This window comes from Lissotriton vulgaris, chromosome 7, assembly GCF_964263255.1.
Source record: "Lissotriton vulgaris chromosome 7, aLisVul1.2, whole genome shotgun sequence".
Taxonomy (NCBI): Eukaryota; Metazoa; Chordata; class Amphibia; order Caudata; family Salamandridae; genus Lissotriton; species Lissotriton vulgaris.
The window spans coordinates 882,222,433-883,309,589 of record NC_141695.1 but is presented as its reverse complement, the minus strand read 5'-3'; the positions used below and the strand labels follow the sequence as shown (position 1 = coordinate 883,309,589).

Genomic DNA, 1,087,157 nt, shown 5'->3' with positions numbered 1-1,087,157 from the left:
GCTGAGAGTGCTGAGACCTATCCTGCCCCTTTTATCCTTCGAGGCTCGATGTTTTATGGTTCAGGCCCTTATTCTATCAAGACTGTATTATTCCAATGCTATCTACTTGGGGGCACCCTGTGGAAGCCTAAAGTGCAGAATTGTGCAGCACGTCTGCTTCTGAACCTCCACACTCGATCGTCTGCCAGGACTGCTCTGAGCCAACTTCACTGGTTGCCAGTCTCAGAGAGGGTACAATTTAAGGCCTTGTGTACGGTTTTCAGATCTCTCGATGGTACAGGCCCGCTGCTGACGAAATCTATGATTGTACCCTATACTACCACTAGAATTTTAAGGACCACCGACAAAATGCTACTGGCAGTCCCAAGGGTGAAGAGATCTCGCGCTGGGGGCAGACGCTTCTCCGTTAATGCTTCTAAGCTGTGGAATAAGCTTCCATTCCAGCTTCGGTCTTAACCTGATTATCTTGTATTCAGGAAACAACTTAAGACTTTCCTCTTTCCTTGAACTTTTCTCTGGATGTTCTGATGGTTATCCCCCTCAAGCGCTGGGATGCTCTTGAGTAGCCGTGCGCTAAAGAAATGCGTCTTCATTCATTCATTCATTCATTCATCAAGTCCTTCGCGGAGAGCACTTTGTGTGAGGAGTGGTTAGAGCGGCTCTTTGAGTGAGGTGAGAACTGCACCTTACAGCATTTTTTATCTTTCTTTGTTTGCCAAAGGCTCGACTTCACCTGCATACTGAAGTTGTGACGTTATGGACATATGGAGTTTCTGCCCGTGTACTTTGTTGGCGCTACAGAGTTACCACAAAGACTGGCAAACTACTGAACTACCAGTTACTGGCAGTAACTTCATCGACTATGTTTGACAGCATTGGCGGACTGAAGTCGTGTATGAAAGGTAAGTTTATTTTGCTGAAGTGACGCCTGTAGTGTACGAGCATGGAGCAGCCCTAGTGTCATGAGTGTGGCGTTTTTGGTCCGTGTTTTTAGTTGAATGTGTAGTCTGGTAGGAGGTCTGGGCTGTTAACAGTACGCGCTCCCTTTTCAAATGTGCAATCTTACAGGTTGCTGCCATGCGCGGTATCTTCTGGACTCATCATGACACGGATCTCCCTTACATCATCGTCTCCTCACTTGTCAAGACGACTACATGCACGTATGTGCCGAGAGCCACCCAGCTTTAGGTCATGCTGCGTGCCGCCATCTTAGGTTAGACGCTCCGTATCTTCTTGGTTTTCTGCTGCTTTACAAGCTTACCAACCACGCATCATTTTGTCAGCACAAATAAAATTATTGGGCACTTGTACTTTCGAAGCAGCAAAATGTTGCAGGTACTCATCAGTTTCAGCGTCTTCCTCCTTCATATGAGTGTTTTCCTGAAGTGGCATTTTCCTTTATCCTGGTCCTCTCCTGGAGTGTCTGGAAGTTTTGTTTTAACCATCGGTGATTCCCTTGCCACTTAGCGTGTGTAATCTTCTTCATGGCAAAGCTTAGATTGCAAAAGGACAAGGGCAAAAAGAGAAGGACCTCGGTGAGAGATCACTCACCGGCGTTTGTCCTATTTATTTTTCCACATAAATTGTCATCTGTAATTGTTTAAGAATTATCATTTAATATGCTTGAAATTATTTATACAAACCTTTAAATAATACTGTGATGTGTCTGGTAATTAGTGTGTATGAGAAAGTGCTCTACAGTCTTTATTTTAAGTCATGTGTTATATACACTGTGTTTTACACTATCCTTTACTTTACTCATGCTGTAATTGAGTCTTTTGCTTGTGTGGTATATTTTAGTGTGATATTTAATTGTTTTAGATTTAGCCAATCTAGACATTTTCAGGGCACTAAGTTTTATCTTTTCCTTTAAGGTAGTTGTGTATAGGAGCTGGTCTCCATACACCCGTTCTATTCTTCAGTGTGGGTGTTGCGCACACCCTTTTCACTGTCTCTACTCCACACAGTTTTTTTGTGCCTAGCATTAGCGTTACACTTGCATCACCCTTTACATATGTTCATCCAGCAGTGCAAGTTGTTTTTCTCTTCTTACTTTGGTTGTGTTTACTCATCAGTTTCTAATGTGCAATGGGTCATTCGCCCTATACTTTTGTGCCTTTGTGTGATGGGTTATGTACCGTATACTTTAGTGCCTTTGTGCGATGGGTTATTTACCCTATATTTTTTTTTTCTTTTGTGCGATGGGTTATTAACCCTATACTTTTGTGCTTTTGTGCATGGGTTATTTACAATATAATTGTGTGCCTTTGTGCGATGAGTTATTTACCCTATACTTTTGTGCATTTGTGCAATGGGTTATCTACCCTATACAGTTACTGAGGTGTGCAGTAGAGAGTGAGTGCCTGGGTATTTTCATCTCCCCGTTGCCCTTTACTCTCCCAGCCCTGCACTATTTCCTCTATTGTGCGGTGTGTAGAAACATGGTTGGGTGTTATACCTTTTGGTGTCCCTTTTCCCCAGCCTTGAGGTACGCCAATGCCTTGCACCTTTTACTTACATTACATTTTCTGTTTATATTCTGTTTCTCTTCTTCCTTCACTATTATGATGCTATACTAGAATGATTCACACGCAATGTTTTACATGCAATGTTTCAATTATTGCTATTAATTGTTTTTTTTGTTCAAGGGAAGGGGATGTGCTTACTTGTCTTTTTGCACTGTTTCACCTTCCCTTCATTCTAGTCACTTTCCACTACATTTTCATTTCTTTCTTCCCTGTAAATGTTCTTTCATTCCTCCTCCAATATTTATTGTACGCAATGTTGCAAGTATCATCTTTTTTTACGTTCTTGTTGCAATGTTGCAAATTATTGTGGTTTATTGTTGTCCAAGGGAAGGGGATGTGTTGTACCTTGTTTCCTACAAGTGTATTCCCCCCTTAGCTGCTCAGCCAGAATGAATGTGATGACTGTGTGAAATGTTGGAATGCCTGCTGAGAGAGAGAGTGGAATGTTTGTGTGCCTGCTTGTGTGGACAGAGTGACAGTTGGAGAGAGTGGGCTAAACTGCAACCATGCTGCTCCTGGCGGGACCTCTATGAAACCTGTAACATACTTCTACTGAACTAACCAATAAACCTTCTACTTGAAATATACCTCCGGGCTACTTCTGGTCATCTTTGGGATTTACCTCACAACATTTGGTCTACTTGAAATATACCTCCTGTTTACCTCTGGTCATCTTTGGAATTTACCTTACAACACAAATGCTCAATCTGTACAAATGTCACCAACAGCCAGAATATTCTGTGTAGCTTAAACACGAAAAAAAGCGGAACAGGCCAGCAAATGGTTTTGAAACCGAGATAGACTTCCACCGGTTGAATGAAATGGATATGGAGTGAATTTTGCACTGCAATATACCTTGCTGAAACATACAACGCCATATATCCTCAAAAATGAAGAGGAAGCTATTTGTCAAAATAATTGATCTTTCCCCAAAAATGTGTCTTTTACTAGATGAAGCCACCACTTTAAATAGGAAAAGTTCTTTAATTGTGTACATGCGAATGTAGCTACCCGGCATGTACTCCCCAGCTAATATTTTTTGTGGGCTTATTGAGCTCAGCGATTTGTCAGCTGATGGCATAGTAAACAGTTTACTATCTGCATAAAAAAGATCTAGTTAGTAAATGTGAGGTCTTTCCAAATGCCTGGTTTCAGTTGCCTGTGATGAAGCTTCAGTGATGTTTGGTCGCCACAGTGGTGGTGTAAAGAGGTTGCAAGATAAAATATCTCCCAATATTGTAGCCTGGCACTGCTCAGCACATAGCCTGGAACTTGCAGTTCATGGTGTCATGAAAGATATTAGCGCTACAAATCATTTCAAATGCATACTTGATAGGCTGTATTCTCTATTTGCCACATCTGTTAAAAACAGTTTGGAGCTCAAAGAATGTTCAGAAGCTCTTGACATTCAACTTTGCAGAATAGGTAGAGTGTTAGATACTCACTGGGTTGCATCAAGCTTCGGAACAATGGAGGCTATTTGGAATGCTTATCCTGCTCTCTACAAGCACTTTACTAGTGCAGCTGATGATGGTTCCCGTGACAGTTCAACACGAAATATGTACACAGGCCTAGGAAGGCAATTATCATCTATCCAGTTTGTTGCTAATCTTGGCCGCATATATGATGCTCTTCAGGAGTTAACAGAGCTATCACTTGAGTTTCAGAAACAGGACTCTACAATCATTGATGCTTATCTAGCTATTTGTCAGCAAATAACAGTGTTTGAAGCCATGATAGACAGGCATGGGAACCATTTCTCACAGTGTATAAAGACCATAGACGAAAATGTATTACAAGGTGTGATGCTGTACAAGGAAAAGACACTGACAAAATAATTGAACAGGGACAATTTTTTCGCAGCCTAGCAGAAAATGTAAGACATCATTTGTTGTCTACAGTGCAGGAGGTACTAATTCTACTGATCAAAAAGGCTGATTATGATATACTGATTAGTGAAGTGAACGTTTTATACAAACAGTACTGGCCTGATGAATTACCTGCTCTTTATGGTGAAAGTGATATTGAGTCTTGGTGAGGCCTCGGGCGGGATTTACTGGAGTCTCCACCAAGGGTGTTCGGAGAAGCCTGACCCAGACGCTGCGTCTACCACGTATTCAGTTGCCAATCTCCATCCTTGATTCATTCAAGTTTTCACCCAAAGGCACTACCTTGTTCAGCCCCTCTACACAGTGATGTAGCTACACTCAGTGTCTAGGTGCAATTATCGTCCGGAATTGCCCTGATGTTTATACCCTTGGTGGAGACCCCAGTAACGCCCGACTGAGGCCTCACCAAGACGCACACGACGGTGACTAAGCCTCCCGTCTCTACGGTTGCCCCTCCACCCCTTGCGCTTGTCCTAAAGAAGACCCGCACGGCTGAGGCTTAACCCACCCTTGAGCCCTAAGTTGGGTCGAAACGTCGACGCCCCGGGATATGCCTTGACCACACATGTACCTTTATCGTGCCACGTGGGAATTCATTTCTGTAACTTTTGTAAATATTATGAATTAAGCTTGTGTACTGTAAATGTGGCTAGGTCCAATAAGGACGGTGATTAACAACCAGTCCCCCTGTATAAAATATACAAAATAGCGTTATTCCTTCTATGTCACCAACTAGCTCTTCTTTGCACAACCTTACACCTGAGCACCACTTTTTCTATGCACGTTCCCCCCTGGAGCAACCTCTCTCGTGAATATCCTATAAGCAAGATTACTGCTGTTTTTCTTCACCAGTACAAAAAATGACTAATAAACGGCTTGGTGAATGAGATTGATGGTTTGTTGCTTTTATTGATGTATGAATAATAGACTAAGATTTGTGAGCTCAAGAAATAACTTTCCTTCACAGAGCTCGTGTTTAATTACGAAAAGCATACACCTCAAAGGTGAATTGATTGATATCTTACTATAAATAAGGTCTGCGACAACTGTTTTTTGTATCGCATTACACCCAGGTCTAGGACCACATTTGGGTAATCCCATTTTTTGAAATGTCTTCCCAAAAATTGGACATGATGAGTACTTAGGTACCCCAGATATTGGCTACTGGTGTACCCTTGTAAGTCCCTAGTAGATGAAGGTACCCAGGGCACAGGTACCCCATCAGCTGAAGCATTTATAATGCCACACATGAGGGACCATTCAAATTGCGACTACAGGCCTACTATTGTTGCCTGCGTGAGCGGGTTCTAGCACCACTTATGACAGTTAGAAGTTTCCTTATATCTGAGGTCACTATACTTAAAATCTATGTCACTCTTAAAACAGGCCTTTCATTCCTGACAACTGATGCTCTTTTATAAGTGGGAGGGTGCACCTGCATGAGCAGGACACACCCTACAACCTTCAGAGTCCATTCTCCTATGTTGTAAGTGCAACAGCCATTACAATATATAAAGTGGCCATGCGTCATTACGCAATGGCTATCTCTAAACTAGCTGTAACGAATCCTGTTGTGTTTGGTATCAAACATGTTGGAATCATAACTTAACACCGTAAATGGTGTTAGAGGTATAATTCCATGCACTGTAAAGCTCCTTTGGGAGGCCCTCAGTGCTCCGGTTACCAGTCTTCTAGACCCGGACAGCAAACTATGGCTGCTGCCGACCACAGACACGATTCTGCTCTCCTGCTGCTGAACCAAGCTCAGCAGCTGGGGAAGGCAGGACAATAGGATTCCTGTCACAGGGAGGTGTGACCATCTCCCAGACAGGACTTAGGGTATTGGGACAGGGTGGGAGTGCTTGCCAGCACCACTAGACTGCTTTGAAGGGCTCACTTGGTGCCCTTCTTGCATACTCCAGTTGAAACAAGTTCATGGACCAGTTGGCTCCCACTCTGGCATTAAACTGGACAAAGGACATGGGAGTACCCTCCCCACTGTCCAGCCCCCTGCCTGGGAGGGACCCCTTAATCATCCCAACACTTTCCTTAGGGAATTCAGGTTCTTACCTGTGGGTGGGTCCCTAGATTCATGGTGGGACAAGATTCAGATCTGAAACCACTTCAACTTCACCAGTCCAGGAACTTTGGACTTCGCTAGACTTCGCTTCGGGAACTGAGACTGCACCTGGGAAGACTCCTGCTGCTGCTGGTCTTGTCGTCCTGCCAATCTTCTGTAATGTCTATGCCTGTGCTCTATTCAGGTTCATCGCAAGACCTGTGGACATCCAAGACACCCAAACTAATTTCCCTTGGAGTTAAGGAATCATTCCCCTGCATCTGCAGGCACCACATCAAAGATGACCTATCTGCTGTTCCTGAGCTCCTATGGACTCTGAAAGGTTTAGTAACACAGGTAGTAGTTGTGCAACTCCCTTAAGGCCTGCACCGCCTCTCTCCTCCAGAGATCTTCAGTCTCCAGGAAGCTCCAGACTCAAGCATCTCCTGTAGCCAAGATCTCCGCCTGCACCGCATCCTTTGCACCTTGGGCCATTATGCTATGGTGAGCTGCTCAAGGTCGTCTTGGGACTCCTGTGCCTTTGGCCCATGGGTCCTTTGGAGGGGCTTCTTTGGCTCCAGTGGGATCCCCTGTTTGTTTGGGCCTGCTCTGACTTACCCGATCGTGGTGAGTCACTTAGACCTTGCTGGTCCCGACACTGCACCTTTTTCAACTACTACGTTGGTTGCCATTGCCAAGGCTTGTTGTTGCCCCTGCTAGACACTAACCCTCCCTGGCTCTTGGCATCCGACGTGGGACAACTCGTTAACGGCTTCTGGTCTTCTACAGCATCACCAGGTCCATACAGCTGCAACATCAAGGGAATCGTCAACACTCCTGCATCCCCGACGTCTGTGGGCATTCGTCTTCCGTGCCTCCTAGTCACTCCTGAGTGGCATAAGCTCTGTCCACTCTGCCTGCAGGTATCACTCAACTTGAATCCACCTTTGCTTCCAACTGACTCTCCCACCTTCTTCGCCAGCGGCATCTTTGCTGAAGTCCTCCATTGTGGTATAAGGCTGTTCCTGAAGTCACTTCGCAGCTAAGCACCCGGCTTCCCTAGTGTAGGTATCCTGGCTCCTGGGGTATCCACAGGTTGGGTGACTCTCCAACCTTCCACCTTCCACAGGGTGTCATCAGGGTCTGTTGGGAAGGGACCTTTTTCTTTAAAACTGCAACTGCGACTTACCCAATGACTTGCATTGAGCACGCGGTCGTGTTCCCACTCTGCACACGACCTCAGCGGGGTTCCAAGATACTCACCTTGGGTGGTTCCTTCGGTCCCGGACTCTTCTACGTCTTCTGGTTCCATTCTCGACTTAGGGCATGGTTCGCATTCCATTATTTTTGTATATTGTTTGGTCTTCCCCTGGAGACCACTGTTTATTTGTGCTACTTATGTGTTCTATTGCCAAAGTATTGTGTATTTTGTGGTTCTATCTAAGAGTTATTGCAATGTGTTAGTGAGTGTTTAAAATAAATACATATTTTTCTAACTATACTGTGCATCTCTTTTTCACTTACCCTATACCATAAGATTAAGTACTGGTAAAACAAGCTTCTTTACACTCCTTCTGGACTAAGCCTGACGGTTGCTCTCCACAGCTACCACTAGAGAGCTTTCTAAGGTTGTCTAAGACCACTAAAATCTCCATAAGGGTTGTCTGGATTAGTGCAAGGCTCTACACTTACAGAAGTGAGCACCATATACTAAGCCAGCCACCTACATACCTGGACTTCATATTTTTCATAGTAGGCACTGCCCTACTCTAATTCAAAATAAATAATTGATGGATGGAATGCTGAACAATGCAAACATTCACCCCCAGTCACAATGATCTGGGTTAAATCCATCATTTTTTTACTCACCACTTCACCCCAGTTTGGAGCCAGCCATATGCAAATCAGTCTTCACCCTGCTCTTTGGGGAACAGTCCAGCCTGAACTACCAAGCCAGGTTCTCCCTGGACCGGAAACAAGCATCCCGGGACTAGTTAAAGGGCATAAGCCAGGCAAGCTTGAATCCAGTGGTGTAGTGGGCACGGTACCCACGTCTGGCATACCCTCCCCACTTAGGGTGACATATGCAAAAGAAACAACTGATGTACAGAATGCTGGACAATGCAAACATTCACCCCCAGTCCAGCGCTGAATGATGGGGGCGACAGCCTGTGCACTTTACCCTGCATTGCTGGCTCCTCGGCTCTTGTCCCGTGGGTTTGTGTGGAGCGGGCTTGCCCTCCTACATGCCCTGTCTTCACTGACTCTGTCCTGTCCCACTGTAGTTCTGGCTCGGTGTTGGCCTGAATTCTTGCAACGTCCCACTGTGGTGACGATTTCTTGCGGGATTTGGGTTTGCATCCTGCGAGTGTGGGGAGTGGATGCAGCCTAGCAGCTGGGCAGTGACCTCCCTCTAAGAGGCCGGGTTCGAGTCTCGGCACTTGAGCTCCCCATGCCTTGTATCTCATGCTGTTGCTTTCTATATTTGTTAGATGATTACTCCAATGACTTTGTGCTCCATGGTTCTGGTTTCTGTTGTAAATTTAGCAATCTCCGGACATTATGACTTGCTTTGTCTCTTTGTGCACGCATGTGCCCGTCAGGGTACCTTGCACTACTTGTGTGCTACCACGCACAGGAACTGTTTCTGAGGTGATACTACAGGCACTGATACTTTCTTTCTGGTCTCTACCCCCTGGGGTGCTGCTCTCAGTCGTGTTCATTCAGCTCTGGGTGTCCACTGCTCCTTCTGTATTCCTTGTGCTTTGTCGCAGGTTTCACAGTCGGCTTCGCCTCGTTGAGTCGCCGTGGCCTTCTCTGCCTCTTCCCCTTGGTTTTGTATTCGCTCCATGGTGTCTGTCTCTGTATGTGGTGGCACAGTGGACTGTTGCATCCACTGTTGGGACCTGTGTTCATCCTAATGGTCACAGGTTCTAATCCCCGGGGTTCACTCTGCCTTTCTTCCTTCTGAGGTCGATGCAGTGAGTTCCATTGTGTTGGGTGACACTTTACGTCTGTTGTACGGCATCTTGAGATCCTTGGGTGGTACGTGCGTTTTACTATAACACATGTTATGTTGGGCGGACCCTTGGCCCCACAGAGTTTTTACTCGTTGGTTCCTCTTGTGCATCTGGGGTCACAGGCTCATGCGTTCATCCCCCGTCTTGGGCAGGATTCCTCACGGCCCTTTTGGGGGGTGGGATTGTGGTCATGGCGCCCCTTCTATGCCGTCTCCCGGCTTCTGCCTTCTGGTGCTGCCCTTCCCGATGCCTCTGCCACATCCTGCCTCTCTCCCGGTGGGCATCCGGTTTGCTTCTCACGCCTTCTCCGGCTCCTAGCTCCTTCGCCTGGTGGTGGATGGTTCCCGGGCCAGTGTTGGGTCTGGGTTGCTCTCTCTGTTTCGGGCCAGTCAGTGGTCTCTGCCCTTTCTTGTTTCTCTTGACCGTGGTCTTCTATGTACTTCCGGGCATGTTGGTGTGTTACTGCGGCTCCTGTCTCTTGTTTCCTCTGGGGCCCTTCTGGCACCTTGGCCCTTTGGTGCCTACAGCCGTACGACCTTTGAACTCATGCTCTCGTCTGTTCTCGGTCATCCTCTCTTTCAGAGGTGTTGATGTTCTTACCCTGGATGCTGCATGGTCTGGCCTAGTTTTATGCTGGTTGTGTGCCCGCCAGTTTATTCCTGGTGCTGCGGGCTACCAGTGGTGAGGGGCTGGTGACTCGGTGGACTTATGAATCCACTGCTGAGGCCTGTATTCGACCTCTTGGTCACAGGTTCCAGTCCCGGAGGGCCCGCCTTTCGTCCTTCCAAGGTCGATGTTGTGTGTGCCATTGAGTTGGGCAACAAACGTTGTCTTTCAGCGCCTTTGGTTGATCGTACACTTTGCTAATGGGGATTTGGGCCGACTTCCCCTGCCACGGCTCCTCCTTTTTGTATCCTCCCCTTTGGGTTGCCGCCTGTCCCTCTGGTGTTTAGTTCAGCCTTGGCTCCCCTGGGGGGTCTAATACTTGATCCTGGGGTACTTAGTTCTACCAGTGGTTTTCACTCATTGGTAGGTCTTATGCCTCTGGTGGCATCGGCTCTCGCAGGTCGCTGTTTCGGGTCATCTGGTGCATTTTCCTCATCTGTCTTTGGTCCTGGTGGTTGTGGCGTTGTTGTGGCTTGCCCATGTGCGCCCTTCTCCTGCGCTTCACTTTCGGCTCAGGGTTCTTGGTTCCCTGCTTTTCGCTGGAAGTCCTCGTCTAGGGTGGTGCTGGCTGCTGTGTTCGCTGCTCCTGTGCCCTTTGGCCTTCTCCTGTGGACGTGTGGGGTTCAGGTCTGACCGGTCTTTGCGTGACCGGTGCCTCCTTCGCCTTTGGGGGGCACTCGCTCTCCTCTTTTTTATTCTGCGCTGTTGGGTTGTGTGCGATTCGGCTGGTCCGGGCAGGGTGCTTCAGGTGGCCCTGGTTGGTTCTCTTGCATCCCTTCAGTTTGCTCTTCTGCCATGGTTTCCACCCTTCTTCCTTGCGCTGGGTGTTGGTGCCTCGCTGGCCTTGGTGTCCCCTCCTCCTTCCTGGCAGTTGCTCCTATGTGGTAGTTCCCGCTGTGCATGTGCCCATATCCACTCCGCTTTCCTCTCCTGTTTCGTCTGGCGCTCAGCCGGTTGGCGTTGGGGGTTTGGAAGTTGATGGCGGTGTTGTTGTGCCCTGGGGTTTCAGGTCACAGTACTTCCTCCACTGATTATGTGTTCATTTTCAGGTGTTTTCCTGATTTGCTGTTTCCGGTCAATGGTTGAGGGACTGTTTCGACCATGGAGCTGTGGCTCTATGGTCGTCTTGTGTCTCTGGTAGCCCTGGCTCCCTCTGCACTTGGTTTGTTTTTATTCCTTGTGCAGTACCCTTGGGGTCTGAGGCCATCACTGGCGGTTTTCTTCTTCACTGGGTTTCTCACTGTTGCCTGTGGCAGGGTTCTTTGCTTGAGTCCTTTGGAGCAGTTTGTGTTTCTCTGGTCTCCACTGCCAGTGGTCCGCCGTTTCGGCTCTCCGGGGGTCCTCTCTCGTCTCCCTTGGTTCCTTGGCTTCTTGCCTTCTGTGCGGTTTTTCCTGCGATGGCCTGTTGTTTCTTCGCCTGTTCCCTCTTGGGGATCTTACTTTGGTTCTTCATGCTTTGCTTTCTGCTCATGCTTTCTGTTTGGGCGCCGTTGGGGGTGCTTATCGTTTGCTTGTCATCCTCTTCTTGCTTTTCTTCCCTGCCTACCTGGGCCTTCGTCCTGCCCGGTCCTTCTCCTCTGTGTCCTCGGCTGCCCGTCTTTGGGGTGGGGTTACGGCTCCGTTGCCTGGTTTGCCTTGGGCTCTGGTGATACCTTGGCTTGTGGCCTCCCTGCGCCTGGTGGGTTTTTTCTTGTCACCCTTGGGGTTGCCCTGCAGGGCTGTCGTCCTGCGCAGGCCTCTGTTCCCGTTGGGTTTGGTCCGCTTCTCTGCTCGGCTGGCTCAGTTAGTTGCGCATGTGGCTCTTTCTCTCAGGGTCGGCTTGAGCCTTTTATTCTCAGAGTTGTGGGTTTGTGTCCCTTTTTGGTTGGTATTGGCTTTCCTGCTTCCGGGGGTCTCTCTTTCCCCAGTCATTCGGGGTCATTCCACTCAGTGTGTGCCTTCCTCCTGGGTTTCTCTCTAGGGGCCTCCTTATTGGTACTTTCTGCTTCGGCGTCTTGGGCCTCCCCACGTGTCTTTTTCTCCAGTTTCTTTGCGGTTGGGTGTGGGTCTTCTGGGAAATTTGGCTCCGCCATCCTTGCGGCTGTTCACTGGTTGTGCTTGTCCACATTGTTTTTTCCTTGGCATCCTGGATGTCTGTTTCTTTGTTCCTCAGGCGCTTGGGTATACGCTCCTTTGTGACTGTGACGAAGAAGACGGAAGAGGATGGTAATGGCTCGGTTACTTACCGGTAGTGTTCATTACTCCGAGTCATAGTCTTCCTCGTCAGAGTCATATTCCTTCCCACCCGCCCTTGGTGGTGAGGGGGGACAAACTAATTTCTTGTCTTTTCTTTAGTTTCTGCTTTTGTATTTCAGGATGTTTCCTGTGTTGGTCCCTCCCTTATGGGCCAGGTGACAGGTACTTCCTGTCAGGCAGCCATATTGGGTGAGGACCTTTTGAATTTATGGGTAAATGCTGTGTCTAGAACATGGGTGCTCCTATGTGACTGTGACGTGGAAGACTATGACTCGGAGTAATGAACATTACCGGTAAGTAACTGAGTCAGCATTCTACGTCAACAATTCCAGTCTACGACACTCTTCTCCCTCCACTCCACTCTAGGATAGTCCATGCCACTATCTTTTAGCCATGCTGAACAGCAGCCACACAGGTGTACAACATGGCAAAAAACGCATTGCCAAAGCCAATAGCTCTTGTGTAGGTGATACCTATTAGCTTTGCCAATGCTTTTTTGTGGGGAAGTTCTGCTTCCCACAGAGACTGCACTGGATCGGCACAGGAAGCTGAACTCCAAGCGTGCACGCACATGTCAAGGCCTAGGAAAGGTATATACCTGAAAGCAAGTACAAAACAGCCAACCATGCTGTGAGAAACTGGGACATCTGATAATAAACCTTAATAACGGATTGAAGAAAACTAAAGACATACATGAAGAATATGCATGGAACAGAGCATTCAAGATGCTCCCAGCGTCCAGCAGAGGGCTCCCTTCCCTTCCACTGAGACGAGCAGTGAGTGGTGCTGCTGCTGCTTTCGTGTTGTTGCCGTCTAGGAAGCGTTCCATGAGGACGGAAGTTAATGCTCAGCTCCCGCACTAGCACGGGGAGTGCACTGGGCCGTGCACCGCTGTCAGCCTCTCCATCCCTTGAGCACGGGGCGCCGTGCCGCAGGAGCAGGGCGGTGCCTTTGTAGGCGGTGGGAGTTGTTCCATCAGAATGGGGGAAGTGCCACGGGCCACCCAAGGGGTGGGGCACACGTGATCTCTTATCAAGTGACCCCGGCAGTGCACGGACACAGGGCTTTTGTGTTCCATTTTTCCGGAGACCGGGCCAGCTTGTTATCAGCCTTGCACGGAGCGTCTGAGCCTGGGACACCCGGGCCCGGCAGTGATCCAAGGGACGGAGGTGCTGTATATAAGGGACGGAAATCAGAGCCCAGCACCCGGTGCCTTCCTATCCGCTGCAGGTAAGCGTGCTGCCACTGGAGCGCCGAGCCGGGTCCCTCTGCTGCCACGGGGAGGCCCCGCTGGCAGCATCAGTTAGTTCCCTTTGGTTAGTCATGAGACACCCTGCGGTCACTGACCCAAAGCTGCTGCTGAGACCACCCGCGGTGACCGTACCCCCCTTCCCACCCTTCAGATCCTCGTCTGCCCCTTACTCCATGCTCTTACTGGACCTGCCTGCAGTGATCGAAACTCCACTGTCACTTCGACGTCTTAGTATCTGCAGAATCTCTCCTGTTAGATGGACCCCTCTCCTCTGCCTGTAACGGACAGGCCCGGCTTTAGGGAGTTGCGACCGGTGTAGGCTCACCTCGCGCTGTCACGTTTGGTGAGGGTGAGGGGCAGGCGCTGTGTTTAGAATTACCTTTATGGGTTTAAAAGTACATGTTGCAGAATTCCTTGTGCGTCCTGTAGTTTTCAGGCGCCAATAAAAATGTTAAGATAATTGGTGATTAATGTTCCTGCTGGAGAGAGATCAACGTTTTGTCTAGTGGCAGTTTTGACTCATCCTAAAGTAGCTCAGAGAGTTCCTGTGCCTGCTACATAGATCCTGCAGATCACGGAACTGAGTGTGGATGGGCTATGAGTAGCGCTATAAAAACATAACATCTATGTTAGGGAAGGGAACTGTTGAGCGGGTGTGGTGAGGAAATTCGTGAAGGTGGGGAGCAAAAAGATTGTGGCACCTGGAGCCACCAGCCCTAAAGCCGGCCCTGTTCATGGAGCGGCCATCTGAGTGACTAGAACCACTAGTTATCTTTCTAACTCTTACCAACCCCCACTGCCTCTGAGCCCCTTGGTAGTCACAGGAGCACCTCTTGCCACTGTGCTGCCCTTGGTATCCCCGTGCCTTCATGGCTCCGTCGCATTGGGACCCCTGCGCGTCTCTTTCATCTTTTTTCTCACTTTCTCCAATTACCCTTTTTAGGTCTAGGTTTTTAGTACTGCTGCAAAAGAGAACTACGGGCTTTCGTTCCCTCCCTTTCAGCATCGGCTTTCTTTGACCGTCTCTTTTACATAGTTGCCTTGAGACTCAGTCAGTCATGTTTTGACTGAGCCTAGTGAATTATTTATTTCTCACCTATTGCTATTGGATGTTTCAGTGTATCCCTCTCCATTAACTCAAGGCCTTCCATTGAACTGCTTGAGGGACTTTACAATTATAGCCCTCTATCCATTCCTTCTTGCTCCCTCCCATGTGCCTTGCAGTAACATGCTAATGCTGTATACTTTAGCAATTAAGCCGAGCCCTGTTTGCTTTCGTTATTATGTCTCCTCGGGGCTGTGGCAAAGAACACACAGACACACCTTTACAAAAGTACGCTATAATGATGGGACAAGGCTAGGCTCTTACATTTAAATTGGCAGCTCCCCTATCTTTGCAAACTAATATACATGTGTAAAATGTTACGGGTTGAATAGTCACTTGTAATCCATCAAGATGACTTTCTACAAACGCTGTATAGATCTGCAAATTTATGCGATTTTATTGGTTTTTACAAAAATGTAAATGCATGTTTTAACCCTAACAGGAGGCAACAAGGCAACATTGACTGTCATTTGATTTTTCATTGAAAAAAAGGTAAATCGGCTATAAAATGCAATACTGTGTTGCTGAAATTACTGTTTAAGAACATTTTCAAAGGAAATAATGAAAGAAGATGATGGTACTGGACCTAGATAGTTACCTGCTTCATAGAGCTATAATGTGCGGCTGTTCCTTTAAAGGAGCATCCCATCATGCCCTGCTCTGGTGTTACTTCAGTTTTTTTGGTGGACCCTCAGGTTCCTGACATCATTTGTGATTAGGGTGACCAACTGGCATGGGTGTAAATTCAGGACGGTCAGTGTAAAAATTCAGGACAAAGGGTCAAAATTAAGGACGGAAGGTCACAATTCAGGACAAAAATGTGGGATAAAACATATGTTTTACAGACATATCAGAGGAGGTGGCACAATAATATTTAAGTAAGTAAATAGACACCCAAAGTAAATACAAGTCAAAATAAGTTTATATGAGGTTGAGACAATCGTGGACTCCACAGTTTTTCCAGTATGTGCGCAGCTTTGCAAAGCAACATTAGGCCTTTTCTGCAATCAAGATTTGTGCTAATGTAACAATAAACATGAAATAGTATTTTTTTATTTCTATTTTGAAATCGAAAACGCTGTTAGTTATTTTATTTTCTCCAGCATGGTGCCAAGACAAAAGTGGAATGCATTGCCTTAGTCCGATGCAGGAGAAGGCACACCACATGCTGTCACTAGTAAGTTCTCTACATAATTTGTTAAGCAGAGCAAGAAAGGAACATCACATTTTATAGCAAATTCAGACCTGTGGAACAATACACTTTGTTTGGTAAGCATGCAGATAGTGGTGATAATTCTGGGCCAACCTTAATACAGTCCGTCCTAAATCTTAAAGACTTCAAACTGAAGACCTCGAAATTCGACCCAAAACTTCAATGCTACAATAAAGTAAAGGCACCAAATCACTTGCAGAGTATAGAGCACGAGGGTTTCTTATTTGCAGCCTCTTACAGAACCATATTCTCAAGAAACTAGGCGACAGAAGATATGTTCCCAAACGAAAACACTGCAGCAGAGACCTCGTAGCATTGAGAAGCAGAGTACAAACCTGGCTGAAGTAGACCCACCTTCATCTGCTTTGCAATTCGGAGATTCTTTCAAATTTAAGAAAACGCTTCATCAACAACTTGACCTTTGGAAACCAGTTGAAGTAATGTACGCTTTCCATTATGAAAGATTTCTGCTGAAATAAAGCCACATTTTTCTTTATACATCAACTATTAAAATAGTACAACTTTATCTTAAGAGTCTTCAGGTCAGAAAAGGAAATCAAAAGGCTCCTTAGTTCCAGTATAGACCCCCAAACTAAGTCTAATTCGTAGTGTGTGAGCGGACCGGCTGAGTTGTCAAACACCTTTCTGAGTCAATTCTCTCATTAAGAAGGTGTGCACATATTTCATTGTGCAGGTGGTTTAAGGTTAGCAGCATGAGATCTGCAACAACTGGGGTGCTTTGCTCGTCTGGCCGCCCTTTCTTGAAAGAGCTAAGGTAATCACGGATAGTAGTTTGCTCGGCGTTCGGAACAGCATAGTTCTGAGCTGCATAGATCCCGGTGCAGGCACCAATAGCAAAACCTGGGACAGCTGAGGCTCGGAGCTAGGCCACCACATACCCCGCAAGGAAGCCCTTCAGAAATTGAGAACTTAGCAACAAGCCTTCCAGGGTCACGCCAGCTTGCACCTCCTCTTCCAACCGCTGCTGCAATCCTCCCAATTTATCGTTCAGAAAAGCCAGATTTTTCAGTTTTGCTGTAGAACCCTTGTCGTCAGCTATCTTCACCAGTAAATTGTTAGGCGCATGCTATCACTACAATTGGGCCCATTGTCATTCTATCGGTGCTAATCAGCTGTACTCTCAGAATGTCAATGGGCCACTCCACAGTCTGCGCGAGGTCCAGGAGGAGCCGCTGCAGGCAGCATCTACAGTTTGAAAGATAGGTGTGAGAGGCCCGAGTGAAAACTTTTCACTCGGGGGCCTCTCGTAGGGAAACCGCATACCTTACTGAAATCTCCCATTTCGATTTTAGTATGATGTCTGTAAGCACCGTCAGATTGGTAACGCTGGCATTCGGGCAATGCCAGAGGGGCCGGTGTCCGAGTGCTGCTGTAGGCCTCTTTTTTGAGAAGTCTGGGGTGGCCATTTGGGCGGTGTCTCGATTGTTCGAATACAACCAGCGGCCCAGTAGGTGTCTGAGTGGCCTTTCTAAAGACAAATGGGCGCTCATTACCTCCGTTTAGCAACAGGCAGAGGTGTCATCCCCTTTGCTCGCTGGCCGGCCCATTAATGTGTGCACATACTGAGTGGGGGCAGGGGGCCTGAGCAGAAGTGGACTAACTTGCTTCACCACTGTAAACTAACGCGTGCATTTTTTTTACCCCCCCCCCCTCCTAAAGTTTTCTTTATATGATTACGCCATAGCAGTGATTTGAAGAGTGATTATGCAAATGTCGGCCGATTTTATTTATTTATTTATTGCGTGCCCGGGCCGATTTTCAATCCCAATCCAACCCTGTCTGTAAGGCATCCGTAATTTAGGGACCTCAAATTACGGATGCCTTGTGACATCATACTAAAATAATGGACGGTCCGTGAAATTTACGGACAGTTGATCACCTTATATGTGATCACACTGATTCTGACACTGTGGAGGAGTGTGCAATGTTTAATACCTCACTGAAGATTGGTTAGGACTACAAGTAAGTACATTTTACTGCCCTTCATGGTATCTTCATTCATAATTAAAAATATTTAATACAGCATAAGTCCATCGCTCTGAGCAAATGCTGCACATCAGGATGCTAAAAATGACGACAGTAGGATCATTTGACAGAACAGGCTGCACAAAAACAGTTCTAACCAAAAGGCGGCCTGCTCTGGAGTCTAAATGCACAGAGTAATACTTGGTGAACGTATGAATGGATCTCCAAATCACTGCCCGGAGACTGTCTGAGATTAGAGCAACTCTTAGTATGTGTACAGTGACAGCTTATCACCGCATAGAATGGGAAGTGTGTTAAAATATCGACAGCCAAAATATTGCGGTACCGGAATATCGTGGCTAAAATACTCCGGAGAACAATATGGAGCAGCTAAGTGCACATATGTAAGTATAGATTTACTATTCTTAACTCCACAGCTACATACCTTGAAGATATATAATGTCAAAGTACCTATTTGTAAGTGGAGTTAAGTAAAGTAAAAACTTCCCATCTCCATATTTCAGCCATTAATTATTTTGCCAGAGTATTCTGGTGGCACATTATAGATTTTTATGTGCAAGTTGTATTAAGGTGAGATATCGCAGAATTAAATTTGGTTTATAGGCTGGTGCTCATTACCTTTCTATAACATAGGTTAATGAAGGAAACCATTCAAACTATGCAAATGGGCCCAAAAATGTCAAAGAGCTGTTTAGTCATTCTAAACGGCTCCTGTCCAGGTAGAAACTGAAGGCTCTCCTAACATCTAGCTTGTGCAGACATTTCTTCCTTGAGAGGAATGTTCTTAGGAAACTGTGCCCAGCAATAAAGTTTGATTAATGTTGAAGTCTGAGACCGCCTTGAGCAAGAAGAGAGATGGATGGTTGGCTGGGGTATAGAAGGTGACAGTAAAGTCTGGAAAACACACCTGACACCCATTCCAATGCTAAAAGAATAACCTTTACTTTCATTTACTTGATCAGAAGTGTTGAGATCAGTGGAAGTCGAGGAAAAACACAGAAAAAGTACCCTGGCCAGTTCATCAAACGAATCTGGTTGTTAAATCTGGAGTGGAGGTATAAGTGTTTCCTGATAAAGATATCTATTTGACGAACTCCCCAGTCAGAAAAGACATTGCGGTGCACTTTGCTATTCAGAAATCTCTTGAGGTATTTTTGAATTTTGAACTGCTGAGAACATCCACTTCCACGTTGTCCGCATGTAGAATTTGAACTGCAAGGATTTGCAGGTTCTTGACTATCAGTCATTTCTCATGCTCTATACCTGCAGGGACAGAGGGCCTGATTCAAAATTTCCGTTTCCCCTGGTGGAAGGACGGCCCGCCTGATTTCTAAATGACTGTCTAGCTGGCGGTCATTTATAAAGGGATTGGCTGAAACCGCCATCACGGCGATTCCCGTCAATGCATTTTGTTGTTTGCTGCAGGGCTGCATCAGAAGGATGCATCAATGCAGCAAACAATCTTTTTTTCATATCAAAAGTAAAATCCTCAAACTAAGTATTGCTCCCCTCACTATTGGAGGCTTCTCCTATGATGGGTGAAGCATTAGAATGTTTTTAGTGTTCCTTACCACCAGTTTTACCTGGCTGTAAGGAACAGTAAAAAATGACTACATGTCCGCCCAATTATATTGGGTGGGTGCACATGTAGCCATTGCTCCGACAACCCTTGCTCCCTAGTTTCATCGGAGAAGTTTGGCCACGGCGGAGATAGCATATTCTCCGCCATGGCCAAACTTAAGGGTGCCCGCAATTTAATTTGGTGGACAGACCACTATATTGACAGGGAGGGACCTTCTCACTGTTACAACAGTGTATCCCTACTCCATCAATATATATATCCGGCCCAGAGCTCTTCACTTTGTTCCTCATTGCTTATTAAGCTTGTACATGGTAGTTGTTTTGTCTGTCTGAATAAAGGCAGAATTAATTTTGATTAATAGAAGCAAAGCTTTAGGTGCTAGATACTCATCTCCGAGTTCCAGCAAGTTGCTCTTGCATAAAAATACCTTCCAGGACCAGGTGCATTGAATCTTGAAGAGATCCATGTGGGCTCCTCATTCCATTAGGGAAGTTTCCTTCACAATAGTCTGTAGCAGAAGTACCGGGTGGAAAAAACTCCATTTAAGCTGCTTAGTAACTGTGACTTCTGAAGAATCTGACCCCAGTTTCGCGTGGGAAGAAACCATCTTTTCCTTTCGAGTATTCAAGGTTGCTCTAAGGAAATGCATGATCTTTAACAGAGGTGTGTCAGTGTTGAAACGTTGTTGTGCAAACACAGCTGTTGCAGAAGAAAGGCTGTTTCTTATGTCTAGCACTGCTTTTTGGTAAGGAGCATCCTTTAATAGCTAAATATCTGTTAGAACTGGGGGTCTCTAGTTGGCAGAGGTAGGTACCACTGTCCAAATAGGGACCCTTGATTCTAGTCAGGGTAAGGAGGAAACCCTCTGAGATAACCCCTGCTCACCCTCTAGGTAGCTTGGCACGAGCAGTCAAGGCTATTCCAGAGGCAATGTGTAAAGTATTTGTACCCCTTCTCCCATCTGGGAAATGTCTCTTCATGAGACACAACAATAGAAACTGATTGTAAAGTTCAGGATAAGGAGTTTTTGTTTCTTTATAAAGTATTTGTACCAACACTCACAGTAACACAGTGAAAACACCACAAACTGACTCCACGACAGTTTAGAAAAATAAAGGTATTTAATCTAAACTACACAAGACCAAAACGACAAAAATCCAACATACACAGTTCAAGAATATGGTTTCAAAAGAGTTCTTAAGGTTGTAATGTAAGTTCTTTAAGTTGCGATAAAATAATCCACAGTTGCGTGAAAAGTTCACAGTTGCGTCACGTTTACTCACAGTACCTTTTAGTTGCGCCAAAGTTCCAAAAGCAGAAGCTGGTGCGGTGGAAAACAAGCGATGCGCTGCTCCTGAGACCCTGGGGAGGCGATGCGACAGCCCCGCTGCAGCAGCGGGCGTGTTGCGAAGAATCCGGTCTGTATGGGGAGGAAGGCCACTTGTATGGATTCCGGTGCGTAGGTTCCGTAGGAAGTTTGTTCTCGCAAAGGCACAATGAAAAGATCTTTGGAGGTGCGACGATCTCCGGGGCGACGATGCGCGGACCAGCGGTCTTCTTCTCTCTCGCAGCACCTCGACGCGATGGTTTCTGCGACGACACTCGCAGCGACGTGATGCGGTCCGCAAGCAAGCAGTGCGGCGATCTCACCCAGCGACGACAGGCTCTGCGACGACACTCCCAGCGATGTTAGGCTTCCCGCACCGATCGGGTGCGTCCCGCAAACGAAGGATGCGACGGCTCTGACAGCGGCCACAGGCACTGCGACGATCTCGCCCTTCGTAGCGGCGGGAAACTTCTCGCACTGTCGGGGATGCGCTCCGCAGCGAGCGATGCAATACTTTTCAATTGCAAAAGTCTCTCAAGCTTAGTTTCAAGCTTCCCAGCACAGGTACAACTTACAGAGGCCCCACAACTAGATCAAGCACTCTAGGAAGGACAGAACTCTCTCAGTAGAGTTCAGGGAAGTTGGGGGTGAAGTCCTTTTGTTCCTGGGACTTCAGAACAGGAGCCAGCTCTTCTCAGGCCCTTGGAGATTCCTTCAAGACAGGGGACATAGCACAACAGAAAAGTCCTTGCCCTCTCCTTGGCAGCAAAGCAACAGGTCAGTCCAGCAGATCAACAGCAGGACAGTCTTCCTTCTTCAGATTCAGCTTTCTCCTTGGCAGAGGTTCCTTCTTGATTCCAGGATGATCTAATTTTCTGTTGTCAGGGGTCCTGTACTTATACCCCTAAAAGTCTTTGTTCTCTTTGTGCATGTGGGCCCTGAGCCCGGTCTGAACCAGTTCTGGGTGTTTCTTGAGTACTTTCTTTTCCTGGCTTCTCCTTTCCTTTCAGAATGAGGGGCAGGGTCGTCAGACGCCCAGCAGGAGGTGGAGCCAGCATTGTGGCAGGCAGGCACAGCCCTATTCAGGCCCAGGTGCTAACTCCTCCCACCACTCAGGTTGCAAATGCAGTCATTCAGCCTAGGGCTGAGTCAGCCAGCCTCGTGGGGAATCCCCAGCCCCTGTCACTCTCAAACCAGACAGTCAATACACAAACAGGCCAAGGCACACAGAAGGGTCAGACAAGAGAACAGCAACTTTCTAAAAGTGCTGTTCTCAAACACAGGATTAAAAAAAAACCTTTCCTAAAAGATGAGTTATTAAATTCTGAGTTCAGGGATACTAGATACTTATGTCCTATCTTGTTCCTATGGGAAGAAATACTGGAAGCCACTGTAGCCAGCATCCCCCATGTTAATCTATGGAGCAAGATAGCCTTACAATAATGAAAGACGAAAATGGCTGTAATTCACTACCAGAGCATGTCACCTGCACTAGTACATGCTCTACCTTTTACATACACTGCACCCTGCCCAGGGGGGTACCTTGGGCCTTCCATAGGGGTGGCTAATGTGCACGAAAAGGGAAGGGTTAGGCCTGATCAGTGGGGACACTGACCAGGAGGACATGGCAATTCCTAGACTGCACAAAGGCACTGCAGTGCCAGGCCCGAGACACCATTTTAGGGCTACTCGTGTGGGTGGCACAATCGGTGCTGCAGGCCCACTAGTAGCATTTGTCATCACCAGCCCTGGCACACCCAGTGCACTTTACTAGGGACTTCTTGGTGATACAAATATGCCAATCATGTATATCCAATCACAATAACAATTTACACAGAGAGCATATGCACTTTAGCACTGATCAGCAGTGGTAAAGTGCGCAGAGTCCTATTGCCAACATCCACGGGTTAGGAAAAATAAGGGAGGAAGAAGCAAAAAGTTTGGGGATGACCCTGCAAGAAGGGCGAGTTCCAACAATATCTAATTATGGTTAGTTGAAAATATTTTTATTCCTTAGATGGGCTTCATTTGGAGAAGGCTCAATGGGCAGATTCCAGGCCAAAAGGTAGAGCTTTTTTACAGAAGTGATCTTTTTCCTAGAGCAAATTGTATAAACATCTGTTTTTTTCTGTGTCACTGGATTGCAAAAATCTACATCTTGGAGATGGGTGACATACATCGTAGACAATATCCTTGGAGGAATTGCTGATAGATTTGCTAAAGAGCCAGCTCTCGAAACATCCCATGTAAAGCTCTTTAAAGCAAAGCGCGGAGAATGGCAATTCACAACCTGGTTGGAGCTTTCAACAGCCACACTAATTATTTGACTGGAATCTAAAAGACCTTCTTTCAGTTCTTCTTGAAAATTATTTGTGTTATCACTAGGGAAGTTTGCCACATTTCTGCATAGACTCGCAGTGACCGGCCCAGGAATGCCAATGCAGGTGCATGCTTCAGTGGCAGAAGAGCTACACTCTTCCATGTGTCAAAAGCAGGAGGAACTAAGAATTGAGTACTTGAGTGCTTCTTCCTCACAGTGTTACCTATGGCCGAGTCAGGTGTGCATCCACTCATCAGAAAGAAATGTATACCCTGACGATTTATACTTCTTCGAGACATGCGTAATAGCAGATTACAAGGAATACTTCAGTTGCGGGTTTGGTGAGACTCATTGGAAACAACATTTGCTCAGATGCAGTTCGGTATTGGAGTTTCTTGCAAACAACCGGTGTTATAGATTGAAGGGTTGCCATGGAGATGTTCAGATTTGCTGGACATACTTCTACAACACCATAGGGTGTCATTAATTAATGACAACGCCGAAAGAGGAGTCCAAGCAAGTGTTGCACAATAAGCTCCCAAGTCATTTGTGTTTATATCCATTGTATCACAATCTGGTGTGACTTCCAGTTGAGAGGAGTGAACCTCTATGTGTACAACTATGCCTTGGAGTACATATTTTTTCTCTGAGGCTGGGCTCACCAATGTAATGGTATTTTGTTGAGTTTAAAATTTGGCTTATTTTTTCAACATTGATGAGAAGAGGTGGACCATATTCAACCTGAGTGTGCCTTTGGACAGACAATATTACCGTGTTTTTGTCAGATCCCTGTTAAATCATGTATGATACCCTGGCAATATTCTAGGTAGGCCCTCTCTAACACCAGCATTATTGGTTCAACTCTCTCGAGCCCTAGGTTCATATTGCATTCCCTTGTCTATCAAAGGATCTTCTTTCAGGAGGAATCAGAACCCCCCCCCCCCCCCCCCCCCCCCCCAAATTTAGCATTGCCTTTCTTGATCACATCTAAATATTCAAAGTGCACCGTGTCCTTTTGAAAATCTCTTAGAATGTACACTACTGCGTAATATGATGCAGATATCCAGCTCTCAATTTTAACTGGTATTCTAATACCAACAGCCACTTCACTCTCTTCCTGCCTCCACCCCCCCCGCATCAACGGATCACCTCTGCTGTAGGGTGAGAATGTCTATAAAGTCCCCTGGCCATATTATTTCATGACCAGTGGTAAATCTCATCCCAGGGCACTGTGTGTTTTCCTTTTCGCGTGTTTGTGTCTGCTGCATCACTGGCTAGCATGTGCTCGCACGTTCTTCCCCTTTCCACTTCTCAGTTTGTGTCCCAGAGGAGCAGTTTTTTTTCTTTACACACCGGTCAAAAGTATGTCTGATTTTTGTGCTGGCTCCACCTCGTGCCTGCTATGTCTATTGTTCCTGCTGTACATTCAGCCATTATTGAATTCTTACATCCATTTCATATCCTTGTCTTCCTTTCCTTTATTCTAATTCTGTCGTTGTCCAATGTGTAAAAACTACACTTTTTGGTATTGCGCTTTGTCCTTGCCCGCATCCCTTCCCCACCCTCACAGCACACCTTCACATATTCACCTTTATCTCCAAATCCCGGAGTCCCGGCACATGCTTCCCGCCATGTCTTCTTTTCCTCGTGCACTACGGTGCCCTCTGTCATCAGCATGCCTTGCCTTCCTGACCTACCTACAATGTACTGCATCACTTTCAACATCCTCTTTTTTCATGGATCAATAACTGGTTCAGAGTCCATCATTTTTCACCTGCCGTCCTAGGGTACCTTAACAAGGCACACTGACTTCATTCTGCTCTGTTAATGTCTCAGAGGCACCCGCTCACTAGTTCTGCCCTGCATGTATATATATATATGTTTATTATACAGTCCTGAATAGATCAGGGTGTCTCTCCATCTCACCCGGCTACGGCGCAGGTAAGTAGAGCACCGCTCTCACCGTCGGTACTCCAAACGTCCCTCTGGGCCGTCCTTCCAAAGACGGCCCAGAGGGACGTTTGGAGAACCGACGGTGAGAGCGGTGCTCTACTTACCTGCGCCGTAGCCGGGTGAGATGGAGCTTTTGTCTCCTACCACATAGCTAGGAGAATGATTACACCTAGGACTTCCAGGTGATATATTCTTCTTTATTATATTTAATTTATTCACTGAATGAGCAGTAGCGGCATCGGTCCTGAAGAAAGCAGCGGACACCTGCTAGGGTCCAGTAAGTCTGCAGAAACATGTTGACCTTAAAAACATAGTAGACATTTATTTAAACTACTATGTCACACTGGTTTTATTGATTTGGAAGAAGAAAGGTACCGATGAAAACTTTTTCCTTTCTCTCTCCAATTTTAAATCACACTTCTTTTTTTGCACTTATACTCTCGCACTGCTTAACGGTTGTCACCACATGTCCTTACATTTTCGGACTCACTGGGACACACACATTGTTTAAATAAAAAAATGTCTTTGACAATGGTTGGTAACATCTCCTTCCTGGTGTGAAGGATCCCAGATGATGACAAGGGCGTTCCCGGTCGACAGCTGATGGGTATCTTTCACATTCAGAAAGTACCTGTGTGACCGTCAGTGTCACATTTTTTTCACATATATATAATCTGTCTATATGTATGTTTACATCTGAACATTCTTCTGCAGGTCAGTCATTTAGTTAGTCAACAGTCTACTTCTTGTTTGAGACCCACAGCTACCTTATGTATTGATAAATTGTCCTTATTGGGGGTTGTAGCTGTGTAGGTCGTTAAACATCCCCTTGGACCCTCCCATCACCGTTCGTCTAATGCATTATTTTTAGTCCCTATTTGATTTGTCCTGTGCATATGATGTTAAGGTATATGTTACTGATTGTGCTGGTGAGCCAAAAAACTTCCAAATGTCCTTAGAGGAAAAATAAACAAAAATGCAAAAGTAAATTAAAACAGAAAGCAAACAAATTAACAAAAAATAAATTATTACATCAAAACTCTTCACAAACAGTCTAACCCTAGTTCTCTAGCTTTACTTATTAAAGACAGACTAAATATAGCCCCATTCCCATTACTGTCTCATCAGACTTCCTCCTCCCCAGTCCATACGTTTGAATGAGTTCCTCACTCCTCGACAGATCTCTTGAGCTGCTCCCAACAGAGACCTTTTTAGGTTTCGCCTGGCGTCCGCTGCGCAGCAGCGTTCGCGCAGGCGAAATCTTATGTTAGAACAGTACGGGGGCTGTGTCCCGCCTGCTCTTCCATTGGCTAACTCCATAAATGGAGGCTAGCCATTGGAAGAGAGATCTGTCCGTCATTGCCGGAGCAGATTTGCGGGCGTTCCGGCGATTTTTTTTTTTTTTTTTTTGTTTTTGGTTTTTTTTTTTCGCTCTCCGCCCCTTTGTGACGTCATTCAGGCGGTGGGCGGATTTTTTTTTTTTTTTGTCTCGGCATGTTTTAGTCATTTTCAACGTGTTTTGCAGGGGTGGGTTGCAGTCACCGGATCGCAATTCGACACCACGTTTTTGAACGTTTTCTCAGAATCCACTTTTGCCCCGTATGCTGCATACACTGTGGAAGTGATATTTTAAATGATGCCACATTTTTGAGCGTCATTTCACACAAGGGCTCCACCACATGTCTCAAACAGTAATCATGAGCAACCACACAAAAGGCTGTATTAGGGGATTCTAGTTCCTAGACTGAGTGAACTAAACAGAGGCTCAGGAACTTGTCGGGTCTCTCCACTTTCGTTTCTACTGTTCTTGGTGCATTACGATGTGTGACACTTACTTTTTGAGATAACCCGTAGATAGGCACGCATATGACCACGCGATCGCTTGATGTGGTTTCACGTTATATCTATTCAGAATTATTAAGAGTGAAGTATAGATGTTTGCTAACATTGTTCACCTTATCCGTTTCCGCCGAGTTCGAGCGCTCAATGCGGAAGTTGAATTTACGGTCTAGTTGAAATCTGTGTCCATGTGCATATAACGCATGCGCGGTATACACACTTCCGCAATAGCATTCAGGAGAGAAGGACGACGCCGGATTCGCGGCTGGGGCACACAGGAGGTACGTGCATGCAGGTCTAAGCCAGCATAGTAGCGTTCATTCGCAGTTTCATGGGTAGTGCAGATTACTGATTTTATAATTTGCACATTACAGGCAATTACAGCGGATTTAACGATTAAATAAAACCGGAATAATGACAGAACTGATTGCCTAAAGACTGAGTAAGTGTCTGGGATAAGAGGGCGGTATACGTTGATGGAGGCACGAGAGATATGTAGTGGATTGGGTTTTTGATTGTAATTACAGCCACACAAATTGGTAGAGAATACGTGACTCCTGCTCTGCCCCAGACTATTCTACGGCCGGGCCTAAGTCCTGTTATTATACAGGTGAGTAATGTTTCTTTGGGAATATAAGGTGTCTACTACACGGACCGTATATTCGCATTTGTAAATGGGTATTGTCTATATGTGTTCGGCTCCCAGTGGACGTTAGACCCTGTGTGAAAGATTTTCATTTAATTGCGGATAGCGCACGACCAGTGGCGGTGCCCAGAATTGCTAAGCAGAGTATGATACCGAGTGTTCTACATTCAACAGACCCCATTCCCTAAAACCTTCCACCCAACACGATAGTCAAAGAGTGGCCCTGCAGCAGCAGTCTTGTGTCTCATTATAAAAAGCAGTGTGTTAACGTGACAGGAGCAGTGGAGACGTAGGGTTCAGGGTTTGCGCGGCTCCCATAAGGTGAAAGGAGTAGTGGAGACGTCCTGATTGGGAGAGCACCTGCATGCCTGTCATCCTTCACAGCAGCACTTACTACCACGTCTGCCCCAGTGGAGGCAGGCTTTGAATATCAAATTAAATTGCAAATTGAGGTGCAGGTGTGCTGCTGATTGTGAAATGCCAAACCGCAGTTTAAATTACCCTTCTCGCTACTTTTGCATGTTCGTGATTTGAGGCTCAGCCGCCGTCTCTGGAAGACGCTCTGCCAGAGGGGACAGCTTTAGACCCTATTGAGTGAAAGATGGGGAGCTGTGTGAACCCTCACAGTGAGAGATGGGGGAGCTATGTGACCCCTCACAGTGAGAGATGAGGAGTGATGTGAACCCTTGCAGTGAGAGATGGGGGGGGGGGGTGATGTGAACCCTCACACTGAGAGATGAGAAGTGATGTGAACCACCACATACACACCACATCCACCACCACATCCACCACAGCCACATCCACCACATCAACCACAGCCACATCCACCACCACATCCTCATCCACCATATCCACCACCATATCCACCACCACCACATCCACCACCAGATCCACCACATCCGTGTGTGTGTGTGTGGCTCTGTGTGTGTGGCTCTCTTTGTGTGGGTGCGAATGCAATAGGTCTCACATTTGCGAGAGATTAAGCTATTGGCATTGTAAATGACAATGCCATTTATTTTTTTATCATTAAACCACGACTTCCTTTAGAGTTATAGCATTCCACTACAAATAATTTCCTGGTTTTTAGGTCGCAGCCTACCAGTCAGCACAGCTGTGTGGTATGCGAAAGACATCTTTGGGAATTTCACAAATTTGAACTGGGAATTTTTTTTGCCTGGTACTTGCCATTGGCTCTGTGGTTTGTAACTCACGTTTTCTTTCTTCTCATTTGCCGGCTTAAGCTCCGAAGTTTCACTTTCTCCTTCCCATGCTAACACCTTATTTACCAATATTCTTCCAAGATCTACCTTTCTGTAAACAGGCCTGTAAATCTTGTTCTTATCTCGTCACATTTGCTGTGCGTTCAAAGACCGAGGTCAAATGTCAAGCTGTGTCTTCCTGCTTTCCCCTGACTTCAAAGTGAGAACGTTTATAGGAGAGAGTAATGTAGTTTAGTCTCTGCGTGGAGCCCACTGGTGCCCCTCTAATACTCCATTTACGAGGCTGTAACATAATCCTTACACATGATGTAACTTGCGGATAACAGAGTTTTAGGCCGAGCCTGGGCAGTGCATGTGCTGCTCTGCGAGGTATGCTGTATTCGGCATGCGGGCTATCGGGCACTTTGGACACGCCTACCACTTTTGGTTGGTTAGATGGCCTGTTTTGTAAAATTCCTTTTCTATGGTTGGTTAATAGTGTGCATCTGTTTCTCTTGTCCACTTACTATCTTATTCTTCCCCCGCTCCCTCCACACCCCCCTCCACCTTATGTCCAGGGAGTGGGTGTAACTGGCGCTCTTGTACCAGGCAGGTGCAATGCACTAAGACCTTAAAGCATGGTCCGTCTCATTGACACTTGTGTGCTTTTGGGTTTTATGTGGTCACCATCTGCTGAATAATCTACAGATTAAACTCTTCTTTCACTGCTTTATAATTTATACTGTCAAATGCTGCCTGGTGTTCTTAACCTCATCCAGTAGCTGATCCTAGAGGGAGTGCGGTGCGGTGGGGCGGGGTGCGGGAGGGACAGGGTGTGGGGTAGTAAAGTCTGGCATACTGCCATTCGGAGTTAGATAAAGAAATAATACAAATTAAATTGCTCAGCACTGCAACGCCAAATGTGTTGCAGCGCGCAATTTAAGTTGTTTTATTTCTTTCTTTACCTATCTCCGATCGGCCGGTTGCCGAAGTATACCCCCCATCATGCCCCTCCACCGCCCCGCCGCCCGCAGCACTCCGTCCAGGATCCGCTACTGACCTCATCCCTAGGCTCTGGTGGCCTATGTGGTTACTTTTCCGAAAACAAGGGCGCATGCAGAGTCCACTGCGGTGTTATGGCGTCTCGCTTCGTCACATGCTGTAATGTCATTTGCAGCTCCATCTGAGGCGATAAGTACTTCCTGAAGCTACCCAGAATCCTGCAGCTGTATCTATGGGTTTGTAGAGGTGAAGGTTTTTCGATGCTGCCTTGCTAGGGCCAGGCCCCTGGGTGCTTTACACTTTCTCTTCCTGCCAGGTATTTTACAGCTTATCGCTTTGCCTCCAGTGCCTTTTACTCTCACGCGCCCATGAATTTTGGAGTTACATGGCCTGGCCATGTTTGCATTGTAATGTCACCTGATTCTGAATGTTTTTCAGCTTTCTCTCTGGGCTTAGGGTATTTTCTAGTGTTTCCTGCTGCCATGCGTTCTTCAGCTTTGTTTCAGAGCTCCTCTTACTGTCTCCTGCTACTGTTGCCCAGGTCTGCAAAGTGTTCCTCCTCTTGGTTGTTTGAGTAGAGTCCTTTCTTTCTTGACCCTTTACGTTCTTGTCTCTCTCTAATAGGTTGCTACTGGTAGCCCACTTTCTGGTGGGCTGAATCTTGTTTCATTGGCAGTTCATCATCGGAGTGCGCATCAGTTTCAAGTGCTATTGACCATCTCAGAAGAGAGGGCAAAGAGGGAGTTGGCATAGAGATGCACTCTTACAAACAAGATCAAGTGCCTCGAATGTTCGTATAGGATATTGTGCACTACTGCAATCTTCTATACATGAGTTCCAGGTAGACTTCACTTTCATGGCTCTCAACTGAATCCCTTTCACTAGTGATATACAACTCACTAGGTCCAAAAACACAATATTGAAGCTCTTTCGTTTACTCACCTAGAGTTTTAATGCTTTATATTAATAACAGAAATATCTGGTGCCGTTCTGATGAAAACTTTCAGTCCAAAGAATCCAAAATGCAGCAGCTTCACTGGGTGAAAGCAAGTCAAAGTGGCATCTTGTATCGCATTTGACGGTGGAGACCCAAGGATCCTGTTAGTCCCCTATTGTTCAAGAAAATGAGATAGCCTGTTTGGCGGGTGTGCCAGCTGCTATAGGAAATTCCAGCCACTGCATAATTTTCTTTTTATCTGTAGAGAGATTTGTTTAGCTATCTAGCTCTTTGAATTTATGTACTACAGCCCCAGTAATCCTGTTTTGGTTCTGGAGTAGCATGCTACCCGTCGAAAAGTGCTTCAACTCCTCATCAGGGATACCAAGCATTATGTAAATTCAAACCCTTCTCTCTTCTATCCTTCCACTATCCTTTTTCAATCTGAATAACAGACTAAAATGTCCACCGCTCAAATTAATGTAATATATCCCTATACTAATTCACCACTAATCCTTTTAGGGTTCCAGAGTAGAATGCAACTCGCCAAAAAGAGGCCCAACATCTATATCTGGGTAGCAAGCGCTATGTAAATTCGAACCCTTCTCTCTTCTATCCCTCCACTATCCTTTTCCAATACAAATAACAAACTTGCATGTCCACTGCTCAAATGAATTTCATAGTCCCCTATACTAATATCCCCACTAATCCTGGTTGGGTTCCGGAGTAGCATGCTACCTGCCAAAAAAGCGCTTCAACACGTCATCAGGGGTAGCAAGCGCTATATAAATGCAAACCCTTCCCTCATCTCTCCCTCCACCTATTCTTTTCAATCCAAAAAACAGACTAACTTGTCTACCGCTCAAATTCATTTCATATTTCCCTATTCTAATTCACCACAAATCCTCTTTAGGTTCCGGTGTAGCGGGCTACTTGCTGAAAAAGTGCTTTAAAACCCCAATGGGGTAGTAAACGCTATATAAATGCAATTAAAATTACGATATAGTTTGTCACCGTTTTACATTGATCACATATTCGGACTGTTATTTTGTTCACCTGTACTGTGTGTTTACTTTTTCACACTGAATACATTCATAAACATTTTTGTCCCTTTATTCGTTGGCTGAACCATTTGGAATTGTTTATTCTTTTTTTTTTTTAAATGATAGCTGGATAGACATTGTTGCTTTGATAGATAATCATTGTGTGCCTGTAAAAGAAAGTAAGAACAAGCATTTGCAATGCAATAGCTCTCGCACTAGTGACAATTGGAGCTATTGGCGTAGCAATATTATTTGCAACCTAATAGTCAAACTTTCAGTGATGCATTGCAAATGCTTGTTGTTTTTTTAGGCATGGAGAGATAAGTGACTTGCCCAGAATCGCAGGATGTTGCAGCAGTGCCGTTTCTGCTTTTTTAAAATCATGTAATGCTTTTCAAAGAAAGAGTTTCCCTGCCCTTTGTTCACTAGAGTGTAGCGATGCATGAGTCTACACATGGATAAATGAAGCCCAGTTCTCTTGAACTGGTGTGCTACTGTCCACCTCACTAATATTACTGGGACAGATATAGGCTTGTGAGTTAATACGTTCAGCAGTAATGAGACTGCAAGTACTCCCATTGACATTCCCAATGTGCCAACTTTCCTAATACTTCTTTCTTAAAGCTCACAGGTCACAATCACACATAAAGTGACACACAATGATGGGGAAATTGGGGGGAACAATCATGAGTTTGTTGGACACTTGTCAGCGCCTCCCAATACCTGCACACACACAGTGGAAGCTGCCACTGCTCTAGATTCTAGCTAAAAAAGAATGCAGCACTGCACCCCTTAGATTACAATGGCCTATTAAAAGCTTTGTTCTTTGCAAACAAAAAAGTAATGGTTCAACCCTCATAGTAGTGTTCAGATAGGGTTAGGCACACTTCCACACAAGGCTAACTGGTGGTTAGGAAGTCAGGATGCTCTGAAAAGTTTCACCCAGGTTCCTCATCGTAACTGTGGATTATTGGATCACCACTGGATCCCCTACTTAAAAGAAAAGACTGTATGGGCTGACTGTAGCAGTAGACAGAAATGAGTGCTGCCTGCATTGATGCCAGCTCTTCTTGATCCATTGCTGACGGCTCGCCAGATATTTGTCAGACATGTTGCTATCCACCAAGGCTAGATGCTGGTCAGGAAGAATCTGTAAATTATCAAGAAAATGTACATTTAAGGAATAGGGGAGACAAAGCTGGCTGGGCCAGTGAGTATACATAAATATTAAATGGTAGGGCAGAGCAAGCAAACACCTAAGGAACCCCTAACGTCAGGCCAGTTTTAAGAAATTCAACTAGTTTAACATTTTGAAATCCATCCTGAAATAAGGACTGAATCCAGTACAGAATATTTCTGGGATGGCCATGAAATGCTCCCAAGTGCCTCCACATATCAGTATGTGTGTAACTCCATCCTTGGGTTTTCAAGTGGGTTGTGCACCTTTCCTTTAATTCTCTCAGTTGGAAATTAAGGTAGGATGTACCAAAGTCTTTACTATTTTTCTTGCGAGCATGCGCCGGCACCTGTTTGAACTCGAGGTCTTCTTTCACTACCACATGATTTGCTGTGCTGGCAGTGCTTTGAAGTGGAAGGACTTCTTGAGGCTTTTACACTATCCAGAATCCTTCATGTCCTTACCGAGCTTAGCCATTGTGAATTACCACAGGCATGTCTGTGGCATGTCTCAGGACCTTCAGTAATGACAATGGCTCCAATCGATGTACCTAGAGGGGTTTTGGTTTAACAATAATTTTGGTATTTGTAGGCAATGTTCCGCGAGGGGAGTTCATGCCTTGCATGGCCCTATCTTGGAAAGACTTCATAGCATAGGTACATTTTCTGAAGCTTGTCTATTGTTTCAACATACTTGTCTTTGGTTGTGGGTTCAGTAATCTCCTCATTCATGTTAAAATGATATCAGTATTTTTTTAGGTTTCGTCTGGGCCGGAGCACTAGCTCCGCCCAGGCGAAATCTTATGTCTACAGTGTGGGGCTTAGTCCCGCCTCTGTCTTCCATTGGCTAGCTCCATAAATGGAGGCTAGCCATTGGAAGAGATTGGCTGTCAGTAACTATTTCCCCGTCGGAACGCGATTCGGGGGCGTTTCGGTGTCTTTTTTTAAGTCCCGTCCTCCTCTCCTCTTCCCATTGCTGGAATTTTACCTTCCAGCCAATGGGAAGGGGAGAGCACGAAAAACACGCCCCCCCGAATCCCAAAATGATCTTGTGTTTGTATTCCTTTCCATGCACTTCGTTGCTTGTTTTTGTGTGTCATGCCTCTCTCTGCCTTTACTTAAACAGTTTTCTATTGCCTTCTATCTCCTGATTCGTGTTGTTTTACTGCAGCACGGCTCTGCTCGGTGAACAAAGCTTTCTCGTTTCTTCCCTCTGCTGTTCTCTGGTTAGTATTGCTGTTTCGTGGTTGGTGGGACATGCCTGTCCTGCCACTTACACACTTTTCATCTCCCTGTCACCGTGGGGGCATTTTGTTGCAGTTTCCTCCTCTGTGTGTGTGCGGTTTCATGCTGCTTCCTGTGCCAGGCGTCTGCAGTGACACAGTGCTGCCTCGGTGCTGTTTACCGCTGGAGGCGGCATTTTCTCAGCACCCTGTCCCCCACCCCCGGCGGACCAGGGCACCTGGTCCGCCGGGGGTGCGAGGACAGTGCAGGGGGGGGCTGCCCCTGATACCCTTACCTGACCCCCCCCCCCCCAATATTGTAAATGTGGGCGCCCAACCGTCTCACACATGTAACCTCGCGCCTCCGCGGCTGCTATTTTCAATTAGGGGCCATGGGAATTAAAATAACCTCCCTGTTGTAAACAGACCCTACAAACCCAGGGCACTAATAGAGTTTGAAAGCCAAACAGCTGAATAGTACCAGCTAGCTGCACTCTGATTGGCGAGGGCTGACCAGGAATGTTTACAGCCAGGAAAGGATAGATGCCTTGTTACGGACAGGCTACGCTGCTCTGCCTGCAAACACGTGCCTGCGAGCAAGCACGTCATTCTAATGAAGAACTTGAGACAGGCTGCGGAACACAATATCTCTTTCATCTGCATACAGCGGTATTTGCATTGAACATGCAGATTAATTATTTTTTTGTGCAGCTGAAACCCCCATAAGTAGGGAAACACGTTATGTATCCTTTAATAAATTAATCAGATCTATGCTCGTTATTTTCATCTAGAGAAATGTTTGTTTAAAAGCAGCGACCTTCTCGATAGTCACAATGGCACATGTTAGCTTCTGTATCTGTAAGCAAACACGTGAAAAGGCTGTGGGTTACACAATATGATTATTTATAATTTTTTATTATTAAATAACGTTTCTATTTGCTATTAAGAATGATTAATTAAGCTGCATAGAGGTAACAAGTGAACCGAACGCTGCGTGGGTCATTTAGGATTTTGTAGAATGGACTGCGTTCCGCCGGGGCACAGGGGGCAGAAGAGGCATGCACTGGTGGTGTACTGACAGCACACATTTGAGAGAGCTCTTGCATGGCGGGCATTTCTAGATCTTAAGAGGAGCCGTTGCCATGGCGACCCCTCTCAAGGCGCGGTGCGTTTCTTGAGTGGCTGCCACGTTTCCTGCAGCTGTGCAGCTGTGCAGCAAACGTTTGTTTTTCAAAAGCAAACTCCAAAAGCAGGAGTTTGTTTTTGTGAAAAACAAAAAACTAACGGCCTGGACACCCTGTGAGTTTTCTCCGTTCAAAGCCCGCCAGTATTTCCCTGTAAGTCCCGAAAAAGAAAAAAAAAAAGATGTCAGGCCTGGTCTGAGGTACTTAGAGTAATGAATGCAATAGAGCAGGTGGACCGCCCGCGTGGAGGACAGGGTACCCCATCAAGTCTGTGGGGGAGTACCTGTCTAACAAATACTAAAAAAAACACATCATGTACTATGCTTGCAGTATCATCAGCCCATAAACTTAATTAGTATACAACCGTGAGCGAGCATGGATTTGAATGTTTGTTGTTTAAATATATATGCAGTCATTCATGCAATCAAGAGTGTAAAGTACACACCAGTACAGCACCATGAGATAAAATACTAGTTGATGTTTTACAAACTGCGTTGTAATTAGAGCAGCCTTCAATGGAATGGAGGCGAGAAGGGTGGAAAGTGCTGGAGTAGAAACTAGGAAGTTTATGCTTGAGAAACGCTGTAGCAAGACTTTAAATCACCTGTGCGTTTCTGTTTTGTAACTGACACAACCATGATGCTTGACCAAAACACCCCTAAGTGAGCAAGGATGCTTCTTATTTCAACACACTCTTGTGATTCATACCTTTGTATAAAGTGGGGCAAAAGACCTCCTGCAGACCCATTTATAAACATCACTCCGTTTAGGATTGCTGATGTTCATATCTTGCATTTTATTCACAATTAAAAAAACAGTGCAGTTTCATGCATGGGTGCATCTTAAAGGGCACAGACTGGGATGGAATGAAATCGACTATCTCCAGCCTCTCTTTGATGGCCTGCCATCCTTCTGAGCACAGAACTGGTCCTTCTCAACACAGGATCTAACTACAGATTCCCAAACATCTAAAAATCTATTCAAGGAGGTATAATGGATCTGGTAAAGCCTTCTTTGGCTCCCAGAATGCACTTCGTTATAATATGCATTGAAACCACAAACATTAAACCCCTTCTTATTTAGTTCTTACAGCTTGCTTCACAACAGATACAAAGCCAGATTCATGGAGTCGGTAGAGCCTTACCTTTGTCTGCATTAAAAGTTTCTATTCGCTAGTTGCTCACCAGTACTCTGGTGAAACTACATCTGAACACAATAGAATCAAATGACGACTTTTTACTGAAATATAAAGCTGTAAGGGAGGAAGACTCCTGCCCTGTCTACAGCCCGACAGCCCCACCACTGACTGAGCAGCCTGGTCTCTTTGCAGATGAGTTTACCTATGCTGGCCAGGGTGGAGGATTCAGCGCTATTGCTACCAGCAATAGTGGAACAAACGCAGCTTCAGCCACCACTGAAGAAATAAGGCTCAGTTTAATCATGTAAAGTGTTTAATGTTAGGGGATAAAAAGCAACCTAAATCACCCTGAGCTACTGTCCTGGCACCCTAAAAAGCCACTTGGCACAGTGTACCAAGCTGTCCTAAAAGAGTTGCACATGCTCAATGCATGCAACTGGGCCAGATATTCACATTTCCCATTGTGGGTTTGGACTGCCTGCCCAGTAGTATTTTTACCCAGCCTTTTGAACAGCCTTCATTTCTGTCAAAGTGCTGTTTATTTTAGGAGGATTACGGAAGAGGTGTACAGTCGGATGAAGTTGTTTGCTCAAAATCACATAGTTTGGTCCAGAGGGGAACCTGGGATTAGAATTATTCTTTCCTGTTTCAAGGTCAGAAGCATAACCACCAGTTCACATCGCCAAGATCTGGACCGGTTGGCTTGGCGCACAGATCTTTTCTTGACTGTCAGTGGATCTGGTGTCGTCTGCATCCGGAAGGTCCAGGTGGCTAGTTGTTATTTTATGTCCGTCAATGAAGTAATATGGACGATGATGATGTCTGAGGGACTCTGCAGCACTTGGAGATATTCTTCAATATAAATAGTCAGATGAGATTCTGATGGATCCAATAGATAAAGGACGGGTCCTCATAATTTCAGGCGGTCTCTGAGATGTCTATCATGTGATGCGGCCCGTGAAGAAGGATGGAGTGGTTCACCATGCAACACGTTCCAGAAACTTCCAGTAGTGTGACTGCTCCAGAGTGTGTGTGTGTGTGTGTGTGTGTGTGTGACTGCTCCAATGTGTGTGTGTGTGTGTGTGTGTGTGTTTGTGTGTGACTGCTCCAGAGTGTGTGTGTGTTTGTGTGTGACTGCTCAAGTGTGTGTGTGTGTGTGTGACTGCTCCAGAGTGTGTGTGTGTATGTGACTGCTCCAGTGTGTGTGTGTATGAATGCTCCAGTGTGTGTGTATGTGACTGCTCCAGAGTGTGTGCGTGTGTGACTGCTCCAGTGTGTGTGTGTGTGTGGCTGTTCCAGAGTGTGTGCGTGTGTGACTGCTCCAGTGTGTGTGTCCATGTGACTGCTCCAGAGTGTGTGTGTGTGTGACTGCTCCAGGGTGTGTGTGTATGTGACTGCTCCAGGGTGTGTATGTATGTGACTGCTCCAGCGTGTGTGTGTATGTGACTGCTCCAGAGTGTGTGTGTGTGTGTGTATGTGACTGCTCCAGTGTGTGTGTGTGTGTGTATATGTGACTGCTCCAGAGTGTGTGTGTGTGACTGCTTCAGTGTGTGTGTGTGTGACTGCTCCAGTGGATATGTGACAGCACTGTGTGTGTGTGTGGGGGGGGGCTCTGGGTGTGTGTGTGGGGGGGGCTCTGGGTGTGTGTGGCTCTGGGTGTGTGTGGCTGGCTCTGGGTGTGTGTGGCTGGCTCTTGGTGTGTGTAGCTTGCTCTGGGTGTGTGTGGCTGGCTCTGGGTGTGTGTGTGTGGCTCTGGGTGTGTGTGTGTGTGTGGTAGTAATTGCTGTCTGCTGAGCTCGTCTGTAGGGTACAATAGGTCTCACATTTGCGAGAGATTAAGCTATTGGCAATGTAAATGGCAATGCCATTTATTTATCTGTTTTCAAAACCAACACATAAATACAAATTTTGTCATTTACAATGCCAATAGCTCTAACTTTTCCAAAGGCGAAACCGTTGCATTGTAAATGCTTGGTTTTTTTGCAATCCAAAACCTTGGTTTTTGGGCACCATATTTTACAGTAGTTTTCTGATATGTTGAAAGGCTGCATGCATTGCTTTGCTGGGGACATAGTAACACTTTATTTTAGCTTTAACCTCTCCAGTGAATGTCAGGTCATTTCACATATTGAATATAATTGAAATGAAGCGGCTCCCCAACATCCCTCAATGCAGTTATTTGAAAAAATCCAGCCTCAGGTTTATTTTCCTTCTGTACAGCCCTTTATTCCATTCCTTTGCGTTATTCCATTCCATTGTTCCAATCACAAATCTTCACTGCACCTCTCATATGCCCTCTGAGAGTCACTGCTGCATGTCGAGGTTCCTTCTTCCTTTGAGCCCGCCACACACAAATATACATTAATGTGTTGATACTACTTATCTGGTGGCATGTTCTCTGTGTATTCCAGTTTGGCTGTTGTGTAGTACATTTTTGTATCTGCGGTATGACTAAATTATTCTTTCTGTCTTTCCTTCACAGAAGCTGTTACCTCTACTACATACAGGATGGCCTATGTCCCGAACCTCCTCGTAGCGCTCTGTATGCTGGTGCTGGGCCTCCCAGCGCTGCAAAGCGCAGTGGTGGTGAATGCAAGATTTGATCGTCCCATGAGGCTCAGTCAGGTGAGCGAATGATGTGCTGTGCTTGGGGTAAGGAGTGAGGGTACGCCAAGCTCTCAAACTGCCCCCTCCATTTGCCATGACAATTGGCATGAATTATAGCCAGGACCACTGGAATTAGGTAACTCTGCAGCCGTAGCGTGTTCTGCATATTTATGAATTCATGACATTTGCCACATAAACCATCATGTGCTCCATAAATTGGCGATTTTACTAGAACCTCAGCTTCATTTGTTGCCATGCAGTGGAAGATCTGTCACAAAGGCTGAATCCTTGTCTCCTTTCAGTTGCTTATTGCTGTATTTTGGGTATTAAACTAGTACTAATAGGTGAATCCTTTAGTCAGCATTAAAATGTGTAAAAATAGTAAAATAATGAAGTTATATGATCACAAAATGTGCTGCATAATTATGCCTCATAATTTGCCTTGTCTTGCTGCATAATTTAGTCAGCCATGTACATAATGTGTTCGTCTGTCGCATAATTCGAATGGCACTTAATATAGCTCATGTACAGCTCTTTCTTATCCCTGGTGCTACCAGATCACCACTTGTTCCGCTCGTTGTCTGTTTCTGAATCCCTTTCCCTTAAATCCTGTGATTCCTGCCCCACGCCCAGGAAGTGATCCTACCTCTGGCATTTAGCTAACAGAAAGCTCCTGACAGAGGAATGGACAGTATTCAGTAGAGGGTGGGTCGGACGTTCCCCGTAAGAAAAATCTGAAGCCACCCTTTGTGTATCCACCTTGATCCAATTGAAAGCCAACAAGAAGATTGAACACTTACTGCCATCACCATTTTCTCATGCTACCCTCTGGCTGCATGTATCCCATCATTGCACCCAGAGTGCATTTCCTGCTGCATTACTGATTTCATTGTGGACCCCTAGGGGACCAAGATTGATTGAGGATCACAGCTTTCTTCTGGAACTAGAGCCACCTCAAAAGGAGATAACAAGAGATGAGAAATAAGCAGAACATGAGCCTGCCATCAGCAGCACTGCCAGAACATTTAGCAGGATTAAAGGCGCTACCAGCACGAGATACAATTCTGCAGTGATAGTAAAATAGTTTTTTGGTTAATAAAACATGTTATTCTTATTCAAAGGGAGACACGTATTGTCAGGTGGACATAACAATATTTTAACATTAAAAAATCTGCATTTGTGTTCTAATCAGTATTTATTTGTAACTTATAATGCACACCTGTGAAGACGTATGGTACAATAATAGTAGTGCTCTTCACTGATATTACCACTGATGTGAGCATATTTGTAAAGTGGTGCGAATAGAAGCAGAGGGCACACTGTTGTGTATTCTGCCACCCTACTTTTTAGGTCTCGCCTAGCGAATGTAGCGCATGCGCTGCTTCGCCTTAGAGAGCCTATTGTTTTCGGTTTGGTGCGCGAAGGAAGACAAGCCATGTGCGCGCACGGAGAGGCGATGTGCACGTGCATGGGGTCCCCCTCTGCTCCCACCATGCGCTTGATTTAGGTTTCCTGCGCGCTCCCACCGCACGCTTGCCTCTCTCTTTACCTGTCCCTCTGCCACGCATTATGTTCTAACACATATCTTCACGTTAACAACTTGTTTTCTAATCTTAGTCGTTCTTGCTGCCTTCTCTGTTGCTTCTTCCTGTGTCTTCACAATGTGTGTTCTCCATGTTTCTGTTGGCTCTGCGTTCTCTCCTCTGCCTCTCATGCCATTCCCTCTCGCTTTATTTGCGCACCCTGTCTCTATTGATTGTCCTTCTGTCTGTATGTCTATGACCATGGCGGGCTGCCTCTGTGCCTCCACACCTCACAAGTGTGGAAAGGCACCTGATTGTGTGTGCTGGGGGAGGAGGGGGCTCAGCTGTCCGCCACAAGAGGCAGCAGGCTTCTTCCATGACGGGGTTAGCTAGCCCCTCCCCCTTGCCAGAGATGCAGCTTTTTCCACATCTCCTGTCCACAGGCAAAAAGAGCACTCGGGAACCAGCACACCTGAAAAATAATAGCGAGACTGAGAGACAGGGGGAGAGGGCGCGCGGAAGGGGGGGTTAGTGATTTAGAGAAAAGAGGGAAACTTCTGATAGAGAGCCGGCTCAGAATGAAGAGATGTGCTCTGTGCTTAGAAGAGGGGCTGAAGGGAGGGGTGCTGTAGAGAGAGGGTCTGGAAAGGAGAGGGGAGCTCTGGAGAGACCTGCTAAAGATGAGCGAGGAGCTAAGGAGAGAGGTGCTGGGGAGGGGATGGGAGTTGTGGAGAGAGGTGATGGAGAGCATTGAAAAGATGCTGGAGAAGAGAGGGGAGCTGTGGAGGGAGATGCTGGAGAGGGGATGTGAGCTCTGGAGAGAGGTGATGGAGAGCACGGACGAGAGATACTGGAGGGGAGAGTGGAGCTGTGAAGAGAGGTGACTGAGAGTCGTGAAGAGAGATGCTGGAGAGGAGAGTGGAGCTGTGAAGAGATGTGCTAGAGAGGAGAGGGGAACTGTGGAGAGACGCGCTGGAGAGGAGAGGGGAGATGTGGAGAGAGGTGCTGGAGAGGAGAGGGGAGCTGTGGAGAGAGGTGCTGGAGAGGAGAGGAGAGGGTAGCTGTGGACAGAGGTGCTACAGCAGCTAACTTCTGTGATGCCTGATCATGAAAGTGGCCCCCTGGTACAAAAAGAATATCAGGGCCACCTTTAACGTGTTCGCACAGGAGGTACTCCCGCTGCTACTAAGCCAATATTAAGCTGAAGCAATTTGGACCTTACAGAAGGTATAAGAGCTTTAGCCAGGTGGACAATGAAGTGGAATCCATTAAAGGCTAACCAGGTTATGTCCATAAGCTGCCCTCGACTACACCAGAATTCTTTCTTCAGCTGTTTTCATCCTTGGCCCCACCACCACTCACACTAATCAAACTATTCCCCCTGCAGTACAACACAGCCATAGCCACTCACTTAACACCACAGCCACAGTCGGATTTTCTACTCTCGCATGCCGCTGACATGGTTGTTGTGCTCTCCTTTATAGCACTGCTTAGATCTCTCTGCTACAGTAACACACTTTTGTTGCAGAAACCAATAAAGAACTCTGCAAAAAGAACTATTATTTCAAACACTGCACAGCTCTACAAGCAAATCTAAAACCGGGAACTTTCCTACACACCACATACACTGCATAACACATGGATAAAGTACATTGTGATTTACAACGCCAATAGCTCTAACTTAAGCAAATGCGAGACCTATTGCATTTTGAATGCTTGTTCTGTTATGGCTTGGTTGAGTGAAGGGAGATAAAGCTGTCTTGCAGTCCATCAGGGGCTCTTCTATTGTTGAAATTACTTGTTGAATAAGTGGATGGGCCCAGAGTTTTGCTCAGAATGCTGTGGCCGATGCTGTTCAATGTCCAGGACGCCGAATACCGAGGCTGCCTGTTTGTGATACCATCTCATGCCTCTTTCCTCCACACCAGGCACTCCCTGCACATTTATTTAGCTATTTTTGGTTGATTTTAATCCATGATTTCTTCCTTTGTCACATTCTTTCCACCTTTCTCCTCCTCCTTCTGTCCCTCTTTTGTTTTTTTTCTTTCTCATACTCTGGGTCAAAATCTGATGAGGAAAAATACGTTTCAGTTTCTAAAAATGAATGCTAGTGGGCCCCACCTACTAAAACACTGGCTCAAATTAACCACTGGTCTTGTTCTTTCCGCTCATACAGATGAGTGCCACACCAGCATTTTCTTGAGCATCCCTTACCTTCTGTCCCGCAATGCTTTATACTAACCTGTGCAAGCATTTGGTCCTTACCATCTTCTTCCTCTCCTGGCAGGTTCAAGGATTCTCCTGGTCCCAGTGTGATGACCTCCCACATCCAGGGAAGATTGAAAGCCTGTCCATCAGCCCAGATCCCATTTCAATTACTGGTGACGTGACTGTGGCTGTTGTATGCTCCACCTCTATCCCACTTGATTCTCCTCTGACGGTAATGAATGGACATTTTTTGTGAACACTGAGCAGCCCGTTTGATAATTGTCATTAAAGCTGACATTACATATGTCAGACAACACAGTCATGAAAACATAATCGTGGGATGCATCACAGCAACAGCAATGTGTCTTTTGTAATTTAACATATCAATATCTGTTTGTACGAATCTGTACAATTGCAAAGGATTTGGGAAATGCAAAAATATATTTTTATGTTAGTGATTTGTAGGTGCTGATCGCACATGCCACTGCAAGGTGTACATAAACTGTATAATTCTTATGGGAAATGTTCTTGTAATTGTCCATATTTTTACCTAGGATTTGAAAGCTATAAGGAAGCACAGTAAAATGTATCTCACAGCTAAAATGAGCCAATAATTACCCCAAACTTTTCAAAGTTTAGAACCAAAATCCAGATAGTCTATCAAAGTTAGTATCAGCGAATTGAAATCGTGCGTCTTTGTTGTAGTGACCTGAGTGCTGGGGGAAGAGAACAGACACGCTGGTGTGTCACTGAACTATGCCTTATTCTCTCTATTCTACTTCATCTCCATGGTTCTGATGGAGCTTTCACCACCCCTGCAGTCTTTGAGCTGACTCAATTCAAATGCTTTGCTCCTCCGCGCACTTTTTGTTGAGTTCCTGGGGCAGAATGAGGGTTCCTGTACCCTGCCTGAGGGCCTGGAAGAATTCCTTGCTTCAGCTTCTTAGAGAATGGCAGCTCCCTTTAGAGATGAGTCAACATGTCTCTCCCAACTCAAACATCCCTTTAGTCGCTTTCCTTGAATCTGTTTTCTGATCACAGAGTTCATCGAGTCAGACTTGCTGTTCCAGTTATTGAAGATGGTGTGAAGCTCAGCTTCTTTTCTGGATCCAGCTCCAGACTTTCTGGACTTTGGTGTGCTTTTAGGTTGTTAGCGATAAGAACGTCGCCTTGACTATATGCAATAGTGGCTTCAGGTGCTTTCCTATGTGAAGGTTTTCTTGATGGTGGTGTGACTCGTGATTCGGTTGATCCAAGGAAATGTTGTAACATTTCTCATTCATTAATGTTTATTTCAGTGGATCCCTTACAAAACCTACAGTACAGTCACATACAAAAATACACTTCTATAAATTTACACAGAAGTATGAAAGTATGAAAATACGACAGTTCAGTACATTCTTGCTGTTTGGTAAATCACTCTTCAGACTTACTTAGGATCTATCTGAAACACCAGGCAAAGTGCGAAGACTATAAAAACAAATTTGTCAACTGTCCTTGTTTCACACGGGCCTCGTAAAACTGGCCTTGTATACCCTGTGCTAGATTCCACATGTACTCCCACTAATTCCATTTGGATCTCCGATTTGAGGTTCCTTAGTGCAGTAGAGTGTTGTCTGATTACCAAGTTGCAGCAAATTGGAACTATCCATTTTCTTCTGTGAAACCAACAAGCAGTGCAAAAAAATACCAAGGAACGCCCTGATTTTTTCATGGTCTTATGGACTGGAAATATAACTGACATAATTACTTATAAGACATTTAGAACAGAAACTATTTATAAACCATATAAATGTGTTCTCTAACCTGGAATAACTGACAAGACTACAGTTTCCCCAGTTCTCTATGCCTTAAAGCAATGCTCTTGGGCCCTTTGTTCGTTAGACTTGTAGGGCTGGGGACACAGACCTGGACGTGCTAGGCTAAAACATTTCTAAGATTACAGTTGCTCGATACTGCAGAGTTAGAGGGGTTTTCAAAATTGGTAGTGTACAAGAAATTGTATTAGCCCACTTAACACCTCGATAATCATATTTTTTGACCTTTTTGAGTACCATGTCCCCCATCTTTAGTCCAACCTTGAATGATCTATGTGGATTGATGTCCATTTCTTTAATTTTTAATGAGTTGATTTACAAACTGCGTTGGTTGCAGAAGATTGCGTTGTTGTTTTAGGAAGTGTTATCTGCGACAACCGTGCAGGAATCTTGTAGCTATTGGGGAATCGTCATCAGAAATTCAGTCATCATTACTATAGAGTGAGAACAATGTGGGACCTTTACATGCAGCAATTCGAACATGTCTGTGTGTGCTAATGCAATTTGTCGGTTAACACGTCCTTCCCCACATGACTTTGACGTAGTTGTCAGTGTGTAGACGTATTACTATAGTCAACAAATTATCCAGAACACCTATACATTTCAGAACTTTCCACAGTGCAGAATTGGGAACCAGATGAATCTCTGCTCTCAGGTCTACAATGGCCAGAACCTGAATTTTGCATTTAATGGCCACACATTTCCTGAATATTAATATAAATTGAAAGACCTAGTCAGTGATATGAATTTAGGTCTGAATCCTGCTTCCAAGTTAGACAAAATGTACATTTCCAACATCCATTCTTGTAATTTATTTAAAACTAGTCTGCAAAATACTTTTTGAAGGTCATTAATCAGACTAGTGGGTCTATAATTTCACGGGTTGTTCCTTCCATTTTTGTATATTGGGATGATTTCGGCTCCCGTCCGAGTCTCCAGAATTGCAGCACCAGCCAAGATGACATTCGACAATAGAATAACATATGGGACCAAGACCAGGAGCTTTGATCAGAAAAGGTCCCACGGAATCTCATGTCATCACCAGATTTGAGGTGGACACAAAACTTAACATTACTTTTTTCATGCAAGCTACTAGGGGCAACTGTATGCCAAAAAGACCAACTGTCATTCTTCTTTACTGCTGCTCTCAAATCTTGCCAGTTCCCTTTGTCCAATTTCGTCATACGTAATACATGTTTGGTTCTGGCCAATATCTTTCATTTGAGATTGCTTCGGTGTTTGACAAATCACACTTGTGGTGGCCAGGTTGTTTGCCACCAGTAATGGTGTTTGGTTCTGGCTAATATCTTTCATTCTACCAGCTTCTTTGTACAAATAATGTTCAGAAGTACTTCTAGATTTTCTCAGGGACCATTTCACACACTTCTCAGTACCTGGTAAAGTCCAGGGTACATCAATGTAAGCAACTATGGTGGTAATTCCAAAAGATGGAATGGATATCCTCAACATGGTGAGCAAAGGCGCTAAAATGTATGCTAACATCTTTGCATAGACATGACTTCCAGATCTAATACAAGATTCAAGGCTGACTTTATGAAAGGTTACCTCTTGAGTAACAGCAGCAGCCTTTTTACTGAATTGAAAAAGCTGAACTTACAAAAAAGGCTTTTGACACTGTTTCCTGAGCTTTTCTGTGTGCTACGCTTCACAGATTTGGCTTTGTTGACCAGTTTATCTGTAAGATAATGGCTCTCCACAATACACCTTTGCAAAAATCTAAATGGTACCTCAACTCAAGCCTTTAATTTAGGTCGGGGCACTTGCCAGGGCAGTTCTTTGTCCCCGCTACTGTTCTTGTTAACTGACAAACCTCTGATTGTTACTCATCTGACATCTGAATTCCCTGTTAACTCACTGGTAAGAGATCATATAAAGCTGCAAGTGTCTATTTTATTTTACAAATGAAATGGACACTCCACTGCATGCAATCCTTGATACTACTGGAAACTATACACCAGCCTCTTGGAACACCACGAGCAAAGACAAAAAGGAAATTTGTCCTTGAACATCCATTGCACTCTGTCCATTCTGAGTAATACTAGCCTGGCAGCCTGATTTCGTGTAATACACAGGAATTTTGTTCAATTTTAACACTGTGGTATCTATTAAGTACAAGGAAAACGATACCTAAGTAAAATAGCTGACTACTGGAAGAATGGTCTTTGAAACTTAGGATGAGCTGGAGACAGTCAAGACGATGGCCCGACCAATGTAAACTATTTAATTAGCATGTTACCTATCAGATTATTCAATGAGTTCTTAAAAAATATAGGCAAACAAATCTCCAAAACCTAAAAGAGAAACATTTCAAAGAAAGAAATCCAGCTTAAAAAACAGTTAGATTTTGGCCGATTTTTAGGACTATCAAACAGCATTTTTTTGCGACTACTGAGCCCATCCGTTTCTATTTGAGACCATTTAATCATCTTCAAATGTTATAAGACCTGCTCTCTTCACATGGTATTCTACCATCTCTCACCACTCCCCCCCCCATTCAAGGCGTATCCTAGCAGACACTGCTGTTGCACTAATGAAACTTTATGACAAGCTTGACAAAAAACGTTCAACTCTAAGCTGAAGTCTTTTTTGGAAAACAAGCATCTCAAAATAGTACACCAATCAAATTCCTGGCCACGCTGAATCGATATAGGAATAACTTCCTTCATACAAAATATAGGGTCATTTGAAGACCCTATCTCTTTCTCTACTATACAAGCAAAATACAATCTAGAATATGTTGTAATTTCCAACTTTCTTAAACTCAAAGGTGCTCTCCCTAGAATTGGGCCTTAATAACTTCCAGCCCTCCACGCTCTTACGGGTAAGCTAGCCAGCAAGAGTCATATCGTCTCAAATTTTTATAAACCCTCCTCACTCCCAGATCACAAACTAAATGCAATAAGCATGTTAAACTGGGAAAGGTCTTCTCAAGTAAACTCCTCTCTAACTGAACCCCAGCTTACCTGGCAGTATATGTTTAAATATAAAATAATACCATCCTTAACACAACACACACTTTGTTCATGATTTGTAGGTCTTACTGAACACCTGCAACATTTTTTAAAACCTCCACGTCCTGAGGATTTATTCATGTGCCAATTCAGTTTGGCTTGAAATAAATAAATACATCGAAGAGATAAACCATTAGCAGTACACTAAACACTTCGGTGCTGTAGGTAATCTGAATTTGCCTAGCCTCAGCAAAGACGACCATGAATTATTAGATCCACTCCTGTTAACAATAGTCAAAATCAATCTCTCAGGATGGAAATCTGTGAAGAAGATCTCTATCCACATCTGGTGGGCATGGATTTGATTCCTACGCAGTTCTGAAAATCTAGCTTTTATGCAGTCTACCCTGAATAACAATAGCTGTCCACTTTAGAAGAAACTGGATATCATACAGAGGAATTAAGACTGCTTGAATGTTCTCTCCAGTCACAGTTGTCAATTTTCAGCACAACCAACATATTTGTACTGTCTCCAAGTATGCAAGGTTGAAGCTATTTACAGGTTTTGCCAGCCACTCACTACACATAGTTTATCTTTTTTAAATGCACTGTTAAACAAGAGGCTTGTTGATCATACAAGCACAACCCTGTGTAAATCCAACTCATAACGTACTGTTATGCCCACCATCTAAATTAAATCCCTAATTTATTTATTGTATCATTACCCAACAGCTAACATCTTAATACATACAATTAATGATGAGTCGCCTACAAAGTGCTGCTGGTAAAAGCAGTATACAAGATATTCCTGTGATAATAAACAGAACCAATATTCCTTCATTTGTTTGTTGCGTGTCATATTCCTTATAAGTAGATCATTGTATTATTGAATAATATTTTTATTATATATTAGTCTTATAATTATTTACTTTGCCTCTTTTTCATTACTTAACTTTTTTGTTAAGTTAATCTAAAGTATTTTATGTTTTATATTGTACTTTCTGATGGATACTTTTAAAAGTAGATTCCTCACCCATAGAATATTCCCCAGACTGGATCAAGAGGTTTCCACTACATTGCTCCCACATGCCACTAGGTGGTGTTGTACGGCCCTGCACTGTATTCAATCCACACTGGAAGTGATGAAGCACAGCCACATATAGGTGCCACACCTGTGTGCCAATGTCAGTTCCTTTCTTTATGCGCCTTGTAATACAGATCCGGAGCTCCGCTCCCTTTTTGTTGAGTGATGATTTTCTTCCAAAATCTTTTCCAATGTGCAAGGGAATAATGTACCCTCCAAAGACTACAGGGTTCCAACCATACCATAACTGCCGGAAATAGATATCAATGACCGAATCGTACAAGGTGTGCCTCAGATGTTTGGGCTGAAGGCACAATTCAAAGCTCTGTGAAGAATGTGCCCTGATGCACCAGATGGCGGTGCAGGATCATGCACTAAACCAGTATGCTGCCAAACACAGAAAAGACTCACTGGCCTCGCATAAGTTCTACTCCCACTACAAAATGTGGGCACAGACTCATTCCTGCTCCTGAGGCCATCCAGCAACAGGCCCGCTTTGTGGTCGATGTCACACAGTGAGTCCAACTATGAATCTAAGAAGTAGCAAAAGATCGTGTCAATCGATCCTGCGCCTGTTCCTGATCGCAGTGCAGATTCGTCACTTAGTACCATGGCGTTCCAAATTTCCAGGGCCATCAGCAGTGCCACAGCAGCTCAAGGCCTTTATGGAGGCCATCTTGCGTATTTTAACACTCCTACTGCTCCCTTTGGGCCTAAAGGATAAACAAAGGTCTTCAGTTGTGTTACCACCTGCAGATCAGTCCTCGGCTCCTTCTGTGGCCCTTGAACTTACCTTGAATTCTGCAGCAACTCCGGAGGCAACTTAAATTCATGCTCAAAGATCTGCACCATTTTCTTTCCCACGACTCCGCTGTCCAAAATCGAGCTGAATCTATCACGACCATGGCCAAGGTCATGCTTTGACTCCACGCTAGGACACCTGGTATCCATCAACTTTGGTTCCGATAAAACCCTTCCACAAGTCCTTCCTCAGAGTATTCATCAACTTTTTGACACTGATTATGATGAACCCGATAATGACTATGTTAATGTTGAGGCTGGTTTACCTGCACGCAGGTGATAACTGTGCACTTGCAAGAGGCTATTGGACTGGATGCATCCCCTGAGACCGGGTTGGTTTGGCCCCTCAGACCCCCAAAGAGGGAGAGTGCATCATTTGCCACTGTGATCATTAGATGTACAGCTGAGGTCCTGGACCTAGAGCTTCCTGCTTTTGAAGTTAATACAGATGTCCTTACTGAGGTGTTTCACCCTTGACCAACCTCATCTGAGCCTTAGCTTCCATTTAATAAAGCCCTGACTGCCCTTAGGACTACCTGGCTGAAGCCTTGCTCTTGCACACTGATTTTGACCTTCGAAGTTGAGACGGGCTGTTACTCCGGCTATTTCCTAATGCTGAAATAGGATGGAGGCCGTTGTTCTATTTTGGTTCTTTGCCCTCTAAAAACCATCTTTCTTATTGCAAACACTTCATGTATTTGCACGAGTGAGCTTCATTCTTCATTCTTCCTCAGTGCAGCTCACTACATCTTTTTCCCTAGACAGACTGGTGATGAGAACAAGGGAAGCGTTGTTGCTTAAAGTCGTGATTCCTTTTTAGGTCGAAGGCCTAAAAGGCTGCGCTTGCGCAGTCTTAGGCCGGAGATTTAATGAGTTTGAGTAGCGGCGAAGGTCCCGCCTCCGTGCCCCCTCTCTCCTTCATTGGCTGGCTTCCTAAACGGAGGCCAGCCATTGGAGGAGAGATGCGTCACTCCAAAGAAGCCCCGTCTTTTTCGGATTTGGGGGCGTCATTTTTGCTGTTCTTTAGACAGTGACGTCGCCCGTCACTCAGAACAGCAAAATACGCCCCCAATTCCGAAAAAAAATCTGAAGCTTGTGGCCGCCATTTTAAGTCTTCTTGTGATGAGGTAGGCTGCTGTCCTCGTTTCCCGCTGTCTTTTTCCCGCCCCCCCTCCCGCTGTCCGTCTCTGTTTCCGCCCTCCTCCCGCTGAATCGGTCGGCCGTTGTTTTCTTTCCCTGCCTGGTCTTTTTCCCGCCCCCCTCCCACTGTCCGTGTTTGTTCCCGCCCTCCTCCCGCTGATTAGGTCGGCCGCTGTGCTGTTGTATTCTTTTTCCCACCCCCCTCCCGCTGTCTGTCTTTCTTCCCGCCCCCCTCCCGCTAAATAAATCATTCAGTGGTAGCCGTCTTTTTTGCCGCCCCCTCCCGCTGTCTGGTTCCCGCCGTCTTTTTTCCCGCCCCCTCCCGCTGGTCCTGTCCCGCCCGCACAGGATCTCATCGCAACTGGTATCTTGAACGCCCACCATAATTGCAGGACGCTGAGGTGTGCGTGCTCAGGACTCGGGAGACGGAGGGAACAGACCGGAGCACTCCTGAGGAACGAGGACGAGCCAAATGAGGAACAAGGACGTGAAGCAGATGAGCTCACCGAGGAGCGAGGACGAGAAGCAGACGAGGCACCCCAATGACGTGCGGAGAGAGCCGGTGTTGAGCAGGAGGAGTGGACGGAAGAGTGGTGGTCACTCCCGGAGGACATTGTAACGCCGCCGAAGCTCAGGAGAATTGCGGCCCCCGTGGTATGTCGTCCTGCTCTGCCCCCCCCCTTCCCTCCCCCCGCAGCTCCGTCGTCCTGCTCTGCCCCCCTTCCCTCCGCCCGCAGCTCCGTCGTCCTGCTCTGCCCCCCCCCCCCTTCACTCCCCCCGCAGCTCCGTCGTCCTGCTCTGCCCCCCGTCGTCCTGCTCTGCATCGAGGGTAGTGGTGGCCCATCTGTAATTGGACCCATCATATGGCCCCTGGATGGGTCACCATACCCCCCCCCCCCCCCCCCCCCCCCTCGAGTTTCAGTCTCGAGGCTGCAGGGGGCGTCAGGCCAGCTTTAATGAAACACAAACTGCCACCCAAACCCTACCCGCCAAACGACCCCACCACCACCCGATGCAAAATTCAGTCACCCTCTTAGAAATGATGGCCAAAGGGCCAGTTACATTTTTTACAGGAACAAAATATGTTAAATAGAAACGTAACTAGACGCTTCAGACACCAGTGACCACGGTCAGAGGGCAGCTAGAAACCCCCGGCGCTGCTCCCGTGGCAGTTCAATACACACCCAAACCATTATGGCAGTAGGGAAACCTGTTTGAATTGGTCAGCCTGGCAGCCCCGGGGGATAGGGTCATGACCCTCAGGTGTGTCAGGCATGCCCGAGTCTTATTTGTGAAGGGGGTCGCGGGCGGCCTCCCCATGGTGCCAGCTTCGATCTGTGCATTCAGATTGGAAGTGTAAAAGAACGCTTACTTGCATAGCGCTTCAGGTCTAAATTAAGACCTTTTTTTTCCAAAGCGCTGCTGTTTTGCCCAGAGAGAGATCTGTGAGGTAATTTGCTCAGGATCACCCAATGTGTCAAATGGGCGAGCTGGGTTTAGCACCAGGTCCGTACCCACCTCCCCGAGCGATGATACACCGTGGAAACCATCCTTTTCTAATCCTGGAAGAGGGTGTGAGGTTGAAATACATCCCGGTGGTCTGTGGGTATTTATGCCCCTTTCACTCTGGGTGAATTGGCAGATTCATGGCGCGCGCACAAAGCCCTGTGTTGGGCCGGTGGGGGAGGGGGGCACCTGCTTGGCTGCTCCCAGAAGCGCCGCAGTGTGAACTCCAAGTGCCGCTCCCGCACCCCGCTCTGGGCTCCCACGTGAAAGAAACGGCCCGCCAGGCCCCCGGTTAGAGATGGGTCAGTGCCTGCCTCCCTCGGGTCTTCCCAGCCTCCCCAGCGTGCAGATGCCAGATAGGATCTCAGTCCCCTGCAGTTTCCTCGGTTGACGACGAAAACAAGAGCCGCTTCCTCTGCTCTGGCGCGGGCACGGGCAGTCAGATAAGTTTTCTTTAAATTTATTTTTTAACCCCCCCGCGCGAGTCTCCCCCCCCCACCCCCGCGAGTATTGTGTGGGTGAAATTAAGCCCTTGATTGAAAAAAAATGTTCTTGGGTCTGCTTTTGCTTACGCACATTAAACGCAGATATAAATATGTTTTAACCTTCCTATTGGTTTCTGAAAGAGAGATCGCCTAATGTACAGTTTAGATGTATTGGATTGTTTTGAATGGTTATCTGTAGTCTTCAGATCTCAAATGTATTCAGCGTTGTTTTTGCCTCTTTGCTTATAAAGCAGCCAAACAATTGTCTGCCACACTTTAAACAGCTTTTTGGAATCCATGACCAGTGTTGGTATGTAGATTCAGTGATTCCACGTACAACCAAGGGGTCGCCCACAGTCAGACTACAGCCAAGTTAACTGAATTGTTTACAGTGAGACCAGCATCTGATTAGTGTGCTAATCAAACCACAGTCTCTATTACTAGAGTACTTTTAGGTTACAAGGTGATGGACCGGATCGACTCCTCTTTCCTTCCCTATGATACCTGCACTTTTTAATTTGTTATACCTTCAGTTTAATACATGCTCCAATATATGATCTATATGAAAGAAAAAGGTGATGAAATGAAAGGAATCCCATGCATTGCACTTGATAAATTTTTAGAAGTTTAGAAGTTATTTTGAAACCTATTCATGTGCTATTGGCAATGTAAATGACAATGTCATTTATTTGTTTTGTAGGTGGCTCTATGTGTGGGTGGCTCTGTCTGTGTGAGGGTGGCTCTGTGTAGGGTATAGCTATTGGCATTGTAAATGACAATGCCATTTATTTAACGATTAAGCTATTGGCAATGTAAATGACAATGCCATTTATTGATGATTTAAAAAAAAAAAAGAAAAGAAATGTCATAAGCAGTGCCAAAAGCTCTACCTTTAATGATGCCGAGACCATTGCATTGTAAATGCTTGTTACATTTGGCAATCCATCATCCTCCCAACTTTCTTTGCTCCACCACACCCCTTGAAAGACAAATAAGAGCGGATCCATTGGCCAGACACCAAAAGAACCTTAAGCTTTTAAATCAATCACACCAAACGCAATCGAATAGATGATCAGCTTTTTTGTGGAGTTCTCTCGGACAAAGAAAGGTAAGGCAGTGCTGAAAAGGAATTTGGGAAAGTGGGTAGTCCTCTATATCAAGATCTGCTATGTAATGGCCAAGAAGAAGCATTTGGAAGGGTTGAGGGCTTATTCCACCAGGGCTAAGGTTGGCATCTATTCTAAAGTTTAGGATCTTCAGTTGGTAGTTTCCACGCATTACCCTCCCACATCCTCATTCTGTGGCGTGTTCTTTATTCCCCCACCTAAAACGGTCCCAGGATGTTTGTTTCCGGTCCACGCAGGACCTGGCTTGGCAGTTTGTGCTGGACTGTTCCCATGAGGAGCAGACTGATTTGCATATGGCTGGGTCCAAACTAGGGTGGCATGGTGAGCAAAAGAACAATGGATTTAACCTAGATATCTTGACTGGGGTGAACGTTTGATTTGCTCTGCATTTCGCCCATCATCTGTGTGTCTTTTTCAATTACTAAGATGGCTGTTAGTCTTCAAAATATCAACATTTTTCCGAAGCAAAGTGGGTGGGTAGCCCTTTTTTATGCATGCTTTGAAGTGTTGCATGTTGTTGGTCTTTTCTCAATATTAGAAGTAATTTAAAGACAATTCTGTGGCTTCCCACATGTCCAGACTGCCCTGGACCCAAAAGGCCATTAATTTGAGGGCTGAAGCATGTCAACCTATTAAGATGGTAATAGGACCATTATTTCCTAACCTTAGCCCTGCATACGTTTTTAGGCATACCTGAACAGCCACTAGTAAAGGGATAACTTGGTTGTTCAAGGTATTTTTGGTATAACTATAAATCCCGGGTGAAGTAATATTCAAAGTGTTGTGACACCATCCTGGTTTTTAGGGACCAGGATGAGACCCGATGATGAAGCATGCCACTAATAAACTGTCCTAGGGTCTAACAAAGAAAACAACCTGTTTTCTTTAAAGCATGGTGTTATCCTTAGGATATATCAGATTTCTTGCATAAGGTTGCCGCGTGTGGAATGCTTTGTAGTGTCATGGTATATACTTAAGGAGACTGTATAGCCTTCCCTGAAACAAGAACTCTCTCTTCGGTCCTCAAAGGATGTTCCGGTGACACCCCTTTTGTGTTTTAGGTTGCAGACTAATAATAACTCTAATCCGCTGCCCAGTCATTCAGCCGCACACAGGGCACTTATCTAAGTATAAAGAGCAACAAATGAAAGCAAAAAGATGGCAACAATTTCTGATGTTTTTGGATAGAATAGTTTTTGTTTAATTTTTGAATGTTGTTATTTTTATTGTGCTCTATAGAGCAACAAAAGATTATAGTTGTATATTCGTCTCCATACCTTGCTAGAAAATCAAGATTGAATGCGGGGCTAATTGCTGATAGAAAGGATTGAATTGTCCTAGATGATTAAGTAAGTCAGGCAACTCAAAGACTAATAACTTAACAAAATGATTCTAAGTTGATCATTTTGTTTTAAGATCTCGTTTAGTCCCTTTATCCTAAAGGGCCCAAATTTGGTAAGGAATATAGACTGATACATCATCAAATGCAAAAGAGTGTGGTTAGACCTTGATGACAAGGAGACAAAATACAAGATTAAATGAAGTAAGCTTGGCTGTAGAGTGTGATGAACCCAGATTAGCCAAATTTCAGTGCAAAAGAGTGGTTGCTGCTAGACCCCAAATTTGTCTTGCTGGGCATACCCGGCACTAGTAGTAGCATAACGGGACTTAGCCAGGGTGTGTGGGGAGTGGGGGGGAGGGGTCAGTGGCAACTCCCCAGCTTCGAGAGTGGAAGGCGGGAATGGACATTTACATGGCAGTAGAGAGGGTCACATACAAAGCAAGAGGATGCCCGCGAAAATTCTGAAGGGTGTGGGGCAGGTGGACGCGATATTATGGACTAGATGGAGGATTGGGAGATGGTTAGGTGGCTCTTACGGTGTCCCTACACCTCCCCTAGCTATGGCATCCGGCTTGTTTGTCCCGGGGTACTTTGGAGGGGGAATACGCCTGGGAGGCTGAAGTGCAGGAAGGGGAATGGGTGGGAATGGCAGGTGAACGTTGCACGAAGGGAAGAAGATGTGGGAGTTTATGCACTGTGGATTCGATGTGTACATTTCTGCACAACTGTACCTAACTGTGACATGCTTCTTTTTGTTTCGTGTTTGACACAAAATGCAAATAAAAATACATTTTTTTAAATCAATAATAATACAATCACTGAGAGAGGAGAATAGAACATTGTTGGGATCAGGTGATCAGATCTGTGAATCAGACACAAAGGTAGTTATTTAGAGTTTTGTGGATGTACCGTTGAGCCTATCTAGAATGTATACACAATTATACACTCGAAATTGGGCGGTTGAGGCACCTGTGTATTTTTTGCAGATGTCCGGCACCCATCAAACTCTCAATAACCCCCTAATCAGTAATCACCATGTCAATTTGAATAAGAGCGAGACTCTCTACCTTGTAATCTTGGTCTATGTAATGTATATAATAAGCATGTATTGATTTACAGAGTGCAACCCTATGTACAAAATAACAATATGAGGTACATAAAAGGTTTCATATTACACATGGTAGGGGATACGAAGGGTGCTTGCTTGGCCCAGTGAGGTACAAGTGGGTAGTTAGGTGGGGACACTAGAAGGTGACTCGAAGGGAGGATTCCAAATCAGAAAGTGTGGGAGTCATAGACTACACAATGACATGCTTTGAGCTCTTTCTGGAACATGAATAGGCCTTTGGTACAGAGGATATGGAAACCTCATGGCTAAATTGAAGAAACACCTGCTGTCGACCACCGTTCGTTTACATTGAAAAGCAACAACATGGCAGGATTGGGTTGTCAGGACTGATATTCGAGAAGATCACTTGCAAAAGGGGTGTGGCACAGGGATGCTTCATGGCCCTCAACCAGTCAGCTTGTGTACGAATTACATGTATGACTATGTGCTGACAGACAGAGAATGTCTCAAGGCTGTAGGTGTGTAAGATTCCAATCCTTTTGTATGCAGACGACTCAGTCCTTCTAGGTACTGTCATTCTGTCCTTTTAATTAGAACTGCATAACACTCGATAGTTTGTTGACCACAGAGAAACATGGTTCACAGACAAGAACCTGAGGAATGATGAACCGAGTCCAAATGAATGAAATGATATGTGGGCAGAGGGAACACATGCAGAAATAATATCATTTCTAGCTAAACAGCAAGAAGCTTAAGACGACGAATACCTATTTGGTACTATAATGACCAGCATATTGTTTAGAAGTACCACAGATTGTGCTGGGTCTCTTAAACCAAGAGATTGAAACAAACATAGGACTACTAAGTCTCAGATCAGGGTTACTGGGAAATCAAGGAAGTCCCTAAAGACTTTTTAGAATAAACTGACTTACTTACAGATGCAATATTTTTAAGAAGGATTTCCCAAGACCCTATATATTGCAATTGCTACTTTTTAAATATTGTGCAGGCCCTAAAAGTAATTTCCGTTTTGAATAAGAAACACTACATTTGCAAAATGGTCAATAATGACATTAACAAAATATAAGGGGTTTCTAATTAGCAGATCCTTGTGGTTACCCAGATCACTGGTACATTGAGGACCTCACAAGGATAAATGCCTAAATGTACCCACGCCAGGATTTAAACCTCTAACTAGGGGGCATAGCTGCAGTGGATGCCTTAATCCACTGAGGCATCAGACCCATCATACATTCAGGCCACATGTTTGGAGGGGAAACGTCTCAGCTACCTGAATAAGGGACTGATGAAACACAGGTGAATTAGGAGACCCATAGAAGATGACAATAAAACCCATTAAATAAAAAACATGGTTCCTGTCCCAACTAAGAGAAACCCTGAATTCATGAAGTAGTGTCAGTGGGCTATGATTTTATCAATATGCATTGTGCATAGCGAGGCGAGCACTCTACATCTACACGCATACGTTTTGCAACTACTGATTGCTCTCACCTATAACATTAATAAACGTACAGATGTGTAGTGCTGATGTTCCTATCGAGCTCCACAGAATAGCAATACATTCTTTAGGGAACTACTTGTTCCATCTAAGTAGTAATGATTACGCTGCGGCTACACGGATACTGTGTTCCACATATGAACAATGGCAATTAATGTGTTCCTCACATTACCTAAACAATAGCCAGAAGGGTAGAACCTGAAATGTGTGCTCTTCAACAATCATTTCTGAAGTTTAGCAGGGCATTTGAAAATCACAGTATTTAGTGTCAACTCCTAAAACAGATAATCTAGAGATTCTGAGAAGGAGATGGTTACCTGGCGTTTGCATGTTTCAAGTCCATAGTGTGTTCTGAGCTGATGTCAACATAGTCAACCACCTTTGCTCTCATGACATCATGGGTTCTTTGTGCAACATATCACTGTACCCCCTGATGTGAGCATGTAGTGCAGTGAACACCTGCTTTAGGAATTTGTGTGCAAACTGTGGCAATCCGTTCTAAATCCTGACAGGTTGAAATACGTCTTGCATTCTTCTGTTCAATAAAATCTTACTATAATACTTAACTTCTAGCCTAAAAAGACGTTTGAGTTTGTGGCTGGTTGTTTTTGGCTTTTAAAAAAAACTATAAATAATATTTGGTCTGTTGCAGCTCACCCTCACCATTGAGAAGAAGATCCTGGACATTTGGGTGAAGATTCCTTGTCTGAACAACCTTGGCAGCTGCACCTACGATGCCTGTGAAACTCTTGAAAAGATTTTTCCCGTAGGACAGACCTGTCCAGAGCCCTTGCACACCTATGGCATCCCATGCCATTGCCCCTTCAAAGCGGTGAGATAACGGGGAAGTAGCTGCGGGGACAAATGGGCTGGTGACAAAAGTGTTATGGGGAAATAGCCCAAGAATTACAGGAGTGTACTGGGGTTAGTGAAAGTGGGGGTTGCCATGACTCAGTAGGTTAAGTAGCTACTCTAGGACTGACGTCTGGATTCTCTTGCTTCTCTTCACGCAGGGCACATATTCTCTACCCAGCTCCACATTCAGCATTCCCGATGTGCCCCTTCCATCATGGCTAGAAGAAGGAGACTACCGTGTGAAGGGTGTCTTGAGCAATGCAGATGGCGAAGTTGGATGCGCTAATATTGATTTGTCCCTGAAGTCAACGTCTACATCCTGGTGGAAATAGAAATGCACCTGACTGTGGCAAGGAGGTGGTCTTCGGGTAGCAATGCCCCAACAATCTTGGTTGGTGCTCTTCTCTCCACCATCCCTCCTCTCTGCCTCCAAGATCACTCTGTGAACATAAAGCTGTGTTTGCACCCAGAAATCTACAAATATGCTTCTCTACGAGATTATAGACTCCTGTTCCCTCTACTGCTTATCATTTAGTATTATGCATTAGTTTTAAAGTTAAAGCAAACAGATTTAACACTGTAACGTTTGTGTTACACAGAACAGCCAATCAGCACCTGAAGGGTACAGAAGACTATAGTTAAAATTGATATTTTTGAATCTAACTATTGTTGGTGCGGTTTGGGCTTTTTATTGCATTTTAAGATGTACTGTAACTCAAATCAGGGGTACCCATTTTATATTTCCTAAAAAACAGATTCTGCAATTAATCAATTGATCCATTTTATATTTTCTAACAATAGATTTTACTATTACCTGAATCAATTAGCCCATTTTATTGATCTCAGCTAGATAATGCAAGAAGGCCGTCCTGGCAGGATTTGAATCTGAGAAGTGAGTATGTTGCTTACTGAGCTTTGACACCAGACAATCTGCCTTTTCCATTAAAAAACTGAGACTCACGTACCGTTTGAAGGAGATGAAAAATATACACATGTGAAAATCAAATAAAAACTTTACAAATAAAGACATAGATTATATGCATGGCTAAAGAAAATGAATTTCTAAAATGGAGCGGTTTTAAACCTGGTAAGGGCTAGAAATATGCATTATAGAACCATCGGGCTTTTGAACTTTTATTTTAAAAAAGCCTATAGGTGGGGATGACTGGTGTATTTTCATCAGTGAATTTGTATTCTCAAGATGGCCCATGCCAACATTTTATTAACCTGTGAGTAGAGTGTCATATCTGCTTGTGGATCTTTTGTTGAGCTACGTGCAGTTAATCAGTCTCCACTAACACGAATATGGCAACTTTTTGGGGCTATTATTTGCCTGCCCAAGCCTCCTGTGTCCATGACCTTCTAACTTTCCTTTTACATTCCATCTCTGCCCCCGTAAAAAATCAGTTGTATATCAAATTCTAATTCTTACCAGGGTTCAATGTTCCCTTATCATTTTCACTTAATTGCATGGAATATAACACTGACTATTAAACCCATGATGTCCAAGATTTACTGATGAGGGCAGGGTCTGTTATAGGTCCTTGCATATCTCATATATTATTATCAAAAGAAATTAGTATAAATGGAATTATTTGCGTACTCCGAGGTTATCTTGAGAATATGGTAGGATTGGGCTTTCCTGGATCTACTTTAGACACCTGTCTATGAAGCCATCAAAAATCACACTGAAGTTAATCGTACCATAGAAAACAAGTTCTAAATCTCATCCCAAATAAAACTACAATAAATGTACCTTTACCCATGTTTATTACTTTTCCTCTGACCTGTTAAAGCAGTTGCACTTCACTCCCAATCAATTTAAAATCGGCCCTTCTGTATAGAGCAGAAACTTGGGAGGCCAACAGTGACCAAAACCAGCAAAGTCCAGACCGTCATCAACATCTGTCTGAGGCAAATCCTCCAAATCCACTGGCCAAACCCCATCTACAACATCGACCTGCTCATTAAGAAACCATGCTGGGGCTAAATAGGCCACACCCTCTGCAAGCCCGCATCAAACACCACTAGGCACACCATGACCTAGATCCTTCAAAAGAAAAGGAAAAGAGGAAGGCCAAGAAACACCTGTCACTGAGGCCTCGAGGCTGACTGCAAGGAGATTAGTTACACCTGGAGTCAGATTGAATGTAAAGCCCAGGGTAAAGATGGCTGGAGAGTCCTATTTGATGGCCTATACCCCAGGAGGGGTAATAGGCATAAGTAATTACATAAGTACTTCTCTCCCCCACTCACTGCAGTAAGATGGATATTGTAGAGTCCTTCGTAATGATTTTGTTCTTTCCTTGATTTGCTACTTTGAGGACCACAATCAATTCTGACGTCATCCTTTAAGTATAACAATCAAATCTCCTAGATGAGCCACAAACTCGAACATGTGGCCTTATGAAGCAATAGCAGCGGAGTAGCCAATTTGTGCCATGAGGCCAACACTGTCTAAACTCAGACAGTATGTTATGAGCTCACCAAGCCGGGCTAAAGGAAGATAAATAGTCTCCTATTAATGTTCCTGGCAATAGAGCTATGATATCTTGATAGAAGAACAATTACAGCCTTTGCACCACTACCATAGGCAAAGACAACAAGAGCCATCCGCACCCAGTCCATTACTGCGTGCCAACAGTGAAGTCTGCTGCAAACACAAGGACTCCCAACTTCCTTGAATGTGGAATACCTGGTTCAGGTCAGGACTAAGCTTCAATGGCGCCAGCAGTGTGCCCTAGGTCTAGAGTGGAACTGCAATAGATGGCCAAGACACAGATGCACGGCAGAGTTGTAATTGTGCCCCTTTACTATAACAGAAAGCGTGCTGGAAGACAAGGTTGCCAGGTATTGAAGCCGGAAGTGCCTTAGCTAGGTTTGACCATGCTGGATAGCACATCCTTCAATTGCACCCAGTCTGTATTGAATACAATAATTCTTGTGAGGAAGGCTGGCATAACATCGCAGCTTCATCTCACTGGATGAGCAACAGAACTGTACACAGTTAGCAAGCATTACTGTTCCTTTTCTAGGTCTTCTCAGGATAAACGTTATTTAGTGAGTGCTTACAAACTTTCTCTGTGTTGTATGTGTGTGTAGGACATTCATTACCACAGACCTTGTATTTCTAAGAATGCTGCAGCTTCTGGTGTAAATAATATGTTCAGAAAATAATAAGAAACTTCTTTTAGTTACTCTCTGGTGTGAGATTGAATAATCCAGTCCCTTGGAACAAAATTCTAAATACGTTTTAATCATTTAATAAAACTTTGTACGCACATCGTAGTTAAACTCACAGGCCCCACAATCTCGTTCTTGCTGTGATGTCTTGTTTGTATTTTTTGTATAGGTTCAGAAGGTAACCACAGATGTAGATGTGTGGCAATTGGTATGCATCTTGAATAAATGGGCGCCTAAGTGCAGCGAAACCTTTACACCCAAGGGACATCCTAGGGATATTGGAAGCCAGATTGCATTCCAGCAATGTAGGCAGTGCATGGTTCAAGACATCCCTTTAGGTTCCATGTGTGTATAGTGTGACATGCTAGATAAGGGTAAGTGTGGCCAGCATTGCCCAGCAGCATAAAGAAAATGTTCAGCTGTAGGTACACATGTAGACAGTGTCACTACTGAGGTGTTAGGAGTCTATACTCACAAAATTATTGTTAGCAACAAAGTTATAACGTTAGTTTCATCAAGGCTCAATGCAATGAATGAACTGCTGGGAAAATCTGGCTAATTGTGCAATTCCACTGGTGAATGGCATAAGGTTGACTGTGCACCACCTTGTGCCAACCAACAAGCAATGGTATTGCTGTAGGGGTGATCCTGGGGGTAATTTAGTTAGTTGAGTGTGTGTGCTTTTGGAGCTGCTGGTACCTAAGGCTTGTCATTCAGACATTCACACTGCATTTGATAATGTATGCAAACACTGGTAAAGGAGGGTGCTGATGGGGTAGATTGACCTATCGACATAGCTTACACCTGCAGTTCAATATTTCTGAATGCCTGGTGACTGCATGAACCCCAGTCGCTGCTCCTTGCTTCAGGCAATTGTGGATTGATTTTGAAACTCTTAGAGGTAGGACAAATAAGATGTTCAAAAGGTTATTTATTTAGCAAGTACCTACCTTGACCTCCTTGAACTTACCTGTGACTGGAACGCCGTCTGGCAGTGCCAGAGGCTCCTTCTTCTCTCCTTCTTATTTGTACTATCTTGTGCTCTCTCTTTATTTCCATTGCCTTGCAGTTTCTCTTGCTCTTTCTGTCACCATGCGGTTTCTCTCCTTCAAGTGTGTTTCTGCCTAGCCAGTGTTTTTTGCCTTGCCTGCTTCCAATTCTTGTCATCTCTGCTGTTCTTTTTTGCCATTTTCACTCACCTCCGTTGCTTTCTATCCTCCCATGTGCTCCTTACCTTTCCCATCTATCATGCTTCCAGCACCCTCTCTCAGCCCCATCCACCTCTCCTTTCTGCCAAAGACAAACCCATCTACACCGGACCTGCACTGCCACCCTCCACGATCTCAACCCCAGCTTACTCACCACGCTGCTGCAGCACAACACTAAGGGAGTATTCTCCTGCACTTCCTGTTTTCTTGCATTCTCCTACAATCAACCCTCACCACTTTTGCACTGACAGCACCCAACTCCCCACACTTACACGAACCAGCCACCGCTGACATAACACTCTGCACAACGTTCAGCGCTCTCATGTTCGAGGCATGTGGGCTGCTGAATTCATATCTGTGCATAGATCGCCGCCTAGTGTTGGGTCCGGATGATTGCACATTGTTGTCCTGGAAGAGTCTTCAAAGTATCACGAGATAGGTGGCTCCTCCCCTGGACTACAGTGCGCATGGGCATCGACTCCATCCTCAGATTGTTTTTTTCCGCCATTGGGTTCGGATGTCTTTGAATTCCCTCTTGTCGGAATCGATAGAAAACTTTCTTGAGACCAAAAGGTCTTTAGTCTAATACGTCGGTATAGTCTTGCGTTCGGTCTTAGTTCTTCCAGCTCGGTTCCGAGTCGGATTCTCTACACCCGCGTGCTCTCGGCGCGGAAGGCCCAGTCGACGCTCCAGACCTATTGACCGTCCATCATGGACCGAAGTCCATTCAAGAGATGTCCCGTCTGCAACTCGAAGAATCCCCACATCGACGTCCACCCGGTGTGCAACAAGTGTCTGTCGCCGGACCACGATGAAGCCAAGTGTATGGCTTGTTCACGCTTCAGGTCCAAGAAGACGCTTAAGCTTCGGCGAGCTGCGCGCCAGGAGGCCCAGCATGCTGCACCGGCGCCTGTGGTCATCTTCGATGCAGGGGATGTTGAGGACGAATCTATCCAGGACATTACTGAGTCGAACCCCGCGTCGGACGTCGACTACGACTACGATGCGGATGCAGAGATGTTCGAGGCCGAAGAAGTCGTCGACGAGGTAGGAGACGACGACGGGGCCCTCGGGCCATGGAGGATAGCTCGGATGAGGAGCTTCCTCAACCTGACTCTGGGGCCATGCCAATTCATAAGGCTCAGGTCGAGGGATCGCCTTCGGGCCTTACCCAAGATCTTACCATGGGTTCTACGGCCCCGCCTTCGGGCTCGGCCACGGACATTGCTGTTTAGCCACACACTGGCTAAACAAAACCGAAAGTGAAACCTACGGTCTCGACTCCAGACACTGCGCAGGTGCCGTCCTCGAAACCGAAAGTGCGCATCGCTTTGGTCGGCTCCAAGGCCTCGGAGCCGAAGAAGCCGAAGGTTGCTGTCGAGCCGAAGGCTCAAGTCAAGGGCGTCGAGACGAAGTCTGCCGTGCCGAAGACTAAAGTGAAGGTGGTCGAGCCGAGCGCGTCGGCGCCGAAGACGGTTGACACCGGCAAAGGCCTCGGCGACCCAAAGAAGGCTATCGGCGACCCGAAGAGAGCTCTCGGTGACCCGAAGAAATGGCTGGATGACCCGAAGGTTCTCGCGACTCCACGTCAGCAGGACAAGGCCAAGGGCAGCACACCCGAGAGTCGACTCCAGGTGAGGCCTCGCGGGATTCTATTGAACCGGCGCGCCCATCTGCCGCGTTCACCAAGAAGGTGACGGACTCCCTGCAGCGCATCAGGGACGGGACCGCGTCGGTCGGTCCGAAGGATCCTCCGCCTATGAAACCGGTGGAGAAACCGCATAAGGCGTCCACGCCTATCCATTTCACGTTGCCGCCAAAGACGGCGCCGAAGGCTTTCGCTCCTAAGGCGGTCGCCAGCGGTGGTCCCCGGCCCACAACCTCGACGACCTTCAGTGGACGAGCATCAGAAACACTTTATTGATGCCGAAACGGGCAGGCTTTCCCTCCACAAGCGGAAAATCGCCCCGGAACGCCCAATGGAGTCCTACAAGATCCCTCTCAAGAAAAAGGACTCTGCTTTCACTCCCGTCTTGGTGGAACCACTTTCCCCACAGACTCATAATGTTTCACCCACTTACTCTGATGTGGACTCTGGAGAGGGAGATGATGAGGAGGAGTACAGTTATCCTGTCTATACAGACCCTGAGGATACCAACAAACCCTGGGCCGCTGGTACTGACCCAGGTGATCCTCAATCCGGACAAGACCCTCAACTATTTTCTGCAAAAACGTCCCCTACAGAAGACTCTGCAGCTTTCAATGCCCTCATTGAGCGGGCAGCTAACAATCACAACGTGCAGCTCCATGCTGACCCTGTGGATGTCGACTTCCTGTTTGATACCTTCTCAGTCTCAGAAAGAACTGTTAAGACTCTGCCTATGCTGAAAGGTGTTTTAAAACATACTGGCAAGATCTTTAAAGAACCTACCAGGGCGAGGGTGAAAAACCCTAGAATTGAGAAGAAATACAAGTCAGCGCCTACTGATCCTACCTAAATCAAAGGACAGTTGCCTCTGGACTCCCTTGTCGTCTCGAATGCCCGGAAGAGGGCTAATTCTCAGACTACGGGTGATGCTCCTCCCCCAGACAAAGAATCCAAGGTCTTTGAGGCATCGGGGAAGAGGGTAGCAGCACAGGCAGCCAACATCTGGCGCATTTCAAACACACAAGCGCTTCTGGCGAGGTATGACAGGGCACACTACGACACACTGGAGACCCTGTTGCAGCACCTGCCTGATGAATACAAGGAGGCGGCTGAGATGCTGATTCAGGAAGGGAAGCTGATCTCTAACGCTTCAATTAAGTGCGCTCTGGACGCGGCTGATACCGCTGCCAGGGCTATAAACACTAGTGTTATGCTACGGCGACATGCCTGGCTGAGAATCTCTGGATTTAAGCCCGAAATCCAAACCACCATCCTTACTCAAACAGTCAACCCAGATCACCTGTTTGGCCCGGAGGTTGACACCACCCTAGAAAAAATTAAAAAGGACACGAAAACTGCGAAATCCATGGGTGCCTTACAGTCCCAGCAGTTTTGGGGTGGGTCTTTTCATCACTCAAGCACTAGAGGCGTTTTCAGAGGCCAGCTCTCCCAGTCCACGCAGTACTACAAGGGCAACACTCAGTCCACATACACCAACAAGAGTCGAGGTGGATATCGTGGTAACAGCGCCAAGGGCAGAGGTCGTGGAAACAGCTCCAGATCCTCTGCCACCAGCATACAGTGACGCCTTGTCACTGCCCCCCGACCACACAACACCGGTCGGGGGAGACTCCAGCAGTTCCTGCCGGTCTGGAAGTCCATCACCACAGACAGGTGGGTCAGGAAACTTGTACAATACGGTTATTGTCTGGAGTTAACGTCCACTCCACCCAACATGCCCCCAAGACACCGTCCTATGTCGGCCGAGCATTTGCACTCATTGCAGCAGGAGGTCACCGTTATGCTGCAAAAAGGAGCAATAGAGCTCGTGCCTATGCGAGAAAGAGGCACAGGGGTCTACTCCCTGTACTTCTTAATACCAAAAAAGGACGGGTCCCTCAGGCCCATCCTGGACCTCAGGCCACTCAACCATTACATCCTGTCGGAGCACTTCCATATGCTGACCCTGCAGCAAGTGCTCCCGTTTCTCAGTCAGGGGGATTTTCTCGCAACTTTAGACCTAAAGGATGCGTACTTTCACATTCCACTGCACCCTTCACACAGGAAGTACCTCCGGTTCACCATACAAAACTAGCACTACCAGTTCAAGGTTTTGCCTTTCGGTGTCACCACGGCACCCAGGGTGTTCACAAAGTGCCTGCAGGGCCGGCTCTAGGCTCATGGTGGCCCTGTGCAGGGAGCGTAGGTGGGGGCCCCGGAAGAGGGGGTCCGGACCCTCATGGACATCGATTCGCCAAAATGTTATGGGTGACAAAAGCGACATGTCACTCCCTTTCACACCCAGTGACATCACAGGCGTGTCTAACCTTGGACTTTCGACGGCCTCTTATTTACTGCTTGAGGTGTTATGGAAAGAGCAAGAAATGGAGACAACAGAAAAGTAAACAAGCTCCATGGGCCCTCTTTAGTTTCTGTTCTCTCTGTCAGTCAGTCTCTCTCTCTGTCAGTCTCTGTCAGTCAATCTCTCTCTCAGTCAGTCTCTCTCTCTGTCTGTCTCTCTCTCTGTCAGTCTATCTCTCTCTGACAGTCTCTCTCTCAGCCAGTAAGTCTCCCAGTCTCTCTCTCTCTTAGTCTCTCTCTCTGTCAGCCAGTCTCGCTCTCTCCCAGTCAGTCAGTCTCTCTCAGTCAGTCATTCTCTCTCTACCTCAGTCAGTCTCTCTCTCTCTCTCCCTGTCAGTCCCCCTCTCAGTCAGTCTCTCTCTCTCTCTGTCAGTCTCTCTCAGTCAGTCAGTCTCTCTCACAGTCGATCAGTCTATCTCTCTGTCAGTCAGTCTCTGCCTCTCTCTCTGTCTCTCTCTGTCAGTCAGTATCTCTCTACCTCAGTCAGTCTCTCTCTCTGCCAGTCAGTCTCACTCTCAATCAGTCTCTCTCTTTCTGTTAGTCAGTCAGTCACTCTCTTAGTCAGCCAATCTTGCTCTCTCTCTCTGTCAGTTTCCTAGCCAGTCAGTCTCTCAGTCAGTCAGTATTCAGTCTCTGAGTCAGTCAGTCAGTCTCTCTCTCTCTCTCAACTCTCTCTCTCTCCCCCCACTCTCTCTCTCAACTCTGTCCACTCCATCTCCACTGTCTCTCCACTCTCTCCACTGTCTCTCTCTCCACTTTCTCTCTCTCTACTCTCTCTCTCCACTATCTCCCTCCACTGTCTCCCTCCACTCTCTCTACTCTCTCTCCACTCTCCCCCCACTCTCTCCCCACTCTCTCTCTCCACTCTCTCCACCCTCTCTCCCTTCACACTCTCTCTCTACTTTCTCTCCACTCTCTTTCTCTCCGCTCTCTCTCTCCCTCTCCCTCTCTCTCTCCACTCTCTCACTCCACTCTCTCACTCCACTCTCTCTCTCTCTCTCACTCTGTCTCACTCTCTTTCCACCCTCTATCTACTCTCTCCACCCTCTTTCTACTCTCTCTCCACTCCCTCTCCACTCTCTCTCCACTCTCTCCACACTCTCTCTCTGCACTGTCTCCTCCACTGTCTCCCTCCGCTGTCTCCCTCCACTCTCTCTCCACTCTCTATGCACTCTCTCTCCTCTCTCTCTTCTCTCTCTCTCCACTCTCCACTCTCTCTCTCCACTCTCTCTCTCTTCTATCTCTCTCTCCACTGTCTCCTCCACTGTCTCCCTCCACTCTCTCTCCACTGTCTCTCCTCTCTCTCCACTCTCTCTCTCTCTCCACTCTCTCTCTCCACTCTCTCTCTCCACTCTCTCTCTCCACTCTCTCCACTCTCTCTCTCCACTCTCCACTCTCTCTCTCCACTGTCTCTCTCTCCACTTTCTCTCTCTCTCTCTCCACTGTCTAGCTCCACTCCCTCCACTCTCTCTCTCTCTCTCTCTCTCTCTCTCTCTACTCTCTATCTCTTCACTGTCTCTCTCACCACTTTCTCTCTCTCTCTCCACTCTCTATCCACTGTCTAGCTCCACTTTCTCTCCACTCTCTCTCTCTACACTTTCTCCACTCTCTCTCTCTACTCTCTTTCCACTCACTCTATCTCTCCCTCCACTCTCTCTCCCTCCACTCTCTCTCCCTCCACTCTCTCTCCCTCCACTCTCTCTCCCTCCACTCTCTCTCCGTCCACTCTCTCTCTCTCTACTCTCTCTCCACTCTCTCTCTACTCTCTCTCCACTGTCTTTCTCTCCACTCTCTCTCCACTGTCTCCCTCCACTCTCTCTCTCTCCACTCTCTTGCTCACTCTCTCCACTGTCTCCATGCTCTCTCCACTCTCTCTCTCTCCACTGTCTAGCTCCACTCTCTCTCCACTCTCTCTCTCTACTCTCTCTCCACTCTCTCTCTCTCTACTCTCTCTCCACGCTCTCTCTCCACTCTCTCTCTCCACCCTCTCTCCCTCCACTCTCTCTCTACTCTCTCTCCACTCTCTCTCTAATCTCTCTCCACTGTCTTTCTCTCCACTCTCTCTACTCTCTCTCCACTGACTCTCTCTCGCTACTCTCTCTCTCTCTCGCTACTCTCTCTCTCTCTCTCCACTCTCTCTATACTCTCTCTCCACTGCCTCACTCCACTCTTTCTCCACTCTCTCTCTCCACCCTCTCTCTCCACCCTCACTCTCTCTCCACTCTCTCTCTCTACTCTCGCTCTCTACTCTCGCTCTCTACTCTCGCTCTCTACTCTCTCTCTCCACACTCTTTCTCCACTCTCTCTCTCTCCACTCTTTCCCACTCTCTCTCTCACAAAGTAGTGTGCGTTCCATGGGCATCCGCAGAAATGTTTCCGGGGGGGGGGGGGGCACATTTTTAACTTCATCTCCATCCCCCTTGCACCCTTCTCCCCTCTGCCTTGCAGCACCCTTCTCGCCCTCCCCCTTGCACCCTTCTCCCCCTCCCCCTTGCACCCTTCTCCACCTCCGTCTTGCACCCTTTTCTACCTTGCACCATTCTCCCCTCTGCCTTGCACCCTTCTCCCCTCTGCCTTGCACCCTTCTCCCCTCTGCCTTGCAGCACGCTTCTCGCCCTCCCCCTTGCACCCTTCTCCCCCTCCCCCTTGCACCCTTCTCCACCTCCGCCTTGCACCCTTTTCTACCTTGCACCATTCTCCCCTCTGCCTTGCACCCTTCTCCTCTCTGCCTTGCACCCTTCTCCCCTCTGCCTTGCACCCTTCTCCCCTCTGCCTTGCACCTTTCTCCTCTCTGCCTTGCACCCTTCTCCCCTCTGCCTTGCACCCTTCTCCCCTCTGCCTTGCACCCTTCTCCTCTCTGCCTTGCAGCCTTCTCTACCGTGCACCCTTCTCCTCTCTGCCTTGCACCCTTCTCCTCTCTGCCTTGCACCCTTCTCCCCTCCCCGTGGCACCCTTCTCCTCTCCACCTTGCACCCTTCTCCTCTCCACCTTGCACCCTTCTCCCCTCCGCCTTGCACCCTTCTCCCCCTCCCCGTTGCACCATTCTCCCCTCTTCCTTGCACCCTTCTCCTCTCCACCTTGCACCCTTCTCCTTTCTGCCTTGCACCCTTCTCCCCTCCGCCTTGCACCCTTCTCCTCTCTGCCTTGCACCCTTCTCCTCTCTGCCTTGCATCCCTTCTCCTCTCTGCCTTGCGCCCTTCTCCCCTCCGCCTTGCTCCCTTCTCCCCTCCGCCTTGCTCCCTTCTCTACTTTGCACCCTTCTCTACCTTGCACCCTTCTCCTCTCTGCCTTCCACCTTTCTCCCCTCTGCCTTGCACCCTTCTCCTCTCTGCCGTGCACCCTTCTCCTCTCTGCCTTGCGCCCCTCTCCTCTCTGCCTTGCGCCCTTCTCCTCTCTGCCTTGCGCCCTTCTCCTCTCTGCCTTGCGCCCTTCTCCTCTCTGCCTTCCGCCCTTCTCCCCTCTGCCTTGCACCCTTCTCCCCCTCCGCCTGGACTCCAAAACGTAAGCTGATCACTTTCTTCAAACAAAATAATTTTGACCTAATAGACAAGCTTTTTATTTTTAGTAAATGCATGGCAGGTGCTCTACTATCAGTTTGCAGTTTTCATCCAGTATCCATATGTACTCTGGCTATACAAGGAAAGTGCCACCATCCCAAGCCAAGGATACACACTAAATACTAAGAACTACCAACAATATATCGGCCAAACAAGAGTGGGCAGAGAGCACATCACCCTCACATGCATTCATGTTTTAATGAGGATGCTTTTCTCTCACAATAAAATTAATGTTTGTACAAATGCCATTTTGACACCTCTATGTACTGTAACTCAGCTTACCGAACTCAGAGGGAAGGTTGACTTGGTACACCGAGAGAATAACAAATGACTCTGAGGGCTTAAACAGATGTCAGGGTGAGCGTGAAACGGACTACGATAAAGCAAGCAATTAAAATTGTATTTTGTTTAAAAGAACCATGACTTGTTGGAAAACACAGTTTCTATTATGTATAAAAGTTCCTAAAAATGTCACAGTGATTACAAACTATATTACACAGGCACGTATGTTGGAGAAAGGACCTACAGGCTGTCTGAACAGAGATCAGATAATCTTCCCTTACTTGCAGGCCCGTTCTCCCATTCCACCGAGACCTCTGTTTCACCTTTCAACAATAAAAATACACTTACTCACTGTCTCGTTCCTTGTCCCAAACTTGGTGGCTGAGGAAGCGCTTCTGCATCTGGAGCGTTCTTTCTAATAATTATAATTCACCATGGGCCAACCTGTGCACAAGCACATAGCAGAACACTGCGTCTTCGCCACATGCCAGCATGCCAGCTCTCCACATTTACCGAGGCCCACTCAAGAGGGGTGTGCAAATCGCTTTCACTTTCGCAATGTTAGACATGTGTAGTCGAGCCGGGTAAAATCATCCAGAAAATGTAAGCATGCTTTTAAAATGCTGATGTGGAAACAGAGCCAGCTTCAGCATTGTAATTGTGTCTTTAGATAACTTGTAGGGGAGGCAGGGAAGCAGTTTTTTTAAGGGTGCCACAATCACATTAAGAGGTCCCCAGCCCATGCAGGCCCCCAAACCCTGACAACCCCTCACCCCTCACAGACCGCCCTGGCCTCCTCCCTTCTCAAAGGAATAGTGCCCTGAGGAGAATGCACCATCCTAGGGCCCCCACCCTTTCCTCTTTCCGGGCCTGGCTCGTGGCTTTGACTGAAGAGAAACAATGGAAGTTGATACTTTGTTTCTCTTCAGTCAAAGGTCAGCAGCGGAGGAGCGAGGAGCAGGCTACAGACAGCTACAGCTGCTTTAGAGAGAGAGAGACACACAGCTCTCTACCGGAGAGCTCAGCTGAGGGGCCCCCTTCAACTACTAGAGACTGCCCCCCCCCCCGAAAAAAACAACACGTGCTGAGAGATGGAGAGAGAGACAGGGGAAGTGCGAGATATCCTAAAAAATAATAGAAGCCGGGAGGCTGCCAAATCCTGCCAGGGGGCCGCCAGTGATCCTTCTGATCTGATCCTCGTCGTGGCGGCCCCTGGGGTTTGGCGGCCCTGTGCAGGTGCACAGTTTGCACATGCCTAGGGCCGGCCCTGGTGCCTGGCGACAGTGGCGGCGCACCTCAGGAGACGGAACATCCACGTCTACCCTTATCTGGACGACTGGCTCATCCAGGCAAAGTCAGCCCAGCAGTGTGCCGCCCACATGTCCCACACCATTCACCTCCTGCACGATCTGGGATTCTCACTGAATTACCCAAAATCCCACCGCCAGCCCGCCCACATACGGCAGTATCTGGGTGCGACGATAAACACTCTGGCGGCCATAGCCCAGCCGAATTCAGTGAGAGTCAGCAGCATTCAATCGCTGATACAAAAAATTCAGACCTCAACACTCGCTTCCAGCAAGAGTGTTCATGCAGTTGATAGGCATGATGGCCTCCTGCATCTCCATAGTCCTGCACGCGAGACTACATATGCGCCCACTTCAGGAGTGCTCAGCACGTCAGTGGACTCAGGCTCACGGGCAGTTGAAAGACATAGTGTTGGTGAGCGGTCGGGCATACAACTCTCTGCATTGGTGGAATCCACAAAACCTTTGCAAGGGACGACCGTTCCAAGAGCCTGTGCCACAGATCATCCTGACAACGGACGCTTCTCTCCAGAGGTGGGGAGCTCATGTACTCCATTACACGGTGCAGGGACTATGGACGCAACAGCAACGGAAGATGCACATCAATGTTCTCGAACTGATGGCGACCTTCATGGCACTCAAAGCCTTCAAAGTACATCTGTGCATCAAGGTCGTGTTGATCCGGACGGACAACATGACGGCCATGTACTACATTCAAAAGCAGGGAGGAACACACTCTCCGCAGCTGTCTCATCTGGCTCAGAGCATGTGGAAGTGGGCCATTCAGAGGAACATCTTCCTCATGGCGGAACACCTCCCAGGCAAGGACAATCAGATGGCGGACCTGCTCAGCAGGCCCAGCCACCAAATGCACGAGGGGGGAGATACATCCATCAGTACTCCAACCGTACTTACAAAGGTGGGGTCATCCAGAGATAGACCTGTTCGCCACAAGGGAGAATGCAAAATGCCAAAGCTTCGCCGCCAGGTTCCCACACCCACAGTCGCAGGGCAATGCGATATGGATGAACTGGTCAGGCAAATTTGCGTACGCTTTTCCCCCAGCACCTCTGATACCGCTGGTAGCACGCAAGCTCAGGCAGCACTTGATGACTCTCATCCTGGTTGCTCCAACGTGGGCTCGCCAACCATGGTACACCACGTTTCTAGAACTGTCCATGGTACCGCATCAGAGGCTACGCCTCACACCCAGCCTTCTGACGCAGAGCCATGGCGACATTCAGCATCCAGATCCGCAACAGCTCAACCTGGCGATCTGGCTCCTGAAGTCTTAGAGTTTGGCTACCTACACTTGCCTTCTGACTGTATGGACATCATCCGGGAGGCAAGGAAGCCCACCACCAGAGCATGCTATGCGGCAAAATGGAAGCGGTTTGTCATTTATTGTGCAGACCACAACATTAACCCGCTAGATGGATCTATTCAGAATATCATTTGTTACCTTTTCCATCTGTACAAATGTAATCAGGCCTATGCTTCCATTCGCATACATCTATCCGCAATGGACGCTTATCTCCAGAACAGCCAGCACCTCTCACTTTCAGAGTGCCTGCCTTTAAGGCCTTTCTAGAAGGACTCAAACGAGTCATTCCTCCGCGGACTCCACCAGCTCCAGAGTGGAACCTCAATGTGGTCCTCACCCGGCTGATGGGTCCTCCCTTTGAACCACTGCATTCCTGCGAGATTCAATTCTTGACGTGGAAAGTGGCTTTCCTCATAGCGATTACATCGCTGCGGCGAGTTAGTGAACTACAAGCACTAACTATCCAAGAGCCATTTATTCAAATTCATTCTAACAGGGTGGTGCTTCGCACTAACCCTAAATTCCTTCCTAAGGTTGTGTCTCATTTCCATATTAACCAAACTATTGAATTGCCTGTTTTCTTCCAAAATCCTGAGTCATTGGCGGAGAGAATGCTCCACACCCTTGACGTCAAGAGGGCCCTGATGTATTACATCGATAGGACCAAGGATTTTAGGAAAACTAAACAACTCTTTGTTGCCTTTGCGCCACACCACAAAGGTAACCCCATTTCCAAGGCTGGTATATCTAGGTGGATCGTTAAATGTATCCAGATCTGCTATCTGAAAGCCAAGCGTACTCTCACCATTCCACCAAGGGCCCACTCCACCAGAAAGTTGGGGGCCTCCATGGCATTCCTTGGAAATATTCCTTTGGAAGACATATGTAGAGCAGCCACATGGTCTACCACACACACATTTACAAAGCATTATTGTGTTGATGTGCACTCCAAACAGCAGGCAGCTGTAGGGCAGGCTGTTCTAAAAACACTTTTCCAAACTGCTGCAGCTGGCACGGGCGGCCGCCGTTAATGGGGGGACTGCTATGTATTCTGTGCACAGATATGAATTCAGCAGCCCACATGCCTCGAACCGAATATGCTACTTACCAGTATGCATCTGTTCTTGGGATGTAGGGCTGCTGACATTCATATCGTCCGCCCTCCTCCCCGGCGCCTGTAGCAGCTGCAGAATTCACATATACTTCTAGCATGGTCATCATTCCCTTAGTTTCACTCCATCTTGGCCACAATGGCTAAAAACAATCTGAGGATGGAGTCGATGCCCATGCGCACTGTAGTCCAGGGAAGGAGCCACCTATCTCGTGATATTTCGAAGACTCTTCCAGGACAACAATGTGCAATCATCCTGACCCAACACTAGGCGGCAATCTATGCACAGATATGAATGTCAGCAGCCCTACATGCCAAGAACAGATGCATACTGGTAAGTAGCATATTCGACTTGCTCCTTGAACACCTGCTCACTCCCAAAACAAACCACAAAGATCTGGGACCTGCTGCACAACCACTGCCTGGACCTGCTTTTCCTTACAGAAAATAACTGAACCCTGCATCATCACCCAACATCGCCACAGCCATCCCACCTGGCTACAAGATTGCTAGGCAGGACCATCAGCACAAGCCATGAGGTGGAGTCCCCACAATTCTCAAGGATGCCATCACTTGCACTGCTTACACAGACACATCCACCAGCAACATGAAACACCTTATGTTCAAACTTCACATCACAGCCAACTTCACTGTGAGCGTACCCCTGGTCTGTAGACCCCAGAACCAAGCTCAACTTTGCCAGCATCATCACAGACTTGGTTGCTCCCATCATTCTCGTCTCATGTGACTTCATTCTCCTCGGACACCTGAACTTCCACCTGGAAGATGGTGCTGATCCAAACTCAACAGCTGTACTAGAAGACCTCAGCCTCATCAAATGCATAAATGGATGCCCACACTCCACCTGACACTTTCTGAACCCGATTTTCATCTCCTGCAACAACATCTCAGTTCACAAGGCCATACAAATCACTTGGAGTGGCAATGATCTCGTCCGATTTAGCATTTCGATCCCGCATCATCACAGATCAACCACCGCCAGACTCACCCACTGAATCTGCTATAACACCCCAGAGGATGACTGGACTATCACTCTCTTCTCACAGTAGCCCGAACACACTAGCAATTTGCCTGAATCCATCCATAACTTCAACAACTGGATCACCGGCTGTGCCGACACCCTGGCTCTTTTCAAGCAGAGCAAAGCCACTAGACCTCAAGCCAACTGGCACTTGGAGGAACTCAGGATGACAGGCATTCAAACAACTGGAGCAGGGGTGAAGACTGAGCGAGGAAATCTCAGACAAGAATACCTTCAAACCCACCTGAGATGCTACTACCAACAGATCAGGAACACCAAGCGCACAGCACTTGTAGCCCACATCAACGCCACCGTCAGCAGCAGTTAAGAGATCCTTGCAATTGTGAAAAATGTTGCCCCACCAGCAACCTCCTCCAGCAGTATTGCCCTATCACAGGACTTCTGCAAAAAACACCCTGAATTCTTCTGCAGCAAAATAACCTTCAACCTCCGCAACTTCGACCCTCAGGCAAACCCTGCAGACCTCGTAATATCTCCCTGTCTCAACCAGGGAAACAGCCTTGACCCCATGGCCCGCAATCACCCTGAGCTAGAATGGCATTACTATGAAGTCCATCCACCCTGGTGTACCATTGTACTCCTGCATCTACAAACGCCTTCACCAGAGGACTTCAACCCATCAGAAAAAGCAATAACACCTATCCTGAACACCCTCAACTCATCTGCTACTTTCCTGGTCACTTTGAAACACACCACAATCCTTCCACTAATCAAGAAATCCTCTGCGGATCCATCACTTGCCAATTACAAACAGATCTCCTTGTTGCCATACCCAGCCTGATTCCTAGAGAAATGCATCAACAGATGCCTCTCTAACCATCTCAACAACCACCAACTTCTTGACATGACACAGTCTGGCTTCAGCCTCAACCACAGCACAGAAATAGCCCTCACCACCGCCATAGACATTAGCGTGATCCTGGACAGAGGAGACACAGCGGCCGTCATCCTCTTTGACCTTTCTTCATGATTCAACATGGTCTTCCACTTGATCCTCATGCAACTCCTTTATGAGATGGAAATCCAAGGATCCGCTGTGCAATAGATCTAATCCTTACTGACTGACAGGACACAAGAATTCACCATGGACCCCTACTCATCAGATGCTCGCAACCTCATCTGTGGAGTACCGCAAGGATTGTCACTCAGCCCGACTCTCTTCCACACAAACTTGATCCCTCTGGCCAGGGTTATTCGCTCCTATGGCATCAACATCCCCTGCCACACAGAGGACACCAAACGCATTCTCTCCCTCTCGGACAAGACACCCAACACCTGGAACAGGTACACCCCCTGCATGACCAAAGTCATCAATAGGATGAAAACCAACTGTCACAAACTCACTACAGACAAAACAGAAGTCCTGATCTTCGCAAAGAACACCTCACTGTGGAACTCTGCCTGTGGCCGGCCGAACTAGCACACTGACCCAGCACCCACACCAAGAACTTCAGGATAGTCCTCAACTGCAAACTTGAAATGACCGCCCAAGTAAACATCATCATAGTCTCCTTCTTCCACACCCTGAAGATGTTGAGGAAAATCTTTAAATAGCTCTTGAGCCTCACCCTCAAAACTATCACAACACACCTTTGTCACTAGCAAGCTGGACTATAGAAATTCCTTTTATGCCAGAATACGCAATCAACTCACCAAACACTAGTAAACAATTCAGAAATTGGTAGGCAGAATAAATCTCTACTTCCCATGCAGCACACAGATCAGGCCGCACCTCAAGGAGCTCCACTGACTCCATGATACACTTGTGCACAGTTCAGATTCTTTTCACATTCAAAGGACTACATAACACCGGCAAAGGCTACCTCAATAGTCGCATCTCATCTCACAAATCCGCCAGACACCTCCGCCCAGCCGGACTCCTACTTGCACACGTTTCACTCATAGAGCCAGGTTCAGAGGTCGGGCCTTGTCCTACATCACTCCCAAAGTTTGGAGCGACCTACCACTACACATGAGAGCCTGCTCCTCCACACCTCACTCCTGGGTGATAGCACACTGTACAAATACACCTAACATTCCCCATAGCAGAGCAATTCTTATGGAGCACATTTTGTGATTTTGTTTTCTGAAAACATTTCGCCCTTTTAATCTAATGTACTGTCCATTTACCATGTTATGTTAGAGTGACAGTGAAAATAATGTTAATGAAAATAAACAAATTTAAGATCTCCACAAAAGTTGGGCACGTGGCCAAGCAAGTTGGTCGATAGTATGTCTTGAACATAGGCTTGCTGAGCTCCTGGGATATCCTTAAGCATCCTGTGTTCCCACTATGTGCTGCAACATTCACAAAGGGCCAAATCTGCAGAAGAACACTTAATGAAAAATTGTGAGTTATGAACGACTGAATCGATATTACAGAGAAGCTGTTGGGTGACATGGTCTAGTCGCAGGCTTCCTTTAAAGACTTTGACCGGGTGGCAGTCAGCCCATGGCTGAGAGCGGATGAGGGTGAGGGTTCCGGTGAAGTTAGTTAAGAGGAGGAGAGGTCGCCAGGTGGTCTGGGCAACACTCCACTGCGACGCCTCCCCCAAATAAAGATGCCCTGGTTGGAGCTCGCCAGAGGCATCGTGCCAGAAAGACTGCTCCGAGGAACTTCACCAGCATTTGATGGACCAGGGCTTCTAAATGAGCCTAGAGTACACTGTCGCCCCTGAGAGCCTTGCCTTCAGATGCTACCCAGGAGTTTAGCACTGCTGAGGCAAGTGTAACAGGCAGGTTTGCTCTCCCATGTGCACTCATGGTATACAGCGAACCCTTTTTATAATTTTCAATACCTTGTGAGGTGTTTCCGAGTCTCAGTTGACTCCAGCCCATACAAGGACATTGTAACATGATTGCCCCCCTATCCCAGACCGAGGATACTGATGGCCATAGGTATACAGGATCAGAGGTGGGTTTGAGCATATTCTACCTAGGTGCTACTAAAAACGTCTGGATTATTTCAAACAATGATGGCTGGTGGAGAGGGGGGATGCTGAACCAGATCTGGCCTCTAATCCTCTCCCTTTCATAGCTTATTCAACAATCTGACCTGAGAGGGTCAGTGTTGTCTACTTCAACCCCTAATGGGAATTAAGCCGGGGAAAGTGGCTAGAGCCAAAAGAGCACAATCAGCCCCCCTGGATAAGACTCGTGGCTACCTCCTGGATAACTCCATCCCAGGACCCTTGGGCAATGGGGACTTTGAAAACCCCTGCTATTACACAGGCCTACAATGGTTCGGAGATTCTGAGGGGACCTTGGCTCGCATGGGCTTGTGGACCTATTATTAAAAATATTCCTCCCATCTGTAAATGAGGTGTGGTCAAACCTAAACAATAGATCGGTGGTCGATCACTCCACAGTATTTACTAGGAAAAGAGGTACCCACAGATAATAGCAACAGGCTCAGTGGCAATGTACAAGGATCCTAGTCTTGATAGTTATATGCTGGTTGCTCATAGTAGTGAGGCTGGTCGCAACATGGTGTGTGACAAATCTAAAGCCTCTCAGCAAATGAAGATGAACCAATATACCAGAGCTGCACAAAGAACGAAACGACTTATGAACAGCGTAGCAGACCAACTCCTAACGTCTGGCATGCTAATCCTGGTGGCCATCAAAAACTCTTTTTCATCGAGATAATCCTCTTGCAAGCTAACCACTGCTAAGTTAACCGACACCCCATGGAGACAGAGAAGAAGGTAAAAAACGTGCCTAAGGGGGTGAGGGACACCGTGTCATGTCCGCACACCTTTGTACCTGTCAAACTATTTAGATGAAGGACTTGAAGAAACGTAGGACAAGTCTTGGAGGTGTGATCTTCACTTTGTGGGGGTTCCCAAAGCAAACCGAGTGAGATGTCCACAATTGTTCCATAAAAATTGGCTCTAAGAAGTAATGGGCCCAAATGTCCGCATTATAGAAAGAGCCCACAGGGCTAGAGATGGTATTCTCCAGTGGTTTCGGAGACAGACATCCCAGATTTAAAAGGTAAGTCTTCAGAACCATCCTGAACTATGCACGCAAAGTCTAGGCTCAGAGAAACTCCCCTCTAGCACTCAAGGAGAAATTAAGAAAGATGAACATCAGTCACAAGCTATTGCTTCTTGCAAAGTTGAGATTGGTGCAAGGGGTGGGGACGGATCAATTTTTTCATACAACCTGAGAACGTTTTTGACTGGCTGGAAAGTGGGAAAAGGGCTAGTGATTCCCTAGAGTCGTGGACAATTGCGCAGGGTTTGGGGCAGACAGAGTGGATCGGCAGACAGGAGGAGATTGTGGCATGACAGTAGATTGGAAGAACCCTGAATCGAGGTGCAAGAAGCCGGGAATCAACTTCGCCAAATGCCATCTGGGGGCCCACCCCAGACTGGACAATGGAGAACATGTGGATGTGAAGAACATATGGGACCAGAAGGAGAAACCGCCGAATGGACGCAGATAAGAATAAATTAGCAGAGTGAAGGCCATTTGTCTGGCTCCCAGGGCTAAATGCGGTGTTTTATATCAATGTGAGATTGGGGATCCAAGGCCATAAGCCATGAGTAAATTACAGAGTAAACTTGGCATAGATGCATTTCAGAACAGACAAGGGGGTATACTGACGACATTGGTCCACGTTGTACAGGGAAGTCAAAGTGAACGCTTAAATGTATCAGATCGCTGTTTGGATCTGACATATTGGGGCAAGCACCCACTTTTTAGGTCGAGGACCGTAGGCTGCGCTTGCACAGTCTCGGTCAGAGAATTAATGTTTTCTAGAGTGGGGCTTGAACCTGCCCCTCTTCTCCATTGGCTGGCTTCCTAAACGGAGGCCAGCCTATGGAGGAGAGGGGCGTCACTCTGTTCAAGCCCCGCCTTTTTCGGATTCGGGGGGTGTTTTTGCATTCTTTCTCGCCGTGACGTCATCCGTCACTCAACAAAAAACACGCCCACCAGTCGCAAAATGGCAGCGCGTTTCTTCGAGGCATTTCTGCTTTCCCTGGGAGAAACGTGGTGGCGTGGAGCGCTCCTCGGGGAGACCGGCGTGCTGGCAGCTGAGAGGCCTTGCTGGCGCAGGTGAAACATTTTTAAGAATTGCCCCCGAAATCACCATCCCCGCTACTAGCGCGAGTGAATCATTTTGTAAGAATTGCACCAGAAACCACCGTCACCGCTGCTGGCTCGGGTGAAGCATTTTTAAGATTGCCCTTGAAATCACCACCGCCGGTCCCGAGTAAACAACCAGATTCAAATTGCCCGCGAGCCGTGATGAACGAGTTGCCCAGCAGGATGTCAGCGGCACACCGAAGAGAAGAGCTGCGCTCTTCTCAGGAGGAGCCCTCCGGTTCCCCCGTGCAGCGCCCTCAAAGTCACCTAACCCAGAGACCGGAGGAGCCTCGCACCGGCACCCGCCTCAATCCCCCCAGGTACTACTTAGCACAGTGCTGCATTGGGCGGGGAACGGGCTGCGGGTCGGAGGTTGCCAAGGCAGCAATTCTTAGACCGGGCCACCAAGGACTGTATTAATTTGATAGCGGGACCTGCGGGGACACTCACCCGATTGCGGGGTCTCTTCCCCCCTCCCCTGGTAACAATCTCGGCCCGTACGTGCCCAGCATGGCCTTGTTATACCGGGACCTTTTACTCCTGGACTTGGGGTAAATTACAAGCATTTAAATAACCTAACCCCCTGTAGTATTGAGTCCACTCAATATTTAGTAGAAAAGTAGGTTTATTTGAAGAAAGCACAGGAGCAAGGTAGGGTACAACCTACACAGGACTTCTTCCCAGCAACTGTAACACACAGAAGCTAGGAAAGGAATCCTGTGACATAAAGGAACACTTAAGGCAAAACAATTCCAAGTACAAATTAAAGGGGCAACACGACACATCTTCTTCCTTTTGAAAAAAAACAAAAAAACAAAATGATTCAACAAACAAAATCTCGTAACCATATGGGTTTGGAACAAACACGTTTCTTACCAATAACAGGATTCTCAAAACAATTGGAATCTTTAACAATGGTGTTGTTGTTGCTACGATTAGAAGAACCGCAATCATTAGCATGGTGAAAATCATTGACACTGTCAGAAGAGAGGATAATTTACTTTTTTCTATCCACCCATTGCGAATAAAAGAAACAACAGAAACCAGGACATTGTCCTTAACATACTCTTCAGTCCAAACTTTTTTCTCGATGCAAAAAGGATTATCATCATGAATAAGGGCAACTTGAAAGGAATCCCATTCATTAACCTCACATTCTTGCAAGTCTGAGGGCATGCGCGAAAGAAAATCAGCAATAACATTGTTTTTGCCTGGAAAATAAACAATTTTGATTACAAAATCTTGTAAGCGCATGGTCATCCTAGCAATTCTAGCAGTGGCATTGTAAAGGCCTTCAGTGGAGAGGAGTTTGGTAAGGGGTTTATGATCAGTTCTGACTACACAGCTTTTGCCCCATACAAAACTCCGAAAATGTTCTAAGGACCAGACAACTGCAAGAGTTTCCTTTTCAATGACAGAGAATTTGCTTTCAGGAACCGAAAGAGCCCTGGACGCAAAAGCGACAATGTGTTCTTTCCCAGAATTGTCAATTTGTGACAGAACGCTCCCCAAACCTTTATTACTGGCATCGACCGTAATGACAGAATCAAGGTCTAAGTCAAAAGGGGACAACACTGGGGCATTGATGATGTCTGATTTAATACTATTAAATTCATTCTCACAAAGAGCGGACCACTCAAATTTAACCTTACTTTTCAAAAGTTGTCTAATATTAAAAACTTTACTAGAAAACCCTTTAACAAATTTAGAGTAGAATTCTACCATACCGAGGAATGATCGGACATCATCCTTGCTGGTCGGAGAGGGTGCTTCCTTAATGGCGTCAACGAGTTTGGGTTTAGTTGACACACCATCAGAACATAGAACATGACCTAAGTAAGTTACGGATTTGACTCCAAAATGACATTTGGAAAACTCAATGGTTAATCCTTTACTATCCAGAATATTAAGAACCTCTTCAAGAATGGAATTATGCTCTGATTCATCTTTTCCATAAACTAAAATATCGTCCTGGAAAAATTTAATTTTGGGATGCTTGCCAAATAATTGGTGCATAATACGTTGGAAAATGGCAGCAGCAGAGGCTAAGCCGAATGGCATCCTCTTAAATTGAAAACAACCCATCGGGGTGATGAATGCAGTGAGGTGCCTGCTGTCATAATCCAAGGAAATCTGATGGTATGCGGCAGAAAGATCCAATGTAGAAAATATGGTAGCACCTTTAACGGAAGACAACATTTCAGAAATCTTGGGTAACGGAAATTTGTCAATAACGATGTTCTCATTTAAATGGCGAAGGTCAACACATAGCCTAATTTTGCCATTCGCACGTCTGGCGATAACAACTGGAGAAATCCATTCAGAGGATTCTATAGCCTCAATAATATCCTCTTTAACCAACTTGTCTAATTCTTTTTCAACATCATTGCGAACTAAGATAGGTATGTTTCTAGCTTTAAAAATTTTAGGTTTAGCATCACTTCTCAAAACAATACGATGGGAAAATCCTTGTAGATTACCGATTTTACCACTAAAAACTTTGGGAAACTTTTTAAACATGGAATCGCCAATTTTTTCGCCGTCATCAACTATTAAAACAGGTTCGGGACTATTGGGATTAAGAATAATATCTAAATTCCATTGATCTCTCCACCCAAGGACAGAAGGACCACGTTTAGAAACATAGAGTTTCCCTAGGGAATTTCTATCTTTAAACCTGAATTTTAAAGGTTTGAAACCGATAATTTCAATCTTTTCTCCCAAATACCCCTCAGGAGAAATATCAGAAGCATAAAAGTCATTACCTAAGTATTGTGCAAAATCAGAATTCCACACTTTTTCATTAACAATAGTGTAAGGGGAACCAGAATCTGCATAAATGTTGATGGGAACCCCACCGATCCTCATGTCACACATAGGTTTTTTAAGAACATTTCCTTTGAAGGAGTCATTAATGTTGAAGATAAAAACTTTCTCAAGTGGTTTCTGGACACACTCATCTTCCATAGAGCAATGTGAAACTTTTTTAATACATTCGTCTTCTACAGAACAATGTAAAACCTTTCTAACTAAATTTTCTTCATCACTAGAATCAGAAGAATCATAAATCACCTTTACTTTCTTACTTTTAGACCTGTGGCAAGCTCTGGAATAATGACCAATTAACCCACAATTGGAACATTTTTCCTTAATGGCAGGACACATTTTAAAGTTAGCCAAATGTGAACTACTGCCACACCTGAAACATTTGAGGTTGTCCGGATTTTTATCCGTTTTTTTAACCTCACCAGACTTAGGTTTATTTTGGAACTTCTGTTTATAACCAGATTTACTTTGAACTCTAGAAACAGTATGTTCCGAAACAACGTTAGGGTCTGGAGAAACTTTCTCATTAATCTTAATAGCTTTGGCGCTGCGACCAGAAAGTTCAGCTTTCCTAACAATAGCTAAAATATCTTTAAGGTCAGAGTCGCCATTAATCCAAAGTCTATCTTGGATTGATGGATCTGATGCATGCATTACGACTTGATCCCTTATGAATTGTTCTTGAAGGTGATCAAACTTACAGTCATCAGCAATCTTTTTCAATTCAGAAATATAAACGTCTATAGTTTCTCCAGGTTGTTGTTTCCTGCGGAAAAATGTATATCTGGTAATACCAATGCACACTTTAGGGGAAAAATGATTATCAAAATCGATTAGAATATCATCAAAAACATTAGAATCTCCACCACCTGTACACTTTGACATTTCCTCATATACTTTTAAACCCCCAGCCCCAAGAGAATGTAAAAATAATTTTTTTTTACTTTCAGGTTTCATCTTTGCTTCTTCATCGATGGTATCAATAAAGTTTAGAAAATATGCCTTCCATTGAAGCCACTTCATGCAGGGTTCTGAACCAGATGGCCAAAATGCTTGAGGAGATTGTATTGTAAAGTTTTGAGTAGCCATGAGGAAGTCACAAAGTCAGAAATGAAGTTAAAAAAATAACCTTACTTGATGAACAGGAAAATAATTGGTTGAAATGCTACAGTAATGATGCTGAAAAACGCTGATGGAAACCGCCTTGTTCTGCCTTTAAACGAAGAAACGCTGGAATAATATTTAGACGAAGGAAAGGTGAAGCGCTGATAACGTTGCTGTGGAAACGCTGGTAATGAGGATAAACAAATACCCAAAATGGCCGCCGGCGTCCTACGTCAACGCGTAACGTGCGTCTGACGTGAGGGAGTGACGAGCACAGAAGGAAGATTGCTGCAGCCAGAGAGTCAAAGAATGGAAGCGCTCGAGAATGCAGGCGCTCGAGAAAGAAGACGCTCGAGGCTGAAAAGGCTCGATCCAAGTAGGCTTCCTTTGAACTGTCTTTTGAAAAATGCACTCTTCTTAAAAACAAACTTTTTAGAGTAATTGACCCTGCGCAGCGCTTGAAGTAAACTCAAGGGTAATAGCGCATTCAGGAAACGGGGTCAAAGTAACGAAGAGGTTACTCACATGATGTTGTGGAGTAGAAGCAGTTGGAAGAGGCAGTAAGGAAACAGTCAAATACCAGCAGTAGAGGCAAAATTCTTGATGGAGAAGGTTTCCAAAATGCAGGAGAATTGTCAGAGGTGGTAGAAATTGAAGATAGGATAAAAATTATTTAAATACATTTTTCCTTGTAAATATGAAAAATAGTTAAAAATTATTAAATCAAAATCATCAGGGTTCATGGGTTCCTGGTGCTTCCTGGACCTCGTCGCCAAAATTGTAGTATTGAGTCCACTCAATATTTAGTAGAAAAGTAGGTTTATTTGAAGAAAGCACAGGAGCAAGGTAGGGTACAACCTACACAGGACTTCTTCCCAGCAACTGTAACACACAGAAGCTAGGAAAGGAATCCTGTGACATAAAGGAACACTTAAGGCAAAACAATTCCAAGTACAAATTAAAGGGGCAACACGACACCCCCACATGATTAACCCCAGAGTCCATACTGCAGCTTTGCCGGGTTCAGGACAGCAGCTCTCCTGCTCCCTTCCCGCCCGTGATCCAAGCTCCGTGCACCCCCCCTGATTGTGCCGTTTCCCCTCGTTGCTTGTTGTACCTCTGTGCCCAGCTGCCCCCTCGTTGCTTGTTGTGCCTCTGTGCCCCCCTGCCCCCTTGTTGCTTGTTGTGCATCTGTGCTCTGCTTGTGATCCGGTTTTTGTGCCTCTGTGCCCTGCTTGTGATCCAGTTTTTGTGCCTCTATGCCCAGTTTTTGTGCCTCTGTCCTCCCCTGCCCCCTGGTTGGTTTTTGCTTGTTCTCCTAACCCCCCCTTCGTTGTGCTTGCTGTCCTGCCCCCCCTCGTTGGTTGTGCTTGCTGTCCTGCCCCCGTTGCTGTCCTGCCCCCCCTCGTTGGTTGTGCTTGCTGTCCTGCCCCCCCTCGTTGGTTGTGCTTGCTGTCCTGCCCCCCTCCTTGGTTGTGCTTGCTGTCCCCCCCCCCCCTCGCTGGTTGTGCTTGCTGTCCTGCCCCCCCCCCCCCGCCTCGTTGGTTGTGCCCTGCTTGTGATCCGATTTTTGTGCCTCTGTGCCCTGCTTGTGACTCTGTTCCCTGCATGTGCCTCTGTTCCCTGCTTGTGCCTCTGTGCCCAGCTTGTGATTCTGTTTTTGTGCCTCTGTGCCCTGCTTGTGATCCGGTTTTTGTGCCTCTGTGCCCTGCTTGTGATCCGGTTTTTGTGCCTCTGTGCCCTGCTTGTGATCCGGTTTTTGTGCCCTGCTTGTGATCCGGTTTTAGTGTTGCTCTCCCGCCTCCCCCCCCCTCGTTGGTTGTGCTTGCTGTCTTCACCCCTCCTCGTTGCTTGTGCTTGCTGTCCTGCCCCCCCCCCTCGTTGCTTGTTGTGCCTCTGTGCCCTGCTTGTTATCCGGTTTTTGTGCCTCTGTGCCCTGCTTGTGATCCGGTTTTTGTGTTGCTCTCCTGCCCCCTCGTTGGTTGTGCTTGATGTCCTCCCCCCCATCACCACCCCTCGTTGCTTGTTGTGCCTCTGTGCCCTGCTTGTGATCCGGTTTTTGTGCCTCTGTGCCCTGCTTGTTGAAATGTGCCTCTGCTCCTCTCCGTGTTGCTGCACGTTAGCCTGCCACCCATTCAATTTTGGGAAACTCATCTACCTTAGGTAACCTGCCCCAGCCCCTGTGTGCGGTCTTTCCTGCTTTCCTTCCAGGAATATATTCTACTATTTCTGTTGAACAGTTAAAACCGGTTGTATATTGCGTCTCTTAATTGCCTCCTCCCGATTCCGAGTTCTCCCACCAGCATCAGGGCAGTATTTTCACAATCAAAGGGCTGTTACTTTTGCCTCGAGGCATGGACAGCATGTTTGGTCCCGAGGCTTCCTGTGTTGGGAGAGGATGTTGCATAGTGGCCAAAGCTGGCAATTAAGGGACTGGGGAACCAGGTTTGATTCTTGTTTTTCTTGCCTCTGTTCCCTGCTTCTGATCGCTTTTTTTCTTGCCTCTGATCCCTGGGGCGTTACTGGACAGAGATGGGCGTGTGGCTGACCTAGACTGAGGGATGTCTGTGTGTGTGTGTGTGTGTGGCTCTGTGGGTGTGTGTGTGTTTGTGGCTCTGTTTGTGTGTGGCTCTGTGTGTGTGTGTGTCTGGCTTTCTGTGTGTGTGGCTCTGTGTCCGCTAATACTCTCTACTACTCTCTAATGCTCACCTATTGCCATTGTAAATGACAATACCATTTATTTATGTTTTTTTTAATGAGAAATGAAAAAAATGCCATTTGCAATGTCAATAGCTCCAACTTTAACAAAGCTGATGCCATTTGATTGTAAATGCTTGTTATAGAGAGTGGTTAAGGAGAAGTAATTAAATAGGGAGGCCATGGAGGATAGCTCTTCACAACTGTACCTGACCCATACAAGGCACACAGGACATAGACAAGACCTCCCCTGTCATCCCTTGCATGTGTAGTTTTATGCATTGGGTTAAGTAGTCACATAGATTCAGGGTTAGTGTTATGACGTGTTGAGGGGGAGGGAGACAGACATTTCAGCTACGATTTACATAGGGAAGCATGAAAGCACACTGATAGGGGTGTATACTCGGCGAGGAGGGAGGGATATTTTTTCCTTGCCTAAACTGAGACAGTTAAACGTCTACTCAGTGGTGACTTACATGATGCTATGAAATCAAACGTAATACGATCGGCCAGGGCAGAATATTCAGAGAAATGTTCAGGTGAGTGTTTACAATGCATTCCTCATGAACAACTCTTCAAACATATTGAGCAAGTCAAAATGGGAAACTTAAAGGCAATCTCTTGGAATGTCAGAGGCCTGCATGATTATCTAAGCAATACAGAGTGCACACCTACCTCTGGCTCTGTAAAGTGGGGTTGGTGTTCCTACAAGAGGCACATGTAATTGATATAAAGAGGGATAAGCTGAAGGAATAAATAGAGAGGGCAGGTCTATTCCTCCACATCTTCCACTTTAATGTTAATGTTATTTGGTTTTTATAAAGCGCGCAGCTACCCGAAGGCATCCCGGCACTAGCTCCTAGTACCAAACCTGGACAAACTAATGGGAGAAAAGCCAGTCTTCAAGGCCTTCCTAAAAGCCAGGAGGTTGAGGAGAAATGAATGGAAAGTGGTAAAGTATTCAAGGTTTTAGCAGCGCCCAGGATGAAACTCCGACCACCCCAGTTGGCTTTTTTTAAATCTGGGGACAGTCAGGAGCTTTTTCGCTGATCTTTTATTAGTTGGGGTTCTTGTCAGAGCCGTAGTACACTTATCCATGACAGCATTCATAAGGAAACTCTGAGTCCTTTTCGTATATTTAGGGCTTGTTTTTGATCTACACATGAGCAATTCATGCAGTTGTGTGGATTATTCATTGTACACCTTGATAGTTATGATATCCTTTGATCTTTTTTGTGTGCAGACAAGTATGGATTCATTTGGGGTTATTAGTTGTGGACTAAGAAGTAAGGGCTTACCCTGATATTCTAATTGATACGTAATAATAATATGTGTTGTACACCACACAGCTATGGGTTATTAATGATTGACTTTACCATATTGTTACACTGCAGGATGCAACCATTTTATTTTCCTGTTGAAGACCCTGTATACAAATGATTTCTGGGGGGTCGAAATGTCGATGTTGGATTGACACATAACTGTACTTTGAACAACTTTTTTTATTATGTCCATCATGTAACACCTGTTTCTTTAGGACACACCTCCATAAGGTGTGTAACCTCTGTTTGACAATGGGTCATTTTATGGGCTGGATGTCAAGCTTTTCAGTTTCAAGAAAAGTGTTCATCATAGAAAGGGAAAACCATAGGGGATGATGGATGGAGTGTTGAACATTGCAAGCACTCACCCCCAGTCAACTAATCTGGATTTAATCCATCATCATTCTTTAGCTCACTCCGCCACCCCAGTTCAGACATGGCCATATGCAAATCAGTCTGACCCTGTGCCTCATGGGAACAGTCCAGCCCGAACTGCCAAGCCATGTCTTCCCGGTACCGGAAACAAGCATCCTGGGACCGGTTTCTGGATAATCAGCCGTCATCAGCCAGGCTAGCTTGAATCCAGTGGCAAAGTGAGCAAGGGACCCACGTCTGGGCATACCCTGCCAACTTAGGGTGAACAAAGCAAAACCAAAGGGGATGATGGATGTAACACTGCGGTCTGACGTAACGAGCTGTGCCAGCCAATCACCACCGGGCCGTTAAAAATCACTGGGGCCTCCCGTGGCACTGGGCGCGCGCGGGCTCGCCCGGGCCAAGGGCGGGCCCGTCCTTGCCCGTCTGTGCCCAGATGAGGCTGGGCTGGGCCCACTCTCTAGGCCTTTGTACGAAGACACCTGGACACAAAATGACAGTAAGGAACTGAACTTTTTGATTAAGCGATCAGACGTATTGTATTCTTGGTAATTTCTTGTACTGCATTTGGGCTGCGCCGAGTGAACTCTTGCACTCCTATTGTTTTTGTATCATTGAATTTACTGCAGATTTGGTTATTAGTCCGAGGGGTGTAAAAAGCACTACGTGGAATACTCTGGGTCCCCGCACGATGCACGAGCATAAGAGCTGTCTTCAATAACATAACTAGTCATGGATAAAAGGAAGATGCTAAGTCCCAAGCCCAGAGGAGTAACACGAGCTCCCACTGATACACAACAAACCTTATTGAGCTACCTTACAGGGGCAATGGGGGCCTTGGAAAAGCAGATATCCTCTGTAGAAGAGTCATTAGAGGCAGGTACATTGTGAACAATTCCCGAATTCGAACATCCCAAAGCCTTAGACTCTTCGGGCGTGGTTTAAAGTCCAACACTGTCTTGAATGGCTGTGTCCAGCAGTTTTTGGAGGAGATTCTACTGAGTGATCCTGATTCCTCGTTACAACCTCCCCAGAAGAAACAGAAGAATCCAGCCCCTGGTGAGAGAACAATTGCTGAACAAGTCACAGGCAAGGATGGTAAAGAAATTATCGAAAGCCATCTCGCTCACCGCGACAAAACAGGGCCAACAAGAGAAAAAAAGGGCAGGATCAAGAAAAGGCTCCCATAAATGTAAAGACGATGTCAGTAAAAGATGTGACGCCCACAGTAATGATCTAAAGAGTCTAACGACCTTGGTCGAAAGACTGGATCTCTACGTGAGAGTCACATTAGATCAAATGGGCGCCAGACTGACCCTCATTGAAGAGTTCATGTCTAGTAACATTAACCAAGGTAACAACAAAGGCAATAACAGGAAATTGACACTTGCAGAGCCAGGTTTGGTAAATAGAGGTAATAGATATGCAAACCAGGCAACCACGTACGTCAGATACAAGCTCCCAAAAAATGTATGTTGACAAGTTGGCCAACCCCATAGATAGTGTAAATGTTGTTAGAAATGATCCGCCCCCACAGACCAGGTTGAGTAATCTACCACTCACCACAGAGATTGGGAATGCGAATAGGGACATCACAAGGTTAGGACAAGTTAATAGGCCCAATCCTCTTGCCCAAGTGCCACAGATCCATCAACATTGAGGGCCCCTTCTCTTAGGTCAATCCCAGTATAGATTTGGAGTAGATCAACATCTAGATTTACCACCTGACGTAACCCCTTAAATAATCATTTTGGCAAACGTGCCAAAAAAGGGCCCATTAGAGAAGGAAACCTGGAATAATTGAGAAATAAATCACTCCATTGGTTAGGTAGGAGGACAGGACTAACCAAACAATTTTTCACCGAGTTCAAGATGGCAAGACTAGTCCAGTGGGTTGGAACTCAGGGAAAAATGCTTCCAGGCGACTGCATTGTCCTAACATTTAAAACACCTTTTCTTGTGAAGAAGATCTTAAGGGTGAAAGGCAATAACCCACTAGTATGGGGTAGGATTAACGTTTGACTGCCTAGTTTTTTCTATACACCACCCATATTAGGGTTGTGAGCGGATATAGCACTAGAAAGGTTGAACAAATCCAAGGCCATTCCTTCAACATTCCAATCTTTAACAGGTACAATATGCTATCTGGCTTGGAAGAAACAGATTCACTGGTCAAATCAGATTTTAAATATCTTGGGATACAAGAAGAACCGATTAAGTCCGGCTTTCTTCCTTTGGAACATTCCTTAAATCCCAATCCTCGACTTTGTACCGTGGTAACAAGCCGTGAACCCGATCTTCAGATTTCCCATCACTGTTGTGTATCAGAGAGAATAGGCCCTGTGCCACATAACAAAACTCTCTTAAAACAGGAAAGATTAGGAAACGTGATTAACCCTGATTATCAAGGGGTCCCTATCGAACAAGCCATTGCACAGAAAGGAATTGCCAGCGAATCTGGAGTTAACATCGTCTATTGGAATGTAGCAGGTCTGCGCTCCAAAATCGCCAATGACGTATGGCTTAAATTCACTGGAAAATTCAAGGTACTTTGCCTTCAAGAGACTTGGGTAATTTCTTTTTATTTTTTTTATTTTTTTTATTGGTTCAGTTCAAAGCCAGATATACAAAACATTATATCATAATCGGACATCATATATACAAATTTATGGTGCAAATATATATATGAAAATTAGAAAAAAACTACAAAAACAATTAAGAAGAAAGCAGTACAGGGAACAATATCACCATACAAAAAAAAGAAAAAAGTCATTCCAACGGGTCTAAATGGTCTATCATTGCCTGCCAAATTTTACACCCCCTTTGCATTTTCCTAAGTGATTTAGTACGATAAAGGTTGTATTCTAAATGAAAAACATTATAGAACTTTGCCCGCCACATTTCATATACAGGTGCTTCTGGTTTCAACCACATTGAAGAAATACATAAGCGAGCCACGGCCATAACCATAAATAAAAGATATCTATTTTCATGATAACCTAAAAAGAGATCGGTGTCATTAGATAAACCAAAGATGATCAACTCTCTGGAAATAACTACTTCACAATTTAAGATATGTAACAAGAATTTTTCGATAGATGAAAAAAAGGGTTTTAGCACTATGCAATCAGAAAAAATATGCACAATATCCGCCTGATCAGGTTGACACCTGTAACATTTCCCATTATAAGCATTACCCCATTTCAACATTTTAAAAGGTGTATGATACAGATTAAATAAAGTTTTATAGTGCTGTGAATATAAATTGGCAGACAGGATAATTTTAGCAGCCGTATGAATTGAATCTTAAAAGGGTACTACAGAGGTACCCAATCTGTTGCACCATTTAGACTCTTGTGACCCCATATCATCCTGATGTAGATTCAACAAATCGTTATATAGCGTCCCTATTCGAGATGGCTTTTTAAGTATTTCAATAAAGTCATTTGGACACAGGGGAAAAGTATTTGGATGTTTAAAAATAAAGTCACGTAATTGTAAATACTTAAAAAAAATCATGATGGGAAACAGTATATATATATCTTTTAGCTCCTGAAATGAAGCAATTGCATCTTTAACCAATGAGCCAAGAGATACCATGCCTTTTTCCCCCATATACGCATCGTGCGATCCCAAAATATTGAAGGAAACAGTTCTGTAGAGTTACATGGAGTATAAAAGTTAATGCGTACTAAAGAAATAAGCTTCCATATTGATCGCCATCCTTTAAAGGCAGACATTACTAATTTAAATCTAGTTCTTTTGTAGTAACTAGGTTCTAAAAAGCGAAGCAGCATTTGCCGTGATTGAGGGCCAAGTAAGAGAGAAAAGATATCAGGGCTCTCAAATATAGGTGGAGTCCCCCCAATCGCAAAATATTTATTATTCTGCATGAGACAAGCCAAAAAATATAATGCGAAATTTGGAACCCCCCATCCCCCACGTAGAATTGGAAATGTCATAAATTTGGAAGCCCTACGTGCAGATTTCCAGCCCCATAAAAATCTATCAGCTATAGATTGTAATTTCCGTTGTTGTGATACAGGTATCTCTAAAGGTACAGATCGGAAATAATACAGCACTTTAGGCAGAATAGACATTTTTAAGACATTGCGTCTCCCAACCAGCGACAGATGTAGGCATTCAAGTTTCTCCAACTGGTTTTTAACAGATTGCAATATATGTGTCCAATTCACCATAACTAGCTCTTGAAGCGATAGCCTAATTTTAATGCCAAGGTATTTAGCCTCAGGGATAACCCGGCAGTCATTAGGGCAGAGTCCTGTTGAGCAAATAACCTGCGTTTTCTGGATATTAAGCTTCTACCCTGACACATTACCAAATTTGCTAGTTAGATTTACAATTTTGCGTAATGCTGGTTCTGTATCAGATGTTTTGACAGCAACGTCATCAGCATAAGCTAATACACGTATACTACCCCCGGGTAATACCATAGATTGTATGTGTTGAGATGACCCCAACATCTGTAAGAGTGGTTCGATGTAGATGGCAAATAGCAGTGACGAGCACGGACACCCCTGCCGTGTGCCCCGGGTGATATTAACAGCTGCTGATTCCTGGCCTGACAAACAAATCTTGGCCCTGGGACGTCTATACATAACCTGTAAAGCATATATAAATCGGGGTCCAAATCAAATTTTTTCCAAAATTGCCAAAATGAATGCCCATGCAACGCGATCGAACGCTTTTTCGGCGTCTTATAACACCAAACCAACGTTCGTACGGGCTACAGCAGCATAGTCCAGAACTGCAATAACGCGATGAATATGATTGATAGTACCACGACCTGGAAGGAAACCATGGTGTTGCTCAGAGACTAATGCCGGTACAACTTGAATCAATCGATTCGCAAGGATTTTAGAATATAGTTTCGCATCTACATTAATAAGTGAAATAGGTCGGTAAGACCCGGGAAGATGCAAAGGCTTATCTTTTTTTTTAAATACGATTATACTTGCATCATCCCATGATGGAGGGGGGTATCCAGCTTGTGCATCAATAAATGTCGACAACATATCAGCTTGAATAATGGGAAATAGTACATGATAAATCTCTAGAGGAAGTTTATCGGGACCAGTAGCTTTCCCCAAAGACAATTCCTTAAGTGCAGTCTCAAGCTCTTGCATTGTAATTGGTGCCTCTAGCTCTTCTTTATGTATAGAGTTTAGCTGAGACAGATCAAATTTATCAACAAACTGACCAATTGAATCAAAAGAAAGGTCTTCTTGGGTATAGAGGTCTGTATAGTAATAGTGAAATACCTGAAGAATAGCCTCCGATGACTCAACTAGAACACCGTGGCTATTTTCTATAGATGTTATAGGCTGTGCAGACTGGCGCCGCGCATTCTTTGAGCTAGACATCTTCCCACAGTCTCGCCATCAGTGTTCCCTGTAACGTGCGCGCGAGCGCGCGCACCTTGCTGACCCCGAGCGCGCAGAGTCCCGAGGAAAGCGCGCACACATCCTGTGAGTGCTTTCGCGCCGCCGCGTTTAAAACGCGAGCGGCGCGAAAACGGCAATTCCGTGTTTGGGGGAAAGATTGAAGAAGCTCCGCACTAATGGGCTGTGGCTGCGGGCTGTTTGTGGCCCTTTGTGAAAACATTTGTTAATTGCAGCGCCGTCATGCGCTGCAATTAACAAACATTTTCACAATGGCTCACAATCAGCCCCCGACCGCGCTCCCTTAAGAGAAGACATTTAGCAAGTCCAAAAGCATGACTTTTCGTGCTTTTGGACTTGCTAAATGTCTTCTCTTACGGGAGCGCGGTTGGGGGCTGATTGTGAGCCATTGTGAAAATGTTTGTTAATTGCAGCGCATGACGGCGCTGCAATTAACAAATGTTTTCACAAAGGGCCACAAACAGCGCGCAGCCACAGCCCATAATACTTTCTTGTACTCACTTAGGCCATATCTAGTGCTATCTTAAGGCTCACTATTATCTATTATGGGCCTATTACACTTCGATTTAAATCAACAATGTACCATAGTGCTTGCCCTTTTCAATTGGCTGGTACTCAAACGAAAATCTACGCTGAGCAAATATGAATATATTTTTCCCTTCAATCTCCAGGTGCGTTTGTTCTCGAGGTTTTTATATTAAAATCTGTTGGCAATAACATTAAAGAGAGGTATATTTACACTTGCCATATTATCTTAGTTATAGACACTTGGGTGTAGCCGTAGTTGTTTACTTTTATACTCACATTAAATGGGCTTCATGTAATTCCCACTTTCCATAATAAGTGATGCTGTTAGGTCTTTTAGTAATACCTCCCTTCAATTCTGGCAGTTATTGTTGAATTTCTTTTCCAGCCTACAGTGTAAATATACATATATTTATTGACTTCTTCTTAACATCAGGCTGTTAATGATATCTATCCGATTGGGCAAGGAACACTTACCATTTGTGAAAATCACTGGTAATCTTGGAAATTCCCTCGTAGGTTTAATAATAAAATCTGGGAGCCTGTTCGGTATCCCACTTGATAAAAGAGCATCCACTGCCTTTTTAATTGTAGCGTGGCATTAGTTCCTATTGAGGAAATAAAAGACCCAAGATCTTATATTTCAGGCATCCTATACAGAGATTCTAGCTTTGTAACTCAACTCTTTGCTCAATTCTTTTTCATCTGTCTATGTTATGATACCGCGTTTGAAATTACTGGGCCCGCATCCTCTTGGAGTCGTGATATCACATCTAGCACCCCGTTAATTGCAGTAATAGTAGTGCCTCATTTCTAAATAGCCAGACAAGTGCACCTCTTGAATTATTTCACAATTAGATCGAAAATTGTTATGGCGGACTACAATCCATAACTGCACCCTCGTGTTAGTCGTTAACGAGCACACGCTGGACAAATTCCGGAAACTGCATTTCATAACCTCGCACTTGGGTTGTGCATAGAGCAAGTCCAAAAGCATGACTTTTCGTGCTTTTGGACTTGCTAAATGTCTTCTCTTACGGGAGCGCGGTTGGGGGCTGATTGTGAGCCATTGTGAAAATGTTTGTTAATTGCAGCGCATGACGGCGCTGCAATTAACAAATGTTTTCACAAAGGGCCACAAACAGCCCGCAGCCACAGCCCATTATAAAACAAATTCAGCAAAAGAAAAGACGGGATTAGGCGGTGTCTCCCACATCTATTTTGCCGCCATTTTCAATCATGTCACCAGCCCCTCCTCGCTAGTGGTACAGGTCTCTGTTGTGGCTGGCTCGGGCAGATGCATGTGCGCTCTGCTCAGCTGACAGTTCAGGCGGGACAGAGGCCATAGCTGCCAAGGTTTAAGATTGCTATGGGGGACATTTTTATAATTTCTATGTAATCTTGAGTGATATTTCAACAAATGAGTGACACTTTCAAGCAAAATCAAGCAATGAAGATGACGGGAACATAAAGATGAGACATTACACCCCTCAGATAGCTGTAATTTCTTTTATTTATAGGTCACTCATAATTACACTGTAATTATGAAAATGTCACACACAAGCAATCTGAAACCTTGGCAGCTATGTGTAAAGCACACATTGTGCTTTTGGGCTTGCTGCAGCCAAGCCTCCTAAAAGTTATACACAGCAGTAGTTGGTTGCCAGATTGTGAGCTGTGCATGGAGATGGACGAAGGCCGCTGCGAGGCTTTGCTGCATGCAGCTGACTATACATATAATGAGGGTGTTGTCCTCGTGTGAAGCGTTGGATGCCGTGCATGTTCCTGGCCTCCAGCTATTTTCAGGCATTAATTAAAATGTCTAGATAACTCTGGTGATTATTAGTCTTGCTGAAAAGAGATAGAGGTTTGTCTAGTGGAAGTTTTGACACATCCAAAGGTCGCACAGTGGGTTAAAATGTCTCCTGCTAAGAACATGTGCCATGCAGAAAACAAAGAGAATAAATGTAAATAGGTCGGTGGGTTACTACTTCTGTAAGAGAGCTCATTTTGTTACTTGTGGTTTGGACAACTAGATTATTTGGAAAATTCCACACCCCTGATTAACTGTCATCAAACAGCTGCGTGTTAACTGCAAGTATTATGTTAGAGCAGAGGTCTTCAATCTGTGGGGCGCAACCCCCAGGGGGGTCGTGGAGTCCTTGGAAGGGGGTCGCAGATTCTGTCAGGGCCATGCAATTCCTGGCGTTGGCCTGATCGAGGGTGCTCATGGTGGAGGCCTAATTCACACCGAGGTGTGAAAAACATCAAAGGCTCATTAACAAGTAGAAGGTCTTTTAAAGACCTGTCAAGTACTCGGGTGTGGCTGTGTGTGGGTCCCTGAAACGGTTTCAGCCGGGCTCACATACATGAGCTGGGGGAGGGGGGAAAGTGGGTGGGGGGTGGGGTCTGGGGGAGCAGGCTGTAGTGTAGCCCTTTGAGTATAATGGATGTTGTGCGCCTGGAGCTGTGGGTGCGGTGACACGTCCCCCCCTCCCGCCCCCAGCAGGGAGGCACAGAGATGCCTTCCCATGAGCGGGAAAGAAGGAAGAAGACACAGAGATACTGACCCCCCCTACATCCCATGAGAGAGTCACAGAAAAGGTGGGTGGATGAATTATGGGTGGATGGATGGAGGAAAGGGTGGGTGGGTGGATGGATGTATGGATGAAAGTGTGATGGAGGAAGGATGGATGTATGGATGGGAGGATAAAAGGGTGGATGGATGTATGGATGGATAAAAGGTTCCATGGATGAATGATGGAAGGATGTGTGAAAAGGTGGGTGGATGAATGATGGGTGGATGGATGGAGGAAAGGGTGGGTGGGTGGCTGGATGTATGGATGAAAGTGTGATGGAGGAAGGATGGATGTATGGATGGGAGGATAAAAGGGTGGATGGATGTATGGATGGATGTGTGAAAAGGTGGGTGGATGGATGGAAGGGTGGATGGGTAAAGGATAGATGTATGGATGGATGAAAGGGTGGATGGATGAAGGAAGGATGGATGTATGGATGGAAGGATGAAAGGGTGGATGGATGAAGGATAGATGTATGATGTAAGGATGAAAGGGTGGATGAATGATAAAAGGGTGGATGGATGGAAGGATGAAAGGGTGGACGGATGAAGGATGGATGGATGGATGAAAGGGTGGATGGATGGATGGATGGATAAAAGGTTGCATGGATGAATGATGGATGGATGTGTGAAAAGGTGGGTGGATGAATGTTGGATGGATGGATGGAAAGGTGGATGGGTAAAGGATGGATGGAAGGATACAAGGGTGGATGGTTGAAGGATGGATGTATGGATGTAAGGATGGATGTAAGGATGAAAGGATGGATGGATGTGTGAAAGTGTGGGTGGATGAATGATAGATGGATGTGATGAGGTCTAACAGGTGCATTTATGGTTATCAAAAGTTGATGATGAGGAGTACCAGTTTCTAGAAACTTTTGTCGGAAGGGGGTCCTTACGCCTAAAAAGGTTTTACAAGGGGGTCTCGGCAGCAAAAAGTTTGAAGACCTCTGTGTTAGAGCATTATGTTTTATTGCCCAGTCTTTTATTATCCTAATCTTTCCAAAAGGGTTTATTTGGGTAAAAAAAACAATTCTTGTTTTTAAGAGAACCTCTAACACATGGGGGCACATTTTGAATTCTGAATTCGTACTTTTCCAGAATAAGCATTGTTAAACTATATTGCCTACTAGTATCGATGACTCCTACACTGCACCTTGTAGTCTTTTCTGATGTAACACTTCCAATACACTGATTTACACACCTATAATTGTGTCTGTGCAATGTGTGTATTATGTAAATTAATCAGAGAGCCAGTGGTTCTGGAGACTTGAGGGCCGCTATTAAAGGGTGCTACTGAGGGAATCCATGGTAGAGGTGGCCATTGGGGGGCGCCAACAAACATTGTCACACAGGGCTCCACCAGTGTTAAAGACGGCCTGGCTTGTGCCTAGTTGAAGTTGGCTGACCAAAGTCCAATTGAACAACATGTAAAGCACACGTCGTTCTTTTGGACTTGCTACATTTCTTTTAGATATCATGCAAGATAGAAATCTCTCTGCTTAGCCTAGTGTGCCACCTGGCTGGTATTTTGTTGCTTCTTTCCGTCTGTGCATCCAGATATACAATACAACAAGTAATATTACATCTACAGCAGTAAAATCTTATAATGGTACTATCATTGGAGCCTTGTGCTTTTCTAAACCCTAAGTGTATTTGCCTGTATAACCAATTCATGTAATTGTGTGTGTCTAAATTGCAAACCTGCCATAAGACACTTAACGTGCCGATTTATGTGTGAAAATGCAGTCTTTTCACTTGTTTAAGCATGAGTTTGGAGTGATATTTGGCGCTGCACCCACACGCATGGTCTGGTTCCTGGCGCACATAACCATGGCTGCAGCACACAGAGACCCCACACTGCCGCACACAGAGGAAAAAAATTAGAGGGAACATTGCTCGCCATACTCATATCTCTCAGCATAATGAATTTTATACTGACGCGCTATGTCTTGACTCCACACCCCATTGATCTTAGCCTTGCATCTTGCAACTTTATCTTGTGAGGCGCTACTATCTTGATGTAAACTAATATCACGTGTCAGTTCGCGCTCAGCATTCGTTAGATCATGTAGAAGTTGCTCAGTTATACCTTTTTGTTTGCGTTGTAGACTCCAGCCATAGCTGCATGTTTCGCCACGTAATCCTGCCTTAAAACAATCCCATACCATTGCATAAGAGGCAGAGCCCCTATTAAAATCCCAAAATTGTTGAGCCCAGTCTAGAACTTGACGTACTTAGATTTCATCCGAGAGAAGTTTCTTATTAAATTAGAAAGACCGTTGTATACGCTGGATTTTAAGCAAAGGCATATCTATTACAATCGGAGCATGATCAGATGTGATACGTGGCATTACAGACATTCGAGAGCCTTCCGCTAAATGACTGGGTAAAAAAATGTAGTCTAAGCGCACAAATTTCTTATGAGATGAAGAAAAAAAAGTAAAGCCTGGATCCCTCGGATTTGCCAAAGGCCACCCATCTATCAGCCCATGTTGAAGCAATAATTGGCGCAGCTCTCTGAATACCTTCGGTTTCCTACCTACATAGCCACTAAAGTTCAAATCCCAGGTATTCAACACGCCATGAATATTAAAATCGCCAAGTAAGAATAGCGGTGTATCCCAAAGAGCCAACTCCACGTTCAAAAACTCCAACAATGCAGTATCATCAATATTTGATCCATATACCGTGCAGATCGTGGCTGCAACATTCCCTAGAATACATTCAACAATTGCCCAGCATCCTAAACTATCAACTTTCGTTTTTCCTGTTGCAACTATGGACTGCCGCCCCAATATAGCCACCCCCCGGTTCATGGTGGATTGTTGTGAGGCCGCCAATACTACATACCCAAACTCCCTCAGAACCTTCCTATTCGCAACTTTGGGCATTTCTGCTATACATATGGAGGGATACAAGACCTAATTCTCGCCTGCGGCTGCTTCTACTTCAGGGAGAGCCAAAGGAGGCCTGATAACATTCATCTCTAATCTTTTAGAGATCAAACATATAGTCCCCCTTAAATTGGAACCACATTTTCAAATAATTACCCTTGGCATGAATAAACCTGATACTTACGTGTTGGTTAATTTCTATAATAATATGCATAAGGTCCCGCTGATTGCAGTTCTAAAAGAGATTAATTCCATCCTAATGGATCTTAAACACAAGAATACAAAAAAAATCTCCATAATATGGGGCGGCGACTTTACCCTAACACTATGCGGGTATAATGATCATCTAACCTGTGGCTTGATAGATGAAAACAGGAATAACCTAACACACTTTCCGCACACAATAAGTGGGGACTGTCTGAATGAGACATTATTCATTCTGGAACTTGGTTTGGCTAACGAACTAGTGGTACCCCCAGTTCCAATGACACTGACCTTTAATGGCAGAGGAGCCAGCACCATCATAGACTTCAACCTGGAGGCTTCGGCATACATTGGCCTCTTACAGCTGCCTTGAGGGCATCCAATACTATTCCCTTTCTAACATCTCTAGTGTCATTGATTGATGGCTGGTATTTAATGCACTGACTTTTGTGCTTATTGTCAGGGCATCTTTAAGAAGTGAACCAATGAGTTTACACCCCCACCTCCTAGTCCGATCGTCATGGATTTTCATTTAATGCTGCAAGTAGTTGGATCATGGTAAGGCAACATCATGGGGCTTTGGCTTCCTTCGTTCACGTCCCCTAGAAGGTATTGGTTCAACAAGATGTAGTGCAGTCTTGCAAAGGGTCTATGTGCCACTGAGCAAAGCAAGCACTCGATGCGCTGGGATGGGCCTTTGGTGCCAAGTAACAGTCAGCTCCGGGTCTCAGCCAACTTTTCTGTCCCTTAAGACGATAGCTGTTAATATTTGATGTATTGGGAGGGCGAGGCCGCAAATTGCTTCTGGCCCATTCACTTTAAAAAAGTGCTTTAGTTTAACTTCATTTACATTTTTTTCCATCTCAGATAGGTTAAAAAAAACGACATGCATGATGAAGGACGCGTGTGCATACATCATCACGCATGCATGCACCTACAGAATGAATCTGCTACCAGTAGCAGCCGCATCATCATGCCTTTTTTTCATTTATCATTTCTTTTAGCCATTCTGTACAGCAATGCCAAAAAATGTTTTGCGCTGATGCTGTACAGCGGCTCCAAATAGTAATGGCAAAGCCCATAGGTCCCATAGGTAACACTGATTGGCTTTGGCAGTGCTTGTTTGCACCATGAACACTGAACTCTCTTCATGTTTCCCACTTCCATGTGTGATTAGATGATCCATTCCTGGTATTTTCTTTGAATTCTGGGTCATGTAGTCCTGGTTTTATATTCGGTTATACATAGCAGTCAAGCTTGAGTGACATTCAACTGCCAAATGTGTAGCACTCAGAGTCACACTTTTTCGCAAGTAAAACCAAGAAATGAAGTGCATTGAAAGAGCTAAGTATCTGAAATTGCAACCTTTTGAGCAATGAAAACCTCTAAAATATCTTGAAACTAATGCAAAATCCCATAAGTCGAAGATTACTATTTCTAAAATGATCTTACTGCAAAACAATTGCAGCACCATCATTCATCTAAATTAAGACACACCATGAGAAAGTTTGCATGGGGCCTATACAGCCATATGCTTAGCCTAACAAGACATCAGCTGTGAACCAACAAAATGGAATAGGCGTCAAGTAAATTTCAAAACTCAGTGCGACTGAAAATATAAGGAAATTAAAAAAAATATGCCTCTGATCGTCAGTACAATATAAATAAAATTGGAAGAGTGGTCTGGTAAGTTAATGCATAAACTGCAGTAATAAGTGAGGGAGTGTCTGCCAGGATGAACGCATGCTTTAAATGTCTTCCAAGTTCTTCGACTATGATGAGCAGGGGGACTCACTTTTGTCAGCCGGACAGGAGAGGAAACTCTTCCCCTTCCCACGTCAGGGGTGCACTAGCACAGAATATAAGCCTGGGCACCAAAATAAAAGTGGACCCCAATAGAAAATCAGATAGTTGAAAAAGGGGCCCAGACAGAGTTGTTGCTCAGATATGTGAATAAATAAGAAAGTCCACATTGTAGTGGTGACATACTAGCAGGCTGGTTAAACAGGACTACAAATCTCGGCATACAAATTTAGAGAACCTTGGCGCACCAATTGCGGCCATCAATATTTTGAATGGGTACAGCACTGAAGCTGGGATTCCACAGCATCTAGTTAGTTCATATTGCAGACCTGTTCAAATAGAGTGGCAACAGTGTGCTTGTCTAGAGCATAGTTACTGTAGTGTTGTGCTAGGTGGGCGTAACCACCCTGACCCACCAGCAGTGTCCCTGCAATTGTTACCTCCCCCCCCAAGCGTAAGGTAAATGGTTCCGCCCGACGTTAGGACGGAGGGCACGTTGGATAGTGAATAAAAAGCCCAGGACCCTGGGCGTGGCAGGCTTTGCACTGACCACTACTGTCACCCTGTGTAGTCTCCTTTTGTACACCTAGCAGGCCCCAACCAGAACACGACACTGGCGATGAGGTGGTCTCGCCACCCCCATCGCGTGCCACGCTCTGCTCCTGCTCCAGCAGACCTGCTCCTGTGGCCCCCGCAGGGTGACCCACTCTGTTGGCCTTCCGACCTCCCGCCCACTGGCGAAGCTTGCCCGGCCACCCGGCGACGTCGGAATCATCAGATGGGGGCCCGAGCCTCGCCGCCCCACCGCTCTGCCGCCGGACTCACCGCTGGCTCCTGTCTCCCTGGTGACGTCTGTCCGCCGCGCGGACTGTGCCTGCAAGCGGCCCGCCGACTACATCCAGTGGAAGCGGCCCTGTGACCTCAGGTGTGTACCCTCCGCCCAGCGCCCTGCGGCGATCCTGCACCCGCCTGTTCCCGGCCTCCAACGTCACGCCAGCCTGGCAGGCCTGCAGCTACGCCGGCGTGCTGATTACCACGCATCGCGCGTGCACCGCGGCGAACCTGCCGTTTCCCACGCATCTCGCGTGAGGAAACCCTGCCATTTATCACGCATCTTGCGTGCAACGGTGCTGGATCCCTGGCTGCAGCTTGCCATCGCCTGCAATATAAAAAAAAAAGACACCTGACGTTTTCCTGCTCTCTGGGCCCACCAGTGACAGAGCACCCCTTCTGCTGCTTGCTCTCCCGCCCCCTTCATGGCTATGGCCACTGTGCCTCCGCTGGAGCCCTTCGCGGTCACAGGCACGCCACCCTCTCAAGCCGCTCGTTGGAGGAAATGGGTGGAACGCCTAGAGAACTACTTTATTGCGGCGGACATTGCTGTCGAGCGACGACGAGCCATGCTTCTACATCTGGGAGGGAAAGCAATACACGACATCTCGAAAGACGTGGTTGAAGGGGGTCCGCCCCGGAACTACGCCACGCTACGCGACGCCATAACCACATACTTCGAGCCCTTCGCCAGCGCAGATTACGAAAGGTTCTTGCTCCGCCAAGCCCGCCAGCTCCCAGAAGAGTCTGTTGACGTTTTCTATGCGAGACTCAAAAAGTTAGCCAGCACATGCACCCTTCCGGAGGCGGACGACGAGATCCGCGCTCAATTTATACAAGGCTGCGCCTCCTCGAAACTACGAGAACGAGTCCTAGAAACAGACAACATGCCCATGCGCAACATCCTAGCGCTTGGGCGATCTAAAGAACGATCGAAAGCTCGAGCAGCACATCTGGAGCCAAAACCAACGGTTGCAGCCAAAGTTGAACCCGTGTGCGCCATCAAGACGAACACTGCTGACACGCGCACGAAGCCACCCCGAAGACCTCGGCCAAGCCCAGCTCAGTCACCTCACGACCGCCCCTGCATGTGGTGCGGAGGAGCAACCCCCAACAACGGAGCATGCCCAGCACATGGAAAAATCTGCAGCGCCTGCGGAAAGGCCAACCACTTTGCGAGTGTGTGCTTATCTTCACAAAGGAGAAAGTCCAACGGCCCGCCCCGAAGAGTGAGACAAATAGAACCGATGCCAGGTACCGCCGCCAACAGCGACATGGACGACGACGAAGCAGACGCAGCGTCCGTCCACGTAGTGCGAATGCTCAACACGCTAGCCGCATCACCATCCGCAGAACCCATGTGCACAGTGAATGTACAGGATCAGGCAGTGGCTGCCCTCATCGACACCGGGGCAACAATCAACCTAATGGCAGCCAGCGTGTACCGGACATTAGACGCACCGCCAGCACTCCATCCCACGAGGGTACAGGTGTATGCCTACGGCACCAGTCGACCCCTCCGCCTCTGCGGAGTATTTCGGACAACAGTATTACATGACCCCCATCAAGTACACACCAAGATCTACGTGTCGCAAGAAGGGTCCGGTTTCTTGCTCGGCTGCCGGACCGCCCAAGACCTAGGGCTGATCCACTTCGCCCTCACAGTCCAAGCCCACAGCCTCGACCATCTCGTGACGCAACACACCTCGCTGTTCGACGGGATCGGCTGCTTGAGAGGACCCGCGGTTCGCCTCCACATAGATCATTCAGTTGCTCCTGTGGCCCTCAGACATCGGCGCATAGCGTTCCACCTGCGGCCCAAAGTAGAAGCGGAACTACGTGTGCTCGAGAGAGCCGGGATCATAGAAAGAGTCAGCGGACCCACCCCGTGGGTGTCACCCATCGTGGTGGCCAAGAAGCCGAAGCAACCAGACGCCGTGCGGATCTGCGTGGACATGCGCATTCCTAACCTCGCGATCAAGAGGGAACACCTTCTGACGCCAACCATAGACGATATCATCGGGGAGCTATCAGGTTCAAAGTGGTTTTCGAAGATGGACCTGAGGTCCGGGTACCACCAGATCCCTCTTCACCCGGACTCCCGCCCAATAACAACTTTCTCCACCCACGCAGGCCTGTGGAGATACACCAGACTCAACTTCGGGATATCCAGTGCAGCCGAAGTTTTTTAGAACATCATCCAAACCGTCCTGCAAGGCTTGGACGGCGTACTGAACGTGAGCGACGAAATGTTGGTCCACGCGGCGACGCTGGACGAACACATCCGACGCCTCCAAGCTGTCTTTGCCCGGCTGCAAGAGAGGGGTCTGACCCTCCACTGGGAGAAGTGCGAGTTCCTCCGAAAGGACATCAGCTTCTTCGGATACAGATTCTCTGACCAAGGCGTTGGGCCAGACCCGGACAAAGTCAAAGACATCCATGATGCTCCTGCCCCGACATCAGTGACCGCTGTCCGCAGTTTCCTTGGGATGGTAACATACTGCGGGCGCTTCATTAAAGACTTGTCCGATCTCACCGGCCCTCTTCGTGACCTCACAAAGTCCACAACCACCTGGGAGTGGGGACGGGAACAGCAAGAGGCCTTCCAGAAGACCAAAGCGGCACTCTCAGCAGACACGACCCTGGCCTATTTCGACCCTCGATATGAATCCCAACTCGTGGTGGATGCCAGTCCGACCGGCCTCGGCGCTGTCCTGACCCAACAACAGCCATGCGGAGAGTGGGCCCCCGTCGCGTACGCAAGCAGAACTCTCACTGCGACAGAACAAAGATATTCACAAATCGAAAGAGAGGCCATCGCCATCCTATGGGGGTGCCGTCACTTCCATATCTACTTGTATGGACACCCGTTCAGGGTGATCACAGACCACAAGCCACTTCTTCCACTGTTCCAAGGGTCCTCCTCCCGGCCTCCTCCACGCATCGAGAAATGGGTGCTCCAGCTCCAGGAATACCAATTCACAGTAGAGTACCGGCCAGGTTCCAGAAACCCCGCCGACTATCTGTCGCGACATGCCCGCCCGGTCACTGAAGCAGAAGCCGCGGAAGCCGACGCCACTGAAGAGTATGTCAGAATGATTGTGGAACGTTCGAGGCCGTTGCCAATCTCCCTTGAAGACGTGACACGAGCTACCAAGGAAGATGACTGCCTGCAGATTGCCATCCAGGCCATCCAGTCAGGAAATTGGAAACCACTGCAAAGCCCGGCGTTGTTCCGCACCCCAGAAGCACAGGCCACCCTAAAAGCACTTTACCAAGTCCAGAGCGAGCTATCCATCTCGCCTGAAGGATGCCTCCTGAGAGGCCCCCGCCTAGTACTGCCGGACAGCCTCACCCAGCAAGCGGTCCTCCTAGCCCATGGCGCCCACCAGGGCATTGTGAAATCGAAGAGTCGCATCCGAACCAAGCTCTGGTTCCCAGGGCTCGACAGGAAAGTCGAAGAAGTCATCCAACGATGTCCAGTGTGCATAGCGACCAGCCTGCCCAACCCCCCAGCACCGGTGATCACAGAAGAAGGGCCAATTGCCCCGTGGGCACGAGCCAGCGCAGACTTCGGCAGCCTCCCAGGCGGGAAGTACATGTTTGTTGTGGTAGACGACTTCTCAAGGTACCCTGAGATTGAAATCCTGCCCTCCACTGCTGCCTCCGAAGTAATCCCAAAACTAGAGAAAATCATTGCGACCCATGGCCTCATAAGAGAACTACGCATGGATAACGGGCCCCCCTTCAACGGCGGTGAACTGGCAGAATACCTACAATCACACCGCATCAAGCATCGGAAGATAACCCCAAGGTGGCCTCAAGCCAATGGCGAAGTCGAGAGACTGATGAGAACTCTAAATAAAACCATCCAAATTGCCTTGGCAGATGGCCAAAACCTGGAACTAGCCCTCTTCCAGTTTTTGAGAGAGTACAGACTGACACCCCACTGCACCACCGGGATCCCTCCAAGCCGCCTATGCTTCAACAGACCAGTGGTGGACACTCTCCCACACCATCCCACGTGGGCCTCAGCTCCAACTCCGAACAATCGGTCAATGGAACAACGAACAAAGTCTAACAAGGATGCGTCAAGGCGGAGGAGAGCAGCGGACAGCCCCATTCAAGTTGGCGACCGGGTGCTGGTAAGAGATCGCCACCCGGGAGGGAAGTTCCGCCTCCCGTTCGAACTACACCCATGGACTGTCACCAACGTCAACGGTACCATGATCACTGCAATAAAGGGAAGAGAGACAGTCACCAGAAATGTGTCATTTTTCAAAAGGATCTCGAATGGAGAAGACGATGGGTTTCCGGACTCAGCGGAGCAATACCCAAGGCCGACCCAATGCCCACGAGAAACTGAAGGAGAGGACACTCCCAGCGAAGATGAAGCCCCGCAAGCAGACCCAACCACACCGGCCAAGAATGAACAAGAGTCGCCGGTGGCCCAAGCCCGCCCTGGAACAGCTGTAGCCAGAGACTCTGAAGAACTGACTTTCCCCCAGTCGGGCGAGCGCAGCCAGAGCAGGTACAATCTGCGCCCTTGCCCAAAGCCATCTCAGAAGTATCGGGACTTCGTGGCCCGTTGCGGACGCTGAGGGAGGCCGAGCTGCACCGCAACCATCTTATAAGTAAGACTGTTCCTTTTGTGTTTGAAAACCTCAGAGACTATAAGCAAAAAGTTGAGATACGATGTTATGTTATTTTGTTCGTTTTCCTTTAGGGTAAAGGAGGAATGTAGTGCTGTGCTAGGTGGGCGTAACCACCCTGACCCACCAGCAGTGTCCCTGCAATTGTTACCTCCCCCCCCCAAGTGTAAGGTAAATGGTTCCGCCCGACGTTAGGACGGAGGGCACGTTGGATAGTGAATAAAAAGCCCAGGACCCTGGGCGTGGCAGGCTTTGCACTGACCACTACTGTCACCCTGTGTAGTCTCCTTTTGTACACCTAGCAGGCCCCAACCAGAACACGACAGTTACTGAGGATGTGGCTAGGCTGCTCTAATAACAATGAACTAGTAGGTGACTGCTACTTTTCAATACATGGAACACCAAAGAAGCAAGACTAACAGCAGGTCTCCAAGCAACAATGGCAGGAATTTCAGGAGGCTAACATTGGAAAATCACTTAAGGGAGAATGGTGTCAAAACTCTCATATTCGCTCTTTCATCCACTAATACATTCCTCTCTTTGAATGAAGCACAGCCTTCTCAGATCTGTCTGTAACCTACATGTCACTCAGGCATTAACTGTGCATGTTCTGTGAGTGACACATGCTCCTACTAGTGTGTCCTGTTGGATTTCTTCTTTGAGAAATTGAACATTGCACTTGTTGCCTTCTATTAAAGAGGGGATCTTGCTCTCCTCCTGCCCTGTTGTCCCTGTTCTTTGAAAAGGTAAAGCTTGCACTACTTCTGCCCAATTTGTACCTGTCCTGTGATGAGGAAAGCTTGAGCTGATGATACCCGTGCTATATCTGTCCTCTGAAGGAGGGCACCTTGCACTGTTTCCACCAAATTTATACCTGTTCTGGAATGGGAAAAACTTGTGCTGATTGTATTCTAGCTATACCTATCCCATGAAGAAGGGATGCTTGAACTGTTTCTACACAAGTTATAACGCTATTCTTTAAAGAGGGGGGTTCCCACTGCAGTTGTCCTGGCTTATAAAAAAGATTATTTTGAATATACTTGCATAACATGCTTAGCCCAGCCAGGGGCATTTGCAGGACCCAGACCCAGAAACTCAGGTTTCAGCCACAGCTTCCGAGCTTGAACAAACTGTGTGACCCTGGACAGTTACTTTTCTTTCCTCTGACTCCTTTTCTATGCTCATCATATTTCCGAGCACCTTGAAATTATTCAGTTCAGGTTGCACACTGTACAAAAATCTCTTTTGTATGTGGTCCTCGTGCCAGCACTCCTTATGACAGTTCTGCTGTCCAGCTTGCCTCCAGTCCGCTACCCTCTGCTGCATTATGTTTGTGCCTCCTCTGCTGGTTTCTGCCTTCTTTTACGCTCGCTTGCTGCTCAGTTTTCTGCCTTTTTTTGTTCACTTCTGCCTTCTATTTTGCCTCTCTTTGCTCATTCTGCAAGTAATTTTGCCTCTTTCAGCTTCTTGCTGACCTTTATTTTGCCACTTTCTGCTAGTTTCCGACCTTTATTTTGTTTCTTTCTGCTTATTTACTGACCTTTTTCCCATTTTCTTCTCATTTCTGACCATTATTTTTCCTCTTTCAGCTAATTTCTTACCTTTATTTTTCCTCTGTCTACTCATTTCCGACTGTTATTTTTCTCTTTCGTTTGTTTCCGACCTTTATTTTCCCTCTTTCTGCTTGTTTCTGACATTTCTCATCGACAGACACGTCACTTCCACAGCACCCAGGTAGCTCTGGGGGTCACAGTGCTGCGCTATGCAAATGCTGATTAATTGATTGTGGTCCAGCTATAAAAAATAAAGGCTGATAATAGGAGAAAAAGACAAGTGACTTGAGTCAGTAATATTATTGTAACAGCAGAAGGGTGTGGTTCACTAATTGAAATAAAGGCCACTCAGTTATGTTTGTCCTGCATGTGCGAGACAATTCTATAATGTTCCTTCTGCAACTGTCACCTGTCCTTTGCTTATTCTTTGTGTTAAACAAGGCTGTGTTGCCGTCTATGTTGTAACTTTATTGTGTTGCGAAGCTTGATATAAAACTTTCCAATGCAGATAAGAAAATTCTATCCACATTGCCAATGCTTCTTTTAATGTACGATGTGCAAGTGTGAAAGAGTGAACACAATATATGTAAGCCAAGTTTACTTCTGATTTTAGGCATGAAACAAGCTGTAAGTGTTCTCTGCTTTCTGAAACATCTCGAGCCAGTTCTGCTATTTTTGCATGTTGGGGTTTTGAGCCCATAGTTACACTGCTTAAAGCAAAACCCCAAGCTTCATTGTGCAACGCACTGTAGGCTAACGAAAAGCCAACAAAAAAAATAGTAGATGGTGTCCTATGTCGTAGTACGAAAGCAGAGCTGTGAACAAAATAACAAAGCTACTGGCTTTCTGCATTTTTTCTTGTGAGCACACTCACAGGGATAAAACAGCACAGTGGGTGAGGGGGCAGATGAAGTCTTTTCAGATGCTACTCTGAGCATCTCACGGCTAATTGGTTAAAATTAGCATTCCTTGCGCAAACAGGCAAAATACATTGATTTTTATTAACCCCAAAAAACAATGCGAGCAGTGGCAGTTAAACGTGCCCCGAGGCATAGTTAAAGGAAAACTACCTTCTTCTAGAACATCCTGTGCCTAGAAGTTGGTGCCTTCCGTGTTGAAGAAGTGCAGCACAGGCTGCAGGACGGCGAGTGCTACTCGCGGATATAACTCGAAATTTAAGTGAGGATTTGACAGAGGCATGTGCCAAACGCTCGAAGTGCCCAAGCACGAATGGGAATAAGGCGATAGCATTTCTTAATTCACACAAAACAAATATTTAAATAGCATGACTAAAAGAGATACCCTAGGTGTATGCGCCTGCAAAAAAAAAACAAGCATTAGAAATGCAATAGGTCTCGCAGCATTAGAGTTAGTGCTTTTAGAATTGTTTATGGGTTTTTTTGTAAATCTTTAGCATGAGGTTGAGGGTGAGTGAGGGTGAGTGAGGGTGAGGGGTTGAGGGTGAGTGAGGGTGAGGCTGAGGGTGAGGGTGAGTGAGGGTGAGTGAGGGGTTGAGGGTGAGGAGTTGAGGGTGAGTGAGGGTGAGGGGTTGAGGGTGGGTGAGGGGTTGAGGGTGAGTGAGGGTGAGGGGTTGAGGGTGAGTGAGGGTGAGGGTGAGTGAGGGTGAGGGTGAGTGAGGGTGAGGGTGAGTGAGGGTGGGTGAGTGTGAGTGTGAGTGTGAGTGAGGGTGAGTGTGAGTGAGGGTGGGTGAGTGTGGGTGAGTGTGGGTGAGGGTGAGGGATTGAGGGTGAGGGGTTGAGGGTGAGTGAGGGTGAGGGGTTGAGGGTGAGGGGTTGAGGGTGAATGAGGGTGAGGGAGGGTGAGGGGTTGAGGGTGAGGGGTTGAGGGTGAGTGGGGGTGAGTGAGGGTGAGGGGTTGAGGGTGAGTGAGGGTGAAGGTGAGTGAGGGTGAGGGTGAGTGAGGGTGGGTGAGTGAGGGTGAGTGTGGGTGAGTGTGGGTGAGTGAGGGTGAGGGATTGAGGGTGAGGGGTTGAGGGTGGGTGAGGGGTTGAGGGTGAGTGAGGGTGAGGGTGAGTGAGGGTGAGGGGTTGAGGGTGAGGGGTTGAGGGTGAGTGGGGGTGAGTGAGGGTGAGGGGTTGAGGGTGAGTGAGGGTGAGGGGTTGAGGGTGAGTGAGGATGAGGGGTTGAGGGTGAGTGAGGATGAGGGGTTGAGGGTGAGTGAGGATGAGGGGTTGAGGGTGGGTGAGGGTGAGTGTGAGTGAGGGTGAGTGAGGGTGAGGGTGAGTGAAGGTGGGTGAGGGTGAGGGGTTGAGGGTGATTGAGGGTGAGGCGTTGAGGGTGAGTGAGGGTGAGGGGTTGAGGGTGAGGGTGAGTGAGGGTGAGGGGTTGAGGGTGAGTGAGGGTGAGGGTGAGTGAGGGGTTGAGGGTGAGTGAGGATGAGTGAGAGTGAGGGTGAGTGAGGGGTTGAGGGTGAGTGAGGGTTTGAGGGTGAGGGGTTGAGGGTGAGTGAGGGTGAGTGAGGGTGAGGGTGAGGGGTTGAGGGGGAGGGGTCGAGGGGGAGGGGTTGAGGGTGAGTGAGGGTGAGTGAGTGAGGGTGAGGGGTTGAGGGTGAGTGAGTGAGGGTGAGGGGTTGAGGGTGGGTGAGTGAGGGTGAGAGGTTGAGGGTGAGTGAGTGAGGGTGAGGGGCTGAGGGTGAGTGAGGGCGAGGGGTTGAGGGTGAGTGAGGTTGAGGGTGGTTGAGTGAGGATGAGTGAGAGTGAGCATGAGTGAGGGGTTGAGGGTGAGGGGTTGAGGGTGAGTGAGTGAGGGCTTTCCAGTCTTATGCTTTTTCTTTTCTAAAACAAACAGTGGTCAGCAGGAAGGAAATATCTACAGCAACGTATTTAATATTTTACACTCTGATTATCACTGCAGGAAAAACATAAAAATACACACATTGTTAGCTTCAGTTCATTTGTAATGTTGCTCATATTAAATTGATTTTAATAGCAAGAGATTACTAAGTGATTTGTGCCTGTTCTGGTGGCTCAGTGGACCGATGCATCCACAGCAGGGGTTTGTGTTCGATCTCATAGACACAGGTTCAAATTCTGGCGGGGCCTTTCATCCATCTGAGGTCGATAAAATGAGTACCATTGAGTTGGGAATGTTAGATAGAATCTGTGAGGCACAAAAATAAAATGATCTGTCTGTGCTTAAACGGTCGAAAAGCCTTGAAAGGACTTGCTGAGAAACCAACGTCTCACCTGAAAACCCTGCTCGGATGCAGGGTTTTGGAAGAACCTGTCTGAGCGAGATTTACTGCTGGAGAGATAGAAAGCATGCCGTGTACGCGACACACCCCTGCACCGGATTCCTAAATGTAAAGTCGGCGAAGAGGAAAGTAGCCTAGCTCGCTTCCCGGAGCCTCAGTGGGTGAGTGCAGCATCTGCATGAACAGGCAGAGGTGCACCCGCGAAAGCGGGTGATCGGCTTCAAATCATGCCTGCAGCAGGTACTAGCGCACACAGGCAAACTGCATACCAGGTGGACCGGTGAAAGTAAGAGTGGGAAAGACGCGCTGGTGAAATAGCGGGGCACTACAGGCAGCGTGCACAGGAATGCGGGCTCATTACAGGCAGCGTGCACTGGTGCTCGCGGGCGCACCACAGGCAGTGTATCGGAGAAAGCGAGTTGCAAACCCGCACGGAGGCTATACATTTAAACTCTAGGGCATGTACAAATGTTGATGACTTTATCGGGAAATGTGCTCAGATATTGGAGCACGTGATCATGGAAGTGATTTGGCATCTCTTTTGCAACTGTGGGAGGGGCAGTGAAGTTCATTCCAAGCGCGTGTTTCCTGGTGACTCAAAGGGAAAGTGATAGTGGATTTTTCTTAGTTACGGTCACTGGAAGTAGCATTTGAGAGCATTCTTTCTGACTTGCAGTTAGAGCGGCCGTAATACAGTAACAGGAAGGTAAGATAGAACCTCCTTTGTGTTTTAAACGGCACAATCTTGACGCGACATGCTACTGCTTGCAAATTCTTTTATTGATGATTTTTCTGTTCTATGTAAACTACGTGGTGCTTTTTACTTTTTGTAAAGTTTCTTTATCCAAGTTCGTGTTTTAACTTCTTAATCTGTGTACCAAACCTGTTTTTCACTAGCGCCTGAGCCGACGTTAGATTGGTTTTAATGGTCGCATACACTTAGTGATTTACTGCCGTATTTTTTACTCTATTATTTTGGGTAAAATAAACAAAAAAGAAGCCGGAGGGAAGAGAGGGGAGGGGGGAGGAGAGCGAAAGGATCGGAGACACGGCGACACGGCGGGTAAAATAAACAAAAAAAAAGCCGGAGGGAAGAGGGGGGAGGAGAAATGCGACACGGCGGGAAGGGGAGGGGGCGGAGCGGGTCAAATAAACAAAAAACAAGCTGGAGGGAAGAGAGGGGAGGGGGGAGGAGAAGTGCGACAGGGGAAATGCGAGACGGCGGGAAGACGGACATGCACGCGCCCGTGACTTTTAAGGTCAATGCGCATGCGCATAAGCTTAATGCGCATGCGCATTGACCTTAAAAGTCACGGGCACTGCAAGGAATCGCCACGATTCCTTGCAGTGCAGATAAAGAGTGGATAACTCGCAATACTCTCGCCTTGCTCGATGCGCATGCGCATCGACAGGCGAGACCTAAAAAAATGCTATCTTCATAATGTAACACGTGTTCCAGAATCAGCTGTTCTCCAGTTTGATGCACACTGCCGATCAACCTCAGTGGAAAGAAATCGTGTTATTCTTGTTAACCACTAGTCGGCAGTGTAACACTGTGTTGAAACTGTGAATTCTCTACAATGCTGTGTGTGTGATTTTCTGTCGTCATCAGCCTGTGGCTGGAACTAAAGCTATCAGCTAGCTGTCTAAAGCGAGAATGTAAACAAAGCGACCATCTCCTGTTGATTTGGGCTGAACATCATACGTTTTATTTTTTTTATTCATTTAAGATTAAAACAAATAAAAAAATACTACATTTGAAGTCAACTCCCATTTCTTTGTAGATTAATAATAGTCTGGAACTTCTTGTTAGCAAAAAAGTAAAGTCTGAGACTCATTGGCAACGAACATTTAAAAAACCGAGAGGGAAAATGTTACAATTATTTATGCATTATCGTGAGCTGTCGTGAAAATTTGCCTTCGTTGTCTCTGCTCTAAGAAGGGCTCCTCTTTGCACCGCCGAGCTCACGTGAGCGAAGGAACGGCTCACGGCACACAATCAGGAAGAGGGCTGCTCACTAAGAAACGTGCATGTCCGGAACTGTCAGGTGATAGCATCACATGACCAAAACATCACGTGACTTTTGAAGAGCGCCTGACATCTCCCAAGATGAGCAGAGCCGGCCGGTGAGAGTCAGGAAGAAGAGGTACGGGGGCAAGGGAGGCACTGCAGGGCGTCAAACTAATCCAGCAACGAGGGGTGTTCAGAACTCAGGCAGCGCTAGACATTCATATAGGACAGCAGCCTAAATCCTGATGGTTTAGGGGACCCCAGTTATCGCAGACTCGGGGCAGCCCTATCCCCGGTTGTTGATAAATCTCAGGAACATCTCAGTAGGATTGCCATCCTTCTAGGAAAAAAATAGCAGCCATTTTTATGTGTTTTAGCATGCTGGGAGGGTCTAGAGTTGGTAATTCAATAGCAGTTTGTGTAAAATCTTGTATCATTTGTGATATGTTAGTTACTGCTGCCTTCGTTTGCCCTGAAATAAATAGGTGTGTTCGGGGTAGGGTAGACCGTGGTGGGTCTTAACCTGGGGCCGGTGAACGGAGCCGTGTAAGTGCGAGCAGTCACTGTTGGCGTTCAGACACGGTGATGCTCCAGGCTGAACTAGCAGTTTCTTAAAAAAAAACAAAAAAAAAACAACACATATGAATTGCTTATGATTATTGTTTTTGAAAACCTATCTCTACTGACTGTGTTAATGCATACATCAAATACATTGGCGAGGTAATGCAATTGTCTTCAAATAAGCATTATTGTTAATGGATTAAACTATTTTCATATTATTATCTCGTATGCACCCGCTCACGTAGAGAGCCACTGTTTAATCCTCTCTGTGATCTATGCATGTACGCAGAGTTAGACTGCACAACAGGCCATTCTCCGCTGCCCATTCTTCCATCCACCGCCTCACCTGTGTAGGTATTTACAGACTCAAACACATTTGTTGCACAGCTGTTATAATCCCACAGGCAGAGTACACTTTTTAGTAGGCAGCATGTTCTTTGGCACAGTGAGCACTAGTCTTCAAGCTTTTGTTCAATGTTGTCTTTGGAACCCTGTCAGACCCTGCATGGTGTCCAGCATTGTCCATACCATTCTGGATTGCTGCCATGTCTGTCCTAGGCCGTATGTCAATACAGTTATTCATTCTGTTCCATCATTTCTGCTGCAAACTCTGATTTCACATGGTTGTCTGTTGATTTTTTTTTTTTTTTTAATACAATTGGGGTCTTACACCGGCGTATAGTCATGTTCATATTTAAACATACAGTTGTATAGAAAAGTAGGCGTACTGCGTTCATATACTGTGTACTTGTTAGTGTGTTTTTGTGTATTACTGTTGAGGTTCAAATCGTAGAATTGGCTAGGGTGTTCGTGGCTTCCAGTTGTGATTCATTGTGGTCCACAGAAATACCAAGGTTAAGAACCTTATCTCTAGAGAGCAGTAAAACACGTTTTGCCTTGATTTTATCTTGCTTTTGTTGTTCAGTTATATATTTCAAATCTATCTGGAAAAAAATCAGAAATTAATGATACTCCGGTCTAACATGAAAACACTGGACAGGCCCAAAACATATTAGTCAACACTAATATCAAGCCTAGAAAATTTAGGGGCAATAAGAGTAACTAATGCATTGATTTATGTCTTAAATTATATTCATCTGTACTTTTATGATCGTATATTATAAGTATTGAATAAAGTAAATGGACTGATTGACTGAGTAGCAAATGCCCGGGGGACATTCAGGCTTATTTTCAGTTTCATAAGTCTCAATCTCACACTGAGATCACTGAATTCTCTGTTCTCCATGAGGCAGAGAAGGCCCTGCACATCCTTAAGAAGCTCACTTCATTGACCAACATGTCCCCAAAGGATCAGACTCGCATCAGTTTTAGAGGCTTCTGTTCACCTTCAGGGACCAGTGTGTTCTGTTCACCCTAAGGCTTTGAGGCCCTGCTTACTACCCATCTGTTGGTAGACCAATCCCCCTAAGACACCTTAATCACATTTCTGCATAATGGCCCTCTCAGTGATAGAGCAAGAAACATAGCCATCCCCGGTGTGTGTCTAGACAAGTAAGAGTGTGAAAAACTAAGTGTGTTTGGGAAACTGACCGTGAGGGAGTCCGGGTGGCCAAGGTGCTGAATAAAGGATCTGAGACCGACCTTACCTTCTTGCTAGAGCGTTTATCTTGCATTTCGCAGAAGGCGTGCTAGATAAAGGAGGGTGGGGAAGGGGAAGGTTTGAAGAGAAGGAGGCTATGTTGAGTAAATGGATCCATTATTTAATAGATTTAATGAAAGGAGGAGGAGGAGAAGCATAAGCGTATGTGACAAGAAAGTAGTCACAGGCAGTTTGATAAATGGAATACTTTGTGGATGCCTATTCTACTATGCTGGGGGTGCCTTATTGCCAAGACAAATAGCAAACATGGTACCATTATTCTAGGAGGTGGTATATTAAAAGTGCCTTCACCTACTATATCACAAATTCTTGAACTAATCCTAGACGGTGCTAGAAATGGGGGATAGTAAGAGGTAAGTGAGGAGGTATGAGAGGTATAGGTGCCCAGAGCAATCAAATACAAGGGGTAAGAGTGAGGAAAATTAGCAGAATGTGACAGAGTAGGTGTAAAAGAGTAAGGTGGGAGATTAGCGGGCGATATAAAAGGTGTGATCGAAGAGCTTGACAGAGGGAAAGGTAAGAGAAGCGAGTGAAAAGAGAAATGGTGAAACAAGGGAAAGCTGCAAAGAGCCAGAAATGAAAGTTGAGGAGGTGAATACAAGAGTCAAGAGCCAGAGAGAGACTGGAAGAGAAAAAAGGCAGGAGAGATAAGACAAAGAATGGAAAGAGAGGGAGATGAAACTTGTATGGAGAGAACAAATGGAGTCCAGAAGTGGCCATGGAGGGGGAAAACAGTAGGGCAGCACTGCAATGTAATTCATTTTTGCCATGTGAAACATTTTGCCTTTAAATGACCATGCTGGGTGCTAGCCTCCGTCTCATGTTTGTTTCACACCACAGAGTTTGTTGACAAATGGGTTAGTGCAGGGGTCCCCAAACCGGTCCTGGAGGGCCGGATCCGGGCCTGATTTTTAAAATAGCTACAAGTATCTCAATGGGGATATCCAAAAAATCTGGCATGGATCCGGCCTCCAGGACCGTTTTGGAGACCCCTGGGTTAGTGCATGAATCAACGTATTATAAAAAGAGGGGTTTCTGCATATTACATTTGACTTGGGAGGGTTCTATTTTCGTCTCAGTCCTGTAACCAATGGTGTCGTCACAGGTCAGGGATGAGGTGCGATGACATACCTGTCTGGGAAACTCAGTTTTGGTATCCCCGACCAGGGACATATCTGTTACATCCTTCATCATTTATTTCTTATTAATTATTTGCATTACCTTTAAATGTTACTTGCAATGTATGTTTGATGTATTCTTTGTTACCTATTCAGAAAAGGGGGTGGTGATGAACAGAGTATCTGAATTAAGCAGAACACTCCTACCCAGTCAACAGATCAGGGCTTGATCCATCACCGTTTTTTAGCTCACTGCACCATCCCAGCTCAGAACCTGGCTACATGCAAATTAGTCAGTCCCTGGCCCAGTGCATCATGGGAACAGGGCAGACCAAACTACCAAGCCAATTCTTTTACTGGAAAGGAAACAAGCTTCCGGGGACCGGTTTCTGGCATTACAGCCGTCTTCGGCCCGGCTTGCTTGAATCCTGATGGTGCAGTGAGCAAGGGACTCATGTCTGGGCATACCCTTCCACGCTTATGGTGGACAAAACGATTCAGAAAAGGGGGTGGTGATGAACAGAGTATCTGAATTAAGCAGAACACTCCTACCCAGTCAACAGATCAGGGCTTGATCCATCACCGTTTTTTAGCTCACTGCACCATCCCAGCTCAGAACCCGACTACGTGCAAATTAGTCTGTCCCTGGCCCAGTGCATCATGGGAACAGGGCAGACCAAACTACCAAGCCAATTCTTTTACTGGAAAGGAAACAAGCTTCTGGGGACCGGTTTCTGGCATTACAGCCGTCTTCGGCCCCTCTTGCTTGAATCCTGATGGTGCAGTGAGCTAGGGACTCATGTCTGGGCATACCCTTTCACGCTTATGGTGGACAAAACGATTCAGAAAAGGGGGTGGTGATGAACAGAGTATCTGAATTAAGCAGAACACTCCTACCCAGTCAACCGGCCAGGGCTTGATCCATCACCGTTTTTTAGCACGGTGATGGATCAAGCCCTGATCTGTTGACTGGATAGGAGTATTCTGCTTAGTTCAGATACTCTGCCCATCACCACCCCCTTTTCTGAATCGTTTTGTCCACCACAAGCGTGGAAGGGTATGCTCAGATGTGAGTCCCTTGCTCACTGCACCATCAGGATTCAAGCAAGCCGGGCCGAAGACGGCTGTAATGCCAGAAACGGGTCCCCGGAAGCTTGTTTCCTTTCCAGTTAAAGAATTGGCTTGGTAGTTTGGTCTGCCCTGTTCCCATGATGCACTGGGCCAGGGACAGACTAATTTGCATGTAGCCAGGTTCTGAGCTGGGATGGTGCAGTGAGCTAAAAAACGGTGATGGATCAAGCCCTGATCTGTTGACTGGGTAGGAGTATTCTGCTTAGTTCAGATACTCTGTCCATCACCACTCCCTTTTCTGAATCGTTTTGTCCACCACAAGTGTGGAAGGGTATGCTCAGATAATAATAATAATAAAACATTTATAAAGCGCCTGGCTGCACAAAACTGTGTGTCCCCGTGCTAACTGCTGATACAAATACATATCCAGAGGAGTAATGGCATGGAGCTCAGAAGAAGGATTACTTGCTAGGGAACAGATGAGTTTTTAGTTTTGCCCTAAATCTCATTTCGGATGGCTCCATCCGCAGGTAAAGCGGGAGTGCATTCCAATACTTGGTGGCTAGGTATCGGAAGGATTTTCCTCCCATTTTAGCTCTTGTGATTCGGGGAAGTTTTAATAACATCATGCCCGATGATCTTAGATCCCTAATCGGGCGATGTATGGTAAGGAGATTTTTTAGGTAATCGGGGCCTTTGTTCTGGGCGATGCGATGGGCATAGCAAAGGGTCTTAAATTTAATTCTCTCCTTAACAGGGAGCCAGTGGAGTTTGGATAAGGCAGCTCTAGCAGATGTTCTTCTTGGGAGACCGAGCACCAGTCGGGCTGCTGTGTTCTGTACACATTGTAATTGGTGAAGGCCCTTCTGGCTGAGACCAATCAGGAGGGCATTCCCATAGTCCAAATGAGGTGTTATCAGAGCATGGACTATGGTTTTCCTGGCTTCGGTGGGAAGAAGGTCTAGCACCTTACGAAGAACTTTTAATATGCCAAAGCATTTTCCCGTTATCTTGTTGACTTGGGTCTTACCGGAGAGGTCGGAATCCAGCATAACGCCTAGATTTCTCACCGTCTCTGCGGGAGTAGGCAGCTTGCCCAGTTCACTAGGCCACCATGCATGAGACCATGCAGAGACTTCTCTCCCCACCACCAGAACCTCTGTCTTATCTCCATTCAGACGGAGACAGTTGTTATTCATCCAGGCCGCTACCGCCGACATACAGTCCGAGAAATTGGTGGCATATTCTCTTCGGTCAGGGGTTAACTTGAACACCAGCTGGGTGTCGTCAGCGTAGCTGACAATGCCCACCCCAAAATCCTCTACAATGTGTGCCAGGGGTTCCATATAGATGTTAAATAGCGTGGGGCTCAAGCTAGAGCCCTGTGGAACCCCATGGCTCACCTTCCGAGGAGATGATCTGAAGGGTGGGCAGTGTAGCTGGAAGGTTCTGTCGGTCAGAAAGGATTGAAGCCAAGCAAGTGCTGGGCCCGTTACTCCCATATCCGAGAGACGAGACAACAACGTTGAGTGCAGCACGGTGTCAAATGCTGCACTAAGGTCCAGTAGGACCAACGCCGCTGTCTCGCCCTCATCCACCATCTTCCGAATACATTCAGTCGAATATAGGACTGCCGATTCAGTTGAGTAGCCTGATCTAAATCCTGACTGGGAAGGGTGAAGGAGTGCTTCTTTCTCTAAAAACTCCATAAGTTGTTTATTTGCCACTTTTTTTTATGATTTTGGCACAGAACGGGAGAAGTGAGATTGGACGTAGATTTTGGAGCTGAGAAATATGAATGTTTTGTTTCTTTTTTAGTGGCATAACTTGGGCAGTTTTCCATATTTCTGGAACGTGGCACTCCTGGAATGATAAAGTGATCATATGGCTAATGTGATCAATTAATGTACTTTCCATAACTCCCTTACACTGTTCCGGTGGGCAGGCATCGGTGGGGGAGCCGGATTGTATGTCATTAATGATTTTCAATAGATCTTGTTTGTCCGGGGTAGTGAACCTGGTAAGGGGGGTTTTGTGCATTTGGGTGCTTTTAATATGCACGTTGATATTTATGGGAGTTGTGTTGCTTACAAAGGTGGCATGAATTTTTTCTACATAGAAGATGTGAGTCCCTTGCTCACTGCACCATCAGGATTCAAGCAAGCCGGGTCGAAGACGGCTGTAATGCCAGAAAACGGTCCCCGGTAGCTTGTTTCCTTTCCAGTTAAAGAATTGGCTTGATAGTTTGGTCTGCCCTGTTCCCATGATGCACTGGGCCAGGGGAAGACTAATTTGCATGTAGCCAGGTTCTGAGCTGGGATGGTGCAGTGAGCTAAAAAACGGTGATGGATCAAGCCCTGATCTGTTGACTGGGTAGGAGTATTCTGCTTAGTTCAGATACTCTGTCCATCACCACCCCCTTTTCTGAATCGTTTTGTCCACCACAAGCATAGAAGGGTATGCTCAGATGTGAGTCCCTTGCTCACTGCACCATCAGGATTCAAGCAAGCCCGGCCGAAGACGGCTGTAATGCCAGAAACCGGTCCCCGGAAGCTTGTTTCCTTTCCAGTTAAAGAATTGGCTTGGTAGTTTGGTCTGCCCTGTTCCCATGATGCACTGGGCCAGGGACAGACTAATTTGCATGTAGCCAGGTTCTGAGCTGGGATGGTGCAGTGAGCTAAATATCGGTGATGGATCAAGCCCTGATCTGTTGACTGGGTAGGAGTATTCTGCTTAGTTCAGATACTCTGTCCATCACCACTCCCTTTTCTGAATTGTTTTGTCCACCACAAGCGTGGAAGGGTATGCTCAGATGTGAGTCCCTTGCTCACTGTACCATCAGGATTCAAGCAAGCCGGGCCGAAGACGGCTGTAATGCCAGAAACCGGTCCCCGGAAGCTTGTTTCCTTTCCAGTTAAAGAATTGGCTTGGTAGTTTGGTCTGCCCTGTTCCCATGATGCACTGGGCCAGGGACAGACTAATTTGCATGTAGCCAGGTTCTGAGCTGGGATGGTGCAGCGAGCTAAAAAACGGTGATGGATCAAGCCCTGATCTGTTGACTGGGTAGGAGTATTCTGCTTAGTTCAGATACTCTGTCCATCACACCCCCTTTTCTGAATCGTTTTGTCCACCACAAGCGTGGAAGGGTATGCTCAGATGTGAGTCCCTTGCTCACTGCACCATCAGGATTCAAGCAAGCCGGGCCGAAGACGGCTGTAATGCCAGAAACGGGTCCCCGGAAGCTTGTTTCCTTTCCAGTTAAAGAATTGGCTTGGTAGTTTGGTCTGCCCTGTTCCCATGATGCACTGGGCCAGGGACAGACTAATTTGCATGTAGCCAGGTTCTGAGCTGGGATGGTGCAGTGAGCTAAAAAACGGTGATGGATCAAGCCCTGATCTGTTGACTGGGTAGGAGTATTCTGCTTAGTTCAGATACTCTGTCCATCACCACCCCCTTTTCTGAATCGTTTTGTCCACCACAAGCGTGGAAGGGTATGCTCAGATGTGAGTCTCTTGCTCACTGCACCATCAGGATTCAAGCAAGCCGGCTGAAGACGGCTGTAATGCCAGAAACCGGTCCGCGGAAGCTTGTTTCCTTTCCAGTTAAAGAATTGGCTTGGTAGTTTGGTCTGCCCTGTTCCCATGATGCACTGGGCCAGGGACAGACTAACTTGCATGTAGCCAGGTTCTGAGCTGGGATGGTGCAGTGAGCTAAAAAACGGTGATGGATCAAGCCCTGATCTGTTGACTGGGTAGGAGTATTCTGCTTAGTTCAGATACTCTGTCCATCATCACCCCCTTTTCTGAATCATTTCTTTGTTACCTGGCAACAGTACTTAGCAACATAGAATGTTGATCACTGAAGCTGGGGCAGTTGGAGACTGAAGGCACATCTAGAGAGACTGTTGGTTCAAGAGCGCTGTATCTATTTTTGAGAATAAATCCTTCTCTCAACTCTCAATGGACTCTGGATTATTCTTATCAGATGCAACATTAATTTGGCGATGAGGTCATTGATACAGCTCTCCAAAGAACCCACTTTTGCCCATTTTTGGATACCATCTCCATTTCTACAGAACCAACAGAAATATTCCAGTGCCATCTCTAGCCTTAAATTTTTGATTTTTTTCATCTGCTTGGATTCATTGGATTTTATCTCCACTCATTTCTTCTTCAAGACCTTTCATCATCTGCTGCATTCACCTGACATTCAAGTCTTCACTTCTGAACTGGCTGAAGATTGGATTCTCCTTTCGAGCGACCAGACTTGTTTTAAAAAGGTACTGAAATTTATCTTCACCTTACATGCCATATTCCTATTTGATGTCATCCAAATTGTGGCATAGTTTTAATCGTCACACTGAAGATTGGATTTTCCTTTTAAGCGACCTGACTTGCTTTAACTTTACTTTTCATTCACACTTGCCACACTCTTGTGTTAATTGCTGAATTTCTACATGACTGTGTTAATTGCTGAAGAGGATTCTCTCGTTTTGCTCTTAGGCCGAGACCTTCCTTGAGCGATTTTTAAAAATCAACAATTCTACACTTACTCGTGGCATTTCATCTTTGCTTGCATCACAACTATTGTTCCATCTGACGCCGCTTCATTCTTCTGCAAGACCTCCTCCAAGCGACGTCCTTCTTCTTCGAGACTCCGGTGAGGGGACGTTCTTTCTCCTCCTTGGACGCTACACGCTTTCGCTAAGACGCTACTCCTCTTACCGTCATCCCACACAGCATCTTGCGTGTAGTGCGTTGGCGGCCATCTTTGATGTGCGGTGATGTGCACACCCTACCTTCTTTATTTCCTCAGATCGACCTTTACATTTTGAAGCGCGGTGACGCGCACACCATTCCTGGCAGATTTAATTAATTCTTTGCATTATTATAATTTAAAGGCTTGTTATTTAAGCGCGGTGACGTGCACACCTCTTCTGCATTATTGAGTAATTTTATTCAATTTCACTATTAATTTTACCATCATTCAGTATTTTTGAATCTATTATTGTCGGACTACTGCATCTTCTTCAGTGTCCTTCAAACCTCAGGTATTTTAGCGCGGTGACGCGCACACCTTTATTATTATACTTAGTACAGTCATGTGCACACTGTTTTGTTTTCTATTTACTATTGATTAACCATTTTGCATTTATTTCTTTGATATTTCATTTATTTTTAATGTTGGTAGTTTGTTACATTTTCTGTATGTTTTTACTTCATTTGTGTTAGTCATATTTTTCACCTTTACCACAATTCTATTGCCTTTTCTCCAGTAGTAGTCATGAATACACAAACTACTGTGTTACCTTCACCTTTCCTACCAGAACCTTGAACATCTCAAATTAAATGGACACAGTGGTATAAATCGTTTAACAGTTACATAATAGCCATTGATGAAGTGAAATTTTCGCCTGTTAGAAAAAATGCCATGTTATATAATTGTTTAGGTAATTAAGGGCAAAGGATATTTGATCATCAACCTCCAATTGTTCGACCACCATCTGATGATTGGAATGAATTTACTGAAGCTGTGTTACGTCTTGAAAAACATTTTAAGGATGAACCGAGTATAATTGTTGAAAGGCATAAATGTTATACTTGAAAACAACATGAACAAGAAAGTATTGATACATTGTTAGCTGAATTAAGGGTCTTAGCAGCTTCATGTGAATTTGAAGGTCTCATTTATCAATACTTAAGGGATCAAATTGTAGTTAATTGTTTTAATGACAAAGTGCAAGAAAGAATATTGTGTTGTAGAAACACCTCACTCATAGAAACATTAGAAATTGCCAGAGGGATTGAAAGATCTGTTTCAGCTTCAAAAGAATTAGGCAATTCAAAATCCTCTTCTGTGGAAACTGTAAATACAGTCACTTCACAGTCTTCTTTACAACCTGCAACACATCAACGCAATAAATCGTCTAATTTGATGAATGAATGGAAAAAACAAGATAAATCTCTTCAGTGTTTCAGGTGTGGTTTTAAATCACATTTAGCCAATGCTTCTAATTGCCCTGCCATTAACAAACTGTGCACTAATTGTAAGAAAACAGGACATTTTACTGCTGTTTGTAAATTTAAAACTAAGGTGATGAATATAGAATCCATCGATAGTAGTGTAGAAAACTCTTGCAACACTTTTGTTAACAAGATTCTTTTGTCTGTAGATATGATTAACTCCTCTTCGGAGTTGATACAGGTGATCCTGTCTGTGACATAAAAATTGGTGACATAAACACCAAAGTCACTGTAGATTCAGGCTCGCCTGTCACCATACTTTCAGATGAATTCTTCTTTAAGGAATGGAAGGATACTACATTACTTCCTCCAGATATTCGTACAGTGGCCTTTGGAGGTCAGGAGATAGATATGATTGGCTATTTTTCCGATAATATTAGTTTTGAGTATTGTGTTATTAATTCTAAAATGTATGTGGCCAAAAGAGGATACAATATACTTGGTTGGAAAGATCAAGGCAAGCTTCGTATGGTCTTAAGACCTGGCACAGATAATCCTATTTCTTTAGAGCACAGTTCGAATGTTGCTATCTTAAAAGCGAAGGATGCCTCATTGGAGAGCATTCTTGACAAACATGAGTCTGTTTTTAATGACAAGCTTGGTTCAGTCAGAGGCTTTCAACACAAAACCATTTTAAAACCAGACGCCATACCAGTTATCCAGAAGATCAGGCATGTTACACTAAGTATTAGAGACAAATTGAATAGCCATCTTCAACAGCTGTGTGCTGATGGCGTTATTGAACGTGTTGATTCCTCACTTTGGGTTTCTCCGATTGTGGTCTCGCTTAAAAAGAACTGTGATGAAATAAGATTATGCATTGATTTAAGATCCTTGAATAAAAATATACAGGTTGATTGTTTCCCCCTGCCACGCATACAAGATATGCTAGCACAGGGAAAGGCACCAAGATTTTTTCTACCATTGCCTTGAAGGTAGCCTACCATCAAATTGAGTTGCATGCGGCCTCCAAAGATTTAACCACCTTTAACACATCCTTTGGAGCATTCCGATTCCTAAGAATGCCCTTCGGGTTTGCCTCTGCGGCCTCAGTATTTCAAAAGCTTATGTTTCAACTATTTGGAGAAGTAAAACCTGTCTTGGCATATCAAGATGACATTTTGATTTCATCTGATTCCATTGAAGAGCATTTAATAGTTCTGGACCAAGTTTTAGGGATTTTGGATAAATTTGGCATGACAGTTAAAAAAGAGAAATGCAAATTTATGCTCAACAGTGTAGATTATTTAGGGCATGTAATCTCTGATTCTGGAATCAGTACTAAACAAGATTTACTAACGGCCATTAAAGATTCTCCTCACCCTTTAGACAAAGACCAGTTAAGATCATTCTTAGGGTTGAGTGAATGTTATTCTCATTTTGTTCAGAACTTTGCTTTTATTAGCGAGCCACTAAGGAGGTTGACCGAGAGTAATGTCAAATTTATGTGGAGCAAAGAACAACAAGATTGTTTTGAAGATCTGAAAGATTTGATAATTCATGCTCCCGCGCTTAAACCTTTTAATGAAGAATTAATGTCGTTCATTACAGTCGATGCCAGTAATGTGGGCTTAGGTGCTACTCTCAGTCAGATGGCTGAGGGGGTTGAACACATAATTGCTTTTGCCTCTAGGAGACTTTCTCCTTCTGAGAAAAATTACAGTACCATTGAAAAGGAGGCTGTAGCCTGTGTCTGGGGTGTTAAACATTTTTCATCATAGGTTTGGGGTAGAGAATTTGTACTGGTTTCTGACCATAAACCGTTGATTTTCATGTGGAATGATAAAGGGTCACGGAATGCCAATTCCAGGTTAGTATGCTTATTTTCTAAACTGTATGATTTTAATTTTTCTATGAGACATATTGCTGGGTGCAAGAACTTTAAAGCTGATTTTTTTGTCTCGATGTCCCATCAATGATATTGAGATTGATTCTCTTTTGGATGACAAAGAAATTGTTATTAATTTAATTGATGGTCTTACATTGACTAAGGATACCATATCTCATACTGACTGGATGCAAGCTTCAATTTCAGACAATAGTCAAATCATTCTTAAGAAATGTATTTCTGGGGGGAGGAGCCAAGCCAGCGACCGCGATGGCCGCCTGACTCCTCAGCTCCGCTGACCCGCCCGCCTTCTGCTCGAAGCGCAGCGGATCCTGATCACTATCCTGACTGAACACCGGCGCTTCTGAGCCGCGCTGGGCTTCCGACCCGAATGGTGTGTTCCCCGTCGGCCAACTCGCGGTGGAACCGGAGATCTGCCTTTGTCCTGCCCCACCGCGGCGCTTGAGGGAACGGGTCTTTGTTCTCCGGAGTGGCTGCCTCTTGACTCGGCAGCCGCGGACGCCTGCAGCGGGAGGGGCCGGAGGCTACTGTGATACTGTTGCAACGAATGCTACAGTGTGCCGCCCGGCCCGCCCTTCCAAGTTTGCTTCCATACTACATCAGGAGCTACATTGTATCCCTCACCCGTCCCAGGCTCGGCGCTGGGGGATTTTACTATTCTTTGGTGCCGCGGTGGGCGCCATTTTACCAGGCGCTCTGCATCTTTGCTGGTAGCCCCCCGGGGGTTCCATGAGACGCTCCCCATGAGGCCAGTTTCTTACGGCAGGACCCGGACGGCGGGTGTTTAACCTTCTTCGTGGAGTAGTGGTGATTGCGCCCATTGCTTGCATTATCGGCTTCGCCTTGGAGATGGGCACCGGCAGCCACTACAGTGGACGACAAGATGGCGACGCCCTCTGGGTGCGGGACTCTGCTGCTGTGGAGCCCATTGCCCTTGCAGATGTCTTCCTTGCCCTGCACGATCTGCGGTCATCTATGCGGGCTTTTGCCCGTGATCTGGGAGACCGACTGAATGGAGTTATGCCCGGGGGGCTCCCAGGCGACTGCGCTGCTGACTGTTCCCCGCCGGACCTGCTGTACCCGGTGACCGGCGGATGGGACCCGTGTAACCCGCCGTGTGTCGAGACATGGTGCACCCCGGATGACTCGGCTGCTGGGCCCTCTACTCTAGAGATGTTTGGGAGTGCGACGCTGGACCCTGCCCACCGGCTGGATAGCGCTTGCTGGTCGATTTGCTCCGTGTCCACCTTGGGACCCCCCGGAGGGCCCCCCCGCTCTGCCATGAGATTGTTGCAACGGCCCTGGCCAATCGGCCTTCAGGTACTGCTGCTGGGTTTCCACCTTTGCTGGGTAGCTACTGATTGTTCTGCACTACGTGGGACAGATTTCTGCGAGGGACTTTTGCACTGGTGGTGGTCTTTGCATCTACGCCTCGTGTCCAAGATGGCCGCTGCCCGCCTGGACTTCGTTGCTGGGCTGGATCGACGGGGACAAGGCTGACACTATTAGTGTTTTGAACATGGTCGGATGCTACATGGTTGACGGAAAAGTGAAACTGTAGTGATGGTATATGCTATTACGGTGTCGGGTCGGGAGCTGAGGAGGGATGGCCGAGGGTGGTTTATTGACTGTCTGTTTCCTTTGCCTGGGCCCTCCCCCGGTCTTCTGTGAATTCCTTTCTCTCTTTTCTTCTCTTCTGCATTTCGGGTACTCTTTTGGGGCGACAGGCACTCTGCGAGGGGGGGGTAGGCCGTAGCCTCTGCATGTGTGTAGGGTGGGGCGGGTGTATTTATGTTCCTTTTGTTACTATGGGCCTTTTTATTCTCCTACTTTTACTCTTTCTCTCCCACCTTTTCCTGGGGTTTTTGGGTGGATCGATATGGTGTGGGTGGTACCTGCCGACCGTAGCAATGCTAGCTTACCTTTTCTCCTGTCGGGTCTTCTGCGGTCTATTGCTGACAGGAAATTGTTTGCGTAATAATGATGCTGATACTCACCCACTTATGTCCTGGATGGTCTATCCTGCCTCAGATCCTTTCTAGCCCCTCTTATGGACATACTAAAAACTTTAAAATTAAACCTCAATTCTCCTGCTTCCTGGTGGCGCATATGTTTTCAGTGTAACTTGATATTATCCTGGATGTGCTCCTATGTTGCCGGGACGCCTTTACCGCTTGCTATTGCACTTTAGATGCTACCGAGGCCGGCCGGATGGTTGTAGGCCCGTAATTGTATGGTTCAATTGTGCAATAAAGGTTTTCAAAAAAATTTTTCAAAAAAAAAAAGAAATGTATTTCTAAGGGGTGGCCTAGAGAGAATCAAATTGATAAAGAATTTCTGCCATTCTCCAAAATTAGGGATGAATTGAGTGTCGAGGGTGACTTTATTGTTAGAGGTTCATTTCTTATTCCTCCAATCACTGTTAAAAGCAAATTGATTTCTTTAGCTCACAAAGGTCACAGTGGAATTACCAGCACCAAGAAAAGATTGAGGTTATATTACTGGTGGCCAGGAATGGACAGATTAGTGGAGACATCTTTAGGTAACTGCACTGAATGCACACAAGCAGAAAGATCTCTTCACACTACTAATACTCCTTTGTGCCCAGTGGAATTACCTCATTAATCCTTGGGAAAAACTGGGGATTGATTTTATTGGGCCTTTTGGTTGACTTAATCTGGGTTACCGGTTTATTTTAATGGTGGTTGATTACCATTACAAATAGGTTTCTTACAAATTCCTGAAAGATCCTAATACAGAGAATGTTGTGAGATTTTTGAGACCGCTTTTTAGGTCTGAAGGCATTCCCTCTTCTTTGGTGTCTTACAATGGAGTGCAGTTCGTGTCTCATGATATGAGAAATTTTTTACAAAACCTTGGGATCAAACATCTTACTACTACACTGTACAGTCCGCAAGGAAATGGACTAGTGGAAAGGGTCAACCGAATTTTGAAGGAGTCAATACAATTGGCCTCTTCTTCTGGGTTGTGTGTGCAGGATGTGGTAGGAGAAAAGATTTGGTCCTACAATAACACTCCACATTCAACGACAGGTGTTACCCCATTTGCTATGTTAAGAGGCAGACAATCCTTCAATAAACTTTCGTCTAATTGGTTTATGTCAAATGCTAAATTCAATGTGAAAGTTCCTTCTACAGATTTCATTCGTTCTCCGGTCAAGATTTCACAAGACCAGTCAAAATCTAGGTTTGATGAGAGTAAACATGTTCAAGATGAGGTGTTTGGTGTAGGTGATATAGTTCGAATCAGAAGACCTTTCAAGTTAAGGGGTTCTAGATTTTACCCTGAAACCACAATTATTAGACTTGGTAAACATGCTGTCATGGTTACAGGAGGAAAATGGTGGAGCAAAAGAGATGTAGCGAAGGTTAAACATGGAGAACCTAATGAATGTCATTCTGATTTGCATTCTCATCTTGGGGGTGATTTCTTTGATGCGAATACAAATGCCTCTATTTATGATGTTTCAGAAAGTTCTTCTCAAGGTGAAACTTTGGGTGATGAACATATACAACATGGATGGGTAGAGGAATCATCTTCTTCGCATAATGTGTTAGAGTCTCAAGTAGCTCCAAGTTCTAGACTGAAATTTAGACCCAAGTATCTTGAAGACTATATTACTTAATTATTTTATTTGATTTTCACTTTTGTGGTGTTCGTTGTTTTGCTAGAGGAAGGAAGATGTGTTACATCCTTCATCATTTATTTCTTATTAATTATTTGCTTTGCCTTTAAATGTTACCTGCAATGTATGTTTGATGTGTTCTTTGTTAGCTGGCAACAGTACTTGGCAACATAGAATGTTGATCACTGAAGCTGGGGCAGTTGGAGACTCAAGGCTCATCTAGAGAGACACTCTGTTGGTTCAAGAGCGCTGTATCTATTTTTGAGAATAAATCCTTCTCTCAACTCCCAATGGGCTCTGGATTATTCTTATCAGATGCAACAATATCCTTGTCTGTGGACCTGCATCATGCACTGGTAAACCTGTAGTGAGGCATTCACCGGGCTCTCATGATAAACCTCACTTTTCACTTCCACCATAAGCTAAGAGATTCACAGATCTACAACGCATATATATGTTCCTCGGCAACATGCACTGCGCCTCTCCTGGCAGAGAATGGCAGCAATGGGCTGTACAGGACTGCATGATATGACAACAGAAGCAGTTACAGTTCTGACAGCCGGCCATAGAGTGACCTCATCAGGAATTTCAGGGTATGACAAAATGCCCCTCACAGTAGCATGAGTGAAAGTGGGTGACATCAAGTATTTTGACAGGGATTACACCTGAGTGAGGGTGGTGGCAGTCTTTGCACATTCATTCACTCATCCATAAGATTAAGAACATACTCCAGAGATCTGTGTGGAATCGGCATATGTCACTACTTTTGACCTGGTCTTATTTGCTGGGTCACCCCCAGCTTTTTGCCTTCTGTTGCCAAACATGCTTATTTTGACCGTAGGACTCTCTGCACTTTCCCCTTGCTAACCACTGGTAAAGGACTCCTCCTCTCTCCCTAAAACATGGAAAAAATTGCATATCACTGGTTGATTCATATAATTTACTTGTAAGTCAATAACATAGGGTACTACATGTACCCAGGGCATGTTACTTAAATGCTACTAGTGGGCAGACACACTCATTGTGCCACCCACTAAATTAGCCTTTTAAAACGTGTCTCAGAACTGCCACTGCAGCCTGAAGTGCTCTTCCAAAAGGACATTTCTACCTAGCAAAAGAAACCTTTTGCCAGGATTAAATCTTACTTTTTAATATTTAAAAGTCACCCCTAAAGTAGGACCCAAAGGCTCATATGGCAGGATGCTCTGTATTTAAAAAGTAGGACATGTGTATTTTAAGTTTTACGTATCCTGACAGTGAAAAGATCCTAAATTCTTCTTTCACAGTTGTAAGGCCTATCTCTCCAATTGACTAACACTGTTTACCGTGTTGCATTTAATAAGTACTAACTTTAGATTGGGAGCAGGTAGCATTAAGATGTTTATACTCCAATAACTTGTAATTTAAAATCCTCTTTAATGATAAAGCCTTATTTAAAGTCACAATTCATTATGAAAATTCCACATATAGAAAGATGGCCTTTTTGTGTCCTAACCAGTTTGTGCCTTCTGCTAGCGTCCTGGTTCTCCTGACTGTAAATGTCTCTGCTATTGGGGTTTATGTATTGTTTCAAGACAGTAATACAAAGAGCGCTTAGGTGTGGAGGGGGTAGGCCATCCTGACAGAATGATTGGGGAGGGGCTCTACCCAGCCCCACTTACACTTCAAACAGCTTGACCCTGTGATCACACAAAGGGACTTGACACCAGGCCTGCCCTGCCTTTTGTCACCCCAGACGGTTTGCAGCCTTGACAGGAGAGCAAAAATCAAGAACCAGATGTGGGGTTAGGCCAAAAAGTACACCCCACACAAACGCTGTCACCAGATATAAATATGGGACCTCCTGAGCCACTCATCAGAACTCTTCTGGACCCTTTTGGTACTTTAAGGGTCAGTTGGCTGACCTCCTGTGTGAGCTACAGCTACACAACAAGCTTCAGAGGCCTCCCTGACCCCCTGCTCCTAGACCTGCCGGAGCCCTGTTGCTGGCTGCTCCTAGTGTGAATCCTGATCCCCAAAAGATGCCTTTCAGGTCCTGGACCCATGGCTGGCATTCGTGAATCTCCTTCTTCAAGAGAAGATGAACATCCTGAAGTGTGGGCTCTTCGTGACCACGAATGGGCCTGTCTGTGCTAAGACTTTACCGTCCATGACGACAACCATTACGAAGCTCTGGTAAAACCTGCTCTTCGTGCAGAAGACTGTCTGCAGCGACCAGCATTGCAAGACCTGCACTTTTTGACACAGCAAACAGCCCGCTATGGCCGCCAAGGCAAATCCACAACAACGCCCGTTCGCAATGTTCAATTAGCTCTTTGCGCTACAACGATGACCGTCTGTGACGCCCGTCTGCTCTTCAAGCTCTAGTGACAACCATCCGCTATTTTAATTTTACAAACCTTGAAGTATTCACAGTGTTTGCCATTAAATGAATCTCTAAGCTCTTGACATAAACTTTGCTTCTGTTTCATTTATAACAGCAACATGGGAGAAAAAATAGTGGAAATGTATTCTTAAGCTGATGAATCCAGTACCCCTAACTTTTGTGATCCAACACAGTCCATAAAATGTTCAGCACAGCAACCGAACAATATAACAATTGCTTAAGACATTTATAATACACACACCATTTTCCCTCTCATGCTTCCCATAATAATACACAAGGCTATTGTTCTTTAGTCCCCAAATAGGACTATGCTGTCCTTAATATGCGTAATCAAGAATGATTTGAGATTGGAGTAAATACTGTATACACACTAAGAAGGGCATTGGTGTGGCACTGTCTAAGTGTTAATTGGAATGGCATCACTCATATACGTAGTCTGATGCGTCAGGTCTCCACAATACTCCCAAACGGCGAACATTCAAGTTAAAAAATCCTTTAAAATCCTGCTATTCTCAGCAGATCCTACTGATTTGGAAGTGAGTGGATGCCTGCAAATAGGTAAACCCACCCTGTTCTATCTGACAAAGGGTAAGGCAAAAAATATGCCACGTCGACTCCTATTTTTTTAAATTGTATTTAGGAGCATATACCTTTTTTTTTTCTTTGTAACCTGTCACCCCCTTCTTTGTGGCTCTTCCCCATTGTTTGGACACAAAAGGAGGAAGGTTAAGGTTTTACATATGGGTTTTATTGCGTGTACCACCCTGCATTGTTTGCTGCATCTGTCACAAAGGTTGGGTTATTGATTTTAGTCATTGCTTGGGATTGTAGCCAAGATCGTAGCAGTGCTGGTTTTGTCTAGTTTCATAAACTGCTTTTAGTTTGTAATCCTTCAACTATGAGATGAAAGGGCACTATGTTATGTTATAATATTTCGGTTCCTATTTAGGCATTGTGCCATATCTCTAACATCAACACTGGTTTAGGAACTTTAATATATATGTTTTCTCTGGAGTTTGTTCCACTTTGTATGCTTGATGCACACACATTCCACCTGTCGTTGATATCATGTATTAGTGGGTAGATTCAGGGGACCCCCTGTCCAGAAGACAGCCAGAGACTCCTTCTGGGGATTTGAACATTGGCTGAAACATATCCAATTGGATAAAGGGGAAATAACTACATGCGTTATTTAAACTTGGCATAGAGCACAATAATAAAATTGAGTTTACCACTAGGCAAGTTTAGTTGCATGAAGGGTCCCGCCTCTCTATTCAAACAATGAAAGTTGTAATGGAGAGAGCCTCTCTACTCCGAACCAAGGAAACAAGAGCTCCAGGAAATTGGTATTTTCCCCCCGAAGCACAAGAAGCAAGAAACCTTAAGCTGGGGCGAAGAGCAGACCCAGTTATTAAGCATCCCACTCAGTGGGTGAAGTTCTCGGTTCTTTTAAATAACATTTTCTGTTGGCATTATTCTACCCAGTGTTCATATTTGAAACTCTACTTTGTGGTTTCTCTAACTTAGGTGATTCATAACTCGTGTTTAACACAGACTTGCAAAGAATCAAATGTTCACTTTTTTTAATGTCTTTATTTCTTATTTTTACTGTACAGAAAACAAACATCAAGAAGGGAGCAAATGCTCGCCAAACAGTAGGGGAGAAGTCTGGTATACATAGGGTGCCCTTCTCACAGGACTGGTACATGGCCAGAGTAACTGAGAACAGTAGGATAATAGATAATACCACTTGTAGATTTTTTCAGGTAGCGAGACTGTATGTCATAATGTTTCAACCAGCTCCCCCAGATCTTAAAAACCTTTTGTAGTTAACCTCTATTTCTATATATGACTCTCTCTGCCGCCATGTAGAGGTCCATCCCCAACCTCTATTCTCCCATGGTCTGGACCTCGGGGGAGGGGGGATGCACCATGAAGACATATGTCACATTTGGCCGCACAAGGCCCCAAATTACAAAAGTGGAGTTTTGCCCTAGGGACATCCACATCTCCCGGAACTCCCAGTAAAACATATTTGGGTTCCAAAGGGATGCACTCCTCCGTCACGCTACCAAGCTCCCCCACTACCAGTGACCAGTACTCTTGAATGGCCATGCAGCCATATAGCGCATGCATGAACGTACCCAGTCACCCCACGGCACAAATATTCCTGGGACGCAGCCCTCAGCATGCGATGCAGATGGTCTCTATCATAGTAGACCCAGTGCAGTACATTGAGTTGGATCAAGCGTAAACTGTAACCTATGGCGCCCTCCAGTGGGTACATCATGGCAGCCTCCCAGCCCAAGTCCTAAAGTTCCACCCCTCCCCAAATCTGGCCTTCAGTTTAACTAGTGTATATGGCATGTTGTTATTAAGGCTTTTACAAATAAAGGAGCTAGCCTTCGATGGCAGCTCCTCAAGGAGCAACTTGTCCTCAAGAGGGGCTACTCGGGCAGGTCCAGCTCTACCATGCCCTCCGCCTGGCAGGCATGACGCAACTGGGCATATTTTAGGTATTGGTTGGCACTCGTACCATATTCTCTTTGAAGGGAGTAGAAGGGCATACAACCGCTGTCCTCCAGGAGGTTCCTCACCTGGGAGATATCCAGTAGGTCCCAGGGCCCAAACCCCATAAGTTTCCTCATTTTGCCCATCCATGTCCCCTATCAGAGCTGAGTCACCTTCCCAATCCAGCTTATTCATTTAGTGACCTTCTTCCAGCCCTCTATCACAACCCTTGTCACCGGTAGCAGTTGATGAACAACCTTCCCGTCGTATAGATCATGGAAGTAGGATCGAGTGGTAAACTGTGTTTGCTCCAGCCAATAAGTAGAGCGGTCTTGTGGCGCAATTGACCAGTAATTTCTAAACACCAAATGAGATGTGTGCAGTGTTATCTCAACGTTGTATGGGTTGTGCTAAACGGTTTTGAGCTCTATCTGACGAAGACCGCCATCCCGCAGCAGGGCCTGCATGCCCCCTCTATCCTGGCCAACATTGTCTTGGGAACTGGATAATTCGTATTTTGCAGGGCATAGAGCAATTTAGGGAGCGTTATCATTTTAAAGACAGATGCCAATCCCAACAAGAGTGAGGGGCAAGAATGTCTGGATCCAGGGAGCCAAAGAGGTGAAAAAGCACAGATTTACTCCAGTTGACATTGTACCCTGAATATGTACCACGCGCCTCGAAAACATGTAGGATAATCGTACTTGTGTTGACTGTCTCAGTGAGACAGGGCAGGATGTTGTCTGCATATAATGAGTTTTTCTCCTCATCTGTCAACCTTAGAGATATGATATTAGAATGGGAATGGATCACGGCAGCCAGTAGCTCAATGGCAAGGGTGAAAAGCAGTGGAGATAGGGAGGGGCTCCCAGCAGGGTTGTAGCCTATCCAGAAGATTGAGGAACGCACCCTGTTCACCCGCACTGCTGCAGGTTGGTCCGGTGTAGCACTTCAATCCATTGCCGGTACTTGGGGCTGACGCCAAACGTTCACAAGGTGTAGTGAAAATATGGCCAATGAATCACGTCAAATGCCTTTTCTGCATCCAATGCTAGGAAGACATGGTTTTCTGCCCAGTGCTCACCATTGACAGCCAGTTGTGGAAGGGGTAAAGATTGAGTTTGGTGGGTCTGCCCAGCATGAACCCAAACTGGTTTTGATGGATAAGCGAGACTATCACCGTCAATCTGTTGGCCAAGATTGTGACCAAAAACTTCATTTCAACATTTAACAGGAAGATGGGTTGTTAGGAGGCACAGTTCATCTCTGGTTTGACCTTCTTGTGTATGAATGTTATAGTGGTGCACCGTAGATCCAGTGGTAGTTCGTCTCTGTCTTGGGCCTCTCTGAAGAGGCCCAACAGATACTGACTCAACAGCTCAAAGTAACACTTGAAGAATTCGGCTGGAAAGCGATTAGACCCCAGAGTCTTCCTGATTTCCAGTTTCCCAATGGCTGCTTAAGAAGATCTCCTCGAGCACAATGAATTCCTCACAGTATCGCCGGTTGTCTGAAGGGACTGTTGGCAGTGTCACCATTGTAGGAAAGTATTATCTGCTTCTTATGGTTACCCCCACTTTTTGCTTTTGTCACACTGTTTATGGCTTAGTCTGACTGGATCCTGCTATCCAGGACCCCAGTCTATCTACTTTCTCCCTTAAATGGCAATGCATGTACTTTAGGTACACTCCAGATTGGATTCTGGGGTACCCTTATCAGTCCCTAGTATATGGTATGGGCATACGTACCCCAGAGGCCTCCCATGGGCTGCAGTATGTATTATGCCACCCCTGAGAGGTCATCCAAATTGACACAACAGGCCTGCTACTGCAAACTGGGTAAGATGGTGCTTGCACCACTTACTTAGATATGGGTTCACTATATCTCCTGAATCCTGAAAGCAGGGGGCTGGGTTTTATGTGAGAGGGTGCCCCTGCATGAGCAGAGGCCCTCTGCAGCCTTTGGAGACCATTCTCCGGGGTTGTCTGTGATGCAGCCAGACCTAACCTCCCTCCCCAGAGCCCAACCCTCCAAGATCAAGAACGAAGAAGGTCCTCCCATTAAATACATGCTCATAAACTGTAGATCGGCCCATAAGCATGCATCAGAACTAGCAGAAGCCATCCTCACCCATGACTTAGACATAGCCTTCATCACTGAGACCTGGCTAAACAATCTCTCCTACCCTATTATGGACATGTTGATACCTCCTGGATTCAATTTGATCAACAAAGATAGACAAGTTCATAAGGGTGGGGGCATAGCAATTATTCACAAGAGTAACATCTCCATCACGTAAATTACCTCTTGCGAGTACAGCTCCTTTGAATGCCCTCAGTCAACATCAAGACAGAAGCCAAAAGACCATTACTCTGTCACCTCCTATACCACTCACCAGGCAACTCCAAGGAATTCGGGGAACACCTGTCCGACCTGATTGCCCACTGTGCACTAAGCAACTCTAACAACATAATTCTTGGCGATCTCAATCTCAGATGGAATGAAACTGAAAACTCGCTCATTCAATCCTTAAATAGCCTCCTGCTGGAAAATAATTTGACCCAACACTGCTCAGAAGAAACACACCATAGAGGAGCAACCCTGGATGAAATCATTTCCGAAAACAACGGAATCTCCATTGACCACATCATTCCTGTTGACTGGTCAGACCACCACATCATTCCCTTCCACATCAACTAAATGGTCCAAACTCAACCCCCTACTCAGGTCCCCCCCAAATGGGTCAGGAACACAGCTCAGATCCCTCGGTCTGACCTAGAAGAACAAATTAGCTCGCTCCTCCCCAGAGCGACGGATCACCTCTCGACTACTGAGCTCACATCCCTCTACAACGTCAATTTGACGCTCACCCTGGACCACCTTGCCCCCTAAAAGAAAAAAAAACAAGATCATCCCTTCCAGATCATGGTTCTCCACTGACCTTAATGAAGAAAGAAGGCAGCTCAGAGCCTCAGAAAGAACCTGGAGGAACAATCCCTCCTCCCTCCATCACGACAAACTTAATGAAGCCCGCAGGAATTACAAAAAGCACATTAAGAACAAAAAGTCAGCTTTCTTCTGTTCCGCGCTAAACACCGCAAAAAACCGTCCCAAAGAACTCTTCAATATCATCAGGAATCAAACATCCAAGCCTCCGACTTCCACAATGCAACAACTTCGTCGTCTTCTTCAATGACAAAATCGACAAACTCGACCTCTCACTTGGCGCGAATCACCGCCCCCCGCCACCGAGAGCAAGGCGTATAAAACTAAGGATGTTGCCGCCGTGAACCCTCCAAAACAATGGTCCTCCTTCATCCCTATTCAGGAAGCGGAAATAGTCAATCTAATATCCACGGCTAATCCATCATCCCATGCTCAAGACCAACTGCCCCCACGTATGGTCAAGGACCTGAAGCACACCCTAACCCGATTTGGCGCAGGAACATTAACCGCTCTCTGAGTTTTGGAATTGTACCAGACTGTCTCAAAGTTGGCCAAGTCCGCCACTACTGAAAAAACCAGGACTGGACACAAAAGATATGAAAAACTTTAGACCTGTATCGAACTTACCCCTTTTGTCCAAAATCCTGGAAAGATTTGTACTCCCTCAGCTGACTCATCACCTGGATAACATCAATCTCCTAGATCCCCATCAACCTGGCTTCAGAAAAGGCTGCAGCACAGAAACGGCAATCATCATCAATGTCCTAGACGATCTCCACAAGTCACTGGATTCGGATCAATGCTGCCTTCTCATCCTCCTAGACTTATCGGCCGCATTCGATACAGTCGATCATTCTCTGCTCCTTAAGGTCCTCCAAGAAAGAGCCGGTCTAGAAGAGACAGTCCTCCACTGGTTCTCCTCTCTTCTTCACAACCGCTCACAAAGAATAAAAATCAAAAACTTCGAGTCCGACCTCCAACAAGTTAATAGAGGTGTCTCCCAAGGGTAAGTGCTCTCCCCCCAGCTTTTCAATATCTACATGGAACCACTCACCACACTGCTCAGGGACTCTAACATACCCTTCCACCTATATGCAGACGATACGCAACTTTATCTGGAAACCACTTCCATCGACTACATCCGAAGATTAAATACCACGCTCAGGGAGGTGCAACACTGGCTCACAATCAACCACCTGAAACTCAACCAAGAGAAAACTGAAGTACTCCTCCTCTCCAACAGAGACGAAAACCTCCAAATTGAAGAATGGCTGAAAGCCATCGATGTCCTCACTTGTACTCTCACCCCAGCGGACTCAGTAAAATCTCTAGGTTTTACCTTCGACCCGAAACTGAACTTGAAAAAACACATTTCGAGATCTGCCAAAAGTGCCTTTCTCAACCTGAAACTACTATATGAAATAAAACCCTTCCTTCCTCCTAAAGATCTCCAACAAGCCACGCAAGCACTGGTGCTCTCCAGAATCTACTATGGGATCGCAGCTCTGACCGGAACAGCAAAATCTCACCTAGCACCCCTAAAAACAACCTTCAATGCTGCAGCAAGAATGGTCACAGGAACTAAGAAATTCAACCACATCTCTCCTGCACTCAGGGAACTTAAATGGCTTCCAATGGATCTTCGAGCCAGTTTAGAACAGCTTGCCTCACGCATAAAGCCTTACACACACAGGCAAACCAGAATACTTTGCCGCTAAACTCAAAAGAGCCGGCCAGTCCCGGAACCTCAGGAGCTCCAACACTCTATTGCTCATCCCCTTGAAAACTTGCAAGAAAAATACAGCAGCCAAATCTTTAGCTGGTAACGCCCCTAAAATCTGGAACTCCATCCCCCCCACATCAGAACGATCCCCTCATTCCCTAAATTCAAGAATCTGCTCAAAGTCCTCTTCCTAGATCGCTCTCGAGCGAAACGATAAATTACTAGGTTGCTCCTGTCACGGCTCTCCATCTTTCCATATTCTCTTGACGGTGAACTTTGAATTGGACCCAGAAAACCTCTCGGTCTCTCCGACCTGGCTAAGTATAGAATCGGTTTAGACGCTCGTCCAGAAGGACCGTCACCCTACCTGCTCCACGCTTGCCCGCGCTCCTATCTGAACTATACGCGGCTCGATCCTCCATGGACTATCATAATATCTGTACCGCATAACTGCATCCGACTGTTCATGTTGTTAAGCGTTCTGATACCCTCGAGTCCAGCTAGCGCGATATAAAACTCCTAAAATAAAAAAACATATATGTTTGAGTGTATTACAACCTCACGGTAAATGCTAACTTTACAAAAGCGGCTTAGAAACATGTTGTGTTTGGTGTCAAACACTTTGGAATCATACCTCCACACCAGTAACTGTTGTGGGAGGCATGATTCCACCCTTCTAGAGGGACATATGTGGGTCACTGGTATACCCGGTACCAGCTTTCTCGACCTGGGCAGCACAAAATTGATGCTGCAAGCCATAGACACTGGTCTGCCCTCCTGCTGTTGAGCCAAGCTTGCACAGAGGAAGGCATGCCCTTAGGCATCCCGTCACAGGGAGGTGTAACCCCCTCCCAGACAGGATTTAGTGTATTGGGGCCGGGTGGCTGCCAGAACGTCTGCACTGGGGGCACATTTGGTGCCCCAGTCCATAATCCAGCTCAAATCAGTTCTGGGAGCCGTTGGCTCCTGCTCTGGTGCAAAGCTGGACAAAGGACATGGGTGTAGCCACCCCTCTGTCCTGCCCCTCCCCTAGGAGGGGCCACCGAATCTTTCCAACCCCATCCCATCAGTATAAAGAGAATTACCGGGCTACAGGACTTTAGATTTTACCTGGACAAGATTCTTCTAAGAAGAAACCAAGTACTTCAACTGCCTGCACGACGTTACACTACTGAAGAATCTCCCTTGGAGTAAAGGAGTTACTCCCCTGCAAAAGCAGGCACCACAACACCTATACCCAGTTTGCTTCTCTCGAGCTCCTGAGGACTCCGAAGATTTCAGCAACACAGGAGGTGGATTCTCGAAGGTCCCTGAGGTCGCTCTACCCTCTTAGCAATTCTGAGACCAGTATCCCTCGTGGGGACCATGCAGCCCGCACCCCTGTGCACTGTGTACTTTTGCAGTTGCATATGCTTAGTGACGATTCCTGAGCCTGTGCATTGGACTTCGTGTAGTTCTGACCCGGAGCAGTATTTCCACCGAAGATTTCCAGCCTCCACTCCACAAGTGTCCTGTGGGCTGGTCCTTTGCTTACTTGCTTGAGGTCTCCTTGCGATCCCTGGTCCGTTGGCTTGTGGGTCCTATTGAGGGTCACCTTCTGAATTCTTGGGCTTACCTGGTTGCTCCAGACGTACCCTGACTCTCCATTGCTTGGGGAGTAACCTGGACCTTGCTTTTCCACACCATAATCTGTTTCCTCTGACAACGTGGGTTGCAGTTGGTTGCCAAGGCTTGTTGGTGCTCCAGCCAGACATCGACCCCCTCAGCTCCCGACATCCTTCGTGGGACAGCTCACCTCTGGATTCTGGTCATCCTAGACGTCTCCTGGTCCCCGTGGCTGCAGGGTCAAACAACCCTTCTTTAAACCTGAAGCACCCAACATCGGTGGGCATTCAAGTACCGGGCCCCTGGTCACCAGAAGTGACCCAGACTCTATCCCCTCTGCTTTTAGGTTCCTCTCACATTGAATCCAGGCTTGGATTCCACCGGACACACTTCACCTTCCTGGCAGCAGTACTTCTTTACAGCTCTCCATTGAAAACAACGAAGGTTTTCGACTCCTATGTTCCCAAGGGTTTGCTTGAAACCCTATCCGAAGTGTCCTTAACTTGTAATTTTCCAACCGCGACTTTCCCATAGAATTGCACGTGGCACCCGTCCGTGTTTCCTCACTGCACCCGTCCTCCGTGGGTTTCCTGTGTCACTCCTCTGGGCGGTTCCTTGGGGTCCCAGCGATTCTACGTGCTCCAGTCTAGTCAAGTCGTTGTTCTTATACCATTTATTTAGTATATGGTTCGGTCTCCCCCTGGAGCCTGCTGTGTATTGTACTTTTTACAAATGTTCTATTGATTCAGTATTGTGTGCTTTAAGCCCTAGTCTCACTTAGAGACTAGTAGAGAGTGTTTTATTAATTAATACATATTTTTATATAAACACTGTGGTTCTCCTTTCATTTAGGTGATACTCTGGTAAAACCAGCTGCTTTACATTTCTTCAAGATGAAGGCTGCTCTCCATAGCTACCACTAGGATAACTTTCAATGAAGGTTATCTTTGACCTCGTATATCATAAGGATCATGTGGACTGGTACAAGGTGCCCACTTTAATTAGTGGACAGCATATACCAACCCACCTTCTCACAACCGTGTCCAAGTAGGATGCCATAGAATCTGTATCTCTCAGTGGTCTGGCACTATAAAAGGCGTAGAACCTCGCAAAGATCTCCTTTATGTCAATATCTAACAAGTGGGAGACTCCATCTTTGTCGATTATGCATTTAACCCACCGTGACTTAGACAGGCAAGCAGCTTAGCCTCTTTCTCCCCCGCTTAGTACAACTGTTGTTGTGTAGCCAGCACTTGTGTCTTTACCTCCCCATGCTCCAGGTCACTCTATTCCCTACGCAGCACCTCCAGCGCACCGAGGATATGCAGATCCATTTGGGCCACCGGAAGTCCCCTCAGGGGACTTTGAACCAAGGCTCAAAGTTCTTTTCCCCTGCGTTCTTTTTGCCCCATTATATTTTGCGCTCTGTTGCGCAAGACAGTCTTATAGGCTTCCCAGAGTATCACCGCTGGGTCCACTCACCCTTTATTCTCCTGAAGTAGTGTTCCGAGTTGATCTGTATCTCCCCAGCAACCTTTGGGTCTCTCAATTTCCATGCGTTAAGTTTCCAATCCATCAGCCACCGAGAGCTCCTCCCATTCACCGTTACCAAGAGATGGGAATGGTCAGAGTGACCACGTGCCATATAGTGCGCCCTCTCTACCTCGGCCACCTCGCCCGCTGGGCCAAACATGTGGTCTATTCTGGAAAAGACCATTTGTCTCCCGGAGTAGTCCATGACTGTCGGATGTGGCTGTTGCCACAGATCAGAGATACCAAAGGAAGCTCGGGCGTCCACATGCACACTTAAGCGTGCCACCACAGAGGCCATGACGTTGTTGAAATCCCCTCCCACAATGTGGAGGGTTGGCTCCAAGAGTTAGGGTTCCCAGGCAATGGAAGTTGGAATGATGTCCAAGGACCAAGAATAGGAGGGGGAGAGGCGGGTTCGAGGCGGGCATCCTATTGCCCAGCGGTGGCTACCGCAGACCATCTCAGGGATGGAAGGAAGAAAGGTCTCTTGTGGCCTTAAGGCCAAAGCGCAGCACCAGGCCTTCTCCGCTCGCCACCGGGTAGCCGCTGCACAATCAACTGGTCCCCACGTGGCCGAGTAAGTTGCAGGCTCTACCCCCAATAGGCCCCCTGTCTACAGGCAAGGTCTGGCAGCACAATGTCCAGGATAAAGGGGGCGGGGGGCAGGAAGGAGAGTGTAGGCCAAGACATGCGCCTGTCTCCTGGGCCATCTCATGACCATCTCCTGTGTGGCCTCTGCGGCCCTTTGTGTAGTGCCATCTTTGGCTGGGTGGGAAAGGAGGGTTCCGGGAAAACCTAGCCCTGCGGTCAGGATGCAAAGCAGGATGGCTGTCTCTGGAACTGCGAGGAGCAGCGCCTTGCCATGCGAACTCCCGGGAGGTCCACAGGCAGCAGCAGTGACCCGCAGCAAGTCTCAGCGGCCGTGCCCTGCGCATCACTGGCCCCAAATCGGACGGGGGCAGGGACGCCCCGTCTGCTGCCTCATCAGGCAAGAGCAGTCACAGAGCCGAAAATGTCATGAAGGACAGCAGGGTATTGAAGGATTTTAGGTTATGGCCGGGAGCTCCTCTCTAGAGCTGCCGGTTGGCCATCTTGCTTGGCCACGCCCCATTATCCCCCCAAGTTTCACTTTCCCAAAAAAGACTTCAACAAATATTGACCATGCCAATGCTCTATAAAATCTTATTAGCAGGGCACGAGTCGGGGTACCACGCGGGTGGACGGCATCCCCCCACTTATTTCCAAGGGTTTTTCAGGGTGGACGCCGTCCACCCTGCTAAATCAAAACCGCGTCCACCATTAAAAAACGGGAGCGCGGCGCGCACAAAGTAAATAAAGCATTTCCGCATTTGTCCGTAATTTGAAACGGGCACAGCTTGCCCCCACCTCCCTTCTTGACTCCGATGCTGTATGAAAGCTCAGACCCCCAGCAGCTCTGTAGAGGCACAGCGGGATGGCAGCCCTCACACCTCCAGCCCTTGATGAGCTGTTAAGAGGTGCTTGAAGGTGACAGAGGGAGGGGCGCAGCTTCGGAGCAGCGACATCTATTCACATGCAAACAGCCCTGAATGCGTCTTGTATCTGCTATTTAGAGGGGGGCTCACACATTCCATTTCTACCCAGGGCCCCAAACATCCGAGACTCGGTCAGATTACACCCCGGATTACACCCAGGCACCACGTGGTTCTCTTCACATAGCTTAATTACTGTCACTAAATTGTAAGCAAACGCCGGTTCTTCAAACATGCAGGCCATAATGTAAGAAAATAAAGAAATGGCACAATCGCACCCACACTGAATAACAAAGTATGGAGGACAATCAGTTCTCTCGGAGTATCTCCTGTAAGTACAGTACATCACAGTGGGGGATGGCTTTTTGGACAGAGAGCCTGTCTTCTCGTTGTCTTGTGCAGGAGAGGAGCCCAAGATGATACTAGAATACTGCATGCCCACCCCTGTGTTCTCTCTCCTGTGATGGCTCCTGCCCTCCCCTCAGTGATAGCACCTGTCCCCCCATGTTGTGGCTCCAGTCCACCCCCACCTGTGATGGCTCCTGCCCCCCCCCCCCCGTGGTGGATCCTGTCTCCGCCCTGGGTGGCTTCTATCCCAGTCCTGGAACGGCCCCTGCAGCGAGGGTGAAGTTCTTGATGGGCCTCTTCTCAAAAGGGCTCAGCTCAAAATTAATATGGAAAGGTGGGCGTGTAAGTAAGTGAAGGGATGTGTGAATGGCTGGATGAATTAGTGAAAGGGTGAATGGATGAATGAAAGATTGAATAAATGGATAATGAGAGAGGATAGATGGATTGAGTGAGGGGAAGGATGGAGAGAAAATTTAAATAGCTGGATGTATGGGTGGAAGGGTAGCTGGATGATTGATGAGGGGAAAGATGGATGAGGGGAAGGATGAGGGACGGAGGGAAAGGATGGATGAGGGGAAGGATAAATGGATGAGGGGAAGGATGGATGGATGGAGGGGAAGGATGGATGGATGAAGGGCAGGATAAATGGATGGGATGGATGGATGGGTGAGGGGAAGGATGGATGAAAGGAAGGATGGATGTCGGGAAAGGATGGATGATGAGGGGATGGATGGATGGATGGATGATGAGGGGAAGGATGGATGGATGGATGATGAGGGGGTGGGTGAAAGGATGGATGATGAGGGGAAGGGTGGATGGATGGATGATGAGGGGATGGATGGATGGATGATGAGGGAATGGATGGATGATGGGGTGGGTGAAAGGATGGATGGATGGATGATGAGGGGAAGGATGGATGGATGATGAGGGGAAGGATGGATGGATGATGAGGAGAAAGGATGGATGGGTGATGAAGGAAAAGGATGGACGGATGATGAGGGGAAGGATGGATGGGTGATGAGGGGATGGATGGATGGATGATGAAGGGAAGGACAGATGGATGGATGGATGGATGATGGGTGGGTGAAAGGATGGAGATTGGAGAGTGGGTGAAGGGATGGATGGGTGGATGGATAAGTGGGTGAAAGGATGTATGGATGGATGATGAGTGGGTGGGTGAAAGGATGGATGGATGGATGATGGGTGGGTGAAAGGATGGATGGATGAGTGGGTGGGTGGATGGTGGATGGGTGTAAGGATGGATCAGTGGATTGGATGGTGGGTGGGTGAAAGGATGGATGAGTGGGTGCGTGGATGGTGGGTGGATGATGGGGGTAGGTGGATGAGTGAAATGATGGATGGATTGATGGATTGATAAGTGGTGAATGAATGGACATATGAGTGAAAGGGTGGGTGTAAGGATGGATGAGTGAGTGAAAGGGAGGGTAGATGGAAAAAAGGGTGAATAGATGTGTGAAGGAGTGAAATGATAGATGGATGAGTGATAGGGGCAATGGATGGATTCATGAGTGGATGAGTAGATGGATGGGTGGGTGGGTGGATGGATGGATGGATGGAAGGAAGGCTAAGTGAAAGGGTCGATGGAGAGAGAAAGGGAGGATGGATGGATGACTAAAAGAGTGGATGGGTGGAAGGATTAGTAAGTGAAAGGATGGCTGGATTGGTGAAAGGGTAATTGGCTGAATGGATGAGTGAATGGATGGATGGGATGAAGAGTGGATGGATAAGTGTACAGATGGATAGGGTGAAAGGGTGGATAGATGGATGGATAATGGAGATGAGTGAAAGGATGGATGAGGGGATGGATGAAGGGATGGATGAGTGAAATGATGCATGGAAGGATACATGATGGATAGGTTTGCAAATGGTTGAATACTTTTGGAAATGGCTGGGCTTACGTATATACTATTGCGCGACCTCGGATGTGTCTGTAAAACGTACCTATTGTCCTGAAGTTTTGTCCTAAATTTTGACCTCCTGTCCTGAATTTGTGTCCTGAATTTTGACCCTTTGTCCTGAATTTTTACACTCACCGTCCTGAATTTGCACCAATGCCAGTTCGTCACCCTAATTCTTTGTGCGGTAGAACCGAGGCTCTTTAACACAGCAGCATGAGAGTGACGAGAGAGAAACCTGGCAGAGTGCTGCCAAAGAGCTCTCCCACTCAGAATATTTCATTATTCAAGTGATCGTGAACAATTAAGGGTAAACTGAGATGTGAAAAACTAAACACAATGCGATGCGGCTGCACGAAACTTGAGGAATTAATTAAGTATTAGTACTAGCAGGTGTGCTGTAAGTTAAATTAAAACATTTTACATGCACTGTGCGCCTCGTGCGTGTAGAATCAGAGTACCACTAGACCCGGCCCTGCCAATTAAGTGCCGGCGCTAAGCACTGCCACAAATTAAGCCCTGCATTGAACAATTGACACCAGGCTACAAAATGTAAGTAGTATGATGGTGTACCCTTGTGTGTTCTTCCGTGTGTCGCTGTTTCCACATGGAATGTTTAATGATGACAGCAACGCCCCCTTCTAGTTTGTGTTGTCGGTCTGAATTGTATAATTTTGTGGAATGGGGAGGTGTAGGATGGCGCTGGATTGTTCATTTAAACATGACTCCATGATGACATCTGACTTGGCATTACGTATGTCAGTATATTTTTAATTTAGGCTCAATCCTGTCAGTGTTTGGATAATTGCACTACTGGATAGGGGGGCACAAAGTTTTGCACAGGTTCTGCCCGCTTTCTTCAAGGTGTCCCCACAAAATGACATCATGAGCTAGGCCCACCCCAATTTTATAGTAAGTAGTCTCTGTAAAGGGGGAAACAACCATTACAATGCATGAGTCATAATTGGCCCTTTTTTTAGGAACTATCACAAAAATAAACAGTATTAATACAAAGTAAAGCAATGTTTATATTTTGTTGCACTGAAGTAAATGAAGGCAAATAAGTCAAACTAAAATATACCAAAACTAAATACATTTCCTAAAATAAATAGAAATAAATAAATCTGCTAAAATAAATACAATGGCCAGTTAATATATCTAAAATTTAGGCATTGACCCAAGTTAATGCCCCGGCAGCTCCATTGTCTTCAACCAAGATTCCCAATGTTAGACTAATGTTCTGATTTGTTACCTTTGCTGCAAATTGTAAAGCGTTCTGATATCCTTCAGGATCAAGTTCGCGCTATATAAAACTTTATAAATAAAATAAATAAATCTAGCCACATCTAGAGAGAGGCAGCTGGGACAAAACTATGTAATACAGAGTCGCTAGTTTACAATAGGTGGGGAGATAACATATAACACTCATCGATAGAATAACGTGAATATGGAGCCCTAGTGTGTGTAATAGTCATTGTCGAGTGTGGGAAGCAGCCTCTCTGGGAACCTGTAATGTATACAAAATCTTGCAGTCAAACTTTCCTGTAGTGTTTTGAAAATGTGTTGATGTCACCTTCGCCAAACTTCATCCACATTTGGGCTGCTAATTCCTCCATACAGGGACCTTAAGTCACAGGCTTAAGTACCAAGCAGCTTCAATTGTTAAATCTTGCATTATATGCAAATGATAGATCTGCCTTACATGTGATGTCACTTCCTGTTGTGATGTCACTTCCTGTTGCGATGTCACTTCCTGTCGCGATGTCACTTCCTGTCGTGATGTCACTTCCTGTGACCAAGCCTACCCTGGAGAGTCCCCCCACTTCTTTTTTTAGGACTTGTGCCCTGCTTATTAGTATAATCGCATGTTCCAAATGCCCCGTTCGCTGGCCACAGTTTTCTGTCTTAAGCAGACTCTATTCCATTATTTACTTGGAAGCTTCACTGTTTAGTGTCTAGCAGGCTTCCATCTATTAGATATTTCTGAAGCTGTTCATGATTGTTTCTTCTATCGTTTTTGCTACAATGGGTATCTGTCAACATTCAAGGTTTTGGGTGCTGGCACAAGCAGGTTTCTTCTATCTCCAAAGTGGACTTGTGTTTAAGGGGTGCGTGTGATTTGTCTTTAGTTAGCATCTTCTCCACTGCACTTTTCATGAATCGCTGGAAATAGAAGCGATGCAGCTTTGCTATTGGGATCAAGACCATTTGTCCCAGGACTGGACAGTTGAATATTTGATGTATTACTGCTTAATTTGTTAAAATAAAATCATTTTGATTCTAACTTTAAGGAAGGTGTCAAGCTTCTGACTGCACCCATTGTGCTTTTGTGAGTTTAGTAAATGGCCTATAAAGTAAGTGCAGGTGCATCATTTTCTGCTTCGTCACTTGGGTCAGAATTTTCCTTTTTTGGCTTTAATAATTACTTTACGAAAAAAAGTTACTGTTTACTGAAGATCTTCTTGTAGTGGTGCAACCTGATTTGCTCCACTTTCTCTCCCTCTGCCAGCTCTTTCATATGGTTTACTTCCGCTATTGATTGAACCTTGGCTTCAGTTGACTGGTAATGCTCTTTTATCTTTCAGCACTTTCACCTGTTCTACCCCCTATAGCCTTTTTTTTTACCTCCATTAAAGAACTGCAACCTTAAGGAAGTGCTAAGTAAAATCCATACGTATGCATGGAGCGGCTGTCTTGTTTCTTGTGCTTTTTTGTGGTTTGATTTATTATAAACTTATATAGGATACCCATTTGGGCCTCACAAATGCTTTACTATTTGAGGCTGTTGTATTAGCATTACCATGAATATATGTCTATTGTGTGGCAGTTTGATTTGCATTCTGCTCATTAGTGCTGTCTCCTGGTACATCAGACAAATAAACAATTGCAACATGATAGGCATGCGTTAGGCGCTGTTCACTATTGTGTTTGGAGAGAAGTTTAAAACAAATCATGAGTTGCAAAGCTTAAGACTAAATTCACAACCCTTTGCAATATGGTAACTTGCCTGTATTTATACCCTTAGCGCATGGAAAAAGCCAAACATTAATTAGCTTTGATATTTGTTGGTGCAAGGACTGGCATCCCAAATAATAAGTTTACTAATGTTGCTTTCATAGAAGATCATCAGGGACTACGTTGCCAATCAGATTAAGTCCTCTGACAACTCTTTGGAAGAAGTTTAAGATAGTCCAGGGTTTTATTAAACCACAAGCCCTGAAGAGTACTATTCCCCCCCCTCAGTGGCTCTCTGTGAAGATTTAGCCACTTTTCTTCAGAACAAAATTCAAGCTATCTATTCCTCCTTTCCCTTTTCAGGACCACCAGAAGTGCTACCTCATACCCCACATCACTCGGGCATGTGGTCTGTTTTTCGCCCTTTCTGCCCGGAAGTGTCTCTAGTGGAATTGAATAAAATAAAATCAGGCTCTCCGTCTGACCCCTGCCCTGCCAGATTCTTCAAGCTATTAGCCCCCAGGTTCAAACCATATATTGAACTCTGTCTGGAATTCTTCGTTAGAGACTGGGGTCTATCCAACCAGTTGGAAAAAAGCATATGTCCAGCAATTTCTCATGAAAGAGGACGCTGATCCAGCAGAGCTCAAAAATGTTAGGCCAATTTCTCTTCACCCAGTGCTGGCCAAAATTTTTGAAAAGGAAGTTCAGAGACAACTATCGAATTTCCTGGAGTCGAATAACCATCTGCACAACTCCCAGTCAGGATTTATTTCTGGCTATAGCACGGAGACTGCTCTGCTTGGAGTCGCTGAGACTATCCGTGAAACTTTGAATTTAGGGCAGCTGCGCGATGCTTGTGCTGCTGGACTTGTCCGCAGCTTTTGATACAGTGTCACACAGGACTCTCCTAAATAGACTTGAACACCTAGAAGTGCCGGGAACTGTCCTGGCCTGATTCCGCTAATTTCTCGAGGATCGTGCACAGCGAGTGATTCTCCACCCCCATGTCTCCGCTTCCAGCCCCCTCATGTGTGGAGTCCCTCAGGGCTCAGCTCTGAGCCGAATGCTTTTTAATGTTCATCTTACTCCCCTCGCGGCAATTGTTGAGCAATGGGGGGTGAAAGTTGTCTCGTATGTCGACGACACACAACTGGTGTTTTCTTTCAGGGAACACGAGACAGCTTTCGCCAATTTTAACCAGTGTCTTATTAATATCTCGTTGTGGATGACGGATAGTTGCTTAAGATGAAATACCAACAAAACGGAGGTCCTGTTTTTTAATCAATCCACTCCCCCTCCGTCGGTACTCTGGTGGCCGTCTGAGCTAAATCCATCTCCTCTTCCAGTTGCTCTGTCAGGAATCTAGGGTTCAAGTCTGATTCACAACTTACTGGTAAAGCGCAAATTTCTCATGTCTCCTCACTGTGTTTATGGAAGTTCAAGAATCTGCGGAGATTCCTTCACTTCCTGCCTATGGACTGTAGGAAGACTATGGTTCATGCATTAGTTACTTCTCAGCTTGACTATACTAATTGCCTTAACCTTGGTCTCCCTGAGTACTTACTCAGGAGGTTACTGATTATTCAAAACGGGGCAGCCAGGCTCATTCAGAACGTGCCATTGCAACATCACATTACCCCCCCACCCCCATTTGCGTAGTCTACACTGGTTGCCGGTAAAAAATAAGATAGGGTATAAGGCACTGGCCCTGGCGCATAGAGCATAGAGCAATTAGAGACACGGGTCGTCAATATTTGTAGCAGAGACTTCAGAAATACAGCCAGAACAGAGTACTCAGATCGAATGACCAGGCACTACTGGTGATCCCCTGTTTTGCAAAGGCCAGGATCGGTGGCCGTGCCTTTTAGCTGAAAACCGCCACATTATGGAACTCTATGCCTGAGCATCTGAGGAAGACCAAGTCGGAATCTATGTTGAAGAAAGTTTTAAAAACTTGGCTTGTTGACCTCTGCTAGAGCTCATGGCCTAGTCTTGTTCACTCCCTACTGGTTGGATGCACTGCTAGCGCTGGGACACTTCCGTTGGAGGTAGCCGTTCGCTCTAAAAGCTTCAATAATAATAATAGTTCTCGGAGGACACTGGTCAAAGCAGAGCCAAGATAGATGCATTTTTGGAGGAGGGAAGTCCAGATAACCTTCAGTTAGTAGTTTCCCTCTGTTGGATTAATGTGTCTTTCCGGTTGGAGACAAGCGATACCTTTACTGCATAATGCACCAAAAACACGCAGGTGCTTGCACGCACACTTTATCTATGTACCGTTTTTTTCAAATAGACCTTTCAAAAATGCATATATAATTTATCCATAATCAATCAAGATTTTGTGACCATTACTTTAGAAAGTGTAAAAAAAGAAAACTTTGTGTACATAAAAGTGTAAAAACAAGCATTCTTATCACATTCTGTATATACATTTAATCAGTCTCCTTGACAGAAAGGTACTAATACATCTTATACACCAGTACCATATTTCTTAAACAAGTCAGGGGAGCGCAGTAATGAAGTTAGTCTGATTCTGGTACTGTTGTTCCTACTCTGTAGCAAAGAAGGAGGTTGCTAATGCTGTGGAAAAGAGATTAGAAACAGGGCACGCTTCTTCCTGTCCCCTCTCCAAACACTGTAAATAATCCAACTGCCTTCTTTCCAGTCCTTTTGGCTAACTTGTCAACACATTTTAACCCATTTTTAAAAAAATGAATCGGGTGTTCTTCTTCAGGACCTCAACTTGCTGAGAGGCCATTTGCCTGAACTATGCGATTACTGCCAGTACATAAGGGAAACTTGCATACTTATTTGAATGGATATATTGCTAGAGACTGACAGTTTCTGGTGCTCCTCAGTGTACAGGCAAGCATTCTAACCCTCTGCAGACTGCCTCTTGTGTTTTGTGTGGGGAATTAATCATTTTTTGGGCCTGTTCGGAGATTTATATGAATTGCCCTCCATTTTCTACTGGCTATTTAGATTACTTGTTAGATTACTTTAGGTGTCTAACAGTGCCTTGAACTCTACAGACAGGATATATCGCAAAAAACCTGCAGAGCTACTCTTGTTATGCTTGAGGTCATAGACCACCAGTTTGGAATGATACTACATTAGATAGATTGCACAGAAGAGAGGCAGGATGGCATATTTCATGATTCCATGAGCTACTTTTGCCCAACCGCTGGCTGTGGTGTATGCGTGATGCAATTAACATTTGTGTCCTCAGCTGCAGTTCCCGCCACTCCATGGCAGTTGTAAAGTTTGTCAGTTTATATTATGAGGCAGGGATCTAGAGCTTCAGCTCGAGCAAGTAATGTTTTACTGCTAGTTCCTAGTGCTTCATCAGGAACAAGTAATGCTGTAAAAAAAAAAAATGAGTGCTCAAATCTAAACAAACTCTAGGTCAAAGACTGGGTGCAAGCCCAATTTTGAATTTTGGATATTTGTCAAAAATGGAATTGATCCAATTATACAAGCTTGCAGGCATAAGGTATGCATGTTTGGGAGCATGAGCAGTGCTCATGAGCCCAAGGCACTGTTTCTTTTTTGCATGTGCAATAGGCATTGTTGAGGAATGCACTAGAGCACATCTGCCGGGGAAGGATGCAAAAATCGGATTTCTAGCCAAGCAACTGCCTCCCATCTTTTCTGGCAGCAGACAAATCACTGTACTTCTGCATTACCACCTTGCCTGTGTCTCTGTGTTTTCTGGGAGTTAACCTGCAACTGTACTTCTGCAATAACGCGAGTCAGCACCCTTTTCACTAGTTCGCACTTAAGTTTCAGGTGAGCAAGGAAGAGGAAAATTAGGTTTGTTTAACAGAGTGTTTCTGTTAAGGTCCAAGAGTGACAATCTGATGTGAACCCAACCCTCCCCTTTGCCCTTGAAAATGTCTCCGATAAATTATTAAAAACTGTGGACACTTACAAGGAGAATGCGGGAAGAGGGAAAGAGAAACACCGCTGCAATAACGTCTCTTCTGATGATGATATACAGAGCCATCCCTCACCCAGGACAGCTCGTTCATTAGCTAAGTATTCGTTCGAATAGTCCGTGGCCCCTCTTGTACAGAATGGTATTGGAGCTAACATTATATGCTACAGAACAGAGGACCCTAGTAATTAGGGATCAACGGAATGATAGACATATACTAGATAGTATATATGACTTCTGTCCAGCCGGACACAATTTTTATTTTTCAATTTTTCAGGTTAAGAGTGTACATATAATATTTATACAAAAGTCCGCATCTAATGCAATAAAGAAGAGTGTCCTAAAGCACTGGCCAGTTTTAAATGCCGGTATACTTAACTTGGACTGACCCATGTTTGCGTTCAAGAGAGCTAAAAACATAAAAGATCATTTGGTTTGTGCTTCACTTCCTCAATCCGACACAAGAAATGCCCTAAATGACATGTGGAACTTACCTACTCTGAAAGGCCATGCCAAATGTGGTCAATGTATCTCTTGTGAAACAACCATAGAAGGCAAAATATTCACCTATGGCACAATCAAATATACGAGACATCACTTTACAAACTGCAATTCACATAATGTAGTGTATGCAATTTTTTGTCCTTGCATGATGATATATATAGGACAGACCAGCCAGAAGATCAAGCTGCGGATTGGACAACATAGAAGCCGGATCCGTTGTCAAACTGCAAATGCACCGCTGGTAGAACATTTCAAAGACAAAGGGCACTCTGAGAACGACTTTACATGGACTGTAATTACACAGGTTAAAGCTCCCCCAAGAGGAGTAGACATTTCGCAAATCTTAAACAAGGAGGAGCTGCACTGGATCCTAAGAACAGACAGCATACGAAAGGGGCTCAACAGAGTTGAGGATTGGACCTCTTTGCTTTAACATAATTTTTCTGTTTTAGCCTTACTGAGCCAGTATTTCTGTAAATATGTCCGTGTCACAAAATGTATATTAAGATATAATTTTAGATGGTCACTGAGCACTTCACTTCACTTGGTTCACCTCGCCTTCACCACTCTAAGATGGCCGCCATAATCACTAGTCCTTCTTCGCTTTCGCCACCAGTTTTTACCTCGATTGATAATGGTCTTATAATTGGCACCATTGACCTTGCCGGCCCTACTGAGCTGCTATTTTGGCATATCCGCCCCGCATACTGAATGCATTCTGATTGTCTTACGAAATTATGTTCAGCATTGAGCATATTTACCACTTTAAAATGGCCGCCCAAGTCACCGGACTCTTGGTTTTAGTCCTCCTTTTATTATAACTACTAGGTTCCTCTAGCTGCCAGGAAGCGATCCCCGCCAGAACCCACCAGTCCTGCAATCAAGCAGACCCGAATTGTAAGTACTGCTCGCGCTCTCCACGAACTTGTAGCTGGGATGGTCCCTTCACGCCCTAACCAATGCTTTCCCACTGCCTCCCCAGAAACCCTATTATGGACTATCGAATCGCCAAGAAGACGAGCACTGCTCAATCATTCTAAGTAAGTTCCGCGAGGGGTTTTTAGCAACTCCATTTTGTCCGCAATTCCCTCGGCTGACTTCCGTATTTCCTTCCTTTTAGTTCCCAGTATAAAATTACCGGCGAAGGCGATGTGAGTATACAGTACCGCTGTCTGGGCACTTAGCAATTATCTCTCACACACGGGTATAATTTGACAGATAGCTTTTGGTTCTTCACAGATAATAATCGCTTATGACAGTCCGTGTACCCCCAAGATTGCTATTATGCATACATGAGGTAAAACTTAAGAATAACTTGTTTTTCATCGGTTTTAAATATATCACATTGCGCTGGAGGTCAATCACGAGCCCTCTCACTGCGCCGTTTTTTTCATGAAACGTTGACAATCAATGCGAATCGCCACTTGCCCATTATGCCAGATCACAAGCATGTGTAAAACCAAATGCGCCGAATTTCACATGTTCCTCTCTTTGCATGCGTCAAATCAAATGCGTCGAAACTCACACATTCCTCTCACTGTCCGGTCTCATGAAGCCATACTGTAACAAACTGGAATTCGTCACTATTTCCTCACTGAATGGTCACAAGCATGTGCCAGAACTCACACAGTCTATATCTGATCAGTTTATAGTTTTTACCACTTCGCCACAGCACTGAGAACTTTGCTGGTAGATCATGTAGACTGCAAAATGTACTTATGCCTAGTCAAGCTCTAATGATTATTTCTTTGTTTATGTTTTTCTCCCATTTTTTCCATTTTCCTTTAAATGTTAATTCAACATTATGTAAATTGCCATAGGGGTAATGAAATTGAAAAAACTCTCAAGACAAACTTGACACACCAGTTTTTGTCCTGATGATGATGCATGTATCTAGTAGTTGCATCGAAACGCCGTAGACCTTATTGCACCATATGTTTGCCTGAATTCACGTATTGTGTAAAACAATGGGTTGCTACGATCTAATTCTAGTCTGTAAAACAGATTAATAGTACCAGACCGCTCTTGTGCGCTTTTACATAATTGTTTTGTCACATGCATTGTCTTGTCCCTTGTGGGTCACAGGCTGTGCCCACTTTTGTATAAATATTATATGTACACTCTTAACCTGAAAAATTGAAAAATAAAAATTGTGTCCGGCTGGACAGAAGTCATATATACTATCTAGTATATGTCTATCATTCCGTTGATCCCTAATTACTATGGTCCTCTGTTCTGTAAAATATACTACTGCCCAAGGACCCTAGTGTTATTCCTTTTGGGTTTCCCTTGTTCTGTGAAAACATAACATTATATGCTGGCACAACCACACCGTAAATCTGGAGGAATACCACATTAATAGAGTATCCCTATAATAACAAGATTCTCAACAATTTACAGTTGGGGTTCTTCTTACCTCAACTTCAGCAAATGGCGTTGTGGTGATTGTTGCCAGGGGACAGTCCCAATAAACAGGTGAAAAATGCAAATGCCAGTAGCTGTATAGCGAGGAAGCAAGGAAATGAAATAGCAACAATCTGCCTAACAGAATAGGCATCCAGTGTACAGAAGAAGAACAAAACAAAGGTCAAGGAAGAGAAGGCCATGTGGTGAACTGGACGAGAGTGAGTAGAACTTAGCGAAGGGCACACATGCCAGGCTAGGTCTGGCTGCCATTCTACGTCTAAGGCACAATTTTCCTGATTTCCAAAACTTCCAGGTTTTTCTGCCTCTAGAGCTTGCCCCTTCTTAATCGTGACAGTTCCTAAGATCCGTCAGAAGCATCATACCATTTCAAATCACCCAAATACTGCAGTGACCTGAGGAGTTTTTGGAATCAAGAATGGATTTAACCTCGGGGGGTGTGGCCAACAGCATGCCGAGCTAGACGTGTAGCTCGGGAGCTCCCGGCCGGCCAACATCAAATCCGACACAAAACTCAGCCACGGAGCACTAAAACATAAGTAAAGTGTGGAGGACTACCTGGAGACTGTCGGGTGAGGTGGACGGCGGCTCTGACGACCTCAGAGCCAGATGTCCAGCGGGTTGCTGCACTGACCCTTGCACCTGGCCAGGAGCCGATCGGCGCCACAGTGAGATCGGCGCAACGTGGGACGGCTCAGAGGATCGGAGACCCGCGGTAGGGTGAGGCGCCGGAGCCCGGTGACAACTGCACCAACATGGCGGATGAGCCAGGCACCCGGTCCCGGCAATCCCGACGGTACTAGAGGTGTTCAACAGGGGTCCCGGAGCCAGACTGCAGCAGGAGAAGTGATTGGGGTGCACACCGGGGGTGAACTACACTCAACTGTGCGAGACCCGAGACACGCTGACCCCTGCAGCAGGGACCGGCATCGGGGACAACTTCACCAAGATGGCGGCGTGACCCGGACTGGCAACAACCGGCAGAGAGACCCTGCAGTGAGCCCGTAAAAGGTACGGAGACTCCGCGTCAGTTGAGAGACATCGGCACTAGCCCCCAGCATCAGCAGATCCATACATTAATCCCGACGGCAGGTGTGGGGCAATCCAGCCGATCTCATCAGCCACACCAATGTAGCGGTAGCGGAGCTCCGCGGTTGAGCGGACGCACGTGGAGGGAGGGCTGCCCAGCTTGCCCATAACGCACCCCAGGGAGCAGTAACCTGCCAAGGCCAGAGTGGAGGCGACACACCGCCGGCCCATTCCCCATTGACCATCACAACGGCCTGCCGGCTGGGCGGAATACGGCGAGACACAGAGGCAGCGGCTTGGCGATACCCACATACGTGTCTGCTACGGTGGAGGAGCGGACAGTCCTAATAGGGGTGAGAGACGGTGGGGGAAACCCCGCGGGTGAAGGAGTAAGGTGCGGCCCGCGAACAAGTAGCGGGAGACACCCGGGTGAGCCCCAGACATGGCAGTGTAAGTGGGTAAAGACCCCCCACAACCCCCACACTAGCGGCACAGGAGGCTGGAACTGAGGAGGCAACAACTGGCGGGCTCACGTACAGGCAGCAGCCACTGTGGTGAGGTGAATGAACCCGGTAGCGGAGTTTCAACGGCGGGGGAGAGCAGGTTGGCATCATACAAGGAAAAAGAGCCCAAATGAACTAGGTCACTGAAATAACAACGCACGTGGTGCTCCCCCCGGACAAAGACCGCGCATAGTGAGCGGCGGTAGTACTCCGCCGACAACCGGAGACCCGTGGAGGGGGAGTCCGGCCAGACTCGATGTTGCACACCAGTGGCAGACGGAGCTGAGGCACTACAGCGCCAGCCCTCCGCAACACAAACCGCAATATTAAAAGGGCGAGTGAAGGGTGAACGCAGGAGCTAGAACCTGGTAGACAAACAGGACATACCCAGAGATCGGTGAGACCGGGCAGAGGACCTCCACGACTGCTCGGCCAGGGCGGGATACGCACGGCCAAGGTCGGACATAGACCCACGCCGACCACCATGGGGAAAAAGGACCCGCCGCCCAAACCATTGCAAAAAGGCCCCATGGACAGTTTCGCAGCACCACGACAAGCCAAGGGGAACCAGGACACATCGGCGGATGGGCACACAGACATGGGGGCACTGCTCGCGGCAATCCAGGCTTCGAGAACAGATATTCAAGAATCACGGGCAGCACTGGAAGTGAAAATCGGAGAGGTGGGATCTGAGGTCACCCTCCTGCGCCAGGATTTCAGGAACCTCTCAGCCAGAGTAACGGAGACAGAATCGCGAATTGGGGAGGCCGAGGACTCGATTACAACGATTCGGAAAGACATGGCAGAACTCCAAGCGTCACACAGGCAGCTGCTATGGAAGGCCGATGATGCCGAAAATAGGGCGCGTCGCAACAACCTGCGATTCGTAGGATTTCGGGAAGGAATTGAAGGGAACAACATGGCGGCGTTCCTGCACACGTGGCTCAAAGAGACTTTCCCGGAGGCACAATTCTCGGCATGCTTTGTAATTGAAAGAGCCCACAGAGCACTGCTGGCGAAACCCCCGGAGGGTGCGAGACCTAGGCCTGTGATAGCACGTTTCCTCAACTTCGCAGATAGGGACTTGATTGCACGCGAAGCACGGAAACTCAGAGTCATAAGGCTAGAGAACACACACATCATGATCTTCCCGGACTATAGCCAGGAGGTACAGAAGCAGAGACGGTCCTTCGATTCAGTGAAAACCAAGCTCAGATCTATGAACATTACCTACATGCTACTCTTCCCGGCAAAACTTAAAGTTATATACAAGGAAAAGGCTATTTTCTTCAACCACCCGGAGGAGGCATGGCAATGGCTCGAAGAGAGACCGATACTCAACGGCAGGGAAGCAGCTGGGCGAGAGGAAATGGACAGAACTGTACGAGAAAAGACACAATGGAATCTCCCAAAACCACAAAGGCGAAAATCCAGGAGGATGTACTCTCGTGCCTCAGGAACCTCCTATCGAGCACGCACAGCGACGGGAAGTAGGAGGGGGAGGTCGGAGTAGCCAGGAGCCTCCGGTACGGCAGACCCGCTACTACAGGGGTCACAAAAACAGGCCTGTTCGGAAGGGGATGGTGAGGATGAGGCCGAAACTAGAGACTCGGAAGCGGAGGACGATGTAAGAGACACTCATCAGAGCTCCATCCACCCCATAGTGACTGTGATACGAGACATGGAACAAGACAACTCCGACAAATATAGTGGGTCAGAAACGGCTACACAAGACTCCCACTCTTGAATACTGCTGAAGTGGACTAGATCAGGCGTCGGCCGGAGCACACGATAGCACGCAAGTTGTCACTACCCCCTGTTTTTGTTTTCCTTTACCATTGTCTTCCTATTCTTTTTTGGGAAGTTGTTCACAGTTTAAAATTCTCTTCAAGTTTCAAAATAACTAAATAGTGGGCGGGTGTGGGCGGGCGACAGACCGACTCCTACTGAAAGCTCGGTCCTCAGAGGGGATGAGTCTGGATGGGGAAGAGGTGGGGAGGGGGGGGGGGATCACAGGGGGGTAACACTTACACAAGTTGGGGTTGGGGGGGAGGCGGGGGGAAGACAGCCACAATCAGAGGGATTGCAGTACAGCCGCTGGCGTCCAGCACAGACACGAACAGAACATGAACACCACCCCACACCATGGCAGGTACACTGACGACACCGCTACAAGACGGCAGGGGAGTATCGATCCTTACATGGAATGTGAATGGCCTGGGTTCTAGGATAAAGAGGGGACTAGTAAATGACTATATTAAGAGGGTGGCGCCGGACTTTGCCCTCTTGCAGGAGACACACCTCAGGGGTGAAAAATGTAACTTCATAGCTAGAGGGAGGTATGCGGTCCTAGCCCCCGCGGGGTACACCCAAGATTTAAGAGTAGCTGCTATACTGGTAAACAAAGCATTCCTGTTTAAAACAACACGTACTTGGAGTGACCCACAAGGGACATATGCAGGAGTACAGGGAGTATGGAGGAGGCAAAGATACACAGTACTCTCAGTCTACGCCCCACCGAAACTACAGGCACGCACATACAAGGTGATAGCTACGATCCTCATGGACACTGCCGACACAATACAAATAGTGGGAGGTGACTTTAATGACGTTATGTCGGAAGAGCTAGACCGCACGGGGCCAACACGTAGGGGAGTGGCGGAGACGACACTATCACAACACGTGGCCAACCTGGGTCTCACAGACATATGGAGATGGCGACACCCCACACATAAGGATTATTCCTTTTACTCCGGGGCACATAGAGTGTTCTCAAGACTGGACTATATTTTCATGGCCAGGCAATATCTCACCACTGGGGACGAGGCGGAGTATAAGGCACGGGGGATCTCGGACCACTCTCCATTATACGCTAAGGTGGGGGCAGATAGAGGAAGGACAGGCTCAGAATGGCGACTGGCAGCCTGGGATCTCCAGAAGCCAGAAATGATAAGAGGACTCAGGGCGGACGTCAAAGTATAAGTAGCAGAAAAGGAAGGCACGGTTGCTTCTGTAGTGACCTTTTGGGAGGCCATGAAAGCGGTTCTGAGAGACAGGGCACAGAGTAGGCTGCGGGAGGACCGTAGGAAACAACAGGCAGTGATAGTGGAACTGGAGGCCAAAATACTACATTTAAAAGGGAGAATACCAGACACGCAAGGAGGACGGTACTCTACGACTCTTGCTAGACAAGCAACGGGAATATAGAGAGATAGCCTCGAACGAGGCACGGACGCAATCACTGGCCACGCTGCATCGGCTCTATGACGTGGGCGACAAATCAGGCAAGCTCCTAGCGTGGCTGAGTAGGAAGGAGAGGGCAGCCAGATGGGTGGAACAGATTAGGCGGACAGATGACGTCCTGGTGTGCACCGAACAAGAGATAGCCGATACCTTTGCGGCACACTATGAAGGCTTTTATGCTGTGAGAGACCTCGGGACGGTTGAGGACGCACTACAATATATGGAGGGAGTAGATCTGCCGGCTCTAGCCACTGAATCCAGCTCGGCTCTGGAGACAGATATCTCGCTAGGCGAGATCTCCGAGGCCATCAATAAGCTCAAAACAGGGAAAACGGCGGGACCCAATGGATTCCCTGCGGAATTTTTTAAACGTACAGCAGATTTGTTGACGCGCCACAAGCCCTCTACACTGAATCGTATCAGGAAGGACGCCTCCCACCGACCTCGCTTTGGCCACCATTGTACCGATCCACAAACAGGGCAAACCCACTGATGACTGTGCTTCGTATCGCCCCATTTCACTCCTTAACATTGAGGTGAAGATCTTAGCTACGGTATTGGCGTCGCGCCTGAGGTCGGTGATTCCAGATCTCATCCACGCAGACCAATCAGTTTTCCTGCCAGACAGAGCAACTAAACTAAATTTGAGACGCACACACAATTGGTTGCAGGAAGTCAAAGACAGAAAGGAACCCCACTGGTTTCTATCCCTAGACGCAGAAAAAGCGTTCGACGCTGTACACTGGCCATTCCTTTTGGCAAAACAGCAACGGTTCAGCCTTGGCCCAAAATTTCAGGGGTGGATAGAGTTAATGTATACAGCTCCGACAGCACGTGTTCGAGTCAATGGCAGACTGTCCAGAGAATTTCGGGTGTCCAGAGGCACGAGACAGGGGTGCCCTCTGTCCCCCTTACTATTCACGCTCACAATCGAGGTCCTGGCCGCCAAGATTAGACAAAACCCTGAAATCCACGGCTTCTCTGGGGAGACGTCTAGGGAAACACAGGAAAAAATATCGTTGTATGCAGACGACGTGCTGCTATACATAACGGAACCAGAGGTTTCGGTCCCGGAGTTATTCAGGGAACTGGAGGGCTTTGGCGCAAGAGCGGGTCATACCATCAATTGGAACAAATCAATACTCTATGACCCACAAGGAGCTGATAGGTGGGGGACCCTACCTGACCAACTACTCACCACTACAGAGGGGTTTCAATACTTGGGGCTTTATGTTACATTAGACAAGGCGCTCTCGTTCAACAGAAATGTAGAGCGAGTCATGACCGAGGCGGTAGAGGACATGAATAGATGGAGACAACTGCCGCTCACCCTGTTAGGAAGGGCTGCAATGTACAAAATGATTACCCTCCCCAAGTTCCTCTATGCCCTCTAAAACGAATACTACCCGCTCCCGGCCGCCACGCTACCCAAAGTCCACACAGACCTACGTTCCTTTCTGTGGCTGGGGAAACAACCGCGTATTACACTTCAGACGCTCCAACGACACCAGTACAGTGGGGGGATTTCCCTGCCTAACCTAGAAGCGTACTATTGGGCGGAGCACCTGACGCCAATAAACGAGTGGATCCATGCCCCGGCCGACCACCCGACTTACGCACTGGAACGGCAGAAGCTGTCACCTCACAACGTATACCACTATCTCTACCGAGGTAAGATACGGAGGTCGCTCCTACCGGCGAAACTGCTCACACTACTCTAGGGGTGTGGACGCGAGCGACAAAACGTATGGGGTTGGATGGGAGACCAACTAGACAGACGCCGTTATGGCACTGCCATTGGCTGACGGAACTTAAAAAGCTGAAAGGTTTCCAAAGATGGGACGACATAGGTATTTCGCATATTGGCGATGTCATATATAGGGGGGAATTGAAGTCGTTCGACAGGCTACAAATGGAATACGGACTACACCGCTCGCAACTTTTCAAACATACACAATTGGCACATGCATGGAGAGCCCAAAACATCACACCCACAGATTTGCCGGACTACGCTCCACTGGAAGGTAGGCTTCTGCAGGAACAGATAACACATCAGGCGGTCTCGCTCACATACAAGACACTAACTAACAATATGCTGGGGGACTTAACGAAACTTAGAAGAGTATGGGAGGCGGAAGTAGGCGAGATGGAAGATTTGGATTGGGAGATAGTCTTGATGCACCCACGCGAGGTAGCGATTAAGTCACGGTTGAGGCTCATTCAGCTGAACGTGCTACACAGGACATACTTTGATAGAGTACGTCTCCTTAAAACAGGGAAAATAACAGACCCCCGGTGTCTCAGATGTCAACAACACCCAGGTGACTTCTACCACACAATATGGTCGTGCGATAAAATACGCATATACTGGACACACATTTTCACGGAGCTGGGGGAAGTCCTGGGGATAGAATTAGAGCGAGACCCGAAACTGGCGTTTTTGGGCATGACAAACGAAGTAGACTTACCGCGCAACCAACTCATATTTTTAGTACTAGCGCTAGTGGTGGCCAAGAGGGACATCGCAAAACATTGGGGGGCCACGGAGACACCAGACATAGAGGAATGGAGAAGGGGCCTAGATCTCTACATGGCGGCAGAAAGGGTGACCTATAAGGCGAGGGGGTGCCCTATAAAGTTTCAGAGTATCTGGGCGAAATGGAGACAATACCATGGTCTAGAGGGAGGGCAGTGAGGTGTGCTGGGTCGAACATGGAGGGCCTACAACAGGAGTGGGATCTAACTTGAAACTGCAAAGACATGAGTGGGGAGGTATGCAACATCGAGGAGAAATTTTAAAAGAAAAGACTGGAAAGGTACTGTTCTGTGGGGAAGTGCTGGGATGGGGGTAGGTGGTAGAGGGCGAAACTGTGACCATAGGGAAGTTGCACCGAATATTATGGGGCAAAAGGAAATGATGTGGCAATGAGCTTGTTGGGGTATGTTATTCAGTCACAACGACCATAGTTTGGGGAGGGGGGGGGGGATGTTATTGTATAATAAAATGCAGGGTGCCGACTCGACATGGATGACCCGCACTCATGCTGACTATATAATGTTCGGTTGATTGACTACAGCTGCGCCGCCCGGCCTCCCGGATGTGGGCTGATGGGCCGTGTTTACAACTATTTCCTAGATCAGCACATAATTGATGGTTTGGAAAGGCAGCCCACGGGCTGAGGATATACGTGTTTTTTACCTGCAACAAAAATAAAGTTAAAAAAAAAAAAAAGAATGGATTTAACCTCAAGCTCCGGTGTCCCTTCTACAACAATAGGAGGAAGTGATGCTGGTGCTTGTGAATTGAAAGGCTTTACTCTAGAAATGTATACCACTGAATGGATGCGCCAATGTGAGGGTAGTTGAAATCCAACTGCTGAGGGACCTGTTAACTGTGTAATCCTAAAAGGCCTGAAGTGTCTGGGTGAAATCTTCGGGCGGGATGCAGGATTGGCCAGTGGTTTTAATGAAAGCCAGACCTTATCACCCACATGATGTAGCTCAGAGTCCTATGTTTGTCTGCATTTCTGTTGGAATCCCCCTTTGCCTGTTGTAAATTTGTGACTGTGTAATATCTAACATTGCAAATAGATAATATGGCAGCCACTGAGGGAGCTGAAATGGTTGAGTAGCCCAAATGTGCTATATAAATAATTGTTCTAATCAAATATAATCACTACACCTAATCTTGTTGTTGGGACATATGGAAACATATTAAATACTGATCAAGGAACTGATTAACAGTTTAGTCTCTGCCTATCTGTTTGCAGATAGTAACTTGTGGACTGATAGGAAAGCCGTATCTCTTCAGAAGTTCACTACACAATTTGAAAACAAACTGAGACCCTCAGTGCGTCACAGTGCCATCAGGCAAACCCTGGAGCCTGAAGATGTCCTTTATGAAAGCCTAGGCCAGTACTAGAGCTGAGAGCAGATGTTTTATGGGAGTAAAATGTCTCACTTTAGTCAGATAAACAATGACCACTAATGTGGTATTAAACCCTCTATAGCTAGACAGTTCCGCACTAAAATCCATAGAAACAACTGACCGTAGAGATCAAGGACTGGGCTTTGCTTGTGACAGACTTGCTGCCTTTTTGCAGTGTTCTTCTTCACTACTGTAAACCCATGGAGTCTCATCAGAAATGTTGTTAAGTAATTCCATAGTTTTCTTTTTCCATGTTTTTTTTTTTTTTAAATATATTTTTATTGCAGAATTATAAACCACAGGATACAATTAATCAGCCAGTTCACTCGTGATATCCCCCCGTCCAATAAGAAATCCCAATCGTACACAGCCATTCAGCCCGCATCCCGGAGGCCGGGCGGCATATTACTTCATTCAATAGGAAAACATCACGGTGCACGTCCCATAGGGACCATGGTTGAAATGTCGTTTTGCGTATCTGCTTTTACCCCCCCACCCACAACATCACTCCCGTCAGCCATCCCAGTGATAATCAGTGGTACCGCCCTTGTCGGGACCTGCCCTAGGCGCTATGGGTTTATCACACCTGGCCGCTCTCCCCGGCCATTCCACACTCCACACAGTACCCACCGTCCTAGTAGATCCAAGGTGCCCTAACGAGCTACCATCTAATGGCTTCCGGCCCACCCCAAACTCCCGTTAACCAGCCCCCCCAAAGCCCCCCCTCCCCTGGCAACTGCTAAGGTGTGTGCCTCGTCCTGTCGAATTGGATGGATCCACTACAGTGCGTGGTACAATACTTCTGTGTTCGCCCCGCGGTGTCCATCGGCTTAGTTCTCACCATCCTCATCCTCTACCAAAGAATCACGCAAAGCTTGTACCACTAACTCCCATGCACGCGCTGCATCCAATGCCTTCTCATTCCCCATCTTGACAGCCTGCTTCATCCGGAGCACACTCTCGCAGTCAGACCACCGCAGCAGTTCATTCTTCCATCTACGCAGTGAGGGTCCCCCCCTGGACTTCCAATGCCACGATATTTCCCTCTGCGCCAATATCAGACCCAGGTCTATGAATTTGCTTGTCACCTTGGTGTGTTTAGTATGCGGGATCCAGAGCAGCAGGCACGTCGCCATATCGAATTCCACCTCCCTATCAGTCACTTCATTCAGGAGTTCCCCTACCTCCGCCCAATAGGTCCCCAGGTGTGAGCACCCCCAAAACAAATGGTCCATGTCCGCTCCCAGAGACGAACACCGTGGGCATCGAGCATCCGGCACCTGAAAGTACCGCTGTAATTTCTCAGGAGTTAAATAAGCCCTATGAAGCACATAGAAATGTACCTGCTGAAAGCGCGCATTTCTCGTGCCCTTCCACGTGCGCCGCAGGATGTGGCCCCATGCCGTATCCGGTATGGGTCGGCCTATGCTCACCTCCCATTTAGCCTTGAGCCCTTGGAGTGGTCCCAGTCCCTCATTCAGCATCCTATTATGGAGGCACGTCACAGCTTTGAACGTACCTGCCGCCATCACCACATATTGGCACGCCATAGTCGTTGTGGGTTCCATGAGCCCCCCTGTCCAGTGCTTCTGTATGGCAGCCACCACTGCTGCGTGTAGTAGGAAACCCCCATCGGGCAGCCCGAACTGGTCCCGGAGCGCTTCGAACTGCGCCAAAGCCCCGTCTATGTATAAGTCGCCCACTACCTGCAGTCCCGCCTCTTCCCAATCCAGCAACGGGGACCAATCTCCCCCGTGCGGCAAAGCCGTCAGCATTCCGATCGGAATCTCCGGTGCATAAGGCCGCGATGCCCTCGCTCTCCGAAGGCTCCTCTGCCAGCAAGCCGGAGCGTCCGCTCTTCCATGGTGAGGGCCCGTAACTCGAGCCTCTGTTGCATGATGATGTAGGACAGCACGTGGCGTTGTATTCCCCGATCCCGGCCCTCCTCTGGACCCCGAAACACCCTAGCTACGTTCTGTGTAAGGACCTGCAACTGCGCCGCAAGATAATACAGCTCGAAGTCGGGCACAGCCATGCCCCCTTCTAGCTTGGGGCGAAGTAGCGTGCTCAGGGCCACTCTACGGCGGCCATGCCCCCATAGGAAGCCAATAATCATTGACCGCAGGTCTCTAAAGACCCCCTGGGGAATCAGGCAGCGTTCGGAAATAATAGAGGAAGCGGTAGAGCGCCACCATTTTCAACAGTGCAATCCTACCCAGAACCGTCAGCGGGAGGGTCGACCAGAAAGACAAGCTGCCCCGCAGTGCCCGGACACAGCGACCAATGTTGCCCTCCAATAGGTCCGCAGTCGCGTGGTAGATGCGAACACCCAAATAGGTGATGCAAGAGGGCTCCCATACCACACCCAAATCGCTGCCAGGGACTGGCGATCCCGCTCGCAGCGGGAACACACAAGTCTTCGCCCAGTTGACCTTAAGGCCCGACAGCCGGCCGAACTCAGACAACAGATCCATCGCTCCGACCAATGCCCCCGAGGTGTCAGCTAGGTACAGGAGCAAGTCATCCGCATATAGCGATATATAATGCCACTGCCCGCCGCTGACTATCCCCGCGTACCTGTCACCTGACCTCGCATAGACCGCCAAGGGTTCCATCGCCAGAGCAAACAATAGGGGGGAGAGAGAACATCCCTGTTGTGTGCCCCTGCCCACCGGGTACGCCGCAGACACTAGGCCGCCCAAACGCACTCTCGCCGTTGCCGAGGTATATAAGACCCTCGTCCACCTGCGGAACCCCTCGCCCATGCCAAACCTCTCTAACACTCCATCCAGGAAAGACCATTCCAAACTATCAAAGGCCTTCTCGATGTCCACGGACAGGACCGCCGGAGCTCCCTCCCCGTCCAAGATGGCGTCCATTATTCCCACCAGGCGGCGGATATTCAGCGCCGTGCTCCTCGTGGGTATAAACCCGGCCTGGTCCTTGTGTACCAGGCCCGTCATATGTGGGGCCAGCCTGGTGGCTAGGATTCGGCTCAGGATCTTATAATCTACCGTCAGCATGGATAGCGGGCGATAAGACCTCACATCCGCGGCATCCCGGCCAGGCTTTAGGAGCGGTACAATCAAGGCCTCCCGCATGGACCCAGGCAATGCCCCCGCCTCGAAAGCTTCCGTATACACCACCACCAGCAGCCTGGGAGCCAAGCTGTCCACATACTGTTGATAAAATTCAATCGGCAGTCCGTCCACCCCGGGCGTCTTGTTGCGGGCCATATGTTTGATGGCCACCCGTATTTCCGTGAGCGTGATCGGGCTACCCAGCTCCTTCACGTCCTCCTCGTCCAGGACCGGAAGCTGCCTCTCCTCCAGGTATTCCGCAATGTCCTGAACCCCCACTCCCAGCTGACTCTGGTATAATTCCTCATAATACCCCCTAAAACGTTCCAATACCGCTGCCTGGGAGTACACCATTTCTCCCTGCGCATTATTAATGCTGAGGATCGGGCAGCCCCTAAGTTCCGGGTTAGCTAGTCTGGCCAAGAGGGTACCCACCTTGTCCCTTTCTGCATGTGCCCTGATGATATACTGCCTGTAGTCATAACACCTTAAACGCTCCGTCTCGGTGGCAACCACTTCCTTCGCTTCCAATAACTGGGCCTGTAAATCCGGCCTAGCCGGCCTGCGGCGCTCCAAGTCCCTCAAAGTTTCTTCCGCTTTCATTAGGTCGTTCAACACAGTCGTGCGAGCATTCGAGAACCTACCCAAACACACCCCTCTCACCACCACTTTCATTGCATCCCATTCAGTGGACCTACTCGTGGCCGTGCCCTCATTCACTCCGAAATAGCTATCAATGCCTTGCCGAACCGCGTCGCTGAACACAGAATCCTCGAGCGTCTCCGGCCGAAGCCGCCATGTTGGTATCACTGAGCGCTCTCTCTGCCCCTGAATGTGTACCAATAGGGGGTTATGATCGGAGATAGTCCTAGCCAGGTACTCCGCATGGGAAATCAATGGGGCTAGGGATCCACCGCAGAGCACCGAATCAATCCTGACATGCAGATCATGGAGAGCAGAATAAAAGGAATAATCCCTGGCTCCCCTGTGCCGCTCCCTCCAGACATCCAGCAACCCCCATCGTTCCTGCCAGTCCTTCCTGTGCGCGGCCAGCCTGCGCACCGGGGAGTCCACCAGGGGGGGATGGGACCTATCCAGAGCTACATCCGTGATCGAATTGAAGTCCCCCCCTAACACTATCGGGCCCGCCAGGAAAGAGGCCAAGGACCCAGAGAGGCTATCAAAGTATCGAGCTTGTTCAGTGTTCGGTGCATATACACAGCAGAAAACCACATCCCGTCCATATAACCTCCCCTCCACCGCCACAAACCGGCCATCCGGATCCACTACTTGATTCAGCACCTGAAAGGGTATCCCCGCCCTCACCCAGATCAAGACCCCCCTGGCATACGCTGAGTAAGTGGTGCCAAACACCTGGCCCGCCATCTTTTCTGCAAGGCAGCGCACTCTTTTTTGGTGAGATGAGTCTCCTGGAGCATAGCAATCTGAACCCCCCTGCGTACTAGATATGCATGTACTTTGTGACGTTTCACCATAGTCCGTAGCCCCCGGACATTCCACGTCAGGCATTTCAAATTAGGTAATGTCCCCATTCCAACTTCGTACAGTCCGATTCAAATAACGAAGGTTCATAGCCCCCCAATGCAGTTGCCCCCCCCCCCCCGAACATTCCCAAAACTGAAAAACTTCCCAAACCCCACTCCCCAGGACAGAGCACACGAACCCAATGGCCGCCCCCATCCAAACCTTGAACCAACTTCTCGCACTCTTACCCTGTGGTCTCCACCACAGTCGGCCTTAAGGGCCCAAGGAGGGTGAGTCACCGCCGACCCCAGCAAGCGGAGCCCGCGCCCCGCGCCTTCATCCCCTCCGAAGCACACAGCTCCCCCTCCCGGCAACCCGCCCTCCATCAACAGGATACCACCCTACCATGAAGTCTCGATCTAGTCCCAATTCTATCTCAGCCGCAGAAAATACCATCCGATGTCTGTGGGGTCACTATCGGCCCCTTCGAGCTTTCCGCCTCTGAGAGTTCCTCTCCCGTCCTGCTGCCTTCCCCTCCCGAGTCCGTTTCTGCCCGTTCACTGTTCTGTTGCGACCCTGTAATGGCCGCCGTCGCTGCGAGCGCATCCCTCTTCTCCGCCGCCATTTGAGCCTCCCGTTTCTCCCGCTGGCGCCTGTTGCGGGATCTGATGCGTTGTGACTGCCTCACCCGGGGCTGCTTGGGTTGGTCTCGCCTACTTTTATGCGATCTGTCCGTCCCCGCTCTATATGACTCCAGCCATTGCCAAACTTCATCCGGAGTCTGAAAAAAGTGCGTAGAGCCATCCATTATGATCCGCAGCTTAGCCGGGTAGAGCAAGGAGTACTGGATGCCTTCCTCCCTGAGCTCCTTCTTCACCGCGAGGAACAATGCCCTGTTCTTCTGGACCGCTTGAGTGTAGTCCGGGAAGATCGTAACCTTACTGTTCTCCACCTCATACGGGCCCGACATCCTGGCCCGCTGGATGAGGAGATCCCAGTCCTTGTAGTGGAGGAGCCGCACCACCATCGGTCGGGGGGGGGCGGCCAAGCCCCGGCGGGCGAGCAGGCACTCGGTGAGCTCGCTCCTGGGTGAAAAAAGGAGTAAGCCCCTCCGGCGCTACCACAGTGCGGAACCAGTTCTCCATATAGGCCACCGCATCCTCCCCCTCAATCCGTTCCGGCAGGCCTACGACCCGCACGTTGTTCCGTCTATTTCGGCCTTCGGCATCCTCCGCCCTCCGCTCCAGTGAGTCCAGTCGGGCCAAAATGTCCGTGATCCTGTGCTCCGCGGTCACCACCGATGGCTTCAGGTCCAGCAACAGTTGGTCATGGTCCTTGACCCTGTCCGCCAGCTTCGCGTGATCCGCGCGTAGCAGCCCCAGGCCCGTGGCCACTTGGGCAATGTCATGGTGCAATGCTTCCTTAGTTGAGGTGATCGCATCAAGTATGGCATCCAAACGCCGGTTCAGCCGCTGTTCTTGGTCAAGCTCCGGGGAGGGACTCTCGCTCAGCCGAGTTGATGTCGCCGAGTCCCCCTCAGCGCGACTCCCGGGCATCGGCCCTCCGATCGCCGCCATGCCAGGGTGCTGCGTCACAGGTCCAGGTGCCCGTTTTGCGTTGGCGCCCGTGGTTCCGTGCCAGTCTCCGGGCACCGGGCAGTGCAATGTCCCCACCGACGCTCTCAGGAGCAATGACCAGTTTGACGAGCTCCGTTCCGTCGCCCCCCTCCGAAGCCTGAGGGGGGAAGGATGAGTCTTAGGGCGGTGGCCAACGAAGGTCCCCAAGCTCCTGGGCGAATCAGGTCAGCGTCCCCTGGTCTCAGGACACAGCACCGCCGATCCTAGTGCCTCGATCAGCCGAGTGCAGGATCTCTTGCCAGTCGGCGACAACTTGGCTCAGGGCTGAAGTTCGGGGCCGTCCGACCTCCTCGCCGCCATTTTCTTCGCACCCTCGGCAACACCTCGGCCGCCTCTTCACTCGATCTTCTCGGGGCCAGCAGTCCCCCAGCGACTCTCCGATTGTGCCCAGCTGTCCCCTTACACTTCAGAGGGCAGGAGCGTCGTCTTCGGGTCGCCTAGGGTCCCGAAAACAGGAGAATTAGCGGGATTCCGCGCGGAGCTGCGAGCTCACGCCGCCATCCCGATCGGCGTCCAAGCCACGCCCCCCTTCTTTTTCCATGGTTGACCTGTCAGTGGGGAATTGTGACACCAATAGATGCTTTGCATATGCAGATTTTCTGTAGGTAAATAGAGTTTATTCTTATGAAGCCACAGTCCATTGTTTATTCTTCTGAACTTATATCTACTTAAAATCCACTGTTGTGGGTTAATAGAATGACTTATTCAAATAATTATTGGCCTCGTGGAAGAGAGGAAGGAGTAACTGCCAAAATGGGGGGGAGCTTGTTGTTTAGCATATCTTGAGAGGACTTCCGCTTTCTTATGTCTGTTTCATGTTCTATAAAATATTATATATTGAAGCAAGGGGAAGAACCGTGACCATTTGGCGGGTCGAGGATTAGCTCACCTTATAGACTACAGGACCTTCACTCTTTTGTGACCCTATACAAACCAAAACAGGACTCAATGCTTCTTCTAAGAAGTGTTGTGCAGAAACCTCCTTAGTGGCCAATACTTGCCTATTATGAATGATGTAATTTACTTCTGCATGATGAAGTGTTCTTGAATAAAAAGAGTGGATATAGAGCCTCAGTTACAGGATTTCTTTGCAACAGTATAGCCCCGATAGCTACTGCTGATGTATTAGTATCTGCCATGAATGGTAGTTTAGTAACCAGATGTCTCTAGACAGGAGCTGAAGTGAATGCGGTCTTAAGTTCCTGAAAGGCTGGCTCTTGCGCTGGACCCCTCATGAATGGAATCCATTTCTGGGGAGTGTGATAACAGGTTTCATAACCTCAAAAAAGTTTGGAATAAACTGGCAGTCGATATGAATACCACTTAAATGAGGTTTTACATTCTACAAAGGTTACTTTCGACGCCTCAGACACACTTTTCTAGTTGAGCATGGAGACCGTTTTTACTGACACGTTGAATGACTTCCTGAGCATGGACATAGTGCTGTTCTTGTGTGTCTGAGATACCCTAAATATCGTCCAAGTAAATGATGGCATAAGTGTCCAGGATGCCCCTAAAGAGATCATTGACGAAGTTATGGAAAGCTGCCGTGGCATGACATAAGCCAAACAGCAACACAAAGTATTGAAAATACATGTAACCAGCGTTAAACTCAGTGTTTTATTCATCTCCGTCTTCGATGCGGACGAGACTGTAAGCAGCCCTGCGTTCCATTTTGCTATATGTAGCAAATTTACCTTTTCTGCATGGTCACCTCCGATATTTTGCCTTTTTCTGGATCTTGTATTTCCTGGTTTTCGAACTCGGAGCACTTCACCACTGCTAAACAGCAGTTCAAGGCTTCTGTTTCCCCACTAAAATGTGCTATACATTGGAAATCCATTGTTGGCCTGTTTCACTTTCTTATCAGTCTGTTGTAAATAGTGCCTTAAGTGCATCTATGGCATGGAAGGTTAAAGATCATATGTTGGCTGCAGTGGATTTTTACACCACATACGTATAAGGACACTGTCTTCCAGGGGTACAGCTGAGCTCTGGCTGAGCTGCAGTTTAAATGCACTGCAGTGACTCCTGGCAGGGAAAAGTGCCGTTGCTATGTAAGAAAACCCGATCATTCTATATTTCAAAGAAACCCTAAAAGTGTGCCTTTGTAGGCTGCAGGGCAGGGTACTAATGTATATAAATTCGAGCCACTATATACTGGGGTTACTGTGCCCTGAAAGTTATTTATTTATTTTCATTTTATAAACTTTTGTACAACAGTACATCATTTTTGCCAGTTACATAATATGTTGAGAAGGAGATAATAAGGGAGAAAGCTGTAATATACATATGGAAATTCAATCATTATGATTTGTTCAGTATCAAGATGTACTTTCCCACATATTGTGTCCCCAGCCCTCACCAGTTGTACTCCGTAATTGCAGTCTATACATCAACATTTCACACCCAATATACTGCCAATTCAATCTTGCCTTTTGTGAGTGTCTACCATTCCTGAGAAGCTTTCAGCATGGTTTTGTGGCTCCTTAGCACGGTCTGTTGCAAGGTTCCCCCTTAACGGACCCCATATATCTTTGGATTTAAATGTGTGCAGCCATATGACACAATATATGTCTCCTTTTTTCATTGCACGTGATCGTGTACTTGAGTCAGTCCTCTCTTGTGGGTGTAGTAGCTGCACCAGTGTATTGCAATGATTCCTTTGCTTGCAACAGTGCCATTGCTGCAAATCGCTGGTGTATACACAGGAGTTGTTTCACTTAGCCCAGTATAGCAGTCGGTGCTCTCCTGTTCATTCCCTGAATCCTCCTAAATAGCCTGTGCCCAGTAGTAGTAGAATGGAAAACCGTTCCGCCACCTGTCACACTTCCAGAGCTAGAATACACATTTTGGCTGGGAGAGTAAACCAGTTTGGATCATTGGACAAATTCTTTCCTCTGGGTCCAGGAAAGACTAATACTGCTGACCACTTAGAAGGGATTAGCTATCAGGGAGTGTACACTGATAGATAGCAGAACAAAGGTCACCTTTAGATCTACCTCTTTTGACCTGGATATGCAAATGAGTGCTTCTTCTATTCATCCCCAGGACACTCCAAGACAGCTAGGCTGCCTCCCTCCCGATCCTCAGTAGGAGGGAAAACCAGTCTTTATTTTACCCTTTCAGGTAGCGGAGTGGCAAAAAAGATAAAGACAGGTCTTCCTGGTGGCAGTTTGGTCCCGCATCTTGAAACACAGGCTTCTGGATAATTTTACAGCAGGGCAAAAGGAGGTGGGGGAACTGCAGGAATTTTGGGCAGGAGAATTTCACACTATAAAATTGACTGAATCCCTAGAATCGAGCAAGGATAGTAAAGGTAAAGGACAAACTTTTCTGGAAGGTTGACTGACAAGAAGAAATGAACCCTCTCGGAGACAGACCTGTCTTGAGGTAAGTATACTCCGTTCTGGTCTGTCGTTCAGGACTGAGCAACCTCATTCCCTCTAACGTAGAACAATTTCGAACTGAATGTTCTTGATGTCCACAGTATAGACATGCACCCTTTCCACATCTTCTTTCATCTGCTTTAGATAATGACTTTCATATTTTGCAGACTTGAATGGGTTCCTCTTTATTTTTCGTGGTAGGCACCTTTTCTGTCTGAAATAGTACTGTAGTGTATATCCCCCACCACAGAGTTCTTCTTGTCAACTTTATTGCTGAGGATCAATGTGTAAAGGGGGATCGATGAATGCCATGGAAGTTGTGGGATGATTAGCGACCAAAGGTAATGCTTCTTTTAAATATTTGTGTAGGCCAGGTTTAAAGGCAACCATGGCTGCCTCATCCATTCAGCCTGCTTCTGTGGTAAGCTGTTGGAAGTGCGCAATATAGGTCAAAGCTCCTTGGAGCTTTGTCTCCAGGTAATGAGACCTGTGTGAGCAGACTGGGTTGTCTGTTGTTTTCTGAAGATAGCTTTAATCTGTTGAATGCACGAAGTATAATTCTACAATCATGACTCTTGTTCAAGCTTAATGGTGTAGCCCATATCATTTCATTTTTATTTAGATATGATCAAACAGATGCCACTTTCGTCTTATCTGTCTGGAAACATTGCATACATGTCAGAAAATGTGGTTACATTACGCCAGAAATGCCTGAAAGATGTTGGGTTTTCTGGGTGGGTGAAATATTCAGTTCCTCTGGTGGAATTTTAGTGGCTCTGCATTACTCTTGTAATGTGGAGTTATGACCAAATTCCGCCAAAACCCGCGTGGTAGAATGTTTTCTTCGTTCACGGCTTCAGAGTGGTAAGTTGGCATGTGCGCGCATGATTTGGTATCCCCTAGGCCAATTTCCAGTCGCTAGGAGGATACCTTATAAGATTTATTTAACATGGACTGTCGCAATTGTTTGCGGTCATAAGGCTGCTGCTCGAGTAGGAAATGTACTTGAGTGACCGCAAAATCAACTCGAGTAGCTGCACCCTCTCGCATACTGTGTGGTGCCATTCACACTGATATTTCACTGTGGAATGCTCTCCCTGCACTAAACCACGGCAAGAGCATCGCAACGTGCCTATTTCCGCATGTTGGTGGAACTCAGCGGGATCTTACTGAATTGTTATGTCACTCCACGGAATCCCACAGTCCAATCCCGTGAGTTCTGTCAACCCCAATTTAGGATCACCACTGAACTAATTGGGAGTAGGAAACCCCACTCTACCACTGTAAAAGTGGGATTATTCCCATCAGGTGAGAGATCAAGCTTGAATTACTTTCAGAAGCAGTAGTCGAGACAGAAGGAGGTGGCACTCCTAACTGATTATTTTTGTATAACAGGAAGGCTCCTTCCTGAAAAGCTGTTCCTAATTTTTCCTTTACTGACTTGTGTAATAGCCTATAACTGGTCCCCATCCAGAATCATTGTTTTGGGCCATTCAAATTATTAAGGTTCATGTGAGTCTGATTTCAACATGAGCCTGGCCGTTGTAAATGTCACCAATAAACAGCCAAACACCATGGACAATTCGGAGGAAAACTGGGAGGGGAGAGCGAGAGAAAGAGTGGCATTGATGTCTGTTCTGAGGCTAATGTACAGAGATCTCTCCCTTAGCACATCTCACTCTTAAATCCAGAGGAATAGCTTATTAAAAGAGTTCCTGCATAATGTACAGCAATTCACAGTTGGCATCCGTAATACCACAACTTCCACTAGTCCTGATGTAGTGATGATTGCAGAAGACCAGGAGATCTTCCCTACTACCGGGTGAAATACAGAGATACGGATGCCAGAAGCTGTAAGCGGGGGCAAACAAATGGAACACCTACCACCTGCCTAACAGAACAGGTATCGAAATGACCAAATAGAAGGCAACGGGTGTACAAAACAAATATGAGAAAAGTTGGATGCTTTGAAGAGATATTCATCAATCCTGTAGCTCAGTTTATATTACCCAAGTGTTGAACCAGTCTCTGTGTTGACAGGGATGCTTGACCTGGATAAAAAGTTTAGTCCTATGAATTCTGCTGTAGACATCGTTTGGGACATGACAGCTATCTCGTAGACAACCTCCTCGCAGATTTTTATGTTGTACTTTGCAAATAATGCTTTCCATTCTTATCTCTTTCTTTCATTCCTTTTCCCTTTGAACATATCTTTCAGACACATGTCCACAATGGATGCAAGCTCTCTATTTCTAAGTCCTGCAACAGATAAGGTGCTTTGGAAATGTTTTGCATAATACTCCCCCACCCTCCCCCCCAACACATCATCTCATGAAAACCACCCCCAAGTATCCATATAATTTAAATAGGCACAGTGTAGTCTTAACCAACAACCAGATACAATTGTTATTTCTGTTCCTCATTTTTAATTAAATGTCATGGGTTTTAATGTGTGTGTGTATAATGCATGTGTTATATTTAATGTGCAAATATTAAATTGGCAGCATATTTTTGAAGCTAATATCTTTTAAAGTATTCCACAGTCTTCCTCCTAAGTTGCACTGTAAATCAAGCATTCGTGTCAAGTCAAGTCAAGTCAAGAGATTTGTATAGCGCACTACATACCCAGAGGGTTTCAAGGCGCTTAGGAAGGGGAGGAGGATTATTTGTCAAATATCCACGTTTTAAGCTGCTTTCTGAATGCTAGGTGATTCTGGGTGAGGCGAAGGTAAGCGGGAAGTGAGTTCCATGTTTTAGCAGCCAGGAATGAGAAGGATCTGCCTCCCATGGTGGTCTTGTTGATGCGAGGTACAGTGGCGAAGGCTTGGCTGGAAGAGCGAAGTTGGCGGGAGGGGGTGTAGAAGGACAGTCGGGAGTTGAGGCAATCTGGTCCGATGTCGTAGAGTGATTTGTGTGCGTGGGTGAGCAGTCGGAAAGTGATCCTCTTATTGACGGGTAGCCAGTGGAGGTCTTTGAGGTGACCAGAGATGTGTTCGTTGCGTGGGATGTCTAATATAAGCCTGGCTGAGGCGTTTTGGATTCGTTGTAGTTTCTTCTGGAGTTTAGCGGTGGTACCTGCGTAGAGCCATTTTGATTAATGATTAGTACTTAATATTTCACTATCCTTGTGAATACATTTTTTTTGTTTATTCCTCGATTTTCGATTCTAAATCCACAAATTGATACCCCCGTTGATGAATTATGGAATAAGTGTTTTGGAAATATATGTCAAGATTGAAAACAATAAGGGTCCAATAGAAATGCATGTTCCCTTTGCATGCTCTCCTTATGTGCTAAGTTACTGATGCTTCTTTTACGAAATGTGTACCACTACCTCATGGGTAGTAGAAGTTAAAGTAGATTTATTAGTGAAATAATCCACTGTGGACCCTTTTGTGACTACATTTCTGCGGTATCTTGGCTTCCGACTGAAAAGAAAGTTACTTAAGTCTCTGTGCTTTGTGAAGACCCTCTGAACCCTACTTTCCTCATTGTGTCTCATGCTCTTTGGACCCTTTATTGCAACCTGTACTGTTCCAGGACCACGCCACTCCAGTCCCTTTCTTTTCTTTGGTTTCTCTAGCCCCTCTTCTCATTACACTGGCCCAGTTTTCGTGGCGTTGCCTTTGTTACATATTTATTTTCCTATCATTTGCTCTCTATCCGGCTTTACACAGAATTCAGTCAGTTCTGTTGAATTTGCATATCAGCTGATCCACAAATTGCCTGTAATAAAGCAGTAATCATCGTCCTCTGCTTGCATTTGTTGTTTGCAGTCTCCTCTCACCTGGTGACAGAGGCCCTATTTCTTTCTCGCAGGCCTTTCTCTTGCCTTTTCATCTGCGCTCTCATGTGACTCACGCCCTGTTATTACCGTGTGCTTTTATGTCCTCGAGTCTCTCTGATGTTCCCCCGAGCTGCTGTCATTTGGGAGATGACTGGTTGAAAGCCTCCATCAAGGCGTACATAGAAGTGGTTTGTATTATAGAACGGTAGACTCTGGGCCGCGCCATGTTGGGTGCTTCCAGCCAGTGCAGTACTTGTGTTGCTGTTGGTATTAAGTTGTGTGCTTGACTTTGGCAGAAGGTTGAAGACGGTTGCAGTCCAGGAGGGTGCTGTGGCTGTAGAATCAGGTAAGCCAAACCCTAGAGTGTTGTCAGAAGTAGGCAGACTTCCAGTCTGTGGTACGTACAGGAGTAGTGATGGGTTGCAGAGGCTAGGCGGGTCTGGCAGAATGTTTCTAAAATTAAGAGTTGATTTGGGCTGGCTTCTTGGGATGCACACCCTACTATCGCTTTTTATGCGTTTGTTGTAAAATTCTCACTGTTTGCTTTTGGGGTTTGGTCTTTTAGAATTATACATAAGTAATTAGCATTTTTAGAATGAGCTAAAGCGCAGACAAAAGGAATGTATTGTTGCTATACAAAAAACCTAAAATGTTAATGTGAGAGATGTACTGTATGTGTGGACTCGATAGTGAGGGCTGCTTGTGGAGATCTGTGGCTCGTACCTTGGCAGACTTTCTGCTCCCGGGTTGTACTCTGCTCCCAGGCGCTTAAGTGCAGGAGAGATCGTCTTGTAGTTTGCAAGCTGTCTGGCTTGATTTACCAACTGCCTTGGAACACAGCCCACCTTTTCTCAAAAGGGGCAGGCGTTCCACACTACCAATGTGGTGTCATTGTTGATCTTAGCCTCACTGCCAGATCCTACAGGTAAGGGAACAGGATCTTTTGCACCTTTTAGACTGAACCTCTTTGGTGCACGGATTCTTGTAGGCGGCTCCTCCTGGCCCTTCTGTTCCTGTCAACTCTTTGCTGCACTTGAGGTGAGGGGGTGAAAGTATGGAGATGCACGGGGGCTGGAACAATTTTCAGACTGGGGTTGCTCCCTTTAAGGTTATATTACTGAAGTCCGAGAGATTGTGAGAAGTCCAAGATTAACACATCAAATAAACAGTGTAGCAAGTGTGCCACGCCCATTCAACAGGAGAGCGGTAAAGGTGTGGTATGGAGCTGGTGGTGGATTGTGGAGCACTAGTTTAGTAGTGCACTGACATTTACCAACGACACATTTTCCGTTGAAATGGCCACTAAATTTGCATTGACATGCAGTTTTACTGGTCTATATATTGTGCTAAAACGATAATGTGTGGAAAGTGGTTTCCGTGAATATTTATCATTTGCGCATCACCAAGGAAAGTATCTTAATTTATTTTAAACCTAATAAAATCTTTGTTTCCCTCACACGTCAAAATTACAACAAAAGTGCTTTATTTGTGCTGTCTTAATTGCTGAAATGAATTGAAAAATGTGTATTTATTAATTTCCCAATTATTTAAGTATTTTGTGTCTGAAAAAAAACCTAAGATAGTCCAGTTGTTCCTTTGGTTTCATTTACACCAGTAGGATTATCACCTAGACTTTTACAAAAATCCTCTTACTTTGCAGTCGGAGAAATAAAAGTGCACCCCAGTCTCCAAATAAGCAGCAATGTGTCAGAAGTTCTAGCCTGAGATTTGACCTTTGTATTGAAAAGGGCAGCAAATGTGGCAGGGTGTAAACCGCATTTAAAGCCTCTTTATTGCTCATTCACCTTCTGAACTCCAGCATGATTATTTCTGAGGGCGCTGCAGCACCTCCAGCCCCCCAACTTCCAGCACCTGTGCTTTTATTTGAGGGGAGCTGCAGGCACAAGTCAGCCCTTGCTTCACTTGAAAGGTGTATGAGAGAGCCGGTGGGTGTGTGAGAGCTAGAGTCTTTGCGCTTATGAAGTGAGTAGTAAGACGACAGTTCTAGCTTTCTCTTGAGGTAAGAGGATAAAAGTAGGCAGGCAGGCAGGCGTGTATCCTTTTCCCAAGTGAGGTGAACTGTAATGGGCCAGGATTTCTTACCACCCTTGATGTGAGAGTCTGAGACCTTGGAGATGGAACCCATTCTGCACGTGAGGTGGAGGCTGAGACTAGATGGATAAGGTTCTTTACTACACTTACAATGGAAGTTTTGCTGCATTTGGGGGGAGCGGGAGGGAGTAGCCATATGTGGGGGGTCCTGTATTTGAAAAGGACAGTTGGTATTTGTGAGCGGGTTTCACTGCAAGGGTAGCGGAGTCCTTGCATTTCAGGTGAGAGGTTAAAAGTAAGGAAAGTGGGACGCTTGCTGCACAGTAAGCGATGTTCTGGGAGTAGAATGACTAGCTGCCCCCTTACCGCATCGAGGGTGAGCTCCTACTGCACTGGAATGGCCGAGAGCGCACATACTTTGATCTTCACTGCACTCTAGGTGAGCTTCGATAGAGAGCCTTTCCTGACCTTGAGAACTGAGGGGTGACCGCAGAAAGGGCGTTTTGTTCACTAGCATCAAGTGAGCAGCTGAGGAGAAGGCAAGTTTTGCACATGAAATGAAGAGAAATGTTTTCTCGTTGTCCGCCTCGGGACTAGTTTTGACATTTCAGTGTATTTAATCTATGTGAGCCTTGCATTGGCTCTGTATAAAGAAAGCAAATATTGGCTTTGGCTTTCGTGTAGTGAAACGCTTTTCATACACATTGCTTTGCCTTCGCCCCTTCTCCATTGGTTGGCTTGGACCACCTCCTTTAGCAATTTCTTAAGGATAATGTAGTTGAAATGTTGTGTTCGGCTCGAGGACTATTTAGGTCTCACTGTGACCTTGGCCTGTTAAATGTTTGTCTGCCTGCCCAAAGAGTGCTTCCATTGCAGTGTAGGAGCTGTGAAGCAATGTGTCCGAGTACTGCGAAGGATGCATGGTTGTGCTGCTGAAAGGGTTTCCACGCTCATTTTTAAGGTGCACCAGCAGCGATTTTGCATCTCACTGCGATTTTGCACCTAAATGCAACTGTAAACCTAAATGTTACACTTATGTCTGATGTGTGCTACATAATTGATATTACACCAAGGTTGATTTTGCTCCTAAATGTTACCCCCCCCCCCCCCATGCAACACAAAGGATCCTGCTTATTTGACACCTAAAAGTGACACCGAAATGTGATTTCTATTCTGGAATATTTTCTACAGTAATGCTTATTTTAAACCAAGGGTAGTTTTATTCCTCAATGTGATGTCCGCATAACGTGATGCCTTTCTCATGCTCACATTTTACATCTTACTACCAAATTTTCTTTGTCAAGAGTGACTTTACACGCAAATGTGATACTAAATGCCTGCCTCCTTTGTAAGAAGTCTTATTTTGAACCTAGCTGTCTTTGTGCATCTAACTGTGATTTCTACATCTAAATAGGTTCTTGCCCCTAAACATTTTTCCACTTGGAAAATGTCATCTGTGACAAATACCAAAGTCTTTGACAAGGCTAAGATAAAGCACTGGAGCAGCATTGAAAGACATGGCGGCTCACCATCACCCAACTCTTGATGAAGTCCAGTTATTCAGTTATTATTAGTGCAAGAATCACCGCCATTACAGTACAGCCAAGAGAAGTACACACTTCCTTCCGCACAATGCAGCCATTCCTTGGACCGCAGCCGTCCAAGCCTGCTCCCCTCATACCTGGAACACTTCCACTGCAGGCCCAAATGGTGGGCATCCTGCAGAGAGCCGCCCACTATAATTGTTCGACCTTTTACCCCCATCCTTTGGTTTTTCCAAAGAGTCACCCCAACACTGGCAGCTTTCTTCCTCCGTTTTGGGGTTATTGTTTATTTTCCCTGCTGGCAGGGGAATCTTCCTGGGTACGAAAGGGCTCCTAATGGAGTAAAGATTCTCACCTTGTGAAGGACAGGCTGGGCAAATAATTGTGCATCTGCAGAGCTACGGATAATCGACGCTTCTCCCACCTCTAAATTGAGCGAGGGGGAACCACATATTTGGCGGGGTATGAACTCTGCAGATTTTCAGTGGGGTTGCACCAAACCCTAAAACAGGTCCTTGAGCTCCACGTGCATACGCATTCACTCTTACCAAAGATTCTCATTTCTGTCTCTGACTTTAAAAGGCATCAAAGACTTCAACACGGAGTAGGACTTAAAGACCACGGTATAGGTTTAGGCATTGTCGAGGATTGATTACAGCAACTATGATGTGATTCCCAAACTACAACCTGCGCCCTCAAATCTGTCTCGCGCGCTGCTGTCCACCATGCCTCAGTCAGTCAGCTGCTGTTTTTATAACATCAGTCCTGTTCTCCTGGCCACACCTTGGCTACCTGACATGTCTGATGCAATTGCAATTTGCTAGTGTTGATTATAAAATATCACACACAGGCTTTGGCCACTTTCTGGTGCAATAAATGAACATCACAGGAGGTGTTTATTTGTTGGTTGCACAGTGCTGTGATCCTTCTGCAGACACTCGAGCTCTTCACCTCTGCACAATCTGCACAATCATCCTGAGCCTATGCAACAACATTCTGGAAGCCCCTTACCCCAATATTCCCCATATACATTTCCAATTTGCCGTATTAAAAAAGTGAACAACTTTGTTGGCTTGATAAACCCTCGTTCGTACCCTTGTTAAGCCTTGCCGTGCTACCTTATGACATTGGGATGCCCCTGTCCTGGCTGGGCTTCCACTACAGCTATTCACCTGTTTGTCACATGGGAGTGTAGGCTTTTACTTTTTAGGTCTCGCTGAGCCAGCGGGCATGCGCTGCTAACGAAACATTTAGTAAAGGAGTTTTCAGAGTGCAACTGCTGGCATAATGCTACAGTGCACGAGGCATAGAGCTACTGTGCACGAGGCGTGCACGCGTGCAAAGCAGCCATATGCCTCTCCGCCCCCCTGCCTTTCTTATCTCATTTACGAGCCGTCATGGCTCATTAACTGCTTTTGCGTGCCGCGCGATCGCACACAACTCCCTCCGCCTCTCTCCCCCGCTGCAGCCCCCATCTATGCATTCCGCCTCCTGGACCCACAGACGGGCTGCCCTCCGGTGAGGACATTTCCTTTACGCGTTTGACTCACTGCATAAACCACCGCAATGTCTTTGATTTCACAGCCTCTCTCTCCACAATAGCCCGCCTCACTCATCCAATTTTCACTGCCACTCTCGTCTGTTTAAATACAAGTTCTGGAGTCCACCTTTTTAGTTTGTGAGTCGTTTCAAATGCTGACTCAATGACTCTACAATCCGTGCCTCGTCTCAGTGCCTCACTGATCAGCCTGTGTCCAGTATTAGATCCCTCTTTATTAGTCTGTATGTTGTTTCAGAGCCTGACTTTGCAATCCGTGCCTTGTTTCAGAGCCCAGCTTTACTATCTGTGCTTGTTTCAGAACCGAGCTCAGCCGTCTATGCCTAGTTTCAGCCCCACTCTATCAGTCTGCGTTGTTTCAAAGTGTGTTCTTGTCCAGCATGTGCCTTGTTCTGATCCTGCCTCTGGAGTCTGTGTTCTACTCTGGCTCTGCCCGTTATGCTTCATTTCAGGGCCTGCATTGTCATTCAGTCCCTTGCTTCTGGCTCCGGCTCCAAAATGGGACACCTTCTGTCAAGGCATGGCTCTGATATTGTGCCTTGTTTTAGAACCCGATGCAGCTGCTTGTAGCTTATCACAGAGCCTAGGTCTACAACCCATGTCTTGTAATTAGAGCCTGAATCACTGTGGACTTTGCTTTGTTTCAGAGCCTGCATCAGTCCCGGCTTTGCTTCTCTTCAGAGCCTGCAGCAGTGTCGCCTTTGCTTTGTTTCAAAACCTGCAGCAGTGCAGACCATGCCTTGTTTCAGAGTCTGAATCAGTGTAGCCTTGCCTTTATTTGAGAGCCTGTGTCAGTGCAGCCTCTGCTTTCTTTTAGAACCTGTCAGTGCCGCCTTTGCTTTGTTTCAGAGTCTACATTTGTGCAGCTTTTGCTTTGTTTCGGAATCTGCATCAGGGTAAACTTTGCCTTGTTTTTTTTCTCCTGTGCCGCTTGTTAGGTTAGTTAGCGAGTTAACCATGCTGCCACAGTCATCCCCCCCCCCCCCTGCGCGTTCACCCCTACAGGCAGTGCGTGCCTACTGGCTCTGCTTCAGTCTCACGCGAGCACTGGCTCTGCCCCGCCTCACGTAGCACCGACTCAAGGGCATTCAATGCTAATGCACTTTATCCCCCTCGCCACCCCCGCCGCCTGCGCGTCTTCTCTAAGTGGATTAACATTTCTGGGGATTGTGGTTAATTGTGTTTTTACCTTGGCCTATTGCGGGGCTCCCGTGTCTTGCACCTGCCCCCGCGCCAAGTGCCCTGGGCAGGCCTGAGGGGGTCATGCTAAAAGGAGACCCCCCTCTCCCCATCAGGTCACAGCCAGTCCTGGCGAGGCTCACACATCTACCTTGTGCGTCACTCAACAGCTGGTGTGCCTGGCTGCCACAAGCGCGCTGCATTCTGGGACTTGAAGTTCACCTTGTAATATGCTGCACTTAGCGCACTGCTGTCGGTTCAAAGGTCATGTGAGGGTGTGGGGCGTGGCATCCATGGGCACCATCTTGTGTATTTGTTGAGGGCAGGGGAGGGGGTCAACGTGTTAGTTTAGTGCCGGGGTCTCCAACCGGTCGATCGCGAGCTACCGGTAGCTCTCGGAGACCCCGGGAGTAGCTCTTGTAGCCCTTCAGTAGTATTTGGTGGTATTTTGGGCTATTAGCCTTTCTGGCTCCATTTGCCCGCCCTCACCCAAACCAGCTGCTCGGATTGGAGCAAAGCTGGGGTGGGGTGGGGGGGCGAAGAGGATGACGCTCCTCTCCTGGAACTGCAGACTCCTCTCGTGAGAGTCTGACTCTTGTGACGTCTCCTGGCGTTGGAAGGCACGTCTCCTGGCTGCTTCTGGTGGTGGAAGTCACGTAGGAGACGTGACTTCCACCGCCAGAAGCAGCCAGGAGACGTGCCTTCCAACACCAGGAGACGTGCCTTCCACCGCAGGTAAGCTCAATGGTGGAATTAGGCATGCCGTGGGAGAGATGGCTGACAAGGCGTCAGAGCGCCGGTTAGGAAGGAAAAACGAGTGGAACAGAGGGAAGAAAGGCACAAAAAAACGAGTGGAACAGAGGGCAGAAGGGCACAAAAAATGAAGCAAAAACGAGTGGAACCGAGAACAGAAAGGCACAAAAAACAAGTGGAGCAGAGGGCAGAAAGGCACAAAAAACGCGTGGAACAGAGGGCAGAAGGGCACAAAAAACGAAGCAAAAACAAGTGGAACGGAGGGCAGAAAGGCACAAAAAAACGAGTGGGGCAGAAGAGCATAAAAAACGAAGCAAAAACGAGTGGAACAGAGGGCAGAAAGGCACGGAAAAAAAACGAGTGGAACAGAGGGCACAAAGGCACAAAAAACGAAGCAAAAACGAGTGGAACAGAGGGCAGAAAGGAACAAAAAATTAGTGGAACAGAGGGCAGAAGGGCACAAAAAACGAAGCAAAAACTAGTGGAACGGAGGGCAGAAAGGCACTAAAAACGAGTGGATCAGAGGGCAGAAAGGCACAAAAAACGAGTGGAATAGAGGGCATAAAGGCACAAAAAACGAAGGAAAAACGAGTGGAACAGAGGGCAGAAAGGCACAAAAAACGAAGGAAAAACGAGTGGAACAGAGGGCAGAAAGGCACAAAAAACGAAGCAAAAACGAGTGGAACAAAGGGCAGAAAGGCACAAAAAACGAGTGAAGCAGAGGGCAGAAAGGCACAAAAAACGCGTGGAACAGAGGGCAGAAGGGCACAAAAAACGAAGGAAAACGAGTGGAACAGAGAGCAGAAAGGCACAAAAAAACGAGTGGGACAGAGGGCAGAAGGGCACAAAATACGAAGCAAAAACAAGTGGAACAGAGGGCAGAAAGGCACAAAAAACGAGTGGGGCAGAGGGCAGAAGAGCACAAAAACGAAGCAAAAACGAGTGGAACAGAGGGCAGAAAGGCACGAAAAACGAGTGGAACAAAGGGCTGAAAGGCACAAAAAACGAGGGGAAAACGAGTGGAACAGAGGGCAGAAAGGAACAAAAAATTAGTGGAACAGAGGGCAGAAGGGCACAAAAAAACGAAGGAAAAATGAGTGGAACAGAGGGCAGAAAGGCACGAAAAACGAGTGGAACAAAGGGAGAAAGGCACAAAAAACAAGGAGAAAACAAGTGATAAAGATGGCAGAAAGGCATAAAAAACAAGGGAAAAACGAGTGGCACAGAGGGCAGAAAGGCACAAAAAATGAGTGGAGCAGAGGGCAGAAGGACACAAAAAACGAAGCAAAAACAAGTGGAACAGAGGGCAGAAAGGCACAAAAAACGAGTGGAACAGAAGGCAAAAGGGGCACAAAAACAAGGGAAAAACGAGTGGCACAGAGGGCAGACGGGCACAAAAAACGAATGACACAGAGGCAAAATACAGAATACAGAAATATTGAGGCAGCTAAGAACAGAAGGCAGAATGGGCAGAGAGGCACGGGGGCAGCGAGGGGAACAGAATGGAAAACCGGGCAGAGACACGGGTCAGCGAGGGTACAGAAAGAAAGACGGTGCAGAGAGAGCATGGGGACAGCGAGGGGAACAGAGGGAAGAAAAAGGGGCACAGACCACGTACAGGCAGCGGAGGAAGACAGACAACAGCAGTCACCGACACAACAATGATAATACAGGAAATAAAATAAAAGCAATAAAACGTATTTTGTTCAAACCACAGTATGGGCTCTGATGAAATTAGGCTTAAAGTCAATGAAACTGGGCGTGGGGGGGTCTCTCGTGAAAATGCGCGAGTTGCTTTGGGTTCAGTAGCTCACGACGATTTTCACTGGCCAGAAGTAGCTCTGACTACACAAAAGGTTGGAGACCCCTGGTTTAGTGGGTGAAGTAAGTGTGGCCTCCCTTAATTTAATCAGTTAAGTGTTGCAAGTTAAACGTTTTCATCATGGTGTGTATAGTATCAAAACTCACCTTTGTACGAGTTTGTAAGACTGAAGGGGGGCCCACGGGGTTGAGGGGGGATAATGCACTCTGAAAACATTTCACACTAAGGGTGTGACAAAGAGCGGTCTTACTCCTTCCTACAGGTAGTGTGAGCAGCTGTGTCAAAGTTGATCATTTATCTGATCTATTTACGCCGTTTACAGAGCACTGCGCTTGTCAACAAGTGTGTCTTGGCCAGGAGCGTAGTTTCAGTGAGTGCAGCAGCTGCAGTGGCACCAGGGCCCCACTGAACCCTGATTATTGTTGTATTTTATAATTCAAGCAGCATTCTCTTCCTTGCAGTAGGTAGCAGGACACAATTTCTACACCTCTGACCTTGTTTTTTAAATTAATTAATTAATTTATTTATAAAGTTTTATATATCGCGAACAAGATCCCGAGGGATATCAGAGCGCTTTACAATAGGATGAGAGTAAGGACATAGATGCAAAATCAACATCCAGTAGGAGTAGAAAAACGGAATGATCGCATATTCAGGGACAGTTGCACAAAAAAAGAACAATAACAAATGATAGTCCAATGGAAGTAAGAACAATGTCTTCGAGCAGGTGTGCCTAGCCCAATTAGGGTAAGAATTTATTCATAAAGAATTTGATGTTGATGCAGAACCCTCTGATATGTTTTTGTGGTTTAGCGGCATACATGTTAGTGTAGTGCCTACAACCTAAAAGCATAAACGTTGTTAGTAAACAGTGAGCAGAGAAAAAAGGACACATTTTGCTAAGTTTGAAAAATTAACAAAGATATTTACTTAGGGCCAGATGTATCAAAGGGTTGTACCCATTCTGTGTCTATGGGAAAATGTGTTCATACATATGGCCCATAGATGCTAATGTTGTGTAGCAGGAAGGTGTCTCACATATGCGCAGACATTACCAATATGTGTCCCGTATGGACAGTGCTTTAAATGGAGATATAGAAGTGCAGGTACTCCATATTTAGAGTACCTATTCGCTCCTGAGAAGGGCCGGTAATCTTCCATTAAATGTATTGCAGCAGTGCTTATGTGTTCAACATTATCACTGTTCCTCTGAGACAGTACAGCTCCAAGACCCCTCCCTCAGTCAGCAGTATTGGCAATAAGAACATTCTGAGTGTCAAACCGTTGTAGGGGGATGGTACTGCAAGAAGTTTTGTATGCTGTCAAAACAATGTTGATGAATATCGTCCCAAACAAATGTTTCTTACATTTGTTCAATAACTGTCTAATTTAAAATGTTTTGGTTGCAAATTCAGCATTCCTAAAAAATTATCTCCCATCCTCCTTCAAGCAAGGAGAGTTCAGTTTCAGTTTATTGTTATTAGTTAATAAAAACTGTTTAAAAAGCAAGGAGAAGAAACATCGCTGTTGGCTTCCACTAATTCCTTCTTTGGAAAAATGCTCCTCTCTCTGATCTCATGTCCCAGATAAGTTACTGAATTCATAGCAAATTTAAATTTCTTAAATTTTACAGTGAGGCCTTTAGGACGTTCTTTAGTCTGGATGCTGTCTAGGCTCTTGAACAATTGATACATCAAATGCTGAAAACAGTGCCGGCAGACGCCATGCCAAAGGGCATGCAAGTAAACTGAAAGCAACCATAAGGAGTGATAAATGTAGTAAGGCGTTTACTATCCGGATGCAATGTAATCGGATGGTATGCCAATGCTGGGTCCAAGGTGGTGACCCACTTAACTCCCTTCCAGTGGCGTAACGAAACTTGAGGGGGCCCCCCTGCAAACTACATGGAGGGGGCCCCCCTCCCATCCTCAGTGCCAGCCTAGACCGCTCAGGTCAGCGACCCGCCATTCTGCAGGGGATGCGGGGCGGTTGTTACGCCACTGTCACCAATACAGCATTTATAAGTAACACAGGATGGTGGAGTTAAAGGTTGGGCTTAGTCTGCCAGCAGGCTATCATAGGTGGTGGTCCATTTCTTACAGGGTCTCTGCCATCAGTACGCCGGGGAAGTTTGCCCAAGTTTAGGTGGGTTTCCTGATGCAGACTCCTGTCATGATATACAACATCGGGCCCACTCATCGTTGAGTTTTGACAAAAGTGCATCCACTGCTCCTTCTCGTTTCCGTTTTAAAACATTAGACAAAGCGACAATGCAGTATTTCAAAAGCAGATGTAACTACAAAGAGCACATTTTCATAATACATTTTTATTAGTAGACAATAGCAATCTTAAGAGGCATTGCATAGCTTCATACATACTGTGACCCCAATTCCTTCACAGTCTCTCTCTCTCTCTCTCTCTCTCTCTCTCTCTCTCTCTCTCTCTCTCTCTCTCTCAATGAGTCAGACTCTCTTGCTCAGTCAGTCAGTCAGTCTCTTTGTCTCTCTGTCATTCAGTCTCTCTCAGTCAGTCAGTCTGTCAGTTTCTCTCTCTCTCTCTGTCAGTCTCTCTATCTCTCTGTCAGTTTCTCAGCCAGTCTGTCTCTCCGTCAGTATTCAGACTCCGTGTCAGTCAGTCTCCACTCTCTCTCCACGCTCTCTTCTCTCTCTCTCCTCTCTCCACTCTCTCACTCTTTCCACTCTCTCACTCTTTCCACTCTCTCTCTCCACTCTCTCTCTCTCCACTCTCTCTCGCTCTCCACTCTCTCTCGCTCTCCACTCTCTCTCGCTCTCCACTCTCTCTCGCTCTCCACTCACTCTCTCCACTCAGTCTCTCTCCACTCTCTCTCTCTCCACTCTCTCTCTCTCCACTCTATCTCTCTCCACTCTCTCTCTCTCCACTCTCTCTCTCTCCACTCTCTCTCTCTCCACTCTCTCTCCACTCTCTCTCTCTCCACTCACTCTCTCTCCACTCTCTCTCTACTCTCTTGACTCTCTCTCTACACTCTCTCTCCACTCTCTCCACTGTCTCTCTCTACACTCACTCCACTCTCTCTACACTCACTCCTCTCTCTCCACCCTCGCTCTCCACTCTCGCTCTCCACTCTCCCCTCTCTCTCCACCCTCTCTCTCTACTCTCTCTCTCCCTCTCTCCACTCTCTCTCTCGCTCCACTCTCTCTCTCGCTCCACTCCCTCTCTCGCTCCACTCCCTCTCTCTCTCGCTCCCCTCTCTCTCTCTCGCTCCACTCTCTCTCTCGCTCTACTCTCTCTCTCACTCCACTCTCTCTCTCACTCCACTCTCTCTCACAAAGTAGTGTGCGTTGCCATGGGTGTCCGCAGAAATGTTTCCAGGGGGGGGGGGGCTAATTTTGTACTTCATCACCATCCCCCTTGCACTCTTCTCCCCTTTGCCTTGCACCCTACTCGCCCTCTACCTTGCACCCTTCTCCCCTCTGCCTTGCACCCTTCTCCCCTCTGCCTTGCACCCTTCTCCCCTCTGCCTTGCACCCTTCTCCTCTCTACCTTGCACCCTTCTCCCTTCCGCCTTGCACCCTTCTCCTCTCTGCCTTGCACCCTTCTCCTCTCTGCCTTGCACCCTTCTCCTCTCTGCCTTGCACCCTTCTCCCCTCTGCCTTGCACCCTTCTCCCCTCTGCCTTGCACCCTTCTCCCCTCTGCCTTGCACCCTTCTCCCCTCTGCCTTGCACCCTTCTCCCCTCTGCCTTGCACCCTTCTCCTCTCTGCCTTGCGCCCTTCTCCTCCCCGCCTTGTACCCTTCTCCTCCCCGCCTTGCACCCTTCTCCTCTCCGCCTTGCATCCTTCTCCTCTCTACCTTGCACCATTCTCCTCTCTACCTTGCACCCTTCTCCCCTCTGCCTTGCACCATTTTCGGCCCCCCCCATGGCCCCCCTGCGGATGCCCACATGGTGCTTCTAACAAGAGTGCTTACCTGAGGGCACCATTTTGCTGCCTCATCCCTTCTCATATGAGCTTTGCCCTGGAGAATGCTCTCTCTGGGGGCCCCACTCCCACCCTTGTCCTGGTCCCGAGCAGTGCTCTATGCTGCCTCCTGCTCTCTCTCTAGGGCCCCCACCATGTCCTTGTCAGCAGAGCTGCCAAGGTTTCAGGTTGCTATGTGTGACATTATTATAATGTCAGTGTAACTTTGAGTGACATTCCAACAACTATGAGTGACACTTTCTCCAGAACAAAATCAAGAAATGGAAACGATGGAAACAAATAAATATTAGGAAATGACACCCATTAGAGCAACAATAAACTCTAAGAAGATGTTATAATGGCCAGAAAGCACCAGAAATGGAAGGGCACACACACAGGTAGGGGTCACAATTCGGCGGCAAAGTGTAATTTTTTTCAAAATTGAGCAATTTAATAAAAATCAATTTGCTGATTACAGTACGGAGTCACCAGCTATCATTAACCTGTGGCTAAGAGAGTAAGTAGCATGGCTATTCTGAGCACATAACATTACAGTACAATGAGGCATGCTTGGGAGGGGGTTAGGACACGCCCCAGGAGAAAAGGCTGACTGAGGTACACATAGCCTACCTATGAGGTTGTATTGTTTAAAAAGGACATTTTAGGGGACACGGACTTGCAGTAATAAATCCAAAGTTCATCGTCCGACACAGTTTGCAGGGCTCTTTGTGAACTTGCCTTGCCACCTTGCACTAACCCTTGGCTAGAATCGTAGACCTGCTCTTCATCTCTCCCACGGAAGCACCAAAATTAAATATGCCTGCAATGATCATCCCCGAGCCAGAACCCCTCTTTGCACCTGGCTGGGAATAACCCCTGCAATTAGGCCCTACGTCGCTCCCCACTCCTGGCTGTGCACCACTGAATGCTGCTGGTGCCTGTCCTGGGGAGCTGCGGCGCACGACTGCTGCTGTGCCTGTCCTAAGTTATTCGGCCTCATGGAAGCCATAACGAAGGGACTGGCACTTGCTAAAACAGTATTAAAATAAATATGTTGCACACCAAAATAACATTATTTTGATAGTGTAAGTGACTGTTATGGTGAGTTCACTTACAGTTGACAGTTCGTCTTCGCCCTCTTCTCTTCCCAGGCTAAGGCAGCGCCGTGACTCTGCACCGGGTGACGACAGCCCCACAGCCTCGCGTGAGGGTCTCCACTGTAAACACGCACCTGGCTGTGGAGCCACTGATCCCACCTGACAGAGGAGCGGCTGATGCCCAGGACAGGTCCTCCGTCTGGCAAAGGACTCGTTGATGCTCATTCGGAGCCCTTCGCCCATTGCATCCTGTAAGCAGCTGCTCCTCCGGCAGAAGTACCGCCGGTGCCCTGTCCGTGCCAGCCCTCTGACTGCACAGCACCGGTTTCCCGCCGGAGCGCCTCACCTGAGAGAAGAGACATTGCCTCAAGTGCAGCAAGTGCAGGAGCCGTCGTCTCGCACGTGACCCCTTCAAGTGCCAACAGGACGACGGCGCCAGTAAAGGCCTTTCCTCGCCGTCCCACATGGCCAGTTGCGCATGGTATGGCATGGACACTTACTGGCTGTACTTAGTACTTCACGGACACGGACACCCGAACTTACACACGTCTTCAGGGGTACACGTGACGTCACGTCCTCCGCTCCGACCTCAAATTGCAATTTGCAAGCGTTCACTTCCACCTCACACAACCTGAACCGGCACCGGTGGGCACAGAGTGACTGTCAGACATCCAACGCCGCGCGGCGTACCAGTGCCACTCTCATGATCTCCCTCGGCCTCCCCCAGCCTATTACAATACCAACCCCTGGTCCTTTGGAGTGCGGGGAATGAGATTTTGATATCAATTTATGATCCAATTAATTACTTATCTCATTCATCTATTTTGGACCGCTAGTATCTGTCATTGAGTAAAAGACAACCCCCGCATAGTTTAGACAAACCCCATGAATTGACGCCACTCGGAAGAACCACTTACAACTGATAAAGTTTGAAAGTTTTATATAAAAGTCAAATTTAAATGCGAGTTACAATTCTCTCGGAATCAAAGTATACAAAAGAATACAAAATCAATTCCAATATCATCAATTTAAAGCTTCGATGTGAAGTGGTTCCCTTGCGTCATCTACAGAAAGAGAAAAGTATCAAGTGAAATCTGTCCCTACTCTATACTAAGTGACATCCCTACTTCGCAAGTTCCTAACCTAAAAAGGTGTCAGCAGTTTGACTCCTCAAAGAAGTTCAAACTCTCTTAGCCTCTAAAGGTAACTTAAGTTTAAGAAGCAGTACCCTTGCTGCCTACCCATCCGCTCTTCTAAGGGTCCTCGGCCTACTGCTCTCTTACGCTCTGGTCTTTCTCAGCGCATCTGCTCAAGTCATCTACCCTTGCCCTTCTCTCTTGAGCAATTCCCTTGCTGTTCCTAATCTCCAATTGCTACCTCCTCCCCGGGGTGCTGTCCCTAAAATACACAATCCCAGTGTGGGTGGAACGCCCCTTGACGCCCACCACGGACTTTCCCCGATGATGTCAGCTTCTAGCTTCGTCCATTGCTTCATCTCTTTCGCCGTCCGCTAAGTTGACCTTTCTTCTTTAGATGTCATCTTCATCTTCTTATTGGCGACTTCAACTGACGCTTTCAAATCAAGAGTCATATGAACTTAAACAAGACTTTAACTTACAACTGAAATTCTTTGACCCTTCTAGGTCCTGTGAATGGTCATTCAAAACAAGTCTCAAATTCCAAGCGCTTCTTATCACGTTCAGGTCATAAACCTCGTCCAGCGTTGTCACCTTAAATCTAACAAGTGCTAGACTTCTTGGCTCTCATGTTCACAGCAAGGCTATTCACGACTCCTGTGAGCCCACTAAATTATATACAGCGGACTACACTCCTGTGAACCCTTGGTCAGTCAGGTTAAAATCACAAATGACCTAAACCTTTCTAACATTCTTAAAAAAAGCCTTCTACACAGTGTAACCTTTAACACACATTTATATATTCGTATTTAACAAATCCTTTACATAGAATATAAGTGAATGCATCATCATAGAATACAAACTACATAGAGTATAACTTTATATTCTCATTCGCTATATCGTGTTATACATTCTACGCATTTCTTCACGTTACATTTCTCCGTTCAAAGTTACACACGTACATGGATTCTACTTTGCACGTTCTACCTTTCGTAAGCATTTCTACACCATCTCTACATCAGCCCACTACGTATACGGGCCTTCTAAATCTAATACATGTTCTAAAGTGAATACAGTTACATTTCCTATATTACTTTGAATTATATCGGTTATCTATATGCTATAAGCGTCAACTTCACGTTACGATATACATTTCATTCCTACGTTATATGATGTGCTTGTAAATATGACCTATACATAATTTCTATTCAAATTTGCGCTCTCTCAGTCCCCCCTTTGATGACTTCTAGGAGTCATCACTAAATGCAATTTGAATAACATCTCTAAACAGAACTAGTTACAATATTCCCTCTTTTCATCGTTTCGAGAGCTCTTAAGCTTTTGTATTGTTGATCTTGTAAAGCAGCTAATCTCCTTTCTTGCTCTCTCATTGTTCGTTGTAACCGGTTCGACCTATACCATTTATACAATTTCACAAACCCTAATAAGGTGATTATACAAATTAATACTATCAATACAGGCTTTATTATATACCACACTATGCTTTTACCAAGGTTGGCAAACCAACTCCCAACCTTTCCTACTCCATGACCAACTTTTTCCCATACATTTATTTTCGATAAATCTTCGATCTCTTGATGAATCTGTGTAATGTTCCGTATGACTTTCTCAAGTGGTTTTGAATTATCAGGAATATAAGTACAACATTCCTGAACCTTCAAAGCCTTACAAACTCCGCCTTCTTTTGCTAGCAGTACATCTAAAGCAAGTCGGTTCTGAAGAACCATTGCTCTAATCGACTGCATCTCGCCTTCTACCAACATTAACGACCTTGCAGTGCTTGCAGATAATCTATCTACAACTGTAGCTAGTCTCCTAATCTTAACATCATTAAGTATTAAACCTAACATAGGAAACATCGCTCCAAATACATCTCCTACTACTTCTGCATCTCCTACTTCCCTTTTCGCTCTCTTCGAAGCCTTTCCTTCTATTATCGCTACATCCGTTGCATGATATATTTTGGGGAAGACAATTGCCAAGTAACACGAACCATACCAATTGTCAGGTAGTTTTACATAGGCATTTCTCCCGCATACAAAATATACATTCGGAATCGCTTGCATCCCTTTCATGAAATCTTTCGTATAGTACTCTAAACGAAAAGCATGTTCACAATTTACTTCACCTACAAATACACTCTCATAATATGTCTTGCTTCGAGTTAAACATAACTTCCCTTTCTGCGTTCTATCCAACGCTATTGGACCATTGCTACCTTTCTTTTTATGCGCCTTCTCTTCTTCGGTCCAATCCGTTTTCCATTGTCCTGACCTTTTTAGAATCTTCTGTCTTCTGTATCTATCATCTACTTGTCCTATGAACTTTTTCTCAACCTCTGACACTTTGCAAGTTAGGTTATTTCTGCGTGCATATGATGTATCTAGTGTATCCCATGGAAGAAAGAATTTGGCTAATCTATCCTCCTTTTTGTAATAGTCCCACTTATTCATTTGCTTATAATTCGGAACTTCAGGCAGTACCGAATCATAATTTGAAAAGTAGTACTCAAATCCTTCCCTACCATAAAATATACTAAGCAGTAAACTACATGTTATCCCATAAGTCAATGGGAGATGATGATATCTAATGCCTTCGTCTACAGAAGCCGGCAATTGCATACAAACATAGCAATCTTTGACCTCCATGGCATCGATATACTCGTACAACAGTTTAGCATATGCGTTTGACCTAAAGTTTCCCTGTGACTCGTCCACATGTAACCTACGAGCTTCATCTGCCAGTAACGTCTTTTCACGTATAACATTGCTCTCTTCCTTCTTCCCCACAAGAGCAGGTCTCAAAGTCGTTACAGGCTTTACATCTGCTGTTTCTTTATCGGTTTCATGTCCTATTATGTATGATATTGTCACTACTGTAATTATGAGAGAAATTACTACTGCTATTAGTGTACCTACTATACATCTAGCTTTTCGGTTTGGGTTGCCGTTCTCCATGTTATCAAAACAGCGTAGCTCCTTCTTTTGCGAAAAAGTTTTTCCTTGCAAGTCTTTATTTTCTTTATTTAAAGTGCTCTTTATCATCAAAGTCTCTTTTTCGCAACAATGTCTTTTCTTCTTTTAGCAACAGACAACCCTAACCCTTCTCCGTCCTCTAAATGTAATCCCTAATTTTATTCTTCTTTCCACTCGGCGCTAAGTTATCTTCTTCTTTATAGCTTATATACAAAAGTCTTTATGCATCAACAATTATTCTCGCACCTGCAGCTTTCACAACAATTTCTAATAATTCAAAACGAATGACTTTTTCTTCTTCTTCCGGAATCTGCTGACCAAATGTTGGAAATTGTAATCTATTTAGCACTAGATCTTGAATTTGACTCAAATATGGGGGTATGGGAAGTGTGAAAGTCAGTAATCCCTCAGTCTCGAGTCCAGGCGTCAACATCCATATCTCCACTGCCACAAATGGATCGTGATCGATTACTTTCACTTTCTTCACTCTCCCAGATTTCTGTCCCCAAGACATCTGCTAGATAAGTCCACTCTGGGGTGGCGTACCTTCTGCAGGGCACACGTACCCTTCTCGATCTCCTTGGACTTTCAGTTCCTGAGTCTGTAGTTTCCTTCTCCTGGTCTGATTCTTCTGCAATCGGAACAAGAGTTCTTTCTTGCTTTTCTTCTGAGCTTGGCCTTTTCTTTCTCTCCGGCCAACTGGCTTTGTCACTTCTTGTCCTTCTGCTCCTTGTTCTTGGACCTGTCTCTTGGTCACTCTCTACTTGTTCAGTGTCTGATTCAGTCTTCCAATTACTCTCTTCTCCTGAGGCGACTTCGGTCCCACTGGTATCCTGACCTTCGTCGACCTGTTCCGTCTCAGTCTCAGCCTCTTCGCTCACCTCCACAGCTTGGCTTTCCCCCTCTATGGCTTCTCCGCTTTCCGCTGGATTCTCATCCGAGAGAGGAGCTGTTTCTTCTAGAGGTGTTGGCACTCTTCGGGTGTGTGAGGCATGTATCCAGTTTGGCAGACCTCCACACTTTACTGCAGTATTCGTCACAAGTATGACTTGAAACGGTCCTCTCCAGCGCACGTCTAAGCAGTTCTTCCTGACATGCTTCTTCACCAGGACCCAGTCTCCCGGACTCAGGTCATGGCACAAATCCTGTGCTGATGGAACCTCTGCAGCCTGGACCTGGAGGGACACAGAATTAACGGCATCAGATAGTCCCTTACAGTAGTCCAAGATCAAATCGTCTGTGATGTTCACTAGAGCTGCAGTCGGAACCGATGGCAATCTCATAGCTCTCCCCATTAGCACTTCATGTGGAGAGAGACCTGTTTTTCTATCTGGTGTGCTACGTATGCTCATAAGAACCACTGGAAGTGCGTCTGGCCAACTCAGGGATGTTGCTGAACAAACTTTGGCAAGTCTGGACTTTATCGTGCTGTTGATTTGCTCTACAATCCCTGAAGCTTCTGGTCGATAGCTGCAATGAAGTTTCTGATCGATACTCAAAGCTGAACATAACATCTTCACTATTTCGCTGTTAAAATGAGTTCCTCTGTCCGATTCCAAAGAGGATGGCACCCCAAACCTCGGTATTAACTCTCTAAGTAACAATTTTGCTACTGTAAGTGTATCGCACCTACGTGTAGGGTAAGCCTCAACCCATCTAGAAAATATACAAACAATCACTAAAACGTATCTGAGTCTATTGCATTTAGGCATTTCTATGAAATCAAGCTGCATCCTATTGAAAGGCCCCCCAGACCTCCCAATATGACTCAATGTAACTGGTGTTCTCTTGCCCACATTTAGTTGCTGACAGATCGTACATCTCTGACACACTGCTTCTGCCGCTACTCTAAACTTGGGATTAAACCACGTTTGTCTGAATACTCTCACCATAGCATCTCTTCCTATGTGTGCTGATCCATGCAATTTCCTTGCCATTGGACTAACAAGTTCATTTGGTAAAACTGCTCTTCCATCGGCGGATATCCAGAAATTCATCTCACTTCTGGAACAACCAGCCGTTTCCCAACTCCTTTTCTCCTCGTCTGGTGCATTCTCCTGAACACTTCTTAACTCATCCCACGTATCTACAGTATCCAACAACATTGTCAATTCAGTTCTTTCTTGGATTCCCCCCACTTTTACATCAGTGTGAGAATATCCCTGTTCTGCGCAGTAACGCGCTACTTCATCCGCATAGCGGTTTCCTAGTGAAACAAAATCAATGTTTTTCGTATGCGCTGCACATTTGACCACTGCAATAGCTGTTGGGCCTTGCAATGCCTCTAACAAAAGTCTCACGAATTCTCCATTCCTAATGGGAGAACCCGAGGAGGTCATGTAACCTCTTTGAGACCATAACTGCCCGTAATCGTGAACTACCCCGAAACCATACTGGCTATCGGTGTATATGGTGACTCGAAGTTTGTCGCCCGCTAAGCAAGCACGAGTCAAAGCAACAATTTCAGCTACCTGAGCGGAGTGTACTCCTTCCAGGCAAGCGGCTTCTATTACTCTCGTAATTGTGCAAACTGCATAAGCTGCTCTCAGCTGACCGACATTGTCTCTTACACATGAACCATCAACAAAGAAAATTTCATCTGGGTCAGTCAATGGCTCATCCACAATATCGGGTCTCGGTTTGGTGCATAGTTCAGTCACATCAAGGCAATCATGATCTGTACAAACTTCGTCGTCAATCTCGTTTGGAAGTGGCATCAAAGTTGCAGGATTCAAGACGGAGCATCTTTTTAGGGTCACATTCTCGGCAGCCAATATGACTTGCTCGTAGCGTGTGAGCCTGCTATTTGTCAGATGCTGAGTCTTAGTCCTGGTCATTAACAATTCTACAGAATGAGGTACATACACCTCTAACTGATGACCCATGACTACGCTTTCAGAACGTTCAATGCTGACACCCGTTGCAGCTACGGATTTTAGACATCCGGGCAACGCTGCGGCTACTGGATCTAATGTAGCCGAGAAATACGCCACTGGCCTGCGCGCATCTCCGTGGATCTGAGCTAAAACTGCTAAAGCGCATCCCTCTCTTTCGCAGCAGTAAAGCAAAAATGGTTTTGTGTAATCAGGCATTCCTAAAGCCGGGGCACGACATAAGTCCTCCCTCAGCTGCAAAAACGCCATCAAACAATCCTTGTCCCATGGTACCGGATCTCTTACTCCTTTATGCGTCAGTTGCAACAAAGGTTTTGCCTTCAGTGAGAAATTGGCTATCCACTGCCGACAATAACCGACCATGCCTAGAAACATCCTGACTTCTCTTTGTGTTGTAGGCGCATTCATTTTCATGATCGCCTCTATTCTGTCTGGAGACACCTTCCGCTTTCCCTTTTCAATTCTATGGCCCAAGTATTGCACCTCAGTCATACAATATTGCAATTTACTTGGAGACACCTTGTGTCCGTTCTCGGCCAAGTGATTTAACAAGGTTATGGTGTCTTCTCTGCAAGCTTCCTCAGTTTCTGACGCAACTAGGAGGTCGTCTATGTACTGGACTAGAACCGAATTCTTAGGCAGTAATAGACTTTCAAGATTTCTTTTCAATAACTGGTTAAAGATCGATGGGCTTTCTGTATACCCCTGAGGGATACGACACCATGTTAAGACGCGATCTTCCAGTTTAAAAGCGAAAAGATACTGGCTCTCTTCATCTAAAGGTATCGAAAAGAAAGCCTGGCACAAATCTATCACTGTAAACCATTCAGCTTGGAACGGTATCTGAAATAATATCACTGATGGATTCGGTACCACTGGACAACATGAGACAACTATGTTATTAATCTTCCGAAGATCCTGCACTATTCGGTATTTTCCACTAGGCTTCTGCAAACCCATAATCGGGGAGTTACATGGACTTCCCACGATCTCCTTCAGTATTCCCTGTTTAATCATGTATTCGATCACAGGCTTTATCCCTGCGATCGTCTCTGGAGTCAACTTGTATTTTGGAGTTCTTGGATACTCAGCATTGGGTCTTACCAAGATTTTTACTGGTTCTACTCCTTTGATCAGTCCTATTTCTTCTCCAGTAAAATCCCACACCTCAGCTGACACTTTCTCCCTCAAATCCTGTGGAAGTTCCTCCACTGTTAAAGTAGGATATAGTTCCACGCACTCTTGCGAGTTTACAATTTTAAAATCAGCATCCTCATCATTGGTCTGCACTTCTACTCCTTCAGGTGTGCAATGTATTGTGCAATTCAGTTTACACAACAGATCTCTTCCTAGCAAACACACAGGGCTAGAATCACAGATCACAAACTGATGTTCGTCACTGTAATTCCCTATCTTTACTGACACTGGTTCTGTTAGAGGATTCGTCATCCTCCTGTTTGCGACTCCTACCACCTGAATCGTCTCTCCCGATATTGGCAGACCTGGGACTACCGCTGATCTCAACGTGGATCGAGTGGCCCCCGTATCCACCAAAAAGGTTGTAGGACATCCAGCTACTTCAGCCTCTATGTATGGTCCTCTCTGATCTACTTCCAGGGCTGCACCTAGAGTACAATCCTCTTCCCTATTCACTCGTTGCCCTGTAAGAGGATCAACGTAGTAGCATTCTTCTCCTCCTATGAACAATGGCATTTGTCTATAGGTTTTTCCTCCATTTGTAATGCGAGGCGGTTGAGGGAACGGCGCTCGAGGAGTCTGATTCCCCCCTTTGATAAACTTTCCCTTCGGGACTGCTGTTCCCTTTACCACGTTATTCTGTACCTCTTCCTCCTCTTGTTCTAATTCCCCTGTCTCAACATTGTAAGGACACTCGCGTCTCCAATGTCCCACTTCGTTGCACTGATGACACCTCGTTGTCCTTTTCAGTGTCGCGATATCCATTCTCGGTCTTGGTCTTTCTTCCTCATCTCTGCTCTGATTATTCTGTTTCTTTGCTTGCGTTCCTGTTCCCTGTTGCCGCTGTCCACCCTTTCCAACTGCTTGCATTTGTACCAGCATTAGCTTTTCCTTGAGTTTCTTTGCCTTCGAATCTATTTCATCACTACAATACCTTGCATACCTCAGAATTTCGTCTAAAGGTTTATTCTGCCAACAGATCAAATGCTGTTGTATCATTAGGCTTATATCTGGTCTCAATCCTAAAACAAACTTCGACACAAACTGTCCTATGTCCTTAGGATCCATTACGTCTAACCCACTATATTGTTTAAATGCTTTCAATAACCTCTCATAGAACTCGTGAACTGTCTCTTTGGGTTCCTGAGTTGTTCGATCTATCTTAACCCAGTCTATGTCTTGCACTGGCACCTTCTCTTTTAGCCATGTTATTACTCTTTCGTATTTCTCCATGACTCTGTCTGATGGACCATTTGTCCTGTTATCTCTCGGAGGTTCACAGGTAGGCCATTCAATACTAAGCTTGCATGCCGTCCACAAATCTCCGGGTACTACGATATCGAACAATGTGTTCAAATCGATCCACAGCACCTTAGAGATCTTTACGAACCTCTCTACCTGCTTGTACCACTCAACGGGATTCTCTCTGAGCTTTGGGAAGGAATTGGTAAATGCCGCCAAATCCGCCCTACTCCAGGGTACGTGAACGTAGTTTCCGTTCGCGATTTCTCGCAAAGGGAAAGCTTCCATTCGCATTAGGTCTGTGTCCTGGGACTTCACAATTGCACTTCTTCTGACGGATCCCTTCTTAGACCATTTTTCCTCCCATCTATCCAGATCTCTCCATATTCTGATACACATGACTAGTTCCCGTATGTGTACTCTTAATCCAATCGTTCTACGTTCATCCAGATCTAGATCTGTGCAATTTAGCCTATGATTGGGCTGTAAAGCTTTAGTTCGTGACATGTCTATCATATACTTTTCCGCTAATTCAGATAGTTTTTCATGAGCTGCCCTTGCTTTCCGAGTAACATCCTTTGATAAAAACAGTATTTCATCTGGTGCGTATAGCTCTAACCTCTCTATTGCCACTGTGCCATCAATGATTTCATCTAGGTCTGACTTCAAACTCATTACATCGAGCCGTTTTGCTTTTATTTCAGCTCTCAGTATGTCAGTCCTAGGTGGTTCGCTCATACCTCTCTCACCTCCACTGTGCGCCCTACGCCTAAACACAGGTGAGTTATGAGGAGTTTTCTTTCCATCCCTTTGTTCCCACCTCTCTAGATCCCAAGCCTTTCCATCTTCCCGTGGGGTGTGGTGGAACATTACTCCATCCCCCATCCCTACATTCCGTCTTTTTGGCTCGGTTTCTCCAGATCTGAGATAGGATCCACCGTTCTGTTCAAAATCACTGTAACTCTCTTGCTGTCTGGTGTCGCTCAATAAACGATAAGGTCCTTCATGGCCTTCCATGCTCCCGCGATCTCGTTCTTGATCACCAGAAGTATGGCGAGACGTTTCGCGACTCCCTATATTCTCATGACTTCGCCCATGATCACCGGATGCATGGCGAGACCCTTCACGACTCTCCATGTTCCCGTGATTCCAATGTTGCACCGTTTCACCCGGGGTATGGTGAGTGCATCTGAAAGTATTTCGATACTCCTGCGTCCTTCGTTCTCCTTCACTAAAGGTGACGCGAGGCACTTCGCCACACCCTGTACTCCTGTCGTCGCACATTTGCCTATTGCCGCTAATAGTAGGGCAATTATTTCCTCTGCTTTCCTGACTCCCTCTCTCCCACTCCGGGCTGCTTTCGCCAGCTCCACAATGAGAGAGGATCCGGTTATCCTGATCTCTCCACTCTGCTCCTGTTTCTAAACTTTTATTCCGAGCCTCTTCGGCAGTATCCCATTCTTTCAGGTATTCCCTTAATTCTTTATGGGTTTTCGGTTTTGGTCCCCTTAAGTCCATTGGCCCTCTTTGCCGTTCTTGTTCTACCCAGGGACCTGTTGCTGCATCTAATGGAGTACTCCGACTCCTCGGTGCTAATATCTGTCTCTGAGGATTCATCATGGTATTCCTATTCTCCATCTCTTCCCTTTCCCTGTCCCATCGTGCCTGTTCCTCCTGCTGGACCCCTTCTGGGTTGTAGATTGACACGATAGGGCCTATGGTAACAGGTACTTGTAGAGCATCTGGCATTTGGTAGGACCTTGCATATTGTGTCTCTGGCATTTTCTGGACCACGAATCTTCCCACTACTCTCTGTTCGGAACTAGATTGAGGTATTTCCTCCTCTTTCCCGGCATCCCACTCTGTTACTGGGATCGATTTATATTCCCCCCATCTAGCTCCGTCCTCTTGTGGTAATATAGGACTTGCGGCCCCTCCGCTGTACGGAGGTGGTCTATCCGTTAATAGCCTCTCTATCAGGTCCTCTTCTGTCTCGCTTTCCTCATCTTCCTCTAGAGGTTTCCTTTCTCCCGTAGCTTCTAACATTGTGAACAGTTTGTCTGCTTCTATCTTTTGCACCCTCCATTTCTTAGCTTCTTCATCCCATTTGGCATCCTGTACTGCCTTTACTGATCGTCTCACTCTTTCTTGACGCCTCTTTACGCTCTTTTCGTGTGCTGTTCTAAACCATACACTAAGTGCTTCGAACTGTGTTGGCCTCGGTAGAGGTCTTGTTGCAAGCATTACTGCTTTTAGTTCGTTCAACACATCTAGCTTAAACATTCCGAATCTCGGAAACGTCAGTTCCTTACTCCCTTCAGTTAGCTTATTCCACTCGGAAATCCATAATATCGAGTGCAAGCCTACATTCACTGCCATATAATAAGCTGGTGTGCCTTCTGGTGGAGCTTCTTCTCCGGCATATAAATTTCTTCTATTTCGCTTAAAGAGTGCTCTTAAACTCTTAAAACACTTCATTTTCGCCAATCTACAATTTTCCCTTTACTCTTCCTTGTTTACGTCCCACTGACAACCACCAACCAATCCCTACGCGGCTCTCGCTAATCGGCCTATCTCAGTGCGACTCTCCGCTGACGTCTGACAAACTAACCAATCTCAGCGCGGTTCTATGCTGACGTCACTCGTTTCCTCTTGCAGCAATTCTCCTTCTTTCTCAATTCGTCTCACGATTTCGCATGCGTTTTCATTCATACATTGAAAAATGACTACTTCCGTCCAAGCGATCACTTTTCTCTGACTGTACGGCCACAGTCTAACTGTAATTGTCACCTCAACTGACGAAACGTCTTCCCTCTTACGGTCAGACGATCGCCTCAACTGATAGGTTACTTACACACAGTAAACGTACGACCAGCGTCCGTTACTCATCCACTCACTCTTACGCTCCCCCTATCATCGGTCTGTCGGGAAATCAATGGTACCTCATGACCCCCTTTCAATGGTAGACAAATTACTCTGGGTGTTCGATACACCCGAACCACTTAAGTCCTTCCCTGGAGCTTAAGATTTCATCCGGTTGCGCGCGCTCACAACCTTCCCTCAATCACACTACAGGCATTCAACTCCGCTTGACATTACAACACAAGTACAACATAAAATACCGCAATCTTACAACGCATGACCCTTATACTCACTCTCGACCGACTCTGCTGCTTTTCTCTCGACACACCGTCAGCACCGTCTTCGGCTGGGATTTTTCTTCTGGTCGTCGATGACTAGGGACCTTGGGGTAAACTAAACCTGGCCTAGGTCGTCTTCCTCAAGAAGATAACCATCATTACTCTGCTACCAACTGCGGGGAATGAGATTTTGATATCAATTTATGATCCAATTAATTACTTATCTCATTCATCTATTTTGGACCGCTAGTATCTGTCATTGAGTAAAAGACAACCCCCGCATAGTTTAGACAAACCCCATGAATTGACGCCACTCGGAAGAACCACTTACAACTGATAAAGTTTGAAAGTTTTATATAAAAGTCAAATTTAAATGCGAGTTACAATTCTCTCGGAATCAAAGTATACAAAAGAATACAAAATCAATTCCAATATCATCAATTTAAAGCTTCGATGTGAAGTGGTTCCCTTGCGTCATCTACAGAAAGAGAAAAGTATCAAGTGAAATCTGTCCCTACTCTATACTAAGTGACATCCCTACTTCGCAAGTTCCTAACCTAAAAAGGTGTCAGCAGTTTGACTCCTCAAAGAAGTTCAAACTCTCTTAGCCTCTAAAGGTAACTTAAGTTTAAGAAGCAGTACCCTTGCTGCCTACCCATCCGCTCTTCTAAGGGTCCTCGGCCTACTGCTCTCTTACGCTCTGGTCTTTCTCAGCGCATCTGCTCAAGTCATCTACCCTTGCCCTTCTCTCTTGAGCAATTCCCTTGCTGTTCCTAATCTCCAATTGCTACCTCCTCCCCGGGGTGCTGTCCCTAAAATACACAATCCCAGTGTGGGTGGAACGCCCCTTGACGCCCACCACGGACTTTCCCCGATGATGTCAGCTTCTAGCTTCGTCCATTGCTTCATCTCTTTCGCCGTCCGCTAAGTTGACCTTTCTTCTTTAGATGTCATCTTCATCTTCTTATTGGCGACTTCAACTGACACTTTCAAATCAAGAGTCATATGAACTTAAACAAGACTTTAACTTACAACTGAAATTCTTTGACCCTTCTAGGTCCTGTGAATGGTCATTCAAAACAAGTCTCAAATTCCAAGCGCTTCTTATCACGTTCAGGTCATAAACCTCGTCCAGCGTTGTCACCTTAAATCTAACAAGTGCTAGACTTCTTGGCTCTCATGTTCACAGCAAGGCTATTCACGACTCCTGTGAGCCCACTAAATTATATACAGCGGACTACACTCCTGTGAACCCTTGGTCAGTCAGGTTAAAATCACAAATGACCTAAACCTTTCTAACATTCTTAAAAAAAGCCTTCTACACAGTGTAACCTTTAACACACATTTATATATTCGTATTTAACAAATCCTTTACATAGAATATAAGTGAATGCATCATCATAGAATACAAACTACATAGAGTATAACTTTATATTCTCATTCGCTATATCGTGTTATACATTCTACGCATTTCTTCACGTTACATTTCTCCGTTTCTCCGTTCAAAGTTACACACGTACATGGATTCTACTTTGCACGTTCTACCTTTCGTAAGCATTTCTACACCATCTCTACATCAGCCCACTACGTATACGGGCCTTCTAAATCTAATACATGTTCTAAAGTGAATACAGTTACATTTCCTATATTACTTTGAATTATATCGGTTATCTATATGCTATAAGGGTCAACTTCACGTTACGATATACATTTCATTCCTACGTTATATGATGTGCTTGTAAATATGACCTATACATAATTTCTATTCAAATTTGCGCTCTCTCAGAGGAATGATAGCGATACCTAACCTTCCAGAGCTCACTGTTCACACACCCACCACCCTGCCTTCTGTTCCAATCCTAGCCCGGGCCTACTGCTGCTCGCCTGCTCCCCTCCACATTTTGAGAGTAACAAACGTTCTCCTCTCTTATGGGCCGCTACGCTACCACACCTCACAGAGAGAGACGCCCGCCCGCCCGCCCATATATATGCCCCGTTCGCCATTGAATTAATTGCCCATTCAATTCAAACAAAGTTCTTCTACCAGTCCGGAGCGGAGCTCGCTCTTCTACACACCATCCTGAATGGCATGCGCCACACCCAGGCCAGACTCCGAGGAGGCTAGCTAGCCAGCTGCCAGGCAGGACACCGTGACAGGGCAGGGGCCGCCGGGGCAGGGCAATTTAAATCAGGATTATAAGGCCCTTAGGCTCCACAGCACGGCAGCAGAACAGGTCAGTGTCACTGTCAGGACGGTGACGGCAGGGACAAACTTACTTAGGACAATCTGTCTGCTGGCGGGGCGGGCCTGGCTGGCTTTTGTCTTCTTCTAAATCGATCTCTTATCTTCTAAGTTGTCTTGACTATTGGCGGGCCGGGCGGCTGCTTGGCCTGGCTCCTTGGGGTGGGCGGGCTATGCGCGCCCCTGATGCCACACCTTGTGTTTGCGGATTGCGCATGTGCTGTGTGCTGACATTGACAAATGTAATGAGGGAAGGGCATCATTGGTCACCTCTCCTCGCCAGCCAGTCCTACCCCAGCCCCCCCACCCGGCACGCGCATACGCGGCGGATATCGCAAATGAAAGTGAAAGAAGAATTAAAGACAAGTCTGGAGTAAACAAGTGTGTGCGCGCCGCTCATCCACAGTCTGTCCGTCCCGTCCCGCCGCCTGATTCATCAATTGATTCGGCACCAGCACCACCATTGGATATATAAATTTTATTTGCATCAGAGTGGCGTGCACTGCCACTGCCACACTGCCGTGTACCACCCTGCTGGCTGGCCCTGCCTCGGTCACGGTGCCTCCCCTGCCTGCATCAGACAGACGGCCGGCCCCCGCCCCCCCCCCCCCGAAATTCGGACTTGACTGTCACACTCGAGTCGGGTGGGGTCGGGCCCGGGGGCCCCCAGCCCGCCCGCCTCGTCTTCCCTCACAGTCACAGTAGTCAAGAAGTCACTCACTCACTACTGACAGCCAGGGCCCCGGCGGCCGGCCGGCCCGCGCCCCACACCATAAAAAATGAAAGTCCCAGTCAGCCTGAGACTCGCAGGGGCCCCCTGGCCCGGCCCTGTCGGGGCCCCCAACGCCATGCGCCGCCACCATTTCAAACTCCGGCCGGCCCACGCTGCTCATTTTGTCACAGCCAGCCCTTAGCCCTACTACTGTGTGCGCAAGCAGCATGTTACGTGAGGGGCCCCTGGGGGCCCCCCGGAGCCAGTGGCCCTCGCGTGGCCCCCCCGCAATGCGGGGGCTGCGGGGCCTTGTGTTACGCCCCTGCCTTCATCATGGTAAACATCTAACTAATTTTGAGAAGCAGAAACGCAGGAACCTCTATGTTTATTTATTTATTTATTTAAATTCTTATAGCGCGCCTGAATCAGCCCCGAAGGGGTATCTCCGCGCGTAGCTTCTGTATAAGTTGGGCAAACTTTATTGAGGGGGAGACAGAGAGAAAGGCCAAATTAATCTTGTGTGAACAGGTGAGTTTTTAGTTTCTTCCTAAAGGAAAAGAGGTTGGAAATTTGTCTCAGCTGAGGTGGGAGGGAATTCCACAACAAGGGGCCTTTAAGGGAGGGTGCTCGGCCACCCTGTCTCGCTCTGTTCAGTCACCTTTGTCTTTTTAATCCTCATCCCCTCCATTCAGCCTTATAATGCACCATCCTACTCCTACGTGCCCCCATCCAAATTCCTAGGATGTCTTAAAATTCTTCCACCTCTCAATTCAAACTCGTGCTCTCTTACTCCTGTTCCCCCTTCATTCAAACTCATTGTGCCCACATATTCCTGTGCCTATCCAGCTAACCTCATATTGTGTCTTTATTACTCCTTTGCCCATCTATTCAAACCTATTGCAAGCCCTCTTACTTCTGTGCTGCTCCAGTCAACCTCATATTGCATCCTTGTACTCCTGTGCCCCTCCATTCTAACTCACTGTGCCCTCTTAATCCTGTGCCTCTCCATTCAAACTTATTGTGTCTTCTTAATCCGGTCTCTCGTTCCAAACTTCTATTGTGTCCTCTTACACCAGTGTCTAGTGCCTAATATCGCACTTTTCGTCTCTGTTCGCTGCACTCGTGGCAGATTGGACACAAAATTCACTAGTGCACCTGTATGGCCCAGTTGCCTCATCGATGTAGCTTTCTTAAGAAGTACTGCTCACAATTGTGTCGCTTTTTAGAAGAAGTACTGCTCACAATTGTGTCCCTAAATAAGCAGGCTACATGAAAACAAACGTGTACATTAGTGGTACTTGTAAATTCCGAATGTTGCTGGGTATTCTGTGGGTGTAGGCATGTTTCCAGCACAGAAAGGCAGCACTGCACCTTCCACAATGCCTTGAGAGGAGGTAGGCTAAGCTAGGCCAATTGAAACATTCAGATTAGAAGGGCCTGAGGGTGTACAGTTGGCCTTGCCTTGAACGTATATGCATTTTAATGAACTCCTATAGCTTTGTTTGACATCATTATATGGTTCTCAGGATTACCTGGTCAGAGGTCTGTGCTGCTTTTTCTCTGGCCGGTGTATACTTGGCTTTTTCTGTGGTCCGCTTTGCACCAAACTGCCTTACCAGAGGTTGCTGGCGGGGTCGCCATTGCTTGTGCTTCTCGTTTTTCCTCGCCTGTCTGGTGGGTGCCTGTTGGGCTCTGCTGTGGCCACTTTTGGCATTTGTTTGTGGTGGTCGATGTGGAGGGCTGAAATCCCCGGTTTGTCCTGCACGGCTGCCTGTTGCTGTGCTGAACGCTTGTGGTTCATTTTTAGGTGTCGCCTACACAACCACAACCACACACAAACCACACACACAACCCCACATGCAACCACACACAACCACACGCACAACTACAACACACACCTCCACACATACACACACAACCACACGCACACAACCACACATGCACACTACCACACACACACACACACACACACACAACCACACACACACAACCAACCACAACCACATACACAAACACACAACCACATACACAAACACACAACCAAATACACACACACAACCACATACACAGACACACACCCACAACCACACACACACAACCACACACACAAACACAAAACCACACACACGAACACACAACCACACACACAAAACCACACACAAACACAAAACCACACACAAACACAAAACCACACACACGAACACACAACCACACCCAACCACACCACACCCAACCACACCCCCAACCACACACCCAACCACACACCCAACCACACACCCAACCACACACCCAACCACACACCCAACCACACACCCAACCACACACACACACACACACACAACCACACACACACACACACAACCACACACACACAACCACACACACACAACCACACACACACTACCACACCGTCAGTGCACACTTTCACCAGGCACAGACACCATAAGTCGTCAGTGCACGCTTTCACCGGACACAAACACCACCATCCATCAGTGCACGCTTCCACCAGGCACACACACACCACCAGCCATCAGTGCACACATCAATTGTTAACGCATCCACTATTAACTATTGTAGCAATCGCAGTATGGCGCACTTTATACCGGACTAATACCATCCTGAACTGCGGTGAACGCCGTCGCTGAGAACGGCAGTGGATCCCAGGGGGACAGCGGCATCAATTGTGGCGTTGCAGTGCGAGTGAGCACCGAACTGTCGCCCTGAATACTGCGGCGATACGGCCCGCGAGACCCCAAACAAAATGGCGGCGCCAGGCCCGGAGCGGTGAATGGGTCCGAGCGGCTCCTTTGCATATCGTGGAGGAATTAGCGGCTGGAGCAGGGAGTCGGAAGGCGACTTCTGCGGCGCGCCCCTAGCCCCCGATGATGCTGGCAGCGACCTGTGACGCAGCGAGGTGCCGTCTGAGCAGTCGAGTGGTGCCCCGCCCGGAGCCTTAATATAGACGCAGAACGACTTCTGACCTGGGCTCTGTGCAGCAGCAACAAGGTGACGATCCAGGAGCCGCAAGCAGTTTCCTGGAAACAGCGGAGCAGAGGACTGAGAGCGGAGTGGCGGGAGACCGGCGCCGGTGAGTGAAGCGCTGGTTGCGGCTGGGCTCGCGGACCTGAGCAGTGTGAGACTGGCAGGGCATACTGTGAGCCCTAGGTGGCGGTGCCTTGTGGGCGTTACTTGGCGGGGCCCCTGCGGGGAGGTGGCCGGGACGGCGCTGCTTGCGGCGCCTTGCTGGATGCTGCGGGGCCGGTGGGGCTCTGACTGCGGGCCGCAACGCTACTCCCCTAGGATGGCAGAGGACAGGGGAGAGCGGGTGGCTGTGGGACGAGTTATGCGGGGGCTGCGGGAGGCGGGGGGGCCGGTGTGGTGCCGCGGGTGTCTACCTGAGGTGCCCGAGGTGGAAGACTGCAGAAGAGAGGTGACGTCCTACTGGGCTGCACTGTACAGACCAGTAGCTGCGGACAGTGGTGCAAGCGGCGATAAACACAGCGCTGGGTGGCATAAACGGCTACTGCGTGGGTGACGAAGGAGTGGGACTCCGTGTGGATATCTGCGCGAAACGCCTTTACTACTTGCTACTCAATGGTCTATTGGGATTTAAAGACTGCGACGCAGCACCATGGTCAAGTCCGACCCCAAGCAGGCCAAGCTGGCCTTCGCGGCTCAGCGACAGTCACGGGCGGGAGAGAGCTCGAGAGCTCAGAGCGAGACCAGAGGGACATCTTCTGCGCCAGAGGATACCGAGGATGGCAACCGCACCATACTCCTGGAACTGTGCGCGGGGATGAAGTCTATTGACAGTAAAATAGACGCCCTGGCGACTGGTCTAGACGTTGTAAAGAAAAAGGTGGAGAAACATGAACGCAGGCTGGATGTGCTGGAGAATCGAGTATCCGATGGACATGATGCACAAGCCGAGAATCGCACGCAGCTTCTTCAAACGGAAAAACTCCTGGAGGTGATTAGCGCGAAAAATGAGGATTTAGGGGCGCGTTCTTGGCGCAACAATGTGCGAATTCTTGGCCTATCGGAGACTACGCCTATATCCCGGATGGAACAATTCATAGACTGTATGTTGCGCGAACTTTTTGGGACTGCTCTATCCAGTGTGATGATAGTGGAGAGGGCGCACAGGTCACTGGGGCCTAGGCCTAAACCGGGGGCGCCGCCGCGACCAATCATCGCCAGATTACTTAATTATGCTGATAGGGATTCTATCCTCCGGGAGGCAGGAGCAAAAGAACCGGTGGTCTACAAGGGCGATACTCTGTCTTTCTTTCCTGACTACACCCCGACAGTCCAAGCTGCGTGGAGGGAATTTGTCCTGGTAAAGAAGTTGCTGAGGGAGGCCACGGTGCCCTATGCCATGCTGTACCCTGCAAAGCTGAAAATTACACACGAAGAGCAATCTAATTTTTTCACGGACGCAAAATCTGCATTAAAGTTCACAAAACATATCTGCAAAACAAAGCCTGTGAAGCAACGCGCAGATGACGAGCAAGCAGAATCAGGATTGGATGTCACAGACTGAAAGACCGACTAATGCTTTGTTTTGATCATGATTGCTGTTGCACTGCTGTGCCTTTCTTCGAAAGGGGTGGAACACTGTGGTCTTGAATGGTGTGTGGTGTCGGGGTGGGCGTGCACTGTAGAGATGATAGCTGCTCCCCTTGGGGCTACTGATGATGGGATGTGAGGATCCTACATTGCTTGTTTGATTTGGATTCAGCGATTGTATGATGGAAATAGTTCCGGCGGCCACACTTCGGTGTGTGTATACGCTGCTGTGCTTCTTCCCCCAGAGGGTATTACCGATATGGTTTGGAGTAAGGAGGGTGGCGAGGGGGGATGGTCTCGACCTAATTGGGAGGTTGGAGTGGGTGGGGGGTGGAGGGCGGCGGGGATTTTGTATTTTCTGTTTTTTTGCAATTTTTTGTTTGCGAAGGTCAATCACAAGTGCGACATGAAACATTTGATATGCTTAATATTGGAGTTGTTCTGTAGTGAATCACATGTCTCCCGAGGGGGTTATCGCTCACGAGCTGCTGTGTTTACCCTATTGAATGTTAATGGCTACTGACTGTGCCCTATTGACTTGGAGTGTTCGGGGCCTCAATTCCCCAAGAAAGGGCGTCCGGTGCTCGCATATTTAAATAGACACGGAGTACAAGTTGCACTGTTGCAAGAGACTCATCTAGCCCCAAATGCGTCATGTGGGGCGCTTGATAGATGGGCGGGCTATCTTATGGCTGCCTCGTATTCCTCCTATGCGCGAGGCGTGCTGATCCTGATTAAACGGGGGGTGGAGTTTCAGACGTTGCATTCATATGCAGATGATGAGGGGAGATGCGCTATGGTGTGCGGGAAGCTGAGTGGTAAATTGTTTGTCATCGTCAATATGTATGGCCCCATAGTGGACGGTCTGGCATGCGTGGCACGTGTTTGTGAGCGGTTGAGGGAATGGCCTGATGCCCCAATTATTTGGGGGGGGTCTGAATACATATCTGAATGTACAATTGGACAAATCGAACCCTGAGACGCACCGCACCCCAAGAGTAGCAGCGCGTGTACTGCGGACAATGGAAGAATTTGGGTTGTGTGATGTGTGGTGGCAACGCAATCCGGGAAGACAAGAGGGTACGCATGCTACGCCCATGCATGGGAGTTGGTCACGACTGGATTACTGGTTGATTGGTGATGAGCTAATGGAATGGGTTGCTGAGGTAGCGCCTCTTGCCCGCACGCTGTCGGATCATAACCTGGTACGCCTGCTGTTGAAAGTTCCAACTGGAGTCTGACGTCCTTTTACATGGCGAATGCGCGCTGAGGCGCTTTTAGATCCTGTGTATGATAAAACTGTACATGATGCCATCGAACAATATTTCACAATCAATAAGGGCACGGTTGATCAAGCTGCCACGCTGTGGGAGGCCTTCAAGGTCACCATTAGAGGGGTATGTATTGGGACAGCTGCGAGCATACTCCGTGACATACGATCACGTTTACAAAGACTTGAGGCCGAACTGCGGGATCTGGAGAATGATTATACTAGTCGTCCCGAGTTATCTACGTTGGGAAGAATAAAGGAATTACTGGCGGAGTATGACTCGCAGGCGGAAGCGGAGATAAAATATATATCTCGCAGATCTGCAGCTAGGAGATACGGGGAGGCGGGCAGGCAGGGTCGGACGTTGGCGTTCAAGATAAAGGTGAGGTTGGAGCAAACACGTGTAGATAGAATAGTGGATGACGAAGGTGGTGAGCATTACACTCCGAAGGCTATAACGGAACAATTTTGTATATTTTATAAGGATTTGTACAGCACGCGAGGTCCGCTGCCGGTGGAAGAATTTGATACGTATTTGGACGACATAGCATGTTCTTGGTTGTCGGATATGCAGCGTCGATATCTCTGTCTTCCAATTGATGAACAGGACGTCAAGCTGGCTATTGCGGCGTTGGCTAATGGCAAGGCGCCGGGCCCGGATGGGCTGCCAATGGAATTTTATAAGAAATATGCTGATCTCATCGCGCCGGATCTGCTAGAGGTATATGCTGAGGCATACGACGCAGGGGTGCTCCCCCCATCCATGAGAGAGGCACTCATAGTTACTTTACTCAAGAGAGATAAGCCTCCGGAGCGCTGTGATTCTTACCGTCCATTATCACTGATTAATATTGACGCCAAGATCCTAGCGAAAATTATAGCAACTAAGTTTACAGCCCCTGATGCAAGGTCTGATTCTACCGGATCAATCCGGATTTGTGCCTGAACGATCCACTTCGCATAACTTGCGCACACTATTCTCTATGTTCCATGTGTTAGATCCACAGTTAGAAGCGGCGGCAGTGCTACTGGATGCTGTCAAAGCGTTTGATTCGGTTGAATGGCAGTATATGCATGGGGTCCTGCGGCGTATGGGGTTCCATGCCCATATTCTTCACTGGATAGCTGTGCTGTACACGGCGCCGACGGCATGGGTGCGAGTTGGTGGGCTGACGTCTGATGCGTTGTGTATTGAACGTGGAACTCGGCAGGGTTGCCCCCTATCACCCCTGCTATTCGCGATCATTCTAGAACCACTGACCTGCGTCATTCGGCAGCGACATAGAGAAACTGCCTTGAATTTTAACTACCGGCCGGTCTCTATTTCACTCTACGCGGATGATATGGTCTTGTTTGTGCGTGAACCGTCGCGATATCTGGCGCAATTATTACGGGAATATGTGCAGTTTGGCCGCATATCTGGGCTGTACATTAACTGGGAGAAGTCGTTTATAATACCGCTGACGGCTGGGACAACTTGTCCGGATTTGGAGTTTCCGCTGGTCTGGTCAGTAGACCCGGTGAAATATCTGGGAGTGTGGGTGCATCGGGATCCAGCAGTGGTGCTTCGGGAAAATTATGGCAGGGCATGTTCAAAATTAGAAAGCGTGGTCGAAACCTGGCTGCAGCTACCTTTGTCATTGGCGGAGCCTCTCGAACTCATTAAGATGGTGGTGTTACCCCGCTTCCTGTACTTGTTCGTGAATGTGCCTATAGTGCTTAATTTGTCTTTCTTTAAAACGCTCCGAGGCCATTTGCTTCGACTGGTGAGGGGAGGAAAGGCGGCGAGAGTACAGTGGTCGGTGCTTACACGGGGGTATGAGCAGGGTGGCTTCGCGGCGCCAGATTTTTATGCATATTACTTAAGCGCACAGGCTCAATACCTGTACTATTGGCATAGGCCACATGCTTTCACGCCGCACGTTGCGGTGGAAGAGGGAGATGTGGCTCCGATTCCTCTGCATAGTGTGATCACACATCACTCGAGGGGTACCCCGAAGTCTGAGATCAACACTGTGGATGCTACGGTGTCGGCCTGGCAGCGGATAGGGAAACTGGCACAAAAGTTACCGTTGTATGCGCCAGACTTGCGTCTAGAGTATTATGCACAATTGTCAGTCACACACGAGACCCCGTCTCTGAGGGTGATGAGGGAAGCAGGTATTTCTCATATGCGGGACGTGTACCCCAATGGCAAATTTATCAGACAGGATGACCTGAGTCATATTGTGAATCAGTCGCTGCTCTTCCAATTCGCGATACATCGCTTGCGACGCGTGGCCCGAGAACATTATACTGCCTTTCCGGACGAGCCCCCTGCACTGGTGTCTTTACAAACTGTCCTCACTGTGCCTAATAAGAGATTAATCTCCAAACTCTATAAACTTATTAAAGACAAAACGGTGCTGGGCGAGGATAAGAGCTGTGCCAAGTGGATTGCATGCCTGACTGTTGACATATCTAAAGATAACTGAAAGTTTATATATGGGCTGACTGGCAGGCTTTGTATGAATGGAAATCTTAAATCCTCCATTTTAAATATGTGCACCAGGTGTATTACACCCCAGCGCGATTGTATAGATATGGGTTGCGTGACACGGCGAGGTGTGACAGGTGCGGACAAGATGATGCAGACCTTCTACATTTAGCGTGGAACTGCCGGACGGTGGGTGCTTTTTGGACTGCTGTGATGCGTAGTTTGCGTGAGATGGTCGCCGCGGATCTTCCTTGTACACCGCTGGTATGTCTACTCTGCTGTGTGCCACATGTTAAGGGGGCGAATGGCATGTTTGTGCGGCTGGCGCTGCTTAAGGCTGCTCGGAGGGTGGCAGTTACGTGGGGGAGAGGCAAACGACCTATCCTAAAAGCTTGGCTTACCGACTTAGTGTATTGTCGGGATAGCCTCAACGTCTATGCGGAGGAGCTGCCCCTATCGTCTAGGCCGAGGGATATATGGGAGCCTCTGAGGCTGTATCTGCTTGCGCATACTGAGGAGGGCATTGGTTGAAGTACTGGCGAGAAGCGATATTCGCAATGGGATGGTTGTGGCTGGAGAGTCCACTCATGGGAGCAGCATGATTGTCACAAGAACACTGGGTATACAGACTGGCACGGTGGTTACGCTATGGGCATGACCAAGCATTGTGATTGAGGATGTTTTTTTATTATGATTTTATGTTATCATTTCCTTTCCTTTTTTGTTGCATTGGGGGTTTTCTTTATTGTTTTTTGTTGAGGGGCTGGCATCCGCTGTTTTGCATTTGCTCTTGCTTGTTCTCCTATTGATGGCATGTGTTGCTTTAGGATTGACAGACTATAGCTGTAGGTAAATCTAAGATGTTTTTTTCCTTCTTGTATGTGCAATACTTATGGTGCGGATGTACCTGTTTTTCCTTAGTTGATGACAATAAAAATGTGAAAAAATAAAATAAAATAAAAATAATCATCTATAGCGCAGCATGCCACCATTGCTACAAAAATACACGTTTTTTTTATAGACTTTTGTTGCAATTGGTGTTGCTATATTTAGCAATGCTAATAGCTCAAACTTAATTAATGCGAGACCTATTGCATTGCAAATGCTTGTTGATATATGTAGGCTCTCTTTTTTATGTTTTAAAGGCGACTATTTATTATGAGAAATTATGTATAATTCCCCCATTTCTAATGATTTATGTAATGTGGTCGGACGCCGCCTCGGCCTGGTTTAAACTATTGCAAAACTACATAAGTACATTTCCTATCAAATTAAAGGGGGTACAGGGTGACTTACTTGTGCACCTGAAACCTAAACCTAAAATGACAGGAAATACAAAAGCTAAGTTACATTCTCACTTTTTATCACTGACATAACCTATATTTAATTTTCACCCATATCACAGATAAAATACACGTTCACAAAAATATAATTTCTACGCTACATCATTGTGATGAAATGTGATAACATACCTGATGGTGTGCGATGACGCGTGCAGATCTCTATTTGCTTGCTTGTACATGTGATGATGTACGCTTTTTTTTAATGGTGTGCCTGTGGATATGTGTTGGGAGTTTGAGAAGTGTGTGGGTGTCGGTGCATGTATGGGTGACTGATCAGGTTTGTGTGTCTGATTTTATTATATTGCTGCCCCTTGACAAGGGCCCATAGCACTTGCCGGAGGGTTCAGTAAGTAATTACACTGTTTGCTGTGTATTGTAGGTAGAAGGTTGTTGGTTGAGATGTTGACAGGAGTGACATGGTTTGCAAAAACGAGTGGAACAAATGGCAGAAAGGCACAAAAAACGAGTGGAGCAGAGGGCAGAAAGGCACAAAAAACGAGTGGATCAGAGGGCAGAAGGGCTCAAAAAACTAAGGAAAAACGAGTGGAACAGAGAGCAGAAAGGCACAAAAAACGAGAGGGACAGAGGGCCGAAGGGCACAAAAAATGAAGCCAAATCAAGTGGAACAGAGGGCAGAAAGGCACAAAAAACGAGTGGGACAGAGGGCAGAAGGGCACAAAAAACGAAGCAAAAATGAGTGGAACAGAGGGCAGAAAGGCACAAAAAACGAGTGGAACAGAAGGCAGAAGGGCACAGAAAACGAGGGAAAACGAGTGGAACAGAAGGCAAAAGGGGCACAAAAACAAGGGAAAAACGAGTGGCACAGAGGGCAGACGGGCACAAAAAACGAATGGCACCGAGGCAAAATACAGAATACAGAAATATAGAGGCAGCTAAGAACAGAAGGCAGAATGGGCAGAGAGGCACGGGGGCAGCGAGGGGAACAGAAGGGAAAACCGGGCAGAGACACGGGTCAGCGAGGGTACAGAAGGAAAGACCGTGCAGAGAGAGCATAGGGATAGCGAGGGGAACAGAGGGAAGAAAAAGGGGCACGGACTACGTACAGGCAGCGGAGGAAGACAGACAACAGCAGTCACCAACACAACAATGATAATACAGGCAATACAATAAAAGCAATAAAACGTATTTTGTTCAAACCACAGTATGGGCTCTGATGAAATTAGGCTTAAAGTCAATGAAACTGGGCGTGGGGGGGGGTCTCTTGTAAAAATGCGCGAGTAGCTTCAGGTTCAGTAGCTCACGACGATTTTCACTGGCCAGAAGTAGCTCTGACTACACAAAAGGTTGGAGACCCCTGGTTTAGTGGGTGAAGTAAGTGTGGCCTCCCCTAATTTAATCAGTTAAGTGTTGCAAGTTAAACATTTTCATCATGGTGTGTATAGTACCAAAACTCTCCTTTGTACGAGTTTGTGAGACTGAAAGGGGGGCCCACACTGGTGAGGGGGGATAATGCACTCTGAAAACATTTCACTCTAAGGGTGTGACAAAGAGCGGTCTTACTCCTTCCTACAGGTAGTGTGAGCAGCTGTGTCAAAGTTTATAATTTATCTGATCTATTTACGCTGTTTACAGAGCGCTGCGCTTGGCAACAAGTGTGCCTTGACAAGGAGCGTAGCTTCAGTGAGTGCAGCAGTGGCACCAGGGCCCCACTGAACCCTGATTATTGTTGTATTTTATAATTCAAGCAGCATTCTCTTCCTTGCAGTAGGTCGCAGGACACAATGTCTACACCACTGTCCTTGTTTTTTAAATTTATTTATAAAGTTTTATATAGCGCGAACAAGATCCAGAGGGATATCGGAGCGCTTTACAATAGGATGGGAGGAAGGACATAGATGCGAAATCAACATCAAGTAGGAGTAGAAAAACGGAATGATCGCATATTCAGGGACAGTTGCACAAAAAAAGAACCATAACAAATGATAGTCCAATGGAAGTAAGAACAATGTCTTCGAGCAGGTGTGCCTAGCCCAATTAGGGTAAGAATTTATTCATAAAGAATTTGATGTTGATGCAGAACCCTCGGCTTTGTTTTGTGGTTTAGCGGCATACATGTTGTTAGTGTAGTGCCAGCAACCTAAAAGCATAAACGTTGTTAGTAAACAGTGAGCAGTGAAAAAAGGACACATTTTGCTAAGTTTGAAAAATTAACAAAGGTATTTACTTAGGGCCAGATGTATCAAAGGGTTTTACCCATTCTGTGTCTATGGGAAAATGTGTTCATACATATGGCCCATAGGTGCTAATGTTGTGTAGCAGGAAGGTGTCTCACATATGCGCAGACATTACCAATATGTGTCCCGTATGGACAGTGCTTTAAATGGAGATATAGAAGTGCAGGTACTCAATATTTAGAGTACCTGTTCGCTCCTGAGAAGGGCCGGTAATCTTCCATTAAATGTATTGCAGCAGTGCTTATGTGTTCAACATTATCACTGTTCCTCTGAGACAGTACAGCTCCAAGACCCCTCCCTCAGTCAGCAGTATTGGCAACAAGAACATTCTGAGGGTCAAACCGTTGTAGGGGGATGGTACTGCAAGAAGTTTTGTATACTGTCAAAACAATGTTGATGAATATCATCCCAAACAAATGTTTCTTACATTTGTTCAATAACTGTCTAATTTAAAATGTTTTGATTGCAAATTCAGCATTCCTAAAAAATATCTACCATCCTCCTTCAAGCAAGGAGACTTCAGTTTCATTTTATTGTTATTAGTTAATAAAAACTGTTTAAAAAGCAAGGAGAAGGAACATCGCTGTTGGCTTCCACTAATTCCTTCTTTGGAAAAATGCTCCTCTCATGTCCCAGATAAGTTACTGAATTCGTAGCAAATTTACATTTCTTAAATTTTACAGTGAGGCCTTTAGCACTGAATATGTTTAGGACGTTCTTTAGTCTGGATGCTGTCTAGGCTCTTGAACAATTGATACATCAAATGCTGACAACAGTGCCAGCAGACGCCATGCCAAAGGGCATGCAAGTAAACTGAAAGCAACCATAAGGAGTGATAAATGTAGTAAGGTGTTTACTATCCGGATGCAATGTAATCGGATGGTATGCCAATGTTGGGTCCAAGGTGGTGACCCACTTACTCCCTTCATCATGGTAAAAATCTAACTAATTTTGAGAAGCAGAAACGCAGGAACCTCTATATTCAGTCACCTTTGTCTTTTTAATCCTCATCCCCTCCATTCAGCCTTATAATGCACCATCCTACTCCTACGTGCCCCCATCCAAATTCCTAGGATGCCTTAAAATTCTTCCACCTCTCAATTCAAACTCGTGCTCTCTTACTCCTGTTCCCCCTTCATTCAAACTCATTGTGCCCACTTATTCCTGTGCCTATCCAGCTAACCTCATATTGTGTCTTTATTACTCCTTTGCCCATCTATTCAAACCTATTGCGAATCCTCTTACTTCTGTGCTGCTCTAGTCAACCTCATATTGCATCCTTGTACTCCTGTGACCCTCCATTCTAACTCACTGTGTCCTCTTAATCCTGTGCCTCTCCATTCAAACTTATTGTGTCTTATTACTCTGGTCTCTCGTTCCAAACTTATATTGTGTCCTCTTACACCAGTGTCTTGTGCCTAATATCGCACTTGTCGTCTCTGTTCGCTGCACTCGTTGCAGATTCGACACAAAAGTCACTAGTGCACCTGTTAGGCCCAGTTGCGTCATCGTTGTAGCTTTCAGAAGAAGTACTGCTCACAATTGTGTCGCTTTTTAGAAGAAGTACTGCTCACAATTGTGTCCCTAAATAAGCAGGCTACATGAAAACAAACGTGTACATTAGTGGTACTTGTAAATTCCGAATTTTGCTGGTATTCTGTGGGTGTAGGCATGTTTCCAGCACAGAAGGGCAGCACTGAACCTTCCACAATGCCTAGAGAGGAGGTAGGCTAAGCTAGGCCAATTAAACCATCCAGATTAGAAGGGCCTGTGGGTGTACAGTTGGCCTTACCTTGATGGTATATGCATTTTAATGAACTCCTATAGCATTGTTTGACACCATTATATGGTTATCAGGATTACCTGGTCAGAGGTCTGTGCTGCTTTTTCTCCGGCCGGTGTATACTTTGCTTTTTCTGTGGTCTGCTTTGCACCAGACTGCCTTACCAGAGGTTGCTGGCGGGGTCGCCATTGCTTGTGCTTCTCGCTTTTCCTCGCCTGTCTGGTGGGTGCCTGTTGGGCTCTGCTGTGGCCACTTTTGGCATTTGTTTGTGGGGCTCGATGTGGAGGGCTGAAATCCCCGGTTTGTCCTGCACGGCTGCCTGTTGCTGTGCTGAGCGCTTGTGGTTAATTTTTAGGTGTCGCCTACACAACCACACACACAACCACACACACAACACACAACCCCACACATACACACACAACCACACACGCACACAACCACACACACACACACAAACACACACACACAACAACACAACCATACACACAACCACAAGCACATACACAAACACACAACCACATACACAAACACAAAACCACACACACACACAACCCCACACACACACACACCCAACCACACACCCAGCCACACACACAATCACACACACAATCACACACACAGTCACACACACAATCACATACACAACCACACACACATCCACAACCACACACACACACATACAACCAACCACACACATAAACAACCACACCCACACAACCACACCGTCAGTGCACACTTTCACCAGGCACAGACACCATAAGTCGTCAGTGCACGCTTTCACCGGACACAAACACCACCATCCTTCAGTGCACGCTTCCAAAAGACACAGACACACCACCAGCCGTCAGTGCACGCTTTCACCACGCGCATACACACCACCAGCCGGCAGTGCACACTACTACCAGGCACACACACCACCAGCCATCAGTGCACACATCAATTGTTAAAGCATCCACTATTAAGTATTGAGGCAATCGCAGTATGGCGCACTTTACTTTTAAACATATTCATCTAAAGCGCAGCATGCCACCATTGCTACAAAAATAAATACACATTTTTTTTTACCTACAATTTATAGACTTTTGTTGCAATTGGTGTTGCTGTATTTAGCAATGATAATAGCTCAAACTTAATGTTTAAATAGAGACCTATTGCATTGCAAATGCTTGTTGATATATGTAGGCTCTCTTTTTTATATTTTAAAGGCGACTATTTAATATGAGAAATTATGTATAATTCCCCCATTTCTAATGATTTATGTAATGTGGTCGGACGCCGCCTCGGCCTGGTTTAAACTATTGCAAAAGTACACATAAGTACATTTCCTATAAAATTAAAGCGGGTACAGGGTGACTTACTTGTGCACCTGAAACCTAAACCTAAAATGACAGGAAATACAAAAGCTAAGTTACATTCTCACTTTTTATCACTGACATAACCTATATTTAATTTTCACCCATATCACAGATAAAATACACGTTCACAAAAATATAATTTCTACGCTACATCATTGTGATGAAATGTGATAACATACCTGATGGTGTGCGATGACGCGTGCAGATCTCTATTTGCTTGCTTGTACATGTGATGATGTACGCTTTTTTTTAATGGTGTGCCTGTGGATATGTGTTGGGAGTTTGAGAAGTGTGTGGGTGTCGGTGCATGTATGGGTGACTGATCAGGTTTGTGTGTCTGATTTTATTATATTGCTGCCCCTTGACAAGGGCCCATAGCACTTGCCGGAGGGTTCAGTAAGTAGTTACACTGTTTGCTGTGTATTGTAGGTAGAAGGTTGTTGGTTGAGATGTTGACAGGAGTGACATGGTTTGCAAAAACGAGTGGAACAAATGGCAGAAAGGCACAAAAAACGAGTGGAGCAGAGGGCAGAAAGGCACAAAAAACGAGTGGATCAGAGGGCAGAAGGGCTCAAAAAACTAAGGAAAAACGAGTGGAACAGAGAGCAGAAAGGCACAAAAAACGAGAGGGACAGAGGGCCGAAGGGCACAAAAAATGAAGCCAAATCAAGTGGAACAGAGGGCAGAAAGGCACAAAAAACGAGTGGGACAGAGGGCAGAAGGGCACAAAAAACGAAGCAAAAATGAGTGGAACAGAGGGCAGAAAGGCACAAAAAACGAGTGGAACAGAAGGCAGAAGGGCACAGAAAACGAGGGAAAACGAGTGGAACAGAAGGCAAAAGGGGCACAAAAACAAGGGAAAAACGAGTGGCACAGAGGGCAGACGGGCACAAAAAACGAATGGCACCGAGGCAAAATACAGAATACAGAAATATAGAGGCAGCTAAGAACAGAAGGCAGAATGGGCAGAGAGGCACGGGGGCAGCGAGGGGAACAGAAGGGAAAACCGGGCAGAGACACGGGTCAGCGAGGGTACAGAAGGAAAGACCGTGCAGAGAGAGCATAGGGATAGCGAGGGGAACAGAGGGAAGAAAAAGGGGCACGGACTACGTACAGGCAGCGGAGGAAGACAGACAACAGCAGTCACCAACACAACAATGATAATACAGGCAATACAATAAAAGCAATAAAACGTATTTTGTTCAAACCACAGTATGGGCTCTGATGAAATTAGGCTTAAAGTCAATGAAACTGGGCGTGGGGGGGTCTCTTGTAAAAATGTGCGAGTAGCTTCAGGTTCAGTAGCTCACGACGATTTTCACTGGCCAGAAGTAGCTCTGACTACACAAAAGGTTGGAGACCCCTGGTTTAGTGGGTGAAGTAAGTGTGGCCTCCCCTAATTTAATCAGTTAAGTGTTGCAAGTTAAACATTTTCATCATGGTGTGTATAGTACCAAAACTCTCCTTTGTACGAGTTTGTGAGACTGAAAGGGGGGCCCACACTGGTGAGGGGGGATAATGCACTCTGAAAACATTTCACTCTAAGGGTGTGACAAAGAGCGGTCTTACTCCTTCCTACAGGTAGTGTGAGCAGCTGTGTCAAAGTTTATAATTTATCTGATCTATTTACGCTGTTTACAGAGCGCTGCGCTTGGCAACAAGTGTGCCTTGACAAGGAGCGTAGCTTCAGTGAGTGCAGCAGTGGCACCAGGGCCCCACTGAACCCTGATTATTGTTGTATTTTATAATTCAAGCAGCATTCTCTTCCTTGCAGTAGGTCGCAGGACACAATGTCTACACCACTGTCCTTGTTTTTTAAATTTATTTATAAAGTTTTATATAGCGCGAACAAGATCCAGAGGGATATCGGAGCGCTTTACAATAGGATGGGAGGAAGGACATAGATGCGAAATCAACATCAAGTAGGAGTAGAAAAACGGAATGATCGCATATTCAGGGACAGTTGCACAAAAAAAGAACCATAACAAATGATAGTCCAATGGAAGTAAGAACAATGTCTTCGAGCAGGTGTGCCTAGCCCAATTAGGGTAAGAATTTATTCATAAAGAATTTGATGTTGATGCAGAACCCTCGGCTTTGTTTTGTGGTTTAGCGGCATACATGTTGTTAGTGTAGTGCCAGCAACCTAAAAGCATAAACGTTGTTAGTAAACAGTGAGCAGTGAAAAAAGGACACATTTTGCTAATTTTGAAAAATTAACAAAGGTATTTACTTAGGGCCAGATGTATCAAAGGGTTTTACCCATTCTGTGTCTATGGGAAAATGTGTTCATACATATGGCCCATAGGTGCTAATGTTGTGTAGCAGGAAGGTGTCTCACATATGCGCAGACATTACCAATATGTGTCCCGTATGGACAGTGCTTTAAATGGAGATATAGAAGTGCAGGTACTCAATATTTAGAGTACCTGTTCGCTCCTGAGAAGGGCCGGTAATCTTCCATTAAATGTATTGCAGCAGTGCTTATGTGTTCAACATTATCACTGTTCCTCTGAGACAGTACAGCTCCAAGACCCCTCCCTCAGTCAGCAGTATTGGCAACAAGAACATTCTGAGGGTCAAACCGTTGTAGGGGGATAGTACTGCAAGAAGTTTTGTATACTGTCAAAACAATGTTGATGAATATCATCCCAAACAAATGTTTCTTACATTTGTTCAATAACTGTCTAATTTAAAATGTTTTGATTGCAAATTCAGCATTCCTAAAAAATATCTACCATCCTCCTTCAAGCAAGGAGACTTCAGTTTCATTTTATTGTTATTAGTTAATAAAAACTGTTTAAAAAGCAAGGAGAAGGAACATCGCTGTTGGCTTCCACTAATTCCTTCTTTGGAAAAATGCTCCTCTCATGTCCCAGATAAGTTACTGAATTCGTAGCAAATTTACATTTCTTAAATTTTACAGTGAGGCCTTTAGCACTGAATATGTTTAGGACGTTCTTTAGTCTGGATGCTGTCTAGGCTCTTGAACAATTGATACATCAAATGCTGACAACAGTGCCAGCAGACGCCATGCCAAAGGGCATGCAAGTAAACTGAAAGCAACCATAAGGAGTGATAAATGTAGTAAGGTGTTTACTATCCGGATGCAATGTAATCGGATGGTATGCCAATGTTGGGTCCAAGGTGGTGACCCACTTACTCCCTTCATCATGGTAAAAATCTAACTAATTTTGAGAAGCAGAAACGCAGGAACCTCTATATTCAGTCACCTTTGTCTTTTTAATCCTCATCCCCTCCATTCAGCCTTATAATGCACCATCCTACTCCTACGTGCCCCCATCCAAATTCCTAGGATGCCTTAAAATTCTTCCACCTCTCAATTCAAACTCGTGCTCTCTTACTCCTGTTCCCCCTTCATTCAAACTCATTGTGCCCACTTATTCCTGTGCCTATCCAGCTAACCTCATATTGTGTCTTTATTACTCCTTTGCCCATCTATTCAAACCTATTGCGAATCCTCTTACTTCTGTGCTGCTCTAGTCAACCTCATATTGCATCCTTGTACTCCTGTGACCCTCCATTCTAACTCACTGTGTCCTCTTAATCCTGTGCCTCTCCATTCAAACTTATTGTGTCTTATTACTCTGGTCTCTCGTTCCAAACTTATATTGTGTCCTCTTACACCAGTGTCTTGTGCCTAATATCGCACTTGTCGTCTCTGTTCGCTGCACTCGTTGCAGATTCGACACAAAAGTCACTAGTGCACCTGTTTGGCCCAGTTGCGTCATCGTTGTAGCTTTCAGAAGAAGTACTGCTCACAATTGTGTCGCTTTTTAGAAGAAGTACTGCTCACAATTGTGTCCCTAAATAAGCAGGCTACATGAAAACAAACGTGTACATTAGTGGTACTTGTAAATTCCGAATTTTGCTGGTATTCTGTGGGTGTAGGCATGTTTCCAGCACAGAAGGGCAGCACTGAACCTTCCACAATGCCTAGAGAGGAGGTAGGCTAAGCTAGGCCAATTAAACCATCCAGATTAGAAGGGCCTGTGGGTGTACAGTTGGCCTTACCTTGATGGTATATGCATTTTAATGAACTCCTATAGCATTGTTTGACACCATTATATGGTTATCAGGATTACCTGGTCAGAGGTCTGTGCTGCTTTTTCTCCGGCCGGTGTATACTTTGCTTTTTCTGTGGTCTGCTTTGCACCAGACTGCCTTACCAGAGGTTGCTGGCGGGGTCGCCATTGCTTGTGCTTCTCGCTTTTCCTCGCCTGTCTGGTGGGTGCCTGTTGGGCTCTGCTGTGGCCACTTTTGGCATTTGTTTGTGGGGCTCGATGTGGAGGGCTGAAATCCCCGGTTTGTCCTGCACGGCTGCCTGTTGCTGTGCTGAGCGCTTGTGGTTAATTTTTAGGTGTCGCCTACACAACCACACACACAACCACACACACAACACACAACCCCACACATACACACACAACCACACACGCACACAACCACACACACACACACAAACACACACACACAACAACACAACCATACACACAACCACAAGCACATACACAAACACACAACCACATACACAAACACAAAACCACACACACACACAACCCCACACACACACACACCCAACCACACACCCAGCCACACACACAATCACACACACAATCACACACACAGTCACACACACAATCACATACACAACCACACACACATCCACAACCACACACACACACATACAACCAACCACACACATAAACAACCACACCCACACAACCACACCGTCAGTGCACACTTTCACCAGGCACAGACACCATAAGTCGTCAGTGCACGCTTTCACCGGACACAAACACCACCATCCTTCAGTGCACGCTTCCAAAAGACACAGACACACCACCAGCCGTCAGTGCACGCTTTCACCACGCGCATACACACCACCAGCCGGCAGTGCACACTACTACCAGGCACACACACCACCAGCCATCAGTGCACACATCAATTGTTAAAGCATCCACTATTAAGTATTGAGGCAATCGCAGTATGGCGCACTTTACTTTTAAACATATTCATCTAAAGCGCAGCATGCCACCATTGCTACAAAAATAAATACACATTTTTTTTTACCTACAATTTATAGACTTTTGTTGCAATTGGTGTTGCTGTATTTAGCAATGATAATAGCTCAAACTTAATGTTTAAATAGAGACCTATTGCATTGCAAATGCTTGTTGATATATGTAGGCTCTCTTTTTTATATTTTAAAGGCGACTATTTAATATGAGAAATTATGTATAATTCCCCCATTTCTAATGATTTATGTAATGTGGTCGGACGCCGCCTCGGCCTGGTTTAAACTATTGCAAAAGTACACATAAGTACATTTCCTATAAAATTAAAGCGGGTACAGGGTGACTTACTTGTGCACCTGAAACCTGAACCTAAAATGACAGGAAATACAAAAGCTAAGTTACATTCTCACTTTTTATCACTGACATAACCTATATTTAATTTTCACCCATATCACAGATAAAATACACGCTCACAAAAATATAATTTCTACGCTACATCATTGTGATGAAATGTGATAACATACCTGATGGTGTGCGATGGCGCGTGCAGGTCTCTATTTGCTTGCTTGTACATGTGATGTTGTACGCTTTTTTTTTCTAATGGTGTGCCCGTGGATATGTGTTGGGAGTTTGAGAAGTGTGTGGGTGTCGGTGCATGTATGGGCGACTGATCAGGTTTGTGTGTCTGATTTTATTATAGCAGTTTGCTGCCCCTTGACAAGGGCCCAAAGCACTTGCTGGATGGTTCAGTAAGTAGTTATAATGTTTGCTGTGTATTGTAGGTAGAAGGTTGTTGGTTGAGATGTTGACAGGAGTGACATGTTTTGATGACGTGCATGAAGTCTCGAGATGTGCTCCATTTGTTAGTGGCGTAAACAAGCCAGCATGATTCATGGGCTGCAGGGCTGTTAAATCATGATTTTAGGAAAAGCCAGATCTTTACTGCCTTTGTGAAGTATTAAACCCTGTTTGGGCAGTCACAAGGCATGCTGTTGTTCCTGGGACTCTGCTGCGGGGGCTGGAGTTGTTTGTCTTTGATGCACTGGGGCCTGTCCTACTGTGACTCTGCAAACTGGGCCAAGTAAACCCCTTCAGCATTTGACTATTAATGGACGCGATGGCAGCAGTCAAAGCTTCTCTGGGGGTAGAATGGGGGTGCACAACCTCCGCTCTCATCAATCACCCAGCATCGCAATAACTGAAAAGCCAACCCAGTGCTTTGCTTTGGAAAAAGAAAAGTACTGTCATATACAAATTTCAAATGTAATCCTTAACAGCACATAAAACAGACCCATTTCTCATACTGTCTCTTGGGCTACTGTGGCTGTTATTATGACTCACCTCAGCCCTCTCTTGGATGCTTCGGGTAAGTCGCACCATTCCAGGGTTGGCATGCTCCTTTCCTTTCTTGGCTTTTGTAGTTTGGTTTGCCCTGTTCCCATCATGCACTGGGACAGGAACAGACTAATTTGCATACAGCCAGGTTCTGAAACTGGGATGGTGCAGTGAGCTAAAAAACGGTGTTGGATCTAGCCCTGATCTCTTGACTGGGTGAGAGCTTTCTGCTTAATTCAGAGACTCTGTCCCTCACCACCCCTTGTTGTAAATATTTTTGTCCACCCTAAGCGTGGAAGGGTATTCTCAGATGTGAGACCCTTGCTCATTGCACCATCAGGATTCAAGCAAACTGGGCCGAAGACGGCTGTAATGCCAGAAACCGGTCCCCGGGAGCTTGTTTCCTTCCCAGTATAAGAATTGGCTTTTGTAGTTTGGTTTGCCCTGTTCCCATCATGCACTGGGACAGGAACAGACTAATTTGCATACAGCCAGGTTCTGAAACTGGGATGGTGCAGTGAGCTAAAAAACGGTGTTGGATCTAGCCCTGATCTCTTGACTGGGTGAGAGCTTTCTGCTTAATTCAGAGACTCTGTCCCTCACCACCCCTTGTTGTAAATATCCTTTCCTTTCTTAAGCAGCAGCTTCACTTCCATATGTTTGCATCAAATTGGTTTTTGCTCATTTAGTCCTTCAGGATGTTTTGCATTTCACTACCCGTTTTTAGGTCGAGGACTGTCGCACTGCGTAGCAGTGTGGCCGGAGTCCGAGATGTAATGTTTCTTAGAGGGGGCTTGAACCCGCCCCTCTTCTCCATTGGCTGGCCTCGTTAATGCTGGCCAGCCATTGGAGGTGAGGGGCGTCACTCCCTTTAAGCTCCGTCTTTTTCAGATTCGGGGCGTGTTTTTTAGGTCCTTTCTATCTGTGACGTCTTCAGTCACTCAAACCTAAAAAACAAGCCCCCCCCCCCCCAGTCTGAAAAGGACGGGGCTTCCCTGGCTGCAGCTGCTGCTGGGCTCTGTGTGTGCCTGCCTTCCGCTGGCTCCTCCTCCTCCTTCCCCTGTCGAAGTAATTCACGAGGACAATATGTGTACCCCTAAAAGTTTTCGCACCCCCCTCCTGCAATCGCCCTCTGCTGCTATTTATGCTGCGCTAAGCACTATGGCCGCCCTGCCCCATCCAGCAGGGCACCGCCTGCCTCCAGTCACTCTTTTCCGAAAATGTTTGTCCCCAACCAATGCAAGGCCCACCCGGTGGCATCCGGGGGAAGGCGGGGACAAGCCACCATTGCGCCTTTCGCGATGCCCGACAGCTCTTACCCCTGGGCCCCTGTCTTTGCCTATGTGCGGCACGAGATCCACCCAGCGTTCCTCCACTCTATTGAACCCTGCTAACCGGGACACACTCCGACTCACAGGCGACCCCCCCCTGCCCTCCTCCCCATTTTACCACCCCGTGCTCCACCCACGCATCCGCAACCCTCCACCAATTCGAAAGCCACCCCTTCCTTTACATGCCTCCCCTGTACCCCATCCCTTGCGCCTCCTCCCCTGCCATGCGACCCTCCCCCCGCCTTCCATATTGGCCCCCCCAACTCCCCCGCTCGTAGCGCCACTAGCTAAACAGTCCATCAGGTGGCACCCATACTCCCAGGACCCCTAACGCTGTGACCAGAGCCTTTACGCCTCCCCCCCACCCCGTGCGTCACCCCACAACTAATCACTTCGCCCAATATTCCCGGCTAACCTCGCCCAGAACTAACATTATTCGCCCACTCCATTGGCGGCAGTTCCGAACACATGCCCCCTCCTCCTCCTGCAACCAACCCCCTAATTAGTGAGACCAGCATCCGTCGGGGGACGCGCTGACCTACCGACAGATAGTGAAACAGCTGAATACTAAAGAATTGTGACTGGCCTCTGAACACAATCTCAGCACCTCCTGAATCGCTCACATGTTATCTCCTCACACTAGTATCTAGTTGTTTTTTGGTGAGGTGTTAATGGTGTGTGGCCGCATGAGGTGAGAGGGAGATAGACAAGAAGGGGGCTGGTCATACTACGCTTGCAGCAGTGGAGCACCATATTTACATTACACATTCCGGCACGTGGGACATTAAGTAATTTGCCCAGAATCGCAGGATGTGGACAGGACCCCTAGGCTCGAACCATTGTTTCCAGCACCAAAGTCGGCAGTCTAGCCGAAGGACCACATCAATATGACCTACTTGACTTTTAGCATGACTTTAATGCAGACCCTTTATTACACTCCCTCTGGAAATTGGGGCCAGGTCGCTCCTGGCAAAGCTGGCCTTACTTAAATGAATTAACCGCGCCAGTTATTTTGAAATCTAAGGTGGTGGTGGTGGCGGAGGGGAGTTGGCGTCAAGACTTCCGGCCACTTTATTTTAAACACTTAAATCAGCAGTGTGCCGCCCAAATCACTGTCTCCCGCCCTCGCTCTTTGCCATGCCCGAAACGCACAGCCCACCCCAACGCCCCCCTCAGACTATACAATCGGTCATTGGTAAACTGCCTGCCAAAACGGAACAAATTCTGTTTTTGTTAGCGCAAAAAATTACTCAAATTGAGGCAGTATTCCCTGATAGTACACCTCATGAGAAACACAGAATTCTGACAATCTGTTTACCAATGGGGATAGCACCACATGTGGAGGACTACGACACTTGGGGCACAGTCTTTGCTTCAATCTACACAAAAACACATGGTGTCCCGTCTATGGCGGTAATACCAGACGTTCTGAGACAGATTCAAAATGAATACAATCCAGAACCGGCCATGAATCTAGGTATGAAATTACTGAAAGCTTTCAAACGGGTCTTGGCTATACTAATAGCCAAAATCAAAGGTGAAGCAGCATCCGTGGCAATCCACCAGAAGTTAAAAGAAACAGATATAATAGACCAACCATATGAGCTTGCAAGAATTATTGAAAAATCATATGAAGAACTAGGTAGAGATAGTTTGGGTGGGAAACCATTAAAACCCCAGCTAACTGAAAATCCTGAAAAAAGCTTTTATTAAAAATAATCTAACTACTCCTAAAAAGAAGTGGGAAAACACTAAGCAAACACTTCCTAAAGAGAAGCATTCGCAGTCCAGGGGAAGATCTCCCCAACGGGGAGGTGGAGCCCTCTGAAAAAAGGTATAACCTTAGAAATAGGGATACTTCAAGAAAACCTGATAGATATCAAGATACTGATACACGTTCCTCTCGTACCTTTCACACTTCCTCGCAGAAATCCGAGAGGAGAGGACAGGACATTCAGAACAAAAAGAGGAACGTGTGAAGTCCAAAGAAGAACAGCACGTTCCAAAAAAAAAGAAATCTCAATTCACCAAAAAGAAGGTAGCAAGCGTAAAGATCAGACATGCCAAGGATCTTGAGGACACAACTCAAGAACGGGGAGTGGGCCCTAACAATGCTGGACAGCGCAGCAGAAGTGACCATAGCTCGCAAGATCCTGATGGATCATCTGGAGACAGTGGACTTGAATGAATACATTCAAATTGAAACTGCCGATACCAGGGTTAGTGTACCCCAAAAGTTATATGAAGTAACACTCTGGATGGAGGGCGACAGACCTAGAAAAATAAAGGCACTGTTTTGGGAGAAGCTTTCTAAGGGTTAAGACATTCTGTTAGCTGAACAAGACTGGCCACCTGAATTTGTCAGGGAGTGCCCACATGGCGAAGAGATAATTATGCCAGCCTTCTCAAATCACATTCTGATTCATAAAAAATACACATATGCCAGGAAATGGGCAGTAGCCCAGGCTCCAGCATTATATAAAAATCATGTGGGATGGGATGAGGACTCTCCTCACCATAACATCCAGTTAAAAAATCAACCTACTGCACAAAGGCAGTATCCAGTTAAGCAAGAAGCTAAAAAACAGGTCAGGGAGATTTTAAATCGACTTGAATACCAAGGGGTGATTGAAACATGCACCTTGTCAATGAACAACCCTTTCTTTCCTGTCTCCAAACCAGACAACTCATATCGTCTAGTTTTGGACTACAGACATTTAAACTCTTGTTGCAAAACTTTTGCAGTACAAAATGCACCCAGTGCAGCACTGATGAATAACATTGTGCGTAAAAATATAAAACCACATTAGATATTTCAAATGGTTTTTTTGGTAAAAATATTGCACCTGAAAGCAGGCATTTGAACGCTTTCTCAATAATGGGGACACAGCAACAATTTTGCCGTCTCCCCCAAGGATTCAAGAATAGTCCAGGGTTATTTTCAGCCAGAGTAACAGAGTTGCTACAAATGTATGATGATGAGGCATTATCTTATGTCAATGACATCTATCTTACGGATTATGATTTTGACGTGCACTTGAAAAGCGTAAACACCATAATACTCGGGTTCGCATCTGAAGAGTACGAATTCAATTTTAAGAAATCACGAATTGCCCACCTCAACGTCCTATTCTTAGGATACGAGTTATCAAGTGAAGGCAAAAGCCTGGCAGCCAACTTCCTAGAGTAATATTCCCCGCCTCAACCTCCAAAAACACTGAAAAACCTACTGTCAATTCTAGGTTTCCTGAATTTCTGGAGAACTTATGTTATGAATTACGCAGAAAGGGATAAACCTCTCTACGAACTAATCAAACCTGATTTCAAACCAAATAATTGGACTCCAAACCATACAGAAATTTTGCGTTCAGTGCAAACATACATGTTAGCAAAAACACAATTAGAAACATGCGATAATACACGCAATCTTGTGATCCGAATCCTCCCAGGGAGATGCGGATTCACATACCTGACCTTTAATGAAGGTGAAAAGGTACCAATAGCTTACAAATCGCACTTGAACACACAAGCTGAAGTGAAATTCACTTCTACAGAGAAAATTCTGACAGTGGTTCAAACTGCAGTAGCAAAGGAGAGCGCCCTAGCACAGGGTAAACCCATAATGATCGTTACACCTGTACCTGCCTTAGAGGCAGTGATAAAAGCAAGCATTCCAAATGCAAAGGCTTTACATCCAAGATGGATACAATGGGTTAATTTTCTTGCTGCAGCAGACGTTGAATACGTTTTTGACCCCAGCTTAAAGACATAAGAACTCCTACAATACGAATACGAATGTCCTCTGCAGACCGAGATTCTGCCTCTTGAACATTACGGATGTATAATCTATACAGACGGATCAGCGCAGCCCGCAGTTAAGGGTAAACAAGCCTATAGTGCTGCGTGCGCGATTGTTAAAGGTCGCTGACGCGAAGGTAAATTTAGACCTATGGTCACTAAAACTCAATCACTCGGAGACTGTACAGCTCAGCGAGCTGAACTACAGGCTTTATGATGGCTCTTGAAAATACTGATCGCGAATTAATAGCGAATTCCCCACACTAATAGTGTGCGATTCGTATTTCTGCGTGGAATCTTAAAACAAGCGCTTGCAGAACTGGGTTCGAAACGGTTTCAGAAATACAGAAGGTGGCACAATTAAGCATGAACGATTTGGGAACAAGTAGTTCTTTTGCAAAAAGAACTACAAAAGACTCAGGTGATTCATACACTGAGTCATCAACGTGATGGCGTTCACGTTGCAGGGAATGCATTGGCTGATGAAGCCACGAAGGCAGCTGTGCGAACGGCTTCAGTAGCTACAATCACTTGCTCGAAAAGAGTAATAGACGGTGAAACGTTACTAGCAGTGAAAGCCTCAATGGAAGGCAGCTATGCAGCGTTACCTCTAAACTATCCACTTGGTAATACATACATAATTGATGCAAACTCCGTTCCTTTTGCTCGAATCCCTGCAGTGGGGGACAGAGTAATTCCAAACCGGAATCAGAGAGCTGCTTTGGTACACAAAGCACATATGGGAGAGGGTCAGAGACATAGAGGGATCTTAGAATCTTTAAAAGAACTAGAAGAGATGTACTGGTGGCCAGGGAGGAGTGTCCAGGTTTACGAATTTGGAATCAACTGTAATACCTGTTACGGATATCATAGTTTTGAACACCAACAGATACCGGACTACAGCGTAGCCAGCCCAGTTCAGACACCATTGTTAGACAGCATTAGACTATCTACACGCAAAAGTCATAATGGACGAATGCGGTCCCACAACTACTAGGACAAGATTTATTTGGATGTGGCCCCAGCGCTCGGCTGACGCCAGAAATGTTATAAAGGATTTGCGAGTCTTTATCGGCACATACGCAATCGGCACGCTGCATTCTGACCAGGGTCCTGCATTTAGCTCTCGAGCTTACAAAGAGGCCATGGCTAGCTTGGGCAATGCATTGCGGTATTCTAGTCCCTTCCATTCTGAGGGTAATGCGGTAGTGGAAAGAAAAACCTGTGACATAAAGCAATCCATAACAGCTAAGGTATTAGGTTCGGGTGATGGGTGGGACAAACATCTAATAAGTGTCCAACGTAGTCTTAACAATCTGCCAAGAAATTCTCTGGATAGAATCACTCCATATGAATTACTATTTGGTACTAGAATGTTAATCGAAGACCTCGATTGTCAAACTTCAGTAGTGGAACAAATGCCCTTTGATGTCAAAGATTGTTTGGCTGTTTTACAGGACTTAAATGAAACAAGAAGAAGTCTGAGTAACACGATACAGAAGCCAACAACCACTGGGTGAAGAAGGAATTTGGGCCTTCTTACAGAAAAGCAGTACCTGTCTTAACTATCAACGGAACAAGATCAGTAGTACTACCGCCCCTTGCTGGTAAAAAGGAGAACCAAGTCGTGTCCGTCGACCTGGTCAAACCACATCATGTGGCCGATAATAAGTAGTAGGCCAAGTAGACTCCCAAGATGTAGCAGACAACCAAATCTTGCTACAATTCAAGAGGTTCAAACTGAAAGACTTATCACCTTTGATAAACCTGCAGTAAGAAAAGGACTATGCAACAAAACCATGGAACTTGTGCCTCTTGAGACCCAAATAACAGTTTGTCAAGAAACACCTGTTTACAATGATGTAGCCTCTGACTATACAAATTCCAGCGATTGACAGAACTGCCTCTGGCTATTTCATCAACTTTGATACATTTTCTGAGGATCCCAGTGAACCTGAAGATAAGCCAGCAAATAAAAATGTCAAAGAAAAAATAACAGAACTCTTTCATCAACTTGAAAAAACATATCTGGTTTCACCATGGGTTGAATTTTGGATTTTGTTAGGTGTACTTTTCCTCCTGCTCTGGCTCATACTGGTGTTAAATTTGTGAAAAATGATAGTTGGAAAATATAGTACAATGGACACAGCAGGTAAGAAAATCAACTTGGTCCTAAAACCTCACAAATCATCTCATCGTGAAAAAAGAGACCTGTCATCAGTGAACATCACATCCGTTCCTATACCTGGTGGTATAGCATGGGACAGAACTGATTATGACATCTATGGCCCGGTGGAACTGCTGAAGATTCCACACCAGTTCAAGGTTTCTTTGAGTGACTTTTTCTCACCCAGGACATTTTCTGATGATTGGAACTTTGAAACTGTGAATAACATGATGACAGATTTAGAAATGTCAGGTAAATTTACAGAACATGAATACCTAGAAAGTTCGTCCGATTATGAACAAATGTATTGTTTTAATCATTATGGTCACCATTATTTACATAAATCAACAAGCCCTAGAAATGTTTTTACTTCCAATCAATGGGAACATTGTCCAACGCCACAAAAGGGCAGCTCAAAAACATTTTATGAAAAGTTTCCATACTTCTCAGGGTTTAATGTTACAAATCCAGAAACGTTTTATTTCAAAAATATAAATAAGACCGGAATGAAAACAATGCTGACCAATACTAAACACATTTATTCTGCAAACTTTTATGCTCAGCTGTCTACATTGGGTTTTGACTTTTGGAAAGACAACATTGAGACAAAAACTGTCTGGTGCACAAAAGACTGGCAGGTGCAAGGTTTAGAAGCCCTGTTCAGAGCCTGCATTATACCAGAACAAATAATGTTTTTAAATGACACTGTTCAACAAACTTCTTGTCTTGGCCTGGCTAAGATAAAAGATTTTTTTTAAAAGTCTATACCTAAGCCCACATCTGACAGTGATGATACTACTGAAGAGGAGGTAGACGTACCCTATATTGTAAAACAAAACAGAACTAATCCTGATTGGAAAAATGGTTAATCTGGCCCACAGACACAAATTTCTGTCAAGATGGATTCCTGAACAAAACACAAGGGTTCACAGTGAATATGCCAGATCCAAGATACTCCCAGAGACAACATCCAGGGATAGTTACTACTTACAGTGTAGGAAAGCTATGCCTTGAGTGGCTACAGAAATCTACACCTCCAGAAATCAAATAACACTTATCTTTACTTAAAGAAGGCAATGATTTGCGAGATTTCTTAATGGGGCCTCGCAAACCACGTCAAAAACGTTTCATATACGCCTATATATACGCTGCGTACAACGAAGCTTGGAAAATAACGAAATGGAAACTGCAGAAAGAATACAAGAAATTGATCGTATTAATTTAGAGAAAGCTCTCTCTGTAGTGGATAATGGGTTAACGACTCTGTCCTCCAGAATTTATTCCTTGGACAGCATCGTATCATCTGCAATTGACATAATAGAGCAAGACTTGCTAATGTTACAACATGGCCAGTCTCAATTAGGTTCTATAATGCAGCTAGGTTGGACGTTGCAAAATCTCCATTCAGTCTACGTGCCATGGCGTTTAATCAATACCACGGCATTGTTTACTGTGTTTAACCTTACAAATCTCTTTGGCACAAAAAGGAGCAGACTATAAGGTGCTGAGCATTGTAAAACTGGAAAGATTACCATTGACCGTTTCTGAGAAGCCTGTAATTGATTGCGTAATACATGGCACCATCATGATACCAGTGACGATTTTTACAATTTCAGTATTGTCTACAGCATATACCAGCGGGCCTGTATGAAAGGTTGGGTAAAGAATACATTAAGTCAACCTGGACTTTATCTTACACACACAAATGTTGGAATGGGGGAAAGGAGGTATTCCTTAGTGGTAAAAATTGTAAAAACTCACTAAGTGGTACACTTTTGTGCCAAGGTATTAATTTACACTGAGCCTGCGGGGGTTCTGCAAATACCCTCTCATGGCACCGGCTCCGTTCACCCTCCACAGTGATAGAACCAATTTTCAGGCAGCTATCCAATGGCAGCTACGTTATGCTCAATGACCACAGCTGTTGTGGCATGTTGCCAGTAAAAACTTCTCGTTAGTGTGTCATACAGGGTCACTTGTATGCAAGTATTGTATCCAAAGAGCAAGTCAGACAGGGTGACGGCATTATGGCCTTCACTGAACATCTCTTCTATGCGAATTGATACTTTAAGCAGAATGAAAGTCATTCTTTTACAAAAAACTGTACCACTGACCTCGTCTAGTGAAACGTATGATCTGCAAGTTGCAAGGACTTCTGCAGAGATACATGCATTAATATCAATAAACTGCCCAGTACATATTGCAGAAATGTTAAGTCAAATCTTAAATATGTCTGATATCAGTGGCATCGCACATGTATTTAAGACGATTTCTTCGGGACTGTTAACACCATTTACAGCAGTCCTCAGCATTTTTCCAAATTTCGTGCACTCTGTGTTCGGCGGCCTGCCTCTCATCCTGGGACTCGTAGCAGGAATCCTATTTTTATTCCTTCTGCTCCGATATGGCAAGTCCGGTCACCGGCGACACCCAGACTACCATGAAACAATGCCTCCTTGCCATGAGGTACCGTGAGAATTTCACAGATTCTTCGCTTTGCTCGTTTAAGAGATCTGAACACAACTTGGTTTGTGTGTTGCATATTTGTCTTACACTACCATCAGTCCTGCCATCGGATGTTGACGCTTTGCTAGGTCCGGTAATGACTCATGCATCGTGTTGCCCCCAACGGCTGCCCATTCTGATGACTGCTTTCATTGAGGTCTCACCGGCAAGTCTAACTGAGGGTGAGATACGAGATACTACAGGCACACAGGTACCACCTGCTGCGGACATTTCTAACGCATCAAACGCTGACGGCAGTGATCCTCACCTATGCACATTGACCTGCTAACTGAAGTGGTTCCACTTTCACCTACTACGGTAGACGGTTTCTTTGCCAGCCTAGACGATCTGATGTTTTCTCCTGACTCGGATAATAACTTTTGATTCATGCACACGGCGTTCTCTCAACTTTGTAATTCGGCATTCATTTTTCAAAACAAACCATCTACCAACTTGAACTTTTTCCAAAATAGAACTTTTGGCACAGAGTAATCTGCTTAAAGTAGAACTATTCTTAGAGAACAAGATTTCTTTTGAAAAACTTCCCATGAGCACGGGGCGCTGTGCCCGCCCCCCGCCTCCAGCACAGCGGGGGAATTACCCCCGCTGCGAAGGGGTTAAAGTATGTTTCTTTGTTTTATACATACAACATAGGACATGCCACCAGACACAAAGAACATTGAAGTAACCACCAGGGTGGGTTTAGATGTCAGTTTTTTTTTAAGGAGTTGAAGACTTTTCATTAACATCAAATAGTCAGCTTGATTTAAGGCATGTAACAGGATGACTGTCAAATCCCAATATCCCAGAACATAAACCTCATTAAATTGCACACAGCACAGATTCCATGCTGAATCTGAAAAAAATGTGTTTACCTTGCAGGTCTTGCTCTATAACCCAGAAATAATCACAAGCCTCCAGCCCAACCCTAAAATCAAATCACCCACCATCACCACCTCCTCCTTAATACCACATGAAAAGTATGAATAAATAGTCAACTCAGGCCAACAAATCCTAGAAAATTTTACTAGACCTGCTGGTTGATTGACTTAAATAATCTACTCGAACCAATTATTATGCTCTTGACCCATAAACTGTTTTCAAATTATGTGATCCTGGGCTACTATTTTAAGTCACTGAGACGCCATTTTCTTCTACATCACATATGAGAGCACAAGAACACCTTTAAATACATGAGTTCAGCATGTCTGCTGTACAACAACTCTTGTTTGGTTTAATAGATTAAATTTTAGCATATGTAATACAAATCTAGCCACATACAGGATACGCATGACCGCTGACTTGCCTCAGTTCAATAACTGCATTACCATCAGTGCAGGGGCAGGAATGTTTCTGAACTCGTGTTTAAAACTGTCACTTTTAATAAGTACATAACTAAAGCATAAAGTAGCAGCACACTCATTTGCAATCAGCAGATTTTGCATAGAAATCCCAAAGAATTTCCCACTGATGTAGTTTTAAAACTATAGGGTACAATGTCTGGCAATCGAGTTTCTGCAAATATTTGTTATTTGCGCATCACCAAGTATTGTGATTTGTTTTGTTACTATATAAATCTTTGTGTGCATCACCTCTGAATTACAAAAAAAATTCTTTCATACTTCCCATTATATTTTGAAATAACTACTATTAATTTTCAAGCTATTTAAATATTGTGTTTGGAAAAAAACTGACATTTTACAACCTTTTGTTTGACAATTATTGACAGATAATTCACTTAACAAATAGCACAAAATAGGAGAAAGAAAAGTCAAAAGCATTTTCCAGGAACAGATAAACAATTAGTAAAAAGACAAACTGACATTTGACCTCTGTCCTTAAACAGGAAGCAAATGTGTCAAGGCAAAAACAAGATTTAAAGGCCTCTTTATTGCTCATTCAGTTTCTGAATGAACAGAACACCTGTTCCTTCCAGTTTAAATTACTTGCTAGCAAGGTCAAGTGAATGCTAAAAATAGCTCGATCTTAAAATCTCACTCATTAAGAGTGGGTGAGTGGATTTGTGTAATGGCTGCGAGAGAGGATCTGCACGATGTAACACTTTGAGGGTGATAATAAGCATTATGCTTAATAGACCATGCCACTGGCCAGCGTGACGCACAGTAACATCAACAAATCTCTGGAAGTGCTAGGAGGGTCCACTCCAAATATAACTAAAAATGTAACTAGGAACGTTAAAATTCCACTATGCCTAGGAACATGATGGTTTCAAGTGTTGCATATGAGTTTCAATATGCAACAAAATGTAAATAGATTTGATACAATTAAGGAAGAGTTCTGCTAGCTGTGACTAGCATCACTTGCAAAACATTGTACAATGAGACCAACATGTTCGTGCAAATATTATTTCTCAAAGCAATATATTGGTGACTCCGTTTTTCCCCCAACATCACTAGTAGTGTCCTAGCAGCATATATTATAGTATAAATTAACAGTCTCTTCAAGTTTGATGCTTCCCAGGGGTGAGGTGGATGGGGTGGGAGTTGCTGTGCCACCCCAAACATCATAATAGTAGCAAAAAAAAAAAAACTGGCTTGGTAAGATCTTTATGATGATACACCCACCACCCTTTGCCAAAAGGCTGCCGAACCGGGCACTTCTAGAGAAAATGGCCCTGAGAACAAATGCAATTGCAGACCCAAAAACAATTGGAGTCCCATATCAAGCTCACTCTGGATGTCTATCAGTTTATTTGCAAAATGTTGTACCAATGCGTTTTGGCCCTTTATGTCTAAGAAACGTAAATGAGCAAATCCCAGTGGGACATCATACCTGCTTTTCAGTGGAAGTTCCCAAGTCGCTGGACAACTCTGCTTTTAGTGCTCAATTAATTTATGGATTACCTGGGCGGGCTAGGTTGAGTAAATGATAAAAGGGCTTAATCCTAGGGAAGTGGTTCAATCTCTAGTCATCCATGTAGGACAATAATTTTTCTTTGGAATTTAATTAGATTGTTCATCTGCAAAGGACAGTGTGCCAATCTTTCACAATCACTTAAACGGATCTTAAAAGTTCAAGGCTTTGAAGAGTTATCCCTCTGACCACAGAGATCTTGCACACCTCGCATCTCAGATGTGGCAGTCCTGTTGCAAACATTGTACACACAATGGCGTTTCAGAGCAGCTGCACTACAGAGGTTTAACTAATCTCATAGTTCGATGAGGAAGTTCACATAAAGAAAGCACCTGCTCACACACCTTTTACAAACAAAGGAAAAAGCACAATGTTGAAGGGAAGGTGCCTAGCGTTCCGACATTCTAGATCTCCATACAAATAGGCGCGGTCTTCTGTTTGTATCACAAAACATTGCTAAGGACAGTGGAAAGGATTTGATCAAATGTACGGAGTCCCAAATATAATTTGCTGTTGCTCTTTTAAGACATAATGTATGATTCAGTTGTTTTAATGCGTGCCCCGGGCAATTGCTTAATGTGGGGCCTTCTGAGATCACTGCAAGCATAAAGTCCCAGTGCCAATCTCGTGTCTTTGTCTCTGCAGCAAGAATGTCCACCACAAGGTTGAGGAATGAGGACTTCAGTGACTACAGTTCAACAGAGACAAGTCCTACCGATAGTCCACCTGAGGCACTGAGGAATGACTCTCTGCGAAACTTTGTGTCTACAACTGGAAGTTATGAAAGGTTGGGAGAGAGGACGGGGACAACGTGAGTAATTCATTCTGTTTTTTTTTCTTTAATACAGTTTTAATACTAGAATATAGATATGTTACAGCATTTTTCAGACATCTTTCAGGATAGTAACATTTATACGAATCATAATGCAGTTTAAGTCGATCAGGCGCTATAAATGCAAACAATAATGCAATTTTTAGGTCTCGGCTAGACAAGGCCTGCACGCTCTTTGAGACATGCTGTATCTAGAATATGCAAAAGACACACAATTGATGGACGGAATGAAGAACAAATCAAAACATTCACCCCCAGTTGAGAGATCTGGGTTAAATTCATCATTCTTCTGCTCACCATGCCACCCCAGTTTAGAACTGGCCATATACAAATCAATAGTAAAAAACCGTATCCTTTGGGCAGTATTATATCATATACACTATTCTTATTCTAGTACTCTCTCATTCAACCCGCAATCTTCATATCATTCCACATGGCACATGCACAAGAAGTTTTGGCCATATATTACCCACAGATAATCTCAACAGCCGTGGTACTAGAAAGATCTAAATCAATTTATTAATAAAAAAATGTAATTAAAAACATAGTATTAAAAAACTCAATTGACATAATCCATACACATACTGTTACAAATGACATTAAACAGAAAAGAATCGGATTTGTTTACATTTCAATTACAAAAAAGAGAGTCCATAACCTAGACACACACACTATGTCATTAGCAATATACACCTCCGTGATCAACCAGATTCATGGGCATGGAGCCTGGTACTGTTGAATTTGTTTGGTACTCGTTGGCTGCAGACCTTGCACGGAGTGTGTTGTTATCAAATTGTCAACTCGTTTCGATGGATGTCTTATATAACCATCTTTATCAAAACAAAGAATGAGACTCTCTTAGACGTAAAAATCGTTTTGACTCGAACAGTTAAAAACACTTCTCATAGGCGAGAAAAGCCCTTCCAGGTGTGCTGGACAGGTCAATCACTGATGTAGGGGGTAATATCCTCCTATATTCTATACAGGCTATTCTTGAATGTATCTTCAAATCACCCAAATTTAGCCAAACAGTTAAGCTTGCACTGGGTAGCTGGCTCGAGGGCATGCAACACTTTAGCCCAGTTGAAAAAAAAAATTCTTATTTTGAGTAACTGCGATAACAAATATCCACTCCAGCCTTCTTATAAATATATAGCTGTAATAATTTTCTCCTTGAACAAATGTAAAGCGTGCCAATATTCCCTTTTATAATTAGGGTTTCAATTGGTGCACGCTCCTGCGTGGTCTCGTCTCTGCCTGTTTTGGTAATGATGTCCCATATAGAAATCAGTCTTGACCCTGTGCCTCATGGGAACAGTCCAGCCCGAACTGCCAAGCCAAGTCCTCCCTGGACCAGATACAAGCATCCTAGGACCGGTTTCGGGGTTTCACCCCTCATCAGCCTGACTAGTTTGATTCCAGTTGCACAGTGAGCCCGGGTCCCACGTCTGGGCAATCCCGGCACACTTATGGCGAGAAAGCAAAAAAGAAACAATTGATGGACGGAATGCAGAACAAATCAAAACATTCACCCCTAGTCAAGAGATCTGGGTTAAAGCCATCATTCTTAGGCTCACCATGCAACCCCAGTTTAGACCTGGTCATATGCAAATCAGTCTTGACCCTGTGACTCATGGGAACAGTCCAGCTCGAACTGCCAACGATAATGAATTCAATTCAGATCTGTGTCTGGGGGTGAGTGTCTGAAAAGTTTCAGCGCTCCGTCCATCATCTCCTTCTGTTTATTTGTTCTCCCTAAGTTGGCAGGTATGCTCAGACGTGGGTCCCTGGCTCACTTTGCCACGGGATTCAACTTAGCCTGGCTGATGAGGACTGTTAGCCTGAAACCGGACCCAGGATGCTTGTTTCCGGTCCAGGGAAGACATGGCTTGGCAGTTCAGGCTGCACTGTTCGTATGAGGCACAGGGTCAAGACTGATTTGCATATAGCTGTGTCTGAACTGCGGTGTCGAAGTGAGCTAAAGAACAATGACAAATTCAACCAAGATCTGTGACTGGGGGTGAGTGTCTGAAAAGTTTCAGCGCTCCGTCCAGCATCTCCTTGTGTTTGCTTTGTATCTAGAATATGGACACCAAGCACCGCCCAGCTTTTTGTTTGGTTCCTCTTACTATCCTTCGTAAATGCCTAGATTTGTTTGGTGAATATGCTTAGTAGTCCTCCCTTTTGGTCCTTTGGAACCTCCCATGAGGGCTGCCCCTGTCTCATGTGTTCTTACTCTTTTTGTTATTTATTTTTCCCTGTGAGCACAATTTTTTATTTCTTTGGATTGCATTTGCTCGTGTTTTAGGATTGAAGTTATTTTGTGCTTTACGACTACACCGCGCACCTCCCTTATGTGCTGGCATTTATTCAGCTTCAGTGCCGTCGTTGCTCCCTTCAGCTAGTGTCTTTAGTGTAAGTTCACTTCATCTCCCTGTGCCGCCTCTTCAAACTTCCACCTGCCACCCATGGCTGCTGCTTTGGTTTTTTAATGTTTCTCTGTACTCAATCAGAATATTCTGCCATTTTGAAATGGCTGCTGCCTTTATTTTCGTAGGCTTCTTTTGATTTCTTATCCATCGTGCTAATCTGACTGTATTTTTTGTTTTACTTTTCAACCACTATATTGCTTTGTTTTCAATTGACTCCACTCTTTTTTCCATGAAGACCTTTAATGGTGATGCAAGTGTTGCGGGGGGAGGAGCACATACTTGAGTGCATTACTGCTTCATCTTCCCTCCCTTCCATGGAAGTTCCTTGGAGCCTTGGTTTCCCTTCCTTCATCTAGAATATTTTTGTGGCTTCAGGATTATGCACATGTTTTTTCTGACATTTGAATTGAGCATAATGTCAGAGTCAGGTATGCGTTGCATTGGCCCTGTTTTTGTGTCTCAGTTTGTCAATTTTCTCTCTTTCGGTACTGCTCTGTTTTGATATCACCTGTGGGTGTGGGAATGTGCGGTGCTTGTGCACGCTGGAGTGTATGCCCACATTGTATTTCTTTGTTTTGGCTTCGAGCACTTGCTGTATAGAGGCGATCACATGCACAGTGTTTCTTTACACAAGAAGAGACTTTGTTGCATGGTCACATTTATTTCCACGATCAGCTGGCAGCTTTACTTTCGACTGTTGGAAATGGGTTTACCAAGCTCAAGAAGCTAGCCCAATGATTCCCAAAGTGTGCAAGATTATTTTTGGTGAGTCGCCAAAGTACAGGCAATAATAGAGATGCCATTAAATTCTGTATGTATCTGTCACTTTTGCTTCGCTTCAAAGAAAGAAGTCAAGTGTCAGAGCAACATGCGGTGTACCATGGAGAGGGATTTTTTTTCTTCAGGAATCGGTGGCCACAGTTAAATAATTAGACTCTGCTTCCTTTCCTTTAAAAAAACAAGCATTGGCATAGCCCATAGGTCTCGCCTTTGGGACCTTGTACGTTTTTAGCCATGCAGCACATTATCTTAAGTGCTATAACATTTATAGGTGTTACTGGGCATAGTACTTGGTGGCCATGTGGGTGTTGTTAGGGAGGCGGCAAGCAAAACAAAATAAAGCCTGTAGGCTACCTTTCATAGCCTTGCAGGTTTTCAGCAGTTTACATATGTTAATTGAACCTGTTTCACTAGATTTAAAGTATGCAGACATAGCTTCAAAACCATGCCTGCTGTTGCTAACATATATAGGTTCTTAAATGGCAAAGAACGTAATACTATGAATGCTGCATGAATAAAAACAGGAAAAAATTTCCATTTACTTAACAATTGATAGAACTTGTGTCTTCATCGGAGAAGGCGTTTCTATTTTTAAATACGCGTGTGAGGGAGCTTGTTGTTGCCAATATGCAGAAATACGTTTTAAAAGGCCAACAGTCTTCCATGGCGGCCGCAATGATGAAACATGAAGTACGGCAGCCATGAAGCGAGGGCCGCGCTGATTAAGCTAAGCATCAGTTGTGGGAAGTGGTCAAAACAGTGTCTGTGCTTCTTTAACATTGCAAATGTTTTGTGGAAAAAGAAATAGCTGTTTGTTTGGGAAACAAACCTGATACTCTTGTTACTATTAAGCAGAAAGGAATAGAGTCAAGCGCTCTCAAATTCCATATGTTAAATCACCCACCGATCCAAATCCCATCTTTTAATAGCTATTTTTTTTACACACTCGCTTTGCGACCTCAAAAAAGAATCATGTCGCCTTTCTTTAAAGAAAACATTGTACTTATTGCATATCAAAACCGTAGTCCGTGGGGTTAAGATTTGTTACACGTGTTTGTAGAACACTATAGTGAGAGCGTAGTCTTTAGACAACATTTAGCAATTTGAAAGATTATTGCAGGCTTACACCTTATGTCTCTAGCCAGTACCAGGATGGAGTCACACATAGCCTAGGAAAGTAGAACACCTGCCGTCTTTGTTTTGCAATGGGCCTGCTTGAATATGTGAGACACTACATTAGCATGCCAGTAAAGATTGTTATCGCAGTAATAAGCTGCATTTTAAAAAAAAGTTTTATTAGGCATAAAGTTAATTTGCCAAAAACACAGGATGTTAAGCCACAAACCCAGCCAAAACCCTGGTTCCCAAGAATGAAAGTCAGACGCAGTAGCAGTGAAGGCACATCTGCAGTTTCTTTGCGTGGTAATAAATCTCTTTCAAACAAATAAAATAAATGCTCGCAAATGTTAACTAAGGGATAGCGCATAACTTAGTACAACTGTGCAGTGGCACCTAATAGAACATAAAACCAATTAGATACTGTGCCGTCCTATAACATATGCCCCAATCATTTGTACGCTGGAATACCTTCAAATACAACAAACATCAGCTGTAATGATGAAAACCCTGACTGCAGCGGCAAAGAGCTAAAAGTTCCGGTTATCTTTGTCTGCTTTTGGTTTTTGAGTAATACCGGTGTAGAGCCAGACAGATGAAGAGACTCGCCGGCGCAGTTTATTTCACTTTATACCGCGATGAAACTGAGGCCTGCTTCCCGCTACACGTATAATTAGTAAAGTTTCCTTAAACCGACTTGTTGCTGCACTTGAACAGACCCCGTTTAAGCAACAGATGGTTTTGGCTGAAAACTCTGCAGTTTGTACAGCACCAAGAACAATTCCTGGACTTTTCCATTCCCCTGATCTGATTAACTGGAGTCTACTTGAGCCAGCTCTCTCTCTCAAAACCTCCGATATGGCCCTCGGTCTGTAAAGAACACATTCCTTCTGGCGAGAACAGAGGGCATTATGTGCATGTGAAATACAACTGGGAAACTGCCCTCTCGAAAAACCACTTAAAACCGTAGTATAAAGCCAGCCTGCAATGTATGTTTAAGACAGCCCGAAATACACGTTCCCTAACACAGCCACTAATCAAATGTGTTGATCATTTTAAAGATTCATTTGTGGCAATCATTTTAAAGATTCATTCGTGTCGATTCTTGGTTAACATCATTGTCTACATGTAAAAACTATAATGTTAGCACAGGCAGAACCAGGGGAGCAAGAGTAAAGCAAGAGTAAAGCGTGCATGGCCACGCTAATTACAAACAGATGGCCCATGCGCGCCGCTGCTCGCTCCCGCAAGGTGGATGCCGCCACATACACAAGTGTTTGGAAAAGAGCAAGACCAATTTCTAAAGGTCATCTCCTAGAGCAGCGCATGCTCGACCTAACAAGGACAGCGAGAAATGTACATGTATGACTGTACAAGTCTGTTATAATTGGGTTTTCTCACACAGATTTTCTACAGGTTTCCTCGTAGGGCACTCTGAACCACTACCCCTCCTGGGTTTCATTTTGCTGTCTCCTTCGCAGGACTCGTTTCTTATTTCTGTTCTTGCTTTTTTTTTTTTTGCTGAGAGGGTGTGATCCAAGGGAGTTTGACGTCCTGGGAATAAGTTCATTTATTTGGTATTCTTTGCCCCGCCCGCTACCCTGTCATGGCTTGGTTATACCCCCTTCTCCGCCCTTGCTTGTTTTAGCAGCCGTAGGTGCTTTTTTAAATTCAAGGCACTTGATTTAGTGTTGTTTAAGCTAGATGTAGCCGCGGTGTTCTTCAAAGGGAAGATTTTTATTGCATCAGGAGCATCGCAACCATAAGATTGCAAATCATTGGTAATTATTCAGCTGCAGTGGCGGAAAGCTCCTTCGGGAAGGACATTTCTCAAAGTAATGAGAACAAAGGCTGCACAGCCCATTTTTTTGTTCTGATATTATGGTGCTGCTTGCACTGAGAGTAACTCCGGGCTCTTCAACTCCGGTGGGCACTTTGAACAAACAGGGACAAACACAATTTTGCCCTAATGTTTGAACTGATGGATTGATGCAACAAATGTGTTTTTGTTCCAAACAGTTAATGCACATCTTGCTGATTCTTGCACGGGTTGATCTGTTTAAACTGTTATATAGATTGGCATTCTGATGCATTCTGTACTGAATTGAGTTAATGCATATATATATGTTCATGTTCAGCCCAGGTGTCAATATGAAAGCAAGCTGCGTCCCTCTAAAGGGCTCTTATGTTTTTGGGCCAAGTTTACACTATATAAAACTGCAAACAAAAGTCACTAAGGCGTGGAAAGCCAAAACAGATCGGGTCCGGAACAACATTGATTCTATATCTCTTAATAATGTATCTTACTCACGTGATGGGGAGATAAGGAAAATCTTTAAAGACTTCTTTCAAAACATCTACCAATAAGACAAAAGTTTAGATCGATCCCAAATCGGAGATTGGCTGAAGGGAGTGGCACTCCCATCCCTATCTTCTGAGCAACGGGCCTCCCTGGATATTACTATCTCCGAGGAGGAGGTGAGGGCAGCTATACTTAACAGTAAGAAAGGGAAGGCGGCAGGACCAGATGGTCTCCCTGCTGAGATCTATAGGGCCTTGGTACAATCTATTCCAATTTTAACTGAGCTATTTAACCATATCCTGCAGGATGGCATATCACCTCCAGTCTCCTAGGATAGTGCCTCAATTACAATGATCTTAAAACCAGGGAAATCTGCTCTGTCATGCGGCTCGTATAGGCCAATTTCAATATTGAACGTGGATTATAAAATCTTTGCCACTGTTTTAGCAAAGAGGTTAAGTCTAGTAGCTCCAGTTCTTTTACACACTGATCAGAAGGCATTTGTGATGGGCCGGCAACTCCATGAGCTTACCTATGACTTGATTGGAGCCATAGATATGGCGACAACTGATTCTCTCCCTTTGGCAATCTTGACACTTGACGCAACCAAGGCCTTCGACAGGGTGAATTCGGTATACCTGTCGGAGGTCTTGGTAAAAGCTAATATTGGGGAGCATTTTTCAAGTGCTATCAGCCTCTTGTATTCTAACCCTTCGGCCAGAATATTGGTGAATGGGGAACTATCTGACCCCTTTTCTATTACAAAGGGAACCCGTCAAGGCTGTCCCCTCTCCCTTCTACATTTTGACCTGTACATAGAACCCTTTGCCCAGCTTTTGAGGGAGGAAAAATCTAATAAGCCGTTCATGTACAAGGGATGGGAAAGGAAAGTCGCTCTTTATGCTGACGACATTTTGATATTTTCCTCAGACATACATACAGCGTTTCCAGCTAGGTTGGCTGTAGAGTTTGGGAAAATATCTGTATATGAAGTCAACACCTCTAAGACCGAGGTAATGGTCTGGAATAATTTGGAGATCAGCCCAGACTTTCAGCCTTCATTATCCTTGCGATATCTGGGTTTGCATATTATCCAAGATATTAATAAAATTGCAATAACCAACTTTGAGGCAATAGCTAAGGATTGCCGAAGATTGATGCAATCCTGGTTACACCTCCCCTTGTCTCTTCTGGGGAGAGTTAATCTAGTCAAGATGACCATTTTGCCTAAGATCTCATTTTGATTTAACACTATCCCTCTTTTTTTGACCCATCAGCTATAACTAAGTTACAGGGAGATATTACATCCTTTATCTGGAATAAGCAAATCCCAAGGATTGCGTGGAAAAAGCTTAGGAGACGAAGGGAGAAGGGTGGTTTGGCAGCTCCTGACCTACAAATATACGCTTGGGCTTTTCAGTTGTCACACACACGAATGCTGCTAAAGATGCCCTCAGACTATGGGGTAGGCAGTCTGTTTTCAGCTTTGCTCAAGGCTGAAGGAGTAGCACAGCCAGGTTTTTTATTTAAATTTGGAGATCCCAAGTAAAAAAAAAAAATTAAGCTAAAGATACTACAAGGGATGGCCAAAATGTGGGCTAAGGTGAGGGCCGCCACAAAGCTTGGATATTTCTCGAGTAGGGCTCCGCAGTGGAGCTCTACTGGGAACCCGGGATGGCTGGTGGATAGATAAGCTGCCCCTTTGCAGTATGCAGGGATGGAGGTATGGGGGGATTTATTTATGGAAGGAAATTTACTGTCCTGGGATGTCTTAAGATCTAAGATTGGGTCCAACTTCTCTAAATTTAAATATATCCAAATGACTAATTAGGCACGTTCCTATGCCCTGGGGGCCTCATCTCGAAATTTGTCTCCAATTGGGTGTGGCAACCAGTTGGAGTCTTTACTTTTGGACAAACCATCTGGCAAGAAAGGGGTGTCCCTAAGGTGCATTCTGATATTAGAGGAGTCCGATGGTGATTTCAAGCTCCCTGATCTATTATGGGGCTCTTCTCTAGTGGGCTGCAACTTAAGGGATCGCTGGTTTGCTTCCTTTAAGGTTCTGTGGGACATTGTGAAGCCCGCTTGGTTGCGTAGGAACCACCTCTTCACGCTCCACAGAGCATACTATTCACCTCAAAGGCTGGCAAAATTTGTACAAAATTCCTCCATATCATGTGCTAGGTGTGGACTACTAGCAGCAACAGATGCCCATATGTTTTTGAATGTCCCTCCATTTCAGCCTTCTGGGCCTCTATAAGCAATTTTTTATCCTTGTCTTTGGGTGCCCAAATTTCAATAGATCTTCCTCTTGTGGTTTTTGGAGTGGTAGATGGAGCTTGGTCACCGGCAAATAACCTTCTCTTTTATTCCATCTTATTGGCCAGAAGAGAGATATGCAAGAGGTGGAAAGATCAACGGCCTCCTACACTCCTGAACTGGCAAGCTTCTGTCTTGCAGGTCTCCAAACTTGATTTGGTAAGATCTGGGAACCGGAACAAAAGGGCTTTTTGGCATTTGCTTAAGTGGAATTAATGGTCCGGGTTTTTTTTTGTTTTACCCGGTCCAATGATTACGATGCCTTGGTCTCCAATTTTGCTGGCTTCCCTTCTTGTTTGGACAAAGGCAGGCTCCACGTATGTTTGGTCTTGGTGCGCAGGTTCTGAAGTTTGTCACTCTTTGCTGTGGGATTTTGGGCGCCCGAACCATTATATAATCCCTTCCAGTAATATACTGAGACAGCGAGATTGGAAAGGTAGACCTGTTATACCTCTCTTACTAAGGTGGAAAATGAGGACAAAAAAAAAAGTCACTAAGGTCTATTATTCTTAAGCTGCCCACTAGTGCTCATCCCACATAGTGTCTACCAGTGTTCAATAGTGCAATATCACAGGTCAGGAAATCCATTCCCAGAACTTGGAATGGCTTTTCCAGGCACTGCATACCTTGGATGGCTGGTGAGCATCAACGAGCGAGTGAGTTTGTGGAAATCACAAACTTTGCAAGGCGCATCCCCACCATGGATATGACCTAACGTTTAGCCTCATCGAGGTCAGGAGCAATTTTGTTTTTTAGGCAGAAATGTGGCAGGTACGCTGTTAAAATTACTTGGGGTGTCGGAGAATGGATTTCTTTTTCTCCAGCACAGGAACTCATATAAGATACATAACCTGCCACACAAAGGTGAAACTCAGTCTTGTGACCCCAGCGCACCAGGTACCCGAGCCACCCAGAAGGGCCAGGAATGTGCTGGCTTGAAAATGAAGCTCCACCCGTGGTTGCAACCGAAAGGTTGTGGAGCATTGGGCAGAGAAACCCACCTGTTTTTGTTATATGGACTTAGTGAGTGCTCTGTGTTCTGAGGTTTGACCAGTCCTAGTTGGTGTGTGTTTACCTGCCTCACTCTGCTCAATGGCATGCCCCTTGGTCACTAAGATGGACAACATATAACTGGGGATTGGCTCCGCAGTGCTCCCAGAAATATATTCCACATACTGACACTGCCAATGGCACTCATGCTTGTAGCAGCAATAGCAGCAATGTCTGTAGGATGATTGTATGGTCGTTGAACATAGGAATACCAACCAAAACCCCTAGATTTAGGAGAGTTATAGGTGTGGGAACTAGTAGCCAATGGGCAGCTAATCCTCCCGGATGTGATCACATCCAGGGCTGTAGGTCACCTTTTCTTCTTAGAACCCTCTATACTGCCACTTCTAAAGATGACAGATATTCAATTTTAGTGTACATACCAGGTTACTCACCCTGGAATTGTGGCTAGACTTCTGGGGGTGTGCACACCTCCTTGAATAACTGATTTCCCACCTGCCTGGGTGCATATGTGCCTGGGGCAGAGGGAGGATTTTTTCGTCCTCTAGGCGTCAGCCCTGGTGCATATCGAAGGCGATGCAGCCTTTTAAGCTCACCCCCTTGATGTGCCACTTTACTAGCCTGCTTGGGAGGAGGGAGGGGTGACCCCTTCCTGCCCAAGCCTTTGTTCCAGACTCCTGGAAGTGATCACACTGCTTAGCAGGTCCGACTCCTGTATTGACAGCAGCAAACGTGGGCTTGCCAGCCAGAGCACAGAGAAGCTGGGGCAACCAGGTGGGCAACCTCTAAGCATCTGGAGACCTGGGTGCATGCCACATCTCCATGGACACAAGATTTGTGTCAGGGGTGAGAAGGCACATTGTTGCAAAACACAAAATATTTGAATGGTACCATAAAGAAGCTGCCAACCTCTGGTTTGCCTGGGTGCCAACCCATCTTATCCCATGGACCGTCTATCACTTATAGTGTCTTTTAATGGTAAAAGGCATTATAGGGTCATATAAGTTTGCACTTACATGTCCAGATCTTTGATATAAGGCACCCTGCCTCTTGGGCTTTAGGATGCCTTCCTTAGGTGTGACTGACATATATCAGAGATAGTTCATTGACTTTGCCACACATGGTGTGGGCAAAGTCGACTTTGAGCAGTTTGCACTGCTCCTGCAGTCTGCAATGGTAGGCCTGCTATCAGTGTTTTAATTGGGTAACTCATGGTGGTTCAAATAGAGCTGCAACCACTCATGTCTTGGGTGCCACTGGTACCATACACTACGGACTTGTAAAGGGGTAAAGTCCTTGTCGTTTGGGATTGCCAATTTACACAACAGTTTTGGGAGCGAGCACAGGCACTGGGACCTGGTTAGCAGGCTTCAGTGCTTTGTCAGAGTAAAAAACCAGCATCTGGTAGTCCAAATGGGACCAAAAAGTGGGGGAACATCCGTAAAAGCCTTGTATTTGTCAAACTTGTTTTTATTAAGTTTTTCAGATTCAAGTAATAAACATGGCATTAAATCACATATAATGTACTCGTTTGCCTCTATTGTCACTCTAATTCCAAGGTCAGATTCTGTTGGATAGTCATTTTCATCCATGTAGTCTCTTCGTGTACTACCATTAATGATCCAAATTGTAAATGGGTGTAACCTATGTTGTAAAATTACAAAATATGTTCTCCTAAAAGACCTCCCTTCCTTCCCTCCATAGCCCCTTCTTCTACCAAGCCTTATTCTGACAGTGTTGCTTTCATTTGCCTTTAAGGGAGGGAGAACAACTGGGTTATCTCTTCAGAATAAGCCTGATGAACTGGATAGTCCCGATTTACGTTTAACGTGGAGAACAAATCCACAGCAACGTTTGATACAGATAAGCAACCAGAAAAAGAAAGGGAAAGGGAAAGACAGAAAAGGTGAGATAGGAAAAGGAAAACCGAGACAGAGAGAGAAAGGCCTAACTAGCTAAGACATTAGGGAGTCTGGGTGTCCTGGTAGATGCTAGGAACTTTATGGAGAGTGTTCTGCTGGTGTTGAGAGCATTGGGTTAGAATTGGAACAGGTGTAGAGCACATACTCTTGTGGGGCAAGTTGTCAGTGGGAAGCCTTTTGACAGGAATTTAACCAGTGGACCCCACGAGTATTTGAAGTTTTTGAACTCATTCCTATAGTTGTCACTCATCCGTTCAATAGTTAGCGCTTGCCATAGTCTGGCATGCCATTGTGTAAGAGACGGTGCTTCAGTTTTTTTCCACGCGGCCACGATGGCCGTTTTGGCCGCCCGAGACATAAACACACTAAGGCCTGGTCTGCTTTTCCATTCTGAGTCTCGGAGGCTAAGAATTGCAAAACTTGGGGATGTGGGGATAGGGTAACCTACTTTCTCTTTGATTTGCACCAGGATTTCATACAAGAAAGGACGGATGGTTGGGCAGTCCCACCATACGTAGCGGAAGTCTCCTAGCATGCTGCACCCTCTCCAACAAAACTCTGATGTGTTAGAAAATAATTTCTTTCGTTTTGTGGGGTGCAGATACCAATCGTATAGTATCTTATAATTAGGGATCGCGGATTTATGTTTTTTGTTTTTTTTGCCATTTCCATTTGCATTTATCAATATTAATTTTTGGGGCATTTTTTCTGTATTTATCCACATTTATTTTTGCCACAAGCAAAAGACGACGCTACAGCTAGTATTTTTCCACATTTATTTTTCCTTCACCTACACTTTTTTCTTTTTTTTATCTTTCTCGCTTTTTTATTTCTATCTGTCTTACTTCTTTCCTAAATTATTTTCTCCTCCCCTCCAATTTATCCCTCCCTCTCTTCTTTACTGAATTCCTGCTTTCCTTCCTCTCTTCCTGCCTTCTTTTCCTGCTCCCATTCTTCCTGCTTTTGCAACAACTGCCTGAGAGAGGCATGGGATACCTATCACTCCTCACCTACCCGTGGCTGGAATTGTTTATTTGTAAAGACAAATGTCACCCCGTGTAGCACAGCACTTCTTGATTTTTAACGGGGAACTCCATCCAAGATTGCCGGACGAGCCTGTATATGCTTCTTGAAGCATGTGTTCACCTCAGTCAGTCTGGTAGCTCAGCCAACGTTGAGAGATATTGGCTTTAGCAATGCTTCTTAATAGTAGAAAGCAGAAAAAGCACAATAGCCGCTTGATTACTTTCTCTTGCATTGTTCATTACTTTCCCAGTGACCACGTTTAAATTGTGTTCTCCGAGCTGTTTCTGTCCTCTTTTTCTCAGTCAGTCTTTATGAGGGGTATTTATTGTGCGCCTTTCTAAATTTAAATAAAGAGCCAGGGACCATAAATATGGGAGTGCATGGCATGGTATAATCTCATGCCAAACTAAAAACTTACTTTAAACATTCAGACAGTGCAGTTCTTTATAGAATATTTTCCAGCAGCTGGCAGGGTCTGTGGGTTGGCTCTCATTTGCACGAAATAATGATGTGCATTAAAACAATTTCACCGTGCCAGTGCAAGCAGCACTGCCATTTGCTACAGTTCCACTCATCTGCCAACGCAGCCACCCCGCTTGCGCCACAGGTGACTGCAGAAAGAACAATAAAGCCTTGTTAACAAATTAATGGTCTTCAGAAGACCTGTGAAGTACTCAGCTGCGGCTGTGTGCGCCCGGGAAGGAATTTCCAGCTGCAGCAAGGGGGGTTGTGGTGAGATAAGTCTGAATTGGAGCAGGGCAGCGCGGCAACATTTTCGAGTATTTTGCAGTTTTTACATATAAATACAGACAAAGGAATCATTGTTTTTTGTCTGTATTTATATATAAAAATCAGTTTAAACGGAAAACCGGGAGCCCTACTTATAATGTGCCTCCCGTTGACCCAGCGATTGATTATGCCTTTCTATGTCTTTCCAGAGGGCTTTCCATTGTGTCTGAAATTTCCTGTTCTAAAGTATGTTCCCAGAATTCAAGGTGTCTCGGACATCTAGAATGCAGTGTGTGCAGTAGAAGAGAATACAGAAAAGAAATCACCCCCTTGACAGTGCTTGCACCTTCACAAAGTGCTCTAGCATCGTGAGATCTCTCATTGCCCCTTCTCTGACCCCCGATTGCAAAGCCCAGTGTTGTATTTGCATGTAGTGAAAAAATTCTGTATTGGGTAGGTGGAATTCTCTTTGACAGTTCTCAAATGTTAAACTATCCCAATAATGGAAAATATCAGACCGGGTAAGGCAGCCTCCTCCACCCTCCATTCGTTGATTGGGCCCGATTCCAACGTAGGCGGCAAGGCAGAATTATAGTGAATAAGGATGAACGACGAGGGAAACGTAGTCCACTCGGTATGCTTGAGAACATTATCCCACGTTTTAAGAGTCATTTTTGTGGGGGTGCTTATGTAGGCATTAGCCGGACGGTCCGCCTTTGGTTTCCATAATAGGTCCCATATCACCCTACCCGCGGTTTCACAGTGCATATGTAACCAGTGTTTGTCCGATTCGCTCTGGGACCATTCCACTATGACACAGAGTTGCGCCGCTTTAAAATATAAGGTTAAATGTGGGAGAGCCAATACTCCCTAGTCCTTGGGCTTTCCAAGGAGAGTAAATTTAGCATTGGCCTTTTATTTTGCCATCTGAATTTTTTTACCATTGAGTGAGCTTCTTGTAAGTAGTCTCTCTCTCTCGAGCTCAATAGGTAGGCTGTGAAATAAGTGTTGGAATTTTGGGAGGACCACCATCTTGATGGCATGGATTCTGCCTATCAAGAAGAAATACAGGGACGCCCATCTCTTAAGGTCGGCTCGAAGCTATCGCAGGAGGGGAGGATAGTTAGCAGCAAATAGACCTGAGATTTTGGGGGTCAGTCTTATCCCTAGATATGTTAGCTCTTCTTGGCCCATTGGAAGGGTCTGGACGCCACCAAACCCTCCATTACGTCCTCTGCGAGTGTCAATTTGAGCAGGCAGGATTTTGAAAAATTAATACGTAGGCCCAATACATTCCAACTCCCTTAGCAGTGCTATCAGGGAATGTTTTGGCTCTGATAATGTCATAAATATATTATTTGCAAACAATGAAGTTTTATGCTCGTCTTCGCCAAATTTGACTCCCTTAATCTCTTGATTTTCTCTAAGTGTTATGGCAAAAAGAAGCGGGGATAAGGGCCAACCCTGTTGTGTTCCCCTACCCAGATTAAAAGCTTTTTGATGCTGATACTTTGACCAGAACTCTGGCCTACAGGGCTGCAAAGTTGGCAGCAATCATATTTATGAAAGTGTCACAAAATCCAAATTGTTGAAGCGTCCGAAAGAGAAACAATCTACTTGATCGAAACGCCTTCTCAGCGTCTAAGCCTTCTAGCACTGCAGGGATTTGTTTTTTGGAGATAAGATGGGTCACTCTACGCACATTTTCATGTGTTTGCCTATTTTTAATAAATCCTGATTGGTCCGGATGAATAAGATCCGGCATCATGTTTTCTAGCCTAGTGACCAATATCTTAGAATGTAGTTTGGTATTGAAGTTAAGCAATGCTATGAGGAGGTAGGAATCGCAGTGTTGTAGATCTTTCCCTGCTTTGTGAATCACTGTAATAAGGGCCTCTCTCTTGGACTGCTTTGTCTGTTTAGTGGTCGCTATGTGGTTAAAAAGAGAAGTCAACTGAGGGATTCATTCTGCACTAAAAGTTTTGTAGAATTGAGCGGTTAGCCCATCAGGTCCAGGCGACTTATGTAGTTTCAGACCCCCTAGTGCCTGTCGTACTTCCTCCTCTGTTATGGGTTCCTTTAAGCATTTCCCCACTGCATGACATTCTAGGGCTCGCCTGCTCTGCGCATGCGCATAGCTGGCAAGCTCTATAGGGGCTTAAATAAGCTTTACCTAGACTGGCGATTGACTGGCGATTTGATGCTGTGCCCGTGCGTTTTTAGGTCAATGCGCAAGCGCATTGACCTAAAATGCGCGTGCACATCATCAAATCGCCAGTCAATCGCCAGCAGCACTCCTCCCCTGCTGCTTCACACCCTCATGCCGCTCTCCCCGCTCCGCCCCCTCCACTGCCCGCCGTGTCGCATTTCTCATCCCCCCTCCCCACAGCAATGCCCTCAGCCGGCCGTACTTTCACTTTGACGGCCGTGTTTCTCCTTGTCTCTCGTGTCACCAGGCTGTGTGTGCTGCCTCCGCGGGCACCATGATGTAACCCCACTCTCACAAATTACATTATCAAGGGCGTTTGTTACGGTGCAGAAAGTGTGCATATAACAAGTACAACACTCTCACAAATTACATTATCAAGGGCGTTTGTTACGGTGCAGAAGGTGTGCATATAACAAGTACAACAAAACGGCTGCCGTTAACTTGAAATCAAGTGCATGAGATGTGTCCACCTGAATTAAAATTCGGAGTAGTTGGCAAATTGCACTTCCACAAGGGTGGCGTTCCTGCCTGTACGCAGCACACGGACCACAATTATTAAATCGCCAGTCAATCGCCCGCAGCACTCCTCCCCTGCTGCTTCACACCCTCATGCCTCTCTCCCCGCTCCGCCCCCTTCCCTGCCCGCCGTGTCGCATTTCTCATCCCCCCTCCCCACAGTAATGCCCTCAGCCGGCCGTACTTTCACTTTGACGGCCGTGTTTCTCCTTGTCTCTCGTGTCACCAGGCTGTGTGTGCTGCCTCCGCGGGCACCATGATGTAACCCCACTCTCACAAATTACATTATCAAGGGCGTTTGTTACGGTGCAGAAAGTGTGCATATAACAAGTACAACACTCTCACAAATTACATTATCAAGGGCGTTTGTTACGTTGCAGAAAGTGTGCATATAACAAGTACAACAAAACGGCTGCCGTTAACTTGAAATCAAGTGCATGAGATGTGTCCACTTGAATTAAAATTTGGAGTAGTTGGCAAATTGCACTTCCACAAGGGTGGCGTTCCTGCCTGTACGCAGCACACGGACCACAATTATTCACAAACACTGCATAGTAATACTGGTCAGTTAGATCTGTTCCAATTGTTAGTACCAATTCCCCGAAGTTAAACTTGAATGTACATTTTTTTTTAAATCACTTGAAGTATTACCACCACCTTGTGGTAAGGGCATTACCCCAGCCAGTTTATTTATTTATTTATTTATTTTTTGCTATTTGTAAAGCGCGCAAATACCCATACGGGTGTCTCGGCGCTGGAGATCAGAGAACTCCTTACACTTTGGGGTGGTTAGACAGAGGAAAAAAGCCATGTCTTGAGGCTTTTTCGGAATTTAAGGAGGGTGGGGGCAGTTTTGATATGCAGTGGGAGGGTGTTCCATAGTTTAGCAGTGGCTGTAGTGAAGCACCTGTCTCCCCAAGTGGCCTTTTTTGTCCGAGGGACAGACAGCATAAAGGCTGTGGTGGATCGAAGTGTTCTGCGAGGCTCCAGTGGATGAAGAGCTTCTTTTAGGAACTTAGGCCCTGGGTAGTTGAGGGTCTTATAGGCTATGCAAAGAGCCTTGAATTTTATTCGGCTCCTGATTGGGAGCCAATGGAGCTCTTTAATGTGATGGGATACAGATGTGAATTTGGGGATGGAAAGTAAGGTTCTGGCAGCCGCGTTTTGAACGGTCTGGAATTTGTTGAGGACTCCTTCCTGAGCATTAAGAAGCAGAGAGTTGCAGTAATCCGTTTTTGAAAACACTAAAGTACTGATAAGTGTTTTGCCGGCTGACTTTGGTAGATAAGGAAGGAGTTTCTTGATTTTTTTGAGTGTGTAGAATGCAGATGATACGACAGCATTGGCGTGATGTTGGAAAGTCAATTTGTTGTCGAAGGTAACTCCCAGGTTACGAACCTTAGTCACCGGTTGGGGGGGGGATCCCAAATCCGGTGGCCACCATTGTGGGGACCATGATGGTTTCAAGCTCCCGAATGTCATCACCTCCGTTTTATCAGAGTTAAGTTTGAGGCAGTTTGATGACATCCAGGAGCCTATTGCCCTCATACCCTCCTGGAAGTTGGCTGCCACGCTAGCTCCGTTATTGTACACCGATAGCACTAGTTGCGTGTCATCGGCGTATTTAGTAAGGGCAATCCCGTAAGATTTTATCACCCTCGCCAAGTCCGATACATAGATATTAAAAAGCGTCGGACTTGGCGAGGAGCCCTGTGGAACGCCGCAGGGGAGAGAGAAGGTCTGGGAGGTGAAATTGCCCATTTTGACAGTCTGTGGCCGATTGGCGAGGAACGAAGCAATCAGGTCTTTGGCTGTTCCTCCTATTCCCAGAGCTGCGACACGGTCGATCAAGGTGATATGATCGACCGTGTCAAATGCTGCGGAGAGATCTAGGAGTATCAAGACGGCTGATCCTCCCTTGTCCATGGTTGTTCTGATTTCGTCAGCGGCTTTCAGTAGTGCCGTCTCTGTCCCGTGTCCCTGCCTAAAACCGAACTGTGTGTCGTCTAGTAAATTGTTGTCATTGATGTATTTTGACAGCTGCAAGTTCATGGACTTTTCAAAAATCTTTGCTGGAAATGGGAGACAGGCAATAGGTCTATAGCTTGCTGGGATAAGAGGGTCTAGCGTAGGTTTTTTCAGCAATGGCTTTATAATTGCCTTTTTCCAGACTGAAGGATATATGCCTGTTGCGAACATAGCGTTGCATATGGTGGATAATGGAGGGGAAATTGCTTCCGGTATGCGGTTGAGAATAGAAGGAGGACATGGGTCAAGGGGGGAACCGGATTTAGTACTGGCTACTAGGCGTTGAATGTGATCTTTATCTACGGGGTTGAAAGATAACAAAGATGGCGAAGTGCTCGTAAGGGGAGGACTCGAAGATGGTAGGGGGGCAGATCGTGAGAAAGTCTGGAAGATAGAGCTGACCTTTTCCTCGAAGAAGCTGGCCAAGGCATCTGCCAGTGATTGAGAACCTTCTAAAGGTGGCGTCGGGGGTTGGATAAGGTGGTAACTACCCTGAATAGTTCTCCAGACGAGTTTTTTGCCTGATTAATCTGAGTAATAAAGTAATGGCTTTTCTCGGTGGTTATCGCTCTTTTGTAGATAGCGAGGGCATTTTTGTAGTTGGATTTGTCTGACAGGCTATAATTGCGACGCCATTGTCTTTCAAGGTTCCTGCAGTATTGTTTCTGCATGCGTAGGGCCTCCGTAAACCATGGGGCAGAAGGTGTTGTTCTGTTTCGGTGTGATGATTTAAGTGGGGCTAGTTTGTTACAGGCCATGTCTAGGTTTGTCAGGTAGTTTGAAGATGCTTTAGTAGGGTCATGCTCATTGGGGATATATTTGTCCTGTATCATCTCTGCTAGTTGTGATATATTAATGTTTTTCCAGTCTCTGTATGTTGAACGAGCTGGTGCAATGGGGTTCGGTTTAATGGAGTTTGTTTGCAATGTGAAGCAAATAGCTGAGTGGTCTGTCCAGATCAGAGGGATTATCTGGGTAATATTTACAAGAGGACTGTTTGTAAATATTCCGTCTAATGTGTGACCGGCCTGATGAGTCGGGGAATTAATAAGTTGCATTAGGCCTGCAGCTTCAAGGTCTGCAATAAGTTGCATGGTATCGTGGTTATTTGAAGTTGAAGGTGAAAATTGAAGTCACCTAGTAGCGTAAAATGAGGGGCATCAGCGACTGCTTCGATTAGACTACCTATGTTAGCTAAGAACTTAGCTCTTGAGCCTGGAGGGCGATAAATCAGCGTTCCCTTGAAGGATAGTTTTGCTGATAAGCCTAGAGTGAATGTGAGGGACTCATATTCTGAACATATATGTGGTTTAGTCGAGAGTTTGAAGTGACTTTTATAAATTATGGCAATGCTGCCACCTCTTTTTATAGGTCTGTCTAGTCTACAAACATTGTAGTTGATAGGAGTGGCTTCTGCAAAATCGGGTCCTGAGGCTTCATCGCCCCATGTCTCGGTGACAAACAGTAGGTCTAGTTTGTGCGCGTCGATCAAGTCGGCGATTTCTGTTTTGTGTTTGGGGAGAGATCTGGCGTTTATTAATGCTGCTTGAATTGAAGGTAAGTTGTTTGTTGGAGGTTTGCCGGAACATTTGATGCAAGTCGGACATAATAGTGGGCCTACGATTTGATTAGAATAGCTGAAGTGAGGGGGTATGTGCGGTTGATCCGCTAGGTGTCTCAGTTGTCGTAATTCATCGGTGGAATAGGCTAGTCTCACCGTGAGTGTAGGAGGCTGAGGTGCTGGAGTTGCAGGGGGGGTGGCCGTTGGCCCGTCCTCGGCGCGGACGAGCGCAGACGAGCTTGCCTTATGCGCGCCTTCGTCGCGCATTCGTCGCGCCCGCTGCGCTCGTCCACTGCGCTTCCGGTTGCAGCAGATTTTTATGTTTACGATGTTGGCATAGGAAGTGGGTGTGGTCACGTGATTGGGCGTGTCCGCTTCTGGGAGGCGGCGTTGCCCTGGCAACAATATGCCGTGTCAGCCCTGGATCGGCTGAGCGGTCTGCAGCGAGTGCGCTAGAATCAGGTGGGAATTAGCAGTTTTAAAAGCAAATAAACAAGAAGTACAATTTTAAAACATGAGCGTGCTAACTCCCGGCTTCCGCCTCAGGAGTGGAGTTCTTTGAACGCGCGATCTCGGTCAGCGCGCGCTCAAATAGAGCTAGTGGGCGTGGTCACGTGATTGGGCGTGTCCGCTTCTGGGAGGCGGCGTTGCCCTGGCAACAATATGCCGTGTCAGCCCTGGATCGGCTGAGCGGTCTGCAGCGAGTGCGCTAGAATCAGGTGGGAATTAGCAGTTTTAAAAGCAAATAAACAAGAAGTACAATTTTAAAACATGAGCGTGCTAACTCCCGGCTTCCGCCTCAGGAGTGGAGTTCTTTGAACGCGCGATCTCGGTCAGCACGCGCTCAAATAGAGCTAGTGGGCGTGGTCATGTGATTGGGCGTGTCCGCTTCTGGGAGGCGGCGTTGTGGAAGCTTTTTTTATATGTGCAATTTGACAGACAGATTTTTGATTATTTAATGATTTTTCTAATGAATATAGAAGCAACTGATTAATTAATGTTGCACAATTTTATTAAGAGCTTTAGAAGAGTGTTTACTAACGAAGTTTAGGTATGTCACTTTTGTGTAGAGACCATTTTATTCAAATGGATGCTATTTTTGTTCTGTTCAAATTACTCTTGCTCATTACCCACTCCCAAGCAATGTCCTGGGAGTTTTCTCTCCCCACAGTTTTCACGGGCACAGGACACTGTAAAGGAATTGGTTATTTTCTTAAAGAGCATGTATTGTTAACGAAACTTTTCAGTGTTCCTTATGTAACTTTCTAAAGGGAGTTCCGCTGGAAGTTCAGATGCAGGGTTACTAGCTCACTAGTTAGTCTTTGTTAGAAAATGCTTCCTATTATTTATATTCTTATCCATTCTGAATCTGTAAAGGGCTGTTAAAGTTTTGTTTTTTAATTGTATTTTAACTTATTTATTGAGTTTATATTTGTCTGTCATGTGCTTTTATGGTTGCAAAATACCGAATAAAGTATTTTGAAAAGAAAAGGTTGAAAAAATAAATAGGCAGTCCAGAGAAATGTAGTAGATGTAATGAAGGCTTAGATACAGAGTTAAACAGACAGAGACCTTAGCTAGTGGATGTTGAGGGAGCCACCACCACATCCACCACCTCATCCACCACCTCATCCACCACCTCATCCACCAACGCATCCACCACAACCACCTTATCCACAACCACCACATCCACCACCACCACATCCACCATCACCACCCCCACATCCACCATCACCACCACCACATCCACCATCACCACCACATCCACCATCACATCCACCACCACATCCACCACATCCACCACCACATCCACCACATCCACCATCACATCCATCACCTTCACATCCACCATAACATCCACCACCACATCCACCCCCACATGCACCACTTCCACCGCATCCACCACCACCACCACATCCACCACCACCACATCCACCATCTCCACATCCACCACCTCATCCACCACCTCATCCACCACCTCATCCACCACCTCATCCACCACCTCATCCACCACCTCATCCACCACCGCATCCACCACCACCACATCCACCACCGCATCCACCACCACTTTCACCACATCCACCACATCCACCACCACCTCATCCACCACCTCATCCACCACCTCATCCACCACCTCATCCACCACCTCATCCACCACCTCATCCACCACCGCATCCACCACCACCACATCCACCACCGCATCCACCACCGCATCCACCACACCCACCACCATCACTTCCACCACCACATCCACCACCACTTTCACCACATCCACCACATCCACCACCACCACATCCACCACATCAACACCACATCGACCACCTCCACCACCACATCCACCACCACCTCCACCACCCCCACCACCACCACCACCACCACCACCTCCACCACCACATCAACCACCACCCCCACATCCACCACCATCACCACCACATCCACCACCACCACCACATCCACCACCACATCCACCACCACCACCACATCCACCACCACCACCACATCCACCACCACATCCACCACCATATCCCCCAGATCCACCACCACCACATCTACATGTGTGGCTCTGTGTGTGTAGGTGCAAATGCAATGTTCTTGGATTGTCGTCACAATAAAACACTGAACATAATCTTCACAAAATTTATTTACAAACGTTTAAGCTATTGCCATTATAAATTACAATAACTTTTATTTAAGTATTAATTATTTACAAAATTAAAAGCCATTGTTATTTGTAATATCAATACATCTAAGTCACGTAAATACAACACACATTGCATTACAAATGCTATAGGTGTCACATTTGCAAAAGTTAAAACTATTGACATTGTAACTGACAAAGCTATTAATTTTGCTACTTTCAAAACCAACACATAAATAAAAAAAGTGTAATTTACAATACCAATAGCTCGAACATTCCTAATGTGAGACCTATTGCATTTCCAATGCTTGTTGATGTTCTGATTGAGTGTGAAGATATGGTTTGACTGATTGAGAGCTTGTGGATGATTGATAGAATGAAAGGATGATGTGTCATGTTTTTATTGTCCTAATTGTATTTGGGCTGATGCTTATTTATGGCTTCGCAATCTAAAGAATTTTTGTATATTAGAAGCTGACCTCTATTTATCATGGTCTAAATATTTTTATCATAAAAGATCAACTAAAAATTAATTTTCCAAAATATTTCAGCCTTTCTGTGGGTGTTCTTGGTTGATTCTCATTGTTTGATTTTCTATCCTCTGGGGAAGCTCCCTTTCATGTTCATTCAGTCCTTTAAGCATTCGTTCTGGGTGGTTGTTAACTGTGGGAGATCTAATGTATTAAGATATTCTGATTGTTCTTGCGGACTGAATGGATCAGCTGTGTATAGAGACTTATAGAAGTCTCTGAAGATTCTTGTGTCGGTACCTCTCTAGCATCTTTTATGTTCCCAATATACTCAGTTTCTCTTTTCACCCGGAGTTGTTGCTCTGGCACCGCAGGGCCTCCAAGGATCCAGGCTTGGATCTGGATCGGCGCCGTTCGACCATATGACCTTATGACACCTCCTCTGGTGCCGAATACAGTGACAACACCTCCGCCACCGATTGTGTCTCCAGCCGGCGTCTACCCCGGCCTCCCCCTCTTTGAGGACACAGAGCCGGACCAAAGTCGTCCGACGTCTGGACCGGCGCCGACCGGTACTTTTGTGCCCCTGTTCTCCCCTGATATGTCCTACCACCCTGAGTGGCTACCATGAGAGGGTGAGTAGGATTGGGAGGGGTGTGAGGACCATCTTGCATACCAGTTAGAGGAACCAGACTAGAGAGAGGAGTTGGGTAACACCAGTGGTCTGGGTACCTCCCCAGATCTTGGCATACTTTCTCCCCCTACCGTCGCATTGGAGGAGGGTGGGTCTTACGCAGTGGTGTTGCATAGGGCAGCCAAGACCCTAAACCTCCAGCTTCCTACGGTGGGGGTCAGGACTAACCTCCTGACTGAGGTGCTTCAGCCGACATCAGCCTCTTCGGAGCCCCTGCTGCCATTCAATGAGTCCCTTACGGACATCCTTTTGGGCACTTGGTCCAGGCCCAACACATGGACTCCTGTGGATAGGATGATTGCCCGACGCCACGGCCCAGATTTGGGTGACCCTATTTTCCTCTCTTCCCATCCTACCCCAGAGAGCTTGGTAGTCCAAGCCTCCGCGTCCAAAGGCACATTTCCTAAAGCACCACCTGATAGGGAATCCAAGAATCTGGACCACCTTGAGAAGATGATGTTTTCTTCCTTCAGATTGGGACTGCGGTCGGTGAACACTGCGTGTCTATTGGGCCATTACTCCCACTCGGTGTGGGACACTGTTACGCAGGTGCTGCCACAGTGCCCGGAGGAGGTCTGGGGCGTGCTCTCCCATGCCATTGCCGAACGGAGGGACGCAGCGAAGTTCGTCATCCGGTGTGGGCTGGACACGGCCAACTCACTGGGCAGGATGATTTCCACGTCTGTAGCACTGAGACGCTACCCCTGGTTGAGGTCCACTGGCTTCTCGGGTGATGTCCAGGTAACGCTTTTGGACATGCCCTTTGATGGTCGTCACCTGTTTGGCGACAAGGCAGACAACACGCTTGAGCGCTTTAAGGATTCTAGGGCTACGGCCAGATCCTTAGGCCTGGCTTCCACGTCCCGCCCAGTGCAGTCTGCTTTTCACCCCTTTCGTGGCTAAGCAAGGGGTGTCCGCCACGTTCCACCCAAGGTGCTAGCTTGCCAGCCTCTTTACGACGGGGGATGTGGATCACGCCTCCCTGGGTCAGAGGGCCAGCGGGTGAGCCAGTCCACCAGCGCCCCCTCTGCAGCAGGCTCCAAACCCTCCAAGTCCGGCCTTTCAGGCCCATCAAGGGCGGTAGGATTCGCCATCACCTCCCTCACTGGCGAAACATCACGTAGGACAGGTGAGTTTTCCAGATTTGCGGAAGGGGCTACTCCCTCCCTTTCAAGATTACCCCTCCATCCATGCCACCTCAAGTCAAGGAAATTTGTATTGCGCACAAATCACATCCGTGGAGTCTCATGGCGCTTGCAGACGGCTCTGACAAGAGAATTAGGATGGTTTAATTTACAAAAAGCCAGGTCTTCAGCTTCTTGCGAAAGCAGCTGTTCAGGGATGATGCGAAGATTAAGAGGCATTTTATTCCATGAGGCGGGCGAGGAAAGAAAAACCGTGACCGCCATTTCTGGAGGTTTGTATTCTGAGGGGCGTCAGAAGAGACTCATTACTAGATCGGAGTTCTCTTCGAGGCTGATACCATCTTAGCTTTTGAGACCAGTATTTTGGACCGTTTCCATACATGTGTTTATGAACCAAGCAGAGAGTTTTAAAAAGGATTCGTTTTTTCACCGGAAGCCAGTGGAAGCTTTTTAAACAGGGGGCTGATGAGGATCTTCGCTGAAGATTGAGACCCAGCCGAGCTGCAGTGTTCTGAAGAACCAGAAGCCTGTTCAGGTGGTGTTCATTTATGGAGAGTAAAAGCGCATTCCTGTAATCCATTCTATTTATGATTAGACCCTGAACTAGGGGTTTCCGGGCCTCAACGGGAATCCACTTAAAGACCTTCCTCAAGCTGCGCATTAGTCCGAAGCAAGTGCAGAAGATATGATTGATTTGTTTTTTCATGGATAGTTTGTTATCCATGTAAAAACCCAAGTTCCGGACTGATTCCTTAGGCATTGGACAGTTGCCCAGATTGGTTGGACACCAATCATGTGTCCAGTGTTCTGCAGCTTTGCCAAAAAGGATAATTTCTGATTTGCTGCCATTTAGCTAAAGGTGGTTAGTGTTCATGTATTTCTCAACATGGGTCAGGCAATTTTTGAAACACTGTTTGGTTTCATTTGAATCTGGGCCCAATGTGATTAGAATCTGGGTATCGTCTGCATAGGACAGAACATCAAAGCCGTAGGCTCTGATGACTCTGGCCAATGGTGTCATATAAACATTGAAAAGCGTTGGGCTCAGGATAGAGCCCTGCGGAACACCTATCTTAACCGGTCTTTCACCTACTATGTTTTTGTCAATCTGGCCAGCTGTTACATGATCGGCTAGGTAACTAGTGAGCCATTTTATGGCGATTCCTCTGACCCCAATCTCCCAAAGCCGTTGAATTAAAATGCAATGGGAGAAAGTGTCAAAGGCCGCAGACAGGTCGAACAGGACGAGGATGGTTGATTGGTGTTTATCTAACTCCAATCTGATATTGTCAACAACCTCGACCAACGCTGTCTCCGTGCTGTGTGATGCCCTAAAACCAGATTGTGAAGGGTCAAAAAGTCCTTGGTTTTCAAGGTGGCTCACAAGCTGTTTATTGACAAAGGATTCGAGAATTTTCCCTAAATATGGGAGTAATGGGATGGGCTGGTAGTTTTAAAGGATGTTAGTCGGCCGTGGGTTTCTTTAAGATTGGTCTAACTCTTGCTGCTTTCCATGTTGTAGGGAAATCTGCCTCCGAGAGTGACTTGTTGAAAAGGCTGGTTAAACGTTCCACCAGTGCCGGGGCAAGTATAGAAAAGAGTTTGGGGGAGATCTGATCAGCGGGAGACCCAGACTTTATTTTCAGCCCGACTGACTTGTTCGCATCACTGTCAAATTTTGCAAAATCATTCAAAATATGTGGCGGGTCAGATGACAAGTTTGCCAGAGCTTCAGGCTGCTGTGTATTTTGATGAGGAGGAAAGGAGAGGTGGATAGCAGTTGTTTTTTCCTCAAAGAATTTCGAAAGAGCATCGGTTTACTCTTGGGACGGGTTACTGGAGGTGGTAAAGTCCAAAGTGTGACCAGCCCCATGAGTGGGGCCTGTAACCTTCTGGACGAGACTAAGAGTGTTCATGTTGGAAATTAACTTTTCAGTATGCAAGTTAGATTGTATGTCTGCATGGTAATTAAAATCACCTATCAGGAGGAATTTGTCAGAGGCTAGGACATGTGGTGCAATGATCTCAACCAGCTTGTTTGCAAAATCTCCTTTGGCGCCAGGAGGTCGATATACTAGAGCTCCTTTCCAGATGTTCTTTGAGGATCCCTTCATCTTAAACACAATGATTTCTGTATCTCTTAATATTAAACACAATGATTTCACCTCCATTCCATTGCATGTCGAAGGATCACTTGGCCCTTACTCGCCAGGAAGTTGCAGCTCTCTTGGCCAAGGGAGCCATTGAGCACGTCCCTGTGCCAGAAGTAGGTCGTGGTTGCTATTCTCACTACTTTCTGGTACCCAATAAGGACTAGGGCCTGCGTCCTATCTTGGACCTCAGGGACGTTAACCGCTTCCTCCAGAAGGAGAAGTTAAAGATGTTAACTTTGGCTCAGGTTCTATCTGCCCTTGACCCTGGAGACTGGATGGTAGCATTGGATTTGCAGGATGGATATTTCCACATCCCCATCCTGCCAGCCCACAGACTTTACCTACGGTTTACGGTTGGCCACAGGCATTTTCAGTTCACTGTGCTCCCCTTTGGCCTTACAAGCGCCCCTTGGGTGTTCACGAAAGTGATGGTGGTGGTCACAGCTCGTCTGCGCAGATCAGGGGTTCCAGTCTTCCCCCTATTTTGACGACTGGCTGTTGAAGGCAGGCTCGCCCCAGGCTTTCATCTCCCACCTTCAGACTACTACGGACCTCCTGCATTTGCTGGGGTTTTTTATAACGTGCCAAAGTCACACCGGAGTACCTCTCAGAAACTCCTCTATGCAGTTTCAGGGCCTATCCTCCCGAGCAACGAGCCTGGGATATTCAGGTTATGATTCGAATCTTTCAGCCTCTATCCCGGGTTTCTGTCAGAATAACCCTGAGGCTGCTGGGGGTCATGGCCTCCTGCATCCTGCTGTTGAATGATGCCAGGTGGCATATGCGATCTCTGCAGTGGGACCTGAAGTTCCAGTGGGCACAGCATCAGGGGAATCTTTCCGATTGCGTCCAGATCTCCGAGGGCACTGCACAACAACTGCGGTGGTGGCTAACGAAACAGGCTTGGGTTACCGGCAAATCCCTCTCCCTTCCCCAACCAGAGTTCACAGTGGTGACAGATTCATCACTTCTGGGATGGGGAGGCCACACGAGAGAGGTAGAGATCAGAGGCCTCTGGTGTCGGGCGCAGTCCGGGCTCCACATCAACCTTCTGGAGCTCCTGGTGATTCGTCTTGCACTGAATGCATTCCTTCCCTCTGTCCGGGGAAGAGTAGTGCAAGTGTTCACGGACAACACCACCACCATGTGGTACTGCAGCAAACAGGGCGGGGTCGTGGACCCTATGTCAAGAGGCCCTTCGCCTCTGGATATGGCTGGAACACCAGGGCACATCTCTGGTGGTTCACCACCTGGCAGGTTCACTGAATGCCAGGGCGGATGAACTCCGCCGAAGGTGCATAATGGATCACGAATGGCATATTCACTCAGAGTGGTGCAAGGTCTCTTTCAGAAGTGAGGGTGCAAGGTCTCTTTCAGAAGTGGGGGTGCAAGGTCTCTTTCAGCAGTGGGGAGATCCTGGGTTAGATCTATTTGCCATTGAAGAGAATGCTCAATGTCAGCAGTTCTGTGCATTGCAATTTCCAAGGCGGCACTCGCTCGGCTACGCTTTTCATCGCGAGTTGAGTTGCTGTCTTCTATACGCAGATACTACTTCTGCCCAGAGTGCTGAAGAAGATCAAGCACGACCGGGCCAAAGTCATTCTTGTTGCTCTGGATTGGGCACGAAGAGCCTGGTATCCTGATTACATCTGGCCATCAATCCTCTGATCCTACTGTCTCTTCGGGAGGATCTTCTATCGCAGCAGCAGGGGACGATCCTCCACCCAAACCTATCCAGCCTCCACCTCCTTGCGTGGAGATTAAGCAGCGACAGCTGACGGCTTTTGACCTTCCTTTCAAAGTCTGTTTTGTTATCTTGATTTACAAAAAGGGGGTGGTGATGAACAGAGTGTCTGAGTTAAACAGACCACTCTTACCCAGTCCAAAGATCAGGGCTTGATCCATCACCGTTATTTATCTCACTGCCCCATCCCAGCTCAGAACCTGGCTATATGCAAATCAGTCTGTCCCTGGCCCAGTGCATCATGGGAACAGGGCAGACTAAACTACCAAGCCAATTCTTCACCAGAAAGGAAACAAGCTACCGGGGACCGGTTTCTGGCATTTCAGCCTTCTTCGGCCCGGCTTGCTTGAATCCTGATGGAGCAGTGAGAAAGGGACTCATGTCTGAGTATACCCTGCCACACCTATAGTGGCCAAAAACGATTTACAAAAAGGGGGTGGTGATGAACAGAGTGTCTGAGTTAAACAGACCACTCTTACCCAGTCCAAAGATCAGGGCTTGATCCATCACCGTTATTTATCTCACTGCCCCATCCCAGCTCAGAACCTGGCTATATGCAAATCAGTCTGTCCCTGGCCCAGTGCATCATGGGAACAGGGCAGACTAAACTACCAAGCCAATTCTTCACCAGAAAGGAAACAAGCTACCGGGGACCGGTTTCTGGCATTTCAGCCTTCTTCGGCCCGGCTTGCTTGAATCCTGATGGAGCAGTGAGAAAGGGACTCATGTCTGAGTATACCCTGCCACACCTATAGTGGCCAAAAACGATCTTGGCAGCCAAGCGTCCCTCCACTTAGACGGTATAAGCCTGTAGATGAAACAAATTTGTGGCATGGTGCACAGCAAAGGCTGTGGAACCCCTCTCTGTCCCTCTTTCTGAAGTACTTTTGTTCCTCCTTTCTCTGGCCCAGCAGGGCTCTGCTCTGGGCACACTTAAGGGACATCTTTAAGCCATCTCAGCCTTTCTTCGGCTGCCTGATCAGCCTTCTCTTTTCAAGTCCCCCATTGTAAACAGATTTCTTAAGGGCATTACTCATCTCTTTCCTCCTATTCCTTTTGTAATGCCTCAGTGGGACTTAAACTTGGTTCTGACATACCTTATGTGTTCTCTGTTCGAGCCACTACATAACTGTCCTCTCAGACTTTTATCTTTAACGACTGCTTTCCTAGTGGCCATCACTTCTGCTCGAGCTTCAGGCTCTGTCCTCTAAGCCTCCTTTTCTTGCTGTTCATCCGGACAAGGTTGTCTTGAGAACCAAACCTTCCTTTCTTCCCAAAGTGGTTACTTCTTTCCACATTGATCAAACCATCACTTTGCCTACCTTCTTTCAGCCTCCGGATCCTTCAAAAGAGGAAGAGTGGGGGGCGTGGTCTGGCTACGATGCAAGATGGCTACCTGTTTATGGTGCTCCGTGCTGTGGGGTTCAGTGCAACGTTCGGCAAAACTGCAGTATGCTTTTCTCCTGAGAAACAGAGAACTGGCAACGGCCGCAACACTCCAACGCTGAGCTGTGACGGAGGTCCAGGCTCTCTCTTTCTTCGGCGTGATGAGCTGCTCCTGAATGGCTGAAAGTGCCTGACAAGTGAATAGAGAATTGCGTAGCGGTGGAATTCTGAATTACAATGACTGCCTGGTCTTTTCTGACACGTTTTGGTCAGACTTCTGTCTGACACCTGAGGTAACTGAGGAGATACTTCTTCTTTCTGCTTGCCGGTTTGTTTCCCCCCCAGTGATAGTGAACAGTAAATTTGTGGCTACATTGTTGCTTTCTGTTGAGTCTCTCGTGGGTAATTTTCTCTCTAACTTTGAAGCCTCCCTGAATGTCTACTATATGAAGCTGCCTGGGAATGTGAAGTATTTAAGCCACGGTTACCTATTGCCAGCTGACTCACTGGGTGATTGGTGGCAACGTTATTGCTATGTGGGGCAACGGTGTGGGTTTGTGATTCCTTCAGCGTGGTGAGCGGCTCTCTGACAGCAGAAAACACACGGAATAGATGAGGATAAATGTGAGAGACGGTTGAGTACAAGGGCTTATCTGGACATTTCTATTGTGTTTATTTAAAGCTTCTTTCAAGTTCCTGAGCCTCCTTGAATATCTACTGTGCTGCTGAAGTGAAACTCCCTGAAACTGTGACGCATTTTAACTATAATTGACGGTTGCCAATTAGCACAACGTATAGTCAGTGGCAACCTTATTACTTTATAATGCCTCTTTTCTTAAGTACATTTCTTTACTAGCAAGCTCCTTTGACCGTCTGATACATTGTTAAGGCATAACTGAATGGAACAATACTGCTTTTGATCTGGATGCACTACTGCTCCCTCTTTGGAAAAACACCTGACAAATTTTCACAGTTGTAAGTTTTTTACCCTGCTTGTTTGGTGGAATAACAACAGGTAATTTATAGCAGCATTGATGCTTAATAACCCTCCTCATTTTTGTGCGCTCTTCATTTATGTCCAGTAACAAGAGTGCGCTGATTTACTAATTTGCAGCATACTACGTGGAGGTTTATGAGCCTGAACTTATCACTGCCTGATATCAATTTGAGGAGGTAACAAACCACTATAATAAATACTTTTGAGGTAAATATACCAGTCTGCTCTTTCACCATTTTTCTGTCAGATTACAGACCTGCTATTTCTTACACTAAACTGAGTAGTGCTTCTAGAATTTAATTATATGTACCGATGTTTGTTTACTTCTGATGCAGCTCTGAGGTGATTTATATGCGTCCGTATATAATAAATACTACAGCTGTGACACCTTAACTCCAGTACAAAAAGCCCTACCAAAGACATTTATAAAGCTGTAAAGTATCTACTTACTTGTCAAAGACTTTTGCATGACGACGATCTGAAGGACTTCTGGAAAAAGCGGCTAGTAAATCTTTTTTTAAAAAAAACACCTATTCTGAAATACTAAGCCAATATTACTCTAATTCAGAAACCTGCAAAACTACTTCCACAGCTCAAAAGTCACCTAATCCTATAATGGTGCCTGCACCAGACTCTACTATGGAACGAATACTCTAAGAGATTACTGCTGTTGGTCAACTTCTGAAAGGAATGGACATGTCTATCTCTGCTCTTGCGATAGAGACTAAATTCAAATGTGCTGATATTGCGGGATTCCAGAATAGACTTGTTGGTCTCATTGAATGTGTAACTAAAGTTGAAAATTGTCTCCATAATATGCCAGACCGAGACCAAGAACTTCTCAGATTTGAAAGATAGAAATCGTCGGGACAATGTGCGCTTCTTTAGATTCCCAGAAGGCATAGAAGGATCAGATGCCAAATCCTTTCTTAAAGCAGCTCTCCCGAAGATTACAGGTCTCATTTTTGATCCACCATTAGAAATGCAGAGAGCACACCATACCGGTCCTCCTGAAGGAGGAAAGAAAGTTACAGCCATGTAAACTCATTGTTTGTTTTCTACGACAAGAGCAACCTCAACAGTTAATCACAGCGGCACGTGCACATGGTCTATATATATATATATATATATATATATATTTGAGAATCATGAAATTCTAATGTCTGCAGACTTTTCAAGGGAAACAAATGACCGTTGTAAAGCTTTTCTCTCTTTTTGACCTTGCTTACTTCAATTAGGCATCAAATATGGGCTTTTTGTTCCAGCACGGCTACAAATCACTAAGGATGGCATATCCAAAGGATTTTTTAATCCAGATGCCCTTCGACACTTCCTGGATAACATCTCTACTCAAAATATGGAGTAAACAGAATCCCTACCAGAGACCCAATCTTCATTTTCTTCACCAAACTCCTAAAAGACCCCTGACATCCAGTGTAACCCAGGTAATTCCCAAAATAGGGGAAGAGATCCAGACAGACATATACGCTCGCTTGGTGATCGAGCCCAAGTTCTTCAGGCAGTAGCTGCTCTAACGCAGGAAAGAGCAGAGACAAACCACACTGTCCACTTAAGCCTCCATCATCAATTGACGACAATGTTCCTTGCACTTGATTCACTACTTTACAATTAAAATTTTGAAGAACAGATAGGAGAGTTATATCCTACTGCTTATTGAAGTCATGAACTGATGAGTATCTCCATATTTATTTACTCAATCGTACATTACTTGCTATATAATACTTGTACTATACTCTTTAATACATTTTAATTTATTCTTGACCTTTCTTTATCTTTTCCCTTTTAGTATTTGCATATATTACAGCTTATTTGTTTTGCATTCTCATAGTGCTATGAAATCTTTTTTTATGTTTTCACTATTAATTTTACTACAATCCTTTGAAGTGCTGTTAAGCAATAACCGAAATATACATATGAATTACTGTCTTAAGGTTATGCATGGTATTCTTCATACTATTTCCTTGTACCTTCCTCTTATATTTTCTTTCTTCCCCCTCTTTATAATAAGTATTTCTTATATTATTTCTTTATTATAATATTTACTTATGTTATTTTATTATTTAGATATTATGCTAATTAGACTGATGTTTATATTACTGTTAATTTTATCTAGGTATTGTTTAACTGTCTTTTATATCGGCTATATTTAAAATAATCCAGATCTTCAGATCTCCTTCTTTACTTTTTCAAATCCCTCTAGAGCACAATGCTTGGAAGTTGATAAGCGGGGTCTTTCTTTTCTTTCACCATTTCTTATATTCTTTCCATCCTCCTGTTTTCTTTTTTTCTACTTCTATTTAAGTAAAATTACTTAAAACGGTTTGCCTAATAGCTTATTTTGGCACACTATACTTAGATTGATTATTTAATTCTGATAGGATATAACTGTGTTCATATTTAATTATTGAATTATTATACTATTTAATTCTGATTAAGTATCACAACAGTTGTATTCAATATTTATTTCCTCCACTATCCCTCCTGTCTATTCCATTCTTACAAATATCTCATACTATACTATCTGATTATTTACTCATTTCCATAACTCTCAAATTCATATAATACGGTTTATAATCTGTCATACTTTGCAATCTACCCAACCTTCTCACTGTAGGGGGGCTCCCCTGGTGCACTTAGCCCGAAAGTCCAAATCCGCAGAGAACATTTCTATTCTCCCTATACAGCACTTCTTCCCTGTGCAGTGTCAACTGCCACCTAATGAGAATCATCCACAGAAGTGTGGTGTCGCTATTTTAATCCACAACTTTTTACCGGTTACCTTAATCAAGACCTGGACTGACCCAGATGGTAGATATATGTTTACGAAACTGAAAATAGGAGATAGGATTCTCTCTGTGGGTTCAGTCTATGCTCCAACAGGAGCCAAACATACTTTCTTTCTCAGTCTGAATCGCTTACTGGTAGAAATGGGAACGTCCAGATATATTATTGGTGGTGATTGGAACCTTGCCCGGGATGCTATAACTGATAGAACGTGTCCCCTGGATAGGTATAATGAGGGAGACCGAGCCTTGTTGAGAGACACAACATCAGACCATGGACTAGTGGACCATTGGCGTCTTTGTCATCCTTCCGAGCAGAACTATACCTGTCTCTCCTCTGCCCACGGACCACAATATAGGATAAACAGTTTTCTTATTTTGCAGCCAGTGGTTGCAATTACTACTGAATCAATTATTCTAGAGGCCTCAATATCAGACCATGCCCCAATCTGTATTAATCTAGAATTGGGTTTAACCTCCCCAGGTCGTAAACCAAGGCGTATGAATATCCAACGGCACCGTCCTCCCAAAGGCAAAATTCTACTCCCTTCACATATTTCTGATTATTTAACTGTCAATAAGTCATTTGTTAGTACTTGTAGAATTGTTTGGGCAGCAGCTAAAGCAACTATTTGTGGTCAATTGAGGAAAGATGCTGCTAAGGCCAATAAGACTGTATCTTTGCGTTGTATAGAGTTAGTGACTCAAGTTACTTCCCTCACACATTTGTATACATCCCACCCCACAATACCCAACCGTCGACAACTTGAACTTGCTAAATTGGCACTTAATATTATATATACCTCGAAAGCTGAGTACCTCCTCCAGCACCTAAAGCATAGACATTATGAGCTCAACTGAAACAATGTGAGGCAGCTATGGCCATTACTGCAGTTCTTTCAGAAAGAGGTGAGATTCTTTCGAGACCACAGGATATTGTAGACACTTTTGCATCCTTTTATAAAAAACTCTATACCCCTGAAACTTCAGTAACCGAGGATCAAATTGTTTCATATCTGGCTGCTATTAACCTTCTTTGCCTTATGGATGAAGGTAGAGCCCTGCTTAGTGGTGATATTAGCAAAGAAGAAATTGATGCAGCCATCACCAAACTGCCTTATCACAAATCTCCAGGTGAAGACGGCTTCCCTGCGGAATTTTACAAATGGACCGGGGCAGAAATGATGGATACTTTATCCTCTGCCTTTAATGAGGCGGTTCAAATGAATTCACTTGGCCCTATTTGTAACAAAGCGTTAATCGCGGTAATCCCCAAACCTGGTAAAGACTCACTTGCTTGCAGTTGTTACCGGCCCATCGGCCCATCTCACTTATAGATAGTGATGTCAAAATGTTAGCAAGTATTTTAGCGGCACGTCTACGTAAAGTCATTCCTTCTCTCATATATCACTCACAGGTTGGTTTTGTTCCAGGTCGCTTCTCCAGGAATCACCTCCGGACTCTAGCTCACACTTTATGGTCTGCAATAAGATGTCGGATTTACAGTTGCCCTCTCACTGGATGCAGAAAATGCATTTTTATTGTATTAACTGGAACTATCTTTTTGCAGTTATGATACGTTTTCACCTAGGTGACCAATTTATTTCTAAGTTATTATATGATACTCCGACAGCCCAAGTCAACTGCAGCGGATTTCTTTCAGATAGTTTTTTAATGCATCGGGGTACCCGACAAGGTTGTCCTCTTTCTCCCCTTTTATTTTTACTAGCGATAGAGCCTCTTGCCTAACTCATACGACATTCGCCACATGTTTAAGGCATTCAAGGCATGCCTTTAGCAGCTGGTAATTCTGAACTGTACTTGTATGCTGATGATATTCTCCTCACGTTAAAAGATCTCTCACTCTTTACCAGCTTTACTTACGGTCATTGATGATTTTGCGATCCACTCTGGTTACAAAGTGAACTGGGATAAAAGTGAGGCTCTTCTGATTTCTCCTGGTTTCAATAAAGCGTCAATTGATGGGTATCCTTTTGTCGGAAATCATCCCAATTAAAATATTTAAGAGTCCTGGTCAATAGATGTCTATCAGATATGATTTTCGACAATATCTCACCCCTTATAACACAAATGGAAATGTATTTTGCAAAATGGTCTCTTTTGGGTTTTTCCATGTGGGGAAGGGTACAAGCCATTATGATGGTTACTTCACTTCGTTTTAGTTATATACTTGGTATGCTTCCAATTCTTGTTCCTTTATCTACACTTCGTAGAATAGACACTTGAATTCAATCTTTTCTCTGGGGTTCGAGCTGCTTCTAAATTATTTGCTCACCGCTCTTGTGGTGGCCTATGATTACCATCCTTAGAACATTATTCTTTAGCCTTACACCTCTCACAATTAGTTTATTTACTTCCGGGTATGACTGATCCTCCCTCCACAGTGGGTCACAACGGAACATTCCTTACTTAACCGAAGCAACAGTCTTGATTTTCTTTATGGCTCCTTAAATCCACGTTCTCCCCCCCCCCCCTTCACCCCCGCATCCTGTGATGCAAGCAACTTGGCAGAGAGCACATAGTCTTCTCCAGTGCTCCAATGGTCTAGTTGGAAATCAGGAGGTATCTAAACAATTGATCAAGTTATTCTAAATGGAGAACTAAAATCCTTTGATTTACTTAGTGAAGAGTTTGATTTCCCACCACATCAGACAATGCCCCACTTTAAGTTGCAGTACTGTCTTAAAAGATGTCTTGATTCTCCTCCCTGGACTCTGAATTCCTCACCAATTGTAGAATATCTTTTTACTTGGGGTTGACATAAAGGGGTGTTGTCAGGTCTATATGGTCTTTTAACTCATCACCTATACTCCCAACCACTTCTTACAATTCTCCAAGAGAAGAACGTCTACATATTACTATTGAAGAAGATGACTGGTAGGATATGTTAGAAGCCCTTGACAAAGGTACCCGAGAGGCTCATTTGATATTTTGCCTTTTCAAAACTGTGCATGATTGGCACTGGACACCTCTAAAGCTGCAAAGAGCAGGACTACTCCCACACTCAATGTTGGAGATGTTCTAGAATCAATTGTGACCTTCCTCATATACTCTGTGAATGCCCCTCCATGTAAGAGTTTTGGACATATGTAGGGAAAACTCTACAAGGTTTAATCTCCTTCCTTAGTATTTCTCTTATCCCTTCCATCATTTTATTACATGATTTTAGAAATCTCCCCTCCATTATACGTCCGCAATGTCATCTTTTACACACCGCACTTTCCACAGCTGAAATCTGCCTTCTAAGGCATTGGAAATCGTCTAGCCCCCCTTCGCAGGAAGAAAGGATGGTACAAGTGATTCTAACGGCTTCTCATGAACGTATTATATACAGATTATAGGATCAAGAGGAAATGTTCCAACAAGTGTGGGCTCCTTTTATCTGTGACCCCAGTATTCCCACTCTTTCCATACTTCTTTAACCTTATCTCTTTGCTTTTCTCTTTTCTCTCTTTTCTTTCTTACATTCTTACTTTTTCTGGGTAAGTAGTCTGCTTTTTTCTAACCTCCTAATTTTATCTTCCTTTTGTTTGTGTATATATGTGTGTGTGGTGTGTGTGTGTGTGTGTATATATATATATATATATATATATATATATATATATATATATATATATATCGAAGCTCCAAAATCCTAAGAATGCCCAGCCGGGTCATAGGAAAGAAAAAGCACTCGCAAGCACGGCACAGCTCGTTTTCACAGGGCAGGTTTATTGAAGACAGACGCGTTTCGGGAGAGCCCTCCCTTTCTCAATGGTTTCATCTTACAAGACGAGCGCAGCGCCATTATGAATGTTTACAAACTCATATGGAAACAAACAAAGGACTGATACTTTTTCGCAGCAAGGGGCGCCATCTTAGAATGTACTAATTCGACATGTGTTATACTGTTTTGCTTATCAGAAAACCACAAACAAAATAATGCCGTGTATCGGCTATCCTACTGTCATAAAGAAAAACCCAATATTATTCCCATATCGTATATCACAAGGCTAAGACAGTAATAGGATGTTGGAAACTGACCAACCTACGACATGAACACCGTGTTTGCAATGTGAACATATATAATTTATATTTATCCATTTAGGAATTAGTAATTCATGTTATCGCATGTTATTCTATGATATTCTTATGAACTAATGTTTTTTCATATATCTTAAACATTTCAATAAAAAATTATGAAACAAAAGAGGAAGAGAGGCTCCACTGTCTGGATCCAAAACGAGCGATATCTTTTGATCTGGATCACACAAGACAATTCCGGGTGGATGACCAACTCTTTGTTGGCTATGTGGGTGCCAAAAAAGGTTGGGCCATGCAAAAACGGACCATCTCTCCGTGTGTCGTTCTTTGCATTAAAATGTGGTACTCTTTGGCAAAGAACGAGCCTCCAGTAGGATTGCGCGCCCCTTCCAACAGGGCGACGGCAGCCAGTACTGCTTTGGGACGTGGAGTTCCCCTTCTTGATATCTGCCAGGCAGCTACGTGGGCATCTCTGCACACGTTCACCAAGCACTACTGCCTGGACTCAAGTCCAGAGACGGCTTCTTTGGCCATTCTGTTCTCCAGGACTTCCTGGTGTGAACTTAGTTCACAGAACCACCTCCGGGGTTGAAAAACTCACAAACAAAAATCCCCACTGCCTAACAGCTTATTTAAGTAGTGTTAATTGTCACTGATAAATATTAACAAACATTTTGGAAAACCTGTCCCCCCACAAGACAAGACAAACAAATAAGGAACATAAATTTACATAGTGAGGCAGAGTCAACAACTGTATCAAAAATCATTTACATCGTTTATTTATAATAGATCACATGATACATGATAATAACGAAGAATGACAATTTAAAAATGAACCAGGCGCCACCAGTAAAAAGACACATACCAATCATACACACCAGCACATACTCATTCATTCCCTCATATCCTAAAATGCACACAAATCACCACACACAAAATGAAATAATTGTCTGGTATACACTAAGCCACTCTACAACAAGATTGGTAGAAACAGAGAGCCACAATTTCCTCTAGGTTGTGGCGTCAGCATCAATTCTTTTCATCAGTGACTCATAACATTTTTATATCATAAGTTAACACAGAGGTTGGATGTTAAGTATAAACAATCTTGGAGAGAGGCGGAAGAACACAAGAACTACAGCGCCAATGTGCGTTTCGGTGTGTGACCCCAGTGTTGGGTCTCACCTTCTTCGGGGCGCAATTTCGAAGAAAAACAAGCAAGGAGGCGCCTGGACTGGTCGATGGAAATTGCATCCACAAAAGACTTCTAGGGTTAAGGATCAAGAAAGGCAGACCGGTGATTGGATGTTCTAAAGCAAAGGAGAATGGTCAGAGTGAGGCCCACAAGCTTAGGAACGATGATCCAAGGGGTAGAATAACCGGGTTCCTACTGATTGATACAGCAAGAGACATCACTATGGGCAAATGGAATTGAACCGCCAGATGGCAGAATGGTGATGTAATAAGCTCTAGATGAGTAGCGTGGAGTTGATGAAGAAAACCCACGGAAGGGAAACCTGTGGGGTTGGTATTGATGGGATATCTATTCTAAGGTAAGGCATCTATTACTAATAGACTCTTTCTGGTGAACAAGTTACTTACCTTCGGTAACAATATAGCTGTAAGAGACCTATATTAGTTATAGATTCCTTACCGCCCCAATCATCCTCCCCATTCTGCAAACTGACCTCTAGGGTTCAGGACTTCCTTTCAGGGCCCTGGTTTTGTGAACCAGTGGTCACTGCCTTGCATGGTTCTGGCCTTCTGGCGTGGCATGTCGTGTAAAGTACTGACTTCAGCGCTTGAGGGTGGCATCTAAGTCGATACCGTGACGTCATCCCAGCGATCACGACGCCGGCGACGAATGTGTAGACGACCGACGCCACCTATCGACACGCAGAGGTACTGCTACGAAAAAATGTCTTCCGATCCAGTCTGACGCCTGGGGATCATTCTAAGGTAAGGAATCTATAACTAGTAGATGTCTCTTACAGGTATAACGTTACCGAAGGTAAGTAACTTGTTCATTTCCACATACCAATGAGTTTTGCCCATTTGACAGTACCTGAGATTTGTGATGAGGCAATCATTATGAATGCATTTTTCACCATTAACAATCAAATTGGATCCAAGGAGTTTCACCAACCATATGTCTAATCTAGCGGTTTAGGAACTGAATACCCCTCTTCGTTACTTAGTTACTATTTGGAGCACATATGCTGGATCTTTATGCGCTCCTTTTCCCCTTTTTGTATATAGATTCCCCAATTGCACATATTTATATCTCTTTTAGGTAGCAGGCACCTTGATGAGAAGGTCTGTTTCGTCCTGCGATCTCTGTCCTCCCCTAAGCTTCCCAGTACAGGTAAACCCCTCCCCACCCCAAACTCACCCTCCCTTCACTTTCATACAGAGGCACCTCTTGGGCCGCATGAACTGTACAATGATGCTTGAGTTTTTAACAAAGTATAGGACCTGCTTTTGTAAAAAATTAAAAAAGCATGGGTATGTCGATCCTGGTAGGTCCCTCCATTTCGACCTCTGTTTACATGCAGATGTCCTTTAAGGTGAGTCGATAATGACCTGGAGAAGGCCAACAGGGCCAAGTTCAGATGAAGAACCCTGATCATCAGGATCCCTTGGATCTTAAAGTATTTGTTCAAGAAAAAGAGGAAGGTAGAGAGATCCTTGGATAGCCCCAAAGAGATTGCCGAGAGGAAGGGGTGCTAAATGGTGGGTATTTTTTTACTTCACGAATGACAGAGACAACTTCTTCAGAGAGATGGCTTGAGGAAGGTGGGGAGTTGTTAGGGCTTTTTTTTCTAATTGGGCCATTAGTGCAGCTGATGCAGTGGCACTGGGGTCTGGGTTGCGAGTAGCCATCGCACCATAATTGGGAGGTTACAAATGAAGACATGGCGGTACTAAGGAGGGACTAACCAGCCTATTAACAAATCAGAAGCCAGCATTTACGAAGGCTAATGACACAATCCAATGACCAACATGGGCGGAGAGTGGGCGGGGCTTCAAGACCATACTCTGATATAGCATGCTTGCGCTGCCCAGGCTGGACTTAAAAAGTTGGATCGTGGAGGGAGTTAAACTCGGAAGAGTTTGGAGAAACATATTGGGTATTGACAACTCTTGTTACATGTGTTGGTGTCATGGGCTGCTGTCCTGAATTATTGCAGGTCTCGTTGGACTGGGGCCAGTGAGTACTGTGTTGTATACATTTGATGATGTGTGAAGAGTGAATTTGCTTCCCCACACTCCAGCCCCTGCAATGTACATATGTACATGGTTTGAGAGGTGGCACCAGCTTAGAAAGGTGATATCACCTTTATTCATCATTTTTTTCCTTCTTAAAAGCCCCATGTTTCCTCACTATTGCCCCTCATAGGCAGCGGCCTAGATTCCCTCCATGGTTTCTTCTGTATACCCCTCACAACTGTCCTCCTTAGTCACCCTATTTTCCCCATCCTATCGTTCACATCTCCCGGGTGCCTTTCCAATGTCCACTCTCTGGTTACGGTAACTTCTCCTCAAAATCTGGGGTTCCTCTTGAGCTGCAGTTAGGTATAGATTCACACCCTACTTAACTTTAGGGGGCGGACATACCCGTAAACTCACACCCATTTAATGGGTGTGACCCTCTTTTCACTGCTATTCATGCGCCTGACAAACAAAATGCTTCTATAGACATGAATAAGATCTCTCACTTTTCAGATTTATATCACCCTCCAAAAAAAGTGTTATTTTTCCCTTCACTTTAATGGGATCGCCCTCTAGAATACGTGACTTCATCTGCATTTTTGAGTCTAAAGGTAGACAATTTTAGGAAGCTGAGTGGCGAGCTGTCACCAACACACATCGTCATGGAAATGTAACCCCTACTGGAGGACTTCTAATAGAGGAGTAGTGCTCAGGCTTTCATTTTAAGTCTGGCTGCGATACTCACCGGAGATAGACGCTTTAACCTAGAGTAATGGAGGGCCTTAAACATTCATATTTCTTACTGTGCATCAGCATTTGATTGCTGTGTGTTTGGAGATGTTATTGGTTGCAAATAACGTGTTTTTATGCTTCAAAATAAAGCATCACAATACGTTGGGAGAGATGTGTCCACTTACTCCACAATTGGATGGGCTGACCTCAGCATGATAAATGTTTTGTTTCAGTCGAAAGGGCATTTTCTCTTCCAAGGGTATATCGCAAAGCATAGTAATATCCTGTTTTATAGAGCTAAATGTGAATGCTCCGGGCAACAGGTATTACTATAGCCATTTTAATGGTCCTAGTTATTGACTTCTGAAGCATGAAATAATGGTTGGGGTCAGGACAGAGGGTGGCATCTAGAGCTTAACAGGATGTGTAAAAATGGCAGTAGAGGCTCCCCCTCGGGGCATGCCTCACTTCCTCAGCCCTGCTGGGGAGAAACTAGTTTGGTGTTGCACTAACATGGGTGTAAGTGCAGGCAAATAAGTCCCAGGCCATGGGTTGGAGTATCACAGGGTGGGGGTAAGAGATCCAGTTACCTGCATTCAGTTACTGCACCTATGTTAATGTGCTGCAAAATCCGAGGGCTCTCCAAAGCCTCAGGGGTCAGATTTCTAACCCTCTGATATAAGCACTAAGTTCAATACACAAACCCTGAATAAGGGCTGCGGTCCAACTGGCATTCTAACACAAGCCCTCTGCGCAATCCTGCGCAGACTGTGTTTTCCAGTTGCTACCAGTCCCTCTCGATGAGTTCAGGGACACATTGTCAATCCAAACATCTTTCGTTAATGAATGAAACACTCCGAGATAGCACTAAGAAATCAGGGCATTTAGCTTAGTGTTTATTTTAAAATTCTCAATCTAGGGCATAAGATATTTTTTGTAACTACACAGAATACTAGAATAGAAAGCAGTAAAGCATGTTACTGTCAGAAAAAACAAGACAAATGTTTCTAACATTGTTAGCAAGTTTCTGACACCCTAAAGCTATTTCTAAGCCTATGCTAAACCTTAGCCAGAGCATTAGCTAGCAACCCTGCCTTTTGGATTTTGGAGTTTCTTAGGATGAATTGCACAGCAGACTTTTGAATAGTTGCCTTCAGCTACTTCTTATCAGAGCGGTGCAAAAGAAGCATTCTGGGTTCAACTGTCTATTCAGCGAGAGTAAAAGCTTCTAAAGTCTAGCGTAAAATCTCCGGATAATTCGGATGTTAAGACCTCTCTGAATCAATGATCAAATCCTGAGGTTTAATACCGTTTGATCTCTGAATTTATCTCATTTTTGAAGAAAATAAACAGGGTGTGGAGACAGGAAAGCTTCTCTAGGACTAAACCAACATGACGTAGAATGCGTCAGCTCTAGCTACATGTCGACATTAAGCCTCCATCTTTGTAAACAATAAGCTTACACTGCAAGGGGGTATCTGGTTATGGCTGCACACATTAATTTATACAAAAACATTTCAACCTACAAGGTTTATCAGCTAATATGTTTTGTGTGTGCTCAAAGAACTTCACACTTTCTGATAAAGATAAAGGTAGAGCTAACTGCAGTCAAAGAATGAAATCAGACTGCCTAAATGAGAGGTGTCACTCGGTTCACGACACATGGTAGTGGCTTTTATTGCTGCTCTGGCCGAGGGTGTGTGCATAATATGTCTGACAACTTGTCACGCTTATATGTAGTGAAAATAGGCAAGCCCTGTCCCACCATGTCATTTTAAACCTCACCCATTGTATCTGATATAGGCAAAACTATAAACAGCACCCTTTTAACCTTGCACCGCCAAGGGCACCCAGGAAGCTGATACAGATGAGAACATTTTCCCTACCTAGCCAGGGATATTAAGTCCTAGATAAAAATGACGTTGAACCAACCAGAAAGCAATCTAAAACTTGCAAGGGGTATGGAAAGTTCTTTTAAATGCCAGTATAATGTGGCATTTTTACTTTAATTGAAATTCTACTGTTGGGGACTAAAAGGTGTAGTGTGAATCCTTGGAGTCTTATTGTTCAGCTACACTTAATGTGACTGTAATATGGGTGCTTTCTCTCAGACTGTTTTGTTGTGTTGTGAGAGTGTTTTTCATGATCAGTGATATCGCTGCAGTTATGCGAATGTCATAGTGTCTCTGATTATGGGATAACGGCTTGGCTTGTACTTAGATTGGATTTTCTAAAATCCTACCAGCCTTTCAGGGGTATTGGCCGGATATACAATGCCTTGATACCCCTTGGTTTGGTTCTAGGTTCGAACTTTGTAAACTCAAAAAGAATTGACTCCTCCTTTCTCACATATGTTTTCCTCTTTTCAGATGGTTTCAAACCTTGATAAACTTACTGAAAGGGAACATCGGCACTGGGATGCTGGGCCTGCCCCTCGCGGTGAAGAATGCTGGCATTGTGGTAAGTCCTCTTCTTTTAAAGGCCTGAATGGCACCAAAAGATGGCTCATGGACCATAGTTAACACATCATGCTGGATTATGTTGTGTTCCTCTGACTCAACCATTGCATTTGTGATTGTACCTTTAGTTTCTTTATGTGCTCTCTAATCCGGAAAGCACTTATCCCAGTGTATTTAGTATATGACCTGCTCCTGTTGTTGAAAGTTGTGTAGTGCTCCTGTGTTCTCCCTTACCCATTAACTGCTGGCTGTGGTGGAAGGAATTCTTTATGTGCAGGTGTCTAGTTGTGTGACTTGCCATCAGCGTGTTTCAGTATGTAGAGATGAAGAACACATACTCTACTTGTACATTTACTGTGATAATTAGACCTGCCTCAAGTTTATATTATGTCGGTGTAATTTGTGTAATTTAGGGAATTTCACGTCCCGTTTGTTATGCAAATATCTCAAAATTATGCTATTATGCCACTTTCCGAAATTATGTGCCATTGGAGGTATAAATGTACCTTAAATTCGCCATTTGCAGACACAATTTACCACAAATTCACAGGAACAATAAAATTTGAGCGTCTGTTCCCAGTGCATCGTTTTTTTACACTATTTATTTAACTGCAAAATGCATCCTTGTGTCAAAAAAAATGAGGATGCATTTCATCCTAAAATATAGCACAAAATAATGGATTTGGATTTTGCGTAAATACTCTGTTTATCTGAAATTGCTCACTATTAATCAAAAGCAAATTACAGAAATGTGACCCACCCCAAGTTGTAATGTGATGTTATGTCAGTGCCGCCTTGGTTTTTAGGTCCCTCTATCCTATAGCAATGAGCCTACACCAGTGGTTCCCAAACTGTGTGCCATGGCTCCCTGGGGAGCCAGCAAACATCACCAGGGGAGCCGTGCACCAAGCACTTTTAATGCATTTAATGGGGAAGGGTCTGTTTGCTTCAGTTGAACTAATTTGACTTAAACGCATGATGTCGATTATTTGTAAGTGACATGCCTAAAGCTGTAAACGTAGTGCCTAATTAATGGCATCTCGAGGGAGATGACCTCGATATTTCACTGGATCCCCACGTTCCAGCACTGCCAAAGTACGCAGTTAATGCCTGATTTATTTTATTGGACTTGTTAATAGTTTTGTTTATTCCAAATGCATCTTACACCAATCCAATTATCAGGAAAGTACAATTGCCTGTCTATTAAACACATGAAGTATTATTAAGTAGTGACACTTGTACTTGAACCATAGGTACTACCAGTACACATTTCATTCAGTACAGACACGTTTCCAAACATGCCTACTCTCTCCTTGAGCACAGAGAAGTAAAAAGCCATGTACGGCATAATGCCAACATTTGGAAGCAAGAAAGAGGGATGTTTGAAAAAAATCAGAGAAATGTATTTGACTTGCATTGATTTGGAGGCAATTATAGGGAGGAGACAGCAAAAATAACGCTGTATGTGGTTTAAAAAATCGTGAGTCACCCTGTTGAGATTGGTGTGTTGGCATGTATGACCTGGGTAGAAATGGAAGTGCATGCAAATATTTTTCAAGCGCAGAAACACTTTGGCAATAGGGCCTACATGCATAGAGGTGCTACCTGGCACTGTAAGTGGGATTAAAAAGTTTGAGAGGGTACTCTAAAAAAAAGGCATGGGCAAAAAGTGTAACTAGGATTATTTTATTAGTGGCGCCGCCTTAGAAATACGAAACATCCTGCATGTATGATTATAATACTTTCATCAGCTTCATCCCAATTATTTTCAGGGAGAAAAATGCAATTACTCCCGAGGCCGGGCTTACATCCCTCCCCAAAAGTAACAGTGGGGAGCCACGGGCAGTGGGTCAATGGAGCCGTGGGTTGAAAAAGTTTGGGAACCACTGGCCTACACCATTGTCTACGTTGGAGTTTCTTTGTTTTTAACACATGTGTCCAGTGTCCTGGTATCAATCTAATCCCTGTCCCAGTGTTGATGTGGTCCCAAACTCTGGCTATAAAGCTGCAATAGTCTGGCTCTTCCTATTCCTGCTCACTAGGGCACATTTATCTTTGAGGTTCAAAGTGGAAAGAGGGTTGGAAGGAAGACCAGGTTGGAGCAGCCGTTTGCAAATCCTCTAATTGTCCTAGTGGCTTTTGGGAGGGAAGTCTGATTGAAAAACCTTTATTGGGATGCTGAAGAACCAGCCCTGACAGTTTTCAATATAGGGCTGTCGAGATATGACTCTGTGCGTCCTCTACAAATCAAAAGACCATTCGCAGAGGTTTGGGGCACGAGCTTCGGGCAGAGTATGGCCCAAGGCCAGTCCTGTGCCTAGAACCCACAGCTCACTGCCAGACGCTGTGTGCAGTAGGTTCAGACACACCAAATTGGGCGCAGGTCACGTTTGCCACATTCAGAACCCAGGTAGCAGGAAGCTGCACACACTGGGTTTTGAGCTATGCGGATTCAAACAGGGCTTGGGTGGCCGACAATCCGAAGCTCGTTTTTGGCCATTTTCAGAGGTGGCCTTATATCAGGGGGTTTCTGGGAATGGGGTCTGGGTGCAGTGTATGCACCCAGTGTGCACAGTACAATTTGGAGGCTGTGCACAGTGGTTTCGTGGAATAAGGACTGACCGCAAGGCATGACCAAGTGTCGTCTGAAGTCCAGTGAAGGTGATACACTAGAGTACAGGTTGTGACTGACAGATGCACCCTATGACCAAGTCTAAAGGGTGAGGGACAATCGATTTGTGGGATGAAGAAAGGTCATTCACTGTACCTAATGCCAGCGTTGATGTGCGGAAAGGCCTTGGCAATGCTTTAAGTGGGCCGGGTCTCACCGGGTCTGAGCATCTGCAGTTTGTTAAATGAGGCCTCTAAACAGATCTCTATTGGGCTCTGTTTTGTGCCCTGGCAAAGGCAGTCCGTTTTTTTCCGGACTGCAGTGACAGCAGGCACATCGATGTGCATGTGCTCACACTACTCACATCTCACTAGTGGAGATGTTATGGCATGACGTCATGCCAGGTGAGCGTTGTTGGGGAAGGGAAATCCTTTAAAGAGAGTCATTTTCTCTCTGGATTTCCCGTCTCTTTTTGAAACTCAGAAGCAGCAACATTGTCTTGGTGTCACTAGGGCTGAAAGTGGAAGCTTTTTCAATATTATTTACAAGCCATAGTTGCTACTTAATTATCGTATGCAACTAACAACCATTCACAAAGCCAATATTCCTGGCCTGTTGTAGATATAATGATTCTTGTATTATTTTTCTGGATGCAATGACAGAAACAGCAAAATACAACTCGGGCAGCACACTATGCTAAGCACAGATTTTTAGCTTACATGTTTTTAAACCACACCCTTAATTACATTTTCCACGCCCCGTTGGGAGGCCCCCAGTTTTTTCATCCCATTTAAAGCCCTGGGGCTTGGGAACATGGGGAGTGGGGAAAAGCAGAGACTAAGACCAGGCTCTGTATCCACTGATTTTGTACAGGGGGCTTGGGTGGCACGGGCGCTGGGTAATTGGCATGCGGTGCTTCCACCTGGCACACTAAGTTATGGAGAAGTGGATGCAGGGCATGGCCAAAAGCCACATCCTCTACACAGCGTTTGCAGCACGTCCCACCCCACTGCCCACTAGGCATGACTTAAAGTCATCCATACAGGGTGACCAGACGTGCCATATTTCCCCAGATAGGTCCGATTTTCACTGGACTGTCCCGGTGTCCCAACACTTTTCTTAATTTAAAAATACGCGCCTCGGTTTGGGGGGGAAATGTCAGGTTATTCTGGAAAGCACAATTGAAAGGTATTCCCTCCTTTCACAGGCGCCTCTGAAGAGTGAAAAATGAAAGTAATTGATCTGTTTCTGTCAGGCAATATAGGAGGAGGTCGGCTGGTACTCCTAGCAGAGGGAGACAGGGTGGGGAGGAGGGGCGGTCTCGGGGTGGAGGCCCTGCCATAGATAATGTTAAATAAATGCAGCAATGTAAAAAAAAACCACTCAAGTACGCACTTGCCCGAGTTAAATTGACTATGTGAATGGGTGAATGGAATCCGTGATGGTGGCTCGACCCTGCCTTCCAAGACATAGGAACTGTGACTCAACCCCCTACTCCGTCTGCCTGTATATGCTGTCCTTGTGCACCTATCTGATGAGCTGACTGTCTCCTGCGACGGCTGCACTCTGTCCTCTATTGCTGATGCCTTACACCACCGCTCCCCTCCTTGCCTCAAGCCAGTACTTAATTTGAGCCGGTTGCTGCCGGTTGGCTCCACCCCCCTGGGCCCACTTTGTGTATGTGAAGTAAACTTCAACTTCTGCTGCACATATATTGTTTGTATAATAGAACCAGCATTACTGAAGCTTCAGCTGTTATTCTGTACGTTTGAGGGCGGCTTGCGTTGCTGCTGCAGATGCACCTTTTCTGTGTTTCTGCACTGTTCTATTTTGTATTAGGGAACATTACACTGCTGGTGGCCATGGGGTACTTGTTTCGTGTAATGCTGAATCCCCATAAAACCCCTTCACTATATAAAGTTGGACACGATTGATTTTGTCAGTGTTTGTGTTTAGCGGCCTGGGCCCAGTGCAGGAGAAGGGTCCTTGCCCCGAGAATGGTGTAAAGGTTTGGGGTTACATGTCTGTTTCTTGGGTATGGACGATTATCGGAGCACCCGCTCCCGCGCTTCCCTCTCCCTTCAGGAAACTGGACTGGCGCAGTGTACCTGGACACCTGCCCCTTGGCGCCACCCTTTACTCCGCCCTCGCCCACAAAGGCCTGTGTATTTGATGGTTTGCGCACGATGCAAATAGGCAGGTTTAATTCATGCTGATTTATTGTACTCCACGCCCGTAAGAACAAACTCGGGGTTCAAGCAGCACTGCAAAGGGGCCTGTTACAGACTCTCTGGTAGATGTTTGGTAAAGAGGAACTCCTGTCGCACTTGCTGATTCAGTGCTGCTCGACGCTGCTCCTGTGGTCAGTCACTAAACCGCAGAGAGAAGAAATCGTGCTATTGGCTGCAGTTTCGCTGCGCGCAGCCTATTCTTAGAAGGCTTGCGTTTGCCATTTTCTGCAGTTGTCGTACATTAGCCCAGTACAGTAACAGTCACCCGTCGACGTGGGCACCGGAGGCTCATTGACAACAACCAGGAAAAGGCTCTTTTTAACCCTCTAAGTCTATGTATACCAGTTGGGCTGAGCCCAGGCCGGAAGTATTCTCCTGCGCTCGTGCCATGCACAGCTAACCATCACTGATTTCTGGGCATTCCATCACACGTCATGTATCCCGTCCCAAGCACGTGTTTCCTAGGGGCTCGCGGTAACATGAAACTAATTTGGGGCCATGAAGTAACCACTGACCTCTTTTTTTGGGGGCCGAATAGAATTGGCAAAACCTTAATGTCACTTTTTTAGGGGCTTAATTTGCTCCTGTTTTGATTGAGCAAAAGTTGTTTGCTTCTGCCGAAGAGTTCCTTTACTGCACTTGTATTTTCTTTGTCGGAAAAAAGTATGCTCTACACAGCAGGTGTGAGTCAGTTATGGTGACAAGCTTTTATTTTAGCCACTAGGCCTGGTCTGTTTTTTATTGTGATTGTTAGCACTTAACTACACGTGATGAGGTGCTGAAGCGCTTTTCGGCGAGTTGCACGCCACTCCGGAATCCACACTTAGAGGTGAACAGTTATGAAAAGTTATGAGAAATGTAGTAGCCTGACTTGTTTATTGTGAAAATCATATGTTATGAGCCAGTAGGCTTTCAGGCTGGATTCTGAATACACTGTGTTAAAACTTGTATATAGGTCAGCAGGCATTTGTAGTGTGCTACATCCTGTGTCAGACCTGCCAACTCTCATGATGCCACCGTGTGTCACACGGTCTCGGCTCCCTTCACACGGTCACCCGAACAGCAGCCAAAATCACACAGTGGCAGAAAAGACAAGCTGAAAACCACTGCTCAAAGTGCATTTCCAGCTTCTCTTTGGTGGCTGTAAGCAGCTGATGTCCATTACTAGGTGTGAACACATCCCAGGACGTTGGCAATAATCTCTGCTAGCCTTTAGGTTTTGTTTTTTTGGAAGGGGGCATGGTGAGGGGCAGAGTGCCTCTTGGGTAGCTCTCTGCACAAGCCCCTCACATTCCAAAGTCCGTCCCCTCCTCACACTGTGAACTTTACTTGTAAGTTGGCAGGTATGCGGTGTGGCCCCTATTTGTAAACTGGGTGGCCATCTTGAATTTTTATTGTCCATAGTGAATCAATGTTTTACAGTATTAAGATAGCTAACGTTTTGAGAAGCATTATGTTGCCCACCTTCGATTGGTACAACAGTGATACATTATACACTTTAGCATTTGAAGATGGCCGTCCAGTGCAATGTTTACTGAGCGGTTGGTAATCTTGGAATGTATTCTGCATAGATCCTTTTTCTTTTCTCCAAGATGGCCTCTATGTTGCTTTTGTGGCAACTATGTTAGAACTTTGAAAGAACAATACATTATGTACAATGTTGTGGCAAGACAGCCAACTGCTGCTATATTTAATTGTATTTTTGTATTGCTAGCATATGCCTGACAGGTTTAGGTGGCTGCATGTTTTCTTTTTACTGCCTTCATCCTTTTATTTATTTATTTATTTATTTAGAGTTTTCTATAGCGCGAACTTGAACCGATAAGGTTATCAGAGCGCTTTACATAGCACCAGTTCCGTTACATGTTGTCACAACAGTTTACATAGAATCAGTTACGTTGCACATTTCAGGATCTTGAACCGTTTAGGTTATCAGAGCGCTTTACATAAGCCAGCATTCGATGTCCAGTGCCCTCCTCCGCCGTGTAGCGGGGGACCTCATCCAGCCCTCCGAAAGTCGTCGAGCTGTCGGGACTAGGCTCCTGGAATTTCAGCTGACTTAGGATTACACGCGTTACAAAAGGTGCAAATAGAAAAGAAAAAAATTGCAAGTGTACAAGAGATAGAATCACAAGAGGAGGAGATATAAATGGATATACTCTAGGCCTATACTGGTCAGAGGCAATAAGAGAGACAGTAGGAAAGTCAAAAGGACAGTGAGAGGTCACTAAAATGGTGGAAGAAAAACGTTAGTAGAAGAGGCACGTCATATAGAGATAATGGCGGGGCGCGCGAAGGTCCAAGTCCGAAGGTTCAGAAGAGGGCTGGCGTAGCCAGCAGGTCCAGGGGGGGACAGGCAGTCCGCAGCAAAGTCACAGCCTCATAGTTCAAGAGGAGCTGGGCAGGGGAGTTCAATCCGGAGACCAGAGGAGGGTCAGGGGAGAAAGACCCCCGGCGCCCTGGCAGAGATGGAAGGCAACAAAGTTAGAAGCAAAGGTTTCCCCTGGCATGCGTTCGTGTCCCTGGAGCCTGTGTTTATCTTCCATACACTTGTTGAGTTTGTATGTCTGTTTTATTGAGGATGGGTGTGTGGCTGGTACTTGTGGGGGCAAGATGCCGGCCGGTAACTCGGCTGAGTGAGCTGGCTTTTGGGAGCTCTCCTGGTTAATTCCTCCCAAGGTTATCAACAGCCGTGATGGAATGAGCTGAAAGCAATAGGAAATCTCTAAAAATCAAAATTGATCGTTATGCTCTGGCGACTGATATTGCTTTGGAAAGACTTGCCTCGCAGCACAGTCTGGTTGGGATTTCTGCCGATCTGTGTGGGCTTCTGTGCATCGTCTCAGCGACTGTATTGCGCTATGGCTTCGAAAGCAACGCCGAAGAATTTGAAAGCTTGTGATCTGATCGCGCAGTCAGCCAGCCCCGGGAAAGGTTCCAGTGAAGGAAAAGAGCTGCAACCTAGCTTCGGAATGGAAGAGATGCCGGCTGGGGCCGGTGGGCATCCCCAGCCGATTGCTACTGGTGCGGGCCGAGGGAATCAGACGCTCCCCTTGCTTTTTAAGGCACAGGCTGGGAAAGTGAAGAAAGCGGAGTTTCTCGCAAGTGGGGGCCTAGCAAGCGGGGGCTGGCAGACGCTGGAAAACTCACAAGCAATACGGACACAGAGGCGGCAGACCTGAGTGCAGGAGCTGTCTCTATTTTGAGTCCGTCTAAAGAGAATCAGCAAGTGCCTGCCCAAGACCGAAGTAAGTCTCAGCTTTTGGTCAGCTCACAGGCTCACAATGGGGGCTCCGCGATTAATGACGAGACGCTTGCTGGGGGTAGTGGAAGTATCTCTGAGGCTGATTTGGAGGGGAAAACCGAATCCAACACTATGGTGGCTCCCCCAAGCAGTGTAATTATGGGAACTGTAGTCCCGCATTCTGGGGGTCAGACTATGGGAGCTCAGCAAAATTAAAATTTTCTCAGCAAGGGCGAAGTTCCTATAAGAATGGAAGCTCAAGGGGCTGGCTTAAGGGACTTGGTAGCGGGATCTGAAAGGAGTCTGAAGGGGCAGACACATTTTACTCAATGTCAGATCATACAGGCTCATCAGAGAAGGAAGGTACGGATAAGGAGTGGACGGGTGATGACAGTGATCCCACTGAATGGCGTTTTGGAGAAGGGCAAAAAGGCGATCTATTGTTTCGAGGAGAGGGTACTGTTCGTAAGCCCAAGAAACAAAAAGACCAAGGGGGTCTCATGTCAAATAGGGCCTCTGGGATAATGGGATCAATGGTATGGGATTATTCTTTCTCTACCCAGCCTGGATCAATTGGGAGTGCCGCTGTGGATGGAGCCAGTGGTATAGATGTTACTCTGGGACCCCTGAAGAGATAACACTGTCCACCATTTACCAGATCATTATGGCACACCGAGAAGAGATGCGTCAAGAAAGCTCTGGTACACAGGGTGCGTGTTGGAAGATGCAGAATTCAATTCTGAGAGTGGCTAAAACATGTTCGGACATTGCTGCAAGGGTCGTTGAGGCTGAAGAAAGGGTATAGACGCTAGAGGATGACCTTGCAATACAGAAAGGACTTACGGATTCAATCAAAGCACAAAGGGACGATAGGTTGTAGAAGCCGACCGACTTGGAGAATCATGCCAGGAGAAATAACTTACAAATCTTAGGAATTCCGGAAGGTAGAGAGGGGTCGGATGCCCGACAGTTTATCGTGGAACTTTTCTCGGAAGCATTCCCGGACTTAAAGCAGTGGGACTGGCAGGCTGAAGTGCAACAAACACCCCGGTTTCCTTTCAAATTAAACCAGAAGTCTGGCTCAGCTATGGCTAAACCTCGGGCGATATTAATTTTGTTTGAATAATTTTTTAGCTGGAGAGGGAATCCAAGATCTAGCAAGGCCAGACAGGAAGAGAGTAGGGAAAGATTGGGAGTTTTTCGTCAGACCCGATTTCTGTCAGGCAACAGTTGAGCGGCGGTGGCAGCTCCAACAGCTAATCGGGGCATTTCAAGCAAAGGGGGCGCAAGCCTTTTTGCTTTATCCATCCAAATTGAAAATAATATTTCAGGGTCAGACAAGATTTTTTTTTTGTCGGAAATTCAGGCGAAGGAATTTTTGAATTCTATCTAGAAAGTATTAATGCATTTATCGTCTTCTTTCTTTTTCTCATCACAGTGATTATTATTGCTTAGGTATCGAGGTGGGGTCGAGCTAAGGAAAATAGTTTTTTTTGTTTCTACCATATTTGCTGTAGTAGCTCAGATCCCTTCTCTGGACAAAATGGGAGGACGGATCCAAGGGAGAGTGAGGTTAGCCAGTTTACACCATCACAAGGGACCTTGGTCCTGTTGCCTTGCAAGGGTGGGTGGAGTGTTGGGGTGGGTCAGTGGCTGGGTTGGGGTAAGGGGTGGGGGTAGGTGTGAGGTTCAGGGGGCGGGGCTTGGGTGCATTGGGTTCTGGTTTCTAACTGTAGTCATGGCAATTGTAACGTGAAAGGTGGTTCTGGAACAGAGATAATGAGCAAGAATTGTGGCGTTAACACAGTATTATTATCTGTTGAGTCGAGTTTAGGATTTATGTCTTTCTAAATGAGGAAATGAGGCGGCGTAGGCTGCGCATCAGTACTTGGAATATTTGTGGCCTAAATGATGGTAAAAAGCTGGGGCCTCTATCTAAAGTTCTACAAACTATGCAAGTGGACGTTCTGTGTTTACAAGAAATGCATATTCCGTGGGGAAAGCGGGAGTGTCTGAAAGGGCTAGGTTTTGCTTTAGTAGCATGCTCAAGACAATCATCGATGATCAGAGGTGTGGCCATATTGCTAAGGTGGGGTGTCGGGATTTGTAAAAAAGTGAAAGAAGATAGCGGGGGTAGATGGGCAGTAGCCGAAATTGTGATTAATAACAGACCTATAATGTACGATTTATGGTTCAAATCTAGATGACCCAGAGGTCATGACATTTCTAAATGTTGAGCTTGCATTGTGGCTGCATCCACTGATTGTCTGTAGGGATCTAAATATACATCTGGCAGGCAACTTCAATTTGCTAAGTAATCAAGAGTATTTGTGGCGGAAACCAATCGTTTTTAAGGCTCTCAAACTCTAGTATGTGAACACAGATTGGTCGATGTTTGGTTCAGGCATAAAAAAAGATGATGATGGTTTTACGTATCACTCCGCCCCCATGATAAAATGGCCGTCCGGATTACCTTTTATGTCCGACCAACTGGTAGATGAAGTATCTATTGAAACTTCCCCAAGAATATTATCTGTCCACAATTCGTTGATAGTAGAATGTCTCTGGGGGTATATAGATAGAGTCCCTAGGCCATGGACAGTTGAAAGAAAATTACTGTTGGATCAATCTTATCGGGAACATATGTCTCTATGGATAACGGTATTCCTAAATATTAATAGAAAGACTGCTTCTGATTGTATGGTGTGAGATATATTTAAAGCCGCAGTACAAGGTGAGACCAAGAGCTTTGCGGCATATCGCTGGAAAATGGCTCAGGAGCAGACTAAGGGGCGCTTTGAGCACCTACGGGTAGCAGAGTTGGAGCTAACACAGAATATTATTGCTGGCCATAATGCTGATCAAAGCCAACAAGCGGCGACTACTATCAAATCAAAATTATTAGAATTTTTTGGGGAAGACTTGGCTGCAAAATACATTCAATATCGTACTATGATGTATGAATTTGGGGAAAAATCTGGTAGAGTCCTTGCTAAACGGCTACAGCAGAGAAACATAGCTAATAGAATTCTTAGAGTCCAAGATCAGGAGGGTCAGAATCAGGATACGCGGAAAGGGGTCATGGAGGTGTTTTAAAAATGTTATTCTTGGTTATATAAGGAAGAGATTATTGGGATATCTAGTGAGTCTTCGGCGTTGGGGTTCCTGTAAGATATTGATACTCCCAAAATTACAACAGATCAGAATGAGGCTCTTTCAGCCCCAATTACATGGGAGGAGGTTGAAACGGCCATAACATCTTTTGACAATGGAAAGACCGCAGGTCCTGACACTATCACGTTAGAATTTTATAGGACTGTGTCTCAAGAAATTCGACTGGACGTTCTATCGGTTTTTCGGGAGGCGCAAAGGGGTGTTATACCCGAATCCTGGAGGCGAACAACTATTGTTCTTTTTAAGAAAAAAAGATAGGCCTGAGTTAAATACCTCGTCTTATCGCCCTATCTCGCTCATTAATACAGACAGTAAGGTTTATTCCAAAATATTAGCTTCTAGACTCGCTGAAGTCATTACACCATTACTTTCCAAACAACAACATCGGTTCATTCCCAGAAGGGATACTGCTGACCATGTTAGGCGGGTCATTGCTCTGCTGAACTGGGCGCAGGCCGCAATGTTGTCCTTGGGGGGTGCACGCCGAGAAGGTGTTCAACAGGGTCTCCTGGCACTCCTTTTGGGCAGTGCTTTGCTGGAAAGCGTTCAGCTCTGAATTTTTACAGGCATTACAAGCACTGTATATTTCTCCAGTTGCAACAATTCGTATCTCAGGGCAGGAAACAGGGGTATTTAACATCAGCCGGGGCACCAGGCAAGGCTGCCCGTGTTCGCCTTTGCTTTTTGCTTTGTACATTGACCCTTTTCTTCGTAAAATCGAAGAGAATCAAAATATTTTGCCGATTAGGGTCAATGGTACAGATTATAAGACGTAAGCTTATGCAGGCAATATTGTGGTTCTAACTAGGGATGCTGCTTTGGCATTCGTAACTTTAAAGACTCTTGCAGAGCAATTTTTTCATAACTTCGGGTTATAAATTGAATATCGAGAAGACGCAAATTTTACATTTAGCTTCTATGTGTCTTCCCGATGTCCCTGTTGTTACTGAAGCAAATATCTGTGGCTTAAAATCACTGCCTCAGTTGCTAGCATACCCGATCTAAATATCCTACAAGTGGTCGAATCTATAAATACCAAACTAGAAAGATTAGATAATCTGCATCTGTCGTGTACGGCCGCGGTAATATACTTAAAATGCTGGTTCTTCCAAAGTTTATGTATTTATTTAGAACCACCCCCTTAGAGTTCTCTCAAGGATGTCTGGTTAGGGCTGAGAGGATTTGTTCTAGATTTTTGTGGGGTTATCGTCGATCACGGAAGGCTGCTAAATGGATGTGTCTCCCTAGAGACCGCGGGGGTTGGGCAGTCCCCAACATTTTATTGTATTAATGGTCATCTATGTTACAACATTTTAGAGTACTCTTAGTAGGGGACAGGGCTGAGGTTCCGTTAGCTTATAGACCGACTATTTATGAAATAGGTTTGGGAGAGGTGGCAAAGGGCATTCTAGTTCGGATACTGGAACAGAGTTATTTTAAAAAACGAGGTTCTAAATAATTGGTGCTGCCTACTCGATTTGGCGGAAAATTCGCCGTAAATGGAAAATTCCTAATGTCAACGCTTATACGCCGTTTACGGCTGCTGGAATTATATCACAGATTTTTCAGGACCAGGTTATTTTTAGATGGCAACAGCTGGGTCTGAAGGTTATTGGTGATTTGTGTTTGGAGGGGCAATTAGCATCCTTTTCTTTTTTAAGGGAGAAGTTTCACTTAAATAACCATGATTACTTAAAATTTCTCCAGATTAGAAGCTTTCTTGATAAGCATCGAAATGAGGTTACCTCGGTGTTTGAAAAGATATCTATTGTCAAATTAGCTCAAAGAAAAGTAAAAAAGGTACAATGTATCAATATCTTCTATCTGGTTCCCCGGATGATATCAAGGTTCAAAATATTAAGTGGGAGAGAAAACTTGGCAAGACAGGGGTTGATATTGGTCATACTTTAGAACTGTCCGGTCAGATCTTAGTCTCTGGTAAGTCTACGGACTCAATGTAATATGGCGGTGTTTGATTTATACTACACACCTCGAAGATTGCAAAGTGGGGGGGAGGTGGAGGGCGATAGCTGTGGCAGGTGTGGGATTCGAGCGGCCGATGCAATTCACATGTTTTATCTGTGCCCATGTCTGGGGGAATTTTTTTAGGAAATTGAATACTTTATAAATTCAGTATTAAAAATTCCGGTTGCAATCTCCCCAGAGCTGGTCATAATGGGATATGAGGATACCGGGGCGGCAGGTAGATCCAAATACATTGCCGCTTTTTTGTTTGTTGCAATGGTTCGACTGTGCATCACGTCACAATGGATAGTCCCGGAAGCCCCAACATTTTTTAATTGGAGATCTAGGATGCTCGCTCTGTATAATTTGGAGTCCTCTGTGTACCTTATAAGGGGAAAAAGAGAGGCGGAAGATGGGTACTAGAATATGGGGTCCTTTCAAGGAATGGTCCCAGGGATAATTGGCACAGATGAGATGGGTGCTGGAATAGGTAGACAGGTATTTGTTCTATCATGCTTGTCATTTTCTGTTTCTTTTATGCTTACCCTTCGATATTTAAGTTTGTCATGTTTCTTATGGACAAGTCTCTGTATCATTGCCTCTTTTCTCTTTGTATCTCTGTATATTGTGTTTGCCATGACTTGTGTCAATAATCAAATAAAGAAAAAGAGTTTATAAAAAAAAAAAAAGAGGATGGGTGTGTGGATGAAGGCAAAAATGAGTCAGTGGGAGTACTAATGAATGTTTGAAAGCTAGGATGACTGACTGAGTGCATGTATCTTGGCGTATTGTGTGTCTATACTGATCAGTGGCTGGAGAGGCGCTTTCAGATATAAGCCCAGACCTTTTGGTAATGTTTGATTTTCAAAGGAAACCCTTCAGTACCTGTTTTACCATAGTATTTCGTCGTCAGTTTGAGCAAACTAGGCTGGCAAAGTGGCACTCATGGAGGACTCCATCATTTCTACATCCAGCCCCAATGCCTTACATGTGTTTATTTCAGTATTTCTATCATACTCTGCCGAAGTCTGCATTTGCCCGCACGGATGAGTGGCCAGTTGATCAGCTTCTTATAGCGACCTAAGTGCTCCCAATGCTTGCTTTGAACTCTTGCTTTATGCGGTCTCCAGCATGTCCGCGCCCAAGATGTTGCTGGGCAACGAGGTAGAGATAGAAAGGAGTGGAACACATCCACCGGCCTACTTACTGCTGTGCACTAATCAAATGCATCCGTGATGAAAGGAAAAACAAACCTTGAAGGGAGATTGTGTGCACCTGTCATGGAGGGTCTCTCAATTCAAGCTTCTCTCCTTGTTTTACACCTGTATCCCATGGTTTTCTTCTTTTTTCAGAGATGGAGTAACAGTTCTCTTCATGGCTGAATAAGATAGTTCAGCCAGTTGATGCATCTGCAGTAGGATTGAGTGAGCCACAATGTTTGATCCATTTCTACAGTTCGAACCTCAAAATAATATACGGAAATACAGAAACCAGTATACATCAAGCAAATCTATAAAATAAATATTTTATTTAATTCACAAACAGAAAATATACCCCAAAAAATATATTCACAGGAACGTTTGAAGTTTTCAAAATGTAGTTTTGTTTCTAGAAGGCGAAGCAATATGCTAAACTCTAGTATATCACTCAGTGTTTTTGTTTTTAGTACATGCTCTCTTGTTGTTGGCACATACCAGTGCTTCAGTTGAGTCCACTAATCAACCACAAAAAATGTCATCTGCATTGCTCTATTGAATGAATCTAGTGACACCAACTTAATTTTTAGCCCCCAATTTCAAATTCCTTCACTTTTACAGATAATTTTAAAATGTAATGTTTTGCTTTATGTAAATATACTTTATTAATATGTTAATATTATTGAATATTTTTTTCCAGTTCGGGCCCCTAGAGTAGGTGTTCAGAACCCTCAGAGGTTCCACGGACCCCAGGTTAAGAACCGCTGCACTATAATGTTAACTGGAGAGTTTGCTTAGGGTATTCGGATTAGTCATTAGACTTGGATTGTGCACTTTTGTTATAGATGAAGCGGCGTGAGGGCAATGGGGGAGGGGGGCATTTCAATGTGGGAAGCTGATTTATTTTTGTGGATCACCAGCAGGGTCGGTCCTAGAACTTCTGGGGCCCCGGCAAAAGGGAAGATGTGAGGCCCCCCTAATTTCCATGTAACATCCAGCCGCGGCCGGCATGATGCACGGGTGGGGGGTCTCATGGGGGTTCGGGGTGGGGGGTAATTAAAAAAATAAATAAACTTACCTTCCCAGGTCTCGCGCCGTCTCAGCTCCTGACCTGCTCTTCTGCTTTCCTGCCTCTGGCAGGAACAGGAATCAGGCAGCCTCCTTTCCCTAAGCCAATCACAAGGCTGCAATGGCAGCATTGTGATTGGGCGGTACGCCGACCAGCCAGGCGCCTATGGCGAGGCCTTTTTCTCCATGTAGGGTGCAGTGCCCATGACTGGTTTGGTCGGCCCCGGAGGGCCGACCAAACAGTCAGCGCCCTTAGCAGTGGGCAAGGAACTACTCCCCTGCCCTAAAGCAGACCCGCCCAACCAAACACTTCTGCTTTCTTGCAGTGCGACAAGCAGGAACATAAAATGGGAGTTTTCGAATTTTTTGTTTCTGCTTCTCGCACTGTGAGAAAGCAGTAGGGCGAAGCTCCTCCGCCCTAGTGGAGGAGCCGCCCTTGGTAACATCACAAGAAGCGACATCACAGAAATTGACATCTCAGCACAATTCATCTTATTTGGCATCCTGAAGAGACCTAACGTGGATATCAGTAACATGGACAAAAAGATAAATATACATATAAAATAAGTCCATATATTTTAAAACTGTATTAAATGGCTTACATTTGTCACATTGGATGTAAAAGCTAGGTGCAGTTCTCACAAAAATGTATATTATTTACTCCTCGTTAACTGATTGTTTCCAGATGAGTGCAAGATTCAATTTCCAGTACTGCCTCATAAAGGGGGAAGATCCTGTTGAGGTAATGAGGGGCAGGATCATTCAAAATATAAAATGACACAAGAGAAAATCTCTCACACCATGGAAATAATTGCAAATATGAAAAGGCTCCCTTAACTTTCTGTGCCATTATTGTGCTACCTTAGGATGACATTAATACTTCGTAATTTGTTTTAACATAAATCCTCTGACCAGTATCCCGCATACCCATGCTAAGAGATGTGTGTGGGCTCTTTACTCGCCAGAATTATGTTAAGTGCAAAAACACCACGCATAGTACAAAATTACAAGACACCATTGCAAACAAATAAAGATTGTACATAAATAAAAAAAGGCTTGAAACAACCAAGACCACTGCTAAATCATACATTGACTTGAAGGTAAACTTCAGATTCAAGGGGTTTTCAAATCAACGTTTTTGATTTGGTGGTAGAACTGTAGGAAGTAGAAGTGGCCTTCTTTAGCGCTGGTGGAGCCCTGTGCGACAATGTTGGTGCCCCTCAATGACTCGCTCTGGCATGGATTCCCTCACTACCACCCTTTAACAGTGCCACTCAAGTGTCCATAACCACATTCTCGCTCAGATGCATTTAATTTGATTTACATCACTGCTGATACCAGTGTAGGGTGTCAGAGAACTTTATATCACACATTACATGGAGACAATCAATCCTACGTGTGTTAATCACAATAGGTAATGTTACATAAGACAAAGGACTAGGAGTCACATTACAATCATACTAGTAGGCAGTATGGTGTATTAGTGATTGATCTGGAAAAACACAAACTCTGAATTTAGAATGTAATACCATGGTTCAGGGTTCTATTTAATAACTAGAATTGATTTCTGCCCAAATAAACCCTTTTTGCAACATTGGAATAATCAAAGACTGGGGAAAAAACCAGAACTCTGTAATTTATACCTTGCAGTTTGCATGCAGCTCTTAGATGACCGTTAATAGCTCTTTGTTCAATGTTAGGATTTTGACTTATAAACTGCAAGTAACAATAGCATCTCTCTGACAAAAGCAGTAACCCATTGGCCTATTTAAATTATGTGGATTTAGTGATCTGCATGGTACATGTTCTTTGCAGCAGGCACGTTAACCATCTGCGCTACCTTTTAAAGAAGTCAGAACTTCCACTTGACAAAACTTCATTTCTCTCTATGAAGAACATTAATCATCGGAGTATTCATGACATTTTTATTGTGGCCAAAATTGTTGGAGGCCAGGAAGGAGGCAACAAGTGCTTTTAGAAACATAATATACTCGAAAACATGACGCCCCCACCCGAAGTCAGCACTCAGTGCGATCTCATAGGTCGAACCGCCCTATAGCCTTCCTGCTCAAGGGTCCTATGACCTCAATGACAGAGTCACTAGAGTGTGCTGCTTCGAAGGCCTGCCCAAAAGATTCAAGTTGAGCTTCAATAAGGGTTGTAATGGACAGGCCTTCAAGTTTAACCCACACTTGCCACCGCTATGGTCCACCTGCTGGTGTTCAGACACCATTCTTCTAAGGTCTTTCGGGGCCTACTAAATGTGCTCTCTTAGGAGAGTGGTCTGGTGGACTTGTCATGAAGGCTGAACCTGGTTCCCCAGTTCCAAATTTGGCAGCTCTGACCATAGTGCCACATCCTCTCCCTCACTGAACACCATACTGCCCCATTCTGCCCAAATAAACCCTTTTTGCAACATTGGAATAATCAAAGACTGGGGAAAAAACCAGAACTCTGTAATTTATACCTTGCAGTTTGCATGCAGCTCTTAGATGACCGTTAATAGCTCTTTGTTCAATGTTAGGATTTTGACTTATAAACTGCAAGTAATAATAGCATCTCTCTGACAAAAGCAGTAACCCATTGGCCTATTTAAATTATGTGGATTTAGTGATCTGCATGGTACATGTTCTTTGCAGCAGGCACGTTAACCATCTGCGCTACCTTTTAAAGAAGTCAGAACTTCCACTTGACAAAACTTCATTTCTCTCTATGAAGAACATTAATCATCGGAGTATTCATGACATTTTTATTGTGGCCAAAATTGTTGGAGGCCAGGAAGGAGGCAACAAGTGCTTTTAGAAACATAATATACTCGAAAACATGACGCCCCCACCCGAAGTCAGCACTCAGTGCGATCTCATAGGTCGAACCGCCCTATAGCCTTCCTGCTCAAGGGTCCTATGACCTCAATGACAGAGTCACTAGAGTGTGCTGCTTCGAAGGCCTGCCCAAAAGATTCAAGTTGAGCTTCAATAAGGGTTGTAATGGACAGGCCTTCAAGTTTAACCCACACTTGCCACCGCTATGGTCCACCTGCTGGTGTTCAGACACCATTCTTCTAAGGTCTTTCGGGGCCTACTAAATGTGCTCTCTTAGGAGAGTGGTCTGGTGGACTTGTCATGAAGGCTGAACCTGGCTCCCCAGTTCCAAATTTGGCAGCTCTGACCATAGTGCCACATCCTCTCCCTCACTGAACACCATACTGCCCCATTTGGAGAAACTCCGACCGCCTTCAACTACAAATCCAATTGCGCCCCGCTATAAACACCTGGAGGCGACCCAATTAAAATTAGGCACTAGACAAGAACAATATGCTGCCTAAAAAAAAAGTGACAACATCCTGGAAAAAGCAAACACTCATGAAGAATGTAAGATTAATTAAAAGCATGTGAAATGTAAGCAGGAACAACATGGTTACCTTAACCCTTTTGCACTTATTATTCAGAAATCAATGAGTGCTTTTGCATGAAAAGTTAAGGCCATGACTACAGCGCCGGAAGGGGCCAGTTTCAATGTCCATTGTTTATATCCTTACAAAACGTAAGCAATATAGTTAAAAAAGACCACGTTCGTGAATACAGAGCCTCGGCATGCATAACATAAAATTATAGATGGGTCAGAAGTGAATAATAGGGATATTTTTTGCTGCGGTTTGGAGTGATATCATCGACAATTTGAGCGTTGCTCTCTTTGTCTTTTTGTTGTCACTCCGAATCCCTTGGTAAAAACATGCACATTACTCATCTATAATTCTATGTGTTCTTGCATATTATTACCCACAACGTTTTATATTTCTTGCATAACTATGAAAAATGCTTGTTCGTATGGGGTGACTTTAGCTGAGGAGCTGAAGTGTAGTGGCTACATTTATTTTTTATTTTGAAGGTTTTATATAGCGCGAACAAGACCCTTGCGGGTATCAGAGCGCTTTACAAGTCCGAAGCAGGAGACAAGATTAGACATCGTAAACATAGTTGTAGGTGATTCAGATATGCGATACTCAAAAAGGTAAAAACTATCATTGCCTGCTGTGGAACCAGCATGCTAAACTTGCCTTCTTCACTTGACTGACTTGTGTATTCCTTAATGCATTTTCTTTCACTTTCTCTTCTTGCGAAACTTGAGAGCTTTTAAAAACAAGTTAACAATAAGTGTCAAGTGATAATTAAAATTGGCAATTTATTGCTAAAGCTAAATAAGAACAAACATTTCTGCTGCAGCCCTTTGTTGTTGGGAATATGGTAACAGTGATAGGGCAGACAAGAGTACCAGCAATTGTGATTGTCACCGTCCACATAATGGGACTATATTAGATAATGGTGCGTGAATTTTAACAATAATGATTTTGTGTGTGTGCAACCCTACAGATTTGAGTATTTGTTTACAAGTGTAACATCATAGATGTTGATTATTCTTTACACAACATACACACTAGATTTGACACTGGATTCTTAACATGTACTTTACACACGTTGATGAAAAACATCACAGAAACGTAGAATTATCAGCACCTAAAAAGTGTGCTTGATTAGCTAGCTAAGTTAGGATTAATCAAATAATAAGATATTATGAAGCGTAATGAGAAGTTTAGCAATTCTTTTGATTTCCGTTGCAGAGTGCTTTTCACAAACTCGACATTGGTGCAAATTAATGTTGATAAGGGTTGCATGCTTGAAACTTTCAGTAGAAGTACTTAACATCATAAAGAACATATATTAATGACATTTTTTTTGTAATGATTTTGAGGAATCTGTTTATATGTTGCTACTTTTTGAAAATCATATAAGTGGGCCATATTTAGGACTGTTCATTCTTGTATAATAATTACTGCCAAAACTTTTATTATTTATTAATATGAAACGTTTAATTTGCTTTGTTTTGAATATTTAATAATGAGCTGATTCGACAAAAAAATGATGATTTCAATGCATTGAAATTCTCTTTCTTTGGCTGCATTATTTCATGGCCGAGTGAAATGAACTTTGAAATATCTCTTTCAAATTTTGCTTTAACTGTTCCTGCTTAATGTAACAATTTGACAATGAATGAAGCCTTATTCGTTGTGTATGTAAATTTGGTGGGAACCCACCCTTGGACCGTATCTGTGATGGAGTAGCAAATTATACCTGGCAAATGGGAAATGACTACAAAATGGATAGACCAGTGTGGTTCTATGGCTGATGTCACAGCTGCATCATCTATACTATACAGATACACTCTCCAAAGTAGGGGAGAGAGGTAGATGGAAGAGCTTTCTTACTTTTTGGCTCTTTTTGTTCAATGACTTGGGATGCTTTTGCTGCTGCTGCTGTAATTGCCTACTTGCCCATTTGGAATACTTTACTTGCCAACAACCTGAACTCAATTCTTAGATGTGTTTATTTTCCAATGGACTTGGTTATTGAACTCTTTTGGATTGATTTGGTGAGATAACAAATCTGACCGTTCCTAATTTTGTTCTTTCCACATGTTCTTGAACATTTTCCTAGAGGACTTTAACTTGACACTTTGACCCTTTCCTGAATTAGGTTGTTTCTCCTTTTAAAGCACCCTCCTGCCTTCATTGGTTGCGAGAATCTGAAATGCTCGAACTATCTTCTTTGAAAACCTTTGATTACTGTGTAGTTTAATACTACACGCTATTGGTATTCTAACTGAGTTACTTAAACTGTTGCTTGTATGCATTGATTTTGAATCACTAAAACAGTAACTACATTTTCTAAATTTCCCGAGCCCATTATTGTGTTCTGATGTTCTTTCTTTGAATGGTGCTATTAGTTCGAATCTAAATGTGTATTAGAGATAGCCGTAGATTGTTTTCAGAGCATCAAGTCCTGTTGCTTTTATTTTGAGTTGACCACTAATTAATGGTCCTCATCGGGTGGTTAACTGTGTTTTGGACATCCTGAAGTCTCACCCCTCACTATGAATGAAAAAAATTATCCAGAGGACCAGTGTCTCCGTGGGTATAGTGTAAATCTGTGTTAAGTAGAAATTCACAAAAAGGATAGTCTGAAGGTACCAGTGCAGTTGCCGAAGTAGAGAAAAAGGTTTTCCGCTGCAACTCAAGCTTACATTTGTAATACTTTTATTATGAAACCTATATCTGCCAGTTTACAAGGCAGAATATATAATAATTCATCGGTTTAAAATTCAGACAAGCCCTCCCCCTCCCCCATACTGTTATTTTACCTCTCTTTAGTGACATCTGTGGAATAAATATTGGTTTAAAGAATTGGAATTTCTGATATGTGGATCAGCAACTTTGTCTGCTACTTTGCGTTTTTACCAAGTAATCTTTCAGATAGGAAACATTGATGAAAAGCCAACCCTTAGTGTATTCAGGGTTACTTTGATGCCCCCTGTCAAAACCTAGAAACTTTATATTCAAACAGTGATGATGAACTTTAAACCCATTTCATTTATCCCACTTTTGGAGAACTCCCATAGTATCTAGGAACCAGCTCAAGCAGGTTTATGCCCAAGTAGCAGCACAGAGTTGCGGTACCATCGACTACAAATGATCTAAAATTGGAAGTTTAAAACCTGGTGTAGGGGCACTAATTTTGTTATATCGGTCTGCTACCTTTAACAGTATTGACTATCACCCACACATTTGTCAGCATTGGGTGCCAAGGAAAGGCCGTGAATAGGCTTAAATCGTTTGTATAGGACAGACAATGCTTGCCCTTACAGTGTTTGGTTCAGCACTACATAAATGAAACAGGTGTCCTGAGAGGTGCCATTCTATCAGCACTGCTATTTGATCTCTAAATGCTACTATATGTAGATGACATTCAATCGATGTTTAGTGTGGTCCATCACAACCGCTCTTCTCAACCTGAGAACCAGTCAAGCCATTAAGCTTCCTCACTTCCAGCAGTGCACAGGTGGATGTTTTTAAGGCTGATCATCTTTTTTTTTTTTTAAACAGACTTTTATTGACATTGTTAAATGTAACACCGCCGGGTGCCTACATCCCAGCAGGCCGGCCCAGCAGTACTCGACAGTCAATGCAAAGGGCAATGGGGATACGAACACAGCAAGCCACCTACAACCCCATTGGGCCGGCCGCGTCCGGTAGGCAATCATAACAGGCAATTGTCAACTCAGGTCTCCAAAACAAGTTCCCCGAAAACAAAAACAGAAAACTGCAAGATCTATAAGTCACAGTAGAAAACAACATCTGTTGCCTAGTATCTCATTCCAGTGTCCATTGAGGTCCCACACAATCGTACAAATCCGAAGGTCACTACCCCTCGTGCTTTGCTCCACTCCCCACTACTCCACGAAGCGTTCATGTGATCCCACATCTGGGGAGTGCTCCGTCTCTGCAGGACCCTCCTCATCCCGTCCCTCGACCCCCACCTGCTCCGGACCCGGTTCTGCCTCCCCAGTGTCGGTATGTGCCTTAGGGCGTGAGGAGGGTGGCATAAGTTCAGCATAAGTGTGCAGGTGTTCCTGGCAATGTATGAGGTCGTTTAGCCATTCCTTAAATTTGGGGGCTTGGCCGTGCCCCCATCGACAGGCTATACGCCGCTTCACCAATAAGAGGACCAGGGAGGCGAATCTCCGTACCCTGGCAGGGATTTGTTCCTTGTAGCCTAAAAGAACAGTAAGGGGATCATCAGGCACGTGTACTTCAGTCATCTCATCAAGCGCTTGCAGCACTTCCCTCCAGTAGTCCCGGACAAGTGTCCAAAGTCAGCGTCCCGTGCCCCGGATCTATCAAAGCAGTCAGTGTCCCGCAAGTGTAGCCGGGCAGGCATGCAATATAATCGGTGGATATATTTATAATGTATCAGGCGTAATCTGCTATTGGCAGAAATGGCATCTGTTTGGAGGCAGCAATAGGCCCATTGTTTAGCCGTGATGGGAGTACCCAATTCTGCCTTCCATTTCCCCTTAGCTGGAGCTAGGCCCCTTTCCCATTCCCCCTGAGTTGAGCGATATAATCGCGATACTACATGCTCTGGGAGAGTTTGTTGCAGGAGAGTGTGTAGGGTAACCATAATAGGGGGTTCTGATGGCAAGCACTGAGTCATAGAGCGCATGTCTTGCCTGAGCCTCACATAATAAAAAGGTTCAAGGGGAGTGGGGGTAGTGGTACCAAAAAATTCCTCACTAGTTCTAAACTTCCCGTTCTTTTATAATTGGCCCCAAGTAAGGCAGGATAATTTGCGCAGCATGCGGCGGCATCCCCCCCTCTGCCGTGACTGGTATATCCTGTCTCCCCATTCAGGGGCACCAGCAGCGAGTAGAGAAGGGGGCATTTGAGTGTATGCGCCAGGTCGCGCCAGGCACTAGTCGTTCATTGGACAGTTGTGGCTGCTAAATGTCTAGGCACCGCAGCTTTGCTAAGATATGATGTGGGTGCCATATATCCATCCTCGATGGCAAGGTGAGGCATATATGGGGGAGGGTGTATCCAGTAGGCTGCAAAGTGTGCCTGAGCGCATACAAAGTAGAAGTCTATATCAGGGACTTCAAATCCCCCATCCTCAAAGGGCCGAGTCAGAACCTCCCACGCTAATCTGGGCTGCTTGGCTGCTTTCCCCCCATGCTAATCTAATCAGTTGGGTTTTGATGCATTTAAAAAAATAAAGACTAGAAGCATAGGGAACGTTGGTAAAAAGGTAGATGAGTTTGGGCAAGATTATCATCTTAATCAATGACAGTCTGGCCGCCATGGAGAGAGGCATTGCGATCCACCCGGTTATCCTGTCTGTGATATGATCAAGTGTACGGCTATAATTGGAATACATAAGCTCCTCCCGACATTGAGAAATCCGAATACCCAGATAAGTGATAGTGTCCCCGCACCATTTCAGCGAAAAGTCAGGCACGAACTCCACTGTGACGTCTGTGAGGGAGAATATTTGGGATTTCCCCCCGTTCACATTTATTCCGGATATTTGGCCAAAGAGGATGAGCAGCCGGAGAATGGGATTGAGGCAAACCGCTGGGTCCCGTAGGTATAGTGTTAGATCATCTGCATATAGGGAGATTAAAATCTGCGCCTCTGGGAATATTAATGCATATCAGGGCCGGACTGGGAAACAAAACCGGCCCTGGCAAAGTGCTCGGCCGGCTCCCGGGAGGGAGGTTGGGGGTGTGACCGAGCTCTTTGCCGTATCCGTTTTTTGGCCGATTTTGTTACAGGGCCGATTTTACAGCTATGCTGCCAACATGGCATTGTAACAAAAACGGCCCACCCTTGCGGCGCACCGGGGAATTGCCCGGTGCCCGCAACAGCCAGTCCGGCCGTTGATGCATAGTCTAGAAAGTGTTGTCTAACCTTCGCCGCTAGTGGCTCAATGGCTATAGCAAAGAGTAGTGGTGACGGGGCAGCCCAGCCGGGTGCCCCATGTGATCGAGAAGGGTGCAGATTGAATTCCATTGACCATTACTCTGGCTCGCACCCCCTAGAAGAGCAAGTTGATCAACTCCAGAAAGGGGGTTGGAAACCCCATGCGTTGAAGGACAAAGGCTATATAGTCCCATTCCAGGGAGTCGAACGCCTTAGTGGCATCGAGAAATATCGCTGCAGCTTTGGAGTCCAGGTCTATGTCATATAGAAGTGCAAAAAGCGTCCGTAAGTTGTGAGATGTGCCTCGAGTGGGCACAAAACCTGACTAATCCGTAAGCACCAGCGCTGTCATAAGGGTACTAACTCGATTAGCAATTAGTTTGGCTAGGATTTTGGCGTCAACGTTTATTAAAGAGAGAGGCCTATACGAGTCGCATTAGGTAGGTGATTTACCAGGTTTAGGTATGGATATAATGAAGCTCCCCGAATCTCTCCATAGCCATAGCCTTGAAGCACCTGGAGGCAGTTCTGTTAGTCCCAAAGCCCTAAAGTGCTGCGAGGTCGGGGAGGGCACAGAGGTGCCGCGCGCTCGTCGAACCTAAAGTGCTCAGAACGGGCACACAGAGGCGCCTGCAGGCCTGTGACCAAAGTTCGATCGGTGCCGAGGAGCAAAGGAGAGAGCAGGTGCAACGGAGGTATCAGAAGTGGCTGGAAACCCTGGAATGCCCTGAGCACCTACACTTTCACTGAGGCATTTGAGGCACCTCCATACGCCATCCACGTCAGAGCTTGAATTGGAGCCGAGAGCTGAGAGAAGAAGACTGGGATCTAGGAACAACGCATTGATAATAAACACCGACAGCAAGCTGAGTAGCGAAGGAGCGAGGTACAGTAACATCCTGCAAGGGAGCAGCAGAGCCGGTGAGGAGTGGTGGAGGGGGTGAGAGGCAGAAGTGACAGAGGTGGTGCGCAGCAGTAAAAGTAATCACTGGTTGGAAAGGAACTTGGCAAAGGTTTTTCACTGGTCGGAAAGGAACTTGGTGAGGAGTGTAGCGGAGTGTGGAGAGGGGGGTCTTGACAAGGTTTTTTACGCGACTAATCTCCACTAATCATTATCACTGACCACCCCATCACGCAAGCAAACACTCACCGAGATCCCAGTGTAAAGGTTCCAAAGGGGAGTGAGAAGTTTCAGGTTACCAAAGGAATTAAGCCTACCGGAACAATGAGGTCGGGGAGGATACGGAGGAACCCCCCGCAGACCACAAAACGGAAATTCAAAACGAAAGAACTCACTAATCCCCCTGAAGATACTCCAGCCAACCCCTCCACTACCTCGCTAATACCCCCAATCTACTCAATTTTTGGCTCAATTAAGCCCAGTGGAAAATTCACATTTTTGAAAGACCCTGTAGCAGCAATTTTTACAATGCCAGCAACCCCAAACGGGCTACAAAAACCAATGACCCCGACCAAGGCAATCACACAGCTGGCTGAACAACACTTACCCCCGCCTAGTGTAAACATCACTTCAGCAAAGGGTATTGGAATAGATGAATCAGGCAGGTGCACACAAATCACCGAGGGAAATAACAAGCATAAGTTGCAAATACAAGCTCAAGTACACACGGAGCACAAGGAAAACATAAGCCATGGCTCGGCTCAAGACTCGGCCCAAAAACAAATGAAACATCGGAAGTCGTCAAGTGTCTTTGAGTGGATAATGGACAATCCCAGTGAAAAACCTTTGGAAGAGAGTTTACCAAACACACAGCTCCAAAGGACTATAACGACACCAAAACTGTCAGTCCAATCAGCAAAAGGAACAAATACAATTCTACCAAGGGCCAGCAGCCCACCGGTAATTGGTGATGAAGAGGGTAGCCACAACACTAGCACCACAGAGGCGGCGTACAAGGTGAAACCAAATAACCACTCAACTCCAAGATCGGACTCACGTTTAAATCAATTAAAGCGCAAATACAGTAAAGACACTGAGGGGTGCAATCTCTGGTCCGACTCCCAAATCCTTTGGGACAAAAATCAAAGCACAATGTCTTGTAACACAAAGCAAGACAAACAAAAGAGTGCAACTGGTTCCAAGCAAAATAAACTACACAAAAAGCCAGCAGTTGCAACAACGGAGATACAAGGAATAACTTTAAGCGAACAGCACCAAATCAATCTACCAACCCAGGAACTAGCAAACAATAACTTAATTGAGATATCAAGTGGGTCAAATCAGGACATAGAAAACAAAGCTCATCCAGCTGCGCCCACGGACCCTGATACCGAGTGTTGTCAGGAACCAACAATAATAGAAATTTCAAGTGTGTCAGTGCCATGCGATCCACCTTCTGCAAAAAGGTTGCCACACAAAGGTCTCTCATATACACAACATGAGGAACATCAAAATTCCACAACCCACGACAAACACGACAAAGTGAATGAGCGCAAGCAAGCTGGAATGAGCGACGTTAGCCAAAATCTGAAATCCATAATTGCACTACACAGTGCACTTGGTAATATCCTGGAAACCTCAATTAAAACATTGAACATGCAGTCAGATAAACTTGACATTCAAATTCTTTTAATGAGTACAATAGCCGAACATATAGCCACCATAAATAAAAAAATGGACACTTTGGGAAACTTATTTGACGTTTTTCAGGAGCAGCCCCGTTCCGGGATCCAGAACCCACACTGCGCTTGCAGCCCAATATTGGAAAAGTTAAAAGACTTACCGTCAATACTCGGAGACATTCTACATGAATGCAAGTATGCAAATCAGGGGGCAAATAACATAAGTAATGAAAGAGACTACACTGCTCATCAAAAGGATGCACATAAAGAAGCACTATCAACCCAGGTAAAGAAAAAGTCAGAACTGACAGCATTGGTATCACAACAAATAATAGACAATGAACCGAAACATAACTTGTCATACAAAAAAAACTTTGAAGACAATCAGAAAGAACAAAACATCACAGGGAACAACATAGGAGCCCGAAATATCATTATTCACGAATCGCCAGAAAAAGAACAGCACAAACAGGACGGCGAAAAAAACCTACACATCAAGCAACCTTTAACTAAAAGGCAGAAAAAACGTGCAAGGAAAAATAGAAATCAACTATTAAACCGTATACCTGCAACCAAGCAGGCCCTGACCAATTTCCCGATTTTCAACTGTCGAAAAATAATTGCTAAAACCCAAGAGGGAGATGCGGATGGGTCACGTCAGTCGCCAACATCGCCAAAACCCCAAGGCAGTCACCGGAAGCATAGTGTAAAAGAAAAAGGGCAGCATCTAACCGTCAAAGAGGATTGTTGTAATGACTTAGCTCAGAGAAAAAGAACAAGAGCATCAACACTATTTGAGGAAATCAACTATGCAACAAGCACAGACACAGAGGACTCAAATAAGGAGGATTGGAGCCTGGAAAGTATCGATTATGATCATCCACACCTAAACAAAACACTGGGAAGTCTTAAGGACGAGTCAATCAATAATGAGAACAACATAAGGCAAAAAACTTGGCCTAATCAACAAGGTATTAACCAACACACAAGGAAACAAGAGTATAGTAGACACGAATCCATCAAGCACGGAACCCAAAGGGTAGTGACCAAAGGTCCAGATAATATACACAAAGCTGCTTCAAAACCTGAATTAATTATGAGTATCAACATCGCCTCCAAAAGCGATAAAATAAAGGCAAGACAAGTTATAGCAAAAGCTGACCAAAACAAACAAGACCAACTACAAATAAAGATTACTACCGAGCAACAACATCAAAGCAAAGGACCGGAAAAGGCCACAAGGCCAGGTCCCAACCCAGTTAATAACGTGAACGATCGCACGCCTAACACAGAACTAGGCGGACCTAAAAGAACAACATCGAAAGTAAAAACTAAGGAAAGTATACTGCCAGAACAACCAGGGAACGAAGCTCATAGCCTACAGGTTAATAGCACAAGGGATGAGGGAAAACGCAACGGAAGCAATAAAGCAGGGAGAACTCGGCTGCACGACAACACGCACGGAACACAACCTATAATATCTGGAAGGCTACTTTTCATACCCAACTACAAAATGCAAGGTACACAAGACTATCTAAACCGAGGAAACATCTTACACCTAACATCGGCTATCCGGAGTCTCAACCACATAACATCTACGGACCTGCTGAAAATTGAATTCATCACCCTCGCAAACAACACACCAAAGGAAGGCACCCTTACAACTTGGAGGAGCGTGGAAACTGTCAAGCAGTTACTCACCGAAACTAGGAAATTTGAAGAATGGGGCATCTCGCTCAAGGAAGAGGAAACGATAGGTTATCCCTCGCCCCTATTAAGAAAGCGTAACAAATTAAGAGATCACACCGGGGTTAGCCGATGTACATATTCGGTATTGCAAGGGGCAAGGGGTGTAGACATTTCCAAAACCGACCAACAGAATAGACAAATGCAAGACCAAACGGAATACTGAATTAAAAGCAGGGCACGCAACACCGGACATAGTATAGTAAAAGTCCTTTCCTGGAATATCGCCGGTGCCAAAGAATTTTTAAGCAACAATAGGAAAATGGACACCTGGGACACATATGACATCATTGCCCTGCAGGAAACTTGGCTAACAGAGCCAACCGATGTTCCAGGTAGAATCAGTTTTCATGTCAGTGCAATTCGCGCTCAGCGCTATGGTCGAGCAAAGGGGGGTCTGTCGGTTTATATAAGCACTGCATTAAACGTCAAGGCCTCCCAACTGGCAGCCTCCACAACAGACATGCAAATAATCAAGTTAGAGAGGATATCCCAGGCTGGTATCGGAACTATTATATTAATCAATATATACGCCCATCCAAAAACGAAGGCAAAAAAAGAATTATTCAATGGAATTAATAATGCAATATCAGGTTTCCGCCTTGACCAACCAGAATGGGAGATAATCCTGACGGGCGATTTCAATGCAAATCTCATACAGTTCCCAGAAGAGGAAGACAATATCATGGCTGCAAACGAATTCTGGGCTGTTGAAACACAGGAGATCCCGCCAGCCAAGAGGACTGACCGAGTGGGAAAACAGTTGATGTGGGCCCTGGAAAATCAGGGGTTGCGAGTATTAAATGGAAGAATCAAACCGGATAAACCCCCTTCAATTACCCACATAGGCCCCAGCACGAGCACAATACTGGACTACACCATCGTCTCGCTCCCCCTCCTGGGGCAAATCAAAAGTTTCCAAATTCAATGCTCAGCGGAGAGTGACCACTCAATGCAGCATATTGAGATTAATCTGGCAACGCGCAAACACTTAAAAGCCCGATCAACAGCTGGGGAAATAACAACAACCAACCTGAAGCGATTAAGGTGGACGACTAATTCACTACCTCAAATAGCCAATGAGGCTAAGCACCTACTTCAAACCATAACCGATAAAAGCGAATTGTGTGCAGAAATATGGACTGCCTTTTTGGAAAAGCTACCAAAAACTGGAGTCAACTCGCACGAGAACACCAATCAAAAGAAACATGGTCAGACCAGCAAGACCATATTGTCCTTAAGAAGGCGTCTGCGGGTGTCCATGAGGCAAGCAAAGGGTCGCAGTTCGGATTCGCACGTATGGCAAATGTTTCGATTAATTAGGAAACAATACAAAAAACAAATCTGGCTTGAAAATAAAATCAAAGTCACTGACTTTTGGACCAAATTGCTACACAACGCAAAAAAATCTGACTCCAGAGCATTCTGGTCGCAAGTAAATTCACTAAATAGATCAGCACAAACAACAAGTATGACCTGTGTCACGGAAAATGCATGGGTCCAACATTTACTTGATACTTTTTCAGTAAACCAACTGGTGCCACCCACAAAACCAGCTCATAAAATATTAAAAACAGTGGAAGTGAAGACCACTGTCCCTGCAGAATTTAACAACATGAGTGTTATCCAGCGAGGCGGAGTCCAGACATCAAGATCATATGTGGAATTCGAAACATTGCAAATAATTAAGAGAAGCAGACAAGACTGTGCACCTGGGCCAAATGGCGTCCCCCAGGCCATCTACAAAGAGGACCCTCAATTCTGGGCACGCAAGTTAAACATCCTATTTAGGTCAATAAATGACACGAGCCGGCTGCCAGAAAGTTGGAGAGGGGCGATTATAAACCCGATTTACAAAGGAGGAGACCGTAAAAACCCAGCAAATTACCGTCTAATAGCACTCATTGATGCTGAAGCTAAATACTACGCATCCTTGGTGTTAATTGACCTTCTAAAATGGTCTGAGGTTAATCAAAAGATCCCGGTAAACCAGACTGGGTTCCGTAGGGGTACAGGTACCATGGCAAACGCCATGGCAATAAGTTTAATCGCCGAAAAAAGTATGCAAAACCATCAAGCATTATACTCCTGCTTTGTTGACTTCAAAGCGGCTTTTGACCGTATCAACCGTCAACTACTATGGTCCAAATTAAAGCAGCAGGGCTTGCCGGATGCAATTCTCAACCCTATAATGGATTTATACACAGACACCTGGATGCAGGTAAAGATCGCTAATGGGCACCGGCTGACACGGAAGATTAACACACATGACGGATTAAAACAGGGCTGTGTGTTGGCCCCTCATCTTTTTAATCTGTTCTTGGCAGACCTAACCTCAAGGCTGGACGGGACCAATGCTCACCCACCGCGGCTAGGAACACTACGTCTGACACATCTCTCCTATGCCGACGATGTGGTGCTCTTAAGTCAGACAAAAATAGGTCTGCAACGCCTCCTGCATGAATTGGCAGAATATACAAAACTCAATCTCCTTGAAATCAACAGTCAGAAAACAAAGATCATGATACTGACACGTCGACGTAACACCCTGCCGGTTTTCATCATAGACAACAAAAAATTGGAAGTGGTGGGCAATTACAAGTACCTGGGAATACAATTGGACAGTCGCCTTAACTTTTCCATGCACTTCGATGTCATCGAAAAAAAAGGAATAGCCCTGTTACATGCGTTTAACAGTATTTCCAAACAGCTAAAAGGCCCGTTTTTTAATCCACTTCTGACAGTCATCAAAGCCAAGTTACTACCCACAATAGGCTATGGCAGTGTGTTACATCATGGCAGAAGTGCACAGCTTCTAGACCGTATCCAAATCAGAGTCTACAAGCGGGTTTTTAGTGTGTCGTCTAATGCTTCACCTGCGCAGGTCCGACTGGAGTTCGGCCTGCAATCCCAAGACCTGCAAAAAAAGTACGAGACCATTAAATTCTGGTACGATATTTGGATGAACAGGGAAACAGGAATCAACCAAGCCATGTGGGAAGCAATGCAAAAAAATCCCAACTCTCAGTACGCTAAGTATCTAAAACTATCCCTTGACACTACTGAACTTAAATCCTTGTGGCAAACTAAGTTACCGGTATCATCATTCAAGCAAGCGATTAAAAAGGCTGTAAACAGGCACTCGCTAATTAATGACAAGTTAACCCTCAGTTACCGAGCGCATGCCTGGATGATAATCCAATCATATAAAGTACTTAAACCTGCAGCCTATCTAGGACTTTCCTTTTCCTCATACGTCAAAACGAAATATCTTAATTTAAGGATGGGTAATCTGCCGACAAATGCAGACAAACCGGATTGGAGGAAACCAGACACTAAGGAGTGTGATCTGTGTGGCGATGCAAAACAAGACTTTATCCACCTACTCTGCATCTGTCCCGCACTGGATCAGGAACGACGGTACTGGTTAAAGACAAAGTTCATGGAATATAGACTACGTACCTGTCGCTCCGCGGTTATACAGGTTTTGTGTACAGCGGATCCACAATTAATCTGCAGATTAGTCAAATTTGTCATGAACTTTGAGAACAAAAGAGGTATTACCTCACAAGGTTGAAATTATTTTAGATATGCCGTTAATTTTAAAGTAAACAAGATTTAGTTCTCTCTTTTTTAATGTCACGTAAGATTTGCACCTGCTGTTTCTTCTTTGCCAGTCAATGGAAGATGAATTTCACTCACCGTTCCACAACAAGTAAACGGATAACATATAATTGATTCGCCTTGACACTTGACGTTCACTGTATGTAATCTTGTTTTTTTTAATGTTACTAAGTCTAAATCATGGATGCACATTGATAATTTATTTTAACCAATGCTTCTTTTTCTACTTTTTGTAATGGTTTTTACTAACTATACAATAAAGTTATTTACACACGGCATCTTCCCAGGTCTATCCCCTCCCCGTACTGGCATGCCCTGTGATATTTCCCTCTGTATTTACATTCTGTCTCTCCTGTCTCTTCGTATTCACTAAGGACGCTGCTTAGCTTAGCCTGCAGCTCAGGAGTGGGATTATGCTGCAGGTCCGCCTCAACATGTTTGAGTTCCGTCTCAAGACGACGCAAGGTGGAATGGATATCCCTCAAGATGCCGCCACTCTTTGCGATGCATACGCCAACTTTAAAAGCATCCCACATCGTGGAGTAGTGCTCCATTGAACCCTCGTTCCTAGGGATGAAATAAGTGATCTTGTGCTCAAGTTCCTGCTTGAATACTGGGTCTAGTAGGGATAGTGGATTGAAGCTCCAAAACTGAAAAGGAGAGTCTGTCTGTGGGAGGGTCACAGCTACCAAAACCGGGGAATGGTCCGAGTAAGTCCGAGGTGGGAGGAGTGTCACCGAAGGGGCAAGGCCCGTAGTAATGAGCCATGCATCTATTCTCAACCAAGAGGCCCAAGCCGTGGTGTAACAGGTGCCTTCCTGCCTTGTCAGATACATGGGTGGCCATGCATCAACCAGTTCATGGTCCTCAAGTAGTGCTTTGAGAGTGGCTTGTGAGTGAGAGTAGTGGTGTGGTTGCGGGTGTGAGCGGTCCAGTGTAGGATTGGCTGTCACATTAAGAACTCCTCCCCATAGAAGATACATAGAACCAATCTCCAGTATCTTTCCCCAGAGCACCCGGAAAAACTCTGGATCATCCATGTTTGGCCTATAACACGAAACAAGTGTAAAGGACTGATTGGCTATCCTGCCCCAGAGAATAGAGTACCAACCCTGCTTATCCGTGACAGTTCAATAGGATGCACGTGCCGCGAGCATACGATGAATAGGAAGAGAAACTTGTGTGACTGGCCCATCGAGTAGCAAATGTGGAGGGGACAGTGGGATCAAAGTGTGTCTCTTGCAGCATAGAGCAGTGTACGTCGTGCCTATCTAGATAGGATAGTATGTGCCTGCATTTGCGGACCTAGCACATTCCAAGTGAGGGTGCGGTATGTAGGGGGTCCGAAGCGTTCATCTATGGCAAAAACTGGGGTTACGCATTCTCATTAAGTGGGATGAGACAGCTTGGTAGGGACATCTAGGCATAATAATGGTAATAAAATCAATGGCCTTTGACTTGTCATGGAGTCTCTCACTACTTGCATTCACACACAACCCTTCCCACCCCGCTCCCACATCAGCAGCCCAAACTTGCCATGGCCCACTTCTCTCCCACCCTCCCCCCTTCCCTCAAGACAATATTCCCAACAGGGGAGAACAACTTAGTCTGTACCACAACTAGCAGTAAGAAACTAACAACCATAGCAGTAGCGGGTCACCTGTAAAGTGGAGTCCAGAGGGCGTCTAGGAGTCTTCCTCTCCAGAACGAGGGTGCTCGGGTGATCGTATAGATGGTCATCTTGAGTCCGAATTGCATGGTATCTACAATGCCATATGAGTCCGCCCACTCAGCGGGGGCAGATTACAGCTGTCCAGAGTATTGCAGACGGTCAGGGGGGCAGGGAGACGGCCAAGTCATTCTCAAAGCATTCATTGCAACCACTACCTCTGTGGCAGCGGCCAGTTTCTCCTGCTTCGCAGATCGGCATCATCTCCACTTAAGGGGAGACTGTCAGCTCCCTCTCCAGTCCCCCCTACACCACGTCCAGTTGCCCCTCTCTACTTTAAAATGTGGCTCGTATCATTTGGCTTGTTTTCTAATCAGCGAGTAGAAATCAGGGGGCCTGAAATCATTCTACATACGAAGAGCCGCCACCAGCGTCAGGGCGGCGAGGCCCGTCTCGCCGCTGGCCTTGGCAAGGATTTCAGGAAGTCTTGTGCCAGCTACGGATTGGTGAAGAAATGTTGAGCATCACATATGGAAAATTAAGCTGCTGTAATTTCTTCTTCACCGGAAGAAATTTCCGTCTCTGCTCCTTGACAGCCATGGTGAAGTCATGATATATCGAAATGTCCATTCCCTCATGGCGGAGTTGTCCTTGCTCCCTGGACAGGCGAAGGGCTGCATCCCGGTCCCAGTAATTAAGCAAACTGGCGATTATTGGGCGAGGTATTGCCCCGGGTACCGGGCGGGCTGCCAGCGAGCGATGAGCCCTTTCTACCACTAAAACCGGTGAGAAGGCCTCCCTGCCAAAGAGTGCAATGAGGAGGCGTTCCACATACTCCTCCATCTTCCCAGTGGCGGTTGATTGCAACACTCCCAAAATGTGGAGGTTGTTTCTCCGAGAGCAAGATTCTAGGTCCTCGTTCTTGACCGCTATCACTCACAGGACCCTGTTCATTTCCATTGTGCGGGACGTTGTGTGGTAGAGGTGTCTTTGAGCTCCGATATCTGCCGTTCCGTCTCCGCCAGTCGCTCCTCGTGTTTGTCTACTTTATGCGATACTCCATCTAATTGTGCAGACATGGAGTCCATCTTTGATTCTATGGAGGTCAGGTTAGATAGTCTCCACCTGTTCTTCCTCAGGGTCCGTGTGTGAGCATGTTCCCTTTCTCGCCTCAAAGTTGAGCTTTGGTTGGCATCCGTCCGGCTTCCCCATGTCGTCCGGCTGCACAGAAAGGCCCACAGGAGCAGTCGTCTAAGCCACCGCGCGGCTTCTGGGGATGATATAGAGGAGGGATACCACCGCTCCGCACCTCGCATTTCAGGATTTCAGCACGCCTCCTGCAGTGGGCCCCCCTCAGTATGCAGTCAGGAGGGGAAGCCGAGACCCCTTCACACAGTGTTCTCAGGGGGGCGAGGGAGGTCTGAATGGCATCCCCAGTGCACCTTCAGCATTCTAGGATGGGATCCTTGTTGCTCCTTCCCGGGTGCCACGCGGGACTCCCAGGCTCAGCAGCTATCAGGCGTTCCAGCAGTTGTCCTGCACTCCCTGGAATGTCAGAGGCCTCACTCCGCTGGACGGGCAATCTCTTGTGTCCACAGGGCTGCTATTCAGACGCGTTCCATCTCCGGTGAGGAGGCCAGGAGCGCAGGCCGCAGGTATTCCAGCCCGTCGCTTCCACTACAACACCCGCACTTCCAGCCCCACTATAGTACCTGTGAGGGAAGCCTCGCCCGGAGGCCCCGCAGGTCAGTCCAGGCCCCAAGGCCTCCAGGGGCGAAAGCAGGCCTTCCAGGGAAAGAGGAGGCCCGTCACGCCTCACTGTCTGCTTTAAGGATACTCCGCCTCCTCCATGGATGGGCCAGTACAGCTTCCCGCGGCACTCTGTAGCCTCGCCGCATCCCGCAGTGGTTTAGCAATCGAATCCAACCAAGTTTTGTACACTCACCTTACCTAAAGACAGACAAAATTCATTGCATTCCCTCTTTGGTTCTGACTTTTATAATGACAATGACCAGGGTGATGAGTTTGCTCAGCCCTATTTCGTTAATAATTGGTATAAAGACTTACAAGAGGCTAGTGGTCTCAATATCTCTCTGGAACTGCCTTCTTTTTCACTCCTCACCCAGCCACTGAAGGTTCTGCCTCCTGCGTCCTGCTTAGGGTGACCGAAGTCCTTGATCTTAGTCTCCCCACTATGTAGATCAGAACAAACGTGCAGAACAAAGTGCTGCAGCCTGGCCAGACTGCTTCTGAGCCTCTTCTCCCTTCAATGAGGCCTTGACAGATACCCTTCTAGGGGCATGGGCTAAACCCTGTACGGACCCTCCAGTTAACCGCTAAATTGCCAGGTGCCATCGCCCTGCCCCAGTTCACCCGATCTTTCTATCTCAGCACGCCTCTCCAGAGAGTCATGTGTTGCAAGCTTCGACTAGCTGGACCAAGTCTGATAACTCTCTTTTCTATATTGGCAGGGACTCTAACAGAGTGAAGACTTTTGGAAAACACTTGTTCTCCTTCACCAGTTTGGCTCTGCCGTAAATCAGTGCCTCCTATTTGCTGGCCTGCTATACTCGCGTTGTTTGGCACTCAGTGGCACAAATCCTGCCCTGTGTTCCAGAAGGCGTTCACCCTGTTCTCTCACAGGCCATCTAGGAGGGTTGTGATGTGGCAAAGTCCATAACTCTGTTTGGCGAGACATAGGCACTAGTTTCGCTATTCGCGGCCATGCACTACTACAATCCATTGGGTTCTCAGGTTATGCCAATTCCTCCCTAATGGACTTGCCATTCGAAGGGACTCACTTGTTAGGGGACAAGGCTGACCTGGCCTCTAAACCATGTAAATAGAGTAGGACTAATGCTAATTCTTTAGGACCTTCCTCCCAGAAATACTTTCAACATTCCTCTTGTAGTTTCGGCAGAGACATTCCCTACCTCAGCCTACTCCACCCCAACAGGGAGTCTAACAGTTTTGCAGGAAAGACCTTTGTATCCCCATGGCCAAGGTCAGGATGTCGCTCAGTCTACCACCCCTTGCACCTCTACCTGTCAAGCCTCAGGATTGCAGCCGCCTGGTGTGGTGCAGGATCTACCGGCTCTTCCCGGGTTGGCAAGCAATTACGCTGGACCGGGGGTCCTTCAGATCAGTGTGCCAGCTACCTTATTGGACCTATTCTGTATGTGTTAGAGAACCATGTGATGTTCTTCCTTGTCCAGATCATTACTTATTATTTATATTGGGGAATAGTGTGCTGCTGCTGCCCATGTTGTAGCTTTTTTTGTGAAGTTAGATACAAAACTTTTAAACTACTTTAAACAATTTGCTTTGCCAATGCTTGTTTTAATGGATGTTGGAACAAATGAGTGAACCATGACAAAATGTGTGAGAAGACTTTACTTTTGGTGTTCTATATTTTTAAATGGACTAATCGACTTTGTGATATAAAAAATAAAAAAAGTAGCAAATGGCTCCGTGTGGAATAGAACACCTTAGGACAATTCTGGCACTTGAGCCAACAGCACTTTGCATACTTGAATTTTTAGCCCATATTGTTAAAAGCTCCACAATGCAACATGCTATTAGCTGAATAAATAGGAATGGCTGATGGTAATTGTCACAGAGCCACTAGGCACTTTGGTAAAATGCTAAATAAAATGTAGCACCAGACCTTATCTTCTAGACAACCAAGGGTTAAATACCCCCACACCCTGCTTTGAGAGGGCAGAAATAGTCTGTTAAAGGAAAATGGGCGCATCTCACTGCTAATAGTCCTTGGAAACACAAACAAGTGCCTAAAAATATATTTTTTTAAAGAACAATGTGAGCAGAAGCAGCTGATGAACATGTCTGTAGGTGTTCTGAGAAAGGGAAACCAATATGGTCGCACCACTTCTCCAAAGTCCACCCTCGGGATAGAGATTGGTGGGATTTAGGTGGAGCGCCATTAAAAGCACTATGATGATCCCTGCCTTGAACAGGTGCTGCTGGTACTCCACCACAAGGCCATTCGCGAGGAATTAAACCAATGAAACATTGTATTTTGTTAGGATGATGTCCCACCATGTGTTCCCAGAGTGGACTGACTTCTACATCATGTCCGGCACCACCAAATGAAACTCTCTCAAAGTAGCAACATAGCCTTACAACACCATCCAGCATATGTGATAATAGCAAGAAAGTAGGAAGCAGTACTTTTTTCTCACCTCCACATTCGTCTGCTGTCACTGTTTAATATCAGATTGTATCAATCTAGGTGTCCAAGTCAAATGACAGTGTTCATTTAATGAGAATCACTGCATTTTGAGAACCAGGCGTGAACCTGGAGCGTGCATGCCAAGAGGCTATACTTCTGTTGCAACATCAGGCTTTGTCTATTTAAAACTTTCATTATGCCTCACTTTTATTTGTGGCCCAAGCATTCTCATTCTTGAAGGTGCTTGGCTCTAGACCATATTTAACTGTTAACTCTAGAATGTTCCTAACGTAGTGGCCTGAACGTGGTGAGTATAATACAAGAAAGTAACTGGCATGTCTGGCAATCAAAAAAATATGAAGGAAAGTCAAAGTCAAAAAGATCTTTATTTCGGCAAAATGCCACAAAAGCACGAATTAAAAAAAAAACATACATAGGGCACCAAATTACTGTTCCACATTGATTTGCACATGTTAAAACCAGTACAAGTATATTTAAGGAGGATATAAGACAAAGAAGAACAAAGTTACTATATGTCCGAACCCAAGAAGCATATGTATAACAATGATTTAAGGACATTAAGTGTCAAACGGGGCTAATATGCACATATTTAAAATTGTTAAAAGCCATAAGAAATAAATAATGTGAAAGCAGCAAAAAACACTTTAAAAAGCTAGAATAGGAGACAATTTTCCATTCAGGTTTTTTCCTGAGGAATTGTGCAAATTTAAAGTAGCAGCAAATTCATTAGATGGGCACACCTGGTTTATTTATTTTATTTATTACAGATTTATAATGCGCGTAGCTACTATAGCACCGAGGCGTCCTAGCGCAACCAGAAACCCCAAAAAGCCAGGGCCGACAGGAAAAGCAACATAGAGATTAAATAGCTGGCAAGGTAAAGAGCCAGGTCTTTAAGGCCTTTCGAAAGGCCAGATGGTTCGGCATAAGTCTCATGGAGGCAGGAAGCAAATTCCAAAGTTTTGCCGCCAGGTAACCGAAGGAACGACCTCCGGCCCTCGCTCTCCAGGTGAAGTAACCCTGCTGGGGCCTGATGTGTCAAGATCTTATGCGAGTAACATAGTACCTTAAATTCAATGCGCCTGTCGACCGGCAGCCAATGGAGCTTGGGGAGCACATGCGCCACCGAGCAAGATCTGAGCAGTGCAACCAAGAGCCGAGCTGCCGCGTTCTGGACCCTCTGCAGACGCCTAATGCTCACCTTATTTGTGCTCAAATAAAGCGAGTTGTCGTAGCCCAGTCTGGACAGGATAGACGCCTGGACAATGGTCTGGCGCACTCTAGGAGGAAAAAAGCAGAGCAATGGTCTTAGACCACGCAATAGCCCAAAGCAAATCCCAGCAACGACTTTCGTTTGTTTATCGAAGGACAGGCCGGTATCGAACTACACATCCAGATTTTAATCCTGAGCTTTGATTCTCTATAATAGCTCTACGCATCTGCCACATTGCAAGCAAGAATCTGGAAACATGCAAAGACAAATAATGGGTGTAATTCATATTTTAGTAGCCTGTAGGCCTCAGTGTGGTCTCTTATTCCCATATTTCTGCACAACTAAAGCACCCATTTAGACCTTGGCCTTCTGTAAGCAGGGCAGAAGAGAAAAACATGAAGTTCGGACTCTTCAGTCAACATACACCCTGGACAGTCCAATTCGAGGATACCCTTCCATTTGTTTGTAAAGACTCTAAGAGGAAGCACCCCGTGTCTAAATTGCAAGAACAATTTCTTAGCTAAAAGTGGTTGAATCATGTTGAGTACTGGATCAAGCTTGTATTGCAGTTTGACATCCAGAAACCTGGAGGTCAAAGTGCAAGAGTTAGTACTCTGCGAGAGCAATGCTAATTTATGTTCTTTAATGGCGAACTGAAGTTTTTTTTGGGAGATAGAGGAGCAAGTCTCCTCGGGGAGTAGCCACATGTTTGCCCTCCCCTTTGTGCAACATGTATTACGGATGTAGGATAGCCATAGGATATTCCCTGCTCCCAAAATAGACATTACATCCTTCAGCTTCTCTGTAATTTAATAGCTCGGGCGTATTCCACAGGGGGCGCCAGAATAGGAGCGGACGGGAAGCAATTATATCACTGTTCATGCCGATCCCCATATCTAGCCTCAGTGGTGTTAAGGGAGTGCTTTTGGGTAAATGCAAGAGTTGTCGTAGAAAGGTGTTCTCTGTTATGGATAGAGCGTTAGAAGGGGAGAAACCCCAAAGCTCAGCTCCATAGAGTGAAGCACCCCTGGCCTGAATTTTATAAATTTCTGCAGGTGGACCCACCACTTTTTGGATAGAATTGTTATAAACTTTTAAAATTCCCCCGATGGATTGTGTGAGTTTTAAATTTGCTTTATTAACTTGGGTCCTCCAATCCATCTTGTCATTAAGGGTTAAGACCCAGGTAATCAAAAGTATATACCCTTTCTAGGGGCTTGTCTTCCGTTTTTGGCTGTGGGCAGTTGCTGGTATTTGCATGGAATACCATATATTTCGTTTTTTGGAGGTTTACCTCCAAATCCCTCTTCTTACAAAATGTCCTGAACTTCTCCAATACCCGCTGCATACCCATTGGAGTCTTGGAAAGTAACAGCGTATCATCTGCGAACATTAACGCAGGGATTTTTTGATTCGCTAACCTTGGGGAGTCTATGTCTTTAATCGCCAGCAGAGTCTCAATTAAACTATTTTTAAAAAGTGAGAACGGGGTCGGCGCAAGTACACAGCCCTGTCTCACCCCTTTCTCTACTGGAAAGGGGGCTGTCAGTTCTCCTTTCTTTCCATATCTAATTCTCGCATACGTATCCTGGTGCAAACGCTTCAGCATGTGGCATAAATACACTGGTACTCACATATCCTGTAGAATGCCCCATAGCTGATCACGCTGAACCATATTGAATGCGGATTTAAGATCCACAAAGGTTAGGTATAAACTGCCACCCTCCAAGAACACTGTTTTCCAATGGATCAGTTGCAGTCTGCAAATCTGGTCAATAGTTGAAATTTTACTTTTAAAACCAGCTTGTAAAGGTGTTAAGATGATATTTTCATCAATCCATGACTGCAAGCGACCCAGGATGAGAACATTAGCCAATAACTTTTGGGTCACATCGATTAAGCTTATTGGGCGATAATTAGCCGCGTTTACCGGGGAGCCCTTCCTGTAATTTGGAATAATTTCTGCGACTGCCCAGGTCAAAGGTAAGACAATGCCTTGAAGGATGGCGTTGAATAGCACCCAGAGATAGGGTGCCCACACAGATCCTTCATTTTTAAACAAATGACCTCAGATTTTATCCAGCTCTGGTGCTTTTGCTGGGAGCATTTTACCCAATGCTGCAGTAACCTCCTTTATAGTACAAGGAGGAGCTCTAATATCCAGGGGCGTATTATTAAATATGGAATCCTTAACTAGGACAACTTCATCCTTTGGTCTGGAGTATAAAGTTTGGAAGTGAGATCTCCAGACTTCCTCCCCCAGGTTCGGTTCGATTGCCGAGTTGCCTTTGGACTTCCCAGTTATCACTATATTCCAAAAGCCTCTCATGCCTCTATTATCTAGAGCTAATTTAATTGCTTCCCATTTATCTGACTCCCATAATAACTTTGCATCACCTATGTTTTTTTTATATGCAGCCCTGGTTTCTTTAATCCGTTGAATGTCCTTATCTTTAACCGCTGCCACCAATGCACACTTGGCGTCCTTACATGCTTTATTATACCAGGAATGCCTATTTTTGTAGTTTTGCCGATTTTTGGTCTCTCCATTGTAAAAAAACATGGCAAGTTTAGAGAGCATCTCCTGATGGTTCTTACTTGGCTCCTGTAGAAAATCTCGGGCTTGGTCATTTGCTGGCATTTGAAAAGCAAATTCCAAATGGGCTATAATTTGTTCATATAAAGTAGCCACTTTTTCAGGTGACTGTGCAAATGATGTAAATGTAATGTAAATGTATTGCGACTTATATAGCGCACGTATCACCCGAAGGCATCAAGGCGCTTGCTTTGGGAACCCGTCCTGGCTTTTTCCCTGTGAGAACCCCTACTGGGCATCCCCAAGGTGAAAGCCAGGCATCCCGCAGCGGGTGGTCTGCCATAGTGGAGATTAAGCAAGCTATTGCCCAGAGTTGCAGTGTGGGACCCCATGATTAGAGTAGGCACCGAGGCGAGAATTATCGAGTCCGTGGACATTTTTGGGCTCAGGACCCTGCCGCGTCGGGAATTGAACCCTGGTCCCGGGCCAGACCTCTGCATCAGGGTCTGCCGCTCTAATCAGTGAGCCACACTCCCACCAAACTCTTCTACCTCCTTCAATTACTACCAAGTCTGGGACAGATTGTCCAGGTAGATTCTGGTGTTGCTCAAATTTTGGCAAGGTTATTTCTAACACCAATGGGTTATGGTCACTTTCACAGCAGGGATTAACTGCGAAATCTACAGTTCTTTGCCATAATTCCACATCTACTAGTATATAATCAATATTAGATGTTTGATCCGGCTTATTGTAGGTGGAGCTGCCCGGACTGTCGGAGGGGAACCGACCATTACATGCCCCTAGCAGATTAATAAGAGTAAATGAATTCATCTGCAGGACTGAGGGAGTCCAACCTCTTACCTGATAAATATTTCATTCGGGAATTGACCAGGCCGAGTCCTCGTCGCTGGTAATAGTGTCACTCAGACAGTTTAACGGTTCATAGTGGCAATTAAAATCACCCCCAATGATTATATGTGAGGACTCAGGCAGTGTATGGAAAAATGTTGCGAGGCGGTCTAAACCCTGCGATGTCTATCCCTGTTTCACTGGCCGTGAGTATACATTAATGATAGCAGTTTTCAAATCATTAAAAAAGGTGAGAAGGATGCACAAAATACCTGGGAAAGATGTATCTATAACTTTAGTTTTACAACCTAGATGTATACCAACTCAGATACAGAGGCCACCAGAGGGTCTCCTCTTGGGCCCCTGAACTGCTGGAATAAAATATGCGATTTACAAAAAGGGGGTGGTGATGAACAGAGTGTCTGAGTTAAACAGACCACTCTTACCCAGTCCAAAGATCAGGGCTTGATCCATCACCGTTATTTATCTCACTGCCCCATCCCAGCTCAGAACCTGGCTATATGCAAATCAGTCTGTCCCTGGCCCAGTGCATCATGGGAACAGGGCAGACTAAACTACCAAGCCAATTCTTCACCAGAAAGGAGACAAGCTACCGGGGACCGGTTTCTTGCATTTCAGCCTTCTTCGGCCCGGCTTGCTTGAATCCTGATGGAGCAGTGAGAAAGGGACTCATGTCTGAGTATACCCTGCCACACCTATAGTGGCCAAAAACGATTTACAAAAAGGGGGTGGTGATGAACAGAGTGTCTGAGTTAAACAGACCACTCTTACCCAGTCCAAAGATCAGGGCTTGATCCATCACCGTTATTTATCTCACTGCCCCATCCCAGCTCAGAACCTGGCTATATGCAAATCAGTCTGTCCCTGGCCCAGTGCATCATGGGAACAGGGCAGACTAAACTACCAAGCCAATTCTTCACCAGAAAGGAGACAAGCTACCGGGGACCGGTTTCTGGCATTTCAGCCTTCTTCGGCCCGGCTTGCTTGAATCCTGATGGAGCAGTGAGAAAGGGACTCATGTCTGAGTATACCCTGCCACACCTATAGTGGCCAAAAACGATTTACAAAAAGGGGGTGGTGATGAACAGAGTGTCTGAGTTAAACAGACCACTCTTACCCAGTCCAAAGATCAGGGCTTGATCCATCACCGTTATTTATCTCACTGCCCCATCCCAGCTCAGAACCTGGCTATATGCAAATCAGTCTGTCCCTGGCCCAGTGCATCATGGGAACAGGGCAGACTAAACTACCAAGCCAATTCTTCACCAGAAAGGAGACAAGCTACCGGGACCGGTTTCTGGCATTTCAGCCTTCTTCGGCCCGGCTTGCTTGAATCCTGATGGAGCAGTGAGAAAGGGACTCATGTCTGAGTATACCCTGCCACACCTATAGTGACCCTTGCTCATTGCACCATCAGGATTCAAGCAAACCGGGCCGAAGACGGCTGTAATGCCAGAAACCGGTCCCCGGGAGCTTGTTTCCTTCCCAGTGTAAGAATTGGCTTTTGTAGTTTGGTTTGCCCTGTTCCCATCATGCACTGGGACAGGAACAGACTAATTTGCATACAGCCAGGTTCTGAAACTGGGATGGTGCAGTGAGCTAAAAAACGGTGTTGGATATAGCCCTGATCTCTTGACTGGGTGAGAGCTTTCTGCTTAATTCAGAGACTCTGTCCCTCACCACCCCTTGTTGTAAATATTTTTGTCCACCCTAAGCGTGGAAGGGTATTCTCAGATGTGAGACCCTTGCTCATTGCACCATCAGTATTCAAGCAAACCGGGCCGTAGACGGCTGTAATGCCAGAAACCGGTCCCCGGGAGATTGTTTCCTTCCCAGTGTAAGAATTGGCTTTTGTAGTTTGGTTTGCCCTGTTCCCATCATGCACTGGGACAGGAACAGACTAATTTGCATACAGCCAGGTTCTGAAACTGGGATGGTGCAGTGAGCTAAAAAACGGTGTTGGATATAGCCCTGATCTCTTGACTGGGTGAGAGCTTTCTGCTTAATTCAGAGACTCTGTCCCTCACCACCCCTTGTTGTAAATATTTTTGTCCACCCTAAGCGTGGAAGGGTATTCTCTGATGTGAGACCCTTGCTCATTGCACCATCAGGATTCAAGCAAACCGGGCCGAAGACGGCTGTAATGCCAGAAACCGGTCCCCGGGAGCTTGTTTCCTTCCCAGTGTAAGAATTGGCTTTTGTAGTTTGGTTTGCCCTGTTCCCATCATGCACTGGGACAGGAACAGACTAATTTGCATACAGCCAGGTTCTGAAACTGGGATGGTGCAGTGAGCTAAAAAACGGTGTTGGATATAGCCCTGATCTCTTGACTGGGTGAGAGCTTTCTGCTTAATTCAGAGACTCTGTCCCTCACCACCCCTTGTTGTAAATATTTTTGTCCACCCTAAGCGTGGAAGGGTATTCTCAGATGTGAGACCCTTGCTCATTGCACCATCAGGATTCAAGCAAACCGGGCCGAAGACGGCTGTAATGCCAGAAACCGGTCCCCGGGAGCTTGTTTCCTTCCCAGTGTAAGAATTGGCTTTTGTAGTTTGGTTTGCCCTGTTCCCATCATACACTGGGACAGGAACAGACTAATTTGCATACAGCCAGGTTCTGAAACTGGGATGGTGCAGTGAGCTAAAAAACGGTGTTGGATATAGCCCTGATCTCTTGACTGGGTGAGAGCTTTCTGCTTAATTCAGAGACTCTGTCCCTCACCACCCCTTGTTGTAAATATTTTTGTCCACCCTAAGCGTGGAAGGGTATTCTCAGATGTGAGACCCTTGCTCATTGCACCATCAGGATTCAAGCAAACCGGGCCGAAGACGGCTGTAATGCCAGTAACCGGTCCCCGGGAGCTTGTTTCCTTCCCAGTGTAAGAATTGGCTTTTGTAGTTTGGTTTGCCCTGTTCCCATCATGCACTGGGACAGGAACAGACTAATTTGCATACAGCCAGGTTCTGAAACTGGGATGGTGCAGTGAGCTAAAAAAACGGTGTTGGATATAGCCCTGATCTCTTGACTGGGTGAGAGCTTTCTGCTTAATTCAGAGACTCTGTCCCTCACCACCCCTTGTTGTAAATATTTTTGTCCACCCTAAGCGTGGAAGGGTATTCTCAGATGTGAGACCCTTGCTCATTGCACCATCAGGATTCAAGCAAACCGGGCCGAAGACGGCTGTAATGCCAGAAACCGGTCCCCGGGAGCTTGTTTCCTTCCCAGTGTAAGAATTGGCTTTTGTAGTTTGGTTTGCCCTGTTCCCATCATGCACTGGGACAGGAACAGACTAATTTGCTACAGCCAGGTTCTGAAACTGGGATGGTGCAGTGAGCTAAAAAACGGTGTTGGATATAGCCCTGATCTCTTGACTGGGTGAGAGCTTTCTGCTTAATTCAGAGACTCTGTCCCTCACCACCCCTTGTTGTAAATATTTTTGTCCACCCTAAGCGTGGAAGGGTATTCTCAGATGTGAGACCCTTGCTCATTGCACCATCAGGATTCAAGCAAACCGGGCCGAAGACGGCTGTAATGCCAGAAACCGGTCCCCGGGAGCTTGTTTCCTTCCCAGTGTAAGAATTGGCTTTTGTAGTTTGGTTTGCCCTGTTCCCATCATGCACTGGGACAGGAACAGACTAATTTGCATACAGCCAGGTTCTGAAACTGGGATGGTGCAGTGAGCTAAAAAACGGTGTTGGATATAGCCCTGATCTCTTGACTGGGTGAGAGCTTTCTGCTTAATTCAGAGACTCTGTCCCTCACCACCCCTTGTTGTAAATATTTTTGTCCACCCTAAGCGTGGAAGGGTATTCTCAGATGTGAGACCCTTGCTCATTGCACCATCAGGATTCAAGCAAACCAGGCCGAAGACGGCTGTAATGCCAGAAACCGGTCCCCGGGAGCTTGTTTCCTTCCCAGTGTAAGAATTGGCTTTTGTAGTTTGGTTTGCCCTGTTCCCATCATGCACTGGGACAGGAACAGACTAATTTGCATACAGCCAGGTTCTGAAACTGGGATGGTGCAGTGAGCTAAAAAACGGTGTTGGATATAGCCCTGATCTCTTGACTGGGTGAGCGCTTTCTGCTTAATTCAGAGACTCTGTCCCTCACCACCCCTTGTTGGGAATAAAATATGCAACATACCCCTCTCTATATAAGACCTCCCTAGACCAGGTTTCCTGGAAGTGGCATAACTCATGGGTATCTATATATTCTCCCCAGTCTGGCAGATCCATTTTTTAGTTAAGCCCTGATATGTTCCAGGATAGAATCTTAGTGTTCTGTGCAGGAAGCCCGCTTTGATGCACTGCCTGGTGGGAAATTTGCTCATATCGGCCTACCTCATCCTGTATAGTACAATCTAAATTACCTGGAAGAATAGCAGATGCTCCAGAGGCAACCAGAGAAGTGATCTCAGAGAAATTTTCAAGGGATTGGTCTCTAATTTTAGATCCTTCTAAAAGATAGGAATTATTGAATGGATTGTGTACCAAATTCGGATTTTTATTCTTAGGTGCTAGTCAATCAACCAAATCCAAAGGACTGAATCGATTACTTACTAGGATATTAAACTGTACTCTATAGCCCCAGTCCTGGCCTATGTGTGGCAAAACCCTACTCTGTGCATGTAGTCCCCATTTTTTATAGACACTAACCACTCTATCAAGAAGGGGGCTTGGGGGATAGAAATAACCCAGGGGGACTGTCTGGATGCCACAGGAATATATTGATGGTCCCAAATTGAGAATGTGTTTCTACCATCCTTCTATCTCTGAAGTTGATCAGGACACAATCCCCTGGGATATCTTTTTGTCTCTGCCTGAGCCAACTAACCCTCCAGGTAAATAGGATTTCTGTGTATACTGAATGGGGAAGTGGTCTGTTTTTACTCAGCCAGTGAATGATTTGTTTTTTAGCTCAAGATCTATTTCCTCACGGCCAGCTTCCAACGGTGGAACTGCGGGCAATTACCACATAAGGTGTTGAGGCTGGGGGCAAATCAATACAGGGAGAAGTAGGTGTTGTCAATCTTGTTTTCAAGGGAATTTGGTTCCTATTGTTATTTAACTCTTTTACTTGTGTCTGCTGGTCATCTGGTATAACTGTGATAGACACCGCAGACCTAGCTTTTTGTGCTTTAGCAGGAGAATAAAAATGGGGTGCCTTATAGTGAGAGCTATTTAATGGCTGACTCGAATGGGAAGGACAGCTAGTCGTGGTGGGAGGATTTGCTTGTAAAGCATTCTTAAGTCTTTCAGGAGGGGGATACTTTAAACAAGGAGGCAAAGTAACCGGTGATTTTGTGTGTTTAGTAGTGTCAATGGTGTGCAGAGCAGTGTCCATTTTAATTCCCCAAGCGTCTATAGTAGTCTTTAATTTAGCAATACTTTTAATTGCATCTTTATTTTCAGATTTAATGAGCTGTTCCAGATGTGATTTTAGCTCCAATATCAATGGCGGTACCCAACCCGGGGGCTCGGGATTTTATTGGCGCCATCATCCAAATTTCCACCCCTCAAGTATTGTTTGGTGCTATCCCCAAGTGGTGCTCTACATGCTTTGTGCTCTTAAGGGTATTAATTTTCCGCTGGGTCCCTTTCCTTTTCACCTTCCCACCTTCCCACCTGCACCCAACCTACCAGTTCTCGTAGGGGTTATGTTATCGTGGACAGGAGGTAGTTCTGAAGAAGTGGAGATCACTGGTGAATTAGACGTAACCGGAGTATCAGTCTCTATGAGTTGTGAGATGCTGGTCTTACTTGGTGTTAATGAGAGACGCCTCTCCGTACGTTCCATTTCACTAGTAACCTGTTGCAGCATTCTATTAATTGCAGTGGGCTGGGTAATGGGGGTTTGAATAGGGGGTTTCTGTCTAGTGTTAGGCCTAGTGTGAAGAGGGGTCATTTTCCCCATAGTTCTATCCTATCTTAACCAAACAGGACCAGCAACTAACAAGTAATATTTAAAATCACTAAAATACTAAAAAAAACAAGCCCCAATAGCTTTCAATGGAGTAGAGTAGTTGCTCGCAAGTCCCCCCCAAAATCTCAACCCAGTTCAATACAACTCAACAAAGTCAAATAACCACACAATGGTATTCACAAAATACAAATGAAAGGGTATTGGCCCAGCCCAGTCTTTGTCAGCCTCGGATGGGCTCAGACGGGCCCACCCTAGGCCCGGACGAGGCCCGCGCCGCGGGTTGTGAGCGGAGCTTAAGAGGCACAGGTGCGAACGCCCAGTCAGCTGCGTGTGGCGGTGAGCACGCTAAACACTCTGGGACTTAGAGTCCAACCAGAGTGTGCCTGTGCAGCAGTGGCCCCCACGCAAGGTCCAATGATGGCGAAATTACTCCCCAGGTCTTTCATGATGGCAGGAGGGGATCGTGGAGGTCAGCAGCCCCCTTGTGCAGCTGCAGACTTCTCTGCCGCACAATATGAAGCAATAAACTCAACCACCGTCCACACTACTGTTTAAAACTACCCACCACCTCAATGGGCAAGGTGCCTTGTGCCTAAACATTAAAATGTTAACACTGTGTGCTGTTAACAGCTATCTTGCACCACATGCAACCATACAGGGGGCGGAGGATACCCCTATCTCAAACCAGTACAAATATACATTGCTTCTCTTCTCACAGCCCAGCCGCGCATTGCCAGTTATAAGACACCATGTATAGACCGTATTTTCTTAGAAGTAGGACCCCATGCTTTTCCATTTATTCTTCGATGTTAGAGCCGGGGACTGGCCCATCATGTTGGCAGTGCTGTTTGCATATCTTGTGTTCCTCTTCGGGATCAGCCATCGGTATCCCATCTCCTGCCTCTGGTGATGGTCCATAGTCTTCCTTAAAAGGTCAGTACAAGGCGCAGAGGGGAGCCACCCCTTCTCCGACGTCACCTCTAGGGAGGTTGCTGTCCACTGCACACACACTTAGCTGGGACTCACTCCACAACATCCAGGTTCGTCTGACAAGTGGAGGTGTGGGTGGTGTGTGGAGTTTCACTCTATTAATATTAAAGGTATATTTTGATACTAGGATTTATATGGTGCAGCTAATCACCTGTGAGGGTATCCAGATGCTGTAGCTGGCGCGTAGGGTTAGATTATGGGAAATTAGTCAAAAAGCCAAGTCTTCAGCTTCTTGCGGAATTCAAGAAGTGAAGAGGAGGCTCTGATGTCTTGACAGAGGTCATTCAAGGTCTTAGGGTGATGTACTTCCCGCTCTGCTTTTGTAGATGTGTAGGGGTGTGTGAGTGAGAGTATGGCTGAGCACAGGTGGGTTGGTGAAAGTGAAGGCAGTTTTTCAGGTATGCTGGTCTGATGTTGTGCAGTGCCTTGTGTGCAGGCATGAGGAGTTTGAATTGGCTGCGCTGGTGGATGAGGATCCAGTAGTACTCCCTGAGTTGTGGTGAGAAGTGTGTGCATCATAAGATGTTTGGGAGTCCCGCTTTGGCTTTCTGGATGGTTTGGAGTCGGTGCAGGAGATGTTTGGAAATCCTATTTTATAGTGTGTTGCCATAATCTAATCTGTTTGTGATGAGGACTTGTTTGATGATGCGTCTGGTGCGCGGGGGAGCCATTTGAAAATATTGCAGAGAAAGTAGAAGCAGGAGAAGCTGAGCACATTGACTTTTGCTGTCATATCGAGGTTATCGCCCGGGATGATTCCCAGGTTTCTGGCGTGGTCGGTAGGTGTGATTGCGTGTGTGTGTCTCTCCAAGCACTGCTTGCCACCAGGTGGAGTCCCATGGAGAGTTCTTACTCCCGAAGTTTAGCGCTTCCATCTCGTCGGAGATGATTTTCAGGCAGTTAGATCTCATCCAGTGTGGTAGAATGATCATGCAGTTGAAGAAGCTGGTTCTGGCAGTAGTGGACTTGATGGTCAGTAAAAGGATAAGTCTGTTGTCCTCGGTGTAGGAATGATGGTAGTTCCTTTGGATCAGCTTTTGTTGGTGAGCTGTGTCCTGTAGATCTTCAATATGGTTGGACTGAACAATGAACCCTGAGGTACTCCGCCGATCAGATACTTGGATTCAGATGTGTAGGGTGGTAGGCTGACTTGCAGTGTTCTTCATGTAAGGAAGGCCTTGGGTGCCTAAGTCGTGCTGTCTTCTGAGGAGGGTATGGTGGGAGACTACATTGAAGGCTATTTAGAGGTCGAGAAGGATGAGGGCTGCAATTTCAACACTGTCTTGTATTGTGTGAATGTTGTCTGTTGCCATGATGAGTACTGTTTCTGTGCTATGGTGTCTCCAAAATCCTGATTGGGTGTGGTCAAGTAGGTCATGGAGTTCAAGGTGTCAGGTGAGTTGTTTGTTGATGGCTTTTTCCATCACTTTGGCAGGCGATCAAAGCACAGAGATGGTTTAGAAGTTGCTCAGCTTGCTGGGGTCAGCCGATAGTTTTTGAGGAGGGCGTTGGCTGTGCCATATTTCCAGGCTTCTGTAAAGGTTCTGGTTTAGAATGAGGTGTTGCTCTGATTGAGGATGTTGCTGATTAGTTTTCCTCCCATGTTGAAGATAGGGTGGGGGCATGTGTTCATTGGGGTACAGAGTGTATATGTTTCATGATCACTGCTGTGTGTTCTTTGGTGAGTGTTTCCCACAGTCCTGTGTCTGTCCTGCTAGGCAGTGATGTGGTTGATGATCAGATCTTTGGGGTCTGATTTTGATCGAAGTTGCTGTAGATCTTTTCTTTTGTGCTGTAAAAGAAGTTACATAAGTTGCTGCAGAGTTCCTGTGATGGGGTGAAGGTGTTGGCTGTGGCATCACATTGGTAAATTATTTGACTATTGAGAAGATCGCCTTGTAGCTGTAGGGGGCTTGCTTCTATGCTTCCGGTTAGTGCTCTGCATTTGGTGTGTCCCAGAACTTGGTCGTAGTATCTGAGTGCAGCCTTGTAGGTGGGTCTGGTGTCTGCACTGTGACTGGTACTCTATTTTGTTTCCAGCTGTTTGCAGTAGCTTTTGGATTCCTTGAGGTTGCCTGTATACCACCTGTCTTTGTTTGTTGGTTTCTTTATGTCTGTTGTTTTAGATGGACATGAAGGAGTCCACACAGTTCTTGGTCCATTCGTTCAAGTTGGCGATATCCTTGATGAGGTCGTTGGTGGTGGTGGGTAGATCAGTTTTGAACACGTCAAGCCAGCGTTCCTTTGTTACTTTACTCCAGTTCTGGCTGGGTTGGTTGATGCTGATGTATGATTGAGTGGTACATCCATGTGAGCAATGAGGCGGGGTTGTACGTGATCCTGTCGCTGCTGGCTAAGATTGGGTCCTCAGTGTGTCCAGCGATGTGCTGTGGTTTAGTGACAAGCTGGATGAGTCTGATGTTGTCCAGGCTTTTTAAGAGGGATGTTGAGCAGAGGTTGAGGTTGCCCAGAAGTACAAATTTTTTGGAGTTGATGTTAAGGGGAACAATGAAATTTGTGATGAGGTTGCTGAAGTTTGTTCATGGTCCCGGTGGTTGGTATTCAAGGGTGCCTTTGCGTGTGAAGCTCTTATCTGTTTGTAGTCTGATGTTCATGTGTTCCATGAACGGGGTGTTGCTGTCCATGGATGTGGTGCATTTGATGGTGTTCTTATAAATGATTGGGAGATCTCCTCCTGGCTTGTGAAGACAAGCCTGTCATGTAGCCCTTAAGAATTGGCTCAGCCGTGTTGGGTGCCGAAGTGACGAAGTAGGTTTGAACAAGATTCCGTGAGGAAGAGGAGTTCCGCCGAGTTGTTGCTAAGGTCCCAAGTCTTGGTGGTATGTTGTCTGAAAGAGCCGGTGTTGAGAAGCCAGCATGTGAATGGCCGTTGTGGTGCTGCCTTGGTGTGTTGTGTGGCATTTGCTTGGGTGGTTAGAAGTGTTGTTGGAACATAGCGGGCGTGGGCGGCATGTGTGCATGTGTGCTGCTGCAGGTGAGTCTGCAGTGGGTGCATGTGAAGGGTCCTACCGTGGTGGTAAGTGCGTAGCGGAAGCAGTGTGTGGGTTGGTGGCCTGGGCTGAGGGAATAAAGGAATGCTGGAGTGGATTGGTGGAAGCCAATCAGACCAGGGTTCGTGGCACTGGGTGCGGTGCAGGCATGGATGGGCGTAGACGGGCTTACTATTGGCGTGCCAACGGTACGGTTGTGCTTCCATTAAGTAGGTCCTGAAAGGGGAGGAGCGTGGGGCGGTGGGCGGTGGGCAGGGCTAGCAGGTGCAGGAAAATTAGTTGGGAAGGCTACATTTAGGAGAACAAGTAAGGAGAAAGGGAGACTAAAATAGGTGTAGTGGGGTTAGGGAGTGCAGGTGGGCATGTAGGGAGAAGGGTGTGAAGCAGAAACAATGGTGGGAGTAGCAGAAAAGCAGGAAAAGGAGAGCTGCAGAAGGAGGCTAAAAGTGTGGAACAAAATTTCCCTAAAAGTGTGACAGAGGAGTAAAAAAGAGGCACAAGAGAGGCTGGAAAAATGAACAGAGGTACAGAAAAGTGAGACGGGAGTAAAACTAGGAGGCTATGAATGGGGAATAAAAAGGCACAAATAATGGTGACAAAGGGGTAAAATGAGGCACAGAGAGGCTACAAATGGGTAAAGAAAAGGGAAAAAGCAGAATAGAGGAGTGTGAGTGGCACGAAGAGAATGCCTAAGTAGGAGATAAGGCTCAGAGGGAGAGATTGAGAGAGCAGACTCCCAGTGGAAAAAGAGAACAGAGGAGAGAGATCAGAATTAGCAGCAGAGGTGGTGAGATCGGTACAAAAGTGCCTTGACTGGTCGGAGGACCAGTGGAGTTAAGTCTGGGGCTGAGCCTAGCCACCTGCATCACAAATCCCCTCCTCGACATTCAGTGTAGTGACACACAGCAGTTCTATACCTGCTAGATGGCTGGCATGGCATTTTCTGCTTCTCTAACCAACACAGTTCAAGCCCGGGGGGTTCGGATCCAAACATCCTCTTTTCTGACCCCTCTGTATCACCAAAACTCACCAGGATTCCTAGTGTTCCGTTTCCCCATCAATCCCCAGAGATACTTCAGAACCAGTGCTGCCATATCTGATAGAAACTTCTAGCCACAGATTCCTTACCATAGAATTATCCCCAGGTTCAGGTTGGATCCCTGAGTTGCGTTGTTCGCCTCCATGTGGCATCAGCGTCTGTGCCTGAAGTGACAGTTTTGGTGCCTATATTGACTTCCTGATGGTAATAACATCTGCCCAGTGGGTCAGTGAGCTTCAGGTTTTTTCATCCAAGCCTTCTTACCTGAACATCTAGCCAGTTCCTGGTGCTTCGTATGAGACTTTCTTTTCTTCTTTATACGTTTCATGTAGGCCAAACCATCATTATGGCTACTTTTCACGCTCTGCCTTATCCTTCCACGGAAGAGGAGCAACTCACCGTCTGGACCCAAAAAGAGTGTTATACCTTGACTGCACACAAGAGTTCCCGGTTGCGGGATGTTGGAGCGAAGAATATATGGGCCGTGCAGAAGCGGACCATCTCCCGATAGATGGTACTCTGTATAAAAATCTGCTACGCATTGGCTAAAAAGTAATCCCCTGAAAGTTTGTGTTCTCATTCCACCAGAGCTAAAACTGCCATCACTGCGTTAGCTAGGGGAGTTCGCTCCTTGACATTGCTAGGCAGCAAGGTGGACTTCCTTGCACATGTTTACCAGCACTCCTGCCTGGACAGTTGGGTCCGTAGTGATGGGTGTTTTACCTGTTTGGTCCGGCTGGACTTCCTTGTGTGCACCTGGTCCGCAGACCGACCTCTCGGGAGGTTTTTGCTTGGGTAGCTATTCTAAGGTAAGGAATCTGTGGCTAGAAGTCTCTTTCAGATGAACATGTTACATACCTTCTTTAACGCCTTATGTGGTAGAGACTCTATCTAGCTGCAGATTTCTTACAGATCACCCATCCTCCCCGCTCTGTGAATGGATTTCTAGGGATCGGGGAAAAGGTTAGTGTGCTTCGTGGTTCTGCGCTTCTGGCGTGGAAAGTCGTGAAAAGTACCTTACGCCAGCATAGGCACTGTGCACGTCACTTCCGGCGTGGACAACACCATCCAGAGCCGAAAGTCTGAGCACACAGGGATAAAATTTCCTGATCCAGTCTGACGCCTGGGTATAATTTTAAGGTAAGGAATCTACAGCTAGATAATCTCTACCAGATAAGGAGTGACCGAAGGTAAGTAACTTGTTTGTCAGGCAAGTCTCTGAATTGTGGCCTTGAACTCAGTTCTTTCTAAAGGCCAGGATCTCTCACCACAGTGCAATTATTCCCACACATCTGCAAACTGGTGGTCTTAGTGAAATCCCTTGCTTTGTGCTTGCTAGAATGGAGCCTGCAGTCACTCAGCATGGGAAAACATGTGACCTATGAATGCAGGGTGGCCGAGGTCACCTACTTCGCCGCCATGCTACCGCTACATCCCTGTTGTCTGCCTCGGTCACTGCTTTACAACATCCATGTGCAGTGTCAGATTTGGATCAAAATTAGGCCTGGCACTCCCCAAAAAGGGGGCCCACATTCCAGAATTGTTCATTTTTTGTGGTCTTGTATAGTGTGAATTCTTCCTCTGGCAGGAAAAGGAGAAGAACAGAGACTAATTTATGCTATCATCCCCCCAATCCATGAGGGAAGAGAGACCCACATAATCCATGGAGCTCCCTCGCTGGCCCTAACCAGCCCCACCACCCTAACTTTCCAGGCCTCCTCCCTACCCTAAACCACTGCAAAGTGAGTGCTAATGACTTCCCAACAGCAGCACTTTGAGGTCTTTGTCGCATCTGGAGGGAACCAGGCGTCAGGGACATCTCATGCTGTGACAGAAGGAGCGGCCCATTTTCATTCTTCCTCTGACAATTAGCCAACCTGAGGTGGGTCAGGCTCCCTATATATATATGCAAAAGCTTTAATAACAGCCTTTTGCTTTGTGCCTTAAAGTGGAGCCAGGGAGAGCCCTGGCTAATTGGACTGCTTTGTCCACCAAACACAACTGCCACCAACCAGTCTCAGTAACCGGCCCGTCGGCCAAGGTCCGATTTGCCACCTTGCTAATCAGAGCCTGTTCACATGTAAGCTGAGGTTCTGACGCATGGAAAGGAGACACTTGAAAACTCTGTATGACAGTTGCATGTCAAGCCAGAAGCATCTTGGAAAGGCCAGTAGGGTTGGGGAAGAGGCAGTCACATGTCAGGCACCTGTAGCAGAGTCATTCCCATATTAGTGCAAATGTATAAACACAGGCCAGGGGTCATTTTACACACAGTGCCCCCGGGGCACAGGTTCTGCACTCCTGTGATACTATTGGACTGCAGAAGGGGCCACAGAGGTTTGCATAGGGTGGCCTGGCATGCCAGATTTGTAGGGGGCAGTTCTGGATTTTCACCATTTGTCTCAACAGATTTTAGTGAATTTTGTACATGTTCCGGTTTTCAGAGATAGAGGCCGATAGAAATGTGTTTTAGTTCAGGGTTTGATTATATAGCGGTTGCTGCACATAAAAAGTGGTGAGTGATATTAATAAAACAAGCATTGGCATAGCCAATAGTTCTCGCCTTTGGGACCTTATAAGTATCTAATTATGCAGCACAATATCCTTGCTGCAACATCAACTGTTGCATGGCTAAACACTTATAATGTCCCAAAGGCGAGACCTATTGGATTTGCCAATGCTTGTTCCTTTAGTAGTCAAGCTGACTACTTGTTGGCTAGATTTCCTGTCAGTGAGAACAAAGGCATTTGCTGCAGTAATGCCCCTCGACCGTCCCTGGATGCTGCGGTCTAAATAGACACTAAATCACATCTGAAGGCTGGATAATGTACAGCATTATAATAATATAATGGAAACTTGCTACGGGGAAAACGTTTACAAATATTGAATTTAAAATGTATACTTCAATCATTGTCCAGCATAACTGCTGGACAAGAATTGCTGAATTTTTCTTAGAAATGCCTTTCTCTTCCTCTTGGCCCCCAATACGAAATCAGTCTAAATCAATGTGAAAAAATCTAGAGGAAATTAGAAATCACATGGGGAATCAGACCCAGAATTTCTGATTTCCCCCAGTAATTCCTCAATTCTAAGGGACCCTGAGGGTCCAATTTTTTATGGTCTGAATTTTCGCACCTTATGAATTACTGATAACACTCAGTCCTTTAGTATCGGTACCTCCGAGGTGGAAACATTCCTGGTGATTTATTTTCTGGGCCACTCTTAATGAGGACCTATGGTTCTTTTACTTTTGTCAACTTTCTGTTTCTCTGCTGCCACTCTTTTTTTAGGTGTCCCTAATTTTCCTTTTTCTAGTTCTACAGCTCTGTCTCCTTAACCCCTTGCATGCTGATGACGGCCCCCATCCGTCATGCACTACAGCGCTCATGTGCTGATGACGGCTGGGGGCCGTCATAAACCCGCCCACTGGCGATTTTGCCGCACAAGTGCAGAATCGCGGCAGCATGCAAGGGGTTAATGTGTTACTTTACAATGCTTTCTCTGACTCAATTTATGTCTGTCTCTTCATTACTCCTTCTCCGGCTCTGTGTTTCTTTCTACTGACACCCCCCCTCGATTTCCTCTTCCCTCTTTATATTTCTTCACTCATGATAAGATTGTTTTCTCACTTCTGAAGGTTAAATCTTGGATTTCCTGCTCCAAGTATGAGACTTTCTTGCTGCTAATATGCACTACCTTTAGAAAGAATTTGTAAACCTATACTAAATATGTCCATCTCTTCTCTCTATAGCTGGGCCCCATCAGCCTTCTGGTCATGGGCATCATTGCTGTGCATTGCATGCATCTCCTGGTCAAATGTGCCCACCATATTTGTTTGAGGTAAGTTACCCTAAACCCTCCAGTATGTGTTTATGGTCCATTGCTTTAAGATTTTAACAGTTGTCTGAAAACTGAACCATTAAAATTGATGTAAGGCGAGTACAAAATCTTTTGTCTGAGTGCAAAGCCCAAAGTATTTCTTTATTCAATCAATCAATCAGATATTTGTAGAGCGCGCTACTCACCCGTTAGGGTCTCAAGGCGCTGGGGGTGCGGGGAGCTGCTACTGCTCGAAGAGCCAGGTCTTGAGGTGCTTCCTGAAGCTGAGGTGGTCCGGGGTCAGTCGTAGGTGGGTGGGGAGGGAGTTCCAGGTCTTTGCTGCCAGGTAGGAGAACGACCTTCCTTGGGTGGTGGCTCTGCGGATCCGTGGGATGGTGGTGAGAGCGAGGTTGGCTGAGCGGAACTGGCGGGCAGGGGTGTAGAACGTGAGTCCGCTGTTGAGGTATTCCGGGCCCAGGTTGTGGAGTGCTTTGTGAGCGTGGGTGAGCAGTCTGAACGTGATTCTTTTGCTGACGGGGAGCCCGTGGAGATTTCTCAGGTGGGTTGAGATGTGGCTGTGTTGGGGGATGTTGAGGCAAGTCGTGCGGAGGCGTTTGTATGCGCTGGAGACGGTTCTGGAGTTTGGTGATTGTCCCAGCGTAGAGGGCGTTCCCGTAGTCCAGTCGGCTGGTGACGAGGGCCTGGGTGGCTGTTCTTCTGGTTTCGGTGGGGATCCATCGGAAGATCTTCCGGAGCATGCGCAGGGTGTTGAAGCATGAGGAAGAGATGGTGTTGTCTTGTTTGGTCATTGTGAGCGAGGAGTCCAGGATGAAGCCCAGGTTGCGTGCGTGGTCTGTGGGTGTCGGTGCGGTGGCCAGTGCCGAGGGCCACCAGGAGTCGTCCCATGCTGAGGGGGTTTGTCCGAGGATGAGGACCTCCGTCTTATCCGAGTTGGGTTTGAGACCGCTGTGCTTCAGGCAGCTACCTCTTTCATTCCTTCCTGGAAGTTCGATTTGGCGGTGGCTGGGTCCTTGGTGAGGGAGAGTATCAGCTGGGTGTCGTCGGCGTAGGAGATGATGTTGATGTTGTATTTTCGTGCGATGGTAGTGAGGGGGCTCATGTAGATGTTGAAGAGTGTTGTGCTGAGAGAGGATCCTTGGGGTACACTGCATGTGATTTTGGTTGCCGAGGATCGGAAGGGGGGGAGGCAGACTCTCTGGGTTCTGCCGGTGAGGAACGAGGTGATCCATTCCAGAGCCTTCCCCTGGATGCCCGTGTTGTTTAGGCGGTGTGCTAGGGTGCGGTGGCATACGGTGTCAAAGGCTGCGGAGAGGTCCAGGAGGATGAGGGCGGCTGTTTCTCCTTTGTCCATCAAGGTTCTGATGTCATCAGTGGCTGCAATGAGGGCGGTCTCTGTGCTGTGATTTGCTCGAAATCTGGACTGGGAGGGGTCGAGCAAGTTGTTGTCCTCAAGGAAGGCGGTCAGCTGTTTGTTGATGGTCTTCTCGATGACTTTGGCAGGGAAGGGGAGGAGCGAGATGGGCGGGAAGTTCTTGAGGTCCCTGGGGTCTGCGGTGGATTTTTTCAGGAGTGCGTTGATCTCAGCGTGCTTCCAGCTCACTGGGAAGGTGGCTGACGTGAAGGAGCTGTTAATGACGTTCCGTAGGTGGGGTGCGATGATGGTTTCAGCCTTGTTACCGCTCTATATCTCTCATTGATGCCACAGTTAAAGTCCTTGGCCAAGTGCTATTAAATAGGCTCTCGGACTGGGCGGACACCAATCAAATGATCTCCGGTGCAATATGTGTTCCATATAGGTAGGTCAACCACAGACCAATGACTAAACTTCTATCTTTTATTATAAAAATATACAATAGCTAAGCCTGGAGTTCTTCTTTGGGGTTTTATGGACCTCACTGCAGCATTTGATCGGGTGAACCGCTGCAAACTTTGGTCCCTACTTAGTGACCTCGGGGTTGACCCAGCGATCACAAATGTTATGATGATCTTACATTTTAATACTACTGCTGCAGTTATACACCCACGATGGGAATGTCACTGATCATTTTAAATGTTCTAGAGGGGTGAGGCAGGGATGCATATTCGACCCATGTTTATTTACGTTATATATCACTGGATTGGAAGCGTCCTTCATCACTTTACCGGCTGATACCTCCAGATTAGGCAGGAGTCCAGTCCCAGTCCTATTGTACACAGATGATGTGGTATTGCTAGCACAAACCCATAGAGACTTGCAGGTGTATTTGATGGTTTTGTGCCCTTTATGCGTGGGATGGACCGGTTACCGAATTTGTCCAAATCGTATATTATGTAATTCGGTAAGAAGGCCATTAGAATCAATACCTATAAAGTAGATTCCCATAGTTTGGGGAAGGTTCTAGCCTTTTCCTATCTAGGTATTTTATCTGATGAAAAACTCAATTTTAAACATCTACTGGATGGGAAGACACTTGATATGAGAAAATCAATGGGAGCAGTTGCAAATTATGCACACTGACTAGGTACATGGTCACCGGGGGTAATATTACATTTGTAGAATTCATTCTGCATTTCTAAGGCGCTATATGGAAGTGAGGTATGGGGTTATTCAGTGGCCAACAAACTTCAAACCACAGAAAATAAATATCTTAGAAGAATTTTGAAAGTGCCCCAAGGGTACATGAAGAACTAGGAATGAAGTATATATTGGCTTTGGTGGAGGTCAATCTCTTGTTATGTTGGGTGAAGATCTGAACTAGCCAGTAGGAGGGTTTTAATCGATAAGTGATTGAGGACTGCCTTTCACTCTGTCCTGGATTAAAAATCCCATGGCTAAAATAAGTCAAGTATATCCTTACGGGAGGAGCTACGTCAGCAAGCAAGATGGCTGCTTAGGCTCCCGGCTCCGCCGACCTCCATAACCCGCCACGATATCCTGTACATTATCCTGACTTTACGCCTAGTCTCTGTGTGCATGAACTGTTCCGCACTCCGAGGGTGAAATCCGGAAACTTTTATCGGCTTGTTTGACGAAGTTCCAACGCGTTGAAGTTTGCGGCCTACTCCAGCGGTGAAGCCGGGGCCTGGAGTACTTTCACAGCCGGGCTGTAGTGCAACAACATCGGCCAGGAGAATTGGGCTGGGTCCGGTCGACGGGAGTGAAGGCTTTAATTCAGCCCGAAATTGGCAGCGATCGTTTTCATTGCTCAGCATCGACCGAGGGGTGAGTCAGCTTGCTGCCGGCTGCGGGTGGGGACTCCCGTCCCCCGGACCCGGTTTGCGCCCGCCGGGGTCCGGTGGTTCGGGGTCTCTGGCCTGCGGCCTTAACTGGGTTGACCGTGGCTGCGGACAAAGACTGGTCACCCCTCGCATTTGCACGTTCGTGGTCCCGTCTGTCCCCCCCCCCCCCGAGGATGCCAGATTCACCTGAGGAGGTGATTGTGACTGATATCGGGCATGAGAATATGGATCGAACGGTGCATGAGCCATCGCTGAGGTCAATGCTGGCAGAACTTTGGGCATTTCGCTCACATGTGGATACTTTGTTGAGCAAATTGGACACGCGCCTATCTGGGATGCTCCTGGTGGAACCGGGCCCAGCCTTATTGTTGGAACAGGAATCTACAGCCATTCATACCGCGGCCATTTTGACTCTGTGCGAGAACCCCGTGAGGAAACAAGTATTGGAACCATCGGATGGTGCCCTGGGAGACGGTGTTCCCAAGGATGTCATGGTATTGCTGAACCTTCCACCACCACCGGCTTTGGAGATAACGTCTGGCGTTCCCCTCCCGGAGACTTTTGTTTGTGACTCTCCATTCATTTTGTGGTCATCTTCTCCTTTCCTGGTGCCGCTACGACTCCTGTGCAACACACATTGGGACTGTTCAACTAGGAGGGAGAGTTTGTCTGCATTTACAGTTCCTGTGGACTCACTGCCTGCCTGTAGCCATGGGCTGCTTTCTGAGGACTCTCTTCTTCTTTGTTGCTTCTTTGTGTGCCTTTGGGTCTCGCTGGGAGGGGTCCGTGTTCTTGTTCGGAAGGGCCAAGGCTAAGATTGACTGGGTCGGGAAGGGTTGGCGTGGCTTTCATAAGTGTTGGACCTGCAACTGTTTGCTCTAAGAGGCTGGGCGGTGTCTCACGGTACCCTCTAATTTCTTCTATATTGTTGTTTTAAACTTGTCTTTTAGTGATAGGGGGTGGCTGTCTCAGGCGGGGTGTCTAAAGGGGCTGGGAGCCCACATGGATATGTCCTCCGTTCTTTTTCCTACCTTTGGGGTTTTAGTTCTTAGGGGCGACAGGCACGCTGCTAGTGGGGTTAGGCTGTAGCCATTTGCAGGGGTGCAGGGTGGGGGGCTGGAGGTTTTTTTTTTTTTGCCTTTTTTATTTTCTATGGCCTTTCTTTTTTTTCTCTTTCTCTCTCAAGGATCAGTATAGCTACGAATCATTCGGATTCTTATTGTGTGATTGTAGTTCGTGCTTATGTTCTTATGATATCCTGATTCCTGGGTGGGCAGGCTCCGAGTATTGGCCTAACATGGAATGTATATTTTGTGCTCTTTGTACCGATCTATATGCTCTGGCGCCAATTCTCCATTATAGTGATTATTACATGCATATCCTGTTTCTTACCCTGTCCCCCGCATTCTGTTTGATTGTATGGCACCTGATCATCTTTTATAAAATATAAAATGAAACCTCTGTCTCATCCTGGAACCCAGTTGTGCATTCTAATACAAGTTTTATCCTGAATCGCTGCCGGACCTCTGGGTTATCGGCTGATGAGCTGTGTCATACTGTGCTATCGGAGATTTTAATTTGTCTAGCGGCCGGCCCCCGCGGTTGTAGGCCCATACTTGTTTTTTTATTGAATGCTACAATAAAGGTTTAAAAAAAAAATGTATATCCTTACGGCTCTAGGCAGAGCGGGTTTCTTCATGCAATATGATACAGTGAAATTACAGCAAATAGTGAAATAATTATTTCAGCATGCCATGGCCTCCACGGAGGAAAAGGAGCTTAGAAAACCTATGGTAAGAGGGCATGTTGTAGTGAAATCAGTGTTGGGCACGGAGTCCTATTTATTGATTTTAACAAATGCTCATGATAGATTTTTAATAACCCGTTTATAGATTGAAATTTACTGGCATCACCTCCCAGCTTTGTCATGCATGTAGAAGACAGAGGTCCCTGTGCCTGCGACAATAGGTCTCTACAAGATACTCTACATTTTGTTTTTTGTGTAAATACTTTACGCATCCAAGGCGACTGTTTTGTAAATCACTTTTAACAGAAATTAGATTTCGGCTTGGCCATGTAGCTTTACTATATCTACAGCTTCTGCCTAATGCCCGTACGCTTTTTTGTGTTGTAAATTTGGTAAGAGCCGCACTAAAGCCTAGACATTCCAGAGGTGATGAAAAATGTATGGCAATTGGTGATTTTGCACACTTTATTTGATAAGCTAGCTCAAATTATTATTTTATTTTTTAATTTTAACCTTGGGCCCTTTTGTGTCAACGATCATGATAGGTTTGTGTTTCTTTACTGTGCCTGTACTTTCAGTTGATGGAGGGACGTGGCTAATGTTTACAATGTTAACTTGCGAATTTTGTACATTTGGTGTTATGCTGCTACAAATGAACCTGTTGTTGACTTTTTATTCTCTTTTAATGTTGTTTATTTTATGGCTGCGACTAATGCTGAATAAAGATTATTAATATTATAACTCCAAATCCGTTTTTACAGGAGCCTCGCCTAATGCACAGTGAGACCTTGTATCTTACATCGTGTTAGCCCTTGCGACACATGCGTACATCGTTTTCTTTCATCACTAAGCCATACAGACCTTAAAGACTCGACAATTTTCCACCAGATTTTCAAATGCTGAAGTATTTCTTTTGGTGGCAATGCAGGTCTGTTTAAGAGCCAGGCCTTAAAGAAAGGTATTTGCTGTACAGTCATACTATGTTGAAAGGATGAGCATATGCTGGTCTTTATATAGGAGTGCCTTACCAGCATCAAGATGTTATTCACCCTGTGGTGCCCTCTGTATTGTATCCACTCCCCCTACCGACCTTTCCTCTTCCTGATATCCCCACTACACATCCCCACTCCCAATCCCACACGCACTCCAATGTCCCATCCCCTCCCTCCCCTAATACCCTATTCCATACCCCTTGCCTTTTTTCCTTTCCCCCAACATGAATCCCATCCTCTTCGACCGGAATTCCCTTCCATGCCACCTCCGGCCCCATCATCTCCCTCTCCGAAAACATTTTCTCTCCCACAGAATACATATTGCCCCTTAACCCTGAGGCTGTTCTCTCCTTAACAGTCACGCCCATCTAACATCGCTTCCCTCGTCCCCTGAGGTCTCATATCTCCTGTCCCCCTTCACACATCCTCTCACGCCCTTCAACCATAGCTCTCCTCCTACCCCACACAGACCTCACTCCATCCAGTTAACAAACACCCTTCCACAGCCAATACAGAACACCCTATCCCCCTTCCCCTCCTATAATGTCCCCTCTCACTCTTATAATCCTATTTCTACACAACATAGAACGCAACATCTTCACATTGTCTAGAGACCCCACTCATCTAAGAATAGATTTCAGTGCCCATAGAACCAGAACCCTCCCGTATCGGGTTAACTCCCCTTGGACTGGCCAAAAACACACCACCAACTACAAACCTTGGAGAACGACTCCTCTCCACTGCCATATACATAGACCTCTCCGCACCTCCTGCCATTTCTCCCTGGCTGAAATTACTGACCTATGCAACTCCTACCGACCCAGTTCACCAATCAATAATCCTCCACCCCCTACTCCAACATTCCCGTTATATTGAGGACAAACAGAATTCCCCTCTCTCCGTCTCACCCAGACCCCCTCCTCAACTTACCATCATCCACTCTTGCCCTCCCCCAAAATGTAATCCCAAACCTCTCGCCTACATGCTTGTGAATTGTCGTTCCGCTGTCCGACATGCCACTGAAATTTCTGAAACTATCCTTGGTGAAGCCATTGACATTGCTTTCCTAACGGAAACCTGGTGTAACAACCATTTTACGAGCATTCTTGACCTACTCTCCCCTCCAGGATATTCTAGCCTTAGAAAAGACAGACATGATAGAATAGGTGGTGGTTTAGCCATCATCTTCAAAGACGAAATTCAGATCTCACTTGTTAACAATTCCGAATACTCCACCTTCGAATACCACAAAGCTGAACCTAAAGTACAAGGTTCCCACCCAATTCGCCTACATAATATCTACCACCCTCCTGGAGATCCTCTTTCCTTCGTTGATGAGTTATCTAACCTTCTGACTCAATCCTCAATATCTAACTCTAAAAATCTCTTCCTTGGAGATATTAACCTCCATTGGAACGATACAGACGACCCCACAGTCACCCTCCTCATCAATCTGCTCGAGATCAGTGACCTCAAACAACTATGTCAGTCCCCAACCCACACCAAAGGAGCCCTCCTAGACACTATCATTACCAATAAGGCTTTCTTGTCCAATATCATCCCCATTGACTGGTCTGACCATCATCTCTTACTGTTCACCAAAGCTGCCACTGCACCCCCCCCCCAAATCATGAAAAGTATGAAATTGACCAGAAATCTAAATCTCATCCCCCCTGCAGTACTAGAGTCCAAACTCCATGCTCAACTTCTCATCCCTCCCTCACAAAACGCAAATGAGCTTACTGAACACTTTAATAAAGCAGTCACATATACCCTTGACCAATTGGCCCCGCTGAAACTAAAAAATCTTAGAAATAACCCTTCCAAATCATGGTTTACTCAGAGCTTAACAAAGGAAGACGTACACTTAGACTGACTGAAAAAACTTGGAGACAGCATCCCTCTCCCTCACATCTGCCTCTCCTCAGACTGACTAGCTAGATCATCCTACAAGAAAGAAATTTTTAACTAAAAGGCATCCTTCCCAACTTAACTCGATGGGACCAAAAACAGTACCAGAGAATTGTTCAACCTTGTTCATAACCAAACTTCCTCCTTACCGTCAATACCATTGGCTTCGACATCCAGATGTGAAGAAATTGCTCACTTCTTGTCTGATAAAATTGCGAAGATATAGAAATCCTCCCTCTCAACTCTGATCCTTACCACTCCCCAAATCACTCCTGACATCCCCTCTATAACTCCCTCCGCATTCTCCACACCCCCTGATCACACTTCTAACCAGCACAGCTAGATCATTAATTCACTTTCCTGAGGCACAGCCGGGAAAAGTGAGGAGTGTAGCACTGTGTGTTTTTAAAATTGATTGCTAATTTTATACTTTGTGTGACTTCATTAAAATTGAGTGCTGCCTACCCCACGCTACTTTCAGTCTCTCCTGCACTTCCACCGTGAACCCTGCAGCCGATTAGGAGCTGTTCAGGGATTCACGCGGCCGCCATTTTCCTTCCTGTTTGGTGGTGACGGTCTAGTTGTTTCTTAGACGCCTACCCTCCAGACACGCTGTTGCTATTTAAATTGTGCCAAAACCCTTGCGCGTCAGCTAGATCATTATTTCACTTTCCTGAGGCACAGCCGGGAAAAGTGAGGAGTGTAGCACTGTGTGTTTTTAAAATTGATTGCTAATTTTATACTTTGTGTGACTTCATTAAAATTGAGTGCTGCCTACCTCACGCTACTTTCAGTCTCTCCCGCACTGCCACCGCAAACCCTGCAGCCGATTTGGAGCTGTTCAGGGATTCACGCGGCCGCCATTTTACGTCCTGTTTGGTGGTGACGGTCTAGTTGTTTCTTAGACACCCGCCCCCTCTCCCTTCTATATATGGCCACCATTAAACGTCCGCGCAGCGGGCGGGCGCAGTGGGCGCGCGGGCGGCGCGCCGAAGGCAAGCCCGTCTGCGCCCGTCATCGCCAGGATATCGCCTCTCGCCAGTCCCCCTGGTCGTTCGTCGCCGAAGCATATTGTCTATGACAGAGAGGTACTTTTGACTATGAATTCTGGTAGGGAGGTGTGTGGGAAACTGTCAAACCAACTGGGGATGTCAGGTTTGACCTGCTCAGTATGTAAATTTGCTGTCCCATCACCGGACCGAGTGAGTGCTATTAGGAGCGTGGAGACTTTTACTCAGGTCTCTGTATTTCAGCTAAACCTCAGATCACTCGCCAAGCACCATCTGGAGGTACATACACTCATTGAGGAGGAATCTCCTGATGTCTTCTTTATTTGTGAAACGTGGCTCCGAGATGAGGACATGACAGGCATAGTGAATCTCACACTCCCCGCGGGATATTTGATCGAGACACTTAATAGGAATACCAGAGGTCGTGGAATCGCAGTTATTTACAAAGCCCAATTTCCCTGCTTTTTTGTCAAGGAGGATCTATGTGGCAGTGAATGTGCCCGCTTTAATATTACTATTAGTGCACAATACACACTCTCGGGTCTGTATATCTACCGACCACCGGGCCCTGCCTTGAAGTTTATTGAGGCTCTGTTGGAAATTGCTAACCCACTAGTGGTGGGATCCGCCAACTTTACTATTCTGGGGGATCTGAATCTCCACTACGATCAAACCCAGGACCCTACTATCTGTAAACTGTTAGCTGACCTGGCCGCCCTCCAGCTAGAATTATTGATTACTAAGGCCACGCATATGGCTGGCCATAACCTGGACCCAGTGTTCTTGAATTTTCCATATATGAAAGGGGAGGTGCCTAAGCTCATGGGCTGGACGGACCACTTTTTGATCAAAGTCAATATGGAGATCCCGGAGCCTTTATTGGTGGAGGGGGTGCACAGAGTCCAAAAGAGGCCCTGGTACAAACTTAATTTGGAGGACTTCCATGCTTCTTTAGGGACATTACCCCTTCCTAATTTGGCAGATCCGGAGGCGGCATATATGGCCTTTTACGACTGGATTGTGAAAGGTCTTGATGCGCTCATTCCTGTCAAATGGACGAGGGGTCGCAGGTCCATCTCAAACCCATGGTATAATGAAACCCTGAGAACTTTAAGGAAGCAATGTAAGAGAGCCTGAGCGCTCTTGGAGAAGGGACTACAAGGAGGGTGATAAAGCAATCTATCTGGCAAAATTGAAGGTGTATCACAAAGCGATTTGTTCTGCGCTTGCGGCCTTCTATGTGGAGGAAATAAAATCTAGCTCGAATCCCACCAAATGCATTTTCAAAATCGTGCAAGAATTGAGGAACTCTAGATCCAGGATATCTAAGATATCCTCTGCACAACAATGCGAAGAACTAGCTATCTTCTTTATTGAAAAGGTGAATAATATCTATAAGACCTTCCCTTTGCACCCTCCCGGTCTATATGATCATGTAGACAACAGGGTGGGAGACACCGCTTTAACATCTATCCCAGAGATTTCTGGAGAAGAGCTAGTCAAACTCTGCAGGAAAGTGAAATCAGGCTCGCCATCTGACCCAGGAGGCCGGCGCAATTTATGGAGTCCCTGGTGCACCTTCAACAGCCGATCGGTACAATACTTAACCTGTCCTTCTCCACTGCCACAGTTCCTAAGGCCTGGAAACAGGCACAAGTTACTCCTATCATTAAGAAACCCTCACTAGATCCCTCCAAACCTGAAAACTTTAGGCCAGTCTCCCTTCTTCCGTGGATGGCCAAGATTGCCGAGGCTCATGTTAACAATGTTCTTTCTGAGTACATGAGCCAAAGTAACATTCTGGATCCGTCGCAAAACGGATTCAGGCCTGCCCATAGCACGGAGTCTGCCCTCCTTGCCTCTACTGAACATCTAAGGCTGATCCTCGATGCCGGTCAAAGTGCAGCGCTGATTCTGTTAGATCTCAGTGCTGCCTTTGATACGGTTTCCCATGAGATCCTTCTGCACCGATTGGAGGGGGTAGGGATCACGGGAGCTGCCTTAAAGTGGTTTCGATCTTTCCTAGAGGAGAGATGCTTTCGGGTTTCGGCACCACCGTATATTTCTCTGTCTCACTCTATCGGCCAGGGAGTTCCGCAAGGCTTGGCACTCAGTCCATCTTTGTTTAATCTATATGTGCAACCCCTGGCGGTCGTGGCTAAAGAGTGGGACTTGGAGCTGGTATCATATGCGGATGATACACAGCTGGACATTACTCTAGCCTCGGCCCTCCATCGGTGTCTGCCACGAGGTTTAGAGATGGCATGGCTGCAGTGGCCCAGTGGATGTCTGAGAACTGCCTACAACTTAATGCCAGTAAAACTGAGGTTCTACTGGCAGGGAAAAATACCGCCCTCTGGAACGAACACTGGTGGCCGGCATCGTTGGGCACTATACCAACGCCCAAGCCCCTAGTGAAGAATTTGGGAGTATGGATGGATGCCTCGCTCATCTTTCAGTCCCACACAAAGAGAGTGGCAGCTACTTGTGTGGGCTTGCTAAGAGGCCTAAAACCTATCCTGAAGTTCTTTGAACCAACAGCTCGCCAGCTCATAGTTCATGCCACGATCATCTCGCGCCTGGACTCTGCTAGTGTGCTGCTCCTAGGAGCGAACAAAGCCGAGATCTTGCGACTTCAACGAGTCCAGAATCTGGCAGCAAGAACCCTGATTGGGCTCCCCCGCAGATGCTCTGCTAGAGCAACGATTGGAAGACTACATTGGCTCCCGATTGCATCGCAGATTAAATTTAAAGCCCTTGTCATGGCATTCAAAATTCTTAAAACCAGGAGCCCGGTTTTACTACGCCCATTGCTGTCATGGTACAGGCCACCCCGGAGTTTGCGCTCTTCGGGGCAACACCTGGTGGAGGTTCCACGTACCAAACTCTGTCGTATGGGTGGCCGCTCTTTTCGGCTGTTAGCGGCCAAACTATGGAACACTTTGCCGGCTCACATCCGTGGTATTGAGAATCTGCTGACTTTTCGGAAAGCTATTAAGACCATCCTGTTCTCACTAGGCTCCTGCACTTGCCTGACTGTCCTTGAGTTTGTGATTCCTCTGATCTAGCAGCGCCGGAACGCCTCTTTGCTGGGGCAGCTGTTGCGCTCTACCAAATCAATAACATAACATAACATAACATACTACTTTTCCCCACCCTCACCTTTCCTTGCAAACACCCTCTACAATACCCCCATAATCACTCCCCACACTTAGCAATAACCACACCTCTTGAAACCAATCACCCTAACTCACAATTAAAAAACAATGCCTCCTGGCATAATTTCCACCCTGTAACTGAACGTGATGTTTTTAACATCATTACTAAACTAAAACCGTCCTCCCACACTAAAGACCCCCCCCCCTAACCTTGTCCAAGTCATAAAACATAGTATTACCTCATCTTGGACTTCTATCATCAATACCTACCTTACCTCGGATTGTGTCCCCTCCCTTAAACTTGGACAAACCACCCCCATTCTTAAAAAACCCTATGGCCGACCCCAATGACCTTACCAATCTCCGCCCCATATCTAACCTCCCCCCTTCTTTCTAAAGCCCTTAAAAAATGTGACCTACTCCAATTAGATGAACACTTTGAAAATGTCAACTTACTGGACCCCCTACAATCAGGCTTTAGGCAAGGCTGCAGCACCGAAACTGCCATGCTTAACATTGTCGACGACATACACCACTTCCTCGACAATGGGTAAGACCTGCCTACTGATCCTCCTTGATCTCTCCGCTGCGTTCGATACTGTCAATCACCCGGCTCTGCTTTATGTTCTCAGAGATCGTTTCGGCCTCAATGGCACAACACATATATGGTTCGTCTCCGAGCTCCAACACCAATCACAGCAAATTAAAATTCACAACTGCTTATCAAACCTCACTCCGGTCTCCCTTGGAGTTCTCCAAGGATCTACTCTCTCTCCCTCTCTCTTTAACCTTTTCATGGAACCCCTCACCCTCATTCTTAAACAAGCTGGGATCAACTACCACCTTTATGCCAATGATACCCAACTCTACCATCAGATCAAAACCCACGCTGACATCTTACACCTCTACAACTCCCTGGCCAAGATTCAATCCTGGTTCCAATGAAATCATCTTAAACTTAACCCCAAAAAAACTGAAATCATTATCTTCTCCCCTAAAAACAACCACCTTCCCATTCAAACCTGGATCTCTGACCTCAATGACCTCAACTGCTCCCTATCCTTGTCCAACTCAGTAAAATCCCTGGGTATCTCCCTCGATAATAGCCTAACCTTCAAATTGCACAACAAAAACTCGGCTAAAGGAGCCCCCTTCACTCTCCGCCATCTAAAGAAAATTAAGCCCTTTATCTCAACTGAAGACTTTAAACTAGTAGCCCAATCTTTTGTGCTGTCTCGTATTAATTACGGCAACGGAATCCCCAAGATCTACCTTGCTCCACTCAAATATGTGCTCAACCTTGCAGCAAGGCTCATCACCGTCTGCAAACGCTTCAACCACATCTCCCCTGCCCTCAAAACCCTTAATAGGCTCCCCATTGAAGGCAGATCTGCCTACAAAACAGCTTGCATTACACACAAAGTCCTCCACCAAAATACTCCGACATACCTCGCCAACAAAATCTGCAAAGCAGGCAGCACACGACCCTTAAGAAGCACCAACGCATTCATCCTAGTCCCAACTCTACTAAAAAAGAAATCCACTCAATCCCGCTCCTTTTCAGGCAATGCCCCAATCATCTGGAATGCCCTCCCAAAAGACTTACGATTTAACCCCCCTACTTCAGCTTCAAAAAAGAACTCAAAATGCACCTCCACAATAAATTTTGGGTTGTCTAACCAGCGCCCTGAACCAGCACCCTAAACTCTCCCTTTTCCCCTTCCAGTCTTTCTGGCCCCCCTTAATTTCTACCATTCTCTCTCCTCCCTCTCACCCCCCCCCCCCCCCCCGCCCGAAACCACATTCTACTGGTGCTGATTTCCCTCTACCCACTTCTCTCTTCCTCCAACTCTTATAGTACTTTCACACTACCTTCCCATCCTACCCAAGTTACCCCCATTGCTTCCTTCCTTCCTGTTGCTCGTCTAACCTCCTACCCCCGCTGCCCACATGCCTTTCCCCTTCTCATACCACCATACGAAATCTGATCCCCCACTTCCTTGTTTTACTGATCTATATTGCCCCCGCTCTCTCTATATGTGTTTTGTGATGTATCGTAACTTATGTTTTTTTTTTATTCTTTTAACCTGTTGGTTGTACATGCTGTTGATTGATTGATCTATACTGTGACCTCCTTCTTACCCATATAAAGCGCTCCGATACCTCTGGGTCCAGCCAGCGCTATATGAAACTTCTAAAATAAATAATTTGTATTCTTTCAACTCAATCTTCAGATTCTGAATTAATCCATCCCTGATTTCCATTGAAGAACAAAAAACAATTGAATATATGCCTTGGCGTGTAATCCAGGGAAACAACAATATAACGTTTTGAATACTACTCAAAATGAATACATTTGATCTTTTTCTGCGCCTACCACTGTGTCCTCTGCTGCTGATTAGAAAACCCTGGCAGCTCCTCAACCCCACCTAAGCGCCTCGTCGACACCCAGACCTCCAGCTCTTGGAGATCTAACATATCCTTTTAGTGTCGGTCATTGTGCAGTGTTGCAGTTTTCTCCATCGTCTTTGCAGCATGGACTTGGAGATTGAAAAGCAGCCTGATGACCGCGGCAGCAACACCTGGGGTGGGAGCCACAACAAAAGCAAGGGCATCTCTCTCCCAACTCCTAGGGAGGGGAGCATCTAGCTTTCAAGGTCAGGATGCTCTTTCTTCCCTGCAGTAGATACCCTGTTTATTGTGCTCTTGTTGTTTCGGGTTTTACTGAACCATTACTGTTTTTATAGAGGAGGCCAGTTGCCATCAAATCACCGTTGCTTTCTGCAAAGGCGCTATGGAGACTCTGCTTGACAGATTAAGTTAACCCAGCCTGGGCCTCCATTGGATACCAGCTCCAGCAAGAAGCCTTGTTTGTTGCCCCGTTCAGTTGTAGGTCGTACATCCATCATTTGTTTTTACTAAAATTATATATAATGGATTTATTTAGTTGGGTTTTCAGCCAGTCCTCTTCGTCCATAGTTTCGTTTTTTAGTCATTCACATTGTTCTTCCACCCACTGGAACAGATAGCATGGGGTAATGGGTCAGCCCACTTCAGACACTCAATAACTTCACCTTGAGTGGCGCTATTTTACCCTTTCACAAGCAGCGCTTCCACTGACAAAGTAGTTCTCTAAAGTGCCAGTGACTACTATGGCATGCTATTTTTTTCAGCAAGAACGTATTATCACTATTAGACAATTTTTTATTTATTTAATACACTTTTGTAAAAAATGACAAAAGCATTGACAAAGCAAGAAAGCTGGTGGCAAACGGCAGATCATTTGGCTTTGCCATTACTTGTTTTGCTCTGTTTGTTACATTGGTATCATATGCTCTGTATTCATAAGGGACCTGCCCTGAATGAAGGCTCCACTTCCCAGTTGTCTTCTTTGCAAACTTGTTGCCTCTCCGTGGAGTCATCCTCCTCTGTTTCTGCTGCTGCCATCTTGCATGACATTTACAGTGTCCTAGACCGTGCCACCCCTAGAGGTCCCTACTGCTGAACCTGTGACTCGGACCCACACAGAGGACGTATCATTCTGGGCATGGGGAGCCGCATCCTACCTTCATGAAAACACAGTCGTTAACTCTTGCTTTGTGGCCAGCTTTGTGAAAGGCAGATTACTTTTCACAAGACCTCTGGTGCATAGCATTGTGAAACACTTGTGCTACTTGTGACTCATTTCCAGTCAGGCTTACACGTGGCTGTTTATGATTATTGGTTAGTTCCTAATCCTGCTTCCGCAGCTTTTTTTCACAAGGGTTCTCTGCTCGCTGAGCCAACATTTGTGAGGAAGGCTGCATAAGCTTTAGTCATTTTAACTTCGAATCCTTTTAACTAGAGCTCAGTCCTTCAGTGCACAGATACGTTTATGCCAACAGCCCCACAAATATCTCCACGTCTACAATGTGTACCAAACACACTTCTACAGAGAATCTCGCCATCTACAGTACATCAGACGGTAACCAAATGAATGTCATATCAGAACCACTGGGAGAAGCTTCCATATTGCAGCTTCCTGTGTTATGTTATGCAGATTTGTAGAGCGCACTATCACCCAGGAGGGTGTTCCTGGCGTACATGATTATTGTCATCTTTCCATGGCCAAAATAGGCTGATGGACGCCATGTGTCCTCTCCTCCTGAAGTAGTGGAAATTCATGGGTATAAATTCCTGGGACGAAATATTGTTTTAGAGGAAAAAAAAATCCTCTCAAACTTTACATTCCTAAGGAAGACTCTGAGAGCCGGACGGGCGACCCCTCCCTCCTTCCCCTGTTCAGACTGCACATCGCCGGGACCCGAGGACCCCAACGGAATTGACCCGTTCTTCAGAGCAGTGTGCTGCACAAAGACAGAGTCCGACATTTTGGCCGGGGAATTAGGGATTATCCTGTATATCCGTGCTCATACTGCCTTTGTTGTACTCTTACACACTTTTATATTGTTAGTAAGAATCCATTGGTTTCTTACCCTCGGTGTTTGTAAGGTGCTCTAATCGATTCTAGGCATAGTTTGCAGTGGAGGCTAGTGAAATATGAAAATAGAGAGCAGAAAGAGCTGAAATGCAATGAACAAGTGAAGCATGTCCGAACTCTTAAAAAAAAAAAAAAAATCCGGACAAGTTATGCTTGTGTTTACCCAACTTTGCATGTCAATACAGTGTAAATACTCAATTTTACCTCACGTCATAGTTTCCTGGAGAGGTGATGTCAAACATGCATTAATTTAATTATTTATATCTTAATACAACAGTCCAGAAGGTGGCGCTGTTTGATTATATATTACTTCAGAATAGCTTTGCATTATCTCACGTAAAGGCAAGAAAAATGTAGAAATCTATACTACTATTATAAAGAAAGAACAGAAACCTTTTGGCAAGGTAAACTCTGGAACCACAGCGCCAATCCACACACCCAATACATTGTTGTAATCCTCAGGGTGTGTAGATTGACATAGGCTGCATAAAATGTAAAAAAAACATAAATTAAACAATTAAACTTTAAAAACAAAGTAGTCCCTTAAAAGTAGCGCCGGCCGCGACCTAGCAATGTCCGCAACGTGCGTGATGACGACAGGCGGGGAGGAGCGGTGACAAGCAGCAAGGAGTGGCGGTGAAGTCCGGAGCACGGGGAAGAGCGGCCGCTCAGGTAAGGCAAAGGCAAAGGCGAGGCGGGAGGCGGTCTGGGCAATGTCGGGGCGGGCGGGGGCCGGGGCGGGAGTGCACCCAAGCCTGAAATGTTGCCCCCAGCCCCCTTCTGCCCCGGGCAACGCTGCCGCAATCCGGAAATTCTGCCCCAGGCAACGCTGGGGCAGAAGGGGGCTGGGGGCAACAGACCGCAGACCAGAAGTCTGGATCTTCTGGTCTGCGGTCGCTCCCACTCGCTCCCTTTCGATCCCTGCCTGTCCCGAGAAAGCGCCTCCACGACAGCATAGCGCCTGGAGCGCCTGGTATCGATCTTTTCAGAACTGTCTATCTTTCATTATTAATTGGGGCTGCATTACGAAAATATAAATATTTAATCAGCGCTCGTGCAGTTATTAGCATACCTGTCTATTTCACTGCTCTTTGCTGCCGCATGCCGATTATTTAATTAATTAATCAGCGCTCGTGCAGTATTTCTGGCATTTTGACCGGCGACTGTGCCCCTGCTTGCATTGGGATACCCCACCGCCATCTTGCTGTTGTTGTGTGTTTACCTGGGCCCCGTGTCTCCTCCCCGCTCCCGCCTCCCAGCCGACCCGCCCACACACTAGGACTGCTCTGGATGACCCGTCCCCCTCTGACCCTGTGGCCGTCTGGATCTTCTGGTCTGCGGTCGCTCCCACTCGCTCCCTCTCGATCCCTGCCTGTCCCAAGAGAGCGCCTCCACGACAGCATAGCGCCTGGAGCGCCTGGTATCGATCTTTTCAGAACTGTCTATCTTTCATTATTAATTGGGGCTGCATTACGAAAATATAAATATTTAATCAGCGCTCGTGCAGTTATTAGCATACCTGTCTATTTCACTGCTCTTTGCTGCCGCATGCCGATTATTTAATTAATTAATCAGCGCTCGTGCAGTATTTCTGGCATTTTGACCGGCGACTGTGCCCCTGCTTGCATTGGGATACCCCACCGCCATCTTGCTGTTGTTGTGTGTTTACCTGGGCCCCGTGTCTCCTCCCCGCTCCCGCCTCCCAGCCGACCCGCCCATGCTCCGCCCCCCCCACTAACCATTTAAGTACGGATGGTCCTACGCGCAGCGTCCACGCGCTACGGCCACGCCGAAGGTGCGCCAAAGATAAGCCCGTCTACGCCCGTCAGCGCCTGGCCCGCGCCCAGCGCCAGAGCCCCTGGTCCTCGTAATGTCCACCCCTCCCGCTTTACTTACGATGCCACCACCCTCCTAGCCCTTAACCCCGGCCGTTCCCCCAACTGCGCCCTAGCCGCTCCTGGACACACCCATGGACCCTTTTCCTGCAACTCCTGCAAGTTCGACGGCACCAAGAACAACTCCTCATCTACGAACACACAACAGATATCCGACCCCAACCACCTACAATGCATCCTGCTCAACACCCGCTCGGTCCACAGGCACGCCATTGACCTCTGGAATCTACTAGACACCATCTCTCCGGACGTCGCCTTTCTAACAGAAACATGGATGAACGCCACATCTGCCCCAGACATCACCATTGCCATCCCGGAAGGCTATAAGATCATTCGCAAGGACCGTACCGGCCACACAGGAGGAGGCATCGCTATCGTCCATAAGAAATCCATCCGCATCTCTACCAGCTCAGACGTCAATCTCGCCAACTCTGAACACCTTCACTTCCAGATCTACATCGACCCCAAGACCACACTCAGAGGCACCCTCCTTTACAGGCCACCAGGACCCCGCGCACAATTTAGTGAAGACATCACGGACTTCATCACTCCACACGCGCTCCCCTCCGAGGATTACATCCTTCTGGGAGACCTCAACTTTCACCTTGAAAAGAACAACGACCGCAACACCACCACCCTTTTGGACAACCTCGCCAACCTCGGACTTAAACAACTTGTCACTACTCCCACCCACATCTCAGGTCACACACTCGACCCTATCTTCACCTCCAGCAAACATGTCTCCTTCAGCCACACCACAGCTCTCCTTTGGACTGACCACAGCTGCGTTCACTTTACCTACAACAAGCCCACATCCGACAACCACCCCCAACCCACTCTGCAAAGAAACTGGAACAAAATCACCATCGACCAGATCTCCTCATCGCTTCTTCAAAACCCCCCAGCCCACTCCTCAAACCCAGACCAAGCAGCCACCAACCTCACCCAATGGTTATCCAACAGCGCTGACATCCTAGCACCCCTGAAAAAACGACAAATCAAACTAGGCAGCAAGAAGGCCTCCTGGTTCAACGATGATCTTAAGAAATCCAAGAAACTCTGTCGCTCCCTTGAGAAGGCCTGGAAAAAAGACCCAACCACCAGCACCAAGGACGCCTTCAAAAACGCCACCCGCATACACCACCAACTGATCCGGAATGCCAAGAAAGCCGCTTTCAAGGACCGACTAGATAACAACGCCCACAACAGCAAGGAATTATTCAACATCATCAAGGAATTTACCAACCCCTCAGCCAACTCCAACGACATCACCCCCTCTCAAGCCCTCTGCGACTCCCTAGCCTCATTCTTCCACAACAAAATTGCAGACATCCACAACAGCTTCGACAACCGACCCAATGACCAACCCACCCAACCCCCCGCAGGACCCCCACCCCCCCTGAACATCCTCAATGACTGGAAGCCAATCTCCACTGAGGACACCATCCGTCTGATGAACTCCATCCACTCAGGATCCCCCACAGACCCATGCCCTCACCACATCTTTAACAAAGCAGACTCCATCATAGCACCGCACCTCCGAGACGTCATCAACTGCTCCCTCAACTCCGCAACCTTCCCGGAAAGCTGGAAACATGCCGAACTCAGCGCCCTCCTGAAAAAACCCACAGCTGACCCCACCGAACTCAAAACCTACCGCCCTATCTCACTCCTTCCTTTCCCGGCCAAAGTCATCGAGAAAGCGGTCAACAACCAGCTCGCCGCATTCCTCGAAACCAACAAATCCCTCGACGACTCACAATCCGGCTTCCGAGCCAAGCACAGCACTGAAACCGCCCTCATCGCGTAACAGACGACATTCGAACTCTAATGGACAACGGAGACACTGTCGCCCTCATCCTCCTCGACCTCTCCGCTGCCTTCGACACGGTCTGCCATAGCACTCTTTTACAACGCCTCAGAAACGTCGGAATCCAAGGAAAAGCACTGGAATGGATCACCTCGCTCCTCACCGGAAGAACCCAGAGAGTCCGCCTTCCACCATTCAAGTCAGAGGCCACTGAAGTCATCTGCGGCGTCCTACAAGGATCCTCACTCAGCCCCACCCTCTTCAACGTATACATGAGCCCCCTCGCGGTCATCACACGCCAACACAACCTCAACATCATCTCCTACGTCGACGACACTCAACTGATACTATCACTCACCAGAGACCCTAACACTGCCAAAACCAACCTGCATGAAGGAATGAAAGAAGTAGCAGAATGGATGAAGCACAGCCGTCTGAAACTGAACTCAGACAAAACAGAAGTCCTCATCCTAGGCACCTCCCCCTCCGCCTGGGATGACTCTTGGTGGCCAGAGGCCCTTGGAAAAGCACCCATCCCGATGGACCACGCACGGAACCTGGGCGTCATCCTGGATTCCTCACTCTCGATGAACAGACAAGTCAACGCCGTTTCTTCCTCTTGCTTCAACATTCTTCGCATGCTCAAAAAACATTTCGCTGGATCCCCACCGAAACTAGAAAAACAGTCACACACGCTCTGGTCACGAGCCGACTGGACTACGGAAACACCCTCTACGCCGGTACCACCGCAAAACTCCAGAAAAAACTCCAACGCATCCAGAACGCTTCAGCCAGGCTCATATTAAACATCCCACGTAAAGAACACATCTCTGGTCACCTGAAAAACCTCCACTGGCTCCCCGTCAATAAGAGGATTACTTTCCGGCTCCTTACCCACGCACACAAAGCACTCTACGAAATCGGACATGAATGCCTCAACACACGACTGTCCTTCTACTCCCCCCCCCCCCCGCCAGCTACGATCCTCCAACCAAGCCCTTGCCACTGTACCTCGCATCAACAAAACCACCATGGGAGGTAGATCCTTCTCCTACCTGGCAGCTAAAACCTGGAACTCACTTCCCACTCACCTTCGCCTTACTCAGAACCACCTAGCATTCAGAAAGCAACTCAAAACGTGGTTATTTGACAAGTAATTGACCATCCTTCTTCAAGCGCCTTGAGACCCTCTGGGTATGTAGCGCGCTATATAAATTTATTGACTTGACTTGACTTGACTTGGGGCGGGCTGCTAGTTTAAAATATAGCAATCCCCCCAAAAAACACTTTTTACAGCTTTCACTCAGTAAAATCTAGTCATTCAAAGTTTACTGACATTACTTACTGTGAAATAGGTTCTATGGCTTTTTTCCCTAAGACGCAAGAAGCACCATTACATTTATTTGTGAATCCGTACTTAAAGTGCCTGTTCCTGCAGCATAGCTTGGTCTACAGAATACAAAAATATAAATGGCAACTTCTGTCCCCGAAGATGTTTCTGAGCAGAGAGCCAGTGGTTACACAGGAATGTTTTCGACTGCATCCGGTTATAGAGCCCATGTTAAACACCCCACTTTTAGATAATGTTGTAATGTGCAATTTTACCAATACTGTCGAATAACTTCCCTTTGCGTATCAGGGCAGCTCCTGCTTGTTGTGCAATTCCTGAAAGGTTTCAAAGGCCTCATCTTCACAACATTTCGTACACCCAGAGTTATATTATGTTATGAGGGTTTATATAGCGCATAGCTGCCCCAGGAAAGGGGCGTGTCTGACCTGCAGAAGAGAAGGGAGGCTGCAGAAAGAGGGCAGATACTAAGTTGGAGGGAAAAGGTGAGTTCAATGGCCTTACGAAAAGCTAAGAAGTTGTCCATACATCGGATGTGCACTGGGAGAGAGTTCCAAAGTTTAGCCCCCAGAATGCAGAAAGACCGTCCTCCTATACGCACCATCCTCATCCGGGGCACAACCGCCAGCTGCTGGCCCATAGATCAGAGGTGGCGAGTAGGAGTATAGGGTGAGAGCAAGTTTGCCAGAATGCTAGGTGAAGAGAGCTTCATGATTTTAAAGGCAATGCAGAGGGGCTTAAACTCGACACCCTAGCCACTGGCAGCCAATGGAGTCTGCAGATGGCGTTGGTCGTGGGGCAAGTTCTAGGAAGGCCTAAGAGAGTTCTAGCAGCCGCGTTTTGGACCCTGTGCAAACGTAGCATTTCAGCCTTGTTGACTCCCAGATATGAGAGCTGGCATAGTCTAACCTAGACATGATGGTAGCCTGGACGATGACCTAACGGGTGGATGAATCGAAGAAACCTAGCAATGGTTTTAACCCAAGCAGGAGACCAAAGCATGTGCCCGCAACTTTTTTGGTTTGGGACTGGAAACTGGGAGCCAAATCTACCCATACGAGCATGTTTTTTTTTTTAATACGCCCAGGTTTTTAACCACCTGTTTGGGGGCGGGCACACATCCCAGGTTTGCCTGCCTCCAACGCTCGCTCCACAGCTCAGGGTCTTTCCCTGCTAGCAAAACCTCAGATTTGCTGGTGTTAAGTTGGAGGCTATTAGCAGACATCCTCTCCGCGAGTGCAGCCCTTTCCCGATTCACCCTACTGTGGTGCAATTGTTTCGATCTCTTCTGCTTTTATCTGCATTTATCCTGTTCAGTTCCACAGTACTCATGTCAAAGGCGTGTCTTTCTACATCTTCACATGTGATTTACATATTCTCTTGGTATGTACATTGATTGACTGCCCGCTGTGAGCGGGATCTCAGCTACCTTGAATTAAATAAAATAAGTTTTATTATTTGTAAGAAGCACAAGCAAGGTACGTGCACAATGATTTCTGCACGTCCAAGAACTGTGCCGAACCTGCTAAAAACTAGCAGAAATTAAAATAGTGCAGAAACGATCAAACTGATTTAAAAGGACTGGATTTACCCTTACGAACTGCTGAAAAGACTAGTTTCACATGTTGAACGCAACCACACATGGTCAAAATGGTTGTAGCACAAAATATTGGAATCAATAAAATATCTGACAACATTTTTGAAAAAAATATCCAGGATATAGATATTAACTTTATATACTTTGTACGTAAAATTAAAAATATCTACAAGAATATTATAGAAAAGCACAATATTGTCAAACAATAGGTTAGAGTTGTGTATCTTGGTTATTTTATACTTGGGGCCTCATTACAATGTCTGTTGGTAAGCCTCCGACCGCTCTTCGTAGGCTTACCGACCGACACTGTAGGTTTACTGTCCGACCACCAAACTTCAGTGTCTGAAATCGGAGTGTAAACTGGCTCAAGGAGCCCATTGAGCAGTTGGATACCATTCATAATCCCTTACGGACTGCGTTTTCGCCGTCTGTATTATGATGTCGGTTACAAACAGCCCTTTCATGTTGGGCTTTACAACATGGAAAGGCTGTCGGAAAGCAACTTTGGGGGCCTCTAGCAGGGCCCCCATCCCTCCGCGGCCTATGGTTGCCCCCCTGAAAATCCTTGCACCATGTGACAGGCACCAGGAGGTGCCTGCTACACGGTGTTGAAATTTACACAAACTCACATAGAGAAATAGGAGTTGGCGACCTCGGAGGCAAGTGCGACCAACATTGTAATAGGGCCCTTTATGTATTTTGCAACATACATTACCTTTAGAAATAATACATCTAAAACAAATTCTTATAATCTAAAATTATCTTAAAAAGTATACCTTACGAAGATAAACTAAAAATATATATTTTAAAATAATTGCACATGTACAAAAAAGTAATTATAATTACAAACACTACATTGTAAAACAATTAAAAAATATACAATCACTTCAAAATAAAAATTAAGAAAAATAATAAAAAGTTACACAAATAAATATATATAAAAGATGCAGAGAATTCTGGGTAGTTTCCACGTTTAGTTGGAGAGCAGCTCCTGTATTGAGCACCCTACAGCACTAACTACACTCTGAATCTGGGCACCTTGAATGTCTGTCTTTCTAGCAAAGTTTTACAGTATAGGACTAGCACAATGCTACTCACGCTGAGCTAGAAAGAGACTCTGGGCCAGATGCACATAATTTTGGGTTTGCGATTACCTAATAGCGCGTTTTTGCCATTCGCTATTTGGTAATCGCAGACAGCGATGTAGAAATGTGGGTTTAACACATGGGTCGCAATTAGACCTAACTCATTAATATTCATGGGGTAGGTTTTAGATTGCGACCCATTAGGGATCGCAAAATCTAGAGGGATGGTGACCTTCTGGGGTCAGCAGACCACCATTTCTGTGATTGCTTACAAATGAAGTATTTTCTTTTTTTTTTAACCCCTTCCATGCTCATGACGGAACGGTTCCGTCATGAGCGTCGGTTGAGCTGTGCTCATGACGGAACCGTTCCGTCATGAGCCGATAGGCTCATTAGAACCTTCAGCACAGCGCGAAAATTCGCGCCGCGCTGAAGGGGTTAATGCAACCCGTTTTCCTTAAAGGAAAATGGCATGCGTTTCAAAATGAACATTTTTAAATTTTCTTTTCATTTTTTAAGAGTAAGCAGTGGTCCCTGGGACCACTGCCTGCTGTTAAAAAATGTTTTCACCATCATTCACAAAGGGGAAGGGGGTCACTTTAGGACCCCTTCCCGTTTGCCAATGGGTTACCACCAACTCAGAGTTGGTGGTAAAATGTAAATGTTCGTGACTGCATTTTGGTCGCAAAACATTCACACATACAACTGCATGTTGCTACTAGGAAGGTATGCCCTGAACATGCTTCTTTATAATACTGATTCACAGACCCAATTTGCGATTCCATAATAGGTTACTGAATCGCAAATTGGGCATTTGTACATTAAAAAATGCTCTTGTGAAGCCGCTAATGGCCCGAATCTGCAAATCGCCCATTAGTGACCTCAAAAAAGCTTTGTACATTTGGCCCCACGTCTTTTGCCATTTCTTTAGCCAAGTCTTTAAGCACAGGATTAGCACAGTGCTATCCACGCGGAGCTAGAAAGGGACAAAGTCTTTTGCCATTCCTACAGCACAGTCCTGAAGCACAGGATTATCACAGTGCCATTCATGCCAAGCTGTAAAATGACAAAAGCCTTTTACCACTCCAGGCACAGTATTACAGCTTTGAATTGGTAATATACCATCCACTCCAAAGTGGAATGTATAAAAGCAACCCCTTATTATCTTTTCAGGTTGGCTAGGATGGTATTTTACGCCCTCCCCAACCTTAGCAACAGTGGAGAAAGTGTTGTACGTTTCAGTGGTTACATTTACTATTACTATACCAGTGTAAGGAACAGTAGGAGAAATGTTAAATTTAACACAGATGTCATTTTTCCTATTTCAAATTAATACAAAATAAACTGCATGTAAATATAAAATAACTAATCATAAAATATATTTCCTTAAACAGATATTCAAAATCGCATCATGTATCTTATGTAAGTTATTAAAACGAAAAATGTGAAATTAGCATATAAAAATTATACATATCAGATTAAAAAACTAGATCAATTAACTTTTTTTTAGAAAAAATAGATGTAAAACCCTTCTAACACTATTGCCCTACAATTCCAACAACCACAAAAATGAGTTAATTATTAACAGAAAGAAATTGATATAACTCATTATTTTAAAAAATAACACCACTGTAAACTTAAGTATTATACAAAAAAACTTAAACATAATATAATTAATATCCAAATGAGAAAAATTATCTATTACATAACTAAAAACATTTCAGTATTGTTCATCTAATTTGGAAGTCGAAACTCTTGGTAAAAAAGGATAGTTAATTTATAAATAAAGATTTTAAAAACTAACCTTTCCGACATAGCTAGAAACCTAAACCACCAAGAACAAATTGACAGAAAAAAAACGAAACGTATACTATGAAATCCAAAAAAACACTTTACAAATAACTAAACATAATTAACATCAAAATAATACCCTGACACAAAAACTAATAAAACTCAGTTCACTGAAACATTCAAAATATCCAGTACAAGTATATTTAAAAAAATATATTTAGAAGTCTTAAAAAACGATATTTTTATTTTCTATCTTCTGTCCCACAAATATTTTTGAAATATTTGTGTCTCAAAATATTTTTGAAACAAGATTTTAGCAGAATACCCTTAAAAATGCCTGCAATAGATAAAAATGTTTACCTGATTCCTTGCTCTTTGAATAATGTTATTATAGGCCTTCGGAATAATTTTTAGAGCATTTTACAATCCTTGGACTAAGGCTGCAGATGTGCCCTCCATCAGCTTCTACGTTCTACATCCTCACACCTGATGTTAACCTCTTGTACTGACTCGCAGTATAAGGCTGCGTATTTTAACAACATCCTCATATGTGGAATCAGAGCAGTAGATTATCATTCGCTTGGGGAAGCAGTAATTATATTGTGTGATCTAGCCAAGGCACTTAATCTCTGTGTTCCAGCTAACTCATCATCAGAGCCGCATTAGGAACTTTAGAGGCCCTAAGCACTGAAAAGATTGTGGTGCCCCAGTATATATTTAATTCAAAATATAAACACTAAGAAACCATAAAATAAAACTTTTTGTACACTGCTACTTTTTTTTTATAAGTTTGGCTGCACCATTCGGAGTTTTACACCATATGGTCCATGGCAAATCCGGCAATGGAAAATGTCTGTGGCGCCCCCTCCTCTTCATGCCCTAACATGTGCTTATTTTGCTTAATGAATAATGCAGCCCTACCTATCGTCCAACACTGACAGTACTTGGAAGTGAGTGGAAACCGATACTTAGTCAAATGTGTGCAACTTGCAACCACTCTGCTTCAAACTGAAAGAATCCCCTTTATAAGCATGATAACGTCATTGTTTAAATAGTTCCACAAATCTGGGAGAGATGTCACACGATAGATAGCGCAGCTTTAGTTCCAGTGATTTAAATGAAGCGTCGCGACTGTATGCTGCAAATGACCTGCTAGGTGAAGACCAGTAAATGATACTTTTCCGCTGCAGTCTTTCACTTCCTTACTAGAGGGTGCAGCTGCAGACCCATTACATAGTCTAGGGTTACACAAGGAAAGAAGCAGATTAAACGGGTTGTATCCTCTTTTTTTCGGCTCCACCTTTTATGACGAAATATAAACAAAGTGCATCTGAGTGATTGCACAGTGATGCACACCTTCCTCTCTCTCCTGCGTAACCACACAAAGGACACCCTGCTCCTACTATTTACCTTCAGGATCTTTTTGTATACTTTAGGTTTTCCAACATGATCTTAAGTAGCTGGGAGGTGGCCTGTGAGCATTCTGCAAAACGGCTAAAATGTTGCAAAGAGTATGTTATAGTCCTATTTGTTGTGAATCCGAGGACTGTTTAAATCCATGGAATGTTAGACATGAATAATAAACCACTCTGTAGAATGCTCTGCTTTGAGACAATGTTTGCTTTAAATGATTGATTAGCCCCTTTGTTTTATGTATAATTCAACCAGCTTTGTGCTGTTTCTCTTTGCAGGGACCAGCGACCATTCGTCGACTATGGGGATACAATGATGTACAGCTTGGAGTCGAGTCCCAGTACGTGGCTACGCACACACTCAATTTGGGGGAGGTACGGTTCTGCTATTGCTTCTTCGTTGTGGTGTGGGTGGAGGGTTGGGAAGTGCACATCTGCACCATTTCCTCTGGGTGGCGATGCTTTAGAGAGTACATGTGTTTTGAACTGTTGCACAGCAGTTCTCAACAGTCCCCAACGTGCATTCATCTTGGAGTTAGAAGTCCAAGGGTTGACTGAGTGTTCCATCCTTAAGCACATGGAACAATTGATGGACAGAATTCTGAACAATATCAAACATTCACCCCTGTACATAGATGTCTAAATCCATCACTTTTTCCCTCCCCCTCCAGTTTAAACCCAGCCATATGTAAATCCGTCTTGACCCTGCTTCTCATGGAAACAGTCCAGCATGAACTGTCGGGTCTTCCCTGGAATGGAAACAAGCTTCCTGGGACGGGTTACGGGGTATCACCCCTCATCAGCCAGGCAAGCTTGACTCCATTGGCATAGAGAGCACAGGACCCACGTCTAGGCATACCCGGCTAACTTAGGACGGGAAAGCAGAAGACACACAGATGATGGACGGAATGCAGAATAAATAAAGCACTCACCACAATCAAGAGATCTGGGTTAAATCCATTGTTTGGAGCTGGCATGGTAAGCAAAAGAACGATAGATTTAACCCAGATCTCCTGACTGGGGATAAATGTTTGATTTGTTCCACATTCCGTTCATCATCTGTGTGTCTTTTGCTCCATCCTTAAATCATGTGCTATACTGTACCTCTCCTTTATCCTAAATATCAGTGTGTTTCGGTTAAATCCGTAAAGATGGGTTGAACACCACATTTAGATCAACAAAGAGTTGTTACTAGGGGATAAACTCCATAGAGATCGAGGACTTGGGTTATATTTGTCTACATAAAAATATGGGTAAGATCTTCCCATGAAGGCCTAGTATTGCGTAGATCTATTAATAAACGGGCATTACATTGGGTAGCTCTTTGCATTCAGAGAGTGTTTCAGGCGGTGGGTGTGGTACACTAGACCAAAATGGGCAATTCTGGATCTCGGGTGATGGCAATGTCCAGAGCGCTGCTGTCCATTCTAGAGCTCACCATTGCTGTGGGCGGGGTCCTACCTATGCCGGCGGCACGTGCTAACCTTCCTCATACCGAGCTGATGACTGGCTTATCTATTCCAATGTAATATGGTGCCAGGAGTATTCCATCTCATGCAGATATAGCATTGGTGGTGCACCATCCGCCTAGGGCTACTTCTAACACACAGCCGGTGCCCGGGGCAGATGTTTTACACAGTGCCAGGGGCAGATGTTTTACACAGTGCCACGGGTACATGTTTTGCACAGTAGGTATTTCTGTGTGCTTTTTGAGTACTACATGTGTTGACAAGGCTGAGAGCAGATGCATTTTTAATGAATCATTTGGGTTCATACATTCTCTTTGCTGCACAGGGGTTGTCTAATATGGGTAGCCTCTCCATGACAACGTTCATTAACATGCTGCACACATTTATTTATTCACAGGATAGAGCCTTTTTCCTGCACATTCTACAAAAACATGTTAATTTACACAGCCACCATCAAGTGCCATAGACAACTCACTCCATTTACCCACTTCCTTGCCTCTATAAATGCTAATTGTTTCCTATGAGCCTTGAATGTTTTTAATGGACTGTCTCTATTTATCCAGCTCTTCCCAATGGCTACTGAGTGGAATGTATCCTTCCACGCAGCGTCAATACTAGCAGCAGATTTCACATACAGTGCTGGTATCCATGTAGGGCTTCAGATTCCGGCCTAGTCCTCTAGGTAGATTGTCTCAAACCGAGCTTCTAACAGGACCAGCTTTTACCACATGAAGCTGGCATATGTGGAGAACTTCTGAAGCAGAGGCAGACAGAATGAATGAGTGAATGAATGCATGGATGAGGAGATGTGGATATCCATCTCTATGAAGTTCCGCCTCTGTAGGGGCACATTTGATATGGACCAGAAAGCAGATTTGGACTTTGATTGCAGTTACTGTGAGGAGGCCTTTAACCTTTGTTGCATATTCTGTGTTGGGGCTTTGGTTTGCTGTTTGGAAAGGGTGTTTTGGTGCATTTATTGCTTTGACAGTTTCGTCTCCCTACTGCTTTAACTTTGCTTTTAATGTCGCTCTGTGGTATTATTTAACATGCCTTGTGTATGTTTCTGTCCAAGGAGCATGTGTCTGTTGTTTATCTCCTGTGTGTGGTCTGGTTCCCTGAGATCGATGTTGCTTTTCCACTCGTCCGCCATCAGTGCTCGGCCTCTTCCTTGGCCGGCGTTGCCTCGTGTGCAGTGGGACGGTAGGCCGGGGAATCAATCAGCTCATGAACCCGGGCTCCTTTAATAAAAGATGACGCAGGGGACGCGGCTGCCGCTCTCACACTCATCAGACATGGGCTGGGAGGAGCATCCACTTCCCGCGCGCCTATGCCCCACTGGTGGCGGGAAGAGCAGCGACGCACTGTAGCGAGGGCATGTAGTCCTTCCGCCTCGGTTCCCGCCGTGCCCGACTAACTCTAAAAGGGTCAGAGGGCACTGGAGACCAGAGAGGCTGCGGAGCGGGGGATAGAAAGATGCATCGGGCTGCATTTTCATTTTCTATCCAAGACAGTTTCTGGAAACATTGTACGCAGCTGCTGTTTCTGAGTTTTGCTAGCTGGTCTTTGCATACCCGTCTTGCCAGGAACACTTCTTGTTCTCGACTATGGGCTTTTCTGGTTCATGTGCAGAATTAAATATTCAGTTTTTCGATTTCAGGGCAGGGGTACTATGCTCTATACAATGCTATTACTTTGTAATATAGTATTCTTTTTGTTTGGTGTGAGCCAAAAGTAATTATTGACAGGAATGTATATGTTGTGTGTTGCTTTACGTGGCAGTTGAGCTAGAGGTGCTAAGAATTGTTTGTAGTGCCCATGTCTCACTTGGTGCAATTACCTGCATCTCAGATCTTGTTTCAGTGGTTTCTAACCGCCAATTATATTCCCTGGAATTCTTGATCCTGCCTCTTTATTCAGAGAGAACTGATCAATTGCAGGGAATCCTATTCATAGTTTATGTTGTAACTACTGTCTGTTTCTTGCACTTTCCATTTATTGAAGTATCTGAAAGGCTCCCATCTATGCAGTTTGCTCTTATGCTCACAGGCTTGTCCTGGCGTTTCTCTGATAATGTAGTCTGTGGGTTATATAGATTTCCCTAACGGACACCTTGCTGCCAACAGCTTCTCAGCCATGAGCATTTTACAGCGCCTGTGCGATGTGAGAAGCCTTTCGGGCTGTATTACTCGTGGTTATCCTCCCTCCTTTAAGCATAGTCTCACTGATGCAGGCCTCTGCATGCCACAGTTTACAGCCTAGTCTCACTCTTGGTCCAACAGCCTTTCATGTCTACCCTTTGGCGCACCGTCTCATTGCTCGTCGATCAGTTCCACATGCATGGCCTACCCCTGACTGCCTTCTGTGGTCCCATTGGCGCAGCCTCCCCTCTGGCCATCCTTAATTATCCCATAGGCTTGGAATGTGAGACTCTCAGGGGCCCATTAAAAAGGGAACGCCCGCCATAAGGGCGGGCGTCCCGTGGGGGCCATTAGGATGCGCCCGCCACAGTGGCGGGCACATCCTGCATTCCTAACATTGTGGCGGGCGGTGCACTCCGCACCGCCCGCCACAATGCCATGAAGGCATGTTGTGCACCTGCACAACATGGCAGGCACTGCTGCGGACCCCCCAGCCATTGTAATATGGCGGGGGTCATTTCTGCACGGATGTCGGGTGGATCGCCCCTGCCACCGCCGGCCCGGCGGGGGGCGATCCACCCGCCATCCTAATGGGGCCCTTAGTTTTTACTGTTAAAAAAACCTTATGGTCCCAGACACTAAATGTGTCAGGATGTCCTCGCACAATAGGCCTTTGCAGGTGAAAAAAATAGCAGCAACATAATTCATGCTAAAAAGTAAAAAAAAGAGCAATGTAAAGTATATCTACTGATTCAACATACTCATACAACAAGAGTGAATGAGGGGTTTCTTGTAACACGCGTACTTAGCCCAGTGGGCGTCAAGGCGCCTAGATCAAATACAGAAGCTTACATCCTACCAGGTCCTATTCTATCATAAGTAGGCCTTCTTAAAGAAATAGGTTTTTAGAGCCTTTTTAAAAGACTCGATGGAGGGGAGAGTTTTTATTTCCGTGGGGATGGAGTTCCACAGCTGCGGAGCGACCACGGAGAAGGCTCTGGCTCCCCATCTGGCAAGTTTAACACGGGGGACAACTAGTTGACAAAGTCCCGCAGAGCGAAGGCTTCTTGTGGGGACATAACACAGAAGAAGGGAGCCAATAGCACTAGCAGGACCATCCATCAATGCTCTGTGGGTAAGACAGAGAATTTTGAAGGCGATTCTGTGCTGTACCGGAAGCCAATGAAGCTCCTTCCTGGCTGAGGTGGCAGAGGAGGCTTTAGGAAGATCCAAAACAAAACGCGCTGCAGCGTTCTGAAGAATCTGCAGACGGTGGATCAGACCTTTGTTGGCTTCCATATACAGGGAGTTGCAGTAATCCAGCCTCGAGCCTACCAGGGCGACTGCAACCTGTTTACGCGCCTGGGGGGAGAGGTACCCACGGATTTTATTGAGTACCCGGATCACACCACAGCAAGTGGCCACGGTCCTGTTAACTTGCAGGGACATAGAGAGCGAGGTGTCAAATACCACTCCAAGATTTCTGGCAGATAGGGAGGGAGTGGGGCAGATGCCAAGGGAAGTGGGCCACCACTCGCTCGACCATAGATTTTGGTTCTTCCCAAAGATCAACACCTCGGTTTTTTCGCCATTTAGTTTAAGGGAGTTTATAGTCATCCAGTCTGCCACACACGGCATGCATACCCTAAAACTAGCGGCAGATGTACTAACGGAGGTGTGAGCAAGAGAGACCATAATCTGGGTATCATCTGCGTAGGATACCACCTCCATCCCCTGAGATTTAATTAGTCTTGCAAGGGGGGCCACATAGATGTTAAATAGGGTCGGGCTTAAGGCCGACCCTTGTGGCACCCCACATTGCAAAGACTTGGCAGGGGAGAGGTGGTTCCCAAGCATCACTCTCTGTTCCCTTTCGGTCAAAAAGGAGTTTAGGAGGCTCAGGGCCGGTCCAGTGACACCAGCTTCCCTCAGCCGAGATGACAAAATGGCGGGGGACAGGGTGTCGAACGCGGCCGTGAGGTCCAACAGAACCAGAACCGTGGTTTGGCCAGAGTCCACCTTGCGTCGGATGTTATCGACCGCATAGGTAAGGGCGGACTCTGTGCTGTGGTGTTTTCTGAAACCGTTTTGGGTGTTATCCAGGTATTCAGAAGAATCGAGGAAGGCAGACAGATGGAAGTTCAGATGTGTCTCAAGCATCTTCGCGGGCGCTGGAAGGAGGGAGATCGGCCTGAAATTTTTCAACATGGCCGGATCCAGAGTCGGCTTCTTAAGCAGAGGTTTCACAATTGCCTTCTTCCAAATCGGAGGAAAAGAACCTTGAGTAATAGCCTTATTTAGGACCTCAAGCAAGGGAGGAAGAAGGCAATTGCTGCACTCTTTCAGTTTTTTAAGTGATATCGGATCAAGTGGGAAGGCCGATTTAGTCCTATCCAGAAGTGAGTTCAGAGATTCAAGGGATAGGGAGGGAAAAGTTGTGAGTAGGCAGGGGGGATCCTTGCCAAGTGAATCAAGATTGGATATGAAAGGAGGAGTGTTTTGATCAAGAGCAAGACAGTGGGCTTCAAGAGAAACGTGTATATCGTGTATTTTGTTGTGAAAGAAATCAGAAATATCATTGCAGAGTTGTTGGGAGCTGACTACGGGATCGGGGAGTTGCAGGGAGCATAAGGAGTCGGCAATTTTAAAGAGCTCCCTTGAAGAAGAGAGAGAGCTGGTCAAATTAGAAAAATATTCCTGGTTCTCCATTATCACTTGCTGTTTGTAGGCCCGTAATGCAGATTTATGAGCCTCTCTGTCCTTTGCGTCCCAGGATTTCCTCCATTTTCTCTCACTACTCCTGCAGCCCCGTCTCATCAGTCTCAGCTGGTCGGAGAACCAAGGTGCCGTAGGTTTAAGGCGTGCTACATAGCACAAGGATGAGGGAGCAAGATGTTCCACTGCGTTAGAGATGGAGTCAGTCAGAGTTTGGGCTGCCTCTGCAGCATCACTGACAGCTAAGAGTTCCGGAGTGGAGATCAAAGGGGCAAGAGTCTCATCAGAGATATTCCTTAGGTTTCTCCTGAGAATAAAAGGAGGGGTTGTCTGATTAGTGGGGCAGGTGACGGGGATGCAAAGTTCAAATGGCACAGCAAAGTGATCAGACCAGACCACATGTGGTGTGCATTTTACCTCTTCCTTTAAGTTTATGGTATTTACTGTATTTATTGTGTGAGGTGCTGCATGTCCAGCCACGTGTTTTGGCTGTCTCTTTGTACATCTGGTCACTTGTTTCAGCTTAAGATAGGATTTTTTTATTTTAATGTAGCAATATCAGTTTCTTATTAAACTTATTTGCAGGGTATTGTACTCATTATATCTCGGATTTCTTTTTGTTTTTATCAGAACTCATCAACCAAATTTTTCCTCTCATTCTGTGAGAGTGAAATGTGAAAATCCTGGAATAAACTCAATATACTGAAAAACTATATATATGATCATTCAGTTATAACCCATTCAGAAAACATAGGCGTTCCATATTCATTACTGTGCTTTTCCTTAAATTATTAGGGTAAATGGTGTGTTTCATTTACATAATCGATGATGCAGGTGAATTTCCACCAGAGTTACTATCCCTTCATAATGTAGATGCTTTACGTGCTGACCAATAAGATGCGGACTCTTCCACCAGAGGGTGAGAGTGCTTACGCTTTGCAGGCTATCTGCTCCCTCTCAAAATCCTTTTCTTGCTTTGGAACTGATAACCCTCAAGCTGGGGGAAAAAAACCTTTGGGTGAAACCATTCCAAGAGGCTGCTGTTTCCAAGCCTGTTAGCAACACACCATTAATGCCCAGTACACTGGAGTTTGCCCTGGGACCCACCAGGCTCGGTCTGTGGTAGTGTTGGAGGCCCCTCTGAAGGCAGACATTTAATTCATCCACAAGGACAGGAAGCCAAATATCTCGAACTATGAAAATAACATCTGCACACCTGGCAGTCACTCTAATACTGGTGTTCTCTTGGCAAACTTTGGTACAAATTTGACTACTTTTCCTTCCTGTTCTCCAAACATGTCCAAGTGGAACAGTTTACACTTGGCCTCAGAATTATGTCAACAAATGCAGCCGATGTGCATTCACTGCACTTTAAAGGAAGCGGCAAGTGTGGCTTATGGACTTTGATAAGGTCGTCCCCTTCCTGTTTGATGAAGAGAATATGTTTGATCTCTCAATGGATGATGTTCTCAGGCAGTTGTACTCGGGCAGTTGTTTAGCATGATTTGTTATGCTCTGTTAACTATAGAATACATGTTTTCTGTTGCTTGTCTGCCAAGATTCAAGTAAATACCTTGGCGTTAGAGGTGGGATGATGTAGTGCTTAATTTGAGCCGGTGGTTGCAGGTGCGGTCCACTAGCACTTCTTTTTGGCACGGGCACTTACTTTTTCCCAGTCACAGTTTGACCCAGAACGAAAGAGCGCAAAACACACAAAGAGGGAAAGGAGGAGGAAGAGAAAGATGGAAAACAGTGACAAAGGGAGGAAGCAGGGACGGCACGGGTGTAAAGAGGGGCATTCAGTGTCTGTCAATGGGTTAAAGATGCATGATGGCAACTCAAGACTACTCATCTTTGGTATCCGGCACATTAGCCTTCTGCAGAGCGGGCGGCAGCTTCTGAGCAAACATTTGGGCCTGGCACTTCCTAGTTTACAAGCTGAGCACTGGGGTGATCGCTGCAAGTGCAGCCCTGGAGATCTTTACCTAACACATTTCTCCGGTAGTTCCCTGCCCGTGCATAGTAAAATGCCTCGTGCAAATATTTCCAGCTGCTTATGTCCAATTTAGCCCTAGACTTGGGGACCATCTTTGATTTTGAGTTCAGTGTAAATTTATCAAAATCCTTTATGTTGCTGTCTGGACAGATTCTGCTGGGATGTACCACTATGACCACAGTTCTTCACTGGCCAGAGTGTTCTAAATCAGGGGCGGTGGATCTCTTCCTAGAGAGGATTATATTTCCCGGTATTTTTGTGACTACAGACCTTTGGCATAGGTGTAATTACCTGTATATTTAACCTGCGCAGCTTCGCCCGGCTGGAGAATCGGGACAACTTGCTGCAAGTCACTACATGCGTGTCCTGGGCAAAGGGCTCACAAAAATGAATGCATTTCTATGTGAAGTTTGACTTGACCATAAACTTCAGGGGTGTTATTTGTAGCAGGTCTGCAAATAAACATACTTTCACACATGTATGACTCCTGTACAAAGGTGTGATTCTATGTTTCTATTATTGTATTCTATACCCAGGGACACTGTAACTACGCGATTCTGAGGCTGCTGTGTTTTCTGCATAATGATTGATGTGCCACATTTGTCACATAATTCGATGCATAATCTGCAGATTTCAATAAAAAAGAATGTTTCTAGCTTAAACAGATCAAAAATTCCTAAATTGCGGCGACAAGTGTTCCTGCAGTGGAAGGCACTTTGCAAAGGAAGCCTTGTCCACTTCCTGTTGCTTATTGTTTTATTTGGGTGTTATACTGGCACTAATGAGGTGAAACCTTTGCCCAGATGGTGTTAAGGTAAAAATATCAAAATAATGAAATTCTATTGCAGAATGTGCCTTATTACACCGCATAATTTCCCTTTTCTTGCTGCGTAATTTAGTCACCTCTGACGCATTATTTGGTCTTCTCCTGCTGTAAAATTCCTGTGGTCCTGTCTATAACTAGAGAAATCACAGCTGACTGCCTCAGCAATGTTCCCTCACTGTGCATAAGAAAACCACTGTCCATACTCTTAAACGTGCCGTCCAGTTAAGAGGGAAAAAATGGGTCGCTTTTCCCAGTCCTGCTTTTCACGCAATCACCAACAAAGTGGATTTGGTTATTCACAGAAAAAAACATCTCTGCAGACAACCTGGTAATATTCTTGTTGAGGAAGGGCGTGGTCATCGCTGCTTACTTGAACCTTTGCTTCTCCTACCTCTTTGCCCTTTTACTTTGTGTATGCCACCATGTATTTCTGACGTTTCCGCAGGAAGGGTTGACTCTGTATAGGGTAGGCTAGTTGTGCATAGCCTGTGCATCGGTTTCTGCCATACTTGGAAGGAACATTTTACTGCTGACCAGGGCACAAGTCCTAAAAAAAGGAAGTGGGGTTACTAACCTAGGGGCCTATTACGATTGCCGATTTCCCGCATCCTCCGGGCCGGCGGAAGCCACCGCCGGCCCGGAGGATGCGGGAAAACCGCAGCGGATGCTTGAAAGACCCACCGCCAAATTAGGATGGCTGGTGGGTCTTGGAATCTGTCCGCCGCATTCCCGCCGCGGTCGCCTTCCGACCGCGGCGGAAAAGAATTAACATGGCTGGCGGTGTCTATCAGACACCGCCAGCCATATTATGATGGAGTAGAAAGTATGCTTTTCCACAGCGGCTTTTCCGCCGTGGAAAAGCATACAGACCTTCACTTCGGGGGCCCGTTACGGGCCCCCTGGGTGAAGGGGGGGGGGTGCACATGGGGGGTACCTATGGTACCCCCCTGCATTTGCGTGAACAAAGCGGCAAGCACCGCGCGGTGCCTGCCGCTTTGTGCACGCAAATGCCGTGCATGCATTTTTAACATTGCGGCGGGTGCAGCTTGAAGCTGCACCCGCCGCAATGTTAAGAATAGAGGATGTGACCGCCACCTTGGCGGTCACATCCTAATCTGCACGGAGGGACCGCTGCTGCCCCTGCGGACGGTCCCTCCTACTCTATGGTGGCAGATGGACTCAGGTCCGTCCTCCATCATAATCGGCCCTCTAGTTAGGTAGTATGCAAGGGACATCACGAAGGGTGACATCACAGCACATGACATCACACGTGGCATCACACTGCTTCTTTAAAGTGTGTAAAGTGCTAACAAGCTGTGAGCCTTTGTTTCCCCTCAGCTTCCTTTGCATCAGGTGTGAGGCTCCTGACTGGCTCCAGCCCAGAGACTCGAACAAACGGAGGCCTGATGGCCCCTCAAAGTAGGCCATTGTTATGGGCACAACAGGAGTCTAAAACAAGAAAGCCCCGTCTCCTCCTGCACATTGTTACGGATGGAAAGCAGACAGCGTGCAGGATCTGCTGAATGTGTCCCGGTGTTTGAAAATTACACCCGGACAAACTCGGCACACTATTCAGCAGGGCCCAGCTTCTTGGTGGTGGGTGCGTTCAACCTGTGAAAACAGTGTGTGGACGCCGTCCACCCGTATGTACCCCCCCCCGACTTGTACCCTGCTTCTGACTCAGCAGGTGCCATCTCTGGTAGCACGGTCTTCAGTTATGCAGGTTAGCACGCACATGTATCGTCTTACAGTGCACAAAGCCGCTTTGAGGTTAAAGTGCCTTTATTCATTTAGTGCGTTCTAAAGCGCTACATGTTCCCTTTCGGTAGCAACCGAGAACACGGCAGAAGGAAATAAACAAATTAACCACTGAACACTCAGCCAGATTCATCATAGTCCTGTTTTGCGAGTCCCTAATAGCGATTATTAAGGAATTGCTATTAAGGACTTGCAAAACGGGATTTATGTAGGAATCGCTAAATAAATTGCGATTTCTACACATTCCTTATTTGCGATTAGCAAATTGCTAATCGCAAATAAGGATGTGATTTCAAGGGTGCCAGGGGTGTCCAAAGGACACCCTGTAGCACCCCTGAAATGAAAATGTAGACTGATGTTGCGCACACACATGTCCAATTTAGCGATTCGCACCGTTTGCACTCGCAAAAATGCTTGATGAATCTAGCTGACTGTGTTTATGGAGCACGTTTGTTACCTGGGATTCATTCTTACTTTTTTGCATTACGGACTTGGTTGCACAAGATGAGTAATTGAAACGTTCACAATGTCTCTTCATCTTACTTTCTGTAGTCTAATACTTCATCACAGGGTGGAAGTGTTGAGTCATAGTGGCGTCTTTTAAGTGGTTTGTTTTAACCTTTGAAGCTTGATGGGGAAGCAGCTCTGTAAAATCCGAGCATAGAGTCAGTCACTGGGTATTACTTCTGAACCATTGGCTCAGTGAAGGCTTTTAAGCTTGTGCCGCTGTGTTGCGTGTTGTGCGGTGATGCCTTGACTGCTTGTTGTGATGTCCTTTAGGCCTGGACGGTCTTTGCTTCTAGGTTTTACCCTTCAGTGCGTTGGATGGGGAGGGCATGCGCGCAACAACCATGGGTTTGAAAGGGATTTCAGCATGGTAAGTGAATAGCAACTAAATCTGCTGTTAGCGTTTAAAAAAAAAAATCTCTCACAACTCTTAACTTTTTTGCTCAGGCTATATCATTTTATTTTATAATGTCACCAAATTAAAATAACAGTGGAGTTTAAAATTAACACAATACAGTGAGTGTTACAGAAAGTATATTAGTCTTGAGGAGTTCGCAATGCACACTCGGATTTTATAGACAAAAATAAGACTTCATCTGGAGCACAGTGAATGTAAAGCTGCAATTATTGCACTTAACAACTGAGTATCGAAGTCATAAAGTCAGGTCATCAAAAATGTTTAGAGACAAATATTAAACAGCGAAAGGTAAGACGCTGTTAGCTTCAATAATAATTTAGGAATTGTGTATGTTGCTTGATAATAATTTTGATGTGATATATGCAGGGCCACTGAAATTCTGCAGCAAGGGGAGAGCCAAATTATGCAGCAAGGTTGAGTAAATTATGTGGCAAAATGCTGCACAGTTTGTTATAGCATTACTATATTAATTTGTAATGTTGACACTTTTTAACACTGTCTAAACATTGGTTGCATCTCATTTATACCAGTTTAAAACTCAAATACAGAAATAAGCAACAGAAAGGTGACCAGTCACCATTTGCAAAGGTCCTTCCACTGTGTGGCAACATGTTGCTGCATTTTTAGTAACCTTTAAACGCTTAAGCTAAAAATAAAAATAAAATTCTGTTAACATCTGCAGTTGATAGTTTGTGGCAAATGCAGCAAATATTCTACATGGATGAAAGTGGGGCAGAGCCACTGAGCAAAAGTAGCAGGCTATAGGAGTGAGTGAGTGAGTAAGGGAGCAGGGCGAAAGGTGGGTGTATGAGTGAAATAATCAGTGAGAAAAAGTAACGCTCCACAAGAAAGAGGAAGGGTAGACATGCATGGAAGAAGGTAAAAGACAGGAGAGAGCTGACAGTTGAAAATTAGGGCATGGAGGTAAGGGGTGAACTGCGACTGCGGACACTTCTGACATATAGAAGCTATTTTTCTCACTATAAAGCATACTCGTGCATCTCTGGTAGCAAAGATTGACACTCTAGTGCTTGATGAAGGATTAACTCTGATCAGAAAAAACTGGCAGGTTTAGTATCGGAAGCCGAAGCAAAACTGACACAAGATCTATGTGCTCGGGAAGCACCTTGAGAACGTACAAGACAGAATCTCATTCCTTGAATACTGGGCCGAAAATGAGGAAGGAAAAGCTATGAGGACCAACATTCAGATAGGGTGCCTCACTGACTTAACAAAGGGCTTTAGCACTGAATGTTTTTTGGAAGGGTTACTAAGTACAACACTTACAACCTATTACCTGACAAAATTATTCTAAGTTGAACAGGCACAGGCCCATATTATAACTACTTCCATCCAAATTGCCAGCCAGGCCTATAATAATGTCATCTGCTGCAACTACAGTTTGCTCGACTTGGTTTCACTTGCCACAGCAGAGCTGTTATACTATAGACAAAGCGGCATAATCTTGCAATGTGCTAGGTGAGATGACCCCAGCACTGCCAAAAAGTGGGCAGGCATGGCAATTTTCATCAGGTTCTGCTCCTCGAAGAGGCCATGCAATGCGCTATAGTGAGACTGTTGGCATGATGTGCAGCATTTTTCACAGGTGAAGGGTTAACTGTAATCAGTCATGCTATGAAACAGACCATGACCATTCTGTGACAAAAGTCTGGCTTCCAGTTGACAGGTTGTGGTAGGCAAGCATGCCTGGGCAGGTGTTTAGAACCTCCTATATATTTATTTATTTATTTATTTATTGTGACTTGTATAGCGCACTATAACCCAGGGGTCTCTAAGCGCTTTGTTAGGATCAGCTAGACAATAAAAAGATGCATCAGATTACAATTGGCGGCCACCCCACGCTTGCTGGAAAAGCACAGTTTTTAATTTCTTGCGAAAGGGCATTAGTTTCTTTTCATTGCGGAGTTCCAACGGTAGTTTATTCCACATAGCTGGCAAAGTATGTGAGAAAGCACGCCCACCCACAGTGGTCAGTCTGCAGCGTGGCTGAACCAGATAGATGGAATCAGCAGATCTAAGCACCCTCCCTGGTTTGTAAAGGGACAGGCGAGATTTCAGATAGGTGGGTGCTCTGCCATGAAGCGCCTTGTGTACAATGCAGAGCCCCTTGAACATTAGCCTCTGCCTAACTGGCAACCAATGGAGTTCCCGCAGGAGGGGGGATGCCTGAGTACTCCTTGGTTTCTTAAAAATGAGCCTAGCCGCATCATTCATGACCGTCTGCATTCTGTTCAAGAGGCCCTGTGGAAGTCCTATATACAATGAATTGCCATAGTCCAGCCTGGCCAAAATCATTGCAGAAACCGCGCTCCTTAGAGTGGAAAAAGAGAGCAGCGGGGAAACTTTCCTGAGTTGGCGAAGGAGGCCGACACAGCAGCCCACCACAGCTATGACTTGCTTTTTCATGGACAGCTTACTGTCCACCTGGATGCCCAGGCTCTTAACCACCTCCGCCGGTTCTGGAGGCGTGCCCAGCTCCCCAGGCCAGAAACGATCACACCAAGGGTTGCCAGCGATGGTAATCGGCAACACCTCGGTTTTGTCCGGGTTGATTTTTAGGGAGTTGCCGGACATCCAGTTAGCTGTGCTTCTCAGAATGTTTTGCAGTCTGGTACAGGCATTCTGGCTATCCTCCAGCTGGATGATAATCTGGGTGTCGTCTGCGTAGTTATATACCTGACAGTCCATTTGATTAAGCATTCGAATCAAAGGCTGTAGGTATATGTTGAACAATAGGGGTGACAGAGCAGACCCTTGTGGGACTCCGCAAGTGATCGAAGTTGCGGTAGAAAGCATGTCACCTAGTTGCACTTTCTGCGTCCTCCCTTGAAGGAAGGATGTGAACCATGCCAGTGCTATGCCCTGAATGCCGAAGTCCCTCATCCGCGACAGTAGTTGTTCATGACACACGGTATCAAATGCCGCGGAGAGGTCCAACAGCACCAGGGCCCCCGGGATTTTCTTGTCTGCTCTGTTCCTAAGCTCATCTACGATTGACAACATAACCAGCTCCGTGCTGTGGTTCGCACGGAAGCCTGCTTGATTCGGCTCTAACAGCGTGTTGCTTTCCAGATGTTCTGAAAGGGTGGTAAGGACATGCTGCTCCAGAACCTTCGCCAAGAATGGTAACTGGGAAATTGGTCTCAAGTTTTTCAGACATTTTGCGTCTGCCCCCGGTTTTTTTAACAAGGGAATCAGACGGGCTTCCTTGAAGGCTGAAGGCACTTGACCAGTATGTAGAGAGAGGTTCAGGAGACTCAGCACATCATCCTCTATGCCCAGGAGTGCGAGTTTAAACACTTCAGGTGGGCATGGATCCGACCTAGAGCCGGACTTGACCCGTCCCATGAGGGAAGCTAAACTATCCTTTGTAATCAAGGGTAGATTAGAGAGCGGGATTGTAATTGGCAGTATAGCTGGAATATCCACCGGTGGACAGTCAATTTGCGAGGTTGCCGTAATTTCAGTGACCAAATCAATGATTTTGTTGGTGAAGAAATCCTGGAACTTCTGACAATCCTCCTGACTAAAGTCCGGAGACTGTTCCTTGTTCTTCCTGAGCTCCGTACGGACTCGGAAGACTTCTTTCTGAGGGTTCGTAGCCGTAGAAATCCTCTCCTCGTAGAACTCAGACTTCCTGGCTATAATCGCTTGCTTATACCCAGCGAGAGCCCGTAAATAGTTGCTCCGAGAGTCAGGACTGTAGTTTTTACGCCAAGTTCTTTCCAGTTTACGTAACCCACGTTTCTGAGCTCTGAGTGAATCGTTGTACCACGGGGCCCCTCGTTTCCTGTCCGTGCGGTTCACCCTACAGATTGGTGCAACTTTGTCTGTGGCATTCTGAAGTTTGTCCATGAGTGCCCCATAATGCCTTTGTTATATATTGAGCAACATTATGGTGCATTAAACAATATACAAGAGAGGTTTCTGCACTGTTTGCATCCACTGTTTGCATCCTAAACAATTATTTCAAGGTCCCTTAAAATCTAATGATCCTGAAAAAGGAGTCACAGTGAAGGAAAGCAATATACAATTGATGATACACAAGTACTGATTTTTCCAGATTACACTCTAATGGTGCAACAACAGAGAAGAGCATATCTGAAAGTTAAGAAACAACTCCCAGAATTACACCTCAAGTACATGTTTTCATTCTCAGCGGACCTGAAAGTCTACAATGGGAAATCTCACATCTATACTGATACATCAGCAGTATGGAAATGGGCTGAAGCTCTGACAAACTCGGGAAGCCCTATTTATTGGTCATCCCAGAACAGATTGAAATCCAGACCACAACGTAGAAGAAAAACACAAAAGGTTGACAGACCATCCGCTACTCTACACAAGCTGAGAGGGATGCTGCAGCAGTGGAGGCACTCCATAAATCGCTGGACTTGATTACCACCAGTGACTTAGGAGACAGCACATTGGTGATTAGTGGCAACACAGATGACCCAGAAACTTTCCTGAATATGGGACTCGTGGCTGAAGCTCAGTACGTATGCAAAATAATAAGGCCCACTGTCTTCTCTTAGTTAACCTGGCTGGGGTATATTGCCTGTTAGCATTCACTCATGGAAATTTTAGATGGCAGCGCTGTGAGATGCAACTTTTCAGGGGGCTAAGAGGGATGCCAATGTGGACTATTGTAGGGAAAGTGGAGGTACATCAGGGAGAGTGCTGACTGAATTAGAAGTGTTAAAGCTAATGATTCGGGTAGTGTGTATCATAGTAATTGGGGCTCGAGTGCTGCTAGAGAGGGAAGTATGCAAGAGAGTGTGTGTGTGTGAGTGTGTGGGTGCATTTACTGAAGATTTAAGGACATCAGGCTCTTCCCATTTCATCTCAAGATCAAAGACTTGCTCTGGAGGCACACCTGGCTGAAACTATTCAAGCTATAGAAGTGATAACTAATTAACCAGAACCCAGGGTCGGATAGCCTGCCAAACAAATTTTACTCAACATACAAAAGACTGATGGCTCCTCAGTTCTTGGATGTCTATAACCAGACTCAAACTTTACTCATGATTCCGCAAATGACAGAGCTTCTAGTAGTGATTTTGAAATTTGGCTGTGATAGTTTTGATAGGACTTTGAAACAACCACTCTCTATGATGACTATACAGTATAACATCCTGGGGAAGGTGTTAGCAAATAGATTGTTACCCTTGCTCTCTGTCTCATGGTCCAAATGGCTTCATTCTGGACAGTTAAACTTCCTTGAACTTTAAGAGAGTGGTCTACTTGATGGCAGCCCTCCTAGATGTTTTACACTTACCAGCAGTGGCTTCATTGCCCTTTTCAAATTAATACAATTTAATTTTCTTCATCAAAACTATCTCACCCCAAGGAAGTTCTGAAAGATATGGGGATTCAAGATTAATCTTTCAAACATGAGGGTCTAAAGATAGGTTTGATCATCATCATCATCATCTGTCTGTCTGTAGGAGTGCTGGAATCTATTAGACTACTGGTAACATGACTCAAACAACAGCAAAAGTAGTGGGTGAAAGAATAGACTGTATTCGGAGGGTGAGCATGATGGTCTTGATGCCTAGCCAAAAGAAGGAAGACTATTCAGGTGTGCAGATTTGACCATAGTGGTAGCAACATGTAGCATAGCTGTGTCATGAAGAGTATTAATAGCACTTAACAAAAAAACAGTTTGAGGGAGACAACAAAATGGATGGAGGCAGAATGTACAACAGTGAGAAACTCAGTTATACACATACATGGAACAGCTAGGCAGAAGCAATAATGTTGTAAACTGAAAGTCTTTCGGATTATAGGCCACCCTCAATGACTGGCCCTCTGTAACAAGGGGACTAGGCAAGCAGAGGGGATTGTACAGGAAAGCGAATGGTGGATCGCTGACTCGAGTACCCTTCCCTCTTTACACCCCAATCAGAATGAGTGGACAGCAGACGATGAAGAACTATGGAACGTACACAACGAAAAAATCGAGGATTGTCCCTTTAAGTATACAGAACTAGAGGACGAGAACACGCCCCCGGATGATGTAGGTCTCCCTGGATTGGAGAAAAGGACAGAAGAGAGAACACCGGCGTGTGACATCACCGAGGAGCGTTTGGTTTGCAGAGGAGAGCGTGTCCATCGGGAAGGAGACGGAGAGTATCAGAGAAGAGAGGCGAGGTCCGGAAGAAGCGGAGAGCCGGGCGAGGAGGTTGCAGTGCCCGGAGGCCACCGTCAACGCGAATCGCCCAGCCACACTCAAGGAGGCGTGTGGCTCAGCCAGGTAGGTCGGCGTGTGTCGGGCTGGATGGGGAGGCGGGGAGTGGATGAGGAAAAGTAGTCACTGCCCGTGAAAACCTTCCTTTTGTAAATACTTCGACCCTGTTCCCCCCGCTCCCCACAAATACACGTACCCTTACTCATTTTTCCCAGAGTATGAAGATTCACCTAATGTATATAGTAGTTGTATATACATTCGAGCACCGGTGATCCCACCACTCCCCGTGGTCCCTTTGAGGGTGTAAAAGTAAAGAAAAAAACAGAACCTGACAGTCTTGTTTCTTTTCACATGTCCTATACTGGATAGTACCCGAAAGAGACGCCAGTAGAAGAGACCCCATCAGCTCACCCGGACTCTAGAGAAACACCACCTATGTCAGCTACAACGGATCCTGCTAAATTGGCACGGGAAAGACTCACTTTGAGGAAAAAGAAAACATTAATAAAGCTGAAACCATATATACCTAGACCTGGTCCCCGTGCCCTTACAACATTGTGTACAGCTGACGTGAAAGCTTTATATACATCTATTCCTCACCAAATGGGATTGGAGGCAATAGAACACACACTTTTAAACAGTGATCTTGAACAAACAATGCACATTTTCATCATGGAACTAGTCCACTTTTCGCTGTACCACAGTTATTTTAAATGGAAGGAGGAGTTGTTCCTCCAATTAGGCGGTACATCCATGGGAAATTGTATGGCACCATCCTATGCGAATCTTGTAATGGAGAGATTTGAGGAGGAGAACATCAAACCAGGAGTGGAAATCTCATATAATAGCATACCAGAGGTACATAGATGACATTTTTGTACTATGGAAAGGAAACAAAGAGAGCGCAAAGTTGGCTATTCAGACACGGAATTCATTTAATGAACACATTCAATTCACCAACGAAATTTCTGAAACACAAATCAAATTTTTAGATGTTTTGATATTGAAAACGGATACAGGTTTGGAAATTGATATCTTCAGAAAGTCAACAGATAGAAATAACATCTTACATTTCATGAGCCATCACCAACAATCACTAAAAACCCATTTGCCAAAATCACAAATGTTAAGGATACGAAGAATAGTTTCAGATAATCAAAAAGCTGATCAAAGAATAGAAGAGATGGCAAAAAGGTTTAAAGAAACAGGATATCCTCCACCCATTATATATCGAAAGCAATAGCAGGAAGTAAACTCATCACACGTCAAACAGCCTGAACCACCAGCACAAAGAAAGTGAACACCAGAATGGTGGCTGTCACAAAATTTAAAACATCAAGTTATACCTTTAAGAAGATAAGTAAACATTGGCCATTGCTAACCATGGAACCAGACTTCAGGAATTTGTTCATTGAACCCCCGCTATTCGCGTACACCAGAAACAGGAATATTGGAGAGATTTTGGAAAAAAAAGGATTCACACAAGCGAACATATTCGGGAACGATGCCCTGTTTGAACTGTCAAAATTGTCACAACATAATATGTGGAACTATCCTACACCACCCTATGAAGGGACATGAAATTAAACTACATGTATCAGCCACTTGTGAAACTTCGAATGATATCTACATGCTTAAGTGCCCCTGTGGGAAAATATACGTGGGTAAAACAGAACGTAAAATCCGTCTACGTATCAATGAACACAAATCCAACATAAGAACTAAAAATGCAAAATCCACAGTGGCCACACATTTTGAAGAACTTAAACACAACATTGCGCAATTGAGATTCTTAATTCTGGAAATTATTGACAAGTATGAAGGAACAGACAACAATAAACAACTATTGCGCAGGGAAAACTTTTGGATCTATCATCTACAAGCAATGAAGCCATATGGCCTCAATGAACGGACTGAATTTGCATGCTGTTTATGAAACCCATTATGGGCCATTTTTCCTCATAAAAGTCTGTAATCGATGTCATTTTACTAGCTATTGTTAATATTCAATGTTACATCCAATCGCAGTATTATCTTTAGTGTTCGTATCATTTTTTATATAAATTTTGCATTGCCACAAATTATGCCATGTATTTTACGTAATACACTTATGCTTTCCTCACAGACAATGTTACATAACCCCTTAATCAATATGGTCACCGCCGACGACACACAAACACACATACTTTACAGTCCGTCCTCCATGTCTATGGAGAACGCATATCCTACGTAAGATGCAGTCACGCAACAAACACACACGGAAGTATCCCGGAAGCGATGAGGGACGCAAACCCGATCACTTATCTCGGTAAGAACAGAGCAAATGATGAGGACGTTACATTTAGGGAAGCACTCAGTCCTCTGAGTGCAATATGCACTTAAGTTTAACCGAGTGGAGGGGTCTCATAGAAACCGACTGAGGCAACCTTTATCGACATCATGTCTAGCGCTACATTTTGACTATATAACAAGGACTAATATTATTAATTTCTTTTCATATAGATCATTGACCAGATCTAAGATCTATAGTCCTATTTCAACTTCGTAACGTGAGTACTTTACATTATTTACACAACACGGCATGTCGTCATTAAGCACACAACCACAAATCACTAAATGCATGTATATATCACTTGAGAATGTCTGCTTAAAAAAGAATGAGTTGGTTGCAGTTTTGCATTAAAACAATGTTATATTATGTTCCTTAGATCATATTCCCTGACGAAGAGCGTAAAATGCTCGAAATGCATTGGAATACAATATGATGTAAATTGGAAATTCATTGTATATATGATATGGAGCAACACATAATAAGCTGATGAAAACAAATACAATTGAAAGTAACAATAACAAATGAAATAACGATAATGAATGAATAAAATTCATGTCTAAATGAACATTGGAAGCTTTATTTGATCAACACGGGAGTTCCCCAAATAGGGGATTTGCAACCAAGTAATTGGAAGCACTCAACAGTACTTACTATAACCCCGCCACACCCTCCCAACTGCCTAAACCACTATACTGGGGTGTGGTTAACAATTACATATAGACTGTATAAGAGGCAGAAGATAATCAAGGGATGGACACACTACTCACCGGAAGAACAGATACACCGTTGTGATTAATGAACTCACGGCCAGTGAGAGACCCAGTTTACTCGGGGTCCAAATCAGTATCCTATTGTATTGCATAGTTGTGATCACCCATTAAAAACTGGTTAAAGCTGACCCCCAACACAGTTTTTTTTGTATTGTTTACTGAGGTATACATCTTATTGTCTGCACTTATGGAAGGATAGGCTATGTCACATAAAGAGTACATTTTAAAATAAATTGAGCTTTAAGGTAATATTTATATGCGCTGTAATAACATGATTGTTTTAAACTTTATCAAATTTTTATTAAAATCCCAATTATTTGGAGCAATGTAGCATTGAAGATACTGCCCTGGAGTGTCTTACCTTTTTACTATCTGAGAGGACATACAGTCCACATCCCCGTATTTTAGTCATGTTCGAGACCTCTCACTTGCAGAATCCCACAGGGCTTTTTTCTGAGCCCTACATTGTTTACTCTTTATCTTATTAAGTTTGCTTTTTTTTATAACCCTTTAGTTTCTCTGTGATGTCCTACACAGATGATATCATAGGATAATTTTCTTCGGCAATGATCTGGGGTCTCTGCCCAAGAGAAATTATGATCTTGATTTTTCATAATTGCCTCCTGGATCAAGTCAAATCAAAACTCAATAGTGACAACACAGAGGGCTTCATCTTTAGGGAACCTTCAATGAATAGATATGGTCTTCAATTTGGTGGTGGTGGTGGAGCTGGACCCATCGCCCACTTGAGGTTGCCTCAGCAAAAAATCCTGGATTGATTTTCAACAACTTTTTCTTATTCATTCAACCGATCAGGCATATTTTCTACTTGCATTAACAGCATCCTCATGTTATGCAAAACCATCTCTTCTCACAATCATAGGACTGCTCTAAATACAACTATTTTCTCAGAGATAGGTAATGGAAGTCTATCTTGGGCTTCCTGCTTTCAAATCATTCAAAACCCTCCTGCATGCCTCATCTGAGAAATGCCCCCTTGATTCACAATCTCACTCACTGTTGTACTGTCTATTGCCTTTAAACGTGAAACAATGTGACTTTAAAGTGTTGTTTCTGGATCTTGGCACTCTCCATAAAACGGATTCTCTGCTTCTTCACCATTGTATCACTCTTTATATTCTTTCCAAAACCCTATGCTTTGCAGTAGTCAACTGCCTGCATTCCCAACATTAGGCAAGTACCCATTAGATGCTGATGCTACTCATTTCTGGCATCAAAGCACTGGAAGTTTCTGGCTCCCGAGCTCCAGGCCTTCAAAAAAGGGCCTTTTCCATATTAGTGCAGTCACCTCTCCTTCATTTACTGCTCAGCACCAGACTGCTTTATTAGGGTAAAAGTGCACTTTACATATTATTTTCAATCATTTATTTCAGTCAGTAGAACAATAACGATGGAAGTGTGCTTAAACTGCACTATTTGCCACAATTTTCCGAACCACTCTGGGAGGTGGGACGATGGGGGAACCCAAATATCTTCCAAAAGTATTTTGAACGGCTAATGGTTGAAACCAATACAATTCACGTCAGGTGTTTTACAGTGCATCATATGTCACTAATTGTTGGCAAAACTGTAATTATAAAAATAAATGTCATGTGAGACTAGGTGAACTCATTAAATGTATACTAAAATACAACATTTAATATTTGTCTACTAGAATTCCTTGAAGGAAAGTCTTAAACTTCTCTCAAAACTTGTTAAATACTATTATGAATACTTTAATGTTAGAGCCCAGCGTGCTTTGAATTGAGCTGTGATGTATCGGCAAAAAAATAACCCCTATGCAATATACCACTACAATGACAGGATGATCCACCAGCAAGTTTTAGTCTTACTCTGAATTTGGCTCCGACTCCAGCATTTGATGTGTTAGTCCCCCCGAAATTTGAGTCTAGTTGCGCCCCTGGGGGAGGTGAGTTATTTCACCGAGGGACTCGCAAGTTGTCGCTGATGTTTCCCTGCTGCACATCTTGGGTTAGTGTGTAAACGTGATACTGATGAGGGAAGACGTCAAACCGCCACGGTCATAACACAAGCCTAAGCAGCCCATGTGGCGCACAGAGGGCACACCACATTCCTTCAGGGTCCCCCATCCCTTCTAGGGGCCCCTATTGAGACCAAGGTTAATGCCTATTTCTGAAATTGGGATACTCTGGGGCCCCTCGTTGTGCGGGGAATGGTATCATTTTATGTTACGTCACTGCCAACCTCTGGGGCAGGCTGCCGTCCCGCCGCCGGCTTGGCCAATGTCTGACCGTCTTAGTCTCACCCAAGGACATGCGCACATCAAAGAAAACCGAGACTCCAGCGAAACTCTATGCCGTAGTCTAATAATCTCGTCTCTAAAATGGCCTCAACAGGTACTGTGTTTGATAAAGGGAGAAGGACCGGATTATCCCTCGCAAACCAGCTGGAGGGCAGCTGGGCTGGTCGTTGTGAGGTTGGCTCTTGGCATCTCTGCCCTGTTCCGAGACCCTGTTCCTTAGACTTCTTTGATTCCTTGATATTCAGTAGTGGTGCAAAGTTCTGGAGGCCTGGCACGAGGCATTGAAACCATTCCATCAATGCCAAGCCTTATCTTAACCTGGAGGAAGGTCGGGTGATTCACTTATCAGACACCACCAAGGGGGTCACAAAGTCCCTTTTCTTGAGTGCAGTTTGATCAGTGCTCGCCTATCAAGCTCTTTTTGGTGCTGAATGAGTTCAGTTGTGTGACCTAGGTCCAACTATGAGTAGTGTTTTTACACTTTTCTTTCATGTTAGTTTTTGCAATACGGAGGGGTACCTTTTACACATTACATTTACTACTTGTCACACCAGTCCTAAACAAAGGCACACAATATGCTGTTGGGCCCTTAAATTACCCCCTTCGCATACATTAATTCCTCATCCTGTTGGGCCCTGTGACCCAGCTCTGTGTCATTGGAGTCCCAATGTATTCCTTCCCCCTAACTGACCTGCTAGGAGAAAGTTCCTGAACTTCACTGCTCCTCCAATTAATTCATTTGGCTACTTTATAGGAAAGTATTTGCCCCTGAACCTCATTTAATTAAGAATGTCAAAAAACTGCTGTTATCTAAGGGTGGTAATATCAGACATTTTTTTGTACATTTTAATCCAGAAATTCCTAGGCCCTAGCAGTCGGTGGATTACTCCTGAATCTCCAAAGCTGTGTATGTAAAGCTACCAATGAAAAGGTTACATGGATTACAGCTCCGCAAGTCAGCACCAAGGATTGCACTTAATAGTCTGCATAGTGGTGGCCAGATCTCCCCTACTGTCAGGATCATTTGCATCCCCAATCCAGCTACCTACAACAATGACATACACTTTGTACAAAAGGTTACTTCAAATGCTCGACCTTTATAGCTATGTGTGTTTGCACTCAGGGGTCTCAGTGAGGCAACAGCACAATTTTCCGGTCTTCCTGTGCCTGCACATTGTTTCTTTTACTTTCAGGTCTGGCAGGAGTCAGTCTGCCGAGGACCTCCATTGATCCTGTCAGCATGTGTTGCATACTTTAACTTTTCGCTGAAAAGATATGTTCGAGGAATATGAGCTGCAGATCGTACACTTAGCAATAGATCGCCACCTGGTGTTGGGCTCGGATGATTGCAGGTTGTTGTCTACTTGGAAGAAGTCTTTGTAGTCACGAGATAGGTGACTCCTCCCTTGGACAATACTGCGCATGGTCATCGACTCCATCCTCAGATAGTTTTTTTCCGCCACTGGGTTCGAATGAAAGTTTTCCGCTCCGGCTAGAAAAGACTTTTCAGCAACTTCGAAGCGTGAAACTGTATAAAAACAATTTTCGACATCAAATAGACTTTTCGACATCACCAGCTACTTTCCGGTGCGTGTTTCGCCAAACCACTTTTATCCGGTATTAGACCTTCCCAGCAATGCCCCAAGCCCCGCCAAACCACCGCAAAAAAGCACACAACACCCCCAAACAGGCAAAAAGCAAAAATGGAAAATCTCATACTTACAATATTTTTCGGCCTTCTGTCCAAACGCGTCGGCGCGTGCCGTTGGGCCTTTCGGCGCCGTGCGGCCTACGCCTCATGGAAAGAACTCCATTCAAGAGATGCCCGGTATGTCGAGCGAAATTCCCTCATAGCGACCATCACGAGGTTTGCAACCTCTCTCTATCGCCGGAACACGACGAGTCAACTTGCACATCCTATGCCTCATTCCGATCGAAAAAAAACATTCGGGATCGGAGGGCCCGTCGACACGAAATGAGATCAGCGCCAGCACCGGAGGCCATCTTTGAGGGGGAGATCGTCAGAGAGGATGACTCCAGAGAAGAAGCTCCACTCGAAGATGTATCCGAGGACGAGGCGCCACTCGTCGCCGAGGAAGACTCACCTGATCGAAGATCATATCGGGGGCAGAGGACATGATTCGATTCCATCTCGACAACCCTTGAGTACCCCTGATTGTTTTTCGCCAAGATGGGAAATGATGGAGTTAGTAAAAGTAAAGAAAAAAGGATGTCCATGCGTGTGCATCTAAGTAAGATGAGTACTGGAACGGATACAAGTCCCGGGGACGCGGGAGGGCGTGTACGATTCTGCAGCTCTACATGCCAAGAACAGATGCATACTGGTAAGTAGCATTTTCCTTTTAAGTAAATCGGCACCCCTTGACACAACCTTGACTTTAAAATTTGATGTATATCCAGTCTTTAAAGTAAACTTATCTTTCCTTAACTGCCTGGAGGTAAATCATTAAACTTTTCAAGAGTTTTAATTGTGAGTGTGACAAATGCATTATTTATCAGGGTCTATAACGAGGTACAGCAGTGGTAGCACATTTAAATCCATGCATTTATTTATTGTATTTCATACGTTATCATCTTCTTTAGAGCCACACCTAGATTACTCCAGCTTCTGTCCTCTGCCTCAAAGTTGGCTTTGTTCAAGATATTCGCTCGCTTTGGTACTCTATTAAACTCGTTAGGTTTGTCTTCCATTTGTCCATTCCACTTCTTGTCCTTGTCCATTTTCTTGGTAGTGGGTTTATATCTTCCCATCTCAACTGCGTCTCCTGATTAAACAAAAGTTACATTTCCATCTTCTAGAGTCCGCTCCTGAAGGACATTTTCTAGCTTACGTGGATATGTGCCATTGGTTTATCACAATGAAACCATTTCCAGCTTTTTTCCTCCAGTTGAGTGTGGGACAAAGGTCCCTAAATTGCCCATTTAAAGGTTAATCTGCTTCAAATTATGACATGATCTCAGATGTTAGTGGGAATACTCGGGTAACAACCACTTTTTAGAAAATTTCCCACGGCATGGTTTTAAAGTGAAATCTCCCTATCAAAGACTAGATTTTGAGCAAATGATCAAGGGGGGGTGTGATCTTCATCAATGTGTTTCACAAAGAATTGGTTTAAAACTTAATGGTGAAGATAAATGAAAACCAAGAAAATAATTTTTGGGTGTTCTTGTTTGTTAACAATCAAGCACTTTAACACTGCCATCAGTTACGTCTGTAACACCTTCATGCAGTGGATTAACAGATATCCTAACTCCATTTCAAAACCCATACCATTTATAGTACTGCACAGTAGCATTGTTCCTTTATCCAGTACTAGCAGCCCGTCCTGACGTTGTCCGGGTATGAATTGCTGCCGGCCAGTAGTATATTGTTTTGGAGGATTTCGTTTTGATAGCATTTCTTATCTGTGACAGGCCTGTGAAACGCTCCGATTCACAGTGCACTCCTGATGCACTTAAGAGTGCGTGTTCAGTAGTGTGTGAACTCGAGTTTCTCTACTTTATTTTTCCTTGCAATATTATATAGCGCGAACACGACAACTTGGCATGAGCACAATTTACATTACAGAAGAACACATTCATTTGTGGTAGGCACGGGGAGACAAAGCGATTTGCCTGGAATCACTGGATGTTGAGCTGATGCCGAGTTTCAAACGTAGCTCCCCAGCTCTAAAGTTCGCAATTCGTGCCCAACCCAACCTCCTTCCCTTTCGCAAACTTCTAAAGACTTGGCTGTACCCGTAACTCTCCCCTTCTGTTTTCGCGTGGGTCTATCATCAGCGCTGGGACGCTCGCAGGCAGCCATGCGCTTTAGAAATTAAAAAAAAAAATTCTAGACCTTGTTGCGGGAGGTGTGTCTAAAAGTGTATGTCGGTGCTGTCCATCAATGAGAGAGACCTGTGCATTTTTCAAATCGGTGGTGAAAAAATATGAGTATATTGCTGGAGATGTGGGCCGCCGTGCCACCAATGTACTTACCGGGGGAGGGTAAACACCCATTATTCCGCAACTTTCTTTCAGCATACCATCACTTTGCATACTTTCATTACGAAAGTACCATGGCTCCGCAATGCCATTATAACGCATGGCATTACAGTTTATATGCTTTTACCACGCATACATTTACAATGAACTTCGTTGTAAATGCATGAATGGTAAAAGCATTTTTTTTTAATGTTTGGATAAGGTAAGTATGGGTATAGGGGTATATGTTTTGGGGTACTGAGGTATATGTTTTGGGGTGTTAGGGTATTTTAAGGGTTCAGATATAGTTTTGGGTTATGGGGTACAGGGATAGTTTTAGGGATAGGTATGGGTTTTGGGGTACAGGGGTATTTTTAGGGTTCAGGGCTAGGTTTGGGTTTTGGGGTATAGGGGTATTTTTAGGGTTCAGGGGTAGGTTTGGGTTTTGGGGTACAGGGGTATTTTTAGGGTTCAGGGCTAGATTTGGGTTTTGGGGTACAGGGGTATTTTTAGGGTTCAGGGCTAGGTTTGGGTTTTGGGGTACAGGGGTATTTTTAGGGTTCAGGGCTAGGTTTGGGTTTTCGGGTACAAGGTTATTTTTATGGTTCAGGGCTAGGTTTGGGTTTTGGGGTACAGGGGTATTTTTAGGGTTCAGGGGTAGGTTTGGGTTTTGGGGTACAGGGGTATTTTTAGGGTTCAGGGGTAGGTTTGGGTTTTGGGGTACGGGGGTATTTTTAGGGTTCAGAGGTAGGTTTGGGTTTTGGGGTACGGGGGTATTTTAAGGGGTCAGGGTTAGTTTGGATTTTGGGGTACAGGGGTATTTTAGGGTTCAGGGGTAGGTTTGGGTTTTGAGGTACAGGAGTATTTATAGGGTTCAGGGCTAGTGCAGGGGTATTTTTAGGGTTTAGGGATAGGTTTGGGTGTTGGAGTACAGGGTATATTTATAGGGTTAAGATGGGTTAGTGTTTAAGGGTGTTGGGGTATATTAAGGAGTAAGGGTGGGTTATGATTATGGGGTGCAGGGGTATTTAAAGGGAGCAGGGTGGGCACCCGGAGATGGAATGTACAGAACCTGGGAAGAAAAAACAATGAAATATTGGGCACACCGCTTGCCTTTTTTTCCGTAATCCCGCGCCCCGCACACACCCACGCCCCCAGCACACGCCCACAGCACAACGCAGACACGCCCACAAGGGACTACTTTGTTGGCACGGTTCTTTTACCTTTTAAATGTATATGGTGGGCGTCTGCATAGCCTACGTCCTTCTGCTGCAACTGCCCTTTCCAACGCTTTATTGGGTGTTGTGATTGGTGCTGTGGTACCTGAGATTTCCCACCTCAAAGGTTTGGGCTCCCTCTTTATTATATTAGTGTAGATTACTGTTAGGTGTACAAAATGTCACTGAAAACAGAAACTGTCATCTGACTGAATTCTTCTTTTGCACAGCCACGGTTTATGCTAAATCTACATGTAAAATTACAGCACTGCTATATCTGTATGTATCTATGTATCGAAGTATGTATTTGTGTAGTACACACCTCGCCAAATGCAGCGGAGTGATGTACAGGGTCAAAGGCAAGGATATAGTCAACGAGTGGTAGGAGAGGCAACTGGGCTTTGGGCACAAAAGTGCATGATTACTGCATTGTTCTTTAAAGAGATATGTCTTCGCCCTTTACTAAAGTGGAGCCGCGTTGGGGCAGTCTTGATGGATGCAGAGATGTTGGCCGAGATCCCCGGTGCAAAGACGGAAAAAGCCTGCTGCTTTGTCTTTCCTTTTCTTATACTTCTTTATTTCCAGTCTGATGGTGTGCTTGCATTCACCCATGTGCCGCAATCTGCACATTGAGATTCTGCGGGGTTGTTCATATCTACAAAGGAGGTTCATAGAAAGAAGATAAAGCAAGTTTTATGATAAGCTGCTGTAATATTGTCAGATGGCACCCGTCAGTGAGGGTATTGCACTGTGGAATAAACTGGTAAACGACTGCAATCGCAACTACATATTCCATTCAGTAAGTAGGATGTTTTATTTAAATACAGGAGAACATTTGTGAATTTAGAGAAAATATACCATTTCTGCAGCTATTGATCACAAAATTATCAATTATCCATGGGGAAGCACAGGCCTACCCTAAGAATTTCAAAATAGTGTGGAATCCCTGGATGAGACACAGCGGGCTGTCCTAAAGCGCACAGATACTCTACTCATCACTGTCGCCTTCTTTCTCATCTGTTTGTTTTCCCGTTCATTTGCTGGGACATGGCTGGCATGAGGAAAGGTGAGGGGAATTGTGTTTCCTTCCTGAACAACTTTTTGATGCACTCTAATTTCATTAAGTCTTCAATCCTCGTCTTGCATAGGTCCCAGTTTCTAAACGCTGTCTTGGACCTTCTCCCAACGTGACCGGACATACCATACAGAAAGGCCTCCGGAATTTTTAGCAAGTTTCGAGGCTCCAAGAAGTTACCTTTCCAAAGCATGTGAGCCTGGTTGCGTCTTGCGTGTTCCTGGTAAGACACTCTGCAGTGGCTCTCCGAGAGTAATGGAATAAGTGTTGGGGACATATATTGGGCCCTGTTTGGGTGCCTCAGTGGTTGTTCCTGGATCTTCATTCAGGACCATAGTTTCAAGTTTTAAAACCTGCTAAGTGGAAGCCCATTCAGACCTAGATGGCTGGAGAAGGTGTCAACACAATTTTTAACTTTTTTCTCCATACCTTTTTGTTTTGCATCGTACACCATCATCAAAATTACTTTATTTGGTGTACAGAAATACCATAAAAGTACAACACCATTAAAAAAACACAAAGATTGGGGCCTAATACAAAGTACCTATATAATCGATGCAAGAGTATTAACAAATATCTATAAAATTCATCTTGGATCATAAAATAGATTAACCTTAATAAAATTGGAAGATCTGGGATCCCTGAGCGGGTTACATTTGAAATCTGTTGGGATTGGGACAAAAATGTGTAAATCAAGCATGCTGGAAGGGAAACCCACCTCCAGCATAATTCATTATTTAAAACATCATAGATGGGGATTAACATCAAATACCATCATCCATCGTCTTTTGTGTTTCTGAGTCTCGCGGCCATCCTTAAAAAATGAACAGTACAAAAAAGTGTTAAGGCCTCTACGGACAGTTTTAGAAACAACAGGGCCACCTTTGCCTGTTTGAACCTAGCGTTCTTTAAAATGACTTTTAAAAATAACTTCCTGGGGTAAGCGTAGTAGGGGCACAACAAAACAAAGTGGAGCGTGTCCTGCAGAGACTTTTGGTCGCAGCCGCAGGGACCCCTCGACTCTATGGATGTTATGTACCCCGAAGGATCTCCCAGTGTGTGATGAAGTAGGTTCAACCTAAATCGAGTCATTAACACCTTGGCTGCTAAGGGGTTTTCCCCTCCTGTGCTGCATTTTGGTGAACCCCATTGTTCATGACCAGGTCAACTCGTCATAAGCACGGCTCCATTGTGCCTCATAACGAGCTGACCTTGTCATGAGCATGGAAGAGGTTAACAATTTGTCCTGTGCGTTATAAAAATAGGACAGATCAGGTTCCATGCCCATGCTGGATTTGACCAAAAGGTGGGCTCTCACCTTTGTAAGGGATCAGTTGTTCTTACACGTTCATTTTATTTATATTTCACAGTACTGGACAGTTCCCCAGTCCAGGTCCTGAGGAGAACCCCTCAATAACACGTGGGTTCGAAACGCGTTGACTCGTTGCTAGAACAAGATTCAGGAAGGGCAAATCAGGATACCATTTGCAGATAAACTCTACCTGATTTCTGACCCTAGCAGTTAGTAGGTTCCAGCACAATCAAGCAAGCAGGCTAGCAAAAATACGAAACGGCTCCTTGCTTGTCTGTAGTTTTTATATCAGGACTGGTGCCTCAAAAAATTGAAAAAGAAAGGCATCTTTTGTCTGTGTTTTTGTATATATTGTGTAAATGTAATTATGTCTCATTCACAGTGATTGTTAAATTTGTGTTTTGAATACCGTATTTTGATGTGAATTTTGCTACTGAAATGGTATCATTCTTCAGACATATATGAACGCTGTTTTTTGAAAACGAAAAACTGAGTAAAAAATACTAAATGAAAAGTTTGTCCGCTTAGATCTATTGGATAAGTGGGACTAGATTTTGTATTTATAAATTATCTCAAAGTACAATCAACAGTGATGGCCTACCCCTTGTGCGCTCTATGGCTAAAGGAAATCTCTTTATTTTATTTTATTTTAGTAAGACAGAGGGTATACATAAGCCTTCTGTCTGTAAAAACTGCACTCTGTTACAGGTTAGAACGGTGCATGCGCCTATATATGTGTCTGAGTGGTCCACCACCTATCTATCTATTCCCTCTATCTTCCAACTGTGAAAAAAGGGGAGGGAAGGTTGACAGTGCCTCACGGAAGCAACACCAAGGGGAGGATTCTGACAGACTGGTACTCGCCTGATTCCTCACTTCTCATCATCAGCTACTGTCAACCCGAAAATAAAATGGGAGAAAAAGATAGTGCAATCAAACCAAAAAACCATCATGTGGTACACGTGTTATATAACCCATTGTGATGTTTCCATATCCCTAACACGTGGAATACAGATATATCACCATTAAAAAGAGCAAAGCAAACTGGCAACTATATATTTATTCTGTGCTGTTAGCTAACTCTATTAAAAGTCAACCGACATGTTTCATCACTGTATTTTACTTTACCAGTGATTTCTTCAGGGTTTTGGGTCAGCATATGAATTGCACGTTTTAAATTCTTCCCTTATTGTACCAGGTGGCCTCCACTGACGTGCCTACCCGGCGCCCGTGGAAGAATGAATCGCTGTTCGGAGCCCCTATCTCTGTAGTGGGTCCCGTCGACCGCCAATAGGTCGGTATCGTTAGCGTGCACTGGTGTGGTCTCTGCTCACCCCTCGTTCAGTAATGAGCGATCACGCTCCTAACGGCATTCATCATATCAATAGTTATGGCCCCAGTAAATAAAGTTTTCGATCGTTTTCCATCCAGGCTTAATAACCAAGCCCCATTGTTTCTATCGTCTCCTTTCCAGTCGGATCTTGATAAATCCCGACGTCTTGTGTCGTTGTACTGGTAGCGGTCTTACATGTGATCCCTCATTACTGAACTGCAAGTGTGCTTATATACATCCGGGCTACCTTCCATCCGCAAGAGAAACGCATTTCATGAAAATGTCACAATCTCAGGTCTTGGAGTTACCATCAAAAGCCTTAAGAAAGCCCTGTGGGCGAAACGCGCGTCGGCTGCTGTGGTGCTTCTTGTGAATTGTGGAAATTAAAAACAGACCTCAACATAGAAGATCTGATTGGACTACTTGATTTCTTTTCCTTTTTCTGAGACATTAGGGATCTATAATATACAGGGCGTTGAGACACTGTTGGATTGCTTGGAGAAATACCTATACGTCCTTTTTTTGTGTGGAAATAATGATATTGGTGTGCTCAGGTGTTTCGTGTTTACCAGAATTTGATGTTTGCTTACACATAGATGTCTGTAGTTTTGCTGTTCTGTGTATATATCAATCTGCATGTATGTGTGATCTATGTTAATGTGTGTCTAAGTGTTTTGTGTTTCTGCAAGTATGCACTTTTAAAGCGCCAGACCTCTTGTCTTTGTCCTTTGCATGTGCTCCTGGTTTGTCCCAGACATGTAAGCCATTCCAGCATTTGAGACTGATGTCAATGAATGTGTTCATCTGCAAACCATTGACCGGCATAGGACCTGAGAGCAGAGCAGACCCTCCCTGCACAGGATTTAGCACAAGTGTTGACCTCTCTAATGGCTGTGGGATAAGGAGGCTCTAGCTCTGGCAGGGGCTTCACTCTGTCCTTCTTCCACTTCGGAGCCAGACGGAAATCCAGATTTGTAAAGCGTGGTGTCAATCACAGCAGATCCCGATTGCCGGGCGCCTTTGACGTCCATCCGCTGCCTAGTGACCTGCCTATATTGCAGTCCATGTGAAGTGTGGACGTGGATGAGGGCTGGTCTGGTGGTTCAGCTGCTGACCGTGCAGTTGGAGTCCTGCGCTTAAATCTTGATGCTTCAGTCTGTCAGAAGAACTTTATCTCCCGGTGCCAACGTTGTAAATCAGCGTCACTTCACTGGGCAGCGCAGCGCAGCAAACGTGTGATGCATGTAGGTGACACCCCACCTCCTGCACACAACTTTGAAGTGCTTCACCTTCGGTGCATTGTGCGCTGTTGCTCCAAACAAAAGTTTGGACTATATACGTCATGTATACTCATTAAGAAGCGTTGCATGAGTTCACTTTCCCGGCGATTGCTCTGTTACCTGCAGGTATGTCCTCTCCCATTCTGTCTGGTTTTCGCACTGTCGCCATCACAGTGACTCTTCTCATGAATTATGCACTTGTTTCTGCAGTCTCTCCAGATCTGTGGATTCGCCAGGCATTCCATTGGTAATCCGTCTCATCAGCAGGGCAGTGTGAGCAGCGGGCACTGATGGACAGTGGGAGCAGCTGACACTTGTGGGTAGTGAGGGCATTGGTGGGCAGCATAGTGCGCTGCTGAGGAGTGCAACATCTTTCACTAGTGAGCAGGAGCTGGGACTTGTGATACTGTGAGGGGCATTCGCTAAAGAGGTGTGTGAAAAGATTAGACGCAAGCAGTGCGAGAAGCGAGTACTGGGCCAGGGTCCTTATTGTATTACCTGTCTCCGAAGGCAGTCCAGTCCCTCACTTCATGAAAGCTTGTGGTGGTGATTCGGTTTTATAGTGTGTGTTGTACAAGAAACACTTGTCCTGAGAGGACTCGCTAACCAGTAGCTATGGAGTTTGCCCAACCTCTAGGTTTCTTCAGCCCCCTGGCTGTGTCACTAGCCTGGCGCCTACGAGCGGTTCAAATTGGGGAGCAATAATGTAATACATTGTATCAAATGACACTACTCTCCAATATTTCTTTTTTAAATCTGATCTCCATTTTGGGGTCATGTTTGATATTTGTAAACATTTTCGAATATGGAATTTGTGTAAACCCTGGAATGCCTCCAGGTATGTGTGATATACCGAAGTACATTTAAGTTACAAATAGGTTCATTATTAAAATCACCTCTACAGAGAAAACAAGCAGGCCTAGAGGCAAAATGTAGATTTTTTTTATACTATCCAATGCAATAATAATTTTAAACTGTGATCTGATAAACTGTGAAACTTGTACCTCAGTTCCGTTCAAAATAAACATTTACAAGTGCACCAGAGCCTCACTTTCAAAGTGTGTTAGGCTTTCTTGAAGAAGATAAGACATTGTGAAATGGCTTGTGTCCATGAGCACAGAGCATTGTCGCTATTAGGGGCGGTGACATTATTCTGTCATTATTCCCTAATAGCGACATGCATCAAAGGTTTAGGAAATAGCATGTATCAGTGGTCGCGGAGAGTTCGTGCATCAGTGGTCCTAAACGACAACAGAATGTAAATATCCACGGGTGGCCCCAATAGAAGCTAGCATTAGGGGCCTCATTCAAAGTCAAGCTTTAATGCATATGCCCAGTAAACAGTTTTAATGGCCACACACAGTAAATGCCTCAGTCAATGACCCACTTTAATGGTCGCACTAAGAAACTAGTATTATTGACTCTATACAGTAGCAAGTATGATTAGCCCCACTCACTTAACCGCATGCGCGCTAGCGGGTTTTCCCGCTGTGCGCTGAAATGTCAAAATAGAGCCTTACGTGACAAAGCCAGCTCGTCATGCGCGCAGCGCAGGTAACGCCCATGACGAGCTGGCTTTGTCACCAGCATCGAAGGGGTTAAAAGCAGTAAAGCCCACTATATCTCGCACAGTAAAGCGTATTAATGTCTTCACAAATTAGAGAATTCATGGTTAGTACACACAGTAATAGATGTTAGTGTCCCTCCACATGAACCATTGTTAATGGCAGAGGGTCTGGGATAACAAGAACAAGAACGCCGGATATGCACCTATAGAGGACTCTAGTACCATGCCATGTGTATACTATAGAGACATAGGTCAGCCTTACATTAAACCCACCAAGTGATCAGATAAGGTTGCCCATCAGTCACCACACGGAACCGCCCTTCATCATTTGGGTTCCTCTTAAGACCACCATTGGTGTTATCTATTATCTTTCACATGGAGGGCTGAGATTGTTAAAAACCCTCACATGATCAGATAGATTTTCGGAAAATCTGTAGGTGCATATCCGGCGTTCTTGTTCTTGTTATCCCAGACCCTCTGATACTTTTTGTCTTTCAGTATATGCAGGGGCCGCATCAGAGTTTGGTCTTTAAAATCCCCTTTGACCCTCTTTAAATGTTTGTTGTTCTTGCCATTGTTAATGGCCCCACAAAGTAACAAACCTTAATGGCTCCACGCAGTAACACATGGCCACACACAACCAGCATTGCTGGATAGCGTTTTACAGATGTTCCTCTGTAGGATGGGAGTCATGGTCTGGGTGCTAGCTGGTTGATCAACGAGCAGTCCGTCTATGGGACTTTCTGGGGTGACACACACTGTGGACTGCTGCTTAGTGCCCATGAGGGAATTAAGCCAACCTGGATTGCACATGCCACAGCCTGAGCTGGTGAGCCCACATGCCGTCAGAGTTATTTTTGCCAACAGCAATGGGGCATGCAAATGTCGTAGGAAGAATTTGTTTTTTTTGCAGTGCTATCAAAAGAAGTTTATTTTGCCCACTCGTGACAACGCTACTTTTTTTGCCTGGCAATTGGTTTGTTCATCCTATCAAGCTTTGCAGGGAAATCACCTGCATTATTTTATTATTATTGGGCTACATTAAGGTCAAACCTGGAAAAATGCTGTTAAAAACTGAGCTATTGTAGAATAGGTGTGGTAGAAGTTTGATCCTGTTGGTGAAGTAATGCTGGGAAGTCTATGCTATCCCACTGGAAGGTAATGCTCTTAAAGTCAATAGATGTGTACCATTGTTAAGAGCGTGATGAAAGTTGATGCTCTTGAATTCGGAGGGGAAAACCATTGTTGGGTAGGTAATGTTATAATATGATTGGTCGTTGGATGGATTGTGAAATATTATTGCCACAGTGATGCAAGTGTGTGTGAGGTGATGTCACTGAAGTCCAGGGAGGCAGCATATGGAGGTAGATGGTCTGCTGAATAGGTGACACGACCTGGAAGAGCTCCTTAGTTACACTGTTAGCCGGCGGCCATGTTGGCCACTCCCCCTCTCCCCATAGGCTGACACTTTGTTAGTTCTCTACACACTCCTGCAGTGGCATTGCAGGAATAGCATAATGAAGGGAGTATACTTCAAGAAATGATTCTTGCTGTCCAGGCTAAAATGTAATGCTCATGATTGTGACCTAACACCTTACAGGAAATTGTTGACAAAGCACCATCCTACCACGTAGCTATGCTAAAACTGATAAATATCCATCTGTCGCTCACATCACTTCTCCCATCATTCACTTTGAAGTCCATCTGGGACCAAGCGGATGACACCACAGAGTTGTGATATCTGAAAAAGCAGGGTGGTGCGGAATCTAGACTTCTTGTAAAGGTCAGTGATACCAACGATTTGTTTGTGATATTTGGCGCAAGACTAGCATGTTCCGAGTCAGGAACGGACAAAAGCGGGTAAACTAAGCAGACATGTAACAGAAGAGCGCCAACAGGATCTGAACAACCCGATTCCACAGAGTTCTTCAGGAAGTCACACAACTGGACATACTCCTAACAAAGGAAATGCCTTCACATTCATATTCCCAGAGCTGAGTTCCAGGAAATGATGCCCATTTGGTAGATTACTCAGGCTATTTTCGTTTTGATTTGCTATGAATGCAACTTATTCTGCAGGTCTTTTTAAAGTCCAAGCAGCACAAAACAAAGATAGTTAATTTGTCATTTACTGCCTGTTCAGCCCATTGAATATTAATATCTCAGCTCATACCTTTGGCTGCCTTCCCTGACTCTAACCTGATAGATTCGACTCTGTACTGAAGGAGTGTGGCGAGTTGATGATGAAGCATTGAAAGGAGGGAGGAGTTGATACTGCTTAGCTCTCATTTCATAGAGGGTGGTAAAATGCAAGCAGGTCAATGACATTAAAGACTAATAAAGAATGAGAAGTGGTGAGTAATAAAGATATTCAGTAGTATGCAAAGATTTTGTCATCTGATGAAAATCTCCCTCAAGCACTGGGAAGCATTTTAATATTAGTTCCCAAGAACCCTTTGATAAAGCGAAATGGCCTTTATCAAAATGGCCTTTATTGGTACTGGCTCATGCCCACCACTGCTAGCTCCTTTAGGATAACCAAGTAACAGTATTGGTTTAAGAGCAGCGGGCGAGGGTACTTCTGACTGTCTCTAATTATAGAAATTAGATATCTGAGGAACAGAAAGTTAATTCTGTTGCATTTTCACCAACCGTGGTAAATGAAAGTCTCACTCTGAATTTGATCATTTTCCCCCAGTTTCCCCTTCTTCAGATAAGAGTTGTGGTGCTTCTGTCTCACTGATTGAGCAATCTCCAGAGAAGTAAAGCTGTAGAGACGCCTCTGTAGTATATGAGGAGGGATCACAACATTTGTTTGAGTGATTTTTATTGGTATTTTCCAATATCCTCATCATTATGAAGCAATGCAAAATCGTCCCTCAAGCCCCTTCCCCGCCCTGCAGTCCTCACCATTCTTCCTGCTATTTCATCCAGAGACATGAAGTCCAAAATATACTCCCCATTCATTCCTCTTTCTTTCATTGGGAGTGGCATTAGATCCTATTTGTACTGTTGCCTACTATATTCTCACAGCTGCATCTAGACTATTCAGAGCACAAAGTGGAACTATTTGCAGTCTGTGGTAAGTTGTCAATTACTCCATGCCACTGTTTCCAATTATCTATCAAACCATTTATCGTAACAGGTCCCCATTTGGTACCAACACTGTACAACAGTTTTGCAAGAGTATCTGCTTCACTGTGAACAGCAGATGTAAGGCTGCTTTACTTATCCTGTTGAGTGGGTTAAAGTGTTCACATGGCTGGCCTGATGAAATTACCTCAGGTTATCGCTTGAGCATCAAACCCGTATTCACTTTAAACTCTGTCTGCACTCATCCCCCATAATTCAGAATTTTGCAGCATCACCATGGCACTGTCCTTGTAACCTCCCACTGGTCATCATGCAAATGCATTAATAGGTGTTTTGCCCTGACTGTTTGGAAGGTCATTCCCCTTGCAGCTGGATTTGTCTATATCCTACACCCCGTCAAGATCCTACAGATATGCAACACTGTGTGCTTTGTGCTGTCTCGCACCAAGAGGAGTTTCTCGAATCATGCCAGCGCACATATGACACCAGTTTGACTTAGGGATTCACTACTGGTTTGAAGAGAATGATCTACTTAAAGAAAAAGATCTGACAACATTTTGCATATACATTTTCTTGGTGGATATGCCCATTTGACAAATATGAATTCTGTGTCATCGTAGTACTTAATGAACACCATATCTCAACCTGAAACGGTCAAAGGTCTCTCTTTAACTCTTTAAAAGTGGAAGTGTACAATGGTGGACTATAAAAAATGATAAATGGAGCACCTGAAGTGCATGCCCATTTGGTCATCTAATGGATAATGAAAAATGTCCTAGTAACCATGACGGAAAGTTTCAATTCTATTAAGAAGGCGAGGATTATGCTCAACTTTCTTTATTATCCATACTCCAGCAGCTTAAACTTAATCACAAAAAACTTCAAATCCCATGATCCCCTCAGTTCAGGGGTCATCTGTAGTCTACCAATCAGCATTTCCTATTGTCTACAAAGGTGTGCTGCTGCCAACACCATTCCTCTTTCTTGACTGCGATCCTGGACAGTGAGGCCTGTTACTCCGGCTTGGAACCGTCAGAGCCTAGGAGAAATGAAATGTAAACTAATGAATCAATTCTCCACAACTGCATGCCAACCAGCGGTCACATCAAGCACCGGCTATCACAGCAATTAGACAAAGCACCGAGGAACAGATGGGGTCATGTCCCCCGGCAGTAAACCATCTCAAAGATACATACTTATACTTTACGTTGAAGAAGAAAAGAGCCCTGGCTAATTTCTTGTCTCCTTATGAACTCGGGAGGGACTAGGTCTCATGAAGCCTCGGTTGGGAATAATCCTCGCCTCCTTAATAGAATTGAAACTTTCCGTCATGGTAACTAGGAAATGTTTCATTCTATGTCAGGACCGGAGGCGAGGATTATGCTTGTTCAAAGCTCGTCAACCACCAGTGACGCCATATTCACGACTGGTTTAAAGTAGAATCTTTTAAACATAGAGTCCGAAGACCAGTCTGTGGCGTTTAGTATGTCTTCTAGTCTGGCACCCAGTGAAAAAGTTTTAGAAGCCATAGCACCTCTCACTAAATGTTCGCCAAATTGCGAGGTGTTTATCCCTGCTTCTTGCATCACCCATCTAATCCAACTGGCTATGGTTAGTGGCGAAACTGCATTGAAAGGCTTCCGTAAGGAAATCAATAATTGACTCTATCCCGGAGGGCGGGTCTCTTCCGTCATGCCTTCGTATTCTTCAAGACATCGAACTACACACAGCTTTGGGTATTTATTGAACGCTGGGTAGGACACCAGTCTCAAGTCCGATTTTGTCCTGCGCGTAATGTGAAAAGTGACCCCTTCGGGGTTAAAAACTCTTCGGTAATGTCCAGTGCCCTGACATCGGACACTCGACTGCACGATATCAAGCATAAAAGCATAGCCAGCTTGGCCGTAAGCTCCTTGCGCGATAGATACCTATTGGGTTGCCAAGACTGGAAAAGAAGTAACACTATATTAGCATCCTATAGCGAAGAGTACAGAGGTTCCGTGGGAAGTGAAAGACTGGTCCCCCCCAATTATTTGCAAACCAGAGGGTGTTCCCCAAAAGCGGCTCCCGAGACCGGGAGATGTCCGGCAGAGATTGCCGATCTGTAGGAGTTGATCTTACAATATGCTAGTCCTTGCGATGCCAGGGAGGCCAAGAAATTCATAATGGCTACCACTTCGCACACCCATGGGATCCTGGTTGTTCCAATGGCACCAACCGACCCATCTGGCCCATGCTGACTATTAAGATACAGGAAACATGAAGCCTTCAGTAAATGCTTTAGTCTAGTAACCACCGACAGGTCTCTTCAGCAACTCGCCCATGAAAATAATGCCTCAAGACAAACCGTGAGACTTGCGTCGTGAGCCTCATGATCATGGCAAACGGGGGAAAAGCATATCCCCTCTCCTTGGACCAGGCCTGGATGAAAGCGTCTGTTGCCGATGTAAGAGGGTCTGGCTTCCAACTGAAAATTAGCGTAAGTTGGTAATCCTGTATGGACGCAAACAGGTCCACCGAGAACGGGCCCCACTTGTTGCTGAGCTTCTGGAACAGCGGCAGATATAATTTCCAAAGGCTCATGTCCTCCCAACTCCTGGAGCACCAATCGGCAATTACTTCGGAGGCTCCCAAAAGATATTCTGCTGCCACTGAGATGTTGTGGGATAGACAGAATGTACTGAAGTCTTTAACCAGGTCTGCCAAGGCCTTGGACTTCGACCTTCCGAGATGGTTGATGTATTCGACCGCTAAAACATTGACCATATGTAGGAGCACAGTGCAAGATGTCTTCTCTTTTGTCCAACATTGGATCGCGAAGGACTGCGCCATTACCTCTAGGCAGTTGATGTGGATTTGACTCTCGTCGGTAGACCACTTTCCTCTGGTAAAGGAGTACCCGCACTGGGCACCCCAGCATGACTTGCTGGCGTCTGACTCTATTGCCAAGTCCGGTTCGTAACCGAAGATGGCTCTGTCGTTCCAGGCACCCATATGGTCCAGCCACCATCTCATTTCCGTGCGAAATTCCTCCGTCAGGGGAACCTGATTGGAGTACTGTAGAGCCCTGCGGCGGTGAGAGGCTTTCAGGCATTATAATGCTACAATGGAGCGGCCTCAGAAAAATCACCTGAATCCAGGAGGCCCACCAGTCGTGCGATCTTTTGCAATGAGGTTGAGGACGAGCTAAGACCCGTCTCAACTTCCTGCGGATCTTTGTCATTTTCCGAGCAGGAAGACTGCGGGACACGGAATCCACTACGAAACTTAGAAAGGTCATCTGTTTGGAGAGCGTTAGTACAGATTTCTTGGAATTGATTATGAAACCCGGACTCTGGAGAAGATCTACTGTCACCTGCAATTGATGGGAGAGGCACTGGGGACATTGATCCAACAGGAGAATGTCGTCCAGATAAATGATGAGGCGAAAGCCTTTTGGTCGTACCGTTTCCACCATCGGCGTGAGGACTTTGGTGAAACACCAGGGCACCAAGGACATCCCGAACAGGAGTGAGGCGAACTCGAACACCAGGTCTCTCCGCAGAAACTGTAGGAAACGGAGATGCGGTGGAAAGATGGGGACCACTAAGTACGCAACTTTTAAGTTCAGTCTGACCATCCAATCATCTGGCTGACGGAGATCTCAGAGCATGTGTATGCCCTCCATTTTAAATGTTGATAAATCAGCCATTGATTGAACTCTTTTAAGTTTATGACTGGACGCTGTCCCCCTTGGCCGTCACCTACCCAGCTGCTCATCTGATATTGTTTTTTCCTTGTCCCCACGTTTGTGTCTCTTTCCCTCCCCCTTTGATGGAACTATGACGACGCCCCCTGGGCGGACCCCTAAACTGTTTTTACCTTCCGCAGAGCCCGAGCAACCTTGGCAGATGCCTGGTGAAGCTGTCCTATACAGCTATAGAGGAGTCTGGCCCCTTGGCCGTCACCTACCCAGCCGGTCATCTGACATGGTTTTTCCTAGTCTCCCTGTTCGTGTCTCCATCCCTCCCCCTCCTCCTCCCCCTGTGATACTTTGACTGAAATTGATGTAACTATGTAACATGTAACTCGCTGATTCAACTGATATAACTATGTATCCTGTAACTCGCTGATCCTCATGTAAAGCGCTCTGATGCCTCCGGGTCTAGCCAGCGCTATATAAAACTTTGAAAATAAATAAATAAAAATAAATAAATCCCCTGGGATGAAGGTGAGAGGGTACCACTGCTCCATTGTGCAGCAGATCGGCCACCACCTGATCTATGAGGTCTGTCTGATCATGTGCAAAAAACAGCACCCGAGGGCGAGTCTCCTGCACAGGAGAACCGAAGAACTCAATGCGGGAACCCTGAATGGTTTGAAGCACCCATGCGTCTGAGGTAATGGCCCTCCAATTGTGTGCGAAAGCTGCCAACCTGCCTTCCACCGTGTGAAGTGGGAGAAGAAAAAGGCTCACCTGAGTTAGGTCCGGATTGGCCTCTGGGAACTCCTCTGCTGCCGCGACCCCTGTATCCTCCTCGGGACTGTAAAAATTCCTGAGGGCCAGGATCCTGGGTCTTCTTGCTGGTGCCTCGTTGAGGGCCTTGTGTGTAGAAGCGGCCGGTCGAACTCCCTCTCCCTCTACCGCGACCGGCCCAGGCAAAAACCCTGGGGTGGAAGACCTTTTTTATAGAGGATTGTACCCTGTCTAATAAAGTGAATGTTGAAACAAACTTGGTGACCTCTTTGATGAACGGGTCACCGAAAAGGCCACCCTGGGCCACGGCGCCATCCTCTGACAAGGAGAGGTCTCCCAACTTGGGAACAATTTTTATGAGGAAGAAGCGCCTCCTTTCCGTTGAAAGGGCACAATTAGCATTGCCTAGGAAGTCAAGTGCTCTCTGGGCCCAGCTCGAAACCCTTTCTGGGGAAAGTGGAGTCCCTGCTAAGTTAGCTTCTTCTGCCAACTCCAGGACTTTAGTGAGGGGACCCGCTATATCCAAGAGTTTGTCCTGGCATGACTTCTAGGACTTATCGATCCTTTCTTTGGATCGCAGATGTACTTTTGGAGGAAGGTTGCCATCCTGGGGTCAACCTCCGGGGTCATTGCCACTTTGCCCGGTAGGGCAGATGTGAGAAGTTGGCCTGATATATGAGGTTTCCAATTCTGGAACCACCTTGTATCAGTCCAAACAATCCCTTATGGTTTCAGGTTGTAAGTCAACCTTGTTAGACAAGCTATCCTAGGGGTAGCATGGACTAAGCAGCCTTAAAGGCTTAACTTAAGAGGTCGTGTTAAGCGAGCTGTTTTACCACATACAATCCTGTAATATCAAATGAAAGGACACCACACAAGTATATATTATAAAAATATATGTGTTTATTTCTAAAATAATCCCCAGTACTCTTTATGAGCAAAGGGGCACAAGCGTTAAATCAAAAGCACAGTATAACATACAAAGTTGCACAATTATGGATAAGGGCGGGTGGCCACTCAAACCATATATTAAAAAAGTGGTATAAGAGATACCAATCGAACAGTGGTTAGGCCTAGGGCCTAGGGAATCGCTGGGAGCAGTCTGGACTAGCAATGCTGAAGTCGGGAAAAGCCCGCGGGATTCGGGTGCAGCACGTAAAGTGCGGCTTGCACCAATGCAATGTCAATGGTGCGTAAAAGTTACACAAAGTTAGTTTAAGGATACTTCCGCTGAACCTAGAGGAACAAAACTTAAGACACAGACCCTAGAGGTGTGTACCAGTGTAGGAACACCGGCGTTGCAATGTTACCTCACCCACAGGAAGCGGGTGCACAGGGTCGAAGTGGCGTCGGGTTTTGACACGCAGGCTCTTGGTGCTTGGAGCTGAAGATGCTGCAGGCGATGGGAAGCAGAAGTGTCCGGTGTGATCCAAGGGTGGATCAAAGTCGAAAAGTATCTGAAAGCAGAGGGGACAGAGTCTGGGTCACTCAGCAGTGACCAGGGTGGAACCAGGACGGAACCAGGCAATGTCGGGCGCAATCAGATGGTTGTCGAGGAGCTTCTCTCCGCTGTCACGTGGGCTCTGGGGCATCTGCGACGTCCAGGAGCAGGTCAAGATCTGTCCCACGCAGGCTCTCGCCGTCAGCGCCGTCGGCTTCAAGATTGGAGCAAACAGCACTTGGCAAAAGCAATCCACGCGGAACCGGGAGATTGCTTCTCACTGAAATGAAATGAAAAGCAATTTTTAACGCGCAACTAAGCCCAGGTGGGCGTCAAGGAGGGTCAGAGCGGGTGCTCCTTTTCACAGGAGCTGGTGCAAATCTGGAGCAACCAGAAAAGCAAGTCGGTTTAAGGTTTTCGTCGGCACAGGGGCCACAAGCCAGCTGGCAAGTGACCGGGCCAACGCGTCGAGGCAACACAAGCAGAAGGGCCCCACGCAGCACTCGTCGAGTGTGGAGGGGGTGGCTTCAGTGCAAGAGTAGCTCAGGGTTGGGGCTTCTCAAACCCCGGTGCACAGCTTCGAGGATCACTCGTGGGCTGCGCAGTCAGCGTCTCGTGGCCTTTTCAAGATGGCGTGCCCCACGCTTCTGGTCGCCTCCACGGGTCTCAGCTCTGCAGGGACTGTGGATCGGGCTGGGGGAAGGCAGGCAAGCTTGATCTCGTCGATCTCTGTCACTCAAGTTCCAGCGAGAACTGCAACAAAGCAAGGGTCGAGGTGCTGGATGGTGCCTGTTTGCACAGGGTGGTCACTCCTTGACCACAAGGGAGATTCTTCAGTCTTCTACGTTGAGTAGGATGTCGAAGGGTTTTGTTTCTTATGTTTCTTCAGGATAATCTGAGTTGCATTGGTACTGCTCCCACTCTTATTCGAATCTGGTGGGCTGGATTACCTGCTAGGTCCCCTCCTATGGGTGGGACCCAGGAAGGGGGTGGCTACACCCCTTTCCTTTGATCCTGGCCGCACTGGGACAGGGGGTGGTGTGCCCCAGAACCGGTTTGGCCGGATTATGCAAGGGGCAGCCTTGTGCTCCCCAGGCAGTGTCTGGTTTCTTTCAAACCTCCCTGCTACAATCCACTATCTCCTGTCTGGGGTGGTGTGACACCGCCCTGCGACAGGAAACCCTTTGTCCAGGCCACCATCTGCTGAGTTTCGGTCCGCAGCAGGAGGCCAGACCCGTGTCTGTGGCAGAGGCATCCATTTTGTGGATCTGAAGCTCTTTTAAAATCAACCGCGTTTAAGTAAAGTAACATGTCTTCTCCCTCTAGAGGGGTGGAATGCTACCCCCGTCACCAGAACTGGAGAGGGGGTAGTAATCCAATTCGTATAACACCTTACACGACATGTTTTGATAAAGCCAAACCAAAGTTGCTATATAACCGCGAGGATTGTAAGGCACTTAATAGTATATGGTATGGCATTATCCCGGAACAGCTTAGGGAGTTGTTCCCGACAGCTGCAGACAGGCTCAGCTCATGCCAGAGCTCCATCTCACATTAAACCACACACTCTGCCTCCAGGATTGATAAGGCCTTCCAAAGGAGTGACTCACAGGTTTATATGTGTCCAGATAGGTTTAGATATAGGCGTACTATATCTAAGCAAGGGGTGATTACACCACCTTGCCCCAGCTGAGTGATCAGCCAGTTGTGTCAATTTTGGATAGCCAGCCAGGGGTGGCAAAAGATATGCTGCAGCCCCTGGTAGGCCTTGGGTGGCAACTATGCCCTGGGCACCTATATTGCACTATACAGGGGCTGATAAGGTGACCCAAGCCAATTTAGTTATGCACCTAGGGTACATGGAATCCATTATACAGAGAGAGCAGATAGCCTGGGGCCCTGATTAGCAGGGAACCAGGCCAACTAAGTCGAAAACCAGCTAAACACAGGCAAAACATCTAGGGTAACCATAGTCAGGTAGCCACCTTCCTACACAACCCCCCCCCCCCCCCAAACGAAAGGAGATAAGGCTATCCTTGGCCAGGTAAGCCTATATTGCCTGAGTGGCCATATAAGGAAGTACCTGCACTAGCATGGGTACCCCCTATCTCATGGTCCACTAAGCAGTCCCTCACCCTAGGGTTTTTAGAGGGTCTCCACCATAGGGAATCACTACCTTGGGTGTGTTTATGCAACGTTAAAGGCTGGTTTGGATATGGAGAATTGAAGTGAGGCTCCACTAATTTTGGGCTCAACTTCCTCCAATCATCTTCCACCACGTGTGCCTTTCTTCCTTCAACTGAGTTGCACTGAGCTCTCAGGGTCAACCTCTGGCTACCTAAAGCTGGAGGCTGGGCCCCTCTGTTTGGCTTGCTGGAGGGACAGCTCAGGTTTGGGCCCTTTTGGTCCCAGGTTTGGCTGTGCCCAACAGAATCCATCTGTGGGAGGTCCCTAACTGTTTTTAAGGGGGCTCCCTCAGGAGTTTTTAAAGTTTTCACCTTACTAGGGCTACTAGTTTTGGTGCCCCTAATCTGTTGATGGGGGTGCTTTATTTGACAGGGGGCCCTCTGGGTCTCACTGTCCTTCTTGTCCTCTGCAGCCCTGGGCTGACTAAGGCAAGGTAGAGAGGGGCAGGTTACCTGCTCCAGACTGGGTCCCACCTGAGAAGGGTCCACTGCCATCAGAGGCTCTGTCAGGCCAGGCCTAACAACCTCTGGGGCAGTTCCTTCATCAGGGGTAAGATCAGTTCCCTGAGGAGGCTGATCCTGTCCTAATGTCTGATGAGGGGAAGATTTCTCTTCCTCCTCCATGCTCTCAGTTTGGGTGGAGTGATCCATCATTTTAGGCTTCACAACACACATATCAGTTTGAGTTTGGGCTGTGGCCATCACAGCCCCACCAACCTTTTCAGGAGGAGACTCAGTTTGGGTTTCTGCTGTTATCATAACAGCTTTGCTAATCTGTTTTGGAAGAGCTTCTATTAAAGATGGGGCAGAGAGTTGCTCAGCCCTACCAACCTTTTCAGGAAGGACATCTTGGGTGGGGGCTGTAGCTATTACAGCCCCACTAACCTTTCCATTGGAATTTACCATTCTAGAATGGATTTCCTGTTCAACCTCAGCCCAGGCTGAGATTTCTAAATCATTACCCAGTAGACAGTCTACAGGCAAGTTTGGTGACACTGCCACTCTCTTTGGGCCAATGACACCTCCCCAGCTGAGACTTACTACTGCCATGGGATGATTTGTCTGGATGCCATCAATGTTTGTTACCTGGTATGTGGCACCTGGTAAAAGTTGTTTAGAGGGGACTATACAGTCAGCCACCATGGTGATGCTAGCCCCTGTGTCTCTAAAAGCTTCAACTTTCAAACCATTGATGATGGGTTCTTGTCCATATTTGCTCAAGGTATTTGGGCAATCAGAGAAGTTGGCAAACCCCATGCCAGTCTCATAAACAAGATCATTTGGGGATGGGGACCTGGATAGGCCAGGGTCCACCTGGGCTCCAAAAGTAAACCCACCCAGATTCCTGGGTGTGCTCCCACTTCCTGGGGGATTACTGCTGACAGTAACAGGAGGTGTTTGAGCTGGCTTTGGAGGTATGTTTTCTTTATTGCCATTCTTGGGACAACAGCTGTCTGTTTTGTAATGCCCAACCTGTTTACAGGCATGACAATAAGGCTTTTTCTCAGTTGATGAAGTGTCTTGGGACCCACCCCCATTCTTGGAGTTTTGGGGCCCTGGGGAAGTCTTTTCCTTTCTTTTATCCCCACCCTTATCTTGAGGCTTGGTAGACTCCTTCTTCTGGTTACTGTCCTGATTATTAGGCCTAATCCTGGTTCTGACCCATTTATCTGCCCTCTTTCCCAATTCTTGGGGAGAGGTCAAATCTGAGTCCACCAGGTGCTGGTGTAAGAGCTGGGTCTGACAATTACTTAGGATCTGCTCCCTCATAATCAAATTATACAATCCTGTGAAGTCATGTACTTTGCTGCCATTTAGCCAACCCTCCAGAGCCTTAGTTGCACAATCAACAAAATCAGTCCAGTCCTGTGTCTGTGTCTTCTGGGTGTCTCTGAACTTTAACCGGTATTGCTCAGTGGTTAAGCCAAACCCATCTATTAGAACACTCTTCAGGGCTTTGTAATTGTTGGCATCCTCATGTCTGACAGTGAGGAGCCTATCTCTCCCTTTCTCTGAAAAGGAGTACCATAAGATTGCTGCCCACTGTTCCTCAGGAACCTGCTGTACCATGCAGGCTCTCTCCAGAGCAGTCATCCATTTGTGGATGTCATCCCCTTCCTTGTAGGGGGCCACAATCTTGGCCAGGTTTCTACTATCATAGGACCTGTGTTTCTCTTTAGGAATTTTGCTGCCACCAGTGGCATCTAAGCCACACAACTTTTGTTCTCTTGCTAAAGCAAGTTTAGCTTGAGCCAAGGCTACCTCTTCCCTTTCTATTTGGATTTGGACAGCCCTCATTCTGGCCCTATGCCCTTTCCTCTGGGGGGGGGGGGGGAAGTCATTCCCCTTTGAGATCCTCTTGAGACACTAGAAACATGAGAGTCCCCTGATGGAGATCTCACCCTTTTGTTGCCTGGGAGGATTAGGTGTTGGGTCCTGGGGAGGTGCTGGCCCTCTCCATTCCCCAGTAGGTCTATGTTGGCCTGGTTAAGCCTGCCAACCTGTACCTGGGTTACCCTCTGATCCTGATTCTCAGGCTCCTCTATCTCTGAGCCTTCTTCCTCCTCTTCCTCCTCCTCTTCTTCTTCTGGAGAAATCTCATTCTCAGGGGAGTTCACTCCCTCTCCTGTCTCTAAGGGAGCCTGACTCACCTTATCTAAGTCATCCTTTTCCAGGATGGCTATCGGGGAAGGAATGGTAGGGCCTCTGCCCTTCTTTAGCCCTCTTGCAGTGCACAAGGCACCCAAGTCTTTGTGGCTAAGGTTGTCATATCTGGAAGTTGCCTTGGTAGGGTCAACTGTCACAGGGACAGAGCCTGAAGCTCCACCTGCGTCAGACATGACTGCTAGTGAGGTGCAAGTGGTGCACTTACCTACACTAAGTGTTTTCCTACTGTACCTTGCTAGTGAGTTGTAGGTGTGCTAATCCCTTTAATCTACAACTACTAAGTTCAGTAGAACTTAATATGCTAAGCTTTTGATTTATATGTACCTAAGGTACTTGATGTGATCTTTCAATTTGATAAAAGATTGCAATGGTAAAACAACAGCAAGCTCAAATCCGCACCGCTGCGCACCAATGTGAGAAGTTGGCCTGATATATGATGTTTCCAATTCTGGAACCACCTTGTATCAGTCCAAACAATCCCTTATGGTGTCAGGTTGTAAGTCAACCTTGTTAGACAAGCTATCCTAGGGGTAGCATGGACTAAGCAGCCTTAAAGGCTTAACTTAAGAGGTCGTGTTAAGCGAGCTGTTTTACCACATACAATCCTGTAATATCAAATGAAAGGACACCACACAAGTATATATTATAAAAATATATGTGTTTATTTCTAAAATAATCCCCAGTACTCTTTATGAGCAAAGGGGCACAAGCGTTAAATCAAAAGCACAGTATAACATACAAAGTTGCACAATTATGGATGAGGGCGGGTGGCCACTCAAACCATATATTAAAAAAGTGGTATAAGAGATACCAATCGAACAGGGGTTAGGCCTAGGGCCTAGGGAATCGCTGGGAGCAGTCTGGACTAGCAATGCTGAAGTCGGGAAAAGCCCGCGGGATTCGGGTGCAGCACGTAAAGTGCGGCTTGCACCAATGCAATGTCAATGGTGCGTAAAAGTTACACAAAGTTAGTTTAAGGATACTTCCGCTGAACCTAGAGGAACAAAACTTAAGACACAGACCCTAGAGGTGTGTACCAGTGTGGTAACACCGGCGTTGCAATGTTACCTCACCCACAGGAAGCGGGTGCACAGGGTCGAAGTGGCGTCGGGTTTTGACACGCATGCTCTTGGTGCTTGGAGCTAAAGATGCTGCAGGCGATGGGAAGCAGAAGTGTCCGGTGTGATCCAAGGGTGGATCGAAGTCGAAAACTATCTGAAAGCAGAGGGGACAGAGTCTGGGTCACTCAGCAGTGACCAGGGTGGAACCAGGACGGAACTAGGCAATGTCGGGCGCAATCAGATGGTTGTCGAGGAGCTTCTCTCCGCTGTCACGTGGGCTCTGGGGCACCTGTGACGTCCAGTAGCAGGTCAAGATCTGTCCCACGTAGGCTCTCGCCGTCAGCGCCGTCGGCTTCAAGATTGGAGCAAACAGAACTTGGCAAAAGCAATCCACGCGGAACCGGGAGATTGCTTCTCACTCAGACCAGGAGGGTCAGAGCGGGTGCTCCTTTTCACAGGAGCTGGTGCAAATCTGGAGCAACCAGAAAAGCAAGTCGGTTTAAGGTTTTTGTCGGCACAGGGGCCACAAGCCAGCTGGCAAGTGACCGGGCCCACGCGTCGAGCCAACACAAGCAGAAGGGCCCCACGCAGCACTCGTCGAGTGTGGAGGGGGTGGCTTCGGTGCAAGAGTAGCTCAGGGTTGGGGCTTCTCAAACCCCGGTGCACAGCTTCGAGGATCACTCGTGGGCTGCGCAGTCAGCGTCTCGTGGCCTTTTCAAGATGGCGTGCCCCACGCTTCCGGTCGCCTCCACGGGTCTCAGCTCTGCAGGGACTGTGGATCGGGCTGGGGGAAGGCAGGCAAGCTTGATCTCGTCTATCTCTGTCGCTCGAGTTCCAGCGGGAACTGCAACAAAGGAAGGGTCGAGGTGCTGGATGGTGCCTGTTTGTACAGGGTGGTCACTCCTTGACCACAAGGGAGATTCTTCAGTCTTCTACGTTGAGTAGGATGTCGAAGGGTCCAGAGTTTTGTTTCTTATGTTTCTTCAGGATAATCTGAGTTGCATTGGTACTGCTCCCACTCTTATTCGAATCTGGTGGGCTGGATTACCTGCTAGGTCCCCTCCTATGGGTGGGACCCAGGAAGGGGGTGGCTACACCCCTTTCCTTTGATCCTGGCCGCACTGGGACAGGAGCTGGTGTGCCCCAGAACCGGTTTGGCCGGATTATGCAAGGGGCAGCCTTGTGCTCCCCAGGCAGTGTCTGGTTTCTTTCAAACCTCCCTGCTACAATCCACTATCTCCTGTCTGGGGTGGTGTGACACCGCCCTGCGACAGGAAACCCTTTGTCCAGGCCACCATCTGCTGAGTTTCGGTCCGCAGCAGGAGGCCAGACCCATGTCTGTGGCAGAGGCATCCATTTTGTGGATCTGAGGCTCTTTTAAAATCAACCGCGTTTAAGCAAAGTAACATGTCTTCTCCCTCTAGAGGGGTGGAATGCTACCCCCGTCGCCAGAACTGGAGAGGGGGTAGTAATCCAATTCGTATAACACCTTACACAACATGTTTTGATAAAGCCAAACCAAAGTTGCTATATAACCGCGAGGATTATAAGGCACTTAATAGTATATGGGATGGCATTATCCCGTAACAGCTTAGGGAGTTGTTCCCGACAGGTGCAGACAGGCTCAGCTCATGCCAGAGCTTCATCTCACATTAAACCACGCACTCTGCCTCCAGGATTGATAAGGCCTTCCATAGGAGTGACTCACAGGTTTATATGTGTCCAGATAGGTTTAGATATAGGCATACTATATCTAAGCAAGGGGTGATTACACCACCTTGCACCAGCTGAGTGATCAGCCAGTTGTGTCAATTTTGGATAGCCAGCCAGGGGTGGCAAAAGATATGCTGCAGCCCCTGGTAGGCCTTGGGTGGCACCTATGCCCTGGGCACCTATAGTGCACTATACAGGGGCTGATAAGGTGACCCAAGCCAATTTAGTTATGCACCTAGGGTACATGTAATCCATTTTACAGAGAGAGCAGATAGCCTGGGGCCCTGATTAGCAGGGAACCAGGCCAACTAATTCGAAAACCAGCTAAACACAGGCAAAAAATCGGGGGTAACCATAGTCAGGTAGCCACCTTCCTACACAAGAGGGTGGGCATTCCGCCCTGAGGCAAGCCCGTACTTCCTTGTTAAGGAGCTTACGCAAACGTCTGGCTACGAACGCCGCAACCTTAGGTGAGGGGGTGCACTTGAACGAGCGGGGATGGGCCAGGTCATCAGGGACCAACATGTCCGATTCGAAATCCTTGGCTATGTCTTGACTGGGGGACTCTACCGGGCGCCAAGGTCTAGATGGGCCTGCCTCGTCCGCCGACTCTTCCGCAGATTCCACCTCCTCTTCCTGTATAAAAGGGGGCTCCGGACCTCAGGGAAAGAATTTTGGGGACCCCTATCTGGCCTGGCCCGAAATGCTTGTTCGAGGCATATGAGCTGCAGATCATACACTATGCATAGATCGCCATCTGGTTTTGGATGTTTGCAGTTTGTTATTGTCTTGTAACAAGTCTTTGGAAGTCATGAGATAGGTGACTCCTCCTTTGGACAATAGTGTGCATGGGCATCGACTCCATCTTCAGATTTTTTTTTTCCACCATCGGGCTCGGATGTGTTTGACGCCTTCCAGTTTGGTATCGTTATGGATTTAACTTTGGTGCACAGTCTTTACCCTTCTTCTGTCTTGTTTTCAATCGCGTTTTCCCTTTCAACGCGCATCTCTACAAGCTTCTATTTTGGTTCCGGTGGTCGAAGCAGGCCTTCGGGCCTATCTGGGCCATCAGGCCTTTTTGGCTCATGGAAAGGACTCCCTTCAAAAAGTGTCCTCAATGTGGATCCAAGTTTTCACACGCCGATCTTCATGAGGTGTCTGCCTTTCACCTGAGCATGAGGCCAAAGACTGTCCGGCTTGCGCCTCTTTCCGCTCCAAAAAAACCATCAGAGATCGTCGAGCTCGAAGAAGCATGCCTCGATCGTCGACATAGATACCGGACAACATCTTCCAGGAAGGCATCGATGTGCAGGAGTGGATGGAAGAAGGCACCATCAGCGCCTCCGAAGCCGAGGAATCTGACGTCGAAGACATCACCCTGGGACAACGGGTCGTAAGTACTGACATCGACCCCCCCCCCCCCCCCCCACCGACCCTTTCAAAGGCTTCGGTAACACCTTCGGGCCTAGGTGCACACTGGGATAAAACTTCCCATGCCCTGCCTTCGTGCTATCAAAGAAGTCTACACATAAGCCTTCAGGCCACTCAGGATCAAGCCAGCCTACCGTTGGTGCCAAGACCCCATCCTCGGCACCGACAAAAGAGAAACCGAAAGAGAAACCATTGTCTTTGTCCGCTCCGAAGCTTGGTTTCACATCGGTGCATTCGGCACCGAAACCTATAGAGACTGAACCTTCTGATCCGAAAAAATCCTCCGAACCAAGGAAGCCACCGGTTCCGAAAACCATTAATCAACCTTCAGATCCCAAAAAATCATCAGAACCGCAAAAACAACTGGTTCCGAAACATCTGGCACACACACTTTGGATCCGAAAAAATCATGAGAGCCGACCAAGCAACCGATTCCAAAGACTCCAAGCAAAACTTCGGAACCCAACAAAGCTCCTTATTCAAAACTGAAGGAGCATAAGACCGCTCCAAAAACTGTGCCACACAAACATTCGGACCTGAAAAAATCAGCACCGAAACACCATTCTTCAGAGGAGGAGCTTTTTCGACCTGATCCTACACAAACAAACTCTAGAAATAGACCTAGAAACAGGTCTTAGGATTAGCCCTTCCAACAAAAGGAAAATGGACAAACCTACACCACCTCCAATACCTTCAAAGAAAAAAGACATTGCTACTTCCCCTTTAAGGGTTCCTTCTACACCTCCTCCTCCACAAACATTTCTCCTATTTCATCTCAAGTACCCACAGAATCTCCTCCACCTCCAGATGATGATAATACCACTATTGACGAAGGGGATAATGAACCTCTAGGGGGACCGAGTCGTCTTTACATCCCAAATGACCCATGGGAAAATTATGGCATACCAGATGTTCCTAATGTACCACAAGAGTATGTCTACCCATCTAGACCATCCCCTCCAGAGGACACTATAGGTTTCACTCAGCTAATACACAGGGCTGCAGAATACCACGGGGTAAATTTACTTACAGACCCCATAGAAGAAGACTTCCTCACGGACACTTTTGCAACATCTCAAAGGTCCACCTCTATTCTACCAATGTTAAAAGGGGTAATTGAACACGCTCCTGAAATCTTAAAGACCCCATAAGGGCTAGAGTCATTAACCCTAGAATAGAAAAAAAATACAAGGCTGCCCCAACTGACCCTGCATACAATAAGGGACAGCTTCCCTTAGATTTCTTGGTTGTTTTCAACGCCAGGAAAAGGGCAAATTCTCAAACCTCAGGGGATGCTCCACCACCTGACAAGGAGTCAAAACTCTTGGACGCATCTGCCAAAAGAACTGCGCCACAAGCAGGCAACATATGGAGGATTGCCAACACACAGGCTTTACTAGCTAGGTACGATAGTTCGCACTGTGATGAACTAGATACCCTACTACAACACCTTCCAGATCAATATAGGACAAGAACCCATGATCTCATACAAGAAGGTAAACTAGTAAACAATACCTCCATTCGATGTGCTCTAAATGCTGCAGATACAACCTCCCGAGCCATTAATACCAGTGTCCTTTTACGCAGACATGCCTGGCTAAGGATATCAGGGTTTAAACCTGAGGTTCAGTCTACCCTACTGAACCAACCCTTTGACCAAGAACACTTATTTGGACCTACGTTGGATTCATCTTTAGAAAAGATGACTAAAGATACTGATACCGCCAAATCAATGGGAGCCTTGCAATCACAAGCTCCCAGAAGTTCCTTTTGTCGCTCCTCTTATAGGGGCGCCTCTAGAGGCTTTAACACTGATAACTCCTCCACTTTATATAAAAGCCCCACACAGACTTCCTCTACAAGAGGTTATTACAGAGGAGGCTCTAGAGGCAATACCAGCAAAGGTAGTGGCAAAACTACCCATACTTGTACTGCCACCACCTCCAAACAATGACTTACTGCTGCTCCTCCGGACCATTACACTCCAGTCGTGGGAAGATTAATCCAATTCCTACCTGTCAGGAACAATATCACCACGGACAGGTGGGTGAGACAAAACATCCAATCCGGTTATTGCCTGGAGCTCACTACGATTCCCCACAACATACCACCCAAACAGCGTCCAATGACAACAGTACATTTAACGCTTCCAAAACAAGAGGTGCTTTCCCTACTGCGCAAACATGCAATAGAACCAGTTCCCCTTCACCATCAAAACACAAGAGTTTACTCCCTGTGTTTTCTGATCCCAAAGAAGGATGGAACCCTGAGACCCATCTTAGACCTCAGACCATTAAACCTATACATACAATCAGACCATTTTCACATGGTTGCTCTTCAACAGGTCCTTCCCCTACTCAAACAAGGTGATTTCCTTGCCACTTTAGATCTCAAGGATGCCTACTTCCACATTCCCATTCACCCTGCTCACAGGAAATATGTTTGGTTTGTAGTGGATAGTCAGCATTATCAATTCAAGGTTCTCCCATTCGGAGTTACCACAGCACCCAGCGTATTCACAAAATGTCTAGCAGTAGTAGCAGCCCACCTAAGAAGACAACAAATGCACGTCTTCCCATACTTGGACGACTGGCTGATAAAAGCCAAGTCACATACCCAGTGTGTAAATCATACACACACCACAATTCAACTACTTCACGACTTAGGGTTTACAATAAATCTCCCAAAGTCTCACCTCCAACCATCCCGCATCCAACAATATCTAGGTGCCACAATAGACACCTCAAAAGGCCTTGCATATCCCAATCCAGCAAGGATAGCAAGTATGCAGGCCCTTATAACAAACTTCCAACCGCAACACTCGCTGCAAGCTCAAGTGTTTATGCAACTAATAGGGATGATGGCCTCTTGCATATTCATAGTACCGCACACAAGACTCCAGATGCGCCCCTTACAGAAATGCTTAGCACTTCAGTGGAACCAAGCTCAAGATCAGTTAACCGATATGGTGTTAGTGGACGGCCGCACACATTGCTCTCAGCATTGGTGGAACACCCAAAACCTTTCCAAAGGGCGACCGTTCCTAGAGCCGCTTCCACAAATCGTGTTAACAGCAGACTCATCGCTCACTGGCTGGGGAGCTCATCTACTATATCACACCATATAGGGCAGGTGGACACCACAGGAAAAGCTACTCCACATCAATCGTTTGGAGCTACTAGCAATATTTCTGGCATTAAATGCATTCCAGAAACACGTATCAAACAAATGTGTTTTAGTCCGGATGGACAATATAACAGCAATGTATTATCTACAAAAACAAGGGGGGGCACACTCTCTGCAGCTCTCTCAACGAGCACAGAGCATATGGAGATGGGCAGTTCCTCAAAACATATTCCTTTTAGCCCAGCATCTTCTAGGAATACAGAATCAGATAGATCTGTTAAGTGGTCAGACACAACAAATTCACAAGTGGGAACTTCATCCATAAGTCCTCCAACACTTTTTCCAAATATGCGGACATCCAGAGATAGATCTCTTCGTCACACATTTAAACACAAAATGCCCAAGCTTCGCCACCCGATATCCACACCCATTGTCCAAAGGCAATGCGATATGGATGAATTTGTCAGGCAGATTTGCCTACGCTTTCCGCCTCTCCCACTCATTCCACTAGTGGTACGCAAGCTGCAACAGTCACTTACACTGATCCTAGTTGCTCCAACATGGGCCAGACAACCCTGGTACACAACCTTGCTGGAACTATCAGTAGTCCCACACCAAAAACAACATCTCTCCCCACAACTGTTAACACAGAACCACAGAGAGACCAGACACCCAGAACCAGCACAGCTCAAACTAGCGATCTGGCTCCTTAAGTCCTAGAATTTGGTTATCTCAATCTTTCACCTGATTGTATGAATGTCATCAAAGAAGCTAGGCGTCCCACCACTAGAGCCTGCTATGCAGCCAAGTGGAAAAAAATTGTAATATACTGTACCAATAACACAATCAATTCTCTAGATGCGTCTATTCAACACATCATATGTTACCTAATACATCTTCAAAGATGAAATCTAGCATACACATCAATCAGATTACATCTTGCTGCCATAGCAGCCTATCAACAAAATAGACAGCATCTATCATTATTCAGGGTACCTGCCATTAAAGCATTTATGGAAGGCCTCAAAAGAAGAATTCCTCCCAGAGTACCACCCTCTCCAGTGTGAAATCTAAACATCGTTCTCACTAGGTTAATGGGTCCTCCATTTGAACCTCTGCATAAATGTGAGCTACAACTTCTTATATGGAAAGTCACTTTCCTTGTCCCTATCGCATCTCTCAGGAGAGTCAGTGAGCTACGAGCACTAACTATTCAAGAACCATTTTTACAACTCCATCATAACAAAGTGGTTGTCAGATCAAATCCCAAATTCCTTCCAAAAGTTATTACTCCCTTCCATCTCAACCAGTCTGTAGAGTTGCCAGTATTCTTCTCGCAATCACAAACAGTTGCAGAAAGAGCACTTCTCTACTACATTGATAGAACAACACCTTTTCGCAAAACAACACAACTTTTTTGTTTCCTTTTCACCACCACATAAAGGCAATCCCATATCAAAGTCTGGAATTGCAAGGTGGATTGTCAAATGTATACAAATTTGCTATCACAAAGCAAAATGTGCACTTTCTATCCCCCACTAAAGCTCATTCCACTCGCAAAATAGGGGCTTCCATGAATTTTTTAGGAAACATCCCCTTAGATGATATCTGCAAAGCAGCTACATGGTCTACACCGCACACATTCATAAAACACTATTGTGTAGATGTGCAAGCAAAACAACAAGCTAGTGTGGGCCAGGCTGTACTCCATACACTATTTCAGACTACTACAACAAATACTGGTGGTCGCCGGTAAAGGGACAGCACTGCTACGCAATCTATGCATAGTGTGTGATCTGCAGCTCATAAACCTCGGACCGAAAGTGCTACTTACCAGTATGCATCTGTTCTTGGCATGTAGAGCTGCTGATTCACACACGCCCACTCACCTACCTGGCTACCTTTATCTGTTCTAGTATTATCTTAATTGGATACAACATACATGGACATCTCTTTCTGTTCTCACAAGACTCCATCATTTCCCTTCTTGGCAAAAAAACAGTCTTAAGATAGAGTCGATGCCCATGCGCTCTATTGTCCAAAGGAGGAGTCCCCTATCTCGTGACTTCCAAAGGCTTTTTACAAGACAATAACAAACTGCAAACATCCGGGCCCAACACCAAATAGCGATCTATGCATAGTGTGTGAATCTGCAGCTCTACATGCCAAGAGCAGATGCATACTGGTAAGTAGCTTTTTCCCTTCAAGACGCTCAAACGCACCAAGGTCCATGCCTGACGTGCTTTTGCGCTTTTGTTGGCACTGAGCTTGACATGCGTAGGCAAATTGCATTATGCGGTGTTCAAAAGGTCCCATGGCATCTGAGACTTCCTGGTGGATGGAGGCATCCACAGCATCGCAGAATTTGTTATCTAGGGGTAGTACCTGAATGGATTTCTCTTCAGTGTACTCTTCCATGACGCTAATTGTTCAGGTAATATATGCACAGGGAAACTGGGGAAAAAAAACGCTCTAAGCGTTAGTGATGGAACACTCTCTGGGGAACAAGGTTTTGGCGTGGACTAGGACACTAACTTTTAGGCACGTCGAAGTATGCTAGCTTTGGGGCCTATAGGCCTGAAGGGGCGACTCACCCTGCTATTTTGAACGGGTATCAGTAAGCTTTGGGCCCGCCCCTACTTAGCTCTCCCCGCCGTGAGCACAGAACTGCAAAACAAGGGATAAAAAAATCACCTTACGGCGTTCAGTACTGAACCGCTGCCGGCTGGTGTAAGGGGAGACCGGCACAGTACGGACCTGCTAGAGCAGGCGTCAGGGTTTCCAGTAGCTGTGAGGTGGCGCGAAGGCGGTGAGGGTCGCTATGCGTGTCTCGATGGTTCTGTCTCCTCAGAAGTGCAACGTGAACCAACGAGACAGGCGCGCACCCCCTAGCCGTCACCTCAAGCGGGGTCGCGAGTGGAGCGAAGAGCTCCTGCTGCCCCGAACAGACAATACGGTGAACAAAACAGATATGCTTTAACAACTAGAGACTACGCAGGCAGAAAAGGTGCAAATAACCACACTTCACAAATTGTAATAATAACACTTATCTCTGCTGGAAACAGGAAAAGAAAGAGGAATGGTGTTGGCAGCAGCATGCCCTTGTAGACCATAGGAACTGCAGATTGGTGAACTATGGATGACCCCTGAACTGAGGGGATCACGGGATTTGAAGTTTTTTGTGATTAAGGTGAAGCTGCTGGAGTATGGATAATAAAGAAAGTTGAGCATAATCCTCGCCTCCGGTCCTGACATAGAGTTGAAAATATGACCCAAGTTGGAACATTTGAATAGGTGTTCCAAGGTCATTTGGCATGAGGTGGAACAACTCATCCCACTTTTTATTGCTGTAATGAATTTGTGTCGTATATCGGATCCTCTGTACTACACACCTTGCATAGGATGAGTGACATAAGTGGTCCAGGCACTACATAAATATTGTTCAACAAGATATGGAGGTGAAAATTTATGTAAACTCCTGCTGGGTGGTGTCACAAAGCGGAGGTTGATAACCAAACACAGTAAATTGACCAAGCTAGATTTAGGGTGGGCTGTGAGAGTAGGCAGTATATATCTACTATATAGCTATATGTGAGAAAGTGCCTTTTTTAACATAGCTGGTCCCCCACTTTTTCCTGGAACTTGTAGTTTTGATTGTAGTGCGCAGGTCCCCTTTGCCAGTGCTTCCTCCCTAAAACTGTTACACAATTGGGCCTTCAGGCCTCCTGTAAGTCCCTAGTAAATGGTACCTGGTGACTGAAGAGGGTCCCATAGGAACCCCTCACCTAGGCCTTGCAGACTGCCACTGCAGCATGCATGCCCCAGTGCAGACAAAACAGTCAACATGGCACACTGCTTGTGTGCCATGCCCACTAGCACTGCCTAAGGTATAGGTAAGTCGACCCTCTAGCAGGCATTACAACCCTAAGGTAGGGTGCACTATGTCACTGGTGTGGGCATATCTGCATTAGCAGATATGCCCCTACAGTATTTAGTCTATTATTAGATATTGTAAGTACCGGCCGGTAAAGCCATAGAGAGTACATGGGCTGGAGACTCGACAACTGAAGTTCCACAGCACCATGATGGCTTCTCTGAACACAGGAGGATTTGGTACCAAACTACTTCTCTCAATAAACTCACACTGATGCCAGTGTGGGATTCATTGAAACATGTACTCAGAGAGCAACTCAAAGGTGCCCCCTGAACACCTACCGACCCTTGTGTGGTCACAGACTGGCTTTAGGGAGCCTGCCACCACCAGACCTGTTTCTGGACCCCTGGGTCAAGAGCCCTCGCTCTTTGCGACCAGAAGCAATGCGCATCCTGCGCAGAGGTGTCACGCCTCCTCCCCCAGGATGGGCACAGTGCTCAAGAGGGAAGCTTCAAAGACCTGTTGCCTTTGTAATGCGACCCCAGCATCCACTGCTAGCAGCAGATGGCAGCCCTCGGTCTAGATCCCCACTTTGGGTGGGAAAACCGACGGGAACAATTAGGAAGAATAGGAGGTGTGCCAACCTCTTCCAGCTCCACCCCTAAGGTGTAGGAGGCGAGGTGAAGCATATATTGTACTCCCCACCATCTTGAAAGTGAAAAGAATTTATGTCTAAAAATGTACTTACCTTTTTGCGAAGATCTAGGTCTTAAAATAAATCTTGAGCAAAACGTGTTTTTAAAAATGTCGTTTCGTATGTCCATTATTGGGCTTTGTGTGCACAACCAATGTCTTACACTACTCTGTGTTAGGCCTAAGGCTGCTCGACCACACTACCACAAATGGAGCACTTTGGGTTTGCATTGAGCCCTGTATACTTCTTGCGGGAATCTCTGGACTCTGCATGGTATAACCACGTAGTGGTATACCACATACAGAGCCCGCTTCCTACACTATAGTTTTGAGAACATCGGCATGCAAAACGATCGAATGTTGTGTATCAGTTTCTTCAACTTCATGATGGCCTTTGCCCACGTTAATTGCTCAGGGACTATTAACAGCAATACAGTCAACTCATTTTGACACTTAGGTTTTAGTCAGGATTGGCAGTGGGGAACATTGCAAAGCGTGTAAATGGATATGGAGAGTTTCAGCAGTGGTGTGTGCGAGCCCATTGTTGTTAGCTTATATACAAACATTGGAAAAGCCAAGACCTATGAAACTGAAGGTTGGTGCCCCTCAAATTCAAAATATTGCCCTCATCTAATCTGTATTATGCCGCAATACTATTACTATGTATTGAATCTGTTTGCTCCCAGCCCACATTGAGAGCTTCAGAAACATAATTGCAGTCAATCAAATACTAATGAATATGACTAAGAGAAACAGTTTCATTAGTTGGAAATGTTTAAATTTGTTTAGCCAATAGGGGAAAACAATTTGGAGATATAGTTGGCTGCTATGAAAAAAATAATATTGGTATGGGGGAAGCCAGCAAGACCATCAAAATAAGTAGAAAGGTAAATCCTTATGATCAGTGTCCATTGATAATATCAACAGCAGTCCGTAGCAACTACAGAACTGCTATTTAATGTGTAAGTAAGTATTTTGCAAAAATGTTGGTTGGACAAAGCCAAAGTAATTTGCATTTAGACTGTTTTTAGCTTAACAAACAGTACGTCACCTGCTCAGGTATGGCGGTCGGTAGGGATGTAAAGGATGAATTTACGAATAGGTTTAGCTTTAAAAAAATATGTTTTAGGCTTTGAAATAGTCTGCAATGCAAAAGGATAAACTATGCATAGAAAGAATGAATAATCAAGCAAGGAATCGATATCATGTAAATTTGGTTTTAATATTGTATATATTATGTTTAGCAATACACTGATTTGAGAGTATGGCATATTTATTTAATTTCTCTCCAAGCAGATCATCTGCTCTTAGGAAAACTAAAAAACAAGTCAATATTCATGGGCAACAGGAGGTAATGATGGAGTCACTGAAGGCAAGTTGATTTTCTTGCTTTGGAGTTGACTTTATATCTCTATTATGTGCAGCTATACTACTTTTTGCTCTGAAAGGAGATTCTCGCTAAGTCCTAACTTAAAAAGTTTAGAAGTACTTACCATAACCTATGCAGTGAATTTCATGAGAACAATATGATTGGAAAGACAAGTAAACGTATTGAATGCATTTTAAACAGCATAAAAAACATTGTGTTTATTTATGTGCTAGTGTATTGACTGGATCTAACCTTTTTTTAAATGTTATACTTAACCCTGCTGTAAGACTTGTTATTGTTAAGGTGTTGATTCACCCAAATAAAGATTTGGGATGACTGTTTTTCTTGGGAATTCGCTGTAGTCCTTTCAAAATGAATTATCCTCTCATTTTAATCTGTGTATTTGATTGACTTTCAGCATTTCACAGCTCAAGGGGTTTTCTTGATGACAATGGGTGACTGAGATTCAAGTCTTATGGATACTCAAATCCGGAACAGTATTCCAAACTTTCTTCCTTTGGAAAGTCATTTTAGATTTTCATGAATTAGACATTTCTTTTACCCTTTTTTGCTACTGTGCCTATCCACCCAGAAGAGCTCTCACTACTTAAACTAGATGTTAGGTTTATCTTGATAACATATAGAAAAGGGAGTTAGAGGATGGTCAGCTAGGCTCGTCCTCCAAAATATAAGTTAAACAAAAAGGTTTCTGTTTCCAGATACCCAAGAGCCTAGCTCAAAGAAGTAGTACAGTCAGCACACACTGGGGTTGACCGTTAGGCAAATGAGTTTCTTGACTGGCTGAACCTACAGGATCCTTTCCTAAGGTTCACCTCTACTATGAGTCGTGAACAGTTGGTCTTTCTGGATCTAAACATTAAGGCTGAAAGAGGAAAACTGACTACCACAACGCATTTTAAGCCTACATCAAGGAACTGCTTGCTTAGCTTTGAGAGCTTTCATCCACGCCAGCTTCGGGAAAATCTGCCTTTTGGACAGTTCCTACGGCTCAGGAGGAACTGTTCTGAGAAAAGTGATTATGAAGTACAAGCGAAAGAGCTTTGTGAAAAACTACAACAAAGACAGTATCCCAAAAAGATAGTTCAAAGAGCAAAGAAAAGAGCATCCAATAATAACAGGGAGGCACTGCTGGAAGCAAAACAAAAGGAACCGCCAACAGATACTTCTGAAAGAAGACCTATCTGCATCACTACCTACACGGTAGCTTCACAACAGGTAACAAAAATCGTGAAAAAACACTGGAAAACATTGAACAGTGGAGGTCTGAATATCACCCAACCTATGTTCAGTCATCGAAAAGGGAAAAACCTAAAAGATCTGGTGGTACATACACGTCCAAGGAATATGGAAGGTCCGATCAGAAGACTACATCCACTACCAGTAGGTCATCACCCATGTTCCAACTGTAGTGTATGCCACCTTACCGAAACTACGAAACAGGTGACATGTAACACAGGCCTTGTGTGGGACCTGAAAAATTTCTCGAACTGTAATACGTCAGGGGTCGTATACATGATCACATGTGTATGCAATCTGCACTACATAGGAATGACCACCAGAAAGGTCAACACGAGAATGGTGGAACATCGAAGCAACTTCAGGTGTAAACACTCAAATACAAAGATGACCACACACTTTTTGGAAATGGCACATACACCCATCGATTTGCGGTGGGTAGTTTTAGAAACCCAACAGCCCCATGCTGATATGGAAAAGAAACTACTTGAAAAAGAACAACGTTGGGTGTTCAGACTCCGTTCACACATTGTGGGACTCAATGATGATATCCCCTGGGGTCAGTTCACATGAACAAGAATTCTGTTGATATGAGTGTTTACTCATATAGAATAAAACTCATTGAGCATCATGTATGTCAATATGACCTGTCTTAGAACACTGATGGTGTTGTTTCGACTTTTCTCGGCAAGTCCCGCTAATGTGAAAGGTTTACCATTAGTCAATTTAACAAATAAAATAACAGACTAGAGGAGCAACTTCAATGTAACTACCACATTTGTTCCAAACCATCTGTGAACCATGATGAGGAAAACTTAATCCACTCTACGAATCCCAGCAAAATTGTATCACCTAGTGTAAAGCGAGGAATAACCAATAGAGCGTATGTGTTTAACACTATATACTGAAAAAGCATATATAAAGAAAGATATGAATTAGACACCCCTCTTGCTAGCGCTTTGTGCGCTTAAGAAGTGATGTATGAACTTAAAAAATGACCCTGCCAAATTATCACCTAATAATATGTAACATATTTCGCATAACATCCTAAATGATTTTTTATGCACTTCCATGAGCGTACAGCACCGTTTTATACGTTTTCGTTACATGAAAACGGAATCGGTACCCTCAAGATGGCCGCCGCAAAGTCTAGAGGCGGTAGGCACGTTACGCTCTAGCTCACGTAAGGGCAGCTACACGTGGAGCGTGAACAGCGAACGGCACTCCTTCAAATACAACACCGCAACCCCCAGTCCGATAACATCCGGACCGGAGGGACACAAGTAGGTGCCTGAATGCGGGCGGTATCCGGTGCACAAGTAAGTAAGGACGGGGCGATTGGGGCCCGAGAAAGGATGTGGTTAATATCGCCATCCGGCGCGGACCTGTGGTTAATTACAAAACCTCGTTTTCTTCTTCCATCAGAGTTGCTAGGATATCGATACCCCTCCGACTCCATGGGGCCCAGTTAGGTCTCTTGAAAAGTATGTATGAGTGAGTGTGACTGGTGAATGTTTGGGTGTGTCACTGAGAGTGGTGTGTTTTATATCACGTTATTATGCACAAAATAAATCACGTTTTTTGTGCATGAAAACAACCACGGTCAATATGTCCGTTTTCTAGATCACAGAAAATCACCATATTTTCTGCCTGCCAACTATGTGTGATGAGATTTGGGGGTATTCACCCCATGATTTTTTAAGATGTTTTTTATCTTTCAGGAACCACGTGTTTTTTGGAACAAAATACGTAGGTATTGTTTGCATGCACTTAATATAGTTTGCTGCATTTAATAAGTAATTTTGATAAATTCCAATTGGAGAGTTAAGGAGTGGCGAACACAGGGCTGGTCCCTGTGTAGTCCCGAAGAAGTGCTTGGGGTATGCACGAAACATGTCGACTATAGGAGTTGATAGGAACATCTGAACACATTGAGTTTAGGGTAGCCTGTCTCCCCACCCCGTTTTTAATATTACCACCTAGAGGCCAGAATAAAGTTTATTGAAAACCTACTGGGCAGGTATTTTTATCTTACAACACATAGTCCACTCCCCACAATTACACATGCACCACACATAGTCCTTAAAAGTGCTCCTACGTAACTCCGCAAGTCGTAGCACGCCCCAGCCCGTAGAGGACTGGGATGGCCCCAATGATGAAGCATGTCACCGTGGGGCAACCCCGGTGAGTGAGGGGACACCTAAAAAAGGAGCAATTCTCCCTTTTTACACACATTAATATATGTCTCACGGTCAACCCCAGTGTGTGCTGACTGTACTACTTCTTTGAGCTAGGCTCTTGGGTATCTGGAAACAGAAACCTTTTTGTTTAAGGTTTATCTTGATATCACCGAAGGCTTTCCCAAAATAAAAATGTTATGGATTAACTTTGGGGTAATCTGTACTGTCAAGTCAAGTCAATTAGCTTTATTTCGATAAAAAAATATCTTAAAAGCATTACAAGAAAAACAGTAAAACACCATGATTCAAAAACATTGTCTAACAATTAGGATAAAATGCTTTACAATAAATTAGATAAAATGGTCGTAATACATGACCGCAATTAAACAATCATTTTTAGCCTCTTAAGTCTAATTGACCATGCCCAGCCCAAATATTTAGCCATACCAGAAGCAAACAGCGGACGGGTATCAGACATTAGTATTCGTAAAGCGTCTTTGTAGTGTCTGGTAGCCAGCCCTCTACATAATGGTTTTAACCACATAGATCTTGGAGAATTGTAGGCCGGGCATTCAAATAAGAAGTGGGCGATAGACTCCACTCTGGATGTACAAAATATGCAAAAAGGAGTAGTTTGCCCTGGAATTTTCCATCGGGCCAACAGTTCTCTTAAGGGAAGAAGACCCACCCTAAACCTGAAGTACAGGGCTGTATCTGTACTGGTTTAGTCCCTTGAATCACTAACTGAATGGACAGTGTCCTGCATCACAGCTGATGGGCAAATGAAAGGGTTCATCTTACACAAGTCTTCCCTATTTATAGCTAAACAGAGCTGCAATGTGGAAATCCGTTCTCCTGTTTGCCAGGTATTATTACATGGATTTTAGCAGGCATTTTGCATTCTTCCACTATACTTGCTTTAATCCAGGCAATAATACCTTGAAGAATACACCTCACTGAACAACAATTAAATCGTTTCCAGTTATCCTTTCAACTCTGCTCGTGGTGTATGCTTCATCTGTTGCATATCTTGTTATTAGTCACTTAGATGCTTATTCTGAGCTCATTGTCAAAATGAACGAACCAAACCGACCATGTTTGACTTTCTCGGAAAATGGAGCTCCTTGAAACTCTCAGGTGACTTTGTAAAATTATCCTGTGTTAGTAGTGCATAAATGTACTATTTCCTGCTTTCTCTATATTCTAAATTATTTGAAGTAGGATTTCTGTAGTCAGAACTCCATTTCCTACTTTTTCATTTTCGTAAAATGATTTGAAGTCGGGTTGTTGCATTGAAAGTTCCTTTAGCATTTACTTTAAATTTGAATGTAATTGGATTTTGTTTAAAAGTGACTAAATAACTATGCAATGTTTTACTATTATACTATACTGTTGCAACATGTTCACCGTAAGTATGTTAATGACCCTGCATAGAAGTAGAATTCTTCTAGTGTTAATTAATTTAAAGACGATCACTATGATGGAGAACTTTAAATATTAGTAAGTACCTTTTCCTTTTCTCCTCATTATATTCTAGACGTGCAGTTTCATTTTTCCTGATCCTCACCCAGCTGGGATTCTGCTGTGTGTACTTTGTGTTCCTGGCTGATAACATAAAGCAGGTAGGATGAGATGGATGGAACGTGTTGCATGTTATCCAGGAACAAAGGTGGGTGGGGTGAGCCGGGGCGAACACATTTTTTTTTCCGGGAATAAATGTAAGTCCAGTTTCACCAAATCCTAATGACCTCTTTGTTCCTTAAAGAGTTTCCGTCCAGTGTCGATTCCTGTGACTGTCGATCTCACTGTTGCCCGAGCATCATCCATGGCCTCTATTTTGACCCTTTTTACAGCCTCGAATTGTTATGTGTTCCCAGTAACATTTATTTATTTAGTAAACATTGAGGGGTCGAACTCGCATACGTTTTTGAAAATCACTTCTGGAGGAACTGGTCCCTCTTGGTCTCATTCACAAAATATTACATCCAGTGAAGGTGTCAGAAGTGAGCAGAGCACTCTAAGCATGTCCTCCTCCGGGACTGGCCCATCTGTAACAGTCCCACCCTCCAGATCAGGAGTCACTGCTCTAGAACTGGACACAACATTAAATATGAGATCTCATTATTTGCTCACATCACTGCGGATAAGGACTCCAAAACTAGATACAACCCTCCAGATGAGGCCTCCTGATCTGTGCACAATTATATAGCTCTGTACCTTACAAGTAGTAGCAGTAGACCAGATGAGACCTCTAGATATAAAAATTGACACAGCACTCCAAATGTGACTTCCAGGACTGGAGAAGACAATCGGGAGGAAGCCTCTACAGAGGAGACCTCTAGAACTGAATACAATATTCCACTTGCCCCCTCCCTCCAAAATACAGTACAGTTTTCCAGGTGGCACATGCAGAACTGAACATAAACTATACATAAGTCTCCAAAATTGAATACAGATTTCTAGAAGAGGTCTCCAAAATTGCATCAAGTATGCAATTAAATATTGCATATGTTTGAGGCATGTGTGCTGTAGATACACTTGCTTTGCATAAGTATGCCATCTAGTGTTGGACTTGGATGCTTACAAGTTGTTTTTGTTTCAAGACGTTTTCTTTGGGTCACGGGGCTGTGTGACTCCTCTTGCGATTTCCTCTTTGATACTTTGTCTGCTACACAAAGAGGGGCACAGTATTTAGCACTTCTAAAGGGTATGGCACTATTATATTTTATATTTCTCTCTTCACGCCAAGTAATTTACAATGTTGAATTTTATAGCCAAAATAAAGTCGCAATACGTTCTCTACACATAGAGATGCCCTTTGCATCGCACTATCTATGTGTAGAGAACGTATCGTGACTTTATTTTGGCTATACAATTCAACATTGTAAATTACTTGATGTGAAGAGAGAAATATAAAAAGAAAAAAAGGAAAATAACAGATCTATTAATGATTAACTGGTCAAAAATACGGTCATAATGGTCATATGAAAGCGCATCATAAAAACATGCTGTGCGCCCTGAAGTTGTCCGTTTGTGGACGAAATGCGTTGGCGGTTGGAAAAAAAAGAAAGGATGAAGTTTAATAAGAAAAACATCACATCGACTCTTCTCTGTGCAATAATTGTATTATAAAGTTGATAGCTGTTTGGCTTTTAAAAGTGTGCTGGGCTAACTGTTCTGTAACGTTTGTGATCACCTTAACTTCTGTCTTTTGGCTGTCACAGAGCCTGCTCCTATATATATATATATATATATATATATATATATATATATATATACGCACGCGCGCGCACACACACACACACACACGCACGCACACTCACCCACCCACTCACTCACTCACTCACTCACTCACACACACACACACTCTCACACATTCTCACACACACTCACACACACTCACACACACTCACACTCTCGCACACACACACACACACTCTCGCACACACACACTCTCGCACACACACACACACACTCTCGCCCACACACACACACACACTCTTTCCTGGGCTGGAAACCAGACATTCACTATTTTTAATCTACGCTCTACTATTTTCTCCAGCTGCGTTCTCCCCATTCTGTGTTCTCCTCTGCCTCTTCATTATCTTTGTTGTTACATAAATATCTTTGTCTTACTTCTTCTGTGCCTACTCAGTTTCCTTTATGTCTCTTGTGATTCTAGCCCTTTTGTTTCACCCTAGTTAGGAGTTCCAACCATTAACGCAAGGCACCAATAGTATGTGTAGTTGCACTCAGTTTCTGAGGATAAACCCCACCTTTGTACATTGATGGCTTCAAGCAGAAAGGCCTTTTCGAAATCCTGCCACTGGCAATTTCATTGCTTGTCTCCTTCTCTCTTCAAATGTAAACTCATGGCCAAACGGGCCAAAAGCATGGCCGCCGCAGAGATCTCGCGTTCATAAGTGAGATTTGAGAGTGGGCGGGACCATTGTTCCTGATATGACATGTTTAAAGTCCCTGGATCATTGTAAAGAGCCAGGAGTGAGGATGTGCCCCCAAAACCAGACTCACACCCAGTGAATGAGACTGCACCCCAAGACATCGGATTCACACCAAATGATTAAGACTGTTCACTAATGTGTAATACTCAACCACATGTGTTAGACCCACAATCCATGAGACTTGTGGGCCATGAATGAGAGCGCACCGGACATTTGCACCTGGTGTACAGGCTGTGCACCAAGGTTTGGAACTCACCCCAAAGGAATGAGGTTTTGCTACAGTAAGTGAGAATTAAAGATGCAAGGGAAACTGTATTGCAGGGGTGGGACACACTTGATTACTGAGACTTGAAACCAATAAAATACCTAATTAGTGAGTCCTCACATGCTTCCCTCTGATTTTTCTTTGTTCCTTGATTCTCTTCCCTATTGTCTGCTCTCATGCAGCCTTCCTGTGTGCTCACTTATCTGCCTCTGCTTTGTCAGGTCCTGTCTGGCACGTGCAGCGTCTCCCTTAGTTAAACATCTTACAGATGTAGCGCCAGTAAAAGCACTGTAGCACACAAACTTAAATAGTAAGTGCTGCTGAAAAGACCAGCTAGAGATGAACACCATGCTAGACTGTTCCAGATCCCTGTAGATGAGGTACAGCATCTCAGTTTGCCCCACCTCTGTCAATTCACAACAGAGAGAGGTGCTTATAACATACAAGTTGAGTGCCCAAGCACTAGACATTGTAATGAACAGAGGGTGAACACCAGAGTGGACAATATCTGCACCACTGGAAAAAGAGAAACTGTGAACTTCTCTTGCATCAACCAAGTGCACAAATAATTCAAGAAACATGCTTTCTAAAGCTAACCGCGAAGAAAAGATACTTCTACAAAAAGATGGAGAAGAAATATTTTGCAGCATCCAAGTAGAAGATAGAGGCAACAGAAATAGTTATCACATGTTACATCATGTGAACAGGCTAGACACAAAATGGAGGGTACCCCACCATTTGTGTCTGTTTAACATTGTTTCAAAACAGATAATTAACAAGTACTGATAATACTGGCTTGCTTGTTGTTTTTTGTCATCACTGACAACAGTGATACAATCTGTTATGCCAAAACAGCTTTCCATTTCACTAGCACTCTTTCTGTCCCATAGTCCTAGCACCCTTCCTGTTCCCTACCCTCTCTGTTTTACTCTAATGCAGTCAGTTGGTCTTTCTATCCCCTGCTACCCTCTTTTGCACAGTCTGTCCATCTTTTTATCCTCTGCTAGGATCTTTCTTAATATTTCTTATAATGTTCTCTATACAAATGAAAATAAACATGTTAGCACTGACACGTGGATCACTATGCTTGTGTTTTCAAACCCCATTTGACGTTCCTACAACTACTATTTATTTATTTTATTTTTATTTTGGTCATTTGTAAGGCACAGCGAATCATCCTCAGGGAGATCTGTCTTTAATTCCACTGATATTCTGTTAATGTTGAATATATTGGACATTGATGCCAAATTATTTATGGAATTGGCTGCAGACTCAAAGTAGTAGCAATTATGATGTTTTCTTTTAAGACAACTACTTTTTGGATACTTGCACAAAAGATCAATTCAAAGACAAATGATCAGCCCTGTATCTTTTTGCATCAAAAGAATAGAGCTCAAAGCCGGGTGGGCTGGGGCATTTTTTCTGGGAGACAAGCCGAGGAGTTACTCAGTTGATTTTCTCCTTCGTTTTCTTTTTGTGTAGGTGGTGGAAGCCTCCTCTGGCACAACCAATAACTGCAATTCGAATGAGACTGTGGTGCTGACATACTCCATGGATTCACGGTTCTACATGCTGTCCTTCTTGCCCTTCCTCATCCTCCTGGTCTTCATCAAGAACCTCAAGTACCTAGCAATGCTCTCCATGGTGGGGAACATCGCCATGCTGGGCAGCCTTGTGATTATCTACCAGTTCATCATCAGGGTAAGAGCCCTACTGTAATTAGACCACACTCGGTACAAAAGGGGGTGGTAATGGACGGAGCATCTGAACTAATCAAACACTCACACCCAGTCAAAAGATCTGGGTTTAATCCATCACCGTTCTTTAGCCCACTCTGCCACCCCAGTTCAGACATGGCTATATGCAAATCAGTCTGACCCTGTGCCTCATGGGAACAGTCCACACTCTACTAAACGGAACCTTTCTAATAGGCCGCGCCTTCACCAATAATTAAGAACACCCAACCAAATCATGCTAGGTGGCAGCTCTCTACTGGATCTCCATGTAGAACGTAGCACCTCCTTTGACAACCCACTTACATTATTATCCTTAGTGGATAAAGCGCCCTTCCTCCTACTTGACCACACCTTCACATTTGACGAAGCTTCCTGTACGAACAGGCACCTATTTATTGGATCCCACTGTCTTTATTGTACCACCTGTCCCCACTGGGCATGGGTTAACCCAAGATGTAGTGCCCAGACTCAATAAACAATAGAATGTAAAGAGGCTGGTTTTAAAACGTACCTGGGATGCAGAGAGTTTAAAAGGGGCTATTGAATAGCAAGGAGGGCGCACACATTATGTGTGTCCTGCCAGCTGCAATGTTGCATGTCTTCTACACTATTTTCTCTAGGAGGCAGTATTGGTAGTGTTAATAAAATTGTGTTTGTTTCCATATAATACAAAATTGTCAGTCACTGAACTTTACTTCACTTCGATGTGGGCTAACACTACTCGGCAACAGTAGATATTCCGTTTTTAGGTCTCGCCTGGCCAAAGCAGCGCATGCGCTGATCTCGTCATGGAGAGGACCTTTTGGAATCTATTCTCCCCGTGGACTTACATGCACGCGTCTGCATGGACAAAGATGGCTGCTCTCGCCATCTGTCCAAAGCAGACAGCATGCACTTGTCCATATAGACTGTGAACAGTCCGACGCCATCTTGTTCTAAATAGAGCATTCACCACGCTGCCGCGTTCACCCTCCCTCGAGCGTTCACCACGCTGCTGCGGTCACTCTGACCGGACGTTGCGTGCTCGGATTCATAAGTGCACAGGTGCTCATGTTCAGCCCCGCTCTGCAGCTGCACTTGTTTTCCCCACTTCGACCACTGCCTCCAACGAATGACCAATCCAAAGTAAACATTTTATTGCACCATTTGTCAGTCCCTTCCTACCCGGGCGAGGCCTAGACGTGCTTGTGTAGTCTTCACTCACTCTCCCTACCCAGAGTTGGTTGTAGGTGACAGGGACGTCTTTCCACGGCTGGAGGTGTGGCGTCCGGGTGTGCGGATCGCTTGTAGTCCTCCGCTCTGGTCCTGTCAGTGGGTGTGGACAGCATATGGTTGTCACTGGCCCTGTACCACCTGATGCGCCGAGGAACAAAACAGACAAAGCCGGAAGCCGCATGGGTACAGATTTCCTCGAAGGCGGCACCAGGACAGAGCCCCTGCTCTCCCGGATCCTCTCCTCTGCCCTTAGGCGACCCGCTCCTCTCTGGGGATTCACTACTGTCACTCGTTGTGTAGCGCTTCAACAAAACTACAGAGGGGCAATACAGCGCTAGAATAAATAATAGGCACCAGGTGATCCCACTCACCAGAAGCCGACCCCTCTACTGCTGCTGTCAGTGGGATGTAAAATGTGGAGGAAGGTCTATAAAGGCGCAGGAATCTGCTAAGCGCTATAAGAGTGTAAAATGGGGGAAATCTGCTCTAGAGGCGCAGTCCGTGTAATTGAGTGTGTTTTGCGTGAGCACAGCCTGTTTTCTCACCAACAGCTGTGCAAGCGAGAGTAGACTTTGCAGGTTCAGTGACGTTAAATTTCCTTTCTGATATTTTCAGAATTTAAACTTCACCAGTTGTCATTATTCACAAAAAAACATTTGTTACGTGTGTATCTCCTACAGCTAAGAAGGAATAGCTTTGGCTGGTTTAGATACATGTTTATTGCTGCGTAATCGAACAAACCAGCAGAGGCACCCAGCTGTTGGCCAGGAAGCAGGCTGAGCTCTCGTAAGCCATGGAGGGTTTCATGGGAAGTGGTTGCTCCAAGGTTTTAATTCTACTTTTAGATGAGAACGGTATAGTGCAGCTGTCAGGTTCCCCAAATGTGATTGAAACTCCCTTAGTAGCCAGTGATTGAGCAGAGCTCATGACCTTGTGCTCCCACACCTGACCACTAAAAAGGGCCTTGCACTCTGATGCGGTTAGGTGCGTTTCTTGCAAAATTATAATCTGGGCGTGGCTGTCCTGCAGACATCTACTGATCACCTGCTTCTTCCAGGGATGAAGCCTGTTAACATTCCTGGTCAAGATCCCGATTTCATTCACACACTTACCCATCCCAACCATCTTGCACTGGTTGAATTGCCTCACGCCAAACTACCCTTCCCAAACTAACAGGCTCAGATATACTTGGCCAGCAAACACCCCTGGAATGCCTTTCTGCTTCTCTCTTATCCAGACAACACATCCGACAAATTAAACTAACAGGGCGTTTTTCAGCCCCCCCCCCCCTTTTACCTAGTTTGCTTCCCCCCCCCAGTGCCCACCCATATTTTTGATGGCATATCCATATATGGCAATTCAAGTTCACGTTTTTGGAGAAGAGAATATAATCTACATATTACCCTTCCTAGCTCTACCCCCCGCAAAAAGTGAAAAAGTAAAAAAAGGATGGAAAGAACCACCAATTCCCTACTACCCTCCTAACATAGAAGAGAGAGAAACAGAATGGCCTTGGAACAAACCCCCCCCCCCTTGTGAAACTCCACCTTTTATCGACCTTCCTGCCTTGTCCCCTTACCACGCCCTCTACGCATACCGGGGAGGGTGGATTGGAGCAAACACCCCTTGTAAGACTCCAGCATTTATCGACTTCCCTGCCATGTCCCCTTAACACCCCCCTCCGCATACCGGGAAGGGGTGGACCAAAAGGGGTCAGCCTAGTAGGGGTCATCCATTGTAACCAGAGTTCTCCAATGATTTGTCCGAACCCACTAAGCCTTGTGTGAAATTCTTCACTGTGTCACAACCAGGCGGCCTCCATCCATCTGCGCCTTCACTAATCAAGCCCCTATAGTTAAAAAAAGCCATAGCTCTGTCTGAATGCATCTAACAAAAGACACTCGCATATAGTAAATAAGCCGGTGTCCAAGGTTCTATACGTACCAGGACACCAGATTGTCTCGCTAACACTCACCCCTCTTTAGGCCGCATCTATCTATGCAGCATCTTATGCACATCCACAAATTCCCCTCTCCATATGCTTCCCTTTGTTGCACCGGACAAACAAGACCCAGAGGTTTTACCAACCCCTTATAACGAGGGTTACAGGCTGATTCCCAGATGTCATATAGTGCAATGAACAACTTGAAATGTACTGGGTTCTTATGCCCCCTCCATCTAGACCCTCATGATGGATTCTGGTTTTAATACATAGACTAGAGAGGCCAAGTCCAGTGGCTGCAGAGTGCGGAAAATGAAGCCTACAGGCCTTGTTCTGTTTAGTGGTAGTTTCTTCTTGAGTGTCTTTTTTTCATATCATGAGTACAAATCCTTCAGATAGTTTGATGGACCGAGAGAAATAATCAATGTCCTTATGATGCCCCATCTCATCACCCCTCCCGCCCCCTCTATCCTCCCACACTGCATTGCCTGCGGTGCGACCATGGAAATAACATTTAGTTTAAGGAATAATAAAGCTATCTTATTTGCACATGTTATACGTATGTTCAGGTTTTCATTTAGACGTCATTCTGAAGTTTGTAAATGATGTGCGTTATGCATAGAGCTCACTTTTGGTCTGTGGCGGGGGCTGAGGTTTAGTGCTCTGATCTTGTCATGCCAGCGCCTCCTTCTTCGCCGAAGTCCCGTGATCGCGACCAGAGCCGATCCAGCTCAAACACAAGACTCCTTTGTTTCGATTTGCAGCCAGAGCAGATGTCTTCAAACTTTTTTTGCTCAGAACTCCCCTAAGCAAAATGTTTTGAAGATGGGCCTCCTGCCCTCAAACTTTATTGCAAGAACAGAGGGCGTGGGGAGGGTAGAGCTTATGAGATCATTTCAGGGGTACGTTTTCTGTCGCTCATAATCCATACTAAATGTGCCATGGTGACATTGCACTTGCTTCACTAATGACGGCTACTGCTTTGCCAAGTGGGAAGTGTTCTCTGCCATCTCTCTGAGCCTAGCTAACTCCTCTGCTTCAGTGTTTAGAGTGCGCTGGGTCCCTAAGGGAAGAAAAAACAAGCATTGAAAATGCAATAGGTCTCGCCTTTTATTAAGTTAAAGCCATTTGTTTGCTGTTCAATACCATTAGCAACGCAAATGGCTTTAACTTAATCAAAGGCGAGACCTATTGCATTTTCAATGCTTGTTTTTATAAAAGCTTCTCTTTTCCTATCGACTATTTGCATTTCTGGTCCTTCCCATTTCTTGTTTTACAAATCCCTCTAATCTGTCTTCACCCAGGATATTCCAGATGTCAGCCACCTGCCGTTCGTCTCAGGATGGAGGACCTACCCCCTATTTTTTGGCACAGCCATCTTTGCTTTCGAGGGAATTGGCGTGGTAAGCATGGAATGGGTATCTGCATAATGTAAATTTGTTTTTTCAGGTAGACCTGGGAAAAACAGTCTCATTCTGACTACACAAGGATGTCTCCCAGATCTGAGCTACACCACAGCTTAAACTCCACAAATCCCATTTTAAATTGATGACGTTTTTCCCCCCCAACCTATTGTGACTATGAAATAACGTGTTATTAAACTGCATTTTTACTATGTTTGGTTTGCATGATATTGAAAGAATGTCACCAACACAAATCTATGAACACGGGAGTCAATTCGCTGATTGCATTTGATTCCGCTTGTTAATCTACACTTGCACACCGAGAATGGGCTGACCAAGCGGTTGTGATTTGTCATCTCGCTCTTTGCAGATTACTCACTGCTGGTTGTGGAGTGTGTTAATATTTGTACCAGGATCTATGAACAGTGAACCCAGCCTGCAAAATAAGAAAGTCTGTATGAGAATTGTAATTTGTGTGAGATTTGAAGTAGGTGATTCCTGTTTTATGGCTATTTATTTCTGGTTTTACCTGACAAATTTCAGTTTCTCAATGATGATTCTTGGTTAAGATCAAGATTCCTAATTTGCGAATAGGGATTTTAGATAATTTTGACAGATACCTGTTGATGGTGATTCTGGTTTTGTAGGTTGTTGTTCTAGATGAGTAAATGTATTCCTGGTTTGGGGATACGGATTTCTGCTTTGTGGATTATGTTTTTCAGTTAGCGTGTGGTAATTTTTCATTTCCCTACAGTTATTTCTAGTTTTCTAATGCCCATCCCTGGTTTGTCAGTGATGATAACTAGTTTGGAGATTATTATGCGGGTTTGATTATGATTACTTTTTGCGTGAAGGATAATAACTTTTTAAACAATGGTGACACCTGGATTGTGGAGGACAATTCCTGGTTTGCAGATATGGGTTTCTCTTTTGCACCTACTGAATTTTTGTAGGGATTCTTCGTAAATTGAATGAGAAATTTCAAAAAGTTGGGCTGTGACCTGTGCTGAAAGGTAAAAAGAGAACACCTCTGAATACACACTGGCTGTTGTTGGGCTTGAGTTTGGCTTGTGACTTAGTGGCCCTGTAGCGTTTTAGGCTTTGAATCAAGGGTTTCTGCCAGTGAAAGCGCTTTTTGCAGAAATCCAGCTATTCCCCACCTCTAAATGGTTCAGTGGCACCGCAAAGTTAGAGGACTGGACAGCTGCCTTTTTTAGAGATATCCCACATTCACGAGAGTGATGCAGACAAATAAAGGGAAGACTTTCTACCAAACCTTTATCTGATTCAACCTATGAGTGATGAGGGCACATTTATTGTGAAATGTGAACTCTCTGGATGATCAATGAAGCTTAGGTATGTCTAAGATTTAGAAAGTTTACCATAAATCTAATTTGTTTAGTCAGGTTGAATATGTTGGAACATTTTCTATTTTTAGCTTAACCCTAGGGATTGTGCAATATGCTGGAGTCAGATGAACCTGTTTCAAGGCATTAGTGACAATTCTTTCTGCTGAATTTTATATGACCTGAAATCGATGTAGCAAGTCATGTAAAATACCTTCATACTGTGCTCTGCACTAATTCAATGTTACACCATTAGTAGCTGAGTGATGCTATCAACCTAACTTCGAAAATAAATGAACTAAGCATCGCCCAGTTGAATTGCGTCCAGCCATGAATTGGTTCGTGAATGTCTTGATGTTTGCAATTTGCTATGTGAACATCATCAGACTGCAAAGGAGTAACTTGCTGGAAACCACAAACTCAGATCATGTCAACCTGACGGCACAGACCTTTTACTTCTGAGTGATGCAGAGGAAATTATTTAAATGGTCTTCTCCAAGGAAATGAAAACTGTATTGTGGATGACTTAAATCACAATTCAGAGGTTTATCATGAATGGGCACCAAGCAGGCAGTCACCAGAAGATACTTGCCATTATATGACACCCCATCTACAGTCTATTGGTTACACATGTCCTAGACCTCGCAGCAACGTTTCCAGAAAACAAGTCTTTCTACGTTGATTGTAGATGATTATGCATGTACGCTTTACAACCTGGCTTTCTGAATTTGCTGAGATTTAAAAAAATGTAAGACTTCCAAATGAGAAAGATGGTCATTGCCTCCAGAAGGGGCCCTCCAGTTGTGCGCCTCAGACCTAATGCAGCCTTCAGCATGCACATTCATGTTGCAGCTGTCAATGCAAGCCTCTTTTCCAGAATAACTCAATATACTGCGGGGTTCTGTAAGGTAGTTAAGAAGCTGGCTTTATATCTCTGTGAGGAACGTGCTTGCTACTGAGACGTGTGTATTGGGTATGATTCCTGGTAGAGCAAACTCAGCCTTTATTCCTTAGGTGTGTGATAGAATATTGCCTGTTTTGTTGAATAGTAAAAGGCGCATAGGATGAAGCACCATATGCATATCAAAAACAAGGAAAATTGGCAGCGTGGCTTATGATTTTACATTTTTTATATTTGAATTTGCTGCCAGTCGACCCTCTATGGAAAGTCTTTGCGGCCAAAAAGCTTGTTATGGTCTAGCTTGATGGTGCAGTACTTTCCAGACAATTATGTGAGATACAAAGGGCTTTGGCTCTGCCCGCCTGTTGGGAGCCAGGAGTACATGTTTTGATTGGTCAAAAGTTGTGTGCTTCCACCAAAAAAAATATATTACCCTGCACAAAGCTGTGATCATTTTGTTTAGTTATCTAGTTGCTCGAGGCTGAACTTTCAAGGCCACACACAACAACATTGCAATTCTACTAAAGTATTTTCGATAACTAGATAATTTATGTTTTTCTCTAGGAGCAGCACAGATGGGATGAGGGCAGTTATTAAACTCCATGGGTTTTTCGGTCTGGATTGATAATGCAACCTTCACCTGACCTCTTTACTTACACCAGTATTATTCGACAGTTCTTTGCTGCCACACAAATGCATACCTATTCCCATACTATTTACTTGTATTGCTTCACATGACCACTCAACATTTCTATAAAGTCCGATCTAGTGGCATTGTCAATGGTTGTATTTCACTTGAAAGCATTGTTGTTTGTATTGTAGGACATGTTGTAACCCCTATGCTATGATGTATCTAATCTCAATAATTTTTACTCTATTTAGCTCATTTAATTTCTATATAAATAGTGGTTTTAACTTTATACTGTACAAACCCGGTACTGCATGATCTTGCTTTGAGTGCAGTAGAAATTAGGGTTTGGCAGATGTGTCCTCCCAAAATGAGAAGGACAGGACAGGTACCGTGAAATAGATCCCAGCTAGAAAAGATTTCAGTGAACCCTCCATGAAAAAAACTCTAGTTTCAAAAAGCAAAGTAGCAAGCCTCAGAACTGAGAAATGAAGTAATCATACATTAGGATAGGCATTGAAACACATGATTCAAGAACCTAAATGTAAGACAAAAAAACAAGGAAAATAATGTCTTTCTTGTCTGGTTTACTGAGGAAATGTTCTAGAAGTAATTTTGTTTCCTTTTTGAGGAGGGTGGGTTGGTGACATACAACGTTTGCCACATAAGTAGTTTTCACTACAGGTATGTTGTGTAGGGTGGTTGACCTCTTACAGGTACTGAGTAGGAGAGATTGTTGGCCCTCCTCCTAACTTGTGTGAGCAATGTCCGACTAGTCGTGGAGATGGTGGATCTTCTGCCCTTCTAAGTGACCCTAGTGGATGTCAATGTTCTTAGTGCAGTATTTGTGGTGATTCTGTTTGATGTGGGAGAGTATTGTTCCTGAATTAGGTTCTTATAGACACAAAACTTCCCTGGTTTCTCTATTGTTTGTTGTCTTCTAACAAGGATAGGGTTCTCCTCTTTCCTGTTCCTATCATGTTTATGTTATCGGGTCTAGTGCTCATGTGTCTCCTAAATCCTAGCCCAGTGTTCTTGCATGTGAGAATCCTGCCTGGATTTAGATTTCACCAAAACGTTTTTTGGGTGCTTTGTTTTTACATGGTCCCCTTTTCCAACCCTCACTGCCCTTTGATGGACCCCGCCTATCTCTGGGGCGCCCCTTTCCTTGCCACCTTAAGCTTTGAGGAGGCTGGGATGGAAGGAAGACGTGCGGCAGAATAGATGTGTGGATGAATGGATACCAGACACATCCATCCAGGTAGATAGACAGATGGGTATGCACCAAGGACAAATCAGCAGTCCTTAGATGTGTGTTGTCTGTGGTGAGGAAGAGATGAGTCTGCTGCCAACAGGGATGTGCAGAGTATCTCAGAAGTGTAACACAAGCAAGAGAAGGCTATCTCACTGCCTAGCAGAGAATCAGTCAGTTAAGCAAGACATAATTCTGATATCTACCAGAATTGAGTGGCAACTCTCATGTATGCGGCACATGAAAGGCTGCTATTCTGTCTGGCAGCAAATAGTTAACAAGGCTGCCTGCACTAAACAAGAGATTGAAAAGCTATTCAATGGATAGCTATGTCTCCAGCCAGGTCAGTCTTTCACTGTTCACAGAGCTGTTGTGTGCCTAATATTCTCCAGATTAATACACTAGGGACATTTCAAGCCTGACCTTGGTAGGAACATATTTGGGAGTATATTAGGAACACAGTATTGGTCACAGGGTACAGAAATCTTGCCAGTTTAATTTCATTATTCCCACACCAATGACAACAAGTTGCCGGTCTCAAATGCAAGGATAACGCCCATACACACATACATGTGCATATGCCTATGGACCAGTAGATGGCACCTTTTATATCATGTGGAACAAAAGTATTCCTTGAAAATTGCACACTCCAGAGATTCCTATTGATACCTATGAAGGCGATGGCAGACGACAGGTATATGGGTTTCTGCAGATGGATGTCACTGTATGTAATGCAGCCCTATTTTAAACTTCATTTTGGCTTCTTTAGGCAGCCAAAACTGGCCTGTCATCCGAGGGGTCATATTTTTTGGTGCTGAATATGAGTCAAGCAGCACAGTGGATGATATCCTTTGTTGCAATTAATGGTGATAAGGGAATTCTAGACAGCAAGGATTAGCATAGTAAACCTTTGAGAGGACCAAGGTCTGAACAGTGTGCATGAAATCAGGTTTTGGTGCCAGAAATGAGTGTTAGCGGAACAATAGATGATCGCTTTCATTGCAGTTATTGGCAATGATGGAAGTCCAGCCAGGATGCAATTGCATTGTCAATCTTCTAGTGGGCCAAGGTTTGTTGTGTAGGAAGTCATTTGGTTGGAGGAAATGCTTCCGTTTTTTGACTGCATCAACAGTAACACTAGCTTTGGGAGAAACTTGCTCAATGTTCTAAACTATAGAAAAATGAGACTCGATCCATAGGCCTAAGGGCGTGACCTAATTTGCCAGATAGCAGAGAAACCATCAGACCGCAGATCATCCAACCACTCACCATACGCTGTGTTGTTGTGCTAATGTTTGGTCAAATTGAATTCTCTTTTCTTCAGATTTAGTGTTAGGAGATTTGAAAACATTCAGTCTTGGAGGTTGGATATGAAGTTTTTTTGAAGAGTAATGTCCTCAGTAGAAGAAGTGAGGGTCATCAGTTTCCTGGTGAATGGTGAATGGATACTCCGGATTCTTCAGTCTAGGCTCTGAAAGGATTCATGTAGAGTTTGAACAGCAGCTGTACAGGGACCTACCTACCCTTGAGGAACACTGCAATTAATTGGAGATGCACTGGAGATAGAAATTCTCATTCTTACCATCTGATAATCTTTCATTAAAGTGGTTCAAACCCCTTGAATACAACTCCTTCAGTGGAGATGTCAGACCTCAGCACTTGTAAATGTATGTGAAGGTCGATAGTGGAGAGTGCTTCCGGAAGATCTAGTAAAATGAGGAAGCAGGCCGTGACGTAATTGAGAATGTGGTGAATTTCCTATAGGATCTTTAGCATATTTGTTTCTGTTCTGCGCCTTGCAGGAGCCCAGATTAATAAAGGGCTAAAAGTTAATTCTGCCTGATTCGTCAATTGGATGTTGAAACATTTCTCCAAGATCTTGCCAATTCAGGACAGGTAGATGGCAAGTCTGTAGTTAGCTAAGTTGTTCAGATTAGCTTGTTGTCATCTCTCCCTCTTTCTCTACAGGTTTCTCTTCTTCCAATCCTCATTGTTTTCAAAAATGCATAATGGCATTAATGAATGGGGGACATCTTTATAGCCACGAGGACCGTGCAACTAGATTTGCATAAACCATTTTGTTAATCTTTAATGGTTCTCCGTGCTCTCAACCTGCTGTCCTTTATGAGCACAAAGTCCCCCCCAAAACTGGAAAGAAGACAGAATTATTAGTGGTTTTAAGAAATTCTTAATTCCTTAATGTTTACCAGCATCATCCTGGAAGTATTACTTCACAGTAGCTCCAAACGCTCTTAGATTTCCAATCTGTACAGACTCTGCCTCCTCCCCAATAAAAGAAGAATCCCTTGCTGATATTGCTTGTGTGTATTCTCAAAAGGGTTTCTTTGAAAATCCACTTGTGTCTCTAAAGTCACTGCGATCCCCTTCCCAGGGATTTCCCAAGTCCCAGGGATGCAGATGACCTTCATTGCCATCCAACCACTCTGGTTTCTGCCAGCTGACGCAACCAGTCATGCATATCTAGCAGACAAAACAGGCATGGAGCATGGATATAACTGGGCACCCTTGTAATCAACAGTTCTGTAGTAGGGGATCTCTGTGTATAGTCATAATCTAGTGAATAGTCCCGCCCATGTGCGTGGACCCCGGAGCAATCAAAAATAATTCTCTTAAGCTGTCTTCTGTGCAGTCCTGCATAGACACTTAAGAGAAAATTAAAGACAAATAATGCAGCCTATACCTACAAGGCTACACTGTCCTGTACTTCAACTAGAAATGCAAAGGATATTCCACCAATATCACATTTAAACCAAACTGCTAAGTTTCACCCAAAGAGAAACTTCCCCTTCACAAACTCCTTGGAATGATAGAGAGGAAGGGATGGACAGACAAGCCCCCATAGGCTGCCATTATGTGTCTGGAAAAGGGATACTGTGCCTTTAAGGAACTCTCCAGAGACTCTCGGTATCCCAGAATGCACAGCCAAAGTCCTTTTACTTTCACTTCTTTTTTCCGGCTCCTGCTAGCAGGACCCTGGAGCATTGAGCTCTCCCTTTTTGGGTGTTTTTTCCCCAATTTTTTGGCACTTTTCAAGTGTTTTGAGTGAGTGTTTCACTCGACGTCTGACTGCTTCTTCTTCCTTTTGCTGGTTTTTTTTTCCAGTTTTGCCCACTCTTTTGTCGAATATGCCAGCTTTATTCGACAAGTGCCCTGAGTGTGCCAGGAAGAAGGCTAAATTGGACGCTCACAGAGTGTGCATCCTCTGTCTCCCTTCCTCCCATGTCCCTGAGGACTGTGAGATTTGTCAATCCTTCTCTAGGAGGACCCTGAGGGACAGGGAAAAAATTTGTCTCCAAGGCCTGGAAGAACTAAAGAGACATCAGGAACCAGGTGGGTCTGGGCATGGAGGGACTCTGTCTTCGTCCTCTGCCCTTGCTTCGGCCTCTGGGGAGCTCCCCAGTCAAGAAAAGGCCAGGAAAAGGCACAGATCTCCGTCGATGGCCTTGGCGCCGAGAGGGATGACCACCATCTGCTCCCCGTCGCCCCAGGGCTCTGGTTCGAAGCAACGTCGCCGTTCGACGTCGAGGGGACTGACGTTGAGATCTCGGACGAGGTCGACGTCGAGATGCCATCGACGTCAAGATGGGTCCAAGAGGCACCGGCGCTCGCCGTCGAGGCGACACCGCCGTTCGCCGTCAAGGTCGACTCGACGTTCGACGTCGAGGAGAAGAGGGTCGATGTCGAGGGACGTATCGACGTCGAGACATTCGACGTCAAAAAAGAGGTCGAAGTCGAGGACGGAGAAATCAACGTCGAGGGGGCGATCAAGGGCCAGGACTGTGTCCCATGTCTCAGTGGTCAGCCTGTCTTCTGCATCCACGAGCCCGCGGTCGAGGCGGCGCCAGCGCTTGTCTGAGAAGAGGTCGGCCTCGAGAACATCCTCGTCAAGGCCTGCTCAGAAGAAGAAGAGGAGAGTGGTTAGGTCTCCGGACTCTGAATATTCTCAAACCTATTTGTCTTCTAGGCCCAGGACGCCTACACCTCCTCCATTGCCTAAGGAGACTCCTCCTTGTCCTCCTACTCCTCCTCCTTATCGTCCTCCTCTTCCTCCACCGCGGCCTCCTCCATGGTCTCTACCTCTACAGGCGCTTTCCGTCGCCTCCTAAGGGGCCGCCACAGCCTAGGATTCAGGTTCTGCCTCTGCAGCTTCCGCCTCCTGTACGGCCAGTGGATCGCCGGAGTCCTAGGAGGTCTAGGTCACGGTCCAGTCGGAGACACCGATCAAGGAGTGACCGTCGATCTTAGACACGATCCCGACATCGTCGCCGGAGGGACAGGTCAAGGTCCCGTCGTACGAACTCTTCCAGTGCCCGGGGATATTCGCCCAATATATCGGATTCCCCCCATACGAGAGTGTCACCGGTGAATGACATCGTATCGTTTCAGGAGGTGTTATTGAGAGGGGCAGCGAAGCTGGGGATTACTCTAACGATACCCACACCTTCTACATTGGTGATCTTCGAGACCTTGCACAAGCGGCAGTTGTCTCGACCCTTGTTGCCCTTGGTGCCAGGGCTGGAGGAACCGGCTATGGAGCTCTTCCTGACTCCGGCGTCAACGAAATCCGCTCCTTCCCGGCTGCAGAAAAAGTACAGGCCCCCAGACTACGATCCGGCGTTCTGTTGATCAGACCCGGTGCCGGATTCAGTAATCGTCACTGCGGCTAGGAAGCAGCACGCTACTGCCCCGTCTTCTACGGTGCCTCCAGATAAGGAGAGCCGTCAGATGGATTCAGTGGGAAGAAAAGTCTGCAGTACAGCTGCTACTTCCATGAAAGCCGCTAGCGCCGCGGCTCTTTTGGGTCGGTACGACCGGTCTTTGTGGGAGTCCCTGCAGCAGTTTCTGGAGCACCTTCCTAGGGACAAGAGGGAGGACTTCCAGGAAATCATCAATGAGGGCATGATGGTATCCAATCAGGTGATCAGCTCGGCTGCAGATTCCTCTCTCTTGACGGCTCATGGATACTGCCACGGGATTAACCTGAGACGCCATGCCTGGTTGCGCCTGACGTCGCTGAAACCAGAGGCGCAGCAGAGAGTCGCCAACTTGCCATTCTCTGGGTCGACGCTCTTTGGAAAGAATGCGGATGAGGAGATGGCCCGCATGAAGGCAGAGGCAGAAACCCTGACGGCCGTCGGGTTAGAAAAGCCAAAAGAGCAGAGGAAGACCTTCCGTCCCTTCCAGGGACGTTTCGGTGCCCAGGGAAGAGGGCAAGGTCGTCAAGCTGGCCAGCAGCAACAGCAGCAGCAGTACCAGCAGCGGCCATTCCAGAAGTGCCAGAGGGGCAGAGGCGGCCAGTAGTCCTCCTCGACGCACAAGGGCCCGGCCGGGTCTAAGCCCTGAGGTGTTACTTCCTCCTCGCCCGTTACCCGCTCCGGTGGGGGGAAGCATACAACATTACTTGGCAGAGTGGAGAAAAATTACTCAGGACAAGTGGGTGCTGAATATTGTTTGCAATGGATACAGTCTTCGTTTCGTCAGCCCTCCTCCAGCGATTCCACCGGTTTGCACGCAGTTCCAGCTGCTTGTGCTCCAAGCGGAGGCCGATACCCTGTTAAAAAAAGGGCTATAGAAGACGTCCCTTTGTCTCAAAGGGGAAAGGGTCTTTACTCCTGGTTCTTTCTGGTGCGCCAGAAAGACAAGTACGAGTTCAGGCCCATTCTGGATTTGCGACAAGCAAACAAATTGATTCGCAGGGAGAAGTTTTGCATGTTGTCTCTGCACCAGATTTGTCCTCAGCTGCAAAGAGGAGACTGGCTTTGCGCAATAGATCTGCAAGATGCATACTTCCATGTGCCCATTGCACGGAAACATCGGAATGTTTCTGCAATTTCTGGTCGGCACCAATCACTATCAGTACACCGTACTACCGTTTGGACTGAAGTCTGCGCCCAGGACCTTTTCAAAGTGCATGGCAGTGGTGGCGGCTCACCTGAGAAAGAACAAGGTGTTTGTCTACCCGTACCTGGACGACTGGTTGATCAAAGCCTCCACCTTCCAGGAAGCGCAATTGCACTTCAACAGGACGGCCATTCTGTTGAGCTAGCTGAGGTTGCACATGAACATGTCCAAGTCTGTTCCGACTCCTGTCCAGTGCCTACAGTACTTGGGAGCCTCCATCGATACTCTTTCAGTAAGCGTGTCTCCTTCGGATGAGCGGCGCTTATCGATCCTTCGGAAGGCTCAGGCTCTCATGGCGGTTCTATCTACGACAGTGAGGACGGTGTCTTCTCTACTGGGGTCGATGCCCTCTTGCATCTTCCTCACGCCACATGCACGCCTCCACATGAGGCCGCTGCAGGAATGTCTGGAGGATCAGTCGGACCAGAAGCGGGGGAGCTGGGACGACAGGATCCGGCTGTCCCTTCACGCTCAACAGTCCCTGAGATGGTGGTGCTCAGGAGAGAATCTCCTCAAAGGGGTTCCATTCCACAAGGACATTCCCATTCAGACTATCGTCACGGATGCTTCTCTCCACGGCTGGGGAGCGCATTCCAACCATCTACAGATCCAGGGAACGTGGTCCCCAGCGGAATCCACGTATCACATCAATTTCCTGGAACTCAGAGCTGTTCACTTGGCACTGAAGGCCTTTCATCCATCCTTCCAGGCCAACTCCTTGCTTGTGCAGACGGACAATACAACCACAATGTATTACCTCAACAAGCAGGGGGGCTCGAGATCGCGCACACTGTCACAAGAAGCGCAGGCGATCTGGCTCTGGCATAGCCAGAGGACTGACGATAACGGCTACTCATCTGCCAGGTGTGCAGAATGCTCAGGCGGACGCACTCAGCAGGATGATCCAAGAAAACCATGAGTGGGTCATAAACGACGAGGTGTTCGAAGAAATCTTTGCCACGTGGAACACTCCAGACGTGGATCTGTTCGCCACCGCCGAAAGCAGAAAATGCTGAGACTTCGCCTCCAGGTATTACCAACCGGGGACTCTGGGGAACGCGTTATGGATCAGCTGGTCGAACAGCTTTCTGTACACTTTTCCACCCATTCCCCTGATTCTGGCGGTGCTTATCAAGCTGTCTCAGTCCAGGGCACGGATGGTCCTCATCGCTCTGGAATGGCCCAGACAGTGGGGGTTCACGGACCTGCTTCACCGGTCTCTCCTGCCTCACATACGACTGTCGTGTCGGCCGGACATTCTCACGAAGTTCGTGGGGCAGATGGTGCACCCCAACCTCTCATTGTTGAGTTTGGCGGCATGGCTCCTGAGATAGTGCAATATGGCCATCTGAATATTCCTGAGGGTTGCATGGACATATTGAAGGAGGCTAAGCGACCCTCCACTAGGTCTTCTTACTCTTACAAGTGGAAGAGGTTCTGCATCTGGTGCACCTCTAAGAACTATGATGCGACGAACTGCAAGGAAGATGTCATCCTTCCATACCTTTTGCATTTGGCTCAGTCTGGCCTTAATTTTCATTCCATTAAGGTTCACCTCGCAGCATTAACTGCGTACAGGAAATGCCCTTCACAGACATCCTTCTTCCAGATTCCTGTGATAAAGGACTTTTTGGAAGGATTGAAGAAAGTGTTTCCTCCTGTTAGGCTTCCTTCGCCTTCGTGGGAACTGAATATGGTGCTGTCCAGGTTGATGAAGGAACCTTTTGAACCTATTCATAAGGCTTCACTGCAGCACCTATCGTGGAAGGCTGCGTTCCTCGTGGCCATTACATCGGCCCGCAGGGTGAGTGAAATTCAGGCATTGTGTTGCCAGGAACCTTCTACTGTATATCATGCTGCTAAGGTGTTGATGCGTACTCACCCTAAGTTCCTTCCTAAGGTGATCTCTGATTTTCATGTTAATCAGACTATAACTTTACCTACGTTTTTCCAGAACCCTTCCACTCCAGCGGAAAGATCTCTTCATTCCCTGGATGTCAGAAGGGTGTTGAAATTCTATCTGGATAAGACCAAGGATATTCGTAGGTCAGACCAATTGTTTGTCAACTATGGGTCGGTCAGGACTGGTCTTGCTACCTCTAAACAGTCCATCTCTAGGTGGATTGTGTCCTGTATCCAGTTATGTTACCAAAAGGCTAATAAGACCTTAGTGGGTAAGCCTAAGGCTCATTCCACCAGGGGCAAAGCGGCTACGACGGCTTTGCTACGTAATGTTCCCATTGCAGATATCTGCAGGGCTGCCACGTGAAGTCGGTCCATACCTTTGCTAAGCACTACTGTCTGGACTCTGATGCCAGAGCAGATGCTCAGGTTGGGCAGGCTTTGTTAAGAAATCTGTTTGCACAGTAGTGGTGTGATATTTTTTCTCCACCGCCGTATTATTTGTTGGGATGGGCTTGTCATTCTATTCACTAGATTAAGACTATACACAGAGATCCCCCTACTACAGAAGGAGTAGTTTCTTACCTGTAACTCCAGTTCTGTAGTAGGGGTATCTCTGTTATAGTCCTAGGCGCCCGCCCTCCTCCCCGGTGGAAAAATTGTTCTGTACTGTATGCTACAGGCCTTGCTTTCTACACCTTCAAAAAGAACTGAAAGTAAAAGGACTTTGGCCGTGCATTCTGGGATACCGAGGGTTTCTGGAGAGTTCCTTAAAGGCACGGTATCCCTTTTCCAGACACATAATGGCAGCCTATGGGGGCTTGTCTGTCCATCCCTTCCTCTCTATCATTCCAAGGAGTTTGTGAAGGTGAAGTTTCTCTTTGGGTGAAACTTAGCAGTTTGGGTTAAATGTGATATTGGTGGAATATCCTTTGCATTTCTAGTTGAAGTACTGGACAGTGCAGCTTTGTAGGTATAAGCTGCATTATTTGTCTTTAATTTTCCCTTAAGTGTCTATGCAGGACTGCACAGAAGACAGTTTAAGAGAATTATTTTTGATTGCTCCGGGGTCCACACACATGGGCGGGACTCTTCACTAGATTATGACTAGAACAGAGATACCCCTACTACAGAACTGGAGTTACAGGTAAGAAACTACTCCTTGTCACTTCTGGTGATCCTTTGTAATCCTTTAAGATCTGGTACCAATGATAGCAGTGCATAAGCATATTCCTTGTTTATAATTGTATCAATCTAGATTCTTTAACTATACCTGAATCAAGAAACCCGAGTTTGATGTTACCTGAAAATTAACACTGTCATTTGCCTTTACCCCATGACTGTGCTGACTCCAGTGGTTTGAAATTAATTTGTATCACTTCCAGAAATTTTTAATATGGGCTGGCCAAGTAAAATGTTTGATGTATTTACGGATCTTGTGAATTCAAGAGGAGTAGATGCATATTCCATTTAGTATATTCATGGAAAATAATCCTTTAAAAAAAAAAATAGCCCAGAGCCTCGATAAACCGGTGAACTTATTGCCTAGTCCCCCACCCTGGAGGCCACATTATAGGTCAATGCTGCTAAATTGTGGAGGCCTCAGGTAACAGTGTGCACTGAAGAAACCACTCTTTAACATTACACCACAAAATAATGACTTTGAGCCTCACACATTGTATCTGTTTCTCTCATTACCTGCTCCATAGATTCTCCCACTGGAAAACAAGATGCACTCTCCGCTTCACTTCCCTGCTGTGCTGTACGCAGGGATGGTCACCGTCACTGTGCTGTACATCAGCCTTGGGACCCTGGGGTACCTGCGCTTCGGAAACATCATCCAGCCAAGTATCACCCTCAACCTGCCAAATTGCTGGTGAGTGCCGCCCTTTCCGGGCATGCAGGAGAAAGGGGTCACTTTGCTCTCTGAGTGCTGCTGCTGTAGCAGAGCAGTTTGAATAGGGCGCAGTAATACCGGTAGACCATCTCAGTGGGACAAGTCAATGTATATCTCTTTTCAAAGCAACTGACCTTGGGTTTTAGACATTTAAATAGACAAAGTTGAAAAGTTGATGCAGGCAATGACAGGATATGGGGTGAGCACGTACTCCAGGTTAAAACGAACATTGTTTCTAGTCCTGGGCTTTTAACTTGCAAAATACTGCTGGCTTACGTTGAGGAAACAAACGAAGTCTACAGCTTCCAGAATGCACCAGGTCGCCGATTGAAACCCAGGGACTGCTAATAGTGTCAGTGATGACAGGGAACTAGGCAAAGGAGAATGATAGTTCTTCAGTTCAGGGTCGCAGTTTCGAGGGGTGTGGGAAGTGTTTGGGATGTTACACCCGCCAAAAAAAGTATTCTATTGTAAACAGTTCGGTACAAGGGCTTTCCGTGGGTATGATGAAGTGTCTGTTGGATTTCCCCTGGGAATGTTACATGCCCACACTGACAAAAAAACACACACACACACACTCTCTTTTCCCTGTTTTGAAGGCTTTAAAATGTTGAATAGTTTAAAGAATGTTGTGTTTGTAGTGTCTCTAACAATCCACCCTCCTCTCTTTCTACTGCCTCCTAATCCCTCCTCACGTCCTTCTTCTCATATGATGTATTTTAGCAAGATATCCCCTAACTGTTGAGAAATCTGAAGCTTTCAACCCTCCATTCTTATTGACCAAGCTACGCCCCTGCTGAAGTATAAATACTTACTGTATTATTTTATGCATGTTCTACTATTTAATGTTTAAGCTTGGTTAAAACAACTTGTTTTCCTCAAACTTTGGGCAGCAGCCATAGGTGTGACTATAACGATTCCCTATGAAATACACCAGAAACAAAATACCCCTTCAGAGGATGCTTTTTCAGCCATCATATTCAACAGCTCAGTGTGTGTGTGTGTGTGTGTGTGTGTGTGTGTGTGTGTGCAAGACAGAATCAGAACATCACATATTCAAAGGAATACCGACCTATCTGAATAACTCCAGTAAATGGCAAATTGAGCCCTGTTATGTCCAACTTCGCCAACTGCACATATGCTTTTATAAGGTTGCCTATAGCATAATAGATGAGTTTCATGAATTTTCAGACAGATCATGTGCATCCTTTGTCTGGTGAGGAATCTCTATGAAAGTGTCAGGCATGTTTGTGAGGGGTTATGTGCGTCCACCTGGGAAGGTCGAGGATGAGCCTGGTACTGTGTTCTGAATCGTCTGGAGTTTCTTCATGAGTTTCGCTGTTTTTCCTATGTAGAGGGAGTTGCTATAGACAGTTCACCTGGTGTTGGTCGAGAGCCTTCTGAAAACCTTTCTGAGCACTCTGAGAGTGAACAAATAGGCGGTGGTTATGGGGCAGATTTGCTTCTTCATAGATAGCTGGCTGTTGAGTATGATGCAGAGGTTGCAGGCATGTTTGGTGGGTATCGATATTGGTCCCAGCTCCCGGGCCCTTATTCATTGTTCCAGTGTGCCTCCTCGCCTTTCCTGAATATGAATTCTTTAGGTATAGCCTTGCCCGATGTTGCACTGAATGCATCGTCTTGACCGCTTTGGTTTGCATTCAGTGCAGTACAAGATTGAATAATACGTCTTCACCCCCTCCCCACCCCAGCCCACCCCCTCCCCCTTTTGAACAACAACGATCGGTTCCCCATTGAGGTGTACACCGACTCCCTCCCGGACTCTCTCATCTTGCTGATTATCTCTGAGTTATCCCTTATAATACAGACACCAGGGTCGAAACGTCGACGTACAACGTACTCATGTCCTTTGTCACTGTAACCATAAATAGTTGAAACTACAGGTTACTGCTTGAACTTTATAAGTGGACAGAGATTTTTCACCTTGTTTTGTTGTTTTATGTACTGTTTGTCAGTTTATCACTTTAATCACTACATGTCATATCAGTCACTTATTAACGGGTTGCTTTGTTTGTTTTGTATGACCGCCCTTTCTCAACAAATGAAAGATATAAATGAAATATATATATATATATATATATATATATATCTTTCCTTTGGCAGCTCAAATGCCGTAGGAGCTTTGGCGCCTCTTCCTGCGGTGCAACATTATATATATATACTGTGATCAAGGGCATCTGCCTGAAAACGCGTCAGTCCGCTGCGTACTTTTTGAAACTGGTGCAATAAAAATGTTGCCTTACTTTGGGATTCGCTGGTCTTTGTTCGCCACTGGTTAGAGGTTCGAGATCGTGTTACTTGTATGTATATATATATATATATATATATATATATATATATATATATATATATATATATATATATATATATATATATATAATAATATCCCAATTTAGTTTTTTAGCAAACTCCGAGCCGCTTTGTACGGGGGGCAACACGGCAGGGACGCCACTCCCAAATCTCCCAACACAAACTCCAGCATACGAGAAATCAACTCACTGGTGCCGTGGCCTCAATTTCAAAAGGTGTTTTATTTCAGCAACAGGTAAACCTGACGCGTTTCGCAGTTCACCTCACTGCTTGTTCACGGGTGAATCACACAAGTGACATACACATATTTAAAGGTGCCGGGTTCAATTACATTTCCATAGTAAACATACTTTTCGATTTTGAATTTCGATGCATTGTACAAGTTATCTTTCTAATATTCAAAGGAAATTCCTTACATTTAATCAAATTGTAAATTAATTTGTAAATTAATACACATTATGGCCGAGTGCAATTATGCTTGTCGACTAATCGGCATGGAACTGATAGTTATTCAAATAGAAAAATATATATATATATATTCTTCAAAGTTTAGCCCCAGTGGGCAAGACCTTATCTTCAATCCAATATATTATGCCACAATCATTTGTGATGCTGCTCAAGTGAGCTGCTCTCCATAAGTTCTTTAGAATCATCCATAATATTCTTCATTTCTGCAACAAAATCAAATAAATTCTACGTTTTGAAACTATTGAACCTCTAATAGCAAATCATAAACAAAACTTGTTAAAAACTTTAAAAAAGATATACAGTAAGGAAGGGTGTAACTATGGGCTATAGAAATTATTTCAAGTGTATTGACATTTCTTCATCGAAGTTTAAACCGAAAGGGATCAGTGTATTGTATTTTATAATCCTTTTTGATTCAAGTTTTCTCAATTCTAGTGTGGTTCCCTCCTCTCTCTCTTGGTGGTATTGAATCCAGCACACAGAATTTAAGGAGATTTTGGTTCAGATTGTGTTTTTTACTGAAATGTCGGGCGACATGGTACTGTCTATCGTATTTGGCAATTGCCCGCAAATGCTCCAAAATACGTAACTTCACCCTTTTAATTGTGCTCTCAATATAAAACAAATTACAGGGGCACTTCAGTGCATATACTGCAAATTCTGTAACCGAGGCGAAATGTCTCATGATTCTGAACGCAGGTTTATCTTTACAGAGTTTTACAGTTTTGCAGTTTTGGCTGAAACGTCATGCTTTGCACTTCGTGCAGGTAAAAAAGCCTTGTATGGGATTCATTTTTCTAGTTTTTTTGATATTACTTGACATCAATGTTTCTTTTAGTGATTTATTCCTTCTAAATGTTATCGAAGGATATAGTCCAAGATTGTCATTCAGACCATCATCTGTTTTAAGAACCTCCCAAAACTTTTTTACACTTCTACGAACCTCCCAAGCCTGGTTATGGTACGTACTTATGAATGTTAACTCATTATTTGTTTGTTCGGTTTCTTTCTCTTTAAACAGTTCTTCCCTCTATATTTTGGAAACTTTGTCAACTGCTGCTTTAATAGTTGCTGAACTATAGCCACGATCTTTAAATCTTTTTATCATGACTTGTTCTTCTTTTATATAATCATCTTCTACACTGCAATTACGTTTGGCACGTAATAGTTCCCCAAAGGGAATACTGTTTATTAGATTTTTAGGGTGACAACTTTGGGCTAACAATAAGCTGTTCCCGGCCGTTTCCTTTCTATGTAATTTGGTACACATTACATTGTTTTCAATTTGTACTTCCAAATCTAGAAATTCAATCCTTTCCCTGCTTATTTCACTCGTAAAGTGTAAATTACAATCATTTTGGTTCAGTATTCCGACAAATTCTTCTGCTTGTTTCTGATCTCCATCCGAGATACAGAATATGTCATCAATGTACCGTGCCCAGAGGACGACATGGTCATGGTACCGATTGATGTTCCGGACCACCTGCTCCTCCCACCAGCCGAGGTATAATCCTGCAAAGCTGAGGGCGAAGCAGGTTCCCTTTGCCGTCCCCTGGGTCTGTTTGTATAGAACTTTATTGAAAATGAAAAATTTGTTTTTGAAACAGCACGTTTTGTGACATTTGTAATAAAGCTTGAAACATTGAGAGAACATATTTCACCAATTGTTGAATGGTTGCACAGATTGATGCTGTGATGGCGTGGAGTGATGCTGTGGTGGCGACGAGTGATGCTGTGGCTTTCAGTGATGCTATGGTAGCGCATAGTGATGTTGTGGTGCCCCTGAGTGATGTTGTGGTGCCCCTGAGTGATGTTGTGGTGGTGCTGAGCGATGTTGTGGTGGTGCTGAGCGATGCTGTGGTGGTGCTGAGCCATGCTGTGGTGGTGCTGAGTGATGCTGCGGTGGTGCTGAGTGATGCTGTGGTGGTGCTGAGTGATAATGTGGTGGAGCTGATGCTGGCGTGGCGCTGAGTGATGCTGGCGTGGCCTGAGTGATGCTGGCGTGGCCTGAGTGATGCTGTGGTGGCGCTGAGTGATGCTGTGGTGGCACTGAGTGAAGCTATGGTGGCGCTGAGTGATGCTGTGGTGGCGCTGAGTGATGCTGTGGTGGCGCTGAGTGATGCTGTGGTGGCGCTGAGTGATGCTGTGGTGGCGCTGAGTGATGCTGTGGTGGCACTGAGTGATGCTGTGGTGGCGCTGAGTGATGCTGTGGTGGCGCTGAGTGATGCTGTGGTGGTGCTGAGTGATGCTGTGGTGGTGCTGAGTGATGCTGTGGTGGTGCTGAGTGATGCTGTGGTGGTGCTGAGCGATGCTGTGGTGGTGCTGAGCGATGCTGTGGTGGTGCTGAGCGATGCTGTGGTGGTGCTGAGCGATGCTGTGGTGGTGCTGAGCGATGCTGTGGTGGTGCTGAGCGATGCTGTGGTGGTGCTGAGTGATGCTGTGGTGGTGCTGAGTAATGCTGTGGTGGTGCTGAGTGATAATGTGGTGGTGCTGAGTGATAATGTGGTGGTGCTGAGTGATAATGTGGTGGTGCTGAGTGATAATGTGGTGGTGCTGAGTGATAATGTGGTGGTGCTGAGTGATAATGTGGTGGTGCTGAGTGATAATGTGGTGGTGCTGAGTGATAATGTGGTGTTGCTGAGTGATAATGTGGTGGTGCTGAGCGGTAATGTGGTGGTGCTGAGTGATAATGTGGTGGTGCTGAGTGATAATGTGGCGGTGCTGAGTGATGCTGGGGTAGCGCTGAGTGATGATGTGGTGAGGCTGAGTGGTGCTGTGGTGGTGCTGAGTGATGCTGGGGTGGCGCTGAGTGATGCTGGGGTGGCGCTGAGTGATGCTGTGGTGGTGCTGAGTGACTTCTTGCAGTGATCATTTCGATGGCCATGCTATCACATCTCAACCATATTGCTTCAAAACGCATTTTATCCTCTAGTCCTGAAGTACGGCATAGACCAGAAGATGCTCTTTATGCATTACTGGCAAGATGTGTCAGTAAATCAGATGCTCACTCCTGACATCGGTTTTTACCTGTGGTTCCTACACGTAAATCGTGCCTAGGCAAGCTAACACTTTTATCCTTCCAAGGTCGGTATATTACACACCCTTAAAGATTACGTAATAGTAACGCTCGCCACTGCACAAAAAGTCTGCTCTACATTGCTGTTCACTACCGGTAGGTGAGGTGGCCTCCTCTAGAATTCTCGGCACTTCAACACTCGCCAGTCCTCCTATAGCTCCTTACTCATCTCAAGCACCTATGACCTAGGATACTAAGATTAAATGTTACTATGTTATGTTACGTCATGATGGTACCTTCACTCTACAACTTGATAGCAAAGCATGCTGTTCCGTCTCACAGTCCTCATACCACACTATGCGATTGCTCCTCTTTCATCTATACTGTGCCTGTACTTTTTGTTTGAAAAATCTCAATTAAAAAGATGCTGAAGCCCTTTGAGCCCAATGGGCAACGTGCCTGACCCCGAGTAACCACTGTTGTAGGTGCTGGGCTTCCTGGTGCAAGGTCGGCGATCTTTGGACCAATCAATGTAATTTTCACTTTCAAACTAAAACCAGCAGCATCAAAAAGTTTTAACTTGTCAGCTAGAAGAGCCATGGGCCAGATGTTCAAAGCATTTTTGTGGTTAAAAGCGATCTGGTTTGGAGTTTGTGACCTCACTGCATTTTGCAACAAGCATTGTGTTCATTCTCTCAACTTTGTTTGATTGCAATATTTCGTTTTATCTACTTTTTATAATAAATTGATATTTGCTCACCTGTTTTCAATCCCCTCTACTTTTTGTCCATGTTACTGATATCCACATTAGTTAGCTTCAGTGATGCCAAATAATATCAATAGTACTGCGATGTCGCTTTCTGTGATGTCACTTCTTGTGACGCAATATGCAATTAGGGGGCCTCGCATCTTCCCTTTCGCCCGGGGCCTCAGAAGGCCTAGGACCGGCCCTGTCCGTACCTTCAGCTTTTACCGAGGGTTTGAAAGTGGGAGGGGTGGTTTATAAGGGGCGTGGCTAGTGTGATTAAACACGTGGCTTAAAATGTAAACTAAATTCTTGAATCCAATAGTGTGCCAATGTACTTCCTCACATGTCTTAAAAATCACCACCCGAAACAAGCAATATACCCACTCGCCTACAAGCGCTGCATTTTCTTTTACTTTCGCCTTGTTAATATTTTGACACCTGTGTACCTCCTTCGCAAATATTTGTGAAGAATCACAATTGTACCTGGAATATGTGACTGTTGTCTGTGCGCTTGACAGAGGCCAAGAATTGGATGACCATATATTCTGCACACCGTTTTGACCCACTGACATGCACTGAGAGAATCTCACATCTGCCTTCAGCCTCAACTCCAGAGCTCTCAGTTGTAGCTCATCATAAATACCTGGAGGCTACGTGGTTCAAAGTATGAACTATGAAAGAGAAATATGCTACATGACAAAACATACAAAAACGCAACATCCTTGAAATAGAAAGCACTCTTAAGGAATGTAACATTAAGTAAAACGTGTTAAATATAAACATGAACTAAATCGCTGACATGATTACACTAATTTTTCAGAAATAGAGCTGTGTTTTTGACGGTAAAGTTAATAAAGTACATGTATATATGGCCCCCAAGGACCTGTTTGAATGCCCCTTTTTAATTCATATCAGGACTGAGACACGTAGAGACCCGGCCGACCTAAAGCCCTGCTTGTGCCTCTCCTCTGTCTCCACCTCATCCTAGGTCCGGCCTAGAGAACCAAAAGCTGCACTCTCAAAAATGGTCAAACCAGCCCCACTCTTTTCTCCGTCGTGATGTCCCTTCCATTTATGTCTACCCATTCCTTCTCTCGTCTCTTTCTCTTCGCCTGATCTCTTTCTGTCCACCACTCTCCATCCCCCACTCTCTCAAAGCCCCGCTATGGCTTCTGGAATTATGGCACGAGCTTTCAAAAAACGCCTGTAGTGGCTACAGCCCACCCAAGAAACGCCCAATGAAATAAATGTCCACTCCATCCCTGACTCATCCTTACTGTTTCTAGTCCTGGCCTTTTGTGTGACAGCCTGTTGTACTCTGGGCAGTGTAGTCTTGCTTTTTATCCATTGAACTAATCAAACTGGCACACCATATATGATTAACTTGTAGTTTTAATATCCAGGGCTGAAAGCATTGTCCGCGATGGCATGGAGTGAGGCGGTCACCCTACTTTCTCTGCTGTGCAGTGGGTGCCTCCCAAAGTACTATACTGATTCATTTTTCATGTATTCACACAGATGCACACCAGGCCTGATTGCTTTGTTCAGTCAGTTCCTCCCACTAGTAATGGTACATTTGTGCCTATGTGGGGCTACAGCATCCTCCTCCAGGCCCCATGGTAGTCTCTATAATTAATTTGTGCCTCTTCCTTTCCCTATACAGGTCCCTTTGTATGCATCCATTTTCCTCACCTGGTCGTGCTGGCCCCTATATGCAGTGTCTCTCCCTCCCTCCATCCCACCCCCTACCTCTATACTGGTCAATATTTGCACACTGCACACCTGGTCCCTTTCTGTCATACACAGTTTCACCAAGTGCTGTAAGCTCTGTACGCCTCCCTACTCCAACCAAATAGCAGCCATTTTGCTGTTAAACATGACTAGAAAACATTGACAAAGCCAATACCTGGCCTATGGTTTTGCCAATCCTTGCTTGTCCAATCTGCAAGTAGTTTCAACAGACTTAGGATGTTTTATTTCTGTTTTCATTTTTGTAATATCGTTTTCCTCTTTTAGCACCAAGATGTTGGTTTTCTGGTGAATGTTGCAGTTTATAAGAACGTGATGCCTTCATTTATTCATTCACTTTCCCAACCCAGCTAGCCTCCACTGAGTTTTGGACGCGAGCGCCGAGTCCTTTTTATGAGTAAACCTTTCATCTGCCTTTACATCAGGCTCAGCTGTTTGGCATCCCAGAGACCACTGGCAGACACCCTTGCTCCCCACCACCCTCCTTAAACGCCTGTATGTTGTTGGTTGCCAGATACGTGACCTTCTCGCTTTCAGGTCATTTGATGAGTCTTCGAAGCGGTGGCTAGGGGTGGGGACTACTTCCTGACCCTTTTGAGGTGGAGCCTATGCAATCCCGTAGGGATGGTGGGCGAGATTTATAGTAAGGCTTCCGAAAAGTCTCCCCAAACTGCGGATTCGATACAGTTTATGTGAGCCAGGCGCGTGCACATCGCCAGCCACATCCCACACCATGCCTTGGAATCAGACTTCCAAGGAAGCCCCTCCCCTGCCCCCCTCCCCCTACCCCATCAGACTTCAAAGGAAGCCGCTTCCCCGCCCCCCTCCGCGCAATGCAGAGAGCTTGTTTAAGCAGCCTTTTGGCAACTGAGAGACTCGCGCACCTCTCCGATACTTTGATGCATTCTTAGTTCCCAGCCAGCTCTTATTGTCGCAGTGTCTGTTGTTCAATAAGCAGCAACCAAGGTCTGCTCATTACTTTGTAAAAGAAAAAGACGATTTTAAACCAGTGTTGACTGGCCCAATTAGTACTGAGACGACCCGGAATTAAGTATGTGTCTGAAAACTAACACGCTTTCTGTTTCGTTTACTGTGGTGTTTTTCTCTCACAACTTTCAGCCCCGCGCGACGTTAATAAACGCTGACAGCGTCACTGCGTGCCCCTTTCCATCTCCGTGACACAGAGTCAACCATTACACAGTGACTCGCTTAGCCGCTTTAACGCCGCACGGTGTCTCCGTTCTGAAGGGCGTCCGCTGGCAGGAAAGACGATGGTTCGAGGCTCACTGCTTTCCTCCAGAGTAGACCAGAATGAAAGTATTGTTCACGAAACGGTCTTGTGAGTCACATATTCATACATACTCTTTCGTTAGCCGCTGTTCAGAGGCAGTTTAGTCTCTCTTGCTTTTGTTGCTCAACCCCTGTGTCTGCTTTTTGTGTTTAATTAGCCCTCCGTCGTTTATTACTTGCCCCAGGGCACTCTCCCTTTCATCCCTCCAGGAAGGCACAAGATACTGCTGAAACATGCGATCCACTTCCGAGTCGTTTGTCCTTTAATAATCTGCCTTCCTTGCGGTGAGCACAGCACTACTGGTAGCCCGCCCCAGTCACCCTCGGTCAGAGCTCCGCATTGATTAAATGTGGCAGTAAACTACTTTAAGCAGAATGTTCAAATAGGGATGCACCTTGAACTGTAAGGGTGACCTCATCAGCTTGCCTGTGTTTTTTTGCCATCACCACGTTATGCAACATTAAAAAGTAAACCTCTGAGTCTCAAAAACGGCTGTTTGATATTCTGGTTGCTTAAAACCCAGTTCTGGCTGAAGGTACCTCACACCACGGGGCCGTCTGTAGTTATTCCGCACACTGTGCCCACCGAGCCCTCCCATATGGCGCTGCACAGCCTACCAGGCCGTCGGTGTTGGAGCTTCACTTCTGTGCTGTGCAGGTGAGGTGTCCCACGTCAACACGGGCAGTCCTTCAAAGGCATCAGCTATCTCGAGAAAAGATGTTTGACGGCAGTGTTATTTTTCATTTATTTGCAGCTGGTAGTGTTTGCCAGATAGAACTACTTAAATAAATGAAACATTTCTCAATCTTTCTTCTTTTTGAGAATGGGAACATCACTATACAATTCTCCATCATACAACACAAACCCAGTCTCCATCAGTGTGTATCACTGTGTGAGGGAGTTTTAGAAGTCGTGAACTGGCAGTGTCTTGTCTAACTGGAACACCCAGCTTGTCGTCACTTGTTAGCAAAGACCACATGGCTCTCAGGGTAAAGGGTTATTAATGCTGCCTTAACATATCGTGGATGTTCTATTTGTTGTAATTCCATTTCTACACCGTTATGGTACAAAGAGAGGGTACTTTCTCACATCAGTGCTTTGTTCAGCCTGCAAGAGTGTCACTCAAAGGGTCGCACACGATGCATAGAAATGTCACACATAAGCACGCAAAAACCTGCAGGTGTCGCACATCAGCAAACTGAAAACTAGGCGGCAGTGCTGCCTGCCTGGGAGAGCACCGAAGCTGGCACCCACACAGTCCCAAGGGATGTCATTTCGTGCATCAGTAAGGCTAGCTCACCCAGTGGCCAAACACAGTAGGTTTTCTGATATGACGTCATCCACATGCCAGTGAACCACACTTATTCCCTCATTACTGCTTTAATCTTAAGAAAAGCCTTCATGCACCAATTTACTGTTCTGTTTCTCAGCTGGTCTGTGCTTTTTAAATCATTCAGGGACTTGCGTCCTCCCGTCACCGGATGACCCATGTTAGTTGTGTAGTCTCCACAGGATAATGGTTTTTGTTGAGCTTCAGCGTACATGTTCTTGCTTTGAGCTAGGACAGCTCTCAGTGACTAATCTTTAGTCGCTCAGATTCCTCCTCAGTGGTTTTTAGGTCTCGCTGAGACAACGCGAGACATAAAAACCTACCCCCCTCTCTCTCTACCTGCCTCTCTCTCTACCCGCCTCTCTCTCTACCCGCCTCTCGCTCTACCCTCTCTCTCTCTACCCCCTCTCTCTACCCCCCTCTCTCTCTACACCCCTCACTCCTATCTATCTATCGCCCTCACTCTATCTATCGCCCTCACTCTATCTATCGCCCTCACTCTTTCTATCAATCTTATCCAGACTTTGGAACTCGCTTCCGCCTGAACTGTCCGATCAATCCTCTTTGCCGAGCTTTCGTAAATTCTTAAAGACATGGCTCTTCTCCCAAGCCTATTAACCTGACCTTTTTCTCCTTCTGCTCTGTTCTGTCTTCCTGTCTGTTATCTGCGCCTTGATGGCCCTTGGGGCTAAGTTCTTACGCATTATAAATCACCTTTCATTCATTCATTCAATCTATCGCCCTCACTCTATCAATCTATCGCCCTCCCTCCCTCTATCTATTGCCCTCACTTTATCGCCCTCACTCTATCTATCTATCGCCCTCACTCTATCTATCTATCGCCCTCACTATCTATCACCCTCACTATCTATCTATTGCCTTCACTCTATCGCCCTCACTCTATCGATCTATCGCCCTCTCTATCTATCTATCGCCCTCTCTATCTATCTCTCGCCCTCACTCTATCTCTCGCCCTCACTCTATCTCTCGCCCTCCCTCTATCAATCTATCGCCATCCCTCTATCTATCTATTGCCCTCACTCTATCTATCGCCCTCACTCTATCTATCGCCCTCACTCTATCTATCGCCCTCACTATCTATCTATCGCCCTCACTATCTATCTATCACCCTCACTATCTATCTATCAGCCTCACTATCTATCTATTGCCCTCACTCTATCGCCCTCACTCTATCTATCTATCGCCCTCACTCTATCTATCTATCGCCCTCACTATCTATCTATCGTCCTCACTATCTATCTATCGCCCTCACTCTAGCTCACGCCCTCACTCTATCTCACGCCCTCACTCTATCTATCGCCCTCACTCTATCTATCGCCCTCACTCTATCTATCTCCCTCAATCTATCTTTCTATCGCCCTCACTCTATCGCCCTCCCTCTATCTATCTATTGCCCTCCCTCTATCTATCTATCTATCCATCTATCGCACTCACTCTATCTATTGCACCACCACAGCATCACTCAGCACCACCACAGCATCCCTCAGCACCACCACAGCATCCCTCAGCACCACCACAGCATCCCTCAGCACCACCACAGCATCCCTCAGCACCACCACAGCATCACTCGGGGGCACCACAGCATCACTATGCGCTACCACAGCACTCAGCGCCACCACAGCATCAATCTGTGCAACCATTCAACAACAACTGGTTCAAATATGTTCTCTCAATGTTTCAAGCTTTATTACATATGTCACAAAAAGATGTTGTTATTTCACTTCTGTTCTTGGTTTTTCATCTCAATAAAATACTCTGAACAAAATCTTCACAAAAGTTATTTACAAAAGTTTAAGCTATTGCCATTATAAATTACAATAACTTTATTTAAGTATTAATTATTAAAAAAATAAAAGCCATTATTATTTGTAATATCAATACATCTAAGTCACGTAAATACAAGACATATTGCATTACACATGCTATAGGTGTCACATTTGCAAAAGTTAAAACTATTGGCATTGTAAATGACAAAGCTATTAATTTAGCTATTTTCAAAACCAACACATAAATACAAAATGTGTCATTTACAATACCAATAGCTCAAACGTTCCTAATGCGAGACCTATTGCATTGCAAATGCTTGTTATTATGATGGCCCCATGCCATGCCCTTTTAAATGATATTCCGCTCGTGGTCTGCTTAACCCTTTAAAAAACACGGCAGGCCTAGACCTGCAATTGTCATACTCTTTCTGTTTTGTGTGTTCGTGGTGAGAGTCTTGGCCGGCTTCACTCCCCACCACCCTGGGGATTATCGGGATGGGACTCCGTAAAGTGCGCTTCTATGCGCTGATATATTTCCGGGCCCTCAACTTGTTACCACTCTGTGGCCAGCCTTCGCCATTCCCTCGGTGCAATATATACGTCTCCGCCCCCATGATGTGCTTCGTGCCTCTAACGCTTGGAGGGGGGGGGGGGGGGGGGCTCTCCCCCCTCTCAGGCAGAAGAAGCGCGGCACCGCATCCTTGCCAGGAACGGTGGGCTTGTAATTATCACTGGAAGCAGTCGGAGCACACCTGGCCGCCATCTGGTAATTGATTATCTCCCCTCCTCCAGTATCCCCCCCCCCTTCCCCCCCCGAGCTCGCGCGTGGCTGGCACTTAATTGATTTCTGTAACTTCAAAGGGTTGGATGGCGCAGGGAAGAAAGAAGAATGGAGGCGTCTCTTGCGTGCAGTGCGCGCACTTCATCGCGGCGGCCCTTCTCTTCTCCCGCCCTACCTCCTCGAAGACACCCACGTATGCCCATCTACGCTGACAGCCGGGAGACGGTGTACTGCTCAGCAGTGTACTACAAGGCCTCTGCCCTTGAAACCTGGGCCTCTCGGGGGCCATGGCCTTGTCTCTTTCCGCCTCCTCTTTCCCAGCACCGCTGTCGGTATATTGCGGCCACTGTACCTTCCCTCCCTTTTGTTGTGGCAGGATTTAAGCCTCGTTGCCAGTCTTCAGGGCTACCTTAAGGCATGTAACTCCAGGGCAGAGCAAGGCAACCCCACTAATGATGTGCAAAAGCATCGATTAAGAGCTACGATTTCACACCCTTCTGAAATGAGTATGATTTCCCATTAATCCCAGAGCTGCCCGGGGGTAGTTACTGTGTCTCTGTCGCTCTATAGGGCAGCCTCGAGCCCATGCGGACATAGGCCTGAGTTCTTGCCACCCTGCTCTGCACCTACAGTAATTGTGCATATGGCGCATGCTGACACTTATGTGAAAAGGGAGATACTACATCCCACCCTTCACCGCATAGTTGCTCTGATAAGGCTACACCGTTTGGATTCATTGGATTCGGGGTGTACCCTTCGATACAACATTAATAGGACTAAGAAGCACCAGGTGAATGATCACCCATTGGGTTCCCTGGTGCAAAAAATAAAGTTGGTCTAGAAAAGGACCTTGTTCCTATGGATTGTTCACTTCATTAAATAGTGTTATACACTAGCCAAGAAAGATCCTCCTGGGTGTCTTCGGGCTCATTCCACAAGAAGAAAAGGCCTCAACAACTGCTTTACATCGGGCATTCCAGTGGTGGGCATCTGCCAAGCAAACGTGAGCATCTGACCATGCCTTTCTGGTGCTGCTATATCAATTCTCCAGTCCATGGGGAGTTCGTTTTCCCTTCTGGTCCTGCAAGGCTTCCTTACGTACTCCAATCCCGAGACCCACATCCTTGGAGGTGACATTGTTGTGCTTTTCATTCGCAAGGTGAGAATCTGTTGTTCGAGCCTACCATCAAATTAGTCCGTTATTTACTTTCAGTTTAACTGCTGATTCCTCACCACCTACCAGCCGCGGCCCATGCAGGTAACAGCAGCGGGCCGGGTTAGAGGGGGATTATGAGGGACGATGCAGAGGGAAAATTCAATAAATAATTATTTTTCCTTTTGCATCGTCCCTCAAAATCCCCTCTTACACCGCCCCATCGCTGTTACCTGCACGGGCTGCGGCTTCCACCTACCCACCTGCAATATCAGTGGAGTGGACTTTTGGGAATTAATATGGGTTCAAGTTACCTTTCACACCCTTCCTGTCAAAAATCTATCCTGTTAGCTACCCTCTAGATTCTTAGGTGCAGAATGGTGTAATGACTATACTGATGTCAGCTTGCAGTAGTGGTGCCTATATGCAGCTCTATGTCATCACGTCTGGAGCAGGGGCGGATTGGCACTGCGGGCATTCGGGAATCGACCGAAGGGCCGCTGTTTCAGTGCCCTCTGTGGGCCGTTTTTTTTCTCCCCTTTCCCAGTCCACAGAGAGTGCTCTCTGCTGTCTGCTCTCTGTCGACTGGGAAATGGGAGAAAAAAACGGCCCACAGCATGGAGACAGAGACAGAAATGAAAGCGCTTCACTGTGCAGGCCATACAGCGATTATCAGCTGTGGCCTCTACTGCACCCACTGCCCTGCAAAGCAATCACGCTGAGGGTGGCTGAGGAGGGGGTGATTATTTACAAGAATCGGCCTCCCTGGGGGCCAGGTGTTTCTGAGGCATTTTGAGCCATTTTCACCATGGCCCCCCTGGGGCCCACGCCGCCAGGGAAACAGTGATAGTCCTAACACCTCGCCCACAGCCCCTCACATTCAGGGCACAGTGGGCGAGGAAGAATGGGTCTGGCTGTGGGGGCCAGGTGATGTTTTTAAAGCGCACAATCTTCACCTTAGCGCCCCCCCGTGCAAGAAGTTTAAAAAAGAAGGGTTATAGTTCTTTCTCGGTGTCATCATTTTAGAACTGATGCATTTTCAATATTACATTCAAGGAAGTCATGGTTGCAGCTTTTCTATTTTATGCAACTAACAACCATTGACAAAACCTATAGTTCTGGCTTGTTGTAGGTGTAACATTACTTGCTGTATTATATATCTGAACCAAAGACAGAAGCAGCAAAATACCAGTCGGGCTGCACACTATGCTAAGCACAGATTTGTAGCTTAGGTGTTTTAAGCTACGCCCATAATTATATGGAACACCCCCTTTGGAGAGACCCCTCAGTTTTGTCATCCCACTTAAAGCCCTGGAAACAACACCATGTCACAGACACCTCAGGGCCTGGCACTGTGCATCATGCATGACTCGTGACTTCCAAGGTTTCAGATTGAATATGTGCAGGGGCATCTTGAACGCCTCCCTTTGCTTTAGGAACTACAGCGAGGGGTGAGTTCCTGATGAGTCTCTTCTGTCTGCAACTCTGCGTACAAAGGCTCAGCTCACAATTATTGTGAAAAGGTGGGTGAGAGAGTAAGTGAAGGGATGGCTGGATGGATCAGTGAAAGGGTGAATGGATGAATGAAAGGGTGAATGGATGGATGATGAGAGAGAATGGGTGGATGGATGAGTGAAATGATGGATGGATTGATTAATTGATAAGTGAAAGTGTGAATGCATGAACAGATGTGTGAAAGGGTGGCCGTAAGGATGGATGAGTGAGTGAAAGGGAGGGTACATGGGCAAAAGATTGGATAGATGAGTGAAGGAGTGAAAGGATGGATGAGAGAAAAGATGGATGGATGATTGAAAGGATGGATGAGTGATAGGGTCAATGGATGGATGCATGAGTGGATGAGTAGATGGAGAGTTGGGTGGATGGAAGGAAGGATGGATGGCTAAGTGAAAGGGTCGATGGAGAGAGAAACGGAGAATGGATGGCTGAAACGGTGAATAGGTGGAAGGATGAGTGACTGGGTGAATGGATAAGAAAGTGAAAGGATGGCTGGATGGGTGAGAGGGCAAATGGCTAGATGGATGAGTGAAGAGATGGATTGGGTGAAAGGGTGGATGGAGAGAAAAAGTGAGGATGGATGCGTGGATGACTGAAAGGGTGAATGTGTCTAAGGGTGAGTGACTGGGTGGATGGATGAGTAAGTGAAAGGGTGGCTGGATGGGTGAAAGGGTAAATGGATGGATGAGTGAATGGATGGATGGGTAGAAGAGTGGATGAATGGGTGGATGAGTAAAAGGGTGGATGGAGGGGTGGATGAGTGAAATGATGGATGGAAGAATACATGATGGATAGGTTTGTAAATGGTTGAATATGTTTGGATCTGGATTAGCGACATCTTATGTTTGCCACATTACATCTCACAATGACTATCCAAGCAGATCTTCCCGACCATTTCTCTCACCAAACATGCCTGCTCAGAACCATGAATTGTAAACAAAATATCAGACTGGACAACCCAGTGCTGTAACCATATATATAGATTGTTATCATATGAAATATCACAAAAAGACCTGAACAGTTGATCAAAGCTGCGTGCATACTGAAAAACCGTGAAGTACACGATTGGTTCAACCTGATATAAACTTATTTTGACTAGTGCTTAAATGGTTGTCTATTTATTTACTTACTTACATAATAATGCGCAACCTCCTCTGATGGGTCTGTAAAACGTACCTTTTGTCCAGAAGGTTTGTTCTGAATTTTAACCCTTTGTCCTGAATTTTTACACTCCCCATCCTGAATTTGCACCCATACCAGTTGGTCACCCTAGTCCTGACACTCCCATACAAAACTACAGAGTGTTCACCCTGCCTTTTCTATTTGGTTACTCTTGTAACCAGATGCACCACACTGCCAAGCTCTAACTCAAGAGGGGCCATCTAATCCCCTTGGCATCCCACTCTCCACAGGGCTGACCAAAGTAGGCTGAGTAAAGCAGTACTCAAAGCTACATCGAGTGTGCCTCAATTGTCATCCCACCGAATCCAGAAAATACTGCACTAGACTCAGTGCAATAGGTCCTCCTCAAAGGTTTACTTGACTTGCCACATCCAGCACCCAGAAATGCAATGTGTTGATAGCCGATCCCTTCCTCTGAAGCAAGAAGGAACCGGTAGGAACCATTTTGTTTACCATTTCTTTGCACAATTTACTGATTCATTTGTGTGCCAGTTAATAATGTAACTTTATTTTAAAGGCCTCATCCAAAATGTAGACAAGGGGCATATTTCTCTATATGCCAAAAATATTAATTAGTAAGTTTTGGTTAGTTTTTGTTTGTAGTGTGTAGGTCTGACTGCACTCTATTTTAGGTCCTAGGCCAGAATGTGGCAACATGTTTGTGTGTTGATTTCAGGACATGTCTAAGACTTTGTGTAATGTGATTTCTCAAAAGAGAGCTGTTTAGCCTCATTCTATGCTAGGCCTTGTTCGAGGCCTAAGCAAAATTTGCAAGCTTGGCACTTCTTTCTCTGTACAGAAGAATGAACTTTTCTAGCATGTTCAAGTTAGAATTCCTTTTTGCAGATTTTATATCATTTTCATAGTTAATTGAGTAATCCTCAGTCTCCTCATGGCCCAGACTTGAAGGCAGCAACAGATGTGAATAAAACTGTGTTTTTTGTATATAGACATCACTTGCTGGCTGTGAAATAAATTTATGACTAGAATGTACAGATACATTTTTTCAGCATTCTTTACACCCCAGACTGCCTTTTCCTCATTTGTGAATTCTTACTTTTGTTATTACATGTTCTGTTCCCAGAGATTCCAGTCTTACCCTTTCTACTTGACTTTGTACTAGATTTCTGATTTATGTGATGATTAGCTGGTTGGGAAAGAGTATCTAACGACCTTGTGCAGGGCGTTAAGACTGCATGTAAGTATTCAGTTATCAGACCTGCAGTGCTCCTAGTCTTTACCAATGTTACTTGCTCTGTAAGCTTTAAAAGGCTTAATTTACTAAATATTTCTCTACGAATTAGACCTCAAAGAGTAACCAAATAGTGTTTCATGAAAGGGCATGCCCCTTGAATGTGGGCCACGCCCTTAACTGTAGGCCACGCCCCTTAACTGTAGGCCACGCCCCTTAACTGTAGGCCACACCCCTTGAAAGTGGGCCACTTTTTTCGTCAGTGCCCGGGCCAAATTGTGATCCCAATCCGACCCTGTCTGGAGGCGGGACGGAGGTCGATGGTTCCACCTATCAGCGCAGGAGCTATTGCACGACTGTGTGGATCCACTTTGGCACTTGGGTAGATTCACAAGGCGAGGAATCAGCGATTAGATAGATTATGCACCAAAGTGTTACCAAAGGTAAAAAAAAAGTGTTTAATTTTAACCATGTTGCTCTGTTCAGTTCTTCCGTGAAGGTTTGTAACTTAATGCTTCTGGCCAGGAGTTTTTTAAATTTAAAGAAACTTTTCTGGCATTGGACTTCTAAGCCACTTCACAGTGCCCAGATTCCAAGAACTACTAACCCCCTAAACCAGTCTTTAGACTTACCCATAGACAAGCACTTGGATTCTGTAGTAGACCAGATCGTGGTCCTTCACAGTGCTCACAACCATCCCAGTATTAACAAGACTGGGACATCTCTGGCCAGAGTCTGAAAAGTCTGCTCTGCCTGCGTGACTACAGTATGCGACCCTGGACTCCAGCATCACAATTGGCAGTCTTGCTTAGACAGAAGCCACGTCTGCGGCCTAGCGAATGACAGGGATTCCTGACAGTTGCAGGTGAGCACTGCGTGTCACCCGTGACAGAAATGATCACCCAATCCTGTGCACCCTTAGAGAGATCTTATCATCCAGCGGTGGCGGTTCAACCTGCGGAGCACATCCCAGAATTGCCACCCTGTGTTTCTGCCTTCGAGGAAGAGTGCGGCCACTTTTTGCCCAGATGCTCTACAAGTCCTTGCACTGCACAAAGTACTACCTGCATTATTTGAATTTCTGGTTGGGGTGCCTTTATTGTATACATGCTTACATTTTAGAACCGGAAAGTGGGAGATTTTCGAAAAAAAAGAAACAATTGCAAGTGGGAGACAGCTAAAATGAAGCCATTGTTTTGCCTAAAACATCAGGGGTCTTCCACACCTCCCTCTTCAAAGAATACGCCCGGAGAGCCCCAGTGCACAGACATCTGCTTGTGCCAGTCTTCTCTCATGGGGTATTGAGGGGTGAGGGGTGCTTCAGCTCAATGGCCAAAGTCTTTGCTGTTTGCTGAAATGTTGGCATCGACTTAACGTTGAGTGCATACAGAACATTGGCTGTCTTGTTTCTTTTGGGCCCATACTGCTCAGCTTTACCCCCCCCCCTTTCTGTTTGGAGGCTTAACTTTGGACACTTTAGAGTTCGATACTTCTGGTTTCTTTAAAAGGCCCAACTTTGACTGTACTATACATTCAGCACTCTAGAATAGACAATCCCTTTATATTACTCTGGGAAATAATGTAATCACCTTGGAAATAAATGCTTATTTTTATTTTGTATCTGCTGCCCAGCCTCGAACATCGACCTTTACACTCATTACTGTCCTGAGGAATGCATGTACTTCCTCCACTGATGAAAGGGAACCCTCAGCAACCTAGATTGATCAACCCACAGCACGCAGAGGTGGTCCTCCAGGCCCCGTGCACCTCTCTCCGCTCCTGCATTAAAGCCATGACCTTTTCACAGATGGCTCCATTTGCATTACGAAGAGACCGGTGGGACGAATAACTTGTTGGGATTGATTTTTGGCCGGCCGACTCCTTCTCCCCAGTGCTTTTAAAGAGTTTTGATCAAAACCCACCCCTAACATCATACAACCCCAGTGTTGTAGAGCATCATCAGAGATTAATTAAGCAGCACCTGCAGTGAAGTTCTTGAAGGTCGGTTGAATCAATAAATAATATTTCCATTTCCATATTTTTCATCAGTTTCGGCTGCCTCAGTCGATAGAAATGTGAATCCTTTCCCTAACGTGCACCGGCTCTGACCTACCTCTGCCTATTATTGAATTGTGGTGTTCATGTATCACCCAGGGCTCAAAATGTGAAAATTGGTAAGTTAAAGCCATGCCAAGATGGTGCTCGGTGGCTCAGCCCAGAGCCCAGCCTGCTATTGGTGTAGTGGCGTCACTTGGAGGAAGAGGGCCTGGTGAGGCCAATGCCTCATCTGAACATATCCTTGCCCCCCCTTGTGCCTCACCACCAATGACGGTCGCAGCCAGCAAAATAAGACACTTCTCCCACCTCCGCCGGAGAACAGCGATGATGTTGCTGTTTACATTTCACTTTTTAGTAATCTTTCTTTCCATAAGAGTATTTGCTTTTTTCCAGGATGCTGTGTTTATGGAGTTTTTCCTACAAAATATTACTCATGTATAGTGCATATGTGTGAAATGAGCCATTCCTACAGAGCTGTGTGAGTACAGGTTATGGGTGAGCCATGATTTAAAGTTGTGGGTACGCTCTACCCAGCTTCATGGTGTGCCCAGGAGTTCAGTGAATCGGGAATTATAAACTCTCATCATGAGGCATTGTGTTTCAGAGACATGGTTCAAAAACAGCAATTCAAAGTAGTCACATTAGCAAGGATTGACTCAAAAGGGAGATCTAGAGCAGAATTTAGAAAAACCATGAAGGTTTTACTAAATTCAAAAAGTTACAATACAGAAACAGTAAAATGCAGATACAACAGATCTCATTTAAATACATAAAATCATTGCCATGAAGACTCTCAGTAATAGGACAAAACATAATAATAAGCAAAATCCGAAATAGACCAAGTTGCAGATGTATAGTAAAATCAGTACGAAATCGAACAGTCACCTTTGTAGCTTAGGAAAAAGTCTCTCAGGGTTGTGGAATAAAAAAAAAAACTTTTCCAAAGGACCGAGTTCCGCAGTAATTTTATAGCCCTGTAAAGAAATCCACTTGTCCCACCTACCCTATAAATCCCCTAGATGGGCTTGCATGGATGCATTATTACGCCCCCCAAAGTAAACTTGCCCTACTCAGCCTCTTGGCTTCCTGCCCTCCATTAGTAATCAGCCTTGCAAATATTCCTAGAGCACAGCAGCATTTCATCAGCCAAGCTGTTGTCTTGCCATAGGCATAAACCACGAACCTTTTATTCCCCGACTTCTGAGTCCATATCTCTTTCATTGACTCAGAAGATCCGTTTACTTTCTTGTTTCCTCACAACATAGGCTTAATGCATTTCTTGTTAACATACGGCACTTTCTTTACAAATAGGTCCACCCTATATAAAGAGGAGTAAATACAGACATATACACACAAACACGTCCCCTCCTCTCTAACTACAGGTTTCATACCCTCTTCTCCCCTCTGCCTCCATTGGCTGCATTCCCAGTGTCCAGTCTTACCACAGGTTCGGTGATTGTCCTCTTCCACACCCCTCTCACATTCGGTTTTATTGCCCCCTCCGCCACTCGCCCACAGGTTGCATGTATCCTTCTTTCACCTCGACTCCAAAATTCCCATCTCTGCGCTTGTCAACAGCTGCACCGCCCCTACTTGCCACTCTTTCATAACAGACTGCCCAATTTTCTTTGTCCAGTGGTAGTTGTGCTCATTAATAGAAGGGGTGTCAGCAGCCCCTTTACAGTAACCAACCCACTGTGCTTCATGTCCTCCAGTAGCCATGCAACCTGCCCCCGCAGTTGCGCCAGTCCTGGAGGTGTGTTGTAAAGATCTACACAGGTCTAGGCAGGGAAATGTAGCAGCTAATGAATGTGTCCTGTGCACTGCTGGCAAAATGGTACAACATTTAAAATGTAAGGCAAAATATGTATTTCTCACTTTCAAAGAAGAACACACACTTGCATATAAGATTGTAAAGAAGCCACAGTGTTGATTCGGTGCTCATGCAATACTTGTTCTCTTTGTAGAGTGCACAGAGCAATGGTTAGGTGTGGAGGAGGCACAGGACTGTCAAATATTGACAGGGGGAAAGTTATAGAAAATGCAGTTCGTAGAGGTGAGTAGGTGCTTTGTGTTGGGATTAGTGAAGTAAAGGAGATGCAAGGCGGTACGTGCAGAAGAGAGTGAAAAGAGGGTGCTGAAGAGGAAAGAGATGAGGTGTGAAAAATGCCAGTTGCGTGTTTCATCAAGATATGAGGAGAATAAGATGATAAATGTCTACCAAAGGCACTGCAATAGAGAGTGGTGTGAAGAGGAGGACAGGGGTGATTGCCACTTCTGCAGACCATTGAACTGTTTAATTGGCAATCTGCTTGAAAGTTTAAAATACTTTGTCTATATATCACGCATGAGCATCATCTACACAAACGCCTGTTGTAGGTAGCACAGCCAGTTTTAGCGGTGGCCCCTTCTGTGCCCCCTATGAATCCCATCTAGAGACGGACCTGCTATTGTGTCTAAGGTAGTGATGATGTTCCAGGCATTCAGCGATCGCTCGGATTTGCTGCCATGGGGAGGGCCTCAGCCAAGGGAGTTCCTGGGTCCGTGTGCACAATCACAATGTGAGGAATCAATTCTGAAAGTAAGGCGGAGAGGATGGCTGTGATTGACCGAACGGCTGACATCGTTTTTGGGTAGTTCAAATGTTTATTTTTTATTTATTTATTTATTTTATGCGTTTTTATATAGCGCAGAGTTTACCCAAAGGTGTCGGCGTGCTTCACAATAGGAACAGTAGTGAAACATGAGGAAAAATTGCAAGTCAGCATGTTACAAAAGCAAACGTTACGTTACATAAGGCAATAGTGACAATTGTGCATGTATCAAGACCAAACAAAATACAAGAGGTAGCAAACGATACGTTATAAGAGGAAAAGAAGTGACGTGTGTATGTTACAAAAGCGTACAAAGTGCAAATAGAAGAGGTGGGAAGTTATTTAATTGCCTCAAATTGTAAAGCGCTCTGATATCCTTCGGGATCAAGTTTGCGCTATATAAAACTTTATAAATAAATAGAATATAATACTCCACTAAATGGCAGATACTCAAAACACAAGAACAAAAGTTACGTTACATGAGGCAATGGTGGCAATTGTGCATGTATCAAAAGCAAAGAAAGTACAAGAGGTAGCAAACGATATATTACAAGAGGGAAAGTGACGTGTGCATGTTACAAAGGAGTACACAATACAAGTAGAAGTATAATACTGCAATAAATGTCCGGCTCTCAAACCACAAGAACACTTTGGGAAGACACTTCTATAGTCATGTTGAACAGAGTTTCCTATAATAAAAGGACTTCCTTCAGATAATAGAGAGGGTGTCAATTAAATTTGGAAGTGTCTTTGAAGGAGGAGAGCTTTGAGGTCAGTTTTGAAGGCCTGGGAAGAGGTGGGGGTCCTGAGCTGAGGCGGAAGTGAGTTCCAGATTCTCACCCCGTTGCCTGAAAAGGATTGGGCCATCAACCTTTCCTTCTTGAAAGTGGGAGGTTCAAGCTATAGATTTTCCGCATTACGTGATGGTCTAGAGCCTCCAGAGAGTTTCAGTTTATTCGCCTGGTATTGAGGAGAGGAGGAGTGTATGGCTCGGTGGGTGATACAGGCAGTCTTGTAGATAGTTCTTGCCTTAATGGGAAGCCAACGGAGGGTGGATAAAATGGGTGTGATGTGGTCGCTTCTTTTGGCCCCATATATGAAACGAGCTGCTGAATGGAGAACAGATTTAAGGGGAGACAGGTGGGAATTGGGGAGGCCAGTAAGATGAGAGTTGCAGTAGTCCAGTCTGGAGAGAGCCAGCGATTGGTCCAGGGTTTTAAGGTCATGCTCCGGGAAAAAGCAACGAATCCTCCAAAGAAGGCGCAGTTGGTGTGGGAGAGTAGATTGAGTTTTGTGTCAAGTATGACTCCAAGGGATTTTGCGCTGTCGACAATGATGGGTTTATTGTTAAGTAGATTCATCTGATCCATCCATGATTGAACCGGGGGAGGAGAAAGTGAGGAGGAGAGGAAGAGGAATTCAGTTTTAGAGGGATTCAGAATCAGTTGATGAGTAAACATCCAGTTTTGAATGGAGTCGAGAGTAGAGCTTAGGATGGAGAGATCATGAGTGGAGGCAACCTTGAGGTAGATATGAGTGTCGTCGGCATAGAGATGGTAGTGGATGCCAGATTTACTTAAAAGATTTCCCAGTGGTTCTAAATAGAGATTGAACAATGTGGGTGCAAGTATAGAGCCTTGGGGAACACCTTGACCTACCGCTAAAGGAGATGAAAGACTATTCGCTATTTTGATCATTTGGGATCTATCAGAGAGGGAAGGAAGCAAACCATTTAAGCACAGTGCCCTCCACGTCCATTCTCTGTTGAAGAGTGTTAAGGAGAGTGTTTGGATTGACAGTGTCAAAGGCTGCAGAAAGGTCAAGGAGAATAAGAAGGAAAGACTCCCCAGAATAGAGTATCCTCAGCGCGTCATCAATCACTTGCAGCAGTGCTGTTTCAGTGCTGCAGTTTTGAATGAAGCCGGACTGGAAATTGTCAAGAAGATCATTGTCCTTGATATGACGAAAGAGTTGTTTCGCTAGACATCTTTCTGTGATTTTCGCAAGAAAAGGTAGGTTAGTGATGGGGTGGAAGTTGTTGAGGTCGTTCGCATCAGCAGTGGGTTTTTTAAGCAGAGGGGTGACCTGCCCAGTTTTGAAGGAAACAGGAAGGGAGCCTTGACAGAGGGAGAGGTTAACCAAAGTGGTCCAATAGGACAGAGAATGGGTATAGAAGTCAATGGCAATGGCACTAGGGATGGGGTCAAGAGAATGGTTGGAGGGCTTTGTTTCGAGGATGCATTTGAGGAGGGCATCTTCGGAGACGAGGTCAAAGTTCAGCCAAATGGCTAAGGATTTGCGCTCCTCTGGAGGGGTAGGATGAATGACCTGATCCACAAGTGATTGCACTTTTTCGTCAAAGAACATAGTGAATTTCGCTGCTTTCTTTGTAGACTCCTCCAAATTGGAGGTTGGGGGAGAGCAGGTTGAATTCTTGATGAGATCGAATAGTTTTTTGGGTGTATTTTAGCTGAGTCGAGGAGGGTTCTGAAGGAAGATGTGCTTGTGGTACTTGGATCTTGCTGAACGAAGCGTGGCCAAATTATCGGTGAAGGGCGCTTGTCTCCATTGTTTCTCCAGGAATCCTAGGTACTTCCTTTCTTCATAGAGGGATTTGTTGAACCAAGGTGCTGAGGGAGTGGGCCTTTTCTTTTTGCTTTGGAGAGGAGCGACGTTATTGATTTCGACTGCAAGGACTGTGAGGAATTGGGAGGTGAGTTCGTTAAAATCTAGGTTCGGGTCTAGCCTTGGAAGTGATAGCAAAGCTGATTCACAGAGGGTACCGAGGTCAATATTTTTAGTGTCACGGAACCAGGAGGTAGCCCTTTTAGGTTGGCTGAGAGTTATAGAGTGTGATAGGTGAAGAGAAAATGGGATGAGGAGGTGGTCAGCCCAGTCTACATGAATAGGGATAGCGATAGTAAGCATGCCTGTTTTCGAAATAACAAGGTCCAGGATTGAGCCCTTAGAGTGTGTTGTTTCTGTGCAGTGTTGGATAAGATTGTTTGCAGAGAGGAAGGTGGCCTGCAAATTCACAGAGGAGTCTTGAGGCGAGCCCCGGTGAAGATTGAAGTCACCCACGAAGATCTGATTGTCACTTTGCATGTATTGGTCGCTAGTGAAGTCAGTGAGTTCCTCCATAAACGAGGGGCAGTTACAAGGCGGGCGGTAAATGGCATGAAATCTGTGGGGTGAGCGGTGGTGCAATTGAAGTTCAAGGGATAGGCATTCAAAAGTGCGGAAGGAGCTGTTAGGAAAAGCCTTAAGTTGAAGGGAGTTTCTAAAGATGACTGTAACACCTCCCCTAACTTTGTCAATTCTGTCATTTTTAAATATCGAATAGCTTGTGGGTACTAGGAGACCAAACATAAAGTGAGAGGTATCGTTGAACCAAGTCTCTGTGAGGAAGAGCATGTCAATATTGTGAAGTATGATGGTGTCGGAGATTTCAAGTTTGTGTTTTATTACAGATCTGCAGTTGTGGAGCAGACAGAGCAGCTCTGTCGAGACTGTTTTGGTGACTGGGGCACTTGGGCTATGAGGGGTGATAGGGATGTTGTACTTATACAAGGGTGCTCGGGCGGTTTTAGGTGGATGAGTGGTTCTGACAGAGGAGATGGTCGGAATAGTGTAGATAGTAGGGCTACTTGGAGATGAACGTGGAAGAAGGGTGGCGTTCGTAGGCTTGTGTGAGTTTGCGATGTTTGCAGACGCCAGGTTATGCTTGGCTATTATGGGGTGTGGGGGCGAGGTGCATCTTGTGAGAAGGTGAGAGTTTTCCAAAGGAATTGGGGTGTGTGTAAAAGTGGAAATCTTGGAGCTTAAAAGTGAAATGGTAGCTTCAAGTTGGGAGATGGAGGTGATGAGAGAGCCTAGCTTATTTTCCAGAGAGAGTAGGACAGAGCACGGCATTTTGGGTGGTTAGATGGAAACAGAAGGGGTGCAATTGCCGGTGGAAGGCAGGGGGAAGTCGGGGGACCGGAGGGGAGTTGGGGTATAGGGTTCAGAGGTGGGGAAAGGTGGAGGTTGAGAGCGGGCGTTGGTGCATCAGAGGTGAAAGGAGAGTTGTCTTCGTTGGTGTTGCAAGAAGGATAGGAATTAAGGACATAATTAGGGGGAGGTAGGTGAGGAGCAAGGCAGTGGGGCGGAGGGAGAGGGGAGGAATGTGTGGAGACATAGAAATGAAGGAGGTTCGGGATGAAGCAAGGGGAGGGGGTTGCAGCGGTCCTGTATGCTAGGTGATGTGGCTGTGAGGGAACAGGCATCTGACGGAGTGAGGGGGGTTGGGAGATAGGGAAGTTGAAGAAAGGAAGTGGTTTTGCTAGGCCCGAGGGAGGGAAAGGGTTACCAAGGGGGGAAGGGGGTAGCACAGTATTGGGGGAAGGAGAGAGATGCAATGGGTTTGTGGAGAAATCGGGGTACATAGCGAGGGGAAGAGAAGAGGAGGGAATAAGGGGGACGTAAGGAAAGTTAACAAGGGGGGGAAGGTTGGAGGAGAGGTGAACTAAAAAGGGGGATGGCAGGTAGTGATGGGGGGAGGAGATGAGATTGGATGGTGCAGAGTGGCCGAAGAGCGGATTAGCTAGAGGTCCGGCTGAAGTGATGAGGGGGGGGGCATACTGTGAGGGGGGAAGAAGGGGAGAGGAGGGCACAGGAGAGGGGGAGGGAAGAGGGTCGACCTGAGCCTCCCAAGGGTGCAGCCTATTGGAGTGTAGGGTGGTCAGGGGCGGAGAGAGGAGTGATGGGTGGAGCTAGATGAAGAGTCAAGGGGCAACCCGGTCGCAGGGGAGGGGAGTAGGGAAGGGAAGAGGTGGTCAAAGAGAGAGAGAGAGACAATTTTAGAACGTGCAGTGATGGAGGACAGAAGTAAGGAGCAATGGCAGAACTGTGTGAGGGTCTAAGAACTTGAATAACAAAGGGCTTCAACATCGTGGAATTGCAGGTCTCTGGGTGGGGTCCAGTTCAGAATAGGTGGAGGTGCTGCAAGTTAGGTCAGTGGTGAAGTAACATGCTATGTTTTGGTCCCAGGACAGCTGACGTGCAGGTCAGGGTTCAGGAACGTTAGTAGAGATGTATGTGGCATGCTGAAATTGCAAGGAGTAGGTCTTTTGATCTGTGTGTGTCTAGTACTGGATAAGCTGTGGGCGCAGGCCACGACTGAGGTGGGCTGCATGGGCAGCACAGGAGCCAGGATGGCCCCAAATATATAGCTGTTTTTACTATCGATCAAGGGGTTGCTGGGCAATTGTTCTTGCTTGTGTTAGGACATTTGACACCCTAGCTACACCATTGGTGGACTTTCAGAGTGTTATGGAGTACTGCAATAGCATTATAGTGTTGCCGCAGGAAGACTGAATTGATATGCATCAGCAGAGTTGTGTGTTGGTATTTGTGCTTCAATTGCCTGAGGTGCCACAAAGCCAGATTAAGTGTTATTACATCACATGATTATATAAGGCATTTGCCCAAATCATCCTCCACTTTCTGGGCTATAAACATTTAAAAAAAACAATACGATATGGAGGAACAGATAATTACAATAGAGTACATTTAATTACTCCTGTGCATAGGATCTTAATCCCATCGGATTCAATTGTATTTTTTAATAAATCACATTCATAATTCATTCCAGGTCAAACCCATATTTTATTTCATATCTGGTTGAGACCAATGATCTTTTTGCTTTTTTCCCCTATTAGATAGACATAAAAAATATATACACCAAACATATATAACACATACAAAATTACAATCAAAAATATTAATAATTTCCTAGACCCCAAATGTTTGTGTCCGTTCATAAAAGTATGTTGCGATCCACTGTGAGGTAACCCTAATGCACAAGTGAGGTATTAGCTACACCTCTGTTGACTCTGCGTTGCAAGGCTCCTGACACACGCGGAGAGACGGATACAATAGGAGTATAGTTTGGCACACAGTTTTCCGCTTAGAAGTGGAGTATGAAAAAGTAGCCCGGAGTATTGTCCATACTTATTGGAATGTGACAGAAATGAGACTGGACCGATAATCCAGTTTGGCAACGCTTTTTAGCACCAGGAGTGGCAGGTACCACAATAATTGTGACATCTAGACGACATTTCTATGTTCTTCCTCGTACCCCGTCCTGATGAGGCCCAAATAGAAGGGTCGAAATGCGTAGACTACTGGAAAAGGAGGAATCCATTGAATAATAAAGTGATATATATTTGTTGATTAACACATAAAAATGATTGCGTTGAGGTGTAGCTAATGTGGAATGCAACATATGAATTATGAATGTGATTTATTAGAAAATACGATTGAATCTGATGGGATTAAGATCCTATGCATAGGAGTAATTAAATGTACTCTGTTGTAATTATTTTCGATATCTGTTCCTCCATATCATATTGTTTTTTGAACAAAGCCAGATTAAGGTTTATTGAATGTATGAGTTTTTGCTTTGACCAAAGTATCCCTTAAGGTTGCTCTTTATTTTCTCTGTATGACTTCACCTCTTTTTCCTCAGGTTCTACCAATCCGTGAAGATCCTTTACTCCTTTGGGATTTTCATCACCTACGCGCTGCAATTTTACGTCGCAGCTGAAATCATCATCCCGCAGGCAGTGACATGTGCATCAGAACGCTGGAGAAAAGCAGTTGACTACATCGTACGAGCACTGCTCGTATGTATGACATGTGAGTACTTCAATGGGAATCCATTGTACTGACAGGGCAGCTACGTCTTCTCTGCTGCGTGCTGCCCAAAAACCTTTATCAAATCTCATGCACCACCATTGTATTGTAGAATTTACGTGGCTCATCATACCCCATTGAGGAGCACTAATGTGCATTTTTGGATGGTTAATATTCTTCCCTATCGGCAGGACGTGGTTGGCAGTATTGTGTTTCTTGATATCTTGTGTGGGATGTATTTTTGTGATTGAGTGACCACAGAAGTGCTCTATTCTTGTCTTGAGGCGTGTGATGAATAGTGATGGAGGAGGTGGTTGTGAGAGAGAGATGCAATATATAATTGTATTTTGCTAGCTGTTACAATTAACTCTTTTGATCTTGTGTTTTGTGGTTTCTGTTATGTCAGAGGTAGTGTAATGAGGGGTGTATCTTGAATGGCCTGTGTTAGAGGTAGTTCCAATAACATAATGTATCCCGTGCCTTACATTATAATCACATTGCATGTCACAGATTTCCATGACCATGTTGAGGCTTTTGACCTCATTCTTCTAAATGGTCACTTAAAAAAGAACACAGCTTTTGGCCTCATTCATCTACAGAGCCATGGAACTCCAAAGTGCCTTGCATTATCTTTATAATGAATGGCGGGGGTACTTTATTCCTTATAATAGATGGCCACACAATTACCTTGCCCTCAAACTACTTAAATCCTTGGTGTGTTGCTCTTTCATACGAAAGAGATAGGGTGTCTACAAATATTAAGAATAAAAATAGAATAGCTAGTGCAGTTAGATATTTTTTGCAAAAAGATATTCGCATCAGTTTAATACATCATAGTGCCTAAAACGCTGTTGTTCAGAATGTACAGAAACATACAGAGACATTATATCTTAACTATAATTACCTAAATCTTCCAAAAAATAAAGATGTTGATTACAACGAAATTACAGACCGACTTGTATACATAGATTGCAGGCTGCCATCTAATATAGAGATATACAACAACTGGGCACAGAGACTTCAACAGAGTACAGATTTAATGTGGTTAAAAAAAAAGGCTGCTTCTGGCTTTTGTTGAAAACGAGGAAGAAAATGCATAGGACCTGGATCCCCCAGCATGCCCCACGCCCGCTCACCCACCAAAGAATATTCACCTTGAGAGAAGTGGTGGGTGTAAAAAAGGCCATGTTTAATAGCATCTCATAAACATGACATATGATTATTCAAACATTAAAATTATGAGCAACATTTATCACTTTAATTTATTCAAAACATCTTCATCAGCTTGCATAATGCATCATTCAAATTCTCTTTGCTCATAACTTCATCTTCCTTCCCCCAGCACCAAGGGGCCCTCTGGTTCACCTCCCCCCAGGAAAGATGCCCACACAAGGTGCGGCGCACCTGTGCCTCTGAGCGATGGGCCCCAGCCCTCGGGTCCTTGTCCGGCATTTCCAGGGCCCCACCTCTCGTCCACCAGGCTGCCTAGGAGGCTCGTACCTGTCGCCCTAGCCTCCCCAGCCAGTGGTCTCCATCCCCCTGCGGAGAGCTTACCTTCTCTCCCCTCAGTGCTGGCATAGGGAGTGTGCAAGGCGGACTCCCGTCCATTCTGTCAATCTATTAGTGTTCGAATGTCTCTTTTGCGCCACAAGGGAGACTAGGGCCCAAAGGTCCGTCGCCCTTCCCCCAATCGGCCAAGTTCTGCACAAAAGACCATATTCCCTTGATCCATGTGTCCATGCCAGTGTCAGATAAGTGAACTCCATCCTGATGAAACATGGTTGGTCCTGAGATCATCTTGTGTGGGAGATGTAGCAAGCGGCCCTTCACTGAGCACAACTTTGCCAGCTCCCCATTGAGACGTCGTACTGACACATTGAGGGCCCTTGCCCGGATACCGTTGCCCCACCATTGCCGTGGGATCATGCAGGACCACACTATTCTGGCCTGCGGGAAGGTCCTCCCCAGCCATGCAAATTCAGTGAGCAGTGCTTCTTTGACCGCTAGGCGTCCTCTGTCCACCATATCATTGCCGCCCAAGTGGATAATGAGTAAATCACGGGACTTCTGTCGCTCATGTTCTCTGATGTCGTCCACGAGCCGCCGCAGGTGCCGGATGCGCATTCCTCCCACACCGTGCCACAAGAATTCGATCCGATCCAGACTAGGTGGTTTCCGCACTCGCCGCTGTTGCAATCGCACTGCTGCCCGCCGCACGAACGAGTGTCCCATCACCCACACCACCTTTCTCGGCATACTAATAATTGGAGAAGAAATAGAAAGGTCAAGCATGGGCATGGTACGGGAGGAAGTCAAAGTAATTCAGGCCTTACATAACGCCTATAGCAGTTGGATGGCCAGCGGCCCACCCTTTTTACTATAATATGAAGTGGCCAGCAAGGGATTTCATTTATATGTGTTTTCAGCACCAATTTAGGACTTGTTGAAAAGCAATCAGAGTACCTAGATTTGAGTTCAATCAGCGGCTGTTCGAATAAATTACAGGGTTTCTAACAGTGAGAAACAAAGGATGTTACCACACTAACATCATAAGTACAGTAAATGAATAATAAAACATGAAACCAGGATAGTTTGTTTGTCTGAGGAGTTATTATTTTTGGATTCAAGACAAAGAATAATTCTGTACACAAAATCAACAATAACATAAAGCAGGGTACATACAAAGATATATAATGGATATTTAAGGTATTGGTTACTCTTCCTATAATATATCCAAGAAAAACTGTCCAGACTGCTAAAAAGGTGACAACTTGATTTCTACTATCAATCAGGAGAGAATCAACAGTCGGTATAAATCATACTGTGCAGAATTGGACTAAGTGGGTCGACGTTTCGGTCTTATCTTGATCATTTACAAGACCATCATCAGGACGGAATATTGATATATACAAGGTTGACCCTTTTTTTTTTGTTCAGAATCAAGACACTTATAGGCTTAAGTGACGGCCTCAGCTAATTTCTTTAAGAAGCAGGCAATGTGCAGACTCAGTTTTGAGTATCACGCACTTGTGCATACAGCAGTGTTGCGAAAGACAGATTCTGGTTGTTTGTTCAAATCGCAGTACTTTTGCCAAGTGTTCACAGTTATTTGTTACGATCGCGGGACGCCAGAAACGAACAGTCCGAGGCCGTCACTTAAGCCTATAAGTGTCTTGATTCTGAACAAAAAAAGGGTCAACCTTGTATATATCAATATTCCGTCCTGATGATGGTCTTGTAAATGATCAAGATAAGACTGAAACGTCGACCCACTTAGTCCAATTCTGCACAGTATGATTTATACCGACTGTTGATTCTCTCCTGATTGATAGTAGAAATCAAGTTGTCACCTTTTTAGCAGTCTGGACAGTTTTTCTTGGATATATTATAGGAAGAGTAACCAATACCTTAAATATCCATTATATATCTTTGTATGTACCCTGCTTTATGTTATTGTTGATTTTGTGTACAGAATTATTCTTTGTCTTGAATCCAAAAATAATAACTCCTCAGACAAACAAACTATCCTGGTTTCATGTTTTATTATTCATTTACTGTACTTATGATGTTAGTGTGGTAACATCCTTTGTTTCTCATTGTTAGAAACCTTTTAATTTATTCGAACAGCCGCTGATTGAACTCAAATCTAGGTACTCTGATTGCTTTTCAACAAGTCCTAAATTGGTGCTGAAAACACATATAAATGAAATCCCTTGCTGGCCACTTCATATTATACTAAACTCTGCCCGAGCCCGCAAGGGTATATTGGGTTACTCACCTTCCAAACCACCCTTTTTACAGCATTGGATGACAGTCCTGCCTCTGCCGCCAAAGTAGCGGCCCCTATCCTAAAGGAATGAGATGAGTAACCTGAGTCCCCGAGTCTCAGACTTCCTAAGGCCATCCGCAGCACCGCCTTGAATTGGTACTGTGAGACACAATCACCCCCCTCGTGAATGAACAGAGCCTGACTCTTTCCCCCTGGACGGATGGCTATGTACAACTGCATGCATGCAACCGGGCAAATAAGAGTCTACGGCGCCGGGCACAGCTGGATCACTGCCCCTTTCCCCATCTGGTCTGTCTTTGATTTTCTAAGAATCACCTCTAGGACCCCAGAGCCAACCCTTGTGTCTCCCAACTGAAGTCCCCCTGAGTGATCACTGCGAGATGTCCCCACAATTTCCCCTAAGCGCAATGCCCCATAAAAGGCCAAGGAAAAAATTGCAGAAAACAGTGTGCCCTCGAAAGTAGAGGAGCACAGTCTAGGTAGAACACCCAGTATGTCCCTCAAGGTCCTAACATCTAATGGCCGTCTCATATCACGCTTAGGGCCCTCCCTTCTGGCCCAGCCTGACAAGGCCCGCTTGACTACAAAAGATGTCCCAGGGTCATACAGTCCCGCTAATCTGGCGAAAAATCCCACTGCTGACACATGAGCCCTAGCATAAGAGAGGTACCTGCCCTGGTCGCTGAGTTGCTGCAAAAAATTAAACATCGCCTGATCGGTATGCCAACATGAGAAACCAGCCTCTTGCACCAATGTCCTGTAATACAAAAAACCCTGCTGATATGCTTTCCGAGTCCGGTCACTCAATGAGGCACCTACCAGCCCCGCTAATGCGGGGCTGCAATCTTCCACAGTGATGGTGGGAACACCGTCATCCGGTCCTCTGCCTCTGGATGATACCTCCGGAAGTCCTGCAGCTTAGAACGAGACAAAGCATCAGCAGCATGATTGTCAACCCCAGGAATGTGAGCTGCCTTACACATCAGGTTCAACTTCAAACATGCCAACACCAGGCGCTTCAGTAATCTCAACACATGCCTACAGGTAGTCCCCTGGCAGTTAATGGCCTCAACTACAGACATATTGTCTGACCAAAATATAACTGACCTATTCCTGAAGTGTTCTATCCATATGGACACCGCTACCAGGATTGGAAACAATTCCAAAAAGGCTATGTTTTTTGTCAGTCCACACTTGTGCCACGCGTCCGGCCATTCAGCCCCACACCACTGAGATCCCAGGATGGCCCCAAAACCAATGCTGCCTGCGGCGTCTGTGTACAACCCTAATTCTGAGCTGGACACCGGGGGGGAAGGCCAAACTACAGCGCCATTGAAATTCGTCAGGAAGTCTCGCCATACTCTCAGCCTCACCTCTGCCCGAAGGCGTACCCGGTGGTGTTTCTGTGTTAGGCCTACCATGGCTCTGGCTATTGATCTTGAAAAGGGGCGGCCCATTGGTATTATCCTCAGAGCAAAATTCAAAATTCAACTGGCCCACTAAAACCTGTAACTGGTGCAGGGTAACCTTGGGACCAGCCAACGCTGCCTCAATCGCCTGGGAAAAAGCCTACACTTTGTCTGAGGGCAACCTACACTCACCCACTACTGTGTCAATCTCAATCCCAAGGAAGGACATACATGTCGCCGGGACCACAGTCTTGCCTGGGGCCAAAGGGATATTGAATTCCTTGAACATGGCCACCAGCTGCTCTAACGCCCCCACTGGCAAGTTGTTGAAGCCGCTGGACCCATCACCATGAAGTCGTCCAAATAGTGCACTACATCCTTGTGCCCTGTCCTGAACGTGAACTACCATTGGAGCATACAACTGAAGGACTCAAAATACCTGCAAGAAACTGCGCACCCCATAGGCATACACCTGTCAAAGTAAAACTGATGGTGCAACTGAAATCCCAACAGGTGATAGTCTTCGGGATGCACGGGCAACAGGCGAAATGCTGACTCAATATCTGTCTTGGCCAAGATAGCATGGGGGCCTAAGGCCCTTACCTTTCTCAACGCTTCATCAAAGGAGGAGTAGGTCACCGAACACAGAGCCGGGTCGATAGCATCATTCACAGATTCCCCTCTCGGGGCAGACAAATTGTGGATCATCCTAAATTGGCCCGGCTCCTTCTTAGGCACTACCCCCAGAGGAGAGCACACGAAACCAGGGAGCGGTGGGGCCGGGAAAGGGCCCGCCACGCGCCCCAGCCCGTGCTCCTTCTCTACCTTAGCCTCCACTACCGCTGGCTGTGCTCTAGCAGACAATAAATTATTGCAGTATCCTACAGGCGGGACACCCTGGGCTGGAATGCGAAACCCTTCAGAGAAACCAAGGTACAACATTTTGGCTGCAGGTCGGTCAGGGTACTGATTCAGCCAAAAAAATCAGTTTCCCAATATCCACAGGGGTGGGCAGCTTATGGCTGGGCAGGTTTAGTCTCTTTGCCCCCTCCTCCCCTTTCTTTGGACTTTTTGATGCATTTGAATTCAGGATGGGATGGATGTCCGCAGAAGGAACACGCATGTCTATATCTGCACTTCTCAGCAGACCATGTGCACACTTTTTTATTAAATGCCCAACAAGCCCCCCTCTTTTCTCCAGGCCCTCCCTGGGAGGTCCGAAAGGGCTGCCTGCTAACATGTGACCCGCCTGACTTGCCATTCACACTCTCAAGCCATACATTGACCTCCACCTGATCCCAGCCCATTTCGGGGTCCTGTACCTTCTCCCACCTGAAATCCCTATCATAATCCAACCATGCCGTGCCGCCATGCGTCGTGTGCGCCTTCAAAATCTTATGCATGTAAAAGATCAAAGAGCCTGCCAACTCTGGCTTCTTCTCAATAACCACAGTCATGAACACCTGGAATCCAAAAAGCCAGTTTGTAATAGATTCCTCCACCCTAGGCCTTTTGTCCTTATAATACCCGTCCTTGCCTTCCCTTTCCTTGCCCTCCACATCCACTCTCTTAGGTCTGATCAACGAGAATATATCTACATATTCCCCCCTCCAAATCTTCTCCTTCAGTTCTGGAGATACGTGCGTGGCCAGGCGGCCTGGTTTAGATAAGATATAACCCTGGCCCCCTCCAGTCTTGGCACCCCCTACGGGCTCATTATTCACGCTCTCAGGCTTACCTCCTGAAGGGCTAGTAGCATTTGAATAGGCCGAGACCACCGCTTGCGCCGCCGGGACCCTCAATGCCTGCGCCTTAACCAACAGAGCTAACTGTTCCCTAATCTCAGTGAGAGGGCCCTCCTCGGCAGTCCCTGGGACCCAAGGTGCAACTGCCGCCGCCACGGGCGCTACTGCTGGCAGGGGGGGTGCAACAGCTAAACTCGGCAAATTACCCGCCCCCCCCCGCCTCCCTGAGGTGGCTGCCCCTGGGTCAGGGCCCTTAACGCGCTCAATATCTCATTCAGGGCGCCCCCTGCTTCAGGCTCTGTAGGTGGCACAGGTGGGGGGACGCTCGCAGGGAGAGGGACGGTTGTCAATGTATTACCCGGCACCACCGGGGCTGATCCAAGCGCTGCAATGGCACCTCGAATTTCCTCTAAGATCCCCCTGTCGCGCCTGCAGCAGGTGGCACAACTGGGGCAGTAGGAGCGCTGCAATGAGGGACCACGGGAACCTGAGGCAAGGGAGGGGGCACTATTGTAACCACCGGCTCAAAAGGCACAGGTACCTGAGGCAAGGGAGGGGGCACTATTGTAATCACCGGCTCTAAGGGCACGCCCACTGGCCGACTTGCTTTAGCACCCTTGTCCCCCACGTGCTTCCTCTGTCTGCTGCTGTGACCCTTCTGATTTTGCCCTCTCGGTTTCTTTACTAACGGCGGGAAGGCCGCCTTGGGGGGAACCCCCTGCCTGCGGGGGCGTTCTCTGCTGACTGGAGCCTCCTCTTCGGGTTCCGAGGGGGGCACCTCGGCCTCCCCCTCGCTGCTCTCATCTTCCCTGGTAAATTTGGCAAGTAAAAGGGAAAGCAGCTGCGCGATTTCCGGATCCTTATCTTTGCGTTTATGCCCCTGGGTCCTGGGTGGCATTTCTACCGCTGCGCAGATAACACTCCCTCGACCTTAGCCTCGAGCGCTGCTGCTACCCTGCCCTGCCTGTGCTAGACCGTGTCGCCAGGTGAGGGTGCCGGAGTCCCCACCTACCCTCGAGGTCACTGGGAGCGCACGCGGGCCCCCGAGACACCCCCTGGTCAACAAACAAAGGACGGGCAAACAAACAAGGAGGCTGGAAAACCTAGTCTCGGTACTCCCGCGCCCGCCCCCAGCACAGCGAGCCCCGACACCCTACCTGAAGAGTTGGTCGATGCTCTGTCCACCGCGTTTCACCAGCACCCGTCTGCCTCTCGGATCTGCAGCAGCCCGATCTTCCACCGGATCCTCCCGAAAACACGCCGATAAGGGAGATGACTACGGGGGAGGGAAGCTAGCGGGGCTGGGAGAATAAAAGAATTAATCGCCAGGCGACTGGCAGTAATGGATCGCGGGGGTGCGAGCAGGTCCGGTGCAGGCGGGGAAAGAGGCCGAGGGCAGCGTCATCTTGACCTAAATAGGTCATGGCCTCTGCCCCACGCCCCCACCGGACGTGCGTCACCCCGCAAGACCCGGAAGTACTTCCCCTGGCCGGTCGCCCATAGGGCTACCGTCCAGGAGCTCCCCCCAATGAGGGCGCGGCGTGGGCCGGGGGGCCGGGTCCTAGAGGCGGGCTCGTCTAGCCTCGCCCTTTGCATTTGAAGGGCACGTCACCTATGAGTGTACACCTCATTATTCCTGGGCTTCTCAACAACTGAACAGGAAAGTTAGACCCATGTAGCCCGCCAGGCCCCACTGACACAGCGATCATGCCCACAACCCATCAAGACTGTTTTATGGCAATACTGTCCTTTATTGCTACACCTAACGCAGGAGTGATTCTTGACTTCTGAACTATTTTTCTTGACCTTTAAACTATAACCACCAGCCAATCATCGGGTTTAATGTTGTACACTAGCGGCCACATGCATAAACCTATTTAGGAAGTGCAAGCGGTGCGAATCGGTAAATTTGTCCGTTTGCGATTCCTAAATAAGTTTTTGGGATGCATTATGCATTTTTGTGAAATTCGCTATTTTTAGCGATTTCCAAAAATGCGATTGCTTTTAAGGAATCGCAAATTTGCGATTCCTTAAAAGCAATGCATGATTGTGTTTCAAATTGCGAATTCACAATTAGGGTGTGCAAATTACCACGAGGGTGAACCTCGTGGTAATTTGCGAAAATGTATTAAAATGCTCAATATTGCATTTTAAAACACTGTTGTGTTACAGACGCACATGTCCTCAGGACATGTGTGTGTGAAACATGCACTTCAAAATACATTTCAGGGGTGCAGGGGGGGGGGGTCCTTTGGACCCCCCCCCTGCACCCATGGAATGCATTAACATTTTGCGAATCGCTAATTGAAATTCGCAAAATGTCAATGCCTTCCCATTGATTCCTAGGAATCAATGGGAATTGAGAAATCGCAAATTAGAATTTGCATAATATTTGCGATTCAGTTAAAATTGTGATTTTTACAGAATCGCAAATATTATGCGATTTAAATCATGCATCCCATTTAGCGATTCCTTATTTGCGATTCCCTAAAAATCGCAAATAAGGAATCGCAAAACCTTACTTTGATGCATGTGGCCGTAGGTTCCTTGTGACTGCATCTCATACACCATTGAACATCTTTCAGATAATGGAGAGCACCCTTACACTCCCACTCCCCCACCTTTCCCTTGCTTCTGATTCTTCCCCTGCTCAGAAACAAGCATTAGGTCTTGGTTTATTGTGTTATATCATGTAGACAAACTTGCTTGCATGCATATATTTATAGGTGCACATGCTAGCTTCATGCTAGCATTAAAGTGCTGACAGGGGGAGGGATATGTACATTATTCTCTCATGCATTGTAATACATGCATTTCTTTAGGGGTGGAAAGATGCAATAAAATAACAAATAACGTTAGGTGAAAAAGAAATATACCGTTGACAGAGCCATAATGTGATTGACGAAGTCTTAACACTGAAAGAGGTCAAAAGGTTGACGGTTGAAAGGGGTGACCCCAAAGCTCACTGATTGTATAGCGGAAACAATAAATCTGTTTAGACAGCTGCACTGTCCAACCCAGGTCTAAAAATACATGTTGAAGAGTTTTCTGATCCATACGTCAGACCTTCATCATAATTTATCCTAACCTGTATACTTTCAAAACACCCCATAGTTGTATATCAGAAGCTCAGTTGGGCCATGAGGACTGGCGTGTTGTCACTTTGATGATCCAAGCAAACCATACCATCATTGGTGTCTCCCTGTTTAACACACCCTAGCCTCTGTGATCAGTGTTTCACCACTGGGATTCCTTAGATCTACCTGAATTTCTTCCACCCAACGTTGCACCCCTCTACTCGATCATGTAAGTCACACGTTCGTTCCCCACCCCCCAAAGCCCGTCAGCCTTTTATCCATCCAAGAATGAGTAACTGAGTTGCAATACATTGTGTACCAATGACCGCTGTTAATTGTTTTGTTTAGACACACCAAAAGCCATGATTTTAAACATGTAATTTTTGATGTCCATGGAAGAGCGTAGTTTGCCCCACCCTTCTCAACACTACCTCGCTGTACAGAGGTGTATAAGGGATCGAACAAACCTCTTTGCCAGGAAGGTATTTTGCAGTCTTTGCCTCAGAGAATCACAAGTGACAAATCATTAAGAATACACCCTGTAAAAAAAATAGGTTCTGAAGTCCAGCCCTGAGTTTGTTCTTTGGCATGTCTGATACCTTTAGTCCTGGCATCACCCAGGCAAAATGTAGATTCTTCTAGCCAGTCTCTCTGGGACCCACACAAGGAATAACAAACCTTTTTGTGAACTTTTCCAACAAAAACGCAGGGTCTGCATATGAAAATATCCTGCCTAATGCTTCTTTTCACTTGAGATAAGAGTACAGGAGCTCTTATCGAAGACTGTTTTAAACACCCATTGTATGTGCTAACTAGGGGTGGTTGGCAAACTCCACTTCTCCGGCAGCGTTCCAGAAGTACGAAGTGCTGGAAAAACGTTGCCAACTGCTGCATGGTGGAGTTTTTTCTTGTGCGCGGCTCTCCAATTTTAAGTTGGTGAGCACAAGCAAAAAAATTGAAATCTAGACCGCTTCCCTGCAAGATTTTTAAATGCGGGCCATCGTGGCAGGTCGCTACTACTCGCTTTGAGAATGGTGCTGCTCAAATAGAAAATCTGCTCAAGCGTCAGAAAGAAACAGTGCCCTCTGGTATGCTGCGTGGTGTCGTTCTTGTTGATTGTGCAATGCGATACAATCTCCTGTGCTAAACATCAGCCCGTGCAGCTTGATGTATGTACCCTATTTTGGTACTCGCAGAATTGCACGGAATCTTGCAGAGTTTTTAAGTAAATCCACATAATTCCGAGGAGTGAAACTCCGCGAGTTCTGCCCAACCCTAGTGCTAACCCCTTCTCAACTTGCTGGTGTTATGGCACCTAGTGGCAGAATAGGAAGTTTTAATTTCGAAGAGGAACATGCAGGTACCACACAACCGTACATGCACCATAACTAAAACAAATCCTCCTCTGTGTGCATGGGCCCTTTTGCCTTTTCTTCGTGAGGTACTCAAGGTTTCCTGGTATAAATCATTATAGATTTTGCAGAGAAACTTCAGTTTAATTTGTGCGTGAGGGGTGCCATGATTATGTTTGAGTCTGCAGACAAGTAGTCTGCTGATTCATGGTATAAGGGGTTCATCTTTTAGCAACAACAGTGTGCGATCCGGTAGAAGCATCCCCCCAATAAATGTGGGATGAAATAGCTTCAGTTGGGATTGACATTTGGTACCAAGTGCTATTAAGGATGCAGCCCTCTGCAGGTTCGGAGTTCACTTTATACCTTTATCATGGACTTTTGGGTTTTATTCGTAAAAGGACAATTGCAACTACATACTGCAGTCTTATGAGTATTTCATAACTGTTAATAGTGAATTGTTAAAAAAAAAGGTTTTGATGGGCTTCAATTTGAAGTAGCCACGGTCATCCAGAGCTGGCTAGTGTCCGGACTCTGTTGTGGAAATGCTTAGTGTCGGTGGCTGACATTAATGTAGTTGCATATCTTGGGCAATGTTTTCCTTTGTGAGGAGGCACCTAGTGGTTCCATACGCAAAATGAAAATCATTGTAATACCCCACGCCTGACTGGTGTGATCAAGGCGATTTGCACAACCTGATTTAAAAATGTTCTTGCCTTTCTGTTAGGAAAGAGATTAAACATGTAAGCACATTACTTGATGTGACCATGTGGTTGTAAGGGTACAAAGCAGCACTTGATCGGCAGTGGTTTTAAAGGTCCTTGAGAGGTATAGGAGAAAGGGATCCGCTTTGTATTTTGTCCATGAGTTGATTGGCTTAATTAATAAAGCAGTGTACCAATAGTCAGATTGCAGTTGTGAAGGGGGTTGTGGTGGTCTCTGTGATCTTGCAGTTAAAACAATAGCACCCATTCAAAGATTTTGCTGAGAAAAATAGGAGACCATGTCACGTGGATCTGATTGGGTTTCATAAAATAGATCATGTCAGTGAAATTTTTACGTATGCTGAAAGTCATTCAAAAACACGTATTGTGTGATATCTCATTCTTCCATCGAACCCCAAGTGATCTCCGATCACTCATACATTTTGACTTCGCTAAACTGGGCTGCAACTACCCCAACTGATAAGTCCTGGAGACCCAACTCTTACAAGGCAAAACTCATATCTGCAGACACCTAGATGGAAAAAATTGGAAACCAGAATTAAACAGAAGTTAAACATTACTCCAAGAAGGGCATCCTCCTGTGGTACATCTTAAACCAGAAAAATATTAATGTAATAAACCCTTGTGCACCAGGGCTGGTCAATGGGTGAAAAAGTTTAACTCAAACCTGTGCGCTGGCAACACCGCTGGTGAAGTTCTAGCCCGCTCCTTAAAGCACAGACAAAACCGCTCACGAATTACCCCTATCCGAGACAGGGAGGGACAGTTATGCTTAGATCCTTATAAAATATCCAATGTCTTTCTAGACTTCTACTGAACATTGTACAATGAATATATCTGTTTTCATTCCTCGGATAGCTTGATATACCTTGACAAACTCAATCTCCCTAAACTGGATTCCAAACGCCAGTCTCTACTTAATCTCCCTGTGCCTAACAAAATGAATGTGTCAGTATGTAACGCAACTAGGGCTAATGTAAAGCGCTCTGATCCATTTGGGTCAAGTTCGTGCTATATAAATCTAAAAAAAAAGAAACTAAATCAGGCCATTGTCGATTTGGAGCTGCAATCAGCTATCAAAACTCTTGAAGTTGGGAAAGCCCTGAGCTAGATGGCCTTACTGCTCAATTGTATAAATTGTTCATGGATGAGCTGCGACTACCTCTATTAGGCCTCTTTCATTAGTATGCAGGAACTGGATACTAGGCATAGGCGGGGAATCCGCTCCATTTGCATAGTTTTCCGCATTCCGCGGACCACACGGAGTTCTGAAGAACTTCCCCGAGCGAAGTTTCTTACACCCTCGCTCTCGACAACGTTAAGTTGCTGAGCGCAAGCATTTAAACCTAATGCTAAATCCCCTCCCAGCAAGATTTCTCAACACGGGCGGTTGCGGATGTTGTCAACCGCTCACTGTGAGAAACCATCAGTTCACCTTGAGGAAGCTGCAGTTCGAGTAGAAAATCTACTCGAGCAGCAGAAAAAAGCAGCACCGTCGTGTGCAGCGCATGGTGCCGCTTGATAAGATTTTCCAGCTCGGTTCAAACACCCGGTGCTAAAAATCTGTGTAAACGGCGCAACCTAACGCTCTCCGAACTCTTGCAGAACTCTGCACAGTGCGCTGAACTCCACCCAGGCCTACCGGATACATTAGGTGGACCACTGCAGAAGCAATTATACATCAAATACCTAAAGACTGCAAGGATCACACCTTTCCTAAAAATTGCAGGCCAATTTTGCTCATCTGCGCAGTGTGCAGAACTCCACCCAGGCCTACCGGATACATTGGGTGGACCACTGCAGAAGCAATTATACCTCAAATACCTGACGAGTGGAAGGATCACACCTTTCCTGAAAATTGCAGGCCAATTTCGCTCATTAATTTAGATTGCAAGTTTTCGTGAAAATTCTGGCTAAACAAATCAAAACGATGGTACCATTCCTGATTGGCCTGTATGAAGCTAGTTTCCTCAAAGGCAGGTTCTCCAATGATAATATTAGGATATGCATTACATATTGCTAAAACCAAAAACTCACCAGTAGTAGCCATAGCATTGGATTCTGCAAAAGCATTTGCTAGAGTTGCACAGGCAATCTTGAAGGCCACAATATCCTGCTTCAATTTATGCGAGTCATTTATAAAGATGGTAATGGCCCTATACTCAAAGCCCAGCTCTAAAGTCGGGTCAAATAGGGTATTATCTGACTCATTTCCACTCAAACAAGGCACAAGACAAGGTTGTCCTCTGTCCCCCCTTATTTCCTACTAGCCATTGAACCACTTTTGCTCTTGTTCAATGAACATAAAAACATAGTTGGGGTAAACATTAATGGCACATCCTTCAAAACCGTTGTCTACGCAGATGACATCCTAATAATAACAGAACACACAGATACTGCTATCCCTGAAACTAGGGCCAAGATCGATGAATACTCCTTGGTCTCGGGATATACCCTTAATAAGGATAAGTCTGAGGTCAGTCCACATAACAATACCTTCACCAAAGAAGTTCTAGGCTCCTGTGGCATAGCGTGGCAACCCACTTTTTAAAAAAAAACTTAGGCCTCAAATTCTGGGGACCCTAGATCCCCCTCCCCTAAAATCTCATCCAACGAGCAATGCGAGCAGTTGGCAACATACTTCGTTGAAAAGGTCCAAAAAATCTATGCGACCTTTCTGCAGAACCCTCCTCACTCTGAAGAATTTAAGACACCCGCTTACACCCTTACCCCTCTCACCCAAATCCCTGCCATCACGGCTGCCGACCTGACCAAACTCTGCAAGAAAGTGAAGTCTGGCTCTCCAGCTGACCCTATGAGTCCCTCTCACTTCCTGGACTCGATTGATTTTTTTCTACCCCCCATGCTGGATATCCTCAACCTTTCCTTTACCTCTGCTTCTGTACCCATAGCTTGGAAGTAAGCGTGGGTATCGCCGATAATCATAAAACCCACCCTTGACCCTTCCAAGCCGGAAAACGTCCGGCCAATTTCCCTCCTCCCCTGGATATCTAAAATAGCAGAAGCCCATGTCAACGGCATCCTCTCGAAGCTTGTGGACCTGCACGGAATCCTGGATCCATCCCAAAATGGCTTTCGAGCGGGCCATAGTACTGAATCTGCCCTACTGGCCACCACCGAACATCTCCGGACGATTTTAGACTCCGTCAAAGTGCTGCGCTGATCCTTCTAGATCTCAGCGCAGCCTTTGACACGGTATCCCATGACATTCTTCTGAAACGTCTGGAGATGGCCGGTGTGACTGGCCTCGCTCTTACATGGTTCCAATCCTTTCTTAAGGATAGAACCTTCAAGGTGTCAGTCCCCCCCATTTCTCTCTAAATCCCATCCCATAGCTCAAGGAGTCCCCCAGGGATCAGCGCTGAGCCCCTCCCTCTTTAACTTATATGTCCAGCCGCTCGCGGATGTGGCCAAAGAGTGGGGGCTCACGCTGGTCTCTTACGCCGACGACACCCAGCTGGTCGTCACCCTCTCGGAAAGCCCGTCCACCGCGGCATCCAAGTTCAGAGAGGGCATGGCAGCGGTGGCACAATGGATGACGGATAATTTCCTCCAACTTAATGCTGGGAAAACCGAGGTGCTCCTCCTTGGCCGAAACACCAGCCTCTGGAACGAGCACTGGTGGCCGTCATCCCTCGGCACCACTCCACTCCCTAAAATCTGTGTAAAAAATCTGGGAGTCTGGATGGATGCTAACCTCAGCTTCCAGTCACACACTAAAAAGGTAGCAGCCACCTGCATAGGTCTCCTAAGGAACCTCAGGCCTATACTCGGACTCTTTGACTCAAAGTCCCGCCAGCTAATCGTCCAGGCAACCATCTTGTCACGCCTGGACTATGCGAACGTCCTCCTCCTGGGAGCAAACAAAGCAGAAACGGCTAGGTTCCAACGTATCCAGAACGCGGCGGCTAGAACGCTGGTCGGTCTCCCACGCAGATGCTCAGCCAGAGCCACCATCCGCAAGCTCCACTGGCTGCCGGTGGAACACAGAGTTAAATTCAAAGCTCTTACTACGATCTTTAAGATTGTCAAACAGGGAAGCCCCCCCTGTTGCGAAACCTGGCCCGACCCTATGTTCCTGGCCGTGATCTACGCTCCTCTAACCAACTTCTTCTGGAAGTTCCCAGAACTAGGCTCTGTCACACTGGAGGTCGCTCCTTTAGCGCTCTCGGACACAAACTCTGGAACGATCTCCCGATCAGCATACGTTCCATAGACAGTCTCCCAGTCTTTCGCAAAGCAATCAAGACCTACCTCTTTCCTGCTCTCTAGGGCCCTCTCTACTTCCCCGTCTAGTAGGTGTGAGCATGTCTCTCAGCGCCGGGACGCCCCATTTCTGGGGTAGCTGTTGCGCTTCACCAAATCCAGAAATAGAAATAGAAATAACCTCACCAAATCTATACAATATAACGAGTCCCTGGTTCTCCAAAAGGTAAAAAATTTCCTAGAAAGCTGGTCACCAAAATTCCTGATATGGCGGAGTAAGCTTGAATCCATATAAATGGTTATCGCTCTAATTGTTAACTACTTACAAGCATGTCCCCGATCCCCTAATTGTGTGGATTTTGCGACAACATAGACTGCATTATCAGCAAATACTTCTGGAACTCTAAAAAAACTAATTTCTCTGTAAAAAAAACGTTATTTACCCAAACATATAGGCAAGGCTAACCTTGCAGACTTCGGAAAATACCAACTAGGTTGTCTGGCCACCCAAAGTGCGAAATGGCTGGATAAGACACTTGGCTTCAGATCTCCTTGGCTTTCCTTCAAACAATTGTTTGCAGACGACTTCTCACTGATGTCTCTCTGAACCATTTCCAAAGATCATAACATTCTTGACAACCTGATTTTGAAACACGCTAGAAACGTCTTACTATATCTCGATCTGCAACTGTAAGCTGTGAAACTTCTATCTGGTTCTATAAGGATATTAAATGTGACCCTAGTATCTTCATAGGAAGCTCGTGGAGGCTAAAAGGAATCTGTACGATGGGTGACCTTGGCTCTAGTCTAAACCCTCTATCGTTCTGTGATATTAAACATAAAATAATACATTGCTCCCGCTTACTTCTATTACTTCCTTAAACTCAAAGTTGCCATCTCCAAACACAAATGCTTCCCTTTCAAAGATTCCTCACATCCAATTCTCCTAACATTACACTTGATCTTAGCCAAAAAATCCGAGAAGCGATAAATTCTCCTAACATTATTCAAGAGAAATGGACATGCGGCATCTAGGATATATGCCAAGTTCAGACCACTAACTACTTTGCTATGTGGCGCTACTCATCAGAAGTGATGCACTGACTGGTCCCAAAACAAAACACCTAACCTGTCAGATATTGACTGGCCAAAACTGGGGGCTTCCCCAATCACCGAGAAAATATCACCAAATCTTGCCCAGTCAAAACTACATATTCTTCACTGAATCTTCTGGACTTTGCACCACTTGGCCACACCAGGGCTCATAGACAAACATACCTGCTGAAGTAGGCACTCCAAAAATGCAGATCTATGCCACATGATGTATGACTGCCACCTGCTAGACAATTTCTGGACGAAGGTTCACAACACCATAGATGACTTCTTTAATACTAATCTCCCTAGGAACTTTTTGTCTTCCAACTGTGGTGTTTTTAATCCCTGGCTCACTACTGGATTACAGTGGGATGACTTACTTCTAATCGATCTTATGTTCACCCTGGCTCATAAAAACTTTCCTCTTGAAAATCACTGCGAATGCCTCCAATAACACATGGTGGGAATGGCTTAGATACATTAGGGGTACACACTCCATCCTGTTTACCTAGTATCCCTGGTCTTCACTTATAACGCTCTATGGAGCAGACTGTATCGATAGCTTGAACTGATCAACACCCCCTGAGATATGACTATGGACGCCTTTTTCGCCAATATTGCCAACACCACTTTACACTGATTCACAACCAAGATATCTATGTCTTCTAGTGCTGTCTTGCTGACTCATCCTACTTAGACTCGCCAGGTCGTTTGCATCACCCGTCTGTTGACTCTCTTCTTTACCTTTTTGTTTTATTTTCCATTTGCTTCCTCTCTATCTCCCACTCTTTCTATTCTCTTTCTACTTTCCCACTATACGGTTCAGCAACGTCGGTATTTATGCCTTATTGAGCTCTCTGATAAATTTTACCTGCCTTTTTACTTGACGTCCATAATTTATATATAATCGCAATACTTGCAATGTATTCTGTTCATGTATGCTTGCCAACTGCTTATTTTGTACTAAAATCTCCAATAAAAACTTTTGAAATTAAGAAAAAAGTGTATTGTGTGGAAGGAGAGAAGTGTAGCAGGGACGGTGCATTTGTGAATGATAGCTCAGCAGTCAGAGGACTTGTGTGAAACAATAGTGGAGGATATTTTGGCACCACGTATGAGCTCGTCGAAAAATGTGCTGGGTGGAGTGAGGGGGTGTTGAGGAATTGTTTACTGGAAAGAGGATGTGAACGCTGTCGGTTGATAAGATCATAGATATATATATCATATTTGTGGGCTGAATGAGCATGGACAAGAGATTGCATGGAGTGATTTGTGAGTAGTTATCATGTGGAAATGTGGATTAAATTAAAGTGGTATGTTTGAGTAGGAATTTAGATTTTTGAAGGCAGTGAAGTATCGGAAAGGGAAGAGTAGATATGATGGCTTTGGGATTACTTGTCTCTTGCCAGAAATAGGTCAGGGTTTAGAAATTGCAAGAGATATCGCCATAACACTCAAGTGCTGCAAGGAGTCACGCTTGCTTTGGTCATCCTTGGCAGACGAACAAAGTGGGAACTGGAGTAGTGATGTAGAGGTCAAGTTCACTGTGACTGCTGTTCGGTCACTCTGCTGTAAATGGGCACACTTATTTGTGCATGCTTATTGCTATAAAATGTGTGCTTATTTTTTTAAAACATGTGCCGTAGTGGTAAGTTTCCTGTGTATTGTTTGTCCTTACGCTCTAGGGTTGCAGTACACAACTAATACTTCAGTAGCCAACTGTGCAATTTTATTTATCTTGCAATGTACTATCTAATTCCCAACCTACTACATTTTTGTTTTCTTTGTACGTTGTTATACAATCGTAATGCTAATCTAGTGGGTACCTTCTACCTTTATCATCTGTGTTTAGACCCCCATAGGTTTACCAAATTTTGATACTTACTTTAATAGATTACTAGACGTGAAAAATTAATTCACTTTGTTTTACATTTTTTGTTATCAAAATAATGTTGATCAAAAAAATCCTAGGATGCCATGTACAGATTGTGTTATTCATGATTCAAATATAAAAATCACAATTTTAGGTAATGGCTGATTGTAATTCTATAGTTGCAACCTACCCAATAAACTCACGCCTTGGTGAAAGACACTCTAACTAATGCGCTAACATTAATTTGTTTTCAGTTACACATTGTATTGTTTTTGGAAGACTTCCTGTAAGACTGTTTACTTTATGGTCTACAAAAATACATTAGTAACTATACAGATTCTGAGTTTTTTTATCAATAGCGTCTACGCCTTTGTGGCATGTGATACATCTTACTACAGGGTCTTCTTCAGAATTAAATTATTTTGCTTTGTCATTCAATGATTAACTGTATTCAGAATCAGTTCAGGTTGTCCTTGGGTACACATCGCTCTCCACTTTGAAGTGAATACCATCCAGTATGGTAACATCGGTTAAGTTTTGAAAATCCGCTCATTTAGCTATATACATCTCCAATTAGAATTTTTAGACATGGCTTAACCACACAGCTATATGCACTGCCTATTGTTACCATTTTCTTAGAATATATGTATCATGGGGTTTGTCTTCACCCAGAGTTGTATTTCCCTCTCACATCATACTAGTGGTAGGTGTATCCTGTTACCCCCTAGGAAACCACTTCAATTGGATTGCATGAGGGACTATTTTAAATCTCTAAAGTACACTCAATTGGCCCACTTTTTATCCTCTTCAATTCTTTAATTCCTACATGCATTCTCGACAGAAAAAAATATTTTTTTCTGCTTTGTACCCAGCCGCGTCAAATCCAATAGAAGTGTCGTCAATGCGCTAAACAGCATGTGTAAATGCAACACATTCAAACCGTATTTGTGCATGCCTGTATTTACATCTGTTTGCACATTAAATGCTTGTTTTCCTGTGTAATGAAGTCCTGGGCTTTCGTTTAATTGTAGAAGTACATTGTCCTCTATTTCATAGGGAGATTTGTCGTATCTAATCATTATGTTTTGGACAACTAACTCTACCTACTCATCCAGGGTATTGCCTGACCCCATTTGTTTAGTGCTATCTGAATTCTCCCACAGTCCAGTCAGTGATGGTGGTTCCTTCCAGTATTGTAATTTACAAATGCATTGTTCATTTATCTCTGTGACACTTTATGATTCTAGACTCTATTCAATTCAAGAGAAACTTTATTTAGTTATCACAACCATAAAGCATTATTCTAAAGATTAATTATTTGTTTTAAAATCAATTTCCATAATTTAAAACTAGGATACATTAAAAAACATTTTAAAATTAAAAAGTTTTTTACAGTTTATCCATATTACCAACTCATTTATAGCCTAGTTCATTTGTTTTATCTTCTAGACTCTCGAAGACCATAAAAAGATGAAAATGTGTGTATCTCTTTTAAATTGTGAGTTCCCCTTGAAATAACTGCTGTTCAGCGAAAGCTGCAATTTAAACAGGAACTCTTGATACAAAACATTTTCTGCTATTAAAGACAAAGGTCCTTAGCTTCATAGAATCAAACAGAAGAATAAAATATAGATCATTATAGAAGGCTATATTCAATCACTGCCCAGCCGGACAGGATATTTATTTTCAACAATATAAGAAATGTAGTTTTAAAATAACAAGGCACAATCCTGTACCAAAAAGCAATAAAGAGAACAAACAAAAGTTCAGAAGAAAATAAAAGAGTTAAACAGGCAAAAAATGAGCATATATTGGCCACTTTTCAATCAGTGTTACATTAAAGTTATGCCAAATAAGTGCCAGACACAATTAGATTTGACATAATAGTTAGGTTGTGAAAGCACTATACAAAGTCGACGTTTCGATCCCTTATGCTCAATTCTATGGGACCATCATCAGGACTGACATATTTACAGCGTTTGCCTGCCAGATTTAGTTATTGTAATTAAACAACCGCCTGTGAAGAATTCTTGGGTCAAGGCAAGGTCCTCGCATCACACTGGATACCGGAGAACCGCTTGGGATACTAAGATAATTTCCACTTTGGGCGGGATCGCCTCGCGGTGCAGAGATCTGCGTTACCGGAGCCAGGGGAACGATGTCCTTCTGTGGGCCCACAGAAGGACATCGTCCTATAACCCCGCACCACCTCCTTGGTTAATACATAGTCTGCTCATCTCAATACCCTGAGGGTCCAGCCCTAAGGGGGCGTACTTAGTGCTCAGTGTTCATGGTCCTAATAGCTCTGCCCCAGGACCTCAGGAGCAAATTAACTCAATCACCTAAATTGAGGGTTAGTAACTTCTGAATGGTTTCTGACACCATGCCATCCTTCTCTTCAAAAAATGTATGTTGCTTGTATTTTATTCTCTGACAACCAAGAGCTGAAACCTTCTCGATTAGCAACATCTTTCATTAGCTAGAACCCAGGAGGGCATTAAATATCTGTCTGTTCCCAAACAGATTATGTTTTTATGCTCCAGTCACCTGGCAATAAGATGCTATTTTCCATGCCCGACCCTATCCAACATACACTCCTCGCCAAACTTGAAGCATAGGTGTGGCTATTAGATCGTAGCATAACAATTGGCACACCCCTTTAAACCTCAACATCTAAGTCTTGTCTATTCCTAGATGATAAATCCACCTGTTACCAACCAAATATGAACATTATGATAGCTACTTACCTATCTGCTGAGAGAGGACAAATGTACACAAATGTGACTACCACTCTGTGTTAATTACAGCCAGAAGTTCATTGCAGAGCCCTATACTCACACACACAGACCTCATGCACTTCACCTGAACACTTTCTGCATAGGCCCCCTTCTACCAGATGAACCGATTTCAGGCACATGGGTCTAGCTGCAGCCGCTTGTCATATGAATCGATGTCTAAACAGAAGATAGCTGTAGGCGTCTACCGGCTTATACGACAAACGATCTAGTTAACGGCGGGTTACAATAGTGAAGGACGCCCACGCGAAGGATAGCTTTTGGCGCCTCACGGCTACTAAATTCATATTCTTTTAGTAGCCGTGTGGCGCCAACAGCTATCCTTAGCGGCTGCAGCTAGACCCTTGTGCCTGAAATCGGTTCCTCTGGTAGCTCACTAAAGGACTCGACAAAGAATCCCTATATACGCGAGTTCCGCTATTCGCACGGCGTTAATTCGATCTATTCACATTGAGTCCTTCATCTTGGGATCATTTTTGATACAACACGGCAGCCATTGCGACCACATCACCTTTAAATTGTGCGGCTTTGCATCTCATTTTCAAATACATCGAACAATCAACTTCTTGCCTGTGTGAAATCGTTCCTATACATTTTTGATACCAGATGTGCAACCTTTGGAAACATGGTCCATTGAGATTCATATAAACAATTAATCTACAACTGCCTGTTTGAATATCCTATTCTCTTGAAAGGTAACTACTCGAGGGACTATAAAATCAAATTTCCAACCTGAAAAAGTGTTATTGGTCTCTTTTCAGTATCAATTTTGGGAATTTCTTTTTATTAAAATTGTCTGTGGCTCCTGAAGAAGGCGTTTTCCTAACGCCCAAACGTGCGTCGACTGTATTAAATGCCACCTCTTTTAAATTAAATGTTTTTAAGTTGAATTCTTGTTCATTTGTTGTTTAGTATAATATTGGTTTTTAATTGTATAGTACAATTATGAATTTCTTTGAAATTAATATGTATGATTTATGATTGTGATATGAATGTGTATTAAAATACAAATAGGTTTGTAATATGAATGTGTATTAAAATACAAAATAGGTTTTTAATAATGTATTTTTGTATGTCCTCCTTTTTTGCAACCGTTCTTCCAAAATTGTTATTGTGATTGCCTAGGATTGTTATATACAAACTGTTTTTCCCTGTCCTAGGAATTATATTATTTCTCAATCAGGGGGCCCTTGTTATTCTCATATGATGTAGTGGTTGGACCACGTAAGCAGGACAGTGTGGGTGGTGGTGATCCTATTGTTGGAGAAGAAAATAGGATTGAGTGTGTGGCCTTCTGTGTGGGTTGGTACGTGGATGAGCTGAGTGAGTCTGAGGTTGCTCAGACTGTCGAGGAGTGCCTTAGAGTTAGGGTCTGTGGTGTCTTCCAGGAGGTAATTGCGGTCCCGAGAAGGATGTGGTGGTTGATCTGATGGAGAGGGGAGCAGTGAAGTCTGCAATGTGGTTGCAGAATTCTACTCAGGGGCCCGTGGAATGGTAGGCGAGGGTTCCGTTAAGGGTGGCGTAGTGCCTTCGTATTTTGAAGTGGAGGTGTTCCATGAGTTTGTTGTTGGTGGAGATGGAGGTGGTGCAGTCAATCGTGTTTTTGTAGAGTCCTCCTCCTGGTTTGTGAGTTCGGTCCTGGGGCAGGTAGGATGGCTGCAGCGATGTCCGGGCTGGAGGCTGGGTTAAGCTGTTTTAGACAGGTAGAGAAGGTTTTGTTGTGTAGCTGTTGAGGCGATCCCAGATTTCAGTGGCGTGTTTCCAGAGGGATCGGACATTGAGGGGCATGGCGGACAGTTGGTGCAGGTTGGTGGTGGCGGCGTGCGTCAGTTGTTTGGAGGTGGTGGTATCGGCATCTGAGGTGTCTCAAGTGAAATTGCAATGGATGCTGAAGAAAGTCCTACCGTGATGCTGAGGGATGCGTGGCAGCAGTGTGTTTGCCGGTGTCGTGGAGGAGTAGTGGCAGCGTTCGTTGGCGGCTGTGGTTGTGATGTTACATTGGATGGTCATGGGACCAGGTTCCTGGCACTGGGTGTCGTCCAGAAGCAGACAGGCTTCTCTTTGGCGTGCCTTTAGTGCGCCATCGGCGCATCCTCTGTGGGCGTCCACTGCATAGTTGTGCTGCAGCCTGCATTTAGTATTTCCTGGTGTGGGCAGGTATTCTGTTGGCGCGAAGAACAGTGAGAGGTAAATACCCAGGCAGCAGAGGTGTGACTTGGTCAAAAGGCGGCAACTGGATCAAAGTGGAACAAGCAGGAACTGGAGGCCACTGGCAAGTAGCAAGCTAGGTGCCCAGGCGCCTCCCCTTTTTTGTTGTCCTCCAGTTAAAAGCCAACAAATAGTTTACACATCCACCACCCTATTTGAAACACACTAGGCCTTAGTTTTCCTTGTCTAAAGCCAGGATAATTGATACTCATTTATCCACAAATATAATAAGGTGTGTGTCAGCACAGTGCGACTGATGTTCTGGAAAATTCTGCATGTTTCTCTGCGTTTGTATTCGATAGCAAAATCAGGACTTAGTACCAATCTGCAAACCTTTTGATAGTTTTTGAGTAAATATTTAGGAAAATTAGCTTATTTTTAGAGAAGTTCATTCAGGCAACCAGTAAGCACTAGCAGTGAAGGGGTACCAGGAAAAGTTTTAGAAGCCTATGCTAATTAAGTGCTTTCACTTTCACATCTTTTGGATGCATAATATCAGTTATTGCTACCGAGAATGTTGGTGGCGTTCCATCACCCTTCTCTGTATTCATAACGCAATCATCACTTTTTTGATGTATTATTGTTTTCACCCCATCAAACACTGTCTTTTTTATGTCTGGTTTTTCACCACTGCTTGCAAATTCGAGATTAAACGTTTTTGAATAAAAGTTAAGTCTTGTAATCTAGAAACGTGCTAAAGAATGTTTTAAGATGAACAAACGTTTCAGTGTTTTCGAGCTGATCAAAAAATAAATAAAGGAAATTGGATTCTTTAAAGGAGTTCCGGCTGCTGGGATTATTCAAGCTTTTTAATAAAGAAACACGGGCTTTGATCAGTAGTTGTAGCCCGAAGCAATGAAGGTAGTTACTTTATTTCTTGCCGTTGAAATTCAAACCACTGTCCCGCGTGCATTTAAACAGAAGACCGGTTTCACATCCGCCCAGGCCTTTGAATCCACCCTCTCCCCCAGGATTTAGCCCTACAATAAAAAAAAAAGTATCCCTTTTTTTCTCATATTGGAGTCCAGCTTCGACCTTCCTTGGCCTTCACCGTTGGCCGCAGATTGAAGTGCAGTGAAATCTGACCAATCCTCGTCCTCTCGGCCCTCCGAAGCGCGCTGACTGAAGTCTCTCGTGCAACCTCCGATAAACGGTCATGCATTAAGGGGATTAGGGAGGCGGCTTTAAGACAGGGTGGGAGAGTAAGTGAGCTTGGAAGCAAGGAGTGGCCCTGCATCTAAAATGAGTTGCGGATCCGAAGCTGTTGACGTGTGGGTCTACGGAGGAAGCTGCAACTTTGGGAGTTAGCATCTCCCTGGGGCATTGTCAACGAGCGCTGCTCTCAGCACTGCCGTGAGATGCATTGACCAGACCGCGTAGACAGGGGATGTTAGTTGGGCCACCGGAATTATGCGGCAGAGGAAGACCAAATTACGTGGTACTAGGATTAAGTAAATTTTGTGTCAAGAAAATACATTCTGTGCGGCGTATGGAAACGCATTTTGTGATGGTGTTACTTTAATTACGTCGTCATTTTTACACATATTCGGTCAAAGATTTCCCCTGATTGGTACCCGGGCCGTTTAACACCCAAATACAGAAACAGGCAATTGAGAGGTGACTCCGCAACCTTGGCAAACGTACTTCCAGTGCTCAGCAACCCATTCCACATCATTTATGGTAACTTTTGATGCATTTGAGGTAAAAACAAATTTTGTTTGTTAAAATATGCAATAAATGCAGCAGATGATGAGGGATTGTGTGCCAAATGCGGTAAATTCAAAATTATGTGACAACTGATGCAGAATGTCATAATTCTAGTTGCCCTGGTGGTACATGGATAGTAAAAGGTCAGGGATGTGGCTACTGTGAGGGGCAGGGACACTGAGACGGCACCTTATTATTTGTTTCACAATTCTTTATTCGGATATTGCACATAAGGAAAACCTAACATTTACCACACTACAATGTATGGTATAATGCTGTTATAATTTCAACAAACCTAGGACTCCAGTGGGCACTATAGGGACGCAGCAGGGGTAAAACGGAGATGGGGTGCATTGGCCGCGATTAGCAAAGAACAGGCGAGCCGGGGCGATGGGGGAGAGGTACCAGGGTAGAGGGGCTGGGAGGGGGAAGATAGCAGGGACAACGGAAGAGAAGAAAAAGAAAAAAACAGGAAAAAAATAAGAGGTGGTGTGAGGTGGGGTGAGCAGAGCTAGGGAGAAAGTGGGGGAGGTGGGCCGGGGGTAAATGAGAGAAGAATGAAAAAGGAGGGAGAGAGCAAATGGCCAGAGAAGAGTTCAAGGGCAAACCCCCCAATCCCAAGACTGCTGTTGCTGGGCGAGGGGACCAACTGGAAAGGGATGGGCAGCGGGGCCTAAAGCAGTTCCAGGGGGACCACGGTGCCCTCTGGGGTGGGAAAGGGTCAAGCCTCCAACAGGTGGACCTGGCTACTCCATGTCCACCGTCCCTCAGAAAAGGCACGCAAACCAAAAGGAAGGTCTCTGCTTGATCCCGTAGGTTATATATGTTGTGTTTGTATGAGGATGCCTTTATATGGCTAAAAGGGGAAACATCCTAAACAACGAATTTGGAACAACGACTTAACTGAACAACGAAGTCAGTACCACGAGGAATCTCTAACAACGAAGTCCAAAACCTCGACTTTCAAGAACAACAAAGATGTATTGCAACAAGGGATACGTTACTTTCACTCCTCACCTTTAATAGGATTCCACAGTGTTGGAGTGTTACGTCGCACATCTCCGCCACCTCATCAATCTGAAATGCACAGCAGTGCAACTCTAAAGGCATGTCAGTTACTCTATAACACTGCCACAATGATTGTCAACACTCAATTTACTCGACGCCAGACGTGTCCATGCCAACGAGCGAGATTGACTCTCCTCCACCGTGCCTGCCGCGGACCTAATCCTAGATCGCCCACACCGAGACCTCCGATACCAGCACCGACCCCCGGCTCTCAGGTCCTTCCAAGTCATCCCCAAGATCTTTGCTAAATTACCCGCTCTGCGAGGATTCCTTTCCGCGCCAGCACTGTTGACTCTTCAAACCCAGTCCTGATGATGATTCAGAGTTATGCAGATCGAAACGCCGTGGACCTCACAGCGCAACTATAGGCGCAGCATACAATATGGTTCTTCCAAACTACAGCCGATCTGAATAAAAAACAATTTTCCTAAATCAAGCTGTAATCATATTGTTCCTTTAACTCACTGTATATGACTAAGCACTAATCACCTTGCGCCGAATCTGCTGACCACATTGTCAATTGCGTCGCCACCTTGCACATTATTTGCACATCTTGAGCACCAAGTACAATTTTGGGTTGTATTATTTGTTTATTTACAGTGCTGCTCCAACTGTAAATTGTAAATTTAGCACATTTAAAACAACTTAGGAGTCTCCTTACTTATGTGCTTCAATTTCAAAGTAACTCAAGCTTCTAGACTCATATACCATGGTGAGTCTAGAAGCTTGAGTTACTTTGAAACTGACAACTGTGTTTTATTGCAGAGTATTGGAATAGCGGGACTATAGAGGTCTTTGTCATTTGTGTTTCTTAGATTCAAGCACGGGTCTGCCGTAACTAGTGATGAAATTGAAGCGCATAATTGAAACAATACTGCGTGAACACTAAGGTACAACGTTTTAAGATGTGCCATCCGCTTTATTAGAACTTAGAGTGTTTAAGTAATAGTATCTATGGAGCAACCGCGTACTATGTTTGCAGAGTTACAGTCAATGACATGTTGGCCTAGATGGGGTCCGGTTGTATTGCAACAGCGTGATTATTTTTGAACCCGGACGGGTTTTCATTAGCGATTTTGAGTGTGTGCCGAGACACCCCTTTTGGTAGAAGTTAATGATGGTGTTTGTAAGCATCACTTATGCATTAGGATACGCCTTTGCCCGAAGTACATGGCAGAAGTACATGGCGGTGCTTTTCAGCATCTGATAACCACCGGGATAAGCGTTCTCACGCTAATTAGGTTATCCCCTCTGCTATAATTTCACAGAAATTGTAAAAATGTCACACATGACAATCTGAAACCTTGGCAGCTATGCAGCCAGGTCTGGGGGTCTTCTGGAGCAAGAATCATCTCCCACTGCGGCAGCAGGAGTGCAGCCTCAGCCCCCAAGGGTCCCCAGCGCTGCAGAGCTCCGTCAACAGACAGCCATCTTCCAAGGCGGAAAGACGCCCCCTGCACCTTCCTTATGGTTATTTTAGTCCATTTCCCTTGCTTGCATTAAAGCTCTGACACCTGATAAGTGCCCGCAGGTATTACTATAGAGCAGGATTTAATGAGTGCATTGAAGAGCAGAGTTAGGCATAGGTCTCTGTGTGTCACAGTTAAAGTTCATTGACATAACAGAGTGATGCTGCCAGCGCTGCATGTGCACACAGTTGATGCTGCAGGTCTTGATTTAGGTGCTTTGTAGAGTTGCATGTGTGCCTCTTTATAGTAATAATGTGTGCAGCGCAAGACTGACGGATTGGCACAGCTGGGCGTATGTTAGCAATGGCTGATTGAGGATCAGGACTGGCTTTCATAGAGAGAACTGGTGCTGGCAGTCAGTATCGGAGTACCACGAGGTGCTTCACATCGGTGTTGATGTTGAATGGCATGATTGTGTTCTGTCCCTTCCAGTACATGCTTAAGCTTCCAGCCTTTGAGCTGATCTTGCTAAAGTGGTAATATAGTAGTAGCATTTCATGGAACAGAACGTTCACCTGATTCTAGTACTTATCGAAAGTACTTATTGTAGCACCATTTTACATGCAAGTGATATTGTTTCTTTCTACAGTTTTGCTTCCTCAGATTGTGTGCTATCTGAAAAAAAACTCCTCTGTATTCTCTTTTTTTATTTCAAGTGAAACTCTACATTTTTCACCCTACATGTGCCTCTGCTCTCTGAGCACAGCCCACTCCAAGTCACCTGCATGGTTGACTTAATCCCTATTGTATTTCTGAAAATTGCCCACCCCTCATTTCAAAGATCACAACCTCTCCTTTAAACGTAATTGCTGTGCAGCCTACCAATACCTAAAATCCAGTTGCTAATCTATTAATATCGCCAGCTATTTGCGTGAATTCACATACCCACCTCACTAAAAATCACAACTAACGTCTATTAATTTAATATACCACATAGAAACTGTAGTAAATGAATGGAATGCTTTTCTTAAAAGCACAAGACAAATCCCATTAATTAACAATAAACGCTGAAAAAAGCACTAACCTTGGGTTTTGAAGAACTATCCTTCCCGGTTTAAAGTGCCTCAGGAATTGTAAGAGCTACATAAATGCACTTACAGTGCAATACAATATTTAAAGCTCCTGCCCCCCACTCATACCAATACCATACCATTCAATCGAACAATTTATACTTCTAAGACAAAATTGCTGCAAGCTGCGTCCATCACCCAGTACTGTACCAGTCCATAGCAATTAACCACCTGTCTCCAACTTAACAGGCATAGAGCAACTGAAGAGATCTGCCACATGCTGTTTTCCAACGCAGGACTCTAATTTAGTCTATCACTGCAAGTCGCAATAAGCTACATACTGTGATCGCTTCTTGACATCTCACAATATTAATCATAGATGGGGTGACATTAACAAAGTCCCTCCCAGCAGATCTCTTCACAATGTCTCCCTCCAATCTATGCCTGCTCAGGGCCATAATCTTTAAAGAAATTATCTCAGAATGAACAGTCCCATGCAGTAACCAGCATCAGTGAACTATGATCATAAGAAATGCCATAGAAGGGACAGCAGAGCTGCTCAAAGCTGCCAACTCTCTGAAAACCATAAACTGCACACCTCTCACACTTCTTTGTCCATCATTCTGCATCCCATAACATGATAATCGCACTTTGGTTGTCATCATGTGTGACATGGAAACACTCCCTCCATAGGAGCAAAACAAAGACAACACGGTTCCATCAACACACCCTACGTAGTTACCCATATAGACAAGTGCTTCTGCATCTCACATGGAGGTAGTAGGCGTTATATAATGTTGCAATGCATTGTATGATGGGAAATTGGGACTTTACGTGAGTGACTTTGACTTCTGTGAGCTAGACTGCTTTTCCAGAAAACAGACTGCTTTCTAGTGCTTACAGTTACTTTCCTTTCAATGTTGTAATCGATACTGGACATGCTGTGCCAACATTGGTACACACAGCAAAACATGCTTCAGAGATTCCTACACATATCGTGTGCTTTGATTTGCTAAATGCAAAAACAACAGTTGATGGACAGAATGAAGAACAATGACATACATTCACCCCAGTACAGAGATCTGGGCCTAAATCCATCGTTTTTTTGCTCACCATGCCATTTCAGTTTGAACCCAGCCATATGCAAATCAGACTTGACTCTGTGCCACATGGGAACAGTCCATCCCGAACTGCCAAGCCAGGTCCTATCCAAGGAGCGGTTTCGGGCTTTCAGCCCTCATCAGCCTGGATAGCTTGATTCCAGTGGCATGGAGAGCAAGGGACTCACGTCTGAGCACACCCGTCCCACTCGTGGTGACAAATGCAAAAACAACAGTTGATGGACAGAATGAAGAACAATGTCATACATTCGCCCCAGTACAGAGATCTGGGCCTAAATCCTTTGTTTTTTTGCTCACCATGCCATTCCAGTTTGAACCCAGCCATATGCAAATCAGTTTTGACTATGTGCCCCATGGGAACAGTCCAGCCAGAACTGCCAAGCCAGGTCCTCCTTGGACTGGAAACAAGCATCCAAGGACCGGTTTCGGGCTTTCAGCCCTCATCAGCCTGGATAGCTTGATTCCAGTGGCATGGAGAGCACGGGACTCACGTCTGAGCATACCCGTCCCACTCGGGATGACCAAGGCAAAAACAATAGTTGATGGACAGAATGAAGAACAATGTCATACATTCACCCCAGTACAGAGATCTGGGCCTAAATTCATCTTTTTTTGCTCACCATGCCATTCCAGTTTGAACCCAGCCATATGCAAATCAGTCTTGACTCTGTGCCCCTTGGGAACAGTCCAGCCCGAACTGCCAAACCAGGTCCTCTCTGGACTGGAAACGAGCATCCAAGGACCAGTTTCGGGCTTTCAGCCCTCATCAGCCTGGATAGCTTGATTCCAGTGGCATGGAAAGCACGGGACTCACGTCTGAGCATACCCGTCCCACTCGGGTGACAAATGCAAAAACAGTTGATGCTAAGCAGCAGCCTGCTGGAGTATTGGCGGCTCTCCCCTCAGCTACACACAAGTGTACCCTGTTCCAGAAACTTCACTTGGAGGATTCTTGAGAGCAGACTTAATTTGTCAAAAAAGAAGTATGTGCAGGGTCCTTCTAGGGAGGCCATGGCAGCCTGCACCACCCATTGCCCCTGCTAGCGCTGCCAATGACAGTACCAACACAACTACTAACCTAACCATTGGACTCCTAGCAGTGATACAATTCAGAATATTTTATGTATTTTGACTTATTAAACACACTTTTTGTTCTCCTCTCAAACTTAAAATGACTGTGCCACCATGCGTGAACTGTCACTAGAGCTGGTGCTGACAATTAAGTGCCGTTGCTGAGCCCCGGAAACCACCGGCTCAAATTAAGTTGTGTTCTGGCGGGTGTTGAACTGAAAAAGTGCCCAGAAGCCCAGTCCTAGGCTCAGCAGGCCATCAGGAAAAAAAATAAGATTCACTGTAAGTGCCACTTCACGCATAGACCCAGAGACAACTAAATATATGAACGTTTCTTTTTACTTCAACGAAAGGTCTGCAGCATAATTATACTTGCAATTGAGATTTATATTACCCATAGCACAAATTGATTTATTTTGGCACCTAATTATGGGTATTGATTACAGTTCAACTCATTCTTAATCATAGTATCAACTTTAGAAGAACAAAAGACTGCTTTAAAACCTGGAGGCCTTCAAATGTACCTATTTGGAGTGGCATCAGGTTGTTTGCAGGGACAATATAAACAACTAGGTATTTGACAGGTTTGGAACTTGAGACCTGCAGGCTACTAATGAGTCTCTGCAAAAAATACACAATCCCACCTGGCTGTTTCGTTAGTATCCAAACCTGTGAGGTGCAGGTTACACCCAGTGTTTAACCCTCTGAGCTATTTTATGATAATTCAAAAACGTGTTGTAGGGTCGGGGCCCTAGGCCCTCATGCTAATAAGGAGCGAGACACAGACACACTGCTTGCATGGTGCAACTGGCCCAGAGCACGTGCGCTCGGCCTCTTTTATTGGTACTGTGTCACATGACCTGTGACATCAGTGGTGGGTGGGTGTTCAGTGTAGTTACAGGCTCAGCACTAGAATGCTGACTTGTGCTGGGCATTACATCCCTCCCCAAATTGGTTAAAAATTAAACCAAACATGAAAAAGTCCAAACACCTGTGGGGGAAAGAAAACACAGAAAATAACATTGGACTTGCGCTTTCAAAAAGAGTCTCTTTGGCTGCTTGCAAGCCGCAGGCAGTATAGTTCTTGCGTTTTGAATTAGCAGTTCTTGGTGGCACGGTTCTTAGTTGTTCGGGGGGGTTCATTCTTTCTCTGTCGGCTGTTCTCAGCCCTGCCGTTTGCTTTGCTCTCTTGGTGACGAATAGTTCAAGAGAGATGGATGACATGGTTGTTGTTTGTCTTCCGGCTTCTTTTCTCTAAGCTGGCTGCGTGATGTTTCCAGGCAGGCTTCAGTGTGTTTCTTAGCAGGTGAATAGAGTAGGTGCGAACATCCCTCTCACTAGGATGCCCCTCTCGCCGGTTTTCTTCTGCCACAAGATGTCTGGGAGAACCTCTTTGCCAGGTTTCCACTGGACTGGTGTTTTTGGTCGCGTTGCTCTACCATAGCCTTCGGGCCGTGAGCAGGGCGCTCCACGAGCCTCACCGTTGTGTCCTAGTTCCACCTGAAGGTTGAGTTGTCGACTCTCTTTATTGCTCGCGAGGCTTGCATCCTCTTGGGTCCTGCAGACGTGCTTCAGTAGGTCTGTCTCTCGTGCGGGACTTGCTGCCACCAGAGTCCCTCGAGGCTTCTGATACTGGTTTGCCACGGGCTGGTGTGAGGTAGGTCAGGTCCTCCACTTCCGGAGTCCCGAGTAGTCTCGCCATCCAATCTTCCGCTCAAACCCCAGAGGTAGATGTCGCCAACAGTCTATCTTGCTCTCTTCTGCGATCGCCATGTGGATGGATGGCTCGTAGGTGGTTGTCTTGTTCTGCGCCGCCGGTGCTCTTGCCAGGTTTGTCTTCCATTGCACTCAGGTGTTCCAGTGCCTGTCCCTTTCCTTCTTTCCGCAGGGGCGGCTTCCTTCTTCTTCTTTTCTTAGTGGCGGCGGCCACTCTGTTCTTTCTTCCTTCTTCTTACCCTGACAGTCGTGCCACTCTGATTACTTCTTCCTTCTTTTCTTCTTAGTGGCGGTGGCCACTCTGTTCTTTCTCCTTTCTTCTTCTCTTCCTTTCTTCGGTGGCGGCATGCCACTCCGATCTTTCTTCTTCTCTTCTCGCGACGTACACTGGTCCAATCTTCTTCATCTTCTCTGGCCAGGCTTCCCCCTGCAGCGCGCGCACTCTGCACGTGTCTTCCTGGTCTTGTCCTAGTCCTAGGACACTGTCTTCTTGTCACTCACTTCCAGGGTTGGCGTCGCGACCTTCATCTCATCTTCCTGTTGCTCTCGTTAGTTTGTGTGGTTGAAGTTCGTGGGTCCAGGTCCTCGGACCGCGCCTTGTCCGAACTTCTTGGACCTCGTGCTGGTCCCTTCTGCCGATGTCCGGCAGGTAGGCTTCGTGGTGCTGAACTTCTTGGACCTCGTGCTGGTCCCTTCTGCCGATGTCGGGCAGGTAGGCTTCGTGGTGCTGAGCTTCTTGGACCTCGTGCTGGTCCCTTCTGCCGATGTCCGGCAGGTAGGCTTCGTGGTGCTGACCATCTGGCTGGTCGACCTCTTGCTTTGTGACCAGGCTGAGTGGTCAGGTGCTTCTGTGTTGAATCTTCAGTTCTGCGGGTTGTCTGCACAACCATTTTCTTTTCATCTCAGTTCAATTGCTTTGGTGCGCAACTGGGTGCGCTCTTCGGGTGTTCCCTTGTGACTTGCTGCTTTGGGCTAGTGCTGGCCGCACTGTTGCGCATTTGCGTCATGCGCTTTCGCACTTCCTAGTGCTGGGTTCTAGAACCATTGTTGGTTCGTGTGGGGTGTTCTTACTTTCGCCATTCTGCTGCAGCGACGGCCTGTGGTCACCAGGCATCGCTGTCTTCTCTTCTGGCGTGGCGTAGATGCTTCTGGAGGGTTGCGTCACCGCTCCGTTGACGTTCTTCTGGTCTTGCTTCTTCTGTTTGGTGTTGGTTGCGATTCTTGTGGATTTTCTCTGGGCGCACTTGCGGCGTGCTTTCGAGTGTCTTCTGACGAGTTCTTGCGCTCCTGTTGGCGGAGGTGCTCTTTGCGTTTCTGGCGCGCTCCTGCGGTGTCGCCTTTTGCATCTGGGTAGTGTCTCGGTACTACTGTAGTCAGTGTTGCTGTGCATTTACCTTCATGCATGGTTGTGTTCTCAGTTGTGCTGTTGTCTTGTTCTGTTAGTACGGTGAGCTTGGTCGCTTTCTCCTTTGCTTGCCTGGAGGGAGCTGGTTACTTTTCCTCTAGAATGTCCTGCTTGGAGTTGCTGCACTCCTGACGTGCTTCTGGGGTCCCTGGCGCGTTCTCGGGGTCATCACTCTTTTATCTCCTCGGGCTGTGTGATGATTTTGGTGGCGTTCCGGTGTACCAGTGTTCTTGCGCTTGGTCAGTTTATCCTGGCGTTGTTTCGCAGTCACCTGGTGCGGAGTTCCTTCACTCCTTGCGCCGTCTTGTGCAGTGCTATGCTATGCTGTCCTGGTGGCGATGGTGTGTCGCTGTGCAGCGTCTTTGGTCGGGCTTCCTTGTCGCTGTGTGGCGTTCCTCTTCCAGTCTGGCGTGGCGTGGCGCAGTACCACTCTCTGTGTTCTGAAGTCTTGTGGTGGCGCGGTGCCACTGGCGTGTCAGGTAGCACTGGTTTGCACTTTGCTTTGTCCTTTTGAGCGCTCCCCAGCTTGTTCTCCTCTGTTGGGCGTCTGCTTTCGTTTGGTGCGCTTGGGGCTATACTGCAGGGCTGCAGTGGTCCGTTTACCTTATCAGTAGGTCTGGGCTGCAGCAGCTTGCTCTGTGCTGCCTTATCTTCCTCCTGGCACCCGGTTGCTTGTTGGCTCGTGTCGCTCTATGGCATGTAGGTTGCTGCCATAGGGTAGCTCCTTCGTGCTGCTGGGTGCAGTGTTGCTCGCTGGCTACTGGGTGGCGGCATTGCTTGTGGGGGCTGTGCACTCTTGGCTGGGCTATGTGTTTGGCAGTCTCCTCTGTACTCTAGTGCTGTTAGAGTTCCTTCAATGGGTGAGTGCGATTTTCCAGTTTGGCCACTAGATGGCAGGGATCTCTGTTGCAGGTACCGGCAGACTTTCCCTGTGTTGCGAGTCTTGTGTCCGGTTCAGGGTTTCATGCTGCATGGGGCAAGTGTTGGTGCAGCCACTCTGGCTCTGCTGGTGTGCTGGGGGCAGCGGACACTGTGTGGGAGGTGCTGCCTCCTATTGCAAGCTTGTTGATGTCGGGTAAGTTCCCTCTTCATTTCTTTGCCGTTGGGGCTTTGGTGAGCAGTGCTGCTCCGCCCGTGGTTCTTTCCTCGCTATCCTTGCCTGCAGCAGCTTCTCACTCTAAGCGCTGCGGGGGCAGAGAAGGGTTGGCGTTGGGAAGTCTGCCTCAGATGGTCCTATTAAGGATTTTGCCATTGTTCTTTAGCGCCCCGCCGCTGCAGCGTCATTTGTCACACGTAGCGGCGGGGGATGGGTGTCAGTCGGTGTCCGGGCTGCGTTGGTCGGTCCACGCAGGGGGGGCTTGGTGCTTTCTTTACCGGCTGTGAGCCGGGCGCTTGGATTGTTCGCTACTTCACCCCCGCCGCCTTCACAGCACACGCGGCGCGGGGAGAGGTCAGCGGTGGGCTCCGTTTGTCTTCAGTTGATTGCGGGTGAGCTCCGCTTTAATTATTTGGCGCCTGGCAGCTCCCCTCACGCTGCAGGCGCTCTATGCTGAAGTTTCTCACCCCGCCGCCGCACTTCCACACGCGGCGGGGGACTCTGCAAGCAGGCCGCGGGTGGGCTCCGCGAGTCTTGCTTTAGTATCGGGGCATTAGCGGCCGATGCCGCGTCGCTGTAGGCAGGCCGCGGGTGGGCTCCGCTGGTCTTGTCGTAATTACGGGGTTAATGGCGGCCGACGCGCGTCACTGCAGGCAGGCCGCGGGTGGGCTCCGCGAGCCTTGCTCAATTACGGGGCCAATGTTCAGTGCCGCTCGCATTTCAGGGGGCACATTAAATGTTCATAGTCTCTGGCGGGTGGGCTCCGCTTTTGGTGCTTCACAGATTGGGGCTCACCTTCGGCCGACGGGCCTGTTCTTCCGCGGGTGGGCACCGCGATGGCTCCTTCGTCTTTCTCGGGGCACCGCCTCGGCAGGGCGGGCTACGGCAGGCTGCAGAGGTGCGGGGTGAGCTCCCGGTCACCTTCTCTTTTCCTTCCGGGCCCGGGGCTCGACACACGCCCCGTGGGCCTCTCGGCCGCTGGCACGCTTCAAAGGGGGTTTGCTGTCGATGCAGGCAGCTCTCCTCTTCCCTTTTCCATGATGATTTCTTTTAGCTGCGGCACGCGTGGCTAGCGTCCGCCCTCGTCGCCATTGTAGGGTCGGGGCCCTAGGCCCTCATGCTAATAAGGAGCGAGACACAGACACACTGCTTGCATGGTGCAACTGGCCCAGAGCACGTGCGCTCGGCCTCTTTTATTGGTACTGTGTCACATGACCTGTGACATCAGTGGTGGGTGGGTGTTCAGTGTAGTTACAGGCTCAGCACTAGAATGCTGACTTGTGCTGGGCATTACACGTGTCAAGCATATTAGACCCACGCACCCTCAAAAAACGTCTTTGCTGAAAGTGTATTAACCGCCCGCACTTTCTTACCCATAAATGCCCCACACAGATCTTTACGGGAGGCAGCTCAACACCCTAAACTATCTTAAAATGTAATCTGACTGTGACCAGTGAGGTAAACCAGAACCGGTTCACTCAAACATTTCTCGTCAGTTTGTAAAAAGAATGCATACATCCTGGCAGGACCATAGACTGGCTGACACTCCGCCCCCATTGTGCACATTCCATTCTCTATTTAAGACCTTCCATTATACATGTTTTCCATTTCCACTAAGCACTGCGTTGAGAAAGAGTTTGACTTCCTCTGAGACTGCTATCTGTCATGCCAGTGGCCGGTGTTCCATCGGGCATGGCTGCCTTGAACCTTCTTGCGTGCGGACGTCCTCTGACGTGTGACGCTGTGCTGTCTTTACCGAGGCGTCTCCGCGTCAGTGAGGCTGATTTCTCGTCAGTGAGTCCCCCTCATGGCGTGGACACCTCACATCCGCTAAGTCTTTTGAAACTCCCACGAGTTGTCACGCAGGCGTCCACGCGCTGCCGGAGGCATGCATGTATTAAATGCAATCGATGTTGAACATGAAAAGGATTACACGGAGATGTGTCTGACAGCTCAAGGCCCGCTTCCCTTCCCGGGAGCTAGTTAGGTCGCACCATGTAAAATTACAGCCGCCTCCAGTACCCTACGGTGCACCCCGGTACATAGACACGTCTGAGCTTCATTATCAGTCTGTGAAGTAAATTACTGATGCGCGCCTTGCAAGGCAAGGTCACAAACGGCAGATTCAATACTCAAAATCGGATTAGAAGAAATAACCTTCCCCAGTGCTACCTGCACGGTCTGTTCTCCCCCTTAACCCACTGTACCTTGTTTTCTTATCTCCCTGTATTTTTCACAGTACGACCCACCCTCTCTTTCTCTCTTCATATTTATTATGCCCTGAATTTGGCTAGTCTTTGGCGGTTTTGACAAGTTTTTTAAAAATACAAAACACACAGGTTCATCATTAAGTTTACATTTTGAGAATGTGTCCACGTGCACTTTTTTTGCGAAAAAAAAAGACTTCGTGAATAATCTGACTGTGCGCCATTTTTAGGTCTTCCTTTGTGTATTCTGTTTTTCTTGGATAACTCCTAATAGAGATCATATGGACTGTGATGCAAGAAGTGGGATTTCCGGCTTTGTTATAGAGTTGCCAGTGTCTTAGAATTTTGGTTGGTCATTGTATCTTTTTGCGGCATTTGCTGTTTTCGTTGCTCGGGCACTGGTAGAAACGCAGCAAAGCTTCACAGAAAGCATTCTAGTTAGGCAGTTTATTGCCTGATTGCAGTAAGGTATAGCAAGTTTCTGGAAAGTTTCTGATCTTTTTTTTTATATACCCTATGGTATTAATTTATTTTATGGTACATTTTGCATCTAGAGAAAAATGTAAACACTGGAAAGCAAGCGTTTCTGATCTCTTTGTAATAATTTTGGACCCAATCACTAAAACACCCTACCTCTCAATACCTGTCTGTGCCTGCCACACAAGCAACTGTTTTAAAACCATTCTGAGCTATCTTGTTAGACTGGAGAGGAACATTACTGAGAGACTCACATTGTAACCAAAATGAAAGCAATTCTTCCTTCAGACTACATTATACCACCTATCAATTTGTTTTTGTGTTTTGCTGATTTGATGTCACAAACCAGCATCTGTGTAAAAATTCTTTCTCTCATCTACTGTAGGTTATTTTTCCTACCATAATCTCCTGTCATATTATGCATTGATCGAGCCCCATGTTTAAAATGTAACAGTGCGCTTGTCACGACTGAATACCTTGATCATTTCCGTACAAGTATTACAATTCTGTATTAAAAAACCAGAAGAGTTGTATTAATTCCCGGCTCATGTGAGTTACTTTCACAACTATTGTTGATTCAGTAGTGATTCAACAAAAATATTTTCAAATCCATGTGGTCTGAACCAAACTCAAGGCAGTATGTGTGTTGACTTCATAGGAGCTTCAGGAGGAGTTCTTGCTTCATGGTGGGAGCACATAGAACCACGCATGATGCAGGCCCTGCCCATTTTTCCTATGTCTCCTACAGATAGTGGATGACATTTATTTTGGTTTCCTGGATGTTAAGCAGCAGCCAATTGTGCACAACTTCACTCCACTTCCCTTTGCTGCTTTAACATAGGGAAGCCCCATTAAACTCTCTTCCAGGGGATATTGCCTGTTTTAATCCTTACTTTGAAAAGTCTTCAAAGCAATTCAAGGGCCAACAGTGATTCTAATATGAGTTTAAAGAACACCATAGAAGTTCAGTAAGTTTAGTCACCGACCTGGAGCATTTGTACAAAGAGTGGCGGCTCCTGTTGAAGATGCCGGCTCACTGTTTGGCAGTTCTGCGTAAACTGGAGAAGAAGTACAAGGCTCTAGATCTCTTGCATTCCTTAAAGTGTAATCAAAACTAAACTGGATTACAACCACTGCAGTACTAAGCTGTCTGAGGAACTCTGCAGCCGTATGACTCACATCTCAGGATCAGGAATCTAGACCACTTCAAACCCTTTGGGAAAAGTGTATGCCTAATGGCTACCGCCACCATCAAATAAGCATTTTTCTGATCCACCGTAGGGACTTACCACTGTCGGATGTGCAGTATGTTTAGATCTGACACCCTAGAAAAAGTAGGCAGGGCCTAAAAGTACATTGAGAAAAGGCTAATTGGCATCGGCCTCAAGTACAGATAAAGCAATGGAAGTTTCCATCACAGGCTTTGTAGGTGCAGCTGTTCTCCACAGGCAAGGTTAGCTCTGCAGCAGCGCATCTTTCCAGCTGAAGTTTAAGGGGAGAAGATTCTATATATGTGTTGTAACTTTGCACTTGGTTCCGCCCACCCCCCCTGTTACCCCCTTCCGCTTCTCTCCCACTTGGTATGGCCCGAGCTGTCACTCGAAGGCAGCAGTAGAATGTTGACGTGTAACGATCCTGTCAAGCTGGGAGCACCTTGTGTTATATTGAACTGAATAAAGGTTCTTGAATTCTACCACTTGTGGACCGTCTTTACTACAATTTTGGCGACGGAGGAAACGGAGCTGAGCCAGGGTCAGTGTGGTGTCTCCCCCCTGGAGTGATATGAGCTTGGACAAGGAAAATAAAAGGACATGAATTGGGGACGTACCTTGGGCGTTCTGAGGAGACTGAGACATAAATGAGAAGTAAGACCCAAATCGACGAAAACTGGAAGGAGCGCGAGTCCGTGAGTTGAGCAACTGCATTTTGAATTTGAAAATTCAAGCTTTGCTAGTACTGCATGAGGAGTGTTGCCAGTGAGCATAAAGGACTAGAATTTACCGGGTGGAAACCGGAAGAAAAAAAAAAAATTCTGGTCGCTTTATAATGGAATTCACGCAGTCTTCAGCCTAACGGGTTGCCGTTGAGAAGCGTGTGGCGAAGAGTGAAGCTGTCGAAGTTGATGTGACGCAGCGAACGACTTATGGAGGCATTGTTTCGTTCCTGGCACTGAGTGGGCGCCCTTTAGCACCTTGCTTAGTCCCCTCCGTGGTTTGTGAGGACTAGTGTGCGGGCCGTGAGAAGCAATGAACACTCGTGAGGGAGAAGACGAAGTAGATCTTGCTCCGAGGAACAGCAGAGTTGTCGACAGGAAGTTCCCGTCCTGCAATCGTGAAGTAGAAAGAGGACTTCGCAGCCTATATTACTTTCAGTGTGAATATTGGAGACAAAGAAGAAAGCTGAAAGTAAAATCAGATCGCCTCTGGTGTTTCCGTGTAATTGTTATGGTGCTGGGAAGCAAGACTCAAGTCGGTAACAGAGGGAGTCGTACAAGTCTATGAGGTGAGCCTTTGAAGCTGCGTGAGGAGAAGGGAGCGGAGCAGAGAACCTAGCCACATTTCTAATACCGCAATAGAAACTACCCGAGGCAGAGCGCTCAGCGTTCGAGGCATGAGTGAGTGACAGCATTGGGAAGTGGGTATCTCCTTACTCCCCGAATTTTCGGAGGCGAGTGATTAATAATCTCTGAGAATTCAGGAGTATTCAAATATTTTAAAGGGAGGAAGATTAGCCGAAGGGGACCCAAGCTGGATTACATATCGTAGTGAGCCTTTGAAACACTGTGAGGAGCGGTGAGCGGAACATAGTGTTAGTATACTTATGAAACTGTACAGTGGCAGCGCGTTGTAGCTGTGTGAGGAAATTTCAGAGGAACAGAGAGTGTAGCGAGCCTTTGTTCCAGTGTTTGAAAATTAACTGAGGAAGCATTTTGAGCTGTATTAAATATCTGAGATGATCCGGGAGGACAGTTAACCCCTGTTGCCACGCGTGAAACGGAACTGAGGCAACACTTTGAAGTGGCGTGAGGAGATTTCAGAGGAACAGAGAATGTGGCAAACCTCTGGGGTCCGTGTAGTAAACTGAACCGAGGCAGCGTGTTGAAGCAGCGTGAGGAAATCTCAGAGGGGCAGGGAGTGCAATTAACCCCAGTGGCGGCGGTTGATACAGATTTGAAGCAGTGCGTCTAGTGAGAGATACGTAATCTTTTTGGATCATTGACTTTGGGTTGACAAGGAACATGAATCTACAGACGTCGTGAGCAAAGCATATTCTGTGATCTCAGGGTTCCAAGAAGGGAAGTAGTAGGCAGAGCAGGAAACTAGACCTCCAAATTAAGAACCCCGGCGGCCTGAAGGAACCAACGTCAGTTACGAAGAGTCACTGGGGGCCATCTTTAAAGTGGAAAACACCAGGTGAAGTAACCCGAACACATTCTCCGAATGTAGAGAAATATATACAGTATGAAAGTCACTTCGAGACGAGTCTAAATCCAGAGATCAATGTAAGAGGTATTTCGGAACGATCCAATTGGGCATTTCACGCACCGGGTGGCGCAGGTAAACAATCTATGGAGCTTCATGTGCGGGAAGAGCACGAAGACTGTATCCTTTACAAGTTAAAATCAGGGAGAGCGTGTAAACTTTGTTGGGAGAGTAGCATAAATAAACAGGAAGTAGTCATCGGCACAGGGGAATATAAGAGGCCAAGTAAAGCGAGATTTATTAGAAGAGGCAAAATGTGTAATTTACCACACCCTGAGCCACTAATGAATGAAGAAGGTACTAGTATTGCGGATTGGGAAAAGGAGGAAGAATGGACAAACAGTATGGGAGCTGGAGAGTGGATAGTGAATATTAACAGAGATGGAAGAAACTTTAAGGGAACCGACAGAAACGGTCGGCGAAAGATATTGAATGATTTAAATGTACACAATAAGCGAGAAGGGAGTGCCAAAGTACAAGGGAACAAAACATGCAGAGAAGAGGGAGAGATGGTGAGGAACAAAAGTGAAGCAAATCAGATGTATACCATCAATAGAGGTGGAGAATTTAAGGGGTCTATAGCGGATTCAGAGTTACAAAGTAATGTAATAGACAAATACAAGTGGAAGAGTGATTTGTCATTAACGCTAGGAAATGAAGTTGAAGCAGCAGACACGGGTGAAAACTTTATATTGAGAGGAAATGAAGAGACGGAGTGGTGCTACATGAAGAGAAGTACTAAAGATAAGATTTATAATGCAGAAGAAGTGGTTGCGGTACCGGAAGGGAAGGAACGAAGGAAATTAAGAACAACGAAAAATCCCAATGGTTCTGAGTCCAGGAGAGTGTTGGCTGTAAACGACAGTAGTCAATTTACCAGGTTGGAGAGTTTGAGGGTGAACACGTATCCATCCTTAGACATTGAAGTAAGGAGAAAAAAAGTTGGGAGGTATAAAAAGAAAACAGAAACAGTCATGGTCAAGTGCGAAAGAAAGCAGAAAACGTCAGTTGGAAAGGTGGTTAGAGACAATATGAGGAACATTTTTGGAAGAATTATCAGTGAACTTGATGTTCTGGAAGTAAAAGAAGTGGTTTTAGAGGAAACGTGTGGGGTTACACATTCCACGAGAGTAGTGGAGGATCTTTCCAAACCAACCTGCCTCAAGAATGAGAAAGCATGGAGCTCTACAGCTCGGGTCAAATACAAACTCAGGTCGTGCAAGAAATCTGACCTCCACATGGACCCGGAAAGAGGAGATTGTCAGAGAAGGTGTGAGAATCCACTCAAAAACGTACCAGGCCAGCACCCTAAAGGTCCGGTCGGGAGAATCTGGGTGCTCCTAGAAGGCTGGAAAGAAGATGTGTTAGAGTTTACAAGAGACAAAGCCAGATTCACAAGGCGAACCCAGGGGACGAAGTTGGAGGAAAGTCCAGTCCCTGAAGAGGCATGTACAGGAGGAGGTACGAGAAGCTCAGTCACGGCGTGCCACAAGAGAAACTAAGCAGGACAAAACACCTATGAGGCCAAGGAGAAGGAAGGTTCAGGTGCTGAGTATGGAAAGAGATCCGAAGTGGGAGGATGGTCTAGACCAGACAACGAGGATGAAAAGGTGTATGAGGTCCGTGGTGTTACAAGGCGCAGACGCAGTGCGGTCTGGTCCAGGAAACTACCCAAGGAAAAGATCTTAAAGTTATTATTACTCACCTGGAAGGAGGTGATGATACGAAGGAGAGAAGTCTGGAGCACAAGAGAACTAAACCTAGGAACTGACTGGTGGATGACTGGCATAGCAGAAAAGCAGGAGTGCTAGGAATCATTTACCCTGCAGCGTCCGCCTGGCCAGTCCGTGTTTCCACGTTGGATTAAGGCCAGGACCTTTGGTTGGCCATCACAGAACGAATAACTCTTGTTGACAGTAATACCTCCTGTGTAATTTTGAGCTGAGGACTACTAGATGTTTGATTTTGGGTTGGCCATCACAGAACTAATAACCTGTGTTTAAAGTTATACCACATGAGACATTTTACTGCGTATAACTTGAAGTCTGAAGTGTTGGCCCCTTTGGGCTATGACTAGGGGATAGTGATTTCTTACCAGTGTCTACATTATTTCCATGAGCTCAGACACTCGTATAATTAGGAGCATGATGTCTCACAGACTCTGGTTAAGTATTTAGGGGTTCAGTGTGGATGGGAAGTTGGGGTGTCCAGCCCATGTTTTGCCCTTCTTCATCAGATATGGCCGGGAGGTTAAGGGGATTCTTATAGTTTCAGGCTTTCACCCTCCCGTTCCTGGATTTCTCCGCCCCGCCCTTACAGAGACTGTTTATCCCGTTTATATTGGTCCTCTGCCAGCTTAGGTAGAGGCCTTGGGTTCATCCCCCTTGATGTCCCAGGTTCTCACCGGGGCTTAGGTTTTCTGTGTAGGACCTTCTGTTTTTTCTGTTAGCGTATTTTGCAGTCATCTATTCCCACCTTGCTCAACTGTCTTTCTCTCTCTTATCTTCTCTCTTAATCTCTCTTTTTTCCCCACTCCTTCCTCCTCTCCACCCCGCTCCCCCTTACAGCTGTCTCCTGTCTTTTTCCTTTTGTCTCCCTAGGGAGGATGATGTGTTGTAACTTTGCACTTAGTTCCGCCCACCCCCTCTGTTACCCCCTTCCGCTTCTCTCCCACTTGGTATGGCCCGAGCTATCACTTGAAGGCAGCAGTAGAATGTTGACGTGTAACGATCCTGTCAAGCTGGGAGCACCTTGTGTTATATTGAACTGAGTAAAGGTTCTTGAATTCTACCACGTGTGGACTGTCTTTACTACAATATGCCCTATGATGGAAAATGTTGAGGTGTGTACAGAAATCCGCCCGTGTTACCAAGATAGATACAGACACTGCACATTCAGTAGGACGGGGTGTACTAGGATTCCTGCAAACCGATTCCCTTATTCCCCACATGGGTCCAAGGTCAGGCCTCAGGCACCTTTCAGAGGAGAATATCTGTTCTTTCACTATCGCACACTGCCAGCCAGACTGTCATCAGGGATACGGGTCACTAAGAGCAGAGCAAATGGCACAGTCCAAGCAATAATCCACATGAACCAGAGGGTCATCCAAGTCCAGGCACCAAGAAACCAACAAGAAAACCTGCCTCACCACTTGAGTCTGTCTGCACCCATCGTTTCCTTGCTGGTGGGTGGCAGAATATTACCTGGGAAGCAAAGTGTTGACAAAACCACCCAGACAGGTGGGTACTAGACATTCTTCACTGCGGGCACATGTTGCAGCTCTTGAAATAAACACCATACGACTCTCATACCAAGGAAGCGAGGAATTAGGTGCTGTAGGAGAAACTAATCTCACTCCTAAAATGGGCTGTAGAAAAGGTGTTAAAAACCAAAAGGATAAAGGTATTTGTTTCATATATTTTCATTGGAGAAACTTATTTGGAGGGTGAATACTCATCCTCTGCTTTAAACAACCTAGCACGTATGTCAGGAAGCAGTCTTTTCATGTATCCCTTCATCCGAAGCACAGCCTGTCCCTCTCCCCGTCTGGTCAGCACTTCAAGCTAGATCCTGTTGTTCTGAAGTGCTCCCGGAGGTTTTGCCATGTTGGTGCTATAGGCACCTGCTTCAAGAGGCAGAAGTGCCTCCTCACCACATATCTGGAGGACTTGATGCTGAAGGTCATATTCATTAAAGAAGTGAGGCATACCATGGCAGTCACCCTCCTTCTACTCCGAATCTTAGACCTGTCACTGAATCAAGAAAAACATTCCACGTTGAAGCGGCAGCAAATCCTCTTGCCAATGGCAAAGTTGGGCGCTCTTCTATCCAATGCCATCCCTAAAAGGGAATTGTAAACTAAAACCATTAGCAACTCTGGTCTTGAAGAGAATCCCTTGCACTGTAAGATTGTATAAACCCAAACTCTCATCAGTGTTCTTCTGCATTCCTCCGATTCCACACCGCCAACTGCACCAGGGGCCAGTACAATTGGAAATATTGGTACGCAGCTGGCTGTCAACTGGGATAACAATGTTACAACACTGAAAAGAAGCACCGTACCAGACGGCTTGAAGCACTGAATCTTTTTGGTGTCTTGTCATTCAAGTACCTGCGGTCTAAATTTATCTCAACCAATAACACGTTCATGGAAAGTGAGGACACTTTTGCAGAAACTCTTTATCCCTAAACTTAGTTACACTTGAAGGTACAGTTATTTTTACCATGAGGGGCAATGGTGAGGGAGAAAACTATAATGTAACTTCAAGGTACCAAAATAATTAAAGGCAGGAAGGTGGTGGCACAAAATACCCCATTAAATCACGAGAAGTACAACTGCTTTGGTAGTGGGCTGTTCAAATCAGGGTTTCCATGTTGGTGGAACACCTGTCGTGCAGCTTAAACAAGTGAGTGGACTTACTCAACAGAGCCGAAAACTCTTGTCATGAATGTATACCAAAATGAGGACCGCATCATGAACCGTGATTCCTATTGCCTCTACCTGGGTAAGGCAGTATTCGTACAAACACCAACACCGGCATCTTTGAGATACTTGACCATGCTGGCAGTTCCTTCAGCTGGACAAACCAATGAGAGCATTACGTTTTGCATTGTAGTTCTAGCTACCTGATTTTACTGCTTCTTCCCTGAGCACATGGAGTTTTGACCCCTCAACATCCCAGCAGAGCGCAGTAGTGTCCTCGCAAAATCCAGAGCTGCTTCCATGTAAATTTAAATGTAAATGTAAATTGATACTTGTATAGCGCACTATTCACCCGCAAGGGTCTCAAGGCGCTTGTACGAATACCGCTGTGGAACCCGTCCTGGCTTTCCCTGTGAGGCGTCCTCTCCTGGGCACCCCCAGGGTGAAGGCCAGGCATCCTTAGCGTTGTGGGGGCCGTTGTGAAGATTAAGCAAGCTATTGCCCAGAGTTGCAGAGTGGGACTCCATGATTGGAATAGGCACCGAGGCGAGAATTATCAGGTCCGTGGAATTTTTGAGTCCAAGACCCGCCGATGCGGGGAATTGAACCCTGCTCCCGGGTTAGACCTCTGCATCAGGGTAACATGAAAAGGTTTTTGTCATTGGTGCAATAAAAGATCATCATCACAACTGTTACCTTATAGTTTACTGCTTGCCTAGTGTCTTTTGAAATATAATTTGTTCAAAGTTCGCCTTTCCTTCTTATCTAGATTTCAATGGACCTGTAGTGGCCCATTGCATTTTTCACATCATATCGTGAAAGGGCTTTTCCGGATGTTCCATGCACTGAGAAAGAAACCATGCTCTTTCAAGACTTAATATTGTTCTGCATATATTCTTGTGTCCACCTGGAACCCGTCCACAAAACTGAGATGAGTTTCCTTTCTTGGAAAACTATACTGTTGCGCTTGACCTTACATTCTCCAGAAAAGTGACCGGAGGACCTGTTTAGCAAGAACCCAGCGCACTCAGTCAGAGTTGCATCAAATACCAGGCCAAAAAGTGCGGGTACTATTGCAACAAAAACCCAGTTTCCTCCAATCACAAACCTTTGAATGGCACTGATGTGGATCCTGTGATAATGTTTACATGTACTACCTTGCCTTGCTGTATGCAAGAATTGAAGTACAAGTAGACCAAATGGTGTTTTTGCGCTTACTCATAAAAAATGAACATCTTCTGCATTCCCTTTTTTTCTTACATTTATATTGGGAGCTATCGTGAGTCATGCATGATTCAATGCTGGAGAAAAAAAGTTACTTCTGTCTAGATGGAGCAAAGGCCAAAGCAGATTCACCTCATAGGCTAAAGTTTGATCAGTTAAAATAAAATAAAACTATTTAAAAATTGATACATTTTTAAATAGCCATTTCTCTTATTATAATATGTACATATGAATGCTTCCTACAGCTATTTGATGTGTAGTGTTAGCCAGCACTCTCAGCTTTTACGAACAGGAAAGGTTAAAGCATGTGGATCTACGAGATGCACTAATGATGGAGAACTTTACTTACAGTTAAGTAACCTTTTCCTATTACACTCTTGGGAAATGGGACAGCCAACTCTCTGGTACAATCAGGTCTGTCCCCCAAAAGAGTCATTCTTGACTTCCCCAGATACTGTTGTGTGTTTGTATTATTTGTCCCTATGGATACTTCTAACCACAGCACGCTAGTAGGTGGCGTCCTGTGGCTTCGTAATGACTCCTCACCACTCTGGAAGTAACAGCACAGAGCTGCATTGAAACACCGCTCCTGCACCCTGAAGTCCATTCCTTTCTTACTGCACTAATTCTGAAATTTGTAGAGTTTCCAGTAGCTCCAGAATTTTGCAGTGGGTATGTTTGCAATGAAAACTACAGGATTCAAACCGTGCTGGAACTGAAGAACCAAATGACAGTCACGGACCAGGAGATGGTGTGTCAGTGGAGCTTGAGCTTCGAGCATGACTGTAAGTCGTATGGTGAATGTGCCCTCATGCAGTCCAAGGCAATTCAGAACCAGGAGGTGAAATGCTACACTGCCTAGCACAAGCAGAGGTCCTAGCCAGAGCACATATTCTGCTCCCGCTCCAAGTTGCATACCCAGTCACAGTTCTGGTCTCGAGGCAACTCCTGCCTAAACGTCCACTTCCTCGTAGAAGTCTTCCGGTAAGTCAAAGTCTAGAAATAAGTGCAAGAAAGCCAATTAAGTTAGGGTCCCACCCCTTGAAGACTAGTGAAATGATGCAACCCGTTTCAATATATTGGTTGCACCCCTGCAAGGTCCCCTGCATCTGAACTGATCTTTCAGTTGGTCATGGCATACCGTGAATTTTCCAGGCTATTTGCCACACTTCAGCAGATAAAGGGCTGTAAGAAGGCCATACTACAGATCTTTGATGCTCTTTCAGCTCCCTCTGATGAACTTTTCGGCCCCACTAAGTTGTAGTGCCCTCTAGTCTAACTTCTGCCTGCAGGTCCGCCCCCGACACAACTATCCTCATGGAGCCGAGGCCTGTGCCCAATTTTGGCACCGACTTTTACTTCTGCAGCTAAGTCCACACAGGTTCTTTCAGTGCAGTGCCAATACCAACTCCTTCTGTCTATGATCTATTCCAGACTCTGATCTCTTACCCCGAACCCACATTGTTCTATTCCAGGAACGTGTTGCACTATAAGGTTACAAAAGCCCAAGTGGTTATCCAGCTTAATTACAGTGCCCCAGCACCAGTACCAGTATCAGAGGATTCACACTCTTTTATGGTTCTGATACAAGAAGCTCCCTACATTTCTCAAGACACTTGTGATGTTGTGGAAGGGGGAGAGGTTTCATTGTATGCAAACTTAAAAATGCTAGTGGGCTAGACCCATCTCCTGAAATTGGACTTGACTCAGCATCTGCACCACCAAAGAAAAAGAACAAGCTTAGTTTTCAGTGATAGTTAGAGAACATCTAGGTACTCAGTGCCGGGCTAGGAACATAAACCAGCTCGGTGCATTCTGCGGGCCTGGCCCCGTTGGAGGGGGGTGTTAGTGAGAAGCAACACTGCTTCTGCTTTACCACTGCTGTCGGTTTTGTTACAGGGGGCTGATATTGCGGCACTGCTACAAAACCAGCCCCCAATAACAAAACTGTCTCCCATCCTTCCGGCCCACCGGCAATACGCCTGGTCCCCGCTACAGCCAGTCCGGCCCTGTAGGCACTTGAATTGCTGGTCTCACTGTGGGGAAAAAGAAATGTATTTGCTGAGATTCTTCAGCCAGGTCCATCTTCATCTTCATCTTCGCTATTATTGACATTTAATAAAGCCCTTACTAATACCCTTCAAGCTGTCTGGCCCAACACATGCTCAGGCCTACCACTCAGTCGACCTGTGGTTGGGTGGCATAGACTGGCCCCTGGTGATCCATACTTCCTCACTGAGCACCCAACATTTCAGAGTATAATTGTTTAAACTTCATCAAGGAAGGTTAATCAAAATTCCTTTTCAACCAACCCGCCATATAGAGATACGAAAAGAATGGATGCGGTTTGAAAAATAATGTTTTCTACAGCCAGTCTAGCACTTAGATCCATAAATGCAGTTTGCCTTCTGGGTGAAACATCCTGGCACTGTGGAACATGGCCAGTGACATATTGTCCGTCATCCCAGAGGCCCTCCGCGCCTTATTAGCCAGATAATGCATGATATCAGAATGCAGCCAAGTATGTGATCCAACCGTGGCTCAACACTTCCTACTACATCTGCAGACCTAGTGGTGCCAGTGTTGTGATCTGAAGACACACCTGGATACAGTCAAATAGGTTTTTGGGTGATGTGCAAGTGTCCTTAATAGACATGCGCTTCAGTTGCTACAGGATGTTTGTGAAAAAAGAAAGATCCAAGGCAAGTTGTGCCAAAGAATTATATTGGGTCTCTTGATGCCAGTTCAGCAAATCCCCCATCAATATACAAAATTTGTGAGCTGTTCCAGGATCTAGCTTACGAATGACTCCTGTCCTTCCTGCCTGTCCAGCAGCAACCAGTCCAGTCCTTTCAAGGACACTGGCAGAATCCATTCAAACCAGCAGGGATAGCAATCCTCCAATTCTTCCTCCCCTGCTTCAGCGACATCCAAGCTACTTAGTGTGCCTTCTTAGGATGATACCTGGCTGGTAGGAGGTAGGATACGAAATTTTCTCCCCAACTGGAGATCCGTCACATCAGACAGATTTTCCTTGCAAATGGTTAAAAGGGACTGCGCTCTGCCATTCATTTCCTCTTCACCCCTTGTTTGTCCAACAGCAAAGTGTCTTTTAGAAGCTCCCTCGGCCATCATGATGTAGGAACTGAATCTTCTGCTTCCCAAAGTTGAGTTTTAGTTGCTACTGGACTTGGAAGAAGGATACAGGATGCTGCTCACATTACTTCTGTAGTAGGGGATCTCTGTGTATAGTCATAATCTAGTGAATAGTCCCGCCCATGTGCGTGGACCCCGGCAATCAAAAATAATCTCTTAAGTTGTCAAAATAATGCAGAAACTGCAAAGACACTTAAGAGAGAATTTAAAGACAAATAATGCAGCCTATATCCACAGGCTACACTGTCCAGTACTTCAACTAGAATTTCCACCAAAAAAACACCACACACAACACAGCCTGCAGTTTCTACCATAGAGAAACTTGCCTCCCCCAGTCAAAGACTCTGGAATGATAGAGAGGAAGGTAGGGACAGACAAGCCCCATAGGCTGCCATTATGTGGCTTAAATAGGATACTGTGCCTTTAAGAGAACTTTCCAGAACTTCTCCCAGTATCCCAGAATGCATAGCAGGTCCCTCTTACTTCAGTTCTTTTTTCCGGCTCCTGCTTACAGGACCCTGGCATTGAGCTCTCCCTTTTACAAGGGTTTATTGAATTCGTTTTTGCACTTTTAACTTTTAAAAGTGTTGCTGTTACTGCTTGGTGTTCTCTTCTCACTTTTGTGCTGTTTTTAGGCGTTTTGGGGCTCCGAAATGCCTGGCCTTTTTGTCAAGTGCCCAGCATGTGAGAGGAAGAAGGCCAAAAGCGACCCCCATGATGTCTGCATCGTGTGCCTTCCAGAAGATCATGGCCCTGAGGAGTGTGTTATCTGCCAGCAACTTTCGGCTAGGACCCTCAGGGACAGATTGAAGATCAGGCTGGCTGGCCTGGAGGATAGGCGCCAACGTGCTGCAGGTGGGTCTGGGCAGCCTGGGAGGGATCCCTCTGCCTCTGCTGAGGCCCCTGGGGGGCTCCCCAGTGGCAGGAAGTCCAGCCAACGATCCCATTCTCCGTCGGCGTCGATGGCATCGACGACGGCGTCGAGAGGGATGACGACGGCGTGCTCCCCTTCTCCCCGGGGCTCCGGGTCGAGACGGCGCGACGGCTCGACGGCGAAGGAGAAACCGACGTCGAGGCCGCCGTCGACGTCATCGTCTTCGTCGACGTCGAGGTCATACCGACGCCGAAGGCACAGTGACGTACATCGACGCTCGCCGTCGAGGCGGCGCCGACGCTCGCCGTCGAGGCGACACCGTCGGTCGTCGTCGAGGCGACACCGTCGATCTCCATCGCGGCGACGCCGCCGATCGACGTCGAGGGGCTCCTCGACGTCGGGAACACGACGGCGGCGCTCGTCGTCGAGGGCGGACCGCCCGACGTCGAGAGGACGCCGAAGGTCGACGTCGAGGAGTCGGCGTTCGACGCCGAGGAGGAGGCGGTCGACGCCGAGGAGACGGCGCTCGACGCCGGAGTCCAGGAGACGTCATTCGACGCCGGAGAAGCGTCGTTCTGCGTCCAGCAGACAGCGGTCAGCGTCGGGGAGCAGGTCACCCGCTCCGAAACGGCGGAAAAGGGACTCTAGTCCCAGGAGTCACGCTGCTTCCAGCGGTGGTCGCAAGAGGAAGAGGTCGCCTGCGGATGGGGATGGATCTCCGCGCCCCTCGCCTGGAGGGACACCGGGCTCGGTGTACTCGGAAGTGTACACTCCGTCCAGGCCCAGGACTCCGACTCCTCCCCCCGTGCCTAAGGAGGACCCTCCGCCCAAACCACCACTGCCTTCGGAGGACACTCCTCCACCTCCGGTCCCTCCGCATGGGCCCGCACCGCAGCCGAAGGTTCCTCCTCCGAGGTCCACTTCCCTGCCGTCCCTGCCTGCTCCTCCCAAGGGGACTCCGAAACCGAAACCCCGGGAGGAACCGAAGACGCCTCGTGATGAGCCAAGGAAGACCCCTCCGCGCAAACCGAAGGAGCGCCCACGGGCTGGCAGGTCTCGCTCTCGCTCTGGCCGGAAGGACAGATCGAGGCACAGATCATCCACGAGATCGAGGCACCGCCATAGGAGGCGCGAGTCTCGCTCTCACACGAGGTCCTCTGGGACCAGGGATTATTCACCTACCCTATCGGGGTCTCCGGACACCAGAGTGTCCCCGATAGATGACCTGGTGGCCTTTCAGGACGTACTGTTGCGGGGCGCAGCGAAGCTCGGCATCTCCCTGACGGTGCCTACACCGAAGACATCGGTCATCTTCGAGACGCTGCGTCAGAGGCATCTGTCTCGTCCTCTCCTGCCCCTGGTGCCGGGCCTGGAAGAACCTGCTATGGCTCTGTTTCTCACCCCGGCTGTGACGAGGGCGGCCCCTTCGAGATTACTTAAGAAGTACCGAGCTCCCGAATCGGATCCGGCCTTCTTGAGGGCCGAGCCTCCTCCTGACTCCGTCATCGTCACGGCGGCCCGCAAGCAGCATGCCACCACCCCGACCTCCACGGTTCCCCCGGACAAGGAATCGAGATGGATGGACTCGGCAGGAAGGAGAGTTTGTGGTACTTCCGCGACCTCCATGAAAGCGGCGAGTGCCACGGCTTTGTTGGGTCGCTACGACCGCGCCCTCTGGGACTCCCTTGAGCGCTTTGCGGAGCATTTGCCCCGGGAGCAGCGTGAAGACTTCACGGAAGTCCTGAGTGAGGGGATGCTGGTGGCCAACCAGATAATCAGCGCGGCTGCGGACTCTTCCCTGTTGGCGGCTCACGGATTTTGCCACGGGATCAACCAGCGGCGTCACGCATGGCTCCGGCTTACGTCCCTGAAACCGGACGCACAGCAGAGGGTGGCCAATCTGCCGTTTTCCGGTGAGACCCTCTTCGGGAAACATGCCGATGATGAAATGGCCCGCATGAAGGCGGAGGCCGAAACGCTGACGGCTGTGGGCCTGGAAAAGCCCAAAGAGACCAAGAAGCAGTACCGCCCCTTCCAACGGCGGTTCGGCGGACAGGGCCGAGGTCGAGGACAGGCCTCAGGACACTCCCAGCAGCAGCAGCAGTTCCGGAAGCCGTTCCAGAAGCGGCAGAGGGGCAGGGGAGGCCAGCAATCGGCTCCGGCGCCCAAGGGCCAGGCGGGGCCTAGGCCCTAGGAACTTACTTCCCCCGGATCCGTTACCCACTCCGGTAGGGGGAAGCATCCAACTTTTTCTGGCAGAGTGGAGAAAAATTACTCAGGACAAGTGGGTGCTGAATATTGTTTGCAATGGATACAGTCTTCGGTTCACCAGCCCTCCTCCAGCTATTCCCCCGGTCAGCTCGCAGTTTCAGCTGCGCGAGCTTCAGGCGGAAGCGGATATCCTGTTGAGAAAACGGGCGATAGAAGACGTACCTCGGTCTCAGAGAGGAAGAGGTCTGTACTCCCGGTTCTTCCTGGTTCGCAAGAAGGACAAGAACGAGTTCAGGCCCATTCTGGATTTGCGACAGGCAAACAAATGGATTCGCAGAGAAAAGTTCCGCATGCTGTCGTTGCATCAGATTTACCCTCAGTTGCAACAGGGGGACTGGCTTTGCGCTATAGACCTACAGGATGCTTACTTCCATGTGCCCATTGCACACAAACACAGGAAGTTCCTGCGGTTCCAAGTCGGCACCAATCACTATCAATACACAGTACTCCCATTCGGACTGAAGTCTGCGCCGAGAACGTTCTCGAAGTGCATGGCGGTGGTAGCAGCACACCTGAGGAAGAACAAGGTGTTCGTCTACCCGTACCTGGACGATTGGTTGATCAAGGCATCCTCCTTCTCGGAAGCGCGAGCACACTTCCAGAAGACGTGCGTTCTCTTGAACAAGTTGGGGCTGCACATCAACATGGCCAAGTCTGTCCCGACTCCGGTCCAATGCATACAGTACTTGGGAGCCTCCATCAATACGCTGTCAGCAAGCGTGTCTCCTTCGGAAGAGCGACGATTATCACTCCTTCGAAAGGCTCAGGCTCTTATGACGACTCCATCTACAACAGTGAGGACGGTGTCTTCTCTACTGGGATCGATGGCCTCTTGTATCTTCCTGACGCCACACGCACGGCTGCACATGAGACCGTTGCAGGAGTGCTTGGAGGACCAGTGGGATCAGAGGAAAGGATCTTGGGACGACAGGATTCGGCTGTCGCTGCATGCTCTTCAGTCTCTGAAGTGGTGGTGTTCGGCGGAGAATCTCCTAAAAGGGGTTCCCTTTCACAAGGACATACCCAAGCAGACTGTCGTGACGGATGCGTCTCTTCTGGGATGGGGAGCGCACTCCGGGACTCTACAGATTCAAGGCACGTGGTCGCCGATGGAGGCCACGTATCACATCAATTTCCTGGAACTCAGGGCTGTTCACCTGGCGCTGAAGGCCTTTCTTCCGTCCTTCCGGACCAACTCTCTGCTTGTACAGACGGACAATACCACCACGATGTATTACCTCAACAAGCAGGGGGGCTCGAGATCGCGCACCCTGTCTCAGGAGGCGCAGACGATCTGGCACTGGCTTCTAGCCAGAGGACTGTCGATAACGGCCACCCATCTGCCAGGTGTGCAGAATGTTCAGGCAGACGCACTGAGCAGGCTGCTTCAGGAAAACCACGAATGGGTCATAAACGACGAAGTACTAGGAGAAGTCTTCGCAAGGTGGGGAACTCCAGACGTAGATTTGTTCGCCACCGCCGAAAACAGCAAGTGCAGAGACTTCGCCTCCAGGTACTTCCAACAAGGGACGCTGGGGAATGCGTTGTGGATCAACTGGACGAACAGCTTTCTGTACGCCTTTCCTCCCATTCCCCTGATTCCGGCGGTGCTCATCAAGCTGGCCCGATCCAGGACTCGGATGATACTCATCGCCCCGGAGTGGCCCAGGCAGTGGTGGTTCACGGACCTACTTCACCGGTCTCTCCTTCCTCACATTCGGTTGCCGTGCAGGCCGGACCTTCTCACGAAGTTCGGGGGACGGATGTTACACCCCAACCTCTCGTCTTTGAGTTTGGCGGCATGGCTCCTGAGATAGTGCAATATGGCCATCTGAATCTGCCCGATGATTGCATGGACATACTGAAGGAGTCTAAGAGACCTTCCACTCGGACTTCATATGCTTACAAGTGGAAGAGGTTTTGTATATGGTGCCATTCTAAGGACCATGATCCTACTACCTGCAAGGAAGATGTCATCCTTCCTTATCTTTTACATTTGGCGCAGTCTGGCCTTAATGTCCATTCCATTAAGGTACATCTTGCTGCATTGACTGCCTACAGGAAATGCCCTTCACAGACTTCCTTTTTCCAGATCCCTGTGATCAAAGACTTTCTGGAAGGTTTGAAGAAAGTATTCCCTCCTGTCAGGCTTCCTTCGCCTTCGTGGGAATTGAATGTGGTGCTGTCCAGATTGATGAAGGAGCCTTTTGAGCCTATTCATAAGGCTTCGTTGCAGCACCTGTCCTGGAAGGCGGCGTTCCTCGTGGCCATTACATCGGCCCGCAGGGTGAGTGAAATTCAGGCGTTGTGTTGTAATGAACCTTATACTGTATTTCATGCTGCTAAGGTTGTTATGCGTACTCACCCTAAATTTCTTCCCAAGGTTATTTCTGTTTTTCATATCAACCAGACTATAACTTTGCCTACGTTTTTTCAGAACCCTTCATCCCCAGCGGAGAGGTCTCTCCATTCCCTGGATGTGAGGAGGGTCTTGAAATTTTATCTGGATAAAACCAAAGATATTCGTAGGTCTGACCAGTTGTTTGTCAATTATGGATCGGTCAGGACGGGTCTTGCGACCTCTAAGCAGTCCATCTCTAGGTGGATTGTGTCCTGCATACAATTGTGTTATCAGAAAGCTAATAAGACCTTAGGGGGTAAGCCTAAGGCTCATTCCACCAGGGGCAAAGCTGCCACGACGGCTCTGCTCCGTAATGTGCCGTTTGCTGAAATATGCAAGGCAGCCACTTGGAAGTCGGTTCATACCTTTGCTAAGCATTACTGCCTGGACACTGACGCCAGGGCAGACGCTCAGGTTGGACAGGCTTCGCTGCGGAATTTGTTCGCACAGTAGTGGCGTTATGTATTATTCTCCACCGCCGCTTTGGTGTGGGGATGGGCTTGCCATTCTATTCACTAGATTATGACTATACACAGAGATCCCCTACTACAGAAGGAGTAGTTTCTGTCCTGTAACTCCAGTTCTGTAGTAGGGGTATCTCTGTTATAGTCATAAGCGCCCGCCCTCCTCCCCGGTGGAGATTGTTTCATCATACAAGAATGCGACAGGTCTGGCGTGCTTCGCCTTCAAAAAGAACTGAAGTAAGAGGGACCTGCTATGCATTCTGGGATACTGGGAGAAGTTCTGGAAAGTTCTCTTAAAGGCACAGTATCCTATTTAAGCCACATAATGGCAGCCTATGGGGCTTGTCTGTCCCTACCTTCCTCTCTATCATTCCAGAGTCTTTGACTGGGGGAGGCAAGTTTCTCTATGGTAGAAACTGCAGGCTGTGTTGTGTGTGGTGTTTTTTTGGTGGAAATTCTAGTTGAAGTACTGGACAGTGTAGCCTGTGGATATAGGCTGCATTATTTGTCTTTAAATTCTCTCTTAAGTGTCTTTGCAGTTTCTGCATTATTTTGACAACTTAAGAGATTATTTTTGATTGCCGGGGTCCACGCACATGGGCGGGACTATTCACTAGATTATGACTATAACAGAGATACCCCTACTACAGAACTGGAGTTACAGGACAGAAACTACTCCTTCCTAAATTTGAAGAAAGATGAAGGCCTCAGGCCTGTCTTAGAAATGCATACACTGAATGCCTTTCTGAGGAAGAGCAGGTTCAAAGTGCTCACTTTGGCTCAAATCCTGTCTGATCTGGACCCAGGAGACTGGATGGGATTCTTGAACTTGCAGTGTTCATGTTTCCATATGCCCATCCTGCAGTTCGTTTTAGACCACCTCTGAATGATGGCTGAACTACTTGTACCGTTAGTTTCACCATCAAGGAGCCGAAGTCCCACCTGAGCCCCAAACAGAGAAGTCCGTTCATTGGACCAATTTTAAAGACTGTGTCATTCAAGGCATTTCCTCCATCACAGCAAGTCCAGGAAATTCAGGCCATGAGCCTAATATTTCCAGATCAATCCTGGGTCTCTATGAGGCTTCTTGGTCTACTGACCTTGTGTATCCTCTCCATCCCGAATTCCAGGTGGCACATGCAGGCCCTCTAGTAGACCCTCAGGTCTCAATGGGACAAGCATCTGGTGTCCTGAACCTGAAAGCCTTCCTGCTAGTGATCAAAGTGGGGCTTGTGCAGGTCCTAATGGACATCATGACTGCCATGTGATACTCCCTCAAGCAAGGTGGAGTGAATTCCTGGCAAATGTTCCTTATAGCTCTGTGCATCTGTGCGTGGCTGGAACAGCAGAACATCTTCTTGGTTGCTGACCACCTGACAGGGTCCCTGAATACCAGAGCAGGTAAACTGAGCAGATGTCGTCTGGTGGACCACAGTGGAGTGAGTCTTCATCCTGAGGTGGCGAAAGGTGTCTTCAATCAGTGGGGTACACCCTGGTTAGATGTGTTCACCACCATTGGGAATGCACAATGTGTCAAAGGTTCTATGTGTTAGTTTGTTCCAGGGCTCTTACAATGGAGAATTATAATGGCTAGAAATGTAAAGAAGGAATTCTGTGTACATTTCCACCACTATCTCTTCTGCCTCAGGTTCTGCGGAATATCAGGACGAACTGGGCCATGGTAATTCTTATCACCCCTTATTGGGCCAAGAGAGTATGGTAATCAATGCTCCTGAGCCTTTGTCCTCTGATAAAGCTCCCGCTTCAGGAGGACTCTCTGCCTCAACAACAGGGCAGGTTGAGCATCCAAAAATCCACAACATTCATTTTGCATGGAGATTGAGTGGCAGTAACCAAATGCGTTTGACTTGCCAACCGAGGACGTCAGCGTTATGCTTGGGGATAGATTCCTTTTCACTAAATCTCTGTGCTGGGACACATTTGCACTTGGTGTGATGCTCGAAACACTGCCCCTTTGCAAGCTAAGCTTTCTGATGTTCTTTTGTTAGATCTCTCATTAACCCAGCAAGGCCTTGCAGTGGGCACGGTTAAAGGTTATTTATCAACTCTTTTGACCAGTCTGTTTACTTGCCCAGCCATCTTTGTTTAAGTCTCCTATTTCATTCCAAACTCTTAGGTATGCGACAGTGCGATCTGAGCATGGTTTTGATATTGCTCGTGCCCGCCCTTAAAACTGATGCACAGTTGCTCCTTAAGACTTTTGATACTCAAGACCGTATTCCTTATTGGCATCACATCAACACATTGATTGACTGAACTATAGGCACTTCAATGCAACCACTGCCTTCTTTCTGCCAATTGGTATCGAGGAGCTGGGAGGCCTTTTGCACCTAAAGTTGTGACTCCCTTCCCCTTTGGCCAATCGATCCCTCAGTCAGTGTGTTTTGCCTCACCTGATCCCCTTGAAAGACGATGAGTAGTTTCATCCCTTTGACTTTAAGAGGGCACAAGTTTTTATACCCACCCCGCAAAATGCCATCGCCTGAAAGATCAGCTCATTGTGCGGGCTTCTGGTGTTAAGAAGGGCAAAGCGATGCAAAAGAGAACCCTGTTGAGGGGGTTAGTCCTCTGATTCAAAATCTGCTACACATTTTCCAAGAAGCGCCCCTCAAATGCCTGAGGACTAATTGCACTAGGGCCAATGCCTCTATGATGGCTGTGACATTAGAGGTGCTTGTTCCAGACTTCTGTCAGACTGAGACTTGAGCCTTGTTGCTTATGTTCACGAAACGCTACTTACTGCCTTGGCAGTCAGGTCTGGCAGGAAGGCCACTTTGCCCTGTCGGTTCTGCTGGACTTTTTGCTCCAGTCCACTTTTCAGACCTTCTTTTTCTACAAGTTACTACTATGCTGTCTAGTCTAAAGGTGAGGAATCTGTAGTTAGAAGTATCCATAAGACAAAAAGTTACTTCACGAGAAAAACAAGTTACTTGGGTAACGTTCTTTATGGTGCATGCTCTACCCAACTGCAGATTCCTCTCTGCCATTCTACCTCCCCATTTCGAAGAAGGGACTCTAACATCAGGGCACAAGTCCTGAAAAAAGAAGTGGGGTGGACGCTGCGAGGGGAGGCAATAAACCCGATGGTGTAAGCCACGAAAGGTGGCTTACACCATCGGGTTTATTGCCTCCCCTCGCTAACCCCTTAGATGCGATTGCATCTGAGAAGCCAGCGCCATTTGCGATGTGTTTTTCCCAAGCCTGTCTGTAATCCCCAGCTACATGTGAAAAAACAAAAGTGTCAGAGGGTCTAGTTAATCCTATGTGTGCGTCATTAAACTAATAGAACCGTGTCAGATCATCTAACCAAAACTAAAAAAGGGGGGGCAAATTGGTGGATACCAGTGATCACTTACAGGTTATCCATCAGTCACCACACGGAACCGCCCTTCATCATTTGGCATTCCTGTTGTCCACAATCATTGGTGCGTCACTGGCTCAGACTCAGGGAGGTCAGATGGTATAACCTCCAGAGAGCCAAGTGGCGACCAAATGGTGGTAGAGTGTCACAAACTACCCATCAATTCGTTTGGTGGGTGACTGATTTGCAGTGCAGTGAGAAACGGGTGTGTGAAAAGGGTAAGTGAATATATAAAATTGGGTGAGTGAGCAAAAATAAGAAAACCTTATTAGATAGTATGCTCGCTCCGCCAACATTAAAAAGCAGCATAGGTAGGTTTAGCAAATATCTACCCTGGTATTGAATTGGTCGACATGTTTCAGCAAATCTTTGGGGACTAACGAGTCCATTGCTTTCATCAGGACCGAAAATTATATAGATGCTACTGCAAAAAGGTGAAGTGAAGTGAAATGTTATTAAAACGTGACTTAAATACTGAGATTTCTTACAACATGAAAAAAGATCACCTGATGTGTGTGGTGTATCCTTAGGTTTGTAGAAAGTATTGTCGTCACTGTGAGGGAAAGATAAAAGGACACAGACTCAACATAGACAATGACCACTTACATAGGAATCAAGCATCATGGTATTTTACACATAGAGCTAGTGAGCACGTGTGAGAATCACCCATTAATCTCATCGATATTATAATTAGTGACATACTTGGCTCTCTGGAGGTTATACCATCTGACCTCCCTGAGTCTGAGCCAGTGACGCACCAATGATTGTGGACAACAGGAATGCCAAATGATGAAGGGCGGTTCCGTGTGGTGACTGATGGATAACCTGTAAGTGATCACTGGTATCCACCAATTTGCCCCCCCTTTTTTAGTTTTGGTTAGATGATCTGACACGGTTCTATTAGTTTAATGACCCACACATAGGATTAACTAGACCCTCTGACACTTTTGTTTTTTCACATGTAGCTAGGGATTGTGTCTTGGTCTCTAAAATCCCTTAGGCCCTCCTCCTACCTTTCTGTGTTTATTGTCTGTAATCCCCTGCATCATTTTAACATTATTTTGCTTCCTTGATGTTTTTTTAAATTTTTTAAAATTTTATTTAATGCGATTTTATATAGCGCGAGCTTTACCCGAAGGTGTCAGTGCCCTTTACATAAGAACCAGTTGCAAAACACAAGGACTAAGAATTACATGTGTTACATAAAAGATACATACAGAAAAAATTGCAAATGTACAAGATGTAGAGTCACACAAGGAAGAGATACAAAAAGAAAGAAGAGATACGAAGGGAAATACTCTAAGAGTCACATAGGAATGGTAGAGACTACAAAGGTCTATTGCATATGCTAGTGATTGGAGTTATCTCTATATACTTAGGGAAGGGATACAAATGGATATACCCTAAGAGTCACATAGGAATGGTAGAGACTACAAAGGTCTACTGCATATACTAGTGATTAGAGTTATCTCCATATACATAGGGAAGGGATACGAATGGATATACTCTAAGAGTCACATAGGAATGATAGAGAGTACAAAGGTCTACTGCATATACTAGTGATTAGAGTTATCTCTATATACAGAAAAGCAGAGTTCCATTAAGTGGGGTCGGAGGGGGTATGCAGTCACAGCACCAAGGGAGGGTGGGTATGGATAAAAGGCAAATCATAAAAGGGAAGAAACATTTGAGGATCGTCAAGGGGGATAAGGGTTTAAGGACGAGGGAATGGACTAGATGGTGGGTCAGGGTCCAGAGAAAAGTGTCCGAGATCAGCAGCAAAATGGCGGCCAGTACAAAAGAAAAAGTAAAGAAGACCAGGAGAGTCTGTGGCGTTGTTTCTTTCATTCGAATGTGGCTGCAGGGCTGCTGCCTGCATCTGGGGTTTTCATGGCCCGCTGCTTTGTTTTGCGGAGGAAGGTGTGTGCCCAGAGTGCCGCTCCGTACCAGCCCTCTCTGCTGGCCCAGAATTGTGGGGGCTGCCGCAGACGTGGGGCTCTGCTTGCGCTGGTGCTGAGGCAGAAGGTGCAGATCTGCTTGGGCTGCGAGTTATCACGGTTGTTCTGATATTACATAATACAGTCTATTCGAACGTTAGATCCCAGTTTACACCGACGACACCCTTACAACCGCCGAGCACCTGCACTTCCAAGTCCACATCAACCCGAAGACCACCCTCAGAGGCACCCTCATCTACAGACCCCCTGGACAACGCACACAGTTCAGCGAAGACATCGCCGACTTCATCAGCCCACACGCCCTCTGCTCCGCTGACTACATCCTCCTCGGGGACCTCAACTTCCACCTGGAGAACAACAACGACCGCAACACCACCACCCTGCTGGACAACCTCTTCAACCTGGGACTCAAGCAACTGGTGACAACCCCCACCCACTACGCCGGACACACACTCGACCCCGTCTTCGCATCCAGCAAGGACATCGCCTTCAGCCACGCCACCGGACTCCACTGGACGGACCACAGCTGCGTCCACTTCAGCTTCGCAAGGACCATGATCCACCACCACCAGCAACAGGTTGCACGCAGGAACTGGAACAAGATCACAGCCGACCAGCTCGCGTCCTCCCTGAGCATGAACCCTCCCACCAGCACAACGAACCCTAGCCAGGCGGCCACCAACCTCACGAAGTGGATCAGCGACTGCGCAGACGAGCTCGCCCCCCTGAGGACCCCGCCTAGCAGACCCGGCAGCAAGAAAGCCCCATGGTTCACCGACGAACTCGAGAGCTCCAAGAAGAACTGCCGAGCCCTCGAGAGAACCTGGCGCAGAGTCCCAACTCCGGACAACATGACTGCCCTCAAGCTCGCCACCCGAAAACACCACCAACTCATCCGCGCCACCAAGAAAACTGCATTCAAGGAACGACTGGACAACAACGCACACAACAGCAAAGAACTCTTCAACATCGTCAAAGAGCTCTCCAACCCCAACGCTGGAAACAACGACATCACCCCTTCGCAAGACCTCTGCAACTCCCTCGCCTCCTTCTTCCACAACAAGATCGCGGACATACACAACAGCTTCAGCACCCAACCGACGAACGCCACGACCGAACCACCGCCCCTCACCACCACCCTCCGCGCCTGGACTCCGATCAGCACCGAAGACACCATCCGCACGATGAACTCCATCCACTCCGGATCTCCGACCGACCCCTGCCCTCACCACGTCTTCAACAAGGCCGACGCTGTCATCGCACCCCACCTGCGGGACATCATCAACACCTCCTTCGATACCGCTACCTTCTCGGAGAGCTGGAAGCACGCCGAACTCAGCGCTCTACTCAAGAAACCATCGGCTGACCCCACCGACCTCAAGAACTACCGCCCCATCTCGCTGCTCCCGTTTCCTGCAAAAGTCATCGAGAAGACTGTCAACAAGCAGCTGGCCGCCTTCCTCGAGACGAGCGGATCCCTCGACCCCTCGCAGTCTGGCTTCCGGGCCAACCACAGCACCAAGACCGCCCTGATCGCAGTCACCGATGACATCCGAGCGCTGCTCGACAACGGAGAAACAGCGGCCCTCATCCTCCTAGACCTCTCCGCGGCCTTCGACACTGTCTGCCATCGTACCCTAGTATAACGCCTCAGCAACGTCGGAGTCCAGGAGAAGGCACTGGAGTGGATCATCTCCTTCCTCGCCAGGAGGACACAGAGTCCGCCTCCCCCCGTTCAGATCTGAAGCCACCGAAGTCATCTGCGGCGTCCCTCAGGGCTCCTCGCTCAGCCCAACCCTCTTCAACATCTACATGAGCCCACTCGCAGACATCGCACGCCAGCAGAACCTCAACATCATCTCCTACGCCGACGACACCCAGCTGATCCTCTCCCTTACCAACGACCCTGCCACCGCCAGAGCCAACCTTCACGATGGGATGAAAGAGGTAGCCGAATGGATGAAGAACAGCCGCCTGAAACTGAACTCGGACAAGACGGAAGTCCTCATCCTGGGATCCTCACCCTCCGCCTGGGACGACTCCTGGTGGCCCCCCGCCTAAGGCAGCGCACCCAAATCAACAGACCACGCACGAAACCTGGGCTTCATCCTGGACTCCTCCCTCTCCATGACCAGACAAGTCAACGCCGTCTCCTCGTCGTGCTTCAACATCCTGCGCATGCTACGCAAGATCTTCCGGTGGATCCCCACCGAGACCAGGAAGACGGTCACCCAGGCCCTCGTCACCAGCCGTCTGGACTACGGCAACACCCTCTACGCCGGAACCACCGCCAAACTCCAGAAGAGACTCCAGCGGATCCAGAACGCCTCAGCACGACTCATCCTGGACATCCCCCGTCGCAGCCACATCTCCGGACACCTGAGAGATCTGCACTGGCTCCCGGTCAACAAAAGAATCACCTTCCGTCTCCTCACCCACGCACACAAAGCCCTACACAGCCAAGGCCCAGGATACCTCAACAGCCGCCTCAACTTCTACGCTCCCAAACGCCAGCTTCGCTCGACCAGCCACGCCCTCGCCGCCGTCCCCCGCATCCGTAGAACCACCACAGGGGGCCGGTCCTTCTCCTACCTCGCCGCCAAGACTTGGAACTCCCTCCCCACCCACCGTCGCCTGACCCAGGACCACCTCGCCTTCAGGAAGCAACTCAAGACCTGGCTGTTCGAGCAGTAACAGACCCCCCCCCCACCCCCAGCGCCTTGAGACCCTCTGGGTAAGTAGTGCGCTATATAAATTCGATGATTGATTGATTGATTGAACAAAATAAAAACTCAAAGGGCTTTTTTTGTTGCTGTTAAACAGTTATGCCTCCGATACCTTGCTATTTCTGTTATGGACTAATTTCACTTATACCTGCAGCAGAAGAAGGCATATTAAAGATGTAATTCCTGAACCCTTCTGCTATCCCAGCATGTCTTGAGTGGAACACAACATGCACACCTGTCTGTCAATCGTCCTCATTCGGGAGGTGTCACTTTTTTCTCACTTATGCTCACTCTCCGGATATGCAAAATGCCCCATAGATTTGAGGTCGCCCTCTTTCCATCACTCTACGAAAAACCGATACTCCGTTCACCTTAATAGTATCACCCTCCTAAACACCTGACTTCACCCCCGTTTTTAGAGTCGGCCAAAGAGTGAAGTCCAGCTGTTTGACAGGGGGGACGTTGTCCATACGGTAAAATAAGTGGGGGAACGCCGTCCACCCTCGTGGTACCCCGACTCGAGCCCTATCTAACATGTAAAAAGGTCCGAAGTGAGAAATTCAGCACAATTTCTCAGACTATTTGTTCCACGCCTGAGGGCAGGGAAGGAGAAAGAAACTGATGTCAGCCCACAAGGGATGCGCATATGCAGTGTCGCTCCTTCACTTCCGGGACAGTGTAGAGTCATCGGTCTCACTTTGCCACCTACTGGTGCTCAGAAGCAATGTTTAAGAATTCTCTGGACCAATTGTGGCACCTCGGTATAGTCAAAAAGTGAGAAATCTGCAGTTAGATTATCCACCAGAAAAAGTATTAACGAGGGTAAGTAACTTCTTTGTTATGATGTTTGAGTGATGTGTGAACGGTATCCTCAACAACATGTCTATAGAACAAGGTCGAGTCTCCTTTTGCAAGAACTAATCTCAGGAGAACGTCCCTTGTCCGTGGAGTGGCCCCTTGGACCCGCCTCTCAGTGATTACCTATAAAGGAGGGGATGGCAGAGGGAGGTAGTCATAAAAAATTTGCAACAGTCCACAAAAGGCAATATTTAAACCTGCATGAACAGCAATCCAATAACTTCTGTAGATGCTTCCTGTATCACCAGCAGGGCCAGCTTTGGGGCAGTGCGTTGGGTGCAGCTGCACCTGGACCTGGCCTGATGGAGCACTGTGTTAAAAATTACTTCTGTGTTTAATAGCACTGCTGCAGAGTTCCTTGTGTGTCCAGAAGTCTTCAGGCAACAATACAAATGTCAAGATAACTCTGGCAAATAATGTTCCTGCTGGGAAAAGATCGGAGTTTTGACTCATCCAATAGTAGCGCAGAGGGATCCAGTGCCTCCTGCAAAGAACGTGAATCATGCAGATCAGGGAACACAGTGTGAGAGAATGATGAGTAGCGCTATAAAAACTGAAATGTATGTCAAAGAGGGGCTATGGTGATATGAGGTGGCACTGTTGGAGGGTGGTAGTGAGGGAATTCATGGAGAAGGTCAATAGTAGGGCAGCAAAAAAAATGTTGCATCGGGCACCGCCCTGCTCCCTGGAGAGACAACTGAGCACCACTCGAACAGACCAGCAAGCCCAATGAACAGTGGTGGTGTTTGCCACTTTGACCTCTGTGGTGGTCGCTGCTTTTGCCACCCCGCGGCAAACACATGTAAGAGCGTGGGGGTGAGGATGCCGCCCCCAAAACTCGTGCTGCCCGGGGCGGATCCTTCCCCGACCCCCCCCCTCCCTCCCTTGCTATGCCACTGCAGATAAACAGGCCTGTCAGCATCTTCCTCCGGATCTCTCATTCGCTACTAGGGGCCCATGCTAGCAGCCCAACACTCTTGCACATAATACAGACACAGGGGAAAGAGTAAACAAGTGGTCAATTGTAGTAAAGGCATCAAAATGGATAAAAGTGTACGACTAGAGCAGGTGATGAGAAGGGACGAACAAGAGAATAGAGAACAAGAACTATGAGAGAAAAGGGGGTCAAACAAGAATAGAAAGGGGAAACATAAATACAAACAAAATCCGGGCAAATTTGGACAAAACAGAAAATAAGACTCCAAGAAAAAGAACAAAAGGAGAAAAGAATATGACATGGAGTTAAAACCAGGTGAAAAGAGAGACTGCGTTCAAGGAGGAGCCTGAGCTTTAAAGAGTGGCAAAGAATGAGAGAGAATGGGAACGAATAATAAAAGAACAGAAAAACAAACTGTCTTTGGATGTTATAGGTTTAGATGTGAATGAGCTTGCACAGAAGATAAACGTTCATATTGCCAAGTGACATCTGTATTTTGAAAGTCTCTGGCCCCAATCCTTGTGAGGAAGTTCAGTGGGCTAATACTCTGACTGTGAAGATTTGAATGTACCTAGAGATCACAGTTTTAATCCCCATCAGAAAACTCAAAACGTAATTTTTGAATTGCACCCACTAGCGATATTTATGTATCATACAGTTCAGTGGGTTGATAAATGTAGGACAGATGTGTGTATGTAACGTTTTGGTCTCTGGTTCCAAACATGGTGATGTAGATTACTGGACTAGTACAACAACTGCAGAAATCTGTGCATAACCTCTATGGCACAGGTTCCAGTCCAAGCGAGATAACCACCTTGCAGCAATACCGTATCATACTCCTGCGTCAGTCTTGTCTATGGGGGGTCCATTTGGGTAGGATGTGTACTGACTTCAGTAATCAAATCCTAGGTATGGATCGTTTGGAAGCTCGTTCGAGTCTTTTGGATGGCTATATTTAGGGATCAACATATTTCAACCAGCGTTACACTTATAACATTCAGGATCGGTTGGGATTATGGTTTTCATTCCCTTTTCTCCCAGATTCTAATTGTGTGCCTCCTGTACATTCAAAACAAAATACAATTTGTACCATATTGTTGTGCAAATTTCATCAAATTTTTAGTAGTTGTGTTTCCAAGGTCAGATATGCCTTGTGCAGTCTGCCTCTGAAGTAAGCAGGAATCGTCTATTACCAAACATGACGCTCAGACATCGTCTCGAGTGCTGTAATGTCTTCGGTGACCTTCCAGGATTCATTTAATCTAATCTGTGAATTGTGTCTAACCTCTCACATCGACCTCCACTGCCCCCCTTCTAAAAACATCCTGATGCTATTTGTAGCCTTGCCGAGAACTTGAAATCCAATTATGAAAGTTCAGATGGACGAAAATTGGCTGAGTTGCCAATTAGTGAGATTGCTGAGGTCATCGGATGCCTATTCCTGGCCACCTCCAAGACTCAACGTTTTGAGTTTCTTCTCCGTCCACTTAAGATGATAGAACAACCGCCTGTACCCCCCTCCCTCTTAGATGTAGCACCTCAACACCAATCACATAGCCAGTTTAATCTGATCTACCTCTTTGCCTGCGTCAATGTATTTGCTTGATTACAGGTGACTGCCCCCTGGAAGGCAAAAATATCACAGGGGTCTGGAAAAGTGCCCGTGTCATCAGACAGAGAGCTCTGGGCCGAGGCAGCGGTGCTGAGCAGACAGTTGCTGCTGATAGCGGCATGCTTCATCAGACAGAGAGCTCAGGGTGATGAGGTCACTGCTCATCTAACAGTCTCCTTGTAGAGTATGAGGTAGGACCTCTGAGGTTTAGATTTCTCCTTCCTATGCAAAGTGCCTCAAAATTGTAAGCTCAGCATAACTACTCCCATCGCAGCCCTGGATGCAAGGTTCATTGTTTCACCAGCTTCACTGTTTGATGAATCTAGGAAGGCAAAGCATGCACAGATTCTAAGCATCTCTGCAGTAAGGGCAGCACCAACTCATTAGAACTCCTGTGGTGGTCTGGGGCTTCCGACATACAATAAGGAGATATTACTTTATGCCAATTAGCCCTGGTGGCTTTAGGTTTTGACTGCAGAACCTAATGTTCACTGCACACCTGACCATTTCTGTGTGTCTGTTCTTTGGCAAGTATTGGTTCTCTACACTCTTTCTATGAAGCGAAAGACATACATCATTGCCTTATATCCTTAATTTACTATCCCAACACCTCTTCTAGTCTCAATGAATATTTTAAATCAGTTTGCTTATAGGGCGAGAATTGGGTAGTGGAAGTGAGGGAATGGCTCAGAGATTCGAGTAGGAATTCGACTATATTGAGGGTTTATTTAACCAAAGAAGTGATTTTGTATGAGAGCTTCAAAATAGCTCGCCTTAGAAAAATTGAGGAATATGCTGTAAGAAAGTTGTATAGTGTAAAGCTTACTCTTAGAAGGGTAGGAGAAAATGCAAGGCAGGGCTTAAAACTGTCACTGTACAATTTAGGAAAGCCCACCGTCTTCCACACATTAGCACCTTACCTATGCCTCTCTCTTTGCGTAATATTTCAAGTCAGGAATCCTCAGGATGCTTGCCTTCAGATTTGAAACAGGCCTGTTTAGTCCCTCTATTAAAAGCATATTCACCAGATCTTCTTGGGCATACTACCTATCATCCTATGTGCCTTCCCCATTCTGCGCAAAAGTTGTGGATTAAATCATTAAGTCTAAGCTACCCATGCTCTCATAAATTCTATATAATTCTAGGAAGCTTGAATTCGGTCCAGGAAAGGCATGGCTTGGCAGTTCGGGCTGGACTGTTCCCATGAGGCACAGGGTCAGACTGATTTGCATATGGCCATGTCTGAACTGGGGTGGCCGTGGGCTAAAGAACTGTGATGGATTAAACCTATATCTGTTGACTGGGTGTGAGTGTTTGATTGGTTCAGATGCTCCGTCCATCACCACCCCCTTTTGTACCGCTTTGTTCGCCATAAGTTGGCAAGGTATGCTCAGACGTGAGTCCCTTGCTCACTTTGCCACTGGATTCAAGCAAGCCTGGCTGAAGACGGCTGTAATGCCAGAAACCGGTCCTAGGAAGCTTGATTCCGGTCCAGGAAAGGCATGGCTTGGCAGTTCGGGCTGGACTGTTCAAATGAGGCACAGGGTCAGACTGATTTGCATATGGCCATGTCTGAACTGGGGTGGCAGAGTGGACTAAAGAACGGTGATGGATTAAACCCAGATCTGTTGACTGGGTGGGAGTGTTTGATTGGTTCAGATGCTCCGTCCATCACCACCCCCTTTTGTACCGCTCATAAATTCTCAGGCAGGCTTTGGGTCATACCATAGCCCTAATGAATTGTGCTGGATTTTGGACTAATGCAGAGTGGCAGCTCTCATTCTGCGCGACCTTTCCACTACCTTTGATTCAGTTTCCCATCCCTTGCTGTTGAAAATGCTGGCAGTAATTAGAGTTCGAAGGCTTGTCCATGCCTGGTCGTGTTCCTTTTCATCTGGCAGAAATCAACCTGTAATTGAGCCTTTTTTGAGATCCAATGCTAAAGCATTATCATATGGAGTTCTATGGGTTCCTCTTGGAGCCCAACCCTTTGTATGTGGCTACACTGACAAAACTGATCAAGGATTGTCAACAGCCCTGCATGTATAGATGACGCTGTTGATATGCTGCACGGGTCAATTTTCAGAATCGACTTACAGCTGTTGCAGGCCTGCGCTCACCAAATGTCTGAAACAGAATTCAAACGAAACTGAAGTACTGAACTAAGGTGGCCCAATGCCCTGGTGTTCCTCTAACTGTTGGCCTGGTGAACTAAGGCAGTGTTCTTCCTCTGTTCACACAGTTAGCAGCTTAACAGTTAATATGGACAAGTTACGAGTTTTTGGTTTTGGTTTTTAAAGATTATAAGGAAAATTATGCTGTTTATTCTTGAATCAACTCATTAATCCATCATTCGGGCCTTGGTTGAAGCTCTACTTGACTATGCAAATCTCTCTAATTTGGTTTCCCTGCTAATTAAATTGTGCCTCTTCAAGTTGGTACAGAGTTGTACAGCACGTCTGTTACTTCATCTTTCATCCTCATGCCTTTGGTCACCTCCGTTCTCTAAACTGGCTGCTTATGGAGCACCACATTCTTTTCAAGAGCCCAAATATTTGTTTTGAGGCTCTGCATGATGTAGATTCAGGTTTCATTCAACAGCTGTTCACCCGGTACATTGCAATATTCATCCACTTGCCATTAGCACTTTTAAGAGGGCTTGTCGGAGGGGCGGGGGGTTAGATCATTTGCTTACCAAGTAACTACTAAATGGAGCCTAGTTCAATATTATTTTAGAAGCCAAACCCCTCTGATATTCTTTAGGAAACACATAAAAAACATGGTTTTTTCATAAGTAATTGTTCATGGTAACTATCATTATTGGATCTTCTGCTTAGTGACATGACATAGTTGGATTATCCTATACTTTACAAATACTGAAAAAAAAATAAACAAAATAAATAACTTGTATTATAATTTTTATATATTGCTTACCTACTCCTATGTGGGGCTCTGAAGCGCCTGCTCATGCAGGTAACGTACTACGCCGTGTAGCGTCTGTAGTTTGAAGGCTGTTGTCTTTGGTCCTATATGGGAAGTGATTCTGCATCGTGTGCGATGACCACTGACGTGAGTTTTGCGTTGTGGACTTTTCCCTGTGGACGTAAACTGAGTAGAACTTGGAGAAGGCTGGCTGTTCTATCTAGTGGCTAATACACATATTTAGTTCTGTCAAGAGAGAGTTCATACATGGAATCGTAATGGAATTACCTGTGCTTAAGGGAGGCATAAGGAAAAGGTTTCTCCTCAGGACAAAATAATTTTGCCACAGGAAAAAAGTTAAATATGCAGATGTATATTACTGTCACATTTATGTATGCACACTTTTCTCAGTGGTGGAAATTAAGCATGCAAGTAATCTTGAAATGTAATGTGTAATGTGTTGGTTCTTATATAGCGCACTTATCACGGTCTCAAGGCGCTTTTTGCTTTGGGAACCCGTCCTGGTTTTTTCCCTGTGAGATAGCCCCTACTGGGCATCCCCAAGGTGAAAGCCAGGCATCCCGCTGCGGGGGCCGTAGTGGATATTGAGCAAGCTATTGCCCAGAGTTGCAGAGTGTGAACCCCCGATTTGAGTAGGCACCGAGGCGAGAGAGGCGAGAATTATCAAGTCCGTGGACATTTGAGCTCAAGACCCTGCTGCGTCGGGAATTGAACCCTGGTCCCGGGTCTGACCTCTGCTTCTGGGTCTGCCTCCCCTAACCGGTGAGCCACGAATACATTTTAGGAGTTTGCATAAGATTCAGTCTGTATTCTATGAAAAGATAAAATTGCTTCAACCATTATAGAGGTCCTGGATCAGGTTGTTAATTGTGCAGAGGGAGGGCTTTTCAAGGGTGGTCAGATATATCCATTGAAAACTAGTGACTATTTGGGACCAATGAACAATCCCAGATTGTAAAAGGAATTAATTAGATTTTTTTTAAACATGTCAACCAGTGTTCTCAACAGCCCTTTGGGCAGCACCAGTAACCTCCGGAACAATTTCCACTGATGAGTCAAATAATACTGTTTCTGATTTGTGGTCTAAACCATTGCTGCGCCTAATTTGTCAGTGAATTAGAGCATGTAATACAGCATGTAAATCAGATCATCTAATGGTGACATCAAGAGACAAACTAGTGGCCATTTGAAATGTGCATCCAGTTGTCCCTGTAGAAGTTCTCATACTGATCATCCTCCAGCTTAGGGCAGTTATCCAAGTCGTAGTCAAGCGTAGATTTACTTTGAAGTTTAAGCTACCTTCGTCTGTGTTAGGGGTGGAAGTTGAACTCTGCTCCGTCAGCAGAGTTCACGGAGTTTTGGGCCTTCCGCGCTCCGCTTAAAGCGCAGAGTGCCCAAAATTCCGTGAACTCTCCCGATGGAGTGGAGTTCAACTCCCACCCCTAATCAAAATGTGAATAGTACCTTCCCTTTAAGTATTAAACCTTTTACATTTATTTATCTTGTTACATTTGGTTTGTGTTCAAAGACAGAGCTCAAGTGTCAGACTATGTGTTCTGATAAATTGCTGTTTATTCTTTTAAAGGGAGGTTGGTGTTAACTTTCCTTTGCCTGTAAAATGAGAGGATAGTGTATAATGGCACAATCTTAATGGGTACAAAAGGAAAGCCTGCATTCAACGTTGCAGGATGTAATTTTTTTCTAACACAGAACTAAAGTAGAATACCTATACATTGAAGTTCGGTGGAAACAAAGATTTTATTAGGAACAAAACAAATCGATACACTTGGTGATGCACAAATGAAATATTCTCAGAAACTCAATTTTTCACACATTATCGTTTGTATGCTGCATCGTTTTATAAGCAAAACTGTACGTCTGTACAGATCTAGTTGTCCTATGAGTGGAAATTGTGGTGTCTATAAATGAGTGAGCAACCACACCATGCTTTTTTTCGTTTTTGTTTTAGATAGTGCAAACTTGACGCGAAGGTATCCGGTATCGGAGGGCTTTACATGAACACCTATTTGTGTTATATGAGGATACATTCATTTTTGTTAGGTACGGGGAGATTAAGTGATTTGCCCAGAATCACAGGATGTTGCACGTCCTTGCAGAGACTCGAATCCAGTTCCCCAGATTTTAGGTTGAGCACCCTAGCCATTAGGCCACATCCTCTCCCCAAATATAGTAATTTTAGTAAAATATTTGTGACAGTGTGCTCCAAAATGTATCACCAGCTACATATTACCACTCTCCTGCTATGTACATTTCCTACACTTGTTCTTTGTGTGACGTGGAATTTTCACAATTTCTATGACGTCCGTGATATAAATGGCAGCATGCCCCACTCTGAAAATTGTTCCAGCACTACTGCCGCATTCCAGTTGTGAAATGCCAATCGTGCATCACTACTTGTTAGTAAACTTCTTTTCAATGTGCCTGTTTCTACTTGGGTCTTGAAGGAAGCAGCAGACTGTAATTAACATAGCATTTGCTCGAATATCTGACAATGCTCAGCTTTTACGTCAGTGATAGGTATTGACAAATGCTGAAAAATACTACCCTTCATTAATGAAGCATATATATATATATATATATATATATATATATATTTATATATATATACGGATTACTGTATTACCATAATGGATGTTAAGAGGACCCCTGAAAATAGTGCAGGGAAACATTGAGAACATTTTTCACAAGAATCTAAAAATACACAGCGATATAATTAAAAGCAATAAATGAAGCGCGTGGAAGGACATTACAAACAATTTAGGAACCACCCAATATGCTCCTTTTTAGGTCTTGACTATTCTATCCCGTAAGGGATAAATAGGCGAGAGTATAGAGGGCAAACCAAGCTCTGAAACCATCGCGGATTGCGTCCAGTTCATGTGGTGCACTCGTGCGGAACGCGCGTCCACATCAAAGCCATCAGCCTCCCTCCCACAGGCACCTGTTGCTTCCCCAGCGTGCGCAGTGCGTGCTCTGCCTCACTTCTCCTCCCCCCCTAATTACATCCCTGCTTTCACTTTCACGGCCGCGAGGTCGTGCGCTTCACTTCAAAGCTCCCCGCCCCCCTGCTTCACAGTACAAAGGATAGCGCATTTCCCGGCCGCTTTTCATTATTTCTTTCGGCGATGTTCTTGTTTTTATTGTTCGTGTCTTTAGAGGCCCTTCTATGACGATACCTGCTGCTCGACTCTCACCTACTGGTGTAAGTTGGGCTGACAAAGTAAAAGCAAACCATGGTGGCACCTTGCGAGAGCTTTGCTTAAAGCTTGAAGGCAATCAGCTTCCCCGCCCCCCTGGTGTTTCTGGCTTTTCACGCTCGCTAATCAGTTTTTTCACCCTCCCACCCTTCCTTTGATGTCCGCCGCGCGTGGCCTCTGCCTGTCGCCTCTCCGTCCTTCACAGCCCCTCTCTGTCGTGAATCATAGCTTAGTAAAGACGTCTCTGGGTCCTAGCACGTTTGCATCTCTCTCGCACGCCGCTATGTCAAGTTTTCAATGCATCTTACTCCCCTTGCTTGTCTTACTCATTTTGTTTTCCAGAACTTGTGTTGCCTGTCTCTTTTCCTTCTGTGTCCTTTTGTTTCTTCATTTCGCCCTCAGCTGTTTTTTTTTTTTACTATATTGTTCCGTCTTTTTCTTCCCATATTTACCCGTCGATTACTTTTCACATTCCTTTCATTTGTACGTTCTGCCATTTTTCTTATGGATTCTTTATTTTGGTCAAACTTTATAATTCTCCAGGGGTTTAAATTCCACATTCTCCTAGCACCTGCCTCTTGCTGTCTTGTTTCTCACGCTACACAGGACAATTTCCTTACCCTGGGCTGTTACACAGGAGATGCTCCCTATGTCTGCATGTAACACGAGAGGCACTTCCGTTCTCCTCTGTCGGGCTGTTCTCTCTCTGTCTGCATGTAACACGAGCGGCTCACGGCACTCAGGCTGTTACACATGAGGTTATACCTATGTCTGCATGTAACACGAGTGGCTCTCGTCGCTCAGGCTGTCACACTGAACGTTCTCTCTATGTCTGCAAGTAACACGAGGGCACTTCCGTTCTCCTCTGTCAGGCTGTTCTCTCTCTGTCGCCTCTCCGTCCTTCACAGCCCCTCTCTGTCGTGAATCTTAGCTTACTAGTATTTCTGATTCTAATGATATTAGATCCTAAGTCCTGTCATGCAACAACATCTGACTGGTTTCCTACACTTGGAATAGCTCCACCGACCTCTTCAAAACGAACATCACCTTTACCCTCCAAATAAACACTGAGGTAAAGGGCGTGAATAAGTAGCATTCCCTTCCATGGAAAAGTCTCCCACTCAGCTCAGAATCAGACATGGGTTGTGCTGAAGAAAATGGAACATGGTTACGCACCCTTCCTGATTGTATGATCACTTTTCCTTCAATCTGTTCATCTACCGGTCACCACTATGAAGTTGAGGTAATAAAACATGTGGGCGGTACTAGCATCGTCGGTGGGGTAATTACTTGTGCTAAAAACGTGTGGGACTGAGTCATAACGTGCAATAGGGTGCTCGGCACTAAGGTGAGGTTGGGGGTGTGCGTAGGACTTTTACCGATGGTGAATCTAAGAGTTAAAAATAACGGTTAAAAATAACGGTTGACGGTGAATATATACACAGAAGCTTACTTCATAGTGACGCGTAGCGCGCGGAGACGCTCTCTGTCGGCTTGTCAGTACGCTACTACGAGTGCTCGTGGCGAGAGTTGATGAAGTGTGTCAGTGGAAAGCGGCGAAGGACTAACGCATCGGGTGACTAGTGTGTAGGTTAGCAGTTGGTGCAAAGAAAACGTCGTGGCCATCTTGGAGAGGATGTGAAGTACCAGGGGGTTAGTGATGGGTGCATGCACAGATGGTTAGGAAGGGTTAAGGAGTACAGTAAAACAGCAATACAATAAATGACATATGTTTCACAGATAACAACTAAATTCAATGCGGTCATTGAGCCCGTGGGGCTTCAGTGTCTGTAGTAGATAAATCCATTCAAGTTCTCTTTGTAACAGTACTTTGTTGTTGTCAATTCCTTCTCTCTTGGATATGATTTCCAAGACTATGTACTTCAATTGGGCGATGTTGTGGCGTGCATCTACAAAATGCATGGCAACATTAGACTTCTCCGTTTTCAACCTTATATTGGACTTATGCTCGTTGAGGCGAGTTTTTATTTTGCGTTCAGTTTTGCCAATATATAGCTTACCACAGGGACACTTCAGTGCATAAATCAAGTTCGAGGAGTCGCAAGTGGCATCGACTTGTAGCTTGATGTTATTGCCTTTCATGGGATGTTGTATACTGTTGCCTCTGATGACATTGTTGCAGTGTGTACAGTTTAGGCAAGGTTGGGTACCGCGGTGATGCTTAGGAATGTCAGTAGGTCTAGCTAGGATCTCTTTGATGTTTCTACTCCTAGTATGAGCAAATATCGGTGGTTGGTCAAAAATGCCCCGAAAATCAGGTTCATTCTGTAAAATAGGCCAGTGTTTCAATATAATCTTTTTGTATGCCAAGCTTGCTGTGGAGTACTTTGATACTAGTACCATGCGTTGTTCTGTCGTTTTCGGAGTCTTCACTAGGCTGTCTGACCTGGAGATGTTTGCTACGCGTGTTTGAGCTTGTAGGAGAATGTTGTCCGGATAACCACGATCCTGAAACCTCTTGGACATTTCCTTGATGCGTGTTTCCACTATTGTGTCATCAGATACAATACGCTTGACGCGTAACATTTGGGAGAACGGGAGATGTTTCTTCAGTGATCCTTGGTGGAAGCTGGCGAAGTGAAGTGAATTATTGCGGTCAGTGTTTTTCCTATAAAGGTCCGTGACCAGCCCTCCAGGAGTGATTTTGATATGGACATCCAAGAATGCTATGTCCGTTTCACTGATTTGCCATGTTAGGTTAATTCGGGAGTCTTTACTGTTGACTTCGGTGAGTAAATGGTGTAAGGATTCTTTGGTGTCAGACCATAATATGAACAGATCATCAATGTACCGCACGTACAATTTAGAATGATTTTGGAAACTTGAATTGGTGTATAGGTGATGTCTTTCGAAATTTTCCATGTACACATTAGCGTATGACGGGGCTGCGCAGTTTCCCATCGCCATTCCGGAGAGTTGTAAGAACCATTGGTCATCCACTTTGAAGTAACTGTGGTACAAGATGAATATCATCAATTCCATAAGGAATGTTTGCATTTGTGGGTTAATGTCGCTGTTGAGTAGAATCTGTTCTATAGCTTCAATTCCCCCTTGGTGCGGTATCGAAGTATATAATGAACTCACATCAGCAGTGCAGAGTACCAGATGCTCGTTTGTCAATGTTTGGATTCCGGATAGTTTCAACAGAAACTCCGTAGTGTCTTTGATGTAACTCGCTGTTTGAGTAACTAGAGGTTGTAGATACTTATCAATAAATTTACCAGTGTTTTCATGAATCGAACGTTTAGTAGACACTATGGGTCTAAATGGGGGGTCCATGAGGTTTTTGTGAATCTTGGGACACATATAAATGGTCGGGCTTCTTGGATGGTCAGGTAACAAATACTTCTTAGTGCGTTCCTCAATAATGCCATTGGAATGTGCTTTGTTAACAAGATCTTTCAACATGCTTTGAAATTCATTAGTAGGATTGTAGTCCAAAGCCATATAGGTTGTGGTATCTTTAATATGTTCTTGGAGTTTGCGTGTGTACATCTCAGTATTGAGGATCACTAATGCACCACCTTTGTCATCTTTAGTCAGTTTGATTTGTGGGTTATTTGCTAGTGAATTAAGTGTGTCGCGATCCTTGTTGGTAAGGTTCTGTAGTTTCCTCGGTATTTTGAAGTTGATTTTCGATAGGTCTTTGCGGACCAAAGTTTCAAACAAATCGATGCACTTGTGGCTGGTAGGCGCTTAATAAGTACTGGGCGGTCGTAGACCCTTGAGTTCATCTTCTTTGGTGACTGTCGTGGTAGGTAATGTGTTATCAAAGAAATGTCGTAGTCGTAACTTTCTTGTGAACTTAAAGGTACTTACTTCAAGTTCTAAGAGGTTAGTGGATGTAGTCGGAATAAATGAAGTGCCTTTTTCAAGTAAGGTTCTTTGGTGACTAGAAATGTCTGTATCTGAGATGTTGATTACGAGACTGCTTTCTTTGGTTTTAAATCCTTTTTGGCAACCGTGCTCCTTGTGGCGGGTGGACTCTTTTCTTTGTCTTTTGGCCTTGCTCCGCCTGAGTCTTCGAGTTGGTCTGGGCTCACCTCTAAAAAAGGACCTGTAGTAGTTTGTTCATGACTGGTGGTTGATGTGCTGGCTTGTTCACGACTCGGTGGATGTCTGGTGGTGGGTGGTCGTCTGAATGTTCTGTTAGTTGAATCTGCATCAGATGAAGAAGTATCCGTTTGTGAATTAAATGGCCTATTCCGACGTCTTTGGGCATACACATCGGCCCAGGAATAAACTTCATCAAGCTTGTAGTCAAGCGTGTCCCGGCGGAACTTTCTGACTTTGCGGTCATTGATTTCTTTTTGATATTTATCCAGAATGATTTTAGTATCATCAAGCATAGATGTTAGTTCCTCCGGTGTTAACAAGCTTTTAATTTCATTGTCAATTTCTTTCATTTCAACTTCCAGTTCTTTAAGTATGCCAGCTAATTCCTCCACGATCAATAATATTAAATCAAGACTACATTTATTGAGGATTCCATTCCATTTCTCCAAAAAGGTTTTTGAGTTCTTGCAAAGAGACGGCTTTAGAGCAATGCGTAATCCGCGTGGGATTCTGAGTGCCCGGTGATATCGCAATAGTGTGCTCGCATGGAGCTTCTGGTTGATGTGTCGTTTGGACAAGTAAATTAGCTGTTTTACACATTGCTCCTTGTTCCTGGTTGTGGTGGAGGGGCTTATATCTTCCTCAATCAGCGAGTAAATTCGTTCTTTCTCTGATTCGTCATAGGCTAGCGTGTGAGCTCTAGCTTCTGTGCTCTTGCTTATCTCATCGAATTGCATTGTCAAAGCGTGCTACCCTCCGTGGGCGGAAAATCGATATTGACAAACAGTAGGGTTGGTGGGTGCACAACTATGTGTATTGACGTGTTTGAATCAACTGTTCCAAAATTCAGGGTGCTCTCAAAGGGTGGTGCTTATCCGTCTAAACACCAACAAGTATCATAGAAGTTGTGTATGCAGATGAACTGCAGGTACATCCCCAGAGGAGGCACACCAAGGGCGATCAAATAATATGCTTCACTGTTCCTTTCAAGTCGTTATTTATTTTTCATAACTTTCTCTTTTGCATTTCAACAAGTTTTCACTGATATTGGCAACATATCAGAGTATAGCGTAAGTTGATGACTGTTAGCTAATGAACTGTTTCTACAATGCATTTCGGGCGGAGAAGCCCTTGATCACGGAGAGCTGAGGAGGAAGGTGAAAAGAACGGAAGTCAGTGGGCGGTACTAGCATCGTCGGTGGGGTAATTACTTGTGCTAAGACATCACCTATACACCAATTCAAGTTTCCAAAATCATTCTAAATTGTACGTGCGGTACATTGATGATCTGTTCATATTATGGTCTGACACCAAAGAATCCTTACACCATTTACTCACCGAAGTCAACAGTAAAGACTCCCGAATTAACCTAACATGGCAAATCAGTGAAACGGACATAGCATTCTTGGATGTCCATATCAAAATCACTCCTGGAGGGCTGGTCACGGACCTTTATAGGAAAAACACTGACCGCAATAATTCACTTCACTTCGCCAGCTTCCACCAAGGATCACTGAAGAAACATCTCCCGTTCTCCCAAATGTTACGCGTCAAGCGTATTGTATCTGATGACACAATAGTGGAAACACGCATCAAGGAAATGTCCAAGAGGTTTCAGGATCATGGTTATCCGGACAACATTCTCCTACAAGCTCAAACACGCGTAGCAAACATCTCCAGGTCAGACAGCCTAGTGAAGACTCCGAAAACGACAGAACAACGCATGGTACTAGTATCAAAGTACTCCACAGCAAGCTTGGCATACAAAAAGATTATATTGAAACACTGGCCTATTTTACAGAATGAACCTGATTTTCGGGGCATTTTTGACCAACCACCGATATTTGCTCATACTAGGAGTAGAAACATCAAAGAGATCCTAGCTAGACCTACTGACATTCCTAAGCATCACCGCGGTACCCAACCTTGCCTAAACTGTACACACTGCAACAATGTCATCAGAGGCAACAGTATACAACATCCCATGAAAGGCAATAACATCAAGCTACAAGTCGATGCCACTTGCGACTCCTCGAACTTGATTTATGCACTGAAGTGTCCCTGTGGTAAGCTATATATTGGCAAAACTGAACGCAAAATAAAAACTCGCCTCAACGAGCATAAGTCCAATATAAGGTTGAAAACGGAGAAGTCTAATGTTGCCATGCATTTTGTAGATGCACGCCACAACATCGCCCAATTGAAGTACATAGTCTTGGAAATCATATCCAAGAGAGAAGGAATTGACAACAACAAAGTACTGTTACAAAGAGAACTTGAATGGATTTATCTACTACAGACACTGAAGCCCCACGGGCTCAATGACCGCATTGAATTTAGTTGTTATCTGTGAAACATATGTCATTTATTGTATTGCTGTTTTACTGTACTCCTTAACCCTTCCTAACCATCTGTGCATGCACCCATCACTAACCCCCTGGTACTTCACATCCTCTCCAAGATGGCCACGACGTTTTCTTTGCACCAACTGCTAACCTACACACTAGTCACCCGATGCGTTAGTCCTTCGCCGCTTTCCACTGACACACTTCATCAACTCTCGCCACGAGCACTCGTAGTAGCGTACTGACAAGCCGACAGAGCGTCTCCGCGTGCTACGCGTCACTATGAAGTAAGCTTCTGTGTATATATTCACCGTCAACCGTTATTTTTAACCGTTATTTTTAACTCTTAGATTCACCATCGGTAAAAGTCCTACGCACACCCCCAACCTCACCTTAGTGCCGAGCACCCTATTGCACGTTATGACTCAGTCCCCACACGTTTTTAGCACAAGTAATTACCCCACCGACGATGCTAGTACCGCCCACTGACTTCCGTTCTTTTCACCTTCCTCCTCAGCTCTCCGTGATCAAGGGCTTCTCCGCCCGAAATGCAATGGAGAAACAGTTCATTAGCTAACAGTCATCAACTTACGCTATACTCTGATATGTTGCCAATATCAGTGAAAACTTGTTGAAATGCAAAAGAGAAAGTTATGAAAAATAAATAACGACTTGAAAGGAACAGTGAAGCATATTATTTGATCGCCCTTGGTGTGCCTCCTCTGGGGATGTACCTGCAGTTCATCTGCATACACAACTTCTATGATACTTGTTGGTACTTAGACGGATAAGCACCACCCTTTGAGAGCACCCTGAATTTTGGAACAGTTGATTCAAACACGTCAATCCACATAGTTGTGCACCCACCAACCCTACTGTAATAAAACATGTAGCATCATGTAATACACCTCAATAGAGAATTACTGAAAGGCTTGAGGAAGTGATGCAGAATAGGGTACTGAGTGTACATAAGCTGATACGCTTTATTTTAATTGAATTACTGATGTCAACAAGAAGCTTTCAGTGAATTTGCCCTTTTTTTTAACACTCATCAGTACGGCCTTTAACTACGCATTCTGCCGTGAATTGGTTTAAATATACACTAAATATGCATTCTAAAGGCTGACACCATGCCCTATATTGTGCCACATTGCTTTTCTAGATACCACAAAAATAAAAGTATTCAAATGCAGGCTTTGCACCCCTGTTCATTGGACGCTGTAAGAAGAATCCAAATACACGAAATTTGCAGGCTATCTATAAAATGGACACTAACTAAAGAATATCTGATTAATTCATGTAAACATTTTATGTAGTATTTTGACCCTCCTTTGGGATCCTTTTCGGCTACAGTAGAGTTCGGATTAATCATAGCACCGCCACAGCATCACTCAGCACCACTGCCTCACTCCCGACCGCCATTTTGGGTGTAGGCTTGAAACTGCCTCACTCCCGACCACCATTTTGGGTGTAGGCTTGAAATGCTCTAGGGGCTAGCGCTCTAGTGTTTGCGAGTGCCCTTAGCCACACCTTACTTAAAGATTAGTATGCAGGCGCGCAGCGCACGCGCGCATCGTCGCGCCAGAGGAGCGCCAGAGGAAAGCCCGTCTGTGCCCGTCCGTGCTCCGGACGGTCCTAGGGCCAAGACCGCTGCCTTTTGCAAGTATTCTAGGAACGAGCTATTGGCCATAGGTAAGAGTGTAGAGGGAATACCCCAAAATTCCCTACCACAGTCCGCTGTAATGCTGGACTGTGGGCTGATCAATAGTAGATCCCTAGTAAAACATCACCTGGAAGTGTCAGAGTTGCTAAATGACATGGACCTGGATGCCCTATTCATAACGGAGACGTGGACTACTGTGGACACCTCTGTTGAGTTGGGCTTGTCATGCCCTGAAGGGTACAAACTATTTCATAAACCTAGGCCACTGGGAAGAGGAGGAGGGCTCGGAGTGATCTATAAAGATAAGTGGGACTTTTCCCCTCTACAGATCGACGGGGTGGCGGGGTAGAGCTACTGGGGTTCTCCCTACAAGAACCAAAAGGTAGGATCCTGACTGGATTGATATGCTACAGACCACCTGGTGCGGAAACACAATACCAGGCATTGTTTGACACCATTGCTGCCCTTGCCTTGTCCCACTTCAGAATGTTGATCCTGGGAGATTTTAATCTTGGGATAATGGATCCCTGGGGAGTCACCTGAGGGATCTGAAGGACAACTGTGGAAACTGGGGCCTGGATCAGCTGGTACAGAAACCAACCCATTCAGGGGGACATATCCTAGATATGGTCTTCGCCAACCCGACTGAGACTAGGATGGTTGATATCCTACCTCAGCACTGGACTGACCACTCCCTAATCCACTTCCAGATCTCCATACCCACGGAGGGGAATGAAAATGAGCGCCCGGTGACTTATAGGAAGGGACGGAATTGGTCCAAATTACCAAAGGATAAAACAAAGCCTATTTTTAAGAGCAATGTTTCCTATGATCCAGAGGAATCGGTAGATCTGAATTATCATAAATATTGTAATCACATCACTAAGACCCTGGATAGACTTGCTCCTCTGAAAATTATAAAGAATAAGAGGAAACCGTCTGCTCCCTGGTTTAATGAGGAGCTGAAATCCCTACGCAATGCACGCCGACAGGCAGAAAAGAAATGGCGTAGATGCTATTCAGAGTTGGATAAAAAATTGTTGAAAGTGGAACAGGCAAAATATAAAGGAGCCATCGCCAAATCCAAGGCACACTACTATGCCACTACTATTCTTCAGTCCCCTAACAGTACCAAAACCCTTTTTAATATCATAAGGGATCTCTCACATCCCACCTGTACGAGTAATAAGGTGGTCGCTACTCAAGAACTATGCGATGAGATCGCGATCTACTTTGAGGAAAAGATTGCTAAAATTGTGGGGGGGCTGAAGGAGGAAAGGGACAGCTGCAAAGATGCGGTGGCACAGGCAGAAGAAGAGGAACCTCTACCAATATTGTCATCACTGGAAAATTTCACCCCTCTTACAGAGGAGCTCTTTTTCAGTCTGGCCCAGAATGTGTCATCTGGGTCACCTCTAGACCCCCTTCCGCACAGGATCTGGAAGGAATATGGGCCAGAGCTGTTCCCCTGGATGCATCAGATTTGTCGCCAATCTCTTGAGGAAGGCACAGTGCCGGATGCATGGAAGCAGGCAGTGGTTACTCCCCTGCTCAAAAAGCCTTCGCTGGACCCTACGATTCCGGCGCATTTTAGGCACATATCCCTCCTGCCCTACCCGATAAAAATTGTGGAAAAGGTGGTCAGTAGGTCCCTGTCAGGATATCTGGAAGACAACTGCCTGTTGGATAAGGACCAATTTGGCTTCCGCCCAGGCCACGGAACAGAAACTGCATTGGCAACCATGTTGGACACCCTTCGAATGCGAGCCGACAATGGCAATTCCTCAGTCCTGGTGCTGTTGGACATGTCGGCCGCATTCGACACGGTTAGCCATGCAGTGCTGCTAAGTAGGCTGGAAAAACTGGGCGTGAAGGGCAAGGCCCTGAGGTGGATACAATCCTATCTGACACGTAGACAACAGGTGGTGACCCTAGCACCCTTTTCATCTCCCAAGTCCGTGGTCAGTCACAGAGTACCTCAAGGCTCCTCGATCAGCCCTATTCTCTTTAATCTTTATCTGCAGCCCCTGATCCCCATGATTAAATCCTTCGGCATAGATTTGATAAACTATGCCGATGATACACAACTGGTGTTCTCCTTAGAAGGAAGACAGGCGGTGAGCATGGAGACATTTCAGAACTGCATGAGCAGGGTCTCCAGGTGGCTGACCATAAACTCCCTTCAGTTTAATGAGGGGAAGACAGAGGTTGTCTATTGCTCGTCAGCCAAACTGAGTCAACAACCTTCCCACAAGATCAGGCTTGCGCCGGGAGCTGAACCTTGTATCCCAGTTAAAACCGTGCGCAATCTAGGGGTACTGTTTGATGCGGATCTCCAAATGACCTCTCAGACCAATAAAACCATCAGTGTCTGCTTTGGATTGTTGAAAGCACTCAGACAGATTTTGCCCCTTCTGTCTGATGAGTCCAGGCCATTAGTAGTTAGGAGTGTGATCCTGGCCAGACTGGACTACTGTAACTCTCTATATCTAGGGGCCCCCCTATACATCTTACAGGGGCTCCAGAGGGTCCAGTCTATAGCGGCCAAGCTGGCACTTAAAAGACCTCGCAGCTCCTCCACTACGTTGGCGCTAAGAGATCTACATTGGCTGCCAATCGGGAGTAGAGTTGTTTTTAAATCCTTATGTATTGTGTACAGAGCCCTGCACAACACGGGACCTATCCCTCTACAGGAACGGCTCTCCTGGTATAGGCCCTCCAGATCCCTGCGCTCCTCTAGCCAGAGTCTGGCAGCTACTACCAGGATCAGGAGGTCGAGGATGGGAGGCAGAGCCTTTTGCATCTCTGCCTCTAGGCTGTGGAACGAGCTTCCCCAGAACATCAGACAAATTGGCACCCTACTGGGTTTCAGAAAGAGCCTGAAAACATGGCTATTCGCCAAAGTCTAATCCCCGTGACTTTATTTAATAGATCCGGTGGCTGTTCTACATGTCTTGACAGCTAGTGTATTGTAGTACCATCTGACTACTTCCTGTTTGGGCGCCAGGATACCCGTAGGGTGACAGTTGCGCGTTACAAATAATAAATACAATACAATACAATACCACAGCATCACTCAGCACCACAACAGCATCACTCAGCACCACCACATCACCACTCAGCACCACCACAGCATCACTCAGGGCCTCAACAGCATCACCCAGGGCCTCTACAGCATCACTCAGCACCACCCCAGCATTACTCAGCACCACTCAGCACCACCACAGCATCAATCAGCACCACCACAGCACAACTCAGCACCACTCATCACCACCACAGCATCACTCAGCACCACCACAGCACCACTCAGCACCACCACAGCACTACTCAGCACCACCACAGCACTACTCAGCACCACCACAGCACCACCACAGCACCACTCAGCACCACCACAGCACTAATCAGCACCACCACAGCACCACTCAGCACCGCCTTAAAGGGGGTAATGAGTGTGTTTAGCAAAAGTTCTCGATATCCTTAGGCTGAATCCTTACTCATGTGGTCAGAGTCAGAAGTCCATATTATGTAGAAAAATTGCTCTTTATTAATTTAGATAAAAACATGAACAGCCGACACGTGTTTCGCCCCCTATGGCGGACGGACGACGACGGAACTTGGGGATTACACCCTTCCAAATTGAAATCTTGAAAAAAACCGGACTTTGGTTGAAAAAATAGCACATATTATGAAGACGTGTAATGAATACATTATACTGTAAATAGCCTTGAAAAAGCCCTGGTGCAAATCGCCATATTGTTATTGTTTAAAAACTCAAGAGGTCCAGAGTTTTTTTGAGTGTGTTTTCTATATAACAATACGTGAAAACTGATATGGACTTGGCATTTCCTGTGGACCACTCTCTTTCCCAAGAAACCACTCAGCACCGCCACAGCTTCACGCAGGGCCTCCACAGCATCACTCAGGGCCTCCACTCAGGGCCTCCGCAGCATCACTCAGGGCCTCCGCAGCATCACTCAGGGCCTCCGCAGCATCACTCAGGGCCTCCGCAGCATCACTCAGGGCCTCCGCAGCATCACTCAGGGCCTCCGCAGCATCACTCAGGGCCTCCGCAGCATCACTCAGGGCCTCCGCAGCATCACTCAGGGCCTCCACAGCATCACTCAGGGCCTCCACAGCATCACTCAGGGCCTCCACAGCATCACTCCGGGCCTCCACAGCATCACTCAGGGCCACCTCAACATCACTCAGGGGCACCACAACATCACTATGCACTACCACAGCATTACTGAACGCCACAGCATCACTCCGTGCCATCACAGCATCAATCTGTGCAACCATTCAACAACAACTGGTTCAAATATGTTCTCTCAATGTTTCAAGCTTTATTACAAATGTCACAAAAAGATGTTAATATTTCACTTCTGTTTTTGGATTTTCGTCACAATAAAATACACTGAACATAATCTTCACAAAAGTAATTTACAAAAGTTTAAGCTATTGCCATTATAAATTACAATCACTTTTATTTAAGTATTAATTATTTAAAAAAATTAAAAGCCATAGTTATTTCTAATATCAATACATCTAAGTCACGTAAATACAAAACATGTTGCATTACAAATGCTATAGGTGTCACATTTGCGAAAGTTATAACTATTGGCATTGTAAATGACAAAGCTATTAATTTAGTTATTTTCAAAAACAACACATAAATAAAAAAATTGTCATTTACAAGACCAATAGCTCAAACTTTCCTAATGCGAGACCTATTGCATTGCAAGTGCTTGTTAACAACAGCACTTGTAGTGCAAGTCTCGACAAAGTGGGCAATCTGTGTCAAAGAGTATATTTTATAGCATTTGTTACCTTGACTGAGTCTGTTTCTAAGCATTCCTAATGCTTACAGATAAGAGACTAAAGTAATAAGGAGATTCTGAGGCCTACGATTCTATTTCATTCAATTCAATATTAAATTAACTTCCTTTGCACTCTAGACTCTCTAAAGAAAGCAATAGCGAGGAGAAAAGGCTTATGCCAGGGAATGGTAGACCAATAAATGCCTACGATACAGCATAACACGGTACTGTCAAATCTGTGTCTCTTCTAAAGACTCGGAGCATAACGGTGAGAGCATTATGTAATGAAACTGCATAATAACTCCACGATCACAGTCCAAACCATGTATATACTTTGCTACACCTATGCCTACCTTACATCCTCCTCTCCCTTCACCTCAACCTGCTGGCATCAAAGGGGTCCTTGGCCACACCACACCATACTTTTGGACCTTGGGGAAATGCTTGTGTGTACTCCTAGTGTAGGGGCAGCACTAAATACCCCTGGCAAAGCAAATAAGTCACAAAGGCAAGACGTATTGGCTTTGCCAATACTTATCCATTTAGTCAATGAGGGTGGGGCATACAAGCCCATTTTGCTGTCGGATTACTAGCTGCTTATAAGATTGTGCTGCAGCCCTCAGAGAAAATGTCTCGGCATTAAAAAAAATGTTATTAGCATTTTCAGACAATAAAAATATTTCATGTACAATACAACATGTGAACAAGGTCTGACGAATTATCAAGTTAACATCTATTACTCCATAGCAAATAGTATAAAAATATCTGCATGATGTTAATGTAGTTGTGATAGATAACTTCCTTTGAAAAAACGTGATCAGATGGGACATAGCGCCAGACATAACCCACACAAACAACGTTCCACAAGGACTAGAAGGAATAAAGACAGAAAATAATTGAGAGAACCAACAGAAAATGAAACAAAGATGAGAAAAAGATACAATTGTCAAAAACATTTTGTTGTATTTACAAATGCTTATTTCTTTTCCCTTATAGAATTTCCATGTTGTCATGGGTGTAGTTGGGTTCTAATTCTGTAATGTGCCAGTTGGTGTTTCCCTGTGCCAGTGGATGGTGCGGTGGCTCGTTGTACCAAGAATAAACTCAGCAACCAACTAAAGATTAGTTTCCAGCATTTTGTTTGTCACCCACAACATTATTTTGGCGACGAGGTGTCAAAGGAAACGAGCCACTGCTACAATATTTGTGATATTTGAACGTCACATTTTAAAGAGACAAGTCTTCACATCAAAATTACAAAAGAAAATTAGCCTGTCACCCTTGCGACATGGATTGAACATATTAGGTTGGTACCATCAGGGCCTGTTTGGCATGACGTTGAAGCCTGGGGTACTTGTGGTGCAGGATATGCCGGATTCCATGTGTCTTGAGAAAGAATTTCCCAGGGTTTTCTCTGATTCTCTTGGAGAAATTGCAGGTTTTAAGCATAGGATCAAGGTTAAGAGTAATGCAGTGCCTGTGAAACATAAGGTCAGGTCTGTTCCTTTTAGTTTAAGGGCGGATCTTAAAGCTGAACTTGAGAGGCTGGAGAAGAATGGCATAATTGAGCCAATTGAGTCTAGTCAGTGGCTTAGTCCCTTGGTGGTCGCGCGTAAGAGAAATGGAGAGATTCGTCTTTGTTGTGATCTCAGGAGTCTTAACAAGGAGATTTGGGTAGATGTCCACCCTCTTCCAAAAATTGGTGATTTATTAGAAGAGTTGAGAGGTGCACAGTGGTTTTCGAAGATCAATTTAGCCTCTGCGTACCACCAAATCGTATTGGAGGATGAGTCTAGGCATTATACCGCCTTCAATTCTCCCTTTGGGAGATTTCAATTTTGTAGAATGCCGTTTGGGCTTGCTTCGGCGGCCTCGGTATTCCAAAGAGTCATGCAGAGTGTGCACAAGAATGTCAAGGGAGTTGTAATTTTCCAAGACGATATGTTGATTTTTGATAAATTTTTGGAACATGATCACACTCAAGTCTGTTCTTAGGAAGTTTGAAGAAAAAGGCATTGTTGTTAAGAAGAACAAATGTGAATTTTGGAAAAGGGAAGTTGAGTTTTTAGGACATTTGGTTTCAGGTGTGGGGGTTTCTCCTAGACCTGGATTGATTAAGGCTGTGGTTGATTGTCCAATACCCAAAAATAAAGATGAACTTTGTTCATTTCTGGGTTTATGTGAATTTTATTCACGTTTTATCCCAGATTATGCGAGTAAAATGAAAGCTCTTTCGAATATGCTCAGATCTAGTATTGCTTTTGTTTGGGATGAAGTCTGTCAACAAACATTTGACATGGTTAAAGCTGAGATGGTCAATGCTAAAACTTTGAAAGCTGATGATCCCAGTGTCAGTTGTACCATTACGGTTGACGCGAGCAATTATGGTTTAGGGGCGGTGCTCACCCAAAGATCTGATGGGAAAGATGTCACTATTAGTTATGCCTCAAGAGTGTTAAGGGATCCCGAAGTGAATTACTCGGTGATCCAAAAGGAGCTGTTAGCATGCTATTGGCTTTGTGAAAAGTTTCGGACCTATATCTGGGGAAGGAAGTTTGTGATACAAACTGACCACAAGCCTTTGGTCTACATTTTATCTGGAGATCGAGTTAAGTACGCCACACCTCGTATAGCTCGCCTTACAACCAAATTGTTACAATACCATTTTGTTGTTAAACATATGTAATGTAATGTAATGTAATGTAAATGTAATGTAATGTATTACTTGTAAAATGTAATGTAATGTTTTACTTGTAAAACTCACTGTTGCCTGTCGGCGTCCTGGCGCTTTATACCGCTGGGGAACCCGTCCTGGCTTTCCCTGTGGGATGGTCCCTACTGGGAATCCCCAAGGTGGCGCCAGGCATCCCGGTGTTAATGGGGCCGTTGTGGAGATAAGGCAAGCTAATGCCCAGAGTTGCATAGTGGGACCCCTGGTTAGAGTAGGCACTGAGGCAAGAATTATCGAGTCCGCTGACCCTGGTCCACGACCTTGCCGCGTCGGGAATTGAACCCTTGTCCCGGGCCGACTTCTGCTTGCGGGTCTGCCGCCTCTAACCAGTGAGCCACACCACTCCACTAAAATATACCTGGCAAAGATAATTTTACAGCAGACATGCTCTCTAGACTACCTTTACAAGATAAAGAAGATCTGGATTTGGAAGAGGATAGAGAGGATTGCTTTATTGCTTCTTTGGATTTTGTTGACAATGTGGGTTGTAGTGAAAATGAATGGTTAGATGCTATGAACACTGATGTATCTCTTTTGAAAGTTAAAGACTATATCGTTGCTGGTTGGCCAAAGGAAAAAAATGTACCTTTTAATATACAACCTTTTTGGAAGGTCTCTGAAGAGCTTTCTATTGAGGATGGAGTTGTCATGAGGGATGAGAGATGCATACCTCCTGTGAACTTACGAGTGAAATTGATTGATAGGGCACATGATGGGCATCTTGGGCTCAATATGACAAAAAGGCGTTTGAGATTACACTATTGGTGGCCGTCTATGGATAGCGATGTTGATGAAAGAGTCAAGGAGTGTTGTGTTTGTGCTACTGCTGAGAAAGGTTTGAAGGTTGTTTCTCCTCCTTTGCAGCCTATACCTTTTCCCTCTAAACCCTGGCTGAAAGTGGGAGTTGATCTTGCTGGTCCGTTTAATTTTCTTCCCAATCATTTAAGATTTGCTTTTGTGCTAATGGACTTCCATAGCAAGTGGCCTGAGGTAAAATTTTGTGCCATTCCCACTGCCAACTGTGCTATTCTATTCCTAAGGGAAATTTTCATGAGGGAAGGGTTTCCTGAAACGTTAGTTTCAGACAATGGTGTCCAATTTGTCAATGCTGAAATGCGTGTCTTTTTGTCGGAATAAGGAGTGAAGCATCTGAGGAGTACAGTGGGACATCCTCAAACAAACGGTCTAGTCGAGAGAATGAATCGTGTGGTGGTGGAGTGCATAAAGTGGGCTAAAAATAACAATTTTGATGTGGAAAATGCTGTGAGATCTATGATTTGGTTTTATCGCACAACTCCACATTCCATCACAAAAATTGCACCATTTGTTTCCCTCAGGGGAAGATTACCGACTTCAACTCTTTATCCTGCGTGGCTATTAAGAACAGTTGGTCATAAGGTTTCTTGTCATTCTGACAACTCTGATGATTTACAAACACGTGTCAAGGTTGCCCAGGACAAAATGGCCATCAGATACAACGAAAAAAAATCAACTAAAACAGTGCATGTATCACCTGGTGATATGGTGCGTGTCAAAAATTATAGGACTGTCAGGAAGGGTTGTGACACTTTTGGAGAACCGGTTTGTGTTGAAAAAGTGTGTGGTAATGCTGTCATGGTGTAAGGTGGGCATTGGTGGAATGTTGGAAAGGTTATCAAAGTGAAACAGAGTATTGACAATGTGTCAGTTTCCAATTGTTCCATCTTGAGTGGTGTACCTTCAGAAAGTCCCATGGGTGGTGGATCTCAACATGGGTCTCCTTCTTTTGTGAGAAAATCTACTCGTGTGACCCGGCATCCATGGAAGCTACGTTAGATTTTCAATTTCTCTTCTTGTGGATCTTTGTTTTATTGTATTTTTCTTTTTTCTTTCGTTCTTATTTATCTTGGTTTTACCTGGTTTCTTTTTATACTTACTCAAGCTTTTCTTTGGGAAAAAAGAGATAATGTTGTATTTACAAATGCTTATTACTTTTCCCTTATAGAATTTCCATGTTGTCATGGGTCTAGTTGGGTTCTAATTCTGTAATGTCAGTTGGTGTTTCCCTGTGCCTGTGGATAGTGCGGTGGCTCGTTGTACCAAGAATAAACTCAGCAACCAACTAAAGATTACTTTCCAGCATTTTGTTTGTCACCCACAACACATTTCACATGCAGTTGGATAGGAGAGTGTAAAGCAGGTGGGGAATCTCCATTGCCTAAAGTCCACAGTGCACGTGTTCCTTATAGATGGCGATCATATCATTAAGTGATCCAGTACAACATTCTGTTATGGGGGTTTAATCTTTTGCAAATATCTAAAACAGACCATAGTTGGGAATGGAGATGGTTGGCTTCACAACAAAAGATTGAGAGAAAGATCGTCACATTGACGCGCATAACAATAGTGTCTCAAACTGTACTGTTGAACTAAAGCCTACTGACAGCATGCCAGCTGTTGCCCCACCCAAGGGCAAGGAAAAGGGATGTGGCAGGTGGGTCTTTGTGGTACACGCATGACTTACCAGCCTACACGTGCTGTACAAAGTTGGGCAGGAGACATAGAAGGTTGAGGAGGGATGGGGGAGAGACTAACTCTCTCTTACACCGACTCAATAACCAGGAAGGAAGAGGACCTTGGGCCTAGAAAGACACAATCCTCTAGTTCAAGCAAGGCTTGAGCATTCATTGGCTACACAAGCTTTAAACCTCCTTGGTTGCTCACTCCAAGCCCCTCTCTATTGACATCAAACAGCACAAACTAACACAGTGGGGAAGGAAGATTGCCATGTGTATGACAGTCGAGGAGGACTGGAAAATATCCAACATCGGAAGTTGCCTTTTAGTGGTCATGAAACCTTGGCCAAGCCTGGAGAGGGTGAAGGATACGAGCACATGAAAGGAAATATCCAGCATCTCACCCTAAAGCATTAACACTATAAAATATACCACATCCCAGTTTAGAAATATAAAATAATTCGTCTATACTTAACTTGCTGAGCAGCATGCTAAGTAATAAAGAAATTGGTAGCGTTCCAAAAGGACTTTCGGGCAGTTGTTCTTTCTCCAGAATGTTTTCTCTGGTTCATGGAAAATACTTTATTTACTCTTTGCTGCTAAAGTTATAAAGTAGGAAAGTACAACACGTAGCAAACATCTGTTCTTGACACAGAATTATGCTACGGAATCAAAATTACAAAAACGTTTTAAAGCTCTTATGGAAAAGGAAGGTTTTCAGTAACCCATCTGGGAAAAGATCTATTATACTTCTGGATTCTTTAAAAGAAGGAAATGCGGCACTTCACAATAGACTGGCGCCTGTGGAACGGAATTAATACCATTTGTGAGAGATGGTCGGGTGGCCCACAATGATTAGCCTAGAAGGCAAGGTATGCAATCTTGAAGATGGAACACTCTTTCTAGCACTCTGGGAAGACTCCACAGGAAAGTGGTTATCTGACTAGTGGCACCAATTATGAGCTAAGCCAGAGCCTGCAGTACCGTCTTGAGGGTAATAGTTGGGACCTGTATGTCAGAAGATTTAGTAAGTAGGTTTTACGCAAAACCTATTGAGAGATTAAACCTGGATTCTAGGGCTGGGCCAATGACTTCCTGAAGGTCTAAGGCTCACTTCTAGAGACGAAGAGAAGGAAACTGATCAACCAACATCCTACTTACCTTTGGCAACACCATGGCAAAGAGCCAGAACTGTTCTCAGTGTTGCTGGTTCCAGGTAGATCAGACCCAAACAGCAGCTCCCACTAACAATAGGACAGATCATGTTCTTTCCTGGACAGCAAGTCCCTGCTCATTGAGGGCTTTCAGTATAAAGTGAATTGCTGAGCATGGTATCCTCCTCTAAAAGATAGCGCTGGGGATCACAAGTTTTTGAGGAGGATGCAGCTATCCATTAAAGTAAAGACAGAACACTGGTGACAAAAATCATCAGCAGTATCGACTTAAAAAAGTGAATTACATGCATTGATGTGCTGAAACAAAGTGTATTTGTATATTGTGAGAAATATCGCATTGAACTGGGACTAATAAAAAATGGAATAGTCATCTTGACTTATCTAGCAAAGCAGCTTCTATTCCAGTAGAGAAAAGGCACTAACAGTGATGAAAATTAGCACATAAAGAGGATGCTTGCACATTAGTATATACACTGCTGCCAGGCACCAATGGTTCCCTTGGTTGTTAAAAAGTTACATTTTATCAAGTGTTTCCCTTGGTTGCAAAAAAGAAGGGATTGCTTCTATTCCCAAAAGTTACATAATTCAACTCTGATTATGAAAACTGGCTTAAATACAGATACTTATTTGAAAAACAGTCAGTAATGCAACCCACAAGTTGGCTGGATTGGTTGCCAACCTATCAAATCAGATCTTTACACTTTCCAACCTTCTTCCTCATTACTGTCTCAATAGGACAACCTCACATGGGCAACCAAATAAGAGCCGAGAAGACAAGAGTGCCTGTTGTTTTGCACTTTTAACCTCATAATGACCAGAACCCATGATTCTTGCAACACCAATAAGCAGTGGTGTTTACCCCTTCCTCAAGTGCAGCCTGCATCATTGCTAGCCTTGCATACATTCAGACATCCCATTTGCATGCTTCACCTCTAATCTGTTAGAAATGGGGGTCTCTAGTTGCAGTGGCTTACACCCTGTCAAGTCTGGACCCTTCTCTCTAGGTAGGGTAAGGGAGTTACACACCCAAGATAACTCCTGCTCACCCCCTTGGTAGCTTGGCAAGAGCACTCAGGCTTATCGCAGAGGTAATAAGTAAAGCATTTGTACCCACAACATACAGTAACACAGTGAAAATACTACAAATGGACACCACATCAGTTTGAAAAATATCTTTATCTAAACCAAACAAGCAAAGATATTACTATTTAAAGGTTTAAACAAGTTTGTCCATAGACCTCTATGGATGCGTTGATTTTAGCTGAAAGTACCTTTGTTGCATCAGAATCCGAAAAACAAACGCAGAGGAAGCATGCATCGAAAACAAAAATAATGCGTTGGTTCCGTAGTCAGTTCTTTCTACGCACAGGAGAAGTGTTTTATCGAATCCTTACTGCGAGTGGAAGCGATGTGTCGAATTTCGGACATGCAGCCTTATTTCTTCACTGTAGGGCTCTGCTGATGAAAACTTGGCGCACAGGTGCGATGCATGGAAAAATCCAGAAGTGCTGAGTGGAGGTGGCTGTGAAACAGGCACTGCGTCGATTACCGCAGATGGGTAATGGGTCCATTCCTTCAGCAGCACTGCAGGACTTGCATCAAAGTCAGAGCGGGGTTCTCAAACGTCGAAGGCACAGTGCTCTCGACTCGGGCTGCAGCGGTTCTTCCTGGCCCGAACAAATGGTGTGTCAATTTTTCAGCCGTGGCGCAGTGACGTCTTGGTTTTTCAACCTCACTTCAAGCTTGCGTCGGGAAAAACGATGCTGAATTGCGATGTGTGAATTTTTAATTTAGTCTTTAAAGCAGCAAAACCACCTCCAAGGGCCCCAAACTGGAATTGGCACCACTTGGCAGGTCAGACCTCCCAGCAGAGGAATTCTGAGGTGCTGCAGGTGAAGTTTTTGATGGCTCTGACACTACCCACAGAAGGCAAGCGCATGCAAGCCCTTGTAGAACATTGTAAAGCAGGATTCCAGAAAGCAAAGTCCAGTACTTTCACTGCCCACCAACAGAATCAGCAACTGCAGGCCAACCCAGCAAGGCAATACAGCAAAGGGGCAGTACTCCTCCAGACAGCACTTGAGCTCTTTTTCTTGAGAGTCCTGAATCCAAAAATGTTCTATAAATGTGGGGCTACCGGTCCAATACTTGTATCCCTTTTGGCCTTTGAAGTAGGCTTACTTCAAGGAAAGTCTTTGTTGTTCACAAGATCCTGTTGTGCCCTGACTTGGCTCCAGATACACGTCGGGGGGGGGGGGGTAGAGAGAGCATTGTGAGAGGATAGGCACAGCCCTATTCAAGTGTCAGTGACAACTCCTCCCATCACTCTAGTTCAGTAAGACCCATCAGCCTGGTAATTGGCCATCAGGATATACAGGGCACACCTCAGCTCCCTTTGTGTAACTGTCTACAGTGAATGTACGAACCGCCCCGGTAACCCTAAATCAGACTTTGATTCCATAGGCAGGGAGACGCACAACATGGAAAGCAAGAAAATTCTCACTTACTAAAAGTGACATTTTCAAACACACAATTTAAAAAACAACTTCACTCAAAGATGTATTTTTAAATTCTGAGTTCAGGGAACCTCAACTCCAAATCTTCCTCTCAGCCCAATTGAAAGTTACACTTGTAAAAGGTTACAATGCTGCACCAATGATAACCTATGGGAGAAATTGGGCATGCAATAGTAAAAAATGAAACTGGCAGTATTTCACTATCAGGACATGTAAACCACACCAGTACATGCCCTACCTTTCACATGCACTGCACCCTCCCATGAGGCTGCCTTGGGCCTATATTAGGGGTGCCTTACATGTAGTAAAAGGGAAGGGTTGGACCTGGCAAGTAGGTGCATTTGCCATGTTGACATGTCAGTTTAAACTGCAGTGTCAGGCCTGAGGCATGTTTACAAGGCTACTCATGTGGGTGGCACAATCAGTGCTGCAGGCCTACTAGTAGCATTTGATTTACAGACCCTGGGCACACACAGGGCATTTTCCTAGGGACTTACCAGTAAATCAAATATGCCAATCACAGTTAACCAACCATACTCCCAATTTACACAGGGAGCACTTGCACTTTAGCACTGATCAGCAGTGGTAAAGTGCCCAAAGTGCAAAAACGAAGTCCAGCATACAGTCAAAAATACAGGAGGTAGAGTAAAAAAGACAGGGGAAACCACACCAACGATGCCAGGTGGAACATAATCCTATTGATTTAATGGACATCCTACTACTAATCACTCATGTCCCATGCACTGAAAGAATTATACACCTCATGCTCATCAGAGTACACAGTAGAAAAGAATTGATGTTTTGTGGAAGCAACAGAGGCAGGCATTGGGATGTTACATTGTAGGTAATTGAAATTTGTTCATCACTTACTTTATTTTCAAATTTGGGCATTTCTACATGTGGTATTTCTGAAACCAATGGAAGTGTTGGACCCAGCCTCGTGGCGTGGTCCCACTCCTCCCGCATGGCGGGCCCTGGACGACATCGACCCCTGTCCTCCGGCCTGAAGCTACCTCCTCCAACCTTCACGAGAGCCGCCACTCATGGCGACCCCCGGCTCTCCCCTTCCAGAACATGGCGACCCCTACTCGCCCCACGCTGCTGGTCCGACCCCTATCCCGGTGCCACCCTCTCATGCCCTGACTCCATCTTGGGCCTTCCACGTCCGGGCCCCATGGTCTCGGCCCGACCTCGGCCGCGGACCCAGCGAAGCCCCGAGATCGAGGTACCAAGATCCGACCAGGTGGTAAAACGTCCACTTGACAGGAGAGTTTCGATGGCCCTCCAGCCGTCCCCGGATGCCTGTTTCGATCGCCCTTCGGCCTCCCTGGGCGCTGGCTCCACCCCCCTGCTGGGTGTCTGGACACTCTCATCCCGGCCCCTCTGACCCCCAGGTGCGAGGGTCCGGACATCAAAGTACTCCAGACCTGTATCTGGGGCAGCTCTGGAATGGGTCGGGAGTTGTATCCTGGAGTCAAGAGCCCTGCATGTCGAACCGCGGCTGACCCTGAGACGAACTCACTACGGAACCCTGAACCCTATTCGGAGCCCTGCTAGCGCTGCCGCAGCCCGACCTCGCTGAACCATCTTCGGAGCCCTGCTGGCCCTGCTGCGGCCCGACCTTGCGGAACCATCTTCGGAGCCCTGCTGGCACTGCCGCGGCCCGACCTCGCTGAACCATCTTCGGAGCCCTGCTGGCCCTGCCGTGGCCCGACCTCGCTAAACCATCTTCGGAGCCCTGCTGGCACTGCCGCGGCCCGACCTCACTGAACCATCTTCGGAGCCCTGCTAGCGCTTCCCCGGCCCGACCCCGAGGAACCCCCCAGCTCAAGGATTGAGAGCTGAGCGCAGGGTATCCCTGTACCAGGCTGGTACCAAGACTGTCCCACTACCCCCTTCCCACAGTTACCGAGACCTTAAGAATCCCTTGATCCATTTGTATATCTATTGCTGAGATAACCTGCCTTGATTGCTGATAAAGACTTTAAGAATCTATCCTTGTGTGGTGTCCATTTGTAGTGGTGTGATTGCTCGCCGGTACGATTCTAGGAGAGGAACCTCGCCAGGAGGCCTCTCGACGGCGCTCGGCCAACTCCAGAAGGAGAGGTGGGTCTCAGGGTTGTCGGCCAGACACCCTCTGCCTTCCCCCTAGGATCGCCTTTCTAACATTGGTGGCAGGCGGTGCGATCCGAGCCGGCACAAATCGTACAGAGAGTGACTCACCCACTACTGACAAAAACACACTACAACCATGACAACCAAGGAAACCAGACCGACCACGGAGTTCCAGAAGGAACGGTTGGAAGACTATAACCACAAAGAATTGAAACAATTCTGCAAGGACCTGGGCATCGCTACCACTGGACTAAGCACCAAGGACGATTTCAAGCAGGCCCTACAAACATGGGTAGAGGCAGGAGCAACGCCACCCCAGAACGAAGACAACACGATCCCAGATGTGCACCCGGAAACCATCACAACCGCAGCAGAGGAAAGAAATACCAACGTGAACACGGACCTCTCCCACGAAGACGCCCTAGAGCGAGAAAGTAGCCGACTCCACGAATTGGAGCTCGCCCGACTCTGTCTGGACGGAGAACTACAGCTGGCCGAGAAAAAGATAGCCCTTGAGCAACTACGGCTGCAAGGAGACCTGGAGGAGAAACGAAGGCAGAGGGACTTAGAGGAGAAGAAGCTCACGTTCGAGCACAAGCGTGGCTTAAAAGAACTTGAGATCAAGGCCAAGAATGGGGAGACCAGCCCCCCCGGGAACCGGGGCCCTCCTCAAAGAATACTACAAAAACGACGACATCCAACAATGGTTTAAGGCCTACGAGGTAGCCATGACCTCTCATCGAGTACCCCAAAAAGACTGGGGTGCCGGCCTATGGGGGAAGTTCGTCAGCGAAGGGAGGGACGCCCTACTGGAGCTCCCCGACGCGGAGATGACCTCTTACGAACATATGAAAGCCGCCCTCCTTACTCGCTATGGACTCACCCCTGAGATGTACCGGCAGCGATTCCGAGACTGTAAGAAAATCCCCGGTACTACATGGGTGGAGTATGTGAACTTCTATAGTAGAGCCCTAGAGGGATGGATCAAAGGCAGCCAGGTCACCACCTACGAGCAGCTGTTCAACCTCATTGTATGGGAACACCTCTCCAACAACTATTTTGTCGAACTCAGGCAGCATCTCCTCGACAGTAAGCTGACCGAGCCACGTAAACTCGCCATCGAGGCCGATCGATGGGTGAGCACCCGGATCTCCCGGAACTCGATGGGAGACTACGCCCGAGCTCCCCAGGGGTCCCACCGTCCACGAGGCGGCGGAGGAGGCCAGAACAGGAGCCGAGACTCCCCAGCAGCATCTTCCCCAACCAACACTTCGCCATCCCTGGCCAGATGAGGGACCCCCCCCCCCGCACGGACGTTACCTGCCACAGATGCCAGCGACCCGGTCACTATGCCAATGACCCCAACTGCCCGATGAACCAGCGGCCCGGCACCACCGGTCCGCCAAACCGCCAGATAGCGGCCCCCTCCCTGGGAGAGGAAAGGGGCGAAGAATAGAGCTATGACGAAGACCAGACCGAGTGGGAGCCTGTCGCCATGTCCCTGGTATGTCTAGGCGAACGAGACATGGTCCCCCGGGCCCCGATCCCGGGCAACACTCAGAAGTACCGCCAGTGGGTCACCATTAATGGACACCGGGCCGAAGCCCTCCGCGACACGGGAGCCAGCGTAACGGCCGTCCGTTGCCACCTGGTGACCCCTGACCAAATCCTGCCCAATGTACTGTGCCCAGTGCGGTCAGCGGACAATTCAGAGAGCCTGTGCCATATGGCCCGAATCCCCTTTGAGTGGGGGGGAGTGTCGGGCATGCTAAAAGTGACCGTCCGGGACGATGCCCCCGTAGACTGCCTCCTCGGAAATGACCTGGAAAGTTCACCCTGGGCCGACGTTGAGTGGAGAGAGCATCTGGGGATGCTAGGCCTCCCCGAGTGGGTCTGTGCGACCACCCGATCCATGACCGCCCGGGCCACCACCCCAACCGAAGAAACGGAGTGGCCCGAGCCTCCGCCGCCCGCCGTCTCCGAAGACTCCGACCCTGAGCCTGGTCCACTGGGGCCCAACCGTGAAGAAATAGCCCTGCTCAGCGACCTCCCGGAACTGGCCCAATGGCGCCAAGAAGGTGGCCCCACAAGAGAACAGTTCCGTCAAGAACAGAAACCGTGTCCCTCCCTCGAGGGGATCCGACAGCAAGCCGCTTCTCAAACCGCCGGAGACCCCTCGGAGTCCCACTGGGTCTATTGGGATAACGATCTCCTCTACAGCGAACAAAAGATTGCCGAGCTGGGGGCCAGCCGGGTGCTGGTGGTCCCCCTCCGGTTCAGAGACTTCCTCCTGAATTTGGCACACAATGTGCCCCTCGCCGGGCACCTGGGGCAGGACAAGACATACAGCAGCCTGGAGACCCATTTCTACTGACCCAAGATGAGGAATGATGTAAGCAATCACTGCCGGACTTGCCCCACCTGCCAAGCCAGCGGGAAGAGCGGCGGCAAGCACAAGGTCCCCCTGCAACCATTCCCAGTAGTCAACACCCCATTCGAGCGGGTGGGGATAGACATTGTGGGACCCCTGGAGCCCCGAACATCTCAAGGTTACCATTTTATTCTCGTCCTGGTGGACCATGCCACCCGCTATCCCGAAGCCATCCCTCTTCGGGCCGTGACGGCTCCCGTGGTGGGCCGGGCGCTGATGGGGATCTTCTCCCGGGTGGGCTTCCCCCGAGAGGTCGTCAGTGACCAGGGTACGAACTTCATTTCCCGCTACATGAAGTCCCTGTGGCAACAATGCGGGGTCACGTACAAATTACCACCCCTTACCACCCCCAAGGGAACGGACTAGTGGAACGTTTCAATCGAACCCTCAAGGGGATGATCATGGGCCTGGAAGAGACCTTGTGACGCCAATGGGACGTGTTGCTGCCCTGCCTCCTCTTCGCCTATCGGGAGGTCCCTCAGAAGTCTCTGGGGTTCAGTCCCTTCGAACTATTGTACGGGCACCCCGTCCGGGGTCCCCTAAGCCTGGTCAAAGAAGGCTGGGAGGTGGCCGCCCCAGATACTCCCCCCGACGTATACCGGTACCTCCTGACCCTCCGAAACCAGACTCGGCGGTTCCGGGAACTTGACAAAAACAACCTCGAGGCCAGCAAAGAAGAGATGAAACGCTGGTATGATCAAAACGCCTCTTCCATTGAGTTCGAGCCGGGCCAACAGGTCTGGGTCATGTCCCCGGTCGAACCATGTGCCCTCCAGGACAAGTGGACTGGGCCCTTGAAAGTGGTGGAGCGCAAGAGCCCTGTCACATACCTGGTGGACATGAAGTCCCCCAGGAACCCCCTCTGGGTCCTCCACGCCAACAGTCTCAAACCTCAATTTGTCCGGACGGAACTTAGCCTCCTGATGGCTACTGACGGCGGGGCCGAAGACGACTCCGAGCCCCTATTGGACCTCCTGAACGCCTCCGAGAAAGACGGCTCCGTGGAGGGAGTCAACCTCTCCTCCGCCCTGACCCCAGAACAACGCCGAGACTGCCAAAAGCTGTTGGGACAATTTGCAGACTTGTTTTCTCTCACCCCCGGAGTCACCCAGTGGTGCGTCCACGATGTCAACACCGGGGACAGCCCGCCTGTGCGACACCGGGCCTACCGAGTTCCCGATCGAGTTCGGACCAGCATTCAATCGGAAGTCTCCAAGATGCTGGCTCTGGGGGTGGTCGAACCCTCTGACAGTCCGTGGGCCAGCCCTGTCGTCCTGGCCCCCAAAGCCGCCGCCCCTGGCGCTTCTCCCGAACTAAGGTTTTGTGTAGACTACCGGGGATTGAACGCCGTCACCCGGACCGATGCCCACCCCATTCCCCGGGCTGATGAACTGATCGACCGCCTGGGGGCGGCCCGCTACCTGAGCACATTCGACCTAACCTCCGGCTATTGGCAGATCGGACTCACACCAGGTGCCCAAGAGCGCTCCGCTTTCTCAACCCCCGATGGCCACTACCACTTCAGGGTGATGCCCTTCAGGATGAAAAACGCCCCTGCAACGTTCCAGAGACTGGTGAATAAGGTGCTGGCGGGGCTAGAAAAGTTCAGCGCCGCATATCTGTCGATATCGCGGTGTACAGCCTCCATTGGGCCGAACACCTCCAGCACCTCCGGGAGGTCTTGGCGGCCCTCCGCCGGGCCGGATTGACCATAAAAGCAAGCAAATGCCAGATCGGCCAAGGTTCCATGACCTATCTGGGACACCAAGTGGGGAGCAGCCAGGTGGCCCCCCTCCAACCCAAGATCAACGCCATCTTGGCCTGGGAGCCCCCGGTCACCCAGACAGCGGTCCGAGCCTTCCTGGGGCTCACTGGGTATTACCGGCGCTTTGTGAAGAATTATGGCAGCATTGTGGGCCCCCTCACTGAACTCACTTCCAAGAAGCAGCCACAGATGGTACACTGGACACCCAAGTGTCAGGCCACCTTTGAGACCCTAAAGACAGCGATGTGTACCGCCCCCGTGCTCCAAGCCCCTGACTGCAGCCGGGAATTCGTAGTCCAAACAGATGCCTCCAAGCACGGTGTCGGGGCGGTCCTGTCCCAAATTAACGCCGAAGGAGTTGATCAGCCGGTGGCCTTCATCAGCCGACGTCTGCTGGCCCGAGAGCAACGCTGGAGCACCATTGAACGAGAGGCCTTCGCCGTGGTGTGGGCCCTCAAGAAACTCCGACCCTATCTCTTCGGCACCCACTTCCGGGTGCAAACTGACCACCGACCCCTGCGGTGGTTGATGCAGATGCGAGGGGAGAACCCGAAGTTGCTACGTTGGTCCATCTCCCTACAAGGGATGGACTTCACTGTGGAGCATCGCCCCGGCAGCGACCACGCCACGCTGACGGCCTGTCCCACTTCTTCCGCCTCGGGGAGGAGAACCCCCAAGAAGATGGGTGACTCTCCCTGCCTTCAGCTGGGGGGGACGTGTGTTGGACCCGGCCTCGTGGCGTGGTCCCACTCCTCCCGCATGGCGGGCCCTGGACGACATCGACCCCTGTCCTCCGGCCTGAAGCTACCTCCTCCTACCTTCATGAGAGCCGCCACTCATGGCGACCCCCGACTCTCCCCCTCCAGAACATGGCGACCCCTACTCGCCCCACGCTGCTGGTCCGACCCCTATGCCGGGCCACCCTCTCAGGCCCCGACTTCATCTTTGGCCTTTCACTTCCGGGCCCCGTGGCCTCGGCCCGACCTCGGCCGCGGCCCCAGAGAAGCCCCGACATCGAGGCACCAAGATCCGACCAGGTGGTAAAACGGCCAATTGACGGATCAAGGAGGAGGAGAGTTTCGATGGCCCTCCAGCCGTTCCCGGACGCCTGGTTTCGATCGCCCTCCGGCCTCCCTGGGCGCTGGCTCCACCCCCCTGCTGGGTGTCTGGACACTCTCATCCCGGCCCCTCTAACCCCCAGGTGCGAGGGTCCAGACATCAAAGGACTCCAGACCTATATCTGGGGCAGCTCTGGAATGGGTCGGGAGTTGTATCCTGGAGTCGAGAGCCCTGCAGGTTGAACCGCGGCTGACCCTGAGACTAACTCACTGCTTAACCCTGACCCCTATACGGAGCCCTGCTGGCGCTGCCGCGGCCCGACCTCGCTGAACCATCTTCGGATCCCTGCTGGCCCTGCCGCGGCCCGACCTCGCTGAACCATCGTCGGAGCCCTGCTGGCACTGCCGCGGCCCGACCTCGCTGAACCATCTTCGGAGCCCTGCTGGCCCTGCCGCGGCCTGACCTCGCTAAACCATCTTCGGAGCCCTGCTGGCACTGCTGCGGCCTGACCTCGCTGAACCATCTTCGGAGCCCTGCTGGCGCTGCCGCGGCCCGACCCCGAGGAACCCCCCAGCTCGAGGATTGAGAGCTGAGTGCAGGGTATCCCTGTACCAGGCTGGTACCAAGACTGTCCCGCTACCCCCTTCCCACAGTTACCGAGACCTTAAGAATCGCTCGATCCATTTGTACATCTATTGCTGAGATAACCTGCCTTGATTATTTCTGGTGTATCTTGGTCTTAGTGACCCATATTCTAGTTCCTATACTTTCACAATCCCAGCACTACCCTTCCCTACTCCTTTCTTTTAGGGGTATTATATGTGATTTACTGCATATTTATTTTTATGAATGAATCTTTTACGATACACGTTGTGATTAAAAACAATGCTGCTATAAGTCATTTTTGTATGCACGTATTTGTTGTCTCGATTGAGTTAATTTTGTGTCTATCTGGGACCGCTTTGTCTGTATCAAGTGGAAGCTAAAGCACAAATTGACGGAGATGACTTTGACTTTGTCCAGATTAAATTTCTTCACCACTGACTTCTGGTTCATGTTCTCTCAGGGCCTGTTGTACACGTTCCGGTCGATTCTGTTTCTATCAGAAATGCTGTGAAAGGTCTGGAAGGTTCGAACACAGCTGATTCTGATCACCACAGACTGGGTGAGGAAGAACTGGATTGCTAATGTGTTGCCACACGGCCTTCCCTTCCAGTCCTGTGCAGAATAGACTTTTTCTTGCAAAATGATAGATAGCTCCTTCTCTCCGATCCCAAAGTACTGTGGTTGCACATATGGAGATTGAGAGGTGCCAGTTAAAATCCCTTTTGATTTCCAGTTGAAATCAGAGATTTTCTTGGCAGCCTGTAAGCCTGCTGCTAAATCCACTGGCACAGGTCACTGGACTAGGTTCTCTCTTTTTATCCACCCTTCACAGTCAGATAAGTTTGTTCATCGCACCTGCCCATTCTTCCTATCTTAGGTGGCTTATGTATTCAAAATGGCCCTGTCAACTTCACTTCTACATTTTTTCTTTCCTCCACTTTGAGCCAGTGTCATACAACATCTACAACATGCGGTAGGACGGAGTTGATGACCAGATTTCTTGTGCTTAATTGGATCAAAAAAGGGTAAATCAGTGACTAAACATACCATTTCATGTTGGGTTGTTCATTGTATCAAGACCTGCTCTGCCTGGGTTGGTAGTTGTCTAGGGGAAATATTTTGCTGTGCTAATTGCTGCAGTGGGCGCCTATGTCAGTTGTGAGTCAGATGACTGTAGTATGATTGCATTGACTTGGTAATCAGAAAACCTGGTGGGCAGCAAGAAGAATAGTTTGCATACTCCTGCCTTCTGGTGTTGGGTCCGGATGTTTGCAAGTTGTTTTCTTCGAAGTAGTCTTCCCAGTCACAAGGTAAGGTGACTCCTCCTTTAGCTGATATTGCACATGGGCATCGACTCCATCGTGAGATTGTTTTTTTCCGCCATCGGGTTCGGACGTGTATTGCTGCGCTGCGGTTCGAAACTGTTCCACGGATTCCCCTTGGTGCGCAATTCACTCACCCTCGAAGGTATTGTTATTCGATCGCGTTTCCCATTCTCTACGTATTGTATTTGTTTCAGAAAAATCTCTGTTGATCGGAAACTTCGTGGAAGGCCGTCGGGCCATCTCGCTGTCAATGTAACGGAGGTCTGGGTGCCACGCCAAGTACCCGTGCATTGACTTGCACAAAGTGTGCAACTTGTGCCTCTCCCCGGAGCACGACGAACAAGACTGACTCGTTCAAATCATTCCAATCCAAGAAGACGCTACGTGACGGTCGGGCTCGACGTCACGAACTGCAAAACCAACACAGCGGCTCCATTCAAGATCTCTTCGGACAAGATTCTAAACAAGACGATGACGCTCAAGGTGCAGAGGAAGAAGAGGAGCTCATTTCCGTGTCAGAATCCGACTCCGACATTGGACGAAGAGATTTCGCAGGGTCAGCATACTGTGAGTACCGATCCTCATCTGCCCAAACTACACCTCTGCCCAAGAAAATGGCCCGGTCCCTCCTCTGCCTTTGGCCAAGGTCGGCACTGAGGACACATTTTCAACGCCCCGCCTTTGGGCCCGGCACCAAAACCAATATTAAAGCCTTCCGGCTCAGGATCGGGTCGGCCACATTGGGGCCCCAAGCCGAAACAATCGGCATCCAAACCGAAACATATTTCGGAGAAAAACTCCTTCGGTACCAAAACTGAAACCATCTTCGGATCCGAATACTTAGGCACCGAAAACCTAAACTCCATAAATATTGGCACCAAAAGATAAAACTGCTCCTACTCCATCAAAGGAGCCTCTTTTCAACATCTCGCCTTCAAACCCAGTCCACAAACAAAAGGAACTGGTCATCAATCCCAAAACTAGACATATTCAAGCAAAATTGCCATTAAAAGGCAAACCAGAAAGAGAGGACACTTACCACATTCATCTTAAGAGAAAACATGTTGGTACTAACCCCTCTCCTCCTCCTGTAACACCTCCTGCCCCACCTCACCCAAATGTGTTGATAACACTCACAAATTCACTACGACAACAAACACCTGACAACCAGGATGACAGGGACGGGTACATGATAACAGTCCTGATCCATGGAACGATTATAACACAGATCCAAACACAGATAACGATCCAGATAGATTTATACCCTACAAAACCTTCTACACCTGATCATAATGTAGGGTACAAAGAACTAATAAATAGGGCTGCTGAATACCACTGAGTTCAGCTTCCTAAAGAGTCACTTGAGGAGGATTTTCTCTTTGAGACACTAAGCTCTTTTCAAAGATCCACTCACCCACTGCCTATGTTCAAGGGTATGCTAAAACATGCGGAAGATATCTTTAAAGATCCGGTACTCGCATGAATTCTTACACCAAGGGTAGATAAAAAGTATCAATCAGCACCATCGGATCCAGTTTACATCCAGGGTCAATTACCATTAGATTCCTTAGTGGTTTCTAATGCCCGTAAACGGGCAAACTCACAAATATCGGCGGATGCCACTCCATCATACAAGGAATCTAAACTAATCGACGGCTCAGGAAAAAGAGTAGCTGCACAGGCAGCCAATCACTGGCGTATTGCCAATACCCAGGTTTTCATAGCTAGATACGACAGTGCGCACAACGACAAATTTGAACAATTTCTCTTATTTCTACCTGATGAACATAAGTCTAAGGCACACAACCTAGTTCAGGAAGGAAAGCTAATTTCAAACACATCTATTAGATGCGCTTTAGATGCAGCTGATACTGCAGCTTGTGCAATCAACACCAGTATATTTCTAAGAAGGCATGCCTGGCTTAGATTTTAACCCAAAGTACAGGCTTCTATCTTAAACTTACCTTTTGATAAAGAGCATCTCTTTGGTCCTGTTGTAGACACTTCCTTAGAGAAGATGAAGAAGGACACAGGCGTTGAAAAATCTATGGGAGCCTTACAGTCCCAATCTAATCGGGGTTCTTTTCGTCGCTCCTTCTACAGGGGGGTCTCTAAAAACATATCTACAGACAATACCTCTACATCATATAAAGGTAACAGTCAGTCATCCTCTTCAAGAGGTTACTTTCGAGGCGGATTTAGGGGCACTAATGGCAAAGGAAGAGGTAAAGGTTCCACACCCCGCTCTTCCCCTTCAACAAACAAACAGTGACTTGCATCCCCTTCTCCCCGATCATTCCACACCTTTTGGGGAACGTCTCGTTCAATTCCTCCCCATCTGGCATACAATAACTTCAGACAGATGGGTCCTAGGAATTATCCAATCTGGTTATTGCCTGGAGCTTACCAACAATTCCCCAAACATTCCTCCACGTTCACACAAAATGTCACCAGAGCATCTACCCCTCCTCAAACAGAAGGTTCACTCTCTTCTGCTGCAAAAGGGAGCTATAGACCCCATACCAATGCAATATCAAGGATCAGGTGTGTACTCCCTATACATTCTCATACCCAAAAAGGACGGCTCTCTCAGGCCTATATTAGACCTCAGAGAGCTAAATCAATATATTCATTCAGATCACTTTCATATGGTCACTCTTCAACAAGTGCTCACACTCCTACAGCAAAGTGACTGTATATCACTCCAGACTTAAAGGACGCGTACTTCCATATTCCAATACATCCCGCTCATCACAAATATCTCAGGTTTGTGGTTGCGGGACTACACTACCAGTTCAAAGTGCTTCCATTCGGAGTCGCCACTGCTCCCTGTGCATTCACCAAATACCTGTCAGTATTCGCTGCTCACCTGCGAAGATAGCATATTCATGTCTTCCCATATTAGGACGACTGACTCATCAAAGCCAGCTCTTACCCAAAGTGTCTCCAGCACACTCAAATAACACTGCAATTACTACACGATCAGGGGTTCACAGTGAATGTGTTGAAGTCCCATCTTCAACCCTCCAACACACAAACATATTTGGGAGCCACTCTCAATACTCAAAACGCTCTAGCCTGTCCCAATGCAGCCAGAATCTGCAATAGTTAGGCTCTAAGCTCACAGTTTCAGCCCGACCAGTCACTACCAGCTCTCGAGTATACATGCAGCTACTGGGAATGATGGCGTCTTTCATCATGATAGTTCCCCATGCAAGACTTCAAATGTGTCTCTTTCAAGAATGCTTAGAAAGTCAGTGGAATCAGTTTCAGGGTCAGTTGTCAGATCTAATGTTGGTAGACAGCCGCACTCATCGCTCTCTGCAGTGGTGGAATCAACAAAACGTATCCAAAGGGTGGCCATTCATCGACCCAGTTCTACAGACAGTGCTAACAACGTATGCACCGCTCACAGGTTGGAGAGCTCATCTCAAAACTCACACCGTTCAAGGTTTGTGGACTCAAAAGCAAACGCAACTTCATATAAATCATCTAGAGCTGCTAGCAGTATTTCTAGCGCTCAAAGCCTTCCAGACTCAGCTTGCAGGCAAAGCGGTCCTAGTCCGCACCAACAACATGACAGCCATGTACTACATATAAAAAGAGGGGGGACACTCTCTTCAACTATCATGTTTTGCACAAGCCATTTGGAGGTGGGCCATACATCACAATATTTCTCTCCTGGAAGAACACCTCCCAGGAGTAAACAATCAAATCGCAGACCTTCTCAGCAGTCAGAGACAACGGATTCATGAGTGGGAACTTCACCCTCGAATTCTCCCCCCCACCCACCCCCCATTCTTGCAAATGTGGGGGTTTCCACATATAGATCTGTTCGCCACACACCAAAACCCAAAATGCCCAAACTTCGCCTCCGGGTATCCACACCCATTGTCCAAAGCCAATGCACTATGGATGAACTGGTCAGGGATATTTGCCTATGCTTTTTTGCCTCTCCCACTCATTCCACTAGTGGTTTGGATGCTCAGACAAACATCCCTCATACATGGGCACGTCAACCTTGGTTCACTACCCTATTGGAGCTCTCAGTAGTTCCTCATCAAAAACTACATCTCACACCCAGTAGTCTCCTCTCACAGAGCCATGGAGACATAAGACATCCAGATCCCAAAGAACTCAACCTAGCAATCTGGCACCTGAAATTATAGTTTGGTTATCTGAACCTTCCACCAGACTGTATGAACATCATTAAAGAGGCCAGAAGGCCCTACTACAAGGGCTTGCTACCCAGCTAAATGGAAGCTGTTTGTTATATATTTTAATAACAACCATATCACCTGTTAGATGCTTCCATTCAAAATATCATTTGTTACTTACTACACTTGCAGCAGTCAGGATTGGCTTACACATCCATATGCATACATCTCGCTGCAATAGCTGCATACCTTCAAAATAGACAACATCTGTCCCTTTTCAGAGTACCTGTTATCAAGGCTTTTATGGAAGAACTCAAGAGTTATTCCACCAAGATTTCAACCTGCTCCAGTGTGGAACCTTAACATTGTCCTTACCAGACTAAAGGGTTCACCCTTCGAGCCATTGCATCCATGTGAACTGCAACTTCTCACTTGGAAAGTTGCTTTCCTCATTGCTACATCACCGAGGAGAGAGGGTGAGCTTCAGGCACTAACCATAGAGTAACCATTTTCCAACTCCACAAAGACAAAGTGGTTCTTCACACTAACCCCAAGTTACTACCCAAAGGGGTATCAGCCTTTCACATCAATCAATCTGTTGAGTTCTCGGTGTTCTTTTCTCAACCAGATTCAGTGGCAGAACGGGCTCTACACACTTATGCTTTAGATGTTAGACAAACCTTATTGTATTTCATAGAGAGGACAAAACCATTTCGTCAAACTAAACAACTTTTTGTGGCTTTTGCTCCACCACACAAAGGCAATCCTATTTCTAAATCGGGTATTGCTCTGTGGATTGTTAAATGTATCCAAACATGCTATGCAAAAGCAAACAGGACTTTACCAATACCCCTTAGAGAGCATTCCACCCTCAAACTAGGGGTATTATGGCTTTCTTAGGAAACATCCCCATAGCTGACATCTGTAAAGCTGCAACATGGTCTAAACCACACACATTCACCAAGCACTATTGTGTAGATGTGTTAGCAAGACAAGCTAATGTAGGTGAGGCAGTTCTTAGAAAACTCTTTCAAACAACTGCAACAGCCACAGGTTAGCCACAGCTTTGGGAGACTACTGCTGTATTATCTATGCAAAGCATGTGATCTACAGCTCACATGCCTCGGACGGAAAATGTTACTTACCCAGTAAGCATCTGTTGGCATGTAGAGCTGTAGATTCACATGAGTACTCCCGCCTTCCTGGGTACCTGTACCTGTTGCAGTTTCTTACTCTTATACATACGCATGGACATATTTATTCTACACTTTCTAATCCATTCTCACCCTCTGCTGGAAAATAATCTAACAATCGAGTCTGTGCCCATGCGCAATATCACCTAAAGCAGGAGTCACCTTACCTCGTGACTGGGAAGACTTCTTCGAAGAAAACAACTTGCAAACATCCAGACTCAACACTAGATGGCAGGAGTATGCAAAGCATGTGAATCTACAGCTCTACATGCCAAGAACAGATGCTTTCTGGGGTAAGTAACATTTTCCTTTTGCACATTCAGTTACTGGATGTTTAATTGAGAAAAAGTGTGCCATTTTTTTCATTTGTGTACTGGGAAATATACATTTATTTTCTCCTAGCTCTAACTCTGGAAAAAACGTTTAGTAGCTTAAGCAGTAGTGGAAAGCTGTATGTTGCAGGTTGTCGTTAGTAAAATAGTTAACTCTAGTGCTGAAGATGATGATAATTAGATGGTACTAATGTGTACAATTTTACTGCCAATGCTAGTGGCTACTAATTTTCTGTTGCTGCTAATGGGCTACGTTTGTTTCTCCCTAGGTGTCCTGGCCATTCTCATCCCCCGCTTGGACATTGTGATTTCACTGGTGGGCTCTGTCAGCAGCAGTGCCCTGGCTCTCATCTTCCCACCTCTGATGGAGATCTGGACCTTCTACGAGGATGGCTTGAGCCGCTGGACTGTGTTCAAGGATATCGCCATAAGCGTGGTGGGCTTTGTGGGCTTTGTGGTGGGTACTTATGTGTCACTGTGGGAGCTTGCCACGCCAGCCACCCAGCCAAGCATCAATGCAACCAGCTTCTATCCCTATGCGGTGGAGTGATCACTGTGTAGACCTGGCTGGTCTAGATCTGTCACTGGGATTCTCCCTTATCGGTACCACCCTTCTGGCAACGTATGTGGCTCTTTGTTTTTAAGTGTCATATTCACAGTGGATCCTCCTCAAAACTCCATCCTTATTGGGCTGCCACCCAGTCCTTTAATGGTTTGCCATCACTGGGGTGCACCAACTATATGAAAGTTGTGCATAGGTTTGGGACAGCATTTTTCGTGGAGGTACTCAATTTTGTCTGATCTCATGATTTTTTGTGTCACAAGAATTAGAGCCTAATTATAAAACCATGAAAAATAAATTAAAATGGACCTCAACATCTGAAGCTTAAGTGAGGTAGTGGACTCATTGTGCCCCAGATAATTAAGGGACACTTTCACTGCACTTTCTAAGGCTTCTGGCTGCTGCTGCACTGGGGATTGGCATGTTCTTCTGTTCTCCACACTCCCCATTCCCTGTGGCTTCAGCCAACAGTGTTTACAATGTTTTGGTTTTCTATGGTGCCTCTGGCTTTTTCTCCACCGTCAGATTCTCGATGTATTTGATGACTACAAATAAGCAACTATTTGTTCCACATGCTAAATCTTAAGCTGGTATTCTAACCCAGAGCTTGTGGATTCAGCGCCTTTTGGGGCTGGGCTCCTATTGTCTGTCCTGATGTCGGCTATGCTAGAAAAAAAATCTCAAGTTTCGTCTGTCGTTTTATAAACTTGTGCGCCATGTCCCGATCATCATTCCACCAGCTACTCAGTGATGTTCACTGTGTCAGCCAGTTCGTTTTTAGCCTCCAGTGTGTTTGGAGGTCACTGGCGAACTGTCTTCAATCACTTTTATATACGACTAGTTTAGAAAACTGTCAGCAAAGTCATGAATATTCCAAAACATCGATTATATGGCAGTGTGAGCTCCTGTATCAAACGTGTGTGTGTGTATGTATGTAGGGGTCTGGGGGTTCAGAGGTAGGATGTCGACATTTGCAAGTATTCAATCACTTTTATCCACATAAAGCTACAAAGTTCAATAGGATTATCATTTCATAGACAGCTGGCATGCCCCATAGGTCCTTCATACTTGATAGAGCAGGTATGGTAATAACATGGCAACTCCGTAAAGGGCTTTATGTCTTATAGAGCTGAAGATGCGTCTTGTCCTGTAGAGATGTCTGTAAGTGGCACTTTCTGTAGAACTGGCATGTCCTACAACTTTGGCATCTCCTGCAGAGTTTGCATTTCAATTTGCCCATTCAGTGTGCAGTGCTAAATGAGCAGCAGAGGCGAGCGCTACAACTCGCTAATGTCTCTGCGTGGTAAACCACTCTTAGCCCTGTCTCTGTGGCGACTGTGCCCACCTTCTGCCCGGTAAAAAAATATCACCAGGGGTTAAAAACTGCCACCCAAGTCTTTCTCTTTAATACCACTGGCAGTGCCCTTGCTTCCCTGATCTTAAGGATTATGGAGGCAGTTATCGAAATAGGTGTAAAAGAACTGTTACATTCCTATTTACTTTCTGTAGTATCCACTCCTTGCCCTTCCTCAAAGGCCCCAGCAAAAAAATTGGATCTTTTTAGAGGTTGAGGGTCAGGCAAAGGGTTGTTGTACCTTGACATTTGAGCAAATCGGCAAACTTGATTGCGGCATTGAATCTCTGCTGGCCCCAATCTCCCATAATTACATTAAATCAATTTGTGAAATGAGGCTATTCTAAGGCCCATCTTCATACCCGCCATCACCCCTTCTGAGGGGGTATTTACAGAGCTTTGCCTGCAGTTTGGCCGCAATGCATTATCGGAGCCACAGGATACGCTGCAGCAATTGTTTACATTTAAGTTTATTTATCCTAGAACCGTAGTGAATACTATGATTAAAACTTTTGCTCTGAGAATGTATGTGGAAGTGCGGTGAAGATCAATAAATGTTTTGCAACATGCCAAACATGATTCTGGAGACCGGCAAACACACTTTGTCCATTTATGGCCACTCAAACTACCTACAAATTCAACCACACCTGAAGCTCCAAAAACCTGAAAACTCATCCCAATGCTTACAGATTTCGTTTTGTTTTTTGATTGTTTTTATCAACATTGTGAAAATCAACTAGCTTAAAACTTGCACTGTCTCCTATTTGCCTGTGGAGGTCTTTGTGTATACAAAACTCGCTAGTACCCCACCTAAAGTCACAGATGTAGTGTGCTGGGGAGTGTTAGCCATCACTAAACACTACATATCTAAGTACGGGAAGGGAAAGACTTTCTTTTCTTTAAATAACCCTCACACATTCTAGTAGTGCTTCTTCATCTGGTTCACCCCGACTCCTACAGGCCAGGGAGGTCTTAAAAGAAAAGTATTAGGCGTAACTATAGATTAAAAATCCCTTGATCGCTCCAAGGTATGCCTTCATTGGCGGAGGGGTCCGGGATATTAAAAATAAAAATAGCAAGGGGTGATTGTGGAGTGGTATGGCTCACTGGTTAGAGGCGGCAGACCCGGAAGCAGAGAATGGCCCGGGACCAGGGTTCAATTCCCGACGCGGCAGGGTCGTGGACCAGGGTCAGCGGACTCGATAATTCTCGCCTCGGTACCTACTCTAACCAGGGATCACACTCGGCAACTCTGGGCATTAGCTTGCCTCATCTCTACAACGGCCCCCCACATTCGCCGGGGATGCCTGGTTTCACCTTGGAGGTGCCCAGTAGGGACCATCTCACAGGGATAGCCAGGACGGGTTCCCCAGCGGTCTACAGCGCCACGACGCCTCAGGGCAGCAGTGCGCTTTACAAGAACATACATTACATTAGGATACAATGGTCCTATGACCCTTTAATGTCCAACATGTTTCAGACGTACTTTGAAGGCCTAAGCAGGTCCGGCCGTGGCTTTTATCAGGGTGCTAAAACTCACCTCCCTAGTTTCTTAGCTAATTAAGCTGTTTTATATGTGTGATGCATGCAAGCTAGAGCATGCTTGGGCAGTGAATATACTTGCCTTTTTCTTTTTGTAAAATATTCATTTAATTTTGGTTATGGTCGTCATAACCTGTTATTTTAGTGAGGTTCAGTGCGTTCCTCCAATTGAGTTAATAATCACACGTGACTTTTTACACTAGTGGCATGCATTACCCACGCATGCTGTTTTAGCTGCGAAAATTATATTCTCATGTTGACATCATGCCAATCAGGAAGTACTTATATGCGGCAATTCGCCACAAGTACCCTCCAGGAGGAGAGATTTTTTTTAAACGTATTCTCAGCCTTAATGGTTGTCTATGCCCATCTAGTGCCATCACCCTCCAGAACGTGTCCCATGCAACCACTTTTCATGATATCAAGCACCACCCCAGCATCACTGTTAACATATCACACCCATTAACTCACCCAGTTTATATAGGTTCCTTACTTCTTTGTGTACCATGAAATTTATGAATCAATTGAAAGTCTTTCATTCTTCTGAAATCAATACCATAACTTGCTAATACTTTTGGCGAATCAATGGGCAATTCAGTCTGAGTGTTGTGCATTTCGAATGATCAAAATTACTACTACCAGTCTGGGTTGCCCCAGCTCATTGTGTAATCTACATCAGTGAGTCATCAGAGTACCCATCCCATGCTGTGAGCTCATAACCAGGCGTTCTAACCAAACCCAGAGAGATTGGAAGACATTCTGTTTGGAGCAAAGGTGATGTGTTCATTAAAAGCGGCCTTGCATCACTTTCACCTGCCTGTCTCGTAATCTTTGTGAAGGGATATCCAAAATGGCCACCTGTGTTTCATCAGCAGTGCCGTGTTACATTGTAACAGGTTGTCTATGCGTCTGTCGTAGTTAGCCGTGTTGCAGATCTGTGATTACCTGCACACCAGAGCTTATGAACTGCAAGCCTTGGAGCATTGCACCAGACATTTTCCAAAGGAACCCAACTAAATTTTTAAAGGATGTATTGTTTTTTAATGACTTTAATACGATATGCATCTTCGGGGTCGATTCTTAAGGAAAAGAAGTGTAAAGGAGCACCAGGAGTAGGCGTACTGGGTTATCCCTATAATCATCAGACACTGATTCATGCAAGTGAGAAGATAATAAGATTGCCGTTGACCAAAATTATATTCTGCCAGCCTTGGAAAAATCCTTGCACAAGCTCTGTACACACTTCAACCAAGTGGCGCATGACTTGAATTTGGCAATCTGGATTGTAAATGTTGCTTGTTGATGCTGGTCTTTACTTCGGCCCATTTTCTCTTAAAGTATGCCATTTTGCTAGCACTGCCCTGTATGGAAATGTACTGTCTAGCATCACAGCTGCAACATGCAGCACACTGGTTGTCTGATAGAAGAAACCGGGAAAAGGATTTACTCACGGATGACTCACAAGAGAAGTTGCCGCAATTGCTCCACGGCGGTGGGAGGGATGATCCTGGAGTACCATATCTAATCAAACATACATCATCCTCATGGGTGCATGCAGTGAAAGTAGTGCTCAGACGAGTAATAGGGGTGCTTGACCTTTACCCCAATGACACGTTCATCTCATTTGAAGCAGCAAAGGAGACCTTTGGTGTAGTTTGGGGCAGTTTTCTACTTTATGCAAGCAGTTTTGAACCTGACTGGATAGTAGCTGTGCCCCCTGGCTATTCGCTCGCCTCGGTGCCCAGAGTGGGACAATTGGGAGGTGGTATTGCTATCGTACATAGAGCTGAATAGAAGGTTACATTTGAACATGTACCCCTACCTGGAGCTGAAGCCATGACGTTTTCTATCAAAATCAAAAACAAGGCTTCCTTTCCAGGACTGCTCCTTTACAGGACCCAAGGCTCAAAGCCTCTTTTTTTTTATTCGGGGTTTACTCTCCCTACTGGAGTCCTGAATAGATACCTCTTCTTTTACTTTTTTTGGCGATTTTAACTTTCATCTAGAGGCTCTCACTGACTCCGCGACCGCCACACTGTTGGACAATTTAGAGAGCCATGGTCTATCTCTTATAGTAGAGCGCCCCACTCATAAGGCACTACACACACTGGATGGTATCTTTACCAATAACACCGCAATCGAGATTGATAGTATATTGCCGATTACTTGGATTGACCATAGGGCAATATTTTGTAATCTCCCTGCTGAGCGCACTCTGGTTTCCCAGTAAACATACACCCCCCATCCTCACACGATCCTGGCGGAATATCTGCCCTGGTGCCCCTAACAACCTTCTGGCCAAAAATGTACCAATGCTAGCATCTTACTCTAACACTGATGTGGTCAAATTTGTTAATTGGGTCCGATCTGCCATAGATCAACTGGCTTCTCTAAGACCAGCTCCTCGACAGAGGCACAAACTCACTGCGCCTTGGTACTCATTAGAGCTAAAAACATTAAAAGCCAAATGTATGCACAGTGAACGTGAGTGGAGGGTTGAATACAGCCATGAAGCAAAAAATTACTTTAATAAGACACTAAATAAGTACAAAGCTGCCATTATTAGAGCCAAACAGGTATTCTATACGATTAAGATAAAGGAGGCTAAGAAATAAACTAAAGAGCTTTTTAAGACAGTCTCATAAATAACTAAGCTCCAGCAGGAAAATCTGTTCTCCCCCGATCAAACCTGTGTGATCAAATAGCCTTGTTCTTTCAATCAAAAGTCCAAACTATCTACACGGAACTGGAAAGTTTGGACGCCGTTCCCCTTAACTCAACTTTACAGGATATGAAGGAGGGTTCAGTAGCTCCAAATCTCCTGACCAGCTTCTCGCTACTGACACCAGACTGTGTGAATGATCTCATACTCACCACCAAGTCGGGGCTCGCCAGAGGACCAATGCCCACGACCATCATTTATGGGGTCTCCGAACTAATTAGCGCAACACTCACCCCCATCCTAAACACTAGCATAAAGTTTGGGATCTTTCCATCATTTTGGAAAAAAGTGTGAGTTAGACCCATTTTAAAGAAACCCTCCTTGGACCCAGCGGATGGCGCAAGTTATTGGCCAATATCCTGCCTGCCGCTCGCAGCCAAGGTGTTGGAGAAAGCTATAAACTACGAGCTGATAACTGCAATAATGTGCTGTATAGGTCTCAACATGGCTTCCGCTCAGATCAATCCACTGAATCTGCACTGGTAATAGCCACGGAGAAAGTCCGTTGGCAAATTGACAGGGGTGGTAGGGTGGTCATGATCCTACTTGACCTATCCTCCGGGTTCGACATGGTTAATCATTCGGTTCTAACGCAACGGCTGAAGGCTTGTGGGATTCAAGACAGCGCATTGGCCCTCCACACCTCATTCCTGTCAGGCAGAGAACATCAGGTCAGCTGGGAGAATCTTAAATCAGACACTTATCTCCCGTGCGGAGTCTCTCAGGGGTCGGCGATTTCACCCACACTATTCAATATTTACGTGACTCCATTGGCCAAACTAGTTAAAGACCACGGCTTCTCACTTGTGTTGTACGCGGACGACACGCAAATTATAATTTTTATTGCTTCCAGGGAAGATGTGGCGTCGACTAGATTTCATAGCTGCCTCGACCGCATCATACAATGGATGCACCTCAACTACATTAAATTAAACACGCAGAAGACTGAAATCATGGAGTTTGGTACTGATTCGCCTATTTGGAACTCTGCGTGGGCTGGCTACATTAGGAGCCTGTCCTACACCAGCGGTATAAGTAAGAAACCTGGGCGTAATTTGTGACTTACAGCTCAGCTTCTCAGGTCAGATTAATCAGGTCACTTCAACCTGCTACCTTACATTAGAGATACTGCGAAAGGTCCAACCATTTCTTCCAATGGAATTGAGGAAAACTGTTGTGGTAGCATTAGTGTTTTCCCAGATTCATTACTGTAATGCCCTCTACCTTGAAATTGATAAACGGAAGTTAACTAAACTGCAATCTCTGCAGAATTCAGCAGCCCATCCCTTATTGAAAATTCCCTAGTTCAATAGCATATCGGGGGCCATTAGGAACCTTCACTGGATTCCAGTTAAAGAGCACATTGAATTCAAGGCTCTCTGTCTGATCCATAAAACTTTGTATGGAGGTAGTCCAATGGAATACCGGAAATTATTCCAATGGTACACCCCTAGACGCTCACTAAGATCAGCCAATCAGCACTTGTAATGGTCCCTAAAATTAAGAAAGCTAAATGGGGATGTAGATGCTTTTCTTATCTAGCCCCCAAACTCTGGAACAAGCTGCCTCCTCACATCAGATTCCAGCCAGTCCAGTCCAAATTCTGGAGCCAACTGAACTTGGCTCTTTCCCACTCAGTAATGATCTGTCGTACGGCTCCACGTTTACTCTTCTGCTCCCTCCTGTGCCAAGATGCCTCGGCATTCTAGCGCTTAATAAACTTTTACTTTCATTACTTTTCTTATTGTGGACATAGCACAAGATGTCTGGCCCACATACCCGGAAGCCCCGCCTTCCTCTGAACTGTTCAGTACGTTACTAGAATTTGGTAGAGATAGACACTTAGTTTACCTCTTATACAGAGCCATGACTGCATATAAGCCGAGGAACCTATTTTGGGCTAGGGCGACATGGGAAGAACTGGGTACACTGCTAGAATATGCACAATGAATAGGTATGTGCGCACACTTTAAGCAAAAGGCATACAATGCGTGGTTTAAACAAGTACATTTTAATTGTATACACTGCACGTATGTCACCCCAGTGTTCCTTCATAGAATAGATCCCACCAAAACCGATGGAAGCCGCCATTGTCAGGGTAGACCTGCAAACTTCCTTCACTTAGCATGGCACTGCCCCCCATTGTGTATTTATTGGCAGTTAGTAGTCCAACGATTAGAGTGTATTAAGGGTATTGAAGTGAAATTTGACCCGGACACCCATCTCTTTGAGCTGATCAGGAAAATGGAATTGAAATGTATTCAGTTGACCTTGCTGCTAGCGGAATGGTGGGTTGCCATCGTATGGATGAGCCTGTTAGAGCCCAGGGAACAGGGATGGATCAAAGATGTTTCGGAATGGGCAGTAGCCGAAGAGGTGTGGCTCCATCAGTGTACGAGGAATAACCACGCAGAGAATAATTTGCAAACATGGTTGGGGATCCTTACAAGGTTTGTGGAGAGCGAGGGGGGTTCTGCAGAAGACAGGCAGGAATCGGAGGGTTAGGCTATATGGGCAACAATGGGGAGAGGATCTTATCTGTGAGAGAAGGATTAATAGGCTGTTCTTTCTACTGTAATGTTCCGCACACAATGGTCCCCCTAAGTGAAATTACCGCGTTTTTACGAGATGTATGTGATGATGGCTAAACTGTTAAAATTTGGTATCAATACAGTGTTTGTAATGTACTGACTGACCTAATAAAATAAATAAGCTCTTGAAAAAACGTAAGGCCATATTGCAAATGGAGCAATATCCTTTAAACTAAAATTCTCATGTTGGCTTAAAGCCACAGGCACTATCTCTGTGCTGAGGTTACAAATAGGTTGAAGACAGGCTGAACATGTTTGTTTGGCTCCTTTACAGGAGCTCTTTTCTTAGGGCTAGCTGTAAGCTGTTTTGCTATACTAATTTGGTCAGGGTATTAATATTTTGAGTGAGTCAATCTTGCCTAGAGCTGCAGGACGATTGCACACTAAGTCACAATCCTTAAATGCAGGTTCTCCTGTGCTCCAAATTCTCTTCACCCCCTCTTAGTCAAATATGCATGTAACCTGCTGTCTGTCCCATAGCAGAGGTCGAGGGTATCAGCGGACTGAACATGTTATTTATGGTAGTTCACTGATTCTTCACGAATTATGTCATTAGTAACAGCCAGGATGCCTGGATAGGATTGCACTTTTTTCTCATTCTTTGGAAGTGGGTGGCTTCCTTCTCCTCGCTCATATTGCTTTTACTGCAGTCTTTTCTCTGTCTTACCTTTACACTCTTGCACATGGTGTATTATGATATGGACCAGGTATTTTCCTCTTTGCTAAAGAGAAACCAGTACAATGTCACAGTAGAACCTAGGAGAGAGAGCTGCTCCTTCCGCTTTCATTTAGCATGCTTTGAACGAGTTTTTGTCTATGATTTAGCTTTACAGGTAATTTATATTATGATCCCTTGCGGTGTCAACTTCCAAGCCAGTATTTTTTATCATTATGTAAGGCACTTAGATATTCTTCCAGCTCTCTCTATGCCTTACAACATCCCACTGTCTATGTGTACTGTCTGGAATGCGAACGCCCCAAAGGGCTGCTTCACACACATTTAATGGTATATTAGGTGAGTGTATATAAATTACATCCATGTGTTACTTTGGTCTGTGAATATGTTTACATCAGATATATATATTATGGAACAGGCAGTGGTTGTACAACTGTGCTGTACCTGGAATTGGTCTCTCAAAATGCAATGATGTAGTCCTTTCTCGGCGATGTGATATGGAAAGCAAATAAAGAAATGATTTATTTTATGGCATTTGGAGTGTTTCTTTTTTGGACTTCCAATGTGTTCTCTGGACATTTGAAAACAGGATTTTAATTGAGCAGCACTCTTCCCAGTAGTCGGATTCCCAATGAATGGTCTTTTCTTAAGGCCCAAGGACACTGTATTTACAGGTTAGTATTAGGGCTGTGTATAGTTGTTTACCAATAGTGGCCACTGACCACAAATGGTGGATGCAGATTTGGTAACCTAGATTCTCCTTTTGGACACTTGACTCTCCGGGGTAGTGAAGCCGCACAACCAAGCCTTACACCAGAAAGTGGTGGTCAGTTAGAAAGTCTTATAATAAACCCAGTGTCCAATCACATCCATCACAACTAAAAATAGGTTAAAAAAAAGTAGATGTAGGTAGGTCAGCACAGTTCAAGTGAAGATAAATACAAAAAAAAAAGGGTTGACTAGTAAAGTCCCCAATCGTTTTGTAGCATTTACAGAGTAGGTCCTAGATTTTTAGTACATGGCCAGTCTTACCAACTGGAGGAAACTGAGTGTTCTCTGTTGACTTTACTGTAGCATATTTACTGTCAGCTAGTCAGTGATGTAGAGGTGCCAAACATAAACACTATGAGAGTTAAACGTGCTAAATGTACCACTTGCATTCGTTCCCTAGTAGCATTGAGGGCTGTAGGGCACACTTTATCTGACCCTATGTGACGGAGTTTCCCAGAACAACTCCAAAGCTAGTCAACCCAGATATCTTCGAGGTTTGGGTTCTCTGGGGTCCAGTGTGCTGGGCACAGTCACTGGAAGGGCAGACACAAAAGATCAACAACTGGTATAATGCTATGGCAACGGCACTATTTGCTAGTTGTTAAGGGGGGGCACATCCTGGAAATGGCTTTTGCAGTCATATTTATTTTTCACTAGGCTGGGGGTTCTCTTAGACTCAGGACCCTCATTAAATCCATAGGCTGGATGAACTAATGCATAATGGGAATGTGAATCCTGGGTCAGTAGTAACTGCTTCAAGTGTAGATTTTTCAATAAAGCGTATGGTGTGTAATGCCATTCAAACTGTGTCATTCTGTTGATAGGTTTAGATAGATCTGTGCTGTCTTGTGCTTCTGGGTAGAAAAGGGCTAGTGCACACTTGCAGCCTTTGGACACTTGTTTCCTCTGATATCAGAGTGGTTTCCTGAGGGAATTCTGGGTAGTTAGTCTGCAAGGTTCTCCTACCTTCTGAGCAGCTCACTCCAAGGGATGCTCCATGCAATTTAAGTTAACAAAGCCATATTCTTTTTTCTGCTATTCAGACAATGAGGGGAAGAGTGAACAGTAAAACGAGCAGGACTGGACTGGAGTGAATGGAAAGTGGAGGTTAAGGGGAACATCTGAGCCCCTGGATCATTAACAAAAATTATAAAAGTGAAGGAAGGTTGTCTCTGTCAAAGGAGAAAAGCCAGTTGGAAGAGAATAAGGCAACAGTTTGCACTTGATTTGGACAACGCACTGTCTCCCCAAGCTCCTCCCAGTGATTCGAAACCTTATGAAAGATTCATATAGGGACGGGGAAAAACTTTAAATGATGCATTTGAATAGAGCCAGCAGGGTTCACTTGGTTAGGGTAGAGGTGGTAAAAGGGTGCTAAATGCATGCATATTTGGTTTTCCTGCATTTAGAAGATGCAGTCTCAACCAACGCAGAGTAGGGAAACTGAACATCAAAGAATATGGCAATGCTGACACATTTTTAGATGTTCTCCTCATCTACATACAACTCTACCTGGCACACTTACTCTTTGGACATGCCGAGGACTAGGAGAACTCGCCAGAGATGTAGAGTTTTTAAAAAGGAGAACACTCAGTAAGAAGACAAATGTGGAATGTCTACAAAGATTCTGCCTCACCAATATCATCTGTTCCCATGAGGCACGGGGTCAAGACTGATTTGCATATGGCTGGGTTCAGACTGGAATGGCATGGTGAGCTAAAAAAACGATGTATTTAGGCCCAGATCGCTGTACTGGGGTGAATGTTTGACATAGTTATGCATTCTGTCCAGCAACTGTTGTTTTTGCATTTGTCGCCCTGAGTGGTACGGGTATGCCCAGAAGTGGGTCCCGTGCTCTCCATGCCACTGGAATCAAGCTATCCTGGCTCAAGAGGGGTAAAACCCCGAAACCGGTCCTAGGTTGCTTGGTTCCATCCAGGGAGGTCCTGGCTTGGCAGTTCGGGCTGGACTGTTCCCATGAGGCACAGGGTCAAGCTTGATTTGCACATGGCTGGGTTCAAAATAGAATGGCATGGTGAGTAAAAAACGATGGATTTAGGCCCAGATCTCTGTACTGGGGTGAATGTATGACATTGTTCTGCATTCTGTCCATGTCTACAGAGGCTAAATTGTTGTGCTCGGTACAATATTATACCAAATGTTTGCTCTCCAGATTACACACAGACACAGTCTGGGTCCTGGTTCAGTTATCTTTTTCACAAAGCAGACTCAAATCAATGTTTTCATTGTGTCTCTTTTCATCTGCTTCTTGGGAAATATCCCAACGTTGTTCTTGTGCTGTTACTTGTTCTATTGCTGTCCACATTGAAGTCTGCATTTGAGTGATTTTCACTTTAAAATAGTTTAGAAGTCTTGTCAAATTTCTTTTCTGCTTGACCGCACCCAAATGTGCATGAATCCTTGCCTTAACCTTATGACTGGAAATTTCATTTCTCATGTTTTTAATGTCGATTGTCTTTTGTGTGTACTTTTATGTTCCCAAATAAAACAATTTTAGAGTGTAACAGTTTAAGAGTGTCAGTGCTGAGCTACTCTAATGTCCACACAGATGAGTCTACAATCACTAGATGGGAAATGAGATGCACTAAAAGTCTGTATGGATACCATGGCTATCCAATTAGATAAGCACACCACGTGAATCAAGACAGCAGAGCAGAGAATATCGATGACTGAAGATAATGTCAATGCAACTCAGTCAAAACGCCTCAACATGGAAAAAATACTGGCGGCCATACAGGTCTAAAATGAGAACCTTGAAGTGTGATCACGCCACAGTAACCTGCGGATAACAGGTGTGCTAGAATCCACCAATACTGGCATGACCGAGACTTGTAAAGAGACATTGTTAACCACCATCTTTGGAGCTGAAAGCCTATCACATCTACTGGTGGTTCAGCGGGCCCACCTTTCGCTCATGGTGTGTCCACCTTCTGGCTTGACTCCTCGTCCCATATTGCCAAATTGTTGTATTCTCAAGACAGACACAGTGTTAAAATTGGCGCAAGAAGAAACGGACATTAGTTATCAAGGGAATTAGATTGCATTTTTTCCTGACTTCACAGTGGCGGTCCAGGCGACCCACAGGAAATTGCTGCTGCTGAAAAAACAATAGCAGAAAGCTGAGATCAAGTATACAATGCTCTATCCGGCACTCCTTCGTATCGACTAAAGGGAAGCGGACAATATTTGCTACACCTAAGGCAGCCAAGATGTTCCTACAGTCCATCTCACGGAGGAAGCGCGACATTCCTACGGACGACACCGAGGTAGAGGAGGTTGCATAATCAAGGACTGGACTCTGTGTTTCTTTTTTTTGTCTCCTGTATTCTAGATACCTGAGCCACATGGTGGACAAATGAGAATGAAGCAACAGGTGTATGACATGACATGCAGAAGACGGCCCACCTGCGTCGACCAGGGGTGCAATGGATAGCCAGCATTACTTCATGGTCACCTTTGCCTTACACAAAAGGGCACGAGTGGCTTGTACCCTCCCCCTCCTCAGAGGGAACACCCCGAATGGTTGTGATGAGTAGAAATGTATCACTTATCTACTTTAGTTTTGAACTGTTTGTTTTCATGTTCACTATTCTGTATGGGTGGGTTTTTGGCACAGTTACTATGCCGAAGTGTGTGTGGGGGGGAGTTACGGGGGCTTGTTTGAACTTCAACAATGACAGATTACCCACCTCATGTTGACACCATAGCTATACCTGTTCTCTGTGGACATCAATCCTTGACATTTGCAGTTAAAACCCTCAGCTGACTAGACCAAGGGATAAAATAAACTTGCTCACCTAGAATGTCAGTAGGTTAAACAATGCCCATAAGACCCGTTTAGTTCTCCAATATTTAGCCAGACTTGATATACAAATTGCTCTCCTACTAGGGACTCATTTGACACGGCTCGCTGATCAGAATCTGGGTGCACGATGGATGGTTTATAGACTGGCCTTGTATTATTCCTCATATGCGCCTAGGTTGTTAAGTCAAACTAGGCATTCCCTTTATGTGACAAATTTCAGGGAAGGTTAGCAGTGGTGCAGGGCACCTTATGGCACTTCTCTTACCTTGTTTACTATATACGGGCCAAATGTGGATGACAGAGTTTTATGCCTCTGTATGGAGGCAAGTACATGACCTGACAACCGGCAATCTTATCAGGGGTGGAGATCCTAATATATACCTGGACCATGGATAGGGCGGCTGTGTCTGACTGGCACGGCAAGCAGTCGGCAAAGGTTATCTGCGTAAATATGGAGGAATATGGTATGGTGGATACATGTTATCTTCACAATACACATAAACGGGAGGGTACATTTGTGTTCTCAGTCCATCGTACCTGGTTCAGGTTGGATTATTGGCTAGTGTCCAGGGAGGCCTGCTCATGGGTGGAGGTGGTGGTGGTGAATCTACCAAAAACACTATCAGATCATGCACCACTGAAACAAAAATTAGCTATTTCAAATATGAATCTGCCTCCCTTTATGTGGAGGATTGAGCTACTGCCCGATTGGACATTGTCATTAGCGATTCTTGAATACTTTGGCCAGAATGTCAGCAATGTGGAGGGGAAGGGCATTTCGTGGGAAGCCCGAAAAAAGTAATGTCCACTCAGGGAGCAGTCTCAAGGGCGAAACATACCCAGATACATAAAACAGAGAGCACTCTACACGCGCTTGAGTGCAACTTTGAGAGCAAGTCAAACCCAGCCGCCCTGGCTGAAACACAAGAGAGCTGGACAGAATAACACAGCTCAGCGGCACAAGAGTTACATTTTTTGTCCAAACACCATGTGGCATGCGCGTATGGTGAGGTAGGTCCAGACTAATTCTTTCACATAAGCTTAGGGTACTGCGGGACACTGGGCATATAGTGAAAATAGTTTAGAAAGACGGGCAGGCACATTTTGATCAGCCCAATATCTTAGCTGCCTTTAAGACATTTTGGGGGTCATTAGGATGACGGGCGGATTTAGTCTGCCCGCCATCCTATCGGGAGTAGGGACCGCCTGCCATAAGGGCGGGGGTCCTGTGGGTGGCATTAGTATACGGCCACCACAGTGGCGGCTGCATCCTGCATTCATAACATTGTGGCGGGCGGTGCTCTCTGCACCGTCTGCCACAATGCTATGAATGCTTGTAGGCATTTGCATACACAATGCGGCAGGCACCGCGCAGTGCCTACCGTATTGTATATGCAAATACAGATACCCACCCCTGTTTCACCCCATCCTAATATGGCTGGCGTTGTCTGATAGGCACCGCCACCATATTATTCCTTTTCCGCCCCGGCCGCAAGGTGACCGGGGCGGAAAAGCGGCGGACGGTCTTTCCGTCCGCCGCGGTCCCCCCCTCCATTCTAATATGGCGGGGGGAATTCGGGAAACAATGTCGAGCGGATTGCCTCCGCCAGGCCGGCGGTGGCTACCTCCAGCCTGGCGGAGGCAATCCGCCGGACATCGTAATGGGCCCCTTTATGTGGATTTGTACAATACCAGACCCAGTGCTGCACTGGTTGACATAAACCTGGGCAGGGAAAGTACCTCATGCAGCCTATCACATTGGAGGACTTTAAAGAGGCCATTAGGAATCTCCCGTATGGTAAGGCCCCTGGCCTCGAAGGGCTGACTGGGGAATTTTATAAAGAATTTAGTGAACTCATGGTGCCACATCTGCAGGCTGTCTATGATGAGGATTGTCGGAGAGGTGGCTGTAACGCGACGACCTCTATCTAGATTATCTCTCCGCGCAGGCCACATTGCACATTATTGGCACACTGCACATGAATACACACCACATGTTGCGGTGGAGCATGATGGTGCTCATCCTACTCTGCTCTCATATCACACAAACAAGAGAATATATTGAACACAGAAATCAACACTTTACAGTCCATGCTGTCAGTATGGAGATAGTTGAAAGGGGAGGTGGGGAGACTGCTGTTGTACACACCGTGATACCCTTAAGACATTATCCCACGATTTTGGTGACTCAAGAGGACATTGCTCTGAAAATACTAGCACACGCTGAGTCACAAAAACTAAGATGTTTATCCTGGGTCTACAATTATAACTCTTGACGCATTTACAAATGAGAAAGTCATCTCCACTCTCAGCATTCATATATTACAGGTGGCAATACAGGAGCTTTAGCCCAGCTTTCTGGTTGAGCCACCAGTGCTCAAAGCCTTGTAAGTCCTCCTCATCGCAGAAACGTGTAGACTTTTCCTTACCAACCTATATATTGCAGCACAGGGGATAGGCCGCAGACCACTGACCAGGCGAGGGAGTGCTGGAATGCTGTCTTGGCAAACCCTTTAGGAGAGGAACATTGGACCTTCTGCTGTGCACAATTACACAGCCTCACTTCTAATTGTAACTTACGAATGATCCATTTCAAATTTCTTTATCAAATATATTACACACCTGCAAAGTTACACAAATACGGACGGCGTGACGATAATTGTACCACGTTTGGGAGCGGGGGCTGATTTTGTTCAATTGGCAAGGACTTGTACTGCTATAGGTCAATACTGGATTCACACCACTGAAACGTTCACTGAAATGATATCCGAACCTATACCATGTGACCCAGTGATTTGCTTGCTAGGACTGGCTGAGGAAGTACGCAGCAGTAGCCCTGTTGTTGGCAAAGAGACGGGTAGCCCTGCACTGGGGGCCCAGAATTAAACCCACTAAAACAAACTGGATTCGATACATGGTCTATTGGCAATCACAGCTAGAACTCTATGCAGAAGAACTACCGAGAACATCCAGACCCCAGGATATATGGGGACCTCTAACGACATTCGTCATGTCGCATCCACTGGATTATTGACACCCTTAGCAGAGGGCTATGCACTGTATTTACAGGTAACTCGTTTGTATCACTTCAACCTGTACACTGTGTCAAATGTATTGATTTTGTACACTTTCTCTACATTGGAAAGAAAATGCATATTGGGGTGTTAAGCTGATGGCTCACAGTTAGTTGTTCATTTCTTGTTACTTTTGCATTTACTCAATCTGCATGTGTAACATGTTTAAAATCGAATAAATAAACACAAATATAACAATAATCACAATACTTGTCAGGGTGAACCACTACAGTCACTAAATAAGCCTGCGCTCTCCTCCCTGATAGCTGTGGCACAGAGCAGAGAGGGTTAATATAGAGGTAATATGTAAAGTATTTATATAGTACTACAATACTGATAAATTTGAAATGCAAAACAGTAAAAAAAATCCAAAATTAATTAGAACAATAGAGTAAAATATAATAAACAAAACAACACTTAATACAATAAGAGGAACCGGAGATAAAAATGTGTACTGTTTTAGTAGAAATAGCATCAGGATGGACAAAGTGGCAATAAAGGTCAATGGTCATGGTAGAACAGGAGCTGACAGCACCGGTCGGGTACACTAATCCGGTTCATCCTGGTGAAAGATTTTTCCTTCTAACTTTAGTCATTTGAGTCCAAATTCCACACAGGAGTAAACTTCAAAAGCCTCTAGGATTGCAGGGGAGGCAAGAAGAGACTCCTAGGATGGCAGGTAGCGGCGCATAGAAGGGCCCAGCCCAGGTTGCCACTGGTCGCCTGGGCAGTTGCAGGAAAAGGAGTCTTGTAGCTTGTTGCATCCCTGTAGTTTTAACAGGAGTTCAATATTATGACCCTTGGCGTCCACTTCTTTGTCCTGGGTACAAGAAGGAGTGCAGGTTCTGCCCTCTTGTCAGGTCTCAGGCAGCAGTTCTAATCTTCCGCAGGTCCAGGAGTGTTCTGAGGTGGGTGACTAGAACTTCCACAATTATGTCTGACACCACCTAGTGGGTGGGAATGACCCCTGGGGAACCCCTAACCAATGGGGTAAACGTTCTTGGGGCTAACCCTACCTACTTTGGGCGAATTCCTTTGTCACACTAAAGTTGAGACGCCAGCTACCAGAGGGGATGCACACAAATTGTTTTGGCATTCTGTTTCTCTCCTTTGAAGTGCGACACAAATGTCATATGAAAAACCCCAGCAGACCTTTCAAGTAGGTCTTGACACTCAAGCAGAATCTGACACTGGAATGTCTACAAGGGACTCACTGTGATGAAGACCGGTCTGATTGATAGCGCAAGAGAAGGGTGCAGGCGTGTGTGTTTGCTACATCTGCTTGTGACAGGTTAGGCCCTTTTAAAGTTATTCGGGTCCTTGGGTCTGCCCTCCATTCCACCCTGTCAAGAGCACCACAACATCTCCCCACACCAAAGGCAATTTGTCCCAATCCTGGGCAATTTCTCATCTCTATCACACCTGTTGAAAAGCTAGTTAGTGACTGGCCGAAGAGAGAGTGCAAATTGCCGATTTACTTTTCCCGGAAGTGCAAAGGTAATTTTCTAAAGGTACTTTTCCAGAATAACTAGAAAAAAGGTAGTCCACTTGTGACATTTGACTTACAGAGAAGGACGCTTCCTCGGTGGAGCGGGGGAGAGCAATTCCGCCAAGAGAAGGACGCTTCCTCGGTGGAGCGGGGGAGAGCAATTCCGCCAAGGGAAGGACGCTTCCTCGGTGGAGCGGGGGAGAGCAATTCCGCCGCGCAGAGGAGCGCTGAGGATTAGCGGCACAGTACCTGGCTTGGAGAGTCTTCTGGGTCCCTAACGCTGCAGTCTCGCCGCGCCGCCTTGCAACACCCAGCGGCTGGAGACTACAGCTCCCAGGGAGACTTGCGGCGACTTCCGGTTTGCCGGCGTAGGAGAAGGACGCTTCCTCGGTGGAGCGGGGGAGAGCAATTCCGCCGCGCAGAGGAGCGCTGAGGATTAGCGGCACAGTACCTGGCTTGGAGAGTCTTCTGGGTCCCTAACGCTGCAGTCTCGCCGCGCCGCCTTGCAACACCCGGCGGCCAGCGGCTGGAGACTACAGCTCCCAGGGAGACTTGCGGCAACTTCCGGTTTGCCGGCGTAAGAGAAGGACGCTTCCTCGGTGGAGCGGGGGAGAGCAATTCCGCCGCGCAGATGAGCGGTGAGGATTAGCGGCACAGTACCTGGCTTGGAGAGTCTTCTGGGTCCCTAACGCTGCAGTCTCGCCGCGCCGCCTTGCAACACCCGGCGGCCAGCGGCTGGAGACTACAGCTCCCAGGGAGACTTGCGGCGACTTCCGGTTTGCCGGCGTCAGAGAAGGATGCTTCCTCGGTGGAGCGGGGGAGAGCAATTCCGCCGCGCAGAGGAGCGCTGAGGATTAGCGGCACAGTACCTGGCTTGGAGAGTCTTCTGGGTCCCTAACGCTGCAGTCTCGCCGCGCCGCCTTGCAACACCCGGCGGCCAGCGGCTAGAGACTACAGCTCCCAGGGAGACTTGCGGCGACTTCCGGTTTGCCGGCGTAAGAGAAGGACGCTTTCTCCGTGTCGCGGGACGCGCGAGGGCGTCGCCGGGCGGAGCCCGGGCAGAGGGCGGGCCGTCTGAGGCCGTCAGAGGCAGGAGGAGGCTGGGCTGGGCCAGAGACCCTGTGAGTAATAATCTGTGCCTTTTCATCTATTCCGGAGTAGCGTCAGATAAGGTTGTGGGACATTGCAGGCTTTATTCTTATTAAACTGATAATCTGCTTCCTGGTGACACCGCCCAAGCCGTTAAGCAACTCTGTTTCATCTACTACAATGTCAAGCACAAAGAAAGACAAGGTGGTAACGGGGGCAGGCTCCATGAACAATTTCCTTGTTAAAATGGTGAACAAAATTAACGATGACAGAAGGGCATCTTTGGGCAAAGTTGCTTCCTTAGACCATGACCGCTCTCCAGAGAAAGCTACTACGTCGGAGGCACCTCCAGAGGGCGAAAATAGCACCGACTGTGTGTTAGGAGAACAAAACGTAGGTAACCCAGCTAGCGTAGTAGTAGCTTCAATCCACCAGGTCCCTGATATTATTATGCCTGATCCTATAATACTTGATAAATTATCTTCTGACTCGGAGGAAGAGGTGGAGGTATCAGAAGAAAGTAAAAGAGAGAGACCTGTTAGAACTTGTAGAAAGCTGCAAAGTAAGAGGGGGGGTAAGATCACCCACAGGAGAAGAGGGGATATTCACTTGCCCGATAGTCATATCTCCCCTAAAGCCAAATCGAACGCAGAGAGCAAAAAGGAATCTAGCATCAGCCTGAGCCCTGAGCAGTTTGGTTTGCTAATCAAAACCATAGAGGCCACTTTTGACCTAAAACTTAAGGATTCCATTGACTGCCTTGCGGCCAAATTGGATACAGCGAATGCGGAGATAAAGACTAGGAGGTCTATTGGATCAGCAGTTGGCCAATCTATCTAAGGCTAACCCCCCACTCCCTTCCACTAGTTCAGTGAGCTCGGAGGTTGCGGGGAAAAATGTTACTATAGCCTCTAACCCATCTCCTTTGATCCCCCAGGTCAACTGCATGGCTAACAACCTTACTGTCCCCCCAGCCACCTGTTCCTTACCAGTAGACCCGGCTAGGAGCCTCCAGAGTTCAGGACTCTCATATAATACGAATGCCATACAAAATAGGCGCAACAATTTTATTAATTTGCCCCCGGACTGCGCCCCTTATGTCGTTGTGTTAGCCAATGTGCCGGTGCATACCCCAGGCTCTTCTGAGCCACAAGAGGAAGTTCATGATTCCCTCAAAAACAAAGTGGTGGCTTGGCTGAGTGCTAAATGTGGTTTCCCTACTAAATTTGCTGGAGACATTATCACGACCAGGAGAGTGAATTGGATTGGTCCCTCGAGGAAATCTTGTAGAGGGGATTGTGTGGTCGTGAACTTCAAATACCCACAACATGTGGCCACAGTCCGCCTACGGGCAGCATCTCTGATGGAGGACAGCAATGGAATTCAAGTGCGCCCGTTAGGGTATTTTTACAATCACGTCAATTTAGCCTCTCTGCCCAGACAAAGACTAAGTCCATTTACCCCGGTGGGGCCCAGATCGGCTCCACAAAGTTTGTTTCAAGGACGTGATAACCTCTTTACCTTTGGTCCCCCTATCACAACTCACAACAGATTCGACGCCCTCTCAGGTCTAGATCTTTGTGATTGACGGGTTGTTGGAGAGGGTACAGTAGACGATGTCATAGTGGACTCAACACCAACGGTCCATGTACCTTTTTCGGCTTCGGATGGTATCAGTTTATCAGAGATCACAAATGATAAAGGGAACACGGTTAGACTTTTATCCTGGAACATCGCTGGTTTGCGGTCTAAAAAGGGAGACCCAAACTGGGAAAATTTCGTAAAGCGCCACAATATCATTGCCATTCAAGAGACTTGGGATATGGAGTGTGATTACTGGTTGGACGGTTTTACTTCTTATTTTGTACCTGCTTTGCCTTCCCCCGCAGGCCGGAACAAAGGAGGTCTTTTGACGCTGGTTTCGGTGAACATCAAGGGCAAAATCACCCCGATTGACTGTGCCTCTCATAATTTCCTCGTATTGGAGATAATATTAGAGGATGGCTGCAAATTGCTTCTTGTTAATTGCTATAATGCACCGAACGGTAACCCAGAAACTGTGCATTTTACATGGTTATTTGATTTCTTAAGTTTTTACAGAGACAAGCAATCCACTTTGTGCCGATTTATTTTAATGGGCGATTTTAATGTTCATCTGTGCTCACATTGTGCCCTAGGGGATGAAGATGGGCCTGATAGCGTGTCCTCCCCTCACTTAGAACATATACAGAAGGGTTTGGCGCTCGAAAATGTATTACGGGAAAATGAGCTGTATGAACCTGAATTCTACGATAAGAGTACACGGGTTGCTACCTATACGGGAAGGGCTAGTGACTCGATAATTGATTTTATCTTTGTTTCAAGAGGTTTTTTGAATTATGTGATTTCATATAATGCAATTGCTATGCCTATGAGTGACCATAATCCTGTGGGGTTGGAGCTAGTGAATAGCTCCCTCTTGTTAAAATCAGCTGTTTCCCACCGGTCTATATTGCCCGTAAAGGATAAGGATCAGGGGAGAAGAATTAAGTGGGACATGGCTGTACCGGACAATTTTTTCTTAACCCTATCCTCCTCAGTATCTGAAGAGCTAAATGTGTGTACCAACCCGTCAACTGGGAGCAAGGAGGTCATATCTTCCTTTGAAGGTATTTGCCGGTTTGTGTCCATTTGCCTCACAGCTAAAGGTCAGGGGAGCAAACATAAATCGGTGAAAGGTTGGTTTGATAAAAATTGTAGCAAAGCTCACAACCGCCTTAAGAAAGCCCTCAATACTCGCCCAAGGGACAAAGCGTTAGTGGCGCGACTAAGAAAGGAGTTTACCACGGCCACTAACTTGCGTAAAAATGAACTAAAGAGCAAAGCCTGGGAAGATTTAATGGATAAAGCCACTCTAAAAAACAGCGCTGAATTCTGGTCAATTATTAACACCCCTTTACTTTCAGGCAACCAAAACTCAGTGCTTGAACTAAATATATCAGAGGAAGACTGGCTTTGCCATTTTGAAAAAATTTATGATAGCAATAGGGAGATGGAACCTTTCACAATCCCCACTACTGAGATCCCCCTGGAGCCAGTGAGATTTGATACAATTGAGGTACTTAGAGCTATTGAGGATACAGCAGGACGCAAGGCCCCGGGCCCCGATGGAGTGCCAGCGGATATGTTTAGGGCTAACCCGCTGTTTTGGGCCAATATTTTAGCGAAAGTTTTTAATGCCTCCGCCGCAGTGGGATTCCCTCAGACCTGGTCTCTAGCTACAATTGTGCCAATATTTAAAAAAGGGCAGAGAGGAGATCCTAAATGCTACAGACCAATATCGCTGCTGGACTCCTCGGTAAAAATCCTAGGAAAGGTTGTCCTAGCAAGAATATCCGCGTGGGCCAAGGGGAACAACATTCTGTCTGAGGCACAATATGGATTTAGGTCAGGGAGGAGCACTGAGGATCAATGCCTCAATCTCCACCTCATAATTTCTAAATATACCAGAGCTAAAGGGGGAAGTATCTTCCTTGGCTTCATGGACTTGTCCACAGCTTTTGATCTCGTTAATAGATCTAAGCTGTGGGCAATGCTCCTGAAGTTGGGCCTCGATAGTTCCTTGGTATACTTTCTGGCTGAGCTCCACAAAGACCTGAGGGCCCGCATCAGAATGACCACTGACGGAAAGTGTACCGAGAGTTTTAGATCTACTAGAGGGGTCCGTCAGGGATGTATACTGGCGCCAATGCTGTTCACGTTATACGTGAACTCTTTGGAGGACGACCTAACGGCTGCCACAAAGGATATCCCGAGCATGGGGGGTGCACCAATTCCGGTGCTCCTCTATGCCGATGATGCGGTGCTAATAGCCAGGACCCCAGTTGCCCTGCAAAAGTTACTCGACTCCTTCGGCAACTTTATGTCCAGTCTTGACCTGGTGATTAACAAGAACAAATCACACACTATGTCAGTAGGTTGTGGTAACCTTAAAGAAAAAACCTTTTTTTGCGATGGAGAGGTGATTACATGTGTGAAAGCCTTTACCTATCTGGGAGTGATTTTTGACCAAAGGGGAACCTGGACACCGCAGTTAACAGCTAAAGCGAATGCGGTAAGAAGATCATATTCTGCAATCCTGGGGTTTACTAAGCGATTGGGGGGGAAACCAACCGAGGCTGTCCTGGCGGTTTACAAAGCCAAGACAGCTGCGATGGCTAGGTACGGGGCTGCAGTCTGGGGTTACGTTAATTCTAAAAGCTTACAGACAGAGGAAAACAAATTTCTGCGCTCTCTGTTGGGACTAGCCCAGTCAACTGCCACTTATTCTTTACATCTTGAGCTGGGTTTGGGTTACATTTTAGACATAATCAATCTAGCCCCACTCCTGATGTGGATCAAGCTCTGGCTTAACCCGAACCTCAGCCTTAATCACAGGATAATCAAAGACTGTCTTACATTAGATCACAGGAGGGATATTCAGTGGCTGTCATATATTGAATCTATGGCCGCAATTTTGGGATGCCCTGAAATCTTTAATAGCCCAGAATCCCTGTGTAAAGCAGATCTGTTTTGGGCGAAGACTAATTTCATCAGATTACGTATGGCCGTGCGTGAAGAGGATGAGTTATGTAAACCCTCTGTGAGGGCTCATGTAATGATAACCCCATCTTTTGAGTTGGCTCCCTACCTGTCAGTGGTCACTAATTCCTTTCATAGGTGGTTACTGTCTAAATTTCGTTTTAATCAAATTTATATGGTATTGTGGGACGAAAAAGACTGGTGTAAGCTCAAGGAGTCGTCCCCATGCAAATGTGATGGCTTCTCCTGTCAGGATAACGCCCATTTTCTGTTCTTCTGTTCTTTTTATCACGAACCTCGTATCCGATATTTAAAAACAATTCTGAAAGAGCTGGGTTTTACGCAGTACAAGCCTGCGTTGTTATATTTACAGATGATGCATTCCCCTGTAATTATGTATTGCACTGCCAGCTTCTTGGCTGCTTCTGTAAGATGTAAGAGATTAAGGTTAAGGTTGGAATCGCAGTTAAGGACAGATACGTGAATTCATGTTTACTGTAGTGTAGAGCACAAACTGTAATGAACTGTGTGTAAATAATGCCTTTTTAACGTGTTTTTAAAATCCACCTACTGTTTAATACTGTTTTAATTGATTTTTAAGATAGTTGAATGTATGATATTTGCTGTAGAATACTTTTATGATTTTAATTAATCGAATAAAGTGGACTTTGACTTGACTTGACTTACAGGCACTGTAAACACTGCTGTCATATACTAGGGACTTTTGAGGCGAATTAAATGTCAGTCAGCTGTATACCAATTTCATCATGTTGAAAGGAGGAGCACAAGCACTTAACTGCTCTCTACAGTTCAGAATGTTCAGCTTGTAGATGAACATCATGCTGATAGGTACAATATTTCCCTCCTGCTATAAGCTTGCATCATCCAGAAAACGTTTTGTCATGGGCCTACAGGACCTGAACTGCACGCTGTTGTACAATGATGTATATTTCTTTTATGAAGAATGCAACTTGCTGTCCAGTACAAAATGATTGTGGGTGGTGGCAGGTGTGTGCTCATGTGACTAGCACACGGTAAACTAACAATTTTCCAGGAATAGTGCGGTGTTATGACATACATCATGATATGCGTTTCATTATGTAAAGTATCGCAACAATCTTACTTGAGGTGGCTGGTTGAGGGCATCCTGTATCTGATAAAAACATTATGTAACTACCGGCTATGAGTGATATGTGGATTGAACTCACATGTGTTGTCCTCCTTGCTTACTAGAGACTGGGCCCACTCCAGCCTGATGAGTTCCGGTCATCTGTTTGTGTGGTGGTCTGTACTTGAGTTGGCATGGCTGGAATTAGTGAGTTGAATTGTTATGTTGATTTCATCTTCCCCTGCTATCTGTCAAGAATTGTTGGTGGAGGCAGGAGCTACTCTTTGCTGTCCAGATGCGAGTATGATAGTTATCAGCTATTTGAAATAAGTGTGCCTTTACCATGCATGCTATTACAACGCAAAGGCATGCGTGGTAAAGCTATACTTGGGGTTAAAGTTTGCAAGGTAAGTGACAACCCTACCCCTACACAACCCTCACCTGACCCCCAGTCCTCTCAAACACTACTACACTACCCTAAACCACTACCCACACTACTCCCACCCCTACACTACCCTAAACCCTAAAACACTAAACTACACAAGCACTACAACACTACCCTAAACCTTAAAACACTACCCTAAAACACTACACTACTACACTACCCTAAATCATAAAACACTACACTATACAAACACTACAACACTACACTACTCCCACCCCTACACTACCCTAAACCCTATAACACTACGACACTACAACACTACCCTAACACCACTCCCACCCCTACACTGCCCTAAACCCTGAAACACTACGACACTACAACACTACCCTAAACCACTACCCACACTACTCCCACCCCTACACTACCCTAAACCCTAAAACACTACAACACTACCCACACCCCTAACAAACACTACACTACCCTCACCCCTACACCCTAAAGCACTACCCACACTACTCCCACACCTACACTACCCCTAACCCTAAAACACTACAACACTACCCTAAACCACTACCACCCCTACACTACCCTAAACCCTAAAACACTATGACACTGCAACACTACCCACACCCCTACACTACCCCTAATAAACACTACAACACAACTCCCACCCTTACACTACCCTAAACCCTAAAACACTACAACACTACCCACACTACTCCCACCCGTACACTACCCCTAACCCTAAAACACTAAGACACTTCACTAAACCACAACCCACACTACTCCCACCCCAAGCACAATCAGCCTTACCTCTTTCCTCTTGGTTCCAGCGACGCCATCTCTGCTTCCTGCTTCCTGCTTTGAGGGGCTGTGCACGTCGTTGTGAGGAAACAGCCTCTGTTTCCTCACAATGACGTGGATAGCCTTTATATCGCATGCGTTGTAAAAGCGCATGCGATGTAATGGTATGCGTAGTTTTTACTACGCGTTGTAATATCGCATGCGTTACAACGTGTTGTAAAAGTTGCGTTGTGATGGCTGTTCCCCTCCTGAAGACAGCTCCCAGGCTGGCTTGGAATGCAAGCAATTCATTATTGTGGTTTTAAGGCTAAGTCTGCGTCCTTTAATTTCCTTTAGAAACTAGCATTAAAGCACTGCAACAGCATGCCATCTAGCTACTGCAGCTCTAAATCATGTAAAAAAGTTAAACCACTACTTAAAAACAGCCATTGTTTCAGTTTCATTAAATCAACGCTTCAAATGATACTTTAATATGCATGCTGCTTGTGTTCTTTCCTACCCTCCAGGACCTGTGCTTGGCTGCTGGCTGAGGGGTTGGAAGTCTCTGCTCTTGATTTAGTGCTGAGGCCAAAATGTTTCTTTCTGGAAGAATGTTCCCTGAAAATGCATTTGAATGTAGTACATTAAATAAATGCAGAACAAGAACACAGGGCAGGCACAAGGGCCACTGGATACTGACTCAGAGCCGAGGGGCTGTGTTTCTGAGTTTATTTTGCTTTTGAAAGCACTCGCCGACACATTCCAGGCCTCAAGAAATTCCAGACAATAAAAATGTAAAGATAACTCCAGTAATTAATGTTGGAGAGATGGAGTTGTCTAGTGGAATACGTTTTGATTCATTGCAAGGTAGCAGACAGTTAATATTGCGGCTGCAAAAAAATGTGTACCATGCAGAACACAACATGCATAAAATGTAAATCGGTCAGTGGGTTACTGCTTTTCTGTTACTTGCAGCTTATAAGTTAAAATCCTAACCTAGAACAGTAAATTTAGAAATGTCATCGCAGAACTGCATACATTTCAAAGTATAGATTAGAGCAGATATTAATGTTGCAAAAAGGTTTCATCTGGGTAGAAATTGGTTATTTTTATTTAAGAGAACCCCCAAATATGGTGTGCTGTTTTCAATACTGAGTTTGTGCTTCTGGGGCCCAAGCTCTCTTTAGCAATGCTGCCTACCAATATGCATGACTTGTGACTCCTACACCCTGAAGTCCTCTGTGTTGTGTAACATTTCCTTTACGCTAATTGATACACATATGATTGATTACCTCTGTGTAATTTGTGTGTGATGCAAAGTGCTTTGACACCATACACTGGCATGAGTGGTGCTTTATAACTAATTAAATGCATCTGAACGTTAGTGGTTATGGAGCCTTAAGGAACACTGTTAAAGGGTAGTGATGATGAAGGAATCCGCAACACTCAGCCTTACCTCAACATCACCTCTGCACCACCTAAGTGCAGCATAACCTCCTCATCAGTGCACCACCACCAGTGCAGCACCAACTCAGCATCAGCACAGTTCTAGCGAAGCACCACCTTAACATCAGCATTGTACCATCTTAGCTTTAGCACAGCACTATCTCACCACCAACACAGCCCCACCTCAGCAGCAACTCCGCACCAATGCAGCATCAGCGCACCACCGCCTCAGCACCGCCTCAACTCAACATCACTCAGCACCAGCTCAGCAATGCCTCAGAACCAGTGCATCACCACCACCTCAGCATCACTCAGCACCACCACAGCATCACTCATCACTACATCAGCATCACCTCCTCTTCAGGCAGCACCACCTCAGCATGACTCAAGTCCACCTCAGCACCAAAGCAGCCCCACCTCAGCAGTGCCTCAGAACCAATACCGTACCACTTCAACATCAGCGCAGCATCACCTCAGCAGAGCACCAACTCAAACTCTCTCATCACCACCTGAACACCAGTGCAGCACCACTACCTTATCATGAATCAGCACCTCGGCATCACTCAGCACCACCTCATTATCACCTCCGCATCAGTTCACTACCAACTCAGCATCAGCGCAGTACCACTTCAGCACTAGCGCAGCACAACAAAAACATCAGCACCATTTTTGCATTAGTGCCCCACCACCAACACAGCACCACCTCCGCATCAGCAGAGCATCACCTCAACACAGCACCAACTCAGTACCACCTTACACCACCACCTCAGCACCACCTTACACCACCACCTCAGCATAAGTCAGTGCCACAGCATCACTCAGCACCACCTCCGCATCACTCAGCACCACTGCCACATCACTCAGCACCACCGCCACATCACTCAGCACCACCACCACATCACTCAGCACCACCACCACATCACTCAGCACCACCGCCGTAACACTCAGTATCACCTCCACACCACTACCTCAGCATCACTCAGCACCACCTGAGTATCATTCAGCATCCTCTGAGCATCACAGCTGCAACAGCACACCACCACCTCAGCCCCACTTCAACATTACTTCACCATCTCATTGTGTCCTCAAAATCAGGCATCTGTTGATTCTCTCCTAGTGCCCGTCCGCTGCTCGTGTTGAAATTCGGGTACTACTTCTCAGTCTCCACCTTCCTATTGTTTATTTCCCTTCATTGATAACAACAAAAAAGCTATAATAAACCAACATTACAACAGGCAGAAAGAGTTTAACAGGATTGCAAGGACAAAACAACTAGAAGACATTTTTTGTTAATTCTTTTCTTAATAGTCCTTTAATTGTACATAATGTCTTCTTTAAACTCCACTACAGAACAGCCCACAACACAAAATACCATTCCACATACTTGCACACAGTCCAACTCCACATAATTCCAGTACAATCAAAAACACATAATTAATATCTACATAATACATCTGCACATCATGCACCACATACATCCGCTACAATCCATAACACAAAGGCAAGAGTCATTTACAATGCCAATAGCTCCAACTCTTTCCTTTATTTTAAACACACAGATTTGATGCTTAGCTCCTACCTATTTTTTCTTTTCTGTCACCAAAAACGCAAAGCTATACACACAGTTCCATGCCACACAATTCGCTCCACACATTTTCAGTCCACACCACATAATCGAACTCGAAATAACATAATACAACTCAACAACACAACACATACTTCCAAACCACAGCACACAATTCCATATTGTGCCGCAAAATTCAACAGCACAACACAAAATTAAACTGAACTACTTACCACTCCACAGCACACAATCCCACTCCACAAAATGCCACTACTCTGAATGCCACATAATTACTAACCATATATTTCCACAGCACACCATGCCACATAATGTCAACACACAAATCCACTCCACACAATTACACACCACACAATTACACAACGAACTAATCCAATCTAACCCATGTAGTTCCACTACACAACACATACATACTCAATAACACGTAAGAATAATACATTGCCATTTACAATGGCAATAGCTCCAACTCAAACAAATGCGAGACTGGTTGCATTTTCAATGCTTGTTTACCACGGTGCTACCATTAGCAGGTGCCAAAATTGATTATGCAATGAGAGCAGTAATAACACCAACTCAAAAAAACCTTAGACGATGGTGTTAATTACACTTCCCAAATAGTGGGTATTTTTACTACATTTCAGAAAATCTAATGACATTGCACAACAAAATGATATGCACTAGAGTGTTGAATGTTTATTCTGCTGGAGAAGGCTATTCTGTTTAGATAGAGAATACAATTCATAAAATATATGAGCCATCTTTTGCAACCTAACAGAAGGTTGCAGGTGTGTGCCATTCCTAAGATAGATGGACCTAATGGTGCTCAGGGCAAGCCTGAAGATGTGATCTACACAGTGGCTTTTGAGGATATGCTGACTAAAAGATCTTGGTCTGCTGTCTTAGTTCTTTTTGTAACCAAGATTGTGTTTTTAAACCTGGGTTGGGGTCACACATACTGCACCCGTGACTGTGGAGTTTTTCACTAGTTACAGTGGTTTTACACTGACATTTGCACTTACTGCGCAGTGCAAGCAGTTATTTGCAATGGGTGCAAATGTCATTTTTGCACAGAACAGGGCAAATTCTGATGCAAAATCAAATGAAGATTTATTATATCAGTAATGCTATACACATAATGTCGTGCACAAGATTGTCAATTCCAAGTGCATGAGCTGGAGGTTGATACTGAAGATATGTCTGTGATTTCTCTGTGGTCAGAGAGAGACATCGCCCAAAAATGTGTTGGAGCTCGGGCTGATCCTGGTTACTTTACTTCCTCAAGTGAAAGGAAAGCAACATGTGTGGAGTTTGGGGCACAAGAACCTATGTAGAAAGCCAGTGATGTAAGAGTGTACGTTACACTGTATGATGTGTCGCAGGTTGAAATCCGGCAACACAGCCTTTTATCTTGTCGACTTTGGCACCCTATTACAAACAATTCACATCAGTAGCACCTACATCACAATGTCCATTTCCAACTCACTAAAACTAAGGTGACCCATGTTTTATTCCAGAAATTATCCATAACGAGGAGAATTGGCATTTGATCTAGTTGATGCCTTTTCGCAACTCCTGACAATTCAAATATTGAGGACATTTGCAACAATTATGATTCTCGTGGTCACACATTTAATGAGTAGATATGGCATGCAGGCGTCCACCTCCTCAGCCAGGACACACATTGGAAACAACAAACATGCCCCCCTTTTTCCAATGAAATGGTGCATACTCCTTAGGGGACAGGTGCAGAACACCGAGCATCCGTTTGCCAGTGGGTGGTCCAGAGTCTGCTGCTGATGTGTTCCACATTTATTAAACCAATTGTCAACATGGTTAGTTATTGCACTGGATTGTATTTTACAACTGATCTAGCATAGGTTGCACATTTCTACTGAATGGCTGTTTGTGGTGGCTTTGTCTTCTGTTCTTTCTGCAGAGGCTTAGAAATCACTCTTTCTTGGAGGTTACTGTGGCCTTTAGTTCTTGAAGGAAATTGGGGAATAAATACTGGCCAGCTCCTTATAAGCCCGTGAAATTGAATACATTCACATTTGCCTTTGGCTCACACAATGTTCTCGTATTTAAGTCCCTGCACAGCTCCAACTTAATACGTAAAACTATTAAGACCCTGTTGCTGGAGAGAATAACTTGGAAACGCGACAAGGAGTGTGATAAATTATTACAAAAAACAGTGGACCCTAGTAGTTTGGGGAATCAGGGTAAGAATAGACAAAAATTGGAATTGTATTTATGTCCTTTGTCCAGCCGGACAGGAATTTATTTGGCGATGCACACAATCAGAAAGTAATGTCAAGGGGGCACAGCCCGTGACCTACAGTGAACAAGACAAAACAACAAGTATAGGCAAGAGCGAGCAAATGGGTCTGTATGCTTATAATCAGTGAACAGACTTGATTGCAGTTTGAGTGACCATTGTACATAGCATTCACAAGCATATTCAGTACATATGATCCTATTGTGTCGACGTTTCGATGCCGAAAAACAAGATAAATGGCATCATCTTCAGGACAAATATATAAATCATGTTTGTCTTGGAATTATAAACAATTGCCTTTCATGCAAGGCAGATCCTTAGGTGGGGAGGTAGTACAGGTCGAGAGGAGTGGTTCGATTTGCTCGATCTTGCCTATACTTGTCGTTTTGTTTGTTCACTGTAGGTCACGGGCTGTGCTCCTTGACATTACTTTCTGATTGTGTGCATCACCAAATAAATTCCTGTCTGGCTGGACAAAGGACATAAATACTATTCCAGTTTATGTCTATTCTTACCCTGATCCCCCAAACTACTAGGGTCCACTGTTTTTTGTAATAAGTTAAACGACCAAGGTCCCTAGTGTACTACCTTCGGGTTCCCTTGTTTCCTATAACTGTAAGGAGTGTGATAAAGGCACTGTTGGTTGACTCTCCTTTGGCTGGAATATTGAACACTAAAGTAAACTCTATGATGCTCCAGGGATTGATAGATTTTTACCTGGCTCAGTGCGTGCATACACCTGCTTTCTTTCCTTCATATCCTCTAAGGTGGAAAATATGGTGGGCTGTCAATATCTAAAGACTGACTTCATACATTACTTCAACAACACGGATTAGTGCAGAATGGGCAGACATCAGTTGCCAACAAAATATTGGTGGATTGCCACTTGTATTACAAAATGCTATCAGACTCCAACTTGAAACATAATTGTGTTCTGTACGATTGTGTTGGGTACTATTGAAGGCAGAATAACTCAACTCAATAATCTTAATTTGATCATACCAAAGTAGATCATAAAACATAAACACAATAAAAGATACACAAGTTAAAAAAGAAAATAAATGTTCACAATATTTAAAACATGTTAAAGAAAACATACCACAATGTTATACCTTTTTGAAATTTAACCAGTAAAACATAAAAATACTATATTACATTGAGCAGTTTGTATAAGGAACTGTAAAAGCCAATGCATAAAGTGCAATTTTAAATGATGTACCATTAGTTAAAAAACAGTCTTCCTCTGACGTAGGCTACTTTTCCAGAAACAACCAACAGAGTTGACAAGTGGCATAGTCATTAAGTTGCTGAAGAAAATGCAAAGCAGCTTTACACTTAGTAAATGTATACCTACACAACAGGGGCAATAGGAATCTCTTGGTATAAGGAAGGTAGTAGTCACAGAAGAAAACAAAGTGCAATAGAGTCTGAGTTGATTGCACCTCACATGGGAAAATTCATAAATCTGCAGGTGAGTATTGCTCTAGTGAAAAACATAACAATCAACGTATTGTTACTAATCTAAATCAAGTCAATAGGGTAGGTTCATAAACATTCTGTACAAAAAGTAGGTAGGGAGCGATCACAGCTGCCATTTGAATCAGACAATGATCTCTCACAGCTGACTTCACTAGCTCCGAAGCCTCCATAGTGACCTGCCTTTGCTCAAAAAAGCAATTCTGGACCCAGGTTATATCTTTTTTGTTAGTAATTATATCAGGATTCTCCAACAATTATGCACAGTCCAAGGCCAAAGTAGTGTCTCATATACTTGAGCCACAGGATGTTTAACCTATTATTATATGAGAGACAATCTCTAATGACAGCCAGATTGAGCCCTGCTTCCTTGTTCGTCCAGATCGAGCATCAGAGTACCAAAGGGTCTAAATTAACAAGATCTTGAATGTACTCTAGGCCTAATTCTTGGTGCAGAGAGAAATGAGTCGTCGAAGGGGGTGGGGGCCCTAGCAGCCTTCCACAAAATCTGGTTTCTTCCACTTGAATAGCCCCAACATCTCTACTGCCCCAAATCATACGTCACATTCGGGAGGGATTTCCTTTTATAAATTTCTAAAATAAGGTTGACAGGTTTTCTACCGATACAGGCAACAAGGGAAAAAGTGGTCCCAACCACAAGTAAATACGGGTCAATCTGCTTCTACGGCAAGGAGACCAGGTACAAGCATAATCAAAATCATGTCCAAGATATGGAAAAAAGATCACCCTGTCCAGTTTTCTCCCTCCTCTACATAGAGTACGAGTTTTAGTGTTTATAGGGCCACATACCATTGTAAAGGTTTTTGAAATGTTGGTCTCCAAATCAAGCACCATCATAAACACCATAAAACTGGAAGTCAAATACTTTAGTTAAAGAAAAGGAGGTACCCCTGGTATGTATAACAGGGAAGGGGGTATTGGTATCAACAAAGAAAAAATCCCTGTTTCAACAATAGTAAGCAAGAGTGGCTTGACGGACAAATGTTGGACAAGGAGAAGGCTATAAATATAGTTCTCTCCGTATTGTTTTACTCATGACAAACTCTATGAACAGGCAGACAATTAAGCATATATATAAAAGTAGCAGAAGGGGTCAGTGGTAGTTGGTTGAAAAAAGGTAGTGCAGTTTATTACCTCCCAACATGGGTTACAATCTAAAACAGAAATAAAAACATTGCAATTAAAAACCACCAACAGTGGTACAACAGTGAGATTATTTGAATCAAAGGTAAACAAAAAACAGTCAGTCCGTCAAGCCACTCTTGCTTACTATTGTTGAAACAGGGATTTTTTCTTAGTCAAATACTTTAGGCCATTAGCCGTCCTGGTGAGAAGCACGGTGTTGTCTGCATATAATGAAACGGGCACATCCTTTTTAACAACATGCAGGACATCTGCCCTGGCAAACAGTGTCCTATCCAGGCCTTTAACATAAAGTTAAAAAAGAATGAAGGCAAGTACACAACGTTGGTGTGCTCCACTATTATCTTCAAAAGATGGAGTACAACTGACGTCATTCTCAAATCTTAATGAGGCCGAAAGATTCTGATGGAGGAGTCTTAAGAAGGAAACCAGACCCACCTCAAGGCCCATAGACACAAGGGTAGCCCATAATGTAGACCTATTGACACATTTGAAAGCACTCGATAAATCCATGAATGCAAGATGGATAGGAGTGATCTTTGCATATTTGTATTTAGCCACAATAAGGTGTTAATTAAGACACTAATAGATTGTCCCAAGGCCCTTCCTGAAACTATATTGAACCTGAGAGAGGATATTACTCTCATTTAGCCAGGGGAGAAGTTGTTCCAATATAAATATGCCAATTATGTTGGTTGTAGATTTAAGCAGGGATATCGGACAGTAACACCTGGGGGATGGGCGTTACCCGCTTTAAAGATGGGTAGAATAACTGCCATGTGCCAAGAGGGCAGGTCCCCACCTGACAACTGATACCCAGGATCCTCTATATATAAATCCAGAGGGACCCCATATGGTCCCGTAGCCTTCTTGCACAGACTATCATGAATGGCTTTAATAACTTCTTCCTTAAAAGAAAGACTGTAGCAAATCACATAAAGAGCAGTCATTCTGTCCCTCTACTGGGATCTCAATATTGGAGGAATTAACAGTAGAAAATGTTCTATCCAAGCCTCGGAGGTAATGTGAACTGAAACTTTTATTTGGGGACGGCACAGGGAATTAAACTGCCCGAACCGCCATCCAGAACGCCTGGTAATCTTTATTCTGACAAGCAACTACAATGGCCTCCCACTTCTCATCCTTGACAGCTGCCTTCCTATTTCTCAATGCCAAAGCTTTCTACTGGCTAAAATTATACTCTGATCTCTCGGGATTTGCTTTAAGGCCCTACACAGGCTATTATTTGCTGCTCTGCAATCTTTTAGAACCATGATTTATCATGGGGGAAGCTCAACACCCAGGTCTAGTCAGCATGCCATTTACACGAATTTCAGCAAAACAGCTAAGAACCACATCAATGTCATGGGCCTCCAAAGAGCAAGAATTCACCAAAGCCACACTACTGTTGACAACCTGGTTCATAACTAACTTGATGTCAGCATAGTGCCAAACCAGCCTGGGGCCCACATTCTTGGCGGTTAACACCTACCTACTCTGCAATTACGTGCTGGTGCTTCGAGGGGACCGCAGTCTGCAATACTAGGGGGTTATGACCACAATACAAGCTCCTCACCCCTCATCATTAATGGACACAGGCTCTGAGAGGTAAAAACATAATTAATCATGGTCACATTTTCCCCTCCCAGTGAAACTAGGTATTGCTGATGTGGTAGAGTTGGAAAATACATTTCTTAGATCAAAGGTCACTAGAAATTAATACAGATGGAGCCCCGTGACACCCATAGCATCAAGATCTGCTTCCATTATAAGAGAATTAGAAAATTGATGATGATAAGGAAGGCAACATGCCCACCTTGGCATTAAAATCGCCAGCCAAAAGGAGATTAAATGGTCTAGGAGCCTGTGACTCCATCTTGGCTAGAGATACAATCGAGAGAAAACAGTCCCTGAAAATTCAAATTGTCCTTGGTTGCAAAATCGTTACTATAAAAATTCACCATATAAATGCTGAATTTGCTTCCCCAAAGAAGGTCAGAAGCCTGCAACACATCCATTTCTGTTACAATGGGAAAGATTTTACATCCAATATCAACCTTAAACCAGGCCGCCTGTCCCAGATTAGCACGACCACAGGGGAAGACCAGACCGGGAGATTGAAGCACATAAACCCATCAAAAACAGCCTCATTCACAGCCCATGTTTCCTACATAAGCACAATATCATAATCTGTGATAAGATTTCCTGCCTTCAATTAGAATTTTTGAGGCCAAGCCAGTGATATTCCAATTGAGGAAATTAATGTTAGGACTACTGTCGTTTGTAAGGGCACCAGATACTTTCACATTTGATACATTGCAGGTACAACATAGGAGATTCTATATCAAGGACTGCATACAATGAACCTGAAGTTACTATCAATGGGAGAGTGATCAATGCCAGAAGAGCTGTGGATCACATTAGTGGAACCACAACAGCAACACAAACACTCTCTCTACCATGATGTCAAGCATTATTTTCCAAGTCTGCGAGGGCCACAAATCTATTTTGAAGGGGGGGGGGGAGAAAGTGCTATTGCTGCCTGTTAGACAAATGAATAGGGGCTTGGACCAGCTATACTTAGGCGTAACTGGAGCCAAATTCCTATTACAAAAAGCCCAATAGCAAAATCTTAATCAGGCTTGATTTAACCATGCCAGTTCTAGAGGGTTGTGGACGTTAAAGATTATTGTGTTTCCAAGAAATTGCTTCTCCAACGTCCAATCTTCCCCACCAGTTGCACAAAGAGAATCTCATTATGGAAATCCCATTGTCTGCTCATGTCATTGTTCAAACAATAAATTAATTTGTTCTTAATGGCCATTGTTAATTCGGGTGGGTCGACCAACACACTGGGAATGTTGGCTAATACAATTACATAAGGGAATGTGATGGCAAATTCTAGGCTGTTCATGTGTTATAGCCAAAGATTGAGTGTTAACATCACCTCGGCCTCTTATTTTATCATTGCAAGCTAGTTGTTGTGCTGCAAGGATTTGACAGAAGATTAATACCAGCAGCCGGGAATATCTATTGCTTCTGGAGGCAAACAAGGCTTACCTCCCCAATTTTAGTTAGATTGCTTAAACTGGCTTCGATAGCGGTGATCCAGCGCTCTGATTGGAAAACTGTCTCATAAACGCTACCTATCACCTCAAAACTCACCATTAATCATAAATCACATATAAAGGCCCATAATACCAATGAGACAATTTTTAGCAACTAAATCTGGTGGTATGATTAATTAAACTACTCGCATATTATTTACAATATTATATACAACTGCAGTTTATCTATCTTTACCATGGTTTTAAACATGTATTATTTATTAATCACACCACTAAGGCGATTGGATCAACTTATGGAAACTAGACCATGAATAAACAAGACCAGCTTGTCTTTCAAATCTAATTGTATTAACTTTATTTTTCATAAAGAAAAAGCATTTACATTTTAGAATCTTTATTTTATAAGCAATTAAGAAAGCAGCATTTTAATAAGGAAATTAATTTAAAACTGACATTTTCAAAGCAAGCTCAGAAACATGAAATATTAGCAGAATAACAGTTTCCATTCCCTAAATCTATTTCCCTGTCTATTTCTCACTTCACCTAAAAAGGAAAATCATTTAAAGTCTGCTGTCCTTACATGCGCCAAAAGTCCATCAGCATGTCACGTCATTCAGGAATCGGAAAGTACGCGTTTTTTTCCTTGCTCATAGCGTCAGACTTTATACCTTTCTCTCTAGCTAAACTTTCTACATTTTACATTCTTTTAAGCAAATCCGAGCTTTTCATTGGCTGTCCTGTGTCAGTCCATGATAAAATTATTAGGTCATCTCCGACTCTTGACCAAGTCCAGGCTTCAGACAAGCCCTATTGTCTTTTATTTCCACATCTTTCAGCTTCCTCAAGAAAGTCACATTTTCCTCGAGTTTCGAACATTTACTTCCTAACCTTGGCAGACACTTTAAGTTCCTGTCCTTGAGCGTTCTCTCCATGAGCACGTTCAACGTGACCAAAGAACTGCTTTTCAATTCACGATGACATTGCAATCAAAATCTTCACAGCTGCGCATGTGTAAAGACTTCACTCTGGACAAGCTTTTGCATCTGCAGCTCTGTCAGCCATGTTTTCTGAACCATCTTTAGGCCTCACTTTGAAAACTATTATTAAATAAAAAAACACAAGACATTAATTAATTAAAGAATTAAAACCCATTCTGTTACCCTCCCCCTTTACTAATTAATCCTGTTAATTATGTTACCTAGCAAAAGCACATACAAGCAGCATTATAATTACTTTTCCTTTCTGAACAGCACGAACTCCATGAGCTCTCCATGACAGACAAAACATAACATAAGCACACAAAATAAGCACATGCCATTAATTTAACTGCCGCATTTAATGCTGACAAAGACAATAGACAAGGTTAGTTTATTATTTTTTCTTTGCGTTTGCAACATAAAGCACATTAGTTTTTCCCGCATGTATTGATGAATGTATTCTTAAACTAAGTTGATTGGTAATTTCACCACAAAGTTATTAATTTGATTACTTGTTATGGGAGATTAACTTCACACGTTTAAACAAAATCTTGTTCTTCACCTTACTCCATCAGCGGCAAGCTGGTTGTAGTCCGGGTGCAGTTTCACATTCAACAATTCACTTAAACGCTGAAGACACGTTTACCAGATCATTCAACCTTCATGTCATCGATTTAACCTTAGACTTTGACAGCTTGAATTTTGGGCTTCTTTCATGCATTTTGATGATGGCCAGGGTCAGAGGAGCAAACATTTATCACAGTTCCAGCATTTACCGAGACCCCATCCACTGAACCACCCTTATCTCTATCACTTTCCATCAAAGATGAATCTAGTAAAGCAACTGAAAGTTCCATAGAGGTAGAAGGCTCATCACTACAAGAGGAAAGAGAACGAGTGGCCATGGGGGAGAGGAGTTGGCCTAACGGCTAGGGCGGTCGACCTCGAATCTGGGGAACTGAGTTAGAGTCTCGGCAATAACGCTGAATATCCTGTGATTCTGGGCAAATCACGTAATCTCCCTGTGCCTAACAATAATGAACGTGTCCTGATGAAATTCAACTGGTGCTCTGTAAAGCACTCTGATACCCAATTCGGGTCAAGTTTGCTCTATATAAAACTCTATAAAAGAATTGTTTTTTTAATTTTAATAAATGGGCACAAGTTATAATTCGGGATCCTCAGTCCTAAGTGAGAGTCAACTCACTGCCTATTCAATTTCATTAGAGACCAGATTAACCGCCCGTATCAAGAAATTGTCAATTGTAGTATGCAAATGCTGTTGGAGGCCCATAGAGGACCCAGGAGCAATGTTTCTCTTACCCATTTCAGCTTCAGACGTTCCTCAAAAAAAGGGAGAATCAAAGAGAAATGATTTTAATCACACACTACCTGAGCAAAGGACAGGCAGATGAATCTTCCAGGCAACAGAAAGGCGTGAAACCAAAGAGCCAAAAGAATGGGCCCAGCCTCTATCTGGCTATGGGGGGCTGATACAGGCCTGTCTTGGCCTAGTCTTTCCCCAGGCTCGCTCCCTAACTGGTCCCACGCCGCAGGAAGTAATGGGTGCTTTTTAGCTTTTCTTGAGTAGCTGTCCCCTCCTCCACCACAAGGTGTGCTGGGGGAGAAAGTTCCACCCCAGCAGAGCTTCAAGGAAAGTTTCTGGCATTACGGGCAAATACAGACAAGCTACTGGTATATATTTGCGTCCCACGCTGCAAGAAGTAACAGGCGCTTTTCGGCTCGTCTTGAGCAACCAACCCCTCCTCTGCCACAAGGTATGCTGGGCAACATAGTCCCACCCCAGCAGGGCCTCATGGAAAGTCTCTGGTAGAGTGAGCAAATACAGGCAAGCTACCGGTATAGATTTGTTTTGTTTTGATACCGCCGTACTTTTAAAATGAAATTGACTCCAATGATTTATTTTTTATTTAAAATATGGATCAATGACTTGGTGACTATTTATGTTTTTAATGGTATATCTGTGAGCATTGAAACTCTAGGTTCTGTTTGTAAACCATATAGGTACCGCAATACTATTGAGATACTACTGCAGTAGTTTATATTTTGTAAAACAACATTTTGTTGCCTTATCACACTGCCAATTGTAGAAAACAGGAAGCCTATACCCCTTATTCCCATTTCTAATTGATATCCTCAAAGGTGAAGGCTGTGTTATTTGTGAGAGGGAAACTCTTCTTTTTTTAAGTTAATTTTGAGGTTTAGAAGAACTATAATGGCTGAAGAACATGATCATGTGTTGTTGTAAGTGGAGGAAGAAGAGGTGGCGTGGAGAAAGAAATGAAAGTACGCCATAATGTGCAAATTATTTTCTTTGCCACCTGGAGAGGAAAAGGTTAATTCAAAAGTTTTTACATGCAACCTATGTATACACATATAATACAGTTATTTCCATTCATAATTCATTTTAAGTTCATAATAGAGTACTACTATGTGATTTTATGTAATAAACATAGCAAAAAGTCAATCCATCAGGTTTTAAATTTGTTTTCAGACATAGCTACTATTTATGTTACACTACTATGTCATCATTTGAAACATTCACAATTCAACATGATTATATAGTAATAGTCATCATGAAACACTGGTAAAAACAAATTAATTAAATGGTGAAAAAGCTCATAGATGCTGTACATGTCCAACTGTTCATATATGCCACTAAGCAAAGTGATATGTGTGAAGCATACAAGACAGCAATACTTGGAGCAGATATTTACAAATGTCATCACGCATGCCAAGCCACATGACACCTCTCCTAAATTATTAAGGTACAATTCATAAGTACCATTTTAGCGTTATAACAACGTAGACATTAATTGGAATTTTTGATGTAAAATAAGAAAGTAACTGTCTTGTAAATTTTTAGGAAGCCTGCACTTAAAAGTGAGACTAGTATCATTAATTATGTTCGGTCCAACCTGTGTTATTCTTTAAGTACACTGTATAGTGTCCTGATGCGGCAGTCTCTCCATGATGGAAAATGATGTCATTAGTAGTATGAGTGTGTCCTGAAATAATATTTACGAAGCAGTAAAGTTAGAAATAAAAATATTTATTTTTCTATCATTGACAGTACATCTTAGAATCATCAAAATTACATATTCAGTTACCAGTGCTAAATTAACTGCCAGGACAAGTTTCTGATTAGGGGTGGGTGGAAACTGTGGAGTTTTAGTCTCCGGAGTTACCCAAAAACAATTATGGTCCGTCTTGCTGCTCTCACTGATTTTGTAGCACTGAGAGCTTGTCCGGCGCTGTAAAAGTGCAAACAGCACCACGAAGTGCACCAGAGGGCACTGCTCCTTTCTGCCACTCAAGTAGATTTTCTACTCGAGCAGCAGCTTATGCAATGCAAGCAGCAACATTTTTCAACGCGAGTGGTAGCGACTTGCGGCAACCATCCACGTTGGGAAATGACGCCGGGAGACAGTCTAGGGCTTGTTTTTTTCTCGATCTCCTACTTAACGTTGGCGAGCCGCGAGTGAGAACATTTCCATCACGCGGCGGTTGATGGAGATTTTGCTGAACTCCGCACTCTGAGCAGAGCCGACAAAACTCCACATGCGGTGCGGAGTTTAACTCCCACCCCTAGTTCTGATTTACAGTTGGGATATCAGTTATATGGCACAGTTTTAGATATTAAATTCTTAAATGGGATTGATTTGCAATAAGGTATTGGTAGATATACAAATCTTTCAATGTAGCTAATATTCCTACAACAACTATAAAAAATGATTGAGCACCATGTTGTTCATTGATAGAAATTTGAATCCCACATTTGCACATATCTAAGATATCTCTTATGGCACTTGTAGAGTGTCATATGTGGTTCTGTGACCAACTCTGTTCATTAACAGGTATCAAGGTTTTGCAGAAGCGTTGATCTGCATGCTGGATTATTTCTTTGACAGATAGTATGCAAAAACATTAACAGTTTCATTGCTGTAGCTATTTATACCATTCTGATTTTGAAACTGGTGAACTATCATTTATGTGTGTATGTTTTTTTAGGTTCTTCCAGTTCTTCTTGATCGTTGTAGTTTGTTTAAATTTTTCTTTTGAAAGACACTTTAGGTTTGACAAAGTGGGATATTGGCCAAGATAAGGAGCGAATCTATTCAGCAAATGATTATATTCTGTTACACAGCTACTGTCTGCATTAATGCTTGTCTCATCGAAATCTGTAATATATAGTCCTGTGCATTTGTTAACTCGAGAAAGAGCTATGTATGCCATACCTTTTTTTAATATTGTTGACCCAATGTTAATGAGCGCACAATCTAAGCATAGTCCTTGTGATTTGTGTGTTCATGCATAAGCCAAATGAAGAGGAAACTATCCTCTACGAATATATAAATCTTTCAGAAGTAAGCATCTTGCTGCACACAGGAGATATGTTTTGCTGTGTAATGTGGTCAAATGTGACCACAATAAATTCAATGTCTTGATTTGTTTCCTAGAGTAACAAAAACCACAACAAATCTCATAGCTCCATTTATTAGTCCTTGTACTACATGTAATGTTTGATGTGAAATAGCACAGCAATTGTTACCTAGCTATAAATCTTTTTCCAATCCTGCTGTATGTAAAACTGATTTTTCCATATTTTGAAATGTATTAGCTAAGGTTTTACTTATAGGTATGCTTAGTCTATGACTCTCCACATTATCTTTATGAGGAAGATGTTCCATTGCTTCCTTTTCTGGATTTAGCATTTTGTAGTTTAATTGTGCACATTCTTCTACAGTTGGCACTAAACAAACAACAGGTTTTGATTAGGAGCACAGATAATGCACAACATCAGCAGGTAAATAAAGGTTAGGGAATAATTTTCTTGTATGTTGTTTCTTTAACATAATCTTTGTTTAATGTGTTACAATGCCAAGGCAAATGTCTTTAAATATGTTGGCATCTTCCTCATTGTTAGCTTACCTGGTATTTTGTATCTATTCTGTAGATTTGAATTGCAGCCAAATGTTCACATTGCCTATACTTCCCAAACAAGTTTGGGAAGTACTAGTTTGCAAATGTTTATTGAAAATCGATTGACCTTGTAAAGGTGTTAGTTGTAATAAGTCTCCAAACACAATCACGTTTGCCTCCAAACAGCACAGCATAAGACATTTTGCGTACGTTCTGCATACAAAGATGAACAAACGCCAACATTAAATTAGAAATCATACTATCTTTATGTATAATCAAAACTTTACATTTTTAAGGACTTTACCAAGTTCTTACCATGCATCAGTATTTAATTTTAAGTATTCCCGTTTATTATCGTGCTCTAAACAAAGACAGTAACAGTAGACTATGTAAGGTAATTCCTTTGACATTGAGTACTGTTGAGCCAGTTGGAGCAGTAACTACACAGGGTAAATTACAGCTTTTACGTTATGTACATGAGCAGTAATTACTTTAAAAGCTTTTCCCTGTTGCTGTCTGTCCACTCACATATTGTAATGTAGGTTCATAAGTCCTACATTGACATATTCCATTTTCATGTTGAAGTCCATGATCTACCGATTCAATTATGTTCTTGTAAATTTGTATTTGTTCACTATTTAATTGAGATACTAAGTAATCATAATTATGTACGTCCTTTTTGACGTGTACCTCGTCCATGGCAACCATAGCTTCAGTATCAATAATTGGTTGTCCAACTGAGTCAGTAGTCCTGGAAGTAGAATTATTATTAGATAGACAATTGTTTAAAATTTCTGCATTCATATTGTTCACTTCTTTGACTATTTTTGAACATTTATAAATATATCTGAATACAGGCAATGTAATTTTTATAAACATAAAATGCAACTTCATAGCATTGAAAGAGACCTATTACTGGCAAGCTAATGAAGTTCTCAAAGATGAAGTCTCGCCCGAGGTCCCCGTACTGTCCGCAAAGCTATTAGATCGCAAGACCAAGGGGCCCTCTCGCTAAGCAAGGACCCTGGCTCGATGGCACAGGATTATTCCTTTTCTATGCAGCCTGGCTCAGTCGACAACGCCCTAGCCTTGGGTAGTGCTCCATTGATCAATCCCCCTCAGGCACTCCCTGGAGAGATAACACTTTCAGGCATTTATCAGACCATCATGGCCCATCGTGAAGAAATGCATCAGGAGAGTGCCCGCACGAAGGGTGCATGCCGCAGGATGTAAAATTCAATCCGCAGAGTTGCCAAAATGTGTTCCGATATTGCTGCCAGAATCGTAGAGGCTGAGGAAACGATTTCCAATTTAGAGGATGAGCTGGCAACTCAGAAGGGTCTAACTGACATGATTAGTGCACAAGTAGACGACATGCTCTGGAAGTTGACCGAGAACAGGGCCAGGAGGAACAATCTGAGGATCTTAGGGACTCCGGAAGGCCGTGAAGGGGGAGACACCAGGCAGTTTGTCATGGAACTTTTTTCCGAAGCTTTCCCAGAAGTAAAGCAGTGGGATTGGCAGCTCGAAGTGCAACGTGTGCATCGCTTTCCTTTCAAGCAAAGACAAAAATCTGGACCAGCCGGGGATAAGCCTCGGGCAATATTGATCTGTTTAAATAATTTCTTGGTGAGGGAGAAGATCTATGATTTAGCCAGACCCGACAGAAAAAGGGCAGGGAAAGATTGCGAGTTTTTTGTTAGGCCAGATCTTTGTCCAGCAACAGTTGAGCGGAGGTGGCAGCTCCGCCAGCTAATAGTCCAGTTTCAAGCGAAGGGTGCTCAAGCCTTCCTGCTCTTTCCTTCCAAATTGAACACTTGATTTTTTTCTTTTGGAAATTCAGGCGAAGGAGTTTCTGAGCTCCATATAGTCAAGAATGCTTGGGTTTTTTTTCCCTTTACTTTTTTTCCTCTTTACCATCCCAGGGGCTAGAGATTCAAAGTGGGGCTGAGCCAATTGTTAGGGGTATTTACCCTTTTCAGTTAAATTATTATTTTTCTGTCTGGATTACAATTGGCTTTGATCCTCAGATGTTGATAATGATGGGGTGAGGGATCTAGGGGAGAACGGGGAAATTCAGCTCATTTCATCACAAGGACCTAGGTCCTGTTGCCGTATAAGGGGGGGTGCAGGGGGAGGGCGGGTTTGGGGGCGGTCTAGGGGTTAAGGGTGGGGTAGTGGTGGGGTTCCATGGGAGGGATGGTGGGGGTCACTAAGGTTTTGGATTTATGCTATAGTCATGGTATTGATATTAACCAGCTTTTCTATGTGCCAGAATATGTGATTAAAAAGTCTAAAGGTTTGCTGTGGAGATCAGATCTTCTTGTAAGTTCTAATGGGGCAGGGTAAATTGCGTTTAAGCTCATAGAACATATGTGGCCTAAATGATGGTAAAAAACGGGCCTTGTTTTCTAAAATTGTTCATACTATGCAACTGGATGTGTTGTGTTTGCAAGAGATGCACATACCTTGGGGGAAGCGGGAGTGGTTGAAAATACCCGGATATGACTTAATCGCTTGTTCTAGACAGACATCTATGATCAGAGGGGTGGTCATCCTGCTGAAGCGAGGGGTCGGGGTTTGTAAAAAGGTTCAAGACGATATTGCGGGCACATGGGTCTTAGCTGAAATAGTGGTTGATAGAAGACCTCTAACAATCTGTACAATATATGGGTCAAATGTAGATGATCCAGAAGTGATAAAATATCTAAATGTAGAATTAGCAGCCTGGCCATATCCAATGTTTGTGTGTTGGGACATGAATATCAATTTGGCTGGAAATTTTAACTTGGCAGGGGCTCAAAAGTATTCCGGCAGGAAACCTAGGGTCTTCAAGGCTCTCCAGACTCTAGTTCAACAATATGGTCTGATCAATCTCTGGTACAGGCATAACAAAGACAATGATGGGTTTACATACTATTCTGCCCCCCATAACAAAATGGTCCGCCTGGACTATTTCTTTGTGTCTGATCAGGTGGCAGAAGTGGCCTCTATTTCAGCTTCTCCAAGAATTCTATCAGACCATAATCCATTGATAGCGGTGTGTCCTTGGTCCTGTCTGGCTAGAGCTCCTAGGACATGGACATTCGAAAGGAAACTTCTGTTGGACCAGGCCTACCAGGACCACATGAGAAAGTGGCTAATCGAATTTTTAAATATTAATAGGGGTACTGCCCCTGACTCTATAGTCTGGGATGCACTAAAGGCTATGGTGTGTGGGGAGACTAAGAGTTTTGCATCCTTTTGATGGAAGACTGGGCAGGAGCAGGTTAAGGGCCGCGTGGAGGAGCGCAGGGTGGCAGAGTTGGAATTAACACGCAAAATCAAGGACAGCCTTAAAATAGTCAAGTCAAGTCAAAGTCAAAGGATTTATATAGCGCACTACATACCCAGAGGGTCTCAAGGCGCTTAAGAAGGGGTGGGGAGTTACTTGTCAAATATCCACGTTTTAAGTTGCTTTCTGAATGCTAGGTGGTTCTGGGTAAGGCGAAGGTAAGTGGGAAGAGAGTTCCAGGTTTTAGCTGCCAGGTAGGAGAAGGATCTACCTCCCATGGTGGTCTTGTTGATGCGAGGTACAGTGGCAAGGGCTTGGGTGGAAGATCGAAGCTGGCGGGAGGGGGTGTAGAAGGACAGTCGTGAGTTGAGGCATTCTGGTCCGATTTCGTAGAGTGCTTTGTGTGCGTGGGTTAGGAGCCGGAAAGTGATCCTCTTATTGACGGGAAGCCAGTGGAGGTTTTTCAGGTGACCAGAGATATGTTCTTTGCGCGGGATGTCTAATATGAGCCTGGCAGAGGCGTTTTGGATTCGTTGGAGTTTTTTCTGGAGTTTAGCGGTAGTCCCGGCGTATAGGGTGTTTCCGTAGTCCAGGCGGCTCGTGACCAGTGCGTGGGTGACCGTTTTCCTAGTTTCGGTGGGGATCCAACGAAATGTTTTTTTGAGCATGCGAAGAATGTTGAAGCAGGATGAGGAGACGGCGTTGACTTGTCTGTTCATTGAAAGTGAGGAATCCAGGATGACGCCCAGGTTCCGTGCGTGGTCTGTCGGGATGGGTGCTTTTCCAAGGGCTTCTGGCCACCAAGAGTCGTCCCATGCGGAGGGGGAGGAACCTAAGATGAGGACTTCTGTTTTATCAGAGTTCAGTTTCAGACGGCTGTGTTTCATCCATTCGGCTACTTCTTTCATTCCTTCATGTAGGTTGGTTTTGGCGGTGCTAGGGTCATTGGTGAGTGATAGGATCAGTTGAGTGTCATCCGCGTAGGAGATGATGTTTAGGTTGTGTTGGCGGGCGATGGCCGCGAGGGGGCTCATGTATACGTTGAAAAGGGTGGGGCTGAGTGAAGATCCTTGTGGTACGCCGCAGATGACTTCAGTGGCCTCTGACTTGAATGGTGGGAGGCGGACTTTCTGGGTTCTTCCGGTGAGGAACGAGGTGATCCATTCCATTGCTTTTCCTTGGATTCCGATGTTTCTGAGTCGCTGTAGAAGGGTGCTATGGCAGACTGTGTCAAAGGCTGCGGAGAGGTCGAGGAGGATGAGGGCGACTGTGTCTCCATTGTCCAATAGGGTTCGAATGTCGTCTGTTGCTGCGATGAGGGCGGTCTCAGTGCTGTGTTTTGCTCGGAAGCCGGACTGTGAGGAGTCGAGGGATTTGTTGGCTTCGAGGAAGGCGGCAAGCTGGTTATTGACAGCTTTCTCGATGACTTTGGCCGGGAATGGAAGGAGCGAGATAGGGCGGTAGTTTTTGAGTTCGGTGGGGTCAGCTGTGGGTTTCTTCAGGAGGGCGCAGAGTTCAGCGTGTTTCCAGCTTTCCGGGAAGGTGGCGGATTTGAAGGAGCAGTTGATGACGTCTCGGAGGTGCGGTGCTATGATGGAGTCTGCTTTGTTGAAGATGTGGTGAGGGCATGGGTCTGTGGGGGAACCTGAGTGGATGGAGTTCATCAGGCGGATGGTATCCTCAGTGGAGATTGTGTTCCAGTCATTGAGGATGTTTGAGGGGGGTGAAGGTCCAGCAGATGGTTGGGTGGGTTGGTCTCCGGGTTGGTTGTCGAAGCTGTTGTGGATGTCTGCAATTTTGTTGTGGAAGAATGAAGCTAGGGAGTCGCAGAGGGCTTGAGAGGGGGTGATGTCGTTAGAGTTGGCCGAGGGATTGGTAAATTCCTTGACGATGTTGAAAAGTTCCTTGCTGTTGTGGGCGTTGTTATCTAGTCGTTCCTTGAAGGCGGTTTTCTTGGCCTTTCGGATCAGTTGATGGTGTATGCGGGTGGCGTTTTTGAAGGCGTCCTTGGTGCTGGTGGTTGGGTCTTTTTTCCAGGCCTTCTCAAGGGAGCGGCAGAGTTTCTTGGATTTCTTAAGATCATCGTTGAACCATGAGGCCTTCTTGCTGCCAAGTTTGCTTTGTCGTTTTTCAGTGGTGCTAGGATGTCGGCGCTGTTGGATAGCCAAAGGGTGAGGTTGGTGGCGGCTTGGTCGGGGTTAGATGAATGGGCTGGGGGGTTTAGCAGAAGCGATGAGGAGATCTGGTCGATGGTGATTTTGTTCCAGTTTCTTTGCAGAGTTGGTTGGGGGTGGTTGTTGGGTTTGGGCTTGTTGTAGGTGAAGTGAACGCAGCTGTGGTCAGTCCAAAGGAGCTTCGTGGTGTGGCTGAAGGAGACATGATTGCTGGAGGTGAAAATAGGGTCGAGGGTGTGACCTGCGATGTGGGTGGGGGAAGTGACCAGTTGTTTAAGTCCGAGGTTGGCGAGGTTGTCCAGCAGGACAAGAGTCAGCAGACTGTTGCTATAATTAAGTCTAAACTTCTGGAATTTTTGGGCAGGATTTGTCCGCCAAGTATTTGCAATATCGTTCAACGATTTTTGAATACGGGGAAAACTCGTGTAGAGTATTAGCTAAGAGGCGCCAACAGAAAAGCTTACAGAATCGCATTACCAGAATTCAGGATCAACGTGGTGTGGCTCAAGACACGCAGGAGGGAGTCATGGATGTGTTTCAAAAGTTTTATACGTTGCTTTATACTGAGATAATGCTGGCACTCTGACCGAGACTTTGGCAGAGGGCTTCTTTCAGGACATTGATACTTTTAAGATCACAATGGAGCAGAATTAGGTTTTATCTGCCCCTATTACGTGGGAGGAGGTTGAGTCGGCAATAAAATCCTTAGCAAATGGAAAGGCTGCTGGCCCTGACGCCATTCCCTTAGAATTTTACAGGGCGTTTTGCCCAGAGATTCGCCAGGACAGTTTAGCAGTCTTCAGGGCTGCACAGGGGGGTGTCATACCAGATTCATGGTGCCAAACCACCATTGTTCTGTTTAAGAAAAAGGATATGCCCGAGCTAAAGCCCTCATCTTCCGACTGATTTCTTTGATAAATACCGTCAGTAAAATATACTCAAAAATATTATACTAAAAAATATTATCATCTAGACTCGCGGAGGTTATCACCCCACTAGTTTCCTTGCACCAGCACCGGTTCATCCCGGGCAGGGACATGGCTGAACATGTTTGGCGGGTCATTGCCCTATTGAACTGGGCTCAGGCTACTGCTTCTCCCCTCGGTGTGATCCTGTGGACGCCGAGAAGGTGTTCGACAGGGTCTCCTGGGGGGTTTTATGGGTAGTAAGCCGCTGGAAGGGTTTCAGCACTGAATTTATTCAGGCTGTCCAAGCACTGTATATCTCTCCAGTTGCAACACTACACATTTCTGGTCAGGAGTCAGGGCACTTTAACATCAGCAGGAGCACCAGGCAAGGGTGCCCCTGCTCACCCTTGCTCTTTGCATCGATCCGTTTCTTAGTAAAATCAAGGAAATCTGGATATACTACCGATTAGGGTCAATGGTACAGAGTATAAGACCCTGGCCTATGCGGATGAAATTGTTGTTTTAACCAGTGATGTTGACTCTGCCTTGCCTGCCTTAAAGATTTGTGCCGAACAATTTGGCCGGTTTCCAGGCTATAAGCTGAATGTTGCAAAAACACAGGTTGTTCAATCAGCCACTATGTGATCTTCTGATGCTCCTGTCGTCAGTGAAGCAATATATTTAGGGGTTAAAATCATTGCATCTGTTGACACCATTCCTGATCTGAATATTTTTCCGGTAGTCAAATCTGTTAATGCTAAGCTGGAAAGACTAGACCATCTGCATCTTTCTCTATATGGTCGCTGCAGCGTACTCAAAATTTTGGTTCTTCCAACGTTTTTATATCTATTTAGAACCATTCCATTGGAGCTGTCACGAGTAAGTTTGTCTAGGGCCGAAAGGGTCTGTTATCGGTTTCTCTGGATATATTGCCGCTCATGCAGGGCAGCTAAATGGATGTGCCTCCCCAGGGATCGTGGTGGGTGGGCGGTCCCAAATCTGGTATTATATTGTTGGTCTGCTATATTGCAACACCTAGGGCTACCATTGCTGGGAGATAGGGCTGAGGTTCCGCCTTCTAACAGCCCTACTATTTATGAGATAGGCCTGGGTGAGGCTGCCAAGGGTATTTTGACGCAAGTCCTTGAGCCGAGTTATTTTAATATTAATTTCTACACGCCATTTAAAGCTGCCCGCTATCTTTCAGGATCAGACCATCTTTAGATGGCAGCTATTGGGTCTGAAGGATATAGGTGACTTAGTCTCTGGAGGGCAAATTGCTACTTTTTCGTTCTTGAGTGATACGTTTCATTTAAATACTCTCGTTTTTTTCAAATACCTTCAGATTAGAAGCTTTATTGATAAATACTTACATGAAATCCCCACAATGCTAGATAAGGTTATTATATATTTGAACTAATTCAAAGGAAGGATAGAATAGGGACAATCTATCAGTATTTGCTATCTGATCTTTCGGACGATCTTGATCTCCAAAATTCCAAGTGGGAGGGCAAATTTGGTAAGACTGGGGTGGATATACGACCGGCACTGCATTTAGCAAGATATGTTTTAGTCTCAGGCAGCTTACGGACTCAAAGCTATATGGCAATGTTTGACCTCTACTATACGACGGCCAAAATTGCAAAATGGGGGCAGGAAGGGCGACCGGTGTGCAAGGTGTGGGCTTCAAGCAGCTGACTCTATATACGTTTTATTCTTGTCCGAATCTGAGGGAATTCCTGCATGATGTGGAGTGTTTTATAAATTTGACGCTTTATATCCCGCTCACCATGTCTTCGGAGATGGTGATAATGGGGTCTGAAGGCGTTTCGATGGTTTAAAGTACGAGATATGTCTCTGCTTTCTTGTTCATAGCAATGTTAATGATTCGGCTGTGTATTACCTCAAAATGGCTAAGTCCAGAAGCCCCCACATTTGTTAATTGGAGAGCTAGGTTGCTTGCTTTATATAATCTGGAGTCCTCAGTGTTCCTATGAAGGGGTAGAAGGAGGCGGGAGCTGGCCTGTAAGATATGCGCTCCATTAGAGGAATGGTTAAAGCAGTGATTTTCTCATTATTGATAAGGTTCAAAATCGTAAAATTGTATGTCTAACTCTTTCTCCATTCCAGCTGCAATGATTTGAATTTGTTTTTTTTCTGTGGGTTTTTTTTCTATCAGGTTGTATAATTGGTTTCCAATGTTCCATGCTGCTCCATATTTTCTTTATCTTCGCACTGCCCTTCTTATGTATCTGGCTCTTTCTCTATTTTTTTTCTGCCGGGTGTACATATATTTGTAAATATTGTTTTCCACGACTTGTACTTGTTCTTTTGTCTAAAAATAAAAAAAAGGAAAGAGACCTATACGTTTATCTTCATTTTGCCTGGTTTTAATGGTTGAAGAAGGGCTAAATTGTAAATATATATTTTTTCTCATGTGTCAGAACTTAATTTATGATTAGTAATAAGAGTAGGTTTACTGTGGCATTTTAAAAAAAACATTGGTCCCTTCAACTCAAAGTTTACCAGTGTTGATATGATCTGCCACACTGTTTCTATAAGTGTAGAACTGAGCAACTTCCTAGAATGATAGTGTTTTTCAGTATCAGTATCAAAAACTTTTATTCGGTTATCACGCAACAAAACCATAAAAAGTACATAGAATATTGCAATACCCATTAAAAACACAATTTTTTGATACAGTTAAAAACTGTTAAACATTTAAAAACCTTTGCTAAATAATAATTCATTAAAATGCTGTACAAAAAAACATGGAATCATGTAAGCAGAAACTCAAACTTTACAGCGAATTTTGAAACATGATTTTAAAAAGCAGCCTACACACTTAGCAGCGTATTGGGAATCTAGTAATTGCAGGGCCAGATAGGCCGGCTGGCAGGTTCTCAGGCCCATTTTACAAAGAAGGGGGATAATCCAGCGCTTGCGGGGGAGCTCGTAAAATCTGCAGAACAAAGTAACGTGCATTGTACACTGGGTTGAAGTTCCGTCACATGGACATTTCATTAAATCATGCGACCAGTCAAATTCATTGGGGAAAGTAACAAGGCGAAAAAAAGAATTGAATCGAAATCTAGTCAAGACATATTTTTCGTAATTGGTTAAGAAAAAAGATAGGTATGGCTGAATACCAGTAGTTAATTGGACCGTTAGGATCTACTTCTTGGGAGAGACGCAAATCTCTGAGATGGGTTAGGCAGAGATTTTTCAGAACTTTCCTAGTGATGTCTGACAATGTGATGGGCTCAGAGAAGTAAGATGTACGGTTCAAATCCTTAAGAAAATTGGAGACGTATAAAAGCCAAGGAATTTTGCTCCAATTTGCCAGGGATAAACAGTCGGTTATTAGTGAACGGGTTAAATGACATTGCGTTTTGATCCAAATACGGTGCCACAAGAGGATCGGCTGGCATCTGATGTTATCTATCAGGTAATCGATGCCCAGCTCGATGTGGCAACCGTATATTGGGGCACTTTGAGGGAGGGCCAGTATGTATTTTAAGAACCCGTTTTGAACCTTTTGTAGGTCATCTACAGGAGCATAACCCCAAACCCCTGCGCCGTAAGTTGCTATGCTATGGCAGGTGGCGTGGTAGATTTTAAGCAACTCGGCTGGGGCAGGTTTTCCCAGTTTTCTCGAGAAGGAAACAAGAGCTGAAGTTGCTCTCTGAAAGAGTAACTTTTTACTTATCATGGCTTGTTTCCAGGATAGTCGGTCGTCTATTAAGATTCCTAAATAAGGGTATTCCCTAGTACTTTCCAATCTAACTTGTTCAATAAAGACAGGTTTGGGGTTCTTCGCCTTGGGTCCAATGTGCATAACAAAGGTTTTGTTTTTATTTACTTTCAACCCCAAGGAAAGCACAAATTGGTAGTATTTGTCCAACTGTCTTTGTAACTGAATTAGTGTTCTTGCTAAAATAACAGAGTCATCCGCATAAAGCAGCGCGGGAATAGGGCGGTTATTAATAGATGGAAGGTCCTGGCTCCCTTCTAACATGGCCGGTTCCAGCCCGTTAGTGTAAAGAATGAATAAGAAAGTGTAGTGTTTTTAACAATGGTTTTCTTTTTGGGTAGTGTAAGTCCAACATATCTTTTTTCAAAATGCCTGTGTTTGTGGATTAAAAGGGGCACATACCCCTGTAGTTAGTCTGGACCAGGGCCAGGAGTGCAGGGCAATTGTGCACTCTGAAGGCATGCCTATAGAAGCTTCTCCCAACTTCAGTCGAACAACTAGGTATACATACCGACCTCAGACACTTACTCTTCAGTAAACTTCTGGACCTATAGATACTCCTCCACGAGAAGGGCTGCTGAAAGGATCGCCTCCCTGCTGGACTGCTGCTCTGAAGGACTGCTTCCCTGCTGAGCTGACCTGCTGCCCTCTTGCCTGGGTGAGAAGGACTGGACTGTCTTATCAAGAACCCAGAACTCCAGAGTGACTCCAAGGGCTATTCTGCGGGCTTTCTGGTCTAATGCCTCAGGTTCAGGCTTCCAGATTCCTTGCGGCTGCACCTAGACTCTGCCATTGTAAGTATACCTTGCTAAGTAGTGCAACCCCAGTCCTGGGCCCTTAGAAGTAGGCGTAATGTGCTTTGCTAGCCTCTGTGGCTCTAGTGGAACCAACCCATCTCCTCTGCTGTGCTGCCCATCCCCAAGCAGAACCTGTGGTTCTGTGGATTCTGAACCTGCTTAATAAAGGTCGTCGGATATAGACGATTTTGGTATCAGCGAACCGCAAATGATGAGTGCGGTGTGTACGAGTGTTTTCGTCATAATCGATCAATGAGAACACTACGTATTCAGGGATTTTGTTTGAACCTTCGGGTTCCATTTTGTGTGTGGCAGCCATTTTGTGTGGTTGCCCTCACATAGGCCGATGACTATGGCCGAACGAGTCCTTGGGACACGTACACCTTAGCTGACTCTTGTGTGACCTGGCCGAACTGACTCCCTTGCCCGAGGCTGACCTCGCTGAGCCAGTTCCTTGTTAAGCAGCTGGTCAGATAAAGATCAAAGAGCAGGACATTGCTAGTTTTATGGTACATGCACACACCCTTCTATCTTGCCTCTCATCTGCTTCTGTTCCTTCCTTTATGGCTTAATCACTGATTTGGGTTGAGGTCTTTATGATGGGTTTGGAATTTGCTTGATCATCTTTGGGGGCTGGACAACGGAAAGTGGGATTGTCGTTATGCGATATGTTTGAAATGTCACTTGCTTATTGGTCAGTTTGTATGTAATCGATGCTAGCCTGGAATGTGGCCTGAGGCCTGATTTTTGGCATAAAAGACGATGCTCCGCTCCTAGAATGTGTGCAGTCTCTAGCGAACCTCCCGTGTTGTGCTTCGTAGATCTCTGTTCCTGGTTGCAGCCAATAAATTTGGTCTTTGACGTCATCAAGAAGTGTCCCGTGTCTCTGTTTGCCGAGGCAGGGGAATCCGAAGACATCGGGCGTTATCCCTGGCGCCGCTGGGTTCTAAAACCCGGTTCTTCAGTTGGCGCCCAACGTGGGGCGACTTCAGCGGTACCGGTCCAAGCCCGAAGAGCGTGAGGAGCTTTGTGTGGAAATTCTGGAGGAAAGCCTGCCACTTCATCGACCCCTGTATGTTGTCGTGGCCCGAAAGTCTTTGCTGCGAGGTTCCCCGCTTTCCGATGGCTACGAAGGACTGTTGTCCTGACTGTCGCCCTGTCTTGGAGCCATTAGATGATTTGTAGAGCGAGACAATATACGGGTCTTCTGGTGACGCCATCGGCATTTCAGTTAAGTATGAGTGGAGCGTCTCCCAGTTCTTAGTTTTGTTTGGTATCCTTCGAGGATCGCTTTGATTTGGTACCTGCAGGCCCCAAAGCCGAGGGACTCGTGTATTCACGAGACTATCGTTTTGAGATTTCCCTTGAAGTTTGAAGCTAGACTAGTGAGCGAAGATGCCTGGTCTTAGCAGACTTGGAAAGATATTTTGTTGTGGTTCTACTAGGGATTCCCGATTGGAGGATTCGTGTCCGGTTCCTCCGATTGGAACTCCCACCTATGAGCTCTACGTAAAACATGGAGTGGGCCCCATCGCGTATAATGACATATGGGTAAAATACACGAGAAAAGACAGTGTCCTACAGTGGCCCCGTTATGGTAGCTTTGAAACTGAGATTTTAGACAATCTCGAAGTTAAACTGTTCAAGAAGAAAGCCCGGTCGGCGATGTTTGACTCTTTCCGCTTATGGCGAAAGGAAGCCAAACAGAAAGAAATTAAGTTAGCGAAGAAAAATAAAAGAGAACGAGGTATGTCAATGGTGCAAGCTGATATACAGTTTAGGGATAATGAAGAAGAACAAGAAAGTGAACAGATGCTTAGGCAACGTAAATTCGCGGTAGATAAGTGCTACCCAGCTTTGCCACCTCAACAGCAAGACGAGAAGAAAGATCTTACGAAAGATCCTTTAATGTCGCATCTATTGAGTTCGCCCCCCCTTATGCACAGAATGCTACGGCACCACCGCCACCAGTTGTAGTAGCGCAACCTCCGGTTGTTTTGCCTCCTGTGATTCCTCCACAGCCAGCTCCTTTTCCGTTGGCTACTATTGCTTTGGCGCAGCCTTCTCAAGGGCCGCCGACTTTGCTACCTTCTTCGTCTGCTACTCCTCTGCCTGTCTTGTATACTCCTCCTGTTTCATCTTTGGTTTCTTCTCCTCCTGCTCTGTCTCCTTTTCTTTTATCTCCTTTTCCTTCTGCTCGACGGAGAGTGACTGATGCTGTTGCTAGTATCTTTTCTCCTCTGTTGGGTTCATTGGGTATGTCTCCTGTTGTCGAGCGTAGACAATTGCGTAGTCAATTGCCTGATGTTAATGAACGGACAGTGTTGGATCTTATGGCGCGTAAATGGATTACGTATCCGTCGCAGTATGATCTTGGGGGTATTATGGATGTTTTCCATCAATGGGAAGCACCGAAGCAACGGTACGTTTTTGATATGACGTGTGCTTTCCTTTGTGAACAATGGGAAGATGAAGTAGGACAAACTCCATCTGAGTTGTCGCATACGATCTGAGTTTGCGAAAGGGACTGTTGTGGGTCTCGAGATTGAGAAAGCAGTTGCGACGTTGTTGTCATTTTAGAAGTGAGTCTCCTTCTCAGCGATTGTTTGAGCCTGATTCGTCAGTTGGGAGAAAGGCGCGACAATATCCGATGCATGAGGTTCCTCCAGTTTGGAGACCTGCTGATCCAAATGCTAATCCAGCTGTTGTTGCACATTTTCAGTGAGTTTGGGTACATGTTCCATGGAAGCGTGTCGAAGTTTTAGCTATTAAACAGTCTTTGCCTGATCCGCGCAAGAATCCAGCAGGGTACTATAAGGAGCTAACTCAGACTGTGAGTTCGTGTATCATGAATCTGGCAGACATAGACATGTTGTTTGGGAATGTTGTTCCACAGCCTATTTGGAGTAAGATTCGTCACACGGATCATGCGCATGAATTAGGTGAAACATGGAATAATCTTAGAGATGCCGATAATAGACAAGTAGGAGGTGCTAAGCCTGAAGATTTGATTGCTGACCTTCCTGGTAGGATTATCAATTATATGAAGACTCTAATGCCTGAAGTGCGTGTTAATTGGGACAAGTTGTCTGCTTGCAAGCAGAAGAAAGACGAAACTGTGTCCGACTTTTTCACGCGGTTTGAAGAGACCTTTGTAGACCACAGTGGTCAGGATATGAGTACCGAAGGTGGTCAGAGGTTGTTTGTTGACAAATTTGCTCATAATCTGCTTCCAGAATTGTGTAATAGGTAGAAGGATTCTGAGAGTGCTTGGGCTGTTTCTACGTCAGCGCAGATTTTGGCTACTGCCCAGTACTATGAAAATAGGAATAAAGATGAGATAGAGAAAGCGGATAGGAAGACTAAGGAATTGAAGACTAAAGTTCTTTTACAGCAAGCTTATCCGCCTCGTAATAATCAGCGCGATTATCAGCAACCTCAGCAATATCAGAGAAACTCGCAGAGGTTCGAGTCTTCTCAACAGCGTTTTCCCGTAGGTCCTAATCAGTGTGCGTATTGCAAAGAAAAGGGTCATTTCAAGAGTAGTTGTCCGGTTCTGTTACAGCGCACAAATGGTGTTTCTGGTGTGAGAGGTTGTGGTGGTCAACAAGCGCCTAGAGGTAGAGGTCATGGTCAGAATAGGCGTTCTTTGCCTCCACAGAATTCTATGAATAGTTTTGATCAGCAGAATGGTGTGTCTGGTAGGACGGCACAGTACTATGCGGACGATTACTATGTTGAAGGTGAGACTATGGATGGTAATGATTGCTAGGACAGCCATAGACAAAGAGAGGGAGTTGTTTCAGTTCCAGTAGACCAGAGTGGACCTTATGTTGAAGTGATTACATCAGGTGTGTCAGAGCCTTTTCTGTTGGATACTGGTGCTGCGAAGAGTTCTATCATGCACTCTAAACTCCCTGGCGCACCTTTGTCTGGCTTACAGAATGTTTCAGTAGGTTTTTCTGGCGCCCCGGTTACGAATCCGATTTCTAGTCCATTGTCTATTTCTGTTGGACCTTGTGAATTCGAAGCACCCCTCATTCTGACGACAGGTTGTGGTGAGAACTTGTTGGGATTGGACTTGTTAAAGAGATTATATGTGACGCTGTATTGTTCTCCGTCAGGAGTACATCTCACGTTGGGTAAGAGAGTGATTTCTCCGATGTACTTATCTAAAGATCGACTTCCATCTGAATTGTCTTCTCTCCCTGATTCTCTTTGGGCTACTGGTCTGAACGATGTAGGTCTTTTAGAGATTCCGCCATATGTTGTGATGTTGAAAGCGAATGCTAGATTACCACGTATTCCCCAATACAGGATTTCTAGTGATGGTGAAAGAGCACTTTTGGCGATCATCTATGATCTAATTGAGAAAGGTGTGATTGAGGAAACGAGAGGTAATGTGTGCAATAGTCCGGTTTTGCCTGTTCTGAAGAGAACTGATTCTTCACAACCTCCTGTATATAGGTTTGTGATTGATCTCCGCGAGGTGAATAAGATAGTTGTTCCACAATTTCCTGTTGAACCTGATATCACCGCTTTACTGACTTTGATCCCGGCTACAGCCACGTGGTTTTCGATGATTGACTTGAAGAATGCTTTCTTCAGCATCCCGATTGCCGTGGAAAGTAGAGATATCTTTGGCTTCTCTTTAGGAGGACGAAGTTTCCGCTTTAAGCGCGCTCCTCAAGGCTATTGTGAGAGTCCATCGATCTATAGCCAAGCTTTGAAGACGCAACTTGATTTGTTGGTTTCACCTGATGGTGCTGCTCTTATACAGTACGTTGACGATCTGTTAGTTGCTGCTGACAATGAAGAGATTTGTAAAGAGGCTACTTTGTCGTTGTCACATCATCTGTCTGATTTCCGTCATAAGGTTTCTCTTTCGAAGTTGCAATATTGTCGAAAAGAAGTTACCTACTTAGGTCACCTCTTATCGAAGGAGGGAAGGAAACTGACCCCAGAAAGAATTCAAGCGATTGCGAAAATGAGTGTGCCTACGACACAGAGAGAAGTGCGTGCTTTCTTAGGTATTACGTCGTATTGTAGACAGTGGATCCCTAATTTTTCGTTGCTCGCGAAACCTTTGATAGCTCTTACTGTTAAAGATACTCCAAATCCTATTCCTTGGACTGACGAATGTCAGAAGAGCTTTTCAGAATTACGCAATGCGTTGTGTTCGGCACCTGTGTTGGATACTCCCGACTACAGCAAGCCTTTCACATTGTATGTCCACGAGAGAGAGGGATGTGCATTGTCACTTTTGACTCAACAGTTCGGCGATAAGCAACATGCATGTGCTTATTTTTCGTCGACTTTGGATCCGGTAGCTAGAGCATTGCCGAGTTATCTGAGAGCTACAGCAGCAGCGGCTGTTTCGATTCGACAGTCTGCTGGTTTGGTGATGGACAATACATTGATTGTGATGGCTCCACATGCAGTGGATACCTTGTTGAATCGTACCAAGACACAGCACTTAACTAGTGCTCGGTTGTCAGGTTACGAATTGACCTTGTTAGCGAGTCATGTGCATATTAAGAGATGCAACACGTTAAATCCAGCCACGTTGTTGCCGATTTCAGCTGAGACAGATAACGATGAACAGCATGATTGTTTCCTTAGGACTGAGGAAGAAACAAAAGGGAGGATAGACCTTAGGGATACTCCTCTTCCAGAGTGTGATGGTACTTTGTGGGTTGATGGTTCGTGCTTCAAGCTTCCGAATGGCGATACGACTGCGGCATATGCTGTTACGACTTTGCATACGATTGTTGAAGCTGCACGTATCCCACATAATTCAGCACAAGCAGCAGAGTTGATTGCATTAACGAGAGCGTTTGTGTTGGCGAAAGGTAAACGAGTGACTGTGTACACTGACAGCCAGTATGCGTTTGGTGTGGCTCATAGTTTTGGACGTTTGTGGAGAGAGTGTGGGTTCCTGACTTCGCATGGGACGAAAATCCAGCATGGTCAGTTGGTGAATGAACTTCTTGAATCACATACTTTGCCATTGCAAGTAGCGATTGTGAAATGCAGTGCGCATAAGAAAGTCACGGATGATGTTGGTCGCTGTAATGCGTTTGCAGATGAAGTCGCGAAAGAAACTGCGAGAAATGTGATGAGCCGAATGTATGTTGCAGGTCCGGCGAGATGGGTTCCAGATAGAAGTATGTGTGAAGATACGATTGAGAGTGTGAAATCCATCCAAGCTGAAGCTACAGAGAAAGAGTTGAATGAATGGAGAGAGAGTAAGGGTAGACTGGATTCGAATGGATGTTGGATTGATTTCTCAGAGCATCAAAGATGGTTGTTACCCGATGCGTATGTGCTTCCAGTGGTTACCATGGCACATATCAGCGTGAAAGGGATTTGCAAGTTGTTGGCTCCGGTTTGGCAGAACGCAGGAATTCCTAAGTGTGCAGAGAATCTGGTTAAGAACTGTATGTGTGTTTGATGTACAATCCTGGTAAGGGAACTCCAACTCCAGCTGGTCATTTTGCGCCTCCAACGTATCCGTTTGAGGCTTAGCAGCTAGATTTCATCCACATGGAGAGGTGCAACAACCTGAAATATGTGTTATTGGTTGTTTGCGCTTTTTCTAGATGGGTGGACGCTTATCACTTGAAGGACAATACTGCCTTGTCCACAACGAAAGCCCTTATCAAAGAGTTCTTCCCTAGGTTTGGATTGCCAAGAATGATCTGGAGTGATAATGGGAGTGAATTTGTGGGTCAAGTGATGAAGAGAGTATGTGAGGGATTAGGAATCCAGGAGAAATTCCACGCTGCAAATCACCCCCAATCAGCTGGTTTAGTTGAGTGCTATAATGGCACTCTCAAATTAAAATTGGCCAAAATTCAAGCGAGCTCTGGTTTACAATGGCCAGATGCCTTGCCTTTAGCCCTTTTGTCCACTAGAATGACTGTGCATTCATGAATGGGTTTGAGTCCGTATGAGGTCGTGTTTGGCCGCCCAGCGAACATTTGAGGTGTGCCAAGACCGACAAAATTCAGTGAGATTGAATATTCTGTGTTGCTTGATTACTTGTATGAACTGACGGCTAAATTGCGTGTTTTGCATCAACAGGTTTGTGACTCTCTGCCACAGGCTTCTGAAGATCACGCCATTGAACCTGGTTCCTGGGTTCTTGTCAAGAATTTTCAGCGGAGCAAGAACGAGCAGCCCCGCTGGACAGGACCCTTCCTCATTTTGTTGTCTACCCGTTCTGCAGTACGAGTGCACAGTAAAAAGAACTGGATCCACGGTGTACACTGCAAAAATGCTCCTTTGCCTCTGCCGTACGACCAGTGGGTCCAAAAGGGACTTCCTGACTCTGAGACCGAGACCGTGCCTCGTTTTCTGCCTTTCAGTGATGCCCGTTTGATTGGAAGGAACACTGAACAAGAAAGCGACAATCTTCTTCAAGAAGCTGTGCTTCCTTTGAACCGTTTGGACACTTCTGATCCTGAGCTCTTGTTCCGTGAACAAACATTGCCTGGCAAAGATCGTTATAATTTGCGACCAAGAGTCGCGGGACTAATAAAGATATAAAATGTTACTTTTTATGATTTTTGCAGGTTAACTCTCCTCCGAGGAACTATTTTGATTTTTGTTTTTCGAACCGCCATCCGGGTTCAGCTGTAGAGTCACGGTTGCCGAAGTCTTTGGAGTGCAGCCGAAGACGTTAGGTCAACGGTTCTGGTTGGTCTAAGGGTGTTGCCCTGGACTGACAGAAGCATTCCTTAGCACAGAACACCCTACCACCGCGAGCAGCAATTAGAGAGGATGGAGTTTTTCGAGATGGAGAGACCTGTTGAGAAAATAAGTTTTAAGAGCAAAACCTGTAAATTGATAACCCAGAAAAGATTTTTAATATTGTGTTTATTTATGCTACTTAGCTTAATGATGTTTTTAATTGGTTATGTGACATTCTCCTTTCAAGTGACGTGCATGCCCACTGTGCAACCTATACCTCCTCTTACTATTTCTTCTCATTCTTTTCACCCTTTGCCCGAACATGAAATAGTTCGACGATTGGAATTTGCTAATAATTCCTTTATTCAACTCCTGCACCAACACCAGGTAGTTATGAACACGATAAATTGTTGGATTTGTGGTTTAATGCCCCATACGACCGATAAAGGTATTCCTTACCTGGTTTTGCCTGTCAGCCTTAATGGTTCTATTTGGGCATATAGAACGATGTTCATTTATGCTCATAGTGTCTATCCCCAACGTTCAGCGTGTGGTTCTGAAATTCTGGACCCTGCTATAATATGGTACCAAGGTCCAACACTCGTGTCACAAAATATCATCGTACCATGACGAGTTTGGTATCGACAGACCGGTAATGATTAGGACATCATCCCTATGCATTTGCGTCGTGATTGAGTGATGCTAACACCCTTAAATCGTGGTTTCCGTTCTGAACCCTCGGACTCCATTTTGTGAACGGCATCCATCTTATGGCTTGCCCTCATATAGGTCAATTGATTAAGGCCGAGCTTGATCTGAAAGGACACGTCCACCGTAGCTGACTTCTCCATGACCTGGCCAAGCTGACTCCACTGCCTCCGGCCAAACCTGTTCAGGCAGTACCTCGCCCAGTGGCCGAGTAAGATAACATCAAGGCACAACCTGCCATAAACCATTCACTACATACAAACCATGTTATCCACACATATACACCTGTCCATGTTTCTTGTTTATGACCAGTTTTACGATGAGGAGGTGCCCGATTCTATTGGGGTTTCATCAATATCTGATGGTAGTTCTGGGTCGGGCTGGGCCATCTATCACAAACTAGACATCTAAAATATGGGTCGGCCGACATGACTTCGCTCTGCTTTATTGTGGAAATATGTATATGACTGTATTGTAAACTCAAGAATTCTTGCCTGCAGCTGTTATTTTTGTATAAAAAGAGAAGGCTGGTTCTGTAAAAACGAACAGTCTCCTTAGAACTTATGACCCGTGCGGTTGTACTTCTAGGACGCCTGTTACTTGGTTGCAGCCAATAAAACTCGATCTCTGACTTCACCTAGAAGACTCTTGGTTTCTGTGGTCTGGAACAGGGAGAACTCAGAGGTCTTCGGGTGTTATCCCCTGGCACCACCGGGTTCCTAAAAACCCGGTACCTCAAGCGAAAGATAATCCGAAGAATAGTGCTCTGGCCAAGGGTATAGTTGATATGGTTAAAGGAACTAGTTCGTATGAGACTATTTCGAAAGATGAGAGACAACCATACATTGGTTGGAACGTTACTGGATATGGAGTTAGTCTGAGTGTTAACCAGCGAGCGAAAAGTTCTCCACCGATTTGGATAGTGCCCCATCAGGGTCGCTATTGTCTGCAGGGTAATGGCAAAAATCCGAGAGCTCAGTTAGGGAAGAGTGTTTGCACTGAGACTTATGTATTTGCGTCTCAGACTTCCCCAGCGTTTTTAGCAGCTAAGGGTACCTATTTCATCTGCTACGACAAAGCGTACAAATGGTTGACCCCTGACTTCTCGGGCACATGTTTTGTTTCTTTCCTGTTGCCTCCCACTTTACAGCTGCGGCAGATTACCATAAGATGAGTTGTTAGAGGTGTCTTCAGTGAGGAAGATACCGCAGGGCAAGAGTTGGGAGATTTCTTTAAGGGTTTTCTGCCGTTCAGGGGACCTATGGCAATCAGCAGGAACATTCGCCAGTTGACGAGAGTGGTTGAGTCCACCATAGTCGAAACTGCCGGTGCCCTTAGTAATTTGACTGCTGAGCTCCAGTCGGATCGACTTATGACACTTCAGAATAGAGTTGCTCTTGATGTCATACTTGCAGATAGAGGTGGAGTGTGTAAACTGATTCAATCGAGCTGCTGCGTTTTCATTCCAGACAACGCTTCGACAGTCTTCCAGGCCATTTCCAAGCAACATAAGATCTCCGAGACAAGGGAGATTGGTCGTTGATGGGATGGTTTTGGGGATTGGTATCCACGTGGGGATGGAAGATTCTGATGGTCATTGCGATGGTCTTAGCTATCCTTTTCCTGTTCTGTCTCTGTGTACAGTGTGCTCCTGCTATATGTGGCCTCTGTGCTACTTCGTGTGCGAGGAGACCTGTCAAGAGAGAGATGCTAAGTACTAGGATGATGCTACAGCAACATCTTGACGACCTAATGAATATAGACCTAGATTCAGACTGACATGGGTTTGGGTTTATTGCCTATGTAAGGGCAAAAGGAGGGTCTGTGGTTCCGTGGATTCTGAACCTGCTCAATAAAGGTCGTCGGATATATAAGATTTTGGTATCAGCGAACCGCAAATGATGAGTGCGGTGTGTACGAGTGTTTTCGTCATAATCGATCAATGAGAACACTACGTATTCAGGGATTTCTTTTGAACCTTCTGGTTCCATTTTGTGTGTGGCAGCCATTTTGTGTGGTTGCCCTCACATAGGCCGATGACTATGGCCGAACGAGTCCTTGGGACACGTACATCTTAGCTGACTCTTGTGTGACCTGGTCAAACTGACTCCCTTGCCCGAGGCTGACCTCGCTGAGCCAGTTCCTTGTTAAGCAGCTGGTCAGATAAAGATCAAAGAGCAGGACATTGCTAGTTTTAAGGTACATGCACACACCCTTCTATCTTGCCTCTCATCTGCTTCTGTTCCTTTCTTTATGGCTTAATCACTGATTTGGGTTGAGGTCTTTATGATGGGTTTGTCCGGCCTGATCGAACAGGAAAGTTGGAATTTGCTTGATCATCTTTGGGGGCTGGACAACGGAAAGTGGGATTGTCGTTATGCGATATGTTTGAAATGTCACTTGCTTATTGGTCAGTTTGTATGTAATCGATGCTAGCCTGGAATGTTGCCTGAGGCCTGATTTTTGGCATAAAAGACGATGCTCCGCTCCTAGAATGTGTGCAGTCTCTAGCAAACCACCCGTGTTGTGCTTCGTAGATCTCTGTTCCTGGTTGCAGCCAATAAATTTGGTCTTTGACGTCATCAAGAAGTGTCCCGTGTCTCTGTTTGCCGAGGCAGGGGAATCCGAAGACATCGGGCGTTATCCCTGGCGCCGCTGGGTTCTAAAACCCGGTTCTTCAAACCTATGCATCACAGCTGCTGCATGGATTGGACTCATTGCAAAAAAAAACATATTGCCGCAGTAGCCCGCAACCTCCTTTTAAACCACTGATGTGTGATACATCCTTGACATAGGGCCACGCATCTCTTGTTGACAGCAGCCTCAACAGCAACCTTGGAATCGACTTTAAAATTGAATATCTCATGTTCTACTGATTGGATATTTGTTGTTTCTGTCTTGTTGTATTTATTAAAAATAACTCTGTTATTCTAACTTGGTGTGTAATGCTTTTTGTGTGGTGTAATTCACTTTACTGCTGCTTTAAGTGTTGTATCAATACTTTACACATTGCCTCTCAGTTAAGCCTGACTGTCCTGTGCCAAGCTACCAGAGGGCTGAGCACACATTAATTTAGGGTTGGCTTGTGCATCACTCTGACAAGGTTTATGGTTGCTACTTGACCAGGGCTCGCATCCCAGTCAACCAACAACCCAATGTCTTACACAAATGATAAGTATGTAGAAGGGATGTAGCTTGCAACATCAAAATCTGTACAATATAAGTTTTTCTAAAAGCAAAGTAGTGCTTTCTAAAACAAATTCTAAGCTAATTAATTCTTACCAATTTGTTTTGTCTTTTGTATGTACTCCATGGACTAAAACCACTAAATATTCCTCTACTTTGCATTTAATTCCAAGAGTGGTTATGTTTTCGTTGGAAACTAATGGGAGAAAAACAATGTTTTCTTTCAGTGCTCATACTCATTAATCTGGCTGAGGTTTTCCAGATTTTTGTTGCATTCTAGGTACATTTGAAAAGGATGCACTGCTTGAATTACATTTCTTTGTATAAGTACAATCGCTGTAGTTCTAAAGGGATTGGATATATTTCCATATTGTTGTGAAGTGCACACGAAGGCATTACATTTTCCAAGACAGTAATTGCAGATTAGATAGTATTCACAGAGATTGTGTCTTTCTTCTGAAAATATCTTAATTTTCATATTTTTTGAAGGAGATCAATTCATTCTACTTGCTTTTTATAACACAACAAATGCAAATCTGATTAGGTATTTTAGAAATTGTTTCTTGAAAATCTAGAATATCAGTTATATGATTGGCTAAGTTCATTAATAGATTTTTAAAATTAATTCTGGGTAAAGGTAATTTAGGGCAATTAGTGTTCTCAGAGAGTGCATGAAAGTATTTAAATTGGATATAGTCTATACAATTGTTCACTTGAGCGGGATTACAATGACGTAGAGTATAATTTAGTTCTTCTAATTCGAATGACTGTCTTTTCACCAAATATAATATTTTCACACCTTTTCTTACTGTTGAATGATGTGTGGAAAGCATCTTTATATGAAGGAATGTGGTGTCAAACGTGATTTCTCAAACAACCTAAAAATATGTCTTTGGAGGTTAATAATGGTGCAAAATCTACCAACCTCAACGCTTTGGGGAAGTGTGATTTCTTTACTTAGTGATGACCTTTTAAATGTCATTGGAAATGCCCTTAGCTTTTGAATGGCTGTGTCTCTGATATTACAAATAGAAGTGCAATTCCATTCCTAGACTAGGTTCTGTTTTTTTCAGATTAAATCTTTGTTAGATATTGTTTTTTCTTTGACTAATTTTTCTTTGCCAAACTACTTTCCATGTTAGACGTCATAACACCCTCCTTCATGTGTGACTGAAAGCACACAATCATTCTGTTAATGGTAACTCTCTTGTTGAAATATGGTTTAGACCTTGACATAGGTCTTCAAGCTCCCTGAAAAATGTTACAGAAGTTTAGTCTCGTTAGTTGTTTCTTTCGGAGTTTATGTACTTTATAGGTTGAAATTAAATGTTCAAGACTTTTGATGCCATTCATTGTGAAAATGAAATGCTTTTTCAACATTATGTTGAACATATTGTTTCTGTATGAGGTTCTCTGTCTTTCCTTATGAAAGGAAATGTTGGAAAAAAATTTTTAGGACACAAAGTTTTATAATGCTTTCCAATTATATTCCTAATCTTGTATCTTCTTGTAAAAGTGTATATTTTTTAATAGGCAGGATTTTCTTTGTTAGAGTAGCTAGATATTAATGTTGTTCTTTTGATCAATTGCTTCAGATTAACCATTTTACTACTGAGATTCAGGTGTGTAGAAACATTTAAATAAATGATTGTACTTTTACTAGAACTATTGTTTTTCTGTAGGCATACTCTGTTTCTCTCTTCAATTATTTTGTTCTCCTTCTCTCTGTTGTAAAATGTTATTGTTTGCATCTCCAGGTAATGTTTTTCGGCATTGTTTTCAATGTGGGCAACTCTGTCTTAGAAAAGACATAAAGAAGCAGTGGCAGCTCCTCCATAGGGGCGTGGGGGCATCGCCCCACTGCTTTCTCGCAGTGCGAGAAGCAGAAACATAAAATGGTAATACTATCATTTTATGTTTCTGCTTCTCGCACTGCGAGAAAGCAGAAGTGCTTGGATTGCCTGGCTGGTGGCGGATGGGTGGGCGGTCCTGCTCGAGGGAGTGGCTTGCCCACTGTTGTGGGTACTGACTGTTTGGTCGGCCCCAGGGGCGACCAACTCAGTAATGCACACTCTCCCTTTTTCTCTATTTAGGCTGCATGCAGCCTACATAGAGAAATGGCCTCCCAACAGGCGTCCGGCTGGGGTGTGCTCTGTAGCTCCTCACCAATCACAACGCTGCCATTGCAGTGTTGTGATTGGCTTAGGGTAGGGGAGAGAGGCTGCCTGCTGGGCTGCCTGCTTCCGGTTCCTGCAGGAACACGTGGGACCCGACTGCACCATTACACACCTGGAGCGGAGGCGGCGCGATATCCAGCGGTAAGGTAGGTAACGCTATCATTTTTTAATAATTTTTTTAATTTCTCCTGTGCACTTCTCCTCCCTCCCACGATCATGCCGGCCGCGGCAACAGTAATTATTTCTTCTCCTCTTGGAGTTGTTGTTATAGCATGATTTCAGGTCTTAGTTATATGGGCTTATTTGCCACGCTCTGTTTGCACTCACTCGAGTCAATAAGCTGCCCCCACCTGTTTCCCCCAATTGTCTCACCAGAGACACCACATGAGTGGAAGCGCCTCGAAGTCCCCTCCATGTCCACCTGAAGCACTGATGGGGCTGTGAGAGATTCGGAGCCTGACTTTGCATCCGAGAGATATATTATCAGCCTCTGCAGACGGACCGATACCTCTGATCAGAGCCGAGCGGATCGCTGTCTGCTTCACAACAAGAGCCCTTGCACATTCAGGGAAATTTAGTGTTTAGAGTGAGAATGGGTTGAGCAGTGCTGGCTCTCGCAGGCAGGGCTGGCATTAGCGATTCTCGTCCCGTGTTTAATTGCTGCAGGGGTCCCCAGGAGGCCCGGGAAGTGAATATTGTAGCCGCGGGGTAACCTTTGAGAGGGATCAGAGCCCGGGCTGAGTCAAACTCTTTTAGTCCTAAAATGAGCCAGGCAAATGGAGGCGCTTAATACTGGTGAGGCGGCTCTGTGAGCTACACACTCACTGCTGACATCTGCTATGATCTGCAGGCCACAGGAGAGAATCCCGGGAAACCCTATCCATCCTCTCAGCCTTCCGAGAAGCTGCACCTCTTGTGTGCAGTGCTTAAAACCAGCAGGAATGCAGCACAGAGTGGTGCGTAAAAGACAAACCTCCACCCTGCTGTTCCAGTGGCCCCAAGGTCAGTGTACCCCTGACCCTGCACCAGCCCGAACAGCTAAGAACGTGCGGATTCACTTTAACTCTGAACTCCAGTTTATGCCGCGCGTTCATGCAGCTGTCAAACCCACCGCCAACTTCCATTCTCCCACAAATCCTCCCACCTCTCCAGAGTGATCCTTGGGACCAGTTCACAAGAGCCATTGGCATGGCATGACTGGATTACTGGATCATCTACACAGGCCTACCCTAGACAACCATCTCTGGCCTTCATGGTAGTGTGAAGGTGGCATTGGTGGATAGTGTGAGGTGCCAGAAACAGGGGACAACAAAAGTTAGCACAGGTGAGCTTTCTCTTCCACACTCTATCTTGCTGTCTATCTGTTACCATACTTTTTTCTGCCACACTCTCAACATCTCTGTGTGGTCCTCTGTGTAATAACCTCCCTCAAAAAATCCAACACCCAGTAATGTCTTAAATGATAAATAATTTAATCGTATTGCTTTATTAACGTTCCTGCTTCCACAAGTTTGCTTAAAAATGCATCATTTGTCCAGTCTTTTTCCAAAATTTTCTCGGGGAAAGAACCCTCCCCAAACCTCCTGTAGGTTGTTCCACTCACTCGCTATGCTCGCTCGCCGTAGTGCAGTACGACAATAATTTTACGCCTTACCACTTTCAAATATCACCAGCCGCCACTGTGAAGAAGTAATAGTTACAGTATTTATCGTCCTAGTAAAAATTTTAATTTTTCAAATGTATTCCCCTGTAATATTTAAGTAACAGTATTCCATAAAGAAATGTACCGGTTTTATGTAGAAAAATAGATGGCGGTGGTGTAGTATAATTTTGTCTTTGTAGAAGAAATTGAGCATTCTTCCTTTCCAACAGTCAGCAGAGTGTCTATGATAGTTGGCCTTATCTAGTAGTATTTTGGTATATTTATAGCCCACCTTTGATTATTAACCCATTACGCAATACTTTACTTCTTAATTGTATTCCTTATCTACTTTTTAATTCATTTTCATTGTCAGATGCACAGAAATGTGTGTGTGACATGTATTTGTAATAGCTTTTAAACTTCATTGGTTCAGACCATCTTATTTTCTTACTTCATTTTGGTTTTTGGTAGTATTGGGCTACATTAGTAGCCCACATTTTGTCACAGCCAATAATTGTCCTACTTTCAAAATCAATATGTTGGGATAATGTAGTTTCCTAATGGTCAATCATGTAGCTTATGGTGGAAATTTCTCAATCCATACAAATATGTTTAATTAAGAAAAGGCTCTTTTAAGATCCACCCTATATTATTTTATATATTTTTTTCAATATGTACTGCAGTACTTCCAAGATCTTTTGTGAAAGTATTAAGGTACTCCATAAACTTTTTTTTAAAATACATGAATCAATAAAAAAGTCCCTACCTTTACAGAGTTTGCTAACCTGCCTCATGCCTTCCTAAACATTTTAAAAACACTAATAAGCTCGATTTCCCGTTAAAACCTAGATTTTGATGGTCTAAGCAATATGGCTGCCTTTATATTGCAAGGGGTTTCATTAACCAAGAGTATTATGTTTTATCATCGCCATTAACCTTGATATAATGTGGCCTAATATATCACTAAGATTTATCCATTATAACTTACAAACTAATGAACCATTTCATATTACATTTCAAAAAGTACCCTTTCCACACCATAGTCTACATTCCTTCAAAATTTCTTGTAATTCCATTCAGCCTTTTTGCTGCTACGTCTGATGGAAAAGTGTATGGAAAATGCAATGGTGGAAAAATGTGCTTTGGAATGAGAGAAAACGAGCTACACTTCTGGAAAGCAATTATAACCTGGCTCTTTAAATAGCTTAGTCCTGGAGGGGCTCGTCTGCTCAGTTGGGGTGCTGCCTCTTACTCAGCGCTGGGATGCCTTCGGGTCACCATGCAATCTATAAATGATGTAAATAGAAATACTTAGAAATTGACCCTCTTAACTAAAGCAAAAGGCCTGCAAAGTTTTGTGGAGATTTATCAAACGGTGGCAAAGTAGTACTAATCAAAACTCAGAGGAATAGAGGAATTCCTATTGCCCCTCTCTCTCTCTATATATATATATATATATATATATATATATATATATCTATATATATATATCTATATATATATATCTATATATATATATATATATATAAACTCACTGTTTTTAGATTGTACAAATAGGTGTGCACGTATTTCAAATTATAAAAACGTGTTTTTTCTATGTTTACACCTTGTGACTCACGGAAATGGGTGGAGCATCACTTCAAAAAAATGGTATAAATTTGTAGTTGACCTGGTGCGCGGTGTGTGACCAAGGGCACTAGTTGCTCGAAACGCGTAACCAGAGAGGTTTCCAATAAAATCTCCTTTACTGCAACCATTGGGTCCGTGTCTTCGTTTCCACAGCAGGAGTGTGGCGTTTGAAGATTTGTACTTTTCATGTTATACGGGGAGCAGCTGTCCTCGTTTACGGAACCCGCTCACCAGCAAGAGGTCAGGATTTCAACAGCTGAAAGCAACGTTTGTTTCCGTGGAGGAAAAATTTCACCTGACCCCCTGAGCCGAAGTAAGAGCCTTCGTGACGGTGGACGACAACTTACTAACGGCAGGTCTAGCTGGCTGGCTGTCAGCGAGTGGCGTCCAACCACAGCGGGGCTGTCATCCTGGGATTCTCAGATGGTGAGAATTGGCGTGCGGTAAAGAGACCGGCAGCGGCGCGAGCCGCCGGGTTACATGTTTATATAGTTAAACCTCTCCAGTCGCACGATGTCAGCAAGTTTGGAGAGAGAAAGGGAGGACGCCGCCGAGACGCTTTTCAACAATATACGGAAAAGTGCTCCAAACACCAACGCGGTGAATAGTCAACCCAACGGTGCACAACAGGACGCTAAGCAACTGCTGAAAGTTCTTGAGAAAAAAACCAAGTCGGAAATCACCAAATGGTGGGAGCACAAGTCGCTCACAAAATATGTTGAAGCTGGTCGGGTTCCGCGTGGTCTGCGGATCATGCTGGCACCCAGTTTCGAGGACCCCAACCCGGCAATGTTAAAGGAGTGGGGTGAGTTAAACTTGGACGCTTCGATGAACCTAGTAAGAGTGCTCATTAAATATGCGGTCATAGATCGTGAAAAACTGCTGGAGGAAATTAAGGGTATCAATGAGCAGCTGGATGCCATTACAGACCTGGATACCAAGTTACTGGTAACGAATACTCGCAAGGAAATTAGCGAGAGACTGCACAAACACGAAGAGCGCATTAAGATAAGAAAAGTGCATAAATTCGCAAGGGACTTAAAAGATTATGAGACTGGGCAAATTTATACGTTCGCCAGAAAGTACGACCGAGCCAAGCAAGTCAAGTTGACTAAACAAGCCGCAGCGAGCGCAGGTGGAGGCAGCGTGGCTAGAATCAATCAACAGGAGGAGTTGATGGAAAACTCGGATCCGGATACAGTCTCTTTGGCCAGCTCATCCAGCATGTCCCTTTCGGAGATCAGTAACACAGAAGGCCAACCAGGAAGAATTTTAGAAATCGGTGAAGAGATCGATTTTTTAGTAGAGGACCGGCTGCAAACATTGCGTCCCAGACACAAAAAGAATTACAACGCAAAAGGCGCAACGCAAGACGCCATGCAAGACGCAAAAAGAGGAAAGCCACAGCAGCTGCAACAGCAGCAAAAGAAAAAGAAACAATGGTTCAACAAGAAGAAACAATAAGGGATTGTACCATTACAAATCTTTCCGATGTCACCCTAACCAAAGCAGAAGAGCAATTACTAGCATTAGGACTTAATTTTTGTCCTGAAAGTTCATTTAATTACACCAACACGAGAGCGGATGTCTTCAAGTTTATCCGCAAATTAAAACTCAGAAAGTTTTTTGCTTCCAAAACTGTGACAAAAAATAAGGAGCGTACCGCCAACGTCACCATCAGCAGCAATACCATTGTCACAGCCCCAGCAGCAAGAGATGCCAGACTTCTGCTTACCCTATGTGACCTAGGGGAGGCTGTGGATTCGACATCTAGTGAAGAAGGTGTTCCAAACACGCAAAGAGAATTGATGAATGTGGACATTCGCCAAAAAGGAGCTGGAGAAAGTCCTTTTAAGCCGGTAAGCACTTTTTTGCCTGTCATGCCAAAAGATGCTGTTGATATATATCACGAATGCGTGACGGAAGATCTGAAAAAGTTAAACCGCACTGTGCAGGCACAAACTCATAAGACCAATGCCAGGATCATACAGTACAACACTTTAATGAAAAAATTGAGTCAGAATCAGGAAGTGGTCATTAACAAGTCTGACAAGGGGGGTAATATTGTCTTGTGGAAAAAGGAAGAATATACGGCCGAAGCCATGAGACAGTTAAATGACCCCGCTTGTTACGAAAGATCAAATGGGATGGCTTACAAACGAGCCAAAGACAACTTGAGAAAAAAATGCTAATGTCTTACAAAAGAAACAATTTGATCTCTCAGACTGAATTTGACTACCTTCATATAGAACACCCTGTGATACCGATACTGTATTTGATCCCCAAAATACATAAGCAGAAAACTCCTACACCGGGCCGTCCCATAATAGCGGCCATCAACAGCGTGGGGGAGAATATCTCACAGTATATAGACTTTTTTCTGCAGGACATTGTCAAAGATCTGCCCAGTTATCTCAAAGATACGGGGGACTTTCTTAACAAACTGAATTCCATCCAGTGGCGAGATAATTGGTGTTTACTGACTTTAGACATTGAGTCATTATACACTTCCATAGATCACTCCAAAGGTTTGAACGCCATCAAACACTACCTTGGTTTACGATCTTGTGAATATTATGCACACAACAAGATGCTATGTGAGTTAGTGCATTGGTGTCTGCACAACAATTATTTCATGTTTGCCAAGAATGTCTGGAGACAAGTGCGAGGGGTGGCGATGGGATCGTGCTTCTCCCCCAGCTACGCATGTTTACATGTGGGCTGGTGGGAGGAGCGCGGTCTCATCAACACTCCCGGATTTCATAAGGTTCAATACTGGAAACGGTTTATTGATGACGTGTTTTGTATTTGGGAGGGGGATGAGGAAAGTGCTCGATTGTTTGTGGATGCTCTTAATCAGAACAATGACAATCTGTTCTTCACGGCTAACATCAGCAGAGAGCAAGCAGATTTCCTAGACGTTCATGTCACCATTGCTAACAATACTGTTACTACATCATTATACCGTAAACCTACGGCTGGTAACAGTATATTACACGCTAGTAGCAAGCATCCCCAACACGTAATAACCAATATTCCGTATGGGGAGTTGCTGAGAGTTAAAAGGATCAGCAGCACTCCTGAAATTTTTGAACACGAGGCACAAATCACCATGAATAGATTGAGAGCTAGAGGCTACAAAGACAAAGTCTTAAACAGCGCCCTTAGGCGTTGCCGAGCTAAATCTAGGGAATCACTCCTGACATCTGAAATTGTAGAAATGGAGTCAGATAACCCTGCCCCTCGCCTCATACTGGCATTCAGCAAACACGAGAGACAAATAAGGTCTATTGTGAGGAAGCACTGGCCTATCCTTCAAACTGATAGTGTCTTGGGCGATATCATTCCCTGTGCCCCCACTATAACTTATAAAAGAGCACCCAGTATGCACAACTGTCTAGTAAAAAACAGTCCAGAACTAGGTAGTGGCAGTACCTGGTTGAAACAGAAAGGTTTCTACAAATGTTCCTCTTGTAGGGCTTGTAAATTCGGTGTTAACACGTCTTATTACTATACACCGTTTAGTTCTAGGAGGAAAGCTATCCGAGGATACTACAACTGTCACAGTGAGTTTGCAATATATGTCCTGACGTGCACCTGTGGCCTTCGTTATGTGGGCAGTACCAAGCTACAGGTGCACGCCAGGATCTTGCAACACTTACGTGCTATAGTAAACAGTGACAGTACGTACCCGGTAGCGCGTCATTTCAAATCCACTCATAACAATGATCTGTCTAACTTAACATACTATGTTATTGATGTGGTAGCGCCCCTCATTCGAGGAGGCGACAGAGAAAAATTGTTACGAAAAAAGGAAACCGAATATATAATTGAACTAGACAGCAAATACCCGAACGGGTTAAACACCACTGAAGACTTACATCATCTGTTGTAATTTTGTCTATCTCTGCATTTTTTCTGGTTATCTGTTAATAACTTCTAGGAGTGTACCCAGAAAATATTCACATGTGGTCTTTCTCATACTTTCTTTTCAAGGTCTCTATGAACGTTACAACTGACACTTGATAGCGCCGACGTGACACCGTATGGGAGTTCAGTCAAGATTCTTTAATTGTATAGATCTTGATATACATTTGCACCTTGTAAATAGTTATCTCTCTGTACCAACTTTAAGTAGGAATTGTTGATTTATGAATTCTTCTGTAAATCAACCAGTAATTTGTTTTTAGCTCACATTTTCACTTCAGTTCGTATTGGTAGGAATCACAATTGGGTTTTGATATACGGGTGATGGCACCCATAATGTACATGTATACATCTTAGTCGTGAACTATTCATACCAGTATGATTCATGTTCTAGGATAAGTCTCGATGATCATGAAATTGACACAAAAGGTCATGATTTTGTGTATAACATATGTAGAGTTGTATATAGAAATAGAGTATATATTTGTATATATATATATATTTTTTCACGCATTTTGAATATTGTATATAGATAGCATATATTTTTTTAGGTGTATATATATTACTGTGTATTTTGACCAATAGATAAATTTCACATAGGACTTATATGTTATACATGGCCATTATAGAATACATCAGGGTATTTGCATTCATGCAGTTATTTTGTTTCAGTGCCAAACTCACTGTTTTTAGATTGTACAAATAGGTGTGCACGTATTTCGAATTATAAAAACGTGTTTTTTCTATGTTTACACCTTGTGACTCACGGAAATGGGTGGAGCATCACTTCAAAAAAATGGTATAAATTTGTAGCTGACCTGGTGCGCGGTGTGTGACCAAGGGCACTAGTTGCTCGAAACGCGTAACCAGAGAGGTTTCCAATAAAATCTCCTTTACTGCAACCATTGGGTCCGTGTCTTCGTTTCCACAGCAGGAGTGTGGCGTTTGAAGATTTGTACTTTTCATATATCTATATATATATATATACATATATATATATATATATATATATATATATATATATATATATATATATATATATATATATATATATATATATATATATATATATATATATATATATATATATGTGTGTAGTTAGGATGATGGTTCCATAGGAAAAGTTGTTTTTGTTTTGCCAATAACTTTGGCCCTGCTTTACAAATCTTCTTGAAATTTCCCAAAGTTTTCTTTTTTTGGCTCAGTTGCTGTTGAAAGTTTCAGGGTGATCCGTCAAGCAGGGCAGAGAAAAAAGGGGGGTCCCAAAACGCGTTTTTCCCATGCATTTTCCCATAGAGATTTTGAACACGACTACAGCACCAACCGCTGAACAGAATTACACCAAATTTGGCAGAAAGGTAGATGTTGGCCTAGAAAGTGTACTTTTGTGATTTGGTATAAATCCGTTCAGTAGATTTAGAGATATTTAAGTTAAAAAAAATATATAGATATCTGGGGCCACAGATCCACAGTCCCTGTGCTGAAATGTGTTTTCAACCAGGATTGTTGGCAGCCATCTTGGGATTTGGCTTGAAGCCGAGGCCCACAAAAAATGTAACAAAAAATGAAAAGGGGACAGGGTAGGAATTCCCTGACCCCCCAGATTTGGTGGGGTGGTCCCGCAGGGACCCCACTGGGGTTAAAAGCATTTTTAAATTCGATTTTGCCTCAAAATTTGTGGGTGGACCACCGCCAAAATTGGAAAAACGAAAAAAGACGCATGTCTTTTAAAGGAACACGCCGGGTGGGCCAAATCCTGGTGGTAGTGTATTTTAATTATGTGGTTCCTGCCCGTGCGGCACCCTCGAGCCCTGGCCCCGCCACCTCCCCGGGACAAACAATATTAAAATGATGTGAGAGACCTGCCTGCCCCCCGCAGCCCCAGGTACCACCACATGCCTGGGACTATTTCTAAAATGATTCCGGGGAAGCATGTATACCTTCCTGCACCCCTGTGCACCGCCACCTCCCTGGGGCATTGAACTATAGAAATATGGGGGGCACACATCCCCACAAATGACCCAGGGACTCCCACCTCCCTGGGGCAATTAACATAGAAATGATGGGGGTTCATATGGCCTCCCACAGCCCCAGGGTCCAGCACCTCCCCATGGCTCAAATAATACATAGGAGGGGGTCCACTGCGGGCCCCCGGGACCACCACCTCCCCAGGGATAAAGTAAAGATTGGAGTGGGACCCCCATCCTGTTGTCATAGTTGGGCCAGGGAACCACCACCCCCCAGGGCCTGCTCCTGCCATGTCCCTGGGTGCCCACCCCTGGGACATAGCTGTTTGCTATGGCTTGGTGGGAGCAAACAGGGTGTTTACCATCCATGAGTACCTTGCATGAAATATGTTTTAACAATTCAGATTTTATGAACTGCAGCTTCTGACAAAATATGCTACAAGAACACCAAATAGAAACTATTTCATCACAAACACTGTTTTACCTCTACATAGTAACTAAGGTAGCCTGGAATCCAGTGCCAGCCCAACGATTGGATGTAATGCCTCTTCTTTACAGGGCATGAGAGTTTTACTCACAGCTAGTCTTGTCAGCCATATTTTCTGGCCATGACAAATATCACATCATTTCTTGGATTCGGAGTATGTTCTTCTTGTAACGACTGGTGGGCAAAAGTTTGACTCTGTTTCTGTGACTTGCTTTTGGGGTCTAGCTTTGCTGCATTCCGATGCCCACCAATCTTTTCTGTTGGGTTGCTGTGTTCTCTTCAGAAAGGTCTTGATGAAGGAGTCTACAGAGGTATGTTCTTTGATAGATATTCATCTTAAGATGTTGCTTGTTAGGGGGAACTTGTGAAAACTGCATTCATAGAAGGGAGCTTTTATGAAAGTAGCCAATAGAATAGTTCAGTGGATCTGCTGAGGATGGGTTTTATTAATGGGGTCTTCTGTATGAGGTTCTTGTTTAAGAGGTTTTCTAGAAAGAGATCTTTTAGAGGGGGTTTTCAGGAAAATGCAGGTGTTGCAGGGGAAACGGCCTCTACAACGAAGCCGTTTCCACTAAATCATTTACCACGCATGCACTACAATGCATGCGTGGTTACAACGAAAGGGTTCACCACGCATACCTTTACTACGAAATACGTAGTAAAGGCATGTGTGGTAAATTAAAAGAAAAACGAAGGGGGGTTTGGGGGGTCTCCCCCATAAATAAAATAAAGGTCTGGGATAAAAAGGGGGGCTGGGGGGGGGATCCCCCCCCCCCAAAAAAAACTAACCTGAGAAGCCAAAGAAAAAGCCGAAACCGAAGCTGAAGCAATCAACGTCGTTAGGGAGGAAACGGAAAGTAACTTCCGCTTCCTCTTAACGACGTACGACCGACGTAACCAGAGAAGATGGAGGGAAGGCGAGTTAAAAGGTAAGGGGTATTTTAGAAAAATACATATATATATATATATTAAGGGTTAAGGGTAAATATAAGGAGTGAGGCTGGGGGAATGTAAGTGGAGAGTTTTAACTTTTATCAAGAGTATGCCCTCACCATGCATACATTTACAACAAAAAACGGTGTAAATGTATGCGTGGTAAAGGAATATTCGAGGTAAAGGTTAAGCGTGGAAAATGAATTCCGTTGTAACGCATGCGTGGTAAAGGCATGCGTTGCAACGGAATTCGTTGTAACGTCATACATTCGTGTTGCAGGAGGTTTCTGAAGTGAGTTACTATGGTAGATATCTCTGCCTCTGTGGAAGAGGTTTTTTTTTGCATTTTTATATAGCTCATACTTAACCCGAGGGTATCAGAGCACTTTACATGAGCACCAGTTGCATTACAGATGGACACATTCATTTTTAGGTACAGGGAGATTAAGTGATTGGCACAGAATGTTCGAGCCTCCAGCCATACTCAAACCTGGTTCCCCAGCTTCAAAGTTGACTGCCCTAGCCATAAAGCCACACCCTCTCCCTTAGCAGAGGAGCTCCCCTGTTAAGGTGAAAAGGCTCTTGGGAATTGCGGGAAGAGTACTTCTGAAAAGGGCTTTAAGTATAGGATCTTTTAAGAGCTTTCATGTGGGAAATATCTTCTGCTGAAGGCATTTGGGCATGAGGTGTATTGGAAGGATTTTTATGGAAAGAATAATTGGTTTTATGAATTGAAGGGAACTATTTCGGCAGTGTGTTTTGAGAATTCATTAAGAACCCCTTTGAGTCTTTCCAAAAGAAAAAGACACGTGTAAGGGCCTTGCGGAGAATGATTCAGGTAAACAGATCAAATTAAATTGGATTCAATGGAAGGATTTGCAGAAGTGTTTTCTAGCAGCATCCTCTGAAGAAGGAATTATGTAAAGAGGCCCTTATTATGATGCTGCATCCGAAGTGGGTCTTTTGAAGAGGTTACCTATGGAAAGGGGCCTTGGAGGGAATTTGTGGAAGGATTGTTAGGAGACAATTCTTCCTGAATATATCTTATAAAGATGTGGTTTTGCATGTCGTCTTCTGTTTTGTGTAGAACTAATCAATGGAAGAGTCTTCTTTTGGAAGGGTTTTTTTAGAAGATGGTTCTTATGAAAAGGTTTTTTTGCAAAGAGATCTCATGGGAAGTCTTTTCTGCAGCTAGTTCTTATAGAAGGTGTCTTCAGGGGGGGGTTTCCGTTGAAATGTTTTCTTATACATATTATTCTTTGATTAGCGATCTCAAAATAGCTGCCACAGAATAAGCCTTTAAAAGAGGTTTTTAATGAAAGGAGTCATCTGGGGAGTGTAATTATAGAATCATTCTGTAAAAGAGTCTCTTATAAAAGAGGTCTTCAGAATGGCAACTAGAGACAATTTGATGGAGAGAATCAGGAAATATCACTAAAAACGGATTGTTCGCAGGAATAATATCACTTGTTTACGCCCAACCTAGCACCGCACTGCTGTTTCCAATATATGCTCTCCCAGTCAGTCCCTGAGTGCTGCCTCACAGCTTCTCTGTGTGTGCAGCACCTAGCCATGCTTTGACTTTTACCGCTACCCATCCAAACGTTAAGCCCAGCTCCAACTCAGAGCAACAAAGTCTGTGCCCACAGCCCACTTCTCTGCACCAGATGCAGAATCTTACACTTAGGCTGGTACATTTCTGCAGAAAAATAACAGAGAAATGTTGCTGTCCACATTTTTTTAATATAAATTATTGCCATGGAGGTTAGACACAGCAGGAGAGGCTAAATGGCAAAGCCAAGCCAGACGGAGGTTACATCCATTAAAAGGGAAGCACACAAAAAAGAAAGGGGTAGAATTGGCACAGATCAAACATTAAAGTGCATAGAAATTAAATATATACAGAAGAAATATTTTCTACAAACAATGTAGTGTAGAGAAATGTGAATTAATATCTGTCAGCAAGAAAACAAAGTAAATCTTGTGAAAGAGGTCTTCTGACGAGAGCTGTCAGCTTGGCACCTTGCTCCTTGGAAGCCTGCAAATCCATCTGTGCAGTGCCTCAAGGTTCATAGCTCAACCCCACTCTCCAAGTCATTCACAAACTCTCTACCCAATGTCATCAACACACACAACTTCAGCATCCTCTCCCACGCGCCATACATGCAACTTTTATTCTCCCTCTTGGACAAGACCCACAACACATGAAACAAGTTTACTGGCTGCATGACCAAAGTCGGTAACTGAATGAAAGCTGACTATCTCTAACTCAACTCCCTCAAGACAGAAGTAGTGATTTTTGGCAAAAATACCTCACCATTGGATTCCAACTGCCAAACTCAGACCCACACCTACACCCAGAACCCACTATAAGAATCTCAGAATAATCATCAACAGCAAACTGGACATGACCACACAAATCAATGCCGTAACTGCATCCTGCTTCCACACCCTGAAGATGCAGAGGACAATCTTCAAATGGCTCCCAAGCAACATTAGGAAAGCTGTCACTCAAGAGCCAGCCACCAGCAAGTTGGCCTATAGGAACACTCTCGATGCCAGGATAACCAAACAGCTCACTAGAAGACTACAAACGTTCCAGAACTTGGCATCCAGGCTCATCCTTTACCTCCCACGCAGAATTCACATCACAACCACACCTCAGAGAACAGCGCTGGCTCCTGATACACAAACATGCTCAATTCAGACTCCTCACACACACATTCAAGGCACTACACAAGGCAGGCTCCATCTACCTGAACAGTTGCATCTCCTTCCATCAACCACCCAGACACCTCCTCTCCGCAGAACTCCCATTTGCACAGAACCAGATTATTAGGATGGGTATTCTCCGACATCGCTCCAAAATCGTGGAAGAACCTCCCACTCCGCATCGGAGCCTCCTCCTCTCTTCTTGAATTTCGCATGGAGATGAAGACATGGCTTTTCAATTAACCAGCATACCATAGTCAGGGCTAGGCACACACATCTGTTCAGCGCCAGAATACCCTCACAGGTGATAGTGCGCTTTACAAATACACATAACATAACAGATCTTGGGAAAGGGATATATCCAGTATGGCACTTGTGGTAGTTTTTTCTGCATGTTTCTTAATCCGGAAGGATTCAGTTATGATGACTTAGTAGGAATTCAGTGTTCTTGCTGTGGTCTTAGTCTTGACGGTTTCCTTTTAATCCATCCAATTTAAACAGTTGAACATTAACAAATGCCTTGCTCTTCCAAGTCGGGTATTTGCGTGTGTTACCAAAAGAATGACTCTGCTGTCAAATCTTCAGCCGGTGACATCTGTGTAACCTGATGGACAGCTACTGTGTGTGAGGTCCGAGTCTGAACATTTTTTTACAACCTGAGATAGATCTGCTCTCTAATGCCAGCACTTTTAAAATCCATGAAACCTGAGGGATAGCTATGCTCTGAAGTCTGCCTGTCTTTGAGATACATGTACCTTGAAGGATACCCTACTGTCTGGGGTTTGAGGATCTATCCTATTTACAGGATATATATGGCATGAGCTTTAGAAGCTATAACCCAAGAAAACAAGGGCAACCCTGTTGCCTAATACCCAAGTTCGTAGTATGTAAGCAGCCTTAGGATACCCCCCTGTTTGGGGACTGACCTGTGAGGTCTAACTGGTTTGAAAGATACCCAGTGAAGTCCTGGGCCTGTAATATTTAAAACCTACAGAACAAAGTAATTATCTGTGATATGAAACCGTAGGTTCTAGCTACTGGCAAGAAAGCCCTTTTTCTATTGTACCTTTATTAAGTGATACATATGTTCAAGCTCTATAATACAATATGTACTTAATACACTTGCTTATCTTAAGCAATAGTTCTGCTCTCTGTGGAATTCCACCAAAATAAAAGCAACCTGAGTGATAGAGCAGTTTACAGCGCTTTCATGCACATTGGTGAATTAAAGGAATCGACTGTGCTGTCTACAGTGCCTTTCTTTTAGGGTGGTACAAAGATAGTGGTGCTAGCTATGGTGTCTGCTTGTGGGAACGCTGCATGGATATCAATGGCTTGATTTTGTCTCCTAAGCTCTGCTTTAGACTTTGGTGGAGATGGGGCTCCGTCTGAACAGCATCGAAGTGCCACTTCCTCAAAAGCAAAGTTCAGCCTCCTCAAACCTGGCACTAACGGGCAGTGAGAACTTCAAGATGACTCTTGCGCCATAGGACAAATCTCCCATGTCGAGGGTGTCATTGCATTATTTATTATTTTCAAAAAGGAAAGCCAACTTTGGGATTTTCTGTTTGAAAATAAACGTTGAAAGGTTGATGTACTGCTCCATAATGTTGGCAGAGCCATCTTTCAAACCGTTACAGCGAGGATGTCCGCTGGGCCGGCGGACATCTCATAATTTGAGGGTAGGTACTCTCTCAGGACAACGCAGTACTTTCCTGACGCAGTAAATTTCCGTCTGCCAAACTCTATTTGCATTGTGTAAACTGTCAAGAATATAAACGCAATTACATACATCATTTCTGGCTACCTTAGTTTGAATGACAAATAGTTCCTTGTAGCGCGTGTGATGTGGTAGTGAAATGTTTCCAGTGAGCGAACGCAGCAGTATAGCTACGTTACATGCTCTCTTGTTAATAGGCTTCTTACCCCTATGCTTTATCAACTGTGTGAAGCTCAGTCTGGTAAATTCCTCAGTCTGGGTATATTTGATTAGAATATGTCTAGTTCTTCAAGTTTTGTTTGGTGACATTTTCTGAAATCGTTCTCAATTCGTTTCCTTTAATTTTCATATATTGCCATCATTGCTGCTTTCGTTTCCTGTTGGTCAGGGTTTGTTTAGTGTAACAATAGGGATCTGCCTCGTTTTATCTGCTATCGCTGTCAGTGCCTGGTATTGGCTTGGTTAAATGTGTCTTAGTTTGAGATTGATATGGTTTTGATGTGTGTGTTTGAGACGTGTCTAGTTTTGTATCATTCTACTGTCTGTATTTCTTTTTTTGATTTTACTGCCTTCAACGTGTTTCGTCTGGTTTGGTATCATTGTCTGTGATTGTTTGTGGTTCTATACCATTGTCCCATTGTTGTGGGTTCTTCTAATTTTTTTTTTCATTTCGCTATTTGTGATTCAACTTGCTTTGATGCATAGTAATATACTGACATAATTTGACAATGGCGAAAGACATAGTGTGCTTTCTTTGTTTTTAATAACATGGGATTAGGGCAGATTTTAGTAGGGTTTTTAGCTTGTTTAAACATATGGACCTTTGTTGTAATTTAGATCTACTTTCAGACTGGGGTTTTATCTAGTTGCATGGCACTGTTAAATCTGATATCCTTCTATTTTTATAATTGTGACAAACGATGAGCTACTTTCTTAGGCAGAATCTTACTAGAGGTGAAGTTCACTGGCGAGTTTCATATACTAGGTAGTGCTATTACACCTAATTTACACTATGACACGAAGCCTCATTGTTAGACGTGTGTTCTCAGTCTGCCCAGCCCCTCGACCTCCAGCAATGAGGCCTTCACATTAGAGTCAGGAAGATACAGCCCACAGCCTCTGTTTATCGAAACATTTACGATCTCACCATGGCTTTTAGTCTTCTATTCCTTTTTAGCGAGAGTGAAAGAATGCCATCAATATTCTCTTATACTCTTTCCTGAAGTTATGGTTCAGCATGCCATAAATAACAGCGTTCAGGCAGCTGTTGAAGTAGGCCATGAAGTAACTGGCTGTGAAGAGCCACCCTGGGATAGACGTGCCAAGAGCTGGATTTACTGCCACCGACAACCCGATGAAGTTCAGTGGTGCCCAACACACTGCAAAGAGCACAAAGACTACGAACATAGTCAGGAAATTCCGCAGGTCGTGAGGCTTGATCCTCAGACGAGCATCAGGCTTGACCCTCCGTCGCACTCTGATGACCAGCACCCAAATCCTGAGGTAGCAATAGGAAACAATGGAGATTGGAAGAAAGAAGTGGACCACCACCACGGCAATGGTGTAAAGGGAGCTTGCTGACTGGGCGAAAGTACATGAGTACACACGGCGGTCATACTGCAGGGAATCCACAAAAAAGTTGGGGACAAGAGCCAAGAAGGTGAGCACCCATACCAGTGCCACATAGAAGAGGGTGTTTGTACTGGTGAATACCTTTTCATACTTCAGGTTGTGGCAGATGTAGCAGTAGCGGTTGACGGCAATCGCAGTGATGTTAAATATGGAGCTAATGACACTCAGCCCCATTAGGAAGCCACTGATTTGGCAGTGAAGGTTGCCCATGACCCACCCATCGTGGAAAATTGCAATCAAGACCAGCGGATAGGTGTAGAAGGCAACGACAAGGTCCGCAATGGCGAGGCTCACCACAAATGCATTACCTGCAGAGGAAGGTACACAAAGAACAGCATGAATGACAGACCACTTTCTATTCAATATAAGTGTAAATTGTAAGGGTAACATTTATCGGCAGTGCAATGAAAAGAACAACGTAATATTGTTCTGTACTCCCTCATTATCCCAACCCTATAATCTCATCCATCTAAATTAGAATAATAAAGAGGACAAGAGTGCCATTGTTTCTTCCTCCAATCAGCCATCTTCATGCTCTTGAAGTCTGAGGACTCCAAACTTGCTTTTTGCATTATGCACATTTAATACAATGTAGTTGATTGCTATCAGCATAGGAGGCACTGCAGGATACACACTGAATGATATATTACACAGCATAGCATACCCACACTTATAAGAAGGCACTGCAGGATACACACTGCAGGATAGATAACACAGCATAGCACACCCACACTTATAACGGTGTACTGAACATGTTCAGTAGCATAAGGGATAAATACCAATATAAGATAACACCATGCTATTAAACTTTATCGAATATATATATTTGTGTGTGTGTATGTATATATATATATATATATATCATATATGGTGATCTCCGGGCGACTTTAGCAGTGCACCTTCTTGTGCAATACCTCATGCTATTACCGTAGCACAAACGATATCAAGCTCATTTATGCTGTCAATGGTGTCCTCGGGTTTGTTGATCTGCTAAAGTTCCCTAGGTTTTTACACATACCACTTTGATGCTTCTAATAGAGTCCCTTGATCTCATACTTTTAAAATGGGTCTGAAATATTTTTCGCGTGCAGAACCCCTTCACTTTTACTCAGCCAAGGTTGAGGTTGTTCTCTTCCCTCTCTAGAAAGGGATTAACTTCCTGCTTTATCAGTACTAAATCACCTACTTTTTCTAGGATGGGAAGAGGTCGGAGAGGAGTTTGGAAATAGTCGCAAACGTTTAAGACTTTAGTTGTTACCTGCAACAGACACTCTCAGCACACTCCCAATTTCTAGAGGTAGATTTACTTAGAAGATAAACTTTGAGTACATCATTGAACAATTGCAGATGCAAGTTTGGAATTTCATGTATATGGTGCTTACTACTCATGATGAGGTGTGCTTACAAAATGTAGGTTTCTGCTTGAGAAAAAAGCTATTTGCATTTGTTAGTCAAACATACAAATGCAAGTAGCTTTGGGAATCGGGCCTATTGCGATTTCCTTGCAATCACAATTGTCTCCTTTCTCAAAGCAGGTTTTCCTCTGAATGAACTTGTTTTTCATTATTGAGTAATCCGTAGAGTAGCCCAGGTATTGTGACTTCATCAAACCTAGCTCCTGTAGCCAACATCTTCTTTTTCCCTAGAAATCTATTGCAGTTCCACTTGATAGTCGGCTACCGATTGCCACGCGGCTCCATATTGGGAGACATTCAGTAGTTTCGCCCTAGTAGATATTTCTATCTTGAAGTACTGTGTCTGTATGAAATAACCCATCTCCCAAGGGTAAAATCACACTTCCTGTTACAGTGAGCGCATTTTGCTCCACCAGTTAGTGTCATGATCCCATGTGGGTTTTACATCTAAAAGAGGAGTATGCCAGAGGATAAAATCTTTGAAAGGTGAGATAGGCTCCTGTGGGATTGTACTAGTCCCTCCACTTATAAAGATATGGAAGTGAAGTTTCTAAGCCCATTACCACTCCTTGGGAGCTCCCTTCAACTTTCCTCTCTAGCATACTACTCAGACATTCCTAAAAGCACTGCTCCCGCAAGTCTTTCTTTCTCATTCACTCAAAGTCCCAGCACATTGCAACTTCACCCAGTTCTGCAAGCTCCCAGGTGTAGCTTAGCTCTAGAAGTAAATCTATAAAGCAATCTGAATGAAAGTGTTCTTTTGCTAGAAAGAGTGCTGTGCAAGAGTACTACTACCACTGTGACCTACAATGAAGAACTAGCCTGTAATCCCAGAGATGATACTCAGTGCCAGGAATCATTCAGTATCCACACTACTGCTAGCATATTGGCTGTGCTGCCTTTGGAATACCTAGAAATGAGCCTTTGACTGGAAAAGGGAAGGATGACAGTACTTTGAAAGAGCAAACCAGCTACAGTAGAGAATCTACTCATGATACGCCATTCAGAACTTTGCTGGGCGGAACGGAAGGCTATCCTTACTTTCCTTCATGTGTGGGACCTACTTGTGTGAGCTATGTTATTGTTTGATTGTGACTGCAGGGCTTTACTGTGTTTTGTCTCTCAGGTGTCATTGTAGGCCATTTGCTTTCACTGGGGCATTATATTGTTATAAATATTATGTTTTTTCCAAATTTGGTATCCCACTTCTTGAATTTTGTTATGTTAGTTGTTTAGGTATAAATGTTTAAATATACAATGCACATTTATTCGTGCCATCATTCATTGTAACACGATAATTAAGTCTGCCTGAATATATTAAAGTTATTTTATATGAATTGAATTCTCCCTTTTTGTGATTGTTTAAATCATTAATACAGTTTCATAGAAGCTAATAACTTTGCTTCTTATTTGTTTATTTTAAACAAAAGGCATGGTTCTGTACAGTGTAAGTAAGTGAAAGCATGTTAACGGTCTTTCCTGCTAATTGTTTATTCTGAAAAGTGCAATAATAATTAGATATGTTATAAAAGCTAAGAACAAGGTATGAGAGATAGAGAGGATCTTCATACCAGAGACTCTGTAAAGAGGCTGTTCAGAAATGTATTACCTTCCTTTGCTGAAGGGTACCGGGAGACACATTCCCTTGGTGGTCTCAGTCTGTCTGCCAATGTAGATGAGAACAGCAGACACTGCAATTCTACTGAACACTGCTTCATTGTTCAGACGAGGTATGCGGGTGGGATTATAAGTATTAACAAAAAGAAAACTTTATGATTTTACCAAAATGTCACATTACTATTTGCTGTTCACACTTCTGTAAATCTTACTGCTACTATATTGTTTGTATTAATTATAGTGTATAGTAATACATAATATAATAGTAATGGATTTTGCATGTACTAGGATGGGGATTTTATTATTAAAAAAATGTATCCAGAGTTCTCTAGTGTTCTTGAGTGTGCCTTTCCATATTGAAAAAGGGGTTGTGTTCCACTAATTATCCCTGTGATATTTTATAGGATTGATTATTACCTGAAACACATGTTACAAAAATATTGCTCAGTGGGTTCTGGGTGGTTGCAGTCCAGTTGGCGTTCTGTCTTAAGTTGGCACATTGATGAAGTTCTTAGTGCCTTGGTGGAACTAGAAAGCCTTTTCCAAGTCTGTGTTCTGGAGGTAAAATCCAGAAAGTGTATCAATATCTGCAGGATAAGAGTCAAAAAGATACACAATGTTTTGCAGCCTGCACTCTGAGGGTCAATGACTCCCAAGAAACCCAGTTCATCCAGCAAGGCATGTGTGTAGAAAAACTGTATTCCCTGTTGCTCGCACATAGAATAGGGGTGGCAAGTATTTTCCTCAAATACAGACTAATTGACTGAGTATGCTATTTCGGGCCGGATTTAGATTTCGGTGGACGGGTTACTCCGTCACAACAGTGATGGATATTACATCCGCTGAAATAAAAAACCCATAATATCCTACGGGTTTTATATTTCAGAGGACAGTATATTTGTCACCGTTATGATGGAGTAACTCACCCGCTGAAATCTAAATTAGGCCCTTAGTCTAAATCATTGATGGATAAGCCCAATGAGACACTAATTCAACAAGTCAGTACAGGAAAAAGCCTGGCAGCGGTATAAGTAGATGACGAAAGAAAGCAGTTTCTGGACTCTCGAGAAGGAAGTTTCTGTGGAGGAATAAACGTGGTGCTCACTGGTGCTGAAAATCTAAATGAGTTAACATTTGGGGGTCCATTAGGATGTCGGGCGGTGGCACCACTGTGGTGCTGGCGGGGCAGAAAAATGCCTTTTTCTGCCCACGAGCAGCGGTACTCACGTCCGCCATATTAGTATAGTAAAACATAGGTAATTTCTCGTCCGCCGTGGAGCCACGCGCACCGCCATCAAAGTGGCCCCGCCACCGCGGCGGTGGGAGCCAATCGACACACACTGCCGTGCGGAATGACGTCCGCCCGCTCAACAAATTAGGATGGCCAAAACAAGCAGACGCACCGCAGCGGAGATGCCGCCTAATCTGACATGGCGGAAACTCGACAGCGTAACACGATAGCAGAGCTGCAGTCATGGACGCCATGGACCCAGCCCTACATATGCATCCGGTGATGTACCTGCTACAGTACTACCATCAAATGTGTCACCGTGGACAACGCCGCAGGTACGCAACTACACAAACACAACACACAGGCCGACACAGGGGACAATTTCACTACAAACACCCTGCTGGGGGTCACAACACATCCACAAGGGCACCCACACATTACCCACCTGGCACAAAGTCACCCCTCTGCATCCGGGACACACATCGACCACCAACTAGCAGCAACCTTCCGTTCTAGCTCACCTCAACGCCGTGGTCAACACATGCGCACAAAGCAGAAGGAAGGGCCACTCCAAGGCATGGGCAGGGCAAAAAGACCACAGGGACACACCACCCCCAACCACACAGCAACACACCCCATCAGGTCACAGGCCAGGTGCCCATCCTGTGCACCCCCATGCACACCAACAAGCAACAAGCACTACAACAACCAAGCACAATACACACCCTGCACCACACAACAAACAACCAGGGAGACAGTCACTGCAGGAGTAGCTTACAAGGAACATACAACACCATTGCCAATCACACTAAAGGCGGCTGCAAACACCTCCCGCACAAACAAACACACACCCTGGGGGTAGGTACAACCAGAGCACACACATAGTGACACCTTAATTGGTGCTTGCATAAAGACAACATACAACCACACCAGGAACACACACAGAATCACATCAGAAACCGGCATACCCTAACAGCCAAACTGTGGAAGGGCAATGGGAGCACAAACACAACATGAGTGCACAACATCTTCACTCAAGAACAAAACTCACACAACATAACACAAATCACACAAGAAGGGTACCTGCACAGACCCACACTGCCACATCAAACCAACCACACATGCACACGAAAGCACAAATCTACAAACAGCACAGGAAATCAGGGGATGCACATCAGTCAATGCCAAGGCCACATACGCACACCACTGTATGTACAACAAGCAGCCAGTGCTCAACAAGCACAGCAGCCACACACAGACATGACTGATTCAACCTCAACACACACACCACAAATCAGTGTAGCACAAATACAACAGCACACACAGGAAGTCAAGCAATACAACATCCTACACACATACATCCAGCACAACAACAACAGGATGCACCACTCTGGGACACAAGAGCACAACCATCTTCACCAGATCTCTGGGCACCACACACAGCTGCAGTGCACATGAACAATCCTCACTAGACAAATAGCACAAAAACATCACACGTAAAACATTTGGGCAAGGTCCAATGTGGAACAACACTCCAGGCCCAAGAACTACACCACATGGCACAGTCCCACAAACAAGTGAAGTGGAGGCACATACACATGTAAACCAAGGGGACATCTGACATTCAAGTCAACTGACTAGCATGTCAGTAGTAGACATGTAAGTGTTGTACCCTACACAAATAGAGGTAGTGCAGACCTACAATGGCCAGGCACAAGTGGCACACATAGGTGATGGCACTGCACCACACACATCATGCCATGCAGGAGGATAAAAGGCACCATGTGCCTGCAATGCATGACAAACACAAACACAATGCCAGTGAGGAGCAGCAGGTCCACACAAACACACTCAAGACACTTTGATCATCAAACTAACACAAAACTCAAGTGCAAGTCACACACATTTCACAACCATAATTGAAATAAGCAACAAGGAAGAGTCACACAGAACTGCATTGAGAAAACCAACACACTGCACAGTGCACTCCAGACAACTCACACAACTGCATACAATCATTTACACAGGGCAGGACAATACAAAAAACAGGCACAGACCTCCTGGGGGAGACATTAGTGGCCATCACAATCCAGTGGCACACACACATCCACAACCACCACAAAGTCATAACTTTCACACTGCACACCTCATCACCAGCCAAGAGCACACATCACATGTAGTCCAAGGGACCATGACTGAGGGCCAACACAAAATTAACATACACATACAAGGCTGGGCACAGATACAGGAATAACACACATACATCATGAGCTTGCCCAGCCTGCATGCAAACATGTGCACACCATCACACCCATGTCAGCTCGGTGCACTGTATCCCAAGCTGACATGGCAACAACGTAGCCAACAATAGCAAACCACTACAAAGAGAATTGCATGACAGTCAAAAGATGCAACACAGATAACACAAGTATCAGTGTCTGAATGTGCTCGAAAGAAAAAAGGTTTTTTAAGTCTCAGAGTAACAACTGGGCGCTTCTGCCAACAGTGGACGCAACAGGTGTTAGTGCAAAAATTAAAAGTGGTGCAACTGGGTTAGTGGGAAAGACCCTCTAACCACTCAAAAGTATGTCAGAGAAGTGACGATACACACGACTTGGACATACACTAAAAAGTACAATTTCATTTGGTCCCTACTCGTATTTTGCAGCTTATTACCTCCAGGATCTTACGCATTAGGTCACGGGCCCTGCCGGGTCAGAATTATCACCAGTGGAGCGACCTCCTTTCCTTTACGCAATTTGAATTTCAGCCCTAAGGATTTGCCGAAACACTATTCCAAAAGTGATAAAACACGTGTCGGCTGGCTGGTTCTGAAAGAATTAAAGATCTGAACTGTAGCGATACCGTGCAGGAAAATACTGTTTGTTTCTGTTGGCTTTGTTTATTTGCATTTGTGTGTCTACATGGACACGACTGTATGAGATTTCTCTGTTGTGTGCATAGGGTATTCTTGTAAATATCAGTTTCTGAATGGACTGAAGACCCTGTTACCCCTGTCTAAAAATTTGATGCGGGCAAACAGCTTGGTAATGTTGAAGTCACACATAGAGCATGGGGCACAGGCAACAAAATGCACAGCACAAAATAACTTTATTCAGCAAGGACACTGACAAAACCGACAACAGGAGTAACTGTCTTTATTGACATATTGCACAGGTGTGACAGTAGAACAACAGTAGACAAGAGCAAGGCATAAAAATGCTGTTCAAATGCAATACAATCTGCACAGGCAATCTACAAACATGAAGGCCAGTGTCCATGGCACAGGTGAGAGCCCAAAACAGCAGAGCAACAGGGCCAGTGTCCATGGCACAGTGGGGAGTCCAACACAGCAAAGCAGCAGGGCCAGTGTCCATGGCACAGGTGAGAGCCCAACACAGCAAAGCAGCAGGGCCAGTGTCCATGGCACAGGTGAGAGCCCAACACAGCAGAGCAGCAGGGCCAGTGTCCATGGCACAGGGGGGAGTCCAACACAGCAAAGCAGCAGGGCCAGTGTCCATGGCACAGGGGGGAGTCCAACACAGCAAAGCAGCAGGGCCAGTGTCCATGGCACAGGTGAGAGCCCAACACAGCAGAGCAGCAGGGCCAGTGTCCATGGCACAGGGGGGAGTCCAACACAGCAGAGCAGCAGGGCCAGTGTCCATGGCACAGGGGGGAGTCCAACACAGCAAAGCAGCAGGGCCAGTGTCCATGGCACAGGGGGGAGTCCAACACAGCAGAGCAGCAGGGCCAGTGTCCATGGCACAGGGGGGAGTCCAACACAGCAAAGCAGCAGGGCCAGTGTCCATCGCACAGGTGAGAGCCCAACACAGCAGAGCAACAGGGCCAGTGTCCATGGCACAGGGGGGCGTCCAACACAGCGTAGCAGCAGGGCCAGTGTCCATGGCACAGGGGGGAGTCCAACACAGCAGAGCAACAGGGCCAGTGTCCATGGCACAGGAGGGAGTCCAACACAGCAGAGCAGCAGAGCCAGTGTCAACTACAGGGCGCACAAGTACATGAGAAGCTGCACAGGCAAGGGCAGAGCAGCAGTGAGTGACAAGGCCAGGGGCCAGGGAGAAGTGAAGAGTCAGGACATCAGAAGCTGCACAGGCAAGGGCAGAGCAGCAGTGAGTGACAAGGCCAGTGGCCAGGGAGAAGTGCAGAGTCAGGCCATGAGAAGCTGCACAGTGTGTGTCTGTGACTTTAGCCTTCCATGGCCAGCAACACCCCTAGGTGGCAAACAATGGCCAGGACTAGCACACCTGTATGAGAGATACTTGTATGAGGGGGACTGCAATTCACATCTGTGTGTCATGCGGGCTTGGAGCTGGCTGTGTATCGGGGACAGCAGGATCACTTGACTGGGGAGACAGAGGCACAGATGATGTAGGCCTATCAGTGGCTTGGCAAGCTGGAGGGCTGTTTGGACCAGGTGGTATAGTAGCACATGGAGGTGGAGTCATGCAGACCTGTGACAAAGTGTGGGTGGGAGAGGTTGGAGGGGTGCCCTTCCAATTTTTGGGAATATGAAATGGCCTCCCTGTTTTAGGGTTAATGGAAACTGGGGAGGACACAACAGGCACACACACTAACAGTTTTGCATCAGGTGCAGACATTGGCACTCCCTCTGGTGATGTGCTGGATCCTGCGGAACGCTTTGTCTGGCTATGCCTCTGGACCACCTTTCCCTGTTTGCCCATTGAAGCACCTACAGTGCCCTCCTTTGTGTGTTTGCCAGGTGTAGCACCTACAGTGCCCTCCTTTGTGTGTTTGCCAGGTGTAGCACCCACAGTGCCCTCCTTTGTGTGTTTGCCAGTTGTAGCACCTACAGTGCCCTCCTTTGTGTGTTTGCCAGGTGTAGCACCTACAGTGCCCTCGTGTTTGCCAGGTCTAGCACCCACAGTGCCCTCCTTTGTGTGTTTTCCAGGTATAGCACCTACAGTACCCTCCTTTGTGTGTTTGCCAGGTCTGGCATCTACAGTGCCCTCCTTTGCCTCCTTGCCAGGTGTCCCACTTACAGTGCCCGCTTCCACATGTTTCACTGGGCTTTGATTAGAAGTTGATGTGGTGGGGGGGTGTTGCCCTGTGCCCTTCCTAGGTGTACCCTTGCCAAACAACACCTCCTCAGTGGGCATAGACACTGCACGCCTACTTCTGCATGAGGTCTTAGGGACAGTAGAGTCCTTTGCTGGTGATGCCTCTAAGGCATGGGAGCCTGATGCCACCCTCACTGCTTTATCGGCCTTGCTGTTCCCTAAAGGGGTCTTGTCTATGAATTCTGGGGTGGCTCTGCTATTCCTAGGGTATGGTGTCTGTGGGCGGGACCATTTGGGTTGTGTTTGCTGTGTGCTCCTTGTGCTGTATCGTGTTTATGACGCATGCGCACAGTGGTAACTTGCAACTGATGTGGCCACTGACTGGGTGGTGGACAAAGGCCCCTGAGCAGGAATGGGAGCATGTGCCTGGTGAAGGGCAGACGTCACTGTGGATGACAAAGCCTGGACTGTACGGTGTAGCCCACCAAAGTCACAGTGTATACCCTCCATGTATGCAACCACCTCGCCCAATTTCTTGTCATGCTCGCTGAAGGCATTGATCAGGGCAGTCTGGCCCACACAAAGCTGGCGCAGGAGCTCTACTGACTCTGCAGTGAGGGCAGCAGGGGGGACAGGTGCAAGCTCAGCAGTGCCATGTGTGAATGTAACAGGTCCCCTCTTACGGACACGGATAGGGGCAGCACCAGAGGAAGTGGATGGGAGGCTGGCCACTGGCCGCTGTGTGGTAGATGATGACGCTGACTCACCATCCCCTGTGCCTAACAACAAAGATGCATCACCGCTGGCATCAGATGATGTAGTACTCTGTGTCTCAGGCACGGATTCCTTCAGCATACCACGGTTCCCCTCAGATGCGCTGGTGAGCTCTGTTTCACTGGCCTCCTGTGCAGCTGTGGTGCTACTTTCGCCACCACTGGTTTCCAGGTCCCGGTACTACTGATTCTGCATGAGAGAGAGAGACAGGGTTGTGTTAGTGTCAATATCAGAACAAACCTATCCAATCACTGCAGTACAAGAGATGCAAAAATCAACATGCTGAAAAACACACTCTGCAATCACATAGTAGTACCATACTACATAGACCACTACAGTGCCTGTAACAATGAATCTCTGCCATGACTGATATATGTTGAGGACACACACCACAACACCCTGCCTGTGGATTAAGTGTACCAGACATACAACTTGCCTAGCCCACACCTAGGGGCCTGATGTTTGGACAACACTCATTACTACAGACATACCTTCAGGGTACAGGAGGGGAAACCCTGCCCCCCCCATTAGGACAGGACTGTACTCAATGCCAAGTGGGCTATACCAAGCATCATTTGGTACTCTGGGCCACCTTGTTGTCAGATGTGCATGCCTCAACGGTCATGGCGCATGCAAAGTATGCATACATAGACTCACACTCAAATAGTAGACCCTACTGTTCCCACCCTTATAGATTCCTCACACTATACCAATGCTGGAGTACCATGTGTATCTTTACACATCTGGCAATGAGGATGAACATCATGGAGGGTCACCTTTGTGAGGGCAATTTGTCACATCCCAGCAGACACTCACATGACACAGCACAGCTCCACCACACGAACATCACATGGTCCACCGCTGCAACAGGACCTGTACATATGCATCCACTCCCAGCCACAGTCACCCTCCCCAAATACTCACCCCTGCCTTCTTGCCGATGCTTCAGACATGCATCCAGCTCAGGATGAGTCACTGTCAATATGCGGACCATCAGTGGAGTCTTGTTGCGCCGTGCTAAACTCCCAGTGCGCAGTATCATGCCCAATGTCATCCCAGCCACAGTTTTTGCAAGCCGACTGATGTTGTCCCATCTCTTGTGGCAGTGTGTGCGTCATCTGTTGGAGACCCCCAGGGCGCGCACCTTTGCTGCAATGGCCCTCCACACAGCCTTACGCTGGTGTACCTTGAGCTGCAGGTATCAGAGAGAAGAAGGGGAAATGATCAGTCACACAGTGTCATGTACCAACATCTATCACCACAGTAGCAAGACACCTACTCATGACCATTTTTAAACTCCCAACATCACATACTTGGGGATACCTCACAAGGGTACTCTGCATGGGCCAACACCATGTGGTTGCATGTATTCATGAGGGCGTACAGGGTCACAGATAATCACTCACACATATGCAGGATGACTGCTCTGAACACCCTCGTTGGCTTGCTGACATCACCAGTCACATGCATGTCTGCACACTACATACATCACATTCATACCTGTGTGTGTTTTGAAGCACTGTGTGCAGGCACTGGGTCAAATCTCTGTGTTCACAGTGATTCAGCCAACAGTGGCACACAGAAACAATCTCCCAAGCAATTCCTGCCCTGGCACCTACATGTCCAACATCCTGTGGCCCTTGATGGCTGATAATGTAACACACACCACTCACACACAGAACTGCAGGCAGGTAAAACAGTGACATTGGGACACACACACTCCCTCGCCCTGGAGACAGCTTGTTTGTCAGTGTATGACACAACCCCACACCCTCACGCATATCATGCTGTAGCACAAGTACATGTCTGACACCCCACCTGCCCTACAGCTACCTCAACAATGACTTACCACTATATTGGGGCCACCATACAGCCTTGGGTATTGTGCCAGCACCTCGTCCACCAGGACCTCCAGCTCCTCACTTGTGAATGGACTGGCACGGATCTTCTCTGTCCTTGACATCCCTGTGACCACGGAACACTGTGTTTATTGAAGTGACTGGTGAGGGGTGCAATGCAGCAGCAGGAGAGGGTCCCAGGCAGCAGCAGGAGAGGGTCCCTGGCAGCAGGCACTTCAGGCAGGAGAGGGTCCCAGGCAGCAGGCACTTCAGGCAGGAGAGGGTCCTAGGCAGCAGCAGGAGAGGGTCCCAGACAGCAGCAGGAGAGGGTCCCAGGCAGCAGCAGGAGAGGACCCCAGGCAGCAGGCACTTCAGGCAGGAGATGGTCCCAGGCAGAGGCACTTCAGGCAGAAGAGGGTCCCAGGCAGCAGGCACTTCAGGCAGGAGAGGGTCCCAGGCAGCAGCAGGAGAAGGTCCCAGGTAGCGGCAGGAGAGGGTCCCAGGCAGCAGGCACTTCAGCAAGGAGAGGGTCCCAGGCAGCAGCAGGAGAGGGTCCCAGGCAGCAGGCACTTCAGGCAGGAGAGGGTCCCAGGCAGCAGGCTCTGTGAGCAGTGGAAATGTGAGGCTCACTCACACAGATTTATAGCCCCCTTGGGTCGTTTCTAAGCTGCAAAGCTGCAACAATTGGTTGTGTACTTGTGCCTCATTCACATTCATCCAATGACCGCCTCCGCGGTGGCGGAGCACGCATAACGCGATTTTCAAAACTGCATCATGCCACCGTGATCGTCGCTCCCATTGGCTGTAGGCAATGCTCCATGGCGGTGATGCACCACCGGAGTCAGGCGGTAGCTACCGCAATTTGTGCGGCGAAACATGCCCACCGCCATCTACACATGTCCATATGCCAATGGCTATTGCACTTGTGAAAGGGGTGGTGCTGGTGTCGCACCGCCGGGGCCAGGCTGTAGCTACTGCCATTTGAGGCACATGCTATGGCAATGTCCATCGTGAACATTGCATCAGTAGACAGCAGCAACCTGGTTAAGGGCACACAATGGCATTATCACATATGATACACAGGTGGACGCACGTTATGTGTGAGGCACATTGGTCTGTGATCCCTCCCGTGTCACTTAGGCATTTGACGGTTGCTGATGCTACACAGTTTTAAGCTGGTGTGAACACTGTGTTATGAATCAATGTGTTGTGTGCCAGTGCTGGCCTTGGCAATGCTTGTCCCACTGTATGGTGTTGTCATTTACTTCTGCTTTCATTTTAAGCTCATGCACACTAGGGACATTTTTACTCCTGCTGTTATCATTGTGTTTTGGATGAGTGCCAAGTTATATACATGTATTAATGTGTGACAGGTACAGCAGATGGGAATGAGACAGTCCTGATCATCTTACACACGTTGTTGGATGGTACGGTACAAGGCATACTAATGTGTAATGTGTGTTTCTGTATGTGTGCATTCATATTAACCAATGTGTTGTCTGTGGCACTTGTGTATTGCTAATGGATAGGTGTGCCCTCGGTGTGTCTTATATGTCCACTCATGTGACATGGGGTGCCACGCATATCTCATGGCAGTCTTTGCTTTATCATCACATTGTTACATGTATGTGCAGTGTCCACCTCAGGATGGTTGTCATTGACATGTGTCCATTTACATCTCAACTAGGAGGAGGCCTAATCTCATAAGTTACCTGACAGCGCTGGAGGACATGGAGGACATAGTGATCACTGAAGACCTTTTGTGATCTGTTGAAGCCCCACCTGCAGCCTCGTCGCCACTACCCAACAGCATTCACACCCACATACAAAGTGATGGCAGCCCTCCACTTTTTTGAAACTGGTTCTTTCCAGGAGACTGTAGCCAGCGCTGTAGGGATTTTGCAACCCATGTTCAGCCTGATGCTGAGGGATGTACTTGCAGCCATGATGTTATTTAAGGATCGATACATACATTTCCCTAGGTGAGCAGTATTGGCCGATGTGAAGGGTGACTTCTATCCCCTTGGGCACATCCCACATGTTGTTGGTGCCATCGATTGCACCCATGTAGGTCTGGTGCCACCACAGGCGAGTGAGCACATTTTCAGAAATCAGAAACATTACCATTCGATCAATGTGCAGGTGGTGTGCCTTGCGGACATGCCCATATCACATGTGTGTGCAAGATTCCCCGACTCTGCCCATGATTCTTACATCCTGAGGAACAGCATTGTGCCTCGGATGATGGCAAATCTGGTACCCAAGCTTGCTTGGATTGTGGGTGTGTATGCCTAGTGATATGGTGTGCTGTGTGTGTGACCTGCTGCCCTCTGCCTGTGCAACATTGCAATGTGTGTTTGTCTGTCCTAGGTGACTCTGCATATCCCAGTTGGCCATGGCTGCTAAGCCCACTACGGAATCCGAGGACCCCGGCTGACATCTGGTACAATGAGGCCCATGGCAGGACCCGACGTGTCATTGAGCGGACTTTTGGCCTACTCAAATCAAGATTCCGCTGCCTTGAAAGGACAGGAGGAGCACTGGCATACTCGCCTGGGAAGGTCTGCAAGATCGTTTTGGCATGCTGTATGCTGCACAACCTGGCCATTCACAAGGGGATCCCCCTGCTCCTGGACGATGATGAGGACCCAAGGCCCCCGCCTCCTCAGGGCCATAAGTCCAGTGATGAGGACAGTGGAGAGGAGGAAGGAGTTGACAAGCGTCAACAGCTCATCAACCGCTACTTCACTTGAAGGTGTGTAAAGATGTACGACTTGTACATTTTCTGTTGTGTTTGTTGTTGTTGTGCAGGGCTATCTGCGGATGGTACAGACAGGCACATGTTGAGTTAACTGTGTGTAGGAAAGGTGGCATTGCCGTTCCATATGTGGAGGTATGCCGGACTCTATCTGTTAACACCTGCTGCACATGGTCTTGTATGGCTGTAGTCTCATGTGTATGTTTTGTGTAGTGTTATGTCTGTGATGCCACAATGACACCAGTGACTGTTGTTCTGTTATGTCTCCCTAGGTGCTTCAGAATAATCCAGCCCTATATACTGTACATCATTTGGACACATCATGGACATTTTCTGAACTGTAAATATTGCACTAAAAACGATACAGCACAAGATGTGGTGCGTCAGGTTTTTTATTAGCAAAGTGACATGTGAGGGGTGCGGGAATATTTACATGAAGGTGGTGAATGGGCAGTGATTTTACAGTCATGGTAGATGAGATGCAAGAGAAGACACCACGTGGATGTGGTGACCCAGTCCAACAGACAAGTGCCATTGCCAAGGCAGTGCTGGGAAGGACTGCCCAAACAGTCAATGCTGTGGGGAAGAGGGTTGCCATCAGGGCTGGCTCCGTGACTGGCGTGTGGCTGGTGCTTTAACTCCAGAGACTCCCAGGCTCTTCTTAGAATGCCCCCTTGTTCTTTTTGGCGGTAGGGGGCCTGCTGAATGGCCAGCGGCGTCTGAGGACTCACCCCTCTCTGTCGGCGAAGGGGAGGATGGTGCACTGTCATCCTGCGGCACAACAGAAGGGGGCAGAGGTGTTGGTTGGGATGCAGGCCTGTCCCTCAGCAACGCCACTTGCTGGCCCATGAGGTTTACCATTTGACCAAGGCGTGTGTCGATGGACCTCATCAGCAGGATGAGCTCACGTAAAAGTTTGTCTAACCGGCCACTTTGTCCCTGGACCTGTTCATATGCACCGATGACTCTGGTAAAGTGGTCCAGGGATGGTGTGCCAACCTCCTGAGGTTGGGTGGGGGACCCTGGCCCTCCCACCTGGCCTGCTGTCACTGACCTAAAAACAGCTAAGAGGTCTTTTAGTTTTCCAGAATTACTGGGCGCACTTCCTTAGTGGCCGCAAGGTAATGTTTATATTGGTAACAAGTTTAGGCAATGAGGCGAGCGGTAATACCTCTGAACCGCTCAAATGTAGACCAGCAGGCTGATCCACTCACAATAGAAAAACAACTATGCCCCTGCACTCAAACAATTCAGTGAGTAGATTGTAATTGTAGTATTAGTTTTTTAAATTTAACAAATAAGACATTAAGACAAATCTAAACATGTAGTAAATCTCCGAGAATGAGTATATGTGCATGGAGATACATAGGTAGAAATACAATCTAAAAAGTTATGGTAGATGTTCGGTAGGAAAAACGCCCAGTCCGGGCGTGGCGTGGAATCCTGATTCGAATGTCCAATTACTTTATCGGGTTGTACGACATCTTGTTAATCCCCGTGTGAAGAGGTAACCGGGAGGAGAACTACGTTGATGGTGGGCGGGTACGCCGTCTTGTCAACGTGGGCAGCTAACCTTGTAGTTGTCGATCTCCCTCTCTAAGGTTTCCCGGTTGCCGTGTACCTGGTACACGGCAACCGGGAAAACTTTTTTCTACGAGGCCCTGAAGATTTGCAGTTTGTTCCCTGCGATGAAATACGTGTTGGCTTTTGAAATGGAACAATAAAACAGAAGTGTCCACACCAAGAACAGATTGTATTTCTACCTATGTATCTCCATGTTTAGATTTGTCTTAATGTCTTATTTGTTAAATTTAAAAAACTAATACTACAATTACAATCTACTCACTGAATTGTTTGAGTGCAGGGGCATAGTTGTTTTTCTGCTGTCACTGACCTGTTGCCTCACCACGGTGGGTCCTCGCACACTCTCCCTGCCCTCCACAGTTGGTGTTGTGTCTTGGTCGTCCCCTGGGACAGGGAGGGTGCTGGTGGCCAAAGTGGCAGCGGTGGAGGCACAGGCCGTGACTGCAGGGGTCTGCTGTGCAATTGTTGGTGCCGCAGACATGGTGGTAGGGAGGATGGGGTCCTGGGAACTGTTGGGCCTTGGCACACCAGATGGGCCGGCCAGGAGCTCATCGTCCAAACTATCCTGGGAGTCAATATCCGAGAGTCCATGTCCCGGGGGTGGAGACTAGCTCTGCTGGTCGTTGTCATCAGCAGCAAGCTCTTCATCACCTATGGATTAGATTGTGAATGGTCAGTGTTGGTCTCTGTGCAAGTGTTCTGTCAGCTGCATGTAATCAACTGTCTGTACACTACACAATTGAGGGATCTTCACTATTATTAGTAATGACATTACTGGCGGTAATTACATGGTGGAGAGGAACATGAATAACTGGTACATGTAATGTATCGATGCATTGCATGCAACTGCTGCTGTGTGTTGTGGTACAGGCCTCCCTCCCCCAAACAGACCTCCCAGGAAAGATGGATACATACCTGTTAGGTGAGGGTGGACAATGCAATGGCTGCCACATGCTCCTGGGTGGGGGAGGGCTCCATCTTGATAGGCTGTGTGACAGAGGACATGGTGGGAGTACTAGTGCAGACCTCCCTCTCCTACACAGACCTCCCAGGCAAGATGGATACCTACCTGTTAGGTGAGGGTGAACAGTGTAATGGCTGCCACATGCTCCTGGGTGGGGGAGGACTCCATCTTGTTAGGCTGTGGGACAGGGGGCATGGTGGGACTTGTGGTACAGGCCTCCCTCCCCCAAACAGTACTCCCAGGCAAGATGGATACCTACCTGTTGGGTGAGGGTGGACAATGCAATGGCTGACACACGCTTCTGGGTAGGGGAAGCCTCCATGCTGCTGGTGTGTGGGACAGGGGGCATGGTGGGAGTCGTAGTACAGGCCTCCCTCCCCCAAACAGAACTCTCATGCAAGATGGATACATACCTGTCATTTTGTTTGGTGTGCTGCAATGGCTGCCACATGCTGCTGGGTGGGGGAGGGCTCCATCTTGATAGGCTGTGGGACAGGGGCATGGTGGGACTCGTGGTACAGGCCTCCCTCCCCCAACAGAACTCTCATACAAGATGGATACATACCTGTTAGGTGAGGGTGGACATGCAATGGTGTTTGGTTGTGCAAGGTAGTACTTATCAGTGTGATAGTTGACATTAGCTTGTACTTACCAGCCTCCACTCCCCCGGCTACTCCTGTGAGACTCTCAGGGTGCAGTTTGGCAAGCACCTCCTCCTCCCATGGTGTGAATATTTTTGGTGGAATGGGAGGGCCCCTGCCAGTCCCCTCAGTCAGCTCCCGGTTCTTGCTCCTCTTCTCCTTGACAACCTTCTTGAGATCATGCCACCGCTTCATGATCTCCTTCTTGGATCTTGGGGTGGTCCCTACTGCATTGACCCTTTGAACTATCCTTTCCCACATTTGTGTCCTTGTGGCTAATGGTGTCTGTTGGACCAGGCTACCAAACAGTTGTGGTTTCACTCTCACTTTCTCATCGACCATGACTCTCAACTCACTATCTGTGAATGTGGGCATTTTCTGTGCTGGCATGGTGCGTGGTGTATGAAGTGTTTGTGGGTGCAGGGGTGTGTGTGGTGGGTGTGGTGTTGTGATGTGAGGTGAGTTGTGTGGTGGGGTATTGTTGGTGCTGGTGTGTTGGTGGTTGTGATGGTGGTAGTGGTGGTGGTGGTGGTGTGTGTGCTGTGTTCTTTTACATCTCCTGTCAGATGTGGTGTATGGCCTTCTCTTCTGGAGTGTTGCAAAGGATTGTGGTCAGTGAAGGGGCTTGTTTTATGCTCAGCTGTGTGGTTGTGTCCAAATGGTATTTTGATTCCAGGTGTGTTGTGGGTGTAGGCCAATGGATTTTTATTATTTTTTTGGGCTCTGTTCTTTAATTGTTATGTGTTTTGTGTATTTGTGGGACATGGCTACTTTACTTTGTGCCAGTTTTGGCATCTTTGTGGTGTTTTGGCATCTACCGCCATGTTTTTCGTGTTTGATCCGCTGCTGTAGCTATGCTGCAGCACTTCCGCTGTATCTGCCATTCACTCTTGTTTGCGACCGCGGCGGGCGGAAACACCGGATCGTACCGCGGGACCATCGGTGATATCCTAATTTCCCGTGCGGTGTCTCCGCGTCGAGCGGTTTTTGTTAGCCCGTTACCGCCGCAGTCGGTCTTTTTTGGCGGATGATCCTAATTTGACCGCCGGTTCCTCCGTGGTACCGGCGGGCGGTTGTTTCCGGCCTCCATGGCGGTCGGGGTGGTTTTCTGCCCGCTATCCTAATGAGCCCCTAAGAGTCAACAAAGAAAGTGAGGGTCAAAAACAACAACAAAGTTGGTGAATATATCATATGTGAAAAGTGGTAAGACCTCTTTCCTGTGGCACAGACTGAGCTATGGAAACAGAAGAAAAAGATAAATAAAAATTGGGAAAATTCTGGGATGGAGCTATGTGACGACAGCAGGAATGGAGGGATTTCCCTGATGAAATTAGGAATAAATAGAGTAATCCAGCAAATGCTCAATGTCATAAATACTGGATGTTGATGAGTAAACAACTGAAGAGACTGACTTATTAAGGTAACTCAATAACTGTGCTCATCATAGTGCAATAAATCAGCAATAACTGCACATACAAAAAATTGGTCTCCGTCATTTAGATCTGTTCCTTACTGGAGAACTGGCTACATTACAGTATTGGGAAAACAAAGACGATACTTCGAATTCAAAGTTTGAGTTATGCGGTTTGCACCAGTTTTCACCAACTAGAAAGAGAGGTTGTGCCTGATCCAAAACGGATTTTTTTTTAGTACTTGAAGTGGTACGACAAAAGTAATTACTAAAAAAATGCAACTCGCAAGCCTGCAAGTGGAACCTCTACCTCTCATATCTTTTCTATGGGGAGATCTCCATATATGTAAATTTACTATTTAGTAGGAAATATAGGTGGGACCAGGAGGAATGGTGGTAAAATGGGAAATATCTACTACAAAATGGGAAATTTAGGAAAAAAAGTAAGGAAGGGAGAGGGGGGGCAGACTACTCCACAGCTCCTATCTTTTCTAGGTGGGGATTTAACTTGAGTACTTGTAAAATTACTACTTAGTAGTTAGTGTGGGAGGGACCAGGTGGAGTTTCGGTAAAATAGGGAATATATACTACAAAATGTGAGACTTTTAGGAATCCAATTCAAATTGTACTATACCCCCAGACACACGCACACACACACACACACATATACACACACACACACACACATATATATGTATATATAGATTTATATAGATACATATATGTTTACATTATAGTTAGGCCTTGTAATAATATAAAAGCTATTGTTTTAAAACAAAACGCAACCACTGAAATTTATTGGTTATAGTTTACTGAACTGACTACAACTTGACCCCCACAATGCACTACTTATGACCACACATATTACATTACTCATAACATGTTAATTGACATCATTGATGACATCATGCAATCTTTATGACATTGCTATTTAGTGTTTGTGACCTTTGCAGTAACTCGACACATTTCAGGAGTGGACAATTTTCTATTCACCCTATTGGGATTACATACTTAATACTTCACATTACAAGCAATATTAAGTCAAGAGGTCGACAGATATTCATTTGCTACTGTAAAGGCCCTTTCGCCCAGACCCAATGGACTACACACCATAGTTATGAAAGATACACTACATATGTTCCTTAAATGGGCACTTTTTTTTTTTGTAGAGAAAAGGAGTGTGGTCCTGGGATGCAGGGGAAGCTGGACCAGTTAAATGTGAGCATTAAGGAATTTGCTAGCCCCCACGAAAATAATTGTTTAAAGAATTATTCAAAACAGCACAAACAAAGAAAATCTTCAGCTTGTGCAGGTATTTTATTTAGACCTGTTGAAATTTTTTTATCAAATTTGTGTTTTCATGGAAGAGAAAGGTACTTATGAACCACATTTATACATATTTACAACATTTAAACGACAAACATATATACAAATATTACACAATCTTCTTTTACAAAAGCAACGTATTCACAAATATTTACTCTTTGTGAAATATTTCTCTGCCTTTATGAAATATTTCTCACTTTTGATTACCAGAAATGAAAACAAAAGAAAGCAACCCATTCGTTACAAGGGAAAAAGTCAAAAACAATTGGTAATGCGATCAACAATGCATTTCTAATCTCTTTCTTTAAGTGCTGACGCGTTTCGAATCTGAAGATGAATGACAGATTCTCATCAGGGCTCTTTCATTGAGGGTAATCTAAATAAAAAATGTGAAAGAAGATCATTCAGTAACTAGATCTGAAAACTTATTGCTCCCATTACAAAAGACTGATGTCACACAGCCTATTACCTTGATCTATGGGCAACGCGGTCCCGCGGGTCCAATATGTGTAACGAAGCTTATAACTTCTAGGGTCCTGTTTCTGTAACTGTGGACCTAATATGTAGAATGAGGGATATTTACTATTTACATTGATAGCCACTCGGAAGACAGTCTGTTATACAGACAGAAAAGCTGAAGGTTCCTACCTCTATTGATGTTGGTAATATGGAGGTTTCTTTTTAAATTGGGAATTCTGAGGTTGTAGGAGATGTCCTCCATACTCACACGGGGGTTCCACACTCCTGAAAGACATGGGGAATAGCGCTTGTGAAAGTCTATTCTTTGTTTTTTGCTGTCCGCTACATAATATTTAAAATCGGAGCCCAACGTGCCTGTGCTGTTTTTCTTTCGCTGCACAGCGAGTTTTACTCTTCGCGGGCCTCGTGTGTCTGTGCTGTATTTATGTAGCCGATTAGGACCTTCGTTCGGTGTCCTTTCTCGGTAGAAAAGACAGCGTTTCAATTCACGCTGTGCGTCTGCAAAAAAGTGTTGCAGTTTGGATTAGGGAACTGGTGCAAAGATTAGTAAAACAGCGGTCGCCCCCCTTCCCCGCTCACCTTCCTCTCAGTCTGAATTCCTATCGTTGTGAACCATCCTCCAATACCGTGGCAGCGGGTTGGCTCTTCCACTATGTTAAGTCGCCGCTAGGCATTATGGTCTATGTAGTTTGGCAATCATCTTTTTGGAGATTCCAAGTGCTTCAAAGCCTCGAAACCTCGGACAATGAATTCAGGCCTGTTTGGGCGCTGTTAAATTTTAAAATCAAGTAAGCCTCCTTTTTGAGCAACACTTGTTCTATATTTATTCCAGGTTTCATTTGGTTCATGCTGTATAAAACAGTCCACTGGAAGTCGTTATCCACATGATTGTTATCAATAAAGTGTTGTACAAGGGGTGCAGTCTGGACTTTATTTTTGAGACGTGATCGGTGTTGTGTCATGCGTGCATTTACTTGTTGGGTCGTTTTCCCTATGTACACTTTTGGGCAGGGACAAACGATGGCATATACTACATTTTTTGTTCTGCAGTTTGAAAAAGCAGTGTGTGGCCAGCTCAAATTTGCATGGTGAAAGGTATTACCTTCGATGGTGGAATCACATGCCACACAGTTTCCACACCTATGATGGCCTTCGATGGGTTTTAAGCCCCATTGCGATAATAAATCGCTTTTGGGTTTGTTTAACCTTATATCTGCACGGACAATCTGTTGTCCAATGCTTTGGTTTTTCCTATACGCAAAGGTTGGGCGTGGAAAAGGTACTTCAAGTTCTTCCAGAAGATGCCAATGTTTGAGCACCATTTGTCTTATCTTATGTGTCTCTGCGCAGAAGGTAGTAACGAATACCAAATTCTCTAGGTCTCGTTTAACTTTAGTCTCAAAAAGACACTCTCTCGGGGTATAGCGTGCTCTTTTGTAAGAATGTTTTAGCAACTTACTGGGATATCCCCTTTGGCACATTTCTTCACAGAAGGTCTGTCCATGTTGGTCAAAATGTTTAATGTCTGAGCAATTTCTTCTAATGCGAAGAAGTTGTCCATATGGGACATTTGCCCTTAGATTCCTGGGATGTGAGCTCCTGTAATGGAGAATGGCGTTTTTGTCTGTTGCTTTCTTGTACAAGGAGGAACTTAATCTGCCATCTGCATTTATTATTTCAACGTCCAAGAATGTCATTTTTTGATTGCTTGAATCTACTGAGAACTTGATGTCCTTATGTCTAGCATTGAGCCAATTGTGGAAGTCAATCAATTCAGTATGGCTCCCCTGCCACAGGAGCCACACGTCGTCGATATATCTGTACCATTAGATTATGTGATGTTTGAAGGGGTTGTTATCTTCCACATATTTTTCTCATACTCTGCCATGAATAATACGGCCATCTCCGGTGCATAAGGGCACCCCATCGCGGTGCCCTTAATTTGCATGAAGAAATCATCATTAAAACGGAAATAATTCCTTTTCAATGTGATTTCCGCTAGTTTAAGAATGAAGGACGTGGGGACTCTATGAGGTCTTTCTCTAGAGTCCAGGTAGAGCTCTATCACTTCCAACGCCTCATCCTGTGGGATCTGCGTATAAAGTGAAGTGACGTCCATGGTCACCATCAGTTGAGTAGTTTGATCAAATAAGGTTCCTTCAACTTTTCAGAAAGAAGTCAACGTATTTGGATAGGGGCTCAAGACAAGAATCACACCCCGAGACTATTGGACGTCCCGGGGGGTTAGACAGGTCTTTATGAATTTTGGGCAAAAAGTATGCCACTGGGGTTCTCAGGAATTTTTTAAGTAGGAAGTCTCCCTCTTTGGGGCCTATACGTTGACTTCTTTCTGAAGCCATTTGTGACACAAGTTAAAGCGTATTTGAGAGATACATCAGATTTTCTAAAAAAAGTTGAAGGAACCTTATTTGATCAAACTACTCAACTGATGGTGACCATGGACGTCACTTCACTTTATACGCAGATCCCACAGGATGAGGCGTTGAAAGTGATAGAGCTCTACCTGGACTCTAGAGAAAGACCTCATAGAGTCCCCACGTCCTTCATTCTTAAACTAGCGGAAATCACATTGAAAAGGAATTATTTCCGTTTTAATGATGATTTCTTCATGCAAATTAAGGGCACCGCGATGGGGTGCCCTTATGCACCGGAAATGGCCGTATTATTCATGGCAGAGTATGAGAAAAAATACGTGGAAGATAACAACCCCTTCAAACATCACATAATCCAATGGTACAGATATATCGACGACGTGTGGCTCCTGTGGCAGGGGAGCCATACTGAATTGATTGACTTCCACAATTGGCTCAATGCTAGACATAAGGACATCAAGTTCTCAGTAGATTCAAGCAATCAAAAAATGACATTCTTGGACGTTGAAATAATAAATGCAGATGGCAGATTAAGTTCCTCCTTGTACAAGAAAGCAACAGACAAAAACGCCATTCTCCATTACAGGAGCTCACATCCCAGGAATCTAAGGGCAAATGTCCCATATGGACAACTTCTTCGCATTAGAAGAAATTGCTCAGACATTAAACATTTTGACCAACATGGACAGACCTTCTGTGAAGAAATGTGCCAAAGGGGATATCCCAGTAAGTTGCTAAAACATTCTTACAAAAGAGCACGCTATACCCCGAGAGAGTGTCTTTTTGAGACTAAAGTTAAACGAGACCTAGAGAATTTGGTATGCGTTACTACCTTCTGCGCAGAGACACATAAGATAAGACAAATGGTGCTCAAACATTGGCATCTTCTGGAAGAACTTGAAGTACCTTTTCCACGCCCAACCTTTGCGTATAGGAAAAACCAAAGCATTGGACAACAGATTGTCCGTGCAGATATAAGGTTAAACAAACCCAAAAGCGATTTATTATCGCAATGGGGCTTAAAACCCATCGAAGGCCATCATAGGTGTGGAAACTGTGTGGCATGTGATTCCACCATCGAAGGTAATACCTTTCACCATGCAAATTTGAGCTGGCCACACACTGCTTTTTCAAACTGCAGAACAAAAAATGTAGTATATGCCATCGTTTGTCCCTGCCCAAAAGTGTACATAGGGAAAACGACCCAACAAGTAAATGCACGCATGACACAACACCGATCACGTCTCAAAAATTAAGTCCAGACTGCACCCCTTGTACAACACTTTATTGATAACAATCATGTGGATAACGACTTCCAGTGGACTGTTTTATACAGCATGAACCAAATGAAACCTGGAATAAATATAGAACAAGTGTTGCTCAAAAAGGAGGCTTACTTGATTTTAAAATTTAACAGCGCCCAAACAGGCCTGAATTCATTGTCCGAGGTTTCGAGGCTTTGAAGCACCTGGAATCTCCAAAAAGATGATTGCCAAACTACATAGACCATAATTCCTAGCGGCGACTTAACATAGTGGAAGAGCCAACCCGCTGCCACGGTATTGGAGGATGGTTCACAACGATAGGAATTCAGACTGAGAGGAAGGTGAGCGGGGAAGGGGGGCGACCGCTGTTTTACTAATCTTTGCACCAGTTCCCTAATCCAAACTGCAACACTTTTTTGCAGACGCACAGCGTGAATTGAAACGCTGTCTTTTCTACCGAGAAAGGACACCGAACGAAGGTCCTAATCGGCTACATAAATACAGCACAGACACACGAGGCCCGCGAAGAGTAAAACTCGCTGTGCAGCGAAAGAAAAACAGCACAGGTACGTTGGGCTCCGATTTTAAATATTATGTAGCGGACAGCAAAAAACAAAGAATAGACTTTCACAAGCGCTATTCCCCATGTCTTTCAGGAATGTGGAACCCCCGTGTGAGTACGGAGGACATCTCCTACAACCTCAGAATTCCCAATTTAAAAAGAAACCTCCATATTACCAACATCAATAGAGGTAGGAACCTTCAGCTTTTCTGTCTGTATAACAGACTGTCTTCGAGTGGCTATCAATGTAAATAGTAAATATCCCTCATTCTACATATTAGGTCCACAGTTACAGAAACAGGACCCTAGAAGTTATAAGCTTCATTACACATATTGGACCCGCGGGACCGCGTTGCCCATAGATCAAGGTAAAAGGCTGTGTGACATCAGTCTTTTGTAATGGGAGCAATAAGTTTTCAGATCTAGTTACTGAATGATCTTCTTTCACATTTTTTATTTAGATTACCCTCAATGAAAGAGCCCTGATGAGAATCTGTCATTCATCTTCAGATTCGAAACGCGTCGGCACTTAAAGAAAGAGATTAGAAATGCATTGTTGATCGCATTACCAATTGTTTTTGACTTTTTCCCTTGTAACGAATGGGTTGCTTTCTTTTGTTTTCATTTCTGGTAATCAAAAGTGAGAAATATTTCATAAAGGCAGAGAAATATTTCACAAAGAGTAAATATTTGTGAATACGTTGCTTTTGTAAAAGAAGATTGTGTAATATTTGTATATATGTTTGTCGTTTAAATGTTGTAAATATGTATAAATGTGGTTCATAAGTACCTTTCTCTTCTATGAAAACACAAATTTGATAAAAAAATTTCAACAGGTCTAAATAAAATACCTGCACAAGCTGAAGATTTTCTTTGTTTGTGCTGTTTTGAATAATTCTTTAAACAATTATTTTCGTGGGGGCTAGCAAATTCCTTAATGCTCACATTTAAATGGGCACTTTGGCATACAATCTTACACCCCTGCTCGCAATACAAGTGAAAGATCAACCACATTTAAGTGGGATACCCCTACATTCTACATTATTCAACCATTTCCAATGTCTCAAAATTGGAAACGAAGTTTTGGCAATAAATATTCACAATGTATAAACATCCTCACTACATAGAATTTGTTTATAGCACTGTATTTAACTATTTAATATGTGTTTGTCCAGATATCCACTGGTGGATAATCTATCATGAATGGATGGTTTAGCCAGTCCCACAGATTGTTTGGACCATGCATTGGCTATAAGCACTAACCTACTTCCAAAAATACCAGTGTAACCTAAATTAGGTGCACTCAGCTTTTATCTTGTTTAGCAGGAAGTAATACTTTCACTCCAAACTTTAGTGATTTGTGTATAATGCACCACATAAATGTCAACATGCGTACGCAATTCCATGTGGACCCACACATGTACACTCCGTAATGCTATGCTGTATATGACTATTGAGTTATCAGTGATTTCATCAATGATGTCATTTGAGATGTCATCAGAGATGTCATCAATTTAATTTAACGTGATGATCGATGGAATATGTGAGGTCATAAGCAGTGCATGGCGGGGGCACATTTTATAGTTAATTTAGGAAACTTTAACTGGTGAATTTCAGAATTTGGTTTTTGTTTTAAAATGATTATTGTGTGCTATTACAAGGCCTAACCAAAATGTTACCTTAACCTTTGTTTTCTTTAGTGAATTTCTAGGTGTTTTTTTTGTGTAAGCTAAAATCTGAGTGCCTTACCCAACTATAATGTCACTTAAGCAGTTTTTTTTATTTATAAAACTCCATCCCAAGGTATAGCTTTCGACCCTGCGCAAGGACAGATTAGACACAGGCCTTGCCAGCATCCAGGATGTACCCTTAGCCTCCCCTCCCCCAGGCATTGTGCAAGCCCATCAACCGTGTGCAACATAAGGTTAATTAAAATGCCTGGCCTGTGGCCTAACCCTGCACCCAACACTCCCTTAGTGACCAACCCTCAGTCGCGCCTAGCCTTCCTCCATTCACTTCATGCAGCCCAGCTCTGCGCTCCAACCTCTGCGGGTGGCCAAAACTATGCTACTGGCCAACCTTCAATTGTTGCGCAACATACACATGGACACCCACCTCAATTTCTCTTTTATTTTTTTCATAGTATAGTCGCAAAAGTGTGACTTCGAGGTACAATGGAACAGTGCAAAGTTCACTTTTTAATGCTGTCCTCCTGTGGGACCATATGGATGGGCCAATCAGGGTGCTGTGAGATTCTTGTGGCACCAAAAGGAGGCCTCTCCAAACCCCACTAGGACACTAAGGGTGTTCCTCTGGAAACCTCCCCAATGGGTCAGGGGTCATGGTACCCATACCCTGCCTCCTTATACCTTATTTTCTAACAAAAGTCACAATTAGCGGACTGAGGACCCAAGCCCTACAATGGGAATTCAACATTTCAGTTGATGTTGAGGCCAGCTAATTAGATTGCTCCGTACTGTCGGAGCGGTACCAGCCTTCAAGTACTGAGGTGACTGATTGGGAGAAAGAAAGCACTCCAGACCTATCAGATTTTCCTATTTTTTTTTATTTGCGGTACCCTAGGAGTAGCAACCGTTTAAATACCACTATAGTTTTAAGCTTAATTTCTAAAAAATAACTGAGCAGATTTACATTCAAATCACAAAAAGCACACTCTGAGGAAAGATCTAGCTTTCTGCCAATTTTGGTGTAATTCTGTTCATCCATTAATTCTGCATTACCTCTTAAAATTCCTATGGAAATTTGAATGGGGAAAGCGTGTTTTGGGACCTCCCGGTTTTCTTGGCCCCTGGTCTGCAGATCACCCAGAAACTTTCCAGGAAAGAGCAGAGGTGTGTGGACGTTTTTGAGGCAATGTTCCTGGATATTCATCAAACTACACCAAAAGGTATTGGCAAATCAAAAAACATCTTTCCTATGAAACTATGGCCTAACTATAACTATACAGTGGTGACTATACATATATTGAACTATTAATATATTTTATTATTTTAAAAATAGTAACCTTGATTTGAAAATGATATTGAAATTTAAACTTCTATCACATTTTTTTTAATGATGTCAATTAGTTCAATACATAACTTTCAAAAACTGAACTAATTCTATGTACTGTGCATTCCTGCTTCCTTAACTCTTCCCAAAGTCAACCTCCTCCAGCACCTCCATGATCAAATCAAAAGCCAACTCCTTTGTGGTATATATGTTGGTTTTTTTTCATTTGGTGGGACTGGCTCCTTTTAATCAGTACGATCACTGGCCTTCAGTGGAATAAGGAGACAGACAGGTCCCATGATGAATAAGTGTCCCAGCAAGTAGGGAAATGACAGGTAAAAGACCTTTGTTTAGGCAGCACTTTGGTCAGAGTCAAGTCAAGTCAAGTCAAGTCAAAGAATTTATATAGCGCACTACATACCCAGAGGGTCTCAAGGCGCTTAGGAAAGGGAGGAGGATTATTTGTCAAATAACCACGTTTTAAGTTGCTTTCTGAATGCTAGGTGGTTCTGGGTGAGGCGAAGGTAAGTAGGGAGTGAGTTCCATGTTTTAGCAGTCAGGTATGAGAAGGATCTGCCTCCCATGGTGGTCTTGTTGATGCGAGGTACGGTGGCGAGGGCTTGGCTAGAAGAACGTAGTTGGCGGGAGGGGGTGTAGAAGGACAGTCGTGAGTTGAGGCATTCTGGTCCGATGTCGTAGAGTGATTTGTGTGCGTGGGTTAGCAGTCTGAAAGTGATTCTCTTATTGATGGGTAGCCAGTGGAGGTCTTTCAGGTGACCAGAGATGTGTTCGTTGCGCGGGATGTCTAATATGATTCTGGCTGAGGCGTTTTGGATTCGTTGGAGTTTCTTCTGGAGTTTGGCGGTAGTACCTGCGTAGAGGGTGTTTCCGTAGTCCAGTCGGCTCGTTACCAGAGCATGGGTGACTGTTTTCCTGGTTTCGGTGGGGATCCAGCGAAAAGTTTTTTTGAGCATGCGAAGAATGTTGAAGCAGGATGAGGATACGGCGCTGACTTGTCTGTTCATTGAGAGTGAAGAATCCAGGATGACGCCTAGGTTCCGTGCGTGGTCTGTCGGGATGGGTGCTTTTCCAAGGGCTTCCGGCCACCAAGAGTCGTCCCATGCAGAGGGGGATGTACCTAATATGAGGACTTCTGTTTTATCTGAGTTCAGTTTCAGACGGCTGTGTTTCATCCATTCGGCAACTTCTTTCATTCCTTCGTGTAGGTTAGTTTTGGCGGTGCTGGGGTCATTGGTGAGGGAAAGGATTAGTTGAGTGTCATCCGCGTAAGAGATGATGTTGAGGTTGTGTTGGCGGGCGATGGTCGCGAGGGGGCTCATGTATACGTTGAAGAGGGTGGGGCTGAGTGAGGATCCTTGTGGTACGCCACAGATGACTTCAGTGGCCTCGGACTTGAATGGTGGAAGGCGGACTCTCTGGGTTCTTCCGGAGAGGAACGAGGTGATCCAATCAAGTGCTTTTCCTTGTATTCCGATGTTACTGAGGCGTTGTAAAAGGGTGCTGTGGCAGACTGTGTCGAAGGCTGCAGAGAGGTCGAGGAGGATGAGGGCGACTGTGTCTCCATTGTCCAGTAGAGTTCGAATGTCGTCTGTTGCTGCGATGAGGGCGGTCTCAGTGCTGTGTTTAGCTCGGAAGCCAGATTGTGAGGAGTCGAGGGATTTGTTGGCTTCGAGGAAAGCGGCGAGCTGGCTGTTGACAGCTTTCTCGATTACTTTTGCCGGGAATGGAAGGAGCGAGATGGGGCGGTAATTTTTGAGTTCGGTGGGGTCCGCTGTGGGTTTTTTCAGAAGGGCAGTGAGTTCAGCATGTTTCCAGCTCTCAGGGAAGGTTGCGGAGTTGAAGGAGCAGTTGATAACGTCTCGGAGGTGCGGTGCTATGACTGAGTCTGCTTTGTTGAAGATGTGGTGAGGACATGGGTCTGTGGGGGATCCTGAGTGGATGGAGTTCATCAGGCGGATGGTGTCCTCAGTGGAGATTGGGTTCCAGTCGTTAAGGGTGTTCACGGGGGGAGAATGTTCAGCATATGGTTGGGTGGGTTGGTCTCCGGGTTGGTTGTCGAAGCTGTTGTGGATGTCTGCAATCTTGTTGTGGAAGAATGAGGCTAGGGAGTCGCAGAGGGCTTGAGAGGGCGTGATGTCGTTGGAGTTGGCCGAGGGATTGGAAAATTCCTTGACGATGTTGAAAAGTTCCTTGCTGTTGTGGGCGTTGTTGTCAAGTCGATCCTTGAATGCTGTTTTCTTGGCCTTTCAGATTAGTTGGTGGTGTGTGCGGGTGGCGTTTTTGAAGGCGTCTTTGGTGCTAGTGGTTGGGTCTTTTTTCCAGGCCTTTTCAAGGGAGCGGCAGAGTTTCTTGGACTTCTTAAGCTCATCGTTGAACCATGAGGCCTTTTTGTTACCAGGTTTGCTTTGACGTTTTTTCAGTGGTGCTAAGGTGTCGGCGGTGTTGGATAACCATAGGGTGAAGTTAGCGGCGGCTTGGTCTGGGTTAGAAGCGTGGGCTGGGGTGTTTAGAAGGAGCGATGAGGAGATCTGGTCGATGGTGATTTTGTTCCAGTTTCTTTGCAGAGTTGGTTGGAGGTGGTTGATGGTTTTTGGCTTGTTGAAGGTGAAGTGAACGCAGCTGTGGTCAGTCCAAAGGAGATCCGTAGTGTGGCTGAAGGAGACATGATTGCTGGAGGTGAAGATGGGGTCGAGTGTGTGACCTGCGATGTGGGTGGGGGAAGTGACCAGTTGTTTAAGTCCGAGGTTGGCGAGGTTGTCCAAGAGGGTGGTGGTGTTGCGGTCGTTGATCTTTTCAAGGTGAAAGTTGAGGTCTCCTAGAAGGATGTAGTCTTTGGAGGGGAGCGCGTGTGGAGTGATGAAGTCCGTGATGTCTTCACTGAATTTTGCGCGGGGTCCTGGTGGTCTGTAGAGGAGGGTGCCTCTGAGTGTGGTCTTGGGGTCGATGTGGATCTGGAAGTGAAGGTGTTCGGAGTTGGCGAGGTTGGCGTCAGAGCTGGTTGAGATGCGGATTGATTTCTTATGGACGATAGCGATTCCTCCTCCTGTGTGGCCGGTACGGTCCTTGCGAGTGATCTTATAGTCTTCAGGGATGGCAATGGTGATGTCAGGGGCGGAAGAGGCGTTCATCCAAGTTTCCGTTAGGAAGGCGACGTCTGGAGAGATGGTGTCTAGTAGATTCCATAGGTCAATGGCGTGTCTGTGGACCGAGCGGGTGTTGAGAAGGATGCATTGTAGGTGGTTGGGGTCGGGAGTCTGTGGTGTGGTCGTAGCGGAGATGTTGTCGGTGCCGATGAATTTGCAGGAGTAGCAGGAGAAAGGTCCATGAGTGTGTCCGGGAGCGGCTTGGACGCAGTTGGGGGCGCGACCGGGGTTAAGGGCTAGGAGGGTGGCGGCATCGTAGGTAATGCGGGAGGGCTGGGCAGCGTGAGGGGCAGGGGGTCTGGCGCTGGGGGCGGTCCAGGCGCGGACGGGCGTAGACGGGCTTACCTTTGGCGCACCTTCGGCGCGGATTGGGCGCGGTCGCTGCGCGTAAACGCTGCACGCAGGAACGGCTGTCATATAAGGAGGGGGGGGGGAGGGGCGAGGGCGGCTCAGCTGGGAGGCGTGGCGGGCTCAAGGGACGGAGCACAACAACAACAAGCAGCTCAAAATGGAGGGGAGGGCGCCGGGGGATCTCACAAACAATGCGCAGGTCTAGTAAAAATCAGCAAGTAATGAAAGCGAAATGCACACGCTCTACAATCGCCAAACTTAGTCAAAGTGCAGCTTTGGAATAACGATACCACGTTGTAGAGACAGCGCAGGCAGGGAGCGATCACTCGAGGCAGAAGCGAGGAGTGAATCACAGCGCTGCGTGGTCAGAGGACGCGCTTTAATGCTAGTGGGAGGGCGGCTCAGCTGGGAGGCGTGGCGGGCTCAAGGGACGGAGCACAACAACAACAAGCAGCTCAAAATGGAGGGGAGGGCGCCGGGGGATCTCACAAACAATGCGCAGGTCTAGTAAAAATCAGCAAGTAATGAAAGCGAAATGCACACGCTTTACAATCGCCAAACTTAGTCAAAGTGCAGCTTTGGAATAACGATACCACGTTGTAGAGACAGCGCAGGCAGGGAGCGATCACTCGAGGCAGAAGCGAGGAGTGAATCACAGCGCTGCGTGGTCAGAGGACGCGCTTTAATGCTAGTGGGAGGGCGGCTCAGCTGGGAGGCGTGGCGAGCTCAAGGGACGGAGCACAACAACAACAAGCAGCTCAAAATGGAGGGGAGGGCGCCGGGGGATCTCACAAACAATGCGCAGGTCTAGTAAAAATCAGCAAGTAATGAAAGCGAAATGCACACGCTCTACAATCGCCAAACTTAGTCAAAGTGCAGCTTTGGAATAACGATACCACGTTGTAGAGACAGCGCAGGCAGGGAGCGATCACTCGAGGCAGAAGCGAGGAGTGAATCACAGCGCTGCGTGGTCAGAGGACGCGCTTTAATGCTAGTGGGAGGGCGGCTCAGCTGGGAGGCGTGTCAAAGAAACCTATTAATTTGTGAACCAATAACGTCTTAGTGGCAGGAAAGAGATCAAAACCGATTTGAAGAAGCTAATTTCTGAAATGACAAAGATAATAAACTTATCTAAGTCACCCTTGTAGCATGTAAAGTTAAAACCCATATTCAGCGATGATTTTTAACTTCAATTAGTGATGTGCTTCCATAATGTCTTTTCCAGCTTTTACCTAACCTGAGTTAAAGAGAAATATGTTTGTGAGCACTGCACATGTTTAACAGTATTCAAGCTGACAATTGCCTAACTTGTAACATAGAACTCCACTTGTTAGAGTTTATTAAATTAAGGATGTGCCACAACTTTAATGTGGTTTTAATCCCTATGCTGCTTGTCCCAAATGTTACAAGGCACAGTTATAGCTAACATATTTCTATAGCTTTAAAGTCAGCATTCCAACTGCAGACCAGATTCAGTTGTTTTCATTTCTGCCCTCAGGCCTGGCCTGCAGTGTTACATGACTGCTTCTTAGCTCATGCTATAAGTTTGCTCCAGATGTGAGTGTTTAGAGCTTTAGCTGCATAATCACATTTAGGTCTTTACAGTTAAATGGCTTATGGAGTTTATAAACACTATATTGACTAATAGAAGTATTAAATACGCCATTAAATTGAAAAAATGGTTCTCAGGATATAGGAATAGGCTTGTGTAGTTATGGCCTGTTTTGCAGGCCCACACTGCCTAGAGCTCAGAAATACCGCCTGTCCAGATCCACAAAAGGGAAATAATGCAAGGTAAGACCTAGTAAGCAGGTAGATCTCATTACTTGAAGTACTTCACACAAATAATGAAGGTTCACATTTTTTTCTTGGTCATTCTGCGGTTTTCTAAAGGTGCGATGTAGGCACATTAAAAGTTGGGGGCTGTGGGTGGCATGTGTTATTTCACAGGGATTTAAATGGAATAGATGTAGCTTTTACATTCGATAGTTCTGATCTTGCCGCTGTGCTTAAAGTACAGCTTCTCTACTTTATAAAATCGTTTGATCCCTCTCGTCGACTTTGTCCCGATGCCTAATACCTTAAGACAATTCTCCCTGCTGTATGCAGTGTGCGCTATAAAAGAAAATACATGCTGTGTTACTTGGCTAATGCAAACCTTCTGACTCCCTATGATGTGAGGGCATCTGTTTGACTTATAATGGGCCCATATGAAATATCTTCTGCAGCGAAAGTTTTTCATTGACCGTACAAGTCTATGGTGATAGAACTGTTTCTTGGCAGTTAAACATATTTAATTTAACTTCAGTGGTCCTGCTTCTTAGTGGCACGTACTCAATCCTGTAAACTTATCTTGCTGTGGAATGTGACGATTTGAAGATCCTCCCCCTTAAAAATATCTTCAGGGCAACTATAAATACGCCACTGGCTCAGAAAATAGATCCTATGTTAAGTGAGCTTCTGTTACGTTTCCGGGCACTCCGTTTTAATGACAGTAGGGCTCCCTACTTCTGACAAGGCTGGGACCCTCACTGTCAATGACAATGGGGTTATGCTCTGCTGCCTGTGTTCGGGCCATCTGTTTTAATGAGAACAGCGGCCTCTTCTGCTGTCAAAGTTTGCATCATTGGGTTCAATTGTTATCTCCTTCAAATGACTCAATGGGCCAGCATAGTTCTTTTACCTGTGGTTTGAGGGAGTTTGTATTGTGTATTCATGTTACTTTAAGACTGACCTTCTCATGTACTGTCTTGCATGTCTGGGTGAGGCTCCCCCACTCATACCTCGCCCAAAGTGCTATTGAGTGGGCAAGACGTGTTGCAGGATTCCAGCAGAAGCCTAGCGAGAGAGACAGAGAGACACCGGCAGGTCATGGGTCGCGCGCTCGCACTTACCTTACGACAGCCAACCCACCAGTGTTGCCGTGCAGCCGGTTTGTGAGGGGCTGCACATGAAAGATGCTATTGGCTTCACCATTTCCCCAAGCTTTCCTTTTCCCTGAGTTCCCTTGTGAGGAACTGTGGGCTTATATTTGCCCTATCCAAAATGTCTGACACCAAGTAGACTTCCAAAGCTCCTTTCCCACACCAAGATGGATTCCAATGATTTTCTAGTTTTTAGGCCTACAAAAGGAAGAAGGTCAAGTTCATTCCTAGTGTCAATGCTTTAAGCTACTAACACTCACGTTCATTGCAACTGTCCCTCCTGGTTTTTCCCCTGATAGCTAAGTCAGTCTTTGCTTAATTCCTGCATTTCTGTCACTCAAGTATTTTCTTCTGTGCAATTTATCCTAAATCCCAGCCTTGAATTCTCATTCAGGAATTTCACTGCCACTTTGGAGGTTTTTTGCCCTATGGCTCTTTCCTCCATTGGGATTCCTTTCGGAGGGCACTTTTCTACTTAGATGTACTTGCTTGAGCAGCAACGTGGCTACTAGAAGAAGTCGCCGTCACCTCTGGCAGACCAATACAGTCAAGTCCTGGAATTGTCCATCAATCAGCGGCCAGACATTCTTGACTAGACATCTGTGTCCTGACACTGGGGACCCAATGTCAGATGATATTGTGCTTTCTAAGTGTTTTTATTTGAGTGAGAAAGTCGAGAATCACATGCCAGGTCCTCAGTTTTAATGATAATGGGTTATTGCCTAGTATCAGAAGGAGTTTAGGTTATTTTGATTATAGTGAAATTAGGCTACTAGTACTAGCTGAAGGACTGAAGTTCAGCCTTGCTGTACTTTATCAGACCTTTAATGCTAAAGACTGAGTTCTAGCCTGCTTCTAGTATTTGAACTGCAAGAGCTATGGGAGTGAGTTACACTAGAAGAAAAAAATAACAAAACCAGTGAATGCTTAGGAGAATAACTCTTTTTTCCAATATATTAACATAATTAGGACCTTTTCCTGATCTTACTATCACAAATAAAAGGAATATCTTCATAGACGTGTTTTAACACATTCCAATTTGTATGTAGGGCGTAAATTCACCCGTCAACCCCCACCTTGCTCTTCTGCTCCTCTCCAGCCTGGGATTTGCGCTATATGATGCCATAAACATCCCCCAATCCAAGACATACTAAACAACCACCTAATGAGTAGGCAAACGACATGTACCCCACACCATTCTGATATGCCACAACTCATCTAACTGCACAACATGATTATATTGCACTTATAATTGGTCTTTCTCAGACAGAAAACCCTACACAGGCTACCGGATACTCTCTCATACACATCACCCAAACATGTCGTTGGGAAAGCACAAACAAACTGAATAGCACTGCCTTCTCATTCCACCACATACCAAAACAAATCTTAGAATCATCGAGATAAAGGCAACTTAAAAGCTACTGCACCTTTAGGCTCACGACACTGCATCATGGCTGACAACGCTCTCGAGAAAACAATCTGCATATGCTGGGAGATGAAGAAATGATTTTCCAACTCAGCAAAAACCAGAAAAGTCCTTTAGTACACCCAGGACTAAGCTCTTTGGCGGGATCAAACTCATTTGCCTTTCCCACTAACGACCTGTGATAGCTAAACTACACATTTAACAGATCTCTAGTAGCCACACAGCTAAACATGAGATACTAATAGGCTGGAGGGTGCAGCAACGGTGATAACAGGTTTGGCCAGAGCTGCACAAAGACGTGTACCAGTCCTAGCATCTCTCGATCGCTACCACATCTAAAGGGCGGGGATTACAACGATTATCTGGGGTGGCAAGGGGCACCAGCAGCCTCACATGGAAAATAGGTATTGCCTTCTGCAGATAGAAAGGCTGAGGGTGGTTCACTGTAAGCCTTGTTGGATAGGGGGATGTACATTTCTGTATGAGGGAGAATAAACTTCTAGAAGCATTAGCATTTACAAGTTTTCATTGCTTTGCAAAAAGCCATTTGCGACTGAAATACATTATTTCATGTGAAGTTAAAGCCGAAAGATTTTGTCAAGTTTATCTCATGCATTTTGCAGAAGCTGCGACCTTGAACTGTCCCCTGAAACGCACGCGCCAGCTCTCCGCGCTTGTCTCCAACATCATAGAAACCTCGGAGGGTGCGCGCAGCGCGCTGGCAGACCCAGTGCCTCCCTGTTCCTCGAAAGAGGGAGCAGTTCCTGGGGGGTATATGGAAGCAGGCGCCATGCAAGCGCATTAAACCGGCTGCATTATTAAACGCCTGCTGCCCTGAAGGATCTTGTTGAGCGTCGCGTGGGCGCGCTCCCGGCTCCTCCGTTCCAAGTCAGCCGTGGCTAATGCCACGCGCTCCGAGGGCTTCACTGGCAGACAAGGTTTTGGTGTGTGGCGGGAACAGCCGGCGAAGCTGAAAATCTCAATATGTCCCTCTGTCTGTATCTCTTTGTCGCCAGGGTCTGACTAGAACAGAAAGTAGACCCTTGTGCCGAAATAAAAGCGCCCCCCTCCCATGTGTGAATAAGATAGCTAAATACGCGGCCCTTGTTTGCATTTTAGGGCAATTTTGAACTTGTAAAGATATGCTGTATAGGTTTCTTGCTAAGCATAAGAGACTGCATGCATTTTTGCTTATCCTTGTGGTAATATCAGGGAACTTAACATTAGGAAACTGCCCACCAGACAATAAAACAGGCCCAAAAAGAGCCAATCGTCCCACACACCGACCTGCCAGACCAGCCCTTCTTACACTGTAAGATTACCCTTTACGCCAGTACTGCACTATTCGTTAACCCCTTTGATCTGGCGTTCCTTTTCTGCCTTTCCATGGCGATTGCACGTTGGCCGGGGTTACAATAGGAAATCAATAGACCTTTGTGGTTCCCTGGGAGGTGAAAGGAGTTAGTGTTAAACAAATAACAATTATAACAGTGTAACCAATTCGATCACAAAATAAGGACCAACAATAATTAACCAAAATTAAGATGGATTTATTAAACATGAAGTATCAAACCATCAAGTAAACAAAACAGAGAAGTATTATGCACGGGAAGCATTACAACAAGTATATTAAGGCATCAGTATGGATTATGGCTTGAAATCAGAATTTCAATGAAAAAATGGCCGTCAGAATAATCCAGTCCAGTACCAAAAATTAGAGTTTGATGCTCCTCTAAAAAGCTCCGTTCCTCCTTTCTAAACATGAATAATTCAAAACTAGTTTAAACTCAAAAGGGACAAGTGTTTAGCATAGAGCAATATACTCGCAGGCAGCGGGGCAAGGACTGTACCCTTCCAAGTCCAAAAAGATCTGGCCTACAATCTAACTACATGTATATTCATTTAAGCATACCAATACAGGCTCATGATCTAAACGTCACACCACTTTTGTTTTGGTGGTGAACCTTTCGTTATTTTAGCAGCATTGAGCTTTCTCCCATCTCACAAACACTAGGCTCTCACATAGCCTTGAGCACCTCAATTGTTGAAGATATACAATGAATAAACAGCTCCTTAACAGCGTTAGCTTCTCCATTCTTTCTGCCAAGATTTTCTTCTCAGGCCTCTCTATCTCCAATACATAATACTCCTTGCTCTAACCAGCAAAGACTTTGGACTGCACCTGCAGAGGAGAGAACATACAATGCAAGCAAAACCATACATTTCGAAGTTCAGGCCTACTACAGTCAAGCTAAACAAGTCTCAGAGTGCACTTCATTTATATGAGTGTAGGTACACACAGCCACAGCATTTTGCGATGCTGGGCGCGCTATGAAATTCGTTTTATTTATTAAATTGTTTACTTACCTCCAATTATCCATATTCTGGTTTTTAGCAACCCCCACCCTGCCCCTCAATCGCCCCTCTCTCTGCCCCACAGAACTCCCTCCACGGGCCGCGGCTGGGTACACATACTATTTCAAAATAAATATTAGATGAATACTAAAATCATGGTTACACGTGTGATGCACTTTTTCATTTGTGTGCAATGAGTAGGCTAAACATTAATATGCACATGTTTATTAATCTCTAGTTTCTACTATGTATGTATTTCAGTTTTACATTCAAGTGCATTACTTTACATTAATAACAGTAGAACACAAAAGATATGGTGCTAGGAGCTCGTATATATTGTTTAGCTGTGTCGTATAAGGGAGGAGCTAAAATTACACTGCAACCCAAAATTATTTCCTGCTTTACTCCTGTTTTTGCCGATCAGTGTTTACCTCAGACTTTTTGTTAACATGCTGTTGTTATTGCCTTTTTTTTCCGCGTGCAGTGCAGTGCACCCTTGTTATGGCCTTGCAGCAATTACGGTCCTACAGGCCTGACTTTAAAATTACTTTAAAGATTTCCAACGTGACCGGGGTCCACATTAAGAGAAGAATGTGTTATTAGCAATTGTGAATGAATATGTTTCTATGTTAGGGTGAATATGTCAGCTTCAATTAGTTGTTCTGTGAATTTTCTTAATGTTTGAATGCCACACGGGATATTTTGCAGGGTAACAACTAAGAATGATAATTTTTGACGAGTAGGAATTTAAAATTGCGGTCAGACTTTCTAAATGAGGGCCAATTGAGAGCCCCACAGTTGAATCTTTTCTGTCTGGAGAATATAATGCTGTGTAGGTAGTGCTTCCTCCAAGCACTTGGTTTACCTTCCAGAGTTAAGAGACAAAGTTGTAAGTACAAAGCACTGATAAAGGCAACAGTTTAGGCTTTCGTATAATGAAATGTTTTTGGTGTTACTTAACACTACAGTACTAAACAAGACAATCTGTTACCTACAATTTCCCCCTTACAATATCTTACTATTTTTTTGTTTGAATATGTTTTATTGTTTTTCAGGCATGCATAGTCAATACATAATTATGTGGTGAGCAAAAGAATACAACACACATATCCTACATGGTGACATAGCGACAGTACGATACAATGGCAATACATAGCAGGGTAATCAACAGGTATCACAGATCTCCCATTAGAAGAGGTGGAACACTGTGTATCGTTGCGGGGTTCGATGCTGGTGTGATGTTGCTTTGTACCGATAGTAATGTTGTCTGGGGTGTTAAGATGAGATTTGGCGTGGGCCGGCATGTTCCAATGGTTACACACCTTTCCCTGGTCTCTCATTACATATAATGTGTGACATGCCACCCAGTACTTTGTTGGATCAGGAGTGTTGAATGTCAGTTGTTTATCGTCAACCAATAGAATATATATAACTTCGTGGCAGATGTGCCGGCAGGAATTTACCATGACATCTTAAAGTAACCAGTGGGGGGTAACAAAATAAAATAAAACAGGGATAGGGAAAAAACCCTCTCCAACACCATGAGATAATAAGGAGGAGATCGGAAAAAAGGAAAAGTGATGTTATGCGAAGAATAAGATGAGGTGGAAGGTCGATCGTGTCGTGAAGAATGTCAATACGTGGCTCTGGAGATAAATCTCCGGGTTCGTGAAGAGTGCAACGGGCGATAGGCGCTCCGTGGAGAGTGGGTCCCATCCCGGGGAGGGGAAAGGTGGTCCAGCAGTGTCCAGCAGACACCAGGGTGTCAGCGTTGGGGGCTTCTGGCGACCGCCGCAGCGTGGCGCTGCAGAACCGTTTTTCTGTGCAGGCATATGTTGCTTCTGGCACTGTGTCCAAAAGGGGGGATTACCAGAGTGGGTGCAGGGTTGTCCATCACATCCTCCTTCCAGAGGCGGCTCGGAAAAGGGGGCTGTGACTAGGTAATTCCCTGGTCCAAACACGCCTGTTGGAAGGATGTCAGGGGATCGTCCCAGAGCTGTGCAATGGGGAACTTCCTCAGGCCTGCTATCTCTTCCCGATGTAGTGTGGCGCTTTCCGCTCTTGCCCAGTTAGTAAAGGAGGTGTACCAGTATTTGGAATGAGGGGGTTCGCTTTTCTTCCATCGCTTGGTAAGCAGGCGCTTAGCCGTGATGAGTCCCAAGTCCCAGAACCTAGCTGGCACCTTGTTTAGTTTTTTCCTCTTGTACAACCCCAGGATGCAGGCCTCCCATGTATGCGACAGGTCATCGCCAGTGCCCTGTGTCAAGAGAGTCGTCACCGTAGTCCAGTATGTTTGGATAGTGGGACATGTCCAGAGCATATGCAATAGGTCCGCTCCAGTTAGAGAGCATCTTGGACACCCAGCGGTATTAGTCAAGAAGTACTTATTAATCTTATCTGGTGATAAGTACGCGCGGTGCAGGATGTAAAACTGTATGAGTTTGAAGCGGGAGTTACGTGGGACGTTAACAGGACTGGCAGTACCATCGCCCACTCCTTGTCCGTCCATTCCTTCCCCCTATCCGCCGCCCATTTGTCACGTAGCAGTTGGGTGGAATGTTGTGTATGCTCTAGAAGGGCTTGCGCTAACCAGTTAATTATGTGGGAGCCGTTACCCATGACATGGAGGTATTGCACAAAGTGATGCATTTGCAGCTCCTCGGACATGTCTCCCCATGAGTCCACAAACGTGCGTATTATAGACGCGTGTAGGAGAAATTGTCCGGCCGGAAGGCCCGTGTCTCTGGCTAGCTCCTCGAAGGGGAGCAGGGTTCCATCTGCGTAGAGATCTCCCATCGTTTCCACTCCAACCTCCACCCATCTCTCCTACATAGTCTCCGTCACCACTCCGCCTTCCCTAGGGATGCCCAGTAGGGGGATCACTGGGGCGTAGGGTTTCACCTCCCGAGTTAGTCTCAGGCTACGCAGGAAACATCTGCGAGCCACCGCCACGTGCAGCTGCCCTGGGCAGGGGGCCCTGGTCAGAGGGTGAAACAATGTGCAGATTTGTGTGTGGGTCCAAGTGGTGGTGTCTGTGGCAGCATCACCTAGGTTCCTCCGACTCAGCCAGCCTGACACCCACTGCAGCTGTGCCGCTAAATAGTATAAGTACAGGTTGGGGACCGCTAGGCCACCAGCCTCAGTGGCTACATAGAGTTTGGTCAGTGCCACTCGTGGCCTCCCGGTGTTCCAGATCAGGTTCCGGAGCAAGGTGGCTAGGTCACGAAACACTCGGGTTGGGACATATATTGGGATGTTGGCATAGTAGTATAATAATCTTGGGAGGACTATCATTTTCGTTAATGCTACGCGGCTAGGCACGTTTAGGAGAAGGGTCTTCCAGAAGGTCACCTGCGCGCGCAGCGAGGAGATGGCTCTCATCAGGTTGCCCTCCAGTATGTCTGATGGAGTCCTATAAATGTGGATCCCAAGATATCTAAACGTAGTAGGGTACCAGGGGAGTCTCTCACCATTAATGCCGATGTCACATTCCTGTGTTTCGGGGCTGAAGGAGTACGCTCCTGATTTAGCCCAGTTGACTTTCAGTCCCGATACGGCTTCAAAGGTCTGGAATATATCAGATAGGGATTGTAGCACCCGGGTCAGGTCTCTGGCGTATAAGAGCAGGTCGTCGGCATATAGTGAAATCGTATGCATGCCGTCCGCTAATGGAATCCCCCACTCCTCCTCCTGCGCTCTCAACAACGCTGCAAGAGGCTCTATGGCCATGGAAAAGAGCAGTGGAGATAGGGGACAGCCCTGTCTAGTCCCCCTTTGTACCCTGATTGCGTCTAACAGTAGTTTGCCCATTCGTACACGTACGGTGGGTCTTTGATATAGTAAGCCAACCATGTCGATGTAATCGTCCCCAGGCCAAATTTCTCTAGTGCCGCCTTAAGGTAGGGCCACTCCACGGAATCAAACGCCTTCTCAAGGTCCAGCACTAGGCACCCTGATCTTGGCCATTGATGGGTGGCATATTCCTGCACTCTGAACAGCCTGCGGAAATTATAGGAGGTGCTGCGCGTGGGCACCAAACCATTCTGATCATGGTGAACAAGAGTTGAAACCAGAGGTGCCAGTCGCTGAGCCAGGGTAGAGGCAAGTATTTTATAATCAGTGTTCAGTAGGGCCAGCGGCCGGTATGAGCCTATACGCGTGCCATCCCTGCCAGGCTTTAGAATGGAGATGAGGTTGGCTTCATTTAGTGTGGGGGGGAGAGAGGAGTCCTCGGCAGCGGCCGCGTACACCTTCAGTAGCCTGGGAGTCAGTATATCAGAGCAGGCTTTGAAATATTCAGCAGGTAGCCCATCTGGGCCAGGAGACTTGCCATTGGACAGAGCAAAAAAGGCAGTGCACAGCTCCTCGGGCGCAAGTGGCGCTCCAAGGTCTCCCTGTTGCGCGTCGGTCAACCTCGGTACTTGTATGCCCGAGAGGTAGTCTGTGATGTCCGCAGCAGGGACTCGCAGTTGGGAGCGATACAGGGCTCTGTAATGATTCATAAAGGCCTCGTGTATTTTGTTTTGTGTGTACACCACCCCCTCCTCAGCAGTGCATATTGCAGACACCGGCGTTGTGCGATCCTCCTGCTTAATAAGCCAGGCCATCAATTTTCCGGGTTTATCACTAAAGTGATGCGTACGTGCTGAGTGGGCTGCATAATTGATATGACAGAGCCGCTCCAACAACTGTGCATGCTTCGTGCGAGCCGCGAGCAATGGACCATCCGCCCCTCCCATCGCCTCCTGTTCTCGTTGGAGTAGGTCAGTTTATACCTGTTTTAATTCCTTTTCCAATTGCTTCTGTATATGTCCCTGTGTGCCCATGCAATGTCCCCTGATCACGACTTTGAAGGCGTCCCACTCTACTTGCGGGGAGGACGCCGTATCGGCATTTTCCTCAAAGTAGCGCGCTGTTTGTGCAAGCAGGGAGTCTCGGAAGGGGGCATCCAAGAGTAAGGCAGGCTGTAACCTCCAAGTAGGGATGGGCGGGTGCAGGCGCTCCCATGCTATATCTAAGCGGCCCATGTATTGTGTACCTATAATGTGGGGTAGGAGATCAGTGGACACCATGTATCTATCTATCTAACCGGACATGCAGGGTGTGCGCACCCGAATAGTAGGAATACACCCTCGAGGTAGGGTTACGAGCTCGCCAAGCATCTTGTAAGTCCCATTGTGTTGCCCAGCCAGTGAGTGCTTTCATGGCCCACTGTGCTGGTGTGCCGGTCTGAGGTGGGGAAGAGCGATCCAGCGTCGCGTCCAGAATACAATTATATTCACCCCCCAGTATCCAAGGGACGCCATGCCAGGGTGCCAATTTTGCTGATAAGTGCGTGAGAAAGCTCCCCTGGTCTGTGTTGGGTGAGTATAGGGAGGCTAGAACTACTGGTTGCCCATCCAGCCGGCCCTGGACAATTACATATCTGCCCTCCGGTTCAGTGTGGGAATGAGTTACTGCTAAGGGGGTTCTAGGCCTCACCCACAGTAGCGCCCGCAGGCGTAGGAGGAGTATTCCATGGCATAGAGCTGCCCGCGCCATCTACTGTGTAGTGCTTGTGCATCTGTCTTGTTTAAATGTGTCTCCTGCAGGAGTGCGATGTGGACCTGGTGGTGTTTAAGATGGGAGTAGATTTGGTACCTGCGTGAGGGTGTGTGCATGCCTCTGATGTTCCAGGTACATATTTTTAGCGCAGTCATTTTGTCATTTCAGCCAACCCCTACACACCCCCTCCACCACTCCCCCATCATGGCAGCACTTCCCCGGACTTACCACGCAACCCTTCCGGCCACCCTCAGAGACACCTTCGCTGACATCAGGATAAAGTCTTCGCAAAAACATAAGAAGCGTGAGCCAAAAAACGTCGGTTGCCAAACATGCCACGTCCAAACTCTCAATTGAGATAAGTAACCTTTCTATTCTAGGGGGTGTTATGCGGTAGGCACAGTTACAGTGTTACAGCAATGTTATCAACTATAGAGTCTTCGTCCCTCCCTGGGTCTCATTAAGTAGGCTTTGCTTGGCAGGACCCGTAAAGGACTATCATGTCCTGGTTCATTGTACATGAATCCATGCGGGGTAAGGCACCATACTGTAAAGCATGCGGAGCTGTACGTCATTGGTGTGGCCGGGTTATCAACAGTCAGGGCCCAGCAGATAGGGGCAGCAGAGGGGCACTGGTGGTGCGGCGTCACACCACTGTCGGGGTTACAGCGGTAGTACTCACTGCGTCTCGTCGCCGCCGACCCCCGGCAAGGCGAGGACCCCGCATCAAGCGCCGCTGGGCAGCAGTCCCGCAGAGATGTGTACCAGCTTCATGATCGATATATTGCTGTCCAGGTATTACCCATGGAAGTCCGATGAGTGTCTTCAGTTGAGCAAATCCGCTGTCTGTGGTGTGACGTCTGGTAGGTCCATGGACATCTGGGAGTCCGACAGTCCATAGATGGCCTCGTCGTCGCTCTGGAATGTCCGGGGGCTGGCGTCCTGGGCAGGGTCCGGGGCGGGAGAGTTGCTGATTTCCGTGACTCTGCGGAGGGCATCCTGTTGTTCCTGGAGGATTAGTTCCACAGGTGGGGAATGGTCTGTTGTCTCCTGCGACTGGTGGGCCGCTGGTGAATTTTGGCCTGCGATGCCGCCGCGATCCGCTCGAGCGTTGCATTGTGGCAGATCCTTGAGCCCGCCTGGACGCCGTGTCCACGCCATTGTCCAGCCAAGCCTCGGCTTCCTCAGGGCTGGTGAAGAAATGTGTTTTGTCCTGTGCCACCACTCTCAACGTAGCAGGGAAGAGGAGGGAGTATTTGAGGCACATGGTGCGCAGTCTTTGTTTTACAGTAAGAAAGGAATGTCTCTGGCGCTGCACCTGGATCGTGTAATCAGGGAAGAACATTATTTTGGCATTGTCGATCTGGACATCTCCGAGTTTTCTGGTTTCACGCAGGATGGAATCTCGGTTGCGATATTTCAGGATCCGGAGGAGCAGTGGTCGAGGGTTAGAGCCTGTGGGGAGTGGCCTCGTTGGCACACGGTGTGCACTTTCCACCACGAAGTGTGGCGACAATGCGCCCTCCGTTAGTAGGACCCTCAGCCAGTCTTCCACTCATTGTATAGGGTCCTTGCCTTCCCATCTTTCCGGCACCCCCACAAGTCTTATATTATTTCTTCGCGCCCTTCCTTCCTTCAGCACGATCTTCCAAAAACTCTACTCTATTCAGGAGGTCCTTTACTTGCTTGTCCGTCTGGCTGACTCGGGGTTTGATATCCGTCAGCGCTCCCTCCAGAGAAGTAGTGCGTTCTGCTATTTTTTGTGGTCGGCTCTCAGGTGGGTGAGGTCAATCGCCACACTATCTATTTTTGTTGCTAAAGAGGTGCAGGTTAATTGTAGCGACTCTTCCATCCGTTCCATAGCAGCAAGTACAGTGTCCAGCTTCGCCGCCACATGGTCGGCGTCCATTGGTTTCGGTGTTTTGTCTACTTTCCCTTTCAGTAGTGCACCTCCCTTGCCGGTGCGTGTCTTCACCCCTCCAGACATGGGGGAAACAGTGAGCGGGGGGGGCCTGTGGTGTCCGCAGGTGTCTCCAGCAGCAGGGCTTGTGATGGCTCGCAAGTCCAGGAGTACAGCAGCTTCAGGGGGACACCAGTGCAGGGAAGTCGCAGTTCGCCTACAACATCTTCCTATGGTGGCTTTCAGTAGTGTAGTCTATTCTTACCAATTCAAGTCACATTAGGCCACCTCTCTTACAGCAGACAGCCTTTTATGTTCATTCTAAAGTTTTCATTTTTCAAGTAACTAATTTTCTTTCCATCCTATGAGATTCCACTTGCAAACCAATGAGTCCAACTTACTGGATCCCCTTGGAATTCTTCCATGCTGCCTCAGAGAAACTCATGATTTGGTGACAATTACTTTGTACCCAATTGTTTCAGTCTCTCTTTTTGCTGGTCTCCCCCACTAGTCTAGGGAAAAGGGCTATCGATTTTTATTATATTGCTTTGAGATTTTCGTTTCTTTGATTACTTTGCTGCATTTCAATAATTAACTGCATTTACTCGTCACACAACTTAGCATACTCTTCTACTACCGGAATCCCTAAGTGCTGATACTACAACCTGCCAAGTGGTGCACCCTACATTTCCTTCTCTACATCCATATTCATATTGTTTACACAAAAGCGAAGCGTTAATTCTGACTACAATTAGAACAAGTATTTACAATGCAATGGTCTCAGCTTTGTTAAAGTTAGAGCTATTGGCATTGCAAATGGCATTTTTTTTAAACAAAAATAAATGGTATTGTCATTTACAATGGCAATAGGTGAGCATTAGAGAGTAGTAGAGAGTATTAGCGAACACAGAGCCACACACACACACACAGAGCCACACACACACACAGAACCACACACACAGAGAACCACACACACAGAGAACCACACACACAGAGCCACACACACACACACACACAGACAGAGTCACACACACACACACACAGAGCCACACACATAGACAGAGCCACACACACACACACACAGAGCCACACACACACAGAGACACACACACACACACACAGAGCCACACACACAGACAGAGCCACACCCAGACACACAGACAGAGCCACACACACACACACAGACAGAGCCACACACACACACACACACACACAGACAGAGCCACCCACACACACAGCCACACACACACAGAGCCACAATACACACAGACAAGCCACACACACATACAGAGCCACACACATATACAGAGCCACACACATATACAGAGCCACACACATATACAGAGCCACACACACAGACACAGAGCCACACACACACAGACAGAGCCACACACACAGACAGAGCCACACACACACACAGACAGAGCCACACACACACACACAGACAGAGCCACACACACACACAGACAAAGCCACACACACACAGAGCCAAACACACACACACAGAGCCACGCACACACACACACACACACAGAGCCACACACACACACACAGAGTCACACTCACACACACACACACACACACAAACACAGAGCCACACACACACACACGGAGCCGCACACACACAAACACACAGAGCCACACACACACACACAGAGCCGCACACACACAGACAGAGCCACACACACACACAGACAGAGCCACACACAGACAGAGCCACATACACACACAGACAGAGCCACACACACACAGACAGAGCCACACACACACACAGACAGAGCCACACACAGACAGACAGAGCCACACACAGACAGACAGAGCCACACACACACAGACAGAGCCACACACACACAGACAGAGCCACACACACACACAGACTGAGCCCCCCCCCACACACACACATACAGACAGAGCCACACACACACACAGAACCAAACACACACACACAGAGCCACGCACACACACACGCAGAGCCACACACACACGCAGAGCCACACACACACATAGAGCCGCACACACACACACACACACAGAGCCACACACACACAGACAGAGCCACACACACACAGACAGATCCACACACAGAGCCACATGCCCCCAGAGCCAAACACACACACACAGAGCCACACACACACACACACACACACAGACACACACACAGAGCCACACAGACAGACAGACAGCCACACACACACACAGACAGACAGAGCCACACACACACACAGACAGAGCCACACACACACACACACAGACAGATCCACACACACACACAGACAGAGCCACATACACACAGACAGAGCCACATACACACAGACAGAGCCACACACACACACACACACACAGAGCCACATGCACCCAGAGCCAAACACACACACACAGAGCCACACACACACACACACACACAGAGGCACACAGACAGACAGACAGCCACACACACACAGACAGACAGAGCCACACACACACAGACAGAGCCCCACACACACACACAGACAGAGCTACACACACAGACAGAGCCACACACAGAGCCACACACACACACAGAGAGCCACACACAGAGAGCCATACACACACAGAGAGAGCCACACACACACAGTCACACACACACACACACACCCAGAGTCACACACACACACACAGAGCCACACACACACACAGCTCTCTGCCCAGTAACACCCCAGGGAACAGAGGCACGAAATACCGGATCACAAGCAGGGAACAGAGGCACGAAAATCCGGATCACAAGCAGGGGACAGAGGCACAAAAACCGGATCACAAGCAGGGAACAGAGGCACAAAAACCGGATCACAAGCAGGGAACGGAGGCACAAGCAGGGAACGGAGGCACAAGCAGGGAACGGAGGCACAAGCAGGGAACGGAGGCATGAACAGGGAACAGAGGCATGAACAGGGAACAGAGGCACGAACAGGGAACAGAGGCACAAGCAGGGAACAGAGGCAGAAGCAGGGAACAGGGCCTCAAGCAGGGAACAGAGGCACGAAAACTGGATCACAAGCAGGGAACAGAGGCACAAGCAGGGAACAGAGGCACGAAAACTGGATCACAAGCAGGGAACAGAGGCAGAAAAACCGGGAACAGAGGCACAAAAACTGGGAACAGAGGCACAAGCAGGGAACAGAGGCCCGAACAGGGAACAGAGGCCCGAACAGGGAACAGAGGCACAAGCAGGGAACAGAGGCACGAAAACCTGGAACAGAGGCACAAGCAGGGAACAGAGGCACGAAAACCGGGAACAGAGGCACAAGCAGGGAACAGAATCACGAAAACCGGGAACAGAGGGGTGAAAACCGGGAACAGAGGCACAAGCAGGGAACAGAGGCACGAAAACCGGGAACAGAAGCACAAGCAGGGAACAGAGGCACGAAAACCGGGAACAGAGGCACAAGCAGGGAACAGAGGCAAGAAAACCGGGAACAGAGGCACAAGCAGGGAACAGAGGCACGAAAAAAGCAGGAAACAGAGGCACACGCAGGGAACAGAGGCACGAAAACCGGGAACAGAGGCACAAGCAAGGAACAGAGGCACGAAATCCGGGTACAGAGGCAGCTGGCTTCTCCCAGGTGTGACCACCCATGTTTTATCTTCAATCATTGTGTAACATCCGTAACACATTTTGTATGGCAAACTTTTTAGTGGCGGCAGCTGGATCAAGATCACGTAAGACATTATATTTCCCCGTATGAATTGTTTTTTATACTCCTTTTTATAATCCTGTTTTTAGCTTATATACTTCACCACATGAATTCGATTGATATGAAATTGTTTAATTGTGTTTTACTTGTACATAAATGGTTTTATTCTCTTTGTATGATTTTTAACTAAATCGAATAAAGATTCTTTGACTGACTGTATTAAACATTAAAGCCAATAAGAAACAATTATATAATTGTATTAATAATGTAACATTAGTTAGTATATAAATAAAAACGCCACCAACCCAAACCATTAATACATTTATCTAAAAAGTTAGGATTACAATAGCACATTTAACGAAATAACATACTGCAAAGCTTTAAAACACCATAAAGAAACATACTATGAAAACAAACAATATTTTAAAAGGTTACATAATAGTAAAACTGTTTAAAAACCATATTATTCACTTTAATATTTTAGTTCACAATGTTTTTGAAGTCAAGATATTTTGACCGTGAAATTGCGGTTAGATTATACTTTTAAGTTGATACTTTGCTGGAATACCTGGTGTTGTGCTGTGTTGCACCCTCCGTGTAACACATGCAGGAAATTCAAGGAAGCTGACAGCATCTCTTGTAGTTTGTTTACAGGATCCTAAAGTTCCTGGGGAATGATGTGATGCAGTGGTTAAGTGTCTAACCTTGAAACCAAGAAACCGTGTTCTAAACCCAGCATGAGCACTTAACCAATACTAGGTTGAGAACTAGTAAACGCATTACCTTTTAATGCCCGAAATTGCAAGTGGCACAGAAATGAGACAAGGGGCCACCCGGTATTCATGAGAATAATGGTTATGTACTAGGAGAGTGGTTCCCTCGGACTCAGATATTTAGAACCACTCAACAATGTGCGAGGTTAGAACTTGACAGATTTATGACTAAATCAAAAAACTGTCAAGGTAAATATGTTTATACAACTTTCATCTGATTTTAATATATTTTCAATAACAATAATAAAAACTAACAAGTAGGTGCTTCACATGAAGGTGCAGTGCTTGACGATTCATGACACAAGTGTAAGGGTGCACATCCATAAAGTAAAAATAAAGAACTAAGTCAGATGTTTATACAATATATTTTAAAAGAGCAACTACATTGGAAGTTCATGTTTGTCAATTATGTTATCATTTATATAGCCGACAAAAATATTATGCTGAGGTTTGTACCCTCAATAGATTTAGAGGTTGAGTCTTCATCAGGACATGTGTTTTTAAGGTAGGATCCTGATTTAAAAGATGTTGCCTGCAGACACAGCCAGCAGTGACACAAAAGTCAATGTGTATGAATTGACTTCATCCCCTATGGATGCTAATGTTTTTGCGCCACAGCTTTGCTTTTTTTTAAATTGTAGTTATATACTTAGATCCTGGCTGCCTGTGACACTAGGGTGAGTTGTAATGTACAAGGCGGGCAGTTATAAGCTGACCCTGTTTGTAACACACCTTGGCTGTTTGTATCTTTTTGTCTATTCTCTGTTTTTAGTGCGGTCAGCACCCAATTGATATTGGAAGACACCGGGAGCCTGTAAACAGTGAATGCCTACAGACTGTTCTGTAATGTTTTTCGGTGAACTCTATCAAGCATTCACTGCTTTCTCCAAGGTGTATGCTGCTAGGTTACATTCCCTACAGACTCCTTAGATGCATAAGATGTCTGAAAGTTTCCAGCACAGACTTGGGCTGCTCGTCTGTCAATCCTGAGTGGACCATATAGACAATTTAGCCTCTGCACCTCTGTCACTCAAGAATGGACACAACAGAGCATATTATTATTATTATTTATTTATGATTCTTGTAGAGCGCACAGCTACCCCCGTCGGGGGTGTCCCGGCGCTAAAACTGTCAGCAGAAAAGAAGGAGGGCCTGTCTAAATAGAAGAGAATAGCCAAGTTTTCAAGCGTCTACGGAACAGTGCTTCAGATGGGGCAAATCTGAGGTCTAAGGGAAGGCTGGTCCAGTGTTTCGCGGCAAGGACAGCAAAGGCTCTGCCACCCATTCGGGCGCGGCGGAAGCGTGGCACCACCATAAGACGAAGACTGTTGGAGGCGTGGCTTGGACGCCGATCGGGATGGCGGCGTGAGCTCGCAGCTCCGCGCAGAATCCCGTTAATTCTCCTGTTTTCGGGACCCTAGGCGACCCGTAGACGACGTTCCTGCCCTCTGAAGTGTGAGGGGACAGCTGGGCACAATTGGAGGGTCGCTGGGGGACTGCTGGCCCCGAGAAGATCGAGAGAAGAGGCGGCCGAGGTGTTGCCGAGGGTGCGAAGAAAATGGCGGCGAGGAGGTCGGACGGCCCCGAACTTCAGCCCTGAGCCAAGTTGTCGCCGAGTGGCAAGAGCTCCTGCACTCGGCTGCCCGAGGCACTAGGATCGGCGGTGCTGTGTCCTGAGACCAGGGGACGCTGACCTGATTCGCCCAGGAGCTTGGGGACCTTCGTTGGCCGCCGCCCTAAGACTCATCCTTCCCCCCTCAGGCTTCGGAGGGGGGTGACGGAACGGAGCTCGTCTACCTGGCCATTGCTCCTGAGAAAGTCGGTGGGGACATTGCACTGCCCGGTGCCCGGAGACTGGCACGGAACCACGGGCGTCCACGCAAGACTGGACCTGTGACGCAGCACCTTGGCATGGCGGCGATCGGAGGGCCGATGCCCGGGAGTCGCGAGGGGGACTCGGCGACATCTACTCGGCTGAGCGAGAGTCCCTCCCCGGAGCTTGACCAAGAACAGCGGCTGAACCGGCGTTTGGATGCCATACTTGATGCGATCACCTCCACTAAGGAAGCATTGCACCATGACATTGCCCAAGTGGCCACGGGCCTGGGGCTGCTACGTGCGGATCACGCGAAGCTGGCGGACAGGGTCAAGGACCATGACCAACTGTTGCTGGACCTGAAGCCATCGGTGGTGACCGCGGAGCACAGGATCACGGACATTTTGGCCCGACTGGACTCACTGGAGCGGAGGGCGGAGGATGCCGAAGGCCGCAATAGACGGAACAACGTGCGGGTCGTAGGCCTGCCGGAACGAATTGAGGGGGAGGATGCGGTGGCCTATATGGAGAACTGGTTCCGCACTGTGGTGGCGCCGGAGGGGCTTACTCCTTTTTTCACCCTGGAGCGAGCTCACCGGGTGCCTGCTCGCCCGCCGGGGCTTGGCCGCCCCCCCCCGACCGATGGTGGTGCGGCTCCTCCACTACAAGGACCGGGATCTCCTCATCCAGCGGGCCAGGATGTCAGGCCCGTATGAGGTGGAGAACAGTAAGGTCACGATCTTCCCGGACTACACTCAAGCGGTCCAGAAGAACAGGGCATCGTTCCTTGCGGTGAAGAAGGAGCTCAGGGAAGAAGGCATCCAGTACTCCTTACTCTACCCGGCTAAGCTGCGGATCATAATGGATGGCTCTACACACTTTTTTCAGACTCCGGATGAAGTTTGGCAATGGCTGGAGTCATATAGAGCGGGGACGGACAGATCGCATAAAAGTAGGCGAGACCAACCCAAGCAGCCCCGGGTGAGGCAGTCACAACGCATCAGATCCCGCAACAGGCGCCAGCGGGAGAAACGGGAGGCTCAAATGGCGGCGGAGAAGAGGGATGCGCTCGCAGCGACGGCGGCCATTACAGGGTCGCAACAGAACAGTGAACGGGCAGAAACGGACTCGGGAGGGGAAGGCAGCAGGACGGGAGAGGAACTTTCAGAGGCGGAAAGCTCGAAGGGGCCGATAGTGACCCCACAGACATCGGATGGTATTTTCTGCGGCTGAGATAGAATTGGGACTAGATCGAGACTTCATGGTAGGGTGGTATCCTGTTGCTGGAGGGCGGGTTGCCGGGAGGGGGAGCTGGGTGCTTCGGAGGGGATGAAGGCGCGGGGCGCGGGCTCCGCTTGCTGGGGTCGGCGGTGACTCACCCCCCTTGGGCCCTTAAGGCCGACTGTGGTGGAGACCACAGGGTAAGAGTGCGAGAAGTTGGTTCAAGGTTTGGATGGGGGCGGCCATTGGGTTTGTGTGCTCTGTCCTGGGGAGTGGGGTTTGGGGAGTTTTTCAGTTTCGGGAATGTTCGGGGGGGGCAACTGCATTGGGGGAGCTATGAACCTTCGTTATTTGAATCGGACTGTGCGAAGCTGGAATGGGGACATTACCTAATTTGAAGTGCCTGACGTGGAATGTCCGGGGGCTGCGGACTATGGTGAAACGGCACAAAGTACATGCATATCTAGTACGCAGGGGGGTTCAGATTGCTATGCTCCAAGAGACTCATCTCACCAAAAAAGAGTGCGCTGCCTTGCAGAAAAGATGGCGGGGCCAGGTGTTTGGCACCACTTACTCAGCGTATGCCAGGGGGGTGTTGATCTGGGTGAGGGCGGGGATACCCTTTCAAGTGCTGAATCATGTAGTGGATCCGGATGGCCGGTTTGTGGCGGTGGAGGGGAGGTTATATGGACGGGATGTGGTTTTCTGCTGTGTCTATGCACCGAACACTGACCAAGCTCGATACTTTGATAGCCTCTCGGGGTCCTTGGCCTCTTTCCTGGCGGGTCCGATAGTGTTGGGGGGGGACTTCAACTCGATCACGGATGTAGCTCTGGATAGGTCCCATCCCCCCCTGGTGGACTCCCCGGTGCGCAGGCTGGCCGCGCACAGGAAGGACTGGCAGGAACGATGCGGGTTGCTGGATGTCTGGAGGGAGCGGCACAGGGGAGCCAGGGATTATTCCTTTTATTCTGCTCTTCATGATCTGCATGTCAGGATTGATTCGGTGCTCTGCGGTGGATCCCTAGCCCCATTGATTTCCCATGCGGAGTACCTGGCTAGGACTATCTCCGATCATAACCCCCTATTAGTACACATTCAGTGGCAGAGAGAGCGCTCAGTGATACCAACATGGCGGCTTCGGCCGGAGACGCTTGAGGATTCTGTGTTCAGCGACGCGGTTCGGCAGGGCATTGATAGCTATTTCGGAGCGAATGAGGGCACGGCTACGAGTAGGTCCACTGAATGGGATGCAATGAAAGTGGTGGTGAGAGGGGTGTGCTTGGGTAGGTTCTCGAATGCTCGCACGACTGTATTGAACGACCTAATAAAAGCGGAAGAAACTTTGAGGGACTTGGAGCGCCGCAGGCCGGCTAGACCAGATTTACAGGCCCAGTTATTGGAAGCGAAGGAAGTGGTTGCCACCGAGACGGAACGTTTAAGGTGTTATGACTACAGGCAGTATATCCTCAGGGCACACGCAGAAAGGGACAAGGTGGGTACCCTCTTGGCCAGACTAGCTAACCCGGAACTTAGGGGCTGCCCGATCCTCAGCATTAATAATGCGCAGGGAGAAATGGTGTACTCCCAGGCTGCGGTATTGGAACGTTTTAGGGGGTATTATGAGGAGTTATACCAGAGTCAGCTGAGAGTGGGGGTTCAGGACATCGCGGAATACCTGGGGGAGAGGCAGCTTCCGGTCCTGGACGAGGAGGACGCGAAGGAGCTGGGTAGCCCGATCACGCTCACGGAAATACGGGTGGCCATCAAACATATGGCCCGCAACAAGACGCCCGGGGTGGACGGACTGCCGATTGAATTTTATCAACAGTATGTGGACAGCTTGGCTCCCAGGCTGCTGGTGGTATATACGGAAGCTTTCGAGGCGGGGGCATTGCCTGGGTCCATGCGGGAGGCCTTGATTGTACCGCTCCTAAAGCCTGGCCGGGATGCCGCGGATGTGAGGTCTTATCGCCCGCTATCCATGCTGACGGTAGATTATAAGATCTTGAGCCGAATCCTAGCCACCAGGCTGGCCCCACATATGACGGGCCTGGTACACAAAGACCAGGCCGGGTTTATACCCACGAGGAGCACAGCGCTGAATATCCGCCGCCTGGTGGGAATAATGGACGCCATCTTGGACGGGGAGGGAGCTCCGGCGGTTCTGTCTGTGGACATCGAGAAGGCCTTTGATAGTTTGGAATGGTCTTTCCTGGATGGAGTGTTAGAGAGGTTTGGCATGGGCGAGGGGTTCCGAAGGTGGACGAGGGTCTTATATACCTCGGCAACGGCGAGAGTGCGTTTGGGCGGCCTGGTGTCTGCGGCATACCCGGTGGGCAGGGGCACACGACAGGGATGTTCTCTCTCCCCCCTATTGTTTGCTCTGGCGATGGAACCCTTGGCGGTCCATGCGAGGTCAGGAGACAGGTACGAGGGGATAGTCAGCGGCGGGCAGTGGCATTATATATCGCTATATGCGGATGACTTGCTCCTGTACCTGGCTGACACCTCGGGGGCGTTGGTCGGAGCGATGGATCTGTTGTCTGAGTTTGGCCGGCTGTCGGGCCTTAAGGTCAATTGGGCGAAGACTTGTGTGTTCCCGCTGCGAGCGGGCTCGACAGTCCCTGGCAGCGATTTGGGGGTGGTATGGGAGCCCTCTTGCATCACCTATTTGGGTGTTCGCATCTACCACGCGACTGCGGACCTATTGGAGGGCAACATTGGTCGCTGTGTCCGGGCACTGCGGGGCAGCTTGTCTTTCTGGTCGACCCTCCCGCTGACGGTTCTGGGTAGGATTGCACTGTTGAAAATGGTGGCGCTCCCCCGCTTCCTCTATTATTTCCGAACGCTGCCTGTCTGGATTCCCCAGGGGGTATTTAGAGACCTGCGGTCAATGATAATTGGCTTCCTATGGGGCCATGGCCGCCGTAGAGTGGCCCTGAGCACGCTACTTCGCCCCAAGCTAGAAGGGGGCATGGCTGTGCCCGACTTCGAGCTGTATTATCTGGCGGCGCAGTTGCAGGTCCTTACACAGAACGTAGCTAGGGTGTTTCGGGGTCCAGAGGAGGACCGGGATCGGGGGATACAACGCCACGTGCTGTCCTACATCATCATGCAACAGAGGCTCGAGTTACGGGCCCTCACCATGGAAGAGCGGACGCTCCGGCTGTGCTGGCAGAGGAGCCTTCGGAGAGCGAGGGCATCGCGGCCTTATGCACCGGAGATTCCGATCGGAATGCTGACGGCTTTGCCGCACGGGGGAGATTGGTCCCCGTTGCTGGATTGGGAAGAGGCGGGACTGCAGGTAGTGGGCGACTTGTACATAGACGGGGCTTTGGCGCGGTTCGAAGTGCTCCGGGACCAGTTCGGGCTGCCTGATGGGGGTTTCCTATTACACGCGGCAGTGGTGGCTGCCATGCAGAAGCACTGGAAAGGGGGGCTCATGGAACCCACAACGACTATGGCGTGTCAATATGTGGTGATGGCGGCTGGTACGTTCAAAGCTGTGACGTGCCTCCATAATAGGATGCTGAATGAGGGACTGGAACCACTCCAAGGGCTCAAGGCTAAATGGGAGGTGAGCGTAGGCCGACCCATACCGGACACGGCGTGGGGCCACATCCTGCGGCGCACGTGGAAGGGCACGAGAAATGCGCGCTTTCAGCAGGTACATTTCTATGTGCTTCATAGGGCTTACTTAACTCCGGAGAAATTACAGCGGTACTTTCAGGTGCCGGATGCCCGATGCCCACGGTGTTCGTCTCTGGGAGCGGACATGGACCATTTGTTTTGGGGGTGCTCACACCTGGGGACCTATTGGGCGGAGGTAGGGGAACTCCTGAATGAAGTGACTGACAGGGAGGTGGAATTCGATATGGCGGCGTGCCTGCTGCTCTGGTTCCCGCATACTAAACACACCAAGGTGACAAGCAAATTCATAGACCTGGGTCTGATATTGGCGCAGAGGGAAATATCGTGGCATTGGAAGTCCAGGGGGGGACCCTCACTGCGTAGATGGAAGAATGAACTGCTGCGTTGGTCTGACTGCGAGAGTGTGCTCCGGATGAAGCAGGCTGTCAAGATGGGGAATGAGAAGGCACTGGATGCGGCGCGTGCATGGGAGTTAGTGGTACAGGCTTTGCGTGATTCTTTGGTAGAGGATGAGGATGGTGAGAACTAAGCCGATGGACACCGCGGGGCGAACACAGAAGTATTATACCACGCGCTGTAGTGGATCCATCCAATTCGACAGGACGAGGCACATACCTTAGCAGTTGCCAGGGGAGGGGGGGCTTTAGGGGGGCTGGTTAACGGGAGTTTGGGGGGGGGCCGGAAGCCATTAGATGGTTGCTCGTTAGGGCACCTTGGATCTACTAGGACGGTGGGTACTGTGTGGAGTGTGGAATGGCTGGGGAGAGCGGCCAGGTGTGACAACCCATAGCACCTAGGGCAGGTCCCGACAAGGGCGGTACCACTGATTATCACTGGGATGGCTGACGGGAGTGTTGTTGTGGGTGGGGGGGTAAAAGCAGATACGCAAAACGATATTTCAACCATGGTCCCTATGGGACGTGCACCGTGATGTTTTCCTATTGAACGAAGTAATATGCCGCCCGGCCTCCGGGATGCGGGCTGAATGGCTGTGTACGACTGGGATTTCTTATTGGACGGGGGGATATCACGAGTGAACTGGCTGATTAATTGTATCCTGTGGTTTATAACTCTGCAATAAAAATATATTAAAAAAAAAAAAAAAGACGAAGACTGTTGGACCGTAGGTCTCTCACTGGAGTGAGATAATGTCAATCTCTTTCTCAAGTATTCGGGTCCGGATCCGTTCAGAGCACGGAACGCAAGAGTGAGTATTTTAAACTTAATGCGGCAGGCTATAGGAAGCCAATGGAGCTGTTTACGAAACCTTGAGATCGGGTGTCGGAAAGGGATATTGCCAATCAGTCTTGCTGCCGCGTTTTGGACTACTTGAAGGCGTTCAATTTGGTACAATGGGGCCCCCGCGTACAGACTGTTGGCATAATCCAAATGTGAGGTTATTAAGGCCTGAGTAACTGTTCTGCGCGCGTCCATTGGCAGAAATGGAAAGATTTTTCTCATCATTTTTAATTTTCCAAAGCAGGCAGGAGTAACTTTATTAATTTGTGGGCTGCAGGAGAGCGTATCGTCAAACTGGAATCCCAGATTACGAGCAAAATGCACCGGAGTTGGGGGGGGTTGAGAACCGTAGGCCACCAAAGTGAGGGGGGTATTGTCATTTTTTGATTAAAAAACAGGACTTCTGTCTTGTCAGTGTTAAGACGGAGATGGTTCAAAGCCATCCAGGAGCAGATTTCGCCCAAACAGTGGCGAAAACTAGAGAGGCTGGAGTCAGAGTGATCTCTAAAGGAGAATATCAGCTGTGTATCATCAGCATAGGAAATCACTCTGACTCCGCATGCCTCCACTACCCTGGCCAACGGGGCAAGGTAGACATTAAAGAATAAAGGACTCAAGGCCGAGCCCTGCGGGACTCCACAGGTAAGAGGTTTGCACTCCGATTTAAAAGGTCTGAGAAGAACCCTCTGAGATCGACCCTGGAGGAAAGAAGTGATCCACAGTAGTGCAGAACCGCTCAGTCCAATCTGCTCCAGTCGATCTAGAAGTATTTGATGCGACACCGTATCGAAAGCGGCGGACAAGTCGAGGAGAGCCAACATGGCCTCCTCGCCCTTATCCACACACTCTCGAACCGTCTCAGATACCTCTAGTAATGCCGTTTCCGTGCTGAAGCCCGCACGGAACCCGGACTGGGAGTCATGGAGTAGGGAGTTAGTCTGGAGATATTCTGCAAGTTGAAGTTGGACGGCCTTCTCCAGAACCTTCGCTGGTTTCGGAAGGAGGGAAAGGCCGATAATTACAGAATTGTGTGGGGTCCGCATCTGTTTTCTTCAGGATAGGCACCAGCAAGGCTTCTTTCCAAGCCGAGGGGAATTGGCCTTATTGTAAAGAGGCATTCCATAATGAAATAAGCGGCTCTAATAATAGAGTAGCCAGGTCACTCATGATCTTAGGGGGAACCGGGTCCAAAGGAGAGCCCGATTTGCACTGTGTAAGAAGTTTAAGTGCAAGATCGGGAGTGAGGTCCTTGAATGCTACTAGGGCAGGAGCAGTATCGTGGCTGATTGAAGTAGGGGAAAGGGAATGATCAGACGCCACAGCTGGAGGGAAGGTTGCTGCGATTCTCTCAATTTTTTCCTGAAAGAAGTCTGATAAGCCGTTGCAAAGAGACTGGTTGGCAACATTGCTGGGTGTCATTGCAGGAGGTTTGACAAAGTCTTTAACAATTTTAAACAACGTTTTTGCCGAGTTGTCTGCATCTTTAATTTGCGAGGCAAAGAACTCTTTCATGGCAGATTTTTTAAGCTTAGTAAATTGCTTTAAGGCCGTTTTGTAGATAAATTTCGCCTCTATATCATAAGTTAATCTCCAGCTGCGTTCTAATTTTTTGCAGCTGCTTTTTTCTTCACGTAAGGCAGCTGAAAACCAAGGAGCGGAGGGACGAGATCTTGCAGAAGAAACCGGTAGAGATGGCGCAATGCCGTCTATCGCAGATAATAGTGCAGCATTGAACTTGGAAACACCAGCATCAATGTTGTCTATGTGAGGCTCTAGAGGACAACTAAATACCGACTCTAGGGCTGTGCAAGTAATTTTGTGCCATTTCCTCCTGTAGTCTGTTCCCCGTCCCACCGGAATGGGTGTCTGGGGGAGTGAGATATCGACTGAGAGAAGGTAATGGTCAGTCCAGGTAAGGGGAATGGAGGGGTGGGTGATGATACCTGGGAGGTTAGAGAAAATTAGGTCTAATGTGTGGCCCGCCTCGTGCGTAGGACCTTGGATTAATTGTGCCAGGTCCAGGTTCTGAAGGGAGTCAAGGAATCGAGTGGCTAAGGTACAGGTAGGGTCATCAACATGTAAATTGAAATCCCCTAATACTATAAAATGCGGGTGCTTGAGAGACAGGTCAGTTATGATGTGAACCAGCTGCGTTAGAGAGGAGGGGGAGGCTTTGGGAGGGTTATAAACTAAAATGCCGGTTAGGTAGGCTGAAGCAGAGTCGGCAATCGAAAAATATAAGGCTTCAATTACCCCAATGTTCGTTAATTTTTTAATAGTCATATTAAGGTGAGATTTAAACATGATAGCCAGTCCACCCCCAGTTTTACCTTCTCGGTTAATACCCAGGAAGCGATAGTCCGGGGGGGTGGCTAAATAGATATCCGGGTTTGAAGTATCCTTAGTCCAAGACTCAGTAAGAAATAGAATGTCCCAGTTGTAAGTGTTCAGAATCGACCAAATTTCATTAGCGTGACGAGATATATCCAGGCTTCCTGTAAATAGGGTATGTTATGTGATGTTCCTGTAGCACTACTAGGTAGACCAAATAGGCCACGTATCCCGCATGTCCATGACCAAATACACTTCCTTTGTCACTAACAGTTGTTTTCTAATGAGAAATTCCTATAACTGTACTTCTCTTGTGCATACCTGTGGCTTTATCCACAATGGCGATAAGCGGTTCACGCTGACATGTAGCTCTTCTGTCATACCTGGGGATTACATAAGGTATTTCTCTTTACTGCCTCTATTAAATGCATGACATGGACTTCTGCACCTGTGCCAGTCCTGGGAGGATTCAACAGAGGCCCGCTCAATCAAGCGCAGCAATACATTAATGTTGAGTGCATGCACTGTCTTTCACTCCTCCTCCTTCTATTAATGAATAGGGTTGTCCCAAGATAAGACTCCCAGTCACTTACACACAAAACCAAAATGCTGACCATGTAGGCCCTTCTGCAATTCAACCCTCTTCCAACCATGCATTCCCATGTAATTTAGGACCCATCTCCTAATGGACTTCTGCAACTTGTTGGATATGAAGTGGTATATGAAGGCAATTACAGTTACATGCTTTACGCTGTCCTGACACCAAAGGAAGAGCACAAGAGAAAGGAAGATACACTTTCCATATTTGATAGTTAGGACAAAAATTGTGATTTCTGAATTCATGGCAACTCTCACTTGCTCAAGGCTCACAAACTCATTGGAAGTCAAAGAATACAACTTTTGAACAGGTGCCCGCCCCGTGCCTATGGGTAGGGCGCCCTTAGTCATTCCATGGTCCAGAGCCCTGCCTGGCATAGGAAGCGCAAGTATGTGGGACTGGCATTGCATGAATTTTGGCCGTGAAAAGCTGTGAGGCACGCTTGGGAGCGGGTGAGTCTCCCGGGCAGTCTGTTGCATGTAGTGTGCTCTGCGAAGTCCCCTGGGGGGAGGTGAGATGACCGGGGGAGTTCTCTGTGTGGATGTGCTCCGCAGCGTTGGCTGCTCAGCGGGTGGGTGAGTAGCATGGGCACATTGGGGAGGAGGTAGAGTGCCCCGGGAGGGTAAATCCCCCGGGCGTCCTGGAGCACTGGTAGTATGCCTGATCACGGCACCAGTGACAGGGTTAGGGTGATAAAGGATCTCACTCCCCATTCCATACCTCAGGAGTTGGTCAATATTCTGCCCTGAGGGGAATGGGGCTGTGTGGCCCTCGCGCCCCACTCTCTGAACCATGGGAGAGACTCGAAGGGCCCATCAGTGGGGGAAAGGTCATCACAGCATCCCATTCCTTAAATAATTCTGTTTCTCAATATTTTAAAGGCTTACCGTGGAATACTGCGGTGCACGTAACATAGGCGGCGCTGAATGCTAGCTATAACATGGGAGGGAGAGAGAGCGAGAGCCCACCACCATCAGCGCCGCAGTCGTGCGCTGGCATTAATGCAGAAACGTGTGGCCCATACAGTTGACTACTCTCCATCGCCTTAGGGCATGTTCAAGTACGTTTAAAAGGGGGCCCTCGCGAGACAAAGGCATAACAAGCTACAACTCTTACTCAACCCAACCTGCTTGGCATCCAGGTGGAGCTGGGTAAGCCTGGGCAGAGTTCACAGAGTTTCACTCCGCGGAACTCCGCAAAGTGCCAGAAACACTCCGCCTTGTTCCACGGAGTTCCGCCAGTGGCAGAGTCTGCTAAGCCGCACTGCTTAAACTGTTTTTTAGTGCCAGGAATTTGTCCCGAACTTTAAAATCAGTGCAAACGACAGTAGGTGCCACGCCAGAGGTTGCTACCTTATTCTGTTGCTCGAGTAGACATTCTACTTGAGCGGCAGCTTCCTCAATGCAAATGGCAAATTTCTCAACATGAGTGGTCGCCACTTGCCACGACCGCTCGCAATGAGAAATCTGGTCGGGAGGAGGTCTAAAGCGTGATTATTTTCTCAAGGTGGGAAACAGGGGAATTCTTGCATCTTGGTCAATTTTACAGAAGTTGTGCAAGCTAGATTTGCTCCTTCCGCTTCAGTACAGAAAAGTATTATCATGATTTACTTTACTATGGACAACATTAGTACTTAGAGAACATCTTATGCATGGTTGCCATCGCAGCTGCAAAACACATGTGCAAAATAATTATTTTACACCTCTTAATCTATGTACACTATGCATCTTCAAATTTGAAGGGCATGCCAGTAAAAGGTTTAAAATCATAACCCAACTGATTTTAAACAGACACCGCTGTTGGTGGTTAACATGTCGTTTTCCGCTGTTTCAGTTAGCACCCGCAGGACTGTGTACCTATATCATGGTATTGTCAATAGTAGGTATTGACAGTATGGTGCCAAAGAGAACATGCTCAGCCACCAGGAAGTCAGTGATGCAGGATGATTTTCATGCCCTCAGCAAGTTGTGGAAAGCAGCAAAGCATCATGGCATGGATGTGGTGCTTCAGAAGTTTGCAGGTGGGCCAGAGCAAGAGCAACAGCTAGATAAACTGATGCATAAGTGGCAGAGAAAGGTCCTGATGCACTATAGGGATGGGCAGCAGGACAACCTCAGTGCGCAGGCGGAAACAGGATCAGCAGTGGTGGTCAATGTCACAAGATACTGACTCACGCAGCTCAGACCAGGCAACTGGGGGTCCGGTACTCAACACAAGTGTGGGTGTGGTGGGGCAGAGTATAGTGGTGATTGACCCTACGGCAGCAAGTATGGGTTCGCCAGAGGCAGGGATAGGGCTGGGTGTGACACAGCCGGTGGGGAGAACCATGGTCACACTGGCCCCAGCAGCGGTGGGGAGGCACTAGTGGCCTCCAAGGGGTGGGGCATTCCCACAGTTGGGGGCTAGGTGTTCCTCACAATCAGCGGGACCAGCTGTTGCGATAGGGATGCAAGGGGGTGGCAGCGCAAGTTTGGGCAAAGATGGGGGTGACGCTATTGACTTTGGGGGCAGGTGTAGTACAGTCTCTGCCCATCATGACCCCCTTAATCTTTGGGTCCACCTCTTTGGTTCTCTCTCCTCCTTCAGCAATTGCATGACACGTACCTAAAGAAACAGGAGAAAAGATGAATAAAGGGGAATTTGTGACTTAAATCAATGCAGGGGTGGTCCCAAATAGGGCCAGATCAGGGAAGGAGAGTGAGCAGAAGACAAAAATGGTGAGGTGGAGTGGTCCCTCAGGAACTGTGTGACAGGATTCTCCATCTATGCAGCAATTCTGACTAAGAAATCCCCAGCATTAGCCCCACCATTATTTGGTTACATGTCCCTGACACATGGGGCGGCCTCTGAGGTCCAAGGGTCAGCCTGACTGCAAAATTTAGGCAGATGAAAGCTGTTAGGCCAGAGATAGTGTGGGACCAGAGGGAGATCAATAAATATTTGGCACGTAGAGTTCAATATGTCTCCGACATCTGTGAAATTGGTTCAGTCTTTTCGGTTTGATAAAAATGCTGGGTACAAAAAACTGGCCTGCTGGCAGTACAATAAGAAGGAATGCACCAAGTGGGCAGCATGTAGGTTTAAGCACATTTGTTCCTTCTGCAGAATACAAGGGCACCCAGAGAAGTGCTTGTGAAAACATGGGAAGCAGAGAGAGCAAACAACCCCGAAAGGGCAACAGTCCAACTAATGGGTTCAGGGCTGGGTTCCGCATTCCTTCCCATGCCTCTACTGCCTCAGATCCACCCAAGAACCAGTTGTCGGTACTGCAACACCATGAGGTGGTGTGGGAAAAAGTTATGAAGGAGGTGCGTGCCGGCAGGATTGCAGGACCGTTCAGCTCTCCTCCATGCATGTCCCTGGTTTGTTCACCCCTGGGTCTGGTCCCAAAGAAGGAGCCAAGCAAATTCTGCTTGATGCACAGCCTTTCGTATCCATCGAGATCGTCTGTGAATGATGGGCTGGACCAAAAGCCATGCACAGTATGGTATACCACCTTTGATGAGGCCTTTGCAGAACTGCAGAGGCTTGGCCGGGGGGGGCCGTAATGGCAAAATCAGACATAGAGGGTTTCACTTTTGAGGGCCTGTAGTCTCAACTTGTGCATGCCCCTCGGATGCTCCATAGCGTGCTTGGTATTTGAGACATTCAGTAGATTCTTGGAGTGGGCGGTGAGGGACTTGGTTTCATTTGGGGATATTGTGCATTACTTGTATTATTTTCTGCTCATGGGTCTCCGAAGCGACCTGGCATGCGGGAGGGCCCTGCAGGGATTGCAGCAGCTGGCGCAGGCTTTTGGGGTACTTCTAGCCGAGGACAAGACTGAAGACCCCACAACATGCTTGTCTTTCATGGGCATTGAGATAGACTCTGTAGCAGGGAAGTATTGGTTGCTTCAGGAGAAGGTGTTGGCATTTAAGGACTCTGCACCTGTTTAAGGCAGGTCACATTGCCCCAGCTGCAAGATTTAGTGGGGCAATCTAACTTTGCTTTGACGGTGATACCCATGGTAAGGGTCTTTTCAAAGAACATTGCCCAGGTAATGGCTGGCCTATAGGCAAAGCACCACCACACTAGATTGCCAGTGGAGGTCAGAGAGGATTTGGAGACATGAGGGGGGTTTTAGATAATTTCAGTTGAACCCTACTGTGGAAGCAACCAGCAAGGAGGTAGCCCTCAACACAGATGCGAAGGGCAGTATAGGGTTTGGGGCGGTGTCCGTGGTGCTACGGTTGCTTAAGATACTGATTTGCTTATGTTGCTTGCATAACATGTATTTTTCTGCCAAATATGTACTAGGGGTCGATAATGCAGGTGCTGATGCTTTGTCTCTGTCTAAGTTGACAAAAATCAGGGCGCGGTGGCCACAAGCGGACAAAGTGATGGCAGAGTTCCCAGAGGAGTTGTGGATACTTGGTCCCCCATTGCCACATACTTAATCGCAGTATCCTTGGCACCCAAGACAAAACGTATGTATGAAAAGACTTGGCGGGTGTATGACTCATCCTTCAGGTTGGATGGTGAAGCAGAGAGGTTTACTACAGAAGAGGTGCCACTAGTGCGGAGGCAGGAATCCTCAATCGCCTTCTATGCAGAGTTAAAGGGGGTCAGGGATCCCACCAAGGACTTAAGGTTGTGGAAGGCCATGAGAGGATGGGAACTTATGGTCCCTTTGTGGAAGATGACAGGTGACCTATCAACATGGCGAGGTTACTGAGAATATTGGGTTTTTTCAGCAGATTTGCAGGTCTCAGTACGAAGTAAAGCTATTCAGCCTCACCTAAGCACTGGCTTTTTTGGGAGCTTTCGCATTTTGGAATTGGTGGCTTCCTCAAAGAAAGGACAGGGGGGTTAGAGGTGGCAGGCATGCTCCTGTAGGTAGGTGCTCTCCACCTGATGGTCAGGTGGTCAAAACGAGGCCCGCTAGGGAAAGACACATGGGTGAAATTACATGCGGCCCGGAAACCTCTTATTGTCGAGTGGCTTTGGCAAAGGATTTCCTGATGGGCGTCCAGTTGGAGGCTCAACCAGGCTGTTAGTACACATGGATGGGATGCCAATGACACAAAATCAGTTCCCCTGGGTGTGTTGGCACTTGTTGGCCCGCCTGGGTGAAGGAGGACTCTATCCAGTTTAGCTCCCATTCCCTTCGCATTGGTGCTGCCACCAGAGTGGCAGGGATGGGTCTGCCATCAGAGGTGATCAAAAGGGTGGGTCGATGGTGCTCAGCATGTTTTGAGCGGTACATGCATCCACGTCTAGCATAGATCAAGGAATGGTGATGAAGGGTCTGCTAGCTATGGTTATAACAGCAATTCTCTCTCTTTTACAGTTGATGAGTGCAGGCCAGTGCACATATGTTGGTGTTGGCATTTCTTTATTCACAGAGCAGCACAATTCCATGGTTCCAGTCTTGAGAAGGCCCAGCGAGATATGGGGTTTGTACACCACTGTGTGAGTATGTGTGGGCTTAGATTGCAGGACCTTTTTTGGAATATCAGTCAGGCGTTGGAAAGAGATGAAGTGCCCATGCCAGTCATTATGGTCATTTATGCAGGAGGGCATGATATGATACTGCTGGGTAGGCCAGGAGTGAGAGAAGTCTTGTTCGCAGCAATGTCTAGGATAAGAAAGTACTTACCTACAGCTTCAATACTGTGGTTGAAGGTCATTCTGTGGGCAATCTGATAGAGGGCTCACCTGATTGAGCCATGAAATTGTTGGTAAAAATGCTGAACCATTTAGCCCAAAGGATCTTGCAGGATCCACCACAGACCCAATTCAGCACAATTTGCTCCATTAAAGAAAGGGGAGCTATTTCATCAAGAGTCACTCTGTCAGTAAAGGGGCAGAAACTTTTCATCCAGACTATATTGGGGGCAATCGCGGACCACAGTCCGCGGCAGGGGAGAGGGAGGGCAACTGCGCCAGTGATCTTCTCACCCTGTGGCAAGCCCTGACAGATAACAATAAATGGGGATGCACAGAAATGGAAGTTCGGCAACTGGACTGACCCCAGGAGGGGGTAGGATTTGTGTGTACACCCGGCAGGCGGGAATGGTGGATTGACCTGCTGTAGGTCCTGGACTCTCCTGCCGTAACCCGCGACGTATGGACTGACTAGAAACTTGTGGAGACTGCCTGTGTTCAGGTACCTCAGTGGGTCGGTGCGTTGTGCAGTGCCCTGGATTTTAAGTAGTGGAACCATCTTCCTGGCAAGGCCTCATTGAAGGGTGCAGCATGGTCCTGCATGTATATGTAAATGTAAATGTATAGGCATTTATATAGCGCACTACTTACCCGGAGGGTCCCAAGGCGCTTCGACCGCTGCGAAACCCTTCCTGGCTTCCCTGAGAGATGGTCCCTTAATGGGTATCTCCAGGGTGAGACCAGGCATCCCCGGCGGTCTGGTGGGGCCGTTAGTGAAGATGAGGCAAGCTAATGCCCAGAGTTGCCGAGTGTGATCGCTGATCAGAGTGGGCACCGAGGCGAGAGAATTATTGAGTCCGCTGACCCTGGTCCAGAAACCTGCCGCGCCGGGAATCGAACCCTGGTCCCGGGCCGTCCTCTGCTCTCGGGTCTGCCGCCTCTAACCAGTGAGCCACACTACTTCACTAACAATACACAACTGAGAGGTTTTTAGGTATTCCAGAAAGACTAGGCGCACAACCTTAGTGACCGCAAAGTAAACGTAACATACAATAGTCAGTACAGGCATTGAGGCGAGCGGTAATCCCTCACAACCGCTCTGGGATGGACCAAGGAGATCCACACAATATACAAAAAACAACAGAGCCCCTGCACTATACAATGTCAATCAATACTTGATAGTACTGGTGTCGGTTGAGGTGGAAGTTAGTTAAGCACATCAAAACTATCAGGCAAAACTTCGAGAATAAAACAACATCAAAATGACATATATCAGTTCAAAGAAACGTTCTGTTCTTGGTGTAGTATTTCAGTTTATTGTTCCTTTGCATGGGCCAACACGTGTTTCATCGCAGGGAACAGACTGCGAATCTTCAGGGCCTCATAAGTGTTGGGCGAAGTACGTTAGTAAGAGCACCCGGTTGGTGCGATGTATGGAATCCTGTATCCGGATTTCCAAAATGTAAGTATTCACTTTCAGCGTGATTTGATGATTCTCGATTGTTTACAATTCGAGCGGTGACCGGGAGGAGAAAAAAAAGGTGATAGTAGTGGTAATCAGGTTACGAAGACAAGTTTGATACCAAACTGAAGGCGGGTACACCTCGTTGGTACTGTTCTCCCTCTTAAGGTTCCCGGCGCCGTGTTTCGAAAACGGTCCTGCATGGGTGTCCTGGAGGGAACCAGGAGAGGGCTGTTGCGCTTTAATGTGCGCAGCGGATGAGGCACAAGATGGGGGCTAGATGTGCCAAGAAGGTTAAGGTCAAGTTCATGATCGAGTTTAATGACGTGCCTATTTGCCTCACTGCCTTTTACCTGTTGATGCCGCTGAATGTGTGATTTTGTAACAGGTATGCAAGTATAAGAATACTTCTCAATTCAATTCAAAAAGTCTTTATTGCGATTATTCATCTTAAAAGACAGGAAAGTCAGTTAATTACATGTTACAACAAGATTCAACCGTTAGAACACCATAAAAGCTGTCTTTACAAATTTGATAATAAAATTAAGAATATAAATACCTATTTACAGTTTTAAGATTCAATACATTAAAACAGAATTAAATATATCAAACGCACAAGACTTTACAAAATACCGAACCCAGCAAAAATTAATATATAGCTATTACGACCCCCCGTTTTTCTCCCGCAAAACCCAAGCCCAACTCAGGAACTTAGATACACCTATTACTGCGATGTCATTACAACCAGTTTACAGTAGCCTTTTAGCAGTCAGCGCAGAGCGCGTCCCAGGGTTCTACATGTTGGTTTAATCCACATGCTTCTAGGTTGTTGGTACGCCGGGCAAATATATAGAAAATGATCGATATCTTCTATTCAATCCGGGCAGAATGGGCATTTGTCACTGGTTCCTGGTAGCCATTTACATGTGAACTTCCTAAGTGGGAGTGTATCAACTTTAAACTGGTGATAGAGCTTACGATCTCAGGGTTTTGTTATTAAATCCCAACCAGGGCCAACCTCTAGTCAGTCAGTCAGCCTGCTAAAATCCTTGCACTCCTCCAAACACGAGATGCTACAAAAGGACCCTTTGATGCCAGGGTACAAGCACAATGCAACATAAAGTGTGAGTCAGATATACAGGTCAACTTATCCTGTGAAGCACTTAAAGAAGCAAATCATTAGCAGTCTGCATGTGTGGAAAATGTATATTTGCGTGCATTGTTTCAAGAAACATATTTAGCAGTTTGCATAAAAATGTTGTTTTAGTACTAAAAGGAAGGCCATGTTTCAGCATGTACACTGTATGTCCAGCAATATTCTTATTCAGGCAGCAAACTGCACAGGCACATATCTGGTCTCCTCCGCTACACAGAAAATGATGTTCATATTTTCCTACAAGTGGCCAGCCAAATACTAAGAGTGCAGTTAAAAACACTAGAAATATGTGGCTGAAATGGTCCAGACTACAGCGCAATAAGCAACGCCGGTTCCTCCACTAAGGCGGAGGAGCGTCGCCCCACTGCTCTGTGAGTAGTGTAAAAAGGAAAACTAATACGATAATAACTATAATGTTATCTTCTTCATTTTCCTTCCTGCTCGGGGGCAGGGCGAAAGGGTCGGGCTGGCCAGTGCAGGGGGCATGGGGAGAAGTATAAAGCACACTCTAAAGTGGGCAGGACAGGTTGGCCGGTCAAACCGTCATGCTCACTCTGCATCTGCCCCACCAGGCAGTATTTCACAGCCTGGTGATGAACATGCAAAGCCTCCAAGCCCGTGTCTGAGCGCTAATTCACGGTGCTCAGACCAATCTCAACGCTGCTTACGGAACTGTTATTTTTATAAGGGGGATTCTGGGAGCTCTGAGCTTCCGGAAGGAGACGGAGCAGAGGCGGCAGCACATGGTGGCATCCATGTAAGTCTGTTTCATTTTATTTTGTGTATTCCCCTGATTTGCTCGTCCCCCCTTTCCCCCGCACCACCACCCACGCTTAGTAGCACCTCTACTGGCAAAAAGCACTGGGGAAGCTATGAGCCACGTATCAATCATAAACAGGCCACACTGTCTGGGGAGAGCTCCCCAGCGCATTTCACACACAGCTCCTGTGTGCAGGTGACGGGTGTGCTCTGCCTGAGCGGTGGCCTAATACATTCTGTTATTTTTAACTGCACTTGCACTTTGGGTTGGCTCTTTTGCTATATGCATATCAGTCTTCGGTCCCATGTATCTGGTACAACAGTCAATGAAATGCAGACGCGAACTCGGCATCTGTCCTGAATACATAGCCATCTATTCAACCTATAGACAGTATACATATACGTGGCCTATCTGTTTGGTGCATTACTGTATATATTGCTGGACATATATGGGTGCATGTTGAAGTTGGATAATAATAAACACTATTACTACTACTAATAATAAGCATTATTAGTACTAGAAGTAGCACTGCTAATAGTAGTATTGGTATTCTTAATACAGCAATAAAATAATCAGACTGTAAGAAGGCTGGCATTATTTACAATTATAATAATAGAAGTTTAAAGGTTGCTATAACAAGCAGAATATGTTAATATTATTATTGATAATTCATAATATAATTTACTATTTTATGTTATGGGCATTAACACCAACCTAACAGAAGTGAGCGCAGATACAAATGCAGCCAATGTGAAGCAAGGATGAATGAAAACAATAGAGCAAGCCAGACAAATGTCAAAGAGCCATGAAAGAAAGATAAAAACAAATGAAAGTCAGAAGAAATGAAAGATAATGTTATAGATGTGGGTTGCAATTTCCTCATGTGGGAATCTGACCGGCTACAGGGCAACAGTGTCACAAATGCATTTTGTGGCTGCATGTAAAGCAAAACCAGAAAATCTGGAAAAAGGAAATGAGCAAGAATAGCTGAAGCAAGGGAAAGAAAACAGTTGATACATAAGACAAATTGAAGATCATGAACATCATTTTTGACAGGAAATTATAGTAGAAAACATTCGATAAAATGCCTACATCTGATGCATCAAACGTATGGAATCCTAGAAGCTAGACACATATATATGAATCAAACAGACCATATAAAGAAAAGGCCTGCAGGGCACTGAAGCCTACTATATAGTTCCATTTCTTCTAAATAGTGGTGCAACTTGTAATGCTATTGGTACCACTCAGAGTGGGAGGGAGTGTAGTAGAGTGTTTTGGAGTGGCATAGAGTCATGGAGTAGAGCAGAGTGTAGCAGATAGTGTTGCATAAGATGTTGTAGAGTGGTGTAGAGCTGAGTAAATTGTTGTGGAGTGGCCTGGAATAGTGTAGACTGGAGTGGAATAGAGTGAAGAGACACTGTCATGGAGTGGAGTAGTGTACAGTAGACTAGTGGGTAGTATGAAGTAAAGTGGCACGGAGTGGCATAGAGGGCCTTGCATAGTGCGTCGTAGAATGGGGTAGTGTCGTAGAGGGGCACAGAGTGAAGTGGAAAGTTGTGGAGTGTCATAGTGACATAGAGTTTAACTGAGTAGAGCATCTGTGTGGAGTGTCGTAAAGTGGCTTAGAGTGAAGTGGCGTAAAGTACAGAGTAGACTAGCATAGAGTGCAGTGGCATAAAGTGCATTGGTTATGAGTTAAGTGGTGAAGAGTGCATTGGCCTATAGTGCAGTGCCATAGAGTGGAGTGCCACAGCATAGAGTTCAGTGGTGCAGAGTGCGGCGTAGTGGAGTGGCGCAGGGTGGAGTAGAGAGGCGTACAGTAGATTGTTTCAGAGTAGAGTGAAGTGGTGTAGAGTGGAGTGGTACAGGGTAGAGAGGAGTAGTGCAGAGAAGAGGGCAGAGGTGTAGAGTATTATTGCACAGAGTAGAGTGGTGTAGAGTACAGTGGTGCAGAGAAGATTAAATGAGTGGAGTGATGTAGAGTGGCATAGATTGTAGTGGCATAGTGTATTGGCATAGAGTGTAGTAGAGTGGGGTATAGATGAGTGGTGCAGAGTACAGTGCAGTGACAGAGTGCAGTGGTGCAGAATATATTGGGGTAGAGTTCAGTGGTGGAAAGTGCAGTCATCCAGAGTAGAGTGTCAGAATGCAGTTGTGTAGAGTGCATTGGGTTAGAGTGCAGAGGTGTAGAGTGTTGCAGAGTAGAGTGGAATAGTGTGTAATGGCTTAGACTACATTGGCATAGAGTGCAGTGGAGTGGTGTAGAGTGCAGTGATGCAGAGAGTCATAGAGTGCAGTGGTGTAGAGTGTCATAAAGTGTAGTGGTGTAGAGTGGTACTGAGTAGAGGGGCGTAGATAGTAGTGGCAGAGTGCAGAGGTGCAGAATAGATTGGCGTAGAGTGCATTGGTTTTGATGAGTGTGGTGTAGAGTGCATTGGTGTGGAGAGCAGTGGCGTGAAGTGCAATGATTAGAGTAAAGTGCAGTGGCATAGAGTAGAGTGGTGTAGAGTTGAGTAGCGGAGAGTAGAGCAGTGAAGGGTAGATTGCAGAGATGTACAATGGAATGGTTCAGAGTGGAGTGGTGCCGAGTAGATTGTTTCATAGTAGAATTAAGTGGTTTAGAGTGGTGTGCGGTAGAGTGCAGTGGTGCAGGGCAGAGTGTAGTGGCGTAGAGTGTAGTGGCATTGAGTGCAGTGGTGCAGAGTAGATTAGAGTAGCATAGAGTGCACAAGGATGAAGTGGAGTTGTGCAGAGTAGAGTGAATTGGCGTCGAGTGCAGTGGCATAGCGAGCAGTTCTACTCTGACACTACTCCCTCCACTCATCTCCACAACACTACAACCACTTTATTCAACTCTACACTACTCTATGCATCACTCCATAACCCACTCTACACTACTCTATGCACCACTCCATAATCCTCCACTCTACTCTGCTTGCGACACCCTACTCCATGCCACTCTCGTTTATGCCACTAACTTTTAGCCATGCTGAACAGCAGACACGCAAAGCAAATAGCTCTTGCATAAGCAGGACATATTGGCTTTGCCAATGCTTGCTTTTAATTTTCATCACAGATCCTCCACAATCTTCACAAAACTTTCGTAAACAAGGTCCCACCCACCTCAGGTCCTTTCTGGAAAGTTTTGGGGTGATCCAGCAATCAGGGGGGTCCCAAAAACCATTCTCCCCATGAATTTTTCCATAGGGAAATTAGACGCAGCTACAGCCCAAACGTCTGAACAGAATTGCACAAAGTTAGGTAGAAAGCTAGAGATCTTGGTCCAGAAAGCATGCTTTTTGTGATTTGGTGTAAATTAATTCAGTCGTTTTTGAGAAATCAGAGCTAAAAAAAGATATAGATATTTCACACCTTAGAGGATCCGCAGAGCCAACAGATCTTGAGAAATGATCTGAATGGCTGCCACCACATCAACAAAGATATGGTGGCAATCATTTTAGGACCTGAGGACTCAGTTCCCTGTCCTAAAAAAAGTTTTAAAAGATATTAGGGGGCAGAGTAGTGATACCCTGCTCCACCCTAGGCCTGGTTGAGGGGTTAAAAAAGAATGTTTTTTTAAAAAAAAAATTAGTTTACAATGCATTTGCAGGGGATCCGTGGTAAAAATTAAAAAAGCATTGGCAAGGTCACTAGGTCTTGCTTATGCAAGAGCCATTTGCTTTGCGTGGCTGCTGTCCAGCATAAATAAAAGTTAGAGATGTAAATGAGAGAGTGGAGTAAAATGCTGCAAAGTGGAAGAAAGCTAGATCTTGGTCCAGAAAGTGTTTTGGAGTAAATCCATTCAGTAGTTTTGGAGAAATTAAGGCTAACAAAAAAATGGTATATATCACGCCCCGGAGGATCCACAGAGCCGACAGATCTCATCCTGAGATCCGATTGGCTGTCATCATTTTTTTTCTATTTAGCCCACCCTGGGAGGGAAAGGAGGGTTGGGGGGTGCATGGTGTATGTTTTAGGGGACGGGTGCACAGCCCCCTTCTCCAAGCCTCCACAAGGCTCTGGGGACTCTATCCTCCACAGCCATTATTTTAAAGGGGAGGGGGGACAGCCCCCCCTCAACAAGCCTCCATGAGGTTCTGGGGACGATAATTTCATAAAGGGGAGGCAGGCATGAGATCCCCCTCCCCAAGCCTCCAAGAGTCCCTGGGATCCCCATCCCCAGTCTGACATTTTATTGAAGGGGAGGGGCCACATGCCCCCAAGCCAGATAAGGCCAAAGGGACCCCATTCCACGGGCCGTCTTTCAAATAAAGGAGCCATAGTATTACATCCCTGAGCCATATTATGGCCCTAGAGACCCATCACATGGGCCGGCTCAGTGACTGTGTCCCGCGTTCCCCAACCCACAGGACACTGTCTATTTCCTTGCCTTTAAATTTCTCTCACTGTGCGGATGCACAAAGCTGCTCTCGCCTGATGAGAGAACAAAACGTTTCCTTGCTTGAGCTCTTGAACTGGGACCTGCTTTGGTTGCTCCCACCCCAGAAGAGCAAAAAAAAACTGCTCCTGCTGGGTTGGAGCTATGGCGGCTCTTGCTGCACCCACTATAGATGCATGCAGGGGACCAGTAGAGCTGCAGGGGCCCTGGGCCTCCCCCAGCAGTACCCAATGAAGGACTAGCCGTGAGGTGCCCCGTATAAGCACCCCACTTAAAGGAAATAGTAAATGGACCGGTTGTGGCATTCACCGGGTGGGCACTGGGGCACATCACTAAAAATAAAAGTAACAACTGGACTGGTTGTGGCATGCCATGGCTGGGTTCAACATTTTATAATGATATAAAAAAAAGAAAATGTTGGCGTGGTCCTCAGGCACCCTGGGACTCGGCACTGCGCCCCCCAAAAATAATCCCAATAATAACAAGCATTTACAATGCAATGGTTTCGCCTTTGGAAAATATTGAGCTATTGGCATTGTAAATGACAAAATTTGTATTTATGTGTTGGTTTTGAAAACAGATAAATAAATGGCATTGTCATTTACAATGCCAATGGCTTAATCTCTTGCAAATGCAAGACCTATTGCATTTGCAATGCAATAGGTCGCATATTTACGTGAGCATGAGCTATTGACATTGCAAATAACAATGCGTTTTATTTATGTTTCAAAAACAAAAACATAAATAAAAGGTGGCACATACATATATATAAATGCACACACACACACACATATATATATATATATATATATATATATATATATATATATATATATATATATATATATATATATACATAACCCTCCAACTCCTCTTCCAGTTCGAAGAAGACAACAGCACTCAAGGGGTTCTTTCTACCATGCAAGGTTTATTTTCGCAGGCGCTCTACACAGACGGGTTTCGGCGTGCTGCGTTCGTCATTGTGGGTAACAACAATCCGTACATCACAGTGAGTTAAATAAGACATTTTCTCTTTCTTTTTTGTCATAGAAACAGACAGAGGACAACCCCACCATGGTCACTCTAGGCGCCATCTTGGAATGGTGCGCATACAACCCTGAGATATTAACAGGTTGTGCAATTAAGCCCATAGATGGGCAAATCCATACGAAAAAGTGGGTATTTGTAACATCTCAAATGTTTAAGATATAAACAAACGAAAAATAAAGCCGTGGATCGGCTAAGGTCCTCTATCCTAGTTCGTCAATTAATAATCCACCTGTGTGTACATATATACAACCATGCTTATCCATACATGTAACTATATATACAAAACTGTACAACCTGAGCTCTTTTATCGGTTCATCAACATGCTCGTCTGGGCAAAAATTCAAGATCCCTTGAACAATTCATTTTCATATTCCCTAGCATGTATTGATTCTGAGTACAGAATACTTTCAGAGCATTGTAAATACTGTCCTGAAAGTAGCATTAAGCAACAGTCAAGTAACCTCGCAGAGATTGTTACTAATCAAATGCTATGTTCTCCAAAGTTTTGCTCATTAAAGCAGATACAACAAAACAAAATATTTGCATTGGATAAAAAATCATGCTTATCAGTTCCATTCGAAACAAATGCTGTATCTCGAGTCATATTCTACATCACTATTTAACAACACTAGTACCTCTGACACCATAAATGAAAAATCAATCTTTTCACAGAAGTCCCTTTTATTGACTCTGTGTTATTGTTCATTCAATTTTCTTTATATTTTTATACATTGGTATCCGCATTTTTTTCAAAAGCTCTCCTTTTATACACAAAAAAAAAAAAATTATAAAGGGTTATTACCACAACAAGACGTGTTTGTATCACAAAAACATATAACTTACAAGTGTTTGTATCACAAAAACATATAACTTACAAAGACATATATACATTCACAATACGATCAAAAAGGTTAGACTGTACACTTCATTTGGATAGTACATTATAGTCATTTCTAATCATCCTACTATACTTTAAACAAAATCTAGATCTGGGGTAGATGTATATGTCCCTCAGATTTTGGATTAAATCAATAGTCCCAGATAGTGTAGGAGAAAGTTACTGTCAGCAATTATGCTCTTCAGGGAGTAAGTCTTTTTTCTTATATATACATATAAGTGTAGTTATCGAGCATAAAGTTCTCCAATCCACTAGATACTGCCAACGCGTTTCGACCGACTTATCGTGAGGACTAGATCTACTTTTGTAGTGCGGTCTTCATCAGGGCTGTGATTAGGTTGTAGGGCATCACCATTGGTCTTTTCAGTCCATATGTTGGAGTATTGTTGTTTCTTTTTCTTGGTTCTAGAGGTGTCTAGAATCGAGGTCTTTATTTTCTCTTGTTTTGATCAGCTCGATTCCATGGGTTCTCCGTACTCGCTCTTGCCGCTTTCGCAGACAGTGTTTGGATTTGGGACAGCCATTGCAGATCCAAACACTGTCTGCGAAAGCGGCAAGAGCGAGTACGGAGAACCCATGGAATCGAGCTGATCAAAACAAGAGAAAATAAAGACCTCGATTCTAGACACCTCTAGAACCAAGAAAAAGAAACAACAATACTCCAACATATGGACTGAAAAGACCAATGGTGATGCCCTACAACCTAATCACAGCCCTGATGAAGACCGCACTACAAAAGTAGATCTAGTCCTCACGATAAGTCAGTCGAAACGCGTTGGCAGTATCTAGTGGATTGGAGAACTTTATGCTCGATAACTACACTTATATGTATATATAAGAAAAAAGACTTACTCCCTGAAGAGCATAATTGCTGACAGTAACTTTCTCCTACACTATCTGGGACTATTGATTTAATCCAAAATCTGAGGGACATATACATCTACCCCAGATCTAGATTTTGTTTAAAGTATAGTAGGATGATTAGAAATGACTATAATGTACTATCTAAATGAAGTGTACAGTCTAACCTTTTTGATCGTATTGTGAATGTATATATGTCTTTGTAAGTTATATGTTTTTGTGATACAAACACTTGTAAGTTATATGTTTTTGTGATACAAACACGTCTTGTTGTGGTAATAACCCTTTATAATTTTTTTTTTTTGTGTATAAAAGGAGAGCTTTTGAAAAAAATGCGGATACCAATGTATAAAAATATAAAGAAAATTGAATGAACAATAACACAGAGTCAATAAAAGGGACTTCTGTGAAAAGATTGATTTTTCATTTATGGTGTCAGAGGTACTAGTGTTGTTAAATATTGTTAGAGATTCCACCTCTGATCCCCTCAACTGAATCAACCCCCCTTTATCATATTCTACATCACATCACAAAATTATATAATCAAATGTAAACTATGTGATCACCATGACCTATAAGAAAGTAATTCTTTTGTGGTCAAAAATGGGCTCCTTAGATACTGTATGACCCTGATAGTGTTTATTCATTTACCTAAATGGAACGCCATCTCCTCCCCACTATTCAGACCTCTAGGGTGCTTCGTAGAGAGATCTATAATTAATCTGGATTCTAATCTACGAAGTCGTCTCAGACGGTCACCGCCCCTCACATTGGGAGGTATGGTGTCGAGACCGTAGTATTGTAGTAGTTTACGGTCCCGTCCGTGTACTTCTGAGAAATGGCGGGCCACTGGATAACTGGGGTCGGCTTTATCGATGGCCCTAAGGTGTTCCATTATCCTTAGTTTTAGCGCTTCAATTGTACTGCCTATGTAGCGAAGGCCACATGGACAGTGCAAACAGTAAACCGCATATTGCGTACTGCAAGTGATGAACTTTCTGATGGGCATGTTCCTTCCTGTTCCGGTATTATGTATGAGAGAACCCTCTTACTGCTCGCTCAAGCTTTGCACCTGCCACAGGGATAAAACCCTTTTTGATCCCTTAAGGTGTTCGTCCTGGGAAGGGGGTTTTCTAAATGGCTGGTGACGAGCATGTCTCCCACGGACCTGGCTTTACTGAATGTTACTAATGGATTGGGGGGTAAATCATCTTTTAATACAGTATCGGTCTGTAGAATGTGCCAGTTTTTCTTGAACATTCTTCTCAAGTCATTGGCCCCAGAAAAATAGGGGGTGATCATCCTGAATTTATTAGTGTTAGTGGTTATATCCTTGTCACGGCCAGCCACATCAGGTTTGGCAGTGAATAAGGTACCTCTTGGGATCTTTTTGACTCTTTTCAGCGTATTATGCAGTAGATCTTCGCCATATCCCCTTATCTTAAAGCGGGATATACATTCCAAGGCAGCCGCCTCGAAATCCGAGTCTCTAGAACAGTTTCTTCGGAGTCTCAAGAGCTCTCCGTAAGGAATACTGTTGATGAGTTGTGGTGGGTGGCTGCTGCTGGCAAAGAGTGTGGAATTGCCAGCAGTTTCTTTCCTAAATAAACTCGTGTGTAGCTGTCCCTCTTCAACAAACACCTTCAGGTCTAAATACTCCGCTGCCACCGGACTAATAGAACCCGAAAAGGGCAAGTTGAGGTTGTTGTTGTTTAGTATCTTGATGTACTCTGTAGCTGTTGCAACATTGCTGTTCCAAACGATGAAAAGATCATCGATGTAACGATGCCAACACACGGTAGTGCCCACCTCCTGTCCAACCCTACAGCTCCTGGGCACCTGCTCCTCCCACCAGCCTACGAAAAGGTTTGCATAGCTGGGGGCGAAGCAGGTGCCCATCGCCGTCCCTGACTTCTGTAAGTACAGTTGTTCTTCAAACAAGAATACATTATGGGTTAAACAGAACTCAACAAATTCTAGTATCATCGTGTTGTGTCTGGCGAATCGCATTTGACGCTGTTCGAGAGCATGTCTTATTGCCTTCAGGCCATGTTGGTGTTTGATACACGTGTATAAGCTTGTAATGTCTAGCACCAGAAGCAAATACCCTGTGTCCCACTGTAGATCTTGTATTTTCATCAAGAAATCCTTAGTGTCCTTGATGTAAGATTTCAGGTTCAACACCAGAGGAAAAAGGATATTATCTACAAAACGCGACATGTTCTCTGTCAGGCTGCCAATTGAAGAGATAATAGGACGTCCAGGTGGACTGTCTTTACTTTTGTGCAGCTTTGGGAGGTGGTAAAAGGTGGGGATCATAGGACAGTTGTTACGTAGGAATAGGTGTTCATCTTTTCCCAGCATCTGAAGATCGTACTATTTTTTGATAAGAATATCATATTCTTTGATGCTCCGTTGATACGTGTCACTGGTACACTTTGTGTAGAACTTCTCATCAGAGAGCTGCCTCAGTGCTTCGGTCTTGTAATAATCCCTACTCATTAAAACAACGTTCCCACATTTATCTGAAGGTTTCACCACAATGTTGTTGTCTTTCTTTAAATTCATTAAAGCATCATATTGCTGATCTGTGATGTTAAGTTTATGACTTTGATGGTGTGACTTGCGATATTTCATGAGGTCATTGATCATTGCTTCGCTAAACACATCCACAGCGTCCCACGGAGACTGGGGAACAAACACGGACGGAGGTTTGAAATTACTTTCCTCCCTTTCTTGGTCAATTCCTTGCAGCTCTGCCCTTTGGGCAGTATCCAAATGATCTATATCTAGTGTTTCCTCTCTCTCTAGGTCTTCGAGAGTTTCTACCATTGCTAGATCTCTGCTGCTTAAGGCGTCCGTTGCTGTTATTCTTGTTCCCTTCTTGTTAGAGTCTTGAGTGTGAGGACGCAGTTTAAAATATTTGTGGAGTTTCAGTTTTCTTGTGAAGCAAAACAAGTCAATCCTCGTTTGAGTGTACTCTGGTTCTTTGTTGGGGCAGAAGGTTAATCCTAAGCTGAGGACTTCAGTTTCTTGATCAGTTAGTTGTTTCGGTGTAAGGTTAACAACCGTTAAATTCACCTGGTCCAAGGGGCCAATATTCTCAGGAGTTGCTATTTCTTGGTACGATTGCGGTTGGTCCAACGGGAGCTTCTCATTCCTCCTCTTCCTCCTTTTTCCGCCCTCTGACCTCCTCGTCCTCCTGGTGCTCCGGTTCCTGGTTCCTCCGCATCCGGAGGCTTGTTTTTCCCTCCCCGGAGCCACGTGCTTTTGATTACCTCGTACTCCTCTTGAAAAGGGGTTCTCTTGTTTTTTCCCGGCTGTGTTCCACGATTCTGACTCCGCTGTGATGGCTCCGGTTGTTCATCCCCTGATTCATTCTCAGTCACTTCTGACTCGGACGTAGCTATGTCCGTTGTTGTGACTGATCCAGCAGTGGCACCTGAACTTTTTAGTAAAATAATATATATATATGTGCATATGTGTGCACGTAGAAGTAGTGAGGTAGAGTAGTAGAGAGTGAGTAGTAGAGAGTATTAGAGTAGCACAAAGTGAGTAGAGAAGAGTAGAGAGTGAGTAGTAGAGTAGTAGAGGGTGAGTAGTAGAGAGTATTAGAGTAGTACAAAGTGAGTAGAGAGTAGTAGAGAGTGAGTAGTAGAGTAGTAGAGGGTGAGTAGTAGATAGAGAGTGGATAGTAGAGAGTAGTAGAGTGAGTAGAACATAGTTGAGAGTAGTAGAGTGAGTAGAGAGTAGTAGAGTGAGTAGAGAGTAGTAGAATGAGTAGTAAAGAGAACTAGAGTAGTTGAGTGGGTAGAGAGTAGTAGAGAGTGAGTAGAGAGTAGTAGAGAGTGAGTAGTATTGTAGTAGAGGGTGAGTAGTAGAGTGAGTAGTAGAGTAGTAGTTATTAGAGAGTGGATAGACAGATTGAAAGCGTGGATGGATGAGTGAATGGATGGAGGGATGAGTGAAAGAGTAAATTGATGAATGGATGACTGGGTGGCTGAGCAGAAGGCTGAGTGAAAGGATGGATGGATGGGTGAGTGCAAGGGGTATGAATATAGCAGACTTTAGAAAAAGGACAAGTTCTTCTGATAAGTATTATTATCAAGAAGTCTTCGTAGATGCAGCATCTCCTTGCAACCCAGTGGCAGCTTAGTAAAGTGCACTATCTTGTTTTTTTTGAAGGTGGGAGTTGATGAAATTAGATAATTAAGATGCTAAGAGCTAGAAACCTTAAAACGCCTAGGTGGATATCTGGGTCAGTCACTAACAGTTCTGGCAGTCTCCCTGGATTTACCGCACTGTGTGATCCTGGGGAAACTGATTCATCCTTCTCCATCTTGTTTCCTTTCTCTGAAAATCTGGTCAACTTGAGAACCCTTTGAACCTGGCTTAATGTCACTGCTAAGCGATATACAGTTGGGCATCTCCATCTGAAAAGAACAACCCCCATCACACAGGGAGGCCCTTATCAGTTGTGATTTCAGCATCAAATAAAACAGACTTTTGCTGACATATGCCCGAACAATCCACATCCTGTAAAAGCCACTTTAGAAAACAAGGCGGAGAGCGAGGGCGAGCTAGCCCTGGAAACGCCTCCTCTCCCTACTGTTTGTTTCATGTTTGCAGAGGAAATTGTGGGGGAAGGGAGACCTGCTGGATGGGCATGGATATGAGAACAACTTGTTCCACCAGTCACCGAGGGAGCTTGGCCACTTTCGAAAACAAGTGATAGGGGCAAAGAGCAACAGAGTGAGAGGGAAAGACGACAGCAATAAACAACAATGTAGGATCGATGGTGGGGCAACCAGCAATGAAGGAAAAAACAATAATGGCGGGGAGCAACCAAAACAAGCTTGTACTGTGGCGATAAAAGTTAGGCGCAGCCACCATGCTGAAAAATGAAGCACGGTGGCCGTGAAGCAAGCGCTGTGCTGATTAAATAAAAGGCTCACGGCCTCGAAAATAAATGAATTAAACAAACACATTTTATGCTTATAAAAGACAAGCACAATGCACTTAAAAAACGCATACACACGCTACCTTCTCTTGGAGAACAAAAAGAGTGTTTTAAAACGGTCCCAAGCACACGCTCACATTAAACCTATGCCTTTAAGCTGCCATGAGCAGGAAACAAAGAACTAGAACTGGCTTTGGATCTGGCCACCCTTTTGCAAGGGTCCGAAAGAACAAGTATTCCACATGACCTCATAGGAGGCAAAGCTATGGATAAAGCCTCGTGCAGAATTGTTTAATTACGGCGTGAACACAATAAACCAAGTTCACGCTGTATATACACAAGCACTTGCTGTTTACAGGGCCTCAACTTTGACACTGAGATATTTATGTCACTCACTGGCAGCATTCTGGGGTAATATGCAAACCTGTCTGATGGCCGCCAAAGTGTTCTCAGGCGCCATTCCCTGGGGCTTCAGCACCAGCTGCGCCCGAGACTCGGGCACAGGAGGGAACCTAAAGGTTACCAGTAGGAAGTAGAGAACGCCGGTAATCACGGAGGAATTGAAGAGGTCACGACTGAGCAACATCAGCAGCAAGAAAATTGAGGTGAATGAGGCCAACAACCCCTCGTGCCAAAGCATGGTGCCCACTTGGAAGCAGAAAAGGAGCTGAGGGATGGCCCGCGGGAGGATGCCCGGGGAGTTTCACAGGTGAGAGGACGCTGCGTGCGTGAGTGCGTGCCCGCGCTGCTATGTCAAACAGCACAATGGCATAATCGACAGAGTAGACTAAAGATTTGCTGCCACTCCCAATGGCCAAACCAATAAGAATTAACTTATGATTAGACGGACGCGGCGGCCATTTTGAATTGGTCACTTTCAAAGGCTTATGGGCGCTCTACAGGTTTTCCTACATTGAACCTTCTAATTGTCAGACGTTCTAATTGTTCATTATTATTCAAAATGACACACCTTTGTGAATTTAAAGAAAATTGAGGCATTTAAAACAAAATGCATAGATTTTACTTATTTGTTGAAACTTTTGTCCAGTAATGAATGCCTTGAGGAAGATCGAGAGTCACAGCTTACGTACTCCGAGAAACTCTGAGAAACTGTAACATTTTTATTTTGCTCATAGAAGATAGGTAGATGCGTTTCCAATTTGGTATTTAAAGCTCTATGTGACCGCTATAATTTTGTTTTCGAAAACGTACTGGCCATCTTGGAATGAGAAACCTTCGCTTCTTTAAAACATTAATATATTAGGAATTTAAGACAAGTCAGGTCCCGGCCGGCAGCCAATCACAGTGCGGCCCGGGGAATGACGTCACGGGGGTGTCCTGGCCGGCAGATTCGGGGGCGTGTTTTTTGTGCTCTCCCCTTCCCATTGGCTGGAAGGTAAAATTCCAGCCAATGGGAAGAGGAGAGGGCGGGACTTAAAAAAACACACGGAAACTCCCCCGAATCACGTTGTCATGGGGAAAGCGTGATTGACAGCCAATCTCTTCCGATGGCTAGCCTCCATTTATGGAGCTAGCCAATGGAAGACAGAGGCGGGACCAAAGCCCCATATGTAGAGACATAAGATTTCGCCCTGGGCGGAGCACCTGCTTCGCAGGTGCTACGGCCAAGGCGAAACCTAAAAATAGCCAAAAGTGAGCCATAACTGAGCGGCCACAGCTGCTCATTTATTAGTCACTGCTCCTTCTAGGAGTGCCCAATGAGGCTAGGGCTACTTACATATATTTTGTTTTAGGTGACGTCCCTACAAGGAGCAGGGATATCACCCAAAACATGTGTTAATGTTGGGGGAGGAGGGGCTGCAGGTAGATTTGCAGCCCCCCAGCAACATTAGAAAAAGGTGGAGGTTTGACTGCCTGTAGTTGTTAGCGAACCCCCGCCATGCACAGCCAAAGACCGTGCGCTGTGTGGGGCTGGCAACTGGGAGGGGTTAGATGCTGGGGCCAGGCCACCGGCTAGGCCCTGTGGTCAACCGCCCTAGTTGTCTTTAAGTATGGTAAAATATTACTTTACGTTAAAAAAAAACATAGAAATTCCCTGATTGGGGGGGAGGGGAGGAATAAAAAAACAAAGCTTAAAGTAACGTTATAGTTAGGTAAAATGTTTAGTAACTACGTAGCATTTTAAAATCTAAAAGCCACCGAATTTTGCCACTTAGAGTTATCTTAACCCCTATGCTGCGGGGATATTTCCCCGCTGTGCTGGGGGGGAGGGGGGCGCGCACAGCGCTCACATGCTCATGACGAGCTCAGCTCGTCATGAGGCACTGCGCTCCTGTGCTCATGACGAGCTCAGCTCGTCACAGCCACACCTGTTCCCGTGGAACGCTCAGCACAGCAGGGGAATTATCCCCGCATGCGGGTGTTCCACGGCTCATGACGAGCTGAGCTCGTCATGAGCACCGGAGCGCCGTGGCTCATGACGAGCTCAGCTCGTCATGAGCATTCAAGGTGTTAAGTAACTATAACTCGTGCCCTAAGGTAACTATAAATTAGTTCCTTGCCATGCACTGCTAAATACCGCACATATCACATCACTCAAACATCTTCTATGACATCATTGTAACATCACTGCAACATTTTCAATTAAATTATTGACGAGAAAACTGTGCATGGCAGGGACGCGAGCAATCGTTTTTTAGGGCATTAGTTATAGTTACTTAGGATAACTATAACTATAACTGGTGAATTTCTGGGGGTTTTAGAGTTTCAAACATTTTTAATAGTGAACATTTCACCTAACTATAACATTACCTTAGCCTTTGGTTTTTCGATATAGGGAGAGACATTTGCATGATAAAGGAATGCATGGAAAAGACTGTGTGGTAAAGAATGGCCCTCCACAGTGCACAGTTGTACCATACTTTTTTTTAATTTGATATAATCTTTGTATGTTTAGGGAGGTGTTTCATGTGGGGCAAACCCATTCTGTGGCAATGGTTTGGGCATTAATGGTTAGGAGACAGCATGTTGCTCAAAATGTTGTAGTCCGAATATATTATTTACAGCTCTCTATATTGAGCCCTTGTCTGACGGTTCTTGACTTGGCTTTAAAATGAAAGTGACTAATGTTCCTTGGTGGTGGGGAGGAGGCAGCCCCATCCTCACCACCTCAGATGGTTTAGAATGCTTTGGTACTATGGGCTTTTCGTACGTGGCACAACATTTGATGGTTATCTGTTCTCATCCGGGCTAACCCGGCTTCAGATACCCTCACACTATACATATACACAATAACATTCCAGATTTCTGAAACTATTCAGTACTGCACCACACTTATATGTGCAAATCTGTGCCAGATATACGCACCTCACTGCTATTAAATACTGCATCAACTGTACGTCTCCCACATGGCACCCATGTACAGTACTCCTTCGAGCACACTGCCCCAAATTCCACATATATGATGCTGCATGAGAAACTGTACCCCCACAAGACACATGTGCACTGTACTGCTTCAGATAAAATGTCCCTGCAGCTATATGCATCAGAGACACTTCTCCCACGTGGCACATATATAAAATACTGCTTCGGGCACACTGCCCCAAACGCCACATAAGTAAGATACTGCATGAGATACTCTGCCCCACATGGAATATATGTGCAGCAATGCTTTAGGTCTAATGACCATGTGCATATGTACAGTACTGCATTAGATTCACGCCACCCATGTGACATATATGTGCAGCGTTGCTTCGAGGAAACTGCCCCTAGCTTCACATATGTACAGCACTGCATTAGATATACTGCCCCACATGGCATTTATGTACAATATTGCTTCAGATTATCGGCCCTGCATTGATATAGAATACGGCATCAGGTGCACGGCCCCACGTGGCATTTATGTACAATATTGCTTCAGATATACCGACTCTGCATGGATGTAGAATACTGAATCAGTGCACGGCCCCACGTGGCATTTATGTACAATATTGCTTCAGACTACCGACCCTGCACGGATAACGGCCCCGCGTGGCATTTATGTACAATATTGCTTCAGATTATCGACCCTGCATGGATATAGAATACTGAATCAGTGCACGGCCCCACGTGGCATTTATGTACAATATTGCTTCAGATTATCGACCCTGCATGGATATAGAATACTGCATCAGATACACGTCATTTACGTACAATATTGCTTCAGATCTACCGACCCTGCATGGATATAGAATACTGCATCAGGTGCACGGCCCCACGTGGCATTTGTGTACAATATTGCTTCAGATTATCGACCCTGCACGGATAACGGCCCCACGTGGCATTTATGTACAATATTGCTTCAGACTACCGACTCTGCATGGATGTAGAATACTGCATCAGGCGCACGGCCCCACGTGGCATTTGTGTACAATATTGCTTCAGACTACCGACCCTGCATGGATGTAGAATACTGCATCAGGTGCACGGCCCCACGTGGCATTTGTGTACAATATTGCTTCAGATTATCGACCCTGCACGGATAACGGCCCCACGTGGCATTTATGTACAATATTGCTTCAGACTACCGACTCTGCATGGATGTAGAATACTGCATCAGGCGCACGGCCCCACGTGGCATTTGTGTACAATATTGCTTCAGACTACCGACCCTGCATGGATGTAGAATACTGCATCAGGTGCACGGCCCCACGTGGCATTTGTGTACAATATTGCTTCAGATATACCGACTCTGCATGGATATAGAATACTGAATCAGTGCACGGCCCCACGTGGCATTTATGTACAATATTGCTTCAGATTATCGACCCTGCATGGATATAGAATACTGCATCAGATACACGTCATTTACGTACAATATTGCTTCAGATCTACCGACCCTGCATGGATATAGAATACTGCATCAGGTGCACGGCCCCACGTGGCATTTGTGTACAATGTTGCTTCAGATTATCGACCCTGCACGGATAACGGCCCCACGTGGCATTTATGTACAATATTGCTTCAGACTACCGACTCTGCATGGATGTAGAATACTGCATCAGGCGCACGGCCCCACGTGGCATTTGTGTACAATATTGCTTCAGACTACCGACCCTGCATGGATGTAGAATACTGCATCAGGTGCACGGCCCCACGTGGCATTTGTGTACAATATTGCTTCAGATTATCGACCCTGCACGGATAACGGCCCCACGTGGCATTTATGTACAATATTGCTTCAGACTACCGACTCTGCATGGATGTAGAATACTGCATCAGGTGCACGGCCCCACGTGGCATTTGTGTACAATATTGCTTCAGACTACCGACCCTGCATGGATGTAGAATACTGCATCAGGTGCACGGCCCCACGTGGCATTTGTGTACAATATTGCTTCAGATTATCGACCCTGCACGGATAACGGCCCCACGTGGCATTTATGTACAATATTGCTTCAGATATACCGACTCTGCATGGATGTAGAATACTGCAACAGATACACGTCATTTGCGTACATTATTGCTTCAGACCTACCGACCCTGCATGGATGTACAATACTGCATCAGGTTCCCTTCCTCCTCGTGGCACAGGTGTACAATGCTGCTTTAGACATACTGACCCTGTCTAGATATTCACTTCTCTGTCTGGCACACTGCCCCAAACTGCACAGATGTTGATACAGCAGCTTCAGATACAATGTCCCTCACTGCATTTATGCAGAATACTGCATCAGATACAATGCGCCGCGCGGCACATATGTTCAACACTGCTTCATACGTATGCGGACACTACACACATATACAGCATTCACCAGATATAGTGACATTACAACGATATTCAGCGCTGCTTGAGACACACTTCTCCGAAATACTTCTTTAGACTCTCTCTCTGTCTCTCTCTCATCAGATTATACCAATATATGTTAGTGCAGCAGTAGCATTGAGGCTGCATTAATGCACAAACAGGTAATACCACGCTAGGTGCGCGGTAACAACTCTGCACAGTCGTTTACAAACCCCGTATCCATGTGTAGGGACAAACTACTACTCCGGAGACTTCCTCTCAACGCGAAAATGCAGATTATCATTTCTTGGACACTGAACCCCGCTGCTCAGTCACTTCCGTTCTGCTGCACCCCTCTACAAATATCCCTGCTTTGCGTATCTGTGTCCCTCTGCACGGTTTCAGAATATTGCAGGTTGATACCGTGTGCCCGAAACAGTGGATATTTCAGATTAACGCACTAACACCCAGAGGCACCTTCTTGACCGGGGGAGACATTTGTGCTTTGGTGGTAAAGAGAGTGTTCCCTCCTTTGGTAGCGCGACCCTAGGGTGGTTTGAAATGTCTAGCTTTAGGCACTGCAAACTATATACCGACAGAGCACCTCGAACACACATTCACACGCACCCAAGCACGCACACGCATTCCAGTGAGACTGTGTGGACTGCGAACGTGGGAACTCGGCGCCGCGGTCCTTTTAACGATGTCTGCTTGGCTCAGTTAATGGTTACTTACTCAATTAGTACAGGTTTGGCACCATGGTGAGCCTTTTACACACACACATCAAGCAATAGTAAAGTTTGAAGTTCGCACAAATTTATATTCTGGGAAATTAATGGTGCAATGACATATAACCCCGAATTTTGTGGAAAATATATTTAATGTCTGGTAGCCCACACACCTTATCTGGTTTCCTCTTTCCGTTCGCTTTTTTCCCTTTTCACCTCTTCCTTTCACACTCACATTATTTTTCATTCTATTTCTCACCGTTTCTTTTTGTCGTCTCCCTCTTTTTCTTTTTAAAACTTTATATAGCGTGAACTTGGCCCGGAAGGATCAGAGCACTTTTTATGAGCACCAGTTGCATTACAGACATCCATTTTGTTAAGCACAGGGAGATTAAGTGATTTGCCCAGAATCACAGGATTGAGTCCCTCCCGAGACTCGAACCTTGTTAACCCAGTTTCGAGGTCGACCGCCCTAGCCATTAGGCCACATCCTTTCTGTTCTTTTTGCCTTTCCTTTCCCCAACCCTCCTTTTCTTTTTCTTTCACTCTTGTCCCTGTTTCTCTCACTTCTCCCTTGTTCACTTCCCCCATCTTTCACTTTTTCTCTCAATAACATTCTCTTCTACGTTCTCTCTTGCTCTGTCCTTCTCACCAGCTGCTCTTCCTCTCTTGACCACCATTCTCTTTCTCTCTCTCTTTCCTTTTTTCATGTTCTATTTTTCTCTCCTTATGGATCCCTCTTTCCATCTTTTTTCTCCCGGCCTCTCTTCTCTCTTTTTAGCTCCTCTTTTTCTCTCTTACTCTTCCCTCACCTCCTGCCATTGTTTGTCTTTCTTACTCTTTTCCCATGTCTTTCTCTCACATTCCATATTATTAGCTTCTCTCTTTCCATCATCTCTCACTATTTTGCTCTCTTTTCCATCCCCTTTCACCTTTCTTTCTATTCACTCTCTTTCACTCTCACCTGCCTTATTCTCTTTCTCTTGCCCACCTCTTTCTCTCCCGTTTCTCTCTTTCGAACCCTCTGGGACCCATTACCTGCTTTCCGCAGTCTCTTGTTCCTGAAGATGGACACAATGACCAGCAGGTTTCCCAAAATGTCCACCACGATGGTGATGATAAGGACGGCAGCCAGTGTGCTAACCACCCAGGGTGGGTCGTGGTCATCGTCTTCCTCCTGGCCAGCGGAGATATTCTCCCAGCTGGAAAGGCCCCTGTTCATGCTGGTGTCATTTACCTGCAGAGAGAGATGGCAGAAGGAAGCCCTAGGGACACAGTGAGAGATTCAAGGTTTCAAGTGGTTGCTGAGAAGTTTGTCGTCCAAGGCAGGGGAGTCACTGGTCCTGTTGATTTGGAAGGCATGAAGTAGGCATCCAGGCCTTCCTGACCTCAAGTGCAGTCCAAAAATATCACCTCAGACATGGCCATCCTGTATCTTCTCTGGTACCCAAACAGCTGGAGAGCTGGTAGGATGAGTGAAGAGGGGCGGTCTAGTGCCCGAGCTGAGACATAGCATAGCTGATGAGTTGTGGATTGTGATGGGTTCCTGTGGTTCCGCCCGGAAGTGACCTAGTGGGAACGCTGAGAGGGCCCTTGAGGCAAAGATGTGATGGAGTTGAGAATACACAATGAAGCATGGTCTTTTAGTTGAGTTGCGGACTATATAACTAGGCCAGATGATTTCTATCCTAATTTACGATCTGAGCAGATTGTGTGGTCCTGGACAAACCACTTAAATCTTCTGTCAGTTTCCGAACTGATGCCGATGATCACCTAAAGTAAACTTGACCAGCTGTCTCCTGAAACGCAGCTCCACAGAGAATATTCAGCAATGATGAACTTCTCTTCTTGAACATCCCTGCAGTGGAGACTGTCTCGGCCCCTGTATTCAGCTGCGCCAGCTTGAAGGATGTGGCTCTCTTGCCAGGAGCTCCTTGTCTTGAAAGCTGGTGATTCCAGAGACAAGCGGAGCATCAGCCCCCCTCTCCCTGGCATCCCTGCGCAGCATCTGCTTCCGTCCGCGCGCACCTTCCCAGCTGCCTGTGCATCAGCAGCGCAGCCCCCTACCGGAGAGAGGCCCGTACCTGTGAGAGCCGCGTGCATGGGGATTAGTGAGCAGGGAGGGGGAGGGGCCTCCGACGCGGATCCCGCGGGGCCAGCTCGCCGCCTTTCATCGTTCCAAGTCGGATATCACCAAGGCTAATTGAATTTGGGCAGAGATATGAGGAGAGCCCAGGGAAATGTAAAGATGAGAGCTATCTGCGTACCGCTTGCCTGACGTATAGAAGATGGGACGGGAAAAGAGTAATTCCTGTCTCTTTTTTCAGTTTTTTTTTTACAAATGTAACTAGGTTGGCAGTAAAGCAGCACTTGATAAAATGAAATATTGGTATGCCCCTTTGTCTCTCAGTATCAAACAGGTACTCTGAGAAAGGAAGCAGCAGCATATACATGTTTCCATTTCAAGCACCGAGAAAGGTTTCTATCTGCCCTCAAAGTTGATGGGGTGAAGAGCAGCGCTTTCTAAATAATTGAGTGATTAACAGTAGCTCCCACTCCTTATTAATCGAGAAAGCTTGAAATAAGATGTGTTCTAGAGATGAATTCATTATGTTCCCAAGTATGTAAAAGCAGTGCTTTACATGAACAGGTACTCCCAAGCACCGAGTACCTGCACTTCTTTAATTTTAGAGCGAAAGTACCTGCACTTCCCAGCATTCCTGTAATACATTTAATGGTAGAGTATTGGCACTTATCAGGAGGAAACAGGTACTCTAAATAGTGGGTACCTGCACTTCTATAAATCCATTTAAAGCACTGTGTAAAAGGTTACATGATGGTCGGACTAAGCACTTGGAGTGACACTGGAGAGCGCTGGTAAATAACGTAGGCATGGGCGAATTTTGCGAATTCACAATTTGCGAATTTGCGAATTTGCGATCTGCAAAATCCGTGAATTTTTGGATTTGCGGATTTTGCGGATTGTGTGGGGAATGACCGGGCGGGAAAACGGTGCACATCGCTAGCGTGCAAGGCTTATATGCGAGTTCACATGCCTCTTGTGTGCATAAAAGGACAGGCACGGATCAGAGAAGCTCGTGGTCACAGGAACTGCACAGGGATGGAGCTCGTGGAAGTCAATTATGCAAAGGCCTCCATCAAGCATCATAGCTAATTTTCGACGATAGATATGGGGAGAGCGCACACCTACCCAGCCTCGACAAAACACACATTTTTGGGGGGGCTGATTAACTTTGCCATCACACCAAAGAGCGCCGGGGTCCCTCGAGTGAGCTGTCCATCAAGCGGGTAAAGGGCGCGAAGACGGTGCACACACCACTAGTGTGTGGGCAGGGGCCAAACGGACGGGGCTTATATTCGAGTTCACATGCCTCTTGTGTGTATAAAAGGACAGGCACGGATCAGAGAAGCTCGTGGTCACAGGAACTGCACAGGGATGGAGCTCGTGGAAGTCAATTGTGCAAAGGCCTCCATCAAGCATCATAGCTAATTTTCGATGATAGATATGGGGAGAGTGCACACCTACCCAGCCTCGACAAAACACACATTTTTTGGGGGGCTGATTAACTTTGCCATCACACCAAAGAGCGCCAGGGTCCCTCGAGTGAGCTGTCCATCAAGTGGCTAAAGGGCACGAAGACGGTGCACACACCACTAGTGTGTGGGGAGGGGCCAAACGGACGGGGCTTATATGCGAGTTCACATGCCTCTTATGTGTATAAAAGGACAGGCACGGATCAGAGAAGCTTGTGGTCAAAGGAACTGCACAGGGATGGAGCTCGTGGAAGTCAACTATGCAAAGGCCTCCATCAAGCATCATAGCTAATTTTCGACGATAGATATGGGGAGAACCCACACCTATCCAGCCTCGACAAAACAAACATCATCCTAACTAACTATTTTAGGATGGCGCCGGCAAGCTGCCAGCGCCATCCTAAAATAGTTACTAAATAAGCTTCATCAGCACCTGCTTTATTTTATCTATTAGTGCTTCCTGTTGAAGCTAACTTAGTAACTATTTTAGGATGGCGCTGGCAGCTTGCCGGCGCCATCCTAAAATAGTTAAAAGTACAACAGGCTTGAACTTTTGCCCCCGAAACCCGCCGCTCGCGGATCTCGTGGATTTTCAGTAAATTTGCGGGAGTTTGCGGATCGCGGATTTACCGAAAATCCGCAAAATCCGCGAGCGGAACGGATTTTCCGCTCATGATTAAATAGTGGCAGTGTGGTTGCATGATCGTCAATGTGTTGTGTCAATGTGGCGAGTGTTTGTGTATTAATGGTGGCTACGAGTGTGTACTATGCTGGGTGTTTTGATGTATGAAGGTAGGTATTTTGGTGAATGAGAGTGCCTCTGTGGGTGCATGTAAATGTAGTATACTTGTAGAGCGCACCATGCCCATCACCGGGGCGTCTGAGCGCTGTATAACGCTGTGGAACCCTTCCTGGCTCTCCCTGTGAGATGCCCCTTCCTGGGCACCCCCAAGGTGAAGCCAGGCATCCCAGTGTTGTCGGGGCCATTGTGGAGATTAAGCAAGCTATTGCCCAGAGTTGTAGCATGGGACCCATGATTAGAGTAGGCGCCGAGGCGAGAATTATCGAGTCCGCAGACATTGAGCCCAAGACCCTGCACGTCAGGAATTGAACCCTGGTCCCGGGCCTGATCTCTGCTTCAGGGTCTGCCGCTTCTAACCAGTGAGCCACACTTCTCCATATTGGTGGTTGTGTGGGTATTTGGTGGAGGGTGAATGCAGTGGGGTAAAAAAGGTCCCCGAGCTCCGGGAGCCCCCTCTGGCACATGCGAGGCCCCTGGCCAGAGAGCCAGGGATCCGGAGTGTGGGGGACACCCTGTATGCACTTTGCAGGGAGTCCCTTCAAGTTTCATTACGCCGCTGGGTGAATGCGCCTATGTCGGTGGGTGTATGAACATGACTTTAGCGATTGACTGATAATTGAGTGGACAGGTAAAGAGGACTGTTCGTTTATATATGAAGTTGTGTAAATGACAGTATAATGGACGTGTTGTCATATAATGGTGAGTGAATGCACGTATTAATGGGGTGCTGGCACATTATGATGGCGTTGTTGACATATGGTTATAATATAGATGCGCATATGAGAGTGAGTGTTGGTATACGTTGTAGTTGATGATTTACATTCTGTAGCAAATTTTTGTTTGAAAATGTGTGTGCTGTTGTAAAGACTGTGGGGCATATTTATGAGAATTGTTACACGGTGCAGCAAGCCACCTTGCTGCGCTGCGTGACAGGGAAAGGTCAGGAATGTGCTGCATTTAAACAACTATGGCGCATTCCTGCCTTTTCCTCTGCGCTATAATAAACAACAAAACAACTGCCAGTATTGCCACTTATTCTTGGGGTCTTTTTAGAAGGGACGTATTGACTGTAACAATATGTACCATGGACTTCTTATTCTGTCTGAAATAAATCTTTCAGTTTTATTTTCTTATTTTCACATATCAAAAACTATTTTTCATTTTGAGCAAGTTTTACATTTACAAAAATTTACATTTGCACCTTACAATATCCATTTGTATACGCACTCTCACTATTTCTCACACTCTTCCCATACACACCTACACACATACAACAATCTATCTACAACATACTCCTATACACCATATTATTATGTACATTTCAAATTAATAGCCATGGAATCACTTTTCATAGTTTTTTTGTTTGTATCATATATGAACAAACCTAAGGCGATGTGAAGAACTGGTCTACGCATTTCGAACTCCCTGAGTTAGGGGGAGTTCTCATTAGGACCACCTAGCTGTAAAAAAGAATTACAGAGGTATGTCAGCTTGGGAGTGCCCTTACCCTCTTTTTTTCTTATTAATTGTGGACCACTGGCGGGGTCTCTTACCTCATAAATGGTGAGCTGAGTTAATCACAGAGACTACAATGAAAAACAACAAGGAACAAGGTTATCAGACTAAGTCTTTCAACACCTTTTACTTCACCACACACCCACTCACAGCGCCTAGTTGTTTGTCATGCTGGCTTGGTTTTAATTACAGAGGCAGGATTTGTTTTCCTATGCTTCAGTCTTAGTTTGTTGAATGGGACTTGATGTCCTATCAAAGTAAAAACAGGTTGAGAAGGATGGGGCATTAGCTCCTTATCAATGTTGGTCATTTATAACATAGGATTATCAGGCTAAGGTAACTTACAATCAAGGCAATGCAGCAATTTGCCCTGCTTTGTTTTACTTGAGATCTATGAAGCCCCTCAGGGCCATGCATGGTGGCCTTGCTTGGGTTCATAAATCTCATGTCTGAGTTGCGTCACTTTTGCACTATGTTGCGTGGTGCAAGAGTGATGCAACGGGGCCCATAAATATGCCCCTATTTGCTTGGGGGGTTCAAGGGCGAGAATTAAGTTGGACTTACAATGGCGGGGAAGAGACAAGTGTTGAAGGGAGCAGCGTAACACATGAATTTTGTGACTTTTTATTTTTTATGACAGTATTCAACTTTAACTACCTTTCAACATAGGTTTTTTAAGAAATGTTATTAGATGTTTTTTAATGTGAGTTGGGTATAGAGACCAATGTTTTTGGTGCAGAATACTGTATGGTGGTCGGTGTGTTGGCATATGATAAGATGTTCATTGTGTGAATGTATGATGGTATAATGGTGCAGGTGTAGCTGTATGATGTTGCTTGTGTGCCCTTAAAAAGGGAGTGAGTTGTATTATGTTGGTTGTGTCGGCGTATGCCCCCTTTCTGCCCTGCCCACTCTGCTGCCCCAGTTTACACCCACACCCTGCCTGTCCAGCCCTTTTCTGTGCCCCTATGCCCCCTGCAGACCCACTGTGCCTCTCTGCTTCATCTGAATCCCTTCTTTGTGACTTCACACCGAGCAGCCCCTCTCAGTAGCATCTTGTGGCCTGCGTCTCTCTTGCTGCTCCTCTAGTACTCCTACCCTCACCTGCCTCTCTGTGTGCTCCCACCTACATTCTATATTAGGTGGAAATGGACCTCCTATAATCAAATCCATGATTTGCCCTTACAAGGCCAACAGAAGCCTTCGCTCAGACGAGATGCACCTAGCAGTGGTACCGAGAATTAAGAAGGCCAGAAGTGGCGGCCAGCGTTTTTCATTTAATGCCTCAAAACTGTGGAACGGCCTACCACTGCATCTGCGTAGAGAGTCCAACCATTTAGCCTTCCGGAACAACTAAAGACCTGGCTCTTTCCGTAGAAGTCCTGTCCAACTCTAGTGACCACTAAAGCGCTGGGATGCTCCCGGGTAGCCATGCACTATATAAAAATCTTTCTATTCCATTCTATTCCTGGACTCTCTACAGCTCCTCTGACTGTCTCTACATCCCCTTTACCACGTAGGCCTATCTGCCTTGCCTCTGAAGCCCTACTGTACTACATGAAAGGTGACAGCCCACAGAGAGGCTTAAGTGGGGTAAACGTGCACACAGACACCAAGGAGGGGGGTCAGGTGGCATATAGATGATGTAGGGGGATGGGCATGCAGATAGGGGCTGTACTGGGACTAGCTCATAAAGAATGGAAGCAGGAGAGAAAGAGAACATGTGGTAGGGCTGGTGTTGGGGCAATGACCAAACAATGGCGATGCAGTGGCCGGGCAGGGAGGGATGAAGGGAGGCATACACAGGGGCTGTAGGGGGAATTAGGGGAACATAGTAGGACTGCAGGGGACTAGGCAGTTTTATCACTTAAGAATGTACTCCCAATGAGATTGTTTAAAGATTTATTTAGAACCACAAGACATTGATGTGTTCTGGGATCCGCCTTGATCGTGACACAGGGCAATGTCCATCACATGACCTTCAGTAGCTTTTATTCCATGTGATTGTCACAAGTGAAGAAATATCCATAAACAATGTTAGGCTAATGATTATTAGCCTGTTGGAGGTTCAGGCAGGTAAAAGGTAACTTTCTAAAAGTTACTTTTCTTCAAAATTTATAACAAATTTGAGATTCGAGTTTATAAAAATGTTAAAACAACAATGAATCAATTAACATGCATACATTAAATATATAATTAACAAAAAGTTTAAATAAAAAAACAGTAAATTATTATTTAATAACTTCCCATCCTATTCATCCATAAACCCAACAACCCACTACTAAATTATACATTAATAATTAAATGTAAAAAAAACGACTGAAAATTACAATATTTATTAATAATATCTAATATTAATATAATACCTAATATATTAAATGAATGCCAAAGCTATATTTAATACACCTATACTGAAGTAAACAGTATTATATTTGTGCCTAAAGGCTGCTATGTGCAGCTGTTTGTGGTAGGAATGGGGCTGGTACTGGCATTTTGACACGCCTTGTGCAGAGAGGTTGCTGCTTCCAGCCAAAGACTTGTTTCCTTGATATAGGCTGGCAGGGTCTAGGTGCACAGCCGAAGTCCATGTGCTGCTGGTTTTTGAGACTAGGGGCGGGGTCTGTTGTGCATGGCTGAAGATTATGCACAGCTACAGTGTATAGGATGAAGGCTGAGGCAGGGCCTGGCCACTGGGTTAGGATTTAGCCCAAAACAGGCCAGTACTAAGAATCTTCTGAACCGTTGGTATAGTAGGAATGTGGATAGGAGCCAGAATCTACTGCAAATATTTCTGCTCCCAGCCAAAGACTGTACACAGCTGGTTTTGGGGAGATGGGCCTGGCGTATGGCTGCTATTGCCCAGGCACTGCATGATGAGGCGTTATGCACAGGAAAAAGACCATGCGTAGCTTATTTATTTTTTATTTTTAAGAGTTTTGTATAGTGCGAACTTGACCCAAATTGGGTATCAGAGCGCTTTACATAGCACCAGTTGCATTACATGAGGACACATTCATTTTTGTTAGGCATGGGGAGATCAAGTGATTTGCCCAGAATCACAGGATGTTCAGCGTCATTGCTGAGACTAGAACCCGGTTCCCCAGATTCTAGGTCGACGCCCTAGCCGTTAGGCCAACTCCTCTCCCCTTGTTAGGACAAGATGGAATTTGGTGCAGGGCCTGGTCTTAGGCCTAAACATGTGCAAAGAGGTGGTTGTTTGATACAACCACGCATGCCTAAACAACGCGGTCTAAATTACAACTGTGTCTTTACCACGCATGCCTTTAAAACAAATTTAGTTGTAAAGGCATGATTGCTAAAGGGATATGCATGGTAAATTGCATATTCCAGCCCACATACCCTGCGCCCTAACACTACATACCCCAGTCCTGTAATTTACCCTGCCCCAGCACTTAAAACTGCCCTGACCCCTAATCCTAAGCCCTAACACTCGGTCCCTGCACCAAAAACTACCCCGACCCCCTTGCCCGGAGCCCTAAAAATGTGCCCCCTACCCCACCCTCCACCCCCCGCCCCGAGCCCTAAAACCAACCCTGTCCTGCCCTTAAAACTACCCCATGCCTTCCCCCACACTGAGCCCTAAAACCCTGCCAAAAACTACTCCCATCCTGAACCCTAAAACTGATCCCCTCCCCTAAAAACTGACCCTTCCCCCCTCTGCCCTGAGCCCTAAAGTCCGGCCTCCTTCTGAAAAAACAACACAAACCCCCCTGCCCTGAGACCTAAAAGTTGCCCCGACCACTAAAAACAACCCCCCGAAACCCGGCCCGCCCCACTTACCTGCCTGTGTCTATAGCTTCCTGTCCCAATGATTTCTGTTCCTCTCCCCGTCCATTCAGACATCTAGACCGCTGTCCACCTTAACCACACATACAACCGGTGTAGAAAATGAAACTCCCACAGGGGCTAAAGAAGTAGTTCATTGTAAATACAAGTAGACCCCCTAGGGTCAAAGATCTGGAATGAAAGAAACATACTTTATGGAGCCCCAACAGGGTGACCACTGGTTTCATTCAGATCAGTAAGCCTACGGTTTCTGCTTAGTAAGTGCTGTGGTCCATGGTTCATGGTCCCCTGGCGATTAAGAACCGCATGGTGAGTAGTATTATGGAGCCCCATACTTGAGGTGGATCCTGGGTCCCTACACACAATCTTAGCCTCTGTAAACACCTCCTCCACCCCCATCTACAAGAGTCCAGGGCATTGCAATGTGTGGAATTGCTGAAACATGACAATGTATGACAAAACAGGGTACACATGCCCCAGGTCATTCACCCCAGAATATGAGTGCACCAATTGGGTTTAAGCAAAGGGTGATCTTCTATTTGGCCTGATAGCCAGACATGTGGCTCTCCTTTGTGCAACACTGCAGGGTGATAGACACCACTGGTGGTCTGTAAATAACGCTTAAGTTACGAGAATACATATGGAACAGTGAGCACCCACACAATTAGTGGAGTTTTCTTCTTACTAGGTACAGGTCGCTATGATTATCTTGAGAATGGGGATGGGGGCGGGGTGGTTGGGATGACCACCTCGGACATATGAAGGTGACAGGAGGTTCTTTAGTGTTAATGAGAGAGTAAACCAGAAATGTGACCTGGTTGGAGCCAGATGTGGAATATTGTTACCCAGAAACCAGTCCCAGGATGTTTGTTTCCGGTTCAGAGAAGACCTGGCCTGGCAGTTCAGGCTGGACTGTTCCCATGAGGCACAGGGTCAAGACTGATTTGCATATGGCTGGGTCTGAACTAGGTGGCGAAGTGAGCTAAAGAATGATGCTGGATTCAACCCAGATCTGTGACTGGGGGTGAGTGTCTGAAAAGTGTCAGTGCTCCGTCCATCATCTCCTTGTGCTTGCTTTGTTCACCCTAAGTTGGCAGGGTATGGATGTGGGTCCCTTGCTCACTTTGGCACTGGATTCAAGTTATCCTGACTGATGAAGGGTGTTACACAGAAATCGGTGCCAGGATGCTTGTTTCTGGATCTGGATCAGGGAAGACCTGGCTTGGCAGTTTGGGATGGCCTGTTCCCATAAGGCACAGGGTCAAGACTGACTTGCATATGGCTGGGTCTGAACTGAAGTGGCAAAGTGAGCTAAAAAATGATGCTGGATTCAACCAAGATCTGTGACTTGTGGTGAGTGTCTGAAAAGTTTCAGCGCTCGGTCCATCAGCTCCTTATATAAAAATATAATACATGGGATTCTGAAGCCCTTTATAAACGCCATTGTGTTTAATTTCTTTATAATCGGCAACTTGGGATGCACTGAGTTGTCTATTATAAAGAAAAGATGGCAGAACTCGACTATAATAAGTTATTACAGATGAGTTAGAATATATGAGGTTACAACGCAGTCTTTACATCGCAACTACCATTACATTTCATGATTTTACCATGCATGCTATTACAACACATTTTTTAAAACTACCATTACAACGCATTCCATTACAACGCATACCATTACAATACATACCATTACAATGCATAATACTTTTAGGGCAACAGTAGGGTAAGTGTTTGATAGTGCAGGGGTAAACATTACTATTTCCACTCCAGTGAGTGCAACAGTAGGGTAAGTGTTGGATAGTGTAAGGGTAAAAATTACTAAGTGTTGGATAGTGTAGAGATAAACATTACTATTCCCACTCCAGTGAGTGCAACAGTAGGGAAAGTGTTGGATAGTGTAGGGGTAGAAATTACTATTCCCATGTACTCCAAAACCCATACCCCCTCTAATACTAAAAAATCTCCATTACTTACCTTATAATGCGTTGTAATGGCATGCGATGTAAAGGCAGTTGCGTTGTAACATTTGTGTTGTAAAGGTAGGTTGTTGCAATGACTGCGTTGTAAAGGATGTTTCCCGGTGAGTTCTGATGTCACAAATGCCTGCTGCCAAAGCCAGCAACCAAGGTGAAAGGCAAGTCAGGTAACGGAGCATAATTGAAGGAGCTGTTTAAAGCAACATAGAGAAGGATTGCTCTTCTTTCTTCATTTTTTAAAACCACCATTACAACTCATTCCATTACAACGCATACCATTACAATGCATACCATTACAACGCATAATACTTTTAGGGCAACAATAGGGCAAGTGTTTGGAGTGGGAATAGTAATTTTTACCAATACACTATCAGTCAGTACAACAGTAGGGTAAGTGTTTGATAGTGTGGCGGTAAAAATTTATACGTTTTGGTTAGTGTAGGAGTAAACATTACTATTCCCACTCTAGCAAGTGCAACAGTAGGGAAAGTGTTGGATAGTGTAGGGGTAGAAATTACTATTCCCATGTACTCCAAAACCCATACACACCCTAATACTAAACAAATCTCCCTTACCATATAATGCGTTGTAGTGACATGCGTTGTAGTGACATGCGTTGTAATGGCATGCATTGTAATGGCATGTGATGTAAAGGCAGTTGCGTTGTAACAGTTGTGTTGTAAAGGTAGGTGGTTGTAATGACTGCGTTGTAATGGATGTTTCCCGGTGAGCTCTGATGTCACAAATGCCTGCTGCCAGAGCCAGCAGCCAAGGTGAAAGGCAAGTCAGGTCACAGAGCATAATTGAAGGAGCTATTTAGAGCAACGAAGAGAAGCTTTTCTTTCTTCTTTTTTTGCACTCCTTAGAAAATTATAGAAAAGTTAGAAACTTTCTGCGTGTTTCTACACATTCTGAGCTACGGTAGTTTCTTTTTAGGTCTTGCGTGGCGTACTGCGCACACGCGCATTCGAGCTCGTGACATTTTATGTTTTCGGGTGAGTTTCTCTAGCGGGGGTTAAGCCCCACCCCTCTTCTCCATTGGCTGGCCTCCTAAACGGTGGCCAGCCATTGGAGAAGAGGTCGCCATGACGTATTTCTTTCTCTTTAAGCTCAGTCCTTTTCAGACTGGCTGACTTGACTGCCTGCTGGCGTAAAAGCTTTCTTATCTTCTTTATGGGGCCAACAGATGGCCCCATAAAGAAGATAAGCAAGCTTTTACGCCACCAGTAAGTCAGGCCAAGCCAGTCTGAAAAGGAAGGCTCTAAAAGGGGAAAGTTGACGTCATCCTGAGTTCTTGTTCTGAGCGCTTGTTTTCACCCTTCTTATCACAGTCAACGCTGCTGCCCTGAGAAGGAAGCCTCTTCCTGGTCCATTAGGAGTTTGTGGAGCCTTCTTGAAACGGGGTTTAAGGGACGCTTGGGACCCCCTCATCTGCCAAACCGACAGTCCTGTGTGCGGCCGCACCCCGCCCGTGCGATGTAGGAACGGCTGCTGTGTGCTGCGGACGTGAACGGTAAGTGGGTGACCACCACCATTCCTCACCCTCTCACCCTCTCTCACCCTCACACCCTCACCCACCCTCACCCTCACCCTCTCACCCCCTATCACCCTCTCACCCTCACCCACCCTCTCAAACCCCTCTGCCCCCTCACCCTCACACTCTCACTCTCTCACCTACTCTCACCCTCTCACCCCCTCTCACGCTCACCCACCCTCTCACCCCCTCACCCCCTCACACCCCCTCACCCTCACAACCCCTCACCCTCATCCTCACTCTTACCCTCACTCACCCTCTCACTCACCCACCCTCTCACCATCACCCACCCTCTCACCCTCACACACCCTCACCCTCACACATCCTCACCCTCACCCCACCTCATCCTCACACCCCATCACCCTCATCCTCACACCCCCTTACCCTCACCTTCTCACCCTCACTCATCCTCTCACCCTCACTCACCCTCTCACCCACCCTCGCAACCGTCCTCTCACCCTCACCCATCCTCTCACCCTCACCCACCCTCTCACCCTCACTCGCCCTCTCACCCACCTCCTCACCCACCCTCTCACCATCACCCACCCTCTCACACCCTCTCACCCATCCTCTCACCCTCACCCATCCTCTCACCCTCACCCATCCTCTCACCCTCACGCACCCTCTCACCCTCAACCACCCTCTCACCCTCATCCACCCTCTCACCCCCTCACACACCCTAACCCGCCCTCTCACCCTCTCACACCCTCACCCTCACCCACTCACCTTCACACACCCTTCTCACCCTCACGCACCCTCTCACCTCATACACCCTCTCACCGTCCCTCTCACCCTCACACACCCTCTCACCCTCATACACCCTTACTCACCCTCTCACCCTCACCCACCCCCTCACCCACCCTCTCACCCACCCTCTCACACTCACTCACCCTCACCCACCCTCTCACCTTCATCCACCCTCTCACCCTCACCCACCCTCTCACCCTCACCCTCATACCCCCTCACCCTCATCCTCACACACCCTCTCACCCTCACACACCCCTCACCCACCCTCTCACCCTCACCCACCCTCTCACACTCACTCACCCTCACCCAACCTCTCACCATCACCCACCCTCTCACCCTCACCCACCCTCTCACCCTCAGACCCCCTCTCACCCACCCTCTCACCCTCAGACCCCTCTCACCCACCCTCTCACCCTCAACCACCCTCTCACCCTCACCCACCCTCACTCACCCTCTCACCCCTCACACCCTCACCTGCCCTCTCACACCCTCTCACCCTCACCCACCCACCCTCACACACCCTCTCACCCTCACGCACCCTCTCGCCCTCACACACCCTCTCACCCTCACACACCCTCTCACACACCCTCTCACCCTCCCTCTCACCCTCACACACCCTCTCACCCGCACACACCCTCTCACCCTCATAAACCCTCACCCTCACACACCCTCTCACCCTCACACACCCTCTCACCCACAAATTCCCTCTCACCTTCTTTCACCCTCACACACCCTCACACTCTCACCCTTACACCCTCTCACCCTCACACCCTCTCACCCTCACACACCCTCTCACTCACACACCCTCTCACCCTCACACCCCCTCACCCTCAAACCTCCTCACACTCATACCCCCTCACACCCTCATCCTCACACACCCTCTCACCCTCACACACCCTCTTACCCTCACACACCCTTTCACCCTCACACCCTCACCCTCACACACTCTCACACCCTTTCCCACCCTTTCCCACCCTCACACCCCATCACCCTCACACACACACTCAACCTCACACACACCCTCACCCTCACATACCCTCTCACCCTCACACACTCTCTCACTCCCACACACCCTCTCACCCTCACATTTGCACCCCCTTCACCCTCACAACCCCTCACCCTCACACCCCTCACCCTCACACCCCCTCACACCCTCACACACACATACACCCTCACCCCCCTCACCCTTACACACTCCCTCACCCTTACACACTCCCTCACCCTCACACCCCCTCACCCTCACACACCCTCTCACCCTCACACCCCCTACTCTCATACACCCTCACCCCCCTCACCCTCACCCCCTCACACCCCCACCCTCACACCCCCTCACCCTCACACACCCTCTCACCCTCACACACCCTTACTCTCATACACCCTCACCCCCTCACCCTCACATCCCCACCCTCACACCCCCCTCACCCTCACACACCCTCACCCTCATACACCCTCACACCCTCTCACACCCCCTCAACCTCACTCACCCTCACACCACCTCACCGTCACATCCCCTCACCCTCACACCCCCCCACCCTCACACCCCCTCACCGTAACACACCCTCAACCTCACACCCCTCACCCACACTCACCCTCACTCTCACACCCCCTCACTCTCACCCCCCCCACCCTCTCACCCCCTCACCTCACACCCCATCACCCTCACACCCCCTCACCCTGACACACCCTCACACCCTCACACACCCTCTCCCCCTCCCCCTCACACACCCTCCCCCTCACCACCTCACCCTCACACACTCCCTCACCCACCCTCACCCTCTCACCCACACCCTCACCCTCACACACCCTCTCACCCACACACACTCACACCCCCTCACCCTCACACCCCCTCACACCCTCACCCTCATGCCCCCTCACCCCCTCACCCTGACACCCCCTCACCCTCAAACCCTCACACCCCCTCACCCTCACACCCCCCCACACACCCTCACCCTCACCCTCACACCCCCTCACGGTCACCCTCACACCCCCTCACCATCACACCATCACCCTCGAACCCCCTCACCCCCTGTCACCCTCACACCCCCTCACCCACCCTCACTCACCCTCACACTCCCTCACCCTCACAGCCCCCACTCTCTCACCCCCTAAACCTTAAAAAACCCTCACCCTCACACACCCTCATCCCCTCACACACCTTCTCACCCTCCCCCTGACAACCCTCACCCTCTCAACCTCACACCCTCACACACTCTCTCACCCTAACACACCCTCACCCTCACACGTCCTCACCCTCTCACCCACCCCCTCACCCTCACACACCCTCTCACCCACACCCCCTGGCACCCTCCCACCCTCAAACCCTCACCCACCTCACCCACCCCCTCACCCTCACACCATCACCCTTCTACCATCACCCTCACACCCCCTCACCCTCATACCCCCGAACCCTCACCCCCATAACCCTCACCCTCACACCCCCGCACCCACACCCACACCCTCACCCTCCCTCACCATCACAGCCCCTCACCCTCACACCCCCTCTCACCCTTTCACCCTCACACTACCTCACCCCCTCACCCTCACACACTCTCAACCACACACACCCTCACCCCCTTACCCTCACACCCCCTCACCCCCACATCCTCACACCCCCTCACTCTAACCCTCACACCCCCTCACCCTCACTCTCACACCCCCCTCACCCTCACACCCCCCTCACCCTCACACCCCTCACCCTCACACCCCCTCACCCTCACACCCCCTCACTCTCTCACCCTCACACCTTCTCACCCTCCCACACCCTCACTCACCCACTCACACCCTCACTCACACCCTCACACACCCTCAAACCCCCTCACCCTCACACCCATCACCTTCACATCCCCTCCCCCTCACACCCACTCCCCCTCACACCCCCTCACCTTCACACCCCCTCACCCCCCACCCTCATATACCCTCACCCTCACACACCCTCAACCTCACACAGCCTCACACTCTCTCACCCCCACACATCCTCACACCCTCTCATCCTCACCCTCACACCCCCTCACCCTCTCACCCCTTCACCCCCTCACCCTCACAACCCTCACCCTCACCCTCACCCCACCCCCCTCAACCTCACACCCCCTCACAACCCTCTCACCCTCACACCCCCTCACTCACCTTCACATCCTCACCCTCACACCCCCTCACACACCCCCTCACCCTCATCCTCACACACCCTCTCTGCCTCACACACCCTCTCTCCCTCACACACCCTCACACCCCCTCACTCACCTTCACACACCCTCTCACCCTCACACACCCTCACTCTCTCACCCCCTCACCCTCACCCTCACACCCCATAACCCTCACACACCCACAAACCCTCACCCTCACACACCCTTTCACCCTCACACCCTCACACACCCTCTCACACCCTCACTCACCCTATCCCACCCTCACATCCTCACACACCCTCACCCTCACACCCCCTCACCCTCACCCTCACACCCCCTCACCCTCACACACTCTCACACACCCTCTCACCCTCACACTCCCTCATCCTCACATCCCCTCACCTTCACCCCCATCAGCCTCACACCCCCTCACCCTCACACCTCCTCACCCTCACACCCACTCACCCTCACACACCCTCACACACCCTCACCCTCACACCACCTCACCCTCACCCACCATCACCTTCACACCCCCTCACCCTCCCAACCCCTCACACTCACACACACACCCTCACACCCCCCACCCTCACACCCCCTCACCCTCACACACCCTTGCACCTTCACACACCCTCACCCTCACACCCTCACACTCCCTCACCCTCACACCCCCTCACCCTCACCCTCACATACCCTCACCTTCACACCTCCTCACCCTCACACCTCCTCACCCTCACACCCCCTCACACCCCTTCACCGTCACACACCCTCACCCCCCTCACCCTCACCCACCCTCACCCTCACACCCCCTCACACCCCTCACTCACCCTCAAACACCCTCACACCCTCTCCCACTCACACACCCTCACTAACCCTCATACCCTCACCCTCCCCCTCACCCTCCCCCTCACCCTCACACCCTCACCCTCACACCCTCTCACCCTCACACCCCCTCATCCTCACACCCCTCACCCTCACACCCTCACCCTCACACCTCCTCACCCTCACACACCCTCACCCTCACACCTCCTCACCCTCACACCCCCTCACCCTCACACCCCCTCACTGTCACACACCCTCACCCCCCTCACCCTCACCCACCCTCACCCTCACACCCTCTCCCCCTCACACACCCTCACTAACCCTCATACCCTCACCCTCACACCCCCTCACCCTCACACCCCCTCACCCTCACACCCTCACCCTCACATCCCCTCACCCTCACATCCCCTCACCCTCACAGCTCCTCACCCTCACACCCCTTCACCCTCACACCCCCACACCCTCACACCCACTCACCCTTTCACCCACTAACCCTCACACACCCTCTCACCCCCTCTCACCCTCCCACACCCTCACTCACCCACTCACACCCTCACTCACACCCTCACACACCCTCAAACCCCCTCACCCTCACACCCCTCACCTTCACCCTCACATCCCCTCCCCCTCACACCCGCTCCCCCTCACACCCTCACCCTCCCACCCTCACCTTCACACCCCCTCACCCTCACACCCCCTCACCCTCACACACCCTCACACCCCTTCACCCTCACACACCCTTTCACCCACTCACCCTCACACCCTCTCACCCTCACACACCCTCTCACCCTCACCCACCCTCTCACCCCTCACACACCCTCACCCTCACACACCCTCTCACCCTCACACCCTCTCACCCTCACACACCCTCACACACCCTCTCACCCCTTGTCACCCTCACCCTCACACACCCTCACACACCCTTTCACCCTCACACACCCTCACTCACCCTCTCACAACCTCACTCACCCTTACTCACCCTCCCACACCCTCACTCACCCTCTCACAACCTCACTCACCCTTACTCACCCTCTCACACCCTCACTCACCCTCTCACACTCACCCACCCTCTCACCCTCACCCACCCTCTCACCCTCACACGCCCCCACACACCCTCACTCACTCTCACCCACCCTCACACACCCTCTCTCCCTCACACACCCTCACTCACCCTCACACCCTCTCACCCTCACAGACATGGCTTGCCTGGGGTGATGATTTCCCTTGTAAACTCCTGGCTCATGAGGGTAGGGTTGGGCTTGCAAGACAGTTTTACCGCTCTCTGAAAATGCTGCGTATTTCACTTGGAGAGCGCAGGGTGTGTTTATGATTTCAATTGGAGAGCGCGGGGTGCGTTTCTTTCCCACAGTCTCTGAAGTCGCATCCAGGCGCTGCAGCTGGTCCATTCTGCAGGGCTGTAGGGGGCACTGTATAGCTTGCCTTCACTGTTCGGTGTCCCGCCTTCTCGAGGATTATCTCTCTCCATCCAGATATATGTCCTGGATAGCATCCCCTCCCGTTGTAAGACGCTGATTGATCCAAAGACTGATGGTCCTAATTTACACCTTTGCCTTCACATGTACTGTCTAATTTGTGCCCCCCTCTCACTGCTGAAGGGAGTACAGCCCCCTCTTACCCTGCATTGGACGCCTCTCGCCAGTGACCCGGTCGAGCCTACTTCCTAATCTACCAAGGGGGTGTAACCTTAGACGTCTGTCCTCACGGGGGACAGTGCCAAGAGGCCTGTCTGTGAAGGGAATGTAACTAGCGCCTGTCTAGAAAGGGAATGTAAGCCTAGATGGCTGCCTGCCAAAGCATTGTTGCTCTAGACGCCTGGATGCCCTGAAAGTACTGTCCCAGATGTCTTAATACAAGGGAATGACTGTGGAATGTAACCATACATGTGTACACACTGGAATTACTAGATGATGTAACCTCCTCAGCCAGGAAACGTAGGTGTGTAAATGTCCCTGTAGTAGTAGCTGTATATATCCCGTTACGCTTGCAATGTGACTACCAATGTCAAAGGTCACAAGGAAGCCTAACCGCATAATTCTAGATTCTTTACGATTGTGGAAATGTCATTAAAGAATTGTTACACGCCCAGGGAATGTAATTGCAGATGCCTCTTGAGCAGCTATTGTACATTTCTGGCGACCCATGGGGTGTTAGCGCAGCTGTTTCGGAATATGCAATGCTGCTGTGTTATTCAGTAGATGTGCAGAGTTGGGGCAGCTAGGGGAACGAGGTTAGACAACTCGGGCAATGAGTAGGTAAATAGGTGATCAGCCTAAACTGGGGAATGACTGCCCCAATGCTGACTGACCAGCTTTGGAAATCTCAGCTGATCATTGATTCAGAGAGCAGAACATCCTGCCGAGAGGAGGGAGGGGGCAGGAGGAAGGAGGGGGCAGGCAGCCATGAAAAGGGAATACTGTGTAACCTGGTTCCTATGCTTCAAGCTTTTGCTGGCTCTTGGAATTATGCTCTGGGGCTCTGTGTATGTGTGTGTGGCTCTGTGTATGTTTGTGTGTGTGGCTCTGTGTGTGTGGCGCTCTGTGTGTGTGTCTGGCGCTCTGAGTGTGTGTGTGTGTGTGTGGTGCTCTGTGTGTGTGTGTATGTGGCGCTCTGTGTGTGTGTGTGTGGCGCTCTGTGTGTGTGTGTGTCTCTGTGTGTGTGGCTCTGTGTGTGTGTGTGTGGCTGTGTGTGGTTCTGTGTGTGTGGCTTTGTGTGTGTCTCTATGTGGCTGTGTGTGTGTGGCTCTGTGTGTGTGTGGCTCTGTGTGCGTGTGGGTGCAAATGCAATAGGTCTCGCATTTGCGAGAGATTAAGCTAGGGGCATTGTAAATGACAATGTCATTTATTTATCTGTTTTCAAAACCAGCACATAAATAACAATTTTGTCATTTACAATGCCAATAGCTCTAACTATTGCAAAGGTGAGACCGTTGCATTGTAACTGCTTGTTTTTAACTGACTTGTATTGAACTGTTTCGAATATCTTTTTTGCAACAAATATCTTTTATTTTGCACCAGAGGTTCTATTTTTATTCTTAGTGTTTGCAAACATGTAGTCTCTTTCAATTGAAAAAAGTATGCACCAAGGTTTTAAGTGGTTTGTGGGAATAGTGATGGTATGAACATGTCTTACATGGGATAAGGTACCCTTGGTCATACAGGATGAGGATATTGCCAGTAACCTCGGAGTTCCATAATCATGAAAAGTAACTCAGCCTTCCACCTCGTTCCTCTATATGGTTAAGGAACTCCAAGATGACTTGCAATATCCTGATAATATATAGCAGGGAGTACTTTATCCACAATTTCACGGGTAAGGGCCGATAATCAGTTTCACAGCCACTTTAAGATTTTGGAGCAGGGAGTAAATCCGATGGCTAATCTCCCACCTTCTTGGGTAAGTGATAACACCTCTAGTGGTTACTTGAAGCAGAACGATGGGCAGTGTACTTTTCCAGGGCCAAGTGACAGGTTGCAGCAAGGAACCCGGAAGAAATTGGTCAATAAGATAGAGGACATAAGCGCTCGGCTATATTAAGAACTGTTAAAGAGGAGAAAAAAAACCACACACACACACACACACAGCACTTTGTGAAGGACGAAGGAGGGAAGTATCCGAACCACACGTTATGAAGCCAGTTGGCTCAGTAGTGGACTCTCTCAGAGTTTGCCGGATATTAGAAGAAGTCTAGAATCAGTCAATTTATTTGGAGACAAAAGATGCAAAACAAGATGCTCCCTGAACTTAAACCTGCCAAGTCACCTATATTTTCTACACACGACTATGCCATATACTACAGCGATACCCAAAAGATACCCTGTCAAATCTAGAAGTTGGTCCGACCCTCATTTTAGATCTTTTTCATTTGACACGTCATCCGTTTTTAAGGTAATCAAGATTTCCAGGTGTTTCATGTTCTGTTTTATCTCGACGGCCGCCGTGTTGTTATTCCCAGTCGTAATCTTAATTGTGCCTTCGTCTAACTATGAACAGCCATCTCTCAGCGGCTGGCAACATTGCCATGTTATCCAATCAAAGCCGCGTTTATCTTGGGCACGAAGACGACCATGGCAAGTTGTCGGCAAAGAGTGTAATAATCTTCTTGGTGCTCGGAGATGCCCTTTGAATCGTTTATTGCTACATAAAAGTCCTAAATAAATAATAATAAAAAAAACATACTAGATGCCCCATTCCTGGGCTAGGCTGTTTATGTAAGTTCCTGAGTAGAAACGAACTTGAGGTGCGCAGGTATCAGACACCGATTCATCATCATGGCTCGCAGACCACTTTGTCAGTATGCACTTCATTTCTCAATAACATAGAAAACTGACCCAGCAGCACGGTTCCCGCCCCACCAAGAGTCATTTCCAAATGTAGGTTTTGCTTCCATGACAGTTTCTGGGAGATTAAAGCATTGATCTATCAGCGATTCGATCACATTACACATCCTGTTAGGCAGATGAAGGTGGGGGGTGCAATCTCCTTCGCCAAGCAGAAATCCAATTTGAACTTTCTAAGAGTGAATTTTATTCGATTAAATGCACCATCTCCTACTGGGACCTGAAGGCACCCATTATAAAGGAAGTTCATGACTGTGCTAAAGTACTTTGAGGGGCAGATTTACAAGCCCCTTGCGCCTCTTTTATGCTGCTAGTGACGGCGCAAATCCTGCGCCATGGTGCGGGGTACTTACAACGTGCCGCATTTGGGAGATGCGGTACATTGTAAAGCCCTGCGCCACCTGTAGGCGTTCCTGCGCAGGGGAGGGTGTTCTGGCGCAGGAATGCCTCCTAAAATTGGCTGAGTGCAGGCACGGCCCGTGCCGGGCGTTATACTGGGGCGGTGACATCAGGCAGCGGAGGGTCAGGGTGGGGGGTTGTAAAATGCGGGATATGGACCAGTAGAGGTAAGTTCGGAAAAAAAAAACGAATTTCGTAGCCCACGCTGCATCGCCAAATGTGATGCAGATTGGACAACAAAATTATTTTTTTTTTTTCCGTACTTACCTCTACTGGTCCATATCCCGCATTTTACAACCCCCCACCCTGACCCTCCGCTGCCTGACGTCACCGCCCCAGTGTAACACCCGGCACGGGCCGTGCCTGGCTGAGTGAAATCTGCAAGATTTCACTCAGTCACTTTTAAGCCCATGCTGCGTCAAAACCTTGCGCCTGCTTGAAGCAGGCATAAGGGTTGACGCAGCATTTACAGGATAGGGCATCCTCAAGCCTTGCTGGAGCTGCGTCGTGCCAGCGATGCAACTCTAGCAATGCGCCGTCTTTACGGCAGCAGATGCGTCATGCATCTGTCTATTTTTGCCCCATGGTGCGCCCCATCCATGGTGGCGGAGCCGTGACGCACAATAACTGGCACATCCCTGCTCATATGCAGGGATGTGCCAGTTATTGTAAACCTGCCCCTAAGTATCTATCAAAACACAGGTGCTGTGCAGTCCTAATGATATTCGAAGAAGAAAGTAAACATAAGGTGTACTAGCCCAGAGGCCAAAAATTGGAGCATTTGAATCCCAAGATACAAACACAGAGCTGTGGTAAATCTTTTAGAGACCAAAAATGGTCAAACAAGAGCATTGTCGCAGAGGCAGCTGCAGTAGTGGTGATATGCAGCTCCAGGACCCCCTTTTTTTTGCTTCCAGAGTGGATTCGGCATCCCTTGTTGTTGCGCTGGGGTTTAATATAATAATATTAATTAATCAGCTTGGAGAAGGACAGAGTGTGCATGACTGGTTTGAGCGGCCCCACAGTGCTGACCAAACAGCCTTTACGCACTCAGGAGTCAGCACACCACTCCTACCCTACTCGCAGAGCAGCCACGCCCACCCGCAATCACACATAAAATGGTAATAACTGAAAGTTATTACCATTTTATGTTTCTGCTTCTCTCACTGTGAGAAAGTAGTGGGGCAACCCCCCTCCGCCCTAGTGTAGGAGCCGCCCCTACACTGCGGGCCCAAGTTGTTGCTTCTGGAGATAGCCTATAAGCCCTAGATTACATCATATCTACTTGCAAACAGTCACCATGATACAATGGATTGCTTCTGTGCGTATAAGAGCATTTAGAGAGTTATTTAAAAGTAATAGCAATGTCTGGACCTAAGTGCAAACCCTCAAATTCCAGCAGGCCAGACTTCAATACAAGTACTTGAATACCAAGCATGTTATAATTAAGGCTCCCTTTTTTCCTTTTTTACAGATCAATGCAGACTGAAAGTGTTAGTTTTCTTGTCTGTATTTATTTTTAAATATGGATAAAAACTGAAATTGGGTTGCTTTTTGAGTACTTCGAAATACTGTTGGCCATGACTGCCAGGCCAATAGATGTGTGGATTGATAGATGAGGGGGTTAAAAAAGAAAGGAATTTTAGTAAAGAGGCTTTAACAGCAATAGATTGGCACAAGGTTGATACTGAAAATTGCATATTTTCATATAAGTGCACTGATTTACCTTCTGCGGGTGTTCACAGCACTGAAACTTGGCAGACATTCAAGCATGAGTGCATATTTATCAGTTAAATAAAGGTGGAAATACACTAATTTCAACTTAATTTTTCCACAAAACCCAAAATTAATATGGATAAATACAGATAAAATTAGAAAAAAATAAATATGGATAAATACAGACGGAAATGGCAAACAAATAAGTACCATTAAACTGGGAGCCCTAATTATAATAATTCAAGATTAAGGAAATCCCTATACCACACGAAAGCCTCAATATCATCGTATTAGAAAGGCTGGCTGTTTACTTGTTGCAATTTGTTCAACACTTATTTCTCATGCCAAATTTAACTTGATACATTTGACTTACTTGTCATTATTTTGCGATGTACATTCAAAGATACAAATTCTTGAAAAACAGTTACGCATTTGAAAAAAGAGTAAGGAGTATTTTTTGAGAACTGCCAGCAGTTTTCACACCGACCATTTCAAAATTAGCAGTCCATTCATAGAGGGAACCTTCTATTATTTGAAATCTCCCATACGAGACAATGATTGCCCCCCCGTGCGCTCTCTCTTGTTACCCTATCTTTTTCCTTTCCTTTCCCCCATGTGATTCACCCTGTACCATGTAAATATGCTCTTTATTTTCAATAAAAAATTACTGAAATAAAAAAAACAAAAAAAACTCTTCCATACATAGGTTTCCGTGAGATCCTTTCTCATGTGCTAAAATAGTCAAATTATGAAAGATAAAGCAGTAATCTGTAATGCAATACAGGAAAATGAGACACCCATCTCGTTGCTGAATTGCACAATGTGAAACTAGAAATCCTGGGATCAATCCTGGCTTCCATGCTTGAGCAAATTGTGTGATCCTAGCCAAACCTTTTTTTCCTTGAGCCTCCTTTATTCATCACATAAGAGGGCACATTCAAATACATGTGTTCTAGATGTGCACTGTACAAAACACATTTTCTGTGAGAAGAAGCCCGAGCACTCATACATCTTTTGATGTATGAGTGCTCCGGCTTGTTTTCACTTGTAAGGTAGATCCCTATGGGTCACATATCGGGGGTGCGGGTGTTTTCCCCCTCCCTAGATCACCATAGCAACTATTTACGAATTAGGATAATACCGCTAAGTGTGGGCACCAACACCACACGGGGCCCTATCACCCCACACAGAGTTTATTTAAAAACATATTTTCTGTTGCATTTAGTCTACTATAATAGTGCTTCATCTGCACTAAGAATCTAAGCCAGAAGTAGGGCGCACATAACAACAGACTTTCCTTTTAGTTTACTAAGGGCCAGATGTACAACCATTTTTTCAGTTGCAAACAGGCAAGTGGCATGTTTGCAACTGCAAAAAAAGGGTGTTGGTATGTGCAAACGCTATTGTGCAAGACTGTATTAGGAAGGGGCATTCCGAGGGCATCCCTTCCTAATAGCGAGCCGCATTTGTATGTATAATTCTTTTGCAACCGCAATTGCAGTTGCAAAACACTTGCAGTTTACCACCTACTTCAAGTAGGCGGTAAGCCACTCGGAAAGAAGAAGGAGTCACCAGGGTATCCCTTCCTTTTTGTGAATGGATGCAAAATTATTTTTTAAGAGCAGGCAGTGGTCCAACAGACCACTGCCTGCTCTTTAAAAATTAACCAAACGTTTTATTTTTATTTTTGAAATGAATCCAGTGTAAGGTCCCTTTGAAGGGAAGAGGAGGTTTCTGAGGTGGGAGTATAAGGCAAGTAACACTACTCAGCCTCCCTCATTGCCAGTCTTCAGAGAGAATCTCTCTTCATTACTACCTGCAGAGACCCTGGGCTTTGCAGCACACTCCCTTCCCGGCCTGATTATCCATTTTCTACCATCCATCGCCCGTGCATCTTAGCTCACAGCTGACCTTGGGCCCAAGCCGCATACCAGCCACCATCCAATTCCATTTTCATTATTCCCCGGTAAAAAAACATTAGGAAAATTACCCTCAAACCCAAATCATTGAATATAACAGTAACAAAAATTAGCACACAGTTTAAAATATATTCCACAGTGGCCCTAATGACCCGACTGGTAATTAAATAAACAAAGCCAGAAAGGTCATGACAGGGCCAACTTTAGCGCTGTTGCAAAAGTCTTTATTGGTGCCCCACCACTGACCTCTTTCTCCGTAGATACCTTTACTACCACCCTCCAACAGTGTCCCTCATCTCTATGTAGCCTCTCCCCCACATGACCTCCTCCTCAGACTCCCTCACTACCACCCTCCACCAGTGCCCCTCATCTCTACGTAGCCTCTCCCCCACATGACCTCCTCCTCAGACTCCCTCACTACCACCCTCCACCAGTGTCCCTCATCTCTCTGTAGCCCCCCAACACCCCATGCCCACCTCTTTGGATTCCGTCACTGCCACCCTTCATCAGTGCTCCTTATCACTCCATAGCCTCTCACCCCATGACCCCTCCTCGGATGCTCTCGCTGCCACGCTCCACCAGTGTCCCTCATCTCTCCATAGCCCCTCCAACTCATGACCTCCTCCCCAGACTCCCTCACTACCAACCTCCACCAGTGCCCCTCATATCTCTGTAGCCCCTCTCTTATATGCACTTCATTGGTTACATAGCACCACCCATAGTGTAGGATGTCACAGTACTTTACATCGTGCCCACAGTATGCAGAGACAATGAATCATACAAGTATGTAAATCAGCCTATAGGCATAAGCCATTGAGTATTACCAGGAGTAGGAATCACATGCCATCCCTTCCTGGTGGGCAGTATGTTTTAAGAGAGTTTGGTCTGGAGAAACACAAACACAGGATTTAAAGCATACCCCAGTGGTGATGTGGGGGGGGGCTTTACTGATTAAAATGTATATCTGCCCTAACAAAATCTTTATAGCAACATTAGAATAATGAAAGGCTGGGGAAATATTAACTACACAAAAAGAAGTTCTAATTATACCTTTTAGGATTGTAGGTGGCTCTTTGATGACAATTAATAGTTCAGTGCCCTGTTAGTATTGTAAATTCTGAACTGCAAGTAACAAAATAATCTCTGTAACCAAGGCAGTAGCCCACTGAGCTATCCACTTAAGCTACAGTTTATCTGCATTTCAAAACTACCAACAAAGGATTGCTCTCCAGCAGGATCGTTAATCACCAGAGTTATCTGGACATTTTTACTGTTGTCTTGAATTCGTGTCAAAGAAAGGATTTGTCCCATTCGCCATGCCCCTATTCTACATGCACGAGTGGATGGGGGACAGCCCAGCTTTCTAAAAGGAGATGCATGATTGGTGGAGCTGTATGAGAGAGCCCAGGTCCAATCATGCAACACCTAGAAGAAGAAAAATGACTTTCAGAGGAACGTTTCACATTTCAGTGGCTATTTTCTGTTGGCCTTCTTAATGCCGCTGCCAGTGGCGGCTAGAGACATTTGACAGTGGTGAGGCGTAAAGTTAGAGATGACTTAAGTAGTAAGCGAGCACTGCATTTTCTTTAACTCTACTTTAGCCTTATTATTTTGAAGACTGTGTAGCCCCATCAAAATGGTTCCATCACACCAATTTCAACAGAATCACAATTACAACAGGAGTATGTGACCACTTTGTGCTCTCTGCCGAGAGGCCAAGGATGGATGGTCATGTATTCTGAGCACGTTTTTGACTGACTGCAGGCACTATGAGAAACGTGCAGGGCCCTCAGTCTCCGCTCCAGAGCTCTCCATTGTGACATAAACACATAGAGATGCTGGTGCGACTCGATCCAATGGACAGGTGCCTGAGGCCTTATTTATGAAGGTCTTGCGTCACTTTTGCGTCACTTTTAAAATGGGAAAAAGTGACGCACCGGTGGCGCAAGGCCTTCATAAATAAGGCTCCTGGAATCTTAAGTGATCTGATATATAAGGCGCTGCCTGCTACATTTCACGTTTAATGTTGCCATATTATTGTAGTGCTTTGCCTGAGCACCAGTTACTTTACACAAGGAGAACACATTCAGTTCTGGTTTCCACATGCAGATCACAGACTATTCCACTTTTCACCGAGTGATTGGCTGTAATTAAATAAAGCAAGTCTGTTTAAACGTCATTAAGAGCTGAGCATTTTCTACAGCAGAGTGGGCACAAACCACGGTTCTTAATCAAAAGAAAATCCTCAAGAAGATCTTAAGCATCTTCTTAAAATACTCCACTTCCCACCTTAAGGAAATGCGGGTAAATAACTGCCTCCCGCATTTTAAACAGCAGAGGAATCTCTGCTGCATCCAGTTTGCTTGGATGAGCGCTGAATGTGCCCGATAACATCAATTTGGCATTAAATCTAAAATGGTAGAATACCTCACTTCAGCAAAGCCTGACATAAATCGCTGGGAGACGGGGCATTGCACATGCACGACTTCCTGTCACTGGAGAGTTTCTGAGTTTTAAGTGGAAGATAGGAATGGATCCTGGCTGACGAAGGGCAAAACATGGCAAATAATGCAACCCTCCCACCCCCTTATCACCGTTCCTGTCAGGAGGACCCATTAACGTTTTTTTACACCACTGGGGTTGCCCTGAGCTTCAACTCTCTGGGTAAACTAACCACACAACAGTGACGGAAACGCCACTTCTCACAGGTTGCACAGAACTAAAATGTGAGCTGTCTCCACTCGCTGCAAGGGCCAAGGTTCAAGTTTGGGTGGGCCTGGCCCACCCGCTAGAACCGGGCGTGGTGTGCACGAGGAAAAAAGGTTCCGGAGACTGTACACCAAGCTATGGTATTTCCACCAGCAACACTCTGTGTCTGTGGACCTAGCACCATAGATTTGTACACTGCATCAGCGGCAAGGGAGAGGGAGCAAAATGTTTAAGGCTTGATTACCTAGGTAACCTAGGTTTTATACAAACAACCAGGAGCTACAGAGGGAAAAGAACCAACCAGGTCGTCCTCCACTCAACAATCAATATCAATACAAAAAGACCTGGTCTACAAGGCACCTCTCTGAGGCAAAACATATAAGCGGAGGTAGGGATTCACAGCATGTATTTCCCATATACGCCTCTCTTTTCTATTACGAGGTAGTAGCCTCCCGCTTTATTGCCTTCAACTTTTAAATAAAAAACGTTTTTACAAATGGCAGTCGCCGCACTCTGTTACCCCTGACCAACGTACAGGAGTGTTAATGTGAAAGGTGCATCAAAATTGAACATCACAATCGGAAAAATAGTGAAAGGGCAAGATGACACCTCAAGTGCGCACCACCAATAGAGCTCGCTGATTGGTACTCACCAGCTGTGCCCACTTTTTTCATCATTGGTATCCATCTTGCCTTGAAAAATAATAAGTGTAGTGTCCAAAACAAGCAGAATGGTGCGGAGAGAGAAGTGAAGTGGATAAATCACATCCCACACTGCGACCATGTGAAACTAAAATTAAAATAAATTGCACTTTACTCGATACTAACTTTATTATTCACTGTGCACTTATTAAAATTAAAATCGGTTGCCTATCATGCATATTGCTTCATACTGAGCCGACATGTTTCATTGCCACAACAATTTCAAGGCAATTTCATCAGGGCAGTGAGGTTGCCTGGCACCAGTACTGGACACTTGAATTATCTTTTTCCTTTTACAGGGACTGCCAAATATAAAAACAAGACAGATACACAACCCACCACTCTCATATATTCCTTTCCAGCATAATGTCTGCAAATCTATATTCACAACTGTAGCATTTACATTACCATAAGTGAGCCACAGTTCTTCATACCAGCTCTATTCTTTATGTCACACATGAGACAAACTTCATCTGTGAGTCCTCTCAGAGGACCAACACTCAGCTGTAGTGCCAATCTACAAGGTGGTAAGATTATTGTTAATCGAACGCACACAAGATAGCTGTCTCACGACACGCTCCTTTCAAACATTTTCGCTCCCATGTGAGGTACTGTGGTGATGTAAACTGAGACCCGCATCGCTCTGAATTCCCGGTGATGGGGTCACACAGTAAGCATTATTCTAATCTATCATTACCTCAAAGCACTGCTAAAATCACCCACACGGGGTCCGCTGTTGTTTAACATTTCAATTACAATGTTACGCCGGTTAACGCCAAATACTTCCAGCGTGCCACCGCTTTTAAAACCAGACCATTTTCCATCATGTTCTAACTCATTCGGTGCACAGTCAAAATATCGACTACAAAATATCGAATGGACATAATATCGAGTACAAAATATAGGCTGGACAGAATATCGAATGGACAGAATATAGACATCAAAAATATCATTTTGAAGGTAAGTAATGTAATATCGAATTTTAAAATATAGATAGTCAAAATATCGAAGTACATAATATAGGTTAATAAAAATATCGAACATTTAATAATATCGAATTTTTTATAGTGTATTTTATGTGTTAAAAGTGTTTATTTATGTTATGATGTTATTTAATTAATTAATTTAATGTTATTTAAATTTTGCGTAATTTAATTCTGTAGCGGGTTGTGGGTTTATAGGGGAATAGGGTGGGAAGTAATTTAATTATAATTAATTAAATATGTAAATGTATTTATTGGTATTTGTTTATAATTAATTGTTAATTAATTTTTATTTTGTAATTAATTACATTTTAATTCCCAATTAATTTTATGTAAATGTAAATGTAAATGTAAATGTATAGGCATTTATATAGCGCACTACTTACCCGTAGGGTCCCAAGGCGCTTCGACCGCTGCGAAACCCTTCCTGGCTTCCCTGAGAGATGGTCCCTTAATGGGTATCTCCAGGGTGAGACCAGGCATCCCCGGCGGTCTGGTGGGGCCGTTAGTGAAGATGAGGCAAGCTAATGCCCAGAGTTGCCGAGTGTGATCGCTGATCAGAGTGGGCACCGAGGCGAGAGAATTATCGAGTCCGCTGACCCTGGTCCAGAAACCTGCCGCGCCGGGATTTTATTTAATTGATTAATTGATAATTCTGTTAATTTAACTAATTTAATTTCTGTAGCGGTTTGTGGGTTTATAGGGGAGTAGGGTTGGAAGTAATTTAATTATAATTAATTAAATATGTAAAGTTATTTATTGGTATTTGTTTATAATTAATTGTTAATAAATTATTATTTTGTAATTAATTACATTTTAATTGCCAATTAATTTTATTTAATTGATTAATTGATAATTATGTTAATTTAACTAAATTAATTTCTGTAGCGGGTTGTGGGTTTATAGGGTAGTAGGGTGGGAAGTAATTTAATTATAATTAATTAAATATGTTAATTTATGTAGTGTTATTTATTTATAATTAATTGTTAAATAATTTTTATTCGGTAATTAATTAAGTTTTCATTGAGAATTAATTTTATTAAATTGATTAATTGATAATTATGTTATTTTAATAATTTTACCCTCTGGAGTGGGAATAGTAATTTTACCCCTACGCTATCCAACGCTTTCCCTACTGTTGCACTCTCTGGAGTGGGAATAGTAATTTTTACCCCTACGCTATCCAACGCTTTCCTTACTGTTGCACTCTCTGGAGTGGGAATAGTAATTTTTACCTCTACGCTATCCAACGCTTTCCCTACTGTTGTACTCTCCGGAGTGGGAATAGTAAGTTTTACCCCTACGCTATCCAATCCTTTCCCTACTGTTGCACTCTCTGGAGTGGGAATAGTAATTTTTACCCCTACGCTATCCAACCCTTTCCCTACTGTTGCACTCTCTGGAGTGGGAATAGTAATTTTTACCCCAACGCTATCCAACGCTTTCCCTACTGTTGCACTCTCTGGAGTGGGAATAGTAATTTTTACCCCTACGCTATCCAACGCTTTCCCTACTGTTGCACTCTCTGGAGTGGACGCTATCCAACCCTTTCCCTACTGTTGCACTCTCTGGAGTGGGAATAGTAATTTTTACCCCTACGCTATCCAACGACTTACCTACTGTTGCATTTTATGGAGTGGGAATAGTAATTTTAACCCCTACGCTATCCAACGCTTTCCCTATGTTGCACTCTTTGGAGTGGGAATAGTAATTTTTACCCCTACGCTATCCAACACTTTCCCTAGTGTTGCACTCTCTGGAGTGGGAATAGTAATTTTTACCCCTACGCTATCCAACGCTTTCCCTACTGTTGCACTCTCTGGAGTGGGAATAGTAATTTTTACCCCTACGCTATCCAACGCTTTCCTTACTGTTGCACTCTCTGGAGTGGGAATAGTAATTTTTACCTCTACGCTATCCAACGCTTTCCCTACTGTTGCACTCTCTGGAGTGGGAATAGTAATTTTTACCCCTACGCTATCCAACGCTTTCCCTACTGTTGCACTCTCTGGAGTGGGAATAGTAATTTTTACCTCTACGCTATCCAACGCCTTATCTACTGTTGCACTCTCTGGAGTGGGAATAGTAATTTTGCACTTCCGCTATCCTACGGTAATAATATTGGATATTTTTTAGTTATATTATGTTACTATATACATATATTTTTTAAGAAATATGATTGTAAAAATTTTTTTTGTAACTTTAATTAATTATTTAATTATTATAAGGTAATTTAAGTATTTTTAAGTATATTTTATAATATTAATTTAATTTAACATTGTTTTTAATAAATTCGATATTTTTACAAACTATATTTTTGTAAACAATATTTTTTACTCAATATTTTTGTACTTACCTGTTTGTAGATACAAAGTCGATATTCTGTCTGTCGATATTTTGTCGCCGATATTTTTGGTAGTCGATATTATGTCCCTCGATATTATGTCAGTGATCCACTCATTCATCTCACAAAACCTTACCGCACAAGTCCTCACGGAGCGTGTTATCTCAACCGTTACTTCTCCCAACTGGGCGTTTCGTATTTGAACTTCAAGGAAGCTGCCCCGATCACGTGGAAGCCGGCGAACGTGGGTGCCATTTTGGAAAGGGACACCAAAGCCACATACTACATCTATTAGAGTCTATAGCAGGATGGATGCAGTAAATATTCGTCACTCACATGTATTGCCCTAATCTACAAATGATCGATTTTTCATGGTCATGTTCATTTTCAATTTTGAACGCATGTGCTTCTTCCTTTTATTTTTTAAAATATAGAAAACCTTATGGGAAATATATTTACAGGAGTCACAAACCACAGACTCCCCATCCCTTCGCTGTTGCCTTTAATACAGTCACAGTCAATCGAATTCCCAAACAATGTATAAAGACATGGTATCGACTGGCTCCTACATTGTGTTCTTAATAAAATATAAGAATGCTGTCCAAATCCACCTTTCTCATACAGGACAATTTCTTGCTTGCCATATTACAAAACAGTATCACAGAAGGCCCCCTTACACACCTAATTAATGTTCACAGCCTGTGTTCATTATCATAAAGTATGCCAGGATTTCAGTGGGGCTGTGTGTTCAAAGGCCACTTCACATACTACACTCATGGACACCAAAACAGGTTCGCTCTTCCCAACATATTTCAAGAAAAGAGCTTAGTGCTTGACTTTATTCCATTCTAGAAAGTAATTAAGCCCAATCTGATCGCATTTCTCTTGAAAAATCCAACGTGCCTCTTCAGAGGCCAGAACCCCCTCAATGTTCTGCGGGTCCCCCACTCCAGTACAACCCAGGGGAACTAATGTTTCTGCTCATAACAGCGATGTACTAGTTTAGTGGTTAACTTTCTTGTTCTAATGGTGCTAAGATGTTGGTGCACTCTAATTTTGATTTTTCTAGTTGTAAGTCCTATATAGTGTAGACCGCATGGGCATGTAAATCTATAAACCACATTCATGGTATTGCAATAACTGAATCGCGTCAAATGCCAAATCCTGCCAGAGTTCAGGGTTACAATTAGGGTCTTCTTAGTGAGACCACATATCGAACAAGTTCCACAAGGATAATGACAGTTGTATCTTTTGATTTCTGTTGTGGTCTTGCCCGAGTATGAACCAATTTATCCTTTAGGTTACTTGACCTTTTGAATGCAAATCTCGGGGGGGGGGGGGCATTTTAAAGTTAGTGGTAGACAGCAGCGCCCACTGCTTCCGTATTGATTGTTGAATCCGGGTAGCCAAAGGGTCAAAAGTCATCACCACAGGAACACACTCATCTTTAGTTCTTTCATTTTTCTCCAGTACGACACTGTGTGGAGCATTTGAAGCCCTTTTCTTAGCTTGATTGATTATTTTACGGGGATAGTGCCTCTGTTTTAAGTTTTTCACACAGTCCCTCTGATTGCTCAAGGTATGTAGCAGTGGTAGAACAGTTCCTGCGATAATGCAGGAACTGTCCCACTGGCAAGTTGTCTCTTAATGCCCTGGGGTGGTATGATTGATATAACAGGAGTGAGTTCCTATCAGTTGGTTTCTGATGTACTCCAGTGCACAGAGTGTTACCATCCACACTGATGTCCAAGTCCAGGTATACAGCCTTTTGACTGCTGTACGTCCATGTGAATCGTAAACTGGCATCTTGTTGATTCAGCCAGTTAAAGAACTCCAATAGGGTATTCTCCCTGCCAGACCAAATGCAGAGCACATCGTCTAAATACCGCTTCCAGAGGCGTAAATTCCTCTGGAAGGGATTAGGTTGATGGTAAATGATGTGCTCTTCAAACTGGCGTACATGAATGCAGGCCAGACTGGGCACAAAAGTTGCGGCCATAGAACTTCCTGGGGTTTGAAAGTCCAGCTCATCTTTGTAGCTGAAGTAGTTGGCGGTGAGAGCGAGTTCGATGCACTGCAGTATAAAAGACTGTGGTGTATCGTAGAACCACTCTTGTTCGCCCAAGGCCCGCACTGCTGCCACCAGCGTGGCGTCCTGGGGTATGCAGGTGTAAAGAGATTCAATGTCAATTGTGACCAAGAATTCGCAAGAAGGATCAAACTGCAAACCCTCCAAAATGTTTAAAACCTCCATTGTGTCTTTAATGAAAGACTGTTGTATTATTACCGACTCTCTGAGAAAGTCAAGTCGTCAAAAATTTGTATAGCGCACTACTCACCTGGAGGGTCTCAAGGCGCTTGAGGGGGGGGGGTCGTTACTTATCGAATAGCCAAGTTTTGAGTTGTTTTCTGAAGGAGAGGTGGTTCTGTGTGAGGCGAAGGTGGGTGGGGAGAGAGTTCCAGGTTTTAGCCGCCAAGTAGGAGAAAGATCTTCCTCCCATGGTGGTTCTTCGGATGCGTGGAATCGCGGCGAGGGCTTGATTGGACGATCGTAGTTGGCGGGTGGGGGTGTAAAAGGTCAGGCGCGTGTTGAGGTATTTGGGTCCTAGGTCGTAGAGGGCTTTGTGTGCGTGGGTGAGGAGACGGAACGTTATTCTCTTGTTGACGGGGAGCCAATGAAGGTCTCTCAGGTGACCGGAAATGTGATCGTGGCGGGGTATGTCTAGGATGAGTCTGGCGGAGGCGTTCTGAATGCGTTGGAGTTTTTTCTGTAATTTGGCTGTGGTTCCGGCATAGAGGGTGTTTCCGTAGTCCAGTCGGCTTGTGACAAGTGCTTGGGTGACCGTCTTTCTTGTGTCGGAGGAGATCCATCGGAAGATCTTTTTGAGCATGCGTAATATGTTAAAGCATGGTGATGAGATGGCGTTGACTTGTCTGGTCATCGAGAGGGAGGAGTCTAGAATGAATCCTAGGTTGCGAGCATGGTCTGTTGGTTTGGGCGCGCTGCCTAGGGCCGGTGGCCACCATGAGTCGTCCCATGCTGAGGGGGGTGATCCTAGGATGAGGACTTCCGTCTTGTCTGAATTTAGTTTTAAGAGGCTGTTCTTCATCCACTCGGCTACGTCTTTCATCCCTTCGTGTAGGTTGATTTTGGCGGTGTTAGGGTCTTTGGTGAGGGAGAGGATCAGCTGTGTGTCGTCAGCGTAGGAGATGATGTTGAGGTTGTGTTGGCGTGCGATGGATGCAAGGGGGCTCATGTAGACGTTGAAGAGGGTGGGGCTGAGTGAGGAGCCTTGGGGAACGCCGCAGATGACTTCGGTGGCCTCTGATCTGAAAGGGGGGAGGCGGACTCTCTGGGTTCTCCCGGCGAGGAACGATATGATCCAATCCAATGCTTTTCCTTGTATTCCTATGTTGTTGAGGCGTTGTACAAGGGTGCTATGGCAGACCGTGTCGAACGCTGCGGAGAGGTCCAGGAGGATGAGGGCAGCTGTTTCCCCGTTGTCGAGTAGTGTTCGGATGTCGTCTGTGGCTGCGATGAGGGCGGTCTCGGTGCTATGTTTGGCTCGGAAGCCGGACTGTGAGGGGTCGAGGGAGCCGCTAGACTCGAGGAAGGCGGCGAGCGGATTGTTGACGGTCTTCTCTATGACTTTGGCAGGGAAAGGGAGGAGCGAGATGGGGCGGTAGTTCTTAAGTTCAGTGGGGTCTGCTGTAGGTTTCTTCAGGAGGGCACTGAGTTCGGCATGTTTCCAGCTTTCCGGGAAGGTAGCGGTGTTGAGGGAGCAGTTGATGATATCCCGGAGGTGGGGGGCGATGATGGAGTCGGCCTTGTTGAAGATGTGGTGGGGGCATGGGTCGGTTGGTGATCCGGAGTGAATGGAGTTCATCAAGCGGATGGTGTCTTCGGTGCTGATCGGGTTCCAGGCGCAAAGGGTGGTGGTGGGGGGCTTCAGTTCGGTGGTAAGGGGGGTGGGCTGGTCGCCGAAGCTGTTATGTATGTCCGCGATTTTTCTGTGGAAGAACGAGGCTAGAGAGTCGCAGAGGTCTTGAGAGGGAGTGATGTCGTTGGTGTCGGCGCTGGGATTGGTAAGCTCTATGACGATGCTGAATAGTTCCTTGTTGTTGTGGGCGTTGTTGTCGAGTCGGTCCTTGAATGCTGATTTCTTGGTGGATCGGATCAGCTGGTGGTGTTTGCGGGTGGCATCCTTGAGGGCGGCCATGTTGTCGGTGGTTGGGTTTTTTCGCCAGGTTTTCTCGGGGGTGCGGCAGATCTTTTTGGAGTTCTTTAGGTCGTCATTGAACCAGGAGGCTATTTTGCCACCTGACTTGTTGTGTTGCTTTTTCAAGGGTGCTAATTCGTCGGCGCAGTGGGGGATACATTGTGCGAGATTGATGGCTGCTTGATTTGGGTCCGACGATTTGGTGGGAGGGTGTTTGTTTAGCGATGTGGTGATCTGGTCGGTGGTAAGTTTGTTCCAGTTTCTGTGGGGGACTTGTTGTGGGTGGTGGTGGGTCGTGGTCTTTCTGAAGTTGAAGTGGACGCAGCTGTGGTCCGTCCAGTGGAGTCCTGTGGTGTGATTGAAGGAGACGTGTTTGCTGGAGGAGAAGATTGGGTCGAGCATGTGTCCGGCGTAGTGTGTGGGGGTATTCACCAGTTGTTTGAGTCCAAGATTGGCGAGGTTGTCCAGAAGGGAGATGGTGTTGCTGTCGTTGTTATTTTCCAGGTGGAAGTTGAGGTCCCCTAGGAGAATGTAGTCCTTGGTGGGGGGGGCGTGTGGGCTGATGAAGTCAGTGATGTCTTTGCTGAATTGTGTGCGGGGTCCTGGTGGTCTGTAGATGAGGGTGCCTCTAAGTGTGCTTTTGGGGTCGGTGTGTATCTGGAAGTGGAGGTGTTTGGCTGTTGTGAGGGTGTCGTCGGAGCTGGTCGTGATGCGGATGGTTTTCTTGTGGACGATGGCGATGCCTCCTCCTGTCTGGTTGATGCGGTCCTTTCGGATGATCTTGTAACCGTTCGGGATGGCTATGGCGATGTCGGGCGCTGATGAGGCGTTCATCCAAGTTTCTGTGAGAAAGGCGACGTCCGGTGTGGTGTTGTCTAGTAGGTTCCATCGTTCAATGGCGTGTCTGGGGACCGAGCGGGTGTTGAGCAGGAAGCACTTCAGGTGGTTGTTGTCGGGGCTCTGTTTGGCATTTGTGGATGTAGTGTGGGTCTTGATGCAGTCGAACTTGCAGGATTGGCAGGTGAAGGGTCCATGAGTGCGTCCTGGGGCGGCTTAGTGGCAGTCGGGGAGGCGGCCGGTGTTGAGTGCGGAGAGGGTTGCGGCGTCGTACGTTAGGTGGGTGGAGTGGGTTTCGTGGGGGCCAGGGGGTTTGGCACTGGGCGCGGTCCAGGCGCGGACGGGCGTAGACTGGCTTACCTTTGGCATGCCTTCGGCGCGCATAGGGCGCGTCCGCTGCGCGTAGGTGCATCTGACATAAGTGGATAGTGGAGGGGGCGGAGCGGGGGAGGAGCAGCTGGGAGGCGGGAGCGGGCTGGCGAGTGGGGAAGGGATCGCTTGTGAATTCTGTAGGGAGCGGGGGTGGGGCCGCGGGGGAGCAGCGGCAGGGATCGGGGAGCGGGGAGGAGGAGATGGGCTGGGACACAAAATGGCACCAAGCAACAACAACAAAAAACAATGCAGGCGAGATCGGGGCACAGGCTGGCACAGATGCTAAAAAAGGCAGCAAATACGATATAACACGGAGCGGGGCACAGAGATGCTAAATAGGCAACAAATACGATACCAAACGGAGCTGGGCACACAGTGAGGATGAAATGAGGGAACACAGTGAGGAAGAAATGCGAGGACGGCCAGGAGCGGGTGGAGTGACCGGTTCTGACAGGGTCGGCAAACTGTGATAGAGGTTCCAAAACTGATTGAATCCCCGACACAATGGGTCGGCCAGGAGGGGGACATTGAGGCTTGGGTATTTTTGGTAGTATATAGAAGGCAGGAGTCCTGGGCTTGTTGTTAATCAGAAACTCCGCTTCCTTGACTGTTATCCATTTGTTCTCTTTAGCAGTTCCTATCATTTCTCTAATAGTCTCCTGCAGTTCATTGACAGGGCCACGATTCAGGGGACGATAGTTGTTACACATCCCCAACAATCTAGTCACTTCAGCATCATAGTCAATAGAGCCCCACCTTTGTCGGCTGATTTTATGGTGAGCGAATGGTTATTCTGCAAACTTTTAACTGCATTCCAATCTGCCCGACTCATATTGCTAAATATTTGAGAAGTACTGCTTTGTTCAAGTGTAGAACTATCCTGTAACACCTTATTTTCAAAGACCACAACTTCTGGCCCTATCATCATAGTTGAGGGGCAGAACGGAGATGGTTTCTTTAATGTGGTGTTAAAAAATGATGGAGGATCCTGCGGTTTGTTAGCAAAAAACTTTTTCAATTTTACCTTTTGCATCGTCTTATGAAATTCAACTCTACATTTAAAAGCATCATGAGTCGGTGTGGGAGCAAACGCCAGTCCTTTATTCAATACCCTCACCTCACTCATAGTGAGGGTGTGGTCCGACAGGTTCACCACTATATTGCTCATGTCTGATTTGGCCCGCATCTGCGTGTTATCCTAGGGGAGTACGTTTGCCACGGCTGGTTTTGAATGCCACGTCCGCGGCCTCTGCTTGTCTGACTGCCCCTCTGTTGCCCCTTTGGCTTTGTCCTAGGTTTTGTCCCAAGTTGTTACTGTGAGAGAAGGCCCATTTTTGTGTATTCACCTCCAAATTTTGGGGATTCTTTTATTGCTGGATTTGAGACTTTGCATTGTTGATTATTTAAGATGCCCAATTGTCCCCCTCAACAAAAACAATGACCATTAGAGAATTATTGATGAGAGTTATACTGTGAATAATTGAAAATTGGTCACAAAAGAATTTTTATCAAAATAACATTTTGAGAGCAACACAAATAATGCTGATATGAACTATAAAGTGCATTAGGCTGCCATTGGTTCAACAAAAGGACTCCATTCAATTAATTTCACAATAAATCAGATATGGAATACGAAAATGGAAAAAATAATTTTGAAGTCTATATTACATGAGTACAGGTGTACTTTTCAGCAAAAAGGTAAACGTGACCAGGGCCATCATCAGAACAATGTGAAAAAATAAAACACAGGAGGTATCAAAACAATTTATAACCTAAGCAAGACAAAGGGAAATTGGACAAAAAAATAAACAAAATTATTAAAATGTATAATATTTAATGCATCACACACAAACTAATGTTGGTGAAACGAAAGAAAAGTAATGAAAAAACAAGAAGAAGAAATTACCATCACCAACTGTGTAGGCTTACTGAAAGGAAATTAAAAACACAAATCAGATAAAAAGTGAAGACCACAAGTTGGTCCCAAACAGCAAAACATGTTACTGTAGGGAAAAGTTCACCTGGTGCCCACGGTTCCAGGGAAACATAGATATAGACATAAAAGTTAAAGAAATTAGGAGCCTGTGAGACCTGCAAATAAATTCTTAAAGTATCGCAGAGGGAGTGGGACAGGAATGAATCCAACAGAGACCAGTGATCAATTTGAGCCAGTGGTTTCCAGTTCTGAACACCAGCACTTAATTGGCAGCACCGCCACTTACAACAGTTTGCCACATGGTGGCGCTTTTTGATCAATTTAGAGATGAGCATAGACAACTATTGTTTATTAATTCAATATATATTTACTCATAGATCAATATCTTTATTGCTTTTGGATCTATATAGTTATTACTTTTACTTATTTCTTACTTTTCTTCTAATTCAGCATATCAAATGTACTACCCTATTTTTCACCCTATACAATATATCCTCTAGCTCAACTCTCTGACGCATCTCAAACATCTTTCTACTACTCTTTCCAACGCACTAGCCTATTTCTCACCCTATACCTCTATCAATATATGCATTACCTCTACTCTATCATTCATCCCAAACCCCATACCACTACTATGATCCCCAAAATAACCCTTTCGAGACTCTTCCCTACTCCACCCCTCTTTGCATTATCTCATACCTCTTTTTACTATTCCAATCCCCCAAAATACGCCTTTCTAAATCCTCCCTCTGACTCTTCCCCCTCCACCTCCCTTTTACTAATTCCAAGCCTCCTCCTACTGCTATGAGCTCCAAAACAAACAAAAAAATCGAAATCCTTCCCTTCTATACCTCCACGATCCTTTCAATCCAAATAACAGACTAACATGTCCGCCACTCAAATTAATTTCATTTTTCACTATACTAATTCACCACTAATCATTTATGGGCTCCGGAGTAGTGTGCTACTAGCCGAAAAAGCACTTCAACACCTCATCAGGGTTAGCAAGCGATATATAAATGCAACCCATTTTACCTCCTCTAACCCTTCACTATCCTTCTCGATCGAAATAATGGATTAACATATCCACCACTCAAATTACTTTCATATTTTCACTATACTAATTCACCACTAATCCTTTATGGGATCCGAAGTAGCGTGCTACTCGCCGAAAACACTTCGATACCACATCAAGGGTAGCAAGCGCTATATAAATGCAAACTTTGTTCCCTCTTCTATCCCTCCACTATCCTTCTGAATCCAAATAACTGATTAACATATCCACCACTCAAATTACTTTCATATTTCACTATACTTATTCACCACTAATCCTTTATGGGTTCCAGAGTAGAGTGCTACTCGCCGAAAAAGCAGTTTGACACCTTGTTAGAGGTAGTAAGTGCTATACAAATGCAATTACAATACAATACAATACAATACAATACAAATCATGCCACCCAAGCCATTCTTATAGCTTTGGTGGTCTGGAATAGTCGGAATTAGAACTCCTGCAGGAGTGTGATGGTTAGTAGTTGTGTTGGTGCTGTCATTGGCAGTGCCAGCAGGGACAATACATGGTGCAAGTGACAGTGGACTCCTGATGAGGGCCCTGGCACTTATATTTTTACAAATGAAGTACTGACAGAGACACGCCTAACTGGTTGCACATGTATTGCAGTAAGTGTAGTTGGAGCGCAACCAAACAGCTCAAAATGAAAATTACATAATTAAAACATACTTTAAAAAAAAAATAATCGAAAACCTTTATTGAGAATTAAACACGGCGGAGTTACAAGAGAGGACCGTGTCAAAGTAACATGCACAGTTATACAATAGGGTATAACGAAGGTTACCTCATACATGCACCACCGAAAATCATGACAAATGAAAAAGTCATGAAAACACTAAAACAATAAAGGGGCACTACAGTGAAAGGCTCCATGTGTGGAGAGGGGAGGCAATGAGGGACAGGGGGGAGTGGGAGCAGAGAGGAGGCAACTCGTTGACCTTCACCGGCGACCGCGGCGGGCGGAGCAACGGCGGGGAGCATGGAAGAGGTCACCGGGTGCTGGGGATTGTGACTCAGAAGGTAGGACACAAGCGGTCCTCATATATCAATTGGGCGGGATCTGGCAGGCATTAGGTCCCAGAATTCGGACAGGAGAGTCTGGCAATGGGAGGCATCCTCCAGCCAAAGGGCTATCTTAGGTGCAGGCCTGCGACCCCAACGCATGGAGACCCTGCGCCACGCGAGGCCAGCTGCATGGCGATCAATCTGCGGGAGGCATCTGGACAAAATTTAACAAAGCCTAAGAGGCAAAGCAGAGGGTCGGGTTGGACCAGCAACGAGGTGATGTCAGATATAGCAGCGCAGACCTCACGCCAGTAAGCGGAGATCTGGGGGCACAGCCAGGCGAGGTGGGACATACTAAAAACATACTTAATTCGCGACAGCGCCGAACTAGAGCAAAAAAGCAACAAGTCCAGTAAACCAAGCGCTCTAAGTATACTTAAATAATTGAGACTTACTTAAGACCAGACAGTCTTCGGGGACTGGCCCACCAACCGAGGGGGTAATAACGGGCTCAAGAATGCAAATGTAATAAAGGCACTCTGTCAATTAATAAGAGAGCAGCCTTCAGGCAGAGGGAACAAAACTTGTGTGTTTCCTATTTAAAAACCATAACACAGATATTAGCACAAAGTCTAAGGGAGGTTGAGAATTATGAAAGGTAAATGCGGATGAAGTGCGGAATCTGCAACAAAAACGTACTTGCTGCTCGTAAAATCACAGCAGAAAAATGCGTAATGTGAAATCGACGTCTAACACCACAGGGAGTTGGAGTCAAGGCATTTAAATGAAGGAAGTTGTGTGTGGTGGCAATTATCCTGCCAGCCGACCCTCCCTGTACTACTTTGGAATTCTGAGACCTGAAGTCCCACATTATTATTTAGCCAAAATTAACAAGAACTGGACCATTTGTAATGAGGGCCATTTAAACGATACAGAACGTAACAATACGAAACACACAGTCCAATCCCATATGAATTTCCAAACAGGGAACTACAAGGAGTCTCTATTCGCAGGAGAAACATTCACCGAAAAAACGAAGAAAAGAAAGGGGGACAGAAGGTTTAGTACAGTTGCAGCTCGCAGAGGGAGTGCTGCAGGCCGGTGGCGTGGGGCAGGGAATGGGCAGAGTCTGGGGGTAGTGGATGACTGCAAGGAGTAAAGTAAGTAAATAAATTAACAAAATGATTTACCTTGAGCAGCAAGATGGCGGATCGGTAAAATAAAAACACGTTTTTCGTTTTTGTTCAACAAGTGCCAGGCTCGTAAATGAGATTCCAAAAAGTTCAGAGAACTCGGTTGCTCCAAGGCTCTAGACGGACCAATCGATCTCTCCTTTCATCTCGCTCCAACGGCTCAGCTCAGCTTCTGCCTTTTCAATCTTCTCAGTGTTTCGATATTTCAATATTTCTTCTCGCCTTTACTTATCGCTCCGTCAATACTTAGCGCGTCTCATGAGGCTGAAGTTAGCTACTTATTCGGCCAGCTTCTTATTCGCAGGCTGAAGTTAGCTACTTATTCGGCCAGCTTCTTATTCGCTGATTGAAGCTAGCATCTCATTTAGTCAGCATCTTATTCAGCCAGCATTTTATTTGCAGGCAACATTTTATATAAAATGCAATCGTAAATAATTCAATTAACTCCATTTCATGGGTCTCTGCATTGCCATACAATGAATATGTTGTTTTTGAAATACAAAACATAACACTACGACGTCTATTAGTATTAAGTCTGACACTAGCAACATGGGACAACTTTGCCACCATCACAATTTAAGCAATGGACCACTCCTTTACAGAACCTGTTTGTAAGTTGTCTGAGCTGATCATAATTTGCAGCACCATATGGGTTGCCTTGACATCAAACCATCCCGGGCAGTTATATTCTAATAAGTAATCCTACTTTCCCTATAAGAAATTCACATTCGATCACAATCATTTTAAAAACAATCCATCCTCCTACAAGCTCCAGAAGGACTAACACTGAGCCAAGCAATGTTAACACATGTGCCCCCTGTGCCACCCTCAAGCCAATGCATTCATATGGAGTTATTTATCAATAATTAACCTACATTTCTCCCATCAAGATCAACTTGGCTCACTACTTTTCATATTGATCCTAATAAAGGAAGCGCCCCTCTATAGTTCTGATATGTAAATTGCCTGAGCCAAGCTAAATTTGTCACCACAGGTGGCACCAAACTGGTTGCCCTCACCTCAATGCATTCCTATATAGTTGCATGCAAATAAGTAATTGTGGTTGTCTTATAGGAAAACACATTGGCTCACAAATATGTATTTTGTTTTTCAAACATACCACATCCCCCTACAAGCCCCATATGCATTTAGCCTGAGCCATGCCACGGTTCCACTTGTGACCACTGTGCCACTATCAAGCCAATGCTTTCCTATGGAATTATAAACGAATAAGTAACCATCCTTCCTCCCATGAAGATCAACTTGGCTCACTAATTTTCATATTGATCCATACAAAGGAAGGCCCCCTCTATACTTCTGATATGTAAATTGCCTGAGCCAAGCTAAATTTGTCACCACAGGTGGCACCAAAGTGGTTGCCCTCACCTCAATGCATTCCTATACAGTTGCATGCAAATAAGTAATTGTGGTTGTCTTATAGGAAAAACACATTGGCTCACAAATATGTATTTTTTCATTCAAACATACCACGTCCCCCTACAAGCCCCGTATGCATTTAGCCTGCGCCATGCCACGGTTCCACTTGTGCCCACTGTGACACTTTCCAGCCAATGCTTTCCTATAGAGTTATAAACGAATAAGTAACCATCCTTTCTCTCATGAAGATCAACTTGGCTCACTAATTTTCATATTGATCCTAACAAAGGAAGGCCCCCTCTATACTGCTGATATGTAAATGGACTGAGCCAAGCTAAATTTGTCACCACAGGTGGCACCAAAGTGGTTGCCCTCACCTCAATGCATTCCTATACAGTTGCATGCAAATAAGTAATTGTGGTTGTCTTATAGGAAAAACACATTGGCTCACAAATACGTATTTTGATATTCAAACATACCACATCCCCCTACAAGCTACATATGTATTTAGACTGAGCCAGGCCACGGTTCCACTTGTGCCCTCTGTGCCACTTTCCAGCTAATGCTTTCCTATGGAGTTATAAACGAATAAGTAACCATTCTTCCACCCATGAAGATCAACTTGGCTCACTAATTTTTATATTGATCCTAAGAAAGGAAGGCCCCCTCTTTACTTCTGATATGTAAATTGCCTGAGCCGAGCTAAATTTGTCACCACAGGTGGCACCAAACTGATCTTCCTCACCTCAATGCATTCCTATATAATTGCATGCAAATAAGTAATTGTGGATCTCTTGTAGAAAAAACACATTGGCTCACAAATATGTATTTTGTTTTTCAAACATACCACATCCCCCTACAAGCCCCATATGTATTCTTCCTGAGCCATGCCACGGTTTCACTTGTGCCCACTGTGCCACTTCCCAGCCAATGCTTTCCTATGGAGTTATAAACAAATAAGTAACCATCCTTCCTCCCATGAAGATAAACTTGGCTCACTAATTTTCATATTGATCCTAATAAAAGAAGGCCCCCTCTATACTTCTGATATGTAAATTGCCTGAGCCGAGCTAAATTTGTCACCACAGATGGCACCAAACTGGTGGCCCTAACCTTAATGCATTCCTATATAGCTGCATGCAAATAAGTAATTGTGGATCTCTTATAGGAAAAACACATCGGCTCACAAATATGTATTTTGTTTTTCAAACATACCACATCCCCCTAAAAGCTCCATATGTATTCAGCCTGAGCCATGACACGGTTCCACTTGTGCCCACTGTGCCACTTTCCATCTAATGCTTTCCTATGGAATTATAAACGAATAAGTAACCATACTTCCTCCCATGAAGATCAACTTGGCTCACTAATTTTCATATTGATCCTAATAAAAGAAGGCCCCCTCTATACTTCTGATATGTAAATTGCCTGAGCCAAGCTACATTTATTTCAACAGGTGGCACCAGACTGGTTGCTCTCACCTCAATGCATTCCTATACAGTTGCATGCAAATAAGTAATTGTGGTTGTCTTATGGGAAAAACACATTGGCTCACATATATGTATTTTGTTTTTCAAACCTACCACATCCCCCTACAAGGTGCATAAGGATTTAGCCTGAGCCATACCACGGTTCCGCTTGCGCCCACTATGCCAATTTCCAGCCAATGCTTTCCTATGGAGTTATAAACGAATAAGTAACCATCCTTTCTTCCATGGAGATCAACTCGGCTCACTAATTTTCATATTGATTCTAATAAAGGAAGGTCCTCTCTAAACTTCTGATATATAAATTGCCTGAGCCGAGCTAAATTTGTCACCACAGGTCGTACCAAACTGGTTGCCCTAACCTCAATGCATTCCTTTATAGTTGCATGCAAATAAGTAAATGTGGATCTCTTATAGGAAAAACACATTGGCTCACAAATATGTATTTTGTTTTTCAAACATACCACATCCCCCTACAAGCCCCATACGTATTTATCCTGAGCCATGCCACGGTTCCACTTGTGCCCACGGTGCCACTTTCCATCCAATGCTTTCCTACGGAGTTCTAAACGAATAAGTAACCCTCCTTTCTCCCATGAAGATCAACTTGGCTCACTAATTTTCATATTGATCCTAATAAAGGAAGGCCCCCTCAATACTTCTGATATGTAAATTGCCTGAGCCAAGCTAAATTTGTCACCACAGGTGGCACCAAACTGGTAGCCCTCATCTCAATGCATTCCTATATAGTTGCATGCAAATAAGTAATTGTGGCTGTCTTATAGGAAAAACACATTGGCTCACAAATATGTATTTTGTTTTTCAAACATACCACATCCCCCTACAAGCTCCATAAGAATTTAACCTGAGCCATGCCACGGTTTCACTTGTGCCCACTGTGCCACTATCGAGCCAATGCTTTCCTACGGAGTTATAAACGAATAAGTAACCATTCTTTCTCCCATGAAGATCAACTTGACTCACACATTTTCATATTGATCTTTATAAAGGAATGCCCCCTCCATACTTCTGATATGTAAATTGCCTGAGACGAGCTAAATTTGTCACCACAGGTGGCACCAAACTGGTTGCCCTAACCTCAATGCATTCCTATATAGTTGCATGCAAATAAGTAATTGTGGATCTCATAGAAAAAACACATTGGCTCACAAATATGTATTTTGTTTTTCAAACATACCACATCCCCCTACAAACTCCATATGTATTTAGCCTGAGCCATGCCACGGTTTTGCTTGTGCCCACTGTGCCACTATCGAGCCAATGCTTTCCTATGGAGTTATAAACGAATAAGTAACCATCCTTTCTCCCACGAAGATCAACTTGGCTCACTACTTTTCATATTGATCCTAATAAAGGAAGCGCCCCTCTATAGTTCTGATATGTAAATTGCCTGAGCCAAGCTAAACTTGTCACCACAGGTGGCACCAAACTGGTTGCCCTCACCTCAATGCATTCCTATATAATTGCATGCAAATAAGTAATTATGGTTGTCTTAAAGGAAATACACATTGGCTTACAAATATGTATTTTGTTTTTCAAACATACCACATCCCCCTACAAGCACCTTTTGTATTTAGCCTGAGCCATGCCACGGTTCCACTTGTGACCACTGTGCCACTTTCAAGCCAATGCTTTCCTATGGAGTTATAAACGAATAAGTAACCATCCTTTCTCCCATGAAGATCAACTTGGCTCACTAATTTTCATATTGATCCTAATAAAGGAAGGCCCCCTCAATACTTCTGATATATAAATTGCCTGAGCCAAGCTAAATTTGTCACCACAGGTGGCACCAAACTGGTAGCCCTCATCTCAATGCATTCCTATATAGTTGCATGCAAATAAGTAATTGTGGCTGTCTTATAGGAAAAACACATTGGCTCACAAATATGTATTTTGTTTTTCAAACATACCACATCCCCCTACAAGCTCCATAAGAATTTAACCTGAGCCATGCCACGGTTTCACTTGTGCCCACTGTGCCACTTTCGAGCCAATGCTTTCCTACGGAGTTATAAACGAATAAGTAACCATTCTTTCTCCCATGAAGATCAACTTGACTCACACATTTTCATATTGATCTTTATAAAGGAATGCCCCCTCCATACTTCTGATATGTAAATTGCCTGAGACGAGCTAAATTTGTCACCACAGGTGGCACCAAACTGGTTGCCCTAACCTCAATGCATTCCTATATAGTTGCATGCAAATAAGTAATTGTGGATCTCATAGAAAAAACACATTGGCTCACAAATATGTATTTTGTTTTTCAAACATACCACATCCCCCTAAAAACTCCATATGTATTTAGCCTGAGCCATGCCACGGGTTTGCTTGTGCCCACTGTGCCACTATCGAGCCAATGCTTTCCTATGGAGTTATAAACGAATAAGTAACCATCCTTTCTCCCACGAAGATCAACTTGGCTCACTACTTTTCATATTGATCCTAATAAAGGAAGCGCCCCTCTATAGTTCTGATATGTAAATTGCCTGAGCCAAGCTAAACTTGTCACCACAGGTGGCACCAAACTGGTTGCCCTCACCTCAATGCATTCCTATATAATTGCATGCAAATAAGTAATTATGGTTGTCTTAAAGGAAATACACATTGGCTTACAAATATGTATTTTGTTTTTCAAACATACCACATCCCCCTACAAGCACCTTTTGTATTTAGCCTGAGCCATGCCACGGTTCCACTTGTGACCACTGTGCCACTTTCAAGCCAATGCTTTCCTATGGAGTTATAAACGAATAAGTAACCATCCTTTCTCCCATGAAGATCAACTTGGCTCACTAATTTTCATATTGATCCTAATAAAGGAAGGCCCCCTCTATACTTCTGATATGTAAATTGTCTGAGCCAAGCTAAATTTGTCACCACAAGTGGCACCAAACTAGAAGGCAGAATGCTCTAACAAATTAAACAAAGGCTTGAGGGAGCGTGAGGGGATTGAAATTCTCCCAGGCTCCCTGAATCCTTTGTTCACAGCCAGAGCTGTGAACAAAGAAGCATTGGAATGTTGGAGCTCCAGGCTTATACCAGCCATATAAGCCTGGAGCTACTCCATTGTTTTCAATGGAGCTTCCAACATTCTAATGTTCTAATAGCTGGTATAGCCCACTACGGGGCCTATAAGGCTATATGAAAGTCCCGTTCCAGCATTAAAGGCCCAAGCCGAGGGCCTTTAACAAGGGAGCTGGCCTTTAGTGACCGTATAGCCCAGCTATCGAGGGTTATAAGGCTATTACAACATTCTGCCACTAGGAGGAAAAATGTTCTAATAAATAAAACAAAGCACTGTCGGAGCCCGAGGGGGTTTAAATCCTCTCCGGCTCCGAGAGGCCTGTGTTCACAGCAACAACTGTGAACAAACACGTGGAAATTTGCTCTGCGGGCTTTTACCGGCCCATAGAAGCACGGAGCACTCCATTGTATTCAGTGGAGTGCTCCATATTCCAATGTTCTAAATATCTTTATATTAGAGGATAGGGCTAACATGTGGTATAAAATGGCGTTTTTCATGCTGAATTGTGATTCTTAGCTAGAATGAATCATTAACTCATCCCATGATGCCTGCATTTTCCATTGCTTTCTATGGTGAAATTCAATATACAAGACCCTCAAATTTAGGGGTGAGCCAAATATCTTTTGGTCTCTACTTGGAGTGCTGCCCGATTCACTGTCAGTTTGCTGCTCATGCTGGAATATGTCTATTTCTGTATTCTGCTCATTCCTGTATCTATTTTAAACTGCTAAATGCCTTCATGGCAAATAATTCTTATGACTAATTTTCGAACTAACTGAGCCTTCATTTTGTCTTCCGTATTACACTTGGTATTTTAATAAACCTTCATGTTTTTTTCTAAATTACTGCTTTTGAACACCCTTTTTGAATCAGTGTTTTCGCCCTTAATTATTAACTATATTTTTTAAATTATGTTTTGAATCTTACCCCTAGGGATACATTATCTTAGGACAACACCATCCCGATCCTGCACTGGGCGCTACTTTCATGCAGATCATAAGAGATAATGCCCATTTTGATTTTGGATTCCAGATTTGTACTGTATTTAATATATCTCCACCTTTTCTTAGGTTTCACTGGCTTGTTATACCTTCATCCTTTTTCTACTCTCTTTTCCCTGCATTAAAATCGTTTAAATGTATTAGCCTCTATCTGTTTGAGAAAGGTGGATGCATCACATATATCCGCAGAATAACCTTTAGATGTTGTACAGTCAATCATAGATAAGAAAAATCACATGGATGAGGTAGTCTTTCTAAGAACAGGAATGAAATGCAAAGATACAATGGTGTTCATAACACACTGAAAGATAACCACATAGCTGCTAGTTTATAGTCTGACAGGCACCAAACTACAGATTCAGTATAGTCTGTCAGAGACCAGTAGAATCCCTATTGATTAGGTCTTTCAGAGTTCAGAAAATCCATCTGTTGTGCATAACCAGTGGTTAATTTGTAAAAACAAAAATAAGTTCCGGGGCTCTTGTCAGGAGGAAGCTTCTACCAGTCCATTTCTCTTTTTAGTGCTGCCTAAAACCGAAGCCAGGACAGCCTACAAGCGGGGAGAGGATGTGGCCAGAGCTGCCAACCTCGGAGCTGGGGAACCAGGTTCGAGTCTCGGCATCAACAAAATCCTGTAATCTTTGGTGAATTTCTTAATCTAACTGTGCCTACCAAAAATGACTGTCCTTAACTGGTGCTCAAGCGCGGTTGTTGATGATTAATGGAAAGGGGCGACCACTCGGTCCCCCCGAACATATGGTAGGGTGCCCTGACCCCCCCGGGAAACCATTTTGGGCGGGAGGCGTGTCTCGGCTGGTATGCCCGAAGCGGCGTAGCCGGGGCGCGCCTTTTTCCCGCCCAAGAGGGGTTGTCCTAGACACTTACACCGTTGGCCACGCCCTGTAGGCGGATCGGAGGAGGGTACACGCCCTCCCGAGGAAGAATAAAAGGAGCAACAATCCAAAGAAGCATCCTCTTGTTCCTGTGCTTGGAAGCTGCACCTCCTCGTTGCACGTGAGCCCTCGACGGAACAAGGAGCCAATTTTGAGAACTTGTAATTTTGTGCTTCTCTTTTCAGTGACTCCGAATCTTTGGATCCAGGACCTCGTCGAGCGGCAAGTTTCGAATATCCGATAACGATGCCTGGCAAGAAGGTCGGAAAGAAGGTTGGGACCGAACAGATGCTATGCATGCTGGTGAGAGACCTGGCGAACATGAAAAAGTAGATGGCGGCAATGAATAGTACAGGCAGGCCGAAGAAAGTCATCGGACCAGCATTGCCGGGAGTAGTCCCTGCCGGGAGAGGTAAAAGGGCCAGGAATAGGGCGGCAGGGGGGGGGCCCCAGTTCCCGAGTCACCCCCGGCGAGCCCGGTCAGTCCAGTGAAGGCCCCAGTTCCGATCCCGAACGCGGGACAGCCGATCCCTGTTCTGGTTACACCCATTAACGAGGAGGATATGCCTCCCGAGTTGGCCGCCCAGTTAGCTGCATGGTTGGGCAAAAACACCGAGGGTGCTACGGCGCCAGGAGACACGGCCGAAGAGGCCAGGTTACTAATGAAGCAGTTGCGGCAGTCGAGAGATGCTGCGAAGGCGCCTGTTTCTCTTGTTTCCCCTCAGGTTCCCTCGGAACAACCGGCGTCTGGCGTTCGAACAACAGCAGGACCAGCTACCGATTCGGGTAAGCAGCCGTTGCCAATGGCAAGGGAGGGATCGTCACCCTCAAGAAGGGAAAGGGTGGTTCAACATATCCCGATGGCCACGAAAGAATTGATCTGGGCTGATAAATATGTGAACATGTTTTCTCTCTTGACCGACCACCATGAGGTAGAGCACGTTAAAAGTCAGAAGGATTTGTTGCATCCGAGTGTATGGTGTGCAAAAATGGCGGGATTCAGGGTGGATGAGACGATCGCTAATTGGGCCAGGGCGTTTGCAATGTTCACTGCGATCATGGGGGAACGTAGGCCCGAGGTATTGACTGAATTGGCTTGCTACCAGACACGTATAATGGATTTCTATGAAACGTATGAAGGCAATCAATGGCTGGGTTATGATAATAAGTTTCGTAAGGCCAAGGAGCACGACTCATCTCTGACGTGGGATTGTTTCGACTCCATCTCTTGGCAGAAGCAGCTCATGCCGAGCACGACGAAGTCGTCTTCGCTTGGCGGGAATGGGGCGGAGCCCTCCCGCCATTATCCGGCGGCGCCCTTTCGAGCAGGCACCAGCAGTGATCAACACCCAAGGGGTAGTGGGAACTCGGGTAGAAAAGGGGTCTGATGGAGCTTTAACAGAGGCAAGTGCACGAGGCCACAAGGGGCATGTAAGTTCAAGCATGAGTGTGCGGGGTGCGGACAATCTTCACACCCCGAGAGTTCGTGCAGAGCAAAGAATGGTGATACAGGGGGTAGAGGAGGGGCCAAACAGGTCTAATGTCGACCGAGGGGCACCGCTACCTACTCCCGTGGACATCATGGCAATGATCCCTTGGCTGAACGAATACCCTGATCATGTCTCCGCCGGGGTGTTGCGAGACGGTTTCTCATATGGTTTCCGCATCCCGGCAGGGGATTTTCGGGGGGAATCACAGTGTAAGAACCAACTGTCGGTTCAACAGAATACGGCGGTAGTGCAAGCTAAGATTGCAAAGGAGGTGGCCCGTGGTCGGGTTGCTGGACCTTATGGGCATCCGCCAGTTACTAACTTCATTTGTTCACCGTTGGGAGTAGTCCCCAAGAAGGACCCAGGTGAGTTTAGGTTAATCCATAACTTGTCCGCTCCTAGGGGTCTTTCGGTGAACGATGCGATTGACCCCGGAGTTTGTTCGGTGCGGTACGCCTCCTTCGATGAGGCCGTCGCCATGTTGAATCGCCTGGGGCCCGGAGCGCTGATGGCAAAATCAGATATTGAATCAGCGTTCCGGTTGCTCCCGGTACACCCGCAGGATCAGCGTTTGTTAGGTTTTGTGTTTCAAGGACGCTACTACATGGATAAATGTATGCCAATGGGTTGCTCCATCACTTGTGCGTATTTTGAGAAATTCAGTTGTTTTTTGCAATGGGCGTTCACTAGAGCTACGGGCTTTACGCAGGTTATGCATTACCTTGATGATTTTTTGTTCCTGGGGGCAGCCGGTGACACAGAATGTGCACAGGCTTTACTGGAATTTTGCAATCTCTTGAAACGATCTGGCGTGCCACTGGCACCAGGGAAGACAGTGGGGCCATCTACTTAACTCGAGTTTCTTGGAATTGAGCTCGACTCTGTGGAGGGATGCTTCCGTTTACCCAAGGAGAAGGTAATGAAATTTAAGGCCTCTCTCGAATTGTGCATCTGCGAGAAAAAGGTAACTCTCCATCAGTTGCAACAAGCAGTGGGCCAGCTTAACTTTGTCCTTAGAGTGATACCGATGGCTCGCCCCTTTTCCCGCTCTATTGCACAAGCCATGGTTGGCCTCAAGGAAGGGCACCACCGCACACGACTGTCAGCAGAGGTTCGCCAGGATATGCGCATATGGTTGGCATTTCTGGCGGATTTCAACGGTCGCGTCGTGTGGAATAAGCCACCAGCTTCCTCCGAGGAGCTGGGGTTATGGACCGATTCGGCGGGGAGTGTGGGATTTGGCGCCATCTTCGGTAATCGATGGTCGGCGCGAACATGGCCGACGTGGTGGCACGACAGTGGGCTCACAGGTAACATTGGGTTTCTTGAGCTGTTCCCCATTTTGGTGGCCTTGAAGACGTGGCCGGATGGGTTTCGTGATCGCACAGTGGTGTTCTGGTCTGATAACATGACCGTGGTTGAATGTATCAATAATCAGGCGGCACGCTGCAAGTGGATTTTGAGATTACTGAAAGAAATTGTTCTACTGTGTATGAGACTAAACGTCCACTTTAGGGCAAGACACGTGCCTGGTGTACTGAACCAGGCGGCTGACGCACTCTCTCGTTCCCACATGCAGGCCTTCAGGGGTTATCTACCCTCTGCGGACTTGGAGGCGGCACCATTTCCCGAAGCTCTCTGGTCACTCGGTGCCCCGGATTACAAGACCTCGTGGAAGCAAGTCTAGCACCCAGGACAAGGAAGGCATACGAAGGGGCGTTCCGTTCCTATTGGTCATTTTTGGGTCCAGCTAGGGGGGAGCATTGGGGGCAGGAGGAGTGTGTCCTGAAGTTTATGGTGTCACTACATCAGGCAGGCCGATCAGCGGCCACAGCCAATAGGCACCGGGCCGCCATTGCCTTCATGGCACAGGCTCATGGCATCCAGGACCCCACATCGTCCTTTCTCGTAAAGAAGGCACTGCGTGGGTGGCAACGCCTTGAGGGTCGTAGAGTGGATGAGAGGCGCCCGATTGGGCTAGCAAGGTTGTCCCTGTTAATGTCCGTACTCCCTGCGACATGTTCATCCCAGTCAGAGACAGTGCTTTTTCGGGCCGCTTTTGCATTAGCATTCCATGGGGCGATGCGGGTAAGCGAACTGGTAGCAAGGAACAAGCAGGATACGGGGGGAGGTCTGTGTCGAGAACACGTTCAGATCAAGGGTGATACAATGGTAGTCACAATAGCCAGGTCCAAAACTGATCAGGGAGCGATCGGGGACGGTGTTGTTGTCCAGCGAATTCCAGGGTCCCCCATGTGCCCGGTGAAATGCGTGGAGGAATATTTAGAGCAAAGGGCGGCATCATGGGGGGGAAGCTTACTGAGACACACCGACGCCACCCCACTGACTAGGTTTCAGTTCCAGCGGGTGCTAACAATGGCAATCGCGGCAGCGGGCTTGAACCCGAGCGATTTTGGGACCCATTCCTTCCGGATAGGGGCTGCTACAGAGGCTACAGCCAGGGGTCTGAGTGTTGAAAAGGTGAAACAATTGGGACGTTGGTCCTCGAACTGTTATAAAAGGTATGTGCGGTTGCACATGTTGTGAAGCCGATGTCAGTCACTCACGCTTCTTGTTTTCTGTTTGGTTTACAGTTTCGCGAGCAGACTTTGCGGGGCGGACTGTGCAGTTGACCCGACACCTGGGGACCAGCGATCAAAGATCACCGGCTGAGGGAAGAGTGGTGTGGGTCGTTGGCCACTCATACGTGAGGCGTGCCGCGGACGTATTCAAAGCAGGTGACATGATTCACGTGGCTGGGGAATACGGGTACAGGGTGACCTTCCACGGAAGGGGCGGACTCTGTATTGACCATTTTCAAAGTTTTATTGAGGGACTGTTAGGGCGGACGAGGTCACCGCCGTCTGTAATCATAGTACACCTTGGGGGCAATGATTTGGTGACCATTGGTCGACGAGTACTTCTCGAGCTGATCTTATCCTCTGTTAGTTGGTTGGCGAGAAGGGTTCCAGGGTGCACGATAGCATGGTCACACATGATTCCCAGGAAGGTGTGGCGGGGGGCCCTCTCTGTGTCAGCTTTGAATCAGTCGGTAAAGAAAGTCAATAACAAACTTAGTAGGTTGTTTCGCTCAGGACAGTTGCATTGTATTCCACACGGATGTATTCGGGGGGACCACATGTATCTTGAAGATGGGGTCCATTTGTCCCGGGAGGGGAATGTCTTACTCATAGGAGACTTCATAGCTTGGTTAAAGGGTTTGTGTAGCCATGACCTTTAGTAGGAGTTTGTGGGGGGTCCGGATAGCCGGTCAACTATCCGGCCTGTGGCGGTAAGGCCATGATCGGTGAGCAGTAATTGGAAGATCCCTAGAGGTGGGGCGCCACCCATTATGGATGGGAGCACCCGGGGGGGGGCGGCCATTGGCCCCTCACACGGGGAGGCGGCACCCTCTAAGGATGGGGCCGCCAAAAGGGAAGGCGGTCATAGGCCCCTCCCAGGGGAGGTGGCGGCTACGGGCCCCTCCTACAAATTTCCCGGGGCCAGGACATCCGCGACGGCGGATGTGGTAAGCAGTGTGGGGTGGGAGGGGGGTCTACGCTACCTTCTAGACACCTCACACGAGTCCTCGGACGACCACTAAGATGGCGTCGAGTAAATAAGGGGCCCCCGTTAAGACCAGGGAAATTGGAAGTTGGCACAGAGGTACAGTCCTCTGTGCGCCCGCCCCTCACAAGTGAGGGGGGAGTTCTGGTATTAGGGATCTGACACCGGTTACGACCTTGCCGTTGGCCCGTAATGTTAGGATGTACAATTTTTATTTAGAGAATATGCATTTGCAGGATGTTTAGACTCGGCTAGGAGAACCTTTGTATTAGAGATGTGTTAAGGTTAGCCAATAAACATCGTAATGTATAAATGAAAAATTGTACATGATATGAAACTGTTATTTTAATGTTTTAATTTTGTTTCATATTTTAATAAATGCGGCCGGGAGGGTAACTCCCTCCGCCTTCCAAAAGTTCAAGAACTGTGTCCGTCTTCCCATCCTTGGGGATTGTGTTGGGAGGGGGTGACGGGTATCCCGGCCATATGGAAAGGGGCGACCACTCGGTCCCCCCGAACGTATGGTAGGGTGCCCTGACCCCCCCGGGAAACCATTTTGGGCGGGAGGCGTGTCTCGGCTGGTATGCCCGAAGCGGCGTAGCCGAGGCGCGCCTTTTTCCCGCCCAAGAGGGGTTGTCCTAGACACTTACACCGTTGGCCACGCCCTGTAGGCGGATCGGAGGAGGGTACATGCCCTCCCGAGGAAGAATAAAAGGAGCAACAATCCAAAGAAGCATCCTCTTGTTCCTGTGCTTGGAAGCTGCACCTCCTCGTTGCACGTGAGCCCTCGACGGAACAAGGAGCCAATTTTGACCCACCCACCAGCCCCTTATGGCAACGATTAGTATTGCAATTAGGTCTATTTGCGGTGATAATATCTCTTTTTTGCAGGTTGTTCTAATAAAGTTTGGTTTGTTTTTTAAGGCAATAAAATGATTTGCTTTTTACCATGTTTTAAGCGGAGTATGACAGTCTAGTTTGAAAGATGTGTTACATGTGTAGATGAAGGTTTATATTGCGAATGTCCAGTATAATCGCTTTTCCGCTCCTCATTAGGTTCAAAATGTCGTATTTGTTTTGGTCGGGCGGTAAGGTCATGATCGGTGAGCAGTAATTGGAAGATCCCTAGAGGTGGGGCGCCACCCATTATGGATGGGAGCGCCCGGGGGGAGGCGGCCATTGGCCCCTCACACGGGGAGGCGGCACCCTCTAAGGATGGGGCCGCCAAAAGGGAAGGCGGTCATAGGCCCCTCCCAGGGGAGGTGGCGGCTACGGGCCTCTCCTACGAATTTCCCGGGGCCAGGACATCCGCGACGGCGGATGTGGTAAGCAGTGTGGGGTGGGAGGGGGGTCTACGCTACCTTCTAGACACCTCACACGAGTCCTCGGACGACCACTAAGATGGCGTTGAGTAAATAAGGGGCCCCCATTAAGACAAGGGAAATTGGAAGTTGGCACAGAGGTACAGTCCTCTGTGCGCCCGCCCCTCACAAGTGAGGGGGGAGTTCTGGTATTAGGGATCTGACACCGGTTACGACCTTGCCGTTGGCCCGTAATGTTAGGATGTACAATTTTTATTTAGAGAATATGCATTTGCAGGATGTTTAGACTCGGCTAGGAGAACCTTTGTATTAGAGATGTGTTAAGGTTAGCCAATAAACATCGTAATGTATAAATGAAAAATTGTACATGATATGAAACTGTTATTTTAATGTTTTAATTTTGTTTCATATTTTAATAAATACGGCCGGGAGGGTAACTCCCTCCCGCCTTCCAAAAGTTCAAGAACTGTGTCCGTCTTCCCATCCTTGGGGATTGTGTTGGGAGGGGGTGACGGGTATCCCAGCCATAGTGCTGGTACTGCGCACAGGAAACCACCGGCTAAAATTAAGCTCTGTGCATAACCATTTGGAGACCTGCCATAGGGTTTCTGAGTTTGAGAGACTATCTCAAAGGTTTGGTGCAAATTTGCATGCTAAACATACGATACGATAATGTCTTTGAAGGCCAGGAAAGCTATTCTAGACAACATAAACTCCTCCAGATACAAAAAAGAAACAACTCTATATAGTTTACAATTTATCAAGTACCCACAAAAAAACAAACACACACTCCCACCCATCCTATCCACTCCTCTCCTCCTGGCAGTCCCTCAAAGACATAACATAATGTCTAGGTCCAGCACATAATATTGTCCTTTCTGCACTAGACAGGAACATTGTAAATTTCAAATAGTCTTTCAGGTACTGGAATAGAAACCTGTAGATGCGGTATGTATAGCTCTCTTTCGGTAGCAAGAGGTGAGGAATAAGCTGTATCTGTATGGGCAACATTTCAGACATTAATGGATTGACATAGAAACCCCAATGATGAAATATGACACTTCGGGCCTTATGTACGTGGCAAAATACCGGTCGGTAACGGACGATTTCGGCCGTTACCGACAGGTATTTGTAATTCCAGATGTAGGGGGCCTGAAAATTAACGATTCTGTATATTTACCGAATCAGTAATTTTACCGAATCGGTAAATTACCGATTCGGTAAATGTACAGAATCGGAAATTTGGGATGTAGGTGGCACTGGAAACAGTGTCACAGGCCCTTAGAAAATCGTTATTTACCATGAAATACAATGGCATGGTAAATAACGATTTTCTGTGTACATGCACATCTGTGCATGTACACCTGTACACCTGTGCCATGTGGCACACATACATGCCCTAAGGGCATGTATGGGTGTCACATTGCACACAAGCCAAAATCAGGGGTGCAACAGGGTGTCAAAGTGACACCCTGTCCCCCTTGACAAATCGGTAAAATTACCGAATCGGTATTTACCGATTCGGTAATTGCCATTGATGCCATTGATTCCTATGGGCCTCAAGGCCCATAGGAATCAATGGCAATTACCGAATCGGTAAATACCGATTCGGTAATTACCGAATATTACAGAATCGGTAATATTTAAAGAATTATTACCTACATGGCATTTACCGATTTGTAAATACTGAATCGGTAAAATTCGGTATTTACGATTCGGTAAATGCCATTTACCTACATATGGCCCTAACTAGGTTGGTGTGTGAGGGGCCATATTAGAAAAACCTAAAGGTGTTTTTTCACACCCATTGGAAGGGGCATCTCAAAAGAATTAATAAGGAACTTGGTAGCATGTTCGTTTCTCTTTGTTGGAAATACATGAGTTGCTAGAAATGAAAGGTGATGGGAAAAGGACATACTAGTGGGATAGAGATAGAGAATGGGAGAGGGGCAAAACTATGCCATTCACAATTTAAGAGAGACAATTCAGTTTTGAGGTATTCATATCAGTTGTACATTTCCTCTTTGGTACCATTAAAATATATTTTGCTCAAGCCACTCACAACCAGATATTAGTTGAGAAACTAACCACCAAATGAGAAGACCAGTCATCGATCTTAGAAGCAGTGGTGACTGCTTGACTGTGAGTAGGGGGGAGGGAGATGGAATTACATTAAATAAATAAATAAAATACAAAGTTACTTACCATGCAGCAGCCATCCTCCTTGATCTGGTCCCCTATTTCTCTGTGATGTCAGGGCCCCAGCCAACTTACTTAACCAATCATATCTTTTCTCTAATGCTGTTAACCAGCATAAGAGAAGCACCATAATTGGAGGGAGTGGCCTATGTCAGCGTTTCCGAGGACACTGGAGGCCTGCTGTTGCTCCCAACCTAGCAGTCTTTAGACAACTGGGTAGAGAGGTTTAAAGTGCGCATGTCTGGCTGGCCGTCGCAAGATGTCCGGCCAAAGAGCCATGCACACTTTAAAAAGTTTACAGGCAGCCCTCTGCTCACCACTTCTCCCTGCCTGCCACTCAGCAGGCCCCGCCCTGTCCTGACACTCGGTGTAGATCGGGGTGATGAAAAATAAAATAGTAATAAATTAACTTAATTACCATTTTATTTTTCATTTCTGGGGGCATTTTAGTGGGTTGACGCTCCTCCGCTATAATGGAAGAGCCGCCACTGCTTTGAAGCTGTACTCAGTAAGCATGAAGAGGAAGAAACAGGCCTGCATATGATTGTTCATCGGGTCTGCTCAGGGTTCCAACTTTGTTTGCATGTCCAATTGTTATCACAGTTATTTGCAGTAAATGTACAGACGTAGGCACTATCCACAACTTTAAAAAGTTACTATCTCTTTAAAATACATATGGACCCCAGGTCATTGTAGCTCAGTCGCTGTTCAAAATCTTGAGAACTGCCAGGGAAGAACAGGTACAGGGGAACAGGAGTAAAAGGTATGAACACACACACACTTACACACTCACTCATTCACTCTCCCTCTTCCTCCCCCACGCGTTCACTCAAGAAAAATCACTTGTACGACAGCAGCTCAGTTCCATTACATACACAAAACCGTTACTCCATAAATCCTCAGAAGTGAAAGTGAGGCTGACAGAAAGGTGTGATGTGGAGAGTCAAGGGTGAGGTGAAGTGAGAGGTGGGAGTAGTGGAGAGAGGGGAGGGAGAAGCAGAGAGAGTGGAAGGTGATAGGTAGGAGAGATAGCATGAAAGGTGTGAGGCAGAAAATGGAAGATAGTGAAGAAAGAGAAGGAGGACGAGGCTGAGAGAAATGCAGAGAGAGAGAGAGAGAGGAGTGATGTTGAGAGGGAAAGGTGAGGTGGAGACAGAATGGTGAGGATGGGAGAGACAGGGAGAGGATGGTGAGGATTGAGAGAGAGATGAGAGGAAGGCAGAAAGAGAGGCAGGTGAGGTGAGAGAGGATGAGGTGGGACAGAGAGATGGAGAAAGCTACACAAGGGAGAGGGCAGGATGAAGTGGAGAGAGCAGTGGGTGAGGCAGAGAGAGTAGAGGGCGAGGCAGAGAGAGTGAGGACAGTGAGGTGGATAGAGAGAAGGGTTAGGTGGAGAGAAAATAGGGTGAATCAGAGATTGAGGTGGGCAGAAGAGCAGGGTGATGCAGAGCGAATGGAGGGTGAAGCACAACAGAAGAGATAAAGCATGTAGGTACAAATCCCCAGGATTACAGAGTAAAACGAATAGGCATAATCCCGGCAATAGGTAGAATATGCTACTTGTACCACTACAAGGCCATTAAGCATGCCCAAAGGCAGCCCTAAGACTCTGGGAAGAAGGGGAACATCCATTACGACGCGGTGTTTACACCTCACTACCATTACAACGCTGGTTTTACAATGCAAGTCGTTATCACGACTTGCGCTGGAGGGGGCTCTAGGCTAAGCAATAGTAGATTTACTATTCCAACACCTTCCCTACTGTACGTAGGCTGGTGTTGGAATAGTAAATCTTACTATTCCTAAATCCAGCACCTTACAGCGCAAGTCGTGGTAACGACTTGCGTTGTAAAACCAGCGTTGTAATGGTTGTGCGGTGTAAACACTGCGTTGTATTGACATACAACCGGGAAGAAGCTAGACAACCCCATGTGTCTTCGTGGCCCTCCCAGATCCAGGATCCTGGAGCTGGGCCTGCTGACCTCTTCTAATACTCCTTTTAAGGGTGTCAATGCTAAGCACTATCTGCTCCACCACTTAGGGTTATAGCTCTGTAGAAATATAGCACCTTGTAGTGCATTCCACTGTAGAGTAGGAGGTCCGAGCTTTAGAGCCCAAAGCTGAAGAGGGAAGCGCGGCTCTCAACCAAGACCAGTGGTAGAAGTGGGCTGGATCGGAAGGGCAAAGCGTGCCCCTACTTTTAAAAATTATTTAAGTCCGTTCCTCTACTTCTTTCTTTCAAAAAATCGTCCCGGGATGGCAAGAATAGTTTTACTTTAAAACGATAACTTTTTCATTCAGATTCCTGGGGTGGCTCCCACTTCTCTTGAACTCCAGAGGCTGCAGCAGCCCCTCCCTGAGCTTGCACAGGCTGTGGGCTGGCCCATTGCCATTCCGATTGAGGCTGATTATCCCCTTTCGAATGACAATGCGCCCGCCGCCTGCCATTAGCATATCATAAGCCAGTGAGATCATAGTTAGTGATTTCAGAGGAGCTTTCCCCAAACAGAGTACTGTGGGGAATTTGCCCCCTTGTGTAATTTGTCAATGGTGTACACAGAGTGAACAGGGCAGGAGCAGTGACGGAACAGATGAGGCGACAGGAAAGGAGAGGTGATGGGGCAGGAGAGGTGAACGGATAGGGGCAGTGAACGGATTGGAGCAGTGAACGGGGCAGGAGAAGTGAACCGGGCAGGAGAAGTGAACGGGACAGGACAAGTGATGGGACAGGAAAAGTGATGGGACAGGAGAAGTGATGGGACAGGAGAAGTGATGGGACAGGAGCGGTGACGGGGCAGGAGCGGTGACGGGACAGGAGCGGTGACGGGGCAGGAGCAGTGACTGGGCAGAAGCGGTGAAGGGGCAGGAGCAGTGACTGGGCAGGAGCAATGACAGGGCAGGAGCAGTGACGGGCCAGGAGCAGTGACGGGCCAGGAGCAGTGACGGGGAAGGAGTGGCAACAGGAAAGGAGAGGTGAGTGGGCAGAAGTGGTGACCGGGCGGGAGGGGTGACCGGGCGGGAGGGGTGACCGGGCGGGAGAGGTGACCGGCTGGGAGGGGTGACCGGCCGGGAGGGGTGACCGGCCGGGAGTGGTGTCCGGGTGGGAATGGTGACCGGGCCATGAGAAGTGACTTGTACTTATGTTCCTTGCTTATTTATTTATACACTATTGCATGATATCCACTGATGTGTCTGCAAAGCGTAACTGTTGCCCTAAATTTTTGTCCTGAATCTTGACCTCCTGTCCTGAATTTTTGTTGTGAATTTTGACCCTTGGGCCTGAACTTTTACACTCACCATCCTGAATTTGTGGCCATGACAGTTGGCCACCCTATTCTGCAGTTCCCACGACCTCCTCCCCTCCCCTTCCCTTCTATCTAGGGGCCTGCAAAGCAACACTGAAAGGGCCATCAGACAACTGCGAATTAAATGGCGACACAACAGAGCAGAGCAGATTGTTAACAATGCAATTTCGGCCCTTGATTAGCAGTGAATTCCAGAACAAGGAGTGTAAAATCCTCTGTGTAGAGGATGCTGTGGTGCAGGAAGGCACACAAACTAGCTTATTTTAACAAACTGACTACACTGAACGGGGTACCTGTGCACCCTAAATTGGAAACACAGTGATCCATGACGCTTTTATCTAATAAGCATACATATATGCAGTATTGCATTGAAAAAGGTAACTATGCCGGACTGGCCGTTCCAGGCATCAGGCATTTCCCAGGGTGACTGGAAGGGTAGGGAGCCAGTTTTGTTTGGGGGGGGGGGGCGGTTTTCTACAAGTGCAGGAGTTTTAAAAACACTGCAAAGTTCTTTGTATATTCAGCAGGTTTCGGTCAACAATACAAGTGCCAAGATAACTTTGGTGATCAATGTACCTGCTGTAGAGAGATGGGAGCATGTTTTGTCTAGTGGCTGTTTTACTCACCGAAGGTAGCGCAGAGGAGTAATATGCCTGCTGGAAAGAACGTGTACCATGCATTTCAAAGAGCAATATTTTATGTGCATAGTTCAGTGGGTATTGCTTTGTGTTCACTTCCCGAATGAAAGGAAACTTGAATACATATGGCCTGGCAGTTTTGGCTGGACTGTTCCCATTGGGTGCAGGATCAAGACTGATTTGCATATGTCTGGGTCCAAACTGGAAAGGCAAAGTGAGCAAAAGAATGATGGATTTAACCCAGATCTCTGTACTGGGGTGAATGTATGACATTGTTCTGCATTCTGTCCACCAGTTATTCTTTTTGATATATTATGATTGAGCAGCTAGCTGGCTGACATGAATATGAAGGAGCCTTTGTGGGTTTCTGTGAGTCTAGATTCTCCTGAAGAGTCCCTTTCTCTTCTGAGCCCTGCTGAACACATGTGTACAGGAGGAGCCCTGTCTTCATGTCCTCAATGTTTGAGACAAAAAATACTCATGGATTTCTGAACAATGAGAGTAAAATCATTAAGGTAACATGTTGTTCCTGCTTATATTTCACATGCTTTACATAAACCTGTATTCCCTATGAGTGTTTGCTTTTTCCTGAATTAAACCTCAAATAAACATGTTTATCCATTGTTTGAATTAAATAACGTTATAAGCTGTAACTGGTCAGTGAAATGCTAAACGTACTAAAAATGGTATGTTTTGCTATTTCTAGCCACACCCCTGACTCCGCCCGCTGATCCAATCTTTGGTTATTCCCACCCCCTGATTCTCCACCCACAGTTCGCCTACTTTTTTATCCCCACTTTGACCACTGACCAAGACACATGTGGGTTGATCACGGACATGTCAGAGGAGGCCGGCCGGAAGGGTGCTGGAGCCAAAGGGACGTGAGAACAGTGGTGGCCGGTGCGTTATGGAAATGGTGTGGCCCAACAGCACGATCCAGTAGCTTCAACCCTATTCCAGCTTCCGATTGGGTGGAACCTCATGGGTCTGCCCCTGGCTGCTGCAGAGAGATAAGAGTTTTGGAAATCGTGGGCCTGCCTCAGATAAGTATTTCTGAATTTAAGTTTGTGTGTTTGTCTGTGCTGGGAATGGCATGTGATTCTATGTATGTATTTGTTTGCATGCCTGGAATTGTGTGTGTATGCATGCCTGCTTATGTGTAAAGTAAATGTCTGCCCGGGAGTTTGGCAAAGCCCGAGTGCTGGATCATGCTGTTGAGCCTCACCTCTTCCATAGCGCACCAGCCTCCACTGTATTCCATATTGTGATTGGGCAAGAGGGCGTGTGGTTGACCAGACCTGAAGATCCATTATTTGACAAGAGGTACTGCGTGTCTCTAGTGCAGCATGTCAGATATGTTTTGTGTATGTGTTTGGCTGGGCTGTAACACCCCCGTGCAGCTTCTACATGCAAACACACATTTATGAGTTCGTTTGCAGTAGTGGCAGAGGGCTGATGCCCTGGCGCCCAACAGCCCCCCTCCCCCTCCCCCACCACCCTCCACCCCCCGCCTTAGTAACGCGCTCTGGAAATATAATTCACGGGTAAAGCACAGCCCCATCCTTGGGCCTCCACCAGATCCGAGCTGAGACAGGAGCACGAAGCGCCAATCAGGTAGATAAGACTGGTAACCGAAACGGAAGAGATTAGCGAAATGGACACATATCTGTCAATGAGGGAAATGAAAAGCGCCCAGCCGAGCATACATTACCTAATGTTTAAATAATGTACACGCCCACCAGTAATCACTGACACGGACTTGCCCTCACCCAAGGCTCTGTTGAAATGCACCAATCACGTGCTTCCTGGTGTACATTACCCGGACTCAGCCTGAGTTCTCCGGGCTGGGAAGGAGCGCACACCTTAAGGAGCGACGGAAAAAAACACTCCAGGGACAGTGAAAAACATTAGTTTAAAAAATGGCAACTGTTTTGCATTCAGTGTTTTTTTTGTGAATACTTCTGGAGCAAAAATGAAGTTGCAAATTTGCTATAAAGCTGTGGCCGAAAATCACAAGATGGGAGAAAGGGATGAAGTAGTGATAGAAATGCCAAACATGGAATGCTAGAAAGGACAAGCATTTACAATGCAACGGTCTCCCCTTTGCAAAAGTTTGAGCTATTGGCATTGTAAATGACAAACTTTTTATTAATGTGTTGGTTTTGAAAACAGATAAATAAATGGCATTGTCATTTACAATGCCAATAGCTTTAGCTCTCGCAAATGTGACACCTATTGCATTTGCACACACACAGAGCCACACACACAGAGCAACACACACACACACACAGAGCCACACACACACAGAGCCACACGCACACACACAGAGCCACACGCACACACACAGAGCCACACACACAGAGCCACAAGCACACACAGTGCCACACACACACAGAGCCACACACACAGAGCCACATACACAGAGCCACATACACAGAGCCACACACACACAGAGCCACACAGACACAGAGCCACAGACACAGAGCCACACACACACAGAGCCACACACAGAGCCATACACACACATGCACAACTGCCTCAACCACCAAGCTTGGGAGACCGGTTCCGTGGCTTTGCCCCAGCTCTCGGCCACACAGCGGCGGGGGCAGTCTCCCGGGACTCCCCACTGAAAAGAGGTTAGAGAGCTTGTGGGGAGGCGGGGAGAGCAGCGTACCAGAGGTGGTGAAGGAAGGCACCAGGAGTGGTCCAGGGCACCGGGGGTGGTTATAGGGAGCACCTACACACTTTACAGGCCTTAGAAATGCACGGGCTTCCCGCTGGTCGCGGCTCGCAGACCGCGGCCCCGCACTTAGGCCCACACCCACCTCCGCAGCTGCAGGACCAAGCAAGGCCGCGCCTCCACTCACCGCAACCAGCTCCGGCACCACTATCCTCCCGCAGCAGTGAGTAATGCCTCGCGCTGCACCCCGCCAATAACACAAGGCCTCCAACCACCAGCAGGCCTCAGCAATGCACGGGCCCTCCCGCTGGTTGCGGCTCGCAGACTGCGGCCCCGCACTCAGGCCCACACCCGCCTCCGCAGCTGCAGGTGTGGTAAATTAAATATTACCCTGTCGGAATTTCTATACTTAAACAATGGGTCATGCATATGAGAGGCAGAGTCCGTGGTGTCCGATTCAAAAGGGCTTTATTTCAGTAACTCGAGTTAAGGGAGAATCGGGTTCCATCACCACTAAGGTTCAGGAAGGGTCTTCTGAACTTTATTCACAGAGTACAATATTTATACATGGAATATACATTGCATTGCATAGAGAAGGAGGAGCGCTCCAGGCAGAGCAAGAGAAAGAGGGAGATAAGAGCATATGGGCGTGCAAGAGGCGTGTAAGAAGGCGTACATGTGGGCGTTCACTTGAGGAGTCATAGGTGAGTCATAGGTGGGTGGATACATGGAGGGGGTCTGCATGGTCAGCTGGAACCTTTACCCTACTTGTGTGCGCAGCTTGGTCATGACGTGCAATTAACGTGTAACTGGGGGAAGCTGGGGGGAGCTGACTTTCGATCTAGTAGAGAAGCCTTCAGTGTCAGGACGACCTGCACGTCTGGTATTATTTGATATCATAAGTTTGGAGGATGTATTGTCTGAAGTAAAGGTCGCTCCAGCAAAGGTTGCTCATCACCAAGAGCCAGTGTGTGCATATATTTCTTCATGCATTGCGTGGGGCCATGGGCCTTCTATGGATGTGAGCTGTGTAAATCACTTAAACAGAGACAGAAAGGCTAGGCCCTATCTCTGCAGACGGGTTCTGTTTACCTTCTTCACTAGGCAGGAATGTGTTTCTGTGGAGCAAGTAGATAACTGTGTGCAAAATACTGTCTTGGCAGGCCGGGCTGGGCCCCTTTCGGCTGAGCCAGAAGTATGCGAGAGGTCAGGGATACGTAGCTAAGCTGCAGCTTTCAGAGTGTCTGGAGGCGAGAAACCTGAATTCGGAGACTGGCTCAGGCGGAGACACAAAACGGGTTCATCTCGACTTTTTATTAAACGTGCACAATGCAAATACATTGGCAACATAGCAACATAGGCCTCAGTGCAGAATTGACGTTTCTTTCATGGAAGGCTTGGTAACTGACATTCTAATGTGGGACGGAAATACAGAGGCATTATTATTACAGGCATGAGAGGGAAAATGCATGGGTGACATGCACATACACTAAACGTGGGGTACACGCAGGGGACACATTGGCCACGTAAAATTTCTATTTCCTCATTCCCTCCTTGTCCCCTACTGTGCCCTACAGGACACATCTATATTCATGAGACCGTATATCTGATCATACAGCATCATTTGTTCGTCTTTCTTCTTTTGTATACGTGGATGGGGAATACAGGCAGTGGCACACAAGCCGCAAATCGCCGGCCCACATTGCAGACAGAGACAGCAGCTGAATATCATAAGCAGTATCATTCCTAGGAACGACAACACTTTCCATCCCCATGCTGATATTACACCCCAGAGCCAACTGGACCAAGTCCATGTGCCTGGGTCTTGATGTATCTCGTGAACAATCTTGTGGAGCCTTGTTATTGCTGCGTACACAGATGGCGCGTTATTAGGAATAAACACGCAACAACTGGAGCCGATCACTCTACAAGCCCCGCCCCTATCTGCCAGGATGACGTCAAGAACAAGTCGATTCTGAAGAACAACAAGTCGCATGGCAGACTGCTCCTGGGTCAAGTGCGCCAGGGCAGATGCAGTCTCATTCACTACTGTTTCTAGAGTTCTTGTTAACCTGCGTATGAGTTTACTGTTTTGGACGGGACCTATGAAGAAAAAGAATCCTCTATTGAAATCTGTATATTGCTCCCAAGCTGTCTCAGTCTGATCAACCACTGGGGAATCGATCTCCCTCCTGTGTCTAACATGCACTAGTCGTGAATCTCGATGATAATGGGATGGGGCTAGAAAGACAGGGGGCAGAAGGAACGATATATAGCATGTTCCACCCCAGTCTAAGGGCAGATATGCATAGGCTGTCTGACTGCAAATAAAATAGGAATGGCGAGATGTGTTGAAGGAAGACTTTCCTTGATCATTAAACTCGACTACAGTATTACATTCACTGTGTCCCAAATGTACCAATCCTTTCTTTCTGACGCACAAATCACCTTTTACTGTTAGGACTCTAATAAACGGTGGACCTACATTTTGCTTGGGCTGAACATTCAAGATCATGAAGTTAAGGGAAGCATTTCCTTGCTCGTACTCTTCATTTTCTAGATCGGTCCCCTTTCTTTGGGGAAGTCCGTCTTCGTCTGGAAAACATGCTTATTCATTACTTTATTCAAATCTCCCCATATCCAAACGTCCTGGGAAACTGTGGACTTTCTGTCTAGTGATGTCATTAAGGCAAACCATGCTCCGCACAAACCATTGTGGGAGAACGGAAAAGGGAAGAAGGGCAGTACTCCCTTCGTCTTTTGAAAAGGTGGAAGTTGGCCACATACCCAACAATCTGTCGCATTGCTGGTCTGATGAGAACGGTGCAACATCCGAATAAAAGTATTTTTGCGCAGGGCTAGTCGATATGACAATTCATGGGGTGGCAGATCACTAAATGTATGCTCTGCGGTGTCATTAATGGAAAAGTGTATACGTGAAGAAATAGGAGGAAAGAAAACATGTAGTGTCAAGCTGATACATATGATAGTGATGCACAGAAGAGACATAAAAATCAGAGTTACTATACATCTACTGCGTAATATCTTGCAGTATTTCTCTCTCATCTTGCTCTTTTTACTATTCTGGTCTACGATCTTATACATGTCAGGAACCTGTCTAACCGATTCACCACCTAGTGGACTTAAACAATTAAACGCTGTCTGACTTACTAGATCGTAACTTGGACCTATACTCTTGTTGCAGAGTCTTTTCTAGCAAAGGGGGCTTAGAGTCTGTACTATCGGTACTGTCCTCAGTCTTTATCAAAGTTCCTGGATCTCCAAAGTATTTTTTGCAATGTTGGGCGTGAAGCCATCCTTTACGTCCTTCGACCTTGACGGCAGTCCTCGTGGTGAGCAGTACTAATTTCGGTGTCTTCCAGCGCGGCACAAGGGGGCTTGATCGATCAAAGTTCCGTATATAAACAAAATTTCCAGGGACGATGGCGTGCTCCTTGACTTGGGTGTTGTCAGGGAAGGCGGCGGCAACCTGTGAACGACAAGAGAGTAGTGCAGACATCAAGGAAGCCAGGTAATCGGTCAGCATGTTACTGTCAACATCAGTTATTTTCTTAGGCATAGGCGTACCCCACATATTCGGTGGTCTACCGAAAACCACTTCATAAGGAGATAGGCCTGTTGGAATGAGATACCATACGCATGTAAAAGAGGGCAACCGGCAAGGCTACCATCCAATCCACGTCTTTGTCTGCACAAATCTTTGCTAATTTCGTCTTAAGTGTCTGATTATGGCGCTCGACAAGTCCAGCTGCTTCAGGGTGTCGGACACAATGAAACTTCCACTGATATCCTAACAGAAGGGACACTTGTTTCATTAATTCAGAAGAAAAGGGCTGACCATTATCTGAGTACACGACACGGGGCAATCCATATCGTGGGAAAAACGCACGCACCGAATTGCCTGGCCACAGCAGTATAATCTGGGACTGGGTACGCTTCTGTCCATCTAGATAGTGCACACACAACTACCAAGACATACTTATAACCTCTACATCTGTCCATTTGGATATAATCCATCTGGAGGACTTCAAAAGGATGGTCAGGAGGATGAAATCCGCCTTGTTCCACCGGAATGCCTTTGCCTGGATTGAACTGGCAACAGATCATACAGGTACGTACTTTCTGTTTCGCTGCTGCACGTAGGTGCTTGTTGAACCAGATATTCTGTAAGCTGTCTAGCATTGCCTTTTCTCCTAAGTGTGCTGGACTATGTGCTGTGTTTATGATCACTTGTACCATAGAGTCTGGGAGAAACCATGTAGCTTTGCTTTTAGTCATCCAATCTTGGTCAGTCTGGACCCCTCCTTGTTCAGTCCACTTCTTTATTTCGTCTGGAGTGGCATGTGTCTGTATGTCGAGTACATCTTGTGAAGGATCCCTGACTGTCATGCTTTTTGTCAGTGATGGTACCTCTGTCTTTGTCGTGTCTGTTGGTGTCTGAGCTGTCAATTTAGCAGTTCGGTCTGCCAGGTAAGCTTGGGTGAATTTTGCGAATCTCGCGTTCGCGAATTTTGCGGATTTGCGAACTCGCAATCCGCAAAATCCGCGAATTCTCGCGAATTTGCGGATTTTTTTTTTGTGTTCGCGCGGGTTTCTGCCAGGTCGCGAGGGTTTTGTACAATTTCGCAAACGCGAACTTACCTGTCGGGTCGCAAGTTTTGCGAACTTGTTGTTTCCATGTGTCCAGCCTGTTTGGGACACTCTTCTTCATTACTGCCACTCTCTGTCACCACTGCCACTCTCTGACTACTCATGCCACCCTCTGGCCCACCCATGCCACCCTCTGTTTCATCACAGCACCCTCTGGTTGTCCAGTCAGTGTACATTATTGTGGCAAAGCAAAGCACACCTTCCCTGCCTCAAGTGACCTGAATTAATTTGGGGCTGATTAATGTGTCACAGAATATTTTTTTAGCTGGCACCTGCTTCCTTAGTGCTTCCTGATTAGTGATCTTTTGCACTTGCTAAGTGCTTTCATTGTTGCAAAATTAGTTACAACACCTGCCCTGCCCCAACTGACAATAATGAATTAGGGGCTGATTAATGGATTTGAACTTCCAGCCTGGCTCCTGCTTGTCTCCCTTAGCTGTAATTCAGGACCTTTGTGGCATATGTGTAACTATTCTGGGGTTCAGAGCAGGGTCACATAATAGTTGCAACTGGCAACTGAACTCTGGAGGGGCCCCTCAGGAAGCACTACAGGAAATGGCTACTAATGATGAGCCTGAACTTTTGAACCTGGTAAGTAGTTTCAGTTTTGCTAAGATCGTATTTCTGCAATTTAGCGCTTATTCGCGGGGCGCAAAGTTGTACTGGGAAGCCGCAAACTCACGCGAACAGTGCGAGCAAGCCATAAAATCCGCTGCTCGCGGATTTTGCGGGAGATTCGCGAATCTCGCGGATTGCGAATTTACCGAAAATCCGCAAAATTCGCGAGCGAAACGGATTTTCCGCCCATGCTTACTGCCAGGTCATTACCCTGGGAAATGGCGTCTTTAACTTTGGTGTGTGCTTTGCATTTCAGGATAGCTATGGCTGTAGGTAAATGTATTGCTTCTAACAGAGCCTGAATGAGCGGGCCGTGCTGAATTTTAGCCCCATGAGAGGTTAAAAAACCTCTCTCCTTCCATAACCCTCCGAAATCATGAACAACACCGAATGCATACTGTGAATCTGTATAAATGTTCACTTTCGAGTTCTTGGCTCTTATGCAGGCTTGTGTCAGAGCGATGAGCTCTGCTGCTTGTGCTGACAGTGTGTCTATTCTTTGTGTCTCTATGACTTCAGTATCAGTGGTCATGGCATATGCGGCCACTAACTCTCCTGTGCTTGTTCTCATGCATGAACCATCAACATAAAGTGTCAGGTCAGGGTCTGGCAGTGCAATATCTGTCAGGTCTTGTCTTGGTTTCGTCACTGTATTCATTACTTCCACACAGTCATGTAGTGCAGTGTCTACTGTACTTGAGGGCAAAAGTGTAGCAGGGTTGAGAATATTGCATCGTCTGATCTCTATGTGTGGCTGAAATAACATCAGTTCATATCCTGTCAGTCTCGCTACAGTCAAGTGCTGTGTCTGTGTCCTGTTCAAGAGAACTTCCACCGTTGGTGGTACCTGTACTGTCAGGGGGTGTCCCAGCACTATGGAGTCACTTTGTCTTATGGCTAGGGCTGTTGCTGCAACTGATTTTAGGCACGCAGGCAGAGCCTGGGCCACTGGATCCAGTGTACTAGAAAAATCAGCGCAAGGCTTGTGTTTTCCTGCTTGATCTTGTGTAAGGACAGATAATGCTGTTCCATCTCGTTCAGTGACAAAAAGCATAAAAGGTTTGCTGTAACAAGGAGTCGCTAAAACTGGCGCTTGACATAAGGCTCTTTTTAATTCTTCAAATGCCAAAGTATGTTCTTGTGTCCAAGGGAGGACAGTCGAAGACGCTGCCTCCTGTGTTGTCAACTGTATGAGTGGTTTGGCTAGATAGGCATACTGGGGAATCCATTGTCTGCAGTATGAAGTGAGGCCAATGAAGGCCCGTACCTCCTTTTGTGTCTTGGGCTGTGAAAGGTTAGCAATTAACTGAATACGTTCTTGTGTCAGCTGTCTACCCCTCTTGGACAGCAAGTGTCCAAGGTATACCACTTGCTGTGCACAGAATTGCAACTTTGAAGGGGACACTTTGTGCCCCTTGTCTGCCAGAAAGTGTAAAACTGTCAGTGATGCATTTTCGCAGTCTGGTTCTGATCGTGCTGTAATTAGGATGTTGTCTACATACTGGAGCAGTGCAGTGTTGGTAGGCATATGAATACTGTCCAGCTGTCTTTTTAATGCTTGGCTGTAAATGCTAGGACTCTCTGTAAAACCTTGGGGAGCTCTCGTAAATTTAAAGCTGCGTCCATTTAAACTGAATCCGAAGAGATACTGACTATCTGGATGAATTGGAACGCTAAAGAAAGCATTCTTCAAGTCAATGACAGTAAAGAACGTTGCCTCGGAAAAAATAGCAGTCAGTAATGAAGAAATGTCTGGGACCACTGGGTATTGAGGAACTACACATTTGTTCAATTCTCGAAGGTCAACAACTAGTCTGTAAACTGGTGGTGCAGTAGGGTCTGTTCGTTTAAGAATAGGGATGACAGGTGAATTACATACATTCGAGTCAGTCTCCACTACCACCCCTTGTGCAATGAGTTCATCAACAATTTTCAGCAAGGCAACTACGGCATCAGGTGGTAACTTGTATTGTCGGATACGTGGTAGTACTACTCCTGTTTTCAGAGTGACATGGTGTGGTGTAATGTGCATGTAACCTATGTCAGTCGGACCTTGTGCCCATAGGTGCTGTGGTACATTCTGGAGTCTGTGGTCAAAATCCTTCAATACATAATGTCCCTTAAAATCACGTAAGAACAGTCGTACTCCTTCCGAAGAACAACATATAACTGCTCCTAGTTCTTTCAATGTCTTTATACCAAGCAAGTTTTCTGGACATGACTTAGTAAGTAGCAAGTCTGTGGTACGTGACAATGGACCTACTCCTAGGGAAACTGGTTTCGATACTTCATTAACAATAGGCTTTCCCGAAAATCCCAGGGAAACATTCTGTGAGCCTGAGAGGGGTGCCCCTGGAACCTCGTCATGACTGATGGTAGTTCTGCTCGCCCCTGTGTCAATCAGAAATTTTCTGTCCTTTCCCAATACATGACTATGTACATAGGGACCCTCTTGATCTACAGGAACCTCAATAAGGGGCAAGCCAACTTCCCTCTCTAGGCTGTTTCATGAGAACTGTTGGTATTCTGGATAGTCTGACTGCGTGTACTGATACATCTGTGTCGGGGCAGTAACAGGTGGCGGTGGGGGTGGAAAATTCGCTACTGTCTGTTGTGTGTTCTGTGGGGTGCTATTCTGCCTGGGAACGTGTGGTCGTTCTTTGGTTCTGCCTGTAGCTATATTATGTTTCAGGACAGCACAATCTTTTACAAAGTGACCTGGCTGTTTGCAATAATTACAGTTCCCTTTAACAAGTGTCGTGGCATTTTTGTTCTTATTTGCCGGCACCGTTTGGGCAACCAGCACTTTCATTTTCGTCTCTTTCATGCGTCTCCTTTCATGATCCTGCTCTTCTCTAATTCTGTTCTGGTGATATTGTAACATTTGCAACATTTGTGAAGGGCTATTTGCTTGCCAAGTACTCTCAACCTTCAGTACTCTATTCTTGATCTGGGGTAAGGAATTCTCTACTAATTTGCTCACGAAAAGATGAGGATATGACTCGCTACTGGGCTTAAGGCCACTATTAATAGAAAAACATTTCTCGAATCTAGAATAGAAATCTCTTGTGTCCTCGTCTTGTTTCTGTTTACAGGCTGAAATAGCATCCCAGTCTTCCTTTTTAGTAATCAATAATCTCAGCAAAACCTGTATCAGGAGTTCAGGTAGTTCTTTAGCTTTGTCCCCAAGACCAACACCAGGGTGCCGGCCTTTATCCTCTGTTTCCAATGCTGCCCAACTTAACTTTTTCTCTCCCACCTCCCAGTCTTTTTCCTTAAGCTTTTCATAAATACCTGCAGGCAACAGTACTTTCAATAGTTTTATAATATCAGCGTACGTGTAATCCCCTATGCGGAGAATGTCTTTTAATTCTCGGTGAAACCCCCCCGGGTCTTTATCATGGCAGGGCAGCATCTTTTTCATTTCCAGTATTTCTAATTTCGTCAAGGGTGTGTAAACATACACTCGTTGAAGCTCACCCGCTGCATTTTTGACGGGATGCACCTCTCGTAGGGGGTTCTGTCTGTCTATGTATAAGTTCTTTCTGTCGTGGTGTGGGGCGGGAAGCATGCATGTGGTCAGAGAAGTTAAGTACTTATGTCGTTGATCCAGAATGACATTAATTAAATCAGTACCTAGGCCTGTCCATCTGTCTAGAAGTATGTCGTCCAGTAATTTATACAATGGGCCAGGATCAGAATATTGACTCTCGTACAACGTTATCAAATGTTGAACCATGTAAATACCAGCCAAACGCTGTTCGTTCGGCGGAAGGCTCAAGAAAGTCTGGGCCACTATATCATTGCTATAAATGTTAGAATTGGACACCCATTGGACGGCTGACCGGACCAATTCCTTTTCGTGTGGGGTGTGGGATCGCTCGCATTCTATCCGTCGTCTCAGTGCTTTTTCAGTAGCTTGGAATAGATTTTCAAGGGAATATCTTTCTTTTATAGCCTGTCCCTGTTTGCGGTAGTCGAGGCACTTGGGCTTGTCAAACTGTCGTGCTTTGCCTACGTAATTCATTTTGTCCTTTGCCTCGTTTACTGGCTCAAAATCTTCCGATGATGACTCAAACTGCCCGTCAGACACTTCACTGTGTATTTCTAAGATCTCCTTTTGTATTTTCTTGTACATACTTTCTGTCTCTCCCTGTCTATCATGACGACCGGCAGCTATGTTGTCACTCCAATCCATCAGACCTTTCTTTACATCTTTGTCTGGTTGGTCTTGTTCCCTGATCAGACAGTTAATCATAAAACGTAGGATGAAGTTCTTAACCTCCACCTTTCTGTGTTCCATGGCCTTTTCTATACTCTCGAGTCCCTCCCCCGTTCTAATGAAATGGTATATTTTATCTAGGTGTTCCTTCATGTCTGTAACCAAATAGTCGACGGCATGTCTTAATCTTAGTGAAAACACGAGCATTGCACCATCTCCTGGTACTGGATCGTATATACAACGTGGGATCGTTACACCTACGGAATACTTAAATGGCGTTGATGTCGATTGTGGCGTTCGTGGTGGCCCTAGCGGTGCTCGTGGCGTTGGCGGTGTGCCCCCCTCCCACTGCCCCGGGCCCTACATCGTCTTTCACGATCTGCTGGAGCTGTAGGAGCTGAGCCGCTGATGGGGGCGGAGGGAACTCTGCGTTCACGTAGTCCGGTGCGGGCTCCTCTAGATAGGAGGAAATAAAAGCCTCAGATGCTGTCGGCTTTGTTCTACGTACTCTAAAGGGTACTGGTGGTGGAGCACGCGACCTACGGGGTACTTCTGAGGGGGTCACTCTAGCTAGTTCTTCTGAGAGAACGGGATAAATACCAGCAACGAGTGCATTTCTTTCTCTTTCAGCCTGTTCTGCCTTGACCCGTTCCCCCTCCTCCCGCAGTTCTTTTTCTTTGGCTTTTTCGGCTGCTTGTTTACTTCTCTCTGCTTGGTGGAATTCTTTCTCTGCCCTCCTATGCGCTTCTTTACGCCATAACTCAATGGCATCTTTCTGAGACGGTCTTACTTTCCTTTTCCACAGCGCTTCCTCTACTTTCATAATGCATTCAGAATCCCATGTTCCTGAGGCAGGCCATCTGTACTTCTCCTCTAAATCCTTCGTGTAATCTACCCACAAGTCTAAAAACAATATGGCATCTAGCCCGTGTTTGTTATACATGAAATGACCAGGTGTGTCTCTAGGCGGGACGGGAACTGACTCTTCGAGTATTCCTTTCCTGGTCCCTATCTGACGTAATTTCGAAAACAGTGGCATGTTGAGACCGTCTTAATGAACAACACAAAAAACACAAAAATACTCTGACTGAAACAACCATTCATACTACAACACTAAAACACTAAAACAGATACATGGAGAAAAACATGAACTTGAAAACAGTTAACTTTATGCACTGGAATACAGTACAGCCATACCGGTCTCGTAAAGAGACACGTCTTTACCGTGCCCACCGAAATGGACCCGTCTTTACCGTGCCTGTGTGAACGGACACGTCTTTACCGAGCTCAAATAAATGAACCCGTCTTGAATCTTTATGCGTTCCCTATAGCGGTACTCACCGGGAAGCAGAACTTGAAGGCCTCGGAAAACTTGATACTGCATGGACTTGACACTGCGCATGCGCCTCGGAACAGGTGGGCCTCTGGAAACCTCGGACCTTGCTCTCTCACGGCTTGGGCTCTGGTTGGGATGATCCCCAATCCTCACCGCCTCGTGTGGATGCCTGGTTGCAGTCCGTCTCCTCCGTGGGCCTGAGCGAGTAAGCAGGAAGACCCGCTGGCGTGTACACTTTGAAGTCCGTCACAGCTGTAGAAGGGGGAAAGGGCTGGACCTACATCACCGGCGCGTGGGGAAGGGGACTTGTCCCTATTCGGGCGCCAGAATTATGTGGTAAATTAAATATTACCCCGTCGGAATTTCTATACTTAAACAATGGGTCATGCATATAATGAGAGGCAGAGTCCGTGGTGTCCGATTCAAAAGGGCTTTATTTCAGTAACTCGAGTTAAGGGAGAATCGGGTTCCATCACCACTAAGGTTCAGGAAGGGTCTTCTGAACTTTATTCACAGAGTACAATATTTATACTTGGAATATACATTGCATTGCATAGAGAAGGAGGAGCGCTCCAGGCAGAGCAAGAGAAAGAGGGAGATAAGAGCATATGGGCGTGCAAGAGGCGTGTAAGAAGGCGTACATGTGGGCGTTCACTTGAGGAGTCATAGGTGAGTCATAGGTGGGTGGATACATGGAGGGGGTCTGCATGGTCAGCTGGAACCTTTACCCTACTTGTGTGCGCAACTTGGTCATGACGTGCAATTAACGTGTAACTGGGGGAAGCTGGGGGGAGCTGACTTTCGATCTAGTAGAGAAGCCTTCAGTGTCAGGACGACCTGCACGTCTGGTATTATCTGATATCATAAGTTTGGAGGATGTATTGTCTGAAGTAAAGGTCGCTCGAGCAAAGGTTGCTCATCACCAAGAGCCAGTGTGTGCATATATTTCTTCGTGCATTGCGTGGGGCCATGGGCCTTCTATGGATGTGAGCTCTGTAAATCACTTAAACGGAGACAGAAAGGCTAGGCTCTATCTCTGCAGACGGGTTCTGTTTACCTTCTTCACTAGGCAGGAATGTGTTTCTGTGGAGCAAGTAGATAAATGTGTGCAAAATACTGTCTTGGCAGGCCGGGCTGGGCCCCTTTCGGCTGAGCCAGAAGTATGCGAGAGGTCAGGGATACGTAGCTAAGCTGCAGCTTTCAGAGTGTCTGGAGGCGAGAAACCTGAATTCGGAGACTGGCTCAGGCGGAGACACAAAACGGGTTCATCTCGACTTTTTATTAAACGTGCACAATGCAAATACATTGGCAACATAGCAACATAGGCCTCAGTGCAGAATTAACGTTTCTTTCATGGAAGGCTTGGTAACTGACATTCTAATGTGGGACGGAAATACAGAGGCATTATTATTACAGGCATGAGAGGGAAAATGCATGGGTGACATGCACATACACTAAACGTGGGGTACACGCAGGGGACACATTGGCCACGTAACGCAACCAGCTCCGGCACCAATATCCTCCCGCAGCAATGATTAATGCCTTGTGCTGCACCCCGCCAATAACACCAGGCCTCCACACTGAGTCCCGTCTCTGCAGGGGTCTCCGCATCCATTCAGGTACCGCTGGGCGCCCACGAGGCATGTCGCTCAGCAGCACAGTTCCAAAAGTGCAATCTCCATCCGCAGGTCACTGGTCACCGTCCATCTCCAACTCGCAGCGGGGCAGCGTTGTGGACCGGTTCACCACCGAGAGATGGCAGCCGCCATCTTGCGCCCTCGCAGTCCAAGCACTTGTGTGATCTCCGGCACACACAGCCTTTAACAAGCCGTCAAAAGAGTGCTTTGCTAAGCTCCCACCATTAGCCTGGGACACCCCGAACAGTGTCCAACTCCTGCACTGAAATGCTGTGATGTAGCTGCGGGTAAAATGGGGAATGAAGGTCAAAATTACACCGATGACCCGTGTACCCGGCACCCTGGACCGCCGCCAGTGCCTCTCCTGGAGATCGTTAGCTGCCCGGGAGCTGGGATGTGGTAGCTCTGCGCACACAGCCCAAGACAGAGGAGGAGAAGGAAGGGCTGGGGTGGGATTCAAGCAATAAGGAAATAAAACACACCAGCCCAGAGAGAGCCCGGCGGAGAGCGTGCGTATGGATGTTGAGTGCTAGGCTGGCGCCTGCCTGCCCATGGAGCGTCGGATGCCTGACACTGCCGGGTAACGCCAGCCGCCTCCGCCCTGAACCAAGGTAACGTCTCCAGTATTTCCATCCTGCGAGGTTGGCGAGTGGAGGGGGCGTGAGACGCGCTTCAGCTCTATCGCTGGATGACAGTTTATTATACTAAATTGGTTGATAAGGCTGAAGCCACACAGAGTATGAGCCCCACCCTTTCGCCCTTTTCTGCCCCAGCGCCTTATTTCCAAGCATTAAAAGCGAACAAAAATCAGCTGTAAGCCCTGTCCTTTTCAGACTGGGGGGCATGTTTTTGACTGAGGACGTCACTGAGAGAAAGAAACGAAAAAACACGCACCCCAATCCGAAAAGGACGGGGCTTAGTATTGTCACTGGGACCTCTTCTCCAATGGCTGGCCGCCATTTAGGAAGCCAGCCAATGGAGAAGAGGGGCGGGGTTTACCCTCACTACTAAGAGACATTAAATCTCGCCAGCGAGACTGCGCATGTGCGCAGCGTACGCTAGTCGAGACCTGAAAAAGAAAAATTACTGTTAAGAAACTCAAATGAACAGGGAAAGGGGTGTGTGGAAGTAGGTGAGATGGTGCGGTCAGGTGAAAGAAGGAATCCCGAAATTTCTCATCCCAGTTCTGCACCAATAAAATAATTGCTTGATGTAAAAACATTCATTTAAAGTACATCACATTTTTCGTCAATCATTAGTAACGGAACCCATTGATGGGTGGGCGATTTCTCATAAGTTGACTCCAAGTATGTCCTTAGTGTTCCCCAAATGTCCTCGGGCCTGGATGTATGTGGGTGTAACGTAGAATGCACCTTGGATCGATCAATGTATGCCAGCTCTGTGGTTGGCCAATACCAGCACAAGCGCTGTAAAACGTCTAGCATCATATGGAGTTAGTTTAACATAGCCCAGAGGAGCTACATCTGGCCTCAGCTCCACTCTGTTGCCAATCATGGTAGAAACAGTGGAAAGAATGCCTCCCAAAAATCAAGGATAAGGGGGCAAGACCAAGTGCGATGCATAAACCCTGCATGATTGGCATGACTTTGTGGGCAATTATGAGGTCGGAGTTGATCTATCATATACAGTTTATCGGAGGTAAAATGTAAACAAAAAAAAACAAAAAAAGTGAAGTAGCTTATGTTTATAGTTCGGGTAGATAATTGTTTCGTGAGACAAGCAATAGGCCCGTTTAGCATCTGTGATGTCGGGCCTTATGTCTAACTCCCAAGCATGTCTTCTATAATGATCCGAGCTAGTCTCTTTTGAAACAGACAGAGCAGTGTGCATGCTGGGTGCCCATTATGTAGAGTCAGGAGATCTGGTTATCTGAGTCAGTGGTAGGAACTCCAGTGACTCCATGGCGCACAGGGGATCCCAGCATCACCTCACAGATTGCATCTCTCACCCTAATGTAAGTAAACGCATTCAGGGTCGTGGCATTGCTATACTGCCCAGTTGTATAGAATCTACCGTCTATGTCCTGTAGCACTACTCTGCCAACAAGCCCTCTACATAACGTGCAGCTAATGTGCCCACAACTCCTCTTTCCTTCATGGCTACTCCTCACTCTGCGGATTTTATAGCTACCAGCCAGGCAATGTGCTGCATATAACCACTCTGTCGACAACCCCACCAGCCAAAACACGAGAACCAAGTTCCACGTGGAAGATAGCACTGAGAAGGCAGAGCAGCAGGGAGCGCAGAAAGCACCTCATCGAGGGTTCGAAATTTCGAATGCAGTACCACACACTGCACAAAGGTAAGCTGCAGTACGTGCGAGTACGTCTGAAACGGAGGACGGACAACGTGCCCTCATGGACAGCCGGCAGGTGCCGGTTGTTGTGCGGGTGTGTGCAGGCCTAGCCAGGCCGGCAAGGCCTCGTGCGCAGGGGTGTTAGCGCGCAGCGCCAGCCAGTAAACCACACAATCGTCTTAGTCGGAAGTGACGTGCCCGAGCGCGCGTCCTCCTTTTATTGGACCCCGCAGGCCACGCCTGGCCTGCGGATGCATGAGTGCGTGCGTGCGTCCGCTAGAGTGCTAACCGCACTACATCTCTATCCAACTATGCACAAGTTCGAGAAGGTTCAAAACAAAATTGTTCATAAGGAGTCAAAGCGAATGCTCTGTACTTGCATGTCCCTTAGATGACGGCTTCAGGGTCTCAGCTGACAGGCGTAGTCGTTGAGTCTTTGGTTGGGGCGGGGATTGGGCCGCAGACTATATCGGGGGGTGCAACCTGGCCCTCGCTCTCCATTTCGTGACTGGTTCCGGACGGGAGTGGATGTGGTCGATGTTCCCTGTTCTGGCACCGGGGCCCTGATGTCTGGTGGCGGGCTGCCCGCCTCTTCTAGTGTCGCTGCTCGGGGCGGCTCGTTGGCTCCATCTGTGGCCTCAGCGTCTGTGCTTGAGCTGGGGGAAATTACCTTGAACCAGGACGAGTTTCTCGAAACTTCTTCTCCACCCTTGTTGGCGGTCACCATGGTTCCCTTTGTGTTGGTGACAGTCCACGGTCCCGGTTCATAGAATGTTTGGAATTTTCCCCCTGGGCGTCGGGTCCTGATGACGACCCGATCTCCTTGGTGTAGTTGCCTTGGTGTCGCTCGGCGTCGGTGGCTCGTTCGCATGTTGTTCCTGCGCCGACGTTCCTGAACTTCCCTCATGTCGTCTCTTTCCGCTGTTGGTCTCGGGGACATGGGGAGGAAGTCTCTGCGTTGACCTTGAAACATCAGGGACCACGGACTTTTCTGGGTGGTGCAGTGGGGCGTCCCGCGATATTCTCTCAGAAATTCATGCAACCTCTGCTCCGGGTCGGCCTCCTCAACCACAGCGATCCTGAACATTTTGTTGAGGGTTCGCATGAACCTTTCTGCCTCCCCATTGGCTTGTGGCCATTGGGGAGTGATGCGCCGATGGGTGATGCCTCTGGTTTTCAAGAATGTTGCAAAGTCCGTTCCCTGGAAGGGTGGTTCATTATCGCTTTTGATTTCACCAGGCAGTCCAAACAGGGAAAATATTTTTTCTAACGCTGGCCCCACATGGGTGAATGCCGTGGATGGCACCCTTTCCACGATGGGGTACTTGGAGTATGAATCAATGACCACCAGAGTGTGTCCTTCTCCGGGAAAACTTCCGAAGTCCACACTAACTTTCGACCACGGGGTCGTGCAAGCCTCTTCTGTTATTATGGGGACCGGCCTCTCAGGATCGCTGGTCAGTTGACAGGACATGCAGTTCTTGACGTATTCGTCCACAGTATTTTCTAGTTCAGGGAACCACACCTTCTCGCGCATGCGCGCCTTCATTTTGGTGGCACCCTGGTGGCCCCCGTGGGCGAGTTGGGTAGCCCGGTGTCTGAGGCGGCTTGGTATCATGAGGCGCGACCCTCTAAGTAGTATGCCTTCTTCCGTGGCGCTGAGCTCATGACGAATGTGCCAACATTTTGTGAGGGCCGTCTTGTCTGAAGCCGCCCAAGTGTTGGGGGGATGTAGGTAGTCAGCCCAGGATCCCTCTTGTACTGCCTGCAGTGACCGCATGTACGGGTTGTCGTCCACTGCCGCCTCCTTAATCTCTCCTATGGTCATGCACTGGGGGCAAGATGTGAGTGCCACCCATTGGACATATCCCTCGCAGTCTTCATCGGCAGTTACTGGCTCTCGGGGTAGTGGGTGGCGTGACAAGTAGTCGGCGGGGTTTTTGGCTCCCGGTCTGTAGACCACTTCCATGTCGTATGTTTGCAGCTGGATCACCCACCTCTCAATGCGTGGTGGCGGATGGGGAGCGGTGCCCTTGAAGAGCGGCACTAAAGGCTGATGATCCGTGACCATTACGAATGGCTGTCCATGTAGATAGAGGTGGGAATGGCTGCAGGCCCATTTGATGGCTAGGGCCTCGCGCTCTATTTGTGCATATCTTGTCTCGGTTGGAGTTAGCGCCTTGCTAGCAAATGCTAGGGCCGTCCATTTCCCTGGTTCGTGTTCTTGTGTCAGGACCGCCCCTAGTCCTACTGGGCTCGCGTCCACGATGACCTCAGTTCGCTTGGTTGGGTCGAAGTATGAGAGCGTTGCGTTTTCCAAGAGTGCGTCTTTTATGCTCTGGAACGCGTCGTGCTCCTTTGGGCCCCAGGTCCACGCGGCGTCTGCCTTCGTTAATGCTCGGAGGGGTTCACTGCGGGTAGCTAGTCCTGGAATGAAACGGCCACAGTACGTGGCCATTCCGAGGAAGCTTCTCACCTCCGTTGGAGATTTCGGTGCTGGGGCGTCTTTGATGGACTTTGACTTCCGTGGATCGATTTGGACCCCTTCCTGATTGAACACATAGCCGAAGAACTCGATCGAGGATTGAAAAAAACTGCATTTTTCCTTGTGGAGGGTTGCTCCATATGTGCTTAGTCTCTTCAGTACATCGCGCAGTTGTTTGTAGTGCTCAGATGCAGTGGCGGAATGGATGAGGATGTCGTCGCTTACGTTGATGACCCCCGGCAGTCCTGACAGTAACTCCCTGATGGTATTCTGGAATACCTCCGCTGCCGAGGATATTCCGAAGTTGAGGCGTTTGTACCGCCGGAGGCCGAGGTGGGTACTGAAGGTAGTGATGAAGCGGCTTTCTTCGGCAAGGGGCAGTTGGTGATAGCCCGCATTGAGGTTGATCTTTGAGAACCACCTCGATCCATTCACATCGGCTATTATGTCGTCCATCGTGGGCGTTAGGTGTCTCTCCCTCTTGATTGCGGTGTTCGGCAATCTCATGTCGATACATAGCCGGATCTCGCCCGGTTGCTTGGGTTTTTCGACAATAACCATGGGAGAGACCCAGGGGGTGGGCCCCGTTACTTTTTCAATGACCCCCATATTTTCTAGTTTTTCGAGTTCCTTTTCCACCAGCGGCCGCAGGTGGAATGGTATCCGCCGATGGCGTAGGGCTGTGGGCGTGACCGATTTGTCGATATGGAGCTTTATAGGGTCACATTTGATGCACCCCAGACCCTTGAACAGTTCGGGGAAGCGCTCCAGGAGCTCCTCTACCTGGTGGTTCCGGATGCGGTTGGCGAAGGCAATCAACTTTAAGTCCTCCGCCGTGTGGCTGCTTAATAGCGTGTCGGCTTCTCGATCAATGATGTGTATCGTGGCAGTTACTTCGGCCTCGTCGGCTCGTATGGGTATTACGATTTTCCCTTTTAGAGGGAGGGGAGTGTATGCAAAGATTCTGGTCTTGGAGTGTAGGACCTCCGGGCGAGGGCGTAGTTTGTTAAATTCTTGCAGCCCCATGACATTGACGGTGGCACCAGTGTCAATGACGGCTTTCACCTCGTTCTCCCCTACTTGAACCACACACGTTGGTTGCGGTCGGCGTCTGATCTTGAGTTCCCTGGCAAAAGAGATTACGTATGCCTCTTCGTCCTCCGAATCTGATTCGTCATAGGTTGTTGGCAGAAACTTGTCTGTTCTCTCCGGGGGTGGGTCTGCTATGGACAGTTGGCGGACCGCTTTGGTGGGTGCCCATGACTTCTTGGTGTTCCGGGGTTGGTTCTTTCTGCGGCAGACTGATGCAAAATGATTGGGGATTCCGCAGTTCCCGCACGTTTGACCTTGGGCGGGGCAATCTTTGGCTGCATGCGGTTCATGTCCACAATACCCGCATCGGCTCTGTGGCGCCTCTCTCCGGAATCCCTTTTTTCCTTGGCCACGTGCTCGTGGGCGTACCGCGTCAGCCCGCTCAACCTTGACTGCTTCCGGTTTGGCGGGAGCTTTATGTAAGGCCTGCTCCATGGCTGTTGCCCTGGCGTCTGAGAGTTCATGAGCTCTGGCCAGAATGAGGATGTCCTCTAGTGAAATTCCAGGCTTCCTCAGGATGTGGCCCCTCAAAGTTTTGTCTCGGCACCCCTGTATTAGCTGGCGTCGTATGGCTTTTGGCTGGTCTTCGTCTGTGGAGCTGGCCAGCTCCCGGACCCGGGTGTGGAATTGGTCCATGGACTCACCCTCACGTTGCCGGGCTTGCCCTAGCTTGAAGACCTCAAAGTCCACATTCAGTTGAGGGTCAAAGTGATTGTTCAGGGCGGTGACTGCGGCAGCGTACGTGGTCACTCCTGCCGTGTTGGGCAAGTGTTTGAAGAGCCGGAAGACTTCATCCCCCGCATAGTGAAGGAGCAGTGATCTTTTTACTGCGTCATCCGTTTCTCTTGTGACTACGAAGTAGTTCTCGAGTCTTTCTAACCAAATTTTCCAGCGGGGTGAGGCAGTGGAGGGGTCGCTCGCTTCACTGAACGGCGGCAACACCCCAGCGGCAGCATGCTGAAACGGGATGTTGATGACCGGGGCCGCTGCGTCGTTGTCCCCCATGGTGGTGGTGCACGGGGATGGTCGGAGTGATAATCTGAGTTATCTCAGCTCCCCCGCGGGCCCAGGCTCGTCGCAGGAAGTGCCTCGGCAGAGGCGTCGATCGACCCGAAGGCCGGATGCACGTGCCACAGGGCCTCAGGGAGCGGCTCTCAAGTGGGCGCCAGCAGCAGGGGCGGCACCAGGCAGCAGCCAGTCCACACGCGGAGCCCCAACGGGTCAGGGTAAGGGATGGCCTTCCCCTCGGAGGAGTCGTCGTCTTCGCACCTCAACCACGCGAGGTGTGGCACCCTTCTTCTTTCTGGGGGTTGTTCAGCTGCGGCACGCGTGGCATTGCGTTACCGCCTCGTCGCCAATGTTGTGCAGGTGTGTGCAGGCCTAGCCAGGCCGGCAAGGCCTCGTGCACAGGGGTGTTAGCGTGCAGCGCCAGCCAGTAAACCACACAATCGTCTTAGTCGGAAGTGACGTGCCCGAGCGCGCGTCCTCCTTTTATTGGACCCCGCAGGTCACGCCTGGCCTGCGGATGCATGAGTGCGTGCGTGCGTCCGCTAGAGTGCTAACCGCACTACACCGGTCACTGTACAGTGTACACTGTACAAAGCGGATCGGGGGGAATACTGGATGCGAGATCCCGCGAGAACAACGACAGGACGGGACTAGCATGAATGAGGAGGAGGAATCAGCAACACACCTCACGACACGCGGCCGTCTGTCTCACATCTCAGCACACACAGGCAGATGGAGCCACAAATGAAACCATCAATCACTCCCCCAGGCCCTGCTATTGTCTCAGAGAGACGGGATCATCCGTTCTCCCAGACGGGCCTGTGATCGCCAATAAACTGCAATCTGGGCTCTAGTCGCAGCTTGGATCCTCTGTCACTATAGAGCACAGTTTTCAGGCCTGGAGGACAGCACTGTCCTCTGAGAAAGAAGAGAGGACAGGGCTGGCTGCTAAGGTGGGACATGCTGCCCACTCTCTCTGGGAGTCACTGCCCCTTTACTCTGCGATCCCTTTGGCTATACCATCACAAGGAGGGAATGTGATGGCATGGTTGTGTTCATCCGTGCCCTCTGGGCCTCGGCACACAGCACTCCTTTCCTGCCCTTGTTTTAGACAACGTAGTACTATTGCCTATTTGCATTCCGAGTCGGCTATAGAACTCCCCAAGTTGTGCATGCCCTCTACATGAGCCAATGCATAATATCCATCCACATGTGAGCCTTATTGCGCATGGCCTCCTGTGCAGTTTTTGTGTTTCTTAGGTAGGTCAGCAACTAACTGTGTGTACAGATGATACTTAATGATGTAGAGAGCCGTACGGGCTCTCCTATACATTGTTGCACTTGCATGCACTCCTCGGTGCAGGCTCGTCTTGAGGAGATAAATAAACACTTGAAGACTGCTCGGGGTCTTCCCGCCACGAGCGACACACTGAGTGGCGTGTAATCATTTCAGCGCTGCGCAGGGCCTAGATACGTAAAGGTACACCGCGCTACATTGGCGACGAGGCCAGTTAAACTCCGGTGCCTCGATCACTTTACCTGCAGCGCACGCGGCTCCTTCCTACGAAGCTCTGCGCCTGCCCGAGGCCACGCAGTGGCCATTGAGAGGGCGGGCACCTAGTCACGGAGGGCTGTCCCGCCCCCAGCAGAATGTCCAGCGCATCCGCCTCACTGGTTGGAGGAGGCGGCTGGCCGGGAATCTCGTCCGGGCGGCGGGGAGGGGCTTCCATGGTACTTAAGCTACTGTACCCTTTTGGAGAGCCTCTTTGCCGCCCGGACGCCGTTGTGTAATTTCGGGACACTCTTTTCGTCGATTGAGGTGAGCGAGGCCTCGGGCCTACCCATCCCCCCCCTTTTCTCCTCCTGCTCCCTCCTTGTGAGGTGCGAGCCTGGCGAGGCGGCCCACTAGAGCGGGCTGCTGTGGGGGGGGGGGGGGGGCGTCCGGTTTCGTTCTCGGGGCTCCCTGCCTTTTCCCTCCCTCGTTGTGGTGATTACGTTTAGTGCGGGTCCGGCCTGTACCTGTCGGGCCCCGCCGTGGTGCCCTAGTACCCTGCCAGTCCCGTTCCACGCCACATTCATGACGTCCTTCTATGTATTTGTGTAATTCTCCAATCCGGCCTTAGAGGGGGGGGGGATAGTACAGATCTCGCAAAGCTTGGTGGTCCGTATATTCGGCAAGCTTCACCCCCCCCCACCTCGGCATTTCCGGTGGCCATTTTGGTCAGGTATTGTGTCGGGCGGACATTTGAGATTCTTGTGGGGGCCGCGTGTCAGATCGGGGGGTGTTGTTTCAATGATGTGCGCGCGTGCGTTTTCCTGCTGATCTGTGGTGTTCTCAAGGGGAGCAGGAATGTTGAAAGCAATCAGGTGCTGTAGCGAGGTGCTTGCCGGAGTCCGGTCCACGTGGGCGCGGGACCCGACGAGCGCCTAGCAAAAAAAAGAAAAAACCCCGCCCCCCCTGATCAGCCATACGCTTATAGTGTTATTGCCTTTCTTTGTTCCCGTTCACAATCGGGATATTCGTTACTGTGGTTTATGCTTTCAATCGTGATGTTTTGAATGCTACGTGTTTGCCATTGTTTATGTGCACAGTGTGATATTGGTCCAGTATGTGCGGTTTTAAGTATGGTGCAGCGTATATTCAATATGGGCGTTCGCGCCTTATCTGACTCATTACAATGTACAAGCGGTAAGGTGTGGAGCGCGGCGCTTGTCGGAGTCCGGTCCACGTGGGCGCGGGACCCGACGAGCGTTTGGCGTGTCCCCTCTGATCTGCCATACGCATATCGTGTTATTTGTCTTTCATGGTTCCCGTTCGCAATCGTGATATCCGTTCAATTGGGGTTTTCTTTCAATTGTGCTGTTTTGATGCTACGTGTATTGCCATTGTCATTTCCACATTGTGATATTGGTCCATTATGTGCAGTTTTCAGTTTGGTGCAGCGTATATTTAGATATGGGCGTTCGCGCCTTTTCAGACTCATTACCATTACAAGCGGTAGGTGCGGAGCGCGGTGCTTGTTGGAGTCCGGTCCACGTGGGCGCAGGACCCGGCGAGTGCCCAGCGAGTCTCCTAAATGGGCTTTGCTTTATATCCTGCCATTGCCGCGTATGTGTCTGCTCATGTATTGTGAAATGGGTTCGCTGGGGGCTGTGTGCTGCTCGCGACTACGAGATGTGTCCTCCCTGGGGTGGGGGAGGGGGGGGGGCAGCACGGGCAGGGGTACGGGCCTGCGTGGGTGCTGGTGCCTCCCGCCTGCGTCCCCCAACCGGATGTGTATTAATTTCGTCTGGTTTCTTTTCGTAGGAGCCGCCATCGAATATTCTATGCTCATCGGTGGTGCTGCATACTTCATGGAACTCAGCGCGATGATTTTCTTTCCTTTTATTGGCGTGCAGCGCTGGCCATTGATGCCTCTGCGCGGGCCTTTTGATAACATGTCATCCTTGTTTTTTCAGATACGGCCCTGTCGCGCAATCGCTACCGCTCCTAGGCCTACCGGAGTACCCAGGTCTTCATCCTTGCACCCGCCCCCCCCCGCTCTTACCCAGTGCCAGCGCAAGGTATGTACGATCGAGAGAGTGAGCCATTACTTTGTTGATCACGGGTATGCCCGCTTCCTGCCTTGCTCGGGCTGTAGCTCCGGGGCCGTTGACCAGCTAAATATGGGCATTATGTGACTATTGCGTTCCGGTCTGGGACGTTTAAGTTGTTTCAGGACAAGTGGTTTACTCCCCTTTTGTTTCACGCAGTTTTACACAGTCGAGGAGCAGCATCTGGGCCGCCCAATAGTCTCGGATTTCTCTAGCTCACGGGAATAGTAGCAGAGGTATGTAAGTGTGAAGAGTGGGCCTACTCTAGGGGGAGGGGGGCCTGCGGTCGGTCAAACCTCCCCAGTTGTGTATCGATTCTTTTCCCTCCACAGGTCCTGTGACAAGGGGATGTGTGTGGGAGATGGCCTGCATGGGGTGGGACTTGCGTGCTGGCTTGGTCAAAAGTCGTCTGAATTTAGTGGCTCATGGTTATCTCTTTTGCAGGATACATCCGAAAGCACCATGGAGAGTCAGGGGTCCCCCACGCTTTTTACGCAGATGTCCCAGGTTGAGGATTCGGGGCTAGGACCGTCTCAGGACCCTCAGATGAAAGCCTTGTTGGATATGATAAAGATTAATGGGGTGGCGTGGGCCAGTGGACTTTTGCTGGCCAACCCCCCTAAAGCCCCCGGGCCGGCCCCCGCCCCACAAATACCTGAAATAGAGGTGGTAGAGGACACAGCCACAGTGAGGTCCAAGCGCACGAGGAAGCCGACAGTCAAGGACTTCCCAGCGGAACCCCCCTCTAAGACCAGGGCGGCTGACCCGGTCAGGAATGTGATAGTGCACGCCCCGGCATCCCCCCCGGCGGTGGTCCGGGTGTGCCCTCCCTCGCCCCCTCGCCCGGCGGCTACTAGTGTGGAATTTGCTACCCGGGAAGATCTGGGTAAGATTACAGTCTCGCTGGCGTTGTTCATGTCGGAAATCAGAGCCAGTTTGTGCCCTGCCCTGGCACGGTCACCTGTTTTAATGCAATCTCAGCCTGTGACACCGCCGGTAGCGGCACCATTTCTTTCCACAGGGGAGGCTGACGTGGTGCAAGTGTGGGGGGGAACTTCCGCCCAAGGGGGGGAAAATGCTGGTCCCATCAATGTTGTTATTGCACCCCCTGTCAGCTCGGCTCCTAGTCTGGCGTCTGTAGCGCCTCTCCCCCAGGTTTTGCCGCCGGCGCCGAGTGTGTCCCAGGAGGCCCTCTCGCCCGCTGCGGTCCCGGCCCTGCCCCAGGTGGGTACATCAGCCGCTCCTCCACCCCTGCCAGCTATCAGTTCTGTGGCCCCCACGACAGCTGAGGTGGCCATCCCTGTGCCCACAGTTCTGATGACTATGGCACCTCTTTTGTCTGGCAAATGTTCACTAGCCTGGCAAGTCCCTCAGGCAGCTAAGGAGGGCATCTGGCGTAGGGAATTTATAGACATTTTCTCCCTCCTCATGCTGGGGGCGGATGGGGTGGATGTGAGAAGGATGGGTTCAAAGGACGAAGAGAAGAAAGCACGCTTCCAATCCTGGCCTGAGAAGACAATAAAAAACTGGCGTCAGGCATTCGCCATCCTGGTGGCAGTAATAACTGAGCGTTTCTCAGAGCAGGCGCAGGGACTATTCCAATATAATAGTGTAATAATTAACGAAGCGGAAGCAACATCGGGGATGGGGTGGTACTTGTATGATTGCGAGTTCCGCAAAAAGATGTCTGTCTGTCCAGAACTAGAGTGGGACCAGGTTGAAGTGAGACTGTGGATGGTACACATGGGCAAAGGAAAAGTAGAGAGTGGTGTCAACAGTGTGGTCCAGGTTAAGAAGACAGAAAATGAAAAGCAGTTCACGCAGAAGAAAAGCAATTTTAGACAGTCCTTTCGTGAGGGGTGCGGGGGGGGGCAGTTTTAACAAACAGTATGCCAAGAAGAATGTTTCCCCCTCTTGTAGGATGTACAATGCAGGGAATTGCACCTGGGGAAAAGCATGTAGATTCTCCCACGTTTGCAGCAAATGCGGTGGTTCCCACCCCGAGTCGTCCTGTGAGAAGCGGTCTTCCTCTGCCAACGCTGCCAATAAGGACAAATAGTGTCTCCAAGGACATTCCCCCCCCTCCTCCCCCCCCTGATGTGCTCCTGCAGCCAATCCAGCTCCCCACTCCTCTTGCCCTACCTAGGGGGCCTTTCCCTGTGCTGCCCGCTAGGGACCCCCTCCACCTTAGGTCCAAAGGCCCGTCTCCAGTCATCTTACCCAGGCTGGTGGCCCTCCTTCACCATTACCCCAATGTGAAAGATAGGGACGTCCTGACCCAAGGCTTCTTAGATGGCTTCAAGATCCCCTATCAGGGTCCTAGGGTCAGCAGAGATGCTGAAAACCAAAAGTCTGTGAGGGAACTCCCGGAGGTGGTTGACAAAAAGATTAGCAAGGAGGTAGCCTTGGGGAGGGTGGCTGGTCCTTTTCCGTCCCCCCCCCTTCCTGACTTTGTGGTGTCCCCTTTGGGTGTTGTCCCCAAAAAAGAACCTGGGGCTTTCAGGTTGATACATAACTTGTCTTTCCCAGAGGGGAACTCTGTCAACTCCTGGCTGCACGAAGAGGCCTGCTCTGTCTCTTACTGTTCCCTTGACATGGCCATAGACTTAGTGAGGAGAGCAGGGGAGGGGGCCTGGCTGGCTAAGGCAGACATAGAGGCAGCTTTCCGTTTGTTACCGGTACACCCAGACAGCCAGCATCTGTTGGGCTTCAAGTGGAATGGGGGATACTACTTCGATAAGTGTATGCCAATGGGTTGCGCTGTCTCATGTGCCTTCTTTGAAGCCTTCAGCACCTTCCTTCAGTGGGCCCTCACAGAGAAGTATAAAGTGGCAGCAGTGTCTCACTACCTAGACGACTTCCTCTTTATTGGGAGGGAGGGCACGCAGGAGTGTCAGGAGGGCCTGGACTGTTTCATTGAGCTAGCCAGTCGCTTGGGCGTGCCACTGGCGCCAGGTAAGACCGAGGGCCCTGCTCAGGTGCTGACCTTCCTGGGGATAGAGCTTGACACGGTCCAGGGAGTGTCTCGTCTCCCGGCAGAGAAGGTGGTGGCCTTGAAGAATGACATTCACGCTTTGCTAGGCAGGGATAAAGCACCTCTGGGGGTCATTCAGAGCCTGCTAGGTAAACTGAATTTTGCTGCTAGAGTAATTCCTGTGGGGCGTGTTTTTGCAAGACGCTTAGCCAAGGCTACCGCCAAGATCCACAAACATTATCACTTTGTTAGGTTGACCTCTGGCCTCAAGAAGGATCTGCAGATGTGGGATGATTTCTTGTCAGATTTTAATGGGACAGTGATATGGAGGTCCCCGTGGGTGGAGAGTCCTGAGTTGAACATGTTCACGGACGCCTCTGGCCGTGAAGGCTTCGGTGCCATTCTGGGAGAGCAGTGGTGCGCGCAGGGCTGGCCCAATTCCTGGCGCAAGCGTGGTATTACTGCTAACATTGCTGTCCTGGAACTCTTCCCCATTGTCATTTCCCTACACCTGTGGCCGGGGATTCTGTCCAACAGAAAGGTTTTGTTTTGGTCGGATAACATGGCGGTCGTACAGGCTATCAATGGGTTATCCGCCAGCTGCGCGTTAGTGCTGTCTCTACTCCGGGAATTGGCTAGCAGGTGCCTGCGCTGCAATGTTGAATTTAGAGCTAGACACATTGCAGGGGTCACTAATGTCGCAGCTGACGCTCTCTCTCGTTTGCAGCTGGATCGTTTCCGGGCAGTTTGCCCACAGGCGAAAGAGGAGATGACCCCCTTTGCGCCAAGGCTTTGGCACATCTTGGAGTGGAGCAGCACATGAGAGAACTAGGAGAGAAATCTTTAGCGTTGAGTACACGTAAACGCTACGCGAGTCATCGTGCTACTTTTATTAAAGTTATCGCTGACCTGGGCTTGCAAGCTTTGCCAATGGAGAAGAGAGTTCAGGCTTTCATAGTATGGGCCAAGAAGCAGAAGAAATCTCATTCCTGGGTTTGCGGCCACCTAGCGGCCATTGGTCATGAGGCTAGACTGGGTGGGGGGCAGGATCCCACCACTTCTTTTGTGATTAGGGCCGCCTTGAAGGGTTGGGCGCGGGAGGATCCCAGGGCCCCTGATGACAGGTCCCCCATTGATTTTCCTTCGCTCCAGGCTATGTTACAAGTGTTGCAGGCAGTCGTGCACTCACAGTATGAAGCGGCCCTCTTTTCTGCTGCCTTTGTCCTAGCTTTCTTTGGGGCTTTTAGGAGTAGTGAGCTGGTGGCTCGTTCTAAGACTGATAGCTCTCGGGATGCTCTGGGTGTGGAGGATATCAATTTTGAGAGTGGGTTGTCTATTACGGTAAGGAGGTCTAAGACAGATCAGTCTGGGAAAGGGTCTCTCATCAGACTCTCCCCCCTTGGGGATTCTCGTTTTTGCCCGGTGGCAGTCCTACGAGCCTTCCTCGCGTTGCAGCCTGCTGGGCCGGGTTATCTTCTAGTGCATGCCGACCTCAGCCCCTTGACAAAATACCAGATGGACAAGATCATGCTGGCATGCCTTGACAGGGCTGGTTTGTTGGTTCAAGGGAAGAAGTTCTCTAGTCATTCCTTCCGTATAGGGGCGGCCACATCGGCCTTCCGCGCTGGGATGTCTCCAGTTCAGGTGCAGTCTGTTGGGCGCTGGGAATCAGCTTGTTATAGACGTTACGTTAGGCCTTGATCCCATTTATGTTTTGAGTTTGATCTTTGTTTGCTGTGCTTTGTGATAGTTTTGTATAACATGTGAATCCTTAAATAAACACCCTTGAACATATCGCGTCTTTCTTTGACAGGTTCACGTGTGTGGGTCTTGGGGCACTCTATGGTCAGCAGATTGGCACGATGGGCTGCCATCAGGCAGTGGACTGGTACCTTTTCGAAGATAGAATGTGTGTGGTGGGGTTTCCCGGGCATGCGTTGGCATAGCCTACTCTTTCGACTGCGGGAGGCCCTTGCCCAGGGTGGACCTCTTCCCCATCATTTAATAATCCACTTGGGTGGCAATGACATTACATCCTTGGGGAAATCCACTCTACTTCTCAAAATGAAGACCGACCTGGGCATCATTGGTAGCCTTTTGCGGGAATGCGAGGTCTGGTGGTCCGAAATAGTGCCTAGAAGAAACTGGCGGGGTGCTAAGTCCAGCGAGGCAATTGAGAGAGCAAGAAGGCGCATCAATGCGGCCATGAAAAAGTTTACTCAGCGCAGAGGGCTGGGTTTCATCAAACATGATTTGATTCAGGAAAAGGTGAAGGGGTACTTCGAGGAGGATGGTGTTCACCTCACGCCCGTAGGCTTAGACCTCTTCCTGCTGGACTTAAAAGAAGCACTCATGAGCAGAGGTTGCAGGTAGAAAAGGTAGCAATGGTGGGGGGGCCTGTGCGGCAGCGGTTACCACCGCACAGGCTGTGGCGGAGTTACTGGGCGATCCGGAAGAAGAGAGGTGCAAATGATGTACTTCAGCGGGCACATAGGGGTGCCAGAGCCTAACCTGTAACCTCATGGGAGGTGCAGGAATTCGTGTCGGCGCCCCAGTAGTCCTTCGGGCAGTTGTGGGCCTGTGCAACCGGGGGTTTGCCTAGTCACGCCCAGCAATGGGCGTGTCAGTAGTTTTAATTTTATTGTACAGCAGTTGGGTGGTTCGCCACTGTGCTGTTTGGCTCAACAGGCGGGAAGGTGGCGAGAATGCGGCCTGCCCTGGATCGCCCGTAAGCTAACCCACCATCTTTACATATGTTGTATGTAATAAATCCTGCAGCAATTTTTACCCAAACTTAACAAGTTGTCTGTGTTTCCTTTGCGGGTTTGGGTATGTGGGGGCGGGGAACTTCCTGTGGCCCTGATGTGACTATGCGCCTGCCCGAGGCCACGCAGTGGCCATTGAGAGGGCGGGCACCTAGTCACGGAGGGCTGTCTTGCCCCCAGCAGAATGTCCAGCGCATCCGCCTCACTGGTTGGAGGAGGCGGCTGGCCGGGAATCTCGTCCGGGCGGCGGGGAGGGGCTTCCATGGTACTTAAGCTACTGTACCCTTTTGGAGAGCCTCTTTGCCGCCCGGACGCCGTCGTGTAATTTCGGGACACTCTTTTCCCTCCCCTCCTCTAACCCAGAGTGTCAGTACGAAGGGGTTGGGGGGCATTTTAATGTGTTTGTTTTTCGTTGCAGGCGAAGTTACTGGGCGATCCGGAAGAAGAGAGGTGCAAATGATGTACTTCAGCGGGCACATAGGGGTGCCAGAGCCTAACCTGTAACCTCATGGGAGGTGCAGGAATTCGTGTCGGCGCCCAGTAGTCCTTCGGGCGGTTGTGGGCCTGTGCAACCGGGGGTTTGCCTAGTCACGCCCAGCAATGGGCGTGTCAGTAGTTTTAATTTTATTGTACAGCAGTTGGGTGGTTCGCCACTGTGCTGTTTGGCTCAACAGGCGGGCAGGTGGCGAGAATGCGGCCTGCCCTGGATCGCCCGTAAGCTAACCCACCATCTTTACATATGTTGTATGTAATAAATCCTGCAGCAATTTTTACCCAAACTTAACAAGTTGTCTGTGTTTCCTTTGCCTGTTTGGGTATGTGGGGGCGGGGAACTTCCTGTGGCCCTGATGTGACTATGTCGCCTCCCGCTTGGGGCTGAGAGAGTGTTCAACTGCCACCGCCATCGCCGCTAGAGAGCAGAGGGCAGCGCGGAAGAGAAGACTGCTGCAGGACCACGCTCTGATTGGCTGCAATGCCGGGTGCGCTTCCTGCACTCTGCAGCACGAGCACACGCGCTCCCTGAGGCCACGGGGGAGCGCACAGAAGACGCCAGTCAGCTGCTGCCATGATGCTCGGCTGCATATCAGGGTGAGTCACCAGGGGGCCATTGGGACGCTAAAACTCTGCCAGCCCTGCCACCCACGTGTCAACTGGGCCCCAGAATTAGAGGCTAGAACTGGACAGCTTCAGGGGGAATTTAACTGCCTCACCCCCCACACCAAGTCTCTGGAAACCTAAATAATCCCAAAGAAGGGCTCAATCAAAAGCCACGTTGGACCCCTAGGCCCAGAGGGCAGGAGGTGTGACCTGCCTACCTAGTTCACGTATAGCAGGGACATCACAACTGTGCCCACACACTTTGGAGCCATGAGCACTCCGACCCCGGCAGGCGCAGCAGGCCCGCAGGCTGATGCGGGTGAACCACGGAGAGGTGCCAACGCCCCACCTCAGGTGCACAATCACGCTGCAGTCTCCCCATGCCTCCCTTCAGCGCAACTGCTGAACCCGGTACGGCGGCCCCGTGCTGGAAGGCGGGGATAGGATGCCTGAACAACTATGTTGAAGGTACGAGGGAAACCGACGGGACAGTTAAAAGGTTGATGCTCATTTACTATGGTGGCACGGAAATCTATGATCTTTTCGAAACGTTGCCCGACACTGGGGATGATAACTACGAGCCAGCTGTCGAAGAGCTCAACAGGCATTTTGACCCCCAGCTCAATCCTGATTTTGAGCGATTCAAACTACGACAGGCAAAGCAATTAGACACTACATGAGTGGACATGTTTTACGCATGACTGCATAGACTGGAGAGCATGTGCACCTACGCCAATCAGAGAGAAGAGATAGGCGCTCAAGTGATCCAAGGGTGCAGCTCAGTGCTACTGCGGAAATTGAAATTCTGACAACCCGGAATATCGTTAGATGAGATTCTTGTCCTGGCCAGATCCCATGAGCTCTCAGATGCTCGGGCTGAATAAATGGAGGCTGCCCTACACAGAGCGCCACTGCATCTCACGCGCCCTGGTTCTCACCCATCATAGAAGAGCAGGTCAATGCCATACAGCGGTGCCCGAATATCTTTCACCCCACGCCACGGCCACCACAGAGCGGAATGTGAGGCAACTGTGGCATTGAACACCCGCCGATAGGAGTGTGCGGAGCAAAGAGGAAGACCTTCTCCCGATGTGGAAAGCCCAACCACTTTGCCAAGGTGTGAGGTAGTAGCAGATCTCGGCAAGCCTATGCCAGACCTTGGGTTGCGACGCAACTGTTGCAACAGTTGTCACTTGGTGACCCTCAAGCTCAAGAGGACAGCCTGCAGCAGGGGTGCAGTTTCACCCTAGAAGATGACGACCTGTTCGTCATATCTTTCGCCAGCCGATCGGACAAGCACAGACGGCCTCCGCCGATGTGCTCTGTCAAAGTAGAGGGATCCACCGTCAAAGTGTTAAATGACACGGGGCATCCGTAAACTTTATGGATTCGGATCAATACGAGCGTTTGTCTCCACGACCCCCCCTCGCACTCACAAAAACCAGGATATACACATATGGAGGGACTCATCTGCTCTCCCTCAGAGGGGTAATCAAATCTACGGTCATGAGTGACAAACGCACCACGACAACCCGTTTTCACATCACGGAAGGGAAGAAGGGAACCCTCCTCAGCTGTCACACAGCAGAAGACCTGGGCCTAGTTTTTTTTGCCAATCAGATACATGACTCTCACGCTGAGGCCATCCTGCAAGAATTCCCCAAGCTGTTCAAGGGTCTGGGTAAGCTGGGGGGAAGCAGTTCAAACTCCACATCAACACCACGGTCAGACCAACCGCCCTGAGACATCGATGAGTGCCATTTAATTCCGAATCAAGCGGTCAAGAGGGAGCGTCATCTCACGCCCACCATGGATGACAAAGTGGCATATGTAAATGGCGCCATGTGGTTTTCAAAACTGGACTTGAACGCTGGATACCACCAGCTTGAACTAGAGCCGGAGAGTAGGTACATTACCACGTTCTCTACCCACGTGGGCCTCCAGAGATACAAGAAACTGAGCTTTGGGGTGTCGTCAGAGGCAGAAGTTTTCCAAAATGCTATCAAAGAAGCCTTGTCCGGCCTGCAGGGCAGACAAGGCTAATCTAAGTGACAACATCCTGGGGTTCTCGAACATCCTGGAAGATCATCACACTTTGCATGTCCGAGCCATCCTCAGGGACTGAAAGACTGCGGCCTAACCCTCGACAAGGAAAGTGTTCCTTATATCAGGAATTCATCGACTTTTTCGGTTACATCTTTACGCGGGAAGGGTTGATGTGGATCCCAAGAAAGCGATGGCCATCCGGGCTACCAGCGCATCGGAGATGCCCACAGACGTCCGCAGCTTCCTTGGAATGTGTATATGTAACAATGGTTCTGTTGGAAGAAAATTATTTAAATTGTCATAATGACAGAAGCTATTTGCAATGTCACTAAAAAATTACAAATATCCAATTAAAAAACTAAACAAACACATTATTCTTTGGATTTAATCCTATATATTTCATTCTTTTATAGATCGTTGATGATACAAATAACTCAAATATACATATATTTAGAAGGTTGTCCTAAAACAAAAAAACAAACAAATGGTTTACATGTGGATAAAGTGCATGAAAATGAAATCAAGTGACATATACTGTGATACAACAATTAAACATATATTACAACAATTAAAAAAGAGAGCCAGTCCAAAAATCACTAAACATTGGTTACAACCCTATTGTGATTTTCTAATTATGGTTGGAACTAAGTAGGGACTGGTAGGTGTTATTACGTCGACGTTTCGACCCTGTGTTACGGTGCTTGTTTTTCGCAACCAGCTCGGGTCTTCATTAGGACTACAGAACGACCGGACAACCTATGGGGAAAGGAAGGACTTTTAATATTTTGGTGGGTTATGAAATGTTTGAAGGTAAGAAGGTAACCCTGTGGTTATCTCACCTGTCACGATCCACGACCTGCGTCTATTTCTAAACCGGAAAAAGGAGGATCTGTCAGCCGACAATATTCACTCCTCTATGTATTCCCTCTTCTGAGGTTTGTCTCTTCACCAAATCTGTAAGTGAAGTCCCTTTGTTACTAACATTTCGCTATTTAAAATCCGTTAAAAAAGGTATTTTATTCACCTATTCTACCCCTATTTCTGGCTTTTAACGTAGTATTAGTTGTACATACCTTATGCAGTTTTATGCATCTGATTCACCCAGCAGCCGGTGGGGAATCTGAAAATTATTATTCAAATAAGTGCCGCTTTCCGATTACCTGCGAGGTCAAGAGAGAAAACTTCAATCAGAATCTTCTTTGATTCAAGATGTACAACCACAATCTTATGTAGCAATCCTCTTTTTATAATGTGTGTAGGGAGGATGCAGAAACGAGATTATTAAGGGTCCAAACCATCTGTTAAACGTATGGACAAGATGCAATCACCATTATCACAGATCAAACCATCACTGCACAGGCTGAATTTAACGATGTGATTGATAATGTTGAAGAAAGGAATGTGTTAACTCTCCCCACATCTGCCAATCAGGACAAAAGCGACCCAATAGTGAATATTTCAGGACATATTCTAACTCAAGATGAACACAGCATTTTGGCCAAAGGAGTGCCATTTATACCCACCTCCCCTCCGAACTCCTTCACCATCAAATTAGAACTCCAGCAGTTCTTTTGAAAAGTTAGATTAAAATATTTTTTTGCTAACAGGGGCGAATACAGCAGGAGACAGGCAGCCACTTCCTTTTGGCCTTGTTCCACTTTCACTCCGGCAAATCATCTTGTCAATGACAGAGTCATTGCCTACGAAAAAGTGGTAATGTCTGAAGTATTGGACTTACTAAACAACCCCAAATATATTAAACACAATATTTCAAAAGGAGAAAGACAAGCACTCCAAAATCAGAAATCTAATGAATCGATTGTCATCAAGACAGCCGATAAGGGGGGAGCAGTGGTGATACAAGATCGAGAAGACTACATAGCAGAGATGCAACAACAACTGAACTGTGAGAACAGCTACACGAAAATCCCGGGTGATCCAACTAAAGATACTTATTCTCAAAGGAATGGAAGAGGGATATCTTTCTGAACCAGAATTTAAATTTCTAAATAAAACAGACCCTAGGATCCCGACTATATATACCATCCCAAAGATCCATGAAAGCATCCACAAACCCCCAGGGAGACCGATAGTTTCTGGGTGCGGGTCTATTCTCGAACCCATAAACCAATACCTTGACAGTTTCCTACAACCCTTTGTGATGAACACGAAATCATATTTGAAGGACACTATGCATACAATACAAATCTTTGAAGATTTACCTTTTGATTCCGCAACACAGTTACTCGTCACCCTTGACGTATGCTCGTTATATACGAGCATACCCCAACATGAGGCAATCAAGGTGATTAAAAAGTAATTACATTCTCGCCCGGCACCACATTGGGTGCCTACAGATTTCCTGGTACAAGTTTTGGAGATTGCGATGTCTAAGAATTACTTTATATTTCAAAATAAATTCTATTATCAATGTAGAGGAGTGGCGATGGGAGCTGAATTTGCGCCAAGCCTGGCGAACATTTATATGGATGATTTTGAATCTAAATATCTTTACAGCAATCAAAACCCATACCAGGAGTGTGAAGGACTGGGCTATTCTAAGGCCCAGCGGTGCTAGGGGACAACACCTGAAACCTTCGTGGGTTACCTGTTCCGGCGTACAAATCACAGAGACACGGGACACTTCCTTCGGCGTCAAAGATCAGCACTTATTTACTGCAGGGATACAGAGATCGCAAGAAGTACAACCACGTGTAGGTTCTGAGAGTCTGCTTCGAATTGCAAACGTGGATCGCTCCTTTTTAGGTCTCGCTCGAGACCTATTGTGATTAAGTCGGCTCTCAAGGGACGTTGGCAGGGGCACGCGCGGCGATTTCACAGCGTGGACGCGCATGCCCCGCCCCCCCCCAGCCGTGCACATCTCCAGAAGCCGATTGCCAGGGTCAGCCATGCCTCTCCAGTCACACGCGCACACACACTGCATACACGCACGCGCACACACACACACTGCATACACACACGCTGACACACAGGTGCCAAGCCCCCCAAGCCCCACTTACCGCCTGAGCCGCCTCTCCTGACTTCTGCTACCATCCACTTTGTGAGAGTGGGCGCGAGCTTCTCCAAAAGACGGAAGTCCCGCCCCAAGACTGCCATGAGCGTGCACATCCCGAGACCGGAAGTTCGGGAGAGTGCACGCTCACGGCTTGTTTTAATGAAGAACTGGTTTCAGGTGCTGTAGTTGAATCGACCTGCAATTTGATACTCTTCAAATGGAGGTAAGTAAGGCTGCGTGTTATCGTTGCTTTTTAATGGTGAATAATAAAGCTTGGTTAATGGGGTTTTAAAACATTTCAGCCGGACAGTACTTACTAACGGACATTCCATGTATATTTTGGTGGTATTTTGGTATTTATTTCTGCTCGTTATCATTACGGTGTTATGTATGCGCACAAGGATTAGAGCCTTTTCAAATGTCTAACGTAATTGGGAAAACATCAGTGGCTGTTTGTTGTATTGACAGCTGGGTGGAGCTCTCTTGATAGATGAAACAAAATTATGACACGACTTCTACCGTTATTTTTTCCTTTGGTAATTTGGGCAGAACATATGCGTTCTGTATGTCCCGCCCCACGACTGCCATGAGCGTGCACATCCCGAGACCGGAAGTTCGGGAGAGTGCACGCTCACGGCTTGTTTTAATGAAGAACTGGTTTCAGGTGCTGTAGTTGAATCGACCTGCAATTTGATACTCTTCAAATGGAGGTAAGTAAGGCTGCGTGTTATCGTTGCTTTTTAATGGTGAATAAAGCTTGGTTAATGGGGTTTTAAAACATTTCAGCCGGACAGTACTTACTAACGGACATTCCATGGATATTTTGGTGGTATTTCGGTATTTATTTCTGCTCGTTATCATAACGGTGTTATGTATGCGCACAAGGATTAGAGCCTTTTCAAATGTCTAACGTAATTGAGAAAACATCAGTGGCTGTTTGTTGTATTGACAGCTGGGTGGAGCTCTCTTGATAGATGAAACAAAATTATGACACGACTTCTACCGTTATTTTTTCCTTTGGTAATTTGGGCAGAACATATGCGTTCTGTATTTTTGTGTCACTGATCCAAGCAGAATATTTTTCAGAGTTGTAGGTCTTGTTACACTTAAGTACATCGAATTTAAAATATATCTTAATCGGCCATTATTTTAGTTATGTAGGGGTCTTTAACATTTCCCCTAAAAAAGGTGTAGGATGGTGTCTTGCTGTTAAGCAGGTTGAATTGAATGTTCTACTTGTTGACTTAATTTCCCGACCATCCTCACGATTTTTATTTTAGGCGTTTCCCATGTTTTTTTTTTTTTTTTTGCAAGATAGTGGTTGTACCGCCGTGTAAGCACAATGTACCCCTCCCCTTTTCACACGACACCTTTCTCTTAAACATGCCTGTTAGACTATATTGCGATTTTTATGACCAACTGAGAACTGAACGTATCGTACTCCACTACCTTTTTGCTTAGTTGTAACCAGGGCACAAGTCTTGGGGAAAAATACTAAGGGACCAACTGGAGCAGTCACCTCCAGGTTTTCCTCATGTCATTTGGTAGCATACATCACACATAGTGGAAAGGTACCCTGTTTTTAAAAAAACACGTTGAACTCTGCATTACACCTCCAAACTACGTTTAGAGGAAAAAAAGATGTGCTTGGTGTTAATTAGGACGTAAAAGTGATAAATGTTGTGAAGCTCCCGGATGCTTCTTTTAAGAGATTAAAAAATACTGAGCCTCTCGCGCACATAAGGGGGGTGCCACCAGTGGGAAGGGGTTTAAAAGCGCCCCGCGACCAGGTGACATGCTTACAGTGTTTCTAAATGCTGGGGCACAGGATGACACCGCTCAGCCTCCCTTTGCATCGGGTAGAGGGAACAAAGCCCCTTCCCTAAACAGTGTGAGGACTAAATAAATCTACGTCCTGAATCCCGACTCGTGCCATGGTTGTAATTGAGTAGCATTTCAGTCTGTAATATTCCCTTGTACACCTGTAAAAATGCCCGTTCTAACAATGTCTTTGGTACTTGTGCTAATTTGGGGAGGGGGCAGAACGTTTTTTTAAATTACGTTTCTCACACCATGTCTTTATATATTTGGTATCTCAAACTATATACATCTAATTGCATTTTCAGCTGTCTCTTGATGCCTTTCACGCTTACCCTCTCAGCCCCCCCCCTCAATAGTCTTATAAAGCACTTTTTTAAACCTGACAATGTAAATTGTACGGAATTACCATTTTAAAAAGTATGACTATTTCTTACGGAGAGGCGCTAATCAAAAATGTACATGGCTAACAATGCACAAAGTGACCACAGATTACCAACCAAGACTGTTCCCGTGTAAAATGTTTTCCCACCTATAGGAACTAGGCGAAAAGGGATTGCTTGCTTGAGCCTTTCCCATGTATCTCTGTTACAATGTCTGAGGTTTTCCTTCTAATAGTACACAAGTAATAAATATTGTCTTTTGCGCACTTCTCCCCCCTCGGGTTGTGATTGCAGTGTGCTTACCGGAAGTGGACTCACAGGCAATGTATTGGTGAGGTGGAAAGAGAATTTGCAGACCTTCTCAAACTGTAAAATTGTAAAGAGTTTCAAGCATGACCATTGATCTTGGAATTTACCTGCCAGGCAATTTAAGTGCTTCTTGGTTCACTCAGTAGTTTAAGTGCATGTTACTGAACTGTATAAATGACAGGGCACACTTTTTGAATTTTTTTTTTTTACTGGTAGTCAGTCAATAAAACTTTATTCTATTTTTCAACCATAAAAGTATACACTAAGCAGCATAACAAGCAATACAATAAGTTGATCATAACCATAAAATATACAGTACATTTCTTAAGCTTATAGTTCACATATCCTTAAAAAGAAGAAATAAATATCTTAAAAATTTACTTTTAAAAGCAAGCTATCCTTCCTTTGGTCACATCGAACTTCAAATATGTCTTACACCCTGCTTCTATCCATAGATACTTCATGCACCCTAACTTTTTTTAAAGATCTATACGTCAACCGTCCTCTTTACATTTGAGGAAATCTTTAACTTTCTTTAGGTATTTACCAGTGGCACAGGCAGAAAAGGATGAGTGTGACAACTCTAAAATCACTTTTTGAGCCAAAGGAAGAAGAAAGTTTGTCCCGAAAAGCAATCCCGACTCGGACTACCATGTTAGTGAATAGTCTGAAAAATTGATGCCTGCAAGCCAGAGATCCCACTTCTAGCCAGGTAGCTCAAAAGGTTGCTACTGAAAAGAATGTTTCAAGATTCTCAAATCTACAGAGTGCAGAGTCTTAAAAGGGGGTATTTCCGTCTCTCTAAAACCAGCATCAAATCCCAGGTGGGTACTACAAATCTAGACCAGGGAAAAATATTAGAGAACCCTTTGGGCAGGCTGAGCACCAAAGTATCTGATGTAATTGTTCATCATGTATCCTTTTACTTACGGATGGGGACTTACAGCAATAATGAGATCTCTGATATGGCAGCCTTCCAGTCTCACATCCTCATGTGCCTACAGGCTAATACTGTGGCACCTGAAGTCCGTACCGAAGCCCTGATGGCATCACAAGAGATATTCAACCGTAAACATGCCTGCTGCTCCATGTGCACCAAAAGGTCAGACCAGTGTTCTTCTTCTTGCCTGGCAACTGCCAATCATTCAAAGTCCTGGACCAGTGAATGGGCAGTATGTGATGGACAGGTGACAACTCTAGGAGCAAGGTTGTTCCCAGCCAAGACTTGTTTAGTGCAGTTTTTATCTTAAACGGATGGTAACATGATAAACAGTCTTCAGGATCTGTAGAGGTGCAGTATATCAAAGTTTTTACAGTTGTGTTGATCCTTATTTTATGAGATACACTTCTGCATCCTTAAACGCATATATCATTTGTATGAAGCGAGGGATGCTGAAATGATCCAAGTCCTTTCATGCCTTTATATTGTCATGTAAGGTCAGTTCCAGGGTAGATGTTCTATCACAATTCATAAACCAATGCTGTTGCTCCTTTAAGGGAGCCAACAGTGCAAAGCTTCCCTTATGTGGTCCAAAATATGGCAGACTTTCTCTCTACTATTGTGCTTGCCTGATAAGTAGGCTTTAGGACTGCCATCTCAGAGACTGAAGCGGAAAAATCAATTCTGTCTTGGGTAACATGTGCGCCGTTTCTTTTCTCTTTTTAATTATTTTGAATCCAAAGCTTTGACTAGTGCCACTGCAGCCATTTTCTGAATTTCATTAGCAAACATTAATCCACTGACTCATTAGAACAAAACCATCTATCATCTATAAAAGAAAAAGCTTATTATTTCTTTTTTAGGTAGAGCGTAGCGAAGGACCTTTTGTCGGCGTGTTCGGAGGAATCTGAGACAGCGTTCGGGGACGCGCCTCTGCTGTCTCAGATTCCTCCTCGAGGGCGCGCACGGCGCCGTGCACATCCCTGCCTGCCATTCACATGCTCTCGCAATCACACACAGGCAAAGTCACGCATGCGCACACACATTCCCACGTGCACACACTCCCCCCCCCCCCCCCCCCCCCAGGCATACACACATGCAGGCATGCACGCACAACACACACGCACCCCTCTCCCCCACCACTCACGGGCTCACGCGCACACATACACACGCACACACACACGCACACATACACACACACGTACATTGCCCCACTCACCGCATCGGCGCCGCCACTTCTGCAGCCATCGCAGGGCTCTCCTTTGGGCATGGGAGCCCCGCGTCAGTACTGCTCTGCCAATCCCTCCGTGGGCGCGGGCTTCCCATGGAAAACGGAAGTCCCGTCCCACGAGAGTCGTAACGCACCCTAACTTCCGGCTGCAAATCCCGCCATCATTAGTATTTTTGTATAGCAATCATTGACGTCCCACGCGCCTGCAGACAGCATCTATGTACTGATTGCTTGTTTTATTTACATGTGTCTGGGGACGCGTGTAATTCATTTTCATGCGAGTTGTTAAGCCGAGCTGTGGGCTCACGGACAGCTGAGTGAAAACAGGCGCCTTGATTAGGCACGAGTCCGAAGACAGACGTGGAGGTGCGGCCGCTCTCTCTCGCGGTTTATGAAAGAGAGCCACACCTGACCAGCCGGCTGCTGCCGCGAACCGGCGGAGCGCGAGGCGCGCCAGAGCCCGGCAGGAGGAGGTGGCGGAGCGCGCCAAAGCAACTTCCTGCGCAGCAGAGTGAAACCATGACGGGGCAAAAAAAACTTGCGCCTGGTAATTGCTTTCTAAAGGGGTCGCAGCTCTAAACTCACAAACCTAGAGGAAGCTGCGTACGTGAGGTCCCTTGCTAGCAGAAGGGAAACTGAGGTTTAGAAGTTTACTTGGGATGTTTCTTCATTGTGATTCCTAATAAGTTATTTCCTTTACTTAAGCCTAATAGTTAATTTTAATATTGAGACTCTACATTTATGGCAGCAAAAATAAAAATATTAATAGCACAGCTAAAGCAAGCTGCAGTTTTGTTTGCTAGCACTTGTGCTGCGTGTCTGCTTTGATATGACTGGAAGATGTGACTGGGTCGTTTTTACCTTAGAGTAAAGTCTGGTTTCTAACTTGATTATGGAAGGCTTTTGGTTACTTCTGTACAGTTTTCTTGAAAGTTGTATTTACCCAAAGGTTTATTTCATATAGTAGTGTGATCGAGGGCATCTGTTTCAGCCTTTCCGAGTTACCAACCACTGTTTAAAAGATTTCCAAAGTTTAATTTGGCCCTGTATCCGGATGATTTGGCTTCCAGCCAGCCCCTCTAGAACTAAGTTGGACACCAGTGAATTAAACCTGTGACAAGACACAAGTGTGCTGCTTCTTCCAGCATTCTGTTTAGTGATGGAAATGATGCCCCTTCATTTTGTTTTCTTTTACTCTACATCTGTAGTTTGTACATTTCTATAAACGTGTACAGTGGCAGTGAGTTTTGCGTTCGCGCTCTGCATCATGAAATCAGATAACCATTATGTCATGCAATAATTGCAGCTGCCTAAAAGATCTAGCTTTCCGCAAATGTGATTATTTAGCCCCAAATTGTTTAGCTTTCGTTACAGACTGCTTTTAGCTCTTTGCCAAAGGCCTCTTATTGACCTTGCCAGAACTTTATAGTGGGTTTATGTAAAACCACTGCACTATGAACCCATGTCAAAACCGCATACTCCATTACTTCCCCTCACCATCCCATACTCTTGTTTCTTAAATTTTTGCTCTGCACTTCCTGCTTGCCTCAGTCTTCTTCACCACGCTTCTGCTGTGCTTCCAAATCTCTTGTACTTTAAAAAAAAAATGTAAAAGGGGCCTAGTGCTCGCCCATTACTTATCTTTACTTGCCATTGGCTGGCTCCCACGTCATTCACGTTTCTTTGCTGCCTATTCGTCAGCTCCTCCTCCTCACTTCTCTTCCTCCTGGGAGTATAATCTTCGTCCTGTTGTGCTGCCATTGATACTGGGCCAAGTACTGCTTCCGTTTGCCAGTGCCCTTCTACTTCAGGCTCCTGAAGTGCAGGCACTCTTTAAACAAGCATTTGCAATGCAATAGGTCTCGCAGTTGTTAGAGTTTGAGCCATTGGCATTGTAAATGGCACTGACTTTTATTTGTGTTGGATTTTAAAACTTAAATAAAAGGCATTGCCATTTACAATGCCAATAGCTCAAACTCTCACAATTGCGAGACCTATTGCATTGCAAATGCTTGTTATACACCTTTTCGTCATTGCACAACATAGTGAACAAAAGGTTACAACTCAGTTCCCACAGTAAACTTCAAAAGGGTCGTATTGATGTTTTCAAGAGCCCGGAACATAATTACAGTAACATCGCCGGTTCCCAACTGTAAAAGCACGTTATCTCACCATTAAGCACATTCCACTCTAGTCGTAAACAAGCTAAGAGAAGAGACAGAAACAGGTGCAAGGGAGACAAAAACAGACAACAGATTGAAAAGAGTGTAGGGGGCAATATCGGAAGCGTGATCACAGGATCAAAGGATTCGAGCCTAGCGCATGCAAGGCTGAAACAATAGACCGGCACAGCAAGATGAGCCTCGAGCGGAGCCATCTGCCTTTCCCGTATCATTCTCCTAGTCATAAAGATACACTCAAAGGAACATGCGTCTTCCGCAAGGGCTTGGGAACCCCAGGGTCTCGAAGCGAACAATGTCCGTTCGCCGACTACGTGAGGGCAAGAAACAAAATGGATGCCGTATCTAAAATGGAACCCGTGGGTTCAGATGGAGAAACCGACGAATAAGACGAACGCTGCAAGGTAGAGTAGCGAAAACGCGTACACCCACTAAACTCATCATTTGCGGTTCATAGATACCAAACTCGTCCATATTCGAACAAGTCCAAAACATCATTACGATTCTCACGGAACCTCAGACGCTCCTTTTGCCCTCATGTAGGCAAGCACTAGTTGATATCAGAATCGATTTCGATATTCATCAGATCGTTCAGTTGTTGCTGGAACATTATTCTATCCATCAATGTCTCTTTGGTAACAGATGGCCTTCTTATACACGTTGTAGCACAGAGGCCACATAAGGCAGGACCACACTGCACGCAAAGACAACACGTGAACAGAAACGTCACAACAACCCCTACAATCCTCAGAATCTTCCAACCCCAAGTCGGCATCAGACCCCAAAACCATCCAAGAAGCGTCCAATCACCTTCGTCCACGTGTATGGACTCGGATATCTTGTGCAACTTCGAGATGGCTTGATAAACAGTTGGAGCGTTATCAGGAATGAAAATACAGCAGCTCGAATGGATCACCTTGCACACACCACCTCTATCTGCGAGTACAACGTCTAGAACCATACGGTTCTGCAACGTAATAAGTCTATCCGCCTGAAGCTCTGCTGTCAGATTACCAAGAGCACTTGCAGTTATGTTAGCAGTCGATTCTACCACACGAGTCAACTGTCTCAGGTTCCTACTATTGATCATAGGTCCCCAAAACGGCAGGAAACCCTAAAAGAAGTCTCCTGCTTCTTGACCGGCAGTGTCCTCTTTGCTAATAACGCCTCTCACAACTCTAGTCTTGTGATAGTCTGAGGCAACTGTGAAAGTCGGTGGCAAAAGATTCGCGATATAGCAGGTGCCCGAGAAATCACGGGGCAACCACGTATAAGCGCGATCATAATATACAAAGTAGGTACCCTTGGCAGTTAGGAGGACAGGGGAAGAGAGCATCGGTAAAACGTACGTCTCAGTACAAGCACTCTTCCCAAGCTGAGCTCTCGGATTATAACCAAGACCTTTCAAGCAGAAATTACCGAGGTGGGGTACGATCCAGATCGGAGACGAGCTCTTAAGCTGTCTATCACCCACTGACATACTATACTCAGCCTCACTCAGATCCTTGTATGCTCGCACCTCTTCCTCTGGAATAAGCGATGCATCAAAAATATCTCTATCCAAGTCAGCAATCGCTTTCGCCAAAGACTTGTGGTACAGGCCAGGACCAAGGTCTGTGGAGTGTGGCTCTCGACGGGGGAAGGAATCTAGTGCACTACGGAACATGGTTTGAAATGCTCGAGCTGACCCCTGGGAGCTGTAAGGAAGAACCAAATACGGAATACCCTTATCCATGGTATGTGGCATTAGCCCGCACACCCAACAGTTGGTAGTGTTCATCACCAATTGATGTTGATGAAGAAGTTGGACAAAGGAGTTGTTCATAAATTCCACACGTCTAACCTGTTCATGTTGGGGCAGAAGATGAAAGGAATGTGGAGAAACAGTGGGAACAGAATTCAGATCATGAGAAGAAGAAGAAGTAGGTGAAGTGGAAGGCAATAACGACTGAATTCCAAAATACACTCCACCCACCAGTAGCATAGAAACAGTCAGGAACAGCAGGAATACCTGAAACAGAAAACATTTTGTTCGAAAAACCTTATGCAGTTTGGATCTTTGTGCCGACATCCTCTCTACTTCCGACAGCTTAGAGAACTCCATCCTCTAAAAACCGTCCGTAACGTTCTTGACGCACTTCGTTCTGAGTAGCGATTATCAATTCCCAGGAGTTCCCAGGAATCGACAAAAGTAACCGACCTAGTGTCAGAAACCTGCTAAACAGAAGGAGGTACCCGCACGGCCCTACGGTCAATCCGGATGATAGGTTTTTATCAAATAAACATTCAATTTTAATATAAGTCTCCTAGCTGTATAGAAAAGGAACACATGTGATGTATAGAACAAGAATTGAAAAACACAAAATGGAAAAATGCAAATGTTCACAATGTTCGTAGCAACAGTGAGGGGGTAATGTGAAGTTAAAAACAAAAAAAAGGTTTTATTAGTCCTTGTCACGCGATCGAAGAAAATATCGACTTTTTCCAGGTCGAGTTTGCTCTTCAAATAACTGTTCAAATGGCAAAACAGTGTTCGATCGTTCAGATGACAGTTCAGAACTTGAATTCTCCAATGCTGAAGACAAAGGTACAGTTCCAGACGATTCAACAAGTGTATCTGACTGAACTAAATTGTCCTCTACAGGTTGAGCATCACTGAACGGCACGTAGCGTTGAAGGGCCTCGGTCTCCGTTGGGGCAATTCCAATTTTTACCCAGGTCTCTGCTGGCAAAGGAAGTGGAACCTTCTTCGTATGGGTGGCATGCACCCAGTTCTTCCTGCCTTCCAACCGAACTGCAGTCCTTGTTGTCAGCAAAACTTGATAAGGTCCCACTAATCTTGGCTCGAGATTACGTTTTCTCCCAAAATTCCTGGTGACAACCCAGTCACCAGGTTGGAGCCGATGTCCAGGACCCAGTGTTTGTGCCGGTAGAGCTTCAAAAACCTGTTGATGAATCAAACTCAATTTAGCAGTCAGATCATAAAGATAGTCAATCAACATTGGATATTCAAGACTGTCAAAATGTTTAGGCCTCGGGACTCCCCAAATGTTTGCAGGACGGCCGAACACAATCTCATATGGGCTAAGCCCTACTCGAGAGTGCACAGTCGCCCTGGTCGATAAGAGAGCTAGAGGCAGTGCATCAGGCCATGACAGACCAGTCGTGGCTTGAATTTTGGCAAGTTTCAGTTTCAGAGTACCATTGTACACCTCCACTAAACCCGCTGATTGAGGATGATTAGCGCTATGGAATTTCTGACGTATTCCAAGGCCTTTACACACACTCTTCATCACACTTCCCACAAACTCACTTCCGTTATCCGACCATACGATCCGTGGCATTCCATACCGAGGAAAATATTCCTTCAGTAGGACTTTCGCTGTAGACAGGGCAGTATTATCCTTAAGAGGATAGGCCTCGATCCATCTGGAGAACGCGCAAACCACAACCAAAACATATTTCAGGTTATTGCATCTCTCCATATGGATGAAGTCCAATTGGATAACTTCAAAGGGACATGTAGGAGGAGCAAAATGACCCGGTGGAGTGGGGGTGCCCTTACCAGGCAGAATATATGATTTTTCAACTAAAACAAGTTCCACGCATGGCATTACCACGCGAATTTTACATCGCAAGTGGCTTTACCACGCTGGAATTGACAACGAAGGATTGTACCACGGTAGAAACGTCTTACCTGCACGTCTTTCTCCTGCAGCCCCTTACTTCCATCTACCATGGAAACAAGCGTCAAAACACGTCTTCTAAAATAAAAAAAGGACTGGTTTTTTTTACGTACACTGCACGTCTTTGGTGGAGGGTCATTCCTTTTTCTTCATCAATACCACAGAGCGTTTTTTTTTAAATCTAACTCGCTCGCTCGCTTGTTATTTTTTGGGGGGGAGACCCCCCCAGCCCCCCCAGCCCCCCTCCCAACCCTCCCCCAGCCCCCCCAGCACGACTGGACGGAATACCACGTCTCCCCCAACCCACGCTGAACGTTTTTTCGTGGTCAAGACGGTCGTTGAAGGCTCCCTCGTTGAAGAGACGTTTGCGGGGTAAGTGGATCGTTTAAAACGTCAAGCGTGGAAAAGACATCGTTGTAAATGATGTTTCCCACCAGGATTATACATCAAACATACCATACAGTTCTTAACCACTCTCTCAGCACACTTAGCAATCCCATCATTCTTCCATACAGGAGACAACAACTTACATATACCTTTCGCGCTAATATGTGACAAGCCGTGGGCCATAGTAACAACGGTAAGCACATATGCATCTGGTAACATCCACCTCTGACATTCCGACAAATCAACCCAACATCCATGCGCGCCTAACTTTCCAGTGCTTTCTTTCACTTAGTCTTTTCAATCTCGGTAGCCTCATTCTGAATCGCTTTAACACTCCCCACAGTGCCTCACACATACCAGTCTCCAACGGCCACCTCACAGAACTCGTAGCATACATTCGAGTCATCAAATTTTTGGCCGTTTCCTTAGCAATCTCGTCTGCAAACGCGTTACCACGACCCACATCATCCGTAACCTTTCGATGCGCGCTGCATTTAATGATTGCCACCTGCTTAGGCAATGTAAGTGCATCCAAAAGCTCGTTCACGAGCTGTCCGTGTTGGATCTTCGTACCATGCGATGTCATAAATCCTCTTTCTCTCCACAATCGACCAAAACTATGGGCTACGCCAAATGCATACTGACTGTCAGTAAACACATTCACTCGCTTCCCTTTAGACAAAACACACACTCTCGTTAACGCAATCAACTCTGCCGCTTGCGCTGAATTCTGACTCAATCTCGCAGTTTCCACAACCGTACTCAACGTCACTACAGCATACGCAGTCGTCACATCACCATTCGGCAACTTGAAGCATGAACCATCAACATACAAAGTACCATCAGGATCTACCAATGGAGTGTTTTTTAGGTCAATACGACCTTTCGTCTCTTCTTCAGTTCTTAAGTAACAGTCATGTGGTGCTACATCATCTGATTCCACATTAGTCGGCAACAATGTCGCTGGATTCAGCACATTACAACGCTTGATCTGTATATGACTTGCCAAAAGCGTCAACTCATAACCGGACAACCTTGCGCTCGTCAAGTGTTGAGTTTTTGTTCGATTCAAGAGAGTATCAACTGTATGCGGAACCATCACCGTAAGCATATTATCCATGACCACACCTGCGGATTGTCGAATGGACACCGCAGCTGCCGCTGTCGCTCTTAGACAACTCGGCAATGCTCTAGCTACTGGGTCTAAGGTCGAGGAAAAATATGCACATGGACGCTGCTTACCACCAAATTGTTGCGTCAAAACACTCAACGCACAACCTTCTCTCTCGTGAACGTATAATGTAAACGGCTTACTGTAATCAGGAGTACCTAACACAGGAGCCGAACACAACGCATCACGTAATTCAGAAAAACTTTTCTGACACTCTTCAGTCCAAGGCAAAGGAGTTGGAACATCCTTGCACGTGAGAGCTAACAATGGCTTCGCTAACAATGAAAAGTTTGGTATCCATTGTCGGCAGTATGACGTAATACCTAGAAAGGCACGTACATCTCTCTGAGTTGTTGGCACAGTCATTCGAGCAATCGCTGCAATTCTTTCTGGGGTCAACCTTCTTCCCTCCTTTGACAATAAGTGACCTAAATAGGTTACTTCTTGACAACAGTACTGTAGCTTAGAAGGTGACACCTTGTGATGTAATTCACATAAATGCTGTAACAGCGATACTGTAGCAGTTTTGCAAATCTGCTCGGTGTCAGCAGCCACCAATAGATCATCAACGTATTGAATCAAGGCCGCACCAGCCGGTAACACAAACGCATCAAGTTGACTCTTAAGGGCTTGGCTGTAGATCAATGGACTCTCACAGTAGCCCTGAGGAGCACGTTTAAACCTGAAGCTACGACCACCTAATGAGAAGCCAAATAGATCTCTGCTTTCCTCAGCAATCGGAATGCTAAAGAAAGCATTCTTCAGATCGATCACCGAGAACCAAGAAGCAGAGGCTGGAATCAGGGTCAACAAAGCTGTAATGTCAGGCACCACGGGGAACTGTGGGATCACAATTTTGTTTACTTCTCTCAAATCAATGACAAAACGATACACAGGAGGCTTGGATGGGTCAGTTCGTTTCAAAATAGGTAACACAGGACTATTACACACATTTCCCCGAGTTTCTTCAATGACATCCTTCTTGATCAAGTCATAAATGATCGCTAAGAGCGCTTGTTCACCATCAAGAGAGATACGATACTGGGGAATACGTGGTAATCGCACATTCGATTTCAATTGCACGACATAAGGCGATATATCCAGCAGGCCCACATCATTGGGACCTGTTGCCCACAAGGACTCAGGAAGAGAACTCAATTCCGGTGGGAGCTTATCAGTTGACAAGTACATAGGAGAGATCACTCTCTGACCTAATGTAAGCTCCACTCCCGTAGGAGAGCAGTACAAAGTCGCATATAACCGCTTCAACAAATCCAGGCCCAAAAGATTCTCACCACAACCAGTAGTCAAAATCAAAGGAGCCTCCAGCTCACGTGGCCCAATTGTAAGGGGCAAAGGGCTAGAAACTGGATTGCTAACCGGGGCGCCAGAGAATCCAACGGAAACATTAGTTAAGCCAGACAAAGGTGCGCCAGGGAGTTTCGAATGCATGATAGAACTTTTCGCTGCACCAGTGTCCAACAGAAAAGGCTCAACCACGCCCGATGTGGCAACTGCGACGTAAGGCCCTCTCTGATCAACCGGAACTGATACCACTCCCTCTCTTTGTCTACGGCTGTCCTAGTAATTACCGTCTGCATCAATGTCATGCTCGACGTAATAGTCATCCACATGGTACTGTGCAGATCTAACGGACGATGAATCGCGCTGATCAAAACAATTGTTTGAGTCCGATGAAGAAGTAGAACGCTCATTCTGATTTTGAGAGGTACCACGACCTCTACCTCGAGATGCCTGCTGAGGACCACTACGACCGCCTCGGGCCGAAACACCATTATTTCGGTCACGTAAAACAGGACAATTAAACTTTAAATGGCCCTCACCCCTACAATATGCACATTGATTATACCCAAGCATAGACCTGGGTGTAGAAGAGTCAGAGCGCGACTGCGTCCTAGAAGACTGCGCCTGTGGTCGATATTGCTGTTGCGAGTCATTTTGATTCGAGCGCGGAGGATATTCTTGCTGCAATAAGACCTTAGTTTTAAGCTCCTTCGTTTTCTTGTCTGCACGATCATTTTCTTCTTTTTCCCTATTCTCATAGTATTGAGCCGTTGCTAAGATTTGAGCCGTGGTCGAAACAGCCCATGAACTTTCAGAATTTTTAAATTTGTTACATAGCCCAGGCAACAGATTTAACACAAACTTATCGACAAACAACCGCTGACCTCCTTCAGTGCTCATATCCTGACCACTATGATCGATGAATGCCTCCTCAAATCTAGTAAAGAAGTCAGAGACACTCTTGTCTTTCTTTTGCTTGCAAGCAGACAATTTGTCCCAATTTACCCTCATTGATGGCATAAGCGTTTTCATGAGCGTAATGATTCTTTGGGGCAGAGCCGTGATTAACTGTTCAGGCTTAGCCCCACCAACTTGTAGTGCATCAGCCGCCGCAAGAGCAGCCCAATCACCTCCTAACTCGGCTGCGTGATTTTTCTTGACAAATTTTTGCCCAAATGGGTTGTGGTACCACGTTACCGAACAACATGTCAATATCGGCAAGGTTCATAATGGTAGCATCCACAAGTTGGGATAACTGACGGTACATTATCTAACTCATCATTATCCCACTCTTCTCTCAAGGATTTACACATTTCCTCGAACACGAATCTTTGTGTGGGCTCATTAAACTGAGAGAACGTATCGTAAACTATGCGCGGAGTGTACTTAGCAGGATGTCTAATCCATTTTCGCGCCATAGTCACTAACGTCTCACTCTCCCGTCCACCAGGAATTTGACTCCGTCTTTGAGAGACGTCAGAAACATCGGACCCAAGTGTCGGTCCGAAAAGCGGGGAATAGAGATTAGCAACAGTATTAGGTATACGACTACGAACAGAAGGAGAAGGGGAGAGAAGTACAGGAGCAACACCATGAGGACTGAACGTAGGAGCAGTAGGAGTAGCCAAGATAGCAGAAGTAGCAGGAGCAATAGACTGAGAAGGTATAGGCAAAGGGGCAGTAGGAAGAAGGGCAGGTAAGGGAGCAGGGACAACTTGAGGAACAAGAGGATTCGGAGGAACAGGACCAACGACAGGCTGACCAGCAGCCGCCGGAACAACAGGTTGAGCGACAGGAGGAACAACAGGGGCTGCAGTACCCTGTACATAAGGAGGTGGTGATTTTAATAAATAGGATAACAAAGGATCCTCTGTCGATTCCTCTCCCTTCTTATCAGAACTAGACGGTAAAACCGGATAACATTTATCCACCACCATACGATGCAATCTAGTAAAAACTTCCTTTTCCTTCTCGTCTTTATCTCGCTGATATTGTTCTGCACTTTGCATCATTGTAATGATACCATCTCTCTTATTTTTCTTTATTTGCTTGATTTCTTTCTGTTTGGCCTCTTTGCGCCATAACCGAAAGGAATCAAACATGGCCGGCCTAGCTTTCTTCTTAAACAATTTTGCTTCGATATTATCTAAAATCTCAGTTTCGAAACTACCATGAGGTGGCCAGCTAAGTACACCGTCGTTTTTCGTATAGCGGATCCAACAGTCATTATAGGCAATTGGACCCACCCCGTGTCGACACTAGAGCTCATAAACCGGAGTTCCAACTGGAGGTATCGGACATGAGTCCCCCAACCGGGAATCCGTACCGCAACCTTTAAGGAAACCAAACAAAGTACTACGGCCAGGCATCGTGCACACTAACCGAGCTTACAAACTTCAAGGGTTATCGAATTACGATGTCCTCGCAAAAATACGAGACCCTCGGTTTTTGGCAATTGCAATCGTCAAATAAAAACCCAACAGCGGGAGGAGCTTCGCGGGCAGACAAGATGGCCGCGTAAGCTCGGAGCTCCGTGGACCCTCCGGCCCTCCGCAATAATCCTGCTCGAAATCCTGTTCCACGAAGGTGGATTCTGCTTGCTGGCGGGTCACTGATGCGGAACCTGCCTCCCGCGTCTGAATCGGTGGTTCCTACGCTGAGCTACGTCGTGTGATACCCCTTGCCAAGGGAGCGCCAATGTCTCCTCGGTCTCTGCCACTCCGCAAGGCTGTGATGCGTAGTGCTGGGTGGTGATACCCACTTGCGGAATCCTCGATCCTGCTGTGTCTTCTACCACTAGCTTGGACTGAACATCTGGCCTACAACCTCGGCCCGGTATCTCTAAGGCTCGGACCTGGGTGAGGTGACCCCTCGTCTTCATCAGACCCAACATGGCGGGCAAGGGTGACCCGGACAAGACGTCGAACAAAGGCGTTCGTGGCAAGTCCCAAGTGCAGCAGAACAGAATTGATAAATATGCTCAGCTGCGCACCTCGCCTGCACCGGGGGCCTCCGCTAAAGACCTCTCCACTTCGGGCTCGCCCAACGGGTCCGAGCCCACCCTCAGTGATATTATGGGGGCCATCTCGGGCATACGAGCTGAATTACAGAAGCAGCACGAGGTTCTGACCCACAAGGTGGACACGTTGGCAGTGGATCTCACCCTTATCAGAGCCGACCTGGGTAAAACCAACGATCGGGTGAAATCGCTGGACTTAAAGACTTCGAGCCTCACCACCGACGTCTCGGACCTGCAGACCGAGGTCCGGACTCTACGGCTCACTTCTGACCAATTCTCCAGGAGACTGGACGACTTTGAAGGTCGTGCCAGGCGACAGAATGTCCGCATCATTGGCGTTCCGGAAGGGTCAGAAGAGGCATCGGCTGAACTGTTTGTTGAGGACCTTATACAGAACCATCTCACTCCCCCCGGGCTGAGTAAATTCTTCTCGGTGGAGCGAGCACATCGTGTACCAGGTGGCCCGCCGAAGTCGGGCGTGGCACCCAGACCTATCATTGCCAGGTTCCTCAACTTCAGGGATCGGGACGCAATTTTACAGGCGTCCAGGAGTCACGGACTGCTACAGTTCCAGAACTCTGAGGTGCACTTCTATCCTGACTTTACCAGGGCGGTTCAGCGGCAACGCCAGAGCTATGCGGGTGTAAAACGGCGACTGAGGGACATGGGTCTCAAGTATTCGATGATGTTCCCGGCCAAGCTTCGGATTGAACATGATGGCCGTGCGCTGTTTTTTGACTTTCCGGACAACGTTAGAGAATGGCTGGACACCCTGCCACAGCGTAGCGATGGCCGGGAGGACAGCGAAAGGGGCGCTGCTGGTGGTTCTGATCTGTGAGACTTGACTCTACTACGAGACATTGGCGGTTGGTGGTCCTGCAATACGTGACTATCGTCCTTTTCCAGTGTAACAGTAATTGGATCTCCTGTTGCTTCATGGAGGGCGGCGGGAGGTGTCCGCGGGGAATCCTTACTCCTTTTGGGGCTTTTTGTAGGCTAGTTAATGGGGCGACAGGCACACTGCTGGTTGGGGGGGCTTTTTAGTCTAATGCAGGGGTGCAGGGTGGGGGGTGTTTCTGGACAAGTTCAATTGTTTCTTTGTGTGTTCTTGCTTTCTTTCTTTCGGCAATGGGTTGTGTATATTGTTGCATTGTTGTTATCGCAGGAGTTATCTGGGGCTGGCTGGGGAGGGGGACACGATGATGGGAGGTAGGAAATTAAAAGTGCTTAGTTGGAATGTCAATGGGTTGGGTGACCGAATCAAAAGGGGGATTGTGCTTCAAATGCTTAAGCGTCACATGCCCGATGTGGTTTTTCTGCAAGAAACACACTTGATTGGGAACTCATGTAAAGCGCTCAATCGCAAGGGATACAAAATGGTGGCACACTCGGGGTTCTCCTCGGGCTCTCGGGGGGCGGGCGTCCTTGTCCGGACATCCCTTCCGCTGGAGATTGACGTCACCAAGATAGACGATAGAGGGCGCTACGCAGCGGTGGCTGGGCGGTGGGAGGGGCGGTCCCTCATCTTGCTTTCAGTTTACGTTCCGCCTGGCCTACAGACCAGTACTTTCCAAGACCTTGGTGGCGCCATTTTGTCCCTGCCTGATGGTTTGCTTATTATTGGGGGTGACTTCAATTCAGTCTGCTCTGGCTCCCTGGACCGACACCCGTCTAGAGACCTTCATAACTCCCAACTGTGGTTGCCCTCGTTCATAGAGTCAATGGGCCTTGTGGATAGCTGGAGACTCCTACACCCCACGCCAATCTAAGACCCTGCACTTTACAACACTGCAATCTATGACACTATACTCTGCATGACTGCACTCTACATCACTGCACTCTATGCCACTGCACTCTATGCCAGTCTACTGCACTCTAAGCCACTGCACCCTAAGCCACTGTACTCTACGCCACTCTACTTCACTCTATGCCGCTACACTCCACTCCTCTTCACCTCTCTACTCTATGCCAATGTACTCTACACCCCTCTATTCTGCATCACTCCAAGATTATGCCACTCCACTCTATCCTGCACCACTCCACTCTACCCTGCACCACTCCTCTCTATGCCACTTCACTCTACGTCACTTTACTATGCAACACTGCTCTCTTCAATATTGATCTCTATGCCACTCTACTCTGATTCACTCCACTCATTCTTTCAAAAGACTTTATTTGTTTTTGTCAGATCGAAGAACCATAAAAGCAACATTACATCCATTAGAAATTTGATAACACATTTTTTAAAAATAAAATAAAACATACTTTATCCACAATTACAATGAGTAAGAAATTCATTCCAATAAAAATAAATAAACAAGTGTAGGATAAAACAATCACCCGTAAAGTATATATACATTCTAGAGGGGAGACTAGTAAAATCACAAGTACAGTTTAGGGATCTAATGTTTCTCAATTTGATTTCTGATCTTCAGTGCTGATTTCTGATGCTCATAATTTTTTTTTTTTTTTTTTTTTTTTTAGTACAACAAGGGAACCCGAACAGTTTGCTGAGGACCGTGGGTGGACAATGCTACCAGAGACAATGGTCCTTAGCTTTACAAGATCAAGAGGAGAATAAAATATAGGCCATAGTAGGAGTCTATATTAATCACTGCCCAGCCGGACAGGATATTTATTTTAAACAATGCAAGGAAATTTAGACAACTGGTTGTAAGGCACAATCCTGTACCATACTGGGGAAAGACGAACAACAATTAGGAAAAGTTTTACAGGCAAAAACAAGCATTTGTTGGCCACTTTTAAATCAGTGTCAAATTAAAGTCATGCCAAAGAAGTGCTAGACACAACAAGATTCAACATAATAGTTTGGGTTGTGAAAGCACTGTAAGTAGTCAACGTTTCGATCCCTTATGCTCTAGTTGTGTGGGACCATCATCAGGACTGACATTTTTACAGCATTTGCCTGCCTGAATTATTCAAATGAATTACAACCGCCTGTATAGGGTGGATGGAAAGAAGAGAAGGAAAAAAAACAGATATCTGATTTAAAAACCTAAAAATTCCTACTAATTCACAAAGTTTTGGTGTACAAACCATATACTCGGATTCGACTTAACATGCTCTAATCAATGTGCTTTATTCGTGAAGGGACTGGACATTCAAACCAAGGTGTCTGTGTGACTGGTGGTATCAGAGTTCACAATGCACTGAATCATTACATGTATTTGAACCGATTTTGCATACCCTCATGGGTTACTTCAAGGTGGGTAATACCATGTTGTATACATGGCTGGGTCGGTTTGTTCTTATAAAAATCAATTGAGCAGAGAGAATTGTTAATTTAATTAAGTACGGCGCGCAACCATTCATTTGTGCATCCATACGTGTTACATTCATTATGTGTAGTAGGGTAAGAGTTGAGCCAGGTTATGTTGTGATTTGGCTTTGGGTGGGCTTCGTGAAATAGCTAACTTACCCGGATGGCCGGAGCAAGGACCCCTGGGTGAAAGGATGGCTAAGTTGTTGTGGCTCGCCTAAAGAGAAAGATAGTGGGATGGTAATGGGTTCATTAAAAGTTACCCTGAAAACGTGTTTGTCCCGTATTGCGAGTGTGTACCTGTGGAGGCTGATTGTTACGTGTGATTACTGTTAGGGTCCAGACAGTCTCAGTTGGAACTGCGGGGTCACGTTGGATTACACCGGGTGGTGATCGCTGTGGGGAAATGGAAAGTGGTTACCTATTGGGAACAAGGACCCGCGTGCTGTTCTATTCAATTAATTTGCGGGATACAGGACAGCTTCGGTAGTGCTTACCTTAAGGGCGAGGTTGCTCTACACGGCATCGTTCTGCGGTTAGAGAGCAGGGGGAGCGGTGTCCCATCCGTATACTGCCAAGTTGCAGATGCGTCTCTCCTGGATGCCAGACCGCTAGTTAAGGCGTGCATGATGTTGGTAGAAAGGAAGGAGGGACCATTTTTTGGCTGCCATGTTGGCTTGGGGCTAACCAAAGGTGAGGGTCCGACATTTTGGAACGGTCTACTCAAGTAGATAGAAGGTTCCCTGGGCGCCGTATGTGACTAATTACAATGGCTCTGTGACCCATTAACCTGTTATTCGGGTGCTAGAGAGAGGAAGTGATTCTGTGATGGGGTACAAGTGATAAGTGTGAACTTTAAACAATTTGTGGGGTGCCGTGAATTTTTACTGTGCGTGTTTAATTGTGCTGACGGCGACGGCACTTCAGTGGGAAAAAGGTTTACATCATTTCTTTATCAGAGACATGGAACAATTGGTTAATCATTGGAGTTAAAATAACTGTCTGAAGTTAACATATGTAGTACCAGACAAGTCCCTGCGTGTGATGTCTTCCAGGCCTGGAAGAGGTGATTGATGGGCTACAGTAGACTTGTCCAGTCCTCTACTCGGTTGAGACCGTTTTGTATAGACATGAAATGGACAATCTTGAAAGTTGTTAAATTGCCAGCCAGAGGCGGGAACATTGCTCAGTTGCTCAACAGGGAGGAACTAAAGACAATGATACAATTTGACACTATACAAAACGGTCTCAACCGAGCAGAGGACTGGACAAGTCTACTGTAGCCCATCAATCACCTCTTCCAGGCCTGGAAATTGTATAAAGTTCACACTTATCACTTGTACCCCATCACAGAATCACTTCCTCTCTCTAGCACCCGAATAACAGGTTAATGGGTCGCAGAGCCATTGTAATTAGTCACATACGGCGTCCAGGGAACCTTCTATCTACTTGAGTAGACCGTTCCAAAATGTCGGACCCTCGCCTTTGGTTAGCCCCAAGCCAACATGGCGGCCAAAAAATGGTCCCTCCTTCCTTTCTACCAACATCATGCACGCCTTAACTAGCGGTCTGGCACCGAGGAGAGACGCATCTGCAACTTGGCAGTATACGGATGGGACACTGCTCCCCCAGCTCTCTAACCGCAGATCGATGCCATGTAGAGCAACCTCGCCCTTAAGGTAAGCACTACCGAAGCTGTTCTGTATCCCGCAAATTAATCGAATAGAACAGCACACGGGTCCTTGTTCCCAATAGGTAACCACCTTCCATTTCCCCACAGAGATCACCACCCGGTGTAATCCAACGTGACCCCGCAGTTACAACTGAGACTGTCTGGACCCTAACAGTAATCGTACATAACAATCCGCCTCCACAGGTACACACTCGCGATACGGGTCAAACGAGTTTTCAGCGTAACTTTTAATGAACCCATTACCATCCTACTATCTTTCCCTTTAGGCGAGCCACAACAACTTAGCCATCCTTTCACCCAGGGGTCCTTGCTCCGCCCATCCGGGTAAGTTAGCTATTTCACGAAGCCCACCCAAAGCCAAATCACAAGATAACCTGGCTCAACTCTTACCCTACTACACGTAATGAATGTAACACGTATGGATGCACAAATGAATGGTTGCGCGCCGTACTTAATTAATTTAACAATTCTCTCTGCTCAATTGATTTTTATAAGAACAAACCGACCCAGCCATGTATACAACATGGTATTACCCACCTTGAAGTAACCCATGAGGGTATGCAAAATCGGTTCAAATACATGTAATGATTCAGTGCATTGTGAACTCTGATACCACCAGTCACACAGACACCCTGGTTTGAATGTCCAGTCCCTTCACGAATAAAGCACATTGATTAGAGCACGTTAAGTCGAATCCGAGTATATGGTTTGTACACCAAAACTTTGTGAATTAGTAGGACTTTTCAGGTTTTTAAATCAGCTATCTGTTTTTTTCCTACTCTTCTTTCCTTCCACCCTATACAGGCAGTTGTAATTCATTTGAATAATTCAGGCAGGCAAATGCTGTAAAAATGTCAGTCCTGATGATGGTCCCACACAACTAGAGCATAAGGGATCGAAACGTCGACTACTTACAGTGCTTTCACAACCCAAACTATTATGTTGAATCTTGTTGTGTCTAGCACTTCTTTGGCATGACTTTAATTTGACACTGATTTAAAAGTGGCCAACAAATGCTTGTTTTTGCCTGTAAAACTTTTCCTAATTGTTGTTTGTCTTTCTCCAGTATGGTACAGGATTGTGCCTTACAACCAGTTGTCTAAATTTCCTTGCATTGTTTAAAATAAATATCCTGTCCGGCTGGGCAGTGATTACTGTAGTCTCCAACTATGGCCTATATTTTATTCTCCTCTTGATCTTGTAAAGCTAAGGACCATTGTCTCTGATAGCGATTTCTGATACTCAGTCACAAATAAAGTGCATTCTGGTTTTAACATTTGCAAGAAGCAAAGAGCTGGTCGGACCTGAGTAAAGTTCAGCTTTTTTAAAAGGGGCTTTAAAAAGAACCTCCGGGCGCATCATAGAGGCGAAATTAGGTTTTAAAAAAAGGTCCAAACGCCCCAGCTCCAAGAAACAGCCTTTTAAGTATTTTAACCATGGGATGTTAAGCATACAGTCCAGGCACAGGGCTTCTTGTAAAAGCTGGTGATTAAGAACTAAGTCTTTATTTAACCAACACTTGAGCCAGTAAAGCAGGGGACGCATAGCTAAAATATCACTAATAAAAGGTTGCCCAGTTTCTTTGTGTACTACTAAGTTCAAGGTTTCTTTCGGTACTCCCAGAAGCTGTTTTAAAAAGTTATTCTCTGCTACCTGGATGCCTTCTGATGCTACATAGCCCCATACCTCGCTGCCATAGCAGCCAATTGTGATACTTTTTGCCTGATACATCTTCAACATTGCGGCAACTGGGCGCTTGCCCATTTTTGCCGCAAAGTTGAATATAGCAGAATTTGAGTTGGTAATTTCCACCTTTTTTCTGAACTAGGGCGCCCCAGTTTAAAAGGTCATCAAAAAGGACGCCTAAGTAGGGGAAGGTTGTCGCTATGGGCACTTTTTCATTGTTCACCATGAAATGGTACTGCCTCTTAGGGCGCAACCCGACCTGCATTATATAAGATTTAGTGTTGTTTATGGCTAGATCGCGAACAGCCATAAAACTGCGGAAAGTATTTAGTAAGAATTGCAGTCCTCTTACGGTTCTCGCCAAGAGGACCGCGTTGTCCGCATAGAGCAGGACACGCAAACCCCTACGCCCAACATTGGAGAAATCGGCCCCAGTTTCGACTAAGGTCTTATCCAATTCATTAATGTACAGATTAAAAAGTAACAGGGCTAAAATGGATCCCTGCCTTACTCCCCTTTCAACATTGAAGTTCCTTGAGATGCTGAGAACCTGGGAAGATCTTATGTTTGCTTTTGTATCCCTGTGCAGGTCCCTCACCCCTCCACCCGCATGGCGTTCATGGTCTGCCATAATTTCCCCCGGTTGAAACAGTCAAATGCGGAGGAAAGATCCATGAACACCATATAAATTGTGCCCTGCCGTGCAATGGTGTATTTCCCGAGGATCATGTACAGGTTAAGGCATTGTGCTATGGTGGAATGCCCTGGGCGAAATCCATATTGGACATCAGAAACAATCCTGTTACCGTCTGCCCAGGCTGTCAATCTGTTCAGCACTACACCACCCACAACCTTAACTACGGAATCAATAAGGGAAATCGGTCTATAACCGGTGGTACTATTGTGATCTCCCTTCTTGAATACTGTGACGATAGTAGAGATGCCCCATGACTCTGGGCAACTAGATACTGCCGCCGCATTAAGCACGACTGTAAGGACCGGGGCCCAAAGAGAAGGGCTTGATTTAAAAAGGTCCGGAGGCATACCGTCAGGGCCTGGTGCCTTATTGCACGTCAGCCCTGAGATGCCTTTCTCTCCCTCACTCAATGTAAATGGTACCAGCGTTTCGTTTTGTCCACCCGCTTTGAGAGTTGTCTGAGATATACTACTCTTGAATATGGAACTGAAGTGTGACACCCATTCATCTTCAGTAATGTTGGTGCCAATGTCGTCCACCCTCCCTCTCAAACAGTGGTCTGTTAATTAGTCCCCAGAATCTTGCGCTATTACCTAATGTACTTGGGTCTAGGAGCTCTCTCCAGGTTGCATCCTTTAATTCGGCTTTGCGTTTTGCTAAAGCCTTTTTATGATTAAGTTGAAGGGACCGGATCCGCAGGTAATCTCTTGGCCTGGCTTTCAGCGCTACCTTTAACTCTCTTGCTGCTTTAATGCAGGCTGGGTCAAACCATCTGATTCCTGAAAGAGGAGCTTGATATGGGGACTTTTAATAGTGCCCCCACCTTTGAAACAATCCCCTGGAAAGCTGTAGGGACATTCGTGGGGAGGGAATCTGGTGACACACATGATGTTAATTCTAGGGCACATAGTTTGTGTACGTTGTCATAAAATAGATCCGGATTTACCTGAGACCACTGAAGGCGACGTTTTCCATCCGTGAGATGCAGCGCACCAGGTGTTACCATCTTTGCCTGCATTAACAGCAGACCACCACCCAAATGTACGCATACATGGTTATGGTCACTAAAAATACTTAAAAAAATTGTAAATCCCAAGAGGATAGTTTGGAAGCTATCAGAGATCAAAACGTGATCTATAAAAGACCCCCCATTGCATCCTTTAAATGATTAAACAGGCTGTGTGCTAGAATCAGAGGCAAAGGACATAGAGGAAATCAAATCAAATTCATCAAGTAAATTATTAAGTGTATCACCCTAGGCCGAGTGCTCGAAGTGCAGTCCCCGCATCCTGGCACAGCCCATTTCTCCCAAACTAATTGTCACAGGATCCCCACACGGATGCACATTAAAATCACCTGCTATCATAAGGCCATGGACAACAAGGCCGAAATGCTGTCTAACAAAATTCCCCAGCTGGGCAATCTTACAGGCCCCAAAGGTATTCACTGCATTATACCACTGTACTCGACACCAATCCACTATAAGCCACTCTAATCTACTCTGCACCACTACACTCTATGACACTCTACTCTAGACCACTGCACTATACACAACTTCCCTCTACTCTAAAACAATCTACTCTATGCCACTGCAGTCCAAGCCAATCTATCCCACTCTGACCAGTTCACTCTACGCCACTCCATGCTATGCCACTCAATTTTATACTGCTGCACTTTATACTACTGCACTCTACACTAATGCTCTCTTTGTCACCTTACTTAAAACCAATACACTCTAAGTCCTCACTTTATACCAATCTACTCTACACCACTGCACTGTATGCCACTATACTCAACTTCATGATACTGCACTGGACGCAACTCTACACCATTGCACCCTGTCACTTTACTCTGCACCACTGCACTCTACACCAATGCACTCTACACCACTCTACTATACACCACTGCACTCTTTCACACTCTACTCTGCAGCACTGCACTCTCTGCCACTGAACTCTCTCCCCTCTACGCCACTCTACTTTGCGCTACTTTACTCTACTCTGCACCACTCTATGTCACTCTACTGCACTGTGCACCACTCCAATCTACTGTGCACTACTGCACTCTATGACACTGCACCCTACACCACTCCAGTCTAGGCCACTCCACTCTGGACTACTACACACCACTCCACTCTGCAAAATTGCACTCTACGCTAATGTGCACTCCACACCACTACCCTATACCACTCCAGTCTACCCTGCACCACTCCATTCTACCATGCACCACTCCACTCTACTCTGAAGAAATCTACTCTACGCCACTGCGCTCTAAGCCACTGCACTTTTCTTCACTCTTCTGTACACCAAGTCAATCAATGCTGTGCTCAACACCACTCTACGCCACTGTGCTCTACCCTGCACCCTTATACTCCACCCTGCTCCACCCCCACTCTACTCTGAAGCAATCTACTCTATGCCATTGCATTCTATGCCACTTGTCTCAATGCCACTCTACTCAACTACAATCTATGCTATGCCATTGTACTCTATACCATTTTACTCTACATCAATGCACTCTACACTACTTTACTCAAAACCAAATGCAACTTACGGCACTGCATCTACGCCAACTAATTTGCACCACTGAGTACAACAAGATAGTGGACAGTCTTAGAGTAAGATGTGTCAGGGCAATCAAGTATGGGGCTCTGTAGGGAATAGGGTAAGGAAGGACAGTTGGTAAGGTCCTCTTTCGCTGGTATGCACAAGGCTTTGAATGTTTTGTTGTGGTGATGCGGGGGCAAGATGCTAGCTTCTTTTAAGGTATTTGAAGGAGAGCGGGAAGCAGTGGTGCATTGATGTGGGCGTGCACTGAGGCAGGTTTGTCTGGTCTTTTGAAAATGATTTGTGATAGATCAATCTTGTTTTCGTTTACACCAACCTATGTAAAAGTCCATAAGGATGGAATGACATCTTTTTTATGTTGGCAAGTTTGCAATCTCGTATTTACGCCGACGATGGTTCACCTCCTCCTGAGAATCCAGACGGACCTCTAGCCCAGAAGTATCCTTTCCCAGGGCTCACCCTACCTTAAGCTCTCGGATGCCCTCCACACGATGCCAGGTCTGTGCCCCCTTATCCACCCTCACCTGATGCCCACGCCTGACACCGGTGTTACAAAACAATGATGAACCCCCTCAAATTAATCAGGTCTCGACGTCCCTCCAGCTCCCTGATTACCTCTCCATTGCACCCCTGCCGGTGGGGCCCCTTGGTCTCCCTCATTGTTATCCCTTCTCTGGGATTCATTGATTCATATCCTGGATCCAAATCAAGTTCAGCACGAAAAAACAGTAACCTGGTACTGAACATGGCCTTAACTCACTACAGGTCGAAAGCCATTGACCTTCCAGTGCAACTCTTAAAGCAAATATATGGTTCACAGAATTGTCAATTCTTTTTAAATCAATGTCTGTAAAAAAACATTCGGGAACCATAAAGTACTTGTAAATATTGTTATTCTTATCTGCCCTGTGTGGTTCCTCGCTGTGGTACTTCTCACTTGTGTCATTCACTTGATGTTTCATGAGCACTTATGCGCACAAGTTTTATTTGGGTTATGCTCACATCGATTGTAAACAGTGCTGATATTGTTCTCTTGTTCATACCTGTTCTAAATACAGCGTGCTCCTTGCATCTCTCTTAAACCCTTTGAGTCTCCTTGTTCTTCCTTTTTGCAACTTAAATGGGCATGTTTTATTAACGTGCTTCAAAATATTACCTGTTGAGACGTTGTTTTTGCTACAGGCAAGTTTGCAATGGCAGGGAACATGAATAAAATAAAGGCGCTTCACAAAAGGAAATTCTGTGCCTGCAAAATTTGTAATTGTGCTACAAAGTTTACTAAATAATGCCACACCTATCGTGGGGATTCTGCTCACTTCTGCCATGTAATAACACAGGTGCAGTGCACATTGAGGTCCGTTGATTTGAATAAGTTAAATGAGTTGTATGGACCACACGAGCCTTGTACTTAGGGTTGTGCAGTCCTGTAGGGCAATAAGTCACTGCTCGAGGGGCTGGTCTAATAGTGTGTGGGCCAGTTTTTCAGAGGTTTGTGGGCCTGTTTTATAGTCTGGTGGAACTTTTTTACTGTTGATTTCCCTGATATTACCACAAACATTAGCTGTAGCAACCACAAATGCATGCAGTCTCCCTTACATTGCAAAACACCTATACAATGTGCTCTTACAAATTCTAAACTACTCTATTGGAAATGTGGGCCACTTGTCTAGCTATCTGATTCACTAATGGAGGTCACTTAGGCATAGATTCATCAACCGAAATCGCAATCGCAATAGCTGCGAAACTGCAATTGCGATCGCAATTTCAGCTTCCGCAATTCATGAAGCAAAAACCCATCAATTTGCGAATTCACAAACATAAATTCGCAGAATCAATGTGGACCCCCCTTAGCGAATCTGTAATAGCGATTTTCCACTAATTCTGCAAATTAATTTGCGAATTCCCAAATAAATCGCAAATACAATTCATCAAACATCGCAAATTGCGAGAAAAAAACAAAATCGCTAAATACGAGTCGCAATTTAAGGAGAAGTCAAACCAGGTGGTAACCATGAAGTTCAATTGGGAAAATTCTTTTTTTTAATTCAACCAGGTACAATGGGCGGAGCAAAACAAACACACTTAAGGAGACACAGTAGTAGCATGAGTACATTCACAATGCCAGGTCTATACATCGTGGCAAGGTGGCTGAGGCTCCAGCGCGCAGCCCGGAACCAACGCAGGATTCAGGAGCGCATCTTCCGGCTGCGTATAACACTCCTGGGCCAGACTGAAGAGGAGATATACTCCAAATACAGGCTAAATGGGGCAATGATTCACAAGCTCATCAGAGACCTTGACCCCCTGATGCAGCACCCAACAAGGAGGACCAATGCTGTGCCAACCCATGTCCAGGTCCTGTGCTGCCTGCAGCTCCTGCCTATGGAAGCTTCCAGGGGATAGTTTCATATGCAGGGGGGGATCTCCCAGAGCACACTGTCACGCTGCCTACGGTGTTTCCTGGACGCCATGCTGACCTGGATACACCACTACATAACCTTCCCAACCACCCAACAGGACTTAAATCAAACAAAGCTTGCCTTCTACAACATTGCACAATTTCCACATGTAATTGGATGCATTGACTGTACCCACATCCACATCTGCCCACCCGCTGAGACAGAGTACATGTACCGCAAGTCCTACCACTCATTGAACATCCAGATGGTCTGCAATGCAAAGACAATCATCACTGACATAGTGGCCCAATACCCGGGGAGCACGCATGATTCCTTCATCTTCCGGCACAGTGGCATACACACCCGCTTGGCCAGGGTTGACTATGGCGAAAGACACCTCCTAGGTAAGTACACATGCCCACATGCAGTACGTCGAGACCATGTAGCTGCGCATAACAGGCACTGACCCTCTGCTCCTTTCATTCAGGTGACAGCGCCTCCAGGAGTACCTCCTCACCCCATACCTCAACCCTGCCACACCACATGAACGGCGTTACAATGCTGCACACATTTAATAAAAGATGGACCATGGATAGAAGTATTCTGCTTGAGGATGGTGTAGTTAGAAAACTCGTGGATGAGTCGGAACGCTTTTTTGAATTAAACGTAGGGTCAGCAGCACTCCCAATTGTATGGGCCTCCTATAAAGCATTTCTGAGAGGAATAATCCTTGCTACTCAGTCCTCTAGGCATAGAAAATATAGGGCACTCGTATCGGAAATTGAGACTAAAATCACTAAGCTAGAGGCCGATCTTTTAGTTTCGAACTTACAAGCGGAAGCTAATATTCGGAAAGAGCTTCCAACATGTAAGCTACAATTGGAAGAGATTCTTGACTCCAGACTTAGGAAGCGATGGCAGGCCAGTTCTCACGCTCATTTTGAATATGGTGAAGCTAGCGGGAAGCTTTTAGCCTGGAAAACAAAAAGAGAGGAAAGCAGGAATATGATCAAAGGGGTTCAGGTGGGCAGTACGAAAGTAATCTCAGAAAATAATTCTGACATCCAGGAAGCATTTTTTAACTATTTTGACCAGGTATATAAAGAAGATTTAGCCCCACATGATAACTTAATCCAATCATGGCTCCAACAATATGCAGTAAGGCGAATCGATGATGAGGCATCTAACAATCTAAATAGAGGAATTGCCTTAAATGAAGTGTTGGGCGTAATAGATTCGGCAAAGAGGGGCAAGCCCCGGGTCCGGACGGCCTAGCGGCCGAACTATATAAGCTACTAGCTCCAGTTATCTCGCCTGTTCTTCAGATGCTTTTTTCATCTATTTTTGAGGATGGAGGGGAAATTCCTTCTTCTTGGAATGAGGCCACAGTTGTTCTTATTCTTAAACCATTTAAGCCTGTGTTACAGTGTGATTCCTATAGGCCCATCTCACTGCTAAACTTGGATTATAAGTTTTTTGCTAAAATCTTAGCAGAGAGATTAAATGGAGTTGTTGGTAGATTATTACACCCTGACCAAAAAGGCTTTGTAAAGGGGCGGTCTATACAATATCTTATTCAATGTTGCACTTATTCGCACTAGAAATTGCATTGAGCAGACATTTGGGCTGTTAAAGAGCTAATTCTGCATCCTACATAGGACTGGTGGGGCCCTCAAATACCAGCCTGAGATCTGCTGCCGCATCGTGGCCGTGTGTGCCATACTCCACAATATTGCTACCAAGCGGAGGATGCCTGTGGAAAATAGACAAATTGATGTACATAAGCAGCGTTCATTTCCCTTTTTCCCACTCCTCTCCCTGTATGCACCATGAATACCATAAAATATTGACCGTATCACTCCCCCAGTAAAAGCCCGTGCCCATATGTACATAACAGCCATTTTAGGCACCTTGGCCTCTTGCCCACTCATTAGAATCACTGGCTTCCCTCCTGCGCGCATTTGAGCACCCCCCTCACACTCTCACATGCATAGACCAAGAAACCCAGCACTCTGCGCGACCCTGCTATAAAAGGCAACCCTCCTGCTTGACCCAGGCACCCCCCCCCCCATTTCCCTCTTGAAGAGGCATCCTTCGCCTCAGCTGACATAGCCCCCCAGCTGTATCTGACTGCCCCTGTTCTCTCATGTACGGGTCATAAGACCTCTCTCTCTCTGTGCGACTCTGACCCTGCGCGCACCCTGACCCCCCTCCTTCTCCCTCACATGGACAAGTCATAAACCTTCTCCTTCTGCAAGACCCTGTCCTTGGGAGTCACGGCCGCGCCTGACCGACACCTCCTTTCCTTCCATGAATGCCCCTCTGTTGACAAGCCTTCCCTCCGCGCTCGATTGTCCACGCGGCATGAATACCACTCCTTTGATGACCCCTTCCCCCGAGTCCGACTGACCACACATGTCCGAGGCCATCGCCTAAGCCAGGAGATACCATTTACTGCCCTCTATTGTATGAAGTCACTCCTCTTCAAAGGACCCACTATTGATCCTGGTCTCCCCACCCCCTGGGCTACGATCAGGCGCACACATCCTAATAATCAGCGGAACATTCAGCTGCGTCATTGCCCCCTCTCTTATCAGCAGGTCAAGGGTCCCTATTATGAACACATGTGGGGTAGGATTGACACGAGGATTATGGGGTTATCTTTTCTTTGTTTCACAATGCTGTGACTGTAATGCCAAGTGTTTTGTAAGGTATAAAAGGCTGAGTCTCAGCTCAGTTGTTAGAGCACCTCGAGACGATACCTTGTTGTCTGATCTGATGTGTTCTGCTCCGTCGGAATAAAACTTCTGTTTCCTGCCTTCTGGTCTCCGGCGCCTGCCTCATTGCTTGGTAATTTGAATGGTACAAGGGCGGTTAGCGCCGGGCAAATCTTGAGAAAGGTCCTAGCCCTACCTTTTTCTACAATTGGCGTCCCAAAGCGTGGGGCCCATCAGCGACACGTGGATCCAGTGGGAGAGGTCCCGATGACAGAGTGAACGACTGCAACGATCGGGAAGAGCTCGTGTCCGATAGACCCTCGTCTGACAGCCGATCATCCGACCTTCACTAGTTCTGAACAGACCTCTCTCGAGTGATCCACGGTCCTGACTGGGAACCATCAGGAGTGCCACGGGCATCACGAAGAAGAGAGGACGATCGGGCGCTGGATCCAGGAGACAGGAAACCGTCCACGCGGTCCGGGTAAGGTCGTGTAAACACGACGAATTGAGAAAAGATTGTTTTGTTTGGATAATACTAGTATTACGCTTTGTTGAAACCTCTGGAGATTCACTGTCTGCAAACGGGGAAAAACAAACAGGCTCTCTCTTTGCAAGCAGTGAAGGATAGGTAACGCAGACTTTTGTCCCCGTTGTAATCCGTCGTGCCTATCTTCCTCCCCCACTGTTTCCCGAACTGTCGTTCGTGGATTATTGTCTGGAGATTCTTTGTCTGCAAACAGGGAAGAACAAGGTCTCTCTTTGCAGGTAGAGAAAGAGTGGGTAGCGATAACTTTTCGTGCCCACTTATTCTCCCCACTGAATTGTTTGATTGGCCGATTATTCGGTATTGGTTCGTTTGAGGTATTCACCGCCGGCAAACAACGGAGAATAGAAATATTCTGTCTAGTCTTTGCCCGCCGTGATAAGATAGGTAGTGCAGACTTTTGTCCCTGTTGTAATCCGTCATGCCTGTCTTCTCCCCACTGGTTGGTAGCCTGTTTAGCCCGGACCGCTTATTAGAGATGAACCATCCAGCTCCACTGGAGGGCACCCCTAATAAGGACATGTTCACTAAGCATGGACTAGTCGCTATAGCTTATAATAGGTTATGGCATAAAAATACAAGAAAAGGAGTTGAGCGAAATCAGTAGGCCACTGAGGAGTTATCAACTTCGCTAAAAATAAAATAAGAAACGCTAGAAACAACCCGTAATAAGAAACATACAAATGGCGAGGGAAGACAAGTTTGACAGCAGGCAAGCCACGAGGTAGCTAGGTTCCGTTGCCTATTCCTGCCCTAAACATGTCTGCCTCATTGCCCACCACGCCCAAATAACGGTCACGTGAAATAGATACAAATCAATAGGTACCTACCCCCATCCCGGAAACTCCCGAAGTGCCACAGGTCCGCGGTTACGCCCATCCGGTAGGCGAGGCCTCGAGGCATGCGGGGCTCGCCTGGACGCAGTCGGAAGGGGAGGCTGTGGGGCGGACGGCCCAGAAAACCGTGATGGCCTCTCCTTCTCTCCTCCTCTGCTGCCCTGCAGCCCACGGGGGGGGGGGGCTGACTTGCCTCAGCCACCGACCCCCCCCCCCCCCTCTGTCTCTCGCCTGGTCCGACCCGCGAAGAAGGCCGAAGCCAAAAGCGAGAACGGCGGCGCTTGCAAGTAGTCCCGCCACATGTCAAGTTCCTGGATAGTTACAGGTAGTCCCGCCACATGTCCACCTCTGGAGAGTTGGAGGTAGTCCCGCCACCTGTCAAAGAGGAAGGGGGGGGGGCTGTCTTGCCTCAGCCGCCGACCACCCCCCCCATCTTCAATAGCCGGCACGGCCAATACCGAAGCGGCGGAGCCGAGGAACGGCGCGGGGTCGCTGGAAGGGGGAGGCGGCGCGAACGAGCCTCCCCCACCTCCCTTCAGGTGGAGGCTTCCAGCGACACCCCAACGCTCTTACTTAAAGAGGGTCCACAACGAAAAACGGTCTTTTGCCCAGGACGGGCACACGCCCCATGCCTTCTCTCCTCGACTTTGAAGATTCTATGAGAGCCGGGGGGCCCCCGACCCCTCCGCATGGGTGCCCCCGTCCCCCTCACTGGGAACCGCGACATCGACGCACTCCTGCCGGCGCCAGCCTCAGTTTGGAAATGGCTAAAACACAGCCAAGGTACAGACTTGTTCAGTTCCGGTGGAACACCAGAGTGACCCGGTAGGAAAATTGTTGCCGCCCTCCCCACTCTTTGACTAAATGGTCCATATTGTTAGACTGTTACCACATTGCACAAAAACTTTTTGAACTGCCAACGGAAGGTTCTGGTCCAACCATGAGTCATTGGAGACATTCTGACTATACCGGAACCTGCCTGACCTCGCCCAAAATGGCGCCGATGCACGAAACAAACTTTCAAACTCCCTGTTCACCCGGATTGCTCGAATCTTGATGCTCTGAGATACGTGTGCATTTTTGGACAATGAAAGTCGATAAGATGGATAGTGATTATGAGCTTAGAGAAGAAAAGCAATACCGATATTGATCATGTGTTTGGACAATGAACTGATTTAGGGTGGGTACTAATTATGAATGGGAACAATGAATTGGTGTAATTTAGACAGTGAACGAGCATCTGGATAATGAATTAATGAACTAATTGAAAAACTGAATTCTTGATATGCATCATGCCTGCTCTGTAGTAAAGTTCGATACGATTTTATTGCACTGCCGCACTTTATGCAATGAACTGCCATCAACTTCTTTCTTCCTATGTACAGTTCCAATCTGCTCCGTGGCTGGTCCACTGGGTTGTAGGCCTGTATTTTATACACCAGCACTTTTTATTAAAAGTATTTTGAAAAAGAAAGCATAGTTGTAGTGGTTGCATTAATGAGTTTTGAATGTATTACTACTGTGAGCAACGAGAAAATATGATGAAGGCTGAAGGTTAAAAAGGACCCGATATTTAGCAGCTACATTATGTGCGACAGACAGCCGGAAAAGTGTTTTAGACGCTTTTAAACGACACCACAGAAATGCCACCTGATCGCCACCCTTGCACGCAACCTAAAGGGGTCGCGACCAAGCAACTCATGTAGATACGCAGATCATCAATGATTATCTATCTGACGCTACTGGTCCCTCTGGGCTTAAACGCCGAGATGGCAAAGAAATGCACTACGTGGAGATAGGTCGAGTATGTAGTAGGTAAAAACATTTCCGGATTACTGCATGCTGATGAGGTTTGAATGCTGCCCCCCACCCCTTCTTTCTCCTCCCTTCTGCAGGTCGCGTTGGAACATCGGCTGAAGTATGGGAGAACGATGATCGAACAACCGACGAAAAAGGGAAGGAGGGAATATGAGCATAGTCCTTATGACGATAAGTTTTTAGAGACATAGACTTAAATATGACTGTTCCTCCATTAGAGCATAGCGACTGAGAAAATGGACTGACATAGAAACTCGACGGGTACTGTATGACGGAAATTGACTGGAAATTAGCACGTTAGAACGGCTGGGAGGATGGACTGACATAGAGACTTGACGGGTACTGTATGACGAAAATTGACTTGAGATAACACGTTAAAGAACGTAACTAGACGTTTGACTAGGTAGGGAAAGGACAGAAGAAAAATGCAAGAGTTAGGGTTACCAAGGCTGCTGCCGTCTGGGAAGTTAGAAATGTTGCTGATGTTCAAAATACTGCTCCCCCCCCCCTTCTCACATTATAGATCTAGCCAAGCTGTCCGACTGTTCTCCCGATCAATACTTGCCGTTGCCTCAGCCTGGAGAACTTCCCACCAAAGGAAGAAACTGAAAAATGATTTAAGATCCAACCATGAGTAAATAGCGCGACCAGGTTAATTTCTGATCAACTAATCGAGGTGTAAGTATTGGCAAATGAGAAGGCTCGAAGAAATAACAAACGAAAAGGGAAATGAGAGGAAAAGGAGGAAAAAGGTAAAAAGAGCTCAGCACGTAGATAAATAGGATACTAAAGATGCGCAGCATGCAGAAGTTCTGTTTGGCCAATAATTGTTTTATGTTTTGTCGTGAACTCTTTTGTATGTAACACATGTACTGTCTTCCCTTGTCTGAGTTTGTGTGTATGTAATGTACGGGTTTATGTCTTCCCTCTGTCTGCATTTGCGTGTTACCTGACCTCTGTCGTTCTGTGTTGTGAGCACACTAAATGACCTATTTTCGTACACGTCTCTCTCTCTCTCTCTCTCTCTCTCTCTCTCTCTCTCTCTCCCTCTCTCTACATGTCATACGTGTACCGAATGGCTCGTTTAGGTTGCGGACGACTCTCACTCCCTACGAGAGTCCCCCTGTCCTATCCTTTTTGTATGGTAATATTGTGCCCCGTCGGCACCAGTCTGATTGGATACTTATTGAACGCGAAGGTGTTCAGCGAAATTGACCAAAACTAAAATGACTGTATCTCGCCATATTACTACCTCTCCTTTCTACAAAATGAATGAACTCGAATTGGCTGAGAAGGAAAGGACAGGTAAGACGACTAAGGTCCCCCAATTTGGCCTTTTATAGGGGAACTGTATGTCAATGGCACCTTATTTTTTTTTTTTTGTTCATTAGAGACAAGCGCTGAGGTCCAGATTGACCCCCAATGCCCAGATTGCCCCACCCCCTTTGCACCCAAGCACGAATGCCCGAAGCATCCCCGCCCCACTTGATTGACCCCAGCTACTGTCCCCGATATATATATATGATGACCATGAGTAACTGCAGCCCATCGAGAAACACCTGTTTGACCGTGTCTTTCAATGATTGCACACCCCGCTCTGTTTGAAAGAGTTAGCAAGCTCTAAAGGGAAATGTAAGACTGTTAAGGCTCGGGTTAGAAGGACGAGTCTCCCCTGAATGTTGTCAATCTTGGGGTTTTTGATGAAATACGCAAGTGACAGGAGTCTGACCTCTGTCCATATATGTCATGAACGAACGCCGATTAGACTTGGTGCGAACGCAGTAGAAATACCCACCTACTTACTTCATGCTAATAGACTTCTGACTATGACCAATGAGCATAACGCCAGGTGCTAGGATTGCGAGTGGAATTCAAATGTAAAAATCTCTTCTCCTGCCAGGTCTCTAAAACTTGTTTTTACCCATTTAAAGATACTCAATCACCGGAGGAGAAGGGCCGGACGTGACGCACAGCGTGGCTGCAGATCATGAGACACATGCGACCTCGACCAAAGGTGGAGCCGCAGCACAACAAGAAACGGGACGAGGCAGCACTCTCAAAGGCGGTAAAAGAAAGGATGAAGGGCTGTCCTGAAGCTCTCTGTCCGCCAACCCACGTGTGCCTGGAGCCTCCGTCCCTCTTTTCAAGCCCGATTGATGGGCCCGCTTGCTTGTTATCCATTGCTCCCTTGGTCCCTTTGGTGTGTCCCAGGAAATCTGCCCCCACTCCGCCCTCTCACTCCCATCGACTATCGAAACAACACACCCTCTTTTCCATGCGACTCTCTGCTGAAAGGAAGAACAGCATCTAGATGGAAATGGGGTTACGCCACGGAAATATAGGTGCCAAACTTAAGGCGCCACTAAAAGGATTGGTTAGGGAACAGGACTGTGGTCTAACAGCAGAGGACTGACCGCACCCTGCAACGCGTAAGGATAGAACCGAGCTGGACCTATAGCTCCACCGCCGGTGCTCAACAGCGCCAACGAAAGGACACGGACTAGAGCCTACCAGTGATGGCTCACTACTAAAAAGACACTGTGACGAAGAGATCTTATTGGACTGAATTCCTCCCTCAACTACTTGGTCAAAATGTTCATTGGTCACATTCGTTTTTGAAAGTCAGAAGCATTTATGCTATGTAGTACGTTTACAAATGCAATTTCCTATGTACTGCATTTTGCCAATCGCACCAACTGTTCATGATTTTTATGCAATATGTTAGTATTGACAAATGCTATTTCATCAACCACATGTTTATATGTACGCCCCTTAACTAGGAAGGATAGGAAAATGAACTTCATTGTTTATATGTACCCCCATCAACTACAAAAATGAACTCTGTTATGTAAAAAGGGGCGACTGTGGAAAATAGACAAATTGATGTACATAAGCAGCGTTCATTTCCCTTTTTCCCACTCCTCTCCCTGTATGCACCATGAATACCATAAAATATTGACCGTATCACTCCCCCAGTAAAAGCCCGTGCCCATATGTACATAACAGCCATTTTAGGCACCTTGGCCTCTTGCCCACTCATTAGAATCACTGGCTTCCCTCCTGCGCGCATTTGAGCACCCCCCTCCCACTCTCACATGCATAGACCATGAAACCCAGCACTCTGCGCGACCCTGCTATAAAAGGCAACCCTCCTGCTTGACCCAGGCACCCCCCCCCCATTTCCCTCTTGAAGAGGCATCCTTCGCCTCAGCTGACATAGCCCCCCAGCTGTATCTGACTGCCCCTGTTCTCTCATGTACGGGTCATAAGACCTCTCTCTCTCTGTGCGACTCTGACCCTGCGCGCACCCTGACCCCCCTCCTTCTCCCTCACATGGACAAGTCATAAACCTTCTCCTTCTGCAAGACCCTGTCCTTGGGAGTCACGGCCGCGCCTGACCGACACCTCCTTTCCTTCCATGAATGCCCCTCTGTTGACAAGCCTTCCCTCCGCGCTCGATTGTCCACGCGGCATGAATACCACTCCTTTGATGACCCCTTCCCCCGAGTCCGACTGACCACACATGTCCGAGGCCATCGCCTAAGCCAGGAGATACCATTTACTGCCCTCTATTGTATGAAGTCACTCCTCTTCAAAGGACCCACTATTGATCCTGGTCTCCCCACCCCCTGGGCTACGATCAGGCGCACACATCCTAATAATCAGCGGAACATTCAGCTGCGTCATTGCCCCCTCTCTTATCAGCAGGTCAAGGGTCCCTATTATGAACACATGTGGGGTAGGATTGACACGAGGATTATGGGGTTATCTTTTCTTTGTTTCACAATGCTGTGACTGTAATGCCAAGTGTTTTGTAAGGTATAAAAGGCTGAGTCTCAGCTCAGTTGTTAGAGCACCTCGAGACGATACCTTGTTGTCTGATCTGATGTGTTCTGCTCCGTCGGAATAAAACTTCTGTTTCCTGCCTTCTGGTCTCCGGCGCCTGCCTCATTGCTTGGTAATTTGAATGGTACAAGGGCGGTTAGCGCCGGGCAAATCTTGAGAAAGGTCCTAGCCCTACCTTTTTCTACATGCCTGTGGAGATCTCTGGCAGTGAGTCGGAGGGGGACAACCGCCCACCTGCACATGTGCATCATGCACGAGGGGAGAATCCTGCAGAAGGACACTGGCGCCGCAACAACATCACAATGAACTATTTATAGTGCACCCATACCCCTCACACAACACTGCACTCATGCATGCCAAATGAAATAATGACATGAGTCGGATTTACGTTTGAAATACATTCTTATTGTTTTTTGCACAAAAATATTTCTTAATTTTTTTTTTCACAATACATGAAAACTGTATTTCCTCATACAGCCCCATGATAGCGGAGCAGGCGTGCTTGTCATATCAGCATGGCAATGCTGCTAGAGTACATGCAATCACTGGCGCCTCCAGCCGGACGCACCTAGTCGCCTCTCCACATCCTCCTCGCCAGTATTGGTCCGTGATGCTGCACTGGGCCTGGTGCTGCGGCGGCGTTCGGTTACCACCAGCACGGACAGGCTGCTGAGGCTTGATGTGCCCTCACTGGCATCATCCCCCCTCCCCCCTTGCATGGCCATGGCCACACGCCTGCTGATTCTGGACAGCGGTTGTGACCTGTTCCAATGCCCTAGCAACGTCCTGGCAGCATTGCACCATCTGACTTTGCATCGCCAGGGACCGGCGTGAAAGTTGGTAGGTCGCATTACCAATCAGGTGGTTCGATCTGGTATATTCTGACAGCCGGGTCAGCAGCTGGCGGTGGCGGCGGCGGGTGATGTCCTGCTGTGACACCATGATTTGGCTGTTCTCCCTGACTGCAGCCGTCAGCACCTGCACGCTTTCCGTGAGCTGGCTCACGTTGTGCGCTGTCTTATAAAGCTGCAGCTGCATGGCTGCCATGTGCCGTGCCTGCTTTTGGTGGACAGCTAGCATCTGGCGTTCTATACCCGGCCCTGGATCTTGGACATGTATCCCCCTGCCAGCGCGTGTTGCCACGTTGCGCTGCTGCCTCATCAGTCCGCTGGACTACAAACGCACAGTGGCTGTGCGCCGTGTCTGCCTCCTGGCTGGTGGTGTGGCCTGTACCACTGCCATGGGTGTCACATGAGGTGGTTGCTGTCCTCCTGTGGCTGCAGGGGTGGCCCTGTCTGCATGGGGAGGTGGTGGTACTGGTGCTGGTGGTTGTGATGGTCCAGGTTGTGGGGCAGGATGGCCCTCTCCCTCGGTGTCCTCAGGGTTCTCCTTATTTGGAGTGCCTCGCTGTCTCTGCTGGGTTGTTCTGCAGCACCTGTGATGTAAATGGGTGCATGATTAATGATATGTATCTTGCACATGGGATGTTGCAACATGCATGCAGGCTTGCATTCCCTGACTGGCTTTAGGGATATGTTTCACTTGACAGGTCTGGCTGTGTGTGGCTATCAGGGAACAATTGTCACACTACAGGTCCCACAATGCAATATGGCATTTCAGATGTGCATGGCCTGCATTACTGGGGTTATCAAATGGCTAGTTCTGGAGGCATGGGCATTGTTAGGGGACGGGGTCGCAGTTGCAAGGCACTTACCTTGGGATTGTTGGGTGGGTCGGGAGGTGTCCAGCCGGGTGACCCCCGCGCAGGCTGCAGGGTTGATTGTTTCCTCCACCAGCTCTTCAAGTGGAGTCGCAACTGTGGGGTCTCCTCCTCCCGTGGCATGTTGCTCCCCCAGCCTCTCTGCAATGCGCTCTTTGGCACGACCTCTGAGGTCGTACCACCTCTTCTTCAGCTCATCAATGGAGCGCTGGGTGACTCCAACAGAGTTCACCTTGGACCGGATGCACTGCCAAATGCGCCTCTTGTCTGCTTCAGGCACCTTCCGGGATTCCTTGCCAAACAGCCTGTCATGGTCCTTGCTTACACCCTCGATGAGGAACTACAACTCCTGCTCAGAAAATTTGATTTTGCGTTTTCTGCCAGGTGTACTGCTTCCTGCTGCTTCCTGCGACATTCTGGTTTAGTGAGTGTGTCCTGTTATGGTGCCGCAGGGTGTGTCTGGTGGAGCTCTGTGCTGTGCTTCTTCCACTCTCAGGCTCTGTGTTCAGAATGAGTTCGGGAACTGCCTACTTCCTGGTTGTGATGTCATCATTGTGCTTGAAATGCGACTTCCCGTTTTTGCGATCTCGCAATTAGCGAGATCGCAATTTGCGATTTCGGTAATCGCAAAATCGCAATTTCAACATGGGAAACAGGGGATTCTGCAAATTTAGTACGATTTACCGAAAATCGCTATCAGCAATTGCGGCCGACTGCGATTCGCTTTTTTTGATCGCTTTTCTTGATGCATCCCATTCTGCGAATTCTAAATTGCGATTCGATATTTTTTGCAATTTAGAATTCGCAGAATCTGGGCTTGATGCATCTGGGGTTAGTGATTCTAAGACTTCTGTGGTTCTCTTTTTCTTTTCTGTCTGTAGCTGCCTGGAGAGCTGGGACAGTCTTTAGAGTAGCCAAGTGCTATAAAAGAACTCCTCATTCATTCACTCATTCATACTTTTATTTTGGTGCCCAAGCTTATTTCCTGTCCAGACACGCCTGTCCGTTTTTATTCACTTGACTGGAGGCAATAGCATTATCACACAATTTTGCTGCACGATCTATTAGCTGGAATGGCTAGGTTATTGCCCTGCTTTCAGGCATTTTGTGACTAATCTTGATGCAAAAGACACAATCCCAAATCAGTTGCACATTGATGGTAAATTGCATATTTCTGTGGAATAGCTGATACAATATTTTTCTGAAGGGTTGAACAAGAAGAATATGCATAGAGTTTAGGGTACCCAAGAGATTTTAAAGCTATTCTTTTCCTGTTGGGACTTGATTGGTAGGCTCTAATTTACGCTTAAATACGTATATAGTATATGCTATAGTCCCAAAGGGCTTTGGAAAATGGGCAGGGCTGGAAATCCGGGATGTATGTGGTTCAATGCACAAAAGGTTAGTTTTTTCCACATAATCTGGGAGTGTCCTGTCATAGTACAGTATTTGTGAGATGTGCATAGGGCCATGGCAATTCAGAATTGGACTGCTAGACATAATGGGGTTTTAGACGGACTCCCCGGCGCAGAGGACCTTGGCTAGATTTGGGTTCTTACTGGCAAAAGGAGACTTTTCCAAACATCAGAGACAACCACCTCCTCCCACGATGCAGGAGTGGTCATGTGGGATAGACTACTGTGCAAGAACAGGGAAGGTGATTGATAAACTAAGAGGATGTAATCGCGAATAGGAGGTCCGGGTCAATGGACAACTAATAGAGGGAGTGTTTGATCGTGGACCCGACTGGACAGCAAACAAGATAATATACTTTTTGATTGTACTCTATAATTGGAAAATATCGTGTTTTGTAGATTGAAATGATCTGCTGTATTTGGTGCCACAGTTTACCGTTTTGGTATTAACAAGCAGTTTTGGGAAATCAAGAAAATGATTTTATAAAAAACAATATTCTTTTCTGCGGGAAATTTGCTGCATTTGTTTTAACTGTGTACTGTCCATGCCAGGTTCTGCAGTAAAAGGATACGAAAACCTATCAGAAAATACCAGTACAGCATAGTAAATCTGCATTCAAAATGTGATTACGAGAAAAACGACTTCGCGCAGTATACATTTTTTTTTGTTTTAAATTAAACCATATGGTATAATGGTAAGTAATTGTATCTATTACCAGTACATCAAACGTGAGTTTAAAACATGTGCAATTACTGTGTATAGGCAAACACCCTAGATTTGTGTTCTACAACTCTGAGGACGTTAAATGGTGTGCAGAAGCACTGGGTAAGCTCCCAGAAGCCAGTTACACCAACAAGAACACGTCAGGGCCAGTGGAGGCTCCTCCACTATGACGGTGGAGCATCACCCCACTGCTTTCTCGCAGTAAATGAAACTCAGCGATGCAGCAAGCGCAAGGTAAATAGTTTGATTTATTTAATTACTTACTTTACTCCTGTCTGTCGTAAGTCGAGTCCACTCCCCCCCCACCCTGCCCCTTCTATGCCTGCCCTACCGCCCGCAGCACTCCCTCTGCGAGCCGCCTCTGATCCTAGATGCTGATTTTCAGCGCTGTGCTGCATGTCTCAATAATATTAAAAAAACACCTTTGGTGAGGCTGCCCGTGTCATTTTGTAGGCACGTGCATCATGCATGCACACACAGAAAATTATGCGGGCAGGCTTTCTTTTCTGTTTCCTTACAGATCCCAGTTTGATCAGTAACTAAACAAGCATTTACTGTGCAATAGGTCTCCCCTTTACAATGAAATAGAATTTGAGCTATTGGCATTGTAAATGACAATGCCTTTTATTTATGAGTTGTTTTCAAAACAGACACGTATAAGGCATTGTCATTTATAATGCCAATAGTTTACACTCTCTCCAATGCGTACGGCGCCTGTGCTATCATTTAAAAAAAAAAAAAAAAAACGTTAAGAGAGAGCATGCTCTGCTGGCAGGACAAAGCTATTTGAGAAAATAGTGTTCGGAGGCTGTAATTAAAGCCTACAGAGTAACAGCACATGTAACGGAGGTGTCGCCATGGGAGTTTACAAAATGAGACAAGGCGGTACTAAGAAGGGACTTCTAAGCCTATTGACCAATGAACAGTCACAGTTTACAGTGGAAAATGACACAGGGCAGTGAAAACTATGGGCAGAGAGTGGGCGGAGCTTCAAGTCCCTTCCTGAATACAGCATGCCTCGTAGATAGCGCATGTGCTGGCCAGGTTCGTCCTAAAAAGACAAAATAAGCAAAATATTTTTTTTAAGTGGGTGAGGGAAGCTCAGTAGTGAAAGCAACCTTTAGATGAATGGAAGCAACATGGAGAGCATGGGTGGGGGGAGGAGAAGGAACAGATGAGAGAGTCATGTGGAGTGGGTTGGGGACAAGCACACAGGCGTTGCAGGCAACTGGGGATTAAGGGGTGAAGAGAAGAAGCAACGGGTGAGGGAGAAGATCGCACGGGGGAAAGCAACATGGATGATCGGCATGGGAAGTAACATACAAGAGTGGGAGAGAAGCACACGGGCAGGGAAGCAATAGTAAGCCCACACTATGTCTCGAAACAGACAGCAGATTCGCTGTCTAGTAGGCGAGCCCTAAAATGTGGGATCTGCGACTCTCGTTTTGATTTTGTGGGAGTATGGGGTGCAGAGTAGAAGCAATGGGTGACAGGGAAGAGCGCAACTGGGGAGACGTAACATGGAGGGTGGGGAGGAGAAGCAACATGGAGAGGGTGGGAGAGAAGCACATGGGCAGAGGAAGCAATAGTAAGCACCCAATATGTCTCGAAACAGAAAACGCATGCACTGTCTAGAAGGTGAGTCTTAAAATGTAGGATCAACGACACCTCTCTTGCGAGAAGGCCGCAGCACTGTAGCATTGTTTCTATTGGAGATGCAGAATATCTGCAAATCTGAAAACAGCAACAAAAAAAAGGATTGAGTCTACTTCATCTAGAAACAAGGAGCCACTATTTGGTGGACATCATTTTCTCTTAGTTCCTAGAAAGTTGCCGAAAGAAGTTTCAAGTGTCAGCAGTATGGCACTCCAGCAGACTGGATAAATCTAGAAAGCTACAGGAAGCTGTGACCGGCAGCCTTCTTCCCAAAGACAGCAAGATGACAATTTTGTGGAAGTGGCAACAACATTAAGGGCTGTCTGTACTCCACACTCTGAACGAGAATCTCTGGTGTAGAAGAAATTGAATGCCCAAAAGGTCATGTATGCATTATTAGCCCAGGTTCGGCTAAACACAGACAACCAGGTATGTTCTTTTTAGGCACTAGTGCACTATTAAGCGTATTAGGGCCTTGCACCTGAATGAGAAGTCCTGGGCAGAGATGCTGAGGCAGTGACTGGAGGACAGGGAAGAGGAAACCCTGCAATTAGAAGTCCTTCGTCAAGCAGAAGAGAAAGAAGATTGCTGCCTGCAGATGTTCTCAACATACTGTAATCAATACAAAAAGGTCATTTATTACGGGGAAATTAACAAAACGTAAACTCCAGTAAAAGGTCAAGAGCTAAAAAAATTGAAGAAAATAGTTTGAAAAAGATTTTACCCAAAAAAGTTAACTAAAGAAAACATTTAAAAAGGTTTCCAAATAAGAACCTAATCAAACAAAAGAAAAAAGTTAGCTATCTTCAGTGGTTTGTCTGCGAAACCTAGCTGCAGGGAGGGTAGTGTAGGCAACCCCTGTGGTGTAGTCATTTGGGCGTACATTGAGGAGGTTACCTGCTTGCACCACACCTGGCACAAAATATGACAGTAGGATAGGTCCTGTGGATAACCTCATTGCATACGGCAAAAGGCCGTATGCATCAGGGCTAAACAGCATGTGGTGGGATGCCACAGGGCCTGCCGACAAGCCTTGCAGGTCGAGGACAAGCTCTGTGCACTGTGGGCCTTGGATGCCTGTACTGGGCTGGTCAAGTGGCCTGGCAAGAGGCAGGACCTTGTGGTTCCGCCCGCTTTACACAGCTGTGGACTGTTCATAGCAGGGGTACGCAACACACCCAAGGGGGTGGAGTAATTGCCTGACTGAAAGTCAGTCCCAGTAGCCAAACCCTGAATACCAAAGTACACTAAAGGCTGTGCATAGTAGGAGTGGGGCACCAGGCTGAGACAATGGTCAAGTCCGTGTGCAGATGGGTTTGCCCACCTGTGGAGATTTGGGCATGAGGCCTAGGAGAAGACCAGCAGAAGCTATGTGCCGTGGGGGATGGCTTTGACCGATGGTTTGGGAGCAGGGTCTGGCTGGATAACCCCGGTGCATGAAGGGTACAGGGCCTTGCCACAGGTAATTCTCTGCAGTCAACTCCTGCTTCACATGGCTAAAAACCATGTGCTGTAAGGGTAAGCTACCTGTAACAGGTTGTGTAGGGCCCTGCAACCAGTGCCCACTATGCACAGCCAAGGTATGTGCTCAGTGACAGTTAGCCATGAACAGAGGTTAAGGTAAAAAAACTAGCTTTATGTGGAATATGATTGTTAGAAATGGGAATTTTGGCAGGTTAGGGCTTGTGCCAAAGCCAGGCAGAAACCACCACTCTAGTCAGGATAAGGGAGTTACACTCCTAAAATAACCCCTGCTCACCCCCTTGGTAGCTTGGCACGAGCAGTCAGGCCTATCTTAGAGGCAGTGTGTAAAGCATTTGCACATAACCAACAGTAATAGAGTTTAAGAACTAAAAAAGGACACCACACCAGTTTAGGAAAATATCCAATATTTGTATATACTTTAGACAAGCCCAAAAACTAATAAAATCCACAATTATCAAAATATGCTTTAAAAACAGTTCCTTGATGTCGATAGATCCGTCCGGGGCTATCATGGTGTCGTGAGCAAACAAATCCAAACAGTTCTGGCTGACCGCAGAGTTGCGGGCCAGCTACGGTGTCGGGAAGACCCGCAAACAGTACCTTTTAGAAATGCAGGGTGTCAGCGACCTCTCGTTGAGCTTCCAAAAACACGGCGACCACAGGCGTCGGTTCCAGAGGCTGTTACAGGAGTCGTCGGGGCCCTCGAAGTCACACGCGCTGCAGGTCGATCTCCCCTCTGTTGCAGTCAGAAGCGGTGGCGTCGGCAGGCGTTGTGTGCAGCGGTGCGAAGTGCAGTGATGCGGCGTACGGTGCCCTCAAGTCGCGGTGTGAGCAGCGGCTCGGTGGCGGCATCAGATGGTGGAGTCAGATGGCGGCATTGGTGAGACCAGGTTTGCGGTGCGAGATGAAGACGGTGCTCGTCACGGTGCTGGCAGGTAACGGTGCAAGCAGCGGTGTCGTCGTTGCTGAAGTGCTGTTGTCAGCTGACGAACTGGAGTCGATGGCGCCGGCGTCAGTAGGCCAAGGCTGCGGTGCGGGATGAGGGCGGTGCGTCGTGTAACTTTACAAGCGGTGCCCTCGAACCACAGTGCACACAGCAGCGTTGGTTTAGGCATGGAGCAGCGTCATCGGGGATATAAAGGCGTCGTCGTGAAGCTAGGCGGTGCGGAGTGCGGTGCCCCCAGGTCGCAGTGCGAGCAACGGCTCGGTGGCGGCGTCAGCAGGCGGCATTGGTAAGACCAGGGTCACGGTGCGGCATTGCGGCGAGGCACTCTACAGTGCCAAGGCATCGTTATGAAGTGAGGCGATGCGGAGTGCGGTGCCCACAGGTCACGGTGCGAGCAGCGTCTCAGTGGCAGCATCAGCAGGCGTCATCAGTGAAACCGGGGTAGTGGTGCAGTGTTGCGGCGGTGCCCTCTGCGGTGCCTTCAAGACACAGAGTCCTCAGCATCGTCGTAGACATCGTTGAGTTGCTTTACTTCTGTTGCAACACAAAACACACAGTCTCCAGTGCAGAGGGCAGAAGAGCTTGAAGTCTTTGCTGTTCCTGAAACTTCTTGAACAGGGGGCAAGCTCTACCTCAAGCCCCTGGAGTTACTCACAAAAGTAGATTGCAGAAAGTTCAGTCCAGTCCTTTCACTGCCCAAGACAGAAGCAGCCACTGCTGGCCAACACAGCAAAGCACACAGCAAAGTGGTAGTCCCTCCTGACAGCTTCTCCAGCTCTTCTTCTTGGCAGTCTTCTTGGTCCAAAAGAGTTCTAAAGTTCACAGTTCTGGGCCCCAGTATTTGTATCCAAAAAACCTTTGATCCTCTAGGCAGAGGGTGTCTCTGCCCAGCCAGAACCAGTTCTGCCTTCTCTGGTGTGATTTCCTGGCAGCGGGTGAAGACGGCATTGTCAGAGGCAGACCAGGCCATTTGAGGTGCGAGGAAATCTCCTCCCTCTTCCCCCATCGCAGCCCAGGTGTATTCAGCCCTTTTCTGACCTACCTAGACTATCAGGAGCCACCCTTGCTTCCTAGCCATCCGCTGTCCAAAACACAGACAGGCAACCCACATTCCAGCAGAGGCACACGGGATGACTGAGCAAAAAGATACCTACTTCCTAAAAGTGGTATTTTCAAACACAGAATGTAAAAATCACCTTTACTAAAAGGTGCATCGTTAGATTCTGAGTTCAGGCATACTAATATTTTCCCACCTAGTTCCCAGAGCCAGTTATGTTTATAAGATGTTATAAACAAACTTCCCATTCTGTCCTATGGAGAACAGGTAGCCTTGCAATAGTGAAAAACAAAATGGGCTGTAATTCACTAACACTGCACCCTGCACACAGGGGTACTTTGGGCCTACCTTAGGCATGCCTGACATGTAAGAAAAGGGAAGGTTGGGGATTAGCCAGTGTGTGCATGGGCCAAGTGGATAGGACAGTTACAAACTGCTTGCAGACTCTACAATGGCAGGTCTGAGGTACCTTTTTCCGGGCTACTCACATCGGTGGCACAATCCGTGCTGCAGGCCCACGCGTAGCATTGGATTCCCAGGCCCTGGCGCACTCGGTGCACTTTACTAGGGGCTCACAAGAAAACCAAACAGCCAATCATGGAAACACTAATCAATACCACAATTGACATAGAGAGCATATGCACTTTAGCACTGATTAGCAGTGGTAAAGTGCCCAGATCCTAAAACCAACAGCAGCAGGGCAGGAAAAAATGGGAAGAAGAAGCAAAAAGTTTGGGGATAACCCAGCAAAAAGGGCCATTTCCAACAAAGATCAAAATAAGCAGAAGTTGAAAACCAAAGGTTAAAGTGAAGTGATGCTTAGCATTGCGTGTAACACCATAACGTATATTAAAAAATTGAAATTGATGTTTAAATATATTTATTTACAAAACAAAACCTAAAGAGCAAATTCCTCAGTTAGGGTTCAATAAACTAACAAGACTTGTGTCCCATCATACACTCCTTATGACCTCACATATTACATCATTCAGGACATGTTGAATGATACCACTGATGACATCACTAATGACAACATCGCAAATGCTGCCATTGATGAAATAACTGATGTCATTATCCAAGATACTGCTGTTTGAACTAGTTTTGATTTTTCTAAGGATGTGAAAAATTATTTATCTAGCTATCTCACATTTCCGGTTAAAAAAAATATTTAAGGAAGATGATGCACCTGGGGGTTGTAAACTGTACCAATATATATTACGTTTTCAGAAAGTGACCAAAGTGTTCTTTAAAAAGTGAATGAAGCGTCCTTTTCCTTCTTCTAAATATCTTTCAGGACCTCGATGGCAGCTCCAATCCTAGGTATAGTTATTTATTTTTTACAGGAAAATACAATCTTCATTTGGCGCCACTTGTAGTTGCAAAAAGGCAGTCGCCCAGCCACTGTTCAGTCTCTGATAAATACAAAGATGGTATACTCCAGATGAAACATAATCAAGGTAAATACATACATGTTATTACAACTGGAAATACTGAATACCATTTGTATGTAAAAAAAAGTACAAATCAGTGCTGAGAAAGGCACGCTTAATAAATACACTGCTAGTTTTAGCAAAATGTATCAGCCTATAGAGGCCTGATCCTAAATCAAGTATATCTGCTCAGTAGTGGGTCGTGACCCATACTTCATATATCTCATTCTCAGTGCATTTTAACTATAACAAGTTCCTTTTGTTGTTCTGAGAATCTTTGAGATCGAAAATTAAAACCAATGTTAGAATGTACTTGCAACGTGCAATTTAATTTCAACAGTGCATAGAGCAAATCGACCACGATTTAATCCTAGATGTAGTGACCAAGGACTTTTATTTTTCTCATCATAAGCGTCACCGATGGTCTATAAAAGCGTGTTTTATAATCGGAATGAACAGAATTAGAATTATTGAAATTTTTTGAATGTAACTGCCACTTAAAACAGTGGGAAATTCGTAAAATTATGGATTTTGTACCTTCTTCGGTATTAATGGATGTGATAATTGAGTGTTTTTTTATAAGAGGGTCAGGTTGTTGGCCATTGGAATTGCTGTAAACACCTGTAAAGAAATTGAAACTCTGCTGGAATTCTATGGCAGGATTGGAGGCTTCAGATTATGCTTATATCTCTCTTTGCTTTATTACTACAACACTCATAACAGCCAGAAAGATATTCAAAGAAACCATTAAACATTAACAGAAAACTACAACTCCTTACACCCAGGGAGGAATCCAAGCATATTGTCCATCCACAGTTTCCATTATCCTCAGCACATAATCCCATGTTTGTCTCTCTCCTTCCTCTTTCTTCGCTGCTTCGCAGCCAGTTAAGTCGATTTTCTTTCTGACTTTGTTTGGGCGAAAAAATTGGTATTATTGTCTCTGTTGTCAGGGCAGGCTCTCATTTGGTTGTTATGACTGTTGGTTCTTCAGTTATTTAAGCGTACTCTGATTCTGTTTCAGATTCCTAAACCGGCCGCAGGAATGTTTTCCGCTCCTTACGTAGCTGCCCCCCCCCCCCCCCCCCCCCCCCCCCTGCCGGTGCGGTGATCTTTAAGGCCACTAGAGGGACTCTTTTGTCTCGCTGCCTCGTGACGCGGTTCCTCAGACGAGGGGCCACGCCGCGAGAGCAGAGTGCACCAAGCCTTGCTCCCAACTGTCTCACTTGGACGCCCATATTAACGGGTTGTATTTCCTGCATTTTCACTATTTTCACAACCCGGCAGTGGTCTGTAAAGCGGGTACGCCCACGGTTGATGCGCAAGAGCGCTTTTGTTGCACACAATTGTTCTGGTGACGTAACACGCCGGGAGGCAGTGGCCTGGTCAGTAGATTCCCAGGCCCTGGCGCACTCAGTGCACTTTACTAGGGGCTCACAAGAAAACCAAACAGCCAATCATGGAAACACTAATCAATACCACAATTGACATAGAGAGCATATGCACTTTAGCACTGATTAGCAGTGGTAAAGTGCCCAGATCCTAAAACCAACAGCAGCAGGGCAGGAAAAAATGGGAAGAAGAAGCAAAAAGTTTGGGGATAACCCAGCAAAAAGGGCCATTTCCAACAAAGATCAAAATAAGCAGAAGTTGAAAACCAAAGGTTAAAGTGAAGTGATGCTTAGCATTGCGTGTAACACCATAACGTATATTAAAAAATTGAAATTGATGTTTAAATATATTTATTTACAAAACAAAACCTAAAGAGCAAATTCCTCAGTTAGGGTTCAATAAACTAACAAGACTTGTGTCCCATCATACACTCCTTATGACCTCACATATTACATCATTCAGGACATGTTGAATGATACCACTGATGACATCACTAATGACATCATCGCAAATGCTGCCATTGATGAAATAACTGATGTCATTATCCAAGATACTGCTGTTTGAACTAGTTTTGATTTTTCTAAGGATGTGAAAAATTATTTATCTAGCTATCTCACATTTCCGGTTAAAAAAAATATTTAAGGAAGATGATGCACCTGGGGGTTGTAAACTGTACCAATATATATTACGTTTTCAGAAAGTGACCAAAGTGTTCTTTAAAAAGTGAATGAAGCGTCCTTTTCCTTCTTCTAAATATCTTTCAGGACCTCGATGGCAGCCCCAATCCTAGGTATAGTTATTTATTTTTTACAGGAAAATACAATCTTCATTTGGCGCCACTTGTAGTTGCAAAAAGGCAGTCGCCCAGCCACTGTTCAGTCTCTGATAAATACAAAGATGGTATACTCCAGATGAAACATAATCAAGGTAAATAAATACATGTTATTACAACTGGAAATACTGAATACCATTTGTATGTAAAAAAAAGTACAAATCAGTGCTGAGAAAGGCACGCTTAATAAATACACTGCTAGTTTTAGCAAAATGTATCAGCCTATAGAGGCCTGAACCTAAATCAAGTATATCTGCTCAGTAGTGGGTCGTGACCCATACTTCATATATCTCATTCTCAGTGCATTTTAACTATAACAAGTTCCTTTTGTTGTTCTGAGAATCTTTGAGATCGAAAATTAAAACCAATGTTAGAATGTACTTGCAACGTGCAATTTAATTTCAACAGTGCATAGAGCAAATCGACCACGATTTAATCCTAGATGTAGTGACCAAGGACTTTTATTTTTCTCATCATAAGCGTCACCGATGGTCTATAAAAGCGTGTTTTATAATCGGAATGAACAGAATTAGAATTATTGAATTTTTTTTAATGTAACTGCCACTTAAAACTGTGGGAAATTCGTAAAATTATGGATTTTGTACCTTCTTCGGTATTAATGGATGTGATAATTGAGTGTTTTTTTATAAGAGGGTCAGGTTGTTGGCCATTGGAATTGCTGTAAACACCTGTAAAGAAATTGAAACTCTGCTGGAATTCTATGGCAGGATTGGAGGCTTCAGATTATGCTTATATCTCTCTTTGCTTTATTACTACAACACTCATAACAGCCAGAAAGATATTCAAAGAAACCATTAAACATTAACAGAAAACTACAACTCCTTACACCCAGGGAGGAATCCAAGCATATTGTCCATCCACAGTTTCCATTATCCTCAGCACATAATCCCATGTTTGTCTCTCTCCTTCCTCTTTCTTCGCTGCTTCGCAGCCAGTTAAGTCGATTTTCTTTCTGACTTTGTTTGGGCGAAAAAATTGGTATTATTGTCTCTGTTGTCAGGGCAGGCTCTCATTGGGTTGTTATGACTGTTGGTTCTTCAGTTATTGAAGCGTACTCTGATTCTGTTTCAGATTCCTAAACCGGCCGCAGGAATGTTTTCCGCTCCTTACGTAGCCGCACCCCCCCCTGCCGGTGCGGTGATCTTTAAGGCCACTAGAGGGACTCTTTTGTCTCGCTGCCTCGTGACGCGGTTCCTCAGACGAGGGGCCACGCCGCGAGAGCAGAGTGCACCAAGCCTTGCTCCCAACTGTCTCACTTGGACGCCCATATTAACGGGTTGTATTTCCTGCATTTTCACTATTTTCACAACCCGGCAGTGGTCTGTAAAGCGGGTACGCCCACGGTTGATGCGCAAGAGCGCTTTTGTTGCACACAATTGTTCTGGTGACGTAACACGCCGGGAGGCAGTGGCCTGGTCAGTTGTACTGAGGACATTAGCGAGTTGAGGTCGGTGCAGACCTATTTGTGGCCCTCGGGGCTACCCGTATATGTGCAGTCTGCTGGTCTGCCTAAATTCGGTTTGTTGATCAAACCTGCTATTTGCAGTGCTGGACACATTTCTAAAAGGGAAAATAGTTTTTACTAACACATTTTACTTACCTCTGTACTTACATTTGTACTTACCTCTTCCCCTGGCCCATGGATGCCCAAACTGAGTACTATGAGGAGGAGGTCCAGGAATTCTTACCCAGGGATGATGATTTTTATGAAGCCGTGGACTCCTCCATCTACAGGGTGGTAAATGAGGTAGTTGGCCCTATGGAGCAACGCCTTTCCTGCGCCCCCGGTTGAGCGTCCTGGGGAGGGTCCTCCTCCATCTAAGAAGCAAGGGCATATTCTCAAGAATGTATGATAACCATCTCAAAAGTAATTTAACACAACTTTTAACATCGCAGTCTATCGCAGGAAAATTACGCCGTGTTAACCAAGCATTCTCTAAATGGCGGTACCATGCGATAGTCTCCAGATAACGCGTCAAATGGCCGCATTAAAATCAATGCCATGATGCAAAATTTGCGAAACGCGAACGAAAAAAATCTAGCGATGAGGCAAATCGCGGAACAAAAAGCTGTGAAAACCAGTGACAGGCCTGCAAATCCCACGCATCTGACGGTAAAATGCACTATAAAAACTACAGAAACAACACACCAGACACAATCCAAAGTGCGTAGCAATATGGATGTACCCTGACCGAGCGCAGAGGCCAACGCAAACCCCACAACCCCCACAGACAGGAAAAACGGGGACGGCCAAGGAGAAGAGGGAGAGGAAGATGGGGTGCAGTCCACAGCAAAACCATATCAGCGTCACGGAGGTAACAGAACACTACCATCAACTGACCCACAAGAAGACCACCTGGAATGCAGTCAGAGTGTCGAGGAGGCAAATCGAGGAGGCCAAGAGGCGCTGGCATGATGTGACAACCTAAACCAGGCACAAACCCGCTGCCAACAGGAAGGCTGCAATGGCAACAGGTGGTGGGAGTCCTGCACCACAGGAGGAGCTGGAGGAAACTGAGGCCACAGTCATCAGTGTGGAGACGGTGCAAGGAGTAGGGAGTAAGGACACAGCTCAAGAGGACCTGACACAACATCAACAGGGTGAGTAACGACCAGGGACTGGGTGGACAGGGGGGAGATGGGCACAATGACACACATGCAAAATGATGTGTAGCACACTGCACACCCACAATTACCCTGGATCATGTCCCTGATCCGCGTGGTACACTGCAGCACACACACATAGCAATAACAGCACACCCACATTGACGACAATGTGGTACAATGCGCAAACCCCACACTGCAGAACAGAGGAAACAACTGGCTCCGCACAAGCGCAGAAACATGCCTGCTACATCTGACAGAACTGGAAACTGTGAAATGGAAATGTACGCGTACACCCTCACATCCCTCATGTGGTCCAAATGTACACGTCCTGCATCCAAATCCTGCACCTCCCAAACAGTCACAATGTACATTGTCCTACAGTCTGCATGTAAACAAGAACAATGCGACAACATAAATGTCAACACAATGTCAACATGCATCTCCCCTTCACATTGCAGAGGGGCACACAACACCTCCAGCAGAGCACATAAGACCACACATATGTGATGCCAGAGAGGACCATCACACCTTCGACACCGATGCCCTATAACAGCCCATGGCCATCCCATGCAACCCCCCCACTAGGACTCGGGGAGCCAAGCTACTTAGAGGAGAACACAGACCCTGCAATACACCACACATCAGGAAGCACCTGCAAGCACAGCTGGCTCACGCCACTTCACCCACCCACACATGGCACCCCAATGCCAGGTGTCAGAACGCCAAAAGGAGGTGGCCGAACAGGTGCGGGTGGGGTCCGAACCCATGGAAGGTGAACTAAATCACATATGTGGGTGTCTATTATCCTTCAGAGACCACCTACATCCCACAAAGTACACCCACACTGCCATAGAGACACATGCAGATGCACATTCACAGTACAGAATCACTCCCAGGGGCACGCAAATAGCAGTCACAAATCCATGTTGGCTCTGCGTACAATGGCCCAGGCCACTCCCCTTATGAATTGAGTGGGTGACGACAAAGCTACATGTCCAAGCTCCAACCGGCTGCCTGCAGTGACATGTCTGTGCCCGCTGTACACAGCACAATGCTATGTTGTAGGGCCCAGGGCCCTCATGCATACAACAAGACCACAGGGACACACACATGTATTATGTTCAACTGGCTACGGACACGTGCGCCCGGCCCCTTTATTGGCAGGGCCACATGTACAGTGACGCCTGTGCTGGATGTGTGTGGGGTGAGTGAAAGCCAGACCACACGGAGTGCTTGGTGCTGGCAACAACTTGAACAGTGGACACCAGTGCAATGAAACTAAAAACACCTGCATAACAGAGTCAACTGCTGTCCAACATGGAGGGAGCTGGAGCAAGTACAGAGGTCACCCAACATACAAACAGAAGTGTCAGTGAGTTTCAGTGCGCTGAGGTTGGGGCACTAGAGCTGAGCGCGCATGTGAAGAAAATGTCTAGGATTGTGTCCCTTCTGGACATTCCTGATGCAGCTGCAGTGGCTGGGGTGTCACACCTGCATCATCTTCATCATCGTCGTCCCAGGTCTCCCATACTGACTGAGGTGACATTGCTGCATGAGCTATCCACAGCACATAACCAAAACAGTAATGGACGATGATTCGTGGTGCACTGAGTTAGAGGAACATGGAGTCCTGAGCAGGGGATCAGGCAGAAGATGGCATCCACGACAGGTGCGAGCAACTCCGTCAGTCTCCCAGTACGACTGTTTCAACACTGGTAGTTGGTGGTTGGTGTTGGTCCTGGTGGTGCTGGCGTGTGCCTCCTGCGGTGATGCGATGTCCGGGCAGGACTCGAGGCAGCGGACAGCGCAGGCCCGCAGACACATGGTGTTGATGACTCCAAAGGCCTCAGAGGCCATCCAATATCTCAGAAGAAGGGGTCCCAGACCTGATCAGCACAGAGTTAGTGGCCCCGGAAGCACAGCGGCCGGCACAGGCATCCTGCCATGGGACAGTGACTTGTGGTGCACTGAGGTAGGGCCACGCGGACTGGGCGGGTCCTCATCGATGTCGAAGGTGAATGTGGTGGAGGGGTGCAGGGGACAGTGGAAGGTGTCCTCCAGGGCATGATGCAGAGGGTAGAATCCGTCCAGAAGCAGCAAATTGAGGAGTGGAATGCTACTGCCTCGTTGCCACCAGTAATTAGGTATCAGCTACATGAAGATGAAAACTATCCCCTAGTCCATAGACTCAGACGCCACCAATGTACGACCATTGAGTGTTGATGAATGTCGGGAAACAGACTTAGTGGCACCGAGGCTGAGAGGGGATACAGTCTGTGATGATGCCGGCACACTATATGAACTCTGCCATTGCTAAATCAAGACTCTGTGGCCTACTGGACCGCAGTGTAGGCCCGAGGCAGTGGTCAGCAGTGGCCCACAGCCATGTGTCATTGGCTCGTGATGCATAGAGTTAGTGACACCATGGCAGTTGTCCGTAGTGTTCGATCATCTCCGTAACGATGATTCTTTTATCCGCCCAAATGCAACGCCTCATCCTCTTACGCCTCTCCTAGCGTGCAATGATATGTACTCTGCCTTTACATAATCGATGTTCAGTTCCAATTCTGTGACCTACTCGGGCGCCGCGTAGGCCAAGACCAGTAGTCCCCGTGGGCCCACAGAATCTTTTGGTTATGATGTACTACTAAGACCTGGTGGCACCAAGTCGGGGTGTATAGTAAAATACACTCAGCTATAATTAATAATCAAGACTCAGTTCCAAATGTGTGACCTACTTGTCCACTGTGCGTGCCGGTGGAGTATGTCAACAAGTAGGGAGTACTGCAGGCCTGTGTTGCAGAGGCCGTGATGGTCTGAGGGGACTGCCAAGGTCGCAGGCCTCTGGCTTGGAGATTGCACCGGCACGTGGTGGGCCCTCTTCAACACAAGCCGGTGTCTGCAGGTGGGCATTGAGGCTTGGGTGCGCAGGGGTTGGCAGGACAGGTTCGGGGACCAGCGTCCCTGGGTGCAGCAGGCGCACAGGATCGCTGGGAGCTTTGCTTACGGCGGGCGCCTCTCACTGGTGTGAGAGGCGCCGACCTGGCAAAGAAATTGGGCATTCCGGAAGAGGACCACGCCCAGAGTTACATGCCTTTAATTCACACCCCTATGTTGGCCTGGCATATGCCGGGTCAGCCCACTCCTTGGACGCTTATGGGGGGTACGTAACAAGCTACATTTCTGCGATCTTCCCCACTGGCTGGGGTGACATGGTTGTTTCCACTGTCCACTACACTCCAAACACCAGCGATGTGTGTCGACATGGATATGTGTGTGGTCTGCATACTGCAGTCTGGCCATCACATCCACGCCACACTTGGCATTGTGTACATTCATATTCATCGGTCACTTGTCTCCATCGCACAAGTCTGGTCCCCACCTCTTCCCACATCCACATCCTGTATGGCTGAGGTGTCATGCCCTTGATGGCTAATGTACATGGCTGGTCCCGGTTCCTACAGTAAGTTGTTTTGTTGTGTCTGGTGAGTGTGCATGTTGTATGTGAGCTTGTGACATGTGCATTTCCTGTGTTGTGAGTTGCATGATTGTGGAGTTGAGGTGTGTGGTGTGTTTATTTGGTATTGGCCAATGAGCAGTGCAGTTCCGTGGGTGCAATCCTGGTAGTGCAAGTTGATGATGGACTGCCGGAAGGTGTAGCACTCATGCACACTGCCTGGGGGGTTGTCGATAACGTTGGCGGAGATTCCTTGGTGGTCCAATATTGTCTGGACATTGGTGGGATATGTGTGCTTTCTGTTGCTCTTATTGTGTGCAGTGTTGCAGGGGCCACTAGTAGGACATGTGTGCAGTCAATTGCCCACTGACACGTGCAGGAAGCCAGCTGTGGGCTGTGGTGTAGACACCTTGCTTGGTCTCCGGCTGTTCCTGCACAGTGTGTGGGAAGTATAGATGGTGGGGTACCAAGCTGATGGTGTCATCCATGAACATTGTGGGGGACTTGGATTGGCCTGGCTGTGTGACTCCTCCATCTCAGACAGTTGTTGGTTGGAAGGTACCAGTGGCCAACAGGTGCAGCACGGCCAGCAGCTTTGTCTGAGGTGGGATGTTGGTTGTCCACCCCCTTTTGTACCGCTTTGTTTGCCAGAAGCTGGCAGGGTATTCTCAGACGTGAGTCCCTTGCTCACTTTGCCACTGGATTCAAGCAAGCCTGGCTGAAGACGGCTGTAATGCCAGAAATCGGTCCTAGGAAGCTTGAATCCGGTCCAGGGAAGGCATGGCTTGGCAGTTCGGGCTGGACTGTTCCCATGAGGCACAGGGTCAGACTGATTTGCATATGGCCAGTCTGAACTGGGGTGGCAGTGTGGGCTCAAGAACGGTGATGGATTAAACCCAGATCTGTTGACTGTGTGTGAGTGTTTGATTGGTTCAGATGCTCCGTCCATCACCACCCCCTTTTGTACCACTGTGTTGGTACCATCAGCCTGTGGACAATGGTGGTCAGGATGCGGAGGGGGATTGTCCCTTTGAGCATGTAGTGGGCAATAACATACTCTGGTGTTGGGTCTATGAGGTTGGTGCATTTTCTGAGGGTCGCTGTCTTTGTCTGTGCTGCCTCAGTGTTGATTCGGGGGTGCAGTGAGGGTCCGGGGTGGGTGGGAGGAGGGTGATGGGGTTGGTGGCGGTGGGTGTTGTGACCCTCTTGGGTGTCTGGCCCGCAGTTCTGTTGTTCTTCAGGTCTGGCTCTAGGCTGGCCTCCCTTTTGTTGTGCAGGCTGTTGTCCGACTTTACACCAGGTCAGAGCAGGTGCCTTATGACATGTTCCATGGTCTTTTCACCGATCTGTCTGGTTGTTGAGAATATTGCGGAGTGGTGGTGTCGCGGCTTTTTGCACAGGAACGCCTACTCTGCATCTCATTAGCGATAGTTGCCGGGGTCATCTGTGGCGATGTTTTTTAGGGCTGCTTTCGCGGGTAAACTGGTGCTATGGGATGTTAGCACCAGCTTCTGAATGGGGTAATAACTTTATCGTGACTTTGGCTGCGATAAAGTGCTGTTAACTTGGCGATAACTCCTTCACAATATGCCCACAGTGTACTGAAGGGGTGGATATAGATGCTTTTGCACACCTAAAGACCGAGTTTCTGGCTACGGTGTCGCCAGCTGCCCCTGTTCCCCCACTGGCAGTCTACCCTCAGGGTATCCCAGACCCACCTTCCCCTGTGATGGACAATGATGACACTCAAAGGGATACTGATGAGGAGGCGGGTCCTCATGACCTTGGCGTCCGGCCACTACCCCTTTCACTGTGCCTGAAGATGACTTTCGTATGCTAAACCCCGATGAGATAATGCACCACCAGGCTGCTGCCTGGGTTCCCGGCGACAAGATAGCCAAGTTTGTGGCGGGTCACCTCCGTAAACCCCTTGAGAAGGAGGCTCGGGATTGCTTAAGGGCAGAGTGTCCTAGGCCTACCTTGGACAACAAAATTGCTTCCACGCCTGAATTAGACTCCTAAATGGCCACTTTTCTAGAAAAATATATGAAAGATCCTAGGAAAGGTATAGATAGGTCCTGGCGATCCTGTCAAGATAAGCTCCTTGACGCTATTGGTCCTATGACGAAAATTTTGGACATGGCTGAGGAAGCCAAAGTTTCAGGATCACCTATTTCCTCGGAGGTCCTTTCCAATTGGACCCAGCGAGCTATCATTTACATGGGCAATACCAATTGTGCACTATCAACCAAGCATCGTCGTTCATTGTTGATTAAACCCGACCCTAAACTTGGGGATTTGGCCTCATCGGAGGCGGGAGCAGTGGCACAGGGGGGCCTTTTTGGCGACCCCTTTGTCAAAGAACTGGGCAAATTTGTCACAACTTTTACATCATTAGACAAGGCCCAGTGCAATATAAAAATGATCTTTAATCAGCGGGTTTTCGACGGGGCCGGACAAGGCAGAGGCCGCTTGCCCGGACATGGTTTTCAGCAGAATCCCTCAAGGGGACAAGGCTCTGGTCGCTGACAGTATAATTCCACGGCAAACTACACAAACTTCTATCCAACGTGAGGCCAGCGCTTAAGAGGCCGTCAAGGCTTCAAGAACAATGCCGGCGGCGGAACTACCAACGGTAAGTGTTCTTCCAGCATCCTGCGTTCGCATCGGGGATCGCCTAGCCGCCTTTCGGAATGCTTGGGCGAATATTACCTCAGACGCATGGGTCCTTCAGACCGTTCAAGGGTTTCATATAGAGTTGTACAAAAACCCTCACCAGGAGGTTGCTCCACGCCCAATTTCATTCAGTTCCCATGAGGCACAGTTGATCGACGAGGAGGTCTCTGAGCTGTTCAGCAAAGGGGCCATTTACCGATTAACTTTGCATCCTCACAGTTTTTTCAGCAATATTTTTTGGGTGGACAAGGCTAATGGAGGTTGGGGTCCAGTTATCAACCTCAAGGAGTTCAACGGGTGGTTGGTTTACCGCCATTTCAAGATGGAGGGGACCCATCTACTCAGACGTCCTTTTGCCCTCCGACTGGATAGTGCGATTGGACATGAAGGATGCCTATCTGGTGGTTCCAATCCACCCCCCCATCGGCGGTTCCTACAATTTTATTTTTGGGAGAGATCTTGTGTACGAGTTCACCGCCCTTGCATTGGGTCTTTCCTCAGCCCCTTGGTGTTTCACCAAGGTGCTTCATCCAGCAGTGGAGTTCCTCCGAGCTCAGGGCATTCGCATGATTGTATACTTGGACGACCTTCTTATGGCGCAATGCCTTCGCACCTCACCTAGACAGCTCCAACAAACTGTGACACTTGTGCAGGACCTAGGGTTCATCATCAACGTGGAAAAGTTGGTTCTCAGTCCTTCCTAAATTGTGATGTTTCTTGTGTTCATAGTGGATTCCATCCACACGACTCTAAGTCTCCCGTCTAGAAAGATGGCTGATATTAGTTACCAATTGCGCCAAACAATTTCCAGACCTTGTACTTCACTCCGGCATCTGGCCAGACTGGTGGGTGTTCTGTCCTCATCTATTCAGTCAATGTTCCCGGGGCCCCTACATTATCGGGTTCTCCAACGTCTCAAGGTGTATCATTTGAGGAGAAGGCTGTATTACGACCATTCGGTTACCCTATCGACAGAGGCCAGGGAAGAGATCGCATGGAGGTTGTCCCATATAGAGGCATGGAACGGTCGGGCGATTTTCTGATTGGTTCCAGACCTTATCATAGAGTCCGACGACAGCAGGTCAGGCTGGGGCACTCGGTGCAGGGATTTTTCCACCTGAGGAGTTTGGTCCTTTGATGAAAAGAACCTTCATATCAACTGTCTGGAGCTTCTAGCGGGCTCCTTTGGGGTACGATGTTGGACCAAGGACAGGGTGCAGTCCTGCGTCCTTTTGAAAATGGACAACATCTCTGCAGTTTGATACGTCAACCGATTGGGAGGTCCCTGATCTCGGGCTTTGGCGAACCTAGCAAAAGATTTTTGGAGTTTCTGCTTGGGCCATCATATTTTGGTCAAAGCAGAATACCTTCCAGGTCAGAGCAAGCAAATTGCGGATTGGCATTCGAGAAATCTCTGCGACTCCAGTCTCTGGAAACTGGGCCCTCAGATCTTCCAGTGGGTGGACACACTATGGGGGCCGTTGTCGGTGTACCTCTTTGCTTCTCGTCTGGACCATCAAGTTCCACGGTTCTTCCGTTGGAAACCGGATCCGATGGATCTGGCTACAGACGCTTTTCTTCAGGATTAGAGCACAGATAGGGGTTATGCGTTTCCTCCTTTCCCAATGATAACGACAGCGGCGGGCAAGATTCGCCGGCAAGGGGCAGAGGTGACCATGATAACACCTTGTTGGAAGTCACAAGTTTGGTTTCCAGTTCTACTGGAACTTTCTTCGGATTTATCAATCCTACTCCCCCTGTTTCCTCACCTGCTTGTGAACCCGGACAGGGTTCCTCATCACCTAGTCGCACAGGGGTTGCTCCATCTCATGGTGTGGCGGCTTTCAGGTAACGGTGGTTGCTGCCTGGCCTTTCGAGACCAGCTGTGGTCCTCTTGTCAAAGGCTTGGGCAGATAGTACCACAAAGCGTTACCGTTCTGCATGAATGAGATGGGTTCGTTGGTGTCTTTGAATGAGTGTGGTTTCTGTGGTCGCAGATGTCATTTCAATCTTGAATTTTATGGCAGATTTGGCATCGGAAGGTCTGGTGTATCGTTCAATAAATGCGATATGATCAGCAATTTCAGCGGGCCATGCCCCGCTGGACGAGACCCCAGTAGGGGAGCAACTGTTAGTCTGTAGACTTCTGCGTGGTATCTGGCTTTCTCTACCTCTGGAGCCTCGCTATTCGGTCCTGTGGGAAGTCAATCTTGTATTGAATCTGTTTTTATCATGGCAAGCAAATAGGTATCTTTCTTTAAAGGAATTATCTTCCAAGTTGGCTATGCTTCTATGATAATCTCATGTCGGAGAGTTTCAGATGTCCGAGCGTTGGACATCTTGGCAAGAACTTTTTCCCCGGATGGGGTAGTGTTCACAGTAGTCCAACGTACTAAGTCTCAGGCCCTTAATGGTTTCATACCTGGCTTTTAGAGACACCCCAAAATTATGTGTGGTGGATTGCCTGAAGGCCTATGAGGATATGACTGAAGAACTCCGCCTTCTGGGCAAACAACAACTACTGATAGCTCTTAAGAAACGCCACAAAGCTGTCTCTACCCCCACAATAGCTAGGTGGGTGCATTGGGTCTTGCAAGAGGCGGGTATTGACACAAAACAATTTGGAGCCCATTCAGCCAAGGGCGCTATGGCCTCTACGGCGTTTGCACTGGGGGTTCGTCTAGAGGCCTTGATGCATGTGGCTGATTGGTCCTCGGACTCCACATTCAAAAGGTTTTAATTTAAACCAGTGGTGGAGGTGGCTCAATTAGTGGTAGGTAAGCTTTAAACTAGCATAATCTGAAGCTCTAGTCCTGACATAGGATAGGAATTTGCCTAGCAGCATAAAGGTAAGTTCCAATTCTATTAAGGACACATAGGCGAGGATTATCCCTCCCAGAGCACAGTGGTGAAAACCCGCCCGTACTCCAGTATGTAATCACACTCTGTTTACATTGTGATGTTTGAGTATTGGAAAAGAATAACGACAGCAACACCACCACCCTTCTGGACAATATGGCCAATCTCGGACTCAAACAACATGTCGACACCCCCACCCACTTAGCCGGACACACGCTCGACCCTATCTTCACATCCAGCAAATTCATCTCCTTTGATCACACCACAGCTCTCCATTGGACTGACCACAGCTGCATTCACTTCAGCTACAAAAAGACCACGACCCACATCCCACCACAACCTATTCCTCGAAGAAACTGGAACAAAATCACCACCGACCAGCTCCTCACATCGCTTAACCAAAACACCCCCATCTTATCATCGGACCCAAACCAAGCTGCCACCAAATTCACACAATGGATCACCCACAGCGCTGACGAATTAGCACCCTTGACAAACCACCTGATCAAACAAGGTAACAAAAAGGCCCCCTGGTTCAACAATGACCTTAAAAAATCCAAGAAGTTATGTCGCACCCTCGAGAAAACCTGGAGAAAAAACCCAACCACTGACAACCTGACCACCTTCAAAGACACAACCCGCAAACACCACCAATTGATCCGATCCACCAAGAAATCAGCATTCAAAGATCGTCTCGACAACAACGCCCAAAACAGCAAGGAACTATTCAACATCGTCAAAGAATTCACCAACCCCAGCAACCGGCACCAACGACATCACTCCCTCCCAAGACCTCTGCGACTCTCTATTCTCTTTCTTCCACAACAAAATCGCTGACATCCATAACAGCTTTAAAAACCTGTCCGAAGAACAACCCACTCCACGCTCCTCAGAACTAAAACAGCACTCTCACAACCTTTGCGTCTGGAACCCAATCACCACTGAAGACACCATCCGACTGATGAACTCCATCCACTCAGGATCACCAACTGACCCATGCCCCCACCACATCTTCAACAAAGCAAACTCCATCATCGCACCCCATCTCTGTGATGTCATCAACTGTTCCCTCAATTCCGCTACCTTCCCAGACAGCTGGAAACATGCCGAACTCAGCACCCTTCTGAAGAAACCCACAGCGGACCCCTCTGAGCTTAAGAACTACCGCTCCATCTCTCTCCTCCCCTTCCCGGCCAAAGTCATCGAGAAAGCCGTCAATAGCCAGCTCGCCGCCTTCCTTGAATCCAACAATTCACTCGACCCCTCACAATCCGGCTTCCGAGCCAAACACAGCACCGAGACCGCACTCATCGCTGCTACGGATGACATCCGAACGCTACTGGACTGCGGAGAATCAGTTGCCCTCATCCTACTTGACCTCTCCGCCGCCTTCGACACAGTCTGTCATAACACCCTCATACAACGCCTCAGCAACGTCGGAATACAAGGAAAAGCGTTGGACTGGATCATCTCGTTCCTCGCCGGAAGAACTCAGAGTCCGCCTCCCCCCATTCAAATCAGAGGCCACCGAAGTCATCTGCGGCGTACCACAAGGATCATCACTCAGTCCCACCCTCTTCAACGTATACATGAGTCCCCTCGCAACCATCGCGCGAAAACACAACCTCAACATCATCTCCTACGCAGACGACACCCAACTAATCCTCTCCCTCACCAAAGACCCCAACACCGCCAAAACCAATCTAAACGAAGGAATGAAAGAAGTAGCCAAATGGATGAAGAACAGCTGTTTAAAACTAAATTCTGACAAAACGGAAGTCCTCATCTTAGGACCGTCCCCCTCTGCATGGGACGACTCATGGTGGCCACCGGCCCTGGGCACAGCACCCATACCAACGGACCACGCACGTAACCTGGGCTTCATCCTAGACTCCTCCCTCTCGATGACCAGACAAGTCAACGCCGTCTCATCATCATGCTTCAACATCCTACGCATGCTCAAAAAAATCTTCCGCTGGATCCCCACCGAAACAAGAAAAACAGTCACTCACGCACTAGTCACTAGCCGACTAGATTATGGAAACACCCTTTATGCCGGAACCACAGCCAAACGACAGAAAAAACTCATCCAAAACGCCTCAGCCAGACTCATACTGGACATCCCCCGTCAAGCCCACATTTCCAGTCATCTAAAAGACCTCCACTGGCTTCCCGTCAACAAGAGAGTAACGTTCCGTTTCCTCACCCACGCACACAAGGCCCTCTACGACCTAGGACCAGAACGCCTCAACAAACGACTGTCCTTCTACACACCCACACGCCAACTACGCTCATCTAATCAAGCCCTCGTCGCAATTCCATGCATCAATAGATCCACGATGGGAGGAAGATCTTTCTCCTACTTAGCGGCCAAGACCTGGAATTCCCTCCCCACTCACCTCCGCCTTACACAGAACCACCTCTCCTTTAGAAAGCAGCTAAAAACCTGGATATTCGATAAGTAATCCACCCACCCTCCCCAAGCGCCTTGAGACCCTCTGGGTGAGTAGTGCGCTATACAAATTACTAAACTTGAACTTGAACTTCTTGATGAGCACTTGTACGATGTTGTTGCATTGCGTTGGTTTCTCAGATACCTTACGTTGTCTTTGTCTTTCCAGGAAACAATGGTTCAAAACAGGACCAGTGATGATTTGGCTTGACTTGCTTGAAGAAAGAGGAAGGAGAGAGACAAACATGGGACTATGTGCTGAGGATAATGGAAACTGTTGATGGACTATATGCTTGGATTCCTACCTGGGTGTAGGGAGTTGTAGTTTTCTGTTAATGTTTAATGGTTTCTTTGAATATCTTTCTTGCTGCTATGAGTGTTTTAGTAATAAAGCGAAGAGAGTTATAAGCATAATCCTTGCCTCCATGTCCTTAATAGAATTGGAACTTACCTTTACGGTGCTTGGCAAATTCCTATTCACACACAATTCCAATGGATTAACTCATCCTAAATATACCTTTACATGTATTTGCATAATTGTGTGGTCTAAGTGTGAATTTATGGTAGGAAACAATTTTTTTCACGGTGTCGAGATTGGGATTTTGAGGTTAGTTGAGGATTTATTTCTCCACCCAGGTCTGAATGAGGCAATAAAGGCCTAATGACCCTTGTCTACTGCTCTTGTGCTCTGCTCTTTGCTTAACTTGCACATATTCTTTTAAAATTGAAATCGTTTTTAAATATATTGTTTTTTAAAACTGTTGGACAAGCTGCTACATTCTTTTAGTGTGTGGGAATTTAAATTGACGGCTGGTACCGGGTAGCTGGCGGGACTCACACCGGAGTGCAGACTGTTCCTGATGACACTCCTGAGCCGCCATTTTTCCTCCGGTGGGGCAATCTAGTTGCTCTGGAGGGCTTTAAAAGGGATGCTGCGCTAGCGCACAGCGGATGCATGCAGCGGGCGTGCCACTGGCGCGCCAAAGGCAAGCCCGTCGGCGCCCCGGAGGCGCCCAGCGCCGGAAACGCTGCTCAATTATCTGGAAGAAATGGAGTTAAGAGCACTCCAAGGCTTAATTATTGCAGAGATAGCCTTATGAAGATGTGCAGTCAAAAAAGTGCTGTACATTAACAAAACTAACTGCTGACTCTGACCAATTGCTATGCAATGTCTGCAACTGGAAGGCAGCCCCTGGAGGTGGGGAGGGATGCGTCTCTGGGGGAAATTACCATACCCTCGGGTCACAAACTTCTTTGAATGGTGTGACCGGGGAAAATCTTAAAGCTATTCTTATTAATGCCAGGTCTATGAGGAAACATGAATTCCAACTTAATGATCTCCTTGTGGAAGCCAAGCCGGATGTCTTGTTTATTACTGAAACTTGGCTCCGCGAGGAATCAAACCCTACTCTTGCTAATGGTATACCTCCGATTATATGATCATCAGGAAAGACAGAATAGGTAGTAGAGGCGGGGGGTAGCAATCATATATAAAAACTTTCTCCCTTGCTTGGCTATACCTATTACTGACCTGGAGGGGGCGGAAGACTTAGGATTCCTTTTGTCAGTCTTCGACCACCAATCAGTTGCCGTGGCAATTATATATATAGACCACCAGGACCGTCCGGTCGTTTCCTAGAGTCTATTGGCCATGCCGTCACTCTCATAGCAACTAGATTCAGTCAATGCATGGTTCTCTGGGATTTTAATCTTCACTTTGACCAAAAGGAAGACCCTGAGACCAAGAGGTTTTGCAAATCTTTGGATATTTTTAGCATGGCACCGTATGTGATGTCTCCTACTCATGAAAAAGGGTAAACAGCCGTTACCACGCAATTTTTACAACGCACTACGATTACAACGCTACTTTTACAACGCAGGATCCTTTACAACGCATGCCTTTACAACGCATGCCTTTACAATGCATGACATTACATAGCAGATGCTATTACAACGCATGCCATTACAACGTAAGTTTAGGTAAGTATATAATTTTATTTTATATTTTATTTAACATTATTTAATTAATTTAATTAATATTAAGAGAAAAAATATAATAATTTATGTATTTTAATAAAATAAATTAAATATATTAATTTAAGTAATTTAAAAAAATTATTATGAGTATAGGGTATTTTTAGGGTTCAGGGCTAGGTTTGGGTTATGGGGTACAGAGGTATTTTTAGGGTTCAGGGCTAGGTTTGGGATATGGGGTACAGGGGTATTTTTAGGGTTCAGGGCTAGGTTTGGGATATGGGGTACAGGGGTATTTTTAGGGTTCAGGGCTAGGTTTGGGTAATGGGGTACAGGGGTATTTTTAGGGTTCAGGGCTAGGTTTGGGATATGGGGTACAGGGGTATTTTTAGGGTTCAGGGCTAGGTATGGGTTTTGGGGTATAGGGGTATTTTTAGGGTTCAGGGCTAGGTTTGGGTAATGGGGTACAGGCGTATTTTTAGGGTTCAGGGCTAGGTTTGGGTAATGGGGTACAGGGGTATTTTTAGGGTTCAGGGGGGTATAGGGGTGTTTTTAGGGTTCAGAGCTAGGTTTGGGTTATGGGGTACAGGGGTATTTTAAGTGTTCAGTTTTTTAAAAAACGACTTTAAATAAATTAAATTAATTAAATTAAATTAATTAAATTAAATTAAATTAATTACAATTTATAAAAAAAGATATACTTACCTATACTTACGTTGTAATGGTATGCGTTGTAATAGCATCTGCTATGTAATGACATGCGTTGTAAAGGCATGTGTTGTAAAGGATCCTGCGTTGTAAAAATCGCGTTGTAATGGTATGCGTGGTAAAAGTATGCGTGGTAACGTCATACATCCATGAAAAAGGTCACATTCGGGACCAGATTTTCTCAACATGTAATATTGACCTAGACAACCCTCTCCCTATTATTTGGTCCGACCATTTTATGATTACTTTTTGGCTGCAAAAAAGAGCTGAATAGGGCCCGGTCCCACGGTACTCAACAAAGAAAAGAATTTAGATCTTTTAAGCTAATTATGCCTGATTCTTTGGCAGAAATATTAGGCCATTATCCCATTCCTGTGTAGGGATCCCTAGAAGATGCGACACTCGCTCTTGAAAACTGGCTGCAGAATTGGGCATTGCATCTTGCTCCCCCAAAAATGCATAGGGCTGCACGGGGCAATACTTCTGCTTCTTGGTTTAACGAGGCATTGAGAAAAATCAAAAGTGCTTGTAAATGCCTGGAGCGTTTATGGGGGAAAAGTTTTGACCCATTGAGTAAAGACATCTATAAACAGGCACTCAAAGCGCACTATTTAAACTATTTAATGATGAGAAAAAAAGCTACCTGGCTACAAAAATTGATCTTGCATAGAACAGCAGCAGGAAACTTTTTAAGATTGTAAAAGACTTTGCCTCCCCCAATGTTACTCAGAGTCTGTTCACTCCCACCCATGAATGGACGAATCAGTTTGCCAAATTTTTCTTTGACAAGGTTAAATCCATCCAAGACACATTTAATATGCCTACCGGCATGAATCAGGACGATGTGTCAGACCTTAAAGAATACTCAGAGGAAGAACTACTTCTGGAGTTTCCTCCTGTTTCTCTGGTTACTTCACTCACCATCATGAAGGCATTAAAATCTGGGTCGCCTACGGATCACTGCCCTGCGAAAATAGTAGCTTCTGTTGCAGAGTTTTGAATCCAGTGTTTAACCAAGTCTTGAACCTCTCCTTGTCCAACGGAAAAGTTCCAGCGAGGTGGAAACAGGAAAAAATCCTCCCCCTTTTGAAGAAACCCTCAGCTGATCCTACTGTAGTTAGTAACTATAGGTCCATAACACTGCTTCCTTTCTTTGCTAAGGCGTTGGAGAAGTATGTGAATGTGGTGATTACGAACTTCATTGAGGCCACAAATGCTCTTCACCCCAGTCAATCAGGTTTCAGAGCTAATTATAGGAAGTCAGTGAAAGTATCAAAGCTACCCTTGATAGAGGAGGGAAGGCAGTTTTAATACTGCTGGACCTCTCAGCGGCTTTTGATATCGTGCCCCACGGATTACTCCCACAGAGACTTAGGGAATGTGGTTTTGGGGGCACGGTTCTTAGGTGGTTCACCTCCTTCTTGGATGGCCTTCAGCAAGCTGTTTGGTCCCCACCTTTCTCAGCTGATATTCCTTTGCTGAATGTTGGAGTGCCTCAGGGCTCCGTTTTGAGTCCCACTCTTTTTAATATTTATATGGCACCATTGGCATCTCTAGTGGATAAACTCGGGGCAAGGGTTATTACCTATGCCGATGATTCCCAACTTTTGTTCTGGTATGAAAAGGATGAGCCACTAAATGAAAGTTTAATACTCCAATGCATGACCAAAGTGTTTGATTGGTTTCGACAGAACCAACTGTCATGCAATTCCGCCAAAACTGAAATTATTTTTTTCGGACACACCCTTGGAAATGAATGGCGGAATTGGTGGCCCCAGGATCAACCTTCTCCTCTCCGTCCTGTCACCACTGTGAAAAATCTCGGAGTCATGCTTCATTCGGATATCTCTATGAAGGCGCAGGTTCAATCTGTGACTGGCACATGTTTTAGGCTCTGAAAAATAATGCAGAACTTCCTACCACTGTTGCCACTGTCCCATAGGAAGACTATAGTCCAAGCCTTGATTATGTCAAGGCTGGATCATGCTAACGTACTTTCCCTGGGCATCCCAAACTATTTATTGGGCCGCTTACAGGTTGTACAAAATACGGCAGCCAGAGCGATCTCTCTGGTTGGAACCAGGACTCACATGGCGAGCCATTTGAAAACTCTACACTGGCTATCAGGGAAAAATAGGATTGTCTTCAAGTCGCACATGCTGGCCTTTAAGGCTCTTCATAACAGTGGGGCTCAGTATATTAGAAAGAGAATTACTCCCTATATTCCAGCCAGGACTTTGAGGTCATCGGCCCAACATCTGCTATTGGTGCCAAAAGAAATTCGGACCAGGAAGGGGGGACGCTCCTTCCAGGTGGTAGTAGGCAGATTGTGGAACTCGTTGCCCCTTCTTCTCAGACTAGAATGAGAGCTTCTTAGCCTCAGACGCCAACTTAAGACCTAGCTTTTCCAGCAGTAATAGAAGGCTGGGTAGGACGGTTAGGAAACAGGGTCTGCTCTTTTCTATGGGGCTCTTCTTAGCGCCGGGACACTCCTTGGAGTAGCCGTGCTCTTTATAAATCCCCCATAACATTAACATTAACATTAATGCAGATAGTTGCATTAATGTAAAATCCACAAATTTGTAGAAAAGTGAGTAAAGCCACCACCATTGGAACTGTTGCAAGCAGAAATTCCACATACTACAACATAATGAAGGTAATCTCACTGGCAATAACCCTAGCAATGGTCGATTTACTGCATTCTCCTGAAATCAGCAGATTTTCCATTTTACCTGACTTTTTCTGATGAAATCAACACAGATAGAAAGATTTTCAAATATGTTCAGGATGCCGCTACTAACACTGGCAACCATGTGGAACAGATGTAAGGGAATTTTATGAATTTATGGGGCATATCATCAAGGGGGTTTATCTCCGCTTTTTTGGCTTTAAAAGCCAAGAAAGCGGAGATAAAATTATCTCCCTATTACCTAGCTGTCGCTAACACCAGTTAGCGACAGCTAGTAGGAGATAGCGATCATCTTGGGCCCCGCTTTGCATGTCAGTGATATTTATCACTAATGGCATGCAAAGTGGGCGTGCCAAGATGTTAGTGACTGGAAACAGTCGCTAACATCGCTATCTCCTATTACCAACTTTTGGAGATAGTCGTGCTAAGCGTGAATATCTGCAAAAGCTAACACCTGCCCCAGAGCAGTTTTTAACCATGTTATCCAATGGTAGGTGGATAACATGGCTAAGAGCATTAGCTCGGTAATGCATGAATATCGCTGACTTTTCAGCCATGTTCATGCATTTCGGCCGATTTTTATCGCTTAGGAGATAAACCTTGATAGTAGCAAGGTTCCTAAGCGATAAAAATCGCCCCAGCTCGGCGATAAAAATATTTCCGCTAAACCAACATAGCGATAATTATCGCTAGTTGTTGGTAATATGCCCTATATTTTTGTGTATCATTATCAATATGCATTATCCATTTACGCTCACAATTTCACATGTACAGACTGATTTAATAAAAATGTTTATTAACCAAGTTTTTCATAATGAGTATTAGATGTTTTTGTTCTAACGCATTTAGTTAGGCCACATTTCAGAGTAAAATATCATTTTTTACAAGATTCCTGTCACTCACACTGTATGCTGCCCCCACCCCCCTCCACACCCATCCTCTCCCTGGAAGCTATGCAAAACACAGTCAAGCAGCCACATTTTAGGATAGTTCCTCTGTTGTTTTTGCTCTATTCACTTTGAACTTTCTCTAGCTCAGATGTAACTGGAAACATGTTACCATGTCGTATGCTTTTTCAAAGAGATCTATATATTCACACAGTGTGCCACTGCAAATGTATCTTGTTTTGTTCGAACATCTCCTGACTATATTAACATAGAGGGTACTGAATAATCAATAATTAGTTAGTGTTTACCTGTTATGGTAATGATATTTATTTTTCCTGTGCTCTGATTTTCTGAAGAAATTACATATTCACTTATACCAGGTTGATTCTGCAAAAGTTCTTCTTTTCTATGCAAGAATTGTGTATAAAAAAACTTCAGTTTTGGGAGGGAGCCAGAAGACTTCCCTGTTCTACTAGGCATGCTGTCCTATGTTTTTCTTATATTGCTGCACATTGGGACATGGGATATTTTCTGAATTTTATATAATCTTTATAACTATACACTTGACAGCCTTCATGGCATTGATACTATATCACTTAACCCCTTAACTTTTCATCAATCTAGAACTCAGGGGCATATTATCAAGGACAGGCGATACATTATCGCCGCTTTTATCGGCAGGAAACTGTTGATAAAGCGGCGATAATGGCCTTGATAATATGCTCTATGAATTCCAATCAAAGCCCATGTTAGATGTCAACACATCTAACATGGGCTTCGATAGGAATTCATAGAGCGTATTATCAAGGCCATTATCGCCGCTTTATCGGCAGTTTCCTGCCGATAAAAGCGGCGATAATGTATCGCCTGTCCTTGATAATATGCCCCACTGTTATTGAGTAGGCCCAAATTAATGAATGAATTGTATTTTGACAGATTTTGATGTTCTTGGGGGTGCTTTCACTCAGGGGCACATTGCTTCATGAAATTGAGGTTAACAGTGTCTCTGATCCAGTAAACTGTGTGGAAGACTGATTAAGGTAAATTTTGTTGTGTGTCAATTTTGAGGTGACCTTTTTCTTCCCACACAGATCACTACTGCTCTCATGCTTGAATTATTACAGAAAACACAAGGAGATGATGGACGGAGCACTGAAACTTTTCAGACACTCACACCCAGAAACTGATCTGGGTTGAATCCACCATCGTGCAAATCAGTCTTTACCCTATGCCTCATGGGAACAGTCCAGCCCAAACTGCTTGAATCCAGTGGCAAAGTGAGCAAGGGACCCACGTCTGGGCATAACAAAGCAAACACAAGGATTTGACGGACTGAGAAGTTAAACTTTCCATATGCTTTAACCTACGGGTACTCATAGTACGGCCCGCGGGCCAGCAGCGGCCCGGCAAGCCTTCCGTGGCGGCCCGCGGACCATGAGACATCATACCCGTGTTGTAAAAAAAGATTTTCAAAGAGTGTCTGGAAACATTGCCGGTTGCAGAAACACTCGGAGGGACTGCTCTGTGGGGGCCAGGCGATTCATTCCGGCGAGGCCAGACTGGAGCTGCAGGGGCCCTAAAAGGAGGTGAAATACAGCATAACCGCATTCACATGCAAATGGTCTTTTTAAAGACCTGTGAAGTGCTCGGGTGGGGCTGTGTGTCTGTGCGCACTGGGGAAGCAGGCTGGGGAAGCTGTCTCAGCCCGGTAACACACAGGCAGGGTGAGAAGACCGAGGGTGACAAAGGGAGGTAGAGGGATAGAGACAGATGGAGGGAGGGAAAGGGAGGAAGGCAGAGGGAGAGGGAGGGAAAGGGAGACCGAGAAATGGAGACATAGAAAGGAAGACAGACAGAGGGAGGAGGGCGACAGAGGGAGACAGAGGGAGGGAGACGGAGTGAGGGAGACGCAGTGAGGGAGATGGAGTGAGGGAGGGGGTGAGGGAGGGAGTGAGGTAGGGGAGTGAGGGAAGAGAGTGAGGGAAGGGAAGAGAGTGAGGGAAGGGAGTGAAGGAGGGGGAGAGGGAGGGAGTGAGGTAGGGGAGTGAGGGAGGGAGTGAGGGAAGGAGTGAGGGAAGGGGAGTGAGGGAGGGAGTAAGGGAGTGAGGGAAGGGAGTGAGGGAAGGGAGTAAGGGAAGGGAGTAAGGGGAGGGAGGGAGTGAGGGAAGGGGAGTGAGGAAAGGGGGGAGTGAGGGAAGGGGAGTGAGGGAATGGGGTGATGGAAGGGGAGTGAGGGAGTGAGGGAAGGGGGTGAGGGAAGGGGAGGGAGTGAGTGAGTGAGGGAAGGGGAGTGAGGGAAGGGGAGGGAGTGAGGGAAGGGAGTGAGGGAAGGGGAGTGAGGTAAGGGGAGGGAGGGAGTGAGGGAAGGGGAGTGAGGGAGGGAGTGAGGGAAGGGGAGTGATTAAATACAAGTACACTCCCTTTGCATCCATTCAATTGTGTGCAAGACGCAGAAAAAATAAAGGTAATTTCAAACCCGGATGGACTACCTTCACTGGGGCTCAAGCGTGGCATGAACACACGCCTCTCATGCCTTGCACTTCGAGCAATATCCTTCTGCACTATAGAGTTGGCACTAATTGCAGAGTGGGTACTTATACGTATTTGGGTGCCTATGAATAAAGGGTACGCCACACAGCAGTTTCTGATCTCGGGGTTAACTAGTAACTACTGGGCAGCCATGTCCCTGTTTTATTTATACCAGTCCCTACTTGGTGAGGTGGTATAGTACATGCACCATGAACAGTAAACAGAGCAGCTGCTTACTCGACCACCCAAATTGCGCGATGGGGGTCTCACCAAGGGGCAAGTAAGCGCTATACAACTGTTATAATATACAATACTCTTCGAGCACAGAGCAAAAATATTCCTGGAAACAGCATGTTTAATCTCTTAAACTAGTGGTTCCTAAAAAGTGGTTTTATGACCCCTCGGGGCCCGTAAGGCGTACTCAAGGAATTTGCGACTGTTTTATAAAATTAAATCATGTTATAACCAATCAATTAAAAGTATATTTAAATAAGGAAGAAACAAGGGACATTTGAAAACTTTTTCTATCGAGTATTATACAAAATATTTCAATATTTGAGCATTTGGTTTTATATGTTTGCGTATTGTTTTGAGGTCCCAATCAGAAATTGAGGAGGCCGGGAGTCCTCGGCTTACACTAGTGATTTAGTGGGGGTCCACAGAAAACAAAAGTATGTATGTATGTATGTAAGGCACACTTATAAAGCGCGACTGTCACCCGACGGGTATCCTGGCGCTGTGATCTTTCAAAGCCCCGAACACAAGAGACTTTACATTAACAGCCATCTAAATTGTCCGTGGAAAAAGGTGAGTTTTTAGTCCCTTTTTAAAAGCAGAAAGGTTAAGAACCGAAGGATTAAACCTTTACAGGTGCTGCCATTTTAAATACATGACTACCATCTCATGGCTATACAGGTGTACTGCAACAGTTCTTAACATGCTTTGGCTGTCTTTTTCTAAATTCAAAAGAATTTATGTTTAAAATAAAACTCACAACTGTGTATAGGATTGTACAAAATAATGTCAACAAGTCTAGGCCTAAGCCGGTGTTATTATAGTTTTCACTTTCACAAAATATAAGAAGCACTGGATTGGAATGGATATGCGCACTCCAGGACAACAGCATTCTTGGCTAGTCGGGGTAGCAATATGACGTGTGGAATCCGGAAAAGATGGTATTACACTGGTAAAGCTGTTCGTTGTCTAAAGCTTCAAAACTACACCTATTTCTTCTTGTGGCTCGAAGGAGGGGATTGTCATTAGATAATGCAGTTGAGAGAGTGCAGTCTTCGAGGTGGCAGGAGTATGTGAGCTAAAAGAAAGAACTTTGCCCACCATAGTAACTTTGTCGTTAAAAGCACACTCTTTGCAAAGAATTGGGTGCACTGGTTGCGCTAAGAGATGTAGCTTCTACTTTAGCCGTATATGACGATTTCAGTTGTGTGCCTCCACAGTTGCAGCCTGCTAGCCTTCAACTCTTGTTAAACTTGAGATTTTCTTTGAGTTGTCGCCGATTGGGGTTAGCGTTCACTGCCAAGCTGCTGAGTCTTAAACCCTCAGTGTGAACTCACTGAGGCAACCCTCATGATAACACCACCGATCGCTGTAAAATTGTACCATTGTGGTTATTATTATTATTATTATTATTATTATTATTATTTATTTTTGTAGAGCGCATAGTCACCCTGAGGTATCCCAGCGCTAGGAACCCTAACTCTACAGTACAGCGGGCCAGGGGCAAAAAAAGGGGGGGTGGTGGGGGCGGGGACAGAAGCTTAGAATAAGGGGAAGGCATAAACATTAGGGAAAAAGATGAGTCTTTAGCTGCTTCCTGAAACGCAGGTATTGTGATTCGAGTCGCAAGTCGCGGGGGAGCGAGTTCCAGAGGCGAGCAGCTTGGACCGAGAAACGTCTTCCTCCTGATCGGGCTTTCCTAAATCTAGGGGTGGTAACGAAGTTTTCTGTGTCTGAGCGGAGGGATCTTGTAGCTTTATAGGGAGTGATGAGTTTACTGAGAACTGGGGGGCCTTGATTTTGCAGTGTTTTGTGGACTAGGCATAAGGCCTTGAATTTGACTCGCTCCCTTATGGGGAGCCAATGGAGGAGTTTGAGAGCAGGTTTGGCGGAGGTTCTGGCAGGGGTATTTGTGATGATCCGGGCAGCGGTATTCTGGACTCTCTGAAGCTTGTTGAGGGTTGCTTCAGGAGCGCCTAGATAGATTACATTACTGTAATCAAGCCTCGATATTATTAGGCCTTGTATTAACAATTTTTGGGAATTGAAGGGTAAGAGGGGCAGGACTTTCCTCAGAGATTTCAGGAGCCCGAAGAAGGTCCCGGCTACCTTCTTTGCCTGTACAGTGAATGAGAGGTCGGTGTCGATCCACACACCCAGACTTTTTACCTCTGTTTTTGGGTCAGGGGTGGACCCAGACAGGCTGGCCAGATGTTCGGGGAGAGTGAGATTCCTTTCGGGCCAAGAAGAAGGACTTCCGTTTTCGTCCCATTAAGTTTTAGGGCTGACCCATTCATCCAACAGTGGACCTGCGTAAGGCAGTTGAATAGGTCAGCTGTTTGTTGTCTTGGGTAGGACAGAGACACCACTAGTTGTGTGTCGTCAGCATAGCTGACGACGCTCACTCCGAATGGGGTGATGACCTCCTCCAATGTGGACATATAGATATTGAATAATGTAGGGCTCAGGGAGGAGCCCTGAGGCACACCACATTGGAGGGGCATTTCGGAGGAGCGGGCGTTCTTCTCCCAGATCTGGTAGGTCCGTTGGGCTAAAAAGGATGAAAGCCAGGAAAGGGCTGAGCCTTCCACACCAACTCTTTTGAGTCTTTTGATGAGGAGTTGGTGGTTAACGGTATCGAACGCCACACTTAGGTCGAGGAGGATCACTGCCACTGATCCTCCCCCATCCAATAGCGCTCTGGCCTCCTCTACCGCTGCCAGGAGGGCGATGTCAGTGCCCTGTCCTGGGCGAAAGCCCGTCTGGGAACTTTTTAGCTTGTTGTTGACCTCCAGAAACTGTGAGAGTTTCCTGTTGACCAATTTTTCAGCAATTTTGCTGACTCCTGGGAGTAGGGAGATGGGTCTGTAATTAGCCAGATTTTCAGGGTCGAGGGATGGTTTCTTTAATAGGGCTTTTACGACAGCCTTCTTCCAACTCGGGGGTAGAGTTCCCTGTTGGAGTGAGGCGTTAATCAGATGAGTGAGGGGGGGAATGATCGTGGGGGCTACCTCCTTGAGGATCCGGAGTGGGGCGGGGTCCCTGGGGGATCCGCTCTTCATGGATTTAAGCGTGTTTCCTACTTCTTCTGTTGTAACTTGGCCCCACGAAGAAAGACAAGTGGGTGATGTGGGGTATGAGAGAACAGTTTCTTCGCACGGACTAGAGGGGGGAATTGAAGCCAGAATTGTTTGGATTTTGTCATGAAAGAAATTAGCCAGTTGTTGGCATTTCTCCTGATCGGCTTTAGGATCGGAGGGGTGTCCCGGTCCCTGTTCTGGGGCTTTTAGAAGCTCTTTAAGGATGGCATATGATTCCTTACTGGAGCATCCAGCTTTCTCTATTCTCTCCTGGAAGAAAGCGCATTTGGTTTTTCGGATAGCGGTTTTATAGGATAGAAGAGAGGTGGAGTAGATGTTTTTGTTAATTTCCAATTTGTCTCTTCTCCAGGAGCGTTCCGTTCTCTTACACTCCTGGCGCAGAGCTTTGAGCTCTGGGGAGTACCATAGAGCAGGAGATAGTCTTTTAGGATGTTTAAGGGTCGCAGTTTTTGGGAGCAGTGTATCTAGGGAGGAGGTAATCCACTCATTAAACTGCTTGTCAGCCATGGCAGGGTCGGAGGAGAGCTCGGGGATGGAGTCTGTGAGGGCGGCGGCCCATTCCTCAGGTGCCAGTTTGCGCCATCGTCGGTCGGTTACCTGAATTTTAGACGTTCGGGGGTTCGTAGTGGGAATTTCCCAGGAGATAGGGACCAGAAAGTGGTCCGTCCATGGAAGGGTCACGGGTGGTTTGGTGGTGATGGTTGCTATATTGGTGAAGATGGGGTCCAATAGGTGTCCCTTCTCATGGGTGAGCTCATTGTTCACCAGTCGGATATTTAGTGATGTTAGGTCTTGCCGAAGATCGGAGGCTAACCGATCCGTAGGGTCCATGAAGTGGAAGTTTATGTCACCTAGCATAAGGAAGTTAGAGGTGGACGAATCTAGTTGTGACACTGATTCGATGAGGGCATTAATAAAATTCCCAGGAGCACCTGGTTGCGGGGATAATAAACAAAGCAGGATGTAGGTGGAACTCATAGTACACCCCACAAGTGATCATGACCAGGGCCGTTTCTAGGTGTTTTGCCACCCTAGGCGAGAATTGAAAAATGCCGCCCTCTCCTCCCTTTAACTTTCATCACTCTCTCCCCCTGCCATGAACAGACTATGGCTGCGGTCCAAGTCACTCACTAATACAGTTAGCTGAGAGGAGTGCTGCCTAGCCCGCCTGGGCACCAGGGATGCCCAAGGAGAGCAGTAACGACACATGCTCAGACTAACCCTTTAAAATTAAATATATTTACGATGCAGGAAGGTCGGATATTACACACCTGAATGTGTGAGCCCCGCAGCGATAACCTGTTTCCAGCAGCCTGGTCCGTTCGAGGGCGCATTGTGATGGGAGGCACAGGAGAGGGGGGCATCATGATCAGAGGTTCCGTAGTTGTGGCGCAGGCTGCAAAACTAAACTTCAGAATCATAAATGACACCTCCCTCGCTCCACTGGCGGGGCGCCATGCCCTCTAAGTCCTGTCTCCCAGGCAAAATATGGACAATGTTGCAGTCCTGAGGCACCATGAATTCACGTGACGTCTGCGACGGTGATGCAGCCAGCTATAGTCGCTGAGCCCAGCCTATTCACATTTATTAATTCCACACCAGGGCAGACCAGCAATGTACTGCATGGTATAGAGCCGCTCTGTCACATGCACCTTCAGCTGCCAGAGCAGCGCGCGTCTGTGCTTTACTCAATGAATGACTTTAGCGCAGCCAGCTTTTCCCACTTGTCACCAACTTCACAAAGCCCTATAAATGTGTGAACTTTCTTTTATAGGGGGGTGGGGATAGCTTGTGGGATATAATAAATGTAAACTGACATCAAATTCAGACAGAACAATCCTTGAACCAAGGCAGGAGCTGCAGAACCACTACCTGAATGCTTTAGTGTAATAGCTCACCCTTTGTATCATCATAGTGCACGTTGTTCACAGAAAGCGTGGGCACTCCTTCGGACAACACACCAGCAGAGCTCTTTCTACTGAGCGTCTTTACCCTTCAGCACACACCTACACTGCCTGCTAGGCCAGGCCCTTTGTACAACTCTAAATCAGCAGGAAAACACTGTGCCCAAGACATAAATATTCATGCTTAAACAGAACAAGCATGTACATGTTTTAAATCACCGGTGGTAGAGAAGCTGCAGCAGTACATTGCAAATTTCCTATTTTCAGAAAAACATGCACAACTAGAAGTACCGCAGCTGCAGGGAAAGTGCACATCGAACCAGATGGATAGTGGAAAGAGGCGGGTGGCTCACTGGATTGCAGACTGGGGAGGGGTCTCTGCAGCTGAATAGTAAGGCGAGGAAGGGAAAATAAACTAACATGCGCGTTGGGTAGATACATGTGGAGAATGACGGATGGGCTAGGGGCAGTTCTCCAACATGGTAGACAGGGAAAGGTCGTGCCGATGTGCTCTGGTGGTTGAAGTGAACAGGGCGTGACTCACCAACCCATGCAGCTTTTTTCCACGGATGGCTGTACCTGAGCAGTTGTCGATCCCTTTGCCTCACTGGCCTGCTGTTGAGAGGCGAACCATGTGTCCACAACAGCCGGTTCCCTCGGCGCTGAAGAGCGTGCTGCTAATGGAAGGAATGCGACGAACACCCAGGCGTGCTAGGCCTAGCCACTACACTGCCTCTAGGTGCTAGGTGCAGCGCTTAAATGCCACTAACCCCGGGACTTATAGCTGTTCCTTCCAGTCTGGGTCGGGAGGTCGAGTACACACAGCAGTACGAGAGGGAAGGTCGAGCGTGTGTGTGTGCCTGTAACATGCCATGCGCAGGTACGGTGTGGGAGTGATGTCGGCATGGCGTGTACAACTCTCACAGAAGAGGACTAAGCCTCAGCCAAGCCGAAGCTGCTTCCTGGTTATGTGCACTCAAGGCCTTTGACGAGTCTGACACAGGCTTTAATTTCCAATCCTGTGAAAGGCTCCCAGGCCAAAGTAGAGTTTCAGGCACTATACCTCACCCTCGCAGTCTGTAAATACCTCTTACATATATCAGCACTTTAGCGCCTGCTTCACATACAGGGCACTGATAATAAGAAGGGTTAACCCCTCCGCCCATCCCCAGAAACCGCTACTGGTACCTGCCAATGACTAAGCCACACACGGAGCTTAGGTGTACAAGTCTTTATTCGTCTGCATGAGCATCAGCATTTAGCGCGTGCTTCACATACAGGGCACTGATAACCACATAGATCCCTGTAACACCCCCACACCTAGGTCCTGAAGAGAGACAGTTTAATAAAAAGGCTGGCTGAAACTAGTCGACCACACTGGACGTGGGAGACCATAAGTCAACCCTACACATCCCAAGCCTTTGTTTTTAACCTCTGCCTGGGGCCCACCAATAAAGTAACCGTTAGGGACCCCAAGGACAGAATTTTAAAATCTCACGCAACACACCTGCACAGCACACTCACCTTCCAAAAATCTCGCTCCGAAGTAATCTGGCATCGCAGCACACCCGAGGCGCACTCGGTGCCTCGGGTGGGGCCCGATGATGAAGCATGCCACCAACTAGGTTGGTGGGTGAGGGCCTTCATACTAAACCATATGGTTTCCTATGTAGACACATAGCACACAGACATAGCTAGTTCTCTTTGATTAACCACTATATCCCAGGGGAAACAAACTAGCTACTCTAGTTCCTCTCTCTCTCCTTGATTAACAAAAGGGATATTATGAGTGCCACTGGTTGACGGTGAAAACCTAGCCAGCAAAGCCTAAGTCCAATGAGGTGGCACCCCCCACAGCTTAATACAGGCTGCCCAAATACAAGTATTGCAACAGGTGCTAGTAATAAGTCCAACGCATTACACCCCTCAACATCACTTATGTATCCTACCCTTGCTATTGCTACATCTGTAAAAAGAAAAAGAGTTCCGGGCACATCGGCATCAGCAAAGAGGAAACAGCCTAGTCGAGCAATCACTAACAACAATCAACTCCTTTCCTAGTTACAGTCTGCACCAGCCTCTCAGTCACAACCTCAATTATTGCCTCATACTCAACCCTTGGGCTGTTAGTCAACCTTGAATCACTTTGAGCCAGATTTAGTATTGTTCTCAATTAAAAACGTAGGTATTGCTAGAGCGTCTGGATAGTCTGGAAAAAGTTTGGGTAATGCTCATACTCACTCCCCACCAATGATCATCAATAGGGGAGAGGGCCAACTGGCCCATGGCCCTCCCCTGCGACCCTTACCCAGCGGGGCGCTTCTATCTCAAGGCACAGCTTTACTTCTAGTTTCAAGTGGTGAGACAATTAGTGTAGCTCAGTAGAAGCAACAAAGACTGGTTCAGTCTGTAAAGTAAACCACTGCAATGAATGGTGTAACAACTGCTGTTCCAATCAGTACGAATAGCGACTCATCGTCTAGTAATAACAGAGGTGCATGATCAAAAACTCTTCCTGATCAAAAATGTATACATCGCCCCAGGGGCATTATAAGGTATATTCCCAGTGAAGACTTACTAGACTTGCCACCTACAGCTTGCCGCTATGTATTAGTTTTAGCTCGTGTACCTCATTTGAGGGACTCCCAAAGCGAAACCTGGGAGGAGTTTCAGAATAAATGTATTGACTGGCTCAGCAAACACAAGCATTTTAGACCTTCAAGTAGTATTGACATTTTAATGGTATGGAGAGTGGGGTGGGTAGGCCGATCAAACAAAGACATCGAGGGAGACTGCATTGTTCTTAATCTTTGCAGACCAATGACCGTGCATAAGGTACTAAAACAGCCAGAGGTTATTAGTAGTTTTAATTCCGAAATGTGTTTCCTCCCACTAAGTTATTTCTACAAGCCTGTAGTACCAAGAATTAAATTCCACGCACCAACCTCTGTACGTTGGAATATTTTTTCCACCTTAGAAGGCCTGGAGGAGCTAGATTGACAGGCCCGAATTCATAGAAAGGCCCAGATTAGCAAACAACTCTGGGCCATATGTAGGTGGCCAAATACCGATCGGTAACACCGAAAAAGGCTCATTTTCGGCATTACCGACAAATATGTAGCCATGTGAGATGTAGGTAATACCGAATAGGATCGATAATAACAAATCGGTAAAAACCTTACGTCACCGAATCGGAATTACCGAAACAATGAGATCCGATTCGGTAGAAACGAATCGGTAAAACCCCCAAATATGCTATGTAGCAAACCCCGGTAATACCGAATTTGGCCAAAATCGGTGATAACGATTCGCTAATTACCACGTTTCTGGAGCATGTGGTAATCAGGAGGAGTCTATATAAACACACCCAAAATGCATCTGTATGACCACAATGGCAGGCCTCTATCTCATAGCAAGGCGCCTACGGCTGGGAGCAGCAGGAATGAGGATCTGGAGACGTGAGGAGCAGGTGTACAGAGTACGCATCACTCTGTTCCACTTGACAGACGCTGAAATACACGAGAGATACAGATTGCACCCAGACACCATCCTGGAGCTAATACGGGACCTAACACCCTATCTGGAGCATCAGACACCAAGGGCCCACGCAATCCCCCCCATGTCCAAGTAGTCTGCTGCCTGCACCTGCTAGCATCAGGAAGTTTCCAGGGTGTGATAGCAGCAGTGGGTGGAGTATCACAGAGCTGCCTCTCCCGGATCTTCGACACCTTCCTAGACGCCATGATGGACAGAATGGAACATTACATATCCTTCCCCAGTACGCAGGTGGAGCTGCAGAGAACCAAGCTGGAGTTCTATCAACTTGCCCACTTCCCCCACGTGATCGGCTGCATCGATGGGACCCACATTCCCATCTGCCCACCTGCAGCAAGTGAATACATTTACAGGAACCGCAAATCCACCCACTCAATCAATGTGCAGGTGATCTGCAATGCCAAACACATTATCACAGACATTGTGGCCAAATACCCCGGGAGTACCCACGATGCTTACATCTTCAGGAACAGTGGCATACATACACGTCTGCTTGCTGGTGAATTTGCCGACGGATACATACTAGGTAAGTAAATGTCACACACCCTGATGTACACCCTGCCACAAGCTGTTGGTCACACCAATCAATGCCACTTACTTCTCTTCATAGGTGACAGCGCATATGCCCTCCGGCCGTATCTCCTCACACCATATCTGAACCCAACCACCCGAAAGGAGAGGAGATACAATGTGGCACATAGGAGCACACGCAACGTGGTGGAGCGCACTTTTGGTATGCTCAAAAGCAGATTCCGTTGCCTCCACAAAACAGGAGGTGCGCGTCTGTACAGCCCCATCAAATGTTGCAAGATTATTGCTACGTGTGCAATGCTACAAAATCTGGCCACGAAAAAAGGAACTGCAGTGGAACTGACTGAGTCAGAGGACGAAGACGAGGACAACCCTCAGCCAGAGCCCAGCGCGGCTGGTGCTGCAATTGAACATGATGGGAGACATAGACGGGCAGAGATAACATCACACTACTTCTGAGTGAGTAACGACACTGAGGCATTTCAAATTACATGTACAGGTGTTTATTTGGCACACCTACAGCATTCTGAGCAATGTCCAATTGGACATGGGTTACATCACCCATCACATGCATGTGGACAGCCAGAGTCCTTCACTTCTTGCGTCCCCGTGCTGCACGTGCATGTTCCCCATCCACACTGACTTGTGAGTTGGACCGTTCCTGTGCTGGGACAGTACGTCCACTACGCCTCCTGCACTCGGTGGGTGAGGCTGTGACGCTACCACGGCTGGAAGCCTCCTCACTGCCCCCCCCCTTCCATATTTGAGGCCTTAGCATTCTGCATGAGCTCTAGCACTGAGGTCATGGACACCATCCCCCTGGCCACATCCCTGCTGCAATGCGCCATCTCCTCCTGCATGGCGATGGACCGGCGACACATCAGTGCTGTCGTACTGGCCAGCCGGTTCACCGACGAAGTATAGTCTTGGAGTCTGAGTCTCTGTCGGCGCATGCCAACACGGTCCTGCTCCAGCTGGCTGCACAGGTTGTCCACCGAGGTTGCTACCCTCTCCATCCCTGCAGACATATTCTCCCCCATGGCACTGATACCCTCCTCCATCTTGTGCATATGTCTGTTAATGTTTGCCACCTCCCTGTGTAACGACTTCATCTCCCTCCATTGCAGGCGCTGGACCTTCAGCATGTTGCCTTCCAGTCCAGCAAACACACTGCCACCCTGCTCAAATTCCACTGGACTGACCGGCCTTGCCCTGCGGCGTCGTGATGAGATGTTCGCACCCTCGGATGCTGAACCAGCCCGCTCCCTGTTGGATCTCTCTACAATAGGACTTTGTTGGCGCTGGCTGCCCTCCTCCTCCGACTCCTCCATCTGCTGGAGGGTGATCACGGCATGCCTCCTGCCTGACTGTGGTTGTGGTGGTGGTGGTGATGGTGGTGGTGGTGTAGGTGAACGTCGCAGTGGTGACTGAGTGAGAGGGGATTGCGGCCCTCCCTGGTGCTGTGGTGATGTCTGTGGTGGACGATTGGCTGGCTGCGATGGCGCAGAGCTGGTGTTCCCTGCAGCCATGCTGTCTTCATCGTGTTCACTCCCCTCTGGCCTGGCTGACCTGCCTCTGCTGCCCTCAGCTGCACTGCGAGATGACTCGCCTGAAATGACACAAATGTAAATTTTCTCACTGCTCTGTCTGCTATGCCATTGCATTAAAGTACATGCCAACAGTGCACAGTGGTTATCCTGACCTGTCCAATTATGTTACCATGCTATTGTGTTAGCTGCTCTGACAGTCCTGATCATGATTTCACACTGACTACATCACCCAGTATGCATTGCAGGTAAGCAGTAAGACATGGTGTGGAGTGGGAGCACTTTTACCACTATGGGGGTTGGGGTTTGGGAGGGGTTAGGGCAGCATGCTGGGCATGCTTCTTACCTTGTTTTCTAGCTGCTCTGGCGGAGCTGTCTGCGTCTCCTATGCCACTCACACTCTCCCGCTGGATGGTGGACTCCACCATCTGTTCCAGTGGTGTTGGTACTGGGGCTCGATTTTTTCCTCCTCCAGTTTTCCCTGCTAGCCTATGTCTCTCTGCCATCCTCTGTTTTGCAGTTTTTCTGAGGTCGTACCACCTCTTTCTGATGTCCTCTATGGTGCGCAGGGTCACACCTATGGCATTGATCTTGTCCCGAATGCCACTCCATATTTGCCTCTTCTGTGCATCTGGCACTTGGTGGGACTGGGCTCCAAACAGCTTGTGGTACACTTGGGTGACTTCCTCAATCAGGATCTCAAGCTCCTTGTCGCTGAACTTGAGTTTTCTTTTTCTTTCACCTCCCTCCTTCTCCTTGTCCTGGCTTGCCATTGCAATGCTTGTTCTGTTTTTTTTCTCTATTCTTTTTCTGGTCTATGCTGCTGCTGCCTCCTCAGCTCTCCTGCCTGTCTGCCTCACAGTGAGCTCCAGGCCCTGTGCACCTGGCTGGGTGTGGCAACTTCCTGTTTGGGAAGTAAATGGGTGTATCAGGATTGTCTGATTCACCAAAACGCTGTTTTTCGAATTACCGATTCGGTATTTCCGATTTTGGGTGTGGATTCGGTAACATCGAATCGGTATTAGCCTTTCGGTATGCATTTTTAGTACCGATCTGGTCACAATCGGTATTTAATACCGATTAGGAACGAATCGGTAATGTTTAACGAATATTTACCTACATCACGTTTACCTCATTCTTAATACCGATTCGGTATGATTCGGTATTACGGAGTCGGTATTTGGAATTTACCTACATATGGCCCTCTGTGGTAAAGAGTCTCCCCCTAAAGTCTCTCTTAGCTTGAGCATAACATCGGGCAATGATGTTTCCATGTTAAACATTTTGAGCTGGAGCGTAGCGGGGTTGCAATCTAAGCTGTTTGTCTCCATACTGGCTTTCCTTTATTAGACAGGTTGACATCTTAATGTTCCAAGAGACCTGGGCAACACAAAATATTTGTAGACGGGTTTGCATGTTACTATAACGTAGCAACCCCTTCTAGCTCAGGTCATGCAGTAGGCCGTTGAGCCATTTGGGTGAACGTCAAAGCAGAAGGCTGTGTGAAGGCATTGGAGATTGTTGACAGCAATTTCCAGGTAGTGAGGTATAATAGGGGCCCAACAATATATTTAATGAATTTTTACAATAATGATTTTGTTAAGGTGCCTAATACCAAATTTCCAATTGTATTTGAATATATATTTGCTTTACAAAGTGCTGCCGGTGATAGTGGATAGTTAGCAGGCTTTTGTCGAGGTGTTGATTTTAATGCCAGCCTGAACATTTAAAGCACTCCCCTATATCTTTCTAACAATGCCACCCCCAAAACTAACACTTACAATCAGAACAAATCTGATATTAGAGGATCAGAGCTGGTACCATTCCTGGCTTTTTTGCGACCTAGGTGAAGTTTTGGATATTGTCGGTAATGGTACAGAACCACTACCCACCTTTAGGGGTCGATACCACACATCCATAATTGATTACTTTTTCATATCGTGTAACTTAGAGGACTTGTTGTTATCGGGAAGAGTTGTCCCTTCTAACCATGGTGACCATAATCCAGTCGAGGGAGTTTTTACCCTTTCTTCGAAACCGCATTACACCTGGGAATGTGGAGCTGCTAATCTTGAACATTCATCTGACAGATTAAGATTAAAATCGAGAGGAGTCGCACCTGCATATCTATTTCAGAAAGTGATTAAAAAGAACCTGCCTGTGGTCATGGAATGACTTACTGAATCTGATACTGCTTATTCAGCAGCTGTGGCAATCACCCAGCTCTGTTATTTTGTTAAGAAAGAACTAATGAGACTCATCAAATCATCTGTTAATAAACTTAGATGCTTCAGCCATGAGTGCTCCATTACTAATCGTCATCTACGACTGGCACTTGTGGCCACTCCAAGGGATCCCCAAGTGGTGGCAGAGACACATAAGATATAGAAGCAGGTCACTGCAGCAATAAGAAAAATAGTAAACTTTTTTTGGACAGCAGTGAAAGAGATTAGACGGTTTAATCGGTTAGAGACAACGATTAGCTGTAATATCCCTTGTGAGGCCTGGGAATTGCATTGCACTAATGTTTATGCACCCATCTCCAGCAACAGTGAATATCAGCCCGCCCTGAATTTTGCGTTAGTGCAGCTGACTTTGCGTTAAGTTGAAGATGCAATAAATCAGAGTACCGGGGACAAGGCCCCCGGCATGGACGGGGTACCGATAGATCTTAAACACAACCATAATTCTAAGCCTGATACTACTGAATGTTGTTAAGAGTTTGTCCTACTCCCCTTTACCTAACACATGGTCAGCCTCAACTATAGTTCCTATTTTCAAAAAGAGTGATCGTTTGCAACCTAGCTGCTACAGGCCCATCTTTTTAATAGGCACAACCCTAAAAATCCTGGGCAGGGTTTTATGTAACCAGATAAATGAATGGGATGTAGAGAAGTCAATCCTGTACCCATGCCAGTATGGTTTTAGATCTAAGAGTGTGTCATATAGATGCTTCTTTTCTATATACTGTGTTAAGTTAGCATGAGTTTATTAAATGTTTAAATGCCATTTATTCCTTCGGCTTCAATTTGCACACGGCACCTACTTGTTATTGTAGCTTTCAACCTAGAAGAACAATGTGATTTATTTGAGAATAATATGGTATTACTCTGATATCCATCTTGCTTGGTACACTGTCTGCACAGTGAGTGCTGAACCCTCTAAGAATAACTCGATACAAGGTTGCTGGGAGGTCTGATCTTCGCACCACATTAGACACAACACAAATACAGTTTCTGCCAACATTGAGCTCTAAGCGGGTTTAAGATAGAGTTAATGGGAATGCAAAAACACACATGATGATGCTTCGCATACAGATAGCTGGCTGAAGATGATGTGATCCTCTGCCACTGAGATTCAGAGGTATGGGCCCGCCCTGCTAAAATCCAAAAGAGACCTTCATAGATATAATATTGTACTAAATAGGGAGGGTGAGAAATAGGTGTTATTAATTCCTATTCATTTCAGCATTATAATATGCTATCACCGTTTGCTTATTATGGACTAGTAACTATGCTGATAACTTTGATTCTTATAATATGTTTTCTTGTATTATATAAGATACTGCGTTTGAGAACCTTGCATTAGTAAATAAATATTTCAAATATGCACGTGTCCTCTTTTACTCCAAGTTCTGGTTTAAAATGATTATAGAGCGAAAGAGTGTTCATGTGTTCCACGATACCTGAGGTAACCTAAGTTCATGTTCTGGTTTGTCTAAGCATTGGGAGTTTGTTATGACCAATGAGACACTGTAGCTAGCTCGGTAAGGGGATTTTGGGTACTGAGGTGAGTTTTGGATCATCCTAATTCACTGAGGTTCCAGATCTCTATGCACAGTTCTGTAGGAGAACGGAATCCCTGCTACAAGTGGTACAGTAAAGCAGTGTCTAAACCTTTATCTGCTATTTAGAAAATATACTACATCCCAAAACTCTCCACTATACCGAGCATTTATGGATTTGACAACAGCATTCAGTAGGGAAAATCGCTAGAAGCTGTGGTCTATTCTTGTAGCTCTTGGGATGGACCAAGCACTGGTGCACTTTCTAGCTTATTTGCATGGGGGCATGAAGGTTAGAATAAGACCGAATACTCATGGGGAGGTGTCTCGAGACATTGGTATTTTTCGGGGTGTGAGACAAGGATGTGTTTTAGCTCCACTTTTATTTATTTTGTACATTAATCATCTCCATCCTTTGTTATTAACTGCCACCACTGATGTCCCCATTTAAAAGTCTCACTGTTACCATCGTTGTTGTACGCCAATGATGCCGTACTACTGGCCAACACCCCTAGGGCTTTGCGATTGATAGTGCAAGGCTTTGTAAATGTTATGGCCTTGCTAGACTTACGTACTAACTTTAATGAATCTTATATATATTGACTTGTGGCCCAAAAAGTATAATTTGGCCTTCCTTTTTGTGTTTCGAGTCTAGCCTAAAATGAACTAGCACTTTCTCTTACCTAGGACTGGCCTTTGCAAATAATGGATCTTGGAAAGCACATGTCGTGCAATGTAGGAATACATTCTCCAGGGTGATTAGCTCGCTGTACAGTTTGGCACAACCTAGGAGGGGTGGAGCCCTTCTCCCATTTCTGCAGATTTTCAGAATGTAGTGCCTCACAATAGCTATACATGGGGCTGAGGTATGGGGTATTATTAAGTGTAATCTGTAGGGACGTTAACTGTTCGTGGCCCACCAGACTCACGGGCCACGGACCACCGGTCACACACACACAAGGAGGGGACACTTCACTCAGCTTGGCAGGTACGGACCGGAAGTCACGAGCAACCCCGGTCCCTTTATTTAAAGCCTTCTGGCCACGCCTGGCCAGAAGGTGCTACAATGTGTGGATGTGTTTCCGGGTCTCAGCCGAGACCCGCGAAACACTAGAGCGCTACATCCCATTCCAACTTGGTCCCTTGTTTATTCTTGGGACAGGACTGTCAAGAGTCAACACACAAAATCCGCAAGCTTTACACTGGGTCTAGGGTTGGGTCTTAGATGGTAACTCTCACCTCCCCTGGTTGCTTGTGACCCAGGCTGTGTTCCTCTCATCGGTTCAGGTGCTCTCTCGCTGTCCGTTGCGTGGATGTTGCCGTTATCTTGCTCCGACCTCTCCGTTTCCTGTGTCTCACCATCTTGTCGGGTGTCCTGGCTCGCTGGGATGCACTTGAACCAAGATATATTTCTGGTTACTACTTCGTCATTTCTCTGTGCTGTCACGGCCGTACCCTTTGTCGTCTTGATGACCCACGGGTCAACCTCGTAGGGTGTACGGAACTTGCCTCCCGGTCTTCTGGCTCGCATCAGCGCCGTGTCCCCTGGGCAGAGCTCTTTGTCTTGAGCCCTCCTCCGGTAACTGGCCCTTGCATTGGTCTGTCGCCGTCGTTCTTGGGTGGCCGCCGGTCGGTATGGCGCCACTTTCCAATTGTCCGCCATGGGCAGTCGATCCCTCCTTGGTCCGGCAAACATCAATGACCACGGGGACCTTTGGGTTGTGCTATGTGGGGTGCTCCTATATTCTCGCAGAAACAGTTGCAGTGCTAATTCGGGGTCCTTGCCCTCGACCATGGCGATTCGTAGGGTTTTGTTGACTGTCCTCATAAAACGCTCGGCCTCCCCATTCGCCTGTGGCCATTGCGGAGTGATTCTGTGATGTTTTATTCCCAGTTCCTTTACAAACTCCTTGAACTCAGCTCCTTGGAATGGCGGGCCATTGTCCGTTTTGATTCTTTGGGGAATGCCAAACAGCGCGAAAGTTTTACTAAGCAGCGGGTGGATGTTTGCGAAACTGGTGGATGCAGCCAGCTCCACCACGGGGTACTTGGTGTAACTGTCCACCATCACTACTGTCACTCTCCCATCCGGGAAACTACCAAAGTCTAGGCTGATCCAGCTCCATGGAGATGGTGATGGCTCCTCCGTGATGACCGGGGCTGGCGACTCTGGTGTGCTCGTGAGCTGACACGCTCGGCAGTTTTTTACCACGCTGTCTACCTTTTCGTCCATGTAAGGGAACCATACCTTTTCCCTCATTCTCGCCTTCATTCTTCTGGTCCCTTGGTGTCCCTCATGTGCTAGCAGGGTTGCTTGGTCTTGGAGTGTCACTGGGATGACTATCCGCGACCCTCTTAGGATTAGTCCATTGCTGGCTTTGCTCAGTTCGTTGTGCACTCGCCAAATTTGAGACAGTCGATTTCGGTCAGTTTCACTCCAGTCGCTTACGTTGCGCAGGAAACTCTCCCAGGATCCTGAGTCTAGGGCCGCTGCCACTCTCACCATCGTGGCGTCATGCTCATATTGACTCACAATATTTTCGGACACCAGTGCACGGGGACATGCTAGCTGTGATATCATGTCTACAAACTCTTCCGTCTGCGATTCCTGTTCATTCCCATTTTCTTCCTTCTCAGAGGGATGTCGCGACAGAAAGTCAGCCGGGTTTTTGGCTCCAGGACGATACACCAGCTCCATTTGGTAATGTTGCGTTTGAATGGCCCATCTCTCAATCCGTGGCGGTGGGTGTGGAGCGGTCCCTCTGAATAACGATAGGAGTGGTTGATGATCGGTGACCATCCTGAAGGGCTGTCCAGCAATGTAGAGATGAAAATGATTGCAGGCCCACTTAACTGCTAACGCCTCTCTCTCTATCTGAGAGTATCTTGCTTCGGTTGCCGTGAGGGCCTTGCTTGCAAAAGCCAACGGGACCCACACCCCCGGTTCTGATTCTTGGGTGAGGAGTGCGCCCAACCCTACGGGGCTGGCGTCCACCAAAATTTCTGTTGCCCTGGCAACGTCGAAGTAGGCCATTGTCGTGCTGTCTAGTAATGCTTTCTTGACTTTCTCGAACGCTTCCGCCTCTACTCTCGACCATCTCCACGCCGTTTCTGTCTTCGTCAGGTTTCTTAGCGGTTCAGCAATTGTGGCTAATTGCGGAATGAACCTGGCACAGTATTGCGCCATCCCCATGAAACTCCTCACCTCTGACGCCGTCATTGGAGCGGGGGCGTTTTTGATTGCTGACGACTTCCTGGGGTCCACCTTGACACCTTCCGCATCGAAGACATAACCAAAAAACTCAATTGACCTTTTGAAGAACTGGCATTTCTCTTTGTTCAAAGTGATTCCATATTCCGCTAACCTTCGGAGCTTAGTCGTTTATGATGCTCCTCACTCGACTTCGCATGTATCAGGATATCATCACTTATGTTCAATACTCCGCTCAACCCAGACAGGATCTCTCTAATGGTGTTCTGAAAGATCTCAGCTGCTGATGTTATTCCAAAGTTGAGTCTTTTGTAACGTCGCAGCCCCAAGTGTGTAGAGAATGTCGTGATGTACCGACTCTCTTCTGCCAGCCGGAGCTGATGATATCCCGCATTAAGATCTAATTTAGAAAACCATTGGGCTCCATTTAAATCGGTCAAAATGTCATCCACTGTAGGCGTGAGATGTCTCTCTCGTTTTATTGCTCTATTCGGCATCCTCATGTCTATGCAGATCCGGATTTTACCAGGTTGTCGGGGCTTCTGTGCAATTACCATAGGTGATACCCACGGGGTTGGCCCCGTTACTTTTTCAATCACGCCTTGTTCTTCAAGGTTTTTCAGCTCCTGCTCCACCGCCGACCGCAGGTGGAATGGAATCCTCCTATGGCGCAGAGCCACCGGTTGTATTGCTTTGTCTATGTGTAGCCTGACAGGCGGTCGTTTGATGGTGCCCAGACCGTTGAATAGCGAGGGGAATCTTTGTAGGAGCTCTTCGGTGTGTAGCGCCTTCACTATGTTTGCAAATGCTATCAATTTGAGGTCTTCGGCGGTATGGCTTCCTATGAGTAGATCCGCTTCTCGATCTATTACGTGAAACGTAGTAGTGATCTCCTGTCCCTCTGCTCTTACTTGCACAGTCATCCTTCCTTTGAGGGGTAAGGGTTTCGTGCTCCCATATGTGAGGATGCGTGCTTTCGATGGCAGTAGTTCCGGTCTTGGTCTCAAAGCGTTGTAGTGCTGACACCCCATCACATTGATCGTTGCCCCGGTGTCTATGACACCTGTTACTGTTGATCCATCGATCTGTATTTCGCACTTGGGTTGTGGTCTCCGTCTTCTCTTCAACTCGCTGACAAATGAGACATAATAACACTCATCGTCTTCATCCGTTGACGATTCATCTGGGTATTGGGGATGTCGGGGCTGTGGTCTGTTGCCCGTTGCAGCCGATTTCTCACGGGTATCATCTAGCGTCAGTTGTCTGACTGCCCTGTTTGGAGTTTTCTTCCCTGCCGATTCCCGACCTCTGAACGTTCCTCTGGCGCCCCCTCTGCAGACGCTTGCGAAATGGTTCATTCCGCCACACTTGGCGCATGCCTTACCACGTGCCGGACAGCCATTTTGACTGTGTTCCTCATATCCGCATGCTCCACACGGGGCTTGTCGCTGCGTTCGGGTAGGCCATCTTCCTCTGCCCCTGTTGTTGCTGCTTTTCATCGCGTCCACTCTTTCTGTCTTCACCGTCACTTCATGGCTGGTGGATGGGTTTATGGCTTCCTCCATCGCGGTGGCACGAGCATCAGACAGTTCGTGCGACCTGGCGAGCATCAGAATTTCGTCCAGCGTAATGCGCGACTGTCGCAAAATTAGTGTCCTCAAATGCTTACTTCTACAGCCCTGGATCAGTTGCGCCGTCACTTCCTTCGTTTGATCGTCGTCCGGGCAGGTGCTTATCATCTCCCTGAGTCTTGCATGGAACGCATCCATGGTCTCACCTTCTCGCTGTTTGGACTGTCTAAATTTGAATCGTTCGTAATGGGGATTTAACTGGGGGTCGAAATGGTCATTCAGCGCTTGTACCGCTGCGTTGTAGTCTGTTTCTGCTCCTGTATTTGGTAGATGCGTGAACAACTTGTGGAGTTCATCTCCTCCAAAATGCAGCAAAAGGGAGCGTTTCACCTCCTCGTCCTTCTCACGCGTCGCCGTGAAGTAATTGTTCAGGCGGCGCAGCCACATCGCCCATCTCGGTGCAGCGGTATTTGGCTCAATGTGGGCACTAAATGGCGGCAAGGGGTTGATTTGTGAGTGTGGGGAATGTTGGACGACTGTCCCCACAGCTTGCTGTGCCACTGTTCCTGCCACTGCTGCCGGTTGCGCAGCCTGTGGTGTTCCCCCTGTCGCTCCCCCTTCTTGTCCTGACATGTTAGTGTTTGACAGGTGACGTACTCCCCTCCTGGTAAGACTGTCTTCTACGTATAGCCTTGCTCCCTGTTTACTACTTGTCCTTTGTTGGCCCTAATGCAGTTGATACTTTTGACAAAATGTTATTTAGTGATATCCGGATTGGATGTGCCAAGGCTTGATGAAAAATATATATTTCTTTTTTTTTTTTCAAAATGTCATTTAATATTTTTCTAGTCGATTGGATGCGCCAAGGCTTGATTTATTGTCCATTCCCTGCTCAGCCGGGCTTCCCCCAGCGATGTAGAACCTCCAGTCCTCTCCGTGAGGACACACGCCGCACTCGCGGCCTTCAGGGACGTTTTCGCGCCACACAGGCGCCGGGCCGCTCCAGCCGTCACTTCTGCGCATGCGCGCCTCGCACGATGCAGACGCAGGCCGTCCTAGGCCCAGTATGCGCACAGGGTGACTCCACTGCGCATGCGCGAACCACACGAGGCCGCCGAAAGCCTTCCCAGGCCCGACTCGTTCCCCACAGACAGCGCCGGTCCCTGATGCAGCTCCTCACACGCTGCTTACCGGCCCAGTTCCGCGCCGCCTTCACTTCCTCTGCCTCCGCAGGTCGTCACGAAGCAGGTAGGCGCGACGCGCTTCCAGACGCGCTGCTCTGCCGCAGGGCTCACGGGCTCACCACACCAGTGCCCGCCCTCGTCGCCAGTGTAGGGACGTTAACTGTTCGTGGCCCACCAGACTCACGGGCCACGGACCACCGGTCACACACACACAAGGAGGGGACACTTCACTCAGCTTGGCAGGTACGGACCGGAAGTCACGAGCGACCCCGGTCCCTTTATTTAAAGCCTTCTGGCCACGCCTGGCCAGAAGGTGCTACAATGTGTGGATGTGTTTCCGGGTCTCAGCCGAGACCCGCGAAACACTAGAGCGCTACATAATCCAATTCAGGCAGAAGAAAACAGATTCTGCAGAAGAATTCCAGGGCCCCCCATTTCTACCCCAAATTTTATTTGCCACAGTGAATTAAATGTACCCTTAATCAAAGACTATATTAGCGTCTGTCCTTTGTAATTATGGCTAGCAGTATGGAGAAGCATGGGGGCAAGTCTCACTAGAGATATTATCTCAGATTGTCTCTCTTGTGATAAAAGTTGGAGTATCCCTTGGTTGGCAACCGTGGAATCTCGTTTGCGCAAAATCGGATACCAGCAGTTGTTTATTAATCCCGTGGCTCAGATACTATCGTTAAAAAACAGCTGCAGGCAATTTGGTTTAAATCCCTGCAAGTTGCAAGATTGGCAACCAAGACTGTAAAGTCAAGTGTGTCGGCTTATATGAATACTGGAGTAAATAGATCGATCGCAAGGTATTTAACAAAACCTTGGAGCGCTGGCAGCGCAGCCTACTGTTTTGTTACAGAGCTGGCACCATTAAATACTTGTTATGTTTTCCTTTAGGCTTCCAGGCAAATCTAGATACTGCACCTTGCCCTTGTAATGGGTGTCTAGGTCAATCTATGCTACATTTTTGATTTTTCCGCGGTTTTTATTCCCTATGTACAAAGTGCATTTTGTTACCCCTAATCAAGAGGCACAATATTGCTCACTTTAGAGTAGCATATAGAATCCTGCTTCGACTTAACAATGATGAGTGTATTTTTCATATTGGCGAGTTTTTGAAAATTGATGTCCGAGCTCACCTCAAAATAGATACCAACTAGAATTGTTTTATAGCTTCACCTTTGTATGACGACAGGTTGCGGCTGCCACACTTCGAACTCTATATTGAGTTTTATGAATTAATTGTTTTTAAATGTTTTATTATAAATTGAATGTGGTTTTATTGTGTGCTTTTTAAATGGACTTTTAGGGATACTTTTCATCCCAAATAAAGAATGAATTGATTGATTGATTGATAGATTGAATACAGAGGCCTATGGGTTCCAATGTAATGGTTGCAGTCACTGCAAGAGGAGGCCAATCAAAGCCTCATCTGATTTGAAGAAAACTTTGGGCAGCACATGGTTCTAATAAAAGGTACCCACTGCAATGTTGCACAGAGGAGTCAAATTTCACGTGCATGTCTTAAAGCAGGTCTTTTTTAATTGACAATTTTAGTTGATGGGCGCAACACAGGGGTTTGGGACATTGGCTGGTACCACAAGTTCCATCAGTTGGAACTGGGAACTTGGATGTAAGATTAGTAGCCAACTGAAACTTTAAATGTGCACTCCAGAACATTTAAGACTACAGGTTCAAGTATTAGGATGGCCGGCCAAAGTCAGAGGGTCACACACCAAATACATGGGATCAACAGGAAGATAAAATTGTCTTTTTCAGCTAAATACGAGAAAATATACCCCTTGGTCATTGATGCTGCCACATTAGAGAGGAAAGGTGCCTAATTTCTCACATTTTGTAGTCCCAGAAAGCATCCCCGCATCTCCTTAAATTCTGGCCATGCAGTTGCTATTGTGTCAACAATAGTCATTTTGGTTAGAAGTTTATCATGGCTCCTGGGTGTCTCTCTATCTCTGTCCTCCATGCAAGGTTTCAGTCCACTGGATCTGGTGCTGGTTTTCTTTTTGATCAATAGAGCTTCACCTTCTTCTAAGTAGTTCAGAACTGCAGGCCATCTCTAGCATCTAAACCAGCTCTTTGAAGAAGAAAACAGTTACAAGTAACATCCTGTCCTGGCAAACATTCTCTCTGGGATTTTACACAAAGCCTCGTCAAAGTGAAGAGGAATTATATGCTTTTGGCCTAAGTGGTGCAGTTTTTTTTAAATTGTTTTCGAAGTGCTGGCTTAAATATAGATCTGACCAAAGTACAATCTACCTTTAGAAAATAAAATCTTTCTCCACTCGAGGGACGGGACTATTCTTGATTGGTTCTCTTATTGTGTGCTTTAAATGTAGGAGCACTGAGGAAGACTGCACAGTATTGTGGTACCATGGGTTGGAAGCTTGAGCAGCAGGTATCACAATTGTACTTTGGTACCTTGAAAAAAGTAAAAAAAACTGAAGAATAAGCAGATTGGGTACCCGTGTGTGATTGGGCACCTATGGGAGTTTGGGTGCAGGGCCTGGCTAAAGACCAGGCCCTGCAGCCAACACCCCACTGCAAACAGCCAACGGTCGTGCACAACGGGGGGTATCGGCCTACCACGTCTGGTTAGGGTGCATACATAGTGGGGGCATCGGATGATTATAACAAACAAAACACTGAAAAAAAGAAGGGAGGTCCCCGAAATGTATCCAATCTGGGACAGTGGGAATTATAAGCCAAAAAATAGGGTATGTCCCAACTAAACACAGACAGCTATGTCGGTGTAGCTAATTATATCAATAGGGAAAATAGATCACATACTAATAGAGACCACACAATAGGGAAAACATTATTTTGCCAAATGCCACTTCATTGAATCTACACATTACAGTATCATCAACATTTATAACATCACAACATTAATTACAAAACCATGGATCGCTTTACAAATGTCAAGTAGGGTTTATTTCATACAATTGCCACCCAAATACATTTAAAATAGAGTAAATCCAAACACATTAAAAAAAGATTAAAAACACTAAATTATATATTCACATGTCCAATACAATTGGAGATAAAGGTTTGAGATAGTTGTCGATGCAGCGTTATGGTTTTCTAAGATTTCAACACCTTCTTCAGGACAATTCTAAATTAATACTGATACTAACAATTAAAAAACATTCACAATGATACACAGAATATGTTGTGACAATTATGGATTCAGTGGCATTTTCTTGACAGTTTTTACATCTGATAATTTTCTTTCATGGTTGTTGTTTCCCTATTATCCCTAAGTGATCTGTATAAAAGACAGTAGTTAAATACATACAGCAATATAATCAAATAATAAATCCACAATAGCTAATTGTCCCAGGTTTAAATATATATGTAGTTACCTACACACCTAGAACCAAGATGAACCAACTTAATGGTTAGAGAACCTCCCTCAACTAAAATCTTTAGTCAGAGGAATTACTTCATTGACTTCTATATTTTCTTTTCTTTTAATGTGTCAGGACCCAAATGAGGATAATGGGATTCTGATCCTTGCTAGGTTTTCAAATTAACCTGCTGGAAAGTAGATATTTAAGTAAGTCTGCTGTCGGCCAGCACGTCACACTTGTTTGTCACAATTATTGAAAGAACAATACCTATAGGGTGTCCAGAGGAGCCACCAGAAGGGTACCTTGATATCTTGGTATATTCTACAGGAAGACATTATAAAAAATAGAGTTACTTAAGAATGAATATTCCTATGTCATGGTGTTTATTCCCAAAGGCCTCCAGCAACACTTACCGGGGTAAAAAACAAATTAGTGGCCAAGCACGGAAAGCTGATATGTATCCGGCATATGGTTTGTAGGGGTTGTCCTCCTTTGTATGTTGATCAATTAAAAACAATTGGCTTTTGGCAAAATAATGTTTTCCCTATTGTGTGGTCTCTACTAGTATGTGATCTATTTTCCCTATTGATATAATTAGCTACACCAACATAGCTGTCTGTGTTTAGTTGGGACATACCCTGTTTTTTGGCTTATGATAAAAAAACGTTACTGAAAAAAATAAATGTTAAAGTTGCGTTATTGTTAGGTACAGTAATAAGCTCTTACTTTGCGTTAACAAAAAACAGAAATTCCCTGAAAAAACAAAGGCTTAAGTGATGCCATAGTTAGGTGTTGAAATGAGATAAGAATCAATGTTTAAAAAAACAAAAAATCACAAAAATTCACCAGTTATAGTTTAGTGAGCTAACTATAAATTGTGCCTCTATTGTGCACTGCATATGACCTTACATATTACATAATTTATGGCTTTTTAATTGACATCATTGATTTCTGCTTATATTCTTTAGATAGTGGGGTTAAGAGGGATTTTTGTGTCCCTTATGGACATGTCGTGGCCTTTCAGGAGGAAGTAGATCTGGGTCTTCTTGCTGATGGTATATTTTTGGGTGCTGCTAAATTAGCATTTGGTGGCAATTGGTGCTGTCAATCTGGCTATGGAATGTATACTCTGTACGGTTTGATATTTCTCTAGGATGAAATTATCCAACGCAATATTTATGTGTGCAGTACAATCTTTATGGAAATGTCTTTCTTTTCTGGAATGCTTTGTTTATAGGGTTTTCAATTGAGTATGTTATGTGGTATGTCGGGTTTCACTTTGTGGTTATCTTTAAACAGAAATGAATGTGAATAGAAATGTACATTATTAGGTTCTTATATAATTTTTTTGCATGCTATACATTGAATGTATATCTTTTCTATTCACACATACAATTGTGGTAACTGATGGCCATTGGTATTGTTTCCCATTTTAGCCTTGGTATGTTTGGATTCTATCTTTTTGGGGTATAATTGGTTTGTGGAATCCATGTCATTCTTGGGCTTTCGGACAACTGTTTGTTTTCATTATAATACGCAGTTGTTTAATTTGAATTTTCTATCCAAAAATTGTTTGTCTTTAATCTGGAGATCATTGTAAATCTACGAATGTTGTAAATGGAGTATCTGATGAATACTGTTTGCATTGTGTTCTGTCTACGTTTGTTTTAGTTTATTATTCTGCATAAGTCTTTCTAAAGGGAGGGATATTTACCTCCCACAATATTTAATATTACAAACAGTTTTTTTAATGTTCTTTTGTTTTAACTTTACACTCAGGACCTGAATTTGAGTTTTGTGGAAATAGGAAATCCTCTGATACAATTTCTTTGACTTTAGGAATAATATGGTGAACAAAATGTATCTGGTAGTTTTTACTTTGGAGTTAGCACTTGCTAAAGAACTGGAGGATGTTGCATCACAATCAAAATCTAAGTTTGGCTGTAAGTCTCTATATGATATATATTTTGTTTTAGACACATTCAGCGGGGAATATTTTATTTCTATCATTCTGTTACTAGAGTCAGATATAGTTGCTTTCTTTTTGCAGTAGTGTTTGTGGTTTTATATTATTTATAGCAAGAAAGGAGCACGTATTTGTATGGCTTAGTATAGAATCATATTTAAAAATGTACTTATCTCTATTAGTGTATTTTTAAATATTTGGTAAAGTTTCAAGGTGGGACATCTAGCTTGCATCCAGATGGCCCACTGGTCAGAATCAGGATGGTATTCTTTTTTATTCGAACTATTGAAACAAAACAAATCAGAGATCTCTCCACTTGCCTGTATGTGATGGTGTAAAAACATGTCTATGTAACGCCATTGGTCAATGGAAAGGGTTTAGCATTCAGGTAATGCTGCTCATGCATCGACTTTTCAATGCTGTACACAAGTGACAGAATTCATAATGGTTGGTTGTGTTTTCATTGTATGAAGAGAGGTTTGACCACATATGGGTTACATTATTGTCAATTCTGTATTAGGCATGAGCGGATTTTGCGGATTGGCAATCCGCGAATTTGCGGATTTGCAAACTCGCAATCCGCAAAATCCGCGAATTCCCGAGAATTTGCGGATTTTTTTTTTTTTTTGTGTTCGCCCGTGTTTCTGCCAGTTCGCGAGGGTTTTTACAATTTCGCAATTTGCGAACTTACCTGTCGGGTCGCAAGTTTTGCGAACTTGTTGTTTCTACGTGTCCAACCTGTTTGGGACACTCTTCTTCATCACTGCCACTCTCTGTCACCACTGCCACTCTCTGACTACTCATGCCACCCTCTGGCCCACCCATGCCACCCTCTGTTTCATCACCACACCCTCTGGTTGTCCAGTGTACATTATTTTCGGCAAAGCAAAGCACACCTTCCCTGCCTCAAGTGACCTGAATTAATTTGGGGCTGATTAATGTGTCACAGAATATTTTTTTAGCTGGCACCTGCTTCCTTAGTTCGCCCTGATTAGTGATCTTTTGCACTTGCTAAGTGCTTTCATTGTTGCAAAATTAGTTACAACACCTGCCCTGCCCCAACTGACAATAATGAATTAGGGGCTGATTAATGGATTTTAACTTCCAGCCTGGCTCCTGCTTGTCTCCCTTAGCTGTAATTCAGGACCTTTGTGGCATATGTGTAACTATTCTGAGGTTCAGAGCAGGGTCACATAATAGTTGCAACTGGCAACTGAACTCTGGAGGGGCCCCTCAGGAAGCACTACAGGAAATGGCTACTAATGATGTGCCTGAACTTTTGAACCTGGTAAGTAGTTACTTTCAGTTTTGCTTAGATCGTATTTCTGCAATTTCGCACTTATTCGCGGGGCGCGAACTCACGCGAACAGTGCGAGCAGTGCGAGCAAAATCCGCTGCTCGCGGATTTGCGGATTTTGCAGGAAATTCGCAAATCTCGCGGATTGCGGATTTCCCGAAAATCCGCAAAATCCGCGAGCGGAACGGATTTTCCGCCCATGCCTATTCTGTATGCGTTTCTGTGAAAACATGTTTGGGTGCACGTGCTCTATCAATGGTACACTACACTGATAAGTGAATCCAGTTTTCTCGTGTTTCACATGTGTGGAGCAGATGAGTATTTTAGCTTTGGTCTTTGGGGGCCTATGCTCCACACAATGCATATTCGTTCAACATATATTATTGTAGCCTGGAGTGAAGCAGATACATTACATGCCAAATGCTGCACACATGAATATTGTGCTGTGTATGTTAGTGGTGGATGAAGTATTTTTGGAGAGAGATAGGAAAGGCGGGGCCGTCATCGGCCCCGCCGCAGGTATGGCGGGGCGCACCGGCCCCAACCGCTATCCGCAATGGCTGTTGCGGCGCGCCCCCCATCGCATCACCATGACGCGGCGGGCGCGCCGCAACGGAGATTTTACCCCGGGTCCCGGAGTGACCCAGAAGTGATTAAATCAATTCCGGGTCACTATGGAACAAAGGCCAGGCCGGTTAGATCCGGACTGGCCAAAAAGGGGTTAAAAGGCAGTGGAGGGCAGGAGTCTGCCTCTTTGACTCCGCGCGCCACAGCCTGCCCCTCCAGCCGCTAGGATGCTGTTATTCTTTTTCATTTTGTTTTCCAGGCTTTCATGGACGTGGGTTCCAGTGGTGGGTCTCGCTCAAGGATTGCGGCGGAAGGACGGTGGTGCAACAGGAGCGTGTCGACCAGGGACAAGTGCCTGATCCGCTGAGGTTCCAGGACTGGTGCAGCAGGGGCGCGTCCAGGGGTAGTCTGCAAGAGAAGAGCCTCTGTCCTTGCAGGCATAAATGGGAAGAGGACTTCAGCCGAAGGCAGTGATGGGCAGCGGGTAGCCCTATGAACGTGGGGACAGCGTGATAGGAGTGTAAGTATGCCCGCTGTCGCCGCATATTGTTGTGTGGCGAAATGTGGGCATTAATGGCTTGTCCCGTCGAGTCAAGGAAGAGATTAATTTTCTAATCGTTGGTTGGGGTCAGATTGCACTAAATGTGGTAATTTACATTACTCATCCCTGAGAGGGAGAAATGGCTTCATTCACCTCCGCTAAGAGCTGTTGGGCGCTTCGGGGCTGCGCGTGCTACGTCCAGGCTGCGTCTCGAGCCACGCGTGCAGAAGATTAGACAGATGGGCAAGAACTGACTCCGAGAGCTGTTAGTCCTGCAGACCAGCTTGGCGCGTGCAGAATGACTATTTATGTATACATATTAAGGCGCAGGTGTGCATTCTTGGGGAGATGGGATTCAACAGCCCGATCTGCTGTATTCTCAATGCTCATTGATTTTGAGGGTATATTATAAAGTCGCCAGCACCACCAACAGCTTCAAATTAATATAACGATGCATTAAGCAGTCTCTGCTGATAACTGTGACCTGCTTGTGAAGTTTGAAATCACCACGCAAACACAATACATGTGTTTTAATTACTTTAATCCCCGGAGCGCCGGGAACCGCTGTTGCTCTGTGCCGCGGTCGGCGCCAATGACAAGATGGCCGCCTTCCGCTTCCTGTGCAGGTACTTCCTGTTCCGGAGACGGAACACTAGACCACTACCACATATCTCCCCCTTTATGCAATAACCAAACATTAAACATTTTAGTCCTTACTTCCAGTTCATATCATAGTCCTTGAACTTCTCAGGTACCTTCACAGTTCTCCCCGCTCTGGTTTTCATCACTCCAACTCCTCATTCATATTCCAGTTCCTGTCTGTCTAAACTCCTTCCTGCACCTTCTCTTTCACTGTCCATCACCTCCTCCCTACGCTCTTCCTTGCACCAGCCGCTCTCTCTTTCGTTCACTCCTCCTTCTCTGTTGCTGTCTTCCACTTGCTGCACACCTTCTTCTACATCCTCATTTCGCCTTCCACTACTTCCTTCTTCGCCTTCATCTCCTACATACTCTGTTCCTTCCTCGGTCTCATCTCCCCACTTCATGATCTTGCTGCATTTAGCCATTCTGTCCTGTGACCACACTTTCCCATCACTGAGTAGGGCGGATCTGGCGTAGGGCTCCAGCACTTGCAGGGGTGGTGAAAATTTGCTTTCTCCCTTTCTCTTGAGGATAGCCAACTTCACTCTTACCCAGTCGCCCTTCTCCAGTTCCACTCCTTGAACATTTCGTCTCTTGTTAAAGTGTTCTGTGTAAACCTCTTGTGCCTTCCTTCTCCAGATTCCTTCTGACCACAGCTGGTGACCACTTACTTTGCACCACTAGTTTTCTCCACGCCATGTTGTCCTTAGTGAAAGCTTCTCTCACTCTTAACACCTTGAATGGGCTGTAACCCGTGCTTCCCGGGGTAATCCGATAGGCCCAGATCATCTTCTCCAGTTCCTTTTCCCAGTCCAGTCCATCATTAATGGCCGCTTGAATGGTGCCCATAATCACGCGATTGAAACGCTCCACCTGGCCGTTTCCCGCGGGATGATAGATGGGCGTATGCTTAACTTCAATTCCATTCCTGGTCGTGAAGGCTTCCCACTTCGCCAAAGTGAATTGCGGCCCATTATCGCATGTGATGATTTTTGGGATTCCTTCCCTCACAAACGTGGCGCGTAGGAAGTTCACCACGGCCTCCGTGTCCACATTCTCCGTCACTTCTACCTCTGGCTACTTGGAATACTTGTCGATGAGAACTAGAGCATACTTCTGTGTTCCTGCTTTGTTGAGGATGGGGCCCATGATGTCAACTGATACCATTTCCCATGGTCCATCGGGCACCGGGAATTTTCCCAAAGGTGGTCTCAACATGCTCTGGGACTTGTCTGCTTTGGCACATGATTCACATTGTCGTACATGTCGTTCCACCTGAGCATCAATGGCTGGCCACCAGGACGCTTGCCTAGCAAGGGCCTTGGTCTTCATGATGCCCTGATGTCCCTCGTGCAGTAAATTCATCAAATGATCTAGTATGCCTTGCGGTGGGATCACCTTATCTCCTCTCAGGAGGAATGTCGGATTCTCCGCCAGTGACAGTTCATCTCTTACATCCCAGTACCTCCTAAGCTCTTCCTTGAGGTGTCTTTTTTCTGGCCACCCGTGGACCACGTATCCTTTGATGGCCTCCAAGTCGACGTCTGCTCTGTATGCTTCTTCCCATTCTTGAGCACTGATCACGTTCTCCGTGTCCTGGATGGTGGCAACCACATATCCTTCCCATCTTTGTTTCTCTTGGTCGTCTGCCCTTTCCATGGCCACTGCTCTGCTGAGAAAGTCCGCCACCTTCTTTTGCGGCCCAGGAATGTGCTCCACTTCATATACAAAGTCCAAAAGGCGCAGTGTCATTTTCGCGATTCTTGGAGTCGCATGAGCATGGCCACTGAAAGTCAGTACCCTGACCAAGGGCTTGTGGTCCGTTCTCACCAGGAATTTCACTCCCCACAAATACTGTCTAAATCTTTCCATTGCCCAAACGACAGCCAGCATCTCTTTTTCAATGACGCTAAACTTTTCTTCGTTCGGTGCAAACGACCTCGAGGCGAAGCTGACCGTTGATGTTTCACCTTTCTCGGAACGCTGCATTAGAACAGCTCCCAGGCCCCGGTCGCTGGCATCCGTTGTAAGAATGGATTCCGCACTTGGGTCGAATCCCTTTAGGGGAATGGTCGCACTCATCTCTCGTTTGAGGGCGTCAAATTCATTCTGTTCTTCCTGAGTCCACACAAACTTGTTCTTCTCCTTCAGTAGCTGGCGCTGGAGATGCGTTTTAGTGGCAAAATGGGGAATGAATTTGCTGTAGTATTCAGCCATTCCCAGGAATGACCGAACATCCTCCTTTCTGCTGGGAGTGGGAGCCTCAAGAATAGCTTTCATGTTGGATTTCTTAGGCTCAATCCCTTTTTCACTCACTTCGTGACCCAGGTACGTGACGGACTGCACTCCAAATTTGCACTTCGACCATTCAGCCGTTAGGCCATGTTCCTGCAACGTGCGCAGCACTTTGTGTAGTTTCTCGTTACGGTCCTGTTTGGTTCTTCCCATGACTAAGATGTCGTCTTGGAAGAACTGTACATCTGCTACGTTCTTCAGTATTCTATGCATCATCTTTTGAAAGACCGCAGCCGCTGAGGCCAGGCCAAACGGCATTCTCACAAACTCGTAGCACCCAAAGGGTGTGATGAAGGAAGTGAGGTGGCTACAAGATGGATGTAGTTTCACTTGGTGGTAGGCTGACGATAAGTCCACTGTGGAGAACCACTTGATGCCTTTGGTTTTTGCCAGCATTTCATTTATGCGGGGCAGGGGAAATTTGTCGATCATGATGTTTTTGTTCAGTTCCCTGAGATCGACACACAGCCGTACCTTACCATTGGGCTTCAGGACTACCACTAGGGGTGAAAGCCACTCCGCACTCTCGATGGCTTTAATCACTCCTTCTTTTTCCAGCCTGTCCAGTTCCGTTTGAACCGCGTCTCTGCAACGGAACGGGATGTTCTTTACTTTGTGAACGACGGGTTTCGCTCCCTCCTTTAGTTTTATGAGGTGCTTGTACTTGGTTAGTTCTCCGATTTGCCCGTTGAATACTTTGGGGTATGCTCTGTGCCATGACTCTGCATTGTCCTTCACTTCCATATCCATGAGCAGGATTTTTTCTATGCCTCCTGGGTTGAGTTGTATCCCCAACGCTCCTTGGTCCTTCCAGCTTAGTACTGAAGGGCCCTTCTCCGCGATGTACAGCTTGCAACTTGTGTGGTGGCACCTGAACTCGAACAGGAGGGGGCAGTATCCCAACATAGGAATTTTCTGTCCTGTGTAAGTGACGGGTCTTAAATCCATTGGGTGTAACTTCTCCTCAATCTTGGATATGAACTTTTCCTCCCATATGCGTTTCTGTATGATGGAGATGGGCGCCCCGCTGTCCGCAATCATTTCTATGGGTATCCCACCTATGTGCATGTTCAGTTTGGGCTTGTCCGATTCTGATCCATCCATTTCCAGAACCTGGACGTCAATGTAGAGGACTTCTTCCAGATCTTCCTCTTCTTCTTGGTCTTCAGCATTGTCTTGACGTTCTTGGTCCACATATTTGACTACCGCCCCTCTGGGCTTCCGGCGGCATACCTTCTCGTAGTGCCCGAACACGCTGCAATATGAGCATTTTGCCCTGAACGCTGGGCACACTTTATCATTCCCCAGGTGTGAAGTACTACCACACCTGTAGCAGCTCGGCCGGCCTCCTTTATTTGTCCTTTGGTCCGTTTGGTTGGTCTGGGCGGTTCGTCTGCCGTCTTGGTTCCTTTGTTGGTCTCTCTGCTTCGGTCGTTCGCCTCTCACTGGCGTCATTATCTTACATACTGTTTGCGTCCCACCTATTTCCTTCTTGGCAGCTTGGCAACATCGCTTGGACAATTCCGCTTTCTTCACCATCGCCCAGATTTCTTTTAGGAGGGCGTCCCCGTTCACCCACAACTTCTCTTGGACATGGGTGCTGGACGTGTGCATGATGATCTGGTCTCTTATTAGGTCATTGTGTAGCGTGCCGAATTTGCACGTAAGTGCCAACTTTTGTAAAGCTACAACGTACTCATCCACCGTCTCCGTGCTCTTCTGTTTTCTTTGAAAGAAGTTGTATCTGTCTATCGCGACGCACACTACTAGCCTGTAATGTGCGTCAAGGTCCGCAATGGCGTGGCTGAATACGTCCGTGTCCGCTGCATCCCTCACGCCTTTGACGATGGTGTCGTAAACTCTGATCCCTTCCGGGCCCAAGTTATGAAGCAATATCTTTTTCTTTCTCTTGCTAGAGAACGGAGCCTCACCTTCCGTTTCCAGTCCTCCCATTGCATCTCAGGTTCTCCGCTCTTTGCTAAGAATGGCACCAATTGGGTGAGGGAGGAAGATTGGGTGGCCATCTTGATAGCACCTCCCTGGTTCGCTGGAACAGGGGCAGCCCGACCAGATGGGCTCCCCGGCGTAGGGTGTTCAGCCGTGTCCCCTTCACTGGGATCACTGTTGCTTCCTTCCCCTGTGTCCACCACTGCGGGGCTGGGTTGAGCCTGTAGGCCGTCCTTCTTGGCTGGGTACGTCGAGACAGGCACTCCCTCGCCTGCGTGCCGCGCCGCCAGCGTGCTGGGTGCAGTCCCTTCTCAGCGAGAGGTGAGATGCACCGAGATCTGCTCTGTGCCTCCTGCATACGCTCTCTTTGCTGCACAGCCCCGATGTGTGTCACCTTCTAGGCCTCCCTCTAAGTTGTGATGACCAGCAGGTGTATCCTCAGGAACTTCGCGCTCTCCTGTAGCGCCAGCACGTCTTTGCGCGCTTTCTGTGGAGCCTCGCGGGTCCTCTGCCACGCTCCGGGTTGCCGGCAGTGAAGCTGTGACGCCGGTAATCTTTTTCCGTTTTTTTTTTTGTGGTGCGCTGGGTGTGGGGATCTATATCCTATGCCTCGTCGCCATTGTGAAGTTTGAAATCACCACGCAAACACAATACATGTGTTTTAATTACTTTAATCCCCGGAGCGCCGGGAACCGCTGTTGCTCTGTGCCGCGGTCGGCGCCAATGACAAGATGGCCGCCTTCCGCTTCCTGTGCAGGTAATTCCTGTTCCGGAGACGGAACATTAGACCGCTACCACACTGCTGCCCACATCCGTTTAACTGGGAGCGCTCAGTTCAGCAGCTCGTGTTGCTGAGGTTGGAGCATTTAAAACATGCCTTCTAGCTAGCAATAGACAACTCTTTGTGATTCTGGGCAAATCACTTCATCTCCCCGTGCTTGAATGTGTAATGTAAATACGGGGCTCATGTAAAGCGCTCCAATACTTTTATGTGTGTTTCCCACTGAGCTGGCTGTAATGTTTTTAATTAAATACGTCCGGCGTGCTCGGCTTCTTGTGTTGCTGGCACATGGGACTGTTTACGGGTCGCCATCATGCTGTAAGACGGTTGCGTCAGCCTCTGGAGTCCTCCGGAGCTTGTGGTCTCATTTTCCTCAGTTTCTATTTAGCAGTCTGCGGCCTTCACTTGTGTTGCGTGGTTCAGTGTGTTTTCCACTGGGCTCTCTTCTCTGTCTGTGCCCAGCTTCTTGAGTTGCTGGTAGCCATCATTCTTTAGGACGTGTGCGCCAGCCCCTGGGGTCCTCGGGAGTTCGTGGTCTCATTCTCCTCAGTTTCTACTTTAATTTGTTAGTATTCTTGAGGTATAACTGGCTTTGGATGTTGAATTTTTCTTCGGCTATGTCATTAGTCGTGGGGTCCCTTGGGGCCCCTCCAGGGGCCCCCAGATGTATTTGTGTCCCTCAGATGTCGAGGTATTTGCTCATTCAGCCCACCCTGGTTACTTTGTCCAGGATTGGCTTTGCCTTTCTTATCTCTGGCATGTTACTCGTGGAATGCCAGCTCACCAGGAGGGTCCGCCGGGCCTGTCGGAAGAAAATAAACACTGCCTTGATCAACAAGTAACTCCTGGGCAAATGCAACTGCTAGCATTTCAGGATTCCGCTCGCGCACTGCAGGATCTGTCGGGACCCTTTGTTATTGTTGGACTCTTTTTTGCGACAGCATGCTCTGATATCAGCGTTTATGAATACACTAGCATGCTCAGGAGTAGGGTGAGCCCGATAGTGGAGCAGTAACACTGGGTACTTTGGTTTCTGTCTGTATGGGCCTGATGCAAACGGATCTTTCTCATCAAAACGGTCCCCGATAACTACCGTCTAATAGCCCTCCATGACAATGAGGCCAAATACTTCGCTGGAATAATCTTAGAGGAGATTGTGACATGGGCAGACTCAAAGCAGATTATACCATGGAACCAGACGGGTTTCCGGAAAAATACCGGAACAACAACGAACATCCTGGCTATCTCGCTGATTTTCGACGGAGCTAAAACAAAAAAAACTGCCGCTGTACCTGTGCTACATCGATTTCAGCGCAGCCTTCGATAACATCGAGAGAGGCATGCTGTGGCAGAAACTTGCACAATGGGGCACACCTCAATCGCTTCTAAATATGCTGAAGTTACTTCACTATGACACCTGGGTGCAGGTGAAGCTGGGAAGCGGGACCCATCTGTCTTCCAAAGTTTGCACGACCAAAGGGCTAAAACAAGGGTGCGTGTTGGCCCCGACTTTGTTTAACCTGTTTATGGCAGATTTATCAGGCCGCCTCGACACATGCAACTCCCACTCTCCGAGGCTGGGAGGAAAAACCCTAAGTAATCTACTATTCGCGAATGATGTGGTACTTCTTAGTCACACACATATTGGCCTCCAGAATTTGCTGATCGAAATGCACAGCTACGCAACGGAAAATAAATTAAAAATCAATCTAAGCAAAACGCGCACGATGTCAATCAATACCAGGAACAAACACCAGAAGTCCTGGACTCTGGGTGGTCAAAAAATAGTCTTCACGCGAATACAAATACTTGGGACTTATCTTTGACACCGACGGCAGATGGAGGAAACTAAAAGAAGAGGGGCCTCGATCGCCATCACACTGAAAAACTTAGCAAACCAACTATCGGGGCCAACCCTGACACCATATTTAAAAGTCATTCAGGCCAAATTGCTCCCCCCAATTTCCTACGGCAGCGAGGCACTACGAGGAAGAGACTCCAGGAACCTAGATAACATCCAGATAAAAGCATACAGAACTCTGTTCTCACTTCCGTCTTACACCTCGCCTGCCCAAATAAGGCTGGAGTTTGGCCTAATAAAACAAGACCTTGCAAGACAAGGAGCCTTCATTATCTGCTGCCACAAACTCCGCTCTGCCTCCAATGACACCTTAAATGCGATGCTGTGGCAAGACATACAAAGCAGGGATGTATCTCAGGCACGCTCCTACTTGAAGTCAGCATTGGGGGCTGTCAAGGCAACCGCACTTTGGGTCATGCAACTGGGGCACAACCCGTTTAAAAAAGCGGTTTGGAAAAACGTAAAAACACTTTCCCTAATAGAGGACAAGGCCGCTTTTGCAAAAAGAAACCATGCGTGGATGACATTAAACACGTATAAATCCCTGACACCACAACTTTACTTCAGCCAGGGCTACCCAAAAATCACAAAACTGAAGTTTTTGAAATATAGACTAGGGATCCTGCCCAGTAGAGAGCACCAACCACCATGGCTCAGGAGCAATGGCCATGAAGTCTGTCCGCTCTGCAATCTAGCAACGGGAGACATACTCCACATGACTTGTCTCTGTGAAGAGCTCCGACAAGTCCGCCGACAGCTACTAAGGGACCAGTTCAAGCAGATAGGGACCAGCACGCGAAGGCAGGCTGTGCTTGCATGCTTGAACCCTGCAAATACAAATCTGAACTGTATATGCGTCAAGTTTCTGACTACGATAGAGCAAAGACTGCCAAATCTACAACTGGTAACCATTGGCTCTGGCACCTAATGGATGAACTTTGGGCTACAAATGCCTAGCCCGCCCCGGCTCAGGGAACACTGCTAGACAAATACTCTCGGTCTCTCAAAGCATGGTCTTAGATAAGGACGATTACACAGATTACATTCTTTTATCACATTTTAAGAAATTGTTTTAAATGCAACGATTGTATTTGTTTTAATTAACTATACATAATAAAATTTACTTACTTACTTACTAATTTAAACACGACACATGGGGGCGGTGGACCACTCTACGTGTTATAAAGCGCGTGGTAATATAATTTGTACAAACAGAGATGACAAACAGAATTCCTTTGTGCAAACATTGCCATGTTGCTCTGGTGGGTGTACATTCAATCAAAGTGCCTGTGTTTGTAAATAGAACTAGTGGGCTGTTTGCCAGAAAGGGGCCAGTTTGGCGCTGTAATGAAAGTGCATGGGTTAGTAAATAGAACTGGTGGGCGGTTCGCCACAAGGGGGCCAGTTTTAGGTTTCACGTTGACAGACGGCAATCTATGTAAGGCACAATTTTCCAGAATTCTTCTGGATCCTGCCCCAAAAATTATGCTTTGAGGGTTGAATTGGGCTGCATGTCAATCAGCTCTATTTCTGCTTGTGCCCTTTTAACGCCAATAGGAGTAACAACATTAAGATTTTGTGTACACACCATCTAGGGGTTTTCAACAAGCGTGAATAGAGGGGTGAGGGCTCTGAATTTAGAAAATCAGTCTTTCATCTCCCCAGAAATGTATTCACGACATGCACAAAGATCCAGCTTAGACTGAATTTCTTGTGCATTGCAGCCAATACATTTTGGAAATTGGGTGAAGTCAGCATCATCCAGTTCTTTGAATAGCACAAGTTTACTTTCAAATGAGTAAATACCATTCTTCATGGAGCACACAAGCTGTTGTTTGCCATGCAGCGTCAAATTGAGAGCACTGAAGTGTGTGAATAGATCTGAAAGCAAATGGAGCCTAATAAGCCATTTTACATCCGTTAGTTCCGGGAATTATTGACCTCTACTGTTTACAAAGAGTTCAATTTCAGGAAGTAATGCGATGAACCTCTCCAGAACGTTCCTTTTACTTAACCATTGCACATCAGTGTGCATCGAGAGTTTTGTTTATTCAGCTTTGGAATCCTGCCGTATTGCTTTAAAAAGTCAATGGTTAAGAGCTTTGGCACAGATTAAATTAACAATTTTCACTGCAACTTTTAGGACGTTATTCATTTCTCCTTGCTTTCATTTTGCACACAATTCTTCTTTGTGAATAATGCAGTGGTAGTGTTACAGGACAAGAGAGACCAGACCACGTTCTGTTTGAAGTAAAGGGTTTTTATGGTACCCAATCTGATTCTTTCAAAGCAACAAAGCAAAAGTCCTCCTTTTTTCCCTGTCTCTTTGCCGTCTTCTATTCTCCAACTTAAATCACTTTCGGGGTTTTCTTCAAAGGTCCTTTTACAGTGGTAGTACAGTACCCTCAGAGAAACAAAGGCATATTGGGATTAGTATCCAGTTATATGGGTTTCACTACGTCCGTCACCATTGCACCTCTTTGTGTAAGCCGAAGACCTATTTTAGGTATGACAAACAATCCTATTAGACAGGACGTGTTGTGACGGGAATTTCATTTCTCACTAGAACCGCTATTCAGAGTGCACGTCATGCAAAACAAAAGTGTCCAACAAAAAGACCTTGTTCCCAGGGTCTAAAAGGTGCTTTCAGACCCAAGCCCTACAACCCAACCAAGTAGGCATGTGCAAGAAACACGCCACTCTCAAAAAGTGCACTTTCTTGTGCCACTTGCCTGAAGCCGTGACTCGGTAATGGAGTCACGTCGCCTCATTTTTCCTTTCAGCTCCATCCGATGACTAGAGCAACTACTCATATCCAGCCTCCTCGCCTGTCCCGACACGTCCCTCGGTGTCTTCGTCGCTCTCTTCCATGCTCTGCTTCACCAGTCTGCATCCTCGCTGCATCGACGCCAACTCCGCAACCCCACTCTTTTCTTCCTCTTCCAGCTCATCCTCTAGCTTATGTGGATTCAGCTGCAGTAAAGGGGGCATTTCTCAAATTGCAGAAACACTCGGGTACACATTCCCAGTGCCCCTGGGGTCCCCCCGTCAGTCTCCTCATTGCTTTCATTACAGGTAGTATTTCACAGACTCTGGAGTCTCAGCAACCCACTGAGAGAGTCTACTGCGCTAAGGGAGCCATTCACAGCTGAGGTATGGTATGGCACCCCTTCTTAAAGCACTCCCTCTCCCCTTTTTGGGGAAGGATCCAGTATGTAGGCCTTGGAGTCTCAGAGACCCCTCTGAGAGAGTCTACTGCATAAAGGAAGACTCCTGCTACAGAGATAGAGAAGTGATACCACTTCCCCTGGCATCACAGCTTACTGGACTTTGGAGGTTGCTTTGACTCGTCTACCGGTTTGTGTCCCCTACTCCCTTCCCCTCCTCCTTCCATGCTGTGTCCTTCACCCTCCCCTTCTCTTTCCTGCCTTCATTACCTGTCTACTTCCCCAGCTCTTACTCCCCCTCCCCTGAATCTTTCCCCTTGACTGCTTTTCCCCTTACGCATGTGTGCTTATTGTTTACCTCGACCTTACAAGTAACTATGTTGCCATGCTCTAATAACTATGTAACCTTTGTAACTATGTAACCTGTAACCATGATCTGATGCTCATGTAAAGCGCTCTGATACCTCCGGGTCTAGCCAGCGCTATATAAAACCTTTAAAATAAATAAAAATAAATAAATAACGCTTCTGTCACGGCCTACCATGGCAGCAGCCCCATCTGTTGTGATGCTGACAAGAGTGTTCAGTGGTATGTGATGTGTTTTGAAGTAGTTGCACATGCTGTTCAGTACATCTTTTCGTCTTGTGTGCCTTTGCAATGGTAGAATGCACGGGAGCTCTTCTCTGGGATGTAGCAATTGGGCCAAATATTGTTTCCAAACTAATAACTGTATTACCTATATCTGTGGACTCATCCATGGCAATGCTGAAGAACGGTGACTCTCTGACTGCTTTGATCATCTGCCCTTGGACATTTTGACCCATTTCTTCCATTCCGCATGCACATGTGGAATGTGATAGTTGTAATGCGCCGATTACCTTTAAAATGCTGGATTTATTAATGGAGTTTTCAAATAAAATTTCGGCTGCTGAAAAGAAAAATTTCTTCGCCAAAGGTAAGCCCGTCTACGCCCGTCCACGCCTGGCCCGCGCCCAGCGCCAGAACCCCTGGCCCCCGCAAAATCCACTCCACCCGCATAACGTACAACGCCGCAACCCTCTCAGCACTTAACCCCGGCCAACTCCCAAACTGCAACCAAGCCGCCCCAGGACACACCCATGGACCCTTCACCTGCCACTCCTGCAAGTTCGACTGCATCAGGACCCACACCAAATGCACAGACTCCAAACAGAGCTCTGACACTATCCGCATCACGACCAGTTCCGATGACAACCTCACAACCGCCGAACACCTTCACTTCCAGATTCACACCGACCCTAAGACCACACTCAGAGTCACCCTCATCTATAGACCACCCGGACCCCGCACACAATTCAGCGAAGACATCACTGACTTCATCAGCCCTCACGCCCTCCCCTCCGAGGACTACATTCTACTGGGAGACCTCAACTTCCACCTGGAAAAGAACAACGACAGTAACACCACCACCCTTCTGGACAACCTCGCCAATCTCGGACTCAAACAACTTGTTGACACCCCCACCCACAATGCCGGGCACACGCTCGACCCAATCTTCACCTCCAGCAAGCACATCTCCTTTAATCACACCACAGCTCTCCATTGGACGGACCACAGCTGCGTTCACTTCAACTACAAAAAGACTACGACCCACAACCACCCACAACCAATTCCCCGGAGAAACTGGAACAAAATTACCACCGACCAGCTCTTCACATCGCTTCACCAAAACCCTCCTGCAAAACGTTCGGACCCAAACCAAGCAGCCACCATCCTCACACAATGGATCACCCACAGCGCTGACGAATTAGCACCCTTGAAAAACCATCAAATCAAGCAAGGCAGCAAAAAAGCCCCCTGGTTCAATGATGACCTTAAGAAATCCAAGAAGATCTGTCGCACCCTCGAGAAAGCCTGGCGCAAAAACCCAACCACTGACAACCTGGCCACCTTCAAGAACGCCACCCGCAAACACCACCAACTGATCCGATCCACCAAGAAATCAGCATTCAAGGATTGACTCGACAACAACGCCCACAACAGCAAGGAACTTTTCAACATCGTCAAAGAGTTTACCAACCCCACCGCCGGCACCAACGACATCACTCCCTCCCAAGACCTCTGCGACTCTCTAGCCTCGTTCTTCCACAACAAAATCGCTGACTTACATAACAGCTTTGGAGACCAGTCCACCCCACCCACCTCCGAACTAAAACCCCTTCCAACAACCTTTGCGCTTGGAACCCAATCACCACTGAAGACACCATCCGCCTGATGAACACCATCCACTCAGGATCACCAACCGACCTATGTCCCCACCACATATTCAACAAAGCAGACTTCATTATCGCACCCCATCTCCGAGACGTCATCAACTGCTCCCTCAACTCCGCTACCTTCCCGGAAAGCTGGAAACATGCCAAACTCAGCGCCCTCCTGAAGAAACCCACAGCAGACCCCACTGAACTCAAGAACTACCGACCCATTTCGCTCCTCCCTTTCTTTGCCAAAGTCATTCAGAAAGCCGTCAACAATCAACTCGCCGCCTTCCTCGAATCCAACAAATCCCTCGACCCTTCACAGTGCGGCTTCCGAGCCAAACACAGCACCGAGACCGCCCTCATCGCAGCAACAGACGACATTCGAACTCTACTGGACAATGGAGAAACAGCTGCCCTCATCCTACTTGACCTCTCCGCAGCCTTCGACACAGTCTGTCATAGCACCCTTATACAACGCCTCAGCAACGTCAGAAAACAAGGAAACGCTTTGGAATGGATCATCTCGTTCCTCGCCGGAAGAACCCAGAGAGTCCGCCTCCCCCCTTTTAGATCAGAGGCCACCGAAGTCATCTGCGGCGTACCACAAGGATCTTCACTCAGTCCCACCCTCTTCAACGTATACATGAGTCCCCTCGCATCCATCGCGCGCCAACACAACCTCAACATTATCTCCTATGCAGATGACACCCAGATGATCCTCTCCCTCACCAAAGACCCAAACACAGCCAAAACCAACCTACACGAAGGGATGAAAGAAGTAGCCGAGTGGATGAAGAACAACCGTCTAAAACTGAACTCGGACAAAACGGAAGTCCTCATCTTAGGATCATCCCCCTCCGCCTGGGACGACTCATGGTGGCCACCGGCCCTGGGAACCGCACCCATACCAATGGACCACGCACATAACCTGGGCTTCATCCTGGACTCCTCCCTCTCGATGACCAGACAAATCAACGCCGTCTCATCATCATGCTTCAACATCCTACGTATGCTCAAAAAAATCTTCCGTTGGATCCCCACCGAAACAAGAAAGACGGTCACCCATGCACTGGTCACAAGCCGACTGGACTACGGAAACACCCTTTACGCCGGAACCACAGCCAAACTACAGAAAAAACTCCAACGCATCCAAAACGCCTCAGCCAGACTCATTCTAGACATCCCCCGCCAAGCTCACATTTCCGGTCACCTGAAGGATCTCCACTGGCTCCCCGTCAACAAGAGAATACCGTTCAGTCTCCTCACCCATGCACACAAAGCCCTCTATGACCTAGGACCCGAATACCTCAACACGCGCCTGTCCTTTTACACCCCCACCCGCCAACTACGATCGTCCAATCAAGCCCTCGCTGCAATCCCACGCATCCAAAGATCCACCATGTGGGGAAGATCCTTCTCCTACTTAGCGGCCAAGACCTGGAATTCCCTCCCCACCCACCTCCGCCTCACACAGAACCACCTCTTCTTCAGAAAACAACTAAAAACTTGGTTATTTGATAAGTAAAGTTCCCCCCTTCCTCAAGCGCCTTGAGACCCTCTGGGTGAGTAGCGCGCTATACAAATTTAAACTTGACTTGACTTGACTCAGTGTATCTAGAGTGTCACGTTTTGTAGTGCTGTTCAGATTATACTTCTTAAGAACATTTACTTTCTCTTTGCAAAGCAAACAGGTGGCTTTATCTTTTGGGCATTCAACAAACAAGTACTCTTCTTCCCATGCTACCTGGAATGCTCTGTATTTGCTCTGCATCGATCTGTGTAGTTTGCAAGGCTTGGTAATACTGGACTGTAGGCCATTGGGGGGCTCTACAGTATGTTTGTTACTGTGCAATGGGTAACAAGGACCAGGAATCAGATTTACTGCCTGACAACTGATGGACTGACATGCCTCACGACCGATGGACTGACATCGCCTAACGACCGATGGACCGACATCGTCTCATGACCGATGGACCGACAACGCCTCACAACTGATGGACCAACATTGCCTCACGACTGATGGACTGACACTGAATCTCACTACAGATCTCTGTAAGCAACACCAAAGTAATGTCTTGTTTAAACATACACAGTAATGTGTAAAAATGCAAACGAAAATTAGGAGGCGGTCATAAAGCCAGTGATTTAAGCAGAAAATGTGTCACTCAATAGCACAGTATATTATCAGTGTGTAGTTTGTTGATTGTTAAAAAGTAGGCACAAGTTATAGCTTTGTAGCACCTTGGCATGTGAAAGGTTGCAGTTAGTTTGCAAGGGAATTAAAATCTTGGTGGATAATGAGACCTTGTTTCGATATGCTGCACTGTAGTGAATCGAATTCTGGGCAGAATAAGCCAATATCGAAACATCTATCAGGAGTTTAGGGGTGTGGCTGAAGTGTTCGAGGAACTTGACAAAACATACCTGCTTGCTTGCCTTGGTCTCTAAACTCTTTCCATATCCTCTAATTGAATGTGTCACAGGGACCTGGGATGTATTCTGATATAAACCTCATAGACCAGTTTCTTATAAATGGGGCATTTTATTTAAATGGATGGTGGGGAAGCTAATTCCAGTACACAGAATGGAGTCTTTCTCTAAGAGGACACATAGTATTATATTCTAGCAGTCTTTTCAACTGTCAATCAGAGGCAAACCTATTGAAAGATCTGCCTTCAGACAAATCTAGCCATTCATAGAAAAATATCCTTGCAGACTTCCAAATCAGTGTTTTGAAAATAGCCAAAATGTTGAATAGGGGAAGAATCGACGAGAGAGGTATATGATGAGTAAAAATGACAAAGCTACAATGAAAGACTTTTTCTGGGGAAAGAAGTGTCATGGGTCAGAGAAGCAATGCCTTCATGTCCTGTTTATTTTCTTTCATGCCAAAGTTTATTTTCCGTTAAACCCAATGATCAGTGCGTTCTTTTGGAGGTCTTCCACATTTTAGCAGAAACGGGGTACACGCAAATTGCTCCACCAAAATCAGTTGCTACTGCTCTCCCGTACCAGCCAAAGGAGTGATCACTGGTTATAGTTCAGTAGTATCTGGTAATAGTTGAAGTACATACTGTTTTACCTGCACCCTGCTGAGGACAGTGGTGACTGTGAACAATCTCAACAGGTGCAACAACGACTCTGTGATTCCTAAATGCCCAGTGACTTTGCATTCAAAACCTTTTCAGAGGCTGTCTTGTGTGTGCATCACATGTGTGTAGTTACGTAGGAGGTGGCTGGGCTGTTTAGAGTATCACTGACTTAATAGGCTACTGCTACCCCTCAACACAAATTACTGGAATATAATGGATGAAATACCGAAATACTCGTGGGCAAAATATCGAGAAGGAAAGTTTATATATGTAAGTATAGGTTTACTATACTTTTTCATTTCAATAATTTTACTGTAATAGTAAGGATACAGTAAACAAGATTTCAGCTACTATAATTAAAAGGGAAAATATAAATATATAAAGTATATATTAAATTATAAAATATTGTAAATACAGCAAAAATGCAAGAACTCTAATATTACATATTTATCATGAAAAAAATAGGGAAATCAATAGAAAAGAAAGAAAAGTGAGAAGAAAGAGAGAGGAGGCTAGCATACAATGTGAGACATGCATAGTCAAAGTGCTGTTCAATTACATGAATATAGAAATCTATTAAACATCAACTTCTAAACTAAATTGTGTATTCAAGAAAATGATTAAACTGTAACTAAAACAAATCCCTTTAATTTATTTTGAATGGGATATAAAGTAGCAGTATTGCTCCTTTGATTATCAGGATCTCATTCCACCATGAATGATATGATAACTTTGATAACTGTCCAACAATATGTAAACTGTTTGAATACTACTGCAAAAACACAGATCAACATATATGTATGTTTATAATAAGCACAATCATAAATGACTAAGAACGAAGCAAAGCATTTTGCAGAGGAATGTTAACACCTCAGACATTTGAACCAATCTTGATGCAGCAACATTTTGAAAATGTATACTCAAGTAACATATGAAGCAATGTACCATTAACATCGTTGCAAGACCAGCAGGTTGCAGTTTTGGAACTTATTAACTTACTTAAGGTGAAGCAGGAGAGAAAAGCAAAAAGCAAAAGAAAGCACTCAGAAAACAGAAAGGAAGGAAGAAAGGAGAATGCAGTGAAAAGCAACAGAAAGCCCTTAGAAAACAGAAAAGAAGGAACGATGGAAGGAGAAAGGAGAAGCAGTGAAAAAAGGAAGGAAAAACAAGCAGAAAGCACTTTGTGACCCTACCTTAAATGGACGGTTCTGCAGGAGTCGAGGAGGGAAGAAGGCTAGACCGATCCAGGGCAGCCCCCGCTGTAGTCTTAATGCTGGCAGAAGAGCATGGCAGAAGAGCACCAGGCAGAAGAGCACCAAGCTGTGGGTGAAGACCACCAAGCTGTGGATGGGAAGAGCACCAAGCTGTGGCTGGGAAGAGCATCAAGTCATCAGCGATGCAAGCTGAGGGTTAAGACGTGGTCATCGAAGCAAGCTGAGGGCAAAGATGTGGTCATCGAAGCAACCTGACGGTGAAGACATTGTCTGTGAATCAGGAAGCGTTCCAAATGGCCCCTTAAAAGTCAGCTCTGTAAGAGCAACAGCTGATTTATAAAGGGCCCTTGCTTTTCGCTCGCTGGAGCCATTCATGATGTCACAGAAGCGGTCAGTAAAAGCTGAGAGCCGCTGGAACACATGTAGTGGATACGTAGTGAATCTGAGCACATGGGCCAGTCGCCCTCTTTAGTGTTTACTGACAGTCTTTTTTCAAATCAGCAGGAAATATCCGGAAATTACCAGCAAGGTCTACGGGTCATCAAGGAAGGCCTGCCAGGTGTTGTGAGGTCTTTTCTTGTCTTCCTCCTTTCCACTCTGTCTTCCCTCTTTGTTCAGTCTGGGAACATTTAGAATGTTGAATGATGTCACAGAATGTGGTGTGACTCATGTGAATCAGTTGACTCTTGGCTGAGCACAAAGAACCTGCTCCTGGTGGGGCCTCCTTAGTGTAGTGTTCCTAGTTAGAATATGTTTCCTGAACATGTCCTTAGAATGTTATTGTTTCTCTGGGCTGGACGTTCCGTGAGTGGGAGTTGGGCAGAAGGAGTTAACATCTCATGAACTGTGGTTGTATAAGCTGTCTACTATGAATAAACTTCTCTCCTTTCATGAACCTGAGTACTGGATTACTTCATGATTTGGCGACGATCGGGATTCTGGACAGAAGTTATCTGAGAGCGTTCACTTACCTTGAAGGTATTTTGCTTTACTTCAATTTTGTGTGTTTTGATTGCACCAGCGCTGTTCTACAGTATTTGTGCTTTGATCGCACCAGCGGTGGTTAAGTAATTGTGGGATAAATATCTCTATGTCGAATGGATACATTTTTGGATGTTATGCTCTAAAGTTTTTTTTCTTGAAAACAAGATATTTTTTTTTACATTCAAATAAGGCAAGTGATTTAGAGCATCGCCGCATGTTTTTCCTTGAATTCGTTTTTGTGCTAGTGGTTATTTCGAAGAACTATTGGTGCGGGGTTATCCTGTCTTGTACTGTTAAGTTAAGAATCTCCATTTTTCTGGCTAGCTGTGGCTGAGTCAACAAAGAAGTTGTGCTATACTTTGCATTTGTGGAGTGTCTTGTTTTAAAACTGTGGATGTTCCTATGACTCATTTAAAAAAATTGCGGATGTTTTCAATACTTTCGCAACTGTTTTATGAATATTAGTTGCTCGCTTCTCATACAAGACGCCACACTACTTCAAAACATTGTGTACTGAGACTGGCATTTCCTTTTCTCAAAGTATATTTCAGTTGATTCCTACCTTTTATATTGAGCATTTTTTTAACTAGTCGCGGTCGTGCACCGGCTGCATTTTTCAAGCTGTGCCAAGGTTCAGTGCGCGAAGGTGAGCGGCGTTCTTGGTCGAACTGGAGTGGAGCATCTTCCATAACATTTGGAATCTCGATAGTGTTCTGCAGGAGTGGAGCGTCGGAGCATCATCCATAACGATTGACATCACTAATGAGCGTTGTTGAATCATCACGCAAGGTCATAGCGTGACCTCGCGTAGACGCCATATTTTTTTTATTGTTTTCGCATCTCTGCAAACTTCTTGCTCAAATACAAGGATTGGTGTCTATTTCAATATTTTATTTAGACAGAAAATTGAAATTTCGAAGTAGAGGAACCAAGATTTTAAGTGTTTTTTTTTCTTTTTCCGTGGTTCGATGGTTCGCTGCACATTGACTCACGCTGATGTGCACACCTTGACATTTGGTGTTCCGCGCAATTACTCACACTTTATTGAAACTATCTTTATTCATTTTACTCTATTTGTTTTTACAACATGTCTAATATTGTCGCACCTCCGCATTTTTTACCAGTTGCAGGCGAACCTAAAATGGAGTGGGATCTTTGGTATCCAATGTTTCTAGCTTATGTTGATGTGTTAGAGGAAGATGGTTGCTCTGTTAAGAGAAAACTTGCTCTTTTAAGGAATTGCTTGGGAGGAGCAGGTTTGAAAGAATTAGCTAACTTACCTCCTATAGAAGGTTCGGGTGACACCAATGTTTTTGAAGTTACTGTTCAACAAATGAGCATTAGATTTGGCAGGAAAATTAATACAGTTATGGAAAGGTTTACATTTTACTCTCGCGCTCAAAAGGATGATGAGTCCATTGAGGATTTTGTTGCTGTGTTACGTACATTAGCTGGATCCTGTGCTTTTGAAACCATCAATTTTGAACAGGTGTTAAGGGATCAAATTATGATGAAGACTAAGAGTAAGAAAATTCAAGAACGTCTATGGATGGTACTGAGTCTTCTCTTAGTGCTGTATTGAATATTGCTAAAGGGATTGAACAGTCCGAAAAGTTTGTTAGTGAAATTAGGAGTCAAGTAGTTAAACCCAAAGAAGTTACTCCAGAAGTATCAGTAGTAAAGGACCATCCCAATCCTAGAAAATGCTCTTCTTTTGTGCCTCCCAGGAAAGAAACTAAGGTGAGAGATAACACATTTTTGGTGAAAAAATCTCAGGTTGTTTCTTATAGATGTGGTGGGTTTGACCATGTAGGAAGTTACAAAGGGTGTCCTGCATGGAATAAGATATGCATCAAATGCAAGAAACCTGGTCATTTAAGCAAAGTTTGCAAGTCTTCGCAAAAGATTAATTTCATGACTTACGAAGAGGATGAAGGTTCTGATCAGATCTCAGAAATCAATAGTCTTCTGTGTGTTAATGATTCCAAGTGCAAAAGGTTTCCTAGTGATAAAATATTAATTAATGGCAAGGAAATCTCCATGCTTATCAATTCATGTGCGTGGTATAGTATTATAGGGAGAGATATATTTGATAAATTCTAGAGCTCTAAAGAATTATTTCCGCCTGATGTCCAACCAACAAGGTGGTTACTCTGGCCATAAAATTGATCTTGATGGTTTTATGTAAGCGGACTTGGAGTTTAAAAATAGAAGAACTAGAGGCAAAGTGTATATTGCTACTAAAGGTGTGTCTATTCTTGGTTGGCCTCACCAACAAGAAATGGGCATAAAGTTAGACCCTAATGCTTCTCCACCTGTGTATGTTGTACCTTCTGATGCAGAGGAGTTCACTGATAAATTGAAAAGCAAATTTCCTACTATTTTCACTGACAGTCTTGGGAAATTCACACATTTTCAGCACAAAATTATCCTTAAGCAGGATGCTGTTCCTGTTAGACACAGGGTAAGGAATGTACCTTTAGCATATCGAAACGAATTGAAAGTGATTTTGTCTGATCTAGTATCAAAAAAAAGTATTGAGCCCATAGAATCTTCTCCTTGGATTTCTCCAGTCGTTTTGTCCTTTAGAGCAATGGCAATCTTCGTTTATGTGTGGACCTTCGAAGTTTAAACAAGGAGATATGGATAGATAGACATCCTTTACCTCATATACATAAGCTAATTTCTACATTGTCTGGTGCCTGTGTTTTTTCCACTATAGATTTAGCTAGTGCTTATCACCAAGTAGTTTTACATGAAGAGTCCAAATTTTTAACAACTTTTATCACACCTGAAGGTTTGTTTCAATTTTGCCGCCTGCCGTTTGGTTTAGCCAGTGCTGCGTCTGTTTTCCAAAGACTCATGGAGGAAGTCCTGGAAGGCTGTTCTGGTGCCATTGCATTTCAGGATAATATCTTGATTTTTGGAAAGGATGTTGAAGACCATGCTAAGACCTTGAATATGGTATTGAAACGTGTTCTAAATGCAAGTTTAGACAAGATAAAGTGGAGTATTTGGGACATGAAATGTCCAGTAATGGAATAAAGCCAAAATTCAATAACATCAAGAGCACTTTGAATGCTCCTGCCCCTTCAACGAAAGAGCAACTTGTGTAGTTGTTAGGGCTAACTGAGTTTTACAGTAAATTTGTACATGATTATTCATCTAAAGTACATCCTTTGAGATCCCTGTTAAAGAAAAATGTGAAATTCACATGGGATAATGATCAACAATGTGCCTTTGATCTTCTTAAAAAAGAAATTGTGAATGCTCCATTTTTAAGACCTTTTAAGGTAGGGAAAGATTGTATTGTTACTATGGATGCCAGTAATGTTGGTTTGGGTTGTGTTTTAATGCAGAAAAACAAAGGGGAAGAATATGTGGCCTCTTATGCTTCCAGAACTTTGCGTGGATCGGAATACAATTATTCCACTATTGAAAAAGAGTTGCTGGCATGTACTTGGGCTGCACAACACTTTCGACCATTTTTTGTGGGGTACCAAATTTCGTTTACGAATGGACCACAAGCCTTTAATCAACATGCTAGCTGCTGGTGATGGTAGAACACTTACTGCTCGGTTGGCGCGCCTTGCTGCCAAATTACAGGAATTTCAGTGTGTAGTTGAGTATGTTCCTGGGCGCTTAAATGTACATGCTGACTGCATGTCTCATTTACCGTTGCTTGACACACATGATTCTGCTAATAATAGTATTGATCTTGACGTTGCATATACTATTGATGATATTAATGGTGGAGATTCAAATGTTTCTTCTGATGTTATTTCTGAATCTGAATGGAAAGAAGCTATGTGTGAGGATGGTACGTTATTTAATATTGTGAAATTTCTGCAGATTGGGTGGCCTGAGGAAAGGAAATTATCTGGTGATCTTTTGTCTTTTTGTAAGATAAAAGATGAACTTATGTTTTTCCATGGTTTTGTAACAAGGGTGTATAAAAAAATACCACCATCCAAGATGAGAAAAGAAATTATTTATATGGCCCGTGAGGGACATGTGGGTATGTCTAGCACAAAAAGAAGTATTAGAGAATTTTGTTGGTGGCTGGGTGTTGATGCAATGGTTGATAGGTGGGTCCGACTATGTTTTCTTTGTTCCAAAAGCGACAAATCCGTCAAACCTTTGTCAGCTGATGTTTCACCCATTGAGTATGTTTTAGGCCCCTGGAAGAAGCTTGGCATTGACATTATTGGTCCACTTAATTTAGTTCCCAACAAGGATGTGTATGCATTAGTTCTGATTGATTATTTCTCTAAATGGCCTGAGCTGAACGTGGTAGACAAAATTGGTTCCACTCAGGTCATTGAATTTTTAGATGAAATTTTTTGTCGTGAGGGTATTCCTGCTGAAGTTGTTTCGGACAATGGTCCACAATTTATTAGTAAAGAGTTTGGTTCTTTTCTTGATAGGTGTGGTATTGTGCATAAAAGAGTGTCTAATTACAATCCTCAAGCCAATGGTCAGGTGGAACGCTTCAATAGGGTTATCAAAGATTCTATCCAATTAGCTATAAAAAGTGTCTTGGAGTGGAAAAAAGCTTTACGTGCTACTTTTTTGTCGTATCGTGTTTCTCCGAATTCTGTTACTGGCTTGTCTCCATTTGAGTAGTTGCGCGGTAGGAAACCTGGTTCTAAATTATTACCGTGGTGGATGAAAGTTAAAACTGCACATAATTCTACTTTTGATCTGTCTGAAGTAAAAAAAAAGGTTCAGAGGTATCAAGAGAAAATGAGAGGCAATGTTCTGCGACATAGCAGTCATAATTCGAAAATTAAAGTGGGGTATTTTGTTTGTGTTAAGTATGGTGGTTTTCATGGGAAAAAATTGGCTAATTGGTCTGACCCTTGTACAGTGAATGAAGTTTTCAGCAAAGCGGTGACAGTAGAAGGTGGTAAAATTTGGAATTTTAGACAAATTTCTTTGTGTAAAATTGTGAATCCTGCAACTATTTCTCAGCCTGGTTTGCCAAAATCTTTTGAGGACAATGAATGCAATTCTGCCATGCTAGACACATTTGAGAATGTTTTGCCACCTCTTGTTGCAACAGAATCAGGTTCCACGAATATAAGTAATTTTCATGAGTCAACTCCTTTCACATCCAGTAACAGTAATGATGTTTTAGGTGGTGTTAGTCTAGAATCGAGAAGTAATGTAGGTGAGTTAAGGAAAAGTTCTCGCATCAAGCATACTCCTGTCAAATTGAGAGATTTTGTTCATTATTATTGTAATTAGTGTATTTCTATTTTTTAAATTATTTTTCTTGCTTTATTGGAGGAAGGTGTGTAGTATTCCTAGTTAGAATATGTTTCCTGAATATGTCTTCAGAATGTTATTGTTTCTCTGGGCTGGACGTTCTGTGAGTGGGAGTTGGGCAGAAGGAGTTAACATCTCATGAACTGTGGTTGTATAAGCTGTCTACTATGAATAAACTTCTTTCCTTTCATGAACCTGAGTACTGGTTTACTTCACTTACCAACCTACTTCTTGTCCTATCTACTACCCTGACTACCTACTTCTTCACTTCTGTAACTAACCATCCAAAAAACTACAACCTGGAACTACTACCTGGACTCCTGTGCTGTATTTACTTTCAACATTTTGGCGACAATCTGGTCTTCTAACTTTGTGTGGATTCTAATTCAATGGACCTTCACTTCAAGTATCTTTTCTACAGCAACTAAGGATTCAAATACTGCAACTTCATCTAAGAACCCAAGCATGTAACATTTACGTCTTACCTCTTGGCAGCCCCAGCCCCACCAGTGACCAGAAGACACCAGTCAGCCTCAACTCGGGCATGCCAGTTTTCCACTCAAGCTTGGTGAGACTTCTTCTGTTTTTACTTCCCTGCATTGGCTTCTCATAGCTATTCACTGAGCTCCATGGGCGCTTCACGTCTCTTCCATGAGGTTTACTAAACTAGTTAGCTATGAATATTATATTGAAACACCTGTCTGGTGCCAACCCACATTGACAACAAGCGTATGCCAACCCAGCATCTATTGTTATGCTTAGTGCACTTTGTGGTGAGCAAATGGCAGTGCTTTTCTTCCAACCAAAGGTCCGTCAAACCCTGGAAATTTACACTTGTGAGCAATGGATCTTTCTGCACTTTTGCTTCATTTAACTTTGTCATCATCGACAACGAGTGTAAGCTGTTCATTGCTTCACTCTGAGCACCCTTTAGTGAGCAACTACCAGCTGTTCTATTCTCAACTAGTAGTACTGTGGCTGTGGAAATGACCAATTCATGTGTTTTAACCCAGCTGCCTACAAGGGGACTCTAATTTGTTTTATATTTTTTTTGTCAGGCAGCAACTAGGGATTACATACTCATTCTTCTTTTCTTCTGCCTGCTATACTTGGAACTGCACGCAGCATTTACTCTTTGATCTTCATTTAAATGACTATGACTTATTGCAGCAATTCGGCAACTTCTGACATTTTATTTCTTCAACCCAGGTACTATCATTTTTTTTTCTTTCAAGCCTTAGCAGCACTTTTACTGACCACAGTGACTACTTTTCTTATTTATTTTATTATTTTCATGGAACATTATTTGTTTTCGGGTGAGACATCGCTCACCAGAGTCATGCGGACCATGGTGTCTACTTTAGTTATTTTAGCTTATTATTTTATGGTGACCTTTTCTTTTTCTCATTATTGATTGAATTTTAATGTGTGAATAATTATTCTTTAATCCCTTAAGGTCAGTGTTCTTATATTCTTTATATGGAAAAATGTAATTCTGATGGTGTGATTATTCACTTTGAACTTTAAATAAGTTTTTCTAATGTATTTCTAATGTATTTCTGATCGTGGGCAAATCCCCATCAGTGTGGACCTCAGCATGGTGGCCGGACGAGCTGGGTGAACTGCCCACACCTAGCAATCTAGTAAAAAATCTAGGAATTTGGCTAGATAAGAATTTATCCTTCGACCACCAGACCAAACAAGTGGCAGGCACTTGTTTTGGTATACTACGGGTCCTTAGGAAAACACTGGACCTCATGCCTATGTCGGTTTGCCAGACCCTAGTCCATGCCCTGATAACATCTAGGCTGGACTATGGAAATGTACTATATTTAGGGGCCAGCGAAAAATGCTTCTCGAGACTGCAACGTATACAAAATACAGCGGCCCGTTTGATTCTACAACTACCTAGAAGGGCATCATCACAAAAAGCTCTGAGGCCTTCACTGGCTCCCTATTAGGGAACGGGTGACGTTTAAGGCCCTCTGTGTAGGACATCGTATCCTCCATGGGAGAGGCCCTAGGTATCTGCATAACTATCTTAAGCGGTACGAGCCCATCCGCCAGTTAACATCCTGGGGCACGGGGCAGGTGCATGTCCCGAAGGTAAAAAGAGCTAGAATGGGTGGAAAATCTTTTCGAGCCATGACTGCTAGGCTATGGAACAAGCTGCCAGAAAGGCTGCGCTTGGAAACCTCGGAGCTCATATTCCGTAGAGAGCTTAAAACAGTCCTGTTCCCCAAACCCTAGAAGTAGGATTCCCTCCACAATCAGACTGAGACTCTAATGGAAGCAACTGCAGCAACCAGCGCGGGGATACACCTGCTGGTGTAACCAAGCGCTCTAGAAAATATATAATAATAATAATAATAATTTATTATTGCATAGCAGTTCTTGTTCCTTTTTCTTTGCAATGTCTGGCATACTCTATCTCTCTGTTATGGGAGTTTTTTCTCTTTTATGTTCTTAGAGGGAGGTTACTTACTTTTAATGTGCTGTTATTCTTTTCTTTTACCTCCTGTTCATATATGTGTACCCCGCTATTATTCTTTTGTTTCTGTTTTTGTGGGGTTTACTTACTTGAATTCTTATGTATGTTCTTTCTTTGTGTTATATTCACACTCTTCTGTTCTAGGCCTAGTTTCTGATATTCTGGTTGTATTTTGTTGTTTCACCTGAGACGTCAGGTGTACATTCATGATATGTTTGATTCTATTTCTTCTTTACATTCAAATGATATTCTTCTGCGATGTGTAGGCGTACATTTCAGCTTTTACGCTGTTCTTTTCTGATTGCCTACGTTCTACATTACACATACTTACATTCTTTCTTGTTCCTTGTTATGGTTAGCCCTGGGCGGAGTTGGCGGAGTGGGGCTTCGCGGAGCTACGCGAAGTGGGCGAGAAACTACGCCCACCTCCGCACTCCGCGTAGCCCCACTCCGCAAAACCACTGGCCGCCAGCCCGCCCACCCGCCTCCCTCCCGCCCTCCCGCCCTCCCTAAATACTTTCAAATAAAGGAATGAAATAATTTAAAAAGCACTTACCTTGCCGCCGCTGCCCGCCGCGTCCCCGGGGCTCGCTATCTTCCGTCTTCTTTAGTAATGCGCATGCGCGGCCGCCCGCGCATGCGCATTACTGAAGAAGACGGAAGACGGAAGATAACGAGCCCCGGGGACGCGGCGGGCAGCGGTGGCAAGGTAAGTGCTTTTTAAATTATTGCATTCCTTTATTTGAAAGTATTTAGGGAGGGCGGGAGGGAGGCGGGTGGCGGCCAGCTACGCTCCGTCTGCGGAGCGTGCGTAGTGCCGCCTGGCTCCGCCAGCTCCGCAAAATGCGGAGTAGGCGGCACTACGCACACTCCGTGCACGGAGCGTAGCTGGCCGCCCACCCCTAGTTATGGTCCCTTTTGTTTGCAGTGCTGGCTCGCTGTTTTTGCCATTTCACTTTACGTGGTGTTTGCCTTTACGTCAGGCGTACAAGTTTGGTATGTGTTCTGTCATTTCAGGTTTTCTGCACATTTTTCTCTTGATTTTGCTGTTCCCTTGTAAAATAGGGGATGGTGTTCGAGCCTTGTTTTGCTACAATTCTCTTCTTGCTGTTTTGTGCGTTTCTTCTTATTCTGTTTTACTATTGTCTTTGAATATTCCTTTTATAATGTAATTGCATTATTGCATGCTTTGCGATGTTATGTAATTTTTATTTTTACGCTTTACATTGTTTTTCTATCTTGTATTTTGATCTTACTTCTTCTTCTTTTCTTTTCCTTGTAAAGAAAGAGGATATGTTGTAAGGTCTTTTCTTGTCTTCCTCCTTTCCACCCTGTCTTCCCTCTTTGTTCATTCTGGGGACATTTAGAGTGTTGAATGATGTCACAGAATGTGGGGTGACTCATGTGAATCAGTTGGCTTTTGCTTGGCTGAGCACAAGGAAGCTGCTCCTGGTAGGGCCTTCTTACCAACCTACTTCTTGGCCTATCTACTACCTTGACTATGTACTTCTTCACTTCTGTAACTAACCACCCAATAAACTACAACCTGGAACTACTACCTGGACTCCTGTGCGGTATTTACTTTCATCACCTGGCTGCTGGACGCCCGCAGGCTGTACTATGAGTACCATGGGCTTGGAGATATTGGCAGGCTCAGTAGCACAGGCTCACAGTCCATGCTGGAGCATGGAACCAGCCCGATCCGCCTAATCCTTACGCTTCTTTTATGCTGGTTAATACCAGCATGAGAGTAGGGTCTGGGTTGGCGCAGGAGCGTCTGGGAGCCTGAATGAGCATCAGAGCTGAAGAAGCGCTGAGGAGATGAACGTCAGGCTGCAGGTACGTTTTGTTTGTTTTTAATTTTTATTCCCCCTGGCTGCCCCATTGATTTCTCCTGCCTGCGGCCGCTACTGTTCAACTGGCTCAATTCAGCAGCAAAGATGTCCTCAGACCAACAGATTAAATAACAAATTCTGGTGATAGGTGCAAATAGGTGCAAATATGTCTAATGCGAATATGTAACAAACAATTACTTATGGTGCTCTCCAGCCTTTAAACAGTTATATGTTGTCAATCTAAGTTATGACATTCTGGCTTAAGTAATATGGCTTTAATCAGAACCCACACCACACTCTTCTAGGGAGCGTATCTAAACTTTGAGAGATGCACTGAAATGTTCTCTGAAAAACACTTATCTACGCCTTGCAGGACTGTGGATGCTATATCACATGCCCAAAAAAACATGTTTGTGATTCTTCCTTGCAACATTATAGGAAACCCTGGAACAAGGCATAGATAAATAGAAAGTTATACAGCAATAACACACTGATCTTGTCATTTTCTAAAACCATGCACAAAGTATAAAGGAATTGCAGCAAGTCTGTACAGGGAGGTGAGGTGAAGGCAGCTGGGCAGACAATGTTAATCTCTCAGATCAGGTACATACCAATACGCTTGAATGAAACATTTTCTTATCTCCCTTTAAAAGCTTGTGGGGCTGTAAATATAATGCTTCAGGAAACATAAACCAAGTGCACTCTGGGAAAATCATTTAGACTTCAAGGCAAAAAACAAATTGAGCAAATACTCTCCCAGATGTTATGTTCATTTAGGGTTTTATCCCTAGATTTTCAATCTACCATGAAGAAATAATGGACATACCTAAAGCCTGAGCTCCCTTTTCCTCCCTTTTCCTGCCAAAGTCATCGAGAAGACCGTCAACAAACAGCTCGCCGCCTTCCTCGAGACGAACGGATCCCTCGACCCCTCACAGTCCGGTTTCTGAGCCAACCACAGCACCGAGACCGCCTTCATCGCAACCACCGACGACATCAGATCCCTGCTCGACAACGGGGAAACAGCGGCCCCCATCCTCCTGGACCTCTCTGCAGCGTTCGACACTGTCTGCCACCACACCCTAATACAGCGCCTCAACAACATCGGAATCCAAAAGAAGGCACTGGAATGGATCATCTCGTTCCTCGCCGGAAGAACCCAGAGAGTCCGCCTCCCCCCCCTTCAGATCCGCGGCCACCAGAATCATCTGCGGTGTACCACAAGGATCCTCACTCAGCCCCACCCTCTTCAACGTCTACATGAGCCCCCTCACAGCCATCGCACGCCAACACAACCTGAACATCATCTCCTACGCTGACGACACCCAGCTGATCCTCTCCCTCACCAACGACCCCGCCACCGCCAGAGCCAGCCTCCAGGAAGGAATGAAAGACGTCGCAGAGTGGATGAAGACAAGCCGCCTGAAACTGAACTCAGACAAGACGGAAGTCCTCATCCTGGGATCATCCCCCTCCGCCTGGGACAACGCCTGGTGGCCCCCCGCCCTGGGCACCACCTCCAAGCCAACGGACCACGCACGAAACCTGGGCTTCATCCTGGACTCCTCCCTCTTGATGACCAGACAAGTCAACGCTGTCTCGTCATCCTGCTTCAACACCCTGCGCATGCTCCGTAAGATCTTCCGATGGATCCCCACCGAAACCAGGAAGACGGTCACCCAGGCACTCGTCACCAGCTGACTGGACTACGGGAACACCCTCTACGCAGGAACCACCGCCAAACTACAGAAAAGATTCCAGCGCATACAGAACGCCTCCGCACGACTCATCCTGGACGTCCCCCGCCACAGCCACATCTCCGTCCACCTGAAAGACCTGCACTGGCTCCCCGTCAGCAAGAGGATCACGTTCAGACTCCTCACCCACGCACACAAGGCTCTCCATGACCTAGGCCCCAAGTACCTCAACAACCGCCTCACCTTCTACACGCCCACCCTCCAGCTGTGATCGACCAGCCTCGCCCTCGCCACCATACCATGCATCCGCAGAGCCACCACCGGAGGAAGATCATTCTCCTACCTGGCGGCCAAGACATGGAACTCCCTCCCCATCCACCTACCGCTGACCCAGGACCATCTCTCCTTCAGAAAGCACCTCAAGACCTGGCTTTTTGAGCAGTAACGGACCCCCCCCCCATCCTCCCCCAGCGCCTTGAGACCCTCCCGGGTGAGTAGCGCGCTATTTAAATTTGCTGATTGATTGACCCAACTTTTGACCCAACTCCTGGACCTCTTCACCATCATATGCAAAAGTATGAAAACACCTAGGGATACACCTGGACCCAGAGCTCTCTTTATGATTTAAATCTCTTTTATTGATTTATCTGACATCGTCCAATGCACAAAGCAGACACGGCTCGTGTTGTGCATCTCACAGCGAAGATGCATAACAATGAACAGCAAGCTGCGTCTGGTGCTGCATCAGTACAGACGGAAAAAAAGGGATAATGTACAACATACAGATTGACAAGCAGTTCTCCTCTCCAACTTCACTCCCCCCTGGATCAAGAGCTGTAGGAAAATATACAGTAAGTCAAGGCCTAATGTAAAATAGTTTCACTGGTGATAGCTTGGAGCTGAATGATTGGCCCAAAGCTATCAATGTTGCGGTGTCTCTGTCAGGTGTAGTGTATGTAGGTATCTGGGGCAAGTGGGTTCTCGAAACGCCTGGGACAGGAAGTCAATTAATCCCCCCCCCCCCCTCCCCCCCTGTCTTTTGGAAGGGTATCTCCTGGCGCTCGATGCCTGGTGTGATTTACTCCATTCCGAGAAGGCCCCAAAGTTGTTGAAGCCACTCTCCATAATTTGGTGCTCTCGCAGTGCCCCGGTGTACCAGTATCACCAGTCTAGCTGCACACAGGGCCGTCGTTATAGCTCAACCCCTATGGGACCATAATGAGAAGGTCAGGGGATTAGGCAGACCCAGTAAGGTATAAGTCGGGAATTGCGGCAGGTCAGTATGAAACATATCATCTATGTTACAGAGCACTTCCTTCCACGATGCATCTACTTTTGGGCAATCTCACATGATGTGCATTATTGACATTATTACAACAGAAAATAGTAGTGGGTCTATCGAACAGTTGGCTCAAGTATGTGTCTGCAAGGTAGAATTGAACTACGTCAAAAAATTGAGCATCTTTCCTGTGTAGAAAAATACCCATCAGTTTCCGATCCTGGGCGCCCTGTTCATCATTTGGGTTTCCTTCACACCGGGAAGGTAGGTTATAGGCCCATAGTAATGATGGAAATGGAAACCTTTTTTCTGTTCTCATATATCAGGGTAAGGATGGACAACTCAAGAGCAGTGCATGTGTGGAGTGCAAGGGTGTGAACTGTGATGTGAACAGATAAAATTGGGTAATAGAATGGAAAACAAACTTTAATAAACACCTTTCTATTCCCAATGCAAAAAAGCGTGCAATGCTAGTGGTTTTAACAAATAGCCACTACACTTTATATGTGGTAAACATGTGTGTAAACATGTTTCTGCAGACTAGATTATGGATCCTCTTAGGTATCCTGCTGCATTCTTCAGGACCTTATGTCCACCCCACCTGGCCACAGCTCAGGTACATGGAGCCCCGCACGTCCGGTCGGTACTCCAGACGTCCTTCTGGGCTGTCTCGGGGAGGTGGGGTGGAGCGTTTCTCTCCTACAACTCTGGTAGGAGAATGATGTACTACTGAAATACCCAGGTGATAGTTTCTTCATCTATTCACTTTTTAATGAGCAGCCGCGAATAAGGTGGGTATTTTTCCACACAGGAAAGATGCTCAATTTTTTGACGTAGTTCATTTCTACCTTGCAGACACATACTTGAGCCAACTGTTCGATAGACCCACTACTATTTTCTGTTGTAATAGTTTGTATTAAGGGGTTATAGTAGTGTGGGGTCTTTAAACATCCCCTTGGGCCATCCCCCCTCTTTTGTGTGTTTTGTGCATTAGTGTCACCCTTGCAGTTCCATGAACATATGTGAGGAGTGGACGAGCTCCATTATGTGTATATTCCGATGTACAGACCAGTAAAAAGCCATATGCAGAAGAGCACCCTTTCCTGAGCTGCTAGTAGTTGAGATCCGTGTTCTCGTGTATACGTCCCTCCACTCCCTGTCTGTCAATTGTCGTTCTAGTTCTGTCTCCCATCTATTTTGCACTGGCGAGAGCTCAGTGACAGTCTGGTGATGTAGAAATATATGGATATCTGATCGGATGTGTTGGTCGGCCTCTTGTGATTTGCCACTGTTCATAGGGTGCAAGAGCCCTACTTGCTGCTTTTTCATGGTGGGCTGCAGGAGCCAGTGTCGGATTTGCCAGTAGTTTAGTCTCTGGGAGGCCATAATCATGTTTCAATTGCTCCAAGGATGCTATACGCTATGCATTGAAGAGGTCCCCCACCGTCTTTCAATTGGCCTGTTGCCAGACCTGTTGCTACCGGCATGAAGGCAGTATTGGTCAGTATTGGGGTCAACACTCGTATTTTTCAGAGGGGGGCAGTGCCATTTTACCATGAAACGGAGTTGCACCGCTGCATAATAGTGAGGGAGGTAGGGGGCTCCCAGTCCTCCCTTCTCTATAGCCTGGTAAGTCCTGCCTTTCCTCATGCTGGGTTTCTTGTCCTCTCAGACGAAGTGATGTATGCATCTCTGCATTTTCTCAAACAGACTTGTAGGTGGGGAGATCGGGATTTTTTGCATAGCATACAGTACCTGCCTGCTCAATTTTATTAGAGAAGTAACTACATTTTTTCTCTAAAATCATTTTTTGTAGACAGTCAGTGGCTGTGTATAGCTTACTTTTTCCATATCTACATAAGATTTCCTCCAGCGCCTCTCAGCCCATCTACATTTTTGTTTCTGAATGCGCAACGAGTCATCGAACCAAAGTTCTGATTTCTTCGATCGTTTGCTGGTGAATTTATTTTCAGGGGCCAGATTGTTTACCGCGGTTGTTAACCAATTATTAAAAGTATTAGTGGCTATATTTACTTCAGGCATTAGTGTCAGTTTGGAGGCCGCCAAAGGTTAAGTGCAATTGCTGTGGCCTAATTTCCTTCCAGTTTCTCCCTTTAAAGGACCTAGAAGCAGAGTGAGGGTGAGTAAGTACAAGCATTTACAATGCAATGGTTTCGCCTTTGGAAAAGTTAGAGCTATTGGCATTGTAAATGACAAATGTTGTATTTATGTGTTGGCTTTGAAAACAGATAAATAAATGGCATTGTCATTTACATTGCCATTAGCTTAATTTCTCGAAAATGTGAGACCTATTGTACCCTACGGACGAGCTCAGCAGACAGCAATTACTACCACACACACACACCCAGAGCCACACACACACACATACACCCAGAGCCACACACACACCCACCCAGAGACACACACACCCACACCCAGAGCCACACACACACACACACACACGCACACACACCCAGAGCCAGACACACACACCCAGAGCCACACACACACACACACACACACACACACACACACACACACACACAGAGAGCCACATACACACACCCAGAGCCACACACACACACACACACACACAGAGCCACACACACACACACCCAGAGCCACACACACACACCCAGAGCCACACACACACCCAGAGCCACACACACACCCACCCAGAGCCACACACACCCACCCAGAGCCACACACACCCACCCAGAGCCACACACACCCACCCAGAGCCACACACACCCACCCAGAGCCACACACACACACACCTAGAGCCACACACACACACTCAGAGCCACACACACACTCGGGAGAGCAAGCACAGTGATGGGGCAGGGAAGCAAGCCCAGCGAGGGGGCAGGGAAGCAAGCACAGCGAGGGGTCAGGGAAGCAAGCACAGTGAGGGGGCAGGGAAGCAAGCACAGCAAGGGGGCAGGGAAGCAAGCACAGCCAGGTGGCAGGGAAGCAAGCACAGCCAGGTGTAAGGGGAGCAAGCACAGCCAGGGGAAGGGGAACCAGGGGGCAGGGGAGCAAGCACAACCAAGGGGCAGAGAAGCAAGCACGGGCAGGGAAGCAAGCACAGCCAGGGGGCAGGGAAGCAAGCACAGCCAGGGGGCAGGGAAGCAAGCACGATCAGGAGGCAGGGGAGCAAGCACAGCCAGGGGCAGGGAAGCAAGCACATCCAGGTGGCAGGGGAGAAAGCACAGCCAGGGGAAGGGGAACCAGGGGGCGGGGGAGCAAGCACAGCCAGGGGCCAGGGAAGCAAGCACAGCTAGGGGGCAGGGAAGCAAGCACGGGCAGGAGGCAGGGGAGCAAGAACAGCCAGGGGGCAGGGAAGCAAGCAAAGCCAGGGTGCAGGGAAGCAAGCACAGCCAGGAGGCAGGGGAGCAAGCACAACCAAGGGGCATGGAAGCAAGAACAGCCAGGGTGCAGGGAAGCAAGCACAGCCAGGGGGCAGGGAAGCAAGCACAGCCAGGAGGCAGGGAAGCAAGCACAGCCAGGAGGCAGGGGAGCAAGCACAGCCAGGGGGCATGGAAGCAAGCACAGCCATGTTTCCAGTGCTTGGCTATTCTGAACAAACCATTGTATCCGGCCTGCCACTCAAACGAAAACAACTCCCAGAATACCTTCTATGAGCATTGGTACCCAGGAACCTGCACTAGCCTAACTGACTTGATAAAGTAACAGTGACCAAGTGGTCTCACTAGTGGTGTGACACCGTAAGCCAGTTCGGACCTTTTATACAATCGCACTTTTGACTCTGGGAATAGTGAGTCGTTGACTTGTGACTGCAGTATGCGGCTACAGATCCCTACGCACATCGCAACAGCTTGTAAACGTCAGACAGTATAGTGCTACCTATTGTGTGTGGGAAGAGGGGGTGCACACTGGTTCCAAAATGCTTGGGCATATCTTCAGCCCTGACTATTTATAGGTGGGGGGAGCCAACATGTTAACAGGCAGAGCAAGGAGCAAACAAACCATAACAACCCTGCCACTGATAACTGGGTGCGGAAATATGGAGCTTAGAAAACCTAAAGGGTGTAGCAAAGTTGTTTGAATTGCCCCTTTCTGCTTGAGAGACTGTACATCTTGATACACTAGATCCACTAGATGTTGAGAAAAAACTAAAGGTTGAGGGGGAGACTCTTGAAAAGGTGTTGCATTAAACTCTACGGGATTACATTTTAGCTTTAACAACCTTATAGCATGTCCATATTGTTTTCTCCCAAAACCTACAATTTGCTGGCTGACAACTTAACTACTTTAAAACTTTGTAAATGAAAAAGTTTGATATTATGTCACTCCAATTTTTGGTATATTGTTGTAATCACGAAAATGAATATGATCAGTGCAGTTAAGCGTCGTCACTAACAGTATTCCTGTCTATATGATTATTAATCATCTGTACCTACAATGCTGTGCATGGATCTCTGTGCATGACAAGCAGAAGACTAATCAATGAGAACATAGTGCTGGGTGCTTACAGAAAGCATCTTGGCGGAGTTGAGGGATAGTGTTTGGGAGGCACATGGTGAAGAAAACCTGACACTTAAGTTTATAAGGCACTCCTGATGCAGCAATACTTTACCTGAAAATTCCGAAAGCATGGAGTGTTATAAGTCCCGGGTATGCTGTTGCCCTTCCATTCGGAAACTGCCCCATAGGAATGTAGATCTACTGCTGAAATTGTCGTTTTCACATTTCTGCATTTAATTTCGACACTCTGGGCTGTATACATGGACATTTTTTTGCCAGATTTTACCTGGTGAAATGTGTCCTTGAGTATCTTGGGGGTCTGGTGCTACGGAGCTCCTTAGAATCAAGATTCAGGTAGACACTGCAATTTCTATCCAAATTTAATTTTACAGGAGGCAGACTTTTCATTAATTGCCCTGGCAGCTGGTATGATGTCACATAACCTGACACAGAATACAGTAGTGAGGCATTAGGTCAGTGATCCTAATACAGGCGATTTGTTTATAGACATTGTCACAGTTGTCCACACAAGTCAAACCTTGTTTTGCCTGTTTTAAAAAGAGGTTAATAGAGGTCATAGGACGTTCTGAGAATGTGAGGTTTGCTGAAACCGAGGAATGAGCTTCTTGCGTCTGTTCCAGGTTCTCAACCTTATCTGGTTTGGCCGCCTCTGGCGCTTTGTGGTCACGCACAATGCCAACAAACAAAGGCCTCTTACAGTGGCTGCTGAGTGGCGAGTATAGGGTGTCGGCGCTGCGAGGGCACAGGACACAGGATGTTGAAGAAAAAGTGCGGGCGGGGACGGGGGAGCGCAGGGGGGCATGAACGACAGGGACCCGGGTCAGGAGCGTGTTATTGCTGCAGACAGTCTCCGCATCCTGGCCGGTTGACATTGTAAACCTAGACACAAGGGTTATTTGAGGGGAGCCTGCCAGATTGACAATGTAAATGTGTAACACGCACACAGCCCGAGAGAGCGTGCGGTCGGCAGGTGGGAGAGCGCTGGCTCGGGGTCAGTCGCACGGAGATTGAGTTTCGTCTGAATTAGATCAGAGCAGTGGGAAACGGCACCTCCCAAACACACACTCGCGCACACACATGCGGGGGGGACGCAGGCGGGCAGCTGTGCTCCACTATTAAGGGCATCTCGCAGGAGCTAACTGCGAACTTAATTACTGTCTAACTCACCACAAGATGCGTGCCAGCATCTACCGTCTGCAGCGCCTGCGATTAAAAGGCTCCACCGGCCATAAACTATTTTAGGAGAGGGAGTTAGAGCCCAAGGATGTCAGCAAGTTCCTATTCTTTTCCGTTTAAAGTGAGCCAAAGACTTTGAAGAGGTACAGAAAAGGGAGTTTGGTTTTTCGGAAGCACTTAAAGTGGCACTGGGGGGCTTGGTGGCGCAATATAAACTAGCTAATGAAACCTCGCGTTTGACTCTACGCTGCTATCAGCAAAAAACAAGATTGCGGTACAGTTAGAGCATATAAATACATATAATGGATTAAACAGCTGAGTGCAGTAGATTTGCTTTTCAGCTTCGACCACTTTCATGGAGATCGACCCGCCTGCCCCAGCTCCACGAAAAAATGGCAGCCGCATTGCAGAGAAAAAAAATAAATAAACAACCGCCCACCGCCACATGACGATCGCAAAGGGGCGGGATGAGTAAAAATCGCCGGAACGCCCACGAATCTGCTCCGACAATGACGGACAGATCGCTCTTCCAACGGCTAGCCTCCATTTATGGAGCTAGCCAATGGAAGAGCAGGCGGGACAAAGCCCCCGTACTGTTCTGACATAAGATTTCGCCTGCGCGAAACGCTGCTGCGCAGCTGTTCGCCAGGCAAAACCTAAAAAACTGAATAGCCTTGTGATACGACCACGGAATTGGCAGGATCTCCTGCACTTTCAGTTGGGGATTAGATGTAAATATACCATCTAAAATGTGTCCAGCCTCACGAGTAGGGTGTTTGACTAATTGTGTCATCGAGGCGCTGGCCATCATCTCTAAAAGCGAGATTTTATGTTGGTCATTAATGTTATTAAGATGGTAATTAAAGTCGACCAAAAAAATGAAAATTCCTGATAGTCGACACTAGACTGAATAATGTGACCAATTGTATCTACAAACTTATTCTTAGCTCCTGGTGGCCTATAGAGCAGTACGCCATTGAATGTATAATTCTCGCTGATCGTGATTCCAAATGAAAGTAGTTCGCAATCAGGGCCACTTCCTAAAGTAGAGCTTTTTATCGTCAGATTGTCCTTGATAATAATCGATATGCCCCCTCCCCGTTTTTCCTGTCTATCATTCCTAATTAGTAAGTATCATTTGGGGATAGCTAATGAAAGCTCCAAATCAGATGTTTTATCTGCCCAAGTCTCTGTAGCAAATGCTATATCTATGTTGTGAACTTCCAGTAATTCCGCAAAAGCCGTATTATGTTTGATTAAAGAACGTGTATTAAGGAGTAGGCCTTGTAGGGATTTTTGTGCAACTGTATGTGAGTCGAAGGCCTGCTGTGCTCTAAGGCTGCATCTGGTTTTTGTAAAGTGAAACTTCATGTCACACAGAGGGCAGGTCTCAGATTCTTTCAATAAATCAATTTTAAAACAAGGGGGGTCATTAGGATTGCGGTTTTCCCCCATCCTCCGGGCCGGTGGAAGTCTCCGCCGGCCCGGAGGATGCGGAAAAACCGCTGCGGGGCTTCAAAGACCCCCCGCCAGATTAGGATGGCTGGGAGGTCAGGAAGACCGTCTGCCGCTTTTCCGCCGCGGTCGACTTACGACCGCGGCGGAAAAGCTCTAATATTGAGGCAGTGTCTAACAGACACCGCCAGCCATATAAGGATGGGGGTAAACAGATGCCTTTATGCTGCTGCTTCTTCGCCGTGGAAAAGCATACGGTGATTTCTTTGGGGGCCCTTTGCGGGCCCCCAGGGTGACGGGGGTGACGCGCGGTGCCTGCCGCTTTGTGCATGCAAATGCGAAGCATGCATATTTAACCTTGCGGCGGGTGCTGCTTCAAGCAGCACCCGCCGCAATGTTAAATATTGAGGATGTGACCGCCAGGGTAGCGGTCACATCCTAATTGCACTGGAGGGACCGCCGCTGCCCCTGCGGACGGTCCCTCCTCCTCTGGGGTGGCGGACGGACGCAGGTCCGTCCGCCATCCTAATGAGCACAAAGGTTCCTTTATTTGAGGGTTAAGATGTATAAGAGTGTCTCTAGTGCATTTTAAAAAAGATTCTATACCTAGAGATGAACAAACAAGGGGGATGGCCCTGGGCCCGGTCCAGGCGCGAACGGGTGCAGACGGGCTTGCCTTTGCCGCACCTGTGGCGCGCTGGCTGCCCGCCCGCTGTGCGTCCGCTCCGGCCCTCCGCAACAGACGTCTCGAGCCGCGGCAGAACAGGGCGGGGATGGAAGTTTAGCAAACTATATTTCTGCCCTGGCAGTCAGTAAAGATCGGTAAGTATTGTTATCAAGATTTAAAGTGCAAATTCGAATGCTACCAGACAAATACAGTAATTTTAAAAAGATCAGCAGAGTATCAGCAAATATATATAAGCAAGGTGGTAGGTGGGGTGGAGTTAGGGGGTGGGTATAAGAGGTTAGGGTTATGGGGTGGGTATAAGAGTGCAGGGGAGGAAGGCAACTTCCTCTTCCTGTGCTCGGCACCATTGGGAGGGTTAGTTTTTGTCAGGCCACCCACCCTCCCTGCAGTTACTAGGGTTAGGAGATAGGGTTGGCATAGCGTGCCAGTTTAGGCCGGGCTGCGGGGGAGGCGATACTTTGGAGGGGTGCAGAAGTCATTAGCGGGTGCACCCATCCCTCGGGGGCGAGATTGAATGATGTGGGGAGCTGGAGGAATGACTGGAATGCCAGGGGAAACTGTGGAGGATGCTATGAGATTTATGGACATGGATGTGGAACGGAATCGGCATGGAGTGGTTGGAAATGTGAGTTCAGAGTGGGTGGAGAGAGTGAAGGGATGAAGAGTTGATGTGGGGGTTTTGTTATTGATGTTGATGTTATTTGTTAATGGATTACAGTTGTGCAGCCTGGTCCTAATTAATGGCCTTTTACGCTTAAGACATCAGCATGGTCTGTTTATTGCACGATGCAAGCTGAGGGCGAATACATCGTTGGCAAAGCAGGAAGCATTTGAAATGGCCCCTTAAAAGTCAACTCTGTAAATGCAATAGCTGATGTTTAAAGGGCCCTTGCTTCCTGCACGCCGAAGTCATGCGTGACATCACAGAGGCGGTCAGTAAACACTGAAGAGGGCCGCTGGAGCATTCGTAGTGAATACGTAGTGAATCTGAGCACATGTGCCAGCGGCCCTCTTGCGTGTTTACTGACACCCTTTTTTCAAATCAGCAGGAAATATCAGGAAATTAACAGCAAGGTCCGTGGGTCCCCAAAGCAGGCTTGCCGGGCTGCGGGCCATACTATGAGTATCACAGGCTTGGAGATATTGGCAGGTTCAGGGGCACAGGCTCCCAGTCCATGCTGGAGCATGGAAGCAGCCCGCTCCGCCCAATCCCTATGCTTCTCACATGCTGATTGAAACCAGCATGAGAGTAGCATCTGGGTTGGCGCAGGAGAGTCTGGGAGCCTGTGTGAACATTGGAGCTGAAGAGGCGGCGAGGAGGTGGACGCCAGGCTGCACGTACGTTTTGCTTGGTTTTTTTTTTATTCCCCCTGCGCTGCCCCATCGATTTCCCCTGCATGTAGCTGCTACTGCTCAACTGGTGCAATTCAGCAGCGAAGATGTCACTTGAACAACAGATTAAATACAAATTCTGGTGATGAGTGCAAATATGTCCAATGTGAATATGTAACAAACAATTGCTTACGGTACTCTCCAGCCCTTAAACAGTTATATGTTGTCAATCCAAGTTATGACATCCTGGCTTAAGTTATATGGCTTTAATCAGAACCCACATCACACTCTTCTAGGAAGCGCATCTCAACGTTGAGAGATGCACTGAAATGTTCTCTGAAAAACACTTATCTACGCCTTGTAGGACTATGGATGCTATATCACATGCCTAAAAAACATGTTTGCGATTCTGCATTGCAACATTATAGGTAACCCTGGAACAAGGCATAAATAAATAGAAAGTTATACAGCAATATCACACTGATCTTGTCAGTCAGTCAGTCAAGATACTTTATTTCGATAATTCAATATCATAAAAAGACAGTGATACATTAAATATACATTATATATACATTATTTCCGCATTAAAATTATTACAGTAAATATATTAAAAAGGAGAGTTTAAAAAATATGATACAAATTTCCTAAACATTAAAAATCACATCACAAATAATAATTTGCCTCCTTATAGCATATCCCAGTACAAAATGATATTTACGATACAAATGACCAGCTTCATATGGATACAGTTAAACACAATTTATCATTTTCCTGTTCCTAAGCCTAATAGCACCCACCAAATAACTGGCCACATGAAAAATAACCCTAGGGTTATTTAATAGTTGCAGGTATAGGAGGGCAGGCTTAACTTGAAAAAACCCTGCCTCCTTAAGGATGGGAACAAGGAACTTCGTCCTTACTGCCGTGTAGTGACCACAAAACATCAAAAAATGCATTTTGTCCTGCTTAGAAGAATTATCACAAGTACACGGCAGAGCCTGTTCAGGGGTGCTCCATTCTGGAAAATGACCTAAATTCAGAAGAATCATATTGAGGCGAAAACGAGTTAAAAGAAACCTGTGATAAGAACGATTAACTAAAATAAGGTAAAGTTCAGGTCCAGGGGGATTGGCAACAATAAGATTAGTCCTTACCGTAGATTTTCTGAGCTCAATTTCCTCCCTATCTAAGGACAATATCTGTATCATAGCCTCCTTAGTTTGAACAATATCCTTACAGGTTATTGTTTCTGGAGAGGAAAAGAGCTCCGGTATCCCCAGTTTATAAAAACACTGTTTAACATAAGACAACCACTGAATTTTGTTTACATTGTCTAGTAAGAGGCAATCTTTAAGGATAAGATGATTCAAGGAAAGTTGATCATTCTACAAAGTTTTCAGCCAAATTATTAAAGGAGCCACTATCGTATCTATAATGAAGCCGGCCCCTAACTCTGAATGGATCGTATATGAGGGAGTGGACTGTGGCACTGATAAAACCGATCTCATGAATTTATTTTCAGTGACTTGTAGACAGTCTATACCACTATATCCCCATAAAGAGCAGCCATATGTGGCTACAGCCAGACATTTAGCTTTATAGATATTCAACAGAGCTGTTATCGGCCTAGCCCCCAATTTTTTACTAAAGCCCATGATTGCTGAGGAGGTTCTAGCAAAGGCACTGTTTCTATTTTTGATCTGCGGACCCCAATTCCCCTTCTCTTTAAAGATAATCCCCAGGTACGGGAATGTGGGCACTCTGCTAATTTCCTCCTCACAACAAAGAAAAGTTTTCGACATTTTCTTTCTTGAGCCCTTCCCCATGATCATAATTTGTGATTTCTTTACGTTTATTTTAAGGTCCAAGGATTTCATAAAAAGCCCGAAAGCATCTAACAAACGTTGTAGCCCGACCCCAGTCCATGATAGTAGGACCGCGTCATCCGCGTATAGGAGAACCGGTATGCCAAGTTCCTCTATACGCGGTATGTCGAGCGTAGCCTCCCTAAGTACAGGTTCAAGGGCGTTTATATAGATTGTAAACAGAAGGGGGGCCATGATGCACCCCTGCCTGACAACCCTTCCCGATTTAAAATGACTAGAGCAACGCCCCTCTGCGTTCACCCTAACGGAGGCCAGGAGACCAGAATGTAGGTCCGCCAAAAGATTAACCAGGGCGCAATCAAGACCCAAATCGATTAAAATCTGCCAGAGTTTTGTGCAATTTACAAGGTCAAAAGCCGAGGAAAGGTCCATGAACCCCAGGTACATTGACCCATCCTTGGCCTTAGTATATTTATCCACCAGCAGTTGTAGATTAAGGCACTGATCCAAGGTGCTCCTTTTGGATCTAAATCCATATTGCACATTTGACAGTATCCCTCTGTCATCAAGCCAGTCTTGTAGTTTGTGCAGAATAACCCGTCCCAAGATTTTAACCAATGAATCTATTAGGGAGATCGGTCGATAACAGGCTGGATCTACCCTGTCTCCCTTCTTGAAAACTGGTATAATAATGGATTCTTTCCAAGATGCTGGGATGTTGTTATGATTCAAAGCATTAAAGACTTTACACAAAACCTTCAACCATAATTTTGGGGCACATTTAAAGATATCGGCAGGGACCCCATCCGGGCCAGGTGCCTTATTTTTCAGGGTCTGGTCTATCGCCCTTTCAACTTCTAAGGCCTCAAAGGTAACACAAGAACCCTCCATACTATAGGGGGTACGATTTAATAGGTCCTCAGAGAGAGTACTAGAGTATATATATTCCCAAAGTGTTTAATCCAAACATCGTCAGGAATGTTGGACTCAAGGGGGAGATTCTCCTTATTAGAAAAAAGTGGCTGATTTACTACTTTCCAGAACTGGCCGCTATTTTTAAAATCTCTAGGTCAAGTAACTGTGACCAGGCCTTTTCTTTTAACTCATTCTTCCTGGTTTGAATGGCTTTTTTATAAGCTGATCTTAACACAACTATTTGGGCGCGATCTTTTGGGCTAGCCTTCAGGGCTTCAAGTAAATCAGCATGCGCCCTTGAACATGAATGATCAAACCATCTCTTTTCAGGATGTCTAGAGGGTCTCTTTTCCACAGTCAGGCTCTGGTTAATCTGTTTACATATATTGTCAAAAGCGATGACAACTTGTGTACACAAGGCCCGTATATCCAAACAAATGGCTACATCATCCTCCACCCTGTCCAAAACATCCTGTAAGACAACTTCGGGTATTACATTCGACCATTTCAGTCTGCATCCTTGATATTTTACAGTAACATTTTGGCCTCCCTTGTGAGACACTAAATTCGAAGTTAAAAAATCCTTGGACAATACCTCTACTAGCACCGGGTTGTGGTCACTGAAGACCGAGACCACAGTATTGTACCTTAACACTTTTCCTAATATATAAGAAGACATAAAAATGTAATCAATAATTGTACCATCGCCGGTTCCTTTAAATGTAGGAGTCTTATTTTCACCCTCCCCGCAACATGATTCATACAGGTTCCATGCTGCCAAAAAAGTTTCAAGGACCTCTCCTCTTTTTGAGTGTTCAAAGTGGGTAACTATTGAGTATGGAGGCCCATCTTCTACTGTGTTGGCACATGGCTGGTTACAGGGATGGTGTTAAAATCACCTAAAAGAATTATCTTAAAGCTATTTACTTTGGATCTATAGACTGACAAGAATTTATCCACTTGATCCAGATTGTAACTAGTGCTTTCATTTGCGTTAGAATGATAAAAATTAATAAACAAAGTCTTGGGTATGTCAGGGGAATTCAATTCAACAATCAGACAGTTTTGACAACCTGAATCATGCTGGGTTAACACTCCCTTTAAATCAAGTTTAAACAAGCTTAATAAACCTCCTTTTGATCTACCTGCCACACTACTTATGGCTGGGATACAGAAATGTCTATAACCATCTAGGGAAAAGCTGTTTGATGAGTCCCAGGTTTCCTGGAATGCCAAAATGTCAAAGGTTTTCAGAAAATTAATCCATATTTCATTTCCAACTTTGGCCCTGATCCCAGCAATGTTCCAGGTCATAATTCTGCAAGGTTGTACATTAGTCCGGGAGTTTTTTAACAGTCAATCATTTTCATCCAATGAGGCTAAGGGGGAAAACCGGTTGAACAATGGCAAAGTCTGTTCAGCTTGAAAATTTGGCCTACACAGACTATAACAGTAAGGAACCAAAGGCATTGAGTCTTGATAGCCAATTAGGGCACGTGGCACAAAGCCCTGTCTGGATAAAGATGTTACTGAATTAGGTTGAGCAGCTTGTGATTTAGGAATGTTACTAAGGTGATTGTAGAAAAACCCAAGAGGGCGCGCACATATAAAATCATCTGTGGTTGGTAAAGAAGCAGCCCTTAGCAAAACGGTGGCAACATGCTGTGGGTGCTTAAAGTTTATAATAATGCAGTCCCCCCTGCTAGTTTTTCTTGAGTTACCTATCCAGCCCACTCTACGTGTTGATATTATGTCATTGCAGAATGCGACAGAAAACCCACAATATTTGCTCAGACAAGCTAATACTTTATAGTTCAGTGTGTCAATCGTTTACCCCCGCACATCATTTGTCCGTGAGTCCACCCCAGGAACATTAGTTAGTACTACTATGTACGTGGCACACTCTGGAGGGAGATTAACTAGGGGTCCTTGCTTCCCTTCCCGCCGCCCCGGGTTATTACCTCCTGCAGCACTGGATTGTGTGCTGGCCCTTGAGATAGAAGGAAGGGTAACATGATTGCTTGGAGGCTGAGCGGGTGTTATAACTTGCGCGACGTGTGTTGGCCTGTGCCCCCCACTAGAAGCACTTATGACCCCCTTATTTTCAACAGTACCCATATTGGCACTCCTCGCTGTTTTAAACGAGGATAAATGGGAAGATAAAAGACCGCCCAATCTAGAGACCTCTTTAGAGACCTGATCCAATTTGTCCCCATCCCCTTTACTAGAAGCCACAGCACCCTTGGTCACTTTGGTGGTCATATTAGAATTTTGAGGATTTTGTGATGTGGCTAAGTGGGAAGATAAAAGGCTACCCAGTCTGGAAACCTCTTTAGAAACCTGTTCCACTCTATCCGCAAGGGGTTTAACCATAAGCTCCATTTTCGAGATAAACATATTAACCAGGGAATCAATTTGACCATTGTTCAGCTTAATCGTGTCAGCCTTATTAGGTGTATCAGAAATAGCCCCTATGTTTTTGGAAGGAGTGCCTACTTTCTTAACTCTCCTATTTCCTCCCCTTTTACTCGATATCTTTCTACAAGCCCTCAATGCTCTTCGTGCCGGTGAAGGTACCGGATAGGGTTCCGGGATGGATGGATGTGAAGGCTGTGAAGCAGATAGCAGGGAGTTATCCAGTGTCAGCACAGTAGGTGAAGAGATAGCAAATGTTTCTGAGTCTACTCCTGTTTCAGCGCCTTGGATATCCCCTAAAGCTGGGTCAAGAGTCTCTGGTAGGACTGGCCTACTAGTAGGTGAAGGAGGGGGGCTAGTACGATTTAATGAAAGACGGCGTTCTGAATTAATTTTACTAACTACTTTTACCATGTAATTGTCTATGGGGCCAGTCAATAGAGGAGTTTTTGATGATCGTAACTTAGCCATTATGTTGCGATTAAAATCCCACCTGTAAGAAACACCCAATAATAAAATACTCACAGGTCAGGAGAATCGCTAGAGGCAGCGTCCCAGAGACCGTGGCCCAGCCCAGCCTCGTACAGTCTCAGACGGGCTCAGACGGGCCCGGGCTTGGCCCGGCGCGTCCCGCGCGCGTCCTCGCGGGACGAGGAAGCAGGCGCTGCTTTATGCGCCTCCTGGCGCTGTGTGATGAGGGGGCCGGCGTCCTGGCATCGAGGCTGCTGGGGGCTGTAGTCCCGGTGTTGTCCCGACCGGCGGAGCCAAGCCCGGCCAGTCAGGAAATGCAGGGCGATGTTTTCGGCGGAGCTAAGCCCGGCCGCCCCACGGGAGCAGAGACTGATGACACGCCTCAGTGGAGCAAGATAGGCTCGGCCGGCGTGGAAACCCTCCCGATAGCTGTCATTTTCTAAAACCAGGCACAAAGTATTAAGGAATTGCAGCAAGTCTGTACAGGTGTGTGTGGTGAAGGCAGCTGGGCAGAAAATGTTAATCTCTCGGGTCAGGTAAATACCAATACGCTTGAATGAAACATTTTCTTATCTCCCTTTAAAAGCTTGTGGGGCTGTAAATATAATGTTTCAGGAAACATAAACCAAGTGCACTCTAGGAAAATCATTTAGGCTTCCAGGCAAAAAAAATGAGCAAAATACCCTTCCAGATTTTATGTTCATTTAGGGTTTTATCCCTAGATTTTCAATCTACCATGAGGAGGTAATGGGCATGCCTAAAGCCTGAGCTCATACCACCCAACTTTTGCCCCAACTCCCGGACCTCTTCACCATCATCTGCAAAAGTATGAAAACACCTAGGGATACACCTGGGCCCAGAGCTCTTTTTATGATTTAAATCGATTTTATTGAATTTTCTGACTTCGTCCAATGCACAAAGCAGGCACGGCTCGTGTTGTGCATTTCACAGCGAAGATGCATAACAGTGAACAGCAGGCTGCGTCTGGTGCTGCATCAGTACAGACGGAAAAAAAGGGATAATGTACAACATACAGATCGACAAGCAGTTCCCCTCTCCAACTTCACTCCCATCTGGATCCAGATCTGTAGGAAAATATACAGTAAGACAAGGCCTAATGTAAAATAGTTTCACTGGTGATAGCTTAGAGCTGAATGATTGGCCCAAAGCTATCAATGTGGCGGTTTCTCTGTCAGGTGTAGTGTATGTAGGTATCTGGGGCAAGTGGGTTCTCGAAACTCCTGGGACAGGAAGTCAATTAGTGTCCCCCCCCCCCATGTCTTTTGGAAGGGTATCTCCTGGTGCTCGATGCCTGGTGTGATTTACTCCATTCCGAGAAGGCCCCAAAGCTGTTCCAGCCGCTCTCCATAATCTGGTGCTCTCGCAGTGCCCCGGTGTACCAGTATCTCCAGTCTAGCTGCACACAGGGCCGTTGTTATGGCTCTACCCCTAGTGGACCATAATGGGAAGGTCAGTGGATCTGGCAGACCCAGTAAGGTATAAGTCGGGAATTGGGGCAGGTCAGTATGAAACATATCATCTATGTCATAAAGCATTAAACTAATGCATGAAACTAATGATGCGCAGTAGTATCACCCTCGAAGTTCAATCAACATATGTGAGGAGTGGACGAGCTCCATTTATGTGTATATTCCGATGTACAGACCAGTCAAAAGCCATATGCAGAAGAGCACCCTTTCCTGAGCTGCTAGTAGTTGAGATCCGTGTTCTAGTGTATGTGTCCCTCCACTCCCTGTCTGTCAATTGTCGTTCTAGCTCTGTCTCCCATCTATTTTGCACTGGCGAGTGGTCAGTGACAGTCTGGTGATGTAGAAATATATGGATATCTGATCGGATGTGTTGTTCGGCCTCTTTTGTGATTTGCCACTGTTCATAGGGTGTAAGAGCCCTGCTTGCTGCTTTTTCATGGTGGGCCGCAGGAGCCAGTGTCGGATTTGCCAGTAGTTTAGTCTCTGGGAGGTCATAATCATGTTTCAATTGCTCAAGGATGGTATACGCTATGCATTGAAGAGGTCCCCCACCTTCTTTCAATTGGCCTGTTGCCAGGCCTGGTATGTGACACCTGTTGCTACCGGCATGAAGGCAGTATTGGTCAGTATGGGGGTCAAGGGTGATGGCATAGTGATTAATCCCTGAGTTGACACCTTCACGACTGGGAGGTGTAGATGCTAGGGGGCACATTAGGATGGCGGGCGGGCTTTGCCCGCCCGCCACCCTAGCGGAACTCGGGACCGCCCGCCTAAAGGGCGGGGGTCCCGACATTGCCATTAGGATGCGCCCGCCACAGTGGCGGGTGCGTTCCTCAATTTAACATTGTGGCGGGCGGGGCTCACTGCTCCGCCTGCCACAATGTTAAAAACAAAAGCACGCCTTTGCACAATCGAAGCGGCAGGCACCGCGCGGTGCCTACCTCTTCGATTATGCAAAGGCAGGGGGGTACCACAGGTACCCCCCCGTGTGCCACCCCCCTTTGGCCTTCACTCTAGGGGCCCACAGGGGGCCCCCAGAGTGAACACTGCATGCCTTTCCGTGGCGGCATTGCCGCCACGGAAAGGCATTGCAAAAAGCCCATTGTAATATTGCGGGCGGTGTCTGACAGACACCGCCTGCATGTTACTCGTTTTCTGCCCCGGCCGCAGGGCGACCGGGGCGGAAAACAGGCGGGCGGTATTTTGCACCGCCACCTTCCCCTCCGCCATCCTAATATGGCGGGGGGATTTGGGCTTGCGATGTCGGGCGGTTTGCCTCCGCCAGGCCAGCGGTGGCCGCCGCCAGCCTGGCGGAGGCAAACCGCCCGACATCGTAATGGACCCCATAGTGTCTGCTTTTTCAACAGGCAGTGTACTTTCCAAATGTGCATGCCTGCTGCCGCCTTATATAAAACACTCGTGTTTTTCAGAGGGGGGCAGTGCCATTTTACCATGAAACGGATTTGCACCGCTGCATAGTAGTGAAGGAGGTAGGGGACTCCCAGTCCCCCCTTTTCTATAGACCGGTAAGTCCTGCCTTTGCTCATGCTGGGTTTCTTGTCCTCTCAGACGAAGTGATGTATGCATCTCTGCATTTTCTCAAACAAACTTGTAGGTGGGGAGATCGGGATTGTTTGCATAGCCTACAGTATTCTAGGGAGCAGGTCCATCTTTAATTACCTCGATTCAGCTCAACCAAGTCAGTCCCCAATTTCTCCAGCTGTAAGTGTGGCACAGATGGAGGGCCGTCAGTGATTCTGTGTAATAAGACTGACAGTCCTTATGACAGTAAGGCAGATTTTGGTTCCTAAATACGGGATATAGCGCTGTGTCCAGAGCAGTGAGTACCTCTGTGCGAGAACGTCATTAATGGCCATAATTTGAGATTTAGAGGTGTTTATTTTAAACCCAGAGGCTTTGCTAAACTCTTCCAGTTCTGAAAACAGGGGCGGGATAAAGGACACGGGATGCATTAGCATCACCATGACATCCTCGGCGTAAAGGGCTATTTGTTTTGCACTCCAATCTGCCCCCCCTTTAAATTTCGATGGACCCGTATCCTTTCGGTCAATGGCTTCAAATACAGTGCTCACACAAGGGGAGACAGGGGCAGCCCTGCATCGTCCCCCCTCCCTGGGCCAACAGCCTTGAAAGAATGCCATTCACCTTAACTCTCAATGTGGTAGACAAATATCGTGATGCACAAATATCATTGACAAGAATATTGTTTCTTAGGTAGGTAATATCGTTTTTAATAATATTGAGGTTTTAATATAGTTTTCAATAAAATAGTGGTAAAAAATATAGGGGATCTTTACGATGGCGGGCGGACATCAGTCTGCCCGCCATTGTTGCGATGCTGGGACCACCCGCTAGACGTGCAGCAGTCCCACCACGCATATTAGGATGCACCCGCCATACTGGCGGCGCATCCTGGGCTTTTAACAGTGTGGACGGTGCTGCTGGCTGCAGCACCGTGCGCAATGTTAAAAGTGCTTGCACTGCATTTCCCTGCACTATGTGGCAGGTACCACGAGGTGCCTTCCACTTGCTGCATGGAAATGCAGAGGGTGCCATGGGTACCCCCCAGTTCACCCCCCCACACAGAGGGGACCCACAACGGACCCCTGAATCCAGCCTCCAACTCCTTGGGTCCTGGTTCCGCAAGGCAGGCGGAAAAGGACCGCCTTGTGGAATCGTGGCGAACTGACTTTCTGTCCGCTTCGGACACATTGGGATTCCCAACGCAATCCTAATTTGAAGGTGGGAATTTCCTGTGTGAAGGTGGAAGGAACGCCACTGCCGGCCCGGCGGTGGTAGTCCTTCCGCCATTATAATGAACCCCATAGTTTTTTAGGATTTGAATAGGTTTTAGTTGATATATCAATTTTATATGTTATTATTGTATATAAAAAGGTAACACATTTTTTTAAAATATAGTTTGTAATTATAAGTGATTTTAAAATTTGTAATTAATTGTTTTAAGCAACTTTATAGTGTGGTAGTGGGCTGTTGGTTTTCTAGGGGGTTAGGGTGGAAAGTAATGTAGGTAATAATTAAAAATGAATTATTAATTGTTAATTATGTAATTGATTTCAATTATGTAACTTATAGAATATGTATTTATTTTATTTATATTTTTGTTGAAGGCTGCTAGGTATGTGGAGGTTTAGGGTGGGAAGTTAATTAATAATGAATTAATAATTTAATAATAATTGTAAAATTAATTATTAAATTCACTTTTAACTATGTAAAAAGTTTAATACTAAATTATTGCACTAATATTTTAGTTGCAGGATGCTAGGTTTGTAGGGGTATAGGGTGGGAAATGTTATGAATGTTTAATTTTTATATTAATCATTGTTTGTAAATTAATTATTTAATTGCATTTTAAATAATTAAATTATAGAATATTAAATTATTCTAATTATATTTCAATTGAGGGCTGTTAGGTTTGTAGGGCTCTAGGCTGGGAAATTCAACTAGGTAATAATTAATTAAACATTGATTATTAATTTTCAATTACTTATTTAATTGATTTTACATATGTAAATAGTGGAATAATTATTTTTGAAGGTATATTTTAGGTATGGCCTGTTTGTGGTGGTATAGGATGAGATGTGAATGAATTAATAATTGAATACCAATATTTTGTCAACTTTTATGGTGTTACTTATATATGTGATGTGTTTGAAGTGAAGTTACTGTAGTGGAAATAGTAAATTTCAACGCTTCGAAATCCAAATCTCTCCCTACTGTTTTATACACTGGAGTGAATGCATTTTACCCTTCCAAAGTCCAATACTATTGAGCCGATTGGAACGAAAATAGTTAATTTCAACCGGTTAAAATTCCAACACTTTCCTTACTGTTATGCTGTTTGAAGTGGGAATAGTCATTTTCACCCCTCCGAAATTCAACGTGTTCCCTGATGTTGCACATACTGGAGTGAGAATAGTAACTTTCTACCCTCTGAAATCCAAGGCGTTCCCTACTGTTGCATACACTGGAGTGGGAATAGTAAATTTTACCCCTCCAAAGTCCAACACTTTACTTACTGTTGTGCTGTTTGGAGTGGGAGTAGTACATTTTACTCCTCCAAAACACAATGCTTTCCCTAGTGTTGTACAGTCTCGAGTGGATGCAAAAGTTAGAGTATGAATAGTATATTTAATATTCTTAAACTCCAATAGTTTTAATAATGTTGATTAAATAGATTTCTTAGTATTAGTATTTTATACTTTTTGTATTTAACATTTTTTTTTATTTTGATTAATTCTAATGTTTAGGGCATTTCTTGGAAATGTAGTTTTTGGATTCTTCCTATTTTAATACTTTATTTATTGGGTAATGAATATACTTTCTCATATTAAATCTTTTAGATTGTAATGGTTTTATTGTGTATGTGTGAGGTATATATATATATATATGTATGTGTGTATATATATATTTATATAGTTTAACATAACTAAGAAAAATGTCATTTAGGTTATATTTATTTTAATATTATTTTACATTTATTAGTAAGAATATATATAGATAGATATATATTTATATCTTTTTATATAAATACATTAAAGTTAAGAAAAAATAATATCATGTAAACAATTTTTAATTATGTGACACCATAAGTATATATATATACACACACATATACGCACATATTTATGTGTGTTTATGTAAGCATATATTTATAAACATAGTATTAAATATTAGTGGAAAATGTTCAATTTACTTTATATTAAGATTATAGATTAAAATATTTAACATTTACTAATTTGAAATCAATATGTGTGTCTATTTTTGGATGAGATTACTGTCAATGATATATTTTTTTCATTATTTTGTACTTACCATTGTAAGTATAGGATCTTGCTATTATGGTAACCAATTTTATTTTCTGATATGTTTTACATTAATATTCCTTTCCTGGATACTATGTCAGTGATCCTCAAGAATGAGCCCAATTTCATCTGGATCTATCAACCCCTGCATGTACAGAGTCAGTCTCTAGGCTAATATCATAGTAAAAAATCTTCTCGTCTGTGCTCAGTAGTGATATGGCTCTGTAGAAAGAGCAGTGCTCGGTTTACTTCCTAGGCTTGAGTATAACAGCAACCTCTGCTACCTGCATAGATGGAGCCAGGGCTCCCATCCTTGCAAAGTTGTTATAAAGCTGTGCCAACAATGGGGCCAGCAGGAAGAAGAAACGTCTTATAGAAACCTGTCACAAGACCATCAGGGCCAGACACCTTCCCCAAGAGGAATCTAGCTATTGTGGACACAACTTTGCTACCATAATATCTGCTTCTCTCAAACTTGCCTAATCAAGCGTTATGATTGGTAGCGAGGCGGCTATTAGGTACATGTCAATGTCAGAGGGGGATTGAGGGTCGGCTGTGTAATGCTCTGCATAAAAACTACAGAATGTGTTAGCTATATTAGTAGTATCCCTCACTGCCCTATGTATCCATGAATATCACCAAATATACTCTTACACACTAGCTCTCCTGTCATTTAGCTCTTAACTTGAGGGCCAGTAGAAGGTTGGCCTTATAGCACCTGTAAAACAGTGTTATATTAGCTGCATAGTGCCATGAATTGTTGTCTTGCTAATGTGAGTTGGCACCATAAGCATTTGGACTCTGTTTATCGGCCCGCTGTAGGTATGCAACCTTCCCTTCTAGCTCCAGTCTCTTATCTTGTTGCTCTCTTTTGAATCGTGCCACTTGTAAGATAAATTCTCCTTGGATAACTGCTTTCAGTATGTCCCACAGTATCGGGATGGTCATGTCAGGGGTATCATTAATGTTAAGAAAGTCCACTATGCTATGTTTGATGGTGTCTATCACTGGCTCATTTTTCAGTCGATTGTTTTTAAGTTTCTGTGTTCGTGTGGGTGTGTCTGTAAGTGCCGCCCATAATTTGATGATTTACAAAAAGGGGGTGGTGATGAACAGAGTGTCTGAGTTAAACAGACCACTCTTACCCAGTCCAAAGATCAGGGCTTGATCCATCACCGTTATTTATCTCACTGCCCCATCCCAGCTCAGAACCTGGCTATATGCAAATCAGTCTGTCCCTGGCCCAGTGCATCATGGGAACAGGGCAGACTAAACTACCAAGCCAATTCTTCACCAGAAAGGAGACAAGCTACCGGGGACCGGTTTCTGGCATTTCAGCCTTCTTCGGCCCGGCTTGCTTGAATCCTGATGGAGCAGTGAGAAAGGGACTCATGTCTGAGTATACCCTGCCACACCTATAGTGGCCAAAAACGATTTACAAAAAGGGGGTGGTGATGAACAGAGTGTCTGAGTTAAACAGACCACTCTTACCCAGTCCAAAGATCAGGGCTTGATCCATCACCGTTATTTATCTCACTGCCCCATCCCAGCTCAGAACCTGGCTATATGCAAATCAGTCTGTCCCTGGCCCAGTGCATCATGGGAACAGGGCAGACTAAACTACCAAGCCAATTCTTCACCAGAAAGGAGACAAGCTACCGGGGACCGGTTTCTGGCATTTCAGCCTTCTACGGCCCGGCTTGCTTGAATCCTGATGGAGCAGTGAGAAAGGGACTCATGTCTGAGTATACCCTGCCACACCTATAGTGGCCAAAAACGATTTACAAAAAGGGGGTGGTGATGAACAGAGTGTCTGAGTTAAACAGACCACTCTTACCCAGTCCAAAGATCAGGGCTTGATCCATCACCGTTATTTATCTCACTGCCCCATCCCAGCTCAGAACCTGGCTATATGCAAATCAGTCTGTCCCTGGCCCAGTGCATCATGGGAACAGGGCAGACTAAACTACCAAGCCAATTCTTCACCAGAAAGGAGACAATCTACCGGGGACCGGTTTCTGGCATTTCAGCCTTCTTCGGCCCGGTGAGTGGTCGGAAAGGGCCGATGTGTCAATTTTGGCTCCTATAGTTTGTGCATGGATGTGCATCATTCCCAGGAAATTATCAGCCTAGCTTAAGTCTGACTAGAGGCTGAGAAGGTGCAGTCCCATTGCGTAGGGTGCAAGTCACACCATATGTCAACCAGCCTTAGATACCACAGTCACTGAAAGCTAGCGTTCGAGAGTGCCCCTGTTTGCCCCCATCCTTTGGGCGGATCTGTCCAGATCTGAGTCCATAACCATTCTGATGTCCCCTCCAATCAGTATGTTCGTGACTGGGGATGCTATGGCTTGAGTGAGAGCAGATTTCAGGAATGTTTCCTGATTTTCATTCAGGGCATATATTGAGCCTAATGTGATGGTGGTGGGTCCAGGCAAAATGCATATAACAAGAGTCATCCAGCTATATCTATCGTGTTTCTATCACTTTCTGTTGAAACTTGCTAGGAAACTAAATCGACGCTCTCATTGATTTTTGGGTCCCGAGGAAAATAACAGTCTAGTAAACCAGCGGGATTGAGGCATGTTTTATGCCGCTGATGCATAACAAAAAGCGACGCATCAGAAGCGCAAAACTGACGCAAGGCTTCATAAATGAGGCCCACGGAGTCTAAGCCCATTCTTCAACACTTACCACACAGCCCCCCCATCCTCCACCCGCCACCCATATCTGTGAGCTTACCACGACCCCTGTCACCCCCACCTCAGGTGCAGGTCAATGCATGTGCAGGCTGTCCAGCAGGCAGTGGCGCCGTATCCCCCTCTATGTAGCAGTGACTGAGTTCAGTCTGCCTCCTTCATCTCAACAGCTAGTAGCTTATTTAGGACTGCTTGCCGTTCCCTGTGTGTTTCATCCTGGGATGGACAATGGGCATGCAGCTTGGTCTCAGCCTTGGTCCAGCATCCCCGTTCCTGCCACTCCGGTGCCTCTGACCGTTGTGCATTGTCAGCAGGCTGCGAATTCTCCAGTGAGTCAGGATAAGCCACACCAAATGTGCCTCAGTATGGACTGTATGTATGGACCCGGAGATGGGGACGGAGAGGCTGAACGGGACGCCCCAGTGATCCTTGACAACCTTCTCTGTGACATATGGCGTAACTGGGCGGAATTGTTGCCGGAGTTGGAGGGTGTTGCGCAAAATGTCTTGGTAAAGATGAAGTGTGACCCCCACAAAATAGATCATTCCAGCTGCACAGGTTGTTTTCATGATCATCTCTGTACACACTGGAGAACATCTAGGGGGATTCTCACCACTCTGATAGCCTGTCGGCCTATGACTGCGATCAAGCTGGATGTCCTCCTGTGCAAGCCCGGGGAGGATATGGTTGAAGAGCCATTTCACATAGTCCTCAAGGGCGTACACTTATATATTGTTGGGACCCCCTTATTCTAACATTACATTTGTGGGTACTGTTTTCCAGGTCACCCAAGTTGCATCAGAGGTCTATATTCTGATCATGCAGTTCGAGTACCTCCTGTCTGAGCACTTCAATAACTTCTTCCCTGGAGTCACCTGTGGTTTCTAGTGTACAGATTTGCTAATCAAGTCCCCCAACTCGTGTCTCACCTCATTTAGGTCCTTAGAGAAGTCTGCAGGATGGCAAAGTCATGGCATAGCTTGCTGAATAAGTCCTCTATACAAGGCACGGGTGAGTGGTGCCTCCACCGCCCCCTGTGATGGCCTCCTAGGAGAGGAGTCCTGACTGCTGTCTCCCTCACTCTTACCATCCCTTCCACCCTCCTTCTTCTTAGCAGCTGATTTCACATGGATGCCCTTCAAGTTGGCTCTTTTTTGTTCTTGTCAAACGCCATCCTCCATATTACAGAGGCCCTCCAGCCCTGTCCCAAGTGACCGGCAGTATGGTCGTAGCTGCTCGCCCTGAAGCAGGGCTCAATGTCCCCCTGTCTCCCAAGTGAGGGGGCCACCTGTCTTGCCCTTACCCTACCACAGTCTGCTCAAAGTCAGAAAAGCTCAATAAGTGCCAGTCCAGCAAACCAATTCCTCAGGGTGATCCTCTGCCCTGTGCTCTCCTAAGGGGCGAACACCTCAGGGCCAAATCGACTGGGAAGTCTGCTCCAGGTAGTGTTCCTCATCGTTAGGCTGGATGGTCCTGTGTGTCATGGTCCTCCCATGCCACACCCCTGCTGTCTAACCCCGCAATGGGGGTAGTACAAAGGAGCCTATATTCCTGTTCTCATTAGTGTACCCGTATTGCAGCTGCACCACCTTCACCCTTGAGACCGCGTAGTGCCTCAGAGCCAAACTGCAGGGCCTCCACTCCACATGGCGCTTGCACGTGTTGGTATCACAGGGGCACTCGGGTTGTGGCCCAGCCCCTCCCTTCCACAGAATCTTGCTGTGCAGTCCCCACGACAGCAGTGCCACTCCTCTTTGTGCCCAGGGTTGAGTTCCTAGCGCTGGAACCACCAAACCCAGAGTGCTGGGGGCATACCTTCAACTCCGCGCTTCTGTGCTGCCGCTACACACCTCAGCCCAGCGCCAGCTTTTTCCCCGCTGTCCTCACCGCACCTTGCACTCCTCCAAAGCGGGCTTCAAGTGCTGAATAGGGCAATATCGCTCGCTCCAGGGCTTGTCTGACATCTGCAACCCTAGAGTCTGCCAGGAAAGATCTGAGGGCCCAGGTAGTGCGATATGAGGGTGACTTACTTGCACATTGAGCAGAGCAGGGAGAAGAAGCTCCTACTCTGGAAAAGTCTGGCTCAATGATTAGAGCAGCAGACCCTGATGCAGAGGTCTAGAACTGGACCAGGGTTCAATTCCCCGCCGCGGCGGGTCTTGGGCTCAAAATTCCACGGACCTGATAATTCTCGCCTCGGTGCCTATTCCAATCATGGAGTCTCACTCTGCAACTCTGGGCAATAGCTTGCTTAATCTCCACAACGGCCCCCACAACGCTAAGGATGCCTGGCCTCCACCTTGGGGGTGCCCAGGAGTGGACGCCTCACAGGGAAAGCCAGGATGGGTTCCACAGCGGTATTCGTACAAGCGCCTTGAGACCCTTGCGGGTGAGTAGTGCGCTATACAAGTATCAAATTACATTTACATTTACTCCCAGAGCTCTCTTTCTAGGGTCAGATTAATCACCTTTCATCCACATGCTTCTTCCTTTTAAAACAGCTGAAGAAGATCCTGACTCACCTATCCTGCCCTGTTCAACGGGTAATGATCCAGGTGACAGTTGTGAGTCACCTGGACTATTGTAACTCCTTCTTCTTAGGCCTTGATGCAAGGCCTTTGAAGAAACTACAAAGAATACAGAACACATCTGCCAAGTTAGTTCTTGATTCTACTTCATGTTCTTCTTTGACCAGAGCACTCAAATATCTTCATCAGCTGCCAGTGGGCAAAAGGGTGATGTTTAAATTGCTCAGTCTAGTCTTTAAGGCTATACATCTTAATGCCCCTAATTATGTGGTGGAGATGCTCCATCAATACATTCTGGCTCGCAATTTATGATCAGCTGTTGCTCATCTGTTAGTTGTTCCTCTCTACATACCTGTTCGCTGAGGGAAATCCTTCACAATGACTGCATCAAAGCTTTGGAATAAGCTCCTAGTGACTTTACTGCTCACACTCACCCATCTCAGATTCAGAAAGGTCTTAAAGACCTAGCCTTTCAAAAAGGAGTTGGCCCTGTAATATCACTTAAGACTCTCTGATATAACCCCTTGATAGTCTAGGTCTGCCTGTTTTTGCCGTCTTACTGATTTTCTCTGATCTGCAAGAGTGCTTACAGCCAGGACACCCTATGGTGTAGCAGTCATGCTTAAATTAATTTGTTAACATAACATAACATTTTCCATGACACTGGGCCTCATGGTGGCATTGGGCCCTATGATCATGGGGAAGTTTAGGAATTTTCACCAGCCTTTTGGGAACTTTTAGTCTATTGCTATTTGTTTACAAATTTCGAGTCAATTGCTGGGTGGATGCCAGACAGAGAACTGGACTAGATCAGCATTGAACTTGATCTCTCTGATGTATGCCCAGGTTTCTTGGCAGCTTTGGGTCCAAGGTGTGTTTCAGCCAGTGTGGCTCAATTTTCCACGAAATAGTGCCAAAAATCGAAAAACTCAGAAAACACGACCCAAGGATGCGTCCCATGTCCTAAATGTTAGTTAACTGTGTCAAAACAAGCACACAATACTCAAGATGTCTAAAGAACAGGAGCCTGGCGAATCCACTAGTCAGTGGGTTCTACTTTAATGGTTGCAGTCACTGGAAGAGGAGACCAATCAACTGATCCAAATTTAATTTTAGGCCGCTTGTGGCTCTAATAAAAGACACACACTACAATGTTGCTAAAAGGGGCCAGATTTCACATGCCTGTCTTAAAAAAGGTTTTTTTCACTCAACAGTTTTTGGTTGTTGGGTGCAACCAGGGTTTTTCAGACATCCTCTGTTACCACAAGTTTCACCAGTTGGAACTGAGAACTCAGATGCAGGATCAATAGCCTACTGCAACTTTAAATGTGCATAACTCTGAAACATTTAAGACTACAGGTTCCAGAATTTGGATGGCCAGCCAAAGTCAAAGGATCCCTCCCACACCCAATAACTGGGATCAACAGGAAGATTGATTTGTCTTTTTTGGCTGAATATGAGAACATGTAACCCTTGGTCATGGATGCTACCATATTAATAAGGAAAGATGCCTAACCCACACTTTTTGTAGTCCTAGAAAAAATATCTGTAACTCCTTGAATTCTGGTCATGTCGTTGCTCTTGCGTAAACAACGGTCATCTTGGTTAGAAGTTTATAATGGCTCCTGGGTGACTCACTCTTTCAATGTGTCCTCCATGCAAGGCTTCAGTCTATTGGATCTGGTGCTGGTTTTCTTCTTGGTCAATACAGCTTCACCTTCTTCTAAATATTTCACAACTGCATGGCATTTCCAGCATCTAGACCAGCTCCATGGAGGAGAAATCAATAACCAGTAAGATCCACAAAGTCACTTCAAAGTCAAGATGAATTAGATGTGCAGTGTTATACCACGTTGATAGCGCTGGCTCAAACACAGAGCCAACCAGAGTACAATCTACCTTTAGAAAATGAAACCTTTCTCCACTCATGGGGACTTTCTTACACAGTATTGTGGTACCATTGGTTGGAAGCTTGAGCAGCGGGTATCAAGGGAATACTGTGGTACCCAGAAAACATGTTAAAAAAAGAAATGTGGATTAGGCACCCGTGGGGAATTGGACGCCTTTGGGAGGTTGGGTGCAGGGTATGACTAAAGACCAGGTCCTGCGGCCAACACCCCACTGCAAACAACCGAAAGCTGTCCCCAACACTGGGGATTGGCTGCCCATTAGCAGTGGAGGCATCGGATGTACTAAGTTCTTACATTACGTTTAAAAAAAACTGAAATTCAGTGGAAAAAAAACAACGTTAAATTATGTTATAGCTAGGTGTTGAAATGAGATAAAAATAACTCTAAAAAACGCAAAAAATCACTGAAATTACCCAGTTATAGATTACTGAGCTAACTATAAATGGTGCCTCTGCCATTCACTGCTTTTGCAGTAGCGGCTGATCTAAGTTAAATGTGGTGAGGCGGAGGGGGCAGCAGAATAGCGGGGGGAGTGTGGGGGCCGCGCAAGGGGGCTAAAATAATTTTATTTTAAAGAAAAACGTACCTGATGATCTTCCGCTCACCGTGCTGCTCCTGGGCTTTTCCTCTTGGCACAGGATGAAGCTCCCAGCTTCACCTGCGACCAATCCCTAAGCTGCTCTCACCATGAAAGCAGCATAGGGATTGGGCAGAGCGCACTGGTTTTACAAACCATCAGGAGATTGGAGCCTGTGCCTCTGATCTCTCCACCCAGCAGTGCGCATGAAGGTTTGTCATGCGAACTGACAGCAGGGCCCACCCCTCCTCTTCCCCTACTGCGGTGCTGTGGCCCTGCACCCAAAGACTCAGCCGCAGGACGAAAAATAAAATGACCTGCATTAAGATCATTTCGTTTTTCATTTGCCTCTGTGGGCAGTGGGGCGACGCTCCTCCGCCATAGCGGAGGAGCCGCCCTTGTGCTTATTACCTCACACATTATTACATCACTTGTGACATGTTAATTGACAGTCTGCTTATAGTTTGTTTGTAGTGGGGATATCGTGAGTTTTTTTGGCACTTTTGTACATGTCATGGCGATTTATAGGTGAGTCTGTGTGGTTTGCTTTTTCTGTGTGATGAAATTATCCACAGCAATATTCACGTGTGTCGTACAGTGTTTACGGAAATGTGTTTTCTTTTCTGAAATGCTTGATTTATGTGGTTTTCAATTGGAGTTTGTTGTTATGTGTTTTCTTTGTTTCCACTTTGTGGTTACCTATGAATAGAAATGAACATGAAGAGAAATATACATCATTAGCTTCTTATAGCATGTTTTTGCATGCTCTTCATTGTGTGTATATGTTCCCTATTCACACTTACTCAACAAAGAACCTGGTCCCGGTTATCAAGAGCGCTCATTGTAACATCACCTGCCTACTATTGTGTGCAGATATACTTAATCTGCGTCTCATTTGCTTTCCTAGAGAGGGTGTGCCTCAATTCTTTCTAATAAAACTCCTGCCTGTCTGTGTCTACATTTTTTGCTACCTCCTAAACACTTCTCAGAGTGTAGTGAAAAAATGTGTGTGAGGAAGGACGGAACCTCACGGGAGCAACCACCAGGGAACTGCTGACTGGTACTCGTCAGTTTTTTCCACTTATCATCATTGGTTCCTTCCAACCTTAAACGAAAATGTGATGAAAAAGTGTAAGTGATTCGAAAGAACTCAAATGTGATCATAACTGCTTACATCTAAATGCCCAACCCCCTGGGGAAGAGACCGCTATTCAATGCTCTTCCCTGCTAAAAATGAGTTGGATGCCTCTAGCTAAATGATATTCTTTATTTATTGCTGGGTACCCACTCGTATTAAAGCCAACGCACTACTGTTGGGCCTCGTTTTAACCTATATGAAGCCAACATGTTTCGTTGCCTATCTTGCATGGTCGGCAACTTCTTCAGGGCTAGGGGTCAGTGCCACACACTGCTGTAATTATCCAGCAATCAAACCAGTACCAACATGGACACAGACACAACAATACAAAATAATAAAAAAAACACAGAGTGACACTGATTAGTTAGTGTCCATGTCATGAATTCATGATTGGTTTAACAGTTGTTTCGTGGACATTGTAATTTACCTGATGGTAGCCCCTCAATGGCATACCTTTAGCCACCAATATGACGGGCTTGTATATGTGTCCTCGTCTACCAGTTCCAGTCGCTGTACATCAACCTGTAACATTAAGTACTTGTGTATTGCCAATTAGTACTCCATCATGGGTGTTTTGTGTGTCCCCTGATTCTAGTATTAATGCTCATTGGGGAGTTATCATATAGCCACTGTTGCATGCCTCTTGTGACTACTATCTATGTTATCATAATCACTGTGCTGGTCTCTTGTGGTATCTAACCAATCGCCCTGTAAAAGTGACCCAAATTGTGGTGTCCGATAGCCCCCTGGCTGTACTGCCTCAATTATAGCTTTGGTATACTTGCACTCCATCTTGTCAGGGTACATTTGTGTTTGTGGGCTCCGTGCTTTCCCTGGGCTTTTGAATAAGTGCTTGTTTTTCACTTTAAAATGTGGTTGTTTAATGTGAATTTTCTATCTAATGAATACTCTTTTAATTATTTTCTTTAAAAAAAGGGCAAGATGGCGTCCCGCAGTGGACGTGTGTGTGAGTAGCTCCCTGCTCGGGAAACTCGGCTCGCCTTTTCTGGACGACTTTGCTGTCCGGCTGCTTTCTCTTCTTGCCGGTGAGAGTGTGGTGGCGGCTGGAGGCTACACGGGTGAGAACCCGGGTTTGGAATCACTTTTTCGGTGACGACCAGCTGAACGGACGTTTGTGAATACCCGGATGACTGTTGGAATGCCGGAGCTGGAGGCGTGCCGCGATCGGCAACGCACTGTTTCTTGCTGGAAGTATCTGGGGCCGCTGTGACTACTGTGCGCTGCTGCAAGTCGGCGGTGCTGAGAAAGTCGCTGCTGAGATTGGCAGAGACGAAGGTGAGCGGCAACATTGAGGCAACATTCTGGCCTTATTAACTATGACAGTAGCTGACTGACCGAGAAGAAAGTGCAGGCGGTTCAGTACTGTATTTCTTTGTATACTGGTTCGACAAAGTTATGTATCAGCAATGTAGAAAATCATATTGGGGGTTAAGACTTTGAGAGATTGGATTTGGACTTTTTCATGACGCTACTTGCTGATGAGCGGCTGGGCTTTATTTACCGGAAAATTTGATACTTGTTATGTGATATAAACTGCACAAGGGAAGGAAAAAAAAAAGCCACAGATTTTTGAATTTTTTCTGTTCTGGATTGGGCTCTTGCAAAATAATATATAATATAACTTGTCGTGACCTGCTATGCCACCTAAGACAGCCCGCGGGGGATAACGACCTGTGGGGGAAGGAGTTGTTGGCACACGTGCAGCGCTTGCTGCAAAACAGAAAGAAATGCTGGGTGCTCAAGACCCTGGACGTGCTGGGCCTAGTAAAGACGCTGCATTAGGTCACCCAAAGATACCTCAAATGTTTCAGTCGGCTACTGGGCTGCAGAAAAGCAACATCACCGCTTCTAAATCTACAGTGGTTGGCGGAAGTGGCGACGGCGGTGGTGGGGGCCAGGATGCTTCACTGCAGGCATCTTCAGATGTACTTATACCAGTAACTGCTTCACTTCATATTTCAACTACAGGTGAAGAGGTTGAAACAGGGTTTAATGCTGTAGTGGCAACGGAGGAGGGGGATGGTGTGGTAAGCGAGGAAGAAGAAATCCAAGAGCCGCCAAGCAGCAAGGATGGCGAATTTTATTTGCTATCAGAGCAGTCCGATGAATCAGATATGGAAGAAGTCTCACTTCCAGAAGACGGTGCAGGGGAAAATACCCCAACTATGCTGGAGGGTAATCTTCGCAAAAATACTCTATCCGTGAGTACTTCTGTTCAAGCTTCTACTACTAATTGGAAGAAGGATAGGGGAGGCAGTTCAGATTCAAATACAACCACTATGGAGACGACTGATTTGGATCTCTCTGTGGATACACAGCTATTGGAGAGGCTAGATCTTTCAGGTCAAGCCAGTGGGGGTGCAGGTGTAGCTGAACAGAGCCAAATGCCTAATTCAGTACCGACCATCGTCTGGAGGCTCGAGCGGAACATCTAAAAACACATACCGCTTGTAGAAAGTTACAAAATACTGTTCGACGCTTGGCCAAAACATGCAAGGATTTTACGGATCGAATGACAGAAGCGGAAGCACGGCTATCGTCGTTGGAAGATCAGATGGCGACCCAATCTGCTGATGTTGCTGAAATTAAGGCTCACAAAGAGGATGTACAGGACAAAATTGCTGAATTGGAAAATCTCCTTCTTCGTAATAATCTACATGTGCTCGGTGTTCTAGAAGGTTTGGAGGGTCAGGATGTGTCTAAATTTGTTGCAGAATTATTCGAGGAAGCACTTCCAGAAGTTACTGACTGGAATTAGAGCCGTGAGATACAACGGGCCCATAGGTTTCTTTTTCGGCAGGGACTGCCAAGAGGGGGTCAAGTAAACTCACAACAGCCACGGGCTATTTTGATTTCTTTGAATAATTTTTTGGCCAGACAGGTATTATATGATTTGGCTCGGCCTGACAGGAAGAGAACTGGGAAAGGTATACAGTTTTTTGTTCGGCCAGATTTCTGCCAATCCACAGTTGAAAAGCGATGGAAACTACAGCAGCTGATTTTACCTTTACAAGCAAAAGGTCTACAAGTCTTTCTATTGCAACCTGCAACTTTAAAAATTGTTAACAAAGGCCAGAGTCTTTTCTTTACTACAGAGGCTGCTGTTAAAGAGTATATGCAATCTCTTCCTTGATAGACCGTTATATTATCTGGACTATTCTTGATTCTATGTTTTTCTCTTTTTATTTTTTGTTTTTTTCCTTCTTCTTTTATGTTGTCTCTTTTTCTATAAGAGGTTTTTTACTTATTCTGGTGGTATTATGATAAGAGACAAAGGTTGATATATTGTGATTGGTGAGCCGAGTAGCATGGCATTCACTCACCGAGCATCACAAGGGCCATTAGCCCTATTGCCTTAGTTAAGGGGGGCGGGGGCACTTTGGGACTGAGGGGGGGTTTGGGGAGGCGGTGTGTTGGTGGGTTTGGGGGCACTGGGGGTTTTCTGGGTATGGGTGGTGTAAGGGTTAGCAGGGGAAAAAATTGTAAAATCTCAGTTCATAGCATTTGCTTTAATATTTGTTTTAATTGTGTTGGAGCGAAGATAAAATATAGTTTACTTAACAACAACCAGAAATTTATCTGTTTTGATGGCGGTTAGGAAACTGCAAATTTGCTCCTTTAATGTTTGCGGTCTTAATAATGCTATGAAAAGAAAACGGGTTACTAATGAACTACGTTTAATTAATCCGGATATTCTTTGTCTGCAGGAAACGCATATTCCTTGGTCCAATTATAAGGTTTTATTTGAATTGGGTTATTCTGTATTAGCAGTGTCTAAACAATCTACTATGAACAGGGGGGTAGCCATAATGGGTAGCCGTGCTGTAGCTGACACGGGTAGGAGATTGGTTGACAACCATGGACGATGGGCGATATGTGAGTGCATTATAGGGGTTACCAAAGCTACAATATGCACTGTGTATGGGTCTAATTTTGACGAGGCATACATTTTTGAGTTCTTGAATGTGGAGTTGGCACAGTGGCCTATGCCATTGATATTACTTTGAGATTTTAATATACATGGAGATACCCATACATGGGACCTTTATTTTCAGGGATATCAAGGTCGCAAGCCAAAGGTATATGGGGCATTATATCAGCTGTTAGCCCAACACGGACAAGTTGACGGGTGGGCCAAGATAAATCCGGGTAATCCTGCTTATACTTTTTTCTCCTCTCCCCACTCTAAATTTGTGAGGTTAGATTATATTTTTTTACCTCGGTCTTTAATTGCTGGTGCAAAGATGCAAGTTATGCCTCGCATTACATCGGACCACAGCCCTGTAGTTCTAGACGTGATTTGCTTGCAACCGGCACGTTTAATACGTGCATTTACCTTAAATAAAAAACTTTTTAGTGATGAGGTGTTTATAACTCATATTCAGCTCTGGGCTACGCAGTTTTTTAAATATAATAGAGGCACTGCTAGTCAACCGATGGTGTGGGATAAGCATGGGCGGATTTCGTGGATTCACGATCCGTGTATATTCGGATTTGCGGATTCGCGATTCTTGCAGATTTTTTTTAATGGGGGGGCCTTCTGTGCGAGTTCAAGTGCCTCTTGTGTGTATAAATGGTCAGAGACTGATCAGAGCAGCAGATGAAGAGAAAGAAGCTCCTGGTCACAAGAACAGCACGAGGATTGCGCTCGTGAAAGTCAAGGATAAAGGCCTCTATCCAGCATCACAGCTGATTTTCGACGGTAGATTTGGGAAGAAGGCACACCTGCCCAGCCTCGACGACGCTCACGATTGTTTTTGGGCTGATGAATGAGTCACTGAATTTGAGCTTCAACTAGTTCCAGCGGCCATGTGTGTGTTACTATGCACACCGATGTGCGCAGGGGTCCCTTGAGTGAGCTGTCCATCCATCATCCTGTAACTATTTTAGGATGGCGCCAGCAAGCTGCCAGCGCCATCCTAAAATTGTTACTAAATTAGCTTCATCAGGAAGCACTAATAGATAAAATAAAGCAGGTGCTCGAGCACCTGCTTTATTTTAACTATTAGTGCTTCCTGTTGAAGCTAACTTAGTAACTATTTTAGGATGGCGCTGGCAGCTTGCCAGCGCCATCCTAAAATAGTTACAACAACTTCAAGCTTGAAGGCTTGAACTTTTGCCCCTCGGATCCGCCGCTCACGGATTTGCGGATTTGCGGTAAATTCGCGGGAGTTCGCGGATTGCGGATTTACCGAAAATTCGCGAAATCCGCGAGCGGAACGGATTTTGCGCTCACTCTTAGTGTGGGACTCCTTTAAAGCGGGTGTCAGGGGGGAAACATGCAGTTATGGCTGGCCTAAGCAAAAAGAACAGAAAGCTATGATAGCCGGGCTGATTGAGGAACTCAGAGTGGCAGAATGTGAACTCATGTTGGTCATTCAGTCTATTGCTGACTCCCAAGCGGCACAAACTTTGGTTGGTAGCGGCAAAGTCAAGATTATTGGGATCTGGAGTCAAGATATCGCTGTTCAGTATAAGGCTTATAAAACTGAAAGATATGAATATGGCGAGGCAACGGGAAGATGCTTGGCACAAAGAATGCGGGGTAGGAAGGTGTCTCAACAGATTGATATGCTCGAGAATGATAGAGGCGAGTCGATTGAAACTATAGAAGGTATTATGGAGGTTTTTCGTGGATATTATCAAGAGTTATATACCCAGAGGCAATTGCCCAAGATCAAATAGAAACTTATCTTCAGGATTTCAACTTTTCCAAACTTGGGCTATTGGAGAGGGAAATGCTTGAGGTTCCAATCACTATGCAAGAATTGCAGTTTGCAGTAGAAGAACTAGCGCTAGGGAAGGCATCTGGCCCTGACAAACTACCTTTAGACGTTTATCGACTTTTATTTACTGTTATTAAGGCGGATATGCTTGCTACTTTTATTATTGCCCAATCTGGCAACCCACCGGAGTCATGGGAGGATGCTAACATAGTCGTTTAAAAAAAAAAAAGATAAGCCCCCTCGGCTGCCGGGGTCATACCGGCCCATATCTTTAATAAATGCCGATGCAAAAGTCTATTTCAAAATACTGGCTATACGGCTGGTGCGAGTTATCCCAATGTTTGTATCACCCCACCAGCATGGGTTTCTTCCTGGTAGAAGCACGGTAAATCATCTCCATCGGGTAATTGCATTAATAGATTATGCAACTGCACTTCAAAAGAATATGGGTATTATTTTGGGGGATGCGGAAAAAGCATTTGACCGTGTCACATGGCTGTTTTTATGTGCCATAATGCGCAAAATGGGGTTTGGTCCTTTGATTTTGCAGGCTGTACAAACTATGTATAGGAATCCTCAGGCTAAAATATGTAATATGGGACAAGAGTCATCGCTTGTTCATATTACCCGGGGAACGCGGCAGGGTTGTCCCTGCTCGCCTTTACTCTTTGCTATTTATATAGAGCCTCTGCTACAACTATTAGAGTCCACCAACCTAATAAAATCCATGCTAGTAGGTGAATATGAAGTGCGTGTTCTCGCATATACTGACGATATTGCGGTTGTGACCTCTGATCCTGAGTCAGCATTGAGGGAGGTTGAATGTCTGACGCAAGCATTTGGACAGGTTGCCGGATATAAATTGAATATTTCTAAAACCTGAGTCATCTCTACAACAGGGATGTGTATGAGTGAGCCACCAGTAACGAAAGAGGCTAAGTATTTGGGGATTAAAATTAGGATGTCTATACAGGAGATAATTGATGTAAATTGGAATGATATAATAAGGGCTGTTAAAAGTCAGCTAGAAAGGATAGAATGTTTACACCTATCAATGGTTGGTCGTCGCAATGTGCTAAAGATGTGTATTCTTCTAAAAGTGTTATATTACTTTCGGACGGTTCCTTTGGAGTTTTCCAGGGCACAATTAATACAGCTGCAAGGTATTACGGAGAGGTTCATCTGGGGCTGGAGGAAGCCCCGTGCTTCAAAATATATGACGTTACCTTTGGCTCGTGGTTGATGGGGGGTCCCAAATTGTATCCTATATTATTTAGTATGCCTTATACAGAATGCAAGGTATATGGTGATAAGGGGACTGAACGGCAGTTTGAGTCACCTAATATCTACCAAATGCAATTGAGAAACCCGGCGTGCGAAGCCTTGTTGATGTTTTATGAGCCAAGCTACTTCAAGCGTACCAGATTTAAAATTATGACCGCAGCCTATAAGGGGTGGAAGTGGCTTCGGAAAATTCTGGCTATTCAACGGATTAATTTTTACACACCTTTTGATTCTAGGGGGATATTACCGTCCATATTTTGGGATACAAAGATGCGAATCTGTAGAGATTAAGGGGTTTGCCGTCTGGGGGATTTTTTTAAGGATGATGCACTGGTTCAATTTACGGATATAATGGAGTCATATGCAATCACGAAGAATGATTTTTTAAAATATCTGCAATTACGGGATTTTTTATATAAACAACGTCAACCACAGGGCATTGCTAATATCGAATTTATCAAAGCTCTTCTAAAAGGAGCGAAGACTGGGGTCTTGTATGAAACTTTACTTTTAAAGCAACCGGACAATATTGATATACAAGATGCTAAATGGCAAAATCGACTGGGCTGTTCGGGTTTATTTTTACAAGATTCGATTGATATGGAGGTAGCAATAGTTTTGTCTGCAAATTTACGTACTCAACATTATAAAACTGTGTTTAATTTATACCACACGTCAGCTAAAATGATGAAGTGGGGCGACATATATGATGGAAAATGTTTTAGATGCCATATGGATGAAGCAGATATTGTTCATGTATTTTATGATTGCAATGCACTCTGTCAGTTTTTTTTTAAGTATTGAGGAATTTTTGTTTGTAATAACGAAGGTGCAATGTCATATTAGTCGTGAATTGCTGCTTTTTTGGGGTGGGAATTGACATGGGAAGTGCACAGAATTACTATCCCCACCGATATTTTATTTTTATGGCAATGGCAGTAGCAAGGCTATGTATTGCTACAATGTGGCTGAAACCTGAAGCCCCTGTCTTTGAAATGTGGAGAGCTAAGTTTTATAATGTGTTCCATTTAGAATTTAATCTATACCACATCAAATCTATGAGAAAAAAACAACTAGGGTTGAAGATATGGCAACCAATGCTCCAAATTCTTGAACTTTCACTGTGAGAATGTTGTTTTTGACACTTACATTTACTTTAGAAATGCTTTAAATGTCATTGTTTTCTTTTCCTCTTGCTCTTTTGTATGTTATGAACTGAACAATAAAAAAAAGGGCTTTTTTAAAGTTTCTTAATCTGCAGAGGTATTCAAGGGAGGGGTTTTAACCCCCACACTATTTAAGATTACAAATTGATTTTTTAAATGTTCTTTTGTTTTAACTTTACACTTAGGACCCGAATTTGAGTTTTGTGGGAATGGAAAATTATTTGATTCGTGGTGATTTGAGGCCTCTGGAGGATTATCCACAAGTGGAATTTCTTCGACTTTAGGAATAATATGGTGAACAAAATGTTTCTAGCGGTTTCTACTTCGGATTTTGGACGATGTTGTATCGCAACCCAAATCTAAATTTGGCTCTAAGTCTGAATATGATAAGTTTTTTGATTTTGAGTCATCCAGTGAGGAATACTTTTTTTCTGTCATAGTGTTACTTGGCAAATGATTTTAGTTTTGATTGAAGAGTTACATACAGTTAAAATCTTGTTTTTTTGCAGTAGTTTTTTGAGTTTTTACTGAATAAATAGCACCAAATGGTGCGCATATTAGCGTGGATTAATATAGAATCATATTAGGAATTTTGCTTATTTGCATTATCATATTTTTCTAAATATTTGGAAAAGGTTCAAGGTGTGAAATCTGGCTTACATCCAGAGGGCTCACGGTTAGAACCAGGATGGTATTCTGTTGTGTTCAAACAAATGAAACAAAAACAAAAAATCAGGGACTGAGATCTCTCCACTTCCCCATATGTGATGGTCAGAGACGTTTTAAGGAATGGGCTAAGTGCCCACTGGCCCAGGGCCCCAGCTTTTCAGGGTGCCCCTGATAGAGCCAACTCTGTTCTGCAGATAGTCTTGTCCTTAAGACCTTGAATAATTCTTAAACGAACTGTGTTTAAGTTTAACTTATTTTTAATGTGGGTGATATGTGAGAGTTTGTTACAGACATTATGCAAAACAATTCTGCGTAAGTTTTTTACACATATGAGAAATGGGAGGGTGTCACCGAGATTATTTGCACTAATATTAGTGAGCTCCTGCGGTGTTACAATATTAAAATTAAAGGGCCCGATGCACAGAATGAACTTAAGACTCAATCCTAAACTTACTACTGTTTTGGTATTCACAGATTGCACTTACTACTTTTGGTATTCACAGAATGAACTTACTACTTTTGGCATTCACAGAATGCACTTACTACTTTTGGTATTCACAGAATAAACTTACTCAATTCGGTATTAGGAGTCCTAACTTTACTACTACTAAATTGAGAAAAATCCTAATTTTAAGACTTTCGGTTTTCACAGAAGGCATTTAGGAGTCCTAAAGTTAGTAGTCCTAACTTTACTACTACTAAATTAAGAAAAATCGTAATTTTAGGCCTTTCGGTATTCACAGAAGGCATTTAGGAGTCCTAAAGTTAGTAGTCCTAACTTTACTACTACTAAATTGAGAAAAATCGTGATTTTAGGACTCTCGGTATTCACAGAAGGCATTTAGGAGTCCTAAAGTTAGGAGTCCTAACTGTACTACTACTAAATTGAGAAAAATCCTAATTTTAAGACTTTCGGTATTCACAGAAGGCATTTAAGAGTCCTAAAGATAGGAGTCCTAACTTCTGTGAATACCGAAATGAGTAAGTTCATTCTGTGAATACCAAAAGTAGTAAGTGCATTCTGTGAATGCCAAAAGTAGTAGGTTCATTCTGTGAATACCAAAAGTAGTAAGTGCAATTTGTGAATACCAAAACAGTAGTAAGTTTAGGATTGAGTCTTAAGTTCATTCTGTGAATCGGGCCCAAAATGTTTGCGCTATCCCTCCGGGAAGCGTCCCTTCTGTACACTGCCGATTTGCAAATGGAAATCAAAATTTTCTCACAAACGTTCAATCAACATTCAACATGTAGTTCTGATGAAATATATTCTTCTTCAAAGTACATTTTTTCTCTCAAGGTTGCGGTTGTTTACATCAAATGTGTGAAAACTCAACCATGTACATCAATGGTAGACCTCTAACAAGGTGACTGATATTCCCAATGCATTTCGGAAATGTCCCTGCCCTTCATCCAGTGGTATTCCTTAGTAATCGTGAGGACGATCGGTGATTCTCAACGGGAGATGAAGCGGACACTTGGTCCAAGTTGATTACTAAGGAACTGGCTCCTAATTATGCCATACTTGTAAATAGGGGGCAGCGCCAAAATCAATGGGTGTTGCGGCGGAACGCCCACTGCAACACACATTGACTGCCCCTTTCACGTGAAGGGCCCGATTACGATCTCGCTAGGAAAGCCCTACATATGACTCGGATCCGGAGGGCTTTCCTAGCGAATTGTGCTCTGTGAATCTAAGCGAGTACGACGCACCCGTATGGTGACAGACTCTGTTCCCCCAGGCTCCCATTTGACTCTATGGGAGCCTGTATACCGAACGCGTACCCAGACTCCCATAGCAAAAGGGGTGGGTTGGGAAAAGCGTACACCCAGTGGCGCCTCTCTTTACATGCATGGAAAGGGGGGACCATGTTAACCCTGAGGTCCGATTACCACACAGTTTTGTCACATTGATACGGCTGTCAGAATTGTGCATCGTACTCGCTCGTTCGGAAGCCAACTAAATTGCATGGCACGATTTGGCTGCGAACAAGTTGGACTGACAGGATCAGGTTCGGAAACGATTCGGTCGACGAGGATGAGATATTCGCATCTTACTTGGTCATTTGGAACGGGGGACGATTCTTTCGGAAACATAGGCTCCGAATCAGATTGGCTCGTCCCGGAACCCATCTGGAGGCCTCTCACAAGCGAGATCATACTCAGGCCCTAAGAGTAGCTTGAAAGGGGGCCATATTTACAAGGCGTCGTTAAGGGGCATATTGCCACCTTGATATTAAGGCAAAGGGGTTTATCACCACTAACATCATAAAGAGTAATGCTCCTGTGGTGATAGGGGCTTGTCGATATGCCCCAGACTTTTAATCGAAAGCGTGCCCTGATACTGAACAGAATTTGAGAAGATTTATGTAAACTCTGGCAGCCGCATTCTGAAGAGTCTAAGTCTGAAGTTTATTCAGTACTCCTGATTGTGCTTCTACTAATAAGGCATTGCAGCAGTCTATTTTCAAAATGACAAGTGCTGAGATGACAGTTTTCCTGAGTTCATCAAGGGGGAGATACAGTAAGATTTAGGATTTTCAGCATAAGGAGGCACGAAGAAGTTATTTGATTTGAATGGTCAACAAAATTATGTTTGTTGTCGAACACCACACCCAGATTTATAGCCTTCTGAACAGGGACTGGCAACAATTATAAGCTTTGCGGCCACAATGCAGTGTTCCAGAAGGTGATTTTATTGTTCAACAATAGCACATCTGTTGTGTCAGAGTTGTGTTTTAAATAGTTTTAAGTCATCCATTGAGCAATATCGGTCATACAAGCACTGAAGTGAGTGGCTATGTTGTTCATGGCCTGATAAAACAGACACAACTAATTGGGTATCAGCATAGGAACATACTGACAACCCATAAGATCTAATCAGTTGGATAAGAGGGGTGATATACACATTAAAAAGGTCGGACTCAGGGATGACCCCTGAGAAGCCCCACATAGCAAATATTTATTTATTTATTTTATTTATTAATTACATTTTTAGAGCGCGAACAAAGGCCCTTGGGCGTCTCGGCGCTGTAGTATCTGCAAAATTCAACCAAGGAGGGGAAGAGAGGGTCTACTGATTAAAAAGCCAAGTCTTGAGTTGTTTACGAAATGACCAGAGTGAGTGGCTTGATTTAATCAAGGGAGGCAAAGTATTCCAAAGTCTGGGTGCTGAGACAAGAAATCTTCTGTCTCCCCATGAGACAGATTTGTTGCGTGGGACCACCAGATCATTCAGACTGGAAGAGCGCAAGGTTCTGGGCGGGCAATAGGGGGTCAGATTTTGAGTGAAAAAAGCAGGTCCCATATTATGCATGGCCTTGAACACTATGCATAAAACTTTGAATTTTATTCTGTTCCTTATGGGTAGCCAATGTAGTTCTTTGATGGTTGCAGAAACAGAATGAAATTTGGGGATTCTGCCCAGGAGCCTAGCTGCTGAATTCTGGATTAATTGCATTTTGTTCAAGACTCCTTCTTGAGCATTCAAGAACAGGGCATTGCAATAATCCAGGGTCGACAATACCAGAGGTGACCAATGTTTTGCCGGCAGAATCTGGGAGAAAAGGAAGGATTTTCTTAATTAATCTCAGTTTGTAGAAGGCAGCAGAAGTGATCTGGTTAGCATGAGGGAGAAAAGTAAGACGGTCGTCAAAAACGACTCCGAGGTTCCTCACCTTGCTAACGGGCTTAGGGGGAAGGCCCAATGATGCGGGCCACCAACAAGAGGACCATTCCGGTGTCAAATCACCGAAGATGACTACTTCCGTCTTGTCGGAATTTAATTTTAGGAAATTGGAAGCCATCCAGTTTCCAATTGCCACCATGCCTTGATTGAGGTCAGCTGCTTTTTTGTGTCCATCGTTCTTAATGGCAAGGACCAACTGTGTGTCGTCGGCATAGGAGGTCAGGCTCATCCCCTGGGCACGAATGGTATTGGCCAGGTCCGACACATAAATGTTAAAGAGTGTCGGACTAAGGGATGAGCCTTGAGGAACTCCACATGGCAGCGACAGAGTGGGGGAATGGAATGATCCCAGTGTAACCCTCTGTGTTCTATTGGCCAGAAAGGACGCCAACAGTTTCTTGGCGTTATGTTGGACACCAATGTTTTCGACACGGCCGATCAAGGTGACATGATCGACCGTGTCTAAAGCAGCCGACAAGTCAAGCAGTATTAAGACTGTGGTCCCCCCAGCATCCCGGATAGCTCTTATATCATCCGCAGCTTTGATCAGAGCCGTCTCCGTCCCATGATATTGGCAAAAACCAAACTGGGAATCGTCGAGGAGGTGGTGTTCCTCTATAAAGGCTGACAGTTGTAAGTTCATGGCCTTTTCGGCTATTTTTGCCAGGATTGGAAGATTGGCAATTGGTCGGTAGCTCTTTAAGTCGTCCATGTCAAGATGAGGTTTTTTTAGCAGGGGTTTGATGAGGGTTTGTTTTAGAATGGTTGGGTAAATACCTGAGGTAAACATAGAATTGCAAATGGAAGTGATGACAGGCAGCACCACTTCAATTACAGGAAGTAAAACTTTAAGGACATGGATCCAGAGCTGAACCTGATTTTATGGTGGATATAAGATCCTCTACTTGAAAGCTGGAAATGTCTTTGAACTGAGAAAGAGTAGGTCCAGTCCGAGGGGTAGTCGATGAATTAGAGGGGGAATTGGTGTTATTTGCAAAGGCAGCGTAGATGTCGTTGACTTTGCTATAGAAGAATTTGGCTAAGGAGTCGCATAGCGACTGAGAGGGTGGAGGGGTTAGATTTGGAGAGCAGCCAGCTAACTGTTTAGTAGTTTCATACAGTGCCTTACTGGAGTTTCTTGCAAGTTCAATTTTGTCGCTAAAGTATTTTTTCTTAGCCTCGAGAATCATAGATTTGTATCTGACCAACATTTCTTTATACTTAATTTTAGCCTCGGCGGTGTAGTCTTTCCGCCAGTGCCTTTCTTTGTTCCTGCACTGCTGTTTTTGAATTCTTAGCTCCTCTGAGTACCAGGGGGCCGAAGGAACCGATCTGTTCCGGGATCGTTGTTTCAGAGGGGCTAGAGAAATAGCTGCGGAACCTACCCACTCATTGAATTGTATGGTGGCAGTATTGGGATCATCTGAGAGAGAGGGGATGGAGGTGGACAAAAGAGTTTTTAGTCTGGTGGCATCAATGTCACTCCAAGCCGGGAAAGACTGCTGTGGGGAATGGGAGTGTGATTTGGGGGAGGCGGAATCGTGAATCGCCAGCGATGCCAGGATGACATAATGATCTGACCATGTTATGGGGAGGATTTGGTCAACATGTAGCTCCGGTAAGTTAGTGAAGATGCCATCCAAAATATGGCCTCCCTCATGTGTTGGGGCTCTGACCAGCAGGGAGAGACCGAAGGTGGACATGTCAGCCAGGATGGTAGATGTGTCCTTGTCCTTGGTGTTATCAAAATGAAAATTGAAATCGCCGAGGACAGTTAAGGAGTTATCCAAGGCGGAAGTTTCGAGGGTTGCCCTAAGGCCCGACATAAATCCGATCCTTGACCCCGGGGGCCGGTATAGTAAAATCCCTTTAAAATTATAGATTGGAGACAACTTAATGGAGAATTGCAATGCCTCACATGATGCTGAAGATATTGGGTTACTTCTCACGGTCAAATCATCACGTAGGATGATTGCAATTCCACCACCTTTCTTACGCTGTCTATCCAATCTCTGGATAGAGAAGCCTTTAGGAACAGCGATCACTAAGTCTGGGTCGGATGAACTGTCCATCCAGGTTTCAGTCAGGAATAATATATCAATTTTGTTGTCTTCAATCAGGTCAACTATGTCCTGTCGGTGTTTACCTAGTGACCGGACATTAATGAGAGCCATGAGATAGATTTTGGATACGTTTGGGGATTTACAGGTATTGGCAAGAGCGGGTTTAATCAGGAATGGTATAGATATTTTGCAGCAAGAGCAAATGTGGGCAGAGTCACGAACCAGGAGTGAAGGGTCGAGAGCAGAGCATGAATGAAGTTGAGGGGGTCGTAGCTGGTGCAGCATACTCGCGGAGTATATAGTTCGTAAGATCATAGTGGGTGAACCAGGGGGGGTGGCCCTGGGCCCGGTCCAGGCGCGGACGGGCGCAGACGGGCCCGCCTTTGGAGCGCCTTCGGCGCGCCACCGGCGCGCCCGCTGCGCCCGCCCGCTGCGCGGACGGGTAGATCTGTTGCTTTTATCCATAACAGAGCAGGGTGGGAGGAGGGTGGGAGGAGCGATCACCTGGGCCGGCAGCCTTGCCCTACCCAAGATGGCGGCCAAAGTGGCTGTGCTCGATGTGAGCGCCTAATAACGGCGGCGCTGAGAGGGGAGATCAAGAAGGTCTTGGGCGAAGCAAATCTCGCACCAAGGTGGGGAGTGAGCAATTTAAAAGAGGCAAATTAAAATTTATACAAGTTTTAAAAAACGGGTTATTCGGCAGTCAATAACTCGCGTTGTTAACAGTTTTGCACAAGGAAGTGCTGAGCTCCCCCGGCTTCCGCCTCAGGGGTTGAATATAGAATCCACAAGGGAAGTGGGAAGCGCCCTTAAATGTCCTGGGAGGGCGGGAGGAGCGATCACCTGGGCCGGCAGCCTTGCCCTACCCAAGATGGCGGCCAAAGTGGCTGTGCTCGATGTGAGCGCCTAATAACGGCGGCGCTGAGAGGGGAGATCAAGAAGGCCTTGGGCGAAGCAAATCTCGCACCAAGGTGGGGAGTGAGCAATTTAAAAGAGGCAAATTAAAATTTATACAAGTTTTAAAAAACAGGTTATTCGGCAGTCAATAACTCGCGTTGTTAACAGTTTTGCACAAGGAAGTGCTGAGCTCCCCCGGCTTCCGCCTCAGGGGTTGAATACAGAATCCACGAGGGAAGTGGGAAGCGCCCTTAAATGTCCTGGGAGGGCGGGAGGAGCGATCACCTGGGCCGGCAGCCTTGCCCTACCCAAGATGGCGGCCAAAGTGGCTGTGCTCGATGTGAGCGCCTAATAACGGCGGCGCTGAGAGGGGAGATCAAGAAGGTCTTGGGCGAAGCAAATCTCGCACCAAGGTGGGGAGTGAGCAATTTAAAAGAGGCAAATTAAAATTTATACAAGTTTTAAAAAACGGGTTATTCGGCAGTCAATAACTCGCGTTGTTAACAGTTTTGCACAAGGAAGTGCTGAGCTCCCCCGGCTTCCGCCTCAGGGGTTGAATACAGGAGGAGTGGAAGTGTATCCCTCCAAGGTAACTACTTGCTTCCTATTTGTGAGAAAAAAAATCTAATAATTTTTAGAGCTGTTCCTTTTATACCAATTGACCAGCGTGGGATGGTCTACCGTGTCAAACTCAGCCGATAAGTCCAGTAGGACTAGGGCGCGCTATCTCCTCTAAGAGCAATGGCTGTGACCTTCTCGCGGAAGCCAAGAGAGCAGATTCTGAGCTGTGTTTCGGTCTAAAACCGTATGGAGTTGGGTCAAGACAGTTGCTGGTATCTACAAAGGAGGTAATTTCCTGGTTTATTGCCCCCTCCAGTATTTTTGCTGGAGGAGGGAGGCGTGAGATAGGCCTAGAGTTTTATTGTTCAGCAGGACTCATGGAAGGTTTTTTAATTAAAGGTAACATGGAAGCTTTTTTCCAGACTATTGGAAAAACATCCAGTTTCCGGAATTGGATTCATTATGGATGTGAGATAGAAAGCAATAGTGTTTGAGACCAGTTAAAGCAGCCTAGAAGGAGCAGGACATAGGAGATCCCAATTTTATTGTTTTTAAGCAGGAGGCCTTTTGATCAGTTGTAAAAGGTGTGAAAGTGCTTAAGACTGAAGAAGAATTAGGATGATGATCCCTCTAGGTTATGTTGTGTCGAGTGAGGGAGAGTAGGTCAGTAGTTTGATTTTTATTTATTTATTTAAAGTTTTGTAAAGCGCGAACATGACCCAGGTGGGTATCAGAGCGCTTTACATACGGTTGAGGAAGACATAGGAAAACTGCTCGGGGTGAAAAATCATGGTAACAGTGGGACAATATACAACAGGAGCAAGATAAAATTAAGGTGGACATAGGAGGCAGGTTGGGTGAGAACAAAAAGAAGGGCTATATACATCAATAGCAAACAAGACAACATGGCAGGTGACAATGGGTCGTAACAAATGATATGTATGAATGTATGACATTACAACGCATACATTTACAATGCATGCCTTTACAATGCAGTTTTAACATCGTAACATCCTTTACAACGCACTCCATTACATCGCATGACACTACATCGCATTTTTAGAAACTACCTTTACAACGCATTCCATTACATCGCATTATACCTTTACAACACATACCATTACATTGCATTTCAGGTAAGTATTGGATAGTATAGGGGTAACAATTACTATTCTAACTCCAGGTGGTGCAACAGTAGGGTAAGTGTTGGATAGTGTAGGGGTACAAATTACTATTCTAACTCCAGGATGTGCAACAGTGAGGTAAGTGTTGGATAGTGTAGGGGTAAAAATTACTATTCTGACTCCAGGGGGTGCAACAGTAGGGTAGGTTTTGGATAGTGTAGGGGTACTATGCGTTGTAATGGTATGCGTTGTAATGCCTGCGTAGTAGTGACATGCGATGTAGTGTCATGTGATGTAGTGTCATGCGTTGTAATGTCTGCTTTGTGGAGACATGCGTTGTAAAGGATGTTGCGATGTATTGACTTCAATGTAAGTGTAGTGCGATGTAATGGTTGCATTGTAAAGGATGTTTCCCATATGTATACAGTAAGCTAGAGGCAGGAAGAGCAAAGCATCTAGTTCAAGGCATTGCTCATTAGTAGAGCTTTAACTTCCCTTTTGAAGGCAAGTGTACAGGGAATCAGTCTTGTTTCTACTGGAAGGGAGTTCCAGATTCTCGGGGCGATGCCAGAGAATGTACAATTGTAGGTTTCAAAGCTATTAAATTTCTTTGGCTTGAGCAGCAGCGCGCCGGTGTACCTTGTGGACCTGGAGCCACTGGATAGTTCCAGCTTGTTTGTCAAGTAGAGTGGGGTGTTAAAGTGTAGTGCTCTATGGGTCATCCAAGCTATCATTAGATGGATCCTTGCCTCAAAGGGAAGCCAGTTGAGCAATATCAGGTCCGGCGAAATGTGGTTGGTCTTCTTAGAACCCGTGATGTGTCTAGTAGCAGCATTTAGAGATGCTCTGATGGGGACTAAACTGAGTTTTGGCAGTCCACTTTGAGTAGCACTGCTGTATTCTAGTCTAGACATGACAAGTGCTTGCACCACCGATTTAAAGTCGTCTTGGGGAAGGTAGGGTTTGAGTTTTCTTAGGATGCAAAGTTAGAAGTTCACTCCTTTGGTCGATGATCTGATATGGTCTTGCATGTTTAGATTTTGGTCTATCACAACTCCTCATGATTTAGTGGAATCAATGATGGGTGGTGTGCAGTTGAGGATGGTGAGGTTACAGAGATATTTCACAACAGTGGGGGTTTGCCTAGCGTGTTCAATGAGGAGGAATTCCGTCTTTAGGGTGTTTAATTTGAGATGGTTGGAGGTTAGCCAGTTTAGGGTTTTGAGAAGGGTTCCGATGAGAGATTTGATGTCGTCTGGGAGGAGATTTTCATGTAGAGTTGGGTGTTGTCAGCATACATGTGATATTGGATGTTGAAGGCTTTAAGAATTATGGTCAATGGTTGCAGGAAAAGGTTAAAGAGTGTGGGGGAGAGTGAGGACACCCATTGTGAATGGACTAGGGCTGGATAGAGACTGGTTGGATTTGACTCTGTGTTCTGTTGTTGAGGAACGAGGAAAACAAGGACCGTGCCTGAGAGCCCCATTCTGCGTTCCAAGAGGTAGAGTAGATTGTCATGTTTGACAGTGTCGAATGCAGATGAGAGATTGAGCAGAATTAAAAGGCAGGCTTTATTTTGTTCAAGTAAAGTGAGAGCTTTGTCCACTATGTGAGTGATGGCCGTTTCAGTGCTGTGGCCAGTGTGGAAGCCCGATTAGAATAGGTCACGAAGCTGGAATTGCTCAATGTGTTTGCGTAGTTGTTCATGAACACATTTCTCCAGATGTTTGCAAGGGTAGGTATTTTTGTGATTGGTCGGTTGTTGTTCAGGTCAACAGGGTCACACAAGGGTTTTTTGAGAATAGGGAGCACTAGGCCAGCCTTCAAGCAGTCAGAGATCTCACTTTGAATAAATGAGGCGTTGATAATCTTGGACCAGTGCGGTGCTAGTGATCCTGTCATTTCTTTAAAGAAGTTGGAGGTGAGGGTCATTGAATTGATTTGTGGGTTTAAGGGTCAAGAGAATATTGAGGATGGTAATGTCATTGAGAGGAGTGAATTGACTCAATGAAGCATTGTTTTTGAGGGAGAGACTATGAGGCGGGGTCAAGGGTGTGGAGACAGAGGAGTTAAAAGAGGACGAGAGATTGTGTGCAGCAGACTTTAGATCTGATTTGGTTTTGTTCGTCAGTTCGAGGAAGAATTAAGCAACCGCATCGCAGTTTAGTTGTGGACGAGAGAGGTGCTGAGATTGGGTAGAGGTGTTGCTGGATTGAGATTTAATCAACTCAAAAAGTCTTTTCGGGCGTTTTTTTGGCTTAGTCAAGCTGGTATTTGAATAAGTTGGTTTTCTCCGCTCGAATGAGTTTGTTTTATCTACTTCTTTTGAATCTTAGAGCTTTTAGAAGATCCGTGTAGGGAGTGGATCTCCAGGTGCGTTTCGCTAGTCTTGGGCTGCGTCTGTCCGCATTTAGTCTGTCATTGAACCAAGGTTTGGAGTTTTTTATGGGAATTCTTTTTAGTACAAAGGGGGCCATCGCATTTAGGGCAGAAAGCATGGCGTTGTTATATGATGTTTTTATAGTGTTCAGTGAGGTCATGAACGTTGTTCATGTTTGCAGGCGGTGGAAGGGTGAAATTGCAGCACTCTATGAGCTCATTTACACAGTGTTTTAGTTTTAGTGGTTGTGCATTTTTGTGGTTCCAACTTTCAAGAATCAGGAAGTTGATATAGTTATGGTCAGACCAGTCACAAGGGGTAATGGATTCGAGATGGGTGGAGTTAGGTTAGGAGATTATTATATCCAGTGTCGAGCCTAAGTTGTGTGTGGGACTGTCACAGAATTGGGTCAGAGAGAGGTTGGTTAGGACGTTTTTGAGGCATGTAACCGCCTGATCAGGTGGGTCACTCCAGTGGAGATTGAAGTCACCAAGGAAGATCTGGGGGCAGTGTTGGCCCAGGTTGGAGGAGATGGTTTCCTTAGTTTGTTCAATTAGAGGGAGGCTATCACCTGGGGGGGGGGTGGTAGAAGATGTGAAGGGTGCACAAGGGTCTGTGTGTGCTAGTGAGATTGATGCATAAGTATTCATAGGATGAGAAATTGGCTGAAGGAGACTGTTTTGCTGTGAGAGAGTTGCGGAAGATACAGGCTATGCCCCCTCCCGCTTTCTTAACTCGGTCGAGTCTGATAATGTTGTAACTGGGAGGGACTAATAAGTCAAGGATAGGGTCAGAGGAGTCATTGAGCCATGTTTCTGTGAGGATAAGGAGGTCCAGTTCTTGGGCAAGGATGAGATCAGCAAGGTCTGTGGCATGTTTCACCGCTGATCTACAGTTAAGTAACATGCATTTCAGGTGTGATTTGTGCAGGGTGTCTGTGAGCATGATTTGTGTAGTGGGGATCTGCATGAGATTATTACAGCTTTGACACCAGTCCAAAGACCAGTCCACTCCACCCACCTCCGAACCAAAACCGCACTCTAACAACCTTTGCGCCTGGAACCCAATCACCACCGAAGACACCATCCGCTTGATGAACTCCATCCACTCAGGATCACCAACCGACCAATGTCCCCACCACATTTTCAACAAAGCAGACTCCATCATCGCACCCCATCTCCGCGATGTCATTAACTGTTCCCTCAACTCCGCTACCTTCCCGGAAAGCTGGAAACATGCCGAACTTAGCGCCCTTCTGAAGAAACCCACGGCAGACCCAACCGAACTTAAGAACTACCGCCCCATCTCGCTCCTCCCGTTCCCTGCCAAAGTCATTGAAAAAGCCGTCAACAGTCAGCTCGCTGCCTTCCTCGAATCCAACAAATCCCTTGACTCTTCACAGTCCGGCTTCCGAGCCAATCACAGCACCGAAACTGCCCTCATCGCTGCTACAGACGACATCCGAACACTACTGGACAACGGAGAAACAGTCGCTCTCATCTTACTCGACCTCTCCGCAGCCTTCGACACAGTCTGTCATAGCACCCTCATACAACGCCTCAGCAACGTCGGAATACAAGGAAAAGCATTGGACTCGATCATCTCGTTCCTCACCGGAAGAACACAGAGAATCCGCCTCCCCCTTTCAAAGCAGAAGCCACCGAAGTCATCTGCGGCGTACCACAAGGATCATCACTCAGTCCCACCCTCTTCAACGTATACATGAGTCCCCTCGCTTCCATCGCACGCCAACACAACCTCAACATCATCTCCTACGCAGACGACACCCAGCTGGTCCTCTCTCTCACCAAAGACCCAAACACCGCCAAAACCAACTTACACGAAGGAATGAAAGAAGTAGCCGAGTGGATGAAGAACAGCCACTTAAAACTAAACTCGGACAAAACAGAAGTCCTCATCCTAGGGCCATCCCCTTCTGCCTGGGACGACTCATGGTGGCCTCCGGCCCTCGGAACCGCACCCATACCCAGGGACCACGCACATAACTTGGGCTTCCTCCTGGACTCCTCCCTCTCGATGACCAGACAAGTCAATGCCGTCTCATCATCTTGCTTCAACATCCTACGAATGCTCAAAAAAATCTTCCGTTGGATCCCCACCGAAACAAGAAAGACAGTCACCCACGCACTGGTCACAAGCTGACTGGATTACGGAAACACCCTTTATGCCGGAACCACAGCCAAACTACAGAAAAAACTCCAACGCATCCAAAACGCATCAGCCAGACTCATATTGGACATCCCTCGGCAAGCTCACATTTCAGGCCACCTGAAAGACCTCCATTGGCTCACTGTCAACAAGAGAATAACGTTCCGTCTCCTCACCAACGCACACAAAGCCCTCTACGACCTAGGACCCGAATGCCTCAACAAGCGTCTATCCTTCTACACCCCCTCCCGACAACTACGATCGTCCAATCAAGCCCTCGCCGCAATTCCGCGCATCCACAGACCCACCATGGGGGGAAGATCCTTCTCCTACTTAGCGGCCAAAACCTGGAATTCTCTCCCCACCCACATTCGCCTTACACAGAACCACCTCTCCTTCAGAAAGCAACTAAAAACTTGGATATTCGATAAGTAGAACATCTCCCTCCCCCAAGCGCCTTGAGACCCTCTGGGTGAGTAGTGCGCTATACAAATTTTGGAACTTGAACTTGAACTCGTTGAGTCTTGAAGCTCTATGAGGGTTGGGTGTGATGCATTGGATGGGTTTCGCATTACCATGTTTAGGGAATGTCGAGCTAGGGGCAATTACTGGGGCTGTTTGTGAGGATCTAGTAAGGGATGAGATGGCCGACTGAGGAGAGGTGTACTCAAGGAGGCGGGAGAGAATATCAGGTTCTTAAAAAGGATTTTTTGATCTGGCAGGTCTAGATGGGACGTTGGGGTAGGGAGTGGTATTCCAATTATGGGCAGGTGGTTTTAGCTGGATCATATGCGGGATCTCCTGTGATGTTCTGTTGGGAGAGAGATGAGTGATCTCATGTGTGGACATGTTGGAAGAGAGGTCAAGGGCTAGCTTTTCGGTGGACTTAATGAGTTCTTAAGATCTAAGAATATATCATTGAGCTTGTTAAAAATAATTTTGCTAATTTATCGCATATGTTTTGACTGGCAGGGATCTGATTTTTGTTTTCAAATGTGGTGTGTGCTTTAACTGTTTTAAATAGTTCCTTAGAGGAATTACTGGCTGCTTTTATTTTGTTTGTGTAAAAATTAGTTTTAGTTTCTTTAATCTGGTTTTGTATTCCTTTAATAGCATTTTGTAGTTTCATTTTTCCTGTGTGCTATATTGTGCTCTCCATACCTGTTTTTGATAGCTACACTTTTTCTCTAGCTCCCTAAGTTCTGGCAAGAACCAGAGCGCAGATCTCATTTTTTGATAGTTACATCTGTTTTTAAGGGGGCGAGCTGGGATACAGCCCTTTTTATTAAGGAATGAAATGCTGTAGACACCTGTTCTATTTCTTCACTTGGTGGAGGAGTGGTCGTCATTAATAATACATCTAGTTCATTATTTTCAATTTTATTCCAGGCCAGGCATTTGCATAACCTGAGTCCCTCCTTTAGGTCCATTCTATTCTCAGGTATGGCCAGTTGTTGGACTTGGCCCTTATGGCAGGTTCACCCCTAAACTTTTTGCTTTGATATGTGACTTGGTGTTGGTTGTTTTTGGCTTCTGCGCACTTTACCACTGTGTCCCAGTGTAAAGTGCGTGCGTGTTGTGAGATTGGCCTGCCCTCCCATAGGAATGCATGGGGTTATGTGAGTGTCCATGGTAGTTCCTGATGCGTGGGGAGTGCAAGCTCGAGTTTGGTATGTGCGGACTCGTGAGATTGAATGCTGCGCGATGATGTGTGCGGTGTTAATGTGTCTAGTGTGGAAGTGCCACTTCTAGAAGTTGGCATGTCTGTGTAATAAAGGTGCAGTGACTGTCTGGCTTGTGATTGGCTGGAGCTGGCTGGTGAACCTGGCTCCAGGAGTCAGATGGATCTGCCCCGGTGGTGAATAGGGAGATTGACAGCCAGATGGGTGAAAGGAGTGCACCAGAGACCTGAATAGGGCTGGACTTTCCCTACACAATGCTGGCTCTACCCCCTGTGGTGCGACTGATGACCCTAGCCTGGCCAGTGAAGGGGGAGAGGGGCTGAGCACTACAGAGTGCTCCAAAACCTGCTGCGTCTGGTTTTCCCCTGACCCTGCAGACACAGACAAAGGAAATGTGTATATAAAAAGGGGCTGTGACCCCATGTAAAATGTTCTTGCTGTTCCTAACTTGAGGCAGGCCTGCTGCTACTGCTGGGCGCCAGGAGGACCGCCACTGGGGACTGCCTCACTGCCTGGAGGGCCCTGTGAGCTGGCCCCTGAGCCCAGCCTTTGCCCCCCTGCCTTCATTCCTGATCAGACCTTGTCCCTAGACTTCTGGGACTGCTGTGGCCCAACAGCGCCTGGGGAGTGCTGGCCTCCCCCTCCAGAATAGCGCGTTGCGCCGCTGGTGCGGCGATCCCGATCTCGAGGGATTCCCCGGCGGGGGGATACCCCCTTCCTTGATTTTCAGAGCAGGTGCCCAGCCTGCAGAATTGCTGCTATATTTATATGTCCAGCCCTGCGGGTGCCACCCCGCGATCTTGCCGAGTCTTTGTGGAGAAGTATGGCTCACTGGTTAGAGCAGGCAGACCCTGAAGCAGAGGTCAGACCCGGGACCACGGTTTGATTCCCGACGCGGCAGGGTGTTGAGCTCAAAATGTCCATGGACTCGATAATTCTCGCTTCGGTGCCTGACCTAATCATGGGTTCACACTCTGCAACTCTGGTCATTAAGCTTGCTTAATCTCCACAACGGCCCCCCCCGCGGCGGGATGCCTGGCTTTCACCTTGGGGATGCCCTGTAGGGGCTATCTCACAGGGAAAAAACCAGGACGGGTTCCCAAGGCAAGCGCGGAGATACCCCTTCGGGGTCGATTCTGGCGCTATATAAGAAATGTAATAATAATAATAATAATAATTTGTTGTACCCCTGGCAGGTGCCCACCCCGCCAGGGACTTTATATTTAATTATTGAGGGTGCCTACCCCTCGTTTGCGCCAAGAAAGACAAGAGAATCACCGCCGCCGGCCCGGAGATCCCCTGGAAGGCGCTGTGCCCGCCTCCATACCAAGGGCCACGCTGCCAGTGGCTGCCCTCAGCAGCAGGAAACCGGAAGCCAGGCACAAGACGCCGCGAAACCGCATTCAGTATCAGGCGTCTCAGAGAGACGCCGGATACTGAAGACGCCTGATACTGAATGCGGTTTCGTACTCACGGCGTGTTGGGATATTAAGATCTTGCCGAGTAAATATATGAAGAACTGAACGAGGGACTCCTGCACCACCCTAGGTGTATTTGTTGCTGCCAACTTGGTGTTACAACATTTAGGTGTCGGATTGCCCATATAGGCAAACAGAACTGACGGGGAGTTCCGTTTGTTCCTGTGTTCAAACCGATTTTGAGTGTTTATTTAAATACCACACTCACACGCCTTTGGAATTGAGTTCTGAAAAAGGATACACCTCTCCTTTGATTGACTTGTTGACACGTTGTATATATATAATTTGCTGGTGGAGCACATCATTAAGTGGTGGCTCACCTATGTGACGTGCTGCCTTCTTACGCATTAGGTTCCCTTGCCCGTCCCTGTCCTGTCCTGATGAAGACCCGTAGCTGAGGTGCTAACCCACCCACCAATGCACCAGGGTCGAAACGTCGACATCTGTCCTTCCCCTTTATTTTTGTGAAACCTGAATCCATTTTCCCGCCCCTTCCCGTCCACTGCATTTTGTTGTTGTTGTTTTTGGAATAACAAATTGTTTTGATTTAGCTGTACGGGTCAGGTTTCTGTTATAAGGAATTGTACTTTATTTTTCATATTTGAATTGTCTGATTCTTTTATCAAGCTTTCCTATCACACAAGCACTTTTCTTGCACTTTATTAATGCGCCTGGCAGTATTCTCTCTTTTGAAATTCTGTATAAAGTATTTTTATGTAATTGTAAATATTTAAATAAATGATGATGTTCATAATGAACATTTTTTGGGAACATCTAATGGGTGCATTGTATGTATATATATAGACAAGAACAGATTGGGCTTTTCTTTCTTTTTCTGCCTAGGATTAATTCCTTTGAATCAGTATTTCTCAAAGAATTAGTTTGTTTGAAGTACGAAATATAGGTCTAGGACCACTTTTTCATGTTTATCGCTCCCCCAGTGGGCAGCATTTTCGTCGAGCCCCCGAGGCTCCAAGGGGGCCATATTTGTTTATTCGAGCCCGAGAGGCTCCAACGAAGGGGACATTTGTGTAGTTACACCCCGTGGCTCCAGCATCTTTGGGGGCATTTCGGGAGGTAGAGCGGCCCCGGCTGGCAGCGGGCCGCTCCCCCCAGTTGGCAGCAATTTAATCAGAGCCCACGAGACTCCCCCTTTGTTCTGGCCCTATTGTTTCTTCAGAGCCCCAGAAGAGAGCCAGGAGGCACGCTGGTGCCAGGCTCCGTTCCCCAGCTGCCCAGCACTTAGTGGGCAGCTGCATCGTTTAGGCCTTGCGCAATCTTCTTTTGCTGCCTGCGCAGCCTGCCCTGACTTTGCTGGACACAGGGCGTTTCAGCCCCTGAGAGACCAGGTTGGCCTGGGGACAGTTCATGTGTTGTGCCCTTGCGTGGGGTACATGTTTATGCCTTATGGGATTTTTGGCGCAAATGTGATACTTTCCTAATGTGATTTATGCAATGCTTTTTGCATATACCTCTAAATTTGTTTATGCTTAGGAGGTTGTGTTTCCTATTATAGTTGCGTGATATTTGCCTAAGGTGTTCAGGATTGCGTAGCGTGTTCCTACCTTCTACCAGTGGTTACTGGTTGTGTGCTACATTTGCTATTTGGTGCGACAATTATTCTATGTTCTGAGTTCTATGCTCTACAAAGTGCTATTTCTACAAAGTGCTTATTCCTGACAGTGGTCCATGTGGCCCTGTCCCATGTATATAATCCCCTGTAAATTCTGCCCGTGCCAGTTGGCACAGTGTAAATTGTGGGTTTATTATCTAATGTGTTTGGTATAATACAAAGGCTATTTTTATATATAACCTTGTGTGGAGTTTCCTTTGTGGTGGGCCTTGGGTGTTGTTGCTGGGTGCGCGCGCAAACGCTTGCACCTTGCCTCCAGGATAAGCCTGACTGCTCGTGCCAAGCTACCAAGGGGATGAGCAGGGGTTATTCTTGGTGGGTGACTTCCTTGCCCTGACTAGAGTGGTGGTTTCTGCCTGGCTTTGGCGCAAGCCTCAGCCAACCGGAAATCGCCATTTCTAACACCAGTTAAAAAAAAATACTTTATGATCAGTCCAGGTAAGTGGAAGCATTTTATCAATTTTTGAATATGGGTCATTAGAAAGTACACCGTCAAGTGTGTGGCCTACAATATGAGTAGATTATCTCACAAGTTGCCGCAGCTCAAAGCTTTGAAGATTATCTAATAATAAGTTTGTATTAGTCTCATCCAATTGTTCAAAATAGAAATTGAAATCACCTAAAATGGTGAATGTGGGCTGATCTATGCAGATTTCCATGATATCCAAAAGGGACCTTATAAAGTACTTTCCTGTGCCTGGGGGCAATAAATAAGTAGGCTGTTAAAAGTGAAGGTATTTTGAATTTTTAGCGTAAAAAGCAATGTTTAAAAGCAAGAGAGGTTTAACTGATATGTTTATGGAGATGCTGCTTGACCGCTGCCTCTCTTATGAGGTCTATCGTGTCTAACTACCTCATTGCCATCAGCAGGGTCAGATGCATTATTTGCCCATGTTTCCATTAAGAAGGCAATGTCTGTGTCACCTTGTTTGAGTAAATCGCCAAATTCAATTGTATGTTTTATGAGGGAGCACGTGTTAATTAACCAGCAGTTGATTGTTTGGTTTTCATAAAAAGGTGATTTCTTGGTCGAAGTGATAGCCTTAGTTTATGTATGCTATTTTGTGAGGGCGGGTGAACCTATAATGGCAATTCTTGCTTATAAACCCCCTTCCCGCTTCTCCTACGTCTTTGTGGGGGCTTACCTTGTCCATTGAGTTCCATCAGGGCCTCCTCTGGTGTAGCAATGGTGGGTTTGATGCTCGGCGCTGTGAGGCTGGGGACAAACGCAGATGGGCTTGACATTCAGCGAGCCAGAGGCAAGCACATTGAGCATGTCTTCCCTCTGAAGTAGGCCATGGTAACGGGGGCAGTGTCACCTCCAGCCTCTTTCCACCAATATAAATTAGACAAAATAAAGTGTAACTGGGGTCCAGCAACCCGCTCTGGGAAATGTAGGCTCTCCTTTAAATCCAGACTACTGGTAACCCAAAATAAAATTTAAATTAAGATGATAAAACTATAGAAACCATAAACTAGGTAAAAAAGCAATACAAGCCTTATGTTGGCGCATTAAAACCTAAGGGAGCCGAGCACCTCCCAATATGGCCCCCAAAGAGCCTACAAGGGAAATAATAGTTGCCAGAGATGGGGTACAGTTCGGAGCCCTTCGCCGTGTCAGGATAATCAGATACTGCACAGATGCGCTTCCGAGTTTCTGAAGTAGGTCATAGTAACAGGGTGCGTGTCAGCTCCGGACACTTTTCACCAATAAGAAATGGACGAAATGAAGTGCAACTGGGGTCTAGCAACCCTGTTCTGGGAAATAGAGGCTCCCATGAAAATCTAGACTACTGGTAACCTAAAATTAAATAAAAATAAAGATGATAAAACTATAGAAACCATAAAAAGTAAAAAGGCTATACAAGCCTAATGTTGGTGCATTAAAAGCTAAGGGAGTCAGGCACCTGCCAATATGGCCCCCAAGGAGCCTACAAGTAAAATAACAGTTGCCAGAGATCGGGCACAGTTCAGAGCCCATCACCGTTTCTGGATAACCAGATACTGTGCGGAGGCACTTCCCGGCCTCTGCAGTAGGCCATGGTAGCAAGGGGCATGCCAGCTCTAGACACTTTCCGCCAATAAGAATTGGCCAAATTAGGTGTAACTGGGGTCCAGAAAACCAGTTCTGGGAGATGCAGGCTCCTCTGCAAATCTAAACTACTGGTAACCCAAAATTAAGTTAAAATAAAGATGGGAAAACTATAGACACCATAAACTAAGTAAAAAGGCAATACAAGCCTATTGTTGGCGCATTAAATGCTAAGTGAGCCTGACACCTCCCAATATGGCCCCCTAGGAGCCAACAAGACAAATAATAGTCCCCAGAGTTCAGGCACAATTCAGAGCCCTTCACTGTGTCAGGATAATCAGATACTTCCATTTGCATATGCAGGAGACAGTTTTAAATACCACTACCTTTTACACATGCTCTGCTCGAAATGGTATCCTGCATCCTTGTTTGTGTAAGATCACTCATGCTGGCTCCACACGTTCGTTTGAGGGTCCTCTTAAGTTGAAACCATTTCTCCAAAACATCTCTACTACTTCTGGAACCTAGTTCTTCCTTTTGTCCTTAATGTTCTTGTTGTTTTTTACGCATATCATATTCATTATGGCTGTTTGTAATTCTATCACCTTTTTCTGTCTCTGTCGTTTCATTTCTCATCTGTGCAGTTTCGCTCCATGCATCTGTTGCTCTTAATTTCTCATAGATCTGGACTTCTTTCCTTGATCTATCTTCTCTTTTTTCTATTTCTATTCCCTGTTTGTCTTTTTTCTTGTTTTTCTTCATATGTTTGTTCCATTTGATGATGCTTAATTTGCTGCATGTGTCCATTTTCTTTATTTCTCATTTGTGCCGTTTCTTCCTTTTTAGCCATATCCCTGCTGTGTATCATATCTATACGTGTATGATCCTCCCATCCCTCCATTATGTATAAGTTTGTTACGTGGAACGTTCGTGCTCTTGGATATCCCGTTAAACAACAAAAGGTACTTTCTCATTTGTCCAAACTAAACTATCAGGTTTCTTTTCTTCAAGAAACACATTGTAGTGAAGCAGAATCACTTAAACTGAAAAGACAATGGGTGGGTCAAGTTGTTTATTCTCCTGCCTCAGGCAAAAAAGGGGGTGTTGCCATACTGATTCATAAGTCGTTGTCTGCACAAATTCTTTCCACACAAAATGATGAGAATGGTTGATGGGTAATGGCAAAGGTTGTTATACAAAACAAAACATTGGTATTACTAAATATGTATGGCCCTATTAAACCAGACCCTAAGTTTTGAAATGACATTAAGATTTTACTTTCTTCCATTGATTGTCCCAATATTGTTATTGCTGGTGATTTTAATCAATGGATTGACCCCTTTTCTGATAGATTATCTACTTGTAAATTTAACCCTGATAAATCTCACAAGGCATTTCAATCGGCCATTACCTCTCGCCCTTTGTATGATGTTTAGAAAACTTGTAACCCTGATTCACTAGAGTATACTTTTTTTCTAATGTTCACCAAACACGCTCCCAAATTGATTATATTTTGGTTAGTAGGTCATTGCTTCCATCCATTCAAACCTCCGACATTGGTGCTATTTTTATTTCTGACCATGCTCCAGTACATACTGTTTTAGACCTCTCTCATTGTGCCCCACAATTTAGCAGATGGAAACTTAGTAATCTCTTATTATCTGATAATGCTTTTATTAAGTAGGCTAATTCGTTTATTACTGAATTCTTTTGTATTAACAATCCATTAGATACTTCTGTTTCTAATACTTGGGATGCATTCAAGGCCTCTTTCCGTGCCTTCACTATTTCATATGTTTCGAGAAAAAAGAAAACCACTTGGAAAAAATACACTGACCAGTTACAGCACCTTAAACTTCTAGAACATACATATTTCACTTCCAAATCATCTTCCAATCTACATGAATTGATCAAGGCCAAAACTGAATTTAGTAATCTTGTCACAACTGAAGCATGTAATATTCTCCTTAAAGTAAAGTCTAAATATCATGGTGGTCAAAACAAAGCGGGTAAGATGCTAGCTAACTATTTTGAAATTAAATCTGAACGCAAACTCATTGGTTCTATTTTAAATGAATCAACTAACAAATTGGTATTGTCTGATGAGGATATTGCTAATGTTTTTCATGAATATTATCGTTCACTTTATTCAGATGACACCAATCAGAATTTAGATACCTTTTTTTCGGGTCTCCCTTCTCCACCCTCTTTACCTTATGAACTCACCTCATTGGAGAAGGAGGTTACTGCTCAAGAAATAACCAATGCTATTAAATCCTCAAAAAAATCCAAAGCACCTGGACCTGATGGTCTTCCTGTTGAATTTTATTCTACCTTTTCTTCCATTTTTGTCCCTACACCTTTGGCACTTTTTAATTCTTTTATTGTTGATGCTAAAGCTTCCAGTTCATTTATGGATGCCCTAATAATTATCATCATTAAACCTGACAAAGACCATTCCCTTTGTAAAAATTTCCATCCTATATCCTTGATAAATTATGACTGTAAAGTTTTTGCCAAGATTCTTGCATTACGACTTGAAAATATTGTTCCTTTATTAGTTAAAACTGACCAAGTTGGATTTGTGAAGGGCAAGTTGGCCTAAGATAATGCTCGAATGTTTGCAAATATTATTTCTTACGGTAGTAAATCTAAATATCCTCTTGCAGCACTGTGTTTGGATGCTGAAAAGGCTTTTGACCGTATCAATTGGCAGTTTATGTTTAGGATTCTTAAATGGTTTGGCTTTGGTCCGACCTTTATTTCATATGTTAAGTTGTTATATTCTTGTCCAAGGGCCAGTATTTTTGTTAATAATCACTTCTCTAAATCCTTCTCCTTATTTAGAGGCACTCGCCAAGGTTGTCCCCTTTCTCCCCTGTTATTTGTTTTATGCCTTGAACCTTCCTAGAACGCATCTGTGTCAATGCTCGCATAACTGGATTCACTTATAATTCCATAGAAACCAAGTTATCCGCATACGCAGACGATATATTAATTTACATGTCAAATCCTCTTACTTCTCTCCCACCGTTCCTGGATGAGGTCCGGTAATACTCCAGAGTTTCTGGGTCTAAATTAAACCTCTCTAAGACATAAGTCTTACCCCTGAACCCCTTATGCTATCAATTTATGTTCACTGACACAAATTTCCCATGGTGTCCCACAAAACTTAAATACCTGGGTATTTGGTTTTCTGATTCATTAAATATCACAATTAAACATATGTTTGCTGCATTAATTACCAAAATTCAGTCACTCCTTAGTTGGTCTCCCCTTTATCTCTCTTGATGGGGTCGTTTGGATACTATTAAAAGGACGATTGTCCCACATGTCTTATACACAGTTTCCATGCCACCTACTCAGATCCCCATCTCATATTGTTCTCAAATTAACTCCATCTGTTCAGAATTTTTATGCAACAAAAAGCATTCACTAATTGCTCTTACAAAACTCATTCGTACTAAATCTGATGGCGGTGTCCGCTTCCCAAATTTCAAAGCTAACCAATAAGCCTTTTTGATTAAATAATCCTTTGCCCTTTCCTATGACTTTGCAGATATCCCTCTTCCCAAATGGGTAGTTTTTGAACGCTCTTTATTAAAGGATTTTTCCTTTCAAAACGTATTGTATATGTCTAATAGTACCTTCATATCCACAAATCCCATTTTAATATATTCTCAGAGCTTATTATATGACACATTCTCCTCAGGACTAACACCATTTCAATGTTTTTATCCTTCATGCTATGGTATAATAAATATCTCGAATATAAAGGTAAATCATTTTACTACAAATACTGGAAGGAGAAGGGAATTACCTTTTGTTGGACCCGGCCCTTTTGGCAGGTTCACCCCGAGAATTTTTGCTTTTTCCTAGCCTGTTTCTGTGACCTGGTGTTGGTGATTTTAGGCCTCTTCGCACTTTTTCACTGTGGTACAATGTAAAGTGCGTGAGCTCTCTGTGTATGTGTGGTGAGTGACCTGCCCTCCCATAGGAATGCATGGGGAATATGTATGACCATGGTAGTTCCTGATGTGTGGAGAGTGCAGGGTCGAGTTTGGTATGTGCGAACTCGTGAGATTGAATGCTGCGCAATGATATATGCGGCATGGTTGTGTCTAGTGTAGAAGCGCCACTTTTAGAAGTTGGCATATTTATGTAATTTGTGTCTGACGTGTGATTGGCTGGTGAGCCTGGCTCAAAGAGTCTGTGAGGGTCTGCCCCGGTGGTGAATGGAGTGTTTAGCATGCTGATGTAAGGGGAGGGGTGCACCTGGGCCTGAAGGGCTGGGCTTTCCCCGCACAATGCCGGCTCCACCCCCTGTGGTGCGTCTGATGTCCCTAGCCTGGCCTGTGAAAGGAGTTTCCTATAACCAGTTGTAGCTGGTTCTCACACTGCCTGTACCCTGCTAGACAAAGGGCGGGGCCTGCCAGGAGGCGGAAGTGGTGCCACAAGAGAGAGGAGGTCGGGAGCCCACCCCGCCTCCTCGAGCCCAGGGAGAAAAGAAGTGACGTGCTCCCGCGGCCCGGGGCTTCCGTAGCTGTGGAGAGCCCTGGGGCCGCCAACCAGGAAGTGCAGCCAGGGAGGACGTGGTTTCCGCTTCCCCCTGCCTGGGGGAAGCCATGCTGTGCCCTTCCGGTCTCCCGTGAGGAGAGGGAGACCGGAGATGCCCGCCACCGACAGAGGGAGCCCCGGAAGGAGAGGACACCGGCGGAGGAAGGAGGAGGCAGCCTGGATATGCTTCCCCCCAGCAGAGAATTCCCGCGATGCCTGCGCCGAGGAGCCCCGCCGAAGAACAGCCCGGTGAGTAGAAAGGGCTGGGGGGTCTCTGTGGGGCTGCTGTTGGTGCCGGTGAGAGGGTGCTGAGTCAGGGCGGCCCCGGATGGCAGTGGGCCGCCCCACTGTGTTTCAGAGCCCATGCGTGGCTCCAACGATGGCCCTAGTTATCTAAAAGGCCCTAGTGGGGGATCCGAGGGCCAGAGGGGCCTGCGTTCTTGCCCCTGTTGTGGGTACATTCAGTTTAAGAGCCAGAGGGCTCCAGCTTGCACAGTATTGTTCCAGAGCCAGAGGGCTCAAACGTTTTGGCGCAGTCTTTTGCTCAAGAAGGCCAGTGAGGGCCCATGTTGCAGTTTTGAGTTTTCAGCTGCCTAGCAATTAGTGGGCATCTGCACCGTTTAGGCCCTTGTGATTGTTCCCAGCTGCCCAGCAATTAGTGGGCAGCTGCAACGTTTAGGTTAGCACCGGTGGCGCACCCCTGACTGACGCTGCATTGGCAGCGCGCCCTGACATTCTGGACACAGGGCTCTTTAGTCCCTTTATTGTATGGCCAGTTGGCCTGGGGGGGCTGATAGGTGAATAGGGCGCAAGGCCCTAAGGTGATTTTGCGCAATGTGGTTACCTGCTATGTTTATGATGGTAATTGCCTAATGTGATTTTTGCGCAATGTGATGTTACTGTGATTATGAGGTTATTTTACCTGTGTAAGTTTATGCTAGTGAGAGTTTATTTCACTATGTGAGTTACACCCCTAAATGTGAGTTATGCTTAGAGGGAGAGTCTAATGTGTGAGAGATTGCCTACTGTTTTACTGGTTAGGCCCAAATGTGAGTTATGCTTAATGTGCTATGCCATTATGCCTGTGACACCTCTGAATGTGTTTTATGCATTATGTGTCTTACCTACACCTCTGAATGTTTTTATGCATCATGTGTTTTCCTGTGCTGCACCTCTGAATGTGTTTTGATGAGTCATGTGCCTTGTTCTTACACCGCTGAATGTATGTTTATACATCATGTGTCTTTCCTGCACCTCTGAATGTTCTATGCATCATGTGTGAAACTTCTGATTCTTATATGTTCAAAAGTGCTATTTCTAACAGTATTTCTAGTTCTAAAAGTGTTGATTCTGACAGTGGCCCATGTGGCCCTGTCCTGTAAATAATCCCTTGTGAATATTGCCGGTGCCAGTTGGCACAATGTATATTGTGTGATTACTATCTGATGTGTTTTGACAATACAGAAGTTATTTTTATATAACCTTGTGTGGAGTTCCTTTTGTGGTGTGCCTAGGATGTTGTTGCTGTTGTGTGCGTGCGCAAATGCTTTACACATTGCCTCTGGGAAAAGCCTGTCTGCTCGTGCCAAGCTACCAAGGGGGTGAGCAGGGGTTATCTTGGCGTGTGACTCCCTTGCCCTGACTAGAATGGTGGTTTCTGCCTAGCTTTGGCGTCAGCCTTAGCCAACCAGAAATAGCCAGTTTTAACACCTTTGTATACCAATTGATCCACCATAATTCCGTTATTCCCTTTTCTGATTTAAAAATACAATTTCATTCACCTAACTCTTGTATTAATGAATATATAATGCAATCTCAAATGCCTTACAATCACAAATAGCCACTTATGATCTTCCAGCTGATACACCATCTCTTACACCAATCACCCCATTATATAGTCTGTTTCAAACTCACAGACCTAAAGCAGCTCTGGTCTACAAACTATTGATGTCACGTGTTGTGCAGAGACCTAAATCCCCTATTGAAAGAGCTTGAAACAGACCTCTCTATTTCCCTTTTGATCATGACTAGGATAAGTTGTGGTCTAAATTATTCAAAGTTTCTCCTGCTGCTCGCATAACCCAAACTTTGTATTTTATTTATAATAGCGCTGTTATTACTCCTGTTTGTATTTCCAAGTTTTCCCCATCCTCACCTCCTTCATGCTGGTCTTGTTCTAATGATACTGGCACGTTGAGACATCAACTTTATGATTGTTCAAATGTATTAATATTTTGGAAATCTGTTTGGAGTATTTGCATGAACATTTTTAAATGTGATCTACCATTATCGTTACAAAACATATTTTTAGGTTCTTCATCACCTGCTGTTAAATAATACTCCTCTATTTCCATGTTATTTGACTTGTTTATTGCATTAGCATTTAAAGTTATCTTATCGTCTTGGAAAGACAATTCCAAATTATCTTCATTAACTTGGTGGAATTTTATATTTATATATAACACAGAATTGCTCATGTTTCCTCTATTTCTCTTGCTCAAAAAATCAAAGCTGATCTTCTTTGGCTACCCTTTACATCTTATCTCTCTTCACATGCTACTTTACACTGATTCTCTTTTCCTGTCAACCTGTTTTATAAATTTTGGAACTCTCTTCTCTTCTATGTTTCTTTACTCTTTTCTTTCTCTTATATCTTTATTTCCGTTCTTTTTCTTTTTTTTCTCTTTCTCTTTTCTCTTCTCATGCTCTTCACATATTGCATTTAGATATTGATTGCTTTCTTTTTTCTTTCTATAATATTGTAATATGTTTATATATTCTATGAATGCATTGTGTCTTTCTTTTTTTTTCTTTTTTCTCGTCAAAATTCAATAAAAATTCTTAAACAAAAAAAAAATTTTTGCAGACAGGGTACTTTGTTGTGACCTCATTGGAATACCCAGACTACCAAATCCTTGGCCCCTCACCTCATTTAGAGACTGGCAGACCGTAAGTAGTTTGTTGATACAACACTGTTAGCTTCTTCCGACAGCCTAATGTAGAGGCCATTGGAGGAAGGGTACTACACCATCTGCCCAATTTAGGGAGGAAAGTGTAATGCTTCCCCCCCCCTGTCTATCACTGACACAAACAAAACTGGCTTTCTGGGACTGAAATAGCCCAAAATTACCCCCACCCCTGGGAGAAAATTCTCAGGGTATGGGGGGGTCATTAGTGTTTGGTTTTCTAAAAAACTGACTTCCACTTTGGAAGTTTTTGTTTGAAAGACATAACACCTTTGAAAAATTTGATGGCTGGCCATCATGGCTAATGGTACCATCTGTCAAACGTTTTCTACATGACAGAACTGCCATGATGGCGGTTCCTGTCAATCCACAGCATTGACTGTGGGGCCAGTGGACATCTCTGAATTTGGCAGGGAGGTCTCTCGGGATAATAGCAATAATATTCTCTGCCAACCAAACAGAGTAAACTCTATCTGTCAACCTCTAAGTCGGCGCCTATGTCTGGAGTAGGAAGCTTACTCTGATATTGATTTTATGCTGCTTGTTAATCTTATTTCTCAAGGTAGTGGTATGATATCTGTAGTGTAGATTGCACATTGAGCAGTTACAATTTGCAGATGCTTTGCATAGAATTCTAATATGTGTCTGGAAAGAAGAATGTGGCAGCCAGTTTGCTTATCTTGGTTGCCAACATGAGTCATGTTCTAGGGCAGGAGTATGATAATATGATGAAGAATGGAGAATGTTCTCAAGCTTTTAATTAACAATATTTTCTTGAAATGTGAAACTTTCTCTTTTATGTTCTGCTTCATCAGTTGATGAGTGATGGGTACCTTGCAAGATTTACTTTGATGTAGCCTGCTAACATAGCCTTTCTTATAAGAATTTCAGGGGCATATTTACAATTCCCTATTGCCACCACAACATCCCTTTTTGGGATGTTGTGGTGGCGACAGGGGCTTCACCTTATTTACAAGGCAGTGTTAAGCCCCTTAAAGAGGCTTAACACTGTCTTGTAAATAAAGCACCCTTTCATGCTATACTTAGAGTGAAAGGGGAAGGCAATGGGTGTTGCGGTGGGCGTTCCACCGCAACATCCATTGATTTTGATGCTGCCCCACATTAACAAGGTTGGCGTAAATATGGGGCAGTGCCAAAATTAAGACCAGGAAAAACCTGGTTTTACCTTGGCAAAACGAGGAGAAATGTTTAATTTCTCCTCGTTTTTGCCATTGTGAAGCACACATGGAGACAACAAAATGCCATTGAATGTTTATGTGCAGGAAGGAGACCCTTCCTGTACTTAAACAATCATTTAAAAAAAATTATGTTTTGCAACTTCTATGTACGCAGGATTAAGCAGCACACATTGAAAGTTACAAAACACCATTTAAAGATTCTATATGTGCAGGAAGGGACACCTTCCTGTTTATAAACAATCTTCCCCTGCAACGCAGACACTCTTGCGCCATGGTGCAAGGGTGCCTGTGTTGGCGCTAGGCAGCTTAATTTTGAGTCATGGCAGGGGGAAACGCAGGGCTGCACCATATGGTTGTAAATATGGTGCAGTCCTGCATTTCAGAAGTGGCAAGGAGGCTACTGCCATGCTCCGCCACTTCCATTGCAAATATGCCCCTCCGTGTCCACGTTAACCACCAATTTTACAAAATGCACTTTTGAGCTAATATCATAACTCTAGTTGGTGGCTCTGGCCCATTTATAACTATCACTTATTTGTGACAGTACTATAACATTTATGGGGTAATTAAATTCACTCCTCCCATTCTGCCTGTAAATCACACATATCCACGAGACAGACCTACCATTAGGACTCTATATCAGGGGCAAAAGTTGGCTTCCTCTTAAATACATCTAATTTCACATTAATCAGCGGAATTGAATGCAGTTAATGTAAATTGAAGGTATATTTCTTTTAAATGCTACCTTTTGGAGAATTTTTTAACTATTTTCTTTTAAAATGCACCAAATTCATGAAGTTAGTGAAGACGGAACATGTCAAACAGCCATAATTCTTTGAAAAGGGCCACACTCTAAAATATTGTATCATATACATTTAATACATATATAATATTTATTCAATTGAATTGAAAAAACACTGTCTTATGCATTATTCATTTATCTGTTTTTACACAACAAGGATAGGGGGAACATGGCGGCCGACAGTTCAAGCTGAGCGGTCGCGGTCTCATCGCCTCCGAACTGACGGACATTAATACGATGGATGCAGCTACCTAATCGTAAAATTTACGTTACTTAAGCAGAATCCAGTAGATTTAACTTAATTCTATTGAGAAATAGTTCTGAAAGCATTTTTTCATTCACCTGCCGCGATGACTGCGGGTACCTCCCTGCAGCCTTCAGCCTTTGCCTTTGCTTTGTTTCGGTGCTTCTGTGCCGGTGCTTCCGCGTGTGTGTGTGTTGGCGTTGGTTCTCGCCGGTATCGCGGTTAGCCCCCTCAAGCCCCCGGCTTCGGCGTGCTTTCGGTTGGGGCCAAGGGCTTCCGTTGGGGCGCGTCACCGGTCTCTGCTCGGGCGGGGGCGGGGGAGTTTCACCGCGGCCGTCACTGTGGCTGAGGCTGCAGGGAGCGTTGTTCTGCCACTGCGAGGTGGAATCTGGGCGGAGGCTGTGCTGCGGGTCGCCAGAGGGCGACGTGCAGCGGACAGAATCGGGCTGTGGAAGCCCGCTTACAATTCCTAAGGTGGCTGAGCAGCAGGAGGGCGCCAGGAAGGTTACAGTGAACGAGGATTACCTACTGCGGATGACTCCGGTAAGGAGGAAAGGTAAGGGGCGCGGGGGCTTAGTTTTGAAGGAAGAAAGCATTCAAACAAATGTGGTCTTGACAGATTGTTTAAACCCTGGAAGTGCTGGGTCACAACAGAAGCTCGCAGGGGTAAACAGTAATAAACCCCAAACAAATATTTTCCCAAATAGGTACACCCTACGTAGTAAAGGTGCCTGGGGGGCAGATTTATCACCCACAGAAATCACGCCAGGCCTTACCTTACTAAAAAACAAGCAGGCGGACGGTGTAACAATTCACTCCTATCCAGACGGAAAAAAAGTTTTAAAAAACTACTAAAACTAAAAATAAACAGATTAAGCAAACCACCTTTGCGAGTTCACGTATTACTCCTTCCTTAAGGACCTGTTTTAAAGTACAAGCCCAGACTCCGGCAATGAACTTACAGATCAGTCAAGAGTAAGGAACCCCTGAAAGAATGTCAAAAACAGGAGGTCTCCAGTCCACCATTGATAGGGAAGGCTTAAGAGCCACGGAGCTAGAAAACGAAGCAATTAGCTTGAAGAACAGTTTTGCCTGCTTTACAGAAACAGCAGAAATGGCAGGACTGATAGACCCTGAAGTCACACCACAGCCCGACTTTAACCATCAGGTCACAACACAGTGATGCCCTGAAACTCCCAATGCTAACATCAATGCCCCCACTCTAAACGTTACCTCAAGCACTGTTCCTATGGAAACAAGTCTATCAAGACAAAAAGCCGGACAGGAAGATGGACTATGTGAGAATACTATGGGGTCTAGCTCCACAACAGAAAATGTACTTCTAGGTCTGATCTCAGAAATGAGAGAGAAATTCAATGTATCAGAAAGCAATCAACAGAGGATCCAAGGTGCCTGTGAGACATTAGAAAAAAAATACATGAAATAATGGGCAAAGTGGAAGCAGCAGAAACCGCAGTTGATGATCTCACGAAACGGGTTAAAGTGAACTCTGGAGAGATCAGGAGATTAAATCAGAAGGACAGAGCATTGGCAGACAAACTGGAAAGTTTGGAAAATAACGTCAGAAGAAACAACATTCGGATTTTGAATGTCCCGGAAGATCATGGGGGTGGGGACATTAAGTCTTTCATAGTTAGTCTCTTAAATGAAGCCAACCCTGAAATTGAGAAAACAACCATTGAAAACGATATCTAGAGAGTACTTCGGGATCCCTTTACCAGACGGCCTGGGAAAAAGAACTCCAGAAAAATATTAGTAAATTTCAAAACATACTCGATAAAAGAAGCCGTCCTCTCAGACGGGCTAAAAAAGGGAGAATATAATAAGGGAGGCTGGTCTTTCCGTATAAGATCGAATATTTCACGTACCACACAGGACAGGCAGTGGGAGTTGGGGAAGCACATATAGGAACTAAAGACCTTAGGGGCTAATGTGAAACTCCAATTCCCCGTCTCCCTGAAAGTGATGTGGAAGAATAAAATGTTAAACTTTAGAGACCCTGAGGAAGTCAATGCCTGGATTTAAGAGATTAAAAGCTCATCCTGCTAAAGAATCAAATATAAACGTTACATACCCGTCAGGTGAGGTGAGGTGAGAGGCCAAAGAAAAGAGGCAGTCCACTGCCTCTATAGATGAGGGAGGGTTCCCCAGGGAGGGTCCAAGGGAAGGCACCACGAAAAAATCAAAGAAAAAATTATTTTCACATGGTGGGGGAGCATACGGGGAAAAAACAAAAAAAGTGTCCTCATTCACATTCACATAACATGCTTTTAAGAAATAAGCTATCGAGGCGGAAAGGAACTCTCCTTAGCTTGTCTTCTGTCGACAACTATGGCTAGATCACATACCTTAAGGATTCTATCCTGGAATGTGAACAGTCTTAGGTTTCCTGCCAGAAGAAGGAAAATCCTGGAATATTTGCATCTCACAAATTATGACATTATGTTAATTCGGGAGTCACACCTCATGAAAGAAGAGTGGGCAGGTATACTTAAAGTGTTGAAGAAATGACAAAGTCCCAAATAAGAGGACAAAATAAAATCTGTCCTATTTTAGTGTTGGTACTACGAGTTATCTCCTAACTTAACATGTCGACAAATCGACGGGAAAGGCAAAGGTACAATCAAGTGTGTTTGATTATCAATATATATCAGTTCCACACTATATTATCACGGGCAAACATAGGTTGTGGCAAATGCGGTACAGTGCTAACAACAAGACTAAGAATTAAAAATAAGACTTATAACAGTGTATGTTTGGTAATGTTATTATTTAGATTTTATTCCACATAAACAATTTACAATTCACAATTCATTTAAAAACATCATTAAAACATTTGTAATGTGCATATCAATATAAATTTTTTTTTTGCATAAATAAAACCGAAAAAAGTTTTTCCCACCGGTCCCTTATAACACTGCGTGGGGTCCTCCTTTTTCTTCAACAGGTATACTTAAAGATCATAAGTGGATCGAACACTGTTTCTATTCAACACAGTCAGCTCCAATAAAAGGTGTAGCTATCATTGTCAGAAGAAATACCCAGATGGCTATCAGGAATGTAGTAGCAGACACCCAGGGTAGATGGGTTACTGTCAGGGCAAAAATTAATTCAATTTGGATAACATTGGTCAGCTATTATGGCCCTAATATAGACGACCCGTCCCATCTCCAATCCCTGTTTCTTCAATTGGGAGAAGTGAACAATCGTATAATAATGGGGGGAGATTTTAATGTAGTACTGAACCCCAACCAGGACTACATCCAAAAATAATAAAGCCAGCAATGCCACACAAAAAACTAGAAAAACCCTGAAACGGTTAATGGCAGAGGGCGGGCTTATGGACATATGGGAAGAGAGAAGACAAAGTCCAGGGTCCGTAGGGGAAACATTTACTTATCATAATAAGAAGCATGGCCACCGCTCAAGGATAGATTTTTTCTTAGTGGATCCTTGTACTAGTAGGGATACACTTAGAGTCGCACACTTGCCAGAGCATCTATCTGACCATTCGGCTGTCCTATTGGAAATTGCCTTAACACAGGACCCCTCTTCTCGAAGATGGACTCTGAGCCGTGTAATACTTTTAGATCCTTTAGTCACTGAAAAGCCAAAAATCGCGACAAAAGAGTTCTTTTTAATTAATACAAACTCAGCAGCCCATCATATAGTTTGGGACTCCTACAAAGCCTTTTTAAGAGGACTATTAACCTCTCTTTCCATTGCATACAATAAAAGGCAAAAGACGATATTAAAAGAATGGAAGCAAAGATAGCCCAAAAATCTTTAAAATTAGAACAAACCCCAACTGATCCATTCAATATCCAACAGCTAACTCTAGCCAAGAATGAGTTGATAGACTACCTAGAGGCCAGAAACAAAAAGCACACCATGAATAGGGAGAAGGGTGTGGAAAATTCCTGGCTTGGAAAACTAAATCTGAATATGTCAGAAACACTGTAAAGAGCTTAAAATGCTCGATCACTGGGAAGTTAATAGCAGAAGATTCTGAGATTGAGGAAGCTTTTGTTCAATTCTTTTCAGATCTTTATGCTGAAGATTTAAGCTTACCTAAACAACAACTGGAAGCCTTCTTTCAAGATCTTCCACTTCCCACTCTTTCAGATATCGATAAAAATAACTTGAAATAATCAAATCACGTTAGAGGAAGTACTGCAAGTTATTAAAAAACCCAAATGAAGTTTATATTATACTAAAGGATGAGTTGGCACAATTTCTGCATCAACTTTTTAATTCTATATATATTCAGGCTCCAGAGTTACCAGCATCCTGGAATGATGCCACAATTACAATAATACCAAAACCCAATAAAAATCTGCAATTGTGTGAATCTTACAGACCACAAACTCTACACCCAAATTCTCTCTAAAAGGCTAGACAAAGTTGCTGGCTCTATAGTTCATTCAGATCAGAGGGGTTTTATGAGAGGGAGACAACTGAACAAATTAACCCAAGACCTCATCGGAGCGATAGATTTATCAAATCTATATGAGATCCCATTGGCAGTTTTAACATTCAATGCTGCCAAAGCCTTCAATAGGGTCAGCTGGCCCTTTTTAATAGAAGCAGCCCAACACTTTAATTTGGGAGAAACATTTGTTACAGCAGTAAAGAGTCTTTATAAAAATCCTACTTCCAGGGTCCTGGTAAACGGAAATTTAACAAAACAACTTAAAATTTCACGAGGGACCAGTCAGGGCTGCCCCCCTCCCCCTTACTTTTCAACTTATGTAATGAGCCTTTGGCACTTAAATTAAGATCCTGTCATAGTATTCCCCCCTTTAGTTGTTTGGGTTGGGAGAATAAAATAGGCTTATATGTCCATGATCTTATGATTTTGACAAGACATGCAGAACAGGCACTTCCGGAAATTCGGTCCCTGTTGGGGGATTTTGGGAAAGTGTCTGGATACGCTGTAAATCAAGAAAAGACAGAGCTGATAATATGAAATTCCCCTTATAAAAGTGCTCTTGCAAAACAACAAATAAGATACCTTGTGGTGCAAATTATAAAATATTTAGACAAGATAGCCCAAATTCATTTTGATAGAACTTTAGCAGGTGTGCGACAGCAGTTGCAGACATGGGAGCTCCTTCCACTGTCTATTATGGGCAGGTCCAATTTGCTGAAAATGTCAATTCTACCAAAGTTTTCTTTCCTTTTTGACACTATCCCTCTACAATTTTCAAAAATTTGGTTCAGGAAAGCACAGGTGTTATTCTCTTCCTTCATGTGGGGTAGGAAAAATGCCAACATTTCCCAGAAAAAACTTCGGAGGAAAAAAGTTAATGGGGGTATAACCACCCCTGATTTGTATTTATATTATTGTGCTTTCCACTTCAAAAATACATGCCAACTCTTAAACAGCAGTCAGACTTATTCGCCTTTAGGTAAAGCTTTAACTCAGACACATAATACACAAGCTGACTTCTTCCTTTTCAAAATTCGGTCATCCCAAGTTCTTCAAAAAGGTTAGACTGAAGACTCTTAAAACCGCCACCAAAGTCTGGTTTCAAGTAAGGCTACTGCTAGATATAAAATACTATAATGAAGAATCACCCATCTGGGACTCTCCAGGCACTCCGGCATGCTTATAAGATGCCTTGGCTCTTCCCCTACGTCTAGCCGGGATACTGCGATGGGGAGAATTAATAGTAGAAGAGGAGTTAATCTCATGGCAGTGCTTCTCTACTCT

General features: G+C 46.0%; 3 protein-coding genes and 1 pseudogene across 6 annotated transcripts; 2 read left to right on the top strand and 2 right to left on the bottom strand.

Moving 5' to 3' along the window:
* The first annotated feature begins 13,199 nt into the window (after positions 1 to 13,199).
* GM2A (ganglioside GM2 activator) lies at positions 13,200 to 59,636 on the top strand. 2 transcript variants are annotated; one of them, XM_086931279.1, is made up of 6 exons: positions 13,200 to 13,627; positions 15,197 to 15,246; positions 39,026 to 39,168; positions 42,961 to 43,113; positions 58,396 to 58,575; positions 58,757 to 59,636. In XM_086931279.1, exons 3-6 carry the CDS (start codon positions 39,052 to 39,054, stop codon positions 58,928 to 58,930), a joined length of 624 nt encoding a protein of 207 aa, XP_086787405.1. In that variant the 5' UTR covers positions 13,200 to 13,627; positions 15,197 to 15,246; positions 39,026 to 39,051; the 3' UTR covers positions 58,931 to 59,636. The 2 variants fall into 2 exon arrangements, with proteins under 2 accessions (XP_086787405.1, XP_086787404.1); XM_086931278.1 differs by lacking the exon at positions 15,197 to 15,246.
* Positions 16,566 to 17,269, bottom strand: LOC147702611 (SLC35A4 upstream open reading frame protein pseudogene; annotated as a pseudogene).
* A 55,175-nt stretch (positions 59,637 to 114,811) lies between the features above and the next one.
* On the top strand, positions 114,812 to 608,961 carry LOC147702609 (proton-coupled amino acid transporter 1-like). 3 transcript variants are annotated; one of them, XM_086931275.1, is made up of 12 exons: positions 114,812 to 114,886; positions 243,206 to 243,371; positions 287,733 to 287,823; positions 345,791 to 345,879; positions 373,614 to 373,709; positions 440,614 to 440,698; positions 444,786 to 445,004; positions 449,501 to 449,599; positions 463,260 to 463,426; positions 493,151 to 493,320; positions 604,961 to 607,695; positions 608,045 to 608,961. In XM_086931275.1, exons 2-11 carry the CDS (start codon positions 243,211 to 243,213, stop codon positions 605,239 to 605,241), a joined length of 1,458 nt encoding a protein of 485 aa, XP_086787401.1. In that variant the 5' UTR covers positions 114,812 to 114,886; positions 243,206 to 243,210; the 3' UTR covers positions 605,242 to 607,695; positions 608,045 to 608,961. The 3 variants fall into 3 exon arrangements, with proteins under 3 accessions (XP_086787401.1, XP_086787403.1, XP_086787402.1); XM_086931277.1 differs by lacking the exon at positions 114,812 to 114,886 and adding an exon at positions 179,001 to 179,210; XM_086931276.1 differs by lacking the exon at positions 114,812 to 114,886 and adding an exon at positions 179,004 to 179,368.
* A 79,561-nt stretch (positions 608,962 to 688,522) lies between these two features.
* Positions 688,523 to 689,867, bottom strand: LOC147702608 (melatonin receptor type 1A-like). Its single transcript, XM_086931274.1, has one exon. The coding sequence runs from the start codon at positions 689,865 to 689,867 to the stop codon at positions 689,019 to 689,021; it is 849 nt and encodes a 282-aa protein (XP_086787400.1). The 3' UTR covers positions 688,523 to 689,018.
* Positions 689,868 to 1,087,157: the final 397,290 nt, after the last annotated feature.

Bases quoted from the DNA above. Each gene is read 5' to 3' on its own strand.
- GM2A (XM_086931278.1), top strand. From the start codon at position 39,052: ATGGCCTATGTCCCGAACCTCCTCGTAGCGCTCTGTATGCTGGTGCTG. The intron at 39,169-42,960 runs GTGAGCGAATGA...CTCTCCTGGCAG, and splicing joins GTCCCATGAGGCTCAGTCAG to GTTCAAGGATTCTCCTGGTC. The intron at 58,576-58,756 runs GTGAGATAACGG...CTCTTCACGCAG, and splicing joins GCCATTGCCCCTTCAAAGCG to GGCACATATTCTCTACCCAG.
- LOC147702609 (XM_086931275.1), top strand. From the start codon at position 243,211: ATGTCCACCACAAGGTTGAGGAATGAGGACTTCAGTGACTACAGTTCA. The intron at 287,824-345,790 runs GTAAGTCCTCTT...TTCTCTCTATAG, and splicing joins TGAAGAATGCTGGCATTGTG to CTGGGCCCCATCAGCCTTCT. The intron at 373,710-440,613 runs GTACGGTTCTGC...ATTATATTCTAG, and splicing joins ACACACTCAATTTGGGGGAG to ACGTGCAGTTTCATTTTTCC.
- LOC147702608 (XM_086931274.1), bottom strand. From the start codon at position 689,867: ATGTTACCCTTACAATTTACACTTATATTGAATAGAAAGTGGTCTGTC.